At 38.4% G+C, this 1,153,433-nt stretch overlaps 2 protein-coding genes and 1 long non-coding RNA gene across 4 annotated transcripts; 1 reads left to right on the top strand and 2 right to left on the bottom strand.

The window, feature by feature from the left end:
- The first annotated feature begins 454,773 nt into the window (after nucleotides 1–454,773).
- CTNNA2 (catenin alpha 2) lies at nucleotides 454,774–970,042 on the top strand. Of its 2 annotated transcripts, XM_056359905.1 has the most exons (19): nucleotides 454,774–454,972; nucleotides 515,148–515,254; nucleotides 560,853–561,048; nucleotides 589,803–589,969; nucleotides 593,882–594,001; nucleotides 596,084–596,350; nucleotides 611,789–611,992; nucleotides 846,326–846,406; nucleotides 862,807–862,959; nucleotides 901,741–901,833; nucleotides 902,116–902,272; nucleotides 905,650–905,850; nucleotides 923,050–923,201; nucleotides 930,090–930,203; nucleotides 933,654–933,835; nucleotides 936,576–936,681; nucleotides 939,718–939,852; nucleotides 952,522–952,665; nucleotides 968,893–970,042. In XM_056359905.1, the coding sequence occupies exons 2-19, from the start codon at nucleotides 515,153–515,155 to the stop codon at nucleotides 969,178–969,180; spliced, it is 2,862 nt and encodes a 953-aa protein (XP_056215880.1). In that variant the 5' UTR covers nucleotides 454,774–454,972; nucleotides 515,148–515,152; the 3' UTR covers nucleotides 969,181–970,042. The 2 variants fall into 2 exon arrangements, with proteins under 2 accessions (XP_056215880.1, XP_056215890.1); XM_056359915.1 differs by lacking the exon at nucleotides 952,522–952,665.
- Nucleotides 805,125–807,918, bottom strand: LRRTM1 (leucine rich repeat transmembrane neuronal 1). Its single transcript, XM_056359929.1, has one exon. It carries the CDS (start codon nucleotides 807,013–807,015, stop codon nucleotides 805,450–805,452), a length of 1,566 nt encoding a protein of 521 aa, XP_056215904.1. The 5' UTR covers nucleotides 807,016–807,918; the 3' UTR covers nucleotides 805,125–805,449.
- LOC130158855 (uncharacterized) lies at nucleotides 895,790–930,107 on the bottom strand. The gene is made up of 3 exons (XR_008825510.1): nucleotides 930,014–930,107; nucleotides 920,436–920,489; nucleotides 895,790–895,931 (listed from the first exon to the last, which is right to left on the bottom strand). It is a non-coding gene; the product is annotated as an uncharacterized LOC130158855 (long non-coding RNA).
- Nucleotides 970,043–1,153,433: the final 183,391 nt, after the last annotated feature.

The raw sequence follows: 1,153,433 nt of genomic DNA, 5'->3' as shown, positions 1-1,153,433 counted from the left end.
CCTCACAACTTCCAACAGTTGTTGCCATTCTGTCTGAAGACATCCACTAAACATTTCCTGGTTTGCTCTTACAAATGTGACATCTATATAGGAAAGGTCTTGTTCAAACCTAGGAACACAACAGTTGCTGGGGCAGTTGTTAACCCATCCTATCTCTTGATCTGCCCAGCTGAAACCACATCTTTTTGCGATGGTAGAGATTGGACAGAGCTATAGGAAGAAATCAGAAGCTGTCTGCTGTCTCAACCTGGAACACCCCATGCCATCATCCTGTTGTGCCAAGTTATTTATTTTCTTATGCAGGTGAATGTATTTTGTTCAGTTAAAGTTGTTGCTGAGATCTACAGACCAAAACATCATTTAAGAAATGGTCCTATAACAAGGTTTATATGTGTGTGAGCACATCTATGAAATATTATCACTTCCATTATTCAAAACCTTTAAAAATCCTAGCTCTGCTTTATCATGATTAGCAGGAGTTATGAACATTTCACTTTCACTTATGAAGAGCAGAAGTATGAATCCCTGTCTCCCATCAAGCAGTTATTTTCTACTTCTTGTCTTCTTGAGATAAGCTGCAAGGAATTGTTCAAAAATATATACATGTTGGCTCTGAGCTTTTTGATTAAGCATCCAGTAGCATAAGGACTGAATTTCTACCTGCAGAACAGCAGTGCACAGCACTGTGCTGTGATCCTCTTTTAAATCATAAACTCGTAGAATCATTTAGGATGGAAAAGACATCTAAAATCAAGTCCAACCGTTAAGCCAGCACTGTCAAGGCCACCACTAAACCATCTCCCCAGGCACCACAGCTACGTTTTTTTTTAAAGACCCCCAGGGATGATGACACCCCCTGTCCCCGGGCAGCCTGTGCCAGCGCCTGCCAGCCCTCTCGGTGCAGAATGTTCCCTCACACCCAATCTCACCCTCCCCTGGCGCAACGTGAGGCCGTTTGCTCTCGTCCTGTCGCTGGTTCCTGGGGAGCAGAGACCGACCCCCCTGGCTACAGCCTCCTGCCAGGCCGTTGCAGAGCCACCGGGTCCCCCCCAGCCCCCTTCTCTCCAGGCTGACCCCCCCAGCCCCCCCCAGGCTGGTGCCCCAGCCCCTGCCCCAGCCCCTGCCCGGCTCTGGACACGCTCCAGCCCCTCAGTGTCTGTCTGGCCGTGAGGGGCCCAACGCTGAGCCCAGGCCCCGCGGGGCGGCCCCACCAGTGCCCAGGGCAGGGGGACGGGCGCTGCCCCGGCCCTGCCGGCCACACCGTTTCGGACACCGGCCGGGACGCTGCTGGCCTCCTGGGCCACCTGGGCACGCTGGGGGCTCATGCCCAGCCGCTGCCGCCCAGCCCCCCCGGGCCCTGTCCCGCCGGGCAGTTCCCAGCCCCCTGCCCCCAGCCCGCAGCTGCCGGGGGCTGGTGTGACCCAGAGGCAGGGCCCGGCACTCAGCCCTGGGGACCCCCACACAGTTGTCTCCCAGCTCAGGCGGCTGGTAACCTGAGAACAACTGGTCTGACTATTGAAGACTGAGGCAAAGAAGGCATGAAGTACCTCAGCCTTCTCCTCACCCTTGGTCACTCTGCTTCGTCCTGCATCCAATAGAGGATGAAGATTCTCCTTAGCCCTCCCTTTGTTTCCAATGTTTTCACAGAAATATTTTTTATTGTCTTTTATAGCGGTAGCGAGATTAAGTTCTAGTTGTGCTTTGGTCCTTCTAATTTTCTCCCTGCAGAACCTCAGGGCACCCTGGCAGTCCCCCTGAGTGTCCTGCCCATCTTTCCAAAGGCCATAAACTCTCCTTTTTTCCTTAGTTCCAGCCAAAGCTCTCTGCTCAGCCAGGCTGGTCTCTCCCCCTGTCTTGTCTTTCAGCACATGGGGACGGCTGCTCCTGCACTTTTAACATTTCCTTCTTGAAGAATGTCCAGCCTCAGATCTACAATGTCCAGTTAGATGTATGCTACATGGATGCCCAGCATAATTCTATTTACTGAATAAGGTCCCTGTTTCCATGCTATCAATTTTAAGTCCATCGCCTCCCAGTCTAATACTGGTGGCCACTCAGTAAATCATACATCAATTTCCAGCTAAGCTAGATCATCTTATTGTGGAAAAGTACTAATATAATTATTTCAGCAATGGAAGAACCTGCTGTTTGCCCTAACTATCCACATCACTGACATTTCTGGCCTTGTTTCTTTTCCCCCACCCCAGCTACTGGATCTCTTTGTGGTAGTTTAGATGGAAGAATAGAAAACTGTGTAGTAATCTCTCTTATCCACAGCATGCCAAAGAAGAGTAACTGCATCAACTTGCAAGTGCCTGAGATAGAGTGGGTTTTCCAGATCCCTTGGGAGCTTGACAGTAGATATAAAATCTTTCTTCTGTTACCAAGCTCCTAGCTCTGGTGCATGCCTTTAGTAGCCACATGTTCAACATGGAGATGAGATATTTATTCACTGCTTTCCCTTCCTTAGAAGCTCAGGTTGACTATAAGGTGACTTTCCTTAATTTTCTATTGACACCTTGGACAGGAAAGCTACTTTGTGCCCTTACTACTTATTCATAGTCTCCTGGCATGATTAAACAGTCCTCAGAGAAGAAAAGAGAATCCCAAATCCTTCCATCAAGGAGTCTGGCTAACTTCCCATCCTATTCAATCTCCTCCATTTATAATGTCAAGTATTTGGGCCAGGGGCTTTGATACTCTATTTTTGCTATGTCTGTAACAACTGGGATGAAGCAGACCAAATACAAGCCCTCTTCTCCACTCTTAGTATGATTCTAAATACTCATAGACCTTTGATACAGCCTTTCCTTCTAACATCTGCTGGTGCATCCTTAGAATCATACTGGAATTAGATCTTGTATTGCCAACCCCCCCACAGGATGCAGTATTACTTTGTTATGAATCAAATAAAAATATTTTTGTGACCCTTACTTCAGGAACACAATCAATGCTCTTGCACTCTCTATTTGTTTGATAAAACCAAACCAACCAACCAACCAAAAAGATTTCATGTGAAAGACTTGTTCTAAGTCATGAAAGAAGACACAGTAAATAGGTGGCTATTTTAGGACCTCTGAGAATAGTGGTGGTTTTAAGGGTATATCCATTCTGTTGGTTCCTCAAAGAACACCACCTCTCACTGAAAAGCAAAGACAATGTTTCTGGGATTTAGCCCCAAGAAAGTGGAAAAGTGCAGGAGAATGAACCAGATGTGGAATCCTAGAAGACAATGTGCATCTTGTGCTGGTCTCGTACACTCTGTTCTCAGCTTATGGAAGCAAAATGAGACCTCATTAAAAGGTCAGCTTGGAAAGAGAGGAAACAGGCCAGTTCTCAGGAGACATTTTTGTCAAATTTCCAAGAATCCAAATGCAGTTTGGTCTGAGAAAGGGCCCTGTTCAATATAATAAACTTCTAGAAAAGAACAGGCGGGTGAGAACTGTGTCACTATGTGTTTTTCTTGACTCTGAGAGTCACATCACAGTTTCTCTGCCACTCTGCAGAATTCACTCCCTCAGCACCTCAGTGCACCTCTCCCAGCTATTTCTGTTCATCACCCAAACCTCCACCTTCTCCTAATTGGATTATTCTGCTTTTGTTCCATTCAGATATTATTGCTCCATTAGGAGAGCTACCACTCTCCAGTCTTTCAAAGACATATGGTCTTTGCACTGAGGAGTTCATAGTTCATACTGTGCTTTCATGGATGATATCTAAGCAGGAGACAGAAGAGAGCTGACTCCAGCCCTGGTTCCTCTCCAATGTCTCCTGGATTTGCTGAGCAGCAGCAGTGTTATCCCTTTGGAGGGAACATTCAGCAGGCAAACAACCATCTCCTCTTCTGCCACTTCTAGAAAGGCTGATAACTGGGAGGAGGGAGGAGCTGAGAAGTTCCACCAGTTAGAGATGCGGTCTTAATCCCTGTCTGTAGTGGACTAGAAGCAAAAGAAAGTTACTAGCACTTTCCTACCATCTTGCACTTCATGTACAACTGGCAAAGGAGTATCTTTAAAGACCATGATCTGCAATGTCAGTGTAAGCCTTCTGGCACCAAAGAAAGTAGTTGCAGAGAACTGTAAGTAAATATATGTTGTCTTCAGCATCTTCTAAAGACATTAATAAGCATAGATATCCAGCTTGATATATATATGTGCAACAGTATTGGAATCTGTGACATGATACCATTTATAATCATTGGGGATCACCAATCGATCCCTGCGGTTTTCTGAAACATTTCATTGGGTTGGCTCTGTTGAAGTAAAGGGGAATTTGACTGATCACATCAGCAGGTGTCCAAATTCATATAGGAGGGCTCTGTAGGCTCTGCTCTGAACTGCTCTAGCCCAAATACAAATGAACCCCAGCTGGATCTGGACACTGAACTCACATTTAAAAGGAAATACCTGAGACAAGAGTTTAGACTATTCACTCTAGTTGCTAAGGAGAATCTATCATTTAATGAAACTAATCCAAGTTTCACTGCCATGAGTGTAAATCAGGAGGAATACTACAGTAGTAAATGGATAGGTTTAAAATCTGAGTCAAATCAAAGAAAAAATTAGGGACTGCAGACTTCTACCATCAAGTTAAAGCACATTAGCAATTGACATATGTAAGCAAAGATCAAGTCTTTCAAAGTGCTAGGTACCTAGAAATGCAAATAGAAGAGTCTTTCAAAAGTCCCCAAGCTCCTTAATGATGCAGCACTACTCAAGGCATAAGTATTTGTTAAATGCCAGAAAAATGCATAGAGCTGGACAACATAAATGTTCCCATGTTCCTGAAAGTGTTTGTCGTCTCTCATCCTAACTGCTTTACAGTAAGCTGTGCATGCAGTGGAAAATGAGAGAAGAATATCACAGTCTGAGGCTAGTACAGAGGCCATGAACTCAGAGGAATTTTTTTGTGGGAGTAAGAGAGAGATGATATATATATAATCTTGATTGAGAAAGGTGTTGAAATAAGGAATGAGGCAGGTCAATGAGAAAACTAAGAAGGAACAATCTGTTGAGACCTCAGGAAATGACACCAGCTGAGCCAGGGAGAGGGCTTCATGACATAGGTCCTTTCAACCACCAGCATCTTTGATCAGAAACCTGGGTAGGTTTTAAAATGCCAGTTTCCTAATAGCAAGTTCAGATTACCAAGCAGAATCAGAGTTCATGGAAAGACAAAGCTCCCTTTAAAGGTTAAAGGAAGGAAGCAACAAGGCTTATTCTTTTTATGCCCTGTAAAAAATTATTCTGCTGATGTTGAAAAGCAGGAGTGCAATTTTAACTCTTTTTTCTTGCTTGCAAGGAAGAGACATTCAGCAGGATTCTGAAAGGTCAAGGCCTGGCAGAATGCATCTACAGAACACAATAATGTCTTGTGCTTGCCCAGCGCTTATCACCCACAAAACTGCCAGTATATACAAGGGGTTCCCCACAGTGCTCTGGAGAGGCAAGCAGAGCCGTGGGAGAGGACTGCCTTTCTGGCAGATCATAGTCTGCAACTGGGGCTGCATTGTGTCAGTCTGCAATGAGATACCAATGTTAATGCTCATATTCAGCACAGGAAAGACATAGACCTGTTGGATTGAGTCCAGAGGAGGCCACAAAAATGATCAGAAGGATGGAACACCTCTGCTATGAGGAAAGGCTGAGAGAGTGAGGTTTTCAGCCTGGAGAAGAGAAGGCTCTGGGGAGACCTTACTGTGGCCTTTCAGTACTTAAAGGGGGTTTGTAAGAAAGATGAGAACAAACTTTTAGCAGGGCTTTTGTGATAGCACAAGGGGGAATGGTAAACTAAAAGAAGGTAGATTCAGACTAGATATAAGGAAGAAATTTTTTATGATGGGAGTGGTGAAACACTGGACCAAGTTACCCGGAGACGTGGTAGATGCCCCATCCCTGGAAATGTCAAGGTCAGGTTGGACTGGGCTCTGAGCAACATGATCTAGTTGCAGATGTCCCTGCTTGTGGCAGGGGGTTGGACTAGATGGCTTTAAAGGTGCCTTCCAACCCGAACTATTCTATGAGTCTATATTTTAGGAAACCACTCAAAAGCACTGAAACTTTGTCACATATTGCCTTGCAAACTGTTCTTGGAACTGATTTTGGCTGAGGTGGGGAAGGCAGGTGAGGCAGAGTCTTTGCCAGGGTAAACTGAGCAAAGCTCTCTCTACAGCAGCTGGCACCAGGTGGGCATCAGGTGCAGACCCTTTTTAAAAACCTCCTCGCTCTAATGTTGCTTTGAAGCTTTTCCTAGAAAGTGAGACAGGTTAACACTCTAAGTGCTCCTTCACTGAAGAATACCACCATAGAGAGGCATCTTACTGGTGTTCAGAGCATAGTCGCTCCTGCTAACACAGACAAGGCTGCTCATTGAGTTACTTTGTCAAGTTTTTGGAGTCCAAGTTTATAGCACACATGTAATTTGTGGGCCTACTACCCACACTGAGAAACAGGCGTGGCTAAGCAGGTATCTGAGTAGATTTCCCTTGCTTACACTGGTTTTCTGGGTTTTGTTGGACATCCTTCAGCCTTGCTGGTCTGCAGAAGTTGATGTTAGTCTCACTGCCCCATTGCACCTTTCTTTCCAAGCACCTGCACCTTACACAACCCAGAATTACTGAAGAGATCCTTAAAATATCCTTGCACAACAGAGATATGCTAATATAATGAGTTTGCATCTGGGAAGCTGAAGTACGCTAAGGTCACCAGCCCAGTAGGAGGTGTAGACAAAATTCTTGGATACTCTAGAGCTGTAAGTGTAAAGCTCTAGCAGTAATTGATGACTGAGAGACTTCATATCCCTGTGGCATCCAGCTGGCTTTATCTGGCTCTGATCTCCAGTATCTTGGGGATCTTGCACAGCTTGGGAAAAACTGGGACCTAGCTCTTTAGAGTGTCATCTGTTCCACAGAAGTAGAATAGTGTCTGTCTCAGTCAAAACTGGCCTATGCTGAAAAAATAGCTTGGTTATTAGCATCGTTGCCCTGGATTCCAGTTTTGTCTATGTGGGTCATCAGCTCCACCAGTGAATAAATTCAACATACTGGGCATTTTCCAGGTTCTTCACATTCAAGTGCAAGAGTACAGGGAGTGCACAGCTCAGAACACCGGATGGCATATTATGCCTAAGTATGACTATCACTAAGGATATAGCTCACTCCCAGGTTGTTCTTTGACAAAATGTATTTTACCCCAGAAGCCAAAAGCATAAAAACCCCACTCCAAACCCAAGAAAATCTGCATGTTGTGTTCTTAACTAGTATAAATCAGTAACAAAAAGGTTTAGAATCTGGCCCTAAATCAGGGACTTTTGATTTTCTAAAATAGGAGACAGGAAATTACAAGCCATGAATTAGAAATATATGTGAATTATGTAATTAGTTATTTCTGTCAACAGCTGAGAATTGGCTGAGTATTATATCCAGAAAACCTCAAACCTATTACTCCAAAAGTTTTCCAAAACAAGATTGTTTTCATTGATACTATTAGAAATCCATGAGCCTGCACCAAGAAAAGCAGTTGCCTGATAAAGGGAAGAGTGCTGCTTGCGAAGCCTGCATGCACAGATTCCATACCTAACGTCACCATGTTGAGAGATGGTGACCTTACTGACACCTGGAGGAGATGAATCTCATCTTCTGAAGCCTCCAGTTTTGTTCCTTGTCTTCAAATCTGCAACTCCAATATGCAAGATCCTAATCTGTGTCATTTCTCATTTGCATGCGTGTGTGGGTTTCTGCAGCACTCGCTGTAGCCAAGAGGATTTTACTGAGGAAATGGAAAATGCTTCTTGCTGGACACACAGAGAGTGAATATTCCAGCTGGCACTGTTTTCTAAAAGTGCTACAAATTTCCATCAGATTCAGAGCAATGAACCCATCTCGGCAGCAGGGACCATATAAGTACTGAAAGTAGAATTTAAGCCTGCATTAAATCTGAGGATGTGGAAGGGCTTGTGGGGGAGGAATAGGAGCATTTCATTAAGGTAGCATCAGCCCAGAGAGTGGGAAGGGGGGTTCTCAAGGAGACTGCAGGAATGAGCATTGCTCTGAGGACTATTAGGGCTGTCTCTTAAATTGCAGTGAGTGTTAAGTTCAGTCCAAAACTTGGAAGAGCTGGCAGTCACTTTTCCACTAAGAAAGAGATTGTGCCAACTTGCTCTAAATACATTCCCTCAAGTCAGACAGTGGGAAAGCTGAGGAGTTACACTATCTAACCCAGAGAAAAAGAAACCAGAATCCAGTGTGTATTGCAGACAGACGTCAAGGCAGATGGGAGTCAAGCCAAGTTATGCTAAAGCAAAGAAAGGAGTTTGACTGATAACGGCTTTCTGATGCTTCTCAAGAGGAAAAGGGTCACTTAAGAGCAAATCAATCACTTTTCCTGGAGAGCAAATCAGCCAAACTATATGAATAAAGGTATGAAAGGCTGCTGATGAATAGATGTGGGCTTGCAATGATCTACCATTGCCAGGAAGGGGTTTCCAGTGATTGGATTCCTTGTTCCATCTTCTGCAAGCTACCTCATTAAGGATGCAGTAATAAAAAAAAAAAAAAAAAAAATTAGTATATCCTATGGCTTAACAGGGTACAGGAAGCAACATGTAACTCCATGATCCACGATCAAAATGGTCCAGTATGTGGGTAATCATTCCTCTTCCTTCTCTTTGAAGGAACCACAAAATTTGGAAGTTGGTTATGAGGTCTCTAATTATCTGATAGGTAAATACAATGCTTGCATTGCAAAGCTTGACGGTAAGGCTATGAATGTCTATAAAGCTATTTGGCTTATGCAAGGATTGCTGGATGGGATTTCTGAGGAACTCAGGCCTTAGAAGCTGAAGTGACTCATTGATACATGTTCTGGCTTTAAAGCTGACAAAAAAACGCTGTCCATTTTATAAGTTTGGTGGGCTATGCTGATTTCCACCAACTAAGGATCATACTCATCCCATTTAAGTAACTGCAGCTGTAATTGGCAATAAGTAGGAAATCTCAATAATGAATTTCAGAGGAATATTAGGAAGAGTTGCTTGAAAAAATAAGCCTGCCAGAAACATGTGACTTGGGAATGCATCTTTTCTCTTGTCCCTCTTCTCCAGACTCCAACTGTTTTAGACAAATGGGGAAGTTTTCACTCGGCAAGGGAACAGACAAGGGAGAAAACCTGGACTGGAAGTGCTAAATATAAAAATTGTATGACAACAGGAAACCATTTGGATAGTAAAACTCCCCCCCTCTGTGCAAGGAAGACCTTTGCATTTTTCTCATGAATGCCTATGACTCATTGCAAGTTTTGTACAAGATTATATAGGACAAGGCTGACAGAAGCAGTATTTCTAGGTGGTGGGAGCAAACTACCACTGAAAAAGTGTTTTTTGTAACAGCCCTTAACATTGGTATAGTCTGGCTACAGAAAGCATTTCAGGCCTCCAATTTCCCATACAGGACAACCTGAAGAACTGCTACAAAATTTTCATCAGTTATCTATAAAACAATGTGACACTGTTGTCTCAGTTAAAATGTAGATCATCTACCTTGCCTTGCCTGCACATCCTGACTGTACCTACATTTAACATAGGTACTTCTTAAATGGGGGGAAACACTGGTTCTTCTTAGATGTCTTGGGAGGACAAAACTCACCCTGGAGATGTCTGCTAACATTAAAAGGTCAACTTCACTTGACTATTTAAATCCACTTCTTGTTGCTCCTGGCAGCAGGGTCACAGAAATAGTTGGTGTATTTGATCCAACAGAAGATTCCCTGTAAAAGGAAAAAAAGAAAAAATTGAAAAGTTACAATTGGAAAAGGGTAAATCTCAAACCATATTTCTTTACTTCTCTAAGGTCATTTTGTCCTTCTCCCTCAGTATGAGACCTGATAGCCTGGAAGACTGAAAATAGGATACTCGTGTCACCATCACCTCTTCATCGTCATAGAAATCATGAGTGCAGCCTGGGAAGCATGCTTGCTCAGACACCTAACAGAGCTGTTGAAAGCTACCCAAACAAGCACAGAACACACTTGTTTGTTAAGTGCTGGAAAGAAGCCAGAGAGTGGTGAAAGACAGAAAAAAGGAGAATAGATGTTTGTAGGAAAAATAAAAATAATTGTATTCTTGCTCGGTCTGAAAGGCAGTTCCCATCTGCAGAATGAGTTGGCATTAACTTGCTGCCAAAGGGGGACATGTGCTTCTCCCTGATGTGCAACACTGGGTTTATACTGGAGAAGACCTTCCCTCTGCCTTTAGACCCGTCACCCTGCAAAGAAATGTAGCTAAGCACATCTGCAAGAGAGAACCTTGACAGCAGAGAGTTGGGAAGGCAGCATGTGTGTTCTAAGGTTATATTCCAGAATGGACATGCTCCTTTCTTGCAAACAGGAAAAAAAATGAGATAGGTGTGATTCATCTCTCATTTTGAATGGGTAGAACTTTGACATCTAGTCTAAGTGTGTCGTCCAGGATCCCTTTGTAAAAAGTGGGAAGGTGAGGGCTTTCTATGGGATGGCTCTAACATTTTTGCTCTAAGGCTGATAATTCAGAGTTAAATTGTTTTCTGGAGGTGCCTTTTTCTCCCCACTTGTTTTCAATATTTTTGAGATTAGATATGTTGGAGGTTTTTCAGGCTGAAGGCTCGGTGGAATCATTCTTATACATAGGTCTTGATTTAAACTGTGTCATTGTTAGCCAGCTTACAATGCGTGCCTCATTTAGCGTTTACTTCATCAATATCAGAGGCAGCTGGCATATCACAGTGTTTGATGGAATGGTTAGTGATCTCTTCAACTGAGGCATTGCAGTAGTTATAGGGACAAAGTCAGGCACTCAATAAGGAGTCTGCATACCTCACAGAAACAATAAATGCCATTTTATTGTACTTGGAAGAAAACTGCAATCAGTCTCTTTAGTAGCCATCTTAGACTTGTAGATGACAAGAGCTTCTTCCACATGAAACAAAAAGCAACACCAAAGTGACCAGTGAACATTGTGATGATGCTGAGTTCCTTTCCTTTCCTTTCCTTTCCTTTCCTTTCCTTTCCTTTCCTTTCCTTTCCTTTCCTTTCCTTTCCTTTCCTTTCCTTTCCTTTCCTTTCCTTTCCTTTCCTTTCCTTTCCTTTCCTTTCTTTTTGTTTTACATAATGGAACACAAAAATCAATGGATTTAATTCATCTGCTGTGTCTTTGAATGTGGTGTGATGTCAGAGTTTGAACTTAATTTTTAGGATACAAAAGGTTTTCTAAATAGGGATTTTTTCAGTGTTTCTTAAATACTGCCAGGTCCTGTGTCTCCGTTCCCCATGCCACCTCTCTTCTGCTGGATTAGATCCCACAGGAATGAAAAAAAGAAAAGGTCGGAGATGAATGAAAGTTGGTAATATTGAAAGAACAAAAAAAGAAGTTACACTTTTTAAGGAAAACAACTAAACCTCACCTCTGAGATAACCTAAGGTGATCCACCTGCCCTTCCCCATTTAACCCCCTCCCCACACCTTTGCCTGGCCATAGTTATCTCTGTTGCCTCCCACAGCTAAAAACACACTCTATACTCAAACACTGCTGCTATTTTTGCTCCCTGTGCCACAGCCAGAGCACCCTGCCCATACAGAGGGCGGGTTCAAGAGGGGCAATGTGGGCAGGTTCCCTTATGAATTGATTAGGCAGGATCACTAGGATCACTTCAATCACATTTCCTGCTCCCTGGAGAGCTGGTTCAAGAGGAGGAAACTCTTTTGACTGTCCTTTTCCAGTGAGGGCATGAGAACTGCTGCTACGTGTAGGTTGGCCAGGGGAAAATGTCAAATGCTCATGTCACACTCTCCATATTTCGTGTTGTCCTCCAGACTCACCCTCCATTTGATTGTTCATTTTCTTCATAGGTTTTGGCAGCCTTGCAGGCTACACATTTTCTTGTATGTCCACTGATTCTGATGCTTGGGGTTTGAAATACTTCTAGGACTCTCCTGTCACCAATCCTCCTTCTAGAGTAAGTTTTTTTCTCCTCTGTGTAGTTTGATGTCTAATCTTCTACAGTTCCTCCAGATGTTCAGATAGAAGCTGCTGTGCCTGGCAGATATGCACATAGGTAGGGCCAAGCTCTGTGATTTTAGACTTTGTGTCTCAGGAATTAGTGAAAAACTTTCTCTCACCAAGCACCTATGCTTATGTAGATTGTCAGGAGACGCAATCTTCTGTTAGACCAGTGAAAACAAGATAAAATAGACTGTCAAAACCTCTAAGACATAATTAATTAGGTATAATATTAGTGTAGAATTAGCAGTACCAAAACCAAACATTCCCACACATGCACGAAAGCAAGTGGAAAGATAACAAGAACCTTAGAAATGTCTGTTTAGTACTATTGCATACATGTGTCTTAAAAATTCTTGAATCATAATTTAATGGAAAATTTCTATGACAAGGTGGATATTAGTCTCCCCATTTAAAATGGTTCTAATTAGTGCACTTGAGATTTCTGCTTTTGTAGTCACAGGGTTCAACTGTTTCTCCCTTCCATCCCACTGTAAATTTAGAACCTTGTGTTAATCTTGTAATGCAAAGAAATAGTACTATGTACACAGTCAGTAAAATAACCTTGGAAATATAGCTAAGCTGCTTAAATGAATTAAAAGAAGAAAAATTGCCACCAATTTTCAGTTTCTGATAAGGTGAAAGATCATTTCAGGAGAAAAATAGGGACTGTCATATAGTGCTGGAAAGTAAGGTCTAGAAGCCAGTTTCAAAATTGACTGGAGTTCCAAGCCTTAATATACTCCCCCCCAAACCTGCTATTTCATAAACATTAATAAAAAACAAAGCTAAACTAGTTATGTGAGATAATTTGCCTTGCACCTGCCTTAGGCCAAAAGTGGGCAAGTTGCCATATGCCATCAATCAGCTGAAAAACAATAAATTCAGTTGGTTAAGCTCCCTATCACTAAAAGTAAGTCACTTTTCACAAAGTCATTTTCTTTGTGGTCCAGGACTAAAAAGCAGAGGTGATACCTGCAGAACACCTCCTGTATAAGGAACAACTAAGTTGGCTATGTTCATCTTTCAGAGGAAAAAAAATACAGAAGGGGAAATGTTGAATATTAAATCTAGAATTTAAAATCAGGGGTGAAATGGGAGGTGAATCCTAGTCTCCCTACCAGCATGTTGATAACTTGCAAAGTTGTTTGCTAAATGTGAAAATTCTGTGGATTCCAAATTCCGAGACCCCTAAAGTGAAAGCCTTTGAGGATTATTAAATACAAAGGCAAAAAATTTGTTTGAAATTCCTGAATCACCAAATGCTGGGTTAGGATTCCTGGAAGAAGAACCAACTTTACCTCATTTTTGTACATTTCTTTAAGTGTCTGCCAAAGGCCACTGTTGGGAAGAGACTTAATTAATTGTTAATGAATAGTTCAATGCAACTGTTACTCCTGAGTCTGCTCAACCTGCAGAAAGCAATGGGAGCCTATGCAGAAGCTGCCCCTGCTCACAGCTGAATACATCAGCTTAAATTTACAGGAATGAGTGTAAACCAAAAAGCCAGCTTTATAACGAGTCAACCATCAGTAGAAAGATGGTACAAATTAAATAATGTGAGAGAGCATCTTAAAACTCTGCAGCCATCACTGGAGTGAGCAGCAGTCAAAACTGGAGGTTGGAGAGATGCGAAAAGCTTGCCCTCCAGCGAGATGGCTGATTGGGCAGGCACAGCAGCTCCGCACAAATCATCCGAGGAATTTTTCTGAACGTGCCAGAGCAGTGAATGAGTGGAACTTGAGTTTCTGCTGCATACATGGAGATTCCCATTTGGTGTGAAGATTTGGAACTCAGGCTGGAACAAGATTCCCTCATCCGGGACTTGCTCCAATGGCATTATGTTACAACCTTGAACAACACATGCTACGTGTAGCTGGAGCAGCACTCAGCTTACAAACAGCATTCCTTTGCTGATCTTCTCAAACAATACTGAGAAGATCCTTGCTGTTTTTTATGGTGCATTCAGACAGCATCTGTACTCATGGTGAAGAGTTCCCTCTTGAGTCTTGCAGCTAGTGGGAGCATTAGGTGTCCCAGGTCAGGTCATGGTCACCCATGCTATTTGTAAGACAGACCAGGAATGGGGAGATAATTTAATTGCTTGGCTGGAGAAGTGGGAAGTCCTTCCAGATGTCAGCATACCCTTTGCAGCGCTTCTCTGGGTGTGTATCTGTAAAGTGGCATTATGGGTGATTTGAACTGAAGCTATTCATTGATGCTCAGTGTTGTATTGGGTCTGGCTGAGCCCCACAGCAGCCCCCATAGTACTGTGCTTTGTACTAGTAGCTAGAAAGGTGGTGATAGCACACCAATGTTTTGGGTACTGCTGAGCAGCACTCGCTCACCATCAAGGCTGTCCCTTCAACCTTCCCCCTCTGCCCACACGCACACAGATACCCACACACTCAGTATGCTGGGAGGGAGCAACATCTTGGGAGGGGACGTAGCCAGGACAGGTGACCCAAAGTGACCAGTGGGATATTCCATACCATATGACATCTGCTCAGATATAAAAGCTAAGAGAAAGGAGGAGGAAGTGGGGGCATTTGTTATTTATGATGTCTGTCTTCTGGAGCAACTGCTATGTGTACTGAAGCCCGGCTTCCCAGGAAGTGGCTGAACATCACCTGCTGACGGGAAGTGGAGAATAACACTTTTTGTGTTCCTTCACTTCTGTGTGCACGACTTTTGCTATTGCTTCATTAAACTGCCTTTCTCCCTCCCTATTCTGCTGAGGAGGGGGGTGATAGAGCACCTCGGTGGGTATCCGGCATCCAGCCAAGGTCAACCCACTACAAGTGTTTAATGTGGTAACAGTAAAACTCCCAGGAGTTAACTTTATCCTTTTCTCATTATAACAAGGAAATTGGTTTTCTAACTACTGGATCGAGACAGACACTGAATTATTTAGTGTTGTGGAACATCCTCAAGTATGCTGTGAATATTTTCTTTAGCACCACATTCCTTTCTTTGTCTGTCCTCTTACCAACCTTGACCCACAAACTTCAAGTTTTCATTTCCCGTGTGCCGCCTTTTCCAGGAAGACCTTACCAAACACTCAAAGAAGGCCTCATGCTCATTCAAACTTCATTAAGCTCAAGAAAAAAAATAATCCTTCATTTGGAATGGGAGGCTGTGTAGTAGAGACATTTGTAGTCTTTCAAACACTCAGCCAGAAAAAGCTACATCTGACCTGATCCAGTGTTGACAGTACTCTCATTTGAGGAGTCAGAGGCTGGAACAGAGATTTCCAATAAGAAAAGATTTCCAATGTGACCAGTATAGGTCTTTTCTGAAGCTGTTACTGCACAAGGGGGACCCTGGAGAGCTGCCTTGCACACGTTTTGGCAACCAGTCCCTCTACAGTGAATTTCAGAAGCACAGCACGAGATTCTTTTTCCTAATGTGTAAAAATTGTATCAAGACATCCACTGCCTGCTTGCAGATTCAGAAGCGAAGCAGATGTGAGCAAGAACAAAGGTTTGTTCTACACTCATGTCCTCTCTCTGGCTACTGGATGTGGTGCTTGCTGGGCTTTGTCAGGATCACAGTGATCAGGAGCATGCAGGTATGTACATTTCTTGGCTGCTTCCAAGAACAGTAGTTCAACCAGTAGCTCCACCAGTGACCCTAAATGTCTCCCCTGCAGGCATTATGAGCTGCTGGCCTTTTCCTAGGACCTTCTCAGAACCTAGAAGTTCTTTAGTGATATCTGAGCCACAAAGGGAGGTCGAAAGGAGACAAATCTCCTAGTTGAGACACTTAGTCCATATCTTCCTGGAAGTAGTGGTTCCTTGAGCTAATTTAATAATTCGTGATAAATGTTTTCTCCCTTGAGTCCAAACTTCTATCATCCAAGACATCCTCTAGCAATGAGTTCTCAGGTATACAGAATACTGTAGGAAAACTGCCTTTCCTACCCTAGAATCTGCTAGATCAGGCCCTGAATTTCATGAGAAAATAAGTAGTTCCCTAGTCATCTTTGTCCATGGTTCCGTAGACCTCTGTCCAGTCCCTGAACTCATCTATTTTTCTGGGATGAAAGACCCAGTCAAAGGAATTGCAGTTTGTATGTAAGCCACTCCATGTCTTTAATTGTCCTCATTATCCTGCTTGGTAGCTTTTCTATTTATAACATATCACTTTTGCACACTAAGTGTCCGGCTGGTTCATGGTATTCATAGTCTGGGAGAACCATGAATGTATACAGTGTCATAATGATCTATTTTGCTTTCTGTTTCTTTCCTAATGATTCTTAGCATTTGATTTAGCATTTTTTGATTACTGTTGAGCTCTGAGCTGAGGTTTGCATGGAACCATTGCTGTAATGTCAAGCTCTCGCTTGAATTGTAATGGTTAGATGAGAGCCCATCAGATTCGTTTTCAGGCATCCACCTTTTCATTCGTCTCCCCCTTCACATTTATCCACTTCACATTTATTCCTCACTCAGTCTTGTAAAGTGTTTTTCCAATTCCTCACAATTGTGTTTGTCCTTATTGCTCTGGAATAGCTTTATATCTGCAGCAAATTTTGTCGGTCTCTGTTAATACTTTTTCTAGGTCACTAATGAATGTGTTCAGCAGCACAGTTTCCTACAGAATCCTTTTTGTTACTTCCCTCCATTACAAAAGCCACTCATTTACTCCTACCATTCAGTTCCAATCTTTTAACCGTATCAGGACCATCCCTCCTGGCACTCTTGCATAGTTCCTCTTTTCACGTATAATAGCAGAACTATCCTGAAAAGCATCTGAAGTGGCTCCTGTTGCCCTTTGGAGTAGCTAATTAGGCTGTGTATTCTGGTGAGTAGAAAAATGGTTCTTATCCTTGCTAAACTTGCTAAAATCCTGAGGAAATTTTTTAACTAACCAATTCTCCTGTGGTTTTTGGAAGGAGTCTGTGATTTAGAGGTGGATTTTGCTACGTTCTTCTCCTGCCTTACTCTGTGCCTTGAAAGTTTCTTACTCTAACAGTACACGTATGTAGAGAAATTTTCACCAATATAGCAATGACCAGCCAGCTACACTGTCAAAGCATGTCCAGGACCAGATTCATCTTGGATCAAATGAGTCTGGATTTTATCTTCAATATTTCTAAGCTCTCCCTGTAATCTGCAGAAAAAGGAGGTTCTTTCCTCTGCCACCTATTTTGCAATAGAAGGAATATCTTAAAAGATTTCTCTATTGATTTCTGGCATAATCTTGACAGTTGGCTTAACTGACAGAGTTAAATCTCCCATAACTGTGGCTGTGATTAACCCAGCAAAAATCATACTCTGTAGGGCTTTAGTGAAATGAATCTTTCTGATAATAGTAGTTTTGCTGAATTAGTTTTGCACTTCATGAAGTGTCTTCTGCTGGCAGAACTTTTCCAGTCAAGAGGTATATTGTGTCCTGTCTTTAACACACAGAGTTGTGCTGGCAGGAGGTACAAGTAAACTAAAAGGTCATTTACAGCAAATTTAAGAATTACAAAACCAGTGAGATTTGTTGCACGAACATTGCAGAGTGCCTCAGTGGCTCAGTAGAAAAGGCCTCATACAAGCACAGCATCACTGTTCTGTGACTGAGCTAGCAGACTAGTGCAGGAAAGTTTCATGCAACCTTTCTGGTGGAAAATGAAGCTCAGTTGGAGAGAATCAGTCTGTAATGAAGGGAGGTCAGACTGCCCCTTGGACTGCTAATGTGAAAGTCAACAGCATCTCATTCTATAGCACTTGTTACAAGGAGTCTTTGAGGCACCTATATATACAAAAGCACTGAGGTATTAGCATGAGTTATGGTTCTGGTGGTTACAGTCTGCAGAAATCTGGCAGTAACTTTGCTGCTGGTTTTTTTTTGAGGTCTTGCTCTAGTTTGTTTCACATGATAGCATGATTTTTCTTTGAGAGTTTCTGTGAAAAGTTAGAAATATGCAGGAATAAAACAGATATATATGTCCTATATTTTTAAAAAATCTAGCTACTTAGACCTAAAGCAAATCCTGTGTGGTGAGATGATGGTTCTTGCAGGAGTATTCAGATTTCAGGAGCTCATGTTGCATCAGTTGGGCTGACTTCAAAGCCTTGCTCATGCTGGGAGAAACCCTCCCTTCTAGGAATCCTGTTCAAGCAGATCCCAAATCGCTGCTGTTCTGGTAAACTACAGGCTCTTTTTTTTTTTTTTTTTTTTTTCTGTGAAGGTGGTAACAGTGCCTGCATCTAACTGCAGTGGTTGAATGGTGAAGCTCCATAATGCAGGACTGTGTTTTGTGATGGACTAAAATAAAGTAGCTCAAGCTCCATACAGGCACAGGAAGGTTGACAAATAGTGTAGAACATCCTACATTTATTAACCATCTCAAATGCAAGATGATGTAATTATTTACAAATGGAAGTGGTTCAACTAGTAGGACTAGGAAAGCAGCAAAACCCAGAGGCAGTCAGGCTAGCTGGCTGGGGCAAAGGAGGGCAGCTGGGCTGAGCAGTGTAGCCAGGAGATTTCCATCCCTCAGATCTCTCCTGACTGCTCCATTGGGGCCAGGGGAGGCAGCACCAGATGCTGTCTAAATCCTTTCACTTGCATAAAGGAAAGGACTTTCTTTTGTGCCAGAGGAAATGCAGTCCCAAATCTCAGGGATGAATTGCCATAACTGCGCAAGGTTGCTGATCTTTTCACCTTACAGTGCATCTGTTGAAGACTGTCCTCCCTCTGTTAAAGGTAGCACAGAACAGCCTTATTATTGCTCTGTCCAAATCATGCGTTTGTAGTCAGCTGCTTCTGCTTTTTCTCTGCGTGGAAATTTCTGAGTGTACCAAGCAGATTGAACCCTTCACAAGAAAACTGCCAAACCCTCACGCAGTCTGTCCTTTCATGACTACATAAGTAGCACATCTGATCCATAATCTCCTCCTTCTGGTTATTCTCTGGCAGCAGTGTATAAAGTGAATATCACAATAAGCTCCAGGAGTGTTGGCAGTGTCTTCATTGTCTGGCTCCGGGCCTGATGCTCCAGCTCTTTGTCATTATGGGCAGCTGGGGTAACCACAGAGAGCACTGAATGAGAGGGAAGACTGTCATCCCAAAAGCGCTTCCCAACAGTGGAGTAACTCTGACACAGTACCTACTTGTGAGAGATGCTAGAAGAGCTGGATATTGCCGTACAATACTTGAAGGGCTGCAATTACCAAGGAAGGAATGGATTGCCATAGGCAACATATTTTTCTGAGAGTAAAAGCATTTCATAAAAGTAGTCGAACAGATGGGATGGGATGAAATGACAGGCCTAGGATGAGCAGCAATGATTTCGCAGGTATTGCATCTATATGAAACAGAGCTGAGCTTGACAATACAGATACTTTACCAACATTTGTGAAACCGTCAGTGCTCAGGAGAATAGAGCAGCTGTGTGAGGTTACAAAGAAATGTTTCATTGTGTTTTAGCTCAGAAATCAATAAATATATTGACTAATATATAGAGTATTTTTATGTAATCTAATATTTGGCATTATATTAATTGTGTATAAGACTCAAAAGAATTAGCCTTGACTCATTCTGGTGGCATGAGTCAAATGATCAAACGTGGCTGTAGGCCTTTCTAAACACACAGTCATTCCACAAATTCCATATTCACATTATAAAATAACAGTTGTAGAACTGGTGGTTGAAGGAGAAGTCTGAAGGTCTTGAATTACTCTTTAACCACACAGCCATTCATAATGCAGATATTCCAGTGTCCTGTCAATAAATTATATGCACATTTCTTAGGTAAAGAATGCAAGTTAGTACTCATAAGGACAGCTTTCATTTTTCATAGAAATAGAATACTGTCCTAAGGAGAATCAACCTGGACTGTTATAGAAATCCTCATCAATAATGCATCTACCGACACTCCCAGTTTCAAGGGAAGAACACTATGTACTTTTGGCTCAACCTAAAACTTGCTATATACGTCACAGGAATGTCAAAACTTTGGTTATAATTACAAGGGCTAATTAGGACATAGTCATTAGAGGAGGTACAGACCTCCTCAGAAAGCGACAGCATGAATTCCTTTTTCAGAATTCTTTGTGTGGGTTCAGGAGCTGTCAGGGTCATTAAACTCAGCCAGCAAATTAGCACACCCCCATGGAAATCAAGACATTAGTCTAGTTTCAATATGAGCAACTAACAACTTTAGAAATCAAAAGGATTGATCTCCCTCTTGTTGGCATTCGACTAAAGCCAATGGAGCTGTTCCACTTAATACTGCTTGGCCCAAGGCTCCCATCCACTGAGCATACGCAGCATATATTCATAGACATTATAGGTGCTGTCTTTTTAGTGCCTTATCAGTCTTCCTGAACTGTGAGGTGGCAATAGAAAGGTAGATATCTGTGGAGAATTACCAAAACGTCCTACCATAACTGTTGTATTTTAGGGGAGGGACTGTCTTTTCACTACAGATCCTAGAATGGTGTCTTGTAGTACCTCTTGTATTTGTCGAGCTTCAAGCCAAGATCCAGCACGTACTTTCAGGAAACATAAGCAGCCACAAGAGAACAATTTTGATGACCATGCTGTGTTGAAACATGAGAAAGTCCCAGTTGCAGAATAACCATGCTGCAGGTGTTACAGAGACAGGATCAAGGATGAAGCTGAAAAACGAAACATCAATAGCATAGGATCATGTTAGTATGGAATCATACATGAGGACCAAAAAATTTACAGAGAAATCTGTTCAGACAAGACAGTCCTACCATTAACTGTGTATTATTTGGAATCTAAATCTCTCTTTTTTCTTTTGATCTCTAGCAGAAGGGATAGAAAGGACAGGGCTAGAAAACTGAGTGAATACCATCTTTGGAAGAAGCAAGCAAAAAACCCATCCAACTTACACAATTTTTTCTTGGGTTTTTTTTTCTGTGTAATTCTAAAACCCAAAAAGATTTGTAATGTGACAGTGTAAACTGAAGAGGAGTGAAAGATTATATAGATATGTATATATATTATATATATATGTGTGTGTGTGTGTATACACATATTCATGATCACTGCCCCCTAAGGATGTACTGGAAAACAACGACCTTCCTCCAGACTGTTTCTCCTCTTAATAAGAAAGAAATGAAGAAAAAGGAAAAAAAGAAAAAAAACCCCAAAACCGTCACCAGCCCTAATGAATGGGTAATGCAGCCAGGACACTGAGTGTCAGAAAAAAAAGATGTCGTCATTAATTTTAGAATTTCTTGGGCACTTCACCAAAACCTAGAGGTGTTAATTGAAGAAGACAATGAAATTACTATGAATAGTGATTATGACTTCAATGTATTCATCACGGAGGTTATTTCCATTCACGTTCAGCAGCTACCATCACTTGCACTCAGACTATCAACTTGGTCCACTAGCCAAATAAGCATTCATATTTCCCACTCCCTTGCTCAAATCTGAGTGCTATTGTCTCCGGTGTAATGGATTTTTTGCAAAAAGCTGGATATAGAAGCATTCCACAGACCTGCTATTTTTATTGTCCCATTTTTCTTTGATGTCTTTTCTTTGCAAAAGATCTTTTTCACTTCCTCAGCTCACTTGTTCTCCAGTTTGTTGTCATCCTTAATTTTATTGTGCCTTTTAACAATTTTTTTCTAATTTAATAGTTTCTTGAGTAATTTTGCATCACAGATAGCACTATAGATACTGCAGTTACTTATGTGGAAAGGCCTGTTCTGACTCCCAAGGTAAATATTGTTTTTTGTACATGACAAGCTTTCATGTTCCTAGCATTACTGCTCTTTGGTGTTGCTCAAAGTAATGCTTCTACAGGATCAGTGCAAGAGGCACGTGCCATTCCTCTTTTCCTTCTCATGTCTTAGTACACGGTTTTTCAACACACTGTAGTCACAGTTTGCTCTAAATTCACCAGATAGATTTCAGAGGAAGTGAAAGAGCTGTGCATGAATCTCAGGTAAAGGTTTTAAAACATAAGGAAAGCTTGTGTGGGCTAGGATGGCCGGCAAGCTCCCTTTTGGGAACAGATTTACTAACAAGGGGGAAGAAGCTCTCTTTGCTGCATGGGATTGTCTAATGGAATTGAAAATAGGGAAGGAGAGATGCTGGTATTCTTGTCTGCTTGTTATTTGAAAGCTTTGATAGGCATAAAGTGGCATTAATAGCCACTGGGGACTCAAATCAAGATGTACCCTTGGCTGTAGCTACCTTCCGGGGGGGGGGGGGGGGGAAAGAAAGTAAAAAAAAAGAAGAGGCTTAACAGGTGTCTAAGCGTCATGGAACATGAGTTTCATGAGCAAAGTACTTTCTATAAAATTTTCTGGGATGTCCTGTGGCTTCAAAGTTTCTGCACAGTGCTAAAAGAGCCCTGGCTGGCAGCATTCATGACTTTACCTGTGCTCAGCCTGTCCAGGTGTCACAAGCAAGCACTTCAGCCTGCAGTAAGGCACCACATATTTGCAGTGGCACAGCTTTCAGGAGCTGTTTCCTCCTTGCAGTTTTGGGACATCTTCAGAGTGTGACATGTGGGTTCTACCAAATTAGGGCAAAATTCATATAAACACTATCCTTTCATAGGACCATCTTGACCACAGAAGGTTTGTACTTATTTTTTTATTCTTTCCAACACCATTAGTACCTTGTATGAGGATTTATTCCAGCATGACCCAGAATCTAGCGAAGCATTTAGATGGTCCTTCTTTAGGGTACTGGGTCTGCAAACATACCTATGTACTTGACTTGAAATGCACAAGCAAGTCTTTTTGAAGCCCATGATCCATCCCTCCCTCCATTGGTCCTTCTGCAGCAAATCCACCTCACATCTCATTTGTGCTTTTGGATTGTAGTCAGGAAATTTCTTCGCTAGCTGGGCATGACTTGGGATATTGTTATTTTTTTATTTTAGAAGAGCAGGCTGTTCCAGTTCAGGGATGTTAACTTGCAACTTTCTCTGGAAAGTGATACCAATCTTGTTGAAGACAGTGGGCATCATTATGACCAGTAAGGTCTGGTCATTCCCAATGGTTGGGTTGTTTTTTTTTTTTCAGACAGACACCCTAAAGCCACAGAAGCAAACCTCATCGGTTTAAATAAGGGATGCATATATATTCTCTCAAAGGATATTTTTTATTAGTCTTGTCAGTTATAATTGCTAGAAGTACAAAGAAGCAACTACCTGCACCTGAGTACTTCACCTACATGTAAAATTCTTGATCAAGCCAGCTTCTCTACTAGAATACACAGCCTTACATCAGTGTAGAACATTGCAGTTAACAACTGCATTTTTTTGATAAAGCTCATCTTCTTTTGATGCATAAGTTGATATGTTGCCTTTGAAAGAGGTACACAAGTTTACAGCCATGCTATTTGTCTCACACTCTCTGCCCTAAGTGAATTATCTAGCAAAAGGGCAGAAATCAGTGCAAGCACTCATGAGCCACCCTACATCCATGTCTGGACTGTCAGCTTCAGCATTCAGGTGCAGTTCTCTTAAAGAGCTGATTAATTTTAGGAACGCAGGCAAGTATGTGAAACACTAATAATGCATCAAATTTGATGGGAACAGTCAAAATGCTAACAAAACAATGAAACATCAAGAGGTCCCACGAATCCTGTTTTGCAATTAATGAGCTGTTGTTTCCATTCATTACACGTATCCTGTAGAGCTTTTTATTTCTGTGGCAAAAGCACTGCTGACATTAGAAGAGGCAGATCAACCCCCTGAAGAAAATTTCTTTCCCTCCTCCCAGCCACAGTCCTGTTGCTAAAGAATAAAGAATAAAAGGTCAAATAGCTGTAGGTGTCCAAATAACTTCCCCCAACCCTTTTATTATTGCACCATTAAAATGGGGTGGCCATTAGTGTTTATGAAACAAGTGGATCTGCATCTTTTACTGGGAAAAGCTACGCTCTTGTTCTAAAAATAAACATGAAAAAGGCCAAAGCTATTATTTAATGATGAAATTCATTCAGTCTTGTGTTATAGCCTTTCAACTGTTCTCCAGCAGAGGAAACTCTATCAGGCACCTGGAATATATTGTCCCCGGGGAATCTGAGATAAGAAAGCACATTCACAGCTTCACATTCAGCTGTGGTGTGATTTGAAGGGTGATAACATTTCTCCATCTGGCTGCGAGAATCATTCATTCATTATTCAGCTGTATCTCCAAGCCCCTGTGATCAAGGGTCCTTTTCCTCTCTGTCAGGCAGCTGTTATGTGTTCCTAATTTCTTTACATCTTTGCCTTCACTGCTGTTATCTCTAGCTTAGACTATCCCAGTGTTCGAACACCAGGTCCTAATTTTACCTTTGTAAGAAGGGACAGGGTAAAAAACAACTATGAGCATTTAATGCATTTCTGGGAGGTATGTGGTGCTCATTTAAAGTCTGGACTTACCCTTTACTAGAATGTAAAAAAGAAAAAAAAAGGCAAAACAAGAGGGAAGCTGACATTTTTCAATGTTTTCTATAAAACCCTCTACTCTTTTTCCTGCCTTTACAATATAGTTGCAAATGATGTTTCTAATTTCAAATTGCACTCATCAGTTTCATCTCCCCAAATCTCACTTGAAGCTGCTCCTATGATTTGAGCAGAATGAAGCACTTTATTAGTGCTGAGGTAAGAGTGGAAAGAATCATGGAATTGTCACTTCAAAAGCTTTTTGAGACACTTTGAACATGTTTACAAACAGAGGCCATTTTAATATCACTCCAACATATTTTAATAGAAAAATGGATTCATCTTGATGGTAAGTGTCATTCCTGCAATCAAGCTAAATTCAGATTATTTTTTTCTTGTAGTTTCCTTCTGGGGCCACCCCCTGACATCTACAACAGTATGAAAGTCTTCATAACCCTCCAAAACCTACTCAGCTACAGAAAAGGAGTAGGACAGCTTGCAGGAGCTGCAGGTTGAGGTAATTATACACTTGACTGCTCAATCTTGGCAGGTGATGTTGCGTTGCCCTTGTAAGATAGACTGAAGTTCACTGTGTTCTGTGCATTTGGAGGTAGTGAACATCAACCTTTCAAACAAAATACTTTTCTCATCCTGCAAAGCATTAAGAAATTTATGTGTAGTGTTGCTGAGGTTTAATTTCAGAAGGAAGAACATTCAGGATTGATCATTTTCACATGTTCAATAAAAATCATGGAGTCACAGAATGGCTGGGTTTGGAAGGGACCCCTGGAGGTTATCTGGTCTAACCCTTGCTCTGCTCAAGCAAGGCCACCTAAAGGCCAGGACCATGTCCAGTTGGTTTTTTAGTATTTCTAAGGAAGGCGACTGCACAACCTTCCTGGACAACCTCTGCCAGTGCTCTGTCACCCTCACAGTAAAAAAAGTGTTTCCTTATGTTCACATGGAACCTCCTTCATTTCAGTTTGTGCCCATTGCCCTTGGATGACAGTGTGCCCCCTGCCAATGGTGGTGGACAAATCCATTGCCAAAGTTTATGGGGGGGCTGATTTAAAATCAGGTCTCAAAACATGGCTCTGAATATAGATGTGCACTGTTCAGTGTGTACCTTTTACCACTAGATTTCTTTGCTTTAGACTGTAAATTCTGGACAGTGCATACAATTTAGGCTTACAGGGGGAGAAAAATGTAAAAATTAATAATGCCGTAAGAAATTTGTGTTTACAACTGTTCCTCTGGCAGAAATTTGTTTTAATATATAAGCTGAAACTTTATTTATCACAAGCTTTGTAGAAGCAGAAGAACAATTTACATTGCTGTTTTATAATTCCATATCCTTGACAGCTTATTAGAAGACAATATTTCTTTTTAAAGGCTAGTTTTTACATTTCTGTACTGTTCGATGTATACCTGTCATTACCCATGGTACAGGATCTTTGGGTCAAACAGGGCCCTCAAACATGCATTGTTTAAGAATATGCTGGTAAGAACTGAATGCCCCATTTAGAGGATAATGAAGTATTACTGAACATATATCCTGATATATAATTACTCTCATAATGTGTATCCACTACACAATCTGAATATGCCATACAAGAACTCAACTTTAAGCCAGTTAATGCAGAGCCATTTCACTGGAGCAGCATCGACTGCATCCTAACAAATTTTTTCCCTCAGTTTGCACCAAGATTAATCATTTCTGTACTTCCAATTCCTCCCCTCCACCACACAGTTTTCACAACACCACATCAGCCCTTTTCTCAACAGTTCTGTGCCTGTAGTGACAATTGTTTCCAGAGGCACGAAGGCTTTCTCTAAGTCACTGCTTTCTGAGTGAGAAGAACCATGCTGAAGCTACAGCCCACATTTTACCCTCTAAGAAACCTCTGCTACACTCGGAGACTGCCTTAGAGAACAACGACCCAGTGAAAAATGTGATAGATATACAACAGCCAAATGGTGATAGGCAGATGTTAATGACATCGATTTCCTGTCCACACTTAAACATAATTCCACAACAAGATGGTCTATTTCATTAAAAATATACTAAAAAAAGTTCTCAAACCCCGTTATTCTAGAAAGGCTGAGAAGCATGGGTAAGAATCACATTTCCTGTTTGTTGCTATCAGTGTATTGAACTGTGCAGTTTCCCTCCAGACTTGGAGCAGAGGCTGCCAGCTAGGATGCCTGACTACACAAACTTTGGTCACAGTTCACAAACCAACCCTACTAGAGAAATCCCAAATGCCCTCAGAGAAATTTAAAAAAGTTTGAAATAAAGCTCATGCAATGACCCAAAGTTGTGAGCACCCCATGGCTGGTAATTGACCTCAAATTAACATGGTTTTGCCTCGGTCATTTGTCAGTGGCTCAATTAATTGCAGATTCCATTCTGGCTAGACAACACCAGGAAAAATTGAGTGAGAATACTGAATTGTCATGACAACTCAGAGATCATCCCTTCTTAGTGAAAGCATTTTATATTGTCAACATCTATAACATGATAGTTCACCTACAGAGACAGTATTGTCTCCTTTTGGTGATGTCTGTGTTCCTTCTTTACTCCCCAAATCTTTGCCTCCCTCTGTCCCTTGCCACTATGAACATAATTTTGGGCATCAACGATGCCACTCTACAGGGCCAGTACCCAGCAGCTGCAGTGACTGGACAGCGTGAAGAAGCATTTTGCTTCTTGTTTACACTATTATAAGAGGTAAATGGGAAAAGAAATTGGAAAAAACCCCCACATTTGCTTTTAAAGTTAAATCTTCAAGCACTAGTAAGCAATAAGCAGATTAAGTCTTCTTATATGCCTTTAATGCATGGAATCACACAAATATTAGTGGGAAGACGCTTCTGGAGGTCTCTAGTCCCAGGTGGAGTTTCTCAAGGGGCACGATCGCACACTGATAGTGGCAGGAGGTTGCTAGTGTTTAGTCTGCTGCTACGTTAGGGCTCTTAACAGCAAAACTGAATCAAGATAGCGAAGGCATTCTTTGCCAAGAAACAGACTCTAAGCTCAGTGAGATAGATGCATGCTTATATTGATAACTGCAGGAAACCTGAAGTGTAGAGCATGTTACTGTCCCTGACAATCAGATTTTTGCTCCATCTTTTTTCATTCCACAGCAGTGATACCTAGCACAAAATATACGTAGCAGCTGGTTCCCTCCTGCTTTGCAGGGATTCATATGCCAGCTCACTGACTGTTTTGGTCTCACTACAGGCAGTGTGCCATGCCATCTATACCTCACAGAGAGCTTGGCCTCTGAGCCCTTCACACCCTGAGCATGTGAAGGCAGGGACATTATCTAGGGCTGAAGTATTTTATAAGTGAGAAGCTAACAAAGCAGGGGCTCATGGTGTTCATGGCTGATTGGAGTGTGCTCATGGCCCATCACAAAGCAGGAAGGCCATGGACATTGTATAAAGTCTTCTGTGTGCTGCGATGGACTGTATTTAATTTCAGATCACCCCAAGTCAGCCAAAACAAATACATTGGAGATCTGAATTACTTCAGCACTGCTTCCAGGTAGCAATCTAGTCCCATCCTTCCATGCAGGTGGATCACAACTGTCCAAAAAGTACAGTACTTTTCTAAGGATCTCTGTGTTATGTGGTGGTTGGAGTGACCTTGAGACTGAGAAATAAATGTGAGTTTCCGAACTAATCTTTGCATATATGATCCATTACTATTTCAGTAGTCTGTAGGCCAATACGAAAGCTACCCAATTTCATCTTTGCAAGCCACCAGACTGCCATACCTTAAAGTGCTTTGCCAAGACTGCCCTGATTCTTCTGGTTTGTAATTTAAATAGGAACCTGTCTGGGACAATTGTAAACCAGTTCCTGGTTTTCAACATGAGAATCAGGAGTGCAAAGTGTGCAACACTTCCAAGAAAACATCTTAGAATATAAATTCAACCCCCAAATAAATCACATTTTCTTGTTTTACCTAGTCTTGGCCATAAAAACACTGTAATGAGTTCTATGTATTATATGTTTTTTAATCTTCTAAATCTTCTAGACACAAAAGAGATAAAGAATGCATTTCAAATCTCTTACTGTGCTATGTGACATGCGATCTTTGCATCTTCAGGCATTAATAATACAATTATCTTTGTGAATTGCCGATATCCTCACTTCCTTTTTTTCCTATCAGTCAAATCATGCTGCCCACTTACCCACCCTTTGATATACTCCTGATGTAGGAAAGTCCCTTGCAAATCAATGTGAGATTCTCCCCATATTATCTACGTTCACAGCTACTGCAGCAGTGGGAAGGATATACAAGAGTGACCTACCTCTGATTAATTTGAATTTTTGGTAACACATGCTTGAAAATAAAAGATAAATCCCACTAAGTATGATCCAATAAATTAACAGAGAGAACTAAGTTCTCCTGTAGGAAAGCTTTAACAGTTAGGAACATCATACTCTTCATGAAGTTATGTAGAATTACTTCAGATTCCCTCTATCAATTTTAAGATGTTTACTTCAAATGTATACTTATGTACTTGGGATTGTGACCTGGCCCAATGTTTTCTGCCTCCTCAAATTTCTGTTTTCTTATAGCCCTTCTAAGCAGTGGTCTGCAAGCTTATCTCCATTCTTTCTGGTCATAAACTAATTGTTGATAAAAAAACCCCAAAACTGTCTGGAAATCTACACAGCAGCTCTCATTCTTCTGTTTGTCTAATCCTGAAGGACACTCATGGTATTTTGAATAGTAAAGTGCTCATGTTTAGAAACAGTCACAATAAAAATCCTTTTGTCCCAGAAACCAGGAGTGAATGGAAACAGAATCAAGTAGGGTGGTTTTATTATTAGGGGTAAAGTTATGCCTTTGGAAAAATATTCAGAAGAGGGTTAACCTGATTTAGTATGATAAAAAGATGACATCTCCCATGGAGAAGAACCACAAGTCTCCCAGCAAAGTGTTCTTATTTTGCTTGTTCTGTGAACATCAGATACATAAAACCTAATTTTTTACATATAAAAGGATGTTACTGTAGGGGCAGAGAAACTAGGTATAGAGTAATTTTTACTCCTAGTCTTAGTCAAAGTTTGACTTGGATTAATTACTGAATTGCTGTGTATTGACCTTGAAACTTGTTAAAACGCTGAGCAAAAACTTCTTTCAAAAAAACTTTTGCGTAGTTGAGCTACATGAATCATTCCCCCTCAGTCATCACTAGCCCACAATGATACTGAGCAAGCAGTATGCTGAAAGCAAATCATCCTTGGACTTCCCCATCAGCCTGAAGAAACTGGTCCTGTTTGCTACAGCTGTGAGCAAAGAGAGAGTCTCACTGGCCACATTTTGCCTTTCAACCATGCGTTAGAGACCATTCATCTATAAACAGCACTCCTAAAGCAGCAAGAGCCACAAATAGGTTACTTTTTCTACTAGGTCTACATGCATCTGTTCAGACACACTAAAGGATAGAGAACTACTTTTGTGCATATCTAAACTCAAACATTACTGGAAAACTCATTAGAGAATATATTAATTGTCATCTAACAACTTCTGTACAAAAAGCCTAAAATACTGTGTAGAATTTTAACCAACTCATCTGAAAAAAAAAGAAAGGTTATATAAAATCCTAATTGAGAAGAGTAACCTAGAATTAAAGGAACTCCCCAATAAAAGAGGTTTTCCCTGTAAATAACCTGAATGAAAGGAAACAAAGCAGAAGTGAAGGGATGACCTTGTCAAATTGCACAACTTCTTGGAATGTCCTTTTACTCTTGAATCATAAAACCACATAAAACCAAGAAGCAAAGCAGCAGTAATTTACCAATGAGTAAGAGGAAACACATTTCTCACTGCAATGCCCTAGGCAGTAGTAAGATCCAAAGCATGCTGAATATTTACTATTACATGCACCTGCTCTTGGAATAAGTCACATTACTGGGTGACACCTCCATTTGCCTGTCTCTACTAGGCTTGAAGAAGCACTGATGAGCAGGTTGGAGTAGCAGTTAAGGTAGATGATTTTTTTTTTCAGACTACTAAATTAATCTCAGCAGTAGCTCTCTGTTTGACAGACCTAGAATAAACATTGTGTTTATTTTTATTGCATGACATTCAAATACAGTATTTGTGGCAGATACATTGGAAAGATTCCACACTGCATCTAAGTGGTTGAACTCATTTAAGTGATGCAACTAGCCTTTAGTTGGGAAAGCTAAATTCATCACTTGCAATGATAGGAGCAAAACTGAATATGGAGAGTATTCTTTTTCTTTTCAAGATGTATGAGTTACTGAAGTCATGTTAACCTGTTAGTGCTAAAAAATGTCCACCATCCCAGGTGATAATGTAGTGGACATGTCACCTGGCTTTATTGAACAAGTACAAGAATCCTTACAGGAGAAGCAAGCCAGCCTGTTTTCAAGCAAATAAATTTCTAGGACAGTTGCTTGCAGGGTGTTTCCGTTGCTTAAAGGATTTTGGCCAGGCAGGAGCATCAGCTATGAGAACTCACCTTGAAAAAGCTGTTGAAAGAAGCCATGTGAGATGGCTTGCACTGGAGCATGCCAGAGCAGTGGTACGAAGGGGTCAATGGTTGGGGCACTGGAGCACAATGTCAGGGAATGGATACTCGATGCCGTTTCAATACGGCTCAAATTCCACACACGCCCCTTATTTAGTTAACCCTGTTGGTTAACTCAATGCCTTCATAAGTGCCTAGCTAACAGAAGACATCAGACTTCAGGATTTTAGGCCATGTGATAAGACAGCAGTTTTCTCTTTAGCGTTAGCCCAAGTGGTTGAGCCAAGGAATCAGAAGGTATAGGTAGGAGAAGTGTGAAGGATTAGAAGAACAGGGTTGAGCATGCATTTGAGGATCTGATGGAATGTTTCCAGCTGCATATGTAGGTGCCACAAGGTTATCTTCAGTGCCTAAACAGCAGGTATTAGAAAGGGGGCAGGGTATTTTGAGGACTGCAGTGCAATACCTGTTGGTCAAGAAATCAAAAGGAAATACCTCAGACCTGGGCATTACTAGGATATTGGTGAAAGAGATAGATAGGCTTACGGAGAACAGAAGACGAAAATTATGATGTGATGCACCAAGCAGCATCAACTCCACATCCTCACCTATGTTTCCGTCATGACCTTTGAGCCCTGGCTCTCATCCAGCTCCTAGGCTTTTATTGCAAAGGGATCACCTGTAAACCGTGGCTTGAGTAGAAAATACACAGGTGTGAAGTTGTCCTGTTTTCTCATCCTCTGAATGTTTCATTTGCAGCTTTTGGTCTTTCACGGGGGACTTACTAGTTGGTTACACACTACTGGGAGTATTTTCATCTCTGTTTATGAGCCACAGTCTGGGCTGCAGCTTTGTCACCAGCAGCCAAATCTCTCAAACAGTGCTTTGCTATGAGCTTTCTTTCCACCCCTTCCTCTCTCTGCTCAACTTTCTTCACTGCAAACCCAGAAAAGTTGTCTGGGTTTACTACAAGTCATAATTTGGTCCAGAGTTTGCTAGAGTTTCTTCTGAAACCTCTTAGAGATCTTGAAGGCTATAGTATTATCTGTGCCCTCAGCTATGGAAGTTGTCCGCATTGAGTTTCACTCCCCATTCTACAGAAGGACGATACATGTTTACACTGGTATTTTGCCACCTCCTCCACAGACCTACGCTGTAGTCCTCCTTAAGGGTCATACACTGTTGGCTGGGCATGAAACAGCCTGCATGCACTTTAATTCCTATGGCAAGCTTAGTTTATTCTCACTAACAACAACTAGTGGCATTGAAGACAAGGCTGAATTAGGATGCCTCCTGTTCCTTCAAATGGTAGCTGTGAAGAGGGGTTCCCTTTGCGGTTAGTTTCTATTAGTTGTTTGCTACTGCTATTAAATCCACTTGTCCCATCCCAGAGGATGGGACACATCCTCTCCTATCAGACTATTAAAATCAGGCTGATTCAAGACCCAGAATTCTGCCATACCCTTTCTCATCAAAAACTGCTTTGCTTGTTACAAAGATTCTTTTTTTAATCCCCTCTGGTACTATTCACCATTAATGCATCTTCCCAGTGTGACATTCCAAATTTTGCCAGTTGGTTGAGCAAGGGGAAGGGAACTCTTTAAATACTGAAGCTGTCCTTGGACAATATACCAGTGAGTATTCATTCCCAGAGGGTCAGGAAGGGCTCAGATGCCTTTTGGTAAACCGGAGTGCCTGCACATTCCAGCTGTCGAGGCAGCCATTGCCCCCTTGAACCAGCTCTCAACTGAACATTTTAAATCATTCCCCAGAGCCCTTTTCAACAGCAGTTAACTTGTCCCAGGAAGGCTCAGTCACACCCTTTGCAAAGGAAATTATTAGCGGGCTCGTTAGTTGTTTGTTGTGTGTGTGGGAACATTTTACAAAGATAGCTTTGGGTGCTTTTCCTTTGAGAACCACTGGGAAAAGAAGAAATTTAGAAAATTCATTTGCAAAATGAGTGTTTTGGGTCCCTGAACAGCAGACATTTGGTTTTACTGCAGCATATTTTTGTTAGTTCAGATAATAGAATAAACACACTGCTCGCAACACCTCTTATCCATATGCTTGGAGGTAAGTGTAACATGAATATTGCTGTTTCCTCCCAGGGCAGCCTATCTGAACCATGACTCAGCTGTGCCTAACTCGACGGTAAGTCACGTACTTCCCCAGGCCAGCCATGTGGGGAGGCAAGTCATGATTTTGTCAAAGCCTGGGATGCTTTCTGCACCCAGCCTCATGCACCTGTGCTGTCCTCACAGGCAGCCAGCCTGCAGGTTACACCTGGCACCCAGCAGTGGCAAGACCCATCAAGAAATGCCCCAGGATTTCTTCTTCTGAATTTTCTTCTTCTACCAAATCTCACCTCAGGGTGATGCTGCCCAGATGAGACAGTGTACTAGGTCTGTGAGCCTGACAGGGTACATGCCTTGAAGTTATAAGAAGCAGAGAGAGACCAAAGTTTCCCTCCGCAAGCACACGCAAGTCACTTACTAGCCGTTTGGCCTGTACACTTCTGACCAATGTGTAGTTTGACCTAGTAGCCGCCTCAGGGCCAGTCTGTCCCAAAAGCATGGCTAGGGTTTATTTCTGTGTGGTTGCTCACATGCTCAGGTAGCCAGGTACTTGCTGGCAGGTCTTGCTGAAGGGACTATAAGCCTGTGGCTCCAATTAATTTTAAAAAGAAATAATTGTCTGAAGTTGACTTAGGTATGCTCGCAGTATATGTGCAGTTGATGTCTCTATCAGCACTGTATTGTATGATTTTGTGTAGCAGAAAGGAATAAAAAGCCAGTAGGTGCTTTGAATTTTTTTTTCCCACTAAAGTAGACAAGAGTTATAAATATCCTCCAGACAGACTCCACCACCACAGCAATGGCAACTATATGATGACAGAAGAAGATATCTCAAAAGGAGATAAGTCAAGTTGCTTCTGTGAAAACAAATTTACCTATAAGCTCAATTTCAACAGCCACTGACTTATATGACAAAGGAAAACCCGACTTCTTTCCCACTGAAAAAAATTACTTTTCTGTTGCCAGTGCTACAGCATCACAACTTGAAAGCTGTCCCCATTATTCCAACCACTGATTGATTTGCTCCTAACTCTGCTTTCATTTTGGGAGCCAATTACACACACACACAGACACAAAAAAAGTGACACTTGTAAGAGAAGCTCAAATTACTGTTTTAAAACTGTTTTTCTCTTTTCTTCTTCCTTCTGCCTAATCCAAAGGAGTCATGAGTACAGAGTTCAGGTTCACAGTAGAAAGGAGAAAAGATCAAGGTCAAACCAAAAGAACTGCAGAAAATTAATGTATCATTTTTTCTGTTGAGCAGGATGCATCACCTTTCTTTAGTTTTTTTGAACACTGACAAAGTCACTTACAGTGCAGCTCTCAGTCTTAAAAAAAAAGTCTATGGACACGTCCTTCGTGCCCCACCTCCCAGTTTTCTAACACTTACTATTCTATTAGCCTATTGCAATCACATTTGTAAAGGCATAAACTGCAGCTGAATACTTCAATGTCATGCTGCCTTTGCACATGATATATAATCTTAGCAGATGGACGTTGGCTCAGTCCAGACTCTAGGTCCAGGAGTTTGATGTTAATACGAGCAGATCAGTCACATCTACCTCATTAAGTCTACGTAAAATTTTGTATCATGTATCACAATGAACAGAATAAAATATGAAAGCTATTGGAAAAAATACCACTATTCTAAAACAACACTAAAGAACAGGAAAAACTTTTCTTTTTTTTCTTACTATAATATTAGATATTTTGTTCTGGATTGTTAACATTTCTGTGTGTCACATGCCAAAGAACTTTTATTAATGGAAATCAAACCCCACAGCAAGGAAGAAGCATTTTCTGTCTTATTTCTGACTGTTCCCAACTGAAGAATATGTCAGACACAATACAGCTTTGCAATTACATGAGCCTGTAAAAGGTGCTGGCAGATGTTTTGAGAGACTGGCATTCTGTATCAATAAAGAAATAAATCCATGGCAGTTTCCCATCAACTCAGAACAATACAAGAATGGGACAGACTAATTTTAGCATACTGATTTTCTATACCACACACCTTAGGCTTAACAATTTGTTTCCTCTTTTTTTTTTTCCCCCTGAGTTTTCCAGTAGTATATTGACCAACTTATAATCAGGTACAGTTAGGATTCATTGACAGCTTTCTCCTATGGAATTACATAAAAGACTTAGGCCTCCAGTTATAGCACTTTTTCCTCCATTGTCAAGGAGCATGAAATAAAAAACATGATCCCTTAGTGACGCTACCCTCAAGGGCATAGGGAAATCCAGGGCCATCCAGTGTAGCATCTCCATAGCTCCTTGGCAAGCCAAGATCTCCTGAAACTACTGGTGCTATAATGAGTCCTTGTCAAGAAGATTAAAATGACAGTCAGTACTGTGTCTGAAAAATGGAGGAAGTTGATAGAGAGGAAGAGCTTGCTCTCCAATGATGAATTTCTACAGCAAATAAGCTCTTTCCCCATCAAGATAATTGTTAAAGCAATTGTTGTGTTTGAGGGGAAATCACCCATCAGTGTGGTCTGTTTTCCTGGGCATAATTTTATACTTTTATAGTCATATACATCTGGGTGTATGAGATCTGCCTAAGGCTTCTTCTCCACTCTTGAGGATGTATCTCAGACCAGCCTTTGCATTTTCCCATTATTTTTATCTTGAAAAGCTCCAATTTTCCAAAGACAGTTTCTTGCATTGCTAATGCTTACGTTTTCTCTCATTTGCCCGTAAAGGGTTTGGGGGTGGCAGCAACAAAAGACTAGTTTTGGGGCCAATAAGTTTATGAGACGTTAATAATATTTTGAGGAGCAGAATATAGCTCCAGTAAGAAATACAAGTGGCTTTTACACTCCAGAGATTGTTCATGTTTTTCTGAAGGTGGACTATTGCTAGTAGTTTAATTTAGAGAAACTACTACCTGAATTCAGAGTCAACATTACACTGAAAAAAAAAAAAAAAAGGATTATGAAGAAACTACTGATTTCACTAAGCTAGAAGATGGTAACATGATGTCTTGACATAATATGAGTATGGTTGTCATAGAATCATAGAATTATTTAGTTAAGTACCTTTAAGGTCATTGAGTCCAACCATTAACCCAGCACTGCCAAGGCCACCACTGAACCATGTCCCCAAGCACCACAGCCACATGGTTTTTGAACACCCCCAGGGATGATGACACCCTCTGTCCCCGGGCAGCCTGTGCCAGCGCCTGCCAGCCCTCTCGGTGCAGAATGTTCCCTCACACCCAATCTCACCCTCCCCTGGCGCAACGTGAGGCCGTTTGCTCTCGTCCTGTCGCTGGTTCCTGGGGAGCAGAGACCGACCCCCCTGGCTACAGCCTCTTGCCAGGCCGTTGCAGAGCCACCGGGTCCCCCCCAGCCCCCTTCTCTCCAGGCTGACCCCCCCGCCCCCCCAGGCTGGTGCCCCAGCCCCTGCCCCAGCCCCTGCCCGGCTCTGGACACGCTCCAGCCCCTCAGTGTCTTAATTAGCAGAAAGCCCTACCTTTCTCACAAGCCTGGATGTAGGTCACTACAACATGGCAACGCATCTGGAAGAACTGAAGAGGAAAAAACCTCTTGAATTTATGATGTGTTTATTGGAGGGTCAGCTATTGGTTCTGATATTCCAGTCTTTTGAGCAAATACCTAGTGGTTAGAGCACTCTGACACAAGAATCAAAGAATGTGGGTCACCCCTTCCCATCATGGTAATTTTATCACTGCAATTACAGCAAAATATATGATTCAGCTAGTCTCCTCAAAAAGTTTCCCATAATTCTGTGGAAAAAAAAATTGTGATCTCATATGGGGTAATAGTCCAGAACTTAACTGTGGTTGTTTCAGATCTTTGGGCAAAACAGTAACGTATCTTGCCTGTGTATATTGAAATCTGATGAGGTTCTGTACGTCTTAGTTTTTGCTCCACATCTCTCCCTGTGTTTTAACCTGGGCACGTTCAGCATTCCACTGGGTCACATGATGTTAACGTGATTGATGATTATTTTTCCCAATATTTTTCACATTTCCTAATACTTTTCACTGCCTTTCTCACATTTGATGTGTGAACTTGGCCAGTGCTCACACCCTAAGGACAATTCTTTATTTCATCACAGCCCTGGTCTGCACCCTGTTATAAATGGGGTAGTGATTCCCAAACTCTAGCAGTGCACAAAAGAGGAAAACAAAAGCAGTCAACTCTTCTCTCAAATATAACGCATCATTTTCATGCTGACACGTTCATTTTGTATCAGAAGAAGAACTGGCCTATTTTGTTTAACAGCAATATCTATTTCTGTTCACTGCTGTGCTCAACCACATTAAGAATTCAATATACTTTCACATGGACCTGAGTAAATACACGTCTTCTGAGCAGTGAAGCTATCAGATGAATGCATTAGCAACAGCTGTAGCTGTAGCTTTTACCCAACTGGTTATTTATTTGAGCAGATCCACAGATTCCCATCATTTGAAAGTTTAGGCCAGTGAGCAACTTTATTTTTTAAACACTGTTGCTAATCACATTAAAACATTCACCTAGAACCCTTGTTTTGAATATGCTTTATTTCTGCATGCTTGCATCGGCTTTTTAATTTTTCACACCTTTCTTGTAAGGGAAGGATGATTAGCAGGACAATTTTGAGTTTACATTGACTTTTGTTTTGAGTAATGCTGGAAGAAAGAATAACCGTCTTCCTCTAAAAAAATATTGTATTATTTCTTCATAAAAAGCCTATTCTAACGTTGTTAGGAAACATGCACGAAAACATCCTCTGATTCGGCGTGTCTACAGATTTGCCGTTCCCACACTGCCACAGAACTTAATGCTATCTTGAGCCAGGGTCTGTTGCTCTTTCCTGCAATTACCCTATCCTTTTCTTTTCTCTGCCTTTGATGGACAATGTGGGATTACCTCTATAATCAGTCTACTTCCCCTACAGTCCTGTTTCAAAATTCTTCACAAAGAGCTGAATGTCTTAATTTCCTAGAGATGTCAGGGGTGAATAAGAAGGCTTTATATTAAACATTCTGCTGACCAGCCTGCTGCAGGGTTGAACTTCTAACTAAAACTGTTCTCTCACATAATCTCTTTTATAAAGCCTTGGTACTTCTTTGGGAGCACAGTCTAAGCGAGCTAACCTCTGCTCCCCTCAACATTTACCTTTTTTTTTCCTCTTTTTTTTTTTGTTTTGTTTTGTTTTGTTTTGTTTTTTGTTTTGGGTGGTCGTTGTTTTTTGGGGGGGGTTTTTTGGTTTTTTTTGTTGGTGTTGTTGGTTTTGTTTTGTTTCGGAAGAAGCAGATGAAGCTATGACTGTGGGAACCTTTGCTGTTGCAACTTCTTTGCTCATAGCTACCTGGAGGTCCTGTGTTCAGGGGATGAGGTTGCAGTGGTGGGTCCACATTGTGTTTAGGCTGTCAGCACTGCTCACACAACTTTGGGTGTGGAAGTAGGCAGTGAAAGTCATATGTTGTGAACCAGTTCCCACACTTTGGTGATGTTGGATGACCTATGTTTAAAAGTATTTATTGCTTGAGAATCCTCATGACCTACTCAAGTGACTAACCGGTGGGACAAGAAAAAATATGCATGTGGCAAAGCCATTATCAAGGTCTTCAAGACCATTTTCTCATGTTTCTTCAAATAATGCATGAAGAAGACTCTAAGCATACTCAGGCCGTTGCTTTTTCTGGGCTTCCAAACTGCATGGGAGCCAATGACTGTGTGCGTGCTGGGGTCCAGTGTGGACTTTTGCATTTTATAAAAAAGGTTTTAGAGTTTCATAAGCCTTTAGAAATATAAAGGAAAGGGGACACGGAAAATGTGTTAACTTTGTATTTGCAGGGGCTCCGCTGGAAGTTATTATTTAAAGCAACCTCACAGTTGCTCTTGCTTACTGTTTTCAGTGCGCTGTCTCCTCCTCACTGAGCGTCCAAATGTCTTTCTGTATTGGAGGTGGCATTGGAAGGCACACAAAGTCTTGAAAGATGTGTCTTCAAGTGCAGGCTAAAGTGCACATTTCTAGCAAGTCACACTGCTGTAGAAATAGGAATTAGCAGAAACACCCTCAGAGAAATGTAGCTCTTGCAGGACATGATGGGATCTGGTCTGAAGTATCAAACACCATTTGGTGTACTCTGCACTCAAGAGAGAATTCATTATCTGAGGCAAGGTAGCCAAAGGAGTTCAGTTTGTTAAGGACAAGGGTCCTTTGACTTGCCTTTATATATTTACACACAAGCTGAAGTTATCTGAGCAACATAAGCTGCTTCTGCCACTGGTAAGGCCAGGAGAATATGAGCATACTTCTACAGAGCAAAATCCCACCTAACTTAAAAAACACTCTTTGAGTTAGATTTGAGTCCCTAAAATTTACATACTAAGCAAGAGCCAAGAAGTCCTACCATTAATTTTAAGTACATGACTTATATTGCTGCCCATGAAATATGCAGTGATTAAATATAAGGAATGAAGAGACAAAGTTAAGGGTAAAGTTGGTTCAAGAGCAGATACAATAAACTTGTTCTGAATGAGTTGGCCCAGAAATTAAAAGCTTTTGTTTCCAGACTGCAAATAATTTTTCAAAAGAGGAGTTGGGACACACACCTCAACTATTTCAGCAGACCAAGAGGAAGTTTGCTGTATTTATGGAGGTGGTTATATGCCATGGCTTCATCACAGGAATCAATAACAGGGCTGAATAACCTGGGAGGTTTCTTTCAGCTTTATATCAAACCATTGTGTTTCCTGCCCTCTGTGAGTATTAGAGAAAGTGACCTTGCAATAGTGACATGAGCAACTCAATGCCTAAAGAAATGGCAGAGATAAATAAGCCTACCTGCTATGCAATATCTTGTAAACATATGCAAAAAACTCAATCAAAAAAAGCAAAACCCTTTGGGGGCATTGAATAAGCTCCTCAGCTCATGCAAAAAGAATTCATGTAGGGCAGTAATTAGCCTTTTTAGAATTATACTGTAATTGTACTTAATGAATCTTTTGCCATCTAATCAAGGAACTCATACTGACATTTTGCAATATAGGTAAAGTTTACTATACAATCCCACTTGTCTGCAAAACTTTCTATTTATAAATCTCATTGGAGGTAAAATTAATGAACAAGTCCATCTCATTTTCCCAAAATGCAAGAATATATTCTTGTTCTACCACTTTTAGTATTGACTATTTATTTGCCAGTTCAGGCATCACCCACCACTTCTTGTTGAGAAAACATTTACTTTTGACCCAAGCAGTTCCACACAGAAATGTTAGAGACGAGAAGTAAATGTATCAAAACTCTGCTGAGTAAAAGCAACAAATAATCTTTTTTAGGAATCCAGATAAGTTAATCCAATCTAAATATCTGATAAATAAACCCTTAAGATTTATTTCTCATTATCCTTAACTCAGTGGTTTAGAAGTTGATGGCATTGAAACAACACGCACCTGTCTGAAACAACATGTGACCTTTGGGCTTTTTTAAATTTCCTAACAAAGTTTAGTAATGTCCATTGTATGGTACTTGCAATCATAAATTAATGTAAAAGAAGCTGTTTCTCAGAAGCTCTGTGCAGTCTCCATCCTTGGAGACTTTCAAGGCCACACTGGATAAAGCCCAGAACAGTCTGGTCTAAATTTGGTGTTGGCCCTGCTTCGAGCAGGAGGTTTCCATCATCAGTGGCATCCTGAGGTCCCTCCTGACCTGAATTATCCTACGGATATCCTAGCGATTATTCTAGGAGAATCCCAGGGATTACCCTAGGGACCTGAATATTGCAAGAGAAGCTGTCCAAGTTGAAGCACATTTATGCTTTATGAATATGATTTATTTATGTTATGCTTTTATATTTATGATATGGTTTATATATATGATCAGATTATGAAAGGTTAAGTGCCCTATTTATTGTTACTGGAAACAAAAGTTTGGCTTGCTGGCATTTCTCTGCTCCAGTTCCACTTGCTCAACTATATAAAGGAGGGGGGGGGGGGGGGGGGGAAGGTGCAGAGAACAAAACACAAACCCTGAAAATTTAGGCATATTTCTCCCTATCAGGAGGTCTCACAAATAAGTGCTTGTGAATAGGACCCAACAGATGAAGTCAAAATCTGTTTTGGGCTCACAGCTGTTAAATACGTAACTATGCAGTTATGTGCCCGAGAGTCTCTCTCAACGTTTTATGCAGTGAACATTACATATTATTAAAAAGATCACCACTGCTGAGAGCTGAGCAAGTCATTGCCTCCTTGGATGCAGAATATAGGCACTTTTACAGAAGGACAAGAAAAAATAACTACAACGATTTGAGCAAAACCAGAAGAAACAAGTCTGAAAATAGGTAAAGCTGAAAGGTGTTCTAGCTGGTCTGATGGAACACATTGTTTTGCCAAACTATTTAGAGTTTTATTGATTCTGTGGCTTGTTAAAAAACTTGCATGCTTTTTGGCCACTGGGAAAAAAAGGTTGGGGTGTGTGTGTGTGTGTGTGTGTGTTGGTTTTGTGGTTTTCTTTTTTTTTTTTCTTTTTCTTTTGACAAACAGATTGTGGGAAAATTTGCTTCTGTGCAACAGCACATGAACAGAGCTCTGTGTAAAGAGGGCTTAATACCTTTTCTGACAGCAAAGTGACATGTGGAGTAGCTGCCAAAAGTCAGCCAAGACTGTCATCATAATTTCTTCATTATTAAATCTCATTTTTTTTCTATATGTTTTGCCCATTTCTTCCACTGCTCATGATACTCCTGCCAGTTTGGTGATACAGTCATGAATGCAACAAGAAAGACCTTTTTTTCTTTCTTAGAATTAAAGTATATCTCTGAAGCTTAATGAAAAGCTAGCATTGGATTACAATTTAATTCTGCTTTTAGGATTCAGGAATATATCAGATCATTCACTTTTTTAAAATAAAGCCTTTGAATACCTCTCATTCAACAAGCTTTCAGGTTCTTTCCTGCTTCAAGCAATAGCAGCTTCCTGAGAGCTAGCTAAAGCTTTTGAAATAGGGAAAGATTGCTTGTATTTATGAAACAGGTAAAAAAAACTTAATAAGGAACCCTGGATGACATGCTAATGTGTTTGAACATCAGAAGAAAATTTTTCATGCACAATGGAGGTTATAGAAATAAAATCATTAATAAGCAACATTAAGATTTGTCCAGGAAACATTTATTCCACCATCCTCTGTATAAGCATTAGGAAATTATTTTTAACAAAGCTTGTGACTTTCACACAGAACAAATGTGTCCTTTAATGAATGGCTATTTAATCCTAGACTATTTTGTGTACTATTGGAATGGAGGCCAGTCAAACTAAACGGAGGTCCCGCAAGGATCGGAGGAAGGATGCTGGCTGGACACACCCACCGATGTGGGGACAGTTCCCGTGACCACTGAAGGAGGAGGATTAAATCACTGTCCTTGTGAAACCCCCCACAGCCAGTCACCGCATAAACTCTCCAGAGTGAGGTACAAGCTAACAGGTGTTACTGCCTGCAGAGGTACAGAACTTATTATGCGATGCAGGGACAAAGAGAATTTGGGGAATGTATAGAAGTTGTTATGGGGTGTCTACAGGAAGGGGCAACCTCTCATCTCACTAGCCCAGTCAGGGAGGAATCTCTGTGTCCCAGCACCCACCACATTTAGTTTCCTAATGTTTTTCACCTTCACATGACTGTGAGCCCATTTAATTGATGCAAATGTGTCCGTATGTCCATGAGCAATTCTATGGAGTTCACTGTTACAGTGTGATACAGAAATAAAATATCTATACATAAAGACACATAGTTTTCTACACCTAGTCTGAACTCAGAAGCCTGACTATCTTTAGTATTTGATATTTCTGCAATAATTTCTGTGTTCAAAGCAGAGGTCCACCAGAGAGTAGCAGCTAATTAGCTTAGGAACAGTGGCTGTTCTTGTATCCTTGATCCTGGAAATCCAAGAAAAGAAGAAAAAAGAGCAACTGACTGGAAAAGTAATGCCTTGTCCACCACACAGCACCTATGTAAAAGCAACAGGGACAGAGTTCTCCTAAGCAACATTTAGTGATCATAACAGTTCCTTCTCCTCCTTGGATGCCCTAGTTCTTACACACCTTCAGGGAAGGCAGCAGCTGCATCCTTTCCAGCTCACAAAGAAAGAGGGAGCCTGTGTCGGGAGCACCAACACAAGATATGGGTTTGTTACAGGAAACTGTTGAAGCTTTACACAAGAGAAATCTGACAGAGGGCAGACAGTGATTACAGAAAATTCCAGCTTAATTCCTTGCCCAGCTGAAGGAAATTCAGATTTGGGTCTTTCGAGTACAGGTATTGGACTTCATTAAATATAAGTCATACTATTGTAATTTCTAGTTTTGGACTGAAGAAGAACTGCAGGCTTTAGTAATCTTCCCAATAATTTTGCAGGCACGGATTTCTTTTTTTATAAAGAGATAGTGGGGACACTTCATCACATGCTGTTTAACTTTTTTGTTCCACAAACTTATGGGGACAAAACTAAAAGTTAATGTCTATGTTTCGGTATCTAAAGAATGAGAAATATACTACTTCATACATCTTTCACCAGTTTTGCATAGCTGCTTCTCCGAAAGAAGAAAAATGGCCAAATTTCTCCTTCTGATATTGTCCATCTTAGAAGAAAATTCTGAATATTTTATTCTGGCAAAATAAAGCTGAAAACTGAATAGCAGAAATCCCCACATATGTGAAAAGAAATTCACAGCTCCCTACATTTTTACTGCAATAATACAGAAACTCCATATGTTTTTAAGTTTGCCTGTTCCCTTAATGAGGGCAATAAACCTGTCTATTGTTGAGATGTTCATAGAGGAACAAATCAAGTATTTCTCAACTCAGCAGAAGAAACATTGATGCCTGCTCTGCCTGGTAGAAGTTCTGCTAGGAAGCTAGGAATAGACCAAAAGTGGGAACAGGAAAGGCAGATGTGTAACCTTTCTTTGCAAGGGAAGCCAAACAGTTTAATGAAGGAATTCAAAGCTGCTCTAGGTCAATTTAATAAGAAAAACCAATTAAGCAATCCACCACAAGGCCAATACACCCTTCCTATTTTTCATCACTCTTGGTGCTGTCTAAGGGTTTGTAACTGCTGTGGAAAACCCAAAGCCAAAGTGATGCTGCTCTGGTGTGCACAGGGATGGCAACCTGTGTGCGGAGTCCTTGAGAGCGATCAGCAATACTGGCAGCCACTGCTGACTACAGAAGGAATAGCTAAGGCACCCAGACTGCTCGGCTGCAGTGGAGTCCAGGCTGGGTTACAAAATCCTGCTGAATAACAGATTAAGTTAAGCCCTGCTGAACTGTGTCGCAAAGGCAAAGCTGACTTCTAACCCTCATGGGCTTTACCCGGCTCTAGCACAGTATTTTCTATCAGTACGTGCAGCCGATCATGGAGAAAGTTTGTTAAGTGCTGCGTGACGTGCAGAGTCAGAACAGACTGCCACTTCCACAAAGGAAAAATATTTCACCAAAATGTTACATGAAAGGTGTATATATTTATTGGCTGTTGAGGTATTGTCAGAGCAACTGACAGCTAAGATTCACATCCAGCAAATTACACTTGGCATGTATGCGCAGTGTTTGTTTAAAACTGCAAATCAATTACATTCCTTTCCTAAAAGCGAAGGAAAAAAACCCCAACCATATCCCAGGGGAACTGGAAAAAGAAGCTGTTAAGTGAAGGCTGTACAGCCAGCCTCTGAAGCTGAAACAACCCAATCATTTTCATAAAATTGATCTTTAGCTGGATAAGCAAATATACATTTTGCTTATATTTTAGGACCTTGTTTGGTTTCACATGCGTCCCGAATCTGTTTCTAAAGGAGATGGGGCCGTATGGAATTTAAGCCTGCAGATGTTGTCTTGCATTTATCTCTCCTTGACCCTAGCTCTAGCTCAAAAGCTCCCTGGAGCGTGTAAGGCTGTAGGTAGGGAGGCAGCACTCTGCTAATAGCAGCTCGATCTGAGCCACTGAATACGGCTGTACCTGCTGCCACCAGAGGGTGCCAGGGAAAAACCAGTCAGATTTCGCATTTGGGGAAAGAGATCTCAAAATACGTGCGAAGGAAGATTTGAGACAAGGGGGAGGATAAGCTCTTCCCAGTCTTTCTTATTAAAATCAAGCAATATTTTTTAAAGTGTCTCAATTTTAGTGGCAGGATATTAAGGGATAAAAATGTGGGATTCTTTTCGCTTGTCCTCTGACCCTAGTACCCTCATTTTATCTTTTCTTGCTTCTCAAGAATTTAATTGTAAACTACTAATTATACACTATGGAATTTTGGAACAACCCAGCATAAGAACTGAAGTCACGGGAGCCATGACTTGCACCCCAGATGTCATGAGACTTCCAAGAACACAAACACAATCACATTTCTGGACTTATCTGCAATCCAGACAAGAGGAGAGGAGAGAATTAATTAGTACCACATCCGGATTTGACACTTGCTTAAAGTATTGTAGGGCAAAGAGAGAGACCCTCGTGTTTTTTGCACCCAGGAATTAACTACTCTAACATCACCTTGTTCTATCAAAAAAGGTAGTTCCCTCAAAAGTAATGGAATGCAGCTGGAATCTGACAAACAGTCCATTTTTGACTCTCTAAAGAAAGGTTTCATTTCATTCACAAAATTCAGATACTTTGTCACACCAGCCTGATTTAATCACTGATTATTTTTCTTATTAAAAAGACCTCTAAACCCACCAGTAATTATTGGTGCTGTTCCTAGATTCCTTTTAAACCAGAAAAATCAACTTAGCCATTAGGGAAAAACTAGTTAAAATTAATGAAAACATGTTGGTTTAGATGAACTCAGGAATTCAGCTGGTTTCTACCTTCAGAAGAGCAAGCCCAGCAAGTTTTCTTTCAGTAGGTCATCATAGGTTTATATGGCTGATGGTCTGAGTTTCTTGGCATTATTGAACTGCTTGGCACGTGGCTTCAGGGTAAATAATCAGCACACAAAGCCCTTGAACCGTATTTCTCTTCTCTGTGCTGTTTGACAAGTGTTTACATTGCAGTGACTGAATGTGGTGTAACGTTCTTTTTGGCATCTCTCCTCTGTGGTTTCTACGTGAGGAGGAAGGGAGAGAAAGCTCTGCAGGTGGTGTGAAAACAGACCCCTGCTCATGAGAAAAATTTTCTTTTTCATGGCATTAGCATCTCTGACATTTATAAAGCATCAAATACCATGACAGGAGCTTTTGCTTCCATCAGCAAATCACCATCTCATAGGAAAGAAGGTTGCTTTTCATGTCTTAAAGGACACTTGATGCTCAGATAGGATTACAACCATGAGGATCTATGTTTTCATAGGAAAATGATACCCTGCCAATTAGGCACCGCACAGTTATTTTTGAGAATTTGGGTTTGCTGATGATCTGTTTGCGGCTGGGCAATACAAAACCATTCCCACCACAAGAACACTTCCCCCATAGTTCCCATGAGGGTAAATAGCAAGCTAATGTGTCTAATATGTCACCCATACAGCCACCCTGTATCTGCAACAGTGAAGAAAGAGCCCTTACTGGTGCCAGGGGCACCCCAGAACTGAACAAGGCTATGGAGAAGGGCTGCAGGGTCTCTGAAATCATTGAGGTTTGTTATTTTACTAGCAAGAACAGCTTATTTTTTTTTTTTCTCCAAATAAAGACCTTCACCTCCACCAGAAGTAGGAAAGTTGAGCTAGTTTTCTGGAAGCACCCTAAAGAATTTGGGCAATAATAGTATCTCCATTTCCTGCTAAAGATAGCATGTGTACATCTACAGCTTAGTAGGGCCCTGAGAGCACCTATAGGCTTGGATTCCTAGACCAGTCTTCCTGGAGACCCCCATCACATCCTTTGCCCATGGGTTCACAAAAGCCCTGCATAAGCTCAGACTTGGCCATCAGCCCATCCCTGCTCAGCTGGTCCCTGGGTTGCTGCTCCACCTGTGCTGGATCGCTTTTAGCTTCCTGACAGCGATTCATAGTCTCTTAGACACATTGCAAGTTGGTTGTGAAAAAAGCATCAGTACTGAAGCATCGAGAGACCTTATGTTATTTTATGGTGTAAATCCAGATGGTAACATCCTCAAGAAGGTCATGGTACAGCATTGCTCCATCTTCATGAACAAGAAAGGGGTGATGGAAACCAGGTCTCTTGTGAAGATTCAGAAGGTGGTCTGTGATGAAAAGTTAAAGAGACTCCATGACAGCTTTTGTGCATAGGCATGCACTGGAAGCCCTTCTTGTGCACTATTTAGGCAACGCTTTGCAACTGTGGGAAAAAAATTTGAGATCTTTCCTGTAAGGCAGACAACTTTGTTATGCCAGAAAATATCACATGGTGTTACAGCTGTCAGCTGTTATATCAGGAGCTGCTCAGTAAATACCCTTTCACTGAATCTGTGGAGGACTTCCCAAAAGCTTTAGCAGTAACCTCACATTTCCCCTTATTGAAGAAATTATGTCTGTAATCAACGATTTGAGAAATTCCACTGAGAGCTGCAAAATTGAGGAAGATTTTAATAAACACACACGTCACAGGGATCTTCATTCTGCACATCGCCTGCTATGTTTTTGCTGGGTCAAAGCATTATTCTGAACACAAAATGCCTAGTGTTCTTTAGGACCACAGCAACCAGAGTCAGTTAATGGTGACAGTACTTCTCGGGCAGACTCTATACTCAAAACTGCACTGTGTTAAGAGAGGTAGACTCTGGCATTAGTTGGGGCAATGGCCCCTAACACAAAGGTATCAACTGTCTTTTTTTTTTTTTTTTTTTTTTTTACTACTTCTTTTTGAATGTAAGCAATCCCTAGACTACCATGTGGCTGCAATTCAAAGTGTCCTTCACAGTTTAGAGAGCTGACCTGACAGGAACTGACTTCAGCAACGGGAATCCTCTTTTGTTAAAAGGAAAAGTTTCTTTGCAATGGGGATGATCAGAAAAAAAAGCCTGTCTGGTGGCCATGGAGTCTACATCCTTGGAGGCTGTTGAAACTCACTGAGTAATTTAATGCAATTCTGAAGATTTTTGGGGGGGTTTATTTTGGGTGTTATTGTTGGGTTTTTGGTTTTGGTTTTTGGTTTTTTTTGAGGGGGATTGGATGATAGCCAAAGATCTTATTCTGCAAGCCTGTGGCTATCACAGAAATCCTAATGGCTGTGGCTGATTTACTTTATTCACCACACTGCTTATATGAAGGGTTCCAGCTTCTTTCTTAAGAAAATCCAAGGGTTTACAAGATTGATTTATAATTGCTTGGAGATTTAAAACGTTTCCCTAAGGTATCACTAACACTGTTCCCCAAGGGAGAAGGTATTTATGCCACCACACAGTAATTCAAGCATGGATAGGTAGGAATGGCTCTTTGTGGAAGACAGGTCCTCATAAGATAGGGGACTGTTGTGGGTTTTTAAAACCTTCTCTAAATGTTTTAAGTTGCAAAGATCAACATCATGTTGAAGTGTCTATTTATGTTTATCTCTTCACATAAACACCATTCTAACTTTATCTGATTAAGTTTAACTCTGGGCTATGTCTGTTGCAGTGAACTAAATGGAAAATTTAAACTCTGCTGCAAATCCTCTAGTGAGGCAGTTGCTGTGCCCTGGTTTTGGAACTAGATTCCTTCTGGATAGAGGGAAACAAGGATCTGTAATTCAAGCAGGTTTTGTTATGGGACGAATAGGTCCCAAATTCCTGTGTGGGCTGAGTCACTAGTAAGTCACCTAGCCCGTGTCACCAAAAGGCGCTTAACTATGAAGCTTTCCCATACCTGTGCATCATTTCACATGGACTGTGAAAGGCCAAACACCATGTGCACTCCACCTGGGTCTTGCCATAGTGACTGTCCCTTTCTCCACTGCTTGTGTGGTTCTGCTCACCTTTCCTCCCTTCCACCTTCAAGTCCATTGCTCGCTCTGCCTGCTCCACTCCCGTGACTGCTCCCTTGGTCAACCCTCTGTCCTGCTGTTCTTTGCATTCCCTGTAAGTTATTTCCTCTCAGCAGTGTCAGAGATGTAAATGCATCTCTCCCTTGTCGATATGCAGAACTGCAGAAGCCACCCAACATTTTCTCAGGATGTTGCAAACCTCCTGTCTGCTGCCACAAGCAAAAGCACTGGTAAGAAATGCACTTGAGTAGGAGAAGGACAAGACAAAAAGGAAGAAGTAGAACATCTTATTCTTCATACCACCCTGTGGTACCCAGCTGGTCCAGGCCATGGCAAGAATTGGCTGAAGTAGCTGTGAAAAGCCACAGTCTCATTGCTTGGTAGAAGGACCAGATAGGATCAATGTGGTATGATTGGGTAAAGTTGATCTGAACTAGCTCAAGCAAGGAATAGTATGAAAAAACTGTGTGGTCAGCATAGTTACTTGTGATCGTTAAGAAACACCCTTCAAGAAGGAAGGATGAGATTTGGAATTTCACTGGTGTAGAGGATTATTAGCAAATAATAATGTGTTTGCAAGCGCTACCAGGGGCAAAGCGAGAACTGCATGAGAGGCTCTGAGGTTAGTGCTGGTGGCAATGATGGTGTCTACAAGAAGGGCTGAGCATAGCCAGATGAAGAAGAACGAAACCTGAAAAGCCTTAATGGCAGTCAAGAGTGAGGATGAAAGTTGGAACACAGCACCCATTTGGATCCAGAAGATAGGACATGGTCTACAGGTCCTTCTCAGGAGTATCCTAGCAGCCTTATTCAGCCACCAAGCTAAAAGTCAGAGTGAACTTTTCTGGCAAAAGAGGAGTGCGGTTTTGTTTGTGCCTTTGCAGCTATAAGGAAAAAGAGACAGCCACCTTCTGAGGCGTACTGCTTGGCTTTGCATAGGGGCTCTATATTTCTGTTGTGTTTTAACCCCAGCTGGCAACTATGTACCACACAGCCACTCACTCACCCCCTTCACTCAGTGGGATGGGGAGGAGAATCAGGGAAAAAACACCCAAAAACAACCCAACCCAAAAAACCCCACCTGTGGGTTAAGATAAGAATTTAATAATTGAAATAAAATATTATAATAATAGTAGGAATTTAAAAGGAGAAAACAGAGATATAAAACCCAAGGACAAAAAGTGCTGCACAATACAATTGCCCACCACCCGCTGACCGGTGCCCAGCCAGTCCCCCAGCAGCGACAGCCCCTCCCGACCAGCCCCCCTCCCCCCGCCCCCCCCCAGTTTATATCCTGGGCATGACGTTCTATGGTATGGAATAGCCCTTTGGCTAGTTCGGGTCAGTGTCCTGGCTCTGCTCCCTCCCGGCTCCTTGTGCAGCCCCTCGCTGGCAGAGCACGGGGAACTGAAAAGGCCTTGGCTTAGGGTAAGCACGACTTAGCAATCTTATTCACTATCATTAGATGGAATAATGCCACTAAACTTTGCATAACTGAAATTAAAGGCCAAAGAGGACACTCACCATCTCCTCTATTGCCCCCCCCCAAAAAAAAAAAAAAAAAGAAACTGCAGAAATGAGATTATTTTCACAAGAATGAGGCAAAAGATGCAACATTTCCCTAAGTGGAAGAGTCAGAATTTGCACTTTAACAAACAGAATAATTTGTCAGTACAAGAGAGATAATCAACAGTGGCAAACTGGAAATGTGCTTAGGGAAAACCAGTCCAACAGCAATGCTCATTTAGATTTAGGAGGTAAGCTTGTTAGAGCAGTATTGGGCTAATGAAACAAAATCTGGACCTAATTTAAAAGGGGGTATGTTGTGTTCCTGAAACAGAGGTTAGTGAGACCAATTCGAAAATCCAGCCATTGTTGGGGAGAGAAGAAAAAAAAGTGAGGTCTATATAGGCTCTCTGAGCAAGTATGTTCTTCAAATGATGCCTAAAGCCATAATAAGGAACAGCATTTCATCAGATGTTGTGATCTCACAAATAGATCATTTCCTGGAATGGTGAAAGGGCAAGGGATTATATGCAAAATAAGAGATCTGTTGGGTACACTAGGTGTTTCAGAAGTTCTCAGTGTAGAAAGCCAAACGGAAGGCCTTTGAGACAACTCCAAAATGCAGCACAGGGACAGAATCAGGCAGGGCTGGTTTGCAAGGAGGTAATACACAAGCCATAGAACTGAAACTTGGATTGGAACAGAAATTGTTTAATGCCACTAAAAGTATCACGGGTTTTTGTTTGTCAGAAGCAATAAATGATTTCAGAAGGTATTTAAAGGTATTACATAATACAATAATAACTTGTTAGGGAAATGTTAGCATTAATGTCTTAAGCCCAGAAGAGGTGGTGACAGAAAGCATTGGACCAATTGCTAGGAAAAGATAAATTGTCTTCTTTTATAAACCCATGAAACAAAATAAGTCTCAGATGCAACAGTACAAGTGGTCAAGTTTACAAGGACAGGTTAAAAATAAAGAAAAAAAGACATGTAGGAAAAAGGCAGTTAAGCCTCCAACACTTGATTAAAACTGCTGAGATGACAAAGCAATACAGTTTTTTGGCTCATAATGTGTTTAAGTCAACAACAGTGGAGTCTGGCACTGAACTGCTGTTTTCAGCAAGTTGGTCAAGCAATTGGCAGATGCATAATGCCCACACAAACACTTAAAAATGGTACCCTGTATAGATGAACACTGACTTGTGGTTCAAACACCACCAACTGAATTTGTGGAGAGATGGAACATCACTTGCACAGGATTTAAATTCTGAATACTGCCCTTAACTCTTTTCAGTGCATATGAGGTATAAGAATATAATATGGGCAGGTATTAGCTGGAATCAAGTGATTTTTGAAAAAAAGCTCAACTTGTGATTTAATCTACATGAATGTAAAGTGGTGCAGTGTGCAAAAGCTTCCTTTTGCCCTTCAGCCCATACACAGTATCAAGTCACAGTACCCTTACACACGACAGCAAGTTAAGGTGGCTTTTTAGACAAGCCCACAGTTGGATGGATGGTGGTGTGGGATAGTGCTTGTTAGTAGTAATCAAATACAAAATGGGAGGGAGACACCAAAACAAGCACAGAAAGAGAAATACATGCCCCTACCCCTGTCCCAGCTCAAGATGAATATATACAGCAATTTCAAGGATTTTAGACAAATATTCTATTCATAAAAGAAAAGACTGCTAGAACAAACCCAGCCTATTTCTCCTACAGGAGAGCTGCAGAGGAAGGGAAATTGGACACAATCTGTTAATGGGCCTCAGGTCCAGGGGGATTGTCTAGCAAAAAAGTACTTCAGGTCTACTGTCTAATCCCGAACGGTGACAGCTTCTTTCTACAAACCATCTGTTTCCCCACTGTCTGTCACCCCTTCTCTAAAAGTACTTAGCCAACCAAATCTTGTTTTGGGAGATGTCTTGACAGAAGAACAAACAAGGTTTCTAACCATTACCAAGAGGCAGCAATTAGCAAGATCCCAGAGCACAAGCTGGCCAGTTGTGCCTGCAAACTGATCAGTAACACCGCATGCAGAATTCCTTGAAGGGTTTAAAGTGCTTTGAAAAACCTGATGCTTATACTTGCAGCTCAACAAGTCAGTAATCCACAGGGAATACTCACTTTGTCTGTTCAGATGAATCAGTGACCAATTAAAACCTTTGTAAGAAATAACCTTACTCTAACCTCTGTATTCAATTCCCGAGATAGTTTTAAACTGAATATAGACATGAATGAAAAAATATACCCTGGAATGTAAGACGCCTGTTTAAGCAGAAGATGGGTCAACCCTTTTCCCAGATATTTGTAGAAAAAACACTCACATGAAGGACTTGGAAACCATAGTTGAAGTGGGACTTAGGCAGCTGAATTTCATATGAAAATGAAACTTGCAGTCCCATGGTACCACCTACCCACTTGCCTTTAACTTTGGGCACTCAAGGCTGTGCCCAGGAGCTTAAAGTCTAATTCCCCTCTCTGCACCTGGTAAGAGCTATTTCAATGTCAGTAGGGCAGAACTATCCAGTACAAACACCAAATCAGCAAAATGACATTTCTTCCTCAAATCTCCAGACAGACTTGTTAGGTGAGTGTCTTCAGATTCTGTGTTTTGCTTAATTCCACAGGCTCAGGCTCCTCCACCACACATCCATATTTAAAGTTAAGGGGCAGGGCACTATCAAGCTCACTATGTGGAGCCAGTAAGCATGAAACTTAATTTTCCTTTTCCCTTATTCTCATTAATATTGAGGAAAACCGGTATGAAATGAAGACTTCGTTGCTAATCAAGTCCTTTACAAGTTATCCAGTATATTTATCCTTTTCAGTCAGCTAAGTGTGGAATGTGAAGCACTAAGTTAAATTTTAGGACAATGACTAGCTTAACTGTTACCACCAGTGTGTTTAGCAGTGTTCAATTGAACCTTGAAAGAAAAAAAAATTCTACATTTCTCCAAAGTCTGCTTCATTTGTTCCCCAGTCTGGTGCTTGGGGGAATTTCCTCAGAATCTAGAGGAAAAGGTAGACAGTACAACTCCTACACAAATTCATACAAGACACCACAGTGGGAGATGGCTGGAATAGAAGTTTAGAGTTCAGTGACATTTGCATTTCCAAAAAGTAAACCAGAATTTATTAGTCTGAACAGCTTTCCTATCTCCTGGAGAAGGAGAGAAGGAAGACTGCAGCTTCAAAGCATTTTTAAAATTCAAATAGCAAAATGCATCCCTCAGTAACTTTGCTTAGCTGCAACCTGAGATAAGGTGCTCAAGGAAGGAGCACACCTAACAAAGTGGTTGCTGGAGAGACCTGCAGCAAGTCAGCTAGATGAAAAATAAGCATTTTGATTTAACTCTAGTTGAAAAACTTTGAGGTTCAGTACTTTCTCTTACACCTATAAGGGAAAGAATTTTTACAGCTTGTCTCACCTTACTAACAGGGGACAAAAAAAGACATAGCAAGGTATCTCCTTCCCAGCTTACAAGCATTATTCCTAGGCTAGAATCCTGCCAATACTAACAAGTGTTCATTTCTCTACTACAGTATATAGAGAATATTATTTCCAAGAGAGGCTATACAGGCCAGAACAAAAGCTGATGAGTCAAAGGTGACAGCAAAGACCTGTTTTCTTTTTACTTAGTATCCCAAAGTCTTTTTATAAAATTTAAAACGTAGAAATGCCTAAAGAAGTTTAACACCAGCTGGAAAAGTCCTACACAAGCATCACACCCTTTCACACATTGCAGGTAAGCAGAGAACGCCTGTCACACTCTTAGATTCAGGACTGAGAAACTAAACACCTCAGCTAAAGGATGTTATTTATGAAAGAAAAAAATAAGTTAAAAGCCATTTAATTGTGCATTGGTTTGTTTTTCACAACTCTAAGATTAGGATAAGTTCAGATAACCTATAGAGCACACAGGTAGTAAAAAGAAGATATAGTTTACCAATAAAATAAAATTAGGAATAAAATACTAACAGAAAAACAAGAGTTATTAACCATCCTGACAAATTCCCTCTATCATAGATACCCTATATCTCCTTTTCCCCACTATTATAAAAAATTAAATAAATAATTAAGGGTAAGACAACCAATTCTGAAAAATCCTAAAAAGCTAACATTATCTAACAGTTATAAATTTTGTTAGGGATAATATTTTAGTTCTAAGAAAACCTTGAACAAAGCTACTACTTTTCTGCTTACTACCAAACGGCTTCTTTTACAGACAGCTAAAAGATCTTCCACAAAAAACATGGACAGCTGTAGTCATTCTCTCTATACATAATGACTGACTTAATTGTCAATTAGTGGAGCTCCTCCCACTGGGGCTTTATTTTATAAAGGGGTTCTTCTTTTTTTGAGTGTTTTGTGTGTGTTCAGAATAAGCTACAAATGGATAGAAGTGAAAGCAATAAGAAAAGAAAAAGGAGCAAGTGAAATTTGGTTTGTTCTTTTTTTGCCATATGTTCAATTTATTTTCATATTAGTTGCCACTAAGCATTTTTTATTTAAGACTCACTTTTTTTATTGTGTTTTTTTAATGAGGAAGTATGTACTTTTAGATAGAAATTTTAGTAGCATAGCTAAACTCTTTCAGTACTCCCAAGCTTAGATGCAAGGGAAAAGAAAGACAATTTCTGTTAAATAAAAACCCCTAAAATTACTTTTTTAGTTGCTAACTCTTGAGTATTACTAAGATTAGGCTAAACACTTGGTGCAGGTAACAGTCAACTCATAATTTGCCAGGTCTTTTGGTGATACTCAGTACTTAGCTCTTACTACAAGCACAGCAAGGAGATGTTAGAGTTGCGAAGTTTTTTAAATAGTCTGAGTTCTAGGCTGAAAGTAGGATTTCCAGCTCAATGGGACACAATTTTCTTTAAAATAGAAGTTTCTTTTACTTCTCTAATAACAAATAACTATTGTGTGCAAATAGTATCATTTTCTGGACTCTTAAGGGTTCTGTTGTGAAATATCAGCATAAGATATTTTTTCATTGTTTTGATCTAAGGTTCCTTATTAGTAGAGCTATGTGCCTGATTACTAATATCTTTCCATATGTAGTCACTTAAGAAAAACTATTAGTAAGAACTTAATATCCTGTATTGCTTTGTACCTGTTTTAGACTCACTATTTAGATGATGTGAGACATTAGATGATCATGATGTAGCCTGTTGGCTACAACATCACTGGAATTATTTCAAACCAGACTTGTTTAATCTGACCAGAGAATCGAGGAGGAGCAGATGCTGCTGTTTTGGTGCTTGAGTTCTTAGTACCTTGGCTGTAGGTCCTGCTACAAGAAGCTTCACATCCCTCATACAAAAAGAACAGGGGGAGTGGGGGAAAACCCTTTCCAACTTTTCACATACTTTAAAGTATTTTGTTTAAGTTATTTAGGATCAATATATGAATATTCAACTAAGTCAAAACTTAGTTCCGGTTCTGCTAGGCGATTTTCCATCAAGCTTGGACTAGGGAGCATTATGAAAATCTACATCGTTAAAAGAAAACACAAAACACAATAGATTTACTCATTCCTAGAAATCAGTCCCTTGAAACTGCAGGCAAATGCAGACAAATAATTGTTGTTGGAGAAAAAGTTTATTTACACCTGTATTTCCCTAATTGTTTCTGCATAATGTAATTAGTAAAATTAGGCATACTATACATTGTGAATCTGTATTTTTTTCTCACTCCAACTGTTTTCTTTTGCCTTTTTCAACTATTAAATGACTTCTGTTCCAAGGATGTTGGTGTGCAAGTTCCTGTGAAATTTTCAGTCCTCCTTCATTTCAAAGACATTAATTATTTTTATTGTTTGATACTATGCCATAGTGAGCATGTTGTGTCTGTGTAAGGGTGCTCTTCTCGGAAAGTAAAATGTAGGGGTGCAGGACTGAGCCAAGCAAACCCATGGAGCAGCACAGTGTGAGGACTTTGCAGCTGGAGGAGCTCAGATCCTGTTCCTTACTGCTGTATCTGCCCTCCAGATGTTTGGCTACCAGCTTGTGATGAAAGATGCAGTGAGGATCTAGTTAACTTCAGGCTGTATTAAAAAGAACAAAACCCCAAACAAACAAAAATTTAAGGAATGTTCCTAATACAAATGCAGCAGTAGGATCTCTGTAACGCTGAACATAAGAGTAAATGGTCTTGTCCATTTGGGTTTCAGGTTGAATTTTTTTAGTGTTACTGTTATTGAAACCCTGGGGTAAATTCAGCCAATGCAGAACATAAAGCTATAGTTTTCAGATGCTCACAGCTTTTGTCATAAATATCTTTGTCACTTTACGTTTTTCTTCACAGTCAGAAATACTTTTTCATATATATATTACTGCTGACGTTCAAAGCAGAGTATCAAACTATGAGCCTTGCAGTAAAGCTGTGAATAGTGACAGCGATGAGGTGATGTATGTTACTTAAAATTACTCTTCAGGAGAGTTGTTTTAGCACAGCTTAGAATCTTCAGGACCCACACCTTTTCTGCTATGGCATATGATGCTATTTGCACACCGTTTAGCTCTTCTAATTCTGTACTTATGTTCCACCAGTTCATAAAGGATAAACTCTAATGATCCATCTCATATGAATGCAAGGAATTGCAGATTTCCTGTGATGAAGTAGCTTCTTGAGGTGAAATGCAATTGGACTTCTGAAGTAGTTCTTGCTATTTCATAGAGATTTACCTAAATCCTTCAGTAGTAATGGTTAAAAATCCTAATTCGAAGTGAAAACTGGTGCCAATCTCAGCGATTTGATCCTTAAGGAAAGCATTATTTCCAAACTGGGTTCATGCTCACAGAAGTTCAGTTTGAGCTTTAATCCAACTCCAACAGCTTTGTAACTGGGTCTTTTACTAAAAATATTCTAAACACTCAAGTGTTGTAATTTTTAAATAACTTCTATGTGATTATCATCTTGTTTGTCATTAATCACCCAAATTAATATTTCTAGCCATTCATCTACAAGCCTTCCTGAATATTAATTTCTTTACTTTATTCAATAATATTATTAGTTATTCCGTAATCTTGTAGATGAATGTAATTTCACCAGTGCCATACAAATCACTGCAGAGAGCTGTAGGGCTTGATTCCACACCATCAGTGTGTAATTACATCACTTGTTGTCCTTGCTTAATGCATGTCTTGTTCAAACAAGGATGCCAAGACTTGCCCTGGCACCCCAGGGTCTCATTTGGGTGGCAGCCTGCTTTGGTGCTGGTGTTCAGGTGGAGAAGCAAAGTTCTTCTTTTTTTCAATGCTTCTGTTTTTAGAAATACAGGTTGTGTTTGCTTCCTATGACCATTCCATCTTTCAGGTGCTAGGCAGACATCTCTGTTTCTTTGTATCACCGTGGAAAAGTCTTCCTTTTTGCTTATGTGGTCAAGCTTCTTGATAGCAACAGGATCTCTACCTCATCAGAATCCTTGTCCTGCCCTCATTACTTGCTGATGCTCTCGGATGCTTGTGCTGATGCTCAACCCTTTGCAGTAGTGGTACCAGGGGGAAAAAGCCCTCACCCCTAATGAGCACTGCACCTCAGCTTTCCAAGGGAAACTGGCTGCAGTGGAAGGAAAAATTATGCCTTTTCATTGCCTGGTATCTTATCCTGATGACTGAACGAAGTTTACAAAATAAAATAAGTTTACCTGAGGCCAGGATCAGGCCAGCAGTGATAGGAACAGCCACAGTTTGAATGTCAAGGTGTCAGGAAGCATATCAGTATAGCACTGTTAATTTGCTATTATGAACGTACATACTTAAAAAATTAAACAGCTACTGGTGCTGCTATTATCAGTTAATCTGATTCAAGTTTTTACTTACCTGAACTCAGCATCTGAAATATGAGTAGAGGAGGCAAGGCACAGCACTGGGACCTGGCAGCAGTGGGAGAAACAGGCAGCTTGGGAAGGATCTTCATCTCCTGAAAGATGGTTTTCTGAAATAAGAGCCCTATGAAGCTGCTTATTTTTGTTCACTTTCATTTTGGGCACCTGAACAGATTTGGTCTGGTAACTTATTCTTTGAGTGTGATCAGAGGAAGATTATGAACAGATGAAATTAATATAATTCTCCCACCCTGTGAGAGTCCTGTAGGCATCAAATGTGTCACAAAGTAAGAAATCTGAGTGGTGGACAGGTTAGTACACCAGATCAAAACTGATGTTGAACTTGGCCAGAATTGTTTCACAGTGGTAGTATCAGAGGGAAAAAGCAAAAAGCCAGCTACATTTTAATTTATCAGTTATGCTCATCTGCACACAGACAGCCATTGTGGTTTGGATGTCTGGACACCTGTGAAATCCACTGTAACTGGGATAAGTCTGTGCTGCGTTTCTGGTATTCTTAGAAATGAAAAATTAGGCTTATCTCCTTGAAAAAATACTTTTCAGATGTAAAACAGAACAACAATTACTGTAGCTATCTTTAATATAACTTGTAAAGATTTAATAGTTATTTTCAGGTATCCTCAATGCCACACTTTGGCAGTGAGTTTCATAACAGGTTTACACATTTCAAGAAACACATTTCCATCAATGACATATATAATCTGGAGAATTTTATGGAAACTTCTCTTTGAGTTTTTGGACATGGCAAAAGGAAGAGTAAGAAGCTTTTCATTTAACTCCTCAAAATTTAATATATTTTCATCATAACTCCTTGTATTCTCTTTTCTGTAAATAATCATACAGTCTTTCAATCTCTTTTTATGAAATTTTTATTCCAGGACCCTGATCATTTTCATAACCAATTTCTGAACCCCTTGTGATTCTGTAATATACTTCAGGAATTTCTTTTGGTTTTTTGTAAGAAGTAGAATAACAGTATCTTTAACTGGTTTTTTTATATTTAATCTGCCCTCCAGCCTCAAAGTATTTGCAGTCTTCACTACCTACTCATGACGTTTTACGCCTGTTTTGTCCTGAACATACTCTTCTACATTTCTAAATAGAAGATAGAATTTGTCAGCTATTGCTGGCATCTTAAAGTTAGATGTCTCCATTTAAGTTGTTATAGTCAGAGCAGGTTATATAGATTTGCTTTCTGGAATTGCCTAAGGTGCTTACCTTAAGATGAAAAATACTTAGTGTATGTATTATTAGGGAAGTGGAACAGAGAATAGGAGCTGTTGGTGTTTAACTATTGACAGCTAGGAGAGGAGAAAACCATCTGAGGTATTCAATATAGCCTGGTTTAACGCTAGCGTTCTGATGATTTCTTATATTTAGTTTCAAGTATTGCCACCCAGAGCCTGTAGTTAAAAGCACCCGTAAAGAACCATCTATTTTCTTTCCCACTCCAAGACTTGATCACATCTATTTACACCACCTTCTAGCAGATGACTTTCCAGATGTTTGCTATTAAAATCTCCCAATGATAAATGCACAGCTCATACCTTTTGGCTGCTGAATTGTATTCACTTGGAAATTTTTACCTGCTAACTAAATCTCCCATTTTCCATTTTTTTCCATTCCCTCTTGCAATGTCCTCAACAGCTACAAAAAGGCTCTGTCTTAATAGCATTCTTTCAAAAATTAAAGATAAATACTGCATTGGTTCTTATGTCATCCCTATGTTAAACCATTACAGAAAGAAATGAGCCTTGACATTCTCTTCATAATACACAAGTCAGTAGTTTCTTATGTTTCTCTTCTAGATATTTAGAAACAATTTGAATATTTTTTTTGCTAGCGTGTTACTGGGAATGGAAGTTCAAAAAGTTCTGTCTGTGATTCTATTTCCTTTTCCCTGTTTTTGAGGTAGGAAAATGCTGGGTTCTTTCCCAGCCTTCAGAAATCTCCCCCATCTGCTCTGTGTTCCTAAGAGCGCCAACAAAACCACTGCAATTGCTCTGGTAAATCCGAAATCTTAGAATTATTTTCTTCATATATAGCATATTTGAAAACATCAGATGTGGATGGATATTTCCCTGTCTTATTCTTTATCAATTGTATCTGACGCTGTATTCCTTCAGTGGTGGTAGCTATATGAAAAATTGACTATTTTTTTCACCTGATCCTGTATATGCAATTTTAATTGCATACCTTTAGAAACCTATCTGCTTTCAGATCTCATAATGTGTGCTCTTGTTATTGCATCAGGTGGATTCTAATGTTGAAAGTGAAAAAAATAATTTATGACCATGGGGGAGAACATGATCATGTACATCTCAAATTTAGATAATAAAGGAAGAGTGGTAAAACAGCACAGGGCATCCATACTGACTAAAAGTCCTGTGTGAGCTATACAGGTCAGAGTGAATTTGAATAACTGAAAGATAACTTACGGAACAAAAGTGTGGAGTTGTAGTTGTCTTTGGTCACTGCAGCCAGCTTCAATGTGATGTTAACCCTTGGTGACATAATGTTTTTCCTCTGCAGAGCTGAATGGTCAAACACAAAGTGTGAAGAATAATTATTGCTGTTTTGTTAGTGGGAAAACTGACCAAGAGGAAAGTAACTCACACAATATTGTGCCATTTGTCTCTCTTAAAAAAAATATATATATTTCATGGCACATTTCTAAACAATCTGCAGGTAATATATCCCGTACTAGGATCAGCATATGCTTTTTCCAGACACAAAGGTTCACAGAGAGTACATTTTGATGCTTTCCATCACTTAATCCTTCTGTCCCAGGAGTTAATCCTTACAAGTGTTTTTTAGCTCAACTGGCCTGTCATCTGATACTCTCAAAGTGTATCAATCCACTCTTCAAGATGACCTTAAGCAAAGACTCTTGCTTCCTAAAAAGAGCTCTGTTGGCAAGCGTGACAGAGCAAAAGCCTGGCTGTTGGAACAGTATGGAAAGTACCTTCAGGCTGACTTCTCCTTCTGCTGCAAGTGAGGAGAGTTAAACCTCCAAACAGTGTCTCAGAAGGGGGGAAAATAGGTAGGTGTGACTGAGAACTGGAAGGGAATAATAGACCCCAGAATAAATTACATTGGTTTCAGCTGCATCAAAAAAGTGTTAATGTTGTCCAAGGACAGGTTTTATGTTTTTTTTCAGGATTTTGTTGCTTTTTGTTGATGTCTATGCAAACTGCTTGCATCTCTGATGCATTTTCCTTAAATCTAGAAAGATTATTACTGAACACATTGTTTTATTGCCTTGTAGGATTCAATTCATCTTTCTAGTCTTAATTTTTGTCCCTTTTCTTTCAGGACTGAACGAGTTAATGATGACTCATTTTCCCCTTGGCAGGTAGGGACCTGACAATTATTCCTGTGCTTTTGCAAATCCCACATAGCTTGAATCAAGTGAGCTTGGCAAACATGAAATCTCTTGGCTGTTCAGGGGGCTGACTTGCTCTGTTACGATGTGCTCCCAATTATGGTGTGAGTGAGAACTCACTCAGAACTGTCTCAAACCCCCAGTCTTTTGTTAATCTCAATACTTGTGCTAATGTTGTCATGAAAATTACATTGTATGTAAAATTATAGTAATAACATATATCAGAATTCATCACAAGATTTCAGCATTATCTCTGTATTTGTCTGGTCAGTCCTCAAGCTGGGGAAAGTTATAACCAAAGTTTGGGGACAGTGCAGCTATTGCCAATGCCATTTTTGAAAACCCCCATGTTCTCTTCACTTGGCATTTGAAGATATTCTGCTAAGATGTTTCTATTTTCTCTAGGCGAGCAATAGGTTGTTACCCTTCTATCAGGTTGAAGCATCCCCAGAGCCTTGCTTCATCCAATATGAAAGAGGTCCTTGTCTTCACTGGGGTTCAATGGAAGAATTCCAAGTTTGAGGGCATTTTGAAAAAATGCTCTGTATAAATACTTGTTATAGTTTTTTTTTCTGTAAACCAATTCTTTAGTTTTCTTCACCTTTACAGATGGATTTATTCATGCCTGCATACACACCTGCCAGCTCCCTCTGACATACTTAGGACCAGAGAGGAGTCTCTACAGTGCTTAAAATGTGACTGATTTATAATCACTGGGACATAATGATGTCCCAGAGGGAATTAGCTGGAAATCTAGTCATTCAGGTAGTGTCAGCAACAGAAATAGTCATGTGAAAGCAACTGTAAAAACACCAGGATGCAAACTTCTTTCAGATCCATGATCTTTTCAGATGATCTTTTCTGATCTTTCAGATTCAGATCTTTTCAGATCTTCCTGGATGAAAAAAATACTCCAAGTCTGTATCTGTCTTGGAGAAGATTGCTCCTGAATTATCAGAAGTGTTAAATTCACTTCTGCTTAGTAGAATCAAACGGAGAAAGAAATAAGTTGATTAATTTGTGCAAGGCAGAGGGTAAGAAAAACACTGCAATTACAATATCTGAGAATAATTTTAAAGAGAAATGGCAACCCCATCACTAATGTTCATTAGGTATTTAGATATGTGTCTATGCTTAGCCACTGTAAAAGCCATTTATATTAAATATAGACATTCACAGATTATTCTTAAACGCATTATCCTGAAATTTTTCTGCAGCCTCTCAAATAATTCTGCTCTTTATTATATGGTGCTACAGCACTTGAACATATAATGGGAACTTGATTGAAGCACCAGGTGCTATTGTAAATAAAGGTAAAGGCAGCCAAGGATGATTGAGTCTAAAGTATAAGCTTCCCATGGAAACAGGGGTAATTTAATTCAAGGTCATAAGGAATAGTTGCATCCTGTAAAGATTAACTTCTCTTTTGAAAAGACCTTTGAGAGTTATTTCATTCGTCATGTATCCATTCAGTTTCTTCAAGCTGTGTTCTCCTGTTCTTCTATTCACAGCAATTTAAAATAGAATCCAAGACAAAAGGATGTCAGTCAAAACTTCTGAGCCTATTACCTTTGGAATTTCAGCATGGGTCAATTGCAGAAAAAACACCTAATTTGGAATGGCATTATTAGTGTGCCGAATTAATCAATTTTTAAGTCATAGAGGGGAAAAAAAGTTGAAACTTTTATGATCTGACAGACGATGCAAATTTTTCTATTTCTTACTTGGTACTGGAAAATAAAATGTACCAGTTCTTCTGCTGGTATCAGTCAGTCCGAGTCTGAACTCAATGAGAGACAATGATTTTATATCAGTTTAGGCCTACCTGATTCTTTGTATACCAATAAAAAAGCCTGTCCCAGAAGGACTGTTCCAACAGGAAAGGGTTTACAGCAGCAAGTAGCTGTTAGGTTAATTATCTACCTGGTAATTACACTTATCTGATAATCTTACACTTTGGCTAACTGCTTGCTCTGAATAGCTGAAAACTATACCAGTAAGCAGTATGCTAGCTTTCACTGAATGGAGCTAGTGACAGAAAAAAGAGATGCAGAAAATAATTTTGAGACAATTTTTAGCATTTATTTTGCAACTTGTATCCAGTATTATCATCTGCACTGTTCTGTTCTGGTTGTGCTTTGAATCTTAATCAGGCTTTTTGGCCAAAAATTTGTAATAGCCACTTACCATGTACACTCCTTTGCAAACATTAGTTAATTAAGCAGAACTCTTTCGAAACAACAGAAACTGGAAAGTCTACAAGGGAAAGATGGAAGGTGAAGAGATGAACAGAAACAGAAGAAAGAAGTGAAGGCAGCATGAGAGCTATACTCTGAAAGACTACCTTGTACTGTGTTTTTGACCTGTCCCAATCTCAAAGCTGTGTTGACCTGTTCCCAGAAGCACTGAAGTCCACAAAAAGACCTGCACAGATCTCTGCCGTAGTGGATGGTGTCCTTTCTGACGCTTTCTGCTTCAGCTGGTTGTGTTTTGCTCAGCTGGAAAAACACTTCTGTCCTTTTACTTTTCTGCACAGGCTTTGGTAGGTCCAAGCTGTCATGGATGTGCTCACCTTCTGCCTCATGTCCCAAGTCTGAAGTGTTTTATAAGGATGTGTAGAAATTACCTTGCTGCTTGTGCCATAGTGTGTATATGATACCGATTATCCAGACTGAGCTTTTCAGGAATAACATTGTTAGCTTGACTTCATTTTTGTATTAGACAAAATTTCCTGATGAAGGAAGGATCTATGATGACAGATTGCAGGTTTTTGTCAAGTCAAGGCTGTTGGGACCAACCTTATTTGCCCGTGTAGTTGAATTAATGAGCTTTAATTTGCTATTTTGGTATATTATGCAGTAAATCTTGATACTAATGCATACATTATACATATTCTCATAAAGAAGTTGAAATGACATCTATAAATGTTGGTAGGCAAACACTTTAAAATATTGTAAAGTTGGTTTTTGACATGAAAACTTTTTTCTGTGTAAGGCTGTTTCTGTTCGGAGATTGATTTATAATTGAACTCCAGTGCCAGCTTCAGGAGGCCTGATTGTAAGCTATTTTTGTTGTTTTAATGAATAAAATGTCACTGAACAGCCACTAGCAAAGGAACTTTTGGTGTCAAAAGAAATATTTTAGGTCTGTGAGTATGCTTAGTGGAAGAACTGAAATTTTGCTAATAAAGCAGAGGAAGATGAGATCACATGGACTGCAGTTTGGGAATAGGCTTGAATGGGAGTTTTGAGGGAATATCAGAGTTTTATTAAACTTTCTTCTGCATGATTAAAGGCCTAAAAGATACCAGGGAAGGAAAGCAGGGTTTAACGAGATCAATCCATAGCATGTGATGTCTGAAGATAGACCTTATCTTGTGACAGGCCAGTCATGTTAAGAGAATTGGCTGTATATTTAGAAAGGGTGTGACTTTTGTCTCTGGTTCAGTCAAACTTATAGATCATGATTTAGTTCTTCTAAAACTCCATCACCTTTTCTCAGTGATGTCTTCACACCTTTTTTTTTCCCCTTGTGGTTTGTACAGTGGGCATTTTTAAAATCTCATTGGTAACACCCCCCACCCCCACACACACCCCCACCCCCCACCCCCAATATATACTGTCCTTTTGTTATCAAGTGGGAGAAATGACTTAAATATTTACTTTTTATCTAAATGTTCCGGATAGTGGTATGGCTAATTTATCTTCATACTTCACAATATGACCATAGCCCTGAACTTCTCACTGGGATCACAATCACACTTCAGTCTTACATTTTATGTTTTTGTGAGTTTGGTAGGATAGAGCTCACATCCAACAAGAAAACCTCTTCCTTTCTCTACATACAGGTTCTTGGAAATAAGAAAGGAATATAATTCTAGTGCCAGGAGCCAAAATGTCTTCTCCTCTGTCTTTCCAGTGTCAGAGGGGTATAGTTCTGATTAATACTCAGTATCATTTCCTTGCTTCTAGAAGCTCATAATCTTTCATGAATTTCCAGATAGTGCTTAGGAAGTCCACAGCTGAAAATGGAAGGGGGAGTGAGCTGGTTCTCACATATTGGAAAAGGTTCTGTAAAATAAGAGGTTTTAGTGTTGATCTCAATCTTTTCATTACTTTTGGTACATTTCCAGTTTGGCTTGTAGTTGAGTTTTATAATCTTCCTCCTAAGTATAATCTAAGTATATATCTGTGCTGTCCAAAGGGTTTCAGCTAGGCATTGATCTCTTTGGACATGGGAAAAAGTTGTTACTATAGGTTGTCTCACTAGTTCCCTCTATTAAACGTGTCTATTTGGTTTTTTCTACTTTGTGATCTCCTGTAACGGTGACCAGTCATTTCTTACTGCTAACCCTTTCAATTTTCTTCAGTGAACCTTTTTATGTCCCTTCTTTATCTTTACTCTCATGGCATTCACCTGTTCCTACCTAGAACATGAGTTACTAATGACCTTATGATCTGCCTCTTTCTTTACTCATCCCTCATCCCAGTAATATTTTGAAGTTAAATATGCTATGGTAGCTGATGTGACAGCAAAGAAATGAGTCATCTGCTAGAATAGGTGCTTTTTTTCCTAGTCTGCAGCAGGAATTTCCTTGAATTAAAAGAAAAGGTCAGAATTCAGTGAACAACAAGCAATGACAATGCAGTGAATAATGAATCCTGGTGCACAGCAAAAGTGTGTGTGACTGGGATTTAAAGAGGGGGAAGAAGTTTGGAGAAATACGAGTTGTTGGGGGTGGTTTTTTGATAAATGCTGCTGTAGACATAAGTGACTAAGAACTAACATGCTGAGCATGCTGTTAGCTGTTGTATGTATTGTTCTTTTGTTCACACACATTCTGTTCTGGCTTTCAAATGCTTTTTTAGCCTCAGTACGTCCTCCTTTAATCTAATCTCTCTGATGTTCTTCTCTCTCTGTGGCAGAGCCTTTGCCTTACAGATGTCTTTCAACTTGAGGGTCTTTGACTATTGTAAATGATGGCAGAAAGAAATACTCTGAGAAAATTGTGTACAAGATGTATGCATATGCTTTTAAGGAGCAGACTGTCTGGAGGTTACTGAAAACATCAGATGGATGCAAAAATGCCCGTATCAAAGACAGGTCATCCCTTTCTATTCCCTGTTCCAGAAAAAAACATCTCTGAACGAAACCAAGCACATTGGAAGAGGGAAGAAGATGAAGAAACCAGGAATGAAGCCCCCAGTGGCCTCACTTAGCAGAAGAAATGCTTGGCTGATGAAGAGTATTGATGGTAGTATTTTAATTGCAGGGACTTAGAACAGCAGCAGTACATGGGGGAGGGCTGAGAGCAAGGAAGAGTTGGGAGGGTGAAAATGCATAATAGCTCCAGTAGCGTAAAGCTGCTCAGAGCCTTGAAGCTGACCTAGCTCAGCTCTGATCCTCCCCCTAAAGCTTGCTCTTGATAGCTGTCAGAGAAGCTTCTTGATTTATTCAGCAGGCAATTCTTTGGATGAAATCCTGATGCCATTGCTGCAACACTGATACAAATGATGAAGGCTCACGAAGCTTTTCATTCTCACCCTGACAGGAGGCATAACATACTGGGGACAGGCGCATTAACTAGAGATTTCAGTGTCAGGCTTCTCTGTGCTACAGATTGGTTTGCACATACAGGGAATTAGCAGGAAGAAAGTATTATAAGGGCTATCAAGGACCCGAGCAAAGTCCTAATTTGCTTTGGCACAAGTGCAGATGGATAGCAAGACACAGATCCGCCTGTTCTACCCAGCCTAGCAAAAACTCCATTTGGGATATAGCAACTGTAGGAGTGGGTGCCAGTAGTCAGAAATCTGTGTACAGTGGTGAAGGAGGGGACAAAAGTTTCCTCCTTAGGCTTTGTGAAGGGCTACTAGCAATATAGCCAGGAAATGTACAGAGCTTAAGTCCAAAGCATCCTGTTGAATGAAGCATGGTGGCAGCCCTGAAAATAAATAAGATGCACAGTTGGGTTTCAGGAAAAGTAATAAAGTAAGGATCCATAGTTTGCCTACTTGGGTTTAAGTGCCTGCATGTCCTATGTGACTTATATAGCCCCAAGCTGCACTACAGACTTTTGGCGTTGGCTCACTTGTAGATATCAAAATTACTGAAGCGGGCAGTTTTTTATGAAATGCATGGTGGATGTTACTGCCAAGTGAAACTGGGAGATTTTAGACAATGACTTTTGTTACCCCGTGCACCCCTGGTTTTCTAAAATAAAATATAACCAGGTATGGACTTTCCCTGCACTTTCACCTCTGTATTCACATGACAAGGTCTAAGTGCTAGCAACAAAGCAAGGCTTCATTGTGCTCTGTGCTGTACCGACCACTTAGGAAAATGATGCCCTTTTGCCAAAAGTACTTACCGGGTAATATTTGGCAAGGAAGCTGCATATATTCATATTGTGACTGTACATTTTGTTGTACCTTAGTGCCTTCACAGGAGGGAAATTGGCCTCTTGTGAGTATTTCTGGAAATTGCATTCAAATCTGTGCAAGTTATGTTACTCCTGAGAGCACCTTGATGGACAGAGCATACAGTTTAGGGATATAAAAACTACAAAAAGAGAATACCTAACTTGCCCATTCTTCGAAGTACAAGTGAGAAGCCTTGGCCTTTGATCATGTCAAGCTTCATGTGTTTTCAGCGAGATTATGATTTGATCCTCTTAAGTTGGCAGAAACAGTCTAGCAAAGCTTTCAAGGTTGGGGAGAAAAGTGCTTGCATATTGCAGTTGACAGTCTTAATTGTAGGCCTACAGTAATATGTTTTTTTTTTAGTAATGTAGACTACATTCACGCTGAGTCCAAGTCCTTCACCAGAGGTACCTGTACTCTACGAAAATAGGCAAAACTTGCAATTTCATGTGAATAGAAGAACTTCATAAAATGATGCTCAAGGTTTAGGCAGAAAGAATCAACATCCTTTTTGAGTTAAAGGAATCTAAACCAAGTCAATATAAGGGTAATGATGTCAATCATCTTGATAGGCTCTAAAGAACTACTTAATGCTGTAGGACAGAATTATGTCTGGAGAGTTCAATGGCAAAGATGAAATGGCCTCTCTATATGGAAAGACTTGTTCTCGTAACAGACTTATAAAAGGTCTTCTGTGAGAGAAGCATTGTAAAAAGATTTGCAGCATACCAGCGAATAAACAAATGTAGAGAGGACTGGTGACCAATGAGGAAAATGAGCTGACATGACAATTTCAAATAGACAGCTGTTTATTAACAGCATCCTACTGAGGCCTTGACAGAATATATCTACAGATCTCTTGTTTGGCAAGGAGAAACATATCCCTGTTTTTAATAGTCTTTGCATATGAGATCACAAAATCCAAAAATAGAAGGAAAATTAAAAGGAGAAAGACCCTTCCTTGTTCCTTGTGTCATTCAAGAACTTGTGACCACTTTGATTGAAGGGACCCACGACAGGTTCTCTGTCAGTCCTGTGCCTGTCAGGATTTTGTATGCAGTAACAGATCATTATATTTCTATATGGATCTAGCCAAAGGGTTAGATAACCTGTAATGTATCTGTCTTCTAAAGCGATAAAATAAATGATTCAGGAGCTTTTTAAATGCACGTCTGAAATAATGAAGAGACCATTTTAAATCAAGTCTGGCCCTAATACCAATTATTTGCACATGGACAATCTCCAGCAAAATCTTTCTGGGGCAGAAAATTCCCCCTTTCCATCTTCTGTGCTTTTAAAACACCTTCAGACCCAGTCCTGGGAATAGCAACTTGCAACCAGAAGGTTTCACTAATAAATCAAAATAATAAAAAACAAAGAGAAAAAAATATTTGAATATCTAATTTCAGGTAAAGTGACAAGGTTAAATGCCTGGCTGGCATTTGGTTATTGTGCTGAGTGCATTAGAAATGCAGATGGATTGCTGGGGTGTTGGGAAGGCAGTGATCCTAGGACATAATTTATAACCTGTCATAGTAGAAATTATTTAAAGGAAAAGGGAAATTCTCTGGAAATTGCAGTGATATATTTAGAAAATAATAAAAAAAACAGTGAAACTTAGTAAAAAATGGAAGACATTATGTGATGGGAGGGATTTTAAAGTAAAAATTCAGGTTTAATTTAAACACAAAGAACTTGAAAAATAATTTGTGTGGCTTGTAGAACTTATAGACACAAAAATAATAAAATTACAGGAAACTGTCATTCCCTGAGAAGCCAAAAAAGTGGTATTACAGTGAGTACAGTAAGAAAGATGGTGACACCAGAGCAGTAGAAATATCAGTTCTGTTCAGAACAATACTTATGAAATTCACAAACAAAAGTAGAAAAAAGATTTCTGCAAGTTGCACCAGTTTCAACTCAGGTCTCTTTGGGATTGAACTTTGGTTACATTAAAGTTTGAAAGATAACTTTAGGGTGGAGCCTGTTTTCTGTGGTGCCCAGTGATGGAAGCAGGGGCCGTGGGCACAAGCTGAGATGCAGGAGGGTCCCTCTGAGCACTTTTTTACTGTGAGGGTGACCGAGCAGTGATACAGGTTGCCTAGGGAGGCTGTGGAGTCTCCATCCTTGGAGAGATTAAAAATCTGTCTGGATGTGGTCCTGGGTAATTGGCTCTGGGTGGTCCTGCCTGAGCAGGGTGTCTGGACCTGATGATATCCAGAGGTCCCTTCCAATCTCAGCCATCCTGTGATTATTCCTTTGAACCAGTTTAAATGAATGTTGGCAAAAAACTTTTTATTTGTGGTCTGAAAATAAGTGGAAAGGAATGATAACACTTTATAATTAAAAAATAAGTTAATTCTATGAAAAAAATACTGAAAACTATTTATTTTTCATTAACTCCTCCATAAAAACTTTTCTCGGTCTTCCTTTCAAAATTTTGGATTGCAATGATACTTTAGGAGACTCACTGCAGATATTCAAATTTTTTTAAAAAAATTGGAATAATTTGGATTTTAGAGCAAATAATATTCCACAAGCAGATATGGAATGAGAAGTCAGAACTGGTCTAACAGACGGAAGCCATATAGCTGCAGATACATTGCAGAGCCTCCTCTAATAACTCTTGATAGGAAGTGAAGGATCTTAGTCTAAGCTGAGGACTATTTGCATCACTGGTAGTTGATTCAGAGCACTGCCAGACTTGCCCCTCAAAAGACCACTTAGATAAACCCTTGGAAACTTTTGTGTAGGAAGCGAGTAGTTTCTTAACATAAGAATTATCTGCCCAGAGCACAGTCTAGCTTATACTTCAAACATAGCTTCAGTCTTTGGAGAAAACATGTTTCGCTGAACTTTGTTCATGCAATTCCTTCTTATTCTTCCTGTGGCATGTTTCAACAGCTCAAGACTTTCTTTGAGGTGGTATTCTTCTGCAAAATATATTGCAACTACAGTCTCTGGGTTTTTGGATCGACCAGCAGAACATCCTTGCTCAGTGAGTAGAGTTGCTTATCCCCACTGCCTGGGGATCTGAAATGTTTGAATTTGGATTTTCTTTGTAGCCTGCATAGCTCTTGTATACTTTTCTGGAGTTTTTCCACTGTGCATGCATGGCTGAAGAGATAATTAGGACATCAACAGCTTTTCATCTCCTGAAATACCTACATAGATTAAAGGGACGGCTGTGTTTGAGAGCCATGAAGCATTACCCTTTTCCAGGCTGCATGAAGAAGTGATGGCAGGTGACTTTCAGTCAGAACAAAAAGGAGATTGTGCTACGGCAAAATGAGGAAGCGTTTGCCCTTTGGAAGAACTACAGATATTTAAGGGAAATGACTTAGTGATGCCCCACTCCCAGACACATCAGAAAGGCTTGATCTAGCTGTGTGCTGCTCTAAATGAGCGAGTGCCCCTGCCCTGACAAGGGACCTTTAAGAGTGGAGGATTTCTCCTGATGCATTTCATGGCACCAAAGCAGGCAATTTTTTAAGAGACCAGCTCAAAAAACCTGTAGTTTTCACATTGGCTTAAATTTCCTTTCTGTGCCAGGAAGAATTTGAGCTAAAAGTTCCTTAATTTGTGCAACACACAATTTTATCTACATACAGATTACAATTTATGCAGGAACAGTCCAGCATTTCAACATCTCTCTTTTACCTGGATGCCCCAAACTGGACACCATATCAAAAGTGCAGGAGAAGAGGGAAAGGATTGTTCCCCTGGACCTGCTGGCTGCCCTCTGGCTAACACAGCCCAGGGTGCAGCTGGGCATTTATGGCCACAAGATCATGCTTAAGAGACTTATGTTCAGTTTTTTGCCTACCTGGATCTTCAGGTCCTTCTTTGGAAAGCTGGTTCTGGTGTAAAATAGTGGATTTTTTTATTTTGAAGTACAACCAGTAAAAAGAGTATGCACAACTACAGAGCCTAAACTGCAAAAAAATGGGGTGGATCTCCAAAACTCTCAAAAACTTTTGCAGAAATCTGGCTATGCCATTGACTATTTCTGTGGGACAGAAAAATAATTGCAAAATGCATCCTAGTTGCATTTATGCAGTTTGATCTGTGCAAAAAAATATGCTGTGGCTTTCCATCCCTTTTTCCTGAGCTGCTGGCAAAATGTGACAACATAGCTGTTCTTTGGCAAGAGAAACTCCTATTTCTTCATAACAGACTCCTCTGCATATGTTGAAATGGCAAAATCAGAGTAAATGTTCCTGTTCTTGAAAAAGAAATTCCAAGCAATTCAAAACTCAAGGTCATCATGATTGACAGGATGCTGGAGAGTCACTGACACTAAAGGATTTAACAGCCTTTCAAGCACATGTATCAGATGATAGTTTTCTTTCTGAATTAAAAATTTGCTGGTAGAAATCCAATAGGATCAGAAAACATTGCATTTTTGAGTTTAGATCCTTTTCACTTCTCATCAGCTTATCCTTCACATTGTGTTTTGGTGCACCATCTCCTCTTTGCTCCTATTGAATCTGAAACAGGTGTCCCAACTCCCACCCTGCAACATCCACCTCCATCGACATCTGTTGTACTTTTCTGACCCCTGCATTAGATAACAGGTTAGTACATCTACGTGAGGCATTTGCAAATACAGAAGCCCTTGGTCTGCTAGCCAGAAGCATGTTTCTTTGCAGAGCAAAACCACAAAGTAAAAGAAAAGGAAGAACTTGCAAAGGCACTGCTAAAACGATGGTGACTTTCTGCTTAGTGCAGGGGCTAAGCTGGCTAAAGTGTGAGAAGGCTCAGGGGCAGCAGCTTCTCTGGTGGAGCTGAACCATAAAATGTTGCAATTGCTCCCATGGCCAGAAAAGTGAAGAGATTGGGAACAGTCCCAGCAGAGTTCTGCAGTAGGAGGTTCAGAAGGTGAATTCAATTTGGGATATTATCAATATTTTAATGTAGTTTTGAATCATGAAGAGAAACCAGATTGCTTTGATTTTCTTTCCTGTGACATCTCAAACATGAGTTAGATCACGTTTGGATCATTTTCTGTTTTTCTACTAGACATCTTCAACAGAGAGCATGTAAATAGGAGTTTGCAGAGATAGTAATAAAAGTGTGTTGCCTATGCCCTGAGTACACGGGCAGTAATCTCAGGATTTTGACATGCTTTAGTTCTTGCTGTCTCAGTCAAGCAGTGAACTTTGTACAGAATATCTGAGCAAATGTTTTGTTACAGAAGAATCTTCCCAATAAAACCTCCATTGAATACTTGGCTTAATTTATTACTTTCCCTTTCTTAGATTTAAGATTTCTCACATAAATAAGCACTACACTAAACAGAATAAGATCAAGCTTTTATAAATACCTTTTAGGGTTATTGAGGCACTGATGAATTGTGTGTTGATTACGTACTTAAAATGGTAATATCTTGGGTGTGCTGAGAAATCTTTCTAGGGAAAGAAAAGGCATGGGCTTATGTTCAACATGCAGCAAGAGAGGATGATACTTCAAGACCTGAAACTGCTGAGTGAATGGTTTGACTCACATTGAATATTTCACTCCATTTCAAGGTGATCAATATCAGGGAAAAAAAGAGCATAACTTCTGGAGGTGTTAATGTACCTGATGTTATAATATCAGAAACAGACATGGTCCCTTTTCACCTTAGACATTTGAGCTCTTACTACACCAAGTACCAAAGGGAAAATACCCATTTGTGCACAGATGCAGATGGGTTTTCAAAAGCCTACAAGGTCTGCATTGACCATAGCGGTCCTGGGTGACATTTTGCCTTGGAAGGTGAATTTTGATCTTCTTGCATTGTAGATGATCAGGAATTTGTGGATATTTTACTTCCTGCTGTGTACAGAGGCACAGAGCAGAGCTTTCTGACTCAGGACACACTGGTCCCTCCCACATCCCCACAACTGAACCGTCAAAGAGGTAGAAGTCCCTTGGAGCCACATTCCTCAAAGTAACACTTTTGTGGTGTGTAGGGGCCTGCAGCTGACTTTTGTGTCCAGGTATGCAGTATCCCAGTCCCACAGCACAGAAGAGTGTGTGCTGCTTTCAAAGGAAATGATAAATGGAGACCTTGGAGAAGTGCTAAAAATTCTAAACTGCCTTCCTGGAAAAGCTGACTCCAGAACAGCAGAAACCTCTGAATGTTTGCAGCTCAGTGTGCTCTGAGATCCCAGCTCAGCGCTGTGATACCATCATGCCAATGAATACATGACATGCAGGATAAGGACATCCAGTATCTGGTATTTAGTGCTCCCATGCCTCTTTTTTCCCCAAACAAATATAACATTTAAAGGAACACTGAGTGGTTATCTAGGCCTGCTGTCACCTCCAAGGCAGAAGCAAGAAGAGCTGGATCTGCTTCTGACCTGTTTGCCAAGTCTGTTTTGAACTCTCCAAGAAAAGAAGTTCTTTGACCCTCCTCAGACTGTTAGGGTAACTTTGCCATCATTGTACTTTTGGCTTTTTGCTAGTCTTACCACCTCAGCCTTTGCCAATTACACTGATTTGTTCTCACTCCCTTTCCCCTTGAGAATGTTGAGGATTCTCATCTGTATACCAATACCTCATATAGCAAAAACCTGAAACTTTCCTCTTTAATCCTCTCCTTTCTAGACTAAACAAACTTGGTTCCTCCAAACCTTGCTCCTTATCTTTTTCTCATTTTCAGGGCAGTTCTCTGAGCTCTCTCAAATATGGCTAGATTTGTAATTGCAGTGCCCAGATCTGAGGGCAGTATTCCAGCTGAGGCCAACACTATACAAATAGAGAATAACAATTACCTTATACTAACATTGTCCAGGCTGGAATTTGACTTTTCCCAGCAGATCCATGCTGATTCTATTTTGTCTATGTTCAGCCCCAGTCTGCTGAGGAGGGGACACCTCTAAAGGCCTCCTTTTTTGCACGATTCCCCTTGCTTCATTCTTTATAGCATTTTGTATTATTATTTTTTTTTAACTACGTATCACCATGAGAATTTTTGAATTTGTGTCAAATTTACCAAGGTGACTCAAAATTCTGGTTTTGTTTTCCAGAGCATTTTCAGAGCTTTTTTTCCCTAACTTGTTAGCTGCAGATGATATCACATTACTTTGTATCTCCATAGTCAAGTCACCAAGGAAAATATTAACTACAGCCCAGTTCAGAACAGATTCTGTAGGACTTCCACCTGAAGTATCCTGCCATGTACAGAAAACCAAAAGGATGTCTTTTTCTTCTCCTCCTCCAAGTTTTTACGTAGCGATTTTCTGGTTTGTACGTAAAATATAGGCCATATTCCCTAATTTGTGTGAGAGCTACATACCAAAGCAATATTAAAAACTTTTAAGACCTGTTGCCCCTTTCTCTTTTTCTCCATTTACAGAGGCAAAATTATCAGAGAGGGAAATTAGGTTGCTTTAACATAACTTGTCCTTGACAGTTCCACGTTGGCCATATTTTTATCACCTGACTATGACAGAAGTGATTATGAAATGATTAATGATTTAATTCTGCTTTTTCCAGAAACTGAAGCTTAGGGAGTTTGAGTGGTGCTTCTGATTCTTTTTTTAAGGCGTACCTTTGTCAGTCTCTTGAATCCACTCCCCTCTCTCACGGACCACAAGTTTTTAAGGATGGTTTTTACTGAGTTAGATTTTTCTGTATCTTCATAAAATAATGTCTTGAAGGCAGCTTGAGAATGTTCTGAAAGCCCAATGTGTCTAAAACCTGAGATGAGGTATGCTTTTGGACATCGGTTTCTGTGTAATTCTTATTTCTCACGGAGACAAAAGGAGGCTGTTAGTGTCAGGAAAGGTATCAGTCTTGGAGGCAGCTGCAGAAATGACTCCGGCTTCTGAAGATAAAATGTGTGAGATGTTTGAGCTGGAATTAAAGAGCATAAGAAAGGTATAAATAACAATAAAACTGTGTAATTGTGTCTCAGTTATCTCAGCTCACTTCTGGCAATTATTTAAACACTCTGGCAATTCTTTAAAGGCAATTGGTGAGAAATGTTATTCCTTTCTTAGAGGAAAAAAGTCCTAAAGATGATTAATCACCTCACATGACCTTCTGAAAGTAAGTTTGGCAAACTGGGAAACCAGATTCCCGTTTTTCTACACTAGCAGATGTTTTTCTCTGTCTTCATTAATATTGCGTACACTTTTATAAACTGACAGGTACTACGCACGCCCCATAAACAAGCCCTATGGAGCATGTTATATACTAGAGTTGCATCTCCTTTTTATAATCCAGCCTTTAGGCTGGAATATAAATGAAACTTCAATTAAATGAAGCCACAGAGCACACCTCCACCTGCACCTTATTTCTCTATTTGTCTGTTCCAGTTCAGTGCTGATCTATGGACAATAGCTGTTGCTCTGCTTTGGAGTCATGTTTCATTGAAATTATTATTTCTCATGTGATTTCTTTTCCTTGGACAAGCTCTACAATGCACCATTAAGCAAACACAGAGGAATAAAGACAAGAGAAATTAAGGTTATTCCAGAAAGTCAGTCCACATACTGCTCATACATCCATAGATGACTACCTGGTGTTGGAAGGGTGCAGGGACAGTTATCAAAGATTTTCAGCATAATTAGGTTATAAATATCCCTACCATAAATAGCAAGGTCAAATAATAATACATAGCAATAGTATTTTAGAACATTTTCTACTTGACTCCTGTGTTCTTTGATCTAAAAACACTTGTTAGATTTGGCAGTGGTTAAATTTGCCAATAACACTCTTCAGCATCCCTACAGTCTTCATCCCAATCTGAAGCACTTGAACTAAAGCCCAAGTCAGTTCTAGAACTGAGGGATTATTTGTTTTTCAGATTACAGATTTATTTTATGTAGAAGTGTGTTTTAATATGAAGTGTAATAAAATCTCCATTAAGGTATTTAATGCACAAATGTAGTTAGCACAGTAGCCTTCTTAGGAGGCTTCAGCTATAAACCAACATGTAAGAGGAGTCCAGACAAATCTAAGACTACATTTCTTATAGCCTGCAGCCATGTGAATTTTTTCTTTTTATTTTAAATAACATTAAAGTGTGTGTTTATGAGACCCACCAAATATGTTTGAAAGGATTCTATAGCCTTTCCTTATAGGAAAAGATTGTAGACACAAGAAATTAATATTCTGAGAAAAATAGACTTTGAATTTATTTTTGTGTGTGTATGTGCAGTCTATGAACCATTCCTTCCAAGAAAGAACAGAACGAAAGGAAAGAAAAGAACGAAAAGAACGAAAAGAAAATAAATTAAAAAACTAACCCCAGCAAACCCACAGGGAGGAAGAAAAAAAAAACAACCTGCAATGGCAAATAAGCTAACGGACAAGGTATAAGCAGCTGCTTAGATCCTCACCACTCTTTTTGCAGGTGAGAGATGAAGTACATAACAAACGTCTCCTAAAGTGAGTTGACGTTTCTCTTCCTTTTCCACATAATAATAGAAAATAGGACACGCATCCTGAGAGGCCTTAGGGTGAATGCATGCAGCTGTATTTTGTCCTGTTATGACAGGAGAAAAGTTTGACAAGAACCAATACTGGAACGTTCATTCTAGTCAATTCTTAAGTTAGAAAGTGAAGACTTGACAAGGGATTTTCCTTGGGGTTTGGGCTTTTTCACCCCAATGGTGAGTGATGAAAAATAAATTTTTGCTAAAAAAATCACTTTTCCAACCAAAATATCCCAGTTCTAAACTGAAGGCTAAAGCTACGTATTTCAGGTCAATATGACCAACACTGAAATATTTCAGTTTGATCAACTGATTTTTGTTGCAAAGCAGCTGAAGACTCATCAGTAATCTCTTGGGGGTCATCACCTCTCAGGAGCTGTTTTCCAGGACCACTATATTCCTCTCCTTTGTAGTCCTCTTCTGTTCCCCTTCTCCATGTCAGACAATGCACTTATCCCCTGGTGGGTTGTGTCTACAGTCATGCCTTACATGGAGAAATCTGTCACAAAACATTGAGAACCTGAAAAAAACCCTACAAATTACAGCAATATACTCATTACTGCTTGCAAAATTGAGTTTAATCTGTAAACTTTCAGACTGTAGAATCTGTAATGACCACCTTTTCACAATTTTAATTCTAATTTTGGAAATATCAAGTGCTTTAAAATATGTTCATTCCTGCAGTGAGGAAGATTCCAGTTTTCTGTCTGCTCCAAACCCAACTGCAGTCATTTGAGCACCAAACGCGGAACAGTGATTAGAAAAAATGATGAGTTATGAGGGACTGTGCCTGTAATAAGGATTTCAAGACTAAACTCTGGAGCTGGAAATATTCAAATACAAATTGTTTGATATGAACACAAATAAGAATTGGGCTTAGTGTGCAAAGGTGAACTTTTCTGGTTGTATTTTGTAGATCTTGTAAAGCCACCTTCTGGCCTTAACATGGCCCTCCTCATCGGTATATATTCTTACAGCTCTGCTCCTGAAAGCAGCTGCCAGACTTTCCCTCTGAATCGAACCGTACCTTTGCCAGACTCACATGTAAACTGGGATAGATGCTTCTCATCCACCTTCTCAAAGCTTTGAGCATATTTGTACAGGCTAGCAGGTAGAAAAAACAGAAGCAAAACAAACAGACAATCCTGAAAACATTTTTATTTTTTTTCCTTCATTTGAGCATCTTGACCTAGGTCCTGAAAGTTTTGCAGAAGATACACAAAAAAGATGTTTGATCTCTAATGGCACAAGTATTCTGGACTCCAAGTGAAAGAGCTGTTTTGCCCCTTTATGTAGGTAGAATATAAAATTTTAATAAGCTTTACCATTCTGAGTCATTCTATTCCTATTATCCGTCAATCCTCTTGGTTTTCTGCCTACATAATTCTCAGAGGCTGGGCTGAATTTTTTTTCTACTCTGATCCCCTCTGCTACTTTCACACTGGGCAGAGCAATGTACTAAAGCCCTGGTGCTCTGCTCTCCCCCGTGCCAACTGTGACACAAATTGCCATGCTTTTGATAGTGGCAGAATTACCCCGGAGGTCACCATATCTCCTCCCAGCACAGCTGAAGGTACACTTACCATTTGAGTACAGAGTATGTAGGTGCAAGGTATGACATAATCTGCACATGAGGTGATCTCATCCTTGTTCTGTTTTACTCTAATACTTGATCTTTTTTTTTTTCCCCAGTGACCTGCTTGCTCGATAAAACAGAAAGAGCAAAAGTTGAAAAGATCCGCATATTTACTGTTGCATGCTGAGAAATAGCACTTGCTGTTATATTTCTAACTTCAAGTTTGCTCCTATTATCAGTGATTAACTTCCCAGCTTTTCCTTAGTCAGAAAATGATACATTAACAGTAGTATTCTTTTCTGTGGGACCATTTCAGGGCTATTTCAGTGCCTAATTCCCCTCATAATGGTATCATATCTTTTCTCTTCAAGTAAGTTTATGTCCTCAAACACTTTAACATCATGATAATGAGCAACAGTGAAATGTCCAAACGGAAAAGCTGAGTAACATTACACTAGAAACCGGTATTTATAACACCCTCAAGTGGAAGGTTTGCAATTAGCATAGGGACTTGGAGATCAATTACACACGGAGTTTTTACTTTGTGGTAAGAAGTTCAGTGGCATGGTTATTAAGTACATTACATGATATGATTAATTACAAATGACAGAGGAAGCTAAATAACTTCTTGTTACTGTGTAGAAATGTCCACAAGAGCTCCAAGGCTGCTTCTCTTTGTAGACCAGCCTGAGAAACAGGAAAACATTTTATTTTTATTTTGTTGTATAATCAATGCCAACCCATGTTTTTATTAATAATTATTATTCTGTTGCCAGGAATCCATTATTTATTAATTTTTGCTAGTTTTTTATATGTATAAAAATTGATATCTTACTCCAGATATGACTCTTTCAGCGAGACAGACTAAGAATTATACCCATCATGTACAATTTGGTTAAAAAACATTGCTCCTTTGTTTTGAGATTTTCTAAAATACTTGCTTGACGCAAGTCCCAAATAAATTAATAACAAGAGAATGCCTAACTTAATAAAAGCAAAAGAATTAATCAAGGTTTTCAAATCTTCATTGACAAAATTCATGTGAAGCAATGCTGTTTTCTCTGAAACTAAACCACACCGAGTTCCTCTGGCTTTTTATTTAGAAGCTCTGTTTTCCAAAACTCTCATTGTTCTTATTGCCTTTTTTTTAGACTTTGAACTACGTATGTATTTCTGTAGTTACAGTGTCTGAATTGGTGACTGGGATATTTCCAATGCTTGAGAAAAGCAGGATGCTTGTCTTCACACACCTTACACTGACAGCAGTGTTGTAGGCATCTCATTAAGAAGCATGTGTTCTCCTGGCAAGGCTGATACTTGCTTCCTTTTATTCACTTCTTTCCATGTATGTTTTCTACAAAACTTTGTAGCAAGGGATTTTTCATCTTGTTTCTGTGCAGTTGATTATTATCAGTTATAAGCGGTATCTTGTAATTTTCTGTATTGAACTGCATCCTATTTTAGACCATATCTTTAATTTGTTCAGATCATTTTGAATGTTGTGCCTGTCTTCCACAGTTCTCATGGGGTCTGTGAGACCTACTAGTTTATTATCTTTTGCAAACTAATTGCTTCCTCAGGTCCTAATGGGATGCTGTTTGAGAATTTCATTGCTCTGAAGTGGCAAAAATCTTTCTAATTTTCAACCCAAATATATTACTGGTCATGTTTGTTCTTGTTCCCACCCTGTCTTAATTTTGCTAATGATTTAAATTCCAGCCCAATGCATTTATGGATGTTGATCAGTTCTTCCATTCAGCTTGTCCCTTTCATAGACTCAATAAACAAAATTATCTTCCTTTCCTCCCATGGCCGGGTTTCCATTCTGCCTCTGTCCTCTCAGCCCTTCTGAAAGCCTTCTCCAATTTGACTTGATTTTTCTTGATCTTGAGAGAACAACTGCTGAAAACCAGCAGCTTGTGCCTGTATTTCCACTTGCAGTCGATACTTAAAGGTAACTTATGACACACTTACACATTCATTCTAAAATATCTATGTCTATTTAGAAAAAAACCACAACCCAAATCAATTATTCCACATTTCATGGAGCTGATTATGGCAGGTGAATTTTCTCTAAGTTAACTTTGCAGATTAAATAGATCAGTGCATATAGTACTTTGAAGCCCACATAGAGTTCTCTTGGATCAGGAAATGTTGTTTTTTACATAGAAGCATAGACCAAAATGGAAACTTGTAGATCTTCAATACCTGTTCTCCTCTGTTCGTGAGGAGCAGGGCTGAGCAGGGAGCACTCAAAGACTGTCTGAGTGAAGGACTTTCTGGTCCTCTCCTGCGTGTGAATCCTCCAGGACTTGGAAGTTCTTCCTAACGTTTCAGATACGCCTCAATTTCTTCAGCAGATGTTTGTCCCATCCACTTCCCATGGCCCCACCATAACCCCCAGCAGCTGTTTTTGGTAAATTGGATTGGTTTTCTCCACTCAGACTCTCACACTGTTCAATCCTCCTGTGTGTGTGCTTATAAATTTCCTTAAATGAAAGAAATAAGAGGCAATCCCAGAACAAGACTCCAACAACTCAAAACTACTACTGCTTTTATGGCTATTGATCTAAGCAAGTTCCCTCTGGCTTGTCTGTAGTCAAAGTAACAGAGAAGAAATACTAATGATTTCAAGGCTTCTTTGAGCAGCCATCCAGTCTCAGTGCTGTTATTTATTGATCTTTCCTTTTGTTCAGGTAAACCATCCCCAGGGCTTGCATTTTAAACAAAAGACAGAATGAAGCTGGTTGATGGACCTCATATATGGAGATATAGGGCTTGTATTTCCATCTCTGCGCTTGTGGCATAGGCAGTATTTACAAGGAATGCAAAGGATCCCTATCACTTCTCTGCTATTCTTGAACACACTTTCTGGCTTCTCTTTTCTTTCTTGCTATAGACCCCGATCAGAGAAAAAGCAGTTTAGAGGAAGTAAAGCTGTAAAATCTAATCTCAGAATGCGCCTGTTTAAAATTGATGCTAAGGAAATTTTTGAAAAAGTCCTAACAGGTCTGGGCCCTTCCTTTCTGGGAAAAGTGTTGGGGGAGAAAAGAACCACTGCACATACAGGAAATCTATAAATTTGGAAAGGTAAAATAGATTGATGCAAAGCCCTCTTAAGTAAGAGGGAACCATTAGCTGCAAAAGTCATTGTCTTGCTTTTTTGCTGGGCTCCTTACTGTTGTTTTTTAAAAACAAAAGAAACTAATTTCTACCAAAAATGAGTCATCAGCATCCAGACTCGGCTCATCCTTCCTTTCAGCTGTGACAAGATTTCTGAGACTACTTCTCCACAGTTGTGTTTTAACTCTGTGTCTAATGATTTAATCTTTTGTACTTCCTAGAAACCTAAAAAACAAGATTACTTCACTAAAGTTCATTAATCTTCAAAGAAAACCAAATTAAGATGGCACTAAGGCTGAAAGTATAATCAGCAATTTAAAAAAAATGGTAAAAGGATAATAAGGATATGTTAAATTCCAAAATTAAACTAGAAAAGAACAAGAAAGTGGAGTTAAGAATGCACTTAGAAATACAAGTTATTAAGATGAAAAAAGCAGAGTTTAAAAAAGTTTAAAGTGTGACTTACAGTGGAATCAGGTGGTAACTATGCAACGGATTAAAATCAATGTTTTAAAGGGAAATTAATTTTAGCTTATTTTAATGTATATACTCCCTCTCCATGGCATCACAATTTATACATTTATAACTTAAAATTCAGGCTGGAAAGAATTCTGGACATCCCTAGTCAAACCTCCTTTCTTGCACAAATAAAAGCTAGCTGCAGAGAGAGATTGAGGTGATTTAAGATTTGCCCACCTCACCTGTATTTTGAATGTTCCCAAGGGAAGGGATTTATCGTCTCCTTAGGGAACCTCTTCCCATGACCAACCACTTGCTCAAATTCGGTACTTTTTCCTTCTCTCTGGAAGGAATTATATTTGCAACTTTTCTTTTTGTCCTTTCACTGTGCCTGATTGAGAAGTCTGTCTCCATCATACCTATATATACATCTTACCAGATTTTTAGATAATGGAAGACTCCAGCCTCACAAGCATTTGGGGAGCCCTACACTGGGTTCTCTCCAATGTCTCCCATGTATTTAGGGGGCCCAAATCTGGAAAGAGTGCTTCACATGTGGCCTCACAAATGCCAAACAGAAGGAAACAATCACTTGCCATGATCATGTGGATGTTCTGTTGCTGCTATAGCTGAGGATGCTGTTGCCTTTATGGTGGCCAGATGTCCTGCTGGCTTTTGCGCAGTTTCCTGTCCCCATGGCTGCTGCTTCTTTCTCTGCAGAGCTGCTCCTCAGCCAGTTCATATATTCATAGAATTGTAGAATGGTTTGTGTTGGATGGAACCTTTAAAGATCATCTAGTCCAACCCCCCTGCCATGATCAGGGACACCTTCCACTAGATGAGATTGCTCAAAGCCCTGTCCAACCTGATCTTGAACGCTTCCAGTATGGTGCATCCACCACTGGTCAGTTCGGTGCTGACCTGCACTGACTCGTGATGCTTCTCTGTCCACGTGCTGAGTTTACATCTGTCTGTGTTGAACTTGAGGTTCAGGTTGGTCCTGTCCTCCAGCTAAGGACCATGTGAATAGCAGCCCTGTCTTCTGCTGCAGAAACCACTCCCCACCCCAGGGTGGTGCTGTCCACAGTCTTGCCGAAGATGTATTGTGCCCCCTTGCTGTGGTCGTTGAAGATGTTCTAACAGCATCACCACAATATTGATGCTTGAATGTCACCACTTAAACCTGAAACTGTTGAGCACTATACTTACATCTTGATTCTTGTAGCTAATTCTTTCACCATAGAAGGCCATCAGGCTAGTGTCAAGCATGAATTAATAAGGATTTTTCAAGAATGAATCTTCTCAGTTTTCTCATGCCTTTCCTTTGCTTGGAAATGTTTTCTATGAGAATTTGTTCCACAGTTTGAGGTGAAGTTGACTGGCCAGCAGTTATCCAAATTGTCCTTCCTGCCTTGTTTGTCCATTGACTTTTTTTTCCCCAGTTGCTAGGGTCACCTCCCTTGAGCAGAGCAAGAATTCAAAAATGATAGAGAAGATTATAGAGATTGCAATTATTTCAGGCAGCTCCTTCAGCACCCACAGATGCATCACTTTGGGTCCAGTAGGCTTGTATATGTTCAGATGTTTTAAGTAGTCCCTTTCTGAGGCAATGATTACCCCTACCTGTGGTACCTGTCTCCTGTAACTTGCTACTTATTATGGAGATACAGAGGGTCTGAGAGAATACTTTGCCAGCTAAAACAGAGGTAAAGAAGGCACCGAATATCTCAGAAGTTCCCACATTCTTCATCACTAGTTTTCCTGCCTTGTTCAGTAGGGATCCCTGGTCTTCATTCTGCTGCTGATGTACCTAACGAGGCCATTCTTGTTGCTCTCACCTCTCACCACTTAACTCTAAAACTCCAAAGTTTGGCCACCCAAATTACACACCTGGATAGCTGTGTGATGGTTCTCTATCCCTTTTTGTCCCTTTCTCCATTTCTCATACATATCAGGTTTGTGAGTTTTTGACCAAGAGTTCCCTGTTAAGCCAAAATTGTCCTCCAAAACATGTGCCCACTTCATTGCCCATCAGGATGGGTTGCTCTCCTGCTTTGAAGAGGTGGCCCCTGAAGACTGATCAATTTATCTGAACACCTTTTGCCCTTCAGGACCACTGGGTCTTGCCTAGAAATTTCCTGAATAGAGTCTCCTGAAATTTGAGATCTTTCTTGTGTTGTTTTTGGCTGCTTGCCTTCCTCAATTCCCCCATTTTCTGAAGCTGCTATCATCCGTCACATCCTTCGCTTCTCTTTCCCTGTTTGTGACTAGCACATCCAGCAGAGTACTCCACCAAGTCAGCCATCCTAGACCAGCATCAGGTTTTTTTTTCCCCCAAGATGCTACAGATATCTGCTGGATTGGTTGTGTCCTACTATGTTGTCCTCTAAGGAGATGTCAAGTTGGTTGAGAATGATAAGAAGTAGGTACTAGAATCAGGAAACTTCTTGAAGAAAGCTTCATCATCATCCTCCCTTGGAAGTGGACAATCTGTAGAGATCCATTGTGACATGCTCACGTGTTGGAGATCCTTTTGGTTCTGACTTCGAAATGCTGAGGCCCATGCCACAGAGGAGCTCTGTGTGTTTGAACCTCTCCCTTGCCAATGGGAGGGTCCATTTTAACAATGTCCTTAGCACCTGTTGCATCGAAATGGAGTGGGTGATAAATAGTTTAGTGCAAGATGGCCCTGTCTGCAGGACGGGCTGAATGCTGATGCTCCTGTGCTGTCTGAGTAACAGGCTTACAGGGAATCTGCATCAGACTGAGATATGCTGTCCAAGACAGCAGGAGTCCTTAATGTGATCATAATTTTAAATAAGATGCAATCAGTCCTCAGTCCATGCATAGTCCTGATCAGCTGTTCATCCAAGATCTGAAATGTTGCCACATTTAAAAAACTAAAAAATTAACTCACCCCAAACAGTTTGTTTAAAATCTTGATGATTCAGCTTTGCCTTTTTTTTCTGAAACACCTTGTGTTATTAGTGACTGGGAGTTAGTTTCATACTGTTTCTCTCTAGCTCTGATAGGAAAGACAATAGTACCTGACCTTAATGGTGAACTTGATGGCCCTTGGTTAATGTCACCTGCTCTTTCAGACTGTGCTTCCAAACTCTCTGCAGCAGCATCCCTGACTGCAGTGAGTTTGCTCTCAGAGCAGACAATGAAGTCCACCACTGGATCAGGGTTTGGTTTTTTTTTTAGCAAATATCAAGTGAAGCTTTGAGTTCTTCATGTTCCTCCTCGAGACGAAGGTTTTGATAATCTGCCCACATGTATTTCTTGGTTTCTTGGTGCACAGTTCCTTGCTGTTTTAATACAGGCACCCTTCACAGCTCGGCAGACGCCTGAAATATGCTAGGCATGAAAGTTGCTGTCTATGAATCACTCTAGCATCGTCCTTGCTCGAGACCACCACCACATTCTTGTTAGATTGCAGATCAATTGCCAGGTGGAAAAACAGGGATATTGTGTCTCATTATTTGACCTCAGCTTTAAGATTTACAACTTTGAGATACTTACTTTGAGATTTACTTCTGTACGCTCCTTCCACCAGTCTAGATCAGCCATAACATTTTGATAGGCATCTTCAATGACACTGATTATGTGTTGGTCAAAACCTTTCCTTTCTAACAGCCAGGAGAGACATTCATACGTTAGGAAGTCAAAAACAACACAACCAATAGTTTTTTGTTTTTCCTTGGCATGTTGCTTAGTGTGCTGCAAGATCTTTATTTTCTGATCAACTGGAGAGCCATATAATCCCTCTTTGTCAAAAGTTAATGGGGCATGTCTTTGCTGGCCTAATAGAAAGTATCCGTGCGACTATTTGCAGCATTCTCTATTTAGTGGCGATTGGCTTCTAGTAATTAATATATTTTATTTTTTCAGCACCCTTTGTTTAGGGGATCAGCACCCTTTAGTGTTGTAAGTGTGCACAGTGATTGTAATCGGCATATATTGAATAGACATGCTAACACTGCCTTTAGGGTCCTCTTAACACGGATTCTTTTAAGGTGGCTCTGTCCTGAATGCTTACCAATTTCTCCCATAATTTGCTGTAATTATAGATTTGATTCCTGAATTGTCAACTACATTGTCACTTGAAAACAATTTTTGGCCTTGAAATGTTATTGCTCTCTCTCAATTTTGATTCTATTTTATAAATTTATTTATATGATACTGAAGAAACTCCTTTCAGAGGCAGTGGCATTTGTTGTGTACCCCCCCAGTGGTACTGGGGAATCCACAGCCACCATAGGTGCTGGGTCATTACATGCGCCCTTCCGTCCTCTGGGAGAGCTCTTTGCAGCATTTGGCACGAACATGATGAATTTGGCTTGAATAGTTATAGATAGGTGGCTTGGGTTTTTTCCCCCTTTTTATTTTCATGTCAAACCTTCTCCTTGGTGGGGATGCAGCATCAGTATAATTGAAGAGGGGTATATGGCCATGTATTTTTGGTATGAATAAGCTATTTTCTATAGCAACTGAGGCCACCATTTCTGTGCGAGCAGTCTCACTTAAAAATAATGGCAATATGTTTAATCAAAATAGTTGTGGTCTTATGTCCAAGTAATTTACCTGATCCTTCAGCTGAAAATATCTCCATCCCTATCAAAGGTTTAGTTACCTATTTAAGAAGGTACTGGCAAACATTCTTAATTTTAAATTTAGACAGAAATTTATGTGTATTATCTTAAGACTGTGAAAAATACTGCTCTGTCTCAGTGGCCCAGCTGTCTTTGTTCCAGTCTGTCCGGCCACTGCTGACAACACTGGCAAAGACTCCTTTCTTGGAACGTGTGCCAATGGTTTTTGAACAAACAATGTTCTTTTGAACCATTATTTGAATTCAGAATTCTTTGCCCAATTCTGAGCAGCTGCTAAGGCCATTATCAGGGGAAGAAGGGTTATTCTTCATCTACCACAAGATTTGATACACCTACCATACATAATCCAGATTTAATTAAAGTATATACTCATATGCTCACAACTTAACAGTGGCATGCTAACGTGGCACTTTGCCTGGTGCCGTTTATGTCTAAGATGAACCTTAAGCAACTGTTTTGCTGGGCAATACACAAGTTTGTATGTATATGACTGTCTTTGTCCCAGAAAGCTTGCATAAAACAAAGCAAAATATGCTGCAAAATACTCAACGGGAACAGTAAAAGAAAACTCATACTTTTGCTATAATAAAATATAACAATTGTAATGCAGCAATGGACTCACCCCATTGAGTTTGTTTCCTTCTTCTCTGAGCATTTTGAGAGCCGGATTTAGAGGACAGCAAGGTGACTGTGTGGATATTTACTGAGTTCTTCCCACTCTTGAGGGCAGCGTGGGAGAAAGCATGACAGCTGCTGGGAATTTTGAAGAGCAGGTCTGCGAAAGGGCAGCCAACCAAGCCAATTCCACCTATGACTAATCAGCTGTGACTCATCAGACGCTTTGATTTCTTTTATTAAGGCTTTTCAAATCCTCAACATCCTAGGAAACATATAGGCAATACACAGGTACGATTAAATCAGAGCAATCCACAGGTTTACAGGTTATTACAAGAAATAACACCATTAATTATCCTAAGTGCTTGTATACAGAAATAGCAAAGGAAGATGAGTAACTCCAAGAGCTGCATAACCCCAGGTAGAATGGCATCATGTTGTCTCAAAAAAGCCCTGGTATCCTAGCACCAAGCTCCCTTCCTTGCTAGTAAAGACCATTTTCTGGCGACTCTTAGACCACTGTGCTTCTCGTTGGCGTCACTATTGACAGACCAGATTTGAAAGTGAGGACTGAAGAAAGCACACAGGCTTGACCAATGGATGATTTTTTTCTTTCTGCTTTCTACAAAATCACTTTTGAAAGTCCACCCAATAATTTTTAGTTTGATTTCCAAAGTTTTAGACGATCTCATGCTGTAGTTCCAGACTCTGTTGCGTCAGCATATAGAATAAAGCCTTTTTCATCAGAAAACAACAGCTTCTCCCTCATCCCTGTACACATACCTCTCTACTCAGACAAATTCAGCAATTCTTTCACAATTCAGTCCAGTACTGGAAAAGTAAATGTTCAAAGGGACAAAAGCACTCTGACAGGTAACCTGTTGTCCTGGTTTCAGCTGGGATAGAGTTAATTTTCTTCTTAGCATCTAGCACAGTGCTGTGTTTTGGCTGTTTGTCTTATAAACAACGTTTATAGGACACTGATGGTTTTAGTTGTTGCTGGGTGATGTTTATACTAAATCAAGGACTTTTCAGTTCCTTGGGCCCTGCCAGTGAGAGGGCTGGAGGGGCACAGAAAATTGGGAGGGGACACAGCCAGGACAGGTGACCCAAGCTGGCCATAGAGGTATTCCATACCATATGACATCATGCTGAGTATATAAACTGGGGGAAGAAGAAGGAAGGGGGACACATTTGGCATTATGGTGTTTGTCTGCCCGAGTAACCATTACATGTGATGGAGCCCGGCTTTCCTGGGGATGGCCGAACACCTGCCTGCCCTTGGGAAGTGGTGAATGAATTCCTTGCTTTGCTTTGCTTGTGTGCACGGCTTTTGCTTTACCTATTAAATTGTTATTCTCTCAACCCCTGAGTTTTACATTCCTTTCCAATCCTCCTTCCCATCCCTCTGGATGAAGAGTGAGCAACCGGCTGCGTGGTACTTGGTTGCCGGCCAGGGTTAAACCACAACACCTGTGCTTTTTAGAAGTGTGACACTTGGCAGCTTTTATAGCTTCCTACAACCTGCCATCCCCAGCACCTTTTTCTGCTTGCAGCTCCCTTTAGCTCGCAAAAGATTAGCTCCAGCATTTTGAGCTACCATTGCAGACTCTGCAGACCACGCAGTCAGGGAAAGATCAGCCCATGTTCCTCACCTCATTTAGCTATGTGGTTTTGGCAGACTGAGTCTGGTCTCTGAAGACCCCCAATAATTTGCAGGATGAAACTGAGGTTTTTTGCACATCATTTGAAGTTGTGATCATAACTGAGATACTGAAAGAAAAGACACATAACACAGAAGGAAGAAAGCCCTGTTACTGCTGGCTTGAAGCTGCTACTGATCTTTGGATATGAGAAGGTATTGAGCACATCTGCTGGTGTCTGGATTCCTGTATCCTTACCAGAGATAATCCATACAGGACTCAACAGATATCCTTCTGTCTAGTGTCTGCACATGCTAGTTACTCTTCTAAAACTCTGCTTTTGACAAGAAGTCGTCAAGCTCTTGGAGAAATGCCTAATGGAGAAATTCCTAACAGCCGAACATCTGTTTCCATCTGTAGAGCAGGGTGCTCACTCTGCCAGTGAGGGGCTGGAGAAGCCAACCCTAGCATCTGAGGGAGTGACAAGTTGGTGTACCTGGTAATTTGGGATATTTTACCACTAACATTGAACTATGAATCTTAACAACATTTCCCTTTCCAGTATGTGAGACTTATTCATGTAGGATGTGAGAAAAATCTCACATCAAGATGTTTCCTCAGGATTCCCAGAGTCATTCTTTACACTCAGACGCCTTAGAACTGATTAAATGAAGCCTCTTCTTTATTCCTTGTTTGCTCTTGAATGGTAATTAGCGTTAGGTGAAGAATAAGGCCTGACTGTCATGGGTCATTCAAAAAGACACAGTGTGGGCTCTGCCTTCGGGAAGAAGAAATGTAATGGGTTCTTGGCTGTAGCAGGCAGTGCATTAATAATGAGGAATTTTTGGGAAAGAATGTTCATAATTTCATAACAAAACCTGCAGTTTGTTATGAAAAACATTAAGTTGTATATGCTTAATGAATAAAATGGATAGTCCCATTGGATTCTAAATTCACTTGAAACACCAAGCAAATATGGCCTTAAAAAGATATCAATTTAGGAGTTTCAAGAATACAGATCTTTTCACTAATATACACAGTGTTCCAAACTGCTGCTTGGATTCAAAGAAAAAACAAGTTGTCTTATATCTTCTTCATGAACCAATCAAATTTTCTTGGGAATGTCTATGCTTTGTTGTGATATTACTGCAGTCTGACTGTACAGTCAACTAATACATATTTTTGACTAGTGGAAGGAATTGCTCTCCTCAGTATATTCCTAATTAATTTTAAACTTCCTTCATTCTTTTATGCTTTGAACAAAACCTGAAGGAGAAATACAAAAAGATACTGGTAAACTATCTTCCTTGGAATTTAAACATCTGCTTGGGTTTTTATCAGATGATGGGTTATCATACGTTTTTGGGAAAAATAGGTGTTTCTAGGACTAAGGAATAAAGATGATAGGATGTTTTTTTAGTCTAGAGAACTTGGAATTGAGAAGATCAGCAGTAAATGTGTGAATGTGCTGCTATCACATCAAATTCCTGGTCACAGGTGCCAAGGACTTGAAACAACCCTCAGATTCATTCTGGCATCTGGGGCATCAAAGTGCCTAATCAGTGTTTTGATAGAAGTGCCTATCTCACTGTCATTTGTTAAAGAAGCTTCTATAAAATGAGAAATGCCACCATCTTACATGGTTGTAGTGGAGAAAAGCTCTTTAGTTCAGGACAAATGATTGAGGAGATAACCACTGATCAAAAGGTTTTGTTAAAGCCGTGTTCATGATAACATTTCATTAACTGATTTATAAGTAGATTAGCTCTTTTGAGGCAGTCTTGCCAATATTTTTTCCTACCCTTAACGATGTGAACTGTCTATCCAATACAAGAACCATCTTCTTGTTTTTCTAGTGTGTTCTAATGTTTTCTCTGTGAAGGTGGAGCTCCCACCCACCAATGAAGCTGAGAAAATGTGTAAACACGCTGAAACACCTGCAATCTCAGTTCCAAGCCTTCTAAAGCCAGCATCTGAGTCCCTATGACCAAGCACTCATTGCTGTTTTGGAAATGATTGGATCTAATTTGTTAGAATTTGCTGATAATTCTATAGAAGCCCTGGGTTATTTTTCAGAAACTGTATACTGTGCAGAGTAGATAGGGTCTGCACACTCTCCTGGATCTTCTGCTTGAAGCTTGAGCCAAAAACCAACAAAATAGTATTGATCCTTCTCTACATGCTGCTTAGCCTGCAAAACAGACTTTTTTCACTTCTATATAAATTTCTTATAATCAGATTTTATTTGCTATTGTGGGAGAAGCTTGGTAGTGATAGTCAGCTATCTGAGCTAGCTGATTAAAATCTTGGAGCAAGCCTAAATTGGTGGTGAGTAATTGTTGTTGGCTAGTAAAGTCTCTTTTACTGTTTAAAGCTAATACAACACAAGCTGAAGATTCTGATAACAACCTACTTCCTTTCTGAGTTGGGGAGTTTTAGACTACCTATGCTCAACACCTCCGAGGTGTTGAAACTGGAGAAATCCGTGTCCTACCCATACGTTCAGTGGGAACTCAGGGAGCAGACAAGGAAATTCTTCTGTCACAATAAGGAAAATTACTGTGCCTTCCACCCCTCTTCAAAGACAATACTTCAGTGATTTACCACTCAAGGTATTTTCTGTAAACTGGATTGGCTACACAGGAGGGAGAGGAATGCTTCTATGGAGGAACTTTTGCTTAATTTCTGGAAGAAAGAGCTTCTCCTTGCAAGTGACCAGAGAGTAAAATATAAAAAACCCACATGTTTTCCCTCCTCAATAGTCTCACAACTGACTTCTCTTCAGTCCTTTCCACAAAACATGAACATTTGGGAGGTGAGAATCTCAGCTTTGCGATCAGTCTCCTGCTAAAGGAAGGACACAAACTCTACGTGGACAGGTGAAATGCAAAAGTTTACATCAGAGCTAATGACTGTAGGATTCCTTAGCAGCTGGTGGGAATCAAGTAGGTATACTGAAATGAATCTGGAGGATGAGTCAGTTCATGGTGCAGGTGTGTAAAGTAGGTCTGATGATTCATGATTTAAAATTGCCTAGTTCTCTCCTTTAATTCTTAAGAGCCTTGGGTGACTAGATCATGTATGACTGTCTGGGAAGAAAAAAAAAATTAAAGGTTAAACCAGATTAATTCTGTCTGGAGACCTTGGCTTTTTTTACCGCTCACCCCCACCCTCACCCTTATTATTTAAACAGAGATTTGTGATGCTGAGCTGTTTCTCTGCCTTCAGTAACTTCTCAGTGATCAATGTGTGATGAGAACAGGTTAGACAAACACATTGTTTCCTTGGATGTTTAAAGTCAGTTAACAGAGGCAAAAATAAATTTTTAAAAGGAAAAACAAAAATAGGTTTACAAATGAAAACCATCATGATTTCTGACACTTTTAGTAGATTATAATCACTAATCACACAAAAGGATGCCTCATCTGTGTTGCTGGGCAGGAAGAGTGGTCAACTGTCTCTGCTGCATGTATTCTAGACTTCTACAAATTTATTTTTGTTTTGCGTGAAACCATCCCACGTTATCTTACATTTCAGAAGAAACCTGCCACTGTAGTCTGCAGGTCCTCATTTTGACGTTGAAAAAATAGTCTTTTCTATTAATATAATTATAGGGTGAAGGCACTGGGCTAATTAGGGACACGTTTGGGATTCTCAGATCTTGAAAACCAGCAATTATGAACCCAGGGATCTCTGTTAGCAAGGGAGTGTAAACTGACAATTGCCTGTGAGCACAGAGGAGCCTGTGAATGTTCTGAAGTATTTGCCATGCTTGCCTTTCCTGCTTTAAGCTACCCTGTTATATAGCATTTCCTGTAGTGTATTGCAAATTTTGGTAACAGACTTGCAACCTAGTTCTCCATAGAGACTACCTGTTTAGCATGCTGAATGAAGGAGTTTTGTCAGAAATTCTAGGAAAAGAGCCTCTTTTATGTTGAAGTTTTTCAGCAAGATTTAGAAGCTCTAAGCTTGTAATGTGAGCTTGTGTCTACCTGTATTTGTGAGTCAGTGATTCTGAAAGCACTCAACAAGGAAATCAGTTTCTAAGTCTAGACTCTGAATTCGGTCTTACAGGATCCACAGAAATAGGCAATCTGCTGCAGAAACCTCCAGACATTGTTACAGCAGCTAAAGTCTTGCCGTTTTCATGATGTGGTACTGCCTCCTCTAAATCCTTCTTCCCAGCTCTCTAAGAAAATACATGCTTTGCAAGATTTCCCCACTGCAACCTGGAGCAAACTAGCTGAAGTTTAAACAGGAGAGATCAATTATCTGTGGCTGACACCACCAGTTAGTATTGGCACTGTGTGAAAGAGGACACAATGAAAAAGAATGATCCAAACTGACATTAAGCCAATCAAATATGAAGTACCTAAGCTAAAAACCTACCTTATAAATGTAAATTGGTATGATGGCTGACAAAGCAGTACAGATCTTACTGCTCAGACCCAATATGAACACAGCTTTGGACAGCTACTTGCCTTCTCAAGTCAGATACTCCCTGGCTTCTGTCAAACCCCTCCTTGTCTCAGCTTCTTGGTGTAAGATATCCTTCAGCACTGAAAACTAAACCCTTGATTGGAAAATCAGTACAGACAATGGTGTGCTTACAGAGTTGGGCTGTGGCTTCAGCTCTGAGCTCATCGTTGCTTTCAGTGTCCTTTCACTTCCTAAACAGACTCATCCAACTAATGTGACATCTGCTATCACTCCATTGTTTATTCTATTTGCAATTTCAATCCTTTCTTTTCTCTCTGTGTTACCTTTATTTAGGTATCATCTCTTTGCAATAAGGATTGTACCTACCACAGCGAGACTATGGATGTAGTTGGTCCTTAGGCACTACCATACTGACCGTGGTTAGGATGCCTCTGACCCTCAGGAAATCCATAACCCAACCCCTGCTAAGATTTTTGCCTTTCATATGACCATGGAAGGAGCAATGAAGCTATGGAGGGAAAAATTAATCAGTTTTATTCACTGTAGGGAGGTACGTATTTTTTCCTCAGGATCTCTGAATAATGTATTGGGAATGCATCAAGAAAATAAAAATTTCCTGGTTAGAAGCAGCAGCAGGATTTTGTTCACTAGTTCCCAAATTATGTCACTTTGAGGTGATACAACCCATGCTGGCCTGCTGTGTGCAGTACTTGCGTTAGTAACAGTTAGTAACTCTACACATGATAGCTAGTAGGGATAGGACAACATCAGGTCAGCCAACATTCACATTCCTAAAAAATCCTGCATGTAGCTCCTAGAAGGGAGGTTACAATGGAGGAAAAATTCAGACTGCCTATATTCATTACCCAAGGAGCAGCTATTCCTGCTTCTATGTGCATCAAAAGTGAGAGGCTCAGTTGAAGGGAGCAGTTGCTTAGCTAATTCAGGAAAAACGGAAATAAAGAAGCTGTAATTCTTTTCTGCAGTTCACAAGGCAGTTTGTCTTGAGAACATTTCACATGCTTGTTAGTAGCAGTTTTGAATACCTTTGCAGTTTAATTAGCAGTACTAGTATGGATCAGCATCTAAAAGAGACATGCAAAATCAGAAGGAAATATTTGTCTCTGTGAGCCTAACAGCTGCACTTGAAGGTGCAAATGGGAAGAAAAAACATGTTTGACATTTTCAACATTTGAAACACCTCCAGCGCCAGGAATCAGGATTCCATACTTCAAGAAGATATTTTCATAACTACTTATAGCTTGATATTATGCAGGTAGGATAAAACCCATTAAACAATTAATTTCTGCATTTAGGGTCATGTTCTTTCTCTTCAGACAAAAGTAAATCAACTGTCTTGAACAACAGCTGAAAGACTTTATCATATTTCTGTAGCTGTTAGATGAGTGTTAAAATCATCAGACTATGCAAGACTGCCCCAAATCATTAGTCGTACAATTAGTGAGCAACATGCTATGAACTCCAAAAGAGATTGCCTAGTTAATACTTAGAGTACAAAATAAATAAGTATAATAAAACTAGGGAAAAGCTTGACATTGTGTCTTCATCTGAAATCAGCAGGGCAAGGATAAGGGGAGTTATGACTCCTTGAGTAAGCAACGTCTTAATGTGAAATGAAATATGTTTTGTTCTTCTTAGACTATTCCACACTATGTAAAATTAATTTTGCAGTTTCTTGGTTATTTAAGGTATGAAGAAAGAATGATAATGAAGAAAATGATTCTGTTATTTGCTGGGTTGGACACTAACACTTGCCATCTTCAGGCAATCAGAAAAACTTTATTGTAGGTATGGTGAAATAGCAGTATTTGCTGTTCTGTTAGCACTTGGTCTGTGACTAAAAACCGCTGTGTTTTACAAAAAGAGTCTCAGCATCTCACACCTATTCGCATTCTTTCCAAACATCAGGTTCACTCAATATAGTATTCAAAACAATGAGAGAAAATGATGAAAACAATGTGTAAGTTTTTGAACAAGGCAGATGTTTTTTTCATTGTCATGCTTTCACTCATTTTGATTGAGAAGGACAGATCCACCTCAGAAATGGAACATTTCTTCACCTAGATTTCAAAGTGTTTTTCGTCAAGGCTTCCGAATTGCTTTAATACGAATTTTCAGGTCAAAATGTGATCAAAAGATTATTGAAGTTTTGTAGTTTCTCCCCTGTACTTCTACCTTCTTGCAAATCAAATTCCTTTAACCTTGTTCTTCTTAGTTAGACGTATCCAGCTTTTACAGATCAAGAGCCTGGAAAATACAATGAAAAATCATTATTGATCACAAACTTTCAGAGACTACTCAGTTTAGGATTTAACTTACTTTAATTAGTATTACAGGGTTATAAAAAAATATAGATATATGTGAATATTTTCTTTAAAAAATGGCGTTTCTCATTGTTCAGCAATACTTGTTCCAAATTCTTTTTGTGTATCACAGGACACTGACTTTTGTCACTTTTAAGACTTAAATATTTCTTGGAGCTTTACTTTATTCATAGTAAGTTTACTATAGCACCTGTTTCATGTGCTTTGTACTTGGATTTGCCTGTATTTAAGGGCTGCAAAGCGAATCCATAGAAGCCAGTGAGATACTAACAGGCCTGAAGTTGGACAGCTGCCTTTCGGCAAAACATTTGAGACTGACATTTTCTCTCTGGCTGAAAGGAGTTCTGGAAGACAACGGATTGAAGCCTGGAGGTTTTCATTCTAAATCTGTTTCTGTTGAGCGCTTGTCTAAAGCCCCTATTAATCTCCTTCAGCACTGTAAACCTTAACCAGAAATCTAATTTGAGGTCTTTTTGACTGGGGATTTTGAAATTAATACCATTTTCTTGAAGGAAATCTTTGAATGGTTCCATCATGTTATGTTCCATTGGTTTGCTACTGCATTGCTGTTTGAATTAGCTTTTGCTGCTGGAGGAAAGTGCATCACTTCTCCCATTGGTAGAACAGCCAGGGATATAGAAGCCCAAAAACCATTTTGCAGAAAATAGGAAAAAATTGGATGACCCAAATATAGATGTGTCTCTCTACCAAAAAAAAGGCAGTCTAAAATTTACAGGGAGCCTACCAGTTTGCAGAGAGGTTTCTGCTATTCACCCATACAAAATCCCACGTTGCTCAGCTACTTAAAATGGACAATTCCCTTATTCTTTGCAAGTCAAAGTTTCAAAGCATCTGTGATGCAGGGGCTGTCCAGGAAAACTCTTTCCTTTGACCTGTGATCAGATTTATTTAACTGTCTGTGATTTTAGTGTTCTTATAGTGATATGAAAAATGATGGAATTATAACTACAGTGTAAGTTCTGACAACCTAATTTCAGTGATGGTTTTTAAAATGTTTGGGGTTCTTTTTTGAGCTTTACAGAGCTGCTCTAATCCTTGTATTACTCATGTGGTTGGTGCTTTTTACTTAGAAGTCTGGTGACCTCTGCAAAAGGTAAGTAAAAGCCCCACTTGATGATCAAAGATGCTAATGCAGCTTTTACACTGATCAGGGCCCAGGTTTGGTTTTTAGAGTGTCATGAAGTCCAGTCCTACTTGGTTCCCTCTGGAATAATTAACACCAGTGAGAGCTCATCCTGTGAAGTCTCCAAGTCCAGAAACTCCATTGTAATGTTAGCTTTCCTCCCAAGCAGGTAGGTTGAAGAGTTGACAAGTGCCATGCCGTTCTGTGATAAGGAGCCTTAACCACAGCTGATTGCCCAAGAAGGAGAAAGATACATCCAGAAAGTCTCTGAAAGAGAGATTTCAAGTTAAACTAAATTGTGGAATCATATAATTGCATCAGTGGAACTAGACACCACTTTTTTTTCTGTGAATCTTTACTGTAGAGCATGTTTGTGAGTAGCAGCTGACCGGACCATCATCACAGTGTCTCCTATGAAGATGTTCCCAGGTTTATAATAAATAAAAACATTAATTGTGGCAACTCCCGTCAATACCAAAGAAGTCTAATCATAAGCTACCTCACCTGCCACCAACCCCCCAATGCCAAATTATTAGATTAGAGGCTTTAAAGCTTTTTTTTCTAGAGGATCTAAAGCACCTGGAAAGAGGTGTGTGGTGTTTCAGGTTCCTGTCATCACACTCTTTCAGCGCTGTGTGTTGAGATTGAAACCTTACGTTCATGGCTTTTTTCATCAATTAATTCTCTTCCTTCAGGTGAAAAGTGTTCAGTTCCTAAGAGTTTATGAAATAATCATACAGCCTGGAAAGGGGTTTTTACTGGTAAATGTATTGTGAAAATTGAGGCCAGAAAGCACTTCTTTCTCTTTACTGTCAACAGAGGGAGCCTGGAAGGACTATCTCCTGTGTGAATACCTACTTTGGAGCAAGAGGAGTTTCCTTTCTCCTTTCGTACATCCAGTGTTGGATCTAAAACCTTTGGACTCATTAGTTGCTTATCCCAGTCAATCCCTTGTGCTTCAATGTCACATGCTTCTAATGCTCAAAAGTCAAAAGAAAAAAAAAAAAAAGAAAAAAGAAAAAGAGGAATAACAGAATAACAGTGTGGAAATGGAGGATGATCCACTACCAGCATTCATTGGCATACTACTTTGTGACACTACTGGATAGGTTTTATTCAGTCAGTCATGCTGTCACCGCTGACTGCCTTCAACTCAAAACCTAAACAAAACTTCACTGACTGCAAATTCACCAGTGACAGAAAAGACTGACCTGAGAACACGAGGCTGGTGCAACAAATAGTGGGTATGGCTGTTGGCATCTCCAGGCACAGCCTGTCCCCGAGCCTTGCACCCAGGCAAGATGCTGCCTGCCTGTGCATGCTGAGGGTTTCTTGCCCATGGGTGAGGCGGGAGTTGAGCTCTACCATCTGACTGCAGCTCATTCATAAGTTGCCATATGTTGGTTTGGTATCTCCTCTGCCCTGCTGTGCAAAGGCAGGCTATTCTCAGGTCATGAGTTTTGTTATTTTTGTGTCTCTTTTACAACTGACTTGGGAAGTGATGCTGTGAAATAAGTTTAATCTGTTTGTAAAAATATTTCTGGTGCTCAATTGAATCTTTACATCCATTTTGTTTTTTTGAGGTAATAGCCTCTTCCCTTCCTTATCGTCTCAACAGTTCTTAGACATGAAACCCGCATTTAGTTTCTTTGCAGAGCTCCATTTTTCACTCATTTTTACAGTTTTGGCCAACAAATTTGGCATAGTCCTGGTCCTGGAAAACTAGAACACACACAAGTCACCCAGAATTGTGCTGAAGTCCTTTTAGGTGCATAATTTGGTCATTCTTCATCATCAAACTGGAGCTGACTGGAAATGAAAACTTCCAAACTAGGACTGGAAAACACAATTGTAAGTGCTTGAAATAGTGCCCACCTCACAAAGTACATTTGTAACCACAAAACGAAAGTCAACTGCACTATTTAGAAAAGGAAGCCAGATGGAATCGCTCCCTATATTCACATTGTTCCCAGCACACACTGCAATTTCAGAAAGCTAAGCTAGAAGTTCTCCTGTACCATTAGCAAAGGTGCATTCTGCTCACACAAGAACTCAGCAAGAGAAAACATGCCATTAACTTAAACGGATGAATGAATGAAGCTATCACCTGAGATGTCTAAGCATTTGGAGCTCTTTAAAGTAATGAAGCATTTTAAGCATGTTACATCCTGTACTTCAGATCTTCAGAACAACACAATTTTATTTTGTGCTATGCCCTGCAATCTGTCAAGCCAAAGGCTTTCTTTCTGACACATTGTTTGCAAATTGTGACTTATTTTGGTGGTCTATACAGTTAAGAAATGAAGGAATAAATCTAAAATATTCTTGCTTTCCTCCTCCTTCTACAAAAATCTCAGAGTAAGTTGTCAAAAAGTGAAGGCTGGGAGGTTTTCTTAATTTAAATAAGTCAGTTTTATAATGTTCTTAATTAGGAGGTGTGCGTGTTTTGTCAGCCATGGCTGGTACAGCTTGGATAATAGTGGGAAGTTTTGACACAATCTGTACAGTTTTTCTGTAATTAGACAGATACACAGAACATCCTTCAGAGTAGAAAATGACTGGTAAAATATAGAATTTGCTGACAGGCTTTAAAAATCTCATGTCATCTGACAACATCTATTCTGTCTGTCACATAAGCTCACTGTAAAGTCCGTTAAGAGCAACACATCCCTGAAAATGACCTCCCAACATATTGCTTCTTGACAGCATTAGATCGTGGCTGATTCCACAGTCTTTTGTGAGTAAGGAAACTGTTAACAGCATAGATTAAGCAGAATCACAAAGACAAATTGCTGATCCACTTGAATAAGATCCTGTTTCTGGTTTAGAATTGAGAACAAATCGGACTGAGGGTTAACTGCAATTTAAAATATTTTTGAACAGATTTAAAGATGTGTAGCAAATCTTTCAGTTTATTGCTCCAGTATTGAATTCATGGCTCTAGTATGGAGTTCCTGCCTGTGGGGGAAATGACATGTATGTTTGCATGGCTGTCCTCTTTTAAGAAAAGTAAGGAGCAGATGTCCTGTGCCTGGAACAGTGCAGGACTGCTGAAAGTACACTGCAGAAAACTTCTCACTGGCTCAGTCATCTCTGCTGGTAGTCTTCCATGAGATACCGCTTCACAGAAGAGGCTGACTTAATTCATGTCCAGTGGCCAGATTCATGACAGCTTGCTGGTGTGGTGTCACACTGCAGACCTATGAGTGTTTAAGAGTTCCTGTCCCTTCTTTGCAGGGATCCAATGGCAGTGTCTTGGTGGTCCCTTGTGTGCTTGCCAGTGCACTGTTCTACAGTTGACTCAGTGGATATTATCTGAATATCCACTTGCTGCACTTTAGGCAAATCAGCAGGGCAGAAAGAAACCTCTCATTGGCAGCTGTAACATCAAATTGCTACCAACGAGTCATAGGTCTAGCCAAAAAAAGTTTAGCTGTTGACTTCATCTTTGATTCTGTATAAACTGTTTAGATCTCCACTTAATTCCAGATGTCCATCTTACTCTAAGATCATCACATACTGCAGCACTCATCAGTTGCCTTAATTGTCTCTTCATTCAGGGAAACTTTTGGATAATCATGAGGGTACATGTGGAAGTCTCACGTGGAAATTTTTACATGTGGAAATATCAGCTCTGAAAATCTCCTGCTCATTCAGTGGGAGAGAACAGAATTAATCACTGCTCCTCTTTTGTACTTTGGGATTGGGATCGGTCACTCTGTTGCTTCCTCATTTGAATGTATCTTGCTGAAAGGCTTTGTACAAGACCACGGAGACACAAAAGTAAAGGCATAGTTTGTACACTAGGAATTTAAAAAATATACCCTCATTTATTCTATATTCTTTGGTCTGAAAGCTGTAGTCTTTTAATCTAGTTTTCTGAACAGGAATGTGAAATGTTAAAATTACAATGATGTTGAGTATGTATTTGAAAGAAGAAAATGAAGTATTTGTGATGACAAATTTGTCTTTGAAGCATAGGTCAGACTGAGCTTGCCTGTGTAGGCAATACTGGTTCTCTGTCTCCTTGAGGTCTCTCTAGCAATATTAAAATGAATATGCTTTACATATAAATCTGTAAGAGTTTATCACTGGAGCCAGAGAGGAATTTGAGTCAAAGATTTAAAAAAGGACATTTAATAAGTACTGTTCAAGCCATTTGTACTTATCGACTTACCTCTATGTAAGCCACTGTCTCTGTTTAATTACTTACCCAGCTATGCAGGTCTTTCATTTCAGGACTGTCAGACTTATAGTGGCATCATAACTCCGACACTGTGTGCTGGAAGACAGCTGGTGAAATAGGGGGGCGTGTACCACACCTACACTGAAGAACTCTGCTTCTGCTCATGTTTGGGGAAAAATCAGAGAAAATCAGGCCAACTAGAAGGTTGGTGTGAAATAAGGAGATTCTTATCACTTTCATGAGTTGCACTTCTCAGTTTAAAGGCAATTAAGACCTGAGTATCTTCATTCATACCTTGCTTTGAGTACTCTTTTATTCCCAGCATCCAAACCATTTTTCTTCTTGCAGCTGTACTTGGCTTTAACCATCTCAATGCTCTGCAGGGATTAATGAAACTCATTACACAGTCATGAGTTACTCTGGCAAACCAACAAGGAAAGTGATGCATTTTCCACCTTCATATTTCCAAATACAAAACTAGATGGCTAAATTTGGAAGCTGGTCACCTTTTTTCTCTCTACTGAATACCCTTCTGGCAGATGACTGATTTGGCCCTCCTAAGATCTGCCTCAGGAGATGCCTGGCTTCCTCCAGTGATTGTACAGGGAAGCCTAATGTAAATAAACTCACGTACCTCTCAGTTCAGTACATAAATCTGGGCTGCAGTAGTAGACTGGCTTATTTTTACATATTTCAGTAAAGAAACTTACACTATCTTAACAAAATGGAGTAACATGGGAGCGTTATTCCAGTTCTCTGCCTGAAATGAGTGCAAAAACGTTTTATATTTCTATATGAACATCCCAGCCAGCAATCATCTAACTCCACTTTGTCAAGCCCGACTAAGTTTATGCTGCATATATAAATTCAAATGTGTTGCTTTTCTTCCAACACAACTTCATGGATTTATAGCCACAAACATTTAAATTACTTCTGTTTAATGGATCATTTGTCCTCATCTGGGCCACAGCAGATGTTTGTGGCCATGTCCTTAGCCCCATTGCAAATGGGAAGGAACACATACTGGCTTAAACTAGCCTCACGCTCTTGTCCTGGCTTCAGCTGGAATAGAGTTATCCCAGTAGCTGGTACAGCGCTGTGTTTTGGGTTTAGCAGGAGAACAACGTTGATAACATGCTGATGTTTCAGTGGTTGCAAAGTCGTGCTTACCCTAAGCCAAGGCCTTTTCAGTTCCCCGTGCTCTGCCAGCGAGGGGCTGCACAAGGAGCCGGGAGGGAGCAGAGCCAGGACACTGACCCGAACTAGCCAAAGGGCTATTCCATACCATAGAACGTCATGCCCAGGATATAAACTGGAGGGGGGGGGGGGGGGCTGGCTGGGAGGGCCGATCACTGCTGGGGGACTGGCTGGGCACCGGTCAGCGGGTGGTGGGTGATTGTATTGTGCCTCATTTGTCTTTCTTGGGCATTGTGTCTCTCTTTCTGTTATCTCCCTTTTTATTACACTGCCACCACCACCACCACCATCATCATCATAATCATCTTTAATATGTTTATTATTTTACATTTTTCTTTACTCCAATTACTAAACTGTTCTTTTCTCAACTTACAGATTTTACTTTTTTCTAATTCTCCTCCCCATCCCACCGATGGGGCGAGGTGGGGGGTGAGTGAGCAAGCAGCTGTGTGGTATTTCTTTGCTGGCTGAAGCTAAACCATGGCAGCTCTGAAACAACAAAATCTAAGGCTACGTGAACGCTCACTGCAATAACTGATGTGTGTTCAGGAGCAATGCATGTTAATGATGCTCTTACTAATGCATTATGCATCATGACTAAAGTCAATCAATACCACTTTCTGTAACTTATGCCCATTGAGACAAGGTGACTCATTGTCAGGTCTCTGGATGGGTCAGCAGTCTGACACTTTTCCACTGCAGAGAAATACCGCTAAGCTGAGGATTTTTCCTCGTGAAGATCCCCAATTTTTATAAGGATGCTAATATTAATCTCTCTTTTTCCACCATGGAGTTTACAGAGATTACAAAACCAGGTTCAGAAATCATTCATCTCCTGTAAACAAATAAACAAATAGATCATTAAGCCCTTTTATCTTAAGGTTAAAGGTTAATAAGGCAAGAAATAAGAACCTGACTGAGAAGCAGGCAGCTGAGAAAGAGCTGGTAAGTTATAGCTGATGATATTTCCTTCCTTAAGTGAGTGCAAAGAATATATATTAAAAAGACAGACGACTTAGTCTCTTTTCAGTTAGAAAAAGAACATAGTGGAAAATCAGTAATGCAAAACTAGAGAGAAGTATGCAGTGTTGTTGCCATTCTGGGGTCTTTTCTGCATTTCAGGCCAAGTTATGAAACTCCTTTGAAATCAAGTCCAGGGGAGCCATGTCAGTATCACCAAAATAATGTTCAGTATCCAGCCAGCCATGAGTAAAGATGACAGATTTCAGTACACCTCTAGAACTGTGAAGCTTAAATAAGTAGTCATATACTGTGATTTAAGAGGTGGTAGCTCTTCATAAAACATCTGTTGATCAGCCCATTAGCACTGCCTCTTCCTTTCCTCCTCCAGTCACTTTCAGATATACTCCCTTCAGTGTTCAGGCTTAATTTAGTGCCTTTTCCATGGTTTCAGAGAACTGAGCTATGCTTGGTCTCGTGAGAAAACATTATTAGCCAGGAAATGTTCTTTGTTCTTGTGGATTTCTGGGACTTCATGACATAGCCATCGTAAGCAATTTTTTCCTCAGATGGTTGTCTGGCTTAGGAAGGTCTCTGGTGAGCCATGAATTTTACAGAACAGTTTCTGAAGGGAAGGAAGTATTAACAGGTTATGGTCTGTGTTGCTATGTCGGTGTCTACAAAGAAAATACACATTCAGAAACATTTATCTTTGAAAAAATTACTTTTGTAAAGAGTAGTTCCTAAAAAAACATGCCCAATGAGGAAAGTTGGAAAGAACTGAACCATTTTGTTTTAAGCAAGAGAAGACTGAAGATGAATATCCATGGTAGTCAAATACAGAAGAAAGTGTGTATCTAAGTGGGAAATGGGAGAATGGGAAAATGTTTGGAGCCTGAGATTAAAAGATGGGGAAGAAGAAGGCTGTAAAAGGTCAGGGAGAACCTTTGCACTTTTCCCAGTACACTGTCTTACCATGGAGACTGTCTGCATGGGTCAGGTGGACCTGGCTCAAAGAAATGCAGCCATCTTTTGACCTTTTTTTCTTTCTTTCTTTCTTTTTTTTTAAAATAAAGCTCCATTCTGTCCATTTAATATATTTTCCATTATCCTACGTATAGACACAACTTAAGAAATGGCACTCTAGTCCTCCCCTAAGTGCATCAGTAGCATGTGTCCATCAGTGAGAGGTATCTCTATGTAGCTTTGGGGAACTTTAATGTACTGCGAACATTTCAGTAACCAGAGGTTCTTCTTTGATGTGGTACTACTATCACCTCCTTCCTGATCTTTCCTGTGCAGCCTTCAGCAAAGCTTCGAGGGCATTCAGTAGCTTAAACAGATGTGTCCTGGCTGCATATCTGCTCATCCATAAGCCAGAAGGCTTTGTGATCTTCAGCTTTTATGATGCTGCAGCAGTTATAGGGCAAAAAGAAGAGTCTCTGGGGCTGTAAAATAGTCCCCTTTCCTCACATGAAAATGCCTGATGTGGAGCCGGCCAACGACTGCATGAGTGATTTACACATGGCACTCCAGTGTCTACATCGTTATAGACAGGTTTGCTGCTACGAGAACAGCAAACTCTGAACTACAACCTGTAGCTGTATTATATTGTAAAAGATGTCCATAGTCACGGTGAAAGGCTTGGGGACACAGAGCTGGTGTCCCCATGTATGTGAGCAGGATGCCCATGTTCTTCTTTTAGTAAAACAGGGCAGCCTTCTATGTATGGGCTGTGTGTCTGAATCAGGAGCTGAAGGCAGTCTCTAGTTCATGTATAAATTTTGCTTTTAAAAATTGACATAGAATAAAACCAAAGAATACTTGAAATTCTCCAGGGAAATTTTTTGGAAGTAACAGAGTTCCTGCTTTCAGGCTGGTTTATCTTCAATTTGTTGTCCAATCTCCTTCCTTCCAGCCTCAGGCCAGCTTCCTTTGAAACCCTTTTACCAGTATAAGATTCTATTAAAATGCTGCTGTTTTCTCCAGTGCTAAGCAGTGACTTTTATCCTCATTAGGAAAAGGTACCTTTGCTTCAGGATTGTCTTCCCTCATTGCCGTATCTTGCCAGCTGAATGGGTTTGGGAAGGGGAGGTCCCTATTTCTGTGACAGTCAGTCTGGCATGCTGGACACAGAGATTTAAATGCTGTAAACAGCCAGTTCCCCAGCTTAAAGTCCAGTTCCAAATTCATCCAAATGCAAAGTTCCTCAACTTAGAAGGAGGAAAAAAGAAAAGGAAAGAAGGAGACTGTAATGATGTTCATTTGAAACTAAGAGGTTCCAGGTGGAATACTGCAGAATCAACAAACCTGAGTTGTTTGCATATATATTTTTTGTTATCAGAAAATTTGCCAGATTTTCTCTGGCCCTCAAGGCCATTTCCCACTGCCCAGTGCCAAGCTCAGTGCTGAGTGGGAGATATTTTTGCTAGTGATATTGCAGAGAATGTCCGTGCTGATACGGGACTCTGCAAATCTGTCTGATTAACTTCATCTGCCAGTTCCAAAGGCTAGCACTTCAAAAAGGTCCTTCTTCCAAGGCTGCCCGATTAGGGTCCTCATTCAAATGCAGAAAACATCCACATGTCCCTCATCTGCCCCAGGCCGGGGCATCATTAAACTCTCCCTTAGGCTTGAAGTCAGCTTTACTGGAGACATGGGCATGAAGCCTTAATGCCAACTGGAGTGACACTTTTGGTTATGAATTTACAGACTAATACAATTGATGAAAGGCAAAGCTGAAAGGGGGTTATAGTTTTTAATATTACTTCCAGAGGCAAAGCTACTAAGGAGATAGAACTAATGCAATTTTTAATGCTGTTTGCTACAGAGGAGAATGTGAAAAATAAGTGGATTTGTGTGCTTTGACCTTGTCTATAAGGGGTTTGGGTATTTCAAAAGAACAAAGTTAAAAAGGTTCCCACTAGCTGTGCCCAGTGAAGACAGCCTCTCCTCCAGGAACTTCTTCCTGTCCTCCAGGACACCAGTGGATAAAAAGAAATATTTTGTGATATGAAGAATAAATCTTGCTGTTTGCTTTCTTAAGCAATTTTACAAATCTTTTAAAAGAATGTTTTAGCTCTTCTCTCCCATGACAACTCTGAACACTTGGAAGATATTGGAGGCTGAACATAATGATAATAAAATAGCTTTGACCTTGTCTTTAAAATTTGCTAAGGTGACAATGAGGAACATGAATCAATTAAAAATTGTACATAGATTTGTACATAACCACCAAAGTTGGTTAATGTTGTAAGAATCCAAGGCAAAACACTAAAAAATATTGCCAGTAATCACAAATAGCCCACTTCACAGCTGTGTGTCAGCTTCCTTTTTCGGTACACTGATTAAAAAAAAATAATGTACAAGCTCAGAATTGCTGAATAACCCTCTGCTGGTATCCAAAATTTGCTGGCATCGAACGGCAATTGGGAAGCCTTCACTTGGGGGATTCAAGGCAAGTCATCACAGCTGAAAGGGAACTGTGGGCAGGGTAACGACCTCCTTTGTCAGAGGGAAATTCCTGGGGTTTTCTTCCAGAGCTTTTTAGTTTTCAGAGTTATTATCATTCCCATTTGACAAGTTTGCACCCCAGCTAGGTAGAAAGGACTTGGGACTTTTGTTTCTCACTATAAACAGAACAAAGCACAAAGGCAGACAAGCGGTGCCACCATTGTAGTGACAATGACAAAACAGTTTTTTCCTGAGCTGATTTTACAAGTTAATATAAAGCTTTCAAAACAAAGCTTTGTAAGGACTCCTGGAATACAAACATAAATGGTTTATAACCTCTCTAGTCCTGCAAAAGTGATTCTTGTGATTTAAAATATGACTATGCTTAATGTTGCATGTTTTCAGATCACACATCATGATTTGCTTTAAATGGATGCTGCATTTAGTCCCCTTCTGTTACACAGAGGACAATGTATTCGATTTATTAACTTTTCAATCCGACTCTGATAGGGATATTTATATAACATTCAAAAGAGTGCTTGATGCTACATATAGCTCTGAAGAGACCTAGCCCAGGCATTGAAGAGGTCTATTTTTAATAAGATCCTAGAGGTGACATTAAAAACAGGCTTGGGGCAACTAATCACAAAGATGACAAAGTGCTTGGATAAAATGTGCTTTCTAGAGGTTTGACTAATGTGTTTTGACTCTGTGTGCCCTCCCAAGGCAGAAATTCTTTCTATCTTACTCCTGTGCCTGGAGGGGAGCTGCAAGAGTGAGCAGGTGATGACAACTGCCCTGCCCCACAGCATTTTGCGAAAGCTTTTCTGACATGTGGGCTGTGCATGTCCATCACCCTCTGCTCTCTGCTCTGCTCCCAGGCTGGCACAAACAGCAGCTCACCAGCACCTCAGGCAATTTAAAGGTCCTTCTCAAAAGGGAAGCTGGCACCAGGCTTGTCTTGGAGGCCAGGTGAACTCGACTTCATACTGAATAATTACATGAGTTTGGGTGGGAAGGATCTCTGGAGCTCTCTAGTTCCACCTGCTCAAAACGGGGTAAATTTCAAATATACCGTTGGTTGCGCAGGGTGATGCCCACTTGCATTTTGAGGATCTCCCAGTACCTATTGTAGTGTTTCACCACTGTCATGGTGGTGTCAAAACTTCCTTATGCACCATTTACTCAGCATTTAATTCCTCTGAATAGGCAATGGGACTTGCTTGGACATTTTCCTTCACTGTAAGTAACACCCACAAATATCAATAAGGTTGTAAAGTAAAAGAACCCCAACCACTTTTATTAGAATATGAATTAGAAAATTAAGATCTGAAATAATTAAAAAAAAAAAGTAAAAGATTACAACAGAAGGATTCAAATGCAAATCACCTCTTGTTACTCTCCCTTGCAGAGCAAGTACTTCATTCCAGGGTATGATTCAGTCAACTCAGTGTTGAGCTTGTGGTGTAACCCTGACTGTCGACTCGCCAGCTGTTGTATGGGGCCTGCGTGGCCGGGGCCTGTCGTTGTGGGCTGCCGGGCGGCTCCTGTGAGCAGGTGCCAGCAGGTTCCCCTGTGCCCGATGGCGCCAACGCCAGCCGGCTCCCAGCCGGGCCCGCCGCTGGCCACGGCCCAGCCCAGCGGCCACGCTGGCACCGCCTGGGGGGCGCCGCTTACACCGGGGACAAGGGACAGATCCTGCGGCAGCGCCAGGCGCCGGAGCAGCGGTGCCCCCCACCCGCGGGGCAGCCCCCGGCCAGGCAGCCCGTGCCCCCCGGCCCGGCCCGGGGAGCCCCGGGGGAGCAGCTGCCCCCCGCAGCCCGGGGAGGGCCCCGGGCAGGAGCGGGCCGTGCCTGAGGGCCGGCACCCCGCGGGGGGGTGAGGAGCCGCCCCTGAGGGGGCAGGAGCGGCAGCGGCAGCGAGTGCGGGACGGGCCGCAGCCCCGCGCCGGCAGGCAGAGCCGGCTGGGGGGAAGGGGTGGCGGCACTGGGGGTTGTTTCTCCTGTCCCGCTCTGGGCTGGCTGGCAATCAGTGCCGCCGGTGTCCCCGAGCGGGGCCGGTGCTGGCCGTGAGGGCACCCGCTGAGCGATCTCCCCCTGCCCTCACCCCCAGCCTGTCGGTGCATTTTCTCTGCCCGGCCCAGCTGAGGAGGGAGGGACCGAGCAGCTGGGGGGCACCCGGCGCCCAGCCACGGTCAGCCCAGCACTTTTAAGGGAAGAACTTGTCAGTCTCCAGATGCACCACCTCTTCTCTGATTGCCAATTAGTCTCCTCACAGGGTCTGTGTCCTTGTGGGAGGACAGTAACTTGCCACCGAAAACAAGAGAAATGAGAGAAACTGTTCACTTGAGTGTGTTTGAGGACATATTAAAATTAGTTTTAGGATTCCTACTGCAAGCAAAAGATGCCGTAGTAAAATCAGTGGAACCATCTGCTGCTCACTGGGTCTATGCCTCAAAGTTTGTTACTGTCACAGTATCTATGCATCGGGGCTGCAGCACTCAGCCAGAATTAGGCCAGTATAGGTCACACTAGGAAATGGCTTAAAGGAACGTTGGAAAATGCTCAAGTCCTCCAGGTGAAGGTTGAAAATGTGTATGTCCTCGCAGGGTTAAATTGCACAGGATGACCTGACCCAGTAGTTTTTGTCACTTTTTAGGTGGCTTTTGTTGGGATAGCAGCTGATTTCACAAGCAGCAGGTCCAGCTTCTCCAACAGGCTGACCAACTGTCGGACAGATGCATTGCATAGAAGAGGCAAGTGAAGGGTTGGATTCTTTGCATAACTATTCTCCATGAATTCACAATCAGGAGGTCTGAATAATTCAGTGGTGTTTGCCTGAAATGTGCTCTCGACCTTAATCTGGCTCAGATACTTTGTGCTGAGTAAGCTGACATTTATTTTTATTTTAGCTACAGTAAATAAAAAGGAAAAAATGAAAAAAATATTTTCTTTTTGTATAAGCAGTTAAAATATTTTGAAGACTTATCTTGACTTCCCTGAATCTTGTCTTTCTAGACTAAGCAGTCTCTAATCTTTTCCACCTCTGAATTTTGGAACAAAATCACCCATCGCACAGAAGCTCACTTTTGGGTTACTGAAGAAATCCCAATTGTCTTTGCACTGGAAATCAACACAGTCAGAAAAACTTTCTGGTTAATAAAATAATTTGAAGAGCACTTCAGTGAAAATGTTCATTTTATAAGACAAGTGAGAATCTGGTGCTGAAGCACACTTGAGAAAAAGAGCTATATAGTGGGGTTTTTTTAAATGTTCTGCATCTGTTGCATCAGATTCATTTTTGAAAATAAAGGAGATGAGAATAAATTAATACACCTTCTGACCATTTATTTCTGTCTATACAAAGAAGGAAACCCACTTTTTGGGCTAAACATTTTTTGGCTGTCTGAAGAATGTCTTCTGTCTTCTTTACAAAGATAAATTTCAGGAACAAGTTTTATGATGACTTTTGGTTTATGGCTAAATTTTTAAAGTGAACTCTGGCTGAGCAAGTATATTTGTTATGAATTGTTCTCCTGCAGTTTTTCAGCTACCCTTGTAGTTAGCAGATTTGTCTGAAGTCACTGTAGGGAATATTTATTGCAAAATTACTGTGCAACTTTAAAAACATTTATCATGGCAATAGCTCTGGAAGACAGAAGAGCGTTGGTTTTCTCTATTGGTTTGAAGAAAGTAATAAGACTGGTGCTTTTTAACTTTTCAGATGCTCTACAGAAAAACAATGATTGAGAATGTAGGATTCCCATGTCCCAGGTAAAAATCCTAATGGCAACACTTTACTCTGTGTATCAGAGATGTCTCTGCCCTCCAGTGTGTCTCACCATGGTAAGGCTGATTAAGCCTTATAGCCTACTACTTTGGGACAGTGCTGTTATCCAGAAATGTCAGGAATTTCAAGTATCTTTCTTTTTGTGTTCATTAAAGTACTGATGGCATATTTTGGTTGGTTTTTAGAGGAGTACTCTTTTCTGCAATCTGAAAATTCAAATTTGGGTCTTTGTGTATTTCACCTACAGACATATATACCCAGCATATATTTAAATGGCAGATACAGATTCATCTTCACATCTTGCCTGTATCTTCTGTTGTGACACAAGTGTTTCACTTCCATGGTAGCTATGCATCTTTTTTTTTTTCTTCTTTTATTTTCCAGTGAAACAACAGTGAAATTCTCATTAGTCTATAGGTTTAAAGGTTTTTAAAATGTTAAAAAAGCAAGTTCATGCTGGTAATTGATCTGAGGCAGCGCAAGGCTGTACCCTCAAATACTGAATGTTTAGTGGATTTAAAGCTGTTCTTTAGTCTCTAAGTTCTCTAGTCACTAAGGATAGAGTTAAATCCAAAATTTCCTTTGGAGTTAATTGGCACTTACTCAGATATTTTTCTTCACAGAGAAGAATACTATTTGAAAATTAATGACAAATACACTAAATATGTTAGTTGTATAACTATTGCAGCTAGTCTGACATAAATGTTTTAAATAAGGAGACACATCCAATGGTTTTTGCTCATGAGTTAACCCACCAAGGCATTAAGTACGAAATCTGTAGCCTAGAAGAGCTATTTTATGTAAAAATCATCTGCACTGCGGATGTGCATGAATTAAAGGAACAGTGACACATACTTTCAGCAACCCACTCACAATTTAGTAACATATGTTCCAGTCGGGCAAGGGAAGAGTCCTGGAGGGAAACCAAAGTCCTTGGAGATACTGGCTCTTCTCCCTGTTTTGTGCTGAAATCCCAACAGGAAGAACTGAAAGAACACCAGAACCACCGCCTGAGACATTCTGTGGTGTCTCTGAGATTAGGCAAAATGGCAAGGAGACTGCTGTCATGTGCAAACATTAATTCCCTACCGGGTTGAAATGTTTAGGCACCGCAGAGGTGCCCACAGGGGTGGACTTTCTTTTTCTTGCAGTATTAGAGAATTGCCAAAACTAACTGGAATTCAACAGGAATAGCTATTTAGGATAGTATAAACTTTATTGGGTAAATCATTTACATAGCTGCAAAACCTAATAATGATGTTAGATGTTAATCTGACTCAAAGCTGATGTTGATTGGATGATCATTAATATAATCTGTAACAAATTTTTCATGCAAATCAAACTTATGTTCCCTGATTTTGGTCTTTATGACTAAGAATAGATGCAGCTCTGTATATACACTGGAAAGAGATGCAGGATCTGACCTGAAAATCACAAGGGGATTGAAAACCATTCTAGAAAAGCCATTAATACCCACAGGCACAACAGCTGTGGGAAAGGGAAGAAACCCAGTCAAACAAGAGCAGTCTTTGTATAATAGCACATGGACACAACACTCCCCTCCTCTTACTTTTCAAAGAACACCATTGTAGGTGCAAATTTGCAATTGGAAAAAGTCAAAGGGAGGTTTCCCTGGTCATCTAATTCTGGCATCCATTATGTGCCTGAGTTTTGAGGTTAGAGAATCACATCTTGCTTTTCTTTTTACAGGAGCTGTACCTCCTTCATGGCCTTGGTTGGACTACACTCCCTAAAAGAAAAGTTATTCATTATTTATCTTCCTCCTTCCACCATAAGTGATCCTCCTGCCTTATGTACAACACATGGTTCAAAGTCATTAACTTTCTCCTGTATTTTACTGTAAGCCTTATTGATACAATGCTCTGCCTTCTGAATACGGATGTATTTCATTTTCACATCACCTAACTGAGGTGAACACAGGATCTCTTATTACTGGACTTGTTTTGCAGATGAGACACTGAAACATAGGGAGATGAAGGTCAAATGTATCTACTAACTTGGCATCCTTGTTTTAGGACTTGTAATATAAAGGAGGTCAGAATAAATGTCATGGTCTCCCCTGGCCTTGAACTGCATGAAAGGCTGGGGCTGGTTATTAAAACCTACCTGGATGTCTCTATGTATAGAGAATAGATGTCAGGCAGGTGTAAAATTGCTTTCCAGTTAGCAGGATACAAGCCAGCTCCACACCAGACTGTGTAGCAATGTACTCAGGTTATGCTAATTTGATTACAGAAGTCATGTACAAGTGGGATTAAGGCCTGGCCTCGTCTGGCTAGTCCGAAAAAAAAGCAAGTTTGCATATGCGTACTATGTGCCATGATATGAGCATCCTATTAGTATGATAGCTTAAGAGCAAGATGATCTTCATTTCTCAGAAGGCTTACCTGTAACATGCTGCATGCGCAGGGAAAGCCAGGGCTGCTGCTGAAAAGGAGTAGCTGGGGAATGCTAGCAAGATCTGAGCAAAAAAAAAGGTGCAAAGGGTGGATGGAAGAAATCCCTGTGATTTCTTCTTGAACACCAGCCTGGTGTATGCTGTAAACACAGACATGTAAAGTCTCTAAGAATATATGTTCTCTGTCTACTTTGGTGCATGCTGACCTGCACTGTTCTCTACCCTGTCTCCAGCTGCAGACAAGGAAGCCAAGCCAAAGCAAATCACACATGCATGAATATGTCTGCCCAATTTTGTACCAAGGGGAATTTAAATCCTGCTCAACTCACCGAGGAGATACAAAATTCTGAAACAATAATATTTATTATTATAATTATCTTAATGTTCAACAGAAAGTGCCCTGAGCATTTTAATGGTGATGCAAGCATGTTTTGTTCCATCCTCTAAAGAACTTAGCTTATAGCTGAGATAATTTAAAAATACGGATTGAAGTAATTACTCTTTGACTCAGTATTGATTGGGCAGTGTTAGGCTTAAGCTGAGATGTGTGCTGGAAGGGTCTCAAACTCAATGTAAAACAATTATTTTCAGTGACCTTTTTTCGTAATTCAGTCTCAACTTGAAGATCCCAAATCAGTGGGATGAATGTTTTAATTGGTGTACTGCATCTGCATGGCAAAGTTTGGGGGTGGGGGGTGTAGATGCAGGGGCAGATTCTGTGAGTAGGAGCCAGAAGGTTCTCCCATGCCCGATGAAGCCAACACCAGCTGGCTCCTAGCCGGGCCCGCCCTTAAAGGGAATTATTTCTTCTCCTAACCTTCCCACTAATCGAACTACTGGATTAAACACCGTCTCCATTTAGGGCATGCTTTCCTCACCTTGAACCATTTGTGTGACTTTCCTGATTGTTAAATTATGAATGTCAACTGAATGCAGCATTCCAACCATGGCAATGTGCTCCTCAAAGGTAATAGCACCTCTTTGGTATTTAATCAGTATCCTTTGTTACCAATATATATTTCTATCTGTGCATTCTTCCGTAAAACATGTCTCCACCTAAATCACAAGGGAGACTTAAAAGCCAAAATATGTGGGTAGACAGGTTGTTTATCTGCATTTTGCTAACAGACTGACCTGTTAATTATCTGCTCCTATTCAGTCTGGTCTGTGAAGAACAATTGTTTTCCCATTATCTTCCAGTGAAAATGGGATTGTCTTTAATATATGCTGCATTATCTTTCTTTCTGCTCCTGAATTATACCTTACTGAGCAGAAATGCTGGCAGACTTAATGTGCAATGTGGGTTGCAGTGAGGAGAGGCAGGAGCAGACACTGAGATGAGGGCAGAGGCACTTACCACCGGGACTCAGAAGGGTAAAGACGGGGCTCAGTGACTCTGTGGGGATGCTCCAGTTATTAGGCAGCTGAAGGAAGGAAGCAGGAAGGATTGGATTCCTCCGCAGAGGACTGTTGCGAGTGAAGGAAGAGGACTTCATGAAGCTGGATCTGAAGAGAGTGCTGGTCTCTGCCTGTACTAGCTTTGTCACACCTGCCCTGTTGTGGCTTTGTCCGCCTGAACATCCAGCAGACTCATTCCAGAGTTAAGGCCCACAGTAAATCAACACACCGCAAAGGATTAGAGAGCTCAGCCTCCTATCTGTGAATTCAAATCCTTACCTCACACTGAAGGTGCAACTTCATCTATGTTAGTAGAGTAATGGACATAGCTACCTAAGCTAGCTTTCACATTAGTTATTGGAGATGTAGTGGTACAGTTGGTAGAGCAACAAGCTGGTTGCTCCAGGCTATAAAAGTTCAACATATACCTGCATAAATGCCTTGAGAGCTCATTGAAAGCGAGCAGCAACCTCCATGGCTAGGATAACGGTGGTTAGTATCATATTAGGCTAGGATCCTAGCTCCTCCAATCCATGCTACAGTTGTGTCATTGCAGGATCAGATATGCTTCTAAGGTAATCTTAAGACCACTGAGAGGTGAGATGGGAATTTTGTAAGGTCTCCAAGAGAGGCCTTATGAAGATCTACCAGTGATGTGTCTTCTTCAAATGCTTCGGGTCTTGCCAAGCTGCTGGAACATAGCTAAGAGATCTGAAGGACACCACAGAGCCCACGTTTCTCCTTTAACAAGGGGCCACTCTGCTTCTATGTCTGGATCATTTTTTCCACCACTGAAACAAATAAATAATTTGTTTGTACAAGCCTCATACAGCCATCCAGGTTTTCCCATTTAATAATAGAGTTTGGTGGGAAAAGATACTTCCTAGTTTTAGAAAACTTCAGAGTCAGTGAGGAAACTCTTTTTCCTCACACAGTTTTAAGACCAAATCTGCCATGTTATATTTGTGTCTCTGTTCTTAAAATTGAATTTAAAAAAGTATAACAAGCCACTAAACAATTTATTCTTGGTGCTGACTGAAACAATTAAAGACTACTATTTATAACATGAATAGCCTAGAGTGAAAAATGTTTAGTTTTCTTTTTTAGTTCTGTCCCCAGCATTTGCATTTGCCTGCTTTACTGGTATATTTTGGCTCCTACTTTATTTTTGTCAGAGAAATCAGTTATTTCTGACATCATTTCAGTGGCTTCAGGGCAGAATGCTAGTAACTAAACTGCTGGTCCTCTCCATGACATTTTCCAAGCCCGTATCATGTTCCCTTGCTTCTAACCAGAGAAGTTATGGACCTCTTGCATCTTTTAAGGTTCCCTCTTCCTGATACCCCCTAGAAAGCAAGGCAAACTAGCCAGCCAGGTGATCTCAGGCATCATTTTTCTTACGAATAATCTCTGCAGTCCTAGACATCAACAGCCTGAGGTATCAGTCCAAGACATCCTTCTCCTTGTGTCCACCCTGACCCCTAATGGGAATGTCAATGGTTGTGAAAGTTTCCAGGGGAACTTACTTACTTTTTTCCCCTGTAACACTATTGGAACAGTAATGATGTTTATCTAGCAGCATTTGCAAAGAACACTGATAGTTGACTCTTGCTTTTGTATCCACATTTAGAGACAACCTCTTAATTGTTGTCTGGAACAATGGTTATGCTTCCCATCAGTAAACCAAAAGAGGGAGTTTTGCTTCAGGGATAATCACCATGTGCTGATTCATGGCAATAGGTAGCTCTGCTAATAGAAGCCTTCTCAGAAAAGGATCTGCAGCCTAAGATTTCCAAGATTGTCCCAGTTTGAGGTTTCATTGCTGTTTGAAACTCCAAACTTTATTTTTGCTGTATAGAAATACTCCAAACTTGTTAATTCCTTTCAGATACAAAGAAGGAACAAACCCTATTTTTATTTTGCAGGGTAAGGCTTAACTTACCTCCTTACTTCTTGCAACCACCAGCTGAACTGTAGGTTTTTTCTTTAAATGGGTCTGTTTCTTTAGTCTTGTTGTTTCTCCATCCTGAAGATGAGTCATTCTTAGTCGTGAGTATAAATACAACTGAGATCCTGAAGCTGGCTTTTTGTCTGCAGTTTCCCAATTTGTGTACTTAATCGTAGCAATTATTTGAGCAAACCACAAGAATGGGTCTGAAAATAGGTACGTGGCAATGTTGACTGGAAAGAAAGGTCTTCATTTCTCATTTGAAGGTGTTGGTGCCAAGAGATATTGAACTCCCTCAACTTTACTTAACCCCATTGAGAATCAATGTAACTTGGCACTTTGCTGCAGTGCACCTACCCAGGCGGGCAGCATTGACTGGTGCTCATTTGCACATTGATATTCATGGGAGGCCTGACAAGAGTGAGGGTAGAAGGACTGGGGGTTGATTTCTCCTTTGAACTCCAGTGCATTTTTCACTCCAGATAAATTTGCCAATTACCATTTGGATATCTTGTAATGTTTTCTCTCTGCTCAAGGCAATCAGTGGACAGAACAGAGAGAACTAAAGCTGAACAGAGCATTTATCTTGATAACATCCAGTGTGCCAGCATTCAAGTTATAAAAATGTCTTTCCAATTACTTTAATCTCTTTTAATTTGTTTCAGCAAAACGAGGAGAGTTAATGTTTATAATACTGCAGATGGCCAAGTACAATAGTACGTTCCTGATTCTGGAATATTTTGTATATATGTAATGATTCTTGAACATTGGAATCGAGGACGCTTGACCTTTTATGGCATCATGTAGATCAGTATATAACATTTTATCTGAACTAGTTTGCCTTATATTCTGCTGCCAGTCAAATTATTTTATTAATTTATTTTAAGCTGTCGTCACATTGCTTGGTATTCACATAACAGAGCTCTTCATCTTACAACAGTAGCGTGCTTTCTCCAAATGCTGTTTCTGTGGATAATAACTAGATGAAATAAGTTTATTATTTTCCCTTTTACCTCTGTAAAGTTTATGCATCCTGGCTTTCCTATTTAGAATGTTAGATCCCAGCACTGTCGAAGGCTGCAGTCTTGGTTTCATCATCCCTCAGTCGCATATATTGGGTCTCTTATCAAAGTTATGACTCCTGCTGTGGATAGCTCTGATATGGGGCAATTAATCTGTGATCTCAGGATAGAAAAATAGGTAGCAATAAATTTCCCTTTAGGGGAATCCTTTAGGACTTAAGAAACTTAGAAGATCTAGGGACTGTTCCCACATACATATTTTATATTACTTAAGTAGTACATATGTATTAAGTTAATAAATATTAATGATTAGCATTATCAATATCAGCAACAATATAAATGATTGTTAATATAATATTAATGCATAATTTAAGAATAAAAGAAATAATATTAATACTAATTTGAGTTGTAAATATTTATTGATTTAGTAGTACAAAGAGATAAGTTGCATGAGCGTTGCTGTAGTAATCTCCTGATTTGCAGGATGTGATTCATCTCATTGAACAATTCATGTCTGTAATATATATGGATGTATCAGAGCATAGGTTGTGATTATGTGGTGGAGAGAAATGGACACTTCCAGAGCACAATTCATTTCTGCCCAAGGTAGGATTTAACACTATAAGTTTAGGTCTTTCCCAGTGGTTAGAAAGAAAGTCTAGGTCTAAGGCTCAAACCCTGACATTTGCAGCTAGCATAAATGAAGCCCGTCACAGTCTCCTGGAAGACACAAACCAAATAATTTTCTTGTTGTATGTCTGTACAACAATTCTGCAAAATACTTTCCATGTGGAAACTTTTCCAAGCATTTCAATATATTATTCACTGTAATTGATGTTAGTAGTAAACTACATGAACATGCTCAGAATTGCTTAATGCAAATAATCTCCTAAACTGTTTTCACAAAATCATTTTGTCTATTCATTGCTGGAAAAGCTGTGCATTAAGTTTAGAAGTGCAGGGTTTAACTTGCTATTGTCATGCAATACCTCCCCAAAATGTTGCAAATATGTGAAATTAGTCTTGTTGATCATTGTGTTTCGAAAACATCCAGTATAGGGGCTTCGATTCTAAAGAGTGGGAGGGTGTGGGGATGGGTGTGTGATGGGGGGGAGTGTGTGCATGTGTACATCCTTGCAAGAGGGAGGTATTACTCTATAATGAAACCATTAACCCCTCTTGGCAGATTCATATCAGTCAAGTGCTCCTTAATTTAATCTGAAAGACCAGCTACCCCATACCAAGGTCTTGCAAGTACATGTATATTAATACTATAAAAACCATGGGTCTCTGGCAATTGCTGCAAATTTAGAGGCTAGTCCAATGGGAAGTTGTTAGACCACCCCTGAATAATTTGAATTATTATATATGCCAGCGTTAATTCTCATGAGCTGCATATGCACACTGAGAAATATTTGGCTTCTAAGGATAGAAAAAAAGAGTTACAGATCTATCTTTCCTTAAATCTATCTTTATCACTGTGGTTTGCTGTAATAATGCTTTCCAGAACTTTGAAGTTTAAAAATTTCCAAGAAGTACAAAAATTTCATGAAGCATAAAGTGATGTAGGCTCATTTCCAACAGGGAGTCACCACAGAGAACATGGTAATGCAATGGCCTCAGCTTGGAACTAGATGTATGTCCTGCAAGCAACGGATGTAAATGCAATAGAAACCTCTGCACATCACGTGAGAAGCTGAAACTGCAACCTAATTTCTCAGTTCCATAAACACACACTTCCATCATGAGGTAAAGAAATTCTTTTATTTCTAGTTAAATCTTTTTGTTGGCTTGAAAGTAGATGACCTCATCTGTTGGATGTATTTTCTGCTGTCACACATTGCAGTTCTTGTGTGCGATCAGCTTGGCCTACAGTAAAATGTTAACCCCAGAGCAGGACTGCAGCAACCTTGAATTTTATTATTCTTTTTGTTATACCTTTATTAGTTTGAAATTGAATGCCTTTCTGTTGTTTGCTTTTTGAGCTCTGCCAAAAATTAAAAGAAGAAAATATCTCATTCTTTAAAAAAGGAAAAATTAATCATTGCTGCATCTGTTGGGCTTCATCTTAAGAAATTGGCAAAAAAATATCTGTGCTGAATTAATGTCTCCAAGGCAGGCAGCACAGCAAAGGAGAAGTCTAATTGTTATAGAAATGTAAGGAGCTTAGATCTTGCAGGCTTTGGTCATAAAATTTGCACAATGAAAATATGTATCAGAGGGTAAAGGATTAAGATGAGGATAAACTGGAAATAGTTCAGCATTGACCTGGTGGCACCCTCTATTATGGCTTCACACAGTCATGCCTCAGAGTATTGTAGGAAGAAGAGTGACTGGCTGCCTAGAGCTGTCTAGGTATTACAATGAGACCTGACAATTCATTAAGTATTCCTATTTTCTATCCCTCATGTAAATCCATAGCAGCTCCATGATGTTAAATTCCACTGAAGATGTAGCCTTATAAACATTTAAAATTTGTTTTCAAGATTCTTAAAATGCTGTAAGTCTTTGATAGCACCAATGTGTGGTGTTTTTTCTTGAACAGATGTAAGTAGAATAACACTTTTACTTGTCAAAAGAAAAGAAAAACAATAAAGTAATGAGGCAGTTGGAATATGCAGTTTTCATATTCTTCTCTTGCTTTTTTTGCTGTTGATATGCCTTGCTCAACTAGTCTGCCATGTTGCACTCCAAATGGTGGTTGCATTTGGAGCGAGGAGGAAAAAACACCAAGACTTCCTTCACTCCAGGGCAGCTGCCCCCATTCCCCTGTGTGCCATGGTAGGGCTGGTGTTGAGCCCACATTAACAGCATTAGTGAATTGTGGTCTGGCAGCTAAAAGCCCCAGCACCTTGGGTACCCCTGTGCTGTGTGCAGCCCTGGGAGCTTAGACCTGGGAGGGCTGAAGGCTTCAGGGTATGAAACACGTGAAAGCCTCCAGACACAATCTGGCTGTGGATGAAAGGACGTCTGAGCAGTGGTACAGACAGTCCAGCTATGGACCACGGAGCTGGCTGTACCCAATAAATGCCACTCTTGATTACTCAAGTTCGCTGAGAAGACTGTGAGGCGGCACTAAGCTACGGATGTGAAAACACATTATTGAAAAAATGATCTACATCTTGAACTTTCCCAAGACTTGTAACCATTAATATTTACCATGCTGGAGTTTTATTGTAAAGGCTGTGCCTATAATTAACATGACAAGCGGTTGCAATCACCTCGTGTAATGAAAAGAGATGTCCTCCTGGCTTTGGAAGAGAGTTATGATGCAGAAAACATCTTTGGGCTGATGTACCGTGCCAAGGGGTCTAAGTCAGCAAAGGTGACAGAGCTGCAAAGAGGTAGCTTGTGACTTACCATGGATGCTTTGAACTGCCCTGCCTTTCTGTGAAGGTTGCCCAGAGGTAGAATGTGCCATGAGGAACGATGACCCTCAGTCCTGCTCCAGGAATCCCAGCTCCCACAGGCTCCTGATACAGGTCTGCTGGGTAGGAAAATGATCATTGGTCAGGAGTTCTTAAAATAGACCATGTATATATGATCTTCTTCTGTTTATACTCTATCTTTCCTGCTCTTCAGCTGAAGCCTTGGTATTTATATATGTGTAGTACAGAGCTGGGGTTTCTCCCTCCATTTATTTCATCTTGCATACACTTAAGACTGTTTTTGAAACTTCTCATTTTGGCTCCTGACTGTGAAAATAAGACATGTTTCTTGTATTATCCCTTGTGAAGGCTGATTGATATCGAAAGAGTCATATTTATTACTTCATTACTATTTTCCATAAATATTACAGGTGATATTAATGTAATAATGTTAAACAGGCAGTGAATTGACTTTGACTTGAAAAATAATAATTCTGAGATCATAACCAAAAATAGCTGGTTTTAGAGCAAGCTCATAACAACCACGTTCTCCTTTTAGCATGATACATAATCCCATTATATTAAACAAATAACAAAAAAACTCCACATAAAAATAGAAGGTACAAGGCATAATTATTGACTTAGTTTGGCCTGAAGGAATAGGACTCTGTTTCAGCCAAACAAGATAGCATCAAATATTTATGCCTTGCATTTTGTTACTTATGACTCATCTCTAGACAATTCGATTATCATACTAAATACTGCAACTGTTTTCAAAACTTCTTTCACATTATTTCAGACAACTTCCCCTGTACTATTTACCAAAATCAAATAAATAGTAAATTAAAGCAAGATGGACTACCAATGCATTAAGGAAGTTAGGACTAAAAGCTAGTTTACCCAGGAAAAAATAAAAAAAAAAAAAAAAAAGGAAAAGCTAAAATAAAGAAGATGGTGCTGGAATCTGAATTAAAAATCAGGTGTCAGCAACAGCCACATGGAAACAGAACATACTCTTTTCCTGCACAGAGAGCTATAGGGAGCTTAGTGTTCCTTTTTCAGAAGAAGGGAATGAAAATATAATAGACAAGACTGGAAATGGATTCAGTACTATGTCATAAGATTTAAAGTATTGGACACTTTTGAAAAACCTGTTATTTTGGTTTGGTCTGAGGTACTTTAGTTTGCAGTAGCTGTAAAGCCACCGCTGTAAAGCTGTCTGCAAGTATGGAAGTCTCACTCCATAAGCAAAGGTGGACATGATGGCACATGGAACCTGGAGCTTTGGGAGAGGCGCTCCTGGACTCCACTTTTCTTCTCAGTAAATGTCCTAATCTTTCACTTCACACAGGTCCTTAAACCTCATGCAACTCTTTTTCAGCTGTTTGGGTAGGAGGGGAAGGACATTTGGGCTGCCATTACCCAAGCTTCAGCTACTCCAACATTTCTGCTCTGGACTGCTTGGAGAGAGACCTGCAACTCATGTCAGGACTACCCTGCTTTCTTCTTAAAGCTATTTTCTAAAGAAACCCATCAGCAAGTTCTTTAAAGATGAATATACTAACCATATGGTTATAATTTAGTCTATTTTTTTGTTATCTATTTGGCCTTTCTTTGCTTTTCCAGCTCCTAATCTTCTTTAACCAGCATAACTCAGAGTTGAATATATAAAATATTTTCATCTTCCTTGCCGGTATAAAGAATTAGTGGGTTTTTTATTTTAGTTTTTGCCCCAAGACACAAAATTCTCAGCTTCTGTTTTCCACAGAAGAAGCCCAGAGCAGTTAGCCATGATGAATATATAAAAAAGGTATGAACTGCTTGGTTGCACTGGGAACAGTGTTCTGGTTCATTGATGTGTATCCCTCAAATTCAGCAAAGAGTGTAAGTATTCAGAAGGAGCAGAATCCTCTTGCAACTAAACAGTACAGAGCCTCTGGTGATAATATGACTCAAGCTGTTGTTTAGTCCTAGAAGCTTATAGAAAGCTAAGCAAGTTGCGAATAGGAAGTTTTTGTCTGGATGAAGTTTTAAAGCTTTTTGAAGGGTGCTGCAGGGATGCTTGAGCCAGGTCCAGACTTTCCAAGAATGCAGACAGAATCATGTCTAGGCTTGCAGTTTCATTTTGCTTTATACAGCAGAGTTTTTTTCCACAGAACAAGCTCTATAGGATGTGGATTTACAGCTCTTCAACTCCCTTTGCCTTTGTTCTAGTGCTTAGGCAAACTCAAGCCAAATTTGTCCTGGTCCTGTAGAACATGGTAACCTGCCCCAAATTATGGTACACCTTTTTTGATTAAAAACTGTGCATGAGAACAGATATATCAAGGTAACTAACAGATGAAAAATTCGTACCTGATTGCTTTATAGTAACTTGTTTCTGTGGCTTGACCCCATCTCATGATACTTATTTGAAATAGTGTCTTGCCTAGGTAGTGACTGAGAATTGGAAGCACTGATTTACTAGCCACATCCCTGTTGGTTTAAATAAAGTCCTCTCAAACACATCATATTTCAAGCAACTGTATTAACCCCTCCCCCAAACAAAAAGAAAAAGAGAAAAGTAGCCCTGAGCTGTGTCTCTTATTCATTACCTGAAAAGTTACAACCCAGGATTCTCATAAAGCCAAATGACATTTTGAGAGGAGACATGTACCATAAAATAACATAGAAATATTTTCCAGGCAGCCGTTTTAATGGCTACAAATGCTACCCCATACCAACTTTATGCTCTGCTTGGCACCACAAAGACAATTAAATGTATTGTTTACCCAACTTGCACAAGACTATTTCTGCAGAAAGAGCTGCAAAGGAACAAACAGCATTTTTAGCAACACAAAACTGGGAAAGAGTGAAATATGATTCTTTACATAAGTAGATGGCCTTTTAAATGACACAAGTCTTTATGGCAGGAACATTTCACAGCTGAAAAAAATCAAGTGCAGATTTAAAGATCCTGGTTTTAAAAATTATGTTTTTCTGTACAGTTCAATTGCTGTAGAAGCTGGAAACTTATTGGGAAGGGCCATAAAGGTTAATAAATACATTTTCAGTGATAACAGCTTTAAATGCTTTCCATTGGCAATGACCATAGATAATTAAATCCCTCTAAGAATGAAGTCTAAATAAGATCAAAAAGGAAAATTACACTGGGAAGGTGCACAAAACAAGGCCAATGTTAGCCTGCAGCTCCTGATGCTCCATCCTCCTTGCCTGTCAGTTTTTGGAGGACTAGGACTGGAAAGCGGGTGGTTGTCAGGAGGAAACATCTCCACATTTGCACCAAGCTCCTCCTAATGAGGGTCTGTGATCAAAGTAAATCACACATCTTCCTGCAGCGTAGTGACCAGTGACCCCCTTCTCTCTTCTGAAACACTTTGCTTTTCTCTTGGAAGCAGTTGGTTTTGGCTTCCTTTATTTTTTTTAAATACTCTTTAAAGAGGTGTAATGGTTGTATTACGAGCTCTAAGAATGCCCCTGAACAACTGATCACCAGTGAAAAACAAACCAACAAACAGTTGTTCTGTTAATTAATAGCTTAAAAGATTAGTCTTCCTGACCAGCTGATTGCTAACAGGTTACTATGTGGTCTGGCCTCTGAAATCAGAAAAAGACATCTCTACTTCCAATGTACTGGTGGATAGTTATTTAAACTAAATTATTCACAAAGACTTTATGATATGGTGGGTAGTGGAGAGGCTATGTTCTATTGACTTTTTTTTTTTTTTTTTTTTTTTAATAAGGAAAGCTTAAACCCAGTAGGTCAGAGAAGAATCAGTAATACCCTTCTCTCTATGGCACTCTACATTATCTGAATATAATACTTTACTGTTAACGATTTTAGTAGAAAATGCATTTTTATTCCAGGAACATGCTAATGTACTTTTAATTAATTTTTGTTTTTCATAGAAGCATGGATATTTTGAAAGAAATCTGTGCCCAGAGTCTTCAGTTTGGGTGACTCATGTTAGCTACCAATATATCTGTACTTTATGGTGGCTTTAATAACCAATAATCTGTTTAGCATTTAAATTTAATTCATATATTTCATAGGACAAAATCCTTTTTGTACTACACTAAATTAAAAATCAAATTTCCATAATGCTTAAATACTATATTAAGAAGCTTAGCTGAAGTTTATATAACCTTTAGATTGCTGCAGTAACTTAAAAATCTGTTTAAGGTGAGGTTTTTTGGATTATCTGTTGATTACAATGTATTTTGTGATGCCTTTTGCTGTTTTTCTCTCCCTACATTTTAAAGCTCCAGAAATCCCCAGAATATTAGTTTCTTATATCTTGCTTTATGTTAAACAGAGGGCAGTTAGTTTATTGCTTAAAACTGTGTGTTGCAAACATATACACAGTGTGAAATGTTACACTCATTTTGCTTAAATACTGTGGGACCTCAGCAAGCTAAACCCCTACTTTTACATTATCTATGGATGTTTATAGAAACGAGTAGTAGAGCACCTAAATTGTATTTAATCTTTTGGGATTCAGTGGTGGTCATGTAGCTGTAGAGAGACTGTAGTGCTGTGAGACTGTAATGCCAGCAGATAATATGTTAGGAAAAGGTCGATGGGCAGTTGTCTTGACCAGTACATGTAGAAAAGACAGTTGTAAACAAACCCTTCTGCAATTGCAGAAATGGCCATGTAGCATCGTCCTTTCCACACAGTTAAGGTATTTAGGAAGTGTTTTTGCATGCATTTTAAAATAAACAATACTAATGAATCATGCATGTGCGGGACTGGATGCATAGGAGCACCACCCAGCTGTATCTAAGACCTGAGCAAAGATCCCCAGGCAAAGACATCCTATATAAAGATTCCAATAAAGTACAGTTGGGTTTTCAACAGACACAGAATGCGAGTGCCTATGGAACAAACTGAAGAATAGTACTATTAACCTAATGATAATACATTCAATTAATTTGCTTTCGGGAAGGCAGGGTAAAGCTGGGGGGAAAAAAATCCTGTTTCTTAAACAGTGGTCTAAAATACAGGTTACTGCACTTCTCTTTCTCACTTTTGCGGTGCTTCTTAGGAACTCCATACAAATTTCATTCTAGGCAATCCTTTTCAGCAATCTTCACAATTATTTGCAAACTTGGAATAGGCAGTTTTAAGGCAGGGAAATGTTTTCCTGTGTGAAAAAGTGTTTACAATAATCAAGATATTTAGCATTAAGCTAGACATCGGGTTTGAGTCAAACTAAGTTTTAAGCTGCTCTCCCCTTGGTGTAAAATGACTGCCACATGGCATATATTAATTCGCTATTTACTGCAAAGCTTTTATGCTGCAAGAAACTTTTTTTCCTTCTTTTGTTGTACTTTTTTTTTTTTTTTTTTTTTTTTTAATGCTATGCTTATGTTAGCAGTAGTGTCGGACTGGCCCAGCCCAGCCCATGACATAAGTTTGTCAACATGATCTGAACCACACCAAAATCTACCCATGTAGCACCTAAAAATATCCATCAACATCATCTAGCTCTTGGGATGATGTAACTTAACATTCGCAACTGAACTGGTTGTCCAAGTAGAGATGGGCTTGGAAGTGATTTGCGTTATTTATCTCTCCAGGATATCTTAATTCACCATAAATCAAAGCTGATGTGATTACCTGGGTCTCAGGTGAGAAGAAATCTGATTGTGAAAGCATGCAAAATTCTTCATTACAAGATTTGTCTGAGCTAGAAATGACTCATCATCTTGCAAGTTTTTTATGCTTTCCCTTCACTGCAGGATATTAATTGGCAGAATACTTCAGTGCTTAATGATTTCAAATACTAGGTGTTAGTTCTGTTTTCCCCACCTCTTGAGCTAAACGTATCATCACAGTCTTAATTACTTCCCGTCCAAGCAATATTTGTTATTTATCATTAGGATTTAAGACTTTTCTACTTGAATCTACCTGCTATTTTTTTCTGTCAAATAAATCACTGCAGAGCAGGAATATGCCAGCCTATGGCAAGGAAAGGGAAATATTAGTGTTTTGACTGCTGTATTAAAAAGTCACTGGGTAGAATGTAAAACAGATGCTGGGGCCAGCATCTAAGTGTCCCTCGACAGTTGAGTTTTTCAGTAATTGCAATACAGAGGTATGTCTACAAATCTCAGTAAATCTCATTTTTTATTTATTTATTTAGTGTGCCTAGGTTGTTGAATTGCTCTCCAGAGTCCAGCCTGCAGGTTACAGATTTTTCAGGGACCAAAAGGACTGAAGGTAGGCTTCCCATTCCCTAGGCATTCTACATTCTCACATATTGCTGAAAAAGTGAGCTCAGCCCCTGTCCTAAAAGAAAATAATGACCACCACCATATTTTGCGTGAAGCCTAATTTTGCTGTAGATTAGCTGTATTTTTTAATAATGCCTCAGCACTCTAGATGTCAGCTAGAGGTTGACTCAGATGGGTAAGGTGCTGCAATCTACCTTTTACCATCCCCTAAGGCACCTGTATCTGGATTCTGCCTAGCCTGGATTGAGAAAAGGGCTGCAGTACCAGGTCAGTGTTTCACTACAATTTTCTTGGCATGATTTAGCCAGATAGCAGTATGCAAAACTCACCTCTCCTCACTGCAGTGTATATGCTGAATACAGATATGGTTGTGCTGTTCAGCAGTTGCTTTTTCTGGCTCATGTAGTGTCACAGGCAGGATGGAGTAACAACTGTGATGGGAAACCTTCTTCTACAGGCTTGTTTTTACTAGTTGCCTTCGTAGCCCCCACTCCCAGTTATAGCCCTGTCACTGTGGCTATTTGGACTTGCCTAGCTTGGGCAGGTCATTGGACTGGACAATTCCCCATATGCATGGGTGTAGGAAATACTGCAGCAAAAGAAATGGAGCTCTGGATTTAGGCACTGTTAGGACTGGCCAGCGTTGCTTTCATATTTACCTCTGATTTGTTGGAATTGTGATAAGTCAGTCATCTGAAAAGCTGAACCTGATTTTCCACTCTAGAAATCATTAATCAGTATTTTTTTAGCAGAAATCCCAAGGAACCCCATCTTGAGACAGGAATCCCACAGTACCTGGTGCTGTTCAAAATCAGAACAAGGAGGCCCTACCACTAGCAACATTATTACTTTAGCAACACCATCTTCTGCCATAAGGAAAATGAAAAAAAAAACCCAACAAAAAAACCCCAAACAAACCAACAACCCCAGTCAGGAGCAGGGAACTACTTTACTTTTATGCATTTACTTCCCAGATAGTTTCATAAGCAAATTGAGGATTATTCCAAAGTATGAAATAAGCATAATGCTCTCATTTTTTAGTAATATCTGATTGATTCTCATTCAAGCTGTGACATAACAGAGAAATTAATTAAACCAAATGTCACTGTAGCTGTATCTATAATGAATCTCAGTTCCCTAAAACACTGCAGAAATTGACACAGGAGCACCAGAAATAGTATTAAAAGGCTACGGCATTTAGTAAGTACTTGATAAAGGGTAATGATATACGCCACACCAACAGTTTTAGGTACTTGAAATAACCTTTTATTTACACATAGCGGTACTGCCTGGGGGCCTTGGCTGGGACTGTGGCCTGCTCTCTCTCTGCTGTGCACACATGGTAGGATGGGCACTCTCCCACAGAGTTCCCAGTATGAATAAGCAGGTCAGCAGAGTAAGTACCGAGGTACAAAAATCCTAACTTCAAAAATTGTTGCTAAAATCCTCAGCTGGCCACCAGCACCTAACTACAAGGGAACGGGGGATGCTAGGTGCTGCTCAGCAATGGGAGTTGGTGGGAGCTGAGGAGTCCCCCACTTCTCTGAGGATGAAGAGATTCATAGAGTGACTTGGAAGGCCATTATGGCTCATTTTCCTCTATACCCATATTCAGCCCTTGGAGAGGAAAAATTATAGGGAACCACCTGGTTTATTAGCCCCACTCTCTGATGGGTACGGGCCACAGAGTAACAGACACTAAGTCCTGTAACATCCCTGGAGCATTGACTTCATATGCCACAGACTACAAAACACTTCTCCGCACATGACTAGCTTGCAAACTTCTGTGATTAATGAAAAGAAAATGGATGGCCAAAAAGGCCAGAATTTATAGAAAGAGCTTAGCATCTGTTACCTCTGCAAAACCCAGTTGTTATTCACTGGCTGCTTGCAGAACAAGTATTTGAGGTCACATTGTAACCTGATATGGACAGAAAGGAGTAGATACGGTAGTCCATTTCAGCCCTTCTAGCATCACCTCTCTGCTGTCCCCAGGCTCAATGTTTTTCACCTCTAATGCCATGCATACCTACATCCACTTCTGTTACCTTTGACCATACAACAACAACCAAGCCTGAAAATTTTCTCTTGTTCTTAGACCAGTCCAATCATCTCTTTTTTCAATTCATCTCTTCCTTCCTTGCTTGCTTGCTTCCTTCCTTCCTTCCTCCCCCCCCCCCCTCCCCTGCCCTCCCCTCCTCTCCTCTCCTTAGTGTCTATGCCTCAGTGTCTCATACTACTCCCAGATCAGATGTTGATTGATAACCTTATCCTACCACGATCAAAGGACTAATAATGAAAGAATGCAAGCCACAGCTGTGATATGATTTCCCTTGCAGCTGCAGATTTAGATGTGCCCTATGACCTAGTTCTTTTTCTGGAGAGGGTCTAGGTGCCTGGGGTAACCACAGAGGTCACCCTCATAGGACTAATCAACATCCGAACATCAGCCTTTTCCCAGTCATTATCTCCCTTTCTGAAAACAAATAGGTCTCTGCCAACTCCTGCCAAATCCATTGGAGTCACCTTGCTTTCTCCATCTTTTCCTGTCTAATTATTAATACAATCATTTGTGTTTATTACTTCTGCAAGGCAGCCTCTGTAAAGCATGGTCCCCTCTGTCTGTAAAGGTTGTTTGGTGCAATGCACCTCAATAGGTTGGTTATGTTTCTTCTTGTACTATTCAGCAATTGGTGATGCCAATATACCTTAGGAAGCTTTGATCTTTTCTTGCAGCTGAACAAACCAAATGGAGCAGGCTTAGCACACTCTTTCACACACCCTGGTTCACATCCACTTGTTTATAGCTCTACAGAATTCAGCTAAACTCCATCTGTCTATTTTAAAAGCAGATGTACAAAAATACCTAAGCACCAGACACAAGTTATCATAGCTGGTATCCATATGGCAATTGTAAAAAGAGAAATGTAAAAAGTTCATGGCAAACAACTCATAAAATATTCACTAGAAACTTTAAAATTTTTTTTTTGCAAAAGTTCTTACAAAATGTAGCTAGTCTTTTAGACACAAATTATCATGAAAATTTACTTTCCAGCTTAGCATAAGATAGAAAAGTCCTTTAACCATCCTTTTTAAAATAGCCTTCAAATATATTCATTGGCTAATACAGAACAACATTCATTACATAGAATTAGCAGAAATTCTTCTCTTTTCCAGCCTGAACATATTCCAAGTTGGTTTATATCCAATTGGTCTGCTGCCAAAATTGTCCTTGAATTATTGGTACGTACACAGGTCTTCAGAGCCAGGACACTGTAGTTGCATTCAGGACTGTGAAAGTAAGATACTTTGGGTCAATGTGAGAAGAGGAAGTCAGATAATAAGTTGGAATGGAAATGTCAAGCCACAAAAGTGGATCATATTTTCCTTTCAAATTACTCAACTTGGAGAGTGACAGGAAAAGTTTCCCATTTAAAAGACATTTTGTTTTCTGAAAGTTTTCAGCATCTAGCAGTCATGGGTTATATTGGAAACTCTTGCTTCTTTTAGCTATGCTGTAATTTTGATGAGACGTAGACTAACAATAATACTTACCATGTCATGCAGTTCTTCAAAGTCTTGCACAAATACTAAGGAACTCTCTGGAAGATTAGGAAGAAAATCATAGTTAAACACAGCTGCATCTCAGTTAATATTTTTAAATATATGTATTTACAAGAGACATGTAATTAAAACTAGGAGGAGAGAATTCTGCTCTTGCTGCTGAGTACAGTTGTCAGTCAAACCATTTTTAGACCTTGGTCTGAGGCTGTGTCTATGTATAATACTTCAGATTGACAGGCAAGTTCCATCTCTATGCATGCAACAACCTATTTTTGTATAATAATGTGGGTTTTGATTGGCAACTCAACAATGGCAGAATTCTGCCATCCATGTACCCTTTTTATACCTTGGTTATCTGCTGCTATACCGCTCTATTGTTGTTCACATCCAAGCTGTCAATAAAAATGGGTCTAGCGCTCAACTGAACATCAAAATAAAAATATTACAAAACAAGAAAAAAATTACATAAAAAATTAATATTCTACCCTCCATGACTGATTTGTTGTGGTGTGACTGGTGTTTCCAAGTCTTCTACAAAGTGTAACTTCAGCAGTATAACCCTGACATTGATTACTACTCCAAGGATCGCACAAATGAAGCCCAGAGAGAGACAGGAGTGAGAGTTTGAAGCATTTAGAAATTACCCAGTTCAATGTGTCTTACTACTAACATCACCTTTGTATGCTGAATGCAACATATTGGATGACTACAACAAACCCAAACAACTCTGAGTTCCACACCATGATCTTCACTGCTCAGTTTCCTCACAGCAAAATATTGCTTTGGTTTACCAGGCAGGTTTTTCTCAGATGTTTTAAAGCATAGAGAAATCAAGGTTGTGGTGCAGTTTTGCCCTACCACTGACAGAACATCTTTGTTCTTGACTTAATAGATCTTAGCTTGTATTGTGATAACAGAGGTGTTTGCATGCTGAGCCACTTCATGTATTTTGAAAAGCATTTTGTCAATTATTAGGCTTTATCTCTTTGCCAGGTATTAATACTACAATTCATTTACTCATGGCTTTTAATAGTAGGTGAGCAGAGCTGTCCCATCTTGAAATTCTGTCATCTGGTACAAGTTTTGATAGAGAGAAAGAGAGAGGCAGAATTCAAAATTCATCCCATCCATCCATCCAACTTCCTAGGAGGGCAAGTCACCCTGTGTCTCTGAATATTGGGTAATAGTGTCCTGCGTACACACTTGGTGTTTCTTGTGATTTTTCTTCTTCAGTGTCATGAGCAGCTGATGAAAAGAGGAGATTTTTAAACCAACTGCTGGATCTCAAACTGCTTGATCTCAACCCTGCTTTAAAACTTTGCCATATATGTTTGTAGGAACAATTAAATATAAACAAATATGTCTATTGTGACTTCAGGAGGCAGATGTATCTTACCTGATTCAGACCCTCATCTTAATGTTACCCCTCTCAGGTAAACAGTTCCCTGACGGCTGCCAGTAAAAGAACATTTAGGAGCTTTCTCAGGCACTACCTCCTAACCTCTTCCATTCTCTTTTATCCTCAGAAAAGTTTGATTTTTCTGCTTAGTAACTATCTTTACAAGAAGTTAAGGCAACTTTTGTCTATATGGACTCAGAAAAACTAATCCAACTTAAGGTTGCTTGAGAACTTCAGTTATTCTTTTACCCAAGACCAACCTTCACATCACTCAGGTCAATCCTGATGTTCCCAGTCCAAACCTTGTCTCAGTCCTTAATCTGCACACACTTTTTGAGTTGCTGAGAGGACAAAAGGAACAAAAAGAGGATGAAAAGTTTACTTTATCAGTAGGCTCCTGTGGGGAAATGATGATTCCCCAGGGAGTCATTTGGGTGAAAAACCCGTTATCAACATTACCTTGAAAAAATAATTTGAGGCAAGGGAAGAATGAAGAGAAAAAAGTCCAAACACCACTAGGAAAGGCTTGTGCTGGTAGCACATTACCAAAGACCATGAGTGAGAGACATAGTTTAGTTGTTTTGCTAAAACTTGCAAGGGCACCAGCTGCAAATACTAGTAGGGATGTGGCTTGGAGGAGATGGCCTTAGCAAATTACCCCTGGCTCTTGGTCACACTTAGCTGTCAAGATAATCCCTAACAGGGAGTCTGACTTCTCTTCCCCTGGTGAATGAATGTATTGGTGCTGAAAGGAGGCTGACGGACTGTCAACAGAATAGCAGTACATAACAGGATGGCTAACTGCTAAGCGACTGGTATTTCTGGCTGGGAGTGACTTATGAAACCAAAAGAAGAAATGCATAAACATCAAGTCCTGGAACTACATTGCCAAGTGCAGGTATGTTAAGTGAAGAAACAAAGCCAATACCTGAATTTTTAAATCAGTTGTTTAGTTTTCAATTGGAACAGAAAATTTGAACTGCGGAGCTGAAAATTCTCAGGTTTATATCTTTTCAGTGGATGGAGATTAAAATTGTTTTGTTTTGTGCTAGGATTTTAGTGCCTTGTGGGTAAGATGATTCTGTGGCCAAAGAAGACATGTAATTTTGCTTATATCACATTGTTCATAAATGTCAGAGACAATATTCCATCCTATCACATGCCTATTAAATGACATGGTATCTTAAAAAGTTGAGTTCCACCACAGGTGGTGGAAGACATCCACTATCTTTTCTAGAAAGTGTTCAGCTTGTAAGAGCATTGACCGTTTTCTTTAATTCATTACCTGTTTTCTTCTACAATAAATCTTGATTTATGTTTTCTGGGAAGACTGCAAAGTTCTGTTCAAAATGCAGAAAGCACTTTGATAACTTTAGTAAGCACCCAGCACAGCTGAAAAAAAAAAATCTTACTGGAATAAAGTGCTTGTACATTTATATTCAAAATTTCAATCTGTTCAAGCAAAGAGGTTTTCTTTTATTCTTTTATTCATTTTAATTAATATATTCAGTATAAATTACTGATTTATATCTTGGTAATAAATTTTTAAGCTTAAGAAAGCTAATGCAAGCAAAATAATGAAATTTGGCAAGTGTCAAGCAACTCAAAATTGCACTGGGAGGTAGTTAAATTTGGTAATATTCCCTCAAGACATTCAGAATTTAAAGTGGGAATATTTTTTTTCCTAAATACTGCAAGAGTTTAAGTAGAAGAAAAAGCATTTCAGCAAATAGATCTGGGACAGTTTTGTGATTATGTTATATAAAAAGCTGTTCCGTCTTTTCATTCCCTAGCATTGCTCAGATTATGAAATGAAAACAAAATAACTTAATCACATCAGATTTGATGTATGATGGACATACAGGTTTACAGTATGTACAAGGGCTTTTACTCATCTAAAAAAATGAACTACCTGGCTTAAAGTAAATGAACAGATTAAAAATTTTCACAAATACTAATGAAACTGACTATGCTTACATGATAAATATTACTGAAAAAATAACATGAACTCAGTGTAGCAATTGGTCTGAATGCAGATTAAAAATTTATAATTTCTGACAGAAAAAACCCAAATTATTATGTTAGCTCAAATAGTAGAATTTATGCTTGAATTACAAGGTTTTATCCCTCTGTAAAATCCATGAAGCAGAAAGTATTTTTTTCCATAAAATACTGTTTGAATTGAATTGTTTACCAAAAAATCTGTGAGACTGAATCTTTTTTTCCAAAGGTGCTCTTGTTCCAGTCAAAATTATGAAGTTTCATGCACAAGTTATTTGGTGAAAAGTTTTTTCTGGGGGCATCAGAGTAGATGACTATGAAACTTCCTCTGCTGGTGCAGATTTTGACTGGTTTTATTGTTTGCCCTCTTGGTATAAACCCAAACACTTTTAACCATAAGACAGTATTCACAGTGAAGCCTACTTACACTCTGTTTTAAGTAGCGTGTTATTGGCCATCACTCCAGCTGAACAGGAGAGGCAGGTTTTGAGCAGGTGTTATGCACAGGGTTTTAAGACACAGTAAATCCCTGTGTGGTAAAAATAAAAACTGGTCAGCAAGCAAAGAATGTGTACTCAAATTTCTGTGAGCTTAAAGTAGTTGAGAACAAAAGAAATTATACCTAGTTTTCACAGAAGACTGTATTAACGGAGCAGGAAGAAGCAGTGCAATGCAGCCAATGCCTAGTACAGGGGTTCTCAAACTTTTTAACCAGGGGGCCGGCGCGCGGATGCAGTGGCAGGCAGTCATCTGCGGCTGCTTGGTTTCCCCTCCCAACCCCCAGCGGGGGCAGGGGGGTTCTGTAAATACCAGGGGCTGGATTGAGGATGCTGGGGGGCCGTATCCGGCCCACGGGCCGTAGTATGTCAGAAACTCACTTAAGATGTCATATAGAAAGAGTGGCATTAATTAATCACGAGGTAGTATGTGCTGCAACATAGTGGCTAATTTGGACCAAGGCACAAGTTTGAAACAAACTGCTGAGCTGCCTCTTGGTTTTGCCTAGAAAACTTGTATCATGTCTATTGCTATATGTTTTTAAGAACAGTCTAGACAAATATTGTAGAATTACACCTAATCTTATGTTGGGTGAGCGGATGCATTATGCAGCTGCTCCAGCCCTTTCTTCTGCTTTTCAGACCAGTCTGTGAATCTGCACCAGAAGGCTTTGAGTGGGATCTGGACAGCGTGCATGCTCAAGCACTTCAAGAATTTGTCTACATTTATCCTATCATGAGCAAGCAGGGGTAGGTTTTCATATGGATTAATGATGCAAGCATTTCTGATCCAAACTAGTTGAAAAATGAGTTGAAACCGCTTTCCTGGAGGTGCTGTTTAACTTTACAGGTTGTAAGTAATTGCAGAAAAGGGTCTGTGCTGGGCTAGAGAAAGCTTGCAAATGAGCACCATTGAAACTCCATGATCTTGTTACTGGCTGGGAGATTCAGTGTGTTTTACCTGCACATGCTGGTGAAGCTGGGAAGTAATCACCAAGTACATGCTAGCCATATTATTGTTCTGGTTTTCTGATTATTTATTTTATCTCCATCTGTCCCTATTTGTTCTTCTGCTGGAAAAACAATGTTCCTCTGGGCTATATTGAAACCTATTATGTTCAGATGGGGAAGGCAAAAGAGAAGAGGCAGTAGGTGGTTTGCCCCCTCAGGCTGCCACTTTGATATTTTTAATACATTTTTTTTTTTTCTTTTAGAAGAAAATAGGGAAATTCTTGTGTAGATTCCCTGCTGGCCTGCCATCGTGCTTGTTTCTGTTGCAAGCTTGGAAAAGAAGAATAACTAGGAGTGAACTGTTGTAAGCACCTAGTGTTGCAGAATAAGATATTGAAAGGATCATCCGCACTCTGCCTGGAGAACATAGGGAGCTATAACTTATTTTTCTTTCCGCCAACATGGTGCAGTGTTCAAGCTCATGATTCACTCTGATCCATACGGAAAGATGTTTATTTCTACACAGAATTGTTAGGGTAAAGGGTACAATATGTGCATTTATATCAACTGCACTTTTCACTTCTAAATGCTGTTGTTGTTTTCACTCAGCATTCGAGTGTTTGCAAGAGAGATGGGGTTTCCTTCTTGAAAGATGACTCTGCACAGAAGCTGTGGTGCTTGCAGAATTGCAGGCTAAGGCCTACAATAAAAAGCTATAAGGATAACACATGTAACTAGCAAAAATATTGGTAAAGGAATTGGAATGGAAAGCCAGACTTAATTGTCTAGTTCAGCAAATATAATTTAGAAAAAAAGAAATGATGCTAAGATAGCATTGGGACACTTATGCAAGGATAAAAATAGACTGCAAATAAGATCTAAAATTCCAAAGCAAAACTGTCAGTGTCTGAAAGAAGTGCCTAGTGATGCTAACTCAACTGAAAAGTTTGAAGACTTGAATATAGAAGATTTCTAGATTTTCTTTAAGCCAAGAATGCAAAAATAATAAGAAATTTGTATATTAAGCAAAAAGAAGCACAGAAAGGAAGAATTCCAGGCTTTTCTCTCTGAATAATTAGTTCTAAAAAAAAGAACAAAGAGCTTAATGGGAATAGAAAAAAAGGACTGATCAGCAAAGAATTATAAGCTCTTAGGGTCAAGAAGGATACAATTGTAATGTAAACTGCTAAAAGTCCAGTGGATGTTTATGAAACAATTAGCAAAGGTTCTTCAGTCTTAAAAATAAAAGAAAGTGAGGATGGAATAAAAAAGATTGCTATGCGGAGAGACCCATGAATTATGATGAACATATAGAAGACAAAATAAATATTCTGCCTTACTTTGCAACAAAAACATATAAGGAAATGAGAGAATTGATAACAGGAATGACAATACAGAAAATGGCACAACAGTGATAGAAGGAAGGTTTGATACGCTCCACATACGTGGCCCACATCAATTATAGCATGATAGTTGTATTAACAAGAAGTGGGAAGCACGGTTATTAATGAAGACTGAGAGAAAATGTTGCAGGAGTTTTCCACTGAGTTAAAAGTAGAAGATATAGAAACCTGCTCCTCTTGTTCAGTGTATGTGGGGAAAGAGCAATGGTTTAAAATACAGCAAGAGTGATTTGTATTAGCCACCCAAGACACTTTCCTCAGAGTAAGGAGAGTTACGCCCTAGAACAGTGTGTTGGGGGAAACTGCACCGCTTCCCACAAAAAGCAGTCTAGGGAATAGTGTGGAAGTGTTTCTCTCAGGATCAGCTAGATACCAGGTTGGCAGTTTTCAGGCAGTAGTTTGGACAATCTCTTGAATCCCTGCTAGCACTATTTTCTACTGTTTCTGTAGTTAAAATCATATCAGAGATAAAAATAATTGTTAAACATATTGCTCCATTTTTTTCTGTGGTCTTTGAAAGGTTGTGTAGCTTATTCCCTCAGAACCTTACATATTTTTATGTCCCCAAACATTTTAAGTGAGGTAAAAACAGACTAACAATGAAGGCAGCACATATCTCTTCTTACCTGTTTTGAATTCGTAGCCAATACTTTCTTCCCCAGAATCCCTAACACCTTTGATTTTGACTGATCACACACCAAAAGCTTTTCATTTCCCCAGAAATTCCTACTTAGATTATTCAAGCTACTTCCAATGTAATAGCTCCCATCTATTCTCTTCTGCACTTTCTGTAGTTGTCACCTGTTGTGACTGCACTTAACTGCCTTCAGCACTGCCAATTACAAAACCAGCCTTCTCTTCACTCAGGTTTTCTCAAGGGTTTTTAACACAAAACCATGAATGTTGGACAGATTTCTACTGAGAAGGCAGATTTTCGTTTTCATTTATGTTTGCAAGCAGTTATGTTACAGAGCAGCCTGAGGATTTTACTCAACTTATGTTTTGTGAAAACTCTACACTGCATATCTTCACCTCATTTAGATTTTACATTGTTACATAACTCAAACTTAGAAGCTTGAGTGAAGACCATTTTATTTTCCATAGTAAAGATGAAAAGTGGTGGAAAAAAGTATTCGGCTAGCTTTCTTTAAAACTACACCCTTTGCTCTTTGTTAATAAAGGCAATGGTGCTTCCAGAAGTGTTAGCTGCTCAAGGTTGGATCCTTCATCATGCAAAGTGGTGGGAGCATGTTCATCCAACCTTTTAACTAGATTGCAGCCACACAGTGGTATTCTTGCAGTTCAGTTGGAGGAACGATACGAGGGCTGGTACCCTAGCCTAGACTTGCTCTTTGAGGTAAAACACCAAGGTATGGAGTCAGAAGAGGAGCAGTGAATGTTTAATTGAGCAGGCTTGTTCAGGTCTGCACCCCAAGGATGGCTCATCCTCCTCCATGACGTGCAAAACATTGGGCAATACTTTCATCATACCTCTACATTACCCAATTACCCATCTGTGAGTATTTTAGAGTTAACAGTGGCTCCAGCGATGCGGATGGGGTTTGCTGGTCATATATTTACACTAAATGCGTAACTGCTGCTTGTCTGTAAGCCATGTTGGTACCTGGTGCAGGCTTCTTTCGGACTGCCACCACATGCTGTCTGTTTGACTTGTCACCTTGGGTTTTTTCAGCTTTGGGGAAGGCTTGGTGTCTTTGTGCCTGTTTGTACTTAGGCACACAAAGATCCTGGCATTGACTGAAGCCTTTGTGTGGCCTCTAAGTCATATCTTATGAATTTTGAGAATTTTCGAAGAGCATCACATTTCAGCCCCTCTTTCCGCTCCGCTCCGTATTCCTGGTTTTTGAAGTCTGTAGTGCTCTTATAGGTTTGAGTATTCAATCCTGTGAATAATGGCTTTCAATTGACACTTGAGTTACGGCATTTTCTCTTGCAGTGGCTGCGTGTACTCACAAACCTTGGGGAAAGCAGCAGCAATATGACATGATTGTGAAAGCTCGTATATTTTCAAAAGGCTGGTTCCAAAAGCTGTTGTGGGCTGTCACGCTGAATTATTGCAATAAGTTTTGCATGCTCCCTAGTATTTCTTTATGTCCTATTTGAAAAGGTTGTAAACTTTTTTGGATGTCATTATCTCTTTTTAAATTAAATGTCAGCAGATCTGAATATGACCACCTTGTGAATTCTCAGCTCATATGTCCAAAGGGAAGTTATTGTCATTTCTGCACACACCTGTAAAAGACGCATCTGGTCTCAGGATCTAGCAACCAACAGACAGGACAGAAGAACAAACAATTTTTATTTCTTCCAAGGATGGTAAGAGATGGTGAAAGCTGTAACATGGAGCTATACAGAAAAACATGCTAATCTTTGCTGCACAGAAACTGGTAAGCTGTTTCTGAGACAAGGCAATTTAGGAGGATGAGATAGATGTAGCTGATCTTAACTCTGGACAATGGATTTTATAACCTTTAAGGGCCCCGCTCATACTTCTTCCCTCTGTATTTTCAGTATTTTTCCTGTTTGCAGTATCTATATGAGCTTCTAGTCCTTCTTGGAATTCTGCAAAGATTTGGGAGCTGAAGATACTGTGAAGTCTTCTAAAGAAACATTTCCACTTATCTGTTGTCTTCTGACTGCTTTGCTTTCCTTCCTTTTCCTTGTTGTAAGAAAGGGGCGTGTAGGAGTATCTTGCCTTAATTAGCTAAATAATTTCTTAGTTTGTGTACGTCGTTCTTATGCCACGCTTCTCTCAAAACCAAATACTGTCCATGTTAACAAAGATAATGACAGCATTTAAGGATTGGAAAGTTCCTCTCATTTCATTTGCCCTTCAAAATTAGCTTAATCACTTTCTAATCCATCCTCTTTTGGCTGTCTATGATTTAGTTATCCAAATCCAATTGCATTTATTTCCACTTAATCAGTTATTTTATGGTCCAACCCAAGACTGTCGCATATGATAGCTGAATTTTCAAAGTGTTTTAAATCAATTTAATTAATTTCTGTGTAATCTCTCCAAGAACTTTTGGGATGTTGCTTCCTACACCAATTAGCCTCTCAAATTACTGGCATGTGCTTGTTAAGAAATTTCCTCTTATCTTTCAGTTCCTATGCATGTAGCTGTTGAGTTCATGACCCCTTTGATAGTCCAGTGAGCTTGCAAATTGTGGCCCAAGCACTGCTGCTCTCCTTTTCTATTAATGGTTTCTCCTCTAAAGGTTTGCAGAACAAGATCAAAAAGAGGAGGTCAAAAATCAATCTGGCATGGTAGGCATCTAATTTGAGATAAATATCTGCTTCACCCTGACTTTTAGCCAAGCATCAGGTTAAGACAGGCAACACGCACTGAAACCTATCCTCAGTCTTAACGAGTTTATGGTTTTTTGGGTACTGTTTGGATATTTTAGGTGTTAATGCATGTATGTGTGTGTATATATATATATATAAAACCAGACTTAGAAACACATGTATATAAAATGTATTTAATTAAATGTATATACAATCATCTTTTCTTAATATTTGCAATACTATTACTTGCCCTCTGTAACTAATAAGTTACAAACTTTGCATCTTTACCAGTTTATGATCTGTTAATTTAAAGACTTATTTTAGATTATCAGCTAACCTGACTGACCAGGCGAATATGCTACCAACTCAGTTTCTTATTACGATTATGTAAGGCATAAAGAGGCATTTAGTACAGCACAGAAGAGTGAGAACAAGGCAGTGCTGCCCCAGCCAGGTTACAATCCTACCTGGGGATGGAAAACAAGGGAAAGAAGAGAACCACACACTGGATGTGGGAGAAGGAACAGCGCAGCAGACCAGAGGTCATGGTGATATATCAATGTGATGACTCAGTGTTGGTTTTATACACCTGAAATGATCCTCTGTGATTAAATATGAATTGCATTTAACTCACTGCTTGCAGGAAATTATTCCCCTTTAGTCTTCTTAGAAGTCTTTGGCAGGAAAAGGAGAGACACTCCCCCTAGTGTCCTACTATTTAGAGCAGAAAAAAGTTCAGTCTCTTTTTTGGACATTGGCTGTCATCTTCCTTGATTTGCCTCATGCATGCTGATTCCAACCTGCCTTTTAAAATCCTTTCCACCCCAACTGCTCCAAACTGATTGCACTGAAATGAAAGAGGAACTTCCCTGCAAAAGTCCCCTTTGAATCAGGAATGGGACTAATGGTAACAATCGCCTCTGAAGTTGTAGGACTTCAGCAGCCTACTCAGAAGCCTGGGGTGCCCAGCACTAGAAAAAACAGGAACAAAAAGACTGATGCTGCTGGAAGAAACTTACATTTGATATGTGAAGATGAAGGAAAATTTCCCAGAGTCCAAGGGAAATGAAACCAGTGTTTGACTACACACTCATACTGGGATCTGAAATACTCCAGGAGTGTTAATAAACACACGTTTACAGGGCTAAGGAGAATGGATGTCCCTTGCTGTCCCTGTTAGTGCCAGTTGGCAGCATGTGCATGATGCTTTGCACCCTGCGTAATGCCCTGGGCTCAGGAAAAAGCTATTTTATTTTGTACTGTACAGTGGAGCTCCAGGGTTAGTTTTGATTTGCTTTTAACATTGTCTACTTCTGTGGAAAAGCTAAGCAAGTACTTTAGCCATAAATCCAACCCCCATGTCACTGGAAATGTTTTTGAATCTCCCAGTAAAGCCTGCTTGAGTTTCTCTTTGACACAAAATCTGGGACAAAAACAGAGAGTTTTGCATGCCTTTGTTGCAAATATCCAAAATTAACAATACCCCAATTCTTAACAGCTGTTCAGGTCAAACTTGCTTGTTTTTAGTATTCTGTTGCTGTAATTCTTTGTGTATCTGCAATTTTTGTTTAAGTCATGGGGTTAAGGAACAATTCTTTTTCGTACAAATACTCTTGTTCAGCTGTGGATGGACTGGTTTAGCTGTGGAAGTCTTTGTCCATTGCTGACTATTCACTGTGTTTCCATGTAGAAGTGCAAGGAACAGAAACATAACATAGGTGACTAATATCCAATTATCTAGGACAGGCTGGTGAAATACTGTAGCTGAGCGATTTATGGAATTGGACACTTCTGCCTTTGTTTGTCTCTGAGTGGGTGAGAACATAAGAGAAGTTTAGAGAATAGAAAAGCCCTGAACAAATGGCTTATTGACACCAACCTACAACTTCAAAAATTATAGGATAACTCTCAGAGGAATAAAAGAGAAGTAACTACAGACACTATCATGTAAGTGACAGCTAACTATCCTTGTTCTGGGAGATGTTTGCAGAACCCAGCTGAAAGTCTGCAAAATGATAATAAACATGAAATGGTGGACGTTTAACTGTCTCCAAAGTGTTTCAAACAGTAGCAAGTTTTAGCTTTCAGATCACCTTTGTGTCAGGGTTTTTTTCCTTGCTTTAGTGAAGATGGCAACACCTTCCCTCTCCTGCACGCTCTGGAAAGCTTTTCTTTCACCCTCATCCTTTGCTCATCTGCTTAGCCCTGTAGGGAAGAGGGATAGATAGTGATTTCCAGAGCAGCCTTTTAACATCATTGAGCACCAACAGAGGTCAAGAAGTCAGTCTCCAGAAGTGGCTTTCAAGTAGCAGCAGCTCTCTGGCCCTTTGCAAAAATGTGCTCATGTCTCTACTCACACAGTGGAGTAGCAATGCTGTGGTGATGTTTGGGTCACCCAACTCACAAGCTGCTATGGCAACTGACTGAGCATAGTCCATCCCATCACGTGAGATACGGCAGTTTCTTCTGCTTTTTAGACAGCACTGAGCCACATAGGGATCAAATAAACCCAAAACTGGAAAGCGGGGTGAGCAAAAGGAATACTTAGAGCGGATTAGAGGCTTTTTGTTTCAAGAATTTCTGTTAATAAAGTCAGTATGTGATGGAAAAAACATTGCATGCTGCTTCAGTTGTAGATAAAAAAAGCAAGGAAACAGAAGTAGTATGACTGACAAGGTAAAAATGGTAGGCCTAAAAGAACTGGGAGGGGGATGCAGGAAGAGAAAAGGTAAAAGGAGCACATGAAATAGAGAAGGAATGAAGAAATGGAATATAGCAGAGAAGAGGTGGGTGTTAAGACGGATTAAATATTTAGTTCCAGTAAATATTTAACTTTGTATCTTCCTGGCTAACTTTCCAGAACATAGAGTGCTGGAAGGAGGGTTACATTCTGCATGAATGAGGAGCTTTGCTGTCAGGAGTCAATCAACTTTCCCATGCTTTCTTTTTTCAGCCACAGAATAAAATAAAAAACCACTTCCTTGTGAGGGCATGGAGATGTTCAGTGTGAATAAATGCTTTGAATAACCTCAGGTGAGAAGAACAGCAAGTCCTTGCCAGGAGAAGGAGGCTGATGGAGCCACTCTCTTCCATCTCCCTGGGAAAGTGGTTCACTGCCTGTAGTGAAGCTCACAGTCCTGAGCAGGAGTCTGCTCCCAGGTTCATCTGCTTTCAGTTTGCTTTGAAGACAAGCAGGCATGAAGAAGTAGGACTGTTGTATTGCCATGAGGCTTTCATCTTCCAATTTTGCTGGCTTTCATTTGTTGCTGTTCTGCTCTCATCTGGCTGCAACTATTTCTCGATGCTTTGTATGCAGCCTCTCTGGATAAAATCTTACAGCGAGAACGCACTCTGACTGTAGCCATAATAACTGTGTCATTTACTTACCCAAATATATTCAGGAATGACACTGTTTTGTTTAGCAGATATCCACTGCTGCAAACCACTTGAAATCCATGTCATGCAGAGGCCCAGCAGTGTGTTATTTTAAAGGGGCACAATCACCTTTTCTGATTCTTCAGTTTAAATTTGCAGTATCCTTTCTTTCCTGCGCTTCCCCAGAGGGGACTCTTTGGGCACACTGTCACTTATGAGATATTGTCATTTAGGTACAGCAGAGACTTTCCAGGCCAGGCAACCTCATTATACTGCCCCTTGTGTAATGTGATTAAACTCTATTTTGAAAGTATTTAAGGCTTTCAGGTTTATAATTTGGAGCTATATTTAAACTGACACAAACTGCCACCAATTTTTTCTCACAAGTCACTGATGTGTGAAATACTTACTTCAGTCTTGTGTACTTGTTCTTTGTTTGGATCATCTACTCAAACTCTCCCAACTGTGAACGAGTGCCATCTCCCACATGTCTAGTTCATCATCCCATACCTCCTCCATACATCCCTTCCCACCTCTACTGGTGTAAACAGCACAGTAACGTCTTTTCCCATCATTTACCATGTTCATTGAAGGCTTTGAGAAAATATAATAGAGAGAGGCAGTTTTCAGCCCCAATTTTAACTTTGCAACAAACATATAGGTAAGAGATTTGGTCAATGTGTTTAAACTGTCTTCTGCTGGACTGTATATTTTAACTCTTTGCATAAGAACTGATAAGGGTATTGTCATGGCTTAACCCCAGCAGGCAACTGAGCCCCGCACAGCCGCTTTCTCACTCCCCTATGCCAGGATGGGGGAGAAAATCAGAAAAGTGAGAAAATTCATGGGTTGAAGTAAAGATGTTTAGTTAAATGGATAAAGCAAAAGCCATGCAAGAGAAAAGCAGAACAAGGAATTCATTCCCCACGCCACACGGGCAGGCAGGCTCAGCCATCCCTAGGACAGCCGGGCTCCAGCACATGGAACAGGGACTTAGGAAGACAAATGACATCACTCCCAATGTCCCCCTGGCTCCTTCCTCCTTCTTCCCGCAGCTTTTTCTTTCTGAGCATAACATGATATGATACAGGATGTCCTTGGGGTCAGCTGTCCCAGCTGTTCCCCCTTCCAACTCCTTGTGCCCCCCAGCCTTCTTGCTGGTAGAGTGAGGAGCAGAAAGGCCTTGACTCTGTGTGTAAGCGCTGCTCAGCAGTAACTAAACATCTCTGAATTATCAACACTGTTTCCAGCACAAATCCAAAACACAGCCTATACTAGGTACTATGAAGAAAATTAACTCTTTCCTAGCCAAAACCAGCACAGGTATCCTCTAGAAATGAAGGTGGCCCACAGACTCCTTGTCCAACATGAGATATGAAAATAAAGCCAAAAATACCTGTTGAAACCTCTCTGAATTTGTCCTTATTTATCTTTGAAGTAAATTAAAGTTTAGAACTTCTCATAGTGCTTATTGAAGACAGAGCCACCAAGCATGCACATGGGACACTGCACCTACAACATGCCAAAGCAAACAAGTGTCATACTGGGAAAAGATGTTGCCTCTGAGAAATCGAGTCTGTCCTTCTTGGTTTGCACTGAAGCTTTAATGCAGGATCCTTGTCTCTTGTGACTCATTTCCCAACACCTCTTCCCCTGCTGGAGAGGCAGTGGGGACGCAGTGAGACAAACAGTACCATCTCTGACTGCATCTCCTGGCCCTGCACCAGTTGTCCCTGAGCTTCTCTCCTCTGTCAGTTGCTTTGGTGCCTCTCATGTCAGCCTGCCAAAAAATGGATGGTGCCCCAGTGGAAATAATCCTGCATGCAAAGTAAGTCTCCAGGAAATGCGTTTTCTAAGCTGCAGGCTTAATATCTCAGAGTTTACTGCGTGTGACTAAACCACCTGTTGGCAGTGGGTTCCTGCACCTTTTTCACATTACCAATTATCACTCCCCACCCCACCCCAAAACACATATACAAGCCTCCTTGAAGGGGGAAGAAAGTAAATTTTTTTGCAGATGATACTCTGAAGTCCTGTCCCTCTGAGGGGCTTGGGATCTTTAAATCCTGGTAAGCTTCCTTTTCTATGATGCTAAGGGTAAGACTTTTCTCCTGCAGCCTACTTTTTCATTTCTGAAGCCACTAGCTGAGGTGCTTCTGTGCCACGGTATAGTTTACAGCAGCAAGTTATTTTTTGCTGATGATTTTTCTGACAATTATTCCCCCCCCCCCCCCCCCCCCCCCCAGGTTTTTTCCCTTTCATGATGCTTTTATGTCCTTTCTTCTGTTTTTTCTTTTGGCAGTTGCATTTTGCTGTGAGGCTTCATTAGCATAAAGATAGTTTTGATGTTTGTTAGATATTTGGTTTGTGCTTCTGTTAGCCATCACAATAGGACCCTGGGAAAAGCTGGGAAAGGGATCTCTAGCACTCATGTTACGGGGACAGTCTTTATATAAACTTGAAATTAATTTTAAAAAAGGAACCAAGTGGCAGGAGATAAGTGTTGTTATCCAAATGAAAGCCCAGGGAACCATTCAAGGAATCTTGCAGCAAGGTTGGGAGCTCAAGTGGGTACTTGTGGGCCCTGGGGTGTTTTCTTGTGAAGACCAAGTTCCTGCATGTCAGCTGAGCCATGGGAACTGGCCACACACCAGCACGGTTGTACAGCTTGGAGGGAGCTTTAAAAGGGGAGAGCAGCTTTGGGTGACTCCAGCACTAGTATTACAGAAAGGAATGGATTTCTGTTTGAATCGGATAACTTTACAGATAGCTTTCCCATGCACTTTGAGAGAAGACAATGGGTACTTGTCTACATAACCTTCCTTTGGGCTTCATCTGGCTTCTCCCCTGAGCTCAGGGCTTGCTGGGCACTAAAAGACCCCAAATCACAGCCTGACCCTTTTACAGTTCTTGACCAGGAAGAAGGACTTCCCATATAGGTACTAGGCTCAGCCAGTGCTTGTCAAGGGGCTATGAGGATGGCAATCGACTATTTGTGTCTTTAAGTCAAAATCTGTCCTTCCTCCTCATTACTCCTCAGTCTTACTGGGATTCCACCTGGCATCTGGGCATTGTTTTAAGCAAAAGTTTGGGATTGGACAAAATTACTGGCAAAAGAGCATCACTGATTTGGGGTAAATTTTATTCACGCACTCTCACTCTCCCTCCTCAATCGTCATTGCCACCAGTATTGCAAGAGCAGCAGCCCAAAATTTACATGTATCTTGTGAACTGTACCACAAAAAACAAGTGACTGTGAGTGATTAAAGTGCTCTGGAAATAAATAGTGTTCAGGGTTGTCAAACTGGGACTATTCAGGACAACCATATAAGCATTAATGAAGAAAAATAAATCTGCTTTTCTCAAAAGCCTATGAATTCTATTTATTTTCCATCATGAGGAGGGAGAGAAAAAGGATCACAAATCGGTCTCATTCAGCTGGAAATTTTGCCTTAGTTTCTGTATTTCTGTGTTTTTCTTTTTTCTTTTTTTTTTGTCCAGAAATTGAAATTGTCAGGCCAACAATTTAAAGAGTTTCTAGTTAATCTTCCTAGATTTACTGTACCAGGAGAGGATTTTTCTGCAACTTTTGTTACAATCTGGCAACATCACAGTTTATTAACATTTTAGATATGGTGAAGACACATGAGCCAAGTTTTTATCAGGAGGGTTATGATGGATTTATGGTGGGATAACAGAAAACAGAGTTTAGACCATTTATTTCTAAACTGGGATTTCACTCAAAACACTCCAAAGCATTTCGCTGTAATCATAAGGCTCCTTCTAGGGGTGCTAAGCAATCCCCAGAGAGACTCTCATTTTGATTTACTTTGAGTGTAAAGTCTTCAGGGCAGGTGGCAGATCTTGATCTGTGGCCTCTTGAGATAAATCCGCATTTTCCACTTCGAACTTCAGTTTGAAGCCAACTTGCAACATTAAGGTCCTTTATTTTTGCTTTATCTTTTCACTTTAGATTTTTATTCTGTTAGCTGTTGGGTACCATATGTTCTGTAGTTTTTTATTTCTTCATATGGCTGATTTGGCTGTTTCATAAAAAAAAATTAAATAAAATGTAAACCTATCTTGCAGCTTAGGGCGCTGCGAGATTGTGTTATTATTACTCATTTTCTTTTTTCATCTGGAATCTTATGGCTGTCAGCAAAACCAACAGCCTTTCCCAGCATTAAATCTATTTTCACTGAGTACTTTTGTATTGTATTTACAGAAATCTGTCTTGTATATTTTCCTTTAGAAAACAACTTAATGCTTTCTTAATTTGGCTCTAAACACTGAACTGACTTTCTTACTGCTACTGCCTTTGACAGTTCTGTGATATGTGGCTTCTCTGCATCAGAAAGTTGATGACAGATGATTCTGAAGAGTCACAAAGATTATTTTAAAGGTCTCAGTGAGAAGGGGATGGGGGGAAATCAGACCTTTAAGTTTATCAGAGGAGAAGATGGAGACTTGCTTTGGTTACAGTATGTAAGTACCCACACAGAGATGTAACACAAGGGAATAAAATCTTTTTCAAATAACCAGAGAAAAAAGGCTAAACTATAGAAAAATACAAAAGAGAATTACAGCATCTATTGTAATAGCAGCGGGAACCATCTACCCAGGAAAACAGTAGCCGCATCAACTTTAGATGAGGACTGACTGTGTTTTGGAAAGAAAACTACTAATTAAGAGCAATACACAAGAAAAGACAGTGTCATGGTTTAACCCTAGCTGGTAAGTCATTGGATCTGTTTATGCAGATGTGTCCAAGTGGTATCTCCTGATGGTTTCATCAGGATGAGGCTTTCAAGCAGTTTGGAGCACAGCCTCTATGTCAGGACTGTGTAGGTCAATGTTGACAAGTGGCTTTTGCCTAATTACTTTCTGAGAAAAGCACTAAATCCTGGAGGAGCTCCTAGGACCATGTAAATCCAGCCCCACTAGTTAATGGGCACTCTCCTTCCCCTCAGCCCTCTGAAATACTTACTGTATGTCTTGTCACAGGAAAAATTCAGTACTGAAAAGTTGGGCAGCTTCTGATCTAGGTGATGAAATGGTCCTTTTGAAACTGTTTATTAACCAAAAATGCACACAGGTCACTTGAAATCCTTCATGTTTTCACCACCTTCAGGGCATTCATTAATAATAGTTGTTATTCCCATCAGTAAGGATTATCTATTCTGATCCGGTTCAGAGAAGAATAGATAGACATTTTGTTTGGATGAAGTACCTCCCTGGTAGGGCTATATTACAATGGCATGGTTGTACCAAATAAAAAGGTTCATTGCAGTTCTTTATCCTGTCTGTAGTCTGGCCCTGAGTTCCTACTGAAGATGCAGCTGAAGAGCAATGCTGGTTCCCCTTCCCTTGATCAAAATACAGCAGCGTTTGCTAACCTTAAACAGATGCATGAGCCAAAGTGTATGGATCTAACTCCTGAGCTGAATGAGTTGGTTACTGCTGTAATCAGGTTCCCGGTGTGAAATCTGTGTTTTGTGGTAGTTGGTTGTCTTCCTGGACTGGAAGCTGGCCCTGGGATAAGATTAGGACTGTTCTTCAGCTGAAAAGAAGAAAATGGAAAAAAAAAAACAAAACCAACAAACCATCAAACCCCCAAAACTGGAGATGCAAGTGGAATGTCACTTGCATTTACAGTGCATCCAGACTTACATAGTAGAAAAGTAGGGGTAGACCTTCAAAGCAGCTTTGGTACTGTTGTTTTAGGATCTTCTTTTGCCTCACACACACATAATCAAAATCATTACCTAAAATCCTAACCTTGATTAAACCTATATCCTGGATTGTTTTAAGCAGTTATAAAGCAGCAAAATCATTCAATTTTATTTAATCTTTCTGGTCCAGCCAACTTTAAATCTTCAGAAATCATGACCAGTTGGATTGAATTTATATTGCCATTCTGAGTTGTACTAAGGTTTGCAGAATCATGTTTTCAGCTTTTCTTTCCAACTTTTCAACTTCTACAGTTGATATTTCATATAAGGAAATACACTTTCCTTATTCTTATCAGCAATCTTTAGAACTGGGGCATTTAACTGGGTTTATAACACTAAGAAATTTCTAATCAAATCTGGAGAGCAGGCGATTTTGCCACTTGACTACTTTTCAGTGCGTTACAAGTAGCAGAATAGCCTATGGTCCAGAAAGTGATCTAAAGCCAGAGGATATTGTAACTTACTTTATGCTCCTAAGTATTGATCTAAAAAACTTGCTTAGAAAGACATATTTAGTTTGGATTTACAACACATCTTGTATCACTGATATAAACACTCTTTAACCTTTGTGAAATAAGCAGTGTTCATTCACATCTTTAGCCTCAGTTGTCAAGGTTCATAAAAAAGAAGAAATATGGTTTACATACATATAGGTCTTATTGAAAAACAGGAATCACCAAGCCTGTATTTTGTAAATATATTCTTCAAAAAAATCTGTTTTGTTTTTTCCCTGAGCCAGATACTGTAAGTGTGAGAAGCAATGGCAGAAATACACCCAAATACTAGAAACGCTGAAGATCCATATACTCTTTATTTCCCAGCTCCTGTATCAGTTTGTCCCAACGCATGTCTAGGAAATCCTGTTATTGGATTATTTGATAGAGAAACAGAATCTCATTTCAATTCCATAAGTTTCCAAGTATCACTGGATAAGTACTTCCAAAGCTGAAAGCCAAAGAGGAGAAGAGGAATTAAATATTACTTGGAAGAGACAAAGATATGAAAAAATGGACTCTGTAGTCCATTAAAGTTAATAGTCAGGGCTAACTGTTTGGGATGCAGGTAAAGATAAACACTGCAATCTTAATATGGAAAACTACCAAGAATAACTGGGGGGAAACATACTGCTGGGAGAGGTATGTGAAATACTATGCTTCGATAGTCAACCACAAATGATCTGTTTGTTCAAGTAGTGGAAACTGGGATAGAAAAACTCAGGATGAAGGAGCTGCTACATGAGTAGTTCTAATGAAACACAGCAGATGTTTCCCCAGATGTTTATGCACAAAATAGTGTTTTCATGCTGTTTTCATATGATGAAAGAACATACACAGCATTTCCTAGTTATTAATTTTTCAATCTGAGAATGCATTTTCAAGGAGCCATTTTTTGCTCTTCAAAGCAAATGACAGTAGGCATTAAGGAAAATAGACCTGTTGGGGAAAACACACTTCCATGTTTTGTTCCTTAAAAGGTAGTTATTTCAGCTGTTCTTCTACGGCACATTAAGTTTCCATTCTTGCAAAAACGTACACAGGTGGTCCCCTTGCATTTGTCTGTAAAGTTAAGCACTGGTCTATGTCTCCCCAGAATCAGACCTTATACATGTCTTAGTCTACATATCTACTGAAACATTTAAGGGGAAAAAATGTATCTTTAAGTATTTTAAAATTAATGTAATATTTATGATAAGAGGGTTTTTAGCTCTGTGCTATATTACAAAGAAAAAAGTATCATCATTTGTACAACATGGCAAGAGACAGAAAATATCCATGGAAATAAAGAAGCTTGCAGTAAAAATAAATATGTATAGAAATTAACACAATTGTGTCTGAAAGATGATATGCAGGAGGGAGAACCTGAGTATATCTTTAGGGTAAAAGGTGATGATCTTCTCTAGAGAACTTCAATGGGTCAGACAGTGTGATAATAGTGCAATCATTATAGTTGTCTGGTCATGTACAAGTAGCAATGTTTAGGGTTCTTTCTGTTCTTTAGGTGAGTTTTACTTCAAAATTGACAATACAATCCACACTATCCTAACTGGTAAAATAGGAAATATTAATGGATTCATAGTCGAGGCCAAAACAATTGTAAGAAGCAATATCTCAATCTCCTGCTTTGTGAAAGAAAACCGATAAAATTGCATCAAATACCCAGAAATTTACTGAATTAGCTTTGGACATACTAATAACTACAAATAAATAATTTTGCTTCAGAAGTCACTATTTTGTCAGTGAAGCTGCTTTGCATAGTGCTACACCTGAGTCGATGTTTTCATTGAATGCAACTTCTTTCAAATAAACCTTAGACTGCATTTTTCATGTCCAGTCAGCAGAGCAATTTCTGTACTTCTGGTTCCATTTGGATGGGGTCATGTAAAGTCTTTCAGATTTAACTTGTTTCAACCACTTGACTTCGATCTGCTAGTGCACTTGCCAATTTGAAAAAAAAGGAGATTAAAAGAAAAAGCAATTAACAACTGTGTACCAGTAGTACTTTAGAGTCAATGTCCAGCTTCAACAATGCATTATGCTAGATATTATTCAGTGGACATTTAGACAGCTGAATGAGTTGAGCAAATGTGTCTCAGTGAAGGACATCAAAGATATAGTCATGTATATGTGTGTATATATGTATGGGGGCTCTCCTGCACTTGGTTATAACAATGCAACATGAAAATAATTATAGGAAAAAATCCATCTAACCCTATCTTCTATTTTGCAATGTGTCCAAGGGTATATACCTAGAGGTATATATTGACATATGGTGATACTAGTTTCATCGTCCAGGCTTTAGCCCTCTGCCTGTGTTACCTTCTTCTCTACAGCTGATGGTCTGTCTCTGTGATGCTCATCTTGCTTCCAAGTTTTGAAAATGAGGATGGATCAATTGTTTTGTACAGTTTCTGGAACAGCTATGATAAGTGATCATTTTCCTTCCTCCGAATATTGCAGACTGCCTAAGAACTGTCTACTTTTCACAGATGACAAATAATGTTCCATTTTATTTGCAATCATTGCAGGACATGCCCTTTTTCAATGTTTCATAAGTGAAACACAGAATTTCTGGGCTTAGATTTGGTCTGTCCTGGAATGCCAGCTGACCTTTATCTGGTGCGATTTGTGCTCCAGCTATCATTCTGTTCTTTTGCCTTTGCACTTTGCTCTCTCTTCTGGCCACTGAAAGTGAAGAAACAGGTCTCTATATCCTTTTCTGATTTCGAAGTATCTTTCACTAGCAAGAAGTCAAACCCCATGTTAACTAAAGCCCTGAAGGCCAACAGAGCTATGCAGTCTATTCAAAGAGGACAAATTAAATAGTAATTAGAGATGAAAGCCTTGTTATGCTTATGTAACCCATAATAGCACAATTTTCCCATGACTTGCTGCTTACAAGATAGCTGACCTTCTAACAGTTACCCACTTTACAAATCTGCACAATGTGCTTTTAATTAAAAATTTGCCTTTGAAACTAGGTCCAAATGAGTTATCCTGCAAAACAAAACAATGAAATAGGACCCATCTTTCTGATTTTACTCTGAACCAGATCCTGCATATTTTTTTCCCATTGTAAACAACATTCCCTTCGGTGTCAACCCGCTAAAACAAAGCGGTAAGCTGAAAGTTGGTCTCACCTGAAATAACAGTGACAAGAAAGGCTGCTTCCTTGCTTAAAGTCAATTAGCAATCATGTAAGGCCTTCCTTCAAAGATGGAGAGAAAGATGGAAACATGATAGTGATTTGTAAGATTTTTTTTTACTTTCTCAACCTGCCTCGAAAGATTCTGATTTTTTCCAATTGCTGATCACCAGGAGATATGGGCATGGGAGTGGGGATTCGAGTTTGTCAAATAGGGAAATAATGATGGAAAAAAAGAAAAGGGATGAAGTTTGAGAAGAGCATCCCAGCAACCTCTGGTAAGGGTACATTGCACTTTTCAGAGGTATTTGCAACACTAAGAGCCATCTTAAAAAGTAGATAACGAGACACAAGCAGGTCCAGAAAAATGAAGGAGGTGCAAAAGATACAAAGTAACATTTGAGTGAACAGCTATCAAAGTGCATTAGATTTATAAGGTTTTTTCCAACTGAGAAGAAAATAGGCTAGATTAGTTATACATTTCATGTTGTATACATTTAGAAGTAGTAATGAGAGAGCATCTGCATAGGCCATATGAGAATCTCCAATATTTGTCCCAAATGAACAGTGCCTTAGAAAACAGCAGGTTTTCTTCCTTGTTATAAGTGAAACTTCAAGGTCACATCGCAAAGCACCTTTCTGTACTGCACACTAAAAACCTATTGTGATAATTGTAATTTAAGCAGAGAAGAAGTAGGAGTTAGGTGGAGTAGCATTATAAGGAGCAATAAGCAGTGTCAAAAGAAATTTAAGGCAATGTACTTAAATCCTTTTCCCTTTTCAATTAATTTAATCTAAATTCAATTAACTGAATTGGAAAAAACAAAATTTTAGGAATAAAACCCAGTTTGCAAGATTAGGCTGTGGAATCACTGCCTACACTCAGAAACAACTAGGACCTGAGCATAAATTAATTTCTGCCCTGCCCCCCCCCCCCCCCCCCCCCCCAGTGGCTAAGAGGTCCTATGTAGCAAATTTTTTTTTTTTTCATGAAAAAAGTGTCTGAAATTGCAAAATTCTAACAGTAGAGCAGCACTTTTAGTGCTGGTCAGTGGTATAAACATCTGAACTTCTTGAGCAGTTTAGAGAGATCTCAATCAGGGAGCATCGATCAGGCTGAGTCACATAGGAATTCATAACGGTATGCAACCACCTCCTACGCTCATGAGAAGGGTCTTTTCTCATCATGCCCTACTATAAGAGGGTAAAAGAAAAGTTGTAGAGGTGTTACTATTTTCCGTTCTGTAATATGCCAAAATGGAAATATCAAAATATCATTGTGACATTTTTCTACAGATTCAGAGATCAGTATTTAGCTGAAGTTCCTAAAAAAAAAAAAAAAAAAAAAAAAAACAAACAACAAAAAAACCCCAAAAAACCAACAACAAAAAACCCCAAACAAACCAAAAAAAACTTCCTGTGTTCTTCTGAGAGATGGAAACTACAAAAACTACAGTTGAATCCCACATGGCAGTTGTTACACCACCATTTTCTTTCTTTCCTGTTAAAATACTACTCCAAAACTTAATCAGTCTTATCGTATGAAATATTTTGTTATCAGCTCAAAGGCAGATATGGACAGTTAAATCCAGTTGTTCTTGTTCCAAGTTTGGTTTTTTAGCTTCAAAAAGTTTCTTTCCCTGGATTTTTTTCTGCTGAGGTAGTGATAAGAGGACAATCACATCTCTTCTTGGCCTTCCTTTTTGTTGTCGTACCAAGGCTGGTTTTCCCTCACTCCTTCATCCCACAAGAGGGTTCTCAGTCCCTCTGATCAAAACAGTCTTTTCTTACACCTCTTCAAGATGCAGTCTTTCTTGACCATGAATGAAGACATTTGAACACTGCATTATATAAATTATATATATATTATATAAAGCCCCTTATACCAGGGCTTTAAGTTTTCTTGAGTCTACTAGAAATAGGTTTTGGTTATTGCATTCAGCTTCCTTGTTGCTGGCATCACACCAGCATTTCACAGTCACCCTGCTATCAGCTGCACTACACCACTGTTCTTTCTCACTCATTTCCAACTGGTAAACCCACATCTTGCCACAGAAACACCTATGGTCAGTCTCTAAGTATGCAATCTTACATTTTCTTCTATTAAATTCCTTTGAGCTTTCTTTTAATTCCAGTCTTCAAGGTCATGCACCTTTTAGGATATGGTCCTGGTTTTTCTGTTAATAGAAGATGGCCTCTAGCTGCGTGTCATTGAAAAACTGAATTTAAAGTCTCATTTTGTGCCAGCTCATAAAAACCATGACATTAGATGAGACTTGATGACATTAGGAGACTCCATCAGTAACTTCTTTACTAGCTGTCTGTTGCCATCTCCCCTTTACCTGGTGTCTTCTCACTACAGAGTTCTGGTAGTGTCTTGATGTCATAGCATGAGATGCTATACCCACACTCAGCTAAACTAAATTGGAACACTTTTCCTGAAAAATCTCTTACTTTTCCAGAGAAAGGTATCAAGTTATTCTGGCATAATCTACCCATGATAAATTCAGCTTGCATTTTATCTTATTTTTCATGTATTTCTATTTCTTCACTTACCATACATACATTCCAAAGACTTCCAAAGTTTCACACAGTCTAAAAGCCAGCTTTTCTATCATAATAAAACTTTCTGTTTAGGGAAGATTTAGTATCAGATGCATCATCAGCCACAAATTTAGTGAAAATCCTTGCTCGCAGAGCTTTGGGTATTTTTCAGAAGACTAGAACAGAGATTATTTGAATCTTCAGCTTTACATGAAATTTTCATATTCCTCAGGATGCTAATTTACTCCTTCTGTCTGGGTCTTCTGTGTTTTCCAAGCTGTGCAGTAAACACTTCAAACAGATTAGTCACTTAGCTCATGACATAAAGTAGGCTGGAAAATGACAGTTCTCCACTGATTGTGAGGTGCTTAAGGATACAATAAAAAGAGCTTTAGACATGGAAATTGTTCTGTTCATTGGTGAATCATAGTCCTTTGAAAGGGTTCTGGCTGAAGTGAGTATATGATGGCTCTGCAGCATATCTGCTTTTAAATTTGTACTGTGCTCCATCTTTATTGATATGGGCAAGCAAATATTTTGTGAAATAACTTCATATTGTTGTGGTCCGCACAGTAAAGCATTTAATAATACTTTTTTAAAAAGCCTGTATGTGGATGTCCAAATTGGGTTTCTAAGTAAAAATAACAAATTTATACCCAGGCAAGTAAAAGAATCTGTATTACTATTTCTAAATATCTGCATAATTCCCACAACATGACAGTACCAACTGTTTTACATGATTATGAGCAGATCCCTACTTTTCATCAGGTGACTCAGCAGCAACAGTGTGTACTTTTAGCAAGTACACATGCAAGTACATGCAAGGATTCCAACTCATCAGAGTATGTATCTGCTGCTATAGCATTTGCATAGCTGAAACTTGCCATTAGAGCTTTTGGTGACTTTTTTTTTTTTCTCCCCTTTTTTCTTCCTTCTGAGAGGCTCCAGTTGACTTTGGGAGACCCTGAGGACCAGATGCACTGAGGCAGCATAGGTGGCAGATACCTTCATTAGGTACTGCAAAAACTAAAGATCAAATTCTTTATTCACTACCTGTTTTCTACTGCATCCCAGCTGCAGCAAGTGACACAAAACCAGCAGCTATGAATGCTAGTTTACTCAAGTATGAAAGTAGCTTTCTGCCAAAATTGTTTCCCAGTTCAAAGCCTTTTTTGGGGGGTGGGAGGTGGAGGGCTGCCTGTAGAAACAGGTGTTATTCTACATGCATTGGTGGTTCTCTACAGTTTTATGGCAGCTTTTACCATCTTTAAAAGCTCAATCATCATCCATAGGCAGTCAGAAACAACTTCTAATGTCTCGTAGTTCTCTAAGTGTCCTAGAGTGAAGTTAATTTAGCCCAGGCCATTTGAAGACATTTAATGTACAAAAGAACAGCTGAGTCTCTTCCTTTCTTATCGCGGGCTGAATCTTTCCTGTATGTTATAATGCTCCAGTACAGGAAAATACTATTTAATGGCAAAATGTTTCTGAAAGTTTTCTCAGAACATTTTGTCCCACAACTTTTACAAAATATTTAAACTTTTTTTATTTCCACAAAGTTTGAAATATTTGAATTTCCTGTCTAACATGAGAACTTGTTCAACTCTGTGCAGTGCTGAGCATGACTAACTGACGTCCATCCATTTTCCTGTGTCAGGAATGTATGAAAAACCCAAAGATGTGAAGACAACTATGAGAACAGGCCTCAAAAAGTCAGTGTCTCAGCTGTTCCATGACCGGTCAGTGTACACAGGTCTTTGTTCTCAGTCATGTCCAACCAAAAAGTTCCTGTCTCACATCACAATTCATCACTATTGACCCTGAAAGTTCAAAGACATACTTTTTTTATTATTAAATTTTGTCCTGGTGAGTATGCTATTATCAGGCTAACTTCAGTTCCCTTCAATCCATAGAAGTGAGGTTGAAAAGAGAGAACACAGATCATTATAGCATTATAGACTGAATCAGTTTGAATGAAAACTTTGTCCTGACCACTCTTTAAAGCAGGGTAACAAACACTCTTTTTTCATAGTTGGGAGAAGATGATTGTATTTAATTCCTTCAATTTCTTAATTTAGATTAGTATTTATATTCAGGTGATTTTAAACCCATGGTGATAACAAATTATAAAAGATAAAAAGCTGAAATGTTAAACACAAATGTATCAATATGCCTGAAGATGAAATCTCAAAATCTGAAACTGAAGAGGGTTTGGTCTGAACTGCTTTGCTCTTGCTTTTCATCTTATACAGTAAAGCAAAATTGTTATGTTCTGCAAGAAAAATTAGGGGAAAGAAAAGAAAGCCACTTGATTGTCTCTCTGGAATAAGATAAGAATCATATAAAGCAGCTCTAAAATTGGAAGATTTATTGAAATATACTGATGCAGGCAGGGACAGCAAAGTACTAAACTCACTTTAGAAGAAAAAAAATGCCAGACATATGTAAATCTTGCATATATCCTATCATATTTCTCCTACATATGTTCAAGCAATGAGCTAAATTCATGTGCTGCAAATACACCTTATCAGTTCCTGGCAGTGACTCTCTTTTTGGCAGAAACTGTACTCCACACCTGAGTATTCTGGAATATGCTAATTTTACAAAACAAAACAATGGTCATGAGATCATACCTCCTTCCTTCCTTCCTTCCCTGCAAGTCAGTTTTAACCACTGAAGCCTAGTAGAAGTCTGCAGCATCAAAACACTACAGCACTCTTTAATTACCTCTTTCTCAGCTCATTACTTGGGGCTCAGTGCCAATGTGCTGGAGAACATCAACTCCGGGGAAAAAAATAATATGGAGGATTGAAAAGGGAAAGAGCAAATCTGTACATACTGACAGGCACATTGGAGAAAGAAGGTCAGGAGACAAGCAGGACATAAAGAACATAGAAAACAAAAACCAAAACAGGTTTGCAGTTGACAGCAGGTCACTGGTCCTTTTGCTACTCTGTCCACGCATGCAAATAAACTTTCTGGAAAATGGGGGAAAAATAATTGAAGCATTGTTTTTCTGTGTTTACCAAGCTCCCATGTGAAACAACATGTCATTTTGACTGCACCAATAAGATGGAAGAAATGGGTGCTGCCTGTGATGAAGTAGCAAAGGCCCTCACAGCAACCACAAATACAGCAAAAAAAGTTAGGTAGTAACCTAGGATAAAACAAATATAGGTAAAATAAAGGAAAAAGATGACAAAGATCTTGGAAGTGTCACTACAGTCTTTTAAAAGGAAATTGAAAGCAGAATTTCATTCACAAATGGAAGATACTAGCTTGAAAATGATATTTGCTTCCTAAACGCCTCTATAAGCAAACTACACAAATCACTGATAAACTGCTTGGAACTACTGATTAGACCTTATGCTCAACAAGTTAAGAGGAGGGATTAAAAGGTGTGTGGTGCCTGCGTGGCCGGGGCCTGTCGTTGTGGGCTGCCGGGCGGCTCCTGTGAGCAGGTGCCAGCAGGTTCCCCCGTGCCCGATGGCGCCAACGCCAGCCGGCTCCCAGCCGGGCCCGCCGCTGGCCACGGCCCAGCCCAGCGGCCACGCTGGCACCGCCTGGGGGGCGCCGCTTACACCGGGGACAAGGGACAGATCCTGCGGCAGCGCCAGGCGCCGGAGCAGCGGTGCCCCCCACCCGCGGGGCAGCCCCCGGCCAGGCAGCCCGTGCCCCCCGGCCCGGCCCGGGGAGCCCCGGGGGAGCAGCTGCCCCCCGCAGCCCGGGGAGGGCCCCGGGCAGGAGCGGGCCGTGCCTGAGGGCCGGCACCCCGCGGGGGGGTGAGGAGCCGCCCCTGAGGGGGCAGGAGCGGCAGCGGCAGCGAGTGCGGGACGGGCCGCAGCCCCGCGCCGGCAGGCAGAGCCGGCTGGGGGGAAGGGGTGGCGGCACTGGGGGTTGTTTCTCCTGCCCCGCTCTGGGCTGGCTGGCAATCAGTGCCGCCGGTGTCCCCGAGCGGGGCCGGTGCTGGCCGTGAGGGCACCCGCTGAGCGATCTCCCCCTGCCCTCACCCCCAGCCTGTCGGTGCATTTTCTCTGCCCGGCCCAGCTGAGGAGGGAGGGACCGAGCGGCTGGGGGGGCACCCGGGGCCCAGCCACGGTCAGCCCAGCACAAAAGGTCATTTCGCATCCTGGAGAATGATTTTGGTGACTTACTGTTATTTGCCTATTTGTATTGGTTTGGCTGTGGGTTTGTGGAGATCGTGAGGTGACTGTAAGCACATAGGTATACATGCTTAAGCAGCAGCATCTTCCAGAAATCGTGCAGAAATTACCTCTAATATAAGCAGAGCTTTTGTGCAAACCCTACTCTTCTCTGAAAAAAAGATTGGTTAAACATCAGCAAAGGCACGTGTAGCAAAGGAAACACGAAGCTTGTAATTAAATCTGACAGTAAGTAAAATTAAAAGCTTCCACCATACACCATTAGCAAAGAGATGTTTAAATGAACAGTCAGCTGTTATGAGGAGTTGCAAAGTGATGCAGTAAATAAGAAAAAGATTTGTAAGGTGGGAGAGGAATTTAATGCAATTCTCCAGTACAAGGAAAAGACCTAAGGAACTTTTTCCATTTATTCCGGAAGAATCTGGATCAGACAGTGTAGCAGCTGAGAAACTCATCTTCTATATTATTAGAGTATTTCAGAGATGCCATAAAAGCCAAGTAATTAATGTGATTATGGTCAGTTCTGTACAAAAGCAGATCTGAAGCTTATACAAATAGCCAAATATCTGCACTGAATTAATTAATATTGAATCACAAGCCACAGGGTTAGAGGACAGGGAAGCTATGAGGATTTGCTAGCTTCTATCCTTGTAGTGAGTATCTGTTTCCAGCAATATCACGTATTAAACAAGATTTACCCAATGCACTTTAGTATTATATTCGCCTTTATTATCTAGAAAAATTGATAATCTATCCTGAAGGTCAGCCATGCTCCCCAGGCTTGTAGCTCCGAAATTTTCACCCCTGGGTCTACAGCTGATCTTTGCTATCTCTATGAAACTCAGCTCAAAGTCATAAGTGAAGGTAATAACAACTGATAATGCTATAATACATGAATACATTTCATAACATCATAAAGAAATTCATCATGGTATAAAGTTATGGCAGGGTGTCATAACTTTAATAACATCTATAAATGCCTTTGTTCCTTTACGTTCATAATTAAGCTAACTACTGTCAGTGCAGTAAGTGAAGAGGTCAAAGGAGCTTTATTATTTCCATTTCATCCTGTTTCTCTGCTCTGTGATTCAGTAACCTTTGCACAAATGCTGAAGTGCTAAATATGCATTTCACCTTTTCCCAGTTGTAACGTATTTCAAAATTAGTGTCAAATGTAGTTTAATATCTCCAGTAACTCTTGCGTGTCTGAGTCACAACAGATATTTCACTCTCTTTACATTTGCTAAAGACCATCCAAGTTTAATGTGGTTGAATCTTGATGCATGAGCCAGTGACCAGAAGAATTTTCCAGGATCTTGTCAGACTTGAATTCTGAAATTACCTGTACAAATGTAATGCTGGAAAGGGAATATTTGATTATACTGCCTATTTGCGTAGAATTTCTTTATACAAAATGTAATCAAAATTACAACACTCACCCACACTAGGTGTGTTCTTACTGTGAACTGTTGTCAATGATGTTTGCTGAGTTTAGTACTGCTATAAGTATTTGTTGACAAGTTAAGTGGTGAGCCTTGCTGCCATGAAAGGCAAGGGGAGAGGTTTTGCTACTGGTTCAGTGGCGAATCTATCTACACGCCCATCAGCCTCATCTCCATCCCTGGGAAGGTGATGGAACAGCTCATCCTGGAGATCATCTCAAAGCACGTGGAGGAAAAGAAGGTCTTCAGGAACAGTCAGCATGGATTCACCAAGGGGAAATCATGCCTGACCAACCTGGTAGCCTTCTATGATGGAATGACTGGCTGGGTAGATGAGGGCAGAGCGGTGGATGTTGTCTACCTTGATCCCAGCAAAGCTTTTGGCATTGTCTCCCACAACACCCTCACAGGCCAGCTCAGGCAGCGGGTGAGGTGGGTGGGCAGTGAGGGGGGTCGGGAACTGGCCGAATGGCAGAGCTCAGAGGGCTGCGATCAGCGGCGCAGATTCTGGCTGGAGGCTGTAGCCAGCGGCGTTCCCCAGGGTCACTGCTGGGTCCGGTCCCATCCTACTCACTCACCAGTGACCTGGGTGAAGGGCAGGGAGCACCCCTAGCGAGTTGGCTGGAGACACAGAGCCGGGAGGAGCGGCCGATGCCCCGGAGGCTGCGCTGCCGCTCAGCGAGGCCTGGGCAGGCTGGAGAGTTGGCGGAGAGGAACCTCATGGAGTTCAGCCAAGGCCAGTGCCAGGCCCTGCCCTGGGGAGGGACAGCCCCACGCACCAGCACGGGCTGGGGCTGCCCTGAGGGGATCCTGCCCCTGCCCTGCCCCGGTGAGGCCGCCCCTGGAGTGCTGTGGCCAGGGCTGGGCTCCCCAGTTCCAGAGACAGGGAACTGCTGTGGAGGTTCCAGCGGAGGCTACAAAGGTGATGAGGGGACTGGAGCATCTCCCTACGAGGAGAGGCTGAGAGCCGGCCCATTTAGCCTGGAGAAGACTGAGGGGGGACCTTACCCAGATCTACAAATTTCTTAAGGGTGAGTGTCAGGAGGACGGGGCCAGGCTCTTTTCAGTGGCGCCCAGCGACAGGACAAAGAGGCAATGGGCACAAACTGCAGCACAACAAGTTCCATCTGAATATGAGGAAGAACTTCCTTATGTTGAGGGTGACAGAGCCCTGGCACAGGCTGCCCAGAGAGGCTGTGGAGTCTCCTTCTCTGGAGACATTCAAAACCTGCGTAGTCATGACTGTGCAGCCTCCTCAAGGGGAACCTGCCTTAGCAGGGAGTTGGACTATTATGATCTCCAGAGGTCCCCTCCAGTCCTGACAAGTCTGTAATTCTGTGCTATCTGTCCTCCACAGAAATTAAAAACAAAATAAATAAATAAATAAATAAATAAATAAATAAATAATAATAAAAAGAGAGTACTGGAATTGCTATTATCAGCATATCAATAATTATTAAATATTAATGAAATTTGTGTCAAAGTTAAAGATAGTGGAAGTCTGTGATATGGAAGACAAGTTACTAAATATCTATTAGTGCACATTGTCTAGAAAAAGCTATTTTGTGAAGTCAGTGTCACTAAAATGCCAGTTATTTCAGTAATTTCTTTTTTAATCCTCCAGAGCTGAGAATGTCACTGTGTTTTCTACTGTATCTTCTCAAAATTTCCCTGGGGTTATCACTTTCCAAGAGTTTAGCTAACTAAATGTTCTATTATACACCCTTTAAAATTGAGGTTAATTAGCCTTTGGAACAGCTTACACCAAAAAAAATATTATCACCTGAGTTCTACCTTAGTCTCACACACTTGATTTCAAATCATGGGCACGATGGAGCATCTTGTCTGGCTGCGTGAGTCGCCTGCTTGCCTGTGCTGATGTCTGAGGTATTCCGGTGCATTTCTAATGGCTCTGCATGTCTACATGTACACAACCACAGCTGCTCCTTAGATGGCTTTTCTAGAAGAATTACAGCATATCTCTCCGGGATGCTTAGATGTGCTACTCAGCAGGCTACGGGATGAAGATCTATGACACATCTGGTGTGTGTCAACTTTCTGTATTCACAAACGTTCCCTTTGACCCTTGGTTTATAAGAGGTATCTCCAGATACGTAAAAACCCTAATGTTTCAAAGATGTAAATGTATTCAGTGCAGGTTCAGTCTCTTTTCTTGTCATAGCAAGCTGGTAAGGAACAGTGTGATACTGAGAGAGCGTGGATGTTTCCTTAGGGAGAAGATTTCTATAAATCACAGATGTGCTGCTGAACAGGGCTCTGCCTAAGAGTGTGGGGCATCATGCTATCTTCTGACAGCCATTAACTATCAGGCCTGTCCTGCTGTGGTCCTTGAAGGTTTTAGTGTTTTTCTCAGACCAGTTGAAATGCACTCTGTTCATGCACACTGTGTCCAACTAATTCCACTGCACAGTATCTTAATTCCTAATATTCTTGGCTATAAAGATGATTGAGTCACACACAGATCATCTGTACACAAGGAAAGAGAAGAGGGTGGCCTTTTTAAAAAAAAAAAAAAAAAAAAAAAGGATAAGTTTGTAGAATGAATGCTTATAGATAGTCCAAATACTGAATTGTGTAAAAAAAATTAGCAAAGAATGCAATGATGCGCTTTTCAGGAGATCCAACATCAGCACATGTGCTGTTAAGAAAAGCCAGAACCATTGCATTCAGAGTGTCATGATGACAACTTGTTTACCATCATTTTGCTTCACTAGTTTTGTGGGATTGACCCTTAGTCAGGATCAATTTTGTTCAGACAAAATTCCCATCGAGCTCAACCATTTCTTACTAACAAGGATTTGGAAAGGCAAATCCCCAAGGAGCTGTCATTTGTTGTCTTTCCATGAAGAATATTTATTGTATGTAATGAATGAAACTGTGGATGTTTTTAATTTAAATTTTTGAAGATTATTTGATTTATACCTATGTTCAGTTGAGGGAAGGCTGCTAAACAACTCAATGAACTGGTACTGATCATTGAATATATCATTTATATTCATTAGGACTGGTGAGGGTTCCAAATCTTTGTGATTTCACTTGTACTAGCCTAATACAGTGACAAATTAATTAGTGCAGAGGCAAGAGATTCTTCACTTGATTCAACTCAAGATTAATGGGCTTTGCATAAGCAGTTAGGGCAAATCTCTTATATGGAAGATGAGTAAATAACTGACTTTAATACTGTACTGAAGGAGTTAATTTTTTTTCTCAGTCAGGCTTTGATCTTTTCTGTCCTTAGGTTCATGCAGACAGAATCCAAAGATTTCTTAAGAAAAAACTCAAAGACCAGGGATAACAACAATCAGAATTACTAATTTCCCCTCCTGTCCTTATTTTAAGTGTCATGATTGTTAAGGCCATTCTCAGTTTTAAACCGTGCCCTAGCTTATTGTGTTCAGTGCTCTCCTCTCACACAGGGAAACCACCACTTCAACAGCACTTAGCCTTGGCAACAGGATGGAGCTTTGAAATGCTGCATAGTTGGTAACAAAGACTCTGAATTTTTATTAAAGATTATGTATTTCAGTGATGGAGAACAATTACACCGTGACTCAACCTGCATAACTTTTATCAAATGACAGGAAAGGACCTCATTCATAAAACTCCCCTAACCCCATACCTTCCAGATTAAGACACAACATTTTGTGCTAATACACCTTCCTATAACAAGAATACCAAATAAACAGTGAATAGATGTCTGCTAGGCAAAGCACGGGAATGTTTGCTGAACCCTGATGACTGGTTTGGCCAGATAAAAAGAGTCCATTTCAGCAGTGCTCACTTGGACATGTTCAGCATGACAAATAGTGCAAAAATTTCCATGCCACATATAGCAGCTGTTCTCACTGGTTATTTGTGAAGGGTGCTGCTCCTGTCCTCCCAGGAATCAGCTGTACCCTGTCTCTGTGTTGAAATCCCTCCAGTTGTCCCCATGATCTATTTCTGATCGAGAGGAGCATTCAGATGGAGCTGTAGTTTCCAGCACACTTCTGTCTCCTGCGTTCCACTTAGAATTCTCTTCTTTGATTCTCAAAAAGACTCCAAAGACTGACATATTACTCCATCCTGTGGACCTTTAGACTTCACCTTCTAATTCAAAGTCACCAATTCTGACCTGACAAGAAATGGTGTTATTTTTAACTTGCTTCTCTTAACCAATTTAAAAACGGTTCTCATAACCATTGGTCTCTCAGATACTTCATATAACACTGGCATGGTTGTCTTCTTTTAGAGCCACCAGCGCCACTGGTTTGCTTTTTTTCTTTGTAGCAAATTGCCTGGTATTGTGTAACGTACAGCCACTTTTTTCTTTTGTTACATCTTTCTACTAATTGCTAACCAAAAGGATTGCCTGATGATGACTCAGACTTTCTTGATGATATTTTGTATTTCTTGGAGCTCAGATTTATTTAACCTTTCTGCTCATGGACAGGCAATAGTCAGACTCAAAGTCAGTGTGAGGATCTTTTGGCTGCACTGAACGAAAGACACTGCTCACAAAGGACTTGATATGTGAAGGCGCTTAAGTGCTAAAGCATAGCCACAGATCTACTGTGGAATGGCCAAAGCTTTTAAGAAGGTGTCTACTTGAAACTTGAAAAATAAAAGTGGTAAAAGTAATTAAAAATGGGGAAAAAAACCCCAACTGACTTTTCAGACTTTTCTCTGGGAAGGAGTAATGTCTATCTTACCACATTTTCCAAGGTTCAGTTTCCACATAAGACTCTAATTTCCATACTTGGTGTGGATACTTGAGACTGTAAGATCACAAAAGCCCAGGCTGACTTTGTGTGGAAGCCCATGACTAGATATAATTTGCCTTCCACCTTCCTCTCCAGTGCTGTTCCTCATGCTTTTCCTAAGTCAAAGAAGGATGCAGCACCACGGATGATCTCTGAAAGGAGATCTATGCTATCTTTCCTGTGACCTTAGAGGCAACTATTAGAAAATGCTACACCCTTCCCTCCAGCCAGCATCCAGCCCACAAAGACTTCTGAGATACGACCTTAAGGAACAGAGCTAGTTACCTTTTGTAACCTAATGATAATGCCACCTCCACCTTTTGTGCATAACTGCACAGTGGTCCATGGACGTATCTTGGTCATGGGACAACTGGCCTCTTGTTTTTTTCCTCTAACCCAAGCGTATTCATTTCCCACCAGATGGTGGATTTTGGGAAAGGTGGTCACTGTACACCCCTGTTGACATAGCAGCCTGTTTCACATTTGGGAATTTGAAAAAGCTTGAGACCTGAAGGGAACTGGTAAAAGAAAATCCAACGTCTTCTGTGCATACCTAAGATCCTAATTTTTGTAGATTAAACAAGATGACACATAAACACTTCTGGATACAGGAACCAAAATCTTAATTTTTGGTGCTATCAGGTGAGTGACTTCAACTGAAATCAAGATCCCCCCGACTTACACACCACACCACACATCCACACACACCCACACACCACCACCCCCCCCAAAATGGGCATGACTGACTGGCCTTGAGTACTGATGCTACTTTCCAAATGAAACCTCACTCCTACTGAAACCAAACTCTGCAGCTACACTGAGAAAATGTCTTTTCAGGGTTTCTTGTTTCATAACAGAATTCTGGTCTTTCAACTGGTTTCCAGAGTTAGAGTGAAAACTCAATATGAAAACAGAGTCCCAAAACTTTGTGATTTTTCCAGGAAGGAGTTGTTGTTTTCACCTTAGCACTGCTGCCTAGATGAATGGCTTCAGAAAGACTTAAAACTTCATGAAGGGCAGGGAGGTAAGCCTCATCTGTTTGCTTTAAAGATCAGAGCTGACTGCCTTGTGCTGTTTAGATTACCAATCAGGCTATGACAGTGGCTTTGCTCCACTGTGGCTTACTTTGTCATGACTCTAAAATGTAAGTTTATGTATTTAATTGTGCAAACGTTTACTGCATTTTAATAATATCCTGTGACCTGCCTTTTCAACTTTATAGTAGTTCACAACCCTTTTTTCCACCTGTTTCCTAAGGGATAGGAATATGAGCAGACAGCACCCTCTGCAGTGAACGATGGGGAAATGAGAGTTTGAACTCTGCCAGGGAGTTTTATTTGAACTTTATCGGATCCATCTACTTGGAACCCTCTTCCACACTCTGCTTTCAATGGGCAAGCAAAACAATGGCCTTTGGAACTGGTGTGAAAGTTGAGACAGGCAGAGGTATCTCAGGATGTCTTGAAGCATGTATGTTGCAGGGATGGAAGATGGTGGCTAAATTGAGTTCAAAATATGAAAAAATTTATGGCACACACTGTTTCAGGTGATATTGTCTCCTTTCTCCCTAGGGGTTTTCTTTTTTTTTTTTTTTTTTTTTTTTTTTTTTTTTACAAGTACAACTTTGACTTATGCTACAGATAGGAGATTAAAGAAGATATTTTTCTAAGTTGCAATTCTTCTATATGCAATGTGTTAAAGGAATCACAGTCAAAGGACACATCTCTCATTGCAGACTGGAAATCTGATCCAGACTCCAGGGAAACCTGTGTTGCCCCAGCTGTGGTCACCCCTGTGGCTCAGTCATATGTCCTACTGTGTACAAGGGCAGCAGTACTTTTTACCAAACCATAAAATAGCAAAATTATTTCCTCCCAGTAAGAGTGACAGTGATGGCCTCATCTTTCTCCACATTAAAGCAATCATGTTAAAGTGATCTTTCTCACCGGGGAAACACCCTTTTATCTGGATGAAGTTTAACACCATCTTCCAGTCCTTGTTTTCTTAGGGGATTTTCAATTGCTTTGCAATGAACAGTGCTCTAGCTCCCAAACATGCAGCCTTCGTCTACACCAGGATGGAAGTTGGCATAGACCTCCAAAATTTGACCAGTTTAAGAAAATACAGTTATTTGATGAAACAAAAGATGGTAGTTCCAGGTATCGTGGGGAATAACTGTTAGTGTCTTGAGTCACTTCAGGGTCAACAGATTCCTGAATAAAATGAACCTTGCTCACAAGTGCTATCTAGTGGGCAGCAGCTTAAATTTATGGTGTGTGCCTTGTGGGGTAGGTTTATCCGGGTTTTGTTCCGTGTTGCTCTGCTTTGGATTCCCTCTGATACCTGAATAAACAAGTCCAAAGGTAGTTTGGATTCTTCAGTGCTCTGCAGCATTTTGCACGTTCAAATTGTCCACATAAGTAGATAGTTCTTTTAATCTCTCCGTACTGTTGGGCTGCCACTAAGTGTTCATCCTGCTCTTCGGACTATTTTATAAAGCCTTCTGGGAATGCTGTCTGTATGAGAGCAAACTCGCTTCAGAAACTCTCTTTCTGCTGGGGCAGAGAGACAATAATGCAATGATGTGGGTTGTATCTGCTTTTTCCAAACTCTTCTGGAAAGATAGATATGCACCAAAAGTTGGAAGAGTTTTAAAAAATAAACAGGGGTGTTTGTAAACTGCTAAATCAAGCTTCAAATTTCAAGTACCCTCAGGGTTTCAGATTTGGTTAAAAGCAACCATGTGCATGTATGTTTGCACACACATGCACTTGTGTGTACACAAAACTGGGCACAGAGACCCAATAAGCTTTACTATGCCCATGAGATGAAAACCTCATAACAAATGTCAAATTATAATTTTTTGGTGTTAAAATATGTGGAGAAAATTCGGAAAATATACAACAAATGTTATTTTCTGCTCTCTGAATAATCTTTTGGATCCCAAATCTCATCCACAGTCTTTTTCAGGCTTTAAAAAGTTTTCTGTTTTTCAAGTCATAAGGAGGTCTAACTTTATTGATGCTAGGGCAGTCACGATCAAAATTAGATTCATAATGGAACAGTCTGGTGTTTTTTTAGTTATGGAATGCTAGCACTTCCTCATAATTTGAAGCATGTTGGAAATGTGCGTTATTTGTCTTTGATCAGAAGTTTGCTTCAACAGTAGGAAATTGAACAAATGTGACATAATTCCCCTCTCTATATATAGCCATATATAAAATTTCCACAGTTTAGTGGTTTTGACAAAATTGTTATCTGACATAGAGAATAAAAAGAATTCTTCATTCCCAGTATTTTTTCTCACTCTACCTAAAAGCATATATGAACTCCCATCCTGGGTCAGACCAAAGGACCACATAGTATAACATCCCATCTCTGAACATGGGGCAAAAAGGAAGTTGCAGGAGGAAAATGATAAACAGATCATATACAGAGCAATTCCTCCCCCAGCCTTCCAAGCTTCTAAACAATTGGATGTTTAGAGCAACCATTTACTATGTCAATAAATGAGAAAACTTAGCCAGAGGGTGATTTTTTTGTGTTTGGTTTTCGGTTTTTTTTCTTGGGTGTGTGTGGTCGTTTGTTTTTTTTTCTTCCTAGTGTTGGTTGAACAAAACCGGAGTGTTCCACTCATCAAGCAAATTCTTTGAGTCTTTTTCTTGCATAGCTTGACATTGCACTTGACTGAGTGCTACTGATGTGCATTTAAAGATGTTAATAAAATATATTTTTGCAAACACTGTAAATGTAGCCAATTACAGTGTAATGAAGAATCTACATTTCAGTTGGCTAAAAATATCCCAATTATCACAGCTAATGATGGAGGGAATTAATTGAATTTCATCATGGTTTCATTTTTTGAATTACAGACACCATTTTCTTAGGATGATCACAGTCAAGCTTATTTCTAGGTAAATAAGCTACAAGCTGAAGACTGTTATAAAGTCAAGGAATGGTCCTGAGTTACTTGGAAATACTTCAGGATGGACAACATAATGACATTCTGTATTACTTGGAAGAAAAAAGTCTCCAAGGAAAATACTAAAGCAACCTTGTTATCTTACTCTAGAAATGCATAAAAGCAATGTTGCTTTTCCTAGTTTTGCTCTGATGAGTCACTGTAAAGAAAAAGAAATGTCATTCGCATATTAAAAAGGGAAAAAAATTACCTGGTACAATTTTGCTAGTCTGCTTAGACTTGCAAATACTGCTGATGGACAAAAGAGGAAAGCATCATGAGCAAATTCCAAGAGAAGGTTACTGAGGGATTTCTGTTTAAGATCCTCTTTCAGGTGATTTTTAGAACTTAAAAAAGCGGTAATGGTGTTGAGCTCCTTTGTAAAGTGCTTAGCGATTTTCTGATGAAAAGAAATATGAGCTAGATTATTGTTGTTGTTGTTATTACTATTATTATTATTGTTGAATTATTAGTCTTACTCTATATCTATGGAGTACACAAAATGGCGACTAAAGTTTCATTTCATCCTGTAAATTTCTACATAGTATCTATGTTTTCTACTCACAAACTAAGAGCTTTTCCTGTTGAACTTCCCTTCTTTGTCATTTTTACCTCATTTTATGACCAGACAAGATCATTAGAAAGCAATTAAGTTCATAGCCTCTCAGAGACTGCTAATAACTTTTGAAAGCTGTAGTGTTTTCATTTTCTCTCTCCAAAGTGTTTTCTAGAACATTGATTTTATGTACTTCAGTGCAGCCACCTGGGAGGTGGCCATCTCTCTCACTTCCCTGTCAGTGTCAGTACTTCTCTGTTCCCACTCCTACGTAGGAATATTTGGGTTTTTTCAAGGTTTGGAATAGCCTTACCCACATCAGCGTTGTTCTTTGGGTCTCCTGCCAAGGGAGCTGCCTGTAGGTTTGGCTTCAATGATGATGTCCTCCCAGATCAACAGTCTAGGTGGTATTTGGGGTAAAGCCCTGGGGAAGAAACCAGGTGTAACACAGTGCTCAGGTGAATTTCCCTGTGCCGCATCTGGGCACATAACACCTTCCAGCACAGAGGAGTCCATGAGATTAGATTGCAGATACAACTGAAGTGATGTTTTCCTTATAATGGATTTCACTAAGACAGAAAAACAAGTATCTGAGTACCCTAAAGGATTCATATCCCTGGCCTTCTAGGATGCTTGAATTTTTGCCAGCTTCTCTTTTGTTCCTTTTGGCTCAAAAGAAATAGGCACTCATGTTCTTTTTCTCCCAGAAAACTCTGTTCTATTGCTAAAATCACCATCTTCTCCCAACACTTAGCTCTGCCTTACAGCAGGGAATTGGCAGGACAGCTCATCCTGAAATCAATGATGCAGTGTCTGGGTATATTACAAGTGTGACTTCCTTTATTTATATAGTTGTAGATGTTCTGGAACAGAGCTCATCATGGGGGAAAAAATAGGTACAGCCTCCTATGAGAAATATCAGCTCCCAGAACCTTGTGTGAATAACCCAGCAAAGCAATTTTTTCCTGTCCTAAAATCTTCCTCATAGGCTTTTTTCAATAAAAACTAAAACAAACCCAAACTGTAACTGAAGTAAAACAAGAAGATAACACTATTTAAATAAAAGTATCACTTGTTAATGTGAAACACTATCTGGATAACCCAGACAAACTGACAAACTGAGATCCACACCTAAACTTCTGCTCTAGCATCTCCAAAAAATCTTGAGGTTGCAATTTGGCCCAAATTTTAGAAATTATTGTGACACCGAGGTTCCATAAATCTTTTGTCCAGGACTTTATTTCCTTCTTGCAGCCCATGGAATCAACCCATCAGCGTTGCAAGAATGTAGGAGGCAGATGCTACTGAAAGTAGAAAAAAGCTGCCCACCATCCAGAAGACAAGAGAAGATTCAGTCTGCCATCTGAGGTCCATTTTGGGGAATTACCTTTTTATTTATCTCATGTCTTTTGTAAGGGTAAGATAAATATTTCCATACTTGGAGTATTTGGGCACATATGTTCCACTACATAGAAATGATGAAATAAGACTCAAAACATTGAAAAGATACTTTTTTATACCTTACATATATATATATTCCTTCATATCTATGTAAGACTAAGGATTATGGTGCTTTGCTTGGACACTCTCTGCCCTTGAAGATAATATGGAGCTACATGCTCAAGCAAATTCTTGCTTGATCCTTCTCTGTAAGGCCCTCCCTTGTAAAACTTAGGATAGTTCAAATACAAATGAATTAGGCTCTAAAATCCTGTATAATTTTAAGTTCTCCACTCTGCCCCAACCTCAGTAAAGCAGGCAGGATCACACACTGTCTTCTCTATGTATTTTAATATTAATTTTTATTAGCTGCCTTGAGCTCCTTAATGTAGCAGAATACCTGCTGACCACCTTGTGTGCTGTTGGCTAGCTTGCCAACATCGATGATCTCTTCACTGCTTCTCCATTTACTTTGCCTATCAATTAGGCTGTTATTGTTCTGTAAGTTACAATAATTGGCAGGTTTTGCAGACACAGCTGAGTCACCACACTGAAAGGTGGGTGAGTATGAATAAATTTAAATACATATGCATATTGAACATGAATGCCTAACAACGTTAAATATAGACACCCTTAAAATAACTTCTGAAATAAAGAACAGACAAGGAGAATAATCCAAGGTAGCCCACTGACTGCAAGCAATCTGGGAAGCTCAGAGGGAGACATGGGAAGTATCCAGTGGCCAGGGACAGAAAAATTTTGGGGCATTTGTTTTCTTACCTAGTCTACCATGCACATGTTATGTGATTCTGTGCTAGGCGTTTCTACTGTTATTTTTGGAAGGATAGAAGCAAGGTTTGGCACACATGTTGTTTTTGGTGACTTAATTCCTCTCTATGAAATGGGAGTGCTACTGCAACACTGTGTTCTGTGAAGTGCAGGTTTCCATTTGCAATGCAATCCAGAGAGAAGGGCCTCACTGTGCTGGGGGTTATTCAAACAGCCAATAGCAACATAGTTAAGGAGTTTATGGTCTGAGTAGGGTATATTCACAGGCGTCACGAAGCGCTTAGATAATGCAATACAAAGAACTCTGTGGTGTCTCAGTTGCATGTGCCATAGATTTATCAAGGCATTTCAGTGTTGCTTGGCGTGCCGTTCTTACTCTAAGGTCATGTAATCTGAACTACTAGTGAGTATAAATATGAAGCCTGGTGTTCCTACCAGACATACCCTGCTCTTCTGTAAATCTCTCACTGGACTGAACAGAAAAGCAGATGCAACTGTTTTATAGCTCTCACCAAAGAACAGCAAACGGACAGCGATTAAACTCCAGAACTGGGACTTTCAACCCAGAGTTTGATGGAACTCTAATACTAAGTTGCTGAGCCTTCAGGTGGACACGATGCCTATCATGGTTTACACATCAGAATTGCAGAAACCTACTTTATGGATGCAAACAAGAGGAGTCTGGTTTTACTGTCTGTCTGTCTGTCATTATAAGAAATAAATTTAAAGGCAATGAAAATATACAGAACTTCTATCACCCTTGAAAAAAGATAAAAAAGATAAAAAGATTTTAAAGTTTTGGAAAGAATAAGTATTTAGGGATTGGGAATGGAGAGAAAAGAAAAAAAAAAAAATCCAGAAGCAAAACCAAATCAAATGTGGAGGATAGGAGTTTGATTGCTCTATGTCTTTTAAACTAGGAAATACCTTTTATCTGTATTGAGGATTTATCTTGAACAGATTTTTTCTGGAAAGAGCCATGGTCTTATTTTAACCTTTGCAAGTTTTATGGTAAAACTGGTGCAGGGGGTGGGAGGCATGCTTAAAATTTTCTTTAGTGGCAGTATTTCTTCCCGTACTAACTTGCATTGAGCTGGCATGACACGAGAGCCAAAAAAGGAACTTTAAGTCTGAAAGTAAATCTTCCAAGGCAGGTTTTGAAGGTGAATATTTTCCTGCCTCCTTGGGTACTCCTGCTCCTACAGACTTGAGGGAGCTACATCATCTGTTGGGCTACAGCTGCAGCTGGGATTTAGAATCATGCTTCTGTGGACTAGTGAATATTTCTTTTCTTTATAGTCATAGTTCTGGAGACTAGTTAATACTTTATGTCTAAACATTTTGAAAGTTGCATGCATTTGATCTCACCCTGGTTGGAGCTGGAGTTTTGAAAAACAGGTCTGTATTTCCTGATTGAGTTTAACTGCTGCTGGAAACTGTTGTTATATTCTCACACATTAACATGACAGTTTCCTAAAAGTCGTTACAAATAAAATATAATGAAGGTGCTTGACATTTTGCTGGATCATTTCTGTATATACTGACACAGTATAACAAATTATAAGATTGCAAAACTGGTCAATCTGTACGTCTTGTTTTCTGCCCTACAAACTCTGTTTCCCAGAAATGATAAATGGAAATCTTATCTATTAAAGAACAAAATGAAATTAAATGGAGCTTGCAAGTACCAAGTCAGAAAAAAATGGACTAAAGTTATGTAAAAGAAAAATAACTGGTTTTGCAGACAGAAACAAAATAGCATTTTCTGAAAATCTGAAGAACAGTTAGTGTGAAAAAATAACAACACTGCACTGCATTGTTGGGATTTATTTACATGAAACCCCCTAATAATACCAAAGCTCTCTAGATGGCAATGTCAACATATGTTTCAGAATATCATGCAGGTGCCTGTCTCAATCCATTACCTATCATCTCAGCCCAAGGAAAATGCCTTTCCTAAATTTTAAATTGCTACAATAAGGTGGATCCCACAAATAGAAGGTAAAATAAACCCACGTGCTAATTCAGCAAAACACTTAAGTCTGCACTTCTGCTTAATCATGTGATTATCATAGAATTGTTTAGGCTGGAAAAGATGTTTAAAGATCACTGAGCCCAACTGTTAATGCAGCACTGCCAAGGCCACCACTAAACCATGTCTCTAAGTGCCACATCTACACATCTTTGAAATACCTCCAGAGATGGTGACTCCACCCTGTCCCCAGGCAGCCTGTTCCAGAGCTTGACAGCCCTTTCAATGCAGACATGTTCCCTCACACCCAATCTAACCCTCCCCTGGCTCAACGTGAGGCTGTTTGCTCTTGCCCTAATGCCTATTACTGGGGAGAAGAGTAACAGATATGCAAGATATGAAGTTATGAACAGATATGAAGTTTTAACAGCTGTAGACACCCCTGAGCAAGGGGTTCAAGGAGAAACTACACTAGTAGCACACCACGGATACCTCAAAAAGAAATGTCAAGTGCTTGTAGTGCGTGACTCCCTGACTCTCTGAGGACCTGAGAGCTAAGGTACAAACATGTTGCCAAGAGGCTGCCAGAACTTGTCAAGAGCATGGATTACTGTCTGCTGCTGTTCTTTCATGTGGGCATGAATGACATTGCAAGCTGGAACCTGGGAAGTATCAAGGAAGACTATAAAGCCCTGGGGGTGGAAGTGGAAAATTTTGGTAGCCAAGCTTATTTTTCTTCTGTTTTACCAGCCAGAAATAGATTTATATAATGCACATTAACATCTGACTTTGTGGCTGGTGCAGTCATGAGGGTTTTTACTACAACAGGACATTGATCCTGGAGATCATCTCAAAGCACGTGGAGGAAAAGAAGGTCTTCAGGAACAGTCAGCATGGATTCACCAAGGGGAAATCATGCCTGACCAACCTGGTAGCCTTCTATGATGGAATGACTGGCTGGGTAGATGAGGGCAGAGCGGTGGATGTTGTCTACCTTGATCCCAGCAAAGCTTTTGGCATTGTCTCCCACAACACCCTCACAGGCCAGCTCAGGCAGCACGGGTGAGGTGGGTGGGCAGTGAGGGGGGTCAGGAACTGGCCGAATGGCAGAGCTCAGAGGGCTGCGATCAGCAGTGCAGAGTCTGGCTGGAGGCTGTAGCCAGTGGCGTTCCCCAGGGTCACTGCTGGGTCCGGTCCCATCCTACTCACTCACCAGTGACCTGGGTGAAGGGCAGGGAGCACCCCCAGCGAGTTGGCTGGAGACACAGAGCCGGGAGGAGCGGCCGATGCCCCGGAGGCTGCGCTGCCACTCAGCGAGGCCTGGGCAGGCTGGAGAGTTGGCGGAGAGGAACCTCATGGAGTTCAGCCAAGGCCAGTGCCAGGCCCTGCCCTGGGGAGGGACAGCCCCACGCACCAGCACGGGCTGGGGCTGAACTGCTGGGGGCAGCTCTGCGGAGAAGGACCTAAAGTCTAGTAAAGTCCACGCAGACACCGGCCACAGCCTTTGCCTGTCCACTGAGTGGGTCACCCTGTCACAGAGGGCGATCAGGTCCATCAGGCAGGACCTGCCTGTCATCAACCCGCGCTGCCTGGGCCTGATCGCCGGGCTGTCCCGTACGTGCCGCCTGGTGGCACTTGGGATGATGCTCCATAACCTTCCCCGGCACCGAGGTCAGGCTGACGGGGCTATAGGTTCCTGATCCTCTTTCTGGCCCTTGTTGTAGACGGCCTCCAGCCACCACACCGCCCTTCTCGGCTCAGGAGCAGCTGGTCCAGTGGGCACCTTCCCTCGCCGGCTCCCTCACCGGCTGGGCCAGGGAGGTCTCTTCCACACGCTCCGGGAACCTCCTGGGCTGGTCCCTCCCTGCCGGGCTGTACTTCCAGCGGGCAGCTGCTAAGCTGAAGGCCCCCACCAGAACAAGGGCTGCCATTGTGAGACTTCTCCCAGCTGCTTATAGAATATGTCACCTGCCTCTTCGTCCCGGCTGGGTAGTCTGTAACAGACTCCCACCAGGTATCTGCCTTGTTGGCCTTTCCCTGGTTCCTACCCTCAACCCTACCATCATCATCATTCAGCCCTAGACCATCAGAACACTCCCCAACCTACAGGGCTAATGTATTCTTTAATGTGATGTTTATGCTGTATTGATTAATGTTTGTGCCATATTGATTAATGTTTATGCCTTATTAATTCCATTTACACCCAGACCTGAGCTTTGGTATCCATCCAAAAGAGAAAACTCCTGCAAAAAACCAAAAAAGTTGGGACAAAGGGAAAGAATGAAGGGTCCATTAGACAAGGGTGGGTTTTGTTTGCTTGCTTGCTTTTTTTTTGCTTTTGCAATGATTGGCAGTTCTGCATTAGTTAAAGCAAAGACATGGAAATCTGATGTGATCTTTTTTAAGTAGGAACTGCACGTGCTTTCTTTTTGTTTGAAGTGTATTCATCACAGGTTGACACAATAATTTGTATTGTTTTCATCTCCTCATTCATTTTTTCTCAGCATACCCAAAAGAAGCTGTTATACCTCACAAATTTAACCCACAGGATATTCCCTGGGATTACATTTTAATGCCTAGGCAGCTTGCCTGGCTTTTCAGCATTGCAAACCCACCCTTCTTACCCATGCAGCATGCACTGCATAAGAATCGATACTTATTAACTCAGGAGCCAATTATCCAATCTTTTTGATTAATTAGTTTGAAGTGTGGCCTACATGCTTTGATTTTTATTTTAAGTTTTGTTTCTGACATTTTGCGGTGGCTGTCTTGATTCCCTTTACATTTTTCTTAATGCAACTTCCGCTTTGTTCTCCACAGGGAAATTAGTTTTCTACTCAGTCTTTCATGCAGACAAAGAATAACTCTGATATTTATTCGCAGAATGACTAGAGGGTTTTTGTGAAATCATCTCTTGCTGGATCTATGATTCAGTGGCAAAACTGCAGTCTATTATGTCAACAAAATGGGAGAAAAAATCACTTTCAGAATGCAGAGTTAGAGAAGATATTAATCAATACAAAATGTCTTCATGTCTCCCTGTATTCCTTCTGTAAAATTAACTTCCCATAAAGCCTTCTGGTTCATTTAATACCTCAAACTCCAAACTGGGCATATTGCATTAATGTAAATCACTTTAAAATAGTACCTGAAATGACATGTTTACTAGAGCTGGCAAAAAATACATCATGGTTAAAACAGATGTTTCAAATATTCATCATAAGCTTTGCCTGAACATTTTTTTTTATTAATTGCACTTAAATATTAGAGTGGAAGAAATTTATATTGAACAACATCATTACTTTACAATTGCAAGGCTATATACACACAATTAAATATTTGGTTCATAAGAAATTATGTTGATTTTTTGATGAATTTTCTTCTGGTCAAAGAAAGAATTATAATCTCTGAACATTGTTATTATTAAAAACAGCCTCAGTGAAAACGGCGAGTTATTTCTTTAAAGGAAATTGTATTAAAATCTCAATAATGCATAAAGTTTAGTATGAACTTTTATTATACTTAAGTAATAAGTTCACAGTTGTCTTCCACTTTCCTCTTTTTTCCTTCCCCAGAGGGAAATGTCCTTAACATTTGTGTAATGCCAGATAAAATTGATTCTTAGAGCATACCTGCATGGACATGGTGAGACCAGATTTTGGTGGTTTTGCAGAGAAGTGTTATAATGTGAAGATGCTGGCCAGTTACAATCCAACAATAAAATAATTTAAAAAAAATAGTTATAAGAATTAACCAAAGAAGATGGGGTAGTCATTTGATTTGGGCAAATCTAATTCTTTTGATGAGAGTGAGAAAACAAAAAACTCTTAAACGTCTCTTTCTGGAAACTTAATGCCAAGACATAATCTGCCATTTCCTTCTTATGCTTTGTTTCCACTCTGAAAGTAACAACAAGGACAGACAACTGCACTCCCAATAGCTTGCAGGAATGTTGTGATCGTTTGTGCCCTTGGCTGAAATGTGGGACTGAAACCTTGTAGGCAAGCAAAGTAATATGAACTAAAGAGGAGCAGCCAGATGAAACTGGAATAACCTACTGGACAAGCCCCACACTACATTGGACATCAGTCAGTAACAACACCCTGGCACAGAATGGCACATCTCTGGTACAGTGAGGTCTCGCCCAGCCCTAAGATTATTAGACATTTATTCCTGACAAGTGTCATGCAGTCCATTACTTTTTTTTAATCAGAGAATTCTCCCAAAACTGTGTCTAGATGCAAACTTCTCAAAGATTTCAACAATCTCACCCATAAATAAAGCTTTCTTTGTGGGGGTTTTTTGTTGTTGTTTTTATTTGGTTTGGGGGGGGAAGGTTTGTTGTCTTATTTTTATGGCTACAGTTCCAGTTATATTTGTGTGTTTGAACAATTATCCTTTTTGATAATATCCCAAGCATTTCAGGTCTTTAGCATTTAAACTTGTTGGAGGGAGGTGTGTGTTCCTCTGCAAGTTGAAGACTAATAATATCAGTACCTGAAAGACTGTTACCTGAAGAGTTCTTAGAAGTTAAGCATAATGGAGATAAAATTACTGCATTAACCATTGATCAGTATGATAACCATGATCACTATGAGCTGCTGTCAGCTTGTTTCAGTATTTGCATTTTTAAGTCCTGTCAAGAACATAAAAGACTGGCTGATTACATTTAGAAATCAAAATTCATGTGTGCTCGGAATCCATCATTTCACACCTGCTCACTCTTAATGACCAGAAGATGCAACTGTCAGGAGTTATCTCAAAGAAATAGACCTATTCTGCAGCAAATTTCTTACCTTATTCCTTTATTTCTACAGATAAATCAAAAGAATGAGAAAATCACATTCACACATGCCAGAATTGTCATTTCAATTTTCTGCTTTCTGCAACGTGGTTTCCAGAGTTCCACCAAATGTTGACCCTTACAAGAAATTTAAGTTTCTTTCCATATCAGTCCCACCAAATGCCCCCAGGGAGGCCAGGGCTTTCCCACTGCAACACAGATGCATCGCTGGGAGGGAAACCAGCACAGGTTCAGCTCCTCTGAACACCTGCAGATAGGAATTGCCTGAGCCAAGAACACTGCCCAGTTACCAGCTGGTACCAGAAGATATTGCCCTTTCTGTAAGTCTTTTGCATACATAGTATTTCAGACTGCAGCTCCACAAGAGGCTTAATTTTGTGTTTGTCAAATCATTTATGATTTTACACTCTAATTTTTCCAGGAGATTACCATACTAGATGAGGAGCTGTATACTAGAGGTAATTACAAGTGTGGCTTTGTCACATCAGCCCCTACTAAAGCCACCTGAAAATCTGTATCCCTTCTCATAGCCTTTTCTACCTGCAGGATAAACCCATGCCTGCTAAACAAGTAAAAAATTTAAAAGGTCATTGCAGAATCACTTTTACAAGTGTCTAAGAAAAAGTATTTGCATACATTCAGAGTGACATAGGAAGAGGCTAATGTAATGAAATGTTAACAGGCAAAAGTTATCATGCATGTTTAGAATAAATGAAGGGTACTGATGAATAAACACACAATAGTTTGCAGCCCTCTGTAAATTCCACCTGCTAATCAGCAGAACTGGCCAGCGTTTATCCAGTGTTCTGTCGTTATCCTGGGACACAGACAAAAGCTGCTAGGGATGAGAGTTTAATGTGCGTACCAAAATTTTCTGGGGAAAGGAATTAGGAAAAAGGAAAGGGGAAAGGAATCAGTGATACTCTAAAAATGATCCTAAGGACTAAGAAATCCTAACCCAAACTGTGAGAACTTGTAACAGCACAGAAGACAGACAAATCATAGTTCTGTGTTTGGAAAGCTTCCCTGTCATTTAATCATTTTATGATTAATGTATTCACCTTGTGATTAATGTAATAATTACTTTGTGAAATAATAGAGGGTTCATTACATAGCATGTCAAATAATGCAAACAAACATTGAGAAAAGGTGCATCTTAAATTGCAGAGAGATATTGATTTCATTGAATGAGTCAGGTAACAAATAATTAGGCTTATACCACCAAAAATTTTTCCTCAAAATGACTCAGGATTAAAAGCAACTTCCATATACTGTGGCTAGGAAAAGGCTTTCTCAGGAGATTCTGTCATTTTCTCATGCAAAAGTATAGGAATTTTTCTCATGCATTTTCCTGTGAAACAGATAGACTGACTCTCCTCAAAGCTACAAGACAAAATGAGTGAGTAGCCTGTCCAGCTTGCAATCCAGTTTACAGTGCTTCATCAAGGCTTCAGTTTAGAAGGATGCCCAAGCAAGCCACAAACACTGAGCTTGAGAGTGTGGCTAAGCCTTGTCACTCATAAGCTTGAAGTCAGGCATCAAGGATCTTTGGTACCAAGTGATATTATTTCCTTTCCTGAGCAACTAATGATCTGGGACACAATAAGATTCTAGTAATAGTCTACTAGTGTGTGTCATCGTGTTTCCTTCAAAAACTTTGCAGATAACTACTTGTATGCCCCTGTGACCTTGCCTCTGAGGACTGAGAAACCTCTCTTCTCTCATCGTCGTTTATCTGTGTTGGGAGATGGCAGAGGTATTTAGCAGTAGCTTGGAATTACAACTCTTATTCAAAACCCGTTACAACCAACAACCACCTTTGCATAACTTGGGTGAACATTAGATCCAATGTTTGGGTGTGCAAAGTAGATAGATAGATAGATAGATACATAGATACATAGATAGACAGATACATAGATAGATATCTCCTATTGTGTATTTTGGACTTGCAGTGAAGTATATATCTACCTTGAGCTCACCAGGATTCATAGAATCACAGAACGCTTTGGGTTGGAAGTGACCTCTAAAGACCACATAGTCCAGCCCCCTGCCAGGGGCAGGGACATCTGCAACCAGATCAGGTTGCTCAGAGCCCCGTCCAGCCTGGCCTTGAACGTTTCCAGGGATGGGGTGTCTCCCACATCTCTGGGCAACCTGTGCCAGGGTTTCACTGGCCTCATCATAAAAAAATTTCTTACTTATGTTTATTTTTAATCTACCCTCTTTTAGTTTAAAACCATTACCCCTTGTCCTATTCAACAGGCCCTACTGAAAAGTTTGTATATCTATCTATCCACTATTTAAAGTATTTTGTACTTGCAGTGATGTATATATCTACCTTGAGCTTATAAAAATTTGCAGAGAAGTAATTGTTAATTGAAATTTCTTTACATATCATACACAATTTGGTTTTGTTTAGTCAGCAGGAGATAAAATATAAATGAATATGTAAGTAAATGAAAGCAGCTCTGATGATCTGTTCGGGAACAATAAGAATACACTTAATTTCAGGTTCTTCCTCATGACATTTTCTTGGTCTTGGAACTTAGATTTACATTCTTTTATCAGTACAGACATAAAAGGTGTTGTGTACCATGCTGGCAAGCCAAGGAAAAAGAGAAGAGAAAAGAACAGAAGGACTCTAACCTATTTTAAAAGCACTGATTGAAATGGCTTTTTTTGGTGAAACCCAGACTTCAGAAACAATTATGAGAAGGTAGAAGGGGAATAATAGATTTTTTTTCTTTCATCTTAGGATTGATTTTTTTTTCAAAGGCAGATCAATTCGGTCTATTTTTAGAAGCTTTTTTTCTAGCTGTTTTAAAGCCATTGTTCTTGAGGAAAGTTCTGTCAAATCTGATTTAATCAGAAGGTTTCTTCATTTTGGTTGGGCTTTTTTTTTTCCCTCTGGATGTTGACGAGTAAGGCTAAAAGGCAAGTATGATATTAAGTACTTCTGACAAATAGCATTAATGGGGAGCTTTCTGTTTCATTTCTCTGGCAGCTGACTGCCCATTTTGAATTGCAGCTGATGCTGGAGGAAGAGCATGTTTAACCATGCCTCATCAGGATACTGTCCCATCTCCAGGAGACTCCACTATGTGCTATTGTGGGATTAAGAGGGACTAGAGAAAGAAACATCCAAATTCTCCATCTGGCAGAAATAGTGGCAGGCAAAGCAATGACTCAGTGGAAAAATAAGCTTGTAAAAGTGATTAGCTAAGGTCATCCTTCTTCCCAATAACAGAATGGGTGTGGGATGACACTGGGGGGGATTTCTAGCCAAATCACACACCCATCTAACTTTAGATATCCATCTGAGGCACCTGTGTCAGGGAAACTAGTGCCTCTAGAATTTGTGCATTATCAGTGGAGACAGAGGAGCAATTCTGAAGGAAGACAGATCTCTTTGGCCTCCATCTCCATCCATTAGCTATAGCAAATGCAAGGCAATTGGGTCCCCAAATAAGGTGACTTGGTGAAATGACTAATGAGTTGGAATCCATCTGAGTTGAGGCCTCTGGATCCAGGGAGCTACCCGCAGTGTGCAATTTAATTGTTCTGCTCTTTTTTCCCTCAATTCTTCCCTTGATTCCTCAGTCCTTTCTTCTCTTTGCAGTTCTCCACCTTCCCTCTTTCCCCACCTGATCCTTCAGCCTCCTCTTTTTTCTCACTGTCTGCTTCTCCACGCATAGTAAAAAAACCAACCCAAACTTACCCTAATATATGACAGGCAGGAATGAGAGAAAGTTAGCTGCTGTCACACTTGGTTTGTGTGTTATAACTCTCCCTCCATCCTGGCTGTAACACTTCTGCTTAAATTATAAGCTCCTTAGAAGAAGCGCTGTCTGCTCTTCTTAGTGCAATGCCAAGCACAACAGGGACTTCTAAGTCCTTAAATACAAACATAATAAAAGCAGTAACAGCAGTAAAGGAATGAGTGGGTCAGTCAACTTCCTTTTTCCTTTTATCTTTGTGAGCTGGAAGGTTCACACCAGTACAAATGGGAATACAGATGAATGAGAACTTTACTTTCATGTATCAGAAAGTCTGCAAATAAATTGCAGAGCAGGTGTTCAGAGAAATTAAATGATTCAGGGTCATTTACAGTGGCAGGAGCGTCAATTTGAGAATTGCTAAAGTGCAGGTACTAAAACGTCATATTTTATTACATTTTCAACTAGTAAATGTCTGCTGCTTTATTGGTTTTAACATCGTATCAGGTACACCAATAAATTTACAAAGCACACCATTTGGATTTCTAACAAGCATGGACTACTAACCTCAGATACCATTAATTCTGCTTCATTTGTGAATGCCATGAAGCTAGAGATGTATTTAAGTTGTGATTTACTCCTACCCTAATCAGTTTCATGGTAATTTATAATACAATTTTTATGTGTCTTGAACAAAGTGTTAGTGGTTAGTAGATCACGGAGCTTGTTTTGTTTTAGCTTTTGTTCTATTAACAAAGTTCTCTTCACTCAGATCTAGAAGAATAATAAAGCCGATTTGCAAGCTAACAGCTTGCCTTTCAAAGTTAGAAAATAGAAGAGACGTCCCCTAAAAAACAGACTTGGCATTAAAATAACGAACAGGCTAAGGAGTCAGTTAAAGGCCTGATAAATGCCAAAATCAATTAAAAGAGCTTACTGTGGAGCTTGAATCTTCAGCTAATGCAAAGGGAATGTTTCCTGCTGTTAAAAAAAGATGAAAAAAAATAATCCATCAGCATGGGCATCCTAAAGGCATTTATTTAATGCAAAGTAAAAAAAAAAAAATATCAAAAATCATGAACTGTTTGAAAGGAGAGTTTTGTGTCTAATGAAAAAACATCAAACCAAGGTCACTAAGATGATTTTTATAGTCCATGAACATGACACTGACTCTTTCCAATGACACTATGTGCTGCATAACAATTCAGGGCTCTCTCCCATTACTGAAGCCCTTTTCAGTCATAGCATATTATTCTTCCATATTACATAATATAATTATGCATTGATTAAGTCTCCTGCCTTGGAAACACTCCAAAGAGCACTCTATATATAACTCTCTGTCTAGGAACTGCTTCAACCAAGGGTGGTTTGGATGTGTCTTCAGAGGGAGGAATACACTCACCTTTCACTTTTTACAGCATCTTTGTGAGTCATACTTGAGCTGGAAGGGGGAATGGTATTGGATTGCTATTGCAGGGAAAGTTGGGTGGGTGAGGTGAATGCAGTGTGGGTGGTGGGTTGACATAGCAACTAATATAAAATCTTGCCAATGACAACAACTGGGAAGAATATTTTTTTTTAATGCTTGCCAGAGAGACTGTCGTTTCAAAACTAGCCAAGCTGTTACTTCCCTTCCTAACATAAAGGAAGGGTGCCATCTAATGAGCACTAGCAGCAATTCCTGCCATACTGCAAGCTTTTCCTGCCTTATAGGAACAAACTTTATTCACTACACGACAGCTTGTTTCAATCTGTAGGTACAGCAGCTCAGCTACTGTTGAACTTGACCTTGTGACCTTAAAGCAGTTAAAGGTATTAGGAAGTGGCTCCTGACAAGGCACATGAAGACAAAGATGCTGCCTATGAGCTTTTAAATGTCGTCTGTATCTATTTCTTTTTTTTCCTTCTTATACCTCAATGAGTATTGTGAAGGTGCTTTTGTTGTGTTATTTATATCACCTTTATCCAGCTTCACATATGAACACATTTACGAGGTTCTTCCTGCAATAAAGAAAACCACTACAACCCCTCTTGGGAACATGTATCCATTCCTTGCAGTTTCCACCTAGTGCTGCACTATGTAATTATTATCACAGGTGCGATTTTTGTTTAAGTCACTTTCTCAATGAAAAAGCTTATAGGCTTCTAAAAGTGAGGAAAGCATCAAAACTGTGGTGCCCAGTTGGAGCTCTTCACTACTTCTGGACCAGCAGAGTCTCTTTTATGAGCCGTTTGCTGCTGGTGGGACATCAGGAGCTCTCTGCAATGTCTCACAGAGGGCAGATCATCCACAGCTGGCATCCCTTCACCACTCAGCACGTTGTCATGAGCCGTCAATTTTCATACATTAAAAAGTGTTCCAGCAAGAAAGGGGCAGAAATCTGGTTCCATGTTTGTGGCATACAAAAAAAAAAAAAAAAAAAAAAAGTGAGAAGCATCAACTGCAACAACAAAAAAATACATTGATAAGAATTTTCTAAAGATAGGGATAGCAAAGTGTTGAAATTAATTGCCTGGTACATTGCTAAATCTGTATCAATGGAGTCCTTTAAAAGCAGGTTGGGCAAAACACCTGACAGGGTCAGAAATTACACCTGATTCTACCTCGGGGCAGAAAGACAGAGTAGCTCATCTCTGGAGGCCACACACAATGATTTTGTGTATGACTCTAGCTTAAGTGTATATAAAATGAAAAAGGAGCAAGTTGCAGATATTTTATAAATACTTTCAGATTCTTTAAAACAAATACTAAATTCTTTTCAAAATTAATCTAATTAATCCCATGTACTTGTGAAAACACGACTGCTTTATTGCCAGGAGTAACACTCCTTTTTTATCTAAAAGGGTAAACATTACTGACCTTCAGAATATTTCCCACCTTATGGCTATGTTCTGAAGCATTTGAGACTCTCAGATCAAAGGCACACAGCTGTATAAATGGTTCATCACGAGCAGTGTAGTTGCAAGCTGCCACATTTAGGCAGCAGCTTGCAGTTACAAATAATGTCATCCCATCTCCTCTTGCTTAAATCCAACTAAATTGCATTCTCTGCAAGATCAAATGTTAATTTAGAAAGTTATTTTAATTTCAGTAGTGCTGTGATCAAGTGACCTCTAAAGGTACATGTTAATATTCCCAGGTGCTGCCACCACATTTGCTTTACTTCTTCCTGAAAATAAAACTGAAATTACTGCCATTCTTTTTGCCCTTATGGGAACCATGGTCCCAATGTATGTGACCAGCAGCAGCTCACGCAAAGGAGTCCCTCTGGAAAAAGAAGTACCTTTTAATCCATCACATGCCAGAGGCAGAGCCTTGCATTTTGTTTTAAGGAGATATTCTTCAGACTTTTCACTTAGCAGGGACCAGGGCAGTCCCTAGACTGAAAGATGCGGTTTTCCTCCTTCATGGTGTCCTCAGAAAGTGGTCTCAGGCCCTTTTCAGCCAGCCCTTGCTGTCCATGGGTGCCTGCCCCAGGCATCAAGCTTTAAATAACTTCCTAATCTTCACCACCCCATTCCAACACACATTTTTCCCAAGCTGTAGCTTCATTGCAGTTAAAGGTGATGAAACTCACCAAGCGCCAGCAGAAATGTCTATCTGGAAGAACACCATGTGGAGGAAGCAGCAGTCTGCAGTGTATACAAGAATGATAAAGCTGACAAACTCTTACACATGCTGTGCTCAAATTTTGGATGCCTTTGCAGCATAAAGCTTAAGGATCATCAACAGCAAACTGGTCCTGCCAGCACTGAGTGAAGGCTGATAACTCTGGTCTCACTGTGTGTAAAATGCATCCACAGTTATGTCACCCACAGCCCCAAAGAGATTTATTATTTTTTTTTCTTACAACAAGGCATCTTCGCTCTCGACAGATGTTACAGTGATGAACCGATGAGATTAATTGGTTGACAAATCAGTGTAATCCACAAGAAGTCTGAAAATTTATATTGGGAATCACAGTGTTATTTACAGCACAGTTGATGCTTAACTAGTTAGCGCTGGTGCTGCCAGATGTAAAATTATGCCTGGCTCTTTCTTCCTCCAGCTGCACTGAATATTCAAAATATCTGAATTTATCCCTGCAAAGACTGAATCTCAACACTTTGCTGCTGAATCGGGGCAGTTGTAATCGAAATAGAGAAGGCAGCATGCCCACGTGCCTGGCCACGTGACACAGGTCTGTGTGACATGCCAGTCAGCATCAACACTGTGACTGAAACTTTCTTATCCCTTTCTATAATCAATGCTGAAGCTCAACATTTCTGAGATATGTTAGTAGTTGAGTGGAAGAGCGTAGAGGAGTTATAGAGGACTGTATGAAAAATGTATTTGTAAAAAGGTTGTAATGATTGTTAAAAACATAAGGTATGAAATGTTAAAAAAAGGGGGGGGGAAGTGTAGAGAAATGAAGCTGGGTTAATTAGCATTGGTAATATACAACTGTGGGCTGGCTTTAGGGGTGGTGGGTTGGCCGATGTAGATAAGGTGCAGGTGTGGCTGGTTGAGTGCCAATGAAGAGAGAGCAGAGAGGAAGAGAAGGTGAGAGAGGAAGAAGTAGAGAGAGAATGCATGTTCTGGATGAGGTGAGAAGAGAAAGCAGCAGAGGGACTGGTATGAAGAGTATGCTGGTATGAGATGGTAAAAGACCTTGTTGCAGCCTGATAGTCTGGAGAGTGCTGTGACAGAAGAGCTACCGAGTAAGCCCCAAATGGGTGGTAAATATCCTATATGGCATGGCTGCTACAGAATGAGAACCAAGGACTATGTGTACATTGCACATACTAGCTACGAAGCACTTGTGAGCTAGCTTTCACCTTTCCTAGGGCTAGAGTTAAATATATAGCAGGTAACTTCTGGAGATGCAGTATCCTGCATCAAGCCCAGTCCAACTGACATGCAAAATCCTGCTCTCATTAATTTGCTTGGCACTGGCATGGTGGTGATGGCTATCAAGGTACGATTTGCAATTTTACTTCAGAGTGAGTGGGAGAGGCCCAAATGGATGAGGGAGAACAGTCTTGCATTGTCTTGCAAACCCATCTACCAAAAGTTTGGACTTGGAAGTCTTCAGAAGAAAGTGGTAGAGCCCAGCAAAACTCTGGAGTCCCCAGGAGCTGAGCCCACAGGAATGATGTCCTGCATGTAACGAGCTGTTCAGCTTTTTACTTTTGTTTTTATGGCAGTGAAGGCAGCAGGAACTGCCATTGCTTTTAGGACTGGATGGTCCCTAAAGACAATGGCCCTGGACCTGTCAGCTTCCCAAATAACACTGAGCAGAGATCAGGCAGCCAGACCTTTTGTATCTATCAATAAAGCTGAAGTAGGCAGTACCTCTGTCCTTTCAGCTATTATAATCAGGTCATAAATTGTGTATTCCTGTGGCTTGAGAAGATAACGGAATAATCAGAAGGAAAATCAGGTCAAGATAACTGATATAGTGAGACAAAGACAAATGACGTGTCAATTGAGGTCATCAAAAGTTCCACCTGACAGAGTATCAGGTAGGACTTTCTATCTGCCTAAAGCTATGTGGCAAAAAGTGGCAGTCAGAAAAAGCAAGGTTCTTTAGAGAGCCCTAATGAAATGGGATTCGGTGGGAACTAATGGTGGCTTGGTAAAGCATGATCACAGTCCTCACATACGGAGGCTTTGACACTAGGTATGACTGTGGCATGTGTTGATATGGATAAGAAATAGCAAAAAAGACATGGACAATGTGTTGGCATTGAGTACTGTATCTTTTGAACTCTGTGAAAGTGGTGGGAAACTTAAAGACGTTATTCTGTACCTGTGCTGCCAGCCCACATTTACTTTACAAATTACCTTGATCTCAAGAGAGCAAAGAGAAATCCTGTTATAGGAGATGAGTCAGCTTTGGATCCTTCAGCAAAACAGCCCCTCTGGGATGGCAAAGCAAATATTTTACCATAGTTCTGTAAACTATTAGCAAAACGGAGTTATGGAAGTGAAGGAGCTTTGAAATAATAGCAAAGTGGCTGCAGCATTATCCAGGGACATGGCTCAATTGCAGACTGTGCCAGTGGCATTATATCTAATGCGGAATTTGGAAGTTCAGAGGACTTAAGTAAAATGCAAACCTTCCAGCAAATGCATTTTCCAAGCTCACTGTTGTCTGTCTCTGGCCATCCAGGATATCATTTTGCCACTTCGTTGTACAGACTGGCAGCAGTGTTTTTCAGAAGGGGAGCTGAGCTTCATCCCAGTTGGCCCTGCCAAGATACAAGCTTCTGCTTTTTCTGCAAAAGGAGAGTATTTGGGGAAAGTCCACAATGGTTAGAAGGGCCTAAAAGTAGCACACTGTTGCAGCATCAGCTTCAGCAATAGATATGGCAGGAACGAAAGGGAGTTGTGCTGCTGTAGGCCCAGGAAAAATGTCTGCAATCCTTCAATATGTTAACTTAACAAGTACATGAATCAAGGACTGGCCCCAAGGAGGGGTCAAGATCCAGCATCCTCCCCACCCTGTCTGAATTCCCTAGTGATGGGTAATGTCGGTCTTTCTGAACCACCATCTCTTCATTGTCAGGTAGCTCCCAAATGGCAGCAGCCCCAGTCCCAGCCTTACTTATCGCACGAGAGTCCTGACATGCCCCAGGAAAGCTGGAAGACACAGGACATCACAAACCACGCTGGACCGCAAGCTATATTTCTTGGGAGTCTGCTTAAGGCTCCTCTAGGTTAGCACCACAAGACATGAGAGAGAGGAGTCCTGATCACTGCTTTGAAAAGAGCTTTTCTTAGATCACCCATTATAATTATATAGTGAAAGTGAAGTGCTGCTGATCCCAAGTAAACGGTGAGCTTTTTAAGTCTGGAGATGCATCTAGCCCTCCCTGGGCTATGCTGTCATTTTACAAGCAGGTCAGAGAATAAAACTTAGGTTCTAGGACATAACGTGCAGTCTAAGTATAGCCCTTGAAATCTTTCTCCATGAAGAAACAGTAAACAAGGCTGGTTGGCACATCTTACCTTCTCACCCTTCTCTGCCTCAAAGTGCCTTCCTGAGGAAGGCAGAAAGGCATCTTTTCCCATTAAGTTCCTGAAAAAGCTTTCAGACATGTTATAGGGGAAGGCTTTATGCATCTATGGGTGGGTTTCTTCACCTATAGATGGCATGGGGAGAGGAGAATTTTATTTAGCCTAACAACGCAAACCCGGAGTTGCAACTTTGAGGTTCTAAACTGGGTTAGAGAAGTCCTCTTTCAGAGACTGCTGGCGTCTACTTCTAATACCCCTAGGTGGTTTTCTCACTCTAGGCATGCTAGCAAACTCTTCAGAAATATTTCTTGGCGGTCCAAATGATGCTGCTTCTCGCAGACCCGCTTCTTGCAGCTTGCAGCACAAGTATAACGAAATTGCTTTTAGGGAGTTCACAACTGGCTTCAGTCCATCCCATTTATTTGGGCAGTGAATGGGCTCGATAAGCTGATCATTGTACTGAAAGAAGGGTAGGTAATGTTGAAGGCATGTGAATTCCTTTTGCTGTCAGGAAGACAATGCTTTTATCTTTGAACCAGATCAGGCTGCTGTGCAGAAGAATGTGTTGTATATAAATAAGAAGTATCTGCATTTATCTGATCTAATTCCGCATTTTAAACTCATTTTTGCTCATTGTTCTGTGTGGGAAGAAAAGACACTTTTTTTAACATGTTAACACAAACCAAAATTATTAAATGTATTTGTATAATATGTATAAGTGCTTGTATATATATTTATATAAAAATGCATGTACATCTCTGTTTGGATAAAACAGGATATAAAATAACTTTATATATAATGGCATTCTGAAACAAGTCAGTGTAAAACAAAACATAGAAACGTTTATTTCCTGCAGTCAAAAAGTTTTATTTCAGTTGCATTAAAATTTAAGCATTTAGGTACTTTTTCATAATGAGACATGAATCTATAATCAACTTATTTTCATACCAGAGAATATTCCACAGAAAGCTTTTGGTTAGTACTAATTTTAAATTCTAATTTTGTTCAGTGAATATCAATTTCCCTGGAATTCTACATTTGCTGAATGTATCATCCAGGGAAATGTTCTCTCTACCCCCTGCCATGACATCTGAATCCTGGCTTATAAATCCCTACTTTAGGTGAGATCTGAGCAGCTTCAGAAACCTGTCATGCTGTCTTCTACTCTCTCATCGGTTAAAATCTAATCAGGTGTCTGTCAAGTCGAGCGGAAGATACTAACACAGCTGAAGCTAACCAGCTGGACTTGGCATTCAAATACGATGGGGTCCTCCAAATAAGTGGCTGGTTTTGGAAAATTTACTCTGAAAACTGAACTCACCTTGAGAGTCAGAAGGGCTGTTACTTGGTACAGCAGTGCCAAGCCTTTCTGCACTATGCTAGGAATGGTTAAATGGCTCTAAAGCATCCAAAAATTTATCCTCTGATAATCTTATACAAGGCTCACTTTTTCCTCTCTAGCATAAAAGCTTCAGGCTTGCCATGCTGTAGTGGGCTTGTGTCTCCTTGGCTGTCAGCACACCTAGCCTTTGGTGAGGCTAGGAGTGGCTGAAGATCACTGAAGGTGCTTGGGTGAGTCTAGAGAAGGGATGGATATTTCTAGCACAGGGAACATAGTTTCTATAAGGCAGGAGCTTTGCTAGCATGGCTTTGCTCCAGAGTTTTTTAAGAGCCACGTCCTACGTGACAGATCTGGAGCATGACACAAGAGCACAGGCATGCAGAGGGCTTTCTTAGGCGGATGGGCCCAGGAACTCCAGACAGAATTGTTGGTGTGGGGGCAACCAGACAGCCCAAGAGGCCTGCTGGTGGGCTGTGTGAGAACCAGGGAATGCAGTGCGCCAGAATGGTGGTGTTGTGGGCTTAACAAAAAGCTTCATGAGCTGAATAAGGTGGCGGACACACAGGAGATCTGGGCTTCAGAATGCTCCAGGGATGTTGCAGCTACACAGTGTCAATGTGGCTTTTGGACTGACTCCGTAATGAGCTGGAAAAATATAAGTATATATATATATATATGTGTGTGTGTGTGCAAGGATGACAGGGACGATTTGGGAGACAGCTGCTGAATGCTTTTTAATCACACTCTGAATATGTTTTTTCTTCTCCCCCGCACACCTCTGTCTGACATTTACTTAAAAAATATTACTATGCCAAAGCCAAAGCTGTGATATTAAATCCTCAGAATGTGGCCACGTGGGTCTGCCACACAAATGAGTACTAAGTGCAGATACAGTTTGTTCTTCTCCACTGTTTCTGTTTCTGTTGTTATCTTCGGTTGCACTGTTACATCTTCAACAGACTGGGCAGTACTCAGTGAAAACAAAAAAACAACCCAACAAAATAAACAAGCAGGAAACTGTTCAGGATATCCCATCTACTCCTGTCTGTAATTTATATTTGTTAACCGCATATCTTCAAAGTATCAGAGAAGAAAATACCCTCACTCGTTTCGTTAAAATACTCTTTTTCCATACAATGTTAATGTTAATCAAGCAAGCCTTACAGCATATTAATTCTACAAGTCAGGTAGTGAAGAATAATCAGTGACTTCACTTTAATTTTTATTCCACCTTTCTTCCTGAGACGGTCAAAGCATTTTGAAAGGAAGAAAGCAGGCCTCTTGGGACACATCAAAGGCTGGAGCTTCTATGTGAAGGCTGCTATGGTTCTGATACCTGGGTGAGATATACCATCACAACACAGATTATCTTTATTGAAGTATCAAGGTCTGGAGTGGTGTAAAGCTCCATTTACTTCAGGGTAAAGCTACTTTCTGGTGCAACTTGGGCAGGAGAGACAATCTCTCAAGGAGAGAGGAATAAGGCTGAGTAGCTGCAACTGAAGTGGACACGATGTGCCCATGCTGAGCACTGCTCACATGAGTGAGCACACACTGCTGAGGGTCACACAGCCTAGGCTATGGGTATCAGGAAGACAGAGGAGGTAGATAATATGAGGAAAATGTCTCCTTTTTGTTATGTAAGGCAGGAAACATCTCCAGCTTGCTCTCCCAGATGTGTCTTTCAGAGCTTAAATTCTGGCAATCTGAGCTAAAGCCTCAGCTGTTGGCAGTTACTCTGACAATACAGGTTTCTCCTGCTGCTACATTGCTGGGCTGCCTTTTCACCATGCTAGTGGTTCTGGAATCAAGATATACCTGGAAGGGTTTCACCCCTCAAGACGGTTCTTGAAATTTCCCAGCAAAATGTCCTCAAGTCTCCATGATATTAATTTTGTCTTCATTGGCAGAAACAATGAAAGATATGTCTTGCAACACCGTTTTCTGTAGATTTGTTGCTTCTTCAAAAGCAGTGTGCTCACAGTCTGGCACTTGGGCATGCTATAAACACAACCTACAAGAAAGCTGGGATTTTATTCTAGCAGCACAAAAGATCTTTATTTAGTGGAACAAAACTGGAAGAAATGTATGAGAAATACAAAGCACAGATTCAATGTGTGTGTGACTCTTTTTTTCATTCCCAATGGTTACAGAGTGTATGTTATGAGGCATATCAGAGACCCAAGGCATGGCTCACAAACATTCTTCTGTTCAAAGTGTCTTTTGGAGAGGGTTTCTACTAAAGCCTCTTTCCCTCTCAACCTTTCCAAGTGCTGTTGATGGTTAATGACATTTCAAAGGATCTATTAAAAGTGGGTTTTATTAATATACCTTTATTAACTTAGAAGAGCTCTTTGCACAGTGCCTTTGTTTGCAGCTACTTGCCGTGAAATGAAGGGTTCTTCATTGTATTTGGTAATGAATCACTTTCTGAGACGATTTCTGACTGTATTTCAGACACTTTCTGACTGTGTATTACTCCTCAGGTTCTTCCCACTCCCATCCTTCATTTACCTTCTTTCAGGGAATCTAATGTTTTGTGTTTGACATAAAAATACATTTTAATATTTGCAAAATACTTGTTATAACATTTTTATGACTTTAAGCACTTAGTTTGCATTTCATAAAGACCAGATGGAATAGTCTCACCCATCTGTACTAAGGGACAATGACACTGGAATAAAGTCCTCTGATGGCAGCCAGGGGAAGGCCTACTTGAATTAAACAGTACCAATTAATAGGATCATTGATATATTTTTTTTTAATGGTCATAAAATGAAGCTAATGTTCTGTGGTCTATGATCAGGAAAATTATATAGTAGGAAGACCTTTGAATTGTGACAGGGATGAAAAATAGAATAAAAAGGATTGCCAGAGTTACTTTCTGATTGAACTTGTGAAAGCATGATCAGCAAAGGTGAGCAGAGGTTTACAGGGCCACAAACCTTCAAATCATGGATGGCTGATAACAGAGGAAGTTAATAAATGACAGTTGAAGTTAATTAGTGCTCTTGGTTTCAGGAGCTGCTATATCACAGGTATTCAAAGTGACTTGAGCAGAGTGCGTAGTCCTGTCCTTGCAATCTGCTCTGCTATTTTAGAACTAACTAGCAGAAATTTTAGCTGGCTTACAATTAACTGGTTGTTTTGAGGGTTTGGTTTGTGGGTTTTTTTGAGTTTCAGAGTAGGGAGGCTGGCTTTGTGGGTAGTGGTATTAGATGAGATAAATGGCAGTTCCCATTAATTTTAACAGATTACTGACACAGTGAATAATCGGGGGTTTGTGGAGAAGCACAGACTGTAAAGATGTGGAGATAAGTGTTCAATTTTATGCTCTCTACTGCCTTGAATATATGTTTTACAATCTGGGTTTTGTTTTTCTTTTGGGCTAAAGAAAAAGAGATATGCTATTTTGGCAATTTTTCTGTATTGATATATTAGACAGACTAATTCAATTATATTTTAATTTTTTGATGGCATGATTCTCAGATTATAAAATTAGATCATCCCATCTGATATTCAAATAACACAAACTATAGTACTTTATTCTATGTTTCCCTTCAACAATTCCACATCTTGTGATTTACTTGGAGCCATAAGATTCAGTTGAAGCCTTCAAGTGACTGTGAATTTCACAGAGTCCTTACTAAGATGTTCCTATGATTAGTTGAAATAACTGCAAGAAACATTCAGACTTATTTATAAGTCTGAATTTTCCTAGATTTAGTTTCCAGCCATAAAATCTTAAGAATTCTTCATCTGCTACATAGAAAGATCTGTCTGGATGACCAACCTGATGCTTTTAAAGTCCAGTTTTGAATAGAGTTTGCTGATGTTAAATCAGATTGGCACCATGTCTAGTCCACTAAGTAGAGCATCTAAAATTACTGGAAGGTATTTAATGAAAAAACTGTGAGCTTTTTAGACAGCCTGTGCTGTAAAATGCAAAGTATTTCTTGGCTTATGTTTTTAAATTGCACTACATGAATTAGTCAATGCTATTGAAATTGCTTGTTGAAGTACTGCAGGAGCTAGCAGCCTGGGTTGTACAACCCTGCTTGAGGACAACTGCTGGCTTAAATAGCAGGTTGAAAAGTCCAGATAAAAAACATACTCTGACCTTACATCCACACCAAAGACCTTTTGCACTAGCCCTTGGACGTTGCTCGAGGACAGCAAGGTATCTAATTCCATCAGCTGCAAACCCCCAAAAATAAACAGCAAAGAAACTGTAAGTATCCTAACAAAATTTGCATCTCTTGCACCACAAGCAAAACTCAAAATGCATATTTCATTACATAATGTCACCAATATTTTCATACCTTTTGAAGGTGGCAAATTGAAGTATCTTGATTAGAATAGCTAAATACTATAATTAAAGCAACACTTTTTTGCAGACCTGGAGTTTAAATTTGAAGCATGAAGCTATTGGGTTTATAATGATGCACATTACCACAGGATTTATTTTTCTAATTTTTAAGATTCTTTTTCTCATAAACTTAGTTCACAAATTGGTAGAAGCTGCAATTAGCTTAGCAGACTAAATGCAAAGACCTTTCTAAGGCACTGAGGAAAAAGTCCTAAAGTTTCTCTGCGTTTGTCTTTTGCCTCCAAGCTCTTACATCCTTGATTAGAATTAGATGTTGATCTCAGACAAGTTATGAAAAAGCCATGAACATTTATCCAGAGGACAGAAGTAGCAGAGGGCCACAGAAAAAATGTACAGAGGGTTACACAGAAAAATAACTTTGAAAGCAGCATAAACAGTTTGAGGGGAAAAAAACAAACCAAACAAAAACCCAAACCAACAAAACAAAAATAAACCCCACCATCTCAAAACCTAAGGTAGAAGGTTTGTTTGATATTAGGCAGTTAACAGATACAATTACATTAAAGCCCAGTTGTCACAGACTTTGTCTAGTTGGCATACAGTCCTCTGTGTGTAGCAGTCCTCTGACACTTACTTCTCTGTATTGACTACCGGAGCAACCCAGAGACTTAGCCCCCAGTTTGCCTGTATTTGGCTATATATTTAAGCATATTTGCCTAAAATTAGATTAATCTGTGCTGTGGTGTCCAACAGGTTAGTAATATATGATACAACGTGAGGAAAATCCAGATCTCAAATGTAACTCCATGGACATCACAGTTGAGGGTAAAATGTCATTTCTTCAGCATAAATATATTGGATATAGGCAACAGATTCATCTATATAAAGATCTGATTTTATCCACCAATATTTCATATTCTGGGGATGCCAGCTTAAGCAAATGCTCATGTCATCTTCAGCAGGTCTGTGTCCTCAAGCCATATCATAGCACTACTTCCATAAAACCACATAAATTTTGAAGGCCAGCAGAAAGAGAGACCGTGGGAGATAATCTAGTGCATTTTCTAACTCTAAGGCAGGTAGTTCTAGCCAATTTCTGAACTCAGGAAAAGAATGCCTTCTTTCTGCTTGTTTTCTGCACTTTTGGTAAGGCTTTTAGCTTTGCTTGGATATCTCCCAGCCAAGTTTCAATTGTAGTAGAAAATCAGATCTCGTATGCCCTTACAGGCAAGTATATATTTAATGTCCTCATGTTTATTTTTTGGTCAGTGTATGCCCTCTGAAGAAAACCAGTCATATGGGAAAAAGAGAATTGTTATTGGGAAATAACTGTGATAGTTACCTCATATTTTTCCATCTGGAAAAAAGCTTTCCTTGGTATATGAGCATGAAAGAGTGGAGGTAAAGGAGCGCACGAAGGCAACCTACTTTGTAATTCAGCTGGAGTGGGAGTTTAATTTAATACAGTTTAAAAGGATATTTTTTTTTTCCTAACAAATGCATAAAGAAGCTGATTTTATCCTTCATTTCAGCTGTGAAAACCAATGAACCAAACATCTAAACCAAATTTCCTTTAGCTTAATTAATTGTACCAGCCCTCAGACAAGTGCGCTCCACTGCTATGCACATGGAATAAAATGCTGTATCTTTTTAGGTACAGCTCTCTGAGGGCCAATTTATAGTGCTGCCAAAAGGAAAGGTCAAACAATGCCCTTGATAAAGCATACAGCTGGTGCAATAGAAAGGAAGGTCTGGACTGTTTTCTTTCATGCCACCCTTGGAAATTTCAGCTAAGTTCTCAGCAGGACCCTCCAGTAGTTTATGCTAACTCTGTTTCTGTCCCAAAGCCTGATTTCAACATGACTCAGAAGCCATCAGGCAAAGATCCTACAGCTTTCCACAAGATGATAAATGATTAGTAGAATATATAACAAACTGGTTGTTTACGTAATTCCAATTACCTTAGATGACACAGACAATACTAAAGTGACACATTTGCATTTGAACTCTGCAGACAAGCAGTGAAACAAAGCCATCTGCTGCTGCAAAAGTGTTCAGAACAGTGAACACACGAAAAAGATTATATAGATGGTTATTACTATCATTGCGTAAGTCTTGCAAAGTTCATAGTCATGTAAGTCATAAGGGAAGCAGAGAGGAACAAATTAATCATCTTGCTTGACCTCTAGTATACCTTTATCTGGATAATCTCACCATTTTTTCATGCACTGCTTCTGGACAAAGTTTAGCTTCAAGGAAGACATCCACTCTTTGTGTGGGGAATTCACTACTGTTCTTAGTTGTCATCCTTGAAGTTAAACATATAGCTTATTTCTCATTTTCATTTATCCTGTCTTATCTTCCAGTAGATGGGAAAAACCCACAAAAACCAAGGTTATATCCTGAGGAGGTTTTACTGTTCTGCAAGGGTGAGATGTTATTTAAAAGCATTAGATGAGAATAAGATTAGGTACTCAAAAGAATGAGACTGCAGTATACAGTAGGTAGGTGTAAGAAAGGGCATGAGTTACAATAATCCTGTTCTGTACTCATTTAACCACCAACTCGTTTGTGGTTGTGTTTTCTTTTTTCTCCTTTTTTCTTACAGATGTTTAGACTCAGGGTTAGGGTTAGACTCAGGGTTAGACTTAGGGTTAGACTCAGGGTTAGGGTTAGACTCAGGGTTAGGGTTAGGGTTCCAATAGCAGAAGCCTGAGGTATTGTTCAGTTTGTCCAACTGAACTGTTGGACAAATTCTGAAGCATAATGGTTTTTTACTTAATATCACAACTTCCTGACTAATGAGAACATCTTACACTTTTTCTGAACACACTTTTCAGCAATCTTGACATGTTCATTAAAAGAAACAGGTACTTTGTTGCAACCAGGGACACTTGCCCTTAAGGAAAATTACAGCAATCAAACAGGAGTATTCAGGCATAGGCTGGTTATCACATGCATTTTGATTGAATGAGGGTAGAATTTAAAAGAGGGTGCTTTTTTTTTATACTGCGAGACACAAAACTAACCCACTTACCCATATAAAGAATTAAAGATGAAGCAAACAGAATTTTAGATTTGTAAGTGGAAATGGTGGACTCAGTAAAAAATTAGTAATACATAAAGAAGAGGCAACCCATTCTGGAAGTAAATATTATTTGGTATCAGCAAATAAGGTAACAACTGGAGCTGGACTAACACTAACATATTAATAGGAAAAGACTCTCCAGTTCTCACTTGTGACTAGGATGTGAGTCTTTGAAGATCCTTTACAACCTTTAGGAAGCAGTGGGATTTTTAGGAAGCACTTAAGCCTTTTACACCAATACCTGAGCTAGAAATTTTTCCTTTCTTTTTCTTTCCTTCCTCCCCAGAATCTTGTTCAGTAAATAGCCAGAAGTTGTTGGGTTTCTAAATAATGTCAAATGTTTCTGAGAATTGGCAAAGCTGCTAGGGGCATGATAATTACAATGAACAGCACTCAAGGAATCACGTTCTGTATTGACTCACATCCTGTTCCACTCATGCAAGCCATTAAGCTTATACAAGGGATTAGTTGACAGATTTGGTTGTCTATGGATTACAAATGAGAAAGTTACAGATATATCAACATACAAACAATGTGATTATGTATTACAATTGATTTGCACTGCAGTGCAGAAGATTCCAGTTCTTTCAACTGCATACAACTCAAAACAAATGTTAAGGAAAATGGGAAATTCTGACTTCTGATGGAGAAAGGGAATAACTACTACAAAACGTATGTCTCTCTGAGGTACTGAACTGGTATGGAGCCCATGACTGGTGACCATGAGATTGTGGCATAAAACCAGATTTATTTACCTAGCACTTTTTATAAGGGAAAATATATGGTCCTAATATATATATACACATGATTCTAGAGCCATAAAGAGTGGACCAGCTGATTTATTCTCCATTCTCGTATAAACTGAAGCCCAGAATAGTAAAGGATGGAAAAACAGGGAGAGGTAGTGAAATATGGGGTTCAAGCCTCTGTACTACTTGGAAGGAGAGTAAGTTTCCATGCAAGTAACCATCCTGTCATCTTCGGCAATGTGTCACTGTGGGATGTCATAGTGACAAGCCAGAAATTGTCTTATCCTTGTTAATATTTTCAAGAAATTGCATGTATTCCCAACACCTTTTAATTTAGTAGCAGCTGAAAATGCCTAAACACCAGGATCCTGTTCTATTGGATATAAAAAAATCCAAACCCACCACCACCACCAAAAAAAAAGAAACCCACACCAAAATAAAACAACAAAAAACACCAACATTGAAGCAATTTACCTGATCAAATTAAACTGAGATAAAATGTTTAGCAAATGTTAGTATTACTGAAGATGGGAGGCTGCAAAGGTCAATAACTGGCTTGTTCTTGAGAAGGGTCAGTGGTGTTATCTGCACTTTGGTGGAGGACAGATTACCATCCGGTGAGAGTAAAAGGTGGGGACATACTGGAAAATCAACTTTATAAAAATCTTGGAATGAAATTCACATTTATCCTAGGCTCACAAACGTATGGGTGGGGGGGAAAGAAAGAGGTCATTTGTTTCTTGGAAACAAAGTAGGAACCTCGAAACATCCATCAGAGAAATATTTTTTAATATTTGGGGAAAAACCATGTAGTTTCATGCAGAATACAGAAAAAGCATCAACTAGTTTGGCAAAAACTCTGCAAACATTTTAGAGGTGAAGCTGGGATAGGGTGGTTTGGATGTTGCTGTCTTGCCTAGCTGATATGATGGGAGCTATGAAAACATTGTTCATGGTAAAAAGATCTGTCATCCTCAGAGAGGTTTGAAAGGAAACTGAGCTAAAAAAAAAGATTTTCAGCTTGGAATGAGAATCTTTTGTCCTGCTTAGAAACCTTCTCAATCAGTGTTATTTATGCAGGCACTCTCCTGATGTGCAGATAAACTGTAGGATGCCTTGTTCAGGTTTAGGAGGACTCTACTTAGGTAACAGCAGAACATGACTGATTGGTTGGACATTTGCAATCCACTTGGATTGCATGAAGAAATTAGTGTAATAAATGGTCCTGTTCTTTTGAGCAAAGAAGAACATCTGCTTTGGTAGATTTGTGATTCATAGAATCATAAAATGGTTTGGGCTGGAAGGGACCTTAAAAATCATCTAGTCATACCTGCTGCTGCCATCGGCAGGGACACCTTCCACTAGCCCAGGCTGCTCCAAGCCCCATCCAACCTGGCCTGGGACACTGCCAGGGATGGGGCATCCACAGCTGCTCTGGGCAGCCTGTGCCAGTGTCTCGCCACCCTCACAGGGAAGAATTTCTTCCTAAAATCTAAGGTAAATCTCCCCTCTTTCAGTTTAAAGCCATTCCCCCTTGTTCTATCACTACATGCCAAGAAGCCCCTCTCCAGCTTTCTTACAAACCCCCTTTATGCACTGGGGGTCTGCTCCAAGGTCTCCCCACAGCCTTCTCTTCTCCAAGCTGAACAACCCTAACATGTTCAGCCTGTCTTCATAGCAGAGGTGCTCCAGCCCTCTCCCTCAGTCCTGGCCCCTGAGAACATTTAAATCTAAAGCAGTTCTGCAATCTCCACCACACTTGCAGTTACTTTTGGAGTTTTTGGAAGTGTGAGTGTGTGCTTGTGTATAAAATACACACACCTATACCTATCTGTACACATATAGGTAGATATTTTTTGGCAAATCAATTGTTGAGGTGAACATTTCAGACCGAATGTTTTGTGTAGAGACAACACATAGCAATATGTATTCAGCCTGTGTGGTTCTCAGGATATGGACAAATCATCCCATAATTATTGAAAAGACATGTGGCCAAAAGAAAAGAGGTTATTACATCTTATCTCTCTTTCTGAAGTTGACTACCTTTGACTGTAGCCATATCCTAAGAAAAAAAGAGATTCTGTTTGTCTGTTCCGAAACAGAATTGTCAAGACTGCAATGACTCATTCTTTGGAGGGCAGAATATCTTTGCCTTGAGATGCAGCAATTGATACCTGCAAGCTTTTCTAGTCAAAGATTATCCATTGGATTTTGCAGCACACTAGAAGCAAGATTGCACAAAGGTTTCTCTGGAGATCCCAAACTCATGTGAGCAAGTAATTGATTTGTAGGAGGGTTTGATGCATCGATTGTCCTTAAAGAACTGATGTTCTGGCCTTTCAGGCTGTGAATGGCACAAATCTAAATATTTGTGCTGTGCAAGAAAAGGTGTTTAAATGTGTGATTTCTGGACAAATCCTATGATGCAATGAGATCTTGGATGCTTGGAGTAACATGAAAAAGACCCTGGAAAAGCAATGACTTTATTACTTTTAGCTGAAGGAACTTCAGTTGCTTGCACAGTATGAAAAAGAAAGCAAGTCTCTAATTCTTCACGGTTTCAAAGAATTCATGCCTGTAGGGTGCAGATTAGAAGTGTGACCACTTAAAAATATCCTGAAAGTATTACTTTGATGAATATGACTTCTGCACCTTGGTAACAGTGCCATGTTTGCTTCATGCTTTAAGCTACTTATAAACTGCAGCTATCTGTTTCCTTTGACAAGCTTATAATAATGTTCGTAGGTTATAAAAAAATGAGCATGGAAAATACAGATATTCATAGAAATTTGAGCCAGAAGGAATTTTCCTTATTTTCTTGTTCCCAATCATGTAAAATTCCTTTTGCCCAGGAATGAATCAAAACTTGTTATTAACATCAAACTCCAGCTTTTGAAGGGATAACATGTTAAAAATCAGCAGCAGCATGGGAAGGCATCTATCAGAGAATATATATAAAAACTTTCAAGATACTAAGTTTCTTGAAGGGTGCTGTAAGGATAACATTGAAAAATAAATCTTTTTTTAAAAATTTGGTCAAATATTGCTGGTTGGGTTTCTGAGAAGTACAATCCCCTCACTAGTGAATGCATGGAATGAAATTTTTGGCCATGGCCCTGTCTCAGGTTATTGAAGGAAGGGTAGTGGGCACCTCTATGACCTTCACAGCATGATGGGTTCTTCAAAGTGACGTTTCTGGAGAAACAGGCCTGTGTTGGATACCCAACAGGGTCTAAACCTGAGAAAGACAGAAGGAAGAATCAGGGAATCATCATGTTCTGAAGAACAATAAATTGTCTTGTCCCCAATAACAAAAACTTCAGATTTGCAGAAGTAGTAATGAAATTACCGCAATCAATACGAAATTTCCAAAGAAAGTTGTGGCAGCCAGATGTTGGCTTATGCAGTACACAGAAACACTAAACTGAGTCCTTTTGCCCTCTTACTCTTGCTCTCAGCAGCTGTAGAAAAGCAGATATTCCTGGATGTTCCTAAATTGTGGATTGCTGGAAAATGGCAGAAGATAGCCAGGAAAAAGTTGCTTGTACTTGCCCGTTTTCTTAGGAAAAAGTTGCTTGTACTTGCCCGTTTTCTTATGCATTTTTAAAATAGTTGTTAATGGTCTGTCCGAAACAAGAAACTGAATTCAGTTGAATTCTTCTGGAATATTTTATGGGCAAAAGGAAAAAGAATAAAAACCCCCTTTCATTTCCTGCAGTTTCAGCGAGGTGGAGAAATTCCTAGGGTCCAAAAGCTCAGGTTTTGACTCATTTTCTTTCCCCAGCCCTTTGATGTGCAACCAGAGAATGCTGTTAATTAAAAAGGGCCCCTGAAGGCAAGGACTGTTGTTATGTTAAAAGAGAGAGAGAGGAAAAAAAAAAAAAAAAAAGCAACCTGCATAGTTTTGCATTACAAGGGACCAAAATAACACCCTTTAAAATTAATTTCCACTGAGTGCTTTGAAATCTGATTACTTGTCCCCAGAAAATAACCACTGGGCCAAATATTCAGGTGGTGTTGATCAGCGTGGCTCACACCGCAGGCACGAAGGCTGCGGCAATGCGTGCGAGCCCTTCGTGCCGCCTCTGACCGTGCTGTAGCCGTGCGTTAGGGTAAGTGCCATGCAAAAGCATTACACAAACCAGAGACTGACAGCCATCCCACATGCACTCCCAATAACTTGTTTTTCATTCTTACTGACCAAAGTCACTTCTGATTGATTTAATATGTGTTTTCTATTTCTGTTCCAAGGCTGCCTGAATTATTGTTTCGTAACTGCTTCACGTGTTCGCTGGTTCTTTCCCACTCTTACCCATATAGTGCTGAATGCAATGAAATAAAAACTGAGCGTAAATTACAGATTTGTACATAAAGGGAAGGAAATTGTTTCAAAGGAGTGATGACAAAGACAGTGGCAGGATTGTTGGAAGAGATACTGATCTGAGGTCTTTGCTGAGGAGTTTCCTTATCAAACATGGCATTACAATAATGTTCTGAGATTTCAGCTAAAACAACGAAGTCTTTGTGTGGGTGTTGGTATGGAAAAACAGTCTACCCCCAGACTGTTTACTGGAATTTTTTTTTCCATTTATTGCTGGGAAACTCACACACAAGAACTGATGAAGGTGACCAGAAAAAGGCTTTTGGAATATTATTTTGCCTTCACTGAGAAATGGTACAAAGGACTAATCATAATCTTTTGTGCTGCCTCCTCATGAGCAGTTTGCAGGACTTTCTCTGCCTCCCATCATGTGCACCCTATTTTATGGGACATCTCAAGGGGTTTTTTTGCATAATAATACTTTGGACACCCAAATTAAATGGTGTTCACAGACCACTCAGTGTAAATCAAGGCGAGAAACTCAGGTCTTCTGCACATCAGTTCAGTGTCCTAAGAACAAGTGACTTTTTTCCTCTCTCCTTTTCCCTTAAGACTAGAAATAATCTGCCTGGCTTTCCAGGAGTTTGAGCCTGGGGACCTGTGGGCTTAGCTGCTTCTTGTTGTCAGCTTGGACTACAGACCAGAAACAATCCTCCAGGCATGCTACAGTCTGTGGACCTCATGGGTCAAGAAAGCCACCAGCTTTGATGGAGCTAAAGGAGATGCATGCAGAGATGGGAATTTTATTTTTTTTCTCTGTATTTTTAGAAATACACTTTTTTCCTTAAATAAAAGAGTTTACTCATAATTAAAACTTCGCTTGCATTTTTCATTTTTCAGTTTTACCTGAGGTTACTCTCTTTGCCTACAGTGTGGTCTGTCATGTTTTACAGGCCAAAATACTCAGTTTTACAAAGGATCTCAGCCATAGCCTGCCTCATCTTGGAGGAATGGCATGAAATTAAAGGATGTGCAGTGAGAAAACATTCCAGGAAAGCAGAAAATGACCCAGGTTCCAGGAACTCATTTATCACAGCTGTGGCTAAAATGTCACAATGCCTAAAATCTCTATCAATGAGTACACACACACAAAACCACCTCTTGTTCTAATACCTAAATAGACATCTCAAACAGATCAAATGGTTTTAGAGAGACAAAGTGAAGCCTGCTCATTCTTCATTTATATTCTGTGGTACTACTGGTAAACAATAATGGTCCTTTGTAAGGAGTTTGTTAAATCAGTGTAAGTAGGATGATATTAACACAGTGAGATTGATATAGTCAGTACACAGGGTTAAAGAAAGTATCTTGCAAAAATTAATGGTCATCTAAAATAAGAACTATAACTAGTCTGGGCTGAAATTTCCCATCCTGGTATTTTCCAGCACTCTCAAGCTATTCTATTTTCCTTTCTTAAGAGTAGAAAATAGGCAAGATGAGGAGGGGACAGCTGGCTCTTTCTTTTCCTTAATTTTCTCTGAAGTGCTCTGTGTGCTTCAGGAAAAAATTATTAAAGAAGTTATGTTCTGTTTGCCTAGCCTTGAAACAGTATTTTAAAAAAATCAAAATCAAAACCAAAGACACATCCATTTTACTGCTACTCATCTAATTCTTTGAAGCAAAGACTTGAAAACTATCAGATTTAAGTTTTTGCTAATCTGCTACAATCCACATTGTTAAAAGCTTCTGATAACTCTTTTTTTTCTGCTCCTCCCCTCTTTAATAAAGGCATGTTTGACTCTGGCAATGAAATACAGCAGCTTGCACTGGGTATCCTCTATCTCCTTACCATCTCTTTAAAGGTAGTTATACTTACAGCATAGACTACTAGACCTCTTTTGGAGTTACAAGGAGGAGTGGAATTTTGTCTGCAGATGGATTTCAGGCTGCCAAAGCACTGATAGTCTCAAGTAAAAAAGCTGAATTTGAGATTATATAGTTAATTCATTAATACTGTAATACTTTGGACCTGAAGTAAGACTTGCACAGGATGCTTAACTTGGGCCATTCAGAAATTAAGAGTCTTTACTTTGCAACTGTTTTTTTGTGGGTTTTTTTGTGTTTTGGTTTTTTGGTTGGGGTTTTTTTTGTTGTTGTTTTTGTTGGTTTTTTTTTTTTATAGGATTTTGACTAGTGGATGATATTTGTATTTTATTTATCTTGCAGGAATATAGGCAGGATTGGAGGCTGGAAGGTGATGCATAGTGGAATAGAAATAAAATTAATAAAGCCCAAGCACTTAGCTGTTCCTCTTCTGCTGCTTAGGAGCAATTAGTTACAAGATTGTAATTTGCAAGTTTTTTAGTTTAATTTTGGTTGGTCTTTTCCACTGTATCGTATTTGCAGAGATTGATGCTTTTAGAAGTACATATTCAAACCTTAATTTTTTCCAGGGTGTGTATGAATCATCTCCTTTTGCCAATCAGTGCTTACTAAGCTGTGAAATAAGAGCCCTCATCACCAAATTTCCTTTCTCTTTCTCAGGAGAACAAACTATGATTGCATGTTCTTTCCTATTCCAGCTGTTATATCAGATTAAATCTTTATGTTTTATAGGAATGGCTTCTTTACTCAGAATTCTGGTTTACTGTTGTGATATACCCCAGTGGATATCACAGTAAAATTTGACTCACTAACCTCCAGCAGCAACTGCACCATTCTGTTTTGGTTCAGCTAACCTTGAGATGGGAACAGCTACTTTCTCCTACTGTTTTCTGTGTGATACTGTTTTCTGTAATGAGCCAAATTTGCCACAGAGAGGAAAAGTTTTTCTATTTGAGATTACTAGTGTTACACAACTTCTGATGCCTGTGAATAGTAACTGAGGGCGAGCATTTCAAAAGGCAAAAGGGTGGTGAGTAGTTTACAATATATGGCAGCTCTTATTCCTGAGAAATGTATCATATTTCTGAAAAAAATCTATTAATCTGGTAATTAGTTTTGTTTGGTTTGGTGTGTTGGTTGGTTTTTTTAATTATTATTTTACACTTTTGTTTGGTTTTACTACACCAGTACCCAAGCAAAGTTATCTGTAATGTTTTAACCATATTATTAACAAGTTTTCTGATCAGCCAATATAGTCCAATGAAGGTAATATGTCTGGCATTAATACTTTCCTGCTTTTTCTAAAACAAACAAACAAATCCTGAATAATAATGTAGGATTTTCTGGCTTGGTTGTAAACAGTTCTTTGCCATCCTTTTCTTTATAAAAAGCAGAAGAATTTCCATCTGAGATGCCAGGAGTGCTGTTCTGTTTTTGTTCTCATATATAATTAGAACATCAGGAAAAATGGAAGCTTGCAACTAGTTTAGAGTTGATACCAGGGCTTTCTTTTCTGGAGGAACAGAACATAATGTCTTCATTAGGATTAAAATCATTAGTGTATACATACTTGCTTGAAAATCCTTAATGTAAGTGTTATTAGTGCTACAGAAATTTTTCCATAATCAGAGCACTTTTAAGTTCAAGGGTGTAATTGCAGATATAGCCAGCAGATATGGAAAAATTATCCAGCACATTACACTGTGCTCAGAGAATGTTATTGATTAGGTAAATATGACTAATGGGACCTAACCTTAGCCCCATAAGTTCAAAGAAGTGGATGCATTAAATAATATTTATAGTTTAAAGGTATGTTTGTGAGAGAGATTAAAGCTGAGAAGTATCTGGCTGGGGCACATCAAGTTTCGTTGGACTGTCAGAGGTGATGCACCAAACCTTAACTCTTACTCACCCTTCTTTGTTGGTCCCATGCTGTCTTTTTCTCCTTTACCATTACCTTGGCAACTACTACTACTTGGTAAACCACCTTTTTAACCAAGAAACTCAACACCATTTTTAGGCTTCATCTTCACTACAAAGTCCTGTCAACATGTTGCCTTTTGCAATTGTTTGATGCAAGCCAGCAAAACACAGCTGTTGTGTCCCTTGAATGAAGCCCCCTACTCAAATGAGAAAGGTCTGTGACTGACTTACAGTTCCCAGCAAAATTTTGGAGTGATTGTGCTCCAGTGATGTACCTGCTCCTATAAATACTGGGATCCTTGCCCAGGGGGTGCTACATCATCTGCTGACACAACCCCTCGCAATGAGGACTTACTGTGCTCCAAGTAACAGCAACAGCTGTTATGCTGGCTCAAAAATAAGCCAGCTGTAAAACTGCCTACTAAATACACGGCCCATACAGATGAACACAATTTCTGTTGCTAGAGCTGGAATCATACAAGTTTTGCCTTGTCAAAAAGCCTAAAAAGGTTGACTTAGATGCTCTGATTTGGAAAATTTAGTATGTAATACACACATTGTGCTATTTCTGAAAGTCTGCAGCTCTTGGGTATTTTATCACAGATCGTACATTTGTATTTGCCTTTTTTAGCATCAAGATCATCCAAATGAAGGGAAGATGTATTACTTTTCCATCTTCCAATTCACAGTTATTTTTATAGTTCTCCCAAAAGCCTCCACAAATTGAAGCTCTTCAACTGCCGTTTAATATTTTATTATGAAATTGTCAACAGATTTGCCAAATGTATTCAAAAGTCCTGCTTACTGTTTCATAAAATTCTCTCTCTGGATAAAAAAAAAAAAAAAAAAAAAAAAGAAAAGAAAAGGAAAGCAAAAAAAGCACAGTAAACCCCCAAATACTTACTAACTATACTTCAAACTGAGAAATGTTGCACCAAAACTCTTGCCAATACACATATATAAGTATGAAGATATACCCACAATGACAGCAAGTTTTTCCTTTTTCAAAGGAGAAAATCTACAGCCGGGAAAGCCTCTCCTCTGATACTCCAATCCTTTCTTTTCTATGAACAGTCTGTTTCTGAGCCGTGAGAGCCCTCTAGGGTTAGACCATGCACTCAGTGTTGCTCTTCATTAGACCTGTGAGAATCATAAGCAACAGCCACACAGACTGTGCCACATAGCAGCTGGCTGGCTGGACACTGGCACTTTTGCCTACAGATAGGATTACTCAGATATGTGCTTCTGTAATGGACACAATTTACATACCTGTGCTCCTAAATCCCCGAGTTAAAACTGATTTCATCTTAAAGCCAACCCTAACAAAGTGGGACCCATTTCCAATCTTGCTACAGACTTTTTTTTCCCTATTTTTCTAATTTCTAATCTTGCCAATTTATATCTGGGCTGTAGCAAAAAGGAATTCCCTCTATCCCAGTTAGAGAGATAGGGAGCTGAGCAAGTGGCACTGAATTTTTAGATATCAACATACAGCTGCGCACAGGAACTGTTGGCTCATACCTTCTCAGGTTTAAGCTTTAAATAGTCTTCTCTTATTTACCGTGATTTTTTTATTTTTAATTCTAAAGACAAAATTATGGCATAAAAAAAGTTAATTGGTCCAGTGAATGTTGGGTTGGGCTGCAGTTCCTGTCAAATACAGGTTCTTGCAGAACTTTTCCATGTATGCCACGTGTGTCCCCAAAGCACATGTTAGTACAAAGACAGAAAACCTGATAGGTGATTCAAACCACAACATACTCAGAACAGACTTTTTTCACACCTCCAGAGGTCTTGTTTTTCTTTCATGCATAAATCATCAGCAGGGAAAATGTAATAAAGAAAAATCAAAAGTGACAACATTATAGCAATTGCACAGGAACAGCAAGTCGAGCTTTTCTGATATTGCTATTACATGTATATATATAGGCAGATGTTTGTTGCATACCATGGCAAGTAAAAAGTCCCAAAGATGTCTGTTTTTACAGAAACAAGACTGTATTACCAGCCACAGCCAAAGAATAGGCTATAAGTCCCTACCTTTAAGAGGAAGCAATCTCAAAATACAGACAAATGATTTCCCTTGTGGTCTATCATTCTGTGTCTTAGAGCTTACACTCCCTACTAACATCCTTTGCTTTGGTCTAGTGCAAAATTCCATTCTAAAAGTCACGTATTTGTAAGCCAGGTGTTGGGAAAAGGAAGTCAATTCAAATGAGTGATGCTGTTTCTCACAGTTTCATGCCTAACTTCAAAGCACACAAAAACCTTTATACTGTGAGACACAGAAGTCTGATACTGCATTTTTTAAAAACTCAGTTCTTAACAGCTGTTGCCTTCACTTTTTTTTTTTTTTTAATAAAAAGAAACAAAACTACTGGGAGGCTGGTTTGTGGCAGAAAGGCTCAGAAAGCCAAAGGTAAAGAGAAAGAATACAGAATTTGATTTTCATGTAAAAAATCCCTTTAGAAGGAACTCAAGTTCCCATCTGATTTTGCTGACAGAATGGCTTATAGAATAATAGAATAATTATCCAATAATAAAGGTTGGAAAAGACCTTTAAGATCATTGAGTCCAACTGTTAACCCAGCACTGCCAAGGCCACTACTAAACCATGTCCCTAAGTGCCACATCTCCTTTTAAGTACCCCCAGGGATGGTGACTTCCCCCGTCCCCGGGCAGCCTGTGCCAGCGCCTGCCAGCCCTCTCGGTGCAGAATGCTCCCTCACACCCAATCTCACCCTCCCCTGGCGCAACGTGAGGCCGTTTGCTCTCGTCCTGTCGCTGGTTCCTGGGGAGCAGAGACCGACCCCCCTGGCTACAGCCTCCTGCCAGGCCGTTGCAGAGCCACCGGGTCCCCCCCAGCCCCCTTCTCTCCAGGGTGACCCCCCCGCCCCCCCAGGCTGGTGCCCCAGCCCCTGCCCCAGCCCCTGCCCGGCTCTGGACACGCTCCAGCCCCTCAGTGTCTGTCTGGCCGTGAGGGGCCCAACGCTGAGCCCAGGCCCCGCGGGGCGGCCCCACCAGTGCCCAGGGCAGGGGGACGGGCGCTGCCCCGGCCCTGCCGGCCACACCGTTTCTGCTAGAAAACTTGTAACAGTATAAAAAATTGCAGAAAAGCCTTTGTGGGTACTTTATTGGTCAGTAACTTGTTAACTGAGTTTCAGAGTTTCCAAGACCTTTGTGCTGGCAAGCATGTAAACCGTGGAAGTTAGCCAGAGCTCAGCATTAACAGCTCCATCAGAACACCTGGAGTCAGAACCTAGATATATTTACCCACACATATTTCCAAGTTTCCCCTCATCCCTTCCTGCCCTGTGTGTACTAAAGAGACAGCAAAAAATATGGGGGGAGAGTGGGAGAGCTAGACTGAAAACGCCCACTGCTCTGTGCTCCGTGCTGGTACTTCTAGCCATGTGCTGCAGAACAGCTTCTCAGCATGTCCTCTTCACAACTGCCCCCTTCACTCCTTGGCAGCAGTGGTGACGGTGAGCGCATCGCGGATCAAGTGCGCTCCTTCAAGCTGAGCCAGAAGAGGGAGACCAAGGATGCACTAAGCCAGATGCCAGCTCCTTTCACTGCTGGCCATGCCCCCGCTCATTTTCCCTTTCTGGAAAACCTGATTGCAGTTTCGGTATCTGTATGAATTCTGATTTATGGAGATGAATAGGTCTAGAAACCATCGTGCTGGAACTGTCTTTAAAAGAATCTGACAAGGTCTAACACAGCATTTTCAAATGCTCAAGATTGGCAAGGTACAGAAGATGCTTGTATAACCTGTTAGAAATACATCAAAATGACCTTAATAAATATATCTTTTTAAAGCTGGGAAACTTAAATTCTGGTACAAGAAACCTGTTTGGTCTTAAGAGGCAGCTTGGTGTGTTTGTGAACAAGACTACATCACACGACTGCCTGAATTGATAGAAACTAGACCATAGCAAGCCAGGATATTCCTGTCATTTATATGTTCTTAATATTTGGGCTTTAGGCTTTAAGCTGGGTTTGCTTTATCGGCTTTATCTTGATCTGAACGTGCTTTCATATGCATTCTCATTCTTTTACTCATTATATTGTCTTTTTATATTCGCAATGTGTTGGTTCACTGAAGCCTAGAAGCCACAAAAATGGATCAAAGCCTGTCTGTAGTGGGTGGCATAGAAATACAAAACAACAAGAAAGCCCCTGCCACTTAAATCCTCTAAGGAGATTTGTAACAAGAGCAGACAGAAAGGTGGATGCTTGGAAGGGCTGTAAGTGCCAGCAAAGATCTGGTGACTTCTATAGTAAAATAGTATATTAGGGTGTTGTCCTAGCATGTCAGCTGCTCTAGGCACATTTAGGATTATATGTGGGAGTATCTGAAGGTATCTTATTGGAAACACCACACAAAATTTCCTAGCCCATTAGAAAGGATCTCAGAGCAGCACAGTGCAGAAATGGAGCTCTGTTAGAGCCTTCTCTGTGCCCGAAAAAGACAATAGTGTTAAAAAATACCCCACCTCCAAAAGAGATGCAGTGTTGCATTCCCTTGTCATTACAAGAAAAGCAAGTGCAGTGTTCTCAGAGGAATGAAAAATAAAAAATAAACATCCATTTCCCCGTAATGTTGCTCCAGTCTCCATCCAAGATTTACCAGAACATTTCTAAGGACAGGAAACTGCTTCAAAACTTGAGACAACACTGGCAAATCTTTTGTGACCTCATTCAGGTGTAAGCTTGCAAAAAAAAAAAAAAGGGTTTTATAAGTGTTAAAATAAGTGTTTTACAGCAGTTCCAGCTTTGGCATTCATGGGCAGAATTTCCTTCACCCTACTCAATTACATTCATTGCAGATACTTGGATTTTCTACTCACATCCTCAGACTCCTATGCAGAGTTCAGCGACATCTATAAAGATGTCTCCTGTGGCTTAGTGGATTTTGGATTTGGTCAGTTCAAGATCGTATCTCCAGCTGATCAGAAAGGCAATTTAATGCATTCCTATAGCAATGAGCACACTAAAAATAATGATTCTAGATCTTTCCTGATAAAACTCAGAAAATGCTTTGAAGATTGAGGTTTTTTTCAGCTTTTCTTACTTTCCAGCCTGTCACAAGAAAGTTAGATGTCTTGCATAATGCTGGTAAGCAGCATTGGAAGAGAAAGGTGCAGACTGATCTGTTTTGGTTTTATCCTGGTGTCATTTTTATTTCAAGTATTCTTATGCTGAGCATTGGGTAGCAATAGGCTGAAGCTGATGGCTGTGTCTATCCTTCCTTTAGCAGAAATCCAAGCCACTAAACTTTTTCCAGAGTCAAGTGCCCTGAGCAACAGGAGCCAGCCAAAATCACAGGTGAATACTGCTGAACACACCAGTGCCATTATAATGGTGTAAGGAATGCATATGAGTAGACAGAACTAGAAACAACCCACAACCAAATACACCACACAGCAGAAAGCCGTGGATTAACAGAAAATACTTTGAGAAAGATCAGTAAGACAAACTGCAGGAGGTTTATGGGAGCAGTGCTGGCACGTGGTCTTCAGGAACCAAGGAAAGAAAAGGAAATTTCTCCCGAGTGCAGAGAAACAGGGCTGTGTGGGGTGCTTTCTGTAAACAAGTAGCCTTGCAACAAATGAAGAGCCTGAGGCAACATCAAGTTGTCCTTGTAATGGGAACAGCAAGGATGGCTATTAATAAATTGTTCAGATAAAATGCAGAAAACTACAATTTGGGTCACCAGGCCCAGAGATACAAGTGTGCTGGTGTCAAGTCACTCTAAGACATAAAATGTGTTGATACAACAAAAAGCTGCACCTGATCTGAATAGGTATAGCAACGGGAGAGGTATTGACAGCTATTTTAGATGCTGAAGCCTGATGTTTGGGTGCAGCCACTATTCCCAAATCCCCCCTCTTTCCCACATGACCTCCTTGTAATTTATATTCCTGTAGTACCAAATTTTCCATCGGCAGTGTTTTCCAGGTACTACTGTCTGCCTGGGGGCAAACACACAATCATCTGACTGCTTACACTGCTCCAAAAGTTTTATGACATCCCAGCAGCCCTGGAAAGATCTTATCTTCTAGGCGTTCCCAAACATATTGCTGAGACATTGTACATAAAGAGAAAGTCTGGGATAAGACCTTTCAACAGGACCTTATTTGATTCTGCCCCACTATTCAGTAGTTAGGGGACTCATCTGGCATTTGGAAAACCTGGTTTTGTTTCCCCTTGCTGTTTGATTAGAAGCAGAGAAGTAACTGTAGGTCTCCTGCAGTCAAAAAGATTGTTGTAATCATGAGGCTGCTCGGTCACTTTGAATAAATTAATCCTACTGAAGTTGATCTGTTTTGTATAAATAATTCAATATCCAATACACCTAAGAGTGAACAAGCAAAAAAATGAGTTACTGTCTGGTCATTAAAGTATTTTCCCAGCATCTTGACAGGGAGACAAGGTCAGGCACGTATCCCAATGAATATTTATTTACACAAAATAGAATAGCTTCAGGCAGAGATTTTAAGAGATGTCTTTACAGAAAGGTCTGAGACTCACAGTTCTTTTCTGGGATTTAAAAAAACATCTTCCAGATTAAGCAGAGTAGAGATCAGAGAGCCATGTCTGATGCCTTCCAAGTGGTATCTCGTCTCTTCCTTCTCCTCCTGCCTGGCTATTTTTTTGCAGGGGTAAAAGCAAGTCTGGCTTTAGCATTCAGAAACACCTGAGAGCTCACAGATAAATATCTGATTCAAAGATAGGTGCTAGATAAACACTGGTTTGATTTTACTGGAGATCAGTTGCCTAAATACCTTTTAATCTGTACCTAAAACTGTAAGGACTAGAACACCGATAGCTAAAACCTCATCTAAGAGCTAAATCATGTTTCTAAATGTCTTTGAGACATTTATCACTCTGGGTTACATGGTGCAGAATTAATTTCTTTTCAGACTCGGTTCTTACTGCAACATCAAATATTTTTTTCTGAGAAAAGGATGGAAAAAACAATCAAGAGGTTGCACAGCCTAATAAGGCAAGGAACCATTTCAGCAAACAGAAAACACAACTAAGCACTAATGAAAGACATTATAGCAAAAAGGGGCAGTTACAGACTGCGTTAAACACACATCAGGAAGCAATTTAACAACTGAATAACCAGAGTTATATTATTCAGACTTGATCCCTGCAGAAATGAAATATTGTACTGTGCTGACACCTGGTGCACAAATACATTTACTCAGGAAACCACAGCCCCCCACCGTGCATTCCTAAAGCAGCTTTCCAGCCCAGAGAGGTTAGCTTTAAGCCTTCGTAATCATACGATGTTTGCAAAGCACTTAAGAGCCAAGCAGAGTTATCTGGGAGTGATGTCTTCTTGAACAATTCAAGTCAATTCAATTTTCATCTGCTTACAAGACTTGATCAGAGGCTTGGGAGGAGTTTTTTCAAGGATGTAAATGGTAGTGGGAGCGCTTGACTCTGGAATACACCTTAGAACTGATCCCCTTTGCTACTTCTTGTTTAATTTGGAGGCTTTGAATGTTAGATGCTAGTGGGGCAGATCCTTAGATGTTATTTAGCCCAGGTCACTCACTAGGGTTAAAACCAGAAATGTTTCTTGTTCACACCCTGTCTTACTCCATCAAGCATTCAGTATGAGTTTTCAGCAGCTTAGGAAGCGGCTGTCTCCATAAACATGGCCCAAATTATTCTCTGAGTGACCCTGTATTTTTTCTTTCTCTTGGTTGTGTTTCCACACGCTGCATGGCAAAGTGGTACCTCAATTAAGGGTCTCAGGCACTACTCATTGTCCATCATAATGAACACAACTTCCTAATGAGCAGTTCTTAACCTACATGATGTTCTTACAATCTCACTGTCACTGTAACTACGGAGCCATATGCAGTTCTCATACCGCCTTGATCCTTCCATAAAAACACACTCTTCCTTTTTTTGTTTTTGTTTTAAACATCATAAACCCTGTTGTATTTCCTTACTTGTACTTTAGAGATTCTTGAATTCAGGGACCATAAAGTTTCATGTAGGTGAAAGAGTGACCCACCAAAAAGCCTGTGATATAAAAAGGGCCTTTTCCATCTTCCTGTTTGGCTGCCAAGTGCCCAGCCAATTAAAATAGTAAGTGATAACTATTGCATTTTCCAGGTTCCTTTAGACCCCTACAGTTTAACCCAGCTGTAAAATGTATACTTGACCACTTTATTTGAGAAGAACGGATTCACCTATACACACAATGCTTTTATGTGCTATGGGAAAAAGGTCTGCTGTAGCCAGATTAACCACATGGCCTTGATTCTTACATATGGATGCCCTTATTCTATGATCACCTCTTTAAAAACCCATACATCTCACCAGCTTTTTGCTGTTCAAAGTTCTGTGAAGTAGTAGTGAGAATCTCTGGCAGTATAAATGAGATGCATCCTGCTAAGGAAAGCAGTTCATTGTAATTACCTATGCAGGCATGGTGACCTAAAAGACACATTACACCAAGCAAACAATTTCCAAGAGCAAACAGTGTGCTTGTTTACTTCCCTTGGGGCTTGTTATGCTTAATCCTTTTTTTTTTTTTTTTTTTGTAAATTGATTTATAGCATCAGTTTCAAAACTGAAGCTCCCTGTTTTCATTTTTTCAGTCCTCTACACCACGGAGTGCTCTTCACTTTCTGTTTAATGGTAGGTTCAGTTAGCACATGTAGAGGAAAACCAGCTGCCTGTTAAGAGTATAATGTGCCTTATTTGATACGGAATTGAGAAGCAGCCAATATACTGCAAGAACCTCACTTATTTATCTCTTAGGTGTGTCTGTGTTCGCATATTTCTAATCATTAGTTCACACTAAACACATTTAATGAACAATGACTAATCTTCCCCTTTGGAGCCCTTCAGTCAATTTTTTCCTTAATCCCTTGGAAACTTCCACTTGTTACCTGGGGGCATCTCTGCTCAGCAGTCACTGAGTGCAGCACAGCAGGAGCTGACAACAGGTTGGTAGACTTTTTAGGCATAGCCAATCCACCTTTAAATGAGATGGCTCAGCTGTGTGCAGCAAACTAGATAAAGGAAGGCAAAGACCTGAGGGTTAGTCTGTGATTTTAAGTCTTTTACAGCTGTTTCTCACTGCATGGGAATCCTGTAAACAGAGAAACAGGTGACAAAATGTGGGCTTTTATCTGGACTTCAGTGTCAACAGAGGTCATATCTGGAACTTGCTGGTGGTTTTGGTATAGTATCTCTAAATGGATTTGTCATCACCACAGGAGAGCTAAAGCTCTCATGGTTTCATGTCTTGACTATTACAAAGTAAGAAGGTCGCAGGTTGTCACATCTGCACAAGTCTTCCCCTCCCACACTTTGCTAGACTTGCGGGAAGACCATCTGAGCATGTCACTTCTTATTTGTGCCTATTTCCCTTTACTGGAATATGAAACAAGCCATTTGTTTTCCCTTATATACTGAGCAATACCATAATATTGTTCTCTCCTTCTTAACCTGTCTATTGCTTATTGCCATGTACTTACATAGGAAAAAAAAAAAATGGTCTTTTTATTCTGTATTTATATAGCTCAGCACAGCGGGACTATGCTCAGAGCCAGAAGCTGCAAAGCCGTAAAATAATCCAAGTCAGAAGTATGGATATGTGAGTGTGTGGTGGCAGTATTTTACTCCTGCTGTCATGCAAATTGTGGATGTTTGGTTCTGGGTACTAAACCATCCATACAAACTGCTGCTAAATCAGAGCCTGGAAAGGGGTCAGTGGGTGTGTTTACATGCACCCACTGCTCTCACTAAGGTTATAGTCTGTTCTGAGCAGAGCAGTGAGGCTGTTCACTGTGGTCCAGGCCTGCATGTGCATCAGGGAGAGCTCTGCATGCCCACCCCCCCACCCCCCGATCCCCAACACACACTCCCTTTTGGAAGGGAACCAGGGCAGAGTAATGGCAAGAGACTTGCAAGGTGCAATATTATCTCTCCTGGGTGATGGTTTGACACAAGGCACATGGTTCAGGAAAGGTATTTTAATGCCCACCAATTTGTAACTTTCGGCAGTATCATTAAGATTTGAGACTTGTGGATTTTCCTGCAAGGACTGGAGGAAACACACATCCCCTTCTCCATCCCAGCAGGAAAAACATCCACTCCTGCACCACACCTTGTGCTGCTGATTGCCTGGCTGCTGTGTGGCCCCCAATTCACTCTCAGCTGCTTTTTCCCCCATTTAGCCACACAAGCCATTTGTACAATAAGGTCCTTATTAAGTCTTGCTTACCACGACTCCTAGATACTTAAAGGGATGCTCAGTGCAACAGCTTTTAAGCTGCATGTGGTACTGACTCGTTTTCCGGGCATTGATTAAAGGCAACAGAGGGAATGGTGGTTATGCCTCATTTGTAACTGGATAGACCCAGAAGAAGACAAGTTCATGCCTGTTAATCCATCGACCAGACACAATTTCCCTCAGAAACGAACTGTTTCACTAAAACAAAGGATGCTTCCTATCCCACCTGCTGTGCACGTGCACTCACACATATATTTCTTGTACTGACTAGCACACTGCGCAGCAGTTAATATCAGAAGCAGAGCCCAAGGTTACTGTATAGTCTTGTTGGCATTGTGGGAAAAGGATTGTAAGACGAAATCATGTGTGAAATAAATTAAATACACAAACACACTCTGGGTCGCAGCCAGGGTCAAGCTGGCAGCTAATTAATATCCCACAGTAACCTTGTCCTTGCCTGCCTCTGCCCTCTCCAGTGTTACTGAAAACACTTATGTTTCAGAAGCTTGATGCTGTAGTTTAATACTTCTTTTTGCAATGCAAGGAACGAAAAGCAATAGATGTTAAAGATGGGAAAAGGGACCTTAGAGCTGTTTGCTTTTTCCTCTTTGAGCTGCCAGTAAGCTAAGTTGGTCTTGCAGAAGGAAGATTCCTATGTGGACATTTTAGCATTTAAGGACCCTTAGAGAAGTGAATGGTTGTTTAGTGAACAGTTCACATCCAGCTCTGTGGCCAGGGATTAAGGATGTGCATCTATTGCAGCTGCCACTCATGAGATTCTGTCCTTCAGCTCATGCAAGAATGGTCCAAGCTTAGTGATAATCACAGCTAAAGCTGTTATGTAAACACATGTCAAGAGATTTTCCATGTAATATTTGTAGAAAGTTTGACTGATAGCTTTCCCCTGATGCTCATAGTTGCTAGGTCAACATTTCCTCCCCTTCCACCAGCACAGCTCACAAATATCTGCAATGGGAAGAGCCAAGACAGAATTCTTGAACGGGATTTATGTTTCTGCAAGTAACAAATCTTCAGTAAGAGATGTGATAAGTTCTCTGGACTGTTCTCTTTAGATGCCTCAAGATCTGAGCTCAGCAGGGAAACTGGTGACTTCTGCTCTTTGCCCCTTTTTAGGGTCACTGGGGAGTGGAGTCAGCACCCCATTAAAAAAAAAACCAGATAGCAAGAACTGGCAGTGTTTTCCTTATTGCTGGGAGTTTCAGAATAGACCTCTGAGGGAAAATATTGTTATTCAGGTCACAAGAGTGTGTGTAGCCACACTTCAATATGTGGTGGGTGTCCAAGACTGCTGTGGAAAGAGCTGCATCGGTGTATCTTCAGACACTGAGAACAACCAGCAGCAGGACATTAGGCACTGCCTTTGAATAGCGAGCAAGGTAGATCCTCACCTCATACTAGTTCCTGGCTGTGGTGATATAACTTAAGAGTGAACAAATAAAAACATGCCAAAATGCAAAGAATCGACTTTATCCTATGTTCAGTGTGGTCAGTCCATACATAACCTTCAGGAGGTTTTGGAACAGCTCTGTCTATGCATAATAAACTGTGGTTTATTTCTATTTTAAATCAATTTATAAGATGTGCTTTGGGCTATTTCACTCCAAATTGGATATTCCTGACCATTGACATACCTGCTACCTAGGAATTTGGCCAGGACAATCTCTGAAAGAGACCTAGTGTAACGAGTGTTGCCTAGTGTAAGACAAATGATCTGGTCTCATGCCATACCTCCTTAATACTACTTCATCCTTTATGGGTGGCTACAACACTGTCCCACAGATCATCATGCTTCACAGCCCAGATGCATTTTTTCTTCCCTTGGACAGCATCTAGGCAACCTGGAGGTCTAAGAACATTTTAACTTATGGCACATAGCTAAGCATTGACTTAAAAAATGCTGCAGTCCATACAGCATGCAAATCTGTTTTTTTGGTCCACATGAAAAGCTCATGAAAAGCAGTAAGAAAGTGGCTAGAAAAGAATGCCAATGCTGAAATCTTACTAGATTTGACTAATACATGGTATAAGACCATTTCTATTAATTTTCTGAATCTCCACTTACTTAATTCTAGTTTTGAACAGAGCTGGAAAATGTAATGCTGTTTTGCAAATAAACAGCAACTTCCTCTTGCCAAACTAGATAAAACTCCCAAACTATGCCTCTGAAGTGCTGTCCTTTTCACCTTAAATTTATTGACATTTTCCAATGTGTTCCAGCATTTTCTTTTTTCTATTACACTATTCTTTTCTAATTATTAACTCTGCTTTATTTCTCTGGACGTGTTCTTGAACACCAGAAAACCCACAGATTTGTTTAAATATCACATTCCCAAGAGGCTGGTAAAAACAGTCACATAACCTATAATTACCCCTTATACGTACCTTTTCTTTGGATTTGCAGTAGTTACTTCAGGCCTTGCAGCACTATAGTTTACTGTTAGTAAACTGTGCCAAATAGAAATTTTGAGATCAAATACCTCAAACTACAACTCTGGAAAAACATGAGCAAAGACAGTGAAAGTTTTCATATAGCTCCCCCCTCTGTAAGCTATGATAAAGAGCTTGCAATTCTCCATTAAGGGTGCCTAGTGATTAGAGTTGACCAGGTTTGTATGAATACCAGGGTTGTTTTGAATGGGTTTCACAGGCCCACTGGTGTTGGGATTTTTCTCGTGAGCATCTCTTTTAAAAAGCTATCTGATGGCAAAAGGTCTCAGTATATCTTCATAGATACCAATATAAATATATATTGATATATCTCATTCCTACTTCCCAGCTAGAAAGATGGTGTTCCAAAATTTGTTGGCTTTCTAAGAGTGGTTCAGATTTCTGGTCTTTGTCCAATAATTTTGACAAAACTTAAGGTGCCGATCTCACATTTTCCTTAGATCTTGCCTTGGATTCTGCTTTTACCATCTTGTGTAAGACCATGCCACTGCTGGTATAGTGTTGCTCAAATCCACTGCTCTTCAGGTTTCAATACGAAAGAGATAGTTAAAGTGAAGGGAGAAAAATCTCATTGAAAACATCCAGCTGGTTATGTTCAGATGTCTCTGTGAAACATTTCAACAGTGCCTAACCCTACAAAAAATGCCTATGTTGAAAGAAAAACAAAATTTGCCAGAATAATAAAAATTAAAATTTGTATCACTGGGCTTAGATTCCCAACTGCAGGCCTTCCAACCTATCAATTTGCCTATCTTCAATTCTATGCTCCATTAAGCAGCAACTGTGTCTTTGTTGTGTAGATGAGCACATCATATCATATCAATAATAACATGAGATCTGCAAGCAAATGGACCCATAGTGAAGGGAGCAGAATGATGGGGGCTATATCATGATGGGGGCTATACCATATATATCCACACACTAAACCCTCTGCAGAAACAAATCCATTGAAAGGCAATACTTATTATTGAGCCAGAAAAGATATTACTTTCTGTTATATTTTACTAAGTTCAATGATTACCTTGCATCAGTACTTCCAGGATGAGCTGCCCCAATTCCTCAGCATCTCTGAAATGCACCCGCTCTGATGACTGAGCCCTGCCACCGCTTTTGTATGCTGCCCAAATCCAAGGATTTTCTGGCTCTGACAGCATGTTATTAAGATGTTTTGCTCTAGTTCATAGGCTGTGCTTTCTGAGCAGCTCCAGTGGGGTTTGGAGCCTACAAAAGCTTCTTCCTTTAGCACCTAACCCAAAGGAAGATGTATTGACTCAGAGCAGCCTTTTTGAAGCATAGCACTATTTTTATGTACTAAAAGGAATGTAACATTCAGGAATTAAAAGTTAAAGCACCTGAGGGCTTACAAAGGTATGGTTTTCCAGAGGCTTACCATTTCCCTCAAAAATAAGGCGGACCCGGGCTCTCCCACGTGCCACTGCTTCCCTGGTATAGAGTTTCATCGGCTTCTCTGTACATTTGGCATCCCTTTATTTGCCAGATTCTGCTTTTTAACCACCTAGTATTTCCCTTCTTTGCCCTGAGGCTACAGACTGAATCCAGTCAGTTGATGAAATCCAGGTGGTGGCTTCTAGGACCATGGTTCTCTGAGAACTGCAGTGCCTGTGATTAAAAGCCATTGCTTGCCTTTGCTGAAGTACATCACTGAAGTAGCTTTGCTGCACAAGGTAGCAAAAAGTAGAACAACTCATACAGGCATCCCATTCTTGAAAACAACCATAATCTTCACTGACTTACTCTGGTGAAGAAGGGTCATACGTATTCTATTATTTTTGCCTTGTCTTTCAAACAGAAAATTGTGAGTTATAATAAGGAAGGCACAAGGGAGTCCTGAAAGCAAGAACAGTATTTCCCTGGGTGAAGATATTTGTAGCATTTAAAGTAAAAACATCAATTATGCTTTCTCAGAGAGTGGTCTTTTTGTTTCTCAAGAATTTTTATTCTATTTTATCTTTGTCTTTTTCTTTCCAAATGCCCTATTTAAAGCTCTTAGGTTCCCAGCAAGTGTGCCTGGATACCAGCAGTATCACTGTAAGAAAAAAAAAAAAAAAAGGAAAAAAATCGTATAATTAGATAGAATTAAAAAGATCTAAAACATATTTCTGCTAATCTGCTGAGGTTCATTATTAAAAGAAATATTTCAGCTTTTCTGCCTGCAAATAAATTTTTACAAAGTTATCACAAAAATAGCTAAGGTTTTAATTTCTTCCCCCTTCTTTACCTGTCATCCCATATTGCCCAAAGAAAGGGTCAGACTTCAGACTCGAGTTTGTCTTACTTTAAGTCCCTTTGCAGCTGCTTCAGAACAGAGAGAGAAAGATGTCATGTATGGATTTGGACTGACCTTTTCATCGAGACCTCATTCTGTTCATTGTTGCCAAAAAGTCTCACAGCCAGTTGCATGCACTGATTTTGTTTGCAAAAGGATTTAGAGGATAATAATTGGAAAAGAGATTGACACTAACAGGATGAATGTGTGCTGCAGATGAAACCAGCTCTTTGGGGTTTTTAAATGTGACCCTGAAAGTAGATTTATGTTACATTAGAATTATAGAATTAGAATTAATACAAATTTTCTTCAAACAAGGAGAAAATCAAATATGAGGTGACTAGATTAGTTATACTCACGCCCTGTGACCAGGCTGTCTTTTTGGTTCATCTACCTTTCCCTCATGCTGCTTCATACCTCTTACTGTAGAGGAGGAAGATGTGTCTTCAGCTGGCCCTTAATCTTGGTGCATGCTTCTGCCAGCTTTAAGGATGATGTTTACCACTGAGCTAGTGCATGGCACATGCAAAAAGCTTCTTGTTTAATGGCCCAGTTGAACGTTTTCACCCCAAAATGCTGTGCAGGAAAAGAAAGTAGCCTTGCAGCAAGCCTAGAAGACCTGTGATTCTCAGCTCCAAGTTCAAACCCTCTCGTAAGTGTATTTAAATAAATCCATTCCTATATTATGTAGAAGAAGAAATTGAACTAGAGGCAATAGCGCTAGAAGGGACCTTGGAAGGTCAGCTTGTCTATCCTACTGCTTCAGGGTGGACTCAGCTTTGTGTAAACCTGTCCTGTCAGACAGTATCTGCTCTTAGAAACCTCTGAGGCTGAAGATGCTCCTGCTGTCTCAGCTAATTTATTTCAGTGCTTTATTATTTCTGTGATCATCCTAAACTCCAGCTAAACTTCTTTGTGGTTCTGGCTACTCCAAGGATGATTTAATGCAATTTTTTAAACTGAGAATCAGATTAGATTTGCCCATAATGTAAAGTACCCTGACACTCCTCCTCCTCCTTGAATAATGAATATCCTTGTCTCTTACCCTTTCCAAGTGAAAACATCTCTCCATTCTCCTCAGATGAAACCACAGAGTGTTTACAGAGAGAAAGCTCTGTTTGTTCTCTATTTTATATCCACTCCCACTTTTATTATTTGTTGTGGAAAATAGGAATCATACTCCAATCAGATGTTCATTGACAGATATTTACTGACTCTGTAGCAGTGTCCCATATTTAACAGAATCACTTCAGCCCCTCATGTGGAAACAAAGCATATTTTCAAGGCAGAATTTGTTATTAAATTTTAATCTTTTCATTCATGGGAATTTAAAAAACATTCTGTAAGAAAAGGACACTTTTTTCCATTTTTTCAAGGCAAGCAATAGATTTCTATTCCTCCTATCATAATGTGCAAATCACCCTTCTAGCAAAGAGTGAAATGATAATCAGAAGAGGGGGAAAAAAAACCAAAACCCACAAACAGTGTTTGGTATTTACAATGTCTTTATAAAAAACTGATGGCTGCAACTATTCCTTTTTATGGAGTTTCGTGAACTCAGTAGGTAGTCATGATAGTGCTTAACAACAACTTTTTTGTATAATTTTTTTTTAAATGGGTGCAGGGAAAAAATGTTTGAAAAGGGGGTCTCGGGGAAGCTATGTTTGTAAAAGGGTGGATGAGGGAGGTGGTGGAAGTGGTCTGGCATCCCTCTTGGTTTCATTTCCCCAGTTTCTTCTACGGAACCCTGTTTGCCCAGCGCTGGGTGACTTCAGGAGTCTGACCACCCTGTTCAGGCTCCTTTGAAACTCTGTGCCACAGGACACTACTATATGAGGCGGTCTTCCAGTGACATGTCAACGTTGTCCTTCACAGCTAATTTCTAGTCCAAGACCTGCCTTTGGAACAAGCCTTGCTTTGAAGACCTATTTGAACATCCAAGCCCAGCATGGAGGTTTGCAGTAAAAGCCAGCCTTGGCCCAAGTAACGTGTGATGTGAATAAAAACCTGCACTTGTAGGACATCTACTTTAAAAGATCTGCTCTAAACATCATGCTCATATTAGGACAGAATCAGACTGAAGGTAATATTTTCTGAATTTCTAAATAATAATTTGACAACAAGACTGCTTTTGACGAATGGATGTATTGGTTTGACCTCATTAACCAACCAGTTTCCTATGAGATACTTAATAAGGACCCTTTGAACACATAAAATAGAAAAGCCAGCTGGATTGTCTTTGCCCCACTGGGGATTTAGGCCATGCAGAAGGACGATTTCAACTATGTAGGTGTTAAATGAACCTGTACAACTTTAGATAACCATGAAGTGGTATTTAATGGGATTTCTACTTTGTTTTAAATGACCCTTCTCCTTAGTTCAAAGTCTTTCAACTGCTTTATTAAATGCTTCTGTCATAAAAAAAAAAATAAAAGAAAATAAAAATAATCTATTTTTATAGTAAAACCCAGCAATGTGCAAAAAATATGATGGTTTCAACATGACCATTTGGAGTAAAAAATGTCTGTTTTATTCATGTGGGTGAGTAGTAAACCTCCAAAGGCAAAATTTTCTCCAGATTTACAGCAAAATTCTACAAAACAACTATTTGCCACTGTGCTTACTCAAAGGGATTGCAAAATTGCGAGCTGAGCATGACATTTGGATGGGGTGCACATGTGACAAGATGCAGATACAGGGAATTGTTATGGGGAGGGGTTTGATGCCAAAAGCCTTAATTTAGTCTAATATAGACACATGATGCAGCGTAATGTGCATGAATGTGGCTTAGTGCAAGTAATTCTTTGAATCACGAGTACTTTTGGTGGTTGTAGAGTGAAAAGGGTGAGAAAAGGACAAGTACCATATAGACATATGAAAGAATTAAATATGTACAGCTCTGTATCTAAACAGATAGCATGTTCTCAATAGAACTAGAAGGTGCTGCCACTGACTTAAAGGTGGAATGACTTTAGGTGTGCACCATAACTTTATAAATTCCTGCCATAAAATCTCTCAATAACAAAATCCATTTTTAACAACTTTAAAAAGTAAAACATGATTGAGTCTTCTTCATCGCTACCACAGAATATGAGTGATTTTATTAAGGAAAAGGAATAAAATGCAACTTGTGAATATTATATAAAAAGTTGTTTTTTTCTGATACAAATGGTGATATTGCCTCTCTGGCTAATGTGTGTACATCATAAATATACACTCTCTATGGTAAAATTCTTATAAGAAACTTTTGGCATTCGGCTTTTTCAAAACAAGCAAATAAAATCATCACATCTGTATTGATGTGTAATTTACGACAGTGTAATTTAACGAGTATCTGTTTGACTTCATCACTTTTCATAAAAAGTTATTTCCAAAAATTTATATAGTAATTCTATAGATGGGTACATCAGCCAGACAGCTTATCCATGGGACTTTATCATATAGTAGCATTTGCTTGCTCAGAAAATATCAAATACCCTTAAAAATCTGTGTGTAGTTTTGTGTCACTGTATGGGGCCTGCGTGGCCGGGGCCTGTCGTTGTGGGCTGCCGGGCGGCTCCTGTGAGCAGGTGCCAGCAGGTTCCCCCGTGCCCGATGGCGCCAACGCCAGCCGGCTCCCAGCCGGGCCCGCCGCTGGCCACGGCCCAGCCCAGCGGCCACGCTGGCACCGCCTGGGGGGCGCCGCTTACACCGGGGACAAGGGACAGATCCTGCGGCAGCGCCAGGCGCCGGAGCAGAGGTGCCCCCCACCCGCGGGGCAGCCCCCGGCCAGGCAGCCCGTGCCCCCCGGCCCGGCCCGGGGAGCCCCGGGGGAGCAGCTGCCCCCCGCAGCCCGGGGAGGGCCCCGGGCAGGAGCGGGCCGTGCCTGAGGGCCGGCACCCCGCGGGGGGGTGAGGAGCCGCCCCTGAGGGGGCAGGAGCGGCAGCGGCAGCGAGTGCGGGACGGGCCGCAGCCCCGCGCCGGCAGGCAGAGCCGGCTGGGGGGAAGGGGTGGCGGCACTGGGGGTTGTTTCTCCTGCCCCGCTCTGGGCTGGCTGGCAATCAGTGCCGCCGGTGTCCCCGAGCGGGGCCGGTGCTGGCCGTGAGGGCACCCGCTGAGCGATCTCCCCCTGCCCTCACCCCCAGCCTGTCGGTGCATTTTCTCTGCCCGGCCCAGCTGAGGAGGGCAGGGACCGAGCGGCTGGGGGGGCACCCAGTGCCCAGCCAGCCTCAGCCCAGCACAGTCACACACCTGCCTCTGCTTGAAAAGACCACCCCACGTTCCTTCCAGCATCAGGCATTAATGGTTAGAGGGAGTAAAACTCACAGACAAGTAACCTGAGGGATGCGGAGCTGCCCATGAGAGAATGATCTGGGACAAAAATGAGGCAATAGATTTCACATTCTTTTGAATTGCTGGCAACTGTGCAAACTAAAAGAAACCCCCATGTGAGGACCAGTTGAATAAGGTAGGGCTTTTCTGATTACGAGGTCAGATAAGGAGGAATATGATCCAGGTCAATAAAGTCATGAGATGAGTGACATGAGGTGGAGAGGGAATGAGCATCTCTAAAGAAGCAATGTCAAAACAGAAACAAAAGAACATGCAGTTAAGATCTTGAACAAGGATACAAAAAGTTTACAAGGAGTCAAGGGAAGACTTGAGAAGTTCATGGACTGGAAATCCGTTAAAGTTCATCATATATTTTAACATTTAACCTAAAATAAATTCTGCTGACAGAAGCCATGTCTAGCTTGAAAAGTGTCAAGGCCTCGAGAAATATTGCTCAGGAAAAATACCACTTTTGGTTGGTTTTGTACTCTTTAACAGAAAGATGCTTTTCAGTGTTACTGGAGACAGACTACCTTTGGTCTCACCTAGTATGATCACTCCCCTACTCTTATTGTTTGCAGTCAAATATTAGGTAGGCTTCATCTCACAGTACTAGTCAACTAAGCATTGACTGCGTGCTGTAACCTGTTTATCAAGATTCTCTTCATAGATAGTGAAAGAGGTGTGCACCAGGAAATTATTTATTCTCCCTATTTTACGGAGATGAATCATCAAGCAGAGTTGTCTGCATGTCTCTGCTAACCATTGAGAGCTGAGAGCAAATCCCTCAGATCAGTTGAACACATGGGCATGATATCATTATCAGACATGCATGAAATAACATTGAGGTTTGTTTTTCCAACAGATTGCAACCTCAATTTTATTTTATATATGGTCTCTGGATTGTAATTCCTCTGCAACATTGTTTGCTTTAAAATTGTTATTTGAGATCATGAGTCCTCATTTGAGGCACTAAGATTTAACCTATAAGGGCAATCAGCTTGTGATGCAGTAAACATGGTAAAGGCTAGGACTCTTAGAAAGTCTGCGATCAGGTAGTTACGTATCAGGAATGTCAGCCAGTTTCTTTACAGGAAATGGGATGGTTTGCCACTCCTATAGCCCATTTATGTAGAATGGATTCACTGGATGGTAATATGAAGAAAGGGCATCAATATCTTCTCTAAGTCCTCCAGACAGGATGTTCAGTTGCCGAACTAACCAACTGCAGATGAAGGACTTCAAGTCACGATTGTGCTCAGTCTTGTCTGAGCACAATTTGTGGAAAGAGTAGGCAAGAATTTGAGTCACAGGTTTGGCCAGCCTTCTTTCACCCAATAATTTTCTGCAGTTACAAACTGCCTATGAAGCACTGACCACACACAGGGCCTGGCAGAATGCTGGAGATCATTGCAACGTGTAGCAAGCTCCTGGGGTCTTATGGGCACTGAGATTCAATGAACCAAATCCAGTCCTAATGTGTCAGCATATATCAAAAAAAGAGACCTGACATGATATGGGATGCAGAGGTCCAAATGTTTGTTCCCTAACTTGTGTGCTAAAAACTTTGCATGTAAGTCCAGCCTAGTTACCTTGACTCCCTTTCTAATTGCTTGAGAGAGATAGTGTTTCTAAAAGTGAGCTGGGATGACATAACCAGCTGCCTATTTCAGTAACTTCACTTTGACTGTAAGCCTCCAAAATGGTTTTCTATAGATAAACTGTTTCTTTCATATTATGAAACTTCTCCTGTACATTTTTTTCTTCCCTACAGACAGTTACCAAGCCTGTTGGTGTTGCTCTTTCTGATCCTCCTCTGACTGTCACCTTTTTGGTATGCACTCACAGTGCTTAAAAGAGAAGTGTCCTCTTCAGTGAGGACACAATGGGATTTGATGAATGCCGTGAGCAAATTGCAGGGGGGAAATAATCAGATTCCGATTGCCTGATTTTCACAAAATATAGGCAGACAGAATGCATTTGTATGAAATGTTACCCGTAATTGTTATCCAGACCATGACAATAGTGAAAACAATGCTTTACTTACGGCAATTGAGACCATTTCTGGAAGATCAGAACAGGCCAAGAAAGAGGCTCTGTGGGACATCCGTGGTTAGATTATCAATCATGTTCATAGCCAGGGAGTATTTAAACTCTGGTGTGAGTAAGCACAAAAAGTAACATGATTCAGTCCACCATCGGAGTGACTGCAAGCTACATTTTGCCTCTCACAATGAGAACTGTGATTGCAGTGTCAGAAGTCGACTCTAAATCAGAAAGTACAGCCTCTGTTAAATAGCCTCTTGTCCCTGAGGAAGATGATGTGATCAGTAAATTCAAGTTGAACAGCCAAGGTGGAAGGCAGAGGTTTAAATCAGAACTGACTTTCTTTAGAGTAATGACCTGGTACAACATCACAAATGCAATGAAAATGAGTAAATGCATCCTGATACATCTTTAATTTACTAGTTGAGTTGAAATAATGCAGTAGTTTGTTTAATTTCATTAAGCTTTTGAGTGCCAGACATAGCATTTAGACACATGAAACTAGAAAGAGAAGAGGTTGTAAAATGAGTCATGTAACACTCATTATAACACTGAGTGTGTGAAAAGATCATTGTCTGTTGGGATAATGAAGAAACCCTTCAAACAAGAAGCTGAAATTTGTCAATGTCTACCTAACACATACATTTGGAGCATTACTGGGCTGCTCTCCACATTATGCACCCTCCTGAGACAATTTTGGAGAAATAAAAAAAAAAAAAAAAGAGCTGCAAAAAGTTTTTGAGGGCTGTGAGAAGTGCCATACACTGATAGACTCATCAAAAAAGAAATATAAGCAAGAAAAATTGATTATCAGTACTGCTTAGCTTAGTAAGGAGAAAACCCCAAATACAAAGAAGTCCTTCAGGAAGGAAAATATTAGTGAAAAACAACAGCTGGAAAAATAGAACTAGAGTTATTCAAATTGCCAGCAGGACATACATTTTTAACAGTGAAACAAACTCCCAAAGGAGGCAACAGATTTTCCATCTTTGGCTATTTGCAGATCAAGACTAGATGCGTTTCTGGAAGCAGGGCAGAACAAGTGGGTGAAAACTCATGAGCTTTATTTTGCAAGATGTCAGACCGATTGATCTGTTGGTCCCTTCTGGCCATTAACTTGGTATTTATTAATCATACAGAAATGACTGAATTCCCAGAGCCCTGTCCCAGCAATGCGCAGAGCTCAGTTAAAAATCTGCATTATCTGGGATCATTCTCATCCTGTCATTAGTCTGTGGGCCAAATGCAACATATGTTCACAGCTCGCTCTTCTCCAAACACTGGAGCAGCATTTCAATATGAAGTCTTATGGTGACCTTCTGATTAACCTCATGTTTTTTTCTCTATGACTTTTTTTTGGTTTCATGTCTTGCCTTAAAGGGTTACTAATGGTTGTTCCTAAATGGATTACAGATTAACTTTGTCTCTGATAGTCACATTTTCTTTTTTGTTTCCATTTTGGTAAGCAATAACTTTTAAAATAAGTGTTTCTGCATTAAAAAAAAAAAAAAAAAAAGTTGAGGAGGAGTCCCAAGAAAATCTTGTTTAGTGTCTTTGCAGTGCAATGCTTAATTGAAAATTTGGGAGTATTTTTAGACCTTCTCCATTATAATCAGGTATTTACTAGCAGCGGGCAGCAGATGATTTACCCATTTCCGGTTGGACACATACCATTTTCTCCATCAGTAACTACAGTTTTCTGTCAGATACTATCCCACAGTGGAAAAGATTTCCTGTGCAACTGTTGCCAGAAAGTCAAGTTTGCTAAAGAAAAGCAAACTGCCAGTGTACACAATCTTTTCTATCAGCACCTTCTCTGCTCTAGCAGGTAAAATCGACTTCCTCAGCAGCTGCACATCTATGCTATAGTTCTGAGAACTGTCACCTGATACCTCTGCATGCTTCCTGCGATGTCGCTTCATTATTTTAAAAAAAAAAGATGTTGGAAATTAATTCACTAACCCTCCACTGTAAAATAATTTTAGCTGCTAGGTACACGGAGTTGTAAAATAGAGGAGCTGCTGAGTTAGGCCACCTAAAACACTACTCACTTCTCCAGCACAACTTTCTATCCTTTTATTGCTCCATGTCACCCTCTTTCTACACAAACCATGACCATCATTTGATCATGTATTTTCAGGACAGTGCTGAGGTGCAGATCATTTCTTCTGGCCCAGAGCAATCTTGTGATGCTGGACTATTTCAGCACTGGAGGGCAAGTGCAAGGCCCTGTTGCACTAGCCATTGCAGCCCTGCCAAAACAACAAATTTAGAAACATGGGACTGCAGAAATCTAACCTATTAAAAGTGGTTGTAGAGAAGGGTGTTTAGTCTGTGTACAGCAGTTGTGGTCACAGTAAAATGAGTGGCTCTAGGAACAGAATTAAAATAGGGCAGTCAGCTAAAATCTTTTCCTTGGGACTGCTATCTATCCATTGGATGAGTGATGCCTCTTATTTATTTTTATTTTATTTTTTACTGTTTTTAGTTGAAATCAGAGCTTTCACTCATGAAATTTAGTGGGTGCAGCTGGGAAACTATGAAGATCTTATGCTTTCTTTGCCCTTTTTTCCTAATTTCAGAATGTCTTTCAAAGCAGGTATCGTCAAATATTTTATTTTTTAAACATGTAATAAAGGTGGGTACATGGAAAAGCAGAGAATGTTATTTCTTAACAAGATTTTCTTCGAGTCCCTTCCTGATAATGACTGAGAATGAAAGTAGTTCAGGCTGACAGGTCCTCACTCCTTGTAGTACAGCATACCAAGAAATAGCATAAAACTCCTTAAAGTGGTGAAAGCCATGACTACTTCAGAAACACATACAGCAGAAGAGCATGATGGTACTTTGAGCAGAATGTATTTCTTGAAATAATCTGCCTCCAGCAAGTGGATAAAAGTTTGTGTCATTTCTGTTACAGAATTTCATCATATCACGTGTAAGACTCTTGAAAGTTTTATTCCTGGAAAGTTCCTCTGTGACTGAAAGACTAGAGAGAGAAGGATTAAAAAAATATCCCCAAAACTCTGAGCCAAGGATGTAGTATAGAATTTAAATAACATTTCAGGGAGGATCACATTTAGATGCATTTCACAGAGATGTATTTATTTTTTGAATAACCACATTACTCAAAGCGGTTTAGCAACAGGCAGGAGGGAACTGCCTAAACAGAAGACATTGAAAGTCATAACCCTACAATGCATTTGGTAGACTGCAAAAATAATAAACCTAAGCCAAATGAAATATAAAGCGGTAAGGTTATGAAATAAAATCTGGAAATCTCAGGCTACACCCTGCAGTCTCTACTTTAGGAAAAAAAAGGTATGTGGCTGATTGATTGAAATAATGGTTTCATCTGAGCGAAAGGTGCCAGGTTGATTGCCAAATTTTCTTGCTGTACTTGTTTTCTTTGCTAAAAGCATCTCTAAGGCACTCCTCACTGTGGTAGGGAGAGTGGTCCATACTCATGTGTAGTCTTTCATTCCCCAGCTCAAAAATACATAAGTACTTTGTGGCTGGCTCATACCTGTGAGCTGTGGGCAGTGATGTAAGTCCAATCACCTGATGGATGGGACTTTATATCTGATGTGCACTGCACAGTGGCTAGTGGGTGACCAAAATCAGCAAGAGTCATAGGAGCCCCAGACAAGTGGGATGTAACTGAGCAGCTCCCACACAGGCAGCTTCAAGTATGATACAGATAAATGATGTAATGTTGGATGATACTCTTTGTGTTCACTCTTGTTTACATAAATTTCCACCTCATGAAAACTTTTTCCACTATGGTCACTTAAGTGTCACCATAATTTCCACCACTAATGTCATTCCAACTTCTACAATGAGAGGCTTATAGCATATGTCAAGATCATGCTTGTATTTGCTTACAAAGGTGACCCTGAGTCACTGTTTCTCCATTGCACGCTCAGCTCCATTGCCATAACATGTTGGTAATATACTATTCTCTACCTATGATAAGAACTTCAGTGGCATCCTTATACCTGCTCAAACCTTGACAAAGCATTTGGACAGCATGCAGAGATTGTCTATAATGGTCACAACAAAACATAAAACGTGTCTCTGCTCCAGCGGAGACAGAAAAAGATAGTTGTCTAAAGATAAAATCTTTGGCAATTCTCTATACAATATTTTTTTCCTCTTAAAGGCATTATTTCTTAGTTGTTTCTTTTCAGTCCTGGGAAGGCGGTCACTGAGAACAGAGTAAAGAGACTACTCTTTCATCTCATGTAGATCACTATCAACCATAAGCATTTACAAATGTGGGATAGGATTCCACATACAATCTAGCACATACAAATTATAATCAGGTTTATGTAGACAGAAAGACAGAAATATTTGCAACCATGAAAGATTTTTTCTTTGGTGGTTTTTTTTTTTGTTTGTTTACCACCTTTCCCAGAGATTTGAGTACACCATGATTGACACATCGAAGTATCTTCCATGGGGCTCTGCAGTGTCTGGGAAAATAATAAAGTACCTAGACTGTTCTCGTATGCGGTGCTCTTTTCTAGAGCATTTTTCAACCTGAATAATGTCTTATCCTCCAGGTGATAGACATTCCTGTGAGAAAAGCTACATCTCCCCAGCTAAAAGTGTGTTAATATTGTATCCATGAAAAGCATTGAAGCAAAAGATATTTAACAAAATAGCTGAACATAGACAGCAATTAGTTTCCCTCCTTTCTTCAGGACCTTTTTATATAAATCCCATGAGGTTTTTGCGTTTACCTATTTTGCTACAGACCATTTTGTCACATTTAAAATGGCCTTCAAGGCATTTTTAGAAAGCTATTACTCAATGTCAGGCTTGTAAAGATATTACAGACACTGAGTATTCAGCACCCACAATGAAGATTGCAGCAAATAGGGCTGAACTCTTATAAGATGCAAAGAGGAAGCATTAGCAACAGGAAAGCTGCCAAGCTTCTCAGAGAAGCAGAGATAATTCTTTCATCATTGTCATTGCTATTTCCCAAGTCAGGTTATGTTTATAATAAAATGGGGAGTTGATTTATAGGATAGCCAGAGGCTATTTTACCATGAGGTCTCTGAACTTAAACTTGTAAGATACAATTAACCAACAGGACTAGGCTAATTATCATATTGAGGCTATTACACCTTCATCTTCTTGCAAAACAACTCCCTTTCAGTACCTCTTTTATTTTCTTTCTCTAATGCTCACCATACTCTTTGAATTTAGTAGGTGCAATAGAAAGACTATTTTTTCTCCACAAATTAATTCACTCCCAGTCTTCTTCATTCAATGCCAAATCATTTTGGCATGCCAGGAACCTCTGCACAACACATGAATGGATTCAAACTGGCTCTTTGGAGAGCTTCCTGAGGTTCATTTCCCACTTAGAGGACTCATTCAGTCATCCTCTTTGTGAAGAGTTGAAGTGAGGCAAGGCTGCTGTCCTCCTCTTGTGGTTTCTTTCCTGCCACTAGCCCAGGATGTAAAGAAAACTGTAAAATAAGACCAGTGTGCTGTAGTACTGAGTTATGAATCAAGAGAGTGTATGTCAGTAAGTTGGAATGTTAGAAGGAAAACTGGGTAAACTCTACATCTGGGACTCCTGGTACTTTCTCATTTCTGGGCTCCATCAGTAATAAAATTACAGATAGTCAAAACCTTTCTGGCTTGGACAGTTTTACAGAGAAACTCAGTGAGTAACATTAACATACATAAAATGCCAAATTTCCCTTTTGGTAGCTAGCTAAGTATTTGGGGAAAAACAGTAAAGATGTCATTAACATATTCAAGGGCCAAATCTGAAGTGATATTTAGGCTCCTAAGTCCTGTGTATTTTAGCAGCACTTAAATGCTTTCCAGGCTGTATTTCTTAATACATCTGAGCTCCTATTTCCACTTTTGCCAAATAGGAAAGCACAAACCATTCTCAACATTTAGAGTTTCTGTTTAGATAATGAAAAATTGGATGTTTTCAGATTCTTAGTGAAAGAAAGAAAAAAACAGAGAAGGTTGTTTAACAAAAATTAAATGAGGACTCCGAATCTGTGCAGTTACAGGTGTCTTGTTTCCAGCTCTTACCAAGTCAAACCAAGCAAGCCTGGGCAAGGGAGCTTTGGAAGAGAAGAGTATGCTGAGGGGCTGGAGACAGGGAAAGTGGAGTTATCAGTTCTCTTCCATATAGCAGGGTCTGTCTTTAGGCCATCAATCCTGGAACGTGATCTCCCAATTAGTCCCCCACATGAGTTGTCAGAAACTCAGGCTGTTCTGAGATATGAAACTGGCAAGTTTTCACCGTAAATATGATGCAAATGTTTCACTGTTGATTAAGATTTCTTATCTCAAAGAATTTCTGACCAGCAGTATTCGTGACAATTTTAATAGATTGAATATTATATATATCTTATACTGTATCATATATAAGTGTTGGGATTGTTAGGTGAAAGTTGCTAGGGAGCAGCCAAATATCTGAGTAGTTTCATGGGTATTTCTTCCCAATCACATCGGTACATTGAAAAGCGTGAAAAAAACCACCAACCACTTAATGTTGAAAGAAGCATCTTCTTTTCTTTTCAGAAAACATTAAGTCCATCGTCCAAGAAAAGTTTCTGGACAATACGGACTTACACCAATGAAAAAGAAGTAAATAAATCTACAGAACTGGCCCATTGGCAGAAGTGTTGCACACTGAAACTGAGAGACAATTAGCTAGCTACATGAGAATATGAGATTATTTTTTTCTTGTGATTTGGGAGTAGTTACTCTCATCAAGTCCAAGTATTGCACTGAGAAACAAATGGTAGTTAATGGGTCTTCTCCTCAGGCTTCGGTACAAGCCAAACCAAACTCGTCACAGGAGGAGGAAACTCATACTGCCTCCCCTCCTTCCCTCCTGAAGTCTGGTCACAGTATTTTTAATGTGCCACATTCAATAAACAGACTCCTGTATATCCCACAGTTATCTAAATCCTGCGGTGACTGCAAATCCTCTATTGCTTGTTGTAAATTAATGGAGTTTCTTACTTTTGCTATACGCTCTGGAGTGAGGTGTGTGACCATTTCCAAGTAACTCTGCAGGATATTTATATGCATAAAAAAGGGATCTGGCTTCACTGAGATATTGGCCTTGCTACTGTTAGTTTCCACTCTTTCTCTGCAGCACAGCTGCCACCGTGCTGAGACAAGGGAGAAGTGTTCCAATCCCATTTGTGATTCTGAATGCAAACTTCCAAACAAGCTCTAATGTGATGCAATTAGGTGAGGTGGGAAACCACAGCAAGAATCTTGATTAGCATTTACATGCATTAACGTTTACAGTAGACCAGACAAAGTAATAAGCCATTCCCGAAATAAGCAAATGACGTACATGGCCCATGTAAAACAGTGTAGTTGATTAAAATCTTGCAGCTTCATTGCTACTGTCTACATGCTAAAAGTCAGCTCCCAAACTCTCCTACTCCATTCTCAATCATACCGTGTAATTGCACATGCTCCCTGTTTGCTACAAGGACAACTGTGACAATACTTTAGCTACATTGTCATTGATTTCAATGGACCTGGACAGCTTTACAAAGAGCTAGAATATTATGCTGTTTCTATTATTATTGTGCATCTTATGGACCACAGGACTGATCTAAGCAAGTACTATGCCTGGTATGGAAAATTTAATGAAAAGCCTTATGAGGGGTAATAAGATTTCACTTTTTACTTTTCTATGCTACCAACTGAATTGTATCCAAGTGTCTGGTTTTGCTCTATTCCACTCTTAGACACAGTTTAGGATTATGTTGCATGCATCTGCAGATGGCATCTTAAGCGAAAAGTCTCATTTTGCATTTTAATGTGTCTGCTCTAGAGTCCTAAAAGATGGAAGGGCTCCCCGGCTTCCCACCCCTTAGGCCAGTTACCTGCTTGTCCTTGCTCCTTCCTCCATTTTTGACCTCTGTTGCTTGGACTCTTCTGGCCTAAAAGCTTAAACTGAACATTCAATAGCTACACCATTAGAAGGACACAAAACCACAGAATGACAGAAGTGTTGATGTTGGTAGGGACCGCTAGAGATTGTCTTACCCAACCCTCTTGCTCAAAGGAGCATCAGTTAGGGCAGGTTTCCCAGAACCACGTCCAGTTGGGATTTGAGTATCTCCATGGATGGAGACTCTACAACCTCTCTGGGCAAACCTATTGCAGTGTTCGATCACCTTCACAGTAGGAAAGCTTTTCTTGTATTTAAATAGAATTTCTTGTGTTTCAGTTTGTGCCCATTGCTTCTTGTGGCAGCACTGAGAAAAGTCTGACTCCCCCCATCAGGTACTTACGCATGTTGATAAGATCTGCTCCTAAGCCTTTTCTTCTTGAGGCTGAAGAACCTTAGCTGTCTCAGCATCTCCTCATGTGCCAGATGCTCCAAGCCCTTAATCATTTTCAGGGCCCCTCACTGAGTTCACTCCAGTATGTTGCTCAGGAGAAAAGAACTGGACACAGAGATGAGGTCTCAACAGTGCTGAGCACTGAGGATCCAGTGTGTGGTACCCTGAACTGGGCCGTTTAAGAATGGAATGGGGCAATCATACCTTCATATATGCCTAAAGCTACCCCATGGCTACGCCATTAGCTAACAGGATGGAAAGTCCTGACTCTGCAGTGGACCTTATACAGGTCCTTAGATCTGTCAAATTGTGTTGAACTGGCCTTGCTTTTAAGTGAACTATTCTTAATGTAGGCATTTGCATCCAGCTAGTTTTCACAATGTCATTTGTGTCCACTGTATTGGTTTCTACTAAATATGAGACAAGGAATCTGCAGCTGTTCCCTCTGCTCAGGGTATATTAAGCATTTCCCTTTATGTTCAGTCTAAATGGGACAAGGTGTCTTAGAGGTCAGCTGAGGAAAAAGCCCTTCAAGGACATTTACTCACCAAGCTTTGATACTCACATCATTGCCATCCTGAGTAAGACCCCTTGAGAAGAACAAGAAAACTCTATCCTGAGGCAAACTGTTCATCTCAGAGCGCTATCAGCCTAAAATGCCTTCTTGCAGTTAGGTCACAGAGGAAAGTCAACCCAGCCCAAATTCATGCAGGCTCAGGCTGTACTATTTGTGAAACTTCCTAATGTCTCTACTGCAACACTTTCTCCCATAGTCATTTGAAGACTTTTAATTTTGCCAAATCACTGCAATAACACAGAATCTGTTTATATTTTCTCTTTTCTCAAACAGAACACCAGTTGTGTTCATGAGTAGCGGGAGGATATGCTGTCAATATTGCACTGCTCCCACTAGGGATGAGCCAAATAAATTAAAACAAATCAGTTTCAAGAATCTTTGCCCATTTCTATGAATATGAATATTTAATATTTCTGAGCAACTTCTTATGTGTCTAGAAGAAGAAATCTACATTTGCTAATGACGGCCAAGAACTGGATTCTGGCACAAACAATTTCTTGGGTCTTGCAGTCTTATATGTTTATTATTTTTAAAATCCAAACCTGGATATCTTTCAGGGAATCTCAGAGGAACCCAAACAAAACCATGTCCTTGACAAATGCTTGGGTGTACAAAATGTGGAGACATATTTTGCATGTTCAATCCTTACCTTCCTTCTATTTTTTCTATTTTTTTGTTGGGTTTTTTTTTTTTTAGTCTCTCCAGTGAGAACAGACCCATAAATTCAAAATTCCTGGGAAATTCCATCCTTGCGAACTCTCTGGCATATTAAAAAATATTAGCCTATCAGAAAAGCTTTCCCCGTTGATTTACCTCATAGGTGTGAGATTTGGGGGACTAAGGTTCCTATATAATCCAGATAGTAAAGATTAATTCTTTTTCTTGATCTAAAGGACTTAGTAGTGAGAAATAAGACAAATGTTTTATTGAGGTATTAAATTTAAAGTACTAGTCCTTTTTCTTTTGTAAACAAGTGGCTTAGAAATGTGATTCTCTGTGTTGTCTTTCTGTGTTTATAGAAGGGACTGACATGCTTAGACATTTTAGGTTACCATCAGTGTTTCATAGAAGCCCCTCCTTTAGGTAGATTTTCTGTGGTATGATCATGGATTCAATGACAAACCAAATAATAAGGATCGGGAAAAAAAACCCAAAACCTGAATAATACTTCACAAGAGGCAAGTGCTTCTTTATAAAGTACCTGGATGAGCTCAAGCAAGAACAGTAAGAAAGTAAACATCTTCTAATGAAGAGTAGCCCTGCGGTCAGATAAAACAGCTGGATGATTGCTCATTGTTAGTTTTCCCTGGGAGCTATTTGAAATGCTGACTTTCACATCTACAAAGTGCTGGCCCAAACTTGCAATCCTATCCAACCAAAGGACTTTTTTCTAGAACCCCAGAACTTCTCTTCTGATCCAAAATGCACTTTGAAGCTCACAAAATGTACTTGCACCATATTTATTCTCCTAGCAACAATAGAGAAATGCCCAGTATTTCATCTCTGATGAGACTTTCTAAACTCAAAGTCATGTCTGCCAGTAGGGTATGGGATCCTTGGTCACTGTGAGTCACCTCAGTTCATCTGGATTCTGGAAAAGATATGTTATTTGCAAATGGGACTGAAATCATCCTTGCCATTCTGAAGTTGATGAATCATAGACAAGTTCTGGGTATCTGCAATTGCTATGTTACTGTCATTATCAGATGCCCATTTACCTTTAACAGTGTGAAAGATTGGAATTTCAGTGAAATGAGCATTGAAAAGCACATAAATGAGCCTAGAAGACCCAGAGACAGGTTGAAATGCCTAGGGCACTATTTTCTATTCAGTTGTAGCTTCCTTTTTCTTTTATTTCTGGGGAGAAGTCTTGTAAAATAGACTACATTTACTCTGAAAGGTAATTGAATATACTGGTCATATAGTTTTAACAGGACTTTTTTGTGGAAAAATAATTTATTTACTGATAAATTGACCATCTAATCACTTTTTAATGAAGTTTCATCACATGTTCTGCTGGCCAGTTTGCAACCTCACTTCTAAATGCTATGCTTTTCCTCTGCCTGTGAGTCATTTGTAATAGTTATAAAATCACAGCTTCCTGCTACCAGCTGTGAAAATGTGTTACAAACAACTTTAAAAAAAAAAAAAATCCATCTGTTTCTTTTTAAACTTTCCCACTGTATCCTTACCCACCCAAACTGAATAAAGCAATGGAACTTCAGAGGGGCTACAAAGGACAGGCATATTTCCAATATTGAGTTATACCACAGTCTTTTGACAAGAGGAGAATGTAAGCATTAATCTTGCTAGTCTGACTTATTGTCTGTGTGTTTGGGACCTTTCACCAGGTTCTGTCCATTAGCTTGTTTAGCAAACCAGCTTCTTGAAGAAGCTGTAGAAACAGCTGTGATGAACACTAGAGATTTTCACCACCAAAGAACTGAAATAGTTTTGCAAACTTCTTTTGCGCTGCTATAGAAATGTTGCACTTCCCACCTTCCACTCCTTTTGTGTCCCAGCTTGCCTATTCCCAATTGCAGGCTGTTACTTCTGTGTGTCACGTGTTGCCCTGTTGTGGAGGAAGTGATTCATCCAGATTGCTGGAGAACCAGGATCTTGGAAACATGATTATTCTGTACTTTTATCTTAAAAAAACCCACAACAACTTAGTTGTTCTGATGCCTCCATCCTCATTTATATATACTCAGATCAGTATTCTGGGCACACAGGTGTTTTTGCTAGAAAAAATCTGTAGAGACCAGTGGGTATCACCCCTTCTTTTTTTCTAGTGTTGTCAGGTATGGTTCCTGTGTGTGTATAGTTGTATATATATATATGACTTGCATGTCATAACAACACCATCTTTGTTTCTTTCCTACTGGGAATATAAAATATTGGAAGCAAGATGCTTGTTGCACATGCCTGTACAGTGGGTCTCAGGCTGTGACCCCAAGACTTCTTGTAACGTTGATGTGTTTAGCAAAAGATCCGGGTCAGTATGTAAAGGGGTATCAGGAAATAAGTAGCAAAAATGAAGCTTGTTACAGTTATTTCTTTGTTTAAAGAAACTTGCAGACTTCTCTTTGCTACGAGCACTGGTAACAAGAACTCCTGAGCTCTCCCAAGAGAAAAGCATCTAAGGACAAGTATTTTCTGCAAGATACACAAAGAAGGCTTAAACTCAGCACTGCCGTTAGGCCTCCAGTTATCTGATAGATTCAACAAATCTGAGTTTAGTGCCTGTTCTTCCTACACAGTACCAGGGTAGAAGGCGGCAGGTGTCAAACTGCTACAAAGAGGTTGTATTAAAAAGTCAGTAAAATTTCCCAGGCTGTCATTTTGCCCGCTTTTTGTTACTTCAAATCTAAAAGCTGGTGCAAAGCTAGGTTTATTTTTAACTCCTGTAGCTGGATACAAAAAAACCAAAAACCAAAACCCAAACAAACAAAAAACCCCAAAAAAATCCCCCCCAAAAGAGTGCAAACTTGTTGGAATGCCTCCTACCTGCTGGGTCTGTGCCTCAGCCCCTGAGGTATACGTTACTGTGAAATGGGGAACTCTTGGTCTTTCTTCTTCCAGCTAGAACTAATTAAATATTAGTTGGCAAAGGGACTTGTGCCGGAATCTTCTGCTGCCTAGGGGAAACATCTGAAGCTGCATTGCAGAGCAAATCTCAGTCTTCATTTGGCCTAGTAAATATTTAATGTTATTAGGGTTAGATGAGAGACCTGGGAGCATGTTCCTGCTTCCAGCCAAACTGAAGTCAAGAGCTGAAGATGAATTTACTGCTTAATTCAGTTGAAGGCAAAAATACACAACTCCCTCTGACTGCTGGCCTGTGAGGCTGGACTGGATGCTGCAGGGGATGTAGGCTGTGGGCAATGCAAAGGTGTAACTGTGGTACAGCCCCATGTCCATGCAGGGTAATTGTCTGGGGTATGTGGCAGTGCTGGACCAAAATATGTTACTTTGAACACCCCTGCACTACGTCATGTGGAACCATGAGCCTGAAGGTCTCCATCGTGGCTCCAGTTGCTTGGAAATGTCTGAAGAGAGTGATCACAGCCTGTTCTCATCAGAGCCAGCCCTGCTTGCTTCTATCATCTCTTCTGCCAAGCCATGGGACAGGCAATTTCTTTGAAGACTGGGATGCTGGCAAAATAAGTGGCAGTGTGATAACCATGCCCTGACCCTTTCTTTCTCCCTCACTGGCATTCGGGACTTTTTTTCTGTGATCACTAAGTTGTTTTTTTGTTTATTTGTTTGTTTTTTTTCCCTGAAACAGTAAAAGTCAATGTGCAGGGAAAGAAATATTCTGTATCATCTAGAATAGGAGGGAAGGATGTTTGGTTCAGCATCTGGCCTTGTTCTGACATAGTTTTTTCCCCTCACAAAATGTGAGTAAAGAGTAAAGCCTTCTTTTCCTCCCACCACCTTGCAGAAAAGGCACAGGCTTAGCAGATACCTTCTAAAATACAGAATATACTATATATACAGAAAATGCAGAAGGTACTACAGAAAAGTTCACCTCTGAGTTTGAGCTTTCTCCTTTTTTTAATATCTTTTTTATTTTTATATAAAATATAGATATTTTTATATCTTGAAACACTGTTACCTGTCCACCGAGCTTCACGTAGTGTTATGCCACAATAGGATACGTGCAACATGCACCAGACAAGGGATCTGGTATTTGAATGCTACAGTAGTTCATTGCCCATTCGTCTCTTCAAAAACATACATAATGTGCCTACCTACCCACAACTGTCAGAGCAGAAAGGTATTGAACGGCACCACAGCTCACAATTAGCCCCTGTAAATCCGGAGCTGGAGCTTCACTTCCTTGCAAGCCTCTTTGTAAAGAAAAGGGACGACTACAAAATGAAGAAGTGGAGCTTCAAGTAATTATTCCTTAAAACTTCACAGACTTCAAATAGTCTTCTATAGCTTCTTCTATAGTGTCAGCAAAAATCAGGACAAGCAATAAATTCCAGATTGATGAGTTGTGCTCAGCTTCTTTTAGTATAGTTGTCAAACCCAAGGGACTTTATAACATGGGATCAAATGACATAGTTTTGTCACCTGATGAGCAAATCTTTGTTTCATGCATTTACTTTCCCATTTCATGTCTAGTCATCAAGGTGTAGAGAATTCCCAGAAAGATCCCTTTGCTGTGGCTAAAACAAAAAGTAGCAGGACAATTCCAAATATGAAAATTGTATTAAGGCTTCTTTGGTTTCAGCTAAATGAACTGTTCCTCTTGACTCATAGTAATCTTGTAACATATAAATAATTTTTTTTAATCTCGATATCGCTTGGAATTTCATTTACTCATTTGCTTTCAGATGATGAACTAGTTCTGTTTTCTGTGTTTTTATAAATTGAAGTGGCTGTATCTTTGCTTCTTTCCATTCTTGTTATGGTGATTACAATATTTGCCACATAATTAAAAACATTTGCACAGTTAGTGGGGTTTTTTTTTGTTTGTTTGTTTGTTTGTTTCTGTAATTGAGAATTGTTAGATATTTCTCTCATCTATAATTTCTGGAGCATTCACTATGAGTGCAAGAATGGTTATTCAATCCCACATACATTCTAGAAATTTTTTTAATCTTTGGTTTTAAAAAGTGGCTGCTGTAAATTCTTTGATGTTTATTAAATTCCTAGTCTAATTGTAAACTTTACTTCTGAGTTTCTTCTCTAATTTGATCATTAGAAATGAACGTCACCAGCTTTTTACAGAAGAAACCCAAAGAACAAATTACATCTTAACAGCGGGGTATCGAAGCAGCTTGCAATATTAAATTGCGTTGTGTATAGCAGGCAGTGAACATTTGGGTGAGCAATTGAAAAGAAAATGCTATCTGCAAGATATGTCACAAAACATGATGTCAGATTTCCTGAGGAGCCTGGTAGAAATATCACAGTGGCATGAAAGTGCCAGATTTCTAAATGCCTTGGCCCATGGGAGTAAGCATTCAAAACTGCAAGTAAAGCATCTGCAATCTGGCTTACATATTGCTAAGAATAAAACGGCCATTATTTATGCCATATGATGCCTGTGGAACGAAAGTTGTTGGTTGTGTAACTGCCCTGGGTTTCGTGCTGTTTTAACAATGCATCCCAGTGTTAAATTGCCATCATCTATGGATTTATTGCAAGCCTTGGAGAAATCCACCGCAACTTAAAATGTAGGCGAGTGAAAGAATTTCCAAAGCAGCTGACTAATAATTAGGTCCGAAAGAGTTACTAAATTAATTTCCCTCACATTTGGAAGAAGTGATGTGGACTCCTAGAGGAGGAGTACAGTGGTGCAGTGTTCCTTTTATGTTGCATATTACTAAGTTTTCTGTCAAAAGTGATCCCCAAAACCATCAAAAAAAGAAAGATTTTATATATGTTTAACACCACTCCCCCAAAAATAAAATTCTGCCCCCTTCTAGGAAGTCAAAATAGAAAATAAAAGTACAAATAGATCTTATAGTGATAATTTAGTTTACCTCTTACACTCAAGGATCTGCTTAGCTGGAAATTATTCTTAATAGCTTGTCTTATCTCTGTGTATATGAAAAAACAGTATTTTGCCTTTGTAGTTTCCTCTTAGGTTTCTGAAGATCCTCGCCACAGTCTCACCTACTGTTCTTTAGGCTAAATCACTGCAGTTCCTTCAATTTTTCCTTTTGGTGTGTATTTTCAAAACTTCTGATATTTCTCTTTGCTTTCCTCTGGACACAGAGGGGAAAGGCACACCTTTATTGAGGTGCAACATTCAAATCAAGGTCAGAGCATCCCAGATCTGGCTTTATAAAGGGACAGAAGGAGAATTTCTTCTGTCTTATAGATACCACTCATGTCTATACAACTCAGTATAAAGTTTGTACTTCTCCAGAAACGTGGGTTTTTTTCCCATTGTGAGTTTTCTTTAATGGTTGTCAATTTGAAGTTCAGTAAATCTCTTTTCAGTGGACTTGCTTTCTAACCAGTTTTCCTTATTCTGCATTTATAAAGAGGATTATCAATGTCAAATGTAGAAATTTGCACTTATTTGTAATAAATAGTACCATGATTCCCTGTTTATAGAGGATATTCAGAATCCTACTGATCCCCTCCAGTATGCTGACAGGCTGTTTTTGCTCCAAAATTTAGGTTGTCTACAAACATGAAGTCATCCTTTTTTATTAGTCAAGATTACTGAATGTATGTAATAGCACCAAACCCAAGAGAGTTATGGTGCCATGTGGCTCTGTCTGAACTGGTGATCAACCTCTAATCATTAGAGGACAGGTTTTCAGCTCTTTTTGTACCCTCCGTAGAACAGGTCTACCCTCTGTACACCCAGCTAATGCTTTCACACCTTACCACTGAGGATGTTATATAGGATAATACAAAAAAGCTTCATTCAAGTCAAGACACAATATCAACTACTTTTGCCTTAAGGACTATTACTGTATCTTGAAAAGAAAATAGATTAGTCTGAAACATTTTTTTTATCAGGATGTATCCATGTTAGCTACTAAACTCCTGATTTAGGTGTCTGCCAATTGTTTGTTCTGTACTGGCCTTTTTTGTTGTTGTTGTTGCTTTTAGCAGCTGGAGATTAAGATAGATGATTATAATTCCTTAGTGCTGTGCTTAGCTCTCTTAAAAAGACAGTCAATATGTTTTTGTTTGAGGGTCTTTTTCTTTTCCAGTTACTGGGGCTTCAGGTATCCTTTCTACAGTGAAAGCACTAGCTTTCTGGAAATTATTTTAACCAGTTCTCTATTTGAAGGTAACGAAATAATACAAAGTTAGATGGGAACTTTTAATACCTCCCACCACTGTCTACCTATTTTCAATCTCTAGTCTTAGTTGCCTCTTGCATTAGCTGTGTTGGCCTTTCTGCTCTCTGCGAGTTTTATTAGTGTATCTGGCCAGGGGTAATTATTTCAGTGAAGTCTGAAGCAAAAAAGGCATTAAGCATCATGACCTCTTGGCATTATCTGTTGACAACACCCACGTTCTGTTGAAGCAGCATGAACATTTTTCTTGTTTTTTTACTTGCTACTAATGAACCTTACAGTTGCCAAGATCACATTTTTGTGGCTCTGGCCAGTTTTCACAATATTATTATATATTGTATATCACCCTTTCTGATTTTCCTTTTTGGATTCAGTTTTCTTTGTCCAATTGTAGAAACCAAAGGTTTTGGTCTAGCAAAACACATTAATTAATTTTTAACTTCAACACATATAAATAAGGGTATGTGCTAAAGTACTTTTGGAAAATAAATATTTGAAGGATTATAAAACAGATGTGGTGCTTCTTGGGACACCTCTAGCATATGATCTGAGAAAAGTACAAGGTGACCTATGACTTTTGAACATACTCCATTTAAGGAGAGAGTACATTTTACTTGGTTATTTTGAGCTGAGATTCTGAGTGTGTCTGTAATCATTATTCTTCACCTAAAGCATTCAATAAACACTTTTCTAACTGAATAAATATGAAAGGCACCATCATGCAAATTCATCTCTTCCTCTTCTAATCTCAAATTACAATATGTTGCTTTCAAGCTCTGCATGTAGATTTCTTCACCTCCTGCTCTTCTCCTTCACAATCCTTTCTTTAATTAGACTACATTTTTAAAAACAGAAGAGAAATTAAAAGTAAATGGCATGTGAAAATGTTGTTTTGTTACATTAACTTCACAGATGGTGAAAGCCTACTTCACTGAATGTGGGTATAAACATTAGATCCTATTCTCTTCCTTCTGCTAAATAAGACCTATCCTGATGGAAAGACAGTCATAATAGTGTAATTATTTAGTGCACAGATAGACAGGCCCATGCATTGGGATAAAGTGGATATTTTTTCCTCCTTGATCATCTTAAACATTAATTATTGGTTATTGCATGGGCCGTGACATTCATGGGGGTTTATTCCACGATTTGCTGCGGACCTGCATGTTTTTTTCTAGCACCAGGTCAGCCAGCATCTTTAGGTCTCAGTTTATTCATTAGGAAAATGGGGGTGAAACTCAACTATTTGGGAAATGTTGTAAAGCTTTTGGGAAATCCTAACTGGAATGGTGCTATAAAATTGTATATTTCAGAACAATTTTTTGAGGAAACTATAGGATAGTTTAGTAAGCAACACTTTATCCCTCCTGTAAAATACACAAATTAGAAATTTGCTCAGCTGTAGAGAAAAATCCTTCATTTTCTTCGCTATATTTTTGCACCCAGAGGACCAGATATTTCCTTAATTTTTTTTCTTTTTTTTTGGTTGGTTGGTTGGGTTGGTTTTTTTTGGTGCAAATCAGATGTCTGGCTTGGTCCTGCTTGCACTGACTGCAACGCAAACTCTCCCTTCCCTTTTCCACATGCATGCACAGACACATACAAATCTGCTCAACAGAAATCCTTGGCATGCTCAACCAGCCACATAGAATAAGTAATCTGAAATAAGTTTCTGCCATGACTTACACCAAGTTTGCATAAATTGTGAATGCCTTGAGCCAGGAAAAAAAATAAATTAAAAAAAAATAGAGAGAAAGATAGAACACAGAATAAGGAAGAAGGGAAAAGTAAAGAAATCTGGGCCATTTAAAGGATTTTTGCCTCTCGGTGATCTTCTTGATACCAAGCACCCCAAAATTAGGCATTTCTCCACAGAAGTTTTCTGAGGGGCAGTCAAAACAAAGGTAGTCTTGGAGCATGACCCATACACTGGCAGAACTCAGCATTCCTTGAAGTATAAAGGTATCTTCACTTTCTTTTGAAATGTGTGTTCTTACCATTTATAGAAAACACCTGATTACCATATTAATTCTAACTGGGGCTCAACTCCCTCCATGTCCTTCTGGGACTCCAGCCCAGGTTGCCCACCTTACAGGGAGCTCCTCAAATATTCATTGTGGGTCCACATACCAGCCCCTTGGACCCGCCAGAGAAGGGACATCCCAGTTTCATCGCCTGATGGCTTCTACACTTCAGGTAACCATTAACTACCTGGTGCTTGCTGAGGTCTTGGAACTATAGGTGTAGCCATGAACACTTTTATCTCAGGACTCGAGGTGGACATCCCCAAGTGATCAGAGATACCTCCTGGAGCCTTTCATTCAATTGCCTGGCTGAGCTGAGATAAATTTATCTTGCTCATCAGCTGCTTTTATTTTAAGCCTCTCTGAACTGATCAGGTTGTTTGTCTGGGGCCTCTTTCCCCATCTGCTGTGGGAATGGTAAGTACCTGACATACCTTGCTTCTGGGATCCATTTTGCAGGCCATACTTCTGAAATTTATGTGCAGCAACAGCAATCTTACAGCACCTAAGATTTTTATTGAACAATATCTGAATTTCTCCGTTTCAGTCCCCTGATAGTAAAAGACTGGAAAGTAAGTCTTCCTGTTTAAACATTGATGTCCCAGGACAGGGATGGTAACATGCTCTACAAGTTCTCAGAAGTCAGAATAACAGGATCCTTAAAACAGAATGGTAAAAAGTGTCATTAATACAAGTGATTTTAATTAAGAGTAGTCTTAGCTGTACAGAAACATGGCCCAAATTTCACCAACTAATTTGCTTATAAATGCAAAGTTAATAGCATTTTTTGGTTTTGCCACTGTTTGAAAGGAAGTCACCATGATAAAATAATAAATCAAAATATCAATTTTGGAATTACTTTTAATTCTGCTTAAAGTGGAACTGTGTCAGTTTTACAATTCAAAATGACCTTGTACTTTGCTTTATTTTTTTTTTTTATGTAGTTCAAAATGAAAACAAGGTATTTGATTTTTAGAATGAAGGACCTACATCATTCCAATAGGACCAAACTGATTCTCAGCATTTCTAGCAACCCTAAGGAATCCCTGATTCCCCTACACATTGTAGATCTAACTGCAATACAAAAAAACCTCACACAACTATTCATGACATATGCAAAGTGGAAAAATTAGAATAGGGATATGATGCCTATTCTGAGCGCATGTGTCATTCTCCCATTTCACAGTGAAATCCCCCTGACAATGTTAGATGCAGTCATGCAGGACGTGCTGGGGATGGAGAGCTGTGATAGCTGCAGTTTGAAACAGAACCACGAAGCCAGGGCACACTGTGACAAAGAATACAGGACATTATGAATGGCTTTGGATAAAACCCAGCCCCACTTCTGTTGGATACAACGTGAGAAAACATACGTCCTCCAACTCCAGACTAATGAAAGTTTCATTTTGCACAGTGCATACTGCCATGGGCAAGAATGATATTAATGATATGGAAAAAGACCAGCCTGTCATTTCTGCTGAAAATGATAAGAGAAAACAATTCTCTGTAACAGTTGCAAAACCACTGCTGGAACAACTTGAGGAAAAACAAGATAAAAGACTGGTTTGTCAGTCTGGTATCCCCCACTGCCAGGACCAATAATTTACAACAGCACTCCATTGCTATGCGAGAAGAGAAGAAATAATGTCAGCTCAAACCCCATTCAACGCTGTGGAGGTTTTTGCTCCTAAGAGTTCAGGGTTAAGCTATGAGTTATAATTTCATAGGGCTGGTTCTAGTTGTAAGCAAAGTAAACAGCTTTGTGATAGGGAACATGTATCTATTGGCTTTGGATACTGTAGTGCAGGGGTCCTCAAACTTTTTAACCAGGGGGCCGGCGCGCGGATGAAGTGTCAGGCAGTCATCTGCGGCTGCTTGGTTTCCCCCCCCAACCCCTGCCCGGGGGTGGGGTGGGGGTGGGGGTGGGTGGCGGGGGGGTTCTGTAAATATCAGGGGCTGGATTGAGGACCCTGGGGGGCCGTACCCAGCCCGCGGGCCATAGTTTGAGGACCCCTGCTCTAGTGCCTTGGAAAACCTGGCTGGATGCTGGTGCCACCGATGGGGAACAAGTACGTGGAGAACGAGATGCTGTGGTGGAAGGCCCCTACAGAAATTACCTTCCACATTCTTTCAGGTTTCTCCCAGTTACAACTTCACCCACCTTTGTCTTGACTTTTAGTGAGAACAGTCCTGGGAATGAAATCAGCATTGCCTATATTGCTAAGAACCATTACACTGAGCATATTTCTTCAGACCTTGTTTCTCAACCTTCTCCTAATGGGAGATTACATTTTTACACATGTAAAAAACCCCCACCCTCATGATATCATTAACTTAGTCAAGAAACAAGGTAGAACTGAAGATGAACAGGATAACACATGAGGTGACACTAGATGATTACTGCAACGGCTCTCATAGACTAGTTTCTTACCAATAGGAGCATTTCCTAATGCTGGAACTATTAAAAAGAGAGTTTGCGCGGTGATTCAGGAGAGCAAATAATGAAGACCGATAAGAAGTGAAGTAAGGACAAAACTAGGCTAACTTCTAGGAAGAAGTAACATGGAGCCCAATTATTTCCAAATACTATTAGGCCTGTTGAGGACATTTCAAAGAAGAGTTCATCAAACATAACAAAAACTCAGCAGACGTCTTGACGGGGTCAAGCAATGGTAATTTTCAGTTGCAACATGTTCAAGCACGTACTCTAAAGGATTCTTTTTAAAAAGCTCAGAGAAGTCAGGAATGTTTCAAAAGTTCATCTTTTAACACTACTAAAAAGGTTGTTTTCCTCCTCTGTCTTTCTTTCTCTTCCCTCCCCTCCACCCCCTACCCCAATATCTTTGCACAAGGCTGCTTTCATGATGTTCCTCACTTCATTCAGGAACCGTCAAGACCTGAAAAAAAGAAAATTGACTTCAGGATCTTAATCATCACCATTTGGACCAAAACAGCCATCTGTATAAGAGCTTAAGAGTGGAGACAATTGCAGTAAATTAGTAGCACAGGGTGCTTGTGCAGAGCTCGGCAGAGAAGTGCCTAAACTTCTGGAAGCAGTTTGTCACTGAGAAAACACAGATGAACCAGCTCAAAACAGGCTGCTAGTATTTTGAAATGTTTTTCTTCTCTTAAGGCTGTATCTTATGTTGAACTTGAGCTGGAGAAATGAAGAACAGGGATGTGTGTGAGGGTTGATCTGAAGGATGTGATGAAAAGACCGTATTGGCCTAATTCTAAAACACGAAATAGGACCCAGATGAATGTGTAAAACTTTAGGGTGAAGTTAAATTTGATAAAATGTGTACAGCTCCCAAACCTCATTACTTCTTCCATATGTCCTCCTTACATGTCCCACCTACCTTCTTGAAACTGCTGCAAGCCTCTGTCTTGAGATTCATTTCGGTAACAAGAGGCTGAGATGAGAAATATGAGGGCTTCTTTAACATTGAGAAAATACATGAGACTTGAGAAGATAATGAACCAATTCCTGTATTAAATATTTTGGGAAATGGAGCTCTACAGTTACCGAGATGACTTAAAAACACTATATAATCACTAGTAGCTTAGTGTAGGGAAAGTTAGGAAACTACCACATTTATAACAACAGTCACATTTAAATGAAAAGCTTGTCTGTTGAACCTTTTCCAGCTCCGTGGTTATCTTTTCCTTGAATAACCCCTTTGGGAAGAGACTGTCATCTTAGATAATTAGATAGTACCTGGCACTGGGGTATAAAATGTGTTTCATGACATTTTATGAGGCATGTGTCAGATTTCCGCAGGAATTTAATACCCAAGTACTTTAAACTAAGCTGCGATAAAAAGCAATGTGCATCTTGTGTCTATGACTGGCAATTAACCTGAGGTCAAGCTGACCTGAACTGATTTTTGCAGGTGGGGAATGAAAATGAAAAACAGCATATAAAAGCTTGGCTACAGTATGGACTTTCTGCCATAAAGATGGTGTACCTGCCCATTTAAATATGAGCAGTCTTGCTTTTTTTGACTAAAATTTGAGGACCACCTGAGGCTAAGCCACTAGAAATCAAACGCAGGCTCTTGTGGCTGAATCTATATATTAAAGTAAGTTTAAAATTCCAGAACAGACTTTGTCTGAAGGAGTAAGTTTCTATGCCCAAGCTATAGATGATGAGAAGTTGTCCTATTTGGATAAACAGAGTTTAATGTTCTTCCCCCAGATTATCACTCCTTCAGTTTATGCAATTGTCTTTAACTTCTGCAGGAGCAATTCTGGGAAACATGCACACTAATGGTAAGGCTTCCATATGCACACACCATCTGAAAACACTCATTTTTTTCCCAGCAGGGTTACTTATAGACAACTGGCATTTTAGCTGTCTCTTCTGACAGCCTTTTTGTGTCAAACTTTTGAAAAGCATCACATTTTCTGTTTATTGGTCTAAAAAAAAAAGAAAATAAAAGTAGTTTTGCAGGGCTCAGTGAAGAAAGTGTTGTAGATTCCTTGATTTAGTTGTCTTAGCTAGCTTGGGGAGGGAATGAAATGGTATGATCTAAGCTCTGTAGTGAATGAACGCTGGACACTCATTCAGAAATACAAAACCCAAAACACATTTTTAGCCATTTTTGCGAAGTCCTTGAGACTCTCCAGACATGATTATTTCAGATGTTATCTCAAACATATTAGACAGTAATAAATAAGTATGAAAAAGAAAGATGGCTTCTTACTGTTTTTCTCATGGGTAAAGTCTACCAGACCCGTTTCCTTGTTAGTATACAGGGAGTTTCATGTTCATAATTCACAATTGTGAACTTCCCCTCCATATAATTGGAGAAATAAATCTATAAATCTTTATGTTGATTATACCTTGCAGCTAGAGAGAAAAAAGTAGAGTACTGTTGTAATAGCTATATCAAAACTTCACATGATGGATAGGACTTAAATCTAACATTTCTAATATATACTAGATTGAGGTGTTCTTTGTAAGACAACTGGCTTTCTAAAATTGCTTTTGGTAGAGTAATATAGAGGCAGTTGTTGCAGAAACTGCTAATGAAAGGGAACTCTCTTCTTCCCATGTAGGTAATGCTCACTGAAGGTAGCTGGAATTGGGACCATAGGTCAGCCCTATAGTATTAAAAGTTTTCAACTTCCAGTTAATCAGAACTTTACATAAACTGTCCTTGAGTCAAAGACTACATAAGGATCTTCCTGATCTTTTCAGCCAACTCTGCAAAAATGCTATAATCCATTTCTGAGTTGATCCAATTATGAGTATTTTTGACATACTGATACAGAGTGAGCATCTTATAAAATCTATATCCCATTTTATATGCCAGTCTTGTTTGATTAGAAATTATTACCCCTGACTGGCTGTAGCAATGGTTTGAGTAGGGTTTTAAAGATCAACTCTGTTAAAGAGTAGTGACAGATGATAAACATTCAAGGTGGAAAAGCCCTCTTAAATCATAGTTTGTCCCCCTAACACATGGTAGGCTCTACTGGTAGTATAATCTCCAAAAAGGCAAAAGCCCAGGAAGAGTGTACAAATCTCTCAGCAAGCACTGGTATGCTTACTAATGGAGGGAAAATGTGCCATGTTCAAGATGGAGAGTCCCTAAGTGATATTCTCTGATACACAAGAAACAGTCTCTGCCTCAGCTAGAGATCTGACCTACTCAGGAGATGCCTTAAAGAGCAGATAAAAGACATACAAAGTGAAACCTTTCTACTTGAACCTGAATGCAATGAAGGAAAAAATCTACACCTAAAACTCTGGCCAGGGGGTCCTACCCAAGAGAAAAGATTAGGCTCCTATTTTGAGGATGACTGTCCATATATTTCATCCACTGGCTGCTTCATCTTCCCATGCGATTTCCACAGACCAAAAGGAACCGGGTGACCTTTTAACTTTTTTTCCCCTGTTTCATACAACAGGTGTTTGCAGCTGTCTTATGGCTGGTGACATTTTAAGGGGTGTTTTAGAAATGCAAATTATCCAATTTTTTTCTGTTTTTCAATGGAAAATGAAAATCACATGCCGCAAACCTTGGGGAGGACTGGGATCAGTGTTTCAGCATTGTACAAGAACTGGCTTTTATAGGAAAAAGAAAATAAGCAAGAAGGATTATTTCTTTATGCTGAAAAAAAAATGAAGCCTATCTTTATAGAAAATATTTAAAAATACAATAGCTATTGTCATGAAAAAAATGAGTGGTTTATTTCTGCCATCACGTTAGCTCCTTCTCTGTGATCTGTCTCCTCATGTGTTGAATTACCTATTTCTTTTTTTCCCCACCTGCAGATCTTTTCTCCTGCAGTCTTTTGGGGCCTCCTGGCATTAGAAAGGCTTCAAAGAGGCAGCCGCTTCTTAGCAGTTTATCTGCTCCCCTTAGTATTTAAACATTAAGGAAGACAGTGGATGTAAGAAGCTGCATCTGAGTTTATTTTATCTTAATGATGCAGCCTGAAGCGTCAGCCGCGTAGATCATGTACCCCTGAGGCTGATGGTAAACACTATGCAGAAGCCTATTGTTTGCTGAATGTATCCATCAAAAGATTATTGCGCTTGGCCAAGTTGCTTCAATTTTTCTTTGCTGAATGTGTAAGTCCAGGAATCCTCTGCTCCTCAATTCAGCAGAAAGATATTTTGTGTTTAGTTAAGCAAACATTCATGTAATTGCAGGATTAGTTCTGGAGGGGGATGTCACTGAGATGGATGAGCAACAGTCTGGAGAAGCAGCATTTGTTACCAGACATGTTTCCAGTGCTAACATTTTATTTTATTTTATTTTATTTTATTTTATTTTATTTTATTTTATTTTATTTTATTAATAGTCATTACCCACTTTCCCACTCATATTCTGTACTCTGCCAGAAAATGCATACCATCCAAAGAGAGGTCTGAGCCACTGGGCTTTGTACTGTAATACAATTCACTCTGAGGTCATACTGTGCTGAGGGCAAAAATCGATACCTTACCCACTTGATCTGCAGCAGAACAGAGACAAACTTCTTTTTCCTATCCATTGTTCTCTGCAGAGCTCCTTATTGATCTGAATTCTCAGTGTCAGTCCACTTCTTTCAAACGCCTTGTTCAGAAGCTGTATTTCAAAAAAACCCACCTTTCTATGAGAACCCACCATAACGTTAAAAACAACGTATGTGGAGGAAAAATCTATCTTGAAATCAGGTCACAATGCTGGGTTTGGGATCTTCGGACTGAATTGAAAACATTACCGTAGAGTACCTCTGGGTATATCTGTACTGTGCAATAACCTGTACAGAGATATGAGGATAATGAGAGCATAGCCATGCCAGCGAGACAGTCTGCCTGAGCTAATTTACCTGGCTTCTCTTAAAGAGCTTTTCACACTGAGCATACTGTAATACACTTATTTGCTTCTGCAGCTCAAGTTAACGTAGGAAGACTGCCTTAGGTATTTCTGTATCCACTGTTACCAAGCGGAGAGGTGGGAAGGAAGTTGTATCCTGGCAGAGAAATTCCTTACTTTTACCTTTCCACCTATCTTTTCTTCTTCCTTATCTTGTCATTTACCAACTAAAAATCCTCTCTGGAATGCCACTGCTAGCCGGTGAGGTTAATGCCGGTACACACTTTCCAAAAAGGGACAAGAAGCCATTTGATGGAGCAGGTATTTCTTTTATATCCTTCTGATCCCCCTTCACCCAACCTGTGCAATGATTTGGGCAGTGGAGTTGAGATGGACCTGATGAACCGCAGCATCTGCATTTCCACTTCTAACAGAAACAGGTCTTAAGCAGCTTTTGAAGAGCAAGGCAGGACAGAGGGAGGCAGGGGATTTTTGTGGAGGTGTGTAGGGGCTGGAGGTAAAGAATGGATGGCTGCTGAACCTGGGGAGAAGGCTATCTGGGCTAGAAAGGACCAGACATGCAGAAAGCGCTGGTGGTGCTTGGAACTGCTTTGGAAACCAGAGGCTGGACTCTTACGTTTGGGAAAGCCAGCTTGAATATTATAAAAAAATAGCATAATCCAAATAATGATACAGGTACACAAACTTTACTTCATTCTGCCCTGGTTGCCTCCCCAAATTCGAGTGGTGCTCGGTCAGCAAATGTGAGGTGGAAGGAGACTCCAGAGGCATGTCTGTACAAAGATCGGTTCACTTGAAAACTGAAATTGCTGAAACTGGGACATACAATAGGTTGTTTTGCTCTCACAGATAAAGTTAGTGTTTTATGAAAACATGTAGCCGTTTAACTATTTGATGAAGTTAAACCCAGACTTTTTCCCATCACCACCACCACCACCACCACCAGCCAGACAGTGATTAAACCCCCAGAATTAAAGAATAGGTTGGATTGAGTGAAACCTCAGCTTTTCAAGTAATCCATCCCCTGCTCGTCCTTTTAAAGCTATGCACACCATATTCTCTCCACCTTTCCATCTGTTTTGTATTCCTTGTACTGGAGAGCCCCAAACTGGGAACAGTGCTCCAGATGCAGTCTCACAAGCACCGCATAGAAGGCAAACACCACAGAATACACTGGCTTAAAATTATATGGGAACAAGACAAGAAAGAATTTGCTTTGTTAACATTCATCATATCCTCTGTCTAAACCACTTTTCCAGTAGATTAATGCCACCGAGAGTATTAATACATTTAAAAATTGTTATGGCCAATAATGTTCAGCTCTTGTTTAATGAATAAACGAGAAACAGTAGCTAGTAACGGTAATCCATCACCCAAAGCATGCAGTTAATATAAAAAGCAACATTAACGCAAGCACATCTCCACTAAAGTAAAAAAATACTCCAGCCCCAAGTATGCATGATATGGAAAAAAAGGCAATCCTTGAAAGCAAAATTGCATACCTGGCCTTGGAAATTGATAAATCAGTCTCACGGGTAACACATGCAGAGTCTCTGAGCAGATTCTGGATCCAAAATTGTCACAAAAAGCTGAACAAAGTGCCTGAGTACGTTTCTCCAACACCCATTGGTAACACCAGGAAAGATACAACTGTGCTTGGTATAAGCAAGTAGGAAATCGCAGGATGTGATTTGACTATTCCACAATTACAGTGATAATACTTTGCTTTTCTGTATGGAGATACCCAAATCCTTTAAAAACATTTATAAATGAATTTTCAAATTGCTAAGTCAGAAACAATATTATTTTGATTTTATAGCAAGAGGTACTAAAGCACAAAAGTGTCAGCCAAGGTTTAGGGAAAAGCTGAAAATAGATGACAAATGCCACAACACCAAGAGCAGTTGTTGTCCTAGCATAATTTTAATTTCTGGATGCCTTTATATACAGAACGATATGATGGCTTCTTTTGATCACAAAATCTATTAAATGAAGTGTTTGTGGGTAAATATTGAGGTTTTTTTATTGAATTCTCATGCAAGATTTTTTAAACATATTTTCCAGCTTAGATCTGTACCAATTGTTTTTCCTTATCCAGTACATAAAACGCTTGTAAATTATTCTGTGGATTTTTTGTTCTTGATAAACAATTCTTGGGACTAGCTTTTCTAGATTTCAGCTAATGCTTTCAAAGTGAAATGCCTGAAGTTGGTCAGCAAAGTCCATATTGAAGCAGATAATTTAGCATTAAAATTTAAAAATGTTGGCTTCAGGTACAGTATAAACCAGCTTCCCAATGTCCAATTTATAGACATCCTTCCAACACAGATTCTCTTTGGTCATCAGGGACTAAGAGTAAAAGTTGTGCTGGAAAACATCTTTCAGCTTTCCAGTATTATATTTTTCCCTTTGAATGCTGTGGAAACTCCAAATGCTTTGTAAGCATTACAATGAAAACAATCATAATGATTCACATGAGATGAAGCGAGTATTATTTTTTTCTGAAATATTTATTAATATCAATAAATCATTGATCTATGAACTCCATCAAGAGATGTATTAATGCTCTCCTGTAGTGTTTTTTATTCTTATTTTTCTTTCTTTGGTTGATATGAGTAATATAAGGTACATTATACAGTAATATAATACAGGTTCCCTCTATAGCTAATGGAAAGGAGTAGGCATCCCTAAAGGTGAAGAGACAACGGTCTCCGTATCAGTAAGTGCCCATCCATCTCCAGTGACCTCCTGAATGGTTAGCCAGATACTTACCTGAACCTGAAATACAGTTTTGGGGCTGAATTTTACCAAAACTGAAAGCTCTTAAAAAAAAAAAAAAAAGCAGATGTGCTAATATATGTTCCCCATAAGTGTCTATATCCACAGTCTTCTACCAGCCACTGTGACTTAGCACCAGAGAAATGCTTCAGAGAGCTCCTGCTGCCCACTTTGGCACTAGTTCGTAGTAACACCATCTCTTGCAGAAACTTTCAGTGCCCTTTGCTTAGCCAGGGGGGTAGCTAAGTCCCACATACTCATGCTTTCACTGCTTAGCAGTGAGTACAGTATATCTAGACCTAAAACATCAGTGTTCAACACATTTCAGGAACATCACTACACTGAGTCTGCTCTTGGCTGTCTGCTTAACTTTCCACAGAACATCGAATCAGCCTGAGGGCAGCAGTCCTGCTTTTCAAGTTGCCAAGTGTCTTCACTGACTCAGGTGATTGGAAATATCCTCTGCGCTCCAGGGTGAGCACAGTGATTAGAAACTTCTTTTCAACTCTGGAAATGAAGCTTTCTCCAAAAGAAAGCATAGACATTTAGGCAGTGGAACGAGTTCTGAAAAATAAGTGAAAAAAAGTCATAAGAACATGAATTCAGTGAATTGAGAATGTGAATTCAGGCTTATTGCTGCTTTCACATTAAGGTGAATTGTATTGAATGGCTATCACGTCTGTGTGCAGCCATAATGTACAGTTCAATAATAATAATAATAATAATAATAATAAAAGCACTTTATTTTGGCATTTAAAGTGTCTTCTTAATGCTACAGTGGTGGTAATTAAAATAACTACTGTTGTGTGCAGCCAGGAGTTAGTGGCTTGCACTGCAAAATCAAAATCTCAGTTCCAGAGGATTCACATCGGTTGGTTTGCCAATAGGCCATTGATTCCTCACTGAGGTTTATACGTGGGAAGTAGATGCAGCCACGGAGAATGGCAGTGTTGATATTTGGCCTGCCGCTGAAGCAGTTCCCTGGGGAAATCCCAGTCTGAGGCTGATGTAGATGGTCTGGGCTTCTGGATAATGTTATTTAATCTGCCTCATATTCTCAGGCTGAAGTGGACAGGCTACAGCTAAAGAAGTAATTTGCGTTTGTCCAGGACTATAGTGGATAAACTAGAAAGACTTGTGCTGGGCCCTATTGATTGCAAGGAAGTCCAAATAACAAACCCTTGTGTCCATGCTCAGCCTCACTGCAATCAGAGGTTTTACTTACTTCATTGCAGGTCACAGCACAAATTTAATTAAATCCTGATAAAATCAATTTGCAGTTCGTGTCCTGCTTAAGTCAAGAATAGAAAACTACTGAGCCAGGCGCCCAGCTGGAGAAAATTCTCAAGTAGAAAATTACAACTGCAATTTTAAATGTTCGTCTTACTTCATCTGCAGGAAAGGCTAATGGGCTGGATCCCTGGCTGCATAGGACAGGTGAGCCCATTCAGCAGCGGTAGGACTGCATTTGCTTCTGCCAGTTGAGGTCCGTCCTTTCATCAAGTGGATAAATGCAGAACACGTGTTTTCAGGAAATCAACACTGCCTATGGACTTTAATCACGGCACTGGACATAGGGCTCGCCTGGTATATAAAACTTCCATATCATTTGTGATGACTCAGTGTTGTTTCTGTCCCCAGTGGCAACATGATATCCTTTGGGACATCCAAAACTTTTCTCGCTGACCTAAGGGACCCACCATTTGCATCACAGCAAAGGTCTTGTGACCACGATTGGGATTTCAAAGGGCAGTATTAAAGGCTTCATGATTTCAAGGGAAATCAGACAACATTTCAAAGTCTAGCTCCAAGGTTCTCAACACAGCTGGGACATGGCTGAGGGACATAAGTGGGGCAGATGTTAATAAAAAAAAGCAAGTTCTCCCTGGTTTTTAGAGCAGAGGACAGGCATCAGGGAGATCCAGCTGCAATACCAGTTACCTGAGTGACCTGGGACATTTGGTCATGGTCCAATCTGGCTTCAGTAGGGGACTAACTGAATATCGTGGAGCAAAAAGTATGGGTTTTGTCAGCTTCGATGGCAGAGAGCACCCAAGCTGCCATTTTGTGATAGGTGAGCATCCTAGCTAAGTAGTCCGTGACTGCAAGTGGGAACCTTCACCTTAAGGAAGACCGTCAGTTTCTACACGTGATCTGTCCCTTCTGTAGTAACTTCTCTGTGCTTATTTTTCTTTTTATAGAAGACAGATGCAAATGAGCATGCTGTTTGGTTTGCTCTTCCTGGTCCCCACGTAGTCAGAGCATCACTGTTTCTTTGCAGAACAAGCCTACTTTGTATGTGCTGGATGAATCCAGATTCGCTGTGCCTCGTCCGCTACTTGGAATGCTGCTGAATAACTCAGTGGTGCCTCTGACGCAGGTGCCCTCTGGATAACTGATACCAATCAGTGGATATACATTAGAGCTGCACTTTCGGAGCCTGTTTCCATGACAGCTAAAGGGTTTCTGGACATGCTTATTGCACCCTCTTGTGTTTCTTCACTATAAATGCATGATTTATTCAGCTCCACGCTGGTTCCACGTTCTGATGATGTCCCAGTGGTGTCTAATGCTGAGCTTCCTGCAAGACCTCACTGGTAGAGCACAAAGGACTGGAGAAGAGGATAAGCCATTTGTGTGGATGGGGATGCTCAGCAATTATAGAGCAGATAGGGGGTTGATCAGTAAGTGGAGTGAATCAGCATTTTTTTTTTTTTTTCTTTTCCATTTTGCTAGCACCCATTAAGATTATGGTCCTTGAAATAATGGATTCAAGTCACAAAATATGTATATACCTAGGAAGGAACTTGCATTAGACTATGCAAGAAATAGAAACATTTATTTAGCATCGCTGTGTAACTTATGCACAAGGAATTAAATTCACAGCCACCTTGCCTGGCACTTAACTGAAAGGCTTTCCAAGCTGTGATGGATGGCATGTGGGATCTAAAGAGCTTTTCCGGTTCTTCTCACTTCTTCTGTGGTGGGCAGGTTGCCCAAGTCCCTCTCTTCCTTTGGTTTGCACTTTTCCTGAGCAAGGAAGAGATCCTTCAAATAATTATCGATTCTGATACTGCCAGCATAATTTCTTATTGATTTTTCCTTTTAGTTTCAGGTTCTTGCCAGTTGGAGCTTTCTAGGGCCATCAAACAGACTGACAGCTTTGAAAGACTGAAGCCAAACACACCCTTTTCTTCTTTGTCATATTAAATGAAATTTTAAGCTTATCTTTACAAGGTTTTATGAACGATAGTAGATTTTTTTACATGTTTTGCCTGAATTGAAACCTCCAGTCCTATAAATTGACCAGGGAGGTGACCAGCCTGTGTTTGCTTTGCAGTGGATGAGGATGACAGATGGTGAAGTTACAGGGGGAACAGAGGACAAGCAAAGGTCTCGCACATATTTTTAAGGCAGATTGTTGAAATCCACAGTTTCACCGCAGTGTTATAACAGTGATGTTATCATGATGAAGCCTCTGAGCTTCCATTATAAATCAGTAATATTAGGACCCCATTAGAACTCTCCCCATTTTGAAATTTTCCCATGAGAAAAGCAGATGAATGTGTTGGGAAAACACTGGCAAAAAACATCCTTATTTTCAACCTGTGTTGCTTATACAGCTTTGGTGACATACAAATGCTTTTCCGCCTCCTCAGCCCTATGCTCTTGCTCAAAGTGCTAGTGGGGTGTCAGGACTGAGGTGTGCATCTGAATGAAACCAGAGGTTCAACAGGGAAGAGCCTTACATATCTTGCGTATAGAGAACTAAGAAAACTGCTGCCAGTGTCAAGATCAAAAAGTAAATCTCAGGACAGCAATATTGTTTTGAGCTTTTTTTTATTAAAGCTTGCCAATTAAACAGGGTGTTTTCAGCTGGGTGGGAGCTTGGTGCAGAACTGTGAATTATATACACATATATACATATATATATTTGTATAGTGAAAGGTAAGGTGGTGATATTCAGATAAAATGAATACCACGTGTCATAGCTGTTGCCACTGTTGCTGTGGTAACCAAGCATGACAATGTGTCAGACAAGTTAATTTCAGACAAAATAAACTGTTTCATAAAACTGTTGGAGAAGCAGATGGATTTTGTCTTAAGATGGACTCTTAAACATTTGTTCTTTGGAAGTACTTAGAGGCAGACCAAATAAATACACATTTATCTCCTAATAGCTTGCTGAAATGAATGGGCTTTCCAGATGCTTTGGGACCATCTTTATTACCCATGCCTCACTTACTAAATTTTTTTCCTGTACCTTCCCAAACTGATGTGTAGGCCAGTTGAGAAGATGATTTGATTTCTTTTTGCTCTGTTTCTGCTGTGTTGCTTGGCCTCCATTCTCTGCACCCTCTCTGAAAGCTGCAAAACTCACATTTTCCACATTTTTATTTTTCTCTGTGAAGTGCAGATTTAACTATATACTGACTTTCCTCCTTAGTGCCTTCACCTTTGCTGTTAGTTTAATATCCTTCAGGCTGCTTCCACCAGACTAGCCTTAATTTTCAATGAAAAGGTGGTACATAGAACACAAGATAACTCTATTTGGGATCTGGGTGTGATGACTAAAAATGAATTAATCACTAGAACTAGGTAATGATGGTTGCTAAGGCACCAGTAGTCACAACGTGATTACATACAGGATAAATAGAGGCTAGTCCTAACCAGTAATATTTTAATTTAGTGCTTCAAAAGGGCAATTTCCCAGTGCTGAGGAAATTTATGAGCCAAAGAAGGTAGGTATAAAAATACGGCTAGAAAAATCACATTTTCTTTTAGCAAATATATCCAATGCCCAAGAAACCCACCAAGTCAAGATCAAGTAAGAAGAAACCGGTTACCAGAAAGAACACTCGCATCTAAATAAGAAAATCAGGAACTGAAAAAACCCAAACAAACAAACCAAAAAAGGAGCAAAACCTAAAACTATAAGAAATGAAAACAAATGGCAATTGTCATAACCAAGAAATTATGTGATTAAGATAATTGATCAGAGAAGCTGATGACATGAAGAAAAAGCCATTGCAACACTGTTACAGAAATATTAAAATATATTAAGAGCAAAAGAATTGTTATCGGTATGTAAGCCTTTGCTACAGACAGTGGTAAAAATCATGAATGATATTGCAGAATATAAAAAATGCTCCCTAAACACTTCCATCCTGAAAAATGGCAAGAGGTTATTACACATATTTGGTGATGACAGCTCTGCTTGTAAGTGGTTTAGTATATCAAGGAATAAATAGCCAAACCTACCAAAACCACCCCTCTTCATGACCAGCCAGTTCAGACAACTTTCAGAAGACTAACAGAATTGGTGGAGATGGTTGATGTATTGCTGTGAATATTAATAAATCTTTTCATTCCACTGAAATTCCAAAAGATGGAAAGTCTACGTGTGAGAGTGTATTGTGGGAGGCACGGGAGAAGCTGGAGACCCGACATCTATCACTCCCAAGCAATATAATGGAAAAGCTTATATGAGTTTCGCTTGGTAAAGACTGTAAATATAATTAATGCCAATCAAAACTGTCTCTGGAAAACAGGCCTTGTCAAACAAACCCGATTTTATTTTTTAAGGAGATTACTATTTTGGTTGGAAAACGCACTGATAAACATAGCAGGCTTTCCTACCGCACTCACCTTCATATGTCACAGCTTTCCAACTAAAAATACCGCACTATAGAATATCAATACACCCTGCCACCTAACTGACATGTTTTGCCAACGAGGAAATCACGTCTTGGGGAAACAAATATAAAATCATTGATACAAACACAGATTGCTCTGCTGATTACAGGAGAAAACCATAGGTGACCGCGATGTGTGGAGGTCAGTATGTGGTTTAATTACTGCCTGACCTACAGTCTCCCTGCACCCGTCCTAGCCTTATGCTCCTCAAGTACAGATATTCTCTAACATCCAGCAGGGAACTCCAGAAATTCTGCCTGACTTGTTACAGCAAAGATCCTGCAAAAGAAGAAATTATAGCCCTGAACAGATAGTGTTAAGCCAGCTGCTACCCTACAGAGTACAAGGTATAGAGAGAAAGTGAGATGATTTTGGGTTGTCAGCTCCATTTTTGGACAATGTGAGAATGAACCCTGATGTCTGATGGCCCGAAGAGTATTTCAAGCCCTTATGACTAGTGCCATTTTGAACTGTGTTCTCAGGACATTTAACAGTGCCCCAACAGTGCTGGCGTCTCCCAAGGGATGCTGTAATGAGACCGAGCATCTCACAAGTAACACTCAGCGTCTTGCAGGATCAACCCTGTATTTCTCACCAGGATGAAATCTAGTCCTACTATTGAAGCCTACATTCTCTCTTGCTTAATTTCTTCCAATTATTCTTAATTGTACCCCCAGGAGTAGAGCTCTGTGAATAATTGATTTTTTGTTTTGTTTTGTTTTGTTGCCAAACTGGGGGAGGGGAATTATTCAGTGTTGGTTGGAAATGAAAAACATTTGGGTTTTCTCACCATAGGAAAGCCCCTTTCCTGGCATTTTTCAGGTTAAAAAAAAAAAAGACATTCTTTTAGTTTAAACCAAAGTGTTTTTTTGTTCATTTTCTTTTTCTAATGTTGTAAAAAATTAAGTGTAGCTATGTGCAACCTTAAAGCATCATTTGAAATGTGATACAGTCAAAACATGGCATTTAAAAAACAGTGAACTGAAATGTTTCAAATATAACAATTTGGAGCAGGGGGTCTGATGTAGACCAGATTCAACCAAAAATAGTGAAAAATCTTCATTTCCACTCTCAACATGCATTTTCTAGTGACTGAACTGCTTTCCTCATTCTCCCTCCCAGATCACCCAATTTTGCTATGATCCTACTTAAACAATCCTGCCTTTCGTATTGACTTGGTGCTCAGCTTACAGACATAGGCAGATTTATACCCCTTTCCTGAGCTCTCCTTTAGCCAAGCTCTGCCCAATTAGTTCTGATTTTCCCTCAGAATTCAGTCCCTTCTACCTACTTAATATTTTTCTTCTTGGATTTACCTTCAATTTATCAATGTGTGCCTGGGCAGGAGGTGCTCAGAAGTGAATGCCATGTTAAACTGCAAGACAGTGACAACGGCTACCTTTCAGAGATAGCTGGGTCTTGCTAGTTTTTCTGCAATTACCATTTTTGGCTCAGGTTTCTGTGCTTTACCAATCTCCTTGAAACACATTTCAAGCTGGCAAAGGTCTGTTTAGCCCTTCTTTTTTTCCTAGAAAAATCATAGGTAGCTCATTTGTAAGCATGGATTGGAAAAGCAGGCATCCTGGATGCTCTTGCACCTTTTAATAGTTTCTGAATATTTTACATTACTGTGTTCGCTAAAATACCTGTTCTTGCCCAACTCAAATATTCATCAAATTTGCCTGAGGCAAAAACTTAATACACATACTTGGTAGTTCCAAATATTACTTATGAACATCTGCGTGTGTAGATGCCTGAGGCTGTAATAAAGTCAAACCTGTCTGTATGAAATATTGCAAGAAAAAACACTGGAGGGTCAGCAAATTAGAAAAGGGGAAGAAAGGAAAAAAACTACCAACATTTTCCAGCGCATTCAATTATCACCTGTGCTCTAATACCTTCCTTCAACCACGATCTCAAAGCAAGTTGATTTGGTAAACAGTGAGGAATGTCCAAGGATTGCATGCTGGGGAGAACCAGGCATGGGAAGAGCTATGAGAAACTGTGCACGTTTTCATAATTCACCTGAGTAGAGCAACATTTACTGTCCCTCAAGGTGATCCAACACTGAGTCCTACTGCCAGGATTTAGTCCTTTCAAAAGCACATGAAGGCTGATAATGAAAGTGCTAAACCTGCCAGTATTTCTCTGACTTTTTCATTGAGACACATCATCCATGCTTACATGTTTGTTCAGCACACACGCTTCATTGATTTATATTGTGTGAACATACCTTAGCTGTGTCCTTAAAACTTCATTAGTGTCTGTTGAATATCCATTTAAATCGGAATTTTATTCATAAATGCAAATTTACAAACATTCTTAATTGTGTGTCACGCATCAGTGTGATTACAACTCCATCTCCTCTGTTTTGACATAATGTGGGTTTAATATTTTGCAAAACCACCAGCCTAGATAATGTATAATGACTTACCATTTATGCAGAGGCAAGTGTTTCCCATCATATCTCGATTTGGTCAATACCTACTGAGAAAGAAGGCATCCTGCAATTAACAGGAATAAACTAACAATAGCCACTGCTGTGGCCCTGTATAAAAGCAGCAGAATGCTTATTTTCTAAAAGGAATCAGAAAATATTCCTTTGTTCAGGAACAGAAATGCAATAGTACACATAAATGCTTTGCGCTGTCTACAAAGAATGGATACACCAAAGCTTTGCCACTGTTATGTCATTTTAAATGAAAAGTAAATGAATGAGATGCAATTAAAAGTAAGAATAGAATGTCTGGTCTTCATTTGGACATCCTTCTCTGTCATTTCACCTTTCCCACTCCCCCCCATGTCCTAGTTTTCCCCCTTGATCCTATAACTCTAATAATTTACTACTGCGAATCTTCACCTCCTGTCCTCAGAGTTGTCCAAATTCTAGCTAAACAGTGGGCATGACATAAAGCCAAAAATGCAAACTTCCACCCCACACACCTGTTCCAGACCAGAGTGAAGGACTCCAACCTGCTGGCTACGTGAGTAGCCACAAATCCTGTCAAGTCACTGTTTTCCCATGTCTCAGTGGCCCTTTGCCATGAGCCTGGAATGCCATTCTCATTTCTTCTTCTACAAATTGGAGCTTTAACCTGGCACAAGGGTGTGCAACTACAACCCTGATGGAGTTCTAGTTTTCAACAGCTGGATGGGTTGTTCAGCAGGGAACAAGCATAAGCTCCAGGTTGTTTCTCTTACTGAAACTGCTGGTCTGCTTTGTGACTTCTGGATTCAAAGATGCTTCTACTCAAGAAGACCTTCCTGACGGCATGGCACAGCACTGAAAAGGGAATGCTTTGCCTTCTACAAACATCCACCTGTTTTATTGTATTGGGAAACCAGGTGGTCATCTTCACTGCTATTGATTTTTGTACTTCAATAATCAGTCTTTTGCTTTTCTGCTTCCCTCTCATTTTGGAAATAACATTTTCTGGAGCTGTGCTTCTCCTAGTAGCCTTGTAGAACAGGTCTCCCTCACCAGGATTAACAGTGTTCTGGCCTCATAACCATTTAGGACCAAAGGTAAAGGGATGAATGACAGTTATTCAGCTGTCTCCCCACCGAATGAAGAAATCAGCCTCAAAACATGCTCCTGCACAATGCCTCCCAATCTTTCAATTGTTGCAGCATCACTGCAGTCACAACCTTGCTTTTCCCTTAAATCCTCTACCTTTAATTGCAAGATGGTCCTTGACCTGAATAAATCCTTTCTTAATGCTTTTATGTTATTTCTTTTTAGCCTTTGTAGAGACGATGATGAACACTTCCTTTCATTCAAAACCTATTCAGGGAAAAGCAGCAAGAAATACTGAATTAACAGTTCCACATTCATAGGTAATCATCTTCCTTGCTTCGTGATTGTTGGCCCTTTGATGCTTTTTCTTCAAAATATATACTCTTTCTCCTTTTGACAGAGACTTTTCTTTGGAAGCTGCTACTGTTGTGAGCAAACTTACCACTTCCATTGATTCCATACCATATCTAGGCTGTCTGTTGCTGGCAGTAGAAGAGCGAGGCTTGGGTCCCACATGTACCCCAGCTCCAGCACGAGTTGTATCCAGTGAGTTGTAGCTTCTAGGTTAATGTTAAGCATCACAAAAAAAAAAAAAAAATTATGCCCAGACAAAAGGCTTCAAGGACCTCCTTGCCTATAGGTAACTGAAGGACACTAGAGAAATATCAGCTAGTTACAAGGTGGAAAAAGGATCATCCATCGTGTTTTTTAGAGAGAAAGAAAAGACAGCAGTAACTTGCTAGGTATGCTGAGCTATTTCCTATACTCTACAAAACTATCTACCTGTGACTGAAAGGTTCCAATTTAAAGGGATCGCCTGCCATCGAAAGTTAAGTTTTCCAGGTGTTAATAATTAAATAGAAACATACACATTATTTCTAAAAAATTACTTCAGTTTGACTTTGTTCTGTTTCCATACCACCGAACACTTAGTTGTCAGCAATATTAAAGACATAAGCTTGCTACTTTCTTAACCCAGATTGTCTACATGAGTTTTGAAAATGTATCTAATTTTTTTCCTTATGCTGTTTATCAGATTTTTTGCTTGTAGCTCCTTTCCAAACCCTTTTCTGCTTTTCTTCATGCTTTGCAAATAGTAGACATCAAAACCTGATGCACTATTTCAAGCCCGTACTCGAGACAGAGCATGGAGATGCAGAAGAATGGTGCAAGCTAATAACCTTTTTTCAGCAAATCTGCTATGCCCAGGGAGAAACAAGGGGGACAAAAGGAAAAGATTTTTTTTTTTAAAAAAAAGTAGGGTTAACTTAGTCCTCAGAGAAGGCACCAGAGCCAGATAGCTTTGCATGTGAATTTGGCTTCAGCAGGACAGCTGAAATGTTCCTCTTATTTTCCCCAACATATTTAATTTGCAGATTTATAGAAGATATCTTGTATCTTTCTGTTATGAACCTATGGAGATATGAAAGTAATTAATCATGCTGAAGAGCCTTGCTGCTAAGGAAGGAAGAATGTGCAATTCTGCAGGCTGTTAGTCAATAAAAAGAGACTTCTCAAGCATTCTTAATTGACTACCATTTGTCACCAATTTACACACAGCAAACTTCTGTTAAGGATACCCTTGCAGGGTAGATTGCCAAATCAGAATAAAGCAGAACTTACAACACCCACCAAATAAAATTTCTGTAACTACTTCACCAACCCAATTTCTCTTATGTCAGTGGGTTTTTGATGACTGAATTTATAAATAAAATGAGGCTAGGAGGTATGTGAACTTGTTGTAAATCTCTACCAGGCTAAGAAGGATTTAAGAAACCTTTAAGGAAAAGTGCTAGAGAATATGGGGGAGGTTTATAAATAGTACCAGATAGTCTAAAAAATGTTGACTCAATAACTGTGAAATTCCCTGTTGCACAGATAAAACTCTTTAGTCTTGGTTAGGGGTAGAACATGATAATTTGTCCCAGGAACAGTCATTCTCATGATGAAAAGGTCTGTGCAGATTTTCATGAGTGATGGGATGAACTTGAGGAAGTAGGTATCAAGAAAGATGTTCCATCACAGTGAGATCTGTTAAGACTGCAGAATAGCCTCATAAGGGAATTGATAGAAATCCTGTTGCTCAAACATGTTTAAAATTAGACTGGGTACAGCCTGGATACAGCAGGTGTTATGTAGCTCTACCTTTGCAATAAAAAAAGATAATAGAAAGAAATCACCCTGGCACAGCTGGGGACATAACAGTATTTAGCTCATAAACAGCTTCAAAGGTTACTAGTATATTCTGACCGTGTACCACAGCGTGGATTGTGTTGAATGTATCACAGGGGCAAATCCTGGTTCTTTCACTTTGGTAAGTGTGCTCTCTTTGGATACCTGTGACCTTATGCCTTGCTAGAGAAGACATATATTTGTTTTCAGACTTGCACTTTGTTCCAGCGGCTCCGTATCTGTGTCTCTAATGCCTACAATTTCACATTCCTGCCAGCTGGTATAAAGTAACAAAGCGTAACAACTCTGTCCTGCGGTCTCTTACTCACTTTCCCATTTTCCAATCCTTTGGAAATGAGATTGCTCCCCCAATATCCTTTGTCTTGTCACGTGTGAGCTTTAGAACTAGAATCTTTCTTTTGTTCTCTTACTTCTCTGTTGCTACATATCCCAAAAGATCATGTCAAAGCCAGCTATGTCAAGGCTCTGATTAGTCAGGATACTCGCTCATCAGTGATCCAGGAAGGGAACCAGCTGGTTCTTGCAGGATATATATTATCTGGTTTCCATAGTCTAGGCCTACAGGCATTCAGGATAACATCAGAATGCAGGTTTAGCTCCATTGTTTATGTTTACAGAGATGGTCCCTGGGGAAAATAGTAACCTGGACCCCGTATGCCAGATTCCAAAAGAGCAAAAGCATTTTGAGAGACAGTTTCTGTCCCAACAACCTGATCAGAGTTTCACAGGCAAGTCAGCCATAATACAGTGATGCTTTTCTTTAGTGAGGCTTAGCCCAGCTAGCTTCTGCTTGGAATAGACACCTTCATAATTGCTCTTTCTGTGCAAAAAGGATAGAGGGGGGCAGAATTGCAAGCTGGCTGAATGTGTGAAAATAACACCTTCTGCAGTTGTTCAGCTGATAGTGAGGGTTTGCCAGGTTTGTGCAAAACATCACATCAGCTCTGTTATGCTTTCTGACCCTCTGGTACATGGCATGTTTACATAAGTGAAGATAATGTTAGGTGGCTTCAATTGAGGCAATAGGATGAAAATTAGGCTTTCAGATTTAAGACAGCTTGCTTCTCTTTCAATGTTCATGTGTTTATCCTCAGGTTGCACTGAAGGAGTAATAAAAAACAAAATTAAAAATTGAAAAGGTGAATACTTTGAGTTAAAAACTGCCAGTGCAAGGTTGCTGTCAAGGTAGAGCAAGCTCTGTAGGTAGTAGTAACAGCCTGCCTTTAGCTTCACATGGGAAAACAGTCTTTAATGTAATGATCTGGAAAGAAAACTTTGGAAGCAATTGAAGATATGGCTGTTTAGCTCTCTTAGGAAAGATAACTTACAGAAATCCTCGGTAAGAAATGTCTGACACAGCTCTGAGTACAGCAAAAATTTGCATGGGGAACGCAGGCAGAGGTCACGCTGCAGGTCCATTGCAAAATACATTATATTTCTGGATCAATGCTGTTGATGTATTCTGGGATTTTAAATCACTTTGCTGTGGAAATATGGTTACTCCTGAGCACTGTTGTTACTGCTGCAGTAATAGGGGGCAAACGCTGCATGCACACACCAAACATCGCAGCCCTCTCCCCAGGCTGGCAGGTTAAACATTTATCCAGCTTTAGCCCCACGATGGCTCAGCTCTGGAGCCTCACTCAGCCCTAAACCCTGTCTGCCCTGAGCACGGCGCATGCCTCTCTGCCCAGCTGCCTGAGGGAGCTGGAACAAGAAGGACACACTGAGCAGGGCCGGCTGGCTGGGTTCTCCGTGCAGCACACAGGGATGGAAAGGCTTTCCTTTCTGCCACAGCCGGTGATGGAGAGGGATGCCATGCACCCTTCCCTTCCTGTACCTGGCCTGCAGCACTCACCAAGGGCCTGGGAGAATGAGCCTGAGTGCCCTGCCCGACCTGTCAAACCCAGCCATAGGTGATCTGAAGAACAGAGGAAGAGAGATTTGAAGTTTTGGCTTTTGACTTCAGAGAAGTGTGGGACCAGAGAGAGGGAGAAAAGCAAATCCACCTGATGCAGCAGTTGATGCTATCATGTGAAAGTGGGTATCCTTGCTCTTGCAGTTGGGTTTTTTTCAGGTTATACCATCACAAATTTATTTAAAATATACATCTAGTCCTTGAAGAGGAGGTTGAGATCTTTGTCCCCTAAACTGAAGTCAAACCCTAACCTACTCTTGGGGAGCATATTAATGGCTTTGCAACACAATTATCTCACTTTCGCATCTTTTCTGGACAATACCCTCATTTAATATCTGTATAATGGAACCTCTTAGCAGAATGGATGGGGAGCTGCCCTTTTACTCTGCAGCATATGACACTGTCCTTGAACACAGGGTTTGAATCCAGCTAATGGGAAGAGACTGGCACTCTGATCTGCTCTGTTTCCCCCAGGTGCTCTGGTAACAGAGCTATTTGGTAAATATACAGTAGAAACAACCTGCTGTGCAGAAAAATACTGAAATAACACTCTGCCAAGCTCTGCAAAGAAAGGACCTCAGTCCCTACTTTCAGGAGAAGGATTAATATTTACCAGTCCTAAATAGAAAGGACTTCCCTACAAATAAAGTACCCTGAGGGGTGGAGGGAAATTAAGGGAAACTGTTGCCTTCTGCCTTTTTCTCTCTGCAGAGCACCCTGAATCTGATGGCTTTTGGCTCAGGACTCTGCTTTTTAAGAACCCCTTTGTGGTACACGTTGCTCTGGCATGCCTTACACACAGAAACAGCGTGGCCATTTCGGAGCTTTGGATGCTGCTCTGCCAGGCCAGGTGCTGGTCTCCTGCAGTGCATCTTGCTCTGCATCCATGTGATTTTGCTGTAACAGATGGTTACAGCAATGCAGAAGCAAATATTTTCCTTTATTTCGCCTTTTTTTCACCTCCCCCCCTCCCCGCCCCCAATTTTTATCTCCTTTGATCACAAAGAAAACAGATAAAGCGTTTCCAATTGCTTCTTGGCTTTCACATATATAAATTCCCCAGCAATCTGTGACTTTTGTTTCAGAGCCTTCAAGGTTGTTTAACAGATCTCAAGTCTCATATAGCAATGCTAACAAGGAAGCCAGATTTCTGGCTGCCTTTTTCACTAATGTGTTCTACTATGGCCTATTACACTTCACACTGTGAGGGAAAGCTCGGTTCAACAAAACCTCTGGATGGCTCAAGGGGACAAATTTCAGCTATGTCAGCTAAATGCCAGACTGAGCCAAGGTCCACCAACTCAACAAGAGGATTTTTTTCTCATTGACTTCAATGGGCTTTAGATGGGGAATTAAGTCAGTTTGCTAGAAGCAATAGCAAATTGTCAAACTCCTTCTGCAAACCGACCGCAGAGGGGGAACAGAGTCCCAGAGCATGTTAATGAGAACTGTGTGCACTTGAAAAAGCTGTTTATATTGGACACTGCTATCTTTAGACTTCTCATTCTTTAAGATATTTCCATCTTCAGCTGCAGCCCAGTTGTAATATTTGAGGCCCTTGCTCCATTCAATATGTTCCTATTTCAAGAGAAACTCTATCTGCACCTTTTTTTTTTTTTTTTTGGTATTAAAAGTCACAGTCAAAGTTTGAAACTTGGCCTGTAAATTCCTACTGGTGGGAAGTGGTTCTTTGTTAAGGTAACAATGGAGACATAACAAGTTTTGTGATTCCATTACCACTTTCAGTGCATCTTTGGGCTTTTCACAAAATTTTAGAGGCCACAACACAGACATGTATAGGACAAAACAGGGATCCAGATTAAACTGAGGACTGTATGATTTAAGGGGCTAGAATAAGACTGATTCATCTGCTGTCACAAACTGGTACACCTCAAATCCACAGATATTTATGATTTTTTATCTGAAATTTTTCAAAATATCTAATTCTCTGCTTGTGTTTGTCAGTATATTACTTTTGCTGGAGTGGAAAAGAATGGTTGCTGGTACCTCTTTCACATCTAATTCCCACATGAATCTCCAAATTCCTTGTCAGCATTCTTCTTCTGACACTGCCTGAGGGCCTCAGTCATTGGCACCAACCACCCATGAGTGTGTGGTAAGTCCAGATCCGGGAGCTGTTCTTCTTGAGAAGGAAACAAGGGAGCAATCTAACAGGCTTGCAGGGTGAATGTGAGATCAAAGCACTGGAGCCAAAAAGGAACCCTACAAATCAAGCCACTGAACCACAAATTGAATTGTTATAGCGCTTCTCCAGGTTCAGTTTTGTTCTCTGCTTGAAAAGATTCAAACTTTCATCTCCTGTGAGAATATTCTAGTAAAGCACCAGGCTGTAAGTGGAGAAACACAGCAGAGTAAGAAAGGACATGTTTGTAATTCTTCTCATTCAACCTTGCCTTCATTGAGTAAATAGCCCCAAAATGATCATGGTGGGATTTCCTAAGGGGTTGAAATAATGTTTTGATACTGAACTGCCCTATGGCCCAAAGAAAACTCTACTCTCACAAAACAATTTAAGATCTGGAAGGAATATTATGATATCACATGGATTCAGTGAAGACTTCAATGGCCCTATCCAGCACCCATATCTGGTAGCTATAGGACAAGGGGAATGGCTTCAAAAAGAAAAAGGGCAGATTTAGATTAGGTCTTACGAAGAAATTCTTCACTGTGGAGGTGATGAGGCACTGGCACGGGCTGCCCAGAGCAGCTGTGGATGCCCCATCCCTGGCAGTGTCCAAGGCCAGGCTGGACGGGGCTTGGAGCAACCTGGGCTAGTGGAAGGTGTCCCTGCATGGCAGGGGGTGGAACTAGTTGACCTTTAAGGTCCCTTCCAACCCAAACCATTCTATATTCTATGATTCTAAGCACGACGGACATAGGATTACTCCAGACAAATTTCTGCTAAACTTCAGCAAAAGAGAAGAAATGACAAGAAATTGAGGCAGAGTCAACAGCTGAGTTATGGGGTCCCTTGCTGACAAATGCTGTGCGTACCTGGTAATTGTGATGGTTGTGCATAGCAATTCTTTCTCTGTCCTTATTAGCAAGCAATAAAATGAAAGGAAGCATGTAAAATCTAGGGAGTGGGAAAGGATGTGGCGCAGTGACCATTCCTTGGTGGGAGACTGTGAGCTAAGCCATCTGCTTGAAGGAAGGATGAAGCCATTGGAGTGAACTGTAAGAGGGAAAGGATATGGAAGGAAGCCAGGTCTGAGATGAGAAATAGAAGGATATTTTGGCATGGAGGCCAGTGCAAAAAATTAAAGATCAACATGTCAACTGACGTCTATTTTTCACCTTCCAGCCTTCACCAACTGATACATCAAGATATAGTAACACCACAAGTAAACCTGACAGCTACACTGTTGTCCAAGGTGCAAGCAGAGGCTGAGTGATGAAAAAGGAAAAATAATTTTCATTTCCCTTATAAGGGCAATACCAATGTAGCTTCAGAAAGGACTCATGGAAAATAAGAAGACTTTTTGATCCAACACACACTTTTGCATATAAAAGTTTTCCTACATCTTGAAAACACAAGCAATAATTCCAGCGCACTTCCAAACATGTCTCTTAATTGTAGTTAAAAGAAATATTTGTCCTGCCTCTTATTCTTTTGGGGGGTAAGGTCTGGTTTGAGGGGCACTATTTTTAGCTACCTTAACTTTAAAGCCCCTTGACACAGCCGAAATAGTGAAGATAAGCTTAGCATCATGAGATTTGAGTCATGTGTGAAGGAAGAAGAGTTTTTTCTGGAGAAGATCCCTAACGCAGTGAGGCTCCCTTCTGTCTTGGATGGCAACCAAAGCAGCTGCTGTGCACCTGGCTCTTCAAGAACCATTTAGGCCAGAAGGTGAGCCAAAAGGCTGTCCACAAGTCTAAAGTATATTGCCAGCAGGCTACCATACTCACTGTTAGCATCAGAGTAAAACACTGTGCCTAATGCTTCGCAGGGTGAAGGATTATTCAGATACACTTTCCCCAAGTTTATAATTCTTTTGCATGGATAACTAAGAGATAATATGCTTAAAGCAGAAAAATCAGCTGATGAGTAATTTCTCCTTCAAAATGAGAATGCAATAGCTATTACCACTTTCATGCTTTGCTCCGCGGGTTTCCTCTACAGGGTGGTATTAAACCACTAACCATTCCGCCTAATGATAATAGCCACAAAATGAATTTCTTCAGACTGGCGCTTACGATTAAATTTAACTGAAGGTCTGACGCGATTAATGAAACCATGGGAAAATGCTGTTCTCTGAGTCCTGAAACACACATACATACATACGTGCAGATATGTGAGCAAAGTGAGTTAAATTCATAACAGAGCACACAACGACACAAACATCAACACATACCTTTTTTTCCCATTGTTGTCTTTTGTGATAAAGAGGATTTGTATCCTTCAGACATTCCACATAGATATTTGAAAATAAAGGGACATGCTGTTTAGTCATTGTGAGGAGAGGAAAAATTGCAGAATAATTGACAGAATAATTTAGCATGGAATGTAAATTGATCATATAGCTAATTTAATCCTTGTAAAACAACATAATATGTGTAAGGCCATCTCTGTGTGGGATTATCAGATGAACAAGTAATAATAAACAAACAAACAAACAAACAAATAAATAAATAATAAATAAAAATAAAAAATAATAAACTATGTTATCTCACAATGTTATGGATTACAAGTTCACAAAAAAATAAATACTCCCCCTCCCAAAGCTACATTATTATAAATAATGCAGCTCCGGGCAGTGTAGTGGAATAAGTGCCTTATCACCTTAAAAAGTATATCTCTGTATTAGATGGGAAAACATCACAGGGAAAACATCACAGTTCAAATTCTGTCAGCCTGAGACTAGAAAATACAACTAGTCTGATTATTTGTGCCATCTGAATTTGCCCCGTTTGAACACACGCATTGGGAAAACAGAATTCCAGGCCTGGAACAACCCAGGAGTTGAACGGATCGGACTGATATGCTGCCAAATGAACTCTATACCACAACTTAGAATTTAGGCTGGGCAAATGAAGGTAAAAAATCATTAGCTGTTGACAAATAACTATTTGGTCTACATGAAAATGAGCTCAGGGGTCTCAGCGGGACTCCTACACCATAATCTGCTAATAATGCTTATTATTGGAGACCTTCTGGGTCTCCAAGCACCTTATAGTCTTTATAATATGTTTATCGGCAGAACACTTTGGCAAGATGGTGATGGGCTATTTCATCCTGCTTTACAAATGGAGAAGATAGGTGGTGTAAACAGGTCTCCACAGATGGAGAGACAACTCTGTGAAGGGCTTTTGCAGTCAGCCTTGCAGCACCTAACTCTTTGATAACTTGTGCCTTGTTTGTCCCACACATGAGAGAGAGGCGCCAGCACACTAAGTGATGAGTTGTATGTAATACAAAATAGAAAATGTGTAGGAGACAGGTGGGGCTTAGATGCCCTTTAGGTACCATGACAGCTTTTAACTTGGGTTTTGTCATCTATCGAGCTGTGTGGAGCTCACCAGTGGTCACCAAGGATATAACGAAGTTTCTTAACAGAAACTCCCAGGGACTGAAGACTGATTTTCCAGTCAGAGACATAGTGGCCACAATGTATGGAGAACCTGTCATTTTGTCTGGATGCCTTAGCTCAGCACTTGCTCAGTTGTCAATCTGACATTTCTTGTAATTCTAAAATTTGAAATACATAACAAGGATAAAGGAAAGTTCCTCTGCCACATGCCCAGCACCCCTCCACTGGCTGACATGAGCCTGCTGGAAACGCATTGTCTGTGTGTTGTCCCTCCACAATGGGAGCAAAATCAGACTCAAAAAGCAGCAAGTTGCCATATCAAGCCAACGAAGATTCAAGGATGGGCTTTTTTGCAGCCTTTCAATTTTTCTATATTTTATTTTATTTCTTACAGTATTTTTCTACCTCACATGGCAGTGTAAAGGACACTGGAAAGCAGCATAGTGCCCTGTCCCCCTCGGTGTCATTTGAACCATTCATATAGAGAGACAGAATTATTTTTATATCTTTGATTGAAGATCAGGAGGAATCTGTAGACTTCTGGTGGCAGGAACAATGAATCTTTTATCTGGGTAGCTATGTCCTGGTAACACTCCCAGAAAGAAAATCCTTTGAGAAAGTCACATCTAGAAGGAAATTATATTCTGTTTGTATCTACTGTAACATTCAAGGCAAAACTCAGAAGACATGGAAGACAGAGCCATACTCAGTATGGCAGTGATGCTGGAAACCACATGGCAACCCTGCATGGCTGTGCTAGGGTGATACCTTGTACCACCTTCAATGGGCCCATCCATTTTGCAGTTAATAGGACAGCATTCAGGCAGTTTCTCCTGGTGAAATTGTGGATTAGGTTAACTCTGGTGTCTTAGTCTAGCAAAGGGCCATTTCTGGGTTTTGTGAAATCAGCATCTCTCAGCATTATTTTACTCACAGGCTGTGCACCTGACATCTGGTCTGATCAAGGGTGGTCATTTTTCTATTTTTCCTATATTTTATACTGCAATACTGTCAAATCCCAACTTGTTTGTAAGCAAATGGGAAGTGAAAGGATTCTTCTGTGTTATTTATATTACTTTTTCCTTCTTTCAGCTCCAGTACTTTCCCCATTTTTTCCTTCATCCTGAGCTTTTTTAGTCTCTTTTCTGTTTTGTGCTATACCTGTTATTTTGGGTTATGTACATCCTCCACGTAATTGCTTCTGAAAGGCTTAAGGTAAACACAGAAGAGCAGACTGATAAACAATTTCTGTAAGAAAGCCAAGTATAATAAAAGATAGCAGCAAGGAGCAAGATTTGGGAGTAGGATGTAATTTTAAAGGTCAATAATGCGCCAAAGAAATTTTGCCTGCAGCACAGCTCACGTTGATAACAGAGAGTTGGTATCTTTGGATTCTTTGGCTGCTAAATGAATTTAACAGTCTACCTCTGAGTTTATCTGTCTCCCATTGCTCCAGGCTTGCTTGCTTGTGCTCGCTCTTTCTTTCTTTCTTTCCTTCTTCCATTTTTTTTCTTCCTTCCTTCCTTTCTTTCTCTTTCTTTTCTTCTTCCTTTCCTTCTTTACTTCTTTCGCTCTCTCTCCCCACCCACCCCCTTCCTTTTCTGTATTTCTGTCTTTGCCTTTTTTTTTCTCTCTCTTTTTCTTTCTACTAGATTTGTCATGGTTTACAGTTTCACTTAGAAAATCCTGAAACACATCTCCTTAGTATTTATTAAAATTAATTTTCATATCAGGCCTTCTGCAGAAAACCCTTGCTGGACCAGGACTTCAGCAAACAAAGAGCAGGTTTTTAATTTCCATGTTGTGCTGCCTGTTGGATAAGTATCTGCATTATCACAGCTCAGTTTTCTCGTATCTATTTTTTCTGTGGGATCTGTGAACAAACTGCTTGGACTTTCTGTGTTTTTTTCCCTCATCTATTGTGGCAGTTTCAGCCAGAGTTTTAGACTGAAATTGTCACAGAGAAACCACTGTCTCTCTGGGGTCTTTCAGTTTTATGGGGACACTACCAGCAATCTTAAAAGCAAGGAAAAACATGAATTCAAGAGAATGCAGTGAGTTTTACATGTTGCATTGCACTATAATAAGTTCTACACTTTTAAGATAATAAAGCCCCTGACTACAAAGATACAGGTACATTTGCCCAGATTTCTCAGCAGTTACTAAAGATTCTTCTGTTCTTCATTTCTGAGCTGGCATCACGAAGAAACCTCATTTTTGGAAGGTGGGTGCTCAAATTCTTGGTTTTGCCAATTGAGCTATTCCAATTATGTCTTGGAAATCACTGATTACCGCTCCAAATTTGGCAGCAAACATCCTGATATAGCAGCATGACTTAAAGGGAATTTACACTTTGATTCAAAATCATTAAAACTTTGTTGATTTTTCTTTTCGCCTAGTGACCAAAAAGCCCGGTAGAAATGCAAGTGAAGGAAGTCAATAGATTTTTGTTTCGATAAACCCAAGGTTTACATTTCAGACCCTGCTTGCTACTCTGCTGTTGCCTGTCTGTGTGTCTGTGTGGACAAATTCCCACACTGGCAAGAGCACATACAAGAAGGATGAGAAGAGCAAGGTCTGCCTCTCCCCTTTGTGTGGTTGAGTGCACCAGTGGTTTTGTAGGGTACCCTGTTTGGTCCCATATGAAACCCATTTGGGACTTTATCTGTGTATCTGTAAATGACAGCCCAAATTGCTAGGCAATGAGGAACCTGAGTAATGACCTATGCAATTTTCTTCACATGTTTATGCAATGCTTCCCCCCGGTCCCACGCAGACCAGGATAGAGTGGCTGCAATTAGGACCTCTCAGGCAGACCCTTGGCAAGCTCTGTGTTTACAGGATCCAGGATAAATTACCATGGTTTTCCTGGCTCAGGTTGTGAAAAAGATAACAGAAAGTGATTGCACTAGGGCTTTCTGGCTTTTGCATTTATAGACTCCTGAGCTACAACAGCACACATTTCAGAGGCACAGACCACAGCCCTGTAACAGACTTTACACGGTGGGCCAGGCTTACAGCATGAGGGTGTAAGTGCTGGAGCATATGCCACCAAATGCAGCCACATCTGGGGCTGGATATAGGAACTTGTGCTCCCCTCCTAACTACTGTATAGAACAGTGTTATCATCCACACAGCAACACATGCTGCTATTTTGATACATCTGAAATGAGTGCTGTTCGTGAGCACATCTGATGCTTCATTATCCCTAAGACAAAATCGGCAGAATCTACAGCTCCGAGAATCTACAGCTTCATGGGGAGAACTGGGGGTGGGGTTGGGGGGGAGATGTCTTTTTAATGAAGACTTAAGGCAGAATTCTGATCCAATTTAAAAAAATATCCCTCCATAAAATATTAAACTAAACCCCATTATTATTACAAAGTTTGAACAGGAATGCTACAAGTCTCCTTGGGGACATTTTTGAGACTTTTCCTCACACAAGGCTGGTATGACTCTGAGCCTCTTCTCCTCAATCTTTCCCAGCCTTATTTCTGAAAATGAAGATGAGAAAGAGATTGCATTTGCAATGTAGCTCTTACCACATTTGACATACAAGCGCAAAAGACAATTAATACCATCAGCTACAATTAATAGTGCTAAAAGAACAATGCCCAGGAGGCAGCCACATATGGATCTCAAAGCAAGCTGATGATTTTAACAAAGAAGCACTATTTTCTAGTATTAACTAATTATGTGTTCCTCTAGGTATTTTCTCTTTTCTTGCAATGTACCATGTACCACAAGGAGGAAGTAAACCTTTCATTTTTCCTCATCTAGAGCTCTAATATTAAAGTGCAACCACTACTAATAGGCTAATGTTAAACCTTGGCAGTTTGCAATTATTATTGAATTATATTGAAGCCAAAAATTTCCTGTGTGTGCATCTTATTGCCTGTTCAGCCTCTTTTCATACTTCCATTTTTAGTTCAATAAAATTCAACACACACACACACCCGCTCGTCTTCCTCTGCATTGCTTTTCCCTCTGTTAGTTCCCAAACAATGTGGATGCACGACTGAAAGCACTGAATTATCACCCAGTAGCAGATCCTTGACAACCACCGGTTGGGTTCTCAGTCCATCTCAGTTGCAAAATAAAACATACTGGCTTGAACTGCTTTTGTGGTGGTTTTGCTACATAATTTGGTTTGGCTAAGAATATTCCAGCTATTATTATGAGGTTGTGAATCAAACCAGCATCTTCTACTGTCCAGGATGACCTTGTACAATGTAACCTTCTGAAAGAACTGCACTGCTTCGTTTCTCTAAGATTTCATGGTAGAAAATCCTAGCTGATCTATCCCAACAATGTCAGTACCCCCCACTTCCCACTTGAGCATATGATTTGTATGTGTATTTTGTATGCAGAGTATGCATTTATGCAATGAGGAGGACCCCAAACACCATCCCTACAAATAGACGATTAAATACAGGGTCTTTAATCTGGAACTTAATTCCAACTGACATTACAGATGTGACCTGCAAGGCAGGACCCCAGCATCACATGTCTCCAGTGCAGAAGAATCTCTAAAGCAACTTGCCTTATATCCCTCTAGGTCAGGGGTCCTCAAACTTTTTAAACAGGGGGCTGGCGCACAGATGCAGTGTCAGGCAGTCATCTGCGGCTGCTTGGTTTCCCCCCCCCAACCCCCAGTTGGGGAAGGGGTGGGTGGGGGTGGGTGGGCGGGGGGTTCTGTAAATACCGGGGGCCAGATTGAGGACCCTGGGGGGCCGTATCTGGCCCGCGGGCCGTAGTTTGTGGACCCCTGCTCTAAGTTCACCTTTTCCTTCTTTTCAAGCCAGTCCCTTCACCTTAATCAGTAAGTTCACCTGCTTGTTTCTGGGTGTCATTTCACCTACATCTTCCTGACATTCAGGTGTCCTGAGCTAAGACAAGACTATTTATCTTCCTGCATTGCAGTTCTAAATAAGTGAGCCTAACAGCTTTAATATTTATTGGTAGTATAGATTCACCTAAACACTGTTACATCTCTAAAATGTAGCCAGATACCGCTTTTCCATGTCCCCAGAAGTGCTTCTTATCTCTCATAAGTGTTTAGGGCCAGGCTGAAATAAATGGGTGTTTTGCTATTGAGTCCTACAGGCCTTCAGTTTGGCTGTTGCTCCTTTGATAAAAGCAATATCAATATCACATTTTCCAAATGTAATGACATAAACATGCTTTTATCACACAGCTTATCATCCTCCTCTCTACTCGGTGTACTCTTTGTGTAATAGGTTCTGCACCAGTACCCAAACCAAAAGGAAGATAAACAGAGCAGGAGTTAAACCAACACCAATTGCTGCTTCCCGCAACAGCAAGACTCCGAGGGTGATGCAGAACTTGCAGCCCTGGGGAGGTGATTTCAGTCCTTCCACAGGCACAAACAGGGATTTCTTCCCTTGTCTTCTCATTGACTTAGCCTGGCTTCCATCACACTAGTTTGCTGCCTTTTTGCAAGGAATCTGCCCGAACAGGCTCTTTGTCACCCTGTTCCAAGGACCCTTTTACACCTCCGAGGCTCCCTGCTCCTTTTCCAACTGACCTTCACTTCTCCCTGTCCAACACAATGAAAACTCTCGCATTTACTAGCTGTATTTACAGTGTCATAAAAGAAATCTTGCTGAGAGACATACGTTCCCTGGTATGATCCTGTTTAGGGTAATGGGAATCCATCGTGAAAGAATATAACCCCTTGATTTTTATCTCGCGTCCTTGTCTTCCCTTTGTGTCTCACAGTGTTTTAATTAAGCTGTAATTTGGAAGCTCTTTAAGACAGGGATATATCTGTCTTTGGTCCCATAAAATACTTTATAGCATGTCATAAAGACAGAAATTTTGCAAATCAATCTGCTGGCACGTCACCAACGCGCTGGAGGTAAGTGAACAGTGAGCTCAGGACATGCATAGCTCTGTGAAATCTAGTTAGCTTTATTGAGATTTGTTAATATCCCTTAAACCTGGTACATTCTGTTTGTGCCCATCTGAAGACGTTCTAGGACAGAGGGGGGGAGATTTAAAAACATATTACTACTCCTTGTGTATTAATTCCATTGGTGACATTGTGTTGTTCTCAACAGCAACTGTGATTAGGTTTATACCACACTGATCCAGAAAGGGGAAACAAGACCTTAAACATGCACTAACTTTCTCTTGAGATAGTGAGGAAGGAATTAAAGAAGGAATATGGCAGCTGGAGAGAAGAAGGAAGATAGGAAGGGGTATTTGTAGCCTAAGGAAGGGCTTTAGGAAATGTCTTAAGACTACATGTGGATAGTGATCTACTGGGAAACTATAAAGGCAGAAAAGAGCCAATCTAAATTAGGAATTAAATTCAGGGTAATGGATTTTACACAACATTTAACATACAAACTAATAATTCCAACATGCAGGTTTTGTGTTCTCCCATCTGCTGTCGTGGGAAAATCACCCAAACTAAGCTTGAGACAATTCCAGGGTATAACAAATCCAACCAACAATGGCTCCAACAGACTTCACCTGCTGGAGAGGGGAAAAATGTACCTCACCTTTCTTCTATTTGAATTATGTGATATCCACCGAGACACACTTGGCACAAGCTGTGTGACATTTTGCTTTGGAGAAGGAAAGCGGAAAATAAACACAGGAGGCAGGGAAGAAATGTGCACAGCTACTGCTGTATTGGTCATTTACCACCCGGGATATCATTACAAGAAAGCTACCATGCTTCAGCTTGAGCCTACATGCTCTGAGTGTAGACTAAAACCTCTTGGGATGCATCCTGATCACTGCAGATCCTGGTGGGTTCAGAGGTAAAAGGTAAACAGGGTTCCTCAGTGGCCAGGGCAAACTCGCCTGAACAAAGAGAAGACACCAGTTCATTAGGCTGCAGTCTGCTGCAGTCCTGCAGGTAAAATTTTAGTGACATTATAGAAAAGGGAAGGGAAGGGAAGGCTGATTTTCTGAACATCTTTGGCTCCATAGAACTAATACAGTTTTCTTACAGCATTGACCAAAACTGTCAAATTTGACTTCCTTTGCCTTATCTATTGTTCTGTTCATATCTATATGTTCTATTATCTTAGTCTTAACTCACAATGTATCAATGGCAGAACATTTTTTTGGTCTTTCTTGCATGACATTTAGCACAGTGAGAACATGTGGCCCTCATTTATACACCAGTGTAGGAATAACCCATGCATTTTTGGACGTGAAATCAACCTCTGTGTCCTCTCTGTATTTGGGAACCCTTGCTGCAGAGCCTTCTCTTACTTTTCAACACCTTACTGTATAGTCACTGATAACAAATAGAAAAAGTTCCAGTAAGTGTGCTAGAAAAAATGTTAAGATAGCTAGAGCCAGAGGCAATGGGAGTCTGGACAAGAGGGAGGTGAAATTCAGGTTGAAGAAGTGAGATTGCCGCAATTAAAAGAGAGAAGAGAGCATGAAGAAATGTTCAATCTCCAAAGAAAGGCAGGGAGGGAAACCTTTTAAATATATGAGCAGTTTACAAGTGCCTCCAGCCTGTCTCACAGTATTAAACATGACTACTAGTTTCCTCAGCATGTGCATGATCAGGGGAGCAACATTAATTAATACTAAATATCTAACCCATGGTCTGCCTCAGCTTTCAAGGCACATTATAAATATCAGCAAGAAAGATCATTAAAAACAACATGAATTGAATGTTCAGCTTGATTTGTAGAAACTGCCTAGAAGCAAAGGTGATGTGAAATGGATGAGTTTGTTAAAAGGGATGAAAATTTCAAATATCATTTCATAAGGAAATTAATAGCTCCTTCCTCGCTCTGCAATGTGGCCACAAACACCTGCATACAGAGCAAAGGAAAAAAAGAAGTAAAATAGCGCAAGCTTTTCTCATTATCTTGGGAAGCTCACAGAGTACTGAAAAATAGCTTACGTCTGGTGCTGCCTCTTGACAAAATTTTTCAAGAGTTGGACCATAATTAACAAGCAACTTCTCAGGCTCCTCTGTCATCCTTTCTTGACTGCTGCTCTCTGCTCCACCACACACTGACCTGTTTCTATCTCTTACCCCAGACTCTGATGGGCAGGGTGAAATCCAACAGCAGAACCCTAGAAACCTGCTGTTTTCCTTCCCTGGGGCAATGCATAATTAGAAGCCTTTTGGTTTAGGATATTTTAAATCAAATGATAAAGCATTTGAAACATTTTAAAGGGAATTTTCAGACCACCTGGTAGGCTTAGGAGAACATGTTCTTTTAACAGCCAGGGAGGTGTCTGTAAAGGCAAATGCTTTTACATATCTGATCTTATTTTGAAGATCTTCAGTTTCATAAAACTGGAAGCTATTTAGGCACAGAATCACAGAATGGCTGAGGTCAGAAGGGACCGCTGGAGGTCATGTTATTCCACCCCTGTTCAAGCAGGGCCACCTAGAGCCAGTTGTCCAGGACCATACTCCAATGACTTTTGAATATCTCCAGGGATGGAGAATCCCCAACATCCCTGGGCAACCTGTGCTGGTTCTTAGTCACCCTTACAGTCAAAAAGCATTTCCTGATGTTCAGAGGGACCCTCCTGTGTCTTGGTTTGTGCCTACAATCCTCTTGTCCTGTCACTGGGCAACACTGAAGAGCCTGGCTCCTTCCTCTTTGCACCCTCCCTCCAGGTGATGAGATCCCCTCCTTCTTTAGGCTAAACAGACACATCTCTCTCAGCTTTTTCTCATAGGAGAGCCGGTCCAGTCCCTTCATCATCCTAGTGACTCTGTATGTCTACAGCACTGGGGAGCCCAGAGCTGGACACAGTATTCCAGATGTGACTTCACCAGTGCTGAGTAGAGGGGAAGGATCACCTCCCTCAACCTGCTGAAAACACTCTTCCTAAAGCAGCCCAGGACAACGTTGGCTGACTTTGCAGGAAGGGGACTTTGCTGGCTCATGGTCAGCTTGGTGATCACTAGGATACACAGGTCTTTTTGAGCCACAATGCTTTCCAGCTGGGTGCCCCCCAGCACATGCTGGTGCTTGGAGTCATTTTTCCCCAGGGGCAAGACTTTGCACTTCTCCTTGTTGAACTTCATGAGGGCCCTGCAGGCCCATTTCTCCAGCCTGTCAAGGTCCCTCTGAATTGCAGCACAACTGAATTGCACCCAGTGGTTCAGTCAGTATTCAGTCCACCTCACTGTCTGGTCATCCAGCCCATACTTCATCAGCTTCTCTATGAGGATCTTCTGGGACAGTGTTGAAAGTCTTACTGCCTACATAGACAATGTCTAGGTAGGGAATGTCCACTGCTGTAGCCTCACCTATCGAGCCAGTCATTTAACTGTAGAAGTTTATCAAGTTGGTCAAGCATAGCTTTCCCTTGGGGAATCCATGCTGACTACTCCTGATGCGTTCATGGGCCTGACACTTATAAACTGAAGAGTATTTCTAGAAGTCAGGATTTTTATCTATAAAGACCTTTTATTTGAGGCCACAATAGCTGTTTCTTCCAAAATTTTTTACTGACTTTATCCTCAATTACAACTTCTGCCTTGAAAGTGGGAGAGTAACCAACCCCTCTTATAGAAAAAGGCTTTTTTTCTTCTGTGGTTTCCTCTGCACACACAAAAGGATAAATCAGAAAATTTATGTCACCTTCAATTTTTATTTCATGCCCCCAAACTCAGTAATATAGTTGTAATAGACTTAATCAGCATCACTCTTCAGGAAATCCTGGTGCTGTAATCCTGATGCCAAGAGAGGGACAAAGTGAATTTACCCAACACCAAGATTTGCTGTGCAATCTCTAATAGTTCATGTGGTCACTTGGAATGTGTTTTACAGTTTCACCAAAATAAACTGATTCATCATAAACTGTAAAAAAGTATTATTATTATTATTGTTGTTGTTGTTATTATTATTATTAAAGAGAGTTCACATAACAGACTCTCTAGCATCTTGTAAGGTAAGACTGTCCAAAAATTTTAAGGATATTTAGACTCCTTGTTTTAAAACACCAAAACACACACCACACCTTTGCTCTTTTCATTTATGTGTCGTTCCTTCCAACCTTCCCCTCTTTTCTCCATAAAGTCTCTCTTCCTATCTTCCCAATGGGTTTTATGAAACTGCTGTAGTACACAAAATATGGATTTTAGTATCATTTAGATAATATTTCCCTTCTCCCCCAATTATGGGACAGATATTTTCCCAAGACGATGTAAAATAACACAGATCTTCAGATGACGGTCTGGCAATAGCTCAAAATCTGGGAAGGGAAGACAGAGAATCCTTTGGGGAAACTGATGAAAATGTCAAGGATACAGAAGGAAACAGATAACATCTCCATTGCTGAAACACGCTCACCAACTGATAGGTTACATTTTGCTGCGGATAGAAATGATTGCATAGGTGTTGCGCATCATACAGCAAATGGATGTGCCCACTCTGGAATCCCACTCTCACTGCTTTTAAAATACCATTGAAGCTTTATCACCAACCCATCCATGACTTTGACACCAGTGCTAAATATGCTGCTACAAAACTCAGAATCAATAGGCTGGAAGGCGAACCAATCCTTCAAACCAGCCCCGGCTGTCATAGTAACTACACTGTGGCCACATCCTCGTAGCTACATCTGCCAACGATCCATCCAGAAAACCTCCCTGTCAGAAACACTGAGAAGTTCTGCATGAATTCAGATGCCAGAATAGAGTCAATTATTTGCCTTGCAACAACATATTTCAGGCTTGGAAACAGGGAGAACCAAAAGCAGTGAGCAGGACTGCCCTAAAAGTCTAACACACCTTCACTTTTATAGAACGCTTGAGGGTCTCTTGACTGAAGTGCTGTGTAAATGTTAAATGCAATTATATCTAAATATTTGGGAAGCATTATACTAATCATACTATTTTTATTTTCCAGAAAGGTTGCAGAATCAAGGCTTTCATTATCTGTAACCACTTAAGATTCCAAGTTACTTTTGCTAAAGAGGGAATGATAGCTTTGGTGTCTGGGCTAAGATCCAAATGAGTAATTACATCCTGCAAGCCTACATTTCTCTTCAAGTTTTATATTAGATAAAGTTCTTTTTACTTAGCAATGTTTCTTTTTAAAGACTGACATCTTCCAAGCCAGAGGCAGCTGCATTTCACTGATGGGTGAAATAGTTCCTATGTAAACATAATTTGAATAAATCAAGTGCTTTGTGGTTTTCAAAATGCAATGTCCACTCCAATTCATATTTTTCATTTGTTACATGCATGGAATAAAAACCTGTAAAGCAAACAAAACAAAAATCCATCAAATCTTTGATTTCAGGGAACAGCCTAAGCACAGGCAATGAGGAAAACTGCTTCGGGCAGTTCACATTTACTTTCAAGTGTTTTGTTCATAAGCAGCTTTCAATGAAATGGCTTTTAAACTGAGTATGATGCACATAAAAATAAAACAGCTACTCACCTGCTGAAAATACCATTAACAAAACTACAAGTAAGATGAACTAAAATTAATAAATCTGTGAACTTCCTTGAGATACATTTTAGAAGTCTCCAGCTCAGTAAATAATTAATTACTATGAGATTTTGCTTCTGTTTAGACATATAAACTCAGCAGCATAGATCAAATGTGCTTTACTTACCAATGATTCTCAATGCATGGAAGACGAGGGGTGGGAAGGCAGAAGAGCTGAAATGAAGTAAAAGGTGACAGTGAAATTGTCAGGCTACACTAAGTTGTTTGCAAATCAGATCCTGAACTTAAAATGCAGTTCTGTTCATAATGCACAGTTCAGAGAACTGCTGTTGGCAATCCGTGGAATGTTACTCGGTACTATGTTGCTATGTCCAATGATTTATTTCAGATGAGTAGTTATAGCCAAAGATCCAGCAAGTAGTTTCCTTTGGATGTTTTTCCCATGAGTGATCCTCTTGTAAAGAAGAAAGGGAAAGCCACTGATACAGCCCTGCTAGGGACAGGAACCTCTATCCCCTTTTAGAATGGGAGCCATACATAGATCCCCTAAGGAAGAAAAAAAGAAAAAAAAAAAAAAAAGATGGGAAATGTTCTAAGCGAATAACTCCTTTCTCAAGGTGTGTTGTCTGCACTAGGCATTTCTCTGCTGTAAGGATGGCCTTGCTTTATTGCTGCTCACCTTGGATGTGCTGGCACCCCACTCATCCCCACTCAACCTCCATCTAGACCAGGAGCATTTTGCGTTGTGGTAATATCCAGGTGACTGCCCACTAGCACTGCTCGGGGATAGTGTTTTGCTGAAAGACAGGTTTGTTAGATTAAAAAGTTGGAAGTTCAGCAGAATAAATCATGAACAATGTTATTACTGCACAATAGTTCTTACCAAGGTAAACCTTGTTATTGAAAGATATTGATTAGGCGGTCATATCTCATAGCTTAAAGGATTTTACATCATTTACAGTAATTGCAGTGTCTTCCTAATGGGAAGAAGTACCTTTGAACTCCCTGAAGGACATCCTGGATGGGCAGAACTGTGTGGCAATTTCCCAGTTACATTTGTGAAGCTGAGATTGTGTCCACTTTAGGAAGTGGAGAGCATTTTACATTTACATACATATTTCTGTGGGTTCTACTATCCTAAACCAGCTCAGTACCATGGGAAGCAGCAGCTCAGGGCATGGGACCACTGTCTCCACTTCCCACATTGCGCAACCTGGCACACATCTGTTCACCAGCTGCCAGGAAATCCCACACATGGTTTTGGACGCACTAAGTCTGAAGCTGGAGAAGTGAAGCACTGTTCCCTCAGTGCTGTGGCTGAGATAAAACCCCCACAGCTTGCTTCCGCTGTGCATGTGGCCTCACTGATCTGAAATTTCTCTCTGAAAGTTTACTTTCCCAAAGGCTATCATGCCCTGCCGTGACTGTAAGCATGCTCCCCGTTTAGATTAAGGTACATTAAGGTACCTTTCCACTCAGGAAACCTGCTCATTTTCCCTGGATAAATAGGTGGTTTGCATGTCCACTTTAGGCACAAGCTTAAATGTATAATCATTGCATAATAATTACCTTTCTTTTTGGCAAAGCAATCAAGAGCTAGCACTCTCATAGTAAATAAGTTTATCAATGAAGCCATTGCAGTGAGTCATTTTCATTGATCTAAATGACAGTGATGGCAAAACGGCACGGAGTATCTGCTCAGAGATGTATTTTGTCTTTAAGCAGCAAAGGTATTTATTTTCTGCAGCGTCGGGGAGCTAGCCGATTAGTACCGGACAAACTAGCTCTGAAGTTTTCAGTGAAAAGTTAAGTAATTTATACAGTTTTTGTGAGAGGTTACACAACATCTTTACATACATACTCATTTGATTTTGACACCCAGTCATTCTATTCACAATAGGTGGGATCTAGGTGGAGTAGACCTTTCAATTTTCTTTGTTCAACGATTTTCTGACTTGATGGTCTCCTTATCTCCTTCAGGTGCCCACCTTATCTTTTCTAATTATTCAGAGTACATTCAGTGGAACCTTTTCTAATTATTCAGAGTACATTCCTTTCTCAACACAAACAGAGCATCACCCCGAGCATTGTACCATATTCATCCTAAGTAATCTTTTTTCTTAAGACCTTGTTCTGTTTCAACAGGCACTGGCGTTAGAATATACCTTGGGACATCTTTTCACTATTAGTAAAGCAATTGAAAGAAAAGTGCCTTTCAACTATGGACTTTGTTCACAGCTCATTGACGGCTCAGGATGGCATTCATAGTTTTGTACTGGTACCTGCCAGACGGGGCTAACACTTGGGGAAATGTCTCTGCTGGCATCTCCCATACAAGATAGGGTCCTCTGCATGCAGCACCTCAGATTCATTTCTGTGAGTACCTTCTGACATGTGGATTATGTTGTGAGGGTATATTAAGGGGTGTGGTGACACTTCAGAGCAGTAAAAATCTACAATATTCCAAATAATAGGAAAATATCCAAATGTTCAACTTTAAGCACTTTTGTTCAGCTGTTGGCATTGTCCAAATCAAGTAAATAACTACAGTGAGTCTGCAGCAAGGAGCCTTGAATTCATCTCCTGGTTCTAGCAAGGATTTGTGATATGACCTTGGGCAAGGTCAAGTTCAGAGTTTCCGTACCTCAGCTTCCCCATTTGCAGAATGGTAATAATAATTCTTACTCCACAAGAAGACCATGGGGCTTAATTAACATCCATAAAGCACCTTGAAATCCTTAGATAAAAGGTTCTGTAAAAGGGCAAATGTAATTACTGTTATTATAGTGGTGCAGCTATAAAATATTCATGGTATAATGGCAAGTCCAGTGAACAGTCGGAAGCTTGCAAGATCAATTGTTGTGCATGAATGCACAAGCGCATTAGCAGGTTGTACAAGATGCAAGGCAATTTCTTTCCAACTATTAGGGTCCTGTCCTGCAGAGGGTCAAGAGTCCCCATTCCTCACTGAACTCAATGAGGAATCGGTTTAAGTACCTTGTAGGATCAGAATCTTAAAAAAGAACTAGAAATTCACATCACCATTTAAAAAAAAAATAAATCTTTTTTTCCCATTGATCAAAAACATTCTATTAAACTTCAGTGAACTGTTGTGCCGGCACGCAGCACCAAAGAACAAAGAGTTGGATCCAGAACTGATATAGATCACGGCAGTGTTTCTTAAGTCATTGCAGCTATACTGATTTATGACAGTGAAGTTCTTAAGAGCACAAAATTTTCTTGAGGGTTTTTAAAAGACATGAATGAGAACTATTACACCAGATTAAACTAGTGTTGGGCTGATAAAATAAAACCCAAATAAATAAATCCACACTTTTTCAAGACTCAGTTGCTACATGTTTAAACTGAAGTGTCAAAATTAGTTAATTGTTAATATATATATGTATATGAAATAAATTCCTTAGAATTTAGAACAGCAACTGGATATATTGTGGTGTTAAATTATTACTATTCCTCCTGTTCTTGCACTTGTTGTTACCTGGAGGTACACAGAATCGGCTGTTTGGTTTTGAAGCAAGTTGTCATTAATGACTTTCTAACCAATTACAAGACACACTTAGTAACTGACAGTACTGTTATGCAATGCAGGTATTTAAGGACTTCTAGCTCAAGGACAACACTAAAAGTCTAATGATTTTTGGCACGTTGGCTGGCTGCACTTTCTCAGCTATCTAGCCCTGATGGTCTCCGTAGCACTGCCATGATATCCCACCCCTTCTTTCCACCACACCTGAGTTTGTGTCCACTGCTTTCAGCCCACTGTACTGTCTTCAGTGTCCATCTGAGCATTTGCCATCTCATCAGCCTCCGTCCATGCTTTGGCACCCTCCTTTTCCCTTTGTTTTTTCCGATATTCATTTGGTGTTTCCTCAGATTGGAAGATGCCAAAGTAAGATTTCTTAAAATATTAATGCCAGTGCTGCAAAGGTAATATCAAAATACACACTTACTTCAGTGAGATGTTATGGGACGTTAATGTAACTTTTTGGGGAAAGAAAACATTACTCTTCAGCTGTGTAAGTGTATCTATCTCAGTAATCTATAACGGGGGAACTTCCCAGTGCAAAGCAATACAGCTGAAGTGGTCAGCAGTTACCTTGCTCCCTTGTAAGCCCAACATACAGGCTGTGAGTTGGAATATATCCCTGAAGCTGTGGAGAGGCTCTGTGTAAGTATAGTTAGGAGTTCTCAGCGCGAATTCTTCTCCATTAGAAACTGCAGAGCTGAAACTTCAGTTAAGAGGATCTGTTTTAAGTGAAGACGATGAAAGCTGTGCCTACAAATGATAGTGAACTTGGGCTCCATGGCTGCCTGGTAGATTTTCAGGGAGCTCTGAGTGCCAATGAATTAGGATCAGATGATTCCAAGCTTTCCAGGGCCACGAAGTCTCATCTGGCCTCTTTTCACAGGAAAGCTACACCAGAACTTCAAGTCCTTTGAGTAAAAACCACATTTCCCAGCCCAGCAGGCATGTGGCAGCAATCCTTGCCAGTTTCCAAGCTCCCACTTCCCTGGAAGTCTGTCAAACTGTTTTCCCCAGAGGAAAGTGTAAAGATTCCCTCTCTCCAGCTCATCCCAACAAAATGGCAGAGGCAGTGGGAAGCACATTTTAATTTCGAAGTAACAGGAATAGGTTTGGTGTGATCAGACTACCTTGGTGGATTTGGAATTAAATGTTGGAATATTTAAGTTCTACAGAACAAAAAAAGCAGTGAGGAAAATCAAGCAACATATTCTCCTGTTTGCCATTCATTTAAGATTTAAAATTTTCCATGAGCTCATAATCATCTATGGAACCTGAATTTTCTTTTCCAAATAGCTCTTGCCTATGCCATGACATTTAGAGGACCTTTACAAAGCTCTCTTGGAGTACAGGAGCCCAAAGCATTGCTATAATTTATGGCAGACATCTTGAATTTCTGTGCCTAGGCTGTCCAGCACTCATGGTTCTTCTGGCATCCTGATGTTTCTTCACATCACATTATTACATAAATATGCAAATAGAACATTTAAGTCCATGGGAGGTCCAAGGGAGAAAAAGTGCACAAAGTGAGGAAGAAAATTATTTTAATATTTAGTGAGAAAATATTAATGATATGGGGATATTAAAAAGAAGAATAACAGTGAAATCGTAAGTGCTGTGTACATTAGTAGCTCACAAGAAAAGGGACACGTGAGAAAGACCTTCCACTGTTGACAATATTCAGTGTCCACTGACTTTGAAAATAATTTCATGACAGCAAAACATTTTTATACAGTGTTCCATTGATTTCTCTCTTTCCTTCATAAGGATATTCAGGGAATATATTCATGCTTTTTTCAGCATTGGGCTGTTCATCTCTGTATGAATAACAGCGGAAGGTCAGAATCCATTAAAACTGCTACAACATCCATAAGTTGCAAAACTTAAGGTTTAAAAAAAATCATAATCTTTTTAGCACCTAAGATGAGATCAGTTCACAGCCGGTGAGCAGAATTACCTACAACCCTTGCCCATGCAAGCCCATGCAATGATACTTTACCTCTGCGAGTATCAGTCATAATCAGTTGGGCTACTGGAAATATTCAGATTAGATGTGCATAAATCTGCGGAATGCCAGATCTGACCAAAGGAACAAGCTCAACAAGCAGCAGGAGGGAGGTTACATGAGGGAGAAGGGATGTCAAGATTTCTGCATTTCAGCAGATGGGATAATCCTTCCAGGCCACCATAAGGGTATCTGTAGTGCTTCCCTGCAGGAAGCAGCTGGGAAAGAAAGTCACATGCCACCATTGAGCAGCATAATCCTCATCTCCAAATATCATGTGTTTTGCTTGAAAAAGTTGCACATTGCATTTCAAATTGTTCCCATCTTACATGTATATCTTTTGGTCTGTTCCTCAAACACTAGAAGAAATTTCATCTTGTGGCAATTCACAGAATGAGCATTCGAGCAATCAGACCTTTTGAACAATAAATTTACGCATATGCATTAGCTGTTCTAAAAGTTCTGTTTCATGAATAATCTTAAAGATAATATAATTGATTCCCTGCGTCAGGAAGAATGCCATTTTGGGTCAAAGATTTAAAGGATGTGAAAAATTAGGACAGTCCAGGCAGGAGAATGACACCCAAAGAGATGACAATGGCAATATCAAGGCTGGAATGAGTGATGTGATAGACGGGATCACTGAAGGAATTTAAGAGGGGCAAGAAAGGATAACAAAGATGAAACTTGTGGTGGATTTGATGCCTACGATACAATATAAGAATCCTGGATTGGGTACAGAAGGAAAAATCAGCTTGCATCAGAAAGATGTAAGGATGAAGATGGCTAAAAGCACAACTTCCACAGCCAAGCTGTAGAAGCATTATGTAAAGAAGAAGGGAATAATCTAAGAGCTGGAGTTTGTCACGGGAAGAGGCAAGAATGAACGGTGCTACACTGGCATGCAGAACTGGGCATGTAGTTTAACTTATCTGCAAAAGCCTGGTTCCTCATGATGTGACACAGAGCCAAGCAGTCTTGCAGCTAACCTGAGTGTCAGAAGACAACTGCCCAGGTGACAGAGTGGACTGCGAAGGAAGGGTGCTCGTGATAGAAGAAAGAAAGGAAGACAACAGCAAGCTTAGAATGGGTAAATGCGATGTTAAGAGTAGGGTTTTATTAAGCCACCCCAGAAGAGCTGTCAGAGAAGCAGTCTGATATATGGGAGTAAGGCTGAGGGAAATTGATCACAGGCTGAGAGCTGTGAGGTTCCAGGAAGGTGTTAATAGCTCTCCATCTTTCACATGGGCTGGACGTGAACTTACTTGCACAAAATAAGTGTTCTATAGGGTGAATTTCATCTGCCATTAAAATGCAGCCACCTCTCTGATGGGTTGGCCCATTTCATCTCTCCTACTAACGCTACCAAATAGCTTTGGAAGAGCAAGCAGAGTGTAATTTCCCCTCTTTGGAACTACTAAAGTAATTTACGTGAGCAAAATGTAATTATCCAAACTGAAATTTAGTCAGCAGATTGGTTTTAAATTTCTTCTGAAGCAAAGCCACAGAAATAGGCAGGATTCCTGCTAGCATGAAGCTAGAGCATGGATTCAATCCCAACTCAAGTGGAATAAAATGGCCTTGAAGCACTGCTCCTGGAAGGTGCTGATTTAACTCTAGCCCTCCCTCTTTTCAATGTGACAAGGGTGCTCGTCACCTTTTCTCATGCCCTGATGCAGTACATGTATGAAAGTAATTTGAAAAACTGACCTTTATGAAGGCAAAAAATTAGATTTACTCTTATCTTCCATGAATACAGGAGTTGGCCAAAGAAGACATTCCCTTGTGCTGCCAAAAAAACTCCTGTGCTGATCAGTCCTGACCCTGCAATGGCATCCGATTTAACAAAACCAGGTCCAAATGGTATGGCTGGAAGATGGCCAGGGCATAAATCAAGGTGGAAAATCTGCTGGGCTGGATTCACAGAATGTGCCTGGACCCCTTAACACAGGTGGTGATGAGAAATGCTGTAATCCAGCCACAAATTGCCCAGACAGGAATTCCCTGGTGGATCTGCATGCTGGGCCCTGAGGCATCGCCCTAAGGCATTTCCACCCCACCCACCCATCTGGCCTGGTTGCAGCAAAGGTGTAACCTGGCCAGATGGGTGAGTAGGTGGAAATAGGAGCAGACATGCTGGGGGCTGGGAGACTTAATGTGGTTATCCTCTCCCATGGCAACCCTCCTCTGGCACATCTTTGCAGAACATAAGGGACAATCTTCCCTTTGTAGTTAAAGATAAAAAGAGAGTCTCAGAAGCAAGTCCCCTGAGCATCTGTGTCACTGTGTATTTTACTGTTTCATTTGTTCTCCACAGCATCCCACTAAATAAGTGATTTCTGCTTACAGCATTACATCACCTGTAGGATTGTTTCTTGAAAATATGCCTCATTTATCATGTCATAGATGTTCTCTCTTTCAAGGGCCTGATACCAATGAGTCCATCTATGGAATTACTCCAGAAAACAGTCCTTTAAAAAAAAAAAAAAAAAAAAAGAAGAAAAAAGAAGAAGAAATCAAGTATTTACTGATATGTCTGCATAACTACCCTTTCCTGCTTTCTGTTCCAGGGTGCTATCAGGATTAATTAGTTAATGTTCATTGAATTATCTGAAAATAAAAGGTATTCACCTGTGCAATTCTCATTGTCCAGCAGGAACCTTCTCTCCTTTAGCCACGCATTAGTGACCTCTAGACTAGACTACCACAAGACATTTATTATTTAAATTCATTGAAGATGTAACTCATGTAAATGCTGGTTTGCTTACAGAACTTGGATGTCAAAAGCATCAGTCCCTCAAAAGTCATCCAGACAACCAGTACGCTGGTTGTCCATCCTTATCTGCAAGGCTGCCTTTAATTTGTAAGGCAACATCTCTAAACCCAGCTTGATGTAAAAAAAAGCAGTTTAGAGTTTATTCCTAAACCATTACTTGTGCCTGGCTGGAGAAAGTGTTTCATGGACTGCCCTTCCTTCTGAAATTACTGGCTTTGGTAAAGCCTTCCGTGTCTATCTTTTGGGCCATGGGATAAGGGACCAGTTACATGGTGTGGTAAGTGGAATGAAGGTGGTGCTTTCTTCCAGCTTTAACACATTGACTCCTGGTTTTAGCCCAGATGTTTTGCTTGGAGCCCCAGCTCATTAAACCTGATTATTTGATTGCAATCTCAAGTTTCCTTTAAAACATAGGCTGGATGCACCACAGATAGCGATGGGAGGCCTTTCTTTCTGCATCAGCAATACATAGCTCCTGAGAGCTTACTAATAGCCAGGACAAACCTATGTGAAATCCAAAGGGCAGAATCCTGTCTGTTCTCAGAGCTGAAGGAAACTATTTATTTTTATTGTTATTATAGTGATTTAAATGCACAGTACATATTGGCTTTCCTCTTGCTTTGCAAAATCACCTACGTTGTTTCCACAGTAGTCTGCCTAGGGCTCCCTCTTGCAGTCAACATCTTCCACCCACAGAAGATACCGCCCTGAGTGAGATATTCAGCCCCAGTTAGGCATCTGAGCCTGAGAAAGATATTACTTCTAAATGGAATCACACAAATTATTTTAACACATTTTAACAGTTGACTTTATGAAGCTATCTACAGATGAAAAGAGAAGCTTTAAAGCTTTTTAAAGTCTTCTAGGGAATCTCTGTCCTTAGGGACTTTTCCACATGTCTTAAGATAGTCTAAGCTACCTTCTGAGAGTATTGACTGCTCTAATTTTGCATTTAGGGATGTTGTTTTCCTGAGATAACACAGCACGCACACACACACGCATGTGATGGTTTCCTTGACTGGGCCAATCAACCCAAGTTCTTCATTTGTCATTGCTGAGCAGTAGCTGAAGTGTAACAGGCAACACCTGGTAATACCTTTCATCAGTATCTCCCACCTGCCTAACATACATATTTTCTTATTTCATTGCCTGAAACCAAGTTCTCCATTTCTTCAAACCCTCTAGACAGCCACTGCATCCTCCTTGGGACAGCTTCTAATATTTTGTCTTTTCAGGAATGTTTCTCTAGCCTACATACAGCGTGCTTCATTTCATGGAGCAGTGATCCCTGTCTCAGTTTCTAATCTAAAAAACAAATTGCACTTATGTTTCATTTTATGTATAGATCTACTGAGAAAGAGAATTAAAGGCAATTTTTCTTTCTGAATACTACAGTACTTGCAAGTTTCAAAAGATGATGCATAAAAAGAAATTGCTGGAAACAACTGAAAGATTTTTGCTGTGATATTTGCAGTTCTGGCATTGTTTTCATTCTTAATTGTTTGAAATGGATTCTTTTTATTTTTTTTCTGCCCCAGTTCATGGCAAAATAAAGAACACATGTCCAAAATACTTCAGGAATAATATTCAATATTTAATTGGAAAACCTTTTTATTTTTTTTAATAATAACAGTGGCTTTCTAACACCATTTCTTTTATATACATCTATATAATTTTCAATTCAGAAAGGCAGAAACTTTTAGGAAAAAGTGAAAAAGATTTTGACAACTTTTAATGAAAACCAGTAATTTTTCAAGCCTGTTTCTGAAGGAACTTTTTCCTTGGAAAAAAAATCAACCAGCTGTACAGGCAAACCTAACAAAGTAGCATAGACTTTGTAAAACCATCTACTAGGCTGAAATGTGGCAACTATTTAATAACGCACAGAAACACTATACAGCAATTTAAGATAAGACAAGAAGAATGACATATGGAATTGAAAATGCAGGCTGAGTGTAAGTAGGTAAAACGTAATCATCCAAATGTGAATTTTGCCACAGCAACAGAATAGGCATCCCTGCACTTATAGGTATTGCCATGAAATTTTTAATGACAACTTGCCAAGGTGTCTGTTATGTCTCCTTTTTTAAGAAACGACATCCAGAAACACAGTGACCCCCACTTCTCACTTGTGTATTGGTTTATAGCAACTCAGAGGAAATAGCTCCCCAGGGTGAATCGTTAAGGTTTTTTTAATAGCGTTTCTATTTTTGGAGATGCCTCTGACTGGATGGCATAAATGCTGTTTACACTTTGGGGCATCTGAGCAGGTAAAAAATGCACCACAACGAATCTCATTTGGATGTGGGAGGGTAGGAATGAAAAGTTAGTGATTATTTTTTTTAGAATGTGTTTAAAAGTTTGAATTATTTCCTCCCTCCACCATTCCTGCAATGGTTTGCTGTCAAGTCTCATTGGTTTCTTCTGATATGGATGGGGTAATTTTGCTGCTGGAGTGGCAGTTTAAAGCCAGAAGGGAGAAATGACCTGGTGTGTTTTTTAATTTCCTCCTTTTTATTTCTTGTCTGTAGAAAAAAGTGGCCTTTTGTCCAGCAAGGACCATATGACCAGAGATAAAACAATATTGCAGCTCATCATGTCTGAATGCTAAATGAAGATTTTTTAGGCCAAAATAAGTCAAAGAGAAGCACCAATTCAAAGGCCAAAAGTTACAATAATGTTGTATTAATATCCAACAGAAACATTCTCCAAGGATTAATGAAGTTTTCCTGTAATAACAGTATCTAGATTCTTTAAATTATTTCCTGAGGTGAACTATTCCCAGTGAAGTTTCCAGTCACAAATGTTTAATGGGGAGTCAAAACACAGCTTATTTCCTCCATAATATTTGATGGAGCTTGTTAAAAAAAAAAAAACAAAACAAAAACAAAAAGGTGGGAGGTTGCATTTTTCTGAGGAGCAGCATGTAACTTCTTTAGGCACCTTGGATGCAGAAAGGTATCGACAGGATACTCAGACTTGCCCAGGGGCTGGCTGCTGACCATGCCAAAGGGAGGTAGCACCAGCAACTTTGGAAAAATCTTGGGAAGATCCTGCCTGATTTTGGGTGGGTTTTAGACAGTGACAGATCTCAAAAAAAGAAAAGCAACCCAGAACTAATTGTCTTTGGAATGGGAATATGACACAGTTCTTTAAAGGGTGCTATAAAGCACTTAGAGTCCAAGCTGGATATAGAGTTTGCTATTAAAAAACCCCATAACACTGTTCCCTAGATGGTGGTTTTCTTTTCTTTCTTTTCCTTTCTTTCCTTTTCTCTTCTAGTCCCTTTTCTTTCTTCTTTTCTGTTCCCTTGCCTTTTTTCTTTTCCTTTCTCTTCTTGCCCCCCCCCCCTTTTTTTTTTTCCCCCTTTTCTCTCATTTTCTCCCAAGCAGCATCCAAGTCAGTATCAGGTCTATAGATCCCACTGCTTCACAGCCCCTATTAAACACACACGGTATATGCCTTTGCACACTATTGTAGAAACCCCCTGCTCAAGGTCCAAAGCCCTCACACCGACCTGCCTTGACATCAGTTTGGATCAGAGTTCACAATATATGCTATGATATGAAAAAACGGAAGTTCTCTGTATGGAAAATCTCACAAATTAATCTACTTAACAACATCAAGATGGGGTTTAGAAACTATCACTGCCTGTTAGGTGCAGTCTCTGCTTTGGCTGTACATGTGTGCAGCATGCTGAGCACCTTGCCCTTGATCTCTGTGCTCTTTGGCTCCATAATCACACGAGCAATTGATTACTGGGCAGGGAAGTAAGAGCTGAACCTAAATAACAAAAGAAACATTTCCACTTTCTGTACCACAGCAGAAGATAGAGTAAGCACATTCTGGACCTATTTTTGCACCATTAATTCATTTTGATACATGATATTGCCCAGGGTTCTATGACTGAAGAGATAAAGCTCTTCATCTTCATCAGGAGAGCGCTGGGAGACAGGGAAGCAGTACGTCAGACAGAGGGATCAAGCCAGTTATGTAAAAAACAGAGGCACAGAGCCGGAGTAGAAAAACAAGAGTGATTGAAAAAAGGAGCGAAGCAGGCAGACTGAAGAGTGAGCAGAAGGAAGCACAGTGGTAAAGCCAGGATTCATGTCTATGTAAGTCATAAAGAGAAACCTGGAAATTCACAGGACGATAGAGTGAAGCAGTTCAGTGAGATAGTGGGATACCACGGCCAGACCAGTGGGAAGAAAGATGGAAAAAAATATACACAAAGGTATTGGCAACCATGGCTAAAGTGAGAAGATTAAAAACTGTCCACAAGCAAACAGAGATATGAGTTAATGCTTTTGATTTCCCACTTTTTAAGTTCTTGTTTGTTTTGTTTTTCCTTTCATCTGCTTGGCAGCTCATCCTGGAAAGGACCACAGCTTTGGTTGTCCCTCTGATGCTGCTGAGCATCTTGTTCTTGCCAAACCAAGCTAGAGTAGCGATAAGAATGGAAATAAAGTGAAAAACCTGACTTTCCCCAAATCCACAGGAATTTTTCACTGATGTCAACAGCCACAGTTTCAGCCATGAAGTTTTTGTGACCTGTGCACTTGGAGCCTGCATTTCCAGAAAGCAGACATCTGCATTGTACCTACCTACACTCCCTTCATAACTGATGGGGAGAAACAGGCATTTCAGGACTGTCATAGCACAAGCAAAACCAGCAAGCTGCAACAAGGCTTTAGCGTGGGTCAGATTCTACTGTCCATGCTGTTTCTCCATCCTCCAGAGGCAAAGCCAGACCACACCGCTCCTTGTCTCTAGTACATCCAGGTTCTCCCTTCTCCAGGCTGTTTCTCCATCCAGCCACTCTTCTCCCATACTCCTCGGTGCTATTTAACCACTTTGTGGGAATGAGCTACAGCTGCACATCATCCACATCAATCAAGCCACTGCCTTGGAGGCAAGGCCACAGCTGCGTATTATCAATGCTAATCAACCCACTGCCTTCATTCCTCTACACAGGGTTGTCATTTATCTTTTCCAGAGGGCAACATATAAAAGAGGTAAAACCCTGGAACAGCCTATTTCTCTCATAAATAAGCACTAAGCTTAGGAGGGCTCAGCCCATATGTAGAGGTCTATAATACACTGAGGTGAATCCTCTCTTCAGATTCTGCTGCATCTGAAGAAGTGCAGCATGTGATAAAGTCATGAAATAAGACTTGTGAAGGAAACCGATGTGTCAGGCTGGGGGTTGTTCCCTTCACACTTCTTCATCAGGCTTCATCTTTTCTTTTCCGAGCTATATCATTCTCAGAAACAAAAATGAGAATCCTCCAATTTGTGAGTCATTTGAGTGCATAATATTGCTGCAATGGGGGTTGGTTGGGAGGCCTAAGGCAAGTCTTCTCATCAGCTGTGCTAGGGCTGAGGAATGGTGAAAGTAGTGGATGGAGGAAAAAGCTTGAGCTGGTGGAAGGGACTCAGATGCTGGATTAGTTATCTGTTGTGATGAGGAGTAGGAACTATGCAGGTAAGTTATGGGGAAAAAACCAAGCATCATTTTTCAGCCTTCCAGATTCTCATTTCCATTTCCTAATAACGAACAGGCGAGCAACTAAAGTTCCAAAAAGTTTAAAAGGCCATCCAAAATCTGACAGGTTAAAAAAAAAAAAGATCTACAGCACTTCAGAAAGTACTGGATATCTAAGCAGATGGTCTGTTTGCTTTCCCGAAGAATAAAAATTAAATTGATGTTTCTAAAGCAGCATCCAGGCCTTTAAAGATAATAAACAGACACAATGTCACTTGCACTGACATGCAGAAAATTCTGGTAATGAACTGTGGGAGCAGACGGGGTCCAGTCCACCTCCTGTGAACTGAAAGATGTACAGTGTTACAGGTACAGATGGTATAGGCATACTGAGCTGCTCCTATATGTCTTTTGTTTAGTAAATACTATATTTAATGGCCTGCCATTAACTGCTGAACATAGTAAGTTAATTTTGTATTTAAGTAGTAAAACTTCAAGGAATTTCATAATTGCATATCTTTTTACCAAATGACAAGCCATATGCTAGGAAATTTCAAGCCGCTAATTAAACAAAACATGCCCAAGCATGTTTTTTAACAAATACTGTACATCGTTATTTAAATTCAGGGCAAATACTGTTCTGAACACTACAAATAGATAAAATGGTGTTTAATAAGATACACCATCTGCATTTCAAATTGATGCCACCCCCATTTAAATCTCTTGAATAATCCCACTGAAGAGTTACTGGGGGAAAGAAATGCATGCATGGTGCTCTCTGTGAATTCGATACCGCTGTTCTCGGCAACTCTCGTTTCGTTATTAAACTCACTGGGGTAAAACTGCCAAAGCGCTAACTGCCAGCTTTCAGATTACACTAATCGAGAAGTGTACAAACCAAACTGAACTGTCCTTTAAGAGCTCTGAAAAGGGAGTAATTGGAAATAAATCAAAATAAATGTGGGGTTGTTTCTCTCTTCCCCCTACCCTCATCGTATTTAGCTACTCAGAGCTACTTGCAAAAATTAACGTATGAAACCTTACAGATTGTATAATCTCCAGATAACTGCTAGGGCCATCCTTAATCAGCTGTGATGCGGCATACTGGAAAGGAATGCACAGAATAAACCTGAAGACAGGGAAAATATGGCATTCGGGCATATAGAAGCTTTTCCATCTCACTCCCTCCAACCCCCCTGCACCCACCCCCCACCCCCAAAGAGAATGAGCCTGAAACACAACAGCTGTTTGGTTTAGTATCCAAGCATCCACCATGTACTGGCTTTGCAGGTGTTCAGAGTCCAAAGCACATTGCCTCATCTGTGCCAAGACAGCTGGTATAAAGTCATGGGCTAATTGTTACAATTGTCCTACCAAGGAACTATAGGGTATAGTTAGGACAATTCACATGGCAGAAACAGAGCCAGGGAAGGGAGGGACTTCAGCAAAGACAGCTGCTGGAAAAAATAAAGTCAGTGCATCCCTTTTCTAATTTTGTTTTGTTTTGGTTTGTGGTTTTTATTTTTTTCTGCTCCGCAGATGTTTTCTTGTGGACAATTACATCCTCCCTGAGATTATTTATCAGTACGCTGCAAAAACTACTTCCCGCGAAAGCTGTGGGATTGTCTTAAAACCTCAGAGAGCTTGGAAATATAACCAGGGCTTCCGATCTACCTGGCTGGGGCAGAAATATATTGAACTACACCCAGAAGATTAAGCCAGAGCTGGCCCTGACACTATAAATAGCAAAGCAAAGCAGCAGCTTAGGGCTTCTGCCTTTCATCATTAGCTGAATTTACTTTTTTGTGATTTAGAAAGGCGGCATAAATATGAAATGTATCATTTATATCCATGGTATGAAAGGCTCTAAAATTTCTGTGCAGGGCCCCATTAAACTGCCTCTCCTACAGCCTCTGCAGTGGCAAAGGGGCTCTATGTTTTCACAGGCGTGTGGTCTGTTAGGAACACAGCCGCCAGGCCAGTTGTTTTACTTTATAACTTCTTCTCAATGGGATCCCTTAGGAGCGAGTTCTCTGTAACACACGACACCTGCCCCCATGGTAAGGATAAACCAAACGGGCTTCTACAGCAGAAAGCACGGTTGAAATTTTGACCCACCAGCCCTGATGCTTTGAATCGCAGTAGATTTTAGGAGTTTTGTCACTGCCTTTTCTGATGCTGCAGTGTGGTCCCTCTCTCCCAACCCGGCACCAGGACTCACCTTATCATGTTTCGTTCATCCATGCTTTCTGGTTTTCACTTTGGATTTCAAGAGGACAGAGGCGAGAAAGCTATTACTGCCCTTAGATGCTTGGGTCAGTTGCAAGCAATAAATCCATTAAAACTTTCTAAATCCATTCCTGCAGCATTTATTTGTTTCATTGCAACTTCCAAACACTGCTGCTTGCCATGTCTCCCAGTTTATCCATGTACACTTTTAATGCCTTTTTCTGCTAGCCAGTCTGGATTTCTGAACCCAACCGCAACAGCTCAAGAGAATCCTTTAAAGTCCAAAAACCCTGTGTGAGATGTATATTTTAAAGAGGACAAGCCACTTTTTAGCTAAAAACGAATAAACTGGGCTTAATGGAAACTGCAGTGTTAACCACCTCGCAATGCTTTGAAAATGATCCCTTGCCACACTTTGTTTGGGTAGGATACTCAGAAACGCTCAGCCACGCTTTACTCTGTTCTTAACGGATTCTGAGGGAGTTTCACCACCGAATTCAATCAAAGCAGAGTTTGGCCAACATTGAATACTTCTGAAAATCTCATCCTTTTGTATCAATCTATCCATTTTTAATTAAGTACAAAGAGAACTATAGTCTATGTTATGGATTAATGGTCTGAAAAATGTCATTTAAATTTACATAAGCAAAAAAATTATAATAAAAGCAATAAATCTAACAGTTTCTTTCTTTATTCCCTTTCTCCCTTTTTCTTGCATTACTCTTCTTGAAAAGCAGCCAAATAGATATTCTTAGTTTAATTTTTTAAAAATGAATTGCTGAGTTCAGCATTGAGTCTATTTTGACTGCTAAATTATGAATCTGGGGTTAATTCTAACAAGATTTTAAATGGAAATACCAAAAAACCTTTTCATCTTTAGAGTAGTGTGAGCCAATATGCATAGCTAAGAAAGAAAAAGGATTAATTATCTGCAATAAATAGAAATACTTTGAAAAGCAGGTGGGAAGAAGGTTAGCACACAAAAATATTTAACTTAATGTGCCCATACAGTAGTATTTCCTTTCAGCATCGTTTTGGAGACCTCAGTTACGCTGATCCACACCTGACTACTAACTTTTCAACAGATCACTTCTCACAATCTTTCTTTTCTGTTACACTTGCTAGAAAGCAAATAAATAAGTCTAATCATGTCCCGTTTCCTTTCCAACAAGCTGACCTATACTTTCCTTGAGCTTCTCTGCCTCCTTCAGTGTGCTCTGCAGCAAGCCCTGCCATCAGCTCTGTGCAGGTACCACGTTCCTGTTGGATCTCTGGGCTCAGAGCCATGATGGCAATGTGAAGAACAGTTATAGTGATTTACATAAATTGCTATATACAGCTACATCAATACAGATCTCTCAGGTGAGAAGGTACCTTTCAAAAATAATATGACTGGCTTGTAAATACTGCTCTAGGAAAGCATCACACACAGGACCATATCATGAAAGGGATTATCACTGGCAAATCTTTTGCAGTAGCCTTGCTGATTCAGGCTGGTTTTGTCGGTGAGCTGCCTGCTGAAACCTAAACTGCTCTTCTACATGGAAAGCCACGTGCAAAGGCACCTGGGCCCTTTGGGGCTGAACGCCCCTCAGTGGTGCTCAGCAGCCCTCACTTACCCAGGAAGGGATGTTTTGCATGGCCTATACAAACAGGGACTAGTCAAGCCCAATGTATTTACTTAGTAGGTGCAGTCAAGGAGAGAAAGCAGCCTGTAATACAGAACGTCAGACAAAGAACAACAGTCCTTGCTTCTCACTGCACAAAATGCTGCCCTTGGGAATCAAAAGTCATTTGCCACAGCACACTTGCCAGAAGCCTGCCCACCACTAGGACAGAGATCAATCTGCACCACAGCGTCAAAGGCAGAACCTTGCAGGGATTGCAAAATAGGTCTTGAAACTTATCTTTAATGAAAACACATCCAGCACTCAGGTCCAGTTGAAACATGCAGGGTCCTCACTATATGCAAGAGTCTTGTTTGAGCTGGATTTTCCTGCACAATATTTGCCAGCCCATGCTCACATTTAGCCACTTGTCCGTGACATGATGCATTGTTCTGTAATTACACTTTAATGCCATGTTCCAGCCACATTCTGCATGTCACACTTCTTAATTAGCTACAAGCCCATTAAAATGATGCCTTTCCAATCCATGCACCCTAGGAAGGTTGGGCTCTTTTAAAGGAGTGATTTAAGCTTGTAAACAGAAGCAAGTGATATGACAAAATTAAATGCACTCCTTGTTTGTAAAAAGCAAAACTAACAATCTGTGAATAATTATTTTCTTCCATTAAATGGTATGCAGGATATTATTCTGACAAGACCCTCTTCAGAAATCATTGTGTGTTTAAGTATTTTACAGTGTCTCTCTTTTTAGGTAGTGTGACATTATTTTAATAAGTCATCAAGTCACACCTCATGGCTTTCCTATTTAAAGATTAAATGGACCCCTAACACATCCAATAAATCATACCAATTACATGCATACATCCATAGAATCCACTAAGCTTCAGGTTTTAATCTGATTTCTGTTTGTGGTTACAATAATACCAAATGCTAGATTTTTCTACATTTTCCCAGGACTGGATTTTTCAGACTGACCTTGGGTAAGGAGGATGATGGGACGAAGGAAGAAAAAGAAAAAGAAGGAAAGAAAGAAGAATGGAAGCCCTGTGGGCTGACTGCAGGAACAAACGGGACATTACTGGAAATCTCAGGAGACAAGCATGTCGCACAGAAGAAATAGGTCAGATTTGTTCAGCTGTCCCCTACATCTAGTCTCATTGAGTAACACAATGGACTCTTTCTTAAACAAACAAGCAAACAAATAAATTAACAAAAACCCTCACCCCTATAGATATCCTCACATAATAAAATGAAAGATTTGAGACGGAAAGTTGTTTAGGTTTTATGTTTTGGTTTGGGTTGTTTTTTTAAACAGACATAGTGAATTCCCCGCAGAAAGGAAATATTTTTAATTAAACAAAAAATGTGTAGTTGATGATCCAGTTTTCTATCAGGTGAATTTCTGTGCAAGTTGCTAATGTGATCTCAAGGGACAGAACGGCTGCCACTGCCGTGACTCACAAACCAAAGTTATGATGGGGGTATGGTGAAGGGAACAGAGACCAGAGTCCCAGGTGAGCGCTGAGAAGTTGCCGGTATGTCACGGGTCCAAGCAGACACCGCTGGCTGATGAAAGCCCTGTTAATGTCAGGAAGGATGGCAAATCAGGCCTTTCAGCTGAGGGATCAACGCTGTTGGGTGTTTGGACTGGCATGGTAGAATAAGTCTTAATTGAAACTAACTACATGTGTAACTGAACTGAGGAGAGTCATCTAACACTTTTATTTGTTCTTTTTAAAAAAAATTAGTTGCTTTTGAATTGCAAACAGTTATTATTACTAGTAGCCACAGTATGTCTCCTTTTGCCTGCCTCCCTTTCAGACACTGTGCTCCTGGTCACCAGCAGTGAATGTATAATCTTATCTAACTGCTTAACTCCAACAAAATACATTGTTAATATTTTAAATATTAAGGGAAAATTGATTTTCCTGTTTAAAGAACTGTATTGCTGGCTTATGGTGCTTAGGTGTGAATATTCCATTACCCTTTCCCAGATAAAAAGAGCCTCCTGGGAGTGCTTCGAGGGAAAGCATTGTACTGTAATGATTATTAGATAAGTTCCACCTTCTCAATATGGAGAAGAACAGTCCGCACTGATATAGTTTATTTACTAAAGAGTTGCTTTAAAAAAAACCAAAAACTTTTACAATACCTTGGATGCTTCCTCCATGGAAGAAACTTGAGAACTGGGTAAGAAATGCAAGGGCAAGAAGTTAATTTACCAACAGAAAACGTCATATAGCTTTTCCTCAAGACTATTCAGGATTTTCGATAGCTGACTAAGTAGCTGCAGCACAAATAGGAAACAAAGGGGAGAAAGAGGAGCGTTACAGTTGCAAAATAGCCACAGCAGGAGATGATAATCAATGGCCCAGGGCTTATGGCATCAGCCCACAGATTAAAACCTAAATCCAATTCCATCCTCTGCTTGAAGAGACTTTGCCCCCCCTGTCCCAGAGGAGTACTTGGGAGGCTGTGGTGTGGCATATTCCTATGGGGGAGAGGGAGCATTCCATGCCTCCTGTTGATACAGTTCCATCTGGCATTGCTAATTAAACTTTCACCTGACATAAGTTTGATTATTAATTGTTCTGACTGCTAAACACGTCCTTCTTCCCTGCCTTAGTGAAAATGAAATAGCAATTTGGTAAACCCCAGCTCAGACTTGTTTATATCTCCATGGGCGTGTCATTATTCACTGGAGCTGGAGTCTTATCTTTACATCTACATGCTGCTTGTTTCAGAGGTGGCAGCCTCAGGTGAGTATTGTAGTGGTATTTTCTCCCTCAAATTTTTCTTTCAGAAGGGTCCCATTTTCTGTTCAATATTACCCAAACCTAAGCATAAGCTGGGACACACACAGGAGGTGAGATACCTGTCCCCCAGTATTTACACCCAGAATGTAATAGCAAATTGGCAAAGTAGTAATAGAAGAAACTATGCCCCGTGTACCCGGCAGCAGAGGATTAAAGGACACAGAAATGTGGCTTTTCCACACACCAAAGCAAAAGCAGGGGTGAAATCTGTGTCTCCTGCATCCAGGGTCAGTACTATGGCAGCTGGGGTGAGGAAACATCTCCTCTTCTCCAAGTAGGGAATACGGTCCTTCATTTGTTATTTTTCTTCCTGGTGCTCCAAATGAGAAACATTTAGGTTTTGTATTCAGCAAGAGGATTTTTCACTTGGCATGAAGTGAGTATGTTCCTGTTGTCTCATTTATTTCAGTTTTCACAAAATTGATTCCTTTCTTTCCCTTATCACTATCGTTTCTCTCTCCACTCTGGTAGCTGAATCTCCAGTCCCTTTGCATTAAACCCTATGCACCTAGAAACAGTTCAGTCTTGATTTAGAAATTACCTCTTGTTAAAATTCAGCCATAATTTACAGTAAAGCAATAATCCTTGCCTTGGATGCAGTATCAGAGCAGCATGGAAACCTTGCCTGGAATACGACGCATCCGACTGCAAGGCAGCTCAGTCTCCTGAGGATGCTCAACATGTCATTTCACCTTCCTCGTGTTGGTGATCTAGCATGATAAGAGAGGTGCATTACCACCAGGTCCTCCAGGAGAGGAAAGGCTTGTTTTGGGTTTGTTCTATAGCGATTTCTATTTTGCCCACTGAGTGAACAAGATGGCACTAAATAGCTGGTATTCCACAAATATGCCCCCGAGGAGACGCAGCTGCCAGTGACTGTCACACATGCAGACAGACAGAGTCTTGCACAGTTTCTGAATATACAAAGAGCCAGAGCTTCAGCTGAATGAAGCAGTACAAGGCACCACATGAAGGGCTCTGTACCTCCGACAGTTTGCTCTGGAAAAGGAGCCCAGCCCCTGTATGAAATATCATGCTTTAGAAGCACATAATTCAGAGCTTTGTGGGCAGTGCATGGTTGAACAGTGTTTGCCGTGCTGTGGTGCTTCCTCCCTTTGATAGCGGTATTGGCATTATCTGCTTGCAACCAGCTGTGGGCACAACCTGGGCTATTTTGACCACCTTTATGGAGCTCAAACAGCTTCATGCTTAGTGGTATCACTGTGCTTTGAGGTCCCATGGCAGTGGCAGAGGAGGGCCAGTATCACTCATTGATGAGAGCTGTGTGTGCCTTGTACCACTAAAGTCAAGGCAAGCCCAAACCCTATTGCTGAGTTAGAAGCAGACTCGAACATTAGAGGCAGATGTCATGACTTTGTGTCCCTGAAGACTTAACCCTTCTGTGCAGCCTGAGGGCGTTTGGACAGAATTCCTCACACCAGCTTGGTTATGTCGTTTCCTATTTACCAAGGCAAGTGTGAACTCTTGACTGAGTAACAATCAACTCAAGTGAAGAGATTTTGTTTCTGTTGAAAGCAGACAAATTTCGCCATTCATTTCAATGCACTTTCAGACTAAAATTCAGCTCTAATGTAGAGATGAATGGAGATGTGGAGCCACTTCGTTCAAGGACACTATGTTGGAGTACTCACACTGCTTTGGAGTATGAATCAACCCAGCTATGGGAAAAGGAGAATTTTGATTGCCAGTGAAGCTCAGCTTGCTGCCATATCACATCAACAGGACAGGACCTTCTCAGCTGATTGATTATGGCAAAGGACATCTGGTTTGTTTAAATTCTAACATATGCAGCCTGCTTTTAAAAAGTGAGTAGGTCAGATGAAAATCTGCAGAGGTAAGGTGAGTTGTTTTAGGACTAAATTGACCTTCTCAAGAAAGCTTCAAGGCTGAAGGATATGGGAGACACAGGAAGAAACAGACTGAGAGCTTAGCAAGGACTGAGAGGCTACAGGTCAAGACTGGGAGATACTTAAGAGAACAAAGCAATTGTGCAGAATTTGTTGAAACCCAGAATGCCACTGAGCTGACTGAAATCAAAAAGAAAAGCAAGGTCACAGCGTCTTGTTAAAAAATTTCTTATTCTGGCTCTGCTTTACCTAACTGCTTTGAGTTGTCCTAATTAAAAAGGTAATTATTCTAGTCTGTGTACAACCCAGCTTTTTGAGTTTAAAGGGCACTGTGGTCTTCATGGGAATATTACTAAATTATCTAGACTTATCTTTCTGAAAGTTGTACTTGATTTGTGGTCCCATCACAGTAATGAACAAAACCCCACAGCAATGCTTTCAAAACTGAATCAGAGTGCTATGGCCACAAGTAGGAATCAACCTCATTAATTTTGGCTCTGGGCAAGGTATTTTTTCTCTAAGCCAATCTTACAAGTAGCTGTGAGGTTTAAGAAGACCATGTTGAAGAACACCAGGTGCACAATGACAGGTAGTTGTCACCACTTCCATCAACAGCAGGACAGAGTGGATGGTTGCTCCTGTTAAATGTAATCTGGAACAGGAAAGTATTCCCTCAAAGGCTTTCATTCACCTTTCCCTGTGAATTCAAGGACTCACTGCATCCATGGTCCAACCACAACAGATGATGGTAACGTTGCCTTGAGAAGGTCACCATGCCTTCTGCCTTTCTTCAGTCTTCCCCTTCTGGGAAATGACAGCCAGCAATAATGGGGGAAGTGGTGGACAAGGCTGGCAAGCAGAGTGCAGGGTGATGTGGACTTTGCAATCAACCGTACAGGACTAAAGGAGGCCCACTTCAAGTGTGTGGAGATGAAGACCAATAGACTTCTTCCATCAAGGTTATGGGTGGAAAAAGATCAACTTAAAGAACACTTAAGGAAACTGGACAGTTGTAAGTCCATGCGCCCTGAGCTGGCTAAAGTCAGTGCAAGTCTACTCTCAATAATCTTTGAATGATTGACATGACTGGAGGTACCTGAGGACTGGAGGAAAAAAAATGTCACTGCTATCTAAAAAAGGGGCAGGAAGGAGGACCCAGGGAACTACCAGGTGGTTAGCCAGCCTCACCTCAATCCCTGGGAAGGTGATGGAGCAGCCAATCCTGGAAAACATTTCCAGGCACATGAAGGACATCAGGACTAGTCAGGCATGTGAAGGCATCAGGGGGAAGCCATGCTTGACCAACTTGATAAACTTCTACAATGAAATGACTGACTTGATAAGTGAGAGGGTAACAGAGGACATTGTAGACCTCAGCAAAGCTTTTGACACTGTCTCCCAGAAGATCCTCACAGAGAAGCTGATGAAATATGGGCTGGATGAACAGGCAGTGAGGCAGACTGAATATTGACTGAACCACTGGGTCTGGATATGCTGCTGTCAAGAGGGTCCTTGACAGGCTGGATAAACGGATTAATAGGAACCTCATGAAGTTCAACAAGGGGAAATGCAAAGTCCTGCACCTGGGGAGAAATAAACCCATGAATAGATACATGTCAGGGATTGACCAGATGAAAAGCAGCTTTGCAGAAAAGGTCTTGGGGATCCTAGTGATCACCATGCTGACCACAAGCCAGCAATAGCAAAAAAGACATATTATTCTGGGATGCATTAGGAAGATCACAGACAGCAGGTTGAAGGAGGTGATTTTTCTCCACTCATCACTGGTGAGACTAATGAGCTGGGTTTACTTTTGGGCTCCCCAGTACAAGAGAGACTTGCAGGTATGTCCAAGCATGTCCAATAAAGGGCCACAAAGATGACTAAGGGATTGGAGCATTTCTCAGTGAAGAAAGGCTGAGAGAGCTAGGGCTCTTTCAAATTGAGAGATTTTAATTATGGAGGACCTTTCTAATGTGTACAAATACCTGATGGAGTAGTAAAGAAGATGGAGCCAGACTCTTCTCAGTGGTGCCCAACAGTAGGACAAAAGACAATGGTCACAAATTGAAATACAAGAAATCAATTGAAATACAAGAAAAAAACATTTCTACTGGGAGGGTGATTGAACTGGAACAAGTTGCCCAGAGAGGCTGTGGAGTCTCCATCCTTAGAGATTTTCAAACCAAGCTGAGCACTTTCCTTGACAACTTGCTGTAGCTGGTGTTTCTCTGATCATGTATGTTGGAGCAGACACTCTCCAGAGGTCCCTTATGAGCTCAACTGTTCTGTGACTCTGATACTGTGCTCAGCCCCTCCACGTACCAACACGGACCTCAGCTGCAATGTATTTTGCTAATTACTCCAAACATTCCCCCTCCTACCCGCCCCCCCCCCCAAAAAAAAAGGGGGGGCGGGGAGCGGCTGCAATCTTCCGTGTTAATAAAACTACTTCCTTAATGGAAGTAACCATGATACTAAACCAGGAAGTCTTGTCCCCTCTTTCCACCAATCTTTTCTGCCTGACGTTCCACCCTCCCCCTTCCCTTCTGCTTATGGGAAGAAGATGAATCTTTCCATCTGTGAATTATCCAACATAAATTATTCATGGAGCACTTTTATCAACCCTATTAGCTGCACACAAATCTAGGTAAATGTCAAGTCATCTTTGTTAATCCTTCATTCAGGCTGTTGGAAGTGATACTGCACTGAGTAGTAATGCATTTGACCTCCCAGAGTATTCACTTTGCCAGAGTCACATTTTGATGAGAAAGTCTAAGAGCATCTCCGTGGCAGAGCCCAGACTCTATCCTTTCCGAATAATTGGGTACTAGGAGGTAGCCCTGATGTTTGCATGTTTTCTTCTACATCATATATTTCAAATGGAGGGAAAAAGGACCTATTAAGTCATCTCATATCCATTTGTGTAATGCCTTCCCTGTCAGGTGCCCTGCTCTCTAACAAGTTTAAAGAGTTGCACTGTTTTGCACTTCTCCTTTGCCCTAGGAGATGACTCACTATCTTACATCTGGAAGATTTTTCCCAGTGAGAACATATCCAGTGGATTTAGTCTTTAGCCCTCAAATGATTTCCCTGACTTTAACATGCCCAACGCAGTGGATTTAAAATGTCACTTGCTGCTATCTGGCACAACAACTTTCCTTCCTCAAAGTCACGAGTTCCTTGGAAACAGACTTCAGCCCAAAACTGCAGCAATTGACAAGTGCCTTTACAAGTGTCTATGTCCCAATGACAAGTGGAAAAAAAAAAAAAAAAGAAATCTCAAATACCTAGGACATTAGTGGGAATTTTCTCATATGTATGCTAGCCTTCATAGCCCATGACTCCCTGATTCCGTAGATTTTATACTTTGCAGTGTGTTTAGTCACACATACTTTCTGTCCAGCCCAGTGGATCCTGAATTGCTTCCTGCATGTTGACATGGTTTCCAGAGGTGGGGTAGGACATCTTAGTGGTAAGCACACCAGCTGTGTATGTGAGACACATGGAGACTGGTTGGCACCAGATCTGGGCCATGGGATGGAGCCCATGTGAGTGCTCCATCCTGCACAAAGTTGGGCTTGCTATTTTTAAATCAGGCTACCAAACAAACAGTTGTCATGGCTGCATTTGGTGGGACACCGAATCCCACTGGTCTGTGTCATGTACAGTCTGAGAATATCACGTGGGTCATGATTCCCCACATGAGACTCTTTCTGCACCAGCCAGGCTTGGGTACAGAATGGGCATCATGCCTCCAGCCTAGCCAGGACAGATATATATGGGGGAAAATGCAAAACTGGAACTTTTGAATGCCTAAGGAGTTTTTAAGTTAAAAGCAATACAAGATCTTTAGAATTTAGGAATCTGAAGAACCGAGATTTTCATGATCATAGCTTAAGATTTAGGAATCTGCTTTCCCTGCTTTCTATCTGTCTGGTATTTCTTGTGCCTTGCAATGGAGTCTGATGTGGAAATATGGCTATTTCTGTCATGTTAACTAGAAATAGTTAATTTTGAGAAGCTGACACCAGCTTTCCCTCTGCCCAGTCCCAAGCTGTGTCTCTACATGGTTCTGTACTGTCTGTGGAGATATCACAACTCACAAGACAGTCCCTCTCACAGTGTTTAACACTGTGTGTTTCACACAATAAGGTCACACCTTATTGTTTCAGATGTGGCCCTGAATAGCTTGCCCAAAGCTAGACGGAGAGTGTGGTGGAGCAGAAACATAAGTGCCGGCTAGTGCCCAAATCCTTAATCCAGCCTTCCTGTGTGTACTATAGCTGTCTTGCAGGCTGGCACAACACTAAATATAAAAGAATGAAAACAGCCAGACAATATGTTGTCTACTTCCAGGCTTTCCTGGTCTCTCTTTTTGCAACTCCCTTGTTGATCCCACATGTAAAACATAGAGTAAATAGTCACTGATGCCAGCTGGAGTATTGCCTCAATGCAGACATGAAATGATGCTTCCCATTGGTATCCTTCTTTTCCATAATCCTTTTCTAATCTGCTGGCAAGGAAAGGAAGACCATATTAGAGCTACAGCTGCCCCTCTCAAATGGATGTAGAGACACAAGGCTGCACATACGCTACTGTGTTTCTGACAACTCCACAAATGATAACAACTTTTACTATTTAAAATAAAAGTAGTGGAAGCACAGCCCTTGGTGAGGGGGAGTATATGACAGTGCGAGAAACTGCAGATATACAATGGGCAGCAAAATTATCTGAAATGGACTTGAGTTCTACCAAATAGGTTATGAATCATGCAAATAAATTATTATAAATCAAACCTATTAATTTCACAAACTTGTCAGCAGGCATCTCTACCTTCCTGGCTGCAAGATCCTGGATTATATTATCTGTAAAGCAGTATAGCTTTCTCAGCATAAAGCAGCTTTTTTCTTCATCCGTCTTCTCCGCACAGCAGAAAGCCTCTCCCACATGTTTCACTAAGCATTTAAAGAGTAGTTGTGAAGTGTCCAGCCTGAGTGAGCCAGGGAGGTAATGGGCCTACCCTTATTTACATCAGTGCATAAACTGAAGATATTCATAGGAAAAAAATGTCCTACATTGAGGTCAGTTACATATGATAACACCACCTCTCATTCAGCACAGCTCCAAGCCACAAGTTGATAGATTGACCAAATCTTCTGAGGAAGCAGGTTGAAATGCATGCCTGCTTCTATGCTTTTCCCGGGCATCCAGAGTTGACTACTGTCTGAAGCAGGATGCTGGGCTAGGAGGAATTTTAATCTGACCCAGCATGGCCATCCTCACAGTCTCCTATGAATGGCAAATTGTGCAGAAATAGCCAGCCTGAAGAGCTGGAAACCCACTATGCTAAGTTTGAGCATAAGCAGCTGTAGGAAAAAGCAGTGGAGTATCAAGACGACAGCCTTGTGACTCTGCTGCTCTCCCAAGCAAGTCAGAGACGTGGCATCATCCTGAGCTGCGGCGGCTGGTGGGAAGTGAGCTCTGACACAACGTTATGTTGCATGCATGGTGGAAACAAAACCCACTGTTAAAACCTCTCTCTTGGAGAGCCTGGAAGGTCTGGCTGGTGAAAGCTAGAGGTACCTTCTCCTGGGAAAGAGGATTTGCTATATCAGATGTATTTTCTTATAAGTTGTGTGAACTCTGAGAACCCCCAGGTGAAAAACCCAGTACTAGAGCCTTTCTCATTTCTCCACCTGGAAAGAAGCCAAACATTTCTCCTGGCTTCTCACTCTTTCCTGTGCTTTCCTTCCTTTGGCTAGTTAAAAAAATTCCCCTTTGTTTCCATTAAACGATTTACAGATGAACATGCCCTCCTTCTTAAAACACATGGACCGAGAAGAAAGTATTACAAGCACTCTCTTGCCTTGACTGACCTGCCAGGAATTTCAATGCTACAGTGGCCTGCATTTTGATATTATGATTAAGTTAGCGATTTCAATTTCACATATACACAGTCTTATCTCATTATCCATACTTTATGGATGGGGAAATAGCGTGTTGATAACCAAGATGCCTAAAAATCATGCAGGGAGGAGAGAAAGCAAGAAACCAAGTCATCTTTCCAAGAAATAAAAAAAAAAGTTCTCCAGTAATAAGCAATTGAATGTGGCTGATAGGATATACAGACCACAATCCAAATGATACACATAAATATTTTTTTAGCTCTGTAAGTATCTACATAAGCCTATCTAGTAGCAGCAGCAGCTGATCCAGTGACAAGTGCAAACCTCAAATCCACCAAATATGAGATTAAACTTTAAATTTAGAAAGCATCTTTCCCTGAGGATAGCATACCATTTTGCAACTATGAAATATTAACTTGATGTCACACTAGCCCAGTGCATGTGTGATGAGTAAGGGGGCGAGTATATTTATTATGAGACACCCAAAAGTAAGGACAGAGTAACCCACAATTGTGGATTATGTTTCCTGTATCTAACTGTTGTAAGTGCTAAAGACTATCAAACATATTTATACTCTCTTGACACAAGTGTAAGCACACGCCTGTGATGGAATGATGTCAATAACCCCGAATGGAACATTGCAGAGAAATAGGGCAGTAAAAGGACTGGGAAAAGACTTGAATGTTTCTCCCACCTCTTACCTTATGTTCCCATGTTATTCTGGGCAGATTGCTCAGTGTCTCCATGCCTGTTTTCCATCCCTGAAACAGGAATATAAGTCTTTATTTTCTTTGCCTGGCTTACTTATACACACCACAGTCCCCCAGGATGGGAAGTGGTTATTATTTTGAGTTTCCAAAGCGCAGAGCATGGAAGGGCCCTAGGCTCCAAATGCTACTATAGTGTAAGCAATAATAAAAGTCGAACAGTTCTTTGCTTCTCATTGCACAGAACTTGCTACAATACAGGTAATAATCTCTGGTTTGCTGCCTCTGACAGGTGGAAAAATCTTCCTTCCCCCCAAAATGTATCAGTAATCATGAAGGAAAGCTTTCCTGCTGGAAGGCCAGCTTGTGTACCTGGTGAAAAAAGATGATTATACCCAATCTTGAAGCCAGTCTGTGAATACCTGATATATGAGACTGTGTCTCTCAAATATGTGGGGCTCCAGGAGCTCACACACAGGTGAGCCCATTGAGCAGCCAAGTGATTATCCCACGACAGCAAATCACAGGAAAAGGAACCGCTTGTTGCAGGCTAGTGCTTCCCAGAGATAACGAATACTTGCTGCCTCCAGATTGGAAGGGTTGCAGCCTGCTCCACAGAGAAGAAAAAGACCATCTTTTAGCCTGTCAGCAGCAAGGAGACAGATGGTCTTTTATGCACTAATCTTTCTCTACAACCCTAGAAAATCAAGGGATTTTGTCAGTGAGAAACTACATGGCCAAACTCACTTAAAAGAACGTATTGCAAAACTATTTTGGTCATTATGGATTAGGCAGGCTTCCCACTTCTCTGGGAAACTAAACAACTCCTTAAAAGAGCTGTGTCAGGTGCAATCCTCTTTGATACACTCTGTCCTCTGTTGGTGACTCACAAGGGACTGTATTCAGAGCACGCCTGATTCTCCTCTCACACCAGTGACAGTTGGGGTAATGCTGTTATTGGGGACACAGGGGTAACAGGCTTGAGAGGTGGGTCTGAGGAAACCTCACCAAGTTCAACATGACCAAGTGCAAGGTCCTGCACCTGGGTTGGGGCAATCCCCAGTATCAATGCAGAATGGGAGAAGAATGGATTGGAAGCAGCCCTGCCCAGAAGGACCCGGGGGTGCTGGTGGATGAGAAGCTGGGCATGACCCGGCACTGTGCGCTCGCAGCCCAGAGAGCCACCCGTGCCCTGGGCTGCATCCCCTGCAGCGTGGCCGGCCGGGCGAGGGAGGGGGCTCTGCCCCTCTGCCCCGCTCTGGTGAGACCCCCCTGCAGCGCTGCCTCCAGCTCGGGGGTCCTCAGCACAGGAGAGACGTGGAGCTGTTGGAGCGGGGCCAGAGGGGACCACGGGGATGGTCAGAGGCTGGAGCAGCTGTGCTGTGGGGACAGGCTTGTTCAGCCTGGAGAGGAGAAGGCTGCAGGGAGACCTTAGAGCAACTCCCAATGTCTAAAGGAACTGACAGGAAAGCTGGAGAGGGGCTTTGTACAAGGGCCTGTAGCAACAGGGCAAGGGGGAATGGCTTTAAACTGAAAGAGGGGAGATTTAGCTTAGATTTTAGGAAGAAATTCTTTACTGTCAGGGTGGTGAGGCGCTGGCACAGGCTGCCCAGAGCAGCTGTGGATGCCCCATCCCTGGCAGTGTCCAAGGCCAGGCTGGACGGGGCTTGGAGCAACCTGGGCTGGTGGGAGGTGTCCCTGCATGGCAGGGGGGTGGAACCAGGTGATCTTTTAAGGTCCCTTCCAGCCCAAACCATTCTATGTGTGACTGATCTTTAGGTGCAAGTGATGGCATTAAGCAAACACTACCCAAGGGGTAAGTATTATACAACAGCTCTAACAGCAGCCTCCAATTTTCCCCTTTTTCTTCCCTCTCCTCTTCCCTGTTGTAATCTAAAAGAGATTAGAAATCAAGTCTCCAGAGATGAAAAGCTTAATCACAAGTGTTCATTAGCTACCTTATCTTATTTGCTTCTCCCAGGTGCTCCTTATTGTAAAAGTTTCATTCATTACATTTTAAATCCCATCATTGTCAATCCCATGCATAACGGGAAAGGTAATCATTAGAGTTGGGCAAATGATTTCATGATTACTGACTTATTCAATGAATTTGCTTTACTTTGCAGCTACCTTTTCTGAAACTTGGTGCTGTAGACTGATCAGGAATATTAAGATTTAATCTGTATTGCCTATTTATGACTGACTGTAGAAGTCGCGTGGCCTTGATGCACCACCTGGATGACCATGACCAGCCAGTCAATTTCTGCCATCCACTGGCACAGGTCACTTTGAAGTTCACTTTATACATCACATTTCATCTGAAATTTTTTTCATAACTTCACAGGATTTAGAGCCAGAGGGCTTTTTGGGGTCATCTAATTTAAGTTTCACAAATTTCACCTGGTTTCTCCTGAGTAAGTTCAATAACTTCTGTTTGATGAAAATGGATGTGGTTCCTGGTCAGTAACAATGAGAAGATGAAAGAAGTCATTCTGTGAGCAGAGGAACTACAAAGCCAGCTTGGTTATAGGTTTGTGCCTTCACAGCACTCACTCTAGCTCTCCTTCTGAGACTCTCAGTTCCTTGCTGGGTAAGAAGCAATGTGTGCTATGCCTGTTTCAGAGCTATGCACACCAGCTGGTGAGACAGTACCTGTGAGGCTGGCCAGCTGCCACCACATAAATTGGCTAACGTGAGTTCCTCCTATCTTTTCAATTTGGAGGGTGCTAATTTCCTTCTTTCCTCCACGCAGCAAGGATTTCACCACCCTTGTGGATATTGAATTCACTCTGAATCTCCTGCCTCCTCCCCTTGAACCTTGATTGGGATTGGCTAATGAGTTTCAAAAGTCGTGAGGGGATGGACGGACAAGCAGGAGGAGAGCTGGTCTTTGTAGACATAAGAACACATGGCTAGGACTTCTTAGGAAGTTAATAATGAATGCAAACATGACTGAAGAAGGAAAGATTTAAGTTAATGGAAGAATGTTTATCTTTATTCTTCAAGCTCTGGGGGAAAAAATGCAGAAAGGAAAAAAGCTCATCACTATCATATGCACCTGTATTCTCAAGCGATAGGACTTTGGTACTGACTCTCAGCCAGGGTCACTACCTGGCCCTACCCATACTAGATTTCTATATGTATCTCAATACAATAAAATGAAGAGTGAATCCTTGCTGAACAACAGATTAAAAAGCCTGTAGGTAATTTTTTAAAAAAAAAACCTTCTTTTTTTCCCCTGTCTTTCTAGGTAAGTATTTGGAATTGTGATTGTCCTAGTTTTAAGCTTCCAATGCAGTCATATAGCTTTATAGATTTTTGAGAGCTCTGTGCTGGATGTACCGGCTATCACAGAGCTCCAGTACTTCTTTTGAGCCCTCCTGTAAGAGCTCAACATTTGCTGGGAATTCATTCCCATCTTGCCCTCCCCTGCGAAACACCAACTTTTCTTCCCACATACTGATTTCACAAACCCTGTAGTTGTCAGAAACACTAACACTTCAATTAGATGGAGGAAAACCACACAACTGTGCTTACCATAGAAAACACTGGCAGAAAGTAATCGGCTAGAGGCAAAGTTATTTTGTTGGTACACCACAGTCTAAATTATAGCAAGCCTTGGAGAGCTGGTAGGGATGAGGCTGGAAGGAGATGTGATAGTGAGTTCACATGCAAGGGTGGAAAACCAGCTCCAGTGTTTCTATAAAAGCTTCTCTCTGGAATGGGATACTTTAGTTTTTGTTGTTGTCTGACAGTATTGCCTGGTGCTTATATGGGAAACAAGGAGAAACTGGGGGCAGCCTTTTATCTGTTATCAATAGTGATGCTCAACTCATGCTTGTTGGGGAGCTGCTCTGTGATCCAACACATTCAATAGCACAGCACTGTTAAGATGCCTGTTTGTTTAAGAGGAACAAATTAGAAATTTTATCAGCTCTATTTATGGTAGCTCCTTTTCTGGGATGCTTCAAGAAGAGTTAAACTCTAATAAGCCCTGACTATAACAGAGGACACAGAAATCCCTATGTGATTTTACAACATCAGTTTCTCTGAGGAACAATGACTTTCAGAGGTAAAGAGCTTTTCCTCTGCATTAAGTTTCTGCACTGTAACTGTGTTCTTGCATCTGCATTGCACAAGCATAAAACCATATTATATAGATGTGCTGCAGCAGTGAGAAAACGGTTTCCCTTGAGTACCCTCAAGTGGTTTCCCTCTGCTACCCCAGCAGAATGAGGGCTTGTACTGAAACAGTCACACAGGTGTAACTGCACTTTTATTTAAAAGCCAAAATTTCAGTGGCCCATAATTTGGATCTCTGAAGGACCTAGGGCAACTAAAACTCGAACATGTAAAGCTTGAACTGCATTTGTAGCAGTCTGAGTAGTGACAAACCCAGGATTATTTCAATAAAAAGGCAGGAAATTCCTTCAGCATATGATGGTCTGTAACTGCAGCAGCACTTCACTGCATAGATCAGTTTATGGGTACTTACCAAGGGGAAACATTCTTTGCGTATTTTATTAATATTTGTTTAAAGCAAGCCAACTATGTAATGTATGACATATAATATGCCACCAGTCCAAATTATTGATTTTCTTTTCAAATGAGTGAGAATATATACCTGAGTTCTCAGCTGAAGAACTGTGTGTGGGTTTTTCTTGGTAGTGCTTTTTTGTTGTTGTTTGTGTTTTTTTCAGAAAAAAAATTATTTCCTGCTTTCAGTTCACAAATGATACAGGATTTTTCAAGTCAACGTGCTGCAAAATCAGAATAGCAACAAATGCTGCATTGTATGATGTGCATCAAAAGGAAAATCCCAAAGCCAAAAACTTGCTTTATGTCTTATTCATAAAAGGGACAAACTATGGAATCACATAATTTTTAACTTTAAAGTGCTGGAGAATATCAAACAGTGTGCCTTCTGTGTCGTGTTGCATTGTATCTGAAAGGGTACTGCTTATAACTGAAGCTAACATGCTTACAACATGAATATGGCCCAGAATCTGTCTGTCTCACTGTCACCTAGACTATTCACTTAAATATTTTCCTGCCTTAACACAGCAGAGGTTTCTCTTTTACCTTCAAATTGTCCTAGAAACTTTAATCATTGCAGAGATTACAATAACCATTTCAAATTAATGCTATAATTCAGTGCATACAGGTTTCCCGAAAACATTATCACTGCTACTGAAATGAAAACTGCACAGCCTTAAGTGTAATGTTGCTATCATTTTGCTGTAATTAACTGCTGAAGATCTGACTTAAAATTACAAAGACATAGGTCAAGTTAATTGTCTAGTTGCCTAGCAAAAGAGAAGGAGAAGTCAATAGGGTTACTGGAGCAGTAGCTACCTATGGTTAAAAAAGATTTTGAAATACTGGTTTCTTGAGACCAATACAGCTTCAAAACTATGATTTCTCACAGCTTAAAGAGTTCCTGGAACAATTACTTGTTCCCAAACCGCCTGCAGATGAACAATGAAGTCACTGCAATTATGTCCAAAGGCGTGTAAAAGAGAAACACAAAAAACTCAGTAGGCTGAAGATTTACAGTCTGGACCACCTCTGTTTACTCAGAACAAGGTGCACAAATACCAGATGAGTTTTTTTTAAAAAAAATCATATCCACTTGATTTTAAACATAAGCTTATTTTCCAAAGGGAACAGAGAGCCAGTCCCTAGATGGAGTATTACGAGTCAGACACCCAGTTAGTTTTATGGATTCGGCTCCTATGTCTTGTTGATACAGATATTCTATTGCTTGTATTAGTTTAGCTATATCTCAATCAGCAAGTGTGTGACGGGGGTGTTGTTGTTGTTTGTTTTAATTTAATTTATTTTATTTTTAGTTTGTTTAGGTTAGACAAATCCCTTTACCACTCATGCAAGAACAAGGATGTCAGTGTCACTGTCCCAGTCTGAGTTCACAGAGCTGACTTGAAGGGTTAATTACCCTTTGTCAGCAAGTCCATGGGAATCTGGAGTTTAAATCTCTGTGTCAGTGCATTTAGGTTGCTTGAAGACGGATTTTTAAAAGTAGGAACCTGCCTACGTCTGTGGGCAAATAATCGAGCTTAAAAATCAAGTTTACTAATCAATATAGGTAGAGATAGCTATATAAATCTGCAATTTATTAGTCATGCAACAGTGTCATGCAGAGGAAAAAGATTAGAGACCTGCTAATTAATACCCTAGTTTTGCACTGACCATCTTTGCTTATGCAAAGAGCAGAGTTTACCTCTCATATAAACATACAAACATAAAGAAGCCAACTCAAGCTGTAAAACTTATAACCCTAGCAGTCAAGCTGTTTTTCCAACAGATCGTAAGAGAAAGGGAAAGAAAGATGTTACTGCTGATTCAGCCTTGAAAGCTGCAGATGTACCTGAGGAGCCAGAGGGAAGACAAAAGTCTGGAAACCGGTGAGGGCTGGTGTCCTGATTCCAGCTCAGATGGAAGCTGTAGCTCCAGACAGCTGAGCTACAAAAGTTTTTTTTGGCCCACTGCTAACTTCTTTGTGGAAAGGAGTATTGAAATTACGTGTAAACTAAAGCTGAATGAGAAATAGGCAAGAAATTAGAACAGTGTTAGCTGAATCTATTTTTCTGGAGAAAAAATATCTACCTATCACATACCTTTGCCTTAGGGTGGAAAGGAAATCCTCCAGAGGTGCTCATTTCTCTACATCAGCTGTTGAGAGTCCAGATAATCATCTTGCCTGGTGCCAAATTTTTAGAGACCTGCAATGGTCCAAGAATAAATCTGATCCCCTGAGCCCCCCTGACCTACCATTTTATCTCCACTCTCCTTTGTAGCCTTTAGCATGACCATATAGACTGAATAATCCTGTTACTTGGGGGGTTCCCATATATTCAGGAGGACCATTTTCCTATAATTTCCTCCTCCTGTTTCTAGTTTTCACGACGTTTCTGGAATACACACTGGCTGCAAACAGATTTATCTCACTGTAATATAACCAAATAAATTAGAATCCAAAAGAACTTTCTATCAAAGCCCGCAAGCCTAGAGGCACAGGAAAATTGGTATTACTGCAGAAGACAATTATTTGGTTTAAGACGGATAAAGATTCTGCAGGGATTCGATACTAGCTTAAAATCTGCAGGGGTGTTATAGCTATAAATCAGGAGGAAAGTAAAAAGCCTCAGATGGTCCAATTTGCTGACAATATTTCCTCCACATTTATTTTAAAAAATATATCTAATAGAAACAAGGTTTGTTAATGTTGTATTTGTTTGTACTGTGATAGCATCTAAAATACTGCTGGAAGCTTTCCAAACTCAGTGCGAGTTTCAGTACCACTTTGAAAAGTGCATGTTACATCCCCTCCATGCATCTCAGAAGAGGGTTGCACGACAAACCTCATTAAAGGACCAGATATTGCTGTCCTGACTTTGAGCAAATACTGGAATCTGGATCCTGGTCCAGGTTTTGGAAAAGCAATTAATTATTGCAGGTGCTTCAGGTATTAGGTACTGAGCTAGAGACACCTTGAAGAAGGCTGAATTTCAGAATGTGCTATGCTCTGAATATAATTAGTGGCTTTCAAAAATCTTGGCTGTCTTGCTGCTCTCTGACGAGGACTGAATCTTAAATTCCCATGGATGGATTTATTTTATCAGCCATTTGGATTTTATTTATTTGTTGGACTGCTATTGTTTGGGTTAGATTTTTGTAAAGACCAGGACTGAAAGGTCATTCCTAAAAAGCTATATTATGTTTTGTTTTAAGCATTCATTCTACTGGAAGTACTATTTACAACATCAAAACGTGGATCATTTGGGTTACAATAAAAGCTGAAACGCAAATGTCACTCTGATCCCTTGATAGGGGTTTGAGTGTGTTCACTTTCCCTTTCAACCACCCATTTCCCAGTCAAAGAAAACTATCTCTGACAGATCTGTGGTCTGTTCCAGCAGGGTTGATCTGTTTAATTCACATATTGGCATCAGAATGGTATTTCTCCTATAGAATTAACCACTCAATCATCAAATAATGCACTGCTACACAATATATTTGTTTGACTACTGACTTTTTTATACATATATCCCTTTTATTTCGAATAAGCCTAATCACACTCTGCTGTACCCTTCAAGATACACAGTATGATTTTGTTCTTCTAAGCACAGTGCTCTGGAAAAGCCTGACCCAAGATTTACGAAAACCTCACCATAATTTCAAAAGACTTATAACTGCCTACATTTTTTCCTGATATTAAGCTTACCTTCTTGTATCATTTGTCATAATTTTCCAATAGTAAAAAAGGAATCCACATGGGACTTGATATAAAAGAAACTTGGATTTTTAAGCCTAAAATTAACTTTTTGGATTGATTGCTATGTCCTTTGTACCGTTCAAATAGAACAGACATAACAATGTAACATCTGTACATAAAACTGTCAGTTTATGGAACTATTAAGTGTATGACAAAAACCAATGGAAAAACAATGAGCCTAGCTTTTCTCAGGCTCTTTGTAAACACCTTTTTGCTGCAGAATGTTACCCCGCTCGGTTGTAGTGTAGGTCTTAGTTACCATTTGTGTGTCTTGCTCTACGTAGTGTCACCCAGCAACAGTTCAGACCTTAAAGAAAAAATTATTTTCTCCCTTAGTTTGCTCTGTTTCAATTCTTCCATCAGCAGCACATTGTGCAGGGAGTGGTTGTTGCAAAATGTCATAACTGGAAACAGCAGAATATCAAATCTGTCACCAAAGAGATGTGGGATTTTGTGGGGACTCGGGGTGTGTGCTCCCATAGCATTGCACTTGTCTGGATTTCTTCTCTTGATGTCCTGATCCCTTAGGGATCTCTGCTTTTTTTGTGCTTTAGCAATGACATTATCCACATAACTATCAGGTGTTCCCTTAAGGATCTCAGCCAGTCTGGGGTAGTAGGGCTGATTTATAGATCTTTAATGAATTTTTTTTAAAAAAATGTTGCTTGAAACTCAGCTGGGATGGTTACCACCTTGGATCTCGACTTGGGAACATCTCAGAAAAGACAAGTTCTACCAAAGGGAGACTCTGGTTGAGATTGTGAAGTCTGTCCATACTGTGACCAGCAGTAAAAATCCACCTTGTGTGGATACAGGCATCTCCCTTGGCTAGCAGCGTAGCCATGGCAACATAGAGCTCAGTCTCTGCTGCCCACCAAGCATCTATCTGTCTTCTTTCAGCTCTCTTGCAGTGAGACCAGCTAAAAGGTAAAAAGCCTCTTTGTATTCCTTTTTTAGATTATTTGACTTTACAGCAAATATTGACTCAAACATTGCTTTGCTGGATTCTTTCTGTATTTCTCTGCCTCTGTAGTAGTGATGAGCTGACCATGTACAGCTCCACAGAGTGCATGGACTGCTCCCATCTAACTTTGTGTGGCACATCGTTCTGAAGGCCAGTCACTCTGTGATCCTCTCCTGCCACAGTGCGACACAGATGTCTCCAGCACACAACAACCTCTACAGTTTTTAATCACCACCTGAAAATGCCTCTTCCTCCCAGATGAGTGGATATTATGCTCTGTATTAGATTGTCCTTGTCTTACACTTGCTCATTGGAATGAGGCTGCTAGTCATTGCAGGCTGAGTATTATTCTTCCTCTCAGCAAAAAGATGATTGACATACCTTCTGGTAGCTACTTGTGACACTTCAGCCCTCAGTACACAAGATGGTAATAAGAAAGGAGACCTCAACCCTGCCTTGAAAGTGTCTGAATCCTTTCAGGTTATCTCAGAATTGACAACTACACATATTCAAAAAGTCATGATCCATGCCCTAAAAATCAGTGCTGAACTCTGCAACATGAATGCACCTCTGTTCTCAAAACTCACGAAGGAAGTACCTCTTCTACAGGCATCTCCATGTTATTCAGGCTGTGGGATGGTCTCTACCAATTATAGAAGGATCCTACCTTTGGGGATCCTTATGAAGTATGAGAGGCTGGATCTGGGTCTCTCTCTATCAGCCTGACAGCAGTTTAGGATCCAGCTGCTACCCTGCAGTGTTGCAGCCCTGGGAATGTGGAAAAGGTCACTCCCCACATCAGTCCTTCTCTACTTTTCCATTTCATCAGTTCTTCCCACTGTGTAACCTGGCTCTTCCTGCTTTTTATCTAGATTTCCTTTTATTCCCTTTTTACTGCAAGACTCAGCCCCTCTGTTGGCTGCAGTCAGGGGAAAATCCTTATGATAACACAGTCAAAGAGATTTGACACTACAACATAAAGGGCAATGTCTGGGAAGGGCAGAGTAATGCACACAGATTCTGGGTGTCAGATAATATCAAAGGGTCAAGTTTAACATAATTCTTAGGATGTCCTTTATCTTTTAAAGCAAGCTTTGCCCTACACCTCATTCTGTGCTTCAGATGGTGACCAAACAGATGTATTCGTGCTTTCAATGTTTTTATTTAATAAATCCTTGTCACTCTTTCTTTCCATTCCACTCTAGCCCCCACTTTTATCACCATCTCCTAGTCTCAAAAAGTAGAGACAAAACTGTTGTTTAACGCTTGAGAACTGTTGCCCTCTTTTCCCCTCATTTGTACATAGACTTAAGTATTAACTTCTACATTCATTAATATTAGGATTTTAAAATATGCAGACCTAATTGCACCTTCTTTCATAGTTAAGTTTCCAAGTGGGTGCATTTGAGAAATGATGAGCCCCTGTGATTTCAGATCAAGTCAGATAGTTATCTTTGTCATTAAAATCCATTGCTTTGGGTGGTTTTAATCTTGGATTGGGCTTTCCATAAACAATTATGACCCAAACCCAAACTTTTCAACAGTGATGCACAAAGTCAAGCACCCTTTCCTATATTTAGCATGCAGTTAAAATGGTCTAGTTTTCTGAGGTGTTGAACACCTTTAAATTCTTGTGCTGTTTCTGGGATCTCCACATGCTCATTACAACCAAAATTAATGCAATGTTTAGATAGATAGACTATGGTACCTCATTTCTGTTCCCTAGATCCATACCTAAATACTACTTTTAAATAATTTATCTTTTTTTTTTAAATACCTTGCTAGTGCATAGTGAATAAAATGATGAAAAAGGAGACTTTTTCCAATTACATACAATATATCCAGTTTGTATCTTTTTCAGACCTCAGTATAATTGCCAGTGCTTTATTCCTCCACTGCAGCTGTGTTCCTGAATGTATTTCATGGATTTTTGAAGTGCATTCCCAAAATGTCCTCTAAGGGTGTCCAGTCTTGAGCAATTACTTAAATCTTCTAAGTCATGGTTCCATTTGACAAGAAAGTACATATTTGTCAAGATGTCCTGTTTTTTTAACATTTTGGAGTTTTGGGGTCATCCAGGTCAAAGTAGCTTACCCCATTTCACCTGCTTTTAACACCTTGACAACAGCTAAACCATAGAAGAAAATTACAGTGATGTTCACATCTGCTTAGGCCTTGTTAATGTTCTTGAGTATAGTCCTTATTGCAAAGAATACACTCTTGAGACACTTGAAAAAAAAACAAAAATCAGTCCAAATCCCCTCCCTGCTGTCATGATTTTCAAGATAGGTAGAGTACAGCACAGCACATTTACTTGCCCTACTGTGGCATTTATTGCTTCAACACACACACACAAAAATTACCAGTTATGCCTTTTGGTTTTAATCTTAAGATTTCTTTGCCACAAATTGCAAATAGATATAAGTCAATTCCACTTTCCTGAGGTCTTTATACACCTAGAGACTTATATGACCCAGTATCTGTATATTCACTATTAGCTGTAGTTAAAATATCATTAGCAGACCTCATATTAGTAGATACAAGTCACAATAAATATGTTTGGATATTTTATTTGAGGGAAGACTGGGAGACTCTTTGCAAGCATGCAGACCTCCAGCAGATCTGCTTGGCCTGAGCAGCCCAGTAAATGAAAAGCCCAGACTCCAATCATGGGATGTAAACTCTTTCACATCAAAGCTTTTATGTGTCATGTTTTGTTCTGAAGGTGCTTACACTGTGGCTCTTACAAATGTTCTTTCTCCTTTGAGAAAACTGGCTTATAGCAGCTAGCAAAGTTCCTCAAGGAATCATTCATTTATCCAGGGAGCTCTGCCTGTGACCTTCTTATCGCACATGTCTTCATGTATCTTTCTGCCACAGCCAGCAGTTGAAGGCAATATATCATCCAATTGTGCCAGCTAGCCACTAGCAGAGGGTTTATATCAGACGGAGACATGTAGTTAACATCCAGGATATTTGCAATGCAACCTCGGTGCAAAGGGATCAATCATATCGGGGGTAGAATCAGGTCATCCTTATTATTTGAAATGACCTGTAAATATTAGGTCAGCTTGTTTGCCAGAAGTACTGTGCCCCTGGCTTCAGTGACAGTTTTTGATCTGTTATCTTTAGATCCCAGCTGGACTGTCAAAGCTAACTGTTGACAGCATATTAACTTAATTATGCTTTACAAGTTAACTGCAGAAGGTCAACAATGAGAATTTTGGGGGTTTAATACAACATGCTTTGTGTTGTTACACTCACATTTATTTTAGTATCAGCTTTAAGGAAAGGTTACTTCAATGCACAAGAGTGGAAAGCAGGTTGGCAGACCTAACAGGGGATCACAGTAAATGGAAAACAGAAATGTACTGGTTGGACAGAGGGTCTCATATGTGCTTTGTGCAGATTTGAGCCAAGTTTGAGTATACAGCAAAAACACATTAAGAATCTTTCATCTGCTTTTCTAACCAAGCAAGCTGAAAATATATATCCTTCTTCACTCAGTAGCCTGGAAAGGATCTCACTACTTATGAAATTAAGTGCTCAATGGCTTTCTCACAACCATCTCAGGCAGTGGATAAGACTCCTAGTCACTTCAGTGGGACCCCAAATCAGGTTTTTTTCTCTGATGAGCTTGCATGCTTTGTATTTTAGCCATGTGAAGAAGAATTGTGGAAATAATACAGCTCTACTGACACTTTAGGCACTACTCCAGGTAAATGTGAAAAAAACAGGAGTGAAATCCAACTCAGGATTCACATTTTCTTATCTCGATCCTAACTTATTTTTTGACCACTAATGCAGAAAAAAAAGATAATATTCTTGCTATCAGTAAGCAGATCCATGAGTCTCTCAGTTCACATTATATACCATAGTCATTTCAACAGCCAATGTAGTTTAAGAATGACCTAGAGCAACACATTATTTGAAAACGATGCCCCTGGTAACAGGGATGTACATCCATGCCACAACTTGACAAGTTTTTATCTCCACCGCAGGGCAGAGTTTAACTTTGCATCACTCCCATATGACATGACTGGACAAACACATTCTACTGAGTGTTCTTGAACTTAATTTCCTCTCTGCTAAGATCTCACTGCCTTACCTACTACAGCTTCAAGGGAAAAAGTAAAAAGGCAAACATTTACAGCCCCTCCTGCTCCAGGAATGCAGAAAATAATCACATTATCACTTTATATCTGTAAAGCAGTATGTGGCTTGATTCACAGGCTGTCCTGCAGAGACTATCAGAGGAAGGTAAAGCTCTCCTTTGACTAGTGAAAGTAACAAAGCCTTGGGAGTTTACAGAAAAAAAACACTCATTTATGTAGATGCATCTGAAATCTCAGTGCCTGATGTAAGGTCATTCTCTAGGTTCTCTCAGTAGTCAATAGAAAAGGATTTTTGCACCTCTGGAAGTACAATTCCTTAGATTTTGATTTCAAATAGGTGGAATGTTGTCTCTCTCATTGACTGCAGATGATGTGTTATGCAGAAAGCTGCAATAATACTATTTCAGTATATATTTTTCAGTGTCTATGCAGTAACTTCATAGATAACAAGCCATCTGTTGCCCTAGCAGAGCAGTCCTATACGGTTTGTGAAGGTGGATTAAAAGAAAAGGCTGAAGACCTTCTCACCCACCAAATGACTCCTGTTGGCTTTGAATCAAGCCTTTAGCTAGATAAACTGAAATGTTTCCATTTGCCCCCCAAAATATATATATAAAATAAATAAATCTGATGTGTCATCCAATCAGCAAAGATGGGAGAATATACATAGAAGAAAACAGGAGCAACAAGTCTTTAGCAATTATGTTTGTCACACCTGGACAGAAGAGTAGAATGAGCTGTGAAAAAGGAGTCATAATATTTCTCCTGCTTAAATGAATCTTGAGTTGAGGATGGTCAAGCTTTGTGGGAGGTGTTTTGTTTCTGTATAGTTTTGATCTCATTTGATTTGATTTTCTTAGCTCCTATTTCAGTACAAGATGCCAGCTTATTTGTGTTGATTGAAGGTATGTCAGCTTTGGCAGCGACTTTCTAAGGAAGAAACATCAAAATTCATAGAAAAATGACTCAGCACGGCCCTGTATCTGGCAAGGTGATGCAACCTAAATGGTAGATTTACCATACCTGCATTTACCTTTGTGTGTTTTGTCACTACACCCCTGCTAAGAATTTATCACCTCAGAAATAGCTTTAGGACACACTTATTGCTCCCATGCCATCACATAATTTACCCACCCTGGTAGGGCTGGTGGATGCTCCATATCCACAGTTTCTCCTAACCCCCAGCTCAGATTATAGCATTGCTTTGTGCACTAACTATTCCTCAACTCTTGTCACTTCTGTTTATCTGTTTTCAGCTTGTTGTGAGATAAGGTGAGGTGTGCTGTTTGCTTTCTCTACTTCATCATGCCATTGATTACCTCAAAGGGCTCAAGTCTGATAATTCTATCCAAGGTCTTTCCTGCCTTGGTAAACTCTCCATCCCATGAAGTGTGTCGTTCATATCAGGAAGGAGCATCAATACCAACTCCAGGAATGCCAAATGAGTAAGCAAGTGATTTTTGGCTCTTTGTTGGAGCTATTTGAGCAGAGCAGACTCCTTCTAGAGTCCTGGAACCCTGTAAAGACTACCTAACTGATGACAGCAGCTTCTGCCAAAGAATTGGATGCCCCATTTAGAGGAAAGAATTCTTCCTCCAGTAACAGGTGTCAGGAAGAGTGGCTCATCTTCCCCTCTGAAGATGGTAACCTTGGCACTTGTGGGGTTGCAGAGTGTGTAATCTGGGGTAGGACCACCAACAGGAGCTGCAGACTCTATAGTTTGGTTGCCTTTGTCCAGGTATCACAGCTTTAGCTCTGGGCTGTATTCACAAACCCAAGGGATTCTGAGTGTTTAACACAGACCTTTCCATAGAGGTGCCAAAAGACAGAAGATGGAGCATCATTCATACCTTCCAGGCTGCACCTCACTGGTCATTTTCTGTGGCATCTAAGGACTTCTTATTAGTCACCTGAGGAAGGGAGGTCAGATAATGAAGGATGAAAACCAAAAGGCAAAGAACAATGTTCTCAAATTTCCTCTGAAATTGTACTTACTATTGTGAAGATGGATTGGGACAGATGATTTCTTTAAGAGCCTACTCCAAAGATGACTGAAGAATATAGAAGAATTTCCCTTGATCTTAATGAACTTTCCACTGGTCCTGGAAGATTGCACCTTGATCAAGAGAACCCCAGTGTGGGTCTCCAGTATGATCAAATGTTTTCTCTGGGGAGGGGAGAGGTGTTTATGGATCCAGATGAGTTCATATATCCCATAGCCCTAAAGTTCTAGGTTAAACTTGTACTGAACTGAGGGAGCTTATAAAGTTTTGTGAATTTGTCCTCTGGAAGCGTGATTGTGGCCGCAGCATGCATGGCACATCTGAGCAGGAGGGCGGCCCTTCTCATTCACTGTTGTTTGAATAACTGGAAAATCACTCACCCATTACTATTTTATGGCCACATCCGCAATTCTCCTCTGAGCTGGTGCCTCAGCTTAGGATGCTTCATTTCTATTTAATAGGATGAAAACCATGTGGCTGTGAATCATCTGGTTCTGTTTCTGCTGCCTTAACATGAGCACATTTGCTGTATTCGATCAACTCTGCTACAGTTCAAATTGATGGCAGGACTCACACCTCGTTTCCACACACAGCGGCTGTGAACTTTCTGAGGCTGTGAACATTTCCCTTGCCAACCTCCTCGGCTCTAGAAGCCTGCTCATTTTTTTTTTATTTTATATTTTTGACTGCTATTGTGTGCTACATACTTCACAGACAGACTAGGTACTGTCATTCCTTAAAGCTTTTATTAACAGTACGTTTTCCTTCTGTCCAGGATTTTCTGCCACATTTATTATCGCACACACTCCTGAGTGTGTATGTGCATGCATTAGCATGCCCATAAATCACTGGGCAACCCCAACTACAGTCTAAGAGTGCAATTCCACAGTGCTTTAGCTAATCTGAACCAGAGCTACTGCAATAGCTCTCTCTTCTTCCCCCCAGCCTCCTGTTCCTACCTTCATCTCCAAGGTGGCACTAGCAGATTTGTAATAAAGTTTGATATTTTATGCAATATGAACTAGCATATTCAATGACCTGGCACTGGGAGAAGTATGAGAGCAAACCTAGTTTAGCTGGGTGCATGCATCTGTTTGTGGATTTTTATTTCTAGGTACATGCAAACAAAAATCTATAGGTATAGTGTTTCTAGACTGTTATACATAGCACTGGGGGTATAAAAAACCTAATGAAAAGTTTGAAAGATCCCATCGTGAGGCTTTTACAGGAGCTGCAAGGTGACATTTCCCAGGAAGGCAGGCAGCAATGTGCTACTAATCCTGACCTCCCTAGAGGTGTTGCTGGGTAAACACCTCAATTCATTGATCAGTCAGCTGATTAACACTGCTCAGCTCATCAGGAGGAATGAGCTGTAACTGCCACAGATTCCCAATTCATTCTGTTACTGATGGGAAGGACAAAAGTGGTGCCAACACCTGTGTTTCCTGATGAGGGTAGGGACAGGGTCTGGGGTGAGTACATAAAGGATGGTGATGAGGCTAGGGTGAGTTTTTTACAGGTAGAGGACAAACCTAGGGTAATGGAGAGGTGAGACTTTGGATGATAAGTAGAGGGGAAGGTAAATGATGTGCAACTGGGATTTTGGTGCTAGATAGACATAGTTAGCATCCTAACCTACAAGGGCAGGGGACAATGAATACAGATTTTCCTTCATTTCTGTTTGCATTTTTCTAAAACCAGTTGTGGGAATTGCTACCGGTATCTGTACCTACTGCTTTTACCTGCAGTTCTGCCACTGCAGCCACTCTGTGGCTGATAGCAGCCGAGTAGCTTGTGGCTGAGTTATGTGGCTGTAGAGTGCAAGCATGTAAGGCCTTGAAACTGATGCAGTGGAAACTGGGACACTACTGTACTAAGTCTTTATTACATCAACCTTTACGGTGCTGTAGGGGAGACAAGGCCTGACACCTTTTACTGATACGTGAAGATGCCTTCATTTCTAGACAGTGGAAGGCAAACCACCTCCTTCTACCTGGCTATAGGAGTAGTGGTTTCTTCAAGAGAAAAGCAGCAGTTTGACCACCTTACAAGTTAGCTCCTTTTCCTTATTATTCATTTGTGTTCCTCTGTGTCTTCTGTATTGGTTGTGATCTTTTTTCCTTTCCAATGTTTTCCACAACAGTAAAATTCTATTCCTCTGCAAACAACCTTTGCTAATATTGATTCAGCCTTTGTTAAAAATGCATTAGTTGTGCTATTATTGCCATTACTTAAGCTTTTACTCCTGCCCCATGACCCACAGCTAAATGAAAATTTTGTCCTTTCTCTGCATAAGATTTTTACTCATTTTTCCATCATTTATCTTACACCTCCCATGTAACACAATTTCTCTTTTCTTTTGCTTTCGTTTTTCAAATCAGAAATGGTTGTGTATGTCAAAACCAACTTGTATTCCCTTCTTCTAAAAGCCTTGTGGGTTGGTAGTTTTTATCCCAATTTTTGAGTGATTTGACAATTGATATTTTGTAACTGATGCTGATTAATAATTGCAAATAGTAATCATTGGTTGAACAAGCACAAAAGTAATTATTTTGATGTGATATATTGTGTTACAGTTTGATTAAACACTTAACAAATATGCAAAATGTTTGATGGAAAAGGCACTTCTGGAAGGGTGAGTTTCAACTTCCTAAAAAATTAATTTTTCTTCCTTTCTCCTTTTGACTGCAGAAGAGACCTAAGATCACTTAAGTCTTAGTGTAGTCCCCTCAGTTAAAGGTCTTAAAGTGGGTAGGATGGATCAGAGCAAAGATGTGACTGTCACTGAAGAATTTGATTTACACTGGTTCTGGATTAGGTTTTTTTCTCTTTCCAGTTTCCTTCATGAGAACCTTTTGCTCTTGTTCCTCATTTTTGCAGGAGAAAAAAAATATGCTAGAAGCAGACCAATGAATTAAGGATGTGGCACTTCATAAAGCACAGGAGAACAAGCACATCTGTATCCCATCTCTAGCCAAAGTGACCTCAAGCTACTGTTGATGATGCATAGGAGCACAATGTCAGCATAGCAAGGAAAGCCAGGTAGTGTTGCTACTCCAGTTTCCCAAACTATACAGCACCAAATATAACAGGGCATTTGGCTAAAGTATGAACCCATGACTGCCAAAGCTGTTTAATTCCTAACATGCTCTTTGGTGTGGATTTGTCTTTTTGTCAGTTAGTGGACTCCCAGGCAGTGCCCAGGTATAGTCTGAGGAGCAGGACTGCCCTTAGGAGGCTGTGTGGCAAGCGTGGTGTGATTTGTCTTTCCACCTTGTACAGTTCTCCAAAGCCACCCCCAGCAGGCTTTCTACAGTAAAACACACTTACGTGATCTTATATCATATCTTGTAAAGGCACCTCAGGACTGCAGAAATTTTCTTTTCCCCATTTAATTTAGCAGTAGAGACATAGCCTCCAAGAATGAAAGCAAACTGTTTTGTCAACAGATTAATCAGTTTTGAATCAGAGAATCTTCCCCTATTTTCAGTGAGCAAGGAAAAGAATAACCACTCATAAACTTTGGAAACCACCCAAATTCCCAGGAAGATCCCCCAGTATCTGTCTGCTGGAAGTTCCATTAGAGAACCTCTGAGCCCCTCTACAAAGACAATAATTCACACCAGAGCTGGTTTAGCTGTAGCCATGGTGTCATCAAGAAAGCCCAGAATTATACAGTAAGTTCTGACTCTAGTTTCTACCCTGCCTCTCCTCCCATCTACTAAGTGTTTCCTGGATTTCATAAGGCCATTTTCCTTGGTCCTTCCTAATCTTGATCTGTCATTCACTTGGAAGTAAATCTCAAATAAATGTTCATAATTTCTAAGCAGGAAGCTCAGAGATCGATTTCTCTACTCCAGAAACTCCCTGCAGGCGAACTAACATCATCTTGTCCGTGATTATGTACCAGTTCAAGCTCAGCAAGGTTAGAACAAAGCTTATAATCTTTCCCTGTGATCCCTCTGGGCTATCTTCATTCTCTATAGCCATTCTTGTGCTCATCCATGAATTCAGACAGCATTTTCTGCTTGTACTGTCCTTCAGGCAAGGAATCTTGGTTGGGAGCAGGGAAGGGTTATCTTAACATACCTTAAAATAAAAGTGAACAGAAAACCCCAGCCTTTCCTACTTGACTTCAAGGCAAAATTCTCATTCAAATTCCCATCACTTGAGATTCATCTTTGCTAGCTTTACCTGTGTTAGGTATGTTTAGGCATGCTCAGCATCTAGCGTAAGCTCATTGCCTAAGCTACATGAGCAGTTGGTAAAGAGGTATAGGAATGCTCCACAGGTTATGTTTTCCTACCTATTAGACAGAGGGGAAGACAGGGTGCCATCAGGATCAATGTAGGTGTGACAGGTAAATGTAACCCTAGATGTGTTTCTTTCCTCTGATAATTCAAAAGTCCTACTGAGACTGTGTCCTTTCATACTGAACAGTACTGTCCCTTTCTTTTCCTCAGGTTCCCAGGGTAATTGCATAAATGTCTTTGGTCTCTTTTTACATTTAAGTTCTTTAGGGAAGATCTGCTTTTTCAGTGTGTGTTTCCACAGCACCTAATCTCCACAGCAGGAGAATCCTGCTCTGGCACTGCATCTTCATGATACTATGATAAGAAAAATAAAATAAAAATTAAATAGAATCATAGAATCATAGAATGATTTAAGTTGGAAAATACCTTTAAGATCATTGCATCCAACCATTAAACCTAATAAACTGCCAAGTCTACCACTAAACCATGTCCCTAAGCACCACATCTACATGTATTTTAAATACCTCCAGGGATGGTGACTCAAGCACTTCCCTGGGCAGCCCATTCCAGTGCTTGACAAACTTTTTGGTGAAGACATTTTTCTTAATACCCAATCTAAACCTCCCCTGGCATGACTTGAGGCGATTTACTTTTGTCCTATTGCTTGTTACTAGGGAGAAGAGACTGAACCCACCTCACAATCTCATTTCAGGCAGTTGTAGGAAGTGATCAGGTCTGCCCTCAAGCTTCTTTTCTCCGGGCTAAACACCCCCAGTTCCCTCGGCTCTCCTCGTAAAACTTGTGCTCTAAACCCTTCACCAGACTTGTTGCTCCTCTTTGGACATGCAAAGGTATTAGATATAGAAGTAGGATCAAGCACACTCTAGTTCATGTGAGAGACTCTCCTTGGAACACCACTGACCTCGCTATGTAGCCAAGGATGAATCTAGCTCATGTTTCCTTCCTAATACTCAGTTTTCTTTTAGTCCTTTTTGGACTATCAGAGGTTTTTACTTTTTCCACTCTTAAGAAACAACTGTGGCAATATTATTTTTATTTTTATTTTTTTAATTAAATTTTATTTTAATTCAGAGGATGTTTTGTTATAATAGAGTATAAAAAAATATTTCACTAAATATAATCCCATATAGATGGCATAACCATTTAGATTTGACAGTCACTTGTTCCATCATTTTCCTTATAGGTTTCTGCCCACGGCTGACTTGTTGACTAAAATGGCATTTAATATATGACTGCAGTTTGCTATGAAGACCTTAAAGTAAATTTAACTTATTTCAATGCAAGTTCACATGGACTGGTTTGTCTAACTAGTTTGTAACTGAAAGAGCCAAATCTCCCTGTATCCATCAAATAGATCTGCATCCAGAATTTGTTAATATTTGAGTGTTCCTGAAAATGTTGTATGAGAACTTCTTTTACTATCAAGACTGTAGACAAGCTGCATGCAGAAATATGACATGGTCTTCTCACAGCTCATACCAGGGCATTCTATATGGCCAAGATTTCATAGTTAGGAACACACTTGGCTTTAACATGTGATTATTCTCGTTCATTGGGAGGGGAAAAAAAAAAAAAAAGATTACTCCAGCTTGAAGTTAAGAGGTATTAGAAATATTGGTAATACCAAACCAGGATGGGCATCATCTTTGTGCAGAGGCAAATGATTTTTTGTCACAATCAAGTCTCGAGGGAAAGCGCAGTGGCCACTGTCATTTCTGTACTGTGCTTTCCAACTCTCCCTCCCTGCTCTGCATTTCTGTTTCCTTATCATGTATTTTAAAATTCACTTTATTTCCAACAATATTCATTATTCATCCCTGAGTGAACCAGGATGCTGTGTTAGTGTTTTAAGAAACAAACGTTTGACCCTTCAATGTAAGTACTTGACCATTCTTTTTTAGACTGGTGAAGCAGCAATACTTACCCTTATTGAACGGCAATTTTGCTCGAGAGTTTTAAGAACAGCTCAGATACCTCAGATGGAGGGAATAGGGTAAATATCCTACTATACACTTAAAACTCAAATAAATGCTTAAAAAACAAGGGGCATGAGCTGCTAATTCAACAAATGTTCACTTTACAGCATGAATTCTCTTTATTCACCTACAGTTAATTAATTTATAATTATAAGAGTTGACATTAACTTGCATTTCACAAATCACTTTTCACCCAAAAAAAGCAACAAATACCTTAAATGAAAACTTATGTTTCTTTTCTGAAGGTCATGAGTTTTCAATTAAATATCGAAGCACACACTTAACAGTAATTGCCTTTGATGGGACTCCAAGCTAAGCATATGATTAAACACTTTGTGGCAGAAGTAGAAATTAAGGATATTCTTATATGCCCAGTGGAATTTGATACTGATTCTCAGACTTACTAGATATATTCCTGCCACTTTTGGAACTACTCAATGGCATACCGGCACTAGGGAATACCTAACAAGGAAAGGTGTTGGGTTTGTAATGTGGTCAGAGCAGACAGATCCTGTAAGTTTTGCAGAGGCCTGAAGCAGGACTGGTAATGCTAGATCTGAAAGCTGAAAGGGTGAGGATAAGGGTCATAATTTTTTGTTGAGGTTTTTCTGCATTAATAGATCCCCCATTTTCAGGAACCAGTCTGTTGGCTAACACAAGTTCAAAGCATGGCCGTCCTATAGAGTAACCATCTGGCTGGTTTGTTAGAGACCAGGGAAAGCCTTACTGAATTCTTAGCTCAGCCTTCATATATTTTACATTCTTCTCCTTCAATATGTATCATATACATAATACAATGAAGAAGACACAAATATCTTGTTTGCTTGGCGCCAATGTGAAGTGAGAGAGAGGAAGCTGAAAATGAGGAGAGGGATTTAAAAGCAGGCAAACTCTGAGTGCCTCTGTAGGAATGTAAACACTCAACTTGTTAGCCTAGCACTGAAAAAAGCTTCCACAGGCTCTTTAATGGGACAAAATGTAAGGACTTGTTTATTTATTACATGTATGCACACACGCAGGAGGTTAGAGGTAATTGTAAGACATTCAAATGATTCCTGTATTTCTGTCCAAGTTCATCTAGCAGAAAATGTTAAGGTAATTCCCAATCTCAAGGATTAGTGCAAGACTAATCCTGCACCGAACTCAAGGCAAATGAAAAAGTTCAACACAAATGTGCTGTGCTGACACTGAAAGAAATTCAGGCAGGTAATTGGTAGGCTTGAATCTATGCCCTTATTAAAATCTGTTTCTCCTTCATGGCTTAGCAAGTTCAGTTGGTTTTGGGTTTTTTCCCAATCATAAAATACGTGTGTGAAGTATAAATTCTTCCACCTTGGTGACACTGGCACCTGCAAGAGGCTACTTCCACAAGGGTGGTGGGTTTTCATCTTCAGAAGTAAAAACACAGATTTGAAAAAAGGAAAGGGGAATAATAATTAAAAAAAAAAAGTTCTGCTGTTAAATGGATGCACACACATGAAAGATAGTCAAGGAGCACATACTTTTCAGAGTCTGTGGGGAAAGGAAGAGACGTAAGTGAATCTGCAGCCTGAACCTTCCGAAACTTGATGAAAAAAAGGTAATGAAGAAGAAAAGCGACCCAGGCTCTCTTCCTGCCTTTGTCTCTAATGTGCTTTGGATGTATCATTTGCAGCTTTGGCATATTGCTCCAATATTTTGTCTGTCTGTGCTGGGTTGACACACTTGGTCCCTGCCCTCCTCAGCTGGGCCGGGCAGAGAAAATGCACCGACAGGCTGGGGGTGAGGGCAGGGGGAGATCGCTCAGCGGGTGCCCTCACGGCCAGCACCGGCCCCGCTCGGGGACACCGGCGGCACTGATTGCCAGCCAGCCCAGAGCGGGGCAGGAGAAACAACCCCCAGTGCCGCCACCCCTTCCCCCCAGCCGGCTCTGCCTGCCGGCGCGGGGCTGCGGCCCGTCCCGCACTCGCTGCCGCTGCCGCTCCTGCCCCCTCAGGGGCGGCTCCTCACCCCCCCGCGGGGCGCCGGCCCTCAGGCACGGCCCGCTCCTGCCCGGGGCCCTCCCCGGGCTGCGGGGGGCAGCTGCTCCCCCGGGGCTCCCCGGGCCGGGCCGGGGGGCACGGGCTGCCTGGCCGGGGGCTGCCCCGCGGGTGGGGGGCACCGCTGCTCCGGCGCCTGGCGCTGCCGCAGGATCTGTCCCTTGTCCCCGGTGTAAGCGGCGCCCCCCAGGCGGTGCCAGCGTGGCCGCTGGGCTGGGCCGTGGCCAGCGGCGGGCCCGGCTGGGAGCCGGCTGGCGTTGGCGCCATCGGGCACGGGGGAACCTGCTGGCACCTGCTCACAGGAGCCGCCCGGCAGCCCACAACGACAGCACAGGCCCCACACACCGTCTGCTGAGATTCTCAGTATTTTAAATGTATTTATGAGCTTAAAAGTATGTTTAATTTCTAGCCAATTAGTAATCTGTTCTTTGGGGTGGAACAATATCTTAAAACAAAGCAGGACTGGGCATTCAGATCAGGCACTTCAGATTACTTTCTACACCCACCATTAGATCCTTTAATCTGCTTCAGCTGGATTTCACCATTAGTAACTCATTCTTGCACACAGATTGAAAGATTGACCTACTCCTAGCATGGTCTGTGCATAGGGGAACTCAAGGTCTGATCTTTTGGTCTCCTGAACCACCCTTAAGATGTATGGCTAGAATAGCCCAAAGTAGGCAAGGAGGGTCCCCCAACAACTACAGCTTGGCCCATTTGACTGTAAGCACTTCCAAAAGCATCCACATTAGGAACTTTATCACCTAGAGTCAAGACAAAGAAGGACTTCTGCCAAAAACTTGGGTCATCTTCTGGAGCATCTTATGTCCTTGAAAATTCAGAATCCTAGTAGACTACTGTGACCTATAGCTACTTTGACACCTCCTAGGAAGAGCAGAGACACTCCATCAATGTTGCACACACCACATCTGTGCCGAAAGCAGAGGTAGCAAAGAAACAATTGCCTGGTTCATCTTACACAAAACAATGCAGCACCAAATTGAAATACCATCTTGGGTCTTCCCAAGAATTCAAATACTAGTGCAGTGTTGCAATAGTTATAGGAAGTCCTACTTTTCAGCTGAATTCTGATTTAGCCATATTGTTTCCAGTTCACCAGGTAGACCAGCTTCTGATAGATGATGGAGAAATGTACTGCACTCCAATGTGTGATGCTGACATACTCTAAGAAGCTAAAGAGCTGTAATAAACGAAGAATTAAAAACCACTGGTCCATGACAGAAGGTAAATGCAATACTGAATGGAGAAGAAATGTCTAATGAATACTATATCTATAAAGGATGGAGATTCATCATGTCCCCCCGGAGAAGACACCTGTTCAAATACCCTTGTCAGGATGGTAATTAGAAAGATGACTCTTATGACTGGGATGCTAATGAGCAAAGTCACACATTTTGCTGCAATGTGTTCCCAGACTAGCATGGATAACAAGTGAGTTGAACTGTTACTTGTCACCATAGGAATCAGAGAGTCCCCAGTCACAAGAAATGAAAACTGTAAACACTAGATATCTGGGTGTTTCCATTATCTGTAAGTGCAAAAAGGTGTGGGACGCTCTGAGCGAGGTCGGGGGTCTGAGTGCTTCATGCCACACACCTTAACTGATTATTTGTGAGTATTTGGGTTTATTACTTACAGACAAGAATTAATCTAATAAACTGGGTCTGTTAATAGGACCTTCTTGCTCACAAAAAACCAAAAAATCCTTCACAGATACAACAAAATCCTTCACAGATGAGAGGAAAGTGTGATTCATGTAGAATCTTCAATCAAAATGCCGGATGCTTTCCTAGAAGGTACAATCCGTGCCAGGGGCTGAGACTGTCTTTACTTAAGTGAAAAGCCCTGACTACCACTGACAAAATCTAAGTTAGAAATGAGATCATGTCAGATGGGACATGACAACCACATTTAATAGACCATGTGAGAAATACTGTAAAATCTCCATGGCTGATCTTGCCCTACATTCATCATAAGCAAATTCCCAGCAGTTCCTTTTTTAAGATTGCCTTTTTCAAGTTAACACTTTCATAAGCATTGCTTCAAGCACAAGATTTCATGTGGAATTCTCTGCAGTCCTTAGACAGAAGATGTAAACAAAAATATACTTGTGATTTATTATTACATACAGTCAGACTTTGTAGTGAAGCTACAGTCTAGTCAGTTGCTTTAAAGTAGTTCAATATTACTATCAGGGAGAAAATAATTCACTGACTGCAGTTGTTGAAAAGAGTGTTACAAACACAGAATTAACCAAGAAACTATCACCTAAGTATTCCCAGGTCTGTAGTAGTGGCCATCTGGCAAGACCTGAAACATTCCCTGCCATACCTTGTGAAGAATAAGGTAGTCTTGTGTGAAATGCTTATGTGAGCTGCTGAAAGGAAAATGACCTTCTGCAAAAAAATTTGATGTAAGAATTGCACTGACAGATGTGCATGAACCCTTGACTACAGTAGTTATGATTTTACATTGATAAAGCATTTCTCATCCTGGGTCCCACAGTGCACTATGCAGAATCACATTGTTGAGGTGTTGACACTTTTGATAGTAGGATACCAGCAGGCTAAATGAAAGCCATGTTAAGTGTGGCATTGAGGAAATGAGACAATACTGTGATGAGAAAGAAAGCTTGCAAATGTAACCCATATGCAATTTCAGGGCTAGAAACAAAATGTCTAGTTTTAATAGATTATTTATAAGCCAAGTTTGTTGTATCTTTGGGGCTGGCTCGTGACATTTAAAAAACCAATTGTTGTCCATATTGGAAGTGTGAGCTTTAGTATCAAGTGCTTAGATCCTTCTCTTTTTACAAACACTTTTTATAGATGTCTGATACCATAGTGTTAGTTCAGAGCATTCAGTTCTTTAGCCTGGGTAAAACAGCCACAGAACCTACCTAACATTTTATTTGTAATTGAGAAGTTCAGAAGAAAAGTCTTCTCACCTGTACACTCCTGTTCAGACAAAAGAGAGACAACTCAGATTTTGGAAGGGTCTGTGTTCCCAACCTCATCTCATGCTTTAGACACCAATAAGTCAAAGTGATGAGACTAGAACATACTGTGAACCTTTTCCTTTAATCAGTGGCAGTGAAGGATGTAGGAGCAATGTTGAAAGACTGACTCTTTTTTGATTACTCACTGATTGTATTTTATCTATCCATCAAGAGGAACTTGAATGGTGTGGACTAATCCAACCAGGGAAACTTAAATCTCCCTTCTAAGGGAATGTGTCTAAAGATCTAGAATTGTTATAATACGCTAAAAAATAATCATGAGAGAAGGACTTGTGTGAGTCAAGTGAAACTTCAGATGGTTTTGAACCTGAAAAGACGTCAGTCCAAATTCCAAACTCTTTTCTGCCATTTGGAGTGCCCTGCGGGACTAAGGTCCTGGGACAAATTTGCTAGTAACCTATATGCTAGCATGTCCCGTGGTTTTGCTTTCAGTAAGTAGGATGCTTAGAAAGACACCAGTTCTGAAAACCACCCTGTTTTTCTTCTTTTCATTCACCTTAGGTTATAGTAGGGGAAAAAAAAAAAAGAAAAAAAACCCCAACATAACTCTCTGAGGGAAACACCCCAAAGATGCTAAATTCTCACAGGCATTTTGGGGGTGGGGAGCAGGGAGTTTGGGCATATGCAGAAGAAACATTTGTATTATAACTTTGCTAGGAGACAATGTGCTCTAATTAGATGGCAGCAGGCTTGCAATATCCACACAGCCTTACTTGCATTATTAATATTTTATGCTAGCTGGGACCCATCATGCATTCTTTAACATTCATTTTTTGTGCTTCACAGATTACAGACAGGTCTTCACTTTCCATGTCTATATAAGAATAAATCAAGATCTTTAGCAAACATTTTACAAAAGAAAATGGGAAAAAAAAATTTGCCATAAAAAGGTAAGGATTACGATTTACCCACTGCTGGGACATTTACTTATACTGTGAATGATAGTGAAGACAGAAAATTGCCTGGAAAATTGCTTTGAATTACATGTATGCAAAAGTCCTATATTTGTGCGTGTGTATGCAATACATTTATTTTGCATCTAGGTTTAAATGCAATCTGCCATACACAGGTTTAGTTTGGAAGGTCAGTGAGTATGATTCCTCATTTCAAATTCAAAGAAGTAAAATTACCTAGCTACCTCTGGCCTACATTTTCAGGAGTGTATGCCCAGCTTTCTTTCATCTGATGTTTCAAGATGGCATTTTTAAATGCATTTAACATATTGCCAAGCGCCTGCTCACATAGGGTCACCATTAAAATGAACTCTGCTGTGAAAATGCATTTTCTGCATAGATGTTGCTGTCTAGATTTCCTTTGGTAAGAAATGGACCAAGAGCCTGGTTTCATCAGTTTGGTAATGAATGCTAGCACATAAGAGTCCTCCTTGGCATCATAACAAAAATTGTGTTCTTCAGTGGGTTTGACGGTGTAATGGAAAGTACAACTGGAATGATCACTTTTTAGCTAGGGAAAAACTTAACATCGGCAAGTTCATACTTATCTTGCAGGAGTAAGCTACTTGATCACAGTTTTCAAGCGTGACCATTAAGAGTTTTTAAACATACTTTCCACAAATGTTGCAGAGCCAGGGTTTCCTTGCTTTACTTCTGATACTGAGACAAAATGAAAAGCTTAATAAAGTGAAAGTTTATTACAGTTTACGGTTTCCACAACTCGTCCTGACACCCTTACTGTGCTGTAGGAGGCAGGTGGGTATCAGCAGACCCTTGATGGACACAAGGCAGTGGTGATGGATATTCACTTACTCTTGCCCTATAAATAAAAGAAGACTGCAGGGGGGAAAGTAGGAAGAAAAATTTGCTGGGAAAGAGGGCTGCCAGTTAAAGATGGAGAGCAGATACATAAGAAAGCAGCTGAGACTTTCATACCAAGCTTTTCCAACAAGCTTCTAGGAAGTAGAGTTCTGTCTCTTTAAAATAATATGCTGCTGTGTTGGCTTCTTAGCCTACAAAGGCTCTTCCTTTTTTATTAATTCCTACTTGCCCTACTTTTCTCTTTTCTATCATTGTTTTCTGTTGACTTATAATTTCTTCCATCTTCCTCTCCATCTTTCTTATTAAGTCTATTTAATTGTTTCTCCCCTTTACTACTTTAGGACAAAATCATGTTGGACCTCTGTTTGGGTAGTTCTTTTTAATCTTAAAGATCATTTGCCTTTCATCTTCCATCTCCTTCAAAGGGGAGTTTTCTTTCAAATTTGGTCTTTCTTCAGCTCCTTATTTATTTTTTTAATTTTTTTCCCCCTTGCAGATTGATATTTTGCCCAGATTTCCTTTTACTGTTGCACAGTTAATTTGCTCTTTCTGTTAGGCCTCTGACCTCATAAACCTGTATCTTCTTTATCCATCTAAAAGATCAGAGAAAAAAGGAGGACTTACTAAGAGGGAGAAAATCAATACTTTATATGCACAACACTCATCTGTGGGAACTGAGGTGATACTACACTATCTATATTATGGAAGTACCTATGAACTTTACCAAGATCAAGGTCCCATAGTGCTTCAGGAAAGACCATCCTGGCCTTAAAGAGCTTATACTCCAAGCAAACGGGATGTATAAACAGTAGAAGAAAGGAGAATTCTCCATAATACAGATGGAAAATTAAGATTAAAGGCAAGGTTTTCCAAAGAACTCAGCTACCATTTAGGAAGCGAAATAAGCCCAAATTCCTCTGGTCTAGCTTTTATCTTCATCCCTCAGCCTGACACATCTTTTGGGCTGGCTGTAGGACCTCAGAGACCACTAACATATGGACTTGAGTGAAAGTCATGCAAGAAGAATGACTTTAAAGGCTAGATTTTCCCCAGGACATTGGACATGAGGCATTGAACTAAGCTGGAAAATCTGGTCATAAATGTCACAGGAAGAATTGAGCACTTCTGAATTTGTGGTTTACTGCTTGCTCAGCAAAGCAGATCAGCAGCCTCCATGACTCGCTCGGTGCTTTCATCAGGGGCTCATTTTTCCAATCCTCAGTCGATTAGGAAGGCTGTGCCTGCTTGGGAAAGTATGTTCAGGAGGAATTGTATTTTTGCTGTCAGAAGTCTGTTTGGTATGTATTTACAGGATTTAAAGGGACTGAGGAAAGGATGAAGGAAAGAAGGAGGAAATGACAGTGGGAAGAAAGGAAGGGGGGAAGGCTTACCCAGAGGTCCAATAGATAAAAGGCAACAACTCTGACATAAGTCTTCTAAATCTTCACTGCAACTGTCAAAATAAATCTAAACAAGTCTTATATGCAGACTTCTTCCCTTCATACTTCTCCATGACTCCCTGGTGGCATTCCCAATTCTCACTTCTGTAAAAGAAATTAAGGAAAATTATAAGGAAGAGGATTTGCTGAAGGCAAACTTTTTTTTTTTTAAAAAAAAAACCCAACAAAACCACACAACCAACAAAAAACAAACAAACAACTCCAAACCCAGGAATTTCAATGCAAATCCTCTTTAAATAATTCTCTTGCTACAAGTAATGTTATAGAAGCTTCAGGCTCATTGGGTAGACTGATAAAGCCAGAGTTGGACTGACAAGTTTCTTTGAAGAAATTGCTTTCTGTTGTCTCTGTTCAAGTAATGAAAAAATTTCATTTAGGGGGGAAAAAGAAAAAAAGCCAATTTAACACTGAGGATTTTGCAGTGAATCACTATGTGCCTCTGATGCAGTGTATTTATCACCATGTTTCACTTGAGTAAACATGCTGTTGATTAGAATCCAAGCCAAATTATCAGGCAGCATGCTTGATGTCTGTTTTTATGTTGAATTCACACCATATTTTATTTAAAGAGAAAAGCAGTATTATGGGCTTTACCAGCATCCTTTTCTTGTCACATAAGTAGTCCAAGCTTTAGCATTCCTGCAACTCATACAAGCTGAGTAGGATACTACAAGCTGTTGAAGATGGTGGTTTGTTTGGCAAAAATAGTCTTTAACAAACCATATTTGTATGCATAGTACTGGAGTTAACAAAGCACTGTCTTTGGTCAAAAAGCAGTTTGTAAATGCTGCTGTGTAGCTTACAACATATTTGGAGAAAAGCACTCACTCTTTCTACCACATTACATTTAATTAGTGTAAGGGATGCACATGACAGCAGAAAAGTTCACATAATAAAGGCTAAAACACAGGACAGCATTTTTACATCCCCTTAGGACCAGATTTTCAAAGATCTCCAGGCTCCTACAGATGCAAACAGATTTTTTCTGGGATTTTCTGAGCATGCCTACACAAATTAGGTGTCTGAAGTACTGTGGGAAAAAATAAGTTGTAATTGGGCCATTAATTATTTTTATAACAAACATAGAAGATGATTTGTGAGTGATGACGTCTATGAAGGAGGAGAAGTGGTCTGATTTATATATGTCTTCTTGTCTATTTGAATATTCTTTGTGATGTGGTTTTAGTCTGTCTTCTCAAAATGTTCACTTTGGTAGGATTTATCCAACAGCCAGACATCAAATACAAACTGATTAAGTCATACCTTTTTAAGTAACTCCTTCACTGGAAACAGGTAGATTCTCCTGATGGGACTCAGGCTACTGGTTTGTTTATCTATCTCAAGGCAAGATGAACAGCCTTGTGAAAATATCCACTTTACTGTTCTGACAGACAGCTAACTTAAACTCTTAACTCTTACATGGCTAAAGTTCAGTTAGAAATCCTCAGTGTAATGGTTTCAGCTGAATGTTAAAGCAATCTCTCCCCCTGCCCCTTTCAGATAACTCAGTTGCTCTTACTTATTCTAGACATAACTTAAACCATGTTAGAAATACCTTATAACATTTAATTTCTTAGTGGCAGCCAAACTGAGGACCAAAAAAGGACTAACAGATTCTTCTGTTAAATTAAAGAACGAACATAAAAACATTAATAGGATTGTACATTTGTGTTCTTAAATTTTGCAATTTTTAAAAATTATGATGGGTGCAAATACTTGAAAATAGAGCTATCTAAAAATAAATAAATATTGCATCAGTACAACCCAATTACTTTTTCCTCGAACATGATTTTAGACAAAAATAAACCTTTTTGTCGTTATTATCAGAAAGAGAGCATTACCGTAACTCCTAGGACCTCTCACAGAGATTAGAGCCTCATTTTGCAAATTGCTCTACCAACTTGGAGACCCTGACTCTTCAAAATCTTAGAGCAAGATAAGAAATCTAAACAATTTATTTCCTTTTAAAACTGAAGAATAAAGTCAGATGCCATGTAGGTACTGGACATTAAAAAGGTTAGGTAGGTCCTAATATGTTTAAGGAAGTGGGTGATGTAATGAGTTTGCAGAAAAAAACATCCATTTCAGACAGAAAGTGACTGACCTAGAATGAAAGAACCATCCTTCCTCCCTGGTCTTGAGTAAGTCAGAATATAAAATTCTCAATGGAATGAAATTTTATCCAAGGACCTCTGTGGGGGTAGCTTTGTTTGTCTTTTTTTTTCTTTTCTTCCACCACCCCCCCCCCCCCCGGCACTGCCCCCCCCCCCCCCCCCCTTCAATATCGACAGAGTGCTTCAAGCACTTTATGAATATTTAGAAAGATTCTCTAATCTTTAATCTCCTCCACACTGAGATAACTGGCCTTGATTTCTTGGCCTAAGACTTGAGGAGCTGGTCTCTCAAATTAAGCAATTACTCAATACTTTACATTTGACTATGAAGCTGGTGTAAAATGCGTCTTGAGCACGTGTGTTTGTAGATGGGGAGTCATTAAATCTAATTTTTTTCCTCTCTAATTGCATTTTGTGCCATCAGCTATCAAAATGTGACCCACAGAAACTTAATGCTTCTGCTTGCATTACCTCACCTCCCATGTGGATACACACTCCTTGCTAACTGTCTCCTTGTCAATTCCAATGATAAATTACCACTTGTGAGAACAATCTGCTGCCTTTCCTTTATTTTCCCTGTTACCAGGGGCTTGTTTATAACCTTCCAGGCTACCACTAGTGAGAAGCAGCACATATTTCCAGAAGACAATTTGGCAGCAAGGACCTGAGCATCTTTTTTGTCTTTGACAAGTGGGGATTTGAGATGAAGGCTGGAACATGTGGTTAAGGCAATGGGTTTCAATGAGCATCTTATAACCTGTGACTTCAAGTAAATCACTCACATTGGTATTTGGTTATCTAAAGACATATAGGTGTCCAATGCTACTTTAGACACCCTGGTGAGAAGCATTTGGCTTCCAGCTGTCTGTAGGCACACTGTGATGTATCTGCCAGTCCTACTGGGTATCTCATGTACTCAGGGTCTTCTCTGGTAGCGTTGGCTTCACCCTTAATTCCATTCCTTCTCTATAAAGTAACCGGTGTAGTTGTTTGTGCTGATGTCACCGTTATCAGTGATACGGTAGAAAGGGGGATAGGCATGATATAAGCTTGTCAAGCAACAGCATCTCACCCTGAAAAATTTTGATTTAAACATCAAATAGGGAAAACAGACATTCATCAAATTAACAGGGACTACAAAGGAATGGGGAGACTCTTTTTATATATGCATATGTGTGTATGTGTGTATTTGTAGGGCAGATGTATCCTGGAGAGGTTGAGTACATATAGCAGTGACACAGGAGTAGGTAACTATCCCCTCATAGCAGGTTCATGCACATCAGAAAGACTAGTGACCTGGATGATGAAGCAGTGAGGTTTTGTAGACTCTGTCAGTGCCCAGGCAGTAATTTACAAACTACATAAACTAAATCATGAGAAAAAGAGTCTTGCTACAATTTTTACTGTTATAATGAGCAGGTCAGAAAAGACAGTTTGGCCATTCCTTTTAATGACTACAAAACAGATCATATTTTCATTAAAAGGAAGAAATGTGCATTTGCTGCATTATTTTAATGCTTTCTTGAGGCTCTTGCTTTGCATGAGGGGGTCTACCCAGCAGACTAAACAGACTCCAGATTTTTCTGTTTTCTAGATTACATTCCTGTTACATACAAGATTATTCACCACGTGGCTAGTCCTCCATACCCCCCCAAAACACACCCAACCTGCCTCGAGTCCTCCAAGAGACTGGCCCAAAATTGTTTCTAGCATTTTAGCTCTTCCATGTACCAGAAAGAAGACTGAATGAATGACCATATGAAGAAAAATCTCGTTTGTTTTAATAAAACACTCATCCACAGTACTTGAATCTTGTATGAGAAAGAAAATCTTTTCATTATTCCACATTGCACAAAGTTGATGTAGGAGTGCTGATTCTGGCCTTTAAAAAAAATATAATAAAATAAATCTGTCTTTGGAGGGCCCCAAGGGACTGTTATTAGCTGCTTTTACTGCAGCCAGAGTTATTCTTTAATATCACTGAAAATGCGCCACCTCATAGACATGCAGGATAGGTCTAATGCATTATCAAACAGCCTTGACAGGGACAATTGCTTATTCAGTTGGGAAAGAGCTAACTGAGGGCAGGGTTGTATCAGGTTTACAGTAATACTGAAAATGTACTGCAGGCAGAGCGTCCAGTCCTTGAATTGCTCACCCATGATGGAGAAACTTTGCCTCTGGCCCCTTCAGGACTATCATAGCCAACATTTTAACTGCACTGCCACTAAAAAACTGGATGGTAGGCAGGCAAACAGACTACATCTGAGACAGAGTGGGCTTTTTCGGCCTTTTAGATATCACATCTCCTACCCAGTCATTCATATTTATATGTCAGCTTGAAACGCACTTGCTAAATCCACCAGTGTTGGCCATCGCTGATTTGTGGGAAAGGTCCTGGAAAAGCCACACTTTTTTTTCCTCTGTAGCCACAGCAACCTCCTGTGCTTTGATAGTCATGAGACTGGCATATGCTGTCTGGATCAGAATGTGCTCTCCCAGCCCCTGGGCTGGCTGCTCCTGATTTACACCAGCCTGAGGCTGTCTCTTCAGGAAAGCTTTAATTTAAAGTGGTAACCTCTGCAAAAGTGCCAGTCTGCCTTGTCTTTGCTAGGGTTTTATCTCAAAGTAATGATGCCAAGTTAATTCAAGTTACGAACAAGTCTTTTTCTTTCCCCCCCCCCCCCCTCTTTTCTTTCCTAAGTGAAAAGGACAGTCAGATCACAAAGACAACTTTTAAAGCAGCATTGTTTTCAAAGCAATCTTAAAGTGAACTGCAGCAATCTGTCTGCCAGACTTTACTGTGCAGTGCACTAATTTCCCATTTCCACTTCAATTTGTGTTTAGTACTGTAACTTGTACATCTCAGAACTGCTACTGTAAATCCTCAGGCAACCTCAAAAAAAGGAAAAAAAGAAAAAAAGGAAAAAATCTAAGGCAAACCAGGAATAAAAAAACACAACAAAAAAACTAGAAGTGTCTGGACTTATCTAGAATATCAATGTGTCCACAACAAAGGCACTTTGTGAGTAAACCCAATCTGCATTGCCAGTGCTCTTAATTCTGCAAACTTTTCACATCTACTCAGTTGTTCTCTGTGTTAAATCATACTTTTCTATTCCAATACAAATATATATAAAAAATTAATTATCTGCCTTGTCCATTAAAAGTGACCCGTTGAGATGGAAAACTGACGGCTCTTTTATAGCCGCGAAGAATTTGCATACACAAGCCATAGGAGTCCCTAATGTTGTTCGAAAATTAAATAACATGTATTCATCAGACAATGAACTACTCTTATACAGTAAGAGAATACTCAATCAGCTGAAACAGATGGTTGGAGGAAATCTCATTCTTGAGGCAATATTATGTTACTGACAGGTGCATAAAAAAATTTAACTGTACAGAACAAAGTTGCAAAATCAAATGCAAAATCCCTTATATGAGCTTTTTTTTTTTTTTAACGGGGATGAAAACCAGTCACTTTTAATGGGAAACCATAGCCATTTCTGCAGCTGATGTCAGTTTTAATTGTTTCAATGTGTGATCCAAAAGTCAGCTGTGAGGAGAGCAGTGCTGGGGAACCGCTCACATTACCCAGAGTAAGGCATTCCCGCTCTTGGGGTGTCTTATACCCAGTCAGGGGTTGGAAGAGGACTTCAAAAGTAACTATATGGGAGGAAAAACTAAAAAGAAAAAAAAATTTGCCACATGCTATTCCATACCATTCCCCATGTTGGAAGAGAGCTGCTGTGCTCTGCATTGTATATACGGCTCATTTTTTAAGTGCTGTAGAGGGAAGGCTTAAAATCTACCTGTATTTCATATGATAAGACAAAGGATTTAAAAAATAGGGATATCCTCTTTTTGGTAGATTTTGGAGGCAGGGAAAAATATCTGATAACTGAAGTGTGTACTGGGCAAGTGAATTACTTGCGTTCTAACTTACTCCTGAATTTTATAAGTAATAAACTACCAGAAGCAATTGAGGCAAGTGCATTACTGATCTCTGTTGTTGCTTTTAAAAGATGTCTGTGGGTCTTCTGCATGTGTCAGCACTCCCACCCAAGCATCACACATTTCTAGGCCCCTCCCACAGCTGCACAATTAATCTGGGAGCTACCTATAAAGTAAACCTCTGGACATTAAGAAATATGAACAAGTCAGACATATCAGGCTTCAGAAAGGAGACAAGAAAGTTCTAGAAAAGTAATTAAAATCAGGCAAAACAGTATTTTCAAACAGGAAAGCATTCTGTCAGGAAATATCTGACCAGTTTTACACAGCAACTGCATAAATTAATACCAACACTTTTGCCAAGGGGCAGGGAAGGGGAGAAGGCTGTTAGTGAAGTTCACTTGCTTTCAAGTTTTTATTTTGTTTTCTTATTCCCTCCAGAATATAAAATACTTTTTTCCAGGGCATGAGGAAAGAAAAATTCATACTTGTGTCTTCTCTGATTGCAAGAAATCTCAGTTGCAGGGAGTCGACTCTACTGTTGTCTGTGTTCAGAGGGCTCCTTTTGCTTCACAACTGCAGGGTTTGGGTTGGGGGAGGTTAGCGTGGGGATTTTTTTCTGTTCTTCTCCACCCCCCTACCCCCCCACACCCCCCCCTTTTTTTTTTAATCCTTTCACACTGTGTTGTACATTTTAAGAATTTCTTAGTTTTAGTAAAAAATGCCTGCTGGTGCTTTCAGTTCCTCTCAGTGTCTCCAGCAACAATTATCCCAGACCAGATCCATTCCAGAATCTCATGAAAATATGCTTTGAGATACAGAGACAGTCTCTTTCTCTCACACACAAGGATTGCAACTGTCATTCTCTGTCAATTATTTTCTGTGGGAAATTAACTTGCTGCAGGAGATGGGGCAAGTCTCATTGAAGTCATCTGTGCTGAATGGTTTCTTGGGGTGGTTTTTTGGTTCTTTTTGGTAATAGATTCAACAGATCAGTGGCCAAGACTGTATTGTTTCGATTTTTGCATGCCATTGGTGAACTTAAAATTGTGCACTGGTACTTAGAGATACGTGCCTTTTATAAACATGAACGAACATGCAGATGTCTTTACCATCTGAACAGCTCAAAATGCTTTTCAAGCTCTCATTTAAATGCAGTGCAGCTCTCACCACTGTTCTGGCACAGCTTTGCTGGGAGCTGGGCAACGCTCATACCAAATGTAAATCATTACACTGACCAAATCTATGGGCCTCATCCTCAGCTGTACTGTAGCTGTTTTGCAGCTTGTTGACAGTACAAAATAGCCCCAAGGTCACTGTGCTCACAGGAGGACTGTGGCCGCAATCCCAAAAATCTGCCTGGCCAGAGTAATGGTTTCACCCTGACCAGGACAAGAGATGTGGCAGAGGATCAAAGGCTGTTGCTGGAAATGCACGTGTCCAGATTTGGCGTGCTGGTAACCAGCTGCCAGAACAGATTTTGGGGCAGTTGGCATAAGTTAAAAGCAGGAACAAAAAACCCACAAAAAACCCCACAAACAGAAGGAGGTTGTTTTTTACTCTCTCTGCTGAACTGGGGTACTGTCCACACTTTTTAACCTCTTTGGGTGTTACTCGTGATATGGTACATTTGAAATCTCCATGCTGAAAACTATTTACTTGTAATGAAGGAAAAGGCGGCTCTCATTCAGTTGCAGGAGGTGAGGATTTGGTCTTGCAAGGTAGAATCTTTCAAAATGTTCCTTTTCCAAAGGACAGCTGGGTACACATAGATGAGTGCCTCTCTTACGGTACTCTATAAATGCTTAGGTTTAAGCAAACATGTAAGTACTAAAAAAGGTGTTCTGCTATATAAAAGCCACAATTTTCCAGTTTTCACCTCCTTTGTCTTATTAAAAAGCAAAATTTCATTCTTCAGGGTGGATCAACACCTAACTCCAGGGGAGTCTTAGACCATGATCATGGCCTCTGGGTGCTTCAAGAGAGAAATTATAATTATCAGTCAGTCCTCTGGGCTGACACATGCTTGAGGCTGGCAGCTTGTCTCTCTGCAAGTGTCTGCCGGTCGGCAGGGCCAGGGCTTTAGGGACCTTTCTTATATAGTCACTAAGTGATAGCACCAGAGTGTTGTCAGAAAGCTGCAGCAGGATGCACTCAACCAAGTGAAAGCATTGAATCTGTGTTTCTTTTATCCCTATTTAGCACAGTTTTGTGCATGTTGTCTCCAGTTCTTTGAGTCTGTTAGCTGAAGGAATGCTCCAAGTAGTTCGAAAGCATACAGAAATTCTATTTCCCCACTTTACACTGGTACAGAAATGCTCTGTGCACCTCATTGCTTGGCTGGCAATAGTGTTTAAATGTGTGCTCAGGACATGGCAGCAGCATCTTGCAAAAATTGCTGGTTTGCTCTTTGAAAAATGCCACTGACATTATGAAAAACAATCTTCTGACACAGGCTAAAGGAGTAAATTATAGTACAAAGTTAATGTATTATATTAATAGTAGAAAGCACATGATGGAGTTGCAAGGCCAGCCTCTAAGCTCACCAGCCCTCATATCAGCCCACTGTAAGGTCGTGGGGTGAAACCTTCCCTCTTGATTCACTGGCGTGGTGAGGTTGCCATGCAAAATGGGTAAGCTCAGCTGCATACAGCAATTTGAATTTTAGTACTGCCTCTGCCATCAAAAATGACGGTGATGAGGGCCATATAACTACCTGACTATACAGGTCACAGTAAATATCCTACCCACTAAAAGGGCTCAATTGTCCTGTCAAGACACTGTCTCCTTGTATGCCGGTGGCAGCCAAGCACACGTGGTGATGGGAACAAATACCTCTAAGTGGGTTTTACTCCCCTAATCACTTAGCTGCTGCTTTCGTTCCATTTGTCTTTTGCTGACTCTTTCCTTACTGTTCCTTTGCTGACTATCTCTGCTTTATCTCCATCTGTATACTAGTGCCATAGCCACTAAATCCTCTCTCAGCCTCCTAGGTATTAACTGCTGTTGTCACCAACTACTTCTTGTCCACATTACTTGATCTTCTTTGTGCTTCACCCTGTCTTGATTCATTCTACCTGAAATTTGTCAGTATATACAGGGACAAAAATATACGGAGAGACGATTCTGCCTTTCAGTCCTCCCTTATTTGGAAAAGTCTCTCTCCCTACATGTACAGCTGAAAAAGGGCTTGATTTGTGTTGCTGCAACTCTACTGATTCCACCTGAAGTTTCTCTAATTTCCACTAGTGTAAGGAAGATTAAAATCCATCTCAGAGTACAGTACCTCACTGCTGTAGAATTGCTTTTGACTGGGTAAGAGATAGGAGGCATATTTCCAGCCTGAAATACATTTTCGTCGTTATCTCATGCACCGTGCTCAGTGAAAGATTGTTATTGGAGTTCTCTGCAAATCACCTGAATTACTGATAATCCTTTAGCAGCCCATGAGCAATAAAATGCTTTATGGCATAGGAATAATGTTTCTGCATGCCCTGGATGTAGTGGAATTGGAAAAACTGGTTGCCAACTGCATACCCAGTATAGGAGTGCAAAAGAGTTGCCCTAGCTTGCACAAAGGCTGAATTTGGACCCCAGCATTTCTAAGGAGCAACCCTGCCATATGATTATCTCAGATTCACAGCCTAAGTCTGGTTCTGGGTTACCTTCTGAAAATGCTTCTTTTAGAAGCAAATGTTTTATCTAAGGCTAGGGATACATTTGCAAAGTATACCGTAGTGTCCCGAATTGTCTTGCCACATATGCTCCATATATCATGGAATATGTTCTCTTTGTTCTACCACTGACTTACCTGATAACCATGCAGATACATTACTATTCACAGACCTGGGTAGGGGCAATGCCACTTTCCTCTCACCACTTCACTCAAAGGAAAGGAAAAGTGCGATAGGTCCAATCCCTGATTCACTGCTTCATGAGGTTCCAGTTTGCACCAGCTGAAGATACAGCCCAAATCTTATTGGTTTCCTAGAATGTTCATTTATACCTCCTTCATTACAGATTCTCTCCTCCTCTTCGAGAGGAAAAAAGTTCTCGTTTGGCAAAGTTGTCCATCTGTTTCATTGCCTTGCCAGGAGTCTCTGCACTTCTCTCTTCTAACCAGTCAGTGGCGAAACAGATCATGCCACACTGAGCCTTTATTTTACCTGCAGCCAACAGGGGTTTTGCTCCATTTCATACCTTTGCTCACTATGTTGAAATCAGGCTGTCAGAGATGAAGCAAACACTTATTCGATATTGTTTTGCTTCCAAATCAGGGGAGAAAAAAATTAGTTACATTCACATTGCAAAATAAATGTGTGGTATCCTTACAAGTGTGAGGATAGGTTTGCAATAAAGACAGCAGAATGCCTCAAGCAATATGGCTATGCAGAAGTAATCACACATCTTGGGTGGCTGAATTCATTTTATTCATGGTTTCAGACATGCTGAAGGTATGCCATCTCCATTAGATAAAGTGTTGTCCCAGCTTCTGAGAAGCTCAAGAAGAATTGAACTTCTGGAGAGTATTATTCCTCACTAGGAGAGAAATGAGCCAGCAAAGAGTCTGAATATTGTATAACTGATCTCAGCATTTACATTTATGCAAAAGAGAGCAGGATTCTGCTCCCAGGTCTTACACTCAGTCCTGAGCTGAAGTTCTTTGTGCCCTAACAGACATGGTGATGGGCATTAACACTAATAATCAACCCAAGTAGGGTTACATCAGGACCAGACTCCAGAATTGTGTAGTTTGTGGCTATAAGTCTTTACCTATCAAAAGTTATGTGCTCATGTTCAATTCTTGCATTCAGACATCACTAGCAGGATTTTCTTCTTATACAGTAAATATTTCTGTGTTAAATGGACTTACCAAACACCAAAAACTCCTTTAAGAGCAGCAGTAGATACTTTTTCCTGCAGTCTTGACCATCAGTATTTGATGGATAAATTTAGTTCCAGGATTCATTTTCTTATCTATGTAGTTTCTGTTACTTTATGCAATACACGCACATTCTTCGATTGGGTTAGCGATCATTATAAACCACAAAAGCTACAGTTCAGTAAGTGAGAACTTGTTAGCGCTGGGAAGGATAGAATCTTTTACCTTTGCTCATAATTGGTGTGAAGCCTCAAACTGTGCCCACTCAGAGCTAGTATCTTTACTTTTTTATCTTTACCTAGCAGCATAAGAAAGCCAGAGCATCATTCCACTGGGTACTGTGAAAATATCTGACCAATAGGGAGTCCCTATCAGAGAGAGTTCAGGCTTGAGACTTTGTAGAAGTTAGGAGACATAGAGAGAATCATCAAACAATCTGATCAGCGTGAAAAGCAGCAGCCTTATTAAACTATCTGCCTAATTACTTCCAAGACTGGCTCCTTTCTCATCGGCAGTACCGCAAAGGGTTTTCAAGCAAAACATGGAGGTAAGTAGTGATCAGATTATGGCTTTTACCCACAGATTTTCAGAAAATGGGATTGGAAAGGAGTTGAGGAGATCATCTAGTCTAGTCCCCCTTGTTTGGTTAAGGGATTGATGAGAAGAAAGGAAGAAAACAAGTAGCTAAATTTTTTAACAGACCTTCATGCAGTCTGTAGGCTGTGCCTGCATGGCAACACCTCAGTAGGTGTAGGGGACCATCAGCAGGTTGGGGAAGGCTGCAGAGGTCTGCGACAGTGCACAAGTGTTTTGTGCTTAATGTTGTGCAGATTTCCAGCAAAGGAATCCAAAAAAGGGAGAAGGTGCCTTATTCCCTTAAATGACAAACTACAGGAACAATCACTTCACCTCTATTTTAAAAGGATATATACGTATGAAGAAAAGTGTGTCAGGGGTAAGAGGAGCAAATGAGGGTGTGATTCAAGAATGAACTGAAGAAGAGATTCCACTTTCAGACAAGCCCAGTCCTAAAGACATTGCATCACCAAAATTTGTATAGATTAGACCTGGCTGTGCTGGAGGGGCTCAAAGAAGAGTCAGAGTCAAGCCAAACACACCAGCAAAGCAACAGAGAACACGCAAGTTCCCCATGGATGAAGAAACAGAGTGAATGGATGTTTGGTAGGGGAAATAATAAATATTCATTTTTTACTATACTGATTCTAGGTCCACTAGGATCTTTCAGGTGGACAATGCCACAGATCAAGCTGGTAAATACTGAAGATGAGCTGCTGCCATCTAGGAAGACCTTACAACAAGAGCAAAGAAGGTCAAAGAACTGAGGGCAAAAGAGAGCCCAAAGCCATGCTGTGATTCAGGCATCCTAGTAGCTTTCTTGAGCTTTTCAGAAGCTTAAGCAAAACAGACAAAATTACACTTACACAATTAAGTAAAAGGCTGAGGTTTAACTACAGTAAAGCAGATTAATTCCCTGTTAGTCTACTATTTTAAAGGGCAGACTGCCAGTTAATGAAACACCGACCCTTGTGTTTCTTCAACAGGTGGGCCTCCCAACCCCTTAGAAACCCTGCCTGAATTGTTTGGTTTGAAAATGCTGCAGGTGTAGATGTACAAGACTACATGACTTGCATAATTCTGAAGCACAGTGAATTCATAATCCAATAACTCACTGTTTACAAAAACATTTACAACTCTCTCAATCTGGTAATGTGAGTGAATGAGCAAACAGCCCCAGCATGCACTTACCTGATTTCCCTAGCACATTTAAGACATAAGTTTATGCCAAAAAGCTATAGAGGATGACATGGAAGGAGAAGCTTTTCCTGGTTCAAAATTCTAAATATATTATGTACAAACACTTCACTTTTATGACAAAGTTTAGCATTTAACTCTATGAATATGAATCTTTGGTAGCAGATCAGATGAAGATTATCATCTTTCAATCTCATTACTTCTGTCACATCTATTAGATAAGGGCCTTTTCTGTCATTCTTCCATCCATCTCAGGGTCTGAGATTATGGAATTAGCACAGGGCTATAAATTCTCCCTCCTGTCTGATTCTGTCCTCACCAGATGTATTTTTCTCCCTCAATTCCATTTCTTATTTTGTTGGTGCATTATATTTCGGAAATAGCTTGCTGCTTTTTTGTTGGTTTTTTTTGTTGTTGTTGCTCTTCAAACAATTAACATGTGACAGTTAAAAAACCTCATTTGCCTTCATGCAAGAAGCCTTCTTCCTAAGTGCCAATATGTAATACTGTAATATGCTGCAAATCCTTCATTTCTGTTTAGGTTTGGAGTGTGCCTATTAGTTTCTAGGGAATAAATCATGACTGTCTGATGACTGAAATGTCACCTTCAGTGTCTATAGTAATTTAAAAAGAAGCTGAGCTGATTCTCATTAAAAACCTGTAATTTTGCTAAGCATTTCAGTTACGTATTTTCTTTGTTGATATGGTATATAAATTAAAATCCTTTTTCTGCAGCTAATTATCAAGCCTTTTAGTTTTAAGTCTGAGTAATACTGCCATGCATTTTTAGAAACTGTAGTTACAATAGTACAGTCTGCTTTTGTCAAAGGACCAAGAATTTTCTGGGAATTGAATTTCACCTTGAATCACTCCAGGTTAGCCACATTATCTGTTTTATTAGCTTTACCTTAAAGCTTCTTTCCTCAGAATTTTGTGGTATGTCTCAAAACTCTGTATGTACCATTAGCTGATATTATTACTTATGATATTTAACCTCCCACTGCTACGTAGACAACACATAGATTTACAATTACCACTGATGCTGATTTCCTATCATCAATAACCATTTAGGCTAGTTTGAGCACCTTCAGTTTTAAGACACCTGAAATACCCACACTGCAGAAATTTTATGGTTTGAAAGCCAAGATTTTTTATAACTCTTAAGTGCACTTTCAATTTCTTTATTGCACCAAGTATGAAGTTAAATTTACCAAGTAGCATAAATCTCTTCCTTGTGTGCACACCATGGAAAAATCATTAAAGGGGCATCGTCATATCATACATTAGAAATGGTGAAAGGAAGAATAAAGATGAAGTAAAACATTCACAGGTTGGGGCTTAGATTTTAGTATCCAGGACAAGATGTATCTCTTCAAATTTCAGACATCCGTGGTGTTGACACCCATCCTACGCTCCTTTTAGAAGCATAGAAATTTATTTAGGAGATAAATGTGCCCTTGTAGGGGAAGATTCATGTGACCAACTTTAGGTACCTACTTAAGGATGGGATGGTCTTTTCTCTTTTGTACCTCTTCTCTCCATTGAAGGATAAGTGTCAAATAGTAACATCCACATTGTATATCTGAAGCTGGGCAAGATGAATTCCATAATTACAGCTGTATTTAAAAATTTGACATTAAGACCAATCCAAGTGTGTCCCATCTTGCTCTTCTAGGTCTATGCAATCAAAATCTTTAAAATGCTTGTTTTTCAGAAGGTCTGAATGCTCCAGATTCCCATCAGAACAAACACAGGGAATACAGTCTCCTTGAAAAACTGTCTTGGCTCTTAAAATCAATCTAGTTCTGCCTGCACTCAGGCCAATATTTAAATATGGTTTTAGCAGAAAAAATTTCCTGACTCCAAGCTTTAAATAGTCACTTCTGTATACTTTCCTAAATCCATATTTTTAGGCACCAGCCTTAAAATGTTACCCCTTTCAAAATCTCTGTTGGCACTAGTCAGAAGCCTTTGTAACAGCTGCCTTTGTTTATGATGATTATGCATCTTTTTCTAACTTTTTCATTACTAACATTCTCATTTTAATCTGTTCAACAAAATTAAATAGACCTGCCTTAATTATAAGCCTTCCTGAATTACCAGGCTTGTGGGCTGTTTTGGGATTCTAATACTGCAAAGAATGTTTAAAGTAACAAGAAAATCATGAAACCAGATGTAAGCATAATAAATCGGCAAAACTTTTTTTTTTTTTTTTTTCCCCCAGGCTCCATTTTGGTGACCTACCTACTTGGCAAAGTTCTTCTATATAGTTAAGTAATTTTATCCTCAGAAGAATTTTTAATTTAAATACAAGTCCATACGTTTTGGCCAAAATGAGCCTGCGAAATTAACACTATTTTGGATAGCAGCAAAAAAATGGGAATCATCATCTAAAGGCATTTGCAAGTGTTCCAGGAACATCATTACATATGTATTTTTAGTCTTCCTACTGGCAGCAAGAGAAGTGTAAGACAAATTTGCATTTCAAGGCTGGAACCAACTGCATTTTGCATGGATCTGATAAAACATCAGAAGAACAACAAGATACTTTGGCACACACATACATTTCCTAAAATGACAGAAAAATGAGAATTTCAGGGATGCATTTCTACACCACCCACTTCAAAGTCTTGCTACTTAATCTCCCTTGAATAAGCTGCAAATATTTGTGACCTCTTAGTAAAACTCATTCATTTCTATGTTTATTTTCCATGTAAATCCCACAAAAGGACTGTTTCAGTAAGTTTATAGATATTGTACAGGTACTCAGTAGGAGTACAGATACCTTTAAATTGATCAAACATGGATATTTTCAATGGTAACAAATGGGACTTTTTCATGGAAATCTGTCCTGACTGGAGCCCCAGAATACCTCCTTCTCAAAACCTATCACAGCACTCAGTGTATTACTGGCTCCCTACAATAAAGGTAGATCAAGAAGATGCAACATGGCTTGGAGACTCAGCTCCTAAAGTTGTTTCTTAGGCTTAAGGAGCACTGACAGAAAAAATTCTGTGCAAACTAGCAGATACAGGGGGCTTAAGATCAAAATGAACCACTTAAATCTCTCAATACTCCTCTCTGGAAGTAATAGTAGGGTGAAGATAAAAACTAGGTTATTTGCACAAGATGCTCCACAACTCAGAAAACTTTGCTTTTTATTGTACTTTCTGATTTTGAAGAACTTTGATCTGCATGTGATGGCAGAGGACATTTTATTTTCCAAACTGTTCTGCGTTTGTACAGAAGACATGTAGAGACAATTAAATGTCTCTTGGAGACATATTATTTCTTGCACAGAGTTTTGTTTGATCCCAAGTAAGTGATGTTGGATTGAAAGTACATGCTTTTCACTCTTTTGAAACAGCATATGCTCTTTTAGTATTGCAAGCTGAAAAGGAGTATCAGAGACAAAACATCCTTATTTCTCAGAGAAAAGGTCAGAGAAAATAAAAACTTGTCTGAATATAAAGTAAATATTCACAACTACTGGAGAATCTAACTCTTGCAGTTAGGACGGACTTAGCAAGCTTGGCTTGACACATGATCTTTCCAACAAACAGAAATACATTGGCAAAGTTTCCTAATCTAGCTGCTCTGCAACTTTTTCAAGTTCTCATATGTCAAACTTGGGCTTCAGCCCTGGCTTTCCCCCAGAAAACCTGCTGATCCTCCACCTCTGCCTTCAGTCAGGCATGGCTCTACATCTCTTACCATGCCTCTCCAGCTGGCTTTGTAGCTGGACGGGAGGCAAGAGAAGAGCCATCCTCATCAGTGGCATATTCCTGGCTCCCCATCCAGCTGGTGCTGGAGCATTGTCTGTCTGCAGTGCTCAGCCAACACTGGAAACACAAAATCTTTTGCAATATCCCAGAACTGGTGGCATTCTGGGATCAGTCTCCTTAGAAGCTACTCCAGGATGAAAACTGAACTGCAGCCTAGAGCAAATTATATTTCTCTAGGGACAAGCAGGACGCTTTCATCCTCATTTCTTTTGATCTGATAACCTATCCATGTGTTTCTCTTTTGAACATTTTGCTCAGTTTCAACCAGAGAAGCCTCCAAGCTGTCAAGTTCCACCATCCTTTTAGAAAGAAAGAAGAAAGAGGGAAGGCTGTGTTAACATGTTAATCTCATCCCTTGAAGACATACCTATTAACTAATCAGTATGTCTGTGCTGGCCAGGACACAAGCTACTTGCTTAATAGAGCCAGTAGGAGAGGTGGCAATCAGACAAGTGAAGAGGAGGGATTTAGATACAAATCTCTAGGAATCCCAGGCTTGTTACCTCTGCTAAACAACATTTTCAAACTTATTAACTTTATGTTCACCACAGTGTCATGTAGAAATATATTCCAAAGACTAATTATGATTTTGCTGCAAAAATTATTCTGATTTCTAGTTTAAAAATTGTTGCCTCTCTAGTTCAGGAAGTACCGTTTGTTCTAACATTTTAAGAAAGTGCAAACCAGAGTTCTCCAGCTCCTTCATCTGTATAAGTTATTTATTTATATACATTTATCACAGTCTGGCTAATTTTTTCCTCTCTAAGGTGAATGATCTCATTTTTTAATACTTGTTGAGATAAGTTAAACAATCATTTTCATTTCTGCTGTGTCCATTTTTGAGTTTAAGTGCTTGGAATTGCACATGGCATTCAGGTTGAAAGGGTATTTTGATTTATACAGGTTTGTATAATTTTCTTTATTATTATCCATTATGGTCTTCATGCACCCTAGCAATTTTGTTCAATTGACTTTGCCTCCACAATAAATATTTTTTTTAAGTTATTTATACTGTTTCACAGACCTTCTACTAGATCAGAAACTTAATGTAGAATTTGCCTAGCAAGCTGTATAAAATAAACCTATGAGTATTTCAGGATACTGTCCATTATTTTTGCATCTCAACACTGAATTTCCTCTGCTGTTTATAAAGCTTGGCAGGCTCCTTCTGCCTAGATTTCTCCTACCTTGGAAACCATAGTAGTTGTTTCCTGCCAATTCCCCTCTTTCCCTGCTCACCATTGTGAATTACTCTTGTGAATTATTAAAGTATTAAAGTATTCTTTAAACACCACCATGTTTGGAGGCACACCTCTCAGCTTCCCCACTGATAGCTTCTTGCCATGAGGTAAAATTAGCTTGTCCCTACTCCTTAATCAAATACTGAAGGGTTTCAGCAAATTGCCGTCTTTATGCCAACACTTCTACTTGCAGCAGTATACCTGTAAGCAGCAATATGTTCACAGACCAGGACAGATACATTAGTATTCTGTGCTTTGCATTGCGCTGGTGATGCAAAGCAGATGTAAACCCAGCCTAGCTGGCTGGCTAGCTCAGGTCAGGGTAGGAGAACAATGAGGTTGCTGTAGAGCCCATGCCTTTGGAAAATCCAGAATAGACCAGCACTAAGATATTTTCAGAATATACAGTATATTTCGGTATTATTCTTCTAATGCAAACTGTGGGTTTAAACTAAATGCTCATCCTTGTGTAGTGACCTATTCATCCATGATCTCCTGAGCTGAATTTTTGTATCAGCAAGAGTTTGAGTGGTAGTCTGAATGACTTCACAGCATTTTTTTAAAACCGATCTCCATGCTCCTTAACCAGACCCAGCAAAATCCCACCCACAAACTAGCACCTATAATTATGCAATGTCCACCCTAGCGTCCAGGCAGAGATGTAATATCTTTATTCTCACCCTCCCCTCCAAACTCCATGTTTAGGACAGAGGGGTCTGCTGAGCCCGTGTCGATTCAAAAGTGATGCAAGGGCTGAATAGAGCTGTATTCACCATTCACACAGAGGAAATGTTGTATTAGCTGCATGCAGATGAGCAGCCTGTGCCAGCAGCTCCTCAGCTTTCCAACGTCTGACAACTGCAGACCAAAACCTGTGTCAGGAGGTGGCCCGGACAGAGTATGAATTGTTTCCAGTATCAAAGCATGCAGTTGGATTTTTTTTTTCCTTAAAGTTACTATCCAGGATGGCCAAAAAGCCTGAAGAATGCATTGGATGTTAGTCTATGTAAAATAATGTTAAATTTAGCTACAGCCGTTTGTATTTTGGGGGTATTTACTTAATTTAATGAGGAATGTGATCAGTACTAATGGGGAAAGCACTGTGTTTTCAAATGTGTATGCAAATATAAGTAATTAGAATGTGCAAATGAGGAGTAGATGTCCAAAGGAAGGTTGCTGTTTGCTTTCTATCACTTGTGCATGTTAATTATCAAAATAAGATTTGAAAATGGTCCTATATTTTTTTTATTCCAAGGTTAATAGTAAAATTCAGTGAGCTCTAAAAAGACCAGGCTTGCATCACAGCTTTGGCAAGCTTCCTGAAGTGTTATACAAACTCATAAGCTTTCCTGATTTAGGACCTTTAAATTCTTTGCTTAACAAGATGTTGTCCTTTTTCAGGATATAGGCAGCTGACCTGGACATATGTAGATATGATACGGACATTATTATCAAACCCAGGTTTAAATTTAAGGTTTAAGTAACATCATGCCCAGTTTTCAAACAAATTTAATTGTAGACAACTTATTCATATTTGTATACCTGATATTAACTGCCGATAAATTGGTTTGTGGAGCATTTATAGAAAAAAAGACCCCATGGAATCACTGTTCTTGAAATCAAGGACTTTTCCTTAAATGCTTGTGTATGATCACTTACATTAAAGCTCCCAGATTAGAAAATCTTGGTCAAGTAAAGTTAGAAAGTTTTATCTGTGAACAAGCATTTGCCTCCTATGAACTGTCTTTGATTACATCAGTCGTGAGCACACATACCCTATCAAGAAATTGAAACTATTAGACATGATTCAGCTTAGAGCCTGCAGCCTGCTATATACACTAGAGATGCAAGATAAGTGTCTTGCCACAATGACTGTATTTCAAATATTGCAGGAAAATTGAAGCAAAACCCCACAAAAGACTATTACTTTCTCTCTAAGCCCCTCTTTTCTCCTTTTAATCTTTTTTCCCCCTATATTTAGGCATTAACTCTTAAAATTATGACTAACCATAGTATTCTTTTTTTAGCCAGTAAGACTGAATTCTGGTAAAAGCTTATGATTTCAATAAAACTTTACTACTGTGAATGGCAAAAAAGCAGCCAAGTGAAAAAAAGAGTTGAGGATGGATAGAGAAACATTCATAAACCTCTATCAGGCCACTGCTGACCAGCTACAATGAACTGTTACAAACCACGTCCTCCTAAGGTTATCATTACAAATATAACCTTACTATCTTCAGACGTGATGAGTCCATCTCTGAGTGGCAGCCTCACATTTCACACCTCAGCATGTTAAATTCCTTACATCAAGGCAGGGTAACACATCCTTGTGCCTCCCAGGAGAGAGTGGGTAGAGATGGAGCCAGGTTTGCAGCAGCTGGCTGGATTGAGGAGTCTAGTCTGATTCATACCAGGTTGAGTGACTCCTCTATACAATTTTCCTGGATATTCTTATTCATCTAAAACTTCAACACCTGAAGATACAAATTTTCTTTTATCCAAAACAAGGATTTGCCACACATTTGCATCCTGTTGTTACCTAAGCAGTTTTACTTATTGGCTAGAGCCCTAGGAGTAGTGAAGGACTTAGAAATGAGAAACACAGTTGCAGAGACAAACACCCACCGGGAGGCATTACAGGCCTTTCAGCTCCACTGGACACTGTGTCCAGTTATGGACACCTTAGCTGAAGAAAAATATGGTCCAGCTGGAAGGAATCCAGAAAGGCGAACCGAGAGTGGTCAAATTGTTGACTGAACAGTTAAGCTGAAGGAAGAAGAGGCTGAGACTGAGAGTGATCATCGGACACCGGCATTTAGGAGACAGTGAAACCGCCACTACAGTTTAGTTTTTGAGAACAAAGTAGATCAAATGTGTCAGAAATGGTATGGAAATAGTTGTTGTAGTCTGGGGAGAGAAGGAGGGACAAGACCTCCTGTTCAGAGCCCTTCTCTCAATCCCTCTCTTTTTATATATTCATGTGGCATCCTATAGTTAGGTGAGCATTTATCTTATATGATAGTGAAGAAGAGAATGAAGGAATTGAATTTCCTCAGTTTTCAGAAGAAAAATCTTAGGGTAGATGTTAATGGTGTCCACAACTACATCATGGGATAATTCAGCTAAGACAGAGCCAGATGCTTCTCAAGGGTGCAGTCCAAGGGCAAAAGGCAACAGACTCAAGTTGTTATCCACCTAGATAGGATACTTTTTTCATCAGGAAGGTTGTTAAGCATTGGAACAGAAGCCCAGAGAGATGGCATAATTTCCTTGAAGATACTGAAAATTCAACTGGGCAGGACCCTGAGCAACCTGATCTAATTTGGCCAGTTCCTCACGAGATGCCCCCAGCCTCACAATGTGAAGAGAACAATACTTTCCCATTAGCAAGTAGGTGCTGAAATACAAGAGGAATTTGGCACTGCAGCCATAAGCACTGGCTGCTGTTTAAAGTTAGATAACCATCTCAGGGAGTAAATATCACACAGCAGCGCAAAGTGCCTATGCATCTACATGAGCCCTGGAAAAGCATTAACATCCTGATTGATAGTAACGGCATTAACATGACAAGCCAAGAAGAAATATCAACAGGATGTGTTTTGTCTACATTTCAACCTGTCTCTTGCATGGCTGAGGATGTCTCCAAGGGCTGCAGCTACAGAGCTGTGCATTATTGTAATTTAGATCTCAAAATCAGGAAACCATTTCAGTCACTGAAGTCACTGTTTTCTCCAACAATTGATTAAATACTTTACTTTAAATAATTATTGGGTTAAAGAAACAGAAAGGAAAAGCAGAAGGAGATCAAAGAAAGCAAACCTGCTTTCTTTACCTCTACCTAAGTGTCCTAGCCAGCAGGCTACAAAGTCACAGCTCCTGTCCACGGGAATCAGGCAAGCCTTGCTGGCTGCAAGGGGGCTCTGGTTGAGTACACTTATCACTAAGGTCATCTATGCAAAAAAGTGACATCAGCAGCCTTCAAATGGCAGCAGTGTTTAGATCAATATCCCAGGAGACAGCTAACACAACTTTAATTTCCACCTCAGTCCAAAGAAATAAAAAGCTGTGTCTTTCCACAGCCAGGCTTTAAGCACCAATTTATAGGATGTTTTACAAGGAAGCAAGTTCCCCCTTCCTCTTAGTGTTCACGCCATGAGGATGAAGGGAGACCCTTTAAGGTGAAGAAAAACCTTCTTGCTTACTGCTTAGGACAGGTGGAAGAAGGGAAGAAGAAGCAGTTGTCTGAATTACATGACTGTTGAAGCAGAAATATATCCTAGAGGCCACACAGGAACATATGATATTTAAAAAACCACAAGTTGCCCTTTCTGGCTTAATATTAGAAGTGAGTCAATGCACTGCATTGCACCAATTTGCCTCAAAGGTAACAAATATTTGGGCCTCATGTGACATTTCTGTGTTCCTCAATGCCAGCTTAGTCAGTAAAAAAAACCAAAATAAGTTAGCTCTGTAAAACAGGAGCTTAGCTAAACTGTCCTCATCAACAATTCAGCCACATAACTTAAGTATAAAGTTTATGCATTGTACCTAAGCAGCCAGATCCTTCAGAGGCGACCCAATCTGTCTGCAGAATGGGGATTACGTCCCAGGCAAGTGATTTTCAGGCAAAGGCACTTCAGCCAAGCTTCTTCACTAGTGCCAGATCTTTTTCCCCTTGAATTGAGTGGACCTTTGCCATTGCCTTCAATAGAGTGAGGATTCAGGCAAAAAGCCTCATCCCAGGCTGTCTGAATTTAAAAATACAGCAGGGCTAAAGCCATCAAAAGGATGGCCTTGAAAGAATCTATTACATATGTTAAAAATGTGCTGTTGTAACTAAATTGTCTTTCAACAATTATTTCAACAATTAATATGTTGAAAATGTATTGGAAATCTACATGAACTTATTTACAACTTTTCTTAATGGATCTAAAGGAAGGTAATGGATCTAAGGGAGGGTAACCCTGGCCATGCCATGCTCAAGTTGCTTTACTTGTGCAATAAAATGGGCTGGGTAAATCATGTTCAGGGTTATTAAGATAAACTGCTTTTACCTCAAAACATAAGTGGAACTAAAATCAGACCATGTTCAGCTACTCTGTCTCATGGAGTAGGTAGGGATTTCTCAATGAACATTAGTTCTGTTGCTTTTAATCTTCCAAACATATCTTGGTTCTGTTCAAGTGAGCTGTTTATAATTTAAGCCAGACCTATTGTGGCCAATATTCATATATCTCAGGGTATAAAGCAAGTAAATGCTACCTAGAAATGAAAACTATGGCATTGCATATACTGACATCCTTTATGGAAAAAAATGGGTAACTCATGCACAGTAGGTCCATGCAAGTGTGCAGAATGTGTGTGGTGATTGATGCTTTCCAAAATCATCAGAATTATTGCGTATGCCCATATGTTCAGCATGGAGGTATAGAAGCTCTGGCTTGCTGGCATATATCCACAAATCTTAACTATGAAGCAGCTCTAAATGTGTGACCATGCACATATTCTCTAGTTTTATCTAAAATTTTCCCCACAGAAATGCTCAGCAGCCTGAAAAATAATTTCTAGGATTGCTATGTGTTCCAAAATTCCAAGCTTCCTATGTTGACCAATGTATTTTTTTTTCCAGAAAGATTTTGAGGACACATACAAAAAACCCCATAAAGTAGTCCTAAAATTAAATTCTTAGGTAGGTCTTTTATCATCTCATTCATAAATCAGTCAAGCTTGGAAGCCAGTTAGGATTCATGCTGCCATTTCTTCACTTGGAAGTCTCTGACACACAACCACAGTCTTCTTGCACTTAGAAAGTTCATTATGATTTCTCTCTTGAATTTATTCAGGTTTGGGTAATTACCTGTGATTTTCAGCCCGTGATCTGCATGCATGCACTGGGTCGTCTACGGAATGCTTCTAGAGGGCTTTTGGCCAGCACAGACTCAATAGATGTGTATTAACTTCATAGGATTCACAGCTCCACTAAGAAACCTTTAGATGCCTACCAATAACATAAAGAATGAAAATTGTTAATTCTGGTGTCAGACAAAATCTTGTGTTACAGCTCAAATAGCTGTTTCCACATCCCACTGTTTAACTATGAAGTAGTAGAGCACTATGCAATCATTTTGAGGATATGAAGCAATTTTAGTTTCCTGTTACGGCATGCTCTTCATGCACCTAGTCGTACCCTTAGTCATTCCCTCCACTTGCAGAATTTTGAGGTGGCAACCCTTTACACTGTGTAGAGAGTGGTTTATCCTGACTAGGTGTGATCAATAGTGCTGCTAACTGTCTGATAACATCACTGCAGTGTCTGAGATTTCCTTGGGGAACACTCTCACACAAATATTACTTGGGTTCAGCACTTAAATCCTTGTGAATATGGTTTATAAAGCACAAACTGCAGGTACTGTAGCAGAATGCAATGAAGCATTTCAGGTCATATTGGTATTTGACTGCATCTTTTAATAATTATTGGTTGGGTGCACAGCAACTATTACACACAATACAGCCAGATTTCTTTATTGTCCTCTGCAATAACAAAAGGCCCTAAAATGCTCATGTCTAGCAATTCATTACTTTGACTTTGTTATGGTTTAGGGCAAAAAAGCCGAGTAGTATTTAGAACGAAAGCAAATAGGCTTCAACTGATGTTGTCACCGCCATGTAAAATCTTTTCACTGTGCTCTGACTAAATGCAACCAGCATAATAATTGACAATGCCTACCTGAAACTCTCACAGAGAGGTTTAGAAATGCTGATGTGTTGAAGGGCTCTTTTTTTTTTTTTTTTTCTTTCCCCAAAACAACATGAGTTTGTGCTCTTAACTAAGAAACCAAGTCCATGGCAACAACCTTGTACAAGTGGACATCTTTAGAAACCTAAGCCAATTTTCAGCTAATGAGAATTTCTGATGAATAGTAGGTTTCTTGAGTTTTATATATACTGTCTGGATATTTATCAGAAAAAAAGAAGCCCCTAAAGTAATATCTAATCTCTAAGAAGAATAAAGCTTTTCAGAGGAGTTAAACAGGTCCTTGTTTTGTTTTAAAATCTTATTCAACTGCTGATTTTTATTATGGTGACCAGTTTAAAAATATGATAGTGTCAGTGGGGATCTTAAAGGAGGTTTAGTGGCTATTTCTTCTCAAAAGGAAATACAATTTAGAAAACAACGCAAAACAAAACGCAACACCCAACCTTCAAACCTTAACAGCAATTTGATGTTCTTGAAGAAAATTCTTCATTTTAGGAAAAGGCAGAATCTTCAGAATGAAAATTCACTATCTCTGAAGATTAAATTCATGACCCAGCTACTCTTACTGCATCAAGTTAAGCAGGTGATAGCTCCTCACAAAGTACTGTATTGACATAGTATATATCTACTTTGGTCATCTCAAGCATGGCAGATTGTGGAGGGGCATTTTATCAAAGTCAGACTTACTGAATCACAGCCGGATTTTTGATGTTCCCTTATTTGTCTCCACACTTAATCCAAATCTTCACAAGTGGTTGTTATACATCGTAACTATTAAAAAAGGTTTTAAAATAATAAATTAAGCATGTTTAGAAAGAAAACCACTTTCTCAAACCCAAAGCTTGGCCCCTACTGCATGAAGTTTCTAGAACAGGTAAGTTTAATATTCTCTGTATTTATTTTCTGGGCATTAGTTTTATTGCAAGGTTGTCTTTTCAGGCTTTTCTTCAGTTACTATGAGAACAGCAGTTCCTTTCTAGATAAAAGCAGTGATTTTTCAAAAACTTCATTACATTACACAATCTGATGCTCTAAGAAAAAAAACAAACAATAACTTGATGACATAAATTATGTGATGCGACTCAAGAAATAACTCATAACCTGGTCTCAGTAAGGCTTTTGCTCCAATAAAGAAACTCTTAAGGAACCTATGCTATGGGACAAGAATCTCTTGTTAATAAATTCTGAAAACCATGCAAACTGCCACAATAAATTAATTCTGTATACTCGTCACTTATCAGCTTTGGGTTGGCTACCGTTAATGTGTATGTCAGAGAGCAATAACTAGCAGTGTAGTCATAGCTATCATGCTTACAGAACTCACAGCACTTCTGAGCTTCTCTTTTTATAGGGACATTCTTCTTCCTGGTATGCCCTCCCAAAGCTAATCACATGTATTTGACAAAGCTGAACAGCTTCAACCCTTTAAAAAATAATTATAATAAAAGACTTATGATGAGTTCTATGCCTTGCTATTTTACCTGCTGATTTCAAATGTTTTTTTGCCCTTTCTGGCTAATTTTTAGCAGCATTTTTTTTTTGAAACAACTAGAGTTTAAGGTAGGCGTTATCTCTGCAGTCTCCACCTTTCTGGAAGTTAGGGGTCTAGCTGAAATCTAGCTTAGTTATTCTGCCTAGAAACAAAGTACCCCCAACAACCTTGCAAAGTAGAGTCTGTAAGGACTCACTGACTTCATGATTTGATTGACTATTGAGGAAACCTACACTGTGTACCTCATCTCATCCTTACATTTATTTTTCTTAAGCGCAAACTGAGATTACCCCATAATGACATGACTTTCGGAGACGTGGCATTGAGAATGATAACATCTCAACTGGTTATGTTTTGCAGGAGCAATAATAAGTTATGAAACGTGTGACCCTGGGCCCTGTCCTGCTTCCAAAGTCGACATAAATGTATATATTCCTTTACTTTGTAACAGGAATACACCAGCTATTCACATTCATTACCCTGACCATCCAATGGCAAGGATGGTTGCAGATTTAACTATGGATGCAGAAACTGCCTGCAAAGATGCAGGGTGCAGGCTAAGTGGGTGAATAACTGGACGCATCCAATTATAATTATTGCTCAAAATTGACTCTCCCCATCTCTATAGTCTCTCCAAGCTGAACATTCCTTGGTAGATTTCTGTGTCTTTTTAAACTTTTCAGAACAGGCTTTCTGCAGGCTATAAATCTTAATTAATCAAGCACCTTTTTTCAGTGCCGGAATTTACAAACCCAAAAATAAAATAAGAAAAGAACTTAAAAACAGCTGCATAGGGCCAGATACAAAATTCATCTAGGCTAATTCTTTATATCTGATACTGGCCAGTGGCAGATCCTTAGGGAAAGTGTATAACTAAGAAGACATTCACAGTGAAATCTTTTCCCTGGCAAATCCTTCAGGCAGGCAGTAGCATGAGGACTTGTTGCAGTTAATAACTCCTAACTGATACATACTCATTGGAAAAGTCTAGTCAGTTTTTTGAGCACATTCATTCAAATTTCCACAACTTTCTGGGGCAATTTAATTATGCTCCATATGAAAAAGTAGTTCATTTAATTGCTTTGAACTGCTTGCCTGATAATTTGTGTCCCCCCTGTTCTGTGTATTTCAAGAAAGGAAGAGTAATGATTCCCTGCTTGCTTTTCCAATGTCATTCATTGTTTTCTATGTCTCTGATCATGTCCATCCCAATTGTTGCCAAGCTAAAGAGACTATTTTATAGGTTTCTTCCTTATTGCAAAAGTTGTTACACAGCTCTGGCCATCTTTGCCATTTTGTGGTTTTCCCCTCTCCTTCTGAGGGGAATTATCCTTTCTGAGATACTATAATTCTCAGGAGATTACTAAAGATATGGATTTAAACAGTTGTGGAGTTGTTTTGGATATCCATTCCCACCCTAACAATCCCTAAGATCCCTTCTGCCTCTAAACACCTTCTAAGTGCTGCCCCAGTCTGCAGTGTCTCCAAGATCCCTGCTTTGAGTGGCAATAATTAATGCAGAGACTTTCACTGAGAATGTATATTTATGCTTACTTCTTTCCGCTCGGGTTACTTTATGTTTAGCAATGCTTAATTTCATCTGCCATTCCCTCTTCCAGCCATCCATATCATAATTTAAATAAAAAAATATCCAGAGGAGTGACATTTTGTCCTTACACTGCTTCTTCCAGTGTCCACTGAGGTCAGCTGAAAGAATTCGATGGCCTTTCAGTTGGACCCAGATGGTATTACATTGCCATAGATTTTACAACATTTTCAAAACGGAAACCCACTTCTGGAATAGAAAAGTTTTCCAACTGTGTTCAGCAGCTGAGCTGCACTTTCTGGAGATTAGAAAGGGGCTGCCTTACCCACAGAAAGACTGGATGGCAACACCACAAAAAGAAGAAAGTGTACCATAACACAGTTATTCAGATGAATTTTAATTCAAATTGGATGGGACTGCAGGGGAGGAAATGCTGAAAGCCACAGAAATAGAATTTTTCCTCTCTTGCTTCAGTGTAATTTAAAACATCAAACCATTTTTAATGAGGTTTAGTGAAACCAAGTCTTGGCTGTGACCTTCTATGCCAAAATTTAGCCTGGAGAAAATTTTCAAAGCTGATTTATAAATCCTGTAAAACAGGGAGGTTGATGGTAGAAACAGTGAGCTGCAGACACCAATAGGATATACTGCTACAGTCTTACTTTTAACTTTTAATCTGCTGAGAGGCTCTGTAAGGTGTATTTACCTTGTATCCCAGTGCTGAAAATATGACTTTGATATTTTGCACTTTGAGAGAATCAAGGAGAAAACTGTGTTAGCAAAACAAAGCACACATAAGGAAGCATGTACCACCAAGCTCTGGTCTTCAACAAAGGAACAGCATTTACAGTAATAAACAGCAAAAAGGCCACTAAAGTAGTTGTGCTGAAGGACACCTTCCAGTCTTCTTTGAACAAAGTGGTTCCTGAGCCCATTTCTCATTCTAGTATAAGGCTGAATAAGGTCTTCAAGGCAAGGACTTCCTTGCAATCAATATGAACAGGGCTTGCCCCTGTGAACGGAGTGTAGGATCTCTAGGAGATAACTGTTGTGCAAATAATCAGTAATGACTACATTCATCAGGCATTTTTTCCTTGAGAATTAGTAATAATAAGACTTTGCAATCATCAGGTCTACTGCGGAATGCTGCCTTATTGATTTTCTTGTCAACTATTCATACACTTGGGACCTTTTGTGCCAAAATGAAATTTGAGTTAAAGGTAAAGTCCATTTCTATCGTATCCTTTGGCATTCTGCCTGCTGGAGGTCAAGGGCGCAGGTACATCCTATCACACCATCCCATGGGCTACCCATCTGATCCATTCACTATTCTGCACCATTACCCACCAGCTTTCCCAGCACCTTCATGTCCTGTCAGTGATGTGGTCTCCTATGAGCTACTTCCCTGCACATGCTTATTTTCTCATCTAAGTAATTTTCCAGTTTTACCATAGTCCCCTTGGTTCCTGAATGTATCAGCTCTGGCAGATCATACTAGTCTCCAGAGCTTATCATTCCGTGGGAAGTTTCGTCCACTACCTTCCCAGCACATACATTTCCTCTCCTCAGCCTTTGTTTCTTTATTTCTCCATCCAAACCTATAGATGTCTACAGAATTTACATAAAATCAGACAAAAGAAAATATTTATGACAAGCTAAGAAATAAAATTAGGGGAAAAAGAGTTTTGTAGATAAAATAATTTTGGTTAGGGTTCACTTTCCTTCTAAATTTTGTCTTTAGGTAGTGTTGGTGCCCACATCCGAGTTGGTCATTTAAATGGCTCCCACAGGCGTTCATGATACAGACCGTCACAGTATGCATTTTAGGTATCTACTTGTGATGAGATAAATTGTATGCTGTAGGAGAATTTCTTTCTCTTGACAGTAAAGGGATGCTCAACAACCTTTTCAGAGGTAAGCTACCTGCCTTGTAAATGCCTCATCAGACGCACTGTCTCTGTCCTTCATTTAGATTCCCGCCACCAAGTAAATGAACAGGAGGATGTGATGCTATGTCCCCATCCTGCACTGACCTCGAAAAAGGCAGATTTCTTGACTAATAATTGAAGTCTTTGTAATTATTCAGCTGCATTTATCAACTTTGCAATAATTTCACTGACTCCAAGCAAAAGCTGTGGGCACAAACCTCCTAGCAAAGCACAGACTTTAGCCCTTCACATCCAGTTTAAAGCAACTGGAAATTGGAATTACACTGAGCAAAACAGAGAGAAAAGTTCAGCATCATGGGTGACAAACAGCACTCCAGGGGACAATATGAAAAAAATGTTTTTATTCTGCACGGAGTAGGACCAGTGGAAGTTGCTCCAGCTCCTAAAGAAAACATGTACTTTGCTTAACATATAAGTGATGGAGGTGGTGGTGGTGGCAGAGCTGGTTTATGTTTCTATTGTTTTCTTTGTGTACTTCCTACCTTAGTACTTCATTTCCAAAAGAAGTAGATGAGAGGATGGAGACATGGTGAATATTCCTGGCTCCATTACTGACTTGCTGCAGTAAATGAAGATGTCTCTTAACCTCCCTGTACCTCAGATATCCCATTTGTGAAACAGGGCTTGTCCTTTTACCTCTATAAAGCAGCTTGGGACTTAAGGGACTATTGTCACTATGTGTAGCACAAAGCCAACAGCTTAAGACAAGCAGTACTGATGCTGGTGGTCACAACGCAAACTGAGCAGTGTCTCTACCCAGAGATCAGTTATAGGCTGGGGGAAAAATCTAGGCTGTTTATATCCCCTATTTTTCCCATCCACTCAATAAAAAAAGGAGAGAAAAGGAAAGGGGGGTGGGGTTGGGGGGTGGGAAGCACTTCAAAGGGCCGGTCGCCTTGCCCAGAGCACCAAGATCTCAAAGCACGCTGTACAACAAGGCTACAGTTCCCAAGCTAGAGAGAGATCAAAACTGCAGCTTCACCAGCTCTTCTTTACAATAAAGCTAATCACATTAGCCGCTTCACAAGAATAAATCTTTCATTTCCATTTCACTTTGATTTTCCCTCTTCATTTTAACCTTTAATTGGTAATGGTTTGAACAAAAATTTTTAGGTATGAGGAGGACAAGCTGGTTGCGGAGGGCATGTCTGGGATGAGACTGCAAGTTGAAGGCCCCAGAAAGGTCACTAGCTGATAAGGTAGGCTTAGAATTTGATTTATTTAAGCAGTTCATTAATCTGCTTAAGGATGTATATCAGCTTCCACAGTGTCCTGACTTGTGGGAAGTTTGTTTTGTTTCAAAGCTTCTCTCTTCATTACTTAGAGGAAAATAATAATAATAAAAAAATAATAAAAAAGTGTGAGAAAAATAAAATGTAAGCAGGAAGATATTTCATTTTTCACTGCTATGAGTTTTGTCATTGCAAGGAAGGAAAAAGTCTGGTCTGATATTGCCTTAACCCCTCACTGAAAGCTGATGGCAATATGTCAAGTAAAATAAAAAAAATAAAAAATAATAAAAAAAAAAGAGAAGGCCAAGAAATTAAAGTACCTAAAGGTGCTATCCTATCCTTAACACTCTAATTCAGCTATCTGAGCCAGATTCTCTACAACCTTGCCCATGGACACCTCTGATGCAGGAGTTCAGATATCTCCAAAGTAGGATCATCTACTAATTGAGCCTCATGTTTAGTCCTTTCCACCTGATCTGCAATGCTTTGCATAAGCGCGTGCTATTTTCTTGTTCTGTATGTTGCATGGAATCAGGGTCCTGACTTTTGGTAGGCTAATTCTAAAGAAACAGATTAAGATAAAGGTAAATATGCAGAGATGTCCTTGGCATTTAAGGCAAGTTTTTGTTCTCCACATCAAAAACTTAACAAGTATTACTGCATGAATTACTTCACCAGGTAGCATCTCAGTTTCCAAACCCCTGCACTAACTTGTTTTCCTGACTAGGTGTGGGGGAGAGAGGAAGGAAATAAAAACTACTCTAGAAAAAGCAGCAAACAAATTCCCAAGCTCTGCAAATCTTTTCAGCTTCTGGTATGCACAGTACGTCAACCCAGTTTGTTGTCCCCTGAAGGAAGCTATTTATTCATGACAATATTAATCACTGTTTTCCATTGTTTTCTCACCCCTTCCCTTCCAAAATCCTTCTCCCCCTACCTCCTTTATTTTAAAGGCATTAAACAAAATTAAACCTGAGTAGTCAAATTATACCTTCAGTTTCTTACTGCAGTCTCACGCAAATGAATACCTGAGGAAAATTGCACTTGATTTAAAAGGACTCATTTAAACTATAATTTTAGCTTGGGTACAGGTCTATAAGCCTGCATGAAAAGGCAAGGGTCTTTCTTTTTCTTTTTTTTCTTTTTTTTCTTTTTTTTTTTTTTTCTTTTCTTTTTGTTTTGGTTTGTTTTTTGTTGTTGTTGCAATTGTTTCTACATCTGCAGTTGCGGTTCAGGGCCAGAAACTTGCTGTTCGTGAAAAATTAGAATGTGCAGCTTGTTGCCGAAGGAGCTGAAGTTTGCAGAGAGATGTAAAGATCTCTGGTTCTGTGATTTGCGTGGGTGTGTGCCCACAGCTTTTTTTGTCCTTGTTATAAATATAGAGGATTAAGGAAGTGTGTGCTGTCTGGCTCCCTGGTACAAAGGCAGGGGGATCTGCAAAGCTTTTGTCACGGCCATAAGTCAAGGGGTGATTTCAATGAGGACTATGAGGCTTGAAAAAAATCCTACTGCCAGAGAATTCAGGCATGTCATGGTATGAGGTCCCAAGTGGACTTTGCCTGCAGTGATCAAGGAAATTAGAAATGCTCTGGGTAAAATCAAGTGCAAAATTGATAGTGTAGTAGTGCACTTTTTCAGCGTGCTGTGCCTTTCCTAAGCTGGGGAGGGAAGGCTATGCACTCTCTTCACTGCTTCCCTCAGGATATTTGGTCAGAGTTGGAGTGAAGCAAGTCTCCTCTTCTGTATTAATAGAAATTTGAGCATCACTTTAATATGGGCTGTGTCTCCAAACCAATATCATTCATATTTCTATGTTGTAAATGAGGAAACTGAGGCACAAAGCACTTAAGTGATATGGTCTGATTGTCATAATGGGACAAAATTTGGGGTCTGCTCCATTGCCTCCCCTATTTCCTATCAGAAAGAAAATGAAAGCTATGCTAACTGTTATTTAAAAGAATGGAGAATCAAATATGGTATTTTAAAAAAGCATGAATCTTCTTTGGTTATTTAACAAATTAATAAAAAAATAAATGCAAATAATTATGTTTTAGGCATCCAAAAATTACTGGTAGGCATTAATATGAACAGTTGAAATAGATCTACAGTCCATTCTAGAGGAACTCAACAGGGAAACAGCTCTAAAATTACATAAAGTACAGGCAGCACAAATTCCTAAACATATTAGGTGTTTGCTCTACTATGTGGCCACATGTGTTTGAAAGTGTAAGAATAATAACAGGTCTCTCTTCCTGGAGAAATGTAGAATGACTCAGGCATGAAGCAAAGGTTCGCTGCTACGATACGACAGAGCCGTCACCTTTTAACATGTGATGCCAAAAAAAAAAAAAAAAAAAAGAAAAAGAAAAAGAAAAAGAAAGATTCATAGCTCCCTTCTCAGTCAATTTTAATTAGATTGGGGGGGGAGGAGGCTGGCAGTGGAGAGGGAGCCACTATATGCTGGTGATATCTGAACATACACAGACAACTACAATAAAACATTGCTATTTCTGTGCCTAGGTCTATCTGCTGCCCTTTTCCAGTATACATTTAATAAGGAGGTTAGTGGTGGAAAAAATGCAAAGCAAGCAATATCTCTATGACTAGTTCTGGACCAGTTGTCTTTTCACTGGAAATCTTGGACATTTAACCAATACATCCATTATTTTTAACTAAGAGGTCCCTGTTCCTGCAAATGTAGGCAGGTTTGTCTAGCCTCCCACATACAAATAATTGAATTGATTTCAGGGGGGCTGCTTTCACTGCTAGCATTCAGCATTTGCTTAATGCTTGAAGGGGCAGCACCCTGATTTTCTTTTCCAAATAAACTTCATGATGCATAAAGTAAAAACTGACAGGCAATAACTGTGTAAAATTAATTTGCTCCATACTTATTTACAAGGCTTTGAAAGAAAAATAATAGAGAGAGATATGTAGTTTTCAAAAATCTATGAGAGATAATTTCAGAAAATATTCATAAACCATCCTACAAACAGTGTAAGGTGTTTTGTCAGGGCATTTGTACCATGCTCATCCCTAGGGTAATCCTAGTGTTTGATGTAGGAATTAAGAAGGAGAGGCGTATGGGAAAAAATGGCAGAATGGTCCTTCAATTAAGGTGCTGAGCTGAGGGATTCAATGCCTTGTTCCCTTCCTATCTTTGTGATGGCAAACACCCTTTGTAAACTTGGGAGTGACTTTTCTATAGACTAGAAACAGCACTCATTACTGGAGCTCTGAATGCCTCAAAGCAATGCCAGCCCCCAGTAATCCTGCAGAAAACGCTGCTCTTTTCAAGAGGACCTGTGGAAGGATGTTAAGATTTCTACTGCCACCTTCCACTTAATTTCAAATAGAGCTTTCTCACACAAGGGCCAAAATAATGCTAAAGTAAGTAATACCCGTGGCTCACCTAATTTCATGATAAAAAAATTTTGCAAGGCATACTTTATCCTTACTTTCATTGGTTGCTTTATTCATATATTTTTTTAAATATTATTTTTCAGGAAGGGCAGAAGTTGAGGACAAGAGGGACGGAAGGCTTGAAGACTCCAAGGGAAAATAAGCAGACTGTGGAGCTTTTTGGAAATGTGATACTTTTTAGGGGGGGCACAAAGAAGGAGATTGAGGCAGCATAATTGCAACATGTGCCTTTGGAAAATAACATGCAATAACTGCAACCCAGGGCACAGCCACAAGAGAGTCAAGGTCAAGTTGCATGAACAGCTTTAACTGTGGCATTTCCTGAGTTTTACTTATTTGATTTTATAGCCTAAGCTTCCCCCCCACCCCTTCTTGTTATTTTCTATTACATATATGAAACACATTCAACCTGCACGTTATTCATTAATAGCTGGTATTTAAAAGGAAATGGAATAAAACCATGTGGGTAATACATGCTTGTGTGGCAAAAAAATTCCAAGGGGGAGTCACTGTAATATTTCTTTGGCCTTTTGTTTTGAGGAACTGCAGAGTGAAATATTGCCCTCAAGACAGAAAACAAGTTGTCTCAGTGTTACATGAAGAAATTTCAGCCTTTAGCTCCAGGCATCGCAGTCACAGTCTTGGTAACCCTCTATCCCTCAGTGATATTTTTACCATGGTTTCCTTCCACAGTCCCTGTTTATCAGCTGGGAGGGAGCACAGCCAGGGTGGTGCGTTATATGCATGTGGTGGTTTGGTTTGTGTGTATGTGAGGAACTTGAGGTTTGTTCCTAACAACTCAGACAGCTTTATTTTATCCTCTCTGAAAATCTATGTGCAGAAAGCTTTTTCATAACAATTCTATACTATGAGAAAGGACTTTCTCATGCCAAATGCTATTAGGGAAAAAAGAAAACACACGCACCCCCCACACACACCCCACCAAAATCAACAGAAGATAATCAGAGACCTTTCCTTTTTTTCACATTCTCAGCTCTGGAAGTAAAAAAACCCAGATCCATTAAAAAAAAAAAAAAACAAAAAAAACAGTCAAGGCACCCCAGTAAAAATTTACATAGATGTTGTTGTAACCTGAATTCAGCCTACTGCCTCATGTTTAAGTTAGCAACTTGTGAAATATGTGGTACAGTGGACTACATTGAGGCAGGATTCATCTGAGCACCCTTAACCACGTAACAAGTTCCTCTATGGAGTTAGCAAGGAGTGATGGCCAGCTCATGTCAGCTGAGAGCGCCTATCTAGGAAGCTTTGCCTTTGGAGGAACGTCTTTCTCTCTGTTGATGATGCAGTAACTTGGAGCCTACATATATCATTTTTGGACAGATGAAGTCAAGTAAGATGTGGGATCATAGGGCCATAGGAAAATTCAAGTTGGAAGGACCGTCATGAGTCTCTGCTCAAATCAAGAATAACTGATCAGCTCTGAGGTCAGACCAAGCTTCACAAGGCTGTGTCCAGCCTAAAGGAAGGCTGAAGACCGTGCAGCCCACCTGGGAAGCTTGTTCTCATAGCCAAGCAATGCAGCTCTCTTCCTTTCCTTGTCTCTCAAGTCTGATTTTTTATCATGGAAAAAGCTCCTTTGAAGAAGACCTCAGGGATTTATGCAGTCCAACCTTGTACTCAAAGCATATGTCAACTTTCCAAGAGGATAAAGCACGCCACGGCATAAGTCATTGGTAATGAACCTTGATATCATAAAGGGAAAAGCATTTTCTCCTTTGTCACTGATACGGAAAAGAATTCTTTGTTGTCACATACATTCATCCTCTGGAAACTGCCGATTTAGATGTAAGATTAGCTCATTTAAATACAAGTGTTTTTTTTTTAATAAGACGTTCCAGAGAAAGTGTTTAAGTCAGTGGAAGAACAAGGGAAGAACAGTAGATACAAGGTAAGCAAAAGGATGACAGGCAATTAGAGGATGTCAGTGGACTGGGCTGAAGGAGAAGGAAAGAGGTTTTCTAAGGAGACTTCCAAGTATTGAGTGCTGCCAATGATCTTGTTTAATGCTTTCACCAATAAACTTAGCAAAATTAGGAGCATGCTAATTAATCCGATGACAAAATCTGGGAGACATCACTGACAGAGGAGTGCAATCTACTGAAATAATCGAATGGAAACTGAAATAACAGAATTGGGATGAGATTTAATACTTTGAAGTTTTAAGGTTACACACTTGGAGACTAGGAACAATTAATCTAGTAAAGCTTCAAGCTTTATAGTGCAAACAGCTGACAGGAAGATATAACATGATATAGTAGTCAATCAGAGTATGGCTATGAGCACCAACATGGTATGGCCATGGAAAAGACAAATGTGATTCTAGGGGGTATCAGGTTGAATGCTTCAGATACCAGGATGTATTGCGCTTTCCAAAGCAGCAGTCTTTTCTCACCTGGAGCTGTGCGTACACTTCTAGCCAATCCTGTTCAATATAGATATTAAACATGTAATATTAAATTCTAATTTGGTAGAAGAAGGAAATTAAAATGAGATGCAAGTGAGAAAGAGAGACTCCACTTTGATTTGTGACGTATTCTGAGACTGAAGAAGATTAGGACTAGCGGGAAGCAGACAGCCTGGCTTTAAATTTCTGACGTACTGAAGCAGCTAAGAAAGCCTGATCTGGAATCGCACTTCATTGGTGCTTCTTTCTTTAAAATTGTTCTACATGTTATATATGCAACCAATATTCTAACAGAAAAAACAAACCTCTGTTTTCTTAGAATACGTTTTCTTCCTTAAGCTCCTCTGATGTTGATAGAGAGCTCAGGTCAGTATGACAAGCATCGACATATCCTTTCCTCGGCAGCAATAGGTTTGCACGAGGGTGATTCACCACTAAAACCATGGGATTTGCAACCCAGCACATGCTGGGGATGCAAGGAACTGAAACATGCTTCCAGCTAGCCTACAAGGGCCGGTGTATGTCAAACAATGAACACAGTAATTTCTCCAGATAAGGTGTCAGCTGATGTGCCATTTGCCAAAAATGTATTGGTTGGCTAAAGGAGACACATCCCACAATGCCGAATAGCTTCAGATTATCAAAACAACATACTCCGCTGAGAATTGTGTCTTATTTCCCAGTTAACCCAATTTATATATTTTTTTCCTAACAAGGTCAGATAGTCTGTGAAATCTTGGAAACAAGTTTCATTTCTGTTTTCCCATAGTGTTTCTGTCCTTAATGAGTAAATGAAAACTGAGAATAATAATAATAACATTAATAATGATAATTATAATAATGATAATAAGGATAATGATAATGATAACTGTAATGATAATAATAATAATAATAATAATAATGATAATCATCATCATCATCATCATCATCATCATCATCATCATCATCATCACCAGAAAAATACCATTTCTAAGTTGCTGGTGGCACCTCTGTGCTCAAGGTGAGAGTTGGACTGGTACAACAGGTGGTAAAAGTGGCATAATCTTTCTGGCTGGAATGACATATTTTTAAAATCAAGTTTTGCACATAGAAAACTCCAGGTAGATACTGAGGAAGTTGGAGATTAAGGCAGGGCGTAAAAGCAATTAAGTGTCCTGACCTAAAGTTTGCCAGGCAGGATTTTGATAAATCTAAGAAGAATCTACCACCAATCTGAGTTTTATTAGACTGCATTTAAAAGAGCTGAGACCAGTGAATATAAAAAAATATCTAACAAAGTTAAAAAAAAAAACAAACCAACAACAAAAAACAATAAACCAAAAATCAGCTCTGGCATAGGTGTAGATGGAAATAATACTTTTAATTTGCTTGGAGGGGGATGAGGAAAGGTAAGTTTCTACAGATTATTAGAGTTATTATAGATATCAGGAAAATGATACCTTTCCAACAGGAGCAATCAGTGCTGGTATGCTGTGCTTTTATAACTCAGGTTTTTCTTGACCATTTTGCATTGCAGCACGTTCCACATTCTAATTTTTGCTTTTTAAAAACAGCTCTTTCCTATGGTAGGACCCCAGAGACCTGCCAATTTATCAAAACCCCATTTTTTAAAATCTACATCACATTTTGTGCGAAATCTTGAGACATATACCATGAACATATTAGCAGATATCCACCGAAGGGTCCTGAAGTATGTTTTTTGAGAAAACTTCTGGAGGGAAGCCTAGGAGAAAGAGCCAAGGCTGAAGAGCTGCAATTCCCTCTTCAGTGTGGTCTTACACAAGGCTAATTCCATTAAATTCAGGATCCTGACTCCAGGCCCAAATGAAAGCAGGAATTGAACGGTTCTGTAATGTTGGTGTGAATCTTGGAGGGAAGGGAAGGGAAAAGAAAAATAAAGTTGTATTGAAGGTCATATTTAAGATGGAAAATTACAAGAACTTGCTGCTGTCATGTATAGTCTATCGCATACATATCCTAATTTTTCCTACTGATAAATTTTAAATGTGTTCCACAAAGAGATTATGACATTGCAAAGTGTCTGGAGATCAAAACAGTATTCCTCCCTCTCTCTTGAGGGGCTGTGTCGTCCACACAGCAGCGTAGGGAGAAATGCACATACCTCAAAAAAGGACGCAGAACAAAATCCCCAACCTAGCTTTTTCTGTACGTCAAAAAGTATTTCACTGAAATCAAAACCAAGTGGAACTGAATGCTCTCAACAGCTGTCTAGCCAAAGAGAAGAACAGCGGGGGAAAAAATAAAAAGATAGTAACAAGCAGAAAAGCAGACAAATTGAGCATAATAGCACCCGATGCAATAATCATAATGACAGCAATTGAATTGCACCTTGAAAGGTCACATCTACTTGGATCCCACACTGGTCCTGGAAGTGCGTATTTGTACAAAAAGCCAGATGGCAGGACACACCCCCTCCATCCACACCCCCCCATCTCTGTGCTTGCATCTCCCAAGGGTGCCAACCCCTACATTATTCCAGACATCCTGGAGGAAACTCACCATCAGCTACAGCGCACACAGCCCCCTCTTATGGTGCTGTGCCTCTACATACTGCCCTGCCTTCCATTGGTGGTGGCTTAAAGACACAACTGAGCCACAGATCCAGATGTTTTCCTGCTTTTTCAAACAGCCACTAGGCTAGGATTTATTGATGAGCACTCTGCAACTCACTGATGGAACAGATTTGATGCAAATTGCTGGTGGATGCATTAAACAGAAATGCAACATAAATCAAATTATGATGTGGTCTGGGGTAGATCACCGCATACCAAAAGCACAGACCTGGCAGACGTTTGACTTATCCCAACGTGCAAAAGGAGCTACAGATTTTATGCAGTGGTTACCTCAGCGAGTGCTTCTCCATCGCGGAAGTTCACAGCAAAACTCATCACAAATAACAAGCTTAGAGTCACAGGAGCAAAGAACTGATGTGAGAAGATCATTGGGTACTGTGTGTTTTCCTCCTCATTTTGTGGTTAATTATCTTTTCAAAGAACAGTGCTTACATAAATGTTAATTGTAAAAAAAGTTAGAATTCAAGCAGCACATCAAAGCCCCATGTCATGTCTGTGTCCAGTAGCTAGTTACCAATGCCTGCCAACATCTAAACCTCAAAGCAACTTCATAGACATTTAAGTTAAGGTGTTTAGAGACAGCCAGGTACCTGTGCCCCTTTATAACCAATGGAGAGCATCAGGTAATTCCAGAGGTGCACTCATTTTATCCTCAAAACCACATGCCTTCCTAAGATAAGGTGGCAAATTTTGCAAAAGCTGAAGATTCGCAATGAGATTTCCGTTTAGGACAACCACTCACCCATGGACAAGTGGGTCATCTGAGAACAGGTTGCAGCACAAATCCAGAGCACCATTTGATGTTGCACCTCTGAATTTATCAAAAACTGATTTTTACCTGATTTGTTACTGTGCCCTCCTGATAACTAAACAAACATGGAAAATATTAATTTAACATGAAAATACATCATTCTGTGCTCCTTTATTTTCCTGGAATTAAGAGAATTCTGATGATAATGACTCTTTCCACTTGCAATTGGCCTCCAACCAATCTGAATCTTCAGGTGAGCTCAGGATACCTCTAAAACAACGCATGAGCAGAGAATGCAAACCAAGGCAACAGGGATCTAAATGTCAGTTGCTGGGAGGGGCGATAAAATACAGGGGCTCAGACTCCCTAGCTTTCTGAGAAGCACAAACTACGTGAGGCATCAATATGCGAACATTTGAGGAGAAAGCACTACTGTATCAACATGCACTATCAACATGCACCGGTGTTCCTCTCCTTGTGCTCCCCTCCAGAAGTTCCATAACCACGTGAGCACATTAGTACTCCTGGAGAAGAGTAACCATGTAAAACGTATGAGCTTTATGGTTTCCTGACAGAAGCTGGCTTGTCTCCAGCCAGCAAAGAGCTTGGGCGGAGGGGGCTGGGACTGTCTGCGCCACCCATGCAGGCGTGACCTTGGTTACACATAAATCTGCAATGAAACATCTGACCCCTTTTAAAGGGAGGCTATAGACAGTCCTGTTGTTTGGCCGTGTTGCCGGAGCAACTGTAATTTAGCTTATAAAGAGAGTGAAAGCAGCCAGCCAAGTTTTTGCTGTCCAGTAAACAATAAAATCCCTGCCTGGGCTTTAAGCATCAGCTCTGAACAGCAAGAGCAGCTCAGATTGCGGGTTGCACATCCAGGCACAGGTAAAGGGATGGAAATAGTGTCAAAAAAAGCAGGATATATTAAAGTTAATCAACGGCAAGCAAAATGCCAAAGGGAGCTGAGCTTTTGCAGACTACTGCACAGCTACTAGAGTAACTTACAGCAACTCTTAGACACGAAGAGAATGGGGGATCCGCCTGGGACAGTGACTGAGGGCATCAGCCCAAGTGATTTAGTATTAATTGCAGTTAGGGGAGATTTTCAAAAGCACCACTGGCACATTTGGTGCTCAGCCCCGTTGCCTCTGAAATAGTCATTCCCTTGGAAATCCCTAGTTTGGCCCTTTATAAAGCAGTTTATACCTGTGGAGCTGAATGCACTTTATGAAGGAAGGCATTACCCTCCACACACTCTTAGGGGAATCAAGGCACACAGGCATGGGAAATCCTCGTTGGCAAAATCAGAAACTAAATGGGGATTTCATTCTTCTCCCATCCACTTGTCCTTATCTTGTTGCCAATCCAGATCCCAAACCCAGACTGTTGCACGTGCTACAACGTGCACCGAAGCCTCTCCTGTGGCCAATATGCTATTTTTTTTTATCTGTGGGCTATACACATTCTGCAACTTTAATTGCACTTAAAAGTTTCTTCTGTCTCTTACTGGTTCCACTGCTCTGTCCTTACAAGGCTTAGCAATATTTTTCAAAATTCAGACAATGATATGAAAACAGTCCCTTCTGACTTGAAAAAAATGGAAGCTCGCCGGTGTTTCAGCCTGGAAGAAATGCTGTCACTAAATATAACCCAATGTTTCTTTTCCTCTTCCTATCACTTTCAATTTTTTATTTTACTAGATACAGTAAAAACTTGGTCTCTCAAGCTACAGCAGCCAGTCCCAGCGATGAGGCTGCATTTCTGCTTGGGGGATGGTTTTTTATTTCCAACCACGTGCACTCGCTGTCAAATTCCATGTCATTTTTATTTAATCTGATTCTCTATCAAGCTGATTCTCTGTCTCCCAAACCTTCCTGTCTTCCAGCTGGGCATTTTTTAAAGCAGTGATTTGCAAAACATTAAAGAAGTCATATAAATAAATTACTGTCTGGAGAGTGAGTCATCATTATTTAATAGGAGACTGTATCATAAGTAGTGGCTGCATGTTGGCAAAGCAAGCCCATGCTGCCCCTAATTTTATCCTGCTTTTCTCTGCTGCTCTCCAGCTTTCTAAGGGCTTGTCCTGCTCTATCATTCCGTGATATTTTGTCTCCTGGTGAATGAGGCTTTTGCTCTGGATCCCTGGTATTACAGGAGCTAAGGGAAGGACAGCAAAGGCACACCAAGACCTGAGACACAAGAGCTGCACTGCTGTAATGTGGGTTCAGAAAAGGCACCTGATGCCCACCATCACATTGATCACTAGTTGCTGGTGAGCAGAAGGGCATCCAGAGCACACGGATGACAGCCTGCATGCACACTAACATGGGCAGGCTTCCCCAAAAGAAATTATGGCCTGTGCTACATCCCTGCTCCTGAAAACATTGTCTGGCCTCGGGAATGGGCTGGGACCCAACTTAATGAAGAACATACACATACCCCAGTGTGGCTGCAGATCACAGTTCCATCTTAATTTCTATGACTTCAGGGCCTAAATTAAAGGAATTTATCCTAAGGAAGATCTGACTGTGCTTTTACAGTGTGCAAAGGACTGACATCTGGCATCAACCTGTGTAATTCTTGTGAAGTAAAAATTCCATAACCATTGCAAGCTATAACAACTTCCACTATTTGAGGACCTCACCTGAGTCTCTCTGCACCTGCATAGGGCCTAATACATCTAAAAAGACCACCATATAATGAACAAAGAGTGCTGATTAGCAGTTTCCTACTTTTTTGATGGAAATGTCATTTTACTTTCCTACTAAGCCAGTTTGTTTCTAGAGACAACAGAGAAGGATTTGGAGTCTCCTGCCGGTGCCAATGCGTATGCTTATCAACCCTAGTCTTGTTTTTCCTACAATGACTTGTAAATAAAAGCCAAAGGGGGCAGAAAGAGGACAGTCCTAAGATCCAAGGAAAAGGTTTTGTCAGAAACCAGCAATGCCGTTTCAGATTTCTGCACCTCTGTTTCTTCTTTGGGTAAGAAGAAACCACCTCACCCTCTGTGTTTATAACATACTTAGCTTAGCAAGCCCCTGATCTTAAATGGTACTTTTGGGTAAGCCCATAGATAAGATAAATTTACTCCTCTTAACTTATGTACTAATGCATAGTTTATAGCCCATGGGGGCTCCAAAGGGCAGGGCATCCAAGGTAAGTATTCACCTCTCTCCATCACGTACATGCAGAATGAAGACTGAACACTTAATTCCTAAATAAAGCACCTAATAGTAAAAGTGCCTTTCTCCATAAAATGTGACTAAGAAGCAATAGAATACAACCTATGAAGCCCGAGTTATGGTGCTCTGAGTAACAAAAGGAAATTGGGAAAAGTTCCAACATATGGAAAATGAATTTAAATTTGGCTTGGAAAGGCATCCTGTTCTTAGTAATGAGAGCCAACTGACAGCAATGGTTATACTTGATATGTATCACCAAGTATGGCAATCCTTGTTCCTAGACATGGCCATTTTTCCTACCTGGGGAATGCAGAACAAAGTGATAGATAACTATTATGCCTTTATGCTCATGAAAACTACAGATCAATGACCAAAGTTTCTGTCCTTTTACCCTCCAGCTTTTTCCTTTCTTTGGCTAAGAGCCAGGATAGAAAATATGTTTACTCTCAGCAAAATAAAAGCCCTGTTAAAGTAAGCAGAAAAGAATAAATAATTAGCATCCCTTTTAAAAAATAATTTGGGCTAAATTGTTTTCTACTAGCAAAGATAAGCATCTTAATAGGTAATTTTTATTTCTTTAAGGTTTATCTGGAAATGGGAATCGTTAAAATGCCTTGACAGGAGAACAACCAAAGCTACTAATGAGGTGTAATTATAACATAAGATATATATAATTAAACATTATAAATTGACAAGTCCTCAACAGCCTGTAGTGAGCTAATCTCATGGTATTGCTCATAGGAGCATTCAGTGCCCTTTCTGAGCTAAACGCATATTTAGATAATACATTTTCCTTTCCCAGGCTCTCCCTGCAACTAGATAGCACATTCGTCATTTCCTGGCAGTATTTAAAATGGAATTTTAAAAGACCCATTGAAAACTATTTGTCCTATAGCCCATGGTAATGACCATTACTGCAAAATGTGAGAATATATATTTGCTATACTGGGAAGTGCCAGCATCCTGTACTCTAATGCACTAGCACCCAGCACTAAACCACTGTGAAGGCTGAGGTTGCTGGAAAGGCTGAGAAATAGCACATCCCATTTAAAAATCCACCTGGTGTTGAAATTCATGTAATAAACTTCATAAGCAGGTGATAAATTGCATTTTTATGCCTTCCTCACCTGCACTGTACCCTTTAGTCTATTTCTCTCCCTGAGCTCCTTCCAGCTTTCAAAATCTCTGAATGGCTTCAAGCAGCCACTGTATTATTTTAAACATAACCATGTAAAGCTTCTGGGGCTCTTTTTTCTTGCCTGAGATTAGGGTTTTCTCACTTGGATGCAGAATTTCCAGTAGTGTTTCTATGCAAGTTGAAACCCAAGTATCTTCTAATACAGAGAGTCTATAAGCAAGTAGAAGAGTTTTGTCATTGTAAAGATCTCCCGCTCCATAGCAGGTCCAACACTTGCCCCTAGATCCCAAACTATGGTATATAACGTATGTTGTCCTCCAGTTAGAGACCATGCTGTTTTAGCTTATTTTACTTTAAAGGGTTTTCAAACATTAGCTTAGATTTCTCCTATCTCTTCATCCTTTCTGGCTGGACTAACGGTAACTAAAGCACATGACTGCACATATGGAATGAAAAATGAGTCACTAAAAACTCTGAGCCATATTTAATCTGATTTCCCTAATCACAGGTAATGCAGTACTGCAAGTGTGAACAGTCCTGCTTCACTCTTCCCCGTGTTATGAAGTTGTCCAAAAGTTAAGAGCTTCTGTGAGTAGGAGCACACGGTATTTCTTTTCTTCTAGTCATGAATAGTTTATAGAGGGCTCTCTAGCTTTCAGGTTCCTCTTACTGCTTACATCAATGCTCCTTTGCTACTCACTGTCAGAAAAACATCTGTGGTCAGAACCTCAGCTGGTGTAAATAGGTATGTAATGGAGACTGGTTGATTTTTGCCAGCTGGTGACCTGAAACAAGATATTTCAGCACTGAAAATCTTCCATCTCTGATTAGACAGAGAAGAGAAACACTGCATGATGTGAACAGCAGCTCTCAAAGAAAGTACTTTGATGTTAGAATAGGAAAAAAAATGTCATCTGTGTTTCATGAGTAGACTTGAAATTTTGGGACTAGTCCAAGATCACGTCTTTTCTATTTTGGAGTCTTTTATATAGGTGCTGAGATCACCTCTATAACATCTGAACACTTTCTGATACCACACTGAGTGACATAATATTTGTCGTGTTTGTTCTTCTCCTGTCTCTGCAGCAAAGCAAGCACACACAGTGAAGTGTCTGTCTTTCAAAGGGTTGTGAGGTCAGTTTTGTTTTATTTTTTTTAGAATGTTATTAATTAGGGTAGAGGGAGGCTGGGTGTCTTTTAGTAAATTGATGTATTTTTATGGAGGGGTGAAAAAGTGGGAAAAAAAGCACAAGCATTTGGCACTCTGACATGAGTATGGTAAGATTTATAAGGATACTGTTCTGGCCTCAGTGAATCTACTGCAGACCTGACATTTTACTATATTGAATAAAGTCATAGTGTGGCAAAGAAATGAACTTTTTGGCCATAACATTTACTCTGGAGATTTACATGGTCTTTTAGGTATTCTGAGCCTACACCCTAAGTCTTGAAGATAACAAGTGAGTTCATGAATGGAAAACAAGTATGTCTTAGTTTTTCTTTAAACAAATAGAAAATTTATGGTGGGTCAATCTTAGTCAAGAAGCAGTTTGTTTAAAAAGACAAAAAGTGTAGTCTTTTTAGTGGTGAAAATGGGGGGGGGGGAATGACAGCTTTCACATGTACTCATTTTACTCTTACAATCGGGATGAGAAGCTCAAATATCCACAGCAAAGCAAAATAAGAAAGAGGTAAATACATCATAGAAGAGAAATCCAGAGAGAGGAGAGAGACAGGAGGTGGGTATCAGATACAGAAACTGTGTATTAGGGCCTCTGGGCCATGTTTTCATCCAGGGGTTGGTCCCCTCAGACCACATCTGAAAGCATAAATACTTTGCTCCCCCAAAACCCTGAGGAGTGGAGGGACAATTATGTTGCCCAACATTTTTTAATGGACAAATGCCTTGCTCTTTCCCTTGGGATGACAATACTGAACGGGCAATGCCTGATTCCCTCTGCTGTTCTGCATCGCTATTCTACGGTCATTCTAGAGAAGTTCTTCTCCTTGCAGAAAGCCAGGCTTTTGGCTGGGACCAGGAGAGAACCTCAGACTAAGTGCTCACCTGAGATCCCTTTTAAACCCATGGGCCTCTGTCAGACATCACTTCTTCGTGAGACTTCTTTAAAGCACGAGACCTTGCTGTCTGACTTCAAGACCTTAGGTCAGCAGCATGGGACAGGCTAGGAGCCTTCCTGTGGGCTTCTAGAATAGGAGAAAACCACTTGGACAAGGATTTAATTGTAAAGGCAGAAAAAGCAGGTCCAAGAACTTCTTTCCACTTTGTTAAAAAGAGGCACCAATGCATCTGCAGTTGTATTTCACTTACAGCTGGGTGAAGGGGACAGAACGCACACAGAAAAAAAGGTTTGCCTATCTATGCCTACCTGCATCCAACCCCACAGCAAGGAGGTGCCTCCTGACTCCTTTCCAGCCACTCAGTGGAGCGATGCTGCCTGCTCTGCCAGGCTGACCAGCGCTGTTTCATGCCTTTCTCACACCTCTCTGTGACACAATCGTCTCCTTCAGCTCTTAGAGCTAATCTCTCAATGCCAAACCATCTTCTCCTCTACCCCACTGTACACATTACCTTGCTCAATGGAGTTCTTGGCCCCGAGACAGAGATGTGACAGCCTGAAACAACTACAATTAACAAAGGAAGCTTTGATAGGTCTTTAGTCATGGAGTACAGGTTTTTAACTTAATCCTTTTGAAATACAGGAGGGGGATGGGTGGATCAATCCAGACCAACTAATTTTCAATCCACTCTTTCAGCATGAACTGACATAACTCACAATGTCATCTGTGGGACCAAAAAGGCACAAGCAATGTTAAACCAAGTCAGTCAAAACCAAAGTACGTTACTATTCTGTTTCCATGCACTGATTCATGTCACCTTTTTTGGTTTTCTTCTATTTTAGTTATCTGTATTTTAGGAAAATAAATAAAAGCTGTATGTATAGCAGAAATGTTTTTTTCCCTTATACATGTGGGTGGCAGTTCCTACACTGGTAAATCCTAATAACAACATCTATTAATTTCATTTTTCAAATTTTGTTTGTATATATAGCCAATTCAAACCACTGTACAAGAGTCAAAAATATGCCAAGTATTTCCTAACTTACAAAAACTATGATTAAACTCGGTTAGGATTCAATAAGCTCTGAAGAGGTTAATTAAATTTTTATAGATTTATTCTTCATTCAGTGCTGCAAAAGGCTCCTCTTGTCTATCGTTTTCAAGTTGGTGATGGGGGAAATTGAGAACCCTGTTTTACATTAATCTTCTATGTTGCCAGACATTGAAATAATTTGCAGAATATCGGTATGGCATAAATGGGGAAAGCAGGAAGAAACAGAACTACATCTGAAAGCTGTTTGGGTGATCTGTGAGCTACCGTGAATGTTAGACTTCTGCAGGCACAAGTGACATATTGAATGTTCTCTCACTGGGAATTAGCTACAGAAGAATGAACACTTCTCATCTTGCTTTTCAGGCAAAATGGATAGCCACTTTTCCACCACGGCTATACAAGAGTGGAACATGGCAATCTCAGTTCCATGAAGATATTACACTTACAAATAATAGTTGAGCACAGGGGTGGGTTCTCTGCCTTTCCAAATTACTGGCTACTAGGTATTAGGTTACTAGCAGTGGTACTATAGATATCTACAACATTTCATCTAGAAAACCCAGGTGGGGATGGGTGTTTTCTTGAACTAGGTGTCAGGCAGGCAAGTAGCAGGGCAAAGCAGCCAATGTCCCAGGACGATTACAATCGATGTATTACATACATAGCAGGTAGCTGTGTTTGAACAAATAAATAAATTAATAAACGAATAAATAAATAAATAAACACAAGGTCGAGAAATTAAGATAACAATATAAAAAGTACTTTGAACGTGAAAGTCTCTGCTCATCTTCTGCTTAAACTACTCTGTATGTCACGTTTTCAGCAAAGCAAAAAACATGCTTCGTTCCAATCTTCTCCAGCAAAGCGCTATGGCATGTGTTTAGTTCTCAGCTTGTGATGAAGTGGGCTGCTAAATATGGATTGGCTGCTCAGTCTGAGCCTGAGGATGTTGTTAAAATAGTGGTTAGAGGACATGCAGTTAACATTATTTATTAAAAAGCTTTTAACAGCATTCCTTAAAAAAAGCTGCTTAAGAAACTAAGCTATCGTGTGATGAAGTTCTGCCTGGGGTGAAAAACGGGTAAAAAGATACAAAAGGGTCAGACTTCATAAGGTACATTTAATCACAGGAAAAGTGTCACAGGAAACCACAACAGGAATGAAACTGTAATGTTGCCTATAGGGATGCTAGCTATGCAAACTGAGTAGCCTGAAGTGTACCTGGGAACAGCTGGCTTTTTTGCCAAAAGTTATTAATAATTATAGCTTGTTTTTTGATTTATTTTTTTTTAGCAAGGTGTAGCTAAGGTTCATTCTGAAAATTCCAGTTACATTGTGGATCCCTTACCTCAAAACTGTGTTTAACAGCTGAAGTCCTTGGAGGATAGCTCTTGCTTTCTTTTTGACTTGGAAAATACCTTGCAACGTCCAGGCAGTAGCTGAGACAAACAGCAATAAATATTGTTAATAATCTGGAACAAGGCTTTTAACAGCAAAACATTTTTTTTTCCCCAGGAAAAGCGTATTTGATGTGACATAATTTAGATGAGCCAAGACTAAATAAGACTTTGGAGAATTCTAGATGGCCAGACTAAACTGCCTGCACAACATTCATGACAGATGAAATTCACTGCAGATAAATTCAAGGTGATACACGCTGGAAAGGACAATTCAACTAAGCTTATACACATAGCTGAGTTATAAATTAACAATAATCATTCAAGAAAAAGATCTTGCTGTCACTGTAGACAACTCCATGAGAACATCTGCTCAGTGCACAGCAGTGATCAAGAAGCAAACAAAATGTCAAGATGTATGAAGAGATGGTTAGGATTTAAGGCTGGAAGTATTGTGATGCCATGGCCGAAGTCAGTGGCGAGCAGTCACCTTGAACGTTGTGACCAATTGTGGTCACCCCCCTTCAGAAGTAATTTACTGCAAAGAGAAAGGATTCAGCAAAAAAGATGTGACGGTAATATGAAAATAAGCAACACATGAATTAAAAAGCTCAGGTTTTCCTCTCCTGCAGCACACATCTTGGGGTCAGCCACTGCTTAAAAGATGAACTGATAGAAGTAAATTTTTGAGATTTAGATAGATACATAGATAGATATAGATATATAACTAACGTCTGCATCCTTTTCCTACAAAAAAACCAATTTGAGAGCTTAACCACCTTCAGCAATAACTGCCAATTACATTCAATCTCAGAGGCAGGTATCACTAAGAAGGGACATAACCAACCAGAAGGATGCCAGCCAAACAGCAGTTCAGGACTTTTGGAGAAGGCAATCCCTCTAGCCAGGTTATTAATATATTTCATATGAAAGTCCTCTCTGGTTTTTACCCTGCGGGTTCTCCAATTTGCCTACTATATCCTAAAGAATTTCATGCCATGTGCAACAGATGTAACACGTGCATATGTGTCAACGCTAGCATCTGTAGAGGTACCTCACGGATGTATCATATAGGCTGAGCACGCTAATAACATTTTGCCCTATTAGCTATTATATATTATTGTTATATTCCGCTACTCTTAGTTCTTTTTTAATATTGTAGGATTGCTTCAATGTGAAATGTTATGGTTTTGTGCTGGATTACTTTAGAATAACCTCCCTGAATTAATGACTGGTGAATTAACATTACTCTATACAAACTCTTGTGAGTGAATGCATCATGCCAAAATATCTAAATAAAGATGTCAAAATAAATATTAAAATACAGCAAAATCAGAACACAGAAGGAAAGGTAAAATTTAGACCAAAAGATCTGATAAATGAGACTAAAGTTCATATCCTTCAGCAAGCAAAAAATTCAATGAAGAAAAAGAAATAGTCAAACACAGCTTTGGGAATTATTTCCGGACAAAAACATTTTAAGGGTCTGAAGCACAAAAATCTATTTTATGCTTCTCTATGCAGTTGATCATGCATTCCTTCAGGCAGGCAAATACTATTGACTAAACAAGATTTATGTGCAGAAAGCAACAATGGGATCAAACCTGAGGTACCAGCCAGTTAACACCAGAGCAGGGCAGGAAGCAGTTTTTCTGTCTGTGCAAAAATGTGTGCAATGTGAGGAACGGTACCTCTGTGTGCAGAGACAAAATTCAAAACAACTGTAATTGTGACAAATTAGGGAGAGAGAGAGCCAGCCAGCCAAACTTATCTTCCAGGTAAGTCTGCTGGTTAGCAGATTAGAAAGGATCAGACTGGAAGATAAGTCCTACTATGTTCTAACAAACATTCCCTCAATTTAATGTAAAGTAAAATCCAGATTTCCAAAAGATTGCATGATATCAGTGCCTGAGTGGTTCAGATACTGTCTCAAGAGGAGATGGCTGGTGCTCAGGTTCCTCTGAATTCCCTTTACAAATTGGTACAAACAAAAAATGTAGACAGAGGAAACCAAGCAGTGTCGCATGTTGCTCCTTTAATAGGACGAAGACCGCACAAATTTACCGACTTGTATAAGAAATACAAGATGCAGGGCCTGGTATCTCTTTTACACTGAACTAATGGCTCTTTGGAATAGCTGACGGTGTCTCTGTGCCCCTTATCCCCATTCTTCCTCAGTTTGTCAAGAAATTCTGCTTGCACACTTTCCTGAGAAAACTGATACCTAGTTTGCTTCAAGAAAAAAAAAAAAAAAAAAAAAAGAAAAGAAAAAAAAAGAAAAGAAAAAAGAAAAAAGGAAAGGTTTTGATGAAACTGCGTTTTATCAAAGAAAAGACAATTTCTTAGAAATGTCCCAAACATCCCTAGGTAATATCTTGTTTTCTTTCTTACACCTACCTTGCCTTAAAAATGTACATGCTATAGAAACACACTGCTAGCCAGCTCTTCTTTCAGACACAGAATCTCTCTGTGCTCACATGGTAGCTCCTGCCATACAGAACACTAAGTAGTAGAGTTATATTTTGGTGCATTCAATAGTTATGAGACTTTATAACTGCAAAAAAGCATCTGCCATCACCATTATGATCTATTTTGTACTAAACCTGTTGTGTTAAAAACTAAAGCTACTCTGCAATCATACTTAAACGGACCTAAATTTGTAACAGCTACTGTGTAAGAACCTGATTCTAGCCCATGGGATACTTGGTTATTTACTTCAATTATTGTAGTGTTAATTTCCTTTTTTTCCAGTAGCATCTTGAAGCTGTAAGCTGGGTCAACAGTCTCTTCAGTTAAATATTGTTTGTACAGGTAGGTCCCTCTGGCAATACTGCAAGCATTGGCGTTGCTGTGGTTAATGCAGGGCCATTTATCAGCTAAACTATACTCACTGGTCTTTTGCACGCTTTTGTCCCATTGCAAATACAAGGTAAAACAAGTTAACTGAGAAGACCTTAATTTAATTCAACACATTTTTTTCATACGTGCAACAGAGTTAGGGCTTGAATATGGGCACATACCGTCCTTGAAGAGCTGAATGGACAGAGCCTTGAGCAATCTGGTTTGGTCTCTCAGCTGACCTTGCTCCTGGGCAGCTGGTTGAGCTACAGGTCTCCTGAGGTCCCTTCCAAACAGGATGATTTCACAAGCAGTGACTGTTGTTGAGAGAACGGTCTATAACTCACAGTAAAACAGCTACACATGGTTGTCTACCCATACCTTGAGTTCAATTTGGGGGGGGGTAATTTTATTATACATCACTGAAAACTGATACAAATTGACTGTCTCCAGAGTGAACGTTTGCCCAGATCATTCAAGAAGTCAGCTAATTCAAATAAATTTAGTTGCATCACAGTCAAAGCACTGTTTTCCAAGAGGCTTAGTAAGACAGTTTACAGCACTGGGTTTGGTGCTCACCTGTTAGCACAGAATGTAAATAACACAGTGCTTTACAGTTGGTGGTATGTAAAAATGGAAAAAAAGATTATTTTTCCTGGTTTTTTTCCTCTGAAATCTCCATATTTCTCTTGTCTCCCATCCATCGTTTGTGTCATCTTTCAGCTGAAGGTCAGTGTGAGAGTGAAGCAGTCACCATGAGGGCATCCTGCATCCCAAGCCAGCAGCAGCTGTTGCCATCAGTGGTTACCTCATCACTACATACGAGTCCTTTGGAGGACATAAATAACAGATTGACTGGCACTATTAGACAGGAAGCAGAAGTTTTGCTCAGTAAGGACCTTTTTGAAGTTAGATAGCTGGAAAACTGCTCTCCTCCTACTATTTTCATAATATATGAGCCAAACAACACACAGACTATACTTTAGTAACCTTTGCACTCTTTCTTTTCCTCCTTATCTCTAGCATCCTGGAGATGTTTCTCTGTCCTCTGGCTTATTAGTGTGACAAAATAGGCATCTGCTGTCAATTATACACATAGCACCTCTTAATGCTGGCTTAGTGGGATACATTTTCCATTGCCTTTTGCCACAAAGGGAGAGGAGGGAAAGAAGGATGGGAACAGAGGAGGCTGCTACCTGTTTGTAGCTTTAGCTTTCTTGTTGGCAATTACTTTTTTCCTAAATAATTCTGAATCATGAATTTTATTGTAAATACTTAAATAAATGAAACAGTAAGTTTGAATGATATCCACATGTGTTGTCCTATTCAGCTATGCTGTTTGGGTGGAGGTAATAATTTCCATTTATTCACTAATCACTATGCAATAGTCCTGCTAGTTTGCTGAGTAACCAACAAATTTGTTAAGAGTAAGCAAGTTCCTTAAACCCTTAAAAACCTCTATCAGCAGACATATCTTCCTTCCTGACCCAGCAATCAAGATAAATCACATTGTTTTTTAAAATAACCTTCATACCTCTGGCTTTAATGTCACATTGACAAACTTCTGCTTATATCACCCATCTGTAAATGCCTCAGGACTTGCTCTTAAGATGTGGCATCCACCAAGCTGCCATATAGCTATAATAAACTGGATGAGAGAGGCTTTCCTTGCAGTATCTTCTCTGCGATGTATTCAGAGTTGGCACAAGCACTGCATAATCAAAAAGGAATTATGTTACACTGCCTGTCTTGGTTCAGCTTAAAAGCCATGCTCCCATTCCCTTCCGAATCCATTTGCATCTCCTATGTATTCTAATCCTGTCTGGCAAATGCTACGTGTATCTTGCTATAGAATCCAGTCATAGAGGTAAAACCAATGTTTTGAGGACAAATGTAACGTGTTATAACTGTCCCTGATAAAGTCCGGTTTAACCACTTCTCTAAAGTATATAGTGATGAAGAATCCATCTTCTTCCCTGCTCTGATACCAAACTAGCTTTAGTAGGAAGATTTTTCTACTTCTAGAGGTTTTTTTCTTGAGTTGGACATAGCAGCTTAGAGGCCTGTCTGTGTAGGATATATCACCATCTTTTTATAGCATATTTCTAAAATAAGAAAATACTTTCTTCCCCCCGAGATTTCCTTGTAAGTTATGGATCAGCTGGTTTTTGAAAACTCAATCAAGCCTCCAGGCTTGGAAGGTTCCCACCCTCTAGCATTAGGAGTATAAATGAGCGATCCTGTGTAACCACTCTCAGACTGCCATTATATTTCCCCCCGTTCCCCCTTTGACCATCCCCTAATGCAGACAGAGCACAACTTCTGTGCATCACGAAATCATTTTCACTGACCCACTAAATCTAATCACATGCAAGGGTGAGACATGGCCACAACATGATATAATCCACTAGCAAAGTGATTTTTTTGAAAAGAGAGCTTTCCAAAATGTTTGTGAGAGCAGTCCCATTGAGACTATTCTGGCAAGCTTACAGTATCTGGGAGGCTTTTGTTTTCTGCCCACATTGTGATAGATATCAGTGCATCCACCTGAACGTTCTTGAACAAAAACGAGTTACAGATATCTCAGCAACCAACTGGTCAGCATTTTATTTGCATAAATGCTCAAAATACTTTTCTCCTATTTGCCCAACTCTGTTGCACAATGCTACAATTAATTATGCTCATATAAAAGCTCCAATGAAACTGATTTAGAAATAAATGCATAGTCATCTGCTTCGTTTATTCTGTGTATTTCTTGGAGCCATTTTCTGGGGCAAAAATCTGGTTTTTTACCTTGTAGTTCTGTAATGGGGCATTATGTTTATATGTATTTTCAGAGCCATGTTTAAATTGACATTTTTTGAGCCATCATAGTTGGGAAAAATGGAGAAAATGGGACCATTTGCCTCTTGGAAGTTAGAACATGATTAAGCAAATGCAGTTTAGGGTTATATTGCAGTCTGCTGTAATAATGTCCCACCACTGACCTGGTGAACCTGTCACAGAACAGCATCTAATATACTGTTAGCTTCTTTCTGCATAGGAAATGTTAAACAAACGGACCTACTGAGAGTCAGCAAAATTGTACTGACCACTTGGCATGACAAATGGGCAGAGTAATTATGCTACACACACTGAACAGAAGAAGAGGGATAACACAAAATAAAAAATAAACATGCCTTTTGGAAATCATTTGGGAGTTATTCCACAAGAATCAAAACAAAAACTCGCTGATATTAACCTGAGTACTCTTAAATACAGAGCATCTTTGACAAAAATGAGCCAGTGGACCATGAAACTCTCTATTACTCATGGTATATTCAACAGAAGTTTCCCACAGCCCTTAAAACATTGGAAAGCTCTGATTCCCACCTGTGGGGTTTGCACCAAAGCTGAAGCAAGACCACATCAGAGGTGTTACACACACCACTGGAAGTAGAGGAGTTGTTGAACAGCTGATGCGGTGGCAGAGGTGCCCAAGCTTGGGTGCCCATGCTCCAGCTGTTGCTATTCAGCAGCAGCATGGGTCCCAGAGCTCAGCTTCTGCCTCTTCCAGACCCTGTTTTCTAGCATTTGGCACCTTTTTGGTCTTGCAGGTTTCCTCAGCCTTTGCAAGTTCCCTGCAATTTAGTGGAAGGGAGGATAGCTGAGCGATGGCTGTGCCCACACATCCAGTTATTTGGCAGCCCTAAGCTTAATGCATTACTTGTGTTTGTCTTCAAAGCTGTTTCATGAATGATGAGCTAGTCCATGGTTTCTACAGTATTTCTGTATTATTTCTGTCTATAACTATATCTATCTATCTATATTTATATCTATCTATATCATCTATATCTATATCTATCTATAGTATTTCTATAGTATTTCTGCTACATTTTAAATGTGGGTTTGGTTCTCTCTAAAACTTATTCCATCGGTCCTTTCACTGTCTTCTTGATATTCTGTCACCTCTGACCAGTTCAGCCTTGGGCAGTCAGTACGATTCACCCAGCCAGCTGCCCCAGTCAGTACAAACTTGGGAGGAGACAGAGCAAACCTGGTGCTTTGAAGGATTACTCACTGTATAAATGCCACAGCTAGATGCATATGCCAAGTCCTTGCCTTAAGAGTGTACAAATATTTAACCTGTCCTTGCATAAAAGCAGTCCACTGAAATAGCTTCCTTCTCTTTGAAGAACATGGTCGGAGTTCACCACTGCCTTTTAAAATTGCATTGTGGCACTACTCATCTTTCACATTGTTTAGTGGTGGCTAAGGAACTCAAAATGAAAGCAAATGACTTAGTTCACTGCCCCTTTCATTCAGAAAGGGTTTCAGCCCACATTTTTCACCTCACAGAACAGAAGTTTGAACTTTTTCAGCTTTGGGCTATTCCGGGTATTTTGTATTTCACTTGTTAATGCTGCTACTGGAGACATGTGTACAGGAGTGAAAAATGGCATCATGTCTCTTTCTAGCCTGATACTTCATTTGACAAGGGGAAGTCTGGTTTGCAGTTGCTTCCTGGGACAGTACCTGTAATTTAACAGTCATCATAGAACATGCTTAAACTGTCCAGATAGGATGGGGAGAACCCAGAATTACTTTTTTTCTCTGATCTGCCAGGAAGAAAAAATTGCAGTCACCTCTGTTTTTGCAGGATTATCTTTCCTGGCCCCCTGTCTTCTGCATTCTTGGCTGCAAAGAATGGCAGCTTCAAAATAGCATGACAGCAAGTACCTCACCAGTAATACTCCTGCATGACCCCATATATGACACACACATATATATATATCACACACACATATATATATATCACACACACGCGTGTGCGCGCACACACACACACACATATATATGCTGTTGATTATTGTCTTCTGCAAGGTGGAACAGATGAGATTGAAAGCTCTCAGGCTGAGCATGGATTTGAGCTCAGGACCCAAATCTCTTGGATGAATGTACTGTCCACTAAGATACTACATTTTAAGGCAAAGATCACAATCCTATCTACCCTTGGGTGTCCTATGAAGGTGTTTGTTAGTTGGAGGACCTCAATATTCCTCGACTCTGTTCCAGTTTAAATCAGAGACAGATGTTAAAATTTTCGTTATAGGACAGGTTGATCTGTATGAGGACATGTATGTTTGAGATGCTTTGAGGCACCAGGATCACAGCCGGCGATTGCATGGATCATAATTTGTGAGCTGTGTCCTCTAGTTTTACACTGGTTCTCTCAGTTTCTGTCCTTTATTGGGACCTGCCCTCCATCGGCTGCATCAGGAGTCATCAGCACCAGGGTCTCCTGGCTCTTGTGCCAGTCGCTGCACTTTGGATGTGGGGTTTGCCAAAAGGCAGTACTGATCAACTAGCTAAAGTGCCTGATGGGGTAAGGGCTTCGATGGCAGTGCTGTGGCCTATCTGTGAATATTCTCCTGTGTGTTTCTGTGCATATTTAAGACTCTCAGATTTTCTTTTTATCTGCAAGTCACATCAAGCTCCAACTAATGTTTCTGACTTCAAATACCTGTAAGAGAGAGTATTTTCTTTTGCCTTCTATATTCTGTCAGCTGCTTTAGAAGTTTTATTATTGCTTCTTGAATACACACGTTCTTTCACTATGTATACCCCAGGACTATCAAAAATTAGAATTCAGAAGTGTTGGGTTTATTTGGATAATCTCAATGTCGTACAAACATCAGATTTTGCCTGACTCAATTGCTCCCATTCCTGCATCAGATAACCTGGCAGCTCAGGCTTCTGATTAGGCTTTTTAATTCCATAAAATATGTCAGAACTTACATCTTACAGTTGTTCAAGATGTCTAAGTGTAACAGGTAAAACCACAGGAAAATTATTTTCCTGAAAATTGAAATGGTTTTCATTTTGTTCTGTGGCATAAACACATACTTATTTTTTTAAAATTCTCACATTCGTGTATGTTTGCAGTGCCATGTATTTTGCTGTAATAAATTAGCCTTGTATTTGCACTGAAAATATTTGCACTAAAAATATATGCCACATTGCAAAAGTCAATGATTTCAAAGGTCATTTTTTTTCTCAGAAGAATTTTTTTTTTTAAACCAACCATTTTTCAACAAAGATGTTCTATCCAAAAGGAAATATAAATGAATACAAACCAAGTCTGGTTTAAAGCTTTTGGAAAATGTAAGCTTCTCCTGCATTAGAATTCTGGAACATCACTTTTTGGAAGGGAGAGTCAGTCCGTTCTCCTTTTTCCTTCTCTTTTCTTTATTCCCCTCCCCGCCCCCTTACGCTTTATTTCTTCTGGTTTTGGTCTTACTTTTCAGAGAGGGCTCATCATGCTGGGCAGCTGTGATAACACCCTGATGGAAACTGGGCAGGCTCAGGGGAACCTGAAAAAAAGGCAGTTCTTGAAATCTGTGAGGTTTTGCCCTGGCATTTTTTTTTTTTTTTTGGTGGAGAAGAGCTTTCAGATGAAAAAATAAAAAAAACTCGCAATGATCCAGGAACATGTAGCTGTGTCCCTGTGGAAACTGCTGATTGCTACACATCTGTTTAAGGCTGGAAAATCTGCAGCTGGCAGAGACAGTGCTGAGGCTTACAGCGCTGCCCCTGAGGCTTTCCGTCTACTGATGGAAGGATGGGGGCTTTAAGTGAGAGAGCACACGCAGGTGTCATTCAGCCCTCTTCCTCACAGTCAGTGCCACTTTATTCTGGAAATCAATCCCCTAAAATCAGCCACAAAACATATGTAGCAATGGGAACAAGGGCATTTAAATCTGGCCTGGAGAGAAGTGACAAAAATTACATATTGCACCTGAAGGAAGCTTGACACAGTGTAAAGAGAAACCGCAAATAAATCAATGTAAACTCAAATTCATTTGCACAGCTACATGAAACCCCATTTTTCATGATGTGAATCATCGCTTCCCATTCTCCACCTCTCCAAACACACGAAGGTTGAAGTAGGGTGGAGGTTTTGATGGAGATGAACAGCTTTCAGCTGCTGGTGGGCGACTTGCAGCCAAGCTCGCCTATAGGTTCCCACGAGGAGGTGATGTAAGGCTAAATTGAAGAGAAGATAATGCAAGCAAATGTGTCTGACCAGAAGATGCTACTGTGAGCTGCTGCCATTGCAAGCGCTTGAGACAGTGCATGTTTCTGAGGCTGGCATTTCTAGTGACTCTGAGACTTTGCTGAGAAAAAACGCTTTGTTTAAATTACTGGGTTTGCTCTGCGTGCAAAATGTTTTGAGTTTAAATGAATCAAAGGCAAAGAATACTGCTTGTCCTAGACAAGGAAATTTCAATCCTTCAGAGAGATAAAAAAGCACTAATGCTTAATGGGTGTGTGCACTACCAGTAATTACTAAAGAATAAAATCTGATGGTATAGCAAAGTTAGATTTCATAAAACTTGCATTAAATGAAGGGAGCTTTGGGGAGAGGAGGATGTGCATTCATGGGTTATTTTGCATTTGAAAAGTTTTACTACTGGTAAAGAAAATACGCTGTCTCTCCTTTAAATAAAATAGAAGAAGTCTCATTTCCCCAGAAATACTTTAGAAAAACACTTTTCTTAGTTTAAAGGAATCATTTTCCTGCTTTATAATAACATCACGTCTATGTTTCCTTGACCAGATTATTAAATCTGTGAAAAAATTAGAAATAAACCCCCTGTTGGTTCTGGATGCCATGAAACACTGACAAGGTTGCCAGTTCCCAAAGGTACACAGTGCCAACAAATTGGGTTGAAATCAGTGAAGTCTGCAGATATTCACAACCCAGTACAGGCCCAAAGGTGCCCCCAGATTGAGGCAGTTATAATTAGTGGGGACGTGAGAATGGATTCCCTCACATGCAATGCAATGTTGAGTAAAAGCGCAAAGGGGAAAGGACTAAATCAGAAGAGCTACCCCAACAGATGTTGACAATTTCACCTGATGAATTCAGTATTCCCCCAAAATGTTGACAATATTGTATTTATTTTTTCATTACTCCAATTATTTGGCACTTCTGTGGGCACCTATTGAGCACTAATTAGTTCTCTTTGCATTCCCTTGATCACCTCCACCTTCTGTGTGGAGAATCAAACTTTTAAAAGGTGAGACCACAAGCCAGAAATAGAACATTTGGGTTGTCGACATATCTTGCTTCCCTCATGGGACTGGGCGATAGATTAGCATCAGAGCGGGATTCCTTGCTGCTGCTTTATTTGTGCTCCTGCGGGGATTTTCTGCCTTCCTATCATTCAATAGTGTTCAGGCATGAATTCTTTGTTCTGCCATTGCCAAGAGAGAAGCCTCTCGACACATTGAGGTGTGAAAGTGGTGAGTGCTGTTTATTTGAGTATGTGGCAGGGTGCCAGGTGGGTGGGCTGGAGGCAAAAGCTGCCTAAAATGGGATAAGATATCTTGGGAGGAAAAACCCAAATCTTTCCTGTGTCAGGTTGACCCTCTCGTTTAAAGATGAAATTTAAAACAACCTTCCCCACCACCAACATGCCCATACGCATAAAGAAATTGAGAACTTTTTCACTACTGTTTGTTGCAAGAAAGAGAAATCCTGTAGAAGGATGGAGTTTCATTCTCACTTTGAATTCCTCTGGTATTTAGATCTATTCATTCCATTAGGGCACCAGGGATGCTTTTTGAAGATGCCCATGACAGACATTAGTTTATTCGTTTCCCTTCATTTCACTTTGCTAGAAGCAGTAGCAAAAGAACTTCAGAATGCTATTGATGTTTAATTATTTTTTTAAAAGGGGAGGGAAAAGGCGGGGGGCGGGGGCAGAGGCAGGAAGCAGGTCTCCTGATTGAGCTTAAAAATTAAAAATGCTAACAAGTGAGAGGGGGAAGTGGCTCACCCTAAGGTCACACAACAGCTTGGAAACAACAGCAGTGAAAGAATGTGAAAACCCCAGTTCGTTGCCCTGGAGAGAAGACCCCCATCCTTCTTGGGCATCTCTGGAAAGTGTCTGGGGAGTGAAAGTGTCTCTCCCTGCCTGTTTCCTTGGAGATGGAGAGCAATGTCTGAAGCAGCAAGCACGAGGAAGCTGCCTTCTTGCAAATGGAGCCAGGTATCACCTGGCCCTCAGCTTGGCTGGATCCATGTGAGCAAAAAGTCAGCGGGGTACAAAGGGAGCTTCTTTCGAGTGAATGTGTAGGACATGGTGGTTGGAGGTGAGGTTATTTCAGAGCAGGATGTAGAAAAGCCAAAGTTAAAGCCAGATCTTCCCCCAAAGCCTGTACTTAGAAGTTACTAGGAGTAAGGTACGTTGAATATGCAGGAGATTGGAAAAGGAATGAGTTTGCCAAGTTATGTAATTCAATTGAATGTTCTTGCTCTAACTACTGACCTGGATCAAATCTGCTGCCAACTTGCTCATACAGAAGTCAGCCGCTAGATCTAGTACTGGCCTGGGACACGTTATCATGTTCCTCACATGCATTTTCCAGTGGAAAACTTACTAAAGAAATCAGAGAATGAGATATTCTTTCACAGATTATATATATATATAGCTATACATTAGAGCTAAAAAGATTTATTTTTATGCTTCTCCCTTTAGTTTTGTGCCTTCTGGCATTTTGTGGAAGTATCTGCATTTGTTACATACGTTTGTTTCATGGAGGAGTTTGTGTCTTGTGATGTGCGGGAGTGACAGGAAGGGATGTGAGACTGCTGGGCTTACGAATCTGTTGCCAGACAGCCCGCACCAGGGGGACTGCACTCTGAGCACCCCCATCTCTTCCAGGACTACTTTCTGAACAGCTCTTCTTGTTAACTCCAGTGTGCTGCGACCATACACTCAGCAAATACACAGCTGTTCTAAAGCATTACCTGACAGTTTTCTATTGTGTATTGGTATCACATTGCATTCAGCAATCTCAGATTTATGGCTCAACCTGAGAGTTCAGCTATGCACAGCAACCTCCCAGTTGTCGGTTAACTGGAACCGTCTTTTTTACAGGCAGCAACTTTTAGCTCCTTTATTGTCCCGTCCCCCCGTGTCACGTCCCGTGTCCCCCCCGCCCACCCCCCCCCTCCCCGCCGCTTTATTTTCTATTAATTTTCATTTACAAGAACAGATGCTTGTGTAGACCGCAGTCACTATTCTGGCTGGCTAGTCTACATCTAACTCTTCTTTGGTGTGAAATAATCATGCTTTGAAATGCTGGAAGGCTGTGAGTTCTCCATCCTCCCACTACCTCCACAACTCAACTTCCCTCAGCCACCTCAGCTGTAACAGCAACACTGTTCTAAAATCTTTGCATGGAAGTCAAACTCATTGCTCATACTTACAGGCAGTCATAACAATTCCAAAGAATCTTTGTTGTAGGTAAAAGGGCAAATGAATATATGACAGCCAATTAAAGCACAATTAATAATTAAATGGTGATGTGAATTCCTAAAACGAATAGTGGGTTTTTTTCTAGAAAGAATGCTGGCATTTGACAGTAGACTCTGTGGCTAGGTATTAAATAACATAGCACACCAAAGGAGTGGTGTCACTTCACCAAAGTTAATAAAATATTACAGTGGAGTCTGGTCCATTTCGCTCAGCTTCCAAATAAAGTGCAGAGATTTTAAGAGAATACATTAGATGTGAAAAATAAGTAACCTATTTATGGAGTGCTTTTAGTTATGCACAGACCCTGTGTCTAACAGAGTTGGATTAAAGTTTGGCAAAGACACGTAAGGGTCATAAATGAAATGACGAAAGAAAGAGGCAAAAAAGAACTTGCAATATAGTTGTAATTTCCTTCCTCAAGCATTTAACTTAGGGAGGTGGACCTACATCCAAGACAGAGGGTTGCATGTGGGGTTTTGGCCATCACAGGGGTACAGAGGAAGGAGATACACTGCAGGTTATACAGCACAGACTCCAGGAACCAAAGCTCATGTTGCCCAGAAGAGAAACGCAGATACATCTGTGAATATAGTTGAGTCTCTGAACACCAAGGAGTAGAGGAGGCATGAATAAGAGATACGGGTGACATCCTCTTCCTGAACATTTTTTTATGGCAGGGAAACATCTACCAGTGACATATTCTTGGTTGTTTACTCTTCCCCAAAGCTTCACATTTCAGAGGTTCTGCTGTTATTTTATTATTACTCTGTTTTTCTGCTCCCTGATTATTTTTAACAGCTTCCCCTTTAAAATTTTAAAATAACTGTTTCTCTGCATGCAACCAGTATGAAAGCACAGTCTCCTACCTCAACCCATGTGTTTAGGAAGCCCATATTTAAAATGCTTTCATTCCCTCTACCTCCTTCCTGTACAAAAACAACCCAAACAAACAAAGGAGGCCTTCTTGGAAAGTTGGCAAGATTTTTCAGAGCATCCACTGTCATTTCTTCTTTAAGATCTTCAACTTGTTTGTTTAAATGTTCATGTCTTTAGGCCTTTCTTCCTGAGTTTATTGCTGGAAACCATGAGAGCTGCTATTTGTTCCAGAAAGCAGATTTATTATTTCTTCTCTACCCCAGCTATGACTTTCTTTCAATTTAAAGTAAAAAAACCAAAAACAACCCAACCAAAAAAAAAAACCAAACAACCCCCCCCCAAAAAAACAGAAAAAAAAAACCAGAAAAAAAACCAAAACCCCAACAATTTATTCTTCTTATATGCACTTTAACTCCTGTGACTTAAAGCCCAAAGCTGTGGAACAGCACATCTTTGGTGGCTTGTTGCAATTGAAAATCAAGAGTGGAAGGCACTCTATAAATTTAGGTGATGCATGCCACTAACAGCTGCAATCTCACCAGTTCCAGACTATGGCCTGATCATGGGACTCAGTATACCATAATAAAATGTTAAAAAAAAAAAAAAGGAAAAAAAAAAAGAAAAAAAAAAGAAAGGATAAATATGCATTTTGCATTATGTAGTACCAATTCTTGTCAGAATGGAGCTAGCTGGGGAATTTGCACATAATAAGTTATGTGGTGGATACCTGAACATTAAAAGTTTGAGGACGAGGAAATACAACCCAGTCATCCCACACCTCAGAGCAGGGCTCTAGACACCAGACTGTCAGTGTACCCTAGGGAAGGCACAGGGTTGTTTTGTATATGGAACTGAAAACACTTTTGCAAAACTTCTGTCCTGTTCTGCGTCAGACTAGGAAATATATTTTGAAACCTGAGTTTTTCATTAAACACAGTTCTGGACTTGTTGCTATTCTGCTTCAGAGATCAGCATCTGAAACTGCGCAATGGTCTTTTGATTACCTATAGAGTCTTGGTTCATCTATATATGTAAAAAGGTAATTCGGGTCATTCAGTTGTAAATAGAAAGATGATTTCTGGCAGGCACTGAAATGCATGTGGGAATTTATTTATTTTCTACACTGAATGAAGTTCTTCATGCTAACCATTCCTGCTAAAACACAATCACAGCTAGTGGCAGCTGAGCATTCACCACACTCTTCTTTTGAGATACATAACCATCACGACAAAGAATACAAAGAAGAACTACTGGTAAGAAAGCCTTGGTAAAAATGGGTTCTGGGCTGATTGCATTTAAGGATTTCCAAATTCAAAGTTAAAGTGTTAAAAAAGGTCATGATGAAAACCTTTCTGCTTTTAATGAAAGCTGAGTTGTGCACAGCCACTTTGATAAGAATAAGCACAAGGCCAATGAGATGAAATGTTTAAAGGTCCCTATGATTATGTAGTATGTAGTGCTACAGATTGCAATATCAAAGTGTCAGAAGCTATAGTGGCTTCTTTCTTTTCCCTGTGAAGAATTACTTTGATGTAAAAACTCACCTTAAAGCAACAAGCCCGTTTTTGTCAGCTGTTGGTGCTGGGGCAGCCTTGGCATTGGTATAATTTTGCAAGGTATCAACACTGCTGTGAGTGTTTTCCACAACAAGAGGGAATACATAAGAGAATGAAATGTATAGAATATGATGATGGTCAAATTAGGCACCTTTGCAGGGGTAACTCAGAGAGCCACCCTGGTTTGCTAACATTTTACCCACACATTGTACAACTGTAAATGAATATATATTTCAAGAAAATAAGGAGAGTGGGCTAGTGTATCTGAATGTGTATGTGTGCAGGTGTGTTTGTGGATTCTACTTCCACATAATTTTGCATCCTCTGATTTTTCCGTGGGAGATTTTTTGTGTTATGATGAGTCACCTGTGCAAATCAGGATTTCTTCCTGTAACAGGGTATTTTCTGCAGTCTTGTGTTTTCCATTCTGTTTATCTTCTAAATTCTTCTTTCTCATGTCACTGGCTCCTATGGAAATGCAACAAATTCCCTAGACATTACCTGATACTGCTGCTGAAACACCTGGGAATAAAATGCCTTTTGATCAGGTATGAATATAGGTGGCTGACCTTATTGTGGCTCTGTGGTTTGTTTTCTCAGGATTCAGGAGTCTGACGATAGGTAGAAGTCTCACCTCCCTGTCCTGTAGTGCTAACAGAGCTTAGCACCAGACCAGATAAGACACAGGCAAAATTACAGCTCCTCTGAAGTCAGCAGAAATCTAGTAACATGAGACCAGAGCTTCATTTTCTGGAATCATTCTGAGAAAGTACTTTGAAGTTAAGCTGAAAAGACAGGAATGCAACCAAACTGAAAGCAAAATGAGGAAGAAAAAATGGCAAAGGATAGCAGTTCTCCCTTGTGTGTCTCTTGCAGTTGTTACCTTGAAAGGAGTAGAGGAGAAGGAAGCTCAAGCAAATTGGAAGGATGATGTCTTCCTTTCCAAGAGGGTTGTAAAGGCTATCTACAAAGCTACAGTCTGAGCTGAAAGTCTCCCCTCTGTCACTCATTTGTACAAATACATGGACATCATGCTTGTTTACAGCAGAGACTAAAGGCTTATAAGTGCTGCCATTATGTTTATTGTCAAACAAACCCATTAAACTAGAACAAAAGAATTCTATACATAAGGAAATCTCAAATCTGCTAGGTGAGATCGATGACACTGAAGACTGTAAAATTGCTTGCTCCTTATGTCCCTGCAGGGTAGGTTACTTTCCCCAGTGCTGATTTCCAGCTTTGGGTTTTTTACCTGCTTTGAAAAACTGTCCTCTTGGGAGTCTTCCTTTTCCCATCACCTGCGAAAGTTAACTTTGGGTCCCTTCCAAAAAGATCATCCTTCCCTGAGATCTTCCAGTCTGCCCATAAAGCACAATTCAGTCTGTCACAGGTCCATCCTATTTCTCCAGCCTGGACATGTTCAGCTGCTATCAGGAAAGGAACAGTAGCCCCCTTCACTGCCCACTCTCTCAGTGTTTACACAGATGGTAAAATGTACATGTACTGATAGAGTCAATTGTACAAGGACAGATCAAACATCTTTACCATCTGTCACCGGTATAGATAACTGGACATGAGGCAGTAGGAACTTAAGCAAAGATGTGGAAAAAAAACCAACAAACCACACACAAAAAAAACCCCACAAAAACAAACAAACAAAAAAAAAAAACAGGAAAGTGATTCAGTCCAACTCATGACTTAGACTCATCAGGATCTTCCCTATAAATAACTATGATGTTGTTTTCATTTCTGTTTCTGGAGTTTGACTGTACTCCCACAGGCCTGTATGCGTATTTCCCACAGTGTCTCAGTGGAAAAAAGTCTGATTTTAATGTGAAGAACACTGGCATATGCCAGCAGCCTTAGCTGCAATCAATTCAACAGTGATGTCCCTTTCCTGGGGAGAAACAGGATTGAGCCATTCCCGTCAAGGTGAGGAGCGATACCTGGGTGGGTCTGAATGGGGTGAGGAAGGGAAGGATCTGTGTCTTCTTGTTTCCTTTTGTCTATGCAATTTCACTAGAAAAAAAAAATTGTATCCAACTTCTATTTGTCTTGCCTGCACCCAAACCACTAGTGGGTAAGGGTCTGTTTTCTATCTCAAATACACTGTTATAAAATATATAAACGAGTCTGATATTTCAGCATTCTCCCCCTCTGTGTTTTGATCTCTGAATCTGAGGAAATTAGGACCATACGGTTGAAAATACCAGCAACTGCAGTTGATTTTTCTTTCTTTAAAAGTTGTCTTAAGCCTCATAACATGCCATATGCAGTAAGCAAATATAGTTTCAACAGAGCCTGTCTGAGGCAACCATCCAATACTATCCTATAAGAGGATCCCTATCTAAAAAGTAAATAAAACTGCATTAAGTCTGGGCAGAAGGAAGAAGAGCTTAAGTTAAGAAGTATTTTAAAGCTGTTTCTTCTTTGAAGTGGTTTTATTGCAAATCATCTTACAGTGTAAAACTCAGCATTAAGACTCATGTTTTCTTCTCAGATCACCAGTGTGGAATTCACCCACAATTTACAGAATCAAAAGGCATATTTGCACATCATTTAAATATTGCCATGTGACAGGATGTTTCATAATCCGTGGACGATATCACCTTATCCTCTCAGGTCAGGCCCAAAGAGGTGGCATGTCTCGTTTGGATAACCACTCGATTTGGAGTTGAACTATGACTGCTTAGTGCATGTTAGTTCACATCATGGACTGGCTTTGGAGCAGCTGCTGCACATTATGTTTGGAGGACTAGTGTTACACCAGCATGAAAACACTTAAAACACATACAGCATGAACGCTGGGTGCCCAGCCCAGAATATTTTGCCCTATAGATCTGTTCTTACAGAATCACATTACTTGGCAGTGCAGCAATGGCCACAGACCATCACAGAAAGGCACAAGTGGAGAGGAACCATGGTCTTTTCATTAGCAAAATCACGTCTATAAAGATGGTAGCCATGCTAGAACCCAGATGCCAAAATCCTGATTTCCATTTCCTATTCTGAACCAATACAATGCATCCTCACCAATTCTTCCTAAAAAATGGAACATTAAGTGAATTTCTCTGCTTATTCTTAGTGGGATCATAGTTAGCCTCACTGCAATTTTACTTTATCTCACACACCGTGATTATGAAAACTGACTGTGTGGTGTACAGTGAATCATGCTGTGATTTACTTAGAAGAGGTCAGCTTAAAAAATTTCCTGAGAGGGATTTTATTAGATACAAACCTCACCATGACTGAATTAAAATGCAGCCTAAGTATTCTTATATCCCTTTCATCAATATCATCATATTTCTCCCTCTCTTTCACCATTATAAACTGACCGGAGGTGTTTTCTTCCTTAAAGTGGATGGGTCAAAGGAAGTTTTCTACAAACACAAGGTCAATTGTGTTCCACTGAAAATGATAAAAAATAGCTCCAAAGCCTCAGTTAGCCTCTGTGATAAGTGGACAAGATGGACAGAAAGTGTAACGGAAGGGCAGATGTGGAAAGCATCATTTAGTAATCACTTAGCCCAGAGGTTTGCATGCATTTTTACCAGGGAGAATGAAATGATGAAAGCCACCATCTAATGAAACAACCATTTTCCTCTTCATTTGAGCCAGACCCTTTTAAAGCACAGGTCTGTGCATGCCTTGCCCAGCTAAACAGAATGAATCATAAGTATTAATGGAATACACAGTACAAACTTAGCTATCAGTGTTCCACTAAGCTACGGCTGTTGTACCTGATTTCATCAGCCACCTTCCACTTGAAGCCAAGACCCTCATCCAGAATTTTTTGATCAGTCCTGTGGTGCTTGTGTGAGTTAAGAGACATTGCAGATAAATATTTGTGTCTGATTCGAATGCAGTAGAGGAATCCCTGTCTCAAGGCTAGGGTAGCCAGGAAAGACAATTATCTTTCTGTGTTAGCTAATAGATGAGGTATAAATAAATGATGCCAAAACAGTGCAACAGGTATTTTTGGTTTGTCAGTAAACTTGTTGTTCTTTACCAGGAACGGATGCCATTTCCCAATCTATATATACTCTTAACATTATTTTTTTCATTGTTACTACGGATACTGCACAGCTATTAAATAACAAAAACTTCTCTGCAGTTCTGGCTGAACATTAATCACGTCACTCCAAAATGGTTTATGTAAATCAAAAATTGACTTGAAGCATCCGTTAATCTCTACTTATCAAGGTTGAGACAGCTAGTGGAAATGCAGTATTTCCTGGCTTGACATATCATCCTGGCACCATGCCTGCAGATCTGGCAGCATGTAGACGAAGACACCTGGCAGTAGGAGAGAATTAGGAGGGTTTTTTTTAGGATTGATGCATTTCTGCTTTGAAAGTGGCAGTGGTAATAGAGTATGCAATGAGTAAATGCTTCTGTACACACATGCAATTTGACATGTCCTAGTCCTATACATGCCATCAACATGCAGAAAATACTTAGATATCTACTAAAATGATAATAAGAAATAAACAATTTTTAGAAAAAGTATTTTCTGCATTCTACCTATTTCTGTTTCTTGAATGATCTATGTTATGATTTCTTTGGAAAACATTATTTGTATCCATAGTTGAATATTTTCTATGGCTCATTAGTCAACATTTGATTGTAATGATTCTGTATTCAAAGACTCGGTGATGCTCAAATACATCATTTTATATGCTTAAAATTACTTTTTAGATGACTGTAAATCATAGAATTAGGTTTCTAATGAGGCTGTAACTAATTCCTAAGTTGTTTTCCAAAATTCTGCTGGTACAGTCATCTGTGAGAATGGGATTTATTGAAAAGAACACCATAGTGATTTAAAAGCACTTAAAATTAAAATATTCATGCAATCTTCCCCTGATACTTGCCCAATTCATAATTAAGAGGCCCCAGCTCTCAATTTTTTTCATTTGCAGTGCCTAAGCCAAGGTATTTTAAGTTATATGATTAATTGATTTTAGCTTGGTTAATACCTGTACTAAACCAGAGCTTTATGTCAGAAAGGCAACACTAAAAGTCAGGGAAACATTGTCATTTGAATCCCTCTAAAGATGTAATTGTATATCATCTGCATATAATTAGAAGCAGGTGCACTCTCAGGCAACAAAGAGGTAACACTAAAAATTCAGTAAAACAGAAGTCTGAGATACACGTAGCACTTACAGAAGATAATTAATCAGCCTGGGACACCACAAAGACAAAATGGGGTATCCGATACAACATGTTTGGAAAGTTAATTTGTAAATTTTCCTGAATGACTTAAATGAAACCTGTGAAAATGCCAAGAATGAAGGTGATATAGGAAACTGGAGGTGGTTAGAGAATTTAGCCCTGTTCAAATGTAAATCCTAAAGGTCTCTGCTTCATACCCTGCGAAGTGTTCACAGGATACCAGTACCCCAGCACTGACACCTATTCAGAGTTGTGTTTAGAAAATTGGGGCTTATGCACATATAAACAAGAGCCCACCTATGGACTGGTTTTGCTTGCCCTAACTAGTGATTCTTTTCATTTTACATTTCATTATATCCTTTCTTGACCCAAAGTCCATTCATATCAATGGAATTTTCCCATTTACATTCAATGGGCATTGGATCATATCCCAATTATCTGTTCCCAAGAAAGCAAGTCCGGAGCTGCCTAAATGCTATTAAATCAGCATTCAGAAACATTCATTTAGACTCTGAATGGTTATTCAATTCAGCCAAACCTTTCTCCTTTTTTATTACTAAAAACTGTATAATCAGGTATTTGCCCAATGAACAGCTGTTCTGCACCTATATTCTTATGTGCACAATATTATATTATTGGTATTAGTCATTCATTATTCATTATCCTCCTACAAGGCTTTACAGATATTTTTTTCTTTTGTTTACAAAAGCACCCATTTCTCGAGGAATCTTATTTTTCACTTTTCCCAGCATCTTGCAGTCATTGTTTTTTCAAAGAGAGAAAAAAAAAACCAAACCAAAACCCAAAACCAAACACAGCAGTATTTTGGGCTGTTGTCTTCTTTATTTTTTTCCATATTTTTCTTCCCTGTGACTGTTAATAAATAACAGGGAAGGAAAATCAAAACCTGAATACATTTTCTTTGGTCAATAAACAAGATGAGTGTTCCAAATGAATTATGATCATTTCTTTTTGAAGCATCCCCAGTTTGAAATTTTCATACATCTATTCAAAGGAAGAAGTGTAGCATGTCTCATTCAGAAACAGCAACAAAACCCTGAGATCTAAATAGTGCATGAACACATCATGAGCCAAAATGTGTTTGCTTAAATTAGGCATTGAACAATTACAAACAAGAAATAAGTATGGAAGAAAATCAGTGTGATTTGCAAATTATTCGTGAAGAGAAAAAAAGCAGCCAAATATACCGGATAACTGATTAATTGTAATTAGAATGTGAACCCCTGGTCATGCATAGCAAATTTCCCACTGATCTGATTTCAGTGAAAATAGGTTTTGGTCCATGTTAATGAATTCTCTTCTCAAAACAATTGATTTCAGTTCTCCTAAGGAAAGTATTTGGTTTACTTCAGCAATAAAAACTGTCCCTATTGCCTAAGAAGTTTCATAAAAGTTATTTGGTTTTTTCCATAAGGAATTGTCACATATAGTAGACGAGAGGAATAAAGATGGTTCTACAGGACCTGTTGTCTGTTTGACAGAAGTACTTGGATCTCCAGTAGCACAACACAGATGGGCATGACAGCATCAAATGGCCCAAATAAGTGCATATTGATGGATTTGTTTTATTTCAACAAAATTTTTCTATCAACATATTCAAGGATGTGTGCTTATAACTATCTCTTTTTCCATTAGTATAGCAAACCAGCATGGTCATCTGATTTTTCTAGAAAATTGGTAATTTTTGTACTATTTTTTGGCTTGATAGTCAGCATTGTGTTCAGAGTACTGGGTTCCTGTTCCTGTTCCGGGTGAAGCTTTCAAGAGTTGTACTTGTGACCTCTCTGAGGGCAAGAACAGCAGATATGTCTATGTTACCTGCAAAGAATGGATATTTGACTTCCTCCAAGACCACAGCCATCAGCAGCTTGCACAAATGTGTCATCTGGCAGAGGAGTGCACTTGGCAGATGCCCATCCTCCCTGTGCCTAAGGGCATCCAGGTGGTCACAAACTGCCAGGGCAGGTGACTTGCGCTATAGTAATTGCAAAGAAGTAGTAATGAAGAGAAATTAACCTGAATGCACAAAAATTGCTCCAAAATACAGATGTTTCCCTTCAAACAAGCTAATTCAGTAGTATTTCCGTATTTCTTACATCACTCAGTCTCTGAAAAATCATGCAAGAGTTTTGGCATGAATTTTTGGGGTGCACATGGGCAAATGAGGTTACTCTCGCCCGTCTGAGAGGAGGGATATTGGAAATCACTAATGTTATATCTGAGGTTAAAAATTACTTTCGCTTCCTACTGTGTGCAAATGTAAATTAAATAAGCAGAAACAAGCCAAAGGAAATGCTGCTCAATTGGAAGCAGAAAGTTCCTGATTTTCCAGCTCTAAAAATGGAAGATTTTTTTGTAACAACTCAGGGTTACAATATTTCCACAATTCTGGATCAGGGAATTAACAACCTGAAGATACATTAATCATCCAAGTGTTATGAGAGAATCCCTGAAGTATAGCAGTCATCCAGGCAATGATTAGTCCACAAATTGAGCCTGACACCTATTTAACCCTGAAGTAATGCCGATGATTTGCAGTGGCATAGAGGCAGAACACAGAACTGGGAGACCTGGTGGAGTTCTCACAAGAAGTACAAAAGGGAAAAAAGTGCATTGAAAAAACAAATTTACTCAAATAATTTTGGAAAGAAAAAAGATTGTGTGGATGAAAGTGAAATGCACTGAAGTATTCTGCAAGGCACAGTATCACAGAGCTCTGATGAGCATCAGAGACAGTCAGACTTGTAGTAAATAAATGTTATTACCCTGTCACAATTACAGCATCTTCCTGTTTTCAGGATGGTTGAGCCATCTGGCATGGGCATCCGGATAAAAGTTATGCAATTATTAAAACAAGCTAAATTAAATTAATTTAAATTAATCACAGTGTACAAAAATAACTGGCCAGAAGCATCGAATCATAGTTGTTTTGAACATGATGACCTATTTTTCTGGGTTTGCTTGGCTTTCTCTAATTATGAAATAACACGCTGTCTTTGAAACCAGTGGCAAAAGTCCAGTTGAGTGAAAAGAGAGATTTGCGCAGGGTGCTCTTTCCCTTGTACACTGGCAGTGACACGCTTCATTAAACAACATGCACATACAGCGCCTAATGAAGGATACATATGCTTTTTTATTACTGTACGTTGGCCTCTCCTGTAGGACATGAAGTTACTACATTACATCAATATGTTTCCCATGCTATTTTGGAAAGATACAAAAGACTTTCATTCCCTTAAATGTTATCAAAAGTTTGTGTCCTTTGAAATATTCAGAAATAGGTATTTTTTATTTAGATATTTCAAAAATTATTGTCTAAATGCTTTATTTGCTACAAATGTAGGTTTTCTGTTAAATCAGCCAATCTTTTGGTGACAATGTGCTTAAAAAAAAGTGTAAAAATTACTAACTGAAAATGGCTTGATTTAAAGTGCTGAAGAAAATGAGAAGGCATTCAACTAACAATCTCCCAGGGTTGCTAGGAATAAAAGCAGTTGAGAAGGAGATTCCCAAGAAGGAGAATCCTGAAAAAAACTGTTTCTATATTCACCAAATCTGCTTGCTAGTACATGGAGGGAAGAGGCAGCATCTCTCCTGCTGCTTGGTCAGAGGCAGCTTGGCTCCACATTTAGAAATATGTTTGTGTCCTACTGATTCAACAGGACGTGTCTGCCTTATGCAGAGCTCCCAATGTATACCTGAAACCCAGCAGCGGACATACTGAGGACAAAAGGATTGTAGCTTCCACAGCTCAAGTCACGAACATCCTCAGCTTTAGCTAAGGCTCCCTACAACGCTTTCCTGCATCCTAATAACCCATTAAAAGCCACCCAACAAGGATGTACATCTCTTTCTACAGCACAGACAAAAGCTCCCTCTGAACTCTATTTGGCTTACAGGTTTTTTCTTCTTCTTTGCCATTTTTTCCCCAATTACTTTGGCTTTAGGTAAACCCTGTTACAAAAGTTCTTCAAATCTACAACTGAATTGTATAAAAAGCCAGTTCAGCTTGTTTAATGCATTGGATTGGAACCAAAGCTGTAGAAAAAATTATGCTGTTTATTTGTTTCTATGCTCCTGATGTGATGTCCCCCATTGGGCAGAACCATGTGTCACATATTGAAAGGGGTTTTGTGGGATGCGGGGAAAATCTGTACTAGGTATTGATAAGTTTGGGTTTTTTCCAGAAATGTTCAGGGAGGAAGTGGAAGCTGTTTTAAACCAAATTATTTTTCCTAAGTGAGGTCCATACTTCCCAGAATAAAGCACAGGCAGGGATATTTATCACTGGCTTTTTTTTTCTTTCTTAAATAGGAAATGGTAAAAATGCATTCAGTGTATGGTTCTATTTAAAAACCTGGCCTAGGCTTGCTGTTCATCGCTTACCTAGCCAAATTAAAATGCAGAGTTGCTAATAGCTGTAGAGAAATCCAGGTGTTGCACATGTGACTTGGACCAATATGAAATAAAATGTTAGGCAGAGGGGATTCACTAACTGTAATTAGATTTTAAGCTTAAGTAGCTGCAATTTTACAAATTTCTCCCCCTTCCAAATTGTGAAGAAACTCTTTTGAGTAAAGCTGATGATCTGCATACTTTCGGTCTAAGGAAATTAAAAGGAATAAATTATTCACCCAAAATGACACAGGCATTTACGATAGGAGTCTTATCTTTAATAGCATTGTTATTACCATTATAATTGTTACAATAATTTTCTTTTTTAAAATCTCATAAATCTGTTTCTCATATGTGCATTTAATTCAGATTCCCTTTCAAGTAAATATTACGTTCATTGTGTCTATGCTTCAGTAGACTTGCCTGAAATATTTTCTCTCATAAGTTCTCACCTTCTGAGAATGCTTTTTATCCTTAGAGGTAACATGGTTATCTATCTGGGAGAGGGATTAGGAGTCTGGAGATGTAGTCCTGTTCTTGGCCTTCTCATTTAAAAATTGTGAGCTTTAGCAAAGCACCTTAAAAAAACCCCAACAAACAAAAACCTAAATAGTGAGGACAATGGCCCATAATATCTTGAGTGAGTTTTGCAAAACGAATGGACTGTGAGACCAAGTCATTTTTTATAAATAATGTTTCAGTTCTTCACCTGAAAGTCCCTAGAAGTGCTAATTATTTTTATTCCAGCATCTACGTATAAATGATCTTGCTGAACAATCAAATATTGCAGCCTTTCATATTTTCTTATGTGGTTAGTTCCACTAGGATTACAGTTATTTTAAAATATACATGAAAGACAGCAGTTATTAGCAAAAGCCTTAGAGATTTGTATTGACAGTGAGGACTAGAGGGTTAAAGTCAGCTATTTGGAAATGTCTGTATATAAAAATACCCACTAGACACATCAAGTACTTGGGTGTGTATACAATGGAGCATCACGTCAGCTATTTGCATTTGTAAGCTAATAAACCCCATGAACAAATACCTGATTGGTATGCATACCTTGGGGTTTGCACACATAGAAAATGGCAAGGGCAAATATCTGTGAACAAATGCATTTGCCTCACTTTGAAAATCTGCCCATCAGGATCAGTCTGTACATTTTGAGAAACAAGCCATCTTCCTCCTTCCTCCTGAGTGATTATTCTTGTAATGACCAGGTTTGGAAGCATAGTAAAAGCAGGTGAACATTTAGAAGAGGGCAAGAGAGAGGAGTTTCCATCATATGATTAATCAGACAAATGAGGTATTTGGAGAGAACTGTTTGCATGCAGCTGAGTTTTCTGAAATGTTATGAAGTAATTGCATTATGAAAATAATCAGCTGCTCTGCATTCTGATCATTAGAAGCTGATGATATAATTGTCTTATAATGAAAAGCATTCTGCTGATTATTCCATAGAGAACTTCTCTGCAGATAATATTCAAATTTACTTTATTTTGGCATCATTTCAAAGAAGCCAAAAGTACAATGTAAACAGCTGGACTGTGAGGTAATGTTATTATAACTTCTGAAGTATGCCCTTTTTTTAAACTATTATCTGGAAAAAGTTCTTTGAGTTTATCTGCACAATGCCAGCTGAACTTGTTTATATTTTATGGTGGCTCATTAAATAACTTTGTTCTGCATTTCCAAGGGGAACCAACAGTTTTAGTCTTTTTTTTTTTTTTTTTTGTTCTGAATAATTAATTAGAAACCATCCCAAAGCCATAAAGACTCAATAATACTGTAATTCTTTTGTATCCTGAATGGTATTTTATGACATACTGTCTTCTGCTGATACTCTAGGATGAATCTTAACAGCATGTGCTACTAGTGACTTACATTTATAGCATTTTGCAGAGTATAATGCAAGTCAGAACTTCCTCGATTGGTAAATTCACTGTTGTTTTGGAGTATTCATGCTGCATTTTCTCAGGTTAATCAGCAATCTCCAAACTAGGCATCTGGTGTGTAACCCCCTCATTTAGGTGAATGAGGATTGCCTCCCAAAGACAATTCAGTCACTTGGGTTTTGATGGGACAAACAACTCTATGAAGGAATCTGTTTTCCTATTGAGTATCCGGCAAACTGGGGCTGTGGGTAGATTAATCTTCCAGCCAAATAGGAAAACCATTATCCTGCTTTCTTATTAAAAGCTGTGTATTTTTCTAGTATTGCTACAGTACTGAATGCACTTTGAACAGTAAAACATAGTTTTATGCTCTGGTGACTATATTGCTTGCAGGGAGATGTCTTGGCTACAACATGAGCTAATCTTTGACTTGTAACAAGCTCTCTGTTTTCTGCTCACAGTTTCTTCATTATCCTTCCCCAGATAAACATGTAACTGCAGTCCTATTTGATGGGTAATAGGGGTGAGAAAGCAGAGGTGAACACTGTTCTACTCAGTAAGACCCATTAGTTTCCCTTTGCCATAAACAAGCATTTCCAATCTCAGAATTTCCCAGCTGATTTAAATTCCCTCCCTGTCTTTTTATCCACAATACACACGGCTGTTTTTTGAATTTGCTGTCTACTGCAAAGAAAAAAAAATTTGCCGATTCGGTGTGATGTGGAGACAGCCAAGTCTAGTAGCAGCACTGGTAGCTGAGGGGAGAAAGGGAAATAGTATGTGTTGAACAGGAGATGTTGAGTTCTTGACCGCTGATGTCTTTCTGTATTGAAAATGTCAAGCTAATCGAAAAATTGTTGCATTATTATTTATAATAATGTAAATGTGGGCTGAGGTTATCTTCAGACCTTTAAAGGACTTTGTAGTTATGGTGTTGCACAGCCGAGCCTGCACTGTTCAGGATGGCAGCATGCTCTCTGGGTTGGTGTGTGTGTTCCACCTTTACCTTAGCCCTGCCGTAAAACCAGAGTGATCAAATGGCTGTAGCACCGCTTTTAATGCCCAAGACCAGCTCCCCCTTCTTTTCTCATTCTCAGGTCTTCAAAAAGTGTGTTCACATCTTTACCACCCTGCACCTGTGATGTGCTGAATCAAGTGAGAAGGCTGGAGTAAAATGCCTGTTTCATTTGATAAGGTTTTTACAGGGGAAGTAAGAGCCCACACCTCTCATTGACTCTAATTATAACAGCACATAATTGGCAGTGCTGAAAATAAAGCCACAAACACAGATGTTTCTTGTTGTCTTAGAAATTTAAAAGAAGGAAAAAAAGGTGCCACCAGAACTTGAAAGGGATCTATAAGCTTCTGAAAGGTATTTAGGTGCCTAATTCCAAATTGTTTTAGTAAAACTTAAGCACTGAAGTACACTTAAAGCTGTATATATAGATTTGTCTATGATTACTTGTGACAATAACTAAATCTTAGATCTTTAAAGCCAGAACTACATTTCCAAGTGCCACTGCCAGATGGAAAGAGGTAGAAAAAGCCAACAGGATAGAAAAATGTTCTCCTCTGGCCTCTGCAGTTCAGCCAACAAAGAGAACTTCTGTGGAGTCCTAATGCACTACAGCTGGAGTTGATGTATCTTTGTCTATTGGCCTATGAAGCTGATTGCTGACTTGCTCTTTCTTACTTTCATACTGTAAAGGTCTCCAAATGGCATTGTAATAATAAAGTGCTGTAACAAGGAGTAACAACTGTGACTCCCTGTAATTGTGCTTTTTTACAGGGAGCAGAATTTTTCATGTAACTGCAAAATAAGTTTTTGAGATGTTGCTTTTTCAGTGCTTTTTATTTTACTGCAGTAATCAAAGAGAAAAATCATTTCTTTGACATGTTCTATGAATCCAACAGAGGAATGCTGGAGGGAGGCTTTGGGAATTGTTAGCTGTGTATTCTACTGGCAACAGAAAGGAAGGATTGGGATAATTCCTGCACCTTTGATGGGCTTGTGCTATCTCCAGATACTGATGAATTATTGAGGCCATGGAACTTCCACCTGGAACGTGTAAAAATGTTGGGGGCAAGCAGCATTTCTGTCTAAAATTTACTACATTAAAGCATGTATTTGATTAACTTTTTTGTTTCATTTTTAAAATGCTGCCATGGGCAAAATCACTAGATGTACCTACAATGTCTTTTCTCACTGCCCACCCCCTGCAGTGTTCTAGAGACATAAATGGAAACTCTGGCTATGTGGTTCTTCTAGAGAAAAAGAAATTAAAAGTAATCTTTTGCAGCTTTGCATTTGTCTATGAATTTATTTACTAAATAGCATGAACTAAAAGACACTTTCATCCCTTACTGCATATTGACATCTTTATGTTGAACAACAGAAGTAGATCTGTGAATGTCAAAGTGAGATAGTGAGAGGAATCGTGGACCATTGGTGCTGCTGTTACTAGACACGGTATATAATAAGACAGACAAGTTATAGCCCTGTCATTAATTACATCTATGAGCAGAGTCATCAGGGAAACTATAGCATAACATTTCTGTGTTTTAAGACCACATCTCTCCTAACAGTCCCCCTAATCTATAGCTATGCTCAATTATTACTTGTACTGCTATTGCACCTCATGTTGATAATATTAAAACACACACTTCAGCAGCACCTACACATAAGCCAAGCCACCTTCTCTTTCCTCCCATACCCTAAGAAAATTAAAGGTGTGATTTAAAAAAAAAAAATCCTAACTATTCTTACCCCTAAGCCACACAGTTTAAACATTACGCATAGCAGGGTGTTAGTAACAGATGGACTGTTACAGCGTATGCCATGAATACCTAGTAAGAATTGAATGTATTTTGTATCAATATTGTGTTTGGGAAATAAAAATCCTCATGAAGAGTCATTCCTGTGAGTAAGCAGTATAGTCTGGCAGTTTGGCAGTTTTAACTGGGGTGGGGTGAGGATAACAAAAGCAATCTTTCCATATAATGCAACACCTACCTGCAACAGCTCCACTTACATAGGTGGTCAATTCTAATTTCCAAATAGCACACAAGCTAAATTATAATGGTTCACAGATTGAAGCTTTGCAGAAGAAATTTTTAGTGCATGGTGAACTTTTGCAGCCTTTCTAAAGATCGTGTTAATGGAGGTTTTGAAAGACTTTTAGTTAAGATAGTTTAAGCAAAGCTTTTGCAATTCATACTAATGTCTTTCTCATAAATGCATCATACATGTCCTCGGTATCTACCATAATGTTATAATTTCCTTGGGTAATTATAACTAACTTCTGTGTAGTGAGTCTCCAATATCTATAAAGCTTAATGTTTCACATCCTGTATTATGCTCTCCTGCTAACAGCAGTTTCCTACTACCATTGGCTTTTCGTTCTATGGCTCACTATCACAGAATATGGTTTGTAATAGCCCATTTCCTTCCTTCCCTATTCCTAAGTTAAAAGCTACCAGTTTTAAATGCTTGTAATATGCATGTCACTCAGAGTTGAAACATTTTGCTCAGGGCCAAATTCTGGTCTTCATTGACACGAGAACTCCCGTTCACATCAGTGATGCCAGGATTTGTCCACAGCTGTTTATACCTCATTTCATTTGGAAAAGTGGACTAGGTTTTTGCCTGGTGGCTTTGGTATGTCCTTCCAAGAAGCTGATAACCTTTCTACAAATGGCCTTCTTCAAAGAAAACAATCAGCAGAATGAGAATTAAAATGAGTTGAAGCAGAAAATTAATCAACCAGGAGGCATTAATGGATTAACTCCTTTCCAGGCAATGTCCCTTCCAGCACCCCTCTACCTTTTCAAGGATAAGGTCAACATGAAAACAGTCCCCTAACCTGCAGATATGCCTAGCAAGAGACTAGCTCTGCTGGTCAGAAAATCATGCCCAGTCTTTTGCTCCATTTGCTGAACAAAGGATCATTTGATCTCCATTTAATCAGGAAACTTATGCAAGTGCTAAACTGACCCCTAATACTTCCTTCTCTGACACCAGCAACAAAGTGCTGCTATGACTTAGTTCCTTTGGGTTTTTCTCATGCTGTTGTTCTCATACCCAAGTTTTATTATGCTTTCTGCATTAAAATAAAGGAAAGCCACCTGATTACATTATACAATAGAGTATCTGACTCACCCTTATAAATATCTTCAAGATTTTGCAAACCCCAGGATTGTTAATGTTTAAATCGACAAGAAACAAAATTAGTTCTAGAACTCTTTTCTTAAGTAACTCAGAAACTAAAAAAGAAAATCACACAGTAAAATTGCTTCCCACTCTTAAATCCTCTGCTGTATCACAAGCTAAATAATTCTAATTTCCCATGAAGTCTATCTGTTCCTGAAGGAGGTAATCTATCAGCTTGTTGTGTTTTCAGGTTAAATATTTTCTAATTGTTTATTAGTACATATATTGTAGTTGATCAGCTTTGATTAATGCCCAAGTGCTACAGAGTTTCTCATATTTAATAAATATTTTCAGTACTCCCTTATTGCTTTTTCACTTTATCAACATAAATTACAATAACTGTCTAATAATTGTAAATCAATACAAACCCTGCAGTAAATCATTCTGAAGCAGAGAGCTGTTAAAAAGTGAAATCATAGAATCATTTAGGTTGGAAAAGACCTTTAAAACCATCGACTCCCACCGCTAACCCAGGATGGCCAAGTCCATCACTAAACCTGGCGCAACGTGAGGCCGTTTGCTCTCGTCCTGTCGCTGGTTCCTGGGGAGCAGAGACCGACCCCCCCGGCTACAGCCTCCTGCCAGGCCGTTGCAGAGCCACCGGGTCCCCCCCAGCCCCCTTCTCTCCAGGCTGACCCCCCCGCCCCCCCAGGCTGGTGCCCCAGCCCCTGCCCCAGCCCCTGCCCGGCTCTGGACACGCTCCAGCCCCTCAGTGTCTGTCTGGCCGTGAGGGGCCCAACGCTGAGCCCAGGCCCCGCGGGGCGGCCCCACCAGTGCCCAGGGCAGGGGGACGGGCGCTGCCCCGGCCCTGCCGGCCACACCGTTTCGGACACCGGCCGGGACGCTGCTGGCCTCCTGGGCCACCTGGGCACGCTGGGGGCTCATGCCCAGCCGCTGCCGCCCAGCCCCCCCGGGCCCTGTCCCGCCGGGCAGTTCCCAGCCCCCTGCCCCCAGCCCGCAGCTGCCGGGGGCTGGTGTGACCCAGGGGAGGGCCCGGCACTCGGCCCTGGGGACCCCCACACCACCGGCCCCGGCCCCTCGGCCCGGCCTGCCCGGAGCCCCCCGCAGAGCCCCCTGCCCCCGGCACAGCCACGCTCCCCCCGGCTTGGTGCCCCCTGCGGCTGACTGAGGCCGCTCCATCCATGGAGCCCTGCGCAGCCGGTGTCTCCAGGAGATGCTCTGGGAAATGACGCCAGAGGCTTCGCTAAGGCCCACGCAGACACCGGCCACAGCCTTTCCCTGTCCACTGAGCGGGTCACCCTGTCACAGAGGGCGATCAGGTCCATCAGGCAGGACCTGCCTGTCATCAACCCGCGCTGCCTGGGCCTGATCGCCGGGCTGTCCCGTACGTGCCGCCTGGTGGCACTTGGGATGATGCTCCATAACCTTTCCTGGCACCAAGATCAGGCTGACGGGGCTGTAGCTCTCTGGATCATCCTTCTGTCCCTTCTTGTAGATCAGGGGTCCTCAAACTACAGTCCGCGGGCCAGATCCGGCCCCCAGGGTCCTAAATCCGGCCCCCGGTATTTACAGAACACCCCCGCCCCTTCCCCCCTCCCCTCCCCCCCCTCCCCCCCCCCCCCCCCATCCCGCCGGGGGTTGGGGGGGGAACCAAGCAGCCGTAGATTACTTCCTGCCACTTAATCCGCACGCCGGCCCCCTGTTTAAAAAGTTTGAGGACCTCTGTTGTAGATGGTGTCACACTGACTGACTCCAGTCAGCTGGGACCTCCCCGCTGAGCTAGGGCTGCTGGTAAATGATGGAGAGGGCTTGGTGAGCACTGCCCCAGCCCCCTCAGTGCCCTTGGGGGGATCCCACCTGGCCCCACAGGCTTGTGTGTGTCTCGGTGGTGTGGCAGGTCACCGACCATTTCCCCTTGGATTGTGGGGGCTTCATTCTGCTCCCTGTCCCCGTGTCCCAGCTCAGGGGGCTGGGAACCCTGAGAACAACTGGTCTGACTATTGAAGACTGAGGCAAAGAAGGCATGAAGTACCTCAGCCTTCTCACCCTTGGTCACTCTGTTTCCCCCCGCATCCAAGAATTCTCCTTAGCTCTCCTTTTGTTGCCAATATTTTATAGAAAGTTTTTTTGTTATCTTTTATGGCAGTAGCCAGATTAAGTTCCAGTTGTGCTTTGGCAACTCCAGTTTTCTCTCTGCACAACCTTAGGACATCCTTGTGCAAGTCATCCCACCAAGTTTCCGTGATGGCAGCTATGTCCTGGTTTTCATGCTGCGCAGTGGCTTCCTGCTCCTCCTGTTTGTTGCCCATGCCAATCCAAACTTCTCTTTCACTGCCTTTTTTATACTTTCTCTGCTGATTTTTATTTTTTTCTGAATGCTCAGCAACAGTAGGACAGTGTATTGGTTGAATCGTCTCACTTGGATGCAATTTTTCTTGTGTCTCAATTCATTGAGATTAGTACCGTGTTCTTATTTTTGTTATAATCTGAAGAGATAAATGTGATTCCTGAGGTCCTGGCTAACTTAATTTTACTTTGCCTCTGGGTCTGCCTTGCTTTCTCTTCTGTTTAGTTATTTTAATTGAAACTTGTGTAGGCACTGAAATCAACGTACCCTTGTGTGTATACCTTGAACAGACCGAACCACAGATTTTTAGCTTTAGCACAGAGTTCACCTTAAGAAAAGTATTCGTGTCTAGATTTAGGTTGGAAGATCTAGCTTTCCAGTGCCTGCTCCCCTGGGTGTCCTCCACCAGCAACGGAGAGAGGGAAGTCTTTCTAAAGAGCAGTTCCCACAGTAGCTATCTAAAACAGGCAGGATACATCTTCCTCCACAAGTGACAAAAAGGGGATGACTAACTTTGATTCAACACCTACCTTTTGGATGGCTAAAGTTAAGGAGGATGAGTCATACTGTTAGTGTACTGGTATCCCTCCTCTTTATAGAACAAGAATTTTGATGTTGCTTCTGTTTTTATGTAATCCTTGCCCCAGAATGTCTACTGGTTTTATGGTCTTCCAAAGACATATTTCACAGAATCAAGCTATTGAGTTGAAACCACAGACTGGAGTCTAGTATGTGGAGACCAAAACCCACTGGATTTAACTGCAGGATATGTTGTTTGGTGAATAATCTTTCAATAAATTTGAGTATGGTTATTTGCCCTGGATTGGCCAATCTGTTTAATGTTTCCTGCTCTTTCAAAGTGGGCCATTACATCTGGCTGATTTCAGATAGTCAGGATTCTAATGTGAGTGCAAGTACTTCTAACAACAAACTCTCTACTGGGTTGGAGTGAGTGAGTCCCTGCCAGCAGAACTTTTTGTTAAAGCTACCACCAGTTCCTGCATTATTTGTTAAAAATCATTTCCCACCGATTACATTTACTAGCAGTGATGTATCTTCTTGAAGATTTCTGCTACTGAACCTCTACTCAGCAAAGTCTTCCAATACTTGATGAGCACAACTTAATTTAAGACACCCTCCACACACACCCTTATGGCTGAGTATCTGCATTTGCCTTGTTATATGGAAACAGCCTGTCTTAAATACTTTTACTAAACAAAACAACTATAAACTCCTGATATTAGCAAACCCTGTTAATTTCTTGACTGCTGCTCACTAAACTGACTGTCAATATATTTCTTCTTAGCAACATCCTCTAATATTCCCACACAGAGTACTCCCATTCGAGACTTTTAAAACTGTATCCGCTACTTCAGCTGCAGGCAATAGATGCAGACACAACCCAACATATCACAGGAATCAAGATTATAAGAGTATTTAGGTGCAGTTGCTTTGCAGGAAGTTTTCTGGATTTCTTAAAAATATCAGGGACAAAAATCAAAGGTGGGGGGTGGGAAAGAAGTGAGATGTGTGGGAGAATGAAGGACATGATATTAATTCTGAGCATCAGTGAGCTATAGTGTATAAAATGAAGCCTAGGGACATATGTCACGTGTTTGTGAAGCACTAAATGATACCAACTCTCCTTTTCAGCAGGCACAAACATGACAGCTAGATTAGAAGATGCCACAAAATGAAAAGGCAAACAATAGAATTATCTACTTTAATTTTCTCAAAAGACAATGCAGCTTATCACAGAAGCTAAAGAAGTGCATAAATTGTGGCCTAATTTTGAAGGTTTATAGATTATAAACTCAGAATACACCATTATGTTCACCCAGTCTGACCTTAGGTATGGTTCATAATGAATACTTTCACTGAGCACTTCTTGCATCAAGGTTATAACTTTTAGCAGTGTTAGGAATATTCTGGAAAAACATCCCAACATAAAGACTTAAAAAATGATGGTCAATCAATAACGCGCTTTAGCAGTTTGTTACACAGAACCCCCGTGGTTTAAAAATGTGTGGTTTATTTCCCGAATTATTTAAATGATGTTGTCCATTGGCTTTTGTCATGCTTCTGTCAGCTAGTTTCAAGAGCTTCCCCTTATCAGATGTCTTCTTTCCATGTTCCTATTTCTAGATTAGAGGGTGACTTCATCATATTTTTTTCCCTGATAAACTAAATAAATTGATCTTGTTTAGTCTTTGACTGTAAGGAAGGCTTTCCATACCTCTACAAACACTTCTAGACTCTCTGCTTTGTAAGATGTGGTTTCATATCTGAAATATCTGACATATTTTCTGCTTCTATTTGTATGACTTTTCCTGATTTTATTGAAATTTCTGTAGCTTAAATCAGTTCACCTCATCAAATGACTCAGAATGCCCTGTGAAATCCATTCTTCATTGCAATTATTTCTTGTAACTCAAAGCTCTAATTATTAATTAGTGTAGGGACGCTGTCTGATCACTTACCTCAGATCTACAGTGCAGTACAGTTATGATCTGATTTTATTTAGGTTTTTAGAGAGTTCTGATGGAGTATGTTCACATGATGTTTGCAAAGACTTTTCTCAGAAAAACACAAAGATATTCTTCCTTGTATTTATTATTATCAGTTTCACATACTGGTACAGCTTTTCACTTCTGGCTGCCTGTTTCATAGACAACTTCTGATGACAAAGCTTGGAAAACACGATGGCTTAATTTACTTATTTATCTGCTTTTAATTAAACAGGATTGGTGGTCTCGGTGTAGTTTTAGTGAGCAAATATCCTCCTCTAAAATATACCAAAATAGCTAGTAGAGTTTTCATACTGATTGGTCAAAGGCTGCAAATACCACAGACTACTTTCTTACTTACACATATGAGAGGTGCCAACAGTATTTGTGACAGCGTACGGGCTAGTTTCACATCATTTTGAAAATATTTCCAAGCCATATCGTACAGTGGAGTAGTCAGAGATATTTTGACTTGGTTACTTTGTCACATATATGAAGAAAGGTTTTTGTAGATCTAAGCCTAATGGAGACAATTTTGGGAAGAGTCTTACTATATTGCCAATTTTATTTTTTTTTAACCTTTCTTCTCATTTACATGTGTTTCAGCAATCTTACAGAAGGTGGTAGCAGCTACCCTAAAGAAAGCTTTGTGCCTCTTACATGACTTGCTTTTACAGGAAATATATGGGGGTGTTTTTTAGTTGGTGACCACTTTGCTCTTTAGTCTTATATGGTTTTTATATAGGAAGCAGTTGAAGTAATTCTTCTCAAGTGAAAATATGCTAGGGAATAGGAACATTTTATGTGTTGATCATGTGTTTATGGCCAAGAAGTCAAATTTAAATCAGAATCTCAGTACCATAATCTTTTAGCAAATGTTACCAGCTGTTCATCTCCACACTTTCTTCCTCCTAAAAACAAGCAAGAAAGTGAAAATCTATCAGTCAGCTAGTGGTTCCCAGTACCCTTACCTTGACAGATGATACATCAGAGTGCCTGTCTTTCTGGAAATTTTAGTTTTAATGGGCTGGGATCCATCCTCCTGCAAATACTGAAATAAAAATATACATAAGTCATTTATATATGACTTGAGCCTATATATATAGGCTCACTTTTAATATGTTCTTCTGAGAAATAGTACTTAATTTTTCTTCTACATCTATTTATTATGTCTGACCATATTTTTCTTCATTGAAAGGGTCAATGAAAGTAACATGGCTGTTCTATTATTTTGATATCCTTCCACATGGAAAGTATAGAAATATTTTAAAAAAATAAATTAGAGAAATATAATAGGCAGAAAAATTCTGAGAAATTTGCCAAAAAATTAAAGTTAAGGGGCGAAAAAACCCTCCTGAAAGCAGAAAAAAATAAATGCTAGAGAAAGTATTTTCTATGTATTACAGTCAATGTGGTCCCAGAAAAAAACCTCCTTCTTCATACATATATAATGCTATATCATATATAATTCTAAATTTTATATATGCATAATCATATGAATATATTGTTCCCTGTACACTGTATTACCCAGATTGCATTCTTCTCTCGTAGCTGTGCAGAGCCCTGTATGATAGGGTATGGATGCTAAACATAATGTCAGATGCTACTGTAGTAAAGATCAATATAAAAATTTACTGTAAAAAAGACAAATAGATTATCTGGGGGTGAACGTGGTTTTTAAAAACTATAATCTTTGTCCACACAATAGCAAAACAACATTTAACTCTGAACACCTAACATATGTGAGGTAAAATAGCCTCTAATCTAGGCTTTTTGTCAGATAGGTGACCTTGGTGGCAAAAGGAAATAACAGAAAGATTACTCTGTACACTTCTAGTACCATAGATACGGTCCTGGAAACATGATTTTTAAAAATTTTCTCCCCTCTGGCAAATAAGAACTACTCTGAAAAGCCAGTTGAAACTGCATGCCTTATATACCAGCCTGGGTAACCGAATGCCATGATTTTTTTTTGACAGCAAAACTGGTGTAGAGGAAAACAAATGGGGCGTGTTTAAATCCACGACATTTTGTATTTTCATTTCTTATATGGTGAAGCTTGCCAAAAATAGAATAACTCAGATGAAAGCTTCATTTGGACGTTTGTATCAAATAATAGCTTCTTTTCTTTAAAAACAAACACCTTCATTACCCATCTCCGGCCTGGTTGAGCCAATAACCTGTTAGGATGCTGACCTTTCCCAATATTCTCAGACTTTACTGTCCAGCTGTCAACTTCTCCTGTATATCCGCACTTTCCCTTGTACTACTCTTCAAACACATGGAAAAGCTCCATAATAAAATCCAAATGTCCATTACCTTATCTTTTTTCAAATCCTTTTTTATTTTTATTAAACTATTTTTATAGCTTTTTTGTTTTTTCAAACAGTATACACATATTTTAGTTGCCATGATTCAGTTTCTTTTTTGTTTTCATTGAAAAGATTCAATAGGAAAAATTTTGTATACTCAGAAACATAAATACAACAGAAAAAATTGTAATACTCTTTGCCATGTTCCTTTATGTGCAAATTCAGCCTTCATGTCTTGTTTCATGTGTTCTTGTCTTAATCTGTAATGTTTGCTGAGCAATGATGCCTCCACTTAGTGTTTGTGCAACACCTCCTATGAAAACATTTGGACCTTAGTATGGATTTATTATTCATAGTCCAAACCAAATGCTAGTAAAGGATGGAAATCGCCTACCCTTTCTCTCCTTTCCAAATTTAAACTTGGATCAGGTATCTCACAAGAAATATACTGAACAGAAATATTCACATGAATAAAATAATTGTATTTATATAGCCAAGTGGAAGTACTTAAGGGTTGTTTAATGTATGAGTATAAAGCTATTCACAAGAACATAAATTTTGCAAGAATGTTGGCAAAAGATGATGTATTCCTTAAAAGATTTATCTATACTCATTAGTTTAAACCTTTGGCAAGACAATATCAGAAAATTTAGTTAAGGTGTCAGCTTTAAGGTCTTAAACACGTTGGAGAAGCGTTGGACAGGAAAATGCACCTTTTGGTATGCTTTAAATAGCTTTCAAAGCCAAACCCTCTTGGGCACAAGTGTGCCATTACTTGAGGCGGGCGTACTGAGTTGATTGCACATGGCTGCTGTTGGGAGATGTGTGTAGAAGAGGAAACAAAACATCCAACCAAGAAGCAGCCCACTATCTGTCCAAGTATCTAGTGCAGCCAGATAAAAAGTGGGTAGAGTACATATATATTTATATGTGTGTGTGTATATATTTATTTAAATTTTTTTGATTGGCATTTGGATAGACAATATTCCCCTTGAGTCAGGATTCGCTCTCTCACAGGCCATGTTTATCCAAAGCTGCTGGTGCTCTGCATCCACTCCTGGGCTGTACATGGGAACTGGACACTGAAAAGTTGTTGTAGGCTTCTGGAATGATGGTTAGCTTCTTCATGCCATCATAGCCAAATTGACTGTTTAAGAAACAAAGATAATGACACAGCATTAGGCTTGTCTCCTATGGTCCCCAACCAAAGTATATGACATATTCTGCAGATTCTGGACTTCCTAGGTCTATGGGAACATCCCATTCAGTGGCAGAAATGTTGGTGGGTGGCAATGATCTGAAATTGCTGGCCCATTTTCCATTAGGATCTGCAGTGTCCTTTCCCGATATCACACAAATGACCCAGAGTTTCAGTATATCCTTAGGATATCATAAAATAACTGCACTAATTATTCCTAAATGAATTACAGAATGAAGTGATCCTGTGGGTTTTTTGGGGTTTTTTTAATTATGCTTTTTCCCCTCCTGCTCTGATCCTCCTCTGATCTTGAGGCACTTTGCAAGTGTAGGACTATAATCAGCAATTTTATGTGAAAACTTACCACCTGATTAAACACTGTTGGTTCAAGCTGATAGGAAGAACTACCTAAAAATAAGGAACCACTTTTGAGCCAAGTGTTGTACTTCTAAAATCACTACTTAAAAGGTATATGGTAATGTAGTTAGTCAGGGATGTAATTAGAAACATTTCGATGATGGCTTGAGTGAATGACATTTCTTGCTTAGCCGTGCATTTTGGAAATGTTACAACCTGATTCAAGTCCTCTAACTTTTCTCTTGAACTTTGTATGCTGTAGAAGTGGAAAAAAATAATCAGCAATTCCTTTGAGGTGATGCTCTTCTGACGCTTCTTGCAAAATGCCTTCGCTACAACATTGCTCTTGTATTATAGCCTTTATTCAGATCAAAAAGCAATTTCAAGCAAGCCAGCCTCATGTCAGATTGAGCGAAGACTAATCAGACTTTCAATTTTGAAGATACTCTTTAAGGAAGCATGTTATACAGACACACGGTCTGATGATTAGCTTTCAATTTCTTAACCGTCTAGTCAAGATTCATGGTTAGATTATGTTAACGGTTGAACTTCATGATCTTAGAAGTCTATTCCAACCTATATGATTCTATGATCCAGTGATTCTATGTATGTGCATGGTAAACCACATATGGCAAGCATGTAATCTTGTATGACAGAATTTGGTTTACTGTCCCTGTGTGCATCCATAGCAAAGCCAAGTCAGTTTGACTTAAGCCACCCTAGAATAAAAGAGAAATAAACTCATTTGTGTTGGCTTACTTCTTTCACAGGGCAAGGGCATACGCATTAAGTACCATGCTGTAAGTTGAAATTTCCGCTTGGATCTGAACACTACATTACAGATTCGACCAAGGAACACAATACTTGGGCTAGGACTAAATTTTGGCTAATGTTCAAAGATTTGGCTGTGGGATAACTTAGAATTCAGGTTCATTGCTATTTTGTGAATGAGGCTGAAAACTTAGAAAATGTGGTGGTACTTTGGAGTTGCCTGTTCTAGTGGGGATTCTGTTGCAGATATCATAATCTAATCGTTTTAGTGGAAAACTAGTCAAGAAAGATTCTTTTTGAAAAGGACTTAAAAAAGTTAATAAATATGAACAGAGCAATATGAAATGGATAAGGATAGAAAAGACTTCACTAAGGGTCATTGTTATGGGTGGTTCTGCATGAACTTTAGGTTATCTAGAAATAGATAGCCTGGGATATAATTTGGGACTACAATTGTAATAACAAGTTCGAGTTTGGCAATGTAGATGTAAAGCCCTTTATATATACGAATCTGAATCTGCAGTTTTATCTTTAATTAAATACTTTAAAAAAAATAAAATACATTTTCTTGGTATATTTGAAAACTGTTCGTTCTAGGAGAAAACAAATGGTATTTTTAATGACTAGCTGTTCAGAAACAGCCTAGTATTAAAGAAACCCTGTACATCATTTCGCTTCTGTGTACACAAAGAAAAATTGGATATTTTCAAGGTTGTATAACCTGTTTTTTTTCTTCTTCTTCTTCTTCTTCTTTTTCTCTGTAAAAGCTGGGTGAGTTAGGCCTCTGTATAATTTGCTGAATCAAATGTTGTTTCACATAATTGGTGATAGATGGAATGTACAGATTTTCATAATAATTTAATACTGAATAAAATTCTCTCCAGAGTTTCTCCAGATCTCCTTACCTGTTATGTACTACCCGGTTTAAAACTATGACTGTTTTTTGCTATACTAAATCTTTTCCACAGAGTTACTTTCTTTAACAGTATGTCACTGATTATTTTTGCTATGGCATTCTGTTTTGCATTTTTTTATGTCTGGCCTTCTGGTTTTGGGTTTTCATATTTGGAAGGGATGCTGGGTATGATGAGTTATTTCAGGACAAACCTATATTTCATTGGAAGGTAGTATCAGTTAAAAAAATTTCTATCTACTCCAGAGTTAGTATTTATCGTGGCCTAGCTGAGCACAGCAAAGTGTTAAACAGCTGTATTATGGCAACTGTTTGGCACAATGCAGTAAATCCACAGCTCAGATGACACTGCAGTCACTGTGAGAGAGGGACAGTAACAGCAGACTGACTAAACATCAATGCCTTACAGCAAAGCTTTGCTTTGCACCCTGTGACTTGTTTTTCTTGCAGATTTTTAAAACGTGCATAACTTTGTAGATACAGTACTTATAGACTTTAATCAGCAGTAAAGATAAAACAGTATTGCTTTTGTTCTCCTACTAAAGCTCTTTTCATGCAGTGTCACTAGCTGCTCAACAGCCACATTTATTCTGAATGTCTTTACAGCCCATCTAGTTCACGGGAGCAAGAATGTTCTTCACTTCTTTCCTACAACAAACATTTTCAACACATTTTCTATCTCAGATTTATGAACCATGATTAATGCTGCAGTAACATCTGTCCTTGCTCATCCCACAGCTGTGCATGACCCCCCAAAATGTCACAGCAAAACTCTTTTACTATTCCATAATACTCTCACTTTGCTCATGGCCCTGATTTGAATAAAACCTCCAAAATGTGAGTAGTGGAGGAGGAGGTCAAATTGATCCCTAATGAGACAGTTCTGACAAAATCACATAGGAGGATTTCTTTTCCTTTCAAACCTGGAGGCATATAAGCAGACCAGAACTAACAAGTGCCAGATACAAATCTGGTACAAATTGATTTCTTTTTGAATGAAGTAACACATCTTTCTCCCATCTGATTTGGTCCTTCATTTCTCATTAGTAAAAAATACATACTTTTTTATAGACAGAGGACAAGAAAACCTAGCTCTGAAGACTGTTCATCATTGCTTGTGTAACACCAATTGGATTAAGTTGGAAAATCTTAATTAGAATAAAAAAAATTAAATTTCTCATGAGAAATTGAGCGCAGTGCACTTCCTTTTTCTCTGTATATGTCTAACCCTCTTATTGCTGTTTACTTTCCACAATATTGTAAATTATTTAAACAAAACTTAATCAGTGGACTATAGTTACACTGTGCTGGTTACAGAGGAACAGTTTTGTGCTGTCTTCATAGCTGGGGGCCAGGCAAAAACTTGCCATTTACCTCTGCTGTTTGCCACCAGCCAGCTGGCCTGACAGCATATGTGTATTCACAGGACTACTGGCAGCGGCAAAGCTTTATGGAGCATGTGCATTCCTTGCAATGGCGGGGGTGGGGGGCAGAAACCTGGGAAAGCTGGGCAAAATAAAACCTGGGTTTCCTTTAATATTTTAAGGAGTATGTCTAGAAAATATTGGACAGAAATCCACAGAAAGAGAAGTCTTTTAATACTATTCACAGAAGAGCTTATTGTGCTTTATGCATAAATAACTATCAGGGTCCTTTTAACATGAGCTTTCCTGGAAAAGCTGCAATACCTTGCCTATCTCAGGGTGTCTCATCATTAATTAAATAATTTTGAGTAGATTTTTATAAATGGAGAAAAGTCTTTGGCTGAAAACTTTTTCTTCCCTCTATTTGAATTTGCAGTGCAAAAAATTATGTCACCCATTCACATTAGTACAGGTTTTTGTCTGGGAAAGGGTTTGCCCATATAGGACCAGGTAGAATTTGGCAAGAGAAGAGGTGATGAAGTGGGTTCCTGAGGTGTTTACTTGATTGTAAGACCCAGTCCCTAAAGAGCGATATTGCTATGGCCTATCCACTTTGGTTCCCAAGAAGCTGAAAGTCCATCCTCCTCCAATAACTTATTAAACCACCTAAATTTCTCCTACACAGCACAAATCATGATCATCTTGATGGCATCGGTGGCTATTTGCAGCCTGTATGGTGCCTGCGTGTCAGGGCCTGTCGTTGTGGGCTGCCGGGCGGCTCCTGTGAGCAGGTGCCAGCAGGTTCCCCCGTGCCCGATGGCGCCAACGCCAGCCGGCTCCCAGCCGGGCCCGCCGCTGGCCACGGCCCAGCCCAGCGGCCACGCTGGCACCGCCTGGGGGGCGCCGCTTACACCGGGGACAAGGGACAGATCCTGCGGCAGCGCCAGGCGCCGGAGCAGAGGTGCCCCCCACCCGCGGGGCAGCCCCCGGCCAGGCAGCCCGTGCCCCCCGGCCCGGCCCGGGGAGCCCCGGGGGAGCAGCTGCCCCCCGCAGCCCGGGGAGGGCCCCGGGCAGGAGCGGGCCGTGCCTGAGGGCCGGCACCCCGCGGGGGGGTGAGGAGCCGCCCCTGAGGGGGCAGGAGCGGCAGCGGCAGCGAGTGCGGGACGGGCCGCAGCCCCGCGCCGGCAGGCAGAGCCGGCTGGGGGGAAGGGGTGGCGGCACTGGGGGTTGTTTCTCCTGCCCCGCTCTGGGCTGGCTGGCCATCAGTGCCGCCGGTGTCCCCGAGCGGGGCCGGTGCTGGCCGTGAGGGCACCCGCTGAGCGATCTCCCCCTGCCCTCACCCCCAGCCTGTCGGTGCATTTTCTCTGCCCGGCCCAGCTGAGGAGGGAGGGACCGAGCGGCTGGGGGGGCACCCGGCGCCCAGCCATGGTCAGCCCAGCACATAGCCCACACATGCGATTCAGAAAGTACCATCAGATCACCTGAGCAACTTGAGCTGCTGGCTGCGTTCCAGCAGAGGATGGGTAGGACATAACACAGCGATTGTTCTCAGCCGTTTTCCGTGGTAAGCCTGGAAATGGTGCAGAGCCAGGCCAACCTGTTTTGTATGAGCCTGGAAAGCAGCTCTGGATTGGAGGCCAGTCTGAGGGATTCTAAACTCACTTTCAAAGAGTGGGCACAAAGCGGGAAGTGCTGTCATAACTGTTGGAACTGCCTGCACTGCTGTGGCTGAACCTGGGCATATACATAAGGAAACACATGATCTGGGGACTTTGGGGGGGGGGGGGGGGTGGATGGAAAAAAAGCAGGAACTTAATTTTCTAGCATTTGCTGGAGCCTTCTTGTTCACTGAGTAGTCAGCAGGAGGTGAGGGAAAGGGGAGCAGTTCCCAGTCCTGCTGTTTGGCATGAGAAGTAAAGAACTTGGAATCCATTTAGTGTTGCTGAAACTGTGATCTACTGGTCTGCAGTCCGCTTTAGCACTGGGAAGATGGTATTTCTGATTTCCATTTTACGATGCTAAAATGGCTCTAGAATGAAATGCAAAGACACAGGAGGCTCAGGAGGCACATATGAACCAACACGCAGGAGGTCTGTGTAACAGCCAGCAACAGCACCTCCTCTCCTGTGCTGCAGTCCCACTTCTCGGCACTCTGCTACTACTGCACCGCTTCAGAATAAAGGTGCCAGCTTGACTTCAGTTTACACTTTGGTCCCGTATAGCTAATGTTTAATTTCTCTGTCCTATCACGACATCGTTTTCTAAGTGTGTATCATGGTCATTTACTTCAGTAATTTGGATTGACTCATTAAATCGCTTCCTTTTTTTCTCTACACATGAACCATACTTAATGGCTGTATTATATAACATGTACCCACCAGGACTACTCTGAACTCTCTTGAAGGGCAGTTTAGTTCTGTTCCACCACATTTATCTAAGCATCTAATTCTCATTTTGAAGATGCCAAATGTTCTTTCAATTACTATTCTGGTCACTTTTTGAGTTTCATTATAATTTATAATGATAGAGTTTTCAGAGAGAATCTGGAGATAAAACCGAAAGAGATTGGGCAATTTTTCAAGAGATATCCACTGTCACCTTATAAAGAAAAAGAGAGATTGTTATAAAATAAAAGTCCTTAGCATATTAGAATATATTGAAATACCTGAACATTTGCATACTAAGAAAAGATTCTTTCTGAATCACACATAATGTTATTTGTAAATAACATTACCAGAAACTCTGGGAGGGAGAAGTGACATGTATAATATGACAGTATTGAAGCTTATTTCCTTAATATCTTATTTTTACAGTTTTAGCTTAGATCTGATGTCCACAGAGCTGTAACTTATCAAACTACCCTGTAATTCACATCTTTATAATTCCCTGCAACTAATAAAAGGTACAACAATAAAGGTCTTAACTGAACAAATGGAAGATCTTGGGATAACAGCCTTTGCTCACTCCTTCCCTTTTCACAACTAATGTTGTAGCATTAGGTGCTTCATTATGGCAAATTCAGATCTTGCTACTCCTTTGTTCTTACACAATCTTGTCACAGGCAGTAACCTGGCAGCCTCCCCCCTATTATTAGAGGCTCCCTGTTGTTCTTGTAACGTGGAAGAAGGAGTTGCATCTGGAACCAGATGGAGGAGCCAGTATACATCATCATTGCACTTTTACAGCACCGCAGACAGAGTTCACAATTATTTGTCATTAATATATGCGATCATCCTGTGGCTACTGCTCCAGGTTTAGACACATTAAGGTCAAAGGAGATACTCACTTCAGATATACAGGATTTGGACCCTTTGTTGTGTTAGCTTCTTCTGTAGAGTTGAGATTTTTTTTTTTTTTGAGAGGGACCCATGTTGCAAATGCAGGCTACAGAAGCCTTGACCCACATTTGGGAAAGGGATGTTACTACATGCTACCTAAAATGCTCTTAAGGTATTTATGGCTACTTAATAATGAAAATTATTTTCAATATTTCAATGCATCATACTTCTTAATATTCTACATGGGTCAAGGCACCACACTCAAATTTACTTTTAAATAATGCTTATCTTTTACGATTGTTTGCATGCCTTTTTCTGTAAGTAAGACTTTTTTAAACATTTACAGTCAAATACATCACAGATTTGAACTACTCTGACAGCTTTTTACTGTTAGGTAAGTTGAGCAAGTATCAGTAATGTACAGCTTGAGCACCCTTCATGGGACAGCATGTATCATTCATCAACTTTCAGAAAATAAGATGCTGACTGCTGAGGTTTTGTTTTATTATTATTTCCACATCATCTTGAACAACTTTACTCTGTAATTTTCTCTTATGATGAGTGTATTTCTATGATTGTATTCCCTGAAACGTTTTCACAGCTAGTGTAGCAATTGTAGATTTCTTAGTACTCACATCCTTTTTACAGCTGCATACATTTACACCTGTTGAACCTTTAAACAAGTTGTGTTATACATGCTGAAACCCAGTTTTACATGGTTTCTACACGTCTAGAACCTGACTGAATGCATGATGACTCTAGGTGATAGCAGAAGTCTTCTTTGGTTGCACACACTCACAGAATCAATTTGCCTGTATATTCCCAACGCATGCTGACACATATAGCAGAGATACATAATGAAAAGGATCTGATACATGCTGACACATATTTATAAGTAGTATAACAGACACACCTAAACGTGTGTACCAACAAGCATGCTGTCCTGGAGCCAAATGTCCTTAACAGAGTCGGAACCCTCACAGAAAGCACTTGTTTTCTCATCAGCTTTATACAAATATCCAATTTCCCAGGAGCACTTTCCATTTTAACTCTCTATTACTCCAAGCTCTCCCAAACCATATGCATTTATAACCTGATAACAGGACAAAAACACTGAAACATTAAAATAAAAGCATAAAATAAATGTATCTTGCACCTTGTAAGTCAATTACAAAAGTCCTATTATTGTCAGCATGTGTGTGTTAAGGGTGGGGAGAGTGAAGTTTGCTTGTCTGAATATAAAAAAAAATAATCACCTTATCTAACATTTCATGATAAGAATATTTTTTCATTGGACTACATAACACCTCATATATAGTTATACATCTCATATATAAAGACCGTCTTTCTCTTCCATTACCAACTGCTTCTCGAGAACTTCAGTTTGGGGGAGAAAAGAACAAAAGAAAAGTCTGCATTCTAACCCTTCAAGCACAATGTCTTTCAACATTTACTGGAAAAATGCAGGTAACTGGCTCCTACAGTTTCTCAGCTCATCAATCTTAAATCAGCTCTTTCCTACCTGCTTGTTCAGAGTATTACAGTCTCTGCCTGTCTCCCCCTTCTTTTTCAATATGCTTTCTGGTTATCTTGTTCCTTGCTTTGGGACATTCCCTTTTCCTTCTTTCTTAGCAACTTCAGAACATCAGCGATCAGCTGCCATTAACCAAATAATTTCTAATTTCTTAACAGATCAAGCATATATTGCTGCTGTGTTGTAGTTCTTGCATGACATTTTGAGAGACTGGCATAAACCAAGACAGATGTCAGCCAGACTTAGGAAATACAATCAATCAATAATCCAAAAAGACCCCTCTGCATTAAACCCCATGATTAACTCATGTGTGTAGGACACATCTGGGTTAATTTCAGGGAGGTATACGTATGAATTTTAATTAAACAAATATCTTTAACTGTAATTTATCAACTTTATTGCCCCATACAAGTGAACTCTATCTTCGGCAACTCCTTCTCCAGCCTATATTTCTTAGGTTCTGATGCCAAAAAAATCTAAAACCTGAAAACACCCAGTCCTTTCTATACCTCTGAATGCAAAGATTCAACTACCAATATGGTAAATACCATCTCCCATAAAAACTTGGAGTCAACTTTATCCTGTTGTAAATGCACTGACTCAGAAAGGCATCTTCCCTGCCCGCCCCCGCCCCCCCCCCCCCCCTTGCCTAACACTTAAGAGTGGTCCACCAGCACCGATATTAAACGAGTTCCTTATGTAAGATTTCATCAATGAAGTCTGTACCATAAATCTGTGCTATGTTTATGTCTGTACTTTTCAGAGTTCACCTGTTTCTTATTTACATAGTATTAGATGCAATTCCCTGTATACACTCTGATTTCACTTGGCATTGCGCTACTGGAACTAAACCCAGAACTGTTAACATCTTCCAGCAATGGCTCGCATCTATACCATTGACTTCCACTTCAGAACACACTAGAAACGGTTTAGCCAATGTTGTGTCATTTATTTTTCAGTCACTTGTTATACAGAGCAGTAAACAAAGTCAATTAAACTAACAATACTGTATCTAATAACATTACTTATTTATAAGACTAAAGCTACGTTCTCGTGGGTTTACGATTATGCAGATGAAACTTAGAGCATTTGAAATCAGCCTTCATCTTGACTTTGACAAATACTGAAAATCAGGGCATTGAAAAAATGGCTGGAAAATTTTCCCAAGAGAAAAAAATTCTATTTTGAAAGAAATGGCTTCATCTTGACATGTTTATAATACAAAACAAAGCTAAAATAGAAAGATTTGTCAGAACTGTCATAGCAACCTGCTTTGATTTAATTTACCAAAATTTTGTTATGGAAATTACTCAAGTTTTTTACAAAGTATTTTATGTAGTTTGCATGAAGAAATCATGAAATGGAATGGATCCTAGTACACTGTCAGAGAAATTTCCAAATTAGGACAGTGGTAGTTTTTTTCCCCCCACAACATACTATTGCAAGTCGTATGATCATTATAGTTTTCTAGATGTTCTTTCAATACTTCTGCGCAGGTTCATTAAGTTATGAAAAAGCGTTTTCTGTTTTCTTTCCTTTTTTTTTTTATGGGATGGTACATTCAGCTGTCATTCAGACATAAAGCATGCTTTGAAAATGTAAACATTCCTGCAGTGTCATTCCCGTTTGTGGTGTGCTTTATGTAAGGCTCACAAGGCCTTATGTAACTCTTGACCTGATCGATTAAGAGGTGCAAACATTTTCAGAAGTAACAAGCTGCATAATTCAACTGGAATGTGCACAGCATTTTTGATACTGACATCAAGTTTTTTATCTAAATGTGGCATGCTCATTTTACGTGGAGCATTTTTCTCACACTTTGTACTTCTCTCACAATTATCAGGTCCATGCGGGTTTTCAGAATGTCAATTTTCTTTCTGTTTGAAATGACATCCATCTCCAAACTAGAAGTGGGTGAGCCTGCTGCTAGATAATTGTCTGCCTTCATAAACCCACAAGATTATTCAGACTAGTCATGGCAAACAGACAAACACAAAAAGGAATTCTTTACATCTTTACCTGTTACTGAAAAGTGAGGACAGGGCAAAGGGGTGTGAAACACTTCAGGCTCATTACTCATGATTTATTAATTTTTTCATAATACAACCCCCGGAATATGATGTTCCTCTATTGCTCCTGTGGATAATAAAAGACCTCTTAGTTGAAGTACCTGATCTTTAGCAGAAAAAAATGTTTGACCTTGCTAAAAAAAGTTAATTAACAGGAAAACCTCTGTAAATTAGGTCAAAAGGTCCATTAAGATGCAAGAAAATTTCAGCTTACAACAGACTAGTCACCATCAGTAGTGGCTCTTGTCATCAGCTTTCCATTATTTAATTTTGCTCTTGATTTTTCTCCTCTTTTTTTATTTACAGCTGCTGCTCCTTTAGAAAAATCAACTTTCTGTCATTTTCATGATTTGTGAAGGCCTGAAGGAAAAGACCACAATCATCCATAGTATTTTCATTTGTGACACTGACTACTAACAACTTCATTAACTTTCTTCAGGTCATGTTTTAGTTAAAAGCCTTTTGTGCATTTTTACAGATGTTAATGGAAAGATGCATCATCTTGGGCTTCTGTCAATAGAAAAAAAAAAAGAAATTAGACATTTTAAATACATCAAGATGTAGGAGATAATTTCTGTAAACCTTATTGCATCTAAAACAAATCTTGAGTCTATCTCACCACTGCTTTGTGCCCACAAGATAGAAAATATATTTAAGTGATTGCATTTCTTCTGATATAAAATGTTTAGCAAGTAACTTATCACAAGTATCTGTTTTAACCCTTAATTAAGTACAGAGAATCCTTAATGTAGTACAAACCAGAAAGTGTCTTCTTGTAGACCAAAATTTCTACATCTAGTTACTTCTAGAGTACCAAGATGCATTGTCAAATATGGATATTCCCTGTTACGTTTTGTTGACTAAAAGTCTCATAAAAACAACAGGAGTTGGTATAGTAATGCCCAAGAAAGGATCAAAATTTAACCCACGACTCCTAAATGACATTGCACAAGTACTATGATTCTGTGGAGAAATCCAGCAATTTTCATGTGGATGAGCATGTACCAGACAGGTTTCCATCCCATCTCCTATGTATGGAAAGCACAACAGGATGTAATAATCGAAAAAGCAGAAGGTTGAGGACAGTAATTTCCCTGCAGTGAAGCAAATCCATTGGCTGTTTTCTTCAACAGAGGAATACTTAATGAACTGCATTTGGAGCCATGGCAGCACAGAAAACCCTTCTGTCATGGTTTAACCCCAGCTGGCAACTAAGTACCAGCAGCCACTCACTTACTCGCCCCTTCCTCCCCACTGGGATGGGCAGGAGAATGAGGAGAATTGTGAAAAAGGTAAAACTTATGGGATGAGATAGGAACAATTTGATACTGGAAATAGAATAAAATAACAATAACAACTGTAATGAAAAGGAGAGAGGGAGAGAGGAATCAAACCCAAAGGGGAAAAAAAGCCCCAGAGGTGATGCACAATACAATCACCCATCACCCACTGACGAGTGCCCAGCCAGTCCACCAGCAGCAATCAGCCCCTCCCGGCCAGCCCCCCTCCCCCCGCCCCCCCCCGAGTTTATATCCTGGGCATGACGTTCTACGGTATGGAATAGCCCTTTGGCTAGTTCGGGTCAGTGTCCTGGCTCCTTGTGCAGCTCCTCGCTGGCAGAGCACAGGAAACTTTAAAATCCTTAATTTAGAGTAAGCATTACTTAGCAACAACTAAAACACCAGTGTGTTATCAACATTATTCTCATACTAAATCCAAAACACAGCACTGTACCAGCTACCAAGAAGCAAATTAACTCTATCCTAGCTGAAGCCAGGACACCTGTTCCTCAGACTGAAAATTTTGAAGAGAGTCATTCTTACTCTGTGACGGTTATTAGAATCTGCATATTAATCCTTCTCCCTAAACCTTTCTTTAATTAGGAAAACAAGGGCATTCTGGGGACAGAGCAGTTCCAAAACACAACTTCAACTACTTCTGCAAAGGCATGAGCCAAAAATACATACTGCAGTTCTTAATCTGTGCACTTTCTGCCTAGTTCCTCTACCATCTCCTATCCCTTCTCTCACACACTCAGCCCAGCTCCCTCCTTTGGTCTCTCTCTCCCTTGTCTTGTTCTCCCCTACAGACAAGACTACCTGAACATATGCTCTCTGTACATATGAACTACACTGTCTTATGGTTTGCAACATAATTGTTTACCTCTGAGAAGTTTCCCTAATTGAGATTCCTAGCAAGAAAAAACTATATTCTGGCATTGCGTAGGATTCACAGTCACGGACAGATTTCCTGTTGTTTTGATACAGTGTGCAAACATAAGAAAATAGAGCTTGTTTTCCAAGGAGCTAACAACATCAGCAGCGCAAGGCATGAAGTGTTTACAAACAACAGATGGGAAACAGCTAGAAGGTGGTGGTCAACATGGAAAACATTGCTCTGTGCTTAAGAGCTACTTAGCTACTGATCAAGGTTTTTGCTTAAAGCTCCTTGGAGAGCTTTAAGGAAAGATACAGAAAATATCTTTTCTGATATAGTTAAGAAAATTCAGATGTAGAGAAACTGAGGCAGCTTTAAAGAAGTCAAGGCAGCTATTCAAGGAGGCTTGAGGAAGAGCTGAGAAGCTACATTTTCCTGAGTCTCAACCTTTTCCCTCGCTGCTACCCCTGTCCAGACAGAACACGATTCATTGTATATATGCAAGAGATTTTATGGCATTTGACTTGAATATTCCAATGTTTAGAGTACATCCTTGGAATATCTAAAATATTTCTAAATCTTTCTTTTTCCACTCCCCCTCCCCTTCAAAATATGGAGGTACAATAAATCTACCACTCACTGCCCTTCTTGCAATTAAAGGAAGAGAGATGACACCCACCCCACCCCCACCCCCCATCCTTAATAGGGCGCATCAACTGAATTTCAAAATAAAATTTTAAGAAGACTTAAAATCTATTCCTGTGGTATTGAAAAGTAACCATTTAAGGAAAAGGCCTTATTAATAATCTGCTGTGATGGTCACTAATCCAGTCAACATTAGTCTGACAACAGCAAAGAGTAGGTGTCTTTTTTGCATTTCTTTGGAATTTTTAAAGTCAGCTTTCTGAAAGCCATGAAGGTTAGTTGCCCCATCCTCTCCAGCATGAAAGAGTGGATGCACATACCCCCTGTGTTTTTTTCAAAACAAACTGCATCTGCTACTTTCCTTCTAGTTACTACAGAGGTACAAGTCAGGGTAAGTCCCTGGATGGTCTGACTGGCAGATTCTTTTGAGCCAGAGAAAAGACTCAAAAGGGGTGGCAGCGGGCAGGGCAGGCAGGAGACTCTTAAGTGTCAGAACTCACCTTGCATATGACTCCCTATGCAATAACCAATTTAAATGACCTGCAGGGTGTGAAGGCTTTACTGTTGCTTACTGTGCTGCTCATGCACAGTAATATCTAGCACAGAAGTGTGTCACTGCAGAGGAGAAGCAAGTCACATTTTCAAGCAAATGTGCCAAAAGTTCTAAAACCAAAATACAGGTCTCAATACCTACCCAAAATGCACCCAAATGTGCTCAGGGATGGTGAATGATTTCAGTCAGTCCCTGTATATTTATGTGCAAGTAAGTCCGAAAGGTAATGTCTTATTAATACAAGGGACTGAACTGTCTTTGAGAGCTGCTGACAATCTCCGTTCAGCACTGGCAGGTAACTATCTACTTTAAAGAAACAACCTATTAGTTGGTTTGTCGTTAAAAGCCTAAAAGAAGCTTAAAGCATTCCGAGTTTCACCTGCAGCTTTCCAAGCCTGCTCAAGTTGCCCAAGAGATCCTCCTCAATTTCTCTCACTTAGATATTAGTGAACTGATTCTTTCCATTAAGACACCCACTAGTCTTAGCTTTCCTGTTCTCAGAAATTCTCTTTTTCAATAAAGCAGAAATATTATCCAAATAGGAACAGGCCTTCAGGATTAGGTGGTGAAAGAAATTAAGTCCATCTAGACATAAAGAGGTATTGAGATAATAACAGAGGAAATAAGAACTCAAAAATGTTCATGTTCTTGAAGCAAACAATCGAGACCCGTTTCAGCAATAATCTCTCTTCATGTAGAAGAAAGTTCTACAAGAGAAAAGATGAGCAAAACGTGTGGAGGTATTTTTGTTGGTTTTTTTGTTGTTTTTTTTTTTTAATGCATGCAGATGCAACACTGAGACTTTATGCTGGGGTAAGGGGGGATAGTTCCTGCTATGGTATTTTCACATGAGCTGGATGTAAAGATAAAAATACACTTTTTAATACTTCAGGAAGTGGACTAAACTATTTTAAGACTGAAAACATGACAAATATTAGGTCCTACTGAATAAATTGATATTGTACAGTATTTCAATGCTAGAAAAATAGAAGAAAATAGAGAAAAAGAGCTAAGTTACATGACAGATATATTACAGCAAAACCTAAATGCCAGCAGTAAAGACAAATGTGGGGAAAATTATGATAAATTGATTGCTATGTTAAAAAAAACAGTAAGAAAAAAGCAAAAAGCTGGCATTAGCTTTACAATATGATATTGGGATTATATTTCCAAATATGCTCAGATTAACTTTAGAACTACCCTCATTGTAAATTCTTTTTGTATGCTGGAGAATATGAAAGTATAGATTATTATCCACACTATCTGAAAATAACTTTGTCAGAGAACACATGTAACATAATTTTATGGTGAAAACCTGTATTTGCTGAGTATTATGTCACATCTATTGTAATAATAGGTACCAGACTACGGCTTGATTGCCAGATTTAAATGGCATGCAGAAGAAAATGATTTCCAGTACATTACATCATGTCAAGGCATCTGTTATCTCATGTTGTCATAAAAGCAAAAAAAAACCCCAAAACACAACAAAAGCAAACAAACCAAAGAAAACCCAACAAACAAAAGACAGAAAAATATTCAGTAGATGATTTAGAAAGTCAAGTTCAGATCTGTCCAGGCATCAGTAAACTATATTTAGTATTTGAAAACTGGGACTGCTGTGTGCTGAAATTTCCTATGTGATACCCTTGGAACCATCAATCTGCCTATATAACCACAGATGCCAACATATAGTTCCTTACGCACAGAAACTTAAAACCCACTTGATTTCCTTCAGTTTTTATCCCAGGGATTATGCAGCTTTGAGTTTTGAGCAACAAAGAGTACTGTACTTACAGAACCTAAATGCTCTTTCTGCCATGCAGCCTCCACAATGTAAATACTACAAATTGTCTACAGAGGTTGCAAGACACCATGGTTTCTCCTGTACACCTACCTTCTGGTTGATCACACTGCCACTACAGATTTAGGTCGCGTAAACATCTTTCAGCAGTGATCCCACCCATTTCCCTGATGGCCTTTTATATAGATAAGGACTGCGACATCTACGCGAGGTGACTGGGCACAACCAGCGGGTTGATCTGGCACACGGTAGGCTGAGGCTGTGGGATGCTACTTCAAGAACCCCAGCTCTTTGAGCACCTTTTGCTCATAGGTATTTATGTGTCTCCAAGTGTGCGTTCTTCCCTGAATACCACACACTGCCTTTTTACTTCAATCAGCTGCTCTCAGTAAAAACTAAAGTGAATGCAACTTGTATCTGACCAGTTACTTCTTTGAGCAACAATATATTGCAGAACTCAACTTGAAAATCTTAAGTGAAAGTAAAGACTAAATGGCCAACAGGGACCAGGCTTAGTGATAAATGTGAAGCATATCCTCTCTGTATTTTTCTTTAGTTCTTGTTCTAATCATTCTAATCTTCCATGTAAATGCTTAATATTTGGGTTCTGTATTATGACAGCAGTTCCACAGTCAGCACAGAACTAAAACCCCAACATAATTTACAGAAAGCATCCATGTATACTTCACGTAAGCAGAAGAGTCTTTTTGTCTGTCTTGCTAATCAAAGTGCCCAGTATTTCTGATGCTTTGGTGATATCTCTTTTCTATAGGTAGCTGAACATTGGCAGTGGGAGATCCCACAGCAGTTGCAAGTGTTTGTTAGGAGCTGTCAGTTGGCCTCCCATGTCTGGTAAGAGCTACATTAATTTACAGAGCATTTCAGCAGCTTATCTCAGTTTTTAGTAAACAGGGATAACAAACTTCATTTTCTTCCTTTTCTTTGAGACAGTTAACAATGATGAAAAATAAGGGTAGCTTCAAAAATCGGTTAATAACAGAAATAAAGGCATGTTTGAACAGTGGACAGAGCTCTCTTTCAGAACCATGAAAAAAAGAAGTTCATACAGCCCTTCATATAGCTCTTCCAGATTTCTTCATTGCATTCTGGCAGAACTCTTAGCAACAGTCCAGCAATTCACGTCTTCTGCCTTAGATGAAAGTAAACTAGACTAGCTAAGTAATCTGATTCATTTCTTAAACAGGCACACTTTAAACAGAAACATGTACAAACACTTGAATGAGTCCTTTGGTTTGAATTTACAAGAGATATATTTGCAGCTTAGTTACTGGTGAAGGGAAGAAGTTACATCATTTTTCATAATCATGCTTATTTACTATTTGTGGTTCTTATATGTACACTATAGCTCATGCTCATTTTAGTCAAATGCCTGGAGAAACATTTAGTTGACATTCAATTAGTGATGCAATGCACTGTGATACAGGAGTAGGTAATTTACTATGCTCTGTTTGGGAACCTTGCCTATTGCCATTATTATTCTCAACAGACTAGCCAGTTACAACAGAGTAAGGCACTGCCCCTACCTAGAAGAATTAGCAATCCAGAAAATATAAAGTACAGAAATGAAGGCAAGAAACAGAAGGTCTGCAGGTAAAGGTTTCCTAACGTCACATGTTCAATAGGATGGGAAAGACAGTAACAGTACCTAGAAAATTAATGTGATGCAACCTGAAGCCCTACTAAAGACACAAACTAAATGCCCAGTTTGCTTTACAACTCTAATTTAAACATCATCATAAAGAGGAGGTCAGCCTAGCATGATCTCTGTTTACACACACAGAATAAGTCATGTTTCAATCCTAAATGGTATTACGAGGTTAGAATAATTTAAAGTATTTCTGTATACTAATTACTGTGACTACTTACATCTGTCATATGGCTGTAGCAAATATGTGCTATGATGGATCTGATAATATTTAAATTCATATTTAAATGAGGTTTTGCCTAAGATTTTTTTTTCCCTGCTTCAAATTCTCCCCTGGATTCTGTTGTTGGGCCTTTATAAAGGGAACTGAGGTTCCAGTTCAGCTCCCATCTTCCTTTACTTACTGTAAAAATGAATATAGAACCCGACTATATCTTCCTCAGGCTAGGAAAGAGAAAAGACCGGCAACAACTGCCTCTGCTTGAGGCCTACCTAATGGATACCTGTACTATTAACATCATTCCCTTACAGGCTGAGGCAGGGAAATTGTTTTGGCAAGCTCCCTCCAAGCCCAAAAGAGGCAAGAAAATACAAAAGTGAGGAAGGACTCCTCCCCCTCCCCTCCTTGCTGCCTGTGAGTTTATGTAGAAGCTGGGGAAGCAGACGGATGCCACAAGAAGTGCAAAAGATGCATGGAACAACAGCACCTCAGCGGGACTCACACTGCCTCAAAACGACAAAGTCCCTGCAAAGCCACCTACTCCACAGGGATCCTCCACCACTGGGGCTTATGGGACCTCAAGGTCAGCAATACTGGTGCAGGATGGTGGCTGCATGTTCCATCCAAAAAAGACGGCAGAAGGTGCTGCAGCGTGATGAAGAGCTTGGCAAGATGACCAATACACGTGAAGTAACCAAAAAGAAAAGTGCAAGGCTGTGCAGAGAGGGACAAACCCTGACATTTGGTGCAGGGAATGCAGGGCTGCCCGACACCTGAGTAAGAAGAAAGCAAAGTCTGTGCAGTTTAAGAGATCAGGAGATCTGCAGTTCTTGCCATCGGTCCCGGTGGTACACCCACAAAGCAATTGTCCTCCCCTTGCCTAGCACCTGAAGCAGCGCAGGAGATCATTACAGGAGTAACCCTACACGAACCCACGCCCCCCCAGCTCTTTGTCCGCCAGCCCCTCCTGCCACAGCTGCCAACGCTGCCCCTCGGCGACCGGGCGGCCACGGGCCAGGCTGCCCGCGGCCTCCGCACGGGATGGGCCCGCCGCGGCCGCCCCTCGCCCCGCCGCGGTGCCGGGACGCGCCAGCCACCCCCTGCCGGTGCCGCTTCCCGGCCCGCTGCCCCCTCCCCTCGCCGCCGGGCCCCACGGCGCCCGTGCAGCCGGGGTGCCCTCCCCTCAGCCGCCCACCTGCCACCGCCCCGCGCCTGCCCCCGGCCCCGCTCCCTGCCGGCGCCGGGCGCCTCCCGCCAGCCCCGCTCCCCTCCCCTCACACCCCCGGCCCCATGCCTCCTCCCTCGCCGCGCCACCCCCTCCTTCCCACCCCTCACCCAGCCGCTTGGTAACGCCGTTTCCATACTCACAGCAACTGCGCAGTGAGGCGACCCGGGCCGGCCTGGGGACCGGCTCAGCCGGGACGGGCGGCAGCGGCCAGGCCTCCCCTCGCCCCGTCGCCCCCTCGGCGGGCAGCTCCCCGCGGCCGGCGGCGGCGCAGGCGCGCTGCCTCCTCCCCTAGTGGCTGCCGCGGGGAGGCTGGCGGCCGCGGCAGCAGCTCCCGGGTCCCCTCAGAGCCGAGCGAGCGCTGCTCGGGCCGGCAGCGGGAGGCGGGCGGCGAGGGCGGGAGGCGGGGGCCGGGGCCGGGCGCTGTGCGAGGAGCCGCCGCACACCCAGCCCTCAGTCACCGGCGTTGCTGGGGAGGAGGAGGAGGCGGAGGCGGCGGCGGCGGCGACGAGAGATTCTGCTACCCCCCACCCACCGAGCTGAGGTGAGGCCAGGGCAAAGCATCCTCCTTTCTTCCCCGCATCCCTTCCTCCCTTTCATCCTTCTCCCCCCCCCCCCCCCCCCCCCCCCTCCGCGCTCCTTCCTTTCATCCTTCCTTCCTCATCCTCCTTCCCCCTCATCTCGCCTTCCCCTCATCCTTCCCTGCGCTTCCTGGTCCTCCTTTCCTTTCTTCTCTCCTTAGCCACCTTTCTCCACTCCTCCCCATCCCCCAGACTCCTTCTCCCCGTGCCCGTATTTTGCACCCACCAGAAATAATAATCATGCCTTCTTTCCTTTCCTCTTTTTTTTTTTTTTTTTTTTTTTTTTTTTTTTTGTAAACGCAATTTAATTCTCGCCCAGCGAAAGAGGGAAAGAGAAAGAGACGGTCACAGAGATAATCCCCCCTCCTTTAAAGAATGGATTTGAATTAATGGTCATTTTGTGGTGTGTATATTATGGGAAGAGGGGGATTATATTTAGGGAAGAAAAGAAAGGGTCAAAGGTGTGTTTTTTCACTTATTCATCTATTTACCCACCATCACACCGAGGTGAAACCTAGCTCCGTATTATTTTAAGTCTTTTTCAATTATTTTCTTTTTAAATTGTTCTCTTTTCTTCAGACATCAGAGGTTTCTTCCTCCTTTTTATCCATCCACTGTGCGTCTCTGTAATTTACAGTCGCTGCTGCTGCTGCTGGGATTGTCTCAGCCGGGAGCCGGCAGGGAAGGGGCACTGGGAGCGGTGCTGTTCGCTGGGGAGGGGGCGGCGGGCGCAGGCAGAAAGCAGCTTTTTCCATCCCTTCCCTATAGGCCTCTTCTAGGGGCTGAGATCTTTCGAACCACCCGCTTCGTATCCCATCCGGAATCCATCCCGAAAGGTGCCAACTCCCATCAAATGATTTGCTCCAGTGGCAAAGAGCGAAAGTTTAAAACACGGCTTTGTCTTTTTGTGTAGCGCGCTGGGGATGGGGAAAGCTGCGTGGATGTTGGCTGGCAAGGCGATGGCCATAGCGTCTCGTTGCGTGGCTTCTGGAGTGTGAGAAGTTTTGCTTAGAGGTGGTGGTGGGGAGCGGCATCGCTGCTGTGAGACGTCCCTGGCTGCCTTGCCCATTTGGGAGTTGGCGTGGTGGATGTGCGTGCTTAGGGGAGCACCCGTATGCCAGGGGTTCAGGAAAGTAACTTTTCCATACATATGGTGGGGTGCAGCATGAGGAGCAGGTAGCACGCACCTGCCTCTCTATACATTGGAGGGGTGAATGTGCTCCCTCATGTCTCGCTGGTTGTGTGTGATGCCTTTTCTTTTTAAGGCACTGGTCCTTAAGGTGGCAGAATGTTTATTTGATTGTTAGTATGTTTCAGACAATTTCAGCCTTTTTAAAGTTTTGTCAGTTGAATTAGAAGTTTGTTTATACTTCCTCAGCTTTGGTATGTTTCAAACCCCCTGTTATTTTAGAAATCTACACATACCACAGCAGCCGATACTATAGCAAAACTCTGTCAGCCTGAAGAGTATTAAAACATGCATGCTAGATGTTATCTTGTCATGGATTTCCTAAGAAATGTTGATTCTGTGAACATGTCAAGATTGCAGTGAATGCTGTGTGTTTTGGAGCACGAGGTAGGTAAGTAGCGTGAATAGGGGTAGTCTTAAATGACTTAAATGTCGCTGATGCGAACAACAGCTCTTACTGGCTTTGTGGCTATTACAATGCTGCTGGTTTTCCTTTTTACCTACGGCATCTATGATTGATATTATGGTTTGTATCAGGCTTTTTATACTCCCCATCAAACAGAATTCTTTGGAGAGGAGAAAGTACTGACCCTCAAGGGTGAACTTTTGCACTCAATTGTGTAAATCATTGTTTACAGAAATGCCACCTCAGCTGTGTACAAGATAGCTGTAATTCTGTTAATGGGCTCTGCTGATGACAAAAGCCTCAACAGGGAAGCTCCAGTGTCACTTGAAGCCCTTACATGGAAATGCAACTCTAATTTATGCAGATTTCTGAAATCCCTTTTAATATTAATGTTGAGCGTGTATGGTACTACTGAAATGCCTTTGAACCACTGAAAACCAAGGGCATTCGTAGACTGAGACTTTAAAGCTAAAGGAAGCAATTAGATCTTCTGCTCTGACCCCTTGACTATTATAGTCAGTTGGATTTTATCCATTTTTGAGTGCAGCAACTTGCATTTGGCTGAAACATATTTTCCAGAAAAAATTGGAAGTTTGCTCAAAGACAGTAAGAGGTGGAGAATCTGCTGTTTGTTACTTGGCTTTGGCTTCCAGTCACTGGTTACTGTTGTACCTTTCTCCAGTATGCTAAAGAACTCAAAGTATTTTCTTACCATGGAGGTGTTTATCTTCTGTAATCTAGTATTCCCTCTTTTCTATTTAAAAAAAAATGAAGCAAACTAAAATTATTTAAATTTGTTATTGTGTGCATTTTTCTCACAACTCAGTTTCTGTGGCTTTTTTTTCCAAATCCACTTTTTCAGCATTTTTGTGAAAACGTGAGCTGGATATGGTATGCCAATGCCTTGTCTCAAGAGTGTTTTGTGAGTTTAAATTACCTCTCTAGTGTTGCTCTTCCGTTTATACATCACATTTACATACTAAACCTTCATCTGCAGCACTGCATTTTGATCTCCTTTTCACTGGGTAAGCTTGCTGTGGCAAACTCTTTGCAGGACTGTTTCTTTCCACAAGAGTTCATCATTCTGTAGGAACACATCATGTGTTTCTTGATTGTAGCTTCGTAACTTTGTACATGGCTTTTTTAAAGATTTTTTTTTTTCTTGCATAGATGGAATATATGAACCACTCCTGATTGCTTTTTGTAACTGGTTTATCTCAGTGATGTAGCATTCTATTAATTTATAACGTGCAAATTTTGTCATGATTGGTGGTGTAGACTTACAAAATTGAAAAGGTGTTTTGTGATAGTGTCTCCACCTTTGGGGAACTGCATCTTAATCTGAGTTATGTTGTGATGTGTTCTTCTCAAAAATCTGTTGTGGTTTTTTGGTTGTTTTTTTTTTTTTTTTTTTTTGAGATGTCACTCTAACCAGTTCTTCGCCTGTTCGCCTGTTTAATTGGAGCTATTTTGTCATCAGGCTATCACAGAATGCTACACCAAGTGCTACAGAAGTTTATATATGCATGTGCATATTTTTGACCAATTGGAAGTATTAATTTTATCAAATAATGAAACCACATTCATTTAAGAAGATTGATTTTTATTAATTTTACTTCCTATTATTTGTCATATAACCCAGCTAAATCAGTTGAATCTTATATAATTTTTTATTAAATTGTTGTTTTGCTCAGGACTGCCATGATTCTAACCTTCCTATAGTTATAAACACTGTCTCACTAGCTCTTTTAGAATACAGTTTTAACATGAGTGTTCATTAAGACTTTTGAAACTTCCCTGGTATTTTCAGAATTGCTAGAAATTGATGTTGGTGGGATAGACGTCTCTTTGGACACTTCTGTGAAAAGCCTCTTCTATGGTGATCTTTGGTCCTGCTGACCAAAAATGTTTTTTGAATAATGTTGTACTTGTAGTGGACTGAAGAAGTAATTAATCATTCTTTTGAGGTTCCAGCAAATCATCCTACTTCTTTACGATGCAGATTTACTTACTGAATGTATCTGCCCTTTTGCACTTTTAGTATAGATCCTGTTTAGTAGCATATCTATGAAGGGCTAAGATTTCTTTTGTGCTTACAAACCCTCCCCTGTTGGTTTTCTTTTTCCCCTATTGCCAAGAAATGTCTTCATCCTCACCCATCAATTTTTTACACTTACTCTTTCAAAAAGCGTGGATTTTTTCATGCCTTAATACTTTTCTTGTTGTGTATGACTTCTTACTTCTAATAGCAGTATTTATTGAAATCTATTTTGTTGCCAATTTGTAGCAGTTATGACAATGCCTTCTAGGTATTACATGCTGTCTGAACACACAAATATGAGATTTTTATTTTTTTTTTCTGTGTACAGTGACAGCCTTACAATTTATTACATTTCCGAGCCGAGTAGGCTTATGCTTTTAATATAACATGTTGCAAGGCTTGGCTAGAGGATGCTAAGCTATATATTAATTTTCTCCATCCTTTGTTCATAGGCAGTACAAAAGCATCGGGCATACTTTGGTTTTAGATACAATACCAAATGGTAGTAGAAATATGAAAGGCAAGTATACAGAAATAAATAATACAATATGTGGTTGGAAATAGAAAAGGCAGAGAGAGAAATATAGAGTAACAACATGAACATAATAGTAATTACAGTAGTATGCTTAGGTCATAACTTGATTGGAGTTTTTGTGGCTCAGGTCTATAGAAATTGTTCCCCTAAAGCTGACTTGAGGTAAGATGCAAGATGAAAGTGACAAAAAGAATGTTGTATTTTAGAAGCTAGCTAAAGCTGCTTCTTGACTAAAGTAAACTTGTTTGTTTTGTATAAACATAATATTTGCTAGGATAAACTTTCTTGAGAAATTAGATAAACAATAGAGTGTGTCAGTTGACCAGGGAGATCTTTCCCAAGACACAGCTTTCAACACAGCAGGCTTCTGCAGGGAGCAGAAGTGACTGAGACTCGGTCCCCCTGTGAAGCTCCAGGATTGATGGGTAGGGTCCTCCAGCTGTATCAACACGACCGTGAACCTCACTGTGATCAAACTGCTTCTAAGTCTAGCATGCCTGGAACATTGTTGGAAACAAAAAAGACAGCATCATTAAGAGTGCTGTAACAAGTTGAAGACATGACAACAAAACCCAGAAACCAGGCTTTGGCCAATTAAAAGAAGTGGTTCGTCTTTTATTCCAGCTTCTTATTGTCTTATGGAAATTCATAATGCATCTTAATATATCTCAGAGTGATAACACTGTTGTATTGAGTCTTGGTCAGGCTCAGCACTCTATGGATGTAAATTAATTTTGTCTAGGGTTTCTGGTTTAAAGCTCTACATCTCGGTTTTTTAAATGGTTTCCTCAACATCATACCTGAGCCATTGAGCGAGGACTAAGATACGTGGTTCCAAACAATGATCGTATACAAGAAGGCATTCTTAAAAATCTTCAAACACTAAGGTGGTTTGAAGCCATATTTATTATAAGAAAAGATCAGCAGTTCTAGAAAATGAAATTTTCTACACCTACATCGCTTACCAGTACAGTTGGTTGTCGTTCAGGATTTTCATGTTCCTCGTGTTTTGGAATTGTATTTTCCTTTATCTTGCAACAGGGAGGTGAAATATAAAATTTCCAGCAAAACAAGGATTCTTTGCACAAGTAGGAATATCACTACTCTCCGTATATACGTTTTGTTTCAAATGTCATGTTCAGTCATCACACAAAGCATTTTGAATTTATAGGGGGCAGGAGGAAAGCTTTTCAATAGTTTTTCATTGGATGTGTTAAGAAAACACACCTTTCTTTGAAATACTTTACCTCTGCTGAGTCAGCGTTTCCTGACAGCAAGGCAGTGTTTGTTTTTTTCTCCTTTGGAATACTTTTTGGCTAGCTCTGCTTTTCAGTCACATCACCCCTTGCATTAGTATTCTAGTATTGAGAACATTAGAGAAATATTTTCAACATTGCTTCAGAGACTGCCCAACTTTTCAGGCTTCTTAAGTAATGAGAATTATTCGGTTAAGTGAAGCTGAGTCTTGTAACAGTAAGAACATCTCCCAGGGTTTTCAATTGAGAGGTAAGAAAAATAGTAGATTTTGCAGGTTTGCAAAAGAATCTCTGTATTCAGAGTATTTTAAAGCTATTTTTATCAATATTCCAATCTGTTATCACTGGTGTTATAATAATAATAATGTGACATTTGTTTCTCCTGTGTACTTGTCCTTTTCTTTGAAGTTATGTGTTTTAAAAACAAGTATGCAGTACATTATGCTTAAAGTAGACAAGAATATTAGAACAGAAGACAATTTGAATAGAAGTGGAATTTATAATCTGAATACACTTTTGTAAGCAGAAGGTGGAAGTGGTTTTGGTCAGGCTAGGCTCCCAGTTGCCCAGGTGACTTCTGCAAATGGGGCCTTAAGCTTTTAAATTACTTAAGGCTTCATGTAAATAGATTAATCAATTTGCTGATTTCTACAACTAATCAACCTTAATTTTTAATACTCTGTTATTTACTAACAAAAGCCACTCTTCTATATTCCATTGAATCTGTCTTTATGGAAATTCTCCATTAAAGCCTGTTCAGCATGGCTGGGACAGCTAAACCACTTGGCTCTATAAGTTTTACTTACAAGAAGTGAATCAGTTGCCAATATTTTATTCCTTATATTTTAAATACAGAAACAGTGTCCATCCTGTGCAGAGCTGAGAAATCAGCTTTTATCAGTTCTCTAAATCTTTTCAAACATCAAAAGGAACTCTGAAAGACCTCTCCCTAAAGATTTAACTTTCCAGTTAGATTATGGAGTAAAATACTACTAAAAATTTTTAGTAAGCACCAGTTTTATTTCTATTGTAGTATCATAATGTCACTGGCAATAGTTGTGTCCTTTCCAGAGGAACCACATTAACAAACATTAATAAAACCTCTTGAAAAAAGGAATAAAAATTATTTGCAGTTTTAACTCACTCAAATAATCCAAGGCAGGCATATTTATCTGATGAGATATTTTTTGCTCCTTCGCTGCCTCTGGAAAAACATTTTGTTGTTTTTTCTTGGTATAGCGAGATATCCTCTTTAAAGTTGTTCTGAAACTTCTGAGTCGGTTTAGAGAGTTCTGTACATAAATAGTATGAAGTAAATGAATGAAGATAAATAAATAATAGTTATGATTCCTCTGTCATGAAATATTATCTTCCTTGAAACTTTATCAAATGGTCTTTCTTTCTGATACAAAATATGATCAACTGTGATAAATTATCCATGATTAATTCTTCATGTGAGTTCATATCTGTACTATTGCATGTCCCTCACTGGATGCAATATTGCAGCTGTAAGCAAGATGGGGCTAATGCACGGAGGTGAAATTTGTTTATGGCCAGCGTTGTGTAATACAAATTCTGATTGTTTTGTTAGGTAAAAGAAGCATAATACATATTTCCTATTGAAATGACTAGATCTCGTGCTTAAACTCCTGGAAGCAAAAGCTGCAGTTGCTTAAAAATATGTGCCACCATATTTATTGAGAAACTTTGAATATAGAACCCAATTACTTATTTTTTTTCCCCTGCATCTCTGTAAAAAAACATATGATGAAAATGGTTATTTCAGTTTTTACCAAAATAGAAAAGGATTTATTTATAACTTTTTTTTTTTTTTTTTTTTATCATGCCAGATAAAGTAAAATGCATCATCTGTGCTTGATTTTGATACAGAATCTATCAAAATGCTTCGTGGATGGTTATCTGATGGTTACAAATGTTGACTGTTTAGGTAAGAAAAGACTGTTCAGCCTTTCAAGGAAAGTTATGAAATAGATAACAACTAGAATTTGAAGTCAGAAAAATCCAGAGTAAGTAGGAGGATAGTTCTTCTATTTGTAAAATATGGCAAAGCTAGTTAATTTAATTCTTGCATGTTAAAATCCACAGGTGAATCTGTAAGTTTCAGAATTGCAAAGGAATGTTTACTATTTGTTACTGGTTAGAAAGAAACAGTTGCCATTTGTTACACAGGTGGGGTTTTTTTGATTGGGGTCAAAGTGAGAGAGATTCATGTGTCTTTATGGCAGCATATGAACTCATTTCTAGTTCTTACACAAATATTCTTGACTGCTTACTATAATCAAGTCAGAAATGCAAATTCAGAATTACAGCTGCTTAGTCTAATTTTAAACGTATCTATTATCTCTGTAATCTACATTTCCAGTGCTTAGATGCTATGCAGAAATACTTCTAAGAAAAATAAATTGTCAGGAAGTCCATGAATGAAGGAGGATGAGGCTGTGTAGGGATAGAATAGGAATAAATAGATTCAAACAAAGATTCTAGTCGGCTGGGAGCACTAGTTAGAGACTTCAGCAGTGTGCAAAGCTGTCACTTGTACTTGGGTAGGCTGCCCATGCTTGCTGTAAAATTCAAGCCCATTTCATTCAGCTGACAAAATGTTTTGGACTTTTTTGGACTTGCTAAATTTTGTTTCTGGGTCACATTTGATACCTAGCAAGAACTGGAACATTAAAAAAAAAAAAAAAAAGAGAGAGATTGAAAACCTATTGCTATTTTATGATTTGATTTTACTTGTGTGGCTTAGGGACAGTTCAGTGCATGGCTAAGACAGCCAGCATGCTGAATCCCTGGATGCTTTAATCTGCTCTTGCAGACTAAAAAGTTTTTAGGTGACTTGCATCCTTGAACAAAGTTTAGGGTGTTTTGGGTTTTTTGTTTTTTTTTTTCTTTTAATATATATTCAAATTCAAACCCTTGCATGCAGGCCTGAGCTCAGGCAATATTTAGTCAATGCAGGTCAGAGTAATGGAACTGTACAGCTGCTTTCTGGGTGCTAAAGAGCAGTCAGGACATGAATCTTGAGCAGGATAGTCTTCTACTCACTCTCTGTTGTGTGAAAGCCAGTATCAACCCTCATATAAATGTTATCAGTTCCCTGTGTCCTTTCCTCATCTTCTAAATAACTGTATTTCCAGAGCATTTTCTACTGCCTTACAAATACTTTTTGGCTTGCCCTGTTCTAATTCTGTATTTACTATCAACAGTATTTTTGTTTACAAATTCAGTCTAAGGAACAGAAAATATAAATGGGGTATCTATGTTCAATATTTACCTTCAGCTGGCAGGGTAAGAAATAGCATTCTAGTATTAATTTTTGTTAATTTAGTATATTAAATTATAATCTCCTGAATGTGATCACAGAAACTATCACCTTGTTTCTTGTGGAGTCTTCTTGGAATGCCAGCCAGAGGTATTGTAGGATCTGAGGCGATGAAGTTCAAGTGCAAGGTCCTGCATGTGGGTCGGGGCAATCCCAAGCACAAATACAGGCTAGGCAGAGAATGGGTTGAGACCAGCCCTGAGGAGCTGGTTGACAAGAAGCTCAACATGACCCAGCAATGTGTGTTTGCAGCCCAGAAAGCCAACTGTATCCTGGGTTGCATCAAAAGAAGCATGGCCAGCAGGTCAAGGGAGGTGATTCTCCCCCTCCGCTCCCCTCTTGTGAGATCCCCCCTGCAGTGCTGCCTCCAGCTCTGGGGCCCCCAGCATAAGAAGGACAAGGATCTATTGGGGTGAGTCCAGAGGAGGCCACAAAGACCATCAGAGGGCTGGAGCAGCTCTGCTATGAAGACAGAGAGTTGGGGTTGTTCAGCCTGGAGAAGGAAGGGCTTTGGGTAGACCTTAGGGCAGCCTCCCAGTACTTAAAGGGGCTGACAAGAAAGCTGGAGAGGGGCTTCTTACGAGGCCCTGTAATGCTAAGACGGGGGGAATGGCTTTAAACTGAAAGAGGGGAGATTTAGATTAGATGTTAGATCATCCCAGAGCAGCTGTCGTTGCCCCACCCCTGGCAGTGTCCCAGGCCAGGCTGGACGGGGCTTGGAGAAACCTGGGCTAGTTGAAGGTGTCCCTGCCCATGGCAGGGGGTTGGAATTAGATGTTCTTAAGGGTCTTTTCCAGCCCAGACCATTCTGTGACTGTATAATCTCAAACACTGCAGCATAACATAATTTACATAACCGACTACTATGGCAGCATACATTTTAGGCAGACATAGCCAAAAAGCCTTAAGAATTAATGTTTTGAAGTAGCTGAGAAAACTGAGTGACTGTAGTAGCCATGGCGACTTTTTTTGCCTTTGTTTTTAAGAAGAATTATCACTGATATTAGCGTTCATGTGAGCCTTAAGCTGGGTATCTGTTCAGCAAACTGCAGATTTGGTGGCAGTGAAAGGAAAATCTTGGATATATGGACAGACCCAACACATGAAAAGCAGCGTGGTTTGGATACAAAAATAGCAGGCTTGCAAACACAATTATGTTGAGAGTTGTCATAATGACACAAATGTTTTTTTGAGGCTCCACATTCCATGCTTTCCTTGTTTGCTACTAGTTTTAGAACTCTTTTGGCCTGACAGGCGCTGAAGTTGTACCCTTTACCTCAGATGCTGAAACTGACATAGGACTGACTGATTCTTCCAGACTTGAATGCATCCTAAGGGTAGCATCAGCTTAATTTTATTTTATTTGTTTTATGGATTTTGGGTTCATGAGGATGATGCTGAGGTGCGTGGACAACATGAGTGTGTTCAAGTTTCCTGTCAGCTTAATGAGTTTATTATTGCTGGGTGGTTGACAGTCAGCCAAAAGGAATAAACAAAAAAATTACATAACCCAAGAACAGCTTTCTTGGCGCGCTTTTTTTTTTTTTTTATAAAAAGATCAGTCAGGAGGAAGGGGCAACGGGGGAACACTAGAGGTGTCTTTTTTTGGGGTTTTTTTGGTTTTTTACAGATCAGTTTTCCGTAATGATGTAAAAATTGGGATTTTTTTTTTTTTCTCTCTCTACACCAGGGGTCCTCAAACTACAGCCTGTGGGCTGGATACGGCCCTCCAGGGTCCTCAGTCCAGCCCCTGGTATTTACAGACCCCCCCCGCCAGGGGTTGGGGAGAGGGAAACCAAGCAGCTGCGGATGGCTGCCTGCCACTGCATCTGCGCGCCGGCCCCCTGGTTAAAAAGTTTGAGGACCCCTGCTCTACACTATAGAAGTGTTGGGAGATGGTGTGAGGTCCATTATGTTGCCATGATGTCTGGGAGAAAGATTTATCATACCCTAACTTGTGATGGCTGAAGCCTTTCCTGATACACTCTTGGGAGATAATCCACAATAATTATTTTTTGAAACAGAGCATGAGCGGGATGGACTGTAGTGATTAGGATATGGGTGGATCAGAGCAATTAGTATTTGGTTACAGAAAAGGAACAACTTTTAAGGAAGGACTGAAAACCACAATCCCCAAAGAAATAAGGTTTTGGAGTTTAAATACTTCAGGTGTGCATAAAATTAGTGGTGTCAGTTCGGCACTTTGAATGGGGTATCCAAGTTTTTGAATGACCTTGTCCACTCACCTCTTGGTTACTTTGGCTTGGATGTTTTTCTTTTATTGCTCTTCTTCATTAAGAGTTGGTGGGGTTTTTTTGTTCGGGGTTTTTTTCTTTTTTTTTTTTTCCATTGGGGTGAAACCAAGATCATGTGAGTGAGGAAAGAATTTTGGAATCGCTCCTTTAAAGATTATTTTAAATAATTGGTACTAGCTTTAATTAGAAATTACTAAGAAATGCTTAGAATTGAAGTCACCTCTTGGCCATTACAGCTAAGGTATAGGAAATACAGGCAAAGCATAGCTGCTGTGGGAAAGGCATGTTGCGGGAGCACTTTCGAGAGCTTCAAGAACTTAGAAGTCCTTTAAATAAGAGGAAAGTATGTAAATAATAATAATAAAAAAAGTGTTGTCTTGAGCAGATGCACTTCCTTTATACATTATAAAGAAGAATAAAACCACAACATCCATATTGAATCATAGCTCTGGTGTTCACATAATACTCCTTTTGCATTAAATTAAGTGCCTCAAATCTGAAATGTGTTTAGCTGGCTTTGGGAAATGTACAAAATGTGAGAGGGACTTCACAATGACCAAGTAGAAAGTTTTATTGTAGTGGGAGCCTCTTCCAGCTTGGCAGATGGGTTTCTTGGTATCTTAAGCTAAGGGACTACTTCGGGTATTCAGATTATGCAAGATTAAATCTTTGATCCCTTCAAATTAATTACAGAATTTTCATTAATGTTGTAAAGCTCTTACCCAACACTTCTGGAGCTGGCTCTGCCTTTGGCTGTGGGCTGTGTCTGTACCTTCTAAGTGTAGCAGGAGCCAGTCCTGTGTGGTATTACAATGATACATAATAAGTTGCTTGAATCTCTGAAAAATTCAAATGCTCGCCTGTGTTACCTTGTGGAGCTGTTGTGAGTACTAATGATATCTGTCTCATGCTTTTAGAAAGCAAATGTTTTAGGCAAGCAGGATTATTTTTTTTTAATATTTCAATGTTTTTTTAAAAAAAGTAAATGTCCAGTACATCAGCTCTTCTTTGCATCTGGTTTCTCAGCTGCTGCAAATATACAATACATACTGCTCAAAATTTTGTTTTAATGAGCTTTTTTGTTCCTCTTCTGTTCTAAAGATAGCTTTCCTTCTGAAGTGAGAAACTTCTGTTGTGTTGGGCTAGTTGAACAAAACATTATAGACGGACCCAGTTAGCTAAGGACAAGCTCGTAGCACACTGTTGTAGACACCATGCAGTATTCAGCTTGCTCATCAGTTAGGTCATGGGTCTCATGCAGGTCCTCTGTTATATGTGTCACTGCTGTCTTGCTTCTGTACGACATCCTGGGTTATAGCTCATCTCAGTGACAAAAAAACCCTCAGGCGTATCAGAGTACAGAGTTACTTGATGAGTTTCATTGTATTTCACTCAGATGGTGCTACTGTGCATGAACGGTGCCATGGGAGGAACCACAAGTCGTGGTTAGTCTCTAGTATGGCAAGGTACATTAAATAATTACAAAATGTGGTGAGAGTACTGACATTTCAGAGTTCCCTTGGATAAGTGATAACAGGGAGAGTTATGTCTCAAAATTATGTGTATTATAGGTGTATGTGTCTCCCATGCACAACATCTTGTGTGAAGAATGTATATTTGTTGTGGGCTTGTGTTTCTAAATACAGGGTACTGTGGAAAATACTACAACGTGAGAGGCAAGATATGTCAAGGATGGTGATCAGAGTGAATATGTTAGAAAGGTTTCATTATTTATTTCTCCAAGGAAATGGTTCCTGAAGAACAACTACTGTGTTTTCATTTTTGGTTCCCACTAAATAAAATGATGAATTTGATGAAGGTTTGTAATCACTTCGATTTCTTCTGTCACAGTAGTGATACTACCACATGCAACCTTTGCACATATTTAATCACCATTACAGAAAGTGTTGGGGTTTTAGCTGTATTTATAAAGGTCCTCTCTTTTGAAAGTGCAAAACAAAACGCCCACTACATTTTACTTATCTTAAAGAAAGTTTTCATCTGTTGTTATTCCTAAACTTCAAACTTAAGTCCAAAAAGTGTATGTCTAGTATTTCCAGATAATTTAATGAAAATTATGTGTTAGTAGTATTTTTAAAGTTAAAAACATTTGAATGTGTTAAAATTGAGCTTTGCAGAATACTGTGAAAAAGAGGAAAAATAGACCACCTTATTTTTTATTGTAATCAATCGTGTATGCTTTGAGTGATTTCTGGATATCTTACGTGTTAACGTAATGAAGAATGTCCCTGCTGAACTGTTTTATGCTAAGCTATGTTCTTAAGCCAAAAGACAAAAATAGTCTTTAAGAATTGTATTTCCGTGAAAACTGTTAGCAGATGCTTATTGTTGTAGTGAGGCCTCAGTAAAAAGTAATCTATTATTCCTTGTGTTTCATTTCGAGATAACTGAATGTAAGAAGATACTTATTTTTTTCTATGCATTTGCTCAGAGTTGCTACAGTCCAATATTTGCTGTCCTATTCCTATTTTTGTTACTGCTTTTTGTGGTGAAGGCTTGTGGTTTCATTAACATTTATTTTAAATCTGGAAAAACCTGACTGAGGACTAAATAGAAAATAATTCTGTTTTCCATATAGGTAAGCACAGAAATACATGAATAAAAATCAAGTTGGCCTCTGCTCCACGCTTCAGAAGTCTCCTGCACAGCTTTATGAACCTTTGGGAAATGGGCCATGCTATCTTTAATTTTGTAAATAATTAACGTTCTCTGTGTGATTATTTTTATCCAAAGTATATTTCTAGATTAATTTGTGGATAATAATAGTTGTAGTTCTTAAGAGGCTTTTTTTTTTTTTTTTTTTTTTTTTGCTGATATTTCTAGCATAGGAGAGTAGGCTCTTACCCATTAGCCAGCCACCTTCCTTCTGTGGGAAGCCATGCATTGAATGAGAGAATTAAACAATTTTCACAGACTTTGAACTTGTGTTACATTGTGATAACCCTTGAAACCCAACATGTACCTTACATGTTAACTCCACCTATAGTTTCCCCAAGTCTTCTTAAGAGAGCTGCTTTGTCACTCACAGCATCTGAACACAGGCTTGTGTTTGTCCTTTGAATTAAGCAACAGTGATTAAATTACATATGTTTTTGTGATCCTTAATTTTCCTGCCTAAAGAATGGTATGGTGACCTTATGTTCACACTATAGAGAATGTGTGCTTTGTTAACTGCATTCTAGATCTGCCCCTGAAGTTTAAACCGGAGGCACTTGTTCTACAACACCAGCTTTGTTGTTGCAGGTTATCACTATCGCATCTGGACACTTGCTACGTTAGGTGCCATGCGGTAGTACTTATTCTCCTTGTATTCATTTGATGTGATTTGCTTAATATAAGAAAACAAGCCCGTACAACATTTATTTTTAAGTGAAGAAGAAAAAAAAAAAGGCTTTCTTTAGAATGATGACAATGAACTGTTTATTACCACAAGCTGTGCATTTTATTTTCTTTTAGTTAGAAGGCAGTGATTTGTCTGAATTTTTGGAGTGGTTTTTAAGTGAATAATGATATAAGAGCCTTCTTACTTGAGGCTTCTTATAACTGTAGTTATTTATACAAGGAAAAACTGTCCAAGCATGGATTATTTATGCAGGGGAGAAAACTGGATCTGGATTGATACAATTTTTCATTCCTATCTTCTGTGAACTAATTTGTTTTAGACACTTAGGAGCTTCTTGTACCATTTCCCTTGATAAAATGATTCGATTCAAGCCTCACCTTCTGTTCTTCAAGGCAAACTTTTTTCCCTTGTGGCTTCAAAGTATTATGGCCTTTCCCCTTTCATTTTTAGCAGACCTGGTTTCATTATACATTTAAAAAGTAGAACTCATATTTTTTTTGGTCCAGCGGTATTGGCATGTTATTTTCTTAATTGATCTATTTTTTTCCCTCTGCAACAATTGAGACATGGATGAGAAGATTAACTGCACTTTTGCCCCCCTTCCCTTTTGATTCCACTTTTGATGCCAGTCCCCTCCGAAGATGGTCCAGTCTATGCCTGGAGCCTGGGCTCAGCCTCCCAGTGAACTGTGATATGAATTCACTCTGTTGAGCCACCTGATTGTTTCAAAAATTGGTAGTTGTGCCATTGGGAATGTGCAGTCACTGTTGAAAAGAGCATCCAAACAGCCTTCCTAAAGCATTGCTAATTATTGACAGTAAACATAAAGAGATGATGTAGAGGATTTTATATCAATAAAGATCTCTCCTACCTAGAGCCAAGAATGACCTATTTTATTTTTTTTTTTTAGATAAACCAGCAGGATCTGTCTGTAAACAGTTTCTAAGCAACAGCTGAGTATCCTTTAGAAAGAATGTCACTTTTTATCTCTGACTCCTGGGTTTTATAGCCTTTCTGCCCAAATCGGCACCATAGATTGGGGGTGGGGGTGGGGTTGGAGCACTCTTGTCAGCAGTGATAGTTCTCCTTTTTTCTAGTAGCAACCACCTACAGTTCACTGAGGTGTGTTTGAAATTAAATCACTGTCTACTTTATTGTTGGTTTCCCAACAGCTTTGCTGTCACAGTCCAGCATTGTGAATTATTTCTGTGCAGTTTCATAAACATTCTGTAATGATCAAAGAACCTCTATTTCTACTTCCATTTAAATCCAAGAGGTGACAAAACAGAAACAGCCAAATAATTTTATTTGTGTTTTAATGATTACATGGTTTGAATGGGTTTTAAGGCAAAAATTACTTGTCTCCCCAGCACAGCAGGTCTCTTTCTTCATCAAGAGTTGTGTGGCATCTGTCTCAAAGACTGGGGTAATTCAGAGGCAAAGAAAAACCAGCCCTTTGTGATCAGTTTTTTATTACCTGGGAACCCGCAGCTCAAGTGACCAGTTTTCCAAGACTTACCTGCATTAAACATTGAATGATTTGCATCTATGGTGCATATTTTTGGTCAAACAGTAACAACTACCCAAGAAAGGGAGCTAACCTCTTCCATGGTAATATAGTTGTAAACTGGGGGGGGGGGGGGGGGGGGGGCGTAATCTCAATGGATGTTGTGACCTCTTGTGACCAATTTTAAACAGATGGTATTTGAAAATAGCAATAATTTCCCTTCAGCCAAAGATTCATAGAAAAAGAATTTTTAGAGGGAATTTTGTTTGGTCTGGTTTACTACTGGAATCTTATAAAAAAACGTTAACCTGGGAGCTGTGGATGTCAAGTAATTGGTTGAGGCTATTGGAATTTACAGTAGTCATAAATGTTAAGTTCTCTGTTTTGCAGCTGAGCTACCATGTCTTGCTATGTCTGAGACTGCTTTTGAAGTGAGGAAACACAGATCTTGTAGAAAGCAGGTTTTGCACCAAAGGACATTGGAATGGAATAAGGTCATGAACTTATTTAGTAAGAGGTGCGGAAGAGTCAGTTGGAATCTATCTTCCATTATATACCAAGCAGCTCTAGAAAAGCAGCCTTCAAGAAAATATGGTGGAGGTTACCTACAGAAAAAGCTTGAATTTTAATGTACTAATTCCATGCTCCCATTTATGAGTTGGCTATGCCAGCTCTGTCAGGCAACAGAAGTAAACTTTTCGTTTGTTGAAGCTTTGGAAGGAAGAAGAGTAGCCTCATCAGTTACCACAGGATGGTAGGACCTATGGAAGTGTATTGTTCATTTTACTTAATTTTTAATTTGCTCGCTCTTATCTGCTACTGTTAAATAGTACTTCAGTTTGAAAAATGGTCTTTTGCTAACAGTGCCTGAAGAGATGGCCTGTGGATGTTGGAACTGGTTAGATTTCAGGTTATGACTGATAATATAGGCTGTAGCCTATGGCCTGATTTAAGAGAATTGTAGAGTTTTATTTCTTCCCCAGAAGAGGTAAAATGATAGGTCTCTGTCCAAGTCTTCTGAGAAAAAGAGATCTCTGTAAATGTTTCCTCTGTTACTGTGAGAAGCTGTCTCGTTTCTTATAAGTGTCTTTATTTCCTTTGTTTGATTTGAAATCAGAGATTTCTGCTATGTACAGAGCAGGGAGTTAAAAAGTAATTGAGGCATTTTGGCTTGCATTAAGAAATAAAAATAAGTAGACAGAGTTCTGACTTATGAAAGACAGGTCAGATGCTATTGCGTGCAACTGGGAAACACAACAGGAAAGGCAGTTTAAAATACCTGTTTGCAAAGCTAACATTAAAGTAAAAATATCTTGAGTAAGAAGACATATGAAACATGAGCTTCTGAAGAACTTTCTATGGAAAGGACAATAAAACTGAAGTTTTGTGATGTTCTTTAGGGTCTGCTAGGATGGCTTCCTGTCAAATACCATAAAAACAGACTGATGAAAGACCAAGAGTAAATTCTGGTTTTAATGTTTGCAGCACTTTCACCTTCTCCATTATATTTTGGCCAAGAGCAGTATATTGTTATAAAATTCAGACTGAAAGTAAGCTTTTGTGGCTTTGATAATTTGATATTTTCAATACCATGAAACAGTAATCCCAGTCAATTGCTATCAATAAGTGGTTGATATTTCCCTCTAGGTTTGGGCCAAACTTATTTAATAATTTGTCTTTCATGTAATAATAATTCCTCATTATGATTTCTCTGATATTCTGTGAAATATGGATAAATGCCAATGAAAGTATGCCTTTGTTACTAAATATTCTGTTAGCATACTAAATATTCTTTTTCTGTACAAGTAGAATTCTTCCATCTTTAGCAAGCTCCTGGTTTATAAAAAACCCTCCCTTTTCATAAGCAAACCATTGTAGCTTTGTTTCCTGCATATATTAACAAAACGTTTGTAGGCTGAAGAGGGCGAACATGCAGTGAGTCATCTTCTGTTGAGAATAAAACCTGATACATGTGTGAATGGAATCTGGCTTTGTGAAGTAGAGCATGTAGTTTGTTATTATTGTGTTTTGGAGGATTTTTTTTTATATATATATTTTTGCTTTTAACAGATGTACAAGTTAGGAAATTTTTAATTCGACTTGGGAAGTGCTGTCTTACATTTGAAAATCTGCAAGTATTGGGATGAATTGGATTTAGTAGAACTTTACTATGACTAGGAATATCTGCCTGAGGTGTTTAGAACACTTTTGGAGGTGCCTCCTTTGATGCTTTTTAAGGAACTTTGATTCTTAAGCCTAACCACAAACACTAGGATGCCTAAAAAGTTTGAAAATGAACTTAATGCCAAAAGCTTTATGAAGCTCCTTGCCAATTAAGTAGCTTATGTTTGAGCAAGTACAGGATTTTAGCAGAAACATGAGTTGATCTGATGACTTAAATGAAATGCCAATATCTACTTAAGTCGAAGTGTAAGTTGTACAAAGATTTCTGCAGCTCAGAAAATACTACACATGGTGATTACAGGCAAATTTAATAACAAAATCTGGTATTCGTTCTATAACAGTTGTTGAAAACAAAAAGGACACGTATGGGTTGATTCATGCCTGGTTATTCCATCCTAGCTGTAAGACTTAGCTGTTTATGGGGCTCCTGGGTCCCAGGGCAGCAACTGGACAATTGTTTTTATTTGAGGACAGATGTGTTATCTTTTCATAACTTCTCTCGTTGATGTTCCCTTCATCTCTGAAATATCCTGCTGCAATTGGTTGCACAAATCTGAGGGAAGAAGTACTGCCTATTTGATACTGGGAAACCTGATGGCTGAAGAATTTGAGGTGCATTTAAGTTCTCATATCGTAGGAAGTACTGTGAGCTCTACTCCTCCATGCTGTCTGTCTTCACATGATTTCAATCATATTTCTTTGTGATTTATATTGAAAATTGAAGTGTGTTTAGACTGTCTTCATGTGGAAAGCATTCAATGCCTCTGATTATGGAGACTTTACAGATACATCTTGTAGTTCTACCAGACCTTTTTGGAGGTGGAAGGGCATATGGCATTAAAGACGTAGGTGGGCAATATGTAATAATTTATACAGTGATATACAAGTATTCCTCCCCACTCCATCTTTTCTTTTCCTGCACAAAGCTATGCAGAACTACTGGTTTTCAGATGGCTTCCAACTGTGACTCCAGGATCAGTTACTAACTTCAAGCCAATCATTTCACATGTAAAGTAGGATTGCTTTTCCCCATGTTGTTTCCCATATTTTGCAGTGGTGGAAAATGCATTTTCATCTGCCATCTTTACTGCTGGTTTCTGAGCTTGATGAGATCTGCAAATCTGTGTAATGAGAATTATGCTGGAGTATTCTGCTTTTATCTTATTTATTTTATTTTTTTACTTTTTATCATTAGCAACTAGTCACTTTACTCTTCACCTCGTTTTTTCATGTGGTGGCAGGAATTCAGTCTGTGGACTAGTGATACTATAAAAATTATATAGAGTAGATGTGAAGTTGTGCTTTACCTAGCAGAAAGCTTAGAATCCAGTTAGATACAAAGTTAGCAATTAACTATATTGCCTATTAAAATAGTTATGGACTGAAGTCCTGTGACAAAGTAGGAAAAGCTCCCCGACAGTGAAGCAGAAGCTTTCTGTCTGAAGGCAGCTGTACTGAGCTGTAGTCAGGGGCCAGAGAAGGCAATGATCCTTGGTTTTGAATGAGCGCAGAACTAAAAGCATTACTACTGACAACATCTGTAACTCTGATCATACGCATTTTGGTTCAAAGCCTTGTAGGAGGTAGCAAAAAAAGCCAAATTCACTATAGCGGTGTTTGTTCTCCAAAAGGAACTACACATACAGGAAGACATGATTAAAAGGAAATTAAAAAGAACACTAAAGCATAGCAATTTCTATTGGTCTTTTTTTTTTTTCTTAAATTTCAAGGCAGTAAGGAAAATAAAGAATATTCATTGAAAAAGAAAGCGAAGAAAAGACAATGAGGAATCAGGACAGTAGTGAAACCTATTTTTAGATAAGTAAATATTATTTAAAAAGTTATAATGTGCAAGTATTTAATGCCAAAAGTAATTCTGCAAAAATGTTCAAGACATGAAAGCCAATTATGAATCTCTTTCAGATCTTTTAGAAGGAAGAAGTGTTCCAGTGAGTTGGTAGTCAACAGACAAGCGAGGTAGAAAAGATGGAGACAAAGAGCATGAGGCCTGGCAGAAAAGCCAGGGAGATTCTGTGCATCCTTGTGTTATGAAGGATTTTCACACAGGAGTTTATAGGAAAGGTGTTTGAGACTGCAGTGTTAATTAGAGATGGTTTAGAAGCAGTAGTTGCAATGAATAGTATCTCGTCACTGAAGTGGAATTATTTTTTTAGATCATCATGTATTCACTTTTTTAGTTTGGTCTCATACTTGATGCTCTCTGTGTCTAACATAATGACGAATGACATGTGCTAGGTTTCACACCACAGTGAGCATTGATTAGTTTCATCTTTTATAATTTCTGGGTTGATGTTATCTGATTATTGCAAGTGTTTATTGATGGTTAATGTATTGTTTTGCTTGAAAAGATACATAAGGTGAGAGTTTTACCTCGTTTTGTTTTTTTCTTAAGAAAACTACTTCACTTTCCATTATAATCCTACATGAAAACTATTTGTATTCCATTGAGGTGCCTATAGTAATTTATTTACCTGATGACCTGAAAAGTTTCATTTCCATTTTCGAGTTTATCTGGGTTCCTTTGTTCTCTTAATCTTCACAGAGATTATTTTTTTTGGGCACTGATCAAAGATTGATTGTCAAGATGGAAACTGTATGAAAATAAAAGTTCTGTGGAAAATTAATCTGACGTTAGCTAAATTGCTTTTTTTGAAGAACTAGCACTTCATTGTCACCTGTTCATCTCTTGCATTTCCTTTAGCCTGCAAACACTAGTCATTTGTTAATTAATCCCATCATAATTTGCAGGGGTTTATATATTTATGCAAGGAGTTACTTCATGGTTTAATTTTGGTGAAGAAAATGCATTTTCTTTCTTTCTCCTCAGTTCAGGAGATTTTCAGTTCTAGTAAAGGTCATCTTGAAATCAGACTGGAAAGTTGTTTTGAAAGACTGAAAGGCAAGCACATTAGGTATGTTGGTTTCCTCTGTGATCAGGGCACACAGTGATGGTAAGCACTTGGACAAGTTGCAAACAATTCAAAATACAACCCTGCAGTTACTGCACCTTCTTGTCCTGGATTTGAAGACATGGAGAATGTTTATTGCATTATATATATATACACACACACACACACATATACATACATACATACATTTTTATTTTTTTTTCTTTTTTCCTGAGCTGATATTATTCCCTTCTGTATTGCTTCTCCAGGTTCCTCTCAGATCCATTTGAGGTGAAATCAGTTTCCTTGAGAATAGCAACACAGCATCGGGGAAAAAATGCTTTAAATTCTTTAAAATGTCCTCTCAAACCCCCTCATGTAATAAAGTTTGAATTATTTGTTTGAATTTCCAATTTTTTGAGAATAATCCCCCCCCTTAATTTTGAAATAGCCACTTACAGAACTTTGTAGTGCAGAGCCAAAAGCATCTCATATTTAAATAATCTGACCATATGGATATTACTTTTGCAGATGAATGAATTTTGAGGATTCTCAGTTAAACTGGAACTGTACAGTCTGTATCTTTGTGTGTTTATATATGTCTGCTGGTTCAAAAAGTACAGTTGTAGAACGATGGATATTTTAAGAATCAAACACTGTTCTTCAGACCTTTTTGTGCAAGAGATATATAGAAATCCCATATTGAAATGCTCCTTGTTTTCTGGCATATGGATTTTCTGAATTTTCAAGGAGGTCAGCCACTTCTTTTTCCCTCTGTGGAGTTAGGACAAAACCAAGTAGGCTGAGTAACTGTTGTGTATTTGTCTGATATCCCTTTGCTCTATTCTTCTCGAGCAGAGATTTTTATCTGGAAAGCCAACTATATTCTGTCTACCATTTCATTGTGTGCTTTCACAAGTGCTGCTCTGCTTCTGGTACAAATGGATGCAGTCAAGGCAGTTTCTAATCCATGATGATTGTAGATTTCTTTGAAGCCAATGGGTGTCCTAAGCATCCTCTTACAGGCTTAGCAGAGGGAATGTTTGAACAGCTTTCTAAGTGTAGCAGGCTTCCCACCAACTCCTACGAAGTTGCTGTACTTTTGTCATCTATTTAAAATTCATATGGTCCTAGCTTCTTAAGACTGCTTTTTTGCTTCTTTGTGTTCGTAATTCTTTTCACCTTCAGCCAATAATAGGAAATCCTGTGTGAATTGAAAAGCCTGTCATACCCAGATGTCGGTTGGCAGTTACTATGTTACAGTGTTCCTTCAAGTCAGTTGTTTTTAAAGGAGAAAAAAATTGTCCATTAGAAATATATTTAATAAAATCACACCACTTATTGAGTTCTTGCTGGTTTGCCTGGAGGTGTGAATAAAAACGTGATCAACTTAAACCTGGCATCACATTTTTCAGCGTTACTGTAAAAAGCATATTAAGGTTTTCATTACAGTTTCTCCATTTTCAGAGTTTTATATCACCTACTAATTTACTCATTATAAGAACATTACATGGAAGGTCCATGTTGAACCAATAAAATTTTATTTGCAGAAAAATGCTCTCCAAACAGCCTTTCCACCTGTTCAGGAAGACACACAGTTTGCGAAAATTCTGCTAAAAATATATCCAGACCCTTTTGTTCAGAGAGAAGGAAATGTTTAGGTTAGGGTTCTCTGTGTATTGAGAAAAAAAATAGCTTATGGACTAAACCATATTTTTTTAGTAACTATTTAAATTCTGTGTGCTCAAAGTTCAGTATATAGTGAGGTAAATAATTTCTTGATTTTTATTTTTCTAAAGTCCAATCTAAATTGAATTATAACGTGTATTTAGTAATCCCTGAAAGGATTGGTTTTCTCTTTATTTTATTGTTGTCCATTGACTTATTTTGCTTCCTGTGTCTGTGTTCATATGGCAAGAACTTGATCCATAATGCATAACATTATGCTAGCACTTCCAGATTTAATTTCTGTTTTAAAAAATGGGGGTGTAGAGGAAGCAAGAGAACTTCACTTTGTAGTTGTCGTGGGTAGTGATGGTTTTTATGATTCCTTGAGATGGAAGGGGAGGCTGCTTTTCATGTGTTTTAGTACCTTTGATTTTGAGACTTGGACAAAGATCCCGTTCTGTTTGTGCTAAGTGCTGTGTAAATACCGGGCAAACCCAGACTCAGTCTCCCTGCTCAAAATGCAAGACAACAGCTGGATTTAGACAGATGGAGTTCAAACACAGGCTGAGTTAGAATTGATCAGCAAGGTAAGGCTTGGTGACAGCAACCCACCCCAGCCCAACCATCGCTGGGTTTCTGTATGTGGCCCAGCCAAGAAAAAGTACTAGGAGGGGACAGAAAGAAAGCAACAAGGAGACAGATCTTTGGAAGTGTTTCGCTTGCAGGTGCTGAACACAGCTTTTGAGAAGGTACAAAGTTACCTGTTTAACAATTTAGTCAACTGCTTTATGGGATGTTTATAGCTGAAGTCAACTTCTTGTTGCAGAAGGCTTATTTTCAGTAATTCTTACCTCCAGGACTAACTTAAGCAGCTGCTGTTGATGATTCTTGTTCTGTACCACCTCCTGAGCTACACTGTAATCTTTTGCAGGGCTGATCTGTTAAAGATGCTTATTTCAAACATCGATTTATTTTTTATTCTTGGTTTCGTCTGGTTCATTATGCACTTGAATAAGTACTTGTATGAGCAGAACCTGGAGCCGAGCACGGGGATAGGAAGAAGTGGTGAGGAATAGGTGAATGCTGCTGTAACATCGCTGCTGCAGAAGGAAAGGCTCATTAAGCTACAGCCCCGTAGGTGTCTGCAGGAAAGTTTGGAAAAAGCTTTAAAAGTGAAGGTGAGCACTATCATGCAGAAAGGTGATTTAGTTAGTGGAAGAAGTTTGAGAAAGCACTGCCTTTACAAAAACCTACAATATCTTTGTAATAGTTTCCTGAGTGTATATGATGGAATAAGATTGGAGTTAACAGAATGTACAGAAAGTGAGATGCAGGATGATAATATCAAGAAGAGAAGGGGAAGAAGCTTAACTTCAGGTATATGGATAAATCAGAATGTCTAAGAGTGTAACATCTGGAATATTTAAGTGTAGCTTGGATTGGACAACATAAAAGGAAATCCAAAAATAATACCTACATAACAGGACAGACAGATAGTAATTTCATTTTTGACTGTTAATATGATTATCCAGACACAAGGTATAGCAGCCACATGGCTTCCTTCTATACCTCTAATTTCATGATAACTGTTCTAAAATATGAATATCACAACTGAATGCAGTACGGCAGTTCTGTTGCTTTCCATATGACCTTTAAATCCTCTTTAGTAATTATTTTTCACGCTATTCCCGCTCTCTTCAGAAGAGTCAGTGTGTTTTTTTTCTCTCTTCACACCATTACATTTATGTTACATTGGAAGAGTTTTCTTGAATGATCCCAATTTACCAGATAACTTCGATTTTTGTGGCTGAATTGCTTTCATTGTTGTCTTTGCAGTGTTTGGAGTTTTTATCACTTTACCTGTTTCTTTTTTTTTTTTTTTTTTCTTCCTTCTGTAGAGGATATAAGGTGCTTGGGAAAATATTTTATTTCAAGTAATGCAGTCTGAAGAGTCTGAAAACTTTTCTTCTAATTGAGAAGTCATACCAACATCTAACCTGATTCTCTTCAGGCAGATAAGTAAATTGATTATGGCAGGAAGACATTTGTGCTGGAAAAGACTTGTAGCAAGCAGTTAAAGCCTTTGATTTCATCAACACTTTTTAGTTATGGTAAAAGGAAGGTAAAGCAGTAAAGCATCCTTTCAAGGGGTTATTTATACTGGTCGCCTGAATGTTGATATAAGCCTTTGCCAGGTGTTCCAAATTAACCTTTGGTGTGCAGGTATTCTTAAATGACACTTCTGATTTTTTAGCAGTGAATGTATTTTTATTGGGGTTTTTTACTGATTTTTTTTTGGGGAGGGGGGGCAGGGGGAAGGGATGAAATATTGAATTTATATACTTTAAATCAATGCCTTGGAACATGTGAAAATTTCATTACTCAATAGTTTCCTTGAAATTACCTGCAAAGTTAACCATGCTTTCTGCATGGATTAAAGCTGAATTCAGAATTAAATCAGAATGGAGATTTATATAAGCAATAACCAATAATTTAAATAATTTACATCAGTTGTTTATTGCTGCATTCAAAGTGTTAGTAGAAAGCTGAGGAAAAGTATGGATATATCATCAGATATATTAATTTTTGCTCTTATGCATGCTTTTGAAGGAACTTTAAATTGTACTTATAAGTTGGCCCAGAAGATCATCAGGTAGAACATATTCAATTAGTATTTGATATTGCACACACACCCCTACCCCAAAATAAAAATAATAATAAAAAAATATATAGGTGCTCCAGGTATAATTTTGTGAGAGATTTTGTGCAGGACATGCTTGTGTGATTTGTGTGATGATCTCAGAGACTGAAGGAACTTAGAATCATTGCAGAAATTTAAAAGTTTGTAGAATAAAAATGTTGTCTTAAATGGGGCTGAAAATGCCTTTGTAGTCAAAATCTGTATATTAAAATAATCTTTGGATTTTAGAACCATTATATGAATTAGCAAGCTTAAGAGAATTAATTTTCCATTTACAAGGTAGTACAAATATAGCCAAGCTTTTCCATAGTGAAACTGTGGTATTAGAAAACTATTCTCAAATGCATTTAAAGTCAGCATAGTGTGTTCATCATGATTTACAAAAAATAAGCATATGACCAAAAAACTAGTGAAACAATTTGTATCTTTTTGTAGACTTCTTTCTCTATAAAAGAAATATTTATTGAATTGAAAAGAGCTCCTGATTTGTTTAAATGCTGAATTTCTCATCTGTACGTTAAACTTCTTTATGTGGCATGAAGTCTGAAGTGAATAAGAAATCTGGTCTGGGACCTGCAAAGGCTGTGGAGTAAAAAGACAGTTGCTCTTACAGACAGTGAGGGATTTCTTGGTTCCCTTCACGGTGAATCAGAACTGTGGGACTGGCAAAGGAAAATCTTGGGCCTGTTATTAGATACAAGAAATAATTTCATTGGATATTCAAATTTTTAAATTTGGAATTTAATTGATATAAAAGATCTTTCTGGTTATAATATATCCCTCCAAGAATTTAGGGTAATAGCACCTTTAGTACTGTTGTAGCAATCTTGCCAGTGGCATGAAGTTGCATGCCTCACAGTTGAAGAAACAGTGTCATAAAAAGCCAATAGCGGTTTGTGTTGGCCAGTAGATTTTATGAGTAGTCTCTACCAGAAAAGTGATATATGTACAGTTTCTAATTTTAGCCAGGAATCCAAGCTAGGAAGTTCCAGTTCAGTGGCATCTGAAACTTTCTCGCATCTCTTCCTCCACCAGTTTAGTTTTGACTTGGGTTAGTAACAGTTTGTTAATTCGCACACACTGGAAAGTATAAAATAAAAAATTGGAAGTAACAATGTGCAGTTTCACCTGTTTAGTCTCTGCCTTTTGCTGCTGTAATTCCGGCACCGTGTGTAGTTCAGGTGCAATTGTCCGTAATGTGTGCAATGGGAGCAGCTCAGAACATGCAACCGTTTGTGCTACCTTGAGGGTAAAAATGATGTTCAGGCTGCACCCACCCAGGAAGTGGGAGCAGGAGCTGAAGAAAAGGCTTTTGGTTTCCCTTTTCAGTAAACCCACCTCAGAGACGTATAAGAAACTCACACATGTTTCTACTTGATGAGGAATAACTCATGGGTGAAAGGTCTGGTTGAGCGGGTTGCGAGCACTGTCGGGGCACCCATAGAAGTGGCCACATGCTCCTCTAGTGTGCGAGAGCAAAAATAATCAAGATTACTGTTCATTGACCCCCCTCCCATTAGCATCTACAAAACAGGATAACACTTGGTTTTGAGCACCTCTTACACAGATGAAGAAATTTGAGATGTTTAAGTAGCCCAGCATCACAGTGCATAAAGAAATACTGGTCGGTCAAATGACAAAAGAGCTGGGATGGGATGAAAAGAGAAAACGGGATAAGGGAGATCCTGCACCATGATGTTGCTTTGGCAGCACTACCATATGCAAGCAAGCTGTACTGAACTGGTTCTTGCTGAGATGTCAATGTGTGCTAAACTATCAACTGGAATAAAAAAAGTATTTCCATTAGAGCTCTATTTAAATTTCTAAGCAGCGCCTCAAGGTAGTTCTGCTACCAGAAAAAGAAAAGGCTTCCAGTGTCTTTTTGATTGGGTGTAAGTTTTGGGCTATAGCAATTTTGTTAACTTTTAGGGGTTTTTAGTTGTGTTAAGTTTTGCTATTTGACTATGGATATGAAGCTGATGGTTTTGGAAAATGTAGATCAGAAATCTTCAAATGCTCTCAAAACATGGGTTTTTTCCCAAGAGAAATGGACAATCATCACATATCACTTTTTAAGGTTATTACCATTTCCTGCCTAAAACATAAAAAAAACCCAAAAGCATGAAGCAGTTTTTCCAAGTAATGTTAAAATTATTCTATTCCCCTTAATTATTACCATCATACTATTGCCAGCGTTATTTCGTTTCTGCATTTATCAGTATTAAAATGAAAAGCCTTGTTTTTCTGTCAGGCATTTTAGCCAATTTCTCCTCTGACAGCTTTCTCTTTCTTCATTTGTTCTGTTTGTTGGAAAGATTGGCAGTTCTGTAGAATATGGAGTTTATAGATGCATAGTGATTTTCATAGATTACAGGAAAATTAATCATCGCTCTTCTGGTTCTGATTATTACTGTATTATTCCAGAATTCGATAAATGGAAATTTTGGGATTGAATTTAGTTTCAATACCGCGACTTCTTGACCTCTGGAATGTCTGAAATTGCGTAGACTTTTTTTTTTTTTTTTTTAAGTAAAACAAACTGAAAAAAAATCCAGTGACTTGGGTCTTCAAAAGATCAAAATGTAAAGTAAAATAATAGTTCATATGAACTGGTTTTGGTCTTTATGCAGGTCAGGCAGCACCAGCAAAGTTAAGATCCTTTGTAGAATTACACATTTTGAGGTCAGAGAATGGCAGGAAAAATCAGGTGTTCAGGTTGTTACCCTCTTACTGCACAATCCTCTCTGGACATATTGGGCAAAATGTCCTTGGTTTATGTTACTGGTTGGTACCTGGTTGTTGTGTGCTGAGTTTAGATGCTCTGGAGTGCAACCTGGCACTGCAGAAGAACATGCTCCAGAAAGACGTACTCTTTTTGAACATACATGTGTTTACATGGATTTGTCATTTCTGCTGTGCAGAAATGTAGCCGAGACCTGTTTTATTAGATAGGGAGGTATGGAAAACAGGGTTAGGATATGGGGAAATCATATGTACCTTTTCATAAGTTTCATAAGAGATGCCAGGTTTACCATCCTTATTCCAGTAAGTGAAAGAGCTTACATAGGCTATGAGTTGATAGGAGAATCTTTCCCTGAAGCAGAGTTAGGGGTTATGTTTGTACCTCATGTGGAGCTCAGTTTTCAGATCCAAGAATATAACTTTCACTCTGACTGAATCTACTGGCCTGTAAAAAATCTGTCCAAAGGATATCTTCCCCACCCCCAGCATTTTTAGACATACGGATTTTAGTTCCTCAGCCTTTGGAGCTATTGAGTCTTTTCCTATTGGAAGTTAGATTGATTGGTCTGTTTCCCCTTCCCCCAGGTTCTGCTTAAGGAATTCACTGAATCATTCCTGTTAAAAATCTCTCTCCTTCTTACTCTCTAAAACAATGATTCAAACCAACCACAATCAACACGAGGCAAAGAGCCAATGTCATTGTAAATGACAAAACTCAAAATTTATAAGGACCTGAAATCAACGCCCAGAAGTGAGATACTTTATTTCACCTTTGCTTTGGAGGTATTATACATAAGAAAGATGCTTAACTACTTCATTTGAATTTATTGCTCATCTTTGCCTCATCTATGTTTTCCAAGAAGTTCTGTTACATTTAAACTTACTTAAATCCAGAATAGCTTCAAATAACTGCTTTAAAACTACATCTACAGTGTTGTATAATATTTCTTTCTTGTTTTGAAGAAGATAAAGGTTGAAAATAGCTTAGTCTGGACTGTAGAATAATCTATAGAAATACTGGGAATAAATTATGAACGTAAATCATCAACTTGGAAATCTCAGAGCTTTGTTTAGTAGAGATATTCTTTGGTAGTTAAATAATAAAGAAGTTTTACTCTATCTGGAAAGGATTATAGCATCATTATTACTTCACTGTATATAATTCTCTCTCTACATGTCTTGCTATATAGAGTGTATACACTGGAGGAAGCTTGTAATTTCACTTTCTTTAGATAGTGGTATTCTTACAACTATGGAAGAGTTGCTACATATTCAATATGGAACGTTATGGCAAGTTTGTGTGAGAAGTATGTATGTAATAGATGTGTGCTTCTGGTTTTAATTTTTAGGTAGTTTAAAAAGGCACAGCGATTCTACAAGTGAAGCTGTGTAACATAATCACACACTGCTGACAGAAACAATTTACATTTGAAAGGCAGTCATCTCTTTTCTGGTATTTTATTGCTAACGTTTTAGGCAGTAGAGCCATGTCTTAAACACTTTTTGCTGTGGGGTAATGTATCATCTGCAAGTCCTGAAATCCAAGCAATTAGAGTGGGAAAAGACCTATCGACTTTGTACAGAATATTTTCTTGACAATGCAGGATTTTTTCCTCTTAATGTTTTCAAATATGTGTGCCAGTTCTAATCACAAATACTCTTTCCAAAAGTCTTTTCCATAGTTCCTAAATACAGAACACCACTGAAAAGACACAATATATCTCTAGTTCTGTGGTTTCGTTGTGCTGTTTCTTATTCATTAAATAATTGTGATTTTTAAAATACAAAATTGTTAAAGAATTGTGATTTGGAAAAAAAAAAAACAACTATTGAAGTTTGTTCTGTTATTCTCCTCATCAGTTATTTTTCTAAGAGGCAAACTGTTCTTCTTGATCAGTGACCTTTAAAACTACTTGATTTACGTTTAAATACAATCCATCATTTACATTCCTAATAAAAATAAACCCAGAAAACTCCACAATATTCACATTATTAACTGAAAAACAATTATTTTCTAAACATTATACCCATGGAAAATACTACTGTTAAAATTGAAATCAGAAGTCAAAATCTGACAAATTGACCCATTGTAGTTATCTTCTAAATTTCCTTTGTGGTCTTTCACCTTGGGCTGTCCACTTAATTCCTGTACTTAATTTTTCAAGAATTTACATTTAAAGAGTACTGGATAATGTTATTTGACAGACTGATTTTTTTTTTTTGAACTGTTGAATGGAAATTTTAATTAAAATACAGAAAATTGACATTTAAATGTTTTCTTACTTTAATAAAATATATATGCAGGATGAATATGTTATTTTTCTTACCATTTAAATCAGTATAACAAAAGTTATCTGTCATTATGAATTATTTTATTTTTCTTTTTTTTGGTGTGTGCATGTTCATCATATCATTTCAATTTGAGAAATGGTAGATTTCTGGTAGATTTCAGGTAGCTATACTGATTATTCACCCCCCCCCCCCCCCCCCCCCCCTTTATTCTGTAAATGCTGAAATTAATAGAAGAGACAAGGCTTTCCAGCATTTTGAAATACCAGTTATCTTCTGAACTTTGAACGAAAAAGATGTGGGATTAAACTAAACAGATTGAAACAAAAGCAGTTTTTCACTGCATCTCCTGAACGTTAGCCTCACAAGCAGAATTTTGTTCTAGCTACCTAGGCAGTGAATTCCACCACTTTGATAGTTTAACTTTCCTTAGGGTGCATATAGTGAATGTGTCACATTTAGATATTAATTTGTTTACAGTCTGTCACTCTTTTATGATGACTTTTTTCCTTGATAAATTTTTTTAAATACTTCACCAATTTTATAATGCTGATTTGTGTAGCATGTGTGTATTATATATGGAGTATCTTCTAAAGTAGAAACATAAACCCAACTGTGAATTAGAGAGTTTGCAGAGCACCAAAAATCGCAGCTGGAACTTCAGTTCTAACCTTGGTAACTGCTGCAGAGCAGCAGCATGTTGTATAGGGCAATTTTACACTCTACCTATCTCTCTGTTTATTGTGTATGGGGGTAAAAAGTATATTGAGGATTGGCTTAAAATTTAATAATGTATTTATTGCAAAAGTGCAATAAAATACAATGTTGAAAAGTATTCCTGGATAAAATAAGGAAAAATAGAAAAAAACCTTTTCCAGTTAAATAATACTTCTGAATCTACCTTTTTTTTTCCCACTCTTCAGTTTCACTAGTCTGAGAGGCTTCTGTCCCTTTGCCAAAGTATTGATTGAATTTTTAGAATGAAGTATTCTCTTAATTTCTTTAGCTAAGTTGTATAAGATAACCATTATAAATTGTCTGAAAGCAAAATATTAGTTTCCAAAGACAAGTTAAAAAAAAAAAAAAAGTGTTTATCTGCAGCTTCATTATAAATTGATGAACTTGCAAATTTTAATTAGCTTTGCTCATTAGTTTTCATCTTGGTAAGCGAGAAGTGCATGGTATTGATCAGAAGTTCTAAAACCTGTGTGATTAAAATCCGTAAGTAATATGTGACAACACAAACCGGTGTTGATCTTCGATGTGATTTCTGTTTCAAAATACAATAGAATCTTGTTAATATTCTCAGTTGGACGACATCTATGAAGATTTAATAATTCATGTTGTAGAATAAGTATCAAGGACATTGAGTGACACATCTTAGTAATTTTAAAGTTTGAAGGCTCAATTTAATACAATATTGATAGCTTGCTCACAAATACTCCCCTTTTATATTATTTTAATATTGTCTCTCAGGAACATAAAGTCAGGTTTCGCTCCAGAAATGTGTTATGCAAAAATGAGGAAGATGGAGCAAACACAGTTGTAGCTGACACTTGCCTATAGGCAGATTTTTTTTTTTTTCTTTTTTTTTGTACATGTATCAGACTTTGAGTAAAAAAGGCATAACCAGTCATATTCCAGTTGCCTCTGGAGAGGTTTGTTGGTTTGGTTTGGGTTTTTTTCTTTACTGTAGTTGCACTTATAACTAGAAGCAGCTTCTCCTATGCAGGATATAGGGAAAAAAAAGGCCATTTCCTCACAAAATGTGATAAATATAAAATCCATATGTTGGAAAGCTTGATCACAAATATTGGTACTGTGTTTTGGAGGAGAGGGGTGTATATCAGCGGACAAATATTTTTCTGCCCTTACCTGGAAATCCTCCATTATAAACTGCCCGCTGACAAACCATCTGTTCGGTTTCTTCCATTGGAGCTCGCCGTAGCAGGTTCTAGGGAAAAGCTTTTCCAAACCTGCTCTTCCTTGAAACTAGAACATAGCAGGATAAAAGAAATGCATTTAAAAGGTAGTAATTCAGACCATTCACAACATGTATGTACATGGGTTCTGAGGCATATAAATGTCCACATTAGGTAAAGTATGTATTCCTGTATTGAAAACATACTGGGAAGCTGGGGAACAGCAAGGTTTAGAAACAGGGGTTTTGGGTAAGGTTGGATAATTTTTTATTTGGTCCTGCCTTTCCTCCCCACCTCTTAAACAAGTCGATATTTATTTCTGTTTTATTTGATTTTTTTTAAGTGACCTTGCTCTAAAGTAATCAACTGATTGCTTGATTCAAATGAGACATTTTACATAAGCAAATGAGCTTTTTGGCCTTTCTTGCTTTAATTTATGCTTTTTGTGGAGACCTCAGTGTTGCTGCTTATGGTCCAGGTATTTTCAGTTTATGAAACAAAATCCTACTAACCATGACTTTAATTTTGACATGCATTTATGCATTCCTGTAATCCGTTCTTTTTGAGAGGTTGATGTGATTAAAGAGAATAAAATTTGTGCTTTCTATACTTAGCCTTTTCACATTCTAACTTTTCCCTTTTCATTTTCTTTTTCTTTTTTTCTTCTCTTTTCCTTACGTCACAGTTATTTATAGACTTTTTAGTGTGAATAAATTACAGTTCAAAGCCTTTGGACTTTAATACCTTGGGATATATTTCAATTTCCTGGTTCTGTGAATTATTATTTTTTTTTTAAATCAGTGGTTAAAGCAGCAGATGGAAACCTTGGTGAATCCTTTTCTCAAGTCCCCTGATTTTCTCTCCACTCTTTGTACTTCCTTCAATCACTAATTTTCCTTTTCTTTTTTTCTGTGACTTTGTGATCCTTCTCAGATAGACATGTTGCAAACTCTCCTTTTCTCCTTTCTACCATGGCTTCTTTATTTGATCTTTCTCTTGAAGTTTACATGAATTTCTGTCATGTTTAACACATTCAATTTAAATGCAGTAGAAATATTTCATAATGATAAGGCAGCCTAAAGCAAAGCTTGAGATATCTGTACTCACTTCTCCGTCCCTACCAGCACTTAAGCTAATTACCAGTATTATTTCTGAAACTGTAAACACATTTGTTTATGTTCTTTTATTCAAAAAATTAACAGTTTCTGTGGTCATTCAGCTAGAAGAATACTTTTTTGTCTTGGTTTTCGTTGAAGACTTCACTCCCAGCATTAACTAATAGTTTCTTCAGATGTTGCTGGAACATTAAATGCTTTGAAATCTTTGCATTTAAGTGTCACTATCTATTAATGAATGTAATTAAAAAACCATCACCCACCACTACTCTGGTTTCTTACACCCAGAAATTTCTGAGACTGACTATTAAGAATTCTGAGGTAGCTTCAATCATGTTGTTTATTTATCAGAAATGCTAAATATTTTTTTCAGATTAGGGTTTTTTAAATAATTTTTCCTGTCTGTTTTTCTAAGTAGCACACCTTTAAAAGGAGAGTCAGGGAGTGCTACTGCTGTAAGGACAGAAATAGTGGGGGGGTTGTAGAGGAAGGGGGCTGTGGGCTGTTGCTTGGGATGTTTTCCTAGGGAACAAGGATTCTGGGCTGAGGAAAGTATCAAAAGGCAGCTTTCTCCCAGTCTGCAGGAATGCATGTAACCATAAGCTGGGTGATGAGACACCATGACCGCTTCTTATATCTCTAATTTCAGAGTGACCATCACTCCTGCTTGGATGGGATGGAGGAGGTCTGTTGGAGGGGGCTGCTTGTCCTGAATTACCATGTGCAGTACTGTCCCCTGGAGCTAAATCCTAAGGTCTTGAAGAGAAAATGGGCTTAAGATAAACTTTTTTTCCGTTTCCAAACAACTATTTTAGGTGGCATTCTGCTCTGAGCGTGGCTAATTTGAGGCTCTTTGAGGCTCTTTGAGGCTCTGTTTACTACAGAGACAGTTCAAATACTGGACTCCACTGGTAGGTTCCTTCAGATAGGTTCAGTGTTGCACTGTACTCAGTAATGAAGAAGGTTTTGACAGGTTCTCACGTGAATCTGGTGGTTTCAACAGAAGGACATGTGGTTCATGTAGAAACAGATAAACAAAAATTGCACGAGGCATCTACAGTCCTGTTTCTCATCTCCAGTCTGGTTTGCCAACTTAGCATGAATTTTCTTGTGAAAGAGAAAGTAAAATTACTTGTTTATATAATGTTTTATTTATATAAGTTTTATATAATTACATAATGCTCCTTCATTCTTCAGTGAAGGGAATCCCCTCGCTGGAAAAGGCAATGATATTTTGCACTGTTGGTTAGAAATTTTGTCCTAATAAGAACTATCCCCTATTTTTTATCCAAAAACCTAATACAAAATATATTTTGTAACAGGGAAGAATACAGCTAGGTGTATATTAAGTAAATAATCTCACAAATGGGCTTATTTTGGAGTATGGTGTGTGTTGTCAGCTCTGATGTTATGAGCCTAAGAATCACCTATTTTGAGATTTAAGATTATACGAAAGATTTTTCTGGTCACAGTAGAATTGGAATCTGTTCTGAGGTGTTTGCGGCTGATAGTTTATATTTGTTTTTCTAAAAGAATGATTATACACTATGTAATACATCAGCAGTAATATGTTGCTATGAGAGAGCAAAAGGATAGCATATAAATTCCCAAAGGATTTACAAAGCTAATGTTTTTCAAACCTTAAAAAAATTTTAAATGGGGGGATAAAAATATCAAAAACATTGCACTTAGTCTAAATATAAATTCTTAATCAGAAGCTTTACTTTCCGCTGTGAAAAGTTCTTGTTCAATGTAAAAATCTTTATAAATTCTCTTTGCATTTTTATTTGATGTCATTCTAGACATTTGAAATATTAAAGCAAATTCTTGCTTGAAATCTGTTTAGAATTACCTGAAGAGTTTTGGAAATGCTGAACTCTGAAAGGTTAACATCACATTTTGTAGAGGCATCATCGAACATTCTTCTAGTATAGTGCTGAATGTGTTAATATGAAACTCTTCATGACCAATATTAATATTTCTACTTGCACATAGATAAAGAAATCCATCTAGATAAAGAAAAGCATTGGTCAAAGTACACAAAGTTTTATGGTATGAATTGCTGAATTGTATTCCTTGGAATAGTTGCTATGGAAATAGTTTCTTTGCTAGCTTTTTGTTATTTAAATGCCTTATTGCATACATAGCAGAAGAAATTACAGAGAAAGTTTGACAAATAGAAATAAACCTTTTAGTGGATGTATTCAGAAAAATCATCAAATTCTAGGTTGCCTAGCACTATCCCGTTCTTTTTGCTATACCTGTTCTGTTCACAAATTGAGTATACGCTTCAGTGTAGTGGTGTAATAGATTATTTTCCAGGAAAATTTGGTGAAATGGAATAAACAGGCCATATTAGATGCTGGCTTTATAGCTGGTGTTTTTGTATCTGCATCTCCAGAGATAGGAAGAATGAAGTTGTTCTTGACCCAACACAAGGAGTAGGTTTCTAGGTCCAGGTCTGCCCTCAGCTCAGTAGTGCAGCAGTTGCTTCCCTGGCCTTTAAAATGAACAGATCTAGGTCAAATGTCCTTGGTAATGTGTATTTCTTCATATATAGATTTTCCTTTTCTTTCCCTGAATCAGATCTTAAAACATTATGAGTTTCCTAGACCAAAGTTAGTAAACAAAGATCTGACACTGTAATGTAATAGTGTTTATTGTTCATATCACTGGTTCTTAAATTTGTGATGATGTCACTACGAAGAAATTTATTCTGATTAGTGTGAAGGATTATATGAAGTACATAATAAGTTGTGCTACGTATTACACACCATCAACTTAATATTATAAAAGGGACAAGAATAAATCAAAATCTACTGTCCCATTTCTTTGTTTTTTGCTATGTACAGAATTAAATTTATTTTCAAACACGTAAACGTTCCATGTTCAGTGTATACTTGACTGTAAAAAAAGCAAACAGAAATACAATTATGATAATCAGAAACTGTCAACAGGAGGTAACATGTCTTTGAAATACTGTGTTGATGGGAAAAGATGCTTTTGGAGAAATTTTTGAGAGCTACTAAGAAAAGAAAGAATTGGGACGAGTCATCTGATAAACCAAATACAGAAGTATTTTCCAAAGTTTATTACTAAAGCAGTGAGATGTGTGTACAACAGAAAGGGAATGGGGAATGGAGGGAGGGTGGGTAGAAAGAAAAGTGGTCTTCAAAAAGACTAAAGGTTAAATCAGGCTTGAGAACTTCTGGTGCTTTAGTCACTATGTAGTCATCATCAATCTCACATAATAGGAACTCGAATCTTTTTCCCATTGAAAGCAATAGAGAAAATTGCTAGTGGTTTCAATAAAACAGGTTTGGAGCCCATATCATGGGCTGTTAAGGGGAGAAAAAATTCCTTGCTCTTTTAAGGTCTCTGTGTGTCTGACACTCTTTTGAATTGCCAAGCTGCTGATGAATGCTATCTTAATCTGCAGCACTGGGGGTTGTAATTATAAGTTAAATGTGGTAGATTGACTACAGCACCAGCAAGTATAGCCTAAACAGAGAACTAAAGTTATTTCAGATAATCTAAAGAATGATAAGGTATCATATGAGACTTGAGTTTCAAGTTTGTCATGAAGCTCAAGATAAAAAGACTGAAAAATATCTAATTAAAGTCTGGTTTGTCTTTGAAATTTTTATACTATGTGAATGGGCAGATTTTTTTAATTTTATTTTGCCAGGGTTTTTAATCAATCTACTGAGATGGCATGGCTCAGAAGATTAATAATTTTTATGCTTTGTTTCAGTTATTGCCATGTAATGGGTTATTTATTAAAAAGGTGATAAATTTAAAAGAATAACAAAGTGTCCCAGAACAAATACAGTTTCTAATTTTCTGGTACTTTCACATTGACTTTACTAGTGGAATGTTATCAGAAAAGTAATTGGTGCTAGATTTCTTTGTTATGAAAAAAAAATACTGAATGTTAGGGAAGCTGAGTTATGCAAAGGTTTAGATGTTTAGAAAGTTTGAAATATAATGAAAAGTAATCCTAATACAGCCCTCTTGTAGTTTCGGGATGAATGAGATGCTGCTCGCTTCAAATGACCAAGTCCTCTTACTTTGAGTACACCAAAGGTTCATTCTAAATTTTACATATTCTATTTTCTTGCATAATACAATACCTGTATAGCTGTATGTTTCTGAAGTGTTAAACATCTCACAGTCGCAAAATTATTTTTTTCAGTCCTTTGGTGAACTGGAGGAAACTGTTTATTGCAAGGAAAGAGAATGGCACAAATGAGGTGACACCTTGAAGTTACTAAAAAAAAATAAAGCTGAGGAAGGATTTGAAACAACATTTTGTGGCTTTCTGTGTCAGTTACACCCTGAAGTATCTAACATATACCCAGAAGGAAAATCATCCATGCTAGAGCTCACTTTCAATAGGTCTCTGAGGAAATGAGAAGGTAAGTGTGAGGTGTATGTGTTGTTCTACTAGTAACAGCTCACTCCAGGCTTCTGGCTTCAGTCAGGATGAGGGATCCTGGTCTGGGATGCGTCTTTGTATGCAGACACTAGAGTTGCACACAGTAGAGATAATCACCATGATTTATTTTATTTCTATCTACATTGACATCCATCTAAAAGTAGGTTGGCTTGATGTCACTGAGTTGCAGCCACCTTCTGTTAACAGGGTATGCTAACCTTGGCTGACAAGTTTGGGCACTGTTGAACTGAACACTCGTAGAAAAGTGGAGTTGTTTTCTTGGGCACAGTCACCACCGTTATTGCAAGATTCTCTCTTAATCAACACGATTTAGTGAATTGCTAGCATCCAAAACTGTCACTTTCTTTAGACAGCCAGGCTTATTGGTGTAATCTGTAGGATGGCTACTTTAGGAGTGATGGTCCCAGAAGGATTTTATAAATAACTGCTGCTTCACTGGGAGGTGGTATCTCTGACTGGCATTAGTGATATAATTCAAAGTTATGTATTAGTGTGGAGGTTCGGCAGTGAAATAAACGTTTCTAAAAGGTCAAATTGAATGTACGCAGTCAGGTCTGGCCCTGTTCCCAGATTTTATGAATGAAAACATAATATTGGGCTTGTAAAATCATATCCTTTCTCTTTTAGTGGAAAGTAGCCCTTTTAGCAGACTTTCTTTAGAATTTCTAACTGCTTGTGTAATCTTGTGTGAAAAATGAGATACTTTGCTGTTCTGTTTCCTTGGGTACAAGATTGTCTTCTGTGTGGTCCTTGTTTCAGATGATTGCTTCCTTTGTGTGACATAGTTAATGACATTATAACATTTTGGCATGACTGAGCATATGTGTGTCCATGGCTGATACTGAAACTCTTTCTATCCAAAACCTTGCTGCAGTGTCTCCTTGATGCCTAAGGCTTCCATGGTTAGCAAAGGAGAGAAAAAAACCCACCCCCACCCCCCAACAAAACCGAAAAGAAAAAAAAAAACAAACCCCAAACAAACAAAAACCGACCAACCAAAAAAACCCCAACTAAACAACCAGAAAAAAAGCCCAAATCCCTGGAAGATATGTTGGGAAAAATTAATGCATTTTTCGCAGTACAGGACAATTACTCGGTAATTTCTGTAGGAGTTACACAGCATAAGGCAAAGCTGAAGTGATTTGTAATACTAGACTCCTAAGTGAAATATATATACATTTTACCTTGATTTGTTCTGCTTATTATTTTATGAAGCTTAGCTTTTCTTTCCCTCCTGTAAGACCTTTCATGAAAAATCTCAAAAATCATAATGTGGCTGTCAATGGGAGCTTAGCTTTTCATTTAGCTTTTCTAGAGTTGTTTACGTATTTTTAACAACTTTCCCTTTCTCATTACACCTTCAAAGTAAATAGTCATTAGAGAATTTGACTCTATATTTTACTTATAATCTGGTTTTGAGCACTTTATCATGTGAGCTACCTGAATTACCCAGTCAATACCCAGGTTATAAAAAAAAAAGGTATCTACCTACAAAATCAAGCTATGGCACTGGTATGAAGGCATGTGTGTGTTCTGTGCCCAGAGGATTCCACCATGGCTGGTGCAGTCGTTAATCGAATACAATTCCTTACTTTCTTCATAAAGATGAAACCATTACAGTAATGTGTCTGTCCTGTGTGACATTTTCAAATAATCTCTGCAGGTTCTGTTTTTACATGCTCTTTCACATTGATTATGCCAAACCGTGACAGTAAGCCAGAACACGTTTCAAGATGCAATTCCAAGGCTAAGAAGTAATCATGCAGCTGGCACTACTTGTTTTCCAAGTGGGAAGTGGGGATACACTTTGGTCTGAGAATGCTAGAAATTGTCATAACTTGGGACTGTGCTTGGGCACACATTCATCCAACATGCTGAACTTGGTATTGCGGTATGACCACACAGTCACATGTAAGCGTTCCTAAACTATGTGGGGACGAGGCACAGATCTGTGCTGCTGGACTGAAAAGTAAACCATGCTGTAACTTTTCAATACTTGGTACTTGCTACCATTTGTACAAAGGAACAAAAGGTTGGTTTCCTCCTCCTCTTTCTCCCCTTCAACAAGGTACTTTTTGGAAATGTGTTCTTTCTTCTTTTTTACAACACAAGGGAAGAGTAACAGTAAAAGTTCAGTAAGTGAAGATTTCGGTGCTTTGAGGTGGAAGGATGCTATGCCTTTGACTTTGTTTTAGTGAAACTGGAAGTGCCCTTCAGCCTTATCTGGAAATTCCATCCAGCGCTCTCAGGTTCGTGAGTTTTAGTATTGCATTGAGCAGAAATAATGTCATGTGTGAAACAGCATTATTGTGCCCTTCAATTACTGTGTGTAAGCCTGGGAAAATTATGTGATTTTTCAGCTGAAATAATAGATGGAGACCTTGATGATGCAAGTGATGACGGCTTAAATACCTGGTTAAATATCAAGAAGTGTGTATCTCTTCAAAGAACTAACAAAGTCCTCCAAAACAGATGCTGTTGTCTGGAGGAGGATATGCAGACCACAATGTATGCAAATGTTGAATTTAAAGGTATTTTGTGTAAACTGATGATCTAACACGGTTAATAATTAGAATTTATGTATGTGCTGGCATATGGGAAAAACTAATTAACCGCTGGTGCCTAATGGTGCCTAATAGAAGATGGTAACTTACAGGCAAATGCATGAAGAACTCATCAGATGCTTGTAAACAAGAGCCACGATCCAGATTTTTTGGATTCAGGCTTCTGTATAGTTAGATGCTACAAGGTTCTGTTGGGTCAGCAACTTGCAGTGTTAAACTTTCTGTATACTACATTAAAAAATCCCCTGTAACAAATCCCATTTGCTCAAATTATGTGGTTTAGCAAGTCTGAGTGAGTCGGGTCCCTCTAAGAGGTGAAGTTAGTAATGGACTGTGGTACTGTCCGTTCTGGTGGGAAAACCAGTAGGCACTGGAAAGCTGGAAGTGGACTGTGGGAAAGGCAGGTAATACATGGAACCTCCCCCAACAACATCACTTTGTTAGAATTGAAATCACTTTGAAATCTTGTTGATTGGACATGGTTTAGTGGTGGAGTGGGCAGTTCTAGATTAACAGTTGGAAGTGATGATTTTAAAGCTCTTTTTCAACCTAAACGATTCTGATTCTGTAGGGAATTTCTGATTTTGAATGCAAAAATAGAAATGTGAGCAGAAAGGTTTTAATATATAATTTTAAAGTTGTTATGTATAATTTTATGTTTAAACACTTTAGTAATTGCCACATTGGAGGAGAAGGAGTTAGAAGGTGATTGGTAAATAAGTTATTTTTTGTTATTTTTAATATTAACATTTAAATTTTAAGGTATTATTGGTAAATAAGCTAGTGCTCCTTGTTCAACAATGAAAGGCACAAAAATGTTGAAATGTCTTTTTATATTAGAAAGTTGGCTTTGTACAGTTTTGTATTCTTAATAAAATTCATGCATATATTAAGTTCTTCTCTGCTGCATGTGGAAATTAAAAGTAACTTGTCCAATTGTTCTTTTTAATTTCAGGAAGAACTATACATGCTTTCCTTTTTCTTTTGCCTAGAAGGAATAACTTGAATTTCCTAGGTTACTTTAAAGTACATCTACATGTTTCTTTGTTCATTTTATATTTTGGGATGGAGGGGGAATAAGAATAAAGAAAAAGAGGAAATAATTCCTAAACCAACAACTTTCAACCATATAAATATACTAATATTAACTTAGAAGAAGATGAATTAAATATTTGGTATATAACTGTAGATTTCCATAGGTTTTTAGTTGTAAACTGAAGCTGTAGTTTACAACAGTAGAAAATTATACTGTGGTCCTTTGAGACAATATAATTTATGAGATGTATTTGTATTTAGGCAGCTGATAAGGAAAGGATATGAAAAGGAAAAAATCATACGCATAGGAATTGAAGTGACGAAGGAGACAATTTGTGTGATTCAAACAGAACACTGTAAAAAGTTGTTTGAGAGAGCAAGGTCAATTATGTATAAAGCTTATTCTGAAAATGTTACATTTAAATTAATTAGGTTTGTTTTATTGGAACTAGAAGTAGCTGGGTCCTTATAGGTTGTGTCTTTTATCTGGCTAGGATAAGATGGGCTAGTTTTCATTCCTCTGTTACTTGCTGGTAAAATGAACCAGATTATCTTAAGGCAATCTAAGAGAATGAAGCTATGGATGATGGATAGATAAATCTGAATGAAAGTGTGACAGAGCAGTGGTGATTAGGACATCGATTGTATGAAGAACATCTAAGAAATTGTCATTTTTTCCATCTTAAGCACTTGTCTCACTAATGACAAGATCAAAATTAATTCCACAAAATAATCTCTTTTGATTTCGTGGTTTCTTCTCAGGCACAAATACTGTGTTTCTTAATGAAATATGTAGCGCCAAAAATAATGAAAAAAGATAAGTTTGTAGCACCCAATCTGAAGAGAATTGTGTAGAAATTGCAAAAGGTGACATTGTAACTGTAAAAGTGAAGATGAATACTGAAAGTCTGTTCCCTTTAGGTCATCATATTCTCGGAGGCAATCCTCCATTTGACCCGAGATGAGTACAAATGAGAGGAAAGACTACAACATGTCATAAATTATCCCAGCCTTCCAAAATAAGTGCTATCAAGATGTCTGATAATGTGAGATATTTACCATAATGACATTATTTAATCTTGGACTCAGGCTTTGAATGTGGTATTCAGTGGCAATAGAAATAAAATGTTAAGTTTTTCCTCTTCGTAATTTTTACTTTTAGTTATATATATTTTCCTACCAATATAATAAGTTGAGTTGTCTAACTTAATTTAAAATAGTGCACACACATGTATATTTGCAATATTCCTGGCAAAAGCCTCTGGTCCATAAATCTAATTTCCAGTATTTAAATTTTTAGCGAATACTACCTTAAATTACCCAATGAAGTTACATATTTTAGACCTGTATTTCTGTAAATAAATTTTGCTACATCGAGGTAGGAAAAGATACTGGTACATTTCTGGGATTAGTATTATGCATCAGTCAGTAATATACTGTATAACCTGAGCTTGAATTTTGCATTTCTTAATAGGTTAGATTCATTTATGGATTTGATTAAATGTGCTCTTTTCAATGATGCATTATGTTGTTGCAAGGCTTATATAGCGAAGATTTATCCTTGGTTAATACTTCAGTTTACTTTGCTTACTTGGAATAAACCAGTGAAATTATGTAGAACTAATTTTTTTCTCCCCAAATTGTATCAGTGGTTACCAATCTTTGCTCAAACATTTCCTTATGATGCCAACTGTGTGGTAATGTTCCCAAATTCATATCTAGCTCTTATACAACAAGGAATTTCAAAGTTATGGAAGGTTCAATATTTCAAATTCACAATGAACTCAGGGGAAGTTGAAGAAGTGGTTCTAATGGAACAATATAAAGAAAAAAAATTAGTTAAACCCCAGTAAATTTCTGATGCTACTGCTTTTGTAAAGTTTTAATGTTATAGATGCTGTCACTAGAGATAACTCAAGGGAGACATAAGAAGATGTAAATAAAAAGAAACTGATGGAAAGGTGTCTTTTGTTGTTATTGTTCTGGCTTTTATACTACAGTTCCTTTTGTAACAAAGCTGAAGTTGGTAAGTTATCTGGTCATTGCACAAGCTATTTTTTCTTAGTAGCAATCAGACATGTAAACACTTTAACAGAATGAAAGAAAATAGAAACAAGAAAGCTAGAAATGATTTGATAGAGTTTCATAATATCACCTCATAGATTATTAATTTTTCCCCCACTACAAGAGTTTCACAGTGTTGGGTTTGGTTTTGTTGGTGTTTTGTTATTTTTTTTGGTGGTTTTTTTTTTATTTTTTTGTTGTTGTTGGTTGTTTTTTTTTTTTGTGCTGGAAAGATTAGAACAGTCGTAGTTTATTTGATACCTTTTGATTATAGTGTATTTCATAAATGTTAAGAATTTTTTAAAAAGTAGAAAAAAATGGCATGTAGTTTTAGAACAGTTTATTGAAAAGAAATGGGGGGGTTAATTTGGTAATAATTTTGTATTTGGAGAATAGCAATGTCTTTTATTTTACACTTACATTATAGTTAGTAGGTGACAAATTGAAGATAGCTGCAAGGGTCATCCAGAAATGAAGTGGAATATTCATTGCTAAGGCATTTATTTTTATTTGTCGGATCATAGAATCATAGAATGGCTTGGGCTGGAAGCCACCTTTGGAGGCCATCTACTAGTCCAACCCCCTGCCATGGGGAGGGACATCTGCAACCAGACGAGGTTGCTCAGAGCCCCGTCCAGCCTGGCCTTGAATGTTTTCAGGGATGGGGCACCTACCACCTCTCTGGGCAGCCTGTGCCAGTGTTTCATTGGCCTCATCATAAGAAACGTTTTTGCATTATATCTAGTCTGAATCTGCCTTCTTTTAGTTTGAAATCATTACTCCTTGTCCTATTGCTACAGGCCCTGTTAAAAGTTTGTCTCCATCTTCCTTATAAGCCCCCCTGAAGTACTGAAAGGCCACAATAAGGTCTCACAGAAGCCTTCGCTTTTCCAGGGGGAACAACCCAAATCCCTCAGCCTTTCGTCACAGGAGAGGTGCTCCAGCTCTGTGATCATTTTCATGGCCTCCTCTGGACTTGCTCCAGCAGGTCTGTGTCTGTCTTGTACTAATGACTGCGGAGCTGGAGGCAGCACTGCAGGGGAGTCTCACCAGAGCGGGGCAGAGGGGCAGAGCCCCCTCCCTTGCCCGGCCGGCCACGCTGCAGGGGATGCAGCCCAGGGCACGGGTGGCTCTCTGGGCTGCGAGCGCACAGTGCCGGGTCATGCCCAGCTTCTCATCCACCAGCACCCCCAGGTCCTTCTCGACAGGGCTGCTCTCCATCCCTTCATCCCCCTTCATCAGCCTGTACTGATAGTGAGGTTGCCCCAACCTAGGCGCAGGACTTTGCCTTGTTGAACCTGATGAGGTTCACGTGGGCCCACTTCCCAGATTTGTCTAGGTCCCTCTGGATGGCATCTTGTCCCTCAGGTGTGTCAGCTGCACCACTGAGCTTGGTGTTGTCTGGAAATTTGCTGAGGGTGCACTTGATCCCTCTGTCATTGATGGAGGTATTAAACATTACTATTATATTAATTTCAAATATTGTACTGGAATGCTTCTCTATCCATGACACAGAAATGGGAAGAAAAAAAAAAGTTTCAAAAGGAAAGTAGTTTCTTAATATCTGGTTTCAGAAGAGTTTGTCCTTTTATGTTAAGAAATTTAATTGCTGGTATGAATGTCTGAGTTCCTTTCTGTGACCTAAGGAAGTAATTAAATGATGTTAAATAGAATCCTATTTCTCAAAATGAGTTCAATTTCTTTTGAATTTTCTCATTAGCTACTGTCTTACCATTAAGTAATTGTGCAAGATCATCATGGATTAAATGTAGCATAGAAGTTTTAAACCTATATTGTTTCTTTTGAGAATGCATGAACTATTGAAGGTCCTTTAAAAGCTGGAACTAGAGAAGGGAAGAAGTGCAGAAAAAAATAAATAAATGATGGTTTGATTAAATTTGACATTTATTGCCAAACTAAGCTGATAGTAAGGAGCTGATCAACCTGAAGTGCACTAATAGTGGTCTTTATATTTTATTGCTGAAACAAGGCACAGGGGGCAGAAGGGGTTGTGTGTCAACCTCTATGGATAAGACAAAGGAAGAGGTCCTCATTTTGCCTAATAAGTAGTTCATGTATACATCTACATGATCTGTGTACATTGCTGATGTTTTTTCTCTCTCTTTTGGCACCAATAGCTCATAGTATTGTCTGAACCTCCCTCTTGACTTCTGGCGGCATGAGAGGCATTGAAAGCAATACCGCTGTATCGCTGCCTTTTAGATACTGAAGGAAAAAATGTCACCACCAGTTCAACACTTGAGTTATTCTCTGTGCCTCATTCTCAGTACTGATTCCTCACTTGCAGGAACATTGTAGATCTATGATATGAAGTCGTTTTCTTGAGTGCCTGTGTGCTAAGCTGAATGATTCCTCTACACACTTTTTTTAGTAAATGAAGCTGCTCATGCTTGAAAGGCAAATTGGAGCTGTCATCTCTGTGTTTACCCTATCTACTGGGTTACTTGATTCCTGATCTGCCCTGTCAGTGCAAAGCTGTTCCTGCTGTAATAGCTTGGCACCACGTACCCTCGTTATTTTGTCACACAAGAAGTGGAAAAGGAGTAGATTTATCTCACTCCAAAACGTTAGCCCAGTCTTTTATTTCCTTGGAGATCTCCTTATCTTCCTGGAGATTGTCTCCAAGTGATTTGTCTTTCTCTTCTACCAGAGTAGACAGTAGGCCAGGGTGTCAACAGCTTTAGACTCCATTTAATGAGGAGATTAAATGGTTGATGCCTCAGGGTAAAAGTCTAGAGAAAGCACTCAGCGCTACTTGCTGGACTGCCCTCCGAGCCTTGGGCAGCCTGCAGCTTAGGGGCTTCAGGTCAATCCGTTGGGGTGGTTTTGTTTGTTTTGTGTTTCTTTTCCCCTTTCTTTCTGTTTCATGAATGTAGTGAGTTAATCTATGAGCTGATGTAAACTTCTAGCATCTGTAGTACCCTATGACAAGGAGTTCCAAAACCTTTGCTGATAACATGTAGGTTTTTTATTTGGCACTTTAGTAGTTTTGGTGTGTTCTTTTTTAATTGAAAAAGACAAAAGCAAATGACTTTTTCACTTTATCCATGATACTTCGGGCCTTGTTGGCTATATTGTATCCCCTCTCAGTCTTGGGGTTGGTGTGTTTTGTTTTGTTTTTTTTCCCCATAATGAAGATTTTAATCTATTTAGTTGTTCCCTGAAGTCCTTGATCATCCTTGTTGCAACTGTATTTCTGAGTTCTGCAATATTCTTTGTAGAAAAGTAATGGCCAAATAGTATTCATGACATGGGTTTATAATGGCATAATGGTGTTTTCCATTTTGTTCTCTTTCCCTTTCAGAATAATCCCTCACTTTATTTTTGGTTGCTACTCTGTGTTAAGCTGGAATTTACATATAGCTATTATAATTCACAGATTGTGTTCCTGGGTATTAATAACCACTTCAGAGTCCATCATTATGTATGTAATCAGGATCCTGGTCCTTTTTCCTGTTTTTTTAATCACTTCACATTTATCGAAGTTAAATTTCATCTGTCTCTTTCATAGCCATTTCAAGAACTTCAAAGCAATTCTGCTTGATGGCTCTTGTTTGGTTGGAAGGAAGGAAAAAGGGAGAAACAGCTAAATGGTAGGAGTATGTGGGTTGGCATTTTCCACTGCAGTACATGTTGTATTCAGTCCCGAGTTCAGTTAATTTATTGTCAGTAATTAGGTTTCTCAGAAACATAAGAGGAGGGGGAAAGGACATGAAAGTAAAGGAAAATAATAAAGCTTGGACTATCTATGGTTTGTTTGAATTATAAGAGTATGGTGGATCAGGAAGGCAGCATGAGATATAGAAACATGTCTGGAACCCGTAGCATTACTGGAAACCTGATGCCTTCTTAAGAAGTAATGAATAGACGCCCAAGAAGATGTGTTATAATAGTGTTGGAAATGGACATTTTCAGGCTTTCAAAGACTTAGTAAAATATGTTGCTACCCAAGAGCAAGACCAAAGGAAAAAATCTACACTGGAAGGATGCAGTAGAAAGGAGATACAATTGTTCATAAATCCCTTTCATTTTTGATGCTCTGTTTCTGAATTTTCTTTATTGTAATGGCCAAGCTGTGTTGTACTAAAATCTAGTTTTACTAATTCAAAGCCTTTGTAGTATTTTTGGTTTGCTTAATTGGAAGGAAAACTACAAGTAGATCTGGCTCAAAGTAGTGGTTGACCTAGGGCCCAATTACAGTCACAGTGATGCATCTGAGAAATTTTCTCAATCTGCAAATGTGGTATAGACTGACCACTAATTTTATGTGAACTGTCTTCTCTTCACTTATGGTCACATCATAGATATCAGCAGCTAATTAAAAAAAAAAAAATTATTTTTCTAAAGATTTTTAGAACAATGACTGTAGAAGTTGTAGCTAGTATAGATAACGTCCATATGTATGACAATAGACTGACAAAAACTAGAAAATTACAAATTTGGTTTGTCACTATGGTTTTTGGTTTTGTCTCTGTCCCCCCCCCCCCAATATGTTGGTTAATAACACAAGTCTGAGGATATACTTTTTAAAAAAAATATTATTTTGGGCCTTTGAGAAGCACAATATTGTTGAAAGGCCATTTATATTCTGCAGATGCTTCAGAAAAAAAAAAGAATGATTAAGTCATGAAATGTATGAGTAGGGAAATTATAGAAGTAGTGTACTCTCATTTGTTCTTGGGATGTTTGATTCCTTCATAGATGAGGTGGGGGAAAAATGTTTAGCTATGAGTACTACACTGAAAACAAAAAAATATGGACTGATGGCAATACCGTAAATATCGTGTTGCAACCTAGTGTGTTAATAGAATGGCTGAGTAGACTAGAAACAGTCACATTTAGTCTACTTTCAGATGTTAGAAAGCTGGAGCTGCTTGATAAGAATTAGTTTAAAAAATAGTATGGCGCAGTGGGCTTATGTGAAGACAAATGGGGAATTCAAGGAGTGGGATGTAAACATGTAGTAAAACCCAACTGAACAAGAACAAAATAGCCACAAGGGACAAGCTTAAAGTGCTTTGTACATTGCAGCAGAACAAGTGATAGGATGCCATGGATTAGTAAAAGCAGGAGAATAACCTATTGACTAGATATTTGAATACAGTGTATAAAACAAAAACCGAACAAACAAACAAACCCCCTCAGGCTTAAAGAATGAACATACCACAATCCAGGACAAATGGTGATATTGGATACTTTTCATGCCTGTGCAATAAAGAGAAGTGATGATGACACTTGCTGCTATTGAATTATCTTCTTCGTTTTCTTTATTTCTACTCGGAGGACCCTAGTAAAACCCAAGAACATTCATGCATCACTATGATGGCTGGCAACATACACTGAAGTTATTAAAGATGTGGATCTCAGCCAAGTAAAACAAATTTGCTGTGTCAAAAATGGGCTTTTTTCATGGTAAGATACAAAGGAGGAAACTTTAAGATAGTGGTAAGGTTAGGAAGTTTGTAGCAATGATAGTAACTTTTAATGCTACTGCTCTGTATGGAGAACGTAAATATCAGCTGTCATTAAATTATTATCTTTCCATCTCACTCCTGTAAGTAATCTTTTTAGCTAATGCTGGAGAAACATTGCTTAATATAAACAAACCCCAATGTGTGTGTTCTCCACATCAAATAATTTTCTGTATTTTACGAGTAGCTTTAAAGACACAGTGGGTTGTATCGTCAGTGCCAGTGGCTTTCCAGCCATATGAATTATGTTGCCATGGAGCGTAAATCTCTAGATGTTACTGGCCTGTCTGGTCTGTACCAGCACATTTGTAATTAGTGGGAACTCTTAACTCTATATGCTTCTTATCTTAATGGAAAGTAGTGTTGTAGATTGTATACAGTGTTCACTGCTAGAGTTCAAGGGTTCTGGAATTCAGTTTGATAAAAGCTGAATTTAGTTATTGCTGGAGTGTGTGAATCAGCTTCTCGGGAAACCTGGTTATTTGTTGGGCACCATAAGAACCTTCAAAGCATTCACATGGCTGTACAGAATTTTCTGAAATTAGTCCAGATCCCACTTTCTGCTTTTGTTTTGTCGACCTCTTTATTATGTCTTGTGATGCATTTGAGGTTAAGTAGCAAGATTCTCCAGGTGCGATGCAGTAATAGTTTTATATTTTAATTGAACCAGGCATTTTCTCTACAAAACTTGAGCAGTGTGTTTCATACACTGACAGAATGGCATGCTGGAAGGAAGAGATGTGATTAGTGTAATCACCTGTATAACATGCACCGTATCTTTTAATGGTCATTCGTGTTTAAAGTAATCCTTACCTTTGAGGCAGTGAAGTTCTGAATTTAAAATAAGCAGTGATGGAAAATCCATCTTGAGGTCCTTGCAAATTGCTCCCCATCAACATTTTCCCTATTTAAAAAAAATTTAATAGCTATTTATTTCTAGTAAAAACTTGTTTAATTTCAGCTTTCACTCAGTGGATTTTAGTATACCTTGGCCTGGATTAAGGAGCCTGTTACAAACATTTTTAATTCTTTACTTTTATGACCTCTAAAGTTACCTTAATTAAAAATCTATAAATCTATGATACTGATGGTAATTTTGTAACCCCTGTGTAATACTTCGTTAACAGATTTATGTGCCTACTTTTCCCATTATTTTGTGAGAGGGTAATGTTGAATTTACAGCCTTACTCTGAGGTTGTTCTGTCTTCAAATTTTAAGCAAAGGCACAAGCCTTTTCCCTGCTTTTCAGGAATGTCTTCAGTACTCCACATATTAAAGAAAGATAAGGAAAATTCAAAATTAGTCCAAACTTATAATAGATTAAAGAGAGAGGACAAGTGTTAGGAGGTCTGGTCCTCTTTACATTACATTTTTCCAAAGTGTATGTAGGTTTTCGGAGAAACTGCAACTTTTTTTTTTTGTAAATGTTATTTTCTTTAAGCATGCCATCTACACTGTTCTGGCTTTGGATGTCATCTTTTATGTTAGTAATTGTATGTGTTCTCTGATTGTCTGCATTACTTACTTTTTGAATAAAGGACTGTTCTGAATAGGTAACACAGGCCTTTAATATCTTTATTAATCATTTCAGAATACCATGTCTTATACCACATTGTATTTCAGTATTTCCTAGCTAATGAAACTGCAGAAAATCCTGCAAACACACAGCTGGGGAAGACAGAAGATTTTGGATATCATCATGGATGGCTATGCATTGTGCTTTATTTAAAACATGCATCAGCATAAGAATAACATCGGGGGGGAGGGAAGAATAAAGCACAATTAAGCAATTTAGTTCTTATTCTTAAAATCTATTTACATCATTATAGATTTTTACTTTGTCCTGGTTTTGGATTAGTGGAACAGTGGTAAATAATTATGGAATGGTACATGTGGCTTCTATCAGAATATGAGGCCTTTCTGAATGGGTTTGCTAGGGACAGAGCAACTTTCTTTAACATGCTTAAAGAAAGAGCAGATTTAATGAACACAAGGTTAGCTGATAAACTTCTCTAAGACTTTTGGGAATTTCTGAGGCAAGTGATGAACAGATTGACAAATGCAGATACCAGCAAAAAGTCAATGTGTGCATCTAGAAGTTGGTGGGAATGTTCAGAAAGATTATTAGTGGCCCTTAATATTAATTGCCAAAGAAATGTCAACTGTGCTTCCACAGGGCTTTGTTTGAAAGCAGTTCTGTTTAATGTGTTAATTATAGAATTGGAAAATGGAACAGCTCATTCTCGGTAGTTGGAAGCTTGTAGACTTTGCAAGGGCAAGGGGAGCATGTTGTCATCCAGTACATCACAGTGAAATTGTACAAGCTTTCAGCTGGTTTTATCTGTAGTTAAGATAACTAAAAGATTCTGTTCAGTGCAGGAAAATAGTGTTGCATCTGTAGGAACAAGAGCAAACCCCTCCTAATTAGAATAATTAATAGTTAGATAATTTAAAGCTTAATGAAGGAGAAAGACATGTAGAGATGATGTTAATAGTATTGCTGTTGTAGTGAAACTAGCAGGGAAATAGTCTCCTTAAAAAGCCAACCAAAAGTGCAAAAACCTCTAAAGCTTTGACTCTCCATAGGAAAAAATGCTAATTTTTTTTCATTTGAAAGTAAAAATGGTAGATTGTATGGAATAAGAAGTTATCTGTCAGAGAAATGAAGAAAAGCTGCAGGGAAATAGAGGTAAGGTTAATTGTAGTTTCAAAGTATGAGGAATTGTAAATAGGATATTTTCAGTGAAAGGATGACCCCTATATGCAGTGGCAGAAGCTTCCAAAGTTCAAGAACTTTTATTGAATAACTGTTGGAATATGAGATACAAATTCTGTGTTGCAGAGGGAGCAGATGTGCTTTAGTTTATACCAGTAGTGCTTAATACTTCTCTGCTTTTGTAGAAATGTAAGCAGGTATTACCAACGCCAGTTTAATACAGTGACTTAAATACCAAGAGGTTAAATAATTTAGTCAATAAAAGTTTTTGGGTTTTGTTTTTCCCCCTGCAAGATATGAGATTAATATTTTCTTAAGAAGGAACAGGACTTTAACAAAGCTTTTATGATTTTAGTAATAAAAAGGAGAATAATTTCTGTAATTTGATCATATCTACAGTAATCTAAATGTCTTATAGAGGTATTACTTTGCTATATGTAGAAATTTGAAGTAATTTTGGGGGAAATATGGTGGAGAGAGAATGCAGAGCATAGGATCTGCACCAAGGACCTGATTTACAATAATTTGGTTTTCCTAGGCTTGCAGTGTGACCCTACCTGAACCAGCATCTCAGCAGCAGTGAGCTCAGAGACTTTGATCACGTCCAGAACTCCGTGAGAAGACTTTTATTAGCAGACACTGAAGAGCTGTGTGAATACAGAGTGATCTGTTGAGAAATCTTCAGTTGTGCAGAAGTAACTTGGCAATCTTTTGCTGGAACTTAGGCTTCCTTTTGGTATAGGTTCCTTAAAACCTTTTATTTCACTGAGCTTTTTAGGAAACTCCACTGCCTTAACTGTAAATGTTATTCAGTGGAAAAAAAGCATGTTATAGATAATGTAAGATAAAATATTTTAATGTAGACATTTTATGTATGGCTACTTAAAACAGCTTTGAAGCACTTTCATTGCTTACTCATCTTGGGGAAAATCACTTTTCACATCAAACAATTCTACTCCTAGTATTTACCACATCAATCAAATGCGAATCCCTCTGTTTTCTATCCTTCTTAGGGACAGCCCTCCCCAAAACACCAGGTTACTCATATAGAACCAACCATTAGATTTTTAGGTGTTTTAGGAATTAGGTATTGTATCTAACATCCTCTTAGAGTGAGGATCTTTTATATATTAAACTTCTCCAGAGCTGAATTCATAGTCCAGCTTCTTGCCCCAGAGTCCACAGACTGACCTCAGGTCCATACTATTCTTTGTCTAAACATCTTTTCAGAATGGGCCTGTTAGGAACTGGATGGAGCTCAGGGGTGTGCTGGACCAAGGGGGGCATAGGTTTGTACGACCACGCCTGACATCATGGTACCACGTTCCTCAAGGCCATCAAGGGCCATGCTGATGTGAGAGCCTGAACAGACAAGCGACCCATAGCTGTAGATGTGTGAGCCATTAAACTGGAATTATTTTTCTAAGCTTTATAGTAGATAAAAAAAATTTGGACATTGCATACAGCTCAGCTTTGCCCACAGTTTTGGAACATATTATCACTGTTTTTAGTTAAAGCAGAAGAACCCGCAGGTCATGCGGGTGGGTGTAGGTGGAACCTTTGTTACACTGACCCTTGTGCTGCAGTTTGCACCTTCGCTGCGAGTTCTTCATGGTCGCTTTGATTTCTGGAGGCAATTTGCCCTCCCGGATCAGACAGGTCTTGGTGTAGGCAGTTGCTCCCAAGACTGAGCTGGTTAATGTGACTGAAAAGTGTGAATGACTCAGCCATGCCTTTTTATAGCTTTTGTGTTTCTGTGTCAGGGCACGCTATGGTCACCTTCCCCCGGCTTTGTTGCCAAGGTAATCTTCCCCTTGTCAAGGCCTTTTTCCTCCTCACTTGATGGTTTGTTGGCTAGAAGTCTGGCTTTGCATGATGGGCTGCTTCCATTTGAGAACATCATTTTGTTGAGGCCAGACCAGAATCTCAACCCATGGAGGTGGAGGGTTAGCAGAAGCGGAGAGGGCTGTGAATCCAAAAGGAAGCTGAGAGCTTAGAAGGGCTCAAATTAAAAATTCTCTGCATGGTTAAGCTGGGGAGTGGGGCCTAGAGGTTTATTTTGGCTTGGGTTTTCCTGCTTAAGTTTTAGGCGAGAAGACAAAAGAGTCATTTATGAGACAACATAAATAAATATGCCAAGAGCTGGTTGTTCAAACATATGGAGACATGTATTCCTCCAAACCATCCTGCTCCACCTTTTTTTCTTTTTTTATTTTCTTTCCTTCTTCATCTTTTTTTAAGAAAGGTGATGGGAACTGCCCATGTCAACTGATCATTTCAGCCAGATCTTCTGGAGGCTGTACTGGGCTGTCATTGACTAATGATAGGTGCTTTTATCTGTAGAAAAGGGTGTTCTCTATTCCCTTTTCCATTGCTCTCTTACTCGTCATTGTTAGTCTCCGTCCCCGTAGCATTTCCCCTGTATTTTGCTTCTTTGCAAGTTTTATGCACTTATTCTCTGCGTCCTTCTGTCTCTACTTGTATTCTTGCATTAGTAGAGACAGAGAATGGGCAAATGGATTGAGAATAGTGTTGGAAACCAGGTTCTCTTGAGTATCGGAGCTCTTGGAATGGCACTTTATCTGTTCACGTCAGGTCACAAGGTATGTCTGCATTGCTCAGTACTGCAGATAAACGTAAGGTAACAGCAGAATCTCAGCTGTATATACCAACAGGTATGACTGCGGTCTTCTGCCAGCCAGGTCAGCCAAGTGGTGGAGTTTCTCAGGCTGCGTACGTTGCTAGTGTTTCTAATGTCTGAGCTAGTTTGTCCTGTGCTCCAGCCTGCCCTGTACCTATACGAGGTAATTCGGAGCCAGCTCACGCATCCTTAATGTCACACTGTTGTACTCTGTAACCATACTCAAGGATATAACCATTCACATTTAGATTTCTAGCTCCCAGTGAAGTCAGTCAGGATTTTTCCATTTCTGTCTCAAGAGACTGTGTATCCTGCTGCAAGGAATTCCCATATTCTTCACATAAGTCTGTCTCTGTGTACAGAGGTGTTTGTTTTGACATCGTTCTCAGTCTAAGGATGCAAACCAAGAAAACGCGGAGTATCTGTCATTCAGTTTCTCAGTCATCTTAAACCAGTTTGTGTTCGTGCTGCTGCTGAAGAGGCAGTTCTGTCTTCCCCTTCACCTCTGCTGCTGTATTCAGAGCTTTGCTTGTTACTGGTGCCGTCACACACGTGCCTCCCAAGTCAGGCAGGGAACTGAAAAATTGTTTTTCTTCTGTAGGATTTAGTTAGAGCTCAACCATCTTATGTTCCTGATGGAATTCATAGCACTGTTACAAAACACAAAGGATGGAAACATGCAGGAGGAGCTGAACTGGCCTCTACTGTGGAAGATCAGGCCGGTGTAAAGCACATGCCCCATCAGTCTGGGCATGGGGACTGTAAGCCAAGATGGTAACTGATGTGGGAGAATCCTTTGTAAAGCTTTATTTTTTTTCTTTTTATATATAAAATCTTTTTTATATATAAATCCCTTGAGGTATTAGGGCTATTAAAATTTAATATCTGGAAACAAGGGCTAAATTATTATTATTTTGCCTTTACCTCCTCTCAAGTTACTAACTTTCCACCTTGCTGGACACCTTTCTTTCTCGTCAGTGAAGTTCATTTTTTGCCTTCTAGTAGCAAACATAATGTTGGAAGTACAGACTTGTGATGCCAGCATTGCCAATCTGGTATTGTCACCAGATTAATGTTGCAGATTTGCTATGAATCAGATAGAATGGGTTTTTACTTCATTCTGTATGAAACGTTTACCAGCTGTCTTTCATGTCTGCAATGGCATTGCAGATGTGAACTGGACTAACATCTGTTGGTTTAGAGTTTTTCTGGCCTCAACTGGAGACCTGTTCTAGGCTAGCAATGTTTATATTTCTAAAAAATTATCAGTTTGCTTTGGCAAATGTTGCTTTTGCTCACGTAGATTTAAAATATTTCCATTTTGCAGCATAGAAATGAGGTCCAGTGTCACTTGTGAGCAGTTTTTGACCATCAGAATACACATCTGTGCAAGCTGCAAGGGAAGTGGATCTATTGTATGGGAAAACAATATGCTGTAGTGTGATAGAGAAAAAAGTAATTTCAGGTGCAGAGTATTTTGGTTTTGTAGAATGTTTGAAAAAGTAAAATTTTGCTGTGTGAAAAGGTTGGTGATAAGGGTGATGTGGAGTTAGATTTTTGGTGACTGTTATGTTAATGAAGAATTCCACTGATGTGGAATTTGGCTCAAATACCGGTATCCACTCTAAAGATTTGTTGACTGAAGTAAATACTTTCTTTACAGACAGGCTTTGAAGACAAACTGCCTAAACAAATGTTCACATTGAATGCTAGTTACCAGACCAGGTAGAGACATTTCTGTATTGCTGTATTTAGGAAAAACTAAAAGCTTAAAACAAGAGACAAACGTATTTTAGACCATGCGGAAGGATGAAAAAGCAAAGTTAAGAAATGGAATTCCTGAAATATATTCTTGAAAAAGGGTGGAACTAGTTTCAGGGTTAGAGCTGCAATAATCTCTATATTTCTTCAGCAGTACTACTACAGTGCTATTAACATAATTTATTTATTTAATGATATAAAATTTCAAATATCAGGATGCCAGTTGGTAATATATGTGAACAACAAAAATTAAGTTTCACTGAAACTTTCTGCTAAAAATATTTTCTTTATTAAATTATTATTAAATCTATTATTAAAACTCTGCAATCACAAAACCACCATGTGAGCTTTATTTCAATGAGACTTACCCCAAAGAACAATCAGTACGTGTTTCTAAATTAGAGGCTGAAACTGAGATGAGAAACCTAATTTCACATTTTGAAGAACAAATTGATTGTTTTCTGTTATGTTACTGAGTACTTAAAAAAATGACCGTAACTGGGAAACTCCAGGGGTAAGCAAATGATTACTAAAAAAATACTTTAGAAAACAAGGGATATCAGTCTAGTCTAGAAGGTAATGGGAAAGGAGATATCTTTCACTTATGTGAAATATCTATTTTACTAGTGTTTTCTTCTATCTAACATAATAGACTTTTATCTTTATACGAAAAATATTATGCGATACCATTATCCTCTGCTCACACAGGTTATCTCACTCACTAGTACTGTGCAACCCTAAGTCAGGTGTAAGCTATGAAGCATTTTGTTTTCAGTGAAATACTTAAAGCTACTGGATTTGGGAATATTTGGTCTAATAGGCATAAGATATCGTTAGTGTATTTTCCTTTATCCAACTGAGCGGTCCCTGTTCACCTGTTCACATTAGGGATATCATTGTAGAAATGGCAAGGAAGAAATATTCCATCTATTCATATACATAGACTTGGGCAGGTAACTTCTTTTTAGTCTTTTGTCATTTAAAAATGCTGTTGTGACAGCAGCTGGAGAAATGTTGAGTAAAATGCTTAATTTGACTTTTTAATTATTTGCTTTTGTGGGGTAGATTTTACTGCAAATGAAAAACTTTCTTACGGGTTTTTCCTAAGGCTCTCTCTTGTATGTATTCTTTTTATAGTTGAAAGTATTGCTCACCCTTTCATATTGAATTCTGAAGGATATTTTTTCTATTTCTTACTTAAGGTTGACACTGAGGCAGTGTTCTGATTGAAAAAAGTGACCATCCAGGTTATCTTTTATGTCAGCTTTATGATTGCCATCCGCTGAAATTACTTGGCTTATGTAGGCTTTGGACTATGTTACAGCTTTGGATATATTTTTGTATAACGAGAGGTGTATGTTTCAGTACCCATGTTAATAGTGAGGACAAGCGTGCTTATTAAAAAGAATGAAACTGTATTTGACACATTTAAAAGTATCATAACTCATAAATTATTGACTAGAATAACTGTGTACTGAAAACATACTTCTAGAATACACAGGCCAACTGGAGTAGCAACGATGTTACATGAAAAAGAAAGAGGTTCTGTGAAAGATGATTAAACATTGTTGGAAAAATGAGGATAGCTTCCCCATTAACCATGTTTACAGCAACTAGAAACTGTCTAATGATTTTCTTTAATCGCATGTATGGGAGTTTTCAGCATTGTAAACCATGAAACCTAATGATTTTTTGCAGAAGGGTGGAAACTGGATAGCAATGTAGCACACACTAGATATTATCTGATAATTCTACCAAATGTTCGCAAATGAGAGAAGGCTGAGAGCTGGTTTGATATGCGATTTATAAATACATTGATTAGGGGATTCTGGTACGCCTCTCTTTTTGAGCAAGTATTTTAAGTTGCCTTCTAGTAACATGGTTTTTTGCAGACTGTGAATGACTTTTGCATAGCCTTACTAGCATTTTAATTTTGGGTGATAGTAATTAGTCAAGACATTCTCCTGAATAAAGCAGTAAAAGCAGTACAATTTATTTTGTATATACTAGATAATGTTGGTAAGTACTGAATACATACCTTATTGAATCAAGCTTTATGAAATGGATTGTTATTCAAGGAGCAATAGCTGAACTTCTTTTGATTTTGTTCATTGAATTGTGTGGTGACTTTTAATTTCATTTATTTATTTTTTAATTACTGAAATTCTCATGTCAGTTAAACTTAGTTTTCTGGAGAAAACAATTTTAAACTTTTGCGATATTGTACACAGAGGGCTTGATTTGGATCTCACTTATGCACCATACAATATGATGATATTGGTTTGTCTTTACCTGCTAGAGTTCTTATGGTATTCTGGGTATTTGGAACTACAAATTTTTAATTTTAATTTTAAAATGAAGGGAAATATTTAAACCAGAATTATTTAAAATGAACATTTTTATCACATTTTCCTGTGGGGTTTTTTGTTGTTTGTTTTTTATTGTTTTTATTGTGGGCAAATTAGTTTACACGTGGCATTACTTGTCACCAAATACTTTTATCACTTTCCAGCTCAGTGAGGTGCATTCTATGTCTCTTACAAACTGACAGCTGGATTTTTCTCTATCTGGAATTTGAAATGTAAAGTCCACTATCTTGAAAAATTCATGAAGACTTAAATTGGCAAATAAAATGACAGCAACTTGCTGCTGCCTTTGTTTTAGGGCTTGTTTAGGCTTTTAAGCCTAAAATGGTCTGGAGAATGCTTATTTTGTTTTTAAGCAAGTACTACCATTTTAGGTGTAAAATTAAGGAAGCCTGAATGCTGTGGGGAAGTTTTACTCAAAAATCGGAACAGGCTTGTTGAATTTGTTTTATTTGTTGTGTTGGTGGGTTGACCCTGGCTAGCTGCTACAAGCCACACTCTTACTCCCCCATCCTCAATGGGACATGGGGACAAAATATGAAAACATTGTAGGTGGAGATAAAGACATTACAGTCATTTACCAGTTACCGTCATGGGCAAAACAGACTTGAATTGGCAAAAAATAATTTATTTTATTGCTAATTAAAATACAGTTCGATCATGCAGAGAAAAAAACCACCCCCCTCCCCCCACAACAAGCACCTTCCCCCCCCCCCCCCCCCCCCATCCCCCCCATATTTTCTTGGTCTCAGCTTCATTCCTTCACTCCTGACTCTTCTGCTTCCTTGCCTTTCCTGCCCAGAGCAGTCCAGGGGGGCTGGGGAATGGGGGTTGCAGTCAGTTCACACTTTCCCCCTGCTCCAGTATGGGTCCTTTCCATGGGCTGCAGTCCTTCAGAATGAACCTGTTCCTGCACGCGCTCTCCATGGGATGCAGGTCCTTCAGGACTTATCTGTCTGCTGCTGCATTGGGTTCTCCATGGTCTGCAGTAATATCTGCTCTGATGTGGTTCTCATAGGAAATTCCTGCTTCACCATGGACTTCTCCATGGGCTACAGTGGAACCTCTGCTCCAGCACCTGGAGCACTTCCTTCCACTTTGCCTTCTTTGACCTTGGGGTTTGCAGGATTGTTTCTCACACTTTTTTTGCCTCACTCCTTGAATTGCCATGCAGTGTTTTGTCCTTTCTTAAATGTGTTTTCCTAGACATGTCACCAGCATTGCTGATGGGCTCAGCTCTGTCCTGTGGTGGCCCCTGCTGTGCCCAGCAAGGGGCAGCCCCTGATATCTTCACACAGAGCCAACCTTGCAGCCCCATCACTACCCAAACCCTGCCACGTACACCCAGTGCAACATGTATGCAGCATGTTAGGGTGTCTATTCTTAAGGGGTATAGGTGAGGAAAAGTTTTTAAATATGAACATTTAAGCACTTGGTGGATGTGGCAGTGGCGCACCTGGGAGTTCTTGGGAGCAGCGGAACACTAGCAAGATTATGGAGAAGTATTTCATATATGAACAAGAACAGCATATGTGGTATTTTCTAAATAAACTCTGCAGTATTTGGATATTACACTAATAATGCATGGATGTTGTGTCATTTTGTCTGTTCTAGGGAGTATGACTTCTGCAACGTCACCTATCATTTTGAAATGGGACCCCAAAAGTTTGGAAATCAGGACTCTCACAGTAGAGAGGCTATTGGAGCCGCTCGTTACCCAGGCAAGTATCTTTGACTTGTTTTGCGTCTTCCTCTAGCCTGATACTATATTTACTCATTTTACATAATTATATAATAATCTTTGATAATAAAATCTTGAACAGTTTTTGTTCGTGATCTCTTGTGGAGAGCTCTGTTTAAAAATGTTTAGAGGTTCTTGTTCTAAATAATTTATAGTCTCAAAGTATGAGCAGGTATACAGTAGCAACAACTATTTACTTATGTTTGTCTTAAAGGCAGTTTAGAAATTTATGAAACCATCAACTTTAAGACAGGGATCTGATTGAGCCCATACTCTTGTTTTATTATTATCCCATAGAGGACAGGTTCACATTAAAAACAAAAAAACAACCAAAAAAATACAGAAACTTCTAAAATCTGTTTCATTTTGTGCCGCAATGGATTAGGAGTGTATGCTCAACCAGTTACCTTTTGACTGAGTAAAATTAGCTAATAGAGGCAAAAACATTTTCCAGTGGTCTAAAAAGAGCAAGGTGAAAGTGATGCTAGGTGACATGTATAATGTGTATAATAGTGCTATCCAGCTTTTAGCCAGGTAGACCAGTTTGTTTATTGTCAGAGCAGATTTTAGTATTTCTATGCACAACACGTTTCCTGTGTCTGTACAAATTTACATGTGCTGTGAGTGCACGCACGGGGGCAGGAGCTGTGCTGCCCAGAGAAATATGGCAGTGGACATCAAACTTCTGTCAGAGCAATTTGCTGAACCCATGGCCCGGTGCTTTTCTGTTCCTGAGTTGCCATTAATAATGGGAAACTGGTTACATAATTTTATTCTAGTAAGCTGCAAGATGGGTAGCTCCATTATTTAAAACACATAAGTCATTTTTCTTCGAGGAATGCTCATTATATTAAAAATTAATTCCAGCTAACCCCATCTGTCCATCCACCTGCTACTAACAATTTTGTCCTAGACATTGTGGATCTTGAGATTGGTCTGCTGGATAGAAATGTAGGCTGCCTTTTGAGTGTGAGAACAGACCTGATGTTTTTGTTTTCAGAATAAAACAGAGATAAAATATAGTTACTCTTTTAGTTCCTCAAAACCGAAGTCTCCGGATGGGTCCTATGCTGCTTCCAGTGAGTCACTCTCTAAGGAAATTACACCTATCCTTTGTTTTTGAAAACATTGTTATCTTTCTGCAAATTATTCTGGACATGTAAATCTCTAACAATGTACACACACAACTTTACAGACTCAAAGGCAGAGAGATGTATGTTTCATTTCATATAGCTGTTGGTAACATGGTAATTAACTTCCATTATAAACCTCGATAATTTTATTGTTGATATGGAAGATGGACTAAAATCCTGAATTCATTTTGATACCAAATGAAAATGAGGTTACCAGCTCTCTGTTTTTCCAATACTGTTGTTGGCATAGAACTTGAAGCTGCCATGAACTATGATCTATTGTGAAAAGAACAAATTACGGAGTCTTTTGTGTGTGAATTTCCTGTTTTCCTTTCTTTTCCAACACTTTACCCACAAAAAGGAGTACATCAGCCAAGAAGTGAAAGTACCATTGAAGTTGCATAGTTTCTCAGGTTGCTTGGGTTAACTTTTGGTTTTGCTAGATTTGTCTGATAGCATGCTTCAATGAATGTAAATAAAGAAATAAGTTGTACTACAGGGTGTGGATTTCTTCAGTGGTGGAAACTAAGGTGCCCCTTTGCCACTGATGGTGGAAAATGCAGTGCAGTCAAGAGTGGGTAGAGAAATACTGGGCTGTTATTTTATTCAACATTTATGAATATTTCTGTTCAGATTTCTTCATTTCATAGGTTTTTAGATAGAATGGACATATACAAAAACCTTCTGAACCTGTAATTTAATTTATTGTATTGAGAAATAAGTAGTTTTACTTATTTTCTGTATTTTGAATCCAATATATTACATTTGACTAAAGCCTGGTTTTGTGAGCTGTACAAACATAATCACAAAAGCTTCAAGTGATGAGAAATGCGCTACCTTCAGATTGTGTTCATCTGTTGCATTTTTAGCTTAAGTTATTCAGCTGCTCTTTCTGTTTTTCTGAGATAAGTTAATGATCATCCCAGTTTAAAGGCTTTTCTTTTTTTCTGCTTAACATTGTATACACAGTCTGGTCAAGTCAAGAAAGTATCTCATTTACCTCTGTTTGGGCTTAGATTGCAATCCGCCTGTGCAGTGACAACCTTCACAAGATACTACATGCACATTCCACATGCAAAGATTTTGATCTCCTTAAAAAGTTTCAAAGCACTTTCCTTTTAAAGAGGACACCTAATTTGAAAGTTTATCTTGGGAAATAAATAAAAATGTAAATATTTAAACCCCGGTCAGTTTGAATTCTGAAGTCCACCGTAGATTCGTAAGAGCTGGTGACTACAGAAATCATGGAGATGTGAAGTTCTTCTGTAAGTCATTAATTGCAGGTAACTGAATAGAGGGGAGATTTAATGGCCACAAAATGCAACAGAACTGTGCTGCAAAAGTTCCTGAGCAGCCTGATCTGATCTTGAAGGCAGCCCTAGTTTGACCAGGAGTTTGGAGTAGATGGCATCCTGAGGTTCCACACAGCCGAAATTTGATTCTGTGATTTCCAAGACAAATCCATGTTTTATTTTGGCATTTACAATTGAATATTTAAAGTGCCCTCTTGTTCTCCAAGTTGGACATGATTTTGGAAAATGCTTGAAAAACCAAGAATGGTTGTACACAACTCTTTGGGCTCCAAAAATGCTAATGAAGCTGCTTGTATCAGTGTGTGTGTGGGGGGGGGTGGGGGGTGGGTGTGGGTGTGTGTGGACTCTGAGCTAGGGTATAAATAGGCATGTGGGTGTCAGATTTTCAAACGGTGGCACCTCCACTGATTTCTATGGAAATTTTGGGGAGTAATGCAGAAATGCATTGTGGATATGAAAAAGAACACTTCTGTGTGCCAGTAGAATGGTGCATTAAAACTGAATTTTAGACAAGCTCATTAGTGTTCTGGATGAGAAAATATGGATAACCTGTGAATTGATTTAAAAGAAATTATAAGACAAGAAGGCTGTCTGAGCTGGAGGCAAAAAAAAAAAAAAAAAAAAAAAAGTCCATTAACTGATCATGAGAGTGCATTAGAAATGACAGAATTGCATTTATTCTAGGAAGCCCTGAACTAGCAAACTAATTAAAACTTTCTCTGGCTTTCAGAGATGTAAGAGTATTATAGTTTGCTGGAGTACCTATTTTCCCAGTGCTTGTTGTCATGTTTAAAGAGTAGCAGATATGCCCTGCCACATGTCTTTTATCACATTACCATTATTGAGATTTTGTAAGAAGTGCACAATTGAACAATTTATTAGAACTTCTTTTCTCAGCCATATTGAATATAATAATTGAAATATGTTTTTTTTTTTTCTCTGGCATCAATGTCAAAATTAGCTAAAAGTATAAGGTATATGTATTCATTGCTAGCATTGTTTTCTGAGAGTTTATAATAGCTAATCCTTTTTTACTAGAAATCTTATAATTTTTAATTCTATAAAGTTTTTATAAGGAAACGTATAACTTGAAAATATATCCTCAGGGGTTACTGCCTCTTATTCTCACCCTCATGCATAGTAACCAAAATGAATTACAATTTCATTTGTTACACTGTGGTTGGTTTCTTAAAAAAGAATTACACTTTTAGGAAGGGCATAAGAGCCATTCCGTGATATTTTATATGCAGATGGAAAATAGTATTTGTGGAGGTTGCCCACAAGGACTCAGAGGATTATTTTTTATTTTTCCCTGGTGGTTTTGCAAAATAATTAAATGCAAATGGATGCAAGTTATATATATTAAGGGGGCAGGCAGGAAGAAAAACGTCCATAAACCAGCAACATCAACACAACTTTTTTTTTTTTTTTTTGAAGACACCAGAAATATTCATGTGTGAACAAAGGGGTGACAATATGAAGGAGTTGTGTATAATTTCTGAAGCTAAGGTTTGCTCTTTTGATAAGATTTCAGTTTCCTAGTGTCAAGCTGTAGTTCTATTCATTAGCTTTTCCTAGGTATTCTAAGTAGCGGTGTGGTTGTTTTACAAATATGCCTTTATTACAAGAGCCGTGCAGCAATTGTGCCTTTTAGCATCTTTATATTTTTGGACTACTCTGTATTGTTACAGCATATTAACAGTAATGTGAATAATGGTGAGTGTTCCTGTTGCAAATTTTTCATGACTGATTGTTTTCCTTCAGTATGGCACATTTTCATCCTAGATTTTCTATGAAGAGACAATTCTGAATTACAGTGCATGTTTTGGTTTTTTTCCCCGATAAATTTAAGATGCCCATTACAGTAACTTAAAATGAAGCAATAGTATGTTGTAAGGCAGGTAAAAGTAAATGATTAATGATTTTTCTTTTTTTGGTACATAATATCACTTGGTAAAATTAAGTACCTATATCTATAAAATAAATGTCATTAGATAAAATTCCAAATAGTTTTAATTAATACAATTTATTTAGGAAATCATAATAATTACAGCTGACATTATACTTCATGAACTTGTGCCTAATGTAAACCCTTGTGCAATGTGTATGGAAAATGGACTAATGTCTATATTACCATGGAAAATATAAATATATTCCCAACCCTTCCTGTTAATTGGATAGTATTTATATTCAGTGAACCTTGTTTTGTTTGCATTTCAACCCTAAATCTGGTGTGCAAACGAATCTCCACAGGAAATACATAATTTATTACTATTGTCAGGGAGCTGCATCCAAAACACACCTGTGTGTGTACACAGCCGGCTTTCCTCTTGGAGGGTTTGTGAATGCGGTTGCATGTTTCAAAGAATTTTGGGAAGAGTTGAGTAAGTGGTAATGGAGCACTATATGCCTGATACACGTTCTACTTGTTTTCATTTTTGAGCAATTTTTCTATCTGATAGATTCAGCTGAAGTCATCTTCAAAATAGATCTAAGGGAAGATGAATTATAAAAGCTTATTTTTTGATCATTCGAGCTCAATCCAGCTGTGTAATAAGGTCAATATTTTTTATTTTTTTTTACTTGAACACTATTCTGCCAATTGTGAAGTTAATTTCTTTTTGAGCTCCGCTGCTGTCAGAACACTCCCAGATCTGTGGTGTTACTGGGAGTGCAGGAGGTTGAAGTGCGCATCAGTCTTCTCTGTCCTGGGCTAATTATGTGATGGCCGTTCATGTCAGGGAGTTGAAGATGTATCCTACCAGAAAATGAATATGGAATTTTTCATTTCTATCTAAAACTGAACTTTAAACATTATTTATGAAGTTATTCTGTTGAATAGCAACAGAATCCACCTTACTTTCTCCAACATTATGCTATGTATTGCTTAAAATGATTTCTGAACTAGAAACTAGGAGGTGCCTGTTTTCTTCAGGTTTTTGTGGTTTTTTCCATCCGTTAGAATCTCCAAGAAATATCGGCTGCATTTTGGCTGTCACTGTTTCTTCTTTGCCATGGGATTCACTAACATCTGTGCCTTTGCCAGCTCTAGTTGGGATCTTAGTATGGAGACTTTGTGCTGGCTAAGAGAACCTTTAGCTAAATTTTCTTTCTTCTACTTTTATGGTTCTTTGCTTGAAAACTCTGTACTATCTGTAGTATGTAGTGCCCTGTAGGGTCTGGACCTTGTCAGTCTATGCCTCCCAGTGATTCTATTCACTGTTTAAAGGAGCTTGTGTATGTGTTTGGACTTCTGAGCTTATGTGTATGCAGGTTAGCATTTTCTGGGGGAAGACTGAAGGCATGGAGGGCTTTAGATCTCTTTAGGGAAGAATTAGTGCAAGCAATTGCATAGCTGAAGTCTGGGAAAGTCCGTGATACTGTCTTCATCCTCTCTGCAGAAATAGTACAGCCTGGGGTTTTGAAACTTGTCCAGCAATCTTCCTAAGCGTATTCTTTTCTTGCGTGCAGTTTTCTTGCAACTGTTTCATGGGAGAGTTTTCAGAGAACAGTGTTCCTGCCTGGGATTTCCAAACTCTAAGCAAGAAGTTCCAACTAATATGAATAATTATTGTAATATCTATCTTCTACTTGTGTCCTTGAAGATGTACAGCAAGATGCAGTGAAGCAGAGCTGAGCCTTTTCCTGTCCTCAAACACACAACTCAGCAGGTTCTTAACAACCCTGTTGATTTAATCGGGGTCACGGCTGTAGAAGGGGAACATCTAAAGGTTTTGAGAGAAAACTGGCTTTGGTTGCATTTTTAGTTGATTCTTTTCAGTTTGCTTGAAAAGCAGCTATACATTTTGTTTTTTCAGAGTATCTTGTGAGCTACATGTCAGTTCCAAAAATTCTCAGAGTCAACAAATATATTAGCAAATTGCAGCCTCTTTCTTTTATGTCCAAATTGCTAATTAAAGCAGGATCAGCTTATCTTTTAAGAGGTGGTTGCATAGTTAGTAGTTGGTGGCCTTGTTATAAAAGAAGTAATGGATTTTCATTTTGGCTGATAAGCACATTCTTGTTGGTATCATAAACTGATACTTATTAAAAGTGCTTGAAACATTTTTTTCCAGTGGTTAAAATAAAAGACTTCAAAATTATTGCAGCAGATATAACTGCTGATATGATAATTTATATAACTAGAATAGTTCTCAGTTTAGGATATATTTATAATGCGATTGAGTGCCTTAATGGGGGGTAACTTGAAAAAATGTTTTTAATATCACCAAATGTAAATCATATGTATGAAAAATAAGTAATATCAATGATGTACGATATGAGCAGGGCGTTGGTAGGGTTTGCTAAGCAGCAACTTCGAAAGAGCTGTTCTGGTATCCAACTGAATGTGAGCTCATAGCAGCAGAAGTTAATATGATCCTAAGGTGGATCAGCTGGTGGGTAGACAGTAAGTGTAGAGAGGCATTATTATTATTCTAATGTAGCATTAATGAGATTATTACTGGAAGGATTCCCCATTCTCAAAAAAGATGTTGACAAATTGGAAGGAGATCAGAGAGGAATTACGTAAATGATTCAAGTTTTGTCAATGGCAGACTAAAGACTCTGGATGTATTTAATTTATATGCAGGCTTATCAATAAAAAAAAAGTCTTAAATTAGCATAGACTTTAAGGCTATTTCTGGTGGTACTTACAGTGTAAATAATATTCTAGAATTAATTTAAACTGAATTGAACTGGGATTCACACCCGGAAACTAAAACATCCCAATGTTAAACTGATTTTTAGTAGGAATTTTGGAGTAAGTTTTTACAGGAGTAGGCTGTAGTAAGTTAAAAGGTATTATGATCTTAACCTGTGTACATTTGTGTATCAGCAAAAAGCTTTTTTATAGTGAAGGGTTTTTTTCAGTCTGACGAAATCCTCTGGCTGGAAAATGAAACAATAAGTAAATATAAACTAGAAATGAGATGTAAATAAAATACAAGCTGGAATAATTCTTTTAGAATGATGGGCCACTCTGTTACGACATGCTTTAAATCTGCCAGGAATTACAAAACTGGGAAATGAATTACTGGAAGAACAAAAAACTGCAATAATGGGACTTCTAATGTCATGAATCAGGGAGGAAGCAGGAACAGGATTGTTTGTTCTCTTTCATAGATTGGATTTGCCAGGAAAATAAATACACAACCTATGTGATTAAATATGTATGCTTCAAATGACTTTGGAAGCAATTTGGATATTAAATTTGTAATCTGTCTTAGCTTCATTTTTGAGAGTGATGTAAAAATCTTATTTGCTTCCTTATTTTTCATTAACTTAATTTTATGTATGTCATCAATCTGCAAAAATTAGAACAGCTACAAAATAATCCTGATTACAAAAAGAGTACGCTAATTACAAGATTTTGCTTTGAGGTGTTAATTAACCTAATTATAATTGAATCATGTTCTGAAAAGCAATGGCAATTTTAGTTCCATTTCCCTTCAATACATATTTCTGAAGATTGGCTTATTTATTTGCAGTTCAAAGAATTCAGGTTATGGATAGATGGATGACTTTATTTTAAATTTGTTTGTTTGTTTGTTTGTTTGCTATGTTGGTTTCTTTGAAATACTGATTCTGTTGAAATACTGATTCTGTTGGGTGTGCACCTTTGTCCTGGTTTAGGCTGGAATGGAGTTAATTTTCTTCCCAGTAGCTGGTACAGCACGGCCTTTTGGATTTAGTATGAGAATAATGTTGATAACACGCTGATGTTTTAGTTGTTGCTAAGTAATGCTTACTCTAAAGGATTTTAAAGTTTCCCATGCTCTGCCAGCGAGGAGCTGCACAAGGAGCCAGGAGGGAGCAGAGCCAGAACACTGACCCGAACTAGCCAAAGGGCTATTCCATACCATAGAACGTCATGCCCAGTATATAAAATGGGGGGGCGTCTGGCCAGGAGGGGCCAATTGCTACTGGGGGACTGGCTGGGCATTGGTTAGCATTGTATTGTGCATCAATTATCTTCCTTGGGTTTTATTTCTTTCTTTTTTGTTTTCTCCCATTTAATTATTATTATTACTATTATTATTACTACTGTTATTAAACTTTATTTCAATTATTATACTGTGCTTAACTCTCAGGTTTTACCTTTTTCCAATTCTCCTCCCCATCCTGTTGGGGGACGGGGTGGAATGGGTGAGCAGCTGCTTGGTACTTAGTTGCTGGCTGGGCTTAAACTATGACAAACTTTTAATGATTAAAATATTTTTTTTAGTGCTCTTTGAATGTTTTATAAAATGCAATAGTATGGAACAAGAGAGAATTTGTTGTATTTTAAACAAAACATTGATTTTCAGCCAGAGAGGTTTATAAATGTATTACAGTTTTGCCATAAGCACATGGTCTAAAATACCATATTTAGTTTCCTGTTTAGTAAATTAATATTTAGTATCTCTTTCCACAACCTCATAAGTGGTTGGTGTTCTTGAATACTATGTGTCTGAGCAGCAAATGCTCAGATTGTGAAGAAATGTCCTCTTCTACTTGTCTTTTTCAATGAATGATTAATATTTTCCTCTTGATGTATTGAAATTGTTCTCTTAATTATTATTTTTCCGTGTACTACTGTAGTAATTCAGTACTCATTGATGAGACTTCTCATACCTTTTACTACTGTATGATGGGGCTGTTAAGCATCTGTAACTCATGCTTAGTGTATTCAAAACAGATGTGTTCAATATTGTGCAGATGACCTTTGAAGAATACAGAAGCAAAATTACTCTGCAGAGGAGAAGTTTTTCTTTTTGTAGATATCTGTTTCTTAGAAGAAGTGTTTTAAAATTCCTAAATAAATTCAGTATTAGAATTTTCTTTCTGGTTTAGTTTGTTGCGTCAGTGTGGAGCAAGGGACTAGTTCATCAAATTCTCACTCTTGGCCTGATAGCTAGCTCATAAATAAAAGGGTGTTTAGCGAAAAACCATAATTGTAAGAAGGTAGCCCTGACACCTTATTTTATGTAAGTCCTTTTCTTTAGAAAGTAGTTTTAAAGATGAAAATGGATGGAATTAATTATGTTTGCCATTTTAAAGTAAGAAATACAGCTTAATTTTAGCTTACGAAACAGTTAGTGTGGAAGAGGATAAACCAAAAATAATTCTTCACCTGCTAGAAGTTACTGCAGACTTGACTTTTGTTGGCACTCAATCTGCTCTCCTTTTTCAAATCACCTGCTTCTGGTATGTGTGATTTAGCAGTGTCCTGTGCCACGTCCCTTGCTCTGGGTTTTGCCTGACGTGGTGGATGCTGGAGCAGAAGAGCTGTGGCACAGCTCCGGACTGCACCCACCCCAGGTTGCTTTGCTTGGCAGCAGCCGGGTGTAGCCTCTTGCTCTGCCATACAGCCAAGGACACGGGGTTGTTGACCTGGGATCTGACACCACTTCCATATAACCTGACTCCTTTGACTGCTTCTCTTAGCCTGTATCATGTGATCCGATATTTGAAGATTTTTTTCCACCTTTTGCCCCACCTTGAAAACTCTTGACAACATACAGCGTATTCAGCCCATGTTCCTTTTTTCTGTTTGCTTTTCCCCTCAAACATTATCTTGGCTGTCAGCATGCATTTGGGATGGAGGGGTAGGGAAGAGGTGAATCCTCAGCTCTTGTCTTTCTGACAGACATGGTCATGTACTTTCTGTGACTTAACTAGGCAGCACTTGTGGCACCAAGTCCAGGTTTAATGTAATTCCCTTCTCCAAGCCACAATCAGATTGGCAGTCAGTCAACCTTTCGAAGTTAGCTCATGATCCATAGGATATACAACAATATTCTGACCTTTCAAGTTGTGAAATCACAAGCCAGCCATACGCTGCTGAGTATCATATTATGAAATGTGCTCTTTCTTGTTCTAAAACCTTATCTGCTTGTACAAATGGTTAAACTGTGTTTTCAGAGAAGTTTGGAGAAATGAGGTTTGCAACGGGAATTAGTTTTCCCGATTCATTTCATTTTGCTCTAGAGTAATGAAAATGTATTGTATCTGCTTATGCTAATAGTAAATTCTTTTATTAGAAGGTATTCATGTAGAAGCATAATGAATCCAGTGTACTGAATGGCTACTGAATATTGAGTTGTTTCCAGGGGATATGTATTAACCTATTCAGTTTTTCCCAGTGAATTACACAAATCTGCACTCTGTAGTGCAGAACAATTAAGCTTTTACTACTCTGCTTGAAATACTTTAATTACCAGGTAGTTTTTTATTTTTCTGGAAAAGCAATTGGCTAAAAAATTAAGGGAAATGTATGCATGAGGTACAACATAAATATATATTTTCTTTCCTGTCTTCTACTCGGTCCATATTCTATAAATATATGCTTCCTTCACGTGTTCTACCACATAAGATCTCTTTGAATGCATCTGTCATGAACGTGTAATATTTGGGGTTTTTTTATTCCTTTTTTTAACTGATGGATTTAGTGCTTCAAGAACATGCAATATGATATTGTTGACTATTGGAATGTGATGGATTAAAAACGTCTGTGATAGGGTTTTCATCCTTTATAGAAAAAGTACATGGGCTGTATTTGGGAAGTTCCTTTCTGACACAAGGGAGGTTAACTGAAAACATGCAAGTGTATTCTTGGTGTGGTACTATGATCAGTTAGTTCATTTTGTAATGTGGTCCATGCTCTGTAAAGTAAGCTTTCCTTTATGAGCCACTTATGTGAAGAATAAATTCACTGTCAAATAGATACCTTTATTTGGGAATTTCCGATTTTAACAGTGTTCTGGCTTGTTTGTTCAAGATGTATCTGGGTTACACCATTCATTTCCAAGCAGAAATGAATGCCACTTTACCCCCATGCCTTCTGATCCAGAAGATCAGATTTAAGACTTAATTATTGCAAATATCAATAATTCAGGAAAGATAATTTAATTGTGTGTGTGTGTTTGGACACAGAACAAGAAAGTCCAGGCTGTGAGCTACATCTGTCGTCTTCTCCATGTGGCAGATGTGTCTGAACACAGGAGGTTCTACCTCCTTGCTAGCTTGCTTGGACAAGTAAGAAGGAGTTAGAACATTATTTTCTATTTTCATATGTTGGCTGGTATCTTGCTGCTAAAGGCTTTTGGTCTCCTTGTGAGGGATTTTCCTGTGTTCCCAGCTTGGTTGCCTGTGGGTCAGGTTTACTTGGGTTTGTCACGTGCAGTAAAGCCAGGTAGAAAGCTGCAGTGCCATGTCAGGAAGAGTGAAGAACTGGTCTTCTGTTGTCAATCAAGGTAAAATTTAGAAGCCTCAGCACTTTATCAAATGTACCTTACCATCACTCCTCAGCCATTATTAGTTTGGACCACGACTTGAAACTGGAAAGGCCAGACCTTGTTTTGAAGTATGCGTAGCTCCTAATAAGGCCGGCCACGTGTTTTTGTTATTAATATACCCGGTTACAGAAATGTTATTAATTCTTTGGGTAGAATGATTCAAGTTGTGCATATTCCTGTAACTGCCTGACAACTTTGTTGATAGATACATACCAGTGGTATAATACACAGGATGGACTGATGCAGCTCAAAGCAATTTATTTTTCTGTCACAAAGGGCATCTTGTGAGTGCTTCTCTTTATTTATACTTTAGATTATTTCATATATTATGTAGAAAGTAGTGAGAGTTTTTTTGTTAAAGAAAAGTTGGGGAGGGTAGTTTGTGACATTAATAAAATTGCAGCAGTTGTACCCATCTTTTGGGTCTTTAGTCTTCTACAAAAATTAACTTTCTTCTTGCAGTAGACAGACTGCAAAAGTGGAAATTATTCTTGCAATCATCATCCTGGAGCTTTTGTAGGTGTTTAAATTTTTCTGAACAAAAGTTACTAAGCAGTTTGGAAGTGAAGACTGAAATTTTGAGCTCAATATAGTCACTGCATAATGTTTTATACATCTTTAATGAGTGCTTAGTAATGCATATGTTCTTCACACCTCTCAGCCTTTTTCATTGAAAGAAAAATGTTCAAGAGTAAAATTGGTATAATCAAGTTACACAATTGCGTTCTCTTTTCAAGTGATTAGCCCTGCAGTTTTCTCTTAAGAGTTAGGAGAGTATCCTCAATTAATGTGAGGGATTTTGCCTTTTCTGATTGTGGTTTTTGTGTGGAGTTTTTTTGTGTGATATCCCCCCCTTTTTTCTTTTTCTTTTTTTTTTTTTTTAATTTTCCTTCTTTTCTTTGTTTTGCAACTGTTTTGTTTTTACAACCCAGCAGTAGCCCTTTAGGCTGGATGAGCCAGCAAGGACATTAAATATCCATAGATCATTTACTTTACATCTGTCATAAAAATGGGATAGGAAGCTCAGAGTATCAGCTTATATATACCGAGAAGTGTGAGTTTTGTGTGTAATCACATAGTTAGAGTGGTGTATTTTTTTGTCAGCAGAAAAATTCTAGAACAATTATGTTAGAAACTAAGTCAGAATAAATTAAGACACTTACGTGATTCTTTCCTAGTCATTAACAGTGACGCTTCTAAAGCTGATTTGCCTTGAAGCAGGATGCATCCTTTCTGTCTGCAGCCTTCCCTCCAGGTCTGCTGGGAACTAAGGGAAGCAACACTGACGTTTTTCTCTCTGGGGTATTAGATAGCAGCCCCCCTCAGCTGTAACAGGAGAGCTGCAATCAGATTTGCAGATGTCTTTGTCAGTGCTCCTGTGAGCTGATGCCCATAGAAGTCCTGTTAAGCAGCCAATAATTTGGTGCTTACCTCTCTCTGAAATGGGATCACTACTCCTGTGAGGAGTCAAAGGGCAAGCTGCTGTGAGTGGCACGGCCCTGAGTGCTGGTCAAGAGAGCTTTTTGGTCTTGTGCATCCACAAATCATCAGCTGAAGAAGGTACATACTAATGCGCTGTTCACATGTACTTGTTAACCCATCACTCTGTTAATTCCTTATTCACTATGGTCCCTCTGCTACTTGAGGCCGCTGACTTCAGTGTCTGCAACAGTTACACTTTTATCTGGAGTACTGTTCTCTGGTGCTCCACCTTTTATTTCTGTTCTAAAATCTTGCATAGCATCGAGTGACTTAGTAGTAGGTACATACCACAGTCACATCTAATTGAGGTTACAGACTCAGCCAATATAAAGCAATATAAAGAGAATGGCCAGTGGTCATACCCACAATGTGGTTTTTGAGCATCCTTAGAAAAACAATCAAGCCCTTTCATTTTTGGGTTGTATTTTGTCAAGTCTCAATTCTGAAGAAGCATTTGGCTTGCTAAAATGTTTTTAAAAATGCAAAAGTCTTGGTGCTTCTCAGGAGTTCTGTATTCTGATAGCAAAGTCATTTCACAGAGAGTATTTCTCCGTCCCATGTTAGAATCAGGTGCAACTGCAGAGGTGCTATGAGTGACAAAACTCTGGCCTGGAATTATTACCTGCTACTGCTTCTGCTGACCTAAAGCTTGTGGCTTCATCTGGACTTGATGCCAAATGTTAAGCCATGCCAGTGAAGCTAAAGGATTTTTAAGTTTATGTAATGTAGTCCTCTCCTCTCCTTGTCCTTCTGGACTCCCCTCCAGTCCTTTGCTTTTGCCAGTTGCTGTGTTTTGTTCCCAGGTACCATTCTGTTCCAAAACACCAATAAATCTTATGAATTGCATGTCAGGAAAATGTAATTAAATACTTTTGACCTGGAAGGAAAACTACTGGAAAATATTTAAGCTCTCATTTTTTATGGAGTGGAAATTTATTAGAGTGAAGCAGTTTTAGAACTTCGGAGGTGATGGTTTTAGAAGTTTAATTTCAGATTTTAGCATTGTATACCAATTTTATGCAGGATTGTCTTACTACTCCCGTTTGACCAGACTATTTCTGTCTACTCCTTCAAATACTTCCCTTAGCCAAAAAGTTTCTAGTTATTACATCATCAATCTATGCCCTGTGGTAATTTCTTTTTTTCTTCCTCCCTGTTCTTCCTGGTTATAATATCTGTGGACTGTAGATTCTTTTAAAGTCATTGCATAAAAAAAAAAAAAAAAAAAAAAAAAGGTCTGCTCCTTTTAACCCAGGAAGTCTTGTTCCTTTCTTCAGGCCACACTGTGGTGGTCTGTGCCAATCTTTTAGTAGGTCCTTGATTTCACAGTAGGTACGTCAGTAGTTCCTCAAGGCTCCCATGGTAACATCTGGTTCCATGGTACTTTGTTACTCTTACTCTGACACAGCTTTTGGGCTAGTGTGTTTTTATTACAAAAAAGGGCAGGAATCAGCAGGGTTGCATTTTTTTGGTTTAGATTTTCCTGGTTTAGAGCAAAATTACTTTAGGTTAACAGGCTGTTTGGTCTAAATTCATTGGCTGGTTATATGCTGAGGTTTGAAGTCTCATTTAAAGAAGTCTCGTTCATGCATTGGAAAAGCAGTCATGTTACATATGTTCTGTATACTTGGCAGTCTGAACTGCAACTGTAATTACAAATTTTCCATTGAACTGCTGGCAAATACTTAGGTATTGTGTACTCTTTATGAGTCAACTCAGTTGCAGTGAGTCAGCTCCTCTTCTGACATGTATGTCTTTCACTGATACGGCCATCAGAAACCTGAGGCTTCAGATGCCACATATTAAGAAGATATATATTCAAATGTAATATATCCTTTTTTTATATCCCTTTCCCTCCATTGCACTACCCGGTACTGTATAGAGCATTATCTTCATTCATTTCCTTGCCAGTGGTTGCTGTAAGCTTATGTAATGTATACCTTGAGGTTATATGGTTTGCTGTGTAGTTATGTGATACTGTCACTGTGCACTCTGTGTGTGAGATGACATATTTGTCACCACAGTATCTGAACACTCTGCAAAAAGCTTAGTTAGCCATAAAATGAATATGTGTAATCAGCATCTAATTTCACAAAAGTCCAACAGGGAAGCTTATGCTGGGTCCCTGCATTTCCATTTCTGTCAGGTAGAACTATCAAAAAGTTAATTGTTCATCAAATTCTGCCTTATGCTGGATTCATTAAGTTCCACTTTTGTCCACTGAGAGAGTGTGGGGAACTCAATATTCATAAAGCCTTTATTAACATTTATAATTAAATTTTATACTACTGCATAACTCATTTTTACTTTTCATAAGATTTTTATGATGTTGCTTGTCCTTGTAAATTTATTTACTGTGGTCCTAATGTAGTAAATCTCATATGAGATACTGAAGAACTTTACATGAATAACATGTTCGGCAGCTTTTTTATTGAGTTTTATTCTTGTCTGACACATTTTGTTTTTAAGTAACTAAATCTATACATTTCAAATGTTTCTAAGACGTAGTAGAGATCTAGTTTGAATACATTCTGGGTTTAATAAAGTTTCTATCTTGATGCAAGGTGCGTATGTGAAAAAATGCTAGCATTTTACATTAAATTTTCCATATTGATAAAGTCAACGTGTTCTGTTGACCATATCGATCAATTCTGATTAACCACCTTAGCCCTGAATATTCAATTACTTTTATGGCAAAAGTCACACATTACTCAAATTATTTTTCCATTTCTAAGAGGCCTTTTAGAGGGGTGTCATCCATCATTATCACCACATGCACACACACACTCCGACCCACCCACCTACACTAAAACAAACAAACAAACAAACATCAAAAGAAATAATAGTTTTACTTCATCAGATTGTTTAGTTCTGGTCCTAAATGAATTCAGGAAATAATTTTGTATGTTTTCTCACCCCATGTAAGACTTTATATTATACTGTACTCTGCAGCATGGTTTATATTCTAAAATTGGTTCCACTTAGAGATGAAGTGCATATGACAGTTCATTATTTATCAGATTTTTCTGTTTGCTGTGTCATATTTATTCATTTAACATAGACTTTATTTTTATAAGTTGTTCCACACAGGGAAACATAAGTCAGCTAATCAATTCCCACGCAAGCAGTAGCAAGCCTGTCAGCCTGTCTGCTGCTGGAGGGATGTGGATTGGGCATACTGGGAAGCAAGGGATGGTGAGCTGGGAAAACATAACACTTCTGTAAGCACCTGTTCTTTGAGCATCTCAGTCTCAGAACAATCTTGTCTGACTTATTCTGAGCACTTCATCCAAAATAAAGAAACTACTTTAAGACTTATCCTCCCAAGCTAAATTTTTTATGGCAACAATGTTGTCCCTGAGTCTCTTACTAGACTTTGATAAAGGATTAGCATAATCTAGTTATAATGAAAATCTGACCTGCTTTTGCCCTGCTTCCTAAATGGCTGGTAGGGAAAAAAGGCATTCCTAGATGAGATGGATGAGCAGTTGTCTTACTTCTTGAAAGAAGAAAAATACCGAGAGTGCCATAGGCAATTTGAAATTTTTAGAGCTCAAAAAGAGAGACTTTTTTCGTGAGGTCTTTTTTGAGGTGCTGTGGTACTGCAATACCAATTGCTATACCAATAAGCTTTGAAATAAATTTTCTGTAAAACATTGCTGTTTGTTCCATAGGCTTTTACCTAGTATTTGTTTTTTTCTGGAATGGTTAACCAGCTGTGGGATACAATTACAATACATTCTTTTCACCCAAAGTTTATGAGCTAATCCAAAATCAGAATAGTTTGCAAGCGTTGTGTTGTTACTACTGAGTTATGCAAAAGAAGCTGTTTTAAGATCTGTGTTACTTAAAGCAATATTTTATTATAGTTTGATGTAGGAGAGTGACATTATTATTTTTTAAGTATAGGTGATAAACTAAGAAGTTAAGAAAAGGTCCTGTGAGATTTTGAATTGTTCCTGCTTACTTTTGATTTTCGGATTTCTACAGTAGAGAGGTGTGGAAATTACTTGGCCACATTTTGGAGAATTTTCAACATGGAAGTAAAAGCAAAACCCGCCATCTCCACATTCTTGCCTGGCAGCCTTTTTCCCTCTTGTGCCTTTGTAAATCACATGTCTGCAATACAAGAGATGGGGACACTGGGTCTCCTCAGTAAAAGGGCTATAGGATATTGGCAAAATAACACATTTTGAGTAATATTGGTCTGGAAATGGTAAAACCATTGTTGACAATCCTCGTCACAAAAAATGTAGTGTAATATGTACATGCAGGGTGAGAAACTGGAGCATGCAGGAAGATATAATAATTTCATGCAAATTTATAAATACTTGAAAGCAGAGTATTAGGAATAGATTGTCTCAAGTTTAATACTCACTACTTGTTCATATACTGAAATTAATTAAAATTTCTACTTTGTGCTTCTTACAAGTATGTATTGTTAGAAATACTCAGGCTAAGAAGCAATCTTTCTCATTTACAACATAGTTTCTTATAATTCTGTAACATGACTCTGGGATTTACTGTGTGCAATGTGCTGATTCATTCTTATTCACTTGATTTACGAAAACAATTGAAACTCCTGCTAATTCTACTATAAGCACTTGTTTAATGCTAAGTACATACTTGAGTGCCATCCTGACTGCAGGTATTTCCTTGAGATAGCTTCCTGACAAGAACTGTAACTTTCAGTTGCTTGTATCTTTTTAGCTCTTGTTTGTTATTTACAAAAGCCAGTTAAAAAGAAGGGGAGAAGAAAAAAAAAAAAAAAAAAAGGCAGGATTCAATTCCTTTTAGCTTGTGACATTGGAAATCAATAGGGCTGTCGTGGATTGATTTTTGTACCTGTGCTAAATAAACAGACATTTTTCTTAAGTGTTATAATCTTCTTTCTTTTTATAGTTGTGAAATATTTATATTAGCTTTGTTGCTAACATGTAACAGTAAATTGCCTAGAAATTATTTTTTTTTTAAATTAGGACTGATAAAATTTTTAGCTTGTAAATTCTACAGGTATCCCTAGATTTATTTTAGATCATGTCTGCTTTTAGAAATTGATGCTTACAGGTAAATGTAAAATTAAGTTATTGAAAGACTGAGTAAATGCAAGTGCTTTTTCTTTTAAAGAAGCATTATAGATAAAAGACTTCTTTTTCTTTTTCTAATTCTGTACTTTGCTAAAGGAGATACTCAAGCTTTAAAATTCTGTTTTTCTAGATGTTAGAATAAAAATTGCATGGTATGACCATAACTATGTAGAGATTGCAAAAAGTTGATGTAACAGTGGTGCTGCAGAAGTGTTTGTTGCCATACAACACGAGCAGCATTTTACATTACTCACACAGTACTCTAACCTATCTTTGCTTATGTCGCTATCAAATGCAATAGTAGACTTGGGCAGATTTATTGCCATTTGTTAACATATCAGCAGTGCTGAATGACCCAGTTGCTAGATGATGTTTAAGCAGATGTTTCAGGTGGGACTGAATATGGTTTTTTGTACTCTGGTAGCCAAGAAGTAACTTTTCAGTGGCAGAAAAAAATAATCTGATTGGTCTATTGAAAATTTCTTCAAAGCCTTTAACATTATAACGTATTGACACAGGAATTACCAGCGCTGTGAGATAGCTGCTGTGTCCTGGCAGTCCCTTTCAGAGGCAAAGTGGTGTTAAAAACAAAAAAAACCCCAAAACCAAAACCCACCCTCAGACAGATGCTTTTATAAGACCTGATGCTTTTAAGGGCTGTCAAGCTGAGCTGTGGTTTGCCATGTCTCCTGTCTGCACCAGTGCCCAAGAGCAGATAGTTATGGGAGATTGTAAGGCTCGGTGAATGTGTCAAGATTACTGTCTTTGAATCACCTACTGGCAGAAGCCAAGGCTTCCTGAGTCTCAGACTTGGGGGCAGAGAGGAGGGAGGAGAATGCAAAGTTCATGAAGGTTTCATAGCTATCGTGAAGCTGTGTGTGCATGGAGAAAAGTTTGCTCTCTCTGGTCACTCTTCTTCCTCATTTTTTTGTTCTGCATCTTTTTTGAGGGAGTGATCAGTCAGAGAAGACTGAGAGGGGATCTTATCAATGGCCACACACACCTGCAGGATGAGTGTCAGGAGGACGGGCCAGGCTCTTTCCAGCAGTGCCCAGTAGCAGGACAAGGGGCAACAGGCACAAACTGCGACACAGGCAGTTCCATCTGAATGTGAGGGAGAACTTTACTGTGAGGGTGGCAGAGCCCTGGCACAGGCTGCCCAGAGAGGCTGTGGGGTCTCCTTCCCTGGAGACATTCAAACCTGCCTGGACATGACTGTGCAGCCGGCTGGAGGGGAACCTGCCTTAGCAGGGGTTGGACTTGGTGATCTCCAGAGGCCACTTCCAACCCCGACCAGTCTGTGAGTCTGTGATTTGATCTGAGCTGGCAGTCAGCAGCACTTTTTATTGAGTTTGTACAGGGTATAAGAAACATGGATTCTTGCAGTTACTTCCTGTAACAGGGACAAGACTTGACTGTGTGAGCAGAACTCAGTGCCATGTATCTTGGCTTTATTAAGACTTTTAAAACTGCCTGAAATGGCATTCTCAGGACAAAGCCATGTTTTAGGTGAAACTGTTAGGAAATGAGATTTACTATCAGGTTTCACTGTCAATATAGGTGAGTCAAACAAATTATAATCTGATTTTTTCAGTATTTTAGCTAATAGTCTAGACGATGAATGGAGAGACACTGACTACATTTGGAGAGAACATCAAGCTAGAGCTGGGGCTGTAAGCATGTTGGTAGACAGAATTAGGAGTCGACATAACCTTGGCAAATTGCAGATGATAATCTGAAAATATAGAATATAATTCAGTACAGGCAATTAGAAAGCTGTACACTTGGCCAGGCATAATTAACTGCATAAATACACATCAGTGATGTGCCCCAGTGAAGGAGGCAAGGAATGGTAGTGGATCATAGCTAAGCATGTCAAGAGTGTCATGATTTACTAAACAGGCATGCACTAAATTCAGCTGTAGAACAGAAATACACCTTGCTGAAAAATAATCCTCCCATGCTGTTCAGCCCTGGGAGGGCTGTGCTGGTCAGGTAAGATGCAATATGATGTTCACTTTAAATACTGCATGTCAGGAAAGATTTGGATAGTTACAAGGAGTCTAGATAAGAATGATAATGAAGACCAGAAGTCTAGAAAACATGACCTTCTATGAAAGATTGGACAAGGTGGAGCTGTTTTTCTAAGGAAAGATTACTGGAGTGGAATGTAACAGTTCTCAAGTATATGAAAAAAGAATGGGACAATTTGTTCTCCTTGCCTGTAGTAGATAGGATGAGAAATAATGGACTTACATTGCAAAGGGGAATATTCCAGATAGATATCAGAAAAAGATTTATCATGGTAAGATTAGTGAAGCACTGAAATAGGTTTCCCAAGAAAGCCATGCAATGGATGGTATTCAAGGTCTTTAAAACTGTAGTAGATAACGGTTCTGCCATACCACTGTCAGGAACAGGGGTAGAGCTGATTCTGTTTTGGGGTGAGACAGACTAGATACATTATTTTTTTTTTCACTTTTTCCATGCATATCATGCCAGAATGATTTTGTTTGTTTGTTTGCTTTTCCTGAATTTGTTTCCTGTTAAGTCTTTGCCTTTTTGACAATCGGTGAGTTGTGGCCTTCACAGCATCTCTTTGGTCTCTTCTGCACACTGATAGCTCTGTATAAATCCTTATTTTTCCCTTAGTGAGCATACCTTTATATTTTCGATATTGAGGTTTATCTACCATTTTATCACTAAATGCAGCAAGTGTCTTCTGTGCTGGTTTGTGGTCAGCTTTTGTTTTGCTTAATTTCAATAGCATAGTATTGCATTGCATACATACTGTGTCATCTGTTTATTTTCCACTTTATTCGTATATCAAACACCAGAATTGTTCTCAGATTCTCCAGCATCGTTCCTATGTTTTTTGCTAAATTTCAAGGCTGAAGTATTTCAGTTACAAATCTCTTATTGCAGGACCAAAAGGAAGTAAGAAAATTGGTGGAGACCTTTGATGATCAGAGATACTCTGGATGTAATATCTTAGGTCCGGGGAACTTAGCTGTTAGATTTTACATATTTTTATCATTAAGTTATATTATGCTGGTGTTTGTGAATGAATATGAGTGATTTCCTGAAAAAAAAGGATGTGAACAAACACAAGGCATAATATTAAGTTTTTTTGTCATAGAGAAAGCAGGAAGAGTCACAATGCCTCTTTTTGACCTTTGTCTCGTTTCAATTCTCCAGACATTTTTCTTTAAGAAGAAAAAGATTGGCAGATTCCACTATTCTAAGAGAGCTGTAAGATTTTTATGAAGTGTTAGGATTGGGATCAAAGACTGGGACAAGAATAAACAATCACAAGATTTGTCCTTACTCAGAGACTGATAACCAGAAATGATAAGCAATCAAATTTTAACTAAATATTATGGGAATATTCATGATGTTTTGCCTTTTTTCTGTGAAAATTCTGTGCTATCTCTTGAAAGAGGGATTATATTTTCTGTATTAAAAGCAAACAGGGAATGTGCTCCTGGGGTATATGTGTATGTGTAGGTTTTCTTTTTTATTATTTTTAAGAGACTGTATAGTTTCAGGTCAGCACTGAGGCTTTCCTATTCTGGTAACAAAGTATTCCCTTCCACTTAGTCTGAAAGAGCCTAATTTTCTTGGTAAGAAAATTCTGGCTTCCCTCTACAGCTGTTGATCAAGTTTGAGACTAATAAGCCACCTAATGCCTTCTTAAAAATCAGGAAATTTATCAGCTGGAGATAAATCAGCAGACATTCTTCCTGTGGGAACAGGATTTTAAATGGGGACTTTATCTTTGAGTGCAAGCTGTGCCTCCCAGTCACAGTGAAGCGAAGTTTTGACTCATTACAAAATGTTTAGGCATTAGCATCATATGCCTAATGAATAACGTCACAGATCTGAGGTTTGGTATCTTTTAGCCTGTGCCGCCATGGAGGAGAGCTCTGTTGCGCCATGTGCTGTACAAACTCACAACAAAGTGACTGTTCGTACTTTCAAGAGCTTTTTGCTCCCTTAGTCTGTACTGCTTTCCTGTTTTGTTAGTCCTTTGTGCATCTGTCTTTTGTATTCAGCATAGGGAATTTTATAAAGCTGTTTGAGCCGAGTGATTGAAACAAAATACAAGGCTGTTACACAATTTTCCAAAGACCTTGAAACAGAGTGGGGGGAAAACCTCCTTCAGAACATCTGTAGTCAAACAGGAAATATTCTGGTTTTGAAAAGTTAATAAGGTGAAATCTTTGCTTGTGCAATCAACCATTAAAATTAATCAATTTTCCATTCATTACTGATTATATTGAAGAGATCATAAATACTTAATTACTTGAATTCATATTCTGGCCAAAAATACTTAGCAAATGTAAAGTAGATTTCTAACTTTCTAAGGTTGTCTAACTTGATGTTCTTTCTGTGACTTCAATTTCACTTATGAAATAAAAGTGAATATTTAAGCCTCTTGAAAATCTTAGTTCCACCTGCATTTGCGTTTGTAGGAAACAATCAGGTTGAGTTTGGTTGTTGGTGTCAGATACCAGAAATATTGAAGATTTATGTGGGAATTCTGTTCATTAGGAAAAAAAATAAATCTGTCATTTAAAGACAAGGCTTGTTGATTGCCACTTGTTTTCATGTTATACTATCAATTTTTACATGCAATTTAATTCTGTCTCGCTTATCTGATTTGTAGTCAATAGTATTTAATAAAAACCACAAAACTTTCTGTGAATTTTGAATTCCCAAACAAGCCTTTGGGGGAGAATAAACATACCAATGTGTATTCCAGTACTGAGCAGCTTCTAGCTCTTCTGGAAATCTGAATCTGTTAATAGAGATTGTTTCTGTGTATCTAATATTGGAGGCATGTCTCTGGATGTTGACTTGGGTTGATTTAGTTACTTAAGAATGGAACCTTTCCTGCTGATTGTATTTTAATTAATTGATTTCCACGTTGTTTGTATTCACAGTCATGGGTGAAAATTTTTCAAATTATTAAACCCAACACTAACAACAAACTTTGAATACACAGAGGAATATTAGATAAGAGGGGATGACAACCAGGAAATGTAAATCTTCCTAATTATTCTTATATTGCTCACTGATCTATTTATCTTCCTTAAAAGAAACATTTCCTGCTGTTCGATGTGTATAATCCCTTGCTTAATTTCATCTAAATACTTCCAAGAAAGATGTTTATTGTCTTTAAACTCATCCTTCTTAATTGCTGATGTTGTCAAGAAATTAGTAAAGATGTTCATCAAACTTTACAGTTTCTTGTTAGCTAGCAACAGTTGAAGCAAAAATCTACTCTTTCCTCACAAATTAATAACGTGAATAATTCTATTAATGTGTTTCTTCTGCACATAGTCTCTCTGTGGCAGACCTGTGTGACTATCTGCTGGGATGAGTGCAGTGAGATTGTTGTTCCAAGTTGCTTTTCAAGTAGTAGATCAGCTCTCAACAATTCAGCATACTTTTTTTTTTTCTTTTTTTTTTTTTTTTTCTTCTTTCCTTTCTGGAGTTTGTGTTTTCCTACTTGAGAAACAATCTGACCATCCAGTTGAAAAAAAAAAAAAAAAATAAAAATAGCAGGCTTGAAGCAGTTTGTATTGAAATTCAGGTTTTTTTGTTTTCATAGTAAAGCAGAGATTTCAGGAATCTCATAATTTCTGGAGTTGCAGAGTGCTGATAGTTTTATTTGACTGAAATATGTGCACTGAGCAGTCCCTTTCCTCTTTCCTGGGAGTCATGATTTGAGATGAGGTGAAACTGAGAATTCAAATGAAATTATGTCAAATATAGTCTAATGACCTAATTAAATCTAACCTGAATTTACCTTTCAAAGGGATACAAGTAACTGGCACTGTATAATGTGCAATATAAAATTTTTCCAAACAGTATGCCACAAGGTATGTTCTGTATTTTTTCTTCCAGTTCAAATACTGAAAACAAACAAAACCCCCAAACCCCAACAGCATTTGTTAGGCATGTGCTTTTGTATATTTTACTCCCACATCTACTTCTAAAACCTCTTTCCACCTTTCTGACGGTTTGTCAACACAGCAAATCGCATTTGGCCTAGAAATTAATGGAAAAGCAGCTCACTTAACAGGGGCCTTCAGACTTAAAAATAGACATTTTCAATAGTACATGGTTTATTTAATAAATAGTACCAAACAAGTATAATTAGTAAAACTGACATTTAATCTTCAATCCTTAATGCTAGTACTTAGGAAACACCTTTTAGTTTGTGCTCTGACATGAAAACTTGTGTGTGCAGAAAAGGTTTGCATGTTCTTTTTTTAATAGAAAACTTGAGGCCAAAAGTAGTAAGACAAAGTAAGAAATTAAGACAAAAGAGCAAAACCAGCTTGCAGTAGAATCATGTCTGAGCTGTTGAATTTGGTATTATAATGGATAAAAATAGTCTGAATGTGTTGACCTGCACTAAATGTAAGAAAGTTCATTTGCTTCTTCTACCGTTATTGTATTTTAAATGTTAAGTTGACCAAAGAAAATTATTTTGAAGAAGCCCAAGATTTACATATTGAATGGAAAAAATGCAAGATTGTAATTTTTCGATACCTACATCCTAAGCAGTATCTAAATGTTGAAGTAATTCAATCAGTCGTTACATAAGGGCTTTTACAGAATTCTGCTAACATATTATTTTGTATGTTAAGCCATTGGTAGTCCGGCAAAACAATAAGGAAAAATATGCTTGATTTTAAACTTACCGTAATTTGCCATAGTGGGATTTGCACTAGTTTAACTCAATCAACTTGTGAATAAGACGATTTATATGCACCAAGCAAATATACAGTATGGTTCTGGTTTGCTGGTGTAGCAGGATCAGCAGCTGCAAGTCGTAGACCCTGGATCACAGTGGGCCAGCACCATTGCCTAAAAAAAAAATCCCTGTTGAGGCCACAGGTGTGCTGGTTGAAGAGGAGATTCAGCAATCAGCAACAGTTCTGGCAGTGAATCTTTCAAGTACCGATGTGGCCTCAAGTACAGTTTTATAACAATCTAAAATAAACAGGGTTTGTTTAACACTAGGCTTTTATCTCTCTTGCCTTCTCTTTCAAGAAGCTCTGGTGACACCTCCAAAACATATACATTAACAATAAAGAAACCTTTTGGTTTTAGTCACAGGCTGAGCACATCACTGTCATCCTTGTGGATAATTCCCATAAATAAAATTTATGGCACTTTCGTTGATGCATAAATCTTAGTTAAACTGATGTTCAGTGATGTAGAATTATGTTGTATAGTGAGAGAACAGCAAAATCACCTTTTGTTAGCTCCTTCCAGAATGTACCTAAATTAATTTATATATTGCATTATATAAATGTAATTCTCTTTACATTTATAAGGGAATGTTTTCTGTAACAACTCAGAAACTTGTGCTTCATTTAAAAACAGAAAAAACCAGGGTTTTTTGTTCCTTGATAAGGATGTTCATGTAATTTTCAGTAAGTAGCAAAAGTTATCTAGAAACAGTTGCAGGAGGTGCATTCATATTTAAATGTAACTTTAATGAATTAACATGGCTAATAAAAAGAAAACAAAACAATTATATTTAATTGTATCAAAAATAGAAGTACACAAACGATACCCAGCCCAAGTATAAATAGGCTCCTTGAAACAGTAGAGTAGTACTTAGACTAATGTGCAACCTTTCAGGTGGTAGAGTGGAAGAATTTTTCTGTTTAGTTTGACTAAATGATTGTTCTTTTAATCCTTTGCTCTACTTTCACTGTGGTGCTTAAAGATTTCCACTCATAGATGCTAGTCTTAATGTTTCTATTGTAAATTTCTAGTGTCTTCTAGATTACACCACATGTAATATTTTTACAAGCTGTTACACATTCCCTGTGATAACTGCCTGAAACTTTACATATTGTACATTCAGATGATTTAATTACAAATTTTTGGTCTTTTGTGAGTCAGTCCTTTTTTTTTCTTCTTTTTTCCAGTTAGAGTTGTACATATTTCTCCTGACTATGCATTGCTTTGAAGACAGAAATTAAACTGCATCCTCAAAGACTGGTGATTTTCAACATGTCTAGTAGTGTTTGTGAATAACTGCCATTCTTTTCTGGAGCATTCTTTTCTTTTGTTGTTAGGAACAAAAGATGGTTGTGTTTACAGTTGTGTTCTCTTCTGTAACAGTGGTGGTGGAGAATTTGGGCATTTTTAAAAGGCTTTTCTTTTTATAATTAGAGAAAAAACAGTTAAGAGGTGCTTGTTAGGAAGCTGAGTGGGGAAAAGATGTACTTTCTTTTTTGTTTTAATTTTTAGCAGTAATAGCCTACCGAGATAATTGCTGTAAAAATGTAATATGGAATTATATATTGTTGAGGATGACATCCTTGTTAAATAGCTTATTGTAAAAATACAGCCCGAAGTCCATATACTTTAATGTTAATTAATACATTTGTTCTTTAATAAAAAGCTTCTTTTCTGTGCCTTTGTGCCAGAATAAGTTGAAAACCAACTTAATGTCACTTTCTGTGTTTCAGACATAACAGCTTCTCTTTGGCACCTGCTGTTCTGTTCTGCCAATTGCCACTTACTGCTGGGAATACATATATACACACATATATCTAGACTTATATATGTACGCTGCTTTTCTTTTAAATCTCTAAGACTTTTATTGGCTGTCACTGCCAGTTGGGGTTATTTCCCCTCAGATTTGTAATTTTCTTTCCTTCTCCACATGGTTAAATTTAATCCAAACTTATTGTTACTGCATTACTATTCAGAAAATTGATGCTGATAGTAGTAATGGTAAGGGGCAGTGTGTTAGGAAGGACTATTTCATTTGCAGCAAGAAGAGAAAACAATCTGATTTCTTTACCATGGGGGGAAAACACACACTCAAATTCAGTTATGAGGTAGGCAGACAAATGCCTAGTACTGTGGTAATTAGAACGGTTTAGGTACCATATGCTGCGGGATAATTAGACTTGTTACTCATGCTTTTGTTGAAACAATGAAAAAATTGTTGGTGTCTACTTGACTAGATCTATCTGTGGAATGAGTGGGACAGAAGTAGCTGTTAGTTCTGTGTGTGATGCTACTGCTCTCTCTTCTTCTGACAAAAAAATCAGATCAGCAGAGGGAGTACAGAGATGGTTTCTGTCCCTGGCAATTCCTGGTCAAAAGCCAGTACTTGCTTCTAGCTTGACCAAAGGTGATGTCTGGAAAGGTTCTCTTTTACCATGTCTAGGATTCTGTTTCTGATAGGCTATTTGAATTAGCAAGTTGTAGTGCCATGGTAGGCCACCAGTGATGAAATTCTAAAATAAAATTAGATATGTTTGTGTGCCAGCATAGCATAGTACCCTTCTAATCAATGGAATATGCTCTACTAAAAATATACCCCCCAGCCCAAATGGACGAGGTGGTTGTTCTCTACTGCAGATACACCGTATATATGACCATCAAAAGACAGCTTTGAATCTAATTTTAGCTAAAAAGTAGTAAGTTGAAAGTTCAGCCAGTTAGCATTACAAAAAACAACAGCCAGAAAAGCCTAAGAGAAAACAAAGCAAGAGACTTGCAACAGACTCCTTCAAATCTCTCACACAATTTCTTTGTAATAACTCTATGGTATTATTCTTCTATTTTTTAGGGTAGCTTTCTTTAGAGTTTTGCAGTGCAAAAGGCACACAATAGAAAGAAATTGAGTGCTTTGCCAAGGCAACAGATCTTGACTGTAGTTGAAATACAGGCTTTGCTTTCTAAGCCTCTCTACAGTGTATAGGGGATGAGCGAACTAGAAAGCAGGTCAAGAACTGGCTGGACTTCTAGACTTCAAGAGTAGTGGTCAAAGATTGATGGCCACCAATTGCCAGGGGCATTCTACAGGGCTTGGTGTCAATCTGATGTTGTTTAATGTCTGCTCATTGATTTGGGCAATGGGGTGAAATGCACCCTCAATAAATGTCCAGACAACATCAATTTGGGAGGAGGGTCGATATGCTCAAAAGCTGGGGCTGCCATGAGGAGTATCTCAACAGGCTGAGAAAATGGGCTGACGGAAATCTAATGAAGCCCAATAAAAGCCAACACAAAGTCCTGCGGTGGGGTGGAGTAATTTGATGTCATGAGACATGCTGGGGACAGGCTGTCTGGGCACTGCTGTGCAGAAGAGGACCTGAGAGCCCTAGTGGATAACAAATCCAGAATACGAGACTGCAGAGCAACGTTGTCGTAAAGAAGGCCAAACTCATACAGAGTTGTTCTGGTGGGTTTAACATAAGCATAAACAGAGGGCAAAGGTAAGTTATTGTTCCCCCAGTAGCTGTAAGACCACATCTGCAGTACTGAGTCCTCCTTGGGGCTCATGAGTAAACAAGACATTGCTGTACTGGAACGAGTCCTTATCTTACGTTGAAGTTGACCCTGTTTTGATGTAGGGCTGGGCTAGAGACCTCGGGAGGTCCCTTCCAGCCAAAAATAACTTATGATATACATAGAACACGTGAATTTTGAATTTTAAGTTGGCAGAGGAAATTTTATACAGTGTATGAAATGTGCAGAATAAGCAGGCTAAAAAAGCACCATTCAGGGAATACTCTCTTCTGTCTTTTTTGAGTGAGAATTTATAGGTGCTTTATATTTACAATCTCTGCAATGTTTTGTTTGCTGTTTATAATGTAAGCATGACTGCGACTGAATGGTCGAGCTGTGGCTATTGATGTGTTGTGCGATTCTTTCAAGATTGCATTTCAAATTATTCAGAACTGAAACAATTGGCAAACTAAAATGGAAAGACTGAAATAGTTATTTCCCTCTGCCTGTGTACTTGCACCTATTCTGGAGGTTGTCATCACCATGAAATGGGTGGCTGAAGGTAAAATGTGCCAGTATCTGAAAATTCATGATCAGCAATATTATGTTGTTCAAACTCTGTATTTCAAGTTGTTCTTTCTCCAAACTGGATACCTGAGTGTGTGTTTATTGGTTGCTTAAGGGTAAGAAATGGTGGGGAAATAAAAAGTGTAATAGTCTGGTTTCATCTGATCTGTCTGAAATCATACCATTCTGTAGAGTTAAGATTTCACTTAAATAAATTTGTTTTGGATAAGGATTGAAATAATATGCTAATAATATTACCTTTAACTTGTCCACATTTTGCCTTAGAGAATTTTGCACAATATTCTTGGGGAAAAAAATATCCTTATTTTCTTGGTAGTAATTTTAATTTTCTTCATTTTCTCCAGTTGTTTGTTATTGAAAAAACCCAAAACCCCAACAAACAACTCAAAGAATAAGTTAATTTCATTATTCTTAATACTATTGGAAATGGAACTCCCACAAAATCAGATATTATTCATTTTGGGGGGATTTTGATTTAATCTGTTGTATAAATAGAGTGAAGATTGTTTGCTTCTGTTTTCTGCTGTTCTTTACGGGAAAGGTTTTCATTAAGAAAAGATGTATTACTTCTTACAGAGAAACTAGAGTACTAACTCACTGCATATGTCTCAAGTATTTTAATTCCTTCATTTCCAGTACTTTACATTAACTGAAATGGAAACTCCTGGGAGTCTTTTTCCTTAGGTTTTTAGTCATGTATAAGATTGTTTTAAATGCTGTTTGGGAGAGTTCACAAACAGGGAAGTTACCCTAAGGGAGCTGGTCTTTGAGGCTCCATCAGTAGCTAACGGAGGGCACTTCTTCGGCTAGGAGAAGCCTGGGGAGATCACCCTATGATAAACGCGTCCTACCTGCCTTTATAGTTGCGTGCTATCTTAGTTCATCCAGTCAAGGATTATTTAAATCCACTTATGTTATTTTCACTAATAGAATGTCTTAGAAATTAAAAAAAAAAACCAACAACAACAAAGGAAGAGATAATATTAAAGCATCTATTCTAGGTACAATGTCTGTTAAGCTAGGAAACAAAACTTTCCCTCCCCTCAACATAAATAATCCAGAATTAATTAGAAAAAGCTGTAGAGGCTTACAAAGGAAATTGCCACACCACTCCACCCCCTGTCTTTTTTTTTTTTTTTCTCCTAGCAATTCAACTGTTGCCGGCTTTGTGATTGAGCTCCTTTGAGAATTAAATCTTAAATGAATCTGCCTTTCAGATTGTTAACAGATTTTTAAGGAGAAAAGAAGCGTCAAGAAAATGCTACGTTAAATATCAACTAAGAATTTAACTTTGTAAACCATGTGCTGTTTGTAGTGACAAGTCTCATACAGATCCAATAACACAGCACAAAGTACGGTAAGCCCAGGGGTTTCGCAAGTAGTGTTTTACTCTAGTGTGGTGTGCCCTCATGTGGTTAAAGGAAATATCTTCTCGATTGAGTCAGACACCCTTTGAATTTATTGTTTATTCTGCTAAAGAACTGGGAGAAAAAAAGACTGTTAGCCAAACAGGACATATTTTGATGCTAAGTAGATTTTTGGACTTTTTTTTTGTTGTTGTTGTTTGGTGGTTGTTGTTGTTTTAAAGCTCTCAAATGGTACTTAGAGATGAGTACAAATATGGTAACGTTTGGTTCTGATTCAACAACAGATGTGTGTAATTTGCTTATTTTGTTTTATGAGATGCTGAGGATCCACTTACCAATATTTAGGATGCAGCACCTTTGTTTCTGAGTGGTTAATACTGATATCTCTAAGTATGGAAATGGAGACTTGTTTGTTGATTTTCTCCCACATAATATATAATACCAGTAGTCTTTTACCTTTGATACTATTTGAATACTAAAAGAATTAATTTTGTCATGCTAACACCTAGCTAGCTACTCAATATATTTCACATCATGCTTGTTATGTGTTTATAAGCTTGACTATTCATTCTGTACTCAGTTTTGGAAGGAATTAGAATTATGTATGGTTTATTATTTTTTTTTTAATTTCTCATAATTAATGTAGGTTGCAAGCAGCTTGTCTGGGGGGCTTCATATCCTTACAGCCAATTGCATGCAAAATATCTTTTCTTGTACTTAGAAAAGTAGTATAAAAAAGTTTTGCCCCAAATTAAAAATTAGTAAAATCTGAGAAACCCAGGAAAACACACTTATGGCATCAGTGACATTTACTGTTATAAGTAACAAGGAAAACAACAGATGTCAGCAGGGGGGCTGCACTTGTAATAACATTAACTGTGTGAAGTTAAATAAAGTTACTGAATGCAAAAAAAATGCTTCATCCTCAATTACTGCTCAGATGTTGCTAAGACTATTGGACAGAGCACTGGAAGTTAACATTTCTGTCTTCTTGGAGGTCACTGCTGCTTAACGTGTATTTAATGATTATCAGGTAGACTATAGCTTTCTGATTATTTTTAGCTGAGGTAAGATAAACCTCACATTTTGCTGTTTAAGGGAATATTTTTTGAACTGTAGCCTGTTAGCCATGGCTAGGTTGCATGGAGATGATTGTTTAGGGCCAACTAATTTGACTTTACTGGTTTTAACTTGTTAAGTTCCCACACAGATATGTGATGTCACTACGACAAGGGTGAGCAGAAGGAAGAGGGTCACAGGATCACAAGCAGGAATGACTGTCATCTCCAAATGTTGCTCCAATTAAAATTCAATCTATTGCTATATAAAACCCATAAGCAACCTTGATTTAGAGCTTTGGAAGACTCGAAGGTATGGAGATGGCAAGTGCTTTGGGGCACCCAGATCCTGGAGTGTAATTCATAAACCAAAGTTAAATGATTAGGTGTGGCTGGTTCTGTTAGGTGGTTGAGAGCCAATGAAAAGAGAGCAGCCGAGGAAGAAGCGGAGAGAGGAGAAGAGAGAACACAGGCCTTGGATGAGGCGAGACGAAGAGAAGGCAGCAGAGGGACTGGCATGAAGAGTGTGCTGGTATGAGATGGTGAAAGACCTTGTTGCAGCCTGATAGTCTGGAGAGTGCTGTGACAGTTGGTGCCCCGTGTGAGGCCCTTCGATTATGAGACTGTGTGTAATGAGTGGTGACAGTGGTGATGGCTGTGCTGGGGGATGTTTGAAGTTTTGAACAGTGACGGTGGTGCCCAATGCAGTGGAGACAGGTGGGTATAGCCTGCGATCCAGATCATGTTGAGATAGGCGGAAAGAGCCTGGGGATCTGGATCAGACACTGGTAAAGGTGAGCTGTTGGGATCAAAGAGAAGGAAGCCCAACTGCCGTGGAGTTTAGAGACTGAGGGTAACGGGCGATAGCAGCAGAGTACGTGGCCAGACATGGCAGCAGCCTGCAGCAGTGGCGGGTCCAGAGCAGTTCCGGCCAGACAGCGGTGATGGCTGTGCCGGGGGAAGGCGTGGGAGCAGCACAGTACCATGAGCAGCTCCGGCCGTTGCTGCTGCTGCTCGGGCTGCTGGTATTCTTGCTGGCATTTATATGCTTGTTGAAGGTGTCTCCAGTTGAAGAAGAAATGGGAGACCACAAAGATGTTAAGAATTTTTTCGGGACACAGAATGATGTGTTAGTGCTGTATTCTAGATCTGCTGCTGCTGCAAGCTCACTCAGGTTACTGTCCAGTGTGACCCAAGAGGTGAAAGGACAGGGTACTACAAGTTCATCAGAACCACCCTCTGAAGAAATCAAAATCCCAGATGCTAATAAAGCAGATAAGAAGAAAGGTGATCAACCTGCAGAAGATGAAAAACCCAAGATAAAAGTGAAGAAGGAATATGAGTCTGAGTTCAGGGACAAGTTGTCCGAATTGTATGAAAAGTTTATTTGTAAAAAATTTGTGATGGTTGGTAAAAACATGAAGTATGAAATGTTACAAAGAAAAAGAAAAAAAAGAAAAAAGGGGATTTGTAGAGGAGTTATAGAGGACTATATGAAAAACTTATTTGTAAAAAGGTTGTAATGATTGCTAAAAACATAAAAAAGAAAAAAAAAAAGGAGGAAGTGCAGTGGAATAAAGCTGGGTTAATTATCATTGATAATATACAGCTGTGGGTTGGCTTCAGGGGCGGTGGATTGGTTGATGTAGATAAGGTGCAGGTGTGGCTGGTTAAGTGGTTGAGAGCAAATGAAGAAAGAGCAGCCGAGGAGGAAGCAGAGAGAACACAGGCTCTGGATGAGGCAAGATGAGGAGAAGGCAGCAGAGGGACTGGTGAAGAGTATGTTGGTATGAGATGGTGAAAGACCTTGTTGCAGCTTGATGGTTTGGAGAGTGCTGCACCAGTCAGGCTCCCTGTTCAACACTTGGTGAAGAGAGATGTTTAGGAGTGAGATTAGGAAGATGACAAGTGGGAGAGATGCCAATGAAAATGGACTTTTTGAAATTCCATCACTTTCTGGAACTTACACGCTCAACTCGGAGCCCACAAAAGGGAGTTTATGTCATATGGTGATTAATTGAGAGCAAGTCTGGTTGAAGTTAGATAAGTCCTCCTTCATGGTGAAAGAATGGCTCATTCTTCTCTTTTCAAACCCAACCACGCTAGTGTTGCAGCCCATCTTCTTATAGAATGTTTTGGATGTTAAGGTGTTCACCCAGGAAGGAAGAAGACTTGGTTCCCTTCTCTCCTGAGCCTGAGGTACTTCAAACCCATATTTCTTACCCCCAAGATGATGCTGTACCCACCAGTTCCTAGCCCGGTCTCTAAGCTACGTAAGGTAATGATCCTGCTAAAATTGGGCCATGGTGTGGGGAAAAATTCTTGTTTGCTCATCCAACTCAGTATAGGTATCGGCTATTCTTATCCGTGATGAAGAAATAGATGACAGAAAATGCATGCCTATCACTAATCATGAGTCTCAGTCTTTGAAATGGTACAACCTAACTTGCTTGTGTAACCTAAAAAACTGAAATAATGGGGATCTGTGGATTTCGTACTTTCTTGATGGGGAGCAAGCCCTGTTGTGCAGTTAGAAGAACCACAGCGAATTTGAAATAGAGAGGAACATCTTAAAATTTGACTTTTATATTTTATTTACCTTAGAGGCATTGAGCAGATTTTTTAGGAATTGGATTAAGCCAATAGTTTGTTTGAAGACTCTTTTCTCAAAGTGATAGTAACCTATTGTGTACTCACTCTAATTAAACACCTGCTTAAGCTTCCTAGCTTGGCAAAAGCCAGAATTACTGAAATTCCTAACGGCACAGAAACAGGGAGGGTATCTTGTAATTAATGTTGCTGTTTGTACTGCAAGTTCATTGTGATGGTCTTGGTCCCAGTGGTTACCAGTTGACGAGTGCCCACACCGCAGCACCACCATCAGTGACACTAACCGGTATTCTTCTTGTCAGGCTTTCACAGAGGTTGAATGAGCTGTAGCAACTGAACAACTGCTTCTGTGTCTTTAGGGCTTTTCCTGGGGTCCCAGTCGAGACAAATTGTTTGGGTGGTGTGGGGAACCTTGACTCACATATATGAGCAAGTGGATCCATTGGAGCCCAAGGAATACGAACCTACTCTCTTTCATGAGTGGAATATTAAAGTAATTTTTTTTTTTTTTCTGTCTACAAGGTAACTCCTTTTATGATGGAGTTATAAGAAAAGAAGCTGGAATTCATATTGGCCTTATAAATAGCATCACAGTAGTTTAGTGCCAATTAACAGTAGAACTTGGTCACAAAAGGAGAATTGAAACACTGTTGTTCCTAATTTATTACAAATTAGAGGTGAAATATATTAGAGGAGACATTTTGTTAGCTTAACTTATATTGATTATTGTTTCAGTTGTGGGAGAGTCAGTGAAAACTTATTGCAGGTTTGTATGACTGTTGTATAAAAGATAATTTTCCAGCAAGATTTGTAGGAGGAAAATAAGCATGATGGGCAGAGTTTATTGGGTTTTTTTTCTTATTATTGTCAACAGAACAAGTAGTAGGAAATTCCATAGACCATACTTGCTGAAGAACTTGAAAATACTTGCTGATGAACTTTAAAAGTGCCTTATATAATATTCATTCACATTGGCTAGCATATATCAGCCTCTTCCCATGGTGTGAACACTGATAAGAAGAATATAAATTAACAGTAGCGGTGTTGCTATCTCTAAATTACGTCCTAAAGGTACATCATGTAGACAGAATAGAAATATGCAGACTTGTTCAGAAATTTGTATTTGGCAGTGGAAACATGAATGAGAACAGTTAGCTGTCCTCAAGTTAGATTGGATTAAAATATACTGGCTCTAATCAGTGTTGCCCAAGTTATCTGCGTACTTTACATCCAAAAGTTAGCTATGTCATTGGCATTTTTTAACATCCTAGCTAATAACTTATACATTACAGAAAATAGTCTGCTTACTAATGGATTCTTCTAACCAGTAGGTGTTTACTAACACTGAAAGGAACTGGAAGGAGTACAAAAAGACTTGGTTAAAACACTGGAAATTGTTGTAGATATGAAAGTTATATTTGTCAAATATCTATAGATTATAGGAGAAGAATTGCAGTTTTATGACTTAGGTAGACAGCTGGTGCTAATTGTGCAGAGATAATTACAAGAGTTAATTATGTAAGCTGTTATGATTTATGGGCTAGTGACAGTGAGTGGCACATTTCTTAAGTTGACAGAGAAGATTGAAGAATGGTAATTATGAAAAAAAGAAGTTATATTAAGGACTGAATCATGCTCAGAGCAGCTGTGTTCACAATTACATTGGTGTAATAAGGAAAAAAAGTTTTACGCGTAGTACTAGAGGATAAGCACAAATATGGAAAAAAAAACAAGTTAGCTGCTTCTATGTTTTGTATGTGAATGGAGAAGTAGTTGTTGCAAGTATTTTCTATGATATTTTGCTGAATCTTGTAGTTGGATTAAGATTACTTAATGAGCAGTACTTCTGAGAGCCATATCATAAAGTAACTATTTTGTGCAGGGTTGGGAATAAAGCAAAGTCCCATGTGTTTTTCCTCTGGTTTTGGATGGTCAAAGTCAAGAAGGTCACAGACAGTATTCAGGTCTGTTCTCTACTTCATTTTGAGCAAGGAATTGAATCTGATCTGCCATGCCATTGCTTTAACCCATAACACAATCTGTTTCTCTCTAAAAGAATTTTGAAAAGTCTCTGTTTCTTCCTGCTGCAAAAAGAAAGAAAAAAAGGAAATGTAACCCTGAGACAGTTTGGAAAATGAAATTCTTGTTTTTCAGAGAGTTGTGGTGATTTATTTCTTTGAGCAAACAAACTTCTTTCGGAAACAGAGGATTTTGAAAAACAACGCTCAAGGGGATACCATTATTATAACCAGTGAGGCAGTAAGATAGTGCATTCGAGTGGAAGGTAGCCTTATATCTAGAAGCAAAAGGGCCCTTGCACTAAAATGTCAGGGCTGTTTTTTTTCAGGTCATTGAGTGTTTCTAGCAGCTTGGTGATATATGAGTGTATGAGAAGAGAAGAATAACTTTGTAGCTGTTCACTTTCAAGAAATGCCACTGGGAAGAACAAGTAATACTTACTTGAAAATAGAAGGGACATAGGGGAGAATAATGACATTTTTTTTGCAAATAACTAATGATCCTTCAGAGAAAACTTTTTACATTTATTTCACCCTGGCACAACCAAACCAAAGTATTTGTACAAATGGGAATGATTTTCGTAATGTAGATGTTGGCATAGCCATAATTGATCTACCTGCTTTGGTTTATTAAAAAAAAAAAGTAAACAGATAAATGCTGTCTACCCTCTGAAAAACTCCAACAGCCTCTGCCATTGATATTTAAAAATCATAGATTCACAGAATCATAGAACGATTTGAGTTGGAAGAGGTCATCTGGTCCAGTCTCCCTGCCATGTGCTGGGACATCTTCCACTAAGATTGGTTTGCTCAGAGCCCCATCCAGCCTGATGTTCAATATATCCAATGATGGGATATCCACAACTTCTCTGGGCAACCTGTGCCAGTGCCTTGCCACCCTCACAGTAAAGAATTTCTTCCTAAGATCTAATTTAAATCTTCCCTCTTTCAGTTCAAAACCATGACCCCTTCTGATGCCAAAATGGCACAGAGTAACTGCTCAGAGACAAATTTTGTCTTTAAGCAGCAAAGGTATTTATTTTGTACAACATTGGAGAGCTAGCCGATTAGTATCGGACAAACTAGCTCTGAAGTTTTTAGTGAAAAGTTAGGTATTTCATACAGTTTTCATGAGAGGTTACAACATCTTTACATACATATTCATTTGATTTTGACACCCAGTCATTCCATTCATAATAGGTGTGACCTAGGTGGAATAAACCTTTCAATTTTCGTTGTTCAGCGATTTCCTGACTTGATGGTCTGCTTATCTCCTTCAGGTGCCCACCTTATCTTTTCTAATTATTCAGAGTACATTCCTTTCTCAATATCACCCAGAGCATTGCACCAAACTCATCCTGACTTAGCTTTTTAAGACCATGTTCTGTTTCACTTCTCCTGTCACAACAGGCCCTATTAAAAAGCCCATCCCCATCTTTCTTACAAGGCCCCATTAATTACTGAAAGGCCACAATATGGTCTTCCTGGAGCCTTCTCCTCTCCAGGCTGAGTAACCCCAACTTTCTCAGCCTTTCCTCATAGCAGAGGTGTTCCATCCCTCTGATCATTTTTGTGGCCTCCTCTGGACCTGCTCCAACAGGACCACGTCTGTCTTGTGCCAGGTACCCCAGAGCTGGATGCAGTACTGCAGGGGGGTCTCACAGGAGGGGAGTAGAATCTCCTCCCTTGACCTGGTGGCTGCACTTAGGAAGCAACTCAGAATACGATTGGCTTTCTAGGTTGTAAGCGCACATTGCTGGCTCATATCTAATTTTTTACCCACCAATATCCCCAAGCCCTCGTCTAGAGGATTGCTCTTAATCCTTTCGTCACACAGGCTGTACTGAAAAAAGGTGAGTGATCAGTGAGAAACTGCCAGTATTAGTATAATAGTAATAATAATAATAACAATAACAATAATAACAATAATAATAATGTTTTCCTCAAAAATTGTCAGTATGAGTATATTTTGTAACGAGGTTATAGAAAATCTTGAGTAACTAATGTAATTCAAGGAAATACTGAGGAAAGAGAAGGGTAAGGTATTACAATTCCTAAACTTTTGTCCCATGATTTCAGAAATCCGTAGGGAAGACAGTTTAATTCACAGAGCCAGGAATGTTCTTCTATGAGCTGTAGCTGCTGACTGGGGATTAATTTGATGAGTATGTGATCTAGCTCTATTGCCTTTCGCTTCTGGCATCCCTTCCTACACATGACCTTTTCAACAGGGAAATCCATGCTAATAGAATTTTCTGCTTTTAGCAAAGACATCCTCACCTTTCTTTTGTGCTGCTGCAGCTGTGTAAGGAAGACTTAATTCAGGATGGGACTGAACTATTAATTAGTGAAGGTCTGTTTTTCCAACAGAGATCTGTGCTAGAACTGTGTGAAGCTTCTTTAATAAAATAAGAGAGCAAGGTTCCCTAGTGTGATCACAAAGCCAGGATCATTATAGGGCTGCCAAATTAGCTTATGTTAATTATCAAGTGATATATTTGATAATTGTACAGAATTTTAGGTGAGGTCTGCATTAATTAGTAACAGAAGCTGATAGAGACGTTCTTTCCTTTGTACCAGTATAGGTGGGATAAGAGATTTAAAATAAACCAGTTGGCTTTAAAGCCCTGCCAGAAAAATGAGCTAAGTTCTTGTCCTGTCTTTTTGTCTTCTCCCTGCTCCCCCCCCCACCCGAACACAAATGTATAAAATCTTCTGGGCAGACAGTTCTGAAAAACTCAAGCATAGTATTATTAAGATAACAGGATATTATTTTTTTTCTTTTTATGGTGCAATTTATCTTAGGTTATAGGTTCATATATGGCTTTTAAAAAGGGAAAAGTAGCTAATATGCCATGATTTTTTTCTGTCACTGGTATACGAAGTCTTTCTCCTCCCTTCCCCTCTCCCAATATGACTGACTTCTCTGAATGGTACTTCTAATTTTGGAAGAGACTGATTTCTTAGCATTTCAAGCTGGAAATTTCATATAATTCAAAAGAAGCTGACACAAGGTGGGCAAAATTGTAAGATTCAAGTTTTTGTGAGTGATTTTCTTCCTGGTAGGGTGTGTATTATGTAGAATCCGACCTGTCAGTGCAAAGGCTGGAATCCAGAATTGCCCTTTCCCAAATGAATTTCTTGACCCCACACTGAGAATGATTTCTCCCATTGTTTATGGCCTTTTAGTCAGGTGAGTCTTCTATCTCTTGCTGCATGATGGTACAACTTTGTTTAGAGCAAAGAAAACCCCAGCATTCCAGTTAGCGTACCGTTCGTGATTACAGTACTTCCTTGGGAAATGGGAGATCTCCTCTGCAACAGGAGGGTCCAAAATTCTACTTCCCTTTGCATTTTTTATTAGGCCATCATATTGAATTTTACAGAATATTTTTGGGAACCTCGAATAAAATCTGCTTTATGAATGAAAATTATTGTACTTGTACAAATTGTTGAATGAGTTTTTCCTTATAACCAGTTTGAAGCTCTCTTGTTCCAACTTGTGCCTGACTTTCTTGTATTGGAGGCCGCAAAACTGGACACGATATTCAAGGTGTGCCAGGGCAACTGTAACTTGATAAGACCGTACTCTGTACCCCTAATATGGAGATTAAGTTATCTAAAAATAAGTGCAGAAGAACACAAACATATTAGAAAATTCTTTAAGCAGTACAGTAAGTCCATGACAGTTTTCTTTGACTCAATGCATAAGGAAGGTGACAATGAAGGTTCATAGAAGCTGCTTAGTTTTCTAGGTGTAGCAGTAATGATTACAGTTGGGATTTCTGTCTTGTGGTACAAGATGAGGAAATTTCTTCATGTTCTTTGGAAAATATTTAAATTTTGGAACAAATGTATGCGCTCTTTGTGTCTGCTCTCAGTGGTTTCTTTACTATGTGTCACTTAAGCAGCCAGAGACTTTCTCATTCATTCAGAGATTGTACTGCAAATGCAGTTTCTGGCACTTGAAGTTTTTGCTTTGCTCATAAATTCACATTATTTCATTTAGATATGCTGATTACATTTTAAAGCTGTATGTTGGGAACAGTCCATGTTGGGTCATATAATTGTGTTTAAGTTTACTCCTTCCTGTACTTGCAGAGATTGATAAATTCAGAATGTGGAGGTTTTTTGGAAGGACATGTATTTACATGTATAAATTATTACATGTGCCAGAGATTTCAATTTACACTTTTGTTAAAATTAGCTGAAGATGCATACATTATGTTAAATTGGGGTGAAAGTGTGTTTTCTTTTTCTTAAGAAAACTAACCTCTATTTGCTTCTAGAGCTGTAAATGAGACTGTCTCTGAAATGGATGAATAGTGTTACTTTGATCAAATTACTTTGGAACCCCGATTCAGCAAAATAATCAGTTTTATCTATTAAGTTCATTTAAGTGTATGTGATACTGAATAATTTTCCAAGCAGATTGAAGTGCTTGGAATGGAGAAATAAAATTAAGTGATAGATAGGAGATGTGATTTGTACAAGGTCAGACTTTAGTGACAGTGATGGGACTGGAATAGATGTCGTCTCTCTGCTGTCTTCATCCACAGGCCATGTTACAGCAGGAGATGTTATGATGTTTCAGTGGTACATACTGAAGATTATATTTCTTTTCCTTTTCTTTGTAGTTTCTATTAAGAAATATGTATTTGTTAACCTACACCAGCCTTTTCTTTGATCTTAGTGTCTTTTCTTTTTCCCTTTTTTTTTTTTTTAAATCCTAGGAAATTTGTTTTCATAGAAAAAACAATTTAGGTCTATCTTAAAGTTCCAAACATTTAAGTGTTGGTTTTTTTTTTTTTGTAAATAGTAATATGAAAAATATAACTGTTCCTGCTGATGGTTTCTTAACGTAGAGCATAAAAGAAAAATAAAATTGTCCAGTCACCAGCCTTCTGAATTATTAAAGTAGGTTCTGTGAAAAAAATCAGGAACTACACTGTGTCTGTTTGCTTTTAAATCTCTTTCAAATATTTAGAAACTAAAAAGCAGGCTACTGGGGTTTCATATAAGCCCATGAATATTTCTATTCAGATAGAAGAAGTGTCCCGAATATGGCCTAATTATTGCACTAATTTCTGATTGAAATATTAAATTGGAAAGAGCTACATGACAGAAAAAAAAATCAAAAATTGAGAAGTAACCAACATAGTTATAAGGGGCATGCATTCGTTTTCTTCTTATTGTATTCAATGGCATTTAAATATATATAAAACTGATCTGAGTCCAATTAGACTCAAGATTTGGCCTTCATATTTTTGTGAATGATCTTACCTGTGTGTGCCAGTTGACCTCTTTGTTAGCAAAATAAAATAAAATAAAATTTCCTAGCATCTCTAATGCTGCTGTTCAGATAGCAGTGAGATGTTGCTGTTAAAGTATTTTATGTCTGTAGATCTCCACTGTTTAAAATTCATAAGCCTTTGCTTCAGTGTTACAAATCATTGAGCTACACTGGCAAAGAATGTCTCTAGCTCCCTTTTGTGAACTTCTGCTCTCTTGGTAACACGTATTATGTGATTTCATGTTTATACTTGAGTCTGAGCTTTTGATATGCTAGAGGCATTTTTATGGTAAGTGTGTTTGTTTTTTTTTTTTTAATGTTAGAAAAAAAACAGCAGCAAAATTTATGAGATACGGGCAGACTTTTTAGTAGGGCCTGTAGTTGATAGGGCAAGGGGGAATGGTTTTAAACTACCAGAGGGTAGGTTTAGATTAGATATCAGGAGGAAATTCTTCCCTGTGAGGGTGGAGAGGTGTTGACACAGGCTGCCCAGAGCAGCTGTGGATGCCCCATCCCTGGCAGTGTCCAAGCCCAGGCTGGACGGGGCTTGGAGCAACCTGGGCTGGTGGGAGGTGTCCCTGCCCGTGGCAGGGGGTTGGAACTGGATGCTCTTTAAGGTCCCTTCCAACCCAAACCATGCTGTGATTCTATCTATGAATTGGGATCAAGAACACATCAGTGTTTCCTTTTTAAACAGATTATTTACTTTGGGAATGCTGTTTTCTATATGTCTGTTAGAAGAAGTGGTAGGAAAAGTCTCTGTCTTCTGGGGCAATTAAGAATTTCTTATGTAATGTGCTACTCAGGACTCGTAACACCCCAATGTGTTAACAAAAATTCTATGCCAGAGCTCGTTCCTCTTCATCTTTGCACATGTACATGTGCTCTACACGGACTTTGCCACAGAGATTCTTTACTGAGGGTGTTGAGCACTGATAGACACCTTTAAGTGATTTTTCTGTATTTCTGCATATTAGTCAGCATAAGACAAAGCAATTGTCCTATGTTAAAAAAGCAATAAATAAAATGTTATTAAATACTTTATAATTATATCCATATATTTGGGGAAGTTCTGATAAACTTTTCCTACTGTTTTATGGTGGTTTGGAATTGTTTGCGGTTCTGTAGGTAATTAGATACCAATGTGTTTAAAGCTGAAAAAAATATTTGCTATGAGCATAGTTTCTTTAAAAACAAGCCGTGCTCACATTCTTCCTCTCCCCAAGAAGGGTTGGTTTTTGAAAATGCTACGGATAGTTTTTGTTTCTCTTGTAAAAGTATCCTATTAAGTTCTTTTGAAAATTCCTTAGTTTTATTATAGGTGTGGAGGAAAAAAGCTCCCAATATATGGATAGAAATAGACCCATATTTATTTCTCATTTCCTGATGTAATTGCACCTGTGATGTGCCCTTGCAGTCACCTCAGAGGCTGCGGCCTGTTTCTTAACTGCTCCCTTCTTGGGAATTCAGCAAACCACTGCCTATAGTCTGGGTTACAGACACCTGCAGTTCACTCTGTGTAAGAAAATCTGAATTTTGTCTTTGTCCTTATGCTTTATTGGAATAAAACCGAACAGTGATAACTGATGACAAGCCAGCTCCCGTTAAACAAAACTCACATAATTAATACCTGTTCAAGTAATATTACATTCTTACTGTTCAAGAAATGGATTCTTTTGCAGGATTCCTCATACTTAGCAGTTTTAGGAGGAAGGCCTCTCTTGTCACTCAAGACAGTGTAAATTAAATCAGGATATATATTTCTCTAAATACACTTACTTAAAATTGCCTGGAGATAACTGTGTTATAAGGGCTGTATGTAAAATGGTTTGCTGCTTCTGCTGCTTCTACCATTAATGTACTAGTAAATCCAGCATATAGAAACATTTCGTTAAAGAACACACACACTCTATATCCCTCTATAAACAGGTGTGTATATATATATATAAAATACATATTTATATATACAACCAAAATATTTTTAAGGGTATAATGGTAATAAAAGATTTATTCAGGTTTTATTCACTTAATTTAGCAATAGAATATCTGTTGTCTTGTTCTCAATCTGATTTTCTAGGTTTCCTTCCTTGTCAGTGATGTCTTATTGACTGTCTATCTCTAGGGACAAATTTATGGTGTTCTACGACAGCTGTGGTCACTATTCCCATTCATTGACTGCATTAATTCAGTACTTCCAAATGATCTCACAAGAGATATGTAATTTTTAAATGGGTAAAGTTAGGTGAAAAGTACCCCACCTCATAGCTGAATTGTGCACAGAAGCAGAAGACTTAGAATTCTGTAAGAGTGATTTTGATGATATTTAATATGAAACTAAAATCTTAGGGGGACTAAAAGAAGTCTGCAATAGAAGTAATTTCTGTGTCTTCACAGGACTTGAGCAGCACTTCTGCCAGCTACAACTTATGTGTGTATGAGAGATTTCCAGTGGTTTTTTTAGCTGTTGACTGCTCCACCTACATAATAGAGAACTATGAAATAATCTGATCTAACTTAATTTACTGACCACCTTTTCTTTACTTCAGATCTTTTTCTTCTCTATACCCTCTGAACCATGCTGGCAGTCTAGTTCTAATTTGTTCAATATGTCCAAATAATTAAGATCAATTTCTGACATTATCATCTTCATCTTCATGTCTTCTATGTGAATTTCAGCATATGCTTAAACAATTTTATTGCTGCTGTATGTGAATGCTTTTCTTAGTCATCCTTATGATGTACTGTACAAATCCATTCCATCTGCTAAACCTGAGTATAGATTACAGAGGTAGCCTTGTTTGCTTATTTATGACATTCTAAAATCCTTAAATAGACAATGATCAACTACAAAAGGATCTTTAAGAAATTTCATGAAGAATAATTTCAAGGGAAAACTAATTAAAAATGTTATTTCTAGATATAAATAGTGGAAAAAAACCCCAAACTGATGATGGAAGAATCTTACCTTCTTATAACCAGGCAGAATCCTTTCTGAAAGAAGGCTCTGGAATACATTTGTTTTCACCTAATACATCCATGCATCCAAGCATATGGTGTTTTCAAGCCCTAATAATCCTTTTTTTTTTCCTTTTTTTTATTTTTCCTTCTCCCATAGTCTATAGTTTTTAGATGTGATTTGAAAAAAGTAGTGCAGAGATGACAAAAGCCTTTATTACAAATATATTTATTTTCTTACAGTAAATTTCTGTCTTTGCACACCAATAACTCACTTCAACTGCCCTGGTTTGTATCCTGGATAGTGCGCCTTGTGTCCCACAGCATTATGGATCCATTGCTGGTTTTTTATACACTGAACACCTGATTTAACATCTGGTTCAGTATTCCTTTTTTACAGAAAGGCAGCCTTTTACTGATGGAGTGATACAACGTTTTTTTGGTCCAGCTAAAAGCTGTGGTGTACACTGTGCTGTGTTGTTCAGCATCCTGCTTGAAGTTTGTAATCAGTTTATTGACAGCTCAATAAGGAATTCCTTTAGGAGATTCTACAGACATAGAAGCGGATTTTCTTTCTTTTTGGATGCTGTGGACAAAGTGGGATCATTTCACTGTCCCCTGTCTTCTTATGCTGGAGCAGTACTAAACAGAATAGTTTTAACCTGTGTAATCTTTGCAGCAGGAGTTATTAATTCCTTAATGTCTGGGAAACAGCCACAGTGTTTTTGTCAGTGCTTGAATGTAACTGGCCGTGCTTACCTCAAGTGACAATTGCTTTTTGAATGGTTTCTGACCCATAGGTGTTAGTTTTTCATTTTATTGGCTTATTCATTTTAAAAAAATGAAAAACAGTGACAAAATGATGCTTTAGCACCAGTGCCCTTCCATACCTGTTTCTTATCTTTTTCTTCTTCACTGCTGCAATGTGATTTGCTTAGCCCAAAATAAACAGACGTTAAAAGGGAAAACCTTTTCAGAAGCGTGGCAGCAGCACTTTGGATTTTAAAATTTAAATTGTACTTAGTGGGGGTATTGATTTACGTGGCCATCTATTGTTTTATTAATAGTTTAAGAATCATTCAAATGGACCAAAACCTTGTTTTTCTTTCCCAAAGGTAACAACGCTTGTTAACACGAGCAATAAAGGACCATCTGGCAAAAAGAAAGGGCGCTCTAAGAAGGCTCATGTGTTGGCTGCTTCAGTGGAGCAGGCTACTCAAAACTTTTTGGAAAAAGGAGATCAAATTGCTAAAGAAAGCCAGGATCTCAAGGAGGAATTGGTTGCTGCTGTAGAGGATGTACGCAAACAAGGTATGTGGAACAAAATGCTTAACAGGGTAACTCCTTTATTTAATGCTTTTCAAGATTTCATCTGAAACCAGTTTGTCAGCTGCTCGGATGATGTAATTAAAACTATGTTCTCTATTACAGTATATCTGTAATATGGCATGTAAGTATTAAAATAGCTATACCTTTGTGAATTGCAATGAGTATAAAGAATGTTTGAACTTGGTTAAAAAATGTGTTTGAGTTTGTGTGTGTGTGTGTTTTTTTTGTGGGTTTTTTTTTTTCCCTTTTAGCTGTTCTGTCACCAAATAATGAACTTAAGTATTACTTAGCAGCTGTGCTGCCCAGTGCCAAAGCTTATTGTGTAATTTTCAACTTGCTTTTTATTCTGCTGTATAACAAAGTGATGTGAATTATCACTTCGCTACATTTCAGTAGTGGTGTAAAGCCTGTGTATGGAGATGTAGAATTAGGATTACGGTGCATACATTTCTGAACAATCTAACACTAATCAACCAAATAGTTCAGTAATATAGAATTATTTGTGGCTTCAAGCATATATGGAAATGTATACAAAGATTATAAAATTATGAAAATATCCAGACAATAGCAATATTAAAACAATCTTTTTTTCCCTGGGTGTTGGTGATAAATGTTAACATTGGTTTGCACACTGCATAGATTAAGCTGCAAGTTTCAAGATACATGTAGTTACAAAAAATTACCTAGTTGGGTATGGGACTTGAGTATGGGATAATAACATTTTCTTTACTGGCAGAAATAAACATGGTGTTGCACAATTTAATAATTGAAGTTTGAAGTGGTACTATAAGAAAACTGCTTTCAAGTCAGGCTTTGCAATCATGGATATCATCTGACAGTTTTCCTTCAAAAGGTAAAATGTGTACCAGATGCTTTCAAATTTACAAGTGTGGTAGGGGAACAATATGTTTTCAATATATGCCCATAACAAAACTTTTTTCTTTTATTGACTTTGTAATTATCTTTATTGCAGCAGCATTAAGTACCTTTCAGGTTTGTTCAATTGTAAAGCCTATAATCTCAAGATACCATCTGCCATATCATCAGTCCTGGGTTTTAGAACAAGACTGACAGATCTCTTGACTGAGATTTTGAAAGGAGTCTAAAGGACTCTAGGTATAACTTACTGATTTTTTTATCGAGTTAGGTCCCTAGCAGTCATATGATGTTTTTTTCCGTTTGTGAAAAGACTGAAATGATCATATGAGCAGGCAGGGTTAAAATATTGTATACATAAACAGTAATTAGTGAATATTGTAGTCTGTTCTATCCTGAGGCTATTTCTTCCTCCTGTCCACTATATGTATATATGGTTTCATTGTTTTCCTGTTCCTGTGTGCTTTGGGATTTTTAAAAATATTCAGCTGCCAGTACATCAAAGTAGAGTATCTGCTGTATACTCTGAATGTTATATGAGTATTCTGTTGTTTGATTTTTGTTGGGCTTTTTTGGGGTGCGTTGTTGTTAATTTTTTGGAGGTTTGTTTATTTTCTGTGGTTTGCTTGGTTTTGTTTGGTTGGTTTTTTTTATGCCAATGCTTGTTTGTTCTGGCATGCAGTTTCATTTGTCAACAAATTCAGTTTCCAATTGCTTACATTTACTTATTTAGTGTTATGTCAAATTCTAGTACAGCATCTTCAGCAGTGGTGTGAATGTCCTTTTCCCCTCTGAGTTTATAGGTCTCTCATTTGGGGTTGCAATGCTGACTCAGTTTTGCTAGCAGCTCCCAAGGATCCCTCTACTGAGCTAGAGTCGTCAGCCTAAACTGTTGCATGTACTCTGATCTAGGCAAATATACCATGTTCATTAGCATGCTATCAGAGCTTCTTATTATCTTTCTTTATGATTAGAGCTTTGTATTAGTTAACAGTGATTCTTTGTAGATTTTTGCTTTGTAAAGCTAGAGGCGTCTGAGAGGATTTGCTGTGGAGGGTTTTGGGTTTCTTCTTGACTGCATTTCTGACTTTTTAATTTATAATAGGTTTTTTGTTCTTTTTAAAAAATCTGTATTTAAAAAAAGACCAGCGATGCAGGAAGCAGAGAGGAGAAAAGAACTTAAGCAGTATTACACAGAGTGATACAGGCATTCATCTTTTGTCAACACTGCAGGCTAGAGAAAAGTCTGTCAGAAAAGTGGAGTAGCGTTCTTGGTCTGTACAACATGAGTCCGTAATTAAGAGAGCAGGAGACACCAAACACCATTATTAACACACACGAGCCACATAAACTAGACCAGCTTTGGTGCAATGTGAAATGATATGTTTAGCTCAGTGAATAAAGAGCTGGATTAATGAACTGAGGCAGTGTTTTGCCAGAGTATTGCTAGTTGAATTTCTGGCCAAATTCCATCTTGGATAATTACACCATCGACCTAAAAATGTCTCCTGCAGTTACAGCTGGCTCTGGTGTGCTCCTCATTTCCTGCCCTATATTGCTGTATACTATTATATACTACTATAGACAGTTGTTGCAATTCATCCCAGAGAGCTTCTTTCCATTGAAAGGTATCAAATGAATGTGCTGTATCATTTGCAAAATACTTTGAAATTAACATGAATGCAAAGAATATATAGCTTTAAGATTCTTGTTACTTCAGTAATGTGGAATGTATATTTGTTGTACAGAACTCTGATGAGAAACAGTTCTCATTTACAAAGTTGAGTTCTAAAAAAACAAAGAGTAAGAAGCTGGATTTTTAATGTGTTTTTTATTTATTTTGCAGAATTTAATGAAAAGGGGTAAATATTTTATGCATAAAGCACATACATACACACACTATATACACAGGTTGTATCCCATAATAATTCCATAAAAGGAATACTTTGGCTTTATAGTTCAAAACCATCAAAGTATTATTCTCCAATTGCGATGCCATTGAATACTTTGCTTTATGTGTGTTTATTCTGTTCTTGTCAGAGTTGTGTGAAAGATCTCCCAGATGGGGGGCAAATGTGACCTAGGCAATGTTAAGGTTTGTTGTTCATGTCTTCATACATTAGGGCTGAGGGAAAACAGTCTTCTGCATATTGAGGTTTTGGGAGGAGTGAGGTTTTTTTGCATATTTTTGGATTACAATAACCCTAAGCCCTGAAACTACAAAGCCTGAGAAGTCAAGTGAAGAAAACTTCATAGAAATAAGAAATACAGTATGGGGTGGGGGAACAGAGGGGTGTGTTCTCATAGCATAGCTGTCTAAATGCAACTGGTCTTTTATCGATCGCTGCAAAAGAAGGAAATTCCCTTTGGAGGAGACATTCAGGTTTTGATTCACACAAAAATCTATAAAGAAATGCAGGTCCATTGGGTTTAGGTCTGATTAAATTTATTAAGAAGCTGTCTGGGGTGCCAAGGAAAGCAAGACGAGGAATAAGATTATATTTATGTAAATTTATTCTGTTAAATGACTTTGGCAATGTCTATCTTGTAGGTATGTGCTAGTGACTGCTTGATTGTAATATAATTTTCCTAGAAGTTTTCTAGCATATAGCTGAAACTTCCATTAAAAACATGATTTTGTCTAGCAGCTGGTTGTTGCATTTTGAATTTTGCTTTTCAAGCAGGATAAATACAACTTTTCACCATAATCTGAAATACATACTTCGGTCAGGGAACAGAAAATAGCTGTTGATGTGTTTTGCATTTGAAGACAGTGTAAATTTGAGGGGTTTTTTTTCATGCAGATTTATTTATGTGGTGTAAAAAGAATATGATCTATATATTCCATGGCTGTCAGTAAGCGTGAAAGTATGTATCAACATCTGACACGCAAATATAACTAACTTTCTTGGTAACTTTTTTTCTTGGTGATGGAACATTCTAGAAAGTAAGATTTTAAAGCTTTACTTTCATGGTTTCAACTACTGAACTTTTAAAACTTTTTAAAAGAAGTTTTTTAACTAAACCCTGTGCAAGATCTTCTTCCTTACTGTTCCCTTCTGTCTTCAGTTACCTTGGGAGAAAAGCAGGGAGTCTGCATATCTCAGGTAGTGGGAGCAAACCTCAAAACATACATACACAAGTTGCCGGTTACTTTTTATAATAATTTATGGTGCAATTTAAGCTCATTTAGGCTCTCCTGATTTCAATAACAGCAGTATGACATGGGGAGAAACAGATTCTGTCTGGATAGATGTAATGTCACATACGCTGTGCCCTGCAGCTGTCTGTTTTGTGTTCCTGGAGACTGCTGAACTCTTAGCCAAATGCACAGTCTTAAAACAGTTGCCCAGTTCACCTGGCATTGTGCTTTTTAGGAGGCCTTTCCTGAGTGCACAGTTAGACCTTGTTAGACCAACAGTTCCTTCCTGAAACCCAGCCCTTGCAGTGCCATGCTATCCCAAATCTTTCAGACTTGCTGCCTGGAGGTTTTGACTTTCCTGCAGCAGGAAATCCCTGCTTGGATGCTGCCTGCCTTAAAACTTTTCCAGTCTATTTAGAATTTTGTTTTCTGCCTTCTAATCTAATAACTTTTAATTTTTTAACTGCATTAAAAAACTGCAGCCGTTTCTGTTAACCAAGGGGTCTGTGCTACTCTCCTCTATGCTCATCATCTCTTTCCTTCTCCTTTTCTTTGCTACCTTCATGTGGTCATACGTTTTGTCTTTCTTTGCAATTCAAGGCCTGAAATTTCCCCTATCTCATGGTCTCTTTAGATCTCCCATTCCCTGTTAACGTTTCTTTCATCTCCTTCTCATGCCCTTGTTCTGTCTTCACATAAGGTCCTTCTTTTCTCTCATATTCAGTCATGGTTTTGTAATGCAAAGTAGAAACAAAAATCAAATGTCTTTTTCTTGATCTCTTTTTTTCCCCAATTTACTTTACAAACTTAATATTCCTTGTTTGTTGTCCTTGTTTTCTCTACCAGATTACACTCTGAATCCTTCTCTGACCCTGGATGCCTCTTTCATGCTCTTCTGTTAGCCCATCCTTCTAATTTTACTTATTTTTATCCATTCTGTCCCTTTTCCCCCTACATTTCCTTCGTTTCTCATGCTGAAAGTATTCGTAGTAAGCCTGTCTTACTTATATTTAAGTTCAGGGTGTGAACATCATCTTACATAGCATGTTATACTAATGCCTCAGATGTACTTGCTTAGCAGAGTCAGCTGCAACAGACTCTAGCAGCCCTGATTTACTCAATCCACATTCTTGGCTATCCTTTTGACTTATTTATTAAAACAAAAAACCAAACAATGAATCAAACAAATAAAAAACCACAAAGGAAGAAAAAGAAAAGAAAGAAGAAGGGAAAAAAAAAACCCACAAAAGAGTTTGTACCCATTAGTTTCTAAGAGCTTCCCTGAAATAGTTTGGGTGTAACACTTAAAGTTGCATTTCAAATACAAAAAACCTTAGCTGAATACATTACACTTTGGTTCATATGGTTAATAAGAATTCAGCTAATGGAAATAGTCTTTCTCTCTCTGTCTCCCTGCTAGTTCTTCAGCATTTTTCCTAGTTTATAAAGTATGTGGAAATGAAATTACTTCATGAGGGTGTTTCTGTTGAAGCCATTAAAAGACTTGTCACAATGTAACTATCACTTGATGTTGGAAAGGAGGAAACTATTTTTAGAGAGAAAGCAAATGATGAAGTATTGTCTGATTTCTGCATTTGTTTTCAACTCTGAGTCCCAGTGACAGGATTCAAGCTGAAGGGTTGATCTGCAACTGAAGATGTGTAAAGGTATCTCTTAACTGTAATATTCAAGCAGTGATTCCTTCAGGGCTTTTTTGGTATTTTTCTGAGTCTTTCTGGGTGATTGTTATTCCCAAAGTCTGAGTTGAATGAAAGAACTGCAGGATATTGCGTTTGAGTCGGGAAAATATGAAGGAGGAACAACAGATACTTTAAAAAATAATAAATCTGATACTAATACTTTGTCACTTTAAAATTGTCTACATAACCTGAGGTATTATTTCTTACCTGGGTTAGGGTGCAAATAAATCTTTTTTTTTTTAGGAAAAAAACCCAAAACTAAACAATCTTTTCACTACAAATACATTTTCCCATTGTTTATTTATAATACTTCTCATTGAAATGTATGAGAAGTTCTCTGTCTTTTTTTATTTATTTATTTTTTCTTATAGAATTTAGTGCTATCTAGCTTCTAGCTCTTGATAGAGGAAAAAATGTGTGTAGAAAGGAATTGCTGAAAAGCAGTTATTTTAGACAAACTAGATTTTCTGTCCATTTCTGAAAGATTAAATGAGGCTTGTGGTCTGTCATGCTTGATGGGAGAATGAATCCTGATCTGCACTTTTGAAAGAACCTGTATATATAATAAACATGTTCTCTGTTTTGTCAGTAGTCCGTATGATGAGGTATTCTGCACCTTGCTTTTTGCTCATCTCACCTATGGCTCATGCCTGTCCAACAGAAAACTTTCAGTATGATGGTTGGAAGACTTATATTCAGCAAGTCACTGAAGCTGTTGCCTGAAAACTCTAACTTGTTATTAAAAAAAATATTCATGATCTGTTTTGAATTGCTTGTTATATTTGGAAGCAACTTCAATTTTAATTCATGTTCGCAGTGCTTATCCTAAGAAATACATCATGCTAAATGTCAATACCCTAACACTAGCTTTTTCAGACCCTTTTCAAATCCGTTCATTATCTTTCAGCTCTCAGAGAATTTAGCATCTGAAAGACATTAAAGTTCCTTTTCTAAAATGATTTAATCCACTTCTGATGAAAAAAAATGTTGTTGTACAGGATCTCAAAGAGCTGTTATACAATAAGTAGTGTCAGGGGTTCCAAAATCCAGTAGTGAGGCTGGTGCAGCTCCCCAGGTCCAAGGCTGAGTGTGTATTCCCAGTAGGCATATGCAGCTCATACATACATATATACACAGGTTGCCACTACCATCAGACACTCCACATTCATTATTCTATGATTCTATGAAACACTGGCACAGGTTCCCCATAGAGTTGGTAGATGGCCCATCCCTGGAAATGCTCAAGGCCAGGTTGGATGGGGCTCTGAGCAACCTGATCTCATTGAAGGTGTCCCTGCTTTTGGCAGGGGGGTTGGACTAGATGGCCTTTAAAGGTCCCTTCAACCCAAAACCTGTTCTATGATTCTGTGAAACAAACCCAAAAGCACAAGTCTTATCCTCTTCCCCTCTGTGGTTGATTAGCATTGAAGATGTTAGAAATATCTTTATTCATATGTATAATGTAGATCACTTCAGTAGCTGGGTTTAGCATCACAGTCAGTCCCACAGCTGGCCCCTGCATCCTGGTCTCCCCAGTCGCCCCACTCTCAAAGACACACACAAACACATGGAAGCAGATGCCTCAGTCAACCTCTAGGTGCTGTGGACTAGAGCTGGAAAATCAGAAATCTGGCCCAAGGCATGGCCAGACAAATTCACTGACCAGCCATTGGTTCACATACGGCTGGCCCCTTTATCCTCTTATGCCTCCATTTTTCCATGCTTGTCCGTCCCCAAATCATCTTGGTCCTTCCTTTTGCCCACCTTTGGTTCCTTCTCTAAACATTCCGTTACAAGTCTTGTGCAGTCCTAAAATGTTCTTGCCCTACATCCCATTATGTGTCCTGTATCCTTGAACAGGAAGCTAAAACCAGAGGAAAATGAAATGCGGACAGGTGCTTTTCTGTACATAATTTTCCTTAATGGTTGAGGCCTTTGGGGAGATCTTGAACTGATGATATTTCTGGTTCTTGGTAAAGTCAGCTGACTGAGAGCCTCTGCTTATTCTCTGCGCCAATTTCAAAAGGTTTATTTCTGTTACAGCCTTGGCTGGAGCTTTTTTAGTATTAATTTCACTTTTCAATATTTTGTTGAAGCTCATGTTAGTTTAAATTTATGAAAACACCTTACGTCTGCCAGTTAAGTTTGTTATAAAGGGTAGCTGGTATTTGATATATTGGCCAAATATGACAGTTTGAGACAAATTTTACAAAAGCACAGTGATATATGTTTGAAAAGTAATATAAATTAATATAGTAGGTGATTTTTCCTTTTTCATACTTTGTCTTTCTTAAAGATTTTATTACTATCATGACTGTAGCAGTGAAGAATGAAATTGCTTTAGAATGTCGTTTTTTCATAGTTGTCAAAAATTATATTATACTCACAAATTGAAAGTTATAGTGTTTCTTCTAGAAATATTTGACTTCTAAAATCAGATCCTAAAATTACCACTTGATATTTTAGAAGCATATCTCTGTTAAGGTGTTAAACAGGTGTTATTTGAGAAAGGATTGCAGAATACACCATAGTTAAAAAAAAAATATTAAGGGATTGTAACTAGGGCATATTTTTCAGTAAATATTTTACTCCACCATCCATTGTGGTGTAGTATTAGTATGCATGAAATTTATTAATTCAGATCAAATTTAGAAAACAGTTTCACTAGGTTTTAAAAGAAATAATAAAATAAGTTCTTACACATTGGAAGAGGCCCCTGTAGGCAGTTATCTTGCCCTTTTCTGTTTTCCAGCAGTAATTCTAAAACTGGGTACACTTAGTCCATGGTTAGTAATCCCTGGCAGTATTAAATGTATTGTCTTTTCAATTACATTTTGAGATAACAGTGAACAGTGTTCTGCAAGATTTTCCTGCATGCGTGAAATCTGTATTTAAGTCATCTATGTGTATAATTCAAACCAGAGATTTGAATTGAAGCATCTGATCCCTCAGAAGAACGCTGTTACTGTGAAGCTGTAGAGCACCATGGGATGAACATCTTGGTCTCTCTTTTTGAAGCTGTTCTAATTTATGTGCTAGTGAAGCATCATCTGGATCACAGCTGAGTGTTTGAAATCACTATTGATTCATTGGACAGAAATTCTGAACTGAATTTCTTCTTGTTCAACCCAACATTAAAAAAAAAAAAAAGTTTAATTCATGCTTTGAACTGGAAAATCAGTTATTTTAGTGTGTCAGATCAAAAGTATTTGGAAGGAGATTCCTTTCAGCTTGGCAATGGAGTAACTTCAGATGACTGGCTGTAGTGCCCTCTAAAACTTATATCACCAATGATAGAAGTTTTTAACAGAGCAAAGGTAAGAAGAGTTTCACCAGCTGTCTAATGTAGCGAGGCATACGGCAAAACGGGGGGAGATCTGAGGTGGTGCAGAGACTTTGTCTTGGGTGTTTAAACAGGGAAGTGGCCTGTTGAAGGCAGAAAGTCAAGGAGATGGGCTTGAGATTTGATCGTTATGCTTCAGTCACATTGCTTTGAATGAAGAGCTGATGGACAATATGGGTTGTGTTGTAAAGCCAAGGGAAGGACAAGTTTCCTTCTGCACCAGCACCACTATCCTGTCCTGTTGGCTCCACCTCTCCAGTCCTTCCCCCCTTGCTGTGCTGAATGATGCATTTTAACTTTCAAAAGCTGTAACTGGAAAACCTCAAGTGATTTTATAATGATTAAGCAAAAAAAGTTTACTGACAAACTTATACAAAACTTTTTCATTCTGTTAAGTAAGTGTTGTAAATGAAGGGGTAAAAAATATTTTCAATTTAAAAAAGCAGGGTTTTCTTTGTCCAGAATGAAATTGTATATAATGCTGTAATTCACCTAAAAAGTGGGCACCTTGGGTTCTGATCTGTGTTACCACGATTATTTCTCCTACTTACTCAGTTACATTTAATGAGCAACATATAAGCTGTCCTTGGAGCAATAAATCTTATCTGGGAGTCTTACTTGCACCCTCCTTGGACTTCCTCCTTGCCTAAAGTATGTCTTCTTCTGTGTTATTTATTTTTGACTGCATTTTCCGTGGCAGTCATCAAACTTTATAAGCAGTTGTGAAGAAGCTTCATTCTCCCATACAGAATAGGTTTTAATTTTGGATATGGTTTCAGAAGGTGGTAGCCGATGAGAAAAGCAATAAAAATGACAGTGTGAAAATTTGAAATACGCTTCCTAATATTTGAATCCTAAAAGGTACTTCATCAACATACAGAATACTTTATTTATTGTCTTTCCATTTACCATTTTGAACTGTCTTTGAAGTACATTTTTCACGTTACAAAGGCCAGTATTATGAGTAATATTTTATATCCCCTCACTTTATAAAATGTTTTAATCAAATAACACATGCTGCTTTCCTCTGAGAAATGTCAAATTTTACTGTTCTGATTGCTAGCTATCTTGTTCTCTCTCATTTTAGTTCCTTTATCAGAGATTAATACTCTTTAGGTCTGCAAGAAACAGCTGCTGTTTATATATGAAAGCTGGAGTAGGAGACCATTCTGTAGTGCCTATGGTATTTAGAATTATTTTTGTAACTACTAAAAATACAAGTCTGGACTCTCCACTGATTTTGATTTGTGATGTTTGCAAATCTCTTTCATCCATAATTTTTCCAAATTTGACTTTCAGAGCTGTGCTTGGCTTTTTTATTTGTTTGGTTTAGTTGCAGATAAATCAGTTTATAACCTTTGTTTATATTATTATGTGATTTCTACAGTATTTAATGAAACAAATGTTGTTTTTCTTCACAAAAATGTTCCAACCATATCTTCCTTTCACCTGTTTCTTATGGACCTTATGGTTTTAAATCACTTTTAATTTTATTACTTTATGTTGTTGTTTTATGGCTAACTTGCTAGATATCATTGTCCACAAACATGTGACTGAATTAAGCTACTGTTCAGTTAATATATTTTCCACTGGCTGAAACTGTTTCTGTTTTATACTTTCATTTTTCTTTTATCGTGCTCTTTCCCAGTTTTTGGAGAAGTAAGATTCCCATCCTCGGAGAAGTGAGGCAGGGGCCAGCAGACCTGCCTGGGGCTAGCGGGGGGCAGAGCTGGGCCTGTGGAGGAGCCCCTGGGGCAGCAGCCCAGGGGCTGAGTGCTCCGGGCAGGCCGGGCGATCCGAGCAGGTGTGTGCTGGCTGGGGAGCTGGCCTTACGCTGAGCCAGGGGAGGGTTATATTGGGTGTGAGGGAACCTGTCTGCACTGAAAGGGCTGTCAGGCGCTGAACAGGCTGCCCGGGGATGGGAGGGAGTCACCATCCCTGGGGGTGTTAAAAACCATGTAGCTGTGGTGCTTGGGGACAAGGTTTAGTGGTAGCCTTGGTAGTGCTGAGTTAATGGTTGGACTCAATGGTCTTAAAGGTTTTTTTCAACCAGAACAATTCTATCATTCCCTCTTGCTTCTACATCTGAGAACACTTTCTGTGCAGAAAAACTATTTTTTCTGAGTATGTATAGCTAATAGAAAAATCTACTGTCGAGCATTAGAACTGTCCTTTCTAGACACCTGGGCATGGTAGAAATTATGTGGAGTTTATAGTATAACATTGAGGGGCAGGGAGGAGGAAGAGAGGTCAAAATTCCTTATGGATGCTATATGCTAGAAAATTAAAAGAAAGTTTCAAAGTCAGAGGAATGAGTTTCTGGAATAACACAGACATAGCAATAACAGAGGCAGAAGGAGGTGAGGCAGTTGTATGATAAATCTGTCGGTGATGAATACTGGAAAACTGTATGCTGTGATTGCAGTGGAAGCATGTAGGTAGACATGATGATCTAGGAATCCTTCTAGCCCTATGTTCCTGTACAGAGCATAATCTGGTTGAATGTTAAGGTTTATATGTGGCACTTACAAAGTATTTTTGGCTCATTTGTAATTCTGTCCAATGAATCATAGAATCATAGAATAGTTTGCATTGGAAGGGACCTCTACATGTCATTTATTCCAACCTCCCTGCAATAAGCAGGGGCATCTTCAACTACATAAGGTTCTCAGAGCCCCATCCACCCTGGCCTTCAATATTTCCAGGGATGGGGCACCTACCACCTCTCTGGGCAACCTGTGCCAGTGTTTCACTGCCCTCATCATAAGAAAATTTTTGTCCTTATATCTAGTCTGAATCTACTCTCTTTTACTTTGAAACCATTACTCCTTGTCCTATTGCAGCAAACCCTATGAAGAAACCTGTCCCATTCTTTCTTATAAGCCCACCTGAAATATTGAAAGGCTACAATATGGTCTTCCCAGAGCCTTCTCTCCAGGCTGAGCAAGCCCAGCTCTCAGCCTTTCCTCACAGCAGAGGTGTTCCATCCCTCTGATCTTTTTTGTGGCCCTCCTGTGGACCCACTCAAACAGTTCCATGTTTTTCATGTACTGAGGATTACAAAGCTGGATAAAGTATTTTCACAAGTGTGGAATAGAGGGGGTAGTATGATGTCCCTTGACTTGCCGACTTATGTGCAGCTTTTCATCCACCAGCACCTGAAAGTTGTTCTCATCAGGAGTGCTCTGAATCTTCTCAAACCCCAGCCTGTATTGATACCAGGGATTGCCCTGACCCAGGTGTAGGATGTTGTACTTAGCCTTGTTGAACCTCATGAGTTTCACATGAGCCCACTTCTCAAGCTTATTCAGGGCCCTCAGATGTGTTAACTGCACCACTTGGTATGGTGTTGTATGGAAGCTTGCCGAGGGTGCATTTCATGTCACTGTCTGTGCCATTGTTGAAGATCTTAAACAGTACTAGTCCCAGCATGGACCCTTGAGGGACACCGCTCATTACTGATCTCCATGTGGACATTGACCTATTGACTGCTACCCTCTGATTTCTTGAGGCTGCATGGTAGGACAAACATTTTATTTTCTTTGTTCGTTTGTCTTTATTTCTGCTTTCCTTTCCCCATTTCAGTTTTTTCTTTTTTCCCTCTGCACGTTGCCTATGATTTTCCTGACTAATCTAATCTCTATTTTGTGTTTGCCTTAGTGAGTACTAAAGATGTGTGATTTGGGGATTATTTTTTGCTATTCAGTATGAAATGGAAATACTCAATTACTCTAAATATGCTAGTTTAAGTAGCAGAGATACTTTAGCTAGGCTAGCATAGAAATCTGTATGTACTAACAGACTTGCTGAAAAGTCCATCAAATAGATGCAGCTGTTGATTATTCCTGAAAGTTAAGCAGTTTTTACACCTCTTGTGTTTCTTAATAAACTTCTATAGTGACACCTATATAGAGAGCTCTTGCTAATGATTATTTCTTTGTGTTCTTGCTAAAAGATAGCGATAATCATATATTGTTTATGAACCTTTTATTATACAAAACATACTGATCTGCTTTTCTGTGTGTTGGTGGGGGCCTGTAGGTCGGCTTTGTGTTTTGATCTGTGCACCACAGTGTAATTTCACAGTATGAAGGTCAGGTATCTCTTTATCTCTCTGCACAGAAGCTTTTGCATTTTTTATACATTAATGGAATAAGTATATTTATATAAGGGGCTATGATGTTATATTAACACCTGTGTGTTATATGAATTCTGATTGAAACTGGCAATAAAGTATGAGGGTATTAAAATGTTACCAAGTCAAGTTTAGATGAAAGATTGCTGTAGTCTTTGAAAATTACCTTTTAATGTAATTCCCAATTTTGGAAAGATGGGCTTAATTTTCATTTGGGCATGATTTTAGAAATCCTTGACAAGTTCTTCTATGGTGTAAGAATAACTGCATTGGGTTTCAAATATAGGTTACCATAAATACTATGTGAACAGACAGTAAAAATGAAATAATTTAATTCTTTAAAAGTAAATTCTGTCCCCTGCTTTATGTAAAACCTGCAAGTGCTCTTTGTATTCTTTGTTGTCATCTTGCTCTTATCTTTTTGTGTTGTAAATCTATACCATAGATGTTATCTGTGCTGGTAACACTCCTTGGTGTACTTTTCTCCTCTCTTATGCTAACCTGTACTGGAGTACCTTTTTCAAATGTTGTATTTAAATTTTACCTGGTATTTTTCTGCCTTGGCCAAAACCCCCTGAATTGTCTAATATTAACATGTCCGTTCTGTTAATCCCAGTCAGGGTGTTGCAGAAAGGTGTGTTTTTGGGGTTTTTTTTGGTTGTTTTTGTTTTACTTTTAGCTGTGTTTGTTCCCCAGGTTTTTAATAATAATGTTAAGAATATGGTTTATGCCTCTACCATTTTCATAATCTGCCCATATGCTTTATCTCAGGGTCATCAGAAAGCTGGGTGATTGGCAGCAGCAATACCTCTTGTTATATTAATCCCCAAGCTATGGGGTGCTTGGACATGTGCTCTGTTCAGAGCCAGGTGGTCCCTGCTTCTCTTACTACTTCTGTCAAGTCATTCATGCATAGGAACTAAGTATCAGAAAAAGCATATATTAGCAGGGATATAAAAGTGACCCCTTAAAACAGTTAGTGAGCGGATCAATCCCCTAAACTGATCAGTCTCATCATTAGTCCTACCCACCTCCTCACAGTGGTTCCCTATGAGTTGACATTAGTAACTTGCTGGTCCTTCTGTTCTCAGGAGCTCATTGGGAATTTTTTATAAATTTATTAAGAAAACATGGCTTCCTGGAAAATATCAACCCTTTGAAATGGAAGTGTATCTCAAAAAAATATCAATTTCAGCCAAGTTTTTCACTGGGTAATTTTTTTTTTTGGTGTGATAATAGAGAATGATGGAACTGATTCTAATTATGATTTTAAACTTAGTTCACAGTGCCTAGGGCTTAGATATAATCTGATTGCTATCTTGCTTGGCTGTACAGTATTTGTAACCCTCTTCAAGCCCAAGACTGAAAGTAATATCCAGAACGATGGAATCCGTCTGCCTAATGGAGAATGCCATAGTGGTTTTCTTAGCGCACTTCCTTTCCTGTTAGAAAAGTGTGTGTGCTTTTCAAATATTGTTCCTTTCTATACCTGATAGGTTTCACACATATTTATTAATCACAATTCTCTTTACAATTCATACCTTGTTATGCAGAAACCCATTAAATGATTAAATTCAAGAATTGAATTGCTAGGAGTCACAGAAAAAGATTTTTCTTTGTCATTTAAATTTGCTTTAGTCCTTTTGTTACAATAATTATTTTAATATATTTACCATGCACAGTTCACCAAAAAGAAAACTTTTCCTAGCAACTGCCACTGTAGTTATTTGAATAGTTTTGTCTTGCTTATGTGATGACATACTCATTTGAATGTGCTTCTTGTTTCAGTTCTGCAGCTATCTGGTAAAGAATGAAAAGCTTATTTTTAATTGGATATCTCAAATTTCTAGAGTAAGCATGGAAGCTGTGGAAAAACTACTAGCTGAACAAAGAAACAACAGGCTTCCTGCAGTGCTGAATCAATGTGTCCCGGTATCTTGCTGCATGGCAGAAATCTGTTCTGCTGGTAGCTGGAAGACAGCCTTGCCACTTTCAGTAGCTGAACTACCCCAACAAGCACACTCAGGTTTCCTTGGAAGGGTTATTATATTATTGTGTTCACTCCCAGCTGAGTATGAGAGCAAACTAGCTTGTGTACAGCCTTGGGCAATTAGGTTTATCAGGCCACTGGACCAAAGTAAGGAGAGAGCCAATTTGGCAACACAGACACTAATGGAGATAAAAAGAAACATTTTCCACATCTTCTGTGGAACATCAAAGTTCAGCTGTGTGGCTTTTGCCAGGATACAAATAAGGCCATGTTAGAAATCAGTTGTTTGAATTGTTTTAAATGTTCTTCTGTATTTATTGGTATCTTAAGAGGTCTAGTGTGTTTTCACGTTCCCTGTCACCAACCACAGTGCTGAACATCTAAAATGATCATGTTGATGTTCATGAACTCTGCAGTTCAGTGAAGGCTAATCACTTGTTTGGTTTATCCCTGAAGGATGTTAAACTGCAGAGTAGGTGAGAGCTGCAGACAAAGAGGGATTAGAAATGGTAATGTATTCTCACATCCAAAACAATTTATTTTTGAATTGAAATCTAATTAATGTTTTATTGTACCTAAGTGTATCAGTGATGTTTCAAATGAACCATTAATCTGACTATTAATTAGAAAAGTTCTCTCTAAAATGTAACATTTGTGAAATAATTGGTTTAGATTGCCATAGATATGTAACTAAATATCTTAAAGTTCTGTATTACTGGTATTTTATTGTCCCTTAGGAAACAAGTAGCTGGGTTAATTAAAATTACATATTTTAATGATCTATGTAGAGAATAATACGGTATGCTATTGGATCTAAATGTGAATATTGAATCAAAAATGTATACTAGCTTTAAGGATATGCACTGTGCTTTTAAACACATAGTGATTCATCTTCCATCACTCTATCTAAAGGTCAAATGTAAAGTGATTCAAATGTAAGTGAAGTGGATTGTCTGTATAAACAATTCCAGAGAGATGCAGATCTATAGCTGAAATGAAATGTGAAAACTACAGGCCAGATCATATATGGACTTTCTGGCCTTGAAATATATTAATACAATGAGAAGTGGTAATTCTTCCACAGAGAAGAGAACAAAATCCCAAGTGCAAGTCAAAGAGGAATGAGTTTAGGTGAAATCGTAGTAAAGATTTAGAAGTATTGGGAAAGGGGAGATGAAGATTTAACAGCCATTCATGGGAAGGTTTAGAAATTCTGAATAGCATTTTTAATACATATTTATGTTAAGTATACAGCATTCTTCAGTATGAAAATACTCTACAAATTACTTTCCAAATTTTAACAAATGTCTATACAGTGTCAAATAGAGATTACTATTGAATTTAATATTTTCAGTAATTGAGAATGTATTTTAAAGTACTGTAAACAAAATGTTTTAAGGTATGGACTGAATAATCAGTATGATTGTATGGGTAGGAGGAATATAAACAGTGAGAAACCAACCGTCAAACACCAGATTTAGTTCATTATTCCTGAATCAGAAACTGGACTGTTGGCAAGTATACTGGAATGGACAGTAGGTGGTCCTACTCTGTATTTGGTGAATTGTTAGACAAGTCCAAAGGGGATAAAATTGCAGATCTTTACATCCTGAAGGGTTTGGGTTTGCTTGTTTTAATAATGAGACAGCATCCATGAGGAAAGGATTAAAAACCTGCTTATGTTATTTGATATACACCCTGTTAGCAATTATGGGTTATTCAGATCTGTCATATTATCATTTAGTATCATAACACTGTTCTATATGGAATCTGCAACTCAGTTTGGGTCTATACATTACTATAATTCAGAATAGCTTCATAACAACACTTTTGCTCTAATTACAAGGAGAGCACTCTAAAATACTTTAGTTAGGTCACAGATCAGTTGTCACATCTTTTTAATCTTGGGCATGTAAAACAAGAGACAGAACCTAAAAGAGATGGATTAATTAGACCACAGCTTTATTAATTTCTTCCATTTGAGAACTGCTCAGGAATAGTACATACAGTCAGGCTGTCATTATTTCCTTAATTATTTCCAGGTGTTTGGAGTATTGTCAGCAACCCCTACTGATCATAGCTTGTTCTCTAGATTGCAGCTTTGTGCCCACCATCTTCTGTCTCTTAAAAAACACTTAAAGGCTTTGGAAAAATAGCAATTTCCTCAGCATATTAACTGTTAAGTGCTTTAGTCCGTTCCTTTCTTCATAGGTAGGTGCTTACCTTGAAGTCTGCTTATGGTTCCAAAAGTTCCAGTTGACCAGCACAGCATGTTTGTGCACTGTTACAAAAAATGTGCCAGTAATCAACCTTGGTACCTCTCAGCCATGCCTTTACTCCTTTTCCCTGTATGCCATCCCCAGCTACTTCCACTAGGCTAAAATAGGAATTGCTTTTTCAAAGATATGGATCAGGAGGTACTTTCTTTACCCATGATAAGTCTATTCAATGATTTCCATATCAAATGGTGTATAAAAATTGACAGCTTTTTATGTGTGCCTATGAAGTGTATCTCTACAGGGCCTTTTTTGTAAACTACATGGAATCAAATTCATAGTTTGTTATTTAAATGCTATACATTTTACAGTTCTTTTTCAATGTGTGTTCAGCCCATCATTCAGAGTTGACATAGTGAAGACAGCAGGAGTGTGTATGTGTGTGTTGGGCAAAGGGAACAATTATTGCTGCTCCCACTTAGTTGTGTATCATAAGAAAATTGGTTGAAGAAAGTACCTTCTTTTAGACAGGATTCTTGTTCTGTATCCATAAAACAAAGTGATTGTGCCTTTAGTTTTCAAGAAACTGAAAATTATATATTAGTCCTGAGGAAGCCATGATCAAACTATTTGTTTTGCTTTTGTCACTACTGTTACACGTTATGTGATTGCATCTGAAGACAAGAGGTGATAAGATCCATGGAGCTGATCGTTTTGAGCTCCAGTGTTAAGAACTTGTATGGTTTGGGTCTTGTTCCAGCACCTTTGTGGTACCAGCTGTAGCGCATGCTCCTGAAGTTGTTTGATATCTGGAGGAAGGAGAGATTTCACAGAATCACAGAGGCAGGAAGGGTCCTCTAGAGATAGTGTAGTTCAACGCCCTTCCTTAAAGCAGGGTCAGCTAGAGCAGGTTGCTCAGGGCTGTGTCCAGTCACATTTTGGATACCTCAACTGATGGAGACTCCCCAACCTCTCTGGGAAGCCTATTCTGGTTTTCAATCACTCTCACAATAAAAATAAAAATAAATAACGATAATTAAAAAAAAAATCATATATCCATTTCAATTTATGTCATTGCCTATTCTCCTTTTATTAGATATCACTGAGAGGAGCCTTGTTCTTCATTCCTTCCTGTCAGATATTTGTATGCATGGATAAGATCTCCCTGAGCTCTCCATCTCTCTCAGCCTGTCCTCATATGACAGATACTGTAATCCCTTAATTGTATAGTGGCCCTTTGTTGGTTTTTGACCCAGTATGCCCATGTCTCTTTTCTACTGGAGAACCCAGAACTGGACACAGCTCTCCAGGCGTGGGCTCACCTGTTTGGAATAGAGAATGATCACCTTCCCAATGTTGTGGCAACACTGTTCCTAATGCAGCCCAGGGTGCTGTTAACCTTTGTTGCAAGGGTGCATTGCTAGTTCATGTTCATTTTATTATGCACCAGGATCCTGTCTTTCGGCTTGATGGCCCTTGTCATGTGCTAATGCCTGGGGTTACTCCTGCCCAGTCACAGCACTTTATATTTCCCATTATTTGGTCTCACTAAGTTTCAGTTTGCCTATTTCTCTGGGGTGTTGGGATCCTTCTGAATGGCAGCACAATCAGTTGGTATATCTGTCACCCCTCCAAGTCTTGTATCATTGGAAAACTTGCTCTCTGTCCCATCATATAGGTCACTGATGAAGAGGTTAAGCAGTCTTGGCTCCAGTATTAGCCCATGGGATACTCCACTAGTGACTTGCCTCCAGCTGAACTTGATGCCATTGATCACAAGCTAGACCAGAAGTTTGGTCAGCTTTCAATGCATCTCACTATCCACTTGGCAAGCTCACAGTTCATCATTTTGTCTATGAAGATATTACAGGAGATAGTGTGAAAAGTCTTACTAAAGTCAAGATATAAGCAACTTGATGTGGCACTTACGGACATGGTTTAGTGGTGGACTTGGCAATGTTAGGTTTATGGTTAGACTTCATGATCTTAAAGGTCTTTTCCTACCTAAATAATCAAATTTTATAACATTCCCCATTCTCCTTGTGTTCAAAGTCAGGTTGGACAGAACTCTGAGCAACCAGATCTAGTGAAAGATGTCCCTGCCTACGGCAGGGGGCTTGGACTACATTATTTTTAAAGGTTCCTTGTAACCCAAATCATGCTATGATTCCCCTTGCCATATCATTGGAGTTCCCTTTGTAAGTTAATACTGACTGTCCCAGATCACCTTCCTTTCCTTCATAAATTTGGAAATGGCTTCCAAGAGTATTTACTCCATGTTTTTTACAGCGATTGAAGTGAGGCTGACTGGCCTGTAGATCTCCGATTCTACTTTGTTTCCCTTCTCAAAGAGAGTAATGAAGCTACCCCAATCAATCACCACGATCTTTCAAAGATAATTGAGATTGAAGTGGGGCAGCTCCCTTGGCATCTGTGGGTGCACTCCATCAGGGCTCATGGACATCAGGGGTCACGGGCTCATGTACAGTGTGTTGCCATGGAAGACTTTTAGCCTCACTTTTGAAGGAAACATTTCTTTACTGTGCTGAGATTGTTAGATTCAAAGTAAAGGTGATTCTGAACAGCTGTACCTTCAAGGGCTCATTAGATCGCTTTAGGATTTGTGTTACAGAGAAAGCTGTTTTTCCAGTGTTTCTCTACAAATGGTCCCTCTTTCCTTTGAGGGACTTTCCTCAGTTTTAGAGTTCTGCTTCCCATTTAATGTTTTGAACATGTTAAAACAGTTGTGGCTGCCCAGGGAAGTGGTGGAGTCACCATCCCTGGAGGTACTTAAAAAACCTGTACGTGCAGTGCTTTAGGGACAGTTTAGTGGTGGCCTCGGCAGTGCTGGATTAATGGTTGGACTTGATATTAAAGGTCTTTTCCAAACTAAATGATTTTTTGGTTCTATAACTTAGGCATGTCCAGTCTATTTAAATGTTCCCTAATGAAGTGTAAGCCTGACTGCCTGCCGCCTTTCCCACTGCTCTCAGGAGCTTCGGATTCCCAAAGAGAAGTCTTACCAGTAAGGGCTTGTTATTTAACCATTTTATTGGTTTTGTAAATATTAGTAATATGTTACTCCACTTAATGTGGCCATACTGATATTTTTAAACAGCCTTTTGTCAGAATAGTTGTTTGTAAATCAAGTGCTATGGAAGCTCACATTTATGAAATGGTTAGTTTTTGTCAGTTACATCTGCAGGTTGTGTATTTTTTTGAAAAAAAAACCCCATATAATCATCCTTTAATTTCTCTTTAATATACATGCATAGATATGTATCTATATTTTTGTGTGTGTATCTGTCTTAAGAACATCATGGAATACTTACACATTCATGTTGTTTATTAACATTTTCCCTAGATACTGATATAATAAAAATGTTTTCTTTTCAGTTAAAAATAGGAAGCAATCAGCCTTATACTTTTTGGAAATACATTCAGAAAATATAAAATTTCTGAATGTATGTTTGTGTGTGTGTATAGAGGTTTTGAATATGTATCTTTATGTATATAAAATTAGAGCAAACTATGTATAAATTTGTTGATTTTATCTGGTCTTCTTTCCCCACTCTTATGCTGATTTTCACTTTCAATATGTAGTAATTACTTAACGCCTTTCCAGTTGTTTGGGGCCGTATTTCATTGTAAGACTTAATGACGAGAAGCAGAAATTTGAATAGGATTCAGCATGAGATATGCAGTGGATTGTACATTCCTTTAGCCCTTTTGCCATACATTTTTTGGAATGTTCATCTTTTGGGTTGTACTGAATCATTCAGAATTTTGGTGATCTTTACAATCATCTGTTGATAGTTCTTTGCAGAAGTTAAGCTTGTAGTACTTGAATTACCTTACACAGATTACCAGGGGACTTGTATGTGTATGTGATTCTGGTCAAATAAATCTTTGACTACTCGTATATGAGTGCCTGAATTTAATATACAAAATGAAATGACATCTTGTATTGAGAATCTAAGGGAAAAGGGTTTTTTTGAGCATCAGGTTTAAGACTTCTTTCCTAGGTGCTGTAATTTTATTACAAGAAAGTGATTGAGTATGACTCAATCTAATCTTGCATTACCCCTCAAGGAAGGATAGATAGAGTAGGTCTGTCAGTTAAATACTATCAGAGCAAGCCAGCTGGTTTGATAGTGACGTTGAGAGATAATAGCTGCAGGTGTGAACCTTCTCAAACTGATGAGATCTCAGAACCTAAATAATAACTTTGAACACATCTTCTAGTTATTGCTCAAGCACAGGAAAGTGCCTTGTTGTGTGGCTGTTGTCAGATTCACAGAATCAGAGAATGGTTGAGGTTGGAAGGGATGCCTGGAGGTCACCTGGTCCACCCCCCCTGCTCAGGCAGGGCCACCCAGAGCCAGTTGCCCAGGACCACACCCAGACAGATTTTTAATCTCTCCAAAGAAAACAACTCCAAAACCTCCCTGGGCAACCTGTGCCAATGCTTGGTCACCCTCACAGTAAAAAAGTGGGTTTTGATCTTCAGAGGGACCCTCCTGTGTCTCAGTTTGTGCCCATAGTGTCTGGTCCTGCCACTGGGTACTACTGGCAAAAGCCTAGCTCTGTCCTCTTGGCACCCTCCCTGCAGGTGTTTATTAGTAGCTGTGCTACTCGTAATCATTAGAATTCAGAAATGAAGCTGAATTTCACTGTTAGGTTTTATGTTGGTGGTGGTTTCTTTGGGGTGGTTTTTTTTTGTTGTTTGGTTGTTTTTTGTTTTCATTTGGGCTTTTGGTTTTGTTTTCTTCCTTTTTTTTTTTTTAATGATAAACATTTCCTATGTGGTTAATAGGGGATTTCTCCTCTGAATATTCTATGTTTTTTAAATCACTTTTAACCCAACTAAGACTCATCATTTACAAAATGTAAATTAAATGCACACTCTTTTCTCAAAGCAAGGTGCCAAGGAATTTGTGTATGGCTCTTAATAAGAAAGTGGCTGAATCTGTATGTCTCACAAAACAGGTATACAAATCCTGCAAGGTATCAGGTGAAGTATTTCTCGTAGCTGCAACTGATATGACCTAGAAAGCTGCAGTTCTAATCAGATGTATTTCAGAAACATAATTGTTTCATAGGGCTGCTGTAATCATTACAGGAATGGATATTCTATGCAATAAGAGGAGACTGAAGGCATTAATCTGTCATGGCTCATTGCAAAAATGCATGAAGCAAAAAAAGGCACAATAGGAAGCACAGTGGAGGAAGGATACTTACTTAAATGGAAGGACAAATGGGGCATGAGAAGGAATGGCTATAAATTATCTAATAGTACAGTCAGTATGGCAATTAAATTGTCTCTAATGAAAAAAACCTGTCAGATTCTGGAGTTAGTTTGGAATGAGTTTCCTGCTTCCAGTAGGATTAATTGGGGTTAAATGTCTGAGCTGTTTCTAAGATGGAAGCTTGATAAGTTTATGAGTGTAGTTATTATCATACTAAAATTATTATTAATTATATTGTGACATGACTGTCTGCAGTGGCAAGGAAGCAGACCTGGTGACTCAAGATGTCTGTGCTGCTTGCATTGACCTAATTTTCACTGAAAGTAATTTAATATAGATTACAGAATAACTTCAAATTAATTTGGAAATAAATGGATAACTGGAAGTAGGGTTGGCTTTTTCCAGATAAAAAGGTTTCTCTGAAAAATAATTTGAGTAGCTGTAGCTCCAACATTACCTTTGGCCTAAGGTTTGATACCATTGCTGTACAAAGATAAAAATATGTTAATTAGCACTGAGATAGACTTCCTCCTCCGTAACCCCTAGTTTTCTAGGTTATTAGATCTTAAATTGGGAACTAGTAGTTCTTTATTAAACAACCTGCTATGAACTTCTATATTAATACTTTTTAGATTTGCTGAGTTTTTATGCGTATTAAGTACCTGCTGCTTAATTATTTCAGAGAAGATTTATTTCACCTAACTTGAGCTTTCTAAGCTTAAATAACTAATCCAAACATTTTAATCCTTTTTTTGACTCTCCATATATTTTTCCCTCTGTCCAGCAGTGTTGATTTTCAAATATATTTGCTACTGCTATCTCCTTGGGTAGTCAAACCTAAGAAGAAAATTTTCCAGCTTGTTTTCCTGGTGCGCTGGCAAATTATCAAATATTATTTCCTTCTTTCATAGTTCAATATTATTTATTTTTATCTGAAGCTGCAGACTGGTTATTTGACAGAAAATGGTAAAAACTCCTTAGGACCAAAGTAGAAGTTAAATATTTTGCAAGCATCCTCTTCCACAATCCAAAGCTTTCTTTGGCTGCCATTTCATTCTGGATATACCTGGAGTTTCATGTACCTTCACATACAAAAGTGTTGCTGCTGCATGCTCAGAATCACTTCCATCTCATCTGCATCCAACTTAGAACTTAATATGAGAGAAAACCTTGCTGGGCTTTTCACACAGTTGTATGCATCCCCTTGGGTTCAAATCAGCTACATAGGTTCTAAGTGCATGCTGTATCAAACTTTCTAAAAAAAGCTGTGATAGTTGTTTTTCTTTAAAAAGTAACTGAAAGGGAGGTGATGCTTTCCCAATTCTTACACTGATAAGATGAATCCAGTCTTCCATAGTTGGATCACATTACCAGATTAGGAAATTCAAATCTAACCCTTGCCAACATCCTAGACTCTAAGCTATTATGTGGTCGCTCTCAGCCTCTCCTTTTACGTAGAATATTTTGAGTTACTGACTCAATAATAATAATAACAATAGAAAGATTTGTGGAAATTTAATTCCCAATTTTTAGCACCCTCTCAGTCATGAGTTGTTGATAAATTTTTCCAATACCTGCTTGAATTAAAATATGTGTCAGAAAATTCTTTATGGCTTCAGAGTTCCTTGCTCCTGGTTTCAGTGGTTTTTTTGGCACATGGGTAAAATGCAAAGGAACATAGGTACAGCGATCTTTGGTCCTCCTCTGCAGAAACCTTATGGTTTCTCTGCAGAGACCAGGTACCTAGATGCTGAGCAACACAACATTTAAGCATGTTTAGATTTTTTTTTTCTGTTTATCTGACAATGGTCATTTGTTCATTGTCTCTTAAGAAATCTTTTGAGAGTTTCGGTAACCTTACAGAAATCCAAGAAAAGTATGCAGCCTTAGAAATGAGCATTTTTCTACTGAAATTAGCTATTATCAGCTTATCATCCAAGATACACTACACACAAATTATAGTAAGTACACACAGTCATAATGGTAATATAATAAGGAAAAGAGTTCTGATGGGAATTATCCACTGTGACTGTCTTAAGTCTCTCCCTCACTATTTGCCTGACCTTATGGGAAGTTATGCCATCTGGGATTTTTATTTTTTTTAATGCTGTTATAATGGTCTTAAAAGAATGTAAATGTGCTTTGATTTCACATTATAAGTACTTTCTTTCTGAGTTTCTATGCTGGAGACAAACAGGATTTATTTTTTATTTTTTAATAATAGCAAATTTTGGAATAATATAAAATCTCCTTTGAAATGATGTTTGCTCCTTTTTCAAACTGATTTCCCAGGGAAATAAGGCTTGTATAATTGTTGATCTGTTGACAATTCCTAGTATATTTAAATTACTGTCCAGTTTCAACCTATGCATAAAAATCTCAACATAATTTAAAAAGTAAAAAAAAAAAAAAATCAAGAAGGGGAGAAGACAACAAAATAAAACCTCAGACTTGTGTTCACACCAAGACAGGTAAAATTCCACATTGTCTTTGCCACTAGCTGGCTGGTAGGGCAATGTGTGTGTTGTCCTGGCAAGGCAGAGTACATGCTATTTCTCTCTCATTGAAAGTGTCATGGAGAAAATACAGAGTGGGTTTTCAGGTAGTATAGTAGCAGAATAGGTGAAAATGAACACGAACCTATTAATTCATCTGCGGAGGCACAAAGTATTCTATGAATTAATTTGTGGTTTGAAAAGAAGATTGTAACAGCCAAGCTGAAATACAGAATCTTTTGAAAATTTAAGATACATTTAGAGAATGCTGATTTTTTTGTTTTTTAAAAACAGCTTGCATACAGAGCTTTCTTTCGGCAAATGGTAACAGTACAAAACTAAGTCAGTAGCTTGTCTTAAAAATGAGTTTTTGTTTGGCATAGCCACAGTGTAATTCCAAGTAATATATCAATGGGATTGTGCTCCATAGATAGGCTGGGTTATTTGAAAGACTTTTAACAAGTCTATAGAGCAGAACACAATACCTTTTGGAGATACCCAAGCTAGTTAGTAAAGCTGCGTAACAGCAGGGCAGCCCTACGCAGCTACACTAGCTTGGATCTTGAGTCATCAGTGTGGCACAGTCTAACCTAATTAGTGCTGGCTCTGAGCAAGACTCATCAGCTGGTACATGACAGGGTGCAGATACAGCTGAGTTGTTCCTGTCTGTGGAGACAGTGAGAGCCTAGGATTTGGGTTTAGAGGTTTCTATACTGGGTTGTTTTCCATAGTCTTTTGAAGTGCTTTAAAATACACAGCCATGTTTTTCTCATAATAACATCTCTGAATTTCTATTTTTAATGTATAATTTTTTTTCCTGTTTCTTGCATTGTGAAGGAAGATGATGCATTTTTAGTTCATTATTTTTCTGCTGACACTGTTAAGTAAGGTGGTGTAATCACCCATTTCCTACAAGCATAAAGTTAGACAGCAAGTGATGCATGTTTTCCCTGTTGCTTAGAATAACATGCTACTAGTTTGTATCAGCTCTTAAAGATTGGGGCTTACTCAAAACCATTCTAATAGCCTTCTTGAATTAGTGAACTTTTCTGGAGGCCTCAGCATTTAATATTCAGTTCTTCATTCTGGTCAATTCATCCTTCATGTTCTCATCACAATTAGGAGTCAGTTGGCTTTGACTTCTGTTGTTACAGCAAATGCTTACAGTATATTTATTAGTATATATATTCAGATTTTTGTCTTAGTTACAGGTCCAGGTTCCTGTTCCTACATCTAGAACCATACTGTTTTACGAGTAACTTTTGAACTACAAATGCATCATTCTGTTTTCTTAATGATTATTGAAAAAAATAATTAATGTGTCTGGAATTGTTTTGGAAAATTATGGACTGATATATGTTCTACGTTTCTGTGTGGTCTGTGTTCTATATTACTGCTTTTCTGGTGGTTACAAAAAAAGAAACATCCTGTGGCACAACGCCCTTCACAGTCTTCTGTGAGTCATATATGAAAGGAAAAGATATGTGCCATTCTTTTTCAGTTACCACTGCATTAAACTATTAGTTTATTTGATTTCCAGAGGTGTGCTATTTATTTTTCATTTGCTAAGTCTTTCTTACATATCAGAATTTACCTGATTTCCTTGTGATGTTCACCACATTTGCCTGTAATTTAATGTAATGTTTCCTTTTTGGTTGAGCTTCATGTTCTGTGTTGGCTTAAAATAAGTTATCAAATCACTGAAAGACGGTTATGATTTAAAAATAAATAAATTATGGCCAATTATGCAATTTATTCCTTGTGAATATGGCGGGGTGGAATTGTTCCTACTTCCTGATTTCAAGGTCTTTGCCATTGGTATCTTGCCTACTTCTCTGAATGCACTGCACTGTCCCTGGCTCACCCTTTCCAATCCGATATTTCCCTCAGTTTCTCCCTGTCCTCCTTTTCCTACTATATTCTAACTTATTCTGTTCCATAACAAGCACTATTTCCTATAGTAGTTGAAAGCTGTTAGATCTCATCTTTACAAAAAGAATAGAAGCCCTTTCAGTGCTGGGAGCATTAAGAAAGAATGAAAAGTACTTAGTGCTTTTTAGCAGATGGAAGTATTAGTAAATTTCATCCTTTAAAATCTTGATTTAGTTACCAAGTACCATGTTGAATAAGATGTTTGTTGCTGGAATTGAAGAGGAATAATGTGCTGAGGCACCAGCATGTTTCACTTGTGATACAAGACAGTTGCGCTGTCCAGGAAGATGCAGCAATAGAGATATCTGGGTGGTTTGGGATGGTGAATAGGTAGAGTCGGTAGAGGACATTGGGTGGTAAAATCACAGCAGTGATGGTCATAAAGGGAACCATGAGGGTCCCCAGGGCTGAGTGCCGGACCCTGCCCCTGGGTCACACCAGCCCCCGGCAGCTGTGGGCTGGGGGCAGGGGGCTGGGAACTGCCCGGCGGGACAGGGCCCGGGGGGGCTGGGCGGCAGCGGCTGGGCATGAGCCCCCAGCGTGCCCAGGTGGCCCAGGAGGCCAGCAGCGTCCCGGCCGGTGTCCGAAACGGTGTGTCCGGCAGGGCCGGGGCAGCGCCCGTCCCCCTGCCCTGGGCACTGGTGGGGCCGCCCCGCGGGGCCTGGGCTCAGCGTTGGGCCCCTCACGGCCAGACAGACACTGAGGGGCTGGAGCGTGTCCAGAGCCGGGCAGGGGCTGGGGCACCAGCCTGGGGGGGCGGGGGGGTCAGCCTGGAGAGAAGGGGGCTGGGGGGGACCCGGTGGCTCTGCAACGGCCTGGCAGGAGGCTGTAGCCAGGGGGGTCGGTCTCTGCTCCCCAGGAACCAGCGACAGGACGAGAGCAAACGGCCTCACGTTGCGCCAGGGGAGGGTGAGATTGGGTGTGAGGGAACATTCTGCACCGAGAGGGCTGGCAGGCGCTGGCACAGGCTGCCCGGGGACAGGCGGGAGTCACTGTCCCTGGAGGTGTTCAAAAACCATGTAGCTGTGGCACTTGGGGAGATGGTTTAGTGGTGGCCTTGACAGTGCTACGTTAACGGTTGGACTCGATGGTCTTAAAGGTCTTACCCAACCTAAACAATTCTATGATTCTATGATTGGGTGAGCGGGGGGAGGAAATTAATAGGAGTGATAGCTCTTCCAGGTGGATGAGAGCAGAGTGAGTATCTGAGCAAGGGGGCAAGGACTGAGGAGCAGAAGCGAGCAGTTTGAAGGCAGAATTGTAGAGAGGTACAGTTAGGCTAATACAGCTGGAGTGCTATGTCCCATCCTCCCTACCAGTGCATGTGAGCTCTCTATTTCTGTAACACACGCTGCTGGTTTTCTTATGCTGTGCTGGTTGCACCCAAGCAACCTGTCTTGGTGTTTTGGTTGCCTTTTTAGTTGTTACAGGTGGCTGCTCTAGAACAAAAAAAGGCAGAGAGTATTGAGGCAGTTGCTACAAATTTAAAAAATATCTTTCTCCTGAGGAATTCAATATTTAGTAACTACACCATTAATTCTTTTCTGACAGCAGTTAGTTTATTTAGCGAGTTGTTTATACTGTCTTTAAGAAAATAGAAGTGTACAACTTACCTTTCATGACTTTTTTCCCACCCCCACCCCCCACCCCAATTCTAGGAGAAACAATGAGAATTGCCTCTTCGGAGTTTGCTGATGACCCATGCTCCTCAGTAAAACGAGGCACCATGGTGCGGGCTGCTCGTGCCTTGCTTTCTGCTGTCACTCGCTTACTCATCCTGGCTGATATGGCTGATGTCATGAGGCTTCTATCACATCTGAAAATTGTATGCATTTTTAATATTCTGTATTGGTTTTGCATGTTTTTTGTGTGTAGAAAAATAGGGAATAACTCAGTAATGGGTATCACTGTTCATATTTCTTACTGTTTCACTGCTTTTTCTTAAAGTGCTGATAAAAAGGTAGGAGATAACACATTTCTACATTAGTCTGAATTATTTTCTAATTTTGCAGAAAAATAACTTTTGAGGAGTTAAAGTTCTTAAATATTTTCAGTGACTGGACTAATACTGCTGTTAAGCAGCTCTCTGAACAAAACAGGTACATTTACCTAACTCACCTCACATCTTAACTCCGGTGGCTTGCTACCTCGGTACTTGTGGAGTATTGCTATCTTGTGGTAAAGTTTAGGTATTACAGTTGTTCTACTTTTTTTCCCTGCACGACTTCTGCATGTATCAAAAGATTGGATCTTTAATTTGGAGTGAGACAATCGTACAAGTGTCTTAATCAGTCATCAAAAAGAGAGACAAAATAAAGAGGAATTAAAGATTGCCAGATAATTTGGTGTAGATTTATATTCACTTTTGGTTGCTGCCATTCCCGTTTCTATACAAGAATATTAAAACTTTGCAGTTGAAACTGGGAAATGTTTATTTTATTTATTTTTGCTAGTTATTAGACTATTTCACTTTTATTGCATAAATAAAGAAACAAAAAAATCTGAAACAAAACAAAAATTTGCAGAAAATTACATATAGAGTATTTAAAGCCAGCAGATTACATGTGTGAGTTTAGCAGAGGGGATGAAGAGTTATTTCTTTTTAATAACTGTCCAGAAAGGGTTTTTTTGTTGTTGGTTTTGATTTTGTGTGTGTGTGTTGGGTTTTTTTGTTTGGCTTTTTTTTTATTTGTCTTTTTAGCAGGGTAATTGTACAACAGTGCTATGTTGTGGAAAAAAACAATGAGAACCCTTCAACTTGCAAACTGTGCAGATAACTTCAACAGTTTGAAAACAGTTTTTATAATGAAAAACAGATTTTTCTGCACAGAGTCTAGTGAGCTCTGCTCTAATGAACAAAGTGCTGCTCTCGTGTCAGCATGGGGCTCTGATTATGTGCAGTGTAAGCATTGTCTCTCGAATATGCTTTTAATTTTTCTCTACTATAATAGTCCACGCAATTGTAATTCAAATAGTCTTTTGCTAGTGAGGCTAACACTTCAATATTATAAACAACAGTTTTCTTCTAAACAGTATGATTAAAATTTAGATTCAAGCTCTTTCATAGGCTCTGAGAAATACTGTTATCACATCTGAGATTTCTTCCTTCTGTTATAGCAGTGTACTATGTTATGTAAAACACAAATGTCCAATACTGTTTTATAAGTGGGTGTGTTTACTTACACAGTTTACGCCCTAGATTTGCAAGGGCAGTGTATGGCAGTGTGGTTTGTAATCTCTGTGTTTATCAGATGTTATTATGAATGCTGTTTCCAAGAAACCAGGCATTTCTGGTTGTTTTCAGCAAAATTCAACTTAAGGACCTTACATTTGTTTTTAATTTTTGGTTGGTGTGGGTTTTTTTAGCATTTTAATTTTTGTTAGGTTAAAAAGGGTAATTAATTTCTGAAGATAAACTGTATAAATATTTTTCTCTTACCATTATATAACGCTAACTAGTTTTAGATGGGAAAAAAAATGAAATTACTAAGAAAGAAAAAAAGTGTTGGTATTTTACAAAATTGGCAAAAGAACAGCACTCATTTTGACTCTAAGGTAACATGCAAAGACAAATATAAGTTAAACATAAAAATAATAAACTGAAATAATTCTGCATGTCAAAATTATGAAGCCTGATTTATATGGAAATGTACTGTAATCAGTTTTCACTGAAAGCATGTCAGAGACTTCTTAGGAAATAATGCATTTTAATTATGTTTTAGAGTGAATATAGGCAGATATTTTCTGGAAGGATACTTGGTTATTTCTACAGATTATCATTTGCGTTACTAAAATTAGTAATAGTTCTTATTGCAGTGCAGCTTGTGTAATGCTCATAAAATAGCATATACTAATATAGTATGTGATCATGAACATACAAAATTATGAGTATTGTAATTAATTACATGCAAGTTAATCAGAGGAACACATCTGTGCAGTTGAGTAAAGTTGTGTTTTTCTGAAGATCGAGAACTTGCCCTGACATGAATTTCTAAAAGAAATTGCAATAAACAAGGGGTTTGTGCTTACACGCTTTCTAATACTTCTCATTACTAGTTTCTTCGTTTTGGAATTTCATGGGCTTGAGCTCAGACTGACACAATAGTGTATTATCAGCAGTTTTTGAAATCTGATTATCAGAGTGGAATCTGTAACAAATTCTTTAGCAGTTTTATTTTATAGGGAGCTGGCAGGACTTAACAAAAATGTCTATCAGTTTGTCATGCCTGTGCTCAGCATTCCAAATATATTAAAGATGAAAGATTCAGGTAGTTTAATATAAATGCTTCTTGGTGTGAAAGGAAGTTGTTCGTATTTTGCACTGAATCCTATAGGAACAAATTAGACAGTTCAACGATGCTTTGGTAATTTCTGCTAATAGTTAAGGCAGTCAGTTCAGCTGTAAGAATTGCCCTTCTTTTTAAAAGTAAAAGAAGAGGTAATTGGATTCTGAATAAGGTATAGCTTGCAACTCTCAGACTTAGTATAAAAATTCCAGCATGACAACTATGGATTTATGTGCTTGAATTATACATTTTTCCAATAGAAATTTATGGGTTTAATACTCTACTGCCCTGTAATTTGTAAATCTGCAGTAATCAAGTAAAAGCTCAAAATAAAAATATCTTCTCTCGCTGGTAGGAAAACACAGAGCAACACAAACGTTAAAATAGCAGGTTCTGCGCATAATTGTGCTTTCCTAAATGCATTAGATGCAAGCTAGTCCTGAATAAATGGATTCCCAGTGGCATTTGGAGAGTAAGCTGCAAACCTCTGCTTCTGCACAGGAGCACGTCCCCATTGGAATCAGCCATTTTTCTTTGAGGGGAAAATTTGTTTGTTATTGAAAGCTTATGCACATTCTCATGAATTGAAGCAATAGATTTTAGAAAGGATGGATAAAAGCTTTTCAGTTCTCAATCTCAGAATTGCAGTTTTACCTTGTGAGGGAGAGCTTTGAATTCCCATCTAGTCACAGGAAAATTTCCTTTACTTATTGCATTAGAAGAACATTTTATCCCTTTAGATTTTTTTTTCTTGCTGTACATAAAGTTTCACAATAGATTTGGTAGATTAACTTGTTGGTATAACCAGGGGTTTATATCTTTGCCTGTTAGCTACAGCATGGCTGAGTAAGCACAGATATGTTTTCTTTGGTAGATTTTCTTAGTTTTAAAGTAACAGAAAAAGGAAAGCTGAGAACTGAGGAAAAATAAATAATATATATATTCTGGGTGCAATCTATTGTTGTTTCATATATTACACAAAGTTACAACGTTTTGGATATATCAGGGTAAATTTAAATCTTAATGGTAAGATTATGTTTCCATTTAAAATGTTATTTCATGTGCAGGATTAATAACTTCCCTTTGTTTTCCCATAAAGCTGGTACTGCACATTAATATATTTATCCATTTTGTTTTGAAAACCACAGATATTAAACATTTAATCTGATAAGTGTGAGTGGGGAAATTAATATAGTTAGGCCTTTTACATTAGTTCTACGTGGTATCGAGGTACATTAAATGGGAAGTAACACAGAGTGCAAATTAGACAGCCTCTCTTTTAAGAAATCTAATTAAAGCTAGTGGCACTGTCATAAAGCCACTGTACAGTGATGGGTGTAAAAGCTAAACTGAGTCCATAGAATAGAGAGTATTGGGTAGCATAGTTATAGACTTTGTCAAAGAATGAATCCCGCTTAACATGTTAACACTGTCGATATATCATGCTCTAGGTAGAGGAAGCTCTAGAAGCAGTGAAAAATGCAACAAATGAGCAAGATTTAGCAAATCGCTTTAAAGAATTTGGAAAAGAGATGGTAAAACTGAACTATGTAGCTGCTAGACGACAACAGGTGAGTACATTTTAGGCTGGTGCTTGAGAAAGTCTGTCCTGATCCTAAAGATCTTGTATTTTATATCCAAGTCTGGTTTAAAATGTAAAATAGGTAATTGCTGTGTCATAGCCTATAATTTAATCACATTCATTTTTTTGCGTGTGATGAAGTTTTTCAAAAATTTCTTTTAAGAAAATTTTCTAATTAATTTAGTTCAGTTAATTCAATTAATAACAGAATGAAGGGTGAAAAGGCAAGTGATTCAGCAGGTTAAGGATAGTTTTCATTTGATGATTATTCCCATTTAATTCTAACCTGTGGCAATTTGAGGTCACTCTGACCGCTGGTAAAGCACGAGCTCTTTGGCAGTCTCGTATAATTCAAAATCAGGAAGAATAGATGTCTACTTCGTGTTCAAACCCACCACTAGTAATATTCAGATACTCAAAAAACCCCCAAGTACTCCATTCATTACTAAGACAGATAGAAAGAAGACCAGAAAATCACAATAACATTTTTTTCAATGCCTGCAGTTATACATCTTTGCAAGAAAGATAGCTTGCTCCTGAACACTGCTGCTTTTTTTAAGAGTCCAGACAGTGTTGTCACTGTGGAGTTGTATATGGTCTCTCCAACTTCGACTGAATTTGAACACCTGGAATCATTCAGGGGCGTGCTGCCTTTCTATTGCATAGCACACTGAATTTGGAAAGCTGGCGTTCCATATTCATTTATCTATTTACTTTACTTTCTGCATTACAGTAATAGCAATTTACTTCTGTATCACTATTGTATTTTTTTATGAAGTAGAATGTTTTCAAAGTTATACTGAAATTAAATAGCTAAAAATGTAAAAACTAGTCACTATGGACAGTACTAGTCTGTATGTTCAGACACTTCCCATTTTGAAATATAGCTACAAATATGGGAAAAAGACAAAAATGTGAAGGTACTAATGAAGTTATATATCTTTTAAGCTATTATTGGAGGTGTAAAAATAAACAGAAAATCTTTATTATAAAACTTTTAAAATTTTCTTAAAGTGAATTTTTATAATGCAAGTAAGTTTTCCCATATAACTGGAAAATCTTGACAGCATTAGAAGAACCTATTACTTAGATACTCTTACATTTTCATTTCATGTCTATTTTGTAGCCTGATGGAGCTTTTAGGACATAAATTCTCTCTTAAAACTTCTACCTGTCAGTCATGTGTGGTTGAAATTAGTCAATGGGTAGAACAGTTAAATTCAGAATATCTGAGTTCTTTTTTAATTTTTGTCATAGATTCTATGTGTGAACATAGAACTACTCAGCTCTCTAGACTGCTTTGTTCATAGTTTTAAAATAGAAGTAATAGTGTTTTGTTTTTCCATATAAATACCATTAGGACTACCTTACCTAATGTTTAAAAGGCTTTCATGGACAATGTGATATATCCTATGATTAAATAAATCCATAGATTAGACAACAATAATACAATGTCATCTTATTCTGGTAACATATTGCACAGTGTCTGATACTTGTTATCGGGGAACCAAAAGAAAGTATATGTCATTAAACACTAAATGATATGAGGAATAGAGCAAAATATGAAGGAAAGGCGACTGTCTTTAAAAGCTGAAAACTTATTCATCAAGGTAATATTTTTATTTTGATTTATTTTAAAGGTCTACCTTTTAATGGCTTTACAGAGAGCATAGGTATACTACTCACAAAAATATGGCACTTGCTGCAACAGGATTGTTGCACTCCTGTTGCCTTTATGGAATTTATCAGAAGACTGAGTACAGTTGAATAGGAAGACTAATTGGGAAAGTTTTATATAAATTTTCTGCAGGTCTTTGAATAAGAGAAGCATATAGACTCTTTGTGAAGAAGATGTGTGCTGAATTTAACAGCTGTAGCTATGCAGAAGGAATGGACTTTCTTGGGCAGGAGGGGGATTTCATTCTGTGACTTAGGGTAGATTCTGTCATTGAGTCCATCTCTGCAAGCTCACCGAATGGTATTGATGCATGGATACGTAAGCTGTGTAGGCAATTCATTCTAACAGGAAAATTTTAATTTACAACTATAAAAATTGTGTGGTTTTGTATAGGAACTGAAAGATCCTCACTGCAGGGATGAAATGGCTGCAGCTCGAGGTGCTCTGAAGAAGAACGCCACTATGTTGTATACTGCATCCCAAGCATTTCTCCGTCACCCTGACGTTGCAGCTACTAGAGCCAACAGAGATTATGTCTTCAAGCAAGTACAGGAAGCAATTGCTGGTATCTCCAATGCTGCCCAGGCCACCTCGCCCACTGATGAGAACAAGGGGCACACTGGTATAGGAGAACTTGCCGCTGCATTAAATGAATTTGATGTAAGTATCAGAAATTTTTTGAAAATAAAGTGTTTCTCCATGCAATTTTTTGCTTAAATAAGTGGTTCTTGAATAGGCATCAGATTTCCCTTCTCATTCAGGTCCATTTCCTCAGACTGCAGAGGCAAAGTGCAGACATTAATTTGTGTTATTTTTTAATGAGGAATACTTGTTTGCTGCTAATAGACTTGAAGTATAAGAAGGTTTTTGTGCTCATGTTCAGTGGCTGTGACAGAAAGAAGTCCTTTTTGCCCTGGTGTCCTTGAAAATTCTAGCTACATAATTCAAAGTAGTGCAAAGCCTGATTAATCTGATGGTTTAGTTCTGTGACCAAGATCTGTGGCTGGCTGAATGGTAAAATCATGTTTGTCTGGCAAGGCAGGAAGTCAAAATGAGAAAATAAAGATGGAGCTGAGCATCCTGGAAACATTAACATTCAGCGTGAATCATGAATTAAGTTAATCAATGATTTTGCAAAAACGTCGTTCAGAGTTAATAGCAAAGTGCTGCAGCCTCTATTCCAGCAATAGCTACAGTTTTGCTTAAGCAACTTTCTTAACAGCTCATTGTTTAACTGTTAATTTCATTGGCAGTCCTCTCTTATGTTTTTGCCCTATGTCGCACTTGACTGTCTTCAGAAAGTGGAAAAAAAAAAACCAAAAACAACCCAACCCTTAATTGCAGACAGTATCTGAAAATATTTTCCTCTTTCATTTTGACTTTAGGTAAGGGTTTGTTAAAATTATTATTAGGGAATAGTGTCCTTTTCACTTTGATTAATACACAAGGCTACAATGCAAGCATCTGTCATGCACATCAGGAGTTACTCAATTTTGCTGTATTAGGGGCTAAAAGTAGAGGTGTGGTACAGGTGGTTCATCTCATGGTGTATTGGATGGGGCTTGTTTTCAGCATCTGTGGCTTACTGTCATTGGGTCTACTTTGGAGATCGTAGTAGAAAGGGTAACTATCATAGGACCAAGGGAAGCTCCAGGATTGAGTAAGATACTGAAAAAAGGCAGAGAATGGGGATACAAGTAATAGTAAAAGGGCAATGGGATTGGAGGTGGAGACATGACAGCAGAAAATGTGTGGATAGGTATAGGAAGAGACAAGCAAAAGAAGGTAAAACCATTCAGAACCTACTGCAGGACCTAGAAGTTGACAGTTGACTCCTGTTCCATCACATTTCAAGTAAATGAAACTGTACTGCCTGCATCAACTATAGTGATCTTTTTTTCTCTCTTTTTTTTTTTTTTACATATGTATTTCTAGATATACAATTTTTCCTGTAAAGTTATTGTGGGTCAAGATTTAAAGAATTCTGCATAGTTTTCAGGGCCTTCTCAGCTCACAGGTCCCTTATGGCTAAGATCCTGAGGGTAATATCCCGGTTTGGTTTGATTATACTCTGGCTTTTGTGTGGGACTTTGCATGTTATGGAGAGCAGAGGTTTGACAAATAAACATGTGACTTCTCAGTCCCAAACTGATGATGATGCTGCTCTCTGGAAAAGGCTGCTGTTCAATGCAAAGAGAGTTGTGCTTAGTGAAAGTAGATTTAGTGAAGACTGTGCGAGACATCTGATAGCATCCCCTGCCCCTCTTTGTGAGAACATTTGTTCACCGTTTTTCTCCTCAGGTAAAGTCTGTTCCACTTTACATGATGTTGCAGTCATTGTGAATGTGTGTGAGACTTACATCCATAGTATCATGTTCTGGTCACAATTGCATGTGGGAAAACAGCCTATCTTTTTGGAAAATTTTCTCTTTCTAATTTATAAGAAACTAAATGAAAACTTTATCCTCTGACTTACTGAGGATACAAAGATTGAAACTATTGTTTTATTTGCATTTTAACCGTATTTCCTCTTTGACCTCACTGCTTAGCTGTTGAATGAGATTTATTCACGCCTAATTTTGCAACAGAGGCAACATTCGCTGAACTCTAGGAAAAGCCAAAATTTATAGCTGCAATGGTGGGGTGATTGTGAATCTACCCTTATGTTGTACAAGCAAGAAAAATTGCTGGACTAGTGAAATTATCATGGATTAAAAAGACGGTGGAAAAAAAAGTTTTATATTTATGCTGGTAATATATTACTTCAGCAAGGGAAAGTATGTTTATCTTTTCTAGTGAAAATAATTTTACAGTATATTTATTTTCCAGTATCAGTCATATTGAGATCAATTTGTGGTTGGTATGAAGTGCGTACTAAACTTTATATGATATAACAAGATAGTTTTTCTATATTAAAAATAAGTTTTCAGGTTTTTCCATAATATTTAGCGCTTCTTAGCCTTCATTATTTCAAATTTCAGAATCGGTGATCTGTGGCCTAGTGCTTTAAAAACTGCAGTGTAAGATGTCTGAATTCTTTCTCAAAATATTTTTTTGAGAATATAAATTTACTTATTTTAAGCACTTCAGCTATTGTGTAAATAGGTGTCATGTTAATTGTCATATTCTATACAATGGTGGCTTGTAGTATATAGTCACCTGTGAGTTATTAGCAGCAAAGTTTTGAAAAGACTTGTAATTTATTGCTTCTCAGAGATAATTTATGTAGAAATGAGGCAAGTTCATGAATCTGTTATTAGATTTGCTGCTTTAAAGTACTGTTTGAAGTTGATTGATTACAAAAGTACGTGTTTAATGCCTCGGGGTTTGTGCTTTACCTTAAATGCTTTAATCATTTAAATGCAGATATTCCTGGATTTATTAATAAAGTAATGTATTAGTAAAATTTTGTATATATTTTATGCTAAATAACGGTTTCTGGGTTCTTACTACAACTAAGGATACACATTTTATCTCCCCTTGTGACACTTGCCCAAATATATTCAAGTTACATAAAGAAGTTCATTAAAAACTTATTGTGAATTCTGAAAATACTCTGTATTCACTCAGTGAAATACTAGCTTTGGTCTGGTAAGGTCTCAGCCATTCTAATTATCAAGGGACTTCTGTCTTTTCACATATTAAGTGTTGTGTGACTGATTTGTCCGGTACCCTCCATGCTGTCCCCATGGCCATCATGATGTGTACCAGAGACAGGACCTACCCATCAAACTGGAGTGCAGAGGGGAGGTAGATATAAGATCAGTAAAATGACTAAGTGAGAAGAAATTCACAGGAGGACTGTGAATCTGTGCTAGATGAAAACTGAGGTGAAAATTGATGGTGTCCGCACTCCGATGCGGGGTTGGCAATTGGAAAGAGGTAAGAGTATATATGGGATGTGGATATAAAAAATATTTATATTTGGATATAAAGTGATGGGATAAATAGATGTAGAGTGGCTGTCTGCCACAGCAAGGCTGATAGGTGGGGGACATGTTCTGCATGATGGAATGGAGAGGGGGCAGTGACAGGCAAAAATAGTATTTGTTGGGCAGTGGGGTTCTCTGTTGAGTAGGAGAGTGCCTTTGTTCAGAATATGGATTGAGATGGTGATTTCTTAGTTTCTAGAAGTGTAGCTGTGTCAGTGGGATGTGCTGACAACAATTTAGAACTGCTAACCAATGCAGAAATTCAGATTCTAGGGGCTTCAAACGGGGTACCCTAAGATACTTAACATTTTAAACAATTCTAAATATTTTGATTTACATTTTGGTATGAAAAATGAGAGTAATCATTCTTGCACGGTGCTGTGAGGAAAGCAATAGTTTTGTAAACATAAAGATGTTTACTATGCAGCCACCATTGACCCATAAAAAGGAGCATTTCTGTGTTTGGAGCAAGGCTTGGATTGTCTGCAATAAATTATGAGTCAAAGATAAAATAAGTTAATAAAACCTCTGATTTAGAAAGGGAAAGAAAAGATACCTAAAGGAAAAAAGGACCACCCCCCCCCACACACACACACTTTCCGCTGATGCTAGAAGTAAGTATCTTTTGTATTGCTCCAGAAAGAAAACATCAGAACTGATGAGATGGCTTAGCTGACTTTCTCCTCAAGTCTTGTGTTTGTATGAGTGTCTGTAATAAATTGGCATATTCAGTATCTGTCAATGGAATAAAATGCTGTGCTATTTGTTAAAATTTATATATATAGTGCTTGCTTTTAGTACATATTAATCCAGACACACTCCATACTTTATGTTATTTTAATACCCCAGTGATTGTTTCTGTGTGTGCACACATCCATTTGTCTTTAAAGTTGATTACCAGCAGTATTGATCCATGTTATATCTTGAACTGCCGTGCGTGTGTGTCACCCCTTTACTGTCCAATTTCAAAATTTCATTGAGTCTTGAATGAGTATGAAAATAATTTGGTTTATAATGGAATTGACCTGACTGAGAACTGGAAGTGGTAGTTAAAATGCTTTTTGGTACTTGAGATATTTCTGTATTTGGGATGAGTCCTGAGGTACTGAAAATATATCTTTTTTTTTTTTTTTTTTTTATTATGAGAAGGATTTGAACAGAAAAATTCCAGGCAGAGTAACTCATTCTTTAATAAATTTTTGAACAGCACAAGTCTATGATTTGGGAGAGGACTATGTTTGATGAGAAACAAAGTGTCTGATGACACCAGTCACTGTCCTCCAGAGTGTAAAATGAAGTTCATATTTAATAAGTGAACTATCATAAAATTTCTTGAGGATATTAATGACCCTTTAGGAATATTTTGCAGGGCTAGTGAGTACAGTTCTCCTTAAATGGAGTGAAAGATCTAATAAGCATGTAATGAAGGAACAGAAATGGCATAGAAACTGAAGAGACATAGTACTTGGGTACGACAGTAGCAAAGGCTGCTTTTTTTTTTAATTAAAATAAAATTAAGAGCAGTCAAAATGAGACACAAAGGTAGCAGAGAGAAGAGATGCTGTATCATTAAGTGACTACTTTTAAAATGTTGCTTTTTGGACAAATAACTGTATTAGGTGTTCAGCTTGAGAATGGATTTCTCAGAATATTTATGGAATCTCAGTTTACTTGTTCTTCACAGAATTGATTTGTGATGCTGAATATAAAAGAGCAAAATGTGGGCTTCAAAACAAGAACTGAATGGTGTTTGTTTCAGTATCGAAATCATAAGAAACAGTTACAAAAATGTTGCTGCACATCCCAAGCAGCTATTTGAAACTGCACTTGTTGAGCTGTAGTGTCTAGGGAAGCACAGCCAAATGGCTATTTCTGTACAGTAGCAGCTATATATCGATTTTAAATAGGAATTCATGTGTTAGTGTGCACTGGAGAAAGTGTGTTGCAAATTCAGATAACCTCATACGTGACTTTGAACAAAATGCAGGTATTTCAGTTTTTTTCCCTTGTGCAGCTGAAGTGGCTTTTAAACTGGAATGATGTCAAGTTGATCACTTCATGTGTGAAGGCCGGGGCTGCATCCATATGCTTCAAAAGCTTATATTCAGTAGCGAAATCCTTTGGCACTTTCTGCACTCCTTGGATCTCCCCTGAGTGGGGAAAAGTCAAAGACTGGTTATCTTCCGCGTATTAAGAAAGTAATGGAGAATGCAGAATGTTGCATTTTACAGTATACCTAACACCTTTACCTGTTTGCAGAAAGATATGTTTGAGGATGCTGAACTGAACTTTCAGGAGAGGAAAAATTTCAGAGGAATTTTTCAGTCTCCTGATGATGCCAAGGGGCTAAACAAGTTTTTTATTATATGTTATTCCTGCACTTTCCTGCCCATTGCAACCCCTTCGGGGTACTACTTTTAGGGTTCTTCTCCCAGAGGTTTCCATGCAGAACGTGAGTAGTATAGCAGCAAGAAACTCAGACTGAGTGTAGGTTGAGACTAGATGTAAGGAAGAATTTTCTTTACAATGAGGGTGGTGAGACACTGGCACAGGCTGCCCAGATAAGTTGCAGATGCCCCACTCCTGGAAACATGCAAGGCCAGACTGGACAGGGCTTGGAGCAACATTTTGTTAAAGATGTCCCTGCTTGTGGCAGGGGGGTTGGACTAGATGACCTTTAAAGGTCCCTTCCAACCAAAACTATTCTATGATTCTAAATTGTTTTAATCACCTTTTTCAGAAGTTCATTCTACTTTGAATCTTAGTAGGTAGCTTTACAGCATACTATGGTTAATGTTTTATCTGTGCTTATGTATGTGTGGGAATGTATATATATTGTATATATATATTACTGTGGAAGTGTCAACTGCAGTGTACAAGGGACAGCACTGTCAGTGACAGGATTTGGGTATCAAATTGATAGCAGAAATGTGACCTGTAAAGGGAAGCATACTTACTGGTGGTTTGGATCTTGTACCTTCATTGACCTTTAAGAGGTGAAAATGCTGCTGCTGCTCCTCTGTATTTTCTGTGTTGGAGCTCCATCTAGTGGTTTTTTAATATTTATTATTATCCTCCCCTCCCAAAATGCTCCTGTGTAGTAAATGATTATTGTGGAAAGAATTAGGAATCAAGTATACTGTCTGTAAGTTTAACCATACCACATTGCTACCACTTGTTTTGATGGTAGAAAAAGTAATGCCAGCAGACCAGGTATTTTGTGTGTTTTCCTGTAAAATACATTTAATGTGTTTGTATCAGGGCAGTAATCAGTTTATTTGCAAAGGAGTTTTTGTAGTGAACCCTCATCCAAACAGGTTTTTTAGAGATGATAAAAGCACACAAAGGACTTCAAAAAACCCTAATCATCGTTTCTATAAAGAAATATGTTTTCTGTAACCTGTAGCAATACAATTATTACATTATTATTCAATTTATCACAGATTGCTTATTTCATCATTAATGGTAAGTATGAATATCTGAACTGTTAATTCAAAAACATATTTAAATTTTGCTGGGTTACCTATAAAAGCTCAAAAATAACACTAAGTGAAATTTGGCAATTAGGGCTTGGTACTATTTTGATTATGTTTATTTAGCACCTCTGCAATGTTTATGTAACTCAAGTATGTGGTAAGTAAACACCACCAATATTGCAGGGAAACAATATCTCCATTTACATTCAGAGAACAGTGTCAGGGGGGGACTGCTGGGGCTGTGAAGGTGGGGGCTGTTGCTACTCCACCTGCTCTTGGCTGCGTACTCCTACCTAAGTGTGATATTTGTCAAACTACAATAAATTTAGTCATCCCACTGTCCCAGAAGGAAAGATAGTCACTTATTTCTCTGCAACAGTTCTGTGTTCTTATAATGCATCAGACCAGCTCATGTAAAGCTGCCGTGTGGCATTGCACTGTTCTTCTTCAAATGATAGCTACATGCTGTGTCTGCGAAGCTCAGCATAGTGACGGGTAGAAACATTTGATTTACTGCTGAACAGGAACTAAATAGCCTTGTTAGCGCTTTGGGGGACACTGACATACATACATAACGCAAACCTGTGAGCGCTTTGCATTTGTTTTCACGGTAGTGCAGGCACTTCTGACAAAGAAATACCTTGAACACCCTTATTTCTACGGTCTTGTCTCCCAGGTTGTTCTGAAAAACAGGGTCCCTCATATTACCTGCTTCTTTTTACAGAAAGGCAGTTTTTCATACTTTCTTGTGGTTGTGGCATTGTTTATCTAAGTTATCTACCAATTTGATTTTTTAATGGCATTTTTCATTGTGGTTTTAGTTCCTTCTTCAGACATATTGTTCACTTTGCAGTGGCATTTGCCTTAAAAATTGTATTTTCATTGTGCTAAGTCACTGAGAATCATCATCTCTGCCCTGAAGGTTTTACATTTTAAATAGATGAATTAATAAAGCGTAAAAAGAGAAATAGAGGAAAGAAGGTATCTTTTGTCCACAGTCGCAAAACTGATTCATAGAATCATGGAATACCAGGTTGGAAGGGACGTCAAGGATCATCTGGTCCAACCTTTTAATACAAGATTAATACAAGAGTCAATAAAGGAACTGCAAAACCCTAAATTCCAATTAAGTGTCTCTTCTGCTGTACTGTGCTGGTTATTGTGGTACATAACACATCACTTGAGTTTATTGGGATTGTCTTAGATGTACATTTTTGTAAAACTGTGTTATACAGAAGTTTCTTATTTAAAAGATATTTCTGCTCTAGGATACTTTTTGTACCTGCAGAGCTCCAGATAGACAGTGGTATGACTGAAGCAGCTGCTTTATCAGGTTTATGCTACTACGTTGTCTCACACAAATACTTTTCAAACTTTACTTTTTTTTTTTTTTTTTTGGTGTTTTGGGCTTTTTTTCCCCTTATAGCATTTCATATGAGATTCACAACTGTATTACTTTGCCCGCAAAAATACCTGTCTTTTCTTTGAGAATATGAGTTTGAAAAATGGATTTAACTTTCCTTCTTTCCATAGCCCTATAGAACAACAGGAGTGTTTGGTTTGTTTGGTTTGTTTTTGTGGTTTCTTTTTGTTTGTTTGTTTGTTTGTTTGTTTTTAGTTTTGGTTGGGTTTCATGTGTTCATGTGTGTGTTGTTTTTTTTGTTTTTGTTTTTTTTCTAATCAGTGCTTTTAAACTGTTTTCTTTCTCAAATAAGAGGGTTGTTTCCCATTAGAACAGACAAAGTTGATATTGGACTACTTTTATATGACCTGATAGTTTCTTTTAAAAATCACTTTTACCCAATTACAAAAGGTAAAAACCTTTTGTTTAATTGGGGGTTTTGTGTGTTTTAAAGAATAGACCACAGTAAATTGTATAAAGGGCTCCACAGAGGCTGTTATTGTCATCATCCTTTTACACAATCTAACAATTAAGGAAGTACAAGGAAGTATTAATTCCTTATTTTTTTTGTCAGAGGTTGTATGGGAGGTAATTGGGTGGGGAATTCTAGAAAGAATCTGTAAGAAGGGAGGAATCTGACCTTCCCTGTTACACAGATGCACACAACTGTACCAGGAAGACTTGGAAGACCAGTTTGTTGGTGTTTTTGTGGTTCTTTTTCTCCAAAAATGGTATTTCTTAGAGTTTTTATGGCGAGTGATAACAGACCTGTAATTTAAGAATCTTTTTGTTACCAGCTCTAAGGTTCTGTGGTACCTTAGAATTAATGGTATTTAGTATCTTGAGATAACTATGTTTTCCACATGCTGTTTTTCAAGCTTGCCAAAATACTGAGCACTATCAAAACTTGTGAATCTGTCCATTGACTTACGAATGAATTTGAATACATTTTATGTTGGCTAATTTTCAGCTTCTTCAGAGCTGGAACTTCCTCCCTCACCTCCAGCCCCCCAAAAAATTAACATCACGTGTGTGTTTAAAAAATAAACAAAGCTGTCCTTCTGAAGAAGCTGCTGAAATTTGCTTGAGACTTTCTACTTATGGAAACTGTAGATGAGCAGATTTTTCCTGAGTGATATAAGGCAGTGCACATAGTAAGTAAGCTTTTACAGGAGCACGTACTTAATCTGGAAAACGCAGACAATGATACAGTAATCGTGGTTCTTTTGGAGTTGTAAACTTGTTTTGTAAGATTAAATTAATGGTTTGGTTTTGTTTTCCTTTATATTTCTGTAAAAAACTGGCTTTTTAGTATTGTTGAAAAAGATATTCTAATGCAGATAAATGTCACCAAGTTCCAATGATTATGTTCTCTGATAATACAATGCGTTTATGTAGGGTATATAGTTATTTTCCGTATTTTTAGTTGAAGTACAAATAATTTGTCTGATACTTTAAATTTCAGAAGTAGTGCCCTATAGTATATTAATGTTGATAGTTTATTCCTGTTTGAGCAAGAGAAAGATGGGTTATGGTACTAATTAGTATGAAGAGGTCTGTTTTCTGAAAGTTTTTATTCTTTATGAAAACACTGCATCTACTTTATAAACATACCTTTCTATAATTTTAAAAAATTGAGAATATAAGAGAAAATAAGTTAACTGTAATACGATTATAGAAGGTTTTATCAGAAGTTTAACAGTTTTGAGATAACTCTCCAATTATATTTAAATTAATTTTCTTGGACTTTGTTTCAGTAACAGAAGCCAAAAATGATGTATGTTTACACTAATCTGTGTATAGTTGTAAAGAGGCTTGAAACACTTAATTATAAGGGCTGAATTATGGTGTCAGTCCTTGATTTATGGTTCTAATGTTAGTTAACTAATTAGAAATGTAAAATGTTCCAATTCATTTATATTTATCGTTCGTTAACTGGCTATCAAGAAGTGATGGGAACTTGAGACTTTTGAAGGAATTTATTTAGCCAGATTTCTTGGCAACTAGTTTTTCTTCCTTCTGAGAATATGTTAATTTCTTGCTAACATTATGTTAATATATGTGTAAGAACTTTAAACGTGTCAAGAACATAGTCTTGAAGATGCATTTTGATACCAAGCTTTCTTTGGAAAGGAGTAAAACATTTTGTAAACAAAAAATAGTACTCTGGGAACCAAATGTCGAGAGCTGTCATGCAGCAGGTTCTCATCCCCATTCTCTTTTTCCCAAAGCTTGAAAACCTGTTGTCCTTGTGAGATATTTGAGAAATTGTTAGAGTTTAAAATAAACATCTAAAATATAATTTATTTGTAACCACCTATCAGAAAGTTGCTACATTGTTATTTATTATAATTTAAAGAAAGTGTACTACTACTGTTTCTTTCCTTGGAATCTCTAAAGTTTTCTTTCCCAGCAGTATTTCTTGTTATAAAAATGAATTGAGAGGCCCAGAAGTTGGTTCTGATCGTTTTGGAGGATGTTAGGTGTTGCTAGGTAGGGCTTGGTGGCCGGAAGATGTCGCGCTGTATGGAAATATAGGGCCCCCCCTCCGGATAGCCAATAGCTTTTAGCTTATGACATAAGCAGACGGAAGTGACGTTGTAAACCCAGGCTCTATAAGGCCGCGCCGCTTATCAATAAGTGCCATTTGCCATCCACCACATTGGTGTCTGTGAGCTGATGGACCGCGCGGCCTGGGGTTGGCCGCCGTGCCGTTCCTGAACCAGGTCACCGTGCGCCTGTGAAGGCAACAAGTGGTGTTGAAACCCGGCTGACCACACCGGAGTGGTTAGAGACTCAATGGCCAAATTGAGAGAGAGATTGGCTCAAAGAAAAAGAGACAGGGAAGCCCAGCAAGGGTGGTTTGGATCATGGTTTAACCAATCACCGTGGCTAACCACCCTGATACCCATCTTGATAGGACCGATTGCAATGATTCTGGTGACATTGATCTTCGGACCCTGTATATTAAACAGGCTCATGTCCTTTGTCAAGAGCAGGCTAGAAAAGGTTAACATCATGTTTGTAGAACACCAACAACTGCTTTAAAAATGTACTTGGTCACTATTTCCCCCAGTTTTCCCCGGCTATCCCCAGGTATCCCAAGCTACACTCCGTTACCCCCAGTCACCCCCCAATTACCACTTGCCCAGTGTGCCTTATCTTTGTACTCTTTTTTTTTAGAAATATTTTTACTATTACTATGTTAGCCTGTTTAGTTAAGCATAGGGAGAGGGGAAATGTTGCTAGGTAGGGCTTGGTGGCCGGAAGATGTCGCGCTGTATGGAAATATAGGGCCCCCCCTCCGGATAGCCAATAGCTTTTAGCATATGACGTAAGCAGACGGAAGTGACGTTGTAAACCCAGGCTCTATAAGGCCGCGCTGCTTATCAATAAGTGCCATTTGCCATCCACCACATTGGTGTCTGTGAGCTGATGGACCGCGCGGCCTGGGGTTGGCCGCCATGCCGTTCCTGAACCAGGTCACCGCGCGCCTGTGAAGGCAACATTAGGCTTAAGAAATAATGCTTCTGTTAAACAGCAAGTTCAACCTTAGTCAGTAGTGCACCCTTACAGTCATGCAGGTCAGCCACCTGCGAGGCTGCATTAGTAAGAGTGTAGGCAGTAGGTCAAGGAGAGTGGGGTTTTTTTCCCCCCTATGTTTGGTGCCTAAGAAACTATCAGGCCTTCCAGATCCAATGTGGGGCTTCCCAAGTGCAAGGAACACCAACACACTTGAGCAGATCTAGCAGGGACTGCATGATGAGGGACCTGCAGGAGATGACAGATCAGTGGGGGCTGGCAGAGCTGGGAATTTTTCAGACTGCAGAATGGGTGGGTTTGAGGAGGGATCTTGTTGGCATCTTCAAATTCCTAGTAGGATGGTGTAGAGAAAATGGAGGTAAAGTCTACTTTGAGATTCATGGTGTTGGGATGAGAGGCAACTGGCACAAGCAGATTCAAGGAAATTTCTGTTTGGATATTGGGGAGGAAAAAAAACCCAAACAAACCATAAAGGTACTCAAACAATGAAACAGGGTCCAGAGAGATTTGGAAAATCTCCCAACGATGGAGATCTCATGTTGAGTGGTTGAAGCCTTGAGCAGCCTGGCCTGATGTCAAAGTTGACTCTGCTTTAAGGAGGCATTTAAAGCAGATAACCTCAAGAAGTCCATTCCAACCTAAATTATTCTGTCATTCTGAAGTCTCATTAACAGAATATCCCAAACAAATATTTAAGTGACTTCTTAAGCCTAGAAATTACTTCTAAACTAAAAAAATTGTGGGATGAAAAATTACTGAATGCAACTCAGTGGCATTTATTCTTCATGAACTAAGGTCTGATGGTCATGAAGATCTCTTCTTATTTAGAAAAGAAATCCACAAATGTATTCCTTTTCTATGTTTTACAGTGAGAAAATTGGCTTAGATTAATTATACACCCTCAATGATGCATGTTTTATTATTTGTACAGAATTTCCTAAATTTATAAACAGACTGCGACGTAGCTGCTTGTGGAAATAGTGAGTCTCGTTTCAGTGATCAGATATTGGATATATTTGATCTGCAGATTGTCCATCCTCAAGGCTCAAAAAGGATGGAAATATTCCAGGAACTCGTTCTTGATAGGTCCTTGGGTGTCATAGAAGACTGAGTGCAGGGTCTTCAGAAATGGCCAAGGAGAAAAATGTTATTTGTGACTCACTCAGAGGTGTAAGATCTGCTGTTTGAAATTTGTTGTGTAGGTAGGAACCGGTGGAGGGACTGTACACCTATGACTTTAAAGAAGAGGAGGACAGTGAGGCATTTCTGGAAGGAGTGTTTATGTTGTTGTAACTGAAATATGAAAATTGCAATAGTGCTGCATGCATATTGCTTTGACTGCCTTTATGGGTTGAGAAGGAGGTTTGCTACAAACAGAATGTCTGTTGGCTATTCGTAATCCTCTAGTCTCTAGTCAAGAATACTTCCTGTCTTTGTTAACGACCATAGTTATGGTCATTTGAAAACAAATAAAAACCCAACACGATAACCACATGACTTTTAACATGACCATTTCATGGTAATTTAAAAGCATAACCAGATTTGTATAAGGAGATGCTGAAAATAATCTGAAACTTGCAGCTATTTTTTGTAATATTTTTTCTTTCTTATGGCATAAATTGCTAAGCTGGTTCATTTGATGCAATCTCATTGCATCTACTCAATCAAATATGATGTTGTGGAGATGAATTTATATAGTTGATTTCTGAAAATCCCAAGTATTATCATTTGACTGAAAAGCACAGCTACATAAATATGCATAGACCTAACTCCTAGAGAAGTAATTTCTAATTTAGAGGCTTGTAAAACTGCCCTGCTTACTGCTGTGAAGCATAGACCCCAGAAGATACATGTGAGATGATATCTCACATTCTGGGTAATGCTGCATTTATTTCTTCTAAGTCAGCAGTTCCTGGAGCTGAAACAATATGCTTTCTGGTTAAATTTCCTATATTTATCCTTTTTATTAAATAGTGAATCTTCATAGATTTCCTGACATCCTAATGTTTATTACTATTTAACTGCTATGTATTCAGTTGTTAAAGATTTTTCAGGGCATGATCCTCTTTCTGTGTATAATGGGTTTTGTGTGTGGAATTAATTGGAAGTTTTATTGGGAAATAAGCTGATCTTTTGTGAAAACCTTGTCCCACTGAATTAAAGAAAACATATTCACTTGGAGTCAGAATTTAAGCTAGAATAAGGTCATTTGAGCAGGTTCTGATTTGTAATAAACAGATACAGTTTTCAGCATTGAAGGCAGATTGTGATTATGTATCATGGCCCTAAATCCTGATTTACACTTTTATACACTGAGTTGTATTTTTTCAAATTAAAAGTATCATTTGTCTTGTGCTTGTTGATTGCTCTTGGACAGTAAAAGAAATAGACTAATCATAAAGTTATAAAAACGTTTTGAAAATTAAAATGCTTCATTAATAAAAATTCTATATGGTTTTAAACAAGTGTGATTATTAGAAAAATTAATGCTTTTAACTTTTTAATTCCTATTTCATTATTTATTTTTAAAGCTCAAATGAGAATTATGCAGCTTACAGAGCGTTTTTAGACAATATACAATTATGAAACTTCTTTGCATGATTGCTACCACCATGTTGTTGATGTGCCTATAAGTGGGAGAAGGCAATTATTGCTTTTGCATTTGTTACTTTGAACTACAAAAGGAGAAAGGCAGGTCAGAGTATAATCTAGTTGTGACTCAAAACTCATAATATGACGTAAGATTGTACACTGATGGGGTAGAGTTGATGTGTTTCAGCTCTATTTTATATTTGGTACTAAGTTTGATATATCAGGTACACAAGTGTTTAGCAGTGATCATAATTATAGAATTAAAGTGTCTTTAATAGAACACAGTTTTTGAATTATTTTTTTCTAGTGGAATAAAGACATTTTGCTAAAGAGTAGGCTATTAGACAAGTTAAAGATTTTTTCAGACTGTCTTCCCTAAATACTCTCTTTTCAGTTAAATAATCCATCCCTTTTTCTTGATCTACAAACAAACAAAGAAAAGCTTGCAAGAGCCTTTAAAAAAAAAAGGCTTTTAAAAGATTGTGGTACAGAATGGGAATCAGAGCTATTTCACCTTTTTGTCTAAGTGTCGTTATCTAATAATGGTTTTCTTGCAGTGTTAATTTCTTTGATTTTTATTTTTTTTTCTTCCCATTTATTACTGTGGTAATCTAGTAGCATTTCTGCAGTGTAGTCTATTAAGAAAAATAATCAAAATGGAGGAATTAGTTAACAGAATATTCCAGTTTCTTTTAAGTCATAAATAACTTTCACTTTTCATAGGAATTTCCAGAATATCCAAGAAATTTTCAGAAGATTCAGGAAAGAATAATATTAATTCACTTCAGGATGATATATATATATAAAATATTTAGAGGTAAAGAGAAATATACACACATTGCACGCATTCTACAGTAGTGTTGATTTATGCTATGTGCTTCCCAAATACATACTTGGATCAGCTGTGTTGCTCTCACCAGTAGTCTTTTATAACTATAGCTTGTGAATAATAAAATACTATAAATATGTAATTATTTAAAATATTTATATATTGGAATTTTAGAGCTACCAGGTATTTTTGTAATATTGATCTTTCAGGAATTTATTTATGTGAAAGAGTAAAACCCCCATGAAGCTGCTAAATTAAGATACTTCAAAAATGCCGAAGGCCCCTGTGTGCTCACAACTTTCCCACTCATATTTTGTCTTTTAGAACAAAATTATTTTAGACCCAATGACTTTCAGCGAGGCCCGCTTCAGGCCGTCTCTTGAGGAAAGGCTGGAGAGCATCATCAGTGGAGCTGCGCTGATGGCAGACTCATCGTGCACACGTGATGACCGCCGGGAGCGAATCGTAGCAGAGTGCAACGCCGTGCGGCAGGCCCTGCAGGATCTGCTCAGCGAGTATATGAATAATGTAAGTTATACGCTCTTATTACTGGCTGCTTCTTCATTAGATGATTAAACCTTTCTGAAGCTGATGTTATGACTAACAAAAACAATAATGTGTCTTTATACCACGAGTAAAGGTAATGCTATTTGAATTATTTACCTTTGTAATGGTAATGCTATTTGAATTATTTACCTTTTTAATATATCAGAAACATTTGAAAGAAGTTTGGAACAATCAGAATTTCATCGGAATGTGTTTTTTTACCTGCAAAGGAAATCTGTGCTCCCCGTAGCTTCAGCATTGAAATTTGTTCTTATGTAATAAATAGCCAACAAATAGTCCCTTTGAGGTAAAATACTTTTTTATATGAAAACTAATGGCAAGCGCAATGTAAGTGGAAAATGGCCAAATAATTATTTTCTTAATGAAGGTGAATACAGTTAATTTTCAACAGGATTTCCACTGTGTGATGGTGGTTGTTGTGTTTATTAGGAAGTTACCTATAGAAACTCACATGAGGTGGTCTGTTTGCTGTGTGGGTTAAGCCACTGAAGGTCTTCACTTACTGTTGGAGCTATTAAATATTCAGTTGCCATGAAAATAGTGAGTTTAGCACTAGTGCTGTTCACACAAAGAAATCTATCTGTGGTATCTTCAATGTAGCTCTCAGTGTAGGGTTTCAAGAGGTGTTAAATTGTTCAATGTGTACTGAGCTGTAGTGCATAACCTTTGAGTAACTTATCCCAGAAAATGCACTCTGCCTAACATTATGTATTACACCACGTAAGTACTATCGCTGTGTACTTTGAAGGATATGTGAAAAAGTCCTAAGCAACATCAACAACCTTTTTTTAAAAAAAAAAAAACAAAAAACCCCCAAATGTTTGCAAACAGGTAGTTGCTGTTTCCTGTCATTGCTACCAGTGTACCAGGTAGCAGATTTTGATCCTATTTTGCAAGAATCATCAAAATAATGTTGAAGAGGCTGTTCAAGGATGAACCTTTAATGTTGTAACTTTCGTTGGTACTGTCGTAGCTCGTAGAGCGATACAGTGCAGTATCAATAGTGCAGATTCCAGTCCTTTAGTCATTTTATGGTAGTTCAGTTCAAAATTAACTGTGACATTTTTTAAGCTGTTATTCTATACACAATAGAGTCACCTCAAGGAATAGCTGTTTCTGTTGCAGAATATAAAAGCATGAATTATTTTCTTCTTAGTTTTTATGAAGTGATAGTTGAAAAGTTCTTGTACTGTGAATGAAAGCAAAGTCTATGCTGTTGTGTTATGGGTTAGAAATTATAAAGAAAGCATTAAATAACAGGTGATGAGACTGTGGTGGAAGAGGACTTGCTGGATTGCTTCCTACAGAATGCTGCTTTGTAAAACTATTACTGTTGGGTCTAATTTTTAAAGATCTTAAAAAAAAAAAAAAAAAAATGGATTGTATTTTCTTATTTTATTGTGGTGCCTCTTTTTAAGCACACAGGTTTTTGGTAATGATGTAATTTGCCCTTGGACCAGAAACATCCTTCTTTTATTTCTGACTACATTTACAGAGGAAGGAGAGTTTTAAATGTAGGCATTTATGACCAAACTGAAGGTGGCTAATATAGTTTCATCATTTTTACTTAAACACATAATGGTGTGAGCATCTGTTTTTGTGGTTATGGTGGTATGTTTTTTGAATTTGTCTTCCTCCTTTTTTCTTTTTTTTTTTTCTGTTTTAAGTAGTCCTAGCCGCAAAATTCCTATTTTTTTATATTATTATTTTCCTGCTTTATATTTGAATGCAATCAATTTAAGCAATTTTTACAGCTACTGTGTAAATATTGTAAGAATTAAAGTATACTGCAGTTACACAAAATGAAATATGCATCTGGCATGATAGAATTTGAGAATAATATTGTATTAAATGTTCTCTGTCAAGCTGATCTTAACAGATACCAGTCATAAGGTTCAGTTTATAGATTAAGACAGCTAGATTTTGGATTCTGTACATAAGTACAGACAGGTAAACTAGGGGTTGCAATTCAGTTGTTTAAAGATAGATGCCTAGTGCCATATTAAACAACTGGTTTACATAGTCCAGTGCTTATTTAAGCAAAGGCTCCTGAATCTGCTACTCAGAAATATTTGGATCTATCATGGGTCTTGAGTTGTATCTACTAGCCCCACTTCTGTGTCATGTACACACTAGGGAAGAAGAAATGGTGACACTCCTACCTTTATCAAATGATTTGAACCTCAGTTACTTAAGCTGCTGTTACAATTGATGGAGATCAGATCAATACTGCCAAGGGAACCTGAAGAGCCATTCTGATGACTGTGGTGCAGTCTAATGTGGGATAAGTAAAATAACTATAGACTCCTGACGATATTAATTAAATCCCCATTAACCAGGATAGAAGATTAGAAGCCTAGCTTGTTGGCAGCTCCTTTTTAGGCATCTGTCTAGAGACTGGATTTCACCCATTTATCTGCCCTGGGAGAATCTGCTTTAGCATTTAACCATTTGCTTGAAACTCAGGGATGGATTTTCTTGGGTTCACAGTAATGGTAAGCATAACTGTATTCATTATGAGAACAGATTTCGCTGGGAATTTTTTTTTTTTTTAAAGCTTGGATGGGTTTCAAAAGGGTAAAACTGAAAGGCATACACCAAACATGAACAGATATATGTCTGATCAAGAGTTGGCTAGAGTGTCAGAGCACATTAGCTTTGAGATGGTTTACTAAAGATGGACACCTTAAACATCTTCTGCCCACATAGCCTTAAGCCACTGCAATCCTTCTCTGGCTTTAAAGCTTGTGATGTTAATAGGACATTAATATGTTGAGTTTTTTACTGTTTGATGATATCTAGAAAATGATGAATCATTTTTTGGAAGATGATAGTTGATCAAATACACATACTGCTTTTGATGCTTGCCACGAGATAAAAAGAACTTAAAGTGAATTACATGTTTTGTGTCCATATATAAAGGATACAGGCAATGAAGTGCGGAGTATTGGCAATGCGCTGTACAGTCAGCATTAAGTCAATCCTTCTCCAGCTTAAAATTGTTTCCTTCAAGTTATCTACTTTGATTTGGGTTCAGAGGGGTGTTTTGTTTGTGAACAAGAACATTTCTGTTTTTGGTTGTTAAGTAGATTCTGTATTCCCTTTTACCTGTTGAATATTTACACTTCAAAATCCCATATAAGCTGGTTGTGGTTTATGTGGTTCTGTCTTATATTAAATTTTCATATAAGTAAAACATTGAGTGCAAAAGAGCATACTCAGAATGGAGACGTTCTTGAAGCTTCACCTGTCTTTTGCTTTCACACCAGTGGATGATATTGCAGGCATGAATTGGAAACAGGCAGGATTACAGGCAGCTGTATGAAATACAAGGTTCGCTATGCAATACTGCATACTTTCTAGCATTTCAAGTGACGAATGCTGAAGGCAAAGCAAAGGGAAAAAAGAGTTTTCCCAGATTTTGTGTGCAAGATAAAGAAGTAGCTTCTGTCTGAACAATGTAGGAACCTCTACCTTTTAGGCTGTATAAGTAAACTTCCTCCACATGCAGAACATCCCCCTGTGCCTACCTCTTTCACAGACAGTTCCCTAGTAGAGAGTTGTGTGTCTTATTTTCGGTGCTCCTGTGGAGATTAAGTACATCCCTCATATCTCCAGGTATATTCCCTGCACCTGTGATCTGTTTTATTGCTAAGTGCTTTACAAGAGTTTAGTGGATCAATATGCTCTGCTACATGAGAAGAGAAAATTTAACACACGTGACAATGTTGTTTCCCCCATTTTTTCATCCATTTTTTAAGGATCCATCACAGGCTAACAAGTAGGTAACAATATTCTAACAGTTACTTCTATGCCAGGGGTAAAATCTCTCTATGTATTATCCAGAGTTTTAATGAAGTAAAAGCTGTTTTGCACTTCAGAAGACTAGATAGATGCCACAGGTTGTCTTATAATTTGATGAGGAGGACATAAGACTGGCAAAACAAAACTTTGAGAAGTGAGGCATAGGCATATGAGTTTAAAAAAAATGCAAAATGTTGGCAACCAAAGAAAAATATGAAAAGGAATTCCTTAAAGAGATGGGCAGGGCAGATTTCAGCTTAGATGAGTGAAAACAGTGCTGGTTTTGCAGTTGTATTATATTCTGTTGTAAAGATTTTAGGAAAAGTGAAAGAAATTTGTTTGGAGGACTGAAAAGACATGGTTGGAGATGTGTGTTTTGGTTCCTCCTTCCTTCTCCTCAGATAAATGTTTGTTCCATTTCCAAAGTGTCAGGTAAGATTTCATTTTTATATTTTTTTTAAGCTATCTTCGCTAATATTCAGATGTTTTGGTCCCACTTCAGAGGTTATTTAAGCAGTTGTTGTATGAGGTTTTTGAATCATTATTGCTACAGGAAAATTAGCCCCATGGATCTCTACTAGTTCTATGAATAAATATGTATTTGTATAGTATGTCGCATTGACTGGAGTCTCATAGTACATAAGCCCTCTGCAAGAGGGCAATGAGATGTAAACTGTTTCATTATTGTTTCTATATCTAGTAGTACATATTACTTTCATTTGTGTTATTGTAAGTCTGTCAAAATATTTTCCCAGCATGGTATCTATTATTTCTATGGTGAACTCAGCTGAACTTTAAATTTTTTTATTTCTGGGAAGCAACGGCAGGAGGATTCTCAGTCAGCTGGGTCATATGACTTTTTTTTTTCAGTCTCTTACAGAAAATTGATAGGGGTTTTTTCATGTTCTTTTATGTATGTGGTAAATAAAATCATTTATCTAAGAATAAAATTACATTTCTAGACTTCTGTAGAGAAGAACTAAATGCAGCTCCACAAAAGCTCTTAATGCAATTGTTTTCCACTTGTCTAAATTAAAAATTTATGTAATGGATTTACTTTACTGGGATGCTTCATGATTTGTATTGCAGGCTGTTAAGGAGCAAAGATCCTAGAAACCTGGGAATTCCAGCTCTTAAACTCAGATTCCTGGATTAGAATTACACTGTCAAACTCATATAAACCAGTGCTGAGCACTTTTTATAGCAATCATCAGGGTGGTTTTGTGTTGATGTCTGATTAAGACAAGAAAGGAAGAAAATGATATCTTTAGAAAAATATGCTTAAACAAGGATGCTTCGAATTCCATCTGACATCATCAGTTTCAGTCCCAAGCAGAGAAAGACTGGATTTCTGGGTAGCGAGTGTATCAAAGAGAAATTTGGAAAGCTGGAGTCACTTGAATACTGGCTTGACATTGATTCAGGTCTGCATTTGAAAAGGCATTTCCCATCTGGTTCAAATACAAGGTTATCTTCTTAAACCATTGAGCTCAGTATTAAGCCAACCTTCATTCTCTTGCCTGCCTTTTCCTTTCACCCAATGCTCCTGCTCCCAGCCACCACCAACGTTTCAGAAGAGCTTGGGGTTTGTTTTTATTGTAATTGGCGTTTGGGACAGAGAACATTTCTATGTATCCAAGTGGAATGAACGATCCTTCATGAAGTCCTTCTATTATGACTGATGATCTAATGTTTAAATGTGAGGACCAGAGCACTGGAGGCTAGGCTTTTTTGTTTCGTTGATGCTTTACTAATATCACCAGAGAAGTAATGTTGCCTCATGTTTGCTCTTTGTTCTCTAAAGTTATCACCCATTCCTGATGTCTGTTCACTGTAGCTGAGATGCTATGGGCTCTAATTTCTGTCTCCTACAGAGAAGAAATTGTTATGTCTTGAAAATGCAAAATATAAGAAGAAGCAACAAGAAAGCACAAGTCTACATGCAATTTTCTTCACAAATATATCAGTAAAAAATTTGAATTGCTGAGAGCAAATTACAGTGCTGCAGTACATGAAAAAGAATTGTTCTTAATAGACAGCTGAAGTTATTGTGCTTGATGGGAGAATGAAAAACATGATAGTGAATGAAAATCTATAAACTCTCACGATATTGTCAGCGTCCATATTTAACAGCTCCATCTGAATTCATATTTTAAAAAAAGTAATAATTGGTGTGTATGTTTCAATTCTGATGCTGACTTGCAGAAAGGTCAGTCTGGGTGTCAGTGAGTAGTAAATTACAGTTATGAGACAGAGGGATGTCTTGTAGCTGTCCTGAGATGAGTAATCAGGGGTGAGTGACAAGAGATTGACTGCTGGGGCATTAGCATTGGCTGATTTAGGCGTGACTGGATCAGCAGGACAATTTTTCTGTTGGTACTGTTGCTGAATTCCTAGTTTTGTGAATATTTTTAGTGGACAATGGCTTGTTTAAAGCTTCCTACTGTATTTTAAGTTGGAGATGAGGTATTTTACTATTCACTTAGCTCTTTTAGAGGCTATATGTGCAGTTTTGTCTTTCCTAACTTGAAAGAAGTGAGTAGAAACACATTCGTTATTACTGGAGGAACAGGATGTGCTCCCAAGTGGGCAAATGTTTTATGATGTGTCACAATGTCACAGCATTGCTTCTCAGTCAGGTTAGGTTTCTTTTCATTTATGCGTCCTTCCTGAGTGCCTCAACTTCTCATGTCTGTACATAAATCACTGTCTAAGTATGCTACCTACAATGTAACTTGAGACACCTTTTAAGGAACCTTCTGTCTCTTCTTTTTTGATGAGATCATTGGAGCCTCATAGGGGATGCCCAGTATTTTTTGATACTTTTACAGACATGCTGCACTGCTTAAAATTGCACAAGTGAGTTTTAATTTATTAGTTCATGTCTGTATTTTCTGGTTTTGCAAGTCTATGTTCAGTTTGTTTTGTGTTTCCTGGCAGATCCAGACAACCATGCTGATGTTTTCCATCAGAAACAAATAGAAAAGCTCTGTGAGAAAGGGGGACTTTATGGCTTGGAAATGACAAATGTGCTAATAATTTGTCTTGACTCCAGGTTATGGTTGTTGCAAGTTTATGCATCCCTGTGGTGTTTCATCTGAGTAGTGTTTTATTTGGATGAGTAGATTTTTAAATTTATGAAATTAATATTTGTGGGAGTTTCTGTTTCTGAACCACAGTACTGATAGCTTTTCCCTGCTGGTGTCCACTGGCGAACATATTATAGGTGCCGCCTTTTTGCTCTTTATATTTAAAGGAAGACCATGATATGCCATGAGAAGTGTTATGTATGTCTTGTTAAAATGCAAAAATGTCACGTCAATAAATCACATAAAGGTTTTTGGAATCTAAGGCTGAATTGCTGTATTAGGTTGAGTGATGTTTCTGACAGGGTATTTCCCTCCAAATTAGCATGGACATTTTCTAGACTGCCAGTAAATCCAAGCAAGTGCCTGCATGTGAAGAATTACTTTTTCACTTTCTTTTATGTCTCTATATATTAATGAAGCCCAGTGATTGACCTGAAGGGTTGGGGAAAAAAAAGCTCTATATCATGTTACATCCCAGTGTCTCAATGAATTCTCTTTCTTACCACTTTATTGTTACTTTGTTATTAAGTAAAGTGCACTTTTACAGATCTGTTTAAATCTAGATAAACCCATTACTAGAAATTGTGCATTTAGTTTTTCCATAACTGAGGAGTGAAGGTGAACTTCCTTGGAATTGCAAACACTGCAGCAGGCTAATGCATGTAGACTTGTCCAATACTTTTTCCTGTTCAGACATCTTGGTAGATGGTGAGTCATGAAGCTAATAGGCTTTCCAATTTAACTTTCGAAATCGTATTAGGTGAAGGGTGCAGGGATACCAGGTATGTTATTCTGTTTATGTGGGTAAAAAACTCTGCAGACCTTAATGTCTCAGAATAGCTTCTGAATAATATTTTGTAGAGCAAACCACCTTAGGTAGATCTGGAAAGATATGAAGGTGCTCCTTCCAACTAGTTCCGTGTTTATCCTTTCTATTCCACTTCATATTCTTGCTGGTGATACTTTGGATGCTACGACTGGGATTATAATGTGAACCATTTGGTTCTCAGCTGCTGCTGCTATTTTCAGATTTTTCTGTATTTGAAATCCCACAACCTCTTTTCTTATTGGAAATCAGTAGAGGAGGCAAACAGAAAACAAGCCAGGGTCTGGTATGTTTTTTTCAGCAAGAGTACCCTCTCTCCACAGGAATCGATGTTTAAAAAGTAATGTATTGTATGGCATTCTAAAATAACCTCTTCTTATTTGGGTAATAGTATATGAATGCATTGCCCCAAAAGGTCATGTAAGGTCATGTAATGTCTGTCGCTAGATACTTTGAAAGAGTAGGTAAGAGAATGGTAAAAGTACATCTGATTGTTTTGCAAAAGGGAGTTAAACTAAGTAACAATATATATATATATAAATACAATTTTTATGATTTAAAATCTGTTGCACACATGTAGAACTGTTCAAGAGCAGAATGGTACACCTTTTCAAAGGCATTCTCACTTTTTGTTTTTTCTCTGAAACACCTTTTTGAAGGCAAATTTTGTTTAACACAACATCTTTGGTTGTAGTGGTCACTAACATAAAATGGAAAAGAACTTCTGCTTTGCTTCTCAAAATTCTGTGAATTGAAAAGAAAAAAAATAATATTCTGAAAACCATCCAAAATAGACAAATATAAAAAGCTTGTGGTTTTTTAAAAATGTATGTCGGTATTATGGGTAGGCTCATAAAATATTTAGGAGACCTGTGAGAAATTAAGTACGAGGAAAATGATGCTAGAAGAAGATTAATGAAAGATGTCAATAGAATTTTGACACACAGTTTTGTTCACACATATGGAATATCAAAGTACTTTCTGTTATCTTGTCTAGGTTCTACTACACTTTTACCTTTTCTATAATGTCTGATTTTTCAGGAAGTATTAAAGATAAATCTTAGGCATTCATTCTCAGCTGCTATGAAACAGTTTTTAAGAAAGGTTGAAAACAATATACTATCAGAAATTAATGATACCTGTGTAGAGTACTAAATGTCACTTTGTTTATAATGGCGATAAATTGTCATGTAACCTAAGTTTGGGGAACTTTTAAAATACAGAATGACAAGATTTAAAACTAAAGCAGAACCAATTGTCTTAACAGCTGTGTTTTTGTTGTTGGTGGTGTTTTTAATGTTCTTCATCCTTTTCTGCTTATCAGGCCCCAATACGTCCTATACACATTTAAAATTAAGAGCCTGTTAAGTTGTGGTGGAATTTAGGCACAAGGTTTAACGTTTTGCCCAAGATTATTATATTGACAGTCCTGTTTTCTTGGAGTCATGAGGGCTGAAACTTTCAAACCACCAGTTCAGCCAGAGGTATTGTATCTTCCACAGGGCTCCTGACATAATTTTCAGTCCAAATAAGAATATAGAACTTAATCCAGCATTAGCCAACTCAACTTTTAAGAATTATTTTTAAATAATGATGATTTTCTTGGTGTCTCGTATAATCTTTTTTAATCATTAATATTTCTAACCTAAATTTCTATCAGATCTTTTTTTTCCTCTGGATTTACCACTTTTTTCCCTGTCTTTGCCTTCAGAAATGCTGAATGCCTAACTAGGAAACACTATTTTTTCCACATATAAATTCAAATGTTCCATTGTCATAAAAACGTAAATATACAGGAGAATTCTATAAATTATATTTACACATTTCTTTGCTATTTATTTTAGTAGGAAGGAGTGGCTAGAGGTTAAGGCACAAGCCTGGAAGTGAAGTGATTTGCCCTTTATCACTGATTTTCTAGGTACATATAGTGCTTAGTCTTCCCGGACCTCTGTTTCTCCAACATAAAAATCGAGCTGATGTCAGTCTTAATTCATTACATTTTGTCTTGCCATTTCCACGTTAAAATATTCTGTAATTATACTGCAGTATTTGTGTAATAGTAGTTTTTGATTGTTGGAGAGTGTGCATAATGTCTATCTGTTCAATGATATAGATTTCTTCTCAATTTAATTCCTTCCTCGTTAAAGACTACCTGAATCCCCTCAGTACTTGTACTGATTTTTTTGCTGTAACTGGGCAAATAGTGAATTGCTTTGCTTTGCCTATGGAACTGAAAACTGGGGGAAGAATGACATGGGGCGGAATGAAGTGGATGCAACAGTCATGGGGAAGGTTAGGTGAGATTTCATTTTTGTGATTTGTTTGTTTGTTTCTGACCAACAACCCAAGCTGCTTTCCTATAAAATATGATCTTAATTTCCTACATGCCATAGTTTGGAATAAATGATTTACTAAGTGGACCTCAAGTTCATCAATACTTTCCCTCCAGAAAACTTGCTTTTTTGACAAATATGTTTATTATCCCTTTTTGTTATACCTCATATACGTATGTATGCATACAAAGCGTCTTTTTATACCTTACCAGAGTATGTGCTCATTTTAAACAGTACAATCAGACAAAAAAAAAAAGTTAATAAAAAACAAACCAAGACAAACTAAAACAAGATCCCAAAAAACCATTACATTTTCTTCCAGTGATTTTCATGTTTTAGCACATTTTATTTCACATTAATTAGTTTTGTTTTTTCTAAAATGTGTTCTTAGAGAAGTACTGACATCTGCATCAGTGCCTTTAATATGCTGGAAAGCATTGCCGTAATGTTTGTGAGGCTTAGGCTATCTGACAATAATGTTGATAAAGTTATTTCTTTACCTGTAGAAAAGTACTTTAGCAATCTTGTGTATATAGTGTGATTCATAACTTCTGTAATTTTTTCTTTATATTGAAGTTAGCAGTTATGGGTCATTAATCTGTTGTTTTTCCATGTCTGCAAGTCAATATCAGTATGAGAGAAGATTTTAATGCATTTTATATTATAGTAATAGCAATATGATTATTAGCTCTGTGTATACCTGTTGTTGGTATATGGATGTTACTTTTAATATTTGCACAGTCCAGATTAACAGTTTTGTATTGTATTCTTTTGGATGCAAAGAATAATATTCCCAATGCATATAGAATTATTGGGAGTGCATCAAAGTAAAATAAGCATGGACCTACTGAAATTAGGGAGCTTTCAGAAAACCACATAAAAAATCTGTGCCTCTTGGAGGCTACATAACGTTTTCTGTTCACTTAAGGTTGGGTTTTGTAATTTTGGGGTTTTTTTTGTTGGTGTGCGTAATGTGCCCAGATTCTGGTAATCATGTGGAAAACCTGAAGGCAACAATGGAAAAATAAAGAGTAAATTAGCTGTGCAGACTCAGGTCTCTGAGCTACCTGGACTAGTTGAAGATGCCCCTGCCTGTGGCAGGGGACTTGGAGTAGATGGCTTTTAAAGGTCCCTTCTAACCCAAACTTTTCTATGATTCACTAAAAGCTGGTAGGAGGTCACATTGAAATAGGGCAGGGATAGAAGATGTGAAGTGAAATTTGTCCCATTTAGTTCATTAAAGCATCATTTTGATAGTCAAGGATACACTTTACCACAGGTAAAGGTCAAAACTCTTTTAATTAGTAATATCATTACGGTATTTTCACTTCTATTAGCAAGCAAAACCACAAAATTATAGTAATGTATGTAAACCTGCAGTTCATGTATCCTGCATTGGTTTGAATTATTAGTTTTGTGGTTATATAAGGTTTTTTTACAAATGAGAACAAGGCACTGCAAGTTAGTGAGGGAAGGGTTCAATATAATTTAAAGAATTATCACCTGAAATAAGTGTTAAATGTCCAGAAGAGGGCTCACTTGCACACCATAAGTGTTTTGTGCATCACTAAAGATCTGCATGCCGATTTAGTATAGCTGTAATCAAAAAACCAGTAATAATATAAAAAAATGAAGGGGCTACCTTGTTCGTAGTTATCTGTAAAAAAAAAAAAAAAAAAAAAAAAAAAGATTTTTAGGATTTGTAGGATCTTTAGAAAAAAGTAGATTCAAAAAGTTATTTTGGGGAAAAATATATTTGAATCAAATTAATGTTAAATCATGAAGAATGAAATAGAACTGGGGTGGTAAAGTTTTACTTGCATTTTTAAAAGGCATTGATAATTTGATTTCACTAAGGATTTGGCAGGCAAGAGGTAAAAGCCCCTCCTGCCCTTTTGAGATTAGTTCAGATGTATATGATGCAGAGCTCAAGAATATATGCATTGTAATACAAGCTAATTTCCAAGTTGCTTTCTACAACAGTCAAATGTCTGATAATGTGAAATGAGATATGTCCATGTTTAATGAATTTTGATATTTGACCTGAAAAATTACTTTATGACTTCCAAGATGCTGTAGAAATGCAAGGACATCATGTCTTGTGACACAGTAATAGCCTGACATTGGGAGCACATGCAGATTCTTTTTGTATTTTTACATGAGAAATGAAAGAGAGAAAAAGCTTCTCTACTGTAATCAGTTCCCTGAAACTTCTTTGGTGAAACAGTAGGTGTGAAAGAGGATTGTTTCATTTCTTTTAAGACAACTGAGCTGAAGGAATAAGTAATTTTCCTTTTGGTTTGGATCCTTTTTGGAATTTGAAGTATTGATCCCATATTCATAACATTTAATAGCATTTGGAAACTTTGTTAGAACCCTTCCTTTTAACAGATATTGCAACTGTTCGAAATATCTTCACATGCATTTGGTTTCAACAAAGTGAAATGAAACAGTTTGTAAAGTTGTTTTATTGTCGATAAAGCTGTAAACTTGTCTGCTTCATAAAGTAAGCTATGATTAAGTTTAAGGTAACATGTTAACCACATATTTTCACAATACGTATGCTATGTAGGGGGTTTGTATGTTTGTCAGATTGATGGATTTCCACCTTGACCAATTCTTTCATTAAGCAATTTTTGAAAAAGGAAAAAACCAAAGGAACACTAGAAGGATGGCAACCCTGATAGAGGCATTATAATTTTATTATGCATTAACATTGCAATTAAATTTATACATGTCTGTGTAAAATCAGAGATCCTCAAAAGATAATTCTGTAGCTTTAAGCAGGCAATGACTGAGCTCTTTCTGTCAGGATCTAAAATACCTTGGGCTGTGATGTGTAGTAATGTAGTTACTATAAGCCTGTCAAATGCATTGCCAGATAGTATTTGAATCCTGGGATCAGGTAAATTAGATTTTAATTGGGTTTTAAGAGTAAGTGGAATAAGTAGATAAGGTAAAATTAACCAGACATATTGATGTAATGAAACCTTTGGTTCTCTTATAAGCTATTGTATTACACACCATACAATCTCTTGTTGAAAAGAGATGTCATGGTAGAGTAGAAAGAGATCAACAGTGATGGGTAAGGCAAATGGTGGTACCTAATGGAATCACATAAACATAATAACATAACCACATTATCTGGAGCACCATAAACCCAAGAAACTGGAGAAAACTGCAGTAGTTTTATTTTGTTACAGCATTTTGAAGGGGAAGAAAACAAATAAAAAGCCCAAAGCAAGTTTTTCTAAGCTGGTGGGACCGTTCACCGGGGAATTTACTGAGGCTATTGAATCGTGGGCTTTTTGATTCCTTATAGAGCAGAGGCTGCTGCAATGTGAAATGGCTAGAACATTTGCTTGTGTGTGTAATTTTTTTTTTTTTTCTGTTAACTACCTTGTGATGGTTTTGCCTAATGGACTTACTGGTTGCATGACCTTTTTTTCTGGTAACTTCCTTTTGTCTTCCATATAGGCACATTCAGATGATTAAAAAAAAAAAAAAAAAGTTATAAAATTCAATCACTTGAACTCATTTGTTATTCCATTATTTTATCTTTAAACACATTTTTTTATAATTTAAAACTGAGCAATGTCTATAGACTAAAGGCCCTTCAACGCAAACTTTACTGTGAATAATTTATTACATCAGTAAAACAGGTCTGCATCAGGAGTAAGATTCTGTAATAGCAAGTTCTAATTTTTTAAAGATTTTCTACTTAGTAGAAAATATTAAAAGAAGAAAAAGAGTAGGGAAGTAGTAGGAGGATTTTGATGTCAGTCATTAAATCCATTAGATCTTTACAAAATTATGCCTTATCCTTCTGACTGTGTAGGTGAGCATAAACCCTTGTGCCTCATGCAGTACTTCTAATTTCTGCCTATAGGATGAGGACCATAAAGCCAAATCCCATGGATGTCAGTGAGGAATCATTTACTGTTACACAAATGCATAAGAAATTCAGTTGGGAATATAAGAAGCCTGACTTTCAGTATATCGATATAGTATATCCCCAGGAAAGGCAGTAGGGCTAACGATCAAGATTTAGAAATTCAGTTATGTACATGGTTAGATTTGGGTCTTAGGTTTTATGGGAGCTCGTTCATCCTGATGTGTTTCGTGTGAATAGCCATCACGCGAATGATCCACATGTTCAACTGTAAGCATTTTGTCAGAGTGAATTTAAATTAGTTATGAAATCAGATGTTTAAAAACTACAAAGCATAAAGAAGTTAATATTTTGAAATTTCATATCATGGTTTAACTAATGAAATACATTTTGAAGCAGAAATACAGAGGCTTTTTTCTTTTTTCTTTTTTTTTCCTCTTTTTTCTTTTTTCTTTTTTTTCTTTTCTTTTTTCTTTTTTTCCTTTTTTCTTTTTCCTTTTTTTTTTCTTTTCTTTTTTTTTTTTTGGGGGGGGTTTCAGAAGCTATCGAGGAATGTTGTTTAAAGAAATGTGCCTTCACCTTTGATGAACATAGATTTTTATTTCCCTCCTCAAACATTTTTTCCTCTCCTTTCAATATAAGTAAATAAATGATTGAATAAAGAAAATTATGCCTGATTGGGAGCCTGTAAGACTAGACTTCCAAAGTAGATCTACATCTAACCATTTGTATGTAGGAAACAATAAAACTTGATGGCTCATTAGCTTGGAATGACCCGACTGTGTTTTATGCATAGGGGTCATTTCTTTACTAATGAGCCACTAAGCCAGATGGCTAGCCTCACAGCAGTCTAACTGCATTACTGTGATTTAGAGTTTTAGGCAAATAGCTTTTTTTTTAATTCTTCCCCCCACCCACCCCCCCGCCCCCAGACAGGATCTAGAGGGACAGTTTTTCTAGAACTGTGGAAAACAAAGCATTTGCCTTAAAAGATAAATGGCTAAGATGACTCTGTACTTCTCAGGGGTTTATATCAATTTGGAGTATTTCTTACGGTTTGTAGTGATGAAAGTCTCTTAGATACTATGGTCCCTGGAAACTTTTTAGTGGAAAGTTATTTTGACTATCTTATCTATATTGGATTTTGTTTCAATAGATAATTAATCAAACCCATTCTTATTGCCTTGTATCTGAGTTCATATCAAAATACGTGTGAAATGCAAAAGAAGAATGATTCTGCACAGGTTAACAGTGCAAGAATAATATCTGCTTTTTAATATGCATTGTCTTAGAGAATTTTTGCTTGTCTTCATGGCTAATGTATCAGGTGATTGGGATGAGGAATGGTTGCTTGTTTGGGCCTGGATTCATATTGCTCAAGAAACAATTCAGGCACCTTATGTGAGGAGCCAGGTCATTGTGGATCTCGCAAAGTCAACTGAAAGAGATTGATACCCTCAAAGCATGCTGTATTTTAAGTGACCCGGTTTATTTTCTGGGAGTGTTTTTCTCACACCATTGACTAAATCATACACAACATAAGTTTGGAATTTACACAAAAAGCTATGTAGAGAGCAGCCCTAAAGAGAAGAGTACTTAAAGGAGGGCAGTTTATGAAAGCCAACATCAGCAACGTGGTTTTGAAAGTGTTTCAAACACATTGTGCAAATGACCACCCATGGTCCTTTCAGGAGTTCCACATTTGCATGAAATTTGAATATAGCAAATTATCTGTTACTCTGAATAACTTTGTATGATGATTTGCTCGTATCTTATGGGAGTTTGTTACAGTGATGTTAGGTAATTGTATATAGATTCTTAGCGCTGAAAATTGGTCTTATCTTCAAAGGAGGTGGCTATGTTTAGGGGGAATAAGAACATAAAATGGCTCAGACTAAAGCTTTATCTGGCCCTAGTATCTTATTTCTGATAATAGTCATGGGGATTACTAAAGAAGAGTATAAAAACCTGACAAACATATTGCGATACTTCTTTGCAAAATTTATTATCTTAGCCTCCAGCAATTTGTGGTTCAGGGAGTTCCTGAACCAAAGGTGATATTTACTGTTTAAAAATGAATAATCTAGGATCCTTACTTAAACAGCCTGTGGAGCATTAAGATTTTAAGGGATTTACACTGGTCTCTAGAATAGCTGTTTTCCATCATTTCGACACCCCTGCCTTTTTTATTTAACCCCTTTTTTCCCCCTCTTGAGTTTTGCAAAGTGTTTAGTCCAAGATGAATTAGGAAGGGGAGAAATTGAATTAGGAAGTAAAGGAGAGATGTGAAAGCTATTCGACTTTGGTAAAATATTTTTGAAAGACATTTTGTATGTATATACATTTTGTAGATATGATCAACTTTAGCCTGCAGTCACTACATTTTGAATACTGAAACAAAACTGAACACGCTGCATCATGTCTTCTAAATATATCAAGCCTAACACATTGAGGTTTGCTGGCTTGATTTCCACCCACTACTGTTTTCCTGCTATACCTGCCTATTACTAGCTCCAGTAACTTCCAAAGTAGTGTGACTTCCTACTGTGGGAAATCTGCCTAAAATTAGCTGTGAAGATATGGCGCGGGAGATGGTCTGGAGCACTGTGATCTTACCGTGTGCTTCTTGAACCTGATTTAAAAAAACAAAACAAACAAACAAAAAAAAACCAGGTAGCCTGGTACAGCTCTTCAGGGTAGCTGCGTTGTGTGAGCAAAATGAAGACATGGCCAATGTGCTTTTCGTTGTCAGAAAATATTATAAAACATTTAGTAAAGCTTTACTTCAGTAAAAGGGTTTTCCTCTAAGCAGGCAAAGTCAGAACCAGGGCCAAAACTGCACAAGACAACTTTCTTCAGAGAGGAGGAATAAAACCAATGTCAAAACATGAAAAAATAAAATATTTTTAGGTGTGAATGTGCAAGAAAATCTTAAAACTGTTGTGATTTGCCAATGCTCATAAGTCTTCCATCTACAAGATCTCAGACAGGGGTCCTCAAACTTTTTAACCAGGGGGCCGGCGCGCAGATGCAGTGGCAGGCAGTCATCTGCGGCTGCTTGGTTTCCCCCCCCAACCCCCGGCCAGGGGGGTGGGGGTGTGTCTGTAAATACCGGGGGCCAGATTGAGGACCCTGGAGGGCCATATCCAGCCCGCGGGCCGTAGTTTGAGGACCCCTGATCTAAGACATGGGTCATTTTCTAATGGATATACTAATCACAGTGAAAAAAGAAGAGGTATTTTTTCTATTTTATCCTCATTTCAGCTCATATTTCTACGAGTTCACATTTTACGATGTGTTTTGTGTGTGTGTGTGTGTAGCTCACCTTTTTAGCTTCTGTATCTCTTAACTAAAGACAAATGAAGTCTTGTACTAAATATTAAGTGTTAAGACGAAATTTGTATTCAAGCCCATCATTGCTTTTAAGATATTTTTTTGTGAGGATGAAACTTTATCTGTTAGAAAGTAGAATGTGAATCTGGTCTCCAAGTCATATCTTAATCTCTAGTCTGGGAAATGTAAGTGTGTTGTGGGTTTTTTTTCCCTCTTTATTTGGTGTTGCCAGACTAACACAATGACAATTGTCATTGACTATTTTTTTTGTCAAACCATATAATTAGATGACTATGAAAACCAAAAAGCATTCCATTCACTGAAGAGTGGTTACACTTTTATGCCATGTAAGCAAAATTGTAATAACAAAAAGACAGTGTGTCATATGCTGCGTACACTTTTATTTGTTAATAACAAATCTAAAATGATAAATACTTTTCCTTCTGTAAAATTTTACTGAATCTCTTGAGAATTCAGTAGCACTGTAAATGTAATCTGCAGTTCTTTACAATTATAGTTTAAATAGACTGAGTCTAAAGGGAGTCTGCCTATTTGATTTCCAAATTTGCATCACTTAAAATCCAATCGGACCAACTGTTCAGATTTTTATTAGATATGGAATACACAAATGGGTTCAAGGCCACACTATGTATAGCAAATACATACCTTGTTTTACAGCATGGATTATCTAAATTGTTACTTAGCATGTAGTTTGACCTTCAGCCCACAAAGACTGCTTAGCAACTTCTTCAGTTTGCTATATTAAATCCTTTGATTTTCACTAACTGGTGTTTTATAGGCCAGCAGATTGCATTTGATTTTGTGAAATTGCTGTAACATATTGAGTTTAATGGATTTATGGAGGAATGTAAAACAAAAATAATACAGCAGGCGCTCAGAATTTTAGAACACAAGTGCATTAGGCTTGCAGATGGCCGATACGGATAGTGACATTGAATAATTTAGTGTGGAAGGTAATCTGGTTTTGACAGAATACATTAACATTTCACCAACGCATACAGGTGTTTGGGTAGTAGTGATCTGCATGCTGTGATCTAAGGCAGACCAGAGTGAGTCTGTGAAGCGCAGCATTATAATCTCCTTGACTATGCTTGACAAAGGAGAATCTGTTCAAAACCTGCTAAAATAGATTTAGAAGACCCTCAGTACTGCAGTTGCTAACATAATTTCTCACTGTCTGGTGTCATTTTTGAATTTTGATCATGGGAGAAAAATAGAAATATTTAATACTTTGATTGTAATTCTTTGTCATTACAGAGTGGATCTAAGAAAACAAGGAGAAGAAAACATAGCAATTAAGATACACAATTTCTCTTCTGTTCATGTGTCTTATGTCAAAACATGGCCTCTACTTTTTCCATCCAAATTCATGATGAGACACTACAATATTTTTGCCATGGCAACATCTTTAAAATATGGTAGGCAATTATAATCTTTGCAGGTGAGAATGAGTGAGGAGCAATCAGACTAATAACCTGTGACTGGCGTTCAGCTCAGCTGGGAGGAGCTCTTTGGGTTGCATTTCCTTGGCTGTGCATGCATTCCAGTAACGAGTTGTGTCCTATCTTTGGAGTAGTCTCTCCCTGTCATGCACAGGCAAACACATGCACAGTCACAGACCATGCTGGTTTCTTTTACTTCAGCCTGAAGTCAGTTTAGCATCACTATTATTTTTGTTAATTGTCTGGAAGAAAGTAACCAGTTCACCCCAACTCTTCAGTGAAACACATTTCTTTATAATCCTTATTATTGAGAGAGGTGACAAATAGGAATACTGTAAGGACTCTTCATGATGACATTCGATAATGAGTATATAATTCAAATTATGTACATCATCTTTATCACATTTCAGCCTTAAAGATATATTTTCAAGCAAATCCTGAATAATTTTTGCCTTGGCAGAAAAGAACCTGCTAATTTGAATATTGGGGAAGTTAAGGCACAAATGGGTTCCACTGTCAATGAGTAAATGGTAACTTTTTGGTGCCAGGCTGCAGTGCTTGAGAGCATCATCTCTTCCAAGCCATGAATGTGTCTCTGTCTGTGCTGTGTGATCAGCAACAGAGCTGAATTTCCAGCTTTCAGCAGAAAGAAGGCACGGGGAGGTTGCTGAAGGACACATTAAGGTTGGATTTCAGATGGGGCTTTGTGTAGTTGAGGTCATTTTCTTGACCACTCAGGCACTGCTTGAGTCCCTGGGTGATTGTCATTATTGAACCCAAATAATTTGATGAAGGAAAGGGAGGGAGCTTTAAGCAATGGATAGTGTAGGGGTTAAATTGAGTTAAACTTGCTGTTTTCTGCAGCTTTTGCCTTGCCTATTCAAAAAGGAAATAGCTGTCAGATTTCCTGAAAGAAACTACCACTAGTTAGAGCCAAATACTGAGAATTATGTTGAACAGTTGAAGTTTTTCAATATCCTAAGAAATGGAAAACTAGGGGATATAAGGGGAAGAAACCTTAATACAGTTAGCACTCACTATCTCTATAAAATAAACCGTAAGTACTATGAATGCCAAGAATAGCCTCACCATTATATTGATTTTTTAATGTTGTTCCTGACTTTAGTATTGCAGTGCAGTGACATTTCATTACACCCTTTGGAACTATAATAACTGAAGTGCAACACCAGCTGATGGAAATGAAATTAAATCTATCTTCAGTAATAAAGAAGTGACGTCCACAAAATATAGAATACAAACAAGTTTTCTAGTTTTAAAATGTTCAATTGCAACAATCTATAATTAAAAAATAAGTATTTGTATGTAGCCATCCTTCTTGTATATCAGCTAACGATCAGATAACTGAATTTCTCTTTGATTCTTAATGAAAAGTTCATAAAATAAATGCATCTCCAACCACACAGTTGTGAAATTTGTATTCTACAAAGTGTTTAACAAAGTTCCTTAAATACCTTCACATTTGTGGTGACAGACATACAAAAAAAATCCCAACCTTTTGTTGGGAAAATATCATCCTGTTTATGTCAGTCACTGAGTGATATTAAGTTTGTTTAACAAATAAAACCAACCCCTGACCTAAAAAGAAATATACTGGCTATATATTTTGCAGTCATAGGGTTGAAATGTTACTGCCTGCACAAATATCAAAACACCAAGAGCAATTCAGTACTTAGAGCGTTCATAATTTGTGTGTTGTCCTTGCATATGTTGTCTTGGCTTTTCCAGGTTCTATTTCAGTATTTGGAAGTGCCTTTTATACCCTGTTACTATATGAGCAGATAGTAGGATCATGTTTTCAGATCCCCATGCACATTTTGGCTTGCATAGGAGGTGCAAGCATGAGAATGGGTGAAGGATAACTTGAAAAGAGGTTTGAAGCCAGAAAGATGGGGAAATATACAGAAAAATAACAAATACATTTTAAATGGAGAAAAGTATTAATTAACATTAACAAGGGCTGGAAATTTGGCCCAAGAAAAATTTTGTTAATAACATGAAGGATTTACATTACCTGTGGAGCTGGTTAGCAACAAGGCCTTTTAAGAGGAATATAATTTTTTCATTGTCTTGAGGATATTAATTTTTTAGATGATGAACTTAAAAATAATTAAAAAACCAAGCCCAAATCAACCCTACAAACCAAAAAATGAACAACTCTCCCTGCATTTAGTTTACAGCCGTTCTCCTAGGTCAGAGAGCTTGTTCTCTTGTCAGGGAGCACTATTTCCCCACTGTAACTGTTACGACTGTGGAACGTACAGATAATAGGGGGCTGCGAAAGAAGTATGACAACTTTTTAAAGCTCAAACTTAAGGCAGCAGATTGACATTAACATACATCCTGATATATATATATCAGGGTCTGGACAGACAAGGAATGGGCAGACACAGAGGTACTAGATTAAGCCTCTGGAAGTATTAGGCTTAAGTGCCTTACTTGCCCAGGCTTTTAAGATGTGCTTTATTAAAAGGCTGAAAAAAGCTCCCGTGTTAACGTGTTATACAGTGCCCCAACACTGCCAATCCAAAGTAAATCTCCAAGGCATGGCAATGAGATCCATGACCTGGAGGCATTTCTTGATTATTTTTTTTTGTTTGTTTTCTTAACGAAAGTAAAAATTACTGTCTTTGCTTGAATTCCTCATCACTCTTCTTTAAATGCAGTATTTACCCATGGTTAGCAGCCTGACCTTCCAGGTCACCAACGTGGGGAGGAAAACCCCTTGGTTTCCTTATTCACCTAGCATTCAGATAAAAGGTCAAAGAAGTTTATTCTTTGGTTTTGGACATCCAAATCATCACTTTAGATGCAAATTATGCTCTCGTTGCTTTGCTGGATACCAAAGGCCATTGCAAAGGTATTTATTATGGCTTGTCTGATTCATGGCATTCTGTTAAGGGTTGCTATAATTGGATTTTGTGAATCCAAAGAAGGGATTTTGTGGGCTTGTCATAGCCTAATGCAAAGAGTACTACTGGACTACTAAAGGATTTGATTTCACAAGAAATATATGGATGATTATAGTGCCTGGTTCTTCAGTTTATGTTCTCAACATTTTTTGCATAGCTTTCTGTGAACTGCAAACCTTTATTAAGAGATAGGCAAGACGCTAGATTTTTCATTTTGTGCTACGTTATGGCAAAAGAAATTATATACTGCATGTCTGTTGTGCCATATATAGCATGTGATGCAAAAGGGCAGGTTTTAGCAATTTTAGTAAGTTTGGGGAACAAAAATGACTAACATTTGTTATCTTTAGTTTTTTCAGTTCTCCTTTGTGGAAGAAGAACCTAAACTCAGAGTTGCTAAATGACCTTTTGAAAGCGTTATTAAGAATTCAGAATAATTCTTACCATTTTCATCTCGATCTTGATGTCTGTATTACTCTTACTAGAGGTGTTTTCATTTCGCTGTCTCCTTTCCAAATTTCCTGACATATAACTGACAAGACCTACCCGGAACATAATGTGTGAAGACCCCAGCTGAAAGGGAGCAGAAGGAGCCTGACACTGAAATATGAAATGCAACCTTCGCCTGTCACTTTATGATATTAAAGTGTGTCTGGCACCTGTGATCACATTTCTTGGAGGGGGATGGTAAAATCTGTAGTTGAGATCAGTTATAAACTAATCTGGTTTTGCTTTATAACAGTCTTAATTTTTTTTTTTCTTTCCTCATATCTGAAATTTTATGGGTTTGGGAGACCTATAAATATTTTCAATTTCCCCTGGTTCTAGAAATAATATTTCTTCCTATCCCTGTATGTTTATTTTCTTAAATAAGTAAAGGGGCAGAAGTGGGTCATGGCTATTGGGAACACCTTATTTCTTCCTGTTCTTTTAAAAAACTTAAAAACATTTTCAATGAGTTCTTCTATAATACTGTTCTGTGGATAGAGAGCAGTGGGGGCTGAGGGGGTGGAAATCAGTATCTGGTTTTCATCATTATTGTTGTGTTCCGGGATGGCTAAGGGACACATGTGCGAGGTTACTTGCCCATGAGCATTTCGTGCCTTGTTGGCCTGATAACAGTAACTTTTGTAGCTAGAAGTGTTTGGGACTTTAATGAAATTGAAGAAAGGGACCGAGGGCAGTCCCCAGGAAAGTCTGCATCTATGAGAAGGGCTGATTTTCCAGTTGGTGGTTTCCTTGATGAGTAGCTAGTTAGCACCTGTAATGTCTAGCAGGGAAGTCTTAAGGAAATATTTCCTTAGTAAGTTTGGGGAACAAAAATGACTAACATTTGTTATCTTTAGTTTTTTCAGTTCTCCTTTGTGGAAGAAGAACCTAAACTCAGAGTTGCTAAATGACCTTTTGAAAGCGTTATTAAGAATTCAGAACAATTCTTACCATTTTCATCTCGATCTTGATGTCTGTATTATATGTATATAATATATATATATATATATGTATTATATGGCATCCCTGAAGTAAAGGGATTTGACATTTAATGAGAGTGCCAGTTTTCCTCCAAGAGTGCAGTCAGGCGTTGGAACATGTTGCCCAGAAAGGTTCAATCTCTGTCCATGGAGCTTTTCAAGACCAAGTGGATAAAGCTCTGAGCAACCTGGTTTGGACTCATAACTGACCCTGCTTGGAGCAGGGGGTTGGACTAGGTGTCTGCCAAAATTCCTTCCAGATGGAGTTATTTTATGGTGTCACGATAGTTAAGGGAGTTTGGGCAAGCGGCAGCCCATTGCTGTTCAGAGTTCCTGTACGTTTCCAGCTGACAGCAGTTTGTATTTATGGCATTTTGCAGTGTGGTAGAACTGGTATTCCCATCAGTTGATGAAGCAGGATAAAAGTAGGATATTAATTAAAAATGGATACTGATCTCTTGTAGAAGGATGGTACAAAGGTATGCTTAACTCTCAGTTGATTCCCAATCTGCCAATTTTAAAGCTAAAAGCAGATGTTGAGTACTTATGTGGCATTTGCTTCTCTTTTGCTGATTAATATAATAGTGAAGGGTCACAGTGCTAGCATCTTCTTTTTTTCTCAAATTAGTAATAATAATAATAAATAAAAGGTCTTTACTATACTGGCTGTAACCAGTGTCTCACAACTTTGTGAAGTAAATGCGGCATACAAGAAGTACACTTTGTGTGTGTGTGAGCCTTGAATTCTACCGGTGTATTTCAGAATAGCATACATATTATTAAAAAAAAAACAACACCAAAAAACAAAAAACCAAAAAACAAAACAAACAGAAAAATCCTCTTGTGATGTTTTTAATTGAAAGTCATAAATCACTTTCCCAAATTGAAAGTCTGTCTTTATATAATTATTTAAATTTAAGACTGTACACTTTATCAAAGAGAGATTTAAATTGCTTAAAGTAACTAGGAATTTACTGGCAGAATTAGATATGCTAGTTATTCTCATGGTATTCTCTATTCCTCAAAAATTTATTTGAATCCTTCTGTAAGATACCAGTAATTAAAATCTACGGTTGAAAAATTGGAAATGGATGTTTATGACATGTTAATCAAAGCCAACACAAGTAGAATTTACATCGGGGCTTAACAGTCCTGTGTTCACATACACTTACATTCATTATCTACCTGTGAATGTCTTTTTTTATTTGGAATAATTTAGAAGAAAAACCCAAAAAAACAAAAAAACCCACAAAAATTGTGGAATATGCAGTATTAAATTATTTTTTAATATTTATTAGGCTTTTAGAGGGAATTTCTGTGGTTTTACCTGAGTGTTAAATTTAGTCTGTTGTTGCTTTTCAAGTATTTTGCTTTTGAAGGTTTTGAGACAAAAGAATATGTGTAAATGAGGCAAGCACACTTGCAAACTTGTGCTATATCAATTTGTAGTTACTTTTCAAAGGTATCAACCGATTTGTGTTCCTGCCAAGAACATTGAACAGTGCCCCCCCCCACCATGATTACAGTTTGCAAATAAATTAGCTAAATTTGAAGCTTGAAGGCTACAAGCCAAGAAAGCCATGTTATTAACTTATGCTACCTATGTCATTACAACATAAGGAAACTTACCAGGTAAGTTCTTCGCTAGCTGTCGTTTCCAACAGAGAGATTGATTTATGCATGTTCTAGGGAAAATTATGTTCTGCAAACCCTATCCTTCATGAATCCAAAGACTAATGAGGGCCCACCTTTTCTTCAGAAAATGAATTGAAATTCCTTGTGAATACTTCAGACTTCTCAGTGTGTCTGTATTTGTTTAGCGAATCTGTTGAAACAGGGATTTGCATTAGTTTGTGTTCAGTCACACTACTTTATAAGTCAAGAACTCTCCTTCAAAATAAGTTTCTGTTGCTTTTTTTCATGAATGTTCTTTGAACTCTGTGGTGGTAGCTTGTGAGTTGTGTTTTCAATTAATCTAATCAAAATGCTTTGATTGTCACATAAACTATGTTCAAATTATAAAAATGGGATTTATGAGAATATAGGCTTTTCTTTACCTATTCTTTTTTTTGTGTGATGTAAGCCTTTAAAAAAGATTATAAATATTTCAAAAAAAGATAACTAAAATCCCCAATGTTAACATCACATAAACAAAAACAAATGAAAGGAGTGTTCTGATCCCATGCAAAAAGAAATTCACGTTTAAAATTAGTGGGCTTTTAAACAGCTCTATCCAATAATATCCCGTCTGTCTTTCCCAGGGCATTCTTTTACAAGGACTCAGATATTTGAACTAAAAGTGGTATTAGGTGGCATTGGTTAGGAATCCAATTAATTTTTGATTATTTTAAAGCTTTTACTGAAGTTAATTTAATGACACTTTACTATGGAATTGGCATGTCATTAGACTGTCATGAATTTTAGCTCCATAGAAAAGCTACAGTAACAAAACTTTAAATCATGATGTTACTATTAACATACTTCAGTTATTTACTAACAGGATGTGTATAATTAGGAAGAAGATACTGTAAGTAATTAATCATTTAAATATTAATACTGTAGAGATTCATTTAGGAAGAGAAAATATCCTGAAACATTCTTTAGATGTTGATCATGTGTTGGAGATTATGGGAGGTCTGCATGTTCTGTGCAAGGATGAGAAGATTTAACACATTTTAAAATACATTCAAAGATGTATAATAGCAATAATACAGTTGTGCCTGCTTTTGTCCTGTGTAACAAGCCACACTGATAAGGTTTAACTGGAGCCATGATGTTGAATAAAACATTTGATTTTCAAATAATGGACAGGAATAAGAACTTTCTAATTCTGTGTTCAGAAATTCTGTTTTCATTCTAAAAGGTGTGGGGTTTTTTGCCAGTCCAGGCTCTAAGCAGAGGCTCCTGTGCTTGCCTATTCCTTTCATTATTTTTTTTTGTGAGGGTGATGATGTGAGCGATGATTAGTAATGTCATTTAACTGCTCCTCCAGGCCTCCTCACCACCACTTGAGTGTGTGGCCAGAAGGGGGAAAAGTTGGTTTCATCCTCTGCTTGGCAAGGATTTAAATCCCAACCTCCCTTCTTATAGTTCAGCATGCTAACCAGAAGCCTGTCTGTTTTGCGGGGGTGGAAAGTACTTTTCACTTTTATATTGAAAATAGTTTAATTCAGTAGAAAATCGGTGTGTGTGTTTGGAGCAGGGGATTGTTTCTAGCACAAAGTGCTTGTGTTGCATTCTTAATTTTTATTAAAAAAATATAAAATAGTATTTTTACATAATTTAAAATGCTCAGAATAATAAAATGAATATTATGCACTTGCTTCTGGAAGAATCTTTGAAATCCATATTCAGTATGATAGAGAAATCACAACTTACCTGTTTGCTTCTTTTTTTTCCCTGGACTTTGTGGAAAAACAAGTTGTGTTGTATGGATCTCAACATGCTTACAATACTTTTCACTCTAAGACAATAATTGTTATCCAATCTACTAAGGCAAGCACTTCAGTTGAGTGTTTAAGGCATAACAATTACGTTATTCAGTGGGTACACTGATATGCGGGGAAGGCAGAGGATCGGTTCTTTGTTCTCTGCCTTCACCAAGGTGAAGGTAAGAGACATTCAGCCATGTGTGACTGATCTGTTGCTTACAGTCTTGTCTTTATAGAGTTCGGAAAAATCTGTGGGTCCATTCAAGATGTAGTGCGACGTTAAGATGCTGTGTCTTTAATGAGCCTCTAACTCAGTTTTTTTAATGTTTAACTAATTTATCATTTAAGAATTATAGATAAGTACAGAGATTAAAATAAATACAAGCATTGAAGGGTTTTTTTCCTTCAGGGCTATAGCATGGAAATGTAATCACCCTGGAAGAGATCTGGCTTCCCAGAAATGAGGTCACCTTGGCAACAGAATCTTCTATTATTGTCTGAAAGAAGCTAATCAGTGATTTGGCAGAGCAAGAGAATGATAAAAGGGCTCTCTGAGCCATTTCCTCTCTTTTTGGTCCTCTTCTGCTGTACAAGATGATGGTGAGGTGCTTGTGTCAGAAGCTGGAGGAGGCTCCTGTCTTTCATTAGTGCATAAAGATGCTCAGAGCACCAAAGGGAATAGGCGAACCCCCAAGAGGGACAGAAGCTGGTTATGGTTTAACCTGGCAGTCAGCTAAATACCACAGAGCTGCTCGCTCACCCCCCACAGCAGAGTGCGGAAGAGAATCAGAAAAAAGGTAATACTTGTGGGTTGAAATAAAGACAGTTTAAGAGGACAGGAGAGGAAGAGGAAACAACAGTAATAATGATAAAAGAATATACACAACAAGCAATGCACAATGCAATCACCCACCACCTGCTGATCGATGCACAGCCAGTCCCCCAGCAGTGATTGGCTCCTCCCAGCCAGCACACCACCACCACCACCACCCCCCCCCCATTTTTTATTAAGCATGACAGGGAATATCCTTTTAGTTATTGGCGTCAGCTGCACCGGCAGTGTCCCCTCCCAGCATCTTGTGCCCCACCCCCTGCCCCTGGCTTTTTTAAATCCACTCTCATGCTGGCAGGGCAGTGTGAGAAGCTGAGAAGTCCTTGACTTAGGCACCACTCAGCCACAACTGAAACATCAGTGTGTCAACATTATTCTCATCCTAAATCCACAACACAGCTCTGTACTAACTACTAGGAAGAAAATTAACTCTATCCCAGCCAAAGCTAGGACAGTTGTAGTCAGCTTTTTCCACCAATCTGTAGTGGCTTGGGTTTTTCTCAATGACTAAAAGCAGTGATCCGTTCAGAATGATGTAAAACCTATCTGTGTATTCTCACATGCTTGTTTGTGATTGTCCTGGAGGATTAGACCGAAACCCACGAGGTCTCAGTCTTCAGTGGTATTCTGGGAAATGAGTGAACCCAGGTAGTGGCTACAGGAGGACTAGTGAGTCAGGGCTGATTCCTTGGGATAGGCAGCTGAGCTATCTGCTTGTGGGATGGTGCCATGTATCTTAAAAGTCACATGTTTTAGGTTTACTTTTAAATTTACTGCCAGAAACTTGCGCTTTTTTTCCTAAAGGCTTAAATAATTTTGATTGGGTCTTCAAGTAATAATGTACCTTTTTACCCTGACTCCTGTAATGTATATCCTAAATCATTTAGAGGGAAAACTTCTAGAGATGAAAATATACTTGAATCTTCTTCTGGCTTAGATGGGCAGGGAAACTTTATATTCTTGCTCTATTTACTTGCTTTTGCCTTTCTCTGACACCCTTTTGCTAGCATGCTTTTGCCATCCCTCTAGTAATTAGTTCTCTGCCACTGCAGTTGCCTATGCCTTTTTTATTTTCTTGCTGTGGTGTGCTTTGTTTGTTTGGGAGGATAAAGAGAGAGTGGATTTAAAATACTTAACCCAACTGAAGTCGTCTTTACATGGCCTACTTGGATGAAACGTAATCATGTGAGTTATACTAGATATCACGGTAGCTGATCTAATGGTTCTGTTTGGCTTTGCTTTCTATTGTTCCCATGGATCAATAGCAAAACAGTATGTATTTGCTTGTCTGAGTATTAGCCTGTTTCTTCACCCACAAAACAATTTCTGGTGTTGTCCATAGGGCTTACAGTTTACAATAAACTCTGTAATACTGTGGTGGAAATTATGTAGGAATAACAGGCTCGGTCTTGCCACATGCTTTGCCTTAGAAAAGAAACATTTGAGTCAAATCAGGTAAAGGAGTTACCATACAAAAATTTGCCATAAAACTGCTGGCGTGAAATTCAGTTCTAAAAGAGGAATTTTGGAGCACAGAACTATTAACAGTGTTAGACCTATTTTGTTGGATTCCCGACCACTTTGGTGAAACTGTCTATGATCAGAAAAGGTAATGAGAGCCTCTGGAAATGACTTTATCTATTTCTATACAGACTGGACATCATGTTGGGGTGTTAGATACTAAAATCATTAGTTCTTGGAGCAACTAGTTAAGAAAACAGCAAGAAGAGAGACAACCATTTATCTTGTCATTCTTAGGGACCAGACCTAGCTCAAGATACTGCTACTGAACACATGTGGTTGCCAAAAAAAGCATGCACACACCCACACCCCCACACCCCCACCCAGTTTAACTAAAATGAAAAAATATATTAAAAAAACCCCAAACCAACCATAATCGCTTATTATTTACCAGAACAGTTAGTTGGGTAACATGTTTACAAGCATCATGGATGACTTTTAAATATAGTGATAGACATGAAGCTAGTGCAAATCAGAAAACTCCCGAAAAACAGTCTTAGAAAAGACAACCTGCATGATTCCATAGCAAAGAAAAAAAGTCCCATAAATAAGACATTTTTTAACTAGTTGAAGTCAGATGCCAGTGAGGAAAAGGTAACTTGAATGTAAAACTACAGTAAGACCAAAGTAATATTTAAGAAACGTGTTGCTGAGGGCCAGCTGATTTCAAATACAGCAGAAAGGAGTTGTATGCAACCCAGTGGTGGTAAATTCTGTCTGCCATTCACAGTCCCAAACTACATTAGCTGTTATCACTCAAGCCATTGTAGGAGGGAGGAAGAGGAGAAGAGTTGGAGTCATTGTGGCTACTTCTGCAAAAATATCAGCCCAGTGGCCTCAGAAGTCAAATAGGAAATATTAGTGAAGGAAGAGACAACAATGTGGTAAATGCCTTGTTGCCACTGTATAAATTCATTGTACACCTGTATTTTAGATAATAAATGCAATTCTATTTATATTTTAAGAAGAATAGAGGAGGTTCAAGGAAGATTGACAATGATGATTAGAAATATGGAGGTGCTTTATGAAAAGGAAAGAAATTATTCTTCATCTTGTTTGAGGGCTGATTGAAGTGACACATTTTATGAAATCTGATAAAACCAATTGCAAAAAGTAAACTGGGAATGATTGTTCACCCTGTGGTACCATAAAGAAATAGGGAAAAGTTTAAAAAATCAGATCTAAAGCACACAAGTTATAAGGATATTTTTTTTTTTTTTTTTTTTTTGTGTGGCATATTTGTAGAATTATTTGCCCGTAGATGTTTTGAATGCAGGAGTTTAAAAGATTTGAAAGAAGGATTATGTAAATCCCAGGACAGTACACTATTTGTGTACACTAATTCTGATTGTCCTTTACAATCACCTGAAGAGTTTGTAACCTTCAGATTGCATGAAGGCAGACTAAGGAAGAATTATAGTGTTTCCTGGATAGGTCTTACATTTTTCCTACTTTTGTAGGCAATTGTTGATGGATATTGATGATGTTTAAAGTATGTGCATGTATGGCATGTGTTCATTGTACTGTATTCTAATGAAGCTGATATAAGGGCTACAGTTCTCCTCCTGGCATACTGTTAGATTGAAAAAAAGGGAAAAAAAAGTAGAGAAAAAGATATTTGCATGAGTCCTGACCTAAATAAGACCTCTTGTTTCTAGTGTAAATATATATTTATTTTGAGTTAAGATTTTATTGTATATCTCTGAAAAATGCCTTGTGTTTTACTTAGTATCTTAACCTGCAAGTTTTTTTAGAATTGAGCTTGTAGATGAATTCTTAACCTTACACAATCATTAATAGAAAGCCTTTGGAGTTCACTGACATGGAATCTAACTGTGGAAAAGGCTAAAACATAATGTAATTTGGCTACTATTGCATGTTGACAAGGATTCCCCACTGCTAGCCAAAGATAAATACAATAAATAAACATTTGCATGTTCTTGTGAAAAGCAAATTCAAGTCCCATTTCTTTACACGTTTGTTTTTTGTTTTTTGTTTTTTGTTTTTTTTGTGCCACTGTAACCAGCAGCGCTTACTGAGAAATAAAGCTGACATTGTAAATAGAAAGAACAACTCTTAAGCATAAAGTGGGCATGTAATTAATTGCCTATTTTGCTAGTTATTCACAGTTCCTCACTACCTTTCTTTTTTTCTTTCTTCAAAACATGGTATACACATTTTTTAGGCTATCTTCTGAACTCCTTAGATTCCTTGTGTTAAGTTTAACTTGGTAGATTCTGTAGCTGATAAGTCTCACTTAGGAGACAGCAGCAGGAAGATGCTGAGATTGACTTTTTTTGTCATTTACTCATGTCAGAATGATATATGTTATTTTATCCTGGTTTGGAAATAATTTGCAGGGGGAATACGTTGCAAGAAATATAATGTCAAGTAAATATGGAAGCATAGCAAAACATATTTTAGAGTACAAGATGTAAAATGCTGTTTTCACTGAAGTTATTTAAAATACCCTGATAATTAATGTAAACTGTTTGTATTTAGTGAGAACAACCACTGAATCCTGCAAGTCAATAAACAACAGTGTCATGGCTTTAAATGCAAATAATGAGACAGGCAGAAATCATTTTTAAGATATGCTCAAGTTAATGGCTCCATAATTATTAAATAACAAAGAAAAAAAAATCGTATCTGGTAAATCACTGCTATAACAGCAAAGGAGATGAGATTAGAGAGGATTTTGAAAAAAAAAAAAAAGAGAGAGAAAGGCAGTGTGGGAGGTAAATTCAGAGGTTTACGGAGCATTGGAGAAGGCATGAAACTTACTATACAATCAGAAAAATAGTTCGAAATTTATTTCAAAGTCTTATTTTAGAATTTTTTTTAATAAGAGGTACAAACTGTATCATTAATGAAGAACATCTGTGGTCTAATTTTATAGCTTTAATTATAAATACATTTTCTTTTAAGTACATGAAAAGTTGTGCCAAATAGCTTCCTTTTAAATTTGAAGTGTTGAATTCAGGAATAAGGAAAAGTGATTCTTATCAAGTTCAGCAGAAAAATTGACCTGGAAACCAAGCTTACAAATCCCTAAAGTTGACAACAAGGGAAGTTTGATCTAATTTTCAAATGTTTAGTGTTTTATCTTTAATAAAATATGCTTTCTTGAGCTATAAGAATTCAATAACTTTTTTTGTTCAGAGAGTTTATTGAATTCAGCTCCACTCTCCCAAATACTGTTTGACTCTTTTCTCATTCTTCACTTCCTGAAGCACTTCATCTATCCACTGACTGACAGTTCTACATTATATTTCACAGTGATGTTAAGGGCTATGACTATGCAGCATAAACCTTCATATTGTAACTCACTTGGCATGAGAAATAGGAAATGTATAGACTGCAACAGCCACACAGCTAGTTAAGAGTTAACTGTGAAGGAAAACCAAAACTGCTTTTATCTATGGGAATCTACCTCAGTATTTCCAAAGGGCTGGAGATATATCTTTTTTCTGGGAATTTGTGGATAAGAATCCATAGTTATGCACATGTGTTCTTTGCTGTTTATTCTATTCAGCTGACTATGTTTTTGAGTGTTTTGACATGTATATGACAGATCTAGTTTCATCAGTGATGCAAGTAATGGGCTTGACATGATGAATGTAGTGAAAGCACTTGTGTGGATTTGTAATATACTGGTTTTTTTCCATTTTATCTTAGTATTTATTTCTCTTTTCCTTCTCTTGCATTGCATTTAATTTAATTTTATTTTTTAGCTTTCTTAGGGTATTGCAAAGTAGAATAACCTACCGTAATACTGAGAGCTAAGTCCCTGACATTGCACAATGGGACTAGTTCTATCTGTTGCTTCAGTCCACTTGTTCTAACAAGAAGTCTAAGAGATGAAGTCTTGGATGAATGCACAAGACTGAAACCAGAATCTAACCCCTTAAGTGTCTTATCTTCTGCTGTACTCAAGCACTATTGATATTTAATTTTGAATCATGTCGTCAGTATTTTTCCATGGGTACTTCAGACATGACACAAGTACTACCCTGAACAAAGGACTATCAAATACTCAAGAGAACTAATATGCACAGGCTGGTGATTGGCAAGGCACTGACATAAGTCTTTGCCTCATAGTTCTCTCCGTTTATTGTCAGATATAACATGATACATTAAATGTTGGAGTCCACAACGAAGCGCAAGCACGGTTTGAGATGTTATCTATTTCGAGCAGGAAATTAATTATTTTCTGCACACAGATAGCAAGTCCTCTTATTTTCACCCATGCATCAGTTACCCATACTGTAAATACTTATCTCTTGACCCATTTTCTTAAACAGAAACAAACCTGTTAACTCATTAAGGTACTAATTTTTGGCTATGCTCTTCCCTTAGAGTCCTTCTAAACATAACAGAACTCTCAGCCTTGAAAACTCTTTTCTATTAAAGACACACAAAACAGTGAGGAATTGAGAGACTAAGGGCTAGAGGAAAGGCTGAAAATCGCAGTTAAGCTATTCAAATATTGTACGTCTCAGAATTTTCAGGCTGTCTTGCAAATTTTTTACTCTAGGTTTTGAAAATTGTAGCAATAGGAAAAAGATATTTAAAGGGTGCTTTTAGGGTTAAATTTTAGGGCATTTTTAACAACGTACCAAAAATCCTGACTTTGACAAATGCCAACCATAGAAAATGTTCTTTTTAAAATATGATTTGCCCTTATTTTGTAGTAAAATTGCCAGGTGAAAAGATTGCAAGTCAGTCTTAAAGAATTTGAATTTTAGTAAGTAACAACTATGTGATAAAACTTTATTACAATATCCTGCATGATTTAAATTTTTCTTATTATTTTATAAGTAGCTTAACAATACTAAGCATGCCAGAAGAATGTCTGTGAAAATATAGGTCTGTTTCGAAGTTTTGTTTTTGTTATAAATAAGATATGTAAGCCTTTCTACAGATTTAAGCCATAATGGTCCTAACTGGCCGGATTAATATTGACCTTCACCAGCAGTGCAATGTCGGAGTTTCTGCAGCTTTTTGCCCAGTACAGACTATGCGTACCAATAACAAAAATCATAGCTATAGTATGAAAAAAGTCATATTAACCTGACCAAATTTCTCTTGTGATGGTTAAGATATGTGAAATCATAAAGTGTAAATGGGGAAGAGGGGTAGCAAGATGACTACACTGGATGAAAAGTATCACCTAATCTGAATAGTAGAGGCTAGTTTGATGAAAGAAAATGTGCTTTTGTTAAGCATTTTGTAATATAGGTATTCTATTTACAACAGTGGTTTCTTATGATGTACTGTATTTGGGAATGCAATAGGTGATCCAAGCTGGGACAGTTTTTAGTTTTGTGTAGACGAGATCTATTTATTCCAAATGTTATTTCAGAGCATCAGTGTTTGTTAGTGCTTGTAAGTGTAGATTAGCAGCAGGTCAGATTTCTTTTACTCATAATATATGTAGTCCTACTGAAAATAGGGAAATATTACACCCTCAGTAGGGACGATGTCACAAAAACCTGGATAGGGTAACAGAAAACATTTTTGTAGAAGGCGGCTGATTTTTTAAGTGGTACTTGTCAAAATCTGAATGAACAAACTTTGCTTATGTAATACCATCTCTTTCCTCAGTGATCCACAGCACACTCTTTCCTGTTTTGCTTTGGTCTTTTTTCACTTGGTTGTTTTTTTGTGGGGGGTTTTTTGGTGGTGTTTTGTTTTGGTTTTGTTTTTTTTTGTTTTTTGGGTTTTTTTTGGTAGGTGCTTTTAATGATTTTTAATGGGTATTGCAAAATTAAGCACTTAAAACTTGGAAAAATATTTGGTGTATCTATTTTTGTTGTTGTTTTACACAGTGTGATAGTTTGACATAATTGAATTCCTTTGTAAAATTTCCACTGTCAGATTTCCGCATGACTACCCCAGAAATTCTTCAGATTTAATCAGTATTTGGGCTGTAGTTTCTTGGTGTCATGGTGCATCTACATAAATAAACATGAAGAGGCTATTTTATTAACATAATCAGTCTGGAGTAATGTATTTAATGAGAATATTAAAAAAAATCTTTCTGTAGCGGGAGAATGTGAACTGAGATTCTGATACTTCTGAAAGCCAGCAAGCAGGATTAACAAGTACCACCTTGATACCGAATGCACCCCTCAAAAAAGAAGTGGTGGGGGTGGAGCAGGGAAGTACAGAACTGCCTTCAGTTGAGCCATCTACAGGTATTGCATATAGATGATTCAGGTGATTGCTGAAAGGCAGTAGAAAATACTCTTCAGAATCCTGGAAGATTTGATGTGGGGAGGGAGAATACAGATCTCTTTAAATCACTATCAGACTTTCATGGTACTTAGTGAGGCAAAGATTTCACCTTTCATAACCGGTTTACGTATAACTCTAAAGGCAGCCTTTTCATCATGACAAATCTGCACTTTATTGCACCCTATATGGCAGTAGTGCATACACCACAGTGATAGAGTGGATTTATTATAAGTAATTAAAGTAAATGCTGCTATGATCTTCATTGGTAGACCTTTGACATCTTTTATTACAGTTGAATACTTCCTTAAATTTTACATCATGCTAAGGGCTGTCTTGTTTCTATTGTCTTATAAATAGCTTGAATTCCACCTTTATGAGAGTGATTACATGAAAATAAACTGGAAACAAAAGATTACTTTTGCAAGTAAATCTAAAATTTCTATGAATTTAATCAGACTTTCTTAAAAATTTAAAGTAATTTTCCTTCACATAGGAATAATTATCTCTTGAAGGTGAAAAGGATAACCAGCTCATCTCTACTTCACTTAAAAAAAAATATGGGCATTACTTACAAGCATTTTCATTCAATAGGAACTACTCTGATTCGCTTTTTCAGGACTTGCAATAATGGATGAAATTACTCATTACAGAATGTTAGAAAAACTGAAAGAATATTTTATGGTATTTGTATTTCTGACCTGTTGACATTCTCCAGTGAAAAATTAGTCCATCTCTGAACAAATACTGATAGCTTTGAGATTTTTAAGTATTGTTAGTCAGATAAAATAGCTTCTACAACATACATGTGTTCAGCTTGCCTTTTTTATTCTTCCCCACAGCATTGTCTTGCACAATTTACTTATTGAAAATTGTCCAAAAATCAGTGTGAGATCACTTTACATCTCTTGTTATCTGTGTTGGCAGACTGAAGGACCTAATAATTTTCTATAAACAAAGATGCAAACTCTGGCTTACGGAATCCTGAAGTCAAAATTCTTTGAAGGATCTGCTAGATGTTGGAAATATTTTCTTGGCTACCATTTGATATTCAGAACACTAATATGATGGAAGCACAGTAAACATCTCCTGAATGCCTTACCATGCTTGTGTAATAATAGACAATATTTATTTTCTAGCTAAAGGCAAAATAGACACTTAAGGGATCCTCTTAAAAGATGGTGCTGCCCATTTAAAAAGACAGACAGATGTATGGCTTCTAACAGATATCCTGTATCCGTGGTAATTACATGCTGATCTGTGATGTTATGAAAGGGATATTCATGAATTGAAGGGAAGAACTAACAGGATCCAGAATGTTTATTGACTTCTTACAAAATTAAAAAATAAATCGAGAAAAAACCCCACCACCAAGGAAACAACCCCAAATAAGCCCAAAATTAAAGCTATGATAGTTTTATTTAAGTCTACAGTGTAATGCATAGAGAAGAAAGCAGTGTTGTCCACTGTATTGGACTCAAAGTAAAATATTATTAAAAATGGGTATAGAAATATAAAACAAAATTAGTAGATGCTAGTTATTTTTCAATTACTGAGCTGTATTAACAACGGTCTTCAGAGGAAGATGTACAATTCACTAACGAATTCTGGTTCCAGATTGAAACTTTTATCTATGCTTTACTCATTGGAATATAATTTTACTTATTGTTTTCAAGTATGCAGTAATTAATGAGTAGTTATACCTATTCCTTGGTAAATATGTCCTGGATAAAGCCTCCAAGAAATTATTATGGGTTTGTTAATCCTTTCCAATAATATCGAAGAGATCATTTTGTTGTGAGGCACATTTAATGAAATACTAACGCACCTAGCAGATTAAAGAGGCAACAATTAGATCCTAGCTTTTGTTTGTGAATGAGGAAACTGCTTCTGTAAGATAGGGGATATATTGGGCCTGTGATAGTTAACTAATACCTTCAGTTAACACTAAATTCTTAATTAAATACGATTGTGCCTATAGTGGCAGAAAGAGCTCTTATCATGCTTTTGTCTGATTACATCACTTGCTACATTAAGTTCGTTAGAAACGTTAAGCAGTGAATAAAGGCCAAGGAACATGAATAATTTTTAATGAATTATGAATGTTATTGAGACCATTTATTGAGAAAGGAAGAATAATTAATAGTTGTAAAGAATATTTTTTTCTTCTATGTTCTACTTAAATATATGCATTCCTGGTGTTTTGTTTTGGGGATTTTTTAATTCAGTCATTAAATGCCTTAGGAAAAAAGATAACCAGAGCTCAAAATCATCAAATACTTTATTTTAATTTCCTTCAAAATTTGACAACGCAAGGAGAAACACCTATGTGAGCACTTCTATGACAGAAATGTCATGAGAGAACAAAAGATTGCTTCTAAATATACTTTTATCAGCCTACTCTGAACAAAGTATCTTTAGGCCAACCTTAGAGAAGAGGGAGAACAGAACTCTGACCTGTGCAGCAAGGTCAGAGGCTAGCTTTTGAAACCAAGGACTCCTCAGAAAACTCCATGCTAGTGACTTCTTTTCACATATAGGAAAGAAATCCACCATGAATGCTGAAGTAGATCTCTCAGGTGTCATATCAACAGCATAAAAGTGGAAGATACCTATTGTAACCAAGTTTTCAACAATTTTGGACTCTATATGTCATTATCAGCATTATCAGTTCCAAAGAACTTGTTTTGGACCTCAGTGTATCCCTCATCAGCTCCAACACCCGCCCCCCCCCCAAAAAAAAAAAAAAAAACAAACCAAACAAACACCCAAAACCCAAAAAACAACAAGAAAAACAAACAAAAAACCCCACCAAACCAAAACCCCCCAAACTGACAAAGTTGGTTTTGTAAGATAAGTTTCATTGATTCTTCACTCTTCACAGCTATCACAAAATTGTTGGGTTTGGAAGGTGCCTTTGTAGATCCTCTAGTTCAACTCCTCTGCTCACAGCAGGACCAATTAGTCCATGTTTCCCATCTTCCATGTCTAGTAGAGTTTTGAATATCTCTAGTATCTGCCAAAATGTTTCCTTCTAAATACTTTGTTGTACAATCCCACTGGTAGTTCTGTACAAATTGCTATTTCTTTGTAAGACTAAGTTAAATACTGCTGGATTATATATACTCTTTTATTCCCATTCTGCTTGACTTTCAATTGAGTTGTTCTGTCCTGCCTTTTTACTTCATCATCATTTCTGTGCCCTACTTTTGCAATCATTTTCCTGCGTATTGACACTAATTTCAGTTGATACTAGGGTTTGTGAAACTCTTCCCTTAGGCGAAATCAGGTAAGAAATGAGAGCATGCTAAATAGAAGGAATAAGTCATGTTTGCAGAAGCTACTGCTGGCTGTAAGACTGTGCTGTGGCTTAACCCCAGCTGGCAGCTGAGCCCCACGCAGCTGCTTGCTCGTTCCCCCTGCCCCAGGATGGGGGAGAGGATCGGGAAGGTTAAATGAGAAAACTTGTGAGTTGAGATAAAGGCAGTTTAATAGGGAAAGCAAAAGCCATGCATGCCAGCAAAGCAGAACAAGGAATTCATTCCCCACTCCCCACGGGCAGGCAGGCTCTGCCATCCCCAGGACAGCCGGGCTCCAGCACATGTAACGGGGACTTGGGAACATGAATGCCATCACTCCCAATGTCCCCCCCTTCCTCCTCCTCCCCCCAGTTTATATGCTGAGCACAATGATGGTATGGTATGTCCCCAGGGTCAGCTGTCCCGGCTGTGCCCCCTCCCAGCTCCTTGTGCCCTCCAGCCTTCCCACTGGTGGGGTGGTGTGAGGAGCAGAAAAGCCCTCGGCTCTGTGCAAGTGCTGCTCAGCAGTAACTAAAGATCCCTGCGTTATCAACTTGGCTTCCAGCACAAATCCAAACTGCAGCCCCATACTAGCTGCTGTGAAGAAAATTAACTCTGTCCCAACTAAAATGAGCACAGACTGCAAAAGCTGTGACATTTACTATTCCAGAGTTTAATGTATATTATTCAACATATTTTTGTAACACTTATTAAATATTTTATGAAGTTGTTTCCCTGTTGTTTCTCAGTAACACAAATACACAGAGCCTGTGTCTGAGGGAGGGGATAGCTTTAAAGCTTAAGAGAAAAAACAGGAACTTGATTAATAGTTTCTGAAACTATTTCTTTTGCCTTGCATAATGTTTTGACTACTCTCTCTAACCAGAATTTTACCTGTGTAAAAAAATCTGGCTCTCCAATAATGCTGAACATGATGTGTTTCTCTAATAGTGCTGAACAGCACCAGAAGTTACAGATAGGCTTTCTTAAGCAGGTTCAAGGAAGCCTGTGACTGTAGTTGGAAACTTTTCAAAACAGGGAATCGGGGTTTTTGAACAAAAATATTGCTGCACATCTTGGGTACTGTCAAAGATAAGATCATTACTTATAACTGAAAACCAGTGACACTGTAATTTTGTGCAACTTCTTATTTTTCAGATTTTTTCAGATTGCTGCCCTTTTTAACCCTGGTATATGAAGATGCTCCTAAAATTCTATCATTGTTAAAATACATTTAAATTAAACAAATGATCCTTCCTTCAATTTTCTAGTTACTCAAGTGCCACAGTGATATCAGTTAGGATATTGTTGCACATGAAGTTCATGTTGCTTGATAACTGAATACTTAATGTCACTCTGGTAACTCTACTCAGGAATATCTCCTCAGCATTAACACTCCTCTTCAGCTGAGCTTGTATAAAGAATTTTAAGTCCCATTAGATGGAAAATAATTGAGGAAATTTAGTTGATTTACTTTTGTTTCTGCAATTCATTGAGGAAAAACTTGCCTGTTTATGTTTTTTTTAGTGTTTTAATGTTTATATGCAGCTTGTATGACTTAAGACTGGGAAATCGTGGAAGATACATCTATATATTTAAGAAGAAAGATTTTCAGTGACTTGATACTTATATTTCCATTTCAAATTAATGGAGTGGAGAATGTGTAAAGAAATTCCATTCAGAATTATTTACGTTTTTGTAATGATTGTAATGGGCTGTGTTGCTCACTTTTCTTTATATGCTTCCTTACTTAAACAGTGTCACCAATTGTTACAGTGTTACATTCAGAATAAAATACTTCAGGAACTTGACAAAGGTGTTAGACAATGAGATATGTGGACTTTTACAGGGATTTCCGTATTTCTGCACTGTCACCTTAAATGTTTGTAGAATAAGCCAGGCAGAAGTCCTTTCTGGGAGGACTTCTGAGGGCAAACAATTAAAAGTACTAGACATGGTTTATAGAAGAATCTCAAAGAAGCAGTAAAACTCACAATTTAAATTAAGGGAAAAAAAGAAAAATAAGAAACAGTCTTTGAGGTTTTTCTAGGACCTAGCATAGTCCAATTAGCAATGGAACAATTTTGGCTCTTTAAGAGTTTCTGCAATCTTACCAGGTTTTAAAGTCAAAACTCCTCCAACAGATATGTACTATTGATTTGTGCATTTACATGTTCTAATTATCTTCATATGCAGAGCATTTTGACTCTTTTATGCTCAAACTATTACAATTTTTAATCTTGATCACTAGGTATGTCTAGCAATCAAATGTACTTTGCTTTCATGATGAGAAAAGCTTTTAAAAAATGCTTAACAAATGTATTTTGTCGTTGGTTTTTTTTTCCCCCCTCATAAACCCCCCAAGCCTTTTATTAGAGACTGGTTTGTATTCACAGACCTACATTCTTTGTCTCCTGTCTTTGGCTGTCAACTTTGTGTTCCCTTGAAGTTTGCAATGCCAAAGATATTACAGGCAAATACATCAAATGGCTTGTCAAATCATGCTGATTCCCTTTCTAATCTCGGTGCAAGCTTTCACCTCATCAGAGGTCCGGGAAGGTTATGAAATGAAGTTCAACAGTTAAAGGAAACTTCTTGCAAATACAGAAGAGAGTCTGTGGTCCACAGCCTGTTTTCATTCTGTGTGTGCTACAGGTTTTACCCATTATCCTAAGGGGAAGGGGTGGAATCAAAATAATAAGTAGTATCAAGTAATAAAACATAATCTTTTCCTTTAATTTTAATGCAACTGCTTCCTAAGAGTAAATTATAAAGGCAGTATTTAAAAATATATAAATCATACTCCGTTCCTTCTCTAGTCTTCTTTTTCCTTCAAAGTATCAAAAATATAGTCCAGAGGATTTTGATTCTCAGACCTTTACAAAATAATTGTGTTTTCTGACATAAATTCAGGCTAGGGAATGTATTGACCTGCAAATTATAAAATCTGATACTTTCTTAATTGTTCTGATCCTTTACTTTTCTCATTTTTTAATTCAGTTTAAATTACTACTATCACTAATTACAAATAAGAGGATATTACTTTAATTACCTTCCATGATTGGTGTGAAAATAAGCAAGCAGTTACCATAACCGTTATACCAAATGTTGCAACCTTAAATTTATGACCCTACTGCTAGCAGACAGAGCTGTTCAATTAAAATAGCATCTTAATGTAGCTGAGTAGTTCTAATTATTAACTTCTGTGAATGCTATATTTTGAACTTTGTGCCCTAGACTCTCTTGTTCACAACTAAGCAATAACAAGTGCCTTCATCAAAATGCAATGAATTCTCTGACATTTTGAAATAACTGCTAGAACCAGCTGGGGGATAGAAAATAATTGCTGTTCATATATATAATTTTTTGGGTTTTCCTTTTTGCTTCACCACTCGCCTGTGCACTGAAGTTTAGGGAAGTTCCTAAACTGTAAGTAGTTGCAAGCATTTGGGAGGAAATCAATTCTGTTTAATAAGGTCTGTCTTGCAGGTAATATCTCACTGAAATTTTCTTCATCTGGATCTAGGTTGAGAAGTTGGCTTTAAAATAGCAACTGTGGTTCTCCTTGTTAGAGAAAGGTCAATGCTCAAAACATATCAAACAACTTATGTTAGATGCCCATCTTCCATGGGGAGAAATGCGAGGTATGTTACCTGCTTTGGGTAGTGACAACCTAGACATCTTCTGAGGATGGGTGCCATGATGGTAATGACAGCCTTCTGTATAAATTCTGCTTGTGCTTTTCAAGATGAAGAGGAGGGTTTCGTATTGTATTTAAGCCTGGTTGATTTAAATCTGGGGGATAGAAAAAGGAGGAGAGTGTAATGTTTCATCTCACTCAAAAACATGCAGCTGTTGCCTTCAAAATACATATCTTTGAAGTTAAAATGTAATGCTCTATAGCCTAGCAGTCTGGGAAATGGGTTCTCTGGACTGCAAGAGAAAAAGAAATATGGTCCTTTAGTTGTTGAGGGTTATGAAAATGAGGTTGTTGGAGAGAAAAAAAGACATAGCCGTAGCATCAAGTAAGCTGAAAAAAAGTTATGTTTTTTCCATTTTCAGCAGGACAGGCTGGGCAGTGTATCTGCTGTGATTGCCTGTGTTGGAAATGAGATCCATAGGGGCTTAAAGTGTCTAGAAAGTTCAAGGATAGGCTAAGGAGAAGGATGTTGAAGGAAAACAATGAAAGATTAAAGCAGTTGATTTGTCGCTGACAATTCTGTGTAGTAAAGATCCTGTGTGTATTCATCTTTAGGAAACAGTGCAGAAACTGCACTGGTTTTAGAGAAAGACCTTCGTATTGGTAATTAGAATTTGTTGAGCTGTTATGTATTTCATCAGCCCGTACTCTGTGGTCTTGATTCGGAAGATGTACATGCGTAGGTGTCCCAGTGTTTTTGGTGAAGCATCTCACACACACAAGGACACCTATCCAAAACCGAACCATAAGCAAACCACCTGATAAACCATCATCCAGGTCTCAGGGAAAATTATGGGATGGCAAACCTGCCTTAGCATTTTTGCAGCACAAAGAACCTGCCAAATTGCTTTTTTCAGATATGTCACCTGTTTCTGAAGTACATTTAACTATCTGAAATAAATTATCAATAAATAGAAACAGTTATACACATATGTTTAATTTCACCTCATTTCATGTATCAGAGAGTATAATCTTGTTTCAAAACATGGAGTGGAATTTTATACCTATATTTTTAGGCTTGAAGGCCAAAAAGCATGATTAGAATTACACCTTCTACTGTCTACAGTTAACTGTAACTTAACTGTGAAGACTTTCTAATATGTGCAAACCTGTTTTTCACTTCCTTCTTCTTAATGAACTGAGAACCTGACTTTTTTTCCCTGTTCAGTGGGAAATGGTAATTTTTTTCTTTGTCTGCTGATTGTAAGAATAGTATAGGTGTGTTGTCTCTTTAATCTTCATTATGCCGCATCTGTTTTAACATAGGCTTCACCTGTATTTTAATATAATTAAAAATTTGCTTATTGTTTCTATAAATAAGAAGTATACTAGCAATCCCCAGTGATTTAGAAACTTCTTGCTCAATTGTCAATATGTTATTTTGACTTTATCACACTGATAATATAATAATATGTACAACACGTATGCATTCTTAAAATGGAAACATAGACATTCTAGTAACTGTTCTTTCACCTGTTGCTGAAATACTCTTTATAATCCTGGGGAAGGTTTACGCATCATAAAAAAAAATAAAATTGAAAGGCAGTAAATAATATTATCCTTATTCTGCAAATAATTTCACCACTCTAACTTGCAGGCTTGCCTGCAGTAATAAATTTTTAGTATACATATCCAATCTTCTTATTTAAGGGCATAGAATGTCTTTGTTCAATGGAATTTTCATCAGAAAGAACATTATTTTAGCATTTAAACTCAGCATGTACAGAAGGCAAATGGTTATGCTTGTGCTGCATAGTCAGGAGTACATAGTTAATTGCATTAATTTTTAATATTATTATTCCACTTTTTATGATTGGAGTGTTTCAAGATTTTTTTCTGTTTGCTATATAGTTGATTCCAGACCTTGTACCAATGCAAGTAGCTTTTGTAGTTCAATTTTGGTTAACTTAAATGACAACTTTTTTCCAATTGTTTCTTTTAAAGTATTTCAGAGATTGCATTGCATCTAGCATTAGTGTGCCACCAAAACAATGTATTCCAGAAGGCAATATATTCTTGGCTGGTTAGTGACATAGACTGTCTCTGATCTATATTTTTCTCTACATTAATATTTATACTATGGTTTGACATAGTGGTGCGGGAGGCAATAAGGGGGGAAAGGAATGAGAGGCCCATCCTTTAGCTGAAACAGTTTAGTGTTAGCAAAGACAGAAGTGGTGAAGACAAGTAAAGGTTGGGTCTGTTCTGCACTGTGGATGAAGAGAGAATGGAACAGAGAGACAAGATTTTCATTATCTACATGGCAAGGGCAGCTGGGGGGGTGAAGGCTCTGCAGGGGCGGTAAGGAAGAGCACCGGCTACAGTGGTCTGCAGACATAGACCTGAAAAGTAATAAAACTCTTAAAATATAACACTGCAATAAGTGATGCCAGCAAGCTAGCTATTTCTCCCCTTTTGCAGCTTGTCTAGTATATCAGAAGGAAAAATAAGAGTCTTTAATTTGGTCCAGTCTTTGTTTCCATATTCCATGTGGACTGTATAGCTTGTAGAGTCTGAAGGAACATTACCGTAAAAGTGCTTTAAATCATTTTTGTTTATGCAGTAAGGGCAAACAAGATACTACCCAGAATGTGTATCTAGCTTTTAACTGCTCCAAGAACTATAGATGTGGGTCATTGCTGTGAGGTTGGGGTTTTTTTCCTACCGTGTAAACTTTCTTCCTCTGGAAACATAGTAGAAAGGTGATTGTGAAGTGGCTGTAAGGTTTTGTGCACTCCACTGACTCCTCTTGCAAAAGTGAAAACCTCAGAAGACAATCTGTGCTAATCACTCCAAAGACTAGCAGAGCTCAATTCTTTTTTTATATTTTTTTTTTTAAACTGGAAACAAAAGATAGGGCATTGTGTGGTGTACTTGCATGCTATGATTGAGTAACAAAATCAGAATTTTCCGTTTTGATGAAAAAGCAAACCAAGAAAACTTTAATGTCATACTGTTATAAATGCTCAGATTAATGTGGAAGTGAATTGAGAATATACTTTGAAGAATCTCAGGTAATCTTCTAGTTCATCCGTCTTTTCTCCATCCAGGTCATCAGTTATGAGTAGACTATTTCTCATAAAGGAAGCAGTGAATTTTCTAGTGTTTAAAAAAGATGCGTGAGGAGTTGTGAGTTTAAACCGAGAGGGGGGAAAAGCCAACAGCTTAACTTTAATACATATAAATATACTCTAAAGGTGTTTATTTTCATTTTCTCTTGACCCTGTTAGGTCTCAAGATACTCATGTTAGAAATAAGATTTTAACCTCAGTGTTCAAGCAAGTACTCTGGAATATCAAAAGGTGATACAGACAATGTAGGTATATTGATAAAAGGTTTTCTTTTATAACCCCATATGGCCTTTCCATTTCTTTTGTCTAAGTTTGTTTCCACATTTATGTTTTATCTATTTGACTTTGAAAGAGAATTAGCAAAGAAATCTATATTTAAGATTTTAGAATCTCTGTACATTTTTATAAGTCTTAAATATAACATTCTGATAACTGTGGGGAAAAGGCCAACTGAAATCACTAATTGCCAGCCACTTTTTTTAGAATGGCAAAATTATTTTTGCCTGTAATAATCCTCAGCAGTTTGCTTTGCTATTGTTGGAACATGTTTGACTACCAGTTGTTGAACGAACTTATATCATTTAAGAGTGGGAGAAGAACATTTGAAAAAGGAATTGGAGTATGTTTATTTAAAATAGGCAAATTAAGGTGGCACAAATATGATTAAGAATAATTTATAATAGACTACCTTCATATGGTTTTAAAAATAAGTAGTTTAAACCTCCCTGTGTGTAGTTTTCCTTTATAAATTTCTTCTGGAATGACAGAGGTTTCTCTAAACATCAGTTTTCCCTGATTTCTTTGTATTTAGTTTGCTGTTATATATTCCCAGCTCTGATTTTTAGTTGTTTCTTTTTAACCTCAGTTCAATGTAAGAATATGAGAATGTACAGTTCCAGATAATGTATTTGAAAAAGCCCTGATATTAAACACGTTTTTTATTGCAGGAGGTTATTTCCCTGTTCAAAAAATTCTATGGGAAATTCAGAGTCTTATAATATCCTAAGAACATGATGGACCAAATTGATACTTTCCACTTTCAGGGGGTTTCCTCTTACCAGTTTGTCAGACTTTCCAGGTTAAAATAATCCAGGATGATTATCTTCCCTGGTGGGCACATCCATCCTCATCGCTGATACATGATGGCATTATAAGGTGCCAGGCAGGAATTATATGCCTTAAAACTGCTTGCACTCTGCTGCTGTGTGTCTAGGGCTGAGCCATACTGTTTTTGCTGTTAATAGGTATTTGGTCTTCTGTCACTTCTAGGTATTTAATTCTTTTCTCATAGGACTATGGGTTTCTTTGGCCTCCAGCTTTTTTGAGAAATGATCCTAGCAGCTGCATCATGCTTCTGGTGTCTGTATTCCCAGCCCTAAAATATGTGTGTAGTATTTGTCTCTTTGGAAGTTGGTACAATTATGTGTTGGCAGGTGAGAAATAATGTTGGATTGTGTTGGAAAATAATGTTTTATAATTAATGTTTAAATAAATGATCAGACAAGTGATGGACCTGCATAAGTGAATGCCAAGGAACTAGAGAGAAACGAATGTCAAAAACTATTGAGTAACCAGAAGGATGAGGGAAAGGGTTCGAGGTTGTTCTGACTCCAGAACAATTATTTTTTTCCAGTTATTTACATCTATAAAGCTTCAGGTCTGTCAGTGCCAGAAGCCCTATATGTTGTCTGGTCCAGAAAAGACAGAACAACCTGCAGAGACCACCTCCATGCATGTGTGAACATATTTGTATCATTATTTCATTAATATTTTCTTTGTCCGTTATCTCTGCCAGTTCGTGATGAACTAGTCTGTGTTATGTCAGCTCGACATGGGTAACAGCCAAACCAGTAATCTAGACAAGCCAAACTCAAAATAGTGATCTAGATGAGTAAACACTTAAATCTTAATAGCTGGGATGATTAGTTATGGGGAAGATCCTGCTTTAGTGCACAGCAGTTCAGATCATAGCATTGGAAAAACAGCAAAGAAAGCAAGCAGAAACCAGTGGGCAATTAAGGGATTCATTTTGCAAATAGGGGATGGGATCTGGAGAAAAGACTGTCAACCGCTCGAGCAGAATGACACACAAATCAATACAAAAATAGGGAGTGGATCTGCATAATACAGACTCTCTTGAGTGCAAAAAGGAGATTTTTGGAAACAAACTGAATTACATTTAGAGAAGTTAAGTTAATAAACCGTGGAGGCAATACGTGTATGTGTTAGAAATATTCAACTTCTGAAGTTGTGTGCTTGCCTTGCAATTAAATTCTACTTTATTTTTTGAAAGAACTGCTTCTGTAAGAACGGTTTTGTTTAGTGGAAATTTATTCTGTCACAGGTTTCTAGAGGAAAAGAATTTACAGGCTTCAATCCAAACTCTTTAATGTGACTTGTAACTGAAGATTTCCAAGAGTGATAGAATTGTGTGGTTCCATCTACAGAAAACTCACATCAGAGAGCAAGAAGGCCTCAAAGGTTTCAAAATTAAGCTTGCTCCATAAATTGCAATATCCTTCACAAAAAACCAAACACCACCAAACCTTAAAAGATACACAGATTTACTGATTAAGAAAAAATATATGATGTCATATATTACATTATGAATATAATTCAGTATATCCTTATGTCTTATTTTTTTCCATATGAAAGTACCTATTGACACTTGGCTGAGTATTTACTGAAGGAAAACAATGGAATTAGTTACAAAAATGTATATAAAGATGGATTTCTGAAATTATAAGAGCTCTATAATGAACATTAAATAGGTGGTTAGATACGCAATAACAAGCCAGTATGCTTATTTTTATGGAGACAAATCAAGTGACATATTAGCTTTTAAATGTCTTGGCACACACATTTCAGACTTCATGTTAATAACAAATCTTCATGTCAATAGGTTAATTGTGTAAGCAGTTGCAGACGTGATGGAAATCAGTCACAATTAATGTGCATTTTTCTAACATTTATCATTTTCTTTTAAAGAGCTGCATTAAACATGTCATCAGAACTTTAATATTGGAAAACTTGGTTTTCTGTGGTTATTCATATGAACTCTCTGTGGATCAAAATACAATTTAAGGATTAATCAGTGTTCTCCACTGTATTTGAAGATCCAAATATATACAAGAATAACGTTAATATTGTGAGAATCTTGAAAAAAAAAAAAAACTAGCAGCCAAACCTATTTGGTCAATATAATTTGAAAGTCCAAAGCGCTGGAGTGTGATGGATCTTCTGTGGACTAGAGGTAGAGAGGAAAAAACAGCCCCAAAGATATATTTGAACTTTTAAAGTTAAGATGTATTCTGCATAGGCAGGAAAATAACCAATTTTCCTTATAATTTCAAACCCATCTGATTTTTTGAAACCTGGTTAAGTTTCTGTTTACATACAACAACTCTGTGACTAAATTACCTGTACTTAAGGGAAATATTTTATCTATGCCATGGAACTAGAATTTCTAGGTTTTATAGGCTTGTGTATATTGTACAGCCTGGTACATATATTTGGTACTTGAACTCCCTGAGAAACGTGAGTATCTTTTTCCTGTGAAAATAGAGCAGTTCTCTAAATATCAGTGTACCAGCATATACCAGAATTAGAATACTGAGCAAGAAATGGAAAGAGAAGCCCTGCAGCAAATTCCTCTGTCTGAAAAAGGGACCAAAGGGTTTTAAAGTGGATATCTAGAAGAAAAAGCTTGAGGGAGAGTTGCATTAGCTTTGGTCTAAAATATTTTAAAATAAAAGAGGGAGCAGTGTGGTGATTTGGGTGTTTCTGTCCATTGTAAAACTAAAAGCTGGATTATGTCTATAGATTAAGTAATCTCATACAAATTCCTAAAAAAATTAGGAAAACTTAGTTACCACTCTGAAATCTTCTCAAGTGAAACATAACCCTGAAACAAAATGTTGCAACCATTCTGCAGTCTGTGTCTTAGTTTGGAGATTTGTTTTCTTACTGTTCTCACACACACACACCAAAAAAAAAAAAAAAAAAAAAAAAAAGTGTCAGCCAAAACAAATCCCCTATTCATTCACTTTTACCTAATTTGACAAATAGTTTGGATGGCTCCCAGCTTCCATTTTCAGTGCAAATATATTCTCCAAAATGGAGAAGCTGTGGGACAGGAGGAAAATGCTTGGATTTACTGAAGTCTCCCAGTTGCAAGTGCAAAAGTATCATATTTTGAGTTCCCCAAATGGTGCGTTCTTTTCTTAAATTCCATTCTTACATTCTTAAATACACACCTATATATTTTTTTAAGAGTCATATTGAACATGTATCGTGTGTCTTTGTTACCACGAAAGAGTTGGGAATGTCTGCTATTTATCCAGGGGTGCTTCAGGAGAAGATTTTAAAAATATAGAATGAATTCTTTCTTGTTAAATTCTGAAATATCTGTACCATAAATAGTCTCAGTTAGCTTTGTAGTGCATCTGCCACATTCTTCAGATGTGGATTGCAGCCTGGTTGCAGAATTCCTTTTCAAACTAATGAGCTATTAAAGGAGAACTCTGTGTTTAGAGAATGGTTAAAAAAATGCAGATGTTGGATAGATTCCTCCAAGAGGATTTTTAACTTCATATGCAAAACTTCATCTATTCTTAACTGTAGATCTGTGACTTTTTGCCATAATGTAATGACTTCAATGAAAAAAATGCAGAATGCCCTTTGGAGGTTATTCTGAAGGTATACAATAAGCTCTAACACTTAAGACCTCTAGTAAAATAGTTTAACTCCATTGGATTATACTTTCTTACTTTCTCTCCCTCTATTTTTTGAACATGATATCTGTAGAACTGTTATTCTCAGTTTAAATGTTTATGAAGATGAGCTTACAAATAGCTGTTAGCTATTAAATCTTTTTGAGTGCTTAATGAGTTATTGTCCTGACTCTTGCATCATTCTCTGAGGGATATGTGATACTATTTATTTTTCTTCATCATCTTTCAAAATTTTATGTAAAAAAGAAAGAAATACACAAAGGATATTTAATCTCTTCTTTTGCTGTCATTGCCATGGAAACATTAAAAGTAAGAGGAACTGTAGGAAGAAGATAAAAAGGTAGAGACAAAGAAGGAGATATAGAACAGTAAAAAGGAAGGTATGCGGCAGCACATTAAGTTGTAAGACAATCAATACTTAGAGATTGTCTCAGTTCAGAAATTCTGTTGTATTTGGAAAAGCTATACATTTTACACTTGAAATGAAGGTTAGTTTGATCAATTTGTATAAAAATAAGAATAATTTTTCCATTCAGTAGAAATACTGAAAACCCACTTCAATTCATGCCTTTTCTGATGTTTTCATAGCATTATAACTCTGATAATGGTGGAGATTTACATCTGAGTTGCATTATACTAGGATGAATGCTTCTGGGCTAGGATGGGCATTCTGTTTGCTCTTCTGGGTGGTTTGTTTTTTACATGTCTTGGACCATTGCCTAAACCCTCTGGAAAAAAGACCTTCCTGATAAGTATAGATAAGTCACTGAAGTCTGTATCCTTTAATGTAATTTGGTGTGAAGGACTGAGAGAGTGTATAATTGTTCTTTTCTTCGATGCGTGAATCTAATCCAATTTTATCGGCATGCACTTACTATAAATATCACAATTTCCCTTGTAACCAGCCACTCCCTCTTTTTCTCCATCCAACAGTCACTAATTTATCAGTCCTGTCTTTATATTTGTGTATTATCAAGTTCCAGTAGGTGGCAGCCCTGCAGCATTGTTTGTGGGTTTTGTAGGCTGAATAAAACTTACTGTGCATTGCAAATGGCTTCTTCTGCAAAACTTTGCAATAATTCTGATGTTCTCATTCCTTTCATGCCTATGATTTACCACTTGGAGGGAATAATGTCCCCAAATCTCCATGCTACATATTTTGTCCTGTGATGATGTCTACTATTGTATTCCATAGTAAAATGTGTATCAGTTCCTTTTTTCTTGTTGCTGGAATCTGTTCTTTAATCCCATGTTGTGGGTTGATCTAAAACACGTGCAACAGTTACACTGCATTTAACTGGTAAAGGCATACTGTGTGCAAAGGCCCATTCGCTGATTTATTTTTAATAAATGGATGTTATGTGACTTGCTGCCACCATTTCGTCTTGGGGAATTGATACCTGGTTTGCATAGTCCACTGCTGTGTGGGAATGAAGTTGAGTGTTGTGTGAGAAGTTAGGCTGGCATGAACATCTCTGTATCACCTCTCCAGTCCTCTCTTCATAACCTGATATGGTAAGAGGATTTCCCACTGCATCTGTTTTTCCTATTTAATTTGTTAAGCAAACCTTTATCCATTTTTATAGATGTTCTGGGGTTTCATAAGCACAGGACAGAGCCTGGTAATGTAGTATTTTCTCCTACCAAAGGAGAAACAATCAGTTTGGTGATAACCCATTTATTAGAACTGTGTTCTTAAGCATTTTAAAGCTGGAAGCGCGTGGTCTGTGCGACATTATTTTAGTCTTCTACTGGTCTATATGTATAAGACTACACTGGTCATATACACCTTATTTGGGTTCTGGGATGAGAACCTGCTCCTTCAAGAGAACAAGCACATAAGACAGAAGAACTCAGCTTTCTGGATAAAGCACTGTTATGAATGTCATGAAGCTGTTATTTTTTTGGACCTAGTCATACATATGTTATTGTCATAGCCCTTTAAATAGTGTTGGTGTTGCTAAGCAATATTCAAATCATTTGAAGATATTTTGAAAGTAGTGAATACCTGCTAACAGTCCTTTGGGCTATACTAGTTGATTTACTACGGAACAGTATTCATGCATTTTTGTCCAGTTTTCCCTTTTTTGTTGTGGGGGTCTTTTTTTGTGTGGTGGGTTTTTTTGGTTGTTTTTTTTGGGGGGGGTTGTTTTTTTTTGTTGTTGTTTTGTTTTGTCTTTTGGTTTTTTTTACTCCAAGACTTTAACCTTTAAAAGAACAAAAAATGGAACTAGTGAATTAGAGAAGAGAACGGGGTGGGGGGGGGGAGATATAGGAGGAAGGTACACAAATGGGAATGTTGTGCTCATTAATGCAGCATTTCCTACTTTTTGCTCTTTGAATTTGAGAAATTTAGAAAGTGGAGATAAGAATTACCAGGCAGTGTGATGCTGCCTGGCAGCCTGTAGAATTCATACGATGCTGAAGGAGGATGCCTGACCTAAGCCAAACAAATATTTTTGCCCCTTTCTTCTTCCTGTTAATTCTTGAAAGAGCTGTTGGGATACTGCCTGGTTATATCACAAAAAAAAACTCTTCAGTGAAGGAACACATATAGATACCAATATATTTTTAGGGGTGATACCATTCATATTTTAGTTAAGGTAGTATATTTTTACATTCTCAGTTAGAAATGAAAGAAAATGTTCTCATAAAGAAAGGCTTTATTGCAATTTGTGATGGTAGTGTAGGCTGCTACTAATTGTGACTAATATAAGTAACCTTTAGATATTTTAGATTTCTGAGTGCTGCATCATTGTATTTCTCTTTAGAACTAAGATTTGGTAATACTTTTTTTGCTTTTATTTCAAAGGCATTGTAGTATTTTCCTTTAAATGACTTACAGCTTTGCAGTAAACCACCCTCTTTAAATCTCTAGGGTTTTTTTCTTCATTTTAAAATCAAACTCAAACTAATAGCAAAACAGAGAAATTCTTACTTCAGTGTGCTGCCTATGAACCTCCTGCATGTAAATGCAGCTTGTTAAAGCAAGATTTAAGGAGATATCTTGTTGGATATATATGAGTTCCTCTTTATATTAGCTAGTTCTATTAAGGAGAGAAAAACAGAACTGAGTTTTAAATTTGTACAACTCTTTTATTAACTTAGTGAACCTGTTTTTTTTGGTTTTTGTTTTTGTTTTTTTTTTCTTCTAATTGGATCTCAATTAAATAATTTCTTAAAGAAATGACAGTTTTAAAACCTGGTGTTTTACCAGTGTGTTATAAAACATCTACACTGGCTCACCATTACAAGTACTGATGATGAAAGCAGAGTATATTACAGAAGGAAGTAGGTAGCAACACCACAGTTCAGAGATCTGTTATGGTTGGTGCCATACATATTAATTGACATATTATTTCTAGGAGGTAATTAGCAAGTTTTTGGAAACAGTCTGCAAATATTGGAACTGTTTAAATGGATAGCAAGTTAATGAACACTAGGGGACATAGCTTTTGAGGAAAATATTTGAAAGTCTAAAATACATGTTGAATATAAATCTTCTCAACTAAAATATATTTGGATTGTTCCTTGTCACATTTCAATGCAATTTGTCTCAAAGAGCAGATGCCTTATGCTTCTACCAAAAGAGAAATAATATGTTGAGTGATAAGCTATTACATTCTTCACGAGTTCTCAGATATTATCTGACTTGTTCTCCTGTGTTTTAAAGTCAAAGATGCTTTGTAGTCAGAGTAGCTGAAGATAACAAGTCTGGATGGTGCTCGTTTCTTTCCACTGCTGATCTCTGGTTCACTGTCTCCTCTAAGGTCAAGTTTTTCATGAGCTGGAAGCTTGTAGTGCACCAGTTTGGTTGAGACAGTCTTGTGGTTGCAGAGGTTTGAATTTATGTGGTCCTTTACTGAACTGCATTTCCACTTTCATTTTATTCTGGGTATTTTTAAAAAAATGTGACATTTCTGTTTTTAACTTTGCTGAGTACATGGTCAGATAATCTGTTCCTAAGCTTTCATTAAACATATTCCAGTAAACATCATTTTGATATCCAGAGTGTCACCTGGGAATTAAGTAATACCAAATTATAAATTAAAAAATGCCAAATATCTCAATTGAAATGGGTGACCTTTTGGCACAAACTGATGATAATCCTGCCTTGAGGTAGTCTATTTGAATGCACATTCTTTCATAAGCAATTCAGCTCATAAAATTATTTGTTTGCTATTGTCTTTCATCATTGCTTTTGTAATTTCTGAACAAGCACACATCAGGCAACATCAGCAGCAGGGGTAGTAAAGCTCCTTCTTGGAGGTAAGAATACAAGCTCAGAATCAATATCTAAGTTGTCCCATAATACAATTCCAAATGCAATTTTGGAATATAGTTTCATAATGGGATTTTGTTTAGTTTTGGGGGGGCTTTGAGGGGTGATTTTTACTTTTTAAGGATATTTACATGGATGGTTCTAACCTCTGAATCAGCTTGTAGTAAAGTTTGCAGGTGTCCAACTTGTAGGTAATAGGGAGGCTATGTTTCTTCTGATGTTAAAACCCCCCCAAATACTTGCATACTAGCAGAGTTTGATCTTACTAACTAGTCCACTATAGCGCTTTTTTTTCCCACTCACCAAAATGTGCTGTTATATTTACATTCATTTGGACAAAATTTAATTCCTAAAAAAAAAAAGTTAGATTTAAAATATCCTGTTATAAAATTCTCCTGACTCTGATTTTGGCATTTCTCTACCCAGTTCAGCTTTTCATGAGCCCTGAAATACCTTGCATTTGTCTCAGTTTTTCCTGTTGATATTACACTACATTACTTGCTAATGTGGATGCAGCCAGCAATGGACAAAAATCGCCAGAAAACTGTATCCTCCAAGAAAAACGTGAATCTAATGTCTGATGAAGAAACTGGTTCTTGATCTGGAATCATGGAATCATAGCATGGCTGGGGCTGGAAGAAATTTCTGGAGATCATCTAGTCCAACTCCCTACTAAAGCAGTTCCCCCCAGCAGGCTGCACAGAGTCATGACTACGCAGGTTTTGAATGTCTCCAGAGAAGGAGACTCCACAGCCTCTCTGGGCAGCCTGTGCCAGGGCTCTGTCACCCTCAACATAAGGAAGTTCTTCCTCATATTCAGATGGAACTTGTTGTGCTGCAGTTTGTGCCCATTGCCTCTTGTCCTGTCGCTGGGCGCCGCTGAAAAGAGCCTGGCCCCGTCCTCCTGACACTCACCCTTAAGAAATTTGTAGATCTGGGTAAGGTCCCCCCTCAGTCTTCTCCAGCCCAAACAGCCCCAGCTCCCTCAGCCTCTCCTCATCTGGGAGATGCTCCAGTCCCCTCATCACCTTCGTAGCCTCCACTGGCCCCTGCCCAGCAGTTCCCTGTCTCTGGAACTGGGGAGCCCAGCCCTGGCCACAGCACTCCAGGGGCGGCCTCACCGGGGCAGGGCAGGGGCAGGATCCCCTCAGGGCAGCCCCAGCCCGTGCTGGTGCCTGGGGCTGTCCCTCCCCAGGGCAGGGCCTGGCACTGGCCTTGGCTGAACTCCATGAGGTTCCTCTCCGCCAACTCTCCAGCCTGCCCAGGCCTCGCTGAGCGGCAGCGCAGCCTCCGGGGCATCGGCCGCTCCTCCCGGCTCTGTGTCTCCAGCCAACTCGCTAGGGGTGCTCCCTGCCCTTCACCCAGGTCACTGGTGAGTGAGTAGGATGGGACCGGACCCAGCAGTGACCCTGGGGAACGCCGCTGGCTACAGCCTCCAGCCAGACTCTGCGCCGCTGATCGCAGCCCTCTGAGCTCTGCCATTCGGCCAGTTCCCGACCCCCCTCACTGCCCACCAACCTCACCCGTGCTGCCTGAGCTGGCCTGTGAGGGTGTTGTGGGAGGCAGCATCAGAAGCCTTGCTGGGATCAAGGTGAACAACATCCACTGCTCACCCCTCTTCTACCCAGCCAGTAAAAAGGCTACCAGGTTGGTCAGGCATGATTTCCCCTTGGTGAATCCATGCTGACTGTTTCTGATAACCTTCTTTTTGTCCATGTGCTTCAAGATGACCTCCGGGATGAGCTGTTCCACCGCCTTTCCAGGGATGGAGGTGAGGCTGACAGGCATGTAGTTTCCTGGGTCCTCCTTCTTGCTCTTTTTGAAGACTGGAGTGACACTGGCTTTCCTCCAGTCCGTAGGCACCTCTCCTGTCCTTCATAACCACTCAAAGATGATGGAGAGGGCCTTGGCAGTAACGTCTGCTGGCTCCCTCAGCATTCAGGGTTACATCCCATTGGGGCCCAGGTGATGGGTTGGTCAGCAGCTGGCCCACATTTTCCTTTGTTGTCCTTTTCCTGCTGATGTACTTGAAGAAGCCCTTCTTGTTGTCCTTGACCTCCCTCACCAGATTTCATTCCAAACTGACCTTAGCCTTCCTTGTCACCTCTCTGCACGTTCTGACTACACGTTTATATTCTTTCCAAGTGGCCTGTCCCTTTTTCCACACCCCATAAACTTCCTTCTTTTGTTTAAGGTTTGCCAGAAGCTCCTTGCTCATCCATGCTGGCCTCCTGTCCCTTTGCCTGTTTTCTTACTCATGGGGATGCACCTATCTTGAGCTTGGAGGAAGTGATGCTTGAATATCAGCCAACTCTCTTGGACCCTACTGCCTTCCAGAGCCCTAACCCATGGGATTCCCCCAAGTAGGTCCCTGAAGAGGCCAAAGTTAGGTCTCCTGAAGTCTGGGGTTGCAATCCTACTCATTGCCTGCTTCCTCCAGGCAGGATCCTGAACTCCACCATCTCATGGTCACTGCAGTCAAGGCTGCCCACAGGAAGAGGTACTGTATAGTCATTAGCCACTATTACATACCCATTCCTACACTTCAAAAAAAGTAATTAAAAAAAGCAGCTGTGGATTAAAGTTGTTTCATATCATGAATCAGGGCCATTACAAAGAAATACAGCTGCCTTTGTAAGTAGGTAACTAATAGCAAACAAGATGATTTCTTAAAGACAAGAGTTTGGCTGTGCTAAGAAGAGAAATAAATGCTGCTCCTGCCACCAGTAACCTACCTATATTTCTGTATTTAGCCACCAGTATCCCAAGATTTATCTCAATCTGTTTAAATTTAGTCCTCGTCTTGACCTATGATTTTCCAAATTGTGCAACCTTATAGCATAATGCAGTTGGGGAAAGTGTTAAAGTATGTCAGTGAGTGAGTCCCTGTCAATGATTCAGTCTTTCATGTCAGTATTGTCAATGAATCTCATGCCTGTCTTCAAAATGCTAAAATTAGCCAGCACTAGGTCCTCGGAGGAGCTTGCTGATCCTATCCTGTTGTGAATATTCTGTGCTTATGTCACCATACATTTTGAGTTGTCCTGCCAGACGTGTCTATTATTTCATGCTAGCTGAGGGGGCAGTTACCTTCACAATACTGCCAGATATTCTGAGTGTATCGCAGGTGGTGAGGCTTTTCCTATTATAGCTCGCAACAGTACAAGAATCCTGACTATTAACACTATTTTTGGATAAAAGAAGAGAATGTTTTCTTCTTCTGCAGAACTCTTCTCTGTTTCAGTCAAGCAAAAACATATTGCAGTACTTGTAACCATCAGTGACAAAGAAACTTCCTGCTTTATGTATTTGCATCATGGATACTAATGAGGCATATAACATTGCACATTTGTTACTAACTTGGAGGTGATTGATCATTTTCATCATGTGTGGACAATTATTTCCTAAATAGGATTCCTAATATCATGACAACTTACACAGCCCCCTCAAACTGATTCACTCATGTAACTATGGCAGCTTCTTGTATTTTGCTGCAGAGATTGTCTGATTACTAAGAAATTATGATTTATTTAAATAATCAAACTCTATGTACTTAACAAGGAAACAATGATCTCTTAGAAGTTCCCACTGTGAATTATCTTTTCAATAGCATAATAACATTAGTTTTTTCCCCCTCAACATTAGCACACAGATTTGAAGTTTATGAATGTAAATGAATGAAGCTGGGTTAATTAGCATTGATAATATACAGCTGTGGGCTGGCTTCAGAGGCGGTGGGTTGGCTGATGTAGATAAGGTGCAGCTGTGGCTGGTTAAGTTAAGATGTTGGGCAGCCAATGAAGAGAGAGCAGCCGAGGAAGAAGCAGAGAGAGAGAACGTGCACCCTGGATAAGGAGAGACACGGAGAAGGCAGCAGAGGGACTGGCATGAAGAGTATGTTGGTATGAGATGGTAAAAGACCTTGTTGCAGCCATATGGTTTGGAGAGTGCTGCGACATATGAACAACAGTTACTGCATTAATACAGAATCAGATAATAATTTTGGATGGAAGGAACCAGTGGATGTAATCTGGTTCAAATCTGCTCAAAGCAAAGCTACCTTCAGTGTTAGATTAGGTTTCTCAGGACCTTGTCCTTTCACACTGTCTCCAAGGGTGGGCACTCCACAGTCTCTTTGGGTAGCCTTGGTTTAGCAATATTTGCAAAAAAGCAAAAAGAATTTACCCAGATATCAATTGAACTCTGTTTGAGTTTACAGGGTGGATTTCATGACTGGAGGTTTGCCCAGAGTGTGAGAACGTGCCTGTTCTCCATATGCTTCAGAAGTTTTGGCCCAGTCTTCTCCTGGGGTGCTTTTGCCCTGTCCATAATGGGAATCTGTGATAAATAATTTTCTCTTGTGAATTTTCTGTGAAATTATCTCTTTCTTTTGATGAAAATTATATAAAGTGTACATTTCCATTAAACTAATCTAAGGCAATCAGTAAATATAGACTGGAGGGATGTCATCCACCTGTTTAGAAGAGGCAAGGGAATCTTTGGCAGCAGGCTGGCAAACTTGGTAAGGGGTGGCTTTAAACTGTAAGACCTGGGGGGTGGGGTCCAAAGTGGCAACACTCGGGCCATGCTGCCAACTGGAGAACAAGTCAGACCAACCAGAACAGTGGCAAATATTCCTTAGCTGCCTCTCAAGATGAGAAGCAGAAAACCAACCCCAAAGTATTTATACCAATGCATGGAACCTAGGGAACAAAAAGAAGGAACTGGAACTCCCTGCCCAGTCAGAAAGTCGTGATATCATAGGAATAGCTGAAATATGATGAGACAACTCATATGACTGGAGGATGGTTATACATCATTTATGAAGTTTCATAATGACAGGTAGTGAAGAATAGGAGGAGTTGCTGTCTATGTTAAGGAGAACCTTGAATGTATAGAAGTCATCTATGGTAATTGTGGAAGCCCTGTTGAATGCATCTGCATTAAGATAAGAGGGGTCATCTCCAAGGAGAATCTTACAGTAGTATTGGCTACTGAACTCCAAGCCAAGGTGAGAAGGCAAATGAATCAATATTTGGGTCATGTAAGCAAGCTTCAGGTCAACACAATCTCATTCTTATGGGTATTTTACCTACCCAGGCATCTGTTGGAAGAACAATACAGCAGCTCACATGTCATCCATGAAGTTCCTGGAATGCATCAAGGACTGCTTCCTCATACAAATGTTAGATGTGCCAACCAGGAATGAGGCACTGCTGGACTTGCTACTCATAAACTAAGAAAATCTGCTTTGTAATATCTTAGTTTGTGATAGCCTTGGCTGCAGTGATCACAATATTGTGGAGTTTGGGATGCTGCTGTGTATGCTGAAAATTATTACTAAGACAAAGGTTTTGGATTTTAGGAGACCAAACTTCAGCGCTCTCAGATCTCTGTTGGGCAGGATTCCATGGGAAGTTTCCATGCAGGATAAAGGAGCTAGCGAGTCCTGTGGGTTTTTCAAGACCCCTCTCCTGGAAGCACAAAACCAGTTCATCCGCTTTACAGGTAAGGGAAGCAGGTGGAGCAAGAGATCCCCTTGGCTTAACTGTCAGCTTCTGAGTCTGCTGAAAACCAAAAGAGAAGCATACCAGAGATGGAAAAGCAGACGAACATCTGCTGAGAACTACAGGGGCATTGCCAGAGTGTGCAGAGATGTAGTTAGAAAAGCAAAAGCTCAGCTTGAATTGAAATTGGCCAGAGATGACAAAAACTACAGGAAAGGGTTCTTCAGGTGTGTAAACAACAAGCATAAACAGAAGGAAAATATTGGTCCACTGTTTAACAGGAGAGGTGAATTAGTTACCAACAACGCGGAAAAGGCAGAAGTTCTCAAGTTTCTTCACCTCTCTCTTTACCAGCACTGTTCAGCCCCAGGTCTTTGAAACAAAACCCCAGGTTGATGCAAACACAAACCCACTATCAGTGATGGAAAAGTTGGTATGTGAACTATTACAGGAGTTTGACCTCTACAAGTCAATGGGCCCTGACAACACCCACCTGAGGGTGCTGAGAGGTGTCTGACATCATTGCAAGGCTATTATTCATAATCTTTTAGAAGTCGTGGAGATCAGGGGACATCCCAGAAGACTGCTGGAATAGAGCTAATCTCACATCCATCTACAAGAAGGGCTTAAAGCAGGATCCAGGAAATTATAAGCCCATCAGTCTTTGTTCCCTGGGAAAACTAAAACTAATCCTCCTGACGGCTGTCACAAGTGAAATGAAGCATATGACTGGGGAAAGCCAGCACGATTCACCAAGGGTGAATCATGCATGATCACTTTCTACAACAAAATAAACTGGTGGGTTGATGTGAGTTGAGCACTGGACGTTGTCTACCTGGATTTCTCAAGGCTTTTGATACTGTTTCCCACAGCCTCCTCCCAGAGAAACTGATGTGTTACAGTCTAGTAAGTGGTCTGTGTGGTGGGTGGGAAACTGGCTGATGGGCTACACCCAGAGGGTGATACTGAATAGCTTCTCTTCAAACTGGCAGCCTGTCATAATTGAGGTCCCCAGGGACTGATATTGGGCCCAGCACTGTTTAATATCTTCATAAGTGATCTAGATGATGGGATCAAGTGTACCATAGAATCACAGAATCGTTTAGGTTGGAAAAGACACTTAAGATATCAAGTCAAACCATTAAACTAGGGCTGCCAAGTCCACCACTAAACCATGTCCCACTAAACCCAAGCACCACATCTATGTGTTTTTTAATACTTCCAGGGATGGTGATTCCACCCTGTTGAAGTATGTGGATGATAGCAAACTGAGTAGGGATGTGGACGCTTTGGAAGGGAGAGCCACCCTGCAGGAAGACCTGGGTAGGCTGGAAGAGTGGGCTAACAAGAACCTGATGAAATTCAACAAAGACCAACATAAGGCTTGCAGCTGGGAAAACATAATCCAGGAGTGCAGCACAGGCTGGGATCTACCTGGCTGGGGAGCAGCTCTGTGGAAGTGGACCTGGGGGTCCTGGTAGACAACAGGCTCAGTGTGACCGAACAGTGTGCTGCTGTGGCAAAGAAAGCCAACAGGGTGCTGGGCTGCACCATCAAGTGCATCACCAGCAGGGGTAAAGAAGTCATTATCTCACTCTGCTCAGCGCTTGTCAGGCCACACCTGGAACACTGTGTTCAGTTTTGGTCCCTGCTATGCTAAAAAGATGTGGGCAGGCTGGAGGGGGTCCAGGGAAGGGCCACAAAGGTGATGGAAGGGCTGGGAAGCCTGCCCTGTGAGGAAAGGCTGAGAGCTGGGTTTGTGCAGCCTTGAGAAAAGAAGGCTCAGGGGAGACCTTGGAACCTTGTTCTGGTATTTAGAGGGTGGCTACAAAGAAGACAAAGACTCCCTTTTTACAAGGTGTCACATGGAAAAGTCGGCGGGGAGGGGGGGATAATGGGTAGGAGTTACTCCTAGGGAGATTCTGACCAGACAAAAGAAAATTTTTTGCAATGAGAACAACCAGCCATTGAAATAATCTCCCCAGGGAAGTGGTGGATTCCCCAACTTTTTAAGATTCATCTGGACAGGGTGCTGGCCCGCGTTGTCTAGACCATGCCACTGCCAAGAAAGGTTGGACCACATGATCCTTGAGGTCTCTTCCAACCTGGTATTCCATGATTCTATGAAAATATTTGTACCTGAAATGAAAGAGGTATTTTACTAAAAGGTTGAACTAAGTTATGTGTAGATAGCAGATCCTGCTATTCCATGCTGTGGTCCAGGCTGGGTTTTGTGTACCGACTGTGGGTTAGCAATAGTAAACTGATAATACATTTGATTGCCATAATTAAAGGCATTTGATTACATCAGCTTGGAGTGTTTTCTATAATATGATTAAAATTGCACTGGAACACATTTAGCAGTTTTACACTTCAATAATATACAGTACGGAATGAAAACCTGGCAGCACACTGATGAATTCAATGTTGCGTGCAGGAATACAGAGTAAGCACAATTACAGTGTTTCAGAAGTAGTGGACAAGTAATGCATTTCAACAAATTTTGCTTTTGTCTTTGCTTAGTCTTCAAAATGAAGCTTCAGATTTCAAAAGTGCAACTTGTAACTCATTCAAGGTTGTTTTAATAGTTATTGTTTACACTGTTCAAAGATCAGGATGCCTGCTTTATTATTTGTATAAACTTTATATTTAAATGAAATGCATAGCTGAATTATTTTCTTCACTGAATCCTCTTGTTTGCTTCCTGCTGCTTTTCTTTCCTCTTTTGTTTTCAAAACCTGATGTATATTAGGTTGGTTTTTTTCTTTGACTTTCTTGTTTTCCCTTTTTCTTTTAAATCTCAATTTCTTCATCTCTTCCCCTGGGACTCTCTCATTCTTCGGTTTCCCTTAGTTTGTTTCCCCGCAGTATAAAAGCAGCATACTAGCAACACTAAAGGTACGTTCGTTAAAAGTGCCTTTCATCTAAGTTAAGGGTCTAAGGGACACTTTCCTCTCTGTAGTCAGTTTGATCCCTCTGCTTCCTTCAGTGATATCAGGTTGTCTGTTTTCCTTTATTATGTCTAAATTCCCCAAAAGTTGGAGAAAGCATCAATGGAAAAGAAAAGGACATGTTGAATTGGACCTTAAGGGTAATGAAAATGGGAAGCAAATGAGAGTGTAAAAGATAAATCGAGCTGTCAGCAAGCTAACAGTAGTATGGTACAAGACTTCACTAATAATAAAATAATACAGTTTCTGTCTGTACTATTACCTAGTTTGCTTCCATTTTATAATACTGTAATTTTTTTTAAGTGAAATGTATGTTTTGTTGGTATAAAACAGCATATAATTATGGAATGAGAAGTTCCATCTGAATGAGAGGGAGAACTTTACTGTGAGGGTGGCAGAGCCCTGGCACAGGCTGCCCAGAGAGGCTGTGGGGTCTCCTGCTCTGGAGACATTCAAACCTGCCTGGACGTGACTCTGCAGACGGCTTGAGGGGAACCTGCTCTCACAGGGAGTTGGACTAAATGGTCTCCAGAGGCCCCTTTCAACCCTGACCATTCTGTGATGCTGTGACTTGTAGAGCATTGGGGTAACAATTTAATGCATTTCGGTAAACCTCTTACTGATATCTTTGAATTTTCGACAGCCAAGTTCTTATATCTAGATTAAGAGTTAACTTCTCTGCATAGTTTTACTGCTATATATCAACTTCAACCTTTCTGAATGTGTAGAGTCTCAGGGTGCTATCTTGCCAATCTCAATTTTTAGTCCATAAAAATTGCTGATAAGAGACTCTCAAAACTAATTAATTTCTTTGTGTCTTTGAAGTGAGAAAGTCACAGCACCAAAAAAGCGATAGAACAGGCTTCCCTTGGCAACAGTTTTCCCTTACCAAACTGATCACAAAATAAAATTCTTATTACTTTAGGATAAGGCAAGATTGATGTCAGAGCTGAGAAGAACTTGGTGGGAAGTTGTGTGATACTAACAGACCTGTAGAAAAGGACCGCATCTGTAGGGAAAAGGAGTCGGTGCTGAGGACCTGACATCCACATCATACCCATTTCAGAAGCGTTTGTGATGACCATGGCCTAGTCTGGACTCATGGCATGAACACCTGGCAGCAGCTGGAGCTCCTGAATCAGACCACTTGCTTTAGTTATACCTTGAATGAAGGCAGTCTGTAGATCTGAAGACCACAGCTTGGTATGGACCAAGTGCAGTAAATGGGAACCAACAGGGACATGATCCTAAAATGCAGATTTAGAGTCACTTGTGGTTCCCAAATTGTCTCTCTATGGAGTTTTACCTATAAAGAGACACCTGGGCAGATGAATCTCTTACCTCACCCCAGCTTTGGAGTCAAACATCATAACTGTTCCTCTGGTTAAACATTTTTCTCTTTGTTGTCGTGTTACAACTAGTAGTTTCCACTTCATGCCCGTGAATCAAATCATTGTTATTTTGAAAAGAATTCACAAATAATTTGGAATTCTAAGTGTCAGGTATTGTTTCTTCTATTTGCAAATAACACAATTACATTTAAAGAAGCTGTCACTACAAAACTAAAAAACCAAAATACCAAAAAAAAAAATAAATCACTATTATTGGTCATAATTTGATTTATTGCATTTTATATCCCTTTTCTGGTAGGTGGTAATCTTCTTCAAAATTAAATGAAATACTCTACTTTGTCACGGACATATGCATGCAGAAAAAAAACTTTCCTGGGATTGACGGATAATTATTTTTCTATCTTAACCAGAGAATTTAATCACACTAACAAAGTACTGAAATTTTATGATATTAAAAATTTACTTGTAGTGCTTTGCATTTTGATTGTTGTAGTCTCTCAAAAAGTGTTAAGTTCATATAGTAGTTTAATTCTTTAAATGAGCTTAATTTTGTGATGACTTTTACCAGCATCACCCGCAGGTATTGTCTATATCAATTCAAACATTCAAAATGAAATTGACATCTCACATAGTATAATCAAGACCTTGTGTGGCATTCTTGTTCATTGCAAAGTTTAATTAAACTGGAGTGAATTTAGGGTTCATTTATGACTATAGGATACCCAACATTCAGTGTATAAAAAAACAAAAAAAGAAAATGAATTGGGATATAATTGGAGGTTAATAGAATTCTCTCACACAGACTGAACAGTCATTATTTCCATGTATAATTGATACATCAATATTTATTTATTTACAGGCTGATTGTGATTATTTTTTTAAAACATTTTTATAATTTCATCTGCATTGTACTACTCCACAATCCATGCAAAAGTGATAGAAATTGTCAGGATGACTGTGAACTTAATGTCAGAGTTGGTAAAATAGCATAGGCTCAATATAGCTTTGAAAAGAAGAGTTGGAGTGGAAAATGCCAGTGGAATTTTTGGTCTTAGATTTAGTTTTCACTGTTATTCATAGGAGAAATGTGTGAAAAGCCCACCTCGCTCCCCAGAAAAGACTTTATTGTTGGTAACTGTGTATTGTGTGTCTGTGACCTTTACTTTTGAAACCTTGGTTCCTACTTTGGAAGAACATAAAAATTATATGTGGAAAATGATAAAATCTGTCTACTTGTCTACCATTACATGAGCCAGCAGTGTCCCACAGAGGTAAGCAAGCCTGTGCTTGACAACCATGTCTGGGAAATATTTAAGAGTGTATCCACATGTCAAATTAATCAGAAAATATTTGCTCATCAGCTATCTCCAAAGGTAAAAGCAAAACCCAAACAAGCAGATGATTTTATATATATATAGAGAGATAATTTTACAAAGTTTTGTTTACATTTCTTGCCAGCTATGAGAAGACAAAGGGCTCAATTAAAAGGAAAAAAAAAAAATATGTAAAGAGAAAAAGATTACAAAGAGAAATGGGATTTGGGGAAAAGAATAGAAAAAAAAAGAAAAAGGTCAGGATGCAACTGTCATAGTGGGTGACAGCAACAGACCTTTAACTTGCTGTCCTGTAGCAAGTCCAATTTGCCAGCAGCAGATATTAAGCAAAGATCAAGGAAAGTGTGGGGTGAGCTGTTCCCTGCTATGTACTCCAAGCTTCCACACAGCTGCTAATTAGAAACTTCCTGAGCTGAAATTAGCATCTGAATCACTGTTTTAATAGCCATCAATGGACTTATAATCCACTCATTTTGCTAAAGACTTACTGAACCCACTCATAATGTTTGAGCTTTCCTGCAACAAGTTTCTGAAATTAATTAGATAGTGTATGAAAATAGTAATTATTGTTGTTCATTTTAAATGTCCTACCTGATTATCCTATTTTAGATCTACTGATTAGTGGCCAAGTTACAAAAGAACGGCCTTTCCCTTTCCCTCTTACTGACTTAATGACAGTTTTGGGTTTATAACTTGAACTGCTGCATCCACTAGTCTCTCAAGAGATGCTAAGGTCTCAAATATATATTTTGCTGTGTTATTTTATTTTTTAAGAAATATTACTCTTTGATGTGTATATGATTATCTTTTTAACTTATCCTTTTTATATAATGTTTAGTAACTTGATGCTATTTAATAAGTTGATTTAAAAGATATGGAGGCAGTGCTCATATCAACTGAGTAATACCTTCAAAGAAATATGTTGTGGTAAGTCATGCAGTACAACTTATTAACCTTAGGTGGGCATTTAGAGAACTGCTTTGCATCTTCACAGAACTGAAAAGAATGAGGTTAAATCCAAATCTGTAGAGACCTCATTTTCAGCCAAGCATTTCAGTACATTTTTTCTTAGAATTGGCTGTTCTGTTAGTAAGAAAATGGTACTACACTGGAGTGGTGAGTGCCCAGAGAAGGTATCAACGGCCAACAGCAGCACTGAAATAGAACATGACAATTTTATGCTGATGTTACACAGTTTATTACCTTTGAGTGACCTTTGGCTGACAGTTAGCTACAGCTGAAGAATACTGACAAATCAGGGTGGATCAGTTTAATTTGTTTTTAATGCAATTTGCTAATTACTCTTGAAATTAGATTTTCAGGAGGTTTCATTGTAATGTTGGAAAAGGATATTGAGGAAAGAGTCGAAAACTTGCAGCAATAAGCACAATGCCTTAATTTTAGGCTATTTCTGTAAAACATTACTGCCATTTTAACAACAAACAGGGATCAAAATAAGAAGTGGATGTTTGGGATAAAAATGAGAGAGAGTAATAAAGTTACAGCTAGCTGTTTAATGGGATGTGATGATGGGGAAAATAAGTTTGCAGATTTGACATGCATTCTCTCAATTTTGCCTAGATTAATTTGCAGTGTTAGGCACATTCCTTAGATTTCCTTAATCCATGTGTACATTTTCAGAGGAAAAAAAATACTTTAATGTGGGCCATCATATGTTAATTTCTAATGTATTAAGGTAATTTGCTTTTGCTAGCATTATAGAAATGGTTACGGTAGTGTAAAATGAGTTACCGGTCTTCCCAAAATAATTGAAGAATAATGAGATTAATCATGAGTAGGAGGGAGTCCAACAGAATTTTAATATGCAAGAAGAAAATTGGATTATGTGGGACATATATTTTTTATCCTGCTTCTGTTAAAAAAAGGAAATACTCCATTGTATGAATGGGTTTTCCTAGGGTGTTACGTGGTTGCTAAGCAGATGAGGTCAAGGGATAAAACTTCCCTGGGAGTACATGGTGTAGTGCTTCAGTTCCAAGCATCAAGAAGATGCAAAATCAGTGAAGAGACGTCATAGGTGATAAACATTCAATAATATGCTGCACATGATGCTGTCTGAGCATGGGGAAAATTCAGGATATGCTTGAATAAAGATTTACAAATTAAAGTGTTAACAAGATGGTGGTATCTCCATCAGAAAGGGACTGTCATGAGAAGAGCAGGAAGGAGTGAGAGGTAAAAAGGAAGCCTTGCACATACTTCTGGAGGTTCTCCATGTGTGAGATGTTTTTGATGGCTGCCTCTGTGAGGTGGAAGAGTAAAGAGCTGAGGGTAGAGGTGTCCCAGGTTTCAATGTGTCCCTAATCCTCATGTGACAGGAATCTCCTTTCACCCATTGCCTTAATTAGGCTATGGACCAACTCATCACAAGTCATCGCTGGTGCTTTACCTTGGGCAAACAAATGTAGATCCATAAATTTCTCATTCTTCATGTGCGCTGAGAAGTATTCAGTTTTCTACTTACAGCAAATTAATGTGATGGAAAAGTACATGGTGATTTAATAATTTTGGAGACTTAATTTTATTTCAGATAATCAAACAAGCTAATTAGATCGCTGAATTTCACAGAAACATTTTGTCTAATCAAGGTCTTGGACAACAGGGGATTTGCAGAAATGAGCAGATCTTTTCTTGTTAAATATTGTTAAACTAGGAGATATCACGCCATATGGTATATTAAGTGAGACACTTGTCCAATCACAGACATCATTTTGCCATTTTAAATAATGCGAACAGAAATGATGTGAAAATCTAGAAATTAATTAGAAAGGGAATAGGTAAAGCAAGGTAAGTGGGAAATTTGACTTTCCAATTACTTCAACTTTTCTCATTAATGAAGTAGGCTAAAACCTGAAAAAAAGTTGTCATGGGCTGTTTTTTCTGGAACAAGGTCTACATAAAACAGACAGCATCCTAGCCTTTTCCTTTAAACTACCTTTTTTAAGCATTATCATTTCCTTCCAGTACAGTTTGCTGATAGTCTGACAGCACCATGCAGCACAGTATGAAAGCCTGGAGAGTGACACAACACTTTTTCACTTTGAGACTGTGCTTTGCAAAATAAATAAATAAATGAATTAATAAACCACAGCTTTGGACAGACAAATTTACCTTTGTTATTATGGTAGATGTGACACAATGTTCTTGGATATTTAATTTAAAATCATAGTTACTTACGTTATTGTGGCTTTGAAAAGTTTGTCAGTTTGTATGGGGAGATGTTAAGTAGCACAAGAAATTATTGCAATAAGTCTGAAGTTCTTGGTTAATGGTCTGCTTTAAAATGAACTTTTGAAACTATGAGAAAGAAACTAGACCCATGGAAGAGACGTGAATGTTACGAGAAGAAGCAGACTCTGAAGGTTCTGGAGCATTTCTCAATGCTTATCAAGACTAACACCTAGTTCAGGTTGAGTTATATTAAGTGGTGGCTTACTGAGATTTGCAGAGGTGTATTGCAGGCTGTTATGCTTAACGAGTAGGTTTTTAGAGTACTGTAAGGCGGCCTCAGAAATGAAATTGGGTAGTTCCTAAATTGTCAAAGGATGACAGGGCTCTGGAAATGTTATTTTTAGTACAACTGTGCTGGCCTGTGTCTCGCCTAGAGGATATTTATGGAGCATTCCCAAGGGGTTTGGATTTGCCAAAAATAAGGTTCTTATGCCTTAAACACCTGTGTTCTCTATCCTCACTTACAATGTCACACAAGTTTATTTTTCTTCCACAAAGGATGCTTGTTCCAGATACTGGACACCTCTGAATTTCCCCTTTGGCGAGACATTTGACCTGTAGACCTTTTCGGTTGTTTTGAGCCTCTTTTGCAGGTCTTGGGAAAAGTAGGAAGTGCGTGGATGCATAGCCCATTGGACGAGTAAGGAGGCTGAGGCAGTGGTGATAAGGAGAGCTCTGAGACACTCACAGGCTCACCCAGTATGGTGAATATGAATACCATAAAAGTGGGGTGTATTTTGAGTGATAGGACTTTGCAGGGGATGCAACAAAAGCCTGTGGACGAGCTGGCATTCCTGAAATTATTTCTGTGTGATAGAGTGTATTGGAAGCATGGAAGTAATTTTTAGGATGTACAAATGGGTTTTAGTGTGCATGCAGCTTGGCTGCTGCTGTGGATGTGGTTCTTGGAAGCAGTAGAACCATCACCAGCTAAGACGGAATTTGCATCTAAACTGCAGTATAAAAATTACATACTGGCAATTTTTTGTTATTTATTTTTTTACATTACTCCCAAAAATGAGCAGTGATAAAGCTAGTTACTTTAAACCACTGATCATCAATATATGAATTATTACAAGATGTACAGTAAAAAAAAATAGTTACAGCTTGGTATTAGATACTAGCTACTAGGTCAGGGACTGAAAGCGCAGGGTTGTATGTTCTTCTTTGTGCATAAGTCATTAACAACAGAAGAGAAGTTACTTGTGATTATTTTCTCCATAGAATCACTCCCCAGAAATAGTGGCAAATTTGTTCTGAAAATACTGAATATTCCAGGGCCTGAGCAGGGGTGGTGTGTATGTTATCTGGGTCTCTGTGTGTTGCCGAACAGCCGGTCACACGAATGCTGTGGTTTGTACTTTGATGTAATTCATTTCGTTCCTTCCCTTCTACTACAAACAGCCCATCTGTTGAAGTGAGTGGATTGTAGACAGCGTTTTAACTTCTGGTATGTGAAGTATTTTTGATGTTTTCTGTAGAAATATGAGGCCTTCATAAATCTGCAATGTACTGATTCTCTGCAGTGAAGAGTATTTTTTTTTTCCTGTGTGCGAGAGTTGAAAAAGTATAGATCAGTATAAATAATGATAAATAGAATGAACAGTAGCAATAGGCTTATTTCTGATTTTCTGCTTTTTGGAAAAAAATATTGCAAAACCCATGACAAGAACTATCATAAACCATCTGCTATTGCTTGGTGATCTTAATCTTTTTCACTTTGATTTCTTTTTGATGGACATGGCAGGCAAATTGGACTTTTCTTGTTGCCTGAGTGTCTGCATTATGGTTTCACCTTAGATAGCCAATACTTTCATTACAGAGTTGCAATTAGATACTAGAATGAAAACATCTTGTTGCTTTGTATAAATGATGGTACTTGTTGCACAATTATATTGCCAAATTTGAGTATAATAATATAAATTGTTAGGAACGTGAGTGGATATTATTTATGTTTAATAAGATTTAGGTATTTTTGGACTTAGCCACTAGAATTTTGGTTCACAAAGTTTATACTGAGTCTTCAGTGTAAAGTAGGGTGAGCCTTCAGTAAAAGAACTAACAGGCAACATACATGTAGGATACTTGAGGGTAAATAAGTGATGGCATCTGCGTGGTTCATCCAATTTGCAGTAGTGTGGTTACACATTGGCTTGGTCCCGTTGAGGTTCTTCGTTCTCTGGATTGCTGTGAATGAAGCTTCCATGAAGGGATTGAAGATAGAGGTTGGACACGTTTATAGCCTTGAACACTATTCATACGCACAATCCCTTCTTTGGTACTACTGAAGTATGATAAGGTTTGATATGAAGCCCTAATGGAAATATAAATTCTAAATATTTGTGTTTCATCTAATTTCTCACAAATCTCTCTGTTTTTCAGTCAAAAAACCAAAATAACCCTCGATTTGTTGTAGGCATCTGAGCATGGTCAATTTGCCATCCCCCAGGTGAATAAATTAGGAGCAGCGTGAATAGTTTTATCCCTTTTTTAAAACACGTTAGTATAATAGAGTATCTGATACCAAGTCAGTCCTTTTCATGCCTATTTTCTTTAATAAGCCTTTAATAGTATATTTCTGAGGGGTTTAATATTTTTAGAGAAGACTATATTGTGGTTTTTTTTGTTGACTGCCTCTTAAAACTGCCACATTAGAGAGAGAGGTTCTAAGATGTGGTTATTTCATATAGCCATCATAGGTTTGTTACAACATGGTGCCGCTTTTTAATTGTACTTTTCTGTGATATGTTTTCTAGGGTTTTGGTACTGTGTTTTAAGGAGATAATAGTTAAATTTATAACGTTAACATTTCACCACATAAAATATTGTTATTGCTAAGTCTTCCTTTAACACTGCCATTGTAATAATTTTTGCTTGTTGTTCTTTCCATACTTACTCTTGTCAGTACAGTGACAGTCAGAACATTGTTGTTGGAAATTAAGCTGGAATGTAAATTACCTGGAGTGATTACTGTAAATTCATATGTCTCTTAATTTTTTATTATTTAATTACCAAAGAGAATTTAGATTACAATCCTTGGACAGCACAAGAAAATGCATTGTGAAAATCTGATTTTCTATTTTGCATTGAATCAAAGGAATTCATTACTGACCATTGATGGATCTCCTTGGTATCCTCGATGAGATTTACTCACTGTGAGATTGCCAAGAGTTTTATAAACCTCTGAGTCCTGACGTTAGTGTGGGACTAAAACCCACAGCTGTTTATAACATTTTAAAGATGGTTCTCCTTCCCATGTGAGTAAAAGGCTGAATTGTCAGGCTTCCTAACGTGGTGAGCTTTTCCTAGGCAGCTCTACATATGCCACCATCTAGAGCTCTTAGACTATTGGAATATTAATTTACATGACAGATTAATATTTTTTTTATTTAAAGTTAATTCCTCCTAAAATAACAATTTAAAGGCATTAAACTTTATTCCTGTCCCTTCTGTATTTTTTTTAAACTAGAAATTTCTTTTTACTTCTTTTACTCGGCTGTCAACCAATCTCTGCAAGATAGGTGTAGCAGACTAGCAGTCCATTACAATTATGGTGTGAAATTAAACTCCTAGATATAACAGTACTGATCAGTATATGAAATATGAAAACTTGGAATCTGCAAAATATTGAAGAATGCCTTGCAAATAATAATGAATTAAAAAGAAAATCCAGTTTAGAGTAATTTAAGAAAATTTTGAATGTGTGAAAAGAGGTTGGATTATTACTTTTTTATTTTTATTATTGTTATTATTAGTATTAAAATTATTAATCTTAATGCTGAACATAATTATAGGGAGTGCTATGTATGCCTTTAAAAGAATCACTGGGTTTGGTTGTTTGGGTTGTTGTTTGTTTACATACGTTGATATATGTACATTGAAAATTATCCCAACTATTCAAAATTTTTTTGCATAGTTTATTGTCATCTATTTGTCTGTAGATATCAACCCAAAATGACTACAGCTGACTACTGTTCTCCTTCTGTTTGCCTCTGGAGTTGTTTTAGGACTCTTGTAGTTCAATGACATTAAGTTTATGAATTTGCAATAAGGAATGTAATTACAGCGCTATATGCAGGTTTTCATTATCTAGTGCAGAAATTCTTCAGTTACATGTTTGCAAGCTCTTTGATAGCAAGACTTCACTAAGTCACTCCACAAAGCTCATCCTGTTTTCCTGCACAGTCATACATGGGAAACAAACCAAACTGAAGAGAATACATTTAGAGAGGCTTTAAGTAAAATTGTTCAGGTATAACCATAAATTTTCTAAATTCTATTTTGTGTTAAACCTGGCTGTAATTTATAAATATAAAATTGCAACAATTAACTCTCTGAAACTGATACATTTAAGGAGTTGTCTTTGTAAAATGTAAAGAAGATGTAGTTAAGAAAAAAAAAGAAACCCGTATAGTGCAAATATGTGTAGTGTGGCATATTTTACATGAATATTGCTACTTTAAAAACAGAGCATGAAAGTGGTATATTACTATTTTAGAATTTAGCAGTATCAGAATATTAAGAATTAGAATTATTAAAATCATATTTCTAATTATGTCACCCAAAACAAACAGACTTTAAATTACTTTTTATATAGTTTTGCTATTTGTGGCAGAGATATTTCCTGTTGCATTTTATTTTGTCAGTTATCAAGGGTTGGGGGATAAATGTATCAGTTTGTAGCACCTCATAAACTAATGACTATTAAACTTTGTTTTGAGGGAATTCAAATGCTGAAAAATGTATGTATTTTCTTTAAGAACTCAAATAATTAGAGTATGATATTTTGGTTTACATACTTTTATTTTTCCAATATTCACATCTTATTCCAAAAATAATTTACATGTATTCAGAATGGATGATTGCAAGGAACGTATGTGATAGGAGGCACCGCTTCTCCGGCGCCTTGGTGCTGCTCTGGCCTCCTGAGGCCCTGTACCGGGGGCCTGTGGGGCTGCTGCTCTCCCCCCACCTTGCTTCTCATGCCACCACCTGCAGGATCTGTCCCTTGTCCCCGGTGTAAGCGGCGCCCCGCAGGCGGTGCCAGTGTGGCCGCTGGGCTGGGCCGTGGCCAGCGGCGGGCCCGGCTGGGAGCCGGCTGGCGTTGGCGCCATCGGGCACGGGGGAACCTGCTGGCACCTGCTCACAGGAGCCGCCCGGCAGCCCACAACGACAGGCCCCGGCCACGCAGGCTCCATACAGCCTCTTTTTCAGCTTCAGGGTTCTCAAATATTAGGGACTATTTCAGTTTATGTAGAAACTTTCCAACAATTAAATTCTAGGATGGAAATTTATTTCTTGATTGAGAAGCTCAGAATGGTTTATCAATATCCTGTGCAAAACAGATTATGACATTATTTCAGATTCTGGCAGTCTGGATGTTCAAAGATGGGCTGAACATGATGGTAAAGCTTACCAGGGAAAGCCGGGATGGGAAGGGATCGGGATCTTTCTAAAGAAAATCTGTAAAAAGCCATAGAGTTGAGCTGGTTGGCCAATGCTTGAGGGTGATGAATGTCACCAAGTAAGTGTGTGTGGAGTAGTACCTAGTAATGTTTCATTAGTCTTTCTGTGCTGAATGCAGGCAGGTAAAATGTATGGGGATTTTTAACTTTTGTTAATTTTCCCCAGCTCTTGAGCCAGTGTGTGTGCACTGAAGCCCTTGGATCATAGCAAAACAGAACTAGATGAACCAGGTACCTCTGAGTATTTGCAGTTTCTGTGATGTGCTGCTTTTGTGATAGTTCTGGGAAGCATGATTAGGAAAGCCTTGTAAATTTATAAATATCAATCTTACAAAATGAGAAATGCTCACTTTGGCAGGGTTGTGTTTCACTCACTGTCACAGCTGATTTGAAGTTTTAGGTAGAGGGTAACAAAAGAGGGTGGGGTTTTTTGTCCTCTAATCACTGTTTCTGACAAATTCAGAACAGATGGAATATGCCATTAAGAAAGAAAGAGAAGTAGAAAGAACAAGCCAAACTACTGCTTTGTGCCATTAAGAGTTTGGGGTTTTTTAGTTGGGTGACATTTGGTGGATAGGCTGCAATTATTTGTGGAATACTATGTTTTTGAGGTGAAGGACAAAGAGTTGTTCTCTCGTTCTCTTTTTCTCCATAGCTGATGATAATATTCAGTATATACTCTTTTGTTTCCCTTTGATACATAATTATTTGTATACAGCTACCTCCCTATTATGAGGACCCTGTATTTGATCAACTAAACCATTGCTTCTTATTTTCTGTCTTTAACCTACTTTTTCTCTGGACATTTCTATCTGCCCTAACAAGTCCCTGTCTCCAAGCCACACTTCCATTTTCCACTTTGTTACTTTTGGAAATATTTTAGTTCTGATGATCCACATAAATAGCTTTTTTTATTGGTTCCTATTATGAAATTTGGAGAAAATAGCCAATAGATAGTTACCTATATCTTTCTATGTCTATGGGACTTTTTCAGTTGTTCATTGCTGTATGGTTTTCTCTGCAAAGTTACAAAATAAATCTTACCCACTTAACCTTCCCAGCCTTTCAGCCAAATGCAGTACAGTGCCTGTGTTGTAGAGGTGGAAATACTAGAAATTGTGTAATATTAGACTATGAAATATATTAATTCTTACCATAAGGTACTTTAGCCATTTATTTTTACAAGCTATGCAGGCAGTTAATAAGCCTAAGAAAGAATAGAAGGAAAAGTACTGTTCTCTCATTCAGCATATTAGTTCTCTGTGAGATGGCACTTCTCTGATGTAATGCATATGCCTGCTTTACATAACATATAATTATATGCTGTGCTTTACATAACAGCAGAGAAGAGAGAATAAATAGAGAGAAGAGTATAAAACCATTCTTTCTCTTCATTTAGGGCTTTATCAAGAATCTATTAAAATCCCGTTAAATCACTTAAGTACAACCTGCACATTTAAAAATAGGAAAGGGGATTGGAAATTGGTGAGATCAGCAAAGCTACTTGAAACTACATTTGCATTCTTTCATCAGACTGATAAAATTTCAGGTTGCTGGTGTCCACACAAACAGCTAGTTCAATCTGCAAATAATGTCAAAGTCAAGCTCATGATTAGTGAGGAGATTCATGGTGCTCTGCCTTGCTTAAGTCACTGAACCAAAAATTTCTTTTAAACGGGAAGCGGGCCCAAACCAAAACTGCTCCTTTCATCACTTCTTTATCATGATAAAAAGAAATACCATGTAATGGAGTGCTTGATTACCAGTACTGTATGTACAAGGAAGCAAGTGTGAGAGAGAGAGTATATTACACTCCTTTAATCTTTGCTCCAGCAAATCCATGCACCTTAGAATTGCATTTCTGTTCATCTTTGTGCTCCCTTGGCATTTCCTTTGTTGCTTGCAATTATTTGTACTATATATAATAGCAAAAATTTTTAATTTTATGATAATTTTTATGTATACAAAATTGTGCTCAAGTTTCTGTGGGAACAGGTATACTTGTAGCAATAGGAGGTTATGGAAATATTTCTGAAAAAACAGGGCCAAACTATTGTTATGTTTACTTATAACATTTAACAGGGTTTTTTGTTGCTCCTCTTCTGCCCTTGAACTGGATAGTTGCAGTGGAATGGGAGAAAGGTATAATTTAATCTAAAAGAGCATGCTATGTTGAAAGTAACTTCAAAGCTATGATTAAACATACTTACAATAATTAGTTTCAAAGCATTCTAATTCCTAGGAATGTTTGAAGAATTCAGCATCTAATGAAGTAAAATAAATTACACACCACTTTGTTCATTGAATAAGCAATTTTCTTCTCCTAACCACCATTTATCAACAGAGCCTTTCACTGGAAAGCTTCTCAGCTCTCCTTTAACATACTCAGACCCAAGGACACTCCTTGTTCCCCCTCCCACAGGCACACAATGAGCTCGATTATTAAACCTTTGGTGGATATAATGTATAAAAAGTAATAGTTCACTTTGAGAGTTGAATCAAGAGAAGGGAAATGTTCAGTGCAAGCTCTGGAATGGTTTGCTTTAAAGAACTTCTCTTAGTATTGATGAAAGAGGAAAAAATGTATTTCCAAAATTTTATTTTCTGATATTCTTAATAATGCTAAATTGAGAAGTTCCATGTGCTATATAATTTGAGCTTTATTTTTTTGTAAAGGAAACATAAAACTTTGTATTTGTCATCATTGATTCACACCAAGTCAATAGGTTAGTGTTTTGGATGACTGAAGCAAAAAAATACAGGGGAGATATAGAGATATATATATATCCACAAGTAAATTAACCGACAGTAGTGAAAATCTTTCTCACATTTTGACCAAAGGATGTGAAATATCATGTGATTTCCCTCTCAGCAACAAATTTCTGCAGCAACACGAAAATTTAGGTGAGAAATTGGGAGAAACGGAGGAATTTTGATGTGTGATTAAGTGCAACAGGAAAAGGGATTAGCTTTTGGTCATATATCCTGGCTTTCTTACTTTTTATATATTTCAAGTACAATGAGAAAGTAAATTTACTTGACATTTCTTATCAACTATAAATGATTTGCAGTACAGGTGACGTGGCAGCTGTTCTGTCTATTTTGTCTTTGGAAATACAAAATAGCGAGCTCAAACTGAACTCTTTGTAGAACTGGGAAACATAGGAAATTCCTGATGCCATCAAGACACCAAAAAGTACACCAGAAGATGAAAAAATGGGAAAGACATCTGGTTGTTTTCTAGCAAGTCTGGAGTTATTTGTACCTTTTAACGGGGTTTATGTTCCTACTGTCTTTTGAGATCATGTTGTATTGTTTTACCTGAAGTAGGTATGTAGTACAGTTAGACTCTCTAACTGCCCATATAATAATTTAACCAGAAAACCATCATACTTATTACTATTCCTGTCTTAGAATCAAAATAATTTATTAGTTCATTCTAGAGTTTGCAGCATCTCTTGATGACCTGTACAGCCTGAACACCTAGAATCCAAAAAGGAAAATCACCACTTCCTTCATTCTACACTTTGACTTTCTTTTCTACTAGGAAAATTGGACCCGATATTTACCCTTACATTTATTTATTCATTCATTCTCCACACCCACACACACCCCCCCCCCGCCTTTGTATATTTGTATTCATGCCACAGTTCATATTGGGCTTGTCTAAATGTAGAGTTTCCATACTATCTGTACACACAGTCATGAGCAATATGTCTAACCATTCTTAGGCCTATTAAATTGAATAACAGAATTTTATAAGGGTAATACGGTTTTAGTAAGTGTTTACTGTATTAAGCAGTCTGCTGAGATGCCACAGTAATATTCAAAATGACAAAAACACCGGAAAATTAATTTAAGAGTAATTTTGAGAAACAATATGACTTATTTATTGCTAAAGACTGTCACATATTCAAAATGAGCTTGCATGGACTTGAAAAATTTTAATCTTAAGCCCCTGGGAAACTGGAGACAATTTTAAACAAGTTTCTTTGTTAATTTTCCATTTATAATGAGCATTGTGCAGAAACATTTTAAAACCCTTAGGAATAGTTTGTCAGAGATGATTCCCTTTGTGATGTAATATTTCATTTAGGTAAAATAATGAATAAGCATACAATGTAGAAATACATATATATATATATCATCATCATCTAAACCCACATATCCTAGTAATTACATTTTTATTACCAGATATAAGCAGGAAACATAAATAGAGGTAACAGAGCAATTATGACACAAAACAATGAGACTGAAAATTAAAAATTGAAGGAATACTCTGTCTGTGGTCTAGACCGTTTACTGTCATTCTATGTTGATGATTCAATATGGATTATTTATTGAAGAAATCCCAGCAATAAAATATATAGTTTACCAGCTATTCACTGGGGACATGAAGAATTAGAGCTCTGTTTTCTTATAAAATTGTAATGGATGGTCTTAGCAGTCCTAGATATTGTTTTTGTATTATTATTATTATTATATGTGGTATGGATATAAAATGTGGCATTGGATGAATAAGAAAGTACGTACCCTCTGAAAGTTATTATTATTTTACTTCAAAAGCTCTTCATTACTGTGCAGAAATGTTAGGACTATACTTGGCTGTTACATGACCATTCTGAGCAGGTTTTACTTTTGTTTTGATTTTTTACTTCCTGTATAAAAAATACATCCTCCTCTGCTTGTACTGAATTACCAGACACACACACACACATATATATATATATATTGCAGCCTTTGCACGTGGAAGCTGCTGCCTATGTATTCCCAGCTCTGAAAGAAGCCTGTAGGACTAGACTCCTGCATTTGCTTCTTTTTTTTTTTTTTTTTTTTTCTTCCCTGTAATTGAATTTGCCCAATGAATTGCATAGCTTCTTTAGAAAACATTTTCTAATAAGGTTCCTACAACTTTGTGAAAACATAGAACAGCACAGGCAACAGGAGGTGCCTAGGAAAAAAATATATCTGTAGAACAAGTGTGGAGTTATATTTCCCTAGAATGCTTTCCCAGGCTGTGCTAAATCACAGCTTGTAAAGTAAGATGAGACTGAAAATGTAAATGCATTTGTTAAAAACTTAGGGGACAAGTTTTATTGCAAGTACTTCCTTGTGCCTATATTAAAAATGTGTATATAATGTGCACGGTTCTGAGCTGTTCTGCTTGACTTGTTATTGGTATTCTTGGTTATATATATATTTTTTTAAATAAATCCAAATTTGCATCAGGATGCATAAAAAAGGTTTTTCATACCTTTATTTCCAAGGTGGTTCAATACATGTGTTTTTCAAAATAGAGACATATAGTCATGCTGAGCTAATGCCGTATTTGGAAAGTTTAAGTAGATTCAGATTTGTTTTTCCTGAAGTTTAAAGTTTACTGTTATTGCACATTTTTTGGTTGATATTTTTGGTTTGGTTGGGTCTTTTGGGTTTTTTTGTGGTTTTTTTTTTTTTTTTAATTGGTAAAATATATACATTTATTGAAAGGCATAGATCATAAAAATACAGAGCTGTGCAATGAAAAGTGTTTTCTAATAACTTTCCTGCCTTTGTTGCTTTTAACATATTTGCAAGATTTTTAGTTTTGCTAGAGTCAATGTATTCTTTTGTTTCATTGGGTTATCAAGCAGCATTACAAACAAGCTATAAAGAACTTGAGAAGTTAAAAGGAAATATGCAAGGAGAAAAAGGCTCTTATTTTCAATATTTTCAATGATCCTGCTTTATGTAGAAAGTTGTGTGTTCAAGGTTATAAGGAGTTTACAATACTGAATTCTTTGTTTACTTATTGTATTTCTGCTTTTTTGTATTAAAGCTGATGTGAGCTGTGCCACTTAATGCTCCACTGGAAGGTGCTAAATTGATCTTTTGTAGCAATTAGGATTGTATGAGAGCATGCCCAGGAAAGGAAAGAACATGTTCTTCCGTGCTGAAGCTAAGCTGTTTGTGCTCACTGGTGAAGCTGATAGATATCCACATAGTCTTTACTGAAATAGACTTCTTGCTGTGCCAGCTTTTATTGTGTCCACAGTAGAAAATTCGGGACTTCCCATCAGTTTGATGATCAGTGCCAAATGTTCTGTATTTCCTAGATTTATTTTGAAAACTACATTTATTTTTTTATATATATATATTTGTATGACCTGCATTACCTCAATGTCTTGATTCCCAAAAAATTGGGAAGCATATGAATTCCACCAGTTACATCATTCTGGTAGCTCCTGATATCTTGTCAGCTAATTTTCCTCAAAGATCAGGAAAGAAAACAGGTGAGGGGGGATCCAGTTGATGTATCAGTGATGTTAACACAGTCTCACAGGCTATTTATATCTATATAAATTAGCACTTTCAATTTTACTCAAGTCATAGAGAAAATATATTTTCTTTTCTTGACAGTATTAATGGGTTCATATTGCATGAAATGAACCCTTAATTTTTTTCTAGTCTATATCTAATATTTAATTTTATACAAATACTTTTATTTAGTGAGTATGCATTTGGGCTCCTAACTTTACTCTTCCCTTCTTTTCCTTTAATATAATCTTTCAGGGTTTCTTTTGTTTTGTTCTTTTTTTCCCCCAAAGGGATAGTATTTGGGCCATATTAATTTACATAGCATCGACAAAAGGTTGGACAAATTCTGGGCACCTGTACAGCAGCCCTTTTAATGTGAACGTCCCTGGCCATCAGTCACCTTGAGAACTTCAACACATATATTTTAAACCTGGCTGCTCCTTCAGCTCAGTTGCTTCCTTCTACAGCTATTTCACTCCCTCCACATCCACTTACAGGCTCCAGCTATTCCCTTTGGATGTGGGAGATGGTGGTGGTGTGGCTCAGAGCACTGTCATTGGTTTGGGGCTGCTCTCATGGGCTTGGGGTGCGTTATACCGAGGCGAGACAAAAATTTAGTTTTCTTATGTGCAGCTGGGAAATACCAACTGGGCAAAGAGGTTTGTTGGAAGACCTGGTCCAGGTTTATCTGTACAAAAGTGGCCAGTAGCTAATGGTTCAGGGAAAGACAAATAGATAATTCTTTGTTTAGTGTTTTATTCATACATTTCTCTTATACAGAAAAAAACCACACAAACAAAACAAACACAACCAGACTGTCCTTGGCTCCTTCAGCAATGTTACGAAATAAATAATTGTTTTAGCATACACAGAAGTAAAAAACAAGTATAGAAATAAATGACAAGTGTTGGCTGGATGAATGGGGCTCGTTTATATGGGATATTTTTTCTCCTCTTCTAATTCAAAGGCAAGTCCTGCTTATCACTGCTGTTGAATTTTGCAGAAAAAAAGATCAGCTTTTGCAGATCACAGCTTAAAATCTAACAACGCTGGAGTTTTTAGAGGCAAACTTATGAAAATTAATAAGCTGTGTAGGTTACAGGTCCTCTTGTACTGAAAATCAGTTAACCTGTATTTCTGAATTTGTGCTCTAGATCACAGAAACATAAATAACATTATTTTCAGAGGTCAGCGACAACTCAATGCATATGTGTATGCATGAAAGATATATTCTGTAGTATCTCAAAACTGATGGTCTTGTGTGTATGATAGTTTTGCCCTCAGGTCATTATTCAGCTTAACCTTGGATAGTTGTATAATCACCAAGACTCAAAGTATAGACATTTCTGACTAATGCAAGGTCTAGTGATAACAGTGACTGTCTTTGTATCTGGAATATTATGTTATGGCTCCTGTAACTCTTTGAACAGGTAAGGTGAAAGATGTGGAAAATCTCAAAAACGATGGGCCATAAATGATAGAGGGACATTAATAATTAAATGCATTATAAGTTTAAAAAAAAAAAAAAAGTATCCAGGACAGCAATTCTTAATGATATCTTCCATGGACCATTTAAGTCAATGAATTTCAAGTTCAACCATTTGTGCTAAACAAGGTTAAAATGACTAAAAGACTGACTATATTTTAATGGGCTATAAAGGAATTAAAAGCTGCCAGCAGTCCTTAAAAATATCATCGTTCAGTTCTGAATGCAATGCCCATTACCACAGAAAGATTTAGTCGGTCATAGGGCAATAACTAACTGTAGGGCTGCTGTAATTGCTAGTTTAATTGTATAACTGAGGTTTACCCAGTATAAATTCCCCTGTTGCCTATTCCCTTAGTAGGAAATAAAATTTCTTCATTCTTTAAGGAGCTACTATATTTTTTATGCTATATTTACATCATTCATTTAATATACAGCTCAGTTGTCTAATTACTGGTGACATGTGGTATCCAGTATTTAGTTTATTGAAAGGAAAATGACACATTATTTCCTTGGCTTATCTACACATTTGCAAATAATTGACAATAAAAGTGATTACTTCTATATTTTTCATTCTAGTATTTCAGCTAACCTCTTGACTGTCAGGATTTTGCTGATACACGATGCATGGTATTTTTACTACGTTGTACTGTTTCAACACTCAGCTCACCAGTGTATTTATTTGTCCTCCCAATAGTAATTTAATCAGGTAAAACCCATCAGCAACAATATAGACAACGTATTTGATTACCTCTATGTTGACAGAGAATGTGGGTGTGTTTTGTGTTTTGTGGTTTTTTTAAATAAATGTTTTTATAATTGAAATTTAAGTCTTAGATTCAGGTGAGTCCTGAGGGGGGCAGATTGTGTTACCAAAGAGAGATCTACCATTTAGTGTCACAGCCATCACATCCTTTTACCGGTAAAGGGGATGACTGCAGTGCTTGTGTGTGGAGGTTGCACAAACATGTTTGCATCCTTCAGGTCAGGGGTTCTGACTCTTGCTCCCTGCAGCTGAAAAACTACATGTGGGGCAATGGGCTCCTGTTGGTGAAAGTCCAGAAAGGATAAAGAACATTGTAACAGCAGAGTGAATATAAATGTGGAACTAGGCAATCCAGCATCCTCCTCCTTCCTCCCCTCTGACCTTGTCTTTGCCTTTATGCAGGACACCATGCTTGCCTTTAGAAAGAGGAATGCTTTCCAATTCCAATTCTTTCTAATTGTCTCTTTTTATCATCAGAAACTGGCATATTAGATAAGCAGGAAAGAAAGGAATTTGCTTACAAGTTTGTTAGGAGCAACAGCAAGTGGGGAGGAGGCAGTAGAAAAGTGAGAAAAGCTGCTTTTGTGTTTAGGTTTTAATTATTTATTTTTTTGAAATTTCACAGTGGCTGCTTGGCATCTCATTCTGAGCAGCAGCAGAGGCACTGCAGCTGTCAGGCTTAGGAGGCAGATATGGCATTGATATTCTTGCTTTCATGTTTTAGCAGTTATCTTTGCATCTATAAATGACAGAACCTCTTTTTAATATAATTTAAAATACAAGCCAGAATTCTGTAGACATTGATGGGAATCATGTGGGAAGTACTGCTACTCGCCATGAAAATATGGCTTTGTTAAGCTTAGGATAAGAAATGGATGAGATATTTTAAACAGAAAAAATGGGGTTTATTTTCTTTTTTGTTATTAATGGATGTGATTTGATAAACATATGGTAAATTTTGGGCTGGCAGATCCCCTGCTCCTGCTATAGTAGGCTTTATACTGAATGAATACATCAAGACTAAAGGAGAAAATCATAGAATCATAGAATAGTTTGGGTTAGATGGGATGTTTAAATGTCATCTAGTCCAATCCCCTGCCATGGGCAGGGACATCTTCAACTAGATCAGGTTGCTCAGAGCACCGTCCACCCTTGAATGTTTCCAGGGATGGGGTATCTCCTACATCTCAGGAAACCTACGCCAGTGTTTCACCACCCCCATTGTAAAAAATATCTTCTTTATAAGTAGTCTGAAGATAAAAATCATGTATGGTAAAGAGGAAGATGTTATATCTTGGTGTTAAAACCCTGTGGATTATAAGTAGGGTGTACAGCACGTGTATTTTCTTACAGCATGATGATGATTGGAGATGTGCCTTAAAACAGTTGAGAAAGGGTAAGTAGCAATACTTGCGGTACCAAAGGCAGGAAAACAGGAGTAAGAATTTTTCCAAGTAGTACTAAATTGAGAGATAATGAACATAAGGACATTTTACAGGTGAGAAAAACAAAGAAGCAAAAGACAAACTATGCATTTTAGAATAGCAGATAAACAGAAGGTTTTCGTGAAAGTAGTTACCATTTATTAGTGGAGTACAAAAGTAATGAATGAAACTAATGATTATTACATGCAGAATGTATACTTGCATCTATAGAGTAACGAATGTGGAAGAGTAGATTACAAATAAATGGTATCTAAACCATATTTTTTTCATAAATTGAAAATAAAGCTACAGTTGAGCACATCCTCCTAAATCTTAAGAGCAGAAGGAGAGTGGGAACAGAAGAACATGATTAATCTTTAACAGTAAACTTTTTTCTTGTCATTCTGAATCAAAGGCAACCATGCGTCAGATGCTGAGTTTGAATTAAGTAAGTGATAAAAATGCATGATTTGATGAAGTCAGTGAAAATTACTGATTACTGATATCTGGTCACACAAAAAGTCTCTCTTCACTCATCTTTAACGTTGACTGGCTAATCCTTCTCCTGATTCTTTTTGCTAACTTTTGAAATTATTATTTTTTTTAAAAAAATACTTGATTTGAAACAAACAAAAACAAAAAAAAAAGAGGGGATAGAACAAAAGGGAAAGGGAAGGATTATTTTGGAATTACCTTGGATTAAAAATATGGTAGATCCCATGGACTAGTATACTGTATTGCTATAATTATATTTAGGATTTTGCCTTTGAGGAACAAACTTAGAGCAGCCATAACTTACTTCCTACCTGAAAGCTTTAACATCAAATCAACAGTAGCCTATTACACAGGTTAAATTATTATTGCCATCAGAAAATGAACCACCGAAATAGCCATTTCAGGGGTGTGGATTAATCCAGACAGTATCAAAGAAATGCTAGGGCTTCAGTCTTATGTTGCAGTGATTTAGGAATTGATCAGCTTTGCTTATGAATGACTTTACATCTCTTTGACCTACTCTAGATGGGTGAATTTTGGCAGTGTCTTGTCTTTAAAAAAAAACCAAACAAACAATCATGTGAGACAGTCAGCAAGCAAGAGATGGAGCCATAGTTGTATCTGTAACCCCTACACAAAGGTGAGATTGGTGTTCTGGGGCAGTCACACTGTCCTCTCTGCAATTGCACCAGGCAAGGCTATCAGACCAAGTGCCATGAAATGATGACACCGCTGGGTGTTATAACTTCCCTGCCTGGAGCACTGCATCCAACTCTGGAGACCTCAGTGCAGGAAAAGCATAGATTTGTTGGAGTCCAGAGGACGGCAACAAAAATGATCAGAGGGCTGGAGCACCTCTTCTGTGAGGAAAGGCTGAGGGATTTGGGGTTGTTCAGCCTGGAGAAAAGAAGGCTCCAGGGAGAACTTATTGCGGCCTTTCAATATTTAAAGGAGGCTTAGAAACAGGACAAGTGGTAGTGTTTTTAAACTAACAGAGGGTAGATTCAGACTAGATATAAGGAAGAATTTTTTTTACAATGGGAGTGGTGAAACACTGGCCCAAGTTTCCCAGGGAGGCGGTAGATGCCCCATCCTTGGCGGTGTTCAAGCCCAGGTTGAACGGGGCTCTGAGCAACATGACTTTGTTGAAGGTGTCCCTGCTTACTTCAAGCAGCTTGGACTAGATGACCTTTGAAGGTCCCTTCCAACCCAAACCATTCTATGATTCTATGAATGCCAACAGGAGGTAAAGCTCTCTAAAGCAGCAATGTGTGCTTCTAAAATAATGCCTGAAACCTTTAGCTTGACTTCTTATATCCTGCCAGACATGTTGAATGTTTAGCTTCTAATAGTATCTCATGCCACCACATGTTAAAGCTTATAAACAAATTTGCATTAAATTTTTATGTGATAAATATTTGTTTGGGGATAAAGAAACCCTTATTACTGTCTCTTATAATGACCTCTGTCTTCCTGTAAGCCAAGAGAAATGTGAAGAAAAAAGGCCAATAGCACCCACCGATAAAACCCTTCCTGCAGAGTGTGTATAACAAAAATTATGCATAATTATATGTGTGAATTGAAAGAAATTGAACTTTGTACTTCATGTAAAGGGCCGAAGCCCATCTATGGTGCTAGAGTAAATTAATTCCAGCCTTGTCTCTTTTTCTTTCTGAATTACTTCAGAGCACTTCAGAGAGTCAGTGCTGAAAGCTATGTTGGCCCAATTAAATATTTTTTGTGTATTTCAAAGCCAACACAAAATTATACTGCCTGTTTGTTGTCTACAAATTCATGGAGATATACTTTAAAATACTGTTTTGCCCAAGAGGTTAACCGAATGTTGTGAGAATCTATATTCTTGCTGAAGTTGCCAGAAATTTGTTTTGTAGGAAGAAAATGTGCCACAGCACATGCTTTTAGTTTTCTGTTTATCTTAGTGTGGAGAGAGAATGAAGTCAGGATAAATCCTCTGGTTTGCTTATAAAGTGCATTGTGAAAGAAAAACCCAAAATTCTGGGTACCCCATGAAGTAGAAAATAAGTTCAGTGTAGTACAGGCTTGACTGTGGTATGTATCTCTCCTGTTTTCTTAATTTGCTTTTATAGGATATTCATTATTACTTAACTGCTTATTGTGCATAAGAAAATTGTCTCAATGGGTAACAGGTAGGGATCTGCCCTTTGTTTTTGCTGTAGCCTGAAGCACATGCATAATGCAAACAAGAATTAGAAAATCTCTGCTACAGTTTTCTGCATTCAGGATCATTTATTCCAATTTTTCCTCCTAGTACTAGAGCTGTAACAGTCTATTACTGCTTTTGTGATAGATGCCATCACTTCACCAAAAAACAGGGGGAATGGTGTAAAAAAAAAAAAAAAAAAACCAACATTTAAGTGTCTGTATATATGTATCATGTGTCCTTTTAAAGTTTCTTGCAATTTTCTTAACTAAATAAAACCACCGGGAATCTGAGAAAGAGCTGTAGCTATTGCACTTATGCACTGGAGTGCATTTCTTTCTACTTGTGAGATAATAGACCATAGGTAAAGAGTATCGGTATTTTAATGGGTTTAAATGAATAAATGAAGCCACACTTATGTGATAGGTAAATTTCTTCTTACAGTTTTTGTAATCTGAAGCTCTTTCTATCAAACACCATAACTATGGCATGTGAAGAGGAAAGAGAGCATCACAGCTTGAGTAGGAGGAGTGCATGCCAAGGCAGGGTCCTCTCCTGTAATCAGTAATTATGGGGATTCTGATTTCATGTCAGTATTGGCTTTTCATTTGCTTTCACCTTGTGCCTACCGGTAGCATAGAGTGGCAAAGCCCCCTGTGCCTGACCCAGCAGGCCCAGCATCTCCTGTCTGCAGCCCTTGGGGTGCTGTCAGCCGACTGTGATCTTGGGAATGAGATGGGTTACAACGTCCAACATGCAACGTGTCATAAGGTCTTATTATAGGTGTTTATCTCCACCTGTCTATAGAATCAGCAGCACTCACATCCCTGTAACACCGAGAGATGATTGCCAGTGACTGTTGTGTACATCTTGAAGGAGCTATGACTGAACTTACTGCTTGTCCTGTTTTTTTGATCTGTCTCACGACTTTGCTAAAGTCATGTCTAATCCTCAGTTTCCTACCTGTGAAAATACATAAAAGTGTTTTAATTATTAGTTGGAGGTTTCTTTTCTTTGCATATGGTAAGCTGCTGCTTTCTCCACACTATGGAATTTTTTCCAATTCCCTTCAAAATTGTAAGAATGGTGTCATACATAGTGTCATTGTCATGGCTGACCAAGAAAAAATCTTTTTGTGAGATAGGGAGAAATGAGGCATTTTCTCTATCAGATGTTAAAGAAAACCCATTCATCAAAATCTGAAGCTGCAGTATTAGTGTGGTGTCTGCGATGTGATAGCTCTTCCCAAGGCTTCAGCACTTGGGAAGCTGCCTCCAGGAAAGAAATTTGGTTCCTCATAGACAGTCTTAGTAAAAAGGGCTGTAGATGGGTGGACTGGTTTCCTTCAGCTAATGCCCTCTACGCTGTAATTTATTTCTTTTTTTTTAACAGATTTCTCCTCTAGGTCCTGATTTTTATTGTTGTCTTAAATGGTGTGATGCTTGCTGAATCAGCTCATGGAATGATAGATTTGCGTGTACTGTTTCTGCTCCTTAGCACAGAGCTGTACATGGAAAAAAAACCAGGCCTATTAGGACAGGAATTAGAATTTAGTATAAACCCCCTCCACAAAGAAGTATGTGTGTGTATAGGATGTGTGAATGGGAAAATAAAAGCAGGATGATAAATAGTTCTATTTTATGCTTTAGTATTTAATTTAATATCTATATTTAGCATGCTTATTCTGGTAACTGTTAAAGTTTCTGTGTGTTTACCAGTAATTGAGGAGGTTTTTTTAGCTTGTCTTGTAACTAGAGGTAAGGGGGGAAATCGGGGAAAAAATAATCACACCCAGATGTTCCCCTAGTGTTGAATTTTTTTGAAATATAAAAAGGCAAGCCCAGCCACAGTTAATTCTATGCTTCACATGCATATTTCCCCTGTTCTTCATGTACAAGATAATTTTAGTGTTCTCTGCATTGTCTTCACTTCCCCTCCTCCCTGAAGACAGAAAAACCCAAACTATCAAGTTTTGTGGGGTTTTTTTTCACCTGCTTTTCATTATCTCTCAGTCAGCTCTTTTACACCTCCAGGTATATTTATTTAATGTACCTTCAGCACCCTTGATCTTTTATAAAGCAAGGTGGTGACTAGTGAAAATCTGTGGATGAACAGAGCTCTGCAGCAGCAATGGCTCTTAATTGTTGCTGCAGTTGAGGATCCTAGGGAAACTGAGGCAAAGGTTTCACGTGAATTTAAGTCATATGTAATACCAGATTTGGGACACATGTCCACAAGGTTATTTAAAAACTCAAGCCGGTAGAACTAGATAAGTAAATAAGAATTAGGTATACTGCAATTACTTGGTGGATCTGGCCTCTTATTCAGGACACCAGGTTTCTGATAGAAGATGTGAAGGCTAACTGGCATCAATATAATTTCATTTCCCATTCATATTTGCAATTATAATTTGATCGTGTTTATGGTGTCATCATTCTCCATCACACTGTCTGTGTTCAAGTCTCTTGTCTTTCAGATTATAACTGCTTTAGGATAAAACTATGTTATTATCCTTCTCAACTGGGCATTTAATGTGTGATAAATATGTATTCACTGGGAGACAATTCTGTATTTTAGGAGATATGAATTGTCCATCTCAGATTTTCATGCTCTGTACCAGAGTTGCTTATTCCTGAGATTTTCATTACTAGACAGGTACTGCCAGTCACCAAGGCATAAATGTAACCATGCATTGTGATACCATAACAGATAACATTTATCTGAGAGATCCCTATGTCCCATTTGCAATCAGTACGAGCAAAAGCTGGAATGTGGTTAATGCACAGCAGGAGGAATGTCAAATTGTTAATAGCATCTTGCACCCAGGAGCAGCAGAACAGGTGATTCATGGCTACACTAAACTGTGAGAGAAAAAAGAAAACTCCAGTATATGGTGAATTTTCAGACACGGAGTTTCAAAGCTCTAGATCCTGAAATGGATTGTTTTGAAAACCTGGCAGCATTTAAATCCTTCCTCTACATTATATTTTCCTACACTATTTCAGTCCACAATCAAAAATTCCTCTTGTAGCATCTTTTGTTTCTTTGGTCGTTTGCCTCCTACGAAGACAGGCTGAGAGAGTTGGGATTGTTCAGCCTGGAGAAGGGAAGAGTCCATGGAGACCTTAGAGCAGCCTCCCAGTGCCTAAAGGGGCCTCCAAGAGACCTGGAGAGGGGCTTTTTACAAGGGCATGTGTGACAGGAAAGGGGGAATGGCTTTAAACTGAAAGAGGGGAGATTTAGATTAGATCTTAGGAAGAAAATTGTTACTGTGAGGGTGGCGAGGCACTGGCACAGGCTGCCCAGAGAAGCTGTGGATGCCCCATCCCTGGCAGTGTTCAAGGCCAGGTTGGAGCAACCTGGGCTAGTGGAAGGTGTCCCTGCCTGTGGCAGCGGGGTAGAACTAGATGATCTTGAAGGTCCCTTCCAGTCCAAACCATTCTATGATTCTGTGGGGTTTTTTTCTGAAATTCAAGGTTTTAGCAGGGGGGGTGGAACTAGATGATCTTGAAGGTCCCTTCCAGCCCAAACCATGCTATGATTCTATGGGTTTTGTTTTGTTTTGTTTTTTTCTTTAAATTCAAGGTTTTAGTTTCCAACATTAATACTTCCAAAGGAGTATCTTTAGTTCTGTGACTCACAGTGCTTTTGTTCTTGGTGTGAACATCATGATTCAGCATAAAACCATTGTATTTCTACTTCTTTTCTAAGCATACTTAGTTACTCTCCCCCTCATCTTTTTTTCTTATTCTCTTCACAATCTTGATAAGCTAACCAAAAGGTTTGACCCCTCCATCCACAACTGAAGTGAAAAGGTATTGTTAGAGAAAGTGAGATTGGATTGCTTGAGAAAGTGAAGGCAGGAGGAAGGAAAGGAGGGTGGATATATAAAAGAAATGTAGATGGTACAATTAAACTAGGTCAGTCAGTAAAAGGGAAATAAGGAAGGAGAATAAAAGGAGGGGGTATAGGTGAGAAGAATGTCATGCACGTTGTTTGTAAATCAAGCTCTGACAGCTTGTTTCAAATACGAAAAAAAAATCAAAACACAGAATATTGCTCAGAACTAAGCTTATTAGCAAGTAGAGAAGAATTATGCTGTTGGAGCCTGCTTTTCCACAATAAGTCTGTATAAATTTATGAAAAATATCTTACATGGTTAAGCATATTATATGTGCCAGAAAGCAGCACTGAGAATGGCACAAATGAAAAAACCCTAAAACCAGTAGTACCCCAGGTACCATAGGTGGGAAAAATCTTCAAGACCAGCACCATTTTACTGTGACAAAATATTTACATTTGACTTCTAAAAGAAATGGATTTTTGTTTATTTTGGGAGTGTGCATACAGCAGAAGTTAGGAGTCTGTATTATCTTGTGTGCAAGTTCAGTGGACATCATTAAGCTATTGTACATCTTTTAATTATCAGATAGATCACCATATATTATATTACCCTATTTTTGTATGTTTATGTATGTCTTATAACTGTGTTATTTAATATACCATTGAACATCACATTAGGTTAAAGATCACTTTATCCTTCATTATACGAACAGTTAGGGATTTATGTACAATTTGAAATTATTTCTCAAACTTAGGCTACTTTTAATGTAATTGGCACTGAATAATAATAAACACATCATAGCATTTGTACAATAAATTTCCTAAGGGGGGGGGGGAAAGCTACTTTGCTATCCTTGATGCAGACTGCAGTGCAGCACAAGTAAAATTTACCAAGATATTATTTTGTACTGTCTTAGTGTAGTATAGTTCGTTCTCATGCTTCTTCAGAAGCTCACAAATACAACTCCTACCAAAAGACAGATATATATTTACCATTGGTGAATAAATTAAGGATCATTTTTTATCATCTGTTTTGACCTCTGCATAATGCAGAGGAAAAAATATCCCTCATTAAATTCCTATTTGCATTGGGTTTGTGTGGCCAGAGCCTGGCGGAGGGGGCTGCAGGGCGGCTTCTGTGAGAAGCTGCCAGAAGGTTCCCCTGTCCCTGATGGCGCCAAAGCCGGCTGGGCGAGCTCCAGAGGAAGGACCCACACTGGAGCAGTTCATGGAGGACTGTCTCCCTGGGAGGGCCCCAGTCAGGAGCAGCCGTGCCTGAGGGACTGACCCAGCCCTCAGCGCCGCTGGCAGGAGTGGGGAGAGAGTTCTGGAGCAGAGTTGGGCTGGGCGGAAGGGGTGTTCAGAGCTGGGTTTATGTCTCCTGCCCCGCTCTGGGCTGGCTGGCAATCAGTGCCGCCGGTGTCCCCGAGCGGGGCCGGTGCTGGCCGTGAGGGCACCCGCTGAGCGATCTCCCCCTGCCCTCACCCCCAGCCTGTCGGTGCATGTTCTCTGCCCGGCCCAGCTGAGGAGGGAGGGACCGAGCGGCTGGGGGGGCACCCGGCGCCCAGCCACCATCAGCCCACACACACTATTCAAAGTAGAGCATATTATCTCACAGTAAATCCTTTCTTCATTTTTAAGTGGCCTATTATGAAGAATTGAGCATAACCGTTAGCAGACTTTTCTAAGAATAATTATTATCAGAGTATGCTCATAAGTATACTTATTTCTTGTCTAGATTTGATCGTTTCAATGTTCAGCGATTGTTTATTCTCATATTTTTGTCTGCTGTTTAGCCTACTTCCCTCTTTTGATGGCAGAAATAGAGCAGGAGTCTAAAGGGGGTGGTAGCTGAAGTGGATGATAACTGTTGATATCTGCAGATGAGTTTGGAGCCTTTCTGTGGGGCTCTATAGATCAGGAGTGAAACCAGAGCACTTCCTAGCACTCCATTTCAACTCACAGTTTGGAGAGCTGAGTAAATAAAATCCTTCTTTCTTAATACTTTCTTTGTATCTCTCATTTTTAGGAGCCGGGAAAGATATCATCTGTCAAAAGGTTCCTGTGTGACTGACAGATTTTGAACACTGTAATAACTAACCAATGTTTGGTCAGCTTTCATATTTTTTAGTTCAGGCAGTTTGGAGGCTGATTCCAAGCTTATTATCTGTTGTGTTTGAAAAGGTGGTGCTGTACTTGCACTTTGTCAAAATTATTCTGTTTCCCAGTGCTGCTGGTGGAGGTCATTCTTAAGTTCCTTTGTGTTTGCATCTCCAGCTATGCTGTTTCGAGAGTACTTGCAGCAGAGCAGTAAGTCATAATGGAAGATATATTGGCAAGAAAAGAGCAACAGAGTGGCTGTGGAGTGCCTACTACTTTGGCAGCAGCAAAAAAAAGGCTAGTTATACCAAACGGAAAAAAAAAAAAAGATATGTTTGCTGATATAGCTGCTTAGTTTACAAATTCAGCTCTTTCTGTAATGATTGATACAGGCATCGACTGTGTGTTTTGTCATACTGGGTCTGTATGCAAGTAATACTGATACAGGCCTGTCACTAAGCCAAAAACCTACCTGGCAGAAGGCAGTGGAATCTTAAAGAGCAACGTGAAGTGCTAGGACAGGCTTGTGCACTGGGAGGATTGTAGAGGTGCAGGAGAGAAAAACAGAATTGCTCTGTCAAATTGCAGCTTTAAGGTAACACAGCAGTTTCCCCAAAGCAGAGGGCTGTTCTGCTTGATGCCCAGGACTGACCAAGAGCTGAGGAAAATATATCAGTGTTGTGGGGCTATTGAGGAATCACTCTATTTGGCTTTCTAAAGTAGAAGTTGACAATCTTGACCTTTTCCAAGAGCGTCAGCAGAACCTAATTGCCCACTGAGGTGTGGCTTGCTCTGTTTTGTGTTTTGTTGTTTCTTTACAAAGTGGCATTTTAACACAATCTGGTTACATTTTTATGGAACAAACCAACCATGAAATGCTTTATTGTTCCATGGATCAATAATGAGGGATTTCAAGCCTAAAAAGACAACTGTCTGGTTTCCTTTCAAGTTATTCAGTGGTATTCAAAGGTAAGTTGATGTGTTCTGTGACAGTCTCCGTCGTAAGAACCAGTTAGTGCTCTCCAATATGTAGACGTTTTAGAAGGAGCTAGGTGCAGATGATGTAATTTCACAGTTGTTCAGTGATTTTCCTATTAGAGAATAAGAAAACATGATTTGAGGTCAGTAGTTCACTACTTTTCTTAATGGAATTGACTGGTTATTATATAGCTTCTTTTCATTAAGAATATAGGAACAGCACTTTGGAATAGACTAATGGTCTTTCAGGTCCTCTGAACTCTTGCAACTTGCATTACCTATAGTTGTTGTTGGGTTTTTTTAATAAAATAGGTGTTTCTGTTTCTCTGTGGTTTAATCTGTGATTGTTGGAAATGGCCTGCGAAAGTGATGGTCTATTGAAGGCCATGTTTCAGTATTTTAATTAGTGTTTATTTGTGATTTAAAAGAAGAAACATTCCCTAAAATCTTAGTTTTTTGTTTTTTTTTTACCAAGTGTTGTATAGCTGAAGGTTAAAAAATAACCAGATGATACCTCAATACTTGTATGTGCTCCTGTCTAAATTGATCAGACAGCTAGATGGAAGAAACTGTAATTTATCTAATGTATTTGTCAATCTGCAAAAACATTTAATTTAATTAGAGCAATGGCTTAGTAAAGGCACTGTTCCCACATCTCATGGAGATGGACGTCAATGGACTTTCTGTTGCTGAAAGTCATCTGAAAGCAAACACACAAATTTAAGAGCATGAGAGAAAGTTCAGAAAGGTGTTGGATTGACTTAATTCCTTAAGGAAAAGATTCACGACAATTACTGTTAATATCAAATTGTAGAAGCATCTGGAAAAGGACACATTCAAAACTAGACACACAAATTTGTCGTGTGCCTGTGCACAGAGCCTTCAAAATTTAAATAGTCATTTGATTGGGAATCAAGGCCCTTGAACTGTGTTCCCACTGTAATTTAGAGATTCATTTAGTTAGATAAAGCACTTAATTTCACTGGGTCTTTTTCCCAATGGTATAACAGAAATAATAAACCTTTGCAGTCTAATTATGAGTGTCTTGTTAGACTTAATTCATTTGTAAGGAATGGCAATACCAGCATATGAAAATTGGCGTGTGGTGTGAAGTGCATGTGTGTATATTTAAATTTAATACACACACAGAGACACACAGAATTGTTAAAAGAGCACAGCTGGGGTTGCAAGGCCAAGTAGTCAGATTTATTTATTTATTTATTGCATATGGACACTCTCTTGTGACTACTCATTATGGCAAATATTTAATTACACTATCATATGCTGTCATCTCAGCAGAAAAACTCTCATTCACTTCACATCAGCTGCAAAGTTCCACCTCTTTTAGCCAACCCTTTCTGGTACCACTCATTTTTTAGCCATCCAGTTGCCCTTTGTCCTGTCTGATCCTATTTCTAGGTCCTTTCCCCATCTCCCTAATGTCCTTGGGAAGTTCCTGAAGAAATGGTTATGCTAGCGTATTTTTTCTTTACGTCTCAAGAACAGTTCCTTGGTGTTCAACAGACTGACGCTTGTGTGAAAACAGTGGCACTGTCTTCCTGATTACAGATACGTTTCATGAACCAATTTCTAACTCAATTTGCACAAATTCATGACTGAATTTGACAGAAAGTTTTGTTCAGCTGGAATGTGAGTGGTGCAGTACAGCTTCAGATACCTTAACTTGAATGTTTTAGTTCGGGTGTTGAACAGATGCACATTGACTTTGGAAAAGATTGTAAATTGACCCATTTTGTGTAGGTCAAAGAATAACAAGCCCCATTTCTTACAACAATTCCTATTAAATTTCAGATATGCTTACTGCTTTCTTATGGTTACTTCTAAGTGAGAATAACCCTATGTCTAGTACATGGAGGGTTTTGACATCTGTATTTCATGTTCGTAGGATGACTCTTTCATATTTGAGAAACTGATGAGTGAGACAATTGTTGTCTAAAATTAGGGATGAGGAAATAAATGGAAAAATCACTGAAAGTAAAAAAAAAATAGAATTACAGGATATATTATTGCAGACTTTGCATTGCATTTCCCCAAGCTATACGTGTTCACTGACTGTTTTGAAATATTTTTTTCCAAAGACTGATTTTGTTTTAAAAAGCATTTGCTACTGAGGAGTGCAGATAGAGCTTATCTATTATCTGCTGCAGCTAGCTGGAATATATGTATTTGCACTGTTTAGCTACGTGGTATGATGATGTTGTGGTGGCGCTACCTTATGGTATTCAAATATTTGAATTCACTGAGGTTTGTTGAATAAAGCCTGTTTCACTCAGCTGAGATAAAGGGTTCTGAAATTAGTAGAAGCGCCATCATTAATACCTATTATTCTTTTACTTTAATAGAAGATAACCATGCTCATTGCTTTTCAGAAAACAGAAGTGTTTTTCCAGGGCAGAAATTACTTTCTTTTTTCTTTTTTTTCTTTTTTTTTCTTTTTCTTTTTTTTTTTTTTTAATTATTCATTATTTTGAAAGCAACAAGGAAAATACAATAGAAAAAGATTGGTATTTCCCACAGTTTTAAACTTCTCTGAGAGCAAGAATTTTTAGAGAAGACAGTTGTTACATTAAATTGAAAATATTGTTAGCTTTACATGGCAGTGGAGACCAAGTCCTTTTCTTATCATTAGACTCTTTTTATCATTAGGGTTTTTTTAACATTATTTTATTTCTTATTTAAGTAGTAGCTTGTTCTTAAGATACAGACTGCATTTTAACTCCCCATTCAAGGTGCACCTAGGACTCTAGTGAAGCGGTAATGAATGATAGAAAAGACCCAGAAGACTTAAAGTTATATCTTAACGTAAGGATGCAGGAGTGTTTTCAACACTTGAGATCTACGTGCATGTATATCTCTGCATTAACTGTGTATCAGGACTGGCTTTGAGCACTCTCTGCTCTGGCTGTGTGTGACCACTTGAACGAATTTAGTCCTGTGCGTAGACCACCATGCAAAACTGTTCTTGCAGCTGAAAACATCTGGGATGTGGAGAAAGCCATGAACTTAGGGGATCTACTGATGCTGTAGAGTTCAAAGGATGCCGTCATGTCCAGTTACAGTAGCCCAGTACTGGTAATGTAAATTTATGTCGCTCCCTAGGTTTGGAGCAGTATCACCATGACTTCCTGTGCTCTTCAGTTGAATTATACATGTACAATATGAAAAACAAACTCACTGATTTGGTAACCCTAGATTTCTGTTCCTTAAATTGCTACATAGAAAAGTCACTACATAATTGGACTGTCATGTAGATCACATGGCAGTAATGCTGGACTGCATCCTTCGGGCTTTAATTCTCACATGGAAAAGGACTATGGAATCTGTTCCTTAGAAAAATAATTTTTAAAACTCCCAAAAACAACAACAGAGGAGACAGCATTTAATAAGCTAGCTAATATGTCAGCTTATTGTTTGATTTAACAGCCAGAAATAATGATGACTTCAAAGGCATGCATTGTAGCCAAGAATATTGCTGCTAACTTTACAATATTAATGAAAGCTGTAGAAGTATCTTTGAATGATGTGAAAGGTGAATTATAGTGCACCTACAGTCTTATGTGTCTAGAGCTGTGTAACTGCATTGCGTGTTTTTACGTGCAAATAGCTCTAGGATTAAGATTTCAAATAATTGCAAAAAATCTAAAATGCCAAAACAATAATGATCATTTTAGAACTGACCTTTAAAAGGTATTTCTATGTACTTTATGTCCAGATTGTTTATGAACAATCAAACTTCTGTTTTAAATTCTAAATCTAAGAAGGCGGGTGCTGTGTTAATACGGAGATACACAGACACTAAACTGTAGTTATAAAATTTTAAAATACCTGAAAACCTGTAATGTCTATATGCTAACAATTTATGAGTAATTTAAAAGTATAATTCTCTCAGGTAATAAATGCTTGCAAAATAATATTAATATATTTCTCTGACTCAACTGAGTCTCTCTCTCTCTCTAACACTGTGAAATAATTATAGGTGCACAGGATGTGATTTGACTGATGAGAGAAATTTGTCAGAACTACTGAGCTGGATGCTCATACACTGCAAGGTCCACCATGGATCATGTGTAATCTTGAATGTGCAGATGGGGAAGATTAGGTGTGAAAGGATGTAAAAACCACGTGCAGCTGGGGACAATGAAGTATGCAGCAAGAAATAGTATTTTATTGATTTGGTTATGTATTATTTAAAAAAAAAACAACTGCCTGACAGACAGTGAAGAGCCATTATGAATGCAATTACTAGTCACCAAGGGAAACATCTGGGAAACTAATATATAAAAAAGAGAGATGTCCAGTATAAGGTCAAATCATGCATGTGGAGCAAAACAGGGAAGAGTCGTGTTATGTTGAAACATGTTTTGTGTAGCTCTTGTCTTCTGAAGAAGGCAAAAGATTAGAATTTAGAAATTAAAAACATTTTGGTACCTAAGAAGTAAGAAAAAAAATCCATTAAAATTAGAAAACTCATTTTGTCATATTTATTCCTTGTCGTGTCTGGCAATTCTGTCATGGTGGTAAAATTTTGTTCGCCTTCTCCCTATTGTCTGAAGTTCTTCCCTAACACTGGTGAAGAATAAGCTTTTCATGAAGCTCTCCTAGCACTGAAACCGAAGAGCATCATAGAAGAGCAGTGGAGTTGATCACTGGCAATACGAATGTTCTCTCTTCCTTTCTTGGAGAAAAGACCTTGTTAGCAGACCACTGCTACAGCCACGTTAACAAGCTCAGCCAGGAATCACAAACAATCATACTTATGGTAGAGCAGATTTCATCAAGGCTATCCACTCTCTTAGGCAAGAAAGAAGGAACAGAAAGAACACTCCACATATGTTCATGAAGGTGTGCCTCTGCAAGCCATTCTGGGTGAGATCCATGTGCCCTGAAATGATTCTCATCTTGGGCTCACTCTCTACGCAAATAAGAACCTTTTTTCTTAAGTAGATAAATAGTCTCATTACTTCTTTTAGAGATATATTAGAGAGACAAGTATTGTAACCTAATTTTTGTTTTTATTTTCCTCTTACTGACTATAATGAGATCTTAGACAGCTAACTCTCATATAGACACCCTGTATCTGTGTTGGGGGACATGTCTGTTTGGTTAGAGCAGTCCCACTTTGCCAAGATAAGGTCATAAAATTGACAAGACACTGAGCTAGAGAGAGCTGTATGAGAACTACCTCTTGTTGGGTGGAAGCATGCTGAGATGTACCAGGAGATTTCTAGTCTACCAAGCTTTGGGGTTTTTTTCTTCTTTTTTTATTTCTTTTCTTTTTTTTTTTTTTTCTTAACACAAAATACTAAGGTAGAATCTTGTAAGTCTTTAAACAAACAAGCAGAGAAGGCAGAAAAGATGCAGCATTTTATGAGTTTAGAAATCAGTCTTCCTGTTTGCTGTGTCCTATTAGATCCCTTCCTACAGCCCAGCTTTCCTGTCCAGAAGTTTAAAGTGGTTTTCTGTTGAATAAATTCCATGCAGCCTCTCTCTCTTCCTAGGGAAGGGGAAGGTTATGTCAAAATACATGTTTTGGAAGTGTCAATGATGTCTCTTTTATCAGTGCACTTGCAGTTCAGATCAGCCCTGCTCTTGCTAATGCCAATTGTTTACAAGTTTATATTATTTCTGTAAACCATCTCTTTAAAATTAAACTTGTTATAAAGTCTTGACAAAGGAAAAAAAAAAAATCCTTATTCTAACTAGATTGAGTTGGTCCAGCAGTGAAAATTGGAGATACTTGCAACTTTGTTAAACTGTGAAACAATATCACTTCTAAAGCTTTTGAAAATAATGCAAATACTTTGTCTAATAAGACCTGTTTTTTTAAAGCAATGCATTGGTCAATGAAGATGACAAATTGACAGTCCTGCTAAATAACAACCTCCATTCACAAATGAAAGCAATAGATGCAGTGGATTGTGATGCTAATTTCCATAGCTTGAGCTTTAAAATTGTTCAGGAAATATTATTTAAGCACAAAAGAGTTCTTCAGACAATGCTGATGCTATGAAATTTTTATTCTTTCTCCCCTTAGCTTCAAATGGCAAGTTAAAAATTGGTTCTCCTGACTAACTTCTCTTTTTAGATGTATCTCTGCTGAGAGTTCATACTGTGATTCTCATACATTATCTAAAGACATTTATTATTATTCTTTCCCCAGTTTTATGTATTTTTATGCATAACTGTTGACTTTAATGGAGCTGCTCCCTGTCTTCCCTGCATGTCTAGCATTTATTTTATATCTGCTTTTGCTTAGGCAGTATTCTGAATTGAGAATAAAGCCACCAGTTTGTCCATTGGAAATATCCACCATTACTGCTATTTATTGGAGCCATTATGAAAAATTTGAGCTAAATGGAGACTATGTGAGGAGAATTATAATTTTACTGATATATAGAATATAGGTAATTTGGAATTAGTGTCTCTCACCCAGGGGATCAGTTTGATTGTTCTTATATACGGAAGACAATTCAATTATTCTCCTTTAAGTATGTTTTGTAAATATATATTGTTGTGGATAAAACTGGGAATTTTTTTGTTCTTTTGAGACCTCCGGGCTAAATTAAGGACTTTATATCTCCTTCTCTAACATGTGAAAGAAAACCAACAGAGAAAAAATAGATGAATGTGAAGTAAGACCTCTTCCAGACTTCATTTTCAAAGCGGAGTGTTTTTATGTATATAGATCCTATACTAAAAGAAGAGCTGTATAGAACTTCACACTGTATGTTGAAGATAACAGGAAAATGTCTGGTTCTTTTCTTACATATAGGCACCACACATCTTTTGTGTCAAGGATATAGCTAGGCAGTTTATATTTTGTTAGTTTATGTTTATGATAAACCTTGTGGATGTCCTGAAAAACTTTGAAGTCCCAGAGCCCGTTCTTTGTGAGGTCAACAGAGAAACACCAGAAATGAACTTGGCAGCATGACAGTGTGGCATCACTCAGACATATCGCAGCTGCTATTTTAATTGAATGAGAACTTTAATGAGCAAAGTGAGGTTAACGTGCAGTCCCAGCTTTCCAGCTGATTAGATTGACAGTGTTTCATTTTACTGTCAGAGTTATCAAAATGTGTTTTTTCTTCCCCATGATATTCCCTTATTATAAGTTTTGCAGTAGTAGGGGAATGCAATTGATATGCAGTCAAATTGTTCCTGACAGAGAGATTTTAAAAGCTTTTAGATTGGATGTAAAGGAAGAAATTTTGTCTTTGCAGAGTCTGCTTAGCCCATCTATCTGCATTAAGCATCTAACAGTTACACTGAACAGAAATGACATCTTTAAAAAGACTAAGTGCTGCTTTAACTTTTTAGCGTCATTCTTGGGAGGTCTGAAGTTCATTTTCTTTTTTGCTTGGTTGCTGTATCACTCCATCATAACATTTTATGAAAAATAAAACCATATCTGTGTTCTTAATAGTGTACTTCCAATTCTTCCTTTTGGACCATGGAGGCTGGAGTTTGTGTCTCAGCATATGAAGTGAAAGCACCACACTGATAAATAATTGATGCATGCCTATAGATGGATTTGTAAGAGAAGAAATACAAGCCAAAAAGAAGTCTCTTACATTTCTTATGACTATTGTGGATATGTCTTTTAATCCTGCTTGTGAATCCATGAAGATTCTTATTAATATTAAGGGGTGTTTTTTTCCCCAACACTTCCTAAAGGGCTGTTTCAGAACCCCAGTCTTGTTATTGTCAGAAACTTTGTCTTTTTTTTTTAGTGTTCATACCTAGCCAATTCATACCTGATTAATTTTCTGCTAAGTGCCCTTCATCTTAAATGAATCTTAAGCTGTAGTTTCATTTCATGATCTTTCAATAGAACAGTCCTACAATGTCTCCTTGCAGCCCTCCTTTTACTAAAACTGTACAGTTCCAGCTGTTTTAGCTTTTTTCAGCAGCCCTTCTAACTCCATTTTTTCTGCTTTGCTCATTTAATTACCTCTTTCTTGAACATAAATGACAAGAAGTGCACAGTGTTCCAGATAAAAACTCACCATTGCCTTATGCAATACCATTAATATTTCCTATCTCTGCTTGCCTGACACTCCTAGTATTGCATTTACCTTAGTCACAGGCTCATTACACTGGTAGATTACACTTATTTAGAGTAATAGGTCTTCCTTCCAGTGCCATTTGCACCTGGTAATTGTCTGACAACAAATTCTTATCAATAGTCCCTAGTGTAAGGAGTTGAGCTTCATACTCTTAATTTCTAACCTATATCTTTAAACCTTGTGGTTATCCAGTCCTTCACAGTGATAGTAACTCAAACTTGTATCAAAGGTTCTGTCCAATTTTTCTACATAATCAAATTTCATGACTGCCAGCATGTATATCTGATGGTACTATCTGCTTAGTCTCATATACATTAAAATGAGGTATATGATGCTTAAAAAAAGAAAAAAGAAAACAAAAAAAGAATTAAAAAAAAGGGGGGGGGGAATAGTTTTTTTTTCCCCTCATAGTAATTTAGTTAAACGGAAATTAAAAATATCCTATGTCAACCATATTTTTATAAAAATGGCCTGAGTCAGATGATAGCACATACTCTATATGTCCATGTCCTGCTTGGAGCATTTGGCAATGAGTTCACTTCTATCCTGCGCTGATTTTTCTGTTTCTCCCTTGTCCAGGCTCTGCCCTGCCATTCCTTCCTTGGTCATATTGCAGCACCCTGCAGACAGGATCCAACAATCACCCTCTTCCTAACCCTACCATTACTGTGTTGTGCTCAGACTTCCCATTTTTGCCTTATTTCTTTCCCAGTTGCTTTTGCATGAGCAAACCGACGACGTGTCCCCTCACAGGCTCGATTACACAGAAGTACACTCTTGAGTGCAATATGCATTTCTATTTCTCTGGTTCCTGTCCCCAGTGTTTAGCCCATCAGCGTACAAATACATGGGATGAACTGGAGGGACCTTTGAGAATACTGATCTGATCTCTCATAGCTGACCCTTTGAGCAGGAGATTGGACTAGCCACCTCCAGAGGGCTTGAATTCAACAAACTTGAATGTTTCCATGATCCAAGTCCTGCTTATTTTGAAAAATCAAAACATCCTCCTCTTGCCTTTACCCCTCTTTTTTTTTTTTACATTTTTTTTTCTTTTCTGTTTAGTAAATGTTCTGATTCAAAAACCATTTAAAATCACATTTTTACTTGGACTGAGGATAATAGAACACGTGTATAACATTCCTGAACACTTTTCTTTAATGAAATAATAGTAGAAATGGATCATTTCTTAAAGTATTTATTTGTATTTAATATTACCTACAAAAGCTTCATCTAAACTGACATTTCTGCCTCTGAGTTACACTTACTAGAAATACAGAAAAGGTCTATGATCACTTATGTGCAATAGATATTATAGCTCAGAATAGTCCAGAGAAGTTTTACTTTAGAGAAAGATTTATTTGAATGGAAGAGTACTTTGCTATTCACATGAGCTAGGTCATATAAGTATAAAAGTTATTTTCAACATTGTATCAAATTCAAGGTTAAAAGCTCATTCAACTCTTTTATATTAAAGGTAATATTTATAGTATTGGTTACATTGGGTTGTGCAGCCCAAGACATTTTAATATTAACAATGTAAATGGTACAACAATGGTACCTCTGAGAAATACATAATATATGTATGTGCTCCTAATACTATTCTTATTATCATTATCTACTTTATCTCATTTCCATTATGTGATGGATATTAAGCAATATGAAATAGAAATGGCCATTTCCTCTTATTTTCTGCTTTGCTAGCTGGCAGTATATAACTGATGAAAATTCTTATTTTACCAGGCATGTTTTTTATTCCAAAACTGGATTGTAATGAGAGAATAGCAGGAATAATGCTAACAATGAGTTTGCTCATTAGTATATGGAGACATTTATGAGGTGTACAGATGTGAGATGCTCTTAAGAAAGAATGATTCTTTTGAAATTCATAAGGTATTTTTTTCCCCATAGCCACTAAAGAAGAATGCTGCAATTTATGTAATTACCATGTTGCACAGAAAACTTCTAGGGGAAAAAAAAAAAAAAAGAATATGTGTCATTAGTATGCAAAGCCGTAACTCAATACAGTAAAAAGAATTTATGGGCTTGTGATTACATTCAATACAGTTAATTGACTCCCACTATTACTTATAAGCTGTGAATAAAATTTGGGAAAGGCACACACACACGCACACACATTTTTTTTATTAATCAGTGACTTCATTTTGTATTGCAATTAAACCCTAAAATAAACAGATCCTAGAATGTAAAAATACATCTGGGTCCTTAGCTTTCTATCGTTATTACTAGTATAGCAAAACTTTGGGTGGCCATGAGCCCCAAGACCACTCTGCATACTTAGTGAAGCTGAGACACACTACACTTTTTTTTTTTTTTTTTTTACTTTTTGTTATCTCCAAAATTCTGAAAAACTGTTTTATTTAATTTTTTTGAGTCACTTGGTTGTGGTGTTTCTTTGTTGGTAGATGAGGCAAAGGACTGAAAGGAATTACAAACCCAGGATGCCCAGCATTGCTAATAGATAAAGCCTTAGGAAATATGTAATTGAAAGTTTTAATTGACTTTACATAATTATATCCCTAATTTTCAGAACATTTGTGTGTTAATCCCCAGCCAAAATTTGAAATCCACTCTTCCGGGTTGTTTGCTTGTTGTAAAGACAGAATATTAAAAAAAATTGTGTTATTCCCTTGCCTGATTGTGTACTACAGAGATGAAATTGTACAAATATAATGTGCTGGGACAATTCAACACTGAGCTCAGCAGCCACCCTGCTATTAAAATGCTGGATAACTGCCAAACAAATAAAAATAATTCACTTCATATCACGTTATTTCAATACTTTGATGAAATAGGGAAAGGCAACAAGACATTAATTATATGGCTCTACCAAACTCTGCAGCTTTTAGCAAAGTGTTTAAATGCACCTTTGCAAGAATTTGCTCGGTATTGAAATGCTGCCAAAATCTAGGTGTACGTGGTAGGTGCAGGTCAGTGCCATCAATATAGAAACTTCTTCAGGATCAGCAGTGACACAAAAAAACAATCAAAATGTTTTATTTATTTATTAGTCCCATTGTGTTAGAGTCCCATTGCGTTCCAAGATTTGGTAAAGACTACACAGACAAATGCACGGAAGGCTAAACTGAGGGATATGGACAGAAAATCATTTGCCTAGATGAATTCTTCCTCAGCTTCTCCCTGTCCTCTGTTCCCATTCAGCTCTTTTTTTCTGGAAATGGATTTGAAACATAAGCCTTTACAGTATTTGCTTCGTGCCTCCTTTGTTATTTGTCTTGAATGCTTACAATTGAAAGCTGCTTTTTGTTTTTCTTTTCCTTTTTCTTTTTTTCTTCTCCCTCCGTCCTTTTTTTTTTTTTACCTTAACCTCTTCTGTGACGCAAGATTTAGCTGTTAGTAAGGTATGAAACTTATCCTTACATTTTAACAAAATTAGACTAAAATTGGGAGAGTCTGGTTCTTGAAAAAAAATAATTCTTCATCTCCTTGGTTAGTGAAGAGGTTATTCTAGGAAAGCTGTCAAATTCCATGAAGTGCTTTCAATACTACTTCACTAAGTCGCTATGTAGGCTTATGGCCAAGTTTTGCTTAAGAGTTCCTGCAGTAAGATAAGCGGGTACCAGTGTGTTTGTAAATCCAGAGTCTAATGTAGTGAGAGGAGAGCCATTCACCTATTAAATACTCTCCCACAAAGGTCTGAAAGGGATGCTAGGAACACTTAAATGGTGTTTATACACCACAGTTCTCAGGAAGACAGATCACAGAGCACATCCCGGTGTCCAATTTTGTCTGTTTCCCTTTCCTCTTGCTCAACTGCCCTCCTCAGCCACACTGTCTGCTAGGCAGGCAAAAGTGAGGCCAGCATTGTGTTTTGAGTTTCAGACAGTAAACTATTTTGTCTGGTTTTATGGTTGTTGTCCTTTCTGCTTGGCTACTTCAGTCCGATGAGATTTGACACAAACAAGGATAGGAAGGATGTGCATCTTGGCTGGCCTGAAATCTTGCTTTTGTGGCATGATTTCAAGCATACTCTGCAATCTCGCCAGCATCAACTGGCTTCAGGAGCTCTAAGACTTTGGGTCATGGTCTTCTTAGGGTTACAGTAGAGTCTGAGGGCAGGGGAAGCCCTTGCTCCACCCCAGTTAGGTGTCAGTTCTGGTCTTTAATATAGGAGATTGAGAACAGGCTGTACTCATTCAATGCATTTATAGGAAACCTCAGTAGCTGAAGGCTGGGAAATATATACGTGCTCAGCAATTACTTTCACTCTATACATGCTGAGCAGGAAAAGATTGCAATTTCCAAAATGACTGGCATTGATCTACAGTACGTGTAACCACATAGGAGCCTCTTTTCCCTCTTTTTTTATGGTCATCTTGTGGGGTGTAAGTAGAAAGGGTAAAACACAGCCATCCATCCACTTGGGAGACAGCCTCCATTCTCCCCAGTTTGAATAGGGCTTGAAAATATCTTGCTCAGGGACTGAAGTGGTGGGTGACCAAATGTGAATTTTACTAGAGCATCCATTGAAAAACTGCTAGAAAGGCTGATGGATTTGAGCTGGGTTTTTTGTGCCCACTTCTAAGATTTCAGGCTAAAAGAAATCTTGCATCTCCTCGTTCCTAGGTGTGCTGTATTTTCAAAATGTGCTTTCGAACATGCACAGATGGACTGTCAAATCCAAACCACTTTTTTTTTTTTCTTTCACCAGAAGGGGGAAAGTGACAAAACTACATTAAAATGTCAAGAAAAACAAAAAACGGTTTAGAGAAAATGAGTGGAATAAATTGATGGCTATGTTAGCAACTGCAAAATAAAGTGATACCTTCCTCAGGTGAACTTTAGAGTATTATGCTGCTGACTTCAGCATGTTATACCTACTATGATACTGAAAACTATGGAAAGAGTTACAGCACTGCCAACTAATTGTGCAAGCACATCTAGAATCCTGCTAGTCATTGTAGGGCTCTGGTTACTCAGATCAATGTATTTCAGCAAATTCAGATAAAAATAGAAAAAGGATTGTAGGGCTTGGGCAAAAAATTTGTGAGATGTGATTAAAAGGATGGAAAGTATATCATGCTTTTAAGTAAGAATGAAAGGCAGAGATAGGTAGAATTAAAGGAGTTTTGTTTTAAAGATATCTGAAGGATACAGATAGAGGCACAATAATGGGCTTTTTCCTGTAGCCTCTCGCATTACACAACAAAAGGAGAATCAAAACACTCGAGCTCTGCATAAATACTTCAGAAATTTTTTTTCATATGTAGCACTTCAATCTTTTCCATTCAAAGATCCTGACCACTATTTATAAACAATACCCTAAGAAAAATATGCCGAGAAAGGTCTGCTTTTATATAGTGGCAGATTAATTACACAATATATCCTAAGATTGACTTTACTACTAAGCCTGTATCTACTTTTTTGTTCTTTTTGTTTCTTTTCTTTTTTTTAAGACCAAGGGAAAAATCAATCTAGAGTCACTTAATTTTGTTTAGATTTCCAAAGGAACAGGTAGACAGCAGTGCTGAGTTTAATTGGCAGCAGTGAAGTTACACATGTCAGTCCATCCCAGTGTCTCAAAACTAAGAGCTTAAAGACTCCTGTAGTCTTTCAGACTGTGAAGCTATCTTGATGTTAGTAAATGGACCAATCATCCATTAATATTTTTTTTAAAAGGGAGGTCATTAAAAAAAGTATTCATGTAGTATCTTAGTTTGGTGTGTGGGAGTCTTTGAGACTGACATGCCTTTGCTTTTTCTGCTAGTGATTTGCAAAACCTTCTGCAGATTCAGCTCTCTACAGGGGTGCCTGACAGCTGTGATGAGCACTGAGCTCTCAATGCTGCTTAGCGCTTCTTCCCATTGCTTCCTGTCCATTGGTCATGGAAAAGGGAAGTGTATTTAATGAAGTAAGGGAATCCCATTCATAATGCTGAGGAAGTGCTGTGGTTTCCTTTATCAGATCAGCAGAAAGTGTTACTATGCAGTTCCATAATGCCTGGGGAAAAAAACATACATACCATGGTTGGGTCACTGAAAAGGAAGAGAGAGGGTTATAAAAAGGGGACCTTTAAAAATTACCACAACTAACTTAAGTTTAGTAACATGGTTTTTTTTATTCTTCTTTCGGTGTCTTAGAGCCACTGTTAGATACCTGGGGCTGAGCCTCGTGAAAAAATTCACTTACACAAGATATTAACTGAGTCTTTTCTCTACAAAGCAACTCATCCTGCAGCCATTTAAGTACATTGAGATCCAGTTTCCTACCCAAGTATGCAGTACAAGGATTGTGGCAAGTCATAGGCAAAAAAATTGTGGGGACAACCAAGTATTTAACCTTAAAATCTTCTGTCACTGTAGTCTGGATGTGGAGCACTTTCTTTTTAGTTTCCCTTTGAGCACCATCCTGCTCTAGGATGAGCTTCTTAATGGGAGAAGGGGAATAGCAGCTGGTCTCAATCTGGGTGAAGGTCTGTATTTCCTGGGGTTTCAAATTTTTGTCTCACTAAGAATGGGAAAGGAGGACGAGATCCAGAGTGGGGCAGATTTGGGAACCTGCTAAGGACACTGCCTAATCATCCGTGGTTGTGATGGTAACAGGAAAACAAGACAGTGCCTCTGAGTTTCATACCTAGATGCGCACAGTATTTACTAAAAGCTTCTTGGGTATTAAGGCATAATTTGAAATGGGAAAGAAAATCTGACATTTAAGAAAAAGTAAACTTCGACATAGTTAATAGAAATTATTAGAATTGTAATCTCCCTGAGACACGTTAATTAAAATAACACAACAAATGGTGCCTCAGTGCAGAGTTTGACATGCACTGTGGCTTTAAGTTGTTTTTAATAAACATAGTAGACAGTAATATCAATTTAGGAAAAAAGATAAGCAAGAATAAAATTCAAATTTAAATGCAAACGTTAGAGTAAAACAGATGACTCATGCTTTATCTATATTGAAGTAATTATACAGTGAGAACTCAGAACAGTGGCTTTGGACTTATAAAGAGCAAATCACCATAGTGAGATTTATCTTCTAGCTAATTTTATGGGAAATACAAAAGTTTCTAAAAACTGCTACTTGAGGGATGGGTACAAAAGGTCATTGCTTCTTCATTTCCCCCTTTTTTTTCCATTCAAGGACTTAACAATCATTCATGTTTGCTAAATCATTTTACTTTTCCCTCAATTTTCTTATTGAGGCTGTTGATTGCTTTTTCTGTGCATGTCTAAACTTTTCAAATTGTATTCATGTCTTTGTATATGATCTGCTAGAAATGGTTGCCAGTACGTTTGCAGTGTTAAGAGTCTGCAGGCATGGTGATAAACAATACATTCTCCAAGGAGATTTGTTAGATTACTGTGCTTTTTATTGTGCCTTAACTCACCTGTGAGCATCTTGAGTGCTTGCTGGGACCGGTGGCTCTGTTATCAGAAATGTTAAATCATAAAACAGAACAAAGACATTTTAGTTATGAGGACTATAGAGATCTTGATTGAAGCATTTTTAAAGTCTGATGCCAATAGATGTCAACCTGCAGTGTGTTAGAAAGTCAGATTAGTGGGAGGCTATAAGGTGGTTTGCAGATGGCTGAAATGCTGCACCAAAACATTAGAAGAGATGATTTTCAGTGTTTATTTTCCCCTCAATCACAATTTCTCATTTTAAATGCATTTCTCTTTTTTTCCCCCCCTTAAAATCAAGGTTAAAAAATTGTTAGTGTCTAATCTGTTTTCTCTCTGCAGTCGGGAAAACCAGATTTTTACATGCCATAATTAATGCTTTGCAGATCAGATTCTGCCTCCTTTGTCAACAGGAAGAAAACTTTATTTAAGTCTGTGGTGTAGAGTTAGTTTTCGACATTCTAGGGAAACAGTTCAGGAGTGCAGGTGGGATGATGAGCTCTGGGGAGATGCTAAGCCAGACCATCCTCCTTCCTTGTTTCTTTCCCACTCTTCCCTACATCTAATTGCAGACCTGGGTGAAGTGCAATGAAATTCAGTGATGGCTGGTAAGGACCTAACGGCATCATGCTATTCTGGGGAATTGGGATAAGATTTGGTCTTCAGTATCTGAGTACCTGTAGAAAAAGTTACTATAAAACTACTGGAAGTAGTTATAAGGCAAATACATGTATCTAACCTAATACCTTATGTTGTATATACTGGTTTGGAAATAATTGACTCCTTTGAACAATATTAAGCATTTCTCTAGTGCTGTCCATCTTCAGATTCTTAAGAAACATTTATCAGTCTCTTAATCCGCTAACCACACTGTTCCTCCCTCTAGCCGCTCACGAAATTGTATCAGTTTTCCTGGTAAATTGCCTTTCACGTTAAATTTTCAGTTCAGTCTTCTGTTTTATATAAAGCTTAACAGAACTTGCTTTTCTCAGTGGTATGCTGTGTTGTTGTTCATAAACTGTTTCTATTTTCATTTTACCTAAGAGTCGATTTAGAATGCCATGGTAAAATGATGTGGGCAGCCTCCCTCTTTGCAAGTGCTGGCAATCCATCTTCAGTTCTGCTTGCAGGTGGAGTGAAGCAGCAGAAAAAAGAGTGCACGGGCTAGAGGAAGGGTGGAACTCTGCTTGCAGGGTGAACGTATAGGCATGGGTATATCAATGAAATCGGTTGATTGCTTCACCTTTATGTGATATTAAATTGCAGTTGTTCCTCGCATTTCTGTAGGGTTTGTTGACATTATAGGAGGAATGGATGCAATAATTTTGAAACTTTGCTTGGAAACCTCAATTTTCAGCATAAATTCATGGTTTTGTACGTATATATATGTGTATTCAGACATGTGCTATATAATAGCCTTACTATTTTACCATTTTTTTTACCTGTATTGTTAAATAATTTGCACATTATAATACAAAGAGTGCCTTTTTGATTTAATACAAGAATAACACTGGTTCCTCTTACATTGAAAAGGTTTGGGTTTTTTCTCATCAAAGCTCCTATCTGTATAATTTGGGATTATGCACATGGATTTCACCAAAGGGTTCTTTGTTGAGTAGGAGTCAGTTTAAGGAGCAGGACTTACCCACGCAAGCAGAAGAAACTGCACCTTTGTATCATACTGTATCTCACTGTCTAAATGTTCCATATTTGTTCCACAGTAGCTCAGATGCCGCTGTACTGTGCTTTTATTCAATGCAGATATACAGTATGTGATATTTTACCTTATGCTGAGGTGCCATAACCAACTCAGTGAAGAACTTTCTGTTAGATAATTTGGCTCATACCTTAGGCAAAGTCTTTCTTGTCAAGATGGTGGGTAAAAGCAAGAAAACAAAGTCTCCTTCGACTCTGAATCTAGTGTGATCAGCAGAAAAGTACTGGATAGAGGTAGCTCTTGATTTATTGTATATCAGTTAATAAACCGTGCAATGAGAGAAAGGCTGGAAAGAGTCCTTGGGAATAGCACTATTTATTTCTGGAGTGTGGAGACATAAGATAAACCTTCCTCCCTCTTAGCTTCACAAAAGGCTGCTGTCTTCAATATCTTTCTTTCAAAAATAAATTTGATATTTTTAATTATTTTTTTTTTTTAAAAAGGACTGCATGTAACATAAGCAAATCTTCAGGGCCAGAAGGTAAAATGTTAGAGATGCTGAGATTCTTTTAAAGGATTTCCCATTTAGCTTTTGGACTTTTAATGGAAGAATTACAGTAACACCTTCATTAAAGCTTAATAATTTTTGTTTTAACAGCAAGTAGGTGAAAGCAGAAGTAGGAATTTTTTTTCTGCACAATATGTTTTTTTCAGCTAATCAGTTAAGAAAATAAACTCCAGGCAATAGATAATTCTGTAAAACCTAAAGAATAATAGCCCTCAGAGAGCAAGTCTTTTTCAAGACTACAGTGTGAAGTGATGCTCAAGCCCCAATGCAGTTAGTTCCCTATAATTACTTGAAGGTGCTTTGTACTATATATGAAATAACCTTTGAGTTCTGTAGGGACAAAGATAAATACATGGAAAAAGAAACAAACAGAAACTGAAGTCTTCTGTAGTATCAGGAGATTTTATTAGGTAGTGGTTGACAGCATGTTTGACCATGATGATTAGTTGCATTCCACAGTAGTCACCTATTGCTAGAATCAATATTAAAAACTTCAGGCATTTTAGATCTTCTGTTCCACCTTCCCTAAATCTCTGCCCAAACAGTCAACCTCCCTGTTAAAAAAATGAAATTGTTAAATGATACAACCTCTCACATTCAGCCTTGTTTTCTCTGAAGAGTCACTAATACAATTTTAGATGGAGTTGTGACAGATGGGCTCTAAGGCAGATCTGGCTGTGTGGAAGTTTAGGTAGTTGCTATGACATCACGAGCCCTGAAATGTTGGTAGCAGGATGATTTTGGAGAAAATACTTGGCATGCATAAACTATCACCTGTATTATGCCATGAATAGTCTTTTGGGAGATCTGACAGCAAAATGATAACTTGGGAAAGATACAAATTCATTTTATAAAAATACTCCACCAAACATGGAAGTGTTGTGAAGGGCAGGAAAACTGTTCTAAAACTATTCCCTCTGCCAACGTGTTTCTGGACTCCTGTCTTGAGCAAGGAAACAGGGAAGGATACAGAAACACAAATCTTCTCAAAACACTTGATCTGCCAAGTCGTTAGGAACCCTCTTGCTTTCCCCTGTTTTAAAGGTCAGTTTTGAAAGGTGGCTGCTCAGGGATGGAGCTCCGCTCCTTCCCCTCTCAGGAGAGTTCGCAAAGAAATCGTGGTGGGCATCTTGAAAGGGAGATAATTTCATGATATTGTGTTACATGTTTATCTTTTGTAACTTTGCTTCCCATTTTTGGAATCAAGAATTTAATCTCTCACCATTGTTTTGATCATTTAATGTTTTTTGTATTGAAAAGAGCAGAAATGAACCTGGCAGTTACAAGACATAGTTTGCGCGAGAGCAAGGAATTCAAACAGACCAGTGCATGCAGATAAATCTATTAATTATGCAAAATATTTGAGAACTTTTGGAGACTTATCAATGCAGGCTTCTTTTCTCATGTCAGTGGAAGGACAGTTTTGATAAGGTGCCCTGTGTGGGCTGTTAAACAGTGCTGTTCATTTAGCAAGAGGCAAACAGCAGAAAGCTGTCTTCAAATGTGCCAGTGTCCACACCCGGTTGTGTCCCTCCCGTGAAGGTTATTGCTCCTTTAGTAGATTCAACAGAGAAAATGTCTGAAGATGCATTTACATCATTATGCACCAATGTCAGGTACAGTGGCTGGGGCTTGAGTGGGAGCTCACTTTTGCCAAATTTCTAGGGACGGGAATACCTGGCAGAGGGACAGAGCGAGCAGCTGGAGAACAGGAACATCTGAAATCACTGCAGCTGTTCGCGTCTGTGCAGCTGAGCCAGAACTTCAGTCAATTCTCCATTAACTTAAACTGTAACAAGATAAATCGAAATACAGCAAGGTTGCATTCAACTAAATCAAATTAAAATGGTTAAATTGAAACTGTTCTCATGTAGACAAATCCTATGACATATTAGAAAGACAATTTAAAATAGAGCTAACTGCAGGAAGACTTCATTTAGGAGTCTGGATTAAGAAAAACAATAAAAATAATCTCTTTTTGAATGAGATTTTATTATGTTGAATGATCAAAGAGTTTGGAAAACAGCTTCATCATAATTTAAACAACTTCTAGGGAAAACTGAAACAGGAGTCTTGTCCTTTATGCCCTGACAATGTCTAAACTGCCAGCATAAAGTAACTACTTGATAGCCAGGTAGAATGAGCTGTTTACTTCAGTGAAGTCAGTCTGGATTCTGGTTTTGAGGGTTGGTATGAAAGGTGGGCTTATGCGCACAGCAATGCGGTTGGAATTCTGGATATAGGTAGGAAGGTCAGTACAGAAAAGCAGCCCAAAGGACAGTGAGAATTGCAGATCCAGCAGGCTCGCCCAGCAGGTTTACACTAAAGTCAGATAGAGTCATCCACTGCCTTTTCTTCACTCCCAGCCCCCCACCCAGTAAGGTCTTAGAAAAAATACAAACTTGAAGCGATGGTGGGGAAGGTGAGGTCACTGTTGGAAACATCAGTACTTCATTCTGATTGCTATGCTTTGCTCTCTCTAGATTCAGGTTCTTTTTCCCTTGGATTTGTAAATTGGTTTTGCTTTATCACATACTGCATGGCACAGGCATTTTTTTTCCAACTGGATTGTTTTACTTTTGGTATTCATAATGCCCTATTAAAAATCAGGTGGGTTTGTTGGTTTTGTTGTGGTTTTTTTTTTTAGTTTTCAAAATGGTAATTCTTTATAGCTCTGTTGCATTTGAGAATTTTGCAACCGATGTCCTAATTAATACATTTTTTAGCATAAATTATACACATACAGTCAAATTTGAAATAGCAATTATTTTTAAAAGGTCTAAGTCTTGAAATCCCTAAATTTTCTTGCTCTCACACTTATCAGCTGCTTCTTCTTCCATCTCACTGCCAGTGTAGTATTTTCCAGTAATATATATTTAGTAATACGTCAAACAGCTGCTATGAACTATTTATCCTTACTCTGATCCTTTTCAGAGTAATAATACTTTTGCCTGTAAGATAGCATTGCATTATGAATATTTAATTTTCTTGACACTCTTCTTTGGATCTTCTTATATCTAGCTTCCCCCTCCCCCTCTACGTACTTATATCTTTATATATTCTTTAGTCTTCTCTATATTTTTATTGAACATAGACATTTGTGTTATTTTCTGTGGTTGCTTTTCCCCCCTATAGTTTCAAGCTGAGCAACAAAAAGCTGTCTCCTGCAGTGAGGCATTTTACCTTTGTCAAAGGGGTGAAGGACCTTCGGGACAGGTTTGCTGTTCTCTCTGCAGCCTGCATGCCTGAGCAGATTGGTGCTGTTCACTACACTGCTCTCTTCTAGCTAGAGCTTCCAGTAAAGTGATGGCTTCCTGCCCAGCAGTAAGGGAGAAAGTTAGTTTACAGGTTTTACAAAATAAAAATAACTTTACAATTCCTGAGCTAATATCTATCCATGAGTTTTATGCTGTATAACTCACTGGAAAAGTAGTTGTTCTTTAAATTTAATTAGGTATACTTTTTTCTTATTGCTTTAAGATACTTGTCTTGATTCAATTACAGTTGTAGGTGATAATTTAAAGTCAAACCTTGCTGGATGGTGGGGAAGAACTGATAAGAGTTTGAGGTGTTTCAGTTGGTTAGCATAGGCATAGGGTTGAATTACAGATGACTTAGTTTTATTTGACTTGGAATAATGTTGTTCTGGTAGAGGATCATCGCTTTCACCTGCCAAAGGGCCAGTCCGTAGTCACTGTGGACTATTTGCCATTGTTAGATGAGTCTCAGTGGGAAGTTGTAAACATGAATCGTAAAGTAAAGCATGTGTGTTAAGGAGCATAATCAGATGATTGAAATGAACTGAGGGAGGTGATTTTGTAGACCAGATGCATGTTTTGATACTAAAATACTGTGTTATTACCAGCTTTCACTGTCACACCACCATTTATTTGGAGGCATGTGTATGTAGCATCTTTGTTGGGTAAGAGGTTTCTCTCATGGAGCAAGAATAGCTTAAGAAGTTAATGTGATCCCCCCACTCTAACTGAGTACAAAGTATCTGGTTGACATTTGAGAAGATTTGAGGCAGTTAATCCCACCTTCAGGTGAAGGATTATTAAAATTTCTAAACAATCTCTGCAGTGGTGGATGAGGTCAGTTTTTGACCCTTTTTGAATCAAGGGAAGATCAGCTTGAAGGAGAAGAGAGACTAATTAAAATGGATTCTCCTGGCCCTATCATCTCTCTGCGGCAGCCAGCTGCAGAACTTGAAAAATTACTTTCTGCTGCTGGGCCAGATTCTGGTTATTTGCTTGGCTGGGTGATAAAACCATCCATGACCTTCAGCAGCGCAGAAGACTGCAAATCCTTTGTGGTGGAGAAAAACCCAGAAGCAGTAGGAGGACATTACAATTTCTAAAGTGGAAACTCTCAAATCCTCTTTTATATTTATGCAGAAGAATTGTCAAAATGTAGTCTGTAGGGAGAAAAAAGGCCATGGAAATGTCCAAGACAGGTTTATGTCTAAAGCATAATTTTAAATAATTTTATTTTAATAAGCTTAACATTTGGCGGTTTTAATATTTTTGATTTATGTAGATACATAGCGTTTTACCTATTGAAGATGTCCAGGAGTATATTAGAAATATGAAAATAGTCGGTCTTGCAAACAAGTACAGATAATTGGCCAAGTGCAAATAATGTGGAGTGCCAAGCAATTAAAATATATTTTAAAATACATAAATGTGCAAATTTCTGACTTTTTAGTAATACTGAATGAGTTTTATAGTACTGTGATTCAGCTTTTTTTTCCTGTTCAGACTATCTAATGGGCAGATAGTTGTTGCCAGGACAAGCAATGTCAAAATTTTTTGACCCTACAATGGACTTACACCAATTACTCATTATTGGTTTTGTCCACAGAAGGATTCCCCAGGTAGCATTGCTTGCACAACAGCTTGCACTGTTTTCCCTTGGCAGTTGTCTTGCTATGTCTTATGGGGTGATTTAGCTAAATACAATGAGTAGTGCAGCTACACCTACCTTTTCTTATGCAGAAACCTCCCAGTCTCTCACAAATATGTAGATACCTTTCTGATGATGTTTGACATGATGATGAAGAACAAAGGCTCATGAATTTACTCTGTTTGGGTAATACTCCCATTAGTAGCAGCAGCAGTACTGTTTGCCTGTACATTAATTGCAGACAGGTCCAAGAAAAGATGTAACATGAGTCAGCAGAGCTGATTTTGCAGCCAAAAAGCTTAAACCCTGTCCTGGGCTGCATCAGCAGGAGAGCAGCCAGCAGGCTAAGGGATGCTTACTGTGCTGTACTCAGCATGTGCTAGGCTACACCTGAAATAGTATGCAAAAATTATTTATGCATATGCATATAATATTATATCTCATTGCACTACATATACATAAAGAGATATCTGCAATGTTCGTATCTGTCATTCAGTACCTATAATGTGTGATTTCAACATTTATCCCTCCTGTGTGTGGGTCTGGCCCCTTACAATTTATTGATTGCCAATGCATAGGGTCAGCACGTAGGAGAGTGAGTTACCCCGCAGCTCTGAGATATGGCTATTTACTGGTACTGTCTTGGCAGTGATATAATTAAAAACAGGAGAATGAGGTTTCCAGAGCTTTCCTGGCTGCTCTGCAAAGATGGCCAGGGAAGGGACAAGGAAGTTGGAATCATCACACAGTGGTAATGGTGCAGGAGCAGGTTTTCAACTCTAGCAGCAGTTGGTTTAGCCCCGTGGGCAGTACAGCCTCGAGGGTGGGGGTGGGGGCGGCAGCGAGAGGCATGAGGAGTTGTGTCCCACTTGCTAAGCAGTGGGAAGGTCAAAGACCCTATCCTGCTGCATGTACACCCTGAGTTGTCACCTGCTTGGTCCCTGTGTCAGTGACTTGACTGCACCTAGCAAATAAAGGCATCACTAGGCTCCTTTCAGCCTAAAATAGTTTCACCTTAGCTTCTTTAATTCAAAATTATCACTATTGTTTTCTGTAGCCCTTTATCATCAGCAGTACGTTTCCTTTCAGATATAAGATAGAAAATGTGATCAGAATATAAATGCTAAATTAAATTTAAATCCATTAGTTTTAATATAGAGATATCTCTGTAACAGTTCAAAATACTGTAGAGAAGAAAACAACATATGCTTTTTCTGCAGAACAAATATTGGCTTTAACCAGATTAGCAATATTAAAATGTCTTTGTTATTTTGAGTAGCTGAACTGTATAGAAAGGACTATTTATATCAACTTTTCAGCTCAAAAGGAAAGACAACTCTAAGCATGGACAATTCTGTATGTTTGTAAAGTATGGTTTATTTTTAAAGGAGTTTATATGCATATATTAGTATGCAGGTTTTATATTCAGATAGTTCAGTTGAACACTTTTTGTTACTTTCTTTTTCTGAAGCGAGTTGATACTTAAATAGTGAGGGACTTCATATAAGTACTTAAATAAATACCTACCTATATGCAAATAAATTCTTTAAGATTTTAAAGGGTTAAAGTAAAGTCATAATGCTATACATAAAACCAGAAAAATGGAATATGTGCTTGTGTAGGGGGGTTTATTTAACTTAATTATAAAACATAAAGCAATGGAATTTAAAATCCATTTAAAATTCACTCACAATTATATCAAGCTCACTTCCATTCTCCTGATAAGAAAGTAACTGGCACACTGGTTCCACAGATGTCCCTTGAGCAGTGGCTTGGTGATCAATAACTCCTCTGGACAACTAAGAGAGAGGAATAATCCACAGCCAATATAAAATATTGGCAATAAACTCTTAAAAGAGACTGATCAAGACCCTATATTATAATCTCTAGTATGCTTTTATCCCCCTCCAATTAAAAGTATGATTTTGTAACACACAGGCAGTAAAATTCAACTCCCCTTATCATCACATTAATGATATTCGAAAAGTAAGGAAGATTCAACTTCCATTTGTTTAATGTGTTTAGCTTTGAAATTGCATGCTATAAATACTGTGTGGTTTTGTAGTTTATAACTCCAAAGCTGTGAGATTACACCCCAAATCCTGATTTTCTGTGTTTATAACATTCTTCTTGCAGCTGTGTAAAAGTTAGGCACCTAAAGTAAGATAATCGTCCTTCAGTACTCAATGGAGAGATACACCAAGGGGAAAAAAAGCAAGTAATAGACTATTTAAGACACCTGTTTGTGGTGGGATGAATTATCCCTTGGAACTTTCAAATCTAATGGTCTTTTGGGCTTTCTTTTTTTTCTAAAATAGTACCACGTAGCATAACATAAAGTTGGATTTTCAAACTCCCTATAACTACTCAAGTTAAAAAACCCCAAAAACCCAAGTCATAGAAAGTTGTGTGAAGATAACTACATTCATCACAAATAAAGAATTTAATATCACTTATCTCTCTTTATACCTTTTATCTAAAGATGTCAAAATAAATGACAGAGGATAAGAAGTTTCACTATCAAATTATGCAGGTAAGGAAACTAAGTACTCTCTGTTATTTCATTCAAAGTCACAGAAGACTACAGTAATATCCCAAGTTAGTTTACCATGTCTAATGTGTTGTCCATTGGAACATGCTGCTTCCAATAACTTTTCAACCCAAATTGAATTTCCATTACCACTCACAACTTTATGTTGAACCACGTATAGAATCTATAGTACTGTTTAATAAAAAGTAATAAACTCTAAATGGCTTTCTCAGTCACAAGGTCACATTCAGAATGATGCTTTTCAGAATTACCATTTCTTGCTTTATTTCAGGAAAAGAAAGAAAGAATCTGCTTTTAGCACCCCCTTCTCTTGCCAAGAATACTTGGCCTGTTGCTGATACTAGGAGAAGGGTCTACTCATGTTTCTTTTTATAGGTTACATTGATACTGGTACTGCATCCCAATTAAAGGTGCTTTGTATAGCAGCTGTAGGGGTTTTTTTCCTTTTTATCTTTTCTTTAAGCAAATACCTGTTGTACTTCATTATCTCTTAACCTTGCCTTTCTTCTGAAACTCTGCAACTGAAGGACAAACACTGCAACAGAAGAACTACCTAGAAAATATTTTGCAAAGGCATTTTTATATTAAAAATGAGAAGGCAGTTTTTAAACAGAATGAAAACAAAAGATGAATTTGTATTTAAAGGGTAGCATTTTTTGCAGTCCTCATAGCATTTATTCATGTTTTGATACTTATCACAGAAATTATCATGCTTTCACCCCATTTTGTATTTTTTTCCCCCAAATATCTTCCAGGTTTTACAACATCAGATTATTTACTGTGATCACTAAACACCCTTCTTACAAAATTCAATACTAAATCCTCTCTCAAAATGCCTGTGTCTTCAGATATATCACCCAACCAAGCTTTGCTATCAAGTTATCGTGGCCTTTATCTTATAGAAAAATCCTTATCCATGAGGGTTTTTCATGTTCCCAAATCACACTTTTCCAGCACTTTGTGAATTGTTAGGAACTGAGATACATCTGTGGATTCAAACTCTTTAAACATTCGATAGTTTTAAAAGATCAATAACTACAGTTTAGAATAAAAATGTTCTCCAGTCGCTAGCAAAAATATCAGTTTTTACAGGCTAATGAGGCTTATAAGGTACATTTCACAACTCACCTGTCTTAGTTATAGTAAGAACTGGATTGGAGCTGCACGTGAAAAGCATCATCTGAAACACGTGTAATTTTGTTTCATTTGACATAATTATCTGCAGAGTGGGGTGGCAGTCTGTGCCAAAAATTAAGATCCTTTCATAGTTTAATAAAATTATACTTTCTTAAGTGCCTGAATTTATAACAAGAGCAAATAAACATTTAAATATTGGGTTGTTATCTTTCAATAGATATTTAAAAATCTATGTATCTAAATTTGTGTCTGTGTCTGCATGTGAGGAAATCTATAGCTTATATAAATATATCTGTACATAAACTACAAATATGTTTAAAAAATAGAAAATCAGAGTGGTTGGCAGCAAAGCTGAATATTTAATGCTTAAGGTACTTTTCAGCATTATCAGAAAGCAGTGTAAATATTGCATCTGTTGTCCCTGGAAAATGCCAGAAAATATTGCTGATTTATTATGTGGGAGGAAGGAAATAAAAAAAGATATGGTGCTGAAAAATTGTACACTGTAGGAGAAAAAACTGACAAAACAATAATTTGTAAAGTTTTGCACTTGCTACATAAAAACTCCCTGCATTGGTTTGGATTTCAGGTTTATAAATCATCCATCTCTTCTCCACGTATGTGCTGCATAGAAATGGACTGTGGGTTTTTTGTTGGACTTGGTTGTATTTTTAAGTTATTTTTCTAACAGAAAGGATGCAACTATTAAGCTGGTATAGCTTCTTACTAAGATAAATCAATGCAAAACTATAATGTCCTATCTTCACTTTTTCTAGTACTGTATTTTACACATCACATCTTGCCTTTGACCTGAAATAATAACAATGTCTGTCTATTTTGTATTTTAGGTGAGTGTAGTAGTTCAGGGGCAGTCATCTTAGTTCCCTTTGGTTTACAGTGTCTACAATTGCATTTAATTTTCTTCTTTTGCAACCTGCCTAGTTAAGCTCAGTGAATATATACTAAACAGAAGACATGAAAAATCTTTGCTTATCAATAATCAAATAGCCATGCTTTTATGATTTCAAACCAGTGCCATCATTTTGAACATGGTGCTGTTAAAACATTAAGAAATTTGTTCATAAATTATAAGTTGGTAAGACCCCAGGAGGGTGTTTAATTCACGTCTCTACACAATCAAAGCTCAGACGCAATGATCTGGTTGTGAAAAATATATATCGGACGACAAATTAAATGGGGAGGGGGAGGCAGGGAGGACCCTTAAAAATTAAACCTGGAAAACTCCCAAAGTGAATGGCTGGATATAAAGGGTGAGTTTTAGCTCCCAGGTTCAACGGCAGGGAGTGGCCTCAGCATAAATTGTCTTCAATTAAACTTAAGTATTTAAGATTTTGATCATTAACACTGATCACTGACTTATGTTTTGAGGTAAATCTGTGTTATATAATGAATGAGTGATTCTGTGGGCTCCTTCATTCGTTAACTGTACAAGTTGAAAGACCGTAGTTGGAAACTGGAATAGTCAGCAGGAAAAAGAAAGAAAAATCTAAGAAACCTTGTGGGTAAGATTTAGGGTCCTGCCTTCAGTTTTGATGCTAAATAATTTGCTTTAGATTTCTTTATGTGGTATTTGTCAAGGTGTGAAGCTGTTGCTTGGTGCCCAGGCTGAGCTCCTTTACTCCTGACAACTGCTTTGAAAATTATAACGTATGTGAATGTTAATGTATGATCTGAAGAAAACATGACTTCTAGATCTGTATCCCTTTTGATTTACAGTGTGGCCGAGCTCTCTGAAAAAAGGATGATCAAAGTTGATTGTAAATTTCCCAATATAACATTAATTTTTTTCCATGGGAAATATTGAGATTGAAAGTCTCAGTTTTGGCTAAATTCTGATTATTTCAGCTGTCAAGGCTCCCTGTTCACTTTTTCAGTGCTTGCTCATACTCATGGTAGCTCTGGGAGACTGAAAATATTTTATAAGTGAATGGTAACTTGAGTTTTTTAAAAAAAAACCAAAACCAAAACCAACACAGTGGCACTTCAACATGATGAGCGATATGATGTTTTTTTCAATACTCTCTGCATCTCCAGGGATATTTCTTTTTTCTGAAATGGGAATTCTGGTTTCCATACAATCCTTAGAGCATCACTGGGTTGCATGACACACTGCTCTTGTATTAGAAATATGGTTCTGTTTCTAGTTTGTGTAGTTTTGGGGGACTGGTCCACCAATAAGTATTTTGACAAACAAAGTCTAATCAAATCAAATTAGTAGAAAATTATGGACCTTATGATAAACTGGAAAGGTTTTAGCAGCATGCTTCTGGCAAGCTTTTAAGCTTAAAAATAATGATTTTCTGAAACTTATAATTTGGCCAAGTACAAACAGGTTAGCTTGAGGACATCAATGGCTCCTAACTCTTGAATAAATTTCAAAGTACCCTGGCAAATTAGAAAAGTATTAGGGTTTTTAAGAAAACAGCTGGGGAAATTACTATCTCAAGTATTGTTAAATGACCTTAATAAAGGGATTGATACTCTTTCCTCATATCTTCTGACAATTCTCAAGAGGACCTGGGAAAGAAATTAAGTCGTCATCTTGCAAAACTGAGGTTGGAATATTACGTTGTGAGGATATATATTTCAAAACAGGAAAAGCTTAAGAATTTTTTCACAAAAAAAAAAAAGGAAAAAAAAGACACCGAGAGAAGGTAATTAGCAAAAAGTGAGTGAAGGCTACATTGCTTTTAGGAGTGATGTTTGGAGATTCACATATTTTACTTCCACTTTCAGTCACCATCATGGTAATTATTTCACTTAACTCTCTCTTTCTCTTTGTTATTGTCTTCTCCTTTCCCTCCTTTTTTGTGTCTTTCCCTCTCTTTTCTTCTTCTTAGGTTTAAAACAGCTGCAGAAGAATATCTCCATGTGACTTCTAAGACATACTTTTTTCTTAGCAATGATGAGTTACATACATAACCTTTCCCTTCAAAGCGTACAAAACATTTCACCTACACCAATTTTTTAGCTATTGCTACAATACAGACATCCTTTCAAAATATGGAAGTTTTGAAGAATATGAATTATATTAGGGTGAAAATGGAGACAAGAAAAAATAATTAAGCAGATTAGAATGTGGTGAAAATAGGGATGTTTATTGGAATTACAGAAGTGCTTTGGAGGCCTATGCAGTAGGTGTCATCCTAAGGAAAGATTTCTGCTCTAAAGAACATACACGCTAAATAAGCAACAAGTAAGGGGTATTTTATCGGTCTAATTGCAAAGAGTTGGGCTACAGGAAAGAAGACTTTTTGCTGATAGTCCCATTAAATAACTTCTTATTACACAACTAGTCCCACCAGGTAGAATAACAGTTAACTTGAACAGCACTATCTTTGTTTCAGAAGTCTAGTGACATATTCCACGTTATGCAAGACATCTGTTTGTCAGCAGAGTGTCTTAATTACAACACCATAATTTGTGTCTTTTTTTTTTTTTTTTCTTGCAACACTTAGGTCACCATCTTCATTGACCTCAAGCTGTTCAGACTTTATTTAATTTTATGTCATTTGATAGTTGTACATGTAATAGCTCACCACTGTCTCGGTTTGTGCTAAGTCTTTGATTTGCTGTTGGCATGAAGAGAAGCAGGGCAGCTGCAATCTTGCATCAACATCACCGCTTCCAGCAATGCCCTTGATTACTCTTGGAGGTTTTCTGTGTAAGTACGGACCGCTCCTAGGCTCCATGCATGCATGAAGTTCCACTGTTTCCTTTGCTGTAGGCAGGACTTGAAGGCATGGTAGCGAGTACTGTCCTTCCTGTACACTCAAGCATTTAAATAATAGAGGTGCCAGTCTGTGCCAGTCGAGAAAGTGTGGATGTGCTAGTGACCTTGTGTTCCACATTGCTGCGATATGAGCAGAGCAGAGCTCACGCAAAGTTCCGAAGAGCTACAGCAATTTGGGAAATCACACACAAGTCCAAGATACTCTTGAAACAGTATTTTCAGCTGTGTTATGTAATTTTACGTGCTGCATTTATTATTTTTTTATATTTTTTTTTTTTAATCTGCTCATTTCCAAGAAGGTTGGGGCACTTTCTCTTTCTCCATAAATAAACTTTGAAAAAATAAATCATATAACTCTCTGCAGAATAGACACTGAGGCCATTTACTAAGACAGCTGCTGTCTTCAGTAAGCATTACAGGTGGTGATGAATTTGCTCATAGCAATTAGTTCAGCTGTTTTACTCCTGGCAGAAGACAGGTGAGTCTAGCATACAGAACAGAGGAGGAATCAGGAGAAATTCTCATGATAGAGACAGAGTCCATTTAAACAGAAATAGGATTTAAAAATTGAAGACCCATAGGGCATTATTGACCCGTGTTTACAGAGGATACAGAACCGCTGATAGATAGGTGGGCAAAACAAGATGATCTCAGTGCAGTCAAAGCTTAAAGCATAACAGGGGAGACATAAGATTTTTTCATGGACCATTTCACTTATAGGAAGGTATGAAAGCAATGTAATGGATGAAATAGTGTAAAGATGAGAGCCATAGATGTGGTAGAGGAACTTTCAGTCCATCTCATGTCTCTCAGTAGGACTGCTTGATTCAGGAAGACTTCAGTGGTAGGTAAGATTGTGAAGTCACCAAAGGTGATTGTAAAATAAAATTTAAAGGAAAGACTATTACATTAGTCAGCCAGGAGACTGAACTTGGAGGAAAGAAGAAAATGGAAAAAAAGAGGGGGTGGGGGGGGAAGGGAAAAAAAAAGCAGAATAGTGGTAGAGAATTGAGGTAAAGGGAGAGGTTAAAATAGAACTTGCCTTCTGCAGCCCCAGGGAAGCATATGTTTTTATAGATGCTGTGAAGACTGTGTTTGATGGGGCTTATTCTTCAAGCAAAGAGGGAAACAAAATCCATGTAATACTATTTTTGACATTCTTTCTTTAGATTTGCCTTTACTGTCCAAAAAGCATCCCTTAATTTTTCAGGATCAGAGTATATATGTCATATAATTTGAAGTATCCAAGACAATATTGCAGAAGTGCAAGAACAGATAGAAGCCTTTTTTTTCTCTTGAGCCTAGCCTACCTCTGCTTTACTTCAGTAACTCAATGACTTGGGGATTATTATTTCTCTGTTATTTCTATAACACATGTCCTACTTTATGGTTATATGTTAGTTGAATAAATTCCATGAGTTAATATAGTCAAAATCAACAAGGTTTGAACATTTTCTTCAACAACACAACAGCTTCTCGAAAGATTAGTATACAATTCCTACTATACATCTACTAAGACATTGTGCTTTTTTTATTGCATACCATGAGAATGTTGTTTAGCTCTTCAAATAGAATAATGGACAGTATTAACCAAGTAGCACCTTTTTTCTTATAAAACATACTTTTTAAAGAACTTTAAAATACCTTTTCTTCAATAAAAAGTCGTATTGTAGAAAATAATGTGAGGGTACTTTAGTCAGTGGCTTATGGGACCTGCCTTCTACCATGATATGTAGAAAGCTTTGTGGTAAAGGGAGAAGAAAGTTCTTGAAACCACAATTTTGTTGCAGACATAGATAGGCCCAACAAAGAAAGAATATGTGTGGAGGGTATTCTCTGAAAAAGGAAAGGATAAAAATGGCATTTCAGTTTTTCTGTTCTTGATAATGGGTATGTGAGCATAATCTTAAAAAAAACCCCAACCAACCCGAAACCAACAACTCCCAAAACAAAACCAGAAATTGTGTTTCTTTCTGTTAAAGTTCCATGTTTTTTCAAACTTTTGCAAACCTTTCCAGAATTTTGGCCATGGTGTATAGGGAGATGGAACTTTTTTATTCATGTTTTCTTCCCAGACTGAAATAAACATGAAATATGGGGTGATTCCAGCTGCATACAAGTGAATATGCTCAGTACACCATGACTTGTGAGGGCATGACCTCTGGGGACTTTATTTCTCTGGGCAGATCAACCATGGTTCTGTGAAATATCCACGCAGATAAACTATGTTGTCTACTTGGCCAAACCTAGCTTGGAAATGCTGGTTTTGATAACTGAATTGACTATCAGTTTCTCATATTTGAGTCATATGGCTGCCCAGGAAAGGTTCTTGTGGTTAAAGGGCTCATGAGACCAATACTCTTGTTGATTCAGCCTTAGCCATGCTATATAGTATTAGGAAAGTCATGGAGAGTATAATATGACTCCAAACTAACCATTTCAAATGCAAGGAGCAAATCTAATCTTGTTATGATCCCTCTGCATTCAGCAGTAATCTGCAGGAGGGGGATTCCTCCTAACTTCAAACAGTTGCCCACAGTGGTTGGAGTACATCTTCTGAAGAAGCCTTCCTCTCTTCCATGTTTCTAAACACAGGCTAGACAAGTAGCTTAGGCTGGATGCCTCAATTTTACGTGGTTATGGTTAGATGAAATTAAACCAACCCTTAATCTGTCAGCGGATTTGTCATATGCAAATTGATGGATTAATGTCTCACTTTCATCTTTTTCCCATAGAAACAGTAATTAGATATGACAGAGAGCTGATTGTGTTGCAACATACAAGTACACAGCACTTCAGGAGTCATAAAGAAGAGAAACAGGATAGGAGATTAGTGGCACAGAAGACAAAACCTGATATGTGTAATCGTATTTTACATATTTTACATTTTGCTCCTCAGAAATCGTAATGACCAAAAGTATTCAGTATAACCTCCGTCATTTCCTAAAGGAAAGTAATAACAGACTATCCAGTACTGTGATTTTTTTTTTAATTTTTTATTCAGGAAATGAAAAGATTTTCAGGTATGTGTTTGTGTTTTACGACTCCTCCTCCACCCTTCAGTTTGTTAGTCTTCTTTCTAGCAACTCCCAGCTGCCTCATGTTAATGTTACTGTAGACATTGCTATCACAGAAGAAGGTAATTTTGAAAGAGTCTGTGTTTTGAATGAAGTTTTTATTATGACACTTGATGTCTATTAATTAGATGAGTCATATACTTAATTCACCATAGGGTTTATATTTACAAATAGTCATGAAAGAATTACTCAAAGACCACAAGCTAGATCTCTAAATGGAAGCAGACTTCTAAATAAATAATGCTTTCATGCTAGGAAATCTTAAAAAAAAAAAAAAAACAAACAAACAAGACCCAAAATCCCCACAATTAATATAAGAGCAAGAAAGAACAGACTTTAGAATGTGTATGACAATGGAAATATAAGGGGAAAAAAATGAATGCATGCAAGCTTTCTTATATCAAATTCCATAGGTGCTATGATGAATCATCGGTATGTATTATGTGTAAACATATAACATCAGTCTTATCAGTTTTAAACATAATTCATAATATGTAGAAAATTGCTTTTAATCAATTACATTTTTTAAATTAATAGACCAACTTTCATAAAGTCATAAAAAGTGGAGAAACATAAAGTCACCAGCATTAATAAATCATATGCTATTGTGCAGTTATTCTGAAATAAGAGACTGTTTGCATTAAAACATGTAATTGGATATCATAATATTTGTAGGATAATTCAAGAATAATGATTATAAATGTTTGTTTTCATGAATAAAGGGACCAAAAGAGTATTAATAACTGAATATTACACTGAAAAAATGTGAGTTATTTTTGCCTTTACAAATATGCAATTGCATTTACCCAGAGAGAAGAGGTTTTTAAAAGCAGTAAATCTGGACTGTAAGTTGATTAATCCTTGTGGATAGAGCCCGTATCCTTCTAGGAGGTATGACATAGACGGATTTATTTGTTTTTAAGGGGAGTGGGTGAAGGTGAGGAAAGGATAAGTCTACCTCAATGTTTATATACATTTGGAAAAGAGAAGGGGATTTTGATTAAACCTCCAACCACTCTTACCATCAAAGGTAGAGAAAGGAACATATTTTTTTTGCTACAGACCTTGATTCATTGATCTTGGGGCATTTTATCGCAATGTGAAATATAGTTGGCATTTGCTTTTTACAACGTGTGAGAACTGAGTGTTTCAGAATTGGTGTGCCTGTTGTGTGAGGGGTGACAAAGTCACAGTCAGCCCTGTGGATGGACAGAGCAGTGAGGCATTCTGAGCTAGTTGGAATGTTTTATGTAATGCAACTCAGATGACAAACCAGGTCTGTTTTCTTACATCTGCTCAGCATTAACAGATCTTGCTAATTCAAAAAGCATGTTTGTAAGAACATGTGAGAGCTGCAGTTCATGAAAGCTCTTTTGTCCTTGACCTTTACATTTCAGCACTTCCACAGTCTACTGGAGTCTGTTGTTAAATGCCAGCCTGGAGTTATGAAGGCATGAAAAATTATCAGTTATAAAAAGAGTTGCCTTTCAAATGAGGACCAATACAAATCCTCAACAAATGTTGAGGCAAACAGAGCTCCATGCAAAAGCATTCAATGTAGGAATGCAGGGAAGTATTAAAATTCTGACAGCATGAGCAATGACAGGGTGAAGGAGGCCACTTTCCACTGTGGATAAGCCTGCGAGACGAGCATTGTGACCTCGTGGGGGACAGGCAGCTCATAGAAGGGCAGATGGTCGCCAGAATACTTTTAGTCTCTAGCTGTGCAAACAGGAAAGGGGAATTGGGATACGATGATGACATAAGGCATCTTTTGAGGATTTTATGCAAGTATACCAGTGAAGTTTACCTATCAAGGGTTAGTGGATGCATAACTGCATGTCTGACCCTGAAGCAGATAATGGTCTGTATAGTCTTCCAAAAAGCCACAGGCAGCAGCCCTTTGCAATGGCAGTAGGAGTCATCTCACCATACTTTCAACTTTTACAGCGTGGAAGTCTACATCTGAGCCAGCTATAACGCTCCAGTAGTTAATGTGAAAACCAGGAAATTTCAGTGGATGGTTCAGCTGATGTGTTTTACACATCTATCTAAATATGAGTTTATAGTGCCCTAAAAGTGCCCTGGCCCTATTATATCTAAGGACTTGAGATACCTATCAAAGATCTATATTGTAAATATATTTCTATCCTCAGATTAAAATGCCTTTTTTAGGTTTAGTTGCTACATTCCCCCAGTGTTTTATTTTCTTGTAGCACTCCTAGTCTATTGCTCTTCAAGCTTATGCTTACTGTGAGGAAAAATTACCACATTAACAGACATACAGTTTAGGTGTGAATGTATTTGGGGAAGAAAGAGAGCTCAAGTGCTGGTAGCCTGCACATCCCTTAAAACGCTAAATATGCCATCTGTGCTCCAGGTCATGGTATGTACAAGAGTCTTTGTAGACTTGAAAGAAAGGTGCTTGAAGACTTTTGGGCTATAGAAAATACCCCCTAACTACTGTGAAATATCATAACTAATAATAAATATTACTTCAGAGTGATATGGGTTTGGAAAGTTCAGAAGGGAGCATGAAGGCAGCATGAGATATTTTCACAAAGATGCTGACTCTCTTATCTAGTGAAAATCTGCATTTAAAAATGTTAAAACAAGATTTTAACCATTCAGAAGTATTTCTCTCAGATGGCTTTGAGGTTTGTTGGGTTTGGGGGTTTTTTGGTTCTTTTTTGGGGGGTTTGATTTTTTTTTTTTTTTTTTTTTTTAATTTTAAGGCTTTGCATTATGCCAGTCAGGATCCTCCCTCTTGCCCAAGTATCTGCAAACAAACTTGGATTGCAAATATGTGTTAGGGTGTAGAAGACCTTACTAATTGCATGTGCTCAATATATTGTCTAGTGTTGATTTAAAAAAAAAATATTTTCAGAGAAATTGCATATATTCTGGGGACAGATGTATATGCAAATACAATGAAAGCAAGATTTCTCTTTGTGAATCTTCTAATTTAGCCTTTCAGCATAATCTTTTGATAGAAAAAAACTGGCACATTAGATGCTATTTAGAATTAGTAGGCTAAGTTATATTTTTAAATTATTGTTATAAATATTTTCTAATGCTTTACAATGCTTACAAGAAAATTACACTATCCAGGATAGACTATCTGTAAGTTAAGGGTGTAGAATTTAATCTATTTTAACTATTTGATCTTCTTCTATTCATTAAAGGCATTTCATGTTGGAAATGTTCAACAAAAATTAGAAGACAGTATGCAAATGCCAGAAAAGTTACAACAGTTTCAGAAATTAGCTGATTTTACTATTCTGATCTGCAAATTCCTGCTTGTTATAAAATATGTCAATAGAACAAAACATATGAGGGAACTTTTAATTATCTTGAAAACCTTCAGAAATAAAGGTTGCTATTAAATGACTTCCTTTTGTTATTTTTCTTAAGCACTTTGGAAAATTGCATCTAAGATGAGATAAATGTAGCTGCACATTTAAATTAAGATTATCTTTAGGCTAGTAATCTCATTTACTGTTCAGCAGTTTTAATTCAAGTCAAGACAGTACAATTAGTGTCATCATCCTGCCGGTGTTTCTCATTGCTTTATGGCTGTACTTACTGTTGTTAAGACAAGTAATTCATACAAAGTATAAGTCAGGATAATACATTATTAAAGAGAGCAAGTGTTGCTGGTGCAGCCTGATGAGCTGGACTTCCCTTCAGACACTGATTCTATGTTAGCTCTAATAAGAAGGTCTCATTAAAACACTTGACAAACTTAATATATTTCCATTTTAACATGGAGATAAACTTATTTCAAATGGCAGTCTGAAAAGCGTCCCCTTATTTTAATTGTTGGCTTCAAATGACAGCTGTTTTGAATATCTATATTATGGGTAATAAAATTTTAAGAACTATTTTCTCTATGATAAATTTTATTCCCCTTAATAGGAAGGGGGTTTGCTATTACCTGTCTGTGCTATGTTTAGGAAAATACCTGTTCCGAGTTGCATTATGCCGCAGCTTGCGTGAATATAAAAACGTCAGATGTTTCAGGTATACAAAATGGGCACTAGCTCTGACACTGGCTCTGAACATACTTTGCCTTCCCAGCTAGCATAGATTTGAGGGCTTTTTATTAGTAGTATTCTTTATTTTCTACATCTACATTAGTGGGTCCCAGAGGAAGCCAGATTTCCATGGGTGGGTGATTTTCTTCAAGCCTGCAGCATTAATTAAATTCCTGGATTTGGAATCCTGGGAGTCTAAATTTATCTTTTTTTTTTTCTTTCTTTCTTTTTTTCTTTCTTTTTTAGATAAAATCGTTGTTTGTATGAGTGATTCTGTATGTGATCTGGCAAGATGTGATGCTTCAACTTGTTTTCAGTAGCTGTGTATTCCCTGAGCCCCACTAGTAATGTTTCCTTCGTAAAGAACTCTTAAGTTGCTGCAAGTGCATTCCGGGAAGAGTAAAGGAGGACTGGTTTGTGCTGGGGATGCTTCCCTGAATATATTGCTGTTATATTCAATAATTTCACTACAGTAAAGATGAGCTCTCCCCACTATACAATCTGCAAAGTCAGACAGAGTGCAAGCATGTGGGAGTATTTTACAAGGAAGATGCATGAGGGAATGAATCAAAAGCACAGAAAGGAAACTTTAAACAAAAGCAGGAGACATCAGGTTACATTCAAGTCGCACCTTCAGTGCATACCTTGGTGCTGAACTTATAAATGTATACGTCATTTAAAAATATGGAGAGAGATGCAGAGGCATGGATGTGTAGAGGTATACATATATATATATATAGTTGTGTGGTAGGCAATGTAGACTGTGCCAAAAGCATGTTGTACCAGAAGCATTTCTAGTTTTTTACCATTCACTTTTCTTACCATAAAGGTGTTTAAGGTATACCTGTCTTTAATGAGTAATGGAATATATCTGAGTGGACTAGTCATGTCTGTCTTACTGCTACCAGCTACCCTAGTGCTTCAGCAAGGAAAAGCATATGGTGCTATTAAGACTATGAAGTGTACTCAGAGCTAAGTGATTCTGTGTGATACACACACACCCCTCTCTCTCTGTATATCTATATATTTATATATGTTTTCAGAATTAAGGAGAACATCATGGAAAGACTTTCCTGTTCTTATATCAGTTCTCCTCTATGTATATTTGTGAATTAACCTGGCGTAAGATGGCTTTTGCCTTGGCTAATAAATATGCTTTTCAAGAGTGGATCCTCTTCTGATTTGCACTTTCTTCTTTTTGGAATATGCAGTATTGGGTTTAACAGAGGGTATTTGGGGAAAAGAGGGGAACGGTGAAAATTCCACAGAGCATGGAGAATGCCACTATAGCAGTCACTCACACCTCTTTTCTCTGTAAAGTATTGAGTGTGTTTTCTACCATTCATAAGATAATAATCTCATATCTCAAATCAGATGATCCTGGTTTTTAGCAGCAGCTAAAAATGTTGGAAAGCAGCAGGATTTAGCAGATTGAGCAGAAAATCAAAGATAAACCAGTTCCTAACTGGTAAACTAGAAAGGTTCCAGCTAAAATTCTAAACCAGGATCATTGACAGTTGTTTTTATTCTAATATAATTCTTCAGTTTACTGCTCATTACCCTGGCTGTAAATCAAGCCAGATTAATTTTGTTCTTTGTGTAACTGAATGTTGAGCAATAACCCTTAGACAGCAAAGCGCACCAGCAGAACTGAAGGTCGTTTAAGACTGATTCAAAGTGTGCCTAACGAGCTTTGGACCAGCTGAAGTCATCCAAGAAAACAGTTCCCAAATAAATTGAGGGATTAATTTAAGAACCTCCTCTCACTCTGAAAAAAGTCATCAGACAAAAGCAACAATTGCTAGAGCTGTTCAGAGTTAAAAGCGGGATTAAGTTCTGACTAGTCCTGCAAAACTGGGAAGAGAAACGAAGAAAAAACCCAAACACTGAAGGTACCTTAGTAATTTATTTTTTTTTGGTAGCATTTCAATATTTAACCATTTTTGGTAATATCTGCGGTGACAAAGCATGAGAAGAGAATGTTACTGAAAAATGTGGTAGTTAGTGAAGAGCCAATGGAGTGCGATTTGTTTCTCTATAAAGGAACCTAAATTGCAACATTTCAGTGGATGTTAATGGGATTTGGACCAAGTCGAGTACTAAAAGCTCAGTTTTTTTCAGGTAACAGCCTCATTGGACAGGCAAGATTTCATCCCCAAATGGAAAATTCATTAGCAAAGTTGAATTTCAAAGATTTTTACCATTCCATCTTAAGTAAACTAGAACACAGGATGTCCACTCTTAAATCTAGCCTGGACTGAAGGAAAAAGAAGCATTTCTGTGGATAACAGAGCCACTGCAGTTGTCATTTAGGGGCGTGGGGCTTGTGGTTGGGTTCCCGGGTGAATAGGAAAGGTTGAGTTTATATTAGAGCCTTTTTGTAAGGGGCAGAACATATATGATGTCTCTCCTCTATTTTCCTGAATATGTATTTTCAAAAGTTAGATATCTTCAGAGCTGCTATTACCTTTCTATCAAGTTGTAAGGAATGTGAAAGAGGGGTTCGTGTACTGTCTTTAGAGAAGGGTAGGTAATGTTTAAGTTCATGTATATGCGTGAAAGCCTGCAGATGGCATGCATGGGTGTACAAGCGTCAGTTCCTTGAGATTGCAGCCTACAAACAGCTTAGGATTCATATTCAACAAATACAGACCTACTGTGCTTAATTCCCTTATGTTTAAAAGCCCTGCATTTAAGATCTTAATTAGTAAATAAATGTTTAGTTGTGATAAACAAGTTGATTAAAAGTATTCAGATTTATTGGAGAAGACTGTTTTATTTGGCTAGACATGTTTATCAGCCAGATTTGGATCCCATGATGCTAAATGTTCTATACTGGAAGAAAATTACATTTCCTGCCCTAAAGCAATAGCTTCATTTATGTATTTTCCTAAACAGACTATTGGATGCAATTTGCAGTGGTTGCATTTTTTACTTTTTTATCAAACACTGGTATTTATTTCACGGTTATGCAGTGGGATTATTTGAATTATAGAAAGTTACCATAAGATAGCTAAAACTGTGACTTTAAGTTTCTTGCATCATGGAAGCAATCGCCTGTGCAGGCACTGGGAAATTCTTTATTAGTGGCCACTTGCAAAAGTACAGTATGTGTGTCAGACATGGTGCATTTACAAATGCTAACCTCAGTCATAGGTCCAGATAGTCTCAGCTTTTCTCAGAACATGCTTCCTGTATCCCATTTTCCTGGTTAGTGAAACTGGCAGATACGGTAGGAAAAAGGAGAATAAATGCTAAATAAAATCAGTTTATACTTCACTCCTGTTTGTTTGTCAGTGTTTTGTAGGGGATGTGCAGGGTATGATGTTTCGGCTGGCTGTATCATCCTCAAGGGATGGGAATGGAGACATTGGCAGGGATTAACACTGGGTCCGCCCAATTCACTATTGGATATTTTATCAGGTTTTCAGGCGTAATATACTCTGTCTTTATGCAGAGCCAAACTACATTGTTTTGCAGATAGTTCAATATGCATGTTTCCATATGTAATTGAAAGTTCCACTTTTTTTTTCCCTGTCTGTGATTAAGAAAATAAAAGTTAATAAATTACAGGAAAAATATTAAATTATATTAGATACCACTTCCCCACAGTCATCTGGAAAACATCTCTGTGTGTTCTTAGAGTGTGCAAATTTTATATGCTGTTCCCATATGTTAAACTATTTGCAAAGGCTACGTTAAGACCTCGACTTTGGTTTTAAAACAGTGGTACATAAATATGTCACTGGTACCTTCTTCTGGTTTTGACAAACACAGTCTATAGTGAAAAGCATTAAATAAGTAAGAATTTATTCCTTAATTGTATACCATACCTACAATGTAGTTAAAATATATTTTTTTTCTATTAACATGTAGAATCAAACACAAAACAATGCCAAGTGATCACCTCACAGATTTTTCACAATTCAATCAACACAGTGCTTAGGCTCACTTTGAAAGCGTGACAGTGGAGTTCATACACATACAGCTAGAAAAACCTGCCAAGGTTCTTTCCCCTATTTGTTTTCTTTTACGCATGATAAAAAGAATGACAACCACATATGTTGGGGCAAACAGGTATTTCACCCTGAAAAATTAGCAGCCTGTGATTTTGCTCTTTCAGGAGTGAGGTAGGGATGATTTTTTTCTGTGTTGCTCTTTATGTTCATGAGCAAAATTAATGAAAACCTTGCTGAGAGACCATTCTTAATTTTCACCCAGCGCTGACTCGGCTGAGCTGGGCTGTTGCAGGTACAAAGTCAAGGCTCTGCCCTTTCTGCACTTCACCTGCTCTTTAGACAATTAAAATTAAGCATCTCTACATTTTCCATATTGTCAGCAAAAGGAGGCAAGAGAATAATTTTATCCACTGCCTTAGGTACCTGTCTTAGGATGCGAGGAATCGGGCTCTATATATGCATTTCTCTTTCCTGTCTAATGTAGTTTATAAGCACAACTTCAGGGTAGCTCACCTCAGGTAAGATAAAGGTAAGATAACTTTTGTGCTTCTTCCCTTTCTCTGCCTTCATGTCCTGCGTTTGGTGCTCTCTGTTGTGAGCATACCCATCCCAAACTGATGTGACAACTCCTTGTTCTTACTCACTTTTACTTGCCTACAGGGAAGCATTATGGATTTGAGCAATGATTTTGCTCTGTCTCTTGACAATGTTTTCAGAAGATGAATGAAATGCCATTTTAGGTCATTCCTTCCACTTCCCTACAAAATCTGGATTGTTCTGCTGTGGTGTTTTAAAACCTGCCAATTAAAGATCTGCTCCTATCCTGGGAGTATATTCCACCTCCAAACAGACATTGCTTGGCAGAGCTTGGAAAGTTTTAGGTTTCCTTATGAATGGATTTCAACCAGTATTATGGTTATAGTAATATATAGTATTATAGTAAATCTATAGACCATTCTTAAGTGTACTTCTTCAGAGGCAATATAATATTGCTCACTGAGGTTTTCATTTTCCTATTATCTTTAATATGGTTACAGGTTTTTTCCTATGAAGTGTTAGTATACCTGTGATGATGAATCTCATGTTCCATCCTGCGCATGTGGCGTTATAATTTTATTTTGTTAATTATATAATATAGTTACATAAAATGTGTTCAGAAATATCATTTTACAAGTAATAAAGTTAAAAACAGTAAACTGTCTTGTTTACATCATCATATGCAGGTTGTAATAATGTAGCTGTATGAAATAGGTGTAGCTAATATTTATGCATTAATATTTATAGATAAATGACATTTGCAATGGAAATTTGCTTGCAGATTCTCCATTATGATATAAAACTGACTTCCGTAGAATGTTTCATCAGCTTCATATATTGGCTTCTGGTCTTTGCTTCCTTACAATTTATGTCTGCTTCATTAGAAACCCAGCTCTTTATAATAGACTTTTTATTTAACTGAAATCTCTCTAACACTAAGCTACATTTCGCAGAAATCACTGTGCCGCATACTGCCAATGTTAGATGTGGAAAGAGCCCAGTTTTGCAACTGATCTTCCTTTAAACTTCAGTAGCACTCCTTGCCCGATATTTACATGGCAATCATGACAGGATAATTTTTGGTCTTACAAATCTATAAATTCTCAATTCTCTCACCCCTCTTCTCCGTCCATAAAAAAATAAGGGAAGTCAGGTCATCCATAGAATTACTTGATAATTTGCCCTCATGTATTTTAAATGGGGAATTATTTTTGCAGAAATTGCATTATAATACCATCACTAAGTTAAACACCCCTATATTTTTATGCACACTGTCACAAATGATGACTACTCTTTCTTCCATTCACATATCTGGAAGTTTGGTTTTGATGTGCTAAAGCATGTAAGATTCTGTACCTACCTAAAACACAGATGGGCTTAGTCTATGTACATAATCAAGTGTTTTATTGGAACTGAACCTACAATGCATGCCTTTATAGGAACCTGAATGCTTCTGCTTTCTATAGCGATTTACAGCATTTCTTATTTGTGCTGTGCCTTGTTTTCTGTCAACTATAATAGCATATTTAATAAAAAGCTACAATAAATACTGATATCAATGACATCAGATCAGCAAAGCACATTAATATTCATTGCAAAAATAAATTCTGCAGGGTAAATTATTGGAGGAAGGACAGGCATTTCAGATGATTTCATTGAGACACCAGAAATTGGAATGCAGCATAATATTGACATTAAAGTATGCTGCCCTTTATTTGATTTGTTCAGTAATACAATCATTAATTTTTCAGTAAATTATTCACACTTAGAATATAATAGCTTTGGTCAAGTTGAAAGCCGAAATAATAGTCTACCTCCAAAACCTGCCCAGATTGTAATGCTGAAATCCTTACTTACAAATCCTGTTCCACTGAAATACTTCTACCTCTGTGTTTAGCAATTAAATATGGCATAATTTGGCATGCTGACATTATTGATCAAGTTACGAGTTGCTCTCAAGATGCTGTTACCCACCGAATCTTTCCACAGGGCTGTTGCATTTGCCAGCAAAAATATATGTCCTACTGTGATGTGCAGTTGTGCATTGGTTCACTAGCTGAAAAATGTTTAACCTGTATCTGAAGAAACAATATTGAGCCTAGGAGGAATTAGTAGACTTAGAGTAAGCTGAAAATTTATTCTGTTTAAATTAGGGGGAGAAGTAAGAGTAGATGGTTGGGGACAAGTATGTGCCTTGGATTTCATTTGGGCTGCTGTCTGGAGCTTCCCAACATTTCGCTTTCCATGATCGCAGGCTCTGGAGGGGATCCATCATCGAAGGAGTTCCCTTAGGCTATTGTATTTTTCTGCGTATTTCATTCTGGAAGGAGAGAGTATTCTGTCTAGGAGACACGGAAATTATGCGAATCTCATTTAGAGAAGCTGTGCTGGTGCCTAATTTCTGTATTGTTAAAGCACAAAATTAAATTCTTGGTAGCTACGCAGTTTTATATAATTACGACCATTTTTCACTGAGCAAAGAGAAAAAAAAAAAGAAAAAAAAAAAAGTGCTGTTTGCATTAAGGACCATACAGTGATGCTGGAGAAGTATGTGACCAAGGTTCGAGTCTTCTAGAAGTAAAAATATTGATGAGTTCACACCCCCTTGCCCTTAATCTTTTATTCCTGAAGCCTTTAATCTCTCAGACAACATTCCACTCTGAAATTTATGATGTCCAGCAACAGATCACAAACTAACTGGTGCATCCCAATTCCAGCAGCTGCATCTGATGTGCTGTAAGAAAGGACGATGCTCAGATTCAAGTGATCCTAGCTGACCCGACATTTGTGAGGGAATGAGATTTCACTGCTGTTTCTTCTCTGATGAAAATATTCCCATGTTTTCTGTCAGAACATCTCTATAGTTTTAATAAAGTATTGTAAACATGCTCACCTGTTCTTCTCTGGCATGTTTTGAAAATGCAAAATAGGAAATCAGAAATAATTCCTGGAGGAACGTAATTAGTTTTGAGTTAGTTTTTTAAAATATGGTGATAGCTTGTGTTTGTAGGTAAAAGTTTCTACCAGAAAGCACAACTGCTTCTAACAAAATGTTTTTCTTCTGTGCACTAAGAAACTTCCTCAGGAATTTCAGTACCATTGCTTTGGATGCCTGAGTTAAGCAGTGGCATCTGAAAAACTGATTTATCCCCTAAAGAGCATGTGTTCCCGAGTATATTCTACTGAGAAGCTGAGAGCTCCATTGATAGATTATTTCTCAAATCACTGCAAGAAATAAACAGCCTTGCAAATTTAATCACACAGGGATCAGCAGTGGTATAAAGCTCTTTAAATGTTTAGAGCTAGAGAAAGGGGATATGGGAGTTTAATAAGGAGGAGGAGAAGAGATGAAATTGTTACTTAACTACCAGTTTCTGAAGGGAAATATGTTTAGGGAGTGCATTTTATCTTGTATGTATTGAAAAGGAGACAGCATTATGAGAAGATCTTTACACCTACTGGGACATTTATGTTGTTGTAGACAGGAATAGAAGAGCAGAATTGATGCTCTGTGTGTAGGAAGCACATCCATTTCAAAATTTTCCTGGATTTAGCAGTGTAACCTATTCTTTCCCCTTTAACATTTTAAAACTTTATTTTTGTTGACATTCATTGCACTGCCAGTATAAAAATACATTAAGCTATAATACAAACCTTGGGCTTGATCCAGGTGTGATGATGTCAGTAGGAGTCTTCCTACTGACTTTGGATGAGACTTATAATCACTCTCCCAGCAATTATTTAAGCCTTCTGGAAAACAAGCATTTTTTACGCAAAAGTCTAACCCATCTACAGTGTTGTTGTGGAGTTCTCAAGGGTGGTTTTTTTAAGCCTTTCTAAGATAAGATACAACAGTACAGAAACCATTGAATCTCAGTGTACTTTTTTTTTTTTTTTTAAAGGCTGACAGAAAGGAAATAATTTTCTATTATATCCATTCTTAGACATTTGAATAAATTGCCCGATTGTTAAAGATACTAAGCATTCACAATTCAGAAGAGCATTTTGTGTTAGTAAATGGTGAAGGATGTTTTTCCCCCCAAAGGGAGCACTGAAAAGAGAAGCAAATGTTCTGAAAATTAGTCACCATAGCCTGTTCTGCCTGGAAACAAGCTATACCTGCTTTTCTCCTTTATGTCCTCCTTTTTGGCTTCCAGAGTCATGTCATTTTTTTGTTAGCAGCTTTCTGCCTGAGGGTTTTTGTTGGGTTTTGATCTTTGCGAGAGCAAGTGCGAGGGCCTTATTTCTCCAGAGACAGTGAAACTTGTGGCAGAACAGGGCATCAGAGTAGCTGACAGCAGTGGCTGTCAGTGCACAGTTTGGAGCCCCGTCAAACAGAGCAGGAGGAGCTGTAACAGCCAGGAAGGGCTCTCTGGGTTAAGGGATGTGAGGCAGGAGCGTGGAAAGAGCTCAGGATTGTATGGAAAGGTTTGAGATGGATGGGCTCCATAGAAGGTTGGGAGGGCTGGGTGGGAAGAGGTGTTGTGAATGACATGAAGAGGACCTGAGAGCAGCGGGGAGTGATGGGTTCTTTGTGGAGAGCAGTCTGAGGTGCTGGGACATGGTGGGGGCTCAGAGCAAGGAATGTGGGAATGGAGAGAAGTTAGGGGGTTTGCCACAAATTATGAAAGTAGATCTGCAGACCTAGAGAGACCAAAGATCTCTAAGCTAAACCTGTCTCTGAGAGTAGCTGTTAACAGCCGCTTAGGTAAACAATAAAGCAGGGCAAGTGCTGAGTGATCCTTCTCTTTCGGATTTAAGGAATTTCTCAGATAAAAGTTGCATCTGGGACACCTTGTGTAACAATTCTTGAATTTGTTTTAAATGTTTCTTGAGTCCTTTTATATATGGCTCCAAGATATCTATGACAAATGTTTGTATGTGAGGAAGTATTTATTTTCCTCTGTGTAATCATTCATTGCAATTGTCCCCAAGGTCTTGTATAATGAGAACAATGAATAATTATTTCTAGTCACCTTTTCCATTAAGTTTATAAATGCATAGGTCTGTGTTTGTTTTGGGTTGTTTGTGTTTGATTTTTTTTTCCTCCTTTCTCCACAAAGCTCATTTTGAGTGGAAGAATTTTTATACTTCGATTACTTTTGTCTTTTGTATTTTCTGTTCTTCAGTTCACCTGTGGCATTGCAGACACAGGCACAACCCATATCTATCTGGTTTCCTGGAAATGCTCTCTGTGTTGTTCCCTAACCCTTTCAGAATGATTCCCTCTGTTTGTGTTCTTGATCAACCAAGAACATTATAGCTGTGTTTTTAGAGCACAACCCAAACTGGCACAATATTTCCATCTTGAGAGAATTGCTAAAGCAGGACATAGTGCTGTAAATACACTGTTGTGCTGCAAGCACTGTAATACTGAATTTCAGCTGGTGGGTTTTCATTTTTTTGTTGGTTTTGAGTTTTTTTGTTTGTTTCTCAGTTTCTTGCAACCTTTCACACTGTTGATTGGTTTTGACTATGCTGAATGTTTTGATATCATAAGCAAATTTCACTACCTCACCAACTCTAGATCAATTATAGACATGAAGATAAGCCAAGACTCAAAGCACATCTCTGTAGGATTCTTCTAACAACATCCCTTCACTGGGAAAATTGACCGTCTTTGATGTTTTAAAAGGATACAAATCTATGAAGGAATTTTCCCTTGTACCAAACAGTTCCTTTTAGAGCTTCTGTTAAGGAATCAATCACAAAATCTTACTGATGTGGCAGTACTGTTCAACTGCCTAAAAAACTTAATTATACCTTGTTCATCTACCCTTGCCTGGTGATGTGTTTGTACACAGTAGATGAATCTTAAAATCTCTGACTTGATAAATATGGAGAGTCGAACAGACTAAAAAACTTATTTTTACAGTTGAGTAAGAATTTTTTTATAGAATATGGAAGAGAAACAGAACCTAATGAGTAAATTTAATTGAAATTTGAAGACAACTATAGAGAAGTACTTAATTTACCCATTTTCCTAGCAATGATTATGATGATAAGAATAAAAAGGCTTTTTATTTCCAGAGGACATTTGTCTTGAAAATACAACCTTTGGTATACCTAAGATTTAGAGTGTATTTATACTATATTCATCTCATAATACAAAGTTTTTCACAATCATTAAGACTTTACTCCACTTCCTGCTTTGGTTTCATAATTTCTCTGTCTCTTTTTGGCTTTCTATGAGCTATTGGAGAATCTCATCTAGACGTGTTACAGACAGGGTGCTTCTACTGGGATTATATTCTTCTACTTAAGCATGTTAAAGTCACCAAATCTGGGCTCAATAAGAATTTTTTTTCTCTTACAAAAATTAGCAAGGATTTTTGGGACTCAGTTGTCTGGTCTGTTTTTTGGAACCACTTTGTCCCATGCAATCCATAGAGTTAAAGGGAGCCATGTTCTCCTCCTGCTGTTTGGTTTACTTTGTAACTTTTGCACTCAGATTTTAGGCTTTAACTTAATTGTAGAGGTTTTTTAAAGTATTTTACAGTGCCTGAGGCAATTGTTGCAGGCTGCCTAGTGGACCAGTTTCATTCTAAGTTTTTAAGTTCATCTGAGAATCCAAATTGTTTTGATAGTAATTTTGATAGTAAATTGATAGTCTTCAGATAAGTAAATTCCTGAGCAATGAAATTATATTAAAAATACTTCAAATAAAATTGTAGTTATGAGATCCGGCTTCAACTATCCACTGATCATCTCAACCCTTTACAACCGTGCTAAATAATAATTTCTCTCCTGTTTTATTATTTTGTTTCTGTTATGTCAGTGTATTACTAAAAATGTCAGTATAAGACTAAAGTACATAATTCTATTTTGTCAATGGAGGACTCCTGCTTTTTCAAAATAATAATACTAATAATTATTTTATATATATATATACACACACAGAGTCTGGTTTATTGTTCTGACTGGGGAAAATAGGTATATTTAAATAGGAATCATGAAGATGCCAAAATATGAAGGGTTTATAGTACATGTTGTAAGAAAAAAAAAAAACAATAGAGTCCCTGACTCTATTGTGGTGTATCCATTTTACCAGAAAATTCCAGTCCTGTACACAGTTATATCTCGTTCCTGCTTATTTAGGTTCACGCATCTGGCAAATCTCAATGAAAACATCCAGACTGAATAGGGTGAAATATAACAGCATTGTCAGACAATCTTTATTTCAAAAGGATGTAAATCTGAGGGTATTCAGCTTTCCATACACATACTCAACTGAGTTATTATGTTTATTAAAGTGCTTGTTTGCATTATTTCCAGACACAGGTCAAAAAACAATATTCTATACAGATAAAATATATTGGTTTGTTGGGAAATAGAAGAAATTTATATCATCTGTCTCTTAAGACAGCATTAATATTTATTGGGTGAAAAAGCCTTTTTTTTTTAAAGATGCCAGCAAGTATGGGACAGCTGAGGATAATTTTTTCTGATGCAAGGTACAGACCATGTTCTCAGCTTTATGTACCTGATAAATGTTGCTCAGATTTTGTCAATGTCACTGAAGCCATTAGCAGATCGCTTCAAAAAGTTCAGTCATTTAAAAATGAACTGAGCTTTCTTTATGGACATCCATTATTAAAAAGAAATATAACAGAGTTGTCATGAATGACTTTCATCTCACATCAGTTCCCCATCCATGCAACTGCATTGCCTTCAAGGGAGCTGTTCCTAATCTATAACCATTATAGATTTTAAAGTCAAAAGGGCCATTCTGATTATGTGTAATCTGACCTTTGGCATAACATATGACATAAATTTCCACCTGCATTAGGCCTGATGATTAAGCCCATGCTTCCTTGAAAGGTGATGAATAATACATCACACCTAACTTCATCTCTCCAAGAAATAGTAATATAGTCTCAGCTTTCTTAAATAAGTGGAAAAAAGAGAGGTGTCTTTTAAGAAAGATACATTGCACGTGTTCAGTCACTTAAAATCTAATCAATTGAGCTGCCTGCTGTGTGTCTCGTCTATCCCTGTCCTCTGGTTTGGACTGTCCTTGTACTTTCACTACCTCATATTATTGGTATAGAATCAATCATAGAATGGTTTGGAAGGGACCTTAAGGACCATCTGCTTCCAAGCCCCGTCCAGCCTGGCCTTGAACACTGCCAGGGATGGGGCATCCACAGCTGCTCTGGGCAGCCTGGGCCAGCGCCTCGCCACCCTCACAGTAACAAATTGCTTCCTAAAATCTAACCTAATCCTGCTCTCTTTCAATTTAAAGCCATTCCCCCTTGTCCTATCACTACATGCCCTTGAAAAATGACCCTCTCCAGCTTTCTTGAAGCCCCTTTAGGCACTGGGAGGTGCTCTGAGGTCTCCCCGCAGCCTTCCCTTCTCCAGGCTGAACCCCCCCAACTCTCCCAGCCTGTCCCCACAGCAGAGCTGCTCCAGCCTCTGACCATCCCCGTGGTCCCCTCTGGCCCGGCTCCAACAGCTCCACGTCTCTCCTGTGCTGAGGACCCCCGAGCTGGAGGCAGCGCTGCAGGGGGGTCTCACCAGAGCGGGGCAGAGGGGCAGAGCCCCCTCCCTCGCCCGGCCGGCCACGCTGCAGGGGATGCAGCCCAGGGCTGCAAATGCATATGAACCTTTCCCATGCAGCTTTGATCTCAAGATTTCACTGAGCCTTGATCAGTTTTCCTGTGGGTTTATTATTCTTGCTGAAAAGTTTATTGGTGTTCTGAATTAGTTTAGCTCTGATAGTCAATTATTGAATCTTGTAAATAGATCTCTATCAACCATAACAGGCAAAGTCAGAATCTTTTCCTCCTGTAGGGAGGGGTAAGGTGGAAGATCAAACTAGATCAGAAGGTCACATTATTTGCATTTCATCTGTAATGTCTGCAAGATATTGGATGATTTTATCCATATCCAGGCTTTTGCCTTTGGGTCAATCCGTATAAAATAAATATACAAAATATTCCACCTGAATATTATAAAACGTCTCAGGAAAGCACTTGGGTTATCAGTGCCTCAGTTCTACTTACAGCTCTGTTCAGTGGAGCCATTTTTATTGTCTGTATATGGATTTATGAACCCTGTTAATATTAACCTACCTCCCTCCAGAGATTGATTGCCAAGTGTCACTACAGCTAATCAAAGAAAATTATTACAATGTTATTCGTTTCTCTGTTCTTGGGGGGTTACCTTTTGGTGTAGAATTGTGGGGTTTTTTTCCAAATCATGTTGCATTGATGTTAGTAGGAGCAGAACTGCAACTTTTGGGAGCAAGCAGTCTGTAAGTGCAGTTGTCCTACATAAGAGACATGCTGAAAACATGTTCAGAGCACCTATTGTGACTAGGGATAAGAGTAGTTATTTTTTCTTAGTTACTGATTGCTGTTGTTATAATAATGGATCCTTCTGTATGAAGGCATTTTGAATCAATGAATCTGAAAAAGTATTTCAGATTTAATATACTTATGTTGTTCTTTTCTCCCAATGTGTCTTGATGTTAAATTTTCTGTAATGCGTGGCATTTACTCCTACTGGCCTCAACTGCATAAATTTAGGCATCTTCCTATGATAATGGCTAACTCCCAGCGTGGTCAGTGGAAAGAACATTCACATTTGGGACTGTTCTTCTTGGTTATTATCTTAAATAGCTCTGATAAGGGATAATGAATCCACTGAAGGTACCTATTAGAAAAACAAGGCGTGAACCACATAAACCTGGTATTTTTGAGATCTCCCTTATCCCTAGTCTTTCTGCAGAAGCAGCCTCTGGGCTAAATAACCCCTCCTGTTCCTTTACTCGCCAATATTTCAGAGCATAGGTTCTAGATGCTAACATGGTGACCCAGCTACCCATCAATTCCTGGGAAGTTTGCAAGGTAGAAAAGGGCTAAGGAAGCTGACAAGAACAGACAGAACAGAAATCTCCTTGATACATAGGATTTCATTATGTCTGTGGTCCATCAGATGATTATTGAAACAAAAAATCCCTTAGTAAGGAATAGTCTGTCAGTCTTATTTGGAGAGTTGGTCAAATATAACCCTGGATGAAAAAAAGATACTGAAGGCTACAACTTGTTTGTTTCATTGATTATATTATGCAAGTGCTTTTATTTATTAGCTGGGAATGAAATTCTGCTGTTGACTGAGTGAATACAATTTCTGTGACTGCAAGGGTTTTGTGCAGAGGGCAAATTAAACCTTAGATTTTTTTTATTATTTGCATCATTAGCAGTCAAGTGAAACTTTCCTTTTCCAAATGTTGCCAAAAATGATCCTGTTGCTTGTCTAAAATTAGAAAAATTTATCAAGATAGTCAGGAAGCAGACTCTTGGTATGCTTCTGAAAGGCAGTAGAGACAGATTCCCGTCATCTATGGAATGAGAATTGCAAGAATAGTTGTTGAGCTACGATATTTTTCTACAAAAGGTCTCCATAAACTGCCTGATTAACAGATATCAGCCCTGGAAAGTCCAACAGTATCATTACAAGGTATAATTTTATTAGGTACTTGAATACATTACAGGGTTTTCTAGTTGTTTTGTTCCCCAGTGTAAACGCTAAAATTGGTAAAGCAAGTGTAAGCCAGAATGTTTTAAAATGTGCCTGGGGGGAGGCGATTTGTCTTACATTTTAGGCCTTTTCAGTGCTACCACCAAATATTGCTTAAGTCTGTTCTTTGCTCTTGTACCCTCTTGGGCAGCAGAGCCTGGCCATGGCTTTGCTGTGCACACAGAGCCATCAGGCTCTGGCCACAGCAGTCAGGGCTGCAGCCGCCTTCCAGCCCTCCCGCACCTTCCTCCTGCATCCTTTGGACTGCCTCCCTTCAGCCACCGTGAGTTTATCTTATTAATAAGGCCAGGCAAGGTAGCGATATTCATGCCATATAATACCCTTGTTGAATACATCGTGGCAAGTCTCTCAAGGGACTGGATCACAGCTTTATTAATGTCCTCCTGCACTGCCCGTCGGTCTGTGCCAGCCCTGTGTTTTACAATCAGAGTATCTTGTGAAGAACAGTTTGTGCAATGTTGGTAAAAGAACAAAGTCTTTTGTGAAGGTAGAGAACAGGGTGTCTTCGGGTGTTTAGTGCTCTGTGAAGCTGTTTAATGTAACAGTGGTTTAATAAGCTGCTTTATATGTGTTCATGGACCACAGCGAGGCAACGCTGCCGACAGGTCATTTGTTAATTGAAGTTTCAGAGTGTTCAGCTGATAATATGTTTCCTGGCAGTGGGTATATTGGTAATAACATATTTTATTCAGGAGACGTAGGTGAAACTTCAGAGTCATATGAATACAGTTTTGCTGCTCTCCTTCACAGTGAGCTGACAACCTGCTCTGGGAAGGGGATAATGCAGGGTAAAGAAAACCATGAGAGAAACTTCATTTATTTGTTTGAACTTTACTAAGAGATGTCCGTTTACTCAAAAAGCCAGTTCCAGCTAGTTCATCTTTTAATGAAGTATTATATTTAATCAGCATCGCCTCTGACTTCAAATCTGAGAGGTTGCACATAAGGCTTTCAGTTATTCTCTAAGAGATGTTAGTACTTTTTATAGTAAATGAGACAGGACTCCTAATGACACCAATTAAGAGATGCGAAGGCCTTGTTCTGCTCTTTATGGTCTGATAGGTCAGTTAAAATGAGACAACAAAACATACCGTGCAGATGGGAACATTTTGGGCTCTTTGTGGAAAGATGAATGTCCGTGACTTAACTAGCAGAAGGAAGAATGAGCTTGCACAGCCTACCCAATTACAGTCTCTCTCTCACAAGAAAATGAAATAATTTGGAAACTTTGCAAACATTGTAGTGTGTTTATGTAGAAAGATAAAATGGGTATTTTCATGTGAGTGGGAGTGTGATGTGAAGTCTCTCTGCAGTCTCTTTATGTAACTTGTAACCTTCCCTTGACCAAACCTGCCATTACCTAGCTGTCATTATACAGACTATACCCCATCAGTAATGACTGTTCGAACTGTTTATATGACCAAAGCTGGCAGGACTTTGAGGAGGATAGTTAAAGTGCTGACAGAGTGGTCTCTTCAGTGTAAGGCAGAAATTTTGCAATTTTGTCCTGTCCATTGGATATGGAAAGTGCTCATCAGAAATCCGAAGCACCATTAGATTTCCCCTCAAATTACACACCTGGTGTTTAACCTTTAAAGGCCTGAATATTTTTTAATTACAAAAATAACTGTTATTCTTTTTGTTAGCCTGCTGCTCTAGGTGTTTGCTCTAGTCTCACCCTTATCAACGAAGGATTTGGTTCTGAAAAGGAAGGGAGGGTAAATAAATCTTAGACCTTGATACTTACATTGGTAGACAGTGTACAATGTGTCTGGAAAATCAACCATAAATAGGTCTTCACCATGGAAGATTAATGTTTCACCTTGATATAGTAACCTGTTCTGGTAAAGCTCCATCATTTATGTTCCACGTTGGAGAAACGTGTCACCCAGTTTATGGCCTCGGTGTTGCGTGTTGAAATATCATAGGATCTGGTTGACATGAGAGTTTGGGGAAACATTTCTTCATTAAAACTATTCTTCAAGTTGCACTTTCTCTTCCATTTTACAAGCAATCCATAGTGTTTAGAGGTAGCCACGCTTTCTGTGGATGTACAACTTCACATCAAAAATACGTGGTCTCAATCACGAATATGATGTGAATTCTTCTGTACTTGAAGGGCAGGGTGTGAAAAGCCAAGCTGCAAACAGAATAAATCTTTCCTTCCACTTTCATCTGGGAGCATTAGATATATAATCTGAATTTTCACCAGTTTGCTCGAATTTGTTACAGATTCCTGTCCACTCCTGTAGTCTCTTTGGAGACTGTGGTCTTCGCACCTCAAATTTCTAAACATTGCTTGGAAGATCAGAGGGAAGCACATGTATTTTGCAGGTTTTGCCTTGGAAATGGCAAGATATGTAGTAAGTTGGGATGTTTCTGGTTAATGCTAACAGTGAATTGATTGAGTGGAGAAAAGGAGAATGGTACAGGACCAGAGCGGGGGGGTGTGTGGGGTGTGTGTGTGTGTGTCCCATCCTCAGGGGTTTGTGCAGAGCTATTGTGAGAAAAAAATGTGGCTTTTAGAGCTCACTTGGCTGTTCCTACTGAAATCACAGGTAACGGTGTTGTTTTGTTCAAGGGCAAGTGCTTTCAACAGCCCAACTGCTGCATCTTTTGTAAAGAACTACTTACACGGAAATAATACAAATAAATGTATATGGGAGGTGAGGGGAAAGCTTTCCATAACACTGGGAATTTAAGCAAATTCAAATACTTGGGTATCCGGGAGCTATATAAAGCTTTTCATTAAGAGACTATTGAGATAAGTCATTTGAAAACTCATTTGCAACTTTAGCATATGAAATTTGAAGCACAAATAGATGGTATGACACTGCATTATTTGTTCAACACACCGATATTTTACAGGTATTCATAATACAAAGACTGAAATGAAGGAAATTTTTGCTACTAAAAGGTAATGAGAAATTGTAGGAACCGAGATACAATAGAGACACATATAGGAAGCGATCCAGGCAGCACCATCTTTGTTAATAATAAAGGAAACATTTTCCATTTACTCTAAACATTGATTAGATGGATGAAGTTGCAAAAAATAAGAAATTAAATCACTACAGAGCTAGCAGTTGTTTTGTTTGTTTGTTTGTTTCAACTGCTCTTACTTTGAGTTACTTTGCTAAATATGATTCTCAAAAGTCACCTTGAACTTGAAAACTTTGGAAAAGTTTCCAGTTTGGTTCTTTTTATGAAATGTCACAGAAAAATATAGCTGCACATTATGCAGTCATAATAAATTGCACTGATCCAAGAGTAACAGCAGACGTGCTGGTGTAGCAGCAGCTGAGAGGGGTCTTGCCTTGTCCTGCCTGCACTAACGTTATCTGGTGGGGAGCATATGCATTGTAGCACCTGATGTGACAGTACTTGGAGTTAGGGTGTTTCTCATTACCATGACTGGTCTGTCTCATCCAATGGCAGGGAAAATTCTGCTTGATTCTGTAGAATATTTTCCATCTTTGTTATCTGGGTTTCTTCATTCTTTACCAGTACTCATATTTTAGCCTGAAGATTTCATGTTTGCATTTTGCCCATAATATGGGGTTTTGTAAAAAAATTTTGTTGTTTTTTCCCTTTTTTTTTTTATTTTCCCTTTTTAAGTGCCTACCAGCTGTGTAAAGCACAAAACAAGATGCGTGTTCGTTTAATCCTACAGTCTGCCAAGCATTAAAGCAATATGTAAATCAGAGGAGTAAATGAATCACAGAAAAGTTACACTGACTTTTAAATCCTGCAAATCTAGTGTCCAATGTGTAGCATGAACTCTGTGCAAAAGAAAATAACTATTAATTTTGCAGTATTTAAAATCAACATTTTGAAAACTGTAGCCTGTGGGCCTAGGATTATAAATATGTTATAATATTGCTATGGTGTATAGTTAGTAACATAGTATACTTAAATACAAGTTATAATATAGTTTTTTATGTACAAATATCAATAAATGCATTAAATTGTATGAAAACCCCACTACTCTCACAAAGTTCTTAACAAATAATGCAATCAGAAGGAATGAAAATTATTAGTAACTACTATTTTCCTTATGACAGAGAAATCATTACTATATTATAGTGTGTTGTTTCACTAAAAAAATACATGACACGTCTTGAGAATGTTTAAGCATAATAAACTACAAAGTTAAATTAAATTTGTGATATGCATTCATTTTAATGGCCTATGACAAATATGAGAATTAAAAAAATTATATTATCTCAATTATCTCAGAAAACCATTGTGTTTTTTTTCTCCTAATGTCTTCCAAGAGGAATTGTACCATATAACTTAGATAAACAGAGAAATGTCCACTTAAAAATAGTTGGCCAGCTGGCTACTACTGCCAACTGAGAAGTCATTTCAGAAACCTTTACTATTTCAATGACTGTTTATAATTTCTGAATTAACCTAAATTAATTTGTTATCATATCTGCTTGTTTTTGAGCCAGAATTGCCCTCTAGCTTGAATCGGTCCTTGCAGCTCCTTTCTTCTAAAGGTGTTGGCTGTCCACATTACGTCCTTCTGGGTTTATTTGCTCTTCTAAATACAGCAAGTTCCTTGGGGCTGCACTCCTTGCCTAGACAGCCCTGTGTTTCGGAGGGCTCTGACAAAAACTGAATGAATGTGCAATAATAGGATTTTTTATCATGTTTCAGTATCAATACCTCACACAGCAGTAATGATACCTTTCTATACTGGCTGATACATAAACTCCATCAAACATCTGAAAACCATCATTCTCTTGCTGTTTGCTGTTTTGAAATCTCAGCTGAACATTTTGTTGGCATTAATGATGACCAGAGGTAGCTTTGAATTATGCATTTTAAAAAATGCTGTAAAGATAATCTTAACATTTAGAAAGTCAGGACACTAAAGGTAAATAGTTTAGTGGCTCTGGACTAATGTGGATTTTGCACCAGCTAGTTTGCTCCAGCTATTTACCCAATGAATGTCAGACTCTCAGCAGTGCCGTTTTGATGATGATGTTGGTACGTGCAGAAATATGTGTTGAATTGTAAGCTCTTCAGCACCAGTGCCAGGGTGGTGTTATTACAAGACTGAAATAATTTCTAGCTGTATCTCAGAAATGGTGTGTTCGCCCACAAATACCACTGTTTGGCATCAGGAATGCCGTACAAAAAGGCATGGAACAGGTTTTGTTTTCCTTTAGAGTTAGTTTGGATATGTTTTTTTCTGAGAACGTGACAGCTTTCTGTACTTGCAAGAAAATATATTTTCTTACAAAATAAGCTTATTTATGGGTAGCAACAGTGGTTGCAATGGTAATATATGTGCGTGAATAATATATAGAATAGGAATTTACAGATACATCCTGAGAACTTAATACAATAAATGTCTGTTATACAGAAATAGGAAACGTGAGAGGTCTTGGGCTCCAGCATTTTCATATTCCCCGTAGAAATACAGCGGTAGATGACACCTAGTGGGGTTTGGCATGAACTACAGGAACGTACCGAAGCTTACAAAACTTCATGAGTGGAGTTAAAAGAGAAAAGTATTTCTGGAGCTGTTGATCCTGTTGTTCTAGTTACAGATATGAGAAGTCTGTATCATTACCGAATTCTTCATCCTCTTAAAAAATGATGTTCGCAATGGGACTGTAACAAGAGGAGCAAAAAGCCTTTTTCAGCCTCTATGCTTTTCCTCTCAATATTTAATTTATACTTCTTGAGGTTGCAGGATTTAGAATTATAAATACACTACTTTGGGCTACTTTTAATGAAAAAAAAAAAAAAAAAAAAAGGTTTATCTTTGCATGAGAATTATTATACCAACCTATCCTATGGAAAAAAAGATAAGCATTTTTTCCTGACAAAGAACAGAGTATCTGCTGTATTTGGCTGTTACCGTGATCTTTCTCAAGGCGTAGTGTCATTACACAGAATGATAGCTAATTAATTGTATTGGGCTTCATAGCACCAAACAACTCAGCTATACTTCAGTCTGAGAAGACATTTTTTAGGGGTTCTTCTGAGTCATGCATTTATTGCAGACCTTAAGCATTGTTTTACTGGTGCATCAAAGCATCTGGGAAGAAAAAGTCAGAAATATGTTTTCCTTCTTTCTGTAGGTAGGTCAGGGTTAAGGAAATAGGTATTTGATAATCAAACTTGGTTCTCTAATAATGATACAGTTTGGTTTTTAATATTATTGAATAAAATAAAAATAATAAATTAATTGAACCACTGTTTTCACTATCAGATGCTCACCAGCATGCATGTACTTGGCCTACAGCTTAGTTGGATACATGTTGGTTTCTGTTTACAAGATGATTTGTGATCATGTTGGAAATTATGCTCTTTTGGGATGCTGGGGTTTTTAGTTAGTATATGTCTATCTCACGTCTCTTGTACTCATTTATTTATGGGCCCCATTGAAGAATTTATCAAAAAATTATGTTTTGGGTCTGGTCATCAAGTGAGCAGGTATGTGCCAGAACGTTTGGTGTTGATTTAGTTATGTCCCTACTCCTTAACAGGATGGACATGGGAGCACAGTCACCTCCGTGAACATATAGAGTTATAATACATGCAAGGATGTTTGTGGGGATGGTGGAACAGGAAGATTTGTCCCAGTGACTGGCAGCTGACACATTACTGTGTGTTTCATACCTTTTATATCTCTGGAGAAACTTCATTTAATAACCCATCTCCCCTGAAAGCACCAGTGGTTGGTGTTCCTCCATGGCAGATGTGCTAAATTGGCTAGAGTCCATTTTAATCTCTCGTTTACTAGTTCTGATAATGAAGTCTTGACCTTCCAGCAGATGGGACTTGCAAAGCAGTTCTGCTTGGTGCTAACAGGATCTGTGGGCCAATCTGTGCCTGAGCATGTGGCTTTTATATCCAGTGGAGTGGCATATTGAGTCAGGGACTGCAGGGTGCTGAAGTAATAATAATTCTTGGAATTATTAAATAAGCACATACACATGCACCACAACAAAATGATAACTGTGGTAGTCTCTGCTTTCCTGTGGTCTTACCATGCATCCTCCTGGATACTATGTTCAGTGCAAGCATGAGCTTCCAAAACTGCTTAAACCCATTTAGATCAGCAGGCAACTCGAGAGAGAGCAGACCAAGTTGCCGTGCTTTATCTTCTGATTATGGGGTGATTATAGATGTGCTGCAACTTTGAGATAATGAATTTTAACAGTAATATTGTCACTTTGCAAATGGTAAATGTGGCACTTGGAAGGTGGTGGTGTTTGCACATCTGTATCTCATGCTCAAGTTTCTTGAAAGGGTTGATTTACAACGCAGGCTCAGAAAATAAAGTAATTCTGATGCAGTAGAAGGGAAAGAATTTAATAGATCCATTGACTTGCATTTTGTAGTGTGCTTAATTTACTTGATAGGAACTTCTGTCATTTAATCAAAACACAAACCACAAATTGTTACATACCCAACGGTAAACCCCATTGACCACACAGGCAGAGTGTATCCCGAGGCAGCCATGGTGACTACAGCCGCTGTCCTCTGCAACACCGCTCACCGTATGGTGCTTGGTCTTGTGCCATGCAATGCACTTGTGGCCATGTGTGACATCCATCGCTGAGGAATGTGTGTGGCCATGCTGGTACACCACAGAACTGGGTCTGTGCTTGGTATTGATCCGTGACACGCAGCTACATTACAGATGTAATTTGTTCAGGCTCCAAATTAACATACTGCTGGGTGTGAATGCAGAGCAGATGGACCGCTCTGGGATAATGCACTTGGACACTCATGGAGGCAGCTTCTCTTACATTCAGAGGCACAGAAGTTGCATTGCACAGAAGACATTCATGGAGAGAGCCAAGGACTAGTCATATTAAGTTTGGACCTAACTTGGGAAGACTTAGAGCTCCTGTAGCAAACAATAATTTGATTTCTGCTCTCAGGGGCCTTCTGGTAGCACCTGCCTTTCCCCATTAACTGTGTGAGGAGCCCGTGGTACGTTATATGCCTGACGTTAGGTGGCAAATACCCGTTTATATCTTCCATGTGAGTGTTTGGTAGTACCAACTGTGTGTAGTTAGCACTGGTAAAAGATGATAGCACTTTTTGAAGTCCTCCTGGTGAGTAATTTCTGGAAGTGGTTACTTACCCCATCTCTCCTGAAGAAGTGGCAGCCATGAATGTTGTCTTCAAGACAGCATGTCTGACTTGGAAGTTGCCACGTACTTACAGCAGTTTCTGTGCCATTTTGCATTTGAATGGGGCTGTGTGTGTGTGCCATGCACGCAGCCACAGCAGGAGTGAGTTTGAGGTTTGTTATCAGATGGAGAAGACAGCCTCGTTGTCCATGAGCTGGGTCCCTAAGGCAAAATCTCAAATGAGGAGTTAGCATTCAATCCTCACAAGTCTTCCCAACTTCACGAACATCAGTCCTATTCTTGAGGTTTTTATGCAGTCTGAATGTGACATTACCTGGTAGAAGACACTGCCATCAGAGTTTCCAAGGTGTCGCTCTGCAAACCCATTTGCAGCCCCTCTCCTGGCTGGGCTCACTCCGCTGGCCCTAAAACCTGAACAGCTTCAATTCCAAATTCACCCGATGCGCTGATTCAGCTCTCACCACTGCGAGTAAATCTGAGCCCAGTGGTGTGATCTGTAGTTATTTAGTGTGTGCTAAGAACAGACTGCTCAAGTCAGCGCTTCGTGTCTCAATGCATAGTCAATATACATAGGAGCAAAAGATCTAAGTTCTGACTTGTTCAGCAGCTCACAAAAGCCTTGATATTAAAAGAATAACTGGAGAGCAAGTTTCCTGCACTGGTGCTGACTGTGGTGCCTAGAGTGAAAATAAATTAGAACTTTTTACTTTGCAAAAGATGTTCAGAAATTAATCTTACAACAGCCTACATAGCACTGAGGGCTTAAATACTTTATTGACCAATTTGGCGTTCAGAGTCTGTTGCGAAAACTAGAAAGGGCTTGCATCAATTTATCTTCCCCATGTCATATTCTTTCAGCCATACATCTTTAGGCAGGGCTGGCTCTTGGGGTGTTAATATTAAGCTGCTGATCTGTGTTTACTTTGGTTTGGTACAAGTGAGTTCAAACCACAGTTGTGGCATTCTGTAAAATCCATAGGTGTTCAGAAGCGTGATGATTGCTGTGGTATTCAGGTAATAGGAGTGGCAATAAATAAACTTTTAATAGATTTTAATTTTTTTAAAAATAATAAAAAGTAAAATAAATTACACTTTAGAGTTCAATTCAGCCGTGTAATCAGCTGTGGTCTTTGGAAGCTGGCTGTTAAGGGTGGGCTGGCTGGTTTCTGTGCTCTTCATCTCTCTTCCAGGGGTTTGGAGCACAGGCTGCAGTAATCCCACTAGATGGAGCAGGGCAGCAGCAGTGCTGTATAGGTCGGGCCATAAGGGCAAACCCACATTATTACCTGCCAAGGAAAAGAAAAGAGAGGAGAGAATGGAATGACAGGCAGAAGAGTGCAAAACCGAATATGTGAAGAAGCAAAGAACAGACTTGTGAAAGACGATTACAAAAAAAAGCAAAGCAGAGGAAACCTACAGTGGAGATGTATAACAGTAATGAAGAAAAACAACATGAAAACAGATGTTGAATCTTATTTTTAAGCCCTAAGCACATTTATATTTTTCTTTAATATGCATTTTCCTACATCTCTGTTTTCTCCATCTTTCATCATAACTGGAAATAAATTTTATTATTTTTTTTATAGATGAAATTGTATTTTTGTCTTGAGAGTCTTACTTAAAGCTGAAGTATCCTCAGGAATGCATTTAAGTCAAGGAGGTTTTACAATCATAGTTTTCTTTGTTTAATTTCAATAGGGAAGATTTAACTTAACTTGACTACTCCAGAAATATTCTCCTTAAACTACATGACCATGTGGGTGAGCTCCACTTTTATTGCTCTGGGTGTTGGTTGTTTTTTTTTATTTTCTTGTTGATGCAGGGAAAACTAAGGTGTTTAATTGTGATTTTTCCATTGTTGCTGTTAAATATTGTTGAAAAGAAATATTTCTCTTGCTATTTCTAACATGAACCCCAAGCGTAAAGCTTCAACATGACAGTGAAAGTAGCCAACTCCATTACAGAGTTCATCTTCTTGATTATTTTGGAATATTAGGAAGATATTGGGGCGGGGTGGTGGTGGGGTGGGAATCTGGTGCAGTAAATCAGGTTTACTTCTGGATGATCTATATTAAATCAAAGTCAGATAAATCAGCAGAAAGTTGCAACAGTATTTGTTTTTTAATGGAAGATTTCAAGACATGCTTTTAACTTATAAACGTAGGACAATTTTGCAAATCTTCATCCAGCAATAAAGTAACTACTATTACAATAAGAAATAGATAAAATCCTGTAAAAATCAGTAAGACTGTTCTCAGATGTAGGTGGGGTTTTGATCAGACCATATGGTTCTGAGATAGTGTCCTTTATAGCATGTCCTAGTGACATGAATTCCAGGAAGTTTCTAGGTGATACTAATTTCTGCAACTGCATATACGTGTTTTAATAGAAGAGAAGCTGGGGTCATGCTGGTAATCCACTCTGGTTTATGTAATAATTTCCTTTAGGAGAGAGTTTCATGTTACTCTTTCTCTGGGGAAAAAAAAAAAAAAGGTGATTGAAGAATTTCAGTTAACTATAATGCCACACAAAGCTGCCCTCCAGTTGTGCTTCTCGCTGGAACTATTTATGGGACTGCATTAAAAATCCAATCAATAGACAGCCAAATTAAAAATAAAATAAAATAAAAAAAGAGGAGGTCCTCCCTAAATGGTACTTTTTTTTTTCCTTAATCCAAATATTCTAGAGCTAATTGTATTTGTGAATCTCCACTCCCCAGTGTTCCCTGTGCAAGCTTTTTACATCTTATTATAAATTATGTGTTTACAGTGGTCTGTCTTAAAGCAGGAGAAAAGGTCAGATACAGGAAAGATATGTTTGGAGGAGACAAAGGAAAGTCAGTCCTGAAGGCAACCTTCAATTGCCAAATCTCTACCAGTGGTTATGAAGCAAGAGTTTCACTGTACAGACACAGAGTCTTTTAAATGGTGTTACCTGAAACAAGCTCAACTGTGCGACGATCACTGTCTGGTGAATCCCAAAATGTGGAAAAAAATTCCATAGGTACTGCTACCAGGGTCACTGGGTATGCCACCAGCATAAAAGCACTGACTGTGTAGAGGCAACAAAAATAGCAAGTTCAGAGTTAAGAATTTTCTACCCTAATATGGGGAGAAAATAGGATGAGAAATTATAGAGGCACTAAAGTAAGGAATTACTTGTGTTTTGATGACTCTTGCCCTCAGCGGGCCAGGATTCTGCTCATGAGCTTTTACACAGTTTCTCTTGCATGGAATGAAAAATGAAAGTAGACACTGCAGCGTTAGAACTGTGATATCTGGGAATAGCCTTGAAAATGTTAATGAATCTCTAATTAGAAGCAGGAGTGTTCATGGGAATTGTGAATCATTTGCTGAGAAAAGCAGATCTGAGCAAATGAAATGCCTCCAAATAGCAAGGATGGAGAGCTATACATGGAATTTGAGTACAGCATGACTTCATCTTGGTATCCACCAAGTAACAACAGGCATTGGTAGCAAAGGAGAAAAGTAAGCAAGACTTCAAAAGAAAGCAAGTGAAGAAAAAATAGAGCAAAGTTGGGTAACACGGTACAAATTTCATGGATAGCACCCAGCATCGAGACAGACTGAATAACCCAGGTGCTGCTTCCCATTTAGTTCTCCATTGCACAATGAGACAATCATATAATAATTAGGTTGGAAGGGATCCATGAAGGTGTCTGGTCCAAGCCTTTGGTCATCTGAGATCAGGTTTGCTCAAGGTCTTATCTGGACAAGTTTTGAAAGTCCTCAAGGATGAGTATTCCAGAACAACAGGGAAAGAGCAATACCAGAAATACAGAAAATAGAATAAGAAGGAGGCACAACCTACTAGGAAGTAATGAGGTTGTGTTGGCAACCTAATACAGCAAAGGAGACAAAGAAACTGAGATGGACAATGAGTTGATGGTTCAGGCCTCCAAAAGTCAGATGCATGGGGAAGACTGAGGCTGTGGTGAACCAGAGACCGTATGCAGCAACTGTAGACCTAGGGCAGCAGAGCAGATGTAGGCATATGGAGAACTATAGAAGTATAGTAGTGTGGCAGTAGAAGAGGGGCCAATGATAGGCAGGCAGGTATAGAAAAACTTGGTGCAAGAAAGTCAAATAAAACTAGGCATAAGCAATTCAAAGACCTTCTAGGCTGTTGTCTGATGGAGAAAAATCATCAATGTGAAGTTGAGTCTTGTCCAACCATGAAAAAATAAACCAGAATTAATTCTTGAGAACAACTTCAGTGCACTTGAAAGTAAATAAATTAAAATATGATGGCATTCAATACCATGTCTTCATGCTGAACTCTGTACCGATAACCCTGTGCCCTGCAGGTCAGGGAATACATGTGTGGAAGGAATATTAACAGCACAAATGGATAAAATGGGGTGCAGTGCCATGCACAGAAGTAAGAGGAAGGAACATGGGTTACAAGTGACTAGGATATGAAAATGAGAGAAGAAAAACTTTTATATATGTGTATATATACATGTATACACACACACCGGGGTGCATATAATTGCAATTTAGCTATAGGTACAGCATTTCAGTATGTACTGCTTTATATACTTACAGCATGTACATCAGTATTTTTGTTGGTCGCTAGCCAGTCTAGTTGTACAATCAAGAAATTACCCAGTGTATAGTGATTAAATCACTAGTAATATATATTGTAGAGTAAAATTGGAAAGAGAGAATTTGCAATATATTGCTATAAAATGTAAATTTTGCTTCTGTCCAGTGAAGCTGATACTTGCTTGCTGTGAAATTGCCAAAATGCCTACAGTATATTGAAGCAACTCAGAGTTCATGGCCAGCATTTTCAGTAGGAGTTGGTGTTTTAAGTGCCATTCTTTCTATTTTTTTTTTTTTTTTTTTTCTTCTTTTCTTTGTGAGTTTCAAATTTCAGACAACTTGAGTCAGGTCAGTTGGGACCGTTGAGGTGCTCTGTGTTTCTAGAAATCAGAGGCAGCTTACCTTAAACTTGACCATCAGCATTTGAAGCTTTTTGCTATTCATATATTCCTTTGGGCCTGCGTGAGCTTGGCCAAAGGCGCAGAGGAGTCAGCAGCGGGATGTGGAGTTGCTGCCTGTCATCTTACTCCTCAAGGATTTTAGCGAGAGTAATGTCAATGAGAGGAGTCTCGCTGTATCCTATATTTTAGGGATGTGGCAATTCAAGCATGCTCCGGCTTCTGTAAAAATACATGAGAAGCACAGAGTAAGAAAGAAACCAAACTACTATCACCAGCACATACCCAATCTATTTTCTATTTGGCAGGTATCAGGGTATATTAGAAGTTTTTCTTTCGTTCGGGTTTGTTTTTTTTTTATTTTATTTTAATAGGCATAAAATATATGGAAAATTAAAATCTGAACAAGAGATATTCTACACCACTGAAATATATTTCATCCCTGACTTTCACCTGTGAATTTGTTATATGAGAAGATTTTTTAGGTTTCAAAAGCTGTCACATTCAATTCAAGGAATAGTTTATGCTGCCTCCTTCCTTTAACTTAGTGTGAATGTTGTACACAAGATAGCTGACACAGAGTTATGATATTAAAAGCATCATTTAACTTCTGGCACTTAATTTACCTCATTAACATTTTTATTACATTTTGTTACTATTGCATACTGAGAGAACATAGTTGTAAAGTCATCCAGTTCAGGCTGAGCACCTGTGTATGGTTCAGGGGTGTCAACACACTTTCATTGGCACATTCAGCTGGATTAAATAGTTAGGTTTTCCAGCTGCTCTAGTACCTATCTGTTTGGCAAAAGTGTAGAATAATCTACGACCCAGGCTTTTCCAATTTTCGAGATCACATTTCTAAGTCTGACCAAATGATATGCTAGAAAGAAAAATGGTGTGTTGACCATGGGACCGGTATTTGATTTCAAGCCTTGATGCACCAATACTTCAGTAGGAAATGATCTTGGTAGGATGACAGTTTGTAATCTATCCTCAGACAGCATGAAGGTTGTAAATTGCCATACCTGGTGTTTGCCATTGTTTCTTACTGATAATAGGTGGGAATTCATTGTGTGTGTTTATGGTGTTTTATTGATTGAGTTACTGAAGGTCATGGATACCAAAAAGTTGTGGGGTTTTTCTGCTGTTATGGTATAGATTTTAACATTTTTTTGAAAGTATGTTGGCATAATATACATGATTTTGATAAGCTTGCTATATTTTCATCCAAACTTCTAGAGTGTCAAAAAGTTAAGGGATCAAATTCTTCTGGACTTCTTGTAAATGCTTTCATTAATACATTAATATGTTTGTTGGGTTTTGGGTGTTTTTTTTTATTTGTTTGGGTTTTTTTAAATGTTAATGCTGTCTGTGTATTAGGAGCATGTAATTTCACTCTAACTCCGTTCAGTGGTAAAGAACTGAAGGTTATGTCATTTGTTTCAAAACCTCTTTTCCTTTTAATTTTCTGAATGGTCTTTGTAGTTTATGGACTGAATATCATGACTTTTTAATGATGATAGAAATTATACAGGATACAAAAAAAAAAAAAAAAGCATCCCATTCTTTGAGTTCCTAACAATCTATAACTTTACAGTAGGAAGCTCAATTGGACCCTTAAAACTGAGTTTATGTGAAGTAAATGGTCAAACCAGTTTCTTAGATTAGTAACGCCTGATTATTTAATATATAAATATTTTCCTCTAAACAAAACAAAAAATAATGAAATTCAATTTGAATACCGAATCATTACTGAAAAGACACTGTAGAATGTAACTGTTATGAGGCTTCTGAATTGAAAAGTTCTATCAATTTTTTGTCATAAAAATGGAATCTTTGCAGAAATTTTAGTAATCAATTTTCTTTTAGATTCTTCTGTCTGACTATGTGGTATTACCTCTTTAATTAAATTATATCCTTCTCCATTCAATCAATGCTAATAGGTTAATCTATTTTCAGCTATTATTGTTTCTTATTTAGTAAGAAAAAAAAAAAGCAGGAGACAGTTTGAGATGAAGTAACATTTTGTGGCAAGCAATAGGCAGAGTCGGGGTGGCTTTTGCCATGAAACATTTAACAGTTGCACTTGGTAAGTCAGCGCAGGTAAAAAAATTTTGGCATATTTTGCCTTTTTTTGCAAATAGAATGGCTAAAATTAGTGTTTGGATTGGTTAGCTTGCTCAATTTTCAATTACTCCTTTTTTGCACGTTTGAGGCAGCCTCTGGAAAGTATTTCTATGGAATTGAGGAGTGAGAAAAGAGCCATTAAAGATCGAGAAGTAGTGAGAATGGAAAAGAAAATCTGAGCATAAGCAGAGGGAGAATGAGAGTAAGAAACTGTGTGTCTGGTTCAACACCATGCAATCTTTATGCACACATTTAGTGATGGTTTCTGTGGTAATCACCAGCAAACTATTGGTAGTGTGGTTGTCAGACCATACACTTAATATTGAATTTTCTATTCTACTAATTGTTTATTTAGCTGCTTAGCCTAAGCTTGGCTTCTAGTGTCTCCATTTTATTAGGGCTTAGTTAAACAATTTGGAAAGCCTTCTGAGTTTGGACAGAGGACTTCCCTCTGTAACCTTCAGTACAGTCCTAAGACTTTTACAGTTCTTGAATGACAATATCACTGATGTGTGACTTCCATGTCTGGGCATCTTTCTCAGCAGCCTTCAGCATCAGCATCCAGGTTGCTGTTTATTCATACAGAGGATATGCATTTCTCTGAGGATTGCATCCACATCCGGTTATCACCGCAACACTTAGATTTAGACTTTTGCTCATCCTAAATAAATTACTTCTAACAGGTGCAAAACCATAATCCGTTTGGTACTTGGCAGCAAGCAGAGGTAAATGGAAGGGGTGTGTAGCTTGGAGTCTTTGAAATCAATTAAATCAGATTCTGTTTTGTTACACATAATCTCAGTTCAGGTGCCGTCTAAAAGCTTTTTCTTTTAGCGTTTGTAACATTAGAATGTCTAGATTGGCATCTGCATACACCTTACACCCCTCCCCCCCCCCAAAAAAAAAAAAAAGGTAAAAGGATGTTTTATTCATAAATTTATGGTATTGTACTTAGACTCTAGTCTGCTTTTCCCAGAATTTCCTCCCACTGTGCTCTTCTCTCCATCTTCCCAAAATGCATATTTTCAGCCTTGAGAAAAAAATTTAGAAGAAAACCCCAATCCTCTGCATGATTTGCTGTCCCAACATCTCAGCCACGAGAGATCTCAGCGTTCATGGTTTGGAATAGTTTATCAAAGGGATCCAGGAAGAGCTTGCTGCCTGATTTATCTAATAATTAAGCGTTGCAGTTACTTAGCCTTAGATTAATATTGATTGAGTGTTATTTCTAATAATGAAAATAATCTTTTTTAATCAAATCATAATTTCATACATTGCTCGGTGATTTTCAATGATGCCTTTCATTTGCATGTTGCCTTTGTTGTTTTCCTTGTGTATATACACATATGTGCCTGTGTGTGTGTGGCTGTATACCAGAACAAACTTCTAAAAATAAGGCTACAAAGCCATTTCTTATGCCACAAATCTTTCTTGTGTGATGCTAAAAGTATTTTGAACCACAGACCCATACTACTCTTTTAACACAGAATAACTGAGGGAGGTCGGAAACTCAGACTTTGCTGTGCCAGAATTGATGCAGGAATTTGAACCTGGCAATCAAAACAATTACCAGGACCATAGGAGTGTGGAATTAGCATTCCCCATTGCAGCCTTCAGTTTGGGTATACTCTTAAAGATTCATTGGTCTACATAGAGAGAAATTATTTATTCTGCCCTTTGTCTGTCTGAATGATTTTATGTCTGTCATCCTTGTACCAGAGAGTACATTCAGGAGAGTGAATGAAAGTCTTGACAAAACTGTCAAATACTGATGAATCAAGATTCTCTAATTTAAAACAAAAACAAAAACACCCACCCAACCAACCAACCAAAAAAACCCCCCAAAACAACAAAAAAACCCAACCAAACATAACCAAAAACCACAACACCAAACAAACAAGAATAAAACCCACAGTGTTTATTTGTGGTCTGCAGATCTTTTACAGGGACAAAGAACTTCCTTCTTTTTTTTTTTTTTTTTTTTTTTTTTATGGAAGATCACGCTGTCTTTTAAGATAACATTAGGAAAATACACAGGTGGAAAAGTTATTGAGTTGTGTGATTTATGTAGGAGTTCTCAGCACCGTTGTTTATGTGGCTTTTTGAGGGAGAAGATTAGCATGGAAAAAATGTGTGTCTGTACATCAGTTTATCTTCCTAGATGAGCTCTATTGTCACCTGTTAGCTTGAGAGATGGAGTATCACAGACAGGTCTAGAAAAGGTAAATAATGAGGCTAGTGAGTAAGCTGAGAATACTGGGTTTATGCCATAAATATTTTTCCCATGTTAATGAATGAATGAAAGTAATTCATTTATTGGAATTTCTGATGGGTATTCCCTTCACACGGCTTCATAGAGCTAACTCTGACATTAGCTCAGGAAACCTTTAAATCTACAAAATATTTCATAGCACTGCAGAAATGTGAGGGACACCCCCCTTTTTCCTCAGTCACTATTTCAATTTATCTTCAAAGCTCTGGTTGTTGCATTCAGAGGACTTGTGCCTCAGGTCCCCTGCTGGTTCTCGCATACCAGCTGATTTCAGCTATAAATGCTGAGCTGCATTACGCTTATTTTCTGGTTTTGTTTTAATTTTCTTTTGCCACTGTTTTTCATGTTCTTATTGGAACTATTTATTCCATACAAAGGAGTGGAAATATCTTTTTGACAAAAACAAATATGAGGAATATGAAAGTCTGCAGAAGTTCTCAGCATGGGGAAATAGGAATGTAAGCTGTTCTGCAGTCACGCATAAAGCATTTACTGTCGAGCATCCACATCTACAATATTGGTGAGCATATTATTATATGCTTATATAAAGTAGTTCTTTTTAGCTCATTGTAAGCCCCCAGGATTAGAAAGTAGAGAGCAGGAAAGGGCTCCCTGATTTTAAGAAATCCATCCCAGTCTAACATCAGCTACCAGCTTACATAGACCCTTTCCTAAACAGACCAGGTTTCATCTTGCGCGTCATCTGTTCCAGTCCCTCATGCTAGGATATTTTTTTCATTTTTCATATCCACATGTTGATATATACTATTAACAGAAATATTGTCATATATATGGAAAACCCTTTCCTTAACAGCAAGGACTTCCTTGTCTTGTGGAAGACAGGGAGAAATGTTTTTGAAAGATCGGGATGACTTCATAACTCAGGGATGATAAACCCAAATCTTACGTATGTGTCAATCTGGAGCTCATTAATTGATAATTTTTCTGATGAACACTGTGTCTATCTATGCTGGTACTGGCCAGAGTTACCTGGATGAATTGCCTGAGAAACTCCAGTGAAATTCCATGCTGTTCCTTTTGCACTGATTTTTATGTAGGTATTTTGAAGTGAAAGATCCACAGACACAAAAAGCTTCAGGCTTTAGATTATCAACAGTGGCTTTTTGATCTTAGAGTGACCCTCACAGCCGAAAACAAATTTATTTTTGCAAAATGTGGAAAAAAGACATGAAAGGCAGGGGTAATAAGTACCAGTATGCAAAAGTCCAACTTATGACCAAAGGGAAGATGTGAGAAGAGTTAACTGTACACAATTGTACAATAACGCTTTATGTCTGCTGTGTTATCTATCAGGTTTAAATAGGTTTTGTAACTTTGATATACTTTTCAAAAAATATAATTAAAAAACCCCCAAAACCAAAAAAGTAGAGTATATGACTAACCTAGCATTACGCTCTGTATGAAAATCAGCAAAATCACACAATGGCAGGTCATTTAGGAGCAAGGTACTCTTTTTTGATTTTTCCTGCTGATCATATTTTTTTTCTGATTTTAATGCATCCTCAAAAAAAAAAAAAAAAAAAGACACCCACAATCAAAACCACTTTCTCTTGGCTGAGTTCAAAGGTATCTACAGGAGGAGCATTCATAGGCCACCTAATCAAAGAAGTGCTTTTAAACATCCTCTAAGAAATCTCAGTTCATTAGGGAAAGACCAAAACTAACAGCACAATGGACTGTTAAAAATTGGTCCTGAGGCTTTGCAAGAAGGGAATGTTAGCTGAAAACAACTCCCCAATAAGCAGGGAAAGCAGACCAGCTGATCTATCTTTAAGGGAAGGATTATAAAGCAACCTGGCAGGACTGTTTCTTCGGGGTAGTGGCCAACTATTTGTGCCATGCTGTTTCCATTTGAATGAAAAATCAGCTGCCTGACAGACTCTTATTGTTCTCCACATCTAGTGCTGTGGTCGATGCAGGGATGTTTGTTACTCTTTTGATGGTTTCAGCACAAAATGAAAGATAAAACAGACTTCATAAAGTAAAAACAAATTATTACTCTGCATAAATACAGAAAACACTTATCAAGCTACGGCAAAATGTTCACAAAGGCTGTGATTTTTCTCTGGAATGGTGGGATTTTGGCTGGGATTGGATTATACTTGCAGTGGCATAAGATCATGGGTCACCAGCTCTATCGCTAATAAAATCATTAGGGAAATTTAGCCCTGACAAGATGAAAAAAAAAAAAAAAGCAGTTGGCTGCCTATGTATCAGTCCTCTCTGCAGCACCACTTTTGTTTGGGCATCTTTTGCCATGTACAGGGAGACTCTGCAAGCAGAATGAACATAATTTCAAAGTAGAGAGCAAAGGTTTATTGCCCACCACTCAGAGCGGGTTTCGAAGCTAAATACTGTGCAGCTAGACATTAATAATGTCACTGCCCCAGTACCATACCCAGTGCTGGCTTGGGGGATTTCAGCCAGGTGTGGAAGGTTTCTCCTTCACTGCTCCTTGGGACAGGCTTCCAACTCCTCGTGGTGATATTTATTTGCCTTAGGATTTTAGATAGCTTTTCACAGAAGTATTTTTCTGCCTGAATCTTTTGTATCTCTGACTTCAAGAGAAGAGATGAAATCTTGAAAGAGTGATGGGAAGAGGAGCAGGTAGGGGGGTTGAAGGGCAGAACATATGACTGAGATTTCAGTGTGGGAAAGAATGGATGTGGGCTTGATGGCAGAAATGGAAACTGAAATACAAGAATAGTTAACATGGAGCCAAATATTTGGAGGCTAGATGAAAGCTAATGAAAAAGGGCAGGGGGGAAAGGCAAGTCTTTTTCAAGGAATGTCTTTTTTCCCCTAGTAAATTGGAGTCTGAGCACAAAGATTAATTGTTACACATGCCATCAGGATGCAGATCAAAGCAAAACTAAGATCAAAACCCACACAATATTATTTTTATAAAGTATTGATTTATAGGGGTTTGGGCCATTAATAGTTTTCATTTATGCATCAGGTTTCTCTATTACTGTAATGGAAATTAGCATGGCTTCTCAGAATTTAATGAAATTCAGCAGCCCACACTGAGTGTGAATTTGGCCCTCTAGATCTGATCTGCCCATGACTTGACACCAACATATTTCTGTGGACTTCAGTGGTGTTAATCTTACCTCAGGTTTATAAGAACTTCACTGTTTAGTTCAAAAGAAAGTATTTCTGAGGATGTTAACTCAACTTTAACTCTGGATCTGAATTTTAATAATGGCTTAATTTGCTTCCTAAAATTGTTGAATTTTAAAACTCTTGACAACTTTTTGTAAATACTGTACATACAAACCTCTTCACATCTGTGCAGAACTAACAATATCAATGAATCAGGGAGATGGGGAATCACATAATTTTTGGCTCTTTAGTATTTTTAAACTGCTGGTTCATCCTCTGCAGCTGCCTTGTATTTTATAGGTACACTAAATTTGATGACCGTGAAGGGTTGTTAAACAATATTCTGTGATAAAAATAGTTCCCTTTGCTGACATTATATTTTTTCCCTAAACTAGCTCCATAAATTACATCAACAAAAACTGCTTGCACTTTTTCACACAGACACACACTCAGACATACACACAGACACACACCCCCCACCACCACACCACCACCCACCACCCCAATCTGAGACAGGTTAACTACATTGTCTGTAGAGAACCAAGAGCAAAAAGAATCACGTACAAATGATGGACCTGGCCCTCCGGTAATTATTCATGCTAAATATCCTTGGTTTTGCAAGCACTGCTATTTAAAGGCACTGGACTTTTTCACGCCACTGTCACCTGACCACGTACCTATGCGAGTTTTACACAGTATCTTTCTTACAAGATTTTTATCAGGCTTGACATCTGAATACAATTAACAAATTCCTGTATGTATTTCAGGGTAAATAAAGTAATATGATACTTGATAAGTGAATTAAAAGCGTTTGCTGACCCTGGTATTTCTGAAGAAGTTTCATATACTGACAGGGCTATAGAAGCTTGTATATATTATATGTAGTATGAATTAACATTGATATTAAAATGAGACTTTTAATAGTATCATTTAAGTAAGAGATATGCATTCAATTACTTTGATTTGATAGGTCAGAGTCAGCACTGTGGGAGATACTGACAATTTCAATAGAAGAAAAGTAAAGGATAAATTATATTCTCCTGAGTCAAGAAAGAAATTACAATAGAAAGAACAGTATTTAGAGGACAGGCAGGCTGATCATAAGCTATATCATAACAGGAAAGGTCATTCAATGAAACAATAGCTTGATTATTCAGCTATTAAAAATAATCGGGATGGCACTTTTACTTGCTATTGTTTCCCAACTTTATACAAGGACATGTACTAGCTAATAATAAAAGTATTGTAATTACATGCCTGCACTCTGTCTTCAAGCCCCTATGCATTGTATTGAAGGGGTGAGGTCAAAAAGGTTATATAAATTGTAGAAGGTGACAGAAGGACAGGAGAAGAACTGGGTGATATGTTTTATTTTCAGAAGTTAAATGCTGGGATTTTGAAGCAGTTGAAAAAAATGTTCAGACATTCGGTGAAATTCCATTGTTTAAAAAGATGTAAAAATTCCAGCCTGAAATAACTGTTTGGTTTAATTTCTGAAGCTCATTTTATGGTGCCACTCTTGTGTACTTACGCCCCTTACATCCCAGAGCACTGATCATCTAGATCTTTTAAGGCTCTGCAATAAAAATCAGTTAAACATTCTATTTTGAATCTCCAACTTCTATTGCAGTTACTCTTTAGTCTTCCTTTTTACTTTAGACTGTGAAATATTTCAGAATCAGCTAACATTTTATAAATATGTAAGATAAATGCTTATTGAACATTTCTCTTTGGATTGATATCAATAACATAATAGATAATTTATTTCTCATTTTGTTATACATATGCTTAGTAGCAGTGTGTTAATTAATGATCCAAAACCTCACCTGCTTTGCATAAAAGTCCTTTTATTAAAATAGAATAGGAATAAATTATCAGATTCCACCTTAAGAAACAAACAAACAAACAAACAAAACCAAGCAAAAAACCAAATTAACCCCCAAAACCCTACATATCTTGAAAGACTGGATTTTGCGATTCAGTTATACTTTTCATACCTATTGGGATCTACTTGTTCTGAATGAACAGTCCTAGGGAAGCTGCTCATGATAGGAGGCACTGTAGGTTTTGGAGTGAGAAAAAGAAAAAAGAGAAAGACATTAAAGACATTTGGACTCTTATCATATGGTGCTCCATTAGTATTGCTTTCTGATTATTTTCTACTGTTATAGTACTTGAGCATCTAAACAAAATCTGTTTAATTTCAAAAGGCAGTTATGGATTTTCACAATTTGATAGTGTTTCTTGAAATGTTGCCATTAGTTCTGAGAGAAAAAAAAATGCCTCAAGTTGTGTAAATAATGTGGGAAGGGGGAAAAATTTGACAAGATGAGCTCATAAATCAATGATGCTGAAAAGAAATCTGTCATCAGCTCAGCTTAATTACAGCTTGAAAATAGTGGTTTCACAGTTGTCAAAAGCGTAATAATTATGCCAGATTTCTACTTGTGTGGCCTGGCTTCATTTTTTGTTATTATTTTCTTAAGATGTGTATATATATATAAAAATGGTTTGGCAATACATTACACCAATATTCAAAATAAACCCTCTTTATTTTCACATTTTTGCTTTCCTGCTACTGTAATTGCGTGCATTTTTTAATCATCCAGCTTATCAGTGGTTGTTAAAGTACATTTAATTCAAAATTTAAAGATAATTTTAAGCTTCATTTTTCCTTTTCAAGACCCCATGAAAAATTCCTGTGAACTGCACAATCACATCATTTCCATTATATCTGCAAAGGAAAAGGAAAGTAGACCAAGCTTTATGCATTAAGAGCTTCTTTGCTGTGTCTTGGTTTCATAGCCTCTTCTGCTCCAATGATGAAAATTGAACATAGTTTTCATATAAGCCCTTACAGCAGTAGACTATTGAGCCTTTCAGAACAAAGAAGCAGAAACAAATGTTACAGTAAAAGAGGTTAAAAAGCTATTTTCAGAAACGTAGTTAAGTGCAGCTGAATCAAACTCTCCCTACAATCAGCTTTCAATAGTTTGTTCCGTGGTGGTTGGGAAGATGCTTCAATATTACATTTGGCAATCCCTGGATGTTTAAAGGCTCAATAATACTTGACATTGACATTCTGTCATGAAGAATTAGCTAAAACATTGGATCTAGAGCAACTAAGGAGGATGTGATATGTATGTAGGTGTTTGAAAATCATTGAAAAAAAAAAAAAAGATAAATTGTTGAAGCTGATTATGTAACTGTTAGTTCCAGTGGTGTGCAACTTGGTGAGAAGAGTAATATGAATCCAGGAAGGATTAAGGTTTAAGATCAACAATACCTTGATTAAGAAGGTCAGGAGAAATATGAATTACCCAAGTCTCAGTAAACATAATGTGTAAGAGTCCCTTGACCAGTTTACTTATAGGTAAAAATAATATCCTGGCAATGGAATTACGTACCTTATGCTGAAGTCAATAAGAACATATTGCTGCTGCCTTGAGAGCTGTATAAGGATGAGATTACTCTGCAGATACCTCCTGGTTCATTTTTTATGCATACGTGAAAATTGGTCAAGTCTTGCTTACAGTAGGTTATTTCTTCCCAAGTGAGGCTTTACCAACTCTTTTTCTCTGGCTTTCCTTGATTATCAACCTATTAACTGAAGCAAACTCACTTTGTTTAAAGGTCTGAGATTCAGAAACAAAATATCTTCCAGCTGGCATAGGGTCATGAAAGCGTGACCAGGGGAAGGGGAGACAGTTACCTACAAAGGTCTCATCTACAGCTGTTCTCTTTGATTGTGTCATGGCATTAACTAATTAATGACAGCTAAAATCTGTGGAGACACGTGTTTGTTCCAGACTCTACTTCTTAAAGCTAAAAACGTAGATAATTTGGCTTTTCCTATGGAATTAGGGAAATATCAGAAATGTAGCCAATCTCACCATTGTAGATCAGATGTTCATTACATTCTGCATATATCTTCTTCCTTCTCCCAAAGCAATCAAACCAAAAGACTAAAACCCTCAGGTGGAATGAGATCCTTTTCCAAACGTTGCAGTTGCATCATCACTTTCCTGGAAAGGTTATGTGTCTTTGTTTGATCTTTCTGACATAAAAGTAAAAACTGTCCTAAAAACCAAGTCAGGATTTGTTTCTGGGGGCTTAAGTAGATCATTTGTCACTGAAGTCTTGTTCATTTGGCTGCTGAAAAGTCAGAAAGAAAAATGTTTTACCAAAGCCGTAGAAGGATCCCAGTAAAGGAGCGGACGTTTGCTTTTAGCGGCAGGATTATTATCTGCTCAGATTCCAGATCTCTCAGGGACCTTTGCCAAGTCCTGACTAGTGATCACTGGTAAGCCTGCACTGAGGTAATATGTTTGGAAAAGGCAAAACAATAGCATCAGTTAAATAAAAATAGACAAGTAACAAGTAATTCAAAAGATTTTTCAAGATGATCATGACTAATCGTGAATAGCATGGCTGGAACAGAAATGTTGGTCAGCGTTAATATCTCTCTTTCTGGTGAGGGGGAGGGAAAAGGAGGGAGGGAGGTGGCACAGAGAGGTTATATATGATACTTACCCTGCCTGTGCTAAACCAAGGAGTAAAGTATCAAGGCCAGGCTGCAAATTCATTAATGCAGCTGGTGATTACATGGGATATAAGAGATGAACTGCTGCTTTTTAACAGTCTTGAAGTGTCTGTGTAAAATGTAAGAATGGTTTATACAAATTATTCATGTGGCCTCCCAAATAAATTGATTGAATTCAAACTCTTGGCAGTCCTGGCTCTAGAGTCTGAAAATGAGTTAGTTAAAAAATAATGCTCATAAAAATATATATTTAATCCTGAATATACAAAATAAAATTTCTAATGTGTGATAATCAGCATTTCTGTCTGCTTACACACGGTTATAATTTTTAAGATTAACTGTAAGGAAAAATGGTAAAACTCAAGAAGTACCATGCTATGGTTACTGACACATACAAATACAAAAAGCTTTTATCCAATCAGATAGTTTTTAGCATTAAATTACTTATATATAAGTATTCTCATTCATAACGTGTCTAGATTTTTTTCTCTGGATTCATTTATGTAATGGAAAACTTCCAGTGTTCACAGATCTAAGTATTACATCATTGTGGATTTAGTCAGGGATTTCATTAAATCCAATCACATTTTGCCTGAATTAGGACCAAATAGAAACTTTATAAAGACTTAATTTTTCCAGATACTAGCTATGATACAGCGTTAATGCTAAACCCATAAGTGACAACAAAAATACCCACATTTAAAAAAAAAAAAAAAAAATATCCAATGTTATGTACAGAATGCTAATGAAGGCACAAAGTATGTCCCAAAGATATTAAAATTCAAACAGAAACTGCATCAAATCCTTGAGAACATGATATTGCAGCCATACTTAGAAAGCTGATATATTTGGAAGTCATTCTAGCTTAATTTACGCATTGAGTAACGGTGAGCCTTGAGGATGTGATGCATTTGCAGGAAACTTATGCATCAGATTAGCAAAGAAAAAGATAAAAGAGGAAGAGTTGTAGTAGAGAAAAATGAAAAAATGGGATGTGGCTGGATGTGAGGAATTATTCTTCAAATCAGGTCTGTAGTCAAGGGAGATGGATAGTGAGAGACTTTTTCTTCAGAGCTCATTTGAAGGTAGTTTTGCTGATAACCATGTGGAAGACAGTAGAGCTGGAGACAAGAGAAAGTCAAAGAAAAGATGCCGGTGCCGGATGTGAAAATGCACAAGAAGGGGTGGGGAAAAAATCAGCCAAGGAAAATGTGGTGAAACTGAAGTTGTTTAAATGGGAAGGTACATAAGATTGGTGAACTGCTCCAAGCCATCAGCCTTGGAGGCAGAGAAGGGCAGATTCATTGTGTGCACACAACTGTTCCAAGGTGGAGGGGAAGGAAAAACAGGGAATTTGTGTCAAAAATCAGAAATTTGTGTGAGGTACCTTTGTGTGTCCTGACTATTATGGCTGGTCCTAGGCTGCTTAATATGTGAAGCCTTTCCATTTGTTTCAATGGGCATTGAGTCAAGGCGTTAAAGTGCTTTAGCATGCTCACCCGTTCAACAAATTCACACACACCCTCCAAATGTTCATATTCTCATGAAAGTATTTTTCCTGATGCATGCTTTATTTTGTTTCATTAAAAATGGACATATATCAAAGATTGGAACTTAAAATAATATTTGGAGTGTATTTTAACCCCAACATGTTTTACACAAAACTGAATTACATGATGTTGTTTGAGATATTCTGAAGACAGCTTTGACTTTTCATAATAATTAATGTAGTTCCTCTCAGCTCTATAATGTCTCTCAAATGTCAGCTTACTTGGGTCACATCCAGAAGAAGCACTGCAGTGCTGTCAGGAGAGCTGCCATTCTCTGGAAGGGATGACAAAATGAAACCCCTGTCTTCTTATGACAAAAACAAAAAAACCAAAAAAAAAACCCCACAACTCAATATACTTTAAAAACCAATATTGTTTAGTAGTGTCTTGTCCAATATATCATGGTTCTGATGACTAAATTATTTTCTGAAACAAAAGTGTTGTCATAAAATAATTTCTAAAAGTGCTTTCCAATACAATGTATTTCCCAACTGTAGTTTATGAGGAGAAGGATTTATTATTTTATATTGAATTACTGGCTTATTCCCAGTTTTAGGTCACTGTACTGTATATCTCTGAATAAGGATATGGTTAAGTGCCTGGCTGAAGTAGGCAGATAAATTAACAACTCGTGCAAATGTATTTATGTGTGGTCAATTTAGGTGAGTGAGCAGCTTCATTAAAAGAAAACAGGTTCCATAAAAAGAATGTAGTTTGGTGTATACACAGTATTGAAAGAGCTGAACTTTATTAATGCAATTGAGATATTAATGAAACAAAACACAGACTATAGTGAGAATTATTTTTTTATTATTATTTGTAAGCCTGGCTATGCATTGTTTCAGTATTTATATATACATAAGAAAGCAAAATACTATGTATGTTTCCTTCAACTTCTACCCAAACTATCCTTACATAAGAAAATATGCATCTTATAAAAAGAAACAACTAATTAAGGAAGCAGAGATTCTGTAGAAGAGCTTGTAGGTGAGTTACAATACATCATCGTCCGTTCATAGGCCATGAACATACAGCCATATATAAGTGAGATATATTGCCTAACTGCATTTGTAAGACTTTTGCTGAAGTACTTTATCAATTTAGGGTACAGACGGCACAAAAGATGAAGTCTGATTGAAAAGGAAAGTAAAAATAATGATCAAAGACCTAGAAAAACATGAGAGAAGATGGAGTGAACTGGTGGTGTTTCTTCTGGATAATTAAAAATTGCTACCATTTTTCCTTTAGGTCCTGAACTCTGTATAATGTTGCTGCAAAGTAGAATAAAATAAACAGGTTTTGTTTTCTTGCTGGACAGGAGAAACTGTTCTGGGGTAACATTGCAGCAGGGAAAGTTCAGCTTAGAATTAAGGACAATGTATTAGGAGTAAAGGGAGTTTAGCACAGAAGGATATTGCCTGAGGATGCTGCAAAATCCTTATCAGTGGAGAGTTTTGATAATAGCTAAACAATTGTCAGGAACGATAGAACTGATTTTGACTTTTTGCTGGAAAGTGAGCTAAATAGCTTCTTAAAATGCTTTCAATTATTTTTTCTATCATTTTAGCAGCTCAATGACAATATTTACTATGCTTGTATACAATATTTTAGAAAATGAAACTATAAAACCATCTTTGAATTAAACTGTACCATATCCCTGTTGTCAAACCCATCCAGAATTGTTAAAATTTTAGTCCTGTTCTGAATATGAAAAATCTGAGTTAGTGTTACCCATTCTTTCTCCTGGCAGTCTTTCTTCTTTAAACTACTCCAAAAGAACAAAAATTCTTGGAATGAAAGGCATTTCATGAATGAAAAATGGAGATTCAAAAATAGTCTGTGCATAAACTAGTAGCTTAATAAAGTGGAAGCAAGGACTTACACCTCTGTCCTACTCGGCTTTTATGTTGTGCATAAAATAAGCAAATAGAATAAAGCTAACATTTTCTGTCCTTGTTTCTGTCTTCAGCTTTTTATTCTTCAGTGTCTTCAGCTCTTTATTTTCAAAATCACTAAGCAGTGGTCTGCTATGCTATCAAGTCAGCAGAAATTTCCATTAACTTGAAGATAAGTTGTGTTAGGTCTATCTGTGTTGTATTACTGACACTACATAGATGCCCTTACAATTAAAAGTGTGTGTTTGTGTTTGTATGAGTGATACCACCTTTTAGATCAAAACTTGCTCTAAGGTTCTCACCTACAGCTGCCTGCTTACCTGACTGAGGGTTGATGGCCTCTCAGTAATTTCACAGTTCAAACTGGTGCAGACATATCTACCAATCCAGGTGTATGGATTTCTACACACTAGCTTTAACCCGAAGGTTAGTCGTTCCCTGCCAATTACCTTAATCCAATTTAATGACTTCATTACACGGCAGTTTGCATGCTGTCAGAAACTTACAAATACAGATGCATGTGCACAGATATTTTACTGAAACATTTGTGTGTATAGATAAGTTCAGATGAGGAAAATGGATAAGATGACAGTAAATGAAAAAGGTCTTAGTTTTGCAAAGTAAAATACAAAGTGTTCTTCTTGTTCCTAAAAAGCAATAGTGTATGGACAGTTATTTGGAAGAGTTCTAATACAGTTCAGTTGCAACAGAGGATTAAAATGCCAAAATTCTTGGCACAAAGAGAAATTATTTCATCATTTTTGCTGAGCTGTATTTACACGTAGAAAATGCTTTCTGATATGTAATCCAAATTTCTTTCATTGCAAATTGAGCTGATTATTTCTTCTCTCACCCTGCACAGACACAGAGGACATTTGAACAGTTTCCTTTACAAAATTTTTGAAAACATTGTGTCTTTTTCCAGAGCCACTTTTGTCTAGAATAGAGTTTCTTTTCCTGTGAATGTCATCTGATGCTGTTCTGCTGGCTCTTTAGACTAGCCTAAATTGGAAGTATTTGATTAGCTTTACTTCAGCCATTTGATATGCTGCTGGCAGTACCTTAGTACATGGAATTCTTTTTTCTTTTCTGACATGAAGCAAATCTGTATTTTCAAATGACATTACTTACCTACTTGAGGAAATTACTCTGAAGTAGGGTGTGAATTGAGAGTGCAATGGTTCCTGAGCCCCAATGGGGAAACTCGTATTACACAATCAGTCAGAGATAAAGGACCTTGCTGGAGGTGATTTCAGTTATTTTAGTGGAAATTTCTGCCAAAATTATGGCTGCTTCTGGAAGTAGCTGTTCAAAGTCACTTTCAGCAAGCTGCTGTCCTCTCTGGTGGGACATATATGTCCTTGTGTGGTTTGGAAACTTCTCCTTCTGTGCTCTCAAATAGGTGTCCATGTGTTTTCTGTCTGTCGGAAAGAAATGTTCTGTCCATAGCCCCAGATTCACATTATCAAGAGTCCTCCAGATCTTGAGGATGAGCTGATACTCCCTTGCCAGCATAATTCTGGAGAAACTTCACTCATCTTTGAAAGATCTGAAGCCACCATCTGAATACTCAAATTTAGCAGAAACTTCCATCACTAGAGAAGCAGAAACTTTCTGGATTAGCCAGACTACCTGTGATCTGAGAATCAAGCATTTTAGTTACCATGGCAGAAGTAAAACAGCAAAAAAATATTTTTCTTCCTTCTTTGGGGACCCTGATATATTAATCTAAAATCTCTTTGCGCTACATAGTTCTAAAAGAATGGTCTAAGCATCTGTGTTTATATTTTATTAGCTGTCAAGCACCATCTAATGAAGGTAGCCACTGACAGTGAAGTGAGACAACAAGGTATTTAGGAGTACTGTATTGATAAGTTCGAATTAAAGATTGCAATGAAATTAAACCTAAGCCCTTGATGGAGTGGTGTGTCTAAGAAAAAAAATCTTTCTCCGGATCCATCCAGACGTGCTCCAGTTTAATCAGCATCATCAACGCAAAGCTCCCATCTGTGGAAGTGAGGCATACTCCCACCAGAGAGGCGAAGGGAAAGAGCTTCGTAACCAAAAAGATTCTGGTTTCTCCGTAATACCGGTGTAATTGTCACTCTCTTAATTCCCTGTGATAAAATCAGACTTTGAAATTAACTGAGTTGAGCTACAAATTTCTCAGGACAGGTCCAGAAATAACCTGTTGGTTATGGATACCTACACCAGGTAGGAATGTGGCAATCGAGCTCCCATTACGCACAATTAGCTCAGCTTCCTACAAGGCTCCTGTGGTGAGGAGTGTAATCAACTCACCTACAGATGTTGCAGTTTCAGGTGTTAATGCCACAGCATTTCTAGGCCGACCTCAATTCCCTGGGAAAACACAGCCCTTGATCCATGTTAGGATAGGGAGATGTCCCACTGTTCACATTAGATGGCATACAATGCTAATGGCAGCTTCTCATCACTGACCCTAGGTTTGTGGTATACCAAAGAAAGTCATGTCTGAAATAACAGTGACAGAATCACTCCAGTGATATGATCCACCAATTTTTGAAAATACATACAAACTTTGACATTTTGTGTTAAATTCAGGTGTAGACAGTTAGTGCTTTATTAACCACCAATATTGTATTTAAAATCTTGCATCTAAAACTGGGATCTTTGCCTGTGAATACTCCTACTCCTTGGCAAAGCGAGAGAGTCAAGATATGTATCTTGATATAGGTTTGTGGCAAATGCCAAATGTGTTCCTGCCTGATTATGTCATGTCAGCTACCATTCTGCCTGGAGAACTGTTGAGGAAATGAGGCAGATTTCCATTGCAAAATAGTGAAGTATTATTTCAATCATCATACCAGCAGAGATATCCTCATAAGATAAGGTTAAGATAAGATTATTAGAGTTATAAGGAAACTAAGATGAGTAGTATTTATTTCAAAGAAGTCATATCCCTTTATATACATTTATGTTTGCTCACTTATATTAAGATGGATTCAGTAAAAGACACTGAGCTTGTACATACCTGCATTACACAACGTAGGATCTTCCCTTGTCGTTACCTTGCTTCTTGACTCAGCCTTGTAGTGAATTGAGTGCTGGAATTTTTATGAGGTTTTCACTGTCTTAAATCCTCTGAAAGTTTTGTATAAAAATTGTTTCTCTGTTTCGCTCTTGGTATATGTGCTAGCTTTCCTGTGGTCTTCCTGGCTTCTCCTGGCCTGCTTAAAAGTGCATGCATATATGGTGATCTTCATAGGTCTTACCAGGGGTGACAGACTTGACCATGACATATTTTCTTAATATTTTCTTAATAACGATTAAATGATGCCTCCAGATTTCCTAGGAGGCGTGATTTAATTGTTAGCCATGTTATTATGTCTCCAAGTACACAAATATCAGTAGCTGTTTCATAGGGGAATTAAATATTTTAGTTCTTGTAATATGCAGTTTCCTTAATTTTGTGAATGTTCCAGCACTCTGGTGTGAGTTGAGCAACTTAGTTTTCTGGTAGTGAAATGAAGAACAGAAAAATTAAGCGATTTAGGTAAAATGGTAGAGCTCTAATCAATTCAAGACAAAATTACCGGGCAACTTCTAAAGCTGAACATGGAGCTAGCACTTCAGTGAATCTAAGTTCCCAACCCTGTGATATAAATAGACAAGTGTATGTTACTTAAAATGATAGACTGGCTTACTCCAAATAAAATGTTTCTTATGACGACCAGGGGCAAAGGAAGGAGTTATGACAGGAATGCTATTTCCTAAGTGGTTTAAAACCTTCTGCATTGTTCTTTAATCTTCTCCTTGCTAATGTCACTAATAAAAGAGATTTGTCATGACTGTTTATCCATCCCATTGCTTTAGTGCTCTCTCTTCACTGTGCAAGTTGTTCCTTTGTTGACTTCCCAGGTTGTCCATACTTGAAATCACAAGCAGACCGACAGGCCAGTCTGAGAAATGTTGCTTCATATGTTTGGTGTCACAGCTATTTAGACACTTGAAATTTCTTTTCAATTACATGGTCTTATTGGAATCTGTTACTGTGGTCTGCTAGCCAAAACAAGGACTTAAATAAAAAAAAAAAAAATTAAAAAAAAAAATTGCTGGCTAACATTATTTGCATGGTAATTGCTTTGCAGTGCCTATTAAATCAGTGTTTCTGGCACAGCTTTGTGATAGCACAAGTAGAGATATTAATATACGGTGACAAAAAGCTTTTCTCCTTTTCTGTTTTTTAAATTAATTGCTGTTTTCCCATGGGGGGGTTGCGTGGGAAATGTATCCCTTGTTCCCCTCAGCTTCATGGGATTTTGATGAGGGCTGTTGCATGGGCTGCAAAACCAGTGATGTTTGCAGACGTTGAAGGAAATGTTTGATGGGGCAGGGTCAGCTCCGCTGTAGACATTCTTGTACCTTTGAGGCTCAGCTCATCAGCACAGGAGCAGAAAATCCAGTCTGAATCCAGTCATTTCCAGCTTGAAAATGAGAGATGACACGTGCCGTTCATCAATCTGAGATGCCTGCCAAGCATCTCAGCACAATTAACGTGCGTGTGTGCTGCAAGCCCCACACCTTCAGACCAGGCTGGATTTACTGTCCTTGCCTTCATTGCCAGTTCAGCCCATACACCATCCTTTTGACACATGCAGATGAAATGGACTCTCTGGCCATACACTGGATGACAAAGGTGTCCATTTTTCCATCTGGGATTTGCAGGCAAGAAATACGTGAGCCTCAGGTAACTCCTAAATCAGGATCTATCTCAGGGTTTGATCTCAGTTTGATTTCTCCCCCAGAGCATTGTCAGCAGTTATATAGGGTATATGTTGTCTGGGAAGAGTCTTCTGAACCTGACTGCATTAGGTCTGGTCACAACTCCTACTTGGCTTTAGTAAGCATTTGGTGAAGCCTGAGGTTGTGAAAAATAATCTTACAGGAACTATTTTTTTTATGTTATATAATATATCCTGCTTTAAGCATTTCTAAGATGCTTCATGCCAAAGCTCTTTTGTCTCTAGTGCATCATTGCATACCAGTATTTTTAGCTGCCATGATTTAAAAATGTTACTGAAAAGACACTATCACACATTTTCTATATGATTTCTTTTTTCTCTTAAGTGCTCACAGGACTCGATGCAATTTGTAGCTAGAGTTTAATTAATTATTAGGCATATGTAACTGTCAATCAATAATTTAGATGCTTCTGGCTCACAGTTTTCGGAATGGAGCTTGGTTTATGAAGAGTGAACAAATATACCATTCCATCTGTTAGCCAAACCACCTGGCACAAAATCATTTGGGGCATAATTATGTAGTTGGCAAGAGTTTCAAAAAATGTGATTTCTAGAGTTTTAGTCCCAATTGATGGTTTAGTTTGTAGTGATGGAAACCTGACTAATGCATCAAGGACCAGTTCTTTTTTTCACATGTCTGTATTAAAGAACTTGTGTTCACCTTGCAAAAAATGCCTAACATCGACTAATATAGGAACCAAGAGACAGGCGTGAAATAATCCTGAGACCGTAATCGCAGGAATGAAATTGAAGTTGGTCTGTTGTTAGAAGCGGTTGAAAGGGGTCACGTAGGAGTTGCATCATTGTCCTTTTAATCTCTGTAGGAGGAGACCTGGGACAATTTGGGAAATGATTTTTCCTTCTTGATGGTAGTGTGAATGTTTTTCTGAACTCTGGATTTTACAGGATTGCTACATCTGCAAATCTGTTTGCCTGTTCTTTCAGTGATAACATTTCTTCAGAACAGCACAGAATACACACATAAGAGACTTAGCAAATTATATTTGAAATACAAAGACACTTTCTCTTTTTAACTCCTGGAAGGGGAAAACAAGCTTATACAAGCTTAGCAATAGGTTAGATAAAACTTCTGAATTAGGAGCAAATAGGTACATTCTTTCAAAAGAAATACAATTTGCTGGAACTAAGTGTTTTCCGCTGGTTGCTGACAGTCTTTATGTGTACACCCCACCATGCACAAGTTGCACAAAAAGCCTGCATAGGCTGTTATCTTGTAAAGCTGCAGCTGGGACAAGGCTGATTTAATGATGCAAGGCGAGTGGTGGTTGTAGGGCACACCAGGAGACTGAAGCAGGTAGTTAGAATATGACGTAGTCCTTTTTTCACTAAAATCAGTGAGAATATCAAACAGGACCTGGACCTTGTTTTGAAGTTTTTTGTGTGCTGTTGTTCAGAGCATGTGGTCACACCTGAACAACTGGTTGTTCTGCACGTTACAGAAAGACACGGGCAAAAATTTGCCAGTGAAAATGCAAAGCAATGAGGTTATTGAAGAGGAGTCTTAATTATTAATGAGAAGTGCCTGCTCAGAATAGTTTGCTTTGTTAAGGTGTGCTTCCTTGTGGTAAATCATTGTCATGCCGTACTTCAGTGTCTGGGGAGAGAGCATCCTTAGTTTTAATCCTTTGCATGGTTAAAGTCATTCCGTTATCATTCAGTTTAATTAAATGGCTTTTAAGATTTAATTTTAGTGAAGGGAAAAATGATCTATCATCAAAACTATGATTGATTGTTCTTTGTTTTGTTTTGGTTCTGTTGTTTTATTGTGACAGATATTGGGGAAGAGCCTTTGAGAAAGCTTTAGTAATAAAAAATCCTTCTGGTAGTCTGTAAAATGTGTTATCTGTAATGAAAAAAAGAATTGTTGCTATTGTTAATTAATAAGTGATGAATTAGTCTGGCATCTGACACTTACTTTATCCCAGTAATGGCATTCAAGGGAAATCAAAGATTACATTAAGCTCTCATTCTGAAGAAGCCCCTTTCTTCAATTTGTAGAAACTTACGGCTCTTCAGCTAAAAATCAGGGTTTGCCATTGGTCTGCTGTGAGGAGAAATGTAGAAACAAATTATTATTTGACAGTGTAAGATGGAGAAGAGTTAATTCTATGTATGGAAACATGCATTTCCTATGTGAAACTAAACTTATTATCGCACTTAAACAGTGGGTAAAGAATTCCCACCCCGTATGAGGTGCTCAGCCAAATACTCCGAGTCACTCACTAGCAATCAGTTCTGTAATTGCCAGAAATACATATATGCCTCTATAAGTATTGACGGAAAAATAGATGTCCTTAGTGGATCAGGCTGGATGTCATCTTTCCATATTGAGCAGAGAAGCAGTTTTCTTTAGAGTTCCCTCTAAGCTTTTCCTTATACTGGCACCCATCCTCATGTTACCCAAGTGCTTTATTTTATTTTTTTATTTGTCTGTGCAGTTCCTTATATTCTTATTCTTGAAACTGTCTTGACAGCGGGCACTGTGAATACAGGAGTTGTCTGAAATTGCAGCAGTAAGGGATAGACTATCAAACTTAATCTGACTATGGATAGTAATGAAAATTTTCTGCTGGAACAGCAAATTGTTTATATTACTATACACAAATAATTTGACTAAACTGTTTTCTAAATATTTTTAATTAGGTAAATTTTCAAGACACAATGAAAATGAGTGTTTTTTTGAAATGTAAGATATGAGAAGTCAAACTGTGCCATATTTGTGATGTTATTCTTCAGTTTCAGTTGCAGAAATTAATAACAACATATAAGAATTAACATAAAAGTGCTAGCTCTGACCTCCATCTAAACTAGTATTTGGTCTTTGTCAAAAGCCACCATAAGATACAGCAAGGTATAGTCTTTGATGATGAACAGGTAATTTCAGAATAACCTATAGAAGGCCAGTAACCTTGCTTTAATTATTCAAATGCATACAGGAGTGCTTAGTGTGTTACAAGCCTTAATTAGAAACACATTCTCGGGCAGTATCTAAGTAAATCACTTGTAGAAAGAATTACTTAATTTTTCCATCTGTCTAAGACATAAATTAACCTATATCTAAAAAAAACACTAGTAAGGATGGCATTTGAAGCAGACACTGAAAAAACTGAAGTGATGGAAAGATTTTACAAGAGAAAAACTTAATCCCTTGCTGCTTCTTGTTTTCCCTATAACCACAGCCTGTTTCACCAGAATTTATTAGCTTGACAGTGTAGTAGGCTCCCTGAAAGTGCAACAAAAGGATGTTCACTTCTGCTCCAAGCCACCAGGTTTCATCATTTTGTGGGGTTGTTTTGGTTTTTGGTGGGGATTTTTGGTGGGGGTTTTTTTGTTTGTTTGTTTGATTGATTGATTTGGTTTGGTTTGGTTTGTTTTTCTGGTAGAGAACAGGAGCTTAAGCACAACATACAGTCCTAACAAAATGTTTGGTGTTCTCTGTACCAGAAAGCAAGCACAGCTCCTGCTCACCCCTCAGTGCAGCCAGCTAATTACCTCAGCTCCTTTGGACCACAGAATGTTCTAGAGTCGGGTTTTTAAAAGATATGAACAGAAAATGGCCTGTTAGGTTGCATTAGTCAGAGAAATTGGTAAAAATAAGGGTTCTTCCAATTTTAGTGAATGTCCTACAGAAGCCAGAAGGAGTAGCTGACCAAGAAGAACCTGTGTGTGTTTGGGACATGGGGATGTGATGGGTTTGTCTGGCCCTGGTTTCTCCAGTTGACTGTAGCTGTGCGGGTTTGTTGGGAACACTGACATTCGGTGACTGGTCCCTGAGTAGGAAATTAAAAGGACTGTTTCCACTGCGTGCTGTGCCTTGTCCCAGATGCTGTTCCTATAAAAGAACCTCTTTTAATGTAAAAAGTTTTAGGGATATATATACAAATTTAATTCAGTGTTCTGTAGAGCTGTTCCTTTTTTTAATGCCCATTTTTTGCATCAGTGATTTCTTGTACAATGAGTTCCACAGTTGTTTGTTGGGTTTTTTTTTCTTTAATTTATGATTATTTCTGACCCTATAGTGTGCATGAACCCCTGTCATACTCCGTATCCTCTTCTTGTAGTTTCTTGCAGGTAGGTACAAGCACATCACAAAAAAATTACATCTGCTGTAAAACGGCTTCTGCGTGAAGTAATGACAAGAAACAACAAAGTAATACAGCAGGCAGTTTAATGAGGAACAGCAAATGAGAATAATATAAAGGGAAGCAACAGAGGTTTGTGAGGGGAATAAAAAAGAGAGGGTGGGGGGTGCTTGCTTTTAAAGTCAGTTGCCAATGTATACATAGGCTCTCCCCTTCGTGAATTTATTTTTGCAGCAGCCCTATGTGAGCTGGCCACTAGAGGGGGAATGGATACACGTTTTGCTCGTGTGCTGCAGTTTGTAGGTCCAGTTTTCAGCCTCTCTCCTTACGTACAAACTTTCCAAAATCATTCATCCTTACATGTCAGTACCTCAGCCTTATCTAGCAGATATATCCTTTCCTAACTTATCATTAACAGAACTGGGGAATGCTTTCTAACTGAAGGCAGAGCTGTGATTTATATCAAGCTATTTAATTTCTTGAGAGCTGTTCTGTTATGTATATGTTTGAGATGTTATTCCACTTTCCTTTTTCCTCCTTTTCTTTTTTTTTCCTGAGCAGATATTTTCAATGCAATAACCAGCAAGATAGTTGGCCATTTGTTGCATATCAATTACATCACCAAGGAACGGATGAACAGCTCTCCTTATATCTTGAATTTTGCTTTGTATTTGACAATTGAGAATTTCATCCATCAAAGCTTATACAGTCTTCTGCCTTCGGAAGTCTTTTGCACATCCTCATGATTTTCATTACACTTTGTGATATAAATAATCTGTCATTTGAAAAGTGCCATACAGTTCCTGATTGTACCTCGGATGATTCAGCAGCCTTGGCCTTGGGACCACACTGCACTCTGTTTTTTTCACAGTATTGAGTAAAGGGCCACTGTATTTTTGGGTGCCTGGTTGTCTTCTGTGAGCATAGAGCTTGTCTTATTTATGGGAAACTGAATATCTTTTAAAGGCATTTTGTCAAAAGCTCTTTAAAAGTCCAAATATAAAATTGCTTTTATTGTATACTGCTTTTTTAATATTAATATTAGATTTTAATATTAAAATTTAATATTATTTTTTAAAAGAAGTTCAGGGCTACAGGTTTTTACAGAAGCATGATGTTACTCCACAGATAATCAATCAATTTATCCCTGTTGTATGATATTACAGACCTTAATAAATCTTGAAATGAACTTGCAGCTACTGAGGTAAGACTTACTGGTCCGTTATGTTCATCTCTAATCAGCTCTAAACTAAGTGAACTGCAGTGTATTTTAGTTATCCAGGTTTTAGTGCAACATCTACTTTTACTAGAAATGCTCATTTTTTCCTAGCTCCTCCATTTCATTTTTACACTCTCTTTTTTTTTGTTGTTTGGTTTTTTAACTTCTTGATAAACACCATTTGGATGTCCTGATTTGTTGTTTTAAATGCTCTACTGCTTTAAACAATCTTACTTTTTCTTTCTCCCTTACTAACATCTCTATTACCTGGAAACAATAGATCTTAGATAGATTTTAGCATTTGTTTAAAGTTTGATTTTCCAGGACTTATTCATTAAATCCTCATTAAGATTATCATTAAAAGCCATAGCTTGACTCCTTTGCTAATGAAAAATGACAGATTGGGGCTAGAGTATTCTACATAATGGGAAAACATCACCAGGGGAAAAAGTGAAAAGTTTTCAACTCCCTTTTTGCTGAAAGACAGGCAGTGTAACTTCATAAAAATACTTACGGGAACTTTGTGGGGAGATCTTCGTTCCACCAGGTAGAATAACCTAATATAATCCCTAAGAGTTGCTGGAATCGGGAGATACATACACAAAACCAATACATTAGGGTTTACTTCAGGCTTAAAAGTGCCACCCATTGAACAAACAACTATTGGTTTAGTGTATTTCACATAAAAGCACAGTCTCCAAGGGTCCAGTTCTGTGCATAATAGCAATAAAATAGTTAAGATTTTTTAAAATACACCAAAAAGCCCATCGTGACAGAGCAGAGATGGACAGAGGAATAAGCTCAGTGTTCAGCTTCATAGGACTTCATGGGCTGCAGTTCCCCCATTGCAGATACATGTTTGTATATACTCCTTTTGTCTTCAAATATCACTGCAGTGCTTTCTTTTCCCTTGAGGAGTTTCTGCTGTGTTGGTTATCGCCTAATTCTCTTTCTGGTATTTATCTGCTATGGGCACTGTCCCCTTTTCAATTTTCCCCTTTATTTTTTTAGCAGTGTTTTTCTCTACCCCATGTAATTCACCTTTTTGGAGTTGATGCTCAATGCTTTCCACCTTCTGCAAACTTAAGCTTTGTCCCACTCTGTGTTTGATTTTGGGTGTGTTTTTTTCCCCCATAGAGCCTATGCCAGATGCATTTCTTCTACTCATATATTGTCTCCAGTATTTCTTTTGTCTTTCAGGCTATAGGATTCACATTCAATTTTTTAAACTACAGCAATGACATAATAAATTCATTACATCCAGTTCTTGTTTGGGAATTTGATCTGACAGTAGCATTGGGCTGTTTGTAAAGGTAGTTACGGCACAAGGGGAAGGTCTGTGAATCATCGAATCATGGAATAATTCATGTTAGAAAAGACCTTAAAGATGAAGTCCAACCGTTAACTGAACACTGCTAAGCCCACCACTAAAGCTGCATATGCTGGTAAAGAAATACAGAATGTCCAATATGGAGTGACATTTACATGAAATTAAGGTAAACATTTGACATGCAGTGGCCTCTTTAACATGAGGATTGCAAACCTTTCAGCGGCAGCCACAGTTTTCTGTTTGCTGTTGAAAAAATTGCTTTGGGAAATAATCTGGATCAGAGAAGTAAATTTTCTGTCAAGATAAACTTTAGTACAGAGCCAAGTTTAAAAAAAAAGAGAGGGGAAAAAAAATCCCTAGGTGGTTTATCTCATTATTATTAACGTTATTTAATATTTACCAGGCCCTCTTAGCAAGCCAGTCTGTCAACAGAGGCGCTGAACTACAGAGACAGATTCAGGTTTACTCCCGGGAGCTCACTTTACCTCTCATCTTGCAGAGAGGGTTGATAGCAGATGTGTTTCAAAGGGCTGGCAGTTGTTAAAAGAATCAAAACCTCTGGAATTCAATAGCTGTGGACTGTTCTTGCAGTTTAGTTTGAGATTTTCAGGGTTTCCTCTTCCCCTTCTCCCCTCGCTTTTAATTCATTCTGCCTGCGAGCTTCTGGGAATGACATATGGGAGAGTGGGTAAGAAGGGATAAAAAATAGAGGGAAAGTATTTATTTCAAGTGATACTCAGAGACCTGCTTTCAGTCTGAAGTACCCCAACTATTAGGATGATGCTTGTTCATACTTTACTGTAACCACTAGGGTACAGAGGTGTGCTACTGCAGGGAGATTTGGTGTATGTATAAGCTGCATTGCCTTCATTGGATAAACCCTTAAATCAATTTGATATGTCCATGCATATATTTTTTAATCTCAGATTTTACTGAAAATACAATTTCTAGTCCTCTCTCTGGTGTTGTGCTCTGGTTTATTATTGGGAGAAAGATATGTCATGAGAAAGGGAGAGCAAAGTTTGCAATAAATGAATGACTGGGCTTAGTGTCTAACCATGTCAGTCAGAGAAATCTGCTGTGCTAGAAATGGAAATTCAGTGATGAAGTAGATTTTTATACTTACCTATTACCTTTGAAATCTTGGACTTAGTCTTTGTTAGCTCAGAAATGGAACCAAATTGGTCATGTTCCCATGGCACCCGTGTTGAAAGACATCTTTCTGGCGGTAGTTACTGTGTCTGCTGAGGATGTGAAGAACATGAGAGCAGCGAAATGGTTTAAAATAAAAAAGTGCCTTAGCAGAATAGTAGGTGCTGTTTGCCAAGCACAGACACATAATATTATCCTTCAGCCACTGCCAATTAGCTCTAATTTCTATAAGTGATGAACATATTTGGATTTTCAGGAAAAGGAGAAATGGAGGAAAGGTGAAAAGCTGGTGTTTGTTTTAGACTGAATTTCTTTTCTTGTAATGCAAATCTGGGTACTTTGAACTCAAACTCCTCTCAGTGCAGCCTGTTACATTTGACTGCCTCACCCAACTATCACACCAGCAAAGGCAAATAAGAACAGTAATTGCTTTAAAGGCTGAATAATTGGGTCTGAATGCCAACAAGTGACTTTAGCTTTGTAACAAAAACAATTGCCCTGTTCTCACAGAAATACAGATTTCATAGCAAATATGTTCGCTTTAAAGCAGACACACTGCAATAAAATTACAGTGCTCTGCAGCACTCGGCTCGGATCTTCACAGCCACCCACCCAATTACAAGCTGTGTCTTGCCAGCAGAAGATTGTTGCTTGGTTTCTGTAATATTTTTGTAGCCTTGCTTTCCTTTACGTAACTTTAGAGGTAGACTGCGCTTACTCCTTTCTTTTCACTGGGTTTTTCTGCTGTAAAAAAACCCATAAAATTGGCTGGAATGGAAAGTCGTTCGCATGGCTCTAAATGTGATACTTTTTTTTTAATTTTATTTTATTTTTTTTTACATAGAACATACTCTGAATAGGTGTTTCTAATACCTTAATAGCTCTGGTTTATGTCAGTAATTATATGAAAGGTTAATCTCTAAATCACCAGTATTTCCTAAATTCCTAATAAGCTTCATGCTTGGAAAGGAACCCGTATAAATGCTCAATTTGTTAATATTAGACTGGGTTGAGCAGGTCAAGGAAAAGTATAACCTTGGTGCATAATGATAAATTGAACACAGCAAAAATATCTCAGATCTGTTTGTCCTAATAGATATGAATATGAAAGCTGAATAGGAGGGAGAATGAGTGTGGATATAATTAGTAGGAGAATCTGCTGTTGCTCAAGATCACCCGTCTCTGTAGATGAGGGTTTCTTGAGGGATGAGGGGAAAAGAAAAAAGAGATATTTTGGGTAGAAACCTCTGTTTTTCTAGAAAGTCCGTGGTGAACTGCGACTAGGATAGCTAAGAAGTCCAGCCAAAAAAATTAGTGGGAGAAGCATAGTGCTGGAGTTCAGTGAACAAAATGATGGATGAGGGGGACATTGTGCTGCCAGGGAACAGGAGGTGGCAGAGGAAATGACGTGGCTGCGTGCGTGTGCTTGGGAAAGCGCGTCTGTCCGTGCCTCAGTAAATGAGTGTGTGTGTGACTGAGAGTTTGAAAAGACAGGGAGAGAAAAAAAGAGAGAGAGAGAGAGAGATGCTTGGTATCTTTCTTAAATCTCTGCTGTTGTCCTTGCCACGGTCCTGACATGGGAGGTGAAGGCACTGAAAAATTGCATTTCCCATGTGTGCATGGCGGTCCGCTTGCCTTCTCACCAGCTCTTGTCTTCCCTTTCATCCTGTCCCTTCACCCTTTCCTTTTCTCTCTCTTGTTCAATGAAGCTATTTAGTGTTGTACCCTCCTTTCCAGAAGCTGTTTCATCCCTGCTTGCACAGTTTTTAAAACTGCTTTCTCCACCCACCTTCAGTCTTGGTTTTTCATCTGTGCTAGTCCTTCAGACTTACCATCTTTGAAAAAGAAAAGGCAAAAGAATCCAGTGACAACCTGATTCAGATGTCATTGTCCCACTCTTTTCTCTCATCTTTTGTCTCCTCTTAATTTATTTTATTGTTACAGCACTGGAAATAAGGTTCCTGATTAAATACTCCTTCTTATTTGCCATTCTGCATACCGTTGGAGAAGCTGGGGGGAAGGGGAGGGGTGTTCCAAGTGTCTTTTTTGCTGTTTATGCAGAACGAGACTCATCCAAGAAACAAATTTAGTCTATCTCCAAAGCAAACGAGGGGCTTTTTTACCAGAACCAAAGAAAATTATCAAATAGGCTCATTTGAAGTTTCCCTCAGTGACTTAGTCATAAAAACATACAGAACATATTAAAAGCATACAAAAATATCCTTAGGTGTCATTAATGGTCTTTCTCTGGCACGCATATGCAAGGCGGTTATGAAGCAGGAATGGGACTGCATCTAGATTGGTACCGAGCGCCTGGCTATTGCTGTGCGCTGGGCAGAACAGGTCGTCCCCTTGGTCTCACCCTCTGCGGTACTCAAACAGCAAGGTAAAGGAGGGAATTTGCAGCTTTAACACAGGATTTCTTTGTATTTTATATATTCAGGCCAGAAACAGAATGTGGCACATTAGCATTGATGCTGTGGTTTCATATAACTTTTTTTTTCTTTTTTTTCTTAAGTAGTACAGAAAGGAAGGAAAAAAGACAGAAAGGAAAATAAATCATCCCTTATATACATTCAAACATACACAGCAACACTTCCTTCATCACTGGGTGCACTGTGAGTGTGTATTTATGTTAGCAGCAGGAGATTGCATATTAGAGATTTATAATGCTGGTGGTGTTAACCATCCTTAACAAAGGTAGGTCTTTTGCTTGCCTTTCACCCTGTCTTGTACATTAAAAGACACTTAAATATAAAGAAAATAATGTTAATTGCCTAATTATAAAGGGGAGATTAGTCCTATTAAACAGAACATTAAAAGGAGAATATTAAAATTATCTTCTTTCCTTTGATATTCCCAAGCATCTCCTGAACAAAAAACTGCCACAACTAACCCCAAAAGCATCTTTTATTTTTCTTCTTCCTTTTGATTTTGGAGCCATTTCATAAGCCAGAATTAGGGCATCAAAAGAGAGGGAATGACTTATCTCTGGACAGTTGGTGAACAAGAAGTTTGGAAGAAAGAGTTACAGAAAATTTCTCCCTGCAGTTGCCACAAATGCAGTACAAATATAATAATTCTCATATACACCAATGCAAGCAGCCTGAAGCAAGATGAATAACTGGATTAGCAATAACTGGATTCAAATGATCTTTTATTTCTCGATTATCCACATACGTTTCATGTAAACTTTCAGACGAATTGTGGGCACCCTGCAGAGTACCTTCATGCCGTGTAATAGCAGTGACACCCCTGTTTCCACCAGTAAATCTTCAGAGGGTATCGAGATCACCAGACATCCTCTGGAGATCCTTAGGAGGTTGTCTCTAGTAGATATTACCCTTAGAAAAGATTTCTGCATGAAGATTTTTAAATATGTCAATTTCTGAAGTTTAATAAGTGCTGTGCTCTATATGGGGATCCACCCATCATCCTGCTAAGGGTGGCAGCTCATTGGTGGTCGTTACCTCTCTTTAGGAGAAATGGCAACAGGCAATACCGGAATCAGGTCTCACTGAGCAGATCACTGCAGCTTTAAAGAAAAATGTTCTGTTCAGTTTACTTGAGCTGTCAATGCACGAGGCATGAAGCACAGAGGTGAATAAATTCCAAAGGCAGAATTGCTCACGTCTTTGCAAACGTAGCTAGAGGTTGCTAACACCAATAAACAGCAGGAATAATTCCAGAGGGGTGCAATCACTGGTGTGTTTAAAATACAACCCACAAATATGCTAAAAATACATAGAAATACAACCACAGGATGATTGCTTATGTTATCAGTCTTGCATCAGATTTACAGGGGCAAAACCATGACTGCACTAACATGTTTCCTTATAGCAACAGGGGTTCACTATAGAAATAAAGCTAGTTCATATATATTTTTATTTATTTATTTATTTATTTATTTTTTACCATACGCAGACAATATTTTAACAATCTTGGTTGGTTTTGGAGGCTTCCTGGCAGCTAGCTGTATTCAGTCCTTCTGGCTGCAGTGCTGCATGTTGATTTGAGGGACATATAATGTAGCCCAAAGGTAGAGAGCCAATTTTTCCACAGTTAAATTCCCTATCGCTTTCAAAGAAGGGTTTAATGGAGAAAATACTTATAGTTTGGCCCTCAGTTAGCACAGTATAAAATATTTGCTCTTAAAATGCGATCAGGCACCCAAGAAGACGAGGGGCTCAGTACCTGCTCTCTGCCCTCACTGCTGGGGTTGGACATGGACACTGAACCCTTCAGGTCACTTGGGAGTTTCAGGATGGATCAGGCCCTTGTGGGTTTAAGAAATTGAAAGGTGTATTTGTTTAAAGAAAAGCCTCGTTTTAACAGTGCTAGCTTGTTTCAAAGCTGTGGGTGAAATTTCAGTGGCCTGAGTAAAAAAGCAGTTGATTTTCATTAATTTTTTTCTGGGGAAAGTCCTCTCCCAACACATAATCTCATTGCTTGCACAGATGACATTATAGTCTCTGTAAATAAAAATTTTGATGAAGAGACTATCATCATATTTTATATAAAACAGGATGAGGTGTACCAAATAGAGGAAAATAAGTTCCGACTCCTTAAAAATAGTGTCAGTCAGAAAAAAAATGAATATCTAAACTTCACTCTTTATATTCAAAATTAATGGCTAAAACCTGTGCAGGGAAAAAAATGGTTTAATCTGTGCCTATTTTCTGCTCTGTGCCTGCTGTATTTTTTTTTTTAAGAGTAGGTGGCACTTTGATGCTATAAAAAAAGAGAAAAACCACGTTAAATTAAAATATATGTTAGATTTGTGATTTTTTTTCCCTCTATCGGTGGTAACCCTAAGGATGGAGAAATATGTGCAAAGCATAGAAATGTTACCCAGTTCATTCTCCGTAACATTTAATTAGCATGTAATGCTGTATGAAGAGAATCTCAAGATGCTCTGCCTAATGGTAAAAACTACCTCATCTTCATTAGTGTGAGAGGAGTTATTGAAAAGATCAGTCAGTAAGGTTGCTCACATACTGGAATGAAAAATCCAAAATATGAAGAAAGGAATCCTTTATTTAAGGGCAGTCAAATAAAACAGCTGTGTGATTCTACATTATTAAATCACTGCTTATATCCATTGATTCCATTTATCAGTCATTAGTAAGGAGGGTTCGTATACTTGCAGCCTCTGCAGAGATTTTAAAGTTGTTTTGTTAGTGAGGGTGGTGGTGAAAGTGAGGGACAGGAGACAGGCTTTGCTGGCAGTTTACTATAGGACCCAGAAGTAGGCTTTAATAACTCTCTGTCTTACTCTGGCAGTGTTACAGCCAAGGTTTAACTCTTGAAAGACACACAGGTTTCACCACCGAGAACCTAATAGTTTTTGTTCTTCTCTATTCACCATGGCACCACAAGCACAAAGCAAGGGTTTCTTTGCCCTTAGCATATCTCAAAAACAGGCATAAAAATGGGAAACGCTAGTAAAGGCCCTTACATTTAGATATTTTATTTTTGGTCTTTTCTATTTTAAAGAAATTTTTGAGTACATTTTGGCAGTGTTTCAGTTGTTTAGGTTTTGTTGTGTGTTGGGTTTTGTTTTGTTTTTTTTCTTTAATAGACTTTGCAATATGATCAGGTTTGATACAAAATACTTTTAGGGGTTATGATGCAGTTTTCATGGATCTTACAGCAACTGACAAGTGAGCTGTACTTAAAAATCCTCAGAAATCCTGTCCCATGGACACGGTCAAAACTTTAGTCTTTCTGAGGTGCACTGGCTCCTTGTTGTACGGACATCCAGTTACAGGTAGCACATTAACAAAAATATAATTCCAGTGTCATGCTTCATATCTTCAGTAACATGATGTAAGTGAATGTGTACTAATTACAATGTGAAGCCATCTGGTTAATTTTAAGCTTTCTGGTTTACGTGGCTTCTTTGCTCCTAGACTTTCATTTCAACACTCAGTATGAAGAGAAAAAGAGGTTAAACTGTTGCATTTTGTATACAGGGAACAATTCATGTAGTATACACCAGTCTGTAAAAACTGTAAATGCTATTTTTTTTTATTTTAAACAGTTTTCTTAGTTTACAAAAGATCAATAATTTGTACCTTTTTACACTCTCAGATTCCTGAATATTGACAGATCTTCAAAGGGAGTATTAGCATATGAAATATTAAGATTGACTGTCCTGAAGGTTTTTAAGACACGATAAAGCTAAAATGTCAAGTCTGTTAGACAGCCCCTCTTAACAATTTCGGCAGAGGAACGCGTCAGAAACCACCAGCAAAGCACAGCAACCCCCCGGTGCCACTGTCTGCCTGCACGCTGTTATTTGGTTTCACACTGTTTAAATCCCCAAGGAAAATCACACCTCGCATTCCCTCGCTGGCTGCTGGTGACAGGAACAAGATCCATACTCATTAATGATCACCAGGGCTCCCTCAATGTGGTTGGGTTTGTAATCAACGTAATACTCCTGGGCTGACATGGCAGCCATTTGATGCATGGTCTGTTTTTGCTTCTGCTTCCTGCGCTGTGTTACGAAGCACTGTCTTAGATGCCTTAAGCTGGCTGGAAAGCACTTCCAGGAGACATACAAGACCAAAACCACAATGAGGAAGGAAAAAATCAGTGCCATGGTCCCCGTCACCACCTTGTGTATCTGAACGGCGTTCTCCGAGTTCTCGCCGGGCATGGTCACGGTGATGGCATATGTGGTTGGGTCCCCTTCGCTGTCCTGCACGTCATACGTGGCGGTGGCAGAGCCGTAGCTGAACGTTTGGTCACTGTTGTTCGTTACCGGGGAGAGGGTGTTGACACCGGTTGTGTCTGCCACGTCTTCGCACAAGTGGAAAGCGTACACGGCATCCAGAACATCCTCGCCCTGCGCGTACTCGGGGGTGGCACAGAGCAGGTTGCTGTCGTAGCGACCCTTGAAGTTGCTCAGCCAGGAGGCCAGGGCGCAAACGTTACGGCTGCAATCCCAGGCATTGGCAGAGAGGCTGATGCTAGTGAGGGACTTCCAGGAGTCGAGGACTCGGGAGTCGATGTAGGTCAGCCGGTTGGAGTCCAGCTGCAGGGATTTGAGGTGAGGTACACTTTCGAAAACGTGAGGTTCGATGTATTCGATTTCATTGCCAGAGAGATCCATTTTTTCAAGTTGCCATATCCAGTCCAAAGTGTTTACTACGATGGTAACTTTATTCCTTCGCAAGCAGAGGGAGTGCAGGGAGATGAGCCTGGGAAAATGGGCTAAATTCACTTTCACCAAGTCATTGTGCTCGAGGTGCAGCTCAGTGAGTTTGAACAAGCCTGCAAAAGAGTTTCGAGCCAGGCTCTTTAACTGATTGTATCCTATGTCTAGAAACTTCAGGCTGCGACAGTCCTGAAAAATTCTCACTGGCACGAACTTGATGGCGTTCGACCGCATGTGCAAAGTTGTCAGTTTTCTCAGCCCGTGAAACAGGTCAGGCTCCAAAGACTGTAGGTTGTTGTATGATAAATCCACACTGCGCAAGTTTGGCATGGGTCGGAAAGTGGTGTTGGGCAGTTGGGTTATTTTGTTGGAACTCAGGGTGAGCTCTTTAACTCGCCGCAATTTTTGAAAGGCATTCCCCTCCACTGAGCAAATGTGATTGTGATCCAGATAGAGCCACGTGAGCTGCATTAACCCTGTGAACTGTCCATCATGCAGCTCTGAAAGGCTGTTGTACCGCAGAGACAAGCCCATCATGCCCGACAGGTTGCGAGGCATCTCTGTAAGATTCAGTGATTCACAGTACAAAAGCCTGCCCTCACACCGACATAGCTGTGGACACCCACTATTCACGGCTGGAAGCATTTTAGAAAAGATACCCAGCGTACACAATATCAACCCCGGGGGCTTCCTCAGCAGCCAGTTTAAACAGAGACCAATAAGAAGGAAATCCATTAGCAAGAATATTTCCAAATAGGCTTGAGAATGTCCATTGAATCTTTTCAAAGTCTACATCATATTTTATTTAAGGGGAAAAAAAGAAAACAGAAAACAAAACAAAGCCAGGAAACCAAAGCAAAACAGCAAACGGAACAAACACAGAGGCAAATATTTCACTTTACAGCATGCAGGAGCTGTGCAGCATTAAAGTTCACAGAGATTCAAAGGTAAAATGATAGTGATTTTGTTCATGTTAAATGCTGCAGCAAAGGAAAAAAAAAAATCTTTCTTCATGAAAGAATTTAATTAAAAAGTGTCTTACCCACCCTTTTCCAGAGAGTGACAACCTCCATTCAGTTGCTTCCTTTGTGTTTGGACTAATTATATGCAGAGCTAAAAAAGACCCCTCTGTGCTACAGATTCAGTCCCTTTCAATGTTGTGCAAGGCTGGCAAGCTCACAATGTCTCACTTCGCTTCTGCTCAAAGAGCGAAAGGCTTGTCCAGCTAGCTTTTTAGCTGACTCCTAGGACCTGCAAGTTTCAGAACTATGTACATGAGCTTGATCTTCTCCTTCTCCCTCTGTCCTTTTCTCTGCAGTTAACACTGTGGCGTGAAAAAAACTCCAAACTCTTTACTAACGACTCCACAGGATTTGTCAATCTGTTTAATGTCCATCATTTGCAACGACCATTGACCGGCACAACCTTTACTCCATAGAGAGATTACCATTCATTCACTGACCGGCTAAGGGTAGCTTTATTTCCCATTCTTTGTTCGCTTTGCTTGTTAGGTGATGCTTAGAGCAGAGAGAGACAGCAAGAATCCCTTCCCTTCAGTTGAGCAGTATGTTGCTAGAGCATGCAGAGGCACCTAGTGTTCACTGAGTGTCGTAAGCTGCTCATGATTGTACGCCTGCACTGTGCATCTCAGACATGGGCAGATTGAAAAGGGGTGGGCATAAAACCAACATTTGAGCGAACCAGGAAAGTAATATATGCTCTTTGATGAAATGGAAAATACTTTAAGCCTATCTCGCCATTTCTCAAACAGGCACGCACACACAGCCGCACAAATCATCAAGAGCGAGGCAGTGCTAAGTAGGAAGCTTGAGAATTAGGATTCTTTTTTTTTTCTTTTTTTTTTTTCTGCTTTTGTTTAAAGTCTGAATTTATAAGCTATTAGCCGGGAGAGGGAGATACTTGATTTCTTGGTTTGGGAAGGAATATGTAAACCAGTATCTTTGGATTGCTTTTTCTCTCTAAATCTGATGATGAGATTTGCATTTCGGAGTCTTGGGGTCGGGGTCTCGGTGGTGGGGAGGGGGGGGGGGGAATGTGTTTTTCTTCTGACATTGTCTAAATAGAGCATGATTTGAAATTCTGTGCATTCTTTCTCATAGAAATGCAGCCAGAGCTCTGCAAATAGGAATGTCTGGTTTCATATAAGCTTTAATTACATTTGGTCTTTTTCCATCCTGCATATTTTGTGTGTGTTCAGCACGTGCCTTTCCTAAAGGCTTTTTTTTTATTGTTGGTTTTTTGTTTTTTGGGGTTTTTTTGCAGTGTACGCTATGGCACACAAAATTATAATTCTTGCAGCATAAAGATTGCTTTGCTTTTGGAAAAAGATCAATGCATAGGTTACTCTGAACATGTCGGCAGCATGCAAAGAAAGGGTTTAATACCCAATCAGTAAATAAGTTTTGCAGCTTGTGCTGGTTTTTGGTCCGTGTACCAACAAAATCCTTGCCTGATCTTTTGCAGCCCTCATTTTCTATGGGAAATGCATAGACAATGGATGTTCTCTGTGATTTTTACTGAATGAAAAATATATGATACTTCTGTCAGGAAAATGCTGGCTGTCTTTTCCTATTATGAAATAGAGTCTAAAGCCTGTGTGCTGGTGAATGCAATCAAAGCTGACAGCTCCCAATTCTGCATGAATTCTCTATGAAGAAGTTTCACATGGAAATACAATCATTGCAGAAGATTGTGCTAATTTTAAGTTGATGTCAGTTATGAGATGCTAGATGCAGAGCAAAACCATTACCTTTGCTTTCTTTTTCACAATCATGTTAATTAAAAAAAAAATATCTTTCTGAAGGATTTGTTGCAGAGCTGTGAAATCCTAGAGCTGTTCGTTGTAGCGGAGTGTGGCTGGCTGCTGGGAGTGTGTGCTGGTAGAGATCAAGAAATGCAGTAATTTGGTGCAGTAAAAGTTGCTTTACAGGAGTCCTGGAAAACTTAAGCTCTCGTGCATAAAAATGTGGGAAGGACATGAATTGCAAATGTATTTGCCAAAAGAAGTGTTAAATAAATTACAAATATAAAACACTTTGCGGTGTCAGAACCTGGGGATCAATGTGCTTTTATGCTCCCAATTCAGTTTATTTACATTTTTCTGTTGTTCACAGCCCTTGCATTTCAGTGGTTTCAAAGCAAAAATGTGATGCTTTAATAGTATGTGAACCTTTTCTACGTTTTAGCATTTGAGTAGGAAAGCCGAATGTGGTTTTCCTCTCCCAAGATCATACTGTTTTATTCAAAGCAGACTGTTTATGCAAGTGTCCACTGGTTGCAGTACACCTTAATTCTGTTTCTCAGTACACAAAAGCAGGCAGGAGAGCAATGACAGAACCAAGAGAAAGAGCATTGAAGCAGAAGAGTCTACATAAACCTTCTCCAAGAATGTATTCCAGATTGCATTTCTGACTATTTTCATGCAATTAGCAGGGGGAGGGGGAAATTAAAAAGGTGTCTCGAACTTTATATATACCAAAAAAAGCTTCAAAGCAATAAGGTTCTATTCCTTAAAAGACTGCAACCCTATGAGTCTTCATGGGGGAGGTCTTAATGCCTTCTCCCATATCACTGTTTGGGGAGAATTCTGCAACAGTAGCCCTAAAAAATTCAGCTATGTCTTCAAGGAAAACTGTCATTTTCTGCAAATCAGATGATGATAGTGATCACTTAGTTACCATCTAAATGCTATGTATAAGGTGAAGAATTCCTCTAGTAGAGATGAAACTCCTTGATACATCAGTGTGAAGAGCTGAATACTTTTTTTCACTGCTGCTTCTTGCTGTCACCTGGGATACAGCTTGGATCCTAACCAATCTGCCTATTCCCACACTGGCATATAATCTATTATCATTTGGTTTCCAGAGGCAGAAATTAGAGTAGACAGTAGCAAACCTATATAGCATCAGCTGGGAGACTGACAACTAGAATTAGGGACCCAGATTTAATGGCCCTAAGCACACTGCCTTGAAGCTCTGACAGAGGTCTATTGCATGAGGCACTCTGCTCTTATTTGTCCAAAAGTTGTTTGTAAAAAAGAATCCAGGTAGCCTTAAAATGAGACACTTGAGGCTGTGATGCTGAGGCAGAGGCAGTGACCAAATTCAATAACTGTGGCACGTGGATCTGAAAAGACTAACTGGGGTGAATATATGTCTTAGCCCTGAAATATCTTGGGGAAGTTTGGTTTTCTTCTATGTTCTTTAAATGTACTTCTTTTGCAATAAAACTCGGAATCCACTTTGAACATTATTGTAGTGCAAAGGGCTTAATTTCCACTGTCTGAGCTGTTATCACAGCCAAACTGTTAAGTTTACACATTTTCTGAAGTTTCAAAGCCTCTGGCAAATCTCTATAAATTAATGGATTTAAATTAGCTTTATTAAATGTGCTATTATAAAACATTTTAAGAAGCGCAAACTAAGTTTGTGTGTATTTAAGGGAGATTGATTAAATCAATGTAAAGTAGGTTATAGAGGAACAACATGAGTAAAATTTTAGAAAGTTTAGCCGGGAAGCTCTTTCTTGTAGTCATGACAAGCGTAATTCACTGACAACACCCTGCAGTGATTGTCAAAATTGTTCAGGTTGAAAAAGGAAAACATTTTGCAATGTATTGAGTCTACACATTTTTAATATTGTGTTCAGATTAACATCACATATCATTTAAGTAGCCTCAGGATCGTTTCCTTCTTACTGAATCCTTGTATTGAGTGGCATTACTGTTTGTGCCTAGATATTTAACCTGCCTGAGTTTGCTGTCCACTCCAGATGGGGTTGGGACAGAGTGAGTAAGATCAGAGTCTGGCCACTATTGTCTAACTATGCATATATACATCTTTTAATATATTAACCAGCAAAATACAAAAGGACAGAACAGTAAATTAAATACTGAGTAGATTTCTTCCTTGTATTTTCTGAGTGGTTTCTATCGGTATAAGAAGAAGTGGGACTTTTAGCGGTGACTTTAATTTCCTTTCAGGAATGGACAGACTCAAACCTTGGCCTTACATGGTAGTCTTTAATTTTCAAGGGCACTGAACCATGGCATTTTGTATAAAGGAAACATTTAAAAACAGAAAAGGGAAGAAAAAGATGTGAGTCAAAGTAAAGCAAATTAAATCTGTTATTTCTCTGGTATTTATATCTCAGTCATCCCTGACATTTGGCTGGATGTTCCTTCTGTGTAGGATTTAGGGTTTCAGCTGATAAGAAGTCCATCACCTATATAACGTGTCTTTTAGTAAATATAAAAATGTACTATATTATGCAAGCTTTGGACCAAGATATTCCTGGTGACTCCAGATGTCAAAGTGATAACTACCATTAATTTCTTTTAGTGCAGAATGGAAACATTGGATTTGTTACTACCTTTAAATAATAGATATTCTTGTTTAAATCACCTTATTGTTTCTGACAATGTGATAAACGCTTTTCTCTCTCATAGCAGTCATTCCGTTCTCATCAGCAGCCACATTCAATAGCAGGTAGTCATGTATAGCTCTATAAAGTCACTCACAGAAGAGACCTATCTGCAGAATTGTCAGTGCTGTGTGGAAATGTCAATTTTTAGGAAAATATATCAGTGGTTAGATGAAGTGTCTCTCTTCTCTGTTTATTACTGGTAGACTACTTGAATAAGCTAAAGAATTACTGACTCTCTTAAGTATCTGTGAAATTGCCTATGGATTTCTGGACATGCTGTCAAAACTGTAGGCAGTGTTATTGGTTGTGAATGTCCAGGTATAAAGGAAAAATGATAACAAGTAAAAACTATCTTTTTCTGATTAATCAACACATTGCTGAAGGTCATGTAGCATCCTGGTTAAGCAAAGACTGGTGTGTTACAGTCAAGTTACCAGGTTGTTGGAACTCCCGGGTTTTAGGGAAACTGGAAATTTAAAACTTGGTTTTCAATTAACTCTTGCTGATTTGTCTCTCTCAAAATGTCTTGGGAAGTCTTGGAGGAAGTATGTGTAGAGTGCAATGATTAACAGTTGTAAAGGGTTTAGTTAGTCATATTTAATTGTAAATCAATTAGTTCCACCTTCAGAAATGCAAAGCTAGACACTTCAGAAGGGTTTGTCTCAAGACCTTCCCAAGCATTCCTGGAGGTGCCAGGGAATGAACTGTAATTGATTTCCAATTAGCTTAAGAATAAAGAGGGTCAGAGCTTATCTATACACTTTTATGCTCTTCTACTGTTGATAGTTCATCTGTAAGGATTTTTTATTATTAATAATATTGTGCTAAATTCTTTTATTTATGTTTTAAGGCTCCTTTTTACTGAAAGGATTCAGTCCTTACATGGAGGTAGCTAATCTAAGATGACTGGTGACGCCACTGCATCTCTTGTTGGTTGGTTGGTTTATCTGGGTGTATTTACTCAGGTTCATCAAGCTTGGGAGAGGTTGGATGATGGTTCAACCATGACTACACTGCAGAGTGACAGAACAGCAGGGTTAGCTAGGATTGTGAAAACCTCCCCTGTAGCCAAACCAGTTATGGCCATAAACCCATCATGTATCCATTACTTACTGACAACTCGTGTCCTTCCCCAAAATAACTTGTGTTGCTCAGAAAGCTGTCAAGTCCCACCTGGGGATGCAGGTATAACCATGCCAGCAAACTCTTGCTGTAGGGAGGTCATCCGTGTTACATTGGGATAGCCTTCCTGATGCAAAACAGTTCACACTTTTTATCAATGACGTGACTTTAGTGGCAGTAAACACTTTTTAGCCTTTCAAGGCACAGAAAGTAAAGAGAATTGAGAGGAATTTATTAAATCAATTATTAAAAGCTAGGATGAACAAGTTAAAAGCTGTTCCTGGCAGTCTCCTGGAAAGTCTTTTTACAAATGGATGAACCACCCTTGGAAAATTTTCCCTGAGCAGAAAATCTGTTCTTTTCAGTATTAAACAATTTGTCGTTCTTAATCCCTTTCCTTTGCTCCTTTCCAAATGTATTTTAAAGCACAGTCAGAAAAGACAACAAACCTTATGCTCGCCTTTGTAGATATATTATTTCAGAACATATAGGTTGGTGGTAAAGTCAGGGCTAAACTAGTATTTTGAAATGGAATAAAGACTTACTGAGTTCTCTTCCATCACAGAGGGTACCATTTGACCTAACTCTGAAGGGGTTGTTTTACAGGGAAGTTCTGCTTTTCGATAATGTTACCTGGAAATAATATAATCTGAAATGTTCTCAGATCCTACTCCTGGATTTACTGAAGACCTGAACAATATGAGCTAGGTTGTGTAGGCATAGAAATAGATGTGGGACTGTAGCAGAGCGTCTATAGAAAACAGGCAATTAGATCTTTGGCAGACTGTATTATTTTCAGTTAGATGTGCGTCTTGGTATATTTTGGTAGATAGAGAAGGCAGGATTTTTACGTATCTGTCCTTCTGTTCTGATGATATCCATAATCTGAAGGGAAAACTCAGGATAAAATGTTCAAAATCCTGGTTGCTTGTGTATCGCATCTTATTGGGAGATTAGAGGGAATCTGAATCATAAGCTCATACGCAGAAGTAATAATGCAGAAACCAGGCTGAGGACTCAGATTTCTGATAGAAGTCATTGTGATTTTTGCAAACTTAAAGCGACGGTTTGTTGACTACCTGAAATATTTATGACTTCATTACGTATTATTTGCAACTGATGTAATGTCTAAGAGAAATAACCACAGGTCAGGAGTCTCAGAAGGACACATTTAAAGGCATAACAAAAGATAGTCATACCATCTAAAAGAAAGAGAATAACCTGACCTTTTTTTTTAAAAAAAAACAAACAACAACAACGACAAAAAAAACCAAAACACACACCAAAAAACCAAAAAACAAGACCCACTTAAAAATACTGGGGCAATATTGAATGGCTGCATATGGTGTGGGTGGTTTGTGTGTGGTCTATGTGTAATCATAGAAACCCAGCCCTGCTCAATAGCTGATTTAATTTTGTGGGATCCAATGGCAGCCTTTGAAATGTGCCTTTCTGACTCTTTTTCAGTTTTATTTCAATATATTTATATGTCTGTGCTAAAGACTTTTTATGTCTTATAAGGAAGAAATGTACAGTGTAATCAAAACGTTGTGTTGCTCCTTTACTCTCAATAAATGTATGGAAAGGTATAGTAAATTCTGGTAACGTATCCAAAGATCCTGAATTTAGCTGCAGAGCTATAGAAAGCATATGTGAACCACATTCTCAACAGATGTACAATAATATGCATGTAAATTACCCTCACATTATATATGGTTTTAAAGGTGAAACAGTAGATTTGGGGGGCAAATAGTAACAAAGCTGTAGGGTTTACTTCAGATACATTTCAGAATCATATTTCCTCTCCTACTGCTCTAATTTTGAATCTTTAATGTTCATGTAAAATGAAGAGCTTATTGTTTCCTAAGACTCAATTTATGTTGTAAATGAGTGGAAAGATGCATAATCAACTTGAAAAGACAGGAAAAGATCAGCCTGTTTCTCAAGATACAGAACATTTTACTGTGTGTTTTGAATTCTAGAGACAATTTTTAAAGAACACTTGGCTTCTGCTCTTTTTTTTTTTGTAGTGCAAATTAATTATAATTTGACAAGAGTGTGCTTGATTTTCTTCTTCAGATTTGGTATAGAGCCAAGCTTTATTAGTTAAAGCCTCTAAATCAAAATCAAAGGTCAGGATCTGTGAAATGCCTGTGGCTCAAGATATATTGTAGTTCTTTCCCCATTATTCAGAGATTTTTGTCTATGAAAAGGTGTTTATGCGTTTAAGTGGGTGCTGTATGTTTCATGCGTGGCTGTGGAAGAATAACCATTCTTCATGATTACATCAGTAACGTTCCTAAAAGCAGTCCTAAAAATGGGGGAAATCATTGGTGTGAAACTCCAGAACTATGAAACTTCTCTGTGGTCTATAAGTGCGGGCTGTGGGTTCACGCCCAACACAGCATGTTGTCAGGGTTCATGTTCCACAGCATGTCGTACAGCAGTTCTTCTTCTCCTGCCAGCCCTGTGGATGATGGGCAGAGAAGCTGCTCCCAAATTTCTCCCAGCATCATCCCTCAGCCCCCAGAATCCCTACTGGCATCGCCTTGGCCGTTGCTGGATGGGGCCCATTTGGGGAATGGGCAGGTAGGGGACAAAAGGTGGTTAGGGAAGCAGTGATAGTGATTGCCAGGTATGCCCACAGAGATCAGAAGGGGAGTGAGAATGGCAAATAGGCATTGTTTCTGTACTTAAAAACTCGATTGAGCAGTGCCTGAGCAGAGGCATTAAAGATACCTAGCTATTAAAAACAAACAAACAAACAAAAACCCAAAAAATTCCTGGAAGCAATACTATGTGTCCTCATCCTTGCTTTGCTTATTCTAATTGTATATTGGGTTTTTGCTTGTTCTATGTCCTTGTTCTTCCTACACCTAGGGTTTTCTTTTCTGTTTTCAGCTCTTAATTTCAGGGATTGTCTCTTCCTATGTCCCTGCATAATGCCCAGCATGGACTATCTTTTGCTGTGTCCTAATGACTATGATAATAGTCAACACAGCTTGGGTGTTCGAGGCAATAATTGTTGGACAAGAATAAATGAATTACAATGCTCCCAGATACATCATCTATACAGCTGAGGTTTGCTCATGATGTCTTTCTGCAGCCTTTTTTGCTAGCTGAGGTTGGACTATACCCTGACATTAGGTCAGCAGAGGTCACTTCTAGCTATTTTCATGGCCATGAGGGCCATGAAGGCAGTGGGCATTAGAAGACATTGAAAATGTAGTGGGAAAATGCTTCCCTAGTGCCAGAGGGATGAAATGGAAGGTATTTGCTTCTTTACCTTCTGCCCAATGAAAATGATATTGACAGCAGTTATAAAAGCATTTATCAAGGGGGGGGGGGGGGGGAACCCAAACCAACACCCAAACCAACCCCAACCCCAACAACCCCACCCCCCTCCCCCCCACCCCCACCACCTTTGATACCTACTGCTTTTTCTTCGTCCTCAGTCTGACAGCCCACGGAGCCTCTTGGATGCATCTGCAGCACTGCAAAGTAATGCTGACCTTGGGATACTTCCCTGAAACACAGTCAGCTCTGAGTCTTTTGAGATGTGTTCTCTGACTTTCTGGATTTTCTGGCACCGTTGTATCCATTAAAGACTGATTAGATTTAAGAAATCCAAAAGACCAAACAATACTTTCATATTTCTTTATTTATGTCTAATAATATTGCCAGTAATATTCCAGTATATGAATTCCAGGATACTCTATACCTAACCTGATGCATGAAAAACGGGGACAGTATACTATTTCTTTCAGAGGCAGAAAAAAACCCAGTTTACTTATTGATTGGATCTTGCTGTATTGCCTAGAGATGAGGGTAAAAAGTGAATTAGCTGCTTTCAAGGACTATTAAAGAAATACATATTTTTTCATAATACTTGATTAATTGCTTACAGTACTTGTTTTACTTAAAACTGCAATTTAAGATTGCCCTCTAGTCAAAAGAAAAATGTGATAAAAATGTGACTTGAAACCAGGCAGAAAGTTTTCTAAAGCCCTTTGGGATTAATTCCAGTAATTACTCAATCGGACATTTCCCAGAGAAACAACCCTTTATGTATGAACTCCATTAATCATAATAACGTAGTTCACATGTCAGATACTTCTGTCCAGTCACTTCATACTTTACATTTGTAAAAGACTAATAAAAATCTTCACTAAATATGAGAAAATATTAAACTGCTTTCAAAAAATTCCAGTGTACGTGTATAGATTTTAAATTGGTTTTGGTCCTGTGAGGTGGGATGTGCTTATGTCCACAGATACACTGAAATTCCAGGCTGTAGCTGTCATCGAAATCATGTCTCCTGCTAATTCTGTATAATTTCATTCACAGAACCTTAAGGATGTTCCTGCTATCTTTTCTCCTCTGAACTGCCTGGAGAGGTCTGGTTTGTCTGTCCAGTTGTAAACATTTTATTAATTTGCTTATGTCAATAATTGGTCTTTTATAAGACCTGTATGTAGGAAATAAAAATTCTACTTTAGATCATCTACAAACATAAGAGTGAATTCTTTTTTCTTGCATATGAATTATTACACATTATTGGAACTTCACAGTGAATATGGAGTAATTGGCTTTGATGATAAGCAACTCTAAGAAGGTTTTTGTTATGTTTGTCAGTGTTTCATCAGCTGAAGATACTCTGTAATATTATCCTGTGTTAAAAAGTGGTGGTTAAATGCTCATATTTGAAGAATTTACCATGCTTTCCTTTTCAGATTCTGGCATGGTTTTGTTCTTTTGAAGCTGAAAAGTGAAATTATCTGTGTTCTGATGAGAAGTGATAAATATAATCTTTTGCTGAATGTAGATAAAAGATGTAGGCAAATGAGCTGGTTTTAACATAGCCTCCTCGTGCATGTTCTGACTTCTCAAAAGCTGAGTGGGGAAATAGTGCCTTGTCTTTGGAGATGTACTTGATTTTTTATTTTATTTTATTTTATTTTATTTTGGTTTATTTTATGTCATTATGGAGCAATAGGCAACGTACATAGACTGTGATGACTGACGTTTTCCGTTCAGGATTTTTGCATGTCAGTTGTCATTCTTTGCACACTCCAGTAGATGGCAACTCCAGTCTTCTTGACATTTATTCTCCATTCAGACTAGTAATATTTTCTGTGTCCGCCCCCCCCCCCCCCCCCCATCTATACAAATGGCTACGAGTTTCACAGAATATTGATTCAATCTTACTTTTATTGAAATCACCACATAGTATCTGAGCCGAACTCAGACAGTACCAAAAAGAAAAAAAATAAAGAGGCCTGTAAGCACCAATCCTCCTGGATCATAAAGCACATCTTGATTCCCCCATAACTTTTAAAAATATTTTAGGAGTTTTCATAAAAAGGATTAGTACCCAAAACTTCTTTTTATGTGAAATAAATGAATGGGTTGGCTGCAAAGATAGCCTACTGGCTCTAAGTTTGATGGTTTGACTGTAAAGCATATAGTCTGTACCTCCCTGTCGTTAATGTTCAAGTGTTTATTTTTGCGACGCACAGTAAATACTTGATCGGACTTTTTAAAAGTTGCAAATGATATTTCTTTGTGAACTTGATAATGATGTACGTAGGTACGCCTCGTGTGGGTTTAAGGCATTGTATGATACATGAGAATATTCTGAGGTTCCCCCTCTTGCTGCTGTACTCAGCCTGCTCTCTTCCTGCTTTTATTCTGTCCTACCAACTCTATTACCAAAGCATCAGTGCAGAGGAGTCTGTTTCTCCATTTTCCTCTGCTGACTTTCACAACTTAAATACTTGCCTGTAGAATGTGAACACATAAAACAAAGCATCTCTCTGTGAATGAATGCCAGACATCAACAACAGGCACAAAAGATTGTGCTTGCTCTTCCTGGGATGGAGGCTAACGATAATAACAGTCACACAGAGCATCCTTTCTCTCTCTCCCTGCATCCAGACTGTAGTTTAATTTTCAAATCACTTCCACTGTGTGAAGCAAGGTTTTATTTTGTGGTTGATGGTTAAAAAGGGGTGCAGTGAGGGGCAGTTAATGTTTATTTTCATTTTTTTTTTAATAAATACAGATCTAAATTCAGAAGAGTGCATGCTGCTTCTCAGGCTGTGTTGTGATTGTTTACCTCCTTCATCCTTAGAGAGTTTTCAGTAACTGCGTAAGAAACTTTTGAACTGCCACTGTCTGTAACAGCAGTGATGCAGTTTGATACTAGGTCTTACCTATACAGATACAAACATTTATTGTTTAAAATAAACTGCAAAAAGTTCTAAAGCAGAGCAATGTTTAAGGCCAGATTTAGATGTTCATGCTTTTATTGGTTTAGTAAAAACCTTGATTTTCAACCCAGACTGGATCAGTCTATGGACATTTTTACTTCACAGAAACAGTATTAAAATAAATTATGCTCATATAGGACAAGTGGAATATTCGTCCATTTAAGCCTGACTGATTTTTATGTAACAAATTAGTGAGCAAGGTAATTAAATCTCTTTTGGGTGCCTGTTTCATCTCTGGAAAGGATCCCAAGAACCTCAGAAAACTGACTTTTGGTTTATATATAGGTCCTGGGTCTATTGCAGCTAAGTGGCTTGTTTCTCATTATCTCATTTAGTGCTACAGAAACTACTCCACCAGAGTCTTTATTAAAACTTGCTTAAGGCTAGCATTTTCCCTTGGGTCAATAATGACTTTAGAGGAATGGATGTAGAAGCTAGATTTGTTCTAGCTACTGGAATGAATTATTTCTCATTGAGGCCCTGAGGCTAGTATTTCAAATTCGCCACCAGGCACTTCATCAAAAATTCTATTCCAGTATTGAAAAGACCTTCTGCTCCTATTACTAAATGCAGAGCCTACATTTGAAGATCTCCCCCCCCCCCCCCCCAAACTATACACCTATACATTTCTTTCTGCTGAAAACCCATCAAATCACCACCTGCCTGAATGAAGATGTGGTTTAGAAATGTATCCTGAAGACCTCATGCATAGGGGACATGGTTGCCCATTATTTCCAGTTAAAATATGGAACACACGCAAAGCATCAAGCTAACTTCTGCAATGCTCTTACTGGTAAAAGCCATTAAAATCCTACAGCTCATTTTCCTGGTGTGAGCATGGTATTTATGAGAGGGGTAGTGTGGAAATACCATTTCTTCCTGCAAGTCCTCGCTCATAAGTAATCCAAACAACATCAGCATTGCTTATTGTTGCGTATCATAGAATCACAGGATGGTTTGGGCTGGAAGGGACCTTTAAAGGCCATCTAGTCCAACCCCCTGCAATAAGCAGGGACATCTTCAACCAGATCAGGTTGCTCAGAGCCCTGTCCAGCCTGGCCTTGCATGTTTTCAGGGATGGGGCATCTATAACTTCTCTGGGCAGCCTGTGCCAGTGTTTCACCACCCTGTCCTCGTTTTGGCTCACTCCCACCTGTATGGACCAGTATCTCAGCTATAAGGGGTAACCAGTCCTCTACTCAAGAGAGAGGTGGGTACTCACCATGGGTCACCCTGTGGTTTTACCTGCATGAACACAGAAAGGACGTGAGGAAGTGGGATGGAAAATCTACCTCGACCCTACAGGCAGCGGTATGTGAGTTGCAAGGAAAAACAATCCCAAAGGACTATCTTGGTTTAACCCCAGCCAGCAACTGGGCAACAGACAGCTGTGTGCTCACTCCTCCTGCCCCTGCGGTGGGATGGGGAAGAGAACTGGGAAAAATAAACCTCATGGGGTGAGATAAAGACAGTTTAATAGGACAGCAAGGGAAGAGAAAATAATAATAGTAATAGTAGTAATAGAATATACAAAAGAAATGATGCACAACACAATTGTTCACCACCCGCTGACTGATGCCCAGCCCAGCCCTGAGCAGCGATCGCTGCCCCCCAGCCAACTTCCCCCAGTTTCTATACTGAGCGTGGTGCCATATAGCCGGGAACATCCCCTAGGTCACCTGGGTTCAGCTGTCCTGGCTGTTCCCCCTCCCGTCGTCCTGTGCCTCCCAGCCTCCTCACTGGCAGGGCAGCACAAGCAGCTGAAAAGTCCTTGACTTAGCATAAGCACTGCTCAGCAGCAACTGAAACATCAGTGTGTTATGATTATTCTCACACCAAATCCAAAACACAGGGGTGTACCAGCTATTAGGAAGAAAATTAACTGTATCCCAGCCAAAACCAGGACTCACCCTCATCGTAAAAATGTCTTCCTTAAAATTTCTATCCCCTCATATGAGCAAGGCTTTCTGAAACATGCAGTACCTCAATAAGTAATAAATAAATAAATAAATAAATGACATTTTTCTAGTTTGGAAAATCTGCTCATGTTGATGGTAAGATAAAATATTGACTTAGAAAATACTTTGGACTTATGATCCCCAAAACATATCGCTAGCTTTCCCATTACTGGTCTGGCTTTTAAAAGTGATCATGGGAAGTTTACAAAATGTAATAGGACAGAAACATTTGTTCTCTTTCAGTGTTTTTACAGACTGAAGTATCTGTTGAAATTCAGAGGTGTTTGATATTAAAAAGAGATTTGCAATGGATAATAGGCAGACAGGTGTTTGGCTTTTCTTTGTGCTTGTCAAGGACAAAGTCTTCCAGCACATTACTTGGATAGCTCACAAGCACATTCACATTCTCATCTTATTTTTTCTTGCTGACTGGATTTTCCCCGAGTGCTATGTTCAGAGATTTCAAATGCAACATTACCTAAAAGGTGCCAGTAAAATCTGAATCAAATGGTGTATGTTATGATAGATACTGCATTTTAACTGCTATATCTGTAGCCCAATATTAAATATAAATAATTATTTTTATACATACAGTGAAATTTTCCCTATAACCATTTCCACAGTTTATTTCTAGCCCAACAACTGCAGGAATTGAAAAAGAAAAATCCTCTCCTTTTGCTCTATGCCATAAAACACACTCCTTACTTTTCATTACAAAGTAGATTTTTCCAGATGTTTCTATACAAAACAGAATAGACCAGTTTAGCAACTACCTTAGACTGTAAAAAATATTTTTTTCTTTTTTGCAATGTGTTTATTCTGTATTGGAATTTTAGAAAGCTCAGTTTTAGGCAGCATCATAGCAAGGATAATTGAGTAAATTCTGTGTACAGGTAAGTTTTTCCTGACAGTTTATAAGGCTGAAACAACATTTCACATAGTAGGAAGAAAAAAAAACCTTCATATGAAATTTGTAATCCAGGTTTAATCAAAATATCAGGAAATTGAAAAAAAATTTACAGACACAGTGTATAAAGAATCATAGAACCATTTAGGTTGGAGACCTTTAAGAGCATCGAGTGCAACCATAAATCTAACTCGACCAAGTCCACCACTAAACCATGTCCCTATGAACCATTTCTTTTATGTTACATTTAATCCCTAAGAGAAAAAGGCAGAGTTTTAGCCAAGATATGACATCACCTTTTGCATGAACGTTCTCTATTTAGTTTCCACTTTTAACAGTAGTGCTCCAGTACAATAGTGGAGCTTATTTTAGGTGCTTATTATATTTTTATCTTTTAAAAATCTTTTTACTTGAAATCTAAATTAAGTTAGACTTCAGTATTGTTGTTTGGTTTTGGGTTTGGTTGTGGGATTTTTTTAGAATACGGAGAATAGGCAGAATATGAAGAACTTGTGTTCTGATCTAAAGATCTTCAGGAGCTAAATTAGACTGTTACCAAAATCATGGGATGTGGATGTCTGAAGTACCTTTGAAGCTCTGAGTCTCAGTCCTGACAGTATTTTGGAGCCTCCTTGTAAATAATCTTTTATGTGGATGTTCCCATCTAACCCAGTCTTCTTAAAGAAATACAAACTGCTATAAATAAGAGTTTAAAAGTCCCTCTGCTCTTTTTAACGTGATTCTTTCTATTGGTTTTAGCTTGGCAAGTCATTGCAACATAAAACTAGGTTCATAGGAGTGCAATGGATTTAAGAAATCACTTGGTCCACCTTTTTCCTCTAAGGCAGTATCAATTTTGTCATTCCTGACACATCAGCTCCTCCTGTAAACTTCAGAACTGAAGACTTCTCAATGAAATCTATTTCCATGCTTCAGCTTTCAAATTCTGGGAGTTTAACAAGCCCAGTGCATCCAAGCTTTTACTGTTGGTGGAGTTTTTTGCTGATCTGTGGTAGCTGTGTTTGATCTTTTTTGGATCCATTCTAAATGGTCCACATTTTCTTGATATACGGTGCCCAAAAAAAAATCCCATGGTATTTAAGCAGAGACTTTGCTAGTTCAGAGAACAGCATCTCCCTGGCTGCAGTTGGGTCTTTTTTGCCTGGGAATGGTGCTTGCCTTTTCCACAGCTGGGTGACACTGATGACTCATGTTCAGCCTCTGATGCACAAAAGCCCCTGGAACCTTTTTCTGTGTGTTTTCTACATAGCTACTACTTGTTTTGTGTTTTATAGCTGGTTATTCCTGACTGAGTGAACATCTTGCACATGACCCTGTTGGAGAGCATCTCTTCTTCTTTTTTTTTTCTTTTTTTTTCTTTTTTTTTTCTTTTTTTCTTTTTGAGGACGTAAGTGCAATTTTATCAGAATCATTTCGAATTTTTATTCTGCCCTCCAAAGTACTTTCAGTGCTTCTCAGCTTGGTGCCACCTCCAAATTTAATAAGCGTATTCCGTGTTCTATCACCTAGGTCATTAATGACAATATGAAACATTGATGGACCCAAAAAAGACCTTTCTGTATCATTTCCAAGTGAGTCAAAGAACTGCTTTTAGTTAGCAAGCTCATTATATGGCATGGATAATTACATTATATTAATGAAACTGGGTAAAAGAAGGACATACCTGCATCTAACAATGATGACGGAAGAAGAACTCACGTATCCTGAGATTTCCTTTTCTTCTGTCAATTTTTGCCTGAGTTAAAGTTATCTGACTGTGCTTCGTTACCATCTAAGGCTCACAGGCAGGACACAGGAAGAACAAAACAGGTTTTCTCCTTCTCATTCCAGGGCTGAGCTGGGCATTTAGAGTCCTGTAATGAGAAAGAACGAGTGTTTAAGTAATGTCCATAAGCAATGTAAGACATGCTTCATTCCTCTGTCTGCCCAGAAATCCTGTACAAATAAACTCTGTAATTTAAATAAGGAAACTTGCAAGGATTTACAATAAAAGGGATTTTCTTCCCATTTCCTCTGATCCCATGGATACTTACAGAAATGAAGCCTCCATCTTCACTATTTCAACTGGGTAACAGGCCTTCCCGTAGAGCTCAATGATGCTAAGCATTCATTTAAATGCACAAATCTCTTTGTGATGAATTATGTATTTTCTTAACTTTTATTTTAATATGAAACAGGATTCTAAAAAAAATATTTTGCATGTTCTACTGTTGAAATAGATACATCTCATTTCTAGCTGTAAAGTTTCTCTGAGAAGACATACTACATTCATATACCCTGTCTCTACGAGCTTGACATAACATTTGAATTACTGATTACCTGCATTATGTGTGACAGTTCATGGAGCTGGACAGCTATGCCCCTGAGGACTCTCAAAGGCATTAACTATTTCAGAGAAGTCCTGGAATATATTATAACCATTAAATGGCATGTATATTTGCCTGCCTTAAGCTGTAAGACCTCAGTGTTATCCCACTTAGTTGGTGGCCATCATATATGCAGAATATATTCACTGGGAGACGCTTTTACTTTTGGTTTGCTCAGTTGAAATCAAGCTTCTGTTGTTTTTTTAGTACTGTTATTCTCCCGGGAATACACAAAGAATTTTGGTTTGGTTTGTTGGGATGGTTATTTGCAAGCCCACACACAGACAATAAATGACAAGCTGATATGATTTTTTGTTATCTAAACAGCATTTCCATGAAACTTTGGCTCATGTGGAATAATCTATTATATTATTACTTACAATTTATTTGACACCTGTCTGCTACTCTAGACACTTCTAGCTATTTAAAGTATATCTGTAGCTTCCAGTACGATAGTATTTGTGCACTTCCAATGTTTTTCTTTATGTCATTTATCTTCAAAACACCTGTGAAATATTCCTGCTTATAAATAGTGAAGGTAGACAGAGTCTGAACTAACATAGCAAACACCATGCAGGAATCCTATGCTTATGCAAAGTGTTGTGCTTCAGAAGTCATAAACTGGCACCCTGGGCATCCCTCCCTTCTGCAGCTTGTTGCATAAAACACATCATGCTCAGCTTATCCCCACATAGCATTTGATTTCCATGTCTATAAGGTTGTAATACTTTAATGAGGCATGTAAAGAAAAAAGAACAGCTTGTCCAGACCTGGCTTATTCTTTTGTATTTCTCATTCTTTTATTTTTATCTTAGGTTTTGTTTCATGTTAACCTGCCTCTCAGAAGAGGCTGACCATCACACACCGGCTATTTCACTGGCTGTCTCAACACCCAGGCACTTACGTGCCCGATCTCATCAGTCCTTGGTAGACCAGATAAGTCATGCTGTCTTCTAAGCATACATTTCCACCATGGAGTCTGTAAAGGGCTGGCAGCAGGTGGACTCAGAGCTATCTGCTCAATCCTTTTGACATCAGAGGCTTAAAATCTCATAGAAGTATTTTGCTGAATCATGTTACAGTTTTTAAATGCTCTGTATAATATGAAATTTCCCCCAGTGCAGCTTCAAACCTCATGTCCCTTATTAAATGCTATAGGGATTTTTTTTTTTTCCTAATGTGGTAAAATCTATCACCTCTATTACTAAGTATGATTTTCTTCTCATTTATTGTTCCTGCTACTCCTTCCTGTAGGGCATAAGTGATTCCTGCTGCTTGGCTTTGGGGGGTTGCAGCGGGAGGTGGCCACATGCCAACGACCATGCAGGTTTGAGGTGAGGTGGTATTTTTCCTGCATGTAAGCATCACCCATGCAGAAGCATTTGCAGAAGCAATCCCCAAAGCAATCCTGACGCCTATGCCATCTGCATAGCCCTTGAAACAGGTAATGCAGAGTGTGTCTTTTGTAGCACCGCCTTGCTTGACTGGCCTAGGAGAGGGAGGTAAACCAGTTCCTGGATGGCTGTGGAATCTTTCCAGATGCATCATGCCTTGTACTCACTCGCTGTCATGACTTACAGATAACGGAGCAAATCTCTGCACTGTATTTTGTTTGCCTGGACCTGCCTGTGTCACAGACATGGGGAGATCCTTGCTGAGAGGAGTTTTGCCACCACTACCTCCAAAAGGGATGCTTTACCTGGCAGATTAATGTTTATTTTGGGCATGAGCTTCCTCCATTGTGGGTTACGTGTTCCCCTCTCAGTACTTTCTCAAAGCTCCCTTTTCTGTGTCCTGTATATTTGTTCCCAAATCAGGCAACCCCAGAGATGCCCTTGTTTCCGCCCAAAATGGCCTCTCAGAGCTGGACTGGAGAAAACACCTGTAAACTGGCAGTTTTAAGGCAGGAACCACTGACAGCACTTGTAACCCTTTCTCCTCTCCTGTGTATCTCAGACATTCATATGGCCAGGATAAGCCCAAGCCGGTCAAGGTGCCTTGGCTCTTTGTAAGTGGCTGGGTTAACGCGCAGTTTGTAAAGGGAGAGTCAGAAATTGCTGGTGGCTTTGAAAGGCAGGAGAGCAGGGGCTGCACATTTGTGAGGTCGAGATTGTGAGTTATGAGACAGGAGAGAAAATAGAGGCAGAATTGATTCAGAGGGATATAAAGCAGGACATTACTGATATGGAGAAATACAATATTAGACAAATGAAGGGGGAAAAACATGAATTTAAAGGTACTAATATTGCAAAAAAAGTTGCAGGAATTGGATAGGATGGATAGAAAGAATTTAAATTTGGAGATAAAAGTTACCTGGATATACATGTATAGTGATCTACTGTTTGTAGTCTTAGGAGAGAGATATGTCCAGTGTGACTCGTGAACAGGGGCTGGTACCTCAAGATCTGCTGAAACAATCCTGCAGTCTCTTATAAAGTCACAAAGACCGTATCTGTTGGGTTTACTCACAGCAGAGAGGAATATACCATATGGGTGACATAGTTTGACCTGCTTAGCATATGGGGAAAACGGTACAATCCCAATTTGCTGCTGCCTTGGTGTGTTGCCTAGTAATTTGGGATCATTGAGTGTGCAATTTAAATTAAAATCTGTGAACATAAAGATACTCAGTAGCTTTGGAGTAAGGGGGGAAAAAAGAGGGTAGTAACAGTGAGGAAGTCTAATAGGAATTTAAAATTACATTTAAATTAAATTCTTGCCTCTGTTTGTAAATGTGGCAGTATTTAATGTGGTTTTGATCAGTGCAGTATGCTATCCTGATAGCAGCATATAAACACAACTTGTTGACGGTGCTGTCAGTATCAGGTTCCTGGGGGCGGTGGGGGATGCCCCTTTATAACAAGCCCTGGATTTAAGTGGGACAAACGATTTAAATATGGGACCGTGTCTGTAGACACAGAAAGCTGAGCTGAAAGTCCATTTCTGTTCTTCATGGAAAAGCTTCATCGAGCTGATTCAGGGCTTCACTGTGAGTGCCCCAGAGCCGAGGAGAAATTCATACAAGCATAAAAGGTCATATAATACCCCAAAGAAATTGCTTTAAACTGTGTAATCTATAGGGCGAATAATGAAGATAGAGGGGTTTGGGTTTTTTCTCCCCCTCCAGAAATTTACCCTACATTTCTGCTTTGAACAGATGTCTTTAAAATGTGTGTGGGAAATTTCCAGGAAAGTCTCATACGCTTGAATTTTATTATGTTTCTGAAGTGTGGTAATGATTTGAGAGATGACTGATGCTATTATTTTGTTTCATTTTCAACATCTTGTGTTTCATTTCTTTTTATTATGTTTGCACAAATACAAATAGCTGTAATACTAATCACTGTACTAAATTGCTGAAAAAAAGAATATACAGAATTTCAATTTTTTGAAATATTTTCCTAGGCTTCTGAAATATTACTATACAATTTTTGTTTCCTTCCCAGATTTAATTGATATTCATGTCTATCTATGAGGGCAGTCATACTAGTCATTCAACAACATCCAAGTCCACCTTTCAAAATAAGCCTTTGTCTTTATGCTGTACGGCAGGAAAGACTGAAGACTGAATAGTCAGTCCAAAAATTGGGGGCGGCAAGTTTCAAGTAAAGAAATGGAAGCAACAAGGCAAAGGAGAGGTTTCAAGTGAGGTATTTTAGGAGACTGCGTTTTCAACAGAGTGGCTTAACAAACCAGGAGGTATCTTTACTGAAGCCTCATGAGCTCTTTAGGTATTGGCAGGTTGCAAGTCCAGAAACTATTTCATGGGTGAAAGAGAACGGATTAGATGAGCAAAGAGGCATAGGAAAACATACTGAACCATGGTAGCATCTCAGCTCAGGGAACAAAATTACACTGTTGTGGAATGGAAGAAAATTCTTGAGCACACATAGGTGTTCTACAGAATATTTTCTAACAGACAAAACACAGCATATTCAGTGAATCTATAGAAAGGGAGAAATGGGCCAATGAAAAGGACCATGAAGATCATTTTGATTCTATTGTAAATTACTCATAACAGTAGCTAGACAGTCAATTTGAGATTCTTTCTACAGAACGAAATTAAACAATATACAATGGAAATACCACTAACAGGAGGAAACCTTGAAACATGCGGGCAAGAAAAAGTAGAAGGACATAAGATCTAGGAACTGAAGAGACAAATTACTAAACCGTCAAGCTATCATGCCTGTAACTAGACTCTATGACAATATTTTTATTACTAATCTGCCTTCACCCAGCCCTTTCCCACTCACTGTAATGCACATCTCAGTTAAACTCTTTAGTATGGGAGCTATGAGTCTAAAGACATTGACCTTGATGGAGGGATTTGAGTTTTATTCTGGAGGTGTGTCTATGTGCTTATAGATATGTTTAAGCACTTGCATGTGTTTGTGTAGCAGAAAATAAATGTTAGCTAGCATTTGCAGGCTTCACTGAAGTGATTTAAAGGGAGTAGGTGGTTACTGCCCTAGAACATAGAAGGGGTTTGATGATATGAGAGAGTAGGAGGATAATTAAGATTGCAAATATTATTTCTGTAGTTATGTAGTACAGTATTTACTGTAACTAACTTCTGTTTCTGTATATCCAAATATTTAAGTTTTCTCTAAATTCCTGTGTCTTTCTTTCATGCAAAATGTTCTTAAATTTGTTTTCTTAAAGGAAACTTCTAACTGATGGGCATGCACAGAAATATTTGAAACACTGTTCCTTAAGACATAAAGCCAAAAGGCAAATAAGCATCACACACACACACACACACACACAAAATATTAAAGCTTGTGTATTTTAAGCAGCATTCCTTTGTTTTCATAGTCTATATTACTATCATAAACTCTTCAGACTGCCATAGTTATGTCTAGGGATCATAGCGTTATTACATTCAGTACAGGATGCTAATGCTGTCTGCAAGGGACATAAAGAAAGGGGAGTCATTCCACAATGGTGCTCAGAAAGGAATATTAAAAAGATATTAAATATCAAAAATTGTTGACATTTTCATAGTATATTTGTAGTGTGTGTTCTAGGAATCAGTGGATGAATTTATTCCCCTTCCTCTGGTTTGCTAGTTGAACGCAAGACGTACAATTGGATTAAATGGAAAATATTTTATAGATACTTTGTTGAGGTCATAGAACTTTTATCACAGCAAGCTGGTTGTTTAACCACCATTTACCTGTATGATTGCTCTCTGATGCTGTAGTAATTGACATTTTAAAAAAAATAGAATGTTTATATTATGGCTTTTTAAAATAATATTTCTGGATCAAATTTACAAAGCAGAGTATTTCACCCTCTGATTATGAAGCAGTAAACAGGTCTGTTAATTTTCAGTGTATTCTTTTGAAAGTATTATTGTATCTAAATCAGTATCTAAATACTGATTTTACAATCTTCAATTAAATACAATACATTACTTTCAAAATTAATAATTTTTACAGTGTGTATCTGTGCAGGAAATCACAAAGTGGCTGTTATTATTTACTGTTTAGGTGGAGACATGCCTCTTGTGTACTGGTGAGAGACATAGTATGTGCCCAAATTCTTATTCGAATTCACTGAATTACCAAGTTGATCCTGCCACTGTCGTGCATTATTTTCTGGCAGAGCACAACCGGGATTTCATAGCTACTACACAAATACTCCATATTGTATGGGAGAATGCAGAGAAGAAACTTGGGACATTTTCAGAAATATAAATTTGGTTTCTTACACTACTGGATTAATTCTCCTGCTGGTAATATAGAGGGCAACTTTGATTAATTTAAATTTATTTGATTAGGAAGAAAAATAGTGACTCAAAAGTACATACCAAAATCTCAATGAGTCATAGATTAGTTTAGGTCAGAAGGGACCATTAAAGATCATCTGGGCCAACTCCCCTGCCACGGGCAGGGACATCTTTCACTAGATCAGGTTGCTCAAAGCTCCATCCAACCTGACCTTGGACAGTTTTCTATTGAGATGACCTTACTTTACCTCTGGTTTCAAGACTGAAGAATAGGATGGGTGCAAGGCATGACATGCTTCCAAGATATACTTAAAGGCAAGCTGTGTTCTGGATTGTTTCACAAATTAAGTCTTAACTGGGGTCCCTCCCTTAACACTCCCAGAAATACTGGTCTGTAACGTAGGAGATCATCTTTCCAACATGCATTCCATAAATGGGAGCAATAACCAAATATTTTCTGATTTACTGGGCATTTCCTGAGAGCTCATGAAACTCTTGAACATTCTTTCAGAAATGGTACTGCAGTACAAATAGTGGAGCACAGCATAGTTTCACAGGTCAAGTCTTTACACTTCTCTCCCACAGGAAAAATCATTAGAAAAATAAAGTTTTCATTCCTGTCCTTCTCCTTCAAGATAAATGGGGGAAAAAGAAAAAAAAAGAGAAAAAAGGAAAAAAAAAAACACAACAAACCAACTGTTCACTTTATACTAGAGAGGTAATATGCATCATGGCACTACTTTAAGATGAGATACTTCCTACCCATTTCACACTTTAGAAATAATTACTTAACACAGCACAGCCCATTTTATTCACTGTAACTTTTTCTCAGTAATTTACTTTGTAGTTTTGAAGTGAAAAGCATCATGCGGTGTGGAAAGCCACAGAGCTGCTCCTGCTGGGCTTTAGTTTATTTTTTAAAATTTCTTTAGGCATTTGATCATCATGGAATTGACTCACCCTTAACGCTAATTGCCATACTAAAGAAAACTTCACTAAAATATAGTCTATTAGAAACAGAACTGGATTGGGAATTGGAAATAGAGTCTAATTCCCATAGACTGTGGATTCAGTTACTGTCTTGTTGGTGTGCATCATGACCACATGTAACATGCAGAATCTTTACAATTGTTCCTGTTTTATAGCAATCATTGATTTTTATAGGAAGTGTTTCTTTAATTATAATTTTGTAGATAATACCAATGAAATTTTAGGGTATGACATATAAAAATAGAGTAATAAATAGGAAATGTGGAATGCTACTTTGCATTACTACTGAAATTGGTATTGAAGCCACTGCAGAATTAAACCTATGATTTGTTAGAATAATATGATTTAAAATGTTTGATGCTGTTATATATTAAAACCAGGTTTAATTCAGAACATCAAAATTTTAAGTTATTCAGAAGAGAAAGAAGAAAACGAGATATAGAGGTCAGTTGGCACTTCTACCACTTGCAATTAGTTGCTATATTCATCTGTCATTAAAATGTATTCTAAATGGCTGCAGATGTCTGTGGATATCTTTTAATAGTGCATGATTTGTACCGAGACTTGCAAACTACCACGTTTGTTTTGGTACAAACCATGAACTAGTCCCCAGTAAAAAATCTCCTGCAGTGAATAATGCAGTGCAAGTCCAGATCAGTGGTTCAGCTCCAAAGCCAATGCTAATTGATAACAGAAGGCATAGCCAGGATAATTTAAGAATTTAATTTCCACAGACTTTCAATCCTTTTGAAAATATACACACTTGTCTCATTGGATGAATTTTCAAAAGCATCTAAATAACTTGGTATGATATAAATAACTTTGGAGCTGACAAATCAAATCCAAGCACATTTAAAAGTTCTTTGGACAGTTAATTTATTTTTTTTTTATTTAATAATAATAAAAAAAAAATTGGCACCTTTGAAGGCTTGTTCAGTTTCATCTATGAACATCAGAGTGAAGATGGTGCTAATTAGCATTTGTTATAAAGTTATTTCGGGTCTTACACTGGAACCACAGGTTTCAGTCTGCTGTGATTTCATTTAACATTCTTTAAATTTTTTTACACTTCATTTCCTACAAGAAGTCTTTGTGGCAATCTACCAAAAGAACTACCTTGCTTTTAACTCATTTTGCAATATTTTGGGAGTTTTATTTGTGCCTGAAGAGGAGGGTGTATCAAGAAAATTTGAAAAATATTTTTTTTTTAATTATTATTTATTTTCAAAGGGTGGACAAAGTGTGAACTGTGCAGTGGGTTTGTATGTTACATATTCATATACTTTCTTCCATTTCCATTAGTTATGAGATGGGCTCCAGTGGCAATTACCTTAATAGTTTCAATGCCATCGTTATCAACATAGAAAAGTTGACTTGTCATATTGCACATTCATAGTAGTAACTCTTATTGGAGGCTTTTATGTGGGTGTACAGAGCTATTCATTCCATTACTCTGTGGACCAGGCAGGATGGTCAAATTAATTACTCCCTCATGAATATAGAAGATAAAGGGCCAAATCCAATTAAAGACCTCAGAGTCTATGAGCTTGGAATTACAACATGAACATTTGAAGTGATTTTTTTTACCACAGGGGTACCAGGACCTGGGTTATGCATTGAGATTATTGAAAAAAGTGAAGTCACCTCAATCCAGGAGATAAACGGTGCTGAGTACAGCCTGGGCCCCCACGCTTCTGGGTCTTAAAAATGAAGGGTTGGAAGGAGAAGGCTTTTTCCAGCTTATGCTCTATCCTGAGGCATGTATGGGTAGTTATTTTTTTTTAAAAGGTTGAGGATCTAAATCACATAGAAGTTATTCTGCTCTCCTATTTTTTTATTTTAATTTCTTTTTTTTTTTTTTTTTTTTAATAGTTAAGTCTCACCCAGGAAATGGGAGGCCTCGGTCTGATTTTCTGTTGTGGGGTGTCATGGCTTAACCCCAGCCGGTCACTGAGCCCCACGCAGCCACTCCCTCCCTCCATGCTGGGACGAGGGAGAGAGTTAGAAGGGTAAGGGTGAGAAAACTCATGGGTTGAGATAAAGGCAGTTTAATAGGGAAAGCAAAAGCCGTGCAGGAGCAAAGCAGAACAAGGAATTCATTCCCCGCTCCCCACGGGCAGGCAGGCTCAGCCATCCCCAGGACAACTGGGCTCCAGCAGGTGTAACGGGGACTTGGGAAGATGGATGCCATCACTCCCAACAATCCTGCCTTCATCCTTCTACCCTCCTGCTCTATATACTCAGCATGATGTTCCATGGTATGAATATCCCTTTGGCTAGTTTGGGTCAGCTGTCCTGGCTGTGTACCCTCCCAACATCTTGTGCCCCCCAGCCCTCTGGCTGGCAGGGCCTGAAAAGCTGAAAAGTCCTTGACTCAGTATAACCATGACCCAGCAACAATTAAACCATCAGTGTGTTATCAGCGTTGTTCTCACACCAAACCCAAAACACAGCACTGCACCAGCTACTAAGAAGAAAATTAACTCTGTCTCAGCCGAAACCAAGACATGGGGAGTCGTGAATCTTTTCTTTCTTATATATCTCTGGACTGTGTGTATATTTTCATGTATCCCACTGAAACTGAACTGTGGTGTGGCTAAGGATCAGAAGGACTGCAGGCCCCAGAGCCCACCCCAGCACATCCCACCTGGGACCCCATGCAAGGCTGTGGGGGCAGGTTCGCGTTTGTTTGCCCTTTTGAATCCACCAGCCTTGCATCCCTGCCTTCAGGAGGAGGAGGAGTCCCTTCCCTTCTTTGATCCCATTCCGTCCACTTAATCCAAGTCATCTGTTTGATGATTAAAAAAATACAGCATATATTCAGTCGAATTTTGGAGTGTCCATAAAAAAAAAGTGAATGTTCCAGTCATTCAAAGGAAATAATGGTAAAACTCCTGGTGACTCTAGAGGAAGTGCAGAGAGGCTTTGTGAATGCACCAGTAAAGGTCTTTATGCATTGAGTTTTATTCTAAGAACAGAACAAAAGCCCAAAAAAATTCTGATATGTACAAGGAGAAAGAAGCACTAAACAGTTCATAGATTTAAAGCATTATTTTATGCTTAATTAGTTTGTAATAGCCTTTACAAAGGTGTTTGGGTGTTTGTTTTTTGGTTTTTTTTTTTCTGTAAAAAAACTGTTGATGAATATGTCACAGAGTTATTTTCAACAAGCTTTTACTTCAGATATCCCACATGGACATTCAGTTATTTTGTGTTGGCTTTTACACTAATGCCCTGTAATTGTGTTTCACTTCCTCTGATTAAACTGACAAGTAATTTGAGTGGATATCACTTAGCACATTGATCTGAGTTGGTGACAGGAATAGACCACAGCTTTGCTCTGTAAAAACAGAAGGAGTTGGTCCTTTGCTCTTGCATTCTTTTGAATGTCTGGTTGGAGTTTAAATAGTTTATTTTTATTTTTTTTCATCGCTAACGCCTCATGGGTGTGGTGTCCTACAAAGGAACACATGGACACAAAGAAGGCAGGACTCAAAGTGAATGATTTACTACTCTAATGAGTTATTTCCTTTCCCAGGCTTTCCTTTATCCCCATGCATTAAAAAAGGTTGCTAAAGTTACAGTATGTGTCAAATTAAACCTCATGTGCATTGTTTGCTTGCAGGTGGGGTTCTCACTGAAGACGTGCCAGGCTGAAAAGCCTTGTTGCAGACACATGTCACTGCCCTCAGAAAATTTGACACATGCAATAACCTGATACTGCTGCACAGTACACTGCCAAGTAGGGTGTCAGAGCTGTGAAGTAGCTGTGGTTTTACTGGCTGCAAGAAACATCAACCAGAATAATTTCAAATATTGTTTCAGTGTAGACTGTAATTGAAAGTGTTCAGAACAGGTTGGAGGATAAAGAGAAAGCAAAACAAATGAACAAACATAAAAACCCACCTGGGTGGTCTGGAGGGAACTGACATGATAAGGGAAAAGAAAGTCCCAATAAATTTGAAAAAGTATTTAATACTCTCTTATAAGTACAAATCTTGCGTTAGCATTGACTTTCAGCTGCATACATTGATGAATACATTTTTAATAGGAAATAAACCCTTCTTTCTTTCTGGATCATCTCAGGAATGTAAGTGTGATGCAATTAAAAAGAAAGAACTACAGAGGTATTACTCAATACACATCTCATAAAGAGATCTTTTGGATAGTGACAGATGCAACTGACTAGTTGAAATCCTGTTTTTCAGTGATATTTGATAATCAAAGCACTTTAAATGCCATCAAGAAAATTCTGTGACTCCTACGGACAGGCGAGATTTGGGAGGGTTTGTACTGTGAGGTCATATAATGCCCGTCTTTACGCCATTAACAATAATTCTGCATCTAAATAGAACATTATACTTGGAACTTCAATATGTTCCTTAGAAATGTGTGTAAATGTTGTGAACTCTTTGATGTACTTCCAACAGTCACTTTATTTGTCAGAGATGTCTGTTTGTTTTAAAAAGCTCCTTTGCTGAAAAGTTGCTTGAAGGTCCACATTATAGAAGCCAACATTATAGTCAAATATTGTCATCAAATAGAGCCTTTCTCTCAAATACATAAACAAACAAAAAAGTCTTTGCTTGCAACCAAATAACATTACGTCATTCTGCTATTCCTCCAAGAGGGAGACCTGAAAAATACTAAAAGGCTGTTTATGAGGGGTGCTGAGATGTCTCAAGGAGTCCTGCAATTAATTCAGTGAATAACGCTCACCCCTGTGACTCATAATATATCCTTTAATCTAAAACCAACTATGAAGAGATTGGCTACAAGTGCTTGCTAGAGAATGAGACATAAAACCAAGGCCAGTGGTCATACCAGACATCAATATCACTTCCATTAAGAGTTCTAATAAGTATTTCCACTAATCTATAACAGAGATATAACAAAGATGTACTCAATAAACTTTCTGAGTTTAGATGCATTTGGTATTATTTGTCATATGTTATAAATTCTTCTGACCTTCTCTACTGCTCCTCTTTCCTTACTTGCCCGGTATTACTTCAACTTTTTAACAGATAATGTTTTAATAGAAAATATTACAAAGGCTTTATTCATATCTATTTCATTACTTAATAACATTAATTATTATGCTTAGAATGCACTTTTCTCAAGAGCTTGTATTAAAGTGTGTAGATTTTAACACTTTTTATTAACATACTCCTTCACTATGGGCTTCCATATCTGATGGGAAAGAAAAAATGTATGCTATCTCCTTTTCTCCATTTATTTTAGATTAAGAGAAGATATCCAGAAGTGATTTAAAAGCAGATTGCAATTTACAGCTGTAAAGCAGTTGGTGATTAAATGGGGAGTTTGTAGTAGACCCTTTGCAAGTAGATGTCTGTGAAGAAATTAGAATAATTTTGAATTCTGGAGTAAACATTTCTGACCTTCTAAATGGAAGCATCTGCAAGATTTCATTTAACTGATGAGTGGAGGGATTCTCAGCTGGTGTAAATTAGTGTCGCTTTAGTGAAGCTGATGGTTTTATAATAGTTTACACCACCCACATTTCTTTCCTCAGAAATTCTATTTTTTATATACATTTAAGTGTAGTAGCATCAGTTTTGTGAACTGACATCAGAATATAAATCTTCTGTTTATTCTACAAAAACCCTTATATTTTCCTCGTTGAGTCCCCTGAGTAAGCATCACAAAGGAAAAGAAGCTCTTTAACTGCAGGAAACATTCTGCAGATCCCTGTTCTAATACAAATGGTTACAAAGTCACCCCCTGTCGAAAAAAGGCAGGAAGGGAAGCTTCAGAGACATCAGTTCTCAAGGGCATTGTGACAGAAACCTAATGTGCATGCTAACACTTGTATCACCTGCATTTACAGTGATACAGATCACATTATACACGTGCTGAAGAGATTTCTTGAGGACATATCAGAAAACCTGTCTCAAACTACCAGTCTTGGCTATCTCAACTGCATTTCCTTGTATTCCCCTATTACCAGCAAACTTCAGTTCCAAATTAGGGTAATGTTGGCATATGTCTTTATCTGGAAAAGTTCAGATTAAAGAAATCCAGCTCTAAGTGGTTTTTGGGTTTGTTTTTTTGGTGTTTATTTATTTATTTATTTATTGTTTTCTTTTGTTTTCTTCATTAAGTTGTGATAGTCCTGTGACCAGCAACAGACCTCTCTTGCAATCACACCTATAATTACAGAGGCAAAAAACAGGTTTTGCACAGTGTTGTCCTCAAGCCATTGGTAGTGACAGCCAAAGCATAAAGTGTGTCTGTATATTTTTGTATGTTAAGGGGTTTTGAAGGGTGAAAATGAACAGGGAGAAACAAGCAAGATTAGAATCATGGAATACCAGGTACAAAGGAACCTCAAAGACCCTGTAGTCCAACCTTTCTTAGCAGAAGTACAGTCTAGATGACATGGGCCAGCACCCTATCCAGCTGAATCTTTAAAGTGCCCGAGGTTGGGGAATTCACAACTTTCCTGGGGAGATTATTTCAATGGCTGGTTGTTCTCGTTGCAAAAATATTTCCTTTGGTGTTCAGTAGGAATCTCCCCAAAAGTAACTCGTACCCATTATCTCCCTGTCCTTCCCATGTGACACCTTGTAAAAAGGGAGTCTTTATCTTCTTTGTAGCCACCTTCTAAATACCAGAACAAGGTTCCAAGGTCTCCCCTGAGCCTTCTTTTCTCAAGGCTGCACAAACCCAGCTCTCAGCCTTTCCTCACAGGGCAGGCTTCCCAGTCCTTCCATCACCTTTGTGGCCCTTCCCTGGACCCCCTCCAGCCTGCCCACATCTTTTTAGTATAGCAGGGACCAAAACTGAACACAGTGTTCCAGGTGTGGCCTGACAAGCGCTGAGCAGAGTGAGATAATGACTTCTTTACCCCTGCTGGTGATGCACTTGATGGTGCAGCCCAGCACCCTGTTGGCTTTCTTTGCCACAGCAGCACACTGTTCGGTCACACTGAGCCTGTTGTCTACCAGGACCCCCAGGTCCACTTCCACAGAGCTGCTCCCCAGCCAGGTAGATCCCAGCCTGTGCTGCACTCCTGGATTATGTTTTCCCAGCTGCAAGCCTTATGTTGGTCTTTGTTGAATTTCATCAGGTTCTTGTTAGCCCACTCTTCCAGCCTACCCAGGTCTTCCTGCAGGGTGGCTCTCCCTTCCAAAGCGTCCACATCCCTACTCAGTTTGCTATCATCCACATACTTCAACAGGGTGGAATCACCATCCCTGGAAGTATTAAAAAACACATAGATGTGGTGCTTGGGTTTAGTGGGACATGGTTTAGTGGTGGACTTGGCAGCCCTAGTTTAATGGTTTGACTTGATATCTTAAGTGTCTTTTCCAACCTAAACGATTCTGTGATTCTATGGTACACTTGATCCCATCATCTAGATCACTTATGAAGATATTAAACAATGTTGGTCTCAATATCAATCCCTGGGGGACCCCACTTGAGATAGGTCGCCAGCTTGAAAAGGAGCTAAGATGGTTAAGATCCAATGCCAAATCTAAAATTTATGAAGTGTCTCTTTTAGGCAGTGGGAAGAAAGTGAATTATTTACGGGACCTCAAAATATCACAGCCTGAAAGTAGAGGAATGTCTTTTGGGGAGGCTTGTAAAAAAGATGCCCCTACAATGCTAATATTTTTTAATTCTCTGGAAGAAAATGATCCAAAACACACATAATTTGTCCAAATTGCAATCTGTAGCCTGATCCTTAGGAGGGCTGGACAATCTTTGTAGTTATTAAGAAGGGGTTCCATCTCATGTAACTTAGTTGTTTAAGAATTAATCATCTAGTACTACAAGACCTCCTCCATTGTCAGTAGAGAAACAACCCCATGTGGTGGTATCTATCCCATATTAAAATAAATACGTAAGACAGATGGGTACTCTAAAAATGCCTATCACTATATACTGAATATAGAAGGAGTGAAAATAACTAGATTTGTCAGTATTCCTAGATGGTAGAATTAAATGAGATGGTCCTACCCTGAAAACTGTCACTGCTTTCTTGAATGGCAGTGTGCTATGTTATGATCTGAATTTAATTAAATTACACAACTGTTAAATGATGGCAGGATATTCTTGCCTTGGGGAAGAACTTCTAGTAGATGCATGGTTTTCTCCGCCCTTTCCAAAAAACAAACAAACAAAACCCCACAAACAATGCACATGTTTTACCTAATGAAAATCAGTTAGATTTATATGTTACACTTGACTTGTAACTTAGGCAAGTCCCACCAGTTGTTTTTTCTGTGCTTTTGGTACCTCAGAATGCTGTAAAATCCAGTCCAGGCTAGTAGCTAGAAGAGGAGGAGTGTATCCCCACCACAGTGATCTTGGAAACTAGTTCAAAAATACACAGAAATACAGAAATATTCAATGTATGTCTACAAATCAAAAAAAGACTACCAAAAGCAACAAAGTGCTGCCTTCATTCTCAGGTATGAAAAAGTTATCCATCTTACGCATTCTGTAATATTATTATTACTCTAAATTCTTCAGGCAGTTCTTTTTTAGGAAGCTTAGATGCCAGTACATGATTATGGGTAGATATCAATTAATATGAGCAGCTGCCACTTGGGAACTAATAAGATCAAGTTCTAATCCTGTCTGGTCTGTCAAATCAAACTGCTGTCATTGATAACATTTCTGAAAATCCTTCGTTATTGCCAAAAGACAAGAAGCAGTTGCAACAGTGAATTATGCATAACAAGAAAAGGAATAGCCACAAACCAACCAAAATAAAATACTGCACTACCCACAGGTTCTCCTTCTTTTAAGAAGAAACCACATATGACTGATATTAAACACACCATTTAATTCACGAGTTCACCACTTGAAGGCATTCAGATATTGTGGTGGTGTGGACTACATAAAAAACATAAGCAAAATTAAAAAACAAAATCCTCTTCAACAATCCACATATTCAGTTTCCATAATTTCTTTATTTCATTAGATACTTGGTTACAATTATATACACATCTAAATAAATTCTGCTTGGATGCAGGCCAAGGACAAGATTTGCACATCTCAGGTACTGATATCATGTCCAGGACATGGTTCATTTATATTTTATTTACTTTATTTACTATCTGGGTTTGCAAGGATATGGCTTACCCAGTCTTCTGCATAGTTGTGATTATTTACGCTATACTGGAACCAATTACACTCACTGTGATCTGGTCACAATTTTGTAAGGTAATTAAGAACTGCTGAAAGCAATTGTTTTATTTTAGGTGAACTTCTTAACCATAACATACATTTATGAGCAGGCAAGATAGTATACATACTGGGATCTTGTCCTTTCTCTGTGGTAACGGAACCTTTCTCCTTTTCAACTGCATCAACAAAGGCCAAAAGACCTGAATATATAAAGGATATCTAAACAACCTTTTTTCTCCATTTATGCAAAATTCTCAATCTTTTTTTTTCTCTCTTTCAAGAAAAACTGAATGATTAAGAGAAAATGGGAATGTACAAATTTGCATTCCACGTGAGATGATCCTCTCACAAAATTGAAGATGGAAAACAGGTGACTGCAGAACCTCCAATGTAGTTACTTAGAATAAATGCTAAAAAACAAAATAATGTATAGGAATAAAGTATGGATGTAATCACTGAGCTGAGTAGAACAGTAATTCACATTCACAGCGTGCTCCTAAGAGACTTCCCACCATTCTATTTACTTTTTTAAAAAATATATTAATCCTAAGATGTCTTCTTCAGCTCATCCATAGAGGAACCATACAGATTTTCTAAAATATGTTTTCCTGACCCATGTCCCTAGTGAATGACTACGGTTTTCAACTTCCAGTTAAATTTAGTCTCTACTCACTTCTTCGAGGATATGTAGTTTAGCCTTTTCCTGACCCAAAATTAATTTTGTAAACCTGTCAGAAGGAGACTATGTATTGGTACATTTAAACCTAGCTTTCTGCTTAAAAGCACTGATGCAGCTTATGTGTGTTGCTCAGAATGTTTTTCCTCTCAGTACTAAGCCTCTCTTCATCACTTTTAAAAGGGCTATTGAACATGAGCATAGTTTTTAAAGAGTGATGTTGTTCAACGTTTAAAATAAAATATTAGGACAGATATATTTTTGAGCAGCAATTTACGCCTTAATAAAACATTGTGATATTGAAGTTCTGAATAAACTCTAAATAATGGAACCATCCAACTAGGCGATGATGAAAATATAAAAGTATATCAAGGTTTGGTAGCTTTTGGATCAATAGATAATCTTTCCACCTGTCTCCTGGAGGCTAAATTACTCGATTAATGGCAATGAGGATGCCTTGGACATGCAACACATAATATGTTAAGAAACTGAACTCTCCCAGGTATTTTGGCTTTTATCTAAAGCAGCAGAGGAGCCAGAGGAGTGTGTAAAAACAGTGGTCGCAAAACTTCTTACACTGTTTTAGGCTTATACTGTTTACCAATTATCATTAGTATTATTACTAATACTAGTAGTAGTAGTAGTAGTAGTATTAATAAATTGAAGCACTGAGGTTCTAAATTATGCACTTTAAAGGAAAAGGATAATAGTTGTCACTAACATCACTCATGTACATGTCATGCGCATATTTTTTTCTCTGTGACATTATGTTGTAAGCCTGCAGTTGCGGCACTTTTTGTGTATTTCTTGGCACTCCATCCCCTTCTTTCACAGGTTACTATTGTCAGCCATCTTGACTGCCATTGCTTATAATTATTTTATTTTTTTTAAATAATATCCTCGAAACAGCAGGTGTGCATCTCACACAACTGTAAGTAATCCCAACTTTTCAATACAGGGATATTCATTATCTTAACATCTAAAGCCTCTTTATAATAATAATTTTGGTAATAGCAATTTTATCTGATTCATGGGCTGAAATTTAAGCTCTGTGATTTCCATATCGGTGGTATTTGGAATTATTCAAAACTAACAACGCATTTCCACTCTGGAGCGTCTTCATCCAAGGTTGATTGTATCTTATCCAAATTATGCTATGTCTGTAGGCCAGCTGGCGTGACTGTCCATGACTTGATTTTGTGATATTGTCTAGGATCAGAAGAGTGTTCTATTAAGTACCACATGCTGACCAGAAGAGTCCTGTAATGAACGAGTTGTGGGATATAAACGTCCTTAACACTTCTGAAAAAATATTTTGGGAGATTTTTATTTTATTCCAACAGTATAAACTCTGAACAGCTCATGAAAAGAATAAAAGGAGGTAGAACAAAAGTATCTTTTTTAGAAAAAAACCACAGTGCTATATCTTAGCAGAGATCATTCTAGCAGAGACTGAAATCTCTTATGATCCTTAAGTGCTTTTTGTTGTTATTTTATTTCAATTCCTAACTAAATGGAGTTTCCCTTCTAAATGCTTACCTTAATATTATGCACTTTTAACTGTGAAGCTTTTTAGACTTGCTTAATATAAAGAAAGCAATGATTGTCTTCTCTATTTGTTTTATTGTTCAACTAATATTGTTGACAGTGGTTGTGACTGTAGGCATTGTAGGGAGAAATAGAACAGTACCTGGATTTCTTCCACCAACCGGACACAGATGTGTTCAAAAGCTACTCAAGTTTTCATGGCAGGTGGCAAATCACATTTAAAAATGTATATTCAGGGAGCTAGATTTTACGCTGCATGATCTGGGAGGGAGGCTGCAGGCTTGAGCTAGAAGTATGATAAAAGACCCATTCCCGACCTGGGGGACTCTGCAGGCACCACAGCCCCTAGCCAGGAGCCCCTGAAAACAAGCTCCTCCTCATCAACTGAGAATAAATCAAACAGGTGGGGAAAAACTCTAAGGAAATTAGTGTGGGAGTGACACAGATTGAGAGAATCATTTGAAAATATCTTGAGTAAAACCAGTATTCAAATGCTATTAATGATCACTAGAAATCAGCAACCTGATTAATATGTTATCCTGCAGCAAAGTTCTCCTTATTACACCATGAATAGATGTAACTCTGTCCACAAGAACTCTGAATACCAGTATTTGGGCATTCAAGTAATCCTGTACATTTCTCCTTCTCCTTTTAACCCAAAGCCAGCAGCAATTTTTACTTCCTTTTTATCCCATCTCCAAAGTATCTTTCTTCCTTTTGCAGAAAAAGATTAATAGAGAAATGATGTAAGGCTCAATACTAAGCTTTATGTGGTTTTTTTCAGGAAACTACTAAATGCCTTTCCATGCCTTCTAGGAATGGAGGCCAAAAATTTATCACAGAGCAACACTAATATAAGTATTTAAGGACTTAAATAAATAAACTTTAATAAACTTATATTTTCAGCACAGAGCAGATGGTGTTTGACAGACTTGCCTGAAGCTATGTAACATCACATGCCATGCTATTTATTTTTCAATAATGTGATTTACTAAACAAATTTCTCCTTCTTTGAAATCATACAGTGAAGTAGAGTTTGTGTATACAGAGGAAAAGGCAGTAGCCATCTTATAAGTGTCCGGTGAAGGACACTTGAAATTCCTGGATAAGTACAAATTGTGTAGAATGTGAGAAGCATCTCTACAACTTCACGTGTATTCATATGTCTTAATAAAATATTGCCACTGAGAGAGTCTGGCTGGATCTCTGCCCACTTGGTTTGGTAGCCTGTTTGCCAGCACAGCCTGGTTCGTGCCATCTAGCGTCTCAGACAACATGGCTTGGGCGGTTGCACAGAGCAGGGAGGTTTTCGGTAAGCAATATAGGACAGTTTTTTCTCTCTTTTGGAGGGAGAAGGGCCTGGCCAGATGGATATTGACAGTTTGTGTTGTGTGACCTAAGGGTCACAGAAGGGTTCCCAGTTGTCTTGTGTTTTGCAATAGGACATACCTTAAGGGCCACTGTTTATGTAATTTAAAACTAGACTAAAAAAGTTACAGGATAAATTTGAGGAAAGGCTTAGGAGAAGTGCTAGACGTAGGCTACCATGGGCCTGCTCTTGATGATAGTTTTCTCCTATGAGCAATACAAAACACTCAGGTTAGGAACGTGAAGTACAAACTTTTGAGTCAATCTCAAAATTTCTACTTTTTTCAAATGGCCATTTAGGGAATGTCAGGAGCCTTTGCTCCTAAGCATCGTCGTTTATCAGATGCCTGATTAATTCGGTGTCATTGAATCCTGTAGCTGCTAACCTGGAAAAAGTCCCAAGTTCCTATTCAGGTCAATTTTCTGACCCCCTAAATGGGTGCCAAGCATTAAGTGCTTGACCTTTCATGTCAGTGGTGAACACAAAATACATCATTGAAGAAGAATTTTTAACTAGTTGTTTTGCTTGAGAGCTGTAAAATACCATCCCAATATAGCATGAAGTTTCATGGTGTTTGCTTTTTGCTTATTCAGTTAATATTCACTGCAAATTGAAGTTTAGCAAATTATTCCCTGATTTATATATAGATATATATATAAATAAAGGTTACCTTTGCCCTAACAAAAAATGTCTTTAAACATTTTGTGTATTTATTTATCTTTCTAAGACAATGCATTGAAGTTTAGGCAATGAGAAGGAAGAGAAGAATTTAAACAACATAAAAGAAATTGAATTATTTGACTGGGAAAATAAAGCATCCCAGAACACTAATGTCACCAAGGATACTTGGTTCAGCTAGTAAACAGCACACAGCTGGAGTAATTGAATTTTTCTTGGAATATAGCTTTGTTCCTAGCAAACTAGGAACCTGGCTGAGAGTAGCTTGCCTGGCAGTCCCCGTTGTACCATTTCAACAGTCAGGAGAAGCTTCCTATACCAAACTTATCTGCCTCATTTTTATTGTGAGATTTCAGCTTGAAAACCCATAGACTGTGCACAAATATGACAGCTGCTGCCTTGGTCAGAATACCAGGGACCAAATTTAGGATGTCTAAAACTAAAAGCATGTGCTGACATTGCTTAGGCTAAAGAGCCATAGTTCTTGAGCTGTGGACTAGATGAACTCAGTCAAAGGATGAACAGAAGAAAAATGTGGTAAAAAAATCAGTGGGTTACACAGATAACTCCTTTTGTATCATAGCAAAGAATTTGTAATGGATTCTTTCTAAAAATCTAAGAGGTAAACATATTTTGTGTTAAACTCTGGTGGCACTTGATATTTTTGTGTTTGAGTGTCTAAACCAAAAAAAAAAAGGGGACGGGTTTTACAGATTTCTAAACAATCATAAATGCATTGGCCTTGTATCATAATTAGAGTTACAGACAATAATAGAAAGCAGGCACTCTCTTGAATGAATGCTCAAAGTGGAAGACTGAAACATGGGCCACTTGCCAGTGTGGCCATGTAGAGCTGGTAACAGCGCTGTACATTTGAGAGATCATTATTGAAAGGGTATGTTTAATCCCCATCCCACCCTAAAAGTGACTTCTCAATAGTTCCCAGAAACGTATGCTATTAGGCTCAGCTGGAAATAGAAAATCGCTCTTAATCATATGCAAGGAATGATTTAAATAGGCGTATTCAAAAACAGCGTTGGGAAGGAAAGAGTACCGCCAGAAAGAATGGAAGAGCATTTTGATTTTTGATGAAAAGCCATCAAACATAGTTCAGTGTGATAAGAGTTGTGACAAATCTTTAGAGAAGCAGTTTTTTATTAAGAGAAAGGTAATACAGCTGACAAAGTCACTTAGTGCTTTTTGTGCTATTGAATGTAATATTTTTTTTTTCCATTGGTTATAAACCACAAGAACCTTTTTTCCCCCTTTTAATCATCATGAGGATTTTTGCTTTGTGACTTCCTGCAGGAAGGTGTTTTAAGTGGAATTCTTTATACTGCACCTAATATCTACCAATATGATTCCTGTTACAAACGTAGGGACCATTTTCTTTCTGTCCTCAAGCTGTGTTGCTGCTTATTATCATGTTTAACATTCCCAGTGCCTGGCAGGATGGAGATTAGGAACTCTTAATTTTCATTTTACAGTGAAAGGTCTCTCCAGATTTTTGGTGTATTGGCTATAATATATGCACATAATTTATTGGTGGAACAGTCCTGAACTCTCCAGTGAGTCACCTCAGTCTTTCTTCTTATCATTTTGGGATTGTTTCAAAATAATCTGCTATCCCCCAACACATAAACATGTTAAAAACATTACATTGGAAATAGCATCTCGATGGAAGCAAACAGAAGGGGTTGCACCGATTTCCTTTGATAAATCTGAATGTCTTTTTTTTTTTTTTTAAGTGTATATTTTCTGCATTATTTTTCTCTAACTCTAATATTTCATTTTTAACAGACTGGAAGGAAAGAGAAGGGAGACCCACTCAACATTGCTATTGACAAGATGACCAAGAAAACACGAGACCTTCGAAGACAGGTAATCTATGCTTTTTATACTGCTTCTTGATTTTCCAAGAATTCATGGCTATTCAACTTCAGACTGGTTTTGCCACCTGTAAAGGTATAAAGAATATGTCCTTAATTAGATATGACACTACATTACATATGACATTAAGCAAAGGAGTAGTATTTCCTGAGCCAAAAAAACCAGAGACTGAAACATTCCAAGTGTAGCCCCCAATGGCTGTAGTATGTGGGAGGGTAGGCAGATTGGCCAGACCTTAACTGCCTTTGCAGCCAGCAACCCCAGTCATAAAAACACTGGCATATGTGCTTATTTGTGTTTATTTGAATACTCTCACTGAAATAACAGGAACGATGAGCAGAATATCAAAAAGTTTGTAAGAGCAATTATTTTCAAATAAAACTTCTAAGGTACTGTATTAAATAAAGATCCTATGAATATAAGGAGAAGACTAACAAATAACAGGATGCCCAGAGAGGTGCGAGATGCCCCATCCCTGGGAACAAGCAAGGCCAGGCTGGATGGGGCTCTGAGCAACCTGGTCTGATTGCAGATGTCCCTGCCCCTGGCAGGGGGTTGGACCTTTAAAGGTCCCTTCCAGCCCAAACCATTCTATGATTCTAAGAATAACTGCAAAGCATAGTTTAAACTGTAAAGGATTACTTTCTCATATTATGTTTATCATTGTGTTTGGTAATAAGATGGAAAGATTAATTCAAAAAGCTCGAGGTGGAAAAGAATAGAAGGAAGACTGGCAAACAAAAGGGAGAAATCCTCCATAGGTTTCTCTTTACACTTCTAAAGTTAAAGCAGGAGGGATTGCATCTTTTTACCTTTTTTCTCCTTTTGAGATGATCCAACTCTGCATTTTCTGTAAAAGTAAAGCAAAAGAAATTCTACCTGGTCAGCCAAAGGTTGCTTCTGTGAATATGATCCAAAATCCACAAATCTGCAAGACCGAGTAAGTACTTAAATGTATCTTCAGACACGTATTTGCAACATGATCGTTTCAGAAATGAGTGCCCCTATAGACAGTTTGAAATCGGTGCTCTGCACTGCTAGAGCTCAGCTCATTTCATCTCTTCCTTTAACTCACAGCAAACGCATTTGAGGATCGTATTCTTAGAGCTTATTTCTCTGAATAATATTGCAATGGACTTACAAGCAATATGAATCATTGACTCTCCTGTATAAACCCTAGCATCACATCTGTTGCTCAGCTAATGACAGGAGACAGACCTCTGCTGTTCTGACCTCCAGATTTATGGGATCCTAGGTTCTGCAGTGGAGCTTGTACCATGTGTTGCCTCCCACCTCTGTTCTTATTGCTTGAAGGAAGTAGCAGACTAACACATGAGTTGCTGTTCTGTGTGAGGCTCTCAGCAGTTGCCTGAATTACTCATCTCTAAAGCCAAATTTACTCCAAAACATGATATGAAAATGGCACCTTTCTTAATAAACTGTATGCTTCTCATGTATATTCAGCCCCAATGGTGTTGAATTCAATCTCAGAAAGGTTGGAACTCTGTATGTGGGTAAAGTGAAGCACATATATAATATTTTTGTGCTTGGAGATGAAGCTTTTAATATAGGGGTTTTTTATATTTATGAAAGTTAATCATGTAGGTATAATGTTTATTAAATCGTGGCAGTTGCTAATAAACTAATCAGGATTAGATTATAATTGTGCTAGGTTTTGCACAAGCACAGAGGAAGATGGAGTCTCTGCTTTCAGCAATGGGAATTCTGACTATAAATTATCTTTCAGAATCATAATCAATGTTCTGCTTCATCACATGCATAATCATCAGTATATATGTGCACGTCATCCCAGACCTGCCTATATACCCCTTGCTAAATTTCAGAATATAAGGATGTCACTGAGGACTCAGTTTAATGGCTGGGAAGAGAGGCTTGGACATTAAACAGAAATGAACCACAGCTGAGATCGCAGTGTTCTACTATTTCAGCCATTCTATTTTGGGCTAAATCATGGGAGAGACAACCAACTTTGAATACCATAATGCCTTTTGTTTTTAATGAATCCATTCTAAGGCTCGCTTGTCAGATTTATGAAGCTTAATGTTTTCACCATAAAACTAGACAATCTACAAAATATGTTTTGGTAATGAAGAAGGTATATATAGATTTCATTTGGTACCCAGCCTCCCTTGCAAGGCTTCAGTAGTCAACCATCTAAGACTGATTTTTCTTTCTCTGCCCAGGTTACTTAGGTCTTTATTCCTGAGATTTATTTTGTTTACCTGTAGAACACACAGACATGTGAAATGATTGTGAATAGGATACATGTTACTAAAATTCCATCTCACAATTAACAGTTCACATCTATTCCTATTCTGATGGAATTACATCTTTTATACTCATCATTTAAACTCTCCTGGGCATTGAAAAATTATTATGGAGATCTAATTATATGTCTTAATATAAACGCCAGTAAGAACATCTAGCTAAGTCAGACTGAACAAGTTCTTGGAAGCAGACTATTCTCACCAGCCCATAGCTTAATGCTGCCATTTCTTACTTGATTTTGAACAATTTGGAGAAAGCACAGAATTCTGTGTCTGATAACAAGTTGTGCCAATTGGCAGGATTTGAGGTCTTTCCCCCCCGCCCCGTATGCAAGTCTGTCATAAATAAAAAAAAAATTAAAAACAAAACAAAACAAAAAAAACCACCAAAACCCACACAAACAAACAAACAAAAATCCCCAAACAAATAAAACAGACCAAAAAAAAAAAACAACAAACAAACCAAAAAAAAGAAAAAAAAAACCCAAAACCTAAAAGCTAAACAAAAGCATCTTTCACTGTGTGGTACAGCAAGCTAGATCTGCAGTAGGGTGCTTGTTGATGCCAGTTATTTTGTTTGTTTGCTTTACCTCCATTGGAAAAGGAAAAAAATACTAACCCTGTAGTTCAAATATTACAGCTAATCATAAAGCAGCATGCACACAGAGTATTTCAAGCATTGCAACTCTGCAGTGACATTGAAACAAAGATAAGCAGGAAGGGCACACCAAAGAGTTTGGCTAACAGACAAACGGGATGCCTAGCAAGGACCAACCCAGTCTATAGATCATTTGAAGTTGTATGAGCAGGGCACCAGCTGTTCTGCTGTCACCACCACTGGTGTCCCACCTGTTAGTACTGCTGCCTCCTGCCCTGCTGCCGTCGTCTCTTTGCCTTGTGTCCTGTTCCAGTTAATCAGTTGAGTTTGTTCAGTCTGTATGAGCCAGTCGGTTCCCCTGCAAGGTGTAATAACCAAAACCATTAGTTTTCTCTTAAAGATCAGATATCTGTACTGCTATTAATTTTAACGGAGCAGCCTGTCTGCATTATTCTATACAGTAAATTGAAATAATATAATCCTTCATTCTTGTGCATTCAAGCCAGATTAATGCTTCATATGCCTCTAAGTGGAAGGAATTGTAAAGAAATACAAGGTTTTTACCAACGATTCTCAGTTTCTACCGGAAATGATGCTCTCATGCAGCTGTAAAGGACAATTCATCCACGTCCTGTAGGCTTACATTTATGGCATTACTGAAGCTAGTTAGAAAAACTGTATGAAAGAAATACTCAACAGAAAATTTTCATTTTATTTAAAACTGGAAATCATCAGAAATTATCCAGAAATTGAAGGGGGGGGGGGGGGGGGGGGGGGGAGAAAGCCTGACAGTGTTGAAAAGTAATTTTTAGATTTTTTCAGTAGTTTCAAATTTTTATTTTGAAAGTTAGTAGTTTATTTTACCTTAGCATTGCAGTATAATGATATACATATAAATACATTGAAAATTAAAAACGTATTTTCAGAGTTGTCAAAAAAGGTTTCCATTTTTTTAAGGCATTTTGATAATTTGGAAATTTTCAGGTTTCATTCCAAAGTAGAATAAAGCAAAAAATAAGTACTATATTTTTCTTGAAGTTGGATTTCTGGTTGTCCTTGTAGTTTTAGGCAACAAAACTTTATTATAAAATGTATTAATAGGAACTGGGAAGTAGAAAGTCCAGAAATAACTGCATTACCAGTTGCATTTTGATAAATACTTTGAATGTTTGGTTTGATGTCCTCGGCTTTTGTTTTATTAGAATAGTCTAACAAATTAAAGCTATTGCTAGGTATCAAAGTCTGTGTGTGGAGCATCAAAAGGTAGTTTTTGGCATCTGATTACTGTTATTGGCCTTGGACTATGTGTTGTTGGGTGCAATCCAGTTCAGCCTGGTGGGCAAGTACCACAAAAAGCAAAATAACATCAGCATCCTATTAATAGCTACATACAGTTAGTAGCTAGGATGGTAATTTTGAATATGGAAAGCTGTCGTCATTTCTAGACTCAAAATACCTCTGCTTGTTCTTATGGCTAAATGAATTCTTCAGACCACTCTCAGAGGCGAAACATTCTGATTTAGAATTTCTTTTTATCAAAAATCTCCTCTTGTCAGATTGTCTTTTCCAGAGAACATCCTACAGACCTCTGAGGAATACCTGTTGGGTAGACACAGAACTGAAAAACAAAATTCCCAACAGCTGAATTAATAAAGTCTTGCTTTCCATAGCATTGTACTGTCCATTTAGGGCTTCCTACAGCAATAATCTCAGGTCCTCCTTTGTGGTTTCTTATCTCCTCATTTTCTCCCATCCATCCTTCTCCCCTCTCCTGCTACCTCATCTGCTGTAGCTTGCTTGTTACTCCAGGCTGGTCGGTAAAATGCAGGAAGATGTGAGGCTGGTTTTAGCAATTGCTCAGCCAACTGGCTGGCTGGTACCCACATGGTGGTTGGCCAGCTGGTTCCTATGTTGGTACGCTGGCCAGCGAGCTACTGACTTTATATAACAAATTTTCCTCCGTAGGACTCTTAATTCAGGTCACCATTCTCCCACCCAGACAATTTTTCATCAAACTCCAGCTATTTAGCATCCTCAAGACCTTTCCTGTCTGTCAGATGGCTTTAAAATTGACCAACAGATTAAAATGCAATTGAAAACTGGATAGAGTTACTATCGTGAGCCTCATTTCCTCAGGAAACCAGTTTTGAAACAAAAGCCTTTATGGCCAAGACTGTGGTCCTGTTCTCTTTTACTCTGTTATCTGCAACTGCTGGTAATATTTTTATTGTATAATTACAGCATGTTATTCTCCATAAATAAGCCCTTCAATAAAAGTTCTATAATGACATGTAGTTTGTTTTCCCATATGATTTTCCAAGAATGGGTTTCACATGTAGCTGTGGTTTGTCCTTGTTATTGGTTATTTAATCTCAGCTACTTTGTAGGCTGAAAGCTGAAAGGCAGGCACTTCCGTGATTCCTGTATTGGTTTGGGTGAGTTCTCTCCCTCTTTCTTACTAACATTGATGGAGGTTAGGATATTGATTGCTGCTTCTCAGTGTGTGCTTTTTCCCAATAGCCACTACTAGCACCCTAGGGGTGGTGGCACACTTATGGATGCTTAGGATCAGGTTTAGCCATTTAGGCATAAATCACTATTAATAATGACTGCTATGCTGTCTTTCTACCCACCAGATACTCAGACTTGTTCAGTCACATACACTGTAGCAGCCAAATTAAAAATAAATAGATATATCCAAGTCATATTTGCCCTTTCTGTATCTCTAATCAGTTCTTTATGTATCATGTAGTTAGGACATCCTTTCACATGACCCTTACGTATTTTTGATTCGTCATTTACTTTATCCTCTTAAATACCTTTGTAAGACACCTGGTGGCCTACAGGCACGGTGTTCATTAGTCTGTTACCAGCCTTATTCTCTAGCATATCTCCCCTCAGTTGCACAGCTACAGTTATCATACTCCTTACCTTTTAGTCCTTGATAGTACTGTTTCAGTAGCTATATTAGGCTATAAGTTGAACTTTAAAAAAGTTAAAGGTTGATGACACAAATACCTCCTGTAATTTATTCATGCAAATTTGGTAAAACAAAGATCTTGGGGAGAACTTCTTGAACATGCTCAGTTTTTATTTACTTCATAGGTCTCCAAAAGTATTTGCAATTCAGTGTACTTTCTTTAATATGGGTTACAACAGTTTGAATTAGATAACAGGCTTCATAATGTTCTTAGGCTTATTTGATATATTATTTTTTTTCCCTAGCTCTTGAGAGGCAGCGTATCTCCATTTGCTCTTTATGTCAGTCACTTCCACTTAGATTAAGTTGTATTGCTACTGTTTATGAATGCTATTTGTGGTTTTAAAAAAAATTGTTTAACACTCTGAAACCTGCCAAAAATTGACGTAGACTCTAGAGAGACTCTCAGAATAAAAACCTGGAATATTAACTCATGCAATTAGCCTAAAGGGACACCTAAAACTGAAAAAAACGTGTTCCATTGGAACAGATTTTATTGCAGTAACCCATACAGCACAAATTGTATTATGGGTAGAAACTTTTATAATGTTTTCAGTCTATGGACTTAAATCTCTCTTCAAATATATGCATAACTTGCTTCTTTACAGCATGTAAACACTTTCAGGAAACACAGGACACCCTCCAACAGAGGAAATTTTATCATTATCATTTTGCAGTCACGGTACTCTCTCGTATACAGACCAGATGACTTGTCAAATGCTGTAGGGAGGGCCAGTGGCATCTAGAAATAAATCTTTCTGCCTTGAATCATGATTTACTGACTTAATTTTATTGTTTGTCCTCTCTTCCTTCTACAATGCTCTATTAAGACAAGCAAGAATTACTGGCAGATTTTAGAAGAATAATCTGAAACATAGAAAAGTAAAGGTGCTTCTGAAAGTGAAGCTGCCTCAGCTATAGGCATTCGGTGTCATGCCAGCTCTGGGAGGTACACAGCAGCTGTACGTTAAGCCCAAGGGAAGTGCAAGTGCTCAGAAAGCAAAACAAAACCATCATATTCAGAAGAAAACAGTGAAGCCAATTCTAATCAAAATTAATAGATAATAGACAACTAGCTCTTTTCAGCTTCTTTGAGAAGCTGAGCAGCACACCCAAAGAAATAAAGACTCCTATTGAGGGGGCAGGAGGAAGAGAAGAAAAGAGAACCCTGGGAATTCACACCAGCTGATGGCAGGTGTAGAAATTGGGTGGTAATATATGAAAGCTGTTTTTCCTTCAATCTCCTATACGGTTAATAGAGAGTTCACCTTTAGAGGGTGGTCTGGCATTTCAAGGATGTATTTTTACAAATGCTCAAGCTCTTTGTATACAAGGAGTCATAAACAAACCGCTTCCTAATCTATGTACCCTAAAGATAGGAGCCTAAAGGTAGGTTCCTATGAATAGTTCTTTTTCTTTCAAGTTATGGAAGCAGTCAACACTGCAGCAATAAGTGCATTTCTAGGGGAGCTGGGGAAGCAAGTTCTGCCTCTCATTACCATAAAAGTAGATTCTGATGTGCCCTTTCTTGCAGATGAGAGGGCACTGGTTATAGTTATAAATCCTGAAGGTGGCACTTTTTTAATTCAAGATCTGTATAATTTAAGGAGGGCTAAAAACACAGAGGGAGAGGGTCATGGACCTTACCTAGCTCACATGCCACTGCAAGAATTTGTAAGAGAATTGATACAGTGCTTTGAAAACTCAAAACTTCATGCAAGTGTTAAGTAATAGCAGAATACCCAAGAAGGTTGTAACTTTAAAAATTTAGTCTTGCATGAATGTTTACTAACAATTTATTTTGCAAAGGCAAAATTAAAGCAAGGTCATACTTAAATAGATGCTCCATAGGAGTGTTGCTAATCTTATGCTTTATTACCAAAGAAGAGGCATCAGTTGCTCCCAAGCACAGCGTAACTAGTGGTATTACCTCATTCTGTTGCACAAAAATACTTCTTGACAAAGTATTGGCATTTTTTTAAAGGGAGCCAGCCAGAAGTCAATGTAAATGTCTTTGAACCTAAGACCACCTGTGGCATCAGCCCTTGCTCATTAGAAACTCATCACCTTTTCCTTGTTGCTTAATAGGTTATGTTTTCACCTGCAGTGATTCTAGCGCTCTTGATTAGGGAAATCTGTAGGCTGGCTTTCTGAAAGCAGTCTGTCAAATGCTAATACAGATTTATTTCTGTGCCAGCACTACATGCTTATTTCTTGTATTCAGTTCAGAGGTGTGTTCAGGTCTGGGGCCCCCAACATAAGAAGGCCATGGACCTGCTGGAGCAGGTACAGAGGAGCACATGAAAATGATCAGAGAGCTGGAGCTGCTCTGCTGTGGAGACAAGCTGAGAGGGTTGGCGTTGTTCAGCCTAGAGAAGGGAAGAGTCCATGGAGACCTTATTTAAGCTGTTCAGTACCTAAAGGGGCTGACAAAAAACATGGAGAGGGGCTTTTTACAGGGGCATGTAGTGATAGGACAAGGGGGAATTACTTTAAACTGAAAGAGGGTAGATTTAGATTAGCTATTAGGAAGAAATTCTTCCCTGTGAGCATGGCGAGGCGCTGGCCCAGGCTGCCCAGAGAAGCTGTGGCTGCCCCATCCCTGGCAGTGTCCAAGGCCAGGCTGGACGGGGCTTGAAGCAATCTGGGCTGGTGGAAGGTGTCCCTGCCCATGGCAGGGGGCTGGAACTAGATGGTCTTTAAGATCCCTTCCAACCCAAACCATGTTGTGATTCAATGTTTAATATGGGTGCTCTGCATTGCATGTATATCAGTACTTCCCTGGGTTTCTCTAGCAGCTTGCACAAAGGTGTTAGACAGGAGTCTTGTGTAATACTGGCTTATAAAGCAGAAATAGTAATGCTCCAGTTGATAAAGTCCTCTGTTCTTCCAGCTTCCACTGAGTTTTTAGCTGCTCCTTAAAACAACAGAAGTAGGCATACTCTGAATTTCACCAGCTTGGACTGAAAGAACTGTAAGCTGCTGCACGCTGTTCAGTACTGCATCCACTTTTTGTCTGCTACCATTAGGTAGACTAACTGGTGTATTTGTTTTAGGAAAGGATTTTTAGAAAAATGTCTAAAAATCTGATCTAGAAAATTAGAGGTAAAGAACTGTTATTTAAATTGCACTTAATTGTAATTTTGACCTGAACTTATTTGAATGCACGTGTCTCTGTCTCCCTCAAAATTCATTTCTTCTGGATATTTATCACTGTGACATTGAGTTTTTTATGGTGCTCTGAAGTGCTTCAGAGAACATGGAGAGTGTTTTAATACTGCTGATTTACTCTTTCAGGTCTGTAGTAATTTCCTTACTGCCTAATTATAAGGCTCAGTTTAATTTACTCCACACATAATGTTTACTGATGCACATATGGTGCAATATTTCAGGAAACTGTATCCATATCAGGTAGTTTTGTGTAAGGCTACAGTTTGTAACATTTCCATCAAATGAGGGAAAATTTGATCCTCAACATAATACTCATGATGAATTATTTTTGTCTGGCAAAAGCCAAAGAGTGTAGTAGCTATGGCTGCTTTTTCTTGTTGAAATTGGGAATTGATTTTTTTTTTAATTATTTTTTTTTAATGGAATGAAGTTGTGAGCACTGGCTGTTGTTGTGAGGGCTGGCCTTTCAGAGTGGCTTGTGAGGAATTATGATGCAAAACTCAGTGACAGCTATACTGCGTTAGAGTAGATTACTGCACATAAGTTTGTCTATTATTCCTCAAATAATGGCTCTTCATAAAAGCTCACATATTTCAACAAAGCTTTGTACTCACTCCAGGAACTTTAGAAGATGCCTAGCTCTGTAATCACTGCAGAGAAATGAATATATAAAGTTTTTTAAACTCTTTTTGATGAGAGACACTGTAAATATGTAAATATGGGAGATCAACAGAAGTATATCATGTTGCTACTCAGAACAACCCCAGTCCAAAACCAAAAAAGCTCAACCCAAAAACTTATTCCAAGAAATTTCTATTGATGATAGTTTTACATAAAGAAGTTTTCACTGTTCTGTAGGGTTGGCAATAGAGTGACCTGTAGCCGCATCAACGAAAGACACTTACAGAAGCTTGGATTCATAAGTACAGCTTCATATTTTGATATTCATGCAGTAGCATGAGGTAGGGAGCTCTGAAAACATGGGAAAACAGTACTTTTCCGAAGACTTCTATAATTCTGTCCTCCTAATGGGCTTATGGGCAATGGCAAAGTACATAGAATTTAGTTGTCAAATGGGATTTCAACATTGTGTTAGTTTCTTAATTGACATTAATTTTATTTGGTAACACTACTTCTGAAGTATTATAAAATGTCTTCAATGTTATTTATTACTTGTTTGTAAGGAACCGGAAATATAAAGAGTTTTGTTTTCAGTTTTTGCTTTGTGGAAATTACTGCAAAGGAGAAGAAAACAAAACAAACAAAACAAAACAAAAACAAAACCAGCAAAACAAAACAAACCCAAGAAAAATACCCAGGCTGTGATCTCACTGCAGTAAGGGCTTTTTTGAAAGGTATGGTTGATAACTGATAGCATCGGTTATCAATCATCTCTATGTATGGGGCAGGATCAGCTTGTGACTTTGAGTGACTCTCAGAAAGGATGATGAGAAATCCATTTTTGCAGAATACAATCAATTTTTAATCTTGTTTTAGCCATTGTCTGGAACTCAAACAGATAGGTCTACCAAAGACAGCTATCATCAGCTTTCATTGGAGCTAAATCTCTAGGTCTTAGAGAAGCTGTTGATAGTATTTAATATGCCAGCCTGTTCATGCATCTGGGGTAGGTGGGAATGCAAGTGTGACACATGTACCATTTACTTTATTAACACTTCAAAGCTTATTGGATCTGACTGCTCCTAAGTGAAGTTACTAAGCATGCTTATCATAGGATAATTACATGAAGGGTTTTCATAGACAAATATCTTCCTGTTTGTGACCAGTTATTTAACCTCCCCACAACAGTTTTGTCCCCACTTAATTTTTGTTTACTACATGTATAATAAGGCATAAAGCTCCAAAGCCACTCTGTTTGATTTAAAACAACAAAGCCTGAGATAATACGTGAAGTCACACAATATGTTGTAGTTCTCAGTTTAATCCATGGATGTCTAATCCATGATTTTTATTTTTTCCCATTACCCTCCTCATTGTCACACCTTTTTTGCATCAGACCCTCTAGGCTTACAGTCTTAGTGACATTTTTGACACTTTACAGTCCTTGGTTTTCACAAGGATATGTTTCAAAGTCCTATCCTTTTTCTTCTCTGCTGGGGTAACCTCCTACAATCTTTCCCTTCTTTGTTCCCACATGTAATGTCCTGTTCTGCGACTTCATCTTTTCATATTCTCCTTGTCACAACTCTACCCTCCCAGATCATACAGAATGTGAAAGTCACTGTCTTTCTCTTCTGGGTTATTTTGACATCACTAATTCTTTCCACTGACTGTTCACTCCCTACCTGTATTTCTGTCCTGTTTTTCTAGCATTTTTGGATGAAAATCTCTGTACTGTCCTCTACTTCTTCATGCCCTGTATCGTTCTTCATTGTTAAAAAGAATAAATATTTGGTACTGTCCCAGCGCTCTGACTGGCACTGCAATTTTATTGTTCTATCCAGGCATGAAACAAGACAGAGTTCTTGCCCTGATAATACTCATATGTTTGGGGGGTATGTGGGTGTCTGTCCCTCAAGCTTATATATTTTTCCCTGCTTTTATGTAACTACACTAATGTTGTTAACAAGCCTGAGGCTTGCTATTGCTGAATAATGATAGCACACACAGTGCCCCGCTCTGCTTCCCCCTGCCCCGCCCCCCACCCCCCCCCCAAAAAAAAAAGGGGGGATTAAATACCTAATACTTGGTAACTAGTTTCTTCTCTACTTCTGACCAGATAACAGTCTGAGGAATCCTTAGTAGTGACCTACAAGAAGGAGGAATGATTTTTTTATGTGTGTCTTATGCTCTTTCAAATTTCTGGTCAAAAATTGTCACTTCACAACTTACTTTCCATTAGTAAATTAATCCCCAGCCTTTTCCTGGCTAGGCAAGTTTCTCTTTAGAGAAAAAAAGTCTCTCACACACACACAAAAATATGAAGAAGTATGATCAGTATTTGTAACAGTATTTCTTCCTGAGTTTTTATCTTGGGGTTTTCAAGTGTGATACGTGCTTTAAATATTAATCTTGTTACTGTTTAATCTGTCAGGACCTAATTGATGGCATTGGCATTTGCATCCCACCGTCTACCATTTTTTGGTCCCACCTTCCTGGGTTGTAGTGTGCAGAACTGACTGAGACTTTCTCTTTAGCACTATATTGCAGTAGGTTCTCATGCTCACAGTCTTACTCACCAGAACTCAGTTTCACAACGTATTGGAGGAGGCACGCTAACTGCAGTGGAGAAGGCTTTATTTTCATCTCTTTCAATTAAATTAATCCCTGTTTGGGAGTGCTCCACAGGTGCGAGCTGGAGTTCGGTTCAGCTTGTAATGCTCGTTAAATAGAAAATGGTGAATAAGGTGCTCCTTGGTAAACTTTTGTTACAGGTAGCTTTATACTGCCAGTCTTTATAAAGTTTAACAATCTGTTAGAGTCATTAATCTCCTGCTGTGACTTTACCTTCCCGTGTCAGGATTAGACATTTAATTCTCTACTAGACTGTAAGTAGCACTGAGACATTTTGGTTCTAAAATTGTTGTATAGCCATGGAAAACATCATTTCAATGGCCAGTTTAACCTCTTTGAGCTCAATTATAGCTGTGAACCGACAATGATAAACCAGCCCTAAACAGAGTTAGAACAGTAGAACATGATGCTATCAAAACCAGCAACTGACTCTGTGCACCATAAACTGACCAAATTGACTGAACTGGAAAGACATAAAATCTGCCTTGTGGTACACTATTCATACTTCTAAAAATATTTACAGGTCTTGATGTTTTCCTTTTATAACATTGTGCTGGTCTGGCAAACTTATTCTTCTAGCTATATGTTAATTAATAAAGTTTTCTCCATGCCAAAAGGAATTAAGCAAGACCTTCATTTAATGTGCTTTCTGCCCCAACAAATGGAGTTTCATGTAGTGGAAGCTACCAACTCTGTGAAGTCACTTCTAACTTAAAAATTCAGTGGAGAAAACCCCCTAAAACATTATCTTATGAGTAATAGTTTGTGTCATAATATTTGCATCAGAATGCAGGGTGTATTAAGGCACTGCAAAGATATTTGTTAGCGTGCTTACGTGCACAAGGTCTTGTGCTGTTTTAAGAATAAAACTTGATGTGGTTTTGCTGCATGTTTTATGACCATTTAAATTCAAGTCACGAACTTCTCCCATTCCCTTCTAAACTGATGTTACTTCTATGAAACAGTAAAATATCTGGACGCATAAGCCATCACTTTGGCCGGACCTCGTTGCAGTATGCAGAGGAACATACAAGATTAGTTTTCCAGTAGTTATTTACCATGATGAATAGCCCTAATTCTATCAAATAGATGGGTAATGCTGAGCTAATACTTTTAAATGTCTTGTCTTGTGCAATTAATATTACCCTGTCATGTATCCATTTGAGCTATTGGATGAATGTCCTATGTTCATATTCCTGTCACATTTAACAAATGATTTTGTCAAGTAATTCTTTATAGCTTGTGGTGATGGATAGCAAAATTTGTAGTCTCCTGAGTATATAAAACCCGTTAACTATACCTTTCAACTTCAATGCAAGGGCATCCTAAAACTCAGATAACCAATTTCTAAAGAAATTATAATGTGTGTTTACAAGAGGGGTCAGAAGTATGCTACTAGCATCTCTGATTAACACGGCATAGGAAAACAGAATTTGTTAATTTTATATTTATCAAACCTGTGACAGTCAGAATTCAAATTCTTTTTCAGCTACTGCAACTATGAACCTTAGAAGGCAACTTACAATTGCTATTAGCAACAAGATAACCATTTTATTCATTCATTTGGATTCATATAAGTCTACTGTATATTTACAGTTGTAAACCCCAAATTGCTGGTTGCTGATGCTCCTACTGTCCTTTTTATTGATTTCTGGTATGTGTTTGTGGACTGAAGATATTTAATACCGATGAAAATAAGCGCATACTTAACCACCCTGAGACTTTTCTTACAGTTCCATGGGGCATATTGGTATAATCACATCTATACACATTAATCTTGATTAAAAAATGAATTGCTTTTTCATTGAACACAACACTTGGAAACAGATACCTCCTTATGGAATGATATAAACAGAGAACTGTGAGTGTTAATTTAACATTTAAAGTAGTTTTTTTCTCTACAGCGGACAGCAGGTTTTATTGACAGGTATTAACCTTGAGCAACTGGATTTTTTTAAAGGTTTTTTTTTTTCCCTGAGAATGAGATGGAAACCACATGGAGTTTTTAAAATCCTTTTTTTTTTTTTTGGTGTGTGTTCCTTTTGTGTGTTCCTTTGGAGATGCTACCATTTGGCCTATTTCAGTACAATGGGATTCAAAAAGTCTAACTGTAGGTACTGAAATAAGGCATCTCACCTGGAAGCAGAGTTTCCCAAGTGTTGGGATGTGGACACCTGCAGAGGGTGATTAACCAAATGTGAGATGAACCCTCTCTGGTACTTTCTCTCCCTTAATGCTGGCTATAGGTGAAACCCTTCATTTAGTAGGAAAGGCTTGATATGCATAGTGAATGGAAATCTATCAGTTGTGTAATGCAGAGTGCTCTGCTAGTGCACTGTAACACATAACATCTTAGTGTATTTTTTTCTCTATTTTTGCAATACGTTGATATATTTGCAGCAATATTACAAAATTATTATTTATCTTTGTATTGACATGGTACCTATGAAAATTATCCATGGATCAGGGTCTCATTGTATAAGATGTTATGCGAACAGACCCGAAGGACGGTCTGAAAGAGCTTTCAATATGAGGATAAAATAAGAGTCACCAGGTGGATATCAGCAGATTGATGAGAGAAAAAAGGAGGAGTACAAGGTGAAAATGTGATAGGTATTAGCTACAACACACCAGCTTCCTAACTGTTGGCAGGTCTCTGATATATTCTTTTTTTTTTCTCCCCCGTTTGTATGTATTATAGTGTTAGCTATTCTGAGTGCCTTTAATCATTTTGAAAGTGGAAAAATATTTTCCAGATAGAATCTGAATAGAATTAACTTTAAGGGGAATTAAGAATTGCTCTTCTTGATACATTGGCTGCTTTAGCTGTAATAGAAATCGAAGGAATACCTCATGCAAACATGTGCGTGCTATTTTGCTTTGCTTGTTTTTACTGCATCACTCAGGTATTGAATGGAAATATTCAAAGTTAGCTCTCTCCTTATTCAAGTAGAGCTGACAATTGCTGCTGTCAAACAGCAAATGCATCTTGGATCATGTATTTACAGTGCCTAACAATATATGAGTTTTCGGTATGACTGGGTGTTTTGATGACACCTTGTCTAGCTAGAGCTTTCTTGTCTGGTCTGCAAAATAGAGAAAATTACCTTTCCTGATGTTTCATCTAACTAAAATTGCATGATTTAATGATACTAGTGGCTTGCTGGACCTCCAAGCTGAATAGCTCCCCATTTGTGTTTGAGTCCACAGTTTTTCATCCTTAACAACCAAAAAAGCTGGAGAAAACATGCTAAAAATGTTTCTGATAAGTAATTTTATAGAGAAATTAAGGTTCCAGGAAGAATTACTTAAGATTTCAGTTATCTTTCTGGCTGTCTTTCAAATTTTAGTGAAGTTTGGCATTAATTAGTGGTTATTAGCAAGGTAGAGATGAAGTTAGTGACATCATTCTTCCAGTAATATTGTTTCAAACAGATGTTTTTATGAAATAACAGGTGTTTAATCTTCAGTAACTTTAGGGTGTTTGGTTGGGGTTTTTTTTCCCCTTGAGAATAAATTGTAGAATATTTTCTACAGTGCCTGGAAAATGCTTAGAAAGGTTTCCTGTTTATACCTGGTAGAGGTATTTGAAAGAGAATACAAAGCACAAGGCATGTGTTAAATGAAGTAGTCTTTATTGCATCGAATACTGTTCAGTGCAGGAATTAGAGAAGGCTTAGAAATATTCAGGCTAATATTTTTAATGGTTGCTTGAAGTTAAGCTCCTTAATCCATATTTGGCTTTTAAGTGAGCTGAACTGTTTTTTAAAGTAGCATGCAGCTTTCAATTCTCATCAATTTGCGATTTATTAGCTGGGTAATCACCACCATCCTATATAGATCCATTCAGTCCAGTAGAATTAGATGTCTGTCAGCATGAATCTCAGAAGGGTTTTGCAGAGCCTGGGCCCTGAAGTGTTTGATATTTGTATGCCTGCTGCAAATATATAACTTGGAGGAAAGAAAGAAAAAAGCCCAAACTCCCGTACAGTGCTGTGAGATGTGATATATCAATGCTTAAATACAAGGAGCCAGTGAATAGAGTAGGAATGTATATGGATACTTCTTTTATTTACTAGTCTGCTCTGTTTTGTCACAGCTGCGGAAGGCGGTAATGGATCATATATCGGATTCATTCTTGGAGACCAATGTCCCATTACTGGTTCTCATTGAGGCTGCAAAAAGCGGTAATGAGAAAGAAGTGAAGGAGTATGCTCAGGTCTTCCGTGAACACGCCAACAAGTTAGTTGAGGTAAGTGACCTTATTGATGCAGCTAGATTTCCATCTTGCCTCTCTTGGAGAGGAAAGAAAAATATATACTGCTTGAAATGTTAGAGGCAGCATTTCTGTAATACAGCTTTCAGGAGTTTGGGTCAACTTTATCCCAGCAATTGCAGAACAAAAGCCTGGGTGGCTGGCAGAAGGAAGTATGTGCTGTATTTTAGTTGTTCATTAAAGCAATCGAGCATGTTAAAGATGGTATTTTCAATATTTTTTCAAGAGTCATGAGCAACAAGAAGTAAATTTCAGTTCAGCTTTACTAACAGAACAATAGATCCTAATCTCTATTAAGTAAAAAGCCAAATAAGTGCTTCATGATGCTCTATCTGGTGCTGGCCAAAGGGTACTCTAGACTTCAGAGCTTGTCAGCCTGAATTAAAATAGGGAAAAGGACATACAGACAAGTCATAGCCTTAAGAGCATATTTACTCTTTAAAGGTCTGTATTAAACACACACACACATATATTGTCTTTCTGAAGAGATGTACTGTGTAAAGTTGAGAAATGATAATTTTGAGTCATCAGGGATGATATTGACATAGCTCTGTTCTACCGTAAGGAGTATAAATTGAAACCTGGATGCTCATTTAATAGACTTTTAATAAAATAATGATAATGTTCATCTCTGTTTGCCCTTTTTAACAGATCAAGAGCTATGAGAAACACTTGTATTTTTGGAAGACAAATATAGCTCAGTGATTTGCTTAAGATTATTACGTGGCATTATTGACTTCTCTGTACTAGCATTTTGAAGAGTATGTACCCTCTTTGCAACATCCTTTCTTGGTAGCCATGACACATGTTCAGCAGAGGAAAATGGTATTAGGGAACTACTGATGTGACTATACGTTTGAATGGCTTCTGTGCTGAAATCAAGCATTGTCCTAGCTCTCTAGTGCCTGAGCTGAAGCAAGGAGTAAGGGTTTCTTGTATGCTATTGACTAAAGCTAGACAGTTCCCTGACAAAATATGTCGGGTGGTGGTGGTGGTGCTATTTTTAGTGGGAATAAGGTGCTGTTCTGGAGCATCTCACTCTGCCCAGGTACAAACAGAGAGTCAAGGTACCTCAGTCAGGGTCTGGAAGTCAGGTTTTTGCTATAGTACTTGACTTGTAGGCACCTAAAGGTAGGTCCAGGGGTTTAAAAGCTCAGGATGGATTTTGTACAATACTGACTACAGTAAGGTTTATTACTGTTATCTGCAAGAGGAGCACTGGAGTGTCAGTGACTTTTTCAGTCCTGACCCCTCTGTATTATGTAAAGATTTGTTACTGCCACCTGGTGACTGGAACTGTGGCAATGGAAAAGGAAGTAGCCAGCAGGTATAATAAAGGGGGGGGGGGGGGGGGGGGCGGGGAACCAAACAGAAAACCCCTCCAAAATGTTCAGTTATAGTGTAGTGGTAGTTACAGCTGTACCCTTATACATAATATACAATGGACGTATGTGGTTAGTATTATAGCAGTCCCCTCCACTGATTTGCAACAGTGTTGCAATTACAGGTCTAATAGCATGATTAAAAAGTTAAAAATAACTATACGGTTTTTTTATAAAAACATATCTATTTTAGATATATAGATATATTTTATAGATCTTTTAAAAAAGCTAATAAGAGGTAATAACATAAAAGGAAGAAAAATACCTTTTAAAAGCTATAGTAAAAAAAAATAATCACTGCCCCCAGAAAAATACCCACAAACACCATCAACTGGCAGAAAACCAACAGGAGGGTGGGGTAGTTGTCTAGCTTTGGTTTTACAAGCCTAACATTATATTAGACTTGTATTTTAGATCAAACTAGCATTTGGTTACTGATTTTGAACATTATGTGGTCATCTTTAGGTAATCCACCAATAAAACAGTGATGATAGTAACAATGGCCTTGTTGGCCCTAATAGCTAGTACTTTTATTCCATTTAGGTTGTTCCATATTATTAGAAGCAGATCCTTACCTGATTCTTGTATGTCTCTGACGTCTCGTACTAGCCTGTGGGTCCATCCTTACTCTTTTCCAAGAATGGGTTCTTTTAGATGGATCTTAGGCTTTTATTTGTAAGGATTCTTTTTGTTCTGGGTAATAAAATATCTTGAAGAATTTAATTTCTAGTGCAAGTGGAATTTTGAAACCCAACTTTCAGGTTCATCAGACTGCACAAGAAAATAAATATTTGGAATAGATTTATGTCCCTTGTACACTAGATTTTGCACTTAAAATAGTTTCATCATTTTTACTTAATGTTGCACAATGTATCTAAGCAGATGGGCTTCTATGGTTTTGTGGGTCAAGTATTTTGCAAATAGTAAAATGTTGTTTAAAGATGAGCCATAATCAAGTGACTATGAAATGTGAGATCCTTTCCCAGGCACAGGGCCAGAATTGCTTGCTAATATATGCAAACACAGTTCCACTGAAGTATGTGGAGTTGCACTTGCTTATGTTAGAGGAAATTGGCACTGCAAATCCAATACTGTGAAAACTCTATCATACTAATTATTAATTTTAAAATCAGAATCTGAATTTCTTGGATGTCCTACCAAGCTCAATATAAAGTCTATCAAAAGGTCAAGAAAAATAACCCATGTTTTAATACTTATTTATGTAAAAGCTACATTTGCCATTCTGAGAAAAAAAATGCATTTCTTGATAACTGATGAATATAAATGGCAAAATTTTCTTGGCATAGCCAATACATTTTCAAAAATATATATGCTGTAATAATGAGGGTTATGGAAGTTAACTTTCTTTTATAGTCTATATTGCATAATACTAAAATCTTCTCTTAGGAGCTGTTTTCATTATTGGTGTAATTTCCTTTCTTTGCCTCTTATCATAACATTTTGTCTTCTGCTTTTCATCTGACTTGCTATGATATGCCTCACTCAAGAATAATAACAACAAGGTGAATTCTCATTTTTCTACACATTCACTGACAACAAGTTTTGTCTATGGGTTATGTTGGAAACACAGAGTAAGGTGTCGTCCCATGAAACCTGAGGCCCCTTATCTGTGATACATATATTTAGAAGCCTTGTTGTCTCAGGCTAAATAAGATAACAATAAATTAAAACAGGATTTAGATGGTACTGTGTCAGGCTAGGATACCTAACTCCTTTTCTTCAAATCATATTTCAGCAGTCATCTCCCAACTTTCCTGCCTTCTGAAACTGAAGTTAGAGAAGTGATGGTGCCTTTCCAGGTCATGATCTTTACCTCATGAATCCCTTAAAAAAATTATCACTAGTGATTGAAAGTCAGTAAATACCTGAGTTGTATTACCAGCTTCAAATGTGACCTTGGGAAGTCAGTTAACTTCTGTATCCAGGCACCTTTATTTGTAGTGTAAGGTTAATGACAGATAGTTCTAACACCTACCACAAAAAGGCACTTCACTGATAGATCAGCTCAGATTTATTCAATTCATCTATCAAAGCACTGTATGGCAGCTAATTAATTATTTTTTATTATTCTGTTTAGTAAAGCTTCCTTGGTTTAACTGTTAGTCCCCTTCCCTTAGACTGTTTCTTGCAAAACTGAATTATTAAATCCAACCAGTTTTCCTGGGAGATGAAATTCAGCATCCAGTAAACTTCAGAGCCATGATAGCAAACTCTATAGTTGCTTTCAGCAGGAAACAACACCGTGTTTAAAGAACGGTGAAAATTCAGATCATAGGGCCTTGTAGTTAAATTAATGCATTGGATCAGGCTTTCCAGCCTCACAAGGATGGAGAAATGTCCAAGAGACTTCTACTAATGACTTAAGTTTCTGTGGGGGTGGAGAGGTGCATCGGGGGTGTATTTTTAAGGAAAGACTTCACCGTGTGGTGATCAGTGAACTACAAAAGTTAAATCCAGTTGTGTTATTCTTCCCTGAAACTTAGCTCCAACAAAACTGGAATTAAGAGGATTTTTGTTCTTTAGCATGAACTGATACAGCACCACATTTGAAACAGCAAAAAATAATCTTTTGAAAAGACAGTACCTTACCAATTTTGCATTAATTACTTTTTATGAAGAATTCTCCTGAGCCTACATGAATCTATCAGTTTCATCTCACACAAACTTAAAGATTTTTGGAGAAACACAAAATAATCAAAGTTATCTTCTAAGAACACTTAGCTAGTGGAAAAGAACTGTGTTAAGCAATGGTTTATGGTGATTAAAAATTGATATAGTGCAAGCAAATCAATAGTATCACAAGTCTGGATAATAATTTGTAGAAGATGACACCTAACAGCAACATTTCTGTTTCTGTTTTATAGTCTCTTTGTCCACTAGACTTGCAGGAGTCTCTATTAACTTCCCTGACCATGTAATTGGAAGAGGATACTGGGATTACTTTTGAGAGTTTAGGGGTTTGACTTTTTTTCTTTTACAATGTCAATTGGGAAAAAAAAGTTAGTGTTTGATCTTCTTTATAAGACACAATGCAGGGCTACCCATCATTTTCCCAGATGGTATTATTTGTAGCTCCCTAATTCAGACTGATTGAATCATAAGTGTGGAATGAAGGCAGGAGGGAAAAAAAAACTACTAGTGTGCACAGTACACAAACAAGCACTTGGACCTGCTCAGTGACCCCTGCTTACTTGATTTGGTAATGACCGGGGGGGAAAGTGTGAAAGAAAATTTTGCTATGGTGGTCAACACTGAGTTTAATCTAGTTTTGCATCAGCTGTAACAGAACTAATATCCAACCCAGTATTTTTTCATTCCTGAAATATCTCTCAGAAAGGCTCACAGAGCATTTGGTTCGTAAGAAATGCAAAGCTAGACTTTCTCTTAGGGAGTGAAGATCTTCTGTGTAAATCTGCAACGCGCTTGACATCGATGGAGCTCTGACAGTTTGCAGCATGGCGCTCTAGCTCACTTTCAGGAGGTACTAGTGATCTTTGTAAGGAATATATAACAATGTTTGGGGTTTGCTTTTGTAAATATTGTATAAGTTCATGAACTGAGTTGGATTTTCATTTAAGACAGACAAAACCCAGAGTAACAAGCCTACGAGGAAAAAATTTGGCTTGTTTATTTCTTCAACTTTACTTCAAGGAACAAAGAGTGTTCCTACTGATATATTTCACAAATGCTGTCCATACTTGAAATGTTCTATTCTTTTTTATTTAAGTGCACAACACTGTGTTATCAGAGTATACAACTAGCTGCTTGCTTCTGGTAATGAAGAAAAAGTGTCAATATTCTTTCATAGCTTCTGTATCCATCTTCTGTCGTGAAAAATGTATACATTCCTGGGTTTCCTCCTACAAATTGGTCAGTTTTTATTCTTGTATTTTTCTTTTAGTTGACATTAAGCTAGATAAGAAATAATATTTAGAAAATAGAAATCCTTGCTTCTAATCAAGGAGTGTTAAGGTCATAGATTAGTTTAATTTAAGCCCTTCAAGTTGAGAGATTTTATTTGAAATTAAAGCTGTGGGCTACCTCTGTGTCCTAGTGTTTCATCTGCTCATTTTAGTTTTAATTTCCATCTCAGACCTTTCTTCCCTGCATGGGCAACAGATGTTCTTAATTCCTAGTAAACATCATGAGCATATAGGTGATAGCTAAAACCATGAGTCCAATTATCTGCAATGAGAGCATGAAAATGTTGAACTCGTTGCATTTATTTCTTTTGAGTCCCTGCTGCAGCTGGGTCTAGTTAGTCCATGTCTTCACCTTGCAGATACATATGTCTTTGAGACAAAGTGAACTCAGAGTATCTCAGGATAAAGCTGTCTGGTAATGCTATGTCATTGGTGAGCTCTGTATGCTGGCTTTTTTGCTTACATTAACCACTGGATATTGGTAGTCTGCTGGGATCCATGCCAGTTTCATCTGCTTTCTAGATTAAGGCTGAAATGAAATCAAATAGCCTTATAGAAAAGGCGAGGCACAGAATCAACTGTTGGTTTGTGACTTTTTGAGCCTCTTGTGTACCTGTCCCTGAAGAAGATGGTTGTTAAAGGAATTAGATAACCAATGTCTACGTTTTCAAGATTGTTTTCAGCCAAAAAACGTCTCTGCCTTCAGGCAATATGGGTCCACCACTGAGGCTTGCAAAGTCTGCTGTAGGAAGAAGCAGTTGCAGAACCTGCCTGTGATATGAAGGTTGCATCATTAGCAGGGAAACATGGATTGAATTAAACAATCTGGCAGTGGAGAACTTGGCTGCAGCAGATGCTGAAAACCCTGGATGCTGATCCCTCAACATCTGCCCTTAGCAGGTTTCTGGTGAAACCCTGTGATCCAGTGTGGCTGAAAAGCGAGGAGCTTACTTATCTCACGGCTACCTGGGCAATGCAGTTCCGTTTCCAGAATTTCTTCCCACTAATAAACACCTGAGTACACTAGCACACCAGCACTCACACACTTCTTCACTTTTTTTGCTTTCATTTTTTATCATATCTGTTCTTTGTATACTCTATTAGTTATTTTCATGAGAAATACCTGATCTTCTCCTTGCAGAAAAAATTTATTCCTGGTAATTTCCCAGTATTTTCCAGTTAGCTGCTTATTTTGTTTTAAAGATAACTAACTTTTAACCATGCTTATTTACAGCCTCTGTAAAAGAGATAAAATCTTTTTTACAAAAAATTACTCCCTTTTTAATCACTGAGTAATTTTTAAAAAATATTTTTCTCATGAATATCCCCTGCTTAGCTAGGGACTCACTTCTCCAGTCTGATCATGCCACTGTCCTATGTGATTCACATGGTACAATTTCCCAAAATAAGATGACTCCTACAGACTCTAGTATCCACTTATGTCTACTATCTCATAGCAGTCTATGTGATTTAAATCTTGTTAATAATATAAGCAAGAGCTCTTGGTATCATTTTAGTTAATTGATTACATAAATTATGGATTTAGCTCTTCCTAACCAGTTGTTTGAATTTGTAACTTTAGTACACTAAGATGCTATACAATGCCTAGGCTGGAAATCATCCTCTCACTCTTCCATAAGAAGAGGTCCTTTGAAAGGAGTAAAAATGTAGAGCCTGTTAGTGCAAGGGGCCCTCTTGAACCTGAATGTCTTTTTTACTTTGAACTTAACCCCTTCTGACAGACGTGATTATTATTTACAGACATGTCATCTTTTCCATCAGGAAAGAGATGAAAGGAAGTGGAAGCTCCTGAGACAGATACCAGCCTTCCTCAATTATTCACTCATCAATGAGTTGTTATCAGAGGCATTGCTCTGAAATTGTCAGCATGAATGCATGGCACCCATGTGATGACACAATATAAAGCTCCCAGCTGCATGGCTGCTCCATCCACTCTGTTTAGCAGCTAAAAATCAATACTGGCAGGTGTGTAGTTTACCTACTTTTGGTTTCTTTTAGGCTTGGGTGAGTTTTTTTAATATTTCTTTTTACTAGGCAGCAAATATGAAAGTCTGTTTGCTTAGCAGATGAAATTTATTATCGGCATTTTGCACTGACCAACCTATTAGTTTTTTGGCGACATGGAAGAAAGTGATCTTTTGCACCACCACCACCCCACACCCCACCCCCCAATGGATTGTGATTGGAAGGGGGAAGTTCATCAAGTGGTATTAACCTCTGAGAGAGGTTAATAAAAGAAGATGGTAACTGCCTGTCCTTCTGATAGTCATATGATTCGCCTTGCGTTATTCATGTGTCAGCACAGCATCACTTATGAGACTCCCTTTTCCTCTCCCATTGACTGTTCTTTCTAGCAACCGGAAGAAGGATTTGTTAGAACAGGTATGTCAGTCTGTAATAAGCTGTAAAGTTGGAGTTAAAAGGCCCAAAGTTTAATTTGAGCAAACCTGTCTCTTTGGACTAAAATAGTTAGCATATATTAGGTAGAAATACAAGTAGTTCCATAGCTGACTTGTCTTTCAACCTTTTTAAGATGTAGTAAGTGCACTGGATAAGTTTTCAAGATGAATCCAGAGCAAGGCTCTTTTATTAGTGTTGCCCTCAAGACTTGTGTTTTTAATATTCAGGATGGCTTATGTCCATTAACTTCTTCATGTCTTAATTTCATTTGACTGTCCTCAATGTGTTGTATAATGCAGACATCTTTCCTACTTCCGATTGCCAGTTGTGGGGATCTGAAGAGAATATGTGCTTTTGAAGACAGGGAGAATGAGATACTTGGTATGTTATTTATTCAAAGGTGATATTTTCTAGACAGCCCCACCTACCTACCCCCATTCTTTATTTTAACTCTCATATTCTATTTTGTAAAGTGTTTTATTTGTGTCTCTGATAACAAGCCATAACCAAAACTGATGCTTTTCTCAATATTTTTTTTAAAAGGCTGCTTTGACCTATATTCTAGAAGCTGTATGTTTAGATTAATTTTTGCTACTTAAGACACATTAACATTTTACTACTATGTAAAATGTTTAGCATCTTGGCCTCTGTTCTGTGAGGTATTAACATGGTTATATTTCAGTCAGTGAATATTAAGAACTGTGCTTTTTACATATGCATCTGAGGTTTGACTGTAAGAAAGGAGTTTAATCAAATAATCTGTCTTGGAGCATGAAATTTAAGAGAAGTAAGGGGAATGGTGGGGAATAAAAGAAAGGATGAAATACACAAAACTATGCTGGTATTCCAAACTCACAACAAAGTAGGAAATAAAGCAAACAGCTTATATTACTATAGAGAAAGGGAATTCTGTCATCCACAATTGAGCCATTTCCAGCATGCAGGACAGAGAGAGGCTAGAACTATTTAAGAAGCCAAAAAGTTCAATACAAGCAGTAAGAACTTCTGAGGAAACTGAAAAGATCGTTTACAAGAAAATAGTCAGAAATAAAGGAAAACATTCAGACATGCTAAAAAAATTCAGCAGAAGATGTTCAAGGAAAAGCCATGTCAAAGAGTTGAGGACAGAATGTCATCTTTAGTGATGAAGTTTTGAACTGATGTAAAAGAAGAAATTGTAATCAAGAAATCTCATAATTTGAAACAAAAGTTGTAGCAGCTTTGATTTTAACAAAGATTGCAATCAAGATATATGTGCAAAATTTCAAATATAGACCCTTGAGCAATCATGTTTATTAACCCAGAACAAAGTATGCAAATGCTAAAATTATCTTCTCCAAATACTAGTATCATAGTTGTACAACAACTAGAGTTGTACAGGAGTTGTCTGTGTTGCTTTGATGTATGTAATGCATTGGTCATAGTGTATCTTACCCTGTTTTTTTTTCCCTGTATCCCATTAGCTAGATTCTAACAAGTGTGGTGGTTATGATGATGTCCCCTTCATAGGTATATCCTACTGCTTCTACTAGTGTCCAGGCTGTAGCTGCTTAGTTGGAAGTGCATTAATGTCAAAATAATCCTTCTTGCCTAAATGTTGCTTGTCAGAGATGCTGTCTGTGTTGGTTTTTCAAAGTTCCTGTGCCAGGGGGTACACTGGGAACTTTGCAACAAACTGTGTTTAGTGGCACCCACATATCACTTCCCTTGGTATACTTACAAGGCATTGCAGTGTTTATTATTTAGGAAGACCAAAACTCCTCCATCCCAATTTTTGATTAGAAACCTTTCACTGATACCTAATCCATAATCAATTGTGCCAAGTAACTTCAACAGTGAATTCCCCTCAGTACCAAGGTTTATTACTCTATCTGTACTCTAAAATAGGTATTTCATATATTTTAGCCCTTACAATTTGTTCCACATCTCATCTGCACCTTTGTTAAGCAGGACCTTTCTTATAATAAATCTGTTCTCCACATAGATACTTGCAAGTTTTGATCCAACAGCTCCCAAAATTTAGGCTGTTAAATGAGATCCTTTGGTCTCTTCCTATAAGTTTGGTGGGGGGTTTTTTGTTGTTGTTTGGTTGGGGTTTTTTGTTTTGGTTTGGTTTTGGGGGTTTTTGGGGTTTTGTTTTTTTTTTTTTTTTTCCTAAAAAAGTTTAATTACCTGTGTGACTCATGTTCATACCACCTGTTTTTCCAGCAGTTTCACTCCTATGTCTATGTACAAACATAAAATGTCCTATTTCTTCTTAGCATGTGCTAGGCAGAAGTAATACCTGTAGGCATGGTGTTTTGTGGCTTTACTGGAATGAAAATATCTTGTCACATCAATATGTTTTATGTGTTTTCCTGGAATTCCAGGTACTTTCAGTAATGAAGTGCACCTTTTGCCATTTTGGATAAGTTCAGTAACTGTTGTTACTGTGGTTTTGCACCTATAGTCTAAGCTTTGGATGGCCTGTGTGGCTTTAAAATGTTTTTCTATCAAAATAGATCCTTGTGATGACCAGAAACGTTAGATAAGCCACATGTTTTTCTTCCCCAGGATAGCTGTTATTTGGTCAAAGTTTACATCGCTTGCTGGAAGCTTTTGCTACAGCATCGCATTTGTGAAATGGTAACAGAAATCAGGGGGATGCTATGAATGGACACAGAGCAGGCTGTGAGAAATAATAGTCTGGGAGGGCTGTTGGGGGAAGAGAAGATTTTAGGGTGAATTATCAGGGAAGTTATTTATGTGCCCTTGTAATGCTGCTGCTGAATGCCAAATATATATGGGACTAGATCTTTTTTCTTCTTTTTTTTTTTTGTTTAGTTTACTTATGATTTTTTTGCTTATTGACAACCCATGGATTCAACAAGAAAATTCAACATTTCATGTAGATACTGATCTAGAAAGTAAATATTCACAGTCATAATTTTCCTAGGTAAAAACTTGAGCTTAGTTATGAGGGAAAAGAGACACTGGAAAATCTGTAGTGCTGCAGCCCTGGTATGACTTGTTAGATAAATACAAGAGTAATCTCATTCAAAAATATCTAGATATTACTGAGTAAAATATTATAATCCTGATAACCAGTTTCCTTAGTGTTTGAAATTTTATTTTATAATTTAATTTGGAGATAAATTTCCAAAGAAAAAACAAACACCTCACTACTCTCTTACAATAACATTTTAACTACTGTGTGGATCATGTTTCTGTAGAAAAATCTTGATGATAATAAAGGAAGACTGTCTTCATGGCTTAGCATGAAAAGTAATTGGCTTTATTGCTTTATTTCCAATCTTGGACTTCTGAAAATCAAACAAAATAATTAAGTGGATTTTTTTCAAAATTCCAGAAAGTTTTTCCTGTGGCCTCAGAGCAGGCATGAGAGACTTCAGCCTGAAGACAACTTCTTAAGAAACTTCTAAGGAGCTGAGAAAAGGATTTTAGCGTGAAAGTGTAATCTCAACAGTAAGTTTAGTTTCACAGTACACAGGTTATAAAACTTGTGTTTTCGTGATCCTGAAGTGCTTCCAGGACTTAAAAAGTTCAGGAAAAGGACTTCTGTAAGATTTAGTCTCTTTACAGCACATTATGCTTGAAAAGCACAAGATAGAGAAGGGAGGAGAAGTCAAGATTTTATCAGTGCCCATATTTCTTGCAGTCAAAAGGACTGAGGGTTAGAGGTCCTGCTTCTAAGAGATGAGTGACTTACAGGCTAGTGATATCACCCTAATGTCTGGGTCGTTATACCTAGATAAGAAAGTCAAGTTATTGCTTTATAATGAGACCCTTTTATCGTAGAGCCAAAAATGGTGGTGCTACATGTCTCCTTGTAGTGCACAGTTCCATAGTTGTACCCTCTGCAGTACCTAGTAGATGACTGAAGTTTTTCTTTTCCTTGTAATGAAAATAATTACAGTTCTTTCCCATAGATATGCAGAGTGTGTAGCAGATCAGCTGTTACCTTTCCAACACACAGTGTGTGCTGTTCTATATTTTAAAAGGATTTGGAAATTTTACTGTGCCCAAGGAAACAGTTAAGAACAGCCCTAAGAACTTAAACCACTGTTTGTGGCATGACTGAAAAGTCCCATAGATATGTTTTTGTTGCAAAAATTGCTATTGCCACAATGTCAGAAGGAAGATGAAGCCACCCAGCAATGTATATTAGCAAAAGAACAAGGAAATTAAAAACAGAAGTTTTTAGATAATGAGAAAGAAGTAACAATAATACCTTATTTGACTCTGACTGTAACTTCCTCAGCCAGATAATGATTCTAGTTGGGATGCCACTACAGCTGAGTAGAGTTGAAAAGAGTTGAGGTTTTTGTGTTATCCCTCTCAGATAATAACAATATCAAAGGCCATCCCTTTGTTTGGTAAATTTGTTGCTTTAAGTTATAAAAATTCAAATATACACAAGAAATGGCAGGAAAAGCTGCTACTGACCACTGCTTTTACAATATTTTATAATATTAAACCTCTAATCATAGTACTGGAACTAATCACTGAGTTACTTTGACATCCACTGGCTTAAAGGAAGTCAAACACTTAAATAACACGAGTAGGAAGTTGTAACGTTTCACATTCACAGTCTGTATAAGAGAAAGCAAGAGAAGATGAAATTTTGTATCTTGGGTTGCACACAGATATCTCAATATTACTGTAATCTTTGCCCATTTCATTGAATAATGGCAAATGGATAGGATGAATAGATCACTGGCAACCTTACACAAAAAGGTTATTCATCAGTGCAAAATATTAATTATACTAATTCCTAACACGTGATTTTCAAATGCCTAACAGGTAAAAACACTAAGACCATAAATTTTACAGTCAGTCTTTTATTTACTGTCTGCTCAATTAAAAACTGAGCTTAATGAATCTCTCAAATGTACTATAATATTCTAGCATTCATTATTCCCCCCACTCCTCCATACCAGGTAAAAAAATATCTATCTTTTTTTTTTTTTTTTCCTCCTCTCCATCCCTATTTGGATCAGAGAGGAACTTCTGAGTCACACCATATATTTTCATTTCTGAAAGTCGCTGATAGCAGTTTTGCCATCTGAAATGATGTACAGAGAATGAGATGGCAAAAAGCCAGGAAGCAGCAGGAGCTCTGGAGAGCAATGTGCAAGTACAGCTTTACCTAAGTCTTTACCTTACATCTTTCTGTCTTTGCCATTTTCTGCAGAAGTTAACTTCTTTCTCACCCATATCATGGCCAAAAATCATCTTTTACTGTAGTTTTATTTTCAGTGAAACTCAGAATTCTGCTGAGAAATTGGCATCTCTTTCCCCATTTATGAATTGCCTGATTTGGAAATGAATGAGGTGTTATCTAAATATATCCACAATTGGTAACAACCATTAGGATGATTCATCATTTTTATACATTAGAGTTGCAAATACAAAAACTTCTTCCCCAATATTTTTGCTGAATATGATCCTACTCCTTGCCTTTACCTGCCTTTTTTACCTTTGTAAAGAGTCTTTTAGAGAAGAATGATTTCCCAGCTCTTCAAAGCAGAATAATAGCAACTTTTATTCCTTCTCATTTTGTAATCTTTAACACAAAAATGTTTGACATTTTTGAAACCATAAGTAAATGTGTACAACCAGATGCTTGCTCATTGTAAAATGTAAGTCTCCTTCCATCTTCACAGGCACAATGCCAGTCTCCATCAGCCAGGTGTAAATCCAAGGCTTCTAACTTGACTGAACTTAGAACCATGACCACTCAGGTTGTCTCAGGATTTGGGTGATGCTTTTAGTGCTCAAAAGCACCAAAAGTCTGTCTTACATCAGATTATTTTTTTCCTTTGTTGTTGAACACAAAATGCTTTTTTAATTTAATTGTTAATATTATCTCCACTTTGTAGGTGACGTCCTAGAAGGTGAAATGCTTTGGGCAGAATCTATTAGTGGACCTGTGGCAGATCTGGAAAAAGAATCTGACAACTGTGATTTCTATCAGTGTTTTTTCAGTGAGGCTTTCACACTCATTGTTCCAGTTTCTAGGTCGGGGGTCCTCAAACTTTTTAACCAGGGGGCCGGCGCGCGGATGCAGTGGCAGGCAGTCATCTGTGGCTGCTTGGTTTCCCCCCCCAACCCCCAGCGGGGGGGGGGTGTCTGTAAATACCGGGGGCCGGATTGAGGACCCTGGGGGCTGTATCTGGCCTGCGGGCCGTAGTTTGAGGACCCCTGCTCTAGATTTTAACCATACTATCTTTTGATTTTGGTTGTCTTTTTATTTACATATCACTTAAAATAGTAAACTAGTTACAAGTGAGCAAAAACCTTCAAGCATTTAGAAGCCATTAGGTACAGCCTACGCTTTACTATATATAAGCCAGTGAAAGTAAACATAGTATACATCCAGGATTAATTTTAAATAGCTAGAGCCTTTCTAACATACAAGATGAAATTCTTTTTGCCAACTTTTGCCTTAGACAAATCTTTTAGCCTTTTAGATGGCTACTGTCTATACCCTCTGGATCATCTTGTAAGAGAGGTGTATTTCCAAAAGGTGTTTTTCACTATCTCAAGGCAGGTCTATCAGTCAAAATACATGGGCTGCATTGACTCTGAAAATACCTTTCCCTCTTGTGCAACATTGTAGGGATCCTAGAAAATTAGGTGGCAATAAATGCCTTTTAGATAGCTAATGATGAGCTGAGTTACATAAGGTGAACCTCTATCCGTAACGAAAGAAGTCGTATCTGTGTGAAAGATTTTTACCGCAGAAGTCACTGCTATTGCCTGTGGTGTAGTTCTAATTCTGCCCTCAGTTACTTGCAGCGAGGATGGTATGTTGTAATTACCTTCTTGTGAAAGCCTAGAATGCTTCATTCCCATTGAATCCTTCCCTTGTAATAACACTATAATATCAAGTCTCTCTGAAAGTGAGACAACCAGTGGCACATGTGTCTAAAGGGAGCATAAACATTTCCCACCTCATGCAGGTTGAAGAGATGTTTCTCTAATATTTTCCTTTAAGCTGCAGCAAAAGAATAATATCCTGCAGCCACTCCCTGTGGTCGGTTGAATCTTAACCTGTTTGAGCTTTCTGAGCTTATTTTAGTCTGCAGTGTCTGTCAAAGATTCTCCTGTTTCCATCTTATGTATGTTGAAAGCTATCTTGGCATGTAAATGTAACACAACAGATGGGAAACAGTACAATTGGCTGACCTCTGCTTTCAGCATTTAAATAGCTAAACTGGTTTTATTACCTTTAAAAAAAAACAACAAAAAAAAAACCCCAAACCGAACAACAACAACAAAACCCAAAACAAACCCAAACAAACAAAAAAACTTGCAAGAACTTATACTGTGGGCCTAGTTAACACGTGCCAGTTGCAATCCTGTAACTGCAGTAGATTAAGAGGTCGGCTTCATAATGTTTTCATGGGATTGAAAGATACTTCCATTGATTTTAATGAGAACCATAGGGATGAGATGCCTAGAAATCTTTCCTCTGAGTAAAACAAGGAAGCTAAAATAACATTGGTAGTAGTGCACACGGACCTCATGAGTGTGTGTTTCCAAAGTCATACTCTTACTTTTCAGTATCATTTAAAAGATGCTGAGGACAAAGAGGGCTTGCAACATTGGGAAGTAAAAAATTGTGCTTAAAAGTGGTCAACACGCTTCATCTTAGAACTGTCACTTTCATGGGAAGGTTTTCCTTTTGGTATTATTTTTCTGGTTCTTTCAGTTCCTGATGCCCCCTTTTCTCCTGTTATTTACCCTCCTTTCGGGCTGAATTGTAACACCATTGGCTACCACTCTAAACCTTCAGCAGGCCAGGTTTTATTTTCTGCCAGAGAAATCCTGGATGAGCTCAAGAACACCATTGCAAAACTCAATACCATCCTGTCAGGAAAAAATAAATGCTATAAATGTATAGATCTATTTACAATGTGAAAATCAGAGGACCTTAGTTATTAAAAAGCAGGTTAAAAGGACACTCCCCTCATATACCTTGTCTTCTGACAGAAGGAGAAAGATGTCCTTAGCATTTTTACCCTTTGTCAACTCTTTTTTTTTTTTTTTTTTTTTTTTTTTTTATCTTTAGAGCTGAATATTGTTATACCTTCTCATGTCAAGGATTCTTTTTTCATACATGAATTGGGACTCCATCCGTCCAGTTCCTACCCCATTTGTCAGGCTGAAGTGTGGATTCAAAGTGCCTTTGAATGAACTCACACTCTGGCAAACACTGACTGGGGTTTCAAATATTACCAAAAAATGACATAATCAAATCAATGGACATATAATAAAAAGTGTTTGACACATTCTTTACAAATGTGAAATATTTATGGAATACTTTTTTTGAAAAAAGTCTGACTGAGATAACACAGCAACATATTTGAATACTCACTGCCTTTGGGCAGCTGTGAGTAGGTCATGTGCTTTGTAGAAGGGCCTTTGAATCTGATTTTTTTCAATTCTACCAACCACAAATGTTGTACACGTAGTTACAGCTGTAACTGTAACCGTACAATAATCTGATGGCATAGACATGGTAAAACTGATCTTCCTTTACCAGATATGAGCACAATGTTTAAGTCTATTTCTAGATGGCTTAATTTTTCCCCCTAGTGTTTTCAAAATAAAAGGACAGAATAACTTCATGCAATTAAATAACAAATTTATCTTTCATAGCAGTTATTATAGTAGGGAGGCAGAAATCTGTATTTTTACTTACCGATGCTGTTCTCTGCAGCTTTTGCTGCATGGGTTTTTGTACTTGTTTTTATTCTTCCTGCTTGCCCTTTTCTTCAGTAACATAATAAATAAAAACAAGCTCTTGTGTGTCCTTCTTAAAATCCTATACTGTAATTGCGTCATTTTTGTTGTAATATTGATTTGGGGAAAGTATAGCCCATCTGTATTTCTGCACATAAAGAAATGGAAATCTGAATCTTACAAGAGGGAGTTATTTAATCTTTATTGAAATGATTTGTAGAAGGCTTGCAGAAGAGAGAAATAAAGAAGTATTGTGATTTGAAATATTTTAATTTTAAAAGAAACTTTATTACAAAGTTGAGAATATATATGTATATTACATAAATAATCATCTTCAAGACGTTCCTGTGATCAAATTAAATTCCATGTTTGTACCTCATTCTGCAACTCTGTCATACTTACATGATAATTATCTGTCATACTTACATGATAATTATCATCATTATTGTTTCATCATGATGTCTGTTTAAAAGACCCTTTCACTGTGTTAGAAGACATTTAGGGCAGAATTTTCTTGAATTCTTCTTATAGGATGTATGAGATCCTGCACTTATGAGGACAGCAGAATACTTGCTACAAAGGGGCAGGAGGCTGATTGTCAAGTAAGGAGGAAAAAGAAAAAAAAAAACAACCAAAGTATTAACAGGTTGAAAATCCTGCTTATAGGCTGAATGTTAGAGAAATGAAGTACAAGAAAGACCACCAAGAATGGTAAAACATTAGATCAAATTCTCTAAATATCCACGATCTAATTGCTAATTCCAGTCTGATTTCTAATCTGTAAATTCCAGAAACTTTCAACATCTAGATCAAAGAGCTATTTGGAAGGTGATTCCAGAATTTTATTCCCACAATGATCATAAATCTTCTCATTTAATTTGAAAATCTTATCAGCATTTGAAGCTTTACTTATGTTTTCCTCCCAAGCACTTATCTCAAATGCATTTGTAAAACACTATTGTAGCTTCCTCTAATACCCTATTTCCCCAGCTTTCATAGAAACTCTTTGTACTTGTGTGGTTCATGCTGCTCCTTTTATACATATGGCTGTTCTAAGTTAAGTTTGTGCTAACAATTTAATATATTTTCTTAAATTATCACTATTGATTTTTTCTTCTTCAGCATCTTTATCTGCTCCTGTATCTTGGATGCTTTATCTCTCTCTGATCTAGTCTGTTTAGTCTTTAAATTGATTTCACAAGTATGGCTTCTATGGTAGATTATAGTCTTTGTTTGTAATCTGTCAAAGTTGTTACAATTCCTTGTGATTGAGCAGGCAATATAATTTCTATTTCTGCTTAATCTTTTCCGTGCTCTGCATTTTCTTGGTCTGATGGACATTGAGGTAATCCACGTTCCTTTGGCAGCTCCTCAGAGAGTTAAGTCAAAGCCTTTTGGTGTCATAGATACATCTGTAATGCTGAATAAAAGAGGATCAGAGAGCTAATGCAGGAGCTGAGATCATTCAGTGGGATTCTCTTCTTTAACAATATAGACATAGCAGAACACCTCTTTCTTAAAGGAACCGTTTACAACCCTTGTTACATGAGTGGCTTACGTTTTAAGACAGGAAGGATCTGTCAGAATACACATATATAATCTAAAGGGACAGAGAGACAATGTTTAGTCATTTGTGGAAATCACTTTGTGACTGGAGACTGCTGAGACCATTCTTGAAAAGAAAAGCTCCTTCCTAGAATACTGTGTGTTGAAGTCTTTACAGGCAGAATGATGATAATGGCAGTAGCAAATTATACTTAATCTGAACTTTTTTTTTTTTCCCACCTCATCTTTTGGGTCTGTCATTTAAAGTATTTTATAACATATTGACATGTATTTTGTCATGTCAGTACCCTGAAAAATCTTGGAAATCCGTAACATTTCTGCGAGGCTCAAACTCTCAGGAAATTGATGATATTTTTTTGATAAATATACTTACATCCAAAGTGTGTGACTATATGAGGTTGAAAAATGGCAGGATGGTGCAGAAAAATGTCAGTTCTGTGAAAGATTGGTAGAAATTTTCAATTAAAAGGGCTCTGTTGAAAAATAAGACAGCTCATCAAATTTTGTAGGTGATGCCAGACACTAATCTAAACAGTAAGAGAATAGGCTTGATAATAAAGGGTAAAGCTTGTAGGTGGCAGGTAAAAGTAGTGGGGTTAGTTGCACAGTAACAGGTGGAGCCATTCTGGAGCTGATGCAGTGAATCCCTACAGCTGAACATAGTCTTCTGAACCCTCCAAACAAGTGCACATCGGGGATGTTAAATACAGAGATGCACATTGTGTAATTATGGATTTTAGTTATTCTGGGAAAACCTGGAATGAGAGTGAAGCTTTGTGAAATTTTTCATATGACTGCTTTCCCAGTAAGAAATGCAGTTTTAGGCCAACATAAACTGTTTGTGAAAGATTACTGAATTTGGCCCATAGTAATCTACTAGGTGTCAACCTGAGACAATTTTTTGTGATTATTTTTCATTGCTGCCATTGAACAGAAAAAAATATTATTTAAACAGCTCTAGGTTTTGGCACACATTTTACATACAGATAGTCTGTCTGGCACAGTTTTTGTATTTTTATTCTTTTATTATGAAAGAATTTTCCTGAATCTGTCATATATGTTTATAATAAATCTTGACCCTCACCCATGTATATATTCTACTTGACTAACAGTAATGATCTGGAGGAAAGATACCAGGATAAATTCATTTATAAATAATACTTTTTGAAATTGTGTGGGAATTCTCATATATTTTAGAAACTTGCTTGTGTTTCCTGCAGTACTGTGTAATATTAAACATAATTCCCTGACTAAGGCATTAGTCAGCTGGACCTATTTTACTCAATCCCCCTCATTTTCGTTTAGTTAATATATTCTTCATTTCCTTCCTTAAGCTGAAATGAGAAATTGCCAGGGATTTTTTGTAAACAGCTGATATACTCTATTATAAAAGCCACCAAACTTTTCTGGAAAGACAAAAAATTATTAGTTGTGACTGATCAAAAATTGCGTATAGATATTAAAGAAAACAAAACTGATCTCAACGCTATTTAATGCATTGGTTAGGGGGAAAAATACTATAACGGGATGATATGATCTTGGTAATTTCTTGATGTAAACTTTTTTTTTTTTTTAAGGCGTTCAGTGAACCACAATTGGGCAGGAGCAAAAAATACATTAATAGGAAACAATTTACAGTGTTTCGTGTCCTTTGTTTATCTGTCTTTTTACTTGGAAGTCAATGGACTGAGATGTCTGAATCTATTTTTTGACATAAAAGGGAAATCATGTAAAGATGTATGTTGAAGGAATTGGATTATCTTTATTTTTCAAAAAAAGTAAGCTAATGTTATAGTGATAGAAAAAGTATATGTGTTAGTATTTCTAAACCCTGTACCAGTTTTGTGCAGGATGCTATACTCTAGACATAAAGGATTACATGTAATTACTGTCTTTAAACTCAGTTTAACTAACTGTTGGAGAAATACACCAATAAACAGATGCTGATATTTTTTTTTCCTTTTTTGAAGCATAAAATGAATGGGTAGGATTGCTTTGATTTTTCAAGAACTAGAACTAGAAATTCCTTGCATTAGCATTTTCAACTGCTTTAGTCAGAGTGTTACCAAAGGATGACTGTGTTTTGTTTAAAACTCCATTTGAAGGAGGTTCTGAATTATGTGTAATAAACTGTATTTGCGTTCAGAACAAAACCTTCATTTGCTATTCACTGAATCTTAAAGGTTTTACTGCATAGTGTTAAAACTTTCGTACAGAGACAGCAAGTATAAGTGCTTTATAGCCTGGTGGTCTGTGCATCGTCTACGGAGGTTAAAGCTGTGGGTTTGTGCAGCTTCAGGTGAGGAATGGAAATGGTCCTAGATGTCTAAAAATTAAGTTGTTGTACAAAGATGAGAATATATTAACTCTTCTTCTCAATGTATTTCAAAATCAAGGAGACACCACTGCTGCTGGGAAGGTGGAATGGGAGAGGACATACATTCTCTCCTCCTGGAAAGTGTTATCAGCTGTGAGCCTTTGGTGCAGAGATTTTTTTTTTTTTTTCCCTTTGTTTACTCATTTGTGCTATGAAAGCAAAACTAGCTTGAGGTTCTGTAAAGTTGGTTTCTTATAGATTGCTCGGAGATGTTGAAACCAGTTTTTCACCACCATTGCAGAGTGAAAAACCTTAGTGTTCCTTTGGTTACAGAAACAATAGTAGCCTAGCTGCAATCTGAGAGGCTAAGAATAGTTTTCTCTATTTTGTCAAATAAATTCATAAAGATGAAGAAAAGTGAGTATCTTTTGGGTACACAAGATTTTAGGCAGCTACAGCAACTGCGTTTCAAAGTTTTAATATTATAGATAGAAGCCTAGCGCTCCCTGCTCCTCCCTTCTGAATTTGCATAGCCCTTCATAACCATCTAACATTTGGACTAACTTAGAAAAAATAATGTAGTAGCAAAAACTGTGATACTTATTGTCTCTGGTTCATCTTTGTCAGTACTTTTTTTTTTTTTTTTTTCTTTTTTCAGACAAAGATAAATTCCCTGTAAAGCAGAGTTGGAGCATCACTGATAAGTTAAAATGTTCTCCAAATTTAGACCAGTTAATTGTACATTATCTACCTTTTTACAGCGGACTTGAGGTTTTAGCTTGTTAAGGAAGAAAACTGCTTGATAGCAGCAGCTGTGTTATCAGTGAGTATTAAGGAAGATGATTATTTTAGTTAATTTGAAAACAGCCTGTGTGCCAGCAATCTAGAGAAGAAACATCTAGTTCCACTAATCCTCACTAATTGTCCTCAAGTTTGATAGAATAGTTATTTTTTGTGTTGGTTAGGAATTCTTTTTCAATTGGCTTATGCACTGTATAAAGGAAAGAGTTTCGCTCGGAATTGGAGTGGAGAAAAGAAGAGAGTTTGTGTAGGAATTTCATAAATAAAGAGCTTCTATTCTGCAGAGTAAATGCTGGGCAGCTTATAAAAGGTAGACTCTCAGGGAGCTGCTTGAAGCTTGTAGTGTTAGTGTTTCTTCTGTCTTCACCAATGTTTAGGGAGCTTTATGGAAGCCTATGGTCTGATGTACTACTTTTTGTCCAGAAAGCAAGCACTGCCAGTCTGTGTATGCTTATTAGGTTGATTTTGTGAGTGATTAGCTTTGCTTTTCTCCACTTTGATACCAGCATGGCACGGACTAACTATTCCTGCTTGTGGTGTGACCTAGACATCCAAAGAACCATAAGGGTCTCTTTGAGGTAGGAGCACAGAAGTACAAGTAAAGATTGTCAACTTTTGCCATTATATGGTCGCTTTCTCATATACTGAGATGAACATATAAAGAACTGGAAAGCAGAGACTACCATCCCTTGAAAAACAGAGCCGTTTATTAACCAAAAATGAAGAGCAGTACTTCCCTATAGGGCATCTGGGAATACAAGAGTGCAGTTCAAATGTGAAGAACCGCTCACAAAAGCCAATGAGTGATTCTGAAAATGGATAAAAAAGCTTCAAAAGACTTTGGAATCTCTCAAGATAATTCTGCCAGCTTGCACTGGCAGATTTGGGCATTTTTTCTTAATTCCAATTTGAATACTGTTTCTTAGGGGAAAGAACTGTCAGCTGAACACTCTCAGTGGCACATTTGGCATTTGGCTGAAGGCTGAAGGGTAGGCTTCAATTACACTGTGTAAATCCAGAGCAAGAACATGAGTTCAGTCCAGTACTATACCAATATAGATGAATGCAGTATCTGCCCTATTTTATATTTAGGATTTTTCAGAAGATTTATTCTTAGTGGGAATGTTCATTTGAATGTCAGTGTTGAATGTCAGCTGGAGTGTTAAATGTTATTTTGAGTGTCTGTTGTTTGAATTTGGGGTTTTTTTAGTCCATGTGGATGAAACTAGCATTTCTCAGCCTGTGGAAACAGTGTAGGGTTTTTTTGCTTCCATAAATCATGTGAATTCAAGTAGAACATTAAGGCTTTCAACTTGACTGTGTTTGAGTTCAAGCCATTCTCTTGAAATGAGATCGAGATATTAAATGTAAATCACCTCTGTGCTCCCTTCGCAAATTGAATGCTTGCCTAAACTGGGAATAACACAACATGAAAATCAGCTGTTCTGTGAACTTCTAAAGCTGATCTTCAGTACACCAGTGTTTTCTCAACATATGTTCTATTCAAATAGCCTCAGCACAAGTCCATTTACCATTACTTATATTGGATTTTGACACCTAGGAAAAGAAAATTTAGCATTTTTTGCCCTGACTGATAAACTGAAAAAAATGTTGTTTTTAATTTTTTCATAATCAATGAATCCTGAACAGCTGCATGAGTATCTCTGTGTGTGTGTGTGTGACATTATTTTTCTTTTGTAATTTTAACCGAACAGGTGAATATGCATTGCAGCAACATGTTCACAGCCTAATTCAAACAGCAGTCTTGTGTTACTACACAATTCTGAATGATTTTACATTGTTTCTTTATGTGTTTCTTAAGACTACAGTGTAATGTTAGCATAATAGGTAGCAGGTAATGGCTTGCATACTATTTGACTGTCATTCTTTCAGAAGAGGTAGTTTCTTAGATGGGAACTGCCTAGGGTAAGTCATGTTTCCATTGACTCAAAAATGAAATTGGTTTCCTTGTGTTTATACAAATAAACATTTTCTACAGCTGTTATCCTCAAACTACTGAGTTCGTTTCTCCTGTCACTCACACTGATGTAAATCAGGATTAATTTTACTGATGCTCATGACCATATAATGCTAAATATATAGAAGGAAAAGAATCAATGCTTTGATAGCAAGCTGTCATTTTTGAAGGAAGACAGAGTAAAAACTAGCATTAAAAGCTTTTAGCACTGCAAAGTTCCAACACATTTTGCCATTTGGGAATCACTGTCTCTGGGACAAAACCCCATCATACGCTTGGCTCCGCCACACACTGTCAGACCACTTGTGCTGCTCCTTCCCCTGCCCTTTTAGCTGGCAGGAGGCTGTCAGCATGGCAGCTGTCAAGGGGTTGAAAGAACTTAAAAAAATATATTGTAAGGGAAGGAAAGGACTTTTAAAAAATAATAACAATAAAAAGCATTAGCTTCCTGACAGTGAAATAAATGTGTATATAGCAGCTGAAGCAAGAAATACTCACCTAATTCTTTGGCTTATTGTTATTCTGGCTTTATTCTAATGCAGTTTTTTCCTGTTCAGTATCAGTTTATAAAACTGTGTTACATGTTCACTGACCCCAGATAACTAAACAAATCCCAGTGTGCAGCCAGATGAATAAATTCCAGTTTGTAGTATTGCAAATATATGCTGATGGCTCTTCAGCAAATTTGTAATAAATTAACCATTAAAAAGATGCAAGTTAGAAGAATAAAAGGATGTAGTAACAATGTGGTTTTGTACTACATTGTTTCTGGTACCAATGATATATCTTTTTTTTTTTTTCTTTGTTTTTCTTTTTTTTTTTTTTTAACATATAGACTACAACACATTCTTCAGTCAACCAATCGTGTCTTTGTAATGCCAATGAAATAAAAGCTTTTGTGATTAATTGACACATTTAGAAAATCCTATTTTATTTACCTCTTTCTATACATGGGCTGGCACTACAGAGGCACTTTTACATAGAGACCCATAAACATTTCTGGAATGCCATTGTGTATGTATAGAGAAGTGAAAACAGAGCAACATTTACTACCATTTGTGTATCGCTGGCGGATGGATAGTGGAATTCATTTCTACCCTGGTTTGTCAAAGCTACAATTTATTGACCAAAGCGCGTGTTATATGAGCCAATGCAGGTGTAAATCTCTAAAGCTCTGCTGAAGTGGAACAAAGCTCCTGTACATCACTTGGGGATCTTCAGATTTGTCTCTTTGGATGGATTGAATGAAGAGACTTGGTGATTCTATGTTAGAGTTGGTGAGTTCTAAATTCTACTTTAGAATTGTGCCATGGAGTGCAATGTTGAATGTGATCTGCAGTTCTTCATGGTGCACATGCTTAATTTTTTATAGCTGCACTTGAACCTCCTTTATCTCTTATTTTCACACACATATTGTAAAAAAAATATGTTTAAAATTTGCTAACATGTTTTAATGTGTTCAGGACTTCTCGCTGTTGGTGAGAATGTTGGTGTTTCTCACTGTGAGAACAGGGATTGTTTTTTACTAAATAGAAATGAGTTGACCACGGTCAATTTTAAATAACGTAAGTAGTAATCAGAAATTGTATCATTATATTTGCATTATTTGGGGAGGCTAAGATGCTGCAGACATGTGAGCATAGACAGCGATAAAAATGGGTTAAACAGATCATAGGAACCAGAACCTGTTCTAAAGATAACTTGTCAGGGAAAGAAAAATCCTTCAATGATACATTTTAATATCTTTTTTTTTCCCTTTTGTCTTCCAAGTGCATAAATATACCTTAAGTGCCTGGATAATATGTAGAAATTTAATTTACAAGATGAATTGTTTAGACTTAGCCAATAATCCTTTGCGGTGGTGTTTCAAGCAAAGAAATGCACACAGTAATAAGGAATGTCAAAATTCCTTTTAGCTAAAAATGTCACCTACACTGATGTATGAAGCTTCTTGGTAGATCCCATTTTAAGGGTTTGGGGTTTTTTGGTTTGCATTTTTTTAAGGTACTAAAGTTCTGTGAGTTTATTAGAGGCATGTGAAGATAGTCCTAATGGACTCAGATATCCTTACTGCTGTACAGTAGATAAATATTTTTTCCTTCATTTCTTCACTCACAAAATCTAATAGCTCAGATTCAGATTTTAGCTAGCACTGAGTCTGCAAAGGAGAAATATGCAGAAGAAAGAAAAATGGGTTTGTTGGGGGGTGTGTGTGTGTTATTTTGGGGGGTATTTTGTTTGTTTTTCTTCTTGCTAACATGCATTTGAATGGGCCCTGAGCTCGGATTAGTGCACACTTGTTGCAGTTTGTTTAGTAAATCTGACCTCATCACACACTAGTGCTATTTGTTTTCTCTAATTAAATGTTTAATGTACAAGAATATAAATCCTTACAACTGGTATCGACACAGACTTGTGAGACTAAGTGAAACAAACATCTGCCAGGGATGGTTTAGGTACAGCTGATCCTGCCTTCAGACAGGAGCATCATCTGTCAAGTTTCCTTTGAGCTCCGATTTCTACAACTCACAGTAATATTGTATTAATATTGGTACAGTCAAACGGATGTTCCTGTGGTATCTAGTCTCCTGACAAAACTAATCGAACTTAGCCAGAATGTTGCCAACATTAAAAGAAACTTGATTTGCCTACCTCTAAAGAAGGATGTAGGAAGGTCTTATTCCCCACCAGCTCCACAAATAGGTAATCTCTGGGTAAAAAAACCAACCAACCAAACAAACAAAAGTACTGTTAGCATCCATCAGCTTATCTGGACATATTCATGGGTGCAATTACTGCTTCTCAAAATAGCATGGAATAGGCCTGAGAAAAGACTTAATAATACTCCATTTTATTGCATGTGTCCTTGCATTTCCTATGCTTTTCAGTTTTTCCCTGTTCCAGGATGATATCTCGGAAATCGTTTAATCTAAAGACAGATCTTGGAAAACTGAATGATGACCTGCAGGATGATGAAGGGTAGCTTCCTAATCATCACAAGTGAAAAACCTACTCTCATAACTCTTTCAATTACCTGCGGCTAATTTTAAAGGTGAATTACTGAAAGGTTCTTGCAGAAACAAGAAACCAAAGTTCCAGAGCAACTCCTCAGTCTAGTCTAGGGTTTCATATGTCCAGAGTGATATTAACAGTGTTAGTTTCAACATATCACAAAAGTCAGGAGTCCCTACAAATGCATGCTAAACAGTCTTATTTCTCCAAACCTGTCTTCTCATAATCAACGTGTAACCCCTCAGAAAGACAATAACTCTCCTCCCTCCTAGTTAAAGGTTTGTCAGACGTACAAATCTTGCTGTAGTTTTCTAGGAAGAAGTAATATCTTTTATTAGACGAGCAGTTCTGTAAACAGTAGACATTATGAATCCTGGTTTCTTAGAGATTTGTATTTTCTCATCAAGTATCAGAGCCAGGTGAAGCTTTTCACATGGAATTTATTAAATCTCTCACTACTTGAATTCCTCAGGGTGGCCTATCAGGTAAACTCATTCCTCAGTGAGGCATTAAGAGGCTAGTAAGGTTTGTGTCCTCAAAACAGTTGCTGGTTTTCATTGACATTTTAGAAATTTAATACTGAGACATTGAGACTTATCTGTTACTTTGAATTAAATTAATCAAAAGCTTGAAAAATTATTAAGATGGACCAGTGGAGAGGTTCTCTGCAGCTTTATCATGGACCCACTGGCTGCAGGCTTTGAACTAGCAGTTGGCAAAGGAGCCCAAGGTGCATACTGATAATGCCATTAAGTCTAATAGCAGAGACAATGGACTTATTATCCTGATCTCTGCACGGGAAGAGGACCATAAATTAAAGCACAGTGAATTAAAGATCTCTGTCTGCAGTCCTGTTTAGAATTTTGATGTCAGTTTTGATTTCTTAGATATACGTTTGTTCCCATTTTACGTTTAATGCTAAAAGTCCCATGAAGAGTTCTTGATATAAACCCTCATTATTAAAAACTATTGGCATGTGAGCTGCATTCATATGGCAGTTATGGGGTTTTGGAGGACTCAAAGAAAAAGCCAGAAACTGCACTCTAATGCACAAGAAATAATTCTGGTTTTGTTCAAATGGTTTTGGATATTTATGAGCTAATAATGGTCCTTTGAAAAGGTAATCAGCTTTCATGCATAGAACTGCAAATGCATGAGAACTGGGGTAAAATGTAAGACTGAGTCAGAATATAACAGTTTTTAATCAAATAAACCATATGATTTACTTTAGAACTAAGATTAATATTTCCACATTTTTATTAGTATTATAACAAAAACCAAAATTCTATAAAAAAAAGTATGAATGCAATCTTAAATTAAGAGAAAATACAATCTGAGGATATGAATTCCAGCAGATTGAATAATTGAGTGGGTTTTTGTTTTTTACTTTAATGTATATCCCTTTCAGAGGAGGAAAGAGAACTAAATGTAATGCAGTTTTTCTCACCTCATTGTCCTTTACCTACTTATAAGGACAAATCAAGGTGTAAGGTTTCTCAGTGATAAATCATTCTAAAAGATATAAGAGAAACCATGTGTTATATGGATCAGTAAGTTTAGGCTAAATCTCTGCTAAGGATTATGTTTACAGTTGAAAAAGGTGGATGAGTGTGTGCATGTGCTCAGGTCTGTCTTGGCTGTAGTTGGCATACTGGTATAAATGCAGCTGCTATTAAACAATTCTTTAAAAAGTCATCTCTGTTTCTGGTCATACAAAAAGTACGGATATACAGTGATAGGACAAAAAGGGAGGAGTAATCGATTGTCTAGTTTTCTATATACAGAAATGGGAAAATGTCTTATATCCACATACTGTTTTTCTGTTAAATACTCTGGGTCTTTGTTTCTTGGTGTCAGATGCTCATATTGTAAAAGTAAGTATCATAAATATGAGTTTTCCAAGAGAAAAGGGGATGTATTAGCACGAAAAAGGGCTACTAAACAGAGGAGTAAACTAAATGATATTTTGAGCCAGTGCGAGCTCTCTCCATGCCAGGGTTAAGGCATACTGACAGGAGGAGTAGAAAAGGGAACATGTAGTTTGGTTACGTTGTCTACACATTCTTGTTCTGGGCAGATGCCATAATTGTGCATTTCTGTTGAACCATTATTAAATTATTTTAAAAATATTTAATAGGCTTTTATTGCACAAAATGGCTCTTTTCAGTAGAGCCAAGAGACAGGACGGGGGCAATAGGCATGAAGCACAGTAAGTTCCTCCAAAGTATGAGGAAGAACTTCTTTACCATGAACTCTGGCACAGGCTGTCCAGAGAGGCTGTGGGGTCTCTTTAAAACCCACCTGGATGTGACTCTGTGCAGCCGGCTCGAGGGGAACCTGCTTTAGCAGGGGTTGGACTAGATGGTCTCCAGAGGCCCCTTCCAACCCCAACCATGCTGTGAGTCTGTGAAAAATTGGATACATGCAAGAACAATCTGTGTCTGAACTTTGTAAGCCCCTTAAAGTATTGCTCTAAATAAAACTGTCTTCACTCACCCCTGTGAAGGCAATCAGTTTTTTACAAGGTTTTGCCTATGAGCAAGGGAAATAATAAGTCTTGATTTCTTAAAAAATAATTGCATTCTACATGCCTTCTACCATTATAATCTCAGTTTCTTTCACACTAGCAATATTCCTTTTCATGAAATACCTGCAGTTTTTCCTCCAGTCCTTATGAGGGTTTATCACACTTCTACTTTTGTAATGTATCCAGTTTCTATCTATGCCCATATTCTTTCATTTCTACTAATTTCCTCATCTTATCTTCAAGCCTCCTTCCATGTCTCCTATATTTCCTTTGATGGCTGGAGAAATGCAGCATGAGCTGTGGCTGCATAAATGATTGTGCTGACCAGTGCTTCCAGGCTGTCCAGTAGGCCAAGTAAAATATAAAGCTGAATTCTCCCTCAGTGGTCAAGACACTCATCTTGACACAGATGTGGGCTTTCATGCAATTTAGGGGATGACCAGCACACCAGTCAGAAATCTTAACCTTCCTCAAAGGCAGGGTCATGGACAAAGTACAAGCACTAGAGGTACATTTACCCTTAATGATAATAAACTAATATTTACATAGATAGTAATGCAGGGTAGCAGCCTGACTAGTTCTGCATATCCAATTTCAGGTTTTCATGTGAAGAAGTTGCTATGCTTACATAGAATTTAAGATGATCCCACCTGTCTTATCAATCACTATAAACTGTAATAGACTGTTCTATAATTCTTTATTTATCTGCTCAGCTTGAGCCCTAAAATGCATAGAATCGTGGAGCATACTGTGTTGCAGAGGACCTATAAAGGTCATCTAGTCCAACTCCCCTGCCACGAGCAGAGACATCTTCAATTAGACCAGGTTCCTCAGAGCCACATCCAACCTCATCTTGAATGTTTCCAGTGATGGGGCACCTACCACCACTCTGGGCAGCCTATGCCAGTGTTTCACCACCTTTATTGTAAAAATTTTCTTCCGTATATCTAGTTTAAACCTACCTTCTTTTAGTTTGAAACCATTACCCCTTGTTCTGTTACAACGGGCCCTGCTAAAAAGTTTGTCCCCATCTTTCTTATAGGCAGGCCCCCTTTAAGTACTAAAAAGCTGCAATAAGGTCTCCCGACAGCCTTCTCTTCTCCAGGCTGAGCCACCCCAACTCTCTTAGCCTTTCCTCATACAAGAGCTTCTCCATCCCTCTGATCATGTTTGTGGCCCTCCTCTGGACCTGCTCCAACAAGTCCATGTCTTTCCTGTGATGAGGACTCCAGAGCTGGATGCAGTACTGCAGGTGGGGTCTTCCCTTGTCTATTGACATAGTCACTCCATCATAGAAGGCCACTAGGTTGGGCAGGCAAGACTTGCCCTTGGTGAAGCCATGCCGGCTGTCTCAAATCACCTCCGTGTCCTCCATGTGCTTTAGCATAGCTTCTAGGAGGATCTGTTCCATGATATTCCCAGGCACAGAGGTGAGGCTGATAGTTCACTAAGTACCAGGATCCTCCTTTCTAAGGGAGTTCCCAAGACCAATAACCTGATCTTCTCTTACACTGGGAGGGACTTTGTTCCCCCAGTCCCTGCCTTGCAGTCCATCCACTCAAGAGGTATGTGAAGAGAGGCTGCCAGTGAAGAATAAGGCAAAAATGTTGTTGAGTACCTCAGCCTCCTCCTCACTGTTGTTACCAGTTTGCCAGTCTTGCTCATCAGGGGGTACCCTTTCTTTGATGTTCCTCTTCTAGCTGACATACTTGTAGAAGCCCTTGTTATTATTCTTTGTGTCCCCTGCCAAGTTCAGTCTGATCTGCACTGGTCAGCTAACTAAGATTAGTTCTAACTCACAAGCTACATTTCTTTAGGGAACAGTAATTACAATTTGTGATTTGTTTATACCCTGGGGTGTTTAATATCACACTGTGTTGATATCTTCAGAGCTTCTGTTCCTATCCTGAACTTTGTTGAGTTCCTACCACAATACCCTGTTTTTCTTCAACAGTTGTCAAAATAAAGCTTCCTGATAATATAACTAACATTTCATTATCACAGCCTAGTCAGGCATGCATCTCTGTTCTAGATGTTCTGTCACTGAATAGTTTGCTAAAATAGTGGACTGTTATTAGATAGATGGATTGCTTTGGTAACTACTTGCTATTAATATCTATTAATTATAGCACTGCCAGGAGTATGTTGTCAAAATTGTTTTATGGGATCAACTCATACACATTGCAGTCTTGTAAATCTTCTTTCCATAGGACACCAACTGCCCTCTTGCCCCTTGAGTATTTCAGTATAGGTTTGATCATAATTCATTGGAGTTGTAATAGCAATGGCCTTGATTGCAGATTGACCAGAAAGGATTAGTACACGAACACCATGAATTTCTTCCTTGTTTGTTGGTATACCAAAACAAGAAAATCTGGCGGTTTTGCATCCTTTGGAGAATAACAGTTATTGTTGGTTCAAAGTTCTGTTGTCTGTTGTTTCTGAGATATTACTATAGTTTTTGGTGTTCCTATACATTCTTTGTTCACTGGTTTTTTTCAGTATGAATATACCAGGTAGGGAAGAATGGTGTAATAAAGCCTGTACCTGCTGTCAAATGAAATAGAAAAGTAACCTGATTCTGCTAACAGAGGTAAAATAGCACTGAGATGGGTCGCTGGTCTCTGACCTATGCAGAAAGAATTCCTGTAGATGGACATTTTACATTTGCTTTTTGTGAAAGGAAGAAAATAAATGTGTACCATTGCAATGCATACATTTATACCTGTAACTCAGAAGATCAGTAAATGAAATTAATCAACTCTGGCTATACTACCTAGACTCAGCAGTCATGTTAGCTATGTGGTTTAGAACAGAATATCAGCTTTTTGGCCCACCTGAATGGATGGACAATAGAGAACAGAACCCCTAGAGCTTTATAAGCTGCTTTATTGTAGGAGAAAGATGCTGCGTTTTATCAGTACAATGCTATGTTGCCTCATGACCAGTTAAAACAGGAATCTGGTCTTAACTATGTTCTTACTAAGTCCTGCTCTTCTGCTTGGTTTACTACAGCTGCTTGCTTTTTATTTCTTCAGCAACGGATGCACATGTATAGAGAGAAAATTATGAAATTATAGTGAGCCAGACACAGGGAGAGATCCCATATATCTGAAACTGAGTGGCCTGCTGCACTTCCCAGCTCCTGTGGGAGTGAACCTCAGGAGAAGCCCTTTTTGCTACCCTCATCTCCCTCTTTGCTGGCCAGCCAGGAGGCATATGGGTTCCTCACTAATACTATAAATTAATTGTATTCCAGCTGAATGCCTCAGAAACACACTCTTATGGAAATGAGGGAGGATCATCTGTATTTCCTAAGGGAATTTTCTGTCCAAGCATAAAACATTTCTATTGATTTCAGCTCTGGGAATTAACATCTGGACTCACTATTCTAAAGTCCCTGAATTTTCAGTCACTTAAAGATAGAGTGGAACAGAGAACCCCTAACAGATACATGCCTTGATGTTTAATTGTGGCATTGGGTCCTCGTGTACAGGAGGACGTGTAAATGGAACAGCTTTAGCCTGTTCTAGCTGAGGGTGCAGGTTGCTAGTTCTGGGCAGTACTCTACTCTATGTGGCCAACAGCATTGCTTGAATAATTTTACAAATTAAATTTAAGAGAGTTCCAGAATTGTTTTTCTTGTGTGTAAATTGGAAAAATGCTCTGAAACAATCACCTGCCTTTTCCATAACCAGTTTGCTTTCCCGTTTTCCATAGAGAATGCTTGGGCTGATCCTGCTGAGAAATCGCAGTGACCTGGAAAGTCGTTGTAAAATCGCAGATGCATCTTAGCATTGCACCTCCTGGTTTTAGTAGGTCTTTGGACCACAGTAGGGGGTTTCTTGTGCTTTCAGTCAGGCATGTTTATTGCAGTTGGGGATTGTGAGTGTGGTGTAGAAACTTGACCTGTTTCAGGAAAAAAAGAGTTGTATGGTCAAATTCCATCTAAAAAGAGAAAGAAAGAAAAAAAAAAAAAGAATCAGTATTTACTCCAAGTGAATATCTTTTTTATTACTATCTAAAATCATTATTCTTGTCTAATATTAAAAGTAAAGGATCAGACATAATACAATACCCTTTTGTTGTATTCTTTACTGGCATCTCTGTAACTGAGCATGAACCAAGGGTTTTTTGTTTTTTTTTCAGTTATGAAAATAGTAAAGTAGGATTTTTCAAGTGGTTTCATTTTTCATCTCACTTCCATTCCATTGTATAGGCGATAACCATAGCATGCACAAGAATGGTCCTAGAAAATGGAGGAGATTCAGACTGCATTAACAGCACTTCACTGAATTTGTCCCATGATAGGTTCTTGGCATTTTGAGTTAAGCTTTCAGTACACGAGGCTTCTAACACTCTTGTCTTTCAAAAATCTCAGTCGAAGACCCACTAAATTTTTTCAAGTCAGGTTTACTTCAGACTTTACCAAAAGCAGAAACTTCCTAAAGTTCTTTCAACTAAATCTGATATGGAGGAAGTCCAAAGGGAGTTTGAGTGAGTGGAAAACCCTTGTTCCTGTAGTAAGTATGAGTGAATATGCTGTTGACCTGCATGCAATTCGATTTTTTTATACATGTGAATGTACGTACATGTGAATAGCTTAAAACTGTATCTGTTATATAGAGAAGACTACATGAGCAGTTAACATAAATGAGTGACAACTGGCGATGTTATCCAGTATGAGGTTCTCCCCATGCTATATGGAATAGGTACTGAGAAAGAGACCACAATCTAATACTTTCACGGTAGTTCAAATTGGCACTGCAGTGCATGAAGAAGAGAAATCTGCTGCAATATGTACTCTCAGTGACATTCTGATTTTTGGCACTTGTTTGCGTATGTGCAAAAACATCCTGTGTAGTGATAAATAGAGTTTTGCTCATAATATAATGCTTGAGTGAACAGACTGAGGATAAATAAGTTGAACATCTTGGGTAACTTAGCTTCAACTCTGTGCTCTCCAATAGAAAAAATCTCTTATTCGTGGCTCCATGAATATCACTGGGCTGCCTACAGCAGTACCAACATTAATATATGTCAAAATTTTGAAGGATTGGGAGATTGTAACAATATCTGCATAAATTACGAAGTGGATGGATAAATAATTACAAATTGCTAAGATACCACCCATCAGCTGAAACACATTAAGTGATTATTTGCTTGGCTTTAGTCCACTGTGAATGTTACAGAAGACTGACTTAAAACCACTTTCAACTCAAGCTGATTAACTGATGAAGTTTCAGCTTCTCAAGTGCGTGGTGTAGACAGGTAAGTTTGACAGTGTCTTGGGTTTATTTAAGTTATTCTATATTAAAAAAAAAAAAATAACTTGCTGTAAATTGTCTTATTCCTAGTATTTGCATCGGTTATCTCAGTGAAAAAGTAAGTAACGTAAATGGGAAAGACATGTATAACAAAAGTAAAAAAATCCCATACTTGAAAATATAGAAATCTAAGATATAAATAGATTGCATTCTATTTATTAATTTATTTATTAATTCTTTTTTTTGTATAATTTCTTCTAAGTAATCTATGGTGGGAAAAAAGGATACAAGAAAAAAATTAAAAATAGAATACATACATTTGCAGCAATATTCTACAGCCTTTCTGCTGGTATTGCTCTTTGCTATAGCATATGCTTCTCCCTTTTTTTTACATTTTTGCTCTAATCAATAGATTTCTTTTTTGGACCCTTTCATTTACATCACATTCAGAGTGGCCACATTAAATGTTTGAATTTAAGTTTGAACCAGAGGACAATACATTTTGGTAGTCATAGTTCCCTTTAATAATACAAAGACCTGAAGTCAAAATTGGAAATAGTCACAACAAATGCTAACTACACTTGATTTTCATCAGTGTAAAAATAAATTAAATTGGTATGAAAGATCCTTGATGACTTTTGTAACCTGGAGTGTGCAATTTTATGGCAGAAATAAAGTTTCCCTGTCTTAAGTAGTATGCATGTCAAAAGCAATGAAAAAAATGCTAATCCATGCTTCAGTAGCTACCTAGCAAAAAACTAGTGCAGGCATTGCCTATCCATACAGTACTTAGGCTTCCACCTGCCATGTAAAAGCATGTTCAGATAAAACCTGTCCTTGGTATGTCCTTTCAACAATGGTAATAAAAATTTGCATTAGAAACAAAGTCTTTCCCCACCCCCATCTGCTACACAGCAGAAAACTGCTTGAGGCTGAAATACAACTGAAAACATGCAAAGACATTTTATTGGACTGATCCTGCATATATTCTGGGTAACTGAAACTAATGGAACTATTTGCCTGACTAAAGATAGATACATAGCAAGGCGCAGAACTGCATCTTGGTCTATCGGTGCCAGTGATAGGAAATTAATATGAAGGAGTTGCTACACACTTTTTCACCTCCCCAGTTCTAGGATTGGGTCAGCAGCTTTGGTGATTGCACAAAAATATAGCATCACTGGATCTAGAGTGTTTATTTTCTTGCTCGTTACTTCTCCATGCTCTTGTAGGACAGGTTTAAGGTGATTGGCAATCGTTTTGATGGTATAACAGTAACTTAGCAAACTTGAAATGCTGGACAGTAATGTTTACCTACACAGCGGTTTCACTGTTACTAAGTTCATGCATTTTGAGGATGATTCACAGTTCATTGATTTTGATATTTAAAATATATTCATTCATATAATTACTCTTCCGACAGTTCACATTGATCTTAATACAAACTTAAATTCTGTTTAGGCAATCAGTGAATTCAGTATGCTCAAAGAACTTAGTAAACAGAAAAAAAAAATAAGAAAAAAAGAAAAATTAATTAACTGGTTGCTTCCACAGCTTCTCATAAAACCTCCTCTTCAATGCTTTGGTGGAGACAGAGCACTTGAAGCGTAAAGGCTGTCAAATCAAAGTTTTGGCAAATTGGTAGCTACAGTAACATACAGCCTTTTTCTTTTCCATTCCAAACTACTGCTCCATCCAACTCAGAAATGGCATATTAAATGAATTCCCAACCTTGAAAACTCTGAGTTCTTCACAAAACATGTTGCAAATACACACATGCAAAACAAGTTATAATGCACCATTAAAACCTCTTTTATTTGTGTTACCTTTTTCAACAATCATCAAGGCCACCTATAATCTAAGTTTAAATAATAAACTAGACACATCTAGAGGATGAGATAATCAGCCAAAGACCTGAAACAGTCTCTGGAAGTGCCTTTCTCTTTTTAGCTGTTATCCAAAGAGATCAGTTTGGCACCCAAACAAGTGTTTCAGCTAAGTGGGGTGGAATTTGGTCTAAGCTTTTTTGGTCATAGTTTTAGGCAGGAAAAATATCTGGAGTTGCTGAACTTATAGCAGGCTAACCTCACAGTTTCCATCAACTAGGAGCATGCATGTGGACCTTGTTAGGCCAAGAACACCAACTGATGGGAACTGGATTGTGTTTGATAACAAATTCAATCAAAACAATTAAGTAGCGTCGTATCTGATGATTGAGTGCACTTAAAACTTGTATTGTTTCACAAATCCATGCTTATATGATGGTACTGAAATACAGGCTTTAGCATGTAATTTCTATTTCTTGCATGTTTTAACAATAAGTTTGGGGCAAAGTCATAGTATTTCTGATTTCTAGTGCTAAATTCAATTTTATCCAGATTGGATCTACCTTTGTAGAATTTGCTTATCTCTATGCTTATTTGACATAATGAGATCTTCCCATGGTACAGGCTGGCATACTCCCTGCAGAACTGTCAAAATATTATTGCTTTCTGACTGCTGATGATACAGGGTTATATGCAAGATTTGAAATATAGCACAAAAACTATTTAGATTAGGATTATACATGATACGTATCTTTTAAAAAAAAAAAAACAAACATAAATGTAATGCTTTTTTTGATGCATATTTAATGTAGCCATAGATTACGTTGGTACTCCTTCTGTATTGATAGTAACATCCAAAACAATGTACTGAATTTTAAATTATTTTATAAAAAAAGGAGAAAAACAATTTTTCTGGTTATGTCTGCATCCTTCTTTGGAAACCCATGGCACTTTACAATATCCAAATATTATCTCATCAGGTTCTAATGACTAATTAACAGAGACAGCAAAGAAATAACTTTTTATTTTCACTAATTGTCTTCTATGATCTCTTCCTAAAGAACTCAAAGACCTGCTTAATAGTTTGATTACCATTTCCTGACACCTAGCCTCTTTCAGTCACGTCTATCACTGCTGTCTGAGAAAAAGGAGGATACACAGTGCATCTCAAGCCTTAGGACAGATAATCACAAAATTAAAGGACAATCTGAAAAACCACTTATTTAAAATACAGGAAGATGGGTTTTGCTGAACTTAATACCATTTGCTAGTTTTTAAGATCTGTAATTTCCACTCATGTTAATGCATTCTAATTATTTCCTGCCTAGCTTTTGTTACTCATGAAGATTAAAGTGGTCTGTTTGATGTGTGCAAAGAAGTGTCTACAGAAAATGGTAAATTAATTGGAAGATGTCATCTTACGAGAACATTTTTGACTTGAGTGCTGTAAGGCTGTTAACAAACAGACTAACTCATTTGTCTCACAATGAAATGAAAATAAAAAATCACAACATTATGATAAAATCTTGACTAGGAAATGCCTGCAAGACTCTTTGAAGCCTTAGGTTCATTTCTTCCCTGGGCTTTGGCACCGTGATGTATGCAAATCACGTTCTACATAACTCTGAAGTGAAATAGGTTCTATGCAGAACAGATGGACCAGGGCTAATGTGGCGATGTGCACTGGAGATGAGAACAGATTAATACCACAGGGGGAGACTGGAGGAAAATTGGAACGATGGGGGTATTTGAACTAATTAATGAGTCATTTCCAAGTGATAGTTATGTCTTCAAGCACAGTAAATAATATCAAGGAAGTGTATTTCAAATTTTATACATGTGTTTTAATGTAGATTAGAATTAAGAGCCATACTTTGGCATTATTAAAAAAAATATCTTGTATTCCCCCATCCCAGAATGTACCCTTGTGATATAAGTATCACTGATGAGCTCAATATGTGCATGGTGACATGAATTGCTGTTTGTAAAACCCATGGCAGACTCATGGACTTGGCACAAAGCTTTTGGGAATGGATTTTTGCAAGGAGGACTGTATGAGCTGGTAGAACATGTTCTGCCACCTGCACCCAAGCCACAGAGATGCAGCTCTGCAGTGTCTGGAGGCATGGTCTGATTGCTAGATCTCATTCAGGTGTCTCTCTAAGTCTCTCCTATCTTCATCTTAATCAAACAGCCTTCAGACTCGTGAAGTTCAGAGTTCCCAAAGTTGTGCCAGAGCAACAGCATGTAGATACCTACATCTTTGGATGAGATCTTCAGGCGTGCATTACAGAATGAGGCTTTCAATGGAAACATTTCAGCTGACCAAGTTATAATACTCATTCTAATGGACATTTCACTCGGAGGCAGATAGTCACATAGAAATAAAGAGGTCCAACAGAGAACTAAAATTATTTTAACATGCACAAAAACATGAGGATCTGAAGCAATTAAGATACGTGAGAAATATGTAACTTCCCAGTATCAGTGAAGGCATCAGAGTTTTGTTTAGGGTTGGAAAAAGCAAAATTCCATGTGTTAGGACATCGAAGATTGTTCATTTTGCAAAGCTTAGAGTATATGGATGAGCCTGATTACTAGTATTCATAATGGACATGGTTAATAAATGGAAAAAGAAATGGTGATGAAAGGAAACATAGAGCTAATTGTCTGGATGCTCTGCATTCTCTACATGACTTCTTAGGAGATTACTTTCAAGCTATAGAGGAAGACATGAAACACTTGACAGTGAGGGAAGATTTTGTGAAAAACCTAATGAAGATGGCTAGTTCAGTTTGCTAGTAAGGAAACAATCTACATGGCTTTCTGCTCACCAGCACAGATGCTGTATCATTCCTCTTACATACAAGTCTTTCATTCTAGACCTGGCACAATAAGAAGAGAGAAAGATATAAAATGGCCTGTTGCCTAAAACTTGATTCCTGCTCTGCTGATTTCATTGCAGGTAGCAAATCTGGCCTGTTCAATATCAAATAATGAAGAAGGTGTGAAGTTAGTCCGTATGGCAGCAACACAGATTGATAGTCTGTGCCCACAGGTAAGCGAGATTCCTGCTAAAAAGTATTTGAGAAATCTTTTGGCATTAATAACATCAGTTAGCTGAGACAGAGAAAACAGCCTGGATGAAGATTATAGCCTTGCCTTTGTCATTACATTGGTGCCTGTTTTGCACGAACTGTGAAAAATACGTTCCTATCTTGAGACCTGCATATGGAATGGGGTGTAATGCTGTATTTTTAACACAGTCTGTAATCTATTTGTTCTTTCCCCTGTGAAAAAAAATTTGCCACTCCTTGTAACAAGTGATTTTGCATAACAGGTAATAAATGCTGCGCTCACACTAGCTGCCAGACCGCAGAGCAAAGTAGCACAAGACAACATGGATGTCTTTAAAGATCAGTGGGAGAAACAAGTGCGAGTTCTCACTGAAGCTGTTGATGACATCACTTCGGTGGATGATTTCCTCTCTGTTTCAGGTACTGAGATCAAGGGACTTTTCTAAAAATATACTCCTAAATTAAAGTAATGGGTCAGAGCAGAGAAAAGCTATAATTACTAAAGCATCATTAGTCCATTAGTCTGAGCCTGTTGGAATGCTGATCTTTTATACTCAGTAGGAGCAACCAAGCCACGCCAATTAAACACTGTTAGCAATAGTTAGCTTTTCATCTCCCAGAAAATAGCATCCTACTTGTGCTTCTATTTCTAAAGAAGTTTTTGGGTTTGGGGGGGGGGGGGGGGGGGGTTTCCAACTCAGGCTCAAGGTAGGGTTTTGGCCACCTCTTAAAAATGTGTTCCAGACCTCTGTGTGACAGACTGACAGTATATGTAAAAATTGTTAAGAGTCCTTGTGCGGTTGTAGGCAAGAGGAAGAAAGACGAAATTTCCTTGCTGTATTTTGTAGTTTTGTTCAGATCAGCTGTGTCTAAACAGAGGGGCAGATATGCCATACAGTCCTGGCCCCCTGATCATCATACCAGTTTAGCAGGCCCTGGAAAGGGATAGGAAGAAGGGGAATAGGTAGATGCTGCATGTGTGTCCTATCTAAGTATGTTGTGTACCCCTATTTCCAGAAGGTTTGGAAGCACTTCTGGGTCCCAGAGTTACTGTTGTAGCAAGGCAACCAAAAAAAGTGATGAAGTAGTATAAGAAACAGCAAATCTTTGCACTTCTCTGACCTTGCTGGGAAGGATTACAAGGCAAAGTGAGGTTTTCTATGACAACAGAGGAATTATCTTAGTCCTTACGTAAAGAAAAGACGGAGAGGAGAAGGACATTGACTCTTTGGGTCATAGTCTTTTCTCCATCCTCCTTGTAAACTTGTGGCAGCATGAATTGTTATAATATAGTCATACACAATAAATACTATAATTGCAGAGTGCTGCATGTCTTGGGTTAATTGTCTGCTGCAGAAAACTCATTTCCCTATTACGGTTTGAAAGAGGTGAATTCCATTGTTGTGAATAAGGACATAGAACGTTCCAAGTGTGCTTAGCTTACTTTAATGTCACAGAAGAGCCAGACTTCAGGAGGTAGCTTGGCCTTAATTTTATGTTGCATTCTACATCTTTTTCCTTGATGTTTTCCAAATTTCCTAATAAAAGTTTAAGAAGTTTGGGAAAAAAAATATTTATCCTTTAAATAAGTCCTTAATTTTCTTTTTTGCCCTCCTTTTTCATTTTGTTTGGTTGTATCCTGCTATTATTAGTAACAGGGAAATGGTTTGGTTTAGTATAATTACACTCCACTGTTCAACACACTGCTAGAGTGTTTACTGCAAGCCATGACAAGAAAGAGAAAATGAACTCTCAGCATAAAAGGGTACTTCAGGATCTGATAGCACATAGAATTTTATTTGAGGTTTGAAGCTGGCAAACACATTTCAACAAGCCTAGTTCTACAATGAAAGGACAGACCAAGCTGTAAACTGTAGACCCAGTCCACAAGCCAAAGAGATAGCAAACTTTCTTAAATGGCCATTTGGCGATTTCACTGAGGACTTTGTTCACTCCAGGCACTTTTATCTGTAAAACTAAAAGTTACTTGAATGGATAATGTTTTTGTTTTTTTGTTTTTTCTCAAATCATGTTTGCTTCCAGCATAGCCTTGACTGAGATCCAAACTTTCCAAAGCAACTGAGAGGTAGTATTTCTGTTGCTTTTACATTTTTTTCTAATACTGTCCATAGACAAATCTATTAAAAATAAGAAAAAAACATCACATCTATCCAGAAAGCCCATTGCTGCTAGCTGTAAGCTTGGAAGCCTCAGCTTACACAGGGTAGTTTTATTTTTGGATATGTTTGGATAAACTAGCGAAGCATTCAAAATGGGCTAGTGTCTGGTTAAACGTACCTTGTGAAATGACACCTCCTCCTCTTCATATTGAGTGTCACATTTGATAGCATGTTGTATTAATACAGTGGCTACAAAACAAAAGAAGGCTGACCATAATTTTAAACAGTTACTTTTTATTCCAAATGCACTGTCTGGTCAAACGCATATAGGGCTTCTTGTTGGGCAAAATTTGGCTATTCCATGGTAAAAAAATTGGTGATGGTGAGGAAGAAAAAGTGAAGAAATATTTTAGAAAAACAACATCTTTTAAATGTGGATAGGGAATTTTTTAAACAAAAAAACTTTACCTTGCAAGTTACTCTGATTCACATCTCAGGGGACTTTCAGTTTTCATTCAGAGATGTTACAGTTTAAAATTCAACATCATGTAAAACATTTCTGGAACTCTCAAATGATTGAACCTTGAGATTTTTAGTAGTGAAGATCAGTGAGTCATTCTATTTTTGTGGCCAAGGATAATTAATAAAAAGCAGTTTGTGAACGTGTTGATTCTGTTATTTATTACTGTTACATCAAACTTAATATAAAGAACAGCATTATTACAAAGATCAGCATTCATTTATGGTGTCTGCAGCAGAAAAGTAAATTGTTATTTAAAGCCATTGATTTTCTCAGAGTGGGCTTGTTCAAGTATGAAATCCAGTCATAGTTTTATTATTGAAATTATTTTTAACTGGCTGCAGGGAAATAATGTCTGACCTAGTCAAAATCTGCTTCATCCTTTCACATTATCTGTATGTGAGAATACTACATAAACTATGATAATGCAGCACCTGAAAGTAGATGGCCTGATCCTGAGCTGAGAAAAAAAAAAGCAATGCAGCTCCCAAGGTTTTCATAAAGCTACACGATATTACACCATCTGAGCAGATTCACTGTTGTCAGCTTACTCCAGAACATGCACAGTCACATGTAATTATACTGTCTGTCATGAAAAATTCACAGCTTAATCTCTGGCATAGATGGAGTAAAGGAGATGAACTGCTCATGCACAGGTTCTCTGCTATCTACAAAGGCCATTTGCTGTTGTCTTTTCAAAATTATTTATTTTCTTTTCTAACTTATTTCAGCACAAATGAACCAAACATACTAAATGTTTATGGGAATGTGTAAATTCATCTTCAGAAAATTATCCAACTGTTTATTAGAGCATCTGCATAATATTTGACTGCTTTCCTTTTGCATTGATTTTTATTACAATTTCATTACAATAAAATACAGCGTCATGTTTGAAATTAATGTGACTATTTTTCAAAGAATTACAGGTTGGTACTTGCAGTACAGGTGAGAGGATGTAGCAGCCCAGTCCCTTTTAAAGTTAGATATCACACTTGGGATTTTTACTGTTATGTGACATAGTATCACAGAATATTTGTTTTACAGGCCTGAATAAGGACAGATTGGGTTTTTTTTAACATAGTGATTTGCTGTTTACCCAGATCGGTAAGCTTTGTTATGAAGAATGAAATAAGCCTTATTTGTTTCCTACATTCCAGAAAACCATATTCTGGAAGATGTGAATAAGTGTGTGATTGCTCTCCAAGAGGGGGATGTTGATACACTGGACAGAACTGCGGGTGCCATCCGAGGCCGTGCAGCCAGGGTTATTCACATCATTAACGCAGAGATGGAAAACTATGAAACCGGAGTTTATACAGAGAAGGTACTGGAAGCTACCAAACTGCTCTCTGAAACAGGTAAGCTTACTTGAAATATTATTCAGTATTAAGTCAATCAAAACTTGCAGTAAGTTTTCTGAAATCTGTAACTCAGAGGGGAATCTGTGCTTGAAAACAAGATATAAACTAACAAATTAATGACCATGAGTGTTTTCTTTATTCTCTACTCAATGCTATTGCAGACGATGTATTAACAAGAGCTGTATAAGAGAAGAGATTCAGTAACCCATCAAGGCTAGTATGCTTCATCCAAGTTTCAGTGATTTGAGTAAATAATACGTGGCTTTTCTTCAAGTTCTTTCTGAGTTGGTTGATTATGTATTATGTGTCTAGAAAATCATTACAAACATCACTCTGTTGTCTGTGCAGGTGAATGTACTTGTTGGTAACTGAAGTTGTGTTTCTAAACAAAGCAATTTTTCATTGAAAATACATATGAGCAACTGAAAATATATTACCTGATTGAAGAAATAGAAAAGTCTGCTAGATTATATAAAATGTATATTATATAAGATACATTGATTATATATTAAAAACAGGGACTGCTAGATGGATATACTGGGTAAAAAAACTGATTATTTTTTTTTTTTAAATCTTTTTTTACCTTCACTGAGGAACAGGGGTTGGATTCATCTAGGTGTAGATATAAGCTGGTCATTTTAGGCTCCTTTATACTCAGTATTATCTGTTGCTATGTGCGTCTGCATTGTTCAGTGCAGACAGTACTGTCAAGTGTTCTCATCTCAAAGCAGTGGTCTACATTTGTTTGGATGAATCATGTTTTGAATTTCATTGACTTTATGGACTGGTTCTCCACTCACTGTACAAGTGACCAGCTATGATTCAGATGCATGAATTGTGGATGTCTGAAAATGTCTGAGCTGATCCTTCCCTACCTGGCTGCACTTGCTCCTCTGGGCTTTATAATAATCAAGATTATTTTAGGAGGAACAAATGATAATGGACCAGCTCAGGACACAGCAAGTGTAACATTCAGGCATCTCCATATAAGGTAGAAAAGCAAAAACTGCTGTAGCTTTGGCAGCCTCTGTGTTAGCTTTGAGAACAGAAATCAGCAAAATGAGCTAGAAAAAATGTTGGGATGGTATAATATTACTTGTATTATTGTTGTCCCCAGGTTATTTTGTTTTAGCCCTAATAGGGACCCCAAGCCTTATTTGCACATATAAGTACCAATGACCACAATCAAGAATTTCTGCTTGTTCTGACCTTTCATTATTAATTATTGGAATTTATAGCTGAATTGTAGTTTATTGGTATTGTGGTTATGACCAGAAAATTTGTGCCTTGAACACACGCAATGCTTGTAGAATGTAATATAGTCATTAACTTTCACAGCCTCTTTCCTGGGAGCTGCAGAGAGACATTTTTGGGGAGAGGTCAGAAATCATTACCATGATCTTCAGCCTGTGGTACATGCTCCATTTGTCTCTGCACAGCTGTTTCCTATACAACATTCCTATACAACAGTCTTTACATCTGACTGAACCTAGAAGGTCAGGGTTTGACCATGTACAGCTTGAAGATAATGCAATAAAGTTTGCTTCTTTCTTCCCTTGAAGCTTAGTGATTCTATTTGTGTCATGTGCTTTTAGGTGGGAGAAGCAAAAGTGGATCTGAAAATTGTTTTTGTTAGTCTCCCTATTTTTTACTACCCAAGAAGAGATCAATGGAATGAGTACTGTAAATTTACCTTATTTGAAAAAGTCTATGAACTGGCATGAATTCAAAGAAAGAAAATAATCTGTTGAGTTTGGTATGGAAAAAGTATTTTTTTGCACCCTTGTGTTAAAGTCTCCTTTTGGTAAAGGAGAGATTTGGAATTCTTCCTATCACTAAGATTTCTTTATTAAGCAAAACAAAACATATATTCAGGCTTTTTATTCAGCCAAAATTTCTGACCTATTTTTCTGTAAAATTTTGTAATAACAGTTTTTCAACAGAGTAAGTGGCAATTATAAAACATTGTTATATAGATCAATAATAGGCACATATATACTTACTTTCCATATTTAATGCACTTTTTGATATAATCTGAATTATAACTAATTGCTAGAGTCTCTGGCCTAAGTGCATCTTGACAATATTAACTTGTTGATGCTAGGATTCAGTACTTAAGACTGAGTCCCTGTCCCTCAAAGTCAAAGTTATTATTTATGTTGTATTTTGTAAAATATAAGAAAACTTGTGAGGATTTTAAAAAAAATGAATTTTAAATGTTAGGAACTGTATGTCATGTACAAATTGTGCGACAGAAGTTCAGAAGATGGAATGGGCCCAAATTCAATGGAGCAAATGAAGCTAAAACCATTTATGCCAGACACGAATGTGTATCATTAATATTACAGCATAATTTCTATCTGCAGCTTTTCAGGCCATTTACAAAGTCATTGATTATTATTTCTTTATGATTGTTGATTTAAAAAGGTAGAATTTCCTGACTCAATTTGTCACTGTAGAAAAAAGTGGTTAAAAGAGTATGTAGGCCACCCTATGCCGTTCTGTGCCCTGCCCATATATACCCTGCCCTCTCCCCCACAACAGGTCGCTGTCTACATATGCAGCCATGTAGCTATGGATGTAGAGATAAGGGCATCTATGAATACATACATACATTTATATATTCTTTCTATTCATCACCTTGAGATCCTGCACAGATTTTATCAGACACTCAAGAACGATGGGAGTGATTTACTTGTAGCCTTGTTCCACCCACAGATGCAGATATCAAAATTTCTGTGAGAAACACAGTGATGAACACCTTATCATTTTCATCTTTGTTCCTTTTTCTTTTTTAATTGACCTTTATTTATTTTTAAATGAAGTGCTTTCAAAAGCTAGGAAAACTTTATTTAAATGACAGCGGAAGGAAGATAAACATATTACCTTTCTCTTCTAGTTATTATTTACTTTTAACTATCAGCTTAGGGAAAAAAAGCCTCTGTTAAGCCTCTTTTCCCAGGGATTTCATATTGTTATATGAGTACTGGGTTTGATCCACAGTAGAGAAATATGAATACACTGTTTTGGAAAGAGAATCACCTTGCTAATTTTTTTATTTATTCATTTTTTTTTTTTGGGGGGGGGGGGGCGAGGGAAGCGGGGACAGTGGGTATTAATCTTTAATGAAAGTGATATTGGTAGGTTCTGAGAAATTGAAACTATGCAAAACTTACTTTAATAACTGGTTTCACCTTAAAGTTTTATTTATTCATTGTTGTAATTTACAACCTTTGGAATATACGGGGTAGGTTTTTTTATGGTGTTTTAGTGCTTTCTTGCCTGTTCTTGACTAACCTACTGCCTTTATAGCCAAGTGGTTAGTAGAGACCAGATTCTTATCTCTTGACAGCGGTATTAGGGAGTGACGTATTGGTTAATGTCTTTTTAAATTGGATACTTTTATTTTCCTTTAAAACCAAAATAAAAACTTGACTCTCACTTGCTGACTTTCTTATAAATCCAAGATGAAAACTATAAAACCACAGAATCTACAGGCCTTGCTGGGAACAAACACAAAGTTCATACATTTTAGTGGATGTTAATTATGTGCAGGAGTAAACTAGACTTCCCAGGTTTAGATTTTTTGGTTGTTTTTTTTTTTTTTTTGGGGGGGGGGGCACTGTGAAGCTTTACTAATACCTTAAGCTCAGTTTCCTGAAGAGCAAGGCTCGGTGGCTTCCTGGGGACAGCCCCAGCCTTGGGCATCAGGCACCTCTGTGGGGACAGGGATGAACTGAGGGCAGGCTGGGATGGCAGCCCATCAGTGGGTTCAGCCCAGTGAGGGGAACAAGGTCATACACAGCCCAGGGACTGGTACACAGGGCCATGCTGATGGCTTCTGTTCAATCTTCCGTTGGTATGCAGCATTTGTAGAGAACTGTGAAATTATCCTGCTACAGATGACCGAAGGGAAAAAAAAGGAAGGAGAGAAGGGTGGAGAGGAAAAGAGAGGAGAAAGAAAAGGTTAAAAACAAAGAAAAAGGCAAAAAACGAGGGAAGAGAGAAAACAGCACAATTTCTCTTTGAATATTGAGATCTTTAATACTGTTCAGTGCCCTGTCCTAGCCATGACCGAGGCCAGCTGAGAGTGTCCCATTACCTTTAATGAGGAGGAGAGTGAAGTCTGTTCAGCAATTGCTAGAGAAGCTGTACCAGCTGAAGGGAGGAAGCATGAGTTTCTAAATGACTAAAAAGAATTGTCTGTAGAAAGAAATAAACAAGCAATGAGGTTGAATATCATTTCCCAAGATTTCTGAGATACAGGGAGGAGAAAAAGCTGTGATATTCTTTAAAGGTCAGAGGGCTGAATTTAAATTGGGGAAACTCGAGTAGACTGCAGAGTTGTAATGAAAGTGAGTGAGTGGGAAATGAAGGGGAAAAAGCAGAACAAATGGGACCAGAACTGCGTGAGAAGGGCTTTTTTGGGGGTTCCAGGGTTTTTTTGGATGGTTTTGTTTATTCCTTCATTTTGCATTTGGGATGTCTGGAAATCATCCTGGAAAAGCAAGGAATATAGTACTTGGGTTACTCACTCCTATGAAGGACATTGGAAATTCGGAATCTTCTGATTCAGACCAGAAATTTGAGCTTCAGCTTTTAACATGTTTTTAAAATATCCTAGTAACTTTGTAACTAGCTGATTTTAAGTAGGCCACTCTCTGACTTCTGTTTTGACTCAATTTTATTTTTTTTTTATTTTGTCTTTATCAGAATGAACTAAAGTTGAAAATCAGCACTACTGGCAATTCAGCAATAAGCCTGTGAGAGTTTTATCAGTGTGAGTAGGACAAACTTTAAAGATATTTATCACAAGGAAAAGGCAGCTCAATGATATTATCAAATCTAATACTAAAATGTGGTAAAGATGGATTTTCAAGCAGTCATATGAAAGGAAACAAAATGTAGAAGTAAGAAGATGAATTTAGGCATAGCTGTAATATATAAAAAAATATTGAATCTAAGGCAGAGCTAAAAATTGCAAAGTGGAGCCTATTTAAAAAAAAATGATGTTAAATTAATGTTTTATGGGAGTATCAGGTAGTTATAGTACAACTGATGGGTACCATCATCCTGAGAACATGAGATCGTTTATCCAGGGATTTTGATGAAATTATGGCTTTTCTTCTGCAAAGCACTGTAGGTTTTTCTTTAAAGTTTTGCTAAACTGAAATCCAAAGGTCAAGGTATCACCAACAAAAAACACTTGATACACTATTAAAAGAAAGGTATTTTACAAAAGGACCAGACAATATCCAAAATTATGTACCACTAGTGCCTGGTTTGATCCAAAGAATTTTTAACCAAAGAGACTATGTTCAATATGCAGAGGAATACAGTAATATATAATGTAAAATATATTATAAAACAATTAAATGAGACATGAAATTAATATATCACCATGGTGTCTAAAAGCTTAAATTCTATTTCTTTTTCTCTCCACTTTTAGGATTTAAAAATGGAGTATAGACTAAAGGCAAATATAATGTAATTGATTTAGATTTTCAAAGGCTTTTCATAAAGTCACACACAAAGGACTGTTTGGAAAATGGGTAACCATGGAGTGAATGTTAAGGCCTTTGATGGGTTAAGAGCTGGTTACAAGGCACAAATGACCATTTCTCAGCAGGCAGAAAGATAAATCCTGTGATGCTTCAGGGGTCAGCTCTGTGGTTGGTGCATAATGTATTAATTACCAGGTGAACAGAAAGAAGCAAAATTTGCCAAAAGAAAAATGCTGGTTTGGCTAGTGGGAGTAAGGGAGTTTCCTTATCAGAAAGGTAAGGAAAATAATTTTATTCCATTTCTCTAGGTAAATGGAACTATTTAAACTGTATTATCTTCTCTGAATGGAAGGCTCTGAGCTAATTCATTCTCTCAGAAAAAATATGGCATCATTGTGGGCAGCTGGGCAAAGATACTTTTTCCATGCACAACAGCCCTCACACCTAACCTGTTAGCCTGTACTTAAGGAGGGTATTCCTAAATGTCCCAAATAGTTGCTTTATCTTTCATCTCCATAACCTAAAGATCTTCCAGAAATGGAAGAAGGTCAAGATAAGGATGACAAAGTTAAAGAAATGTGGGTATTTGGAGGCAAATTAACTCTTCTGGAATGTTTAAAAATACTAGGATTATCTATTTCGGATGTGCCAGACACTTTAAATAATGAATAGTAGATTAGAAGGGCCCATTTTAATAAACCATTATTGCTGAGTTGGTGTTAAAATCTTTTTCTCAAAAACATCTTGTGTTGTTAAAAGCCGTTTTTTAAAGTAAGGAGTTTGGTTGTGGAGGTAGAAAAGAACTTATACCAAGTCTAGAAAATATTGGGAGAAAAATGCAGTGAATATTGACTAGCTCCAACAGAATGTTTTGTGAATTTCAATGTGAATTGTACAATAATCTTTTAAAATAAAAACATTGGCATTCCTTGCATCCCCTTGCCTACACACACCTACGTACAGATACACGCAAACTTATAACTAAAGCAAGAAAGGGTGTTTTGCTTGTGTTATATAAGTCATTTTGTGTCCAACAGCATGCAACAGTTTCTTGAGGGCATTTTTTTAAGAGCTGCAGCTAGCTTTTATTTGAAATATTAACCTGAAGGGCGTTCCATTTAGTAGTAATAATATTTGGGGGTGCTCACTGTGTGTAGTCTTTATTTGCGCAAGGAGGCCAGAGAACAAGTGAGACTTCTGAAACTGGTGAGGTACATATATCCCTGCAGCCATAATTTCTTATCATTTGTACGCTTTGTGATGTAACCTTTCATTACATGGTTGCCTACTATGCTGGCCAGGAGGCACCTCACTGCAGACACCACTTACCTTGGTTCTTCCCTGACATATTATCTTTCTGCAAATGAGAATTCCATCAGGAAAAAAGTTTGGAGGTGTTTTTTTGTTATGTGTGTCCATATCTCACAATACTTGATAACGTAACTCCAGACATCCCATTAATTTCTACAACGTACAGCTCACCTGCACTGCATGTGAGCAAGTCTGACATTTCCTGAAAGTGTTGCATTACCATGTCTATACCACATGGTTGCATATACCTGCAGATAAGGTAGGAGCCTCCTCTGAAGTGCCAGAGGACTTACTTAACACATACAGGCCAAAGGGTCAGGGCTTGGCCATAAATTCAAGGCACCTTGAGAACTGATTTTACAGTCCATGGCTAAATCAGTGGTGCAGTATTGGCAGTGAAGGCTGATTCTTCCTGAAAGTCGTGTGTTTACTGCAAAATCCTGTAAGGCATACGTATTCATTCTTTTACATCTATCCTTTAACCTTTTCTTTGGGGAAAAGTGAATCAGTAAATAGCAAGAAAAGATGGCCTTGTGCTTTGGACAGTGATGTTTCATCCTTTTCTATTCCATAGCACTTAAACCAGCATGCTACAAATTTTGCCCTAATTCTACTTTTCCTCTTTCTTGAGTGACCAGTGTAAGGCACATAGGGTTTGATATCCAGAACTGACGAGGATTCACATTTTTACTGATAACTATTTACTTGTAACAGAAGTCTGTGACTTCTTCTCTGAGCACATAATGTAAACACTCTGAAAACCCAATCCAGTGATGTAAAACGCAGACAATTATATATGGATGTTTCTTCACCCATGACAACAAAAATATTATTACTATATGTATGTCTACGCGCAGTATGTCTATGCACATGTGCTACAAAGATACATAGATGGGAGCATACATCAGTCCAAGCAATAAAATATTTAAATAAAGTCTTCTTGGAAAACCAGTTGGTCTAATACTGTCATATTAGGCAATGAAGGGCAATGGGGCTGGGGCACCAGTCTGATGGGGTGGCTGGGGGCACTGGGGTGGTCAGCCTGGAGAGAAGGGGGCTAGGGGGGAACTGATGGCTCTCTGCGATGGCCTGGCAGGAGGCTGTAGCCGGGGGGGTTGGGGGTGGGTGGGTGGGGTGTTGGTCTCTTCTCCCAAGGAACAAGCAACAGGACGAGAGGAAACAGCCTCACGTTGTGCCAGGGGAGGTTCAGATTGGGTATGAGGAAAAATTTCTTCCCCAAAAGGGTTGTCAAGCACCGGAACAGGCTGCCCAGGCACAGGGTAGAGTCACCATCCCTGGGGGTATTTAGAAGACATGCAGCTGTGGTGCTTAGGGACATGGTTTAGTGGTGGTCTTGGCAGTGCTGGGTTAACATTGGAAGTGACGATCAGAAAGGTCTTTTGTAACATAAACAATTCTATGAGTCTGTGATTCTGTGATATATTGTATAGTATTTCCGTATATCTTTATAAAGCTTTTTCTTTTAAATTAGTAATATAATAATCATGACTGAAATGTTGTAAACTATGATACGATATGAGACTAGGCTTAAAAAAACTTTTAATGAAATATTTAGAATCTTCTGATAAGGAATGTACAGTTTTTCTAAAAGCAGACTTTGACAAACACTTCAGGCTAAATAAGATGTCATGTTTGATGTCTTATTCTTCCTTCAAACTGAAATGAGAAATATGCCGTCTTTGACAGGGTATGTCAGATACCACATAGTTATCATTCTTTGAATACCTGTTTAAAATACCTAAACATCCTAGTACACTGTGTTCTTTTGTCAATTAGTTAAATTAATGGGTTAATAAAAAACATTTAAAAATTTCAGAGTTCTGGATAAATTTTTTTCTAGTTTTTTTTAATCTATAGCTTTGTGATTTTCTTGTACTAAATCCTCTTAAATGTGGGATAATAGCAGAGATTTTTTCCTAAGAAATCATCACTGTTTTTTTAATGTACTGGGTTATTCATTCATTTTTTTTCTTTATTATTCTTCCCTGATAACCCTTTACCTTACAATACCACCGATCATTCTGGATAATCTTGTTGATTTATGTGACATAACCAACTATGATGTTTAGAAGCACAGATTCTCTGTGTGAGGTTTTCAGGGATCCTTCTTTGAACTACTAGCAGTGTACTTCTCCAGAACTTTAGACTGCTGTATCATTCTTGAATAACCTTATCCGAACCAGACCAGATTTTACAGCTACTTAAGGGCTATTTGGCCACATCTAAAATTACGTGTCTAGCCTCTGTGAACATGGCATAGGGAAAATCAAATTTCTAGACAATTACAAATGCTTAAATGAATGCAAAGCTACCAAGAGCTAGTCATAGGGTGAAGCTGAATACACCTGAGTGAGATCAGTGACTTCTCTGGAGCTCAAACACCTGTTTAGTTTGAGGACAGTCTGACTCCAGAGAACAATTTCTGGTCTTTTATAAGGGTGATTCCCTCAGATCCAAACCCCTGGATATTAGAGATTTGAGTAGGTGCTTGTCTTCTTAAAATGAAACTTTAAGAAGTAGCTCTGCTGATGCTGTTCAAAACGAGTCTTCTGGCTAGAAAAATGCCCCAAAGGTGAGACCTTTGGGAACCCTTCAGTTCCAGTGAGATTTGGATGGAAAGTAGCCTCTTCTTGCTCAGCCAGTACCCTCCTGGACATTGTTCTGATTTAGAGCCAAAACTGTTCTAGGATTTGGCACAGGAATGGGACTGATTTATGCCTAAACTGGGTTGTCTAAAGCAGACATCTGGTCTAAGCCAGTCATCTGTCCTCCCTCTCTATTCAATGGGCAGAGGAATATCAGAATTTGATCCAGCTGAATTTGAACTCCTTTCTTAAAGTAGGTTTGATTAATTGACTCATGGAAAAATCTATTGCTCCCTATTTGGTATTAGAAAACATAGATTTTAAAATTTTAGATCTATGGAGTAGGATGAAATCAGGCTAAGTTTCCTAACTCCTACTGCTATCATCAGGAATTAGAAACCCAGGCACCTGAAGGGACCTTGACCATTATTGCTTTTTTTGTGTCTTAATTATCTCTTTCTAGATTACTGTATATTCACATCTACTTATGACTGTGAGGAATTCAAGTTCCTAAATAATGAGGCCATGAAAATGCATTAAATTAGCTAGGTATTCATTTAATCTTGCATATTAACGAAACAATACTCTAATGCTATGAACAATAACATCCAAACGTTTTTAATTTTTATAATAATAATTTTATTATATAACCTAACCTTTCCCTATCAGTGATCTTACTGTTCCCATATCACTAAATAAAATTTGCAGCTATGTTTTGAAATGCAAATGTTGCAGTACAAACTGATTGCCATAGGAGAAAAAGTCGACAGAAAATATATTTTTAGAAATGGAGTATTACTTGATAATTTTAATATGTAAGTGATGGGGAGGTGAAAACCAAGTAAAGTTTTAGAGAAAATATTTTCTGTGTGGAGTAGGGTGGTTCACAAGAAAATATAGGTTATATCAAGGCATTAGTTCACCCATGGTGATGTGCTAGTTTTCTATTATGCTGATAGTAAAAAGAAAAAAATTTAAAAAATAATTAATAAAATGGAAGTAATTTTAATTTTGTTGTTACCCATTTTTTTCTCCAGCAGCCATTCAACCTAGATTTTGTCAACTGTGATTTTACTTTCAGTGCCATTGAAAACTCACTTAAAGAAAGGCTTTAAAATCTTTATTTGTTAGAATGACAAAGTCAGTAAATTAGAAGTGTTGCTATTAACTTGGGACCTGATTCCGTAAACATTTATGCAGGTGCCTAATTAATTCATGTAGTTAGACTGAGAGATCTTAATGGATCATATTTTTCAGTCCAAGTGTCTGCATAACTTTTAAAGACTGCAGCTTAAACTAAGAAACCAGTATTTAATTTTTCTCCCAAAGTATTGATTTGCTTCTGAATCTGAAATTCATAGCCAGTCTGTCTGTACATAGTAGTTGAATCATCCTCTATCTGATGCATTTACAAATTTCAAGTCCAGGTACAGATTTTATGACTTCGCCTGAATTTTGTTTGTAGCTCTTTCACTGTTGGTATATGAATATCCTTCTTAAATGACAGATAAGAAAGACTGGTAGTTTTGTGGGTGTAACTGAGTTAGATATTTGTCCATACATGACTGTCACGGAGCTCCTCATGTGTGGACCAATAACAGTAACTGAAGAAGAATACAATTCTTAACACAATTTCCAAAAACTTTACTACATTAAATGGCAACATATGCTTGGAGAAGCTGTAAGTAATAGCATCTTATTAGTTTAAGATAGTTTTCCTTGCTTGTTTAATCAAAAATGAGCACTGATGTAAAAATGCAATTGGCAAGCAAGCAATTTATAATATAGCTTAATAGCTATTTCCATTTCAGAACAGCAAATAATGTTCATGTGTAATAATGTAAATCTAGGACTAAATTATAGACAGGTCTGTAAGGTTAAAATAGTTGAAAGAAGCTTTCACATCCAAAGGGCAGTCACTGTGCTAATACATGTGATAAAGAATGAGTATCTCATGTTTAACAGAACAAATAAAATATAACTTTCTATCTCCTCCGCATGGCCTGATGCTTATGAATCTACTCCTGCTGCTTCTTGATTAAATGAATGGAGTCATGACTGTTGGCATCTTTCCAGTGGCATAGTAAGAAAAATGATCTGTGGGGCTTCAGTCCAGAACATTATTGGTGTAAGGCTTCATTGGCTGAGTTGAAGGACTTTAAAATTTGGGTAGAAAGGGGAAAAAATCCCATACAGAGAGAATATGGAAAAATATGGAAGGTCCTGTCATACTTTGACAATTGAGCTCCACTTTGGCTTCTCCCTATTTGTTTCTCTTGTACATCCATTTCAAGCAAAGTAAGTCAAATAGCATGGTATTACTAAAGTATTATATGCATTTAAAACATCTCTCTAAAATTAAATATTTATTTCCGGTGAGGAATGTTTCTCATTGTAGCACGTTTTGCTGGATCTGGTGCTGAACAAAGATCATATAGTTGCCTTTTAAATACTTTAACAACAATTTCATAGACTCAGAATTGTTTATGTTACAAAAGACCTTTCTGATCATCACTTTCAATGTTAACCCAGCACTGCCAAGACCACCACTAAACCATGTCCCTAAGCACCACAGCTGCATGTCTTCTAAATACCCCCAGGGATGGTGACTCTACCCTGTGCCTGGGCAGCCTGTTCCGGTGCTTGACAACCCTTTTGGGGAAGAAATTTTTCCTCATACCCAATCTGAACCTCCCCTGGCACAACGTGAGGCTGTTTCCTCTCGTCCTGTCGCTTGTTCCTTGGGAGAAGAGACCAACACCCCCCACCACCACCACCACCCCCCGGCTACAGCCTCCTGCCAGGCCATCGCAGAGAGCCATCAGTTCTCCCCCAGCCCCCTTCTCTACAGGCTAAACCGCTACAACTCCCCCAGCCACTCCCCATTAGGCTGGTGCTCCAGCCTCTTCCCCGCCTTCATTTTTCTTCTCATTTCTCTTCTTTGGAAATGCTCCAGCACCTCAGTGTCTTTATTGTAGCGAGGGCCCACAAACTGAAGACAGTATTCCATCTGTGGCCTCACCAGTGCTGACTACAGAATTATTATAACTGCCCCATCCCTGCCGGCCACACCGTTTCGGACACCAGCCGGGACGCTGCTGGCCTCCTGGGCCACCTGGGCACGCTGGGGGCTCATGCCCAGCCGCTGCCGCCCAGCCCCCCCGGGCCCTGTCCCGACGGGCAGTTCCCAGCCCCCTGCCCCCAGCCCGCAGCTGCCGGGGGCTGGTGTGACCCAGGGGCAGGGCCCGGCACTCAGCCCTGGGGACCCCCACACCACTGGCCCCGGCCCCTCGGCCCGGCCTGCCCAGAATCCCCTGCAGAGCCTCCTGCCCTCAAGCTTTAGCCCTTCTAATGTTCTCCCTGCATAACCTCAGGACACCCTTGCAGTCCCCCTGAGTGTCCTGCCCCTCCTTCCAAAGGCCATAAACTCTCCTTTTTTCCAGAGTCCCAGCCAAGCTCTCTGCTCAGCCTGGCTGGCCTCCCCCACCGGCTCCACCGCCAGCACACACCTGCTCGGATCGCCCGGCCTGCCCGGAGCACTCAGCCCCTGGGCTGCTGCCCCAGGGGCTCTGTCAGCCCGGCTCCTCCACAGGCCCAGCTCTGCCCCCCGCTAGCCCCAGGCAGGTCTGCTGGCTCCCGCCTCGCTTCTCTGGGAATGGGAAACTCTTATTGCTCCATGATAGCTGTGCCCCAGGTGGCCTCCAGCCACCACATCGCCCTTCTCGGCTCAGGAGCAGCCGGTCCCGCGGGCGCCTTCCCTCGCCGGCTCCCTCACTGGCTGGGCCAGGGAGGTCTCTTCCACACGCTCCGGGAACCTCCTGGGCTGGTCCCTCCCTGCCGGGCTGTACTTCCAGCGGGCAGCTGCTAAGCTGAAGGCCCCCACCAGAACAAGGGCTGCCATTGTGAGACTTCTCCCAGCTGCTTATAGAATATGTCACCTGCCTCTTCGTCCCGGCTGGGTGGTCTGTAACAGACTCCCACCAGGTATCTGCCTCGTTGGCTTTTCCCTGATTCCTACCCTCAACCCTATCATCACCATCGTTCAGCCCTAGACAACCAAAACACTCCCTAATCTACAGGGCTACTCAACACATCTCCTTCCTTGCCCGTCCCTTCTGAGGTGTTCATAGCCACCCCTTGCAGCACTCCTGTCATGTGAGTCATCCCACCGTGTTTCCATGATGGCAGCTAAGCCTTAGTTTTCCTGCTGCATTTCCATGATACCAGGGGGAGTTCTGATTTAGCAAGTAAATAATCTTTAAAACGTTTCACTTCTGTATCTCCCTTGCGGATCTCTGGGCCTAAGACTACAAACTCAGGTGGGTTTGCTTGTGACCAGACTAGTGTAACAAATACAGCATGCATTGCTGCCTGCTTTTCTATGTGCTTTCATATTCATAGATCAGGTAAAAATAATTGGAAAACGATTCTTGTAGTCCAAATTACATGCTTAGATGTTAAATGTAAACGTGTTCACCAATTTATATATATTCATATACAGATATCTATTATTTATATTTTTATAGATATTGGAGATAAATGAGTTGTAATAATCAACTAAAATAAGCATGTTTATCTTCTTTTTTTGGGGAAAAAAATCTGAGCAGTAACCTCTATCAGGTTATGAGTAATTCCCTTGAGGAGCTGGTGGAAGTTCTTTGATCTGAGTATTTGAAACATGATTCAGAAATAGCTTCTAGATAAAGATTATAGAAGCATTTATGTTATTTGGACTACATTGTGTTGTTGAAACATAGAAATACATAGAAATGTCTGGATACAACCACAAAATACGGTGGTGACGGTGTTTAAACTTTTTTTTTATATCTTGTACACATGCTACAAAAATCTTGGTCAGGTACTTAATAAATACTCCAACTAGGGCCTCACTGTGCAGCTTCACTGTATAGTCTCTCAAGTCTTTTTCTATATATTTTAATAATACTAGATTGACTTCCCATTTTTTACAATAGCATCTCTTTGTTAGACACACTGCAAGAATCCACTTGACATATCTTTCTGGTTTGACAACATGACACAGGTAATTATTCCTTGAGATGCTTTTTCTCATGAGTTCCATGTCCACCTTATAGTAACTTAATTTACATTTTCCTTGGGTTTCTTCTAAGAATGTCATGTGTGGCCATGTCAAAATTCTTACCAAAGTCAAGCTGTATCATATCTGCTGCTTTCTCCAGCTCACTAGTTGGCTTCCCTGTCAAAGCAAAAAAATTGTAATAGCTTGATGCAACTTATTTTGACAAATCTATTGCCTGTCCAACATCTGCTCATTATTTACAAGATAATTAAGCATTAATTGCTTTACATCACATTTCATTTTTTTTCTGGGTACTAAAATTAGGCTGAATGTCCTATAATTCTTCCTTATTTTCTTCTCTACCTTTATATAAATGAATATGTGCTTTTTCTTCTTTTTCTAAATCTTTGGAACTTTCATTGTTATTCTTTCTCTTGAGTTCTCAAAGATGGCTCAAAAATTGCTCTGATTATTTCCTTAAGAATTGCAGGGTACATTTTACTGTCTTTTCTTAACTTGAAGACATATTTAATACATACATTTCCTTATGTTTATGTAGATGTTCTCCAAACTGCCCTTTCCTATTTCAGGTCTGTTGCACTTACTATTAATTATATTAAATACCTGACCACCTCTGCTAGTTAGGAAATTCTAGATAGAAATTTAAAGAGCCTAAATATTAAGGTTCTTTCCCTCTTTTTTTATTGTCATTTTTGCACCTCTAGCTTTACTTTTTTAAACCCCATGACTCTAAATAATCTTTCTTTTATTCTTTATGTTTACTTGTTTTCATTGTATTTTTAATGTTTGCTTTTTGTTTTTCAGGCTAAAGACTTCTTTATGCAATCATATTAGTCTCCTACTACACTTTCAAGTGTTCCACTAATTAAGCTAATTTGATATATGCATTTATTAATACTCTTTCCAAAACTTCCAGCTGTCTTGAACTCCTTTTCTAATTAAAATGTTTCCCCTCTGCCTAGCAATGTTTTGTTAATGTTTACTTTTTTAAAGTCTATTGTTGCTGTCACATTTTCCTGTTTTCTCCAATATATCCCCAGTACTTATTGCACTTATTAAACATTATCTGCAATAAAGATACAATTTATGTTCATCTGTGTACATGAACAAAAACATATATATATGTGTGTGTATATATGCCTAGGCAGAATAAACAAGTTTTGAGTAGTTATATCCCTTTAAAGGGTTCCTATTTAACATCAAGTCAGTAATGCCAGAAACAGAAAGGTTAAGCTTTTAGTTACTGCCACTTTTTCTTCAAAATGTAAACTACTCTTTAATATGTCTTTTTGTGTTTTTACTTTAAATCAGATAGTAAGATGCATAAAACCATAGTTTTCATTATGAATAAAATATATTTAAGGACATTCAGTCAAGAAGAAAATGTGGTTTCCTACCACAGGGAAGTTTACTTCCTAGGAAAGATTGTCACTGCTGTTGATGAAAATGACACTGGAAATTCCCCCTTGTATTCATCAGTCTGAATGAGGCTACCAAAAAGTGTATTAAAAACAGGGTCTAAGGAAAAGATGGTAAAGAACTACAATATTATAACAAAAAGCATCTGTCTGACTTAGGAACCCTCTTTTCCTGTTTTGCAATTATGGTGCCAAAATAATAAAGCCAAGAGTACATGATTTGGATACAGAGATACTAAAAGGCATCACATAATAAAAAATATGTGAATATAATGAAAAAATTGCTTCATGTAAATCTTAAGCTTGACCCAAATTCCTTAAATTTAGAAGAATTAATCCCAATGCAATTTTGTATCCAGGTTTCTAATGAAGCATTGGTTCTGTTTGTCCTGTAGTACATGAGAGTCCAGTCCTCCAGTATTAATGTTAAAATACTGAGTAGGAGTAACTAAGTTCAGAAGTATAGGTGCGTTATAATTAGTGGGACCTGATGTTCCTCTTCCTGCTTGCAGGATTTGCGTTTAAGTTATTAGAGGACTGGTTTGGGGAATATTCATCTTTCTGCATATGTGACATGGAGATAGTTATTATACCTTCAAAGGAATCCTGTATAAAATTGGAAGAAAAGCCTGTTGTTACTTCAAGGAATGCCTTTAAACTATTTACATAAATAAATAATTGCTTTAAGATATGTATTTTAAAAGCTTATACTGCTGTTTATAATACCATTACCTAATATCTATGGCTATTTTTTGTGTTATATACATGATGATAGTGAAGAAACAGAATGTACATTTATGTGCCTTCACAAAAGTAATTTCCTAGGTTTTGCATTTTGTCCCTTGAACAATTATTATTATTATTATTCCATATGAACTAGACTGCAGTTAGTTATCTAAATTAGTAGGCATAATAGCTACATTTTGCTTTGATCATTTGGTATAAATATGTACTGTGTTCATTCCAAGTTGTAAAGGTTTTAAATGTACTTTATTCATAATTCAGGTATCTTACAGTCTTTTAAAAGTTAGTAAATCACACTTTTTTATGGAAGTTTTTCATTCCGTATTGTGCAATTGGAGGAGAGAATATGAAGATTGTTATTTCATGCTGTCAGAAAATGTTCCGGAGCTCTGCATGTGCAGAGTCAGTACAAACCATGCCATGAGGCTTCCCGAGTCTTGAAATTGTAACAGTATGTACTGTGTCTACTGGAAAGTATTTATGCCCAAGGGCAGGGAAAAATGTTCACGAAAGAAGGTGTCTAATCTTAGTGCCTTTCATTTTGTTTAATCTAGTTATGCCACGTTTTGCTGAACAAGTTGAGGTTGCCATTGAAGCTTTGAGTGCAAATGTCCCACAGCCATTTGAAGAAAATGAGTTCATAGATGCCTCCCGCTTGGTTTATGATGGAGTTCGTGACATCAGGAAAGCTGTTCTGATGATAAGGGTATGTAAGGCACCTGGGAAATAAAAGTTGGGACTTACAGGAAAGTATTGCATTGGATGAGAGGAATATAAAAGCTTCTTGGAATCAACTTTGTTTCATAATAAGTCAGAAAAGCTTGACATTGAAACAAACATGAAACAAAAGTCTGTGCAGCAAAAGTGAATTTGTAACTAAAGGGATGAGGGTGTTTTAGAAGATGAACCACAATTAATTTGTTAATCACCTAGGAGAAGATTTGATCACAACTGCCAATAGATGCAAACTTCATTACTGTTCCCATACTAGTAGCATTAATTTGCTAAGATCTTCAAAGTTTGTGTAGATTTTTCTTGTGGTTTGGTGGTGTGTTTTTTTTTCCTTAATGTATGTGTGCTGCCTAGGATATGAGGTAAGTCTGGTTAATATCTAAATGAATAAATAAATAATCTTGCTGCTCCAGTGAGCCTCTGCAGGGATGGTTTTGAATGATTACTGAGGCAAAGAATGTGTCATTTCAGTGCTGAGTAACCAATTGATTCAATTTACTTAGGCATCTTTTAAAAAAACAAACAAACAAATAAAGAACCCCACAGAACAACATAATTATTGTGAGAGGTGTGTGTCTTGTTTTTTACTGTAGTCTAAAAATTAAAAACCCAAACAAACAAACAGACCAAAAAAAGAGCCACCACCACCAAAATAACAAACCAAACCTGCTTTGGACATCTCTTCAGCAATTGAAACTCTTATTTAAAGCCCAAATTACCTTGAATCTGCCCCAGTGAAAGTCACGTACAAATAAAGCTACTGTGAAAATCACGGAGAAAACTTACAAAGCGAATAACAGTGCTAAAGCAGCAGCTCAAACCTTTGAGCAAACAGGTAACATACACTCGTGGTTGTGAGTATATTATGACACTGATGTAAGGCTTTAGGCAGCTGGACCACTCCAAAACAGCCCCATTTTAGTCATCTGTCACTATGTATTAACATTTACAGGAAAAGCTTTTGATGGGCTTAATTTCATAACTGTGAAATATAAACTCCATTCCCACACCCAGTGCTAATCTCAGGTAGCCTGATTTATAGTCATGGCTGATGACAAACAAGGATGGCAAACCTGTCCCGTTTTCTGGGTATGCAACACTGGGGTATTTGCAAGTCTTCTGGACTGGGTTGCAAATAAAAGATCTGTAAAGTATTTCAGTTTTTCCTTTGATAGTCTAGTTCCTTAGTCTGTAGCAGTAGTTTCCAAACTTCTTGTAGGATAAGAACCACTTCTAAGCACATTTTAATCTTTTTTAGTCTTTCATGAGTCATTTTAAATTGCTTCATGAGACATAATCATCAGGTGGGTTCTGCTATAGACCCACGCTTTCCCACCATCCCTTATGCAGAGGTGTATCTTCCAGCACCCCCCTGTACATCAGAGCTGTCCCAGAGAGGTCATCATGAGGCTGTCCATACTGGGTGAGATGCTTCAGCTAAGCACAAAGCACAATTTTAAATTCTGGAGGCACATTCACTTATTTAATTTCTGTCTTATGTTACATTAACTACTAGCTTCGAAAGCTGATCAACATACAGGCTTCACAGTCTCCTGTTTACATCCTAGATTACTTTTGCCATTGTATCACTGCTACTTTCTGCTCCTTGTATGATATGAGTTAATGAGTTCTGCTTACCTAGATTAGGAAGATGTACTTTTACATTCAGACAATGAAGTTATTTATGGAGCTAAATGTAGTACTCCTTACCCAGACAGAGAACTAAAGCACATAAATGGATTCATTATCCTTGTGAGTTAACTGGGAAAATCCACATATATAAACTGACATAGACTGGAGTTGCTGAATCAGAACCTTTTCTGTAGAAAACAAAATTAGTTTCAGTTTCAGACACATCCAAACATCTCACATTGAAATGAAATATATAATTAAAGGGTGAAGCGTTAAGCTATAAAATACAGTCCTTAGAATATTTTTATCTAATAATCTACCAAATCTCATATATCCCTTTAATTTAGGCTGTAAAACTTCTTGCAGAATTATAAAACCAAAAAAACCTTGCAAACTTTTTAGAGCATCTGCCACAATTATTTTCAGGCAGTAATTGTTCATGTGCATACCATGAAAGACTGAATTTGTCTGAGACGATTCCCTTATTCCATAGAGGAAATAAAGCCACTTTTTAAATTAATTTTTGTTGGTATTATTACCTTTAGTAAGCTGAAGGAAAGAGGGATAACTCTGCTCTTTTCCCTTGAAACATGGAGATTTTATTGTCCCTTTGAAAGAGAAAGGAGACTGATTTTTGCATTGAGGACTATTATTATGATCTATACAGAAGAAAAAATCTTTTTCACAGCTGAAGCGCTTGTATCAATAAATTTAGAAGTATAATTATAGAATGTAAAAATAAGATAGAAAATAATAACTTAGTGCCAACATATTTTTCTATTACTGTGTGGGGATCAAATTACAGTTTTTTTCATACCTACTTATGATATTCTCTCAGTTATTACACAAAAATTGTCGGTGCCATTAGGAAGAATCACATTTTTCTCATTCTTATGTATCTCCAAGCCTGGTCTTCTCTTTTCACACATGGCCTTTACTGTTAGCAACCTCGCTGTTAGCTACATATACATTAGCCTTAGTGTTACATGTGTTTGGATCAGGAGTACACTTTTTAAGCCAATCTCCAGTTGTTCCCTCTTGCTGTGTTTTAGTTCATTTTACAGAGTAGTCTTAGAGCATATAAACTTGATTCTTTGGGATGATTCTGGAAGATGCATCCTAGGAGCATCTTAAATGCACATCTATTCTGTTCTATTCTATCATTAAGGAACTTCCAGTCTGTGGGAAAAGCCTGTAGTGAGTCTGAGTAAAAATGAAGTGAGGGTAGTGCACGTCAAGTCCTTAGCCCCAACTGTTCAGATGTATGAATTCTCTTCTACTCTTCCATACTTGTCAGTGTAGACTTAGCCATGATCACCCACGGAGCAGCCACTGTGGAGACTTCCAGAGTGCTGCTACATCTCAGATCCTCTGGCAAACTAGACCTGGTGGAGAATCCCATCATCTTTTTAGACAGCCTATCTCCAAAGGGTGTTATGGGGTCCGTTGTCTACATTGACTACCTGTTGCTTCTCAGGTTGAATTTAAAGTGTGAGATATTACTGTAAATCATTGAACAGCTGAAGACATGCTGTGAGAGAGGTTCTTTTACTTTGCTACTCCAAAGCTGTTTGCAGCACCTGAGTCACTCAGGCTGCAACTGCCCTTGTGCAAAAACAAATGTACAGAGTAGCATGGAGCTGAATAGAAAAACATATTATAAAGGGTTTTTCTCTCCTTAGCTTTTAGAATTAGAGGGTATTTTCATGTTAAAAAATGGGGGATTATCTTTTCCTTCTTTCCTCTCAGTACAAGGTTAGCTTCACTTGGTGTTTGCAGTGCTGAAATTCTTATAATTGCATCTTACAATTTTTAAGTGCATACAGAACTATAGCATAGTGAGGTTTCTATCTTCATCATGTTTGAATTGGTGGAATATTAAACAAAAAGCATCTATAAATCTGCATATATATGCCATTTTATGACATGCATAATTCACACTTTTATACTGCAATTATATTGATGGAAGATACTTTGTTTACGGCAAAGTCTACAGTTTAGCAGCCAGAGAGATATTTTAAAAAATTACTGGAAGCTGAAAGTCACCAAATTCTTGTTAGAAATAAAGCATACATCTTAAAAGAAAAGTATATATTTACTGGGTGATTTAGCTCGGATTGTGAAAGATTCTTCTTCACTGGAAGAATTCATCTGAATTAGATGAATGAAGTGAAGAATATGCTTTATGTGTAGTAGAGATACTTTATGTGAAAATAGCCCTGGGAAGCCTTACAGCCTGTGCCACAGAACAGACAGACTAAAAATTGTGAAAATGTACCATTTTTCTACTAAAATCAGTGAGTTCATAAAATCAATTATTTTTGAAAATTACTTTAGCTCCTCCTGCCACTAGTGGTTGTCATAGTTTTATTTGGAAGCTGTCTCCAATCGCAAATCCATGTTTCCTATGTCTGTGTGATCATAGGTTCAGGTGCCTGCCAGACTGATTCAGTCCTTCTGTCTTCCAACTCAGATAAATTAAATTCCAGACTTTGTTGTCTTGGAAATTAGGTTTTAAATACCAAGGTCCTGTTAGTTGTGCACAAAAATTAGAGTTGTTATGGTATGTTTAGAAGGCCCTGCTAAGAGTAAAAATCTTTATGTCAAGATACTTCAATAGAATATTTCTTTTTTATACGGTTGTGTCTAAACAAACAGGAGACCCTATTACGTATGGGCTGCATCTCCAAGAGATCAATCAGATAAAACAACACAATGATGCAAGAGCGAAAAGTATGCAACATATTTTAAATGGCAGCCTACAGATAACAGTTAACTACTGTTCATCTTAATGAAAAATGTAGCTATTTTTTGAAGAAAATGAGGATGTTAAATTCACTACACTTGAAAACCTTGAGTAAGTGAATCTGAAAGTTAGTTTTTAATTAGATCTCACTGGTACAGAGAGGAAATACTGAGATTTCTTGTGCTTGTATATTATTAACAGTTGCATTAGCTTGTCCTTTTGGTTTACACTACATTTTCTCAAAGTTCAACATCTATACTTACTAATTTTCAATCTTTTAAAGATCACAAATTTTAACATTATGAAAGTCAGGCAGTAACAGCAATACCTTTTTTCCTGAATGTTTCTTTATAAATAAATCCCTGAAATGGAATTTTCAGAATATTTTAGGTTTTTTAAGAGGTATCATCATGTCCTTACTGGTTACAGTGTTGAGATGTAATATTCTGAATGTTGCACCTTTAATTTACTGCCACTCTGACTATAAAAGCCTAGCAAAGGGCTGCACGTTATCTTTTATAGCCTTATTTATTAAAGTGGAGATGGAAGTTACTAAGAGGAGTATACTTGGAGAGAGGGCAGGGGAGGGTACTGGTTTTATAATGATCAGTGCAACTAGATAGCTGAATGGACTTGGAGGATGGATAAGAGCCAAACGGTTTATGAAAAAGGGATTTAAACTCTCCACCCTGTTCCTCACAGTAAAGCCTAGGCAAATAAAAAGCTGAGCCCTATAATAGCAAATACCCTCTTCTGCTCAGGGTGTTGTATAATTCTCTTAGTAGCTGGTTTGCTTATGGTAGATTTTAAAGTCACATCCTTCCCTCAGGCAACTGAGGAGAGAGAATAAAGTGATTAAAGGCGATTGGAAAGCAAGACCATTGGACATTCTAATGATGGGTACCAATCTTTCTTTCTTTTTTTTTTTTTTTTTTTTTCCCTGTGTCAGTGGAGAAAAGATAAATCCATTTTTTCACCTGAAATTCATCTCCTGTCTATCCTGTTAATATACACTATTTCTACGCATCTCTTCAGAAAGGCAGCCTGAGTTTCATTACCATACTGTCATACTTGGTTATTTCTTCCTTCAGTGCTAAGCATCAAAACACATATTTAATTCATACATTTTAAGCCAAATGAACATGGCTGTGTTTTACTCTCCCCATCATGTGTACTTCACCACGTAGCTAGCAAAGCAGCTGATTTTCCATTACAAACAGTGATGTGCACTTCATGTTGGAAACCAGGCTGTAATATAAATATCGCCAAAAGACTTCTCTACATTATGTTAGAGGGTTTGGACCAGTTCCTAGTGACTGAGCATCTTCAAGACAGAGCTGTAATGACAACTGGCAATGATTAGCACCTCTGCTAGCAAACTTGACATTGCCTCCAAGCATGAAATGCCAGCATGGATGATTTCTTCTGTAATGACTGGCCCTCTAGGTTAACGCTGAGGTGTATGTGTACCCAGTAGGGTAAGGATTTTTCTGCACAGTTACTGTGATCTTTTTCTATCAGCACTGTCACATATTGTACCTTCAGAAGTTAGTCATGGCTAGATTGTTGTACTAGATGCAATTCAAGCACAAAAGGCAATATAATCTTCCTTCTAAAGACTATTTCTGGTTTTGCACCATCTATATTCTATATAGTGCTAAATAGCGATTTAAAGTAAGCTGTCTCTCCATATATACATAAGGAAATATTTTTTGCTAGAAGGTGAAAAACCCAAGTAAACAGATCCTTCAGTTATCTTTTTTTGTCCCTCTCACCAACATTTTAAACAACTTGAAGCCAGCATATACATAACTAGATTTAATCCATATGCCCAGGGACCCTCACACAATTCGTAGCACCAGCAATGGGGATAATGTCTTTTCAGTGTAGGGGATGAGGCAAATTCAAGAGCTGAAAAGAAGCATATGAACCAACAAGATAAAGCAGATTATAAACTTTACATTTGTTTAAAAACCAGTTGACATAATTTACATTTTCTTTCAAGGGGAAATCTCTTATTTGCTTTGATAACTTTTTCTTGCAGGATGTTAGTTACTTTTTCCTAGGTATTTACCTTCTCTCTTGAAGATTACGTGGAGATTCCAGTAATATAATAGCATTAATATCCAATTATATATGAATGAACATAATTTTGAAACACTGCATTCCAGTTGTTAGTGTTTCCAGAGGATCTTTGTTCCAGGAACTGCATTCATCATGTTAACAGAGTTAAGAAAAGTTGCAGCAAGGTAATGATAAATGCCATTTGTAAAGAAAACTATAGTTGAAACAACTTAATTTTAAAGACAATTCAATTTCAGTTCTTGACTGCTTGGGCAGACAAGTTAATTTAAAAGCAAAGAGAAAAAGCATTTCCTGAGCAGGTAGTCGATGAAATAAGAACTTACTGTACATGGGACTTTGTATCCTTTATAAGCTTGTCATCTCCTCTCTTTTGCTTTCTCTCTCTGTCTCTCTCTCTAGACCCCTGAAGAGCTAGAGGATGATTCAGACTTTGAGCAGGAAGATTATGACGTTCGCAGCCGAACAAGTGTTCAGACTGAAGACGACCAGCTTATTGCTGGCCAGAGTGCAAGGGTGAGTATAAAATCCACTTACTACGTTAAGTGTCTCTATAGCTACAAATAAAAAGCTATGCCTTGGAAAGCAAATGTAGTGATTTCAAATCTTCAGGGTCACTTAAGAAAGGACAGGAGTATTTTTAAAGCTTTTTCATGTCTCACCTATTTGAAAACCACTGACTTTATTGCATGATCTTCCTTAGGCTTATATGATGCTTTGTACCAGCTGTTTGCTCCAGCTAGTGCTGTAGGAGAAGGCCTTGCAGGTTTGGAATGTGCTGAAACTGTGGGAGTAGTCAGCAAACTAAAAAAAAAATAAATTAAAAAAAAATCCATCAGGGCACCATGTGCTGTACCCAGAGAAATCTTACATTAGTCATGTTTCCCAGTGTGCAAACCTGTCAAGAAGATCTGTTTAAGCTACCGAGTCATCCCTGTAATTTAATTGTAATTGAAGACATTTGTTACTGAGTCAGTGTAATTTTACCAGAGTAATCACATCATGATAAACTTGAGCCATTGTGATTTGTGACCTCCACTTCTGCACGGGGATTGCAAATTAAGCTGATGAGTGCTTCAGGGGTCATAGGTGCTGGAGAAGTGAAGTTTGTTAACGCACAGGATTATGCCACCCTCTGATTATTTTTTGGGGTGGTTTTTTTTTTTTACTTTACCTTTAACTAAACAGGCTGCTCAGAGTATATATAAAAAAAGATAAGTATAAATGTCAGATTAGAATTTGGGGGGCAAAGGGCATCATGAAAATATATATAACTGGAAAGAGAGTGCGAAGGAAAAAAAAAAAAAAAAAAAAAAGCCTTTACACTTTCCAGCAGAGAACCAGTGGGGAACTGGGAATTACCTGATTGATATTCATGGCTGTTTTGCACAGGTCTGCAGTTTCTTCTAATAAGTGTTAAAAGTGAAGTAACACACTAAATTAGAAGTATCCTCCCCATATGCACTCAAACACTGCAGCAAAAGCTGGTAACGGGAACAGTGACTTCTTACCTTGGCTTCTGGAAGAGGAATTGTAGGGCCGAGAACTTGAAGACCAAAAGGCATTTTGATGCTTTGAAAGATCAGTTCAGAGGATCAGGAAAGAGGAGTTCTCAGCTGCCGTAGGAAGATCTACAGTATGTTAGGGCTTGACACAAACATTTTATATCCTGAAAAGAAACAGTAGGGTAATGGAAACCTAAATGAAGCTTACTTAGAGTTATTGGAGGAATGTGACACATAGATTCAGTGGAATGGGCAGAGGTTTCTTTTTGTCTTAAATTAATTTCCCTGAATCTTGAATACAGTTAGTAAATAAACCATACCATGTATCAGAAAAGGTGGGTTTCTACCACTAAATCCCAAGGGCAAAATAATTTTGTACTTGCATATCAAGGACATTTCATATGTATCACTATCACCTATATAAAGAGCAGATGGGTTGTAGGTTCTCATCCCATAGAGCTGGGTAACCAGGAACTGGCATTGAAAACCCGGCAGTCAGGCAAATTTCAGAACTATACCTTACACTGACAATGATGACAGAATGATGTTCTGGATGCAGTTGACTATCTTTTATCTTTATATATATATAAATAAATCTTTTTATATTTTAAAGAGCATAAAGTCCTGTTTGTTATATTCAAAGAATTGGCAGTAAGTCTTAGCTATAAAAGTATTGAGATACAATACAGTTATTTCACAGTCATCTTTTCTTTTCTTTTGGTTATGTCTAGGATTGAGTAGCGTATCATCCTTTTTTGATCTGAAAACAAAGTAAAGACTGCAGTAATATTTTTACTAAGAATCTAGTTTACCTAGGGACTTACAAGTCTTAAATTCTATTACATTTATTGCTGTTATCACTTTTGCACTTAAAACCTTCTGCTTCGATCAGCTATACACGGTATAAACATAATATATTATAAAGACAGTCCTGTTCCATAATAACATAGAATGCAATATGTACAGGAAGCAACAAATTACGAAAACCTGAAATGAAAACATGCTAAGCAGAAGCCACCCTGTCCACAGTCTTGAGTGACTCATTGAAATGAGTCTGCTAAGCATAATGGTATCGTATTTGAACCTTTTCTGTAGGAAAGCTGGATTTTTATTTGTCAAATGTAATGGATTAGTTTAATATGCTGACTTCATAAAGCTATTAGTGTTTCAGTAGAAATACTTGTATTGGTCTTCAACAGAAATAAAACAAATATATAAGCTGCATTTGCTATAGGATATAGCTTCTTTGAAAGCACATCAGCAGCTGGAATAGAAATGTTAAAACACTGCATACTGGTTTAAAGAGTGAGCAGCTAAAGCTGCCTACAGAAAGAAACCACATGCAAGACATACATAACGGCTTTCCAAATTTTATTACTCCTATCATATTCCCTTAATTTCAATTAATTCATCTGTTCTAGTGTTTTATGTGTATTTTATATGTTTATTTATTAGCTTGACTTACACTGCATTTTTCTGTAGAAAGACTAATATACCAACATTTGAAACTGCTGAGTTACATTGATAAGGCCTAATTAAAACTCATGTGTTGAATTTTAATTTGATTAACTTGCAAATTTCTCATTTTCTGATCTACTGTTTATAACCTTTTTTAATTTCACTTTTGGAAAAGGTCAATTATGAATTTTTAAAAGCCAAGAGCATTTTAAGAATATGTGGAGAAAGACTTCATCTGATTGAAAGTGGCATAAACAAGAAAAAATGTAATGACACTTAAATATGTGTCACACCCCATTAAATGCATAATGTGGTCTTCAGAACCCCCTAAAGACAAATAATAGCTCAACTCGGAAATCAGTATTGGAAGCGTCCGTTTGATCTTCAAAAGTAATTATTATAATTTTGTAGAGTTTTCTTTTTTTTGTGGAGGGCAGGGAACTTTGTTGTTCATGTCAAGGCTGATTAGTATCAACCTGTGTAGTGCCTTTTTGCATATCCTCTAAGAGACAATTAAGCCACTAAATATTGTTGAAAGTTACATTCATTACAATTCACTTCAAATGTATTATCTTGCATGTCATAGCTTATTTTACTGTTGGGTTAAGCAGAAAACCTCTGTTTCTGACAGAGAATGAGTGTGGGGGAGATGCGGCAATTCAGTCTACCTTTTCCCATAGATGTCATTCATTTTGTTCTTCCTAAATGTTAAGATTTAACAGGAATTTTCTTTAATCTTACTGTATCAACTGGTGAATAATCTGTATACCACGGCATCACATGTATAATTTTTAAATTTTTGAAGGCATAAGAAGAGCTATAAACATCCTTTGAATTTGTTTTAACCTGTCCTAACAGAAATCAAATGTCTGTGGGATTTTGCTTGGCATCTTCAACTCCCATAAAAAGAAACTAGAAGTCAGGTGTGCCATTTGGAACACTGGAAATATATAGCTTCTAGCTTCCTTTTTTTCATGCTCAACTTCTCCCATTTTTTCTCCAGGCTATCATGGCTCAGCTTCCCCAGGAGGAAAAGGCTAAGATTGCTGAGCAGGTAGAGATATTCCACCAAGAAAAGAGCAAACTGGATGCAGAGGTGGCTAAGTGGGATGACAGTGGTAATGACATCATTGTGTTGGCAAAGCAGATGTGCATGATTATGATGGAAATGACAGACTTTACTAGGTAAGGAAAAAATAACCTGTGCTGAGGACTTCTTCAGACATCCCACACCTTTCCTTTTTGTTGTAATGTATAGCCTGTTGAGATGATGTGCTGTGTTTTAGGGGTTGCAAAGACAGGTAACTCACATCATACGTAAGAGGGTGGGTTGTACAGTTTTCTTACACATGATTTCTCTGGATGTTTCTCCAAATGGGATTAATCACATTAAGTTTTTGTTCTATTTGCAAATCTGTTTTATTTGCAGATCATCTTGAATTTCAGCAGCAAAGATAGTCTGTGACCTTAGAGACACTCAAATGACATTTTGCTTAGTACCCATCTAAATGCATATGCCTCCCCGAACTTTCAACATTTCAACACAATTTGTGTCAATCAAAAATAATGGCAAAACTATTTATATCATTTTGAACACTGAACATCTTTCCAGAAAAATCCCAAATGAAACTGTTTTGATCTATACTTTATTGGAGCTTGTCAGTAATGATTTTTTTCTTTCATTTCTTTTTTCTATTTGTTTCTTGTTCTTTCCTCATTGCAAAGCATCAAAAGGCCATTCATTAATGATATAATATAAACAGAATTTCGTTTAAACATGGTCATATTGTTAATCACACCAAGGAGAACATTTTACAATATTATTTGAATTACAGATCACCATCATAATAAAAGGATTTTCAGTGTTTATTTTTAATATGAGTTCAAAAGTTTAAATGGTATTTGTCAAAATGTGATTAGACAAAACTGGACAAAAATCTTCATGTTTTTCTTCAGAATTAAAATAAGACATCCATTTATTCATCTCTCTGAGATGCTCAGATAGATTTCTTAATCTCTGGCTAATCACATTCCTTGTATCTGGAGCCTTTAAACCATTTCAGAGGAGACAGTCTCTCCATTGGTAATATAGGGTTCACACATACCTTATAGATTAATAGATAGCTTAATAGATAGGAGGCTGTGCATTAATTTGCAAAGAACTTTTCTCTCTGCACTTGCAAAATTAGTTAATTGCTAATAGACAACAGCACACATTTTTATCCATTTAACATTTGATTATGCATAGGGAAAGTCTGCTTACTTTACTATCTTACTAGACATACTTCTTTGCAAATACCTATTCTTTCAGTTTTCTCTCGATTTGTGCTTTTGCAACAATTATTTTTGTAGTAGATTTGCCACTCCTGTATACCAAATGACAGTGTAGAACTGTCTCTGAAGGTGATATTTTAGAGTAATCTTAATTACTTTCCTATTTGTATTGTATTTGGGTCTCTGATCCTTCTGCTCAAACACAGAGTTAAAAGCTGTCCAAATAGTGTCATCATTTCATTGAAGGAAAAAATAATGTTCTAAAGCAACAGCCCAGAATATGAACACTTTCTGCAACCTCCTGGACAACCTTTGGTACTTGAACGTCAAATTGAAAGTTTTGTAATTACTTTTTCTACGATCAAAAGAACAGAACTGATATGACAATGAGAAACAAAACTACTGTCACATTTGAAGTAAATTAAAAAAATAAAAATCAAAGTGCACCTCCATCTACATCATATTCAATAAAAACTTGTTTAATATATTTCATTAAAACAGAACAAAGCCTTTCACACCTTCTTGGTTGACTGTAACCTCAGCAGTATTAAAATATAATAATTTTGCAAATGCATCAAGTTTGTGACAGTCAGATCTACTGATATAATTGATGTATAATCATACGAGGTCATTCTGAAAGATTTTTCCTACAATTTAAGTTCAACAAAAGTGGGATACTTTTTGTTTTCCAATATCTGTTTAAGGTGGAAATGAAAGTACGGAAAGAATTTATAAAATGGAAATAGGGTTTAGTATATTACTCTTGGCATTATAGATGAAAAAAATGCAAAAATAATACTATGTTGTGCTTAGAAAAAAAGCCTTCAGTTTTAGTTTAAAAAAACCCCTTAGTTCATATTATGATTTTCCATCAGTCTTGTCTGAAGTATTATTTCTCCACATAATATATTAAAAAACCCAACAAAACAAAACAAACAAACAAACAAAAAAAACCCACCCCACACTCAAAAAAGGAAATTAATCTCCCAACTGAGGATTCTCAGAAGCAGTAGCAAATTTATTATTACAAACCGGATTAAAGTTCTGAATCTGAAGAAAACTCAGAAAAGTCTGCAGTAACTACTCTTTGTCTATGTACATTTTGGTAATTTTAATGACTAAAATCAGAATTTTGTGCATCATCTTAAAAGTATAATGAAAGATCAATCTTTAATTATACATGTTTTAAGTGTAACATTGAAGTGTAACATAAGGATTATGCTTCATGTATCTTTGTTTTCTGACAAAAATCTACAAAAAAGTGTTTTCTAAAATGTGACATTCTTGCTCCAGACATGACAGGCTTAACCTATAGCATTGGTTTGGGAATAACATGATTTTGAAATAGTTACGTATTCCAGAAAGAATGTTGGCTTAATGAGCACTTAAAAATGCATATACTTTTAAGTATTGATCATGTGATTGAAGGCACATCAAACTAAATTGCTAGTGAGGCATTTTGTAAGAGAGAGGAAATATAGCAGACCGATTTCTTAATCAAGCTGTACTGTAAAGTAGTTAAAGATGAAATTGTAATAAATTAAGAAGCCATTCTTATTACTATTTTAAAATCAAACACTAAACAGGGTCACTAAAACTGTTGCCTTTCATGATTTATTTAGATTGTGCATAATTGTATTGTATTTCACAGAGGTAAAGGTCCCCTGAAGAACACATCAGATGTCATTAATGCGGCCAAGAAGATTGCAGAAGCAGGATCGAGGATGGACAAATTGGCACGGGCAGTAGCTGATCAGGTAAGCACAAAAATGAGCAGAGACATGATGTAACCTCTATCAATGAGTTATCTTTTGCAGGAAAATATTATCTTTACTTGTCAAAAAATTACCTGTTGAAAATCACTGCCTGGTTACTGATCTACCCATTGAATATAAGTTGCTGCTTCTGTACCAATCAGCTTGGGTTTTGCAGTACAGGAAGGTCATAGATGAGTCTCTCTAAACCTCAGAAATGCTTGAATTGTTCCACAGCCTCAATTCTGGACCCAGGTGATTGTATTAGAATTAGACTGATGTATTTCCTGCCATGAAAGCAGTAGAGACTTGGATGCTCTCTTACCCTTGCCATATGCTTAGAAATCCTTATATTCTTTTCACCTTGGTCTTCCAGCAATTTCCCCTCAATATAGCACTTTTCTTTTTCAAGTTTCCCTGGCTCCCTTTCTAATGCTTTGCATGAAGGTATTGTGCTTTCACCTTACAGCCCCATGCTCCATGTTCTAAGGGTCTGTGTCCTCAATCCCATTACCAAATTCATATCATAACTGGAAAGATAAGCTTGCTATATTCAGCTCTTTTCTTTCAAATTGAGTTATCTATCCGTTGGGAGAGCAAGAGGAAGCATCATATTAGAAGTCAAGAACCAAATTTTGAAACCAGGTTCTAGGTAGCTAATTGTAGATTGAGGCAAAGTAGATTTGACTATTTTTTCCCTTGTAAACTTCCTATAGTTATTTTCCTTTCAATCTCATCAGGAGAAATTTTGGTGGAAGTGGATATTGATAACTTCCCTGCCTCTAGTCTTTCTCTTCAAAATAAATACTTTTTTTTGTTTGTTTGTTTTTTGTTATTCAAGTAAGCATGTAAAAGCGTAACACATCCTGCCAGGGAATAGGGGCCAGAGTGGCAAGAAACCTGAAGCTGCCCATTTTCCTATAAACTCAGAAATTTTGGGATTAGGTTTTCTTCATTATCAGCAGGCATTTTTCCTGTAGTTAACCCATTCCAATCCTTCAGATGTAGCATCTGTTCATTTTAGCATAAGAAAGAAGAAATCCATCTGTCAGCTGATGAAATTCCTGTCTACAGTATTTGCAGAGGTGGAATATTTTAAAGAAAGGAAGACAGAGACTTACTATGCTTAGAATGCATTGGCTTGAGTTACATTTTAAATTTCAGAAGACTGTACCATGTACACTTTAATAATAAACAGTAAAATCACTATGAGAATGAAGTGTTTGTTTTAATGTTTGCACTTTAATGATATTTTACAGAACTTTGGAGACGTGTATGTAATTTAAACTCTTTATGGACAGTTGCATTTATAATTACTGTTCCAATGAGAGAGATCTTAAGTTTTCATTTGCTCCAAGGTACTTGTATTTAAAGCCTTGTCAGCTCTCTAGAAGTATTGCTTTAAAGTTCATTTCTTTCAGTTCATAGACTTCAAAAGCAAAGTAAGTATTTCTGTATTAAATTGTCACCAGTAGGGAGAAGAGATCTCTTAGGGATTCACGCCTGAACAATGTGGCAACTGTCTGAGAAACAGAGGCATTATAGCATTGCCATAAGTATAGAGCAGATTAAGCCTAACAGCCACAATGAACCTCCAGCTTTGTTTACTGTTAGTTTTAAAAGGAGAGAAAACAAGCAAACTGCTTTCAGGGTTATAGATGACAGTATATGCAACTACTTCACCACAAACATATCCTTTGCCAGCATTAGCTGTTGGGGCTAGAGCAGTCATCTCAGGTCAGAGGCTGTGATGCTGTTGACTCGTGTGTTCAATTGTATCAGGTTTTGTTTAAGTGTTCTGATAATGTTTTACGAAAATTGAGCATAAACTTTGTAAGATGCTAAAAAGACATAGCGTGGAATCTTTGTTTCTTAAGCTATACATTCAAAGAACATTGTCAGTCACACTTTGCTGGGTAGCCCCAAAGAGTAATTTACTGGAGACAGGCTGTTAGCAATGGACCCTTTCAGCAGTGTTTCATCACAGCGAATTACTGAGGTCTGTTCTCCTGAGGCAAGGCTTTGAATATTAAATACAAGAGTGTTGTTTATCCTGCTGTTGTTATTGTGGGGGATGATGCAGTTTCTATTGAGAGTCCCAAAGGCTATGAATAAATAGTACCTGGGCCTTTTCTAGTTATTTTGATTATAAAACTTTCAGTGAGTCTACCATATTTCACCTAATGTAATTTGTATCAAAGCACAATTGAGACACCCAGCATCCAAAATAGTGCAAGACTGTAGATAGCTTTCCATCTAGTATGAAGAGATATCCCTTAGACATGCAGAAAGACCAGCTAATCTCATTATGTGCTTGGGAAGGGCTGCCATACTGATGTCATCTGCTGAGAAACTCTGTAATACGTCACACTTTAGAAAATAATTTTCTTCTGGCACAGATTAAGGTATTTATGCATTAGCAATAAGTGTGCCAAATCTGTCAATACCAAACCCAAGCAGCCTCACTCCTGCCTCTCTGGTCCTTGGTGTGTCAGTAAGGGGCTTGGCTTCTGCCAAGTCTGAAGCAGAGCTGTGTCCTCTGAAGGTCTGCACAAATGCCAGAGAAGCTGGCAAGACAGCCAAGAGTTGGCATTAGAGTGGATGTAATCAGTCAGAACTGGGTTTATCTGGGCTTTAACTGGTCCATGTTGTGTCTTCACCTAGAAGACAACTTGGAGTTTCAGGTCAGACTTGGGCTTTTGGCTGCTCAATAGATTCTTCTGTTCTGTACAAACTGATAGCATAAGTGAAACTCCCTCACAAACATAGCAATCATATGATTTTCATTGTCTTTCATTAGTGGCTGAGAGAGAGGTTTCTTCTTTTTTCAAAAAGATATAAGGCATCTTCAGGTTACAATTTGTAAGTCTTGAGTTGAATGAAAGGTAGAGTTTGAGTTTTCACATTTCATCGTCTCATGTAAAGACGAAATGAAATGGATCCACCCAACACAAACACATTGCCACTATTTCTTCTGATTACTTCTGTGTAATCATATAAACTCTGCTGCATCTAAACAAATATTTCTTTTGTCTGTAGTGCCCGGACTCAGCCTGCAAACAGGATCTGCTAGCTTACCTGCAGCGCATTGCCCTCTACTGCCACCAACTCAATATCTGCAGCAAAGTGAAGGCAGAAGTTCAGAACCTGGGAGGAGAACTTATTGTATCAGGGGTAAGCTGGTATTTGTATTTAGCCATTTATGTCTCTTCAAAGGGAGAATTTTTGATGGCAATAATGTACAAAACAAAAATACAGTGATTCATAAGCAAGCTTTTTAAAATGTTATCGCCATTATTCCAGACCTTACAATAACATGCATAGAGCAATTTGATTTTCCAATTACCCTTTGTTTATACTAACCTTGTAAAGTCTTCATTCTTCCAAAAGAAAAGCAATTTCATAGCCTAGAAAGTCATTGCCAAGCTGGGAATATTATAATTATTTGGAGCTTTTGTATATTTGCTCATTATAAATCTTCTTTCCTTTGTTAGTACTGGTAATTTCCTTCCTCTGTGCAGATGCCAGCTCTATACGAAGTGCATATTGTTAAGATGGTGATGACTAATGGGATTTCATTCACTCAGGTTCCAATGCACACTAGGTTTAGCAAAAACTCTGGAAGGCCAGCAAAATATTTTAAGTTTTGATGCACGTGCTGTTTTCAAATACTATTGGCAAGCACAATGACTTTATACTCTAATTCCCATCCAGTTATCTCAGTTATTTTCAATGAACACTACAAACATTTTACGCACAATCTTTTTTAGAAATAAAGACAGGTATGTGTAGTAGCAGTAATATTATAACCTATGAATTTTCTACATTTTTAAAGTATTTTTTCCTTTCTTCTCCTAACATTGGACTCTGTGTCTCTGGGAGATTACTAGAACCAGGCAGTAGCAATTGCTGCTCTTCATGACTATCTTGTTTTGTTCTTTTAACTGATCACCCTAGTATTAGCCCCATGACACCTTTGATATCTTCTTACTCAAATACAGGCCACATGTATGTAAATGTATAATATGTTTCACTCTCCTGAGTGTATTTTTAAAATGACAGTGATTTGTGAGACCCAAGACACTTGAAACTTTGATACTTGAAAGATTGTTTTCACATGCAGTTTTGAAAAAGCACCCTTTCATTGTTTAAGCCCAATCAAGTACGAAGATTCCTAGGACAGTTAACGTGTGCCCTTCATTTCATCCATAACATTCCCCAGTGAAATCACTGGCCTTCCTCAAACATGTCAGAAGTCAGAGCAAAAGTTCTCAACTACACAACATTTTGATTTTTTGCAAAGCACTATAGAAGGTCTTAACCATTTGCCAGGCTTTCTTGGATCAAACATTCTGAAGTCATATATGCAATCCTAAAAGGAGCTGCTTAAATGTTCCTGTGTCTGTCCTGCAATTGGTCTTCACTTCTTGACGTATGTACGTATGTAATTTTAATACCTTGATCTTCCCACAGCAATGAAAAGATCCTCTTCCATTTTCCTGATATTAATGGAGTGATCTGACCTTGTATCGCTGACAGCTATGCTTCATAGTAAATGCTATGATCTTTTCTTACCTACTGCCATCTGGGTCCAGCTTTTCATACCCATTGAGTTGTCATATTCATCTATCTATAACAATTACCCAAACCAGTGCTTCTACCAGCTTGGCTTCTGTGGTTGTGTGTGTTTCTTTTCCAAGTCTCTTTATTCAGTGTATGTGGATGCTGAATAAGCCATTGTGAATCTCTAGCATCTATTCGTTACTGGAACATCACCATCCGTTGTAAAATTTAAGTGGCCGAACTGCTTGACTTCATCATTTCCAGTCTGGCATTGTTAGCATCTGCTGCTTTCCAGGATTCACCACCATTGTGTTTCTGTTTGGTTGGGTTTTTACAGTCAGTTGCAGATAAAGAAAAACTAGCTTCAGCCACAGAAATTATTTGGGTCTGTTCCAAAGACTCAGTAGTGCTGACATACAGAAAATTTTAAGATTGCCGAGCTTTCTTCTTCTGCTGTTGCTCTGAACAGGAGGTGGTATAGAGAGTTGAACTCCTGTGCATCCCTTTTTGAGAGCATTATCTTGTTATGTGGTATAACACACAGTACAGTGCTTCCCTAGTAGCATTTTCCAAGCTGTTTGTCTTCAAGGTGCTGGGTACTGTATGCTCCTTTGCTATCCAGAGATCTGATATCCAAGTGCACATCTACATCTGCTTGTCTACTTGCTGCTTCTGCTTCCATATTCTTCTTCATTTTCTCTTGGATAGCCAATTACAAATAAACAGTATTTTATTTACATTAAAATGAAATACCATTATTTGGCAACTTGCATACAGTACAATGTTAGAAAGACAATAGAAACCCAGAAATCAAACTTCCCAACCTATGACTACAGAAGTAAGTTTATGTGACTGCACTATATTTAAGTGTTTTGATGTAAATATCAAGTGCCCGGATGATTATTACAATGTTGTAATTTACTACTGTGTTTACAAAGAAACACAGTATAGCTAAGATTGACCCAAAATATGAATTATGATTCAGAACTATTATGGGGAGTACAGTCTCTGCTTGAATTTTTGCATTATCAAGAATATTAATAATATTTATAAATGAAATGTATGCATATGTATGTATGAATCTATGTGTGGGCATATGTATGTTTATGTAAAAAGGAAAGAGACATAAAACCAATTAAAACCTAAAAGACAGATGAAAGGAACCCTACAGTTCTTACAGTTCTGTTAGAGAAAAATGTGTTGCAACAACTTCAAAAATACTGTGTACATAACATATAATGAGCTATATATCCTTTGGTGGAAGTTCTATTTCTTTTTTCCTCACAAGACTCAGTAGTTCAGTATGGTTTATCTCTGAAAATAAGCATAAAGCTGATCTTGTTTGCTTTTTACTCTATAGAGTGATATGATACTAGCATAGCATATGAAGGGATTCTTTTTTGGCATCATTGACTTTGCTGCAAACAGGAAAACAGATCAAAAAGTAAGCAAATGTCACACTCCTGAAGTGTAAATTATTTCAGTAAAGCACTCACTGTTATTTTTCCCTTTCTTTCTTCCATTCCTTTTCCCCCAGCTCTTTCTCTCTTTTGATCTTTCCCATCAAATTCCCTGCATGCAGATAGCAAAATTATTTTCACCAGATAAGCAAGATCTGGCAATTGAGAGTTAGCATTAATCAGCGTAACTTTATTAATATCAATGGAGCAAAGCCAATTTAGATTATCTGTTAATTCAGTCCTTTATGTTGCAAAGCGAAAATCAATTCCTGATTCCAGTTGAGTTTTGAAAACTAAAATAGAGAAAAACTATATGATACCTGTTCTTCAGTGTGGAGCCTTGTAAACTTGAAGAATATTACAGGGAAGAAAGTAAAGAAAAGGGGTGAGGAGGAAGTTAGATAAAAGCAAAAAAAGAATTAATATTTAAAAAATGGAAAATATTTTTTTAATTTCTAATCTATGTAGATAATACCCTTTTTCCTAATAATAGTGTTTTTGACGATGGTCCATAAACAAATAGATGTTTCTGTAATTTTAAATTTGAATATTCAATTTCTAACTCTTCTCTAAGAATAAACAACTTTCTTTACAAAAATCACAGACTATAAGCACTTCAAAATAATTTTCTTTCTCTCTTGCCTTAGTTTATTTAATGTAATGTATGTTTACTTCATAATCAGTTGCACTATTGTATTGGAATGAATCCTCTGAGGTGCTGAGCATATGCTACTCTCAGTGAAGTAAATATCATTTACATATATTTCGCTCTTGCTGATAGATAGCCTTTTTGTGCTAGCTGCTTTTGTTGAGTAGTGTTGGTTTTAAGCACGATGTTTGTTATTTGGATAAAAATTCAGACTTCTTCTATCTCTAGGGCTGCTTTATTTTTTTAGTGTTTCTGTCCGACTTGTTAGCTAGGCCATTACAATAAAACAGATCTATATATTCATTTCTTACTCTAGAATAAATATCCACTTGTTCTGTTTACTGCTTCTCTGAAGCTAACCAGCTCATTTACCTACTACCCATTTAGGCTATGAACTTGCATTTTTTTAAATTCTTGTTTATGTTAGTACATAAGTTAGTTACTAGAGTCTTCCCTGCAGATTAAAGACAGAATCTAAGACAATCCCTTATCCAAGGCAGCCCCCTATCATGTTGTTTTGATATAGAGCTCCACAGATACAATCAGCTGTATTATCAGAAAATTTGCTCAAAGAGTCTTAAACTTCTGAGCCAGGTAGATATGCAGTGTCACACAGAGTAACAGCCATATACCTTTGAACACTGTCCAAAAATATTGGATCAACAGCCAAAGCACAGTCCAAACATAAACTTTATCTGGGTCCAGTTTCCAATTGTTTTCAAATGCCTATTTATATTTGCATAATAGGCTCAGCTACTATACTAAAAGAAGTATTCTTATAATCTTTATATATTTATAATTCTTATAACATGTTGATCTTGGTGAATTTAAGTGAGGGCTTTGGGGGAAAGGAAGGTAAAAAGGCTGGAGCCTCCATTAAATTTGGGTAGGATGTTATGAAAATTCCTGGACTGGGAGGTTGGTTATGTAAAAATCTTAACAGATATGGGATATACTTCAAAATAATTGTATGTTTGTTCTTGAGTAGTGATAAGAATAAGGTAACTGGAAATAGCTAGTCATCAAAAATGAATGAGCCTCATTATTTATCACAAAATAATAGTGTGCATCCAGCAGTTATTTCAGGTGAGCTGGCAAACAGTTTCCCTACCAATTCTGCCAATGGATCTTACATCTTTTAAACCAAAATGGTTTAAAGGTCCTTCTTTTCTTTCATTTAAGCCCAAATCACCATAAACTACCTTGTGCTGTAAAAGCAAGTTGGTACGTGTATGGCCAGTGAAGTATCATAAGTTGCTACTTACGAATTCTATAGACTCAAAGTCAGGTGATTTGAAGTTCACCTGCTATTAAAAGTGAGTAAGGCTGTCTTTCATAGAATTTGGATTAAGAGCCTATGCATAAACAGTTATTTAAGAGCCACTGATGTGTTATTTCATTTCCCCGCATCAGAAAGCCTTTCTAGAGTTTTTTCTTTGTTTTCAACTAGGCAATCAGGGAGAACCTTTACATTTAAAATTCTTATAGAGTATGGAGAAAGTGTTGTTTTGGAGTTTGGTAAATAAAGCAATTTAATACCTCCTGAATCAGGCAAAAAATTAGCACTATGTAAAAAAAGGTTTGCTGAAGGGAGAGTTGGCCAATGGACAAAACTGTAGGATTCCTTTTATTCAAGATTCTCAGGAGAACAAAAAGGTTACTCCTGTTACTTAGCTAGCAAAAAAATAAGTTTTACTGTTAATTTATATCAGACATGGAAGAATGCTACATGAAGTATACTCACAGGAACAGTCTGACAAAACCAGACTTTCTAGATATTTCTAGGCTGCACTGCCTGGATTGGCAAGCTGTCAGTGTTTTCAGTAGAAAACACCTGAGCTAAGACCTAGCTGTCATTAATGATTGATATCACTAATAGAAATTTTGTGGGTTTTACTGCTAGTGATTCAATTTATTTGGAGCTGAGGGTAAGAGCAGTTACACCTAAATAATTGCTGTGTTCATGTTTCTTGGACAGTGGATGCCCAAAGAATTATGCACCACAAAGAAGTGATACAGTCCTATGTCTAAGCTGACATCATTGCAAGACAAGGGTTTGGGTTATGGCAATACATGACAATGGATATAACACAAGTGAATATACTCAAATTGATAAAGAGAAGAGAAAGATGGACCCATGGACCCTATAGATAATCACTAAACTGCTTATGATTTGATTTTTATGATTTTCTTGTTTAATTTAATAATTTAGGTGTGGTGGTTTTTTTTTATTTTGTTTGTTTGTTTTTTGGTTTTGGGGGGGTTTTGCAAGTTGTTTTTCATGTTTACCCACAAGACTATAGTAAACATTTAGAATGGCTAAAAGGGAGTTTGGAAATATGAACAGTATATCATATGTACTAATGCTGAGAAAATAATGTAAGATGGGACTGATGGAATTATATTTGTTTACAATGGAGTTGGTGGACAGGAGTTCTGTTTTGAGACATGGAATGAAAGCAGTGGGTAAAGGAGAGGACTTTGGAAGTAATAAGGAAGTAAGCCAAGGAACTTGAAATATGACATATGAAAGAGTCAGGAAGAAAAAGCCCAACCAAAAGCAAGATAGGAATATGAAATCAAAGAATTGCAGTCGTGGAAAAGGAATAAGATAAACTCAGGACCATAAAGTTGGTTGGACTCCACAATAATATCTACTCTTCTAGTAGGACAAGTGAGGAGACAAAATAAAAAAGTAGGGTCTTTATTTCAGGCCTGAAGTTACCACTGTAAAAAGACAGCTTCCAGAACAGGAAGGCTAGGGCTAGGTGGGGAAAGTGAGAGACTTTATTTGCAGTGTATATTCAACTAGCTCAGGGCATCTGCTTTGGAAGAAATGAAGGAAATGAAAAATACAGGGAGACATTTCAGCTGTGCCTTTTGGGATGGGGATATATTTAACTAACCTCTGCATATGTGTTTGAATGTATGCAGACATATTGATATGTGAGAAGGTAAAATAAAGCCATAGTAAGTGTACTATGTTCTAAAATTTATGGCTACATGAAGCATGTGATACTTCTAAATATACAGGTTTTGATAAGCCTTTATCTGGAACAAATTGGTTTTTAGCTTTTCTATTTTTTACTAACAAAGGAGTCTTCAGCTCCTGCTGGCATAGGCTGTATCCCTCAATACATTGTCCAAAAAAGGGACTACCTGATGATGTGGTAAAATAAAAAAATTATCATCAGGACACTGAGGCAATTTACTACTCCTAAAGGATAAAGGCATCAGTGAGTTGTGCAGGTTAATCAAAATGAGTACTAGTAAAAACCCTCATGGTCGTATATTCATTATGTATGATGTATTTTATGGAAACACCATCTTAGAGCTTTTTGAAAGTTAAAACAGTGAAGAATTCCTAATTATCCTATGAAACACCTCTAAGATGGATAGAAAAAAGAAAAAGACATAAACAGATTATCTGTAGTGGTTCTAAAACCATTTACAATACCTCCTCCAAATATGTAACAATAATAAAGATTTAGCTCATTAGATTAATTTCATCTGTTGCTTCCCAGTAAAAGTACTGTGGTCTAGGAAGCCCAGAGGGTTTATGCAGTTGGCATCTTTGGAGGGATTCAAGTCCCAGGGAGACATTGCAGCAGCTGAGTGGATCTACTGTTGGTAATGAACTCATTTCAAGTTGAAGGTTGTTCAAGAGACCTCCAGAGAGCTCTTTCAAGTGACGTTTATACAGCATTTTGATTCAGTTAAGTGAAAGATCCCATAGGATCTTATTTCTACATCTGTGAGTTCACATGGTTTTATAACCATTTGCCTTTATAACTTGATTGGACAATAATATCCTGAGCTTTGGGCATCTGGGGGATCATAAGCATGTTCCACATAAAGAATAAAGAATATCACAAAACTTTGGAAAGGTTGATTTGTTTTTGTTAGTGTTATGGTTATGTCTTCAAGCAGCTGAGTGAAGGTGGATTGGTGGTGGGCAGAGTTTACATTATGTAAGGAAAAGCAGATGAATGAGCTTAAGACAGAACTGAAAATTTCAACAAAAAAAATAATGAAATAATCTCAGTTCTTTTGAAGCTACAATGGTTTGATATAAGGCTATTTTCATGACTAAGATAATACCTCATTGTATACAAATGCACATGGAAACACACATACACATAAATATGAAACAATATATCCTGCATAAATGGAAAGATGTTATCTAGAATTTCATTTGCAAGGCAAAATCACACTGCACTTGTCTTTATTAGAATATATTCATGGAGACAAGAAGCATGCACTCCACCTATATGTCTACATTTAGTAGATTAAAATTTAGACGGGTCAGATGTTTATCCTTATTAAGAAACATTTTGGCTACAGGGAACATGTTCTTTGCTTTATCCAGTAGCAAATATTCATGAATTTCTGAAGATTACATTTACTGAAATTTCTCATTAGAAGAGTTTGCTGCAAAGAAAAACATTTCTGATACCAAATGATGTTAAGCCATTTAATTCCATGAGAGCAAAGCAAAGTGTTATGGATTCAAGACTGAGGCCTGAAACACATATGAACATAGAAAAATATTAGAGAATTGAAGGAAGTACTAATGTATATTCTTCATTACATACTGCGTTTGTTTTAAAAATAGTAACCACTCTAAAATCCCAAGCCCACCTGCTACAGCAGTTATAGTTTCAGTTCAGCTTGTTTTCGTATTCCAGACCATGATGAATGAGATGGGAAGAAAATGAGAACATTATGGCTTTCTGATACACAAATTGCACCAGCCCTGCAATAATTAGCAAGGCTTAGAGAACATTCTAACGTACCCTGAGGTATGGTCCTAAAGGACTATTCCTGTAAAAAATTACTATAAAGAAAGAAAGGACTTCAGTGCTGTCTCATGTTCACTTCTTTTCCTGTCTTACTGCCTTTAAAGGAGGTAGTTTGGAGCCAAGCTTCACTATTTTGTATTAAATAAGAATTCTTTTCCCTTGGGGCATTCTCAGTTGGCCTCCTTCATGCACAGCATAGGTTTGCTAATAGGTACATCCTGAGGCTTTAAATAAAAATTATTAGGTTTGTTTCTTGCACATGGGAATTATGGAGAACTGAACTTACATGATGACAGATTTAACACAGAATAGGAGATTTTGGACTGTTTCTTATACAGAAGTACATCTTTTAGCTCTTGCAATTATTTAACTTCTTGATTTGGGTTGTGGTAAAACTTAGTCTCACTTCTAAAAATACTACCAGATGATGCTTTTACAGATATTAAAAGAATAACAACTTCAGTTCAGACTCATCAGTTTCTTTGACTTTAATTATGGTTCTTGACAACCTGTGTTGCAGATGAGTAACACACAGAGAAATACTCACAGACAAGAAGACATACCCTCAAGGGAAAGCATCAACAGGTTTTTCCAGCCAGAACAGAATCAATTGCAAATACTGAACAAAACACCTTACAACAAAATATTTAATAAAACTCACAATAGGAACATATTTCCTTTAAATGTAGGACACTATAATAGCCTTTAGGAAGGGATCAAACTGCGTGAGGAAGTTTAAAATTTGCCTTATATCTTTAACCTCTGAAATATTTTTTTCCACACTTGGAGCACATTATTATTACTCTTACTATTATTATTTATGAACCTCACAGAGGAAAGAGAAAAATATGCTTATTCTTATATCACATCATTAATCTTACATAACTGATAATCAGCTGCATCAACAAAAATTGTTTCTTTTGTATAATGTATTGAAGATATTGATATGGAATCAAAGTAAAAACCTATCCAGTATCAGAAAAATCAGTCCTAACCTCTTACCATTAAATATTCTTAAATGCTTTCTTTTAACATCAATTCTTTATAATTCTGATTAATACATCATCAAAGTACCTTGTGAACTAGGTTACCAGGGTAGGCAATAGTATCACTAGAAAATAAGATGAAGCATATAAGTGATGTGTCCTAACTCTCGTCAAAGACCAAATTAGAACTCTATAATTAGAGCATCAGTATCATTCAAAATACTGCAGAAGCATTTTCATCTTTTTTTATACCGGCAAATAGTTTTAGCATTCCCTTTGTCAAATGATTAAGGAAGTTACAGTTTTACTCAGTCTCAGATGGGATGTTACATGTTTCAGCATTCAGCTCAGATAATAAGCAACAAAGATTTTTCCATTTGTCCATCAAGATGATCCACTACAGCAACAGGACATCTTTGGGCCGGAGGTGGGTCTGTGTGAAGGTCTCAAACTTTTATGGTGTGCATCAGCTTGGTATTTTTACGGATTTTTTTCAATCTGTTGTTTCAATTTCTTAAAATATATCCGTTTTTACCTTCTGTAGGTCTACTGGTAGTGCATACAATGTTTCTGCACCGTTGGTACTCTTCAGCTTGTCACAGCTTTGCTGTACTCAAACTTTATAGAAAGCAGCCACTGGTACCTTGTGGTGCCTTCCCATTCCAAATTGTCTGTCCATCTTTTTAAGCAAGAAAGCAAGCACTTTGTTGTTTTGTGTGATAGATCTTTGATGTCAGAGTGAACATGGACCCTTTTTTTATATATAGTCTATATATATATAGATTTCTGGTGCCTGGGTGCAAGTGTTTAAATCAATGATTTAATCTGCATTCACATGATTGTCTTATGCTGTTAGGCTTAACTTCTGTCCCTTAAGAAAATACTTTATAGTAAATTGTTCACTTACTGTCTCTCTGCATTTCCATGCATTCATTTAATTAATCTCAGTTGTATTCCTTGGAACACTTGGAATATTTCCCTTTTTTCTTGAATGTACATAAATTTAAAAAATGTTTTCGTTCAGGTATATTCTTTCTCTGCTTTTGTTAAATGTTTAGGCCAGTAATGTATTCTTGTGTATGTTCATGGGTCAGTCATCTTTTTTGCTCTTCCCTTAATTTTCCCTTTATCAACTACAGATATCGTACTAAGGAGGTCAAAATAATATTTCAGATTGAACAGTGCTAGCCCCAAAATACTATCCAGCATATTATCTTCCACCTAATCTATTGAACTTTTTGTATCACATTATCATGATGGAATCTGCTATATTTCTCCATATTTCTCATCTTGTGTTGTTACTGGAGAATATTCTTGGCCACACTCTCTTCCAGGATTTAATTGTGCTACTTCCATACATTTCTATTCCAATAAAATATAATTTATTTCTTTATAGAACATCTTAGAACTGCTACTACAAGTGTAATATTTCTCATATTTAAGGCTACATCCTCTGGCCATCCTTATCTTTATCAGAATGAGCAATCCTGCTTAGGCTTCATAAGGTCTAGTGGTCACAGTAGTTCAAAATATATTCCTACTTTATTTGGCAAAAACAAGTGTGGTGCAATATTCAAGTCATAGGTTACCTAAGTCATGAATTAACTGAATTCCACTTGGTACCTTTTACCATAAAACCCTTTAAAAATTCAATTTTTCTTTTCTATTTGGCAGACTAGTAGGCATACATGTTAATAAGGAGTAGATGAAAAACAAGGTACCAGAAACCTTTTTTCTTCCCACTATCTTCATACATACAAATAGTTTGAAATCAAGATGAGGTAGTGAGAAATCAGACAGACATATGTTTAATTCAATTATCAACTGAAATTCACAGCACTATCATCACTTTGCATTACTCAGATGCAGCCTAGTTTTGCATTGTGTTCCTGAAGTTATTTATCATCTTTAACAGTCACAACAGCTCTTAATTTAGTCTACTGGACTAGCTGATTTGTCGAGGTTTAAAATCCACAAATATACTGGTTTAAAGTTGCATCTTCAGATACTGCAGGATTAGATTATGATCAAAGTTTCAACAGTAAAGAAGAAAAGTACTTCTGTTTTTAGGTGAAGTGACTGGTACTAGGCATTAGTCACAGAGTTTCTTTTTTTAATAGGAGGAAAGGAGAGAAAAACAGAGCACACAAACAGAGCAGGGAATACACATTAATCGTTACTAAGACTGAAAAAATAATCATTATTAGGTTAGAATTTACATGATGATTGTAGCAACAAAAAGCTTAAGGGAAAACTTCAATATTAACTCTGTGTGCTTATAATACATGCTCTTCAAAGAGATTTAAGAAGCAATAATTTTTCCTCTTCCAAAAGGCAGGATCTTATGCTAGCACTCTGTAATGGCACTGAATAGTCCCCCATTCTCTAAGCAGTTTCATTTAATTGAGAGGTTTAACAGCGTATACTTTTTTTTTTTTTTTTAATTTTAGTATACAGCTAGGTTATTATGAAAATACTGGTGGATAATATAAGCAATTATGTTTACTCTCAAACCTGCTTTTCCAGAATTTGGATGATAAAAATTCCATTTATAATAAAGTAGAATGAATATCCCATTTTAAGCCCTCCAGTTTCAATTCTTGGAAAATTGTTTGGGAAAAAATAATGTGCTTCAGCCTATAAGGTTGTCATTGTCTGAAAATGTACAGTGTTGAAAAACATTACCTCTTTGAAATTTTGTTGATATTTTCTGGAACTTTAAAGTGTGCTCTGTAAATAAATGTATGCCCAGATTTTTTATACTTCCCTCACTTGTTCTTTCAGCACAGTTTGCCAGTTCTCATTTTCAATGTGAAAAAAATATAATTCTTTCCTGACCTTCACGTAGTGATGTTGGTGGCCTGTCCTCTGGCTTACTCAATTATGGGGCAGCTCAGAGGTGTGGACTGTCTAATGTTTATTCAGCACGGGTGGACACAAGTGTAATTCCAGTTGTAGTCACTGGAATTTCAGCTGCTTGCATCAGTGTTTATGTTTTTGTGCAGTTCGGCTGTTCAAAACCATACACAAAATTGTGCTGCTTGGAGGTCTTTTAACCAATTTGATGCTCAATCTAATGTCAATCAGATTTTAATGTGGATAGAGCTTTCTATCCTCTCTGGTTTTCATCAAAAGGTGCCAAATTTTATACCCTTTCCCAATCAGCAAACCCTGTAGGGCTTGCATGCTTAACCTGTGCTATGGGAGCAAGTGAGAGGAACCAGCAGACAGCGGGGTCACTCATCGTGGAAGAGTCCCTGTTTCCTTGACCAAGCATAGCTCCTTCAGCACATGTTTTCCTCTCTCCTCACCTCTACGCTACGGCACAATATTTCCCTTGCTCTCTCTCTCACTATCTCTTTTCTGTATCTCTCGGAAATCAGACTGGAGTTCAGAGCACTTTCACTACCTTTTATGAGGTAGAGTGTGATGTCATAGATGGGGGCAGGGCTAGTCAACTTTCTACCCACCCACCCACCTGTGCTGAGGGAGCTACGCTTGAGACCGGAAGCAGTGACTCCTCGACGGTGAGTAACCTCCTGTTTCATATCTGTCTTTATAGATTGGGGGGTGGAGGGAAAAGACATGAGAATGGGGGATATTTTTTTTGTTGTTGTTGTTAGCTAGCTTTTTTTATTGTTTTATAATTAACCAAAAAATTAAACATAACCCAGAATGAATTGCATGTCTTATCTTAGTCACCTGCAAAAAATTATTTCCTTCCTCTTCTGAAGTCCTAGAGTTAATGTCATCTGTAAAGCAATGATCACCTTTGTTTGCAGAGGTGGCCCATTTACTGGAGATTAAACTGATCCTTCGATGTTTATCTTGCATTGTGAAAAGGCAGGCTCTAGTCCCCTTGAACTCAATTACTAAGCTTCCATTAATTTAATTACAGTAGTGCTGGGCCATAATTTTTATAAAGTACTTTGTGATTAAAGATAGATGGTGTTACATTTGTCATTATTAACTGTGGATAATGCCTGTTTATACAGCACAAGATTTTTATTCTCTATATTCTCTGTTACTGTTTTTATTTGCTTTATCTAGAATGTTTATGAAGCTATGTATTAACAATAGGCCAATTATAAAGCCTATTTTGTAGATGAAATAAAATTCAAAAGTAAGTTGTGGAAGATGTAAAATTAAGCAAGAAATCCCCAGAAGATGTAACTGAGATTTAACCTTTGAAATTATAAATTGAAGCGTTTGATTTTTTTTCTTGTGATAAGAACTGTGGGCAGAAATATTCTAACTGAATTTCTTCGTGTTTTTCTTGTGTCACTTCCTAAACATTACTATTTTACTTTAAAGCACTGTCTTATTACCTGTTTCCCTTGGCCCCAAGTATTACTGCTTCACTGTTTTAATATCCCTCAGCATTTTAAAAAAGACAAGATGGACTACAAAGATCTTCCTTTCTTGTTCTGCCTCTTGGGTATCTATTAAAGCTGTCACGGTGTCAGAGCTCTCATATTGAAGGGCAGAAGAAGGACCGCATGAAGATTTTGGCCCCTAGGGATGCTGCAAATATTGCTGTTCTTTTTCATTTAAAGCTCTTTACCAGCTCTGTGTGGGGTCTTGTCATATCTCAGTGAAAGGCACTAAAAGGCAGAAACGCATACTCTATAAATCAAAGAGAGTGCGATCACAGCCTTTTCAGTGGAGATGGTCCATAGTCTGATTGATGAAGTGTGATTTAGTCTATTTTCAGGTGACTAGGTGGCTTTGAGGCAACAGGTATAGGATGCGGACCATTCCATCTTCTGGTTAGCAGCATGTATTGGGGATTGATCAGTAGCGATAGATAGATATTCCTCCCTGATGTCTCAGTGATGCTCTTTCTATCAATGCATAGGAGAGTTGAATGAAATTCTGGGAGGATGAAAGTCTTGGTTACAAAGTTACCAAAACTTTCACTAATGACAGCTTCCCTTCCTGTCAGAGAGAAAAATAAGGATGAAGAATAGAAAGCTTGGCTCCCTGACAGGTGCTAGCTTTTCTAGCTTTGAATAATGTGTGCAAGGAATTTTATTACTACTGCTTATTCCTTTAGTAAATCAATGAAGTCTCCAAATCTATCCTTTGTAAGACCAAGAATTTGTCTGTCAAATTTAGCTTCCTTAACAAACTTTGATCTCTCTGGTAGGAAAGGAAGAGCAAGTAAGTCAATCTCTAATGTTTCACTGGGAAAACTTTATAGGAATTGCTGCTGTTAAAGACAATTTGAGTTTTTTTCTTTCCAGAAGCAAATGCTTTGAGGTAAAATTTAATTTAGATCCTAAGCACATCCTTTGCTGATGAGTTTACAGAATTGTCTTTGCACATAATTGTGCTTCATAATGCAGGAGGCTAATTTTTGCACAGAATTGGTAAAATGTAATGACCAACTATACAATGCCCCTACTCTCGCTTCAATGATACAAAAGTATTTTTGTGGCATAGAGAGGGAAAATATTTTTTTAAGTGATGGAAGGATTTAGAAAAGGAAATCAGAATTGGTATCATTCAGTAATTCTGGTGAATTAGAGACCGTGCTCAGCACTGAGGGGGTATTGTGGATGTCAGTGGCTTACTTTAAATCCAAAGAAATTTGCTCTCTAAATTTATTTTACAAGATGAACAAATTAGCAGCTGGCTGACATGTATGGGGAAGGAGTTTGTAGAGGGAATTATATTCAAAATGACATAAACTGTTGTGGTAATTAACCTGGAATCTGTCTGTGCCAAATCTAATAACAATTTTTTGTCCATGCAACCCCAGGATGTGAATTTGCCTGAATAACTGAACACTGGGAGAATAAATAGCCTAATTTTATATTTACTGAGCTAATTCCCCTGTTAAATAATTTTATAGGCTTCTATGATTTTAAAAAAAATTAAAATGTCTAAAGTGCACAGATTCCTGCATTTTACAGCTTTGCCTTAAATATGTATTCAGTCAATTGCAGTGTTTGTTTTAACTGCACACTGTTTACATGTACATAAATTAAAGTAAAATATTATAAGGCCTAGGTTTCAGCTGACTTAATTTAGTGTGTAATATGAAAACTTTCAAAGCAAATATCTAGGCAACTTCCTCCAATATATGCTAATTTAAATGTGCTAAACCTTCGTAAGAGTTCTGCAAACAGGAAGTTACTTTACAATAAGGCAGGCTTAAAAATTGTGCTGTTTTCTGTTTGCAAGCATAGCGTGTGTTACTGACTCAAAGCAAAACCAGTAACTAGTATATTTATACCCATATAGCATACTGGAAAGGGGTGAGCAATACTTTAATGATTTAAGATCATATGTAGGCATAAAACATTTTTTCAGTATAATTAAGATGGCTATGTAACATTCCCAAATTTTTGGTATTTGCCAGGCTGATTTCTTTTAAAAGTTGAATTAAAACTTTGTGGGTTGGTTCTTACCTTCTTTTTCTATATGAGAAGTGAGGGAGAGCTGTGAAATGCACCATCTGTTAGCAAACCATGTCAGCTGGCAGATAGATGCTTATCACCCTGCCCTCTCTCACTGCAGTTTTAGGCTGGTATAACACCATTGACTCAAAATGAATTACTTTTGATTTAATTTTGCTTAAGCAAAATAAGTCACAATGATAGTGCACAGCATTCTAAAGGACTCTTCGTGTTGATTTGAAGTACAGCCCTTTTAAACTTTGGCCTCAGTTCATTTGAATTGTCAACAAAAACGCTCAATAGCTCTTGGGCCGAGTATAGTGGTTGGAGGCAAAACTAGGACTGCCTTAACACCATGGACTTTCTGTTTCTGGGACAATTGCATCTCAAAGACATTAAACATGATTCTGTTCAGTCATAATGCTTTGGATTTTTACCAGTCCCATCTGAGTGTCTCAAAGCAAACATGATGGTGTACCCTTGTAAAACTGAAAACAGAAGCAAATATTGTCATTGCTTCCCTTCTGGAAATGAGAATACTGAGCCACACTCCAGGCAGAAAAGACCTATAGAATCGTGATGAGTTTCAAACACTACATCCTCCTTCAAGACTCAGTTAATTTTCAAGACCAGCATTTCTGTCTTCCATTCTATATTCCAGTTTTCACTCTGGATGGCCAAATAAAAATAAATTAAAAAAACAGGAGAAAGTTCACTGTAGTTAAGAAGTACAGTTGGAAAAAAATAGTTGGAAAAAATCTTGCAGTAACAGTAGGAGGCTACCCCACTCAAGTTGTGCAAAATATGCGAGTAGGTCTATGGTGTAAAGAAAATGAGTATTTTATTATTCAGTAAGATTTTACTTGAATTATGGAGAATTTTTGACTATTTATCTCCATTGCTATATGGAGAGTAATTCATCTAGCCAAGTGTAAACATCTATATCTGAGATGTTCACTCCAGGCTTCCTCTATAATTAGTAGTGATCAATGGCCATTTATAGAGAGTGGGATATTCTTGTTTCAGGTAGATGCTGACAACTGGTTAGATTTAGTAACATCTTAAAAAAATTACAGAGACATGGGCAGGTGAATTAAACCATGTATTCAGACAAGCATAGAGTCAGGGGGTTTAGCTCTGGGGGTCTTTTGATGGTTTATATTGATATATAAGTGACGTAAACTTTCTATGAATTTTGCTGTTGGAGAAAGGAAACTGCCTATTTTTTCCTGGACATAAATATGTAAATTGGTTTTTTATCTATATAAAGTAGATCTCTTGGGGCCCCAATCTCATTAGTTTCTGTAGGCTGGAGAGACTGATGTGTTTGTAGTATGTGGTTTTCCCACATTTGACACTTCTGGGAATCAAAAGAGAAGAATTAAGGAAATCAATGTCAAAAATGTTCATTAAGTTTGTTGGAATTCTTGGACTGTTGGGTCAAATCCTAGGACAAATATTTTGTAGTTGTTGAGCATCTCTGCCCAGATTCACTGTACTGTCTTTAGGATTGTAACGCAATTTAAGATCTCTAAATATAATTTAAAAGGTGAGGTACTCTGGCCCATCTCCATAGAAAAGGAACCCATGGAAGATCTCTAGTGCTCCATGGTTCGTGGTCTTCTCCACCAAGCACAGAAGGAGCCTGGAATGCACCAAGGTCCAGCACCTGGAATTAGGTAGGATGAGTGCAGGAAAAACTTCTTTCATAGAAATGGAAACTGAAAACCTTGCCTAGGTCACTGAACACACTGTCTCAATGTTTTTTATGAGCAGCCATATTTTTCTTTCCTGCATTCCTAGAAAAACTGTTCAGTTACAGACATCTGAAAAAAATGCTTCTGGGGATCCTAGTGCCACCAGCTATGAACAGTTCTTGGATCCTGACTAATATTAAAAAAACAATTAGTCACATTTTTCTGATGCCAAGTAAAGGCAGACAAGTCTATAGATAATCATGACTAACATACAATATTTAAGTAAGAACATTGTAAAAGCCAGTGCAGAAATTTTTCATTTCACCACTCTTATAAATAACAGCTGAGTTTATACTTTCATCTCCCTTCCATAAATTCTGGATTAGAGGGAAGATTTGGACATGTGGTAGAATTAATTTGGTTTTGTGTAGGGAAGATGTCCTGAGGTGAAAAGCACAGAAACCATTTGGGTTATGTGAATCATTGAGGCTATAAGTACTGCATTTCTTGTTCAGAGAAAATACTATCTAAAATACTGAATCACAAAAGAAAATGGAGACCAAGTAAGTTTCTTAACATGAATATTTTCTGAAGATAGTACTACAGGACTTAACCAACTTGAGTGAGCTATTAAATATTTGTCAATAATTGGCGATATTTTTTCCTCCCCTCTACAGTTACTCACTTTTTCCCTTTGGATAAGGCACTTGTTCTTGTAATAGTGAAAATGAGATTGCCAACTTCATCTACACTATACTTTTAGGTACATTTGCACATATACAGACAAGAAGGCTAAGGGAAAATAGTTATCTACATCTACCTAACAGGAAGATCTAGAAAAGCCAGATCCAGACTTGCCAGATGTGTCAGGTGTCAGGAAAAGGGGCAACAAACACAAGTTTTAACATGGGAAATTCCAGTTAGATAGAAGGAAAAAAGCTTTACCTTGAGGGTAGTTAAATTCAAGTGTGGAGGTCTCTAGTCCAGAGATGTGGGAGACTATCTATCCTTACACATACTCTGAATTTGGGCAAAATCCTGTATAGTCTCATCCAATTCAATTTGTTTTGAACAGGGCATTGGACTAGGTGACCTCAAAAGTTTCTTTTCATCCTAAAGTATTCTATGATTATATGAATACTCACATATTAAAACCTGAATAATAAAAATGAGCTTTCACAATTGAGAGCAAGATTTTACTCGTTCCAATTTATTCTTAATTTGCTGTTATCTTTGCTTGTTCTTTCCTTGTGAACTGCAACAGCCTTTACAATTGTTTCTGTTTTGTTCTGGTTTCATTTGTTTACAGTCTCCAGTAATTTTTACATATTTTGCTGGTTTAAAATAACATTTAGACTTAGCTAAAGTAAAAAATTTAATGAATTAATGCATTCACAAATTGTACATTCAGTAATTGACCAGGAAAAAAACCTAGTAAGAAACACTTACTGAATGTTATTTAATCATTGAGTTGGTCAAACAAATAGAACAGTGAATTGTGAATAAAATGTATTTAGAATAAAATGTTAGAATTTCCTTTACAGGTTAGTTGCCATATATTGTTAAACTAGCTCTGTCAGTGCTGGGTCTTTTCTGAAAAGCTGAAATGGGGCTCACTCTGAAAGGCTACTGTGGAGATTCAATGTTATTTCTTTATTTCATTGCACACTCTTGTAAAGTCCTGGAAAGTGGTCAGGGAATGAGAGAAAGGAACATTTTATGTGAGTTGAGTGATACTGCAAGGACCCTCAACTCCAAGGAAGTAAAAGCCTTTTAGCACCTCAGAAGTGATCAATATCTTGAATGATCAAGCCCTTTATCTGCTTCTATGAGACATAAAATATATATGAACAACAGCAGGCAAATGTTAGGAAGCAAGGAACAATTGTCCTAGTACTGTCTTCCATTCTACAAAAGGATTTTGTTTTATTCATTTTAACTCTGTTTGATGCATTGTTTCCAAGCTCTTTTCTAAGAAAAGCCAGCTATGCTTGTAGAGCAGCTATCTTCAAAGTGTCTCTGTGCTGACCTAGGCAAGCGTTACTTTACAGATATGAAGCTAGCTGAAGGAGCAAATTTGCCTCAGAATGTGACAGATCCTCACAGTTGAAGATACGGAGATAATTCACATATGGATACCATACTGACACTTTTACAAATTAAAAGAGAAGTTGGGAAAATAGCACATTTCTCAGCATTGCAATCTGAAATCCTGCATTATGCTGCTTTTCTTTTTGTTTTCATTGTGACAAAATCAGGGGGAATAGCAAGAGAAAACACATCCTCATGTAAAGAATATAGTATTTCTATGCTTTATTGGTTTTTTTTTTATCCAAAGTCTCCTGTATTTTGTCACTGAGTAGAATTTCCAGCCAACCAGACATGATTTGGACTCCCTTCAGGTAAGACTCTTAAGACATGGTTTTTATTGTTATTATACCTGTTCTCTAGACAAAGAACAAAAGGTTTGTTTCCAAAATTCAATTTGAAAGAGCACTAGGTTATTTTTGGCTTTTAAAAATTATGTCTGTCTTCAAATTACATACAAGTCAGAACTCAGTTCAGGAGGAGGGAGATCTGTAGCCCAGACTAGTTACATATCCTATATTTCCTCTTTCAGACTTAAGTGCAATTGGATAGGAAAGTGGAAATTTGTACTGAGATGCTTTTGACAAAGTCCTTTTCTATCTGTGACATCAGGTTCAGACAATGTCTTATTTTGTGTAGACTCCCGGCATATGAATCCATGTATAAAATGGTGTATACAATCCTGGCAATACACAGACAGCTTACATAAAGTTTTTAATGAATGACTTTTTTTACTGGGCCTGATACTGAGCTTTGACAGACTTCTTACTCTAATTCTCTTCAGTAAGCCTCCTGACAACATCAAAATATCTTATGTTTTGACTTAGCCTGTTCTGTCAAATATAGTTTGGACTTCATCTTTGTTGAAGATGTTTTATCTTTTCCATGAAGATTAGGTAGGAGCTTATCTTCAAATCAGTCATACAAAAATCTCTTTCCTCTTCATGATCCAAGAATTCAGATCAAACTATTCCATGGGACAGAATAATTTTAAAGTTGTAAATGTGGTTATACTAATTTTGCTACAATTAGTAATGTAACCGTGATGGCCATTACACAACCATTTTTTTGTCCATGACATTGCATCGTAGGCAACATCCTATCCTCCAGGCATTTGTTCTATGCAGAATGAGACAGATTTAGAAGAAAAAAAAAGTGAGCCATCATGGCAGAAGACTCATTCCCATGTTTGTCTATTGTAGGTTGCTGTAGAATGTGTTTCTTCCTCTACATTCAGCCTTAGCAAAGAAAATGTGTAATATAAGTACCTATAGTGCTGGCAAAGTTATAGGGTGACATCCTGTTCCCATCTATAAAACTCCTTTGACTGCGCTGACTGAAGATTTCTTCCTTGGTCTGAGGAATTCTTCCAGATGTTTGAGCATTCAGACTGATGTCAAATATCTTCCTTCAGTAACAGACTCTGAAAGTTTTGAGGCAGTGTTGTAGCATGAAAATGACTGATAAAGCAAGCTTATTTAAAAAATTCCAATGCCATATATGATTGCTTGTCCTTACAGCAGTGTTTCTGGTATACAATATGAATTGTACTGTTTTGGCATCTTTTTCCTGCTGTGCAGTGGCACATAATGAGCAGAAGAAAGACAACTGGTTCTAAGAATTATTTTATTTTGGGTCAAAATGTTTGCTCCTGTTAAATTCTGAAAAGAATGCAACAATACATTAATGAATTATTAAATATTGAGGAAATAATCTACATTATGTTTCGTATCTACAAGAAAAAAATGTAAATTTTTTGTTATAGCAGTAATGTCATATTGGATAAATAACGTATTGACTGTAAATAGAGTTGATGAATAGAAAACCTTAAGTATACATCAGAAATTCCAAAATATATTTTTCACCTTTGGAACCTACCAGGCTGGAAAGAAGCCAGTAATAATTATAGTTCACAAAAATAATTGGGTAATGTTAACTTTTAGTAGTTTCCAGTTCTTTGGGTTTTCATTTCACCATTTCAATTGTTAAAATGTGAGCTTTCAGGCTAGTTCATTAGAAGGACAAACACGGACAATGTTTAATGTCAGCCAGTCATATAAAAATGGCATTTTGATAATACCTACATCAGAAGGAAATTTAGTGATTTCCACAAGTACAACAAATCATATCAGAAACTAGAGGGATCAAAGTAAAAGAAAATAAGTGTCTGTGTCCTGCCTAAAACTCATACTAGCTATCTCACCCCTGAGCTGTGATCCTCAAACTCCAGGCTCAGAAAGCATCTACATTTCCAACATTAATGTTCCTCATGTGTGTGTTTTGCTCCAGAATATGCACACTAGTATGTTAGTTTGAACTGCTCTTGACAGCCTACCACACATAGCAAAAGCCTGAACTTCGACAAGGTTTACAGCTGGGTGCTTCACTGTTGCTAGATGACCCAGTTTCAGTATGCGATTTCAGTGCTTACATAACTTATTAGGACATTGCTGGACAGCAGAGCTGGAGCTGCCTAATATCTCCAGTGGTGTACTCGACTCTTGGGCCAAAACCAACTGCATCAGTATCCCTCAGACTATAACCTGTGAGTCAGGCTTTTTGCAAGGCTTCTTAAAGACTTGTCTACTTGTAGCTATTGATGAGAGGATAAGAGAGGACAAAGTAAAGATAAGCTGACTAAATAGGCAAATAATCATGATGTTGAAGTCCATGTTTCAGTCTCTCAACTGAGAAAGCAAAAAAACAAAAATCCTTTAAAAAATATTTATTTGTGAGCTTTCTGGCAGCCACTATGAAATGTAAGTACAGTCTCCACTAGCTGAGCATTTCTGAGTTGGTACATGGCTTACTCTTATTTTATATGCTTATGGAGAAACAAAAGCTATGCAGGGCTCCTGGTATTTCAGTGAAGTAACCTTTATGTCTTCCTACAGTAAAAAAGTGGGGGTTGTAGGTCTACTGGATACATTTGAGGGCATTTAGGTGATATTCCTTGACTTTATTATTCTGATTTTATCATAAACTTAGATTACTCCTTCAAACCTCTTCATTTAGTGAATGAAGTATAAACCCCTAATTTTAGTGATACCAGTGTTGAATTGTATTTTATGATTATATTTATATAGTGGTTTTAGTTTCGTATTTAGTATTCTCCTCAAAGCAAATTAATTGGGATATTATTTTGTCTTTTATCTTTTCTTTTAAAATAGCCTGGAATAAGTAAATCAACTGTATAAATGCACCTCTACACATTTTCTGCATTGTCTGTTTATCTTTTCTGGAGAATGCCAGTACTGGGAGTATTTTTATATGCTTTTGCTTTTTCAAACCAACATAAAGCAGTTGGTAACCTATTGACCTTGTAAATTAAACATGTGTTACAGAATAGCAATAGTGTATAGAAGACAGAAAATACCCATAGTTCGTGGTATATTTACTTGTCTACTTTCTGTTGTCCTAAGAGATGGCAGACATTGTTACAACCAAATGGGCTTGGGAATCCCTGTGGATTTCTTACCTGTAATTGAAAAAATGCAGATGAGGACAGTTATTCAGTGGATTGGCCACCTATAAAGCATAACTACCTCCAGAATGAATTAAATATTCAACATGTATAAAGGGGTAAGTTAATTGCAATCAAATGTGAAAATAAATAGCTAGGAAGAGTATAATACTGTTTTACATGGCCACAGATCCCTTTTTAACACCATTGTGACCACATTACATTCCAAATAATGACACTTTGTTATAGAATTTCAAATATATAGGATAGCTTTCTCACAATAGAGCCATATCTAGCAAAAAACTTATGTACATGTTCAAGTGACTGAAATACTGCTTCAGCCATTCCATAGTAGTGCTGATAAAGAGCAGATGTCCCCTACCATAGGGGTGAGTGCATCTGAATGGCAAATAGGCTATTCTTGCATTAGCTGTCACTAATAGTTTTATGCATGAAATTGCCACAGAAATGTAAGACCTAAGTATCGTGGATAAGATCTTTTTTCTTACATGTATCTCATATATATATATGTAAGACTGGATTTACTATTAAGCACAGCTGAGAGGAAAATGTTCTGTTGCATAAGGATGTAACCTGGGAAAATGGTATTCTTGATTCACCGTCCAGATTCATAATTGCTTCCTGTAACCTTAGTTGCTCTAGAGGCTGTTGAGTGACTTTTGGTTCACGATAATGGTGACTGCACCTGTCCACAAAAGTATGAACTTGCTTTGGAAAGGAAGAATAGCAGGGAATGCACCCAGAATTCACAGATTAATTAAGAGCCTGGCAATGCCTAAGCTATCTGCTCAAGGCACACCACAGATCAAATCTTAGCCAGGAGTATTTGAACGGTTACAGGTTCTTTTTTGTCATGTTAAATAAATTACAATTGCTCCTCCCAATCTCTATAAAGCAAACCAGACTAAACTTTATTTATCAGTAACTACTAATACTATTGTTTTGCACTCACACATTTCAAGGTCAATATGGACCGTTGTTACCATGTAAACTGTCTTCCTGCATAACTGGCGCACAGGCTCCCTGAATTAATGTGCATTATAAATGTCCAATAGTTATGCTTAGAGTGCACGTATTAAACAAAAGCATCCAATATTGATTTCATAACTTCTAGAGATAGAATCACTCTTTCAAGCGTTCTTGTGATTAATTAATATAACTGCTAAAAATTTCAGCACATTAATAACTAAAATGACCTGCTTCACCTTTCAGCCATTAAGTTTTGTTGTATCTTTGTCTAATCTGTTGGACCTGGAATATGATCAGCTTTCTGTTACTATGTACTTGCTGATTTCAATCAACTCATTTTTTAATCATTCACTTTATTAAAGGAAAAAACAGCAGACTGAATTTTTCCCACCAAAGATGTTTTTTGTTCTTGAGGTTCTTTAAAATCTGTCCAGTTACTCAGTATTGTTCTTGCATTGAGTATTCAGTATTCCATAACTGTGGACACACAATAATCTGAATATGATAATTTAACCTATTTCACCATATTCCTGCTTTTTGTATCCTCAAGGAGTAATTGCCTAGGATCCTGTATAGGATAAAGTTCCTTATTGTATGAGTAGGTATCATCTGCTATAAAGTTGGCCAAACTGAAATCTACATTTCTGACTTTTATCAGCTTATTAGATATCAATCACTTGCCCTCTGTATGGCTTATCACTTTCCAATAGTTACCTGCAAATTTCATCAGTTAAGTTATCAGTTAATCTAAATCTAAATCAGTTAAGTGACTTCCAAGTTTTTAACAGAAATATTAATACTGTAAAGTTGAAAAATGGTTTCTCCAAAAGCCCACTGGAAAAGTCACAGTTAAGCAATGATTTTTTTGTACATACTTTTGATACATATTTTTTGAAACTTAGGGAATCTGGAATCATTCTGTATGTGCCTTGACAATTTTGTAACATCAGCTGAGTTTTTAATCAAACTGTCATGTAGTACCAAGCAAAACACCTTTCAAAGGTCCAATTATATCAACAGCATTAATTTTAGTGATCCAAAGTTTAATTACATAAAAATATGATGTAGGTTACTTTGAAAATATTTTTACCCACAAAACCATTTGATTATCTTTAACTATATTTCTTTCCTCCCTTTATTTATGGAGTCTGTCATAGACATTGCATTTTATTTGGGAGTGCTGTCAGCTGAACTGGCCTATAATTTCAGGGGTCATTCTAGTTGTGCTACTCAAATATTTCCAGACTAGGAACTATCTGCAATTCTTTTGGTGTCTCCCCCACTTTTCAAGGTCTATTAAAATCAAAACCAATATATAACATTCTTAAACAACCAGCTCTTCCAAAACTACCTTTACTATGTCATGGTCGCTGGAAATAAAGATTTTTTTTCTCTGCTTCCCTTATCTTTGGTGGTATATTTATGATTATAAATATGAAGATATCACTGTAAATTATTTTTTCTCCTTTCTAAAAACTGTGGTATAATTTTTCCCCATTACAGTGAGGTAACAATTCAGGGAAAACATCTCTTTTCATTTGCTTTACTGTTAAGGAGAAAATTTTCCAGCTTTATTCTCTCCCGCTTCTTCAGCTATTTTGTATTGTAATTGCTGGTTATTTTGCTTAGATTATGTGTATATGTAAAAGAAGCAAGAAATCTTGATTGTCACAAAAATCTGGAAAATTCTGCATACGGTGCAGGAAAAATGCAGCACAGCTTATAAGCGGATCAGAACCTCCTCAAAGCCTTAAGGATTTTTGGGGGAAAAAAACCCTGAAATTATCTTCTTGGCAGATAATAGGTTCTGCTGCTCCAGTGTTCTACTCTTGCATTCACTAATTGCAAAGTTAGCTTGTAGCATTTATTTTTTTTTCCCCTGAATGATTTATGCCTTCCCTGGGTAGATGGCTGTTTTAACCTGGATAAGTGACCAGCTCCAGTGCAGTGGTTCTTAGGTTCTTTATGAATTTTGAATGTTCCCCAGCATTCACTGTTCTTGGAATTTTATGGGACAGTAATCTAAATTTCTCTCTTATGTTTAAGGGCTTTTCTTTCCTAAATGGAAGCAAACATATTTGTAAAGAGATCTAAATAGCAGAACACTATTACTTTGTGTAGGAAGTCAAAGGCTTGGTTGGCTTTTAGCACAAAAAGCTATCTTTATATTCATAATTCCCTAACCACTGCTAGGGAGTGAAGTTTGCTTTCTGTACTGTGCACTAATTTCCTAGTGGTACTTTTATTTGAAATGTTAATTTTCCTTTTATTTTTTTTTTTTGTTTCGGGTTTTTTTGTTTGTTTGTTTTGTTTTGGTTTGTTTTGTTTTTTATTATTAACATTATCTGTTTGGAAAAGTGTATATGTTTCTGTGCCCAGATTTTGTAAGGAATTAACACACTCGGGGCTTGATTCACTGCTGCTTCATTCCAGCTTTATGCCACTGTAGCTCTGCTGATTACAAAGCACAGCTTAAAACTGATGTAACACAGTGGTGTAGTAAGATCTAAATTTTAATTGAAATGCTGTTCATTCAGTTTAATTCTTCTTTACTGAGCCATAATACAAGCAAGGAGCTGGAGGCAATTAGAAAATCACTGGAAGTGCCTAGGTAGCCAAATTGGGTACATGGACTGGCTACCAGCAGATTTTGGAGAACATTCCTAGCCTAATGCTATTATGGGGGGTTTATGTCTCTTTTCTTATTCCAAGACTTGAAAGCATTTTAAAATATGAATGAATATTAAGGGCAAGGACTAAGTATCTGCATGTTAAAATGTGATTAATAATGGTGAAAATAGGAGCTCTTATCTACTACAACAGCAGAATGAAAGAGATAATTGAAATGGCATCAAAATATGTATTGTGGTTTTCTAGAAGACATCATATCAATCTGGTTCCAAGCTTGCACAAGTACATGCTTCTGCACACCTTTATTAATATAGTCCATAAAATTACTAATGTGTTTAAAGGTGTAGATTGCATCCTTTGTATGGTTTTAAGCACCTAATTTAGGTGCCTGCTCATTTCAAAATGCTTCCTTTAATCATTCCATTCCTTAATATGTGTCCCATGTAAAGCAGCTACCAGAACTCTTAAAGAAACACTGGGAAATGTGAGGCTATTAGAAACCTTCAACAAATAGAATTCACACAGGAATGTGCAGTGTAGACTTGATCCGGTCAGTTTATCCACATTGATTATGAAGTAAATATTATTTGACAGTATCACTTTCTATTCGAAATCAATCCACCAGTGTTTCAAAAAGAATCATTTAACAATGAATAATGCTTGACTGTAGATCTCTGCAGTAAATTAGAATATCCTAATTTAATAGAGTATGATCTGTTATTTGCCAACAAACATACAGATTGCCTTATAAATCATGCAGTAGTGTGGTTATAGAATAACACTATACTGAATTATAATTCATTACTCGCTATTGAATAGTCATGTTTCTGCAATATAATGTAATTTGCCATCTTTTAACTTAGTTTCTCTTACTAACAGAAAATACAAATTAGTTCTGAGGAAAAATATTTACTGGGGACATGCAATTAACTATTCATTTCAGGGAATGGCACCAAGTACATGAAAATCATTAAAATACTTTTTTGTTTTTCACCTCACTCTTTGTAGCTGTTTATGTATTTAATGAATCATAATAAGTGTAAGGCCACGGCTGAGGAAATAAAAAATAATGGGTAAGTCTACAAATTAATGTGTTTCCAGATACAGGCTTTCTGTAAGTCTATTCTTGTTCACTCACTGACACTTCAGAAAGTTTCTCCTGAACCTTTCCTCTGTTAATAATTCAAATTACTTGAGGTGAAGTATAATATGTTGGGGGTTTTTTGTTGCCTTATGATTATTTATCCTGATTGCCGTGCTTAGCATTCCCGTTAAAGATTCATATGCTCCAAAAATATGGAGCAGTAAAGGTTTGCAGGGAGACAAGCCTTTTAGACTAATTAAAACTAGCTAAGAACTTACTGAGCAAGTTGAGTGGAATTAAACAGTTAATATTACATCTGGAATTGTTCCTATAAACTAGGAAAGACTTGTAAAAAATTAAGGCAGCTTCCATGGGAGAACGGAAAGGCTTTATCACAAAGAGTATATCCCACTTTGACAGTATTTTGGGAAAAGGATGATTGAACATCCTAATTAGTAATCTGGGTTGCTACAGTACTTAAGAGTGTATTTTTAGCACCTACTAATTTGAGGATGTCCAGTTGGCTTTGGCGAGTGCCTAATTCACATTTTGGAACACTGAGACATCGGAAGTCCCTTTATATGCTTAAATCCTTTTGAAAAATTTGGCCAGGGATATGTACCTGGTTTCAGTGTATGAAGCTTGCTGACTGGAAGTCCCAGTGGGCTGAAGTTCAACAAGTTCTTAAGGCCTTTTACATCCAGAGGATGCAGGAACCTCAGGCAGACTCATGCAGGGGAAAAACGTGAGGGTATATGTACGAAAAGGCTCCTAATCGTAAAGTAAGATTCCTTGTGAACTTAAGTTGCTCACATATTACAGTAGCTACAAAAACCTGCAGTTAACTGTTTCATCTTTTTATTTCTTCAGGGGTTTCAAAATCTCCTTTCATCTTTTCAGATGGGATTCTCTAACAAGCTCAGCACTGGCCTCACGCTGTTCCTGTAGACATCATTGAGGGTGTTATCCTGGGCTTAATAGGAATAATTAGAACAAACCTGAACACTTGGGAAAAATCCCTGTTGACCTGTTGCGTGGTTTCTGACATGTAAAAGTAAATTTTTAAAGGTCTAAGTGAGAAGTAACTTTTTTTGTGAAAAGAGAGGCAACTTCTTCACCTGTAGAAAAAAAAATCAACAAGAAAAAAGCAGACAACACAAGCTTCTCCTTTGAATTATTAAAAAAACCTTCATGTGAGGTACCGCAGTCTTACCTTTGCAGTTCAGTGCATGTTGTTGCCGGTGCTTGTTACTACAAGCTACTTGATTAATCCTGAGGGAGAGGATTCATTTCATCTTTAATGAGATCTAAGAGTATTCAGACTTCAGTCAGGAAATGGTCCAGTGATCCTGTCATGGAGTAACCTTGCTGTATTTCATTTTCTTTTCTATTTGTAGCTGGACAGTGCCACTTCTCTCATCCAGGCAGCTAAAAATCTGATGAACGCTGTGGTTCTTACAGTAAAAGCATCATATGTGGCTTCTACTAAATATCAGAAGGTCTATGGTACTGCTGCAGTGAACTCACCAGTTGTATCTTGGAAGATGAAGGCCCCTGAGAAGAAACCTCTAGTAAAGAGAGAAAAACCAGAAGAGTATCAGACAAGAGTGAGAAGAGGGTCCCAGAAGAAACATATTTCCCCTGTACAGGCCTTAAGTGAATTTAAAGCTATGGATTCATTCTAAACCACTGAGCTTTACCAGGAGGGTTTTATATTCTTTTTGTATGCATACCTGCTGACTCGTATGCGTCTGGCATGGGGTGGGGGGAAGCAGTGTCAATTTGCATGCGACCTGAGACTCTATTGAAGTAACTAACTTTCTGCAATGCCAAAATATAGGGCATTCTCTTCTGATGTTAAATGGACTTATTCCAGGCTTCCTTTTTAACCTAAAGTATAGCATTAAATTGGCCAAAGAATTTGCATCACAGGGGTACGTGTCGGTTAAATAATAAATTCATGTCTAAACCCAGAAATTTTTATGCATGCAAGAAACATTAGGTTGGCAGGTATATTAAGTGAAAAAAAAAAGGAATTGTAATGGTAGACCATAAAGCTTGTATTGCTTCTGTTCCAGTGCAAAAATGTACTAGCCAATATGCTTAAATGTGTGGCCCAATAATTAAATGATATAACTTTTAAGTCATCTTCACTATAGTATGTGAATTTTTAAAACAGATACAAACTAATTCATCTTAAAAATGCTTCTTTTAAACCATACTTCATTCTTTATATTCTAGTAGTGTTATGATTGCTAACATTTCAATTAATCCCATTAATATGACCAGAAGTTTACTTTCGCCAATTGAATTCCTTATGGTGGAGTATGAAGCACAATATGGTGATTGACATTGCCTTTTATATTATGATTATTATTATGATTATTATTATTATATTAGTAATAGAAGACCTGGTGGTGGAATGTTTAGAGACACGGAAACTGACAGTGTGAGAATTTAGCGGCAAATATGTAGGTATAGCTTGGATTACAGGTATCTGACATACCATTGTAACCACTAACTCAATAAACTCATTTAACCTTGGAATCCTCAATATGTCTTGTCTCTTAATGTACACATATCTCCTGCATCATAGTTGATGTAGACAGTGGTTAATTTTGCTTCATGTTTGTTTTGGTTGGTTGGTTGGTTGGGTTTTGGGGTTTTTTTTTGTGAAGGAAAGGCAACATTACATTCATGTCCTCATTTTTTATAACCAGGATAGTCAAACATGGTCAATGGATCAAAAACAGAGTCTAAATTTGAGACAGATTTAAGCCTTGATACATATGAGATATGTTGTTTGGGATTAAATTATTTGTTTAAATACAACACCTCAGAAACAGCATAAAGATAGTTCAATATATCAAACTTATAAGGTTGGCATCTCAGAACCTTGAAAACCATCTGTCGTGCCACACTGGATAGACCTATATAAAGAGCATTGCACAAAGAAATGCAGGATCTACTTTTATTCCCTTTTAGCCCCAACAGCTGGCTTAACTATAGAGTCTGTATTATTGTTATGAAAAGGTCTCGGTGAAAATAAAACAATGAGCATGTATTTATTCTTCTTATAATTAAATACTATTTAAGAGAACATTCATGACCTCATAAGGGGTTTGAAGCACTGTGATAGGGTGCAGTATACTGCCAGTGACATGTATAGCCCTTACACTAAGACATGTTTGGATGCTTGTCTCAGATACTCTGCTTATTCCTCAGAATAGCAAAGTACCAAATTTTGTTCTATTGCCTTCCTACACAATCTATATAAAGGAATGTACTTTCAGAGGCCTTTTAGGAAATTACTATTTTTGCTTTGTTTAGTTGTGCTGTATAATAAAAAGGTTCCCCAATCAGAACTGGATACTGTACACATGATTAAAATACATTAGAAGATGTGGGGAAGTCCTTGAAGAGCTTTCCCTATAACGCCCTTAGTCTGACAATTGCTTGTGGTACCAGTAAACGACCTAAAAGTAATTGGGGTCTTTACAAATGAAATGACAGAGACAAAGGATGGTTACTGTGTTTAAAGAAAGAATAGGAAACCCCAGACAAATAAAAATATCCCAGCATGGTGCATGAAAAAAGAAAATAGGCAATAGGTCACAAATAAAAGTCACAGCACTTCTTGAGAAGTGTTTTGCTCTAAAACCGTGATGGATTAACTAAACAGTTGCTTTAAAATTATGTTGTTGCTCTAAGAGGCATCTCAAACTCAGAAATGTTTAGTAGAAAGGAAGTAGGCAATGACATCTATGACCGTGTCATGTTGAGTCGCCACTGATCAAGGCTCCATGGCTAAAGAGAACTAATAGAAAGTATCCATTATCAGTCACTCAGTCAAAATAGTGACAGTGTCTGCAAAATGCTAGGGAAAATTAGAGTCTGTGAAGGTATAACCCAGAATTATATTGGGCAACTTAATTCATGTGAATTAGAGTCCTACTTTAGGGTGGATTATTTGCCTTCTGAAGGGATCTGTCTGTGCTCTAAATATCTTTATTGGCAGCATGATAAAATTTAGTGCTGACAAGTGAAAAGTAACGCACATGAAAACAAGAACAAAAAACCAACCAGAACATGCCAGTTCAGTGCTCAGCTCATGTAGTAAAGCCAACAGAATGTTAAGATTGATGAGAAGGGGTTTAATAAAGAGGGAAGTATCAGGTGATACTGTACAGCGGGGATGTGCCTATGTTTGAATACTTGAAGCAGTTTTATCAACTCGTGAAAGAAGAAATGGTATAGAATGGAAATGTACATGGAAATATGAGAGGGATTACTAAGTCTGGAATTGCTTTCATATAAGGAGAAAATAAATAAGGTAAGAGTCTCCAATTTCTTCAGGCTATGAGATGACTAAATAAGGAACAAGTAATCACTGGACCTTTTAACTCAAAAATTGGGGATGAAACAATGAATTACCAAACAGCAAGTTCAATATTTAAAAAAATACATTTTTTTCTTAAAATAAGTCAATTTTGGAATTAATTTTCACAACGCCACAGTTGCCACAATGTTAACAATTCCATTGACTAGAACAACAAAGAATTCACCCCACAGACTTTCCATCTTGAAATCTTGCAGATCTTAAAGAGCTAGAAGAGCTTTAAATCCAATAGAAATTGTAAGCATAAAATAATGTGTGTGGATTTTGTTTACTACAGCCAGTCCTCTACTGAGGTAAGGGAACTCATATCACCAGCACAGCGTAATGAAGATCTGCTTCACCTCTGCAGCCTTTGGTCAGAAAGCTGCAGCTGTTTCTTGTGACTGTCACCTGGGTTCACAAGCCAAATGTATGGGTACCATACGTATTCCTATATACTTAAAACCTTGACAATTTTCTCTTCAAATTGTGCCTGCAATGCCAGAGAAACAATTACATTGCTGCTTCTAGAAATTACAATCATATATTTCTTGATGACGGAATTTAGTTATTTTAAAATAATTGTTTCCAGCAAATGAATGTACAGCAGGAAACTGGTCTGTAGATCAGCGTGGATGTCAGACAGGCATCCCTGAGCTAGGAGCAGTTTCTATCCTGCTGTGGTCTTCCATGCTGTGGTCACTCTTCCTGTTATTCACATGCCAGGAATTGTTTTTTCTTTATGAGAAGATAGAAGCCCAAATTAAAAGACCGAGCTATATGCTTCTTCCAGAAATGGCTATATCTTTTGACCTGTGGCCATGAGGAGAAGACTAGAGGAAGGGGGTTGGCTCACTTCCTGTCTTAATAAAATATGGGAAAGGGGGCTAGAAGAATATTTAAGTTTATGATATACTCGTTCAGCAAGAACAGCAGCCAATTTCTGAATTAAGAAGTCTGAGAAAACAGAAAGCCTGAGAACATTTAGATAACTTTCAAAATAATTTTCCTAAAATTATTTTTTCCTTAGCAGTTTATTTATTAAATAAATAATTTCAAAGTGAGAATAAGAGTTAAAATAGCTAAATATGTATTCTAGGTCAAGGAGCTAGTAGTCAAGGGACTACTGAGCAAGATGTCTTACTGCAAAGGAACAGAGGTTTTGGATGGGGCAAAGAAATTAAAACCGAGTGTAGTAAAATAACTTAGGACATTACTCATACATAGCACTTCCTTATCCTTAATCCCTGGTGATCTCAATTACATTATTAAATTTATACATGAGTTTAAGTACTTGGCTGCATATTAATGATAGTATTTGTATGCTTAAAGTTGAACAAATGCTTTGATAACAAGGAAGCAGGGGATAAAGCTCTGCACAGAATCACTTTGATCCAGTATTTTCTTGCTGCTCTGTCCTTAGAGTGTGAAATACCGATCAATAGTTCAGGTTTTTTACATTTTAAAAAGAGGTGGACCAAGGTGTGGAAATGTGATGGGAAACAATCCCACAAAGACAAAAATACTGGGTGGATATTTTTATATCTAGCACATTGGTTTATATCGCCACATGAAAGCTGACTGAAATCAGTTTCCTGTGTCTCTGTGACACTCAAGTTTAATGCTGTATAAGGTATATAGGCTTAAAATGACATTTCTGCATGTAATAATGTAGATTTCAATGGGATTTTCAAGCAAAAACCAAGTGGGTTGTTTTTGTTGTTGGTTGTTGTTTTTTTAAATTAACCCCCCCAGTATAAATCTAGATTGAAGGCTTATAACAGAAATAAAGTGATGTATCTCCTTTCACTCTATTTATAAACATGCCGTCAAACAGCCTTTCAGATCAGACTTGGTTGTTCGGTTAATTTTGCAAGGCAGAGGATAAATACGTGTCTGGAGAAAGAAGGAAACTGGAACAGGGAAAGAGGAGATTTTTTTCATTTGAACCTCATCAGTAGTTTGTCCGGGAGAGAAAGGTCACAGCTGAAGCTATGTTCAAGGACAGACACATTATCCCATGTCATCTTAGCAGTGAATTTAAGCATCTCTTTGGAAGTTCAGCACATATTGAACTTGCTGGTGAACTGCACCTGCAGACATCAGGAGTAGCCAAGAATTTTTCTGGTTTCTCACTGAATGACCAAGTGCATCCTCAAGCAAGGGTTCACACATTTCTCCTGCTTTAGATATTTTTCCCTTTATGACTCATTTAACACCAGGCTATGGAGAACTTGACAGCTTGATAAATGCTGTGGGAGGTAGAAATGTATTTTCGTGCTCTAGTTATACCTTTAAAGGAATAAATATTTAATTACTTGGGTGATGCTTCCTTCTTTTGATAACGTTAGGTGTGGTGTCAAAGGTGAGTAGCTGTTACCCAGTATTAGCCTCATCTTTTTGGGAAAAATTTCAAAGTTCTGTTGTTTGGTAATTCCTGTGTGATAATGGACTTGAAAAGGGATGCATCTTTGCAGAATGTAAAATGTTTATACTTACCTGCTTTATCCCAGCTCACAAAAAGTTAAATATAAGGAAGAAATAGAAACAAAGTTGTTTCCAAAGCCTCCTAGAATATTGAGAGGTAATGACTTTGCTAGGAGCATGTATTCGATCTATGTGCTGGTTTTGGCTGGAATGGAGTTATTTTATTCACAGTAGCTAGTAGGGGCTATGTTTTGGATTTGTGCTGGAAACAGTGCTGATAACTCAGGGATGTTTTAGCTACTACTGAGCAGCACTTGTGCTGGCTCTCATCCCACCCCACCAGCAAGGGGGCTGGGGTGCACAAGGAGCTGGGAGGGGGCACAGCTAACCCCAGGGACATCCCATACCATATCACATCATGCTCAGCTTATAAACTGGGGGGAGAAGGAGGAAGGGGATGGGACAATGCTGGGAGTGATGGTGTTTGTTTTCCCAAACCTCTGTTACATATGCTGGAGCCCGGCTGTCCAGGGGATGGCTAAGCCTGCCTGCCCGTGGGGAGTGGGGAATGAATTCCTTGTACTGCTTCACTGGCATATGTGGCTTTTGCTTTTACCTGTTAAACTGTCTTTATCTCAGTCCACAGGTTTTCTCACTTTTACCCTCCCGATTCTCTCCCCCATCCTGGTGTGGGGCCAATGAGCGAGCAGCTGTGTGGGGCTCAGTTGCCAGCTGGGGTAAAACCACACCTATTCCTTTTTTTTTTCTGCAACATTTAATGCAGAAATTATAAAAAAGAGATCCTTTGGTCTGCATTTGTAGGAGGACATATTAAATTGTCTTAATGACTATCTTCTTGCTGAACCATAGATTTGTCTGCTAACAGGACAATAAATGGGGGGGGGGGGAATCAAAATTTTTATCTTAATTTCTCTTAATCTATTTGCTGATTTTTCTTTCAGCGTGTGGTTTTATTTATGTGTACTTTGTGTATGTGTGCATGCACACAGAAAAATTCCCAGGTTACACAGAGATTTAAATAGACAAAAATCTACCAGGTAACAACCTTCTCCCCAGGAAGCAGGTCTTGCCTTCATTTAGCTGGAATATCACAAGGATGCCACCAGAGCTTCTGCGTGGGCTGTTTGAGTTTTGAAGATCACTGAAGATCCCAATACCTGACTTCTCAAATATATTCATGTATATATAGGTATGTATGTATATGCATGTTTGGTGGTTTTGTTGGGGTTTTTTTGGGTGTATGGAAGTCAAGCCTAGTTCAGTTAACCATAGGCTCCTTGTTTTCGTTAGATTGCCAGCAGTGTTACTGCCTGGCATTACTCAGGCTTATGCAGCCCAGTGTCTGGAACTGCAGGAGCTAACAGAGATCCTGCTCGTTGTCATATACAATTTTCATTATTAATTAGGCCATGGTCTATAACTGAGACCATAAGGAAGATCCATTATTTGGGCGATAATTGTGGAATAAATTAAGATCACTAGACTTTGTCATAGAGCTATGTGAAGCCTAGGTGCCTCTTAGTTTCATTTGTCCCTGAAGACAGGCTTTTAAATCTGCAGTATGCACAGCTAACAGAGCAGAGCAGCTCTGTGGTATTGCAGGGAGACTTTTATTTGCCCTGTGGAAAATAGCTCCTCTGGTTTTCCCTTGTGCCTTGAACTAAGCTGATTTGGGTGCTTACACCCTTGTATATGTTGTGGGGGCAAGGGGGATATTTATCACCTCTATCACTGGCAAGATGTCTCAAAAATCACATTAGCTGGATATCATGCACCTTGGGAGATCCCTTCCACTGGCAGCACTTTAAACCACAGATTTATGTTTGTGTGGATTGGTGGAAACTTTACCTGCCTGCAATCACAGGGTGTGCTACATGTTACATACCAGCTATATCGCACATTGAGTATTAGTCACCATTCCATTTTCTCAATGTATTTATTTGCAAGTGCTTCTATTGCTTTTAGAAATCATCTTTATTTTTCTTTATAACAGTGACTTGTCAAATGATTAAGTGGGGAAAAAAGAAACTCCCCTTACAACTCGGCACCTATTTTGCATGTACACAATCTGAAAGAAATATTTATGTGGAGGAGAAGGAGTGGTGTAAGTTCTTAAATCATAGGTATTTTCTCAAGTTACAAAAACTGTGTTGGGTGAGATCCTGCTAGTTATTTTTTCTTTTTCTATATTTCTTTCTAATTTCCTTCCTTGTTTTGACTGATCAGTTTCTACCTATTATTTCTCTTTTACAGGTAAACTTTGCCCATCTCATCATGAAGAAGCTGTAGTGCAAGTTTACACACAAGTGTTATGGACAGGAGGGCTCATCTAAAGCATGGAACACTGGAGAGTCCCATGACTGCAGGTGACTTGGGATAACTGTTCCACCTGTTAAAATTTTAGGGCTGGTGTTTGAGTTTTGCACAATCAGGGCATTTTTCTAATTTCTTTACTTTTTTTTTTTTTAAAGAGTCACATAAAGGGATTTATATATGATATCTGTATGACAGCATTTGTGTGAAAGCCATTATATTTTGTACCTTGAAAACTTTCAGATTAGTTTCTGTGAGAGGAGGAGGAGGAGAAAAAGCATTTTGCACTAGTGCCTCTAGAAAGACAATCTGGAATGAAGTGTAAAAAACAAATCCTGAGACAAAATAGGAAATGGACTGGTATAGTCATCTCAGAGTGCTGTCAGGGTCATGTAAAAGATGCCTATTTCCTTGAAAATAAGTAAAGAAAAAGTTTAAAAAAAACTTCAGAGAAATATTTATATGAATGCAGCTTATTTAATGTAATATTTTGAAGAGAAGTAAAGGTGGCTTTATAATTTAAAATTTCGGAAAGCTTAAGGAAGAATGTAAGAACCACAAGGTTTTAATTAATCTTCAGTGTCTCTCTCCACCCCTTTTCATTGTCCTAAGGACTCGTCATGGTGATGCCAGCAGTCAGATGAGCACATCATATTTACCCAAGCTGATGCAATGTTTCCCAACCTGACTTTGTGTAATTACCATGGGTCCACAGAACAGTGTTTGGACAGGTACCAGCATTGCTGCTGCAAGAGTCTTCTGCAGGATTTTAGAGCTGGACCAGCCTTATTCCATCTAGACATCAACATTTGGCTCCTAAAGCTGGTGTGTGGCCATGCAGGGTCAGGATGAGGCAGGCAGAGGGCTATAACCCCTGCAGAGACCCAGGCTCTAGCAGGCATAGCATCACTCTGTCTGTGATCCACAGACAGGGCAAATATGTTCCCCCATATATTCAGAAGAAGAAAATAAAAGGGAAAAAAAAATAAACCAACAAACCAAAAAACCCAAACAAAACCTTCTGCAAAGGTTTTATGTAATTTCTCAGACTAAAAGAGCCCTAAACCACCATGGCTGCTCCTTCCCTTGAATGAGAAGTAGATAATGGAGACTCCCACTTAACCCAGTTGTTGGTAAGAAAACCAAAACTGTGTCAGGAATGAATCTAAGTATACACCCACAGAGATACTGACAGGTAAACCAGTAATCTGTGTTAATTTGTTAAACACATTTCATCAGTGGAAAGAACATTTTTTTGCACTGTTGTGAGTTGAATTTTCAGACACACATTGTTACTGCATCCTACTTTATCACCATCAATTTCTTCAGCTATTTTTTATTCATCTAGTGCAATTTCTAAGAACCTTTTAAAAACTTAATGTGCTTGACAGGAGAAAAAAACAAAAGTTATGAAAAACACGCCAAAAAAAAAAAAGGGAAACAAAATAAACCAAAAAACCACCCTGATACTCATTTATCTGTCTCTTGATTCTTCCACATATCAGATCTAGCAGTATCATAGCATAAACCAAACACACAACACCTGCAACTCACCTCCTTAAAGGGCTACACTCTGTGATCACCATCTTTCCAAGTCAAACTATTTCCAGATAATGGGATTTGTGGATTACAGGAATTTTTTTAAGTCTAGGTCTGAAATTACATTGTACATGTAAAGTGACTTCATGGATAAAGATTTTCACATTAGGATTCCATTGGCCAGGCTGAATCTAGGTAAAAACAAATTAAATTGAGAAAAAATGGCCCAACTCATGTTCCTATATCATGAGTTGTGTCTAACTAGTCACAACAATTTTTAAGTTCTTTCCTTCAGCTATAGAAGATAAAGCAGAAAGGTGCTTCCAGCCTCAAATATAACTAAAAGGCTGACATTTGTCTCCATTTCAGAAGCTACTGCCTTGATTTAATGAAGATGTGAAGAAATCACTCTTGAAATGACTTTTTTTTTCTTAATCTCTTTTTCAAATGCTTTCCAGACCTAAAGAAAAAGAAAATTATTAGGGCAGTTCCAAAGCCTGTTAATTTATACTGTTCTTACTAACAAAAACGTCTGACTGAGAATATGGTTTGTTAATTGACCTTATAGTTGACCTGTAGAGCATCATGTGTTGGGCATACTAAGTTGTCCCATGATAATTCCCTCCTCATCAAGGCTTATTGCTTTAGTGCAGCTCATTAGGAAATGAGGACGTAAATTAAACTTGAAAAGAGAAATGGAAATGCTGAAGTTGATGTGGGAATAGCTCAGAGTATGTTGCATGCTGCAGAGGGTAAACTGGCCTTTGCTTCCTTACGCCTTGGCTAGAGATGCATTTATTTAGGAGTTACACCTCCCATTAAATTTAATTGCTTCCCCTGAGGCTCTCTTGGTAAAAGCCTGCTTAGGTGAAGGAGAGGTGCTTCCTGTCTGGGAAGCAGTATGTGGTGAAGGTATGGCTATTGGCAAGGGAGAGATTCACATTAATCTGCTTGGTATGTACACTTGCTTCCTGCAAAGGTGATGGTAGGGGCTGCAAAGGCTCATAGTCAGATTGCTAGATATAGCTGAGCTGGAAAACAGAATATGCTTTTTGTGATATGACAAAGGTTACTTAACTTGTTCACCTGTATTCACAGCATTTCTGCAGGAAACAATGAGCTAACAGAACTCATTCAGAAGTTAATTTCATTTATTATTGATGAGCTATTTCAGATTGCAGAGCAGTTTTATTTTTCAATTCAGGATTGGTGTTTCTTATTCAAGAAGTCTTTCCTATGTTACTAATTCAATTATACAGAGCACCTTGCTTCTTAATGTTTTGCTTTTGGATTATTCTCACTCCTTCCAAAGCCATCAGATTCTAGGTTTGCAGTCAAGCTATTGAAAGCTCTCATCTTGCTTAAATAAATACTTGATTACTAATGGTTTTATCGATGTAAAACTCCCTAGCATTGTGTCTCAAGTATAGCCACTTTGATGTTGTGTGGTGTTTTTTGTTTCTCCCCCCTGCCTCAGCATTTTGTGTTCAGGAAGAAGCATCATTATTTATGTTAACTAATTGGGTGGGTACCTTATAATACTGCCCTGTGATAGCATCAGAAAGCTTTTGTGGTAGCCTGATAGAGGCTACTGAGTAGCAGATAGAGGAAATGTTGTCAGCTTGATCACATGTGTCTGCAAGAGAAAGTTTGGGCCAAGTGCCTCTATAGCACAAAGGTTTCACTAAAGCAGGATATTATCATGGATTATCTCACAATATGCAGAAGAGTCCAGGCTGTAGCCTAGTTTCTCTTCACCATGTTGTTTTCTGACGTTGTGTCTACCTTGGAGATAACCAAACTGGTTGTGCCTGAGTTGCATTTGAAACCAGAAGCAGTATAACTGCATCACAGCTGTATTCTGTGCAAGGAAAACCCTGATAAACAGCATTATTACACTGGCTGAAAGAAGCCCAAGTTATTCAGGGTTGCAACACAGAAAAGACACAATTTTATTTTCTTTATAGTAATCTTTCCAAAGGAGAACAAAACAACTTTAAATCAAGATTCATTAGAATACGTGCCATAATATTTCTTAACATAACTAAAATGCAAAAATGTCTTGACCAAACAGGATAGGCATAAAAAAGCAATACAAGCAAATTTGCCTTTGCCCACTGCATTCTTGCAGGTGGTTGCTTGCGTTCAGATGTAGTTTCACTCAGTCACTGGTTTTCAGACTGGCAGCAAACACAGTCCTCAAAGATTCTACCTTCCCATCCCCTTCAGTGCCTGCACTGCACATGCACTGCCTGCATGGCACAGCTCTTCTTCTCCCTCACTGCTCCCTTTCTTTTCCTTTTTCTTTTGGCCCCATTCTATAGCCTGATTTTCCCTTTCTCCAGGGAGGATCTACTTCAGCCCACAACCGTTCCCAGCATTTCCTTATCTACTCAAAGCTGGTTTGAGGTCATCTGCCCCATGCTGTGTTGCAAGGTGAAGACATGATCCCCATCACAGGTATGTGAATTATGACTGTCAAAAGTAGAGCTATTCCATACCATCTTCAAAGCATTATTTGTCAGAAGTAAAATGTTCCTTCTGGATTTTACACACTATAGTGATTATATTGTGGAAAGGGTTAGTAGCTTTTTCTGTATTATCTTGTTATAATGCACTCAGCAATGGACCTTGAGACCCTCTTTGCTAAACCCCCTTGTTCAGTTTGCTGCTGGGGTACCTAGAAGTAACTTGGGTGGGATACCTCGGGAAAACACCTGAGGGGCTCCCCACTGTGGGCCAGCAGCATCAGGCCAGAAGAGATTTCTCTTCTATTTCTTTGCAGAAGTTTTGAGACACCCTTTGTTTCCCAGCTACTTCAAGCTTGAAATGGTCTGTGCTTTCCCTTACTTTGGCCCTGTTGTTTTTTTGGGGGGTTAGATATAGGGGGGTGTGTGTGTTTTGTTTTTGGTATTGGGTTTGGGTGGGGTTTTTTTGCATATGGTTGATGTCTTGTTGAAGTATAATTTCTCTAAGAAGACTTTGATGAGAAATTAGTTTCTATGTTTTATGTGACAGGGACGCATGTGCCCTGCTGAACTGGAGTTGTGCCTTGCATGGCACAGCTCTTACTGTGGGAACCAACCACCCAGCATTGGCCCTCTTAGCAACAGCTTCCTTTGCCTGTAAATCTTTTTTTCTAGGCTTTTAATCTCTCATAAGGACAGACAGACCCTGAAGCACTAGTGTATTTGTTATAGTCACTTGGCTGGCTCCATTTCTAGGCCAGTGGCTTTGTAAGACTCACAAAACTTGCTTGCAGTCTGCAGTATAGAAATGCATATGCTGACTAACGATAAACTGTTGGGTTGTTTTCTGCAAGTAGGGCATAAAAACCAGTATTGGGGCATCTAACATAAATATTTGGGTTAGGCTGGAATCGGAGGTGCAGCTAAGCTTTCCTAAAATGTCAGCTTGCTTAAAAAGAAGTCTTGCAGATGTGAGAGCTGGTGGTGGAGGTGGCAAAGAAAAGCAGACCATCATTGAAAAGTAGAGGTGGATATAAGTTGATCTGGTTTCTTCAAAATACTCAGAACTTCTAATCTAAATGGCGATGTTTTAGCTTGCCTGTTGGGAGCAAGTTTGGTGTTGCAGATTTTCATGCTGCCTGGTCTGTGTGTTCAGGATAAATCCCTGGCTGCAGCACATAGACCATTGGCCCCGGCTGAGCAGGTTTCGTACCAGAAGCAGCCTGTGTGTAATAGCATGAATCTCGGGGAAGGTTTGTTTAACCTCTTTGCTTTGCTTTTATTCTTAACTTCTGTCTGCCTGTCTCATTAACCTGCGTGATCTGATTGTATGGCTGTATGAGCACAGAAGCTCTCTGTCTGAGGAAGCTTCAGAAACAACTCTAAATTTTATAAGCGATCAATAAATTGCAAAAGACCCACTTCTGAAGTCATACATACATATCAACAAATAGGAACTTCAGAAATATGCTATGTAAAATCTCTATCCACAATTAATTCAGTTTTAAATTCCATATGTTGGCAGATTAGGCGCAGTAAAGAATGGCTAACACTAAAGCCATGAATCATATCACCAATGTTGCAGCCCCTTATGAAGAATTTTATCAGGAGATTATATTAACCTTATTTGAAATTGTCACAAACATCCTTTATTATAATTATCTTTGCCTGAGGTTCTGTTAAGAAACCATGTATCATTTTGTAATACAAATGCTTCATAACTGTGGATTCTTATCCTGTGCAGTAACATTAAAGTGACTTTATATCCCTTATGTGTACAAATTAAAAAGAAGAAAATTCAAAATACCCTCTCTTTAGCATAAATTGCCTATAAATATTTTGTCACAATGACCCTTCAGTCATAAATTAGCTTGGTTTATGCTATGCTGACACTGAATAAAGATCTTGTTCTCATACATCTGTTTTCTCTAACAGTAGTGATTTGACCAAGATTTAAATTTGCACTAGCAAGGACATCTTTTCCACTATCAGTGTTTTTTTTGTTTTGTTTTGTTTTATTTTAAAGAAGGGAATGTATCTTTCTTTGATCAATTTAATATCAGTCGATGGCAGCTCACTATCTTTTTAGAATCCTGTTGCAAACTTGTATAAAACTTAAAATACTAGCCCAGGTTTTCCTTCAGCGTCTTTCACAGGCAGCTCTGGGAATGTTTGGTCACTGGAGCTTGGCTTCTTGTTCTTACTGGGCAGAGAACTGTGCTATAAGTTTAAGTAACCTAGTGACTAATCCATACCATGCGAGAAGCCAAAGAAGCACCAGAGTAAGGAGGCAGGAAGCTACGGGTTAGGAGTAGCTGGAGGAGCATTTTGCATCATGGCAGGGATCCCTGGCACGCAGACCATGTTCAAAATGCCTGCCCTGCCTTCTTTTCTGGCAACACACTCAACGACTTCCTTTAAAGGGATCACCAACTCCATGAGCCTTATGCCTTTTGAATTCTCCATATGTAAAACAGCTTGAGAAATGCCTTAGCCCCATTGCCATGCCCCCTTCCAGGGGAAAAGGCTAACTACGGATATTTAACGAGACTAATGCAGCATCAGGCATAGATTCATCTCTACAATTTTGTGTACTTTCTTCTTACAATTTGTAAACTTGTACACCTGTAGAAATTTGTGAGACTTCTCTTGATGCAAGTAGGAGCAGTATATGGTCCCATAGTTAGACAGCTTTGGTTTTGGCAGCAGGCTATTTGAATCAATGGCTTTTAAAAACTAAAAAGAAAAGGCCCCAACAGTAAAACTAAAGTTTCTGGTGAACTTCTAAGGTAGTCAAACTGCAGGAAACTGTATTTCCTTGATGAAATCTCACTAAGAATTCTAAATAATAAGATGCCAACAATCTTATGCAGGCACAAGGAGAACATTTCATCAATAATTGATGGCTGAGGGTTTTAAAGTTGACTGCAGCTGTCCTCATGCATGTATCTTTATTATAGCACTGTGTCTTCACCAAGATTTCTGGTTTTATTCAAAGAGGCCTTGCTGCAGGCATGTAAACATACTCTCCCAGGCATACCACAAGTACAAAGCACGGGGCTGTCCCTGATCATAAAACTAAGAAGGAAATCGGAGAACTGTGTTACTAATGAGTAACGTGTCCTTGTTAAAGTTGGAATATTTCAGAATAACCCCTGACAGAGCACCTTGACATCAACAGAGTTAAATGTCAAGTAGGGGAAATGTGCAGATAGGCAGAGAAAATAAAATCTGGGAACAATTGGATTTCTGCATTTTATAAGACTTCAGGGCAAACTGAGGAGCGTCTTGCTGCTCTTTGCGTTTCCAGGACAGATAGAGGAGACTTCTGATGTTCCATGCAAAAAACAGCCATTGGCAGTTCTGGTCTCTCAACAATCTCTGGTCCATATTGGGCAGAGCCTGAATATTATTTTTTCTGGAAGAAGATGAGGAATAAGGTATTAGTCAAATGATGTGTTATATCAACACCTCTGGCGCAGAACTGAAAAATAACTTTGCAATAAGATTCTAAGAGCTACTGGTAGAAGTTTTAATTTATAGAATATATCCAAGGCTTGTAGGATTTCTGTGCTCTGCATCTTCCTGGTAGGAAGGGCAGTACTATAACTGAGAGAAAACCTCTTTGTTTTGATACTGTATCCTTAAGCAAAATCCTACCTCTCCCTTGTCAGTTCCACCTTAAAATAAATGTAAGAAAAGACAAACATTTAAAAAATATTGCTTTGAATTGCAAGCAGACCTGTCTAGGAAACTGTCAGTATTTACTTTGAGGGGAAAAAATACTTATTACATTATTTCATAAATATTTTCTGAGCATTTCATTTAGGGAAAAAATCCAATAACTATAGTTTCCCAAAATACCAAATCTATTCCCCCCCTCAGTGAGAAAAATCTATACTGAGGCACTGAAGGATTACAGTGAGCAACTGATCTTCCTGCTGTCATATTTTAAATCAAACAAAGCTTGCTATGGGAAAAGAAAAAAAAAACAACAACTTTTTTTTTTATGTGAAAAGGAAATTTAACAACATATTTCCAACTAGTTCCATTTTGAAAAAATCAGACACTTTTCCACAAAGCAAACCCTCATCTGATTTAAACCAGAATAGCCACATCGACATCAGAAGTTATTCTCTTTAAGATCTTATAAGTTATTACCTGGTGTGATTTTAAGAGCATGATGGTTTACTGCATTCTTCAGTTGCAGTATTATAAGCAGGATTGACCAAGGTGTGCACACTGGAACAGTTACCCAACATATGCCTTTGACAGACCCACTTTTTGGATGCTGGCCATCTTCCCAAATTATAGCCTTTGGGACTGACATTTTCCACACTTTGTCTTTACGAACCAGCTAATAAAATAAAATAAATCACCTAGATCAATTCTGTCCCATATAAGGATGAGAGTAGGAAAAAAATGTATTATCTTGCTCTAGATAAGCACAAAGTGTCAATCTCCCTGAAGAGTGGGGTTTTCACATATAAAATATTCTTCCTGTGAGCTAGAAATTATTCTGACGTTTTTTTTAAAAAAAATCTAAATGGTGTGTGCTCCCATGAAAAATGCCTTGTAGAAATCTCAGTATGCAAAAGTAACGCCATAAACTTTTATAATCCACCAAATGTGTAATTTCATGAAAGAAAGTATCAAATTAGCTTGATAGGATCTTCTTTCAGAAGAAAACGTGATTTATAGTGCCTTCCTTTGGATCTTTTTCTGTTATATCCTGTGTCAACCATTATTTCCCTCAGAACCAACGTCAGGCTGATGTGCTTGTAGTTACTTGGTTTATCTAAATACTTACACAGTCTCCAGTTGAAGAGCAGGGATGCAGGGCACACAGGATTGCTGTGTTTTCAGATTTGTTTTGTCAAAGATTGGAAATCACACGCATTCATCTGGCCTAATGTGGGTGCGTAAATCTTGCGGTCAAAGATGACACAGCTAGGTACCACAGAGCTCCAGTTCATTACATCCTAGTGTATAATCATGAAATATGTGAGATTAACTGAGCACTCAGAAATGCCTGTTTCTCACCATTGGTTATGGGGGCATTTTAGGATGATTTGCTCATAGGTGTCCACACTGTCAACTTCTGAAATTAAATATTGTTCAGAGAAAGTAGATAAGACAAAGGAAGGATACCAAAGCCTGTCAGCTAGAGCGATGTTTCTTTGGGAAATGTGGCATGATTAGTGACTGACGAGCAGGAAATCGCAATGCAGGCAATGTACGTGTGCAAAACAGTGAATTGCACAGCTTTAACACTGCCAAGGTAAGCAAAACTCAACGTTGAGATGTCTATCTGCTACCTGCATGGCCAAATTTCTATTCCCTGGCTGGTTTAAACTATGATACAATCATTAATTACTTAAGCATGGGCAATTTTTCTTTTTGCACGGTGTTCTGTCTTATTTCACATGTATGATGGACTTCTGGGGCTGTGTCATGGCTGCGTGGAAGAGGAGGCTGTCTGCCAAACTTCACTTTCTGTCAGAAACTGTACTGAGCAAGCCAAAGGGTGGCATAAAGAGGAGGCAGCCTCATGGTGAGGTAGCTGCATGCTGCTCTAGCGAGTTAATTATATTTCAGCTTCTGTCTTCAAATTGTGTGATGCCCAGCAAGTCTCTTAAACCAGACTTTGCACCAATGGCCATTAATTGATGTTCCCCTCTTCCCTGTCTCTCACCCTGAGACCTTAAATGATGACTGGCTGGAGTCTCAGCTCCCGCAGTAGCAGTCAAAGTCACGGAGTACTGTGTGTGTTAAAAAAAAAAAAAAAAAAAAAAAAAAAAAAATTATATAGGGATAAGTGCCCTGAAAAAAAGAACATTCCAGGTGTTGCAGGCTAGACACTCCCAATTAGCGTACATATTTGATTTTAATCTGTTTGTGTTTTCGCTGTGGAATGGAGATATTGCTGCCTTCCAGCAAGGGTAACTTAATTAATATTTATGAATTACTTTGTTTCTATAGTGATGAGCAACCTAGAAGGTTCAGGAAAAAAATAGTAATAATGTTTTTGAAGCTGGAGTTGACTAGGGCAGAGTAAATAATGAAAGGGCCAATAAACTGAAAGATGAGAGTATCAAGTGGCTACTGATTAAGTGAGCAGTCTCCCCTGTCCTGTGAACGAGCTGTGAAACAAAAACAATTGGTTTTCTGTCTGTCCTGAGCCCCAGGAAATCAGGGACCTGTAAAACTGGACCACTTTTTCTATGGAATTTTATCGTGAAAGCTTTCTTTAGAACATTTAGTTACCCTGTGGAAAAAAAAAAATATTTTTTCTTATTAAAAGAAGTTGAAAACTATTTTTTAAATGTATACCATATATTTAAAAAATATACAGTTGGCCTCTTTTGACTGGAAAAGCAGGAAGAAATGAACAAAGCATTTTACTCAAGCAAATATGTTTTAAACTTTTAAACAGTGGAAGGAGACAATGACCAAACTCCAAGTCTTTAGGTATTTTATTGCACAGATTTCCATGAAATCTCAAAGCAGAAGTTCATGTATGTACATTGTTTATGTACAAACGACATCTGTGTAAAGCTGACCACCTGGTTTTCAGTTTCTAAGAAAGACAAGTTTCTGTGTCAGGTCATTCTTGTGATGTGGCATGGAATGAGGTTCAGTCAGCTAGTAATAGAGGAATAAGATTTAACTTATGATGAACTACTGGAACTTACGTTGAGGGATATTATGAAGGAAGGTGTACTTTGAATCCCTGACATTTTATGTATGCAATGTGCTCATGAAAATAATTGCAAATAATCATTATGGATTTTTTTAACTAAAATACAACTGTGCTAAAAATGCTTCATGTGTAAGAACTTTGATTCCCATATAACACCTCATCAGTGGAATTTTACTTTAAGAAAAAGGGAAAAAAAGGTTAGGGAAAAAAGTACATCCTTTTTCTCTATTTTACAGACAGAGAAATTGAGGTCAGTTACATTACAGACAACAAAATGAAATATCATAAAATGCAATTTTCACAGTAACATGCATCATAAAGGCAGGATAAAGAAATTAATGTTCATTGCTCAATTACACAAACTAGGAATTGTTAAAATATACAATAGATCATACATTGTCCTTGTGCCAGATAAGTTATCATTCTTCAGTGCAATATCTACCTGCAAAAAAAGATTGAATAGCATGCTGTTGTCATATTTAGTAGTGCTGTTCGAAATGTTCTATTGAACATTTCTTTTTAAAAAAGCTTGTTTTCAACAATTGGACAAAAAGTGGGATTTGGTATTTTTTGCTAATGAGAGTTATCAAGGAGGGGAGGTGGGGTGGGTTCAGTTTTCAGCAGAAAATCTGCATATTAGGAACAGCCACCTTTAAACTAGTTAAATTGAAAAAATACTAATTTTTTGTCTTCTTTTCCCTGAAAACATTTTACATTTTTAACTCCTGGATATTAACAAAAATGTTTGTTTCATCTATCGAAACTTAGATTGAGACATAATTTTCCTATTGACCATGAAGAGTGTCGTGTACAAGAGCCATCTCATTGACCCTGAGACTAAGCAAATTACTTGTATACAGCAAAATGCTGAGGGCAGGTTCTGCCACCTTTACCCTGCGAAGCATGAAGCATTGTCTGGAGGAGTAAAACCATTGTTCAGAGTAGCAAAGGTTGAAGAATCTGCTCACTAGCAGAGATACCCATGAAATGTCGTGACTAATTGGAAAAGCAACTCTGAAATTAGCATTTGCTGAATGGTTTAATAAAATCAGCGTGGTATGAAAAAATAACAGCAATTACTGTGTTACATAACTCCCAGGAAACATCTATCAGACATCACAGACTAGCTGACGATGTATAATTTAGCATTCCCCTTCCTCAGAACTGCATGTTCTTGCTCAAGACGGTCTCTTTCCACCATATCCCCCATCTGCTCCACCCCCGCTTCCTATCCTGTCTGATTGCTTGTACGCTTTTTTTTGTATATGTATTTTTTATTACTGATATTCATTTGAAGGAATCAATATCAGATCTGTGGTTGAATCTTCAAACTGCTGATGGCCTTTGCCAGTTAAATAGCGATTCCAACTCCCATTAGCTTCAACTCACTGGTTTCGATTTGATCTACCAGTTTATCTATCCAGGCTCTGGCATTGCTGTCTACTAACGCTCGCAGTTTTTGGGTTGCAGTTGAGAGTTGGCAGAAGAAAATTTCACAGAGGAATCCCTTCTCAGCACTGTTGTTTTTAATTTTCCCTGTACAATGCTGACTCTTAATTCATTTGTGATCATGGAAATAAAATGTCACAGTTCAGATACATTGAAGGAGAATGGCTGGGAGAACCAATGTGCTTTCATGTTAAATTCACCCCCATGTAGAATAATTCTGGGTTTATGTCTTTTTTTAGTTCTTTTTTTTATTATTTTTTTTTTTCTTTTTGTGGGCTATGCCAGTTTAAATTAGTGGTGCTTATGGCCAGGATCTGGATGTGTTTGATACCTGAAGAGAACTTACGATGACTTCACCAAGGCTTCAATGCTTTGAGTCGTAACTCATCACCAGTGTCAACAAGTGCAGAGGGCACTGAGGACCTCTCTGAGAGGCAGTTCATGGAGGTGGTGTTTTCATGAGGATGAGTAGTATAAAGTTCCTGATCCAACACTGTTGCAGTTACAGTTACACATGTAGGCAGGTAACACGAAAGAAGAGAACAGTCAAACCCCTTGTTCCCAGCAATATGCCCCTTGGCTGCAGTAGCCCCAAACCCTCTGACTCCTCTCAGCCTTTCATATTCTTCCAATCACTTTTCTACATCTCACGACTTCTGCCTCTGACTTATGCAAGTTATTTGACCATGGAAACTATCTAAAATTTAATTTCAAGGAATCGTGCTTATAAAGATGTATAAATCACCTAAGATAGGACATTTCAGTTTGAAAATTTAGTAATAGCTTTGCTGGCTTGAGAAGAGAATGGATCTTTTAGATGAGATGTTGATGGAATTATCTGGTGAATTTAGATACTTTTAGATGTATTCAAATCTCTTCCTAATGGCAACTGACAACCTGTGAACACGTAAAATACTCCGTGCATAGCTTCAGAGGTCCCTGTTACCAACATTTCTAATTTGAAAGCGCATAGCTCCCAGACCACACAGCCTCCTCTTTAAATGTCAGCGATTTATCAGTTTCCAGCTCTTACAGGGAAGAACACCTTTTAGAGAGCATGGATACAGCATGTGATAAAACAGACGGAAGCTTGTAACTGCCTGTTTTTATTTTATTGACATTTCTGATGTGTGTAGAATTACTGTAATATAAAGTCAGTTAACCACAGTCTATAGCTGAGAAAGTGCTAAAACAGTGACTGAAAATGAGTGGGTCTTTAATCATCACAGACAATTAAAAAATAAAATAATAATAATAAAAAAGGTAGGAATCTTGCTTACCTAATAAATAGGTCACTAGAGGAAAGCTGATAAGAGGAGGCAGGGAAATCAGTGACTATGACATGAATGGAATAGTAAAAACCACTGACGACTGAATTTTTAAACCTACTCTGACAACATCACTTCCCTTGATGCTGTCATAATTGTTTGTGCAATTATTTATGGCAACAAAATTCTAGTTGTGCTGAAAGAAGTATTATGACCTGCTATTATAGTTTTAAGTTTTCGTTAAACAGTTATTCCTTGAATTCTCCTGCAATTTTTAGCTCATACTTTTGACCACAGAAAGACCTCTTTAAGTTGTTTTCTGTTTCCCTTCTACATAATCCTGAAAATCTCAGACTTCACAGTAGCAATGGAGCAGGATTCAGCCTTGAGGACAGTACATTGTTCTGTTCAGCTTTTCATTGGAGACAGGGATTATGCAGAAAATCTGAATTCTTTAGTGAAAAAAAGTAAGAACACCCTGTATTCTTACCGATAAGTTTTTAGACATAAGCTACATGAGGGCTGCATTTTGTGGAAAGAAGTGGAAATAGATTATATGCCTATGTAAAGCAATGGGATGAAATTACATCCTCTAACAAAGTTGTACAATAAGGAGCAGCCAATAACACATTGGAAAAAATAAGAGGGTCTAAACAGAATTGCCTCACTGAGCTGTGCTCATGGGCAGCACGATGAAGAAGGTGTTGATTTGTCCCCTTGTGAAAAGTTTTAGCTATTCCTGTGTACTGTGGGAATGTGGTGGCTGCTATTATCTCCTGTTCCTTCAGGAGGTGAACAAGTGTTGGCATCACTGGGATTGATTCTGCAGAGAGCTTTTGTCTTCCCCCAAAATAAGTCCTGTGGTATTTTGGGAAAAGGAAGATATTGATACATTCAGATATTCTCCATTTTTTTTTTTTATTACCTGGGCATTTACATCAAAGTGATTGAAAATATCAGGATTCATGTGCAACAGGCATAGCACAGAATGCTCTGTATAGAACAGGCTGATTTATGTCTAAGGTATTAAGTCTCGATGTCCCCAGAGGAAGCCTAAATTATCAGAGAAGATTAGATACCCAGAGTTTAATTGGCTAAAAATGCTTTGTATGAGTCTGATGTCAGTGATAAGATTTGTCTGACCAAAGATAGACCGCTACGCTGCAATCGTCAGCTTTAGTCACAGTTTTACAGTGAGTCACTGAAGATGCCTCTTATAGTAAAATAAAACAAGCAAGCAATTGAAGGGTGTTGCTAATTACATCCTAAATCAGACATCTACCTTTGGTCAAGCAAATCACACTCTAAGGTAACTGTTCTTGTTCTTTGACAAAATCAGAGAACCTGAGGTGACTTGCTCAGTTGTGAAGGTTTGTAAAGTTAGGAGACATGAATCCAAACCTACATGCACTAGAAAAGACAACACTAGGCAATGCACAGGCAGGTGAGGGGCTAACACTTTTGTTAATGAAAATCAGATGACAATCAAAATGTCTTATCTGAAATAAGAAATAGAAGAAAAAAAAAATCAAAAATCTTTATTGTGTCTCTTCCTGACTGTCAAGGTTGTTTTGAGATGAAACTGAACTTTGTATCAACTCTGCCACTGAAGGATAAATTAAGCTTGATGAGCACATATATAAGTAAAGTGTGTTCCATCTTGTTAGAAGAGTTTAGCATTTTCAAGCCTTTCTGCAGCTAAAGAGGCTAGGATTAGCACTACTGCAATGTGGTTTGTGTTTTTTTAAGTAAGTCCAGCATTTCCTAGTGAAATATTTTCTAAAAGATGAGAGGAGTGTGAAAATTAAAAAGAAGAGCTCTCTATGCCAGCATTTAAAAAGCTGCTTACTTTACCCCTTGGAAACAACGTATGGTTCCTAGTATGTTTTCAGGGTTTTTTTGTAGGACAAATATGTCTCAGTCTGCAGCCTAAATTGATAAAGCTTTCCTCTTCCTGATTGCATCTATTCTTCTTTAACCTTTAAAGATTAGGAAGATAAATATTTCATGTTATATATAACAAACACATATAAAAATATTTTCCTTTTCACCACATTATTCAGTGGTATAACAGTCTCTCAGCTGGAAGTCAGATAATACTGAGATGCCCTTTGAAGATTGGTTAAGTTTATTGTTACTGGAAGATTATTCTGGCCATATGAAGGAGAAGAAGAGCATATACTAACAAATTAAGCTATAACAGAATATTGGTAGGCAGATATTCTAAATGAGGCATAACAGGAAGTATAAGGCTCTGCTTTATTCGTATGATATGTCTGGGGCTGAAATTAGCCATATGTCACAAAAAATACAAGAGAAATAGAAGGAGTTGTCTGAAGAATTAAACTAGATATATACATCTTTCATTGTTCTTTTTATTCTTACCTCCACCAACCACGTTCTTCAGAAGGAAGGTGGTGGAGGGGTAGCTCGCTGGTGACTGTATTAATGTGGGTCTATAAAAAGCGAGGTTCAACTTTCCCAAAGATCTCCTGGGTAGCCTTAGGCAAGGTCCAACTCCCAAGGCTCAATCCATATTCTACTGGCTACACCAAACACCAAAGTGTCCAAGCCCTGCCAGAAGTCACAAACAAGGAGGAATTCCTTTGCCTGCTTTGCTTGAAGGTCTGTTGAAGGACCTGTTGAGGTTACCCTGCAATGAGCTCACTTCATATCTTGAGCTCTAATAAAGTCACAGTACCCACCATTGCCTTCGCTGGAGAAGAGGAGATGAGGTGAAGCCCCTACATATATCTCGTTGCTCAAGGCACTGTGGAAGAAAGGGAGTTACCTCCCTTCTGTCCCTCATTTTCATGCCTCTAAACATAAGGTTAAAGTCAGCTTGAACTTTTATATACACAAAGAAATGATTCATCTGAGGGGTAGGGGGTGACAGTAAGAAAAAAACACTGTAATTGCACTATTGTTTATAACTTAGTTTCCTCTTTCTGTCAGTACCTAAACACCAAAGGCTGATGATATTTTCTCAATGAAAGTGCTGTATAAAATACAGCCAAAGTCCTTGGAGCAGAAAACAGAACTCTCCCAGATGAAGTCATCAACCACTAGACTAGAGATTTAAACTCTCTCCCTCCCTCCAACATAATGAATCTTTAATCGCACTATATGAAATGAAACGGACTCGAAAGGAAGGGGTTGAAGATTTCCTTCCCACTTTTCACCTTGGAATAGCTGTACTCTGGTGGTTAGCGCATTCTCCTGGAGAAAGATGAGGGTTTGAATCCTCTCAGGGAAAGAGTAAATCAGGCATGTATTCCGCATCCTGGCTGAGTGCACTAAGTTCTGAGCTGTTAAAGAAAATGAAGAATATTTTCTTTTCTGGGTAAGAGCAAGAGCTGAAGAATAAACTCAGTGTCAAAGGTTCAGAGTCATGCAGCCGGGAAGAGATCTCTGGAAGTCATCGAAACCTGCCTTCTGCTTAGAACAGGCCATTGGAGTTACATCTAACTTTTAAGTAAGGCCAGGTATTCAGGGCCTGGTCCTAGGATTTCTCCAGGGATGGAGATTCCACATCTCTGTGCAACAGGTTCCAGTGTTTGAATATCCTTGTGATTAAAATGGTTTTTTTTAATATCTAATTGGAATTCCCCTTGCTGTAATTTATGATGATCACCCTCAGTCTGCAGTTTTTGAATACGCTTACATTGATGCATGGGATAATTTCTAATTTAGAAGATTAGAAACCAAATCGGCAACAATCTTCCTAATTTATTCTCCAAACACCTGAAGTCTCCCAGAGGTTGTGATCTGACACGGAGGTATTTCATTCATGCCTAAAGACAGGTAAACAGTCATTACCTACAAAAGTAATGTAATGAAGGTATGCTCACCCAGAGGACCATTTCTTGTTCAAGTGTACAAGGTTTACTAGGTTGCACACCATCTGGATTCAGCAGTGTGCCTCATTCCCTGCAAGTCTTTACATGATTTCGGACACCTTTACACATCATCTGCATTTATTTATCTCCCAGAGGATTACAGATTTTTTTTAGTATTTCCTGTTTCCAGACGGTACTACCAAAATGTCAAATAAGAACTGAACATACTGCAAACTCTGTTTTGCACATAATGCAAACTTTATTTTGGGGCAAATCTGTGTCCAGAGAAGACTCTTAAAACTCCCCCTTCTCCCAAAAAACCCAAGCCAAAACAAACACAAAAAAAAAAGAGTAAAACAGAGACTCACCAGAGCCAGCTCTTTGGAATATAGTAGAGGCTGAAGATTTCACTTCAAGTACGGAGTTGTATGAAAGAGAAAGTAAGACTTCATCAAATGGGATGAGACTGAATAAAAGTCCAAGCTTTTGAACTTCACTTGTGCCAGATTTAAAGCCATAAAAAGTGGGACAAACTGATATGCTGTTTACCTTTAATCTTTCTTCATGAATTTTGAAAAAAAGATTAATATTCATACTTTCTGTCTAGGCTGCACTTTTTGTTTTTTTACATTTTTTTTTTTTTTTTTTAAGTAATGTTGAGATTGCTCTGGAAATTTATCTTTCTGGTGACTTAATTGCCAGTGTCTTTTTCAGATGATTCATTATTGTGATATGTAATGTGCCCATTGTTAAACATGTCCAACATGTTTTAAGTTAAACAAAAATACTTTTGCAAACTCTGAAGAAATATTGAATATATGTATGTAACACCTAAAGCATTTAATAGTCTTCTATTCTGAAGAATTAATCTGTGAAGAATGACTTCACAATCAAATAAATTTAATCGGTTTGGGCTGGTTTTATAAAGTTACTTCAAAGGGGAAAATATTTTCTTATGATAATATTTAGTCACCTTGGTTATTTTGCTCTGTGTATAATTAAAGATTTGTATTCATATAATGGCTTCCAAACATGCAAAACCCAGGTTCCATCAATCTCAGCCTACAAAAGACATTTGCAAATCTGAGTGTAGCAAATAATACAGCAGAAGACATAAACAGAGCATGGCCAGAAAATTCAGAAGAGCTGAGACACATTCACAGATAATAAGAAATGCATTTTGTCTTTCTGCTCCATTTTCTATGCCTTTGGGTTTGTATTGGAAAGTTTGGATAGTCTTCACAATCTCTTTAATATCTTTCATTCCTGCTTCTCCAGTCTTGATTGAGGACTCCAAGTGCAACTGCAACATAATTAGTAACATACAAACTACATAAGAAGAGGATCAAAAGAAGCAGTAAAAAGGTGGGACAAACCCACAAATTAATTTTATACTGTCCAAAATGTCCATGTTTCAAAATTAGAAGGAAGAGAAAAAGAAAAAAACCCGAACAAAACCAAACCGAAACAAAAAAAGGACAAAAGAAAAAGATGCAGCACAAATGCTACTTGGAAAGAAATACAATAATCTTGTTTAATCCTGAATCATTGTTGCAATCAATTCAATTTTGTAGGTAAGCTCCCATGACACATCTATTCCAAGAGCTAACAAGAGACAGAGCTGAAATACCAACAACCCAGACAGGAGACCAAATTTTCTCTTATGATGAAAATCTCTGCTTGGAGAGGTTTCAGATCTGCGTGATCGGTGTGAAATTGAAATTGCTCCAAGTGATTTTGATCAGTGACTGTCTTCACAGACGAACTGTTTGATGTTAACGTAAGAAAGGAAACAGAGTGTTATGAGAGCAAATGAGAGCTTTGGGCGGGAGAACTAAGAAAAATTCTGATGGTTTTTTTCACTAGTCACCATAAATACATGTGATAGAATAAAAAGGAAAAAAAAAGGAAAAAAGATTAAATAAGACTAGAAAGATGACCAGGGTTAGGCAGATATAGAGGGTTTATTCTTTGCAGAACACAATAAAAAATTAACAACAGCAAAAGATAATGTTCAATAGCACATCAATAGCAGAAAAGTGTATCTACTGAATCCTTCATTTTGAATTAAAGGAGTATTATATTAAAACAAAAGGGATTTCATGCACTTTCTGTGTGTTATAATAAAGTTTCTGCCTTTAGTAAGGATGAGACCTTTTAATCTCATGAAGCATTCATACTGACAAGTAAGAGAACCTATTTACATTAGCCAACTTGTTCATCTCCTTATTAACTTGCGTCACTAGCGGCTCTGACTGAAATTGAGCCATTCTGAAGTCAAGAGCTGGCATGCAAGGTGACACATGGTCCTACTTTCCTCTTGTTGTGGATAATAATACTTATTGTGCTGTGATTAACCCTACAGTCTCTTCCAGGAGTAGTCTGGCTTCTCACTGGGAACCTGGACACTTTAGTGCAAAGCTTGGTGTAGCTGATGTATAGGGACACTTCAGTCTCACCCTCTGAATGTAGATGCAAGTATAGGTGAGGTGGTTTGTTTAAGATCAGACTTGAGCTTTCCTAAGGCTGAAGCGTTTTTGTTTTCAGAGCTATTATTTACCAGCATTGTGCATTGCATTGCCTCTGATCTTTACAGTGCAAGGTCACAAAGTATTGGAAACATGCAATAAATCTTCTGGTGGGTTTGTATCATTTTCATCTTCATTTAACAATACAATACATATTTACTCTCTAAGATGGTATTGCCTACTGGGTGTATAAGTACAAAGTGCCTTTAAATACTGCTAATCAAACTATATGAGCAGCTAATGGAAGTGATTGTAGACCTTACTGAGGAGCTATGCACAGTTTTGCTGCCTAGCAAGCAAAGCTGCAGCCAAATTGTGAACTTCAGGAGTTCAAAAACTTGTCCCTTGCTTCATCCTTGCTCTGGGGGATAGGAAGCTGTGGCAGCTTCTACTTGGTATGGCTTAGTTGTTCTTAGGTGCTCACTCAGGTTGGCTTAGCTCCACTAGCTGATGTATTGGCAAGATGGAATCAACACTTCATGTGGTTCTTGGTTTTTGTTGTTTGGGGTTTTTTTTAATTAATGTTGTCCACCCTCTGTAAAAAAAAAAAAAAAAAAAAATAGCCTTCCACTGACATAGATACAAGCAGTATGAGGGTACCTATATGTTTTACTATTACTATTTTTCTTCCTCTATTGCTGTGCAAGTGACTTGGAAAGAAACCTTTACTTATTCTCACAGGGCCTACAGCAAAATCACTGTGCAACTTTGTTGTGTAGTAGAAGTGCACTTGAGCTGGTCTGGGACATGGATTTTTAACTGAATTTGGGGAAGTAAGAGTTGCACAGCTGTTTGTTTTGGGAAATGGATGGCCAGGACAAATCCAAAAGAGTATTCTTGCTTGCAAGAAAATCCCTAGGTGTTATTCTTAAGGTCATGGGTCTTGAACAGCTCATTCCAAAGCAGTTTATTTTCAACATTGCTTGCATTTAGTATGGCATATTGCATAATTATAAAATACTAATTTTTTTACTTTTAAGATAATTTTTGTTGTTCTTGTTGTTGTTTTCTTTTTCTTTGGGCCAGAAAGTGATATAAGTTATAAATTCTACATTCCAGGTTAAGCAGGACAGCACTGCTTACATCATGCAGTTTACACTCTGGTTCATCTGGGGTAAACTAAAAATAAGAGCGAACAGAAATTAGGTCTGTACATAGTATTGTTATAGCTACAACATACAGTGCTATTAAATTGTTTTCTATTTCCAATAGCAAAAGACCTGAAACGTCAACATGTTTGAGTGTCTGAAGATGCAAATAAGGATCTAGAAAGAACACCAAAAGCAGATGTCCATGTTTGTCAGGTATTTTAATATTATTTCTTCTATTAAGTCATACAGCAAGATGCAGATACCTCTGAAAAATCTCTTTAGCTATGTATATGCCCCATTAGAGAAACAACTTTAAAAATCTGTTATAAATGCCACAGTGAGCTTCATGCCTCTCAAAGGAAAGGAAATAAAGAATTACAGGAATCTTATTGTACTGGTGCTATGGGATGGGAAGTACAAATTGATGGAAAGCTCTGTGAAATAGGATACAATAAGATTGGTTTCCAGATGTCCTCAGCAGTCAGCTCTCCTCCTTGAAGACACCGTGGTTTCTCTTTCATTTATATTCTCCTTATGACACTTGTTGAAGAAATTAATGTCACTACTTGCTCCTATCTCCCCCAGTAAAGCATGGTAGGGACCATGCACATTTCCTACATTTCTCTAGTTCCGGGTTTGTTTCAGAGTAGATTTTCAGTATGAAAGAAATTTAGTAGAGAGTAAACCAAAGGGAATAGATGTCCCTTGAAAAGGTTGAGCATTTATATTCTAGATTCTTTATGTCCTGTAACTGGATAATCTAACTGTAGTTCTCTTTGGTGTTTTAAATTATTTTTTTTAGAAAAAAAGTAGTTTTTTTTTAAGAAAATAAGTAGTTGTCTTATTTAAAACTTTATTTATTTTATTCTAACGGATCTCAGAATGTTTACTAAATTGCCTATGTACAAAAGTCATTGACACAAGGATGATGCAGAGCTGTGGGCTGAAGCATCTAAATGTTAAGACTGGAAGCTATCCTGTGCATGTATAGGAAATTTAATGTTTTTTTCTCTCTTCTACTACATATGCAAAGAGAAACAGCAGCCATCTGATCATTCCTAAAATATATTGGCTAAACCAAGGAATATTTGAATGTGTAAGTCTCTTTAAAAATTGGATCAAGACTTACCTGTTCAATGTGGAATAATTTTCAGTGATACCTTATCTCCAGGATAGTACACATAATTACCGGTAGATTTCAGAAGAAGGCTGAATGGCACTTGCTGAATGAATCCCTGGTTTTCACTTACTGGTCTCTACGCTGGTAGTGGAATCAAAACATTACTAAAATAAATTACTGAATCAGCACACACTGAATCAGTGACTGATTTCTTACCCAGGGTAAATCAAAAAAACCTTTCTGTCAGCTGCAGATATCACAGCACTTGGAAAACTGTCACGTTACACTTTTCTTTTTCTTAGATGTACTTACAGGGCCACCTAGCTTAACTTGTGAGTGCCTATGGCAGCCTGGGACAGTTTGGCTGTGTGTACCTCATCAGCCTCTGTGGGACAATTAGGTTCATCAGAAAAGAATCCTGTTGCTAAAAGTACAATCCAAATCACTTTGAAATAACTGGAAAAGCTGCCATAGGTTTTGGATCAGACCCCCTAGTGCAAGCTGGATGCAAGAAGAGCTGCTAAATTCAGCTGGTATTCTTTTCATCCAGATAAAAGATAAGCTCTTACTCAAGCTGTGAACTCCCAGAGGGAGAAAAATGAATAGAAGAGTTGTTCAAACACAACAGGCTTGATTGTGCCTGACCCTGTGTGGGTGCCGGGGAAATGGGAGACAAGTGCAAGCAAGCTTTCCCAGCTCCCTCTGGAGAGCCTGCTCCAGGCTAGACGTGGTTGTGCTCCCTGAGATCAGGGAGCCCAGGGGCTAGCACAGAATAAAATGCCTGGATCAGGGAAGAGGAAAGAGATGTCAGGATGTAGAGCTGTTTACCCCCATTGGCACATTATGAATCCTTTAAAGCGGGGCAGCTGCTGCCACACACTGGGTGAGATGCTGGCATTAATAAATCAGTTCAAATTAGTACGTGCTTGAAGTTGCACATAAACTGATCTGCTTAAGGAGATTTGTTTCTGTGCTCCCAGGAAATCTTGCTGGGATGGTACATGTTGCAACTGTGCTTTCTACACAGGGTTACCAGTGAAAAGAGAACAAGCAGTTGTATAAAAAAAAAAAAAACAAAACAAAAAACCAACTAATAAAGGCTCTGCAACATTTTTAAAAAATATGTAAACTAACATGGCCTACCAATATCCTTATAATGCTGTTGTGTGAGCATATAGTGGCTTCTGCAGTACAGAACAAGGAGGCACAATTAAATTGTCTCACAATATTAAGCAGGACAATGTACAGTTTATATTTATTACAGCAGCAATTCCCAGCTTGTCAGACTGGGGAATGAGGCACACCAGGGCTAAGGTGCAAGTGTGGAGAGGTAGGTGGCAAACCTAGGCAGAAGGACTGTGTAAGGACTAAGAGTCAGTTACAGAAAGCTGGACTTGGAACATTGTGGTGGTTGAGGTAGTGGGCAAAAATGGTGGAAAGTCTGTAGCTTTGAGGCTACCTAAAAAGCCTGGACTCCAGTGTGTGCTCAGCATCCTCCCTACTGCGGTGCCATAGGAAAACCCCATCATCTGTCCTCAAAGTATTGTTGGATCCCTTGTAAAAGAAGAGGATGATTGTTCATGCCTCAAGTTACGCAGGCAGCAAGTGGCTATCACAGCTGTTCAGAAAGGACCTGGGGAAAATCCATGCACACAGTAGTACTTCAAACTCCGCATTCTGTTGCTGCATTTCTGTACTGGAGTATGGAAAAAAAGTCCAGGATGTTTTATTGATCCAAAGGATCAGGTTAAGGCGCTCAAGTCTGGAAATGTATTTATAGCAAGAGATGAGTCAGCGTCATTAATATATCCTTATGGTTATTGGGTAAATAAGGGCAAAGATAAGGTGGTTAGTGAACCTCGCTGAGTGTGTTGATGCAAACTAAAGCAAAGCATTCAGTTCCAGTGATAGTTCATGGGCTCTTTAGCAAAGATAGTTTTTCTCTGTCCATTTTCTGTATTTTTTTTTCAGACTTCTGACCTTTATAATCAATGAGAAAAGGCCGTCAATTCTGCCCATTACTGAAAGAACATTTCCCTTTGTTACTGAAAAGGAGAAGTCAATGGGCCATTTTTTCCTGAACTGGCATAGCTCCACTAACCAATATTTTTCCAGTGAATTCAGGACCTGTGATGATTGATTCATACATTTAATGACAAAGCAGGCAAGTACTGCATAGGCGATGGCAGTAAAAGTTTCTGTATGCTTCAGAAATGATCTGGAGGGACCATGATGAGAAGGTCATTATTTCATTTTCCATTTTAATTTCCTTCTCCTGCTAAGCCTACTGCACAGTGCTGGCTGAATATGCAACTAATGCCTGGAGCTGTGCAAAAAAATATATGCTTGAGTTGGTTCCAGCTGACCCCTCAAAAAATCTGGTTGTGTGCAGCCTCTTTTAAACTGTTTCCTGCTGATTGTGGGTGCAGTAGAAAGGAATATTGTTTCAACGTGCAAAGTTAAATGTTTGCTTTGAGTATATCAACACAAAATATATGGGCCTATTTGAAATGTACGTTGGTTTTTTTCCTCCTGAAACTGAGAAATGAAATGCACTTTTCCAAAAACTTTGGAGTCTACCATAATCAGAATTTTTTGGAGATTATACTTTTGGACTCAAAATGTTTAAGATAAATTTGAAATCATTACAAAAATTTCAGTGAGCTTAAATGAGTTTTAACCTGTGTGCTAATAAGATTAATCTTGTTTCTGATTGACCCACTCCTTTCTCTGCCAAATGTATAACATTATGAAGTACTTCCCAATGCTGTCAGGGCCTCTTTTTTCTTTTTTTTTTTTTTTTTTCCCTCCCTAACCTTAAGCTAGGGCTTAGTCAGCAGCCACAGTCATTTGCCTTTAGTTCTAACTTTCAAATTCAAGGAAGAAAGCTTAAATACTGCAAAACCCCTTCTGACTCCAGCACAGCCAGCTTTATACCCTGAAATGCTGGAGCTTTATACAAGCAGAAGACTCAGTGACTTTTTGCTGCGTCATAAATCTATGCAAGCAGAAGTAACTTTTGCTAAAGTGGAGAGTATGAAGCTGTTACACACAGTTAAGCTTTGAGGGTTATGCCAGAACAATTGCTTGAGTCTTTCTAAATCCAGCTGAAGGTGGCATCAAATTTATCTTCCTAGGCCGTATGCAGGAGGATAAGACTAAAATATCAATTCTGTCTCTGATCCAAGTCTCTATTTAGCAACTGATACTCTGGCTATCTATACAAAAACAATATATATATGTTTTATACATACATATATATATATGTATAGGTCTCTCTGTGTGTGCGCGTGCGTATCTCTTCATTGAAGTTGGTGGGAGTTTTATGATTTATTTCACCATGTATAGATGGATTAGATATCAGAGGTTATTGAATAAATGGTTCAGCATACATATTTCATTTCCTGTATAAGAGTTCATAACTATATATAAAGATTAGGTGTTTTAAAACAAACTACTGTAGCTTCAGCAGTCACATCTCCTTGACTAATTCAGGCTACAGTGATATAATTCAATAACAGGGAGATTGTATTTGCTGCTGCTTATTACCTGCTGTTCCAGATAAGTACTTTTTTAAAGGTGGTTTATTTGTCATCCCCTTTTATAACATTCTGACAGAATGGCATGTAAGTTATATGAGGAACTCTTGGTTATGTGCTGTACGCACAATATTTTTGCAAAAATAACAAAATTTTTTTGGATTAACTGTATTTCAGAATTTCCTTTCATAGCTCTTGTTTTCCCAGTTCATGCACTGTTTGTGTAGTATTTGCTGTATCTTTAGAAAACACTTACATGTTTACTTATACTTAGCTATCAATATGCATTCATTATGTTCACAGTGAATATAATTTTTCTGTGTGGGAATGGCATAAAATAGAACAAGTTAACTGAAGCCTTTGAAGTTAATCTTCTCTTCTCTTTGGTTTTTCTCTTGCTACACCAGTTGGCTCTGTCTCACCTTCCCCTCCTCCCTGACCCCTCTGAGCCCAGTCCTGTGACAGTCCCTTGGAAGCAGACGGGTGTTCCTCACTGACAGGCCCTTAGGGAATAATGTCTTTTTATGCATACTGCAAAAAGCCTAGCTTTTGTTTGGCACTGCATAAGACTTAGAAGGTTATAAGCAGTGCCAGATATTGAAATGATCTATCAGCAGTCTTGGTAAGGATATAGATAGATATTTTTTGCAAACCCTTAAAAACAATAACCTGAATGTGTATTCTTAGATCAATGCATAGTGAGTTTATAAAATACCATATGTGAGAAACAGATTCCTCCTCCTAGTTCCCATTTTCCATGGAAGTTAGGCTCTCAGGACATCCTTGGCTGATCTGACCCATGAAGAGGGTCTACACTGTCTATGTCAGCTGTAATTTGTGCTGTGGCTTGGCCTTTGGGGTACCTACTTCTTCCCATAGACTGCACAGAGAGATAACACACCACATTTATTTTAGAAAATCCACAATAATTTATTAGAAATATGGCTGGATGTTTTGTTGGTTGGCTAGTTCATTTGGTTTGGCTTAGTTTGGTTTTTATAAGTATTACAAGTGGGCATTGAGAAACTAAAGTAATTTTGAGTCTAGGCTGAAATTGAGTAACTGTAACCAAAACAAATTTATAAATGACTAAAATTCTTCAACTATTGGATTGGCATAGTCATTAAAATAAATTAATATTAATAATTAACAGTTAATCTGAAGAGAAATTTTAACATATAGAAAGTGGGAAAATGAAATAATTTCTAGTTGCATGACTGCAAAACTAGTCTATCCGTTTCAGTCCTCAAAATGGTTTAGTCACACTACTAAATAATTGCTTATTTACCTAGTTCAGATTAGGTGTTTTTATCAGTGGAGTTCCCTTTTCATTCGTAACTGATAGCTGCAGTTCTCAGATCTCAAATTTCACTACATCTTTACACAAAAATAACTTTTAATGTAATTTAAGGTGGGATTTTTTTCCTAATAGATACACTTTGATTTAATAAATATGTTGATGTATCTGAAAGTAACAATTTGGTGAACTATATTAGGTTTCTATATGAGATGTGAAAAGTTTTCTTTACTTCAGCTAGTCCAAGTATTCTGGCTGAGGTTGTGAAGATGCCAGGTTTTGACCTATTTGTAGTGACGTATTAAAGAGTTTTAGAAGTGGCATTGTATAATGTAAAAATTCAACAGCCAGATCTATGAAGCATTCTTGGCCCTACGGTGCTGCTTCCTGGTGGGTGGTATCTCCCTCATCAGATGATTTTATATGGCTAAACATTCTGGTGCTTCCCATCAAGGACAAGCAGGTTATGCCTGGTTATACCTCCAGATCACTGAGTTTCTAGTGGTTCAGCTGTGATGCAAATCTAGCTTTGTCTCCTAAGCTGTTACAGAGGTTGTGTATGAGTGGTACATGTGCCCAAGTAATTAAAAATTGTCACATTTGCTCAGTGGTTTGAAATAGATGTTTTCATAAAAATTACACCTGGGATTGTTTTTCTGATTTTGACTTATCAATTCCTGATGCAGACTTTTGCATAAATAAAACATAGCCTGGTATTACTTAATATCATTTCGTACAATTGGTGAAAACTAATTTGATGATCTTGTAGAGGGATTTCTTATTTCCCAAAAGAACCAACAGATGACATCTATCTAATTTGCCAGTTAAAATTCATACATGCAGCTTATATGAGAAAATTGATTGGCACTCACTTGACTGTTGAAGAAGATTCACATCAGTAAATATAGCAACTGCATTAGTATTACCTAAACTACCAAATGACAAAATACGTTTTGTCTCATTCTATTTGTAAAAGAACAACACAATTATTTTGCGAATAATCAACTTCTCAATTTAGTCACAATTACATGCTGTTATAATAATTAAAATTGCACCCTTCTATTTAGATTATCTGAACGGAATCATCATTTCTCAGCTTAAGATTTAACTACATCTTTCTTTTTTTCCCCTAACCCTCCAAAAACAAGGTTTCATTAAAATCATATGTAGGTTCTACACTTCTGTTCAGTTTTCATCTGGTTTGGCTGAGAATGCCAAAATGTGGGTACTTGAATACCTGTGACTTCAACAACTGTGTTATTGAATTGCTCTTTAGGGAAGAGACCTTTTCATTAGGCTATTCATAGGAAAAAAGGAACTGCCATCATGCTATGGCTGAAGTTTAATTTATTACAGCATTTTGTCCTTATTGGTGGCTGGCAGATAATGCAAAATACTGTACAGTTGGCAGTTATTTTATGCATGGCATCAAGGAAAGCTCCTTAGGAAATGTGGAAGATTTATATGTATTCACTATTCAAAACTCTTAAGACATAAATATTTGCTTTCTGTTCTTAAATGCACTTTGATCCCCTTATAACTTTAGATACCTGATTGCTGTGTTGGTCCTACATTTCAGTAGAAAATTTGGCCTGTGGAATATCTGCTGAGCTGCAGACCAAGAAAGATGCTTTCCCTGCCTCCTTAGCCTGAAGGAGGAGGGTTTTCTCAGTAATCTTTTTGCTTCATCCATGTTTCTGTGCAGTGTCTAAACAGGGTGAAATACAGAAATGACATACATATGTCTTCTCTCCTCCCGTTTTGGAAATTTTCTTCTTTTTCCTTTACCCATGAGCGGTCTTGTTCTCTGTCAAACATCAGAAGTGATATTTCACCTCTCCATGTGCAAACCAAGAACAGGCTCTCTGCCAAGCCAAATCCATTATAAAACTTTAACAGATCTGACACATATGGGTTGATGAATCTTCTGATGTCTTCTACTGTCACTTTTCACAACAGCAACAGGATGAGATGATTGTCTCGGACACCCCAGTTTCAGCTCAAGAAATTACCTGCCCCAAAATAGTGTAGTGGGTAAGCTGATATTATACAGAGATTTATTTGGAATGTTAATGTTGAGGTATATATGAAGTAACTAAAAGGGCACGTAGGAGGTGTCACCAGAGAGAGTAATCTGAATAATCCACTCCTCTGTGCTTTGGACATAGCTCTGACCCCCACACACAACCCTAAAATGGGAGTAGTGTTTCATTACTTGTAACAGAACTGTGAAGACATTTTGTAGAGGGACAAAACCTCACTGCAGAAGGCATGAATGCTACCACTTGGTGAAAATGGTAGGCATAATACTGGATTATAAAAAAAACAGACGTGCCTTGAGAAAGTGCTCCTTTCTGCATGAATAACCTCAGTGCCTCTCTAGGTACAATTCACAGCTTCGTAATAAAAAAGCTGCAGGATACATTAGTATTCTATGATACCACAGAGCTCTTTTTCACATGCATATATATTATATTTCTGCATATATGTTTGCACAATTAAATAATTTATAAAGGCACATTAAAGCAGAAAGAAAATTAAATATATTGTTATCCTTAGCTTCACTGTATGAAACTGCGAGAAAAAGCTTATAATAGCTAAGACGTTAAATATTCTTCTGAGGTTCTCTACACCTGGTCATCCTTTTTATGAAAGATTTGAAATCTAGTGTGTAAAGTATGTAAACATCTGTAGTACATTAAAAGCAACATCCAGCAGTACTGCATAATCTATTAGTACTTCATGAAAATGTTTATTGTCTAACAATTTGTTTTTGAAGCATAGTCTTGTGGTTTTAATAGTACGGCTGTTTCAATTTTTGACCCTACTGCAGGTTTAAAGTAAGATGGTAGGCTCTTCATTCTGCATCTTAATCCTTTCTATAAAACAGGAGTAATAAAGTGTGTCTGTTTCAAAAGGTTTTTTTTAAATGCAAATATAGAATACGTATATGACATCAGCCTGGTATAAACACATTCTCGTGATTCACCTGATTAATTACAAGTTTTAAGCCAGTAGAAACTACACAGTTTCCGTGTCATTTCCAAAACATTTTTGTCTTTTTTAGAGTTTTGAGCCTCAAGCCTGCAAAGACTCAAGCCTTTGCAGTATCACTGCATATTTCTATGGAATTGCAAGAAAGCAAACAGGCTTAGCCTGGGTTTATCTAGACTCTACCTTTGCACAGTAAAACACGTAGTATTTTTATATGATCATGGCTAGGCCCAAAATGTTAAAATAATATAGGCTCTTACTGCACACATTTATTGCTGTCCTAAATAATGCCACAATTTCTATGCTTAATTTCTTTCAGACTAAACAAGCTTGAAGGCTTTTCTTCTAGAATTTTCAACCCTGAAGCCTTTTATGGCTTGTGTGTTTTGTTATGCTGTGTTATACTTATAATTGCCATTAAAAAGATGGTGACTAGTGCTAAATTTTGTGCAAACCCAGAGATGCTGATAATACTTGCACTGAGGATTTGTTACCTAAATAAACAAGGTGGGCAGAGCATGTGATACCTAGCACTTGAATGAAGAGAGTGAATAGCAAAGGGCGTATTAAGGCTCTGGCCATGGTAAAAAAGTAAAGGCCTAAGGTGCAACGATGGCATTTATACAAGAGGAATAACTTTAAGAAAAAGGAAACAATACAAACTGAGCAGAATCCCATGATGATAAGAAAAACAGGCATGGAATGGCCTCAGTGCAAAAAGACTGAGAGGCAATGGCGTAGACAGTAAATTGGTACTGAAAAAAGAAAATTCAGTCAGTGCTGTAGGTACTGCTCTGCAAAGGGATAAAATACTTGCCTCCTTTTAACTACATTTAAGCTCATATTTCTACAAGTGCAAGCTCCTTTTACTCCTCCTCTTCATGGATTTGTTCATCTGTGACAATGCAATAAGAAAAGATGCCATAAGGGCTCTACTGTCAGTAAGACACATTCCACACAGTTTGGGCTATAAGAACCCAGAAAAAGATTTTATTCTGCATTTATCTCCTCCCATTGCACTGATATCTATTTTACTTAGTCCTGCTTCTTAGACTTTCATCAGCATTTATTTGATCCACTGGCTTTTTTACTCCAAACCCGTGAGCTTGTTGTCAGCACTTCGAGAAAATGCTAAGGGTCTCATCAGCTGTTTCTGCTTCAGTTGCTAAATTCTACCAGGTTGTGTGTGCAGCCATTGCCTGCCTGACCCAGCTATGTGCCTTATGGGAAGAGAAGTAGGTGGAATCGCTCTTCATATCCCAATGATGTTGGTAGATGGGAAAGAGCATGTTGTAGGGATTAGGAGCTTCCACTGTGAATGTGGACCTGCTGGAAATTTACATGGTGGTACCAAGGGACAGTGTTGAATAATAGCTAGGAAGTTACTGGAAAGATCTACAAATTAAAAAAGGAATTTAAACAGAAGAAACCAGACTTTTTTCTCTGCTTGTTATTACTGTATTTTCTGTCTGGCACTGGCATAATTCTGAAAAAAATCACACAAATGTGCCTGTTAGGATATGGGCTCCCAAGAACATGATTATTTGGCTACTGTTGTTGCTATAAATAACAAAATGAGAAGTTTGTGGTAGCTAATCTCTTGCTGTTTCTGAGAGTTTGTTTCATGGCTTGGACTCAGTGGGGCTAATTTGATGAAGTAGCTTGCTGCCTGCCAAGTGGCTGGAGCTGTATGGCACTGGGATCCAGCTACCTGCACAGCTTTGCCTAGCTGGAAAAAGTCAGCACAGCACTGGAGCTTGCTTTATGCAGGGGCAGCTGGCTTTTTAACTCTGACCCTAGGCTGGAAGCCTGGCTCTGACAGGGGTCTATTAAAGTCCTTGAATTACTTGGTATAATACCAACTGTTTTTATTTTAGCTTTGATGTCAGGCAAGACAAAGTTCCTTAGCCCCTAAAATTCCACCCGAAGGATCCAAGCTTTAGGCAACAGCTCATACCCAAAAGCTTCTTGTTACCTTTGAAGCTCAGCTGGTACAAAATCCCATTCTGATTTAGAGTAGTTGTAACCTAACTAGGGAACAGATTACTGTGAAGCTGCTCTATCTAAATGCCTCATGAATTAAAATCCTGTCTGTATTGGACTGTCATTTTTAGATATTTTTGAGTTGTTTGGGGTTTTTTTGTTTGGTTTGGTGTTTGGGTTTGTTTGTTTGTTTGTTTGTTTGTTTGTTTTCCCCTAAAAGCTTTTGTGTGTTTTTGGCCTTTTTCTCCTTCACAGCAGCTAAGCCTATGCCTTCAAATGTGATAGAGTGCTATGACAGGCTGATATTCTGGTCCCTATGTGGTTTGAAAGTAATAGCCACGTTTCTGCATCTGGGATTCAGCAGTCTGTAAAGAAAAAGGCAAACCTCCATCTTTTTTTTTTTTTTTTTCCCCCCTGTAAAATATATGGTTCTAGCACTGGGTCTTTGTGTTGCAGATTGATGAAGTGGTTTACTCAAATACACAAAACAGAGACAGCTCAGGATAGGAATTAGCTTAGTCACATAAGGAATGCTTTATATACCCTCTTCAAGTTTGGTAAGTGCCCTGTTCCTACCTAGATGTGTAACCCACTTACCAATCAAGAAATGCATTTAACAAACATTTTCTATTTTAGTGACTCAATAATATTGTTTCCTGACTCACTGTTGTAAATCTCTGTGTTCAACCGTTTATAATTTTACAAGGTTTGGTCCTTTTTGGAGGTGAAGTTTTCTATTCTTTCTGACTTCTCTGTGCTGATTTTTTGGGGGGTTGGGTTTTGAAAAAGAAAAGACACTTAAAATTTCTGCCTTTTTTCCCTACAGTAAATACAAAAGGTAGACATGTTAATGTAGAGAAAACTATCTGGTAAAAGCACCTTAATAGGATTATAGCCTGAGGTTTAGGGATCAATCAGTTAGGATGAGTGTCCTGAAACTGAGAGCAGGGAAGGAGAAAAGGTCTGGGACTCACTGGTATTAGGATTGAGGACTGACTGGTTGGAGTAAGAATGGAGACTGGTATCTCCCGAAGAGCTCAAGAGGGGCACTTGAAAGCAGGAGCTGGCTGGAGAACAGGAAGATAATCAATCAGGGAGGGTGAAAGAGAAAAGGAAAATGGGCAAAATAAGAACAGACGGTCTAATTACTGAACAGGGTATCAAGAAATGTTAAGAAAATTCAAGAAAAGGGAGATCACAGAAGTCCTAAGGTCTGGGAACAAACACATTTGTATCCAGGGGTGTGCAGCATCTTACACATCGGCTTGGTTTCAAGCCTCATATGAGGAAGGAGTTCTGGTTTCAGCAAATACCTGTGAAATTCACTGTGTCCTTTCTGCTTTTCTATTGATTCCTATAAAGGATGAATATCCCCTACGGTTATCACTAACTTTGCTAGCTTATTTAGCAGAGAGTTGCATGATGGAAATGAGTCTCCAAGCACACTTATAAACCATGTGAATGTCAGCATAATTTATTATACTGAGGTGGGATGTATTTTTTGTTTACAGTTAGCTGCCAACACTAGAAAACTACAAATTTTATTTATTATTTTAACATAGGTATCCTGTATCTTAATTCAAACACAAAAGTCAGAAGCTGTCAGTACAGTGGTTGTCTCTGGAACTCTAAACCAGTTTCTTTTTATTTATGCACCACAATAACAATAAGTATATTGTATAAGACATGGAGGCACTGCACTTTGCACCTTCTTTGGAGTATTATTTTAGTCACTGTGCTCACAGAGAAGTCTTATGCATGAAATGTGAAAATAACCCAAAGCTGTTCCTGGATGAATGGACCAAATAAAACACGGAGCTGACTATATTGTTTCATGATTAAAAAAGATTAGAAATGCCTTACAGATGTATTCTTTCCAAGAAGATCTTAAGAATTCTTCATGTAATGCTAGGACAGTTTACTAGCTCCCGCCTCTGTGAGTGCTGGTTCAGTTTTGAGACCATCACTTCTTTGGTACATGAGGAAAATCTCTGTATCTCATCTGCAAAAATACTGAACTAGACATGTAGAGAACTTCTTGGAATGGACAAATGCAAATATGCCTAATATACAGAGCTGTTTTGAAAGGAGATCAAAAAAAGCACTTTTAGTTGCCCTCTGCCTCAGTTCCCTTTCAACAAAATAAGGACAACAGTATTCTTCACAGAAGTACAGAGTGGTTGAGGTTGGAAGGGAGCTCTGGAGGTCATCTGGTCCAAACTCCAGCTCAAGCAGGACCACCTAGAGTCAGTTGTCCGGGACTGTGTCCAGGTGGCTTTACTTCCACAGAAATATTTTGAAAATTAATTAATGTTTTTGGAGGATTTTGTTACTACAGTAATAAGCAACACTGAAGAACTCAGGAGGAAATTGAGTGCTATCCACTCTGTGGAAAGCAACAAAAACCAATTAGCATGAGCTCTTATAATTAGAAAATGTATTATAATGCACACTGGAGCACACTGGCTGATTGTTGTGGTTTTGATTCTCTGTCCTTAGTTATCCTTTGGTGCAATTTCTATTATATTGTTTTATAAATGCTCTAGTGGCCAAGCCAGCTAGTCCTGACTATAAAATATTTATTACGTTGATGCTTAAGTTATATTAAGTCTTTATGATAATTCCTGGAGTGCTTATGCATAAACAGCCGACAATGATATACTGCTTTCCCTGACATCTTACTTGTTATGTGTGTAGCATAAGTATTGGTCAAGTGAATTAATAAACACTGAATACATTAGATGTCGTAGGAAGAATATGAAAGTAGTAACAACTCATGCTGTATTATCTGAGATTTCAGGCACTGACTCATTCCCTTTCTCTTTTATTTGGCAGCATATTTCTGTGAAAGCAGATGAACTTTGTCCTAAGAATGTGATGGGAAAGTGTTTAAATAAGATCAAAATATACACTTTTGACTTTTGTGTATTTTGTATATTATTTCAGAGCTTCTTCACAAATTAGCTTCCACTGATACCACTTACTGGTCACCATTTGCAAAGCAGACAAAATCTTGATCACAGAGAATGCAATCAAAACATTTTTCATTTAATTTGGTAATCTGTCCTGAGACTGCGTTAATTCAAAATCGTATGTAACAGTTTTTACATCATTCTAATCTCTTCATTATACCCCATTATTTGGACACCTACGTTAATTACTATCAATTTATTATAGTCTTAGTACTTGTAGAGATAAGGCAGTCAGTCAGCTGTGTTTGTCTGAGAAAGCTTAAAATGCAGTTCTTCATGTGACTTGAAGATTGTATGGACTTATGAGGAGTCTTGTTTTATAGCACAGGCCAACCAAGCTGTGGCAGGGAGCTCCAGTCCATGGGGGTTCTGGTCTGATAATAATTGTCAGTTAATTTGGGGATAAAATTAGAGGACTTTAGAACTGATCAGGAATAACTAATGAAGACAGGGATTTTCTTCAGATTATTATTTTTGCTCTGGACTGCACAATCAACTTTTCTGGTGAATTAATTGAGGTGTCTTTCTTTTTTTGACTGGTACAAATGCAAGCTTTTTACTTTTTTGTAATTTACTCTTTTGAAATGAAAGATGGACTATGGTGCAAACTATACAGCCCAGTTTTACTTTTAAGGCATAATAGTTTGCTACAGCACCAGGGCTGTAACGTAGGGTTTCTGGAAGTGATTGAAAAAAACAGCTTTCTACCATTCTCTTTGTGCTATTCATTTCACTGTTTTTAAATATTATGTGTTTTGTCTTGATACTCAGATTTGTTCTCAGCTATTTGGTGGTAGCATTGTTTCCATTTTGAGTTACAGCTAATTCAAGCTTTCTTGGAGGACAGAAAACGCTAAACATCAGGTCCAGCCCTGTTTGTGATCACTTATGAAGACACCTTACAGAACTGAGAACAGAACTTCAGCATCATCAGCATTTCAAGGTAGCCCAAATCTCATCTAGCCAATGCATTTATGCCTGCACAACACTTAAAAATTCGAGTGGCCTATTTTGTCTTAAAAAAATGTAAGAGAAAAGGTTCTATAGAATAGTTTTCCATTTATTATCAGTGTTGCTGTAGGCATTTCCATGCTGTAGAGTGGAACGCCTTAGGGAATCTTGGTGCGAAAAAAATAGCAAAACAGCAGGCCCAGGAGAACTTTGGTTTTTTGGATGCTCAGGGCACTGTTTTAAGACAAGAGGGTCTTTTGAGACCTGCACGGTTGTGTCAGCATGTCACAGCACTCTTTGGCTACAACAGTAGTACTGAGTCAGCTTGTGTGTTTTTGCAGTACCATCCCTTTTTCCAGGATTAAGATGTCCCAGGGCTGTCCCAGGAGAGCTGTCAGTCCCATTGGCCAGCATGACACCCATCACGGCAAGTCACCAGGAGAGGCTTTCCAAATCATCTTACAGACCCAGAAGGGCTGCCACCTAGGCAATATGGGACATTTCATGAGAAATTTGAGTTTGCACGACACTTATTATGGGACATTTAGGGGAAGAAGCAAAGACACGGAATAGGAGAGTTCAAAGTGGTTTGAGGAGGGGCAAAGGTGCATTCAGGGGATAAAAGAAGCTGGTCGTGTGTAAGTAGATTGCTGGACAGTGTGCTTTGTCTGGCTGTGCCCTGCACAACCATGATCAGTGCAGTCTGGCCTGCCTTCTCATTAAACTCCATTTCTAACTGTTTTGCTGGGTAAGAGGGTGTCTGTTCTGTGTGCATCTGTGTGTATGGAGTTCTGAGTGCCAGCAAGTGGAGTCAGACCATGGGTCAGAGGGGTCTGTACGTCTGCGATGCCAGCAGGTGGAGGGATTGGAGTGCATGCATGCAATGTGGGTGCATGAGTCACTCTGCAATTGCTAGTGAACATCAAGTTGGACTATCCTTCGAGTAGAGTAAGAGGTTTGGAAGTCAGATATCAAGGAAAACCCAAGTCTTGGCCAGATAATAGAGAGACCTGAGGGTCTCAAGTTTACAACTGAGGGGATCAGAAAGATCAAAGCCAAATACAGGATGAACTGTGGAGTCTGGGAGTCAACTGGGGGGGGGGGGTGTATGTGGCAAAGGAAGATAGAGGATCAAAGGACAAGTTACTGAATAGACTGTTTAAGCCCTGCTACTGGGGACATCCATAATCGTATATAATATGTGTATATTTCCCACTCATTGATTATTATCCTGATCAGCCATATTGGGGAATAGCAGGGGTTTCTCTCTTAATTTGTGTGGTCAGGTGTTGTTTACATGTGTGTGTTTATAGTATATCACGTGTGTATGTGTGCCTCTTGGGAATGCACATTTAGCTTCACTGGCTAGACATGAATAAACCTTGTCTCTATTGGGCTACCAGATTTGGCAGTCCCTAAAAATTATATTACTTGCTTTGCTTTAGAGTCCAGGAGTCTCTTTTATAATTTAGTATCTTCTTTTAGCAGCCAGCATATGATCAACAGTCCAAATCCAGTTTGCTTAATTACAGATTTTTAAATGATGTTCCTAATTAGGAATCTACTTTCTCAATGCTTCCTCTTTGGCAGTAGCTCATAATTTGACCGTTTTATGTAACAATTCTCCATTCCTGAGAAAGCCCTCTATAACAGGTACATCAACAAAGTTATTAATGTCAACTCTTTTTTCCTCTCTCTTCCCCTGCCCCTCTCTCTGTCCTAGATCATAGATTCCAAAATTGTAAACGTATAGATTTATATTAGATTAGGGGGGAACAATTCAAGCTAAATAGCTTTATATTCTAATCCTTAATCAAAAAACGTTGCAATTCTGGAATATACTCAGGGCTGGTTAACCTCAGTGGAACGGGTACCAGATAAAAAACAAACAAATAATTTCCCTTATTGAGTGATGACCATTATCTGGTTTTCCACTAATGCGATTCCGCCAAATTAAACTGATTTTTGACAATTGAAGGGAGAGAAGAATCAGTGTCAAGGTCCCACACTGCTCTCCACAGCTAGTACTTTACAAGGGAATGTCACTACTGACACAAAATCTCCTAATGCCATTAAGTTCTTTTGAGGTCATGATCTAAAAGTGAAATGGCACTTCCCATGGATGACTAATGTGCATGGCTTATGGAATTAAATCTGGTGACAGTGGTAAAGTCTGTTCAGGGACAGACTTGCATCTTTGGGCTAACCTCATATCTTCAGCACACTATCCTGGGAAAGAGGTAGTCAGCCTGTGTGATTTTCCAGTTGTGTTTTCAAGACCATTATGATAAAAACCTGAGAGATTAAGCAGTTTTTTAAAAAAAAAAACAGTAAATACATTATTTTGTTTTGTGGTAAAGAGACTAAAGCTTTGATTTCATTCTAGCCTACATCTTTGCAGAAAAGGTTATGAAAGGAGTCCCAGGAGGCAAGAAAGTAACCACAAAACAGGGAAATAAGCCTCTTTCAGCATATAGAAAGGAGAGGTGGAAGAACTAAGGAGTATTTCTGAAATAAAGTTCCACTGACAGAAGTGAAAAAATCTGAAAGTAATGAACTTTTGAGAAAAGTTTGATTACAGAAAGAAATATAGGCAGGTAGCCTATGGATAAGAAGATCGTGCCATAAAAGAAATTCACTAGTGACAATATACTTCCCTGAATATACATATAATTATTTTATTATTATTATTATTTACTTGATTCAGCTGAAGAGAAGGTGCTACTAGGAACAGGACTGGCTACAGCCCAATAATTTCTCCTCAGTCTGGTATCATTATTTATCCAAATAGCCCTTCAAGTGGTTGCTTTTCTCTTCCTCCTCTTTAATTACATTGAGAAGACTAAACTTTTCATGCAATTTAATGAATTTTGTCCTGGTTTTCTTGGAAAGGTCAGCTAAATTTGGTTGAGATCAAAGCAAACTGTGCAATACGACTGTAAAATAGGAGCTGAGATCTAAACTTGCCATTCTTTACGTTCAGTTCAAAAATGGCACAAGTCAAGACACTGGTCATGACATGAATCACTTTAAAAGAACCTTGGAAAAAATATCCCCTTCTTCCATGATAAAAACTAAAAATAAAAACAAATTTGCAGATTTAGGATTTAAGCATTTCACAAATGTTATAAAATTCTTTTGTATGTTCTTGACTTGCTGGGTGTTTTCAGCCTTTCTAAGTCTGATATATTTCAGCAATAAGAACAAGGTGGGTTTTTTTGCGTTTTTTCACTTTCTTCTTTTGAGATTATATAACGAAGATATTTAATAGACATGGCCAAGGAAAAAGGAGAAAAACGCACCAAGTTTTAAAATGTTTGTTTACTGTACTCTTTTCTTTCTGAAATTTGAAAGCCATCTTAAAGATAAATACATAGCTGAAAACAACAAAAGGAAGAACATTTTACATAAGTATCACCAAATTCTTTTACAATGAGTTTTATTAATACTTAAAAATCTTGATTAGTTCTGAGGTCCAGTGTAACTCAGGTTTTTAGAGTATTGTGTATAGAGGCTTTACTCTTACTGCTGCACTCCTATTTGATATAGTCTTATTTTCCTTCTTTTCTGAGATTACATGGCATGGATACATATGCTAGTATGCAGTCCATAAATAACATTTCATGAGGTATTACATCAAACTTTCTTCTGGCAAATTCCAATGGGGATGTGAGATACAAAACAGAAAAAAACATTAATCTCTCCCTATGTCTTTGTTAGTATAACATAATTTATCCATTGTTCCTTTTTTTATGAGTTCAATAATGTTTCACTAATGATCATTTAGAAAAATATAAAGAAATTACTCCTAGAGAAAAGAGGCTGTAATCATAATTTGTAGCACAGAGGGAGATCAATTCTAGACTTCACTGTGCTAAGTCCTGTGTAAACCCAAAGCAAAAGATGTTCCCTTTGCTGAACCTGATGATTAAGTATAGAACTATAGAAAATAAAATCTGTGTTATGAAATGTTTGAATCTCACTATTTTTAAGTGAGACTTGGAGGACAGAGTTTCAAGGTAGTTTTTGACAATCTCAGCCTAGAAGGCTCTGTTTTATTTCTGGTTTGTTTATGTTCTTCTTCTAATAAACCATGAGTAACATTTTGTGTGAACTTGTTCTCTGGAGCCTGATCATTTGTGCTGTCTTTGTTATAGTGGCTACAAATGTCACACTGAAGGTAGATATTGACGGGGATATAATAAGATTTTTAAAAGAACTGTCATAGACGTTAGCGACAGAGAGGCTCAAGACAGATGAGATAAGGACAAAAAGTCACTACAAAGCCTTCATATAAAAGGAAAAATATTTCCAAGAGTTATGGGTAGTTTTGCCTTGCTCTAGAAATGGAGAGAAGCGGGTTAAGGATGAGCAGAGAGAATTGTCTTTTTGGGGACACAGATATAAACAAATCAAACTCTAATGATTAGGAGGAGATAGGGAATGAAGTTACTCACAGGACTGAGAAGATACTCTTCTGCTACAGCTATAGCATAGCTCTTTGTGAAATATGTACTCCCATCTTTGATTAAGAACATCTGGATTCAAGTTGAGAAATGTTTAATTAAGGCAGTAATTCAAAGATCATTGTCATCAGGAAAAGCTCATTTTCTGCCCCTTCCACAATCACTGGAGAATTTCTGACTCAGTACACCTGAGAACCTGGCACCCTTCATTGTTTTCATTTTTGTTCTCTGTTATGAACCAACTACCCTACAGAGAGAAGGCAGAAGATGCAAAAATTTGCCAAAAGAATGGGAAGTTGCCTCGTTTGTTATAACAGGTGCTATCTGTTGCACTTAGCTGCAGTATGTAACAACACCCACGTGGTAGGCAGGAGAAAATAGCTGCTCAAGCAGTCAGCATGGGCAGGCCTGCAAATAGTCCTGTCCCCTAGTAAAAGGAAGGGGGAAGAGAAGACATGTTGGTGTTATGCTGAGAAAGGTCTGTGCAAGGAAAGGCAGAAGAGAGGTAGGTTCTGTTATGCAACTGTTAAATCAAAGACGTAATTAAGCTTTAATAGTTTTTTTGGGGTTTCTTTTCATTGAACTGGTTGTTGAAATGGTATTTGATGTTTGTAGTTAAATGGTAAAATCTGTTCCTGTAACTAAGACTGTAGATGAGAGATTGGGCCTCCTAATTTCCAGAAGATGCTTACAGCTTTATTGTCAGAAATAAAATTCTGTGCAGGGGGGGGAAGGTCTAACTACAGAGAAGTTTGGGTTCCTCTTTCACCTAGATGTCCTTGCGTATGTTCAAGTTACTCCTGCTAGCTCATTGGCTATGTGTGTTCCCCTATGTTTGCCTTTATGTAGAGGTATTTCTGTATGTAGGCACTATATATATATATATATATATATCAGGTGTTCTGTTTAATGCTAAATGTCAGATTAAACAGCTCTGTGTGTGACTGTGATGAAGTAGAGAATATGATTTTTTGCAAGTGATGGTTATTAGAGGTTTGGGGTTTTTCTCAGTGCTGCTGGGTTTAATTAGCCATACTGACACTGCTATGAGCCTTTTACTTCTCTGTAATCAGCATCTGGGGTGCAGCCTCTGAAGAACACAGAGAGTTATGTGCTTATTGTGCTGGTCTAATGTTTGTTGCCCCAGTACAGATGGAGAATATGCAATTTAGATGCAGCTCCTTACGTCTTAACGTGTAGTTCCTATCAAAACACCACTTACGCTTCACTTTTTGAATGTACTATGACTACTTGACCCTAAAATCCAGTGAAGGCAAGCAGCTGAATTTCTGAACTCGACCTCTTAGTGGTAAATTTTCCCTGACATAAAGTCAGAAGGGACATCCCAGTAACCAGAGACAAGTTTAGAAAAAGTGTAATATCTATTTTCTAGCAAGAGTCAAGCCAGATCTGGAGAGGTGGATGAGGAAGATGCAACATCAATATATCACTGTACTGCTTGTGATGGAGCCCCATTTTGAAGGCAGTAAGGAAAGCAATACATCATGAGCTGACTCTTGAATTTTCTATGTGTCTCTTGTGTTATATTGCCTAACCCCCAAAACTGCTGATGTATGCTTTCCTGAGATGCTGTTTTCTTCCCCAGTTGACCTGCTTCCCACTAGCAGTTTAAAAGTTGGGGAGTAGTTCAGATTTAATCAGAGCTTGAAATTCAAGTAGAAAGATTTAGAAGCCTGAGTTAACTGTACTACAGTCTATCCCCACTAAACTTTTGTCTGAAGGTTGATGGGGTAACAGTATAGGTGACAAAGAAAAATGTCATATAAAACTAGTTCAAATAGACTTACATTTCGGTCTTGAAACCAGTACTGCTGGTTACAGCTTACAACTTGACTAGTAATGCTAAAACTGAATATAATAAAAAAATGCCAATATCTCATTATCGAGGGGGAAAAATATCTAAGGATTTATGTTTGTAGGGAGGCATTTAAATAGAAAGTAATCACTTTAGTGACATCAAAAGAGAAGGACATACAGGCAAAGGAGAAAAAGAATATCAGAAATTATCGAGGGCTTGAAAAAAAACTATTATACACAGAGAAAATGGGAATGGCTGCAACAGTAAGATTTAAGAAGCCACAAATAGCAGTACTGCAAAAGCAGTCAAGAAGCCAGAGTGTCACTCTCTTAAATCTTTCACCTATACTTGTCATTAGTAGCAGGACTTGAAATGTTAATGAATATGCCCTCATATAGCAGTCCTGGGAATTGCTGCCATTACCAAATTAAAGGTGTAGAAAATGAGGCAGGGAGACACGGGTCCTGTAACTTTGTGCACGTAGTCTAACCCTGTCATCTAGCTTCCATCTATAGTTCCTGGAGAGACAGCAGCACTTGCAGAGGGCAATTCAATTTTCCTCTGTTGGCTTCCTGAAGCCATTGTAAAGCTTGACTATCAGTTAGGTTTCAATGAATCCTACTTTCAGTGATGCTTTCAAGGACATGTAAATCTTCTCTCGCTATTTGGGGAAATGAATGCAAATTTTTTTTCTTATGTAACTTGGGAAAGCATATAATTTTTTATAATAGTGCCATAGATATCAGAAAGTAACAGCACCAGCCTCTCAAAGCCACTGAAGGTTTTGATGGAAATGAGGTGGAGATGCAAAGCATCTGACTGTCTGTACAGTTTAGATAGGCTTTCAAATGCTTGCGCTTCAGTATAGGGACCAAAGTAATCCCCACATAGTTAATGAATTTTCCAAAATTGAAAAAAAAAAAACAATTGCACATTTTATTTTATTTTTCACTTTAACGAGGGACAAAAATTCCATCTCTACATTAAATACATGTATTTAATCTGATTTATTTTCATTCCACTGACTGGACCAGAAATCTATTATTTGCCTCTTTCACTCAGTTCCACGAGTTAAAATAAATAAATAAATTGTTATTCTTCTGCAGTCATGAACTTCTTTGGTCAGTATAAATGTTCCTCAGCATCTACAATCCTGCTAATGACAGATTTGGCTCCAGTTTATTATGGGATGTAAAATGCTGTAAACACCAACCTAAACTGGTCAGGATCATTGGCTTTCATCTGACATAGTCATCTCAGCTTGAACCCTTTGCTCTGTATTGTAATTAATCAAAGCTTACAAAAGTCAATGTAATTAAGAGCAAGGCAGTTCTAATGGACAAACTGCAAGTTGTCGGTGCTATATCTAAATAAAGCAACCAATTAGTGTAATCATTTCCTTGGCACAACAGAAAGCATCTGACCCTTTTCTTTATCTTGTCTCCAAAAATTTGTGTATCTGTGCTCCTGCTAGACATTGTTTTTCCCCTTTAGAGTGAGAAAATTAATGCCAAAGTGCTGAATCACTAGAGAAGATGACCTTGCTGGAAAGATGAAATCTGAAAACTAACCACCTTGCCACTTGTGAGCACAGAGAATAAAACCTGCTATTTGTGAACCTCTCAGGATAAGTAGTACTTCGGCAGGAATGGTTTTAGCAGACTACAGTGTTCCTTAAGAGGAGAGGAAAAATCATTGTTCTGTTTTGATCACTTGTTTTTCTATGGCAGTAAGGCATTCAGCTCAGCCATCAATCTTGCATTAATAAACTTAACGCAGGTGAACTTTAGTCTTGAAACGTTCTTAAAGTCAGCTGGTAGGTGCAATCTGTATGAGGATCAGTACCATGTAACTGACATAGCTGCCTCTAGCTGAAAGCACGTCAGCCACTAATCACTTGATAGACCTTTGTTGCAGGATTTGGGGACTGAAGCAATGAAAAATAAGATATGAAAGAGAAGGCTAATTGGATGAAAGCTAGTAAACTTTATTGAATTTGGCAGGAAATACTAACTAACAGTTAATGTTTCATGATGTTTTGGTTTAAGATCTTGGTGTGTTGTGGGTTTTGTTTGTTTTTTAAAATTGGTTTGACTAGTTTAACTTTCCTGGAACTACCTTTGAGTGACCAGCTATATCTTTGATCTCTATCACCTCCTATAAATATCCGGGTCCTATTAAGTCTACCCTCCCACAGCACAGCATCTCATGTCAGATGACATGCTCTGTGTTTAAAGGCATGGCTATGATATGAAGCTGTCAGTCACAGGTAGGACATGCTCTGGTGCGGGCTTCCCTGTGTGGTCCCTGACAGTTGGGAGCTGCAAGGGACTTGCTGGAGGATGCTGCCCAGCTTACATCGCTGCCTGTTTTCTGTGATGGGTGGCTCTAATCAAAACTGAGCTAGATAGGGCTGATTCAGCCCAGGGAAATGACAGTGGCTGGGTTGATATTTTATGCCTCTCTGAAACCCTATTATTTATGATGGGTGTTTAAAGATGAGCTTTCACAGTAAAATGGAGCAAAATGGATCACTTCAAACTATCCTGAAGTCCAAATGGATTTGGAATCAGTTTAAAACAGATCTGCATCTCTTCTGTACTGGAGGTAATGCAATAATCTTCCCGTAAGACCTTCATAAACTGTGGTTTCTTTTTTCTTTTTTTCTTTTTTTTTTTTTTTCTGCTTTACTCCTGCAAGTGATTTTGATCTTTTCAACTTGCATAGCTGCACATACAGGATGCTGTTCTGTTATATCTTATTTTTGTGTTTCACTATCTTATCAATGCACTCATGCACACAGACGGAAACTAAAAATATTTGAAGTACAAAGTTACATTTTATGCTATAATGTGATCATAGAGTCCGTTTTTCAAAGAACAGTACGGGACTATATTTTTAATGCCTCTGGCATTTATTTCCATTATGTTGTATGGCACAAGTCTGATAAAACTTCATGGGATGTATTGAGGCTTTAAGATATTGCTATGAAATGTTAGTCTCACTCAGAAATCCAAATGAATCCCACAATTCATTTACTTGCTCTGTATTGACAACAATAATCAGCAGTAAATATTAATGTGAATGCAGAATTGTGTGAATCCATTAGATACAGCATCGGTGAAGCCTTTATGCTGCTTAACGCTCCAGAACGTGACAGTTGTCAGCTGCATATACAGAAAGAACCGCAGAAAGATCACTCTTGATGTGGATGAGACTTCTATGTTTTTTGACAGATGAAGACAAATTGGTAATAATTATGTACTGTTTTTCATATAAATCTCTTACGGAGCATGTGAACAGGCTGAAATAGGGTACAGTAAATCATACTGTTGTTCAATATTTAATTACTGGAAGTTTGAATATCTGTGGGGTTTTTTCTTTTCTCTTTTTCCCTTTAAAAATAAACCCAGTAACTAACTCTTCATTTAAAATTGAGTGTCTTGGATGCTGAATTTGTTGCCTGGCAGTATCTGACAGCTAGAGGATGTAGTCTCAGTTACACAATTCTTTTTCAAATGCTGTTCCCTCTCCCTCTTCACACACCCCACCCCCCAAAAGAAAAACCAAACACCACAGATGAAAAAACAACATGTGATGGCCTCAATATAGCCATTGTATGACCTGAAAGATATTAAGGGAAGCTGCTTTTTTTTTTTTTTTTTTTTCTCTCTCCGTACTGATGAAAGTAAAAATGTCCTAGGCTCCTGGGAAATAAATAAACAGTGAATGTAGACTCTGTTCTCTTCCTGGTTTACCAATAAAAATAAAATTCTGATTATAACTATAAATTCCACTTTTGCAATACAAAGAGACTGTTCTAATACTGTTGTAGTTACCAGAAAAAAATTAAAAACTTAAATTTAAAAGAGCACACCGCAGACCAGTTCTATTCATTAATACAAGTTCATTAGGCTTTCTGCTTTATCTGCCTTTCTAGAACATCATCAGTGACACTCAAATGTTTGAAAAAGACAAAACATGCAAATCATAAATACAAATGCAATGCAGATTCTTTCTACACCCAAACTGGTGATAATTCCTGGTGTCTGCCTGCTGTCACTAAACTGCTTTTGCTTTGTCCAAGGTAGCTGTAATGGCAAGCAGTGGCATGTGAGGTGAGGCAAGCTGTGCGACAGCTACTGGTGATGCTCAGCTGTTTGTGTGATTGAAGGTGCTTGTCACTATTGGGTGGCTCAGAATTTATTTCCAGAATAATGCCGTTGATGCTGTCAGCTGTAAAGTGCAGTACTGTTGCAGTCTGTAGCTGCGGTGGTAGGCAGGAAAGCGCAGCATGGAATAACAGGCAATGGGTCAGGAAAGAGGTGTGAAGGTAGTCCTAGAAGAAAGATACGGACTCAGACTATGACAGATACCTTCTCTAGCAAGGTCCAGCTAGAGAGCTTTTCCCTTTTCAAGGGTGAGAGGGATTTAAATGGTAAGAAATAATTATTGTGGACCTTCTTTTCCATAGAAAGTGTGTAATCTGCTCTGCAAGTGCAGAGTATTTGAGCTTCTCAGTACGTTCAGGATACTATTCCCATATAATCTGTGTTCCCTAGCTGAAAAGTAGTACTTGCAACAATCTTGGAGGAATATTAGGGTAATCTTAATTCCATATTAATGAAGCTTCTTTGTTGGTGCCTTCTCCAGGTTATTGTTTTTCTTAATGGCAAAAGAATATTTGCTTTGGGAGATAAGGGCCAGTTAAGCAGATACATGGCTTCTAAAGTTAAAGAATATCTACAGGTCTTGCAGTGCTTGTTAGAAGCAGATAATTTTCCTTTGTAGAGGTGGGAAAGGAAAGTTGGGGGGAAGAGGCAAAGTAGTTGCCCAAGGCTATCCTGCAGAACAAAAAGTAAAACTTGGGGCTCTTGGGTCCTGACTAAATGGCCTGTTCTCTGGCAAAGGAGCTATTTCGTGATTACAGAATATTATCTGCTTTACCTTCAGTGGTATTATTCAGTTAGTTATGGTACAGTATAGTTAAAAATTGTGCTTTCATATGTGTGGAACCTTATTTGCCTGCTGGAATTGAATGAATGTGCAGGAATAGGATAGAATTCAGTTTTCCTAAATTTAGTCAGAAGAAGAACGAGACAAAAGTATCACATCATGAGTACAATAATATCAAGCATGTGAAAGAAGGCTGGTATATTCCTCGCTTTCCATCCTCATTGTCTCCATGAAAATTCTACCATTATGTGTAACTTTACCCACTTTAATTTAGAGGGGACCTTTTTCAGTTAGTCCCATGGCATCATTAGCATATTTAATAGTTGCTAGCAATTGCCTTCTCTGCACATGCTGAGAGTAGCTATTTCTTAGGTAGTTGCTTAGACCCTCTGAAATGTGCATGGACTAAGCATCTACCCAGCAACATCCATCCCCTTGCAGTACTCAGAATGCCTTCCCTCTCCCCAGGCTGATGGCTGTGCCTGGTAACAGGAAAGTCAGTTTTATATTAGTTTCACTTGCTTTTAATTCTTACAATTATTTTCAGGATCCTTCTGCAGCTCAAGTCTCTTGGGGGGTCTATGAGGCTTTGTGTTTTCTTCCTTTCCCTCCCTCTCAGTCCAGTGTGTGTATTTGGGGTGGCTGGTTCGGTCCTCGCTCATGGGTGCCTGAGACAGGCTCTCACAAGTAGGGGAACATTCAGATGTACTCAGCCAATTTGGTCTCAAATTTGGGGAGCTAATTCTTTTCCCGTACTTCACTTTAAGAAGTATTTTACATGTTCCTGATTCTTTTTTCCCCTTGTATTTAGATTACACTCTAAATTTTAAAAATACCCTTATAGTAAAATGTTTACAAATCATTCTCGGAACTTCTGAAAGTTTAAAACCTATCTTTGGCAGCATGCCAGACAGATTTGTTGATTAAAAGCATGTTCCCTCAACTCACTTAGGGTCACGTGAAAATTGGCTGCTTTAAAATTGTCCCGCCTGGTCATCTTGACATGCAACTTGCAATATAGTCTATGCCCTGATCCATTTTTTCAAAGTTATGATTCAGTACTGTTTCTTCAAACAAGCACCAGACATAATGTATCAGAATAGGTTAGTGCCGAAGGACTGAAATCATGTGGAGTATGTCCAGAGTCATTACTGTATCCTGAAGTATGAAGAGGAAGAAGAAAAAGCAGAACCTCTGTGAACTCAAGGAAATGGTGGTTTTGGTTAGGAGAATACTAGGATGGCATGTGCAAAGATTAACTTGTGCTAAATCAAGTTGTAAATATTGAGAAAGCCATAACTACATGATACAATGCCTATATCTCATACAACATGACAACAGTACTGACAAATTCACAGCTGCATGGACTCTCCCTCTGTTCTGCATACTTAATTTTCACTGTGTGACCTATTTAATTGGACACAATTGCAATTTGCTCCAGGCTTTATTTTGAAACTTTGTGTGTCTGTTCAGGCCTCATAGCATCATCAGTCCATTGCTTAGAAGATCCTTTGGACTATTTAGCATCATTTGAGTAAATTTCCTTCATTTCCAGGAGATGCAGATCACTGGAAATCAATGCAGGCAGTTATTTAGATCCCAATATGTTTATGGAAGACACCTAAACAAAGAGTTTTCTAAACCTTTCTGTAGCAGAGCTGTTGTTTCTCCCAGTGCTGTCTGCTGAGTGTCAGTGATCTGTCTGGTTTTTAAATAGCAAATGTCTACCTTGAACTACTATGGCAACTGATAATAGTGGGTATCTGCCCTCTTTCTCCTGCCAGAGGTGTTGAGGTCTAGATGGCCATGAACACTGAAGAACTTCCTAACTCCAGAAATGATCTCTCTAACTCTCGGCTCAGTATTTTACAAGCATTCAGCAAATGATCACTGTATGATCTTGTAAAGTTTCCTAATAAATTTTGTATTTCCAATTTTTTTTTTAATAATTGCCAACAGAACCTGGGGGAGAATTTACATTGCTGCTTGATGCTTTGATGCAAGCAACTGATTCCTGGGATACAAAAAAAATGTTAAGCGTGTTTTGTTCTCTTTCAATAAATGATGGTATATCAGTTGATGTAATGATAGAAGGGTGTGGGTGTGTTTCACTGTGTCATATCCCCCTCCCCGCTCCTTAGAGCACCTTAAGATTGTTTTAATCTCTTGTAGCAGTAAAGTCACAGCACTGTTGTCAGTCAGTCTTTAAGACTACAGTCCTTTCTCACTGCAACACAGCTTGTGGCTTGCACTCAAATTGTGTTATCTTTCCCTTTATTCTTTCTTCTTCCAAAGTGTAAATTGTTTCCTGTCACTCTATAGGATTTTTCTCCCTTAATGATACAGAGAGAGATAACTACTCATAGTGCTGACAGAGGTAAGAGTAGTAGAGTAAGTAATACTTCAGATACAGAATGATATACCGCTAGTGGGAGTAAACTCAACAAAGATTCATATCCCAAAACACTAGTTAGTCTATCAGCGCTTCTGCCATTATCTCTTAGGCCACAAATCTGAGAGACAGTTTCAAGGTCAGCTGTAACTATATTGAAAATCTATAGATTTAAGAGAAGCCCAGAGGGTTAGCAACCTTTTTTGTCTTGGGTTTTGTTTCTAATGTGTGACCACATAGATACCTCCATTTGGCTGGATCAGTGTAATGGGATAAGGGTAAATATAAATGCCTACACAGATAATTATATTTTGGGAGGGGAGAAGTAGTATTTGACAGAAATATCAGGTGTATCTTAACCCATAATAAGTATGAGGTCAGAAGGTATTTTGTGTTGAGACTTACGTAATTACTGGTGTAAGTAAACATACACCATTAATACTGGCACTATGCTTATTTACCCAGAGCAAAGACTGATTGAATTGGCTCACTTAACTGTTTTTCATTGTTTCAAGAGGGGTTTTTTTTTGTGTTTTTTTTTTTTTTTAAACAAAAACAACCAACCCCAAAATAAAAACACAACGGGGCGGGGGGGGGGGGTGGTGGGGGTGGGGGGTGGGGAAGGGCATGCCTATATTTAAAGGCAAAGTTGTAACGTAAGCCACTTGCATTTCAGGAATGTTAAGTTTTTTGCTTGCTATATAATTAAACCAATATAATTATTCAGATAGAGGAGTGTTCCATAGTGTTAACTTATAGCTCATTCTTCCCCCTTCAGTTTTTGGCATTGGCCTTATTACAAACATAAGTACAAAGCTGCAGAAGGACAGAAAATATAGTGGAGATCAAATCAATTAAATAATGAACTGAGGAAGGGCTTGCTTTTTTTTTTTTTTTTTTTTTTTAAATAAACGTAGAAACTAATCTTGTTGGTTCAGGGTAGACCTCAAAAGCCTAAGGCAAAACCTCAAAAGCCTAAGGCAAAAGGAGAGGCATGTGTCTGGGAGTAGTGACAAGATAATTTTTTCCCTGTTAGTGGAAATGAACCTCTCCAGAAAGTTAATAAAGTTGTTGGTCTGCAACTTGGAGAAGAGGTAGTGCTATCTACAGATGGGGGAGGAGAAGGCTTAAAGGTCTAATGCTTGTCTTCATTAGTCATTCTGGGAATGAAAACTGCAATTAAATCAGCATCTGTAAGAGAACTCACTGTCTCTTTCTGCAAGAGGGATATGAAGCAAAAAATACATATTTAGATTGGCTGAATTTGAACTTAGGCTGCTGTATCCTTCATTCTCAGAGGTTTTGCTCTTTAAAAGAGGTATTGGCAGGACGAAGCAGCAATATTTCATGTAAAATGTTCTCATAAACTAAGCCTGATCCAGGTTACAACCAGAACTGGTGCTACCCACTACCATTATTTCTATAATACTGTCTTCCAGGACTCACACTTGTAGCTCATAGGAAATAATAATTTAGTAGAGCCTTTTGTAAAAGGGCAGGGGGTAATGCTTTTAAACTAAAAAAGGATAAATTCAGACTAAATATAATGAAGGTTTAGGTTGGTGAAGCACTGGCACAGGTTGTCCAGAGAGGTTGTAGATGCTCCATCCCTGGAAACATTCAAGGCCAGGCTCAATGGGGCTCTGAGCAACCTGGTCTAGTTGAAGATGTTGCTGCTCATTGCAGGGGGGGCTAGACTAGATGGCCATTAAAGGTCCCTTCCAACACAAACCATTCTATGTTAATAAACCCCAAACTTGTGTATTTCTGGTGTACATAAAATTATTATCAGGGGGTGCAAAGCTGGTTAAAGATCTGTTTTCAGAGGGTTTTTAGAATGAGTCACAGACAGAAATGGAAGCATGAATTGAGGCTCTTCAGGGACATGTCCTAGTGTGGAATTATTAAATATTTTCATTAAGACCAAGAAGATGGAATAGAAATGTTACTTATAGAATATCAGGCTGCACTAAGCTTGTAGAAACTGTAAGTACATGGGAGGACAGGATGAGAATTTGGAATGATCCTGACAAATTGGAGACATGGCCTGGGAAAAATGGATTGAGATTAATCAGAGATTATTTCTACCTAAGTACAGAATTTTGAACTTATCACCTTTAATGTGGTGCAACTGAAGAAAGAAGCATTAAAATTGATAAGGAATCTACAAATGTCACCTCTGGAGGAAACTGGGTTATTTCTTGTAGAAAAGAGGAGACATAATGTGTATTGTAAGTGCTACTACAGAGAGGACAGAAAAGGGATGGGAATGGGATGGGAAGCTAGTGACAAACTCAAGGTTACAACTGATATGTTGGCCAAACATTCGTTGTGAGCTTGCATGTGCATAGTCTTGCAAACTCGGTGCTTTATTGACTGCATGGTATAAATCTGTCTGAAATAAATTCCTCACTGGTATCAAACCCTAAGTCTTTCAGCAAAGTGGACCATCTTTTGGTTTGCTTTTGTTTCTCTGCAGTCTGTTAGGATGAGGTTGGCACTAATGCTTTTTCCTACACATGAGATCAGGAACTGTAAAGCTATTGTACAAGTAAACTGTTCTATTTGTTTCCATCAACGAATTTGAAACTGAAGCATACATGCTCAAAGTAGGCTTTAACCTTCATCTTAACTTTTTGAGTAGTTTTTACATTAACATGCTATAGCTGTCTCATATTACGATCTGAATTTAAGACTGAAAGTACATCCAACTTCAGCAATTGCTTGTCACTCACCTGTTGAAATATGCATTTATATTGCTAATCACAGTGAGGAATGTCTTTTCCCAGTACTATGCCCACTAGACTACCTACCACTTACCTGAATTTTCAGAAACCATTTTCCATAATAGGTCAAGAGAACTACAAAATAATATCCTTTCTGCTAATGCAAAAAGTATTTTCTTCTTTAAAATTGAAGTGGTTTCAGCACTTTCTCCTTTTTCTGTTTGTTCATGCTCCCTGGAGCTTGGTTATAGATGAAACGGAAACGTGTTGGATGGATGCCTTCTTTCTTATGACCTGAAATTGGCTTTAAACAGCCATTTAGGAGCAATTCTTGCTCATTCTTATGAAACTTTAAAGATTGTATGTGACTATGTGCTCATGTAACTTCTCAAACTAATCATTTATACCATGTTTTATCTCCTTCAAAAGTGGCTTTCTGGACATGCCGCTGTACACAACACACTACAACACACTACTTTCTTAAACATAATTTTTTGGGTATTGCATGGCTGTAATGCAAACAGTAAGTCATCTTTCAAATTAACTAAATTTTGCCCCTATTTGTGGGATGCTGCCACGGGGTGGTTAAGTTGTCTAAGTGTTGATTTGGGATGAAGTGCTTTTAGGCTACCTTGCTGCATGAGCTGTATTATGGAATCTTTGTGTAAGGAGAGTGTAAGCAAAGCTTTGAGTTGGGGTGACTACAAAAACTGTAAGATGTCTTTTCACGCTAGTTCATGAAGAACTAGCAATTAAGTGTGTTTGCTTGCTTTAGGCCCTAAAATGTCCTTTTATGTTCCCTATACAGACAATGGAGACAGGCTGCCCAAGAAATTGTGAATGCCCCATCACTGGAAGTGTTGAACAGGGCTTTAAGCAACTTGATCCAGTGAAAGATGTTTCTGTCAATGGCAGGAGGGCTGGACTAGATGATGATTAAAGGTCACTTCCAATACAAACCATTCTACGATTGTACCTTCGGAGGATGACTGATCTGAACTTAAATTGGCATTTCAGATACAGGGCCTGAATAATCATCCAGAAGATTATTTCTCTACCAAATTTTTCCACAGTGCCACTTTATATAAGAGTATATATTAATTTTTATTTCTTATTTTTAAATTTTTAACACTGCATATTGACACTATAGAATAGCTTGTGTACATGAAATAGGAGCATCTTGATCCCAGCCTTGAGCTTTCTATTTTAGCTGAGTTTGGAATGACTGAAACAATGCCTGGGAAAAGTATGGATTTGTTATTTGCTGCAGGGCTGAGTCTGTGGTCCTACAGTGCTTGTATAATCCTTGGAGGCCATAGGGTGGTTCTAGAGTTGTGGGTAGGGCTGGACACTTAGCACAGATTTCAGTGTCTGATATTTTCTTTGAGCACTTAAAGATCAGAGAAATAGAAAAATAATAATTTTCATTTTCTTTCCACTTAACTCTAAGTAGTGTATTTTGATAGCAGCTGACATATGGAAAGCTGGGGAAGAAAGTGCTTTGAAATATAAGTAATGTTTGTCAAAAATAGAAAATATATAATGATATGACAATAACAAAAACAGTTTGCATGCCCCCTCTAACTATTATTTGTTTTGATTTGACTGCAACAGAAAACACTCATCCACAGTTGCTGCCTGGCTTGTCAGTTATTTAAAATCACAAACCTTAAATCAATCCCATCATTCCTCCTTTCTGCTAAATAACAGCACAATCAAACACTACCACCTGCAGACACTGACCTGTATCTCAGTCCAAACTTTCTGCTGAAGCCCATGAGCAAGAACTGTCTACAGAGTTAACTAAAAGTCTAAATAATCTGTTCTATATGGTTGTGGGATTAATTTGTGCATACTTAATCCCATCTTTGTTCAGCACCTTTATATAGTCTATGTACAATAATCATACAAAAAATTAGGTTGTGAGGGACTTTTGCAAGTTTGTAGTCCAACCTCCTGCTCAAGAAAAAGTACTAACTTCAAAGTCAGAGCATGTTCCTCAGGTCTTTATCCAACTGAGTCTTGAAAATCTCTGGGAACGAAGATTGAAACCACTCCTTTGGACTTCTGTTCTGGTGTTTAACCAGTCGCATTGGGACAACCTTTTTTCCCCTTCCCTGCCCCCCATCTCTTGTACCCATCAGAGTTGTACTTGTATAACTTCACTGTTGCCTCTTGTGCTTTTACTGTGTTCTATATTCCTGCATCTTCATTCTTCTAGATAAGGACAACTTTAAAACTTAATAAAGCCTTCCTATTTCAGGCTAGACAAGCCCCACTTCTTCATCCTCTTGTGTGCATCTTTCCAGGTTCTCAATCTGTCTCATACTGGGGCAGAGGCACAAAGCTGCACAATATACTGCAGATACAGTCTCCCAAATGCTGGAAAAAGATGAGTAATAATTTCCTGTAATTGACTGGTCAAATTATTTCAAATGTGGTCAACTATGCAGTTTACCATCACTGTGGTTAAGGCACATGCTGAACCATGTTCCACTTCTCAACTGGACACCCAAGTCCTCTTTGACTCTCCAGCCAGTCAGTCCCCAGCCTGTGCTGTAGCATGGATTTAATTTCTCCAAGGCTCACATCATCTGTCTGTCTTCTGCTTCACAGTCAATTTATTTCTCTCTTCTTAACCTACCATCTAGCCAAGGAGGCCAGCAGCGTCCCGGCCGGTGTCCGAAATGGTGTGGCCGGCAGGGCCGGGGCAGCGCCCGTCCCCCTGCCCTGGGCACTGGTGGGGCCGCCCCGCGGGGCCTGGGCTCAGCGTTGGGCCCCTCACAGCCAGACAGACACTGAGGGGCTGGAGCGTGTCCAGAGCCGGGCAGGGGCTGGGGCACCAGCCTGGGGGGGCGGGGGGGTCAGCCTGGAGAGAAGGGGGCTGGGGGGGGACCCGGTGGCTCTGCAACGGCCTGGCAGGAGGCTGTAGCCAGGGGGGTCGGTCTCTGCTCCCCAGGAACCAGCGACAGGACGAGAGCAAACGGCCTCACGTTGTGCCAGGGGAGGGTGAGATTGGATAGTAGGTAAAATTTCTTCACCAAAAGGGTGGCCAGGCACTGGAACAGGCTCCCCGGGGACAGGGGGGAGTCAGCATCCCTGGGGATATTTAGAAAATGTGCAGCTGTGGTGCTTAGGGACATGTTTTAGTATGGGTTTGGTAGTGTTAGTCTTTATGGTTGGACTTGATCATCTTAAAGGTCTTTTTCAACCTAAACAATTCTGTTATAATAATTTTTCCTTAGTTTTACTTCATCCCAATGCTTGCTTGCTTGCTTGCTTGCTGAGAGTTCCTACAGTCACTAGGAGCATGAGATAAAACTCCACTCCTGTTCCTCCACTCCTTGGAGAGATGGGAAACTGTGGAAAAGAATAAAAATAATTACTACACCTGCAATGGCAACAGAAAGGCTTGGAGTTAGAGACCTGGGGTGCAAGTGAAACTTTTTTTTTTTTCTTTCCAGTCATTATATTGATACAAGACTGTTAATGAACACTATAGCAAAGGAGACAGAGAATTCAAATGACCTGCATAGAGAACTATGTGGTTGAAAACCTGTCTGGCTGTGATGCCTGTGGTAAAGATTAAAAGAACAGCTATGAAGGAGAAGCAACCAATTTGGAATGGAAGCCACACTCAAAATCATGATTCTCCCTGCTTCAGATTCAGGGTTCCTACACCTAAGCTAAAACAGAAGCTGCATTTACCTGTAGAGAGGGAGATGTAGTTAAAAAGGGGGGGTGGGGGGGGTGCGGGGGAGGGGGGAAAGAAAGCAAATGTGTTTAATATGAGATATATATTTGGAATGAATTTTCTGCGGAAGCTGAGAAAGCGACAGCTTTGCCTTATAGATCCTCCCAAAGGAGCTATGGCTCAAAGCAGTACCCTACTTGTCTTCATCTTTACAATGAAGCAATCCTGGAAGCAGATAAAGTGCACAGAATGAACACATAGAAGAAAGGCGTAAGTTTTCCAGTGAAAAATTGCATTCATTCAAAGCTGGAGAAAGTTGTTTCAGGCAGGTTTCTCTGCTTTATTTTGTTAAACTTCAGTCTGATCACAGCTCGAGCTCAACAGCAGTTTAAAAGCTATGAAAGCACAAAACTAGTCATTCTATCATCCAGCTTATGTCAGCTTATTTTGATTCAATAGAAGCATTGGAGCCAGACCTGGGTACTGTTGTATGCACTACATGGATGCAGTTTAGTGCTCGACTCTCCTTTATAATGCCCAGAGGTAACAGGTGGTTGTTTTTTTTAAAAAAACAAAAACAAAAAACCCCCCACAAAACAGCAATCTAGCTAAAGGGAAGAAAAAGGAGGGCAGGGGGAACCCATAATCTTTTCACTTGCTCTGTGAATCCATATGGTTTCTGGGGTAGAAACATGATGTGTTCACAATGGTACTCTTTGATTTCTAAAAATAAGGAAAAAAAAAAACTTCCTCTTGCATTGATCATATGGTGGAAATAAGGCACAGACCTTATTTTTAGATACAAAGTAAGTGGCTCACAGACACTTTGTTTAATGTGTTTTTGTTATATACTGCAACAGGGGCAGAAATCTCAAGTGCAGGGCTGTAAATAAAGAATGCTCCTGGCTGAGGAAGTAATACTGTGGCTACAGTCCCCATGTAGGTTAATTTCTAAACCCAAAGCACAGAGGTGTTTTCAAAAGTGACACTCGCAGGAGGGCAGGCTTTCAAAAGTGACTTAAGTTCCCAACCCTGCGAGTAACTCCCTGTTCACTTTCCAATGCCCTATGACTGATTTTTTAAACTGTTGTTAAAATCATTAACTCTTCTCTGCCTCCCCTTTACTACCTCCAGGACCTAGATCACAGGTCACATCCACAGGGTGACCTGACCCTGGACCCTAACTTGCTAACAAGCTTTCTGTGAAGCAAATTCAGAGTGTGATTTAGGACTCGGGACATTGCTGAGGTCATTCCCAATGGCTTGCAATCAGCTATCGTTTTTCAGACCCTACAGCCCCATATCCTTTCAATGCAGTTAGCTTTTGGAGCTGTGTTTAGCAGGTAATACTGAATTAAAATATAGCTATAACCATAGCCTCTTTGACTATGTCTAGGGTTCACGAGAGAGGTCTGTAATTATTTGTAGATGTTTTTTGACTGGGGTTTGGACTATAAATGCTTTCTGTAAATTTCTGCTTGCTGTAAGTTTGTTGGCTAAGCCTCTTAAAACATCTGACACATCAGATGGCTGACTGTGAAATCTAAAAGAATATGAATAGTACCTGGCTGTTTGAAGGTATGGAATAATGAAAAGAACTCTGAAAGAAACAGAAGGTCAGAAAATGCTCACTGATATCTGGTGTTTTCTACGTGCAAAACCATGGACGTAACAGAATTAATTTATTTGGGCAGTAAGGCAAGAAACAAAGGAAAGAGCAACTTAAATGGGGGAAGGGTGAGCTGTGAAATGAGCAAACTTAAGAAAAAAAAATGTCATGGGAAAGGTGTTAATTTTAACAATTAAAAAACCTCCATATAATTAACGTTTTAATATGTTGTAGAAGAATTCCAATACTGCTACAGGACACTAAAACACCTTTCTGATTAAAGACTGACTCTTAATAACAAAATACTCTAAATTAAAAAATAACAAACAACCAAATGATTCTGCACGTTACATTTATTTAGGTTGTAGCAATTACATGGGCAACGGTCAACAAAATATTGCCTGCAGTTACCTGCAGAAATTTAACTGTGCCCTCATGCACATGCATTGCAATAGAAACTTAACTGGCATTTCCTCTTGAGCCCTAGTTATATGAGTATTTCTTTCTTATCTCATACGAAAAATGTAAAAGCCTCGTATTCAGCAGTGAGCAGAAAATTATGGATGCAGCCTGTATAAAGTTCTCCACTGTTTTGATCATACCTTAAATTCTATAGGTACTAAATGAAGGGGGAAAAAAAATAAAGGCTCTGCATGTCCCAGTTGTTTGAATCCATGATCAATGGGATCTCTCATATCAAATTCAGCAGCACAATGTTAATCAAGGTCAGTATCTCTTTTGTTTGCAGTGATTAAGGGTCATGTCAGGAAGACATATTTATTTGATTGTTTATGTTCTTCACATCTGATATGGATTGAAATCACTCGTGACCAGTTAGAGACTCCAGCCTGAGGCAGTTTAAATGGATGCTGTGACTTCAGCAATGGTTAGAGTTCAACCTCTGCCGCACATACACATTGTGTGGGATTTTCTGTGAGATACACTGGTGTTTTAAGAATTGGATGTTGCCAGTGGGCACGTTCCCTTGATTTATCTGTTTTCATCTTCCCTGTCTGAAATACTTCAAAGTCAGTTTGAGGGTGAGAAACACTTAGAGTTTTCTAGGTGCCCTTTTCTCTACCTGGCCTTTAAGCAGATTTTTTGAGAGGGAGAAAAAAATTGGCTGGTAATTTCATAAGAATTTTATTATTCAAACTTCAAAGATAATTGGCCGTAGCACACCAAATAGACAGTAGTCTATTTTAACTGTTACTGAAGGGTCTGTGGAAAACCTTATGGAGTCCTGCGAAGCTGAGAAGACAGAAGCAGACTCTCCTTGGGGGTTGCACAATGAAAGGCCATGAGACAGAGACCCAAAGTTTCAGCAATGGAAACAGATTTGATATTAGGAATTTATTTTTTCCTCATCGGTTTTTACACACAGGAACAGGGGCTGAGCAAGGGGTGAGGGAAATAACAGACCCTGCAGATTTTCCAAGGTGAGCTGCACAATCTCCCAAGGAATCTGATTTGTTGTTGAAGTTGCTCCTGCTTTGAGCAAGAGTTTGCAGAACGGACCTTCAGAGGTCTCCTCCAGACACAAATAGTGCCCAATTCTGTGATTATGATTCTATGTAACCTCTCCTGGGGAAAGGGAGATCCCCCTGGAAATAAAAAGTGGCACTTGATAAGCAGTGAATGCAATGTTTTTTATTTATGAGGATGAGCTCAAAGGGCTTTTGTCAGCTCAGTTCAGACTAGTTATATATGACATAGTGCAAAAGTCAAGAAAACAAAAGTTGCAGGGATCTAAAAATACTTTGGTGATCTCACAGGGCTTTCCAAAGTATATATATCTTCTGTTAATAAAGCAAGCATTTCTAATTAGTGTAAGTGACCACAAAACTCTAACCGAAGAGCACAAATTAGAGAAAGCATAGCCTAATTTAATGACTCAAAGTTATTACCTGCCTACACAAAGTCTGACATAAGGCAAGTATCAACTGAATTATGTGGATTGAATGAGAAGTCTGGTGTTTTTGTGCCAAGTGGAGGAATGAGCGGGGGAGGAGGATGGAAGAGAGGGGAAGCTTTGGCTTGTGACGGAGAAGCTCATTTACCCCAGATCTGAAATCCATATGCTTGTTAACTAGGAACTGGCTACATCCCAACATGAAAAATGAAGTTTACATTGTGTGTGTGAACGGCAATTTGCATTGATTTGCACATGATTTGTGTCTAATTTGCTAATCGTTAAACTCCGTGTGATATGTAAATAGGTAGAAAGTTAAAACTGAGGTTTTAAATTCATTCACTTTGACAATTTAATCTCATTGGCAGGAGTTGCCTTCTTTCAGACGATCTGAGTACATTGAAGTTCACCCTCTATGAAAGGCTTGCAAAAAGGTCTTTCACTCATATTTTTCCCTTCTATTACTGTTGTCCGAAAGTATATTGAACTTCTTTTGCAGTAAACTGTTTTTTAAGATTTTTGAGTTATTTAGATTATTCCACAGCCATTTACGTGACTTGTGGTCCATTTACAGATGAGACTGACCTATACAGCTAACTATCACTTTGAGATACCTGAAATACAGATGGGATATAGAGCAGCAAATGTAGAAATGGCAGAAATAGAAATAGTTGCCTGCAAGACATAGCAAGATTATGTTAATGGGAGAAGTATGAGGCTGAAAAGCTGCAAGCAGATCTTGTAATATTTCGGATAAATACATAGCTTTATTTTAAATGGGTTTAAATGCAAATGGAGATTGCTGTATTGCAACATTTGACAAAAAAATAACTTGGACTTTTTTTGACTGAGATAGTAATGAGAGGTGACTAAAAGAGGTTACTTGATATTATCAGTGCCTTAACTATTTTGGGTGATTTCAGGATTGTTCATGACCACCTCAGGAGAGAGGTGGTGCTGTCAAAGCTGTAACAAGCAAAAATGAACAAGTTTCAAAGACCAAATGGAGTTTAACCTTCTGTTAAAGAAGGCCTTGTCAGAAATGCATGCAGTGCTAATACATTTTAGTTGACTATAGGAGCATGTTAAGTTTTCCTGATGTCCCAGGGAATAAAAATGGTATGTAAATGAAGTTGCTGCATGTGTGGGTTGTTCGTTAAGTTTTTTAATTTGAAAAAAATTATTCAATCAAAAAGCATTTTAACAACACAACAGTCCACAAAGTGTGACTCAGTGATCCAGTGCTCAGTGAATGGAGCACTGGATTATTAAAAAAAAAAAAAAAAAAAAAATAGATCTCCTCCAACTTGCTTTTTCATCAAGACAAGACACAGTTAAGAGGTATAGAAAAATCTTTATTTTAACTGAATGATGTCAAGGCAGGATAAGGGCTTATGTTGAGTGGTGTTGTATGCTGGAGCCTGGACTTGAGAGACAGCAAAGTTCAATGGTGATGTGTAAGCACGTTCTGGACAGGATGCAATGTAAGAGAAAGAACTATCCCATATCGAGCATACTTATATTTTATGTGGGCTTGTAATGAATATGCAGCAGGTAAACATACCTTCAGATAAAATCAAGGTGAAAACAGTCTAAGAAATTTGCACAGACCATGAAGTAGCTTAAGTTTACTCTTTCATTCTGTAGTCAGTTGTTAGTTTGAGGTTTTTCTCAGTTATTTTTCTTGGTTAGGTATTGATGTTTCCACAGAAAAAGGGGATAGCTCATTACTATCCATCCATATTTACTTCATCATGTAACATTTTTTTAAAATCTTTAGTAGAAACCTAGAAGTTAATTTTAAAATGTTGTACAACTAGTACAAGGTCCAGGAGCACACATCGCCTTGTTACCTCCTCTACCACCTTTGTCAAAAAGTTATCATCAATGCTCTGCAGGAACCTCCTAGGCTGCATGAGCCTAACTGTGCTGTCTTTCCAGTAGACAACAGGGAGGTTGAAGTGCTCCCTGAGAACCGAGGCCTGTGATTGTGAGGCCACCTTCATCTGTCTCGGAAGGCCTCATATGCTTCTTTTTCCTGATCAGGTGGCTTGTAGCAAACACCCACAACAGTGTCCCCCATGTTGGCCTGCCCCTTCATTTTTACCCATAAGCTCTTGACTTTCTGCATCTGCCCCTAGGGAGAGCTCAGTGCAATACTGTCGCTCCCTCAAATAAAGAGTAACTCCATCACCTTGCCTTGCTGGCCTGTCTTTCCTAAAAGGTTCATAGCCATCTGTGACAGCATTCCATGCCTCTGTAATTGCAGTGAGATCATGGCCCTGTAATCCCCATGCTGGGTGTGTTGGTGTGCAGCATTTCAGAGAGGTAAATGAGCACGCAGGTTTCCCAGGAGGGGTGCAAGAGGGCCCACCACACCCATGCACACCCTTGAAGTGTCTGGCCTTCTGGTACTCATCTTGGGAGGCAGCTAAGGAACATATATTGCTGCTCTGGGTGGCCTGGCTTATTTCCCAGCTGGATATGATGGACTGAGCAGTGCCACTTTGAACCCTTCCCTCTCTGAGTCCTCCAGTTTAAAGCCATCCTCTCCAAGCTGGCCAGTCTGTTATGAAAGATCCCCTTCTAGGCAGATGGATCCCATCCCTCTTAACAGGCTATAGTCAAACAGTATCCCACTGGCATAAAAGCCAAACCTCTCATGACAGCACCAGCTGCAAAACCAGAAGCTGATGTGCTTTATACATCTATTTCTGGTTGCATCCCTTTCCTCTTACTGATAAAAAGGAATTAAAAATAACTTCAGCACCAATATTTTTTACTTGTATCCCCAGGGCTTTATAGTTTTTCTTGATTCTGCCCAGGGTCTGGCTTGCAGTGTCATTTGTGCCCATGTGGTAGAGTAGCAGAGGATAGTACAAAGCCTGTACAGACAAACCATCAGTTGTGATTTACTCAAAGCCATGGGGAGATCTGTTACCTACTTGTATTTATTCCTGCACTCTTGGACATAAAACTTGTAGGCAAAGGGGTGGAAAAGATAGGGAACTACCCATGCGGAGTAATTATTCTTATATATATTCAGAGTATGGGAACTGGCAGCTGATTTGAAGAAGGGGAGAAAAAAAACCCCAAAACCCAAACAAACCACCAAATACACTTCTAGGTCAAATTTGAGACAGGGGAGTACAGGACTTTCATTTAATGAACTAGTATTTATGTGTAAAAATTGTGGTGTTAAAGAACCATAGAGAGCTTAGCATTTGTTTTGAAAGGAGGCAAGAACAAGTCGCACACCTGTTTATAAATGGAATTGCAAACAAAGCATCAAGTTGCAGTTTGAGAAACCAAGCCTATGCAATTTTCTCATTTTAATGTCCCTGTAATAACAATCATATTGGACTAAGGTGTGTACCCTATACATTTTTCTACTTTGTAAGCTAAGAAGTTCATGGAACCATAATGTTTCAGGTAAGATATTTTAAAAGTTCATTGATTTTATTGGAAGCTATTCTAGCTGTGAGGCCAAAGGGAGTTAAATCAATGGCAAGTGCTTTGGAGGTTGGAATTTTCTGCCTTTTGGTTACAAGTTCATGGGTTTGCACTGCCTGATGGGCCATCCCATCTGGTTTGCAAGACAAAATGACCCTATGCAATTACTCACTCTTGAAAACTAGGGCATATTTTGTCAAAGTCATATCTGGCTTCAACTTTTTCTAGAACCCTTATTTTCCTTTTTTTTTAAATAGAAGAAAGAATAGTCCTGGGAACTGCTTTTCCAAAAAATGTTTGTTGTGATCTGTAAAACTGAGCATTAGTTAAGCGGCTGCAATAAATGAGGAACAGGATTTCTAGAAAGGTTAAAGCACTGATATGGCATGGAAGGAATCTGCAGTTCTTAGTTTCTGGTCTCTGCTGGGACAATTTATTATGCTGTATCAGGTTGCTGGCTCTCCTCTTTCTCAATTAATTCAGTCTGCTAGTTAATGCAGCTAGTTACTAGCAAAGATAAGTGTCTGCTAATAGTAAATGAGATGAGACTCCTCCTGATTTCAGGGAATAAAAACATAGGCCAAGTTCTTTTGTTACTCACACTGCACTTCCCCTATCAGTTGTTCCCACTCACAGGTGAAATAAAACAAGAAACTTCAAGAGATGGACATCTAGTTATCCTTTCATAAGATAACTGGCTGGTGTCCGAAACGGTGTGGCCGGCAGGGCCGGGGCAGCGCCCGTCCCCCTGCCCTGGGCACTGGTGGGGCCGCCCCGCGGGGCCTGGGCTCAGCGTTGGGCCCCTCACGGCCAGACAGACACTGAGGGGCTGGAGCGTGTCCAGAGCCGGGCAGGGGCTGGGGCACCAGCCTGGGGGGGGCGGGGGGGTCAGCCTGGAGAGAAGGGGGCTGGGGGGGACCCGGTGGCTCTGCAACGGCCTGGCAGGAGGCTGTAGCCAGGGGGGGTCGGTCTCTGCTCCCCAGGAACCAGCGACAGGACGAGAGCAAACGGCCTCATGATGCACCAGGGGAGGGTGAGATTGGGTGTGAGGGAACATTCTTCACCAAAAGGGCTGGCAGGCGCTGGCACAGGCTGCCCAGGTGACGATGGAGTCACCATCCCTGATGGTATTTAAATGATGTGTAGCTGTGGCGCTTAGGGACATGATTTAGTGGTGGACTTAGTAATGTTAGACTTTTATGAAAGATCCGAAAGGTCTTTTTCAACCTAAATGATTCTGTAATCCAGAACTCCTGACTAAACAACAGGAGTAATTATGTATAATAGCATATGAACAAGAGGTTTGAACGTGGACTCTGCATATCCAGTGAACATCAGTTAAGAGGTAACATGTCAGCACACCTAATGCTGCAGCAGTAATCGGAAGCATTTGTCTCCACAGGAGTGCAACATCACATCTTTGAGTTTAGTCAATTTGAATCCTGCCAGCAATGCCTTGTGAGTCCTATGTTGTCCTTCCATTTCACTGCCTTGTGCCTTGCAGTCATTGAATATTGGACTATTTAATTGATTTAACATTATTTTGATTGTCTTATAAAGCAAACGCTGACCTTGATAAGGGAAGCCTCTTACTTTTTCACTTTCTTTTTTGCAGTTGCCAGCACAGCAATTAATATATACTTAATAGAATCCAAAATTAGTCACTCCTGAAAGTAATTATGTGCTAATTATGCAATTATTTTATTTTATATAGGCTGCAAAAAAATCTAAAGTACTTCAATTATAGTTTCTTTGAAAAATCAAGTCAACTACTACTTGACATAAATAGTCATTTATGAAATAATTTGTCACTTGACATTTTAAGACTTTAGGCATTTTTACAGCACTGTTATTGTGTACCTAAGAAAAGTACTTTTTCTTTATGTGGGATTTTTTTCCAATATTAGAAATGTGTTGTGGTTTTCTCTTACACATTTGTCTGAAATTAGCAGATTATATGTATATATAAGTATGAACAGATTATTATGCATTTGTCTGACTCCTAGCAGTTTTGGTTGAGTTTGAAATAAATCCTTTAAAAGTAAGATTTTTAAGAAGGGGGCTAGAATAATTTTGTGTGTAAATGAGGCTGATTAGATAAAGTTCTTAATGTATCTAATGCTTAATTTCTGCTTTCTTTTTTGAATCTGTTGGCCATTGTTGCTCCATTTCTCAGAAGCGGCAACATCTCCAGGCAGATAAAAGCCAGAAGTTTTCTCAGAATTCTGTCTGAATAGGTAAATTGCCCAAACTAGTGCTTCCAATCAGAGAAACTGTATAAGCTCAGTCTGTTCTGTTTGGCCAGCTAGTATATCAATCAGCACACACTAACGGCTTGCTGTTTGACATATAGGTAGCTGAAAACCAGGTACAGCTTCCCAAGGAACCGTCTGGGTCTATGACAAGGCAGACAAAGCATTGCAGTGGCTTGCCCTATACTGAGTATTGCAACAAGGAAAAGGTTTTGGGAACAGATGATGACGGAAAGCAGTAGGAGATAAGCCTCAAATCCACAGGAAAGTAGGCTTGTTCAGTTCAGCTGCTTATGAGTTATTTTAATTTTCCTCTAAAAGATGTCTCTGCAGTGCTTTATCTCCATAACAATATTGTTCAAGACAGTATCTGCTGTGCTCAGAGGGAAACTTTCATTTGTGTACAGGAAACAAATAGTGTCAACCAAATAGCACTTATGACCCTGTCTGCATAATACTACAATAATGTGGTTCTGATTTACTGTTACTCAGACTACACTGGTAATTAGGAGCTCAGATGAATTTGAAGCCTTATTATTGTAAACAATATAGGAAGACATTCACAGAAGATTTACAAAATTATGTTATGCTGTTTGGTATCTGGAAATCTAAGGCAGAGAGGGGTGAGTTATAAACCTGAGATTTTAAATGCTTGTTGACTCTAACACCTAGCAAGTCTTTGTTGATAGTAAATTAATTTTTATCAGTATAAAAAAAATCAAGCAATATTAAGGCGTTCATATTTACTAACAAGTATTTTGCAAAATCTGTGTAGATCCCGGATAGAAAAGCAGCATTCCAGCTTTACAAGGCTGGCTGTCTTCTCTATTCCCAAAGGAAGATTTTTTGCTCATCTTGAAATGTGGTTAGTTGCTTGCTACTGTTTGCTCTGAGTATGGTCACTTTTTTGGAAGTAATTTAGCACAAAAAGTTTTATACTATTCTTGTAACTAAATATATAGCTGGGAAAAGGGAGGTGTTCCTTGGGTCCTTGACCTCATCTGGCAGCTGTAGGTCTAGACAGTGCTCCCTGAGGGGCTGCCTTTTGTAACCCTGCATTACTACTTGCTCTTTCTTAAAGTAGGTGGTGGTAGGTGGGTGGGTGTGTCTTATCTGAGCTTTAACTTGAAAGAAATAGGCTACAGGTTTTAGATCTTTATCAGTTGCTGCATGAAAAGCTGTATTGTAGGGAGTCTGATGATACTGCTAAATACAAAAATATTCTCTACCATCTACCTTTTTCCTTCGATGCTTTCTGTAATCAGTTCCCTTATTGTGGTTTTACCTCACTCACTGCTGTGATTGACTGGCAGACAGAGACCACAGCATTGCCAATTTACATTTGCAATCAATGGAGCACTTAAGATTTCCAATGACATTATTAACATACATTTAATAAACAACAAAGTTAACTTTCAGCTGACATTTCTGCTTCAGTACATAGTCATAAACACTTAAAATGTGATTACACAGAACTCTTCCTGGATGGGCTGTATTGTATACCTCTGCTTTCCACTTTCCCTCTCAGACACTGTTCAGGACTCCTCTCCTGCTGAAAAGCTCCAAAACGTTTTGCCTTCTGACATCAGCAAATATATGTACACTATTTCAATTTGAGAGCTAGTTAGCAAAAAGCTCAAGGAGCTCAGATAGACACAGATGTAAGGATGTGGTGTAATTTCCTTAGTTTATGTGATCTGGGAATTTGTAACATTTATTTTAGAATATGTTTGCCTTACAAAGTGGCTTTAATCACCATCCACATTTGAGCAGCAAGGTTAGGCTAGCCTGTCACTAAGCACCTACATATGGAGCTGACTTACTGGTTACACATGAGGAATTTGCCTACCTTTATGGCTTAATACAAGAAGGTGTGAGCCTCCATCTTTGGTCTGTTGGCTCAAAAAGTGAGGGAAGAGCTGCTATGCAAGTCTAACTGAAGTCAGCGCTTTCTGTGACATGTCCCGCTGGGGGGAGCGGGGAGAGAGCTTGGGAGCAGGGTTGGGCTCAGCAAGAAGGGAGGGCTGGGGGGAAGGGGTGTTCAGAGCTGGGTTTGTTTCTCCTGCCCCGCTCTGGGCTGGCTGGCAATCAGTGCAGCTGGTGTCCCCGAGCGGGGCCGGTGCTGGCCGTGAGGGCACCCGCTGAGTGATCTCCCCCTGCCCTCACCCCCAGCCTGTCGGTGCATTTTCTTTGCCTGGCCCAGCTGAGGAGGGCAGGGACTGAGCGGCTGGGGGGGCACCAAGCGTACAGCTAGCACAGGAGTTGACAGAAGTGTAGTGGTGAACTGCATAGTAGCTATTGTGGCCTTGTAGTTTCATACATGTCTTTCATACTAAGTCTCATGTATTCTGCTACGACACAGAATTAGCCAATATATTGTTTGTGCTGGAAGGTCAGTGGAGACCATCTAAAATGGCTGAAAGCTAAGTGGGCAAGCACAAGTTGAATGGGCATCAAGATAGGCCTTGTTTTGTGCATAGTATTTATCTTTTTCTGTGGGTTTTTTTTAGGTGGGGAAGAAAGATTTCCCAGGAAGATTATTTAAAAAGCTAAAAACTTGGAGGTTTTGATAACTGGGATGGCACGTCTGGAATTACTTGTTTGTGAGGGATATTAGAAGCAAGCTTGGGATGCTGTTGATGCCAAAACAGCACAGAGTAACTGCTCAGAGACAAATTTTGTCTTTAAGTAGCAAAGGTATTTATTTTGTGCAGTTTGGGGAGCTAGCCAATTCACACTGGACAAACTAGCTCTGAAAAGTTAGATATTTTATACAGTTTTTGTGAGAGGTTACAACACCTTTACATACATATTCATTTGATTTTGACACCCAGTCATTCCATTCAAATAAGTGGGATCTAGGTGGAATAAACCTTTCAGTTTTATTTGTTCAATGATTTCCTGACTTATGATCTCCTTATCTCCTTCAGGTGCCCATCTTATCTTTTCTAATTATTCAGAGCATATTCCTTTAACATTGTCAGTGGTACATTCCTTTACCTTAACATCGTCAGTAGAACCTTTTCTTATTCAGAGTGCTTTTCTTATTATTCTGAGTACATTCCTTTAACATCCTCGGTGGAAACTTTTCTAATTATTCAGAGTACATTCCTTTCTCCACACAAACAGAACGTCACCCAGAGTATTTTACCAAACTCATCCTCACCAATCTTTTTAAGATCTTGTTCTGTTTCACTGTACGCTTACTAACTCTTAATAAAATATGACCAAATAAACAATTAAGATATTTATATTACGATTTTTTTTAAGTTTAGCATTTACCTGTAAACCATAGAATCATAGAAGTTACAAGGGACCAGCAGTAGAGACCCTAAAATCTCTTTGGGCAACCTATTCCAGTGTTCAATCACCTTTGCAACAAAAAAGTTTTTTCTGACATTTAAATGGAATTTCCTGTATTTCAGTTAGTGCCCATTACCTCTTGTCCATTCACTGACCACTGCTGAGAGGAGATGGGCTCTCTTTTCTTCATCACATTGTCAGGTGTTCCGACATGTTGATAAGATCCCCCTGAGACTTCTCATCTCCTGGGTGAGCAACCCATGTGATCTCGGTTTTTTCTCATATGGTAGATACTCCAATCCCTTAATCGTAATTGTGGCCCTTTGCTGGACTCACTCCAGTATGTCCATGAGTCTCCCTGGTGCTGAGTAAGGGAAAGGATCAAATGTCTGATCACTGCCCTCTCCAATCTATGTTTTCAGGCTTTTTGCATTTTGGGGAAGATAAGTTCAGTTACCCTTTGCTTCATGTTTTGTTGTTGCTTTTTTCTTTTGAAAGCATAAGGAGAAAAAAATGTGTGTAAGCAGCTGTGGAAGGAAGGATATGGTGGGAGGAGAAGCTACACCTTAGTGTAGCAAATTTAAATCCCAGTCCTTGAGAGGAAAAGAGTCTATTTTCATAGCAGAAGGAGGATTTCAAGGTTGCAAAGATTTGGGGAGCTCTTATGTGTTTAAATATTTAAACTTTTACTACTTCTGAAGGTAAAAAATAAAATAAATCAATAGGGAAAGAGAATGGAAAAAAAGCCACTTAGGAATGTGAAACTTTTTCTTCTGACACTTCCTAAAAAAAAAAAAAAAAAAAGTTCTAATACCAGAAAAATTTATAATCCAGAGGACAAGAGAACCAAGCAAATTTAGTGGCATATGTTTAAAAAAGACTGTTTCTTTTTACAGCAGTAAACACATAGAGTTGGACTGAGGATCTGAATTTATTTGAAATTTCAAGGGTATGAGTTACTGTCTGCTTAACAAGGACTTAATTTTTTTTAAAATATTTAAACAATATCCAATACTAAATACGCTTTAATAAATAACAACATAGATTTCATGTTAATTCCTTCTGGTGGTATTTTCCCAATGTAAAGTTTTTCAGTACTGGGTAGACCAGGATCTGAACTATGTCACGATGGAAATAAGTATGCTGTCCACTAAAATAGCTTTATTTAATTTGCTGATATTAATCATTCAGACATGAAATCAAACGTGCCACCTCCAATACCTGTGAAGATATTTGGTTTTTCTCTGTTGTTAGACTTTTCTGCAGATATATCCCTAGGATTCTTTGGGTCATGTGTCTTCTTATCTTAATAATAGTAATTAGAAGATTAAAGAAGTGCATTCCCAGGTTTCACAGTTTGAAAATATGAATTGATTTTGTTGCCATGTAGCAAAGGACAGGGAAAGGAAGGCAAAATTGCACATTGACAAAGTAGGAGCCTAATATTAAATGTATTGAAAAAAAATCAAGAGAATACCATCATATTACATGTAATTCTGTGTTAGGAAGTTATATGCTTACTTTCTTAGTAAGAGTTTATGGCAGGTCCAAAGACTTGGCCATCTGAGTAAGAAAAATGCAGACTATTACTATTGATATTTTGCAGTTGGAAATGGCCTCATGGAGTAATTAGATTGGCCAAAGGTCTCTAAAGAAGTTGGCAATAAACCTCACCTTTGCTAAATCCAGTTTCCCAGCTGCAAGATCATCTTTCACCTCAAGCATAAAGAAATCATCGATGTTCATAAAGAGAAAAAACAGACATATTTGAATGTGAGTGAAAAGAAGCTCCTTTTTTGTACAAAAATGGGTTTTATCCTCGTGATCAGCTGATCTCTGAACTTTTTTTTCTCAATATATTTTTCAATTAAAATATGGAGATTTAAAATTAATTGTAATATACGGGCTTGTACCGTCAGCGAAAGAGGAGAGAGGGTCTCAGGGTTTCATCCTTAGAAACTGTTCTTTCCCAAAAGCTGAAATTACCCAATGATTTCACAATGAATGACAATCTTTAAGATGTGTGTCTTTTCTGCTCAGTAACTTCTGATTTCTTCAGTTTGGTCTCTTAATCTGTTTTTTAGTGAATATTGGTTTCAGTTCACTGCTTTTCTGGATGTTCTGTACCAAAGATTATCTTTGAATAGACTCCAAGCATGAGTAGCTTAGTAAAAGTCTCTCATCTTATTAGAGTTTTATATCCTTACAGCAGGCTCTCTTTCTCTTGTGACACATAGGCTAGTACTGCAGACAGGTGTATCTGCAAACTCTTTATTAACTCTTTAGGTATCTGCTTGCAATGACATTGACACCTGCACAATTTTAAAATAAGAAATATGGATAATATCTTCATGTTCATATTTTACTTCAAATTTTTTATCAAGTTTTCATTAATATGGTTTCTATCAGAACGGTTTTGGAAAAGATTTTATGCAATTCTTATTTGAAATCTTCTGGGAAAGGTGGGTTTTTTTTAGAATAAAGTGGGGTAGTGGATACTGGAAAATTAATGACGTAGATTCAATTAACTAATCATGCAGACTAATGCAATGTTAAAGAGGTAGTGTCCAGGAAAGCATTCTAATTACAACAAAGTATTTCTTCAATCCCATATAAATCTAACTAATTTTAGCTTACTACAGTCTCTGATGTCATATTTCAGTTTTGTGTTAGAGTGGTTATATGATGACCAGTCCTAGACTGATGACAGAAGAGGACTCAACATCTCCAAATTAAATGATCAGGGATAAATACTTGAATTACTGGTGACGGGCAAAATGCATGAGAGCACCAAGGTACTTGATGTGTGTTTTGCTGCCCAAGTTTGATTGTGATCCGCAAAACTCATACCAATTTACTAAGGTTTGTCTATATGGCCCAATGCAGTATTGCAGAGGGATGCCTGAGCTATCTGTGAATGAATTAATGCCAGGACTAGAACCAATATGTGTAGGTTAGACCTCATCCTTTTCTGATGGACTACTGGAGAGCGGAGTTAAATAACTTGGGTCAGTCTACACATCTTTTCATTGTCCTATGTCTGTAGCTGCTCCACTGTTGTTATGTGTGCCCAGTACCAGTCCCTTTTGGTGGGGCTGGAGATCTTAATGCTCAAGCCTCCATGATATTCCTTCTGCCTGGGTCTGCTGTGGAGTCTGATCTTGTTCCTCTGAGCCTGCCTAATACAGTGCTGGAGTGAGCTCATATTGCAACTTTAGCCCACTTCAACTTAAAAAGACTGCAAAAGCTAAAAATCCCATCAAATTCAAGTAAATCTGAGCAGTGCTGCTGTGCAAAAGAGATTTTAAGGTTCTTTGAAGGGATCAAAGCATGAGCTTGCTTCCTTGGGACAGGGGGAAAACCTGAATTCAGACTCTTTCTTCCAGGAATGTTTCTCTGTGTTTTATAGGAGAGGGCATCACTGGGCTTCCTGTAGGGAGATTTTGTGCAAAGATGCTTCTCTCTGGGTCCCACGTGGTTTTGGCAATTCAGCTTACCTGTGCAAGCAGGAATGTTTGACCTCGTGAGCCATGACCTTTCTGTTGCTGAGCTCCCAAAACTCCAGGAAGCAGCAACCTTTACCAGGGAAAAGTTGGACAGCATTGTGGGATGGCGCAGCACTTCTGAGAACATCACCTAGATTGCAGGTCTCCAGTTTGCCACGTGGGCAGCTGAGTCACAAAGACATTTATATGCATCAATTTTCATATCTGTTTCTCTGCTCAACCTCAAAGCTATTAAAAATTCTGTAGAGTGGCAATTTATAATTAGGAGGCAGTGGGAGTGTGATGAAGCATCCGCACTAGTATTAGTCTGAGTGAGTAGTCTGCATGTCTGGATGTGGATGTAACCTTTACATTGCTCTTCTTTCCATTTAGAAAGAAAATTAGAGCAGATGTGAGGATTTCCTGCCTTGGATTGAAATATTTGGAAGTCTGATAGTCTTAACAGAGCAAGAGATAGAGCAGTGTGACAACTGTATATCAAGAAATTTCAGAACATCTGTCATCATGATTAGTAAATCTGATAGGGAAGAGAAAAGCTGCTGTGCCCCTGTGAAGAAGGTTGGGCAAATATGCTAAACAAGGCAACTACATGTGTGCTGTGAATGATGTCTTGGGCAAATATTTCTGTCCCAGAAATCCCAGGGGTAGCATGGGTATTTTGCTCTGATTTACAGTTACATAAACTAAAAAGATCCTAAATGCCTGTGCAATAACACCTCTGCTGAAAGACCATGGAGGATGTTAAGTCGGATTAAATTGATTTAGTTTTTCCTATAGGCCTTTTGTTGAGTCAGAGACTGTATTCTAGTCACAATAAAACTGTATAGCAATAAGACCCCACTGCAATGCAACTGTCTTGAAAGCCTTTTGGGAATGCCTTATTAAGAAATAAGAATATAAATTTCTTCTGAAGGAATAAAATGCAGTTTAACTGCTTGAAAACCCAACTCCTTTAAAAGCAAGAAACACCTAGAGGTTTATTCAGAATTCGTGCAGAATCCTAAATTGATTTGATCAGAGAAATAGCAGTTACTCTTCCTTCTCAGAGCCCTCCTCCCCTGTAGAATGAAGGCAAGCAGTGGAAAGGAAAATCCTCATCTTTAATTTGAGCTTTGTAAAGCCCTGACAGATCCATCTTCTTTGTAAAAAAAAAAAAAACCAACAAAAAACCCAAAAAAAACCAAAAAAAAACCCCCAAACAAAACAACAACAACAAAATTTTATTGGTTCTGATTTCATTAATCATTAAACAACAAATTATCTGAACTCTACCACATCACAGAATATAATACACAAAAGTTTTCTAGATCTATTATCTTGCTTAGTTAATGTTTCTGTCTTTTCATGGAATTACATCAATTATGAAGGGTAACAAAGCTGATGAAGGGTCTAGACTAGAGCACAAACCTTATGAGTAGCAGCTGAGGGAACTGAGGTTGTTTAGTCTGGAGAAGAGGACACTCAGGGGAGACCTTATTGCTCTCTACAACTACTTGAAAGGAGGTTGTAGACAGATGAGGGTAGGCCTCTTCTCTCAGTAAGTGACAGGACAAGAGGAAACGGCCTGATGTTGCACCAGGGAAGGTTTAGGTTGGATATTAGGAAAAAAAAAATCACCAAAAGAGTTGTCAAGCATGGGAACAGGCTGCCCAGGGACATGGCGGAATCACCATCCCTGGGGGTGCTTCAAAAATGTGTAGATGTGGTACTTAAAGGCATGGTTCAGAGGTGGACTTGGTAGTCCTGGGTTAATGGCTGGACTTGATCTTTAAAGATCTTTTCCAACCTAAGTGATTCTATGATTCTATGAATTTTTAGTTTTTCCAGGTTTAGCTAGGTTTCTTAATTTACAATTTTGTTTTATTTACCTTGTTTATTGAATTTGGGGGTGGGTGGGGTATATTTGGGGTTTTTTACACTTCCAGCTTAAGCTCTGATTGCTTTTTAATAGTCAATTTTTAGTAAGGCTCTTTATTAAAATCAAACAAATGGTGCCTGGTTGAAATATGCCAGTTGAAGAACCATCCTTGGTTCTTAAACTTTTTTATCAAACCTCTAATTTTGATGCCAACTTTCTTAAATGTTGTTGAACTTTTGTCAAGTATATAAAAAATTGTGATGTGAGAGTGTATTTAATATGGGGATTTAGAATGAGAGTAACTCAGATTAAAATGAGTTCTGGTTCCTTTGCTCTGGAAACATAATAAGAAACAATTGTGTGCTATTGTTCTGATTTCAGATTTTGTAATTTCTCAGCTTGAGGGTTCAACCATTAAATATTTAGGCTTGGCTTGGTTTGTAATTTTCTGGTTGGAAAAGAGGACTTTACAGTAAGGAAACAAAGCACATGGCCTCTTATGTCCTACCTGCTAAGCCTATTGCAATTTATGTATTAAAGGAAAAAAAAAAAAAAATTAGTCATTCCACAGAAGAGGAAAAAGAATCTGCTTCCAAACTTAATCACTTATGTGCTCCGCACAGATCACAGCATTTGTGTTAGAGCTGATTGAAAATTGCAAGTAGTATTCACAAACCTCATTGCCTGGAAACTTCATTACCATGCCTTCCTCTTCTTATGGCTTGGGCAATGTTTGTCTTACCCCTACAACTGGCTTCAAAGGCTCCTGTGAGATGTTCTTCCTACCCCATTGCTCTGGTTATGCTACCCATTTTTCCCACATGCCCATGTGTTCCACATCAAACATAATCTGTTTGTTAGCTTCTGTTGAGCTTCTTAATTTTTTTAATACTGTGCAAAGTAGTAATTCTAGTCTAATTAATTTTCCTGTTTCTTACTTTTTAGTTCTTATCCACAGACAATTTGCAAAAAAAGCCAAATAAGCAGAGAAAATGTACTCCAGACTGTTCACCCAGCTCTAAATCATCTCCAAACTAATCCACGTAGTGTATGTTCACTTTTTTGTCAACGAAGTCTTTTTAGTGAACAGAATGTTCTAAAGGCTCCATATTTAAAAGGAATTCAGATATTTTATATTCTTGATTGTGTTCCATATTCCCTGTCCTCTGGATTGCTCATAAATCTAGGCTGGTTGGTTTCCATTTTCATGTTTCACTCCAGTACTTCCAGTAGCCTTTGTGGGACAAAACTGGATAGTTCATCACTTTTCCAGTCCATTTGTATGTAACATCTGTCACTGAACATAATACTGTTTACTGTCCTCAGCTGAATAAGACATTCATAATGGGGGATAAAAGGTTTTCTTGAAGCTGAAGGAGCTTCCCTCCCCCCACACCCCCACACCCCATTTTTTTTTTTAAATTAATCACTTTAATCATAGACAGTTTTGATTTCCTGATGGACTGAGTCTGCCTTGGAATTAATAGTATCAGTTATTTCCCCTTTAATTCTGCTTTTTGGAGGGAGAAAGTAGGGGAGGAAGAAGAAAAAAACAGCATTAAGTCATGCCTCTCTCTAACAATAGTCTGAGTATGGGAAAAAGAAACATTGAATGAAAATGCTTTACTGCCCTCAACAAAGAGAACAGGGCGCTTACTGAAATGCTATTCCAGCTTTTCTCCATGTTGCCTAGCAGTACGTGAGGATATATATGCTCCATTCAAGAAGAAATAGTTGATTGTTTTCGACTTCCATTGCTTTTGAAGCTCTGTTCATGAATGATTTCCCTCATTTGATATGTCCATGGGATATAGGGCAGGTAGATATTTCCTGGGATGTTGCACCAAGCCCTCTTCTTTCATGGTCAAACATAAAATTAGCAAACTCCATTCTGAAATCAGTGAAACTCCTTATCCATACCGTATCAAATTATTCAAATATTTTTTTACTCCATGCTCAGATCTATTATATTTTTGGTTTTACTTCATCATAGTTTTTATTCCTTTTATTTTGTTTAAAAGCATATTTTTTAGACTATAATACAGTTATATAGCACACTACCACAGTTAATAGAAAGCTGATATGACTACTTTGGTGGTCACGACTGCTGTTTAAACTCTTCTTTAAATATTTTCATTTCTAAATCAGTGATCTTAAATGTTGCTTGAAGAAGCCTGAAATTCACAGATTTGTATATCATTAAAATGGTATTATGGTCTTGTAATGTGACTTTTTTCATATCATAGGTGGTGGACCCCCAATGGTAACAGCTAAATCACATCTGTGTGAGAGTAGCAGGAGGATTTATCATTCTCAATGCCCAGAGTCTGACCTTCCTCCTGCCAAAGCTGTCCATTACATCTAAGATGTATCCAGGCAATATGGTTTCCATACTCAACAAATTATCCTTTAGGTTCTTCTCAAATACTTCTTGTTGAGATTTTAGTAGTCAAAGTCACAGATTTCATAATGACCTTGAGGAGTTCAGTCTGCAGACTGATAGCCATTTGATACTGAGCCCAAAATTCCAGCTGGTTTTTGTTTAGGTATTTTTAATGAAGTCTATCTCTTCTCTGCTGCCTTAAAAATTAAAAATATTTTCATTTCTTGGTGCTTAGTTTTCAAATACACTGAGATAGTTATCTTCTTTCTCCCAGCCATCATTCAACCATGATGTACATAATTAGTTCCTTTAATCTTTGCTAATAATGCATCATTTGATTAAAAGCTAGCAAGGCATTTATAATAAAGTGTACTTTCATTTTAAATCAGCAGAGCTATGTCATATGCTAGAAAAGCACGTGTCAGAGCAGCCTTAAGAGTTCCCCATGCCAATTTTGAAATGGGCAATAGGTCATGTAGGCAATAGAAGAGATTGTGCATAATGATAGCTAAGCTGGAATCACTGTTTTCATTCATTTTAGATATCTTCCCAGCCTTGTCCTATAACTGGGTAGAGAATCTGGAAAAGAGAATGAACACTGATAAGGTGCTTGGTCTCCTTTTCAGTTTGGAGAAAATGAACGTACCACCAGGTTTGGTGGTATTTATTGTATGAAGTTTAAGACTACCTGAGCTGTTTTTTTGCCCCACATTTCCTTATGCCTCTTTGCAGAAATACACACTATACCACATTGCATCTGTTTTTGTGGAAGTGTTTAAAGTGTAACTACAAGATGCATGTCCAGTACCTTTCTGCATATGCATAGGATGTTCATGTAAAAAAAAGAAAATAAAATATTTTTATATTGGAATCTATTGCATGTAGGAGGTATCACAGAGATAGATTAACTGTAAGATAAGTCAGTTAATTTTGTAGGTGGACGAAAAGATAATTCTCTTAAGTCTCAAAATACATGCCTGCATTTTTAACTTCTTATTTTGTTCAAGATCAGGATTTAAACAGCCTCTGTGAATCAGTGTAAAGTCATAGAATCACAGAACAGCCCATAGAATAGATCAGAAGGGACCTTTAAAGATCATCTGGTCCAACCTTTTGTAGGAAAGAGAGCTTAGCTGCGATTGTCTAGCACCCTGTCTTGAAAACCTCCAGTGATGGGGACTCTACTATGTTCCTAGGGAGGTGGTTCCAGTGATTGATTGTTCTCACTGTAAAAAATTTCTTTCTCATCTCAGATTAATCCCTCTACAGTATAACTTGTGCCTGTTGCCCCTTGTCTTCTCCCTGTGCCTCCTTGCGAAGAAAGACCCTCTACCCTCTTTGTGGCCACCCTTTTAAGTATGGGAATACTGTGATGAGGTCCCCCGAGCATTCTCTTCTCCAGGGAGAAAAAGCCCAGCTCTTTCATTCTTTCCTTATAGGACAGGTTCTCCAGCCCTTTGATCAGCTCTGCGGCTCTCCTTTGGACTGTCTCCAAACTGTCGAAATCTTTCTTGAGTTGTGGGGTCCAGAACTGGACACCGTAGTCCAGGTGCGGCCTAGCAAGAGCTGAGTAGAGTGGGATGATCATATCTCTCTCTGTGCTAGTGATGCCTCTGTGGATGCAGTCCAGGATCTGATTTGCCTTGCTGCAGTGGCATGCTGCTGACTCACATTCAGCTTGCTGTCCACCAGGAGCCCCAGGTACCTTTCAGAAAGGCTGTTCCCTATGCATGCAGATGTTAGCCTGTAGTGGTGTCTCTAGTTATTTGATCCCAGGTGCACGACTTTGTACTTGTCTTTGTTAAACTTCATGCTGCTCTTACTAGCCCAAAGTATTGTTCCAGCCTGTCCAGGTAATGCAAGATGTATTTATTTTCTCTATCTTTTTAACAGTAGAATACACAATGAATTGCTGTTTCTTGTCTCAGTTGCATTAAAATCTGGTTTGTGGGGTTTTTTTATGAAAAGAATATATGGGGTGATAGTATTGCAGACCTAATAAGATTAATTTGCTCACAAGATTTGGAAGTTTTGGTGGTTTGGTTTTTTTTTACTTTTGTTTTATTCAGTATCATTAATCCATATTTTTCTTGGTTACTGTGTTTTAGTATTTTAAAGAGGAAGCTTCTCTGCTGGCTTACTCAAACTTTATTGTCCTCAGGGAACTATCTGGTTTCTGTGTTTTTCTAGCCTGCTGCGAAGCGGAATGTAAGACTATAAAGTCTCTGTGGAAATTTCGCCTTGTTCATTATTCATTATCCTTGCCACTGCTGATGGTGACAAATGTCATTACTTTAATGACCATCGTTACCCATTGTCATAATTAAGGGTGATCATTTAATGAAACTGAATATAACATTGCTTAATGCATCAAATTAAGAAAGGATGTCATGGCTAGGTACACAATATCACCCATCATTTTTAAAGATGAATCAATAAATTAAACAATTTCTCCTTATTAATATGACAACATCGTCCTTTTAAAGGTTCACAGGAACAAAGAAAGGGGTGCCAGATGGTCCTTTTCCCTACTTTCCTCCCAATTCAGTGATGACATGGGAAGCTGGATTCCTCCACCATTGTCTGGGGATTACCCAGGAATGTTTCGTGATGGACATGTTATGCCTGGCTTCTGTATGTCTGCACCTCTCTAGTCCATTAGACATGTCATCCCCAAGTAGTTGCAGCTTAATATTGCTATGGCTAACAAATGTCTCCTTAATTTAAGTGACAAGCATCTGTATCTCTGGAACAGATGGCCATGAACTCTGGATCATGGATCACTGTGGGTGGTCTGGCATATATTTCAGAGGGCTGAAGCAGGCTCTGTACCGCTTTTTTTGCAGAAGCCATGCTATATGAAGTGCTAGTGCTCCATAATAGGAATGGCAATAATCCTGCATAACAGAGAAAGCTAATGAAAGTTCAATCATGGTGTCAGTTCCTTCTGTTTCAACAAGTGGAGTCCACAACTGACAAACAAATTCCATCTTTGTTGGGCAGCTGTACTAGATGTGCAGGATGCTCATTTGGGCTGTGTGCTGATGGTCTAGGTGGTCTGAGATCCCATAGGACATCTGTTCTGACACAGCAAAGAATACGTGCTGATAGTGGGAGTCTGGATTTCAGTTGGTTGGTAGGATCAGGAAGAATACAACATATGATAAGTGGGCACAGAGGAAGAGAAATTTAGAGACAGAACAGGAAAAAAAAAGGGGGAAATATCTAAAGGGAGGGAATGAAAAGATCCATACAACATGGGTCAGCATGTGAGCAGAAGCATTTGGCAGGCATGTGGGAAGGAGGTTTAGCCATGGGTGGTTGTGGCTTTGTGACAGATTAAGGAGCTTTAGTGTCACTTGTACATCTGTATTTAGTTGAAACAACCAAGGGCAAGTCACCTTATCTCTTTCCAAAAAGACATGTCCTTCCTTCTCAAAGGGTATGACATTCAGCCAGCAGTGAATATGTGATATTTAGATCTTGTTATCACAGACTGAGAGAGAACAGGAGAAGAATAGATGATAATGAGCAATGAAGTAAAGGATATACTCCAGTACAGCTCTTGACAGAGGGAACCCCTTACCTCAGAACTAAATTACTACAACTATGTTGTAGGCAACTCATGTAGATTTATGTATGTTAATAAGCTGGAAGTCTGTCTAGATATTAACAGGTACTGACTTTGTTTAGCTTGTGAACCCAATGAAAAATGAAATCAGATTGGTAGCAATTGGCTACCTTGCAATCACATTTACCGATAGAGGAGAAAATATCCACAGGTGTACAGCTGTGATTTAAAACTGAGCTTTAATGCTGACAGTGAGGACTACACCAGAATCTAAGTGTACACCAGAGTCTAAAGTTATGCCCTTCTAAAGTCTAAAATTATGCCCTTTGGGACTGAAGTTCTGAACAGTAATTTTTTATATATTTTTTTTCCCCAGGACATGCAGTCATTTCTTAAATATTTATTAGGGGTTGTCAGTAAATCAATGGGCAGTTAGCCCCACTGATTGTGATTGATAAACTTCAAAAAGTGTTGCACTCTCTAAGGATTCCACCCCACCCCACCCCCATCCCCCTTAGTAATTGGAACAACTCTTTGAGAACACTTTCAGCCTCAAGGACAGAATATGTAATTGTGTTCATGAGGTACATCTATCACAATAGGGAAAGAATTCCCGTGTAAGTATTGAATGGGAGATACAGGGAAAGAAATTCTAAAAAGAAAAAAGATTAAAGCACATTCTACCTTGTCTTCACAACCTTTAGATTTCAGCTTTCACTATAACTTAAATCAGAAAGCTGCATAATGGGCAATCTGTGTCTAGCCATTTGACACATCTCATTGATTCCCAGTCCATGCTAAAGCATGACAAAGCATGTGTATTTCTGATACCTAATAAGAAAGTGTGGATCTCATTGGGAAAAAGGAAAAAAAAAAACCCAAAAACATCAGACAACAAAAAAAAATACAAAACAAACAACTGCCAAAAATATTTACTTCTCAAGAAATCTATCCCCCATTTTCACTCTTTTCTTTCTGAAAGGGAGGGATAGATTAAAGTACAGCCATATAATTTACAGTTAGCCTTAGCCAGTTCTGAGTTATGCACTGTTCACACCTAAAATAGCACAAGGAAGCCAGAAGCACTAGATCAAAACACCCCCATTTTTCTTCACTTTGCTTCAATTCATAAATATATAGTCTTCTTTGAAGTAATTTATCTGTCCAAAGAACAGCCTGGAGTGTGTGTGTGTTTGTGTGTTTGGGGGGGGGGGGGGGGGGGGGAGGAACCCAACCCCAAAAACCCAACCAAAACCACCATTGCTGAGCAATGAAAAATTCCCTTTGGGGACTATGTATATTGCACGCTTGAAAATGTTTTTAGTATTTTAACTGTGGTTGAAGGTGTGTCCTATTGTTAGTGTTACAGTTCCAGCTATAGACATGGTCACCAGGTCTATGTACCTGCAAAATGCAAAGAGGTTGTCCTTTTCTTAGACAGTTACTGTTGCAACAAACAAAACAGGCCAATACTGATAGAAAAATAAGCTTCTAAGATTTAGTCATGTTTCCATCATTTTTGCAATCAGCCACCACAAAGCCATGTTTAACTTACTGTTGTCCACAATGTAACATATTTCACCTTTCTCAGTGGAATTCTTCCTTCTCGGGTTTCACCTTTACAGTACCTCAAAGTTAATGCAAGGTTTTTGGCCAGATTCTCCATTACACTGAGATAATACAAAGGAACTTCAACAAAATCAGTGGAAATATCATAAAGTCATCCCGGTTTCACTCCATTTCAATCAACTTAATAATTTCATTTATACATTTTGTTTGGGAGACTCTTTGATAAAAGAAATACTGTCCTGAGACCCTGAACACTCAGCCAACCTCTGCAATGAAATAAGTTGAAATCAATCAGATTTGCAGGTGCAGTTTAGTATATTTTGGGACATAAATGGTTCTGGATACCTGTTTTTCAGCAAGAGTTTCAGATTATCTGAATTTAACTTCACAGCAAACTCCCTCATTGTTTCTGTGAATCTGTATCGAAAAATCCTATTTAAGATGAGACATTTGATGGGATGGGGTACGTATCTTTTCAGTTCTGAGAACTATAACATTTAACTGACTGACCGTTTAGAATAGAGAAGGGATAGAAAGAAAAAAAATCAATTAACAGAAAACATGTATTTTTATGATTTAATAGACAATATATACGTGTCTTTTCAGAGCTGCCAGGGTGTCTCTAAGTACTTGACGTGGTACACAACTTAGGACATTTTTATTCAGAACTGAAGGGAAGGTGTTAGATGTGTGAAATTCTTTTCCTAGCTCTAGTGCTGAGTTGGCTTTTAATTTCAGTATACTACTCTTTAAAGTGGCAAGTCATGATAATTTGCCTCTCAGGACTGCTGTAAGGTATCATAAATATTTTTAAGAGTTTTGAGACCCTTGGATGAAGTGTGTGATAAAGGGAAAATGCAAAAATGTACAGAGTTCAAGTGTGTTTCATTGGTGATGTTTATTTTTTTGACTGCTGTTTAGCTTAGCTTATCCAGTACTCTGCCTGGTTTGTGTACTGGAACCCACAGCAACTAAAATACCTACTTCAGTTTACTGTCAAGTGCCTCTTCCCTTTCCAAGATAATGCAGACTGTATGGAAATAATATGAGGCTTTTTTGTGAGTGGAATCCTTGTATGACTAAGGAAAAGGAGAAACACTGTGAACAGCTTGGAAGAGATGGCTGGTAATAAGTAAAAATGCAAAGGCTCTTATGTGCTATGGATCAGTCTGGACTAGAAGACAAGTTCAGCGGGTACATGTTGGAGGTGTTGAAGTGGTACAGAATTCAAATGTGTTGCACACCTGATCATATGCAGTGCCACTGTGGTAAATAAAAAGATCATTAATTCTTCTATGTGATTACAAGAAAAATGGATATCTGTTACATATTTCATAACAGAAGTTGTAAATTGCATTTCCTTGCCTTTACCCTCATCTTCACCATTTCAAATAAGGTGTTTAGGAGTTACTCCATGCCAGACCACTAGTGCCTGGAGTGAGCTAGGACACAGGAGACTGGGATCCTTTACTTGTGTTTACTACATAGATCACTACATTTATTCACGTCTAAGCTGCATAGCCTTGAGAATATGCTTCATGATTCTGCCTTTCAATTCCTCTTATATTAAATGGAGATAAGATTCCACTAAGCTTTTTTGGTGTTGTTTGTTTGGGTTGGTTTGTGGGTTTGGTATATTTAAATGTCTAAAGTTTATATTCTTCCTAAATGGCGTTTTTCCTGATGAAGCAGTGGTTGTCTCGTGTACATCAGGGTGCTGCCTCAAGGCATAAAAGTTCTCCTTGTTTTTCCTGGTTCCATCATAACAACTGTGGGAAAGTTAATTAATCATTTATGTTAATTTAGTTAATCAACCAAAGCTGTAGGAAAAATTTGTCTGCTGACCTGGAATATTTATTTTTTCTTAAGTTCTGTTCCAAATTTTGTATACATATGTATGTTCTGTTCCAAATTTTGTATACATATGTATTTACGTTAATGCTCACATAAGTTTAATTTTTAATGGCTGGAGGGTTTAGATGTATTGTCTCAATTTTTCTGCCTAGGTATTTACAGTACTGCGAGCATAAGGAACCTACCTCTAAGTAGTGCCAACATTTGTATCTTGATACATCTGCCTATGGATTTGTGGGTGTTCTGCTTTGGAGTTCTTGCATACAGTTTTCCCCTGGCCTTTTTTATATTTTTTTTTTATTATTATTTTTAACCTCTTTTCCCTGCTTGAATAGTTTAATCTGATGCCAACTTTGTAATAGAATTTATCTTCAACTCTAGATAAATTTATTCTTGAGTGCTTGAAACAGTCACTGACAGGCCTGAGAAATGCAGTTAGAATGGTTCTGTCACTAAAAGTGAAATTGTGGATAATAGGTTGCTCTTAGCACTTAAAAATATGATATATGTCCAGTGATATTTGATTGATGTGTGTCTGCAAACTGATAACTACAAAGCCGTTTTGCTCTCAAAGGTGGTGCTTCACTTCTATTCCGTTTCTGAGGGTTTAAAATTTCAAGAGTGATGAGCTGTATGAGACGGAATATTTTTGGAGGCTACTAGCCTTATTTTGATCCCATTCCTATAAAATAAATACTCTGCAGGTTATTTTTTTTTTTTCATTTTACACAGCTGTTTGGTTCTGTTTTAGAGAATAGCACACTGGGTTTCTTTCTTTTTTTTTTAAAAAAAAAAAAATTGATAGCATACTTAGGACAATTCAGTTTAGTGTGGCATAAGGTACATTAGAAGTTAGCTTGACATTGAACCTCAAAAGGTAATTTTAAAGCAGTGATGTATTACCATGTATTAGTGATGGTCCATCCATTCCAATCCTCCAGTGACTAGTTATAAATCCAGTTCTATCCATATCTTTTATGATAATATAACCTGAAATTGTAAATTCTGTGTCCAAATATATCCAAATATACTGTAAGTACAGGTTTGGAGATTTCATGAAGGAGATATAGAAATTGCTGAAAAACTTGGAGAGTTCTATAAAATCAATATAATGAGCTGTATAACACATAGCACAAGTGGGAAAGTTTCTGATACTGGAGGGGTCTTTGAACCACGAGAATCATCTTAATATTCAGTAACTCAAAGGCAGAAGCTGGACAAGCCACAGGGAAGGTACAGTGCAGCTTTTGAACAGTCTGAAAGCTCAGTCCATGTTCATTCTGAATCAAGGCCAAGCGACTTTCTTAAAAGAGGTTCCACCATTCAACTATAATTTACTGAGGTTGGTGCTGAAACTGGATGAACTCTGAAGCTTGCACTATTCAGTTATTAATTATTGACTGTCTACTTGGAACTCCTGCATGAAAAGAAGATCAAATGAAGTATCTTGTGAGTTCATAAAATGAATCAATCTGATTTTTATAAGTTTATATCAACATACATTCTTCAAAGATTATACACAGATTTGACGTGCTTCAAATCTAAAGTTACTACTTTTCTGATTTTAACAAATTTCAGTAACAAACCTTGTCTAGTGGAAATGTTTCTATTCGTGAGAGGAACTTCCATACTGTGTAGTTTCAAAGCAGGTAACAGTGATTCTTTCGTTCATTGAAGCTGGTACCAAACTTTAAAATAACACTTGTGCCAGCAATGCAGTGCAACCCAGCACACGAAAGGGTGTTTTCCTTCTTTATGGAAGGTTTCATAGCATACAGTAGATCTTAATTTTGCATATTCCCTTTATGAACCACCCTCAAGTATGAAGTGCAGCACTTGTACTTAAAAGTTACTGTCTGGTGATTGTGATAGTGGCTCATTCTAGATGGATGAAGTTTGTGAGCATTGTGATTCTTATGATCTTTCATCTACATGACTTTCATTATTTTATGGAACCCTAGTAAGTGTCTGGAGTATAGCAGTGCTTTGGATGCATGTATTGTTTGCAAAGACACTCATAGATTTGCAGAATCTTAGGCACATTGTAAAATCCTTCTTTCCCTCTAGTTTTGTGGGAGGACTGAGGAAAATGCCAAAACCATCTCTCCTTCACATGGAATCACACTCCACTGTTTCTGTAGAACAAATCTCTTGTATGGGTTTCCTATATGATTTTACTTCTTCACCCATGATCTGTAATTTTGTTAAAACACTACTTTCTGTCCTTGTACTAAATGTCATAGAATCACAGAATAGTTTGAGTTGGAAGGAACTTTAAATATATGGTTCCACCCCCCTGCCAAGGACAAGGATACTTTCTACTAGCCCAGGCTGCTCCAAGCCCCATCCAACCTAACCTTGGACACTGCCAGGGATGGGGCATCCACAGCTGCTCTGGGCAGCCTGTGCCAGTGCCTCGCCACGTTCACAGTAAAGAATTTCTTCCTAAAATCTAATCTGATTCTCCTCTCTTTCAGTTTAAAGCCATTCCCCCTTGCCCTATCACTACATGCCCTTGTAAAAATATTTATCTCCAGGTTTCTTGTCAGCCCCTTTAGGCACTGGGAGGTGCTCTGCTCTAAGGTCTCACTGGAGCCTTCTCTTCTCAAGGCTGAACAATGCCAACTCTCCCAGCCTGTCCCCACAGCAGAGCTGCTCCAGCCCTGTGATCATCTTTATGGACTCCTCTGAACTCACTCCAACAGGTCCATGTCCTCCTTGTGCTGGGGGCCCCAGAGCTGGACGCAGTGCTGCAGGGGGGGTCTCACCAGAGCAGAGTGGAGGGGGAAAATCACCTCCCTTGACCTGCTGCCCACGTTTCTTGTGATGCAGCTCAGGATATAGTTGACTTTCTGGGCTGTGAGTGCACATTGCCATGTCATGTTGAGCTTCTTGTCAATCCCCCCACCCCAGGTCTTTCTCCTCAGGGCTGGTCTCAACCCATTCTCTGCCCAGCCTGTATTTGTGCTTGGGATTGCCCTGACCCAGGTGCAGGACCTTGCACTTGGCCTTGTGCAACTTCATGAGGTCATTCAGGATTTCAGTGTTTTAAACTATTGGGATGATAAATGGAGCAGAACAGGGGGCTAATACTGATTTATTTTTTTTTTTTTTAAACTGGTTTTGTGGTCTGTGGGTAATTACACACCTGGTTGAAACCAGTAGGCTTGGAAATAAACTGTCAGGAGCTCCACACCCTGACACATTCTACCTTTCCAGCTTTCTGATTATCACCAAATAAATGTTTTGCTCACTGAGGCTTATGCTGTTCCATGAACCTGATGAGCTACTATCAGGTGTGGCCCTGCTATGAGCCAGTGAGGACCTCACAGAAGGTCAGGTTACACATTTCTGGTCACATAATGCTCAGAGTTTGAATGAAATGGATGTCTATCAGATAATGGACCCTAATGGATTTCTGAGAAAGGTAAGAAAAGCATTTGAAGGTGATTTTCCTATCATTATAGAGACAAGGAGGTACAAAAATATCACAGAGCAAAATACAAGAATTCAAGCTGAGCTTAGTTGGTTAACTATGGTAAATCCAATCTTCTTTTTTTCCCCTCCTTATTTTCATAGTTTTAATATTGTCTTCAGTAAAGTATAGTTTAAAAGTAGAAAATGGTTTCAACTTTTCTCAATTCACTCTGATAACAATAGCTCTAGCATTTAAAGAACAGTGTTGCTTCACATGGAACTCTGTTCCAGTTGTGTACACCAAATCTAGAAAGTAAACTTAAAAAGGAAAGTTCACCTGCAAATTTTAGCTTGGACCATAAATAATTGGTAAATATCCAAATCTGAAACAGTAATTCCTTTTAACAGGCATAAGGCAGTGTTACCTAAGAAGCTTTGTGTAGCTTCGAAAGGGAAAATAAGGACATCATGATTCTCAAGGTACAATATAGCATACACTACAAGGCAGGGGGGAAAAAATGCTGCATTAATTTCTAGTCCTTCAAATACCATTTTCCTTTCTTATTTTCTGTTGCAAAGTAACGGGGAAATAGCTCTTTCTTCTGCCCTGTCATTTGTAAATCATCACAGTTTAGCCATTTCCTATGAGGTTCAGCTTCAAGATTTAGAGACCTAAACTAGTTGCCAATGTCAGCACATCTGCCAGTTAAGGCTGATTAAACCCATATTATAGTAGCAGGAGATCTAATCAACACAGTCAGTGCAGGTATTCAGGTCTCCCACAGTAGATGTATATCTGGTGACCTCTTTAGCTTTCTAGATTTCAAGGACTGTATTGGTTAAGGGCTTTGTTCAGGTGTCCGCACATATGTTCCTAGTATCACTAGAAATATCCTGAGATGTCCAGTCTGATCTCCAATTTTTGGTCCAAAGGGACATGAGTCTTCTCCAGATCCTGCATCTCATCTGCCAACTCCACTGTAAAACTAAGTTTTGAGAACATTAGTCACCATTCATTTCCTTAATTAAGTGTTTATGTATATCTTTCTATTGCTCTACATTTGGAAACTTTGAAACTTCAGAAAATATATTTCAAATTCTGATATGATACAGGAAGGAGTGTATTAAAGGAAAGGTGTATTCTTACAAAATGTTTATTGCCTTTGTATAAGATGAGTAATAATGTTTAGAGGATGAGGTCATTAACAACTACAGTGCTGTGTGTAAAATCAAGGCCATACTGACGAGCAATATGAAAGTATTATTGCTTACAGATAAAGTATTAAAGTATGAACATTGCTGAATCCAAAAGGTTCAGAAAGAGAAAAAAAAACTATCATTGTTCTGGAAAATCAGCCTAAAAGTAATAAATGAATAAATACATAAAACATTCAAGCATTTAACTTAGCAAATGAAGGTCAAGAGAGGACCTACTGATTGATGTTCTGTGTAACTTCATTCACATGGACAGCAGAATTCTGAAAGCAAAGGGCACTTTAGTTCATCGGGGGAAAAAAAAGTATGAGAAGCTGTAAAATGCACAATTTTAAAAATTAGTATCATTAGCCATTACAACAACTCCTCTATCATTTATCTTTTTTGAACAGAAAATTAATGACTTTCTAAAAGGCATCCTAGGTCAAGTACAAGGTTTTAGTTTTGATGTAGCAATAGCTTGAAGAAAATTTCTAGTAAAATATTCAAAACACTGAGTTAATGAAGTGGCTAAACTGTGATAATTTACAGATAAAAGGGTGAGAAAAGATACTTTTATTGTCAAATGATCAGACTATCTCTGCCTGGATCAACGCATGACAAAAATATGCATTTACTATATTATTAAGAACTAGATAAGATTTTACTTACTGCCAAGATCTATCCTTTCCTTATTTTTCTGAGTTTGTAGTTTGGTTCTTCAATTATTTTTGTAAACAAAATATCTCTCCTCTACACAGAATTTGAATTTGCTTGGAAAAAATCTAAATGGTAGAACCATTTAGTATTTCAGTTTAAAGTTAATTGAGAACAAAACCCAAGCAGTTACCCACATATCAGACCTGGAATTGCATGTATAGTCATTAATTATACATATTTCTGGCTTTGAAATACTTTTGGGTCAAAAGTAGGAGAGGGAGAGACTTAGTATAACATATTTTTGCTATTTGCATATGCATACATATGTTGACTAACAATGTATACCTTTGGTTATTAGCAATTCAAACAGCTAAGTTATTCTTTTAACTTACTGTTTCATAAAGCCACAGTGAATTTGCATCACTAAGAAATTTTAAGAATGGCATCAGATTTGTATGTACTGGAAGACTTACCAATTTTCACCTTCTACTTTGTAGTTCAGTTTTGGGAAAATGCAAGAAGGAAAGAATGAAGTAATGAACTTTGTCTGTTTTTTAATTCTCATGTACAATAAATCACATATAGTGAAGACTCTTACTTAAGAGATAATTAAAATTGGAATTAAGAAATATGAATTGCCACTTTGGGGAAGAAATTAGAATAGTTGGAAAAACAGTGATTCATTAGTGTGATCCAGAAGGGAAAGCGAAAAAAGAGGGGAAAAAAAAGTTTCAACACCCTTTTCTGATATGAGATGTATAAGAAATCTACTGACTAACAGTGGTTTGTGGGACAGATGGATGGAATTCACTTACTATATTTCTTGAAATTATTAAATGTCACAGGCATATATAAATAGTATATATTTATTTTCCTCCCTGCTCTCTTTCCTTCATTCATAAGCTCCAGCCACCTCCAGTTTTGACTATCTGAAACCAAAACTGTAATCCTTAAAACACTTCCATTCAGCTGCCAGTTTACCCCAGATGCTCTTAAACTCTAGTTTTCAATGTTATTTTTCCAAGTACCTGAAGTTCTGCTTCTTGGCACGACCAGACTGCCAAAGCTTTCACCATCAACAACATGGATGCACACATCACACCTCTGGGATACTTTCCTCCTTTAGAAACTACTACTGCTGGCATTATTTTGCCTTTTGTGTTTGTGTGGCTTAAAGAGAAACATTGGGTTAATGGTCATCAGCACTGGCTGCAGATAATATGCCTCTCATTGCTAAACCTATACCTGACACTCTCTTCCTTCTCACCCTTTGTTTCTGTTGAGGTCTCACCCAACAGGATGTATTTAAGCCTTATCAGGAACCAAAAATTCATTCGTGTTGGTACAGGTGTTAGTTGGCTTGTCACTGGTCAGTAGGAAAGTACAGGTTCATCACTTCAGGGTGGGAGCTGCTGTTTGTCTGGAGCAGAGTGAGTGTATCTTAACCATGTGGGTGGATATCTTAGCAGATTGCAAAGGAAAGCTGTTGTTCACTCAAACTTTACTTATTCCATGAGGGGTGGAATACCTTCAATAAGAGGGGTGGGAAGTCTCCCCATTCCCTATACAACAATTGCAAGCTACTCACTAAACTTTTATTTCAAATGAGATTTTTTTTCTCTCTGTTTCCTTCTATTTTTTTTCTTTAAAAGAAAGGCATGTCTGCTGCTGTGATAGTGAAAGAAAGATCACAAAGGCCTACTGTCAGTAAATGGTTTGTTCTGTTGGTGCCTGGTGATAAAAAACACCACCAAACCAAAAACAATCCAAGAAAAGAAAAAGGAGCAGGTGATATGACAGTCAAAACCACAAGAAGTGAGAAATAAAGGTTGAAGAAGGTGAATTTAAATATGCCTCTATTTCAAGAGAAATTTGTTTCATGCTTGCAACTAGGAGTCTATAAGAAATTAATAATTAGAGAAGAAAATGAAGAAGGAGACAGAATGAAGCAGGTTCTGACCTAATAACGTCAAGAAAAAAACACAAGGAGCCACAGTCCCCTGTGGTGATGCATACCATTTGAAGTATCTCACTTAATTATAGCTCTGCTAATTTGTAGTAGTTGCTAAATAGATGTACTGTATCCTATAGTCTTTGAAATACTGGTGAAATAGCATGCTACTCTATTTGTAATTTAGAGTCTCACAGCAAGCTGGAGCAGGTATTTGCCCATGCTGTTGAGAATGCCCTGCTTTTCTCCTTGGTGAACATATCAAAAGTGGTCTTTCAATTGGCAGCCCAAGTAAATTCCTTATGTGTGTAATGAAGGTGAAGTCCTGTAAATTAGGTTTTCTAATATGGAGTATGATGGTACATAAATCCTTGTCTGCATTTGAGATTTCATTCACCAAGACAAGAACTGTTTTGCATTAGTGGTGTATAATTTTGGAGTCACTTTGGATACACCCTGGCATCATACTTGATAGCAGAATTTGATTGCTAGTATCATAGGCATAACTGTAGAAGTAATGGGAAAGTTCAGTCAGGTCATGGAGCAGAATTGTTCCCAGTGGTCTCTCCTCATTTAAAACCAGATTCATTTAAGATGAAGATATGCCTCATTGTTCTTCAGATAGTCTCCAGAGCGTCTGGCAGCTGGACTAAGCAGAAATTAATTCTGATGGTAACACAGTGATCAAGGTGCTCTAGAATAGCTCATATTTACCAAACATATTTCTGCAAAGAATTTTGTGTATATATTTTATAACCAGAATAAATGTGCTGGCAATTGAAAACTGTAAGCCTGTTACTGGAAATTATTCTTGCAAACTGTACTTATCCAGTGACAACAGCACATTTGAACATCTGCTGTTACCTTACTGAAGTATATGGATTTAGCTGTTACTAGGAACTTAATAAGCCCAGTGCCTTCATCAGCTGCTTTTGAAATCACTGTATGATATGAGGAATTCTTTAGGGAATTGAAGCCGTGGTGTATCATAATACATTTATCAATTGACAAATGCAAACATATTGATATATATATATGCAGGGAAGGGAAAAATACATCTCCTGGGCTAGATACTTATTGGACTGTGAAAGCAATTTAAAAATCAAATAAAGACCTAGACAGTATCTAGTACAAAAAAAATATTTTTTTTCCCGAAAAAAGTCACTGTCTATGAAAGCAGATGGACTAGATGATCTTTATAAAATATGTACAAAAATGGGCTAGATTCATCAATATAATCCAGCTGGTTTACTATAATGGTGAAAAGCAGCAATAACAGTTAAATCAAGCTTATGGCTGATTTGCATTGTTTGACTGAGTCAAAGGATCTAGCAGTCCATGCAAATCGTGACTTGCTCCTTGTGTTGTATTGTCCATCACAAAAGTTCTAGGGCTTTGCTCTTTTGTAAATTATGCTCAATACCAGTGAACAAAGGCAAGTGGGTTTCACTTAATTCTTAAGCTGATCATTGCAACTCTCATCTGAGAGAGATTTTCCTGGATTTTGGACTTAAATGTGCCACAATTGTGCCCTAGTGCTGCATTAAGATGAGTCTTAAGAGACTGTTTTGTTGTAAGGGAGTCTTGATTCTCATGTTCTTGCATCCTACTGCTGCCACTTGTGCTGTTTCTTACATTTTTAAAAATAGTCTTCTGCTTTCTTCACCTCTCCTATGCCTCATCAACCATTTTTAATAGATATATCAATAACAAGTAGGGCTACTTTCATCTAGAGACTTTATTGCATCCTCCATGGAGTGTTAGCTCTTGTTTTATGGTTATTCGACTTGCTGTAGCTTTCAGTACAGCTTGTGTTATCACTGAGTTACTGAAATGAAGCTAACACATTCTTTACTACAAAGTCATCTTCTCCTCATGTCCTTGTTTGGCAGCTCTCTGCCTGGGCACTCTTGGGGCCTGCATAACAAAGACTCCTCCTGCTGATTACACAAAAAAACATCTGCAATGCTTTTGAGGAATCTCACCTACAATATTTTTTGCAAATGTTTCAGAGGTGATGTAGAATGCATGTGTGTTCTCTTTGTCTTCTGTTGCCTGTCTTCTATTAACTTCCAGCTTCAGATTCCAAATCTTGAAAGTCTAGCTGTTAACAGCAGAGTGTTTTTAGGAGACCTTTTAGGGCAGACAGTCTACCCCCTTTTCCGAAAGTCCCTGAATGTACCTTGTATCAGAACCGTATCATCTTAGCACTTCTCTGCTCGTTGCAGAGTTTCTGATACCCTACAGCGACAGAGAATACTGTGGAAGTCTTTTCAAGAGGGAAGAGTGCTGTCCTCTAAACCTTGACCAGTTCAGTTGCTGCTTTCATGACCAATCCTGTTGGTTTGGAAGAGCATCATCAGAGGAATAGAAAGTTCAAAGAGGAGAAGAAAATTGGCTTGACCCTGCTCAGTTTGCTCAGTGTAGTTGGGCTGGTCTCCCTTGGATAGGTGCCTTCTGAATGATTCTGGGAGAAAAATTTATTATATGTGTGACTGTGCTGAAATATATATCAACCAAGGCAGAACAAATCGGTTTCATTATGGAAACATCTAAAAAGTAACAGGATACAAGTCTGTGTGTGAATTACAAAATAGCGACGTACGTAATAATAAAAGTGTACTGCTGTACTGCAAGGATAAGTGTGAAATAGTAGCTGTAGCATATTATGTGCACACTAATAAAAGAGTGTGGCTGTGGCTCCAAATACAAACTGAAGCAGCTTTTTACCAATACTTGTAGGTATATGGTAGCATTTCATAAAAGGAGTGTTGTGTTGTTCTTCTAAACAGAGCGTTAACTGATTATCTTCTGAATTTCAGTTCCCCAAAGAGCCATAGTTGCTACCGATTTATGAAGACTGGCTTGATTTCCTTTCCGTAAATAATTAGGAAACTGTTCCTAGGTTACTGAATTTATATGTCTGACAGTTTATATTGCCAAACATCACACTTTCCTTGAAAGAAACCACCGTGTTGTAACTGTTTTAACTGACTGTAACTGTTTTAACAGACTATAAGTGTCATAACTGAGCTTTTACCTTCCTGATTCTCTTCTGTCGTGCTGAGGAATGAGCAAGTGGCTGTGTGGTGCTTAGTTGCTGTCTGGGGTTAAATCACAACAGATTTAGGGACACGTAGGAGAGGTCAAATGTTTTAAGAGACAGGTACAATCCAAAGCCCTCTGTGCAATGTGCTAAGTACTCTAATGAACTAATGAATCTACATTCATCTTTGCTAACTTTTAAGTTGAAATAGGCAAATGAATGTGAAACCACCTGAAATTAATGCCTTTTTGAATATCCTTTCTCAACAACAATTTTTGGAGGTCACAGACTTTAGTAAAGGAAATTGGATCCTATAAAGCATTTAAAAAATCTAAAAAAAGACAAAGCAAAGAATCTTAATGAAACTTCTAGGAAGTTGTGATTAGTATCAAATCAAAGTCAAGTTATCTATCAGTCCTCGGAGACAATGGGGAGGCAAAAAAAATAAAGACCCTATCTCATAGATATAGCAATATATTTCATTTAATTATGAGCAGACATTCTGAGTTTGGCAATGGGAGCTGTCTAAAAAAAGAACCATGCTGGGCAACAGTACTTTACAGGAATGAGTAACTGAAGGCTAACCCATGACAGTGCATTGCACAAAAAAAAAGGAATTTTAGGACAACCTTTATTTTCCAGAAGAAACATCAGGAAGCCAAAGCCTTTAAAAACATAATGAAAGTATTTACCTACTCCTTCAGAATATTTTTTGGGGAGTCTACTTTAAAATAGCTTACCCACCCAGCTAGCTACTTACAGCAGTGAAGGTAAGGATGGAGACCTACTCTTTCCTTCCCATTTCCTACTGCTAAATGTGTAAACTTACCACATTTTGCAGAAATGTCTGTAAGATTACACAACAGTTGTAGGAAACTGTCAACCTTATCCCCCACTCTCTTTTGTCCCTTCACATTAACCTATTTGAGGACATCAGTAGCCATGAATCTGAAGCCCATAAACTAAAAAACCTGATCACCTTGTCCATCCTGAAGGTTATACTCTGTGGTAGCATCAGGTCAGGTCCTGAATGAGTATGTCTTTCATGATTAAGCATCTCATCTGACTTCTGAATGTTTGGCATCTGGGCTTGAGTGCTGATGCCTGTCAATGTTGCAAAAGAAAAAACAACAGGTCTGTCTCACACATCCATGCTTTCTCTAGGCAACGCTCACTCCAGACCTTTCTAGCATTCTCTGCATTCCCATCCACCATGCTCAGTGCAGGCAGACTTAAATTTGAAAGCACACTGACATGGCAAGTCCTCCTGTAATATTAGCACCAAAGAAATGGATTTCAATATCAGCATATATGAGGGTAAGGCACAATTAATTATGTCCAAGTGAATCAGAGTCACAGGTTTATCAAGCTGTCTAAAATTTGTCATAGATATAAATCTATAGCAATTTGGTGTGTCTTCAAGTATGCTATTGTGAAGGGAATGATGCAGTATGTGCCTGAGCAGCTCTTTATCTGGGAAATAATACCTGGATTAGGTTAGATATATAAATACTTTAATTCATGAAGCAGCTTGGTCATTCTCAGAAAGCATTGACTTTTAAAGAGGTTTAAATCAAACCAGAAGGTAAAATGCTTCAGTTTCTTAAAAACTAATAGCATGAAGTGATTATTGTAGCAATAGACACTCATCTCAATAAAGTAACATTTTGCCAGAAACCGAGAAAACAAGCTTTGCTATCATACTTTTAAAAAAATATTTCTGTGATTTAGGGGCCTAAATACTTAGCTTTGAATTTGCCAGAGATCCAAAGTAATTTACATGGATTTGATAATTTGAGCATTCAAATTTGCATGTTGGGTCTGTTGGGCTACAAGATCTGATTGTAGGCAAACAAATAAAAGAAATTTGATCAAGCTGAACAGAGTTGAACAAATTAACATCCATGGAACAGCTTTTGACCAGACCAACAAGTACCTAATTGCTGTGGAAGATAATGAGAAAGAGAGTCATAAAGACAGTAGTTTCCACACCCCACCCTCCACTTACAGACCTTAAGCAAGGAGCATGCCTAGTGAGAGTCAGAAAGAGCTACGTTATACAGAATTTTATGACAATATGATGAAAAAGTAAAGACAAAGTGGTGCATGTACTTTCATAGATTCAGCAGAAATATACTTTGTAGAAGTTTTTGATTAATGATAAAATAAAATCATAATACTTGTACACAGTCAGACAGTCACTCAGCTTTCCCCCCTGTTCTTGACTTTCTGGGCCTTTGCAAATATAATAAAGCTCTTTACATATAGCTCTACAATCAATGGCCGTTGCAATGGGGAAGATCACAGTTAAAAATTTTACAATACCATTATATAATGAATATACTTAATGAATGTGCAAATGTTTTAAAATGGAAGTTGTTGGACAGTGTCCCATGTATGTAAGAGTAATTTTTCATGTCATCCAGTGGTTTCTGAATTTGAAGATTTTTGAATGTAAATAATTTCTTTAATATATCCAATCCAAAGGAAAAGGTATTTTTTCCTTCTGTTTAATCCACAGAGAAAAAAATGTAAATGAAAAAATAGAAGTAAAAAGGAATATAAAAATGACTACATTGGAACACATCATTATTGATTTTTGCATATGTTGTGTTCATATTCAGCCAAAAAATATTGCAATGAAAACCTCTATTGACATTTTCATGTTAAAATGTTTTTCTTGTCAAAGTTACCAGCCTATATAGCTTGTTACAGTGCTACATTTCACAAGGTTATCATAGGTACTGCATCTCAATACACTGACATAAAACTCACTTGCAAATCCAATGTAGATGAGCTCTTCCCTTCTTAACAAAATCCTGATATTGTGTGTAATAAAAAGTGAATTTCCCCTAAAAAATACTCTGTCCCATTCACCTTGATACAAATAGTAAAATAAATATAACATTGCATTTCTACTTATTATTTATGTTGAGAATTCCCTCCATCATAGATAAGCTTAATAATTATTTTTTCTTAATCAATGGTTCTTGTAACTTTAGAATGCAAATGGTTGTGCGTATGCACATTTTACATTTGGCATGTAGATAATCATCCACTGAACTGATGAGGGAAGGAGGATACTTATTTAGTTAGACTACTTAATTAAGAGCTGGAACATATTGACTCCGCTTTCTGGTTTGTCTCTAGCTTTTAGTGTGACATTTGTACACTTTTTTCTGTCTCTAAAATGCCATACTTCATCCTTTAACATGGGAAGAGTGTGGCTTGATTTCTTTCACTCTTTTTATGTCTTGCCTATTTAAAATGTGATGACTTGTTATAGCATTTGTCTGCATGAAGCTCCAATGTTAGCTTCTATTGCAAGGTAAATGACAAATATTGTTTATCTGCTGCAGGAAATATGGCATAAAATAATGAATTATGTACACTTTCAAATCACTGTACTGTAGCTACAACTATACTCTTATTTCACCTTTGTTCCTTCTTGCAAATGCTTAAAAAGGTTTACCTTGGAAATTGGCAGGATGAATAATACTGTTAGACTGAGCTTCAAATTAGGGATAGCACCAAGCATATTGAATTCTTCTCTTTCATAAGAGCACATTAGTAAAAAGTCAATTATTAACTCTGCTACTTGATTTATTTCAACATTTTGAATGTATTAGAGGTCAATGTATTTAAGAGGGTTTTTTTTTTTAAATTATTATTTCAAGTGGAAATTAGGTTCTCAGAGGGTAAGTAGATTATAATAGATCCCAGCTCCTGGGCCCATGCATGGTATGTCAGTAGGATTTATTATAACTCGTACCTTAGGAGAATAAGAATTAAGTGTAATTTTCTCTTTTATTTAATGAGATTATATGCTCTTCAATAGGTATTTTCAGTGTGATTTGGTAGTGTATTCTTACAGAGAGATCCAGGCCTTAGCTTTATCAGTACTTTTTTTTTTTTTTTTTTTTTAATTTCTGATTACTTCTTCTTGTACCTTTCCAATTTAAAGTCACATTCACAGTTTAATATGCAAATTTATCATCAGGTTCAGTCATACTGCATCACTTATGAGAATATTAAGCTGTGCAGGTCTAGTGAAAGCTCATTGAACACTTAAACGAAGGCAGAGAGTCTGCAAAAAATTAACAGTTAAACAGGTGAATTATATGCCATAAAAGGGAGGGGAATGAGAGACCACCACTTGCAATGCTGGGACACAAGCTCAATGTGCAAATGATCCTGACAGTATCTAGAACATATTGGTACAGAATGCATTGTTTATGAAATCAGACTTTTGTAACCTTAAAGAATTTTTAATCTCCTGATTTCATTAAGGTGCCATGATAAAGAAAGAATAATTTGATTTTTTAACTGATTTACTATTTACTTAGAAATGGAACTGATATGATTATTTATTGAAATATCTGGAGGCTGTTTTTCCTTAATTTAAGCAAACACAAACCAAAGTACTTGCAGAATCTATTGTATCTGCTGTCAGAAAATGATGTGACTGTCCAGGCACATGAAGGGATCAGATTGATCCTGTGTCTTGTTTAGCCATGAAGTGGGGAGAACACAACAGCAAAGAAAAATCAAAGTTTTTTCCATCTGTGGGATGGGAAGTAATGTTACTTTTCCTTTTGCACAAGTCTGAAATGCATACTGCCCTTGCTGCTGTTGCAGGCCAAACAAAGTTGCTTTCTAACTTGGGTGTAAAGCATATTTTGATAAGTAATGCCCCTCTGAGTGTAAATGGTAAAACTTATTCTGGTTATTTTTGAAAAACCAAGAGTTTGTAAAACATTTCTGGGGTCCTGCTTAGGCAAGTCCATGGAGGAGGGGACACAGAAAGAAGTAGAAAACTTTAGATAAAAAGACCTGTTCTTCAAGATGACCTCTGTTGGAAATGCTGAAGTACTGATTTGTGTTTGTCTGAGGCTGGCTTTTTTTGGAAAAGAGGCAGAATCTTGAGGACATGAGTAGGAAACGGTTTAATTTTAATTATTGGGTTTTTTTCTGGCTGATGAGTCCCCGTCAGACTTTGCTATTGTGACTTTTAGAATCTCTGAACCAGTCCTCCCAGTGCAATATTTTATTTTGGGGTTTATATTTGGGTTTACTTTCAGAGTTTTTCCCCCCCACAGTTGTCTGAGGTACAGATATATTCTTAGAAAAATAATCACTATATTCTTGCAGTTGCATGTAGAGTTCAATTGCTAGAAGAAGGTAAGAAGTAGAAATGTCTTCCCACTCGTTTGTTTTGTCCTAATTTCTGTTTGTTAGTGGTCCAAGAAACTACAATGCTGGAAGATTTCAAAATCTTCTACCCACTGACCGGTTTTAATGTATTAAGGAGAAATTGATTTCTCTTCACTGTTATAAATGTTTTTCAGAAAACTAAAAAGGCTGTTTTGCGAATCAGTACATTATTAGAAATACTCTGACAATCTGTAAGTGGTTTTTTGAAGCAAATATAGAACTGCAACATAACAGGACTTTTTTTTTTTTCTTCAATTGAGACAAAAATTTCAACATTAAAGTAATAATCAGGCTTATCTGTTTTCCTGAATTAGAACCCAAATTCAAGAGAAGAGTAAGTAAATTACTGCAGATGTACAGTAGACAGAACAAATTTCATGGAATTCATTTTCTGGAAACAGCGATACCAGATTGTCTCCATTTAGGAAGAAATTAGATATTCCTTTGGAAATTCTGATTATACCTTTGCAATTTAACTTTAGCTCTAGAATAGAACTGCATGGAATCTAGGAATCTCAAAAATCCACCTTCCCTATGAGACTAAATTATTGTTATCCTACAGTTAGGTGAGGTAACGTACTTTTCTTTACCAAGAATTCTCTGCAGGGAAGAAAGCAAGCTATTGATTCTAACACAATAGATAGGTTTCTCAATATGTTGAGTTTGAGCCGACTAAAACTGTAGGCTAGATCCTTAGCTAGTGCTATCTAGTATTAATGTCAAAGGAGAAAGAAATCTTAAAATGCATCAGGTAAGGATCTTTCTACAGGACAAGAGTAGTATTTTTATAAGCATGCAGGAAACTTCAATTTAAATATTGTAATGTGCTGCAAATGGAAATATAATCACACAAGTGGGATCTGCAAAAGAAAATGTAGGTTGCTACTTGACAATTTTACAAATAATTTAGGTAATTATTTATTGCTGGGGAAGTTAATGTCAGGATTGGTTCATGAATAAAATGGTTTCTTGTGTTTTGAGCAGCTTGTGTCACTGTTGTCAGCTCAAGTAAAGTGCTGGGGTAATGGTGGTGTTCTTATTATCAATACTTATTATTTATTGAGGCTGTCACTGCAAGTGGTGCATAACAAATATAAGTCAAGGCACGTTTCAGTGGTAAAACTTGGATAAACTCATTAGACAAATCCTACCTGAGTCAGAAATTCAAAAAAAAGAAAGGAAAATGAAAAAAAAAAAAAAAAAAAAGAGAGGGCAGGTGTATTTAATAAAATTGTTCATTCAGAGTCTAGCTAACACACATGGACAGCTGAAGAAGTTCTGTCTGGGCCTGAATGGGAGCTCACACCATCACAGGTAATGAAGAGATGAAGGAAGAAAGATGATAAACGAGGGTAGTGATGCTTCTTCACTGTGTCCTGAGTTATCTGATGTGTTACAATATGATTTCCTCGTTAACTATAGGTAAAGAAAAAGTGTTATTTCAGTTTATAGGATCAGAGGAAAAAAAACCCAAAAAACTTCCACTGGTGTCAGATGGAAGAAAAAATTATAGCCATAATTCATCTGCATATTGGTGGTGATTTAGCTTTTTTATTGCTGTATTTCTCACAGATAATATACAGACCAAACTCTTGGATTCATCAGCTGAAAGCTTTTGGGAACAGAGTACCCCAGAAGCACTGTTTGGGGTAGTCATCAGACTCTTTCGTAATTAATTCCTGTGCCCCATCTCATTCTGAGCTGGTTTTCATGGAGAAATTGTTCTTGAAAAAGACTGTGAAATGAAAATATTATTATTCTGAAATAATTTCTGAATGATAGTGACTTTATTACATAGATTTAATGCAAATTAACGAAACCCAAGTATTTTTGAACTTGTATGACTGCATGATGACATGCATGTGCAATTCTCAAATAACATCGCTTGTCATATTCCTTGTGAAGATAAATCTTGTGTATAGAAGACAGGCCACCAGAACAACTATAATTATTAACAGAATTTTATGTCCATTATGTTGGGGAGAGGAATTGCCAGTCATTTAGAGTAGAATTACTTCTGTCTGTAGAGTGGTCTGAAAATGTTGACTACTGTACTCTGTTTCCCTCGGAGGTGCGTAGATGCTGCCAGAATTCATGGTGGTTAGAGACAGCAGATTTTTCAGGGGAGGGCTAGCCACTGCATATTTGAAGGAGATTGTGAGTTTCTTTTCAAAAGGCCCCAGGGAAGCTCGCAAAGGACTTTAAATAATTCACATTGCAAAAATGCATCCGGAGAGCTTAAAGTCAATAAAGCCTCTAGCTCTTTATAGTACTTTATGACTGAGTCCTAGTATATTAATTGAAGCTCTCAGAGGCAAAGACACCATATTCTCAATCTGCTTGGGTGCAAATGTGAGATACCATATGGGAATTAGCCCCAAGAGGGAGGACACAATAAACCCACAGTCAGAAAGCTTAAATAAGAAGTGGGATTGATTTCTTTAGCATAAATAACACTTTTGCTACCCTGCATTTCATGAGCCTACATTTCTGATGTGAATAATTTTGAGCAGAAAAAGTGTGAGAGAGTAGAAATCTGTGTGGGATGGAAGATAAATTTAGGTCTGTAATGAGGGACAGTTTGAATTATGTGCCCAGTGTATCAGCTGTTAAAGAAATTTTTCTTTGCTGCTCAAAATGCAGAAGTTTCAAAATGTTTTCCACCCAACACTATTTCTTTCACTTCCTGTGGATGTTGTGGGCTTTTAAAAAGAAAAAAAATATCTGCAAATAATATAAAAAGCTTTCAGCAGAGCCCCTGACTAGTTTCCTACAGCCTATACTCAAGGAAAATGAAAACCAGCTCTGACCAAGCAGTTATTTTATGTTAAAAATATAACACTTCAGCAGATGCAGAGAATGTACAAGACAGATTTGATAACATAATTGAAAACAATTACCCTTGTTTGGGTTAAAATTAATGTCAAATTTTGTTCATTTTAACAAGCTTTTTCAAATTCACTAAGAAAAGATGCAACTTTCTGACTAATTTGAAATCTATTTGGAAGACATGGAGCCTGTTTTTCCATGGTTTTCACCATTCTGTCTGTACAATCTAGCGAAGTTAGAAACATTGGATCTTTGAAGATAGATGTAAGGTTTTTACTCTACTGTTGGTGATGCCAATCATCCAGTTGAAACCAAATTTTAGGAGGAGAGAGCAAACACCATGAGCACCAAGAGATAGGGCGTGGAAAGTGTGATCATTGTTTGTCATTTAGGTTACTGCTTTCTGTTAGAAATTTTCTTAACAGGTTATACTTGTTCAAATATAAGACTGATTATTCCATAGTCATAGGATTCATCTGAAGAAGCAAGAAAAATGGTGGCATGGCTAATTAAAGTCCTTCAAGAAAGAAGGTGGAATAAACTTTATATGGAGTTTTGCAGAAAAATAATCCTCTGTCTCCAAGTCTATAACAATAAGTTAATAGTTATTCCATTTGCAGGAATGACTGGCTCAGATTAACTGAAATGTTCAGAGGTGTAAAGATCTTAGCTGAATCCTGTACATATCTTGCTGTTAAAGTCCCAGGGATATATGTGATACAATGATCTCCATTGGCTAAACAATATTTGTAAATAGCTTGGAGAAGAGTGTCTATACAAGTTAAAATTATTGAGAAATTTTCACTTCATGTCTCTAAACCTTTTCTATTGCCTCCCACTTCTACATCTGTCAACATTTAGTTATCCTGTAGTGTTCTGAAAAAAAACTGTGATTTGACCCCTGCCTTTCTTGGTTTGAGTCCTGGTTCCCCCCAAACACAGCAGTATCTAGGCAGAGGCTATAGAATTCCTTCTATAGCAAGAGAGGGAATTCCTTTAGAAGGAATTACTTTATAAAGCCTGTCAGTGCTGTTTCTTAAGCAGCTGGGAATATTTGCTATCAAGTTAGGAAGGAAATACAGAATCCAGTGTCCTACAGAGCATAGTACTTAGATATCCCAGAAAAAGATACACAAATTTCACATTAGGCAGAAGTGTAATAATCTTTTATTTACATAATGTCTTCTGCTAACCTCTAATACTCAAAGTCTGTATTAAAACTGAGGGATGGTGTTTAATAACCTTTCAGAACTTATTAGCATTAACTACTATAGCTCTACATATTTTTTGTAGTTTTACCAATGTGCAGTCTTTCTTTCTGTCTTATTAAACCTTGTGACCTGGAAGTGGGTTTTGTTTGTCTGTCAGTGATGTTCTGAAATGTGGTGCTTTCCCGATTAGAGCTGAAGTGTGCTACTCTTTTTCTCGCAGAAGCTGTCATGCTTCATTGTTCAAGTGACTGTTACCCACCACCCTCTTCATAATCCCTTTCAATAATTGAATAATAGTCCCATTTAATAATGGGAAAAAATGATACACTTTGCACCAGGTTCCACTATCTTTATGTCCTACATGCTGGTCCACACTGACATGGGAGGGTAGGGGAGATAAAGTCTGAGAAGAAGGAGTATAATTTAATTTCCCATTGAGCAGTGCCAGGAAGATGTTAAAAGGAAAAGAATTATGAATGTCAGAAGCCCCACAATCTTGTTGTTCTTGTATCCTTAACTTCAGTGTGAACGTAACATATTGATGGGTCAGGTCCTCAACTCATCTGCCGACAGAGGGTATGAAAGCTGGGAGATGTCATGTGCAAAATTTGTCACCGGAGCTGAAAGGCTCCTCTGTCTGTTTGGCAGGTAAAGTTGGAAAGCTCTGTCCACCCAACCACCCACCCACCCACCCACGCATCCATTCCCATCTCCTTATGGTGTCAGCAGATGCTGAAGTGAGTCACAGCCTGTTTCCCCCTCTGAAGGCACAGTTGTCTTAATGCAGGATATGCAGATCGCGCTCCTGGCAGAGAGCTCTTTAATGGTTGACGTAGGCAAAACAGCCCAACTCAACACAGAGTAAAGTGCAGACATAACTGAGTATCCATAACATGCAATTGTCACAAAGGAGAGAAGTGGACAGGATTTGGGTTAAATCTGGGAGGATATCAAGTCAATTTGTTCCCTTTTGGGAATGAAGGCAAACACCATGACTCAGGGATCAGTAAGACTGTAGGACTGAAAATTGAGGCCACCTTTGGCTCCATCTGTGTTGGACTCAGTGACACAGCATCTGGCGCTGTTCCTCAGAGTCTGGAAAGCTTGAATAATCTTGGTAGAAAGAGGAAAGTTAAAAAAAAATCCAGGCTATCCATGAATTTCCCAGAAAAACTACTATCCTGCAGTATAGAGAGAAAAGGAGCCAGGTGATACCAAAATGAAGTGTTTAAATGGCATCAGACTGATAGTTCTGACTGAGGAATATTGGGCCAAGTGTATGTGGGTAGGTTGTACCAATGTCGTGGCCTTCATGTAAATCGTTTCTTCATCAAGACACTTTTAAACAAATAAGAGAGAGCAGGCTAAAATGGACCAGTCATGTCTGAATACTCAGGCATGAAATCTGAGCTGGACATCTTTTACATCTGACAAAGTCTAACCCCGAATTGCCTATTAAGAACATGTATATATGCAGTGTTGCCAACGCTGTGCTCAGAAAGGAAATGTGATGAGGCTGGTGATTCTCAAGAATCCGGATGCAAGGAGAATTGCTGGGGTCAGTATCAGATGCTCATAATGGCAGACCACTGAGAAATACAGGACTCTAAACAGTAATTCATTGAAGTTGTAGGTAATGAAATTGCTGGGCAGGAATTTATTATAGACTACCTAATTTCTCTAAAGAATGACCTAAACTACATCAAAAATTGTGCCACACTGAGCAATTTTAGCTGAGGAATACTAATTAGACATTGCAACATAACCTGCTTAATTCTCAAAACATCAGAAATACAGCAAAGCCTTGTAGCAAGGGATAATTTTTATATTCTCAGTAAAAAGTTAATAACTAATTTTAAATACAGTAACTCTGCAACTAACCTGTGATTATTGCCTGGTCAGGCTTGCTTTGCGCAAAGGGTTTGCGGCCACCAACAAAAAGTGGGAATGCTGCAAATGGTATCAAAGGAAGTGGCAAACTACAACAAGCATTAACATTAAAAAAATACAGACAGGACATCTTAAAAACATATTTGCCTTCCCCCAAGTCTGGGGATAATAGGAAAGGGGGAGGACTGCTTGAGCTTGTTTGGGAAGCAAAGAGAAGACAAGTGCAGAAGGTGGGACAGTAGTTGATGTCAAATGCAGACGGACTGCAAATGATGATGGCAAGTGCAGACAGGCTGTTGCTGTGTTTGGGAAGGGGTAGCCTACCTGTCCAGGCATAGCTTGAGAGGTGAAAGTGGGAAAACAGATGTTGCTGCTTATGCAGGTAGAGTGGATAGCTGCTCATTAATGACACAGGCATATACTGATACCACCCTAAATAGTGTGAGGAAGAAAAATATGCTACTCTTCCCTTGTCATGTGTCAGCTGCAAGCTGTTCACCTGCTGCAAAAAATGATAGAGCTTTCTCTGGTCTTGTAGATAGAATAAAAATCTTGCTAACCCTGGTAAATTATCAAACCAAGTTAACTTATATCATAAGCATTAAAGGAGTTAGCCAAGGGACTCTCTGAATCATAATTGTTTGTAGTAACCAAGTTTGAATTCCAAAGTTTGAAAGATTACTAATTTCAATATTGAAAAGGGCTAAAATGTATTAAGTGGGGAAATATATTGCATCAGTTGATCTATTCTAGGTAAAGTAACATAACCAGTAAAATATGGAAGCAAACTCCAGCAACAAAGGGTTAGAGGAAAAAACCCCATTAAATTGTCAGCATAGCTTCAAGGAAAGAATTTTTTTAAAAGCAGAACATGTTCTATTTGACAGAATTTCAAGTCTAGCTCAAGAGGTCTGTTTGTGATAAACTCTGGTTTTCTCTAAAACGTTTGAAGATTACTGTCTGACATTTGAATAAAAGAAACTTCCTGTACATAGAATGAACAGAGAACATTAGGTGGATTAATAACTTTATAACAAACAGATCTCTCAAATTAAGTTCTTAATGGGGGAGATGTCATTAAAGAAATTGTTTCTTATAGGTTCCAGTCCTATATCCAATGACCTATATCTTGTCAAATCATGGATACAGCAGACAGATTTCTGGAATATAAATAATGTTGGCATGATCTGAGATACCTGGGAACATGGTCACAATTCACCAAAATATATTCTGATATATTTGGGAATACAGAACTCAGTTTTTCCTGCAAGGTAGGGGAGTCTTCTGGAGTGCAGGGCCCTAGAGAAAATTTAAAAGTTATCCCAAACAGTCATCTCGGTCAAAACACTGATGTGTTGACAACAGGCTGCAACAGCTCTCCTTTTCTATTTGGTTTGGTTTGGTTTGTGACTCAGAACTTTTCAGTCATCAATGAGTTCTTGAGACCTTGGGATTTGCATTTAACTATCCAGACATTCTAAACAGTTTTCATGCATTGGATCTTTACAGCGTCTTAGTATTGAAAATTTCTCAAAGGAACTTCTGTTCAAAATTAGTTCTTCCCCATTCTAGTCTGTTGTGCTGTGTGTTACTCTATTAGTTATTTGTGTGTAAGAGAGAGGAAGGGAAGACTGCCTTGAAAATGTTTTACAGCTAAAGAGAAGCCCTACTGAATTATTTTCCTCTGTTACACTTTATGCAAAATGGGGCTGATGAAGGAACAGCAATTTGGCAGCCCGTTACAGCCATCTAGATGAACCATATTGAAATAATGACCAGTCAAATTACATGAATTGTGCTGTTCTTTGCACAGACAGGTGACTACTTTATTCCCTACCATGCATAAATAATAACCTACATACTCATTTAAAACAAAAAGAAAAGGAAAAAGAAAAAAAAAAAAGAAGAAAAGAAAAGGAAATGAAAGCCTGTATGTCATGCAAAGAGAAGTAAACATTGACTGTCAGAAAAATCAAACAGGAGATACCAAGCGTAGCTAAATCCTAGGCAGATGTGAGAGCTTTTTGGCTGGCAGGTGAGCTTGACTCTGCTTCCTACTGGAAATGGTATTTATACTCCATCAGTCCCTTCAGGTGTTCTGGTAGACTTATTCCAATAATTCTACCATTATAATAAATTTGGTGAAATCCTATTGTGTCCCATCTTTCTTGCTGAGAGAGGCAGAATGGAATAGTTATTGCTGAATGGTCAGCTACCAACTAGATCTCTATTATAGTTAGAAGGAATATGGGTTTTTTCCTGTCTTCCTATATTTGTCCATTACGGCTGAGAGATTCAAAGGAATATGACAGTTAGCTATCCAGGCTGCAAACCTGTGGGAGTGAAATGGGATCGTTTATGCTTTTTATCCATAAAGGATATCTCAATGGATATCCCAACGGGGACATTAGTACTAACATATCCTGAAAAGAGGAGAACCTCCAAAAGTGTTTAACGGCTCTAACCTGCCTGTGCCACTTTTAATTACTTCTGTTCAATCTTATGCTGAAGCTCGTCCAGTGAAACCACATCAAAACCTATGAATATGGCTATTGTTTAGGCCTGTGCGTTTGCTCAAAGCATCTAATAAAGCAATGCTGCTCTCATGCGGGCACAGATCTGAAGCACCTTTACTGATTGTAAGTGCTCCAAATATAAACTTGGACAACTAATTCTCATTTCACTAATACTAGAAAAATACGGCCAGATTCTTATGTTAAAATCTCCGGGTTTGAGGGAGTTTCATTGTTGGTGGTGTTGGGTTTTTTTCTGGTTGATTTTGGTGATAGTGATTTACCTTGCACAGCAGGTAACAGGCATCAATACTAGAACAGAACCAATAAAAATCAGCAGAGCTTTGATTTCAGACCAGCATCAGGCACTGATATTGTCAGGTCTGTGAACACAGAAGTTATAACACATTCATTAAAGAAAGTTTCTAAAAAAAAAAAAAAAAGGAAATGTTGTTGATGTATATAAAAGAAACTGAAGAGGGGGAAGCTTCGATATTGTGCATAGTTTCACCTGATTTTGCCAGTATCTTTGAGCTTCATTCAGTGTTTATTTCTTTGACAGTGCAATCCTGCACAAAATAATGGGATTGAAACAGATGAAATTCTAGGTACAGAGCAATTAGTTTTTGTCTTCTTCCATCTTTCAAAATGACCAGTGTCAACCTACTGCAAATGTCTTGGCTACTCAATGCAGAATGCTAATTAAGGATGCTGACTTATCTTTTCCTAACTGTCTCTTTATTCGAACATTCAAAACAGTGCTAATTAGTCTGACTATATAAAAACAACAGTCTCCAACTGTTTAGTTACAGCTCCATTTATTCCCTATACAAAGACTCCCTTCTTGCCTTGATTTTAGTGTGTACATGTGCATATATGTGGTTTTGCTGTCAAATAATTTTTCTAATGGCAGGAATGTTCAGCCCAGTAATTCCCAGAGAAGATAATTTCCATTCTCTGCTGTGCACAGCTCTATGTACTGCCTAAACATGGAAGCGTGGCTGTGTGGGTGTACGTACGTTTAAGGGGATGTTTAACTTTTTGACTGTTTGTTTGTTTTTTTTTTTTAAGGACTTGAAATTATCTTGTTTAGGTATACTGTACTGGTTCAGTTTTTTATTCAGCTTCTTGCCAGAGGCAACTCAGGGCTGGAAGCTGTTTCTGAATACTTTCCCTAAGCATCCTGACTCTTCGATAGCCATGGGTAAGTGTGAGGACTGAATATGCTGAGGAAAGCTTTCTTCCTCCCTTCTCCTCATCCTGTAAGGCTGGGATGATAGGGAAAGCCTTGTTTTATTTATCCTTTAGGAAATTCAGTTGTGGACATGTCTGACCCAGCTATACAGCTGACAGGTGTGGTAGTCTGAGAGGCAAAGTGCTCTCTGATAATGGTGGTGCAGCTCTCCTGGTGTCACTGGGCTACAGCTGGGGAAAGGGAGATGAGAATTAGTGTAAGCTAAGAAAGTGGAAGGTGCATAAAGGTCAGAGAATTGTTTTTTATAACCTATAACCTCAGTCAGCCTCTGGAGGTGACTCTCCATTGATGTCTCTGTTGACATATCTACATTGACGATCAGGCTTCTGGGTTAGACAGTTCAAGTCGTGGCCTCAGGCAGATGGACCATGGCCATTTGACTTTCTAGCTGAAACTGTCTCATGTCTCTATCGCCTTCCACATTGCTAACTAGGAGGCAACAGGAGTTGCAGCTCCTCTGTCCCTGAATGAGGGGAAGAGAAATGAAGGTGCAGCAGCCCAAAGAGCACAGTGGGGTCACTGAGAGTCTAGTCAAATTGTACCACGTTGCCAGCTGTGGTTGCCCAAAGGCCGTGCTGGGTTTTGAGGATCAATACCTTTTGAGGATAAGTATCCTTTGAGGATACCAGTGATCCATTCAAGAGGTTTGGCAAAGGGGCTGTAGTGACTCATACTCCCCAACCACCCCCCAATTAGTCTTTATTGCAATCACTTAGCATTTTAGGGTTATTTTTAATGGAGGTTTAGCAGTCAGTATTTGGTAGCCTGGTCTTTTATACTATTAAACATTTTTTTAAACATCAGGTGTGATATTCCTTCATCTTTTCCTCCAGGTTTGTTGCCTGAACTTGACATTTACTCCAGTTTTCCCTACAAATAAATCAGTTCATAACATTTTTAATGTTGTTATTATTATTCACTGTATGTCAGGTGTTATATTAACTCTAACTTCTGGCAGTATCCTGCTTTTACAGAGCCCTTTTTGTCACCTATCTAACACTGCAGTTTAATTGGTTTCCAGCTCAGTGCACAGCTCTCACTCACATACACACACAGAGGCACTAACACACGCTCAGCGCTTCCCCCCCCTGCTCGGGATGCAGGCTGAACATAAGAAATCAAAGCCTGCAGCAAGGCTGAGCCTGTTAGAACCAGTGGGCCTCATACTGAAGGGTATATTGATTTTCTACAACTTCCAGGGAGGTAACAACAAACATTTTATCATCGACTATACTCTTTTTTCTTCTTAAGTCACTTCTGCACGCTGCAGTCCAGATGGGCTCTTTGCTCAGCGTGGTACTGCATACTGTGTTTTCATTTTCAAAATTCAGTATCTTACCTAAAGTCTGAAGAATAGTATCTGCTTCTGCTGGAAATACAATGGAGTTTCTAAAATGCATCTTTCATGGTTCTTACTTGGAACCCACTGTTGTACTACATGATTTTATTTATAATCTTCATTGTAGTTATCCTCAGAATATATGTGACACAGGACATCACCTTTATTCTCCAATTTACAGTTAAAAACCAAAAGCCTGGACCTTCAAAGTTACACAGGTGTCTAATTCCAGTGGGAAAGCCCATTTGGCTTTAAGCTTTAAGGTCTGGGATTAAATGATATGTTCAAGGGCAAAATAGCCTGTAGCTATACACTGAAAACTATAGGTAACAAATCCTATTTTGAATTTTCTGCCTTGACAGTCTCTTAAAGCTGCATTTCTACAAAACAGATAATTTCTAAAAATTTTGCCTTAAAATAATTTATGTCATTACATTCCTAAATTTTCTTACATATGTTGGGTCCTCATGCTGTTATTGTTGAAATTCTTCTTAATGTTAGATATAAGGACTCTGGGAACAGAGCCTGCCTGCAGGAAGGCTGCTTTGTTCCTTTACATTACTATCATTTTACCTAAACCCCTGCGGCTTCTCCCTTTCTCATTCTCCTACCATGTGTAATCACTTCTGGTGTTTGCACAGCTTGGCACTTCCCTCTCTTGTTGCCCACCTTAACTTAGACATACGTGTCCTGGGGCTCCAACTGTGACAAGTCATTCCATAGTGGGATTTCTATATTATTCTGCGGGCCCTGGACGCTGCTCTGTCGTACCTTCAGACATGCTATTCCCATTGCAATGCCATGGTTGGGCATATTCACAGGTAACTGTTCCCGCCTGGGTCTGAGCATGGTGGAAGCTTGTTGCTCCTTCTACTCGCACTCGCTCCTTTCCTTCAAGGTTATGCCTTTTTGCTTTCTAAACCAGTAAATCATGTCTAGAGCTTTTTGGGTTTGCTCACTGCTATACCTCTGTCATCTTGGCTCCCAGAGCACCTTTGATTTAATGGAAGCGCAAGGATGTTTTTATCCCAGGAGATAAGCTAGTCACAGCTTTGCTGGCAGCACATCTCCCAGCCCAGACAGATGAGGGCTAGGGTTTGGAGTGGGGAGCAATGTACCACTTCTCCAAAATGACCATGAGCTCAGCATCTTGATTCCCTTGAGAAAAGTACAACCAACAGCTGTTAAATCACAATGGTGAAAACTTCAGTCCCGTTTGAAAGGCTCTCATGCCAGGGCCAGGGCTGAAAAACACCGTCAGTACCCTTTCCTGACTACTTTGCATGGCTTTGAATCCTGTTCCTGCTCTGCCTCAAAAGAGTGCTGGTCGTGACACAAAGGTCCTTGGATCAGGTACCTTTTCTTACTTGCTGACAAAATACCTATATATTATATATATGTAGATATATATAACTATAGGGATTTCATTTCTTTGTTGTTATTTTTTTTCCTGTTTGTGTAATTTTGGCTATAAATTGGAACGGTGGGCTAGGTTGACCAGAAGCTGCAGGACAAGTAGGCTTTTTCTTCTTGTGCATTTTTTGCACAGCTGTGTGGAATTTCTGTCTGCTGCTTTCATATTTGGCTTACCAAATTCAGAATGTAACTATAAGCCCTAACGTTTTTAGTCATTGACATGGGTCATAACCATTTTTGATGTGGCAACTAAATCAAACATGGGTGATCTGGAATCGGTAGTGGGATATTTTAGGTGTTGGCCTGTATTTGCAATGTATACACACAAAGACATGGGGGAAAAAAGGGACCAAGTTTTCTTGTTTATGCCCAGTGTCTGTTGTTTTGTGGGGTTTTTTTGTTTGTTTTTTTCTACTAGAGGATAAGATATTTCTTTAGATGTATGTAGAGGAGGAGGTGGCACCATACATATAACAAATAATTCAGCTTCTTCCTCCTAGAGAGCAGTTCTGGGCAGTTTGTAGGGTGGAGAGAGTTGGACTCAGTAGTGCAGAACTCTGGAGACTTTAACCTTCCAATTTTATATCACTTAAGCATGTGGGTGCTCTTTTTCTTCCATGCAGGGGCAGTCACAAGATGCCTAATTCAAGAAAGTGCTGGTCTAATCTAGCTAATCACTGGATTCCAGTCGAAGGATGTGTGGGATAAGGGAGGACAGTTGTTTCTGCCAAGTACTTGATCGGGAAACAGTAACAATTAGAAATGAACGCTTACTTTTGCAAGCCAAATATTAGCACATTTATTACTTTCCAAAATTATTATGAAAAGGCTGCTATAATTGTTATTAATCAATCCATTAAAAGTAATGGGGCATGATACCTATTACCTTAATAATGAGTTTCAGTATCAAAGAGTCCATCCATATTGCTTTTATGTGTTGAAGTCCACATCCTTGTTTAGTGATCGTCTAGGCTGGAAATGAAATCTTTTGCCAGGAGAGTAATTCACTCTGAGAGGTGACTGCATTAGCCCTGATTTATTTTAATAAATACATGGAACTATAGCTGAGACATGAAACAGAACAAGATCTTAAAAAGATTGGTCAGGATGAATTTGATACAATGCTCTGGGTGATGCTCTGTTTGTGTTGAGAAAGGAATGTACTCTGAATAATTAGAAAAGCACTCTGAATAAGAAAAGGTTCCACTGAAGATGTTGAAGTAAAGGAATGTACCACCACTGACAATGTTAAAGGAATGTACTCTGAATAATTAGAAAAGATGAGGTAGGCACCTGAAGGAGATAAGGAGACCATGAGTCAGGAAATCGTTGAACAAAGACAACTGAAAGGTTTACCTCCACCTAGATCCCACCTATTATGAATAGAATGATTAGGTGTCAAAATAAAATGAATATGTATGATGTTGTAACATCTCACGAAAACTGTATAAAATACCTAACTGTTCACTGAAAACTTCAGAGCTAGTTTGTCCGGTGTGAATTGGCTAGCTCCCCAACGTTGCGTGAAATAAATGCCTTTGCTGCATAAAGACAAAATTCTCTGAGCAGTTACCCTGTACCATTTTGGCATCAGAACAAACATTTTTTGTAGCAAATGCAATTACCCAGCAGAGTTTGTCACAGAGTAGTTACCTTTCATTTAAGGCAAAGTGAAAACACCAAGGAAATTTTCAAGACGGATTTTTTAAAGGTCAGGGTAGCCATGTGTGTAAATACAGAGAAACCAGAAGAAAAGAGAAGGTCAACACATTGTGTTACTGCTCAGGGACACTCAGATCCTTGCTCTGTGCCATGGGGGGGGGGGGGGGGAAGTGGAATGGGAGCGGGGGCTTTTGGCTTTTCTTTGTCTCAATCGTTTCTTCATCCATAAAGCCGAGGAATGTGGGCACTTTCCTATATCACTGACCTCGTGTGAGGTTTAGTTCGTTAACATCCATAACAGCTCAGACACTGACGTGGAACAAAGGGCAGATAAAAATGTGGACAGACCGTTCCGCAGAGCTGCTGTTTTTCAAGTGCAAATTTTCCTCTGTCCAACAGTTGATGAACACACATTTCCTCTCCTTTAAATGTTTCCAGGGTAATAAAGCTAGATAGTAAGTTGCTGTCAACTGGGATGCAACAGTTTTCCGAGCATTCTTTGACGTTGTGTTTAAGGAGTATTTCTGGGTTTAGAAGTGCTGTTAAACAGGTGACTAGCATTCTACCAGATGACACGTGAGAGACAGTCTTTCATAACCATGGCAGGATGTAATTATCATCTCTGACAGGACATGCAAATCCTGCAGGTGTTAGTTAACTCATGAAATCTTTCTTTAGGATAATGGACATGTGCCTTGAGCTTTAGGAGACAGTCTGATAAGATAGCTCAGACAGCTAATGCTAAGGTTGCAATTCTACATGGGTTTGTACAGGTCCTGATGTAAAGAACTGAGAGATCTGGTTTGCTGTTTCCTTAAGCACACTGTTTAGTCAACTTTACTAAGACCTGCTTTTATCTTTTTACTTTCACTTCTGTCTCAACCAACACCCACTAATGAGCTACAAGCGTTAATTCCATTGATATATGATTAGGAGTTTACATGTTAGTATGAAATATAGGGTTCAGTGTATAGAAAAAAACCCCAACAAACAAAAAACCCTTTACAAAGAGATTTACTCATTGTCTGCCCAAGTGGGGGAGAGCTGTTAATATTTTCCTAATGTCTAGTCAAGTGCAAGAGATAGCACCTATTTTTCTGAAGGGCCATTATCATTTCCAAGGCAGGAAGGGCAGTCAATACCTGGAAGAAGGAGTGCTGAAACTGCCTCCTAAATAAATTAAGGATCAATAATGTTTGGTGGGAGGAAGGAGGATTTTAATCTAAATGGAACCCCAGGGAGATTTAAGAAAAGGATTGAACATAAAAACTACCATGCTTTGCCAAGAAAAGCCTGTTTCCTCTTCTAGCAACCCGAGCACATGGAACGGGCAAGAGAACATGTCACTGGCCATGGGAGTAAAGCAAACGTCGACAATATGTCAAATAGACACAAAGAGGGAAAGAGAGAGCTTTTGGATTTGATTTTAAGATAATTAGATTAAGCATTCTTAGTTCTCTTAATTTTCTTCTACCCCCTCCCCACCATATCTCCTACCCACTTCTTCATGAACCTTTGTTGCTGTGTTATTGGTTTGGTGCTGGAAGTAAATTTTAATTGCTTTCACCAAAAATGACTCCGGGCGGGTCATAAGTGGAGATTTTTATGGACAGGAAAAAGATGGATCTCCTGTGTCACATGAAACCCAGCAAGCTGACTGCCTCTAGAGGTTGCTCAGTGCACGTCCACCTAACACATGCTGGCTTGAAAGATACTTCGCACAGGAGCTGAAGGTGGACGTGTCTTCCTGTAATCACCAAAAAAAGCTTTCTGGGTTTAAGAACACATTAGAGAGCATGGTTGTGACCTATGGATCTCAACTGAGTTTGTAGCATCTCATGGGACTGAAGATGCAAAAAATATAAACACATCTGTCCAGAGTGAATGCCCTTGAAATTATAGACCTCATGGATACAGTGGTCAAAATCAGTAGGAACACTGCGGAGGTATATGAAAACACAAGTTACAAATAAGTTACTAGAGAAAAACTGACCTTGCTATATTTTGTGCCTATACTCTGAACTGTGAAATCTACCCATTCCAGAAAGCTCTGCCATTAATAAATTTAGAGAAATCCTCAAATAAATATAATGTAATTTAAAATTCATGAATAAATTTTACCAACATTTGGGCTGAACTTGAGCATGTACATGTTTTAATGAACTTGTATTATGCATATACTTCCTTGAATTGACATTTTAGATTACATCTTTTAAAATGAAAATCTAAGATAATTTTTTTTTTACTTAATGTCACAAACACTTTTCTTGCAAAATTTCTGTCAAATCATTTAAACTTTACATATTTTAATGTGTCTAAATTAAGAAAATAGTATCTTGATCTTCCAGATTTCTCTTCTTTTCTGGAAAAAAAGAAAGTTTCATTTGGAAACTCTTTTTTTATTCCTAACTAACTGGTAGTTAAAAATGCACTTATTACTGAATAGCAGCTGGAACTGTGTTGGTAACAGATTTTTTCCAACATTAATTTAATTGAGTAATCAGGGTTGTGGGTTTTTTGTTAATTTTAGATTAACCTATTTAAGAGAAATACTAAACTTTAAATAAACTTTTTCTCAGGTCATTTGGAAAATTCATTTTACCTGTTCATTTTAACAAAATCTAATACTTTATACCCAGATAAAAACTGAGAAAAAAAGATGCGAAGACAGAGAAATGGCACAGTGGGTTAAAAAGTCAGAATTCTACTTCTGAAAGGCAGTGATAATGATAATTTTAACTCAGCAGTTCATCAGAAATTCATAAGTTATAGATTAATCCAAATGTCAATTTTCTCATTAAATCTTTGACCAGAAATTTATACCCAACTTTATCAGGTATTTTTCTTTGTTTTTTTATTTTTTCCTTTGAGTGAACTAAAGAGGGTATAAGTGTTCAAAGCAAAACAGATTGTGTTACACGGAAGCATCTCTGTAGTCAAAGGAAGAGAAAACACTTTTTGCAAATATAACAGTGCTATTTGGGCAAGCATCCATCCCCTCCCATCAATAACTTCAAGAAATTAAAAGAGGGATTAGCAGATCAAAGGCAGTATTTTTTATGTAGGCTGCATAGAAGAGAAAATCTTCAATACCAGTGAGTTAAACAATCCTACAAATTTCCACCATTACTCTTATTTAAGTAGTTTGAGCCAATGAATGGTAGCATAGCAAGATAAATTCTCATGACCAGTTTGAGTCATTCTGGAAACCAGAACCTAAGTAAAGGAGACCCTTCGGTATGTTTACATAGAGTTGACCTTTAATACAGAATTGAGCATTTCATGAGGCTAGTAAGTAAATTTTCTTGAGTGATTCCCCTCAACACAAAAATTCTGTTGCCTCTCTTGCATCTGTAAAAGGAGGAACCCTCAGATCATCTAATTAACATGAGTGTATCTTTTTTTACACAGTTCTGTATAACACAGAAATCATATGGTCAAAAATAATCACATTCTTGACTTCATGCTGACAAATATGACAGAACACTGCGATTTCTACCAAACATCTACCAATGAGAAATTACAAGTGTTGCCAAAAGTATTAAAAATGAGACATTTCTTATTAGGTTACAATATGACATCATTATTTTTGCCAGAACATTTCCATCCATACAAAACTAATGTAGAAGTTGAATTAAATGTCTTACTTTCAGCTTGTAGTTATACATCAAGCTGTTCTTCAGTTTTTAAAAAATAGAGGACACAGATATTGTTTCTGCAATCTGAAACTGTCACTTTTCTGTCAGTTTATGATGAATCAGTATAGTATAATATAATGTAGTATAATATTTATTTTAGCAAAGCATATGAATTTTATCTGTTGTTCTGACATTCTTACAGACCTTGATCTTGTGAAAAGCAGGAAGGATAGAGTCTCACAGGAAGTATCTTAAGGTATAAACATGTATATTTAAGCAATATATAAACAGGAACTTCACTGTGTCTTCGGGTATCACAACAAAATGGGTGCTTTATTCTCACTGAAAGCAAGTGGGAGAACACTTTAAAACTTGCAATTTGTGGAATATTTACTGTTTTATATAGGATTTGTGTACATTTGACAAGGAAGCTGGGGGGGATGAGGGGGCTAAAGAGCACATTATAATGTGCCTCTGTAGCTTACTGGTTAATGTAGGATGAATGTACAGAGTTTGAGGCTGTGCCCTGAGCATTTTGTACACAGTTGGTATGGGTGGTTGATGTCTAAAATGCACAGATACTTCATGGAGTGTGAACTGCAACATGGGAATCTCCTGTCCAAAGGCAGTTCTACAGTCATGGTGTTTAGGAATCTGCATTGCATTTGCAAACTGTTGGATTTTCTCTTTCTTCTCACTTCTTTCTTTTCTTCTTAAGGATTTTAGCTGTCTCATTAAAAATAGATTATTCTATCTCCAGTGTTAATCACCTCTGAGCTGGTGATTGAAATCCTCTCCCGATGAGGGAGAGCTGCAGGTCTGAGTCTCCAATAGGCAATAGAAGAAATGGGATGCAGTGCTCTCATGTTGTGGTCATGACCAGAAAGCAGTCTCTGGACACTGAAGATGTTCTCCAGCCCTGAGACAAGATGGTCTTTAGAGGTCCTTTCCAACCTCAACTATTCTGTGATTCCTTGGGAAGGAAAGAGACATCCACATCCCACACTTGGATTTCGACATAACCATTGTAGGCATCTTTCGGAAAAGCTGATAGGGTTTTGAATCTTCAGTGAAGGAAATGGCCGATTAGGTTCTGCCTCAAATACTGCTTTTCACCAGGACTTGCTTCTCTTCAGCTTTTGCTTCCCTGTTTGTTACCTTAGAAAATTTCTCTGATGGTTCTTCATCTCCTACCCTTATAAATGAAAGCTAGCTATCATTGATTCCTCTACATGGGCTAGAATTTAGGTGTTATAATACGGAATATTCATACTAAGAGTGCCCAGTTTCTTCCTCTCATACCCTAAGCATCCACTGTTGCACACCATTGCAAACAGCATAATAATCTATTAGTACCTTTGGCATGACATGTCATGGGCTCCTGTGTTCTCACTACTTGTAATACCTCATGTCTTTTTGTACACTTGAGTTTTAGTTTAGGAGGCCTCCAAAATGAACACTTCTTAGTGTAAGGTAGGAGAAAGGTAGTGTCTACCCTCAATACTGAAAATATGATCTTGTGAATCTTATATGTGAAATAAAAACTCATAGAACTAAAAACTGATTCATTTTGAATTGAGGTGTCAGATACATACGAACTTCTAATGACATACCTGCACTTCCCTTCAGAAATGGCCTATGAGAAATAAGGTAAACTAGGAATAATCTGTTCATTAATATTAAGCCAACATTATGATTATAATCAACCTAGCTTTGAAATCAAAGGTAGTTAATAAAAAAGTTATCTAAAATAAAATAAAGGTCACTATCAATGGGCCGTCTTAATTATGCATGATGAGGAAATAATTAAACTTTGTGTTAGTATTGTCTGGTTTTCCAATGAGGACTAGCTGCTCTGTTATCTGTAATTTAAAAACTAGTGTGAGCAAGAAGAAACAGTGACAAATACAACCAGTAGATACTCTAACCCAGAATAACAACATGATACAGGAGAAGCATTGTCCTCTGCAAGGCATTTCAAACAATCGTTTGAAAGGTACAAAATTCAGTATATTGTTTTATGGTATTTACCCCATCCATGATAAACTTCTGTAGCAGATGGAAGGGTGGGGGAAGGTTAGATCTGGTTATCCTTTTCTGAAATACTTTAATCATCTGAAGCATAAAAATTAAAACCCTCTTTGTAAATCCAGATCAGTTTGTTTTCCAGGTATATATTTCTGAGGTGACTAAAAGGAATTCCAACTTATAGAAAAGATAAAGGTATTGACTGTCTTGTTCCTAAATGGGGGGGGGGGGGGGGGAAGAGGCAGAGTCATGTATCTTATGCTAACTTTCAGAAGTAAAAGAGAGTAACACCCCTTTTTTTCTAGGCATTAAACACCCCTTTTTTTCTAGGCATTAACCAGAAATTGAATTTTACTTTTATTCTTAAAAGGAACTTGCTTTTATTTTAGACTTATCACACCTAATACATTGTGATGAAATCTTGATAAATGCTACCCCAATGTGTGCAGCCCTCAAGGAGAAACGTGATGCTTACAGTTCATCTCCCCACCTACCCCAGGATCTAGAATAACTTAATTTGTTATAGATATACTTCACTGCTAATAGTTCAAGCATACAGAGATCAGTTATAAATTGGACTCTGGTAGCATCAATGTGAAGCATTTTTGTGAAGTACTTGGGTTGTTTTGTCCTTTACAGTTTTACAGTTCATTCTTCAGAAATCCTGTTTGTACATACTAGTAAAGCAAGATGCCTCCATGAAAATGTCTTCATCTTTTTGTCTTACTGATTCTCAGTTAGACCTACCCAGGTAGATCATATGAAGCAATTGATTCCTTAAATCTTCTGGGTTTTTTCACATTTCAGGCTTTCAGTTTAATAAAAGAATACAAGCTGTCCTCATGATATAATGTGCTCAGTTTGCTTAATAATTACTTGAGAGACAATAATCTTCATTGTGTGCAAAACTGGAAGGAAGACTTCATTGTCGATCTCACTCTATAAATCTTTACTGTGATGTGAGTCTCTTTTACGTGAATAGGGACCAGCTGCATGAGAAACCTCCATTGCCAGGGATCAAGGATCTGCAGCTGAAGGTTCACTGTCATTGTCCTGATGCTGAGGTGGTATTGATTTCCTTCATGGCTAATGAGGATTCTGATTAGCCAGGGTATTTCTTACATCCCTGTTCAGTCAATCATCCCCTACCAATGGAGCATAAAACATTATTCAGGTGGCATAAACACATGATATAATTTCTATTTCATATCCTACCATGTTAGTTTGGGACAGTCCATTTTGGTTTACAAACTCTCTCTTACTTCTGGGCTGATGTACTGAGTTTGTATTAATATAATGAAATGAGAGACATATCATATATTTGCATTTATCAGATTTCTGGGGAAGTATTAATGTTGTTAATGCAGTGCACTTCAGTGTCTGACTGAAGTATTCTTGTGAGATTGAAAAAAATCCAAGTTCTGCTGCTGTCCCTGTCAATAATTTACAAAACAATCTGGCTTTGGTTAGACTTTGATGACATACTTCTCTTTCAGTGTTCATTAGCATGGAAAAAGAGGGAACACCATTACTGGAATCTAGGAACAATTTATTATTTTCCACTATATTTCAATCTTTTGCACAATTTTAAGAATTCAGAGCTTCTGTTTCTGTTTAACTGTTAAGCGATACATTTTTTATTCGAAGTGCAACAATTAAGTTTACAAATTTTTTCCCCATCAACTTGATAAACTGTTTTTCTGCACTAAGCAAGGAAAATTGCAGCAGTAATTAAATAGAATTATTTTGATTTCTCCTTACCTTTTGAACAAAAGAAAACCAACATATTTTCTATAACTAACAATGGCATCTCAATAAAGTTGTCCTTCCCTTAAATTAAGAAAAAGAAAAAAAGAAATAAAAAGGGCATTGTACCTTGAATTTGCCCTGTAGTTGTCTAGAGACATTAGAGAAAGTAGCTGAACAATAAAACACTATTTGGTCTGTTATTTAGAATAGGTGGTATGACTTACTATCTACAGTTTCTATTCCTGTTTCTGCCAGAACCTGCCCTGTGACCTTGGACAAGTAATTTCTTTCCATATTTTACTCTTCTGATTTGCAAAGCTGAAATCACCCATGTAGCAGAAACACAGAGGAGTCAGCTAGGACTTAGGGTGTCAAGCGATGACATGAGATTGGATACCCCAGGGCTCCTGTCAATGGAAACAAGGCACAGCAGTGCACCTATCTCAAATTAAGATGTTGTTGGTTTATCTTTATTAACATTAAGCAAACATGATTAACAGAAAGAAAATGCTCCCTTAGGGAATAAAAAGAAAGGAATAAAATATCATGTATTCTCCCTAAAGAGAAGTTAGTAATCTCTTACTTTTTTATTGCAGAAACTGTGGGGTGTTTAGCAGAGTGTGATCATGGTCTAGAACTAGGATTTCCAGGCACTCTGATAGTCACAAATATTAACAGTAATAACAGCAGCTCGTTATATAGAACATAACTTTTTATGTCCAGAGTCCTTTCAGGTTATTATTTGCTTCCTTATCCCATCCTTATACCTTTGTGCACACCAGACTGGGAATCAGCACTACTAGAAAGAAACTGGGATGAAGTGCTAAACCACTTCACAGCCAGGTGAAATGGAGCCCATGTCTTCAGCTTCAAACACAGTAAGGGTCACTATTACCAGGGCTGGAGAGCTCCGCTCATGCGGTTCTTTGTGACCCTAGATAAATCCTCTAGGTTCTTGGGGAGGGGATCAAAATTTTTGCATTCCTATAATATTTTCTGAGCTTGCATAGTTTTGGGTGCATGGGAAAAACTGCCCCTCATTCAACGTGAACTTACAGTTATTTTTATTACTTTACCTCCATCCTCTGCAAGCAGAGGGCAAGGAAGCCTTGCTGTCTCAGCTGCAAGATCCAGAAGGGTTCCATTTATATATGGGAACCAAATCTCAAAAACTTCTTAGGGCTGGGTAGGAAATTATTTCCTGTTGGGAGAGAGTTTACCATAAAAACATCCATGAGTTTGACATCTGCTTTCAAGTAACAGCAGTCTTTGTTTTTGCAATACTAGTCCAGGATTTCATACTCTTGGTCAAACTGAATTACTTGCTCTGCTTGCAGTGATCAGAAATATCTCTTCAGCTATCACCGTAATTCTCAGCTGGTGAAGATTGGTCTCTATTGCTAAACAAAAGGGGAATTTAAACATTCAGACTGTGATTGTCCACAATGCAGCATTAACAGCTAACTCCCCCAGTTCTCACTTTCCCTAGCTGATCCCCAATCTGCTACAGATCAGAACAACTCTAAGAGCAGAAATCTGTACCACTGGTTCAGGGTGCAGACCTGTCCCTTTCCCTTCTTTATCATTATAAACTTCATCTGTGTGATCCCACAACATAGATGGTAATCTCACCCTGCTGCTCCACAGTACAAGGGTGACTTGCTCTTGCACTTGTCCACAGCAGCTCCACAGGTGCCACAGAATTCAGAAGAGTCCCAGAGATTTATTCCAAATGTGAAATAAAGGTAGATCCTAGAGAAAATTTTATCATGAAATCTATAAAAGTTTTTGTCATCTGATAAATGTCTTAATGTTTGAGTATGAGGGTTTGCATCTGTACTATTTTAAGTTGATGGTATGGCCAGGGGTGCCAATCTTTTTGGTGGGAAATAGAAGATATGAATGATGCGAACATGTGCATCTTTCTTTTGTTGTCTGGAGGCCTTTAAGTGACTATTTTTTGAAGGTGGAAGAATGGAGGGCATAGAAAATTTTATCGGGCTACTGGACATGGTGGGCTAAGGGAGGGGTGATATTGTTGTAGACTGTACGTCCTGATATGGTAACCAAGGTGTCTTTGGTATAACTGAAGAAGTTTTAGAAATTTGCATCAAACTGAGACCAAATAAAAAGATACAGACTCCTATGTTATGTCAGGAATACCACTAAGTCCCTCACAGTTATTACATGTAGACAATATGACACTGATGGGAAATTGTTACCTTGTAGCCACCTTTGATAAGTTTAACATGATACCCTAAGTCCTCAAGATCAGCTGTGAATGAGTTGACTGTGGCTGCAAGAGAATATTTAAATATTTGCAGAGCTTCAACAAGCAGGTACTGATTTTACAATTCATGCATACCCAGGCCAATATGTTGGTCTATTATGTTGTTTCTTGTTTTGCTGATCCAGCATTTCACAATAAATTGTGCACCTATATGGTCTGATTTACCATCCCACAACTCTGCAGTAGAATATGGTAAATAGCTGAAAAGCTTATTTGCAAAAGAAGAAAAAGTATTTTCAGAATAAGTGAAACTAATCACAAATTCACAGTGAATTAATCTAATGGTTTCGACTTGGTTGCAAGGGAAGGGGTGGAGATGAGGAAATGAAGGATTTATGTCATCACTTCTGAAATTAAAGGTTTTGAAGCACAACACTTGTGTTTGGACATTTATCTGGATTTAATTAAAATAATAAATAAGTATGCATGGAAAATATGAAAAATAGTAATTTCTTTCTGTGCCACTCCTGCCCTTCTCTTTTGGTATTTGAACTAAAATCAGCTCTTTGAATAACCCTAATCCAAACTGAATGTGCACTGTGGAATTAGCAAAAGGCTTCATGCAGATTTTGAGAGAAGTCAGCCCTAGGCTCCCACTCCAGCCTGAGCAGTGGCTCAGAACATAGTTGTAGGCAAGTTTCTTAGCACCACACCAGTGGGGGTTCCCAGGAAGGAGGGATAGGATACCTGCCTGGCTTCTGCTGCCAGGCACAGTCCATCAATTGTAATGGATTGCTGGTGGGAATGAAGCCGCAGGCTCAATGTGTCTTTATCTTCTTACAAGTAACACACAGTAACAGAACAACGGAATATTTTGGTCCCCTCTTAATGCTTCTGCCAAGCATCTGCTGTGAAAATCAACATAACAATGGGTTTCCAGTGGTCAAATTCTGTAAGAGCTGTGATTGAGCCTTGCCCAAGGCTACACAACTTTAGTTTTGCGCTCAGTCTAATTATTTGTGGGAGCTGGCCCTGCTTAGCTGCTGAGATATCATCTAAACTCTGTTTGAATTCTGGGGGTTTTTGTGTTTGTTTTGTTGGTAGGGTTGTTTTTGGCGTTTGGTTGTGGGGTTTTTTTCATGTATGTATGGAGACATTTTTTGCTGAGAAAAGACCTTGGGTAAGGATGTCACTATATACCTGCCAGCCTTGTGCTTCCCTTCAGTAACGATCCTATTGTGCATAACATTTCTGGACTTGACTGCTGTTAAAAAATGGCTCCTAAGGAAGTTGTCTTCCCTTACTTTTATGGAGAAGCTGCTATAGCAAGTAAAAAATGTGAGTTATCAGGAAAAAGGAAGAAAATCTACCTGAATTTCTCATTATTCTGATTCCCAGTTTGTATAATGTTACTTATTATTGATTAAATAAGGGTATTTCATGTGTTTGTTTAATATGAGGGAAACGATTCCCTTGTAGCTACCTTTTTCTGCCACTTATAATTACTAAAAAGATGGGTTGTTCAGACCTTTTCTCTATTTATCTACTTAAGCAATAAATTAGAAATATGGATGCACAGAAGTCCTTTAATAAATCTTTGTTAAAGCCATTGCTACAATAGTGTAAAAAGAAAGTTATATGTGAGCCTACTGGTGTAGGGCCAATACTTATTCATGAGGTAGGACACTGCACTGTGAGCAAGCTTTTGTGAAACTGTTTTTATCTAGAAGCCACCATCACTCATCAGGCAGATAAAAGTTAATCTGTGTTTGGCAGAAAATTAAACAATTAACGGCAGGAGAAAGAAAAGAAAATTGAAGAAGTGAATGATGACACTTTAATTGAGTAACGATCCATCCACGAACCTCTTCAAGAGTCCTTGCTATTAAGAAATGGTCCTGCTGGCCTTGTCCAATGAACATGTTTTCTCTATTGGAATTAAGCATGTAGAAAAAAGTTCAACAACAAGCTGTTTACTCAGCACTGCAGTATATGGTTAATTATCTTGGTTTCATGTGGTGCGCTGCTAAGAGGTTCAGATCCAGTGTCCTACACAATACGGTGGTGACCTACTACTGGAAGACTGCAAAGTCACACTTTCAAAGAAAACGAGAATTGGATGCCTGACCCAATTTGTGAGCTTTCAGGGTCTTCTGTGGCCTTAATAATCTTCCCACTCAAATACACAAGTACCAAATACATACTCTGGTGATCAGAACCCAGATACAGGAACAAGACATTCTGGATTCTGTTCCTGGTTTAACTTTTTATACATAGGTCATTCACTGTATCCCATTTTCTCTGTCTGTAAAATGAGAAATATGATCCTACAAGCTCCACAAAGGCTGTTGCTTAAAGCATACAGTTACTTTTATTTGCTGCTACAGAATTAATGAAATACCCTCGTACGCTTGAGCCATCTTGTGGTGCCTTGTCTAGTAATAATTTACGATCACAGACATTAGAAATCTTATCACAGTTTCTAGGGGAGAAGACAGAAGGAAACTTTGCTATCAGGTGGCTACTTCCATATCACCACAGCAGTAACATACTCAGTGCACCACAAAGGTCCCATTGCATTTTCCTGAAATCCCACTTTGGTAGGAGCAGGCTGTACTTGGGCCACCTCAGAATGAAGGGACAGAAAACACAGGAAACTCCTGTGAATTAATTCCTTCTGAAGGATAATAATTTAAAATGGGTGGTTTCTTTTCCTGCATATTTAATTGTAGCAAAGAGAAGTATGTGAAATAAAACATGCACAGCTTCTTTAAAGCTGTAGGTGATGTCCAGGCAGAAGAGAACTGAGAATGGTTTTTGTCATAAGCATTACAGTGAGCAGAGGAAAGAAAAGCCACTTTGGGAAGTAGCATTTCTTAGTTTATTCTAGTAAACTTATTATTTATCATTAGGATAAAGTTGCTTTTCCTCTTATAATATGACATATGGCACCTGATTCATATAGGAAAAATGTTTAAAGTTATTCAGTGCTTTGTCCATGGGTTTCTGCTGATTTGGTATTCAACTTTCTTTTGAACCAAGTGATAACTTTCCATTAGTATTTATCAGATTGCTCTCATAGCACCACCAATGAAACAGACATAATTTTGACAACAGAAGTGTAGGACACTAAATGTCCAAAGTTAACTCTCACTGCTTCCTTATCCCCCTCAGTTCCCTCCACACCATCTCCAATTCTCCACACATTTGCAGTTAGGGAAAACATTGCTCCCTCTCACATTTGATATTTTACTATCAGCTACTTTGCCTCATGTCTCATGCTAAGTAGCAATACAAGGGGTAATAAGTAATATTACTCAAAAATCTGTGAAAATCTGAAGAGGTAACTGTGCTACTTCTATCCCTTAAATTATGCCTTCTTTTTCTGTTTGCAGATCACATTGAAATAAGAAATATTTTACTTGTTTGTCAAGGTGTAAGCAGCCATAAATGTGATAGCATAGCTAAGAACAAACTCATTCTCTCCTTGTTATCTCTGCATGAATTTCAATATTGAATAGGATTCATGATACGCCATGCTTTCTCATTCACAAGGCTGTTACAGGAGCAGCCCATAAGGCCAGAGCTGTGATCTATACTTGCATGGAGGGTTGTGTTTATGATTCAAATGGCAGCAACTGGAAAATCCCAATTCAACATATGTATTTCACTAGACCTATTAAAAAAAAAAAAAAAAAGGACGAAAAGACGTGAGACTAGGCTAATTCTTTAAAGTATATGATCCATGGTAGATGCAGAGCAGCAGACATTACCCTTGCTCAGATGTCTGTGCTTACACAGAGCAAGGTGATAGTAAAGATGATTCATTCAAACTCCATTGAGAACAACTAATCAGCTACATATCATCTAAAGTACTCTGTCTTCCCAATGAAAATGGAAAGGATCCAATTAATAGTGGGGGAAGCTCTGCTGAGAGTTTTTAATAACTTTATAGTAGAAGGAAGTAACATATGGAGCTACAGTCTACTGCCAAAGAGGAAAAATAACAGAAAAGAAGAAAAATTATGATGTCTTGAAGATCTTGGAAAATACACAAAAAATACAGTCTTCAGGAATTCATTTGGTGGGTTAGAAAGCATGGGCAGGCACAGGATCCTGCCTTAGGACAGAAAGAAAGATCTGGTCAGCTGAGGTTCAGTTCAACCTTATCTTTTTGCTGGTGACAAGGCTTCAGGTCAGTGGTGGTTAGCTGTAGAGATGCCATTCTTGGAAATAAATGCTCCATTGACACCACGGTGCTTCAACAGCTGCACCAAACTATATCACGCTGCTGGGCAAGCATAAAAGAACATGCTTTGTTTTGCTCTGTTATGGTGAGGGGACCAGCAGCTTCAAAAGGTGCTTTTGTGGAGAGATGGCTTCTGGCTTTAGCAAAAATTTTCAGAGATTTGACTAATAAGGGCTGTTGGGATACAGATCTTGTATTCAGAAAAAAAAGGATTGAATTGAAATTGAGGCAGTTATCTGGACCATCTTTTCCTCCCAGCGAGGATGAACTGTCATCAGGTAGGGATGTATCAATAGGAAGCAAGGAAGGATGTAAAGTGGGGTGGGTATGATCGTTAAATATGGGATTAAACATTTGAATTATCTGGCTTATCTGTCATATAGTACAGACTGAACCCAGCATTGGCTAGACCTGCTGTCCAGGGAGGGGCAAGCCATTTAACCTCTGCCTCAGTTTTCCTCTCTGTCAGGTAGAGATGAAATTATATTTTTAAGTATCCTGTTCTCAAAAAATTAACTTTTAAATGTGTTGTTAAAAACATAACAAAACAAACAGCCTACCAATAACCCTAGGCTTCACAGATTTATTATCTGTCTAAAGAACTTGATGGGTGAAACTGAAAAAAAACCAAAAAACAACAACAAAAAAACACCAACAAATAATTGCGTTATTAATAGGGCTTCTTAAAGTATATTTTCTTGGCAATATAGGTATGCCAATAAAGGTTAATTAAAATAGCAGGCAATCATGATCACATTAAATGGGGTGTATGCTAATCTCATGCACTTGCATAAGAACCTAAAAAGCATGTGACTTGAGGATGACAACAGAAAGCAGGATATTTTTAGCTAAAATCAATAGAACTTTCTTTCACTCAATTTCTGTGTAATATGGAGGTGAAAAATTTTCTTTTCTTCCCATCATCTCTATAGGAGGAATGAGACATAATAACATTTTTTGGCACAAAAAATCTGTGTATGAAAATCTGTATTTCAAAAAAGAGAAATGTGCCTATGAAAGATACAGTAAAGCATTAGTGACTTTTTTCAGTATCTTTCCATTTTTTCTTGTGTAGGACATACTACATATGCACATATATATGTGTGTGTGTGTGTGAACAGTGCATGTGTGTTTGTACAGACAGTCACACTTTTAGTCCTTTTCAGGAAAAAGAGAAGGAAAATGTGAGAAAATATAATGGAAGACTTAAAACAGCATTGTGCTGTATGCTGGTCTTCTGCCCAACAATAAAGTAAGACTGCATTTGCTGTTAAAATCTGACTGTTACAAGAAATTACACAATGATGTGTAAGCATATACAGTAAATAATCGCGTGTCATGAATACCATCTATGATATGCACGTTCTGCTTGGGTAAAATGAAATCTGACTTCCAAAGTGCAGGTTTGGTTGTCTAATGGAAGCTCCTTTTCAGATACTCAGTCAGGCAGCTGAGCATCACTTCTACCAGCAGAAGGTACAGGATGATATATTTCTCCTTTTAATGTCACTGATAGTTTAACCATTAATTTTGTTATGCTTTGAGCATTGCTTATAGACATTTGGATGCCATTACACATTTTAGAGGGTGCAAGGCTATCTCTGGCATCTTTTAATGGACAAGTTCTGGTAAGACTTCTGTCATCTGTCGGGTATCTAGTCTGGCAAAGAAATGTTCAGGTGCTAAGGAGAGACAAGAAAGGTGCAGAATAAAGAGCTAGCTAGCTAGATTAGTATTTATTCAGGTGTGAAATAGTAGACCTAGTCACTCATTAAAACAAATGTTAAAAGCCCCAAAAGAAAAGCTTTCTGTCCTCATCCTTGATGCAAAGAATCTAAGAACAGTTCTAGAGAAAGGGGATAAGTATTTTTCTTATCAGATGGTAGTCTAGAATAGTCTCTCTATGGACAGAAAACTGTCTATAATAACCCACTGAGAGCACTACATGGTTGTTAAGGATGTGAAGTTATAGCTTTTATCATCTGAAGTTCAAAACATTAGAACTTTATGAATAAGCACCCAAACCCGGGACCTTTTTTTCAGACATATTCTTCATATTCCAGCTGTCTTGATAATAAATGAGCAGCAGGTGTCAGGTTGATTCAGACAGTCCATCTCCACCTGTTGGCAGGGAAGGGAAGAACAATACCTAATAAAAAAATCAGATCTACTGTATCTGGTATAAAATTACTTGAAGGGAAATGGTTAAGATAAGAAAACTTAGAGGATGCTGTTGTTCCTTTTTGCAATGTTCCCCTCACTATAATAGTTTCCATGAGCTAAGTACTGCTACCTTAAAATACCTGGGAACCTGCAGGGAAGGAAATGCAAATGAACTACCATGAAAACTGTTGTTTGCTCACATTAAGCTAAATGCATTATAAAGATGTGGTAGTATTTACCATAAAACATGGTTTGTTTTAATTTATATACTTCTTTACATCCATACGCCTGTATCCCTAAGGGCCATAAAGCAAAACGTGAACAGAAAATACAAAATGAATAAAATATATCTTGGCTTCATTTGTGTCAAAGCCACAATAAAATGAGGAAATATAATCAGCTTAGATGCTGTTTTGCTTTTATTTATAAAGGTTACTGTTTCAGTCTGTTTTAATTATCATCATAGCAGTTATTAAACTGTGGCAGCACAGAGAAGGCTGTATCCCGCCTTGACAGACAGATTAGTATCTAGTTCTAAATGAGGGACACTTACGTTAAAACTGGTTCTATAAATCATTCCCCAACTATGTGTTTATTGTGGTCTTGCTCCATCATTATTTTTTAAAAGTGCATTTCCCTTTAATTTCACGGGTCTTAATGGATAATTCTTTGCTGCTGGATGAAAGGAACTGAAAATGTCATGTACGATGCTGTATAAGGCCAACCAGTTTTACTTCTGTATGAATGGTATATGGATCTGTGTCTTCCCTAGGGCAGAGCAAAATATGTTGAACTAGATTCAATTGTTGAAAAAGAACAACATTCATTTTTATCAACAAAACTGGTGCAGAATGGGAAAACACAGAGAGAGAGTATCGGAAAGAATCCAAACCAATGTTGTTATGCTTGTTTTATCACTGCAACGCACCTAAGACTTTCACAATTTTATAAAACTAAAAATCAGAGAAACAAACAAACTAAAGCTCTTTCATATCAGAATTGTTCTTTCTATAACTCTCTTAAGGACCGTACAAATCCTGTTACAATTTGATTGAAGGACCAAAGTCCGGTGCCTTGTAATCTGCTCATAGCTATACAGTATGTGTTTTATTGCTGCTTGCTGTGTTTCTGTGTCCAGCGAACAAATACACTGCATCTTAATAAATTCTCTCTGAAGAACGTAAATAGCATACTGAGACATACTGCTATACAATGCAAAATTCTTTGTGATCAGGGCAGAGTTGCATCTTGTCAAATAAAGTATTAAAAAAAAAAGTTATAAAAAGCCCTTTGGTGCTTTTAATTAACAAATCAACCTTTGTGGTATGTAGGGGTCGTGGCAGAAGACATTCTATCATTGTTTAACACTGGTTGAATGGATTAATTATAGACACATTAATAATGGCTAGTACAATCTTATATTACATATTGATTTTGATCTTTCATAGCACAAACCAACTGAGGTTACTGAAGCTGTGGTTTTGTTTGGGTTTTGTTTCTTGGGTTCTTTCTAAATTATTGCAGGTGTAGTAAATACATCCTCCTGGTTCCCAACTGACTATATTTTCTTCCTTTAAAAATATTAATTAGGAAGGGACGCATTATAAACAGTATTATTTCATATGCATAGAAAAAAATGATCAGTTATTCAAGGAAGAAAATAATGTGACCACAAAAGCCTGTTGTGCTATAAGTACAATAAATATGTTAAGTACATACTGTTTGCAAACAGCTTGTGAAATATTAGGGGTTTACCCTTATTTTACAGATCATTTCATATAAAAATAAAAGAAGGGAAATGTTCTCAGATAATTTAGCTAGACAGAGTAATAACCCACATAAATCTGGGAAAAGGTGCCTCTCTATCACTAAAGTTCATCTGCTTCCCTTGGAATTGCTGGGTGAAGCTGGTGAAAGGGGAAACCACCCACATCTCCTCTTCATCCCACACACTGGAGATGGTATGTGCCTTGCAATACAAAGCACTCAGTTTGCCCAGTTTTGGTTCAAAGGGTGAAGGTATGGATGAATTTAATTAGAAAAAAAAAATCCAAAATTTAAGCCTAGTATTATTGTGTTGTACTGGTTTGAAGATATTTTTTTTTTTTTAATAATTTAATAATTTAACTGATGTAGTGCAGATCTGGGAATAAAAAAAACATCCCCTTTTTCTGAGCATCAGACCCACAGCAGACAACACAGAAGTCCTAACACCTTGTGTTTATAGATCAGCAAGCACAACGAAGGAGAACTTTCCCATTCAAGTATACATCAGAAAGTTTGCTTAACAGAATGTTTTCCCTTCCTTGCATTATGTTTGGGTTCAGTGAATAACAGAATATTTCCATTTGCATTGCTGATTTGGAGGAATGCAGTTCTACCACAAAAGACGACTTTGAGCCTTTTCCAACAGCACAGAATCAACTGTTCTACCACTAAATTATTATTTTTTAAACTTGACTGATTTAGCATAGTCAGACAGACATTGAAACTTTCAAGCTTTACCCAGCAGTCTGTTGGATATATAAACTCAGTTCTCTCACAAGATGAGTTCTATCACCTAAAATGACCTATAAGATTTTCAGAAATGTGTTGCAATATGCAGGGTGGTTTGCTTCTGAATTATTTTGGTTTTTTGTTTTGTTTTGTTTTTTTTTTCTTTTAGAGAGCACCAGAGACATCTGATTGTACAGCACAAACACAATGCTGACATCTATCGCTCTCTCTTTAATCATTAGGAAAGGCCTGGTGAACCGCCTGAAATCTCAGTAGGCTGCACATGGGGGTTTTAAGATAGCAAGGAAAATTTTAGAGGATCTCAAGTACACCTAGAACCATGAAAGCCAAACATACCTAAGCCTGTATCATCTGTTCATGTTAGTTGAATCTGTTCATGTGAGCTTTTAAAGTCATTTCACATATCACCTCTAATCTCTTACAGATGAGAAATGCCTAACAGTCCTCAGTGCTGTAAAACGCCCATTTCAGATCTCTATTAGCTGTTAATTGCCATAGACTCACTTGGGGTCCTATCCTTGGTTATTACACTGATATGTCAAATAGCTGCAATGTGAAGCAGGGTGATAGAACTAGAAGTTTTCATTATCATGAGTTTGATTTGGTTTTGCTTCATTCATAGTGCAAGAAGCGAGGGCGGAGAGAAGGGTAACAAATACATTATGGAACTCCCTGCTTTAGAACATTGTACCACAAAATTTCAGCAGGTCTAATAATGAAACATAAGGTTTCATTTTTTATAGGACAATTTTTTTTCTTGTGTTTATAATTTAGGTGTTTAAACAATAATGCAAATAATGTGACTATAGAACAGAGCCCTAATATTATTTTTTCTGGCACTGTTTACATTCCCTACTTATAAGACAGCTGACGTCTGAAACAAGCAAAATCTCCTCCATCTTGAAAAACCCTCTTTCCTCCTAAGCATTTAATAAAAATTAACCTTCAAAACTAAAACATCTAGAATTAGATTTCTAGATGAAGAGGAGAGGCTTTCTTCAAGAAAACACATCCCTTGACCTGAAAGCCATGCTTCTTTTTATACAGCCCGGGCTAGGACCACCTGTCTGGGCTGCAAGCACACATTGCTTGGCTCAGGGCCAATTTTTCATCTGCCAGTATTCCCAAGCTCTTCTTTACGGGGCTGCTTTTAATCCATTCATCACCCAGTCTGTACTGGTACTGGTAATGGCCTTAGCCCATGTGCAGGACCTTGCACTTGGCCTTGTGTTTCACAGGTTCACATGGGTTCACTTCTCCAGCCTGCCAAGGCCCCACCAGATGGCATCCTTTCCTTCTAGTACATCAGCTGCACCACACAGATTGGTATCATCCATAAACTCGCCGAGGGTGCACTCATCCTGCTACGTCATTACTAAAGATGTTAAACAGATCTGGTCCCAGCACAGACCCCCGAGGGACACCACTCCTTACTTAGCTGTTGCAGCCACTGACTGCAACTCTTTGGATGCAGCCATTCAGCCAATTCCTTATCCATCAAATAGTCCGTCTATCAAACTCATCTCTCTCCAGTTTAGCAACAAGGAAATTGTGTGGGACCATGTCAAGGGCTATGAGTCTCAGAGACATTTCAAACAAATACCCTGGGACATTTAGAGAGCTGGAAGGCTTAGAGAATTCAGCTGCTTTTGGATATGTACCTGAATTAAGAGTAGTTACAGGCACCTTTGGTCCACAAAGCTTTCCTAGCATTAATATCATCCCTGCACAGTGCTGAAGGGAGTATATTTTCTGATCTTTATTTTACAATAGTGAAAACAAATGGACAAAATGTGATTTTGCAATAAGCCAAGTATCCTCAACTTCCACTGCTTTCAAGGGGGAAGACTGCAGAACTGAGCTCAAAAAATCAAACTTGCAAAACACCTTTAGGCTGGATTTTTTTTCAAGTGTTTATAGCCTTCCATTTATGAAGCACTTTTAAGTGTCTGTCCTCAGTTGTTGGTAATAAAACACTTTTAGAATGCTTCATTTAAAGGATTTGCCTACAGGAATATGGCCAGCTTTTAATAAAGGGGAAGCTGAAGCTGGATCTCTCAGTTGCTTCCTATGCTCTTAGCCACAATAGCATCCTTTGTATGTTGGTTATTTTTTCCCTCACCAAGTCAGGCCTTTTGCATGACTCTAGGAAAATACCCATGGAGAGGTGATCAAAGAAGAACAGTGAGAATAACAGCATGGTTTCTTTTTAATTCTATGTCTGCATGCTGATTTCAAAACAATGTGAAAACATGTTTTGAGAAAATCTGTTTGATGGGAGAAATGAGTAGCATAAAATGGATGGAAAAGAAGATACTTATTCATCAAGAAGTTGATGAGAAGAATTTTTTTTTTTCCGTTGGGGAACGCTTAATTTCTAAAATTCAAAGATAAGGAGAGGAAACATTGATGAAGATTGCATTTCTGTCTTTAATTGATTGAACTTTCTTAGTGGTTTTGCAGATATGAATTTTACTAGTCCTAAGAGACATTGGAAGATAAAATTATTTCTATAGTACTTCAATATAACACTTAGTTACATATATTTAATGCTGTTTAAATGAAGATTTCAGATTCTGCACTTTAAGCCTCACTATTCTTCAGTATTATGGGGCAGATAAAGCAAATACCTCTGGACCTCAAACTCTTCTTCAGATCCTGTGCTTTAATTTATAAGATGATCAAATAATTCTGTAGTCTGTATGCAGTTTTGATTTCATGTCTTCTCCCAATTCAGTTTGCATTGCCCCAGCTGATGGATTAGTTTCAAATATTTATGATGTATTGTGATGCTACTGAAAAGCCCAGCTGGGGTAAGGTGTCCCTGAGCTGGGTTTGTATGTCGCGCTCCTGCTGTGCTGCGTTTCTGTGACAAGGTGCTAGGTTCACCACTCTGAGTGTGTAGATTAACTGACGTTTAATGCATCCTAATAAAAAATCAAAGCAGAGGAAAATTTAGCTTGCAGTGATTAGATTAGTTTACTCCCACTGAAGTACCCTGACATTTTTGCATGTTACTGTGCGTCCCGTAAGACTGAACAAACACATTGGCAAGAACAAGATATGTCCACTCCAACAGTGCAAGAATTTCTCATAGAAAAAATCCTGTGATGCTTTTGAAATGTTTCCAGTTATATATGTAACTCTTTTTTGCCAAATTTTAGATTAACTCAAAATTATAGATTTTTTTTTTTCATTTAGAAAGTTATGGGTTTTATTTTGGGTTAAATGATCCTTGTTTTCCTTGGTTTGTTTTTCATGACCTATTTTCCTTTTATTTCACAGAGTCACATGCTGAATTATTGTCAAAATAGTATGTACCTTAAGTAACACTCCTCACTGTTGACTGAAACGGGAAAATAATAATGCAAAATAGCAAGGTGAGAAGTGGGTCAAACTTTGCCGTGCTGTCCATGAACATAGCATTGCATGGAAGCATGTTACTCAGTAGTAGAGAAAGGAAAAAAGTATTTTTTTCTCATGAAAGTTAGTGATATCTTAAAAACAAAAATACTTCCTGCATTGAGATGAAAACAAGAGTTTTAATGGTTTATCATAAAGAAATAAGGATATATACCATCCAAGATGAACTCACCTTTATCCTGGATATTTGTCCTGGAATAGATAGGTCCAATTTAAAACAAGTTTTGAAATGCAGTTGTCATAGCCTATGATGTTAGTGTGCGAAATACTGAATTACTGATTAGTTAGGTTTTTTCTTTTTCTTTATATATATTTGTGTGACTACATGTTGATACATTTATTTATATGCATATAGAGAAGAAATAAATGCATTGTCATATATGTAATATATAAATCTATGCATTAATATATTTATCTAAGCAATTAACATTTTGACAAAGAATTGTATCTTAGTCTGAAATGCTTTTCTTAAATAAAGTTTCATGGAAACTGCTCTTGTGAAACATTTTCTTCTTAAAAGAATTGTGAGGAATTGTAAATGAGTTTTTTTCCAAACTTATCTGAAAGACAAGACTTTAATTTAAAAAATAAGAAGAATACATAGGCACGAGGCATAAGTACATGAGAAATAAGGTAGAAATTTACCTTGTCTATATAGAGCTATTAATGAGCAATAAGTAATTAGGAAGAAAGAAAAAAAAAATAGTTGGAAACCAGATATCTTACAAGGACTCAATGACTGTGCCTTCCAACTGCAACTGTAATCTGTTCTTACACAGATAATTTTGTGAGATATCATCTGCTGATTTGAGGACATGCTGTAATGACAGAGGTCTCAATATGTAAGATCTTAAACCAAAACAAAATGTGAAGAATACTCAGTACCAAGAAGCTTGTATTTGCAATGATGTAATGGCATGGAACTGAGAAGTACATACCTTTCCTGGAAGAAAAAGCGTTATCATATTTATATTAAAGGCCTTGCAATATTTATAACTGACTGATTGGGTGGCTTAGGGTTTTACAGCAGGCGGCAGCTTAGTGTGAGGCTAATAAGGAAGAAAATGCCAGTGGTCTGACATATCTGCCACTGAAAGCATATATCACAGAGACAGATGGCAGACAGGGATATGTTCAAGTGTGACATCCAGATTTTGTCATATTAGGTATATATACAGTCCATGATGATAATGTATTGACTGAAGTTTGAATACCTCAAAGACAGCCAATGTGGACGTAAGATCTTACCGGTTCACTGAAGAAAATTTGGATACTCCTGGTCTGGGCAGATTGGGGGGTTTTGGCCATCCTATGTGCTGTTGGAAACTGACTGTCTTAATGTATTTAATCTGTTTTTTCCCCTGAAAGCATTTTCTTGCCCCCCAGGTCTCATATTTAATCTGCCTTCTGTACATGCCTTGGTCAGCCCAGAAGCAGGTAAGAGATTTATAACATTGCTTATTTTGGAGGGCATGGGGAGACAGTAACAGTTGTTTATTCAAATATATAACATGCATCGAAGCCTGCTTTGGTATTAAAGGCACTTTGTCTAGTAAGAGAGATGATCATCTCATCTTTTATCACAAAGCATCTCACTATGAAGTCTGATATGTGAAACTTTCCTAGCTGTCTGTTGGTTTATCCATAACTAGCGTATTACTGAAAGGTCCCAGGGAATTGTTTTAATCAGCCACTTTGTTCCCTAGTCTGAATTCCTAATGCTTGGCTACAATTTAGATATAACTGCTCTATCCAATTTCTTTTTCTTAGCTATAAGAAACTTTTGATTCTGGGTTTATTCTGGCATCACAGAACTTAGACTGTAAGACTTAAACTCCTGGGACCTAAACTCCTGGGGCACGCTTGCAACTAGTAAAAGCACACGCTTTGTTAGCAACACAGTTTTCTTCTTGTAGGTATATTTAGAATGCCTCTGACAGGGATTTTTTCTCTTGATATTTTAAGTTTAAAAGTTCATGGTTACCAATACCTGCGGTATATGCAGAGAAGTCAGATGGAGCCATGACTCATCCTAAATATTTCTTTTGAGGGTAACATAGGCGAATTGCTTTTCAGGTAGAATTCATCAGGTCCCTGGAACGGAACGCTTTCTTGTCTACAAGTTCTTCCTGATGCATTGTATTGCTTTTCTTCAAAATGTTAAATGTCTTGATTTGCATTTGCATGACTTGATTGAACCCTTGTTCTTGTTTGCATGTGTAACAGTTGCATTTTATCCTCCCTTTTTTTCATTGTAGTTCTCAGCTCATGTTTCTTTCACAGCTATTGTTATATGTGCTTAATTTTGAAATAATTTTGCATGTATTTTCCATAACACCTTTTCTGCATTGTCACTGTGAATTGTGACAAAAACGTTGGCTGTATTTTCTTTTTAATACTCTGCTCACCTTTTGAAATCTCCAGCTGCATCTTCTGATGGAGACTGAAATACTGACTTCTTTTAGAAAACTATTCCATGCAGTAGCTATGTCAAATTGGTTTTTCCAGGAAAAAAAAGGAAGAAAAATCTCACATTTTTACCACATCATGTTTTAAGCAACATTCCAGCGGTACCATTATACTGATCTGTGTGGGAGGGAGTCCAGAACAAAGTGTCCTCATTTTTAGTAAAAGAGCATTTTTCTGTTCTCCTCTATGCCAACTTCCTCAGAGATCAGTGAAATTATTTAAATAGATACATTTTAGGAATAACTCACATTTTTATAAAGTATTTCTAATCTATATTTTTCTTTATAAATGGGAGATTTTACTGTGTTGACTTGTTGAAACAAGAATGACTGTAAGGTTTAAGGGTGAAGTGGGAGAAGACACTTAAGTCCTTTTACCCACATGCATACATATGCATGTTTTATGGTAGAAGAATTAAGCTTTTTTTTGTGTGATTTTTTTGTTTTGGGGTTTTTGTTTGTTTGTTTGGGTTTTTTGGTACTGAAATCACCATTCCAAGCTCAGACAACTAATCTGTTGACAACGTGCCGATGCGATCTGATGTATTTTTATTCTCGGAGATGTTAAGTGCTAACTACTCTTGCTGATAATTTCCCTCTGAAATGTAGACCAGGTGTGCAAATGCCTAATGCAAATATAATTGCAGGTTTTGGTGCCCATTCAGAGTAAATACTGGGGATTTATGAGCAGTCTTTATACCACCTACCCCACCTGAGCAAGTTACAAACTGGAAGCATGCCTATCCTAGTGTGACTCCACAAACACCAAACTCAAACACTGTCAGCAGACCAGTCACATCGTAAGTGCTCTGAACCGTGCCATGCAGGCACTGCTTCTTCAGCATTCACCATCTACAGAAAGCCTGTGATGACTGAGATCCTAATTTATCCCTTACATTGGAAGGGAATTAAGCACCATAAGCATCAAACTGACATCATATGAGACAAACCTAGACTTGGAATTACTTTGCAGAGGTGATCAAGATGGCTTGTTCTGATTTAGGCCTGGTCTGGAAGAAATATAATCACATCCAGGTGATCCTGTGCCAGACCAACATAGCTCTCTTTGGGATAGGACTATGCTTGATTGTTATCAATGTCTGTGATTCATCATTAAATGAATTCTGACTGCAAAAGTCAGTGTTGGAGCTACCTATGCCCCTTAAAACTCTACATCTTACCTGCTACTTCTCTGCACCACCTTACCTTTCTCTACCTTTCCTTTCATTCAGTGAAACTGCAAAGCAAAGGGGAAGATAAATTATCTTCATTGGCTTATAAATCTAAGATACAGGGCCTTGTATAAAAATTATGGCAGATGTATATGTGATTGATTAGAGCCTGTTGTTTGCATTGTATTTGGAATTGAAAATGCAGGAAGGAGGGAATTTCAATAGCAAAGTGGAAATAGTTGTCATCAGGATTAATGTTAAATGATCATTCATGTCTGTCTTATCTCACACTAAGTTTTTTTTAGTGGAATTTTAATAATGTAGACTTTATTGTGCATTTACTAGTGATAATATCCTGTCAATGTTTTGTTGAGCTGGTTAATTTACAGGAGCTAATTTAAAAGGTAGCTATTGTATTAGGGGATCTGTCCTGTTGGATTGATAACCCAGCTTTTAGGATATTATTTCCACAGGAAACAGACCTTCATCTTTTCTCCTCATCTATTCACTTGCTCTCCAGCTTCTAATTATTCAAGTGTGAAAGGAATTTCCTTCGTTTGTAGACACAAACATCTTCACCACACGATTTATGAGGTTGTCTGTAAAGCAAACTTATTATTTTGTCTTGTGTGTATTTATATAGAATTCTGTAATATATTAAGTTTGCATGTAGGGATAAATATAACCTCCAGCTGATATAAACCTGTCTGGGAGAGATATTTTTCCCTTGAAAACATTTAATGTATTTACTCACAAGTTTTATCATCAAATGGAATCATTCAGCATACAACCCATGCATGCTTATAACAATTCACAAACAGCTTTCTCACAACAGCAACTGAACCACTGAAGCTGAATGTGGCAGCTATTTAACAATTCTCATCTGTGCAATGTGAGACTTGAAACAGAAAACAACCTCACCACTTTCCTAATTTTAATACATATTCAAACATTTTCCATCAGCTGTCATTTAGTTTCCTAAATTCCTTTTTGCGAGGCACTGACTGCCTTCTCTGTCATCACTCTGAACTGAATCCTGGTGTCTTCTTGAAAGATTTTATTCTACATTGGCCTTCGTGCAGTTCTCACCACTCTAGTATTTAGAGAAATTTCAAATAATCCATTGAAAAATGGGACTGAAAAAACCTTAAATTCTCTGGCTGGTGCCTGTAGCCAACTCTCATCTGTTCATCAGCCACTGTGAAAGATGTAAAAAACATTTAGCAGTAAGGGGTTTCAACTGCTCACATGTCTTTTGTGCTCACTTTCTGCACACATCCAGGCAATAAAGTTTTACTGGCACAAATGCTCACAGCAAATGGAACTCAAAGCCGCATATGAGCATCTGCAGAAGGTGAAGTTTAAATCTGTTCAGGAAGGCATCCTGTGGGAAGTCCTTCTGTGTTCATCCATTCAAAGAGCAGGAGGATAGGAAGCATAGCATATTTTCTAATTGAAAGTGATGAGCAACACATGTTGAATCTCAAGTATTTGCACTTAGTCCCCAGGGTAAAATGCTAGAAGATGAAAATGGTGAAATAAATTCATACAGCGTCCAATCTAATACTCATTAAAATAAATGAAAAGACAGTTTGAAATTGGACCAGGCCTATTGGTCCCAGTCAAGTATGTGAGACATCTTATTATCTTTAAGGAGACTAAGCATGTATGCACATGTTTATGTGTAAAAAAATACGCACATGTTTAAATGCCAGGTCGCTTTGGGGCTGGAATAAATTAAATTAAGGAAACTGTAACTTACCCTCTTGGGGGCCGGGGGGTGGAAACAAGAGGCTAAATTTGCTTGTTACATTTAAAATGTTTAACAAAACATATCCTCCAGTTTAATAGAGATGTTCAAATAAATTCTTCTACAGTTTTCATTGGTAGAATGTCAATGGTTCACCTTTTCAAAGTGTCAGAATGCTAGTTGCCATTAGATAATTTCTCCAAGTCCTTTGTTTTTGTTTGGTTGGTTTTTTTAAAATGCTTGTTCTCTATTACTTAAGCATGCTTTTGTGAAAAGATGAGCATTATAAACCTTGCCTTTCCTCTTTCCCCTTAGAAATGCAGAATAAAGTTCTTCAGCAGAAGTCTACCCAAACAAACATACTCAAAAGCTTCATTCTGCATAACTCCGTGCTCCACACTGGATTCTGAAGGTAAAACCTCTTCAGAATACATACTCCAAACTTTTTTTTTACCACAGAGCCTTGTGTTTTTCTTTGAAATGTTCTTACTGAAATCTTAACCAATTCTGAACAGTTTTGTTTCTGTAAGTTAATCAGAGCTATGTGTTATGGCTGCAGATGAATACTGCTGTCCTCCTTAGGTTAAATATGACTTTGAATACAATTCTGGTAATGCTGAGTGTGACTACTGGCACAGCCAGCATCAGTAGATAGGATGTTGCTTGTATGTACTTTAGGAAGACAGATGATTCAAAAACATTTCAGAGGAGTATTGCATCGGAGGGATATCAAAGCTAGGTTGTGTCTGGAATATGTTGCTGAAGTTATATTTTAAATTACCTAAACATGAACAAAAACTACCTATATAAAACCAAAGGAAAATTGGAACTTTGTAGGCAATGATGTAAGGAACGGGTAGAGGCAATGGACTGTATTAATATTGTACTTTTAATTTGAAGTTCTATTTTTCTCTGATTGCAAGTCATTGCTTACTTTAATACTTTAATGTCTCTGTATGTGAAATGAGCCAATTTCCAGGTTGCTTATCAAAGAATTTTATTCTCAGAAGTATGGAATGTACATTATTAGAATGTTTCATTTTGCTTTGTTATCAACTTTGTCAAGGAATGAAAGACATTTGATTTCAGATTGTATTTAAAACAGAAATTATTGATACTTTATCTGCCGTTGTCATGACAGCTATGAAAAATTCTATATTTCAATTCTGAAATCTTAAATTCGATACCTTATGTCTCAGACATTTAAGGAAAAGAAACACTTAACAAACTTTAAGTTGAAAAATAACATTGTGAGCCTCAGCCCATTAACTCTTCTCTGACATGCTTCCTTTGTAACTTACCACGTTGTGGATGTGCACATCCGAACAGTGTAAATCAAATTTCACACCTGCATAAAGCACTGAAATAAATGGCTTTATACTGGCATGAAAATCTAGTGATGAACTGGGCTCTGATCCTGCTTATTTTGTTCACTTGGGAAATAAGAAAGGAAGACAAAGACAAGTAAAACATCAAGAAGAAGATCAAATGTGAGACAACATAAATGGCCTGAAATTGATTCCTTTTACTTTGGTGACATTTCATTAACTTCAGTGAAGTTTTGGAGGATTTTTATAGAAAGGCGAGTGAGAAGGGAATAAGGAGAAAGAAAAGAAAGACTTTTCTTGCAGACCCCTATAACCTGATGTGCTGAACTGTGATTTTATATAGGGAAGAGCAATACACTACTTTTGAATCTCCAAAATGACCTTGTCTGTCATCTCTTTATTCACACGTGACTTTGCAGGTCATTTTTATCAAGAATTTCTGGGGAAAATCCTAGCCGTGCAGCCCAGAAAAAAGGCTCACTTATAAAACCGCTAATTATAACTCTGGTATTTTTGAATGAAAGTTCCCTTGAGCTTTCATACTAGTCACAATGACAGGCTGTGACTACTTGATTATTCAGAAATGTTCCAGGAAGATGGTTCATCTAAGGAGATCAAATACATTGTGTTTTCTATCTACTGGTTTGTTGGTTTTGTTTCTTTTTTTTAGTTACTTCAACCAGAACAAAATGTACAGACACACAGCCACTGTGAAGTGGAGCTTCTTAATTAAGATTAAGCAATAAATAGCACTCCATGTTTGGAATATCCCGTTTCATATATTCAATGGGGAAAAAACGAACACTGAAACATTTCCTGACTTCAAAATCAGGCTGCAGCCAGGATTAGGCCAAAAGCTCCTGTTATTTTTATTATTGTACGGTTTGTTACTTCTCCTGGTTTCAGAGAAAGATGAACATTTGAGGTGGGACTCAGCCTGCGGTTTCTGATACATCTAAATGTAGATGCCTAAATGTGCGAGTCTTGAGTCCGGTTGCTGCAAATCTGGGGGCACTTCAACCACAGCAGCAGATCCACAGCATCTCTTCAAGTTTGGAAGGTATGACACATGGCTGGTGAAAAATAAGTGTCCTCTGGACTGGCGGTTGCAGGCCATGTAGGATGTCCTAGAGTGTCTGCTCAGTAGAAACCTTCACCAAATACCTCTTAAGGCTGTGTTAAACCCACAGCCAAGGCAGATCTCATCAGCATTGTAATTACCTGCATATACAGGGGTAAATTAGGGTGTGCTAGGCTGAGTGCTGGACCCTACTTTTGCTGGACAAACCAGTGCCATGGCAGTCAAGGAAACCACTCCACTGTAGCTAATTTAGAATTGTTCTGTGACTGCAGAAGAGCTGACAGCAAAACATGAACAAATCTCTATGCCTTGAAAACAAACCAATAAAATGCCCTGTAACTCAGGCTTTGTAGTGTGTACTGTGTTTAAGAACTTGTCTGGTACCAATACTTATATACAGCTGGTGCTCTTGCTCTTTAAAATCTGTCAATTTTATTTTCTTTTAAAAATAAATTTAAAAAATCTTTCATGTCAGTCAGCATGGGTATGAAAGCAAGTTTTATAGCAAACTCAAATCCATGAAAATGTGTATTCCTTACAGAAACATTGATGCAGCTGCTGGTGCGAACAGCAGTGCCCTAAGGTATGCCTATATTATTTTGTGAATGATGCATGCTGTGAAGGGTGGCTGAGCACAAAGCTGCCAGATGCTCTCTGACTTGCCTATTTGTAGGTCATTTGTGCATTCTGATAGCTGAGGTGTAAATGATAGAATTATGGAATAAACAAAAAAAATCTATATCAGACCTGAAATTTGCCTCGTGACTGCAATGATACAGCATTAGATGAACTTTTAATGCAACTAAATTTTATTCAGGAGCAGACTTGTGCCTGACAACAGATTTTACCTGTTGTCAGCTGCTGATAATGAACTTTTCTCTCCCACCTTTTCAAAGGTTACAATGGTGAAGCAAATTATAACATCCTTATGTGTATTTATTGATCTCATGCATAACTTCCAGCTTTATTTATCCAGAGGGGCTCTTGATTGTTTTGGTTCTTGAGAGGAGTCCCATGTGGAAAAGACCAAATTCTTATTAGTCTTTATAAAAATGCAAATGTGATGTTATCAGTCATTGTGGTGTTATCTAGAGAACACAACAAATGCTTAATCCCTTGTGCTATTCTCCTGTCAGAGTAAAGAGGAATTCCTGAATGTCTCCTAGGTTAAATTCACAGTCAAAAAGATTGAAGAAACACTGAGATGGAGACATTCACAGAAAATACTTCTTATGTGATATAGCATATGTTGATCAAACATCCAGAGACAGATCTAAAACTACTGATGGACTTTGGAGGTGGCCCAAATATTTGTGTTGTGTTAAAATAAAAAAGGGTGCAGCAATCACGTAAAGAAGCTTGTTTTGCTTGGTAACACTGGATCTCTCAGAGTATATGTCAGCACAACCGAATAAAGCATTAGAGATCACGGAACAATGAATGCCAGTCACGCAGAATGGGAGACCCTGTGCTGGAAATTTATAGGGAGGTATAAGGATTTAAGAGTTATAATAGTCAAGAAAATCAAGGTTTTTGTGCAATGATATGACTGTGATTCCTGATGTACAAAGCAGGGATTAGTTTGTTAAAAATGAAGGTTAACAGTAGCTTTCATGTGGCATCTGTGAGCCCAGTTTTGGAACACTGTGTACTCAGTGAGTGCCCGGTGATTTTAGTAGGATATTAAAAAGTTTAAAAATGTGCAGACAGGAGGCACAAATAAAGGGTTCTGAAGACTCAAGAAATGCAAGAGTGATAATTTGGTTTTTCATAAGGAGATTGAGTAGTGACTTCATTACAGCATATAAATACACTCATTGAAGAAAATGCCAAGTATTAAAGGACCTTTACTCTAATCAGGTATAATGGTTGGAATTTAGAAACAAATTAAAAAAAAAAATTAAAAACAAAGCATAAATCCGTAACATGGAAAATAATTGCAGCAAACTACAAAAACAGTGGTGATTTCTCAGTCCTCTGAAATCCCCAACACGGTACAAATGCATGGAATAAGAAGTGACTGCTGTCAGTTAAAAGGCAATTCACTGACATTAAGGGATGTGTGGTATATAGGAATCTGACTGGGTGATCTCATAACTTGAAACTTTTGAAGCTATTGAAAGAGTTTGGGTAGGCTCTTGGGTAGGATACTATGAAGTAAAGGAATCTGAACAAGAAGGCATCTTGTGCTGAGAAATATGGAAGATGTCGAAGAAAATTGGTAGCATAACCAAAGCCTCAGGAAGGCTGAAACAAGCATGTAGATCCCTAAGAATACAAAAGCAGCTTTGACCTTGATGCCAAAGCCAAGGTGCTGCTACATGAGTGCTAGAAAGTGTTGCTGAATGCTCACACACATTTTATGGCTAAGACTATTGACCCTGCCAGTTTCTTTGCTTTCTTTGTACATATCACTTCTAGCAATCTTAATTTGACTTTCTTTCAGGAGCAGATAGGCTCAAGAAACCAGAGTAGATGGTCCTCTGAGACTTAGATTATATTTATAAAGCTTTATGTCACGCATTTGTAATAATACCAGGGGGAGGAATACACTTTCCATGTCTAAAGACACTGTTAGTGTCTGTTAGTATATATCAGGAAAAAATACTCTCTAGAAGTACTAAGTTAAAAAAGAAAAGAAAATATTTTCCATATTAAGCATGAAAATTATATTAAATAGGGCATGGCAAAATATATTAGGAAACTGAAATCTGAAGCTCTCATGGGGTATCCTGTTTATTGTGGTTCCAGCCTAGCTTATGGATCAGATAGTTATGGGTAGTTTAACTAGGTTCAGATGTTTTTGCATGCTTACATCAGTAAGCCTTTAAAACTTCTCAGATTCACTTATATCATTAATCGTAGTTAGAGATAGGCAAACATGAAAAGCTACAGCCTACTCATTCTGTCTGAGGGTATTCAGATTAATTTTTGGTTAATTTATCCTTATTTCTGTAGCTTATGAGTACTTATTTATGTAAAAGACAGCACAGTGAGGAGACCTTAATACAGACTTTCCAAAGCAAAGACACCACTTAGGCAAATATTTGGTGAGAGCTGTGAAGTATTTTATGCTTGCTCTTAGCTCTTGGGGTCATTTTCCATACCAGTGAGAGTCTCGTTTGAAAATAATCCACTATTGTTAAGTCTTTTTTGTTATATTTATAGACTCCAAAGCCTGAATCCTCTGCTCATAACATTTTATCTGGTGATGTCCCTATTAATTCCCTAAAAACTTCTGGTTAAACTTGCTAATATCACTTAAGGAGGCTTCTAATCTTGATGTAGAGACTTTAGCTGATGGAACTGATCATGTTCTTAGATAAAGTTTTGAAATGGTTAATTAACCTTCTTTTTAAAATGTGCAGCTAATTTCTTATGTAAATTTGTCTGTCTTTGGGCCCCAGAGATAACATTTTGTTTGTTCAGTGGTTTCTATTGTCACTGTAGACATTTCCCCTTCATCCATATGCTGCATATCCATAAAACGTGATCAGACTGAGATCACTCTGTGCTTCCCTGTAGGATATTTATGTGTGGATGGTAATCCTGCATATCATAGGGGAATTGTAAGGTTTGCTTATTCTCTTTAGGGCAACTTATTCATTTTTAATAGTTGCTTCTGCAGTAATACTGTTCACTATGGTAGCTGAGGTAATGATGGTTCCTGATTATGAAAATTTTGATTAAAAATCCCTTGCTTTGTAAGCATTCCTGTACGGTGATGGCATTTCTTATCAGCCATAAGGAGAGAAAGAGAGTTCCACTTCCAGGTTTTAGCCTTTTTTTTTCCCCCATTGTCACTATATGTGAGAGTAAAGATGTCTGAAGTGCATATTGCTGTAAGTATGGTACCATATTCCAATGTCCTTCCTAGTTTTCTAATCAACCCAGGCTATATTCTTTTTTTTAAGATTCATCTCACAGTACCACCAGAGACCTCAAAATCTATTAGTGTAATGCCTCTAGTCAACAAACCACAGCAATGTATGGAACAGGCTTTGGGTAGAGAAGCTGAGGTCCTAATTTTTTAACATTCTTAATGCTTTTTGGCAAATGCATCCTTAATTGTTAGGTAAACTGTTCAAAGTTAGTGGCACTCTAACTTTTATGTGCTTGAGACATTCTTGTCTCAGTGACACGTTTGGGTGGGGCACAGGTGTGATGGGAGGATGTTTCCTCCTGCCCTTCCCAAAGGTGGAGTGGTAGTCCTGACCCTTGGACTTACACCAGTGTGGGTGCAGGGATATGAATAAATATACTTTTGAACTTGTTTCTGTTACACAGATGCATTTACACTAGTAAAGACAAGTAGGACTGCAGTACACAGTGTGAAATACTGAGGATTTTTCCTTTTGGTTCCACTGCATTGCTTTAAGTAGAGGAACTAAACACACTAACAAAAAAATCAAAACAGCAAAGATTTCAGGTCAGAAGAAAACTTTATGATTAGGTTTGTGGATGCCACAAACTAAAGCATATCAAATTCAGCACAGTTCGTGCATGTAACCTTTAAATTGCTTTTAGATTATCTAAACCATGAATTGTTTCTAAATAGAAACATTTCAAATGATAAATTCCACAAACTCTAATATTAATTTCAATTTAGCTACCTACCAAGATTAACCCAAAACAATTAATTATACACATTTTTTAAAAGACTTCCTCCTTGTTTCCACACTGAACTAACCTAACACTCACTGCAGTGGACTAGATTCTTTTTTTTAATTTTTCTTCAGAAATACCACCGAGAAGACATCTTTTGTCAGTTTCTGATTTTTCTTCATTTGTCCGTAATCTTAAAATGTACACCTTGATTCCCAGTTACTCCTCTTACTGGGCTTATCTCCACTGGAGACCAATAAGTATCTTTCAGCTCCTGGCTGGCCGGCCAGATCACCCCTTGCCATGTCCCAGGTATGTCATCCCAGGATGCACTGTTACTACTCTCTTCCTGGCAGTTTACAGACAGAAAGCAACCTCTGAGAAAGTTTGTAGACTACTGGTTATAAAAAAAACACTTAAAGGCTAGGAAGAAACCAAAAAGCAAATAAATAAGAAGAGGAAACCTTGACTTTGTTTCATTTGGGATGATGGAAATTAATTTTTTCTACATGTCTTTGTTCTTCTAGCTGCAACAAAGGACTCCACTTGTAGAATGATGAGCAATTTTCTTGAACCACTGCATGGTGATGGAGGTTATACAAGGATAGGAGGTATGAAATATTTCTGCTGTGTAGACCTTTTAATGTCAATTTATAGCTTTTGATTATTTTCACTCATAAAGTAGCTAACAATTTATACACTACCTATTTATGTACAGAAATATATTTCTAGGATTAAAAATCATGTTTGTGAATGATTTTATGTAAATGTAGAATTAATTTGCATTGTTAAATTAATTCTGTTCCTATCAAAACAGAAAGAACGTGTAAAACAGAACAAATAAAAATGAACAATAGCTTATAATTTCATTAATGGATATTTACAAACTGCAGGGTTATGCCATTTCTCACTGCAAGATTATTGTTCATTTTATACTTCAAATAAAACTAAAGAAGCCATTTGCTTTAAACTTTATAAAATAAGTATCCTACTAATATCTAAGCCATGAATTTTGGTTCTGGTCTTTTGCTACACTATTTATAACATATGTTTATTACATCCTTATGGAATCACTTTTCTTTCACATAGCAAAGACATTAGCTATCTATCTGGACTTTGTTACTTATCTGCTCATAGTAATTAGAAAATATCTAAGGAATTATTTTTGTTTTCTAAGGGAAGAAATAGGGAAAATTAAAAGAAAAGAATGTTTTTTATCTCAGCTCATACTGGATGTCAGTTCATCTGCTGCCAGGGTCCAAAGGGTAAAAAGCAGAAAGCTGTAGACAGAAGGAACAGGAAAGCATCTACAATATGGGTTGTATATCAGTATCAGTCAGAGTCAGTGTTCTAGAAACCATGTAGCAAATATATTGCTGTAGACAATCTAGTTCCCTGGAGGAAGGGGCAAGATTTTAGCTTTATATATGTTTCTTCAGCTCTTCTCTTTTATGCTTTTGGCAATATAATAATTGATTGTACAGAACTGTGGTGTAGGAGGTCAAAGAAAAGTAGGGGGGTTTAGGTCTCATGTAAGAAATATTGGCCTATACATCACTGATTGAAATGTTTCCAATTTGTATACTCAATCTGTCAACATTAAGATGGTTTAAATTACACCAAAAAAGATTGGCGTACCAGAGAGACAAAAGGACCTGTCTCTCCCCATCCCTGAGAGAGTCTTAGTTTGGCACCAAAAATCACAGTCACTCCCAAAATGCTTGTGAAAATCTAATTATTTTTACTAGTCTTCCATTAATTTCAAATATTACCTATTTATCAAGGCATGAACCCAGATGGAGCTGCTGAAGGGAGAGGCTGCAGTGCAGACCTGGGGATGCAGGATGTGCCCAGACCCTTCTCCTGGGGTGGGCGTAGGCAGCAGACTTGCCTGCAGAAGCTGTGCCCGAGTGGAGGACATCCTGCAGCGGGTGGCTGAACTGCAGGAGGCGGTGAGAAGGCTGTGTAATGTCAGAGAGGCTGAGAAGGAGTGAGATAGCTGGTTCCAAGTGCAGTCTGCAGCAGATCGACAGCCCATGGCCAAACAGCCAAAACCTTCTGCAGTGGTGCATACAGAAGGGAGGGCCATCGATAGTGCAGGAGAATGGAAGCTTGCAATGGCAAGGACCTGCAGGAGAAGAAGGCTTCCCCCGAAGCCTGAGGTGTTCTCGCAAAACTTCTTCACTGCTCTGCAGACTGAAGAGGAAGGACCCGTCACATCAGGAGAGATGCTGGAGCTGAGTAAGGCAGCTGGTCTGCTCCCGTTGTGCCAACCAGTGCAACCAAGGAAATGGGACAGGTGCGAGTGGGTGAGTCTCTTCGAAGATGTCCAGAGGCACCCATTTGCCGACCTGAAGTGCTCTCTAGAGAGACGTGCTGCTTGCTGGGGGCTCGTATCGGGGTTGTTACCAAGACTTGTCCAACCCACTGACTATTATCCACTGCTGTTGTTTCAGGTGGATGCCAATGATACAGCCAGTAGTAGTCTGAGGGGCATCAAAAAGTGTTGCAGAGCCCTGGAGCTGCGGTAAGTGACTCTGGAGCACAGGTAGTGTTTTCATCAATCCTCCTGGTCAAAGGGAAGGGATGAAAGGGCCAGTCGAATCTGGCGAATCAACAAGTGGCTACCAGACGGGTGTCACAGCAGGGGTTTCGCTGCTTAGACCATGGGACTCACTTTGTGAAACCTGGTCTGCTGGGGGCTGGTGGGGTCCATCTGTCAGACAAGGGGAGGAGCATCTTGGGTCATAGGCTTACCAAGCTGGTGAAGAGGGCTTTAAAGTAAAGTTGCTGGGGGAAGGGAACCTCAGTCCATCCCACTCCTACCAGTTTGACACCAGTGCCAGCAAGAGATGCCCAGAGCCTGGAGAGGGATCACAGAGCAGCAGGAGAGCACCTGAAGAGCAGCACAAAGGGTTTCCAGCCAATGCAGTCAGGAAAGCAAACTCATTGGGAGCCCAACTTAAATGCCTCTATGCAGCTGCACTTAGCATGGGGAATAGACAAGAAAATGTGCATGCACCTGCAGGGCTATGATCTGGTTGGAGATGTGGTGGGATGGCTCCTGTGACTGAAGAGTTGGCGTAGAAGGATACAGGCTCATTAGGAAGGACAGGCAGGGGAGATGGGGAGGGGGTGTCCCCCTCTATGTCAATGACCAGTGGGCATCCATGGAGCTCTGTTTGGGGATGGATGAGGAGCTAATGAGGGCTTATGGGTCAGGATTAAAGGGAGGGCAGGGACAGGTGACATTATAGTGTGGGTCTGCTAAAGGCTGCATGACTAGGAAGACCAAGCAGATGAGGCCCTCTACAGACAGATAGATAGGAGCAGCCTCATGTTCACAAGCCCTGGTTCTCATGGGGGACTTCAACTACCCAGATATCTGTTGGAGGGAAAGCACAGAAGGGCATAAGCAGTACAGGAGTTTCCTGGAATTTGTTGATGATAGCATCCTTCAGGTGAAAGAGGAGCCAATAAGGAGAGGTGCCGTGCTGGACCTTGTTCTCACCAACAAGCAGGGGCCTACAAAAAAGCTGGAGAGGGGCTTCTTACAAGGGCACTTAGTGACAGGACAAGGGGGAATGGCTTTAAACTAAAAAAGGGCGGATTTACATTAGCTATTAGGAAGAAATTCTTCCCTGTGAGGGTGGTGAGACACTGGCCCAGGCTGCCCAGAGCAGCTGTGGATGCCCCATCCCTGTCAGTGTCTAGTCAGTTCGGACAGGGCTTGGAGAAAATGGTCTAGTGGAAGGTGTCCCTGCCTGTGGTAGGGGGTGGGGACTGGATGGTCTTTAAGGTCCCTTCCAACCCAAACCATTCTATATTTTATTCCGTAACTCGCTGATTGTTTCTGTCCTCAGTCTTTAAACATGCACAGAATTTCTCTCCATTTAACTTTTCAAAGCCTGCTTTGTTCCATGTCTTCCTGAAAATCTTCATCTTCTTTCTATCAAGTCTTTAATATCTCCTGTTCTATTTTCTTTGAAAAGGAAGTGTATGAATGATACTATTCTCAAAGTGGTATTTCTGTCAACTTCAGTTCTGATGGGTTATGTGGAAAAACAAACACATTCCAATAAGGTTATATACTACTTTCCAGGAAATTTTGTAAAATATATTTGTAGGTTTTCATGTAGTTTTCACAGTAGCAATTTTACCTTGGTAAATAATAACACTCACAATTTTGTAAATTTAGTGAAATAATTACCCACAGCTTTAAACTTTGAAAATATAGGTACTCTCCTGTGCTTATTATCGCTACTTTACTATGCTCCTGTTTTTCATAGACAGTTATTTTGGTGTATCGGGCATTTTGACATTTTTATGGTGAAATGTTAAAACTTGAGATGTTATCACTAATAAGTTCCTTTGAAATGTCTTACACAAGCCTGGTAAATAAAATTAATATGTAAAGTTAAAACTGGTTTTCTAACATAATCCCCACACATCTTTATCACACTAAGAAGCTGTTAACAAAAGCTCCTCCTAGATAAAGTAATGTAGTATTATTGTTACTGTTACTCACTTTGTTCTTATTTCTGGAGAAAGCTTTAGCATTACCTAGGAGACATGAATCTGTGCAGTAGGATGGAAATAGCCATCATCAATTACAAACTGAAGGTGGCTTTCTATGAAATTCCTGATCAATATCTGATAGATCCAAATCACCAAGAGAAAGACTGGAAGCATGCAGAAGACTAGCTGTGTGTTTTGGCCTTACTAAGACCTCCCTTGACCAGATGGAATGCCTAGTGATGGAAAAAAACTTGCACTTTTCTAGCCTTAGCATCCTTTTCACAACCTCTTCAGAACTGTCAGTCTGGTAGCTCTAACCAGAATTTAGCTGGCTTAGAAGAAATACATATTATTAATTTTTAATTCATTATCCTACATTTCAGCTTTGAGCTTTTAGACTGCTTCACTGTAGTTAGATTACTTCTTTTTCTTTCTAATATCTAGCTTCCCTAGCTATTCACCCACTGCCAGTTTCATGTCTTTATAATGCCATAGGTGAGCTGGTTTCATCTACAGTGTTTGTAAGAGCATTAGTTTGCAAAGGGCTCCTTGCAAGACAGAATTATACAGACAAGAAAGAAGTCAGAAGCACTTACAGGAAGAAGAGATTACAATAGATGTCTTCATCCTGACACTTAAATGGAGCATGACATTCTTAAAATATTAGTAGAACGTGGTATGTCAAGAAAATAGTAAAATATTTGCGTTCTATTAGGGGAAAAAAAAAAAAAAAGTGTAGATGCATACAGAGAGATTTGAAACCAGAAATGACAGGGTGGGTTGGGAAAAAAATTCTAGTAAAGCAGTAATGCTATCATGTGGAGAAAACACTATTGTACTTTATAAAAGATGAAAGCTTCTGTCTATTGTACGAAAGAGATAAAATAGAAAAGCAATAAATACTGCATAATCCGAACTCATTGTTCAAGCCATACGCTACTCATTCTCTGGCAGCAGTCCAAGATAAAACATCAGTGGTATGCATGTAAAGGTTTCTTTCATAAATATTTAAAAATTACTCTACTTAGTGCAGCAAATAATACAATTTATTAAAATAAATAGAATATGTGAATTAAGGCCACTTGCTACTACTAAGAATAGAGGTATCAATCTAATCCTGCTCAACCCTGGGATGGGCAGACTCAATTTTTTCCCACTCAAAGAAACATTAACTGAAATATGTAAAAAGAGAAACGGTTCAAAACTTTGACCCTCTTAAGTACTTCTTCTGTTTCAATAATAGTTTATAGGAGGAACTAAGAAACAAGTAAAAAAATATCCTTCCCAAATAAGCGGTTCCAGATTTGGTCCTAATCTGTTTTTTTCTTGTTGTGTTTGGAGAGTATTGAAAACATCTTCTTCTCTGTGCCACCTGAAGCTCTTACCAGATATGTGACCCAATAAAGCATAATATATTGTTTGTCTTTTGTGATACCAAACTGAATTCAACAATTTTTAATGTTCTCTTACCCTGATGAAAATGCATATGTCTTTGTACATGGGGAAATCTACAACAGGTAGGGTTATGTTGTGCTTTCTTTGATAGAAACTGTTGGATCTCTGTAGCATTGGCCAGTATTTCAGTGCAAAAGTAGAGAGAATGTAAGAAAGAATAAACATCAAAAAAATATTTTATTTGTTTCACATGAATTTTCTTCCATGCATAACATCACAGACTGCAAATTAAAATGCTGCATGCTGAGATTATTCAAATGTTCCACAGGAAGGTGAACAGAAGGTCTTCAGAGGAAGAGAATTTCACCAGGTAACCATTCTTCGAGAAAAAATCCAGGTTTTCAAACTGATTTTGCTAATATGATATCCACATTTCTTAATTTTAATTACTGCAGATGATGTTTACCATATTTATGTCCCCACCTCCCAAACCTATCCTACAAGCTATTTTCTCCTGGAAACAAAAAATACATCTTCTAAGATCTGTGTATCATCATCACCAGTACCAAATGTCAGTTGCTATTTTTGGTATCACAGAACAGTACTCCTACAGATAACTGTATACCATACCACAGCTCCTTAATTTAACTACTGATGATGATATATCTTCAATAGAATTAACCCTTCTGCTGTTGCAGTATTAATTACAAGAGTAAGGAGAAGAAAAAAAAAAAAAAAAAAAAAGAAGAAAAGGCAGTTGTTCTCATCACTGTAAGAAGCAGCATACAGAAGGGAAAAAATGCATTTGATTTATAGCAGGATACTGTATCTATGCACAGACCTCTAACATATACTCTGCATCTGCCTTTTTTTTTTTTTTCCCCCTCCCACCAGGGTGATTCCTCTATCACTCTCATAACAACTTCTAATTTTACTAATGTGTTTCTTTTAGAAAATTACCGATTCCAAGATGTCAAGTGATGAAATAGCCACTGTGCTCCCAAGCACAATATTCCATATGTTAATTACATTCATCCTTAGAAATGTTCTCCTTACTTCAGTTCTGAATATGTCTACCTTCAACTTCCAGCCATAGAATCTCATTATCCTTTTGTCTCCTAGGTCAAAAAGTTCTTTCCTGCAGAATCTTCTTGTATTAATACTGATCAACCATAATACTAGAGGATGAATGTTGGTGTTTATTGAAGCCAATTTGATTTTTCATAAACTTTTTGACTCTTACACTGAATGAAGACAAGAGCGTAAATTTCAAATGCCTGACATATTTTATATTGTTTTATTTTAGTCTTTGCATGTTTGACAATCTGAATGACTACTGAAAGTTTGGAGGAATGCTAAGTGTCCTGTCAGAGCAGCTGTTTTTCTAAAATGTTTTCCAAAACCTGCAAGATTCTGGAAACTTTTTTTTTCATTGCCATAACCAATGATCTTTTCATGGGATAATGTTTAAAATCACCCTTTTTTCTGCCTGGAGTGATATTACACTTTGAGAAAGGGATGCACTTTGAGAAAGAAAAAGTCAATCCTTGAGACTTAGTATGTAACAGGATATGAAAAATATTTTAAAGTTAAATCATATTATAAAACTCAGCGAGTCAGTATAATTTTAATTTTAAGAAACTGCTTTAAAGCAACCCACACTGACCCACTTTTTTGTTGTCGTTTCTTCAATAAAAATTGATAACACGTTCTTGTCCTTGCAGAATTACTGTATTGACAGAGGAAGTTGAACTCCATGCATGATTAATGACCAGGGTAGCACTCTATCAAACATGCAGCATGCATTGGGATATTCAATGCATCTGACAGCCCAAGAATGATTATCCTTTGGAGGAACAGAAAGCAGACCGTGACAAAATTACAGTTGCCAATGTGTCCTGCCGCATCAATAAAATGGCACACCACAACAAACGGAACTCTTGATCTCACCACTTACACTGGAGCAGATCAATTGTATAAACAAGTTATTTAGGTGCTTAGACAGTTTTCTTTAATGTACTTTGTGGCTGATTAATAAGGCCTCCCTCCGCCTTTTCGACAACAGATGTTAGAGAGTGTTTGAGAAGAGAGAGAAACAAAGCGTAGTCTTGGGGATGAAGCAATACACTGGAAATTTCAATTCTGTCTTGTCTACGGATTTTAGTTCTAAATTGGGCAAATGACATATTTGCCAAGGCTCCACCTCAAGAAACTGTCACGCACAAGTGTGCCTGCAGGTACCATGTATAAACATAGAAACAACCCAGAAAGGCAACTCCGTTTTCAAGGCAGGCATTTGGTATGTGTTAGTGGGAGAATTCTGCCAAGTAGCACATCATCCAAATTTTTAAACCAACACATCTGGTGTTTTCTCTCCTAACTACAGAGATGTGTTCTCCTAGCAGACTATTAAATAACTTTCATCATACTTTCAGAATTTTTTCTCTTTGGGAATTTGAAAAAAAATGGACTAAACAGAGCAGTTTCTGTTGCAGACAGAGAGCTTAACTGGAACATTATGCTGAGTATATTCACCAGAAAATGAGGACTCGCTATAAAGGCAATGTTTTATTGAAGCATTGATTTAAACTAATGTTTTCCAAAATAACAGGTTTTCTACACTCATCTGTTTAACTTGTAAGGAATGAATTTTCAGAGGTCCTTCCAGGTATCCTAGTATTTCAAGTTGTCATCAGTTTCTGAACTATAATGCAGGGAAACGATTTAAATGCAGGGCTGTCTGATTTCTAGGTTATTTCCATTACGCAGGGGTAGTCTCTAACTCCACAAGACTATATGCTCGTCATAGAGGCATCATGCAGCAGGCAGTCTGCATCCGTTTCTTTTCCTGAAAATAACAAACCTCAGAATTTATTTTCTTTTCTAAAGCAATTTTTAGTTTTTGTTTTGTTTGTGGTTTTGTGTTTTTTTTTTAATTTGAGTTTGTGTTTCAATTTTGAACAAACCTATTTAAATACTTCCTATTTTTGTCCACAGAGAGAAATACAGCATTAACGAGGTGGATAAGACTATTCAGTTTACAGTCTTCATTTCTGTCTGTTTCTTTAATCTTAGATTTCAGAAAGTCTGGTTAATTCTCTTGCTTTTGTCTTTTTTATTTGTTTCTTCAGACCATTCAAAGTCTAAAGAGAACATTGCTGAACAAAACAATAAAACCTATGCTTAAAACAGTTTCAGCTACACAGACACAAATTTTAGAAATCTGTCAGGAATATCTGTTCTTGTCCATTAAAAAAAAAAAAACAAAACAACACAAAAAAACCACAAAAAACAAAAAACCAAACAAAACAACAAGTCAACCTAAAGCATTTTGGAAGGCTTTTTAGATCCATATCTCTTCAAAGAGCCATAAGAACAAGTAGACTGTATTCTGCACTCATATTATTTTACATATTTTCTTTGGTTTTACTTATTTTCATGTTTTGCTTGGGGTTTTGTGCATTAGCAGTTATACTAAAGGAAGAATGAAACATTTTGCATTTTTGCCATCTTCACAACTGTTGGATCATATGTGAAGAAATACTGATTTGCAATTTAAGCTACTCCAACATCCAGACTTTCATGTTCACCTCTAATAGTTTACCTTTCCTTCCACAAACCAGACAGTGTGTTATATACTCCCCCAGCAAAAATTCTCACTCCACTCCCTGGCACGTAATTTTCAAGGAAACATCTCCTCACTTGACAGAAGCCTTACAATTAAACAACGAACCAAGCTAACTGGAGTTTATTCGGTGCTTCACAGCAATGTTGCAGGAGAACAAAAAATGCTACTCTTGGTGGAAGGAAAAAAACAACTTTTGGGGAACGCTGTCCATTTAGTGGTCTATAAGGGCTCTTTCTGAAATCTGTGCAGGTTTCTCCTGCTTGCTCCTAAGCCCTGGATGTGGAGATAAAGAAAAGGCTTTGTTCACTGTCTGGGTGCCAGGCTGCAGAGTGATTGTGCCTTAAAATGTAGTGAGGGAGCAGCTAACACTAAACCTGGCTCTGAGCTCACCTGCAAATCAGCTCTGTGCACACCTGTCTGCAGTGAGGAGCTGCCCAAAGCCTCCCACAGCTTAAATCCTCATCTGGGAAGAAGAGACTTCCTCAGATGAGCATGGAGGGAGTAAGCAGCTTGGTAGAGTGTGAACTGGCTGCCAAGGTGTTTTGGTGCACATAGGCACATTCCTGGGCAGAACTTGGTGGATAAGCAATTGCATATAACCAGCACTTCTGTATGCAATAACGGATCTTGTCTGGGGTCTGTGCCTTCATATGCCACAAACGGGGACTTGAGGAAAAAGAAAAAAAACCAAACCTGGTGGCCTAGCCCAGCTGAACCAGGGAAGATGGATACACAAGCGCTCTCATCACCACTTCAGGACAGTAGGTGAGCAACTGGGAACCATGGGACAATCATTAATACAGGAACAGAAAACCCATATGGATGCTTTGGACCAAAACAGCTGAAATCGCCCCCGCACACAGATTCTGCATTTTGGACAAAACCAACTGAGTCATCGTATTCCAGTGAGTACTCTGAGATTATAGTCTTTTGAAATAAACATTCCCTTAGTAATCACATTTATCCTCTTGTAGCAGTAGGATATTGTGTCCAGTAGAGGCTGTATGAATTTCATTCCTGTATTTGCAGCAAGGAGGAAGAGAAACACTTGAATTTTTTCTGTGCTGTTTTGCAACTGTGACTAGATCTGTAGATTTAAATTATACTATGCATTTTATTTAAAGACCTGAAGAGAGACTTGAGCTGAAGCAGTTCTGAAAGCAAGAGAAAGAGAGTATATTATGGTGCCTTAGGTCAGTGCGGAAAGGAGGCTATACGAAAGGGAGAGGTGGAATTATCCAGTGTACTCCCCGTCTGGTACCAGACAGGGTGACAAGCTGTGTGAGAGCATCTCCTATACAAAGCTGTAAAAGAACTCAGATGCTTAGTTAAAGATTTTGGATTCAGTTTGGCGTTTATCATGAACTTGTACATTGCCATTGCAGAAGGACATGTTATGACCCCATACAATAGGAAAATGCGTCGTGTGACGCTTCCCTCTATGAAGTATAGTTTGGATTAACAGAGTACTGGGACCGAGCTACTGTGCAGGCAATGGATAACTTAATGAACATGAAAAATATAGATTGAGGGCCTTGGTGGCTTCCCACTCCGCTCATTTGACCAGCTGATCATGGACCTTCTTCTAATGGTGATCCAGAGAACAAACCAGAATAGTGTGGATCTTCCTGCTGCTTTCTTCGTTGCACCTGGTGCCACCGCATAAGCTTTAACCACATTGAATAAGTTAGGATGTTGGCTAGCCAAACAGGCTGATGTGACTAGTCTGGCCCTTGAAAAATTACTGATTTGAAAAATATTGATGTGTGGGTTTGTTTTATTGCTAGAGGTTTGGGCCATTGTTATGTCTACTGTGTTTGATGAACCTGATGTGAGCCATGAATCAAAGGGCTATCCATCAAGCTATGACCGTTCAAATTCACGCAGCCTTAACCTTATCTAATTTAAAAAATAAAAAAGGGGGAATTATAAGGGCTCTTTCTGAAGTCTGTGCAGGTTTCTCCTGCTTGCTCCCAAACCCTGGATGTGGAGATAAAGAAAAGGCTTTGTTCACTGTCTGGGTGCCAGGCTGCAGAGCGATTGTGCCTTAAAATGTAGTGAGGGAGCAGCTAACACTAAACCTGGCTCTGAGCTCACCTGCAAATCAGCTCTGTGCACACCTGTCTGCAGTGAGGGGCTGCCCAAAGCCTTTTAATTAGGGGCATGCCCAAATCCTCCCATGGCTTAAATCCTCATCTGGGAAGAAGAGACTTCCTCAGATGAGCATGGAGGGAGTAAGCAGCTTGGTAGAGTGTGAACTGGCTGCCAAGGTGTTTTGGTGCACATAGGCGCGTTACAGGGCAGAACTTGGGTGCACAAGCAATTGCTTATAACCAGCACTTCTGTATGCAATAAAGGATCTCACTTGGGGTCCGTGCCTTCATATGCCGCAGTGGTCCACTTCTGTCCATAGAAATCCAGCTGTGTTTCCCCACTGGAACAAAACACAGTTCTCTTTCATAGAATCATAGAATGGCTTGGGTTGGAAGGGACCTTCAAAGTTCATCTAGTTCCGTCCTAAGAGCCTATCTTGCATCTACAGCTAATTGGCTCACAAGGATCTTACTAATTATGGTGGTTGGCAGAGCTGTGGAGATTAGAAGTATGACCTTTTACAACCTCTTTGCTCTATCTCTGAGGCCAGCGAAACAAAGAAAGAGAAACTAAGCACTGTTGGGCTGCTCCATTCGGTGCCGCCTTGTTGCCGTTTTTTGCTGCAATCCATCCTCCTGCCCTAGGAGGCAATGCATGAGTGACATGGCTAGCATTCGGCAGGACTGACTGACAGTTACTCTGTTTTGCTGCTCCTAGCTTTTGTGTATAGCTGTTTACACAACCTATGCCTGACACCGGACTAAACAGTGTTGACCCTTAGTGTTCTGCATAAATACTCAGCTTTGTATTAAACTCTTGGGGATACGTATCCATCTTCGCGTCGCCACAAATGTCTATGTGTTATCAAGCAGTAATATCATCTGCTTAGTATAGCTCTTTGTCTCTTCTGATAGTCACATTCCCTCATTGTGCTGTAGCTAAATCATGTCAGAGTCTAAATATTCTCTGATTGCTATTTGTATGATTGACATTCATTTGCCCTGTCAATATTCTTTGTACTACTGGAGTCGTGGGTCAGTACTGTGGTCCCTGCCTTACGCAGCTTACAGCACTGAAGGGGTGTTGCTTTACTGGAATTGTTATTATTCTTCTCTGTAATCTTCTCATCAAGAAATGCTGTGTTTCTTATGTTCCTAGTGATGTAAGCAGAGGGGAGCTCAGACCAATACCTAGATGAAAACACAGCTTTATTTTGCAGTTAATAATGTGACTGGGACTGAAACCAGCAGCTTTTAGTTTCTTATAATTCTAATCTTAGCTCTGCCTGTAAGTAGATCTTCCTATTACGGTATGAGTGAATCTGTTAACTCGGTTGCTACAGAGAGCAGGAGATGTCTGTCAGCACACAGATAATTTACTTCAGTACCTTTTAACTAAGAATGTATAAATTAATATTTCTGATTCAGTTATGCGATCTTTGTTGACAAGTGCTGTGTTCTTTGTGATGAGGATTATAACACCTCCCTAGAAAAAAAGAGTACCTGTCTAAGCAGGGATGTAGTAAAGCAAGTAATCTTGCTATCTGGATGTAGTTTAAAAAGATACAGCTGAATCACTGAGACTAATGGTAAAGGGGAGCAAACTATCAATACTACACCAGAAGTATTTGCATCTAAAGTATAGTCTTCTCATCCTTCTCACAGCCACAGAGAACAATTAGTTTGTAGTATAGTCAGAAAGATTTGTTGGCAGTATCATGTGCTTTGGTACAGGAAAAGTTTCAGCTGCTGTCAAAGTGTACAGGTTTTTCCTGTTGGAAAAAGAAGGAGCAAAAAATACAGCCATCTTTCAAAATCTTGCAGGGGAATTTCAGTATGTATTGTGCTGCCAAGCATCTTAGTTGTTTGCTGCTAAATTGGTATTGTGCTGTCTAGAGAAGCTTCTTGGTGAAATCATTCCTAAAGATGGGGAGAAATGTCATTTCTACCCTGTGATGCACAGCTACATGTCTCTTGCCCTGGGGAGTCTGCAGCTGCTTCTGTGCTGTGGAGGAATGATTGATGCATGTACCAGTGTGAGATGTCATGACCATGTCACCCTAACCCCCAAAAGTCAAGTGATAAAACTTGTTTCCCCATCATGACCCTCTATTTGTGACAATTTCCTCTTGCTGAACCTTCATTTTTTTCCAGAGATGAGGACACATAGTTTTTTTGCAAGGTCATGACCCCCAGGCTCAATAATTGTTTTTTCTCTCTGGCCTATTTCTGCAGTTTTCTCATTCGATTTTATTACTCTGGTAATGAGGAGAGGACTCAAGACAGGTTTTGCTGTATATCAGCAAGTTTCAGAGTAAGGCAGACAATTCTGTTTGTAACTCAACCCCACATATAACAGCTTGCATTACAGAGCTTATGCAACTTGAGTTACATGGAGGAATTTGTTGTGCCACAACAAATTGTGTGCAGCACCATAGATGAGGATTTAGAAAGGTAAATAAAGTAAAAAAAAAAAAAAAAAAAAAAAAAATCCCAAACCTTAAACAGAAGAATTGGAACAAAACTGGAAAAATTCATTCTGTGAACATTTTCAACTCTACTTGCTATTACAGGGATCGTGAGCAAACAAAATTTTAATTTAAAACAAAATAAAACAGAAAAAGTTAAAAATTAGGGATGAATGCATAAATGGGCTTTTTATTCTATAGTCACACAAAGTGTTGCAGACACTCTGAGATCTCACAGCACTTTGGGAGCTAGCAGCAGCAGGGAAGAAGAGATTTAGCATATGACGAGGAAGGCAAAATAATCAGAGAAATAAATTAAGGATTGTAGTAATGTCATAAAAACTGAGAGAGCAGATAGATGAGGACCTGTGTCGTGGTTTAACCCCAGTCAGTACCTGAGACCCATGCAGCCGCTCGCCTGATCCCCCCATGCTGGGATGGGGGAGAGAGTTGGAAGGGTAAAAGTGAGAAAACTCATGTGTTGAGATAAAGACAGTTTAATAGGGAAAGCAAAAGCTGCACACACAAGCAAAGCACAACAAAACAAGGAATTCATTCCCCACTCCCCATGGACAGGCAGGCTCAGCCATCTCCAGGACAGCCAGGCTCTGTCACATGTAATGCGGACTTGGAAAGATGAATGCCATCACTCCCATTGTCCCCCCTTTCCTTTCTTCAGTCAGTTCATATACTCAGCATGTTCCATGGTATGAATATCTCTTTGGCCAGTTTGGGTCAACTGTCCTGGCTGCCCCCCAGCCCTCTGGCTGACAGCACCTGAGAAACTGAAAAGTCCTTGACTCAGTATAACCATGACCAGCAACAACTAAACCATCAGTGTGTTATCAATGTTGTTCTCATACCAAACTAGCCACTACACCAGCTACTAAGAAGAAAATTAACTCTGTCCCAGCCAATACCAGGAAAATCCCACACTGTTTTTTCATGTTGACTAAGAGGCATATCTTATGATGGCAATTTGACATCTAAATGCCATAGATGACAATAAAAGTATTCCTCAAAGATGCAAGCAAAAAAAAAAAAAAAATTGCCCTGGGATCTGGTCTGTCTGAAGCCACTTTTTAGACATTTACAGTACTTATTCATAGTTCAGTGTTGCTTTTAAACCACAGCCATCATAGAACCCCGCCAAGGCTAATTCAGCAAAGAGAAAAGGAATTCTCTCTTTTCTGTCTCCTTGAAAGGTAAGATAAGAATGGTATGGTTAATTTATAGCAAGGAGAATTCAGGTTCAATATTAGGAGCAAAAAGACTGTCAGGGCTGCGATACGCAGGGATATACTGACTAGGCAAGCTGTGGAGTTGCCAACATGGGAGATCATTAGGAACAACTTATACAAACTTCTCTCAGGAATGACAGGAACAACCAAACACATTAAAGCAAGTGGAAAACCTGTATGATTTTTGGCCCTTCCAGCCATATAGTTCTATACTTCTAGGTGATCTGGGAGAAAATAGGAAACTTTCTGAGAATTTTTTTATTTTTTTTTTTTTAAAAAAAAAGGCCAGCAAGAGCAATAAAATTTATTCTCGAGTATTTTTTTTCCATGTCTCTTGTGTTTATCCTTTCTTGCCAGCCAAACTCCTTTGCAGTCCAGGACCACCTCCTTTAGCGATCCATCTCCATGAGGAGCTTCTTTTTGACTCATTACCTGCTGAGGAAGAAAACATTAAAAGATACCTGTTCTCAAGTGTTCCTACAAAAGGAACACACAATCCATACAACTAGGAGGCTTCTGGCACCCTCTTACTGTCTTGGCTTTTTGCCAATTCTCTTTTTCTCAGTGTAGAGGTATGTGTCCATTTATTTTTTTTCTTTTTTTTTTCCTTTGGTTCCAGTTCAAAGTTTGAAAGCTGTAGCTCCTGTATCATGAGTTCATTTAATAATAATTTTACTTTAGTGGTATATCTTCATTTTATTGCCTGTGTGGGAGCAGATTCCTCTTTCCAAGTACTTTTTGAATCCTGGTCATTTTACTTATCCACATTAGCAAATCTTAGGTGCTCTGCATTGCAGTATTTCCCTCATAGCCTCTCTCGTGACAAACTGCATAGGGATTGTAGGGTCTAAACTTTTGTATTTTGCAATGTATTTAAATTAATGATCTGTAGTAAATGGTATATATGAACTTATATAAAGTATATATAAACTTACCCAGTAGTCCAGGTAATAAGTTTATATTAGGTAATTAGCACTGACATAGTTTTAGGGTTTTTTTTTAAGGGTTTTAGCAGTTAATTTAAGCCACCACTGTGAAAGCAAGTAATTTACAAAAATAACTATTGGACATACATTTTTACATTTGCCAGCTCAACGTGCTTATGCTCCCCAAAACACTCCTTGTTTAACATTATTAATGTCTTCCACGGGACTACCTGAATGAGTAAAAATTTCCCACGTGAGCAAGTTCTGTGTCCCAGATGGTATTCAGCCATACCTGCAGCCTTCACAGCTTTCCAGTTATCTTTGGCAGTATTGCTGGTCTCTTTACACTGGATGTTTTCAAAAGGAAAAAAAGGTGGGGCTGTGATCTGGCAGTTCTGAATTCTCTTAACTATCTCTGCCCCAGCTGTCTTCTGTGGTTTCAGTAAAGTTTTTGCTCCTCAGTTTCTGCTTTTATACAACAGTGACAATAGTATTGATGTAGAACAGTTCTATGGTAAAAATATATCTATAAAATATTAGGATGGCAGACACTAGATGAAGTTGAAGTCACTAATTATAGATAAGTGAGAATGCAAAGGTTAATTTCATGTAAGTTGTTTTTAACTGAAATTCACTCTGTGCATTGGGTGTATGAGGGGAGCAGGAATGCTAGAGCGTTTCCATTTAGAAATGTGTGGAAAAAGTGATTTTCCCAAAAAAAACATTGCAGGCTACCTCTATTGATCCAGATTTACTGCAATGGTTAGAAGTAGTGCACAACCTTTAAAACACACTTAGTGTTCACCAATTGCCTGAGTGTATGGTATATCATGCCAACACTTACACTCTTTTACTGCAGCCCTTTAAGGCCAGGACGCAGCTATATTTCAGAGGAGTAAAAAAAGGCTTGTAATTTCATCACTCTCCAAGTAATATGGCAGTACTGCAATACTCATAGGGGGGATATTGACTCAGTACTTACTGGTATTCAGCCCTAAATCACTACCTGTATGACTGATAAGGGAACAATACCTGTGGGCTGTATTGCAAAGAAATGGCATGCTTGACTGCACATCACTAAATGTATGAATTCAATACATAGAGTCTGGAGATTTTACCACTAATCCAGAAAGACAACAATCTACAGAAGGCATTCAAGCTTGAAGGTAGGCAGTTGCCTGACCAATTTTTAAAATCACAAATAGGGGAAGAGAATACTTCTTTTGTTTTAAGGGTATTTTTTAAAAAAATTGTTTTCTTTTTACTTGCCATATTTACTAACAAATCTGTTCTGATTGCATTATTTCTATGAAGTCATCCTTCCCTGCAAACACTCTCTATCTGACTACTTGCAGATTTTTGTGAACAATTCATCAAGGAAAAAATGCCAAATGAATGTGACTTTGTAGCTAAAGCTGTGTGAAAGTCAGCAGGTTTTGTTCAATAGTATGTGTGCATGCACTGTAGTTTGGTTTTGGTTTGCATGGATTCATGCCTTCTGAGCTATAGGTTCAGACAAGTCATCAAAATCCACTCCAAATGTCCCCATTTATTCTAGCTTCGTGCTGAAATCACTGTAAACACTCTGCTCCTATATTTGAAAATAAAAAGGCATGACTCACCCCTGCTTTCTTCCACCTTTATGCCATTTCTAACTCCACTGATTTCAGTGGCAGCCTGATTTTGGAGGAGTTAAACTGACATAAACTTAAAATGATATAACACTGAATTGGATCCCTCAGGCTTAAAAGATGGATTGCAATGATATCTGTGCACTAACCTTTATGGAATGAATATGGAGATTTCAGTTCAGTTCCTATTTGCAGCACACAGTCAGCACTGAAGCCACCATCATTAATACATCTCTTCTCTGCAGTGCAAGAGCTCTGCAGAAATACAGTCCTTTTACTCCATCAGGACAAGGGTAAGAGACAGTGTCATATATCTTAGGAGGAGAGGGCATCCCTGGGGTCATCAAACACCGCATTCTGCATCTATATCACATACACAGAAATCTCTTTTACGTATTTAAACCTTTCTCTTAAAGAGGTGGGTTTTTGTTCCTTCTCCTTGCTTGACAATAATCATCTTCAGCTAGCAGACCAGTTAGTGAAAAACCTTCTGCCAGGACCTTAGTGAATGACTTCGCTTTGTTTCTTTCACCTTTCAGCCCCCTGACATAGAATAATAAAAAATTCAGACTTTAAATAAAGAAACAATATTTCACAAATTCCAGGATAACTCTGGTGCTACAGCTGTCTGTGTGTTGGGATCTATGTGAGGATCTGAGAACTGAGGTGATTTTGCCTCTTCCAAAGTTTACTTTTAGAAATTTTATCCCCCTCTACCCATGGGACCTGATAGTGACCTTTCTTTATCCTCTCTAAGCAGTTTTGTGACCTGGGCATGCCCCTCTTGTCTTTCCCTACATTAATCAGTGATCTGCAGTCAGGGAATAATTATACATGTAAACCCCTAATTACAACTGTATATTGATTACTTCAAAACCAAGTTATTTCCATATAATCCTGTTGAATGAATAGTTAAAGGAGTAAACAAATTACAAATTCCTCCCCAATGTTTCAGGGAATTGAAGGTCTGTGCCAACACAAAGCATCATAATATATAAAACTGAGATGTAGTTTGTACTTTCTGTGAACAGCCTACCTGATGTCTTGGAAAATTGATGGAAATCAAATTGTTTTATTTTTCCTTCTTATGCAAAACCTGATGAAAACATGCTTTAGCTGGATTTTTTCCAAGCCTTTCTAAAGATTACCTGCTTTGAAAAATACTTTGAAGTTTACTGATGAAAAGCACACTAGGTAGTAGCTGAACATCATTATAAATACATCAGACAGGAGATGTGAAAAACTTTTATTATGATTTCCTGACTTATTCTTATGGTGAAGAACACCACAGATTTCTTTTTTCATTTATCTTCTATTGCTTGAAAATATCAAATCACTGTTAATAGTGAAAATGTGCAGTTTAATAGTTTTCTTGCCTATGTATTTATCTTGGCGGACCACAGAGAACCTTGATTATTTTCACTGTCTCTAGCCCATGAAAATTGTCACCTTTTTTCTTGATTTACACACAGAGCTCTAATCATAAACCATCTTAAGAAAATACGTGAGGCTGTCTGCCAGAGCTTTCAGAAAGTGCTTGTCATAACTCAACAGCCATTCCAAAAGTAATTTCTAAAAACTTAATTTTATTGTCCTTAAAGATATTTGTACTTTAAAACTTAACTATTAGTTCCACATCCATGTTTTAAAGGAGAAAAAAAAGCAGAGTGTATGTTTTCTGTAATAAACTTACTCTTCTCCAGAAAAAAAGAAAGAAAAGAAAAAACCCCACAATTTTTACTGTTTCTTTCACATGCAAATTCTGATGAAAAAATACCACACTGCAATTTAATTGAGCAGTAAACCATGGAATGTTATGGCTGAAATTTTGTTCTGTAAGGACAATGAGTGTGAATGGGATTTTCTACTGAAAATAAGACTATGGACAAGAAATGCTGTTATATATTTCTTATCCAACATTTTTATCAATAGATTACAAAAATATAGGTAATATATTTCTATTTCTGTATACACAGCCAAACACTCATATATATACGTACGTATGTATCTATATATATGTCTCAAATGTATGCATATGTATTTAGATAAAGCTGTATCTACAAAATTAGTATCTCACCTGAGGGTTATGAAAAAGATTAATTTTTCCATGACAGCTTTGAAGAATGCATAATATGTGGTCATAATGCAGGTAAAGTGCATTTCAGCTTTGCAAGTTTATTGCACAGTAATTTGTTCTTTCTAGAAGGGCTTCATCCATTGGGCAAGGAGTTGAGTTTTCAGAAAAATTTTAGTTGAGAAAATGTATCTCCCCAGTGTTCCAAATTTTATTCACAAGTATGTTATCACTTATATTATTTTCTCACCTTTCCCTGACTGACTTTTGGTCCAAAATAGCTGCAGACATACCCAAGACTCAGTCTTATCTAAGCCATCCTTGAAATGACTTCAAGAGGTATCAGACTATCAGTGAAGAAACTTTCCTTGAATTCTTAGTGTAGCCATTAAGTCATCAGAGTTATTTTTGCAAAGGGAGGATTTTTGTGCTTACACATTTCATGAGTTTTATTGATATTAGAATTTTTTTAATATTAATAAAACCTGATGTGTAATCTGCGTTACTTCTGCCTTTGTAGTAGCTAATGAGTTTTTAGTTTTCCATAAAGCAGTGAACTGATAGAATGATCACTACCTTAATGCTATAAATAAATACTGAGATTAAATAAGACAGTATTTTAGGAACCAGTTGATTGAATTATGTCACTTAGTAAGTCAAAAGGCATTGAAATTTTCCCTTCCTTCCCACAGGAAGTGGTATAAGTATAAGATGGAAGGGAGTATACAAAACCTGAATTTTCTAAAGTAAATTCTTTGTTCGTGACCATTGCATAAAGAGAATGAGACAGCCCAAACAAATGGGTTTGGACCCTATTGTGGTTTTAACTCCAGCCAGAAGCTAAGTTCTATGCAGCCACTCGCAAACTTCCCACCACCACCGCAGAGGTATGGAGAGGAGAATAGGAAAGGAATGTAGAACTCAGGGGTTGTTTTACATTTAAATTTAAATTAATTTAAATTTAAAATTAAATTTAAAACAATTTAATAATTAAACTAAAATACAATAGGAGGGGAAGAAACCCCAAACCAGTAATAATAACAATTCTAATGAAAAGGATGGAGGAGAGGAGAGGAATAAAACCCAAAGGGAAGGAAGAAAACCAAGTGATGCCCAATACAATTGCTTACCACCCGCTGACTGATGTCCAGCCAGCAGCAAAAGGTTATCGGCCCCTCCTGGCCAGCTCCCCCCAGTTTATACATTGAGCATGGTGTCCCATGGAATGGAACATCCCTTTGGTCAGTTCAGGTCAGCTGTCCTGGCTGTGTCCCATCCCAGTTTCTTAGCAGCGCCTGAAAAACTGAAAGGTCCTTGACTCAGTATAACCATGACCCAGTAACAACTAAACCATCAGCGTGTTACCAATGTTGTTCTCACACCAAACCCAAAACACAGCACTGCACCAGCTACAAAGAAGAAAATTAACTCTGTCCCAGGTAAAAGCAGGACAGAACCATTTAAATTCCCCAAATGAACCCTATGTCCTAGGAGCTAGACAACACTTGTTCATGTAAATTTAATATAAAGCCTGGGCAGTAAAACATGATACTGAACTCAGACTCACAGAAGAAATTTTGTTGGAAAGAATTTTCACCTGCCTGCCTAGACATGTCTTCCAGGATTCACTTTTATAGATGTCTAGCTTTCTTAGCTGACAGACAGCGAATCAACCAAATATCTTGCAGAAATTAAAATTTAGATTTCTAAAGACTGAAGTTTGCAACTACAAGCTTTCACAGGTTTTCTCTGCTGGATGGTGAGGGCCCAAAAGAGTATATCTAATTAATCCTGACCAGTGTATTGTGCTTTGAAGTCTATGCAACTTCCATTCACTTACACCGCTGCACAAATTAATATTGTCCAAGCACAGTGTCAGTGTATATACATATATGTGTGTGCATATATATATATATATATATATATCTGTATAGCATTACCTCAGCGTAGCTAAATAGCATGATTTCTGGTTTAGTGTCCAAGTTCAGTTTCAGATATTATGTAGAATTTAAACATACCCAGAAAGAAGTCTGACAGTTCTGTTGGACATTTTTCATACTCCCACATCTGCTTACCTATCATACACAGAATAGGTACATGTCCTTCATTCACCTGTCTCCAACGATTTTCCACAGGAAGATCTTAGTATTACCTTAGACTAAACTTTTGATGTTTGGGCAAAATGAAGCTAGTTGTCAGTGTCCTTAGTTTTACAGAAGTTGCCAGTAATTTTATCTTTTTAAACAGTCTCTTAATATAATCTCATTTGGAAATCCCAAAGAACATTAATTAGTCATTCAGCATTTTATGGATGGGCTGTTATCTGAGCTTTAGGAAACCATACGACTTATTCTGCCACAGAATAAGTGACACATTTTCTGCGTGACACTAGAAAACGCAATGAATTTGTTATCAGCAGGAATAAAGCCCTGACATTGGTCTTGGCTGTGCTGTATCTTTTTAGAATATATGAACAACATTGTGTTTGTTCAGAGTTTAACAGAGTGGATTTTGACAGACATCGCAGCCTTAAAGCATTACTGTGTTGTTACCAACTGGTTGTGCATCCCAGTTCACTCTTTGGAATTGTCACAGGCTGTTTCAGCTGCATCTCTGTTCTTTCCCTCTGACCTCTTTTAAGACCTCTTTAGAAACACAAATCAATGGTTTGGGTTGGAAGGGATCTTTAAAGGCCATCTAGTCCAACCCCCCAGCTATAGGCAGGGACATCTGCAACCAGATCAGGCTGCCCTGTCCAACCTGGCCTGGAATGTTTCCAGGGGTGGAGCATTTACCGCTGCTCTGGGCAACCTGTGCCAGTGTTTCACCATGCTCATAAAAAAAAAAAAATTCTTCCCTATATTTAGTCTGGATCTACCATCTTCAATTCAAAACCATTATCCCATGTCCTGGTGGAGCATTTACCACTGCTCTGGGCAATCTGTGCCAGTGTTTCACCATGCTCATAAAAAAAAAAAAAAAAAATTCTTCCCTATATTTAGTCTGGATCTACCATCTTCAATTCAAAACCATTATCCTATGTCCTGTTGCAATAGGACCTACTATAAAGTCTATCCCCATCTTTCTTATATAAGCATCCTTGAGGTATTGAAGACAATAAGGTCTTCCTGAATCCTTCTCCTCTCCAGGATGAACAACCCCAGATTTCTCAGCCTTTCCTCACAAGAGAGATACTCCAGCCCTCTGATCATTTTTTGTGGCTGAGATTTGGAGATATCCTTCTCCAAACTGACTGAAGCTTTATGTTGTAATTTTTCTTTGAGTAAAATCCCATGCTCTGCCCCTCCCAACCAAGGATGTTAAACTGCAGACTTCTCCAAATTATAATAAATTACCTTCTTTTGGTCTGCTAGTTTTAATTTAGGGGGAACCTAGCAGAAGATTCTGTTATCTAGGGAACAACCAGCTCTAATAAAAGACTTGGGAAAAGACATCTTCAAAACAAATATTTCAAACAGGATATATCGGAAGGAAATGCATGTAGAAGGAGCACATCTGACTGCTGGCAACATGAAACAGCACATGGAAATGTTAAGTTGTTGCAAGGTTTGTCTGATCTTGAATTAAGGTTTCACTGAGCCTCAGGTCAGGAATGGCATTTGAAATAGTTTCAAAACTTTTGTCTTCATAGTCCTTTCAAAGCAGGCTAGACTATTTTGTTTCCTCCTCAGTGCTTTTAGATACTACATTTTTTCCCTCATCAGAAAGCTGCAAGTACAGTCACTAACCAGATCACAGAAACACATATCCCATTTCAAACATCAATATGATAATCTATGAAGACAGCAGCATTTCATAGCCTTTGTCACATGAATCCTTCCAGATCTGATACACTTCCACACTGTTCTAATTAATACTCCTTTCTTTAAAAAAAGTAAAAAATACATTCAGTATAATTTATCTATTATATATAGAATATATATCTAAAAGTGCTATTTATCTAAAAGCCTCTGGCAGCTGAAATCTGGATTAATCTTCTAGCCCAAATCAAATCATGTCAAGTCAGATCAGCTTCCTCATATAATGTGATTTTTGTGGGAAGGTCAGCTTTTCTCCCTGTACATGACCTATGACAGCAATGTGAAGAAGCAGACTTGGCATCTCTGTGAGGCAGATCCTGAGACAGTGGAATTCAGCACAGATTTCTTCCTTTTCCTAGAACCTAATCAATTTAAATCACCTGAAGATATGGCTTGAACTCTCTAATACTTTCCAAATTTATGGTCCATGAAATGTAATAGATCCAAAAACTTATTTTCCTATTTTATTGCTTTCTCTTGTGGTAAAATCTTTGTGTGTCTATTCAAAAATCTTAGCTATCCTGCATAATTTTAAGAGCAGCAACATAAATTCTTATACTTGATCTCCATATGTATATTCTTAATTTAGCTACCCTATTAGCGTCTATGCTGCTTTACAGCATTTATTTCACAAACTTTATGCATAAGAAAACCTATACAAGTCTCCATTTAAAAACAAAAAGTCTAGAACAGGGCCGTGGAAATTACAGTGACCAGCAAATGCTCCTGCAGCTAGATATTGACTTTACAGCGTGATTAAATTATATCCATCTCCTCTCTCTCTCTTATTGTCATGTTTTTGAACTAGACTTCAGTCACTTCGGTTTAAACTCCCATTTCCAGAGTAATGCTTTTTAGCAGTGACAATTGCTGCAGATAATTTTATACTTGAAGCAGGTTGATGTATTAATTTTTATCTTAAGCCAGTTGCCAAGTATGGTACATCCAGTGGGAATTTATGTTCTGATTCTAGGTTAGCTCCTCTAAGTCTGTTCTTAACCTTAATAACTTGGTTATTCTGAACACAGAGTTGCTGATCTGATCTACATTCTGGCCTACAGACTCAAGGTCAGTGATATTGGGGTATCTAATATTAGAGTAAATTACAGAAAAAGAAAAAAAAAGAATGCATGACAAAACACAAGTCTCATAAGAATATTCAAGTCACTCCAAAATATCAAAAAACTCCAAACACAGGAATAGAGAGTGGGTGAATCACAGACAGGGGAGAATTTTGGCTCAGGGAGTTATTTATGTACTGGTTTTCTATTATTTTTTTCTTTCTTTTTAAAAAAAATATCTGAAGGACAGTGTTAATTCTAAATCAGTAATAAACTAGCTGTAAGTTACTTTACTGCTGACATTAACTTTATGTCATATGTTATGGCCTTTCTGGCAGGAAGCTAAATTAGCTTTTTCATTATAAGTGAACATTTTTTTTTCCCTGCTTTCTCTTTTTTTAATGTATTCAGCATCTTTGACAAGGAGAGAGAGTCCTGTCTGTAGATTACTACCTGCATGCTATGTCAAAGTCACTGCTTTGCAACAAGATTCCTGTGAACAGAACAGCTTAATCATAAAAGGGAGTTATTTAGGTTTGAATCCATAAAGGAAATTAAAGTGTCAGGTCTGACCCTTGCATTCCAGACATAACTCCCAAACTGAGATAGCCATGTCTCCCTGTGATGTTCCTCTGCTCTGTTTCCTACACTGAGTCACTGCAGGCAACATCACTTGTGAAACAGAGGTTCCCCAGAAGTCTCAGATTTCCTCTGGAGTATTTCCAAAACCATCTTATTCTTCATAAAACTGATTTTTTGCATCTGTCAGGTGCCTTATCCCTTCCAGAATCACAAACTGAGATTTGTTATACCTGCCAGGAGTGACGGGAATGAAATCTCCTGCAGGGTGTAGATTTATTGAGTTTTGACTGCCCAGAGACTTCATAACTCCTACTGCTTTCAGGTTTCTTCTAATCACCAGTACATGTGCTGTTCCTGTGTGTCAGGAGGTAAATATCTTTGAACTTCCTTTAATGAACTACTTTGACTTTGTGCAGAATAATTGAAGTTTCTTTAAGTTACCAAGCAAACAGTATTAGCAGGACAGTGTAGCCTAATGGTTGAGGTATCTAGCTTGGAAAGGAAGATTAAGGGATGCACTGTGTTCCAGTGCCCTCTAAATTATTTTATCTGATGTATATTGGAAGAATTGCTATAAAATAGACTTTTCAGATCTTTCGATATTATTAAGATGATGCTTTCAGACAAACATTCTGACTGGAAAGACTCTACTGACTGAGATACTGTTTATTTATTCTTGAACACCAACAAATGATCCTGAACAAGATCTCCATGATCTCTTCAAAATATCAGTTATGAAAATAAGACTTAAACTTTCAAGAACAGAGTTACATCTGTTAATTTTTAGAGAGATATGGGTCTTTGGAACTTATGTTACTTGACATTAAAACTGAAGAACAGGTGGTAGTAATACTGCCCTTCAACAATTTCCTCTGCCCTCTACAATGGTAAACTGCCTTTAAAGTCATGCATAAGTTTTTGTGGTTTTGGTTTTTTTAAAATATGTTAAGATCTCTCATATTAGAGATCCCAGATAATGGAGAGTAGCATCAAATTCTTCAGATTATTCTACTGTGAGACAAGTGAGCTGACAAAACTGGAAATTACCAGCTAACATGAGCCACCAAAATCCCGGTGTAAGCATCTAAGCTCCTCTGTTCTGGCTCACTTGTCCTCTAGGGAATTTTAGCTGGAGCTGAGAAACCATGAAAAGAATGTCTCCACCTCATAGAACAGGCTGTACATACTCAGTTTAGCCATTAGTTTCCCTGGAAATTTAGCAGAGACACCAGAGCAAAGTGTTTTCACTAGGAAGTACTGCTCAGGAGCTGAAATGCCTGCCAGAGCTTACCATCTGTAGGTTAGTGCTAGGTTTCCTTTGGAAGCTCCATCTGCTTTAACTGCTTTCAGTTACTACTGAAAAAAACCCCTACACAATACTCCATATTTCTAACATTAAGGTTTCTAGCTGGGTATCACTGACTGAAGAAAAAAACCCAAAACAGCAGTGGTGGTGTGCATGGATAATATATACAATACTGATTTATAAAAACAACCACAGAAAAGAACTGATGAGCTACTTGGGGAAGAAAAGCAACCACTACTTCACTCAAATACTTCTGTTCTGCCATCATTCCCAATTTGTATACCTGCTCGTTTCTGTTCTTCCCTTTCTAGGCTTTGCTTTGTTAATTTATCCAGATTTAATTTTGATCTAATTAGGTACAATCAGTTATTGGTATCAGGACAGTTCCTGAGTAACATTAAGATGATGCCAAGAAAAGTAGCAATGCTGATCTAGAATGAAGGTACCAAGACTACTCTTCTGCCAATTTTAACTTTAAAAAAATATCTACAGAATTCCATGGGAATCAGAACTAAAGACTTAGCCCAGGTCCACAAGACATCCCTGGAATGTTAGTGTGTGTATATATATATATATATATGTGTGTGTGTGTTTGGGGTTTTTTTACATCTATTAAAAAGGGAATAGTTCCCACTGAAAACCTACAGTGAAAGTATCTGCATTTAATAACAATAATAATGAAAATAATAATTAAAAAACCCAGATAACATTAATTGTTTAACCTCCACCAGGTTTCTACCACAGTTGTGGCTAAGTCTATTTTATTTACAGGTGGAAGCAATTGGATCCCTTTTTATTAGTCTTTATTATTATTTGACTCTTCATACCTGGTGGAGTATCTGATGAAGTGGCACATATTCTGTGCAAATACGAAGTGACCGGTGTGAAGAAGTCTGGCTGGAACCTGATGAGAAATTTAATCCCAGAAAAGCCCCCCGATCTATATAAATTAATGCAATTAAGGCTCATTGAACACTCCTCTGGACCCACTGTCAAAGCAGATAAACAACAGTCCAGCAGTCTGTGAATGTGTAATCAGATAGAGTCTGGAATTCACTGAGACGTGCTTATGCTTTCGACACAATGTCAAAATCATTATTTTGCCTTTGACTCTTCTGTTTCTTATACCTCTGCCTCCAGCTCAATAATTTATCCATCACACATTTACAAGAATGCAAGATAAACAGCAAAAAAACTAGCACAGCTCTACCCAATGGGAATTTAAACACCGAAACAAAATAAACTGTATTTAAAATCTGGTATGAAATATAAGAGTGATTCAGTTGGACAGATATTATTAATTTAATGGATTATTAATATGATATTCTATTTATATCTCCTGATCTATCCCAAAATCTTCTGAGATATTTTCCAATTAGTTTTTAATGATAATATAAAATGTAGCTACTTCTGGGATAAACACCCATCAGAAATTAGTAAGAAATCCATTGTTAAAAGCTAGGTATGAAGAATTTGCCATCTAATTCATAAAACTGGAATAGAGCAAGCACACCAAGGATGTTTCTATACCTTTCCATGTAGCCATTCAAAATTCGTACAATATAGTACAAGCACAAAACCTAAGGTTATATTGTAGAATCATAGAATCACTTAGGTTGGAAAAGACCTTCAAGATCATTGAGTCCAACTTAACCCAGCACTGCCAAAGGCACCACTAAACAACGTCCATAAGCGCCACAGCTACATGTCTTCTAAATACCTCCAGGGAGGTAACTCCATCATCACCTGGCAACCTGTTCCAGTGCTTGACAACCCTTTCGGTGAAGACTTTTTCCCTCATACCCAATCTAACCCTCCCCTGGCAGAACGTGAGGTCATTCCCTCTCATCCTATCACTTGTTACCTGGGAAAAGAGACCAGCTTCCTGCTGTCTACCACTTCCTGTCAGGCAGTGGTAGACAGCAATCAGGTGCCCCCTCAGCCTTCTTTTCTGCAGACTATTAGCTATTTCATCTTGTCTTCTCATTGTTATTTTTTTTCTTATTCAAGCTTAAACACAGAGCAAAAAGACACACAGTCCATCGCCGTCTAGTGTAACAGGGAAGTCTTCCCCTCTCATCTGCTCACATTTTACCTTTCTGGTATGCTTTCTTTCACTAATCAACCAGTTTTTGTGAGCTCTGTGAGGGAACATGGTAGAAAAATATGAAGTGATAGGGCAGGGAAGAGACTTTTTAAGGTGGTGGGTTTTTTGGGGGTTGTTTTTTTTTTTATATATATATATTAAAAAGGATAAAGAATTTATTTCCCTTTTGCATCCCTTTGAACATTGTTCTAGCTTACGTTACTAAAAAGCCTTGTTGCTTCCTATTTAGAAATTGCAAAGAAAGCTTAAATTTCTTAGTGGCTAAACTGACAGGCTCCAGGGACTGCAAGGTGGTCTGTTGAATGCAGGACATACATTTAAACTTGGGTGTTTTTTTTAAAGTGTGCAGATATGAACATACTGGTTGTACTACATTACATTATTGCATTTAGCTGGTAAATGCAATGTGCCTAGTAAGGATCTAAACCTCTTCTCATAACTTTAAGCAACAATATTTTTATGTTATGTTGGTCTAAATCAGGTAATCAATTCAGTTTTGATTTGAAAGATTGGTACTTCATATTCTTTTCCTTTTATCCTTTCCACTTTTTAAAAATCTTCAAAGAGTTTTAAAATATGTAAAGGAAACTCATGAAACAAGGGGAAGAACAGCCTTACTTTTTTTTGCATTAGTGATAAATACAGGGGTTTTAGCAGCTTTTGTGTGTTTTACTAGAATTTTTAAAGCCTTTTCCTTTTTCTTTTGGAATAACTAGAGCAGCATACAGAACCTCTTTCAAAGGCATCGGGTGGCAGATCATAGAATCATAGAATTTTTGGGGTTGGAAGGGACCTTCAAAGATCATCTAGTTTGCCTCCCCTGCCACGGGCAGGGACACCTTCCACGAGAGTAGGTTGCCCAAAGTCCTGTCCAACCTGATTTTGA

Source organism: Falco biarmicus, chromosome 1 (genome assembly GCF_023638135.1).
Source record: "Falco biarmicus isolate bFalBia1 chromosome 1, bFalBia1.pri, whole genome shotgun sequence".
In the NCBI taxonomy this organism is placed as follows: domain Eukaryota; kingdom Metazoa; phylum Chordata; class Aves; order Falconiformes; family Falconidae; genus Falco; species Falco biarmicus.
Note: the sequence above shows the minus strand (reverse complement) of the source record. Positions and strands in the feature narration are given on the sequence as shown.

What these genes read in the sequence shown, in the direction of transcription:
- LRRTM1 (XM_056359929.1), bottom strand. Translation starts at nt 807,015, where the DNA reads ATGGATTTCCTTCTTATTGGTCTCTGTTTAAACTGGCTGCTGAGGAAG.
- CTNNA2 (XM_056359905.1), top strand. Translation starts at nt 515,153, where the DNA reads ATGACTTCTGCAACGTCACCTATCATTTTGAAATGGGACCCCAAAAGT. An exon ending in TCAGCGAGTATATGAATAAT is followed by an intron (nt 611,993 to 846,325) that starts GTAAGTTATACG and finishes CATTTTTAACAG; the next exon opens with ACTGGAAGGAAAGAGAAGGG. An exon ending in GAAGCAGTGACTCCTCGACG is followed by an intron (nt 952,666 to 968,892) that starts GTGAGTAACCTC and finishes TTCTATTTGTAG; the next exon opens with CTGGACAGTGCCACTTCTCT.